The sequence below is a fragment of the Loxodonta africana genome, chromosome X (genome assembly GCF_030014295.1).
Source record: "Loxodonta africana isolate mLoxAfr1 chromosome X, mLoxAfr1.hap2, whole genome shotgun sequence".
Classification (NCBI taxonomy): Eukaryota; Metazoa; Chordata; class Mammalia; order Proboscidea; family Elephantidae; genus Loxodonta; species Loxodonta africana.
Genome location: NC_087369.1, coordinates 155,558,396 through 156,711,828, shown reverse-complemented (window position 1 = coordinate 156,711,828; position 1,153,433 = coordinate 155,558,396). Strand labels below are relative to the sequence as shown.

The 1,153,433-nt window shown below is 41.6% G+C and overlaps 2 protein-coding genes across 3 annotated transcripts; both read left to right on the top strand.

Annotated features, from left to right (window-relative positions):
- The first annotated feature begins 240,134 nt into the window (after positions 1 to 240,134).
- On the top strand, positions 240,135 to 730,508 carry GPC3 (glypican 3). Its single transcript, XM_003420845.3, has 8 exons — positions 240,135 to 240,429; positions 274,443 to 274,604; positions 509,967 to 510,661; positions 570,215 to 570,348; positions 585,360 to 585,485; positions 612,976 to 613,096; positions 667,485 to 667,644; positions 730,006 to 730,508. The coding sequence occupies exons 1-8, from the start codon at positions 240,255 to 240,257 to the stop codon at positions 730,173 to 730,175; spliced, it is 1,743 nt and encodes a 580-aa protein (XP_003420893.2). The 5' UTR covers positions 240,135 to 240,254; the 3' UTR covers positions 730,176 to 730,508.
- Positions 730,509 to 865,534: 135,026 nt separating this feature from the next.
- Positions 865,535 to 981,047, top strand: GPC4 (glypican 4). 2 transcript variants are annotated; one of them, XM_003420844.4, is made up of 9 exons: positions 865,535 to 866,093; positions 947,203 to 947,361; positions 958,592 to 958,983; positions 970,497 to 970,662; positions 975,539 to 975,669; positions 975,762 to 975,908; positions 977,173 to 977,309; positions 978,188 to 978,363; positions 978,459 to 981,047. In XM_003420844.4, exons 1-9 carry the CDS (start codon positions 865,934 to 865,936, stop codon positions 978,656 to 978,658), a joined length of 1,668 nt encoding a protein of 555 aa, XP_003420892.2. In that variant the 5' UTR covers positions 865,535 to 865,933; the 3' UTR covers positions 978,659 to 981,047. The 2 variants fall into 2 exon arrangements, with proteins under 2 accessions (XP_003420892.2, XP_064133666.1); XM_064277596.1 differs by lacking the exon at positions 865,535 to 866,093 and adding an exon at positions 908,935 to 909,827.
- Positions 981,048 to 1,153,433: the final 172,386 nt, after the last annotated feature.

Here is a 1,153,433-nt window from a genome sequence, read left to right as displayed (position 1 = left end):
TAACCAAAAGGTTGGCAGTTTGAACCCACCAGCCTTTCCATGGGATAAAGATGTGGCAGTCCACTTCCATAAAGATTTGCAGCTTGGAAACCCTATGGGGCAGTCCTACTCTATCCTACAAGGCTGCTATGAGTCAGAACTGACTCGATGGCAATGGGTTTAGTTTTTTTTTTTTTAGTTCTACCATGGTAATTTTCATAAGTTTGACTATGAAGTGTCTTGGCTTGGATTTCTTTGGATTATTCTATCCTATTTGGAATTTGCTCAGCTTCTTGAATATGTAGGTTTATGTCTCTTGCCAAATTTGGGGAGCTTTTAGCCATTATTTCTTTGAGTACTTTTTCAGCTCCACCATCTTTCCCATATCCTTCTGGCACTCTGATTACACAAGTTTTAGATCTTTTGTTATAGTTCCACAGGTCTCTAAGGCTCTGGGTTTTTTTTTGTTGTTGTTGTTTATTTAGCCTATTTTCTCTCTTTTGTTCAGATGTGGTCATTTCTGTTGTTCTGTCTTCTACTTTACTGATTATTTCCTCCACCCTCTCCATTCTCCTGTTGGACCCATCCATTGGCTTTATATTGCCATTATTGCATTTGTCACTTCCAAAATTTCCATTTGGTTCTTCTTTATATCTTCTATTAATATTTCTTTACTGAGACTTTCTCTTTCTTTGCTGAGTTCTATTTTTTCTTGGTTTCAAGCATATTTTTAATTGAAGCATTTTTATCATGGATTATTTAAAACATTTGTCTAAGAATTCTAACATCTTTGTTACCTCAGTGTTGCTATCTTTTCTCTTCAAGTTAAGATCTTTCTGGTCCTTGGTATAACACGTAATTTTCTATTGAAATCTGGAGAATTTTATGTTGTGAGACTGTGAATTTTATGTAAACCTTCTAGTGTAGCTGGCTTTCTGTGGCACTGCTTCAGCAGAAGAGGTAAAGGCACTACCTTGTTACTGCTAGGTGGACACAGAAGTCCACATTCCCCACTGGGCCTCTGCTGACACCTGACAGGAGTCCTCATTCCTGCTTGGCAGGGGTTGGAATTTGACTCCCTACTTGGTCTCCAATAACACTGACGCGGTGATGGGTGATGGTGAAAGTCCTGACTCTTCACAAGGCCTTTTCTGACACTACCCCAGCAGAAGGGGGAGGAGCAACTTATTACTGCCTGGTAGGGGTAGAAGTCCAGGCTCCCCATACGTTCTCCACTGATACCCCACTGGGAGGGGGAGGAGAAGCTTATTATGGGCCAACAGAGGTGAAAGGCCTGGCTCCTTACTTGGTCTTCTCTGACACCACCCCAGTGACAGTGTTGCAGCAGTATCTCATTATGCCTTCATAGGGTCAAATTCTAAGCTCCTCACTCAACCTTTGCTGGTGACCGTGGAGGTGGGACAACAGATTTTTTGCCCACTGTGGTGTTTTGCTGGAATAAAGAGATTATTTTGAAAAAAAAATTTTTTTTTCTTATTAGACCTTCCCTTTCCTGGGACTTTTTTTTTTTTTGTCTGTTCCCATTGGCATTTCTGGGTTACTGGCTTCTTCAACTCCATTTCTGGAATATATAAGGCAGAAAGAAAACCTAGGAATCTCAACACCATGTCACTCCTTGGGTTCCAAAGCCCTTAGCCAGCCTGATCTGCCTTTTTTTCTTCTTTCCTCCAACTTTCAGAGTCTTTTTATGTTTGTTTTATATGCAAGGTACAGGGTTTTTAGTTGGACCTAGAAGGAGAAATGGGGAAGATATGCATACACCATATTTCCTGAAGTAGAAGTACTTTTGATAAGTTTTTTTTTTACAAAGAAACAAGCCACTTTAATTATCAATGTTTTAAATTGCAATATACTAAATAAATATTCATTTTACAATATATTTTTCATTTCCAGGAAGGTCCTTGGGTGGCACAAATCACTTATGCTTGACTACTAACCTAAAGGTTGGTGGTTCAAATCCACCCAGCACTGCTATAGAAGAAAGGCCTGGCAATCTCATCCTGTAAAGATTATGGCAAAGAAAACCCTATGTAGCAGTTTTACTCTGTAACACATGGGGTTTCCCATGAGTCAGAATTGACTAGGTGGCAACAAGGCTTATACATTTATAAATAACAGTAAGAGAGTTGTTAATATTATCACAAAAAAATTTCCAGGGTCACAGAAAAATTATATTTTTCCTATTAATTATCAAGACCTTTTTGTATTGTTTCAGTTTCATTTTCATGGTCCTGCATGACCATGGAAAGCAAGGACTGACTGTATAGTAAATCCTAAAAATGAGTGACTGTAATAACATTACAAAGAGCTGTAACTAATAAGCCAACAAAGGAGATCAGAAGTAAGAATAGAAAATACTCAATCCAAAACAAGGCAGAAAAGGAAAAAGTGAACAAAAAGAGATGGGGCAAGTAGAAAATAAATAATAAGAAGGTAGACTAAGACCCAAACATATTGAAAATCATATTAAATATAAATGATCTAAAGAGTCCAATTAAAAATTAGAGATTGTCACATTGGATAACAAAGGAAGATTCAACTGCATGCCGCTTCCAAGAAACTCACTTTAAATATAAAGACACCAACAGGTTAAAACTAAATAGGTGAATAAAGATATACCATCCTAATGCTAACCAAAAGAAAACTGAAGTGGTTATATTAATATCAGGCAAAGAAGATTTTAGAGCAAAAACTATTACCAGGGATAAAGAACAGTATTTCATAATGATAAAAAGGTCAATTAATTAAGAGGACATACAAGTAGACAGAAAATCATTAAGGAAATAGATAGCTTGAATAACACTATCAACCACCTTGACTTAATTGATATTTATAAAATACTCCACTACCAACAGCAGAATATAGAGTCTTTTTTGAGGGCACACACTGATCAAGACAGAATGTATTCTGCATCATAAAACAAGTCTCAATGTATTTCAAAGAATTCTAACAAAGTATGTTCTCTGATCATAATGGAATCAAATTAGAAACCAATAATAGAAAAACATCTAGGAAATCTCCAAATGTTTGGGAACTAAATAACACACTTCTAAATGTAGGAATCAAAAGGATTTAAAAAAGTATTTTGAAATGAATGAAAATGAAAGTACAGCATATAAAAAAATTATAAGATGTTGTGCTTAGAGGAAAATTTAGAGTGCTAAATGCATATACTAGAAAAGAAGTAAATTCTAATTTCTCAGGCCAATGGCTTCAGCTTCTACCCTAAGATTCTGGGAAAAGAAAATCAAATAAAACCCAAAGGAAGCAGAAGAAGGAAATAATAAAATCAGAATACAAGTCAATAAAACACAATATACAAAGACAATAGGGGAAAATAAAGTAACCCAAAGTTGACTCTTTGAGAAGATCAGAAACAGATAAATCTGTAGCCAGACTGATTAGGTAAAAAGAGAGAAGACACAAGTTATAAATATCAAGAATAAGACCGGTGACATCACCACCGTGTCTACAAATACTAAAAAGATAATAAGAGAATATTATGAACGGCTTTATGTCTATAAATTCAATGGCCTAGATGAAATGGCCACATTCTATGAAAGATACAACCTACTAAGGCTCACTCAAGAAGAAATAGGTAACTCGACTAGCTCTTTATAAAAAAGGTTTTGTTATTTAAAAAACCTTCCCACAATGACAACTCCAAATCCAGAAGATATTGCTGGTGAATTCTACCAACATCTAACAAAAAAATACTATTTCTCCACAAACTCTTTTAAGAAAATGAAGAAGTTGGAACACTTCCCAATTCATTCTATGAAGCCCGTATTACTCTGATCCCAAAACTGTACAAAGGAATTACAAGAAATTACAACTACAGACCAAAATCTCTCATGAACGTAGATAGCAAACCTGTTGCCATCAAGCTGATTCCAACTCATAGCAACCCTGTAGGACAGAGTAGAACTGCCCCATAGAGTTTCCAAGAAGTGCCTGGTGGCTTTGAACTGCTGACCTTTTGGTTAGCAGCCATACGACTTAACCATTATGCGACCAGGGTTTCCACTAACATGGATACAAAAATTCTTAATAAAATACTAGCAAATTGAATTAAACAAATTATAAAAAGGATAATATACCATTACAAAATGGGGTTTATCCTGGGAACGCAAAGTTGGATCAACATTAAAAAATTAATCAATGTAATTCACCATGTTGGAAAAAATAGAAAAGAAAAAATATATAATTATTACAAGACATGTAGAAAAACATTTGACAAAATGCAACATCCAATTTTTTTTTATTAAAACTCTCACAAACTAGGAATAGAAGTTCCTCAACTTGATAAAGGGCATCTATGAAAAACCTACAGCTAACATCATACTTCTTAAAACAATTTATTTTTTTTGTTGTTGAGAATATGTACAGCAAAACATACAACAATTCAACAGTTTCTACATGTACAATTTAGTGACAGTTAACATACTTAATGGTGAAAGACAGAATGCTTTCCTCCTAAGACTGAGAACAAGGTAAGAATGTCTGTTCTCACAAGGTAAATATGAGTCCAAGAGACAGAAAAGGCCACATAAACCAGAGACTACATCAGCCTGAGACCAGAAGAACTAGATGATTCCCGGCTACCACCGATGACTGCCCTGACAGGAAACACAACAGAGAATCGCTAATGGAGCAGGAGAACAGTGGGATGCAGACCTTAAATTCTCGTAAAAAGACCAGACTTAGTGGTCTGACTGAGACTACAGGGACCCCAGAGGTCATGGTCCCTGGACCCTCTGTTAGCCCAAGACTGGAACCATTCCCAACTCTCCAGACAGGGATTGGACTGGACTATAAGACAGAAAATGATACTGGTGAGGAGTGAGCTTCTTGGGTCAAGTAGACACATATGACTATGCGGGTAGCTCCTGTCTGGAGGTGAGATGAGAAGGCAGAGGAGGACAGGAGCTGGTTGAATGGACATAGGGAATACAGGGTAGAGAGGAGTGTGCTGTCTCATGAGAGCAAGAGCAGCTAGGAGTACATAGCAAGGTGGGTATAAGCTTTTGTATGAAAGACTGACTTCATTTGTAAACTTTCACTTAAAGTACAATAAAAAAGAATGATCTCACTGTTTCTTTTTTATTATTATTTTTATTGTGCTTTAGATGAAAGTTTACAGCTCAAGTTAATTTCTCATACAAAAATTTATTATACACATATTGTTATGTGGCCCTGGTTGCAATCCCTAAAATGTGACAGGTTACTTCCCCTTTTCACCCCATGTTTCACATGTCCATTCAACTAGCTTCTATCCATTTCTACCTTCTCAACCCACAGGAGCTGCCCATTTAGTCTCGTGTACCTACTTGAACTAAGAAGCACATTCTTTTTTTTATTTTTAAAACTCAGTTTTTTTTAATAATTTTTATTGTGCTTTAAGTGAAAGTTTACAAATCAAGTCAGTCTCTCACACAAAAACTCATATACACCTTGCTACACACTCCCAATTACTCTCCCCCTAACTCTCTCCCTCCACTCTCTCTTTTCCTGTCCATTTTGCCAGCTTCTAACCCCCTCCACCCTCTCATCTCCCCTCCAGGCAGGAGATGCCAACATAGTTTCAAGTGTCCACCTCATCCAAGAAGCTCACTCCTCACCAGCATCCCTCTCCAACCCATTGTCCAGTCCAATCCATGTCTGAAGAGTTGGCTTCGGGAATGGTTCCTGTCCTGGGCCAACAGAAGGTCTGGGGGTCATGACCACCGGGGTCTTTCCAGTCTCAGTCAGACCATTAAGTCTGGTCTTATGAGAATTTGGGGTCTGCATCCCACTGCTCTCCTGCTCCCTCAGGGGTTCTCTGTTGTGTTCCCTGTCAGGGCAGTCATCAGTTGTAGCCGGGCACCATCTAGTTCTGGTCTCAGGATGATATAGTCTCTGGTTCATGTGGCCCTTTCTGTCTCTTGGGCTCATAATCGCCTTGTGTCCTTGGTGTTCTTCATTCTCCTTTGATCCAGGTGGGGTGAGACCAATTGATGCATCTTAGATGGCTGCTTGCTAGCATTTAAGACCCCAGATGCCACTCTTCAAAGTGGGAGGCAGAATGTTTTCTTAATAGATTTTATTATGACAATTGACTTAGATGTCCCCTGAAACCATGGTCCCCAGACCCCAGGCCCCGGCTACCCTGGCCTTCGAAGCATTCAGTTTATTCAGGAAACTTCTTTGCTTTTGGTTTAGTCCAATTGTGCTGACCTCCCTTGTATTGTGTGCTGTCTTTCCCTTCACCTATAGTAGTTCTTATCTACTATCTAATTAGTGAATGCCCCTCTCCCACCCTCCCTCCCTCCCCCCTCTCGTAACCACAAAAGAATGTTTTCTTCTCAGTTTAAACTATTTCTCAAGTTCTTATAATAGTGGTCTTATACAATATTTGTCCTTTTGCAACTGACTAATTTCACTCAGCATAATGCCTTCCAGGTTCCTCTGTGTTATGAAATGTTTCACAGATTCCTCACTGTTCTTTATCGATGCGTAGCATTCCATTGTGTGAATATACCATAATTTATTTATCCATTCATCCCTTGATGGGCACCTTGGTTGCTTCCATCTTTTTGCTATTGTAAACAGTGCTGCAATAATCATGGTGTGCATATATCTGTTCATGTAAAGGCTCTTATCTCTCTAGGATATATTCCAAGTTGTGGGATTGCTGGATTGTATGGTAGTTCTATTTCTAGCTTTTTAAGGAAGCACCAAATCGATTTCCAAAGTGGTTGTACCATTTTACATTCCCGCCAGCAGTGTATAAGTGTTCCAATCTCTCCACAGCCTCTCCAACGTTTATTATTTTGTGTTTTTTTGATTAATGCCAGCCTTGTTGGAGTGAGATGAAATCTCATTGTAGTTTTGATCTGCATTTCTCTAATGGCTAACGATCGTGAATATTTCCTCATATATCTGTTAGCTACGTGAATGTAAGAAGCACATTCTTCAAGAGTATTATTTTATGTTTTATAGTCCAGTCTAATCTTTGTCTGCTATTCATAAGGTTTTCACTGACTAATGCTTTTCAGAAGTAGATTTCCAGGCCCTTCTTCCTAGTCTGTCTTAGTCTGGAAGCTCAGCTGAAATCTGTCCTCCATGGGTGACCCTGCTGGTATCTGAATACCGGTCGCATAGCTTCCAGCATCACAGCAACACGCAAGCCCCCACAGTACGACAAACTGACAGACATTTGGGGGATTATTTGCTCAGCATACAGATTGAATACATATGGTGAAAGGATACAACCCTGACGCACACCTTTCCCGACTTTAAACGACTCCGTATCCCCTTGTTCTGTCTGAACAACTGCCTCTTAATCTATGTACAGGTTCCTCATGAGCACAATTAAGTGCTCTGGAAATTCTATTCTTGGCAATGTTATCCACGATTAATTATGATCCACACAGTTGAATGCCTTTGCGCAGTCAAAAAAAACACAGGTAGACATCCTTCTGGTATTCCGTGCTTTCAGCCAGGATCCATCTGACACCAGGGATGATGTCCCTGGTTCCTCGTCCTATTCTGAATCTGGCCTGTATTTCTGGCAGTTTCCTCTCAATACACTGCTGCAGTGGCTTTTGAATGATCTTCAGCAGAATTTTACTTGAACGTGATATTGTTCAATAATTTCCACATTCAGTGGGATCATCTTTCTTGGAAATAGGCATAAATATAGATCTATTCCAAAAACCTGAAATACTCAGGGAAAAACCTGACAAAAGATGTAAAAGACCTGTTACAATTCAGTGACATTACATTCTCCAGATAATGCAACCATTCTTACTATCCTTTTCCAAATCATTCCTCCACCATTCACATAAATTCAATGTCCTTCATTCTTCTTAACAGTTGCATGTTACTCCATTGCCTGGATACGCCTTAATTTATTAAGCAGCCCTTCATTCGTGGATATTTAAGCTGTTTTCAGCTGTCTGCCATTTCAATATTGCAATGAACATATTTAAACAATATTTGCTGTACTTGTGGGCATGTATTTGGAGGAGAAAGTCACAAAACTGGGATAGCAGGGTGGTATAGTGGTTAAGGGGACTTTGGCCCCAAAGATGTTGCAGGAATTTACATTCCCATTATCATTGCCTGGACAGTGTCCATTGGTTTCTTCATACCCTTGCCAATGCGGGAAGGTGAATAATGTTTTTGTTTGTTTGGATGTTTTGCATTTTTTAAAGGTCATGTAAGGCCAGCTTAAAAAAATTATTTTATGAAATAAAGATAATGTTGTTTTATTCTTTAACTAGGTGAAGTTGAGTTTTTTTCACTTTTTATTGGGTATTTGGATTTCTTTAAAGAAGCACTTTTTAAAACGATTAATTTCCTGAATTGAAAATGAATGGTTATATATGCCACTTAGGAGAGGACAGCTTCTGTTGTAAATGAAACACACGTCCATGTTAGTCGTACATTAAAAAACCAGAATAAACCTTTTCTATTTTATTGCTAATATAAGTGTTAAATGTAGAAAGAGAAGAACAATAGAAATACCGGTTTTCTGGCATTTAAAAAATAGACCAATGATCTGTAATGTGCCATTGGCAGTAAAACATATGGTGGGAATTAAGATTTTCAGAGGGATAGAAAGGATGGTTTGTTTCTTTCACTGGCTGAAAGGTTATGACCCGCCATGAACCACGTGACCTGTCAGGACCTACTGACCCACCAATTATCCTGTGGAAAATAGAACTCCCTAACTCTTCCTTTTGCCCAAATCTGCAGCTCCTGCTGTGTCTCTTCTCTCTGTCAAAGGCATCACATCTATGCAGTAGGCCAAGCTGGAAACCTGGGGGTCATCACCATTCCTTCCTCTGCCCCACGCAGCTGCTCCCCGCCCTCACCCCTTGCGTTAGGTTTTAGGGAGGAGGAAACGAGGTTAACATGTCTAGAAGTGCCCAGCACAAGGTCAGGCAAATAGTGGTCACGAAAAAGGACTTCATTCCTTCACCTTTTGTAGCATTTGCTTTATCCATCAACTCCCTCCTCACCCAAAACAAACAAACAAACAAACAAAAAAACCAAACTCCAAACAAACAAAAAAGGCCTATTACCAGTGATTTATGGCTTTCCACACTGTCTACCTAAGGCTTCTGCCCTACTTGTTAAACTGTATACCTGGAGGCATTGATGTATGGGAGATGCACCATTCACTAGGCAGGAATAATGGAGTTGTCCATGTGGAACACATTAATTAAAAAATATCCTAATTTACTTTATAAATGGAAAGGATGCTAATGATTTCTTCTCCTCTTACAGATCGGTAGTATTATTTTAAACTTTAGTTTGGAAGGAAAATTAGAAGAAATGCTCTCGGCAAGATTTTGGAGGGCAGGTCATATGAAGGCAAAGGCGGAATGTTGAAATGGTGGTGGGAAGTGAAATCCAAATCTACAGTCACTACACCCTGACCTAGTTACAGGTTATCTGTGTCTCTACCACCATGTATATTTCTGACCTATGTCTTTACCACCTCTGTTGCTGGGTGCTCAAAGACTACAAATTCACTTTCATATGTCTGCTATCCTCGGCAAAAGATAATTGAGAACATAAATCAGCTGGTCCTAAAAATAATATTGTGCCTTTCAAAACAAAATATTATGAAGTCGGGATTATGTGCTGTTTGGGATGATCTCTGCCACTGCTCCAGAGGGTCGAATTTCCTCTGCCATTTAGCAGCCCTTGAAAACACGTGTTTAGTTATAAACATAGGTCCCCCTAGGGAATCTCCAAATGGGAGTGTTTCTTTCATTGCTGAGTGAGAAATGCATGTATTTCCTTTGACACAAACGAGAGCACTAATGCTTGCCAATTGGCTGATAATTTCAAAATGTGTCCTAACCCCCGAAACTTGTACCAGTCAGCAAAAATTTTACTAGCATATCTTTGGCAATGAGCCGGAGACACCTCAAGAAGCTCAGTTCTTAGCTACTGGTCTGGGCCATATTTTAAAGTATTAATCAAATCGAAGGTTTTTTTTTTAATTAGAAAAGTAGGGAATGTCTGTCTCTCATCCCTTTCTCCTATAACATCCAGTCCCTTCCCCAGAGGTGACCACTCTCAGTAATTTCTTAAGAATACTTTTAGAAAAAAATAAAAGCAGACAAAACTGAATAACAACAACAACAAAATCCTATCTGCTATTTTTTTTATTATCTCTGATCATTGCAATAACAAATAAAATTTATGGCATAAAAAGGAATACTTTTAGAAATAACCTATGCAAATACATATGCATATTTTCCATACATATTAATATATAGGAGCATATTATTCACATTATTCTGTATTTTGTTCACTTTTTTTTTTTTACTTGTTCCATCTTGGAGGTTGGTCCAAATCAGTATATGCCTATCAACCTCTTTCTTTTGAACAATATCATTAGTATTCCATTGTGTGACTGTACATGAATTTATTTAACCAATCCTTCTTGTAGATATGTATGCTGCAAAAGACCTTTTTAAAATGATAAAAGCAAAGATGTCACCTTGAAGACTAAGGTGTGCCTGACCCAAGCCATGGTATTTTCAATCTCCTCATATGCATGTGAAAGCCTGACAATGAATAAGGAAGACCGAAGAAGAAGAATTGACGCCTTTGAATTATGGTGTTGGCGAAGAACATTGCATATAGCACAGGCTGCCAGAAGAACAAACAAATCTGTTTTTGAAGAAGTACAGCCAGAATGCCCCTTAGAAGCGAGGATGGGGAGACTTCTCACTCACTTTGGACATGTAATCAGGAGAAGTCAGTCCTTGGAGGAGGACATCATGCTTGGTAAAGTAGAGGGTCATCGAAAAAGAGGAAGACTCTCAACTAGATGGACTGACACAGTGGCTGCAACAATGGGTTCGAGCATAACATCAGTTGTAAGGATGGCATGGGACCAGGCAGTGTTTCCTTCTGTTGTACATAGGGTTGTTAAGAGTTGGAATTGACTTGAGGGCACCTAACAACAACAACAACAACATCCTTATAGATACGTGGATTATGCCTAGGTTTATGAACAATACTGCCATAAAATAGTCTCATTCCTCTTTTTAAAATGTAAAAGATATGTAAAAGTAGAGACTAGCACTATGATCCCATACATACTGAACACTCGCCTTCAGTAATAATCAGCTGACTCATGTACAATGTTGCTTCATCTACACCCCTCCACTTCCCCTGTAAGATTATTTTGAGGCAAATTTCTTCTATAAATATTTCATTATGCATGTATAAAAGATAAGGACTTAAAAAAATCAAATACCATTATCATACTTAAAAAATTGACAATAATTTATTGATAGCAATAACATCCTGTCATTGTTCAAATTTCCCACATGGACTATTTTTTTTTTAAATAATTTTTATTGCGCTTTAAGTGAAAGTTTACAAATCAAGTCAGTCTCTCACACAAAAACCCATATACACCTTGTTACACACTCCCAATTACTCTCCCCCTAATGAGACAGCCTGCTCGCTCCCTCCACTCTCTCTTTTTGTGTCCATTTCGCCAGCTTCTAACCCCCTCTACCCTCTCATCTCCCCTCCAGGCAGGAGATGCCAACATAGTCTCAAGTGTCCACCTGATCCAAGAAGCTGACTCCTCACTTGCATCCCTCTCCAACCCATTGTCCAGTCCAATCCATGTCTGAAGAGTTGGCTTCGGGAATGGTTCCTGTCCTGGGCCAACAGAAGGCCTGGGGGCCATGACCACCAGGGTCCTTCTAGTCTCAGTCAGACCATTAAGTCTGGTCTTTTTATGAGAATTTGGGGTCTGCATCCCACTGCTCTCCTGCTCCCTCAGGGGTTTTCTATTGTGTTCCCTGTCAGGGCAGTCATCGGTTGTGGCCGGGCAGCATCTAGTTCTTCTGGTCTCAGACTGATGTAGTCTCTGGTTCATGTGGCCCTTTCTATCTCTTGGGCTCTTAATTACCTTGTGTCCTTGGTGTTCCTCCTTCTTCTTTGATCCAGGTGGGTTGAGACCAATTGATGCATCTTAATAGATGGCCACTTGCTAGCATTTAAGACCCCAGATGCCACTCTTCAAAGTGGGATGCAGAATGTTTTCTTAACAGATTTTATTATGCCAGTTGACTTAGATGTCCCCTGAAATCCACATGGACTGTTTTTTACAGTGATTTGTTCAAATCAGAGTCCAAACAAGGATTCCACACATTGTATTGATAGTCCAAATATTGTTTTTGACTGACATGCCTCGTAAGTCTCTTTATAAGTTTGCTCTCCTTTTTTTTCCTTGTCAGATATTTGATGACAAACTGGGTTGTTGTTCTACAGTTTCCCACATTCTGGGTTTTGCTGACTGCCTCACATGGTGTTGTTTAACATGTTCTCTCTTCCTTGTATTTCTTGCAAACTGGTGGTTTGGTCTGGAGACTTTCTCAGATTTAGGCTTAATGTATTGGCAAGAATACTTCCTGGTTACCAGGAGTGGGACAGAGAGGGGAAAGAGGGAGTCTTTGCTTAGGGGGCATTGAGTTTCTGTTAATGGCAGTGGAATAATTTGGAAATGGATAGGGATAATGGTTGCACGACATGATGGAAGTAACCAGTGTCACTGAAGTGTACACATAAAAATGTTGACTTGGCAAATGCTCTGTTACATATATTTTTACCACAGTAATAAAAAGAAAAAAAAAGTTGAATTGGCAAATGTTTTGTTCTGTTTATTTTCACCACAATAAATGAAAAAAAAGAATGCTTCCTATATGCTGTTGTGTATTTCCCTCAGGAAACCATAAAAAAAAAAAAAAGAAAAGAAACCTGTTGGCGTCGAGTTGATTCCTACTCATAGTGACCCTATAGGACAGAGTAGAACTGCCCCATAGAGTTCCCAAGGAGCGCCTGGTAGATTCGAACTGCCGATCTTTTAGTTAGCAGCCATAGCTCTTAACCATTACCCTGACAGGGTTTCCCAGAAAACCATAAGTGTCCTCAAATGTAGGTGGGAGTGTGGCCATAGGATAATTTCCTTTAACTGAACTGATGGTTCCATTTTTTAAAAAAATAGATATTACCAAATTACCGTCCACAGAAATTGTACCAACTTACATTCCCACCAGAAATGAATAAGAATCTGTCCCCGCATACCAACATAGTTTTATCAGGCTCTTTTTAGTCTTTGCCAATCTAATCTGTGAAAGAATGGTATCTCGTCAAGTGTTAATACATTTAGATTTGACTACAACCAGATTTCACTTTGCTGCAGCCCAATTTCATTTTACATTAGCTCACATGAGTGCAATATTGTAGGTCAAGATATCTATGACTGTGGTGACAGTACAAATTAGATACACATAAGCCCAAATGAAATGGCATGGGTAAAATACTTGTTAAAATTTAATGCAACATAGACACACCCAAACTCCCTGAGAGACCGAATTACCGGGCTGAGGGCTGTGGGGACTATGGTCTCGGGGAACATCTAGCCCAAATGGCATAACAGAGTTTATAAAGAAAATGTTCTACATTCTACTTTGGTGAATAGCATCTGGGGTCTTAAAAGCCTGTAAGAGGCCATCTAAGACACTGCACTGGTCTCACCACTTTGGGAGCAAGGGAGAATGGAAGAAAACTAGAGATACAAGGGAAAGGTTAGTCCAAGGGACTAATGAACCACATCTACCACGGCCTCCACCAGACTGAGTCCAGTACAACTACATGGTGCCTGGCTATTATCACTGACTGCTCTGACACGGATCACAATAGAGGGTCCCAGACAGAGCTGGGTAAAAATGTAGAACAAAATTTTAACTCACACACAAAAAAGACCAGATTACTGGTCTGACAGAGACTAGAGAAATCCTGAGATTACGGCCCCTGGATATGCTTTTAGTTCAGTAATGAAGTCACTCCTGAGGTTCACCCTTCAGCCAAAGATTAGACAAGCCTATAAAACAAATTGAGACTGGAGGGGCACACCAGCCTTGGGGCAAAGACTAGAAGGCAGGAGGGGACAGGAAAGCTGGTAATAGGGAACCCAAAATGGAGAAGGGAGAGTATTGACCTGTCGTGGGGTTGTTAACCAGTGTCATAAAACAGTATGTGTGCTAACTGTTTAATGAGAAGCTAGTTTGTTTTGTAAACCTTCATCTAAAGTACAATAAAAAAAAAGATAGAAAAGAAAATTCTTTACCATAAAAAAAAAAAACCTAATGCAAAACCATGTGTGCAATGCTACTGACTTTCGCTTCTCAGTGCAAATTACAGCTCGAAGAACTCTTGTGTGCGCTTTTAGAAAACTGGCAGACTTTTCTTTATTTCAGCACCTATGTTTACAGCATTAGATCTGTGCTAGGCCTGTGGAGGGATCCAGTGATGACTAAAACCATGGTCATTGTGTCCAGTGACAGAGATGATACACTTAATCATAGGGCAGTTAAGCTTCAGAGGATGTAGAAGCCACTTCAGCTGGAGGGACCAGAAGGAGGTAGCATTTCAAGTGAACCTTGAAGAATGGATCTGTCTGAGAAAGGCTGAGATGGGGATAAAATTCCTGAGGGCGGCAGGGCAGGAACAAAGGCTGGAGATGAAGAAAGTGCAGAGCACATTCATGGAGCCCAGAGAAGGCTGGCTGGGCTGTGGAGTAGATAAAGGACCTGTGGAGGGAGGTGGAAAAAGCTGGCGCTTGGGAAACACAGAGAGCTAAGCTAATCAACATAGTTACTCATGAGATGCAATATTTTAAACAGATTAGAAGAAATACTTGTTACAAAAAAGTAAAAGGCCAAACAGATGATGCTTTTGTTAAAACAATAGCACAGAAGTCTTTCGAACAGTAGTTATTTTACAACATGTTACAATTATGCCTTCCCTTAACAATTGTCAATAATTTTTATGTGCATTTACAGAGACAGAGTGCCAAGCCAACTCGGCTTATGTAGTCCTCTATATAGCCCGGTTGGGGGAAAAAAAAAAAGAGACTAGAAGAAGCCACATTTCTTCCTTGCTTAATTAAAGCTTGATGGCACTGAGAGTTTCTTTCTTTTTTTTTTTTTTTAGAATAATTTTGGAGTAACAAATGATTCTTGAGGGAGATTTCCAGAGTTTCTTAATAATCACACCAAATTCACAGCCTCACTGAATTTCTCCACATTCTGATCTGTGAGAAGAGAAACCATTCGTCTTCCAGAAAGCTGGTATTCTTTGGACAGCAAACTATAATAATAATCAATGTTTTCTGTTGCTGGGCAGTAAGATTTATTTCAAAGAACAGGTACCCTTTTGAACCAACACTGTCCAATAGAACTTTCCGCAATGATGGAAATGTTCTGTAGCTTCTCTGTTCAATATAGTAGTCACTAACCACGTGTGATTGTTGGCTGAGGAATTGCACTAAAAAAATTTTTTTAATGTTCATTAATTAAAATTTAAATATATATAGCCACGTGTGGCTTGTGGAGCACATTTTAACTAACAAACAATGGTTATTTACTTTTTCCTGAAAGATCAAATTATTGATTAAAATAACACACTGCAGTACAGCATTAACTCACTAAGCATTTTAATGTTTATGTTGCAATGAGGGCAAGATACAGTGGGAGCAACAGAACTTTTCACACCGTGAAAATTCCTCTCTTGGTCAGAGACAAATGGTAATTAACTTCTTTGTGCAAAGTTTAATATGTCCTATTCTTTTAACAAAGGCAAGCTTGCCTGTGTTGTACAAACATGCTTTAAAGTACAGATGACAAAAGAGTAAAAGTCTTAAGGGGCAACAATAAAAGCACCGCACTGCTGCTAAATTCTTGGACTTTAACGGACTTAGATTTTCTTTTTCTCCAAATGTCTTGAAGCTTAACCCCTCTGGATATCTCGTGCAGTGGAAACATGCCTTCAGTTACTAATCAAGAGTCCCTTCTGAGGACTTCTTAAAACGGAATTTCAGATTCGTTAGAACAAAAGGATGCACTTTTCCCGACCTTGGGAGCTTGTGACCATTGGGAGATGAAAAGAGTGGTGACACTAAGGAAAACTATTGTCCAGAAAAATAAGCCTCTCCCAGGGGCACCAGGAATCCACAATCAAATCCCTGTTTCCAAGAAAATCCAGGCATTTCCATCAAAAAAGGCTGCAAAGATAAATAGAATGTCCTTATAAGCCACAGGTTTTTTAATAATACAAAATGTCTAAGTCCAGGGTAAACAAAGAGCTAAGAAAAACTAACATCTACTAACTCAAGTTTCTCAAGACCCCAGGTCGTGACCTAGAGCCTGATCACAAGGTATTTTCAAAAGAGCTGCTTTTCCTGTGCCTGCGATGGGTTTATTTTGTGGAACTTATTCTGGCTACAGAGCTCTACACTACGCAGGATTTTTAAAGCCAGGTGAATTACAATGACTCCTTCGGTTCCCAACAGTGAAGAATGGGATTTGGGGGCTTCATTTTAAAAAGTGATGTCAGTGCCCTCCATATCACACACAAAATGACCCGGGCCGGCTTGTTGAATCCAAAGCCAATGGTGATTTTCATCTTTAGCATTAATTTTATTATCCTGATACATTAGTTCCTTTCTTATCTGATTTCCCCTAAGTGATTAGTGAAGCTTTTGAAAATGTGATGAATTCTTCTTCATCTTCCATGCTTTTCTGAATGAGCTATTTAAGTATTGTTATTTCCAATTTCAAGCCTCTAGGAGGCAGAAATCAACAGATCTCTCTCCCTTTTGTTGTACAAGCTATTTAAACTTGCTGCTACCACATCCTTTCTCTGACCAGCTGACTTCCAGGAACTAACCTGTGGTTTTGAATACACAGTATTTTCCCCGGCAGGCTGTATTAGTTATTACTGACATTATTCACGTATTCCAAAGGTGTGCCCCAGGGCTTTTACAACATGCTACTAAAAAATCAAAGAGCAATAAACAACAACAACAAAAAAAAACAGGACGATTGCCCAACCACCTAAATGTTAATTCATTTGTTTTTGTACTTAGCATTTTCTTCACTGAGGTAGGTCCTGAAAATGCTAAAAGTGAAACAAAACTAACTTGTTTTTCTCATGATTTTGTTAATAGTTTGAGAATACGTCATTTTGCGTACGTTCTGTGAGGTTAACAGCCCCTGAGATTGTAACTCGACGGCAGTGGCTTTTATTGAATCACTTTTCTGCACTGTAACTAGCTTTGTAGCCTTTCCAGTCTTTATTCAACGAGTGAGACCATCCTCTTTGGTCCTGGGGGATTTATTTAATGTAAACTATTTTCATTTCTTAATGATTTAAAATAAGTGTAGGCTGTCCGAAAAAAAAGAAAATCATTAAAGAGGGGGCTCTCATCAAGCTTATTAAAAGAAGTTTTTGAGCACTTTTAGAAAGTCAGGTTGAGGTTGGGTGTCAGGACCCAAGTTTCACAGCCATCCCTACTTTGAAACATAATATATAAAAGCCACGGTTTTTATAAGAAATCGAGTGTGTTTTGCGCTTAAATGGGAAACACTTCAACATTTAAACTGTGGTAAAACTCCCTTCTTTGAAATAGAAGGATCCGAGGAAAGAGGGATGGCTAGTTTGCTGCTGAAAGAAAGAATCTTTGTGAGCTATCACTGCTGTCCCTTTGGCTACAATGGTGACCAGCACTAATCCTCAAGGTCAAGCTGGTAACAATACTTCCTCCAGTAGTGCGTTTTAATGTCATTTAAAGAAACTAAAGCTACAAAATGAAAGGGCTAAATCCAACGTCTTGTGCAATACCGGTGATTGCACAATTTAAATTAAGGGCTCAGAATCAGGGTGGCAGGGAATTAAAATAAATGCATGACAATGTCTGAACCTCTAAAGAACTTAATATGTTGTCAGCCTGGGGAATCATTTAAAAAACAATGTAAATGCTTAACTCTAGGCACCCAGCAAGGTAAGTGTTCTGGAATCTTAAATTTCTTAAAAAGCCTACATCCTTTTTGCAAATGCTGACACAATAAATATGGTATCCTAGGGATGATAGGAGTCGGAATTGACTCGATGGCAACGGGTTTTAGGGATGATAAAAATTTGATAATGTGTGTATTAGTGCGAACAGACTAACTACACTGTTGCATCGTCTACATTTCAAGTAGGAGGCTCCATGCACAAGAGGTATTTAGTAGATACTAAATTACTTGCGGTCCGATTATCTGGGTTCTAGTTCAGCTTTGCGACCTTGAGCAAGTCTCTTCAACGTGCTGGGCTGCACTTGCTTGATTAGATGATCTTAAGAGCCCTTCTCTGGCTGTACAACTCTATGGTTTTTATGAAAACTTTCTTTGTAGTTTATGTTTGATCTTGTTCCTGTGTGTGTAGGTACAAACGCACACAGATATACACAAACCCTACATATACACTATGTACTAGTTGCAATAGGCAACCGCCACCGAAAAGGAAAGCAGTTGTGTCCAAATTTCTCACATGTCTGGAGGGCCTGGGAGGAGCTGTGACCAAGTTGTATCTCAGTCACAGACTCAAGTGAAATGCTACCTAGCCAGTTCTCTGCAGCCTTGGTTCCACAGGGCAGGGGTGGGCTGGGGGGAGTGTTAAGCTTATGGGGTTGGGATCAGGGTTCCTCCACTTAACAGCTGGGTGACTTTTGGCAGTTAAATAACCTTAGGTTCCTCCATTGTAATCTTGGGAGATGGTAAAAACATTAGCTACCTCGTTGCGTTGTTGTGAGGATTGTATGACTTACTACACTTACAGCTAAAGAGCTTAGAAGCATGCCTGGCGCATAATATATATTCAATAAATGTTACCTGTTATTACAAGATGAATATGGAGTGGGCTCTTTATTAACAGAGATGGCTTGATGGCTTGGAAACATGGGTAAGGCAATATTCACAAATAACAGCCACATTGGGGATGATGAATACAATAAGAAAGAGGGACACAGAGTAGTGGGTACTAGTCAAAGAGTGGTTGGGGCCAGAAGGCAATAAACGTCATCATCCTCTAAGCCTATGAAGTCTGATGTGGTCACCATGAGCCACACATGGCTACGGAGCACTTGAAATGTGGTTAGTCTGAAAGAAGATGCTCTGTAAGTATAAAATGCACACTGCATTTTGAAGATTTAGTACAAAAAATGAAAAAAAGAAACTACCCCATTAATAATTTTGATATTGATAGCAACGTTTCCAGGTCATCAAGCCATTTCTGTTAATAAATGGAACGCTCCATATTATGACAATATCTTGGCTATACTGGGTCAAGCAAAAGATTTCATTGAAATTAATTTCACCTGTTTCTTTTTTTTTTTTTTTTTTAGTGTAGCTACTCTAAAATTTAAAATTACATATGTGGTGGAAACCAGACTTACTGGATCCATTGAAAGTGGAGGAACCCCTGAATCTTATGCCTGAAAATAATCTTTAAACCTTGAACAGAAACTATTCCAGGAAGCCATCTTTAAGTACACAACAGTTTTGTCCTATCAATAAAGAATGTTTCCCTGGAGCACAGTACTATTTTAAAGAATGATCTAAAACCAAAAAAACAAACCCGATTCCGACTCATAGCGACCATATAGGACAGAGTAGAACTGCCGCATAGAGTTTCCAAGGAGCGCCTGGTAGATTTGAACTGCCAACCTTTTGATTAGCAGCCGTAGCACTTAACCACTATGCCACCAGGGTTTCCAAGAATGATCTACATGAGTGTAAATTGACAACAGTTAATCTAAAGCACAGATGAGGACTTTAAGGGGCAGAGAGCCTAAATTAATGGCGATGAAACAATAATGGGTAGAGAGAGAATGGGGACACAATGTGATATAACCAATGTTATTGAACTATCCATATAGAAGTTGTGAATGGATGCACGCTTGGTTGTGTATATTGCCAGCAAAAATAAATATAATATTTAAAAAATTACATATATGGCTTGCATTATATATCTATTGGATAATGTTAAAGGAGCAAACTGTCCCTGTCTTTAAGCTCTTTGTCCAATAGTCTCCCACTGGAATTTAAAGCACCTTGTGACTCTGCCCCAGAAAGTTCTATTTTACCCTGTATAAAGAGTCTGTGGAGCCCTCGTGGCACAGAGGTTAAGAGCTATGACTGCTCACCAAAAATTTAGCAGTTTGAATTCACCAGCCGCTCCTTGGAAACCCTACGGGGCAGTTCTACTCTGTCCTATAGGGTCCGCTGTAAGTCGGAATCAACTCAAGGCAATGGGTTTAAAAAGCTTCTGGAGCCCTGGTGGAACAGTGGTTAAGAGCCATGACTGTAATCAAAATGTTGGCAGTTCAAATCCACCAGCCGCTCCTTGGAAGCCCTATGGGGCCAGCTCTAATTTGTCCTATAGGGTCGCTCTGTGTCAGAATCAACTTGAAGGCAACAGATTTGGTTCTTTTGGGTGTAAGGAGCCCCTGGGTGGTGCAGATGGTTAAGTGCTCAACTACTAGCGGAAAGGTCAGTGGTTTACACCCACCCTGAGGCTCCTCAGAAGACAGGCCTGGCTATCTGCTTCTGAAAGGCTTCTTAGGAGAGGTGTGACTCGAAATGGTCCTTGAAGAATGAGAAAGAGCATTGACCTGCCCAAATCTCTCCCGATCATGTGTCCACGTCATGAAGTAAATTATTAGCCTACTTGGGGTATAATCATGGTCAAAGGGGTACCCAGAATCTTTCTGCTGACTTACATGAAAGCAAGCACTTATTTATAGCATAGAAAAACCGAAAAACCAAACCCATTGCTGTTGAGTTGTCCCCGACTCATGGAGACCCGATGTGTTACAGAGTAAAATTGCTCCATAGGATTTTCTTGGCTGTAATCTTTCTTCCACGGTGCCTCTGGGTGCGTTTGAACCACCAACCTTTAGGTTAGTAATTGAGTACAAACCACTTGCCCTAGCCAGGGACGTTATAGCATAGAAGCTGAGGTAAAGTGCAACTGAGATCCTGTTGCCTGAGTGTGGGTTCTGTGGATTATTTTTCTATGTAGTGGGTCTGTGTTGAATATTTTGCTTTAACCCCTGATTAACTGCACTGTCTGTGGCCAAATGGTCTATGTTAACATTCATTTCCACAAAAGAGGAACGTGTTTGGCAGACTATTGAAGACTTAATGTAATAAGTATCTTAAATTGGCAAGAAAGTATAATTTAAATAATCAACTAAAATGCACAGAAATAAAAAAAGTTCATGACAAAGCTAAAGAGCTAAAGCCTCCATTAATTCTCCCACGACATCTCATTTCTCTCTCCAGAAGTAGCCAATTCATTATTACTATTATTGCCAGTTAAAAAGAAGACCAGGAAGAAGGGGGTGGGGGTGGGGGGTGGGGAAACAGAGGAACAAAAAGGAGGGGGGATGAGCTAGAGGGCAAAGATTTATGGAGTGGGAAGAGACCTTGGAGGTAATCTAGCAAGTGATTTGCTTAAATGTCATTCAGCTAGTTAGTGACAGAGCGCAGACTTAGGCTGAAATCTCCTGATTCTCACCCCAGTTCCCTTTTGACACAACCGCCCAGGAGAGGGGGGTTTGAGCAGAGTCGGGGGAAGGGAAAAGCCCAAATTCTCAGCCTGTCTTCTGACATTCCCAACCCCTCCTCCTCTTTGAGATGCAAAAACTGCTGATCTAACACTTCGAACTGGCTTCCTTCAACCTTCCCCCTACCCGTTTCTATTCCAAATCACCAAAAGGATCTTTTCTGTGAGCCTTCTAGGTCATCAGACAGCCCTAAATCCCTAGTTAAGAGTTAGCTTTATTTACTAGGGGAAGACTGCTTGATCTCTCTCAGTTATATATTTTTAGACAGAGTTAAAGAATTGCTAACGTTATCTAGTACTTTACCTAAGGTTCCTGATCTCTAGTAAACAGTGTCGAAATAGAATTTACAAAGTGTAAAAAAGCTGGCATTTCTGATATCCCTCAATACAAATATTCAACCTAGTCACCAGACCAACAATGGAAGGGTCAACACACTCTGAAAGGGGTCCCATAAAACTACAAAGTTGAAGTTGTCTCCATCATCACCGAGTTTACAATCTAGTTGGGTGGATGGACAAAGCTCAATTATCCATAATTGCCTAGGCCAAGATGTGATAATACCTCACCTCATTAGCATGTTAGCATATGCTATAAAATATGATAATTTTAAACTCAGATGAACGCTTTTTATTCTTTTTCTCTATAAAAGGCTGGGGTGGGGATCCAATTCATGACATTCCTAAATAACAATGGGGACACTGTTTCCACATTGCTCATTCCAAAAGGCATTTCTGAAAGCTAGAGATAGATGCCTTTTAGAAAGTAGACCACATTTTCTGGCACAATACTTAATTTATTCTCCTTTGATGACATGCCTGGTGGAATGAAGGAAATGGGGGGGGGATTCCATAAAACCTGATGAGGCGGAATTATAACACAGATAGTATAACAGTTTATATGATATTTACAGCTCTTTTAATGTCAAGTTAGTATATATAAAGGCATCAGAGATTGAGCTGTGTTTCTCTATAACTATATGCTCGAAGAAAAATCTAAGAATCATGTCACGTGTGAGGAAAATTTCAATTGGCAGGTTGTGAATTTGAACACGAAGCTGCGTTTTGATGGGTGAATGTTCACTACTCAGTATCATGACTTGGGATTCCAATCTGGAATGCGGCTGTGGGGTGTGGGAAACGAAGCCTGTGTTGAAGTCCCTGTGCGACGGCCATGTTCCTTGGAACACTTGAGTAGGAGGATGTAGTTTATGTATCTTTTCAACTGGTCTAATCGGAGTATAGCGAAATGGTGAGGATTACTAGATTGTTAAATTTTTACAGCATAAGTTTCCTTAAATGCTCTGTCAGTGCTTTGCGGGGGCCCCAAACTTTAGCAGTCAGAACTTGGAAACTAGGCAAGGAGTCTGAGAAATAGGCAGAAGGCATCAGCAGGGAAGAGAGCAGAAGGAAAAAGAACATTTATTGAGTACGCTGAAGTGCCAAGCATTGTGACCGTTCTGTAGCTTTCACACAACGTCTCCTTTAATCTTCACAATAGCCCTATAGGAAAACAGAACTTGACAAGAAGCCAAGAACTAGCTAAAGTTTCTTGCAAACTCGACCATAATAGTGATTTTCTTTTTTCTGGCTTGGTCCCTATTAGTGGAAGCATCTTGGGCTAGTTATTTTTTGGTCCTCAGTTTCCTCATCTGTAAAATGAAGTGATTAGGTTAGACACCTATTAAGGACATTTCCAGCCCAAAATATTGGCTCAAACTGTCCTTTAAAAGATACTCTGCCATGTCATTTCAAGGTTAATAACATCTGCTATGTTATGTGCATTATTTCATCATAAACTGAATGTTAAAAAAACATGAAAATTTCATCAGGAGTCAGGAGAAATGAAAGACAAATTGGAATTTGGGATTCTTTTCACAAATTGTGCTATCTGTGAAATGCTAGAATCAGGTTCTGTCACTGCAAATATGTGGTAGTGTCAAATGTCAGCGAAATTAATTCTAGAATTAATTTGTTAATAGCTTTTGATCTTAAACATCAAGACTTTGATGTAAACTTGGTAATTTTTTTACACTGGAGTTTAAGAAAGATGCAGTATGCATGCAGGGATTAATCAAATATACAGAGAAATATAAGAATGGTGGGTTTGAATTGTAAGTGAAATTGCAAAAAACCAAGGGACTCTAGACCAAAACGAGCACAAATAGGACATTTTGATTAGGGACCAAAATATAAAATGAAATCTTTGACACAGAAGACCAAATCAGGGAAATGGACTTTTTTCCCAGTAGATTTTAAAGATGTTATTATAAACTCCCATTTAAAGAAGAGCTGTTTGAAGCTTAATGAAGAGAGGTAATTAGTTGAGTGGGACAACAAAGATTCAAGTAATATAGCAAATAAAAATTGGCTCTTGCTTTTGTTAGGTGATTAGCCAAACTGATGAGGTCTATTTAATTTCTAGTTTGTCGGATTATCCTTAGACGCATTTAATTTTAGAAAATATGAGCTTCCCTTCTGAATGCCTCTTAGAAAATGATTAAATTGGGTTGAAGAATAAATTTAAGGCTCTAACTATATCTAGTAATTAAATAAAAGATATAACTTCGAGATAACACTAATAAATAACCTCATGGCAGAAGAATGAGTGTATTTCTAACAACTGAAAGAACATTGTTATGATTGAAATACGCAAAAGAATACAAATTTTATTTCAGAAAAAATTAAAGTCTAAAGTAATATGATTGAGTCTGAAGGCTGTTAACATTTGCAAGGTGTATATCGTACTCTTAAAGAAGTAAGATGCTACTTGTTCGTCAAGATCTAGTGGTTTAATATGCTTATGTTTAAGCGGTGGTCTTTAAAGCAAAATTGCAAATAAAATAAATATGAAAGGATTTACAGATTAGTCAAGTATTACATTCTGAAAATATAATTTAACCTTAGATATTCACTAGGATTATTTGTCTTGCTGTTAATCCAAAATCAACAAGCAGACTCTATATTTGAAACGGTTTTGTTTATTAGTCTTGATCTCCAAGGAAATACTGAGCTTTAGTTAATTAATTATAAAAAAAAAAAAAAGTTTAACATGCTGTAGTGCAGTATTTTTTTGTAATACATACCAACATATCATGTTGGCTTCTTTAATCTTGAGTTCTTGAATACTTAAAACACATTCTATAATAATGTTATGTAGTTCAGCAAGTTTATCAATTTGATATCTAAACATTTTTACAAATATGCAAGCATACTTGAATCATAGCTTCCACATTTTCTTCCTGCTTTTATCCTCTAGCACATAAATAGTTTTAATAAGTAGCAGCTATATAAAAAAATTTTTTTTTTTTATAGCAGGGGGATCACTGGAGCCATAAATGAGCCGTTTGTCTTAGTGATGTTAATCATTTTTGTAAATTTAGGGAGTAAAGTTTCCAGAAGTAAAATTCATTAGGACTTGAAAAAGTGGGGGATGATATGGACAGATCACTCATTTCTGAAAGAATCAAAAATGCAAGCAGCACTCCAAGTAAAGTTATAAATTACACAATTAACAAAAATAAACAAAACTGTGTCTTTCCATGTTGGATTTTACAATTCTAAATCTTCCTGTTGACTTGGACATCCTTCCAAAAATTTCACAAATCAGCTAGATTACATTTGTTTTGAGAAACTAAAATCTCTCTTTTAGTTTTCAAGTCAATGTCCTCTGTAGGCTGTATCTGTTGAAAGATTCCCTTTTACAGAGTGTTAGCCCTGTTATTTAGGTTGTTCCAAGCTTTCATTGCAGTCCTTTCAGGCATCTGGATAATTCAACACATTTCACTGCGCCTTCCTCCTCAGCATGAAAAAGGCCAGACAATAGTTCTACTTCCTTCAGCAATCACAAGTCAGGAGACAGTTAAAGAGAATCTCTAAGCTTAGCAGAGAACTATCAAACTGAGGATAAACGTTATCTTTGAGGAGACAAAAAAAAGAAGCCCTAAAAAACACCACCATTGTGCTCTCTTTCCATATAGGTAGTGGAAAAATAACCTGCTTTCTTTTAGCTATAGCACAGAGAAGACTAAACAACTTAAAGTTTTCTAGTTTGAAATGAATATTTATGATCTGGAGTTTTTACTTTTTAATCGTGACATCTTCAAACAACGAACTTACTAGCGTAAAATTATTAGATAATTGGATACTTTTTAACACCAGGATTTGCTTCCTTTCAAAGAAAATGTTATAATGGTGATAAGTTTTGGGAGACTGTGTTTTCATACAATTTTATCTTTTATAGTGTTCCATACCATGACATATTTTTCACTTAGAAAATTTATAATGGTGCAAAGATGGACACATTTAATTAGAAAAGTGATTCGAAAAAAAAGTGATGTGTGTAAAACATTTCTGTTTTATAGTTTTTTCTTTGATTGTAGTATTACAGTCTGCTAGCAATTTTATGGTTTGTAATACCAGAAGCTCCACTTCTAAGGTCACATAAACAGGAAAATCAAAGTGTTTCAAACAGAGTGTAAAAATACCTTTAACACTATTTAATCTTAATAGTGAATCACTTTAATGTCTACTGAGTCTATTCTCAAGGTAGGAGAATTAATTTGACAAACAATTTTCTACTGATGGAAAGCAGATTATCCTTATATCTTTTCGATATTTGCAGGAGTATTTTGACTTAAAATCTTGGAGCTGTAGAAGATCTAATATAGTTAATAAGAGGAAACTGTTTTAGCATGCTACGGAGAGAAGCAAGAAGATCCACAAAACAGTGTAATTTTAAAGCTTCGCATATTAACAAAATTAGTTCTATGTTGTGCTATGCCAACATACTTCATCTGAATTATGGAAGATGTGATTTAATTCTATTGTAATTTCATTATTCTTGCCATTCAAAACAAGATTGCTTCATTAATAAAGATAAGAAATGTTTGTAAATAAACATTTACTATTTAAAAAAATCAAAGTTAGCACAGACCAGTTTATGAAAGTTTACATTCAAATGAAATTTAATAAAAATTCTTCATATTTCAGAAAGTAGATCCATGACTTGCTATTTAATCTTCATAAAATCCTTTGATTTTTACTTTCTACATTTTTAAGCTAAATTATATTAATTGTGCACGTTCAGTTAGTGAAATTCTCCCCTTCTTATCAAGGGGTAAATCTTTTGAAATTCATATTTAATTCACATGGACACTATTTAGTTCCAGAGGTATTGTTTATTTTTTTAGATGATTTGTGTTGGTATAAGCTATTGAAAAGAAATAGCATTTGGGAGCTCATTATTAACTCGAATTTTATTTTTCTCTGTTTTGCTGATGTACGTTTTCATAAACAAATTAAGACTTGGTAACAAAATAATTCAAATTTCCTTTTCTGCAGGTTGATTCGTCTTAATATTCTTGCTATTTAAAAGAAGACTGATTCATTAATAAAAACAAGAAATGTTTGTAAATAAAGGGACATTCATTTCAAAACACACACACACACACACACAAAAGTTAGTGAAGACCAGTCTTACCTGACACTAATGGAAAATAGCACTGGAGATATTTTCTCCTTGGGACTCCCCCCTCCCCATTTTGCTCAGAGTGTTCTGATCTGTTGGCTTTGTTTTAGGCCTCATGGGCATGCACACTCACAACACACACACACAGAGAGACGCACACAAATGTGGCAGAACATATTTCAACAGGACACTGAATTTCTGATGCTGTGCCAAACTCGAGTGGAAGAGCCTTTAACTGCAAGTGTAAGTAAAAAAATTTAAAGTAGTAAATACACGTAGAACAAAAGCTCTATTCTAGTTGTGTGAGGAACATAATACTCTTAAATTACTTTCTGGTTTCCATGGGGACCTTTTTGTTCTAAGATACCAATCATTAGGTTTAACAGAGCCACTTAATATTATTTCTAAATCAAGTGAAATGATTCTTCAACTGGGTAAAAATATCAATTGCCGGTATTTTTGAAGGTGCTAAAATCCAAACTACTTGAGATTGCTGCTTTATGTGGCATGATTAAATCTAGGGGTCCATGCAAAAGAGTCCCTCTGCCCCCTTTCAGGCAGATAAAAGCTCAAGGAATCTCTGTTGGGGGGGCGTTTTGCAGGGTTTCTGATTTTGTAATCCAGCGTAAACTTAAAATAGAGGCACAAATGTTAAATTGTGATGAGAATTCTTAGACTCACAAAAGGTAATTCCCCTTCCATTGGGCCAGTTTTGCTACTCTTGTTAGACATTCTCTTGGGACATCTGGGCTTCTGTGTAAGCACATATTCTGATGACATATGTATATGTATATATGTGTGCATATGCACATACAAATGTATATGCATGCATACATATGTATGCATTTGCATGTATTGGCCAATCTGTTTGAGTGTAAATGATGTGACTGAGGGCTTGGAGTTGTGGCGCCTTTATTTTGCAGAATGCCTAAGTATTGTTTGTCTCACAATACAGGGAGTGAGAAGGAGCCTGGTGGGAGCCCGGAGCCTTAAGCCCTGGGCTGTGGTCTGGGGGAGGGGAAGGGGTTGCGGGGTCACAAGCTCTTAGCTTTTAGCCTCAGCATGACCACAAGTTTTAAAGCATGAAGGGATCACGTGCTTTTCTTTGAGCTGTTAGTTATTCTGACTTTTGGGGAGGGGGGTGCGAAATGCTTTGTTCCGTGGCTTTTTTTTTTTTTAATTCTCTAGGTATTTTGGCTGATGACTACATTTTTTTTCCCAAAGAAGAAGACAAAAATAAATGATTTCGTGTACCAAAATGTCCCAGTTTGCTATAGATTATATCATTTTACCTTGCACTAGACAGGTACCGAAATAGAAAAAAAATTTTTCGCCAGTTGGGAACTTGACCCAGACATTCTATATGTTGCAAGTCCTAAAAAAAAAAAAATAAGAAGAACAAGAAAATATACTGGTAAAACAATCTCAAAATACCTTATTCCGGGTATTGTTCTAGCATTAAAGGGAAGGAGAGGTGGGAGGAGGGGCGGCAGCTGGGGGGGGGAGGGTAGGAAGACTCTTGGAGGATATCTTGTTTAATGCACTGTTTAAAACTCCTGGAAATTTTTAAGCTAGCGAATTGCCTCAACGTGGTGTTTTCGTTTGAAAGCCTCTACTTAAAATATTTAACTTTTGGGGAGCTCCTTCTCCTTGTTCCCTTTTAATAGAATTATTTCATCTTATCCTACTCTCTTCTGTCTCTCAAACCAAGACACGTAGAGTCAGAATGCCAAATTAAGGCTTTTGGTGATAATGAGATTGATTTGGGGACATTTTCCAAAATCAGGGTAATGGGTTTTTTTGTTCCGATGGTGAAGAGGATGAGGATATGTTCACGCATTGATCGGGAGCTCTCGCTGCAGCTGCAGGACACAATTAATTATGCTAATAGTTTGTGAGGAGCGGATGTATCTCCCCCACCCCCTTTTTTTCGGGGAGGGGAGGGGAGTTTGGCAAAGGAGACGCCCTGGGGTCGGATCACATGATATTATCTTCGCGCCACTTTCGCAAAAACCCTCTTTAACTCCAGGTTTTTGTTCGAACTCAAAGATACCATTCTTATCTTGCTTTAATACTTTGGTTCTTCAAGCCGGGTCTAAGTTCTCTCCCTTCCCCTGCTCTTCTTTCCACAGTTTACCATTCAAGGTCGAAAGCTGCAGTGCAGTCGGTGCAGCCTCACCGGAGGGATCTGGTTGGGTAGTAAACTTCGGACCGCGTAAAAAAGTTTCCAGAAAATATCAGGCAGACGCGTCAGGGTGGGCGACGACATCTGTTTGCGCGTTTTAGGAAAAAGGGAGAAAGCCCACCTGTAGGAGTGACCCCCGTTGGAGAAAGGAGGGTGGTTTTCGTGCCATTCGCCCCCTACTCCTTAGGGGCGCTACCCATTCAGGTCGGACCTTTTCGCGGGCCGGGAGCTGCCAGTCTTTTGTCATCAGCTTCCCTGAGTTACTACTGTGCACCAGGTTGAGAATCACATGGCGCCCTTGTCAGTTTCTGGGCTTTGGGCTGCTACCATCCCCTGTGGTAACAATAATGGGGAGGCAGCTGGGGGTACGCCTTCATTCTTGCCTCTCCACTTTCCACCTCCTTAGCCCAGCTTGCCTTCCAGTGCTTTGCTTACCCTGACCCAGCGTCCTCACTGCCCTCTCTGATTTGTGACCTCTGGTCCGTCCATCATCCCCCCTGCTTCCCAAACCCTCTCCTGCGCGCGAGTGTTCGTCCGGCGAGAGGCTAGAGTCTGGTGATCGCATTTAGCCCAGTGTTCAAAGCTTGGTATGCTTAATTCCATTTTGACTGTGCCTCAAACTAAGACATCCTTTTATTTTTTGCAGAGTGCACTGGGCTTTGGCCTCTAAGCAGCCCGCCCTCAGGGGTTCTTATTAGCTCTGCAATGAGGTGAAAGCAAGATCATTGTGTCCTATCTTCCTTACATTTGTGCGTAAACTCGGTGGCTGCTACCGTTAATGCTACCTGCCAAGAAGCCCTGATTGAGTGACTGGGTGTTGCCTGGCAAAGGCAAAGCCCTCCTAACGGTAGCACAAGGAGACTGAGGTTGTAACTTCCCCGTGTGCACAGAGTGAACATGCTGTGCGTGTATTTCTTTCCTCCCCGGCCTTGGGCACACTTTCAGTCTAGCGCCAGGGTGGCGCGCATGCGCGCGCGGGGTGGGGGACACCCTGGTCCCACGGCTCCGTGGGCCTCGTCGGTCTTCGAGGGGGGGGAGCGGCCCCGCCGAGGCGGTAGTGAGTGCGCACCCTGGGCTCGGCGCCAGTGGTCCTGGCTGCAGCCGCCGTCCGGGCCAGCGTGCCAGGCGCGACTTGAATTGTGGACTCCGGCTTGGGGGAGCGAGGGGGCAGTGCCGACTACACTCGGTCTGTGGGTAACAGGGACTTGGTGGGGCTTTCGCGCTGGGGGGTGGGGGATCCGTTTCCAAATTCCTATGCATGCCGGTGGGCGGGGGCAGGCTTCTCTCCCTGGGCTATTAGGCAAGAGGGGCGGGCTTTTCCCAGGGATATAATTGAGGCCGCGGGGCCCGAGGGACAGAGCGCTCCGCAAGTGGCGGCCAGGCGGCTGGTCCCCTACGGCGTTCCGGAGAGGGGCGCATTAGGTGAGGTGTGCTCTCGGGCCCGCTCAGCTTCCTGCTCGCTGTTCCTCCTTCTCTTCTTTCCCAGGCTGCGCTCTTCCCGGGGGTCGGAGCATTGGGGCGCAGGCAACCCGGGATGGACGAGTGGGGGGCGCCTGCGGGGCCAGGGTGCCACCTGCGAGGGCGGCGGCGGGTCGCTGCCAGTGCCGCGCTGCTGCCGGGGCCAGAGGGGCACCTTCGCTGGGGCAGCTGTGAGCAAGCAGAGTGTCTGGCAGGGTGGCTGGGACCGAGCGGTCGGGGCTTGCGGGAAGCCTAGGACTAGAGCGCAGTTGAGGGGTCCCAGGCAGCGCGCGGGAAGCGTGTCCCCTTTTTCCGCCGCCGCCGACCTTTAGGGTCCGGGCGAACGTTTGAGGGATTGAGGGGGTGCGCGCGGAGGGAAAAAGGACTCCCCCCCCCACTTGGCCGCTCTCCCACCAACCTGGGAATGGAGGGGGAGGGAGGCGTGGGCTTGGCGCGTTTTTGGGGCTTTGAATGGAGAACTCCGTTTCCCATGATGCTTTGTTTCTTTTTCTTTAATCTCGGCGGCGGTGGCGGCGGCAGCGCCTGAGGATGGAAGCGCGTGGCGCGAGCAACTGGAGCACACCATGCGCGCGCGCGGCGCGGGCTTCAACAGGACACGCGGTGAGGGTGCGAGAGACTCGGGCAGGGCTCAAGGGAGCGCAGAAAGGGCGGGAGGGCTCTCTTTTTTCTCTCTGCAGTTTAAAAAGGTTGGAGAGTGGCTGCTGGTGGTCCAGCGCGGGATGCTTCCCAGACGAACGGACCAGTAAAGAAAGGTAATCATTCTAGAAGGCGCGCTCCGACTAGTATGGGATTGTTTTACCAGGTTGAGTCGGCAAATACTACGCATTCTGAGTCAAGTTGGATATATGTATTTTTTAATGGAGGAAAAAGAATTTGCAGGCATGGAAACCAATTTAGAGAGAACATGTTAGTTTTCTCATTTCTTTTTTATACTAAGTACTCTCCCCCTGCAGAAAATGGATATGAGATTTAAGTAATTTGGGGGAATCTGTTTCGTTTTTCAAGAATTTTCTTTTAAAGACTACATTAGTGGCATTGAGTATTACGATGGAAGGTCAACATATAAAATTTCCTCTTTTGAGCATATTACAAATGCTGTATCCCTGGAAAGTTTTTTTTTGGTCAATTTCCATCATGAAAGAAGTAGGGAACCTTGTGAGCCCTTTTTCATGCAGGGACTCACTTCCTTGGTGCATATTCTTAGGTAAAATAAGCACTTGAAAATGGGAAAAGGTTTTCTTATGGGAGATAATGACATGGAGGAAAGAGCTATCTGCCTTCTTTGGGTTTAATGGAGAAAATGGGTCCATAAATGTTTAAACAGAGCTAGAGCCTTTGAAATAGATCAAAATGTGACATCTCTAGGCCATCTGTGCATTATGTGAAGAGTGTAAGGCTGCCTTACTTAAACCAACGCTAAAATTTCTCTATTTCTATTAATGGGATGGGGGAGGGAATATTCATTTAATCTAGCAGAGTCTCTGGAGCCCCATCTCAAGACACTAATACCCTGATTTTTACATACATCCTTCTCTGGTTATGTCTCAAAAATCAGGGTGGATATAAAGGGCCTGAAAATTCACTGGGATGCAAATATCAAGTTTTCTTAGATGGAGAACGGAAGTCCAATATCCACTTACACCTAAGAATTAGATTTATATGTAAGAATTTACGAGAGTTACAACTCTGTAAATCAGATTATTAATAATTTGCAGGATTTGGTTAAAAGTCTGAAGGAAAAGCTTGGTTCAAGAGTATTAACTAGTAGTTTCCTTGTTCAGTTCCTAATTTTTTAAAAATTTTATTTCACCAGGTGAGACCAAATAGATCTGTGAGGACCGGAGAAGAAGAAAGAGCTCCTGGAAGACTAAATTTTGCTACAGGAATGGGCCTTGGCCATGTAAAAGTGCTTACAGTGCAGGTAGCTTTCTAAAATCTACTGCAATGCAAGCACTTCTTACATTACCATGGTGATTTAATCAATGGCTCCTGAGGACTGTAGTTTGTACATAATTAAGCTGGTGTTTTTGAGCCATTCCTTCCAATGTGTCTCTTGTGTTAAGGTGCATCTAGTGCAGTTAAGCAGCTTAGAACCTACTGCCCTAAGTGCTCCTTCTGGCACAGGCTGCCTAATACACAGCGTTTAAAAAGTATGCCTTGAATAGGACACGTTTCAAAAGACTTTTTTTCTTTTAAGTTGTTTTGCATTGTTTCTTGGGACCAGATGGTGGGAACTGCAATGTATAGTTGTATACAAAGGATAAGATCGGGTCCTGGTAGTACCAAAGTGCTCATAGTGCAGGTAGTTGGGGCATTACTCTACTGCAGCGTGGGCACTTAAGGTACTCTTGGATAACGAATATCTTGTTAATGGTAAGAATATTCCAAGACACTGCTCATTACAGTTAGTTTTGCAGGTTTGCATTGCAGTATATGTATATGGCTGTGCAAATCCATGCAAAACTGACGGTGATGGTGCGTGCTGTCTTCGTCCTTGTGAACACCTTCATGAGCGTCTCCGGCGTTTCTGCTCGTTCATCCATGGGTGGGGATTGAGTGCATTGCTTGTGTTATGTATAAAGTATTGCACTTGTCCCGGCCTATGGAAGAAAGGAGGATCTTATCATTGTCTTTTAATTCTTAAGAGGTGTAAAGTTCTGATTTTTAGTAGTTGTAAAGTGACCTGTTTTGCTGTTGTCGGGTGGATCACGATGCAATTTTGATTAGTATGATAGGAGAAAAATTGCACGGTATCCATCTGTAAACCGCAGGACCCTCGTTGACAGCATTTTTTAATCAGTACCAAAGTATGATGGTAAAATCCTTTCTCAAGTTCCTGCTATTTGAAGATGTTTTCAAATGAACTTGGATTTTTTAAAAAACTGATAAAATTTCAAAAATGAAATGTATTTGAGTTTATGAAGTGTGTGCTTTGGCAATTTGGCAAGTGTTCAGATTACTGTTGAATGTAAATGGGCCTCAGATTTGCAAAAATAAAAGTTTAAGCCTGAAAAAAATGGATTCATCGTCTTTTTTTTTTCTTTAAAAGATGAGCAAGAGCAATGCTAGTTTTTTTGTTTTTGTTTAAATCTCATAATGGAGAGTTCAAAGGACAATTTGGACATAGCTGCTCTTTAAGTTTGCATCTACATAAAAGCACCAAGACACCTAGTTGTGGGAATTAAGTATGCCAACAAATGTTTGGACAAAATGTGCTAATTTTAAGTACATGTGCTCAGCCCTGTGAGTGGTATATGAAATTGTAAACCAACGGGAGGCCTGCCTGTGAGGAACTGGACGTACTTGAGATCTAATGAGAAGAGTGAACTTGTCGTTAAACTCCTTTTCGGGGTTCCACGGTGAAAGTCTTTGGTGGGAGGGTCATGGAGAGGAAGAGATGCCACCTTGCTTTGGAGTCTAATACGTGTTGCAAACCTGGATGCGGGCATACTTAGGATTTGGGGTTCAGGTAACTCAGTGGGGCAACCAACCCAAAGCAGAAACTGCTCACTGCCTGCCAGTTAGCCTTTTGAGACTTAACTAGGTAGAGAAAATGAATATTGACTAATGCACAATAAAAGTGTTCATTCAACCAATTACCAATGGTATAAGACAGTTCGGGTCCTCTTAAACTTTGGCCCTTCAATATCGCTGGAGGCCTTTTTAAACCACAAATGGCCGACCCAGCTTCCAGGGGCTGGTGGGGTGGGGACTGATGGGGTAGGCGTGGGATGGGGCCTGATGGGGGTAGGCGTGGGGTGGGGATTGATGGGGGTAGGTGGGGGGTGGGGACTGGTGGGGTGGGGACTGATGGGGTAGGCGTGGGGTGGGGACTGATGGGGGTAGGCGTGGGATGGGGGCTGATGGGGGTAGGCGTGGGGTGGGGGCTGATGGGGTAGGCGTGGGGTGGGGACTGATGGGGTAGGTGTGGGGTGGGGACTGATGGAGTAGGTGTGGGGTGGGGCCTAAGGATGTGCACTTCTCATAGGTGGTGATGCTGGTTTGGGGACCACACCTGGAGAACCTCTGCTTAGAAAGACCAGCTTTTCACGCATGAAATTAACAAAGGAAGTTGTTTTAAATTTCAAATTCCTAAAGCTGAAAGGGCTCTAAGCATGGCTTTGTTTACTCTCTAGTTCTGTGGTTTATATATATATTTTTTATGGTTTGTATTTTAATAGTCGGAATCGACTTGACCGCACGGGGTATTTTAATAGTAATCTTTGAGAATAACTTGCCATGCCTTAAATGGAAGCATTAGGCATGTGGTAGTTTTACTGTCACAAGCATTTAATTCTCATCAAAAAGATGCTGGCAACCTAAGATGTTCCACATACATGTCATTCTTATTTTCTTTCCTGTTGCCATGGAATTTCTAATTTTCAAACCCTTTTAATTTTCCCTTGTAACAGAGGTCTAATTTAGTTAGCAAGAGGAGCTTTTACTGAAGTGCACCTTAGCCTTGGGCTGCTTGCCTAAGGCTTCCGTTTCTTCATTAGGGGAGATACAGTGATAACGTTAGTTTACCTCAAGGATATGTGGGTTAACTAAGTTCTCTGGTGGTGGTGGTTGGGGGATGGATTTTAATTCTTCGTGATGAAGTGAAATCTTAATGAAAAGAGACTTTCGGTAGTAAATTCTGTCTTCCAGTATTAAGTATGTGTGTGTGATGTTTTTAAAAGTGACTAGTGCTTGAGGCAATTATACAAGCATAAAGAACTCTGCAGATATTTCCTGTGCTGTCTAATGCTTACTACTTTGTTGGTGCCGAATCATAGTTAAGTTTGATGTGGCAGCAAAGCCAAGGTCTCCCTCCCCTCTAATAAAGCAGCTCAGTAAAAGAAGGGATTAAAGCTTATTTATTTTAATCCTTAACACCACCAAACCTCCGCTTTAATAATACAAGTTTATTGTCTCTAGCAGTTCACTGGAGCTTTACCCAAGGTGGCTAGTATGCAGACAGTTATTGCAGTTTCCACTTTTAATAGGCATGTGTGGAGAGACTGTGTTCCTTAGGGCAGGCCCGTCTGCCTGTTAGAGTCTCAGTTCCTTCGTCTCAAATCAGTGCTGACCGTGGGGATTCTAGGGCCTTTTCCAGCTTCAAAAATTCTGATGCTGGCCTTATTAAAAGTCGTTGTGTGCGGTCAAGTCAAACTCATGTGATGCTGACTCACAGCGATCTTATGGGACAGAGTAGAACTGTTTCATAGGGTTTGAACTCCCGAACTTTTGGTTAGCAGCCGAACACTACCACTGCACCATCAGGGCTCTTTTTGCTGAAGTTAGATGTATCAAGTCAGATGTACCCAGTGATTTTAAAAGTGCCTTGGGAAAACAGGCAGTTGCTTAAAAAGTTGAACTTAGAACGACATAAACCCCAACCCACTGCCACTGAGTCATTCTGACTGACAGCAACCCTATAGAACAGAGTAGAATTGCTCCATGGGGTTTACAAGGATGTAAATCTTTAAAGATGCAGACTGCCACATCTTTCTCTTGTCAAAAGACTGGGGTGTTGGAACCGCGGACCTTTTGGTTAGCAGCTGAGTACTTAAGCACTGCACCTCCAGGGCTCCAGAACTACCATATGACCTCAGAACTCCAGTCCCAGGTGTATACTCAGAAGTGAAGGCAGGAACGCAAACAAACTTGTACACCAATGTTAATTGTAGCACTTTTCACAATAGCCAAAAGGTGGAAACAACCCAAATGTCCATCAACAGATAAATGGATAAAACATATATACACACAGTGGAATATAACCCAGCCATAAAGGGAAATGTCCTGATGCATGTCACAGCATGGATGAAACATCATGCTGAGTGAGTATCAGTCACGATAGGACAAATACTGTATGATCTCACATGAAATAAGCAAGTATCTAGAAACCAAGCATTATTGGTGGTTGCCAGAGGTGGGAGGGAGGGGGAAACGGGGAGTTTTTGATTGGAGGGCAATTGAGTTTGTATTAATGGTGGTAGAATGATTTGGAAAAGGACAGTGAGAATTGGTGCACAACTTGAAGAATGTAATCAATGTTACTGAATTGTGTGTGTAGAAATTGTGGAGATGGTGTATGTTTTGTTATATATATTTTCACCACGATAAAAAAAATTTAACTGCTTTGCTTTCAAGCCCTTTATCTAAAGTATTTGGGGGAATGCAGCAATTCAAATCATAATTTATAGGCAAAATGAGCAATTTATATATACACTATACAGTATACCCATTTGTAAAGAATTAAAGTAAGTTCAGTAGAAGAACTACCAGTCATAACTTCTACGTTTGATTCAGAGAATAGTTTGATATCCTATGGTTTTTCAAGGTCATCAGTATGCGCATTAATTCTCCCTATACAGAAGAGTTGATGTGGTATAGGTATTAATTAGCCCAAACATACGTTGACTTGGAAGTTGCTTTTTTGGCAGTTCTAAGTTATATTAGCTTTGAAACAAGGGACAAATAGCAAAATGGGTGAAGCTACTGTACAAAGTTTCAGCTGAAAGAATCCTTAGTTATAGATCATAGTCCAGCTTAATTTTTTTAATAGCTGGGGAAACTTAGGCTCAGGATTAGGAAGTGACTTGCTGGGAGGTTTTGATAAACTATGAGGGATCAATGTGATCAATGCCATGCTAAAAATTTTAAGGCACGGTGGGGGACACATAACCTAGGATAGGAATGGAGTGTGGCTGGGTTAGGGAGTACTTCCCAGAAGCAATATCTGAGAAGGGTACCTGAAGGCTATCAAGAAGACCAAGAAGTCCTCTAGGCAGAGAGTTGTTTATGCAGAAAGTCAGGGAAAGAAGAGATCAAGGCTTTCCCAAGGAACTGCAATTTCTTTGAAATGTCTAATGTGAGTGAGGAGAGATGTAGGCTAGGGCCACCTTGTGGAACCTTGTCCCAAATGGTAAAGGAAGTCACTTAAGAATTTTAAGTAGGGCATCATAACTGAGTGACCAACCCTGCCCACTTGGACAAGGTGGTGAGTATTGTGCCCACAGAGGAGCAAACAACAAAGAATGCCCAGCCTACCTGTCCAGACATAACCAAATAAAGCAAAAAGCAGACAAAACAAATCTGCAATCAATAAATGAAGAAAATAATTCCTGAATGTCCCGAAAACAGCAGACAATATCAAAACATATTAAACAACAGGGCAGGATGGCTCCAGAAAGCATTCAAAATAAAACATCAGATGACCTGCCAGCAGAAGAAAAAGTACTGGAACTACATGATAAGGAATTTAAAACTCTAATATTCAGGGCTCTCCAAGAGAAGAAGGAAAACGCAGACAAAAATAAGGAAAAAATAGGCAAAATCACAGAAAATACAGACAACAATTCAAGAAAATAATACAGGAACAAAATGTCAAAATAAACAAACACCTAGAAATCATACAAAAGCAGCAATTAAAAATCCAAAAGATAAACAACAAGATTTCAGAAATGGACAGCGCCATAAAAGGTTTTAGGAGCAAATTTGAAACAATGGAAGACAGGATCAGCAAAATTGGAGACAAATCCTTGGATACCACTTTGTTTGAGGAAAAATCAGAGAAAAGAAGGAAGAAAAAAATGAAGAAACCCTGAGAATGATGTGGGATACAATTAAGAGCAAAAATTCATGTGTGATCGGAGTTCCAGAACAGTGGGAGAAAATAGAAGACTCAGAAAGGATCATTGAAGATTTACTGACAGAAAACTTCTCTAATATTATGAAAGATGAAAAGGTGATCATCCAAGTAGCTCAGCGAACCCCATATAGGATAGACCCCCCAAAAGAAAAATACAAAAACATATCATATCACACTTGCTAACACCAAAGACAAAGAAAAGAATCCTGAGAGCAGCTCAAGAAAAATAAAAAGTCACATACAGAGGGGAAACAATAAGACTAAGCTCTGATTAACTTGGCAGAAACCATGCAGGCAAGAAGGCAATGGGATGACATACATAAAAATGAAAGAAAAAAAATTGCCAACCAAGAATAATATACCCTGCAAAACTCCTGCTCAAATATGATGGTGAAATTAGGGCATTTCCAGATAAACAGAAAATAAGGGAATATGTAAAAACCAAACTTATAAGAATTATTAAAGGGAGTCCTTCGGTTAGAGAACAAACAACATCAGACCACAGCCTGAAGCCAGGATGCAAGATTGCACCAGCCAGATACCAACCTAGGAAATGATTCTCAGGGACTATTCAAAACCAAAAGAATTACAACAGGGAACCAGAGAGGTTAATCTGTAAATCACAATGTCAGAACACTAAGACAGGGAATAAATAGTGTAGATATAGAACTTTCTAATGGAGAGGAAGGCAAGGTGATACCAAGTAATAATAGACTGGTTCAAACCTAGGAACATAAGGTTAAATTTCAAGGTAACCACAAAGAAAGTTAACAAACCTACTCATCAAAATAAAGAAGAGAAACATAAAGTCTGCCCATCGGGTGGATTTATATTCACCACAGTCCTTCAGGGAGGTCCCAGAAAGGGGCTGCAGTGCTGACGCTGCCCACTTTCAAGTGGTACTTGCATATCGTGCAGAGCCATCTGTAAACCAGGCACGAGTTTTCTGCTCTTCAGTGAACTGATCATAAGGAACTCCTCAAGAGGCCATAGGTACAGACTAGGAGTGGAAGGTAATGTGACAGGAATGGAGACCATGGGCATTTTGGCCACTTTCGCATGCAACTTACTTGTGCCTTCAGGTCCTGCTCAGGCCCGATCTCGTATATACCGCTTCCATTTAATGATGGAATGCTGTTGTGTATGTCCAACTTTATGTCTCTGTGGATCAGATAACACCCAGTTTATGATGAGCAACTCAGGCCACATGGTGACTTGGTGGCCCACGGTTAAGCATGTCTCTATGAAGGTCCAGTAACAATCCATAAGCTGTTTCTCAAAAGGACAGTAGTTATCTATAGAGGATGGCAGGGCTTTGCTCCAACATCCTAAGGGTCTGTGCTGAGATTCACCAATAGGGCCTGTCAAAGACTCCAAACAGCATCTCTATCTGCCTCCAATACTTCAAGCATCATTGGATCTGCTGGATCATATGGCCCAAGTGGCAGAGCAGCTTGCACAGCAGCCTGAAACTGATGTAGAGCCTTCTCTTGTTCTGGGCCCCACTAAAAAGTAGCAGCTTTTCGAGTCCCTTGATAAATAGACCAGAGTAGCACACCCAAACGAGGAATGTGTGGCCTCCAAGATCCAAAGAGGCTTACTAGGTGTTGTGCTCCTTTTCAGTTGTGGGAGCAGCCAGATGCAATAATTTTTCCTTCACTTTAGAAGAAATATCTTGAAATGCCCCAGATCACTGGACCCCTAAAAATTTCACTGAGGTGGAAGGTGCCAGAATTTTTGTGGGATTAATTTCCCACCCTTTAGTGTGCAAGTGTTTTACACATAAGTCCATAGTCATTGAAACTTCTTTCTTACTAGGTTCAATCAGCATAATGTCATCAATGTAATGGACTAGTGTGACATCTTGTGGAAGAGAAAGGTGATCAAGGTGCCTGCTGACTAAATTATGACATAGGGCTGGAGAGTCGATGTAGCTCTGAAGTAGGCAACTGAAGGTGTATTGCTGGCCTTGCCAGCTGAAGTCAAACTCCTTCTATGGAGAAAAACGCATTAGCCAGATCAATAGCTGCATACCGGGTAACAGGAGATGTATTAATTTGCTCAAGCAATGAAACTACATCTGGAACAGCAGCTGCAATCAGAGTTACCACCTGGTTGGTTGAGTTTTCAGTAACCTACTATCCTTCTCCAGATCGATCTGTTTTTTGCACAGGCCAAATAGGCGAGTTGAATAGGAATGTGGTGAGAATCACCACCTCTGCATCCTTCAAGTCCTTGATGGTGGAAGTAATCTCTGCAATCCCTTCAGGAACGCGGTATTGCTTTTGGTTTACTATTTTCCTAGGTAGGGGCAGTACTAATGGCTTCCACTTGGGTTTTCCTACCATAATAGCCCTTACTCCATTTGTTAGGTATCCAATGTGAGAGTTCTGCCAGTTGCTGAGTATATCTATTCCAATTATGCATTCCAGGACTGGGAAAATCACTACAGGATGGGTTTGGGGACCCACTGGACCTCCTGTGAGACGGATGCAAGCCAAGATTCCATTAATAACCTGACCTTTATATGCCCCCACTCTGACTGGTGGGCCAAAGAGATGTTTTGGGTCTCCTGGAATTAGTGTCGGTTCAGAGCCGGTACCCAGTAATCCCCAAAAAGTCTGATTATTTCCTTTTCCCCAATGAACAGTCACTCTCGTAAAAGGCTGTAGATCCCTTTGGGGAAGGCTGGCGGAGAGATTAACAGTATAAATTTTTGGCATTGTATTGGAGTCCTTCCTAAAGGGGGCCCGGCCTCCCCTTCATTCAAGGGGCTATGGGTCTTTAAACTCACTCAAGTCTGGAAATTGATCGACGGACTGTGACTGTCTATTCTGACAATTTCAGTTAGACTGCTGTTCACCTGACCTAGAATTCATCCGTTTGTATGGATCAAGTAAATATTTAGTAGATTTCCTATCTATTTCCTCCCAGGGACACCATGACTAAGTAGCCAAGGCCATAAGTCCATAGGAGTCATAGTATTCTGATTATTGCTTTGACTCTGCTGTCCATTACTGTAACCACGCCCACCTTGTCTTTGTCAATTGAGTGCAGCCACTTGGCCCCTACTACCACGGGGTCCAATCAGCCCCATTGTAGTTAGTTGTCTTAATGCAGTTAGGGCAGTTCCCACTGTCAAATCTGACTTACATTAAACAGCAATCACAGCAGTCTTCAAGGATGCTGGAGCTCCCGTCCCAAATTTGTTCCTCACAGTTGTGGTAAAAGGTGTGTCCTCTGTACACTCCATGTGTGGATCTGTGGCTCTAACCTGATAAACCCACTGTAGCATGCCAATTTCCCTAAGCCTTTGGATACCTTCTTCTACAGTATACCAAGGCAGGTCTGGTATTTCAACCTGATTTAGTGTAGGCCACAGCATAATCCATGCTTCAGCAACCCAACCAAACAAACTATTAGATCCTTTCCTAACTTCTCAAGCTGAAAAATTGAATGAAGTATCTGTACTTAGTGGACCCATATCAACAACGCAGACTGATCCATCTTTATGTTCCTTGCACCATTATCCCACACCCTTAATAGCCGTTCCAACACTAATTCCCCAGTTTTCTGTTTGTGCATATTAGAAAAGTCAATGGTTCTTTTGGAGTGTAGCATACCTCCCTCTGGGTCACACTTTGTACTTCACCTTTTGTGGCTGACTGGGACTTTAGTTATAGGTCTAGAAGCCAGAATCAGTAGTGTGGAATTGTTTTGAGAACATTCAGCATCGTCTTGTAAAGCATCTGGCTCAGGTAATACCCCAGGTGATGACTCAGGCAAGGGCTCTTTAGAAGCAGCTGGGCTAGGGCTAATCTCATTAGATGGGAGTGGAGGGGCTAATGGTCTTACTGGGCAGGCCCGTGTAGCAGATAAGTATGAAGTAATCTCTTCGATGGGAGTAGTTCTGTTGGCGGGAGGGATTCAATGGAATTTAGGGGCTCAGTGTCCCCAGCTTCCTGACTTATCTGCCCATATGTCCCTAACCCAAGTTTCAGGATCCCATTTCTTCCCGATCAATGCCCTCACTTTAACTTCAGACACCTCTTGAGGTTGGCAATTGAGCTGGCATTGTAATTCAGCCACTCTTACAATAAGAGTCTGGGTTTTGGCTTTTGGCAATATCAGCTCTGTTACTACAAGAAATAAGGCTTTCTTTCAAAGCACAAGTGGTAGCTTTGAGGTCATTTATGCGGCACTTGAGCTTTGACTCTAAAGCCCTGAGCACATCTCTTTCTTACACCTGTTTGTCTAGTGAAAGTTGGACCAACCAACCAGCTTCGTTATACTTGTCATTATGACAAAATTGAAGAAAAGTATCATATATGCAACCACCCAGACCCTTGCCTTTCACCAATACCTGATCTATTGGTGGTAATATTCTGCGTATTAGAATTACCACCTCAAATCATGGATTGTCAGTGCCCCTTTTACTACCAGAAACAGAGACATCAGCATCTTTAAGACTAATCAGATTTGAGAATCAATTTAGAAAAATCATCATTACAATTTTGTTTGTCTAGAACCACTGTCAGTACCAAAGGTCTTAGGCTGGGTTCTCTAGACAAGCAAAACGAGTAAAGCATATAATATACATAAACAAACAAACAAAAAAACCAAACCCACTGCCGTCAAGTCAATTCCGACTTATAGCAACCCAATAGGAGAGAGTAGAACTCCCCCATAGAGTTTCCAAGGAGAGCCTGGTGGATTCAAACTGCCGACCTCTTGGTTAGCAGCCGTAGTACTTAACCACTACGCCAGCAGGGTTTCCAATATATATGTATAGAGAGAGATTTATATCAAGGAAACAGCTCACACGATTGTAGAGGTTGGAATGCTCAAGTCTATGGATCAGAATAGAGGCCTCTCCCAATTCACAGAGCCACAGAAGCTGGTAAACCCAAGACTGGCAGGTCAGAGAGCAGGGTTCCTGCTCACAGACTGTGAAGTCGGGGAATCTCAAGGTCAGCAGGCAAGACTGAAAGGTTTCTCCTGATTCATGTAGCTGCAGGGACTGGCGAACCCAAGATCGGTAGGTCAGGGAGTAGGGCTCTTGCTAGCACGCTGTGAAGGTTGACGAATACCATGACTGACAGGTAAGCTGGTAGCTCAAGTCCCAAGAACTAGAGTCAGACAAGAGGCAGCTGCTGGATTCATAACAAGCCAAAAACCTTGGCAAGGTGAGCAGGAAGGAAGTAGGCAGTGGAGGGTGAAGAAATGAAGGCTGAGGGGGCGGTGAGCCACCACAGGACCCACTCCCACCAGTACTACTCAGTAGATTCCATCATGGAGGTGATCACATATCAAATTTCAACAGGGAAGAGATCACAACATTATACAATTGCCAAAACACTCAGAATCATGGCCCAGCCAAGTTGATACACAATCTTAACCATCACAAGCATCATATCAAAAAAAATAATACACCATGACCAAGTGGAATTTATACCAGGTATGCAAAGATGGTTGAACATTAGAAAAATCAATCAACGTAATCTACCAATAAATAAAATAAAATAAATCACATGATCATCCCAATTGACACAGAAAAGGCATTCAATAAAATCCAAGACCCATTCCTGATAAAAACTTTCAATAAAATAGGCATGGAAGGAAAATTCCTCAACATAATAAAGGGAATCTGTACAAAACCAACAGCCAACATAATTCTTAATGGGGAGAGGCTGAAAATATTCCCCTTGAGAACAGAAACAAGACAAGATTGCCCTTTATCACTACACCTATTTAACATTGTGCTGAAAGTCCTAGGTAGAGCAACAAGGCAAAATAAAGAAATAAAAGACATCCAAATTGGTAATGAAGAAGTAAAACTGTCCCTATTTTTGGATGATATGATACTATATATAGAAAACCCAAAAGATTCCAAGAGAAAATGACTGGAACTAATAGACAGATTTGGCAGAGTAGCAGGATACAAGATAAACTGTTGGGTTCCTATATACCAATAAGGAGGATGACGAAAAGGAAACCAAGAAAACAATACCATTTATAATAGCCCCTAAAAAAAATAAAATACTTAGGAATAAATCTAACCAGGGATGTAAAAGACCTATACAAAGAAAATGGAAAAACACTGCAGCAACAAACCAAAAGACATCTACATAAATGGAAAAACATACCATGTTCATGGATAGGTAGACTCAACATTGTGAAAATCTCAATTCTACCCAAAGCAATCTACAAAATACAATGCAATCCCTATCCAAATACCAACAGTGTTCTTTAAAGAGATGGAAAAGCTAATCATTAACTTTATATGAAAAGGGAAGAGGCCCTGGATAAGTAAAGTACTATTGAAGAAGAAGAAAATAAGAGGACTACCTGACCTCAGAACCTCCTCTACAGCTATGGTAGTCAAAACAGCCTGGTGCTGGTACAATGACAGACACATTGCAAATCCATCCACCTACAGTCAACTAATCTTCAACAAAGCCCAAAGTCCATCAAATGGGGAAAAGTCAGTCTTTTTAACAAATGGTGCTGGCAAAACTGGATGTTGATCTGCAAAAAAATGAAACAGGACCCATACTTTACACCATACACAAAAACTAATTCAAAATGGATCAAAGACCTAAATATAAAACCAAAAACAATAAAGATGATAGAAGAAAAACAGGGTCAACACTAGAGGCCTGTCTTAGTTATCTAGTGCTGCCATAACAGAAAAACCACAAGTGGATGGCTTTAACAAAGAGAAGTTTATTGATGCACAGTTTAGTAGGCTAGAAGTCCAAATTCAGGGCGTCAGCTCCAGGGGAAGGCTTTCTCTTTCTGTAGGCTCTGGAGGAATGTCCTTCTCATCAATCTTCCCCTGGACTGGGAGCTTCTCCACACAAGAACCCAAGGTCCAAAGGATACACTCTGCCCCTGGTGCTGTTTTCTTGGTGGTGTGAGGTCCCTCTGTTTCTCTGCTTGCTTCTCTCTTTTATATCTCAAAAGAGGTTGGCTCAAGACACAATCCAATCTTGTAGATTGAGTCTTGCCTCATTAACATAACCGCTGCCTATCCCATCTCATTAACATCATGGAGGTAGAATTTACAACACACAGGAAAACCACATCAGTTGACAAAATGGTGGACAATCACACAATTCTGGGAATCATCGCCTAGCCAAATTGATGGCACATATTTTGGGGGGACACAATTCAATCCATGACAAGGCCCTAATACACGTTATAAACAGGATACAAACTACAACTAACAATACAAAAAACCAGAAGATAAGCTAGATAAATGGGATCTTCTAGAAATTAAACACTATGCTCAGCAAAAGATCTCACCAAAAGAGTAAAAAGAGAACCTACAGACTGGGAAAATATCCTTGGCTATGACAAATCTGACAAAGGTCTAATCTCTAAAATCTACATGAAAATCCAACACGTCTACGGACCAAGGATATGACCAGACACTTCATCAAAGAAGACATTCAGGCAGCTAACAGACACATGAGGAAGTGCTCGTGATCACTAGCCATTAGAAAAATGGAAATCAAAACCACAATGAGATACCATCTCACCCTGACATCACGGGCACTAAACAAAATAACAAATGTTGGAGAGGCTGCAGGGAGATTGAAAATCTTATGGGCTGCTGGTAGGAAAGCAAAATGGTACAATCATTTTGGAAAACAATATGGTGCTTCCTTAAAAAGCTAGAAATAAAAGACAAATAACCCAATTAAAAAATGGGCAAAGGATATGAACAGGCACTTCATTAAAGAAGACATTCAGGTAGCTAACAAATACATGAGGAAATGCTTGTGATCATTAGCCATTAAATAAATGCAAATCAAAACTATGTAAGGTCCCATCTCACCACAACAAGACTGAGATTAATCCAAAAAACACAAAATAATAAATGTTGGAGAGGTTGTGGAGAGACTGGAACACTTATACACTGCTGATGGGACTATAAAACGGTACAAACACTTTGGAAATCGATTTGGTGCTTCCTTTAAAAGCTAGAAATAGAACTACCATAGGATACAGCAATCCCACTCCTTGGAATATATCCTAGAGAAATAAGAGCCTTTACACGAACAGATATGTGCACACCCATGTTCATTGCAGCACTGTTTACAATAGCAAAAAGATGGAAGCAACCAAGGTGCCCATCAACGGATGAATGGATAAATAAATGATGGTATATTCACACAATGGAATAAAGAACAATGATGAATCCGTGAAACATTTCATAACATGGAGGAATCTGGAAGGCATTACGCTGAGTGAAATCAGTCAGTTGCAAAAGGATAAATATTGTATAAGACCACTATTATAAGAACTGGAGAAACAGTTTAAACAGAGAAGAAAATATTCTTTGATGGTTACAAGAGCAGAGAGGGAGGGAGGGAGAGGGGTTTTCACTAACTAGATAGTAGATAAGAACTATTTTAGGTGAAGGGAAAGACAACAAACAATACAGGAGAGGTCAGCACAACTGGACTAAATCAAAAGCAAATAAGTTTCCTGAATAAACTGAATGCTTCGAAGGCCAGTGTAGCAGGGGCAGGGGTTTGGGGACCATGGTTTCAGGGGACATCTAAGTCCATTGGCATAATAAAATCTATTAAGAAAACATTCTGCATCCCACTTTGAAGAGTGGCGTCTGGGGTCTTAAACGCTAGCAAGCAGCCACCTAAGATGCATCAATTGGTCTCACCCCACCTGCATCAAAGGAGAATGAAGAACACCAAGGACACAAGGTAATTACGATCCCAAGAGACAGAAAGGGCCACATGAACCAGAGACTACATCATCCTGAGACCAGAAGAACTAGATGGTGCCTGGCTACAACTGATGACTGTCCTGACAGGGAACACAACAGAGAATCCCTGAGGGAGCAAGAGAGCAGTGGGATGCAGACCCCAAATTCTTTTTTTTTAAATAATTTTTATTGTGCATTAAGTGAAAGTTTACAAATCAAGTCAGTCTGTCACATATAAGCTCCCCAAATTCTTGTAAACAGACCAGACTTAATGGTCTGACTGAGACTAGAAGGATGCCGGAGGTCATGGTCCCCAAACCTTCTGTTAGCCCAAGACAGGAGCCATTCCCAAAGGCAACTCTTCAGACAGGGATTGGACTGGACTATGGGTGAAGAGTGAGCTCCTTGGATCAAGCAGACACATGAGACTATGTGGGCAGCTCCTGTCTGGAGAAGAGATGAGAGGGCAGAGGGTCTCAGAAGCTGGCCGAATGGACAGGAAAATAGAGACTAGAGGGAAGGAGTGTGCTTTCTCATTACAGGGAGAGCAACTGGGAGTATATATCAAGGTGTATATAAGTTTTTGTATGAGAGACTGACTTGGTTTGCAAACTTTCACTTAAAGCACAATAAAAATTAAAAAAAAAAATCCAGCAGCCAGAAACCCTGTGGGGCAGTTCTACTCTGTCCTAGAGGGTCGCTATGGGTTGGAATAGACTCGATGGTGGTGCGTTTGGTTTTTTTGGTTATTACATAAGCCAGCGAAATGTGAATATGCAAAGAAAGAGAATTGGTTCTCCAAAATAAAGACCTAATTTAGGCAACACACACTCACACGTATGTATATATGTATATATTATATGATCTTAGAATGAATAAATACATTATATATACATAATATATATCATATATTACATGTTATATATATATGTGTATTACATATTATATACACCACACTAAAACCCGAGCTCGTTGCCATCGAGTTGGTTCTGACTGATAGCGACCCTATAGCAACCCTATAAAAAAAAAAGCAAGCAATGAACTAGTAAATCTGTTTATAGTAGAATTAGCAAAATATTGGGAAGAATTTTGAAAATTGAGATTCTGCACTCAGATTACTTCCCAAGCGTCTTTAAGTTCTCACTATAACTTAAATTATGGGAAATAAGACAATATACACTATGGGTGAGTTTTAAACAACACGACCTGGAAATCCAATCAGAAGATGCTAAGAGATCATTGTACGCTTCTCCTCTTTTTCAGTACCAAGCAACACTAAGTACTGATCTAGAAAAGAAGGTTTCTACTGTATTTCTATTTGTATGAAAAATACAAAAAGGAAAAAGGGGAATTTTATTTTACCCCAAAATGATTTATTAAACAAATACCAATTACCCACTACAATGCTTTAACTATTGTGGCAGGAACTGAAGACAAAGCCATGAACAAGTTCAACATTATATCTGCCCTCACTGGACTTATACTTCAGTGAGGAAGACAGACGAGCCACAGCAATTACATAATCCTAGAAAGTGTCATGTATTGAATTGTGTCCCCCCAAAATATGTGTCAACTTGGCTAGGTCATGATTCCCAGTATTGTGTGATTGTCTACCGCTTTCTCATCTGATGTGATTTTCCCATGAGTTGTAAATTCTATCACTATGATGTAATGAGACGGATTAGTGGCAGTTATAGTGATGAGGTCTACAAAATTAGATAGTGTCTTAAGTCAATCTCATTTGAGATATAAAAGAGAGAAGGGAGCAGAGAGACATGGGGACCTCATACCACCAAGAAGCAGAGTGCGTCCTTTGGACCTGAGTTTCCTGCACTGAGAAGCTCCCAGACCAAGGGAAGACTGATGACACTGACCTTCCTTCAGAGCTGACAGAGAAAGCCTTCCCCTGGCGCTGATACCCTGAATTTGGACTTTTAGCCTACTGGACTGTGAGAGAATAAACTTCGCTTTGTTAAAGCAAAAAAACCCAAAAAACTAGAAGTAAAAATACCATATGATGCAGCAATCCCACTCCTGGGAATATATCCTAGAGAAATAAGATCTGTCACACAAATAGACATATGCACACCTATGTTCATTGCAGCAGTATTTACAATAGCAAAAGATGGAAACCACCTAATTGCCCATCAACAGATGAATGGATAAACAGATTGTGGTACACACACACAATAGACTACTACGAAACGATGAAGAACAATGATGAATCTGTGAAATAAGTCACAACATGGATGAACCTGGATGGCATTATGTTGAGTGAAATAATCACAAAAAGACAAATATTGTATGAGACACTGTTATAAAAACTCATGAAAAAGTTTACACACAAAAAAGAAAAAAATCTTTGATGGTTAAGAGGGAGGGGAGAGGTGGGGAGAGAAAAACACTAAATAGACAATGTTACCGTTGTTGTTAGGTGCCGTAGAGTCGGTTCCGGCTCATAGTGACTCTATGCACAACAGAAGGAAACACTGCCTGGTCTTGCGCCATCCTCACAATTGTTGCTATGCTTGAACCCATTGTTGTAGCCACTGTGTCAATACATCTTGTCGAGGGTCTTCTTTTTGCTGATCCTCTACTCTTCCAAGTATGCTGTCCTTCTCCAGGGAGTAATCCTTCCTGACAACATGTCCAAAGTATGTGAGACGCAGTCTTACCATTCTTGCTTCCAAGGAGCATTCTGATTTTACTTCTTCCAAGACAGGTTTGTTCGCTCTTTTGGCAGTGCATTGTATATTCAATTTTCTTCACCAACACTGCAATTCAAAGGTGTCAATTCTTCTTCAGGCTTCCTTATTCATTGTCCAGCTTTCACATGCATATGAGGCGATTGAAAACACCATGATGTGGGTCAAGCGCACCTTAGTCCTCAGGGTGACGTCTTTGCTTTTTAACACTTTAAAGCGATCTCTTGCAGCCAATTTGCCCAGTGCAACGCATCTTTTGATTTCTTGACTGCTGCTTCCATGGGTGTTGATTGTGGATTCAAGTAAAATTAAATCCTTGACAACCTCAATCTTTTCTCCATTTATCATGATGTTGCTTATTGGTCCAATAGATAAGTGGTAACTTTGGTGAAGGGTAAGACAGTACACAATACTGGGGAAGCCAGCACAACTTGATCAAGGCAAGGTCATGGAAGCTCCATGGACACATCCAAATTCTCTGAGGGACAGAATTACTGGGCTGAGGCCTGTGGGGACCATGATCTTGGGGAACATCTAGCTGAATTGGCATAACATAATTTATAAAGAAAATTTTCTACATCCTACTTTGGTGAGTAGCATATCAGGTCTTAAAAGCTTATGAGTGGCCATCTAAGATACTCCACTGGTCTCACCCTGTGTGGAGCAAGGGCTAAAGAAGAAAACAAAAGACATAAGGGAAAGGTTTGTCCAAAGGGCTAATGGACCACAACTACCACAGCCTCCACCAGACTGAATCCAACACAACTATGTGGTGCCTGGCTACCACCACTAACTGCCCTGACAGGGATCATAATAGAGGGTCTTGGACAGAGCTGGAGAAAAATGTAGAACAAAATTTTAACTCACAACAAAAGACCTGACTTACTGGTCTGACAGAGACTGAAGAAACCCCGAGAGCTTGGCCCCTGGACACCCTTATAGCTCAGTAATGAAGTTACTCCTGAGTTCACCCCTCAGCCAAAGATTAGACAAAACAACACTAAAGGGGCACACCAGCCCAGGGGTAAGGATAAGAAGGCAGGAGCGGATAGAAAAGCTGGTAATGGGAAACCAAGGTTGAGAAGGGGACAGTGTTGACATGTTGTGGGGGTGGCAACCAATGACACAAAAGAATATGTGTCTTGAACCAGCGACTACATCATCCTGAGACCAGAAGAACTAGATGGTTCCCGGCTACAACCGATAACAGCCCTGACAGGGAACACGACAGAGAGTCCCTGAGGGAGCAGGAGAGCAGTGGGATGCAGATCCCAAATTCTCATAAGACCAGACTTAATGATCTGACTGAGACTGGAAGGACCCCAGTGGTCATGATCCCCAGACCTTCTGTTGGCCCAGGCAGGAACCATTCCTGAAGCCAACTCTTCAGACATGGATTGGACTGGACAATGGGTTGGAGAAGGATGCTGGTGAGGAGTGAGTTTCTTGGATCAGGTAGACACTTGAGACTATGTTTGCATCTCCTGCCTGGAGGGGAGATGAGAGGGTTGAGGGGGTTAGAAGCTGGTGAAAATGGACACGAAAAGACAGAGTGGAGGGAGGGAGAGGGCTGTCTCATTAGGGGAAGAGTAATTGGGAGTGTGTAGCAAGGTGTATATGAGTTTTTGTGTGAGAGACTGACTTGATTTGTAAACTTTCACTTAAAGCACAATAAAAATTATTTAAAAAAAGAATATGTGTCTTAATTGTTTAACGAGAAACTAATTTGCTCTGTAAACCCTCATCTGAAATACAATAAAAAATTCAAAAGAAAAAGCAAAAAAAAAAATCGACTGTTGTGAAGAATGCATAACTTTGTGAACATATTAAAAGCCATTGAAATGTACACTTTAAATGAGTGAGTTTTATTGTATGTGAATTATATCTCAATAAGGCTTTTCAGCGAAAAATGAAAAAAGAATTTTAAGATGGGAAATGACATAATACAAATTTACTCTTTTAAAAAGATCACTTTGACAGCAATGTAGTGTTTGTCTTGGAGAGGGCTGGGCCAAAAGCCAGTTAGGAGGCCATATTACAGGTGGGAGATGAGGATTCAAACCAGAATAGAGGGAGAAGGATAAAGGCTGGGGCAGATTTCTTCTTCAAATACGTCGGTACATTTAATACAATTCCAAACAACATATTAAAGTGATAGTTTGCAAACTTCTTCATGATTCTAAAGTTCATCTGTAAGAATAAAGAGGGAAGGATAGTCAAAAAAATTGGGGAAGAAAAGGATTTATGAAGTAAAAAACTGGTATAAACAGATATTAAAACTTATTATAAAGCAGAAATGTAAAAAATGATGCTAAATTGATGAATTGACATATGTTTTGTTGTGTATATTTTCACTACAATTTAAAAAATCAGAGAAAAGCAAAAACAACAGCAAAAGAGTGACGCTAGTAAAAAATAGATGCCTGTTGCTGAGATTTCTATTCTGTTCTATTGACTGAAGTGTACGTAAGTATTTAGATTATCATGAAGGTGTCGTTCAGAATTGGTATAGAAAAATCCCACAGGATCCACAAGAAAGTCACTAGAGCTAATAAATGAATTCAGCAAAGTTGCAAGGTTTCTATACATCGGCAATGAGCAATCTGAAAAGGAAATTAGGAAAACAATTCCATTTACAATAGTATCTAAGAGAATAAATTTAACTAGGGAAGTGAAAACCTCATACACTGAAAAGTATAAAACATTTCTGAAAGAAACAAAAGAAGACCTAAATAAATGGAAAGACATTCTGTGTTAATGGATTAGAAGACTTAATATTGTTAAGATGTCGATATTACTCAAAGTGATCTATAGATTCAGTGTGATCACTATCAAAATTCCAACAGCTTCTTTGCAAAAATGGAAAGCCAATCTTCAAATTTATGTGGAATTGCAAAGGATCCTGAAAAGCTAACACAATCTTGAAAAAGATGAACAAAGTAGGAGGACTCACTCTTCCTGATTTCAAAATGTGCCATAAAGCTACAGTAATCAAAACAGTCTGGTATTGGTATAATGGTAGACACATAGACCGATGGAATAGAATTAGGAGACCTGAACGAAATAAACCCATACATCTTTATATGGTCAACTGATTTTCCACAAAGATGTTAAGTCCATTCAATAGGGGAAAGAGTAGTCTCTTCAATAAATGTGCCTGGACAATTGGATCTCCACATGCAAAAGGATGAAGTTGGATCCGTATCTCACATTACGTATGAAAATTAACTCAAAATGGATCAAAGACCTCAATGTAAGAGCTAACACCATAAAAGTATCAGAACAAAACAGGAGCAATGCTTTGGGTCCTAGACAGAATAGATAAATAGGATTTCATCAAAATTAGAAACTTTTGTGCCTAGAAGGAATTTATCAACAAAGTGAAGAGACATCCTACAGAATGGGAGAAAATATTTGGGAACTATGTATCTGATGAAGGTTTAATATCCAGGATAGATAAAGAGCTATAACTCAGCAAAACAAAAAACAAACAAACAAAAAAAACACAAACAACCTAGTCAAAATATGGGCAAAGGCTTTGAATAGACATTTCACCAAAGAAGGTATACCAATGGGCAACATGCACATGGAAAGATGCTCAACTTCATTAGTCATTAACCCATTGCTGTTGAGTCATTTCCTACTCATAGAGACCCTGTAGGACAGAATAGAACTGCCGCATAGGATTCCAAGGCGCAGCTGTTAGATTTGATCTACTGACCTTTTGGTTAGCAGTTGAGCTCTTAATCACCAGGGAAATACAAATCAAAAGCACAATGAGATACCGCTTCATCCCAACTATGGATGGCTATTATCAGAAAAACGGAAAATAAATGTTAGTGAGAATATTATAGTTCAGAGACTATAATAATACAGGGAAATCAGAATCCTTGTCCTTTGCTGGTGGGAATGTAAAAATGGTGCAGCTGCTGCGGATAACAGCTTGGCAATTCCTGAAAATGTTAAACTTAGAATTATCACATTACTCAGCAATTCCACTAGTACATATATACCCAAAAGAATGGAAAGCAGGGACTCAAACTGATATTTGTACACCAACGTTCATTGCAACATTCTTCATAATAGCCAAAAGGTGGCAACAACGTAAGTGTCCATCAATAGATGAATGGATAAACAAAATGTGTGTCATGGATTGAATTATGTCCCCCCAGAAATGTGTGTATCAATTGGGCTGAGCCATGAATCCCAGTATTGTGTGATTTTCCTATATGTTATAAATCCTGCCTCTTATGATGTTAATGAGGGAGGATGGGCAGCAGTTGTGTTAGTGAGGCAGGACTCAACCTACAAGACTGGACTGTGTCTTGAGGCAATCTTTGGAGATACAAAAGAAAGAAGTGAGCAGAGAGACAGGTGGACCTCATACCACCAAGAAAGCAGTGCTGGGAGCAGTGCGTCCTTTGGACCTGGGGTCCCTGTGCAGAGAAACTCCTAGTCTCATGGAAGATTGATGAGAAGGCTGACAGAGAGAGGAAGCCTTCCCCTGGAGCCGACACGCTGAATTTGGACTTTTAGCCTACTTTACTGTGAGAAAATAAACTTCTCTTTGTTAAAGCCATCCACTTGTGGTATTTCTGGTACAGCAGCACTAGATGACTAAGACAATGTGGTATATACATACTATGGAATATTACTCAGCTATATAAAGAGAAATGAATTCCTGATACAAGCTACAACATAGATGAACATTGACAGCATTATGCTGAGTAAAATAAGTCAGATACAAAAGGAGAAATACTGTATGATTCCCACCAATAGGAAACACCTAGAATAGGCAAATGCATAGAGACCAGAGTTAGCAGGGACAGACGGGAGTGGGGAATTATCTCTTAAGGAATACTGAGTTTCTCTTAAGGGTGATGAAAAAAAATTGAAAACAGATAGTGGTGATGGTGGCACAACATGGTGAACGTAATCAATGTCGCTGAAGTGTACATGTAAAAATGGTTGGAATGGCAAATGTTTTGGCCTATGTATTTTACCACAATAAAATAAAATTTAAAAAGGTTGGGGAAAAGACTACATACTGAATAATTTCACTTATATGAAGTTCTAGGATAGATTAATCTATGGCAGAAAAAATGGCGTAGTGGTTAAAAACTGTGGCCGCTAATCAAAAGGTCAGCAGTTTGAATCCGCCAGGCGCTCCTTGGAAACTCTATGGGGCAGTTCTACTCCGTCCTATAGGGTTGCTATGAGTCAGAATTGACTCGATGGCAACGGGTTTTTTATAGCAGAAAAAATAAAAACTGTGTTGCCTCTTGGAGGCTGAGGACATCCTGACTGTGAAAGGGCATGAGAGAACTTTCTGGAGTGATGGAAATGTTCTATATCTTGACAGGGGTTTGGGAAACCAACAACACACATTTATCAAATCTCATCAAAAGGTATACTTATTATGTGTGCATTTCACTACGTATTCATTTTACCTAAAAAAAAGAACTCTAGTTAATGACATGGATGCTGAAGCTTTTAGGAATAAAGTGTACTGATGGCTATAACTTACTTTGAAATGCATAAAAAGTATAAGATGGACTGATGGATGCAGAGTGGGATGGATAGACGGGTAGAGATGTGATAAAACCTATCAGTATAGCAAACTAACAATTGCAGGACATAGGCACTGGGAATGTGCATGTTCACTGTACCATTCTTTCAGTTTTTTCTGTTTGGATATTTTTATAATAAAATGTTGGGGGAAAGAAATGCTTGGAAGAGGGAAGAATACAGATAATTATAATACAGTAACATCTAATATTTATTGACTGCTTACTATGTGACAAGCACCGTGCTAGTGCTTTACATGCAATACATCTTTTAAAACAACAACCCTCTGGTATAGAGACTCTTACTATGCCTATTTTACAGATGAAGAAACTGAGGCCCGTAAAGGTTAAGTAACTTGCCGAAGGTGACACAGCAAGTAGTAGAGCCAGGCTATGAATCCAGTTTGATTCTAGAGTCCAAGCTGCATACGGAATCAAGTAACAAGTGGGATAATCTTGTTGATATGTCAAGAATGTGATAGCATTTGGAGTAGCCTAACTCCAAAACCCACATTCTTTACCCTTACTCTATGTGGCACGGTGGTTAAGCATTTGGCTGCTAACCAAAAGGTCAGCCATTCAAATCCACCAGCTGCTCCTTGGAAACTCTATGGGGTAGTACTACTCTGCCCTATAGGGTCACTGTGAGTTGGAATTGACTCAGTGGCAACCGGTTTGTTTTTTGTATGTGGTCTTTCTAGGATGACTCCCATGTTTATGGCAAAAAAAAAAAGCACAGCTGAAATACAGAGGAGGAACATCAGGTGGTGGTGGCAGGTGGGGGGTTGTGGGTAGTGATTCAGGATGGTAGAGGTGACAGGGAGAGATGATGAGTTCAGTATTGTACTTACGAGTTTGAGAGGTCTTTGGGACACCCAAGGAGAGATAGGGACAGCAGGTGCTAGAGCCAAGGAAACAGATCTGACTCTAGGTGGCTGTTGAAGCCTTGGGAGTAGAAGACCAGAGAGTTCCCAGGACAGAATCTCAGGGAGCTACATTTAAAGAGCTGATGAATAAAGCTCAGGGTAGAAGAAAAAGCAGAAGAAGGTTGTGTCATACGTTTATTGAGCACCCCAACCTTATGTCATTTTCATGTAAGTATCTAGTGTTTTCCCCCACGCATCTGTCAGTTTGTCATACTGTGGGGGCTTGTGTGTTGCTGTGATGCTGGAAACTATGCCGCTGTTATTCAAATACCAGCAGGGTCACCCATGAAGGACAGGTTTCAGCTGAGCTTCTGGACTAAGACAGACTAGGAGGAAGGACCCAGGTGTCTATTTCTGAAAAGAATTAGCCAGTGGAAACCTTATGAATAGCAGGGGAACATTGTCTGACATAGTGCCAGAAGATGAGCCCCCCAGGTTGGAAGGCACTCAAAGGACGGCTGGGGAGGAGCTGCCTCCTCAAAGGAGAGTCGACCTCAATGACATGGATGGAGTCAAGCTTTCAGGACCTTCATTTGCTGATGTGGCATGACTCAAAATGAGAAGAAACAGCTGCAAACATCCGTTGATAACGGCAACCTGGAGTGTACGAAGTATGAATCTAGGAAAACTGGAATTCATTAAAAATGAAATGGAAGGTATAAACATCGATATCCTAGGCATTAGTGAGCAGAAATGGACTGGCATTGGCCATTTTAAATCAGACAATCATGTGGTTTACTATGCCGGAAATGACAACTTGAAGAGGAATGGCATCACATTCATCGTCAAAAAGAACATTTCGAGATCTATCCTGAAGTATAACACTGTCAGTGATAGGATAATATCCATACGCCTAAAAAAAAAAAGGAAAAAAAAGTTTTTTTTTTTTACAAGGAAGACCAGTTAATACAACTATTATTCAAATTTATGCATCAACCACTAAGGCCAAAGATCAAGAAACTGAAGATTTTTACCAACTTCTGCAGTCTAAAATTGATCAAACATGTAATCAGAATGCATTGATAATTACTGGTGATCGGAATGCAAGAGTTGAAAACAAAGAAGAAGGATTGGTAGTTGGAAAATATGGCCTTGGTAATGCAAACAATGCCGGAGATCTCATGATAGAATTCTGCAAGATCAACGACTCCTTCACTGCAAATACTTTTTCAACAACATAAATGGTGACTATACACATGGACCTCACCAGATGGAATACACAGGAGTCAAATAGACGATATCTGTGGAAAGAGATGATGGAAATCTCAGTATCAGCATCAGAACAAGGCCAGGGGCTCACTGCAGAACAGATCATCAATTGCTCATATACATGTTCAAGTGGAAGCTGAAGAAAATTAGTGTAAATCCAAGAGAGCCAAAGTATGACCAGAAAGAATTAGTTGACATTCAACCATTTCAGGAAGTAGTACATGATCAAGAACTGATGGTAATGAAGTCCAAGCTGCACTGAAGGCATTACTGAAAAACAAGGCTCCAGGAAGTAACGGAATATCAGTTGAGATGTTTCAAAAAATGGATGCAACACTGGAAGTGCTCACTCATCTATGCCAACCCACTGGAAGAGATCCATATTTATGCCTATTCCCAAGAAAGGTGATCTCACCAAATGTGAAAATTATCGAACAATATCATTAATATCGCACGCAAGTAAAATTTTCCTGAAGATCACTCAAAAGCGGCTGCAGTAGTATACTGACACAGGGAACTGCCAGAAATTCAGGCCAGATTCAGAAGAGGACGTGGAACCAGGGATATCATTGCTGATGTCAGATGGATCCTGGCTGAAAGCAGAGAATACCAGAAAGATGTTTACCTGTGTTTTATTGACTTTGCAAAGGCATTCGACTGTGTGGATCATAACAAATTATGGATAACATTGAGAAGAATGGGAATCCCGGAACACTTAATTGTGCTCATGAGGAACCTGTACATAGATCAAGAGGTAGTCGTTCAAAAAGAAAAGGGGATACTGCCTGGTTTAAAGTCAGGAAAGGTGTGCATCAGAGTTGTATCCTTTCACCATATTTATTCAACCTGCACGCTGAGAAAATAATCCAAGAAACAGTACTATATGAAGAAGAACAGGACATCAGGGTTGGAGGAAGACTCATTAACAACCTGCGTTATGCAGATGACACAACCTTGCTTGCTGAAAGTGAAGAGGACTTGAAGTACTTACTAATGAAGATCAAAGACCACAGCCCTCAGTATGGATTACACTTCATAAAGAAAGCAAAAATCCTCACAACTGGACCAATAAGCAACATCATGATAAACAGAGAAAAGATTGAAGTTGTTAAGGATTTCATTTTACTTGGATCCACCATCAATGGCCATGGAAGCAGAAGACACATTGCTTTGGGCAAATCTGCTGCAAAAGACCTCTTTAAAGTGTTGAAAAGCAAAGATGTCACCTTGAAGACTAAGGTGTGTCTGACCCAAGCCATGATGTTTTCAATTGCCTCCTATGCATGTGAAAGTTGGACGATGAAAAAGGAAGACCGAAGAAGAATTGATGCCTTTGAATTGTGGTGTTGGCCAAGAATATTGACTATACCATGGACTGCCAAAAGAACAAACATATCTGTCTTGGAAGAAGTATAGCCAGAATTCTTCACAGAAGCGAGGATGGCGAGACTAAGTCTCACATACTTTGGATGCATTGTCAGGACGGATCAGTCCCTGGAGAAGGACATCATGCTTGGTAAAGCAGAGGGTCAGTGAAAAAGAGGAAGATCCTCAACGAGATGGATTGACACAGTGGCTGCAATAATGGGCTCAAGCATAACAAGGATCGTGAGGGGGCCGCAGGACCAGGCAGTGTTACATTCCTTTGTACACAGGCTCACTGTGAATTGGAACTGACTCGATGGCACCTAACAACAATGACAACAATCTGGTGTTGTTTTGGAAGATGCTCTGAATATTTCTATACCTATACAGCTTTATGTAGCCTATCTTCTATAGAAAAATATGAGGAAATCTCCTAAAGAATTATATTCACTGTATATAATGGTATTTTTTTAACAAGATGAGGGAAGAACAATGGAACTTTGGAAATGATAAAATTGATACTGTTTATGGTGAAGTGGGAGCTTTTCCATACTATTCCAGTAATTCCTCTTGTTGTCCAAGATTTTCCCAGCCCTAAATGACTTTGACTACATGCCAGGCCTTTTCTAATGTTTTGGGAGAACCAAATTGCCAAATTGCATATGTTTTACTGTGACTCCTGTCCTTGTGTTGCTTGAAGTGATTTATGTACAATTGTGCTTAAAGGGAAACCCTGGTGGCCTAGTGGTTAAGTGCTATGGCTGCGAACCAAAGGGTTGGCAGTTCAAGTCCACCAGGCGCTCCTTGGAAACTCTATGGGGCAGTTCTACTCTGTCCTATAGGGTCGCTATGAGTCGGAATTGACTCGACAGCACTGGGTTTGGTTTTTTGGTTTGTGCTTAAAGGGACAATCTTATTTAAACACTGGAGTGGCTGATATTTGCATTTGGAAAGGTTTCTCAACTGAGTTGTCAGAAGCAATTTTAATTGCTATCTGTAATATTGGGTTTTCGTTATCTGTAATATTGGCTTTTATAGTATATCATATTTGGTCTTAGTATGGCCATTTGACAAGGGTTTAAGCCTCTTAATTTGCTTTGATTGCTTTGGCCACCAGACCAGGGATATTACTAGATCTATTTCTAGGAGCTGCTCAAAAGCATCACCTTGGGAAATGGTTGTTACAGCTATTGTGTCTAGTTTATTTCAAGCATACCTCATGGTTTTCTGTATTGAATACTTTGAAAACAACCATGGTTTAGCTTAATGCCTAAATAGGTTATTTTAATTTTGACTGAGCTCTTACATTTTAGGGTTAGACCTGGTTGTATTGAATAGAAATGGAAGTGAGTATACCTGTACACCTCAACATATAAAAAACAAAAATTCTCACAATTGAAGCAACATCATGATAAACGGAGAAAAGATTGAAGTTGTCAAGGATTTCATTTCTGCTGCAAAGACCTCTTTAAAGTTTCGAAAAGCAAATTGTATATGTCACTTTGAGGACTAAAGTGTGCCTGATTCAAGCCATGGTGTTTTCAATCGCTTCATATGCATGGGAAAGCTGGAAAATGAATAAGGAAGGCTGAAGAAGACTTGATGCCTTTGAATTATGGTGTTGGCAAAGAATATTGACTATACCATGGACTGCCAGAAGAATAAATGTATCTGTCTTGGAAGAAGTACAGCCAGAATGCTCCTTGGAAGTGAGGATGGCAAGACTTTGTCTCATGTACTTTGGACATGCTTTCAAGAGGGACCAGTGTCTTGAGAAGGACATCATGCTTGGTAAAGCAGAGGGTGAGCGAAAGAGAGGAAGACCCTGGATGAGATGGAGTGACACAGTGGCTGTGAAAATGGGCTTAAGTGTGGCAATGATTGTGACTGTGGCACAGGACTGGGCAGTGTTTCGTTCTGTTGTACATAGGGTGGCTATGAGTCCTGACCTAACAACAACATACCTGTTTGAGGATAACACCACATCTACAATACTTTTTTTTAAGACAAAAACTTCATAATGCCGTCAGAATTTTAGGTGCTGATTTATATTATACCATGCTTGACTTAGACAAAACTCAAGTTGGAGATTTATAACCCTAAAAATTAATAATTGGAAGCAATATTTGAGTCAATAGTAATTCTTTCCTGATCATGAAAAACATGTCACATCAGAAACCAAGAATATTGCTTTCATTCCCTTTCTTCCTGGCCCAGCAACGTGATCTTCCTCACATGTCATTCTGTTACTGAAACATGGATTAAACTTTTACTTGGAGGTATATTATTAACAATAAGCACTAAAAAAAAAAAAAAGTTTGAATACCTTAGTGTTGTGTGTGTTTGGCACTGTGTTTTTAAAGTGTGGTCAGATGCAGTTCCACCAAGTGACGGTAGGAACTTCCATACAATAATCTCTATCTTAGCTCTTGGTACAGATTCTTCAGGATAGTGAATGTCAACCGTGAATCATCTCATTATTTTAGATAAAATCAGTATCATTCTTTCTAGTACTCTGTGTAAGTGTGTGTGCGTGTGTTATGTGTCTGTGTTGTGATGGTATAACCAGCCAGTAGGAGTTTCAGTTCCCCTGAATTGATTTTTTTAATAACCACCCCAGGCAACCACTGGTCTCAGCAGGAAAAGAGTGGCAAAGGAGTCCACAGCCTTGAATTCTGGTCTGAGCTTGCTAGCAGCTTTGCTAAAATTAAACTCTGCTGGTCTCTTTACCTGCAACTGAAGAGCACCACAGTATCCTTTCTCTATCAAAGGTTTCCCTGCTTGACCTTAGGAGAAATCAAGGTGCCGGGTCCTTGGGCAGTGCAAGGACGCAGTTGTGGGTGTCTCCCTTTACTTTTTGTTAAAAGTCAAGTCCCTGATGAGGAAATCTAGCTGGCAGCAATTTGTGAAGTTACAGGACATTAATCTGTAGCTTTCTCAACTGATTATTTTAGGGGAAGGCTTAGCCAAATATGATGATGAAAAACCAAACCCAGTGCCGTCGAGTCGATTCCGACTCACAGCGACCCTATGTGATGATGGAAAAAAAAAAAAAGGAGACCCTAAATTGAAGGCATCCAGGTTCAAACTTGAAGTGTAAGCTCATATTACTTATGCTAACTTTGGGATAACATGATTTGCCCGCTAAATTCCTGGCTCATTGAATTAATTAAGTAGGTAAATAGCTACCAAACCAGATTGTGTGACCTTAAGCAATTTTCCGGCTGGAGAATGTGGACTGTTCAAGCTAGATGGTGAAAGGAATGAATGTGCATAGAGTGCTTATTACGTGCTGGACATTTTATTCATATCATCTCACTGGATCATCACAAGGGTCCTGGGAGGTAGGGGTTATGCCCACTGAGGCTCAGAGAAGTTACCTATTGTAATTATTTTAAAACTTATTGTAATTTGACTAAGGTCAGAAATATAATTTTTTAAAAATTGGCTTAAATGTCACTTCTTTAGAGAAACCCTCTTTGGTCATCCTGTGGAAAGTAAGTCCACCCCCCCCCCCGTCATTCTCTCTCATTGTATTTACTGCTTTGCTCTTGTCCGAAGTTATAACTATTTTTTCATTTTCTTGTTTCTTGCCTGTCTTACCAGCTAGAATGTAAGTTTCATAGGGGCAGAGGCCACCCCAATGTCAGCCATGTTCACCACTGTGTTACCCGTTACTGGCGGATAACAGGCACTCCATAAACATTCCTTTAGTAAATGAATGAATGCATAGAAAAGCTTGTCTGATAAAAAATCCTTTGTTCTTTCCCTAAGTAACACTGACTCACATGTTTAAAGATGGAAAAGCTGAAGCCCAGAGATGTTAAATGACTTGCCCAGGAGGCCTAATCTATGTCGGACTACAGAGGCTGGTCCTGGTCCAAGGATCTGGATTATGGTGACTAAGAGTGGGTCAAGAGGCTTGTACTTTAGTTTACTACATAACCATGAAAGAAGCAGCAGAAAGGATCTAAGATCAAGAATACAAATGAGGAAGTGGTTGCAGTCCCTCATGATTCCTCAAAGAGGCGTGTGTGGTGGTCAAGGCAGTCCTCCAGTGGTGAGAAACCTGCCGGGTTGTGAGATCCCTGGAGCCAGGCCTATTACTTTGTGCAGCATTATGCAGGGAGTGGCCACATCCTTTCTCAAGGGGCTACCCACTACAGCAGGCAGTTCTTTGTTTTTGAATTATTGTTGTAAAAATATACACAGCACAACATTTTCCAGGGATACGATTCAGTGATATTAATTCCATTAATCATGTTGTACAACCATCACCCATAATCGTGGCCAAATTTCCCATCACTGTAAACAGGAACTCACTGCTTCCTAAACAATGACTATCCCTTCCTCCTGCCTCGGTAACCACGAATAGACTTTGGTCTCCATACATTTGCCTATTCTTTTTATTTCTTATAAGTGGGATCACACAATATTTGTCCTTTTGTGATGGACTTATTTCATTGAACATAATATTTTCAAGGTTCATCGATGTTGTGGCATGTATCAGTGCTTCATTTCTCTTACTGGCTGAGTAATATTCCACTGTACGTATATACCACGTTTGTTTATCCATTCATCTTTTGATGGGCATTTTGGTTGTTTCCACATTTTGGCTATTATGAATAATGCTGCAATGAACACAGATGTGCATGTGTCTGCTTGCGTTGCTACAGCAGGCAATTTTTTGCTGCACTATAGTGGCATGTTTCGGTCTTCTATTTCTTACTGGGTTGTCAGGCTCCCCACATGACAAAACCGGTTAATGCCGGAGCAAATCTGACTCTCCTGGCTGAAAACCAGGTGGACTTCACAATACATACTGATGTAGTTTTGCCATGAGTGCCCGACATAGTAGGATATGATGTGATAACTGCAGAGTAAATATCCACATAGGAAAAGAAGAGGCAAGTCAAGTTGTGGGGCCGGAAAAGTAGAGTTATGGTCTAGAAATGGCCTAAAGTGGGGGAAAGTGTGTGATCTCAGGCAATTTACTTAACCTCTTTGTGACTCAGTCTCCTTATCTGAAAACTGACAGCAAGAGTTTTATGAGGATTAAATGAGTTAATATTTGTAAAGCTCTTAGAACAGCGTCTAACTCAGAGAAGTGCCATATTACAGCTTGTTTTAAGTACAAATAAAAATAAAATAAGGTGCAGAGAAAGAGTTTTAGATAGGATGATGGCTTGACCTATTTTAATGCTTTCATCTTGGGTCCCTAACTGCCAATTAGCATTTTTCCCTCCATGGGAACGTAGCTCTGATTTTATCATTTTCCCCATAGATTTCCAGAGTTGACTTTAAGAAACCTATTTTATCACCAGCTCTACAAAAGCAAGGTGTTTTCTCCTGACTCTTACAGTGAGAAGGTTCAAAGAGGCCCAGGGGTTAATTATCAGAACATCTGGAGAGAGAACAGAGGAAATCTAGAATTGTATGTTTCGACAGGTGTTTTATGATGGAAACTCATTAAACTACATGAACTTGTGAAAATAATACCCTGCAGTTGTATGATACCTTTCATTTTATCCCTCAAAGTACTTTCATGTCTAGTATTTCATTTGTTCTTATAAGGTCTGTGTGTAATAGGAAGAGCAGGTATTCTCATTTGACATAAGAAGAAACTGAAACTGAACCCAGAAAGTTTAAATTTATTCAGTCAACATTTATAGAGACCTTACGATGTGCTAGAGTCCCTGGGTGGTGCAAATGGTTCAGCTGCTAACTGAAAGGTTGGAAGTTCGAGCCCACCCACAGGCACCTTGGAAGAAGGGCCTGGTGATCTACTTCCAAAAGGGCAGCCATTGAAAACCCTATGGAGCACAGTTCTACTCTGACACACATGGAATCACTAGGAGTCAGACTCGACTAGTATCATAATGTGCCAGGTATTTGTGATACAAAGATGGTTAAATGCAGTACTCACCTTCAACTAAGCTAACTATTGAGATACACTATGAAATAGGCATAATGATAAATTGTTTGTGTGTGTTTAAAGGAGAAGAAAATCAAGGAATACTGCACAGGGGTTTTCTCGGGTTGGTTTATAATCAGTGGCATGCTGATAAATGTTTAACAATGGGCTCTTCAGAGGAAACAAAGCCCTGGCTTGTAGCATTTGCCAATTCTCGTGATGTAAATACTCACCATGGTCAATTTCAAGCAATTAATGCGATCTCACTGAATGTGGTGTTGAGAAGAGATGCACAGTAGCACACCATTAAAGAGTATTTCCACGACACAGGTATAATGGGCATAGACAGCATCAAGAACGACTCATAGCGATCCCATGTATAACGGAAAAAAACATTGCTCAGTTCTGTGCCATCCTCAAAATAGTGGGTATGTTTGAGCCCATTGTTGTAGCCACTGAGTCAATCTATCTCATTGAGGGTCTTCCTCTTTTTCACTGACCCTCTACTTTACCAAACATGATGTCCTTCTCCAGGGATGGGTCCCTCCTGATAATATGTCCAAAGTACACGAGACGAAGTCTCACCATCCTTGCTTCTAAGAAGCATTCTGGCTGCGTTTCTTCCAAGACGGATTTGTTTGTACTTTCGGCAGTCCATGGTATATTCAATATTCTTCACCAACACTATAATTCAAATGAATCAATTCTTCTTCTGTCTTCCTTTTTCGTTGTCCAGTTTTCCATGCGTATGAGGCGAGTGAAAACATTGTGGCCTGGGTCAGGTGAGCCTTAGTCCTCAATATGACATCTTTACTTTTTAACACTTTAAAGACATCTTTTGCAGCAGATTTGCCCAGTGCACTACTTTTTATATATCTATATAATATATATATGTATAATATATATATAATATATATGTATAATATATATATAATATATATGTATAATATATATAATATATATGTATAATACATATATAATATATATATGTATAATACATATATAATATATATATGTATAATATATATATATATTTAATGATTTTTATTTTGGCTGGTAGGTTCTTAAGAGGATCTCTCATCTTGGGAGCATTTTTGACAACTTTAATCTTTTCTCCATTTATCATGATGTTCCTTATTGGTCCAGTTGTGAGGATTTTTGTTGTCTTTATGTTGAGGTGTAATCCATACTGAAGGCTGTGGTCTTTGATCTTCATCAGTAAGTGCTTCAAGTCCTCTTCACTTTCAGCAAGCAAGGTTGTGCCATCCCCATAATGCAGGTTGTTAATGAGTCTTCTTCTAATCCTGGTGCCCCGTTCTTCTTCATATAGCCCAGCTTCTCGGATTACTTGCTTAGCATACAGATTGAATAGGTATGGTGAAAGGATACAACCCTGACACACAACTTTCCTGACTTCAAACCATGCAGTATCCCCCTTGTTCTGTTCAAATGACTGCCTCTTGATCTATGTACAGGTTCCTCATGAGCATAATTAAGTGTTCCGAAATTCCCGTTCTTCCCAATGTTATTCATATTTGTTACAATCCATGCAGTCGAGTGTCTTTGTGTAGTCAATAAAACACAGGTAAACATCTTTCTGGTCTTCTCTACTTTAAGATACATCTGATATCAGCAATGGTACTGCTTATTCCATGTCCTCTTCTGAATCCAACTTGAATTGCCCTGTTGACATGCTGCTGTGACCACTTTTGAATGATCTTCAGCAAAATTTTACTTGTGTGTGATATTAATGATATTGTTTGATAATTTCTGCTGTCCGTTAAGTATGGGATGGGTGTCCTTTAGAATATGCATGGATGTGGATCTTTTCCAGTCAGTTGGCCAGGTAGCTGTCTTACAGATTTCTTGGCATAGATGAGTGACCACTTCCAGTGCCGCTTCCTTTTGTTGAAGCATCTCAGTTGGTATTCTGCCAATTCCTGGGGCCTTGTTCACCAATGCCTTCAGTATCATTCATTCTTGATCATATGCTCCCTCCTGAAACGGCTGAATGTTGACCAGTTCTTTTCGGTACAGTGACTCTGTGTATTCCTTCCGTCTTCTTTTGATGCTTCCTGCATCATGCTAGAACATAGACAATAGTAAAGTGTATTAACTAATCAGGAAGCGATGAGTTTTGAGTTTTTACTACCTTTGCTTTTAATATAGCTTACTTAGTTTGAAATTTGTGTGTTTTGTTTTTAAATAATATCTATGTTTAGCAACTGGATTGCAAAATTAATGTTTTACAATTGACTCTTGTAAGCCCTTGAGCGATTCCAGCACACCACTGACTAAGACTGAGTTTCATAAAGGGTGAAGGGCATTCCAGGAAATCACGCGTGTCAAGACAGCAAGGTGCATAAAACAGCCTGGTGCATTTGGAAAACTGCACGTGATTTGGTGACTGTTCCCAAAGACAGATTGACTGTGACCTCAATGAGTTTTAAGCTTCAGGGCTCCTCACTTACAGGACCCCTTCCCCCAGAGAACCCTTTACCTGATTTTATATTTGTAATTAGGTATTCATCTTCCTGCAGAGGCCACCCCCAATGTTATAAACTTCAGACCCACCAAAACTTTAAGCCAGCCGCTAAATGTCCTATTCAACAAAGAACAGATCAGGAGATGAGGTTATTAAGGAAACTGGTGAATCTTAAAGCAACACAAAGTAGACTTTATTCTATAAGCACTGGGGAGCTAGCAGGGGAGAGATCTCATCAGATTTCTGCTCTGCCAACGTCATCTCTGGCTGCATGTGGAGAATGGGTGGAGGGGCCAGAGTGGGTGTGTGGAGGTCAGTTGGGAGACTCTGGTAGCAGACCAGGCACTTTAGACTAGAGCAATAGTGGTAGAGATGAAGAGAGGTGGTTGGATTAAAAAATATTTAAGAGGTAAAATCAGCAGGACTTGGTAATGAATTAGATTGTACTGCATGTGGAGGGGTAGTAAGGAAAAAGTGACGAGGGTAACTCTCAGGTTTCTAGCTTAGGTGACAGGATGGATGGTGGTTCCACTGACCAGTACAGAGACTCATAAGTACAGTATATCAAAGTAGAGAATACATAGAAGTCCCTCATAAACGTGTGATGGACTTTTCAGTCAGCCAGAAATGGGTTCAAATCTCAGCTCTAACACTTTTTGCAGAACCAGAAGCTGAGAAATTTATTTAACCTGAGCCTCAGTTTCCTCACATCTAAAATTTGGACAACAATACCAACTTGATAAGAGTTGTTATAGAAATTAAATGCAATCAAGTTTGTAAAATAGATTCTTAATAAATTGGAAGACAATCAGGTATGGAGTGAGGAAAAAGTAAGTTTGATTGTGTTGAATTTGAAGTGCTTGTGGTGCATCTAAGTGGAGACATCCAGTGGAGCCCAATATATGGGCCTAGTGCTCAAAAAAAAGAGAGCTGGATGGGAGATATAGGCTCGACCTGTGGCCTCTTTATGTGGCTTGTATGACCTGTGATCTGTAGATAAGGTCACTCGGAAAACGCCTACAGCTAGGAGAGCAGAGGGTTGAAGACAGAGCCCTGGAGATATAAATATTTAAGGGGCAATTGAAGAAAGAGGGTCCAGCAATAGAGACTGTAAAGGAGTGACCACAGAGATAGGAAGAGGACTAGGATATTCTTAGCATCACAGCCTCACAGTAAATTGATTTCAACTCTGTCCACTTTGACCACCACCACCCATTCCCACCACCTTTTCTCCAGATCACTACCTTCAATATTGAGCCTAGTGTCCACAGTCTGTGTGTTCAACATTCGTCCAACCATATTCTTAAATCCCTTGTCCCTGTTCTGATACCACACCTATTGTGCAAAATCCCAACCCTGGATCAATCCAACAGCCCCCCTTTCTCTGCTTCTATGTTTGAGTAGCTGAACACTGCCAGAGAACATGATACAACCAAGTGGAGGCTGATGTCATTATAATCTCAGTGCTGCTTTTTCACTGCCCATATCCTTATTTCCCAAGTTTCTCATGTGAGCACTGGCTTGGGCGGGTTGCTGAATTTCCTGGTAATCTTTAAAGCTGGCACTGAAGTTAGCTGAGAAAGACAAAGAGCTAGTAGCAGCGAAGAAGTCTGCCAGTCATGACAGTCCGCATTCAGCACACGGCTATCAGGCTGGCAAGAAGATGAGAATGTTTTCATCTCATTGGAGCACTGTGGAGGAGTGCCAATGGCTAAGATCCAATGGAATAATACACTCAGAGTTAGAGGCTGGTTTACCTTGAAGAGGACGAATCTTCAGCTTCACTGTCCCTCATCTGTACAAATGAATCCCAAGGCCCTATACTTAATTATGTATTCATAATTGTGTGTTGTTTTTCTTTAAAAAGCTCTCCAAATTGTGTAAACTTCAGGCTCCATCAGACCTGGATCCACCTCTGATTTGAGTGTTACAGCTCGAATAGTTGCTTCCCCCTGCAGCCATGAGGCTGTGTAAGCCTCCTGGAACTAAGATGCCACCCTGGGAAGAGGAATAGATAGATGGCTGCCATAGAGTTGACTTTGACTCATGGCCACCTTATATACCACAGAATGAAATGTCCAGTCCTGTGTTATCCTCACAATAGCCAGCATGTTTGAGTGCTTTGTTGCAGTTCTTGTGCCAGTCCATCTCACCAAGGGTCTCTCTTGCCCTTGCTGGTCCTCTACTTCATTCCACATGATGTCTTCCTCCAGCAATTGATTCCTACTGTTGATGTGTCCAAGGACAATCTTTTGTTGTGATTCATGAGATTTTCATTGTCTAATTTCCAGACACGACCTTGCTTGCTTGCTTGCTAAAGGTGGAGAGGACTTGAAGCACTTACTAATGAAGATCAAAGACCACAGCCTTCAGTATGGATTGCACCTCAACATAAAGAAAACAAAAATCCTCACAACTGGACCAATGAGCAACATCGTGATAAACGGAGAAAAGATTGAAATTGTCAAGTATTTCATTTTATTTGGATCCACAATCAACAGCCATGGAAGCAGCAGTCAAGAAATCAAAAGACGAATTGCATTGGGTTAATTTGCTGCAAAGGACCTCTTTAAAGTGTTGAAGAGCAAAGATGTCACCTTGAAGACTAAGGTGCGCCTGACCAAAGCCATGGTATTTTCAATTGCATCACATGCATGTGAAAGTTGGACAATGAATAAGGAAGACCGAAGAAGAATTGACGCCTTTGGATTGTGGTGTTGGCAAAGAATATTGAATATACCATGAACTGCCAAAACAACGAACAGATCTGTCTTAGAAGAAATACAACCAGGATGCTCCTTAGAAGCAAGGATGGCGAGATTGCATCTTACATACTTTGGACATGTTGTCAGGAGGGATCAGTCCCTGGAGAAGGGCATCATGCTTGGCAGAGTACAGGGTCAGCAGAAAAGAGGAAGACCCTCAATGAGGTGGATTGACACAGGTGGCTGCAACAATGAGCTCAAGCATAACAACGATTGTGAGGATGGCCCAGGATTGGGCAGTGTTTCGTTCTGTTGTGCGTAGGGTCGCTATGAGTCAGAACCGACTTGACGGCACCTAACAACAACAACAACAACAATTTTTGGAAGTAGATTGCCAGACCTTTCTTCCTAGTCTGTCTTAGTCTGGAAGTTCTGCTGAAACCTGTCTACCAGGGGTGACCCTGCTGGTATTTGAAGTATTGGTGGTATACTTCCAGCATCAAAGCAACATACAAGTTGATAGATGGTTGGTAGGGGAAGAAGAAAGGTAATGAAAAATTCTGAATTGTTTACTTAAGTAGAATATTATTTATCTATTAATATGCAATATATATATTGTAGATCATCTACATTTCAATAGGTACCAAGACTATACAGTGAAAGCCAAGTCTCCCTCTCAGTGCTCTGTCCCCTCCCAGGAGGCACCCATTTGTTACCAGTTTCCTGTATATCCTTTCAGTGATATTCTATATATATGCAAGCATGTATATTGTTTTGTTTTATTTCTTCTCTTTTTTACACAAATTATAACATGGGCTACCCAATATTCTACATCTTGTTTTTTTTATGTTACACTTGGATTTCATTTATGTTTTGGATTTCATTCCATGTCATCTCAAAAAGAGCTGCCTCATTCTTTTTAACAGTTATAGGCTGTTCCATTGTAGAGATGGACTAAACTTTATTTAACCAAGCCCCTGTTGATGGACATTTAGCTCATTTCCAATCTATTGCTATTATTACCACAAACGATAGTGACTGAGCTGGAACCTGATTATGGCTTGAGATAGAGACTCAATGCTTATTGAAATAATAAAGTCACATCTTGTGCACAATTGAACAAAAGCAGCTTAAAAATTGTACTCTCTACAACATCTACCTTAAAGTGTTGTGAAGATTAGATTAAAAAATATATATATATATATAAAGCATTTAGTACATAACCTGTTGCCTGTTGCCGTTTCGGTTCCAACTCATAGTGACCCTTTAGGACAGAGTAGAGCTGCCCCATAGAGTTTCCAAAGAGCACCTTGTAGATTCCAACTGTCGACCTTGTGGTTACCAGCAAAGTTCTTAACCACTGCGCCACCAGGGCTCCCATTTATTACATAGGATGTGCTAAAAAATGTGAGTTCTTTTACCCCTCCCTAGGGCTCACAGAATAAGATATCTCTGTTCCTATCCAAAACAAATCCCTCCATCTGTCCTCACCCTTCCCATACCTTCATTAACTTTGATCCATCAGTTGGCTCCTCCATCTCTCTCTCTACTGACTCTTTCTTCTAGCTATAAACACGATCTTATCTCTCCCATCTCATATAAAACCACTCTTTTTACTTCTTAGGATCAGGTTCAGCTATGTTGCTGTTGTTACTGTTAGGTGCCATCAAGTCAGTTCCAACTGATAGCGACCCCATGTGCAACAGAATGAAATACTGCCAGGTCCTGCGCCATCCTCACAATTGTTGCTAGGCTTGAGCCCATCATTGCAGCCACTATGTCAGTCTATCTCCTTGAGAGTCTTCCTCTTTTTCACTGACCCTCTACTTTACCAAGCATGATGTCCTTCTCCAGGGACTGATCCCTTCTGATAACATGTCCAAACTATGTGAGACATAGCCTCATCTTCCTTGCTTCTAAGGAGCATTTTTTTGTACTTCATCCAAGACAGATTTGTTCGTTCTTTTGGCAGTCCATGGTATAGTCAATATTATTCTCCTACACCACAATTCAAAGGCGTCAATTCTCCTTCTGTCTTCCTTATTCATTGTTCAGCTTACACATGCATATGAGGCGATTGAGAACACAACGGATTGGACCAGATGCACCTTAGTCTTCAAGGTGACGTCTTTGCTTTTCAATACTTTTAAGAGGTCTTTTGCAGCAGATTTTTCCAGTGCAGTGCGTCTTTTGATTTTTTGACTGCTGCTTCCATGGGCATTGATTGTAGATCCAAGTGAAATGAAATCCTTGACAACTTTAATATTTTCTCTGTTTATTATGATGTTGCTTATTGGCCTAGTTGAGAGGATTTTTGTTTTCTTTATGTTGAGGTGTAATCCACACTCAAAGCTGCAGTGTTTGATCTTCATTAGTAAGTGCTTCAAGTCCTCTTCACTTTCAGCAAGCAAGGTTGTGTCATGTGAGTAACGCAAGTTATTAATGAGTCTTCCTCCAATCCTGATGCCCTATTCTTCTTCAAATAGTGCAGCTTCTCGAATTATTTGCTCAGCATACAGATCGAAATAGTATGGTAAAAGGATACAACCCTGAGGCACACCTTTCCTGACTTTAAACCATGCAGCATCCTCCTCTTGTTCTGTTCGAATGACTGGCTCTTGATCTATGTACAGTTTCCTCATGAGCACAATTAAGTGTTCTGGAATTCCCATTCTCTGCAACGTTATCCATAATTTGTTATGATCCACACAGTCGAACGCCTTTGCATAGTCAATAAAACACAGGTAAACATCTTTCTGGTATTCTCTGCTTTCAGCCAGGACCCATCTGACATCAGCAATGATATCCTTGGTTCCACATCCTCTTCTAAATCTGGCTTGAATTTCTGGCAGTTTCCTGTTGGTATACTGCTGCAGCAGCTCTTGAATGATCTTCAGCAAAATTTTACTTGCATGCGATATTAATGATATTGTTCGATAATTTCCGCATTAGGTTAGATCACCTTTCTTAGGAATAGGCATAAAAATGGATCCCTTCCAGTCCTTTGGCCAGGTAGCTGTCTTCGAAATTTCTTGGCATAGACCAGTGAGCACTTCCTGGGCTGCATCAGTTTGTTGAAACATCTCAATTTGTATTCCGTCAATTCTTGGAGCCTTGTTTTTCTCCAATGCCTTCAGTGCAGCTTGGATTTCTTCCTTCAGTACCATTGATTCCTGCTCATATGGTACCTCCTGAAGTAGTTGAACATCGACCAGTTCTTTTTGGTATAGTGGTTCTATGTGTTCCTTCCATCTTCTTTTGATGCTTCCTGAGTCATTTAATATTTTCCTTCAGCATTGCATCTCCAGGATTGAATTTTCTCTTCAGCTATTTCAGCTTGAGAAATGCTGAGCGTGTTCTTCCCTTTTGGTTTTCTATATCCAAGTCTTTGCACATGTCATCATAACACTTTAGTTTGTCTTCTCAAGCTGCCCTTTGAAATCTTCTGTTTAGCTTTTACTACATCATTTTTTTCTTTTGTTTTGGCTACTCGACGTTCAAAAACAAGTTTCAGAATCTCTTCTGACATCCATTTAGGTCTTTTTTTCTCACCTGTCTTTATAATGACCTCTTCTTTCTTCATCTATGATGTCCTTGATGTCACTCCACAACTTGTCTGGTCTTCGGTCATTAGTGTTCAAAGCGTCAAATCTGTTCTTGAGATGGTTTCTAAATTCAGGTGGGATATACTCAAGGTCGTACTTTTGCCTTCGTGGACTTGTTCTAATTTTCTTCCGTTTCAGCTTGAACTTGCATATGAGTAATTAATGGTCTGATTCTTGGTCAGCTCCTAGGCTTGTTCTAACTGATGATATTGAGGTTCTCCATCATCTCTTTCCACAGGTGTAGTCGATTTGATTCCTGTGTATTCCATCTGGCGAGGTTCATGTGTATAGTCACTGTTTGTGTTGGTGAAAAAAGGTATCTCCAATGAAGAAGTGGTTGGTCTTGCAAAATTCTATCTTGTGATCTCTGGTATCATTTCTATCACCAAATCCATATATTCCAACTACCAATCCTTCTTCTTTGTTTCCAACTTTCGCGTTCCAATCACCAGTAATTATCAGTGCATCCTGATTGCATGTTCGATGAATTTCAGACTCCAGAAGTTCGTAAAATCTTCAATTTCTTCATCTTTGGCCTTAGTGGTTGGTGTGTAAATTTGAATAATAGTCATATTAACTGGCCTTCCTTATAGGCGTATTGGTATTATCCTATCACTGACAGTGTTGTACTTCAGGATATATCTTGAATTGTTTTTTTTTGACAATGAATGCAACACCATTCCTCACGTTGTCATTCCTGGCATAGTAGACCATATGATTGTCCAATTCAAAATGACCAATACCAGTCCATTTCAGCCCACTAATGCCTAGGATATCGACGTTTATGTGTTCCATTTCATTTCTAACGATTTCCAATTTTCCTAGATTCATACTTTGTACATTCCAGGTTCCGATTATTAATGGATGTTTGAAGCAGTTTCTTCTTATTTTGAGTTGTGCCACATCAGCAAATGAAGATTCCAAAAGCTTGACTCCACTCAAATCATTAAGATCTACTTGACTTTGAGGAGGCAGGTCTTCTCCAGTCCAGTAGTCTTTTGAGTGCCTTCTAACCTGGGGGGCTCATCTTCCAGCACTATATCAGACAATGTTCCACTGCTACTCATAAGGTTTTCACTGGCCAATTCTTTTCAGAAGTAGACCGCTGGGTCCTTCTTCCTAGTCTGTCTTAGTCTGGAAGCTCCTCTGAAACCTGTCCTCCATGGGTGACCCTGCTGGTATTTGAATACGGGTGACACAGCTTCCAGCATCACAGCAACACATAAGCCCCCACAGTATGACAAACTGACAGAGAAGTTTCTCAGCTATGGGAAATGGAAAAATTGGTCCTAAGAGTGACTTAATCAAAATAGAAGTTTATTTCTCATGTAAAAGCCTTATTGTGGCAGTTAGACAGTTATCATTGATTCAGCCTCCTTTCAGCTTTCTTCTCCGTTATCCCTAAAATGTGGCCCTCCTCCTCAGTCCAAGATGAAGTGCCAGCTAAAAAATCCATGTTGTAGGCTACAGAACGGAGGAAAACTTAGGAAGACAAAAGTCACATATCAACTCTCTTTTAAGGAAATACACTACGTGTTATCACACATTTCTGCTTATATCCCATGATCTAGATGATCATGTGTTGAGCTAAAATCCTGGGCTTCTAAAAGGAGAACAATAAATATTGGGTTAGGCAACCAGCAATCTCTGTCACTGCTTCTCTCTATCCTTCTGTCTCCTTTTGCTTCATAGCTAATTTTCTCAAAATTATGGTCTATACTCACCATTTTCATTTCCTCCCCTTCTAATTATTTTTCAGCCCATTGGAAACAGGCTTCCTCCTGAACTTCCTTTCCCAATATCACCATTTTTTAATAAATAAATTAATAGCTCTTTCAACAACATTTATTGAATGGCCAGTATGTGCTAGACACCAGGCTAAATTTTCGTGATAAAGAGAAATAGGTCACAGTTGTCCTTACCCTAAAGAAGCTAAGGATTTCATGAGAGAAACAGAAAATGAAAAGAATCATTAAAATGCAAAGTAGTAAACCCATAATAGGGAGGGATGAAATAATCTGGGAGGACAAATTTGCTGGGAGATTGGAAAAGCAGAAAACTTTAGAAAATGATACTTGAGCTTTGTCTCTAAAGATAAGCAATAGTAGCGAGTACCAAGCCAGATGGATGAGGAAGGGAAGGACTTCTTGGAAGACAGCCTATCATGGGCAAGGATTCACAGCATTCTGGGAATTGCAGGTAGGCTGAAAAGGCTGGACTGACCTGTTTTCATTGAGTCAATTCCAACAAATAGTGAGGGTTTTATATAAGGCAGAGCTGAGAAGAAGCTAGAAAGGTAGGCAGGAGGCAGATTGCAATGGCCCTGAAATATATGTAATGCCAAAGCAAGCTCCGAAGACTTTGTACAACTGTCTATGGAGCTTTAATTTTATCCTGGATGTAAGGATTAACATGGAAAGGTTGTAAGCAGAGGGAAGACATGTTTGGATAGATCACTTTGGCTTCTGAGTGGAGAATGGAGAATGGGACAAGAGTAGAAGCAGTCAGGAGGCTTACAGCTGTAGCTCAAGTGAGATATGACGGTGGCCTTGACTAAGATGGATATAATTTGATGAGTGTGAAGGATATTTAGGAGGTAGAAGGGTAGGGCTTGATGATTGAGTGACTGTGGGGGTAAAGGAAAAGTCAAGAATGATTTTTATTTTGAGGAAGTACGTGGATGAATGGTGCCAATACTGAGTAGAGGAAAACTGGAACAGGAATGAGTTGGGGGTGGGGGAAGACTTAAGAGTTCCAATTTGGTCATGTTATGTTTGGGATCCTATTAGACAACTAAACAGAAAAGTCAAGTAGGTAGTCATTTATACAAGTCTGGAGCTAGTTAATATCTAAATTTACGGCTAGAGATATAAATTTGGGAGTCTAGCAACTGAAGCCTTGGTCACGGATTAGATCTCCTTGAAAGAAAACAGAGGAATAATAAATGAGGACGTAGGATCAAATCTTGAGGATCTCTAAAATTTTAACGGTCTAGTAGAGGAAGATGAGCCTAAGAGGAAATAGTGACAGAAGTAGGAGAAAAAACATGCCAACTGTTATCTTATGCAGGTAAAGAGGAAGAGACCAAGAGAAGACTGTTCCATGAAGGAAGAAATAGTTTTCAGTGTTGAATGCAAGATGATGACTGAAAAATCGTCCATCAGATTTGAGGAGATGTGGATCATTTTTGACCTTAATGAGAAGGGTTTGGGTGGAGTTATGGGGAGAAAAGCTCTATTGGAATGAGTGGAAGGTGAAAAAATGGAGACTTCCAGTAAAGATAACTCAAGATAGGGAGAACAGAAGATAGGGTAGTAGTAGGAAAAGAATAGGAAGGATCCAGTTGAAAGGTAGCCATTGAGTATATTTACAAAGAATGGATAGTTGGTCGTGTAAGGTTCCTGGGAAAGTAACAACACAAACAGCAACCGGTTGCCGTTGAGTCTATGCTGGCTAATAGTGAACCTATAGGACAGGGTAGAATTGCCCCACAGGGTTTCCAAGGCTATAAATCTTTACTTAAGCAGACTGCCACATCTTTCTCCCGCAGAGCAGCTGGCGGTTCAAATCGCCAATCTTTCCATTAGCAGCTCAGCGCTTAACCACTGTGCCACCAGGGCTCCTTCCTGAGATAGCAGGGGAGGTGAAATCAGTGATTCTCAAGTGTGGTTCCCAGATCAGCAGCATCTCCATCACCTCGGAACTGGTTAAAAATGCAAATTCTTGGGCCTGACTCCAGACTGTATCAGAAACTCTGGGGATGGGGCCCAGCCATCTGTATTTGAATAAGCCCTCTGGGGAATTTTGGTGCATGCACTAGTTTTTTTTTTTTTTTTTTTCCTCATCTTTGAGAACCACTGTGCCATAGATAAAAGGAAGGATATCTATCTCCTTTACTGTGACAGGAAACCCTAGTGGCATAGTGGTTAAGCATTCGGCTGCTAACCAAAAGGTTGGCAGTTCAAATCCACCAAGCGCTCCTTGTAAACCCTATGGGGCATTTCTACTCTGTCCTACAGGGTCGCTATGAGTCAGAATTGACTCAATGGTAACGGGTTTGGTTTTTTTTTTTGTTGTTGTTGTTTTACTGTGACAGGAAAGTAAGAGGATCAGAAAGGTGCAGATGTCGAAGTTCATTCATTTATTCAACAAACACTTATTAAACACCTAACATGTGCCAGGCACTCAGGATACAGACCAATAAATTCTTGACCTCGTGAAATTTGCATTCTAGTGGGAAGACACACAAGGAACAAATAAATGAGACCTTGGCTTTTACCCTGAGTGAGCAGGGATTGTAACCTCCATGAAGGCAGGGATCTTTATCTATTCTCTTGGCTGTTGTGTCCCCAGGGCCTAGAATGGTGCCTTGATTATGTTTGTTGAATGAAAGAATTGGAGGGTTTTGAGCCAAAGAGTGACATGATTGGATTTATTTTTTTTTAAAAGGATCACTCTGGCTGCTGTGTTGAGAACAGATATTTGGGGTCAACAGTGGGAGCAATGACACCGTTAGAGGTTACTGCAATAGTCCAGGCAAGAGGTGTTTGCGATTTGGTACAGGATGATAGTGGGAAAGATAGTAAGAAGTAGTCAGATTCTGGATATATTTTGAAAGTATAACCAGCAGGGTTTGCTGACATAGTAGATGTAGGGTGGGAGAGAAGGAGCAGGGTCAAGGGTGACTCCAAAGGTATTGGCCTGAGCAGCTAGAAGGGTCAAGTTGCCATCGACCAAGATAGGGAGGACTCTGGGAGTCCGTGTGTGTGTGAATGGGGTGGGAGGGGGGAAGATCAGAGGCAGAGGAAGATTTAATGTAAAGCTAACGATGCTTAGTCTTCAGGGTCTCTGATTTTCTCAGGCCCTAGCAATATATTAGTTATTTTTACATTCTTTTTCCTGAAGCGGGAGCTCCAAATTGTATAAGCTTCAGACCCTTACAACACTTGGATCTTGGCTCTGCCCCTGATCAGAAGTTCCATTTTGGACATGTTAATTTTTTTAAATTGTACTTTAGAAGAAGGTTTACAGAGCAAACTAGCTTCTCATTAAGCAATTAATATACATATTATTTTGTGACATTGGTTGCCAACTCCACATCAAGTCACACTCTCCCCTTCTCGACCTTAGGTTCCCCATTACCAGATTTCCAGTCCCCTCTTGCCTTCTCATCCTTGCCCCTGGGCTAGCATGCCCATTTAGTCTCATTTTGTTTGATGGGCCTGTCTAATCTTTGGCTGAAGGTTGAACTTTAGGAATGACTTCATTACTGATCTAAAAACGTTTCCGGGGGCCATACTCTTGGTGTAGGACATGTTAATTTTGAGATGTCTATCAGACATCCAGGAGACCCTGAGTGCTGCAAATGGTTAAGTACTAACGAAAAGGCTGACTGTTCAAATCCACCCAGAGGCACCTTCAGAAGAAAGGCCTGGCAATCTACTGAAAACATCAGCCATTGAAATCCCTATGGGGTGCAGTTCTACTCTGAAACACATGAGGTTGCCAAGAGTCAGAATCAACTCAATTGCAACTGGTATTAGACATCTAAGTGGAGACGTCAAATAGGCAGCAGAATATATGAGTCTGGAGTTCAGGAGAGAGGTCTGGGCTTAAGATATAATTTGGGAGTTATCAGCATATAGAAAGTAGTTAAACCCATGAAACTAGATGAGATTATCAAGGGAGTGAGGGTAGACAGAGAAGACATCCAAGGACAGAGCTATGGCACACTCAGTGTAGTTGGGTTGATGGTGAGGAATCAGCAAGGGAGAGTGAAGAGGAGCAGACACCAAGGGAAGTGGGAAACCAAGAAACTATGGCATCCTAGAAGCTAAGGGAAGAAAATATGTCAAGGAGACGGGAGTGATTTACTGTGTCCAATGCTGTTGATAGGTCCTGGAAGATGAGGACAGAATGTACTGACTACTTGATTTAGCAACATTGAACGATTTGTTTTTATCTGATGGCTCCAATTTTCCTCCGTGAAGTAGAAGGCAAGGTCATCTGTTGAGAGATAGGGTGGGGCTGAGGGAGTTGGGGAGGAGGCAGGTTGGAAGATTTAAGGAGGGTGAGGGAAGTTGAAAACATCATCAAGGAAAGTGAAAGTGCAAGTTGGCCAGAGAGAAGGACTAGGGTTGCTGGGCAGTATGGAGGGCTTACTCGAGGTATGGAAGGCAGTTAAAATCACAGCTGTAGCAGGGGACAAGACAGTTAAGGGTTAATACAGTTTTTTTTTTCCCATTTGTAAATAAGAACAGCAGATCCTTCTTTAGGGCCTCAAAGACAGTTTCAAGATAAGAAAGAACAGGATGCTGACAATCCAGGAGAGGCCACTTGGCTCTCAGGGGAGTGTCATGTAGCAATGTACAGCTGTAAGAAATCACGTAGCTGGAGATTGCTGAACAAGCTTTTATCCCTGCACGAAGAGCTGCTTCTGCAGCAGTTTGACACTGGGCTGCACCAGGTGACAGTTGCTGTCCTGATGTTGCTCCCTGTGTCCTGGCTGGTCTCAAGGAGCATGTATACACGTGTCTCGTATATTGCAAGGGAATCAGGAATGAGACCCAGGTGGCTATGCTGTGACAGACTTCCAAATGTATTCTTTGTCTTTCTGAGGATAATGGTAACAATAACATTTACTTTTTTATGAGCCCTTATTATATGCCAGGCACTATTCTAAGTGCTATATGTGTCCACTCATTGAACATCCACCACAACCCTCTGTGGTAGACGCTATTAGTATCCCCATTTTACAAAGGAAGAAACTAAGGCTCGGAGAGGTTAAGTAACTTGCTTACGGTCATACTGCTAAGAAGCAGTAGAGCCAGATTTCAGCCCCAAGCACACTGACCAACAGTATGCAAAACATTGTGGGTGTTTACCATGTATGTGCCAGGCAGTAAACTAAGCACTTTACGTGGATTTTCTCATTTCACCCTCATACAACCCGTTGATGTTGACACCATCATTAATCCCATTTGACTAATGAGGTTAAGTAACTTAGCCCTGGTCACACAGCTAAGAAGCGGTGGAGCCATGTCTGAGCTCAGCAGAGGGGTTAGGAGCATAAGACCTGGAGTCAGACTGCCAGATATACTCCTTGTCCAGCAGACAGATGTGAAAAGAAATAGATGTTTCTTGTTAGAAGTATGTGGGTTTTCTCTTAAAGGGCTCTTAGTTGCAGCTGTGATGATGGCTGTATAGCTCGCAGTAGAGGAGCAGATACTCAGGGATCATCAGCATATAGGTGGGATAGGATGAGATCTCACTGGGAGATGATCTAGATAAGGGAAATTAGACTGAGCTCTCAGAAAACAAACAAACAAAAAAATCAAATCAGTTGCCATAGAGTTGAGCTTATGGCAACCCCACATGCGTAGAGTGGAACTTCTCCATAGGGTTTTCAAGGCTGTGACCTTTTGAAAGAAGATCTCCAGGCCTGTCTTCCGAGGTGCCTCTGGGTGGGTTTGAACTGCCAACCTTTTAGCTAGTAGCTGAGTGCTTAACAGTTTGCACCACTTGGGGACTCTGAGCCCTCAGAGACCCAAACATTTAAGGGGTATGCAGAGGAAGAGCCAGCAAAGGAGGCTGAGAAGAAGCCTGCTTTCCTCCCACCTGAACTTTGTGGTGGGAAGCCAAGAGAGGACAGCGTGAAAAGGGAAGGAGTGGTCAATAGTGTCAAACAGGATCAAGTACAAGTATGATGAGAACTGAGAAGTGTTCAATGGCTCTCTCAACAGAGATCCCTGGTGACCTTATGGAGAACAGTTTCGGTGGAGCTGTGAGGACAGGGGGCAGGTTGTATTGGACATGTCAATGGGAAGTGAAGAGCGGAGACAATGAGTGCAGACAACTCTTTCAAGAAGCTTGACTGTGAAAGGAATGGGAGATAACGATTTCCAGTCAGGAGAGAATTTTTTTTTTGAGATGGGAGAGACTTGAGCATAGCTATGAGCTGTGGCGATGGAGAAGAGGAAGCTGCAGAAACAAGCAAGAGAGGGGATAAATTGAACACGGTCTCTGAGAAAGCACTGGAAGAGGGACTAGACTGAGAAAGTGGAGACTCGTGTAGATTTATTCAGTCAAGTTTGTAGGTCAAGGAGGGTGTAGGGGAGGTGGGTGCTGAGCATGTTCCAATGGTATCACTAGGGTTGGTGTCACCCAATGTGATAATCCATGATGTCACCCCCTCGCATGCTAATTACCACAGTATTGTAGCTAAAACACCAGAAATTTTGCCAAAATCAGAGACTATAAAAACACTGGCAGCATTAGAGAAATGCAAATGAAAACTCATTCCAATAAGGCTGGCATTAATCCAAAAAACATAAAATAATACATGCTGGAGAGGTTGTGGAAAGACTGGAACACTTATACACTGCTGGAGGGAATGTAAAATGGTACAACCACTTTGGAAATCGATTTGGCACTTCCTTTAAAAGCTAGAGATAGAACTACTATACGATCCAGCAATCCCACTCCTTGGAATATATCCTAGAGAAATAAGAGCCTTTACACAAACAGATATATGCACACCCATGTTCATTGCAGTACTGTTTACAATAGCAAAAAGATGGAAGCAACCAAGGTGCCCATCAACGGATGAATGGATAAATAAATTATGGTATAGTCACACAATGGAATGCTATGCATCGATAAAGAACAGTGAGGAATCTGTGAAACATTTCATAACATGGAAGAATCTGGAAGGCATTATACTGAGTGAAATCAGTCAGTTGCAAAAGGACAAATATTGTATGAGAACACTGTTATAAGAACTCAAGAAATAGTTTAAACAGAGAAGAAAACATTCTTTGATGGTTATGAGAGAGGGGAGGGAGGGACGGAGAAGGGTTTTCACTAATTAGATAGACAAGAACTATTTTAGATGAAGGGAAAGACAACACACAACACAGGGGAGGTCAGCAAAATTGGACTAAACCAAAAGCAAAGAAGTTTCCTGAATAAATTGAATACTTCGAAGGCCAGAGTAGCAGGGGCGGGGGTCTGGGGACCATGGTTTCAGGGGACATCTAGGTCAACTGGCATAAAAAAATCTATTAAGAAAACATTCTGCATCCCACTTTGGAGAGTGGCATCTGGGGTTTAAACGCTAGCAAGCAGCCATCTAAGATGCATCAGTTGGTCTCAACCCACCTGGAGCAAAGGAGGATGAACAACACTAAAGACACAATGTAATTATGAGCCCAAGAGATAGAAAAAAAAAAGAGATCGAAAGGGCCACATAAATCAGAGACCACATCAGCCTGAGTCCAGAAGAACTAGATGGTGCCCAGCTACAACCAATGACTGCCCTGACAGGGAACACAACACGGAATCCCTGATGGAGCAGGAGAGCAGTGGGATGCAGACCTCAAATTCTTGCAAAAAAGACCAGACTTAATGGTCTGACTGAGACTAGAGGGGCCCTGGAGGTCATGGTCCCCAGACCTTCTGTTAGCCCAAGACTGGAACCACTCCCAAAGCCAACTCTTCAGTCAGGCATTGGACTGGACTATGGGAGAGGAAAATGATACCAGCGAGGAGTGAACTTCTTGGCTCAGGTGGACACATGAGACTATGTGGGCAGCTTCTGTCTGGAGGTGAGATGAGAAGGCAGAGGGGAACAGAAGCTGGCTGAATGGACACAGGGAATACGGGGTGAAGAGAAGGAGTGTGCTGTCTCATTAGGGGGGAGAGCAACTAGGAATACATAGCAAGGTGTATACAAATTTTTGTATGAGAGACTGACTTGATTTGTAAACTTTCATTTAAAGCACAATAAAACAAACGAAAAACCACCAGCAGCCGTGAAAAGAACAGCGAGTGCTTGTAGCACGAGCAGAGGAACCCAGGTAATTCGAAGCGTCATTGTAATTAGATAATAATGACAGCTCCGACCAAGCGCTTTAGAAGGTTCAAACAGTAAATTAGCATAGAGTTTTAGCCTTGTAGGTGTATTGATACTTGTAAGCTGGGCTTACCCAAATTTTTTTTTGTTGTTATAAATAACTACAGGGATAATTTTATAAAAAATAATAAATTTCTGCTGAAACAACGCACAAAAATTTTATAGACAGTGTGGTCTGCACCCCTCACACCCCCCAGTGATGCGATGGTAGTGTTCCCTGCCCCCTCGCCCCCGCCATGCCTTCTGTTTTCTCTGTGAGGTAAGGTCTTTTGTTTTGAGAGGAATGCAGATTCTGCCCTACACTAGAGGAAACAGGTAATAAATGAGGAATGCATGTCAGTGGTCTGCAACCTACCAGGGCATTTGTGTACACACTGCAGTTATTTCTCACAACAACACTCAGGATAGGTATTATCACCCCCAATTTACAGATGGGGAAGCTGTGGTTCACTGAAATGTAGCCAATTTGGAATAGCTGGAGAATGGAAAGGAGAGGAAGCTAAGGACAGATAAACGAATTGAAGGGACGCTGTGATGACTGAGCTGAGATGGGATATCTTAATTTTATGGCCTGGCATCTGTTTGGCCAGCAGTGTTACTTGCTTCAGCTGTGGTCAGACCCCAGAAGGAGTAGATGGGTGGTGGGGCTGACACAGAGTTGAAGGAGAGGCTGAAGAGCTTAGGTGATGGTGAGAGAACAATTCAAGGGATCACACAGGGAATCCAGCCTGAGGTAAAGACATGAAGTCAGAAGGGAGTAAAGAGGCTGGGCAAATAGGGACCTGTCACAGTTGTGGAAGTCTGGTGGAAATTTAAAGAATAGGTTCAGCGGGAAAAAGAAAAAGCAGGTGGAACAAAAAGTTGTGGTCAGGTCTGAGAGTGAGATATTGGAGTCAGAGATTTCAAAACAGGAGATGTTCCCAGAGATGGGCATGTGGTGTGAGGTTGAGAGTCTGTGAAGGTCATGGAATTGAGGATGCAAAGACACTATGAAACCTGGTTGTTGGAGGGGGTGTCCACATGGGCATTGCAGTGGCCCAGGATGATGGCAAGACATAAGGTTTAGAGCTGAGGCAAATGGCAACCTCATTTCTTCTTTTCCTGGTTTTGGAGAATAAGCGACCTCCATGGAAGGCGGACAGGGAAGAGCCTACCTGGGGTATGGGGATCTGAATACCTGCTAAGGTTAATGACTGGAAGAAGCATCCAATTTAGTTTTTTTTCACATTCAAGGTCACCGTCATGCCTTAAAAAATTTTTTATTGTGATAAAATACTTATAACACAAAATCTGCCATTTTAAGTGTACATTTCATTGGAATTAATTACATTCAGCATTTTGTGCAACCATCAGCCATGGTGGCTTTTTACTTGCCAACATTTACATAGTCCTTTGTTGTTGTTAGGTGTCCTCAAGTTGGTTCCCACTCATAGTGACCCTATGTACAACAGAATGAAACACTGCCTGGTCCTGTGCCAATCTTACAATAGTTGCTATGTTTGAGCCCATTGTTGCAGGCACTGCGTCAGTCCATCTCATCCAGGGTCTTCCTCTTCTTTGCTGATCCTCTACCTTACCAAGCATGATGTCCTCCAGAGACTGGTCTCTCCTGATAATGTGCCCAAAGTATGTGAGATGAAGTCTCCCCATGTTCACTTCTAGGGGGCATTTTGGCTGTACTTCTTCCAAGACAGACTTGTTCATTCTTAACAGTTGATGGTATACTCAATGTTTTTTGCCGACACTGTAATTCAAAGGCATCAATTTTTCTTCGGTTTCCCTTATTCATTGTCCAGCTTTTGAATGTATATGAGGTGATTGAAAATACCATGGCTTGGGTCAGGCGCACTTTAGTCCTCAAAGTGACTTCTTTGCTTTTCAACACTTTAAAAAGTTCTTTTGCAGCAGATTTGCCCAATGAAATATGTCATTTGATTTTTTGACTGCTGCTTCCATGGGCGTGGATTGTGGATCAATGAATCAATCAAATGAAATCCTTGAGAACTTCAACGTTTTCTCCGTTTATCATGATGTTGCTTATTGGTCCAGTTGTGAGGACTGTTGTTTTCTCTGTGTTGAGGTGTAATCCAAACTGAAGGCTGTGGTCTTTGATCTTCATCGGTAAGTGCTTCAAGTCCTCTTCACTTCCAGCAAGCAAGGTTGTGTCATCTGCACATCACAGGTTGTTAATGAGTCTTCCTCCAACCCTGATGCCCTGTTCTTCTTCATATAGTCCAGCTTCTTGGATTATTTGCTCACATACAGATTCAATAGGTATGGTGAAAGGACACAATCTTGACACACACCTTTCCTGATTTGTTATGATCCACACAGTCAAATTCCTTTGCATAGTCAGTAAAACACAGTTAAACATCTTTCTGGTATTCTCTGCTTTCCGCCAAAATCCATCTGACATTGGCAACCATATCCCTCATTCCAAGTCTTCTTCTGAATACGGCTTGAGTTTCTGGCAGTTCCCTGTTGATGTACTGCTGCAACTGTTTTTGAATTATCTTCAGCAAAATTTTACTTGCGTGTAATGTTAATGTTAATAATATTGTTTGATAATTTCTGCATTCTTTTGGATTACCTTTCTTTGGAATGGGCACAAATATGGATCTCTTCTAGTCGGTTAGCCAGGCATAACTGAGTGAGTGCTTCCAATGCTCCATCTGTTTGTTGAAACATCTCAACTGGTGTTCCATCAATTCCTGAAGTCTTGTTTTTCACCAATGCCTTCAGTGCAGCTTGGACTTCTTCCTTCAGTACCATTGGTTCTTGGTCATATGCTACCCCCTGGAATGGTTGAACATTTACCAGTTCTATACAGTGACCCTATGTATTCCTTCCATCTTCTTCTAATGCTTCCTGAGTCATTTAATATTTAGCCCATTTAAAAAAAAAAAACCCGTTGGCACTGAGTCGATTCTGGCTCATGGCGACCCTATAGGATAGAGTAGAACTGCTTCATACGGTTTTCAAGGAACAGCCGGTGGATTCAAGCTACCGACCTTTTGGTTAGCAGTTGAGCTCTTAACCTATGCACCACCAGAGCTCCATTTTGCTCATAGAATCCTTCAAAATTCCAACTTGAGGCTTGAAATTTTTCTTCAGTTCTTTCAGCTTGAGAAGTACCAAGTATGTTCTTCCCTTTTGGCTTTCTAACTCCAGGTCTTTGCATATGTCATTATAATACTTTACTTTGTCTTCTCCAGCCACCCTTTGAAATCTTCTGTTCATCTCTTTTACTTCATTTGTTCCATTTGTTTTAGCTACTCTATATTCAAGAGTAAGTTTCAGAGTCTCTTTTGACATCCATTTTGACCTTTTGTTTCTTTCTTGTCTTTTTAATGACCTTTTGCTTTCTTCATGTATGATATCTGTGATGTCATCCCACAACTCATTTGGTCTTTGGTCATTAGTGTACAAAGTGTCAAATCTATTCTTGAGATGGTCTCTAAATCGAGATGGGGTATACTCAGTGTCATATTTTGGTTCTTGTGGACTTGTTTTAATTTCCTTCAGCTTTAATTTGACCTCACATATGAGCAGTTGATGGTCGGTTCCACAGTAGGCCCCTGGCCTTGTTCTGACTGATGATATTGAGCTTTTCCATAGTCTCTTTCCACAGACATAGTTGATTTGATTCCTGTGTATTCCGTCTGGCGAGGTCCACATGTATAGTCACCATTTATGTTGGTGAGAAAAGGTATTTGCAATGGATAAGTCATTGGTCTTGCAAAATCCTATCTTGCAATCTCTGGCATTGTTTCTATCACCAAGGCCATATTTTCCAACTACTGAGCCTTCCTCTTTTGTTTCTAACTTTCCCATTCCAATCACCAGTAATTATCAAGGCATCTTGATTGCATGTTTGATCAATTTCAGACTATAGAAGTTAGTTAAAAATCTTCAATTTCTTCATCTTTGGCATTACTGGTAAGTGGGTAAATTTGAATAATAGTCTTAAATCATGGATTGAATTGTGTCCCCCCCCCATATGTGTCAGCTTGGTTAGGGCATGATTCCCAGTATTGTGCGGTTGTCCTCCATTTTGTGATTATAATTTTATGTTAACAGGATTAGGGTGGGATTACAATAACACCCTTACTCAGGTCACCTCCCTGATCCAATGTAAAGGGAGTTTCCCTGGGGTAGGGCCTGCATTATCTTTTCTCTCTCAAGAGATAAAATGAAAGGGAAGCAAGCAGGGAGTTGGGGACATCATACTACCAAGAAAGCAGCACTGGGGGAAGAGCACGTCCTTTGAACCTGGGGTCCTGGCACCTGAGAAGTTCCTCGACCAGGGGAAGATTGATAACAAGGAATTTTCCTTTAGAGCCAACAGAGAGAGAAAGCCTTCCCCTGGAGCTGACACCCTGAATTTGGACTTGTAACCTACTAGGCTGTGAGAAAATAAATTTCTCATTGTTAAAACCATCCACTTGTGGTTTTTCTGTTATAGCAACACTAGATAACAAAGACATCTTATTACCTGGTCTTCCTTGTAGGTATGTGGATATTATCCTGGAAACCCTGGTGGTGTAGTGGTTGAGAGCTATGTTTACTAACCGAAATGTGGGCAGTTCAAGTCCACCAGGTGCTCCTTGGAAACTCTATGGGCAGTTATACCCTGACCTATAGGGTCGCTATGAGTCGGATTCAACTCATCGGCGATGGGTTTGGTTTTTTTTGGTCCAACCTGAGGGGCTTATCTTACGGCACTATATCAGACGATGTTCTGCTACTATCCATAATGTTTTCACTGGCTGATTTTCTCAGAAGTAGACTGCCAAGTCCTTCTTCCCAGTCTGTCTTAGTCTGGAAGCCCTGCTTGTCTTCCATGGGTGACCCTGCTGGTATTGAATAATGGTGGCATAGCTTCCAGCATCACCACAACACACAAGCCACCACAGCACGACAAACTGAAGTCCTTTACAATTTATAAATGTGTCTAAGATACTCTACTGAATGAATTTTAGGCATAGTGTTTTGGCATATTTTCTGGCAAAAACATCTGGGAAACTGAGATGATGCTGGCTTGCTCAAAGTGACAAATGTATTTTGAATAATTTTTAAAACCGATTTTAGCAACAATCTTGGTATCTGAGATACAGGGGCTATTCACCTTTTGTACATTCTCCCCATCAAGACAAACGAACCAACAAACAAACAAACAAACTCCCAGCATCACACCCTTCTTTCCAGATCACTGGCCTCTGTGAAGCCCTTTGTCCCAATGAGCCAAAAGACCAGAATTCAGGCTTCTGGCCCAATTCTTTTCTCCTACCACATGAGGGCAGACTTCTTAACAAAAAGGAGGAAGCAACTGTTTACGTTGTACTTGGAAACTCTATGAGGCAGTTCTACTCTGTCCTATAGGGTCGCTATGAGTCGGAATCGACTCGACGGCACTGGGTGTTTTTTTTTTTTTCTGGGTACATAGTTGAAAATAGCGAGAAGTTATGTTAAAGCCAGATTTTGTGTGGTTTCTTGGTCTTAGCAGTGCTCCCACTCTCCTCAAGACTGCAATGCTCCCTGTTAACTCTCTACCCGTGGTGAACTAGCTCCCTCCCCTTCCATTCTTCTTTTCTCTCTTCTCTCACCTTACTCTCACACGTATTATTTGAGGTATTTACTCTGGGTGGAAACCCTGGTGGCGGAGTGGTCAAGAGTTCAGCTGCTAATCAAAGGGTCTGCAGTTCGAATCCAGGTGCTCCTTGGAAACCCTGTGGGGCAGTTCTACCCTGTCCCCTAGGGCCACTGTGAGTTGGAATCGACTTGATGGCAAAGAGTTTGGTTGGTTTTGGTTACTATAACTCTGGGTAGGGGTGCCAGATAAAATATAGCCCAGTTAAGTTTGAACTTCAGATAAACAATGAATAATTTTTTTGGCTAAGTATGTCCCACGCATGTACTTGGGACATACTTACACTAAAAAATATATTCATTGTTTATCTGAAATTAATTTAATTGAGTGTCCTGGATTTGTATTTGCTAAACCTGGCAACTCTAACTCTGGGCCAAGCACTTGCTGGAAACTGGTGGGGTAGGGCTGGATCCTCTCAGTCTCCGGGCAGAGGCATGCCCAAAACAGTGCATAAGTGCAGTGCTAGAGGCTTGGGACACAGATGCCCAGGTGGGCAGTCCAGGGAGGCTGCCTCAGCAGCCTCATCTTAAGTGCTCCCCCTTGCCCATTGTGCTCCACTCTACACATTTCATTCATTCATGCTCTAACACCCAGCTCAAGTGTCTCCTCCTCTGGGAAGCCTTCCCTGGTCTCCCCAGGCAGAGCTGTCATCTCTGAACTTCATATCCATGTCTACCTCTTTAATAACACATATTCAAGTCTCTGGATGGTGCAAACGATTCAGTGCTTAGCTGCTAATCAGAAGGTTGATGGTTTGAATTCACCCAGAGGCACCTTGGAAGAAAGTCCTGGCAATTTTCTGAAAAATCAACCACTCTATAGAGCACAGTTTTACTCTGACACACATGGGGTCATCATGAGTCGGGATCGACTAGGGGCAACTTGTAATAACACATACCACACTATATGATTTATATATCTGTCTTATCCCTCAGACTATAAAGAACTAGAGAGCGGAGATTTCTGTCTTTTCCATCTGTTTCTCCATTGCTTAACACAGTGTTTGGAACATAGTAAGCACTCAATACATGGATGATAAAAAAATGAGCTATTTTAGCTCCAAACCCAGGAAAAATCATCTAGTTTTCCTTTCCCTCAGTTTGGCTAACATATGAAAAAAAGGGATCCTATTTTTTTTTTTATTCAATTACCTCTAATGTCCTTTACAGATCTAGAAAGAGTTCCATGATTCTAGGTTAAGTTGGAGACTGGCAAATCACACACAGTAACCTCAGTTCTAAAGCCGTTGTTTGGTGCCGTCGAGTCGATTCCAACTCATAGTGACCCCATGTGTTACAGAGTAGAACTGCCCCATAGGGTTTTCTAGGCTGTGGTCTTTTTGGAAGCAGACTGCCAGGTCTTACTCACATGGAGCCACTGGGTGGGTTTGAACTGCCAACCTTTTGGTTAGCAGCTGAGTGCTGAACCGTTTGTACCCAAGCTGGCAGCAGTCAAACTGATCTTTAAGGCTTCTAGCCTCAAGAGGCCCCAGTGGGAAGCACAGGTTAAAAAGTGCTTCAAGTTTACAAGATGCCCATCAACAGATCAATGGATAAATAAATTATGGTATATTCACACAATGGAATACTAAGCATCGATAAAGAACAGTGAGGAATCTGTGAAACATTTCATAACATGGAGGAACCTGGAAGGCATTATGCTGAGTGAAATTAGTCAATTGCAAAAGGACAAATATTGTATAAGACCACTATTATAAAAACTTGAGAAATAGTTTAAACTGAGAAGAAAACATTCTTTTGTGGTTACGAAAGGGGGGAGGGAGGGAGGGTAGGAGAGGGGCATTCACTAATTAGATAGTAGACAGTAACTACTTTAGGTGAAGGGAAAGACAGCACACAATACAGGGGAGGTCAGCAAAATTGGACTAAACCAAAAGCAAAGAAGTTTCCTGAATAAACTGAATGCTTCGAAGGCCAGAGTAGCAGGGGCAGGGGTCTGGGGACCATGGTTTCAGGGGACATCTAAGTCCATTGGCATAATAAAATCTCTTAAGAAAACATTCTGCATCCCACTTTGAAGAGTGGCATCCAGGGTCTTAAATACTAGCAAGCAGCCATCTAAGATACATCAATTGGTCTCAACCCACCTGGATCAAAGGAGGATAAAGAACACCAAGGACACAAGGTGATTACGAGCCCAAGAGACAGAAAGGGCCACATAAACCAGCGACTATACCATCCTGAGACCAGAAGAACTAGATGGTGCCCGGCTACAACCGATGACTGCGCTGACAGGGAACACAACAGAGAACCCCCGAGGGAGCAGGAGAGCAGTGGGATGCAGACCCCAAATTCTCATCAGACTTAATGGTCTGACTGAGACTGGAAGGACCCTGGTGGTCATGGTCCCCAGACCTTCTGTTGGCCCAGGACAGGAACCATTCTCGAAGCCAAATCTTCAGACATGGATTGGACTGGACAATGGGTTGGAGAAGGATGCTGGTGAGGAGTGAGCTTCTTGAATCAGGTGGACACTTGAGACTATGTTGGCATCTCCTGCCTGGAGGGGAGATGAGAGGGTGGAGGGGGTTAGAAGTTGGTGAAAAGGACACGAAAAGAGAGAGTGGAAGGAGAGAGTGGGCTGTCTTATTAGGGGGAGAGTAATTGGGAGTGTGTAGCAAGGTGTATATGGGTTTTTGTGTGAGAGACTGACTTGATTTGTAAACTTTCACTTAAAGAACAATAAAAATTATTTTAAAAAAGCGGTCCTCTTCCAGACTTAATGGTCCGACTGAGACTAGAAGGACCCCAGAGTTCATGGTCCCCGGACCCTCTGTTAGCCCAAGACTGGAACCATTCCCAAAGCCAACTCTTCAGACACGGATTGGACTGGACTATAAGACAGAAAATGATACTGGTGAGGAGTGAGTTTATTGGCTCAAGTAGACACATGAGACTACGTGGGCAGCTTGTGTCTTGAGGGGAGATGAGAAGGCAGAGGAGGATAGAACCCGGCTGAATGGACACGGGAATACAGGGTGGAGTGGAGGAGTGTGATGTCTCATTAGGGAGAGAGCAGCTCGAGGACATAGCAAGGTGTATATAAGTTTTAGTATGAGAGGCTGACTTGATTTGTAAACTTTCACTTACAGTACAATAAAAAGAAAAAAAAGAGGTCTTCTTGTAGTCTCAAAGGCTTTCAAACTACAGCAGGGCTAGATTATAAAAGTAATCCTCAGCAGTAGGACAGAATCCTCAGCACTAGAGAAGACTTCTAACATACTTACTGTTTTGAGGATAGTCTCTGAGCTGGAGCCAACTCGATTGTACCTAACAGCAACAACAACCCTATGAGGTAGGATTTAACATCATCATCATTTCCCTTTTAGAGATGAAGAATCTGAGGCACAGAAAAGTTAACCAGCTTGTCCAAGGTCAACAGGCAGGAAGTGGGAGAGCTGAACCTTGAACTCAGGCAGTTTGGCTCCAGAGTTGATGCTCATGTTGTATTACCTCTCTAGCTCTTTTTCACACCCAATTGAAGGAATGACAGTGGCAGTGGACAGAGAAAAAAGAAAAGCAAAAACAAAAAAGCAACCTTCTTCACTTCTGGTTGATGCCTTTCTAACCTTCTAACTCCCTGGCTTTTAAGACTCCAGACGCTACTCACCAAAGTAGGATGCAGAACTTCAAACAACTGCCTCTTGCTCTATGTACAGGTTCTTCATGAGCACAATGAAGTGTTCTGGATTTCCCATTCTTCGCAGTGTTATCCATAATTTGTTACGATCCACAGAGTCAAATGCCTTTGCATAGTCAATAAAACACAGGTAAACATCTTTCTGGTATTCTCTGCTTTCAGCCAGGATTCATCTGACATCAGCAATGATATCCCTCGTTCCATGTCCTCTTCTGAATCCGGCTTGAATTTCTGGCAGTTCCCTGTCAATGTACTGCTGCAGCCATTTTCGAATGATCTTCAGCAAAATTTTACTTGCGTGTGATATTAATGATACTGTTTGATAATTTCTGTATTTGATTGGATCACCTTTCTTGGGAATAGGCATAAATACAGATCTCTTCCAGTCAGTTGGCCAGGTAGCTGTCTTTCAGATTTGTTATTGTTGTTGTTAGGTGCCGTCGAGTTGGTTCTGACTCATAGCCACCCTACGCACAACAGAACAAAACACTGCCCGGTCCTGCGCCATCCTTACAATCGTTATACTTGAGCTCATTGTTGCAGCCACCTGTGTCAATGCACCTCGTTGAGGGTCTTCCTCTTTTCTGCTGACCCTGTACTCTGCCAAGCATGATGTCCTTCTCCAGGGACTGATCCCTCCTGACAACGTGTCCAAAGTATGTAAGACACAGTTAAGCCATCCTTGCCTCTAAGGAGCATTCTGGCTACACTTCTTCCAAGACGGATTTGTTCTTTTTTTTTGACAGTCCATGGTATAGTCAATATTCTTCGCCAACACCACAATTCAAAAGCGTCAACTCTTCTTCGATCTTCCTTATTCATTGTCCAGTTTTCACATGCATGTGATGTGATTGAAAATACCATGGCTTGGGTCAGGCGCACCTTGGTCTTCAGGGTGACATCTTTGCTCTTCAACACTTTGAAGAGGTCCTTTGCAGCAGATTTGCCCAATGCAATGCGTCTTTTGATTTCTTGACTGCTGCTTCCATGGCTGTTGATTGTGGATCCAAGTAAAATGAAATCCTTGACAACTTCAATCTTTTCTCCGTTTATCACGATGTTGCTCATTGGTCCAGTTGTGAGGATTTTTGTTTTCTTTATGTTGAGGTGCAATCCATACTGAAGGCTGTGGTCTTTGATCTCCATTAGTAAGTGCTTCAGGTTCTCTTCACTTTCAGCAAGCAAGGTTGTGTCATCTGCATAACACAGGTTGTTAATGAGTCTTCCTCCAATCCTGATGCCCCGTTCTTCTTCATATAATCCAGCTTCTCGTATTATTTGCTCAGCATACAGATTATATAGGTATGGTGAAAGAATACAACCCTGATGCACACCTTTCCTGACTTTAAACTAATCAATGTCCCCTTGTTGTGTCCAAACAACTGGCCAGGTAGCTGTCTTCCAGATTACATATATAAAATAAAATGTATGTGCATCTATATAGATAAACTTATAACCCTATCACAAAGATATTATTGTCCTTGTTTTACAGATAAGGAAATGGAGGCTTAAGAAAGGGTAAGTAACTTTCTCCTGGTCACACAGCCTACCCTCCTAACCACTATGTAATACTGCTCTGCTTTTTCTTCTGTCTGGTTTTAAATAAATTTTTCATTTTGAAATAACTTTATACTTATAGATGAGTTGCAAAGACAGTACAGAGAGTAGTCACATACTCTATACCCAGCTTCCCCTAATGTTCACATTTTACATAACCATAGTACATATGTTACAACTAAGAAAGGAACATTGGTTCAGTACTACAAGTAGCCCCCAACTTACAACGGGGTTCCTTTCTGACGACTCCATTGTAAGTTGGTTCTAACGTAAGTCAGTCAAATACCTCTTTTTTTCATAGCCTGCTATATGACACTGTTTTGAACAGTAAATCATAACATTGAACATCTGCAAGTGAACATCTGAGAATGATAACATCAGCAAATTACACACTGCAACATTGTATGTAGTACATATTACTAACAATAAGATGTACAAAGAAGTGCGGTGCATGGTAACTTGAATACTTCATAAATCAGGGACTACCTGTTTCATCTAACTACTTTATTTGAACTCCACAAGTTTCCCCACTAATGTCCTTTTTCTGTTCCAGGACCCAGACCAGGGTCCCATGTTGTATGAAGCCATGTGCTTCTTAACAAATAGTGAGCAACTACTCTGGGTCAATGGGGCAGTTCTACTCTGTCCTATAGGGTTGCTATGAGTCGGAATCAACTCGACGGCACTGGGTTTTTTTGGGTTACTCTGGGCCAGGCCTTATGCTAGGCATTGGGGATAGAGAGATGAGTAAGAACTGTTCTCACCCTCAAGAAGCTCACAGTCTATTCAAGAAAACAGATAAGCAAAAGCTCAGTTGTAATAAAGGGAGGTCGGTACAATTACAGTTAAGCCCAGAGGGTTTGGGGGGCACAGAAGAGGAGCATCAGATTCAGACTGGGACACCTAAGCTGAGACCTGAAGGATGAGTAGGGTTCAGCCAGGCACACTCAGAGTGTGTGTGTGTGTGGCCTGGGTGTGGGTGGGCAGAGGAGTGCTGGAAACAGTATTCATGTGCTAAGACCCAGAAAAGAGAGCATGAGTATGGCCAGCTTTGGGAACTGCCGTATCTCCCAGAGTTTCACTGCAAGCTCTAAAATTCCCTTCTTTACCACAGACTTCTGCATTGGAACTGACCTCTTCAAGTTCTTCAGGTTCTTTACTGGAACTTGAAGAACTTCTCTTTCAGTTTATTCTGTGCTTTGACCTTCCTCACATGGCCCCATTCCCTTTAGCCCCACACACTTTCCAAAACAGCTTAAGTACGGTCATACCGGGACTGAACTCTGAAGTCCCGTGGCCAATCCCAGACCCTGGGAAAAACCCACACCTCTTACTCTCAAGTAAAAAAGTCAGGCAATGGTTGATTTTGGTATAATTTCTTGCTAAACTTGGCCGAGTTTTGACTGCAGGATATATGGCAAGTACCTGAGTTTCAGAGTCAGGCAGGTGTGGGTTCCTCATTCCTCCACTTATCACCTGTTGTGGATAATGCTATGTGTCAATTTGGCTAGGCTATGATGCTCAGTGGTTTGGCATGTACTGTTCCATAATGTAATCACCTTCTACCATCCATTTATATACCTTCAGTATATAAATGGATGTTCTGGCAAAGCTCGTTCTCTCTCCCTCTCCCCTGACCTCTGTTCTCTCTCTCTCCCTACACTGTTCTCATTGCCTAACCTTGGGTTTCGCTTGACTGGCAGATCTTGGATTCGACACCCCCCCACAACCCCGTGAGCCAGCAGAGGCCTCCAGCCTGCCACCTGACCTGCAGATTTTGAGTTTGTCAGCCCCTGCAACCACATGAGCCAGTAAATGTCTTCAGCTTGCCATCTGACCCATGAATTTGGATCTTGCCAGCCCCCACAATTGCGTGAGCCATTTCCTCACAATTGTGCGAGCAGTTTCCTTGAAGTAAATAAATCTCTCTCTATGTATTTATATATGCTTCACTGGTTTTGCCACTCTAGAAAACCCAGGCTGAGATACCACCTCTGTGGCCTTGGACAAGATATTTGCCATCTTGAAACTCAATTTTCTCTTCTATAAAACAGCAGTAATAATACTACTGATCTTGGAGAGTTGTAGTAAGGATTAAAATTAATGTAGGCAAAGTCTTTGACATACCAAAAACACCAAACCTGTTGCCGTCAAGTCGATTCTGACTCACAGTGACCCTATAGGACAGAGTGGAACTGCCCTATAGGGTTTCCAAGGAGCATCTGGTGAATCCAAACTGCTGAACTTTTGGTTAGCAGCCAAGCTCTTAACCACTGCACCACCAGGGCACAGTGCTTGACATAGTGCTCAATAATTGGTACCTTCCTTGCTTATGGACCACTTTTTTGGTTATCACTAGTTGAATCCTTAGGGAGCCCTGGTGGTGCAGTGGTTAAGTGTTCTGCTGCTAATCAAAAAGTTCAGCAGTTTAAATCCACCAGTCACTCCTTGGAAACCTTATGGAGCAGATCAGCTCTGCCCTATAGGATCACTATGAGTTGGAACCGACCCCTTGGCAAAGGGTTAGTTCAATCCTCAGAGTTTTGTTAGAAGACCTACTTCAAATCTTTTCACTGTCCTCGGTTTTCAATTATTCTTTCCTGCCTTGCCTTCTGTATTCATGGTTTTCCTTCTATTTCTTTGACAGCCTCTTGTGTTGGTTTTACTGGCTTTTCTTTTTTCTCTCACCTTCTAAATGTAGGTATTCCCCCCCCCTAAGATCCTGTGCTCAAAACTCTTCTTTTTTCTGCATTCTTTCTCTTGACAATTTCATTTTGGGCCTATGTGAATCGCTTCTAAATCTGTATCTCTAGTAGCATCTTTTCACTTGAGCTTCAGACCTGAATTCCAGATTCCCAACAGGCCATCTTCACCCAGATGTCCTAAGGGCAGTGCACACCTGGTATATGCTGATGTCATCATTTCCATGCCCCGCTCCATGCCTCATCTCAAACCTGTTTCTTCTGACTGTTCTGTGTCTCTTAATGGCTTCACCATCTTCTCAAACCCTTTGCTCAAAACACTGACCTCTAGGTTGAGGAATTGCCTTGCCATTTCCACATTCCCATTTTCACTTTCATCAATCAGCTTCATACTTCAGCATCTTCTCCTCCAGCGGGGAAGATCCCTTACCAGTGAACAGGCTGTTTGGGCACTGCCTCATCTGGAGTACTCCCTTTTCCTGCTATCAAGATTGCTAGGAAATACAATTCAGAATTTGGCTTGGTGAACAAGGATTTAAAATAAGAGGATGCAAATCATCTTGAGGGATATTTCTTTCCAGCTGTGAAGAAGCCAGAGGAACTGTTCCTGCTCCACAGCAAATGGTACCTATAAAGGAAAGAATTTCATCCCCTAGGTTCAACTTTTCTCTCCTCTCTGTGGCGCAGGAAACACACTGCCCAACTTGGCTCATGGAAGACATGTTTACTGAGTTCTACCGACAAACATTATTGAGTGCGTTAACACCATTGGCTAAGCAACAGAAGAGCTGACAGTGTCTTTTTCCATTATGAGCTGATTTAATCAGTTGGCATCTCAAAAAAGCAATCTTAGTGCTACCCTACAATTCACTCTTAGGTAATTAATTATTTAAAAAAAAAAAAACAAACCCACTGCTGTCGAGTCAATTCCGACTCATAGCAACCCTATAAGACAGAGTAGAATTGCCCGGTAGAGTTTCCTAAGAGCCAAAAAGCGCCTGGAGGATTCGAACTGCTGACCTTTTGGTTAGCAGCCGTAGCACTTAACCACTACACCACTAGGGTTTCCAATTAATTATACTCTAGGGATATTCTTAAACATGTTCTCCAAAGACATGTAGAAAATTGCTTCTTGTTGTTAGGTGCTGTTGAGTCATTTCCAACTGATAGCAACCCTGCACACAACAGAATGAAATACTGCGCAGTTCTGTGCCATCCTCACAATTGTTGCTATGTTTGAGCCCATTGTTGCAGCCATTGTGTCAATCCATCCTGTCCAGGGTTTTCCTCTTTTTCACTGACCCTCCACTTTACCAAGTATGATGTCCTTCTCCAGGGACTGGTCTCTTCTGACAGCATATCCAAAGTAAGAGAGACTAAGTCTCACTATCTTCACTTCTAAGGAGGGGGATTCTGACTGTACTTCTTCCAAGACAGATTTCTTCATTCTTCCTGCCGTCCATGGTATATTCAATATTCTTCACCAAAACCATAATTCAAAGGCATCAATTCTTCTTCAATCTTACTTATTCATTGTCCAGCTTTTGCATGCATACGAGGCAACTGAAAACACCATGGCTTGGGTCAGGTGTACCTTAGTCCTTAAAGTGACATCTTTGCTTTTTAACACTTTAAAGAGGTCTTTTGCAGCAGACTTGCTCAATGTAATGTGTCATTTGGTTCCTTGACTGCTGCTTCCATGGGCATTGATTATGGATACAAGTAAAATGAAATCCTTGACAACTTGAATCTTTTTTCTGTTTATCATGATGTTGCTTATAGGTCCAGTGGTGAGGATTTTTGGTTTCTTTATGCTGAGGTGTAATCTACCTGAAGGTGTAATTCATACTGAAGGCTATGGGCTTTGATCTTCATCAGTAAGTGCTTCAAGTCCTCTTCAGCTCAGTGAGCAAAGTTGTGTCATCTGCATATCAAAGGTTGTTAATTAGTCTCCCATCTATCCTGATGCCATGTTCTTCATATAGTCCAGCTTCTCAGATTATTTGCTCAGCATACAGACTGAATAAGTATGGTGAAAGGATACGACCCTGGTACACACCTTTTCTGTTTTTAAACCATGCAGTATCACCCCATTCTGTTCAAATGACTTCCTCTTGGTCTATGTACAGGTTCTGCACGAGCACAATTAAGTGTTCTGGAATTCGCATTCTTTGCAAAGTTATCCATAATTTGTTATGATCCACACAGCCAAATGCCTTTGCATAGTCAATAAGAATATCATGGTTGGTAAAGTAGAGGGTCAGTGCAAAAGGACTGGGCAGTGTTTCATTCTGTTGTACATAGGGACACTATGCGTCAGAAGCAACTCAACGGCACCTAACGACTAACAACAAGTCAATAAAACACAGGTAAACATCTTTCTGGTATTCTCTGCTTTCAGCCAAGATACATCTGACATCAGCAATGATATCCCTCATTCTATGTCCTCTTCTGAATTCGGCTTGAATTTCTGGTAGTTCCCTGTCGATTTATTGCTGCAACATTTTTTGAACTATCTTTGGCAAAATTTTATGTGCATGTGATATTAATGATATTGTTCGATAATTTCTGCATTCTGTTGGATGACCTTTCTTTGGAATGGGCACAAATGTGGATCTCTTCCAGTCGATTGGCCAGATAGCCAACTCAGAGACTAGTGATTGCTTCCAGTATTGCATCCATTTGTTGAAACATCTTAACTGGCATTTCGTCAATTCTGGAGCCTTGTTTTTTGCCAGCGCCTTCAGTGCAGCTCAGACTTCTTCCTTCAGTACCATGAGTTCTTGATCATATGCTACCTCCTGAAATGGTTGAACACCTGCCAATTCTTATTGGTACAGTGACTATGTATATCTCTTCTATCTTCTTTTGATGTTTCCTGTGTCATCCAATTTTTTGATATTAAGGTTGTCATTGTTGTCAGGTGCCGTTGAGTCAGTTCCGACTCATAGCAACCCCGTGTACAACAGAAAGAAACACTGCCAGGTACTGTGCTGTCCTCACAATCGTTGTTATGCTTGAGCCCATTGTTTCAGCCACTGTATCAATTCATCTTAAAGGTTTTCCTCTTTTTCACTGACCCCCTACTTTACCAAGCATGATGTCCTTCTCCAGGGACTGATCCTTCCTGATAATATGTCCAAAGTATGTGAGCATTCTGGCTGTACTTCTTCCAAGACAGGTTTGTTTTTTCCGCTCATAGAATCCTTTAATATTGCAACTCGAGGGTTGATTTTTTTTTCTTAAGTTCTTTCAGCTTCAGAAAGGCCGAAAGTGTTCTTCCCTTTGGCTTTTCTGACTCCAGGTCTTTGCACGTTTCATTATGATACTTTATTTTGTCTTCTCAAGCCACCCTTTGAAATCTGTTCAGCTCTCTTACTTCATTTTTTCTTCCATTTGCTTTAGCTACTTAACATTCAAGGGCAAGTTCTAGAGTTCTGACATCCACGTTGGTCTTTTCTTTCTTTCATGTCTTTTTTTTTCATTAACTTTTTTTTTTAATTTTTAACGTGTATTATGTGAAAGTTTACAGAGCAAACCAGCACCCTCCCCATTTCTGTCCTAGGTTCCTGCCTTCTCATTCCTTTTGGACAAGCGTCGCCCTTTTGATCTTGCATAATTGATTATCCTAAGGAGCACATTCCTCTTGTATGTTGTTTATTTTATGGGTCTGTCTATGGTTTGGGTGAAAGGTTGCCTCCAGGAATGGCCTCAGTTCCAGTTCAGAAGGGTGTCTTAGGGCCATAATCTCAGGGGTTCCTCCGGTCTCTTTCAGACCCACAAGTCCAGTCTTTTTTGTGAATTTGAATTTTTGTTCTACAATTTTTCTTCCACTCTGTCCAAGTGCCTCTGTTGAGATTCTAGTCAGAGCGGTTGGTAGTGCTAGCTGGGAACCATCTAGTTCTTCTGGTCTCAGAATTGTGTAAGCTGTGGTTTATGTGGTCCATTAGTCCTTTGGACTCTTTGCTCTCTTGAGTCTTTGATTTTCTTCACACTCCTTTGCTCCCAACTGCAAGAGACCAATAGATATATCTTAGATGGCTGCTGGAAAGCCTATAAGACCCCACGGGATGCTCATCAAAGTAGGGTGCAGAACTTTATCTTTAGGAACTATGATGTGCCAGTTGACGTAGATGACCCCCGAGTCAATGGTTCCTCACCTTCGAGCCTAGGAGGTGTTCCTGTGAGGTGTTAGGTTATGTCTAAGAAGTTGTTCTGACTCTGCTCTTTGTGTGCTCTACTGTCTATGTCAATGTATAAGCAGCACTTACAGTTATGTATGTAGAAATATCCAGCAGCAAACCTGTATCTGCAGGTGGGTGTGTTCTCTTACTCTCTCCCACACCTCTTGGTATATCTATCTGCCTATGTATCCGCTTGTAAATCAGTGTTTGTTAATACTATTGTTGCAGGATTTTCTATGCTACAGTAATTGCTATTGTTCCCCTTTGTTCTTGCTTTCCTTTTGGTGTCCTCCCTTTTGGTGTCCTGCCTTAGTCCTGTTTTGCTGACTTCCCCATCAAGTGTATTGCTTTCCCCTTCACCATTATTAACACGAGTCTTCTATTTAGTAATTGTCCCTCCCTTCCCTGGTAACCACCAAAGAATTTTTTTCCCTATGTAAAAAACTTTTTCTTGTTTCTTGATACTAGTAGTCTCATATAATATCTGTCCTTTGAGATTGACTTATTTCATTCAGCATAATGTCCTCCATGTTCATCCTTGTGAGATGTTTCATGAATTCCTCAAGATTCTTTATCGTTGCATAGTATTCCATTATGTGTATGTACGACGGTTTGTTAATTCATTCATCTGTTGATGGGCACTTAGGTTGTTTCCATCTTTTTGCTATTGTAAATACTGCTGCAATGAACATGGGTGTACATATGTCCAATTCATGTCCTGGCTCTTATTTCTTTAGGATATATACCTAGGAGTGGGATTGCTGGGTCATACGATATTTCTGTTTCTAGTTTTTTAAGGAAGCGCCATACTGTTTTCCACAGTAGTTGTACCATTTTACATTCCCACCAGCAGTGCATAAGAGTTCTAATCTCCCCACAACCTCTCCAATATTTGCTATTTTCTGTCTTTTTGATTTGGGCCAGTATTGTCATTGTGAGATGGTATCTCATTGTAGTTTTGATTTGTGTCTTTCTAATGGATAATCATCATGAGCATTTCCTCATGTGTTTTTTAGCCATCTAAATGTTCTCTTTGGTGAAGTGTCTGTTCATATCCTTTGCCCATTTTTTAATTGAATTGTTTGTCTTTTTTTGTTTAGGTGTTGAAGTTTTCTATAAATTTTAAAGATTAGACCCTTGATGGGTATGTCACAGCCAATTTTTTTTTCTCAATCTGTTGTCCTTGTTAGGTGCCATTGAGTTCGTTCAGATTCATAGCAACCCTATGTGCAACAGAACGAAACACTGCCCAGTCCTGAGCCATCCTCAAAATCGTTGTTATGCTTGAGCCCATTGTTGCAGCCACTGAGTCAGTCCATCTCATTGAGGGTTTTCCTCTTTTTCGCTGACCCTCCACTTTACCAAGTACAATGTTCTTCTCTGGGAACTGGTCCCTCCTGATAAGATGTCCACTGTATCTGAGATGAAGTCTCACCATCCTTGCTTCTAAGGAACATTCTGGCTATACTTCTTCCAAAACAGATTTGTTCATTCTTTTAGCAGTCCATGGTATATTCAATATTCTTCAACACCATAATTCGAAGGCATCAATTCTTCTTCAGTCTTCCTAATTCATTGCCCAGCTTTCACATGCATATGAGATGATTGAAAATACCATGACTTGGGTCAGGTGCACCTTAGTCCTTGTGATGGTTAAGGTTGTGTGTCAACTTGGCTGGGCCATGATTTTCAGTGGTTTGGCAGTCATATGATGTTGTGATCACTTCCATGATCAGATTTGATGTAATGTGATCACCTCCATGATGGGATCTGCTGTGAGTAGCCAGTCAGTTGAAAGGGAATTTCCTTGGGTATGTGGCCTGCATCACTCTGGATCCTGCAGCTGGCTCTTGTTTATCTGACCTCTGGCTCTCGGGTCTTGAGCTAGCAGCTTACTTGTGGTCTTGTCTGTGAATCTTGGGATTCATCAATCTTTGCAGCCTGTGAGCAAGAGCCCTGTTCTCTGACCTAACAATCTTGCATTTGCCAGCCCCTGCAGCTACGTGAATCAGGAGAAGCCTATATCCTTATGTATGGACTTTGGAATTTCCAGTCTCTACAACTGCGTGAATCATTTCCTTGATATAAATCTCTCTCTATATATATTTATATGCTTTACTGGTTTTGCTTCTCTAGAGAACCCAGCCTAAGACAGTCCTCACAGTGACATCTTGGCTTTTTAACACTTTAAAGAGGTCTTTTGCAACAGATTTGCCCAATGCAATGTGTCATTTGATTTCTTGACTGCTGCTTCCATGGATGTTGATTGCGTATCCAAGTAAAATGAAATCCTTCACAACTTCAATATTTTCTCCGTTTATCATGATTTTGGTTATTGTTCCAGTTGTGAGGATTTTTTTGTTGTTGTTGTTGAGGTGTAATCCATACTTCATCAGTAAGTGCTTCAAGTCTTCTTCACTTTCAGCAAGCAAGGTTGTGTCATCTGCATATCACAGGTTGTTAATAAGTTTTCCTGCAACACTGATGCTGAATTCCTTTTCATATAGCCCACATTCTCAGATTGCTTGCTCAGCATACAGGTTGAATTAAGTATGGTGAAAAGATACAACCCCAATGCACAATTTCCTGATTTTAAACCATGATGTATTTCCTTGTTCTATTCGAAAACTGCCTCTTGGCTGATGTACAGTTCCTCAAGAGCACTATTAAATTTCTGTTCTTCACAATGTTATCTGTAACTTGTTATATAATCCACATAGTCAAATGTCTTTGGGTAGTCAATAAAAGACAGGTAAACATCTTTCTGGTATTCTCTGCTTTCAGCTAAGATGCATCTGACTTCAGCAATGGTATCCCTTGTTCCATATCCTCTTCTGAATCCACTTTGAATTTCTGGCAGTTCCCTGTTGATGTACTGCTACAACTGCTTTTGAATGATCCTTAGCAAAATTTTACTTGTGTGTGGTATTAATGATATTGTTTGATAATTTCCACATTAGGTTGGATCACCTTTCTTTGGAATAGGCACAAATATGGATCTCTTCCAGTCAAATTTCTTGGCATAGACAAGAGAGTACTTCCAGTGCTGAATCTGTTGCTTGAAACATCTCCATTGGTATTCCGTCAATTCCTGGAGCCTTGTTTTTCACCAATGCCTTCAGTGCAGCTTGAACGTCTACCTTCAGTACCATTGGTTCTTGATCACACACTACCTCCTGAAATGGCTGAAAGTCAACTAATTTTTTGGGCATAGTGACTCTGTGTGTTCTTTCCATCTCTTTTTGATGCTTCCTGCATTCGTCAATATTTTGCCCATAGACCCTTCACTATTGCAATTCGAGGCTTGAATTTTTTCTTCAATTATTTTGGCTTGAGAAATGGGGAGCGTGTTCTACCCTTTTGGCTTTCTAATTCCAGGACTTTGCACATATCATTATAATACTTTGTCTTCTGGTGCTTCCCTTTTAAATCTTCTGTTCAGCTCTTTTACTTCATCGTTTCTGCCTTTCCTTTTAGCTATTCTGTATTCAAGAGCAAGTTTCAGAGTCTCTTCTGACATCCATTTTGGTCTTTTCTTTCTTTCCTTTTTAACGACCTCTTGCTATCTTCATGTATGATGTCCTTGTTGTCATTCCACAATCCATCTGGTCTTTGGTCATTAGTATCCGATGCATCAGAACCCAATCTGTAGGTTCTCTTTTCACTCTTTTGGAGAAGTCTTTTGATAAGCGTGTTTAATTTTTAGAAGGTCTGCCTCATTTATCTAATTCATCTTGTGCTTTTTGTGCACTTTAAGTTATGTTTGGTATTCTATTTCTGCCATATGTTAGGGCTGTTATCGTTGTCTTTGTTTTTTCCTCCAGGATCTTTATAGTTTTAGGTTTTATATTTGGTCTTAGATCCACTTTGAGTTAATTTTTGTGTATCCCGTGAGGTATGGTTCATTTCATTTTTTTACAAATGGGCATCCAATTTTGCCAGCACCGTTTGTTAAAGAGACTTTCTTTTCCCCCATTTACTGGACTTTGGCCCTTAGAAAAGATCAACTACCCATAAAATATATTGTGGTTAAGTTGATTCTGACTCATAGCAACCCTATAGGACAGAGTAGAACTGCCGCATAGGGTTTCCAATGAGTGGCTGGTGAATTCAAACTGCCAACTTTTCAGTTAGCAGCTGTGCTCTTAAGCACTGTGCCTCAGGGGCTCCTAGTTGCCCATAGGTGGATGGATTTACATCTGGATTCTCAATTCTGTTCCATTGGTCTATGTGTCTGTTGTTGTACCAGTACAAGGCTGTTTTGACTACCATTGCTGTATAGAAGGCTCTGAGATCAGATAGTGTGAGGCTTCCTACTTTGTTCTTCTTCAATTATGCTTTACTTATCCAGGGCCTCTTGCCTTTCCATAGAATGTTGGTGATTAGTTTTCCCATCTTGTTTAAGAATGCTGCTGGAATTTGGATCGGGATTGCATTATATCTGTAGATCACTTTGGGAATGTTGACATTTTCACCATGTTGAGTCTTCCTATCCTTGAACATGGTATGTTTTTCCATTTATGTAGGTCTCTTTTGGTTTCTTGCAGTAATGTTTTGCAGTTTTCTTTGTATAGGTCTTTTAGGTTCCTGATTAGATTTATTCCTAAGTATTTTATCTTTTGGGGGACTGTTGTAAATGGTATTGTTTTCCTGATTTCCTTTTCCAAGTTCTCTTTGTTGGCTGTTGTTCTTGTTTTCTGCCACTTTGCTGAATCCTTCTTTTAGTTCTAGTAGCATTTTTGTGGAATCTTTGGGATTTTCTATGTATAGGATCATATCATCTGCGAATAGGGGTAGTTTTACTTCTTCCTTACCAATTTGAATGACCTTTATTTCTTTTTCTTGCCTTATTGCTCTAGCTCGGGCTTCCAGCACAATGTTAAATAAGAGTGATGATAAAGGGCATCCTTTACTGCTCTAAAGGAAAATGCTTTCAGTCTCTCTCCATTGAAAATAATGTTGGCTGTTGATTTTATATCGATGCTCTTTATTATGTTGAGAAATTTCCCTTCTATTCCTACTTTGCTGAGAGTTTTTATCAAGAATGGGTGTTAGATTTTATCAAATGCCTTTTCAGCATTGATGGAGATGATCATGTGATTATTTGCTTTTGTTATATTGATGTAGTGGATTATGTTGATTGCTTTTCTAATGTTGAACCATTCTTGCATACTTGGTATGAGTCCCACTTAGTCATGAGGTATTTTTTTTTTGATATGTTGTTGAGTTATATTGGCTAGGATTTTGTTGAGAATATTTGGATCTGTATTCAGGAGTGATATTGGTCTATAATTTTCTTTTTTCGTGATGCCTTTGCCTGTCTTTGGTATCAGGGTTACGTTGGCTTCATAGAATGAATTTGGGAATATTCCTTCCTTTTCTATACTTTGAAATAGTTTGAGTAGTATTGGTATGAGCTCTTTTCTAAATGTTTGGTAGTGTTCTCCAGTAAAGCCATCTGGGCCAGGGCTTTTTTTTTTTTTTTAATTACCTCTTCAATCTCTTCTTTTGTTATGAGTCTGTTCAGTTTTTCTACCTCAGTTTGTGTTAGTTTTGGTAGGTAGTGCATTTCTAGAAAATTTGTCCATTTCCTCTAGTTTTTCAAATTTGTTAAAGTACAATTTTTCATAGTATTCAGGTAGAGTCCTTTTTATTTCAGTTGGTTCTGCTGTAAGGTGACCCATCTCATTTCTTATTTGGATTATTTACTTCCTCTCCTGCTTTTCTTTTGTCAAGTTTGTCGATCCTTTCGAAGAATCAAATTTTGGTCTTGTTGATTCTTCTTTCTATTGTTTTTCTGTTCTCTATTTCATTTATTTCTGCTCTAATCTTTATCATTTCCTTTCTTCTGGTAATTGTGTGCTCCTTTTGCTGCTCTCTGTTTGTTCAAGTTGTAGGGTTAATGTTTTGATTTTAGCCCTTTCTTCTTTTTAGATGTGTGCGTTTATTTCTATAAATTGACCTCTGAGCACTGTTTTTGCCGTGTCCCAAAAGTTTGGGTAAGATGTGTTTTCATTCTCATTAGATTCTAGGAAATTTTTTATTCCATTTTTGATTTCTTCTATTACCCAGTGGTTTTTAAGCAAGGGTTATTCAGTTTCCATGTATTTGATTTTTTTTCTTGCTATTCATGTTATTGATTTCTGCTTTTATGACCTTGTGGTCAGAGAAAATGTTTTGTATTATTTTGATATTTTGGATTTTGTTAAAGCTTACTTTGTAGCCTAAAATGTGGTCTACTCTGGATAATGTTCCATGTGCTTTGGAAAAGAATGTATGCTTTGCTGCTGTTGGCTGGAGTGTTCCGTGTATGTCTATAAGGTTGAGCTGGTTGATTGTATCATTTAGATTTTCTGTACCTTTGTTGAGTTTCTTTCCAGATGTTCTGTCCTCCACTGAAAGTGGAATGTTGATGTCTCCTACTACTATATGGAACTATTTCTCTACTTTCCTGTCTTTTTGATGACCTCTTGCTTTCTTCATGTACGATGTCCTTGATGTCATTCCACAAATCGTCTGGTCTTTGTTTATTAGTTAGTGTTCAATGTACCAAATCTATTCTTGAAATGGTGTGTAAATTCAGATGCCATACACTCAAGGTTGTACTTTTGCTCTCATGGACTTGTTTTAATTTTCTTCAGCTTCAACTTGAACTTGCATATGAGCAATTGATGGTGTGTTCCAAAATTAACCCCTGGCCTTGTTCTGACTGATGATAATGAGCTCTTCCTCAGTCATATTTTGAGTGCCTTTCACCCTTTAGGGACTCATTTTCCAGCACTATACCGGACAATGCTCTGCTGTTATCCATAGGTTTTCACTTGCCATTTTTTTCAGAAGTAGATTACCAGGTCCTTCTTCCTAGTCGGTCTTAATCTAGAAGGTTTGTTAAAATCTGTCCACCACAGTTGACCCTGCTGGTATTTGAAATAATGGTGGCATAGCTTCTAGCATCAAAGCAACACAGAAGCCACCACAGTACAACAAATTGACAGATGAGTGATGGAAAAGATTTCTTAGGATAGCATTATTTGTAATGTTTTGTGTGAACCTGTAGATGATTCTTTTTGTTTTTGGTATTCCATTGTATGAATATAACATAACTTATTCATCCATTCTACAATTGATGGGCATTTGAGTTGTTAACAATTTGAAATTGAGCAGCATTATTTGTAACAATTCTGAACTGTTAACAACACAAATGCCCATCAATAGTAGAATGGATGAATAAGTTATGATATATTCATACAATGGAATACCAACAGCAAAAAGAATCATTTACAGGTTGGCACAAAACTGTGGAGAAACCACAAAAATAATGTTGAATGAAGTAACTCAGAGAACACATGTGGTATATGTTATGGATTGAATTGTGACCTCCCAAAATATGTGTTGTAAATTAAAACCCCCCTTCTTGTGGATGTAATTCTACTTGGGAATATGACTTTGTTGTGTTAATGAGACCATATCAGTATAGGGTGTGTCTTGAGCCTTTGAGATATAAAAAGAGCAGATCAGGCGCAGAGAAGGAAGCACAAATGGAGGGGAAGGTACATGCCACATGAAGATTGGCAAGGAAACCAGGAACAGAAGCTGAAAAGAGAAAAGGACCTTCCCCCAGAGCCAATAGGGAGAGAAAGCTTTTCCCTAGAGCCAGTTCCCTGAATTCAGGCTTCTGGCCTCCAAAACTATGAGTAAATAAATTTCTGTTTGTTAAAACCACACACTTGTAGTACAGGTAGTCCCGGTTTATGTCTTATTCAAGTTACTTTGAAATGCACTTATGATCTTTTTTTTTTGTACTACATACAATGTTGTAGTGTATTATTTGCCGATGTTATCATCCTCAGATGTTCACTCCTCAATGTTCGTATGTAATGTTTCCAACCTCTAAAAACAAAGATCGGATCTATAGATACTGATAATCAAAGACAATAATAATGAAAAAAAAAAGATTCGAATTACGTCAGAACCAACTTATGACAGAGTTGTCAGAATGGAATCCTGTTGTAAGTTGGGGACTATCTGTAATTCTGTTGTAGCAGCACTAAGAGACTACAATAGTATAATTTCGTTTATATGGAGTTCAAAACCAGATAAAACTAAATACTACCATATTGGTTACAGATAAACACATATGTGATAAAAACTATAATAAGTAAGGTATGATTAGCACAAAATTCGGGAGAGCAGTTTACCTCTTGAGAGTGGAGAGAAGAGTATGGCAGGGGGAGAAGGGGCATGGAGGGCTTTCAAGGTGTTCTGTTTCTTAAGCTGAGTGGTGGCTACACAGATTTTCATTTCATTTTTGTTCTTTAAACTGCATTTGTATAAAATGCACTATCATGTGTACTATACCGCACAGCTTTCAAAAGTTATTTTTTAAAAAGGTAACATTGCTTCCAAGTTCTTTGAGAGCAGAGGACAGTTCTATCTTTTAGACAGCTAGCTCATGCTCTCCTTCAAAACTCACTTCAGACCTCCTCTGGGAAGCCTTCTCTGACTCCTCAGGCAGATATACTTAATGTGGAAATTTTAAAACCTATACAGAAATAGAGGGAATAATATAATGAACCACCACGTAAGGATCATCCAGCTTCAAAAATTGTCAACATGCATCCAGTCTTGTTACATCGATACCCTGACACACTCCTCTCCCCCATGCTGAATCATTTGTGAAAGCAAATCCTAGACGTCTTACCATTTCACCTGTAAATACTTCAGTAAGACTCTCCAAAATATAAGGATTTTTTTAAAAAGCCACCACCCCAATACCATTATCCACTTAGAAATTTTAACAATGACTCCTTCATAACAAATATCTAGACAATGTTCAACTTTTCCCATGTGTCTTATACTTTTCGATTTGTTCCAATGAGTATCAAACAAATTTCACACATTACATCTGGTTATTAGGTTTTTTAAGTCTCTTTGAATCTAAAGTTCCCCCTACCTTTTTTTGTTTTTCTTGCAATTTATTTGTTGAAGAAACCAGATCTGGCAAATGTCCTGCATTCTTGATTTCTGGCTGATTTAGTTGTCCTTCTCTGCTCATTTCATAAACCAATCTGCCTTTCCGTTTTCCACCATTTTCTGTTTCCACTACAAGGCTTGGGAAGTAGAAGAAAAAGGATGCCAGGAGGGCATAAAATGGACGGGGACTCACGTGCGTATCTCTGTCCTAGAGCTCCTTACACTTGACTGTAACCATGGCTTTATTTGCCTGTCTTCTTTCAACACATCCTGTTGGGGGAAATAAAAGTAAAATAAAAATCTACTCTCAACCCAGAAAACCTCTCCACAAATATAGAAGAGAAAGAAAAATTTTGTTATTGAATAAGCATTCAATCAGAATGTGATGCATCACAGGCCACCCGCTAAAGAGACTGTAAAGACAGAAAGAAATCTGACCCTTTATATAGCTAAGTGGATATAACCCATTACATTCACGTTTTCAAGAGAAATTTGCTAATTTTCTCCATTTTTTATGGCAGGATACCTGAGGTTATGCTAACTTCCTTCCTGGAAACTGGGAGGTAGGGCTGTGATCTTCCTTGATGGTTGCATTTGGAGAGCTGATCCCCAGGCCTTTGAGGAAACATCCTTGATTTACATACTCCTTCAAGAGACAGAGAAATAATTTACAGCTGCAAGTTACTTAAAGTGAATTCTGAAAGAACAGGGGAGGAGGGGAGCCTCTTCCCTATTTTCAAGAGGGAAAATGAAAACCTCTTATTTTCTATTTGCATTTGCCCTTACAACCTCTTGAGGACCAAGATCGTGTCTTATCTAATATTGTATCCTCTGTGCTTTACACAGAGGTTTGTGTATGTTGTTGTTGTCGTTGTGTGCTGTGCAGTGGATTCTGACTCATAGCGCCCCAGGGGACAGAGTAGAACTGCCCCATAGGATTCCTAGGCTGTAATCTTTACTGGAGCAGTTCACCAGGTCTTTCCTTTCACACAGCAGCTAGGTGGGTTTGAACCACTGACCTCTCGGTTAGCAGCTAAGTGCTTAACCATTGTACAACCAGGGCTCCTTAGCTTTACACGTAGTAGGTGCTAAAGGAATGTATTTGAACGAATAAATAATGTTGCTCTCTTACACTGCTTGTGTGCTATACCTTATTTTCCACTTCGTAGGAAGATTAAGAATTTGTGAAACTTTGATTCCAACCCCCTGGGGTAGTAAGGTATTATGCAACATTCTTCTGATAGTTACTTCTATTAAATAGTCTGACAAATTTCATTGTGAAGAACACTTTATTTATTGTACTTGCCTCTGTTGCCCATTTCCTGAACCACCCTCCCTGGTCTTGATAAGTCTGTTTGAATTTAAACACAAAAGTTCCCTGCTCTGTAACTGGATGGGGGCTCCCAGTTGCCTTGCCCTCAGGGGTAATTATGGGTTAAAGGCTTCTGAGGCAGGCATTTCTCCCTAGGGCAAATGATTACTTCCTGAGGTATATTTGCTCTGTTCCTTGAGTTCCACAAGTCGCCCCCCACCCCCACCTTTATAAATTCCTCCTCCCTCACTATATGGCAACCACCATCACTGAGAAAGTTGAGGACAAGCTTTTCTCTATGCACGTGCTTTTCAGTTCAGGCATATGTACTACTTTCCAGTGCACGTGGCTGAACATTCCTTCTGTTAGCTCAGTAACAGGTGCTTGCAGTCTTATTTATTGTCTCTGCTACTTTGTCACGTGAACAAAAGGTACCAAAGCCAACAAAGTAAGAAAACTTCCCTACATGTTATTGGATTTGATGATATTGTACTCCTTATCTATTTGATCCTGTGAATTCCACTGATGTTCTTACAATTTGCTTTAGAAATACTGCCTGTTTCCCTAATTCCGAGAAATGAAACTGGCTCATAGGACCTGCAATACTATTTTCTTAAAATTGTTATGAACTGGACTCAATAATTTAAAATTCAACCAAACTAATCTTGCTGTAGCTTTGAGCATCCAGGGTTTATGGAATGATGTTTGAAATAGTAGACGAAGAAGTCTCTCCCCTGTTATTTTTTAATGCAGCAGTTAGATAGTAGTGAATTAAGATTTCCTAGAGAGCCAATTTTAAGCCATCAACTGGCAGTGAAAGATGAATAAAAACTCAATGACATATTGAAATTATACCTAGCACATAAATTTATATCAAACACTTCTAATCTGGCGAACAATGCAGTGAGTGACAGCAAATGCAATAAAACAGAAACCTAGATCAATTATCTTAGAAAGATTGCAGTCAGCAGATAAAAATAGGACTGTGGAGTCTTTTGAATTAACTAGCACTAAGAACATGAATCAGTCTTTCAACTTTTATTATTTCATCCTTTTCCTTTGAAGTAAACTTAAAAATAACCTTTTCGCCAACTCCTCAAAATGAAATATTCACTACATCACTCTTATGCCTTATTAAAAACTGGTATTAGTGTGTCTTTATACTGATGATATCAAAGAAATTATGGAGTGTACTTGTGTAGACATGAGGAAACATGAAGTATATTGCTTATTTTTCTATGGGATAAATGCACAGTCATGATACTTCATTGTGCATTTACTGAATTTTACTTGGATTTTCTAAAAGAAATATCCTTTTCCTTTTTGATCCAATACTTGTTGAATCAATGAATTATGTGGTAATTTATTTTTTAGCATTTTGAGATAGGCAACACTTTTCATCTATGCTATTGCCCATCAAGTAGAATACTGTATTACTTTTAGTTTTGCCAATGGGATTGGATTTTGTTATGTTTTACTACTAAGTAGTATATAACTTTTTGATACATAATTGTTCAAGTACATCTGGATGTCATCTAGTCATTCCACGTTTTTAAATGTCTGAACATATCCTCCTATGTGTTGCAGACCCCATTGATTATCTACCACCATCCCCTTTTCCATGCTAACAGAACACCATTTTGTACAGGTCTGAGAAACCATGAGTTTTAAGAGAGGCTGGGTCTCTCCACAGTCCCAGCTGCTGACTTGGCTAAATCAGCAACAGTAATTTCATTACCCTTGCTAATGACTGGTTGGGGTAGGGACATGTAATACAAGTCTGGCCAATGACATAATGGAAAATCTGTTGAAAGTATTTTGAGATTTTTTCCAGTCTTTGAAAGGGATACCGGGAAAGAATGTCCTCTATTCTGGCCTTTGGACATCTTTCCAGGACTTGATGCCTGGAACTATTGCACCCATCCTGCAACTATGAAAAGAGTACGACAAAAACTGAGAGTCTCAGTGTAGGAAAATGGAAAGACTCTGAGTTCTTGATAATATTATTGAGTCACTGAATAACCTGAGCTGCTTCATCTCAGTTCTCCTTATCTTATAATTTAATAAGTTACCTTTATTGTTAATGCCAGTTTGAATTGGGTTTTTTTTCCTTTAAGTTTTATTTATTTTGTTAATGTTGTTGAGAATATACATGGCAAAACATTTTCTACAAGTACAATTCAGTGACATTGATTACATTCTTCAAGTTGTGCAACCATTCTCACCCTCCTTTTCCGAATTGTTCCTCCCCCATTAACATAAAATCACTGTCCCCTAAGGCTCTTATCTAATCTTTCAAGTTGCTGTTGTCAATTTATTCCTACATAGAAAGATATTAAAAGAGCACAATGCTCAAGGTAGATATTTTTTTTACTAGTTAAGCTAAACTATTGTTTGGTTTTAAGAAGACTTCAGAGTATATTTTTGGTTTAAGGTTTAAAGATTATCGCAGGGCAATAGTCTCAGGAGTTCATCCAGGCTCCATGATTCCAGAAAGTTTGGAATCCATGAGAATTTTAACTTCTCTTCTGCATTTTATCCATTTGTCAGGATTCCTCTACAGAAACTTTGATCAAAATGTTCAGTAATGATAGCTGGGCAACATATGGTTCTACTGGTCTCATGGCAAAGCACACAGCTGTTTATGGAGGCAATTAGCCACACATTCCATTTACTCTTAATATTTATGAGTCGGAATCAACTCAACAGCAATGGGTTTGGTTTTTTTGGTTTATTCCTGATTCCCACCACTCGTCTGTCAGTTTCTTGTACTGTGGGGGCTTGTGTGTTTCTGTGATGCTGGAATCTATGCCACCGGTATTTCAAATATCAGCAGGATCACCCGTAGTGGACAGGTTTAAGCGGAGCTTCCGGACTAAGACAGATCAGGAAGAAGGACCTGACAATATAATTTAAAAAAATTGGCCAGTGAAAACCTGATGAATAGCAGGAAAACATTGTCTGACATAGTGCCAGAAGATAAGCCCCTCAGGTTGGAAGGCACTCAAAAGACAATTGGGGAAGAGGTTTCAGGATGTTCATTTGCTGATGTGGCACAACTCAAAACAAGAAAAAACAGCAGCAAACATCCATTAATGATCATAACATGAAATGTATGAAGTATGAATCTAGGAAAATTGGAAGTCATCAAAAATGAAATGGAACACATAAAGATCGATATCCTAGGCATTAGTGAGTTGAAATGGTATTTTCAAATTTTGAATCAGACAGTCATATGGTCTACTTTACCAGGAATGACATATTGAAGAGGAATGGTGTCATATTCATGGTCAAAAAGAACATTTCAAGATCTATCCTGAAATACAACACTGTCAGTGATAGGATAACATCCAGATGCCTATAAGGAAGACCAGTCAATACGACTATTATTCAAATTTATGTAACAACCACTAATGCCAAAGACGAAGAAATTAAATATTTTTACCAACTTCTGCAGTCTGAAATTGATCAAACATACAGTCAAGATGCATTGATAATTACTGGTGATTGGAATGAGAAAGCTGGAAACGAAGAAAGATTAGTAGTCGGAAAATATGGCCTTGGTGATAGATACGATGCCAGAGATTGTATGATAGATTTTGCAAGGCTAATGATTTCTTAATTGCAAATACATTTTTTCATCAACATAAACAGCGACTATACACGTGGGCCTCACAGGATGGAATACACAAAAATCATATCAACTATATCCATGGAAAGAGACAATGGAGAAGATCATTATCATCAGTCAGAATAAGGCCAGGGGTCAACTGTGCTCATATGCAAATTCAAGCTGAAGCTGAAGAAAATTACAACAAGCTCACGAGAGCCAAAGTATGACTTTGAGTATATCCCACCTGAATTTAGAGACCATCTCAAGAATAGATTTGACCCTTTGAACACTAACGACCAAAGCCCAGACGAGTTGTGAAATGACACCAAGGACATCACACATGAAGAATGCAAAAGGTCATTAAAAGACAGGAAAGAAAGAAAAGACCAAAATGAATGTCAGAAGAGACTCTGAAACTTGCTCTTGAACGTGGCAAAGCTAAAGCAAAGGGAACAAATGACGAAGTAAAAGAGCTGAACGGAAGGTTCCAAAGGGTGGCTGGAGAAGACGAAGTAAAGTATTATAATGAAATGTATAAAGTTCTGGAGTTGGAAAACCAAAAGGGAACATGCTCAGGATTTCTCAAGCGGAAAAAACTGAAGAAAAAATTCAAGCCTTGAGTTACAACACTGAAGGATTCCACAGGCAAAATATTGAACAACTCAGGGAGCATCAAAAGAAGATGAAAAAATATACAGTAACTGTACCAAAAACAGCTGGTTGACATTCAACCATGTCAGGAGGTAGCATGTTATCCAGAACCTACAGTATTGAAAGAAGAAATAAAAGCTGCACTGAACGCACTGGCCAAAAACAAGGCTCCAGGAAATTGACGGAATACCGATTGAGATGTTTCAACAAACAGATGCAATGCTGGAAGCGCTCACTCATCTGTGCTAAAAAATTTGGAAGACAGCTTCCTGGACAACCGAAGGGGAGAGTTCCATATTTGTGCTCATTCCAAAGAAAGGTGATCCAACAGAATGGAGAAATTATCGAACAATATCATTAATATCATATGCAAGTATAATTTTGCTGAAAATAATTCAAAAACAGTTGTAGCAATACATCAACAGTGTACTGCCAGAAATTCAAGCTGGATTCAGAAGAGGATGTGAAAAGAGGGATATCATTGCTGATGTCAGATGTATCTTGGCTGAAAGCAGAGACTAACAGAAAGATGTTTACCTGTGTTTTATTGACTATGCAAAAGCATTCAACTGTGTGGAACATAACAAATTATGCATAATATTGTGAAGAATGGGTGTTCCAAAACACTTAATAGTGGTCATGTAGAACCTGTACATAGACCAAGAGGCAGTCATTCAAACAGAACAAGGGGATCATGTATGGTTTAAAATCAGGAAAGGTGTACGTCAGGGTTATATCCTTTCATCATACTTATTCAATCTGTATGCTGAGCAAGTAATCTGAGAAGGTGGGCTACATGAAGAGGCATCAGGATTAGAGGAAGACTCATTAACAGCTTGTGATGTGCAGATGATACAACCTTGCTTGCTAAAACCCAAGAGGACTTAAACTATCTACTGATGAAGATCAAAGACCACAGCCTTCAGTATGGATTACACCTCAACATAAAAAGAAAAAAAAATTTTTTTTCAACATAAAGAAAACAAAAAATCCTCACATCTGAACCAATAAGCAACATTATGATAAACAGAGAAAAGATTGAAGTTGTCAAGGATTTCATTTTACTTGGAACCACAATCAACACCCATGGAACTAGCAGTCAAGAAATCAAATCTTTTGGGCAAATCTGCTGCAAAGGACCTCTTTAAAGTGTTGAAAAGCGAATACGTCACCTTGGGGACTAACTAAGGTGCACCTGACCCAACCCATGGTGTTTTCAATCACCTCACATGCATGAGAAAGCTGGACAATGAATAAGGAATACTGAAGAATTGATGGTTTTGAATTATGCTGTCGATGAAACGTATTGCGCATACCGTGAACTGCCAGAAGAACGAGCGAGCAAATCTATCTTGGGAGAAGTACAGCCGGAATGCTCCTTAGAAGCAAGGATGGCAAGACTACATCTCACATACTTATCAGGAGGGACCAGTCCCAAGAGAAGGGTATCATACTTGGTAAGGTTGAGGGTTATTGAAAAGAGGAAGAACCTCAACGAGATGAATTGACACAGGGGCTGCAACAATGGGCTCAAATATAGCAATGACTGTGAGGATTGTGCAGGACTGTGCAGCGTTTCGTCCTATTGTTCAAAAGGTCGCTTTGGGTCAGAACCAACTTGACGACACCTAACAACATGATTTCATAAAAACAAATTTATTCTATGGACAACATCCAAAACGGGAACCCCTTTTCTTCTTTGCTTAAAAAAATTTCCGTTAGAACTAAAAGATATTACAAGTTACCCTTTGTGCAACCCCTGAAATAAATTGAGCTTAAAGGAAATATCTGATGGTGCCTGTAATGCTACCAGTAATATACCACTAATGATTTATTTTGCTATTTCTATTCCTGCCTCTTATTTCTTTGGCGATATTTTGCCCATACTGTCACTTGTATTTCAGGCTTTCTAATTAAATTGTAAAGGGTGGCCTCAAACTGAAACTTAAAAGCTTCACATCTTTTAAAAAAAAGTGCTATAAAAGACAATGCTTGTCAAAATATGTGGTGAAGGACTTTTCTAAAAATTTTCAAACCATCGTGGACCAATACTTCTATAAAATACAGTAAGAATGAACTATGAGACAAGTTTTTAAAACTGTCAGACAGAGAAAATACAGATCCATTTTTTTTCCAATTCCATGGACATAAAAATTATACTCTAAAAGTTCTATAAAAATTTTAAATATTTAATCTTAATTTCTTTACTTATCTAGTCATGGACTGGTAACAAAGAGTCCATGGATCAGACTTTGAGTAGCATTGATATAAGACATAATTCCTGCCCTCAAGAAACTTAGAATCTTGTTAGCCGAACACTACAAGAATACATATAACCGAGCAGAAATTGTATTATAACTATGCTACCCCAGACCACCCCAGCTTGGAGTAGTGTAACAGACATGATGTTAAGTGTAATGGTAGTTAAACTCAAAGGCTTTAGCAGCAGAGAAGAGTATAGAAGAACATGCTTAAGTTGCTAAAAAATAGAGAGGGGAAAATGGTTAACAATTAAAGGTAAAACTGCCAAAAATAGATGACAATCGTTATATAAATTGTAAAACATAAGTCATGGTTCTATTAATTCCATAACAGATTTCATGGAGAAAACTGCCATTATCATGTCTAAATAATCACAGCACGGTCACAGTTAACAGTCACATACATCATTTCTCTGCTTTGGCTTCCATTCCTTCTTGTGGAATCACTATACTGATTCCCTACCCTGTTATTTCCAGACATATTCCTGGAATCTCCAGGAGTATGTCTCATATATAATTGTGAACACAGTGGTCTAACAGCTATCAAGGGGTCTCATCCGTACTCCTCTTTTTCTCTGCTGCTGAGGTCTTTGATGTTAATGAAGTCTTCATTACTGCCAGAATCTGCCAAAGGTACTACTGTCCTCAATTTCTAAGTCACAAATATGTTAAACAAAAATTTTGCCAATGGATCATTAGGTTTAATATCTTGAGGTTCCACTTACTCCACCCCTTGGTTCCCAGACCCATGTATGAATGAAAGAAACAGAATTATGTAGCTGTTGGCTGTTTCCGAGTGATTCCACATCCTGTTGGACAGCATCCCAACTTTGCAAGGTGCTATTTCCCAGGTGGTACTGTAACTGAGTCTTCAACTAGCCTTAGCAACAGTCTATGAGGCCAGCTGCTTCTGTGATGAGGTACATGATATGACCAGTGAATCTCATGGACTACAATCCAATTTATCATCAGCAGCAACAAATTCTGAGCCTCTGAGAAGGTACCATATTTTGAGATGACTAGCCATAGCGGGTTAGCCATAACTTAGTGGCAAGTTGATTACTTCGGCCCTTTCATTATTTTGCCGTCATTAGAATAAAAGCGGGTTAGCCATAACTTAGTGGCAAGTTGATTACTTCGGCCCTTTCGTTATTTTGCCGTCATTAGAATAAAAACTGCCTCTGGCTTTGCTCTCCCTGACCCTACTGGCACTATCATTTGATTAAGACCTACCTCTGCAATGGAAAATAGAACCTTTTAGCTAGGATTGCACTCTCTAGACCTAGTGATCTGTTTCTGGAAAGATTGCCTCTTGCCCTCGAGTTGATTCCGACTTCTAGTGACCCTGTAGAACAGAGTAGAACTGCCCTATAGGGTTTCCAAGGCTGTAATCTTTATGAAAACAGACTACCACATCTTTCTGTGTGGAGCAAGATGGTGGGTTCAAACTGGTGACTTTCATTTAGCAGGTGAGCACTTAACCACTACACTACCAGGGCTGCTTTCTGTAAAGATTACAGCCAAGAAAACCTTATGGAACAGTTCTACTCTGTGACACATGATGTCGCCGTGAGTTGGAGATGACTCAATAGCAAGAGGTTACGCTTATGGGTCAGACCCATTCTGAGTTCTTAATCTTTTTTATGTTACAAAGCCTTTGGGAGTCTGGAAAAGCTCATGGACCAACTTCTCTATTATTTTTAAATGCGAAATATAAAATACGTAGGATTACTAAGGAAACCTATATTGCTCTATCTTCAGACCACCTGGGGCCCTGTAGATCCCAAATTAAGAGGTAAGGTAGTTACCAATCCTCTGTTTTTGCTTCTTCCAAGTCCATAACCACCTGACCAAGCCATTAGCTTCTGTCAATGGGTTGGTATAAATCAGGGATTGGCAAACTCCAGCCTGTTGCCTGTTTTTGTAAATAAAGATTTCTTGGAACACACCTACACTTATACATTTACATACTGTCTATGGGCTATTTTTGCTCTACAATGGCAGAGTTGAAGAGTTGCAACAAAGGTCATTTATGACCTGCAAGCCAAAATTACTACTTGATCCTTTACAAAAAAAAATTGCTGATCCCTGGTATAGATCCTGGCATATGGCTGAAGAATTGACATACACCGTGGCAAAATAGTGTAATTTGGGGAATCAGCAGGTGAGTTACGCTTGATAAATGTACATTAGCATTCTTTCCTCAAAGTCCTTGAATTCTTTCCACTGCATTTTGCAGGGGGATTTCTAGGGTCTCAGTATTCAGTCTGATTTGTGTTAATCAAATCAGTAAACTAACAGAAGTACACCCTGATATTCTAGCTAGCAAATATATGGAAAAACTCTATCAACCTTGGTGCAGCATTTTCAATACCCAGGTGTTAAGTATATATAAATTAACAAATTCCCCCAAGTCTTCTGGTATGCAAGGCTTCCTTACTTTTTTTTTTTTTTTTTTGCATTTTCTCAGCCCCCTAGGCATGCTAAGGTCTAATTTTGGTCTATTGACAATGAGGAGTAGGGCATGATTGGAATTGTATTCCCCTGGAAAGGGAACAAGAAGCCCTAGTGGTGCAATGGCTAAGTACTTGGCTGCTAATTGAAATGCTGGTGGTTCGAATTGCAGTGCAGTGAATTACTATTACATGGCCCTTCTAGCCATGGTTCTTGTAACTCCCACAAAGTGATTGAGTGAGATTAGGCAAATAAAGTGCCTATGGCCCACCAAAGGGATTGGACAGTTTTGTTAGGTGCATTGAACCCTTGCGGGGGTGGGATCATGCAAATAAGGTACATGGAATACTTGTAGGGGATTGGTCGGTTTTGTCATCCCACTAGGCTTAAAGGGAACCAATCTCAGAGGCTGAGAGGGGACCTCATTACTGTCAAGAAGAAGAGCTAGGAGCAGAATGTGTCTTTTAGACCTGAATCCCCATGCTGAGAACATCCAAGACCCAGAAGAGAGACAGCAGTAACACTGTAGGTGGCAGAGTCACCAGACGACAGGAACCAGACCAGTGCAAAATGGCGCAGTGGACTTCTTGGTCCACAGAGTGAGGCAGCTACAGTGGGCTTCCCATCCCACTGAGCAAGAGTGCTTAGAGCCTATAGGCAAGAGGCTTGCTGGCCTAATGTGGTTCCTCTGGGCACTTATTGGTGGAGATAAAGAGCTTTGTATCTCTTGCCCAAGCAGGGCAGAGGCCAGGGCTGAGAGAAGCCTGTCCCGAGGGGGCCAAAAGGAGCCTGTCCTCAGGGGGCGTGCACGGTAGAGAGAAGGATCTGCTTTCTTGCAAGGCCAAGAGGAGCTTAGAGTCCTGCACAGAAGAAGGGAGGGATGTGCTCTCCATTTTGGGGGAGCCTTCCAGACTTTGCCTACATGCTTCCTGATCCTGATCCTGACTTATAGCTTGTTGATCCTGATCCCAAGTTGTACCTGCTACTTCCCTAATAAACTCCATAACTGTGAGTATGGTCTGTGAGTTCCGTGTGGCCCTTGCAACAAATTATCAAACCCAGCAGAGAAGTAGAGAGTGCCCGGGAGGGATGGCTGGTGTCAGAATTGGTAAAAAAGTTGGAGAGTGGCGGCATGTCTGACTTATACCTCATAGGAAACAGCCTTGGCCTGATGCTGATGGTGATTCTCCTTCCTCCTTTGAAAGTTAGGCAAGGTCTGATGCCACCATTTTTATAGAATCCACCCATCGGCTCTGCAGGAAAAAAGACCTGGCGATCTGTAAAGATTACAGCTAGGAAACCCTATGGGGCAATTCTACTCTGTCTTATGGGGTCGCAATGAATAGGAAGCGACTCCATGGCACACAGCAACAAAAAGGCAACACCCTCAGGAAAAGAGGAACAGTTTCATGAGACCAAAGGGGGAGAGGCTGCTTCCATGGCCCAGGCATGAGGATCTGATCCAACCAAACCAAACCCTTTGTCATTGAGTCGATTCCAACTCACAGCAACCCTACAGGACAGAGTAGAACTGCCTCATATGGTTCCCAAGGAGCGGCAGGTGGATTCGAACTGCCGACCTTTTGGTTAGCAGCTGAGCTCTTAACCACTATACCACCAGGGCTCCGAGAATCTGATCAGCAGAGTCAAATAAATCCTGGAATTTCAGTCCATACTTTGAGGTGAGAATTTAGGGCCTTTTGTTTGTAACAATTTTGTTTTAATTTATCCAATGTTATCAAACAGAGCATCTCTTCGCTTTAGGTCCTTGAATTCCTTCTACCTTTCCTTAACATTTCAGAGTAGAAACTATGCAGTTATAGTTTTGCCCTCTAAGTGGGAACCAGCCATGTCTCACATTAGTTGTTTTGTTATAGATTACCCTGGGCTACTAGATTCCTGTCTTAGGATATGAACTAGAGTTTCATTACCCTCTTCTATTTCTGCCAGGTTACTGGTATGTACTAATTATGAGAAATAGATTTGGAATACATCTTGCATTTGCTATTTTGAAAGAATTTTATCCTATATATTCTTTGATCATCATCACAACCATGTGGGATGGGTTGGGCAGTTATTATCTGTGCTTTATAGTGAGGAAATGGAGGAACAAAGCAGGTAAGGTCACATACAAATTAGTGATGGAACTAGGACTAAAATGTAGGTTTTGTGATTCCAAGTTTTAGCGAACCATTCCAGGTAGCCATCCAAGGCACAATAATTGGTCTCTATTCACCTGGAGCAACTGAGAAAGGAGGAGAGTCAGGAATAGAGGAGGAAATGGAATGTATGGTTAATTGCTTCCTTTGCCGTGAGACCAGAAAAGCTGAGTGGTGCCTGGCTACCATTACTGATTGTTCTGAATCTTTGATCAAAAGGGGGAAAATGTAGAACAAAGTTGGAAATTCTCATGAAATCCAGACTTTCTGGAGCTACAGAGGCTGAATAACCCCCTGAAACTATTGCTCTGAGATAATCCTTAAACCTTAAATCAAATATATCACCTGAAGTCTTCTTAAAACTAAACAATAGTTTAGCTTAACTAGTAAAGAATGTCTGCCTTAAGCATTGTGCTTTTTTAAGACCTATCTATACGGGATTAAATTGACAATAGCAACTAGAAAGATTACATGGGAAACTTAGGGGCAGTGAGTTTATGTTAATGGGGGGAGGAAGAACTCAGAAAAGGAGGGTGAGAATGGTTGCACAACTCAAAGAATGTAATGAATGTTACTGAATTGTACACATAGAAATTGTATGTTTTGATGCATATATTCTCAACAATAACCATGACAAATAAAATAAATTAAAACAGACACACACAAGATTCAAGCACTATCCTTGGGCATTCATAACCTCAAAGGAGATATACCAAGTATTGTCCAAATGCTAGTGGACACATATCAAGCTCAGAGTTGTTAGTTCTCTTGAGTCTTTTTTAATTTGGCTTTAAGATTAGGGGTGTGGGAGAGAAATGCACAGAATTGTGACAATCTTTAAAGTAATTCCCACTCATCAGTTATCTTTCCTGATCACTCTCATCTTTCACTGTATAGACTAGAGGTTGGTAGTAGGCTAGAGTTTCTTAAAACTCATTTTACAATGCATTAAGTATGTCTTTCATTGGATAATCTAGTATTTCTCTTTAGATTGATGGATATTTGTCATGTATTTTTTTTCAGCAGCAATTTTGAGACACAAAATTTCCCATTTGAACATTTCACTTTATGGATAAGAGATACATATTAGTACACAAAAGGACAGAAATCACATTGCCTCTTCTGTAAATCCCAGTAGTTTTATGCTGGATTATATGTTTGTGGTAATTTGTGATATTTTTTTTTTTTTTATAATAACTTTTATTAAGCTTCAAGTGAACATTTACAAATCCAATCAGTCTGTCACATATAAGTTTACATACATCTCACTCCCTACTCCCACTTACTCTCCCCGTCTTGAGTCAGCCCTTTCAGTCTCTCCTTTCTTGACAATTTTGCCGGCTTCCCTCTCTCTCTATCCTCCCATCCCCCCTCCAGACAAGAGTTGCCAACACAATCTCAAGTGTCCACCTGATATAATTAGCTCACTCTTCATCAGCATCTCTCTCCCACCCGCTGACCAGTCCCTTTCATTTCTGATGAGTTGTCTTCGGGGATGGTTCCTGTCCTGTGTCAACTGAAGGTCTGGGGAGCATGGCCGCCGGGATTCCTCCAGTCTCAGTCAGACCATTAAGTTTGGTCTTCTTATGAGAATTTGGGGTCTGCATCCCACTGATCTCCTGCTCCCTCAGGGGTCCTCTGCTGAGCTCCCTGTCAGGGCAGTCATCAATTGTGGCCGGGCACCAACTAGTTCTTCTGGTCTCAGGATGATGTAGGTCTCTGGTTCATGCGGCCCTTTCTGTCTCTTGGGCTCTTAGTTGTCATGTGGGCTTGGTGTTCTTCATTCTTCTTTGCTCCAGGTGGGTTGAGACCAATTGCTGCATCTTAGATGGCTGCTTGTTAGCATTTAAGACCCCAGACGCCACATTTCAAAGTGGGATGCAGAATGATTTCATAATAGAATTATTTTGCCAATTGACTTAGAAGTCCCCGCAAACCATGCTCCCCAGACCCCCGCGCTTGCTCCGCTGACCTTTGAAGCATTCATTTTATCCCGGAAACTTCTTTGCTTTTGGTCCAGTCCAATTGAGCTGACCTTCCATGTATTGAGTGTTGTCTTTCCCTTCACCTAAAGCAGTTCTTATCTACTGATTAATCAATAAAAAAACCCTCTCCCACCCTCCCTCCCTCCCCCCCTCGTAACCACAAAAGTATGTGTTCTTCTCAGGTTTACTGTTTCTCAAGATCTTATAATAGTGGTCTTATACAATATTTGTCCTTTTACCTCTGACTAATTTCGCTCAGCATAATGCCTTCCAGGTTCCTCCATGTTATGAAATGTTTCAGAGATTCGTCACTGTTCTTTATCGATGCGTAGTATTCCATTGTGTGAATATACCACAATTTATTTAACCATTCATCTGTTGATGGACACCTTGGTTGCTTCCAACTTTTTGCTATTGTAAACAGAGCTGCAATAAACATGGGTGTGCATATATCTGTTTGTATGAAGGCTCTTGTATCTCTAGGGTATATTCCTAGGAGTAGGATTTCTGGGTTGTATGGTAGTTCTATTTCTAACTGTTTAAGATAACGCCAGATAGATTTCCAAAGTGGTTGTACCATTTTACATTCCCACCAGCAGTGTATGAGAGTTCCAATCTCTCCGCAGCCTCTCCAACATTTATTATTTTGTGTTTTTTGGATTAATGCCAGCCTTGCTGATGTGAGATGGAATCTCATCGTAGTTTTAATTTGCATTTCTCTAATGGCTAATGATCGAGAGCATTTTCTCATGTATCTGTTGGCTGCCTGAATATCTTCTTTAGAGAAATGTGTGTTCATATCCTTTGCCCACTTCTTGATTGGGTTGTTTGTCTTTTTGTGGTTGAGTTTTGACAGAATCATGTAGATTTTAGAGATCAGGCGCTGGTCGGAGATGTCATAGCTGAAAATTCTTTCCCAATCTGTAGGTGGTCTTTTTACTCTTTTGGTGAAGTCTTTAGATGAGCATAGGTGTTTGATTTTTAGGAGCTCCCAGTTATCGGGTTTCTCTTCATCATTTTTGGTAATGTTTTGTATTCTGTTTATACCTTGTATTAGGGCTCCTAGGGTTGTCCCAATTTTTTCTTCCATGATCTTTATCGTTTTAGTCTTTATGTTTAGGTCTTTGATCCACTTGGAGTTAGTTTTTGTGCATGGTGTGAGGTATGGGTCCTGTTTCATTTTTTTGCAAATGGATATCCAGTTATGCCAGCACCATTTGTTAAAAAGGCTGTCTTTTCCCCAGTTAATTGACACTGGTCCTTTGTCAAATATCAGCTGCTCATACGTGGATGGATCTATGTCTGGGTTCTCAATTCTGTTCCATTGGTCTATGTGTCTGTTGTTGTACCAATACCAGGCTGTTTTGACTACTGTGGCTGTATAATAGGTTCTGAAGTCAGGTAAGGTGAGGCCTCCCACTTTCTTCTTCTTTTTCAGTAGTGCTTTGCTTATCCGGGGCTTCTTTCCCTTCCATATGAAATTGGTGATTTGTTTCTCTATCCCCTTAAAATATGACATTGGAATTTGGATCGGAAGTGCGTTAAATGTATAGATGGCTTTTGGTAGAATAGACATTTTTACTATGTTAAGTCTTCCTATCCATGAGCAAGGTATGTTTTTCCACTTAAGTATGTCCTTTTGAATTTCTTGTAGTAGATCTTTGTAGTTTTCTTCGTATAGGTCTTTTACATCCTTGGTAAGATTTATTCCTAAGTATCTTATCTTCTTGGGGGCTACTGTGAATGGTATTGATTTGGTTATTTCCTCTTCGGTGTTCTTTTTGTTGATGTAGAGGAATCCAAGTGATTTTTGTATGTTTATTTTATAACCTGAGACTCTGCCAAACTCTTCTATTAGTTTCAGTAGTTTTCTGGAGGATTCCTTAGGGTTTTCTGTGTATATAATCATGTCATCTGCAAATAGTGATAACTTTACTTCTTCCTTGCCAATCCGGATACCTTTTATTTCTTTGTCTAGCCTGATTGCCCTGGCTAAGACTTCCAACACGATGTTGAATAAGAGTGGTGATAAAGGGCATCCTTGTCTGGTTCCCGTTCTCAAGGGAAATGCTTTCAGGTTCTCTCCATTTAGAGTGATATTGGCTGTTGGCTTTGCATAGATGCCCTTTATTATGTTGAGGAATTTTCCTTCAATTCCTATTTTGGTAAGAGTTTTTATCATGAATGGGTGTTGGACTTTGTCAAATGCCTTTTCTGCATCAATTGATAAGATCATGTGGTTTTTGTCTTTTGTTTTATTTATGTGATGGATTACATTAATGGTTTTTCTGATATTAAACCAGCCTTGCATACCTGATATAAATCCCACTTGATCAGGGTGAATTATTTTTTTGATGTGTCGTTGGATTCTATTGGCTAGAATTTTGTTGAGGATTTTTGCATCAATGTTCATGAGGGATATAGGTCTATAATTTTCTTTTTTTGTAATGTCTTTACCTGGTTTTGGTATCAGGGAGATGGTGGCTTCATAGAATGAGTTGGGTAGTATTCCGTCATTTTCTATGCTTTGGAATACCTTTAGTAGTAGTGGTGTTAACTCTTCTCTGAAAATTTGGTAGAACTCTGCAGTGAAGCCGTCCGGGCCAGGACTTTTTTTTGTTGGGAGTTTTTTGATTACCGTTTCAATCTCTTTTTTTGTTATGGGTCTATTTAGTTGTTCTACTTCTGAATGTGTTAGTTTAGGTAGGTAGTGTTTTTCCAGGAATTCATCCATTTCTTCTAGGTTTTCAAATTTGTTAGAGTACAATTTTTCATAATAATCTGAAATGATTCTTTTAATTTCATTTGGTTCTGTTGTGATGTGGTCCTTCTCATTTCTTATTCGGGTTATTTGTTTCCTTTCCTGTATTTCTTTAGTCAGTCTAGCCAATGGTTTATCAATTTTGTTAATTTTTTCAAAGAACCAGCTTTTGGCTTTGTTAATTCTTTCAATTGTTTTTCTGTTCTCTAATTCATTTAGTTCAGCTCTAATTTTTATTATTTGTTTTCTTCTGGAGCCTGATGGATTCTTTTGTTGCTCACTTTCTATTTGTTCAAGTTGTAGGGACAGTTCTCTGATTTTGGCTCTTTCTTCTTTTTGTATGTGTGCATTTATTGATATACATTGGCCTCTGAGCACTGCTTTTGCTGTGTCCCAGAGGTTTTGATAGGAAGTATTTTCATTCTCGTTGCTTTCTATGAATTTCCTTATTCCCTCCTTGATGTCTTCTATAACCCAGTCTTTTTTCAGGAGGGTATTGTTCATTTTCCAAGTATTTGATTTCTTTTCCCTCGTTTTTCTGTTATTGATCTCTAGTTTTATTGCCTTGTGGTCTGAGAAGATGCTTTGTAATATTTCGATGTTTTGGACTCTGCAAAGGTTTGTTTTATGACCTAATATGTGGTCTATTCTAGAGAATGTTCCATGTGCGCTAGAAAAAAAAGTATATTTTGCAGCAGTTGGGTGGAGAGTTCTGTATAAGTCAATGAGGTCAAGTTGGTTGATTGTTGTAATTAGATCTTCCGTGTCTCTGTTTAGCTTCTTACTGGATGTCCTGTCCTTCTCCGAAAGTGGTGTGTTGAAGTCTCCTACTATAATTGTGGAGGTATCTATCTCGCTTTTCAGTTCTGTTAAAATTTGATTTATGTATCTTGCAGCCCTGTCATTGGGTGCGTAAATATTTAATATGGTTATGTCTTCCTGATCAATTGTCCCTTTTATCATTATATAGTGTCCTTCTTTATCCTTTGTGGTGGATTTAAGTCTAAAGTCTATTTTGTCAGAAATTAATATTGCTACTCCTCTTCTTTTTTGCTTATTGTTTGCTTGATATACTTTTTTCCATCCTTTGAGTTTTAGTTTGTTTGTGTCTCTAAGTCTAAGGTGTGTCTCTTGTAGGCAGCATATAGATGGATCGTGTTTCTTTATCCAGTCTGTGACTCTCTGTCTCTTTATTGGTGCATTTAGCCCATTTACATTCAGGGTAATTATAGATAAATAAGTTTTTAGTGCTGTCATTTTGATGCCTTTTTATGTGTGTTGTTGACAATTTCATTTTTCCACACACTTTTTTGTGCTGAGGCGTTTTTCTTAGTAAATTGTGAGATCCTCATTTTCATAGTGTTTGACTTTATGTTAGTTGAGTCGTTACGTTTTTCTTGGTTTTTGTCTTGAGTTATAGAGTTGTTATGCCTTTTTGTGGTTACCTCATTATATACCCCTATTTTTCTAAGTAAAAACCTAACTTGTATTGTTCTATATCGCCTTGTATCACTCTCCATATGGCAGTTCAATGCCTCCTGTGTTTAGTCCCTCTTTTTGATTATTGTGATCTTTTACCTATTGACTTCCATAATTCCCTGTTATGTATATTTTTTTTTTTAATTAATCTTAATTTGTTTGTTTTTGTGATTTCCCTATTTGAGTTGATATCAGGACGTTCTGTTTTGTGACCTTGTGTTGTGCTGATATCTGATATTATTGGTTCTGTGACCAAACAATATCCTTTAGTATTTCTTGTAGCTTTGGTTTGGTTTTTGCAAATTCTCTAAACTTGTGTTTGTCTGTAAATATCTTAATTTCACCTTCATATTTCAGAGAGAGTTTTGCTGGATATATGATCCTTGGTTGGCAGTTTTTCTCCTTCAGTGTTCTGTATATGTCGTCCCATTCCCTTCTTGCCTGCATGGTTTCTGCTGAGTAGTCAGAACATATTCTTATTGATTCTCCCTTGAAGGAAACCTTTCTTTTCTCCCTGGCTGCTTTTAAAATTTTCTGTTTATCTTTGGTTTTGGTGAGTTTGATGACAATATGTCTTGGTGTTTTTCTTTTTGGATCAATCTTAAATGGGGTTCGATGAGCATCTTGGATAGATATCCTTTCGTCTTTCATGATGTCAGGGAAGTTTTCTGTCAGAAGTTCTTCAACTATTTTCTCTGTGTTTTCTGTCCCCCCTCCCTGTTCTGGGACTCCAATCACCCGCAGGTTATCCTTCTTGATAGAGTCCCACATAATTCTTAGGGTTTCTTCATTTTTTTTAATTCTTTTATCTGATTTTTTTTCAGCTATGTTGGTGTTGATTCCCTGGTCCTCCAGATGTCCCAGTCTGCATTCTAATTGCTCGAGTCTGCTCCTCTGACTTCCTAGTTTGTTGTCTAATTCTGTTATTTTATTGTTAATCTTTTGGATTTCTACATGTTGTCTCTCTATGGATTCTTGCAACTTATTAATTTTTCCAGTATGTTCTTGAATAATCTTTTTGAGTTGTTCAACAGTTTTATCAGTGTGTTCCTTGGCTTTTTCTGCAGATATCCTAATTTCATTTGTGATATCATTAAGCATTCTGTAAATTAGTTTTTTATATTCTGTATCTGATAATTCCAGGATTGTATCTTCATTTGGGAAAGATTTTGATTCTTTTGTTTGGGGGGTTGGAGAAGCTGTCACGGTCTGCTTCTTTAAGTGGTTTGATATGGATTGTTGTCTCCGAGCCATCACTGGGAAACTAGTTTTTCCAGAAAATCCGCTAAAAAAAAACTGCAGTCAGATCCCTATCAGAGTTCTCCCTCTGGCTCAGGCTATTCAGATGTTAATGAAGCCGCCTGGGGAGGGTGGGGGAGGGAACAGAGAGATAGGAGAGTAGCACCTCAGAATATAGCCAGAGTTGCTTGTCTTGCTTGGAATGACTGTTATATCTGAGATTCCCGCGGGCGCGTCGCCTATGTGTGCTGGCTGTGTGGAGATTGCCCCCAGGGGGTCTGGCCCGCTGGAGTCACGGTCAGCTCCTCCGCTTCCAGCCCCACGCCCAGCGTCAAGGCTCCCCTACTGGGACGGTGGACTCTCAACTCCAAAATCAGTCGCTGCCTCCCGGGGACTTCTCGTCCCTCCAGCTGCGTGGCCGTGCCGCCCCCGTGAACCAGGTGGGCCCCCTCCCGGGGTTAGTTCAGATGGGTGGAGTAGCTCCCCGTGCTTGTGCCGCGACCAAGTGTCCCAGCTGGAACGCTGTTCTCCCCACTCCAATACCAGTCACTGCCTCCCGGGGACTTCTCCTACCGGCTGCGTCCCACGCCGCCCGCGCGACCCGGCTGGTACCCTTCCCGGGGTTAGTTCAGGGGGTGGAGCAACTCTCCGTGTTTATGGCGTACCTGCGAGCAGTCCAAATCCCTGCGGGACGGTTCCCCGGCTCGAATGCTGCTCTTTCTGCTCCAAGATCAGTCACTGCCTCCCGGGGACTTCTCCTACCGGCTGCGTCCCACGCCGCCCGTGGAACCGGCTGGTCCCCCTCCCGGGGTTAGTTCAGGGGGGTGGAGCAGGTCTCTGTGCTTGTGCCGTACCTGACTGGTACGCTGGCTCCAGGCTCTGGAAACTATCGCTGCTTCCCCGTATTAGTTCGTTCTCCGTCTCTAAATCCGTGTTTGTTGTTCAGGGTTCGTAGATTGTTATGTATGTGATCGATTCACTTGTTTTTCCGTGTCTTTGTTGTAAGAGGGATCCGAGGTAACGTCTGCCTAGTCCGCCATCTTGGCTCCGCCCCCAATTTGTGATATTGTTATGAATTCAATTTCTAGAAAACAGCACAAGTTGGTATAACAACATTTGGTGCAAAGGAAAAGCAAGTAGTGGAGGTTAAAATTTCAGATCTACATGACTTCATCAAGAATGGTGGAATAAGGACCTTTGAAAAACCTCTCCTCCATAAAAGCAATGAGGACACTGGCAAAAATTGTCAAAGGCAACATTTGAGAACTTTGGAAATTAACCAAAAACTTGCAACAATCCAGAGAGTGTTTCTTCAAGAAAAATTGGGTGAATCTTGGTAAGAAAAGTAAGCTTTGTGGCATTTGAACTTTTTCTATTCTCATCCCTCTCTTCCCAGATCTGTAGTAGCCTTGAAAACCATCGGCCCACAACCAAAGTGAAAACCAACAGCCTAAAAGCCACTGGAAGAATCAGAATTCAACTGGAGATCTTTCAAAATCTCAGTATCAGAAAATTGAAATTATTTGACCTGTCTGGCAGTTCCCTGGAAAACCTCACTCACAAGGCTTATCTTTATTTGACCTGATTCAGAGCTTACTGAGTGCGAACAGCCTTTTATCCAGGGGTATGTACTGAAAACAATCAGCATGGATGGTTAATATCACAGCCACCTGAGGAAGTAATAACACATAACAAGAAGCTGGCTAAAACACTTAAAACGAAAAGATCAGGAATAAAATATCCATAGTGGGCTTTGGAAAGTTTCAGAATGTTCGTGACAATCCTGTTCCTCTGACCTCCAGTTCTTGGGACTTGAGCTAACAGCTTACTGCAGTCTTGCCTGCCCATCTTGGGATTAGTCAGTCTTTACAGCCTCTGAGCAAGAGCCCTGCTGATCTTGGGTTCACCAGCCCATGCAGCTACATGAATCAGGAGAACTCTCTAGCCAGACCTACAGATTTGGGAAGTTCCAGCCTCTACAACCATGTGAGCCATTTCCTTGATATAAATCTCTTTATGTAGATATTTACACACTTTATTGGTTTTGCTTCTCTACAGAACCCAGCCTATGACAGTAACTAAGACAGAATTTGGTACCACAAATGGAGTGCTGCTGTAACAAATACCTAAAAATGTAGAAGGAGCTTTAGAATTGGGTAATGGGTAGAGGCTGGAAGAGTTTTGAGGAGCCTGATAGTAAGAACCTGGATTGCCTCAAAGAGATTTTTGATAGAATTATAAACGTTCAGCGTGATTCTGATGAGGGCTCAGAAAGAATTGAGTGCTGTGAGGAAAGCTTCTATCATCAAGAACAGAATGTTGCTAGGAATGTGGATTTAAATGTGCTTCTGGTGAGGCTTTAAAAGGAAATATTGGAAATGCAATCCTTGTAAAGAAGTGGCAAAGAGAATCAATTGGTCTTAACCCACCTAGAGCAAAGGAGAATGAAGAACACCAAAGACACAGGGTAATTATGACCCCAAGAGACAGAAAGGGCCACATAAAACAGAGATTACATCAGCCTGAGACCAGAAGAACCAGATGGTGCCTGGCTACAACCGATGGTTGCCCTGACAGGGAATATGACAGAGAACCCCTGAGGGAACAGGAGATCAATGGGATGCAGACTTCAAGTCCTTGTAAAAAGACCAGACTTAATAGTCTGGCTGAGACTAGAAGCACCCTGTAGGTCATGGTCCCCAGACCTTCTGTTAGCCCAAGACAGGAACCATTCCCAAAGCCAACTCTTCAGACAGGGATTGGACTGGACTATATTATAGGATAGAAAATGACACTGGTGAGGATTGAGCTTCTTGGATCATGTAAACACATGAGACTGTGTGGGTATATCCCGTCTGGAGGGGAGATGAGAAGGCAGAGGGGGTCAGAAGCCGACTGAAAGACACGAAAATAGAGGGTGAAGAGAAGGAGTGTGCTGTCTCATTAGGGGGAGAGCAATTAGGAGTATATAGCAAGGTGTATATAAATTTTTGTATGACAGACTAACTTGATTTGTAAACTTTCACTTAAAGCACAATAAAATTTTTTAAAAAGTGGCAGAGAAATTATCTGAATTATGTTTGAATATTTGGTGGAAAGTAGAGCTTGTAAATGTTGAACTTAGATATTTTAATGAGATTTCTAAGTGAAAACTTGAAGATGTGGTATGGTTTCTTCTTGCTGCTTATAGTAAAATGTGGGGGAAAAGAGAGAGATTGGGAAATGAACTGTGCAAAAAGAAAACAGCACTTGAAGATTTGGAAAATTCTATTGGAAAAATTAAGTGTGCTCTAAAAAGAACACCAAGGGTGTGGCTACACAACTGTTTGATAAAGAGATTAAGCCAGAAGGTGGGGCCAAGCTGGTGATGTAGTCAGACGCTTCCTGTGGTCTCTCTGACAACAAAGAACCCCCCCCCCCCAAAAAAAACAAGTGAATAGATTACATATAACAAACTAGGAGCCCTGAACATCAAAGGCAAAGTTGAAGAATCAGACTGAGCGGCAGGGGGAGGAATAGATGGTTCAGAAGCAGTGAGGAGTTACCAGACCTGACCAGGAAGGAACCAACACCCTGCAGTCTGGATTGGCTGGCGTGCCTGGTGAAGCAAGCAGTGGTGCTCAGACTGCATTTTCCACATGGAGAGAGACTGAGCAGCAGAGAATCTGCTCAAATCTCTAGAACCAGTGAGAAGCAGCACTCAATTGGCAAAAGATAAGTACACGCGTGGATCAAAATCACCCCCTTTCGGAAGAAACTCTTTCCCATTTACCTGCTCCCTCCCCACTGTGCACTGAGTCCTGGGCCAGCTTCAGCAATTGCCCATTGCCATGTCCCCTCCACCTGAAGTAGCAGCTGTTGTGTGCCCTGATCCATTCTTCCACCTTTGGAGAAGGAACAAATTAACAAACAGGAAAAAAACAATCTGCAAGCCCCCCTAAGCTGGGAACTCAGCGCAGGCACAGCTCCTTTGCCTAGGCACAGGCATAAGGGATCCATGGACTTTGAATATCCTTCAACCCTGCGTAGACCTGTATGGGCCCATTTCAACAGTGTAGGCCATCATTAGTACAGTACAACAGAGTATATACCTGAAGCCTAATTTCAACTGTATCAGCTATATGGTGGAGTGGCAGGTTTGTGACATTTGACACTGCTCTGCCCATTAAGCAGGGTCCTCACCTATCCACATCAAGGGCCTGAGGACTTGTGGCTCCACCCTTATTCTTGGACCCCTGTTGCATGTGGCTAGGTGGTGTGGGTGGAGCCACCTAGCCACATGGAACAGGGGTCCAAGAATAAGTAGTGCCACCCAGTTCTTACAGCCAACAGCATTGGGTGCCCATAGTCCAGCTGCAAAACCCACCCACCTACGTTCTATAGGGAACAGAGACACACTTTCCTCTCAGACAGGGGCAGCCACCAGCCCCCTGCCTTGCTCAGTGCATGACCCCGTACTGTAGCCAGGTACCTGTGCCTACTCTAATCACCTCTGCTGGACTAGGACTATAGGTGAGAGTCTGCACCACACACTTGGTGACCGACTACCTGAACACCTGAGTTGAATCCTTACAAGAAAAGTAAACAGTCTCCTGGGCTCACATATGTAGTAACAGCTGTAACCACCTGGTGACAGGACATGAGAGCTTCAAAGGCACCAATAATCAAACTAGCTCACATGAGCAGCCTATCTAAGCATATCAAAACAAAACAAGAAGCTAGGACACAGTAAGCAAACGTAAATAAATGTTATAACTTATTGATGGTTCAGAAATAACAGTCAATATTAAACCACACAAAGAGGCAGACTATAATGGCTTCAGTAAGGGCCCAAAACAAAGATTAGAGAAATATTCCAGAGGAAGAAAACTTTTTGAATTACCTGAGGTAATTTTTCGCCGATGCCTTCAGAGCAGCTTGGACTTCTTCCTTCAGTACCATCGGTTCCTGATCATATGCCACCTCTTGAAATGGTTGAACATCGACTAATTCTTTTTGGTATAATGAGTGTGTATTCCTTCCACGTTCTTTTGAAGCTTCCTACGTCGTCATTTAATATTTTCCCCATGGAATCCTTCACTATTGCAACTCGAGGCTTGAATTTTTTCTCCAGTTCTTTCAACTTGAGAAACGGTGAGCATGTTCTTCCCTTTTGGTTTTCCGTCTCCAGCTCTTTGCACGTGTCATTAGAGTACTTTACTTTGTTTTTTTGAGCTGCCTTTTGAAATCTTCTGTTCAGTTCTTTTACTTCATCATTTCTTCCTTTTGCTTTAGTTGCTCATCCTTCAAGAGCAAGTTTCAGAGTCTATTCTGACATCCATTTTGGTCTTTTCTTTCTTTCCTGTCTTTTACTGACCTCTTGCTTTCTTCATCTATGATGTTCTTATTGTCATTCGACAACTCATCTGGCCTTCGGTCATTAGTGTTCAACGGGTCAAATGTATTCTTCAGACGGTCTCTAAATTCAGGTGGGATATACTCAAAGTCATGTTTTGGCTCTCGTAGACTTGTTCTAATTTTCTTTTCAGGTTCAGCTTGAACTTGCATATGAGCAATTGACGGTCTGTTCTGCAGCCAGCCCTCTGCCTTGTTCTGAGTGATGATATTGAGTTTTTCCATTGTCTCTTTCCACAGATGTAGTCTATTTGATTCCTGTGTATTCCATCTGGTGAGGTCCATGGGTATAGTCACCATTTATGTTGTTGAAAAAAGGTATTTGCAATGAAGTCGTTGGTCTTCCAAAATTCTATATACAATCACCGGCATTGTTTCTACCACCAAGGCTATATTTTCTAACTTCTGATCATTTCTAGTTTCCAACTTTTGCATTCTAATCACTAGTAATTATCAATGCATCCGGATTGCATGTTGGATCAATTTCAGACTGCAGAAGTTGGTTAAAATGTTCAATTTCTTCATCTTTGGCCTTAGTGGTTGGTGCATACATTTGAATAACAATCGTATTAGCTGGTCTTCCTTGTAGGCGTATGGGTATTATCCTGTCACTGACAGTGTTGTACTTCAGGATAGATCTTGAAGTGTTCTTTTTGACAATGAATGCAATGCCATTCCTCTTCAAATTTTCATTCCTGGCATAGTAGACCATATGATAATCTGATTCAAAAATGGCCAATACCAGTCTATGTTTATGTGTTCTATTTCATTTCTGACAATTTCCAATTTTCCTAGATTCATACTTTGTTCCAGTAAGCGGATGTTTGCAGCAGTTGCTTACTTTGAGTTGTGCCACATCAGCAAATGAAGGCCCTGAAAGCTTGACTCCATTCAAGTCATTAAGGTCGACTCTACTTTGAGGAGGCAGTTCTTCCCCAGTCATCTGTTGAGTGTCTTCCAACCTGGGGGGCTCATCTTCTGGCACTATATCAGACAATATTCTGCTACTATTCATAAGGTTTTTGCCAGCCAATTCTTTTCAGAAGTAGACTGCCAGGTCCTTCTTCCTAGTCTGTCTTAGTCTGGAAGCTCAGCTGAAAACTGTCTGCCATGGGTGACCCTGCTGGTATCTGAATACTGGTGGCATAGCTTCCAGCATCACAGCAACACTCAAGCCCCCATGGTATGACAAACTGACAGACATGTGGGGGACTAACTAGGTATTATATAAGAATTATCTTAGATGAAGGGAAGGACAACACACAATACAGAGGAAGTCAGCAAAACTGGACTAAACCAAAAGCTAAAAAAGTTTCCTGAATACAACCAAACACTTTGAGGGACAGAGTAGCAGGGGCAGGGGTCTGGGGACCATGGTTTCAGGAGACATCTATGTCAGTTGGCCCAACAAAGTTTATTAAGAAAATATTCTCCATCTCATTTTGGTGAGTGGTTTCTGGAGTCTTAAAAGCTAGTGAGTAGCCATCTAAGATGCATCAATTGGTCCCAACTCACCTGGAGCAAAGGGGAGTGAAGAACACCAAAGACCCAAGGAACATATTAGCCCAAGAGACGGAAAGGGCCACATAAACCAGAAGAACTAGATGGTACCTAGCTACCACCAATGACTGCCCTGGCAGAGAGTCCCAGATGGAGCAGGAGAAAGGTGGGGCACAGAACTCAAATTCTAATAAAAATATCAGACTTAATGGTATGACTGAGACTGGAAGGACTCCAGAAGACATGGCCCCCGGAGTCTCTGTTAGCCCAAAAGTAAAACCATTCCCAAATCCAGCTTTTCCAGACAAAGATTAGACTGGAATATAAAACATAAAATGATACTTGTGAAGAGTGTGCTAAGTAGCTCAAGTCGATATATGAGACTAATTGGGCAGCTCCTGCCCAGAAGTGAGATGAGAAGGCAGAAACAGGAGCTGGTTGAATGAACAATGGAAATCTGGAGTGGAAAGGAAGAATGTGCAGTTATAGTGACAACAACTAGGGTCACATATCAATGTGTGTATAAATTTTTGTATGAGAAACTGAGTTGAACTGTAAACTTTCACCTAAAGCACACACACAAAAAAAGATTAAGCCTGTAAATGATGGATCTAATCAACCATCCCAGGAGAAACCCTGTCACCTTCGACTGAAAGGGGCAGAGACAGGAGAAAATGAAGGAAAACCATTTGCCTCCTGTAATTCTACAGGCAGGAAATGGAACTATGGAGCTTCTTAGTTGTGAACACCTGTATGATCCCAGGAGCATTTCAAAGACCAAGAGGACTGTCAGAAGAAGCGAGAACTGCCCCTTCCTCAGTTTCAAAGGATGGGCCTAGTGCTTAGGTTTCAAACGGTGAGGCTGCCAAATTGGCTATGGAGAATGGGACTGCTGTTCAGGTGGGCTAGAAGAATGGGGTTGATACCCAAAGTTGAGTGGACTGGGCTGCTGTGCTGGTGTGCCAGAAGATTGGGGCTGCATAGCCCCAAGGAGTTGGGGTCACCATTCCTGTGGACCAAGAGAATGGGGCTGCCAAAAACCAAAGGAGTTGGGTCCCTACAGATTCAATGCATTCCTATCAAAATTTCATTGGCTTTCTTCATTGAAGTGAAAAGCCGATTCTAAAATTCATATGGAATTGCAAGACAATAACTAAAGTGAGTGACAAATCAATCTCGAAAAGAAGAGCAACAAAGACTCAGCTTTCTGATTTCAAAGTGTACTACAAAGCTACAGTGATTGAAACAGTGTGGAACTGACATAAGAACAGACATGTAAACCAGTAGAATTGAATTAAGAGTCCTGAAATAGACCTGTACGTTGATGGTCAGCTGGTTTTTGACAAGTGTGCCAAGTCCAGGCAATGCAGAAAGAATAGTCTTTTCAACAAATGGATTTGGGACAATTGGATTTCCACATGAATGAAGTTGGGCCCCTATCTCACACCATATACAAAATTTTCCTCCAAATGGATCAACTACCTAAATATAAGGGCTAAAGCCATAAAAATCTTAGAAGAAAACCTAGAGGTAAATTTTCATGACTTTGGATTTGGCAGTGGGTTCTTCTATATGACACCAAAAGCGTGAGCAAAAAAAAAAAAAAAAGGAAGAAAAACAGATAAATAATAAACTTTTGTACATCACAGTACATTATCAAGACAGTGAAAAGCTAACCTACAGAATGGGAGAAAATATTTGCAAATAATATATTTAATGAGGGTCTAATTTGAAAATACTATGCTTCATGAAAAAGCCAGTCAGAAAGACTACATATTGTTAAATTCCTTTTATATGAAAATTCCAGTATGTGCAAATCAATAGAGATAGAAATTAGATTACTGGCTGCCAGTGGCTGAGGGAAAGGAAAGATGGGCTGTGACTGTTAAAGGGGATGGGATTTCTTTTTAGTTCGATGAAAATATTCTGGAATTAGGTATCGAGAATGACTGCACAACCTCGTGAATATACAAAAACCACTTTAAGATGGTGAGTTTTTTGGTATGTTTGTTGTATCTCAATTAAATAATCTGAGATCTATAAAATTGCTGATATTTATTTGTAAATAAACATAAAGAGATATTTTAAAGGTCAAGAGTCCCATTTAGCAAGTTAGGGGCTGAGATATGACTGCAACTCACTTCTGATTTCCAGCAAGAGATACAAAGACAATGCCCTGTTGTCTCTTAAAATATCCTCTTCCCTACAAATGAAATTAAAATGGGATATTAGATGGTGCCCTTCGAGAATACACTTTTGTGTGTAATATGCTCTTTGAAAATATTATTTATAAATCCTCCACTCCTCAAGTGAGAAAAGTGTGTAACTCTTTTCACATCAGTTTTGTATGTTTAAGATGTGTTTAAAATATTGCATTTTAAAAATGGAAATGCTTCTTTAAACAGAGCTGCAATTGCTTAAAAACTGTCAGTGCCTACATACATGAGAATTTTCATTGCATGTTAAAGGTTGATTTGTTTGAAAGAAAATGGAAACAGAAGTGTGAATAGTATATAAGGAGAGAGAACAGAAGGTTCCTACATAGAATCACGGTTACCCAGGTAACCATATTCTGATTTCACAAAAATCATTTCAGGGTCTTAGGCCATTGGGGCAAAACAAGAGTGATGTGATATGTTCTCCATCCTTCTTTCTTCAATTTTTGATTAGTGTAGACAAGAAATAGGCAGAAAGCAGATTGCAGCTATGGAGAAATACAAAGCCCCCCTGATGAAAAGTGTGCTTTCTCCTGTAAGGTATTAAAATATAGTAAAATGGCAAAGGATTCTGGAAGACCACTCCTCTGGGAGTACCTAGATCATGAGTGATCAAAGAGAAAGCAGGAAACATAAGTCAAAAGCCTTAAGCAGATCATGTGCTTTTGCGCCAGACTGTTGGTTGACTTAACTGTACTGCAGAGACTCAGCAAGAAGACTTTGAGCGTACCCCCCGAGACAGCCGTAGCAGGGGAAGGCCAACACAGTGCTGGGAAACACTGAGAAGTATATTCGTAAGAAAATATTTTCTTCTTCTTCCACAAAAGCAGGATATTTCTGCACCTAGAACCCTATAGCAAGTTCTGGTTTCTTCACCTTAAGAAGGATTGGATGGAGCTACAGAAAGTCCAGAGAAGAGCATATGAAAAGATCAAACAAAGAGAGGAGACTGCTGTGTGAGGTTATGCTAAATAAGCAAAGTCATGTACTTTTCGGAGTAGAAAAATAAAGGCCAAGACTCAGTATGGTGACCTTAGGCTTGTTTGTCATCTTCCAATATTAGAACTTTCAGTCCTGCCCTTTTCTAGCCATGTTGTAAGGCTGTAAGTCTGAATTCAGGGCACTGATTCTAGGGGAAGGTTCTCTGTTGGCTCTGGGGGAAAATCCTTGTCTCAGCTTCTCTAGCCCCCGCATTCTTCAGTTCCTAGGAGGTCTCCAAGTGGCATCTATCTTTCCCGCATTCATGCTTCCTTGTTGCTTCTCTCTTTATCCAATCTGTTCTTTTTATATCTCAAAAGTCGTTTAGGCTTAAGACACACCTTACACTGATACAGCCTCATTAACAACAACAACAAAAAAAAAAAAAACAGAGAAAATCTTATTCCCAAATGGAATTATGCTCACAGGTATAGGGGTTAAGGTTCCAACACATATTCTGGGGGGACACAACTCAATCCATAATAGACTCGAAAGCTGCCCCCAATATCATGTGAGGCAATCTGAAAACAGACGGGCTATTGAGGCATTTCCAGTAGCCAGTGAAGTCTGGCTTCCCTAAACCTGGTTATCTAGTAAATGAGCCCAAATATGCCATTACTTCAATTCCTGTTTTCCCTTTTCCCATGCCAATTTTTTCTTTTTGCAACCATCACTACTATTTATTTCCAAAACTTTTTCACTACCCTAAACAGAAACCGTGCACCTACGAAGCAGCAAGTTCCCATTCCACACCTGTCCCCCAGCCCCGGTAACCACTAATCTACTTTCTGTCTCCGTGCATTTACCTATTCTAGATATTTCACGTAAGTGGAGTCACATAACATTTGTCCTTTTATGTCTGGCTTATATCACTTAGCATAATGTTTTCAAGGCTTTGCTAGTCTGCACATCTGGAATTCTGCCTTGGTTACCTGGATTTTCCCTCCTGCTGCCCTCATTAGCCCCTTCCCCCATTCTCCATGTTCTGAGCTGATGATGAGAGTTCTAGTCTGAACTGGAGGGAGTGCCCCAAACCACACTGCTGACTCTGCCTTCATTCAGAGGTTCATTCCAGTTTGGAGGCTCCTGCTGCCATAACTCACCCTCCAGACTGACCCCTTGGATGTGAATGCTGGTTTCGATCAAGACCCAGACTATTTTGACTTTCTGGTCAGTGATTTAAATTGTTTGCTATCATCTTTAGGACAGAGTTAAGAAACTGGCTTAGTTTTCCTAACCCGAGCCCCACGGTTCATAGCTTCCTCTTTTTCATAGTGTCTTTGTACTGAGTTGTTACTTCACATGCGTAGATTTGCTTAAAATATAAACATAACAAGGTGTGTGTCCCTCATCTTCCTCTTTGCTTTTGAATCAATTTCACAAGTTTGAAAAAATTAGTCTAGAGAGAAAGTACGTTAATAACGCCAGCATAAAGCTAATTTCCAAAATCTGAAGGTAACTCATATTCCCACTGCCCTACTTCATCATCTTGACACTAGCTATTCATGTGGCACTATCTCTCTGACCTGAACCACCCAGAGCTGGAGCTCCACAAGTTAGGACTCTGTCCTTCCAGCCCCAGGCAAATAGGCAAATGCCAGCCTCTCTGCTGGCTCTCACTACCCCGGTGGATTTGAGAATTCGTTAGAATGACTCACAGAACTCACGGACAGGCTATACTCACTATAACCTTATTAATAGCTCCACAAAAGGATACAAGAGACACATCAGGCAAGGTCTGGGGGGAGGTGTCTGCAGGATACTTCCCCTGTCCCAGGGACTTGGCATCCTCTCCCCTGCAGGGATGTTCTGGCTGATCCAGGAAGCCCAACTGCTTCTGTGTTCAGGGCCTCAGTATAACAATGCATGTGAATGACCGATGCAATCAGTGAATATGCGTAATTGACTGCATTGTGCTCAACCCCTTTCTTGAATTAGCTGTCAGGTGATGTGTTTGGGGGTCTATTTTGGAAAACAAAAGGCACCTTGATTGCTCACAGAATTCCAAGGGCTATTTTCCGGAATCAGAGACAAAAGGCCAAACAGTTTTTTGTCCCTCACAGGAGGTAAGTTGGACTACAACAAGATTAAAAAAACCTGTGCTGCCAACAATATCATCAAGAAAGTGAAAAGACAACTCACAGAACGGGAGAAAATAATTGCAAATCATATGTCTGATAAAGGTCTGTTGTTGTGTGGCATCCAGTTGATTCCTACCCATAGTGACCCTATATGACAGAGTACAACTGTCCCATGGGGTTTCCTAGGCTATAATCCTTATGGGAGCAGATCTCCAGATCTTTTCACCCATGGAGCAGCTGGCGGGTTCTAACTACTGACCTCTGGGTTTGCAGCCAAGCGCTTTAACCATTGTATCACCAGTGTTTAAGAATCAGAATATATGAAGAGCTGTTACAACTCAATAATAAAAAGGCAAATAACCCCCCAAAAATCGGCAAATTATTTAATAGACATTTCTCCAAAGAAGATATTCAAATGGCTAATAAGCACATGAAAACATAATATCATCAGGCAGTAGGAAAATGCAAACCAAAACCACAGTGAGATATGAATTCTTACACATTAAAACGATTATAATAACTTAAAAAAAGACAATAACAAGTGTTGACAAGGTTGCGCAGAAATTAAAACCCTTATATACTACTGGTTGGAATGTAAAATGGTTTAGTGTCTTTGGAAAACAGGTGGACAGTTTCTCAAAAAGTTGTCACATGACCTAGAAATACCCAAGATAATTGAAAACAAAAACCTGTACTTGAATACTCATAGCAGCATTACCCATAAATGCCAAGAAGTGGATACAATTCGAAGTCCCTCAGCTGAAGATTGGATAAAGAAAATGTTGTATATTCATACAGGGAAATATTATTTGGCTGTAAAAATGAATGAATGATATATTCTACAACATGAACAAACCTTATAAACATTATCCTAAGAAGCCAGTCACAGAAGACCGATGTAATACTGTCTGATTGTATTTATATGAAATGTTTATTGAAATGTCATAAGGTTGCACAACCTTATGAATATACTACAAATCATCAAATTCAAACATACATCCCAACAAAAAGTTGCAGATGAATTTTCATTATTCATAACAGCCAAAATAACAGCAGCATTATTCGTAATAGTGAAAAAGTATAAACAAACCAAATATCCATCATGAGATGAATGGAAAACAAAATGTGGTATATCCGTACAATAGAATCTTATGCAGTAGTATAAAGGAATGAAGTACTGCTACATGACGCTGCATGGATGAACCTTGAAAACATTATGCTAAGTGAAAGAAATCTGCCACAGAAGACCACATATTATATGATTCCATTTCTATTAAATCCCCAAATAGGCAAATTCTTAGGGACAGAAAGTAGATTAGCGGTTGAAGAGGGAAAGAGTTCTGCAGAGTGACTGCTAAAGGGTATGGGGTTTCTTTTAGGAGAGAAGTGAAAGTTTTAAAACTACATTGTGGTAATGGTTGCACAGCCCTGTGAAGATATTTAAAAATATTAAATTGTACCCTTCAAGTGCATGAATTTTATGGCCTATTACTTATATCTCAATGAAGCTGTTAAAAAGGAAAACATTGAATTGTATACTTTCAATGGATGAATTATATGGTACGTGAATAAAGCTGTTGAAAAAAAAAACACAAAATGCAGGTGCTACTTGACAACCACAGGCAGCAAACTCAAGGACTTCATTAGCCACCCAAGAGCTGGTATAGGTTCACACTGTAAGTTTAAGAAAGGCTTACATGCAATTATGAGTGAAAGCACTAAAATGGATTTTTAAAGAAATTTGGTTGTTTGGTGGCACATCTGACCTTCACAGCAATCACTTAATAAGGGATCATTAGGCTGTCAAACAACCTAGTTTTTGATACATGGACAAGAAATTTCTGGCCTGGGTGGACCACAGCTCTGATAGAATGTAACTATTCTTATATTCCAAAGAAGTTAAATATCTTCAAAGTGCCTAATTACTTCATTGCTTAAATAATGGCATTACTTTAATGTAAGTTTGTTGAAGCAAAGTGATACTGCACAGAGCTTTGTAAAATGACCAAACCGAAACTGCTATATATTTAAAAAACCGAAAGGACCTTTAATCATTATTCTGTATTTTCATGGCAGATGTTGACATTTTACTATTGTCCCAGAATCAAATGTCAAGTTATTCCTGTTCAGAATTTTTCCATTTACATTTTCAAAGAATTCCATCTGCAGCTGTATTTATAGCGAACTCTCTGTTTGCAAAAACCCACTTTTCTAAGCAGGTTTGTAAATAGGTTTCAGGGAGTACGTGCAAGCCCTGGAGACCTGCCTGGGTTAATTAATTCTCTTTTCAGGCGTTAGAACCCATACAAGTAGGCCAGCTGGAGGTGAATGTTTTCTTTGAAAGTGATAATTACATGCATTACCAATTGTTTGCTTTTCCCCTGGCCAGATTCCCCAGAATTCATAAAAGAAGTATCAAGACAAGTTTTCCCCTCCTGGAAAAAGGAAGATGTAGATGAGTTGAGATAATAACTGTGGATAATACAGACAGTTTGAAGGTCTGGATGATGCATACGCGTAATTATGAAGTGGGCTCCTGCTAAGTATAGCATATAGAAACTGCTATGGCATTGTGAATATGGCAGGGTACTTCAGCGCACATCTTTTTCATCTGTTGTTACTATTCTTACCTCTAAGATGCTATTCCCTCAGTTTCCATACTGTCTACTTTACTTCCATCAGGGTGATACAGTAAACAGCTTTCTGTATTCCCTGGCAGGCGTGAAAGCAATGGGTCCTGCACCTGTACATGACCAGTGGAGAGCACCTTGCCTGGGCACCAGCAGGGGAGAGTTTGGAAGCGCTCAGACAAAGCTTGGGGTTGACTGCACAGCTGCTCTTTATGACCCCAAGGCAGACTCCATCCAGGAGATGGCTTCCCAGTACAGTGTTGCTACAAAAACCAAGATTGTCATTCTTCTTTTCCTTATAGGATAAAAATATGCCTGGCAGATCATCAAAGGACTTGGCCAGACATTTTTCTCGAGGTGGTATTTTGTTAGAGTATATTATATATTTGATATAAATATATATATTTTTTGCTCACGCTTTTTGTGTTATATCTAAGAAATCCATTGACAACTAAGAAATTTATAGTTTTAGCTTTTATATTTAAGTCCTTGATCCATTTTGAGTTAATTCTTATATATGGTTGTGAGGTATGGGTCCAACCTCATTCTTCTGCATGTAGAGATCCAGCTGTCTCAGTGTCATTTATTGAGGAGAATATTCTTTCCTCATTAAATGGACTTAGCACTCTTCTCAAAAATCTATTAGCCATAAATGTATGGGCTTATTTCTGGACTCTCAATTCTATTCCATTGGTGTGTATGTCTATCTTTATACCAGTGCTACACTGTTTTGATTATTGTAGCTTTGTAGGATGTTTTGAAACCAGAAAGTGTCTGTCCTGCTTTGTTCTTATTTTTCACGATTGTTTTGGCTATTTAAGGTCCTTTCCAATTCCATATGAATTTAAGGATAGGCTTTTCCATTTCTGCAAAGAAGGCTTTTGGAAATTTGATAGAGGTTGCATGGAATCTATAGATTTCTTTCAATAGTATTGCTCTTCCGGTGGATTCACCTAGGTGTCAGTCTCTCCTGAGTAGAATTGCTGCCAGCTTATCCTTGAAGGAATAGAGGGCAGGAGCGCAGACCTGGGCATTGGAATAGGTGTTGGGATGGTTGATTGGCCCAAGATTCCAGACCTAAAACTGTAGTAGATAGGTGGTTTACGAGTGGTGGCAGCACAAGGCTTAGAAGTGAAGGCTCCCAAAGTAGTATTCGTAGTTTTCTTACCCCATCATCTCTCCTTTCTTTAGTTACCACTGAGAGATTGCCCATTTTACAAGTGGGAAATGCATAGCCTGTTTTATATGTCACATGAACACACAAACACAAATCGTGAATATAGGCTTCTCTCCGTATTCCTATAAACCACACACACATACATAACATTGTTGTTATGCACATGTGGTCACTTGGTGGAGTAGGCAAGGCTCAATAGAAGATTAACTAGAAGTGTTTTATGACCACAGGTTCTGAAATAGAAGAAGAAGAGCCCGGAGAGCAGAAAGCTTTACTTTGTGGCTTGTTCTCACTAGCCTTTTCTTTACAGGCATTTAGAAAATGTCCCGTAAGGGGCACACCAGCCCTGGGGCAAGGACTAGAAGGCAGGTGGAGACAAGAAAGCTGGTAATAGGGAACCCAAGGTTGAGAAGGGAGAGTGTTGACATGTTGTGGGGTTGGTAACCAATGTCATAGAGCAATGTATGTACTAACTGTTTAATGAGAAACTAGTTTGTTCTGTAAACCTTCATCTACAGTAGAATTTAAAAAAAAAGAAAATGCCCCATAAGGCATGCACACGCTCCATGTGCCACTTTCCTGCCACGCCTCCAATCTTGTTTCCCCAACGCTGTTGTGGTAGCGGAGGGCTGCAGTTTATGGGTGTCTCTCCTCTTCCAGCTTTATCTATACTCAAAGGAAACAAAATGTAGGGAACAGATCAAGAATGACCTTTGCTTCCCTTAGGGGAATAGCAGGGGACCAGAGGTAGGTTGCCTAGCAGCACCCTGATTGGGATGCAAGTTAACAGCTCTGTCCCCAATAAAAGCAGCAGGGGACAAAGGAACAGGTAACTTTGCTGCCCATCCGCAGTAGCTTCCGCTTCATAGGTCAGTGCTGCTCTATGCCTCTGGCTCATGTAGCTTTCCTTTCTCTTTTCATCAGCACTGCTGTGTTATTGCCTCCATAGAGGCAGGCAGCTCACGGTGACTGATGTCTTCCCCCTGCCCTGCTGCTTGACTGGGGTGGGAAAATGTGTGCTGGTTCAGAAAAGGAATAGATCAAGGAAGACCCCAGGCTTGCATGTTGAGATGGAAGTCAGTCAAAACAGAGAAAGAATAATGTTGGGGGCCCTGATGGAAAGTTAGCATTTTAGTCCACATTGTGGCAGCTGAGGGGCAAAAGCAGAGCTTCCCTGTTCACACTGGCTCCTTCTTCATGGGCCTCTGGGTCTATGGATCCCATTTTATCACTTGCAGCCTGATACCTCTGTTTTAAGAACATTCCCCTGATAACCCCTTTACAGAATAGAGGCCTGGAGTTCCTGATACCATCCCTTTCCTTCTTTTCTCTAGCTATGTGCAAGGGAAAGTCTACAGAAAAAGAAATTGAGCATGACTGAATTTTGCCTTAACTGGTGAAATGAAAGGCTCCCAGAGGGAGATTTTGGGGACAGATAACCAAAGAGTAGTGCTATCTATGTTGATTTGCAGCAAGGCAGAAGGTGGGCTGTCAAATTTTCCCTGTTAACACCAGCATCTCCTGTATAGGTCACCCCTTCCCTGGGCCTGTGAGTTTTGGAGACCTTGTCTCCTCTCCTTGTCTCAAGCAGCTGTGGGAGTGCTTCTTCGGAGATCAGATATGCAAATACAAGCAGGTTTTCCATTTTGCTAGAAGCTGATCCACTTCCAGTAGAGACAACTGTGCAGAGACCATAAGCGGGATGGATCAGAAGTGCTCCTCAGCTCACTTCGTACTCTGGAAAGCAGCCCAAAAGGGGAATTAGAGGGAGCTCAGGCATGTGTCCGTAGAGTGGAAGTAGAGGTGGGGGAACTGTTGCTACCCTGTTAAGTCTAAAACCTTGTTCCCAGTCCTCTGCTGTCTAGCACCTGTGGTCTTTGGATACCTCTCCTCTCTTTCTCTCTCTCTTTTTTAGAATGGTTTTTAGATGTACAGTAAAGTTGCCAAGATAGTACAGGGAGCTCTTATATACCCCACACCCAGTTTCCACTCTTGTTAACATTCTTACATTACTATGATCCATTTGTCATACCTAATGAACCAATGTTAGTACATTTCTATAAACTAAATTTCACACTTTATTAGATTTCATTCATTTTTTCCCTAATTTCCTTTTCTGTTCCAGGATCCCATCCAGAATATCACTTCTCTCTTTGATAGACAGAGGTTGATTAGCTGAATTTCTGCCTTTACAGAGGCTGGGGACTGGAAGTATTATCAGCTTTTCCATTTAACATGGGGTGGTTATGTTAACGTGACTGGATCACGACAGATCCTTGCCTTTTGGGTACTTGAAGGCTGCCCACAGGCAAATTTCATGGAAACACCCATACAGGCACTTCTGCTTATCCCTCCACATATGCGAGAAACATAGGTGGGAAAGAAGTGTCCCTGTTCACAATAGCTCCTTCTTCACTGGCCGTGGCTGCTCTCTGCTCTAGCCCTGTGAATGCTATCCTTTAACTCTATGCTGGCTCTATAATTCTGAGAAAATTTCTGGCCACTGCTTTACAGAACTAGAGGCCTCAAAGTAATGATGGCCATGATGGCTTCTATTACTCAGTTTATGCCCAAAGGAAAGAACATGTGGAGAACAGATACAAAAGTGATTCTTGAGAGAGTGACATCAGTGAAAACGACAGAGAAAGGACGTCTGAAAATTCTATATTTCATAAAAGTAAGGAGAAAACTGGCAAAAAAAAAAAAAGGTCAAAATGAATTTTGCAAAATTCTGAAAGTTAATCAAAGGTTTGCAGCAACCCAGGGGGTGTTTAGTCAAGAAAAATGGCTGGCAATGGGTGTATGTTTTGTGGTGTATATTTTCACCAAAAATTAAATAAAGAAAAATGGCTGACTCAGTAAGAACAGCAAAATTCATGGCCTTTTAACTTGTCCTAGTCCCATGCACCACTCTCCAGCTTCCTGATAGCATTGAAAAACAGTGGCCCACACTTGTAGCCAGGCAACCAAGAAGGAGCACAATGAGGCTGGAGCTCTTTCAAAGACTCATTTCCAAAGCATTGTCATTATTTGGCTTGTCTGGAGGTTCCCTGGAAGACCCTATTTGCAATGCTGTCTATATTTGACCTAAGAGCCCACCAGTGCAAAAACTGCTTTGCTGAGAGGATTTGTCGAAAGCAGTTTCAGGCAATTGTTTAACTTCCTGGCTGTCTGAGAAGGCAATTAAAAAATTTTTTTTTTAAGTATGATATCCCATGTCACGGGTAGGAAGACTTTTATTGTAAAGATACAAATACTCCCCAAACTGATGTAGAGATTCAATCAACCCCTATCAAAACACAAGCTGCCTTTTTGCAGAAACTGACAAGTTTATTATAAAATTCATATGGAAAGGCAAGGGAACCAGAATAGCTACAATAATCTTGAAAAAAGAACAAATTTGAAAGACTCATATTTCCCAATTTCAAAATTTACAAATAAGGTACAGGAAAGGTATGCTGCAGGGTTTTATCCTTTCACCATACTTATTCAATCTGTATGCTAAGCAAATAATCAGAGAAGCTGTACTATATGAAGAGGAACTCAACATCAGGGTTGGAGGAAGACCCATTCATGACCTGCATAGTTATACAGATGACACAACCTTGCTTGCTGAAAGTGAAGAGGACTTGAAGCACTTACTGATGAAAATCAAAGACTATAGTCTTCAGTATGAATTCCACCTCAACATATAGAAAACAAAAATCCTCACAATTGGGCAAGAAGCAACATCATGATAAACGGAGAAAAGATTGAAGTTGTCAAGGATTTCATTTTACTTGGATGCACAATCAACACCCATGGAAGGAGCAGTCAAGAAATCAAATGATACATTGCATTGGGCAAATCTGCTGCATAGGACCTCTTTAAAGTGTTCAAAAGCAAAGTTGTCACCTTGAATATTAAGGTACGCCTGACCCAAGCCGTGATGTTTTCAATCGCCTCATACACATTTGAAAGCTGGACAGTGAATAAGGAAGACCAAAGAAGAATTGATGCCTTTGAATTATGGTGTTGGCAGAGAATATTGAATAATATACCATGGGCTGCCAGAAAAACTAACAAGTTTGTCTTGAAAGAAGTATAGCCAGAATGCTCCTTAGAAGCAAGGACGATGAGACTAGGTCTCACATAGTTTGGACACGTTATCAGGAGGGACCAGTCCCTGGAGAAGGACATCATGCTTGGTAAAGTAGCAGGTCAGCAAAAAAGAGGAAGATCCTCGACGAGATGGATTAGCACAGTAACTGCAACAACAGGCTCAAACATAGCAACAATTTTGAGGATGGTGCAGGACCAGGCAGTGTTTCGTTCTATTGTGCATAGGGTCACTATGGGTCAGAATTGACTCAATGGCACCTAACAACAGTAATGAACACAGCATGGTACTGGCATAAGGACAGACATATAGATCCATGAAACAATTGAAAGTAAGTCAAAAAGTGGAAACAACCCAATGTCCATCAGCTGATGAATGCAGGAACAATAGATGGTACATCCATACAATGCAGTATCATTTGGCCATAAAAAAGAATGAAGTACTGATACAGGTCACAAAACCTTTAAAATGTTAGGCTAAGTGAGAGAAGCCAGACACAAAAGGCCACCTATTGTACGACTCCGTTTGTATGAGATGTCCAGAATAGGTAAATCCAGAGAGACAGAAAGTGGATTGGGGTGTTGCCAGGGGCTGGGGAGAGTTGGGAAAGTAGAGTGACTGTTAATGGGTACGGGGCTTCTTTTTGAGGTGATCAAATATTTGGAATTAGGTAGTGGTGATGGTTGCACTAAAAAACCACTGAATGCACAAAAAAACTCTCTCAAGTGGTGAGTTTTACAGTATATGAGTTATTCCTCACTTTTTAAAAAGTGATTCTTGCTTTCTGTGATGGGTAGGATAGTTTATCTCCTTTGTGGTTACCTTATTATTTACCCCTATTTTTCTAAATTTAAACCTAACTTTTATTTCTTTGTATCGCCGTATCTTCCTCTCCATATGGAAGGTGTATGATTACATTTCTTAGTCCGTCTTTATTATTCTAATGTTGTCTTCTTTCATATAATAACAGCACTGATACCCTGTTTTGAGCTTTTTTTTTTTTTTTATAATCTTGCTTTGTTTTTTTGGATTTCCCTGTCTGGGTAGACTTCTGGTTGCTCTGCCCAGTGTTCTAGTCTTGGGTTGATACCTGATATTATTGGTTTTCTAACCAAAGAACTCCCTTTACTATTTCTTGTAGTTTTGGTTTGGTTTTTATGAATTCCCTAAACTTGTGTTTATCTGGAAATGTCTTAATTTCACCTTCATATTCAAGAGACAGTTTTACTGGATATATGATTCTTGGCAGGCAATTTTTTTCCTTCAATTTTTAAAATATGTCATCTCATTGCCTCCTTGCCTGCATGGTTTCTGCCGAGTAGTCCGAGCTTATTCTTATTGGCTCTCCTTTGTAGGTGACTTTTCATTTATCCCTCACTGCTCTTATAATTCTCTCTTTATCTTTGGTTTTGGCAAGTTTGAGTATAATATACCTTGGTGACTTTCTTTTAACATCTACCTTATGTGGAGTTTGATGAGCATCTTGGATAGATATCTTCTCATCTTTCACAGTATCAGGGAAGTTTTCTGCCAACAAGTCTTCAACAATTCTCTCTGTATTTTCTGTTATCCCTCCCTCTTCTGCTACTCCAATCACTCGTAGGTTATTTCTCTTGATAGAGTCTCACATGATTCTTATGGTTTCTTCATTTTTGTTTAAATTCTTTTATCTGATTTTTCTTCAAATATATTAGTGCCAAATGATCTATCTTTGAGTTCAGAAATTCTAGCTTCTACTTGCTCAATTCTGTTCCTCTGACTTTCTATTGAGTTGTCTATTTCTGTAATTTTATTGTTAATCTTCTGAATTTCTGATTGCTGTCTGTCTACGAATTTTTCCAGCTTATTAAACTTTTCATTATGTTTCTGAATAATCTTTCTAATTTCTTCAATTGCTTTATCTGTGTGTTTCTTGGCTTGTTCTGTGTATTGTCTCATTTCCTTCCTGATGTCTTGAAGGGTTCTATATATTAAACTTTTGTATTCTGCATCTAGTAATTCCAGGAATGCACTTTCATCTAGAAGATCCCTGGATTCTTTGTTTTGAGAGCCTGTTGAGGTGATCATGGTCTGTTTCTTTATGTGACTTGATATTGACTGTTGTCTCCGAGCCACCTATAAGTTACTGTATTAGTTTATGCTTGCTTACTGTGTTGTAGCTTCTTACTTCGTTGTGTTTTGGTATACCCCTACGGGTTGCTTGAGTGAGCTAGCTTGATTACTTTCACCTTTGGAGCTCTGATGTCCTGTCCACAGATGACTAGAAATGTTATCAGGTATATCAGTCTAGGAGTCCATTCACTTTTCTTGTATGGATTCAGCTCAGGTTTCCAGGTAGCTGATCATCAAGTGTGTGGTACAGGCTCTGTCCTACAGTCTTAGAGGGGCAGGGGTGATGGGCGTATATACCGGTATCTGATAGCAGCAGGGGGTCACACTCTGAACAAGGCAGGGGGCTGAGAACTTACCCCCATGTGTCTCTGAGGAAAATGCATCCCTGTTCCCTAGAGCATGCAGGTGGGTGCGTTCTGTAGAGGGACCATGGGCACCCAAAGTTTTTGGTTGTAAGGACTGGGAGGTCCCAGTTATCTTTGGACGCCTGTCACGGGTGGCTGGGTAACCTGAGTGGAGCCACCAGTCCTTAGGTCCCTGATGTGGGTAGGTGAGGACCCTGTTTAATAGGCAAAACAATGTCAAACATCAAACACCCACCTTTCCACCGCACAGCTGAAATGGTTGGAGTCTGCCAACAAGGGCCTGTTCTCCCAAAATAGGCCCACACAGGTCCATGCAGAAGGGAAAGGTGCTCAAAGTCCACAGACGATTTATGCCTGGACAGGAGTTGCTTCTGTCCTGAGCTCCCCCAGTTAGTGGAGCTAGCAAATTATCTTTTCCCCCAGTTGCAAATTTTTTCCTTCCCCAAGGCTGGGAGGATGGCTCTAGGTGCTCAACAGGGCCTATCTCAGGCCCAGGGAATTCAGCCACTGAAGCTAGTTTGTGGGTGGGGAGGCCCGTTAAAATATACACAAGTACTTAGCTTTTGCTGAGAGCGCCATTCTCCTCAGGTTCTGGAGGTGTGAGTAGGCTGTGTGGCTGCTGCTTCTCTCTGCGGGTGAATGCTAGTACCAGCCCGCCGCCGCCACCACCGCTCTGGGAATGGTGCCTGAGGGCTCCCCACGATTCAGGTCCGCTAACTCCTGTCCACTTCTGAACCGTCTCTTCCTCCCCCGACCCTTGGTTCGTTTTCTAAGCCTGCCTTTGAAGCTCAGGGCTTCCAGCTTGTCACAAATATACTTGTTTCACTTGTTTTTTCAGGTCTTTATTGTAAAGAGGGCTCCATGGAAGCGTCTGTCTATTCTGCCATCTTGGCTCCACCTCTGATTCTTGCTTTCTCTGGGGGAATAGAAGGAGACCAGAGGGATGACGTCTGGGAGCATCCACATTAAGATGAAATTTAGCAGCTCTTTCCATGATACTAGCAGATTTTTCAAATTAACTTCTCCCTCACAGGTTTAGTTGCTTTGTGTTACTGCTATTGTTCTTTTTCCTTCTCATGCCCCGCCCTCTTTTAAGCAGACAATGTTGGTTTACTCTCTTTACGCCTACTTTCTGCCTGAAGCCTGGTTTGCTTTCTTCCTTATTCAGTACTCTTCCCCCCTGCCCCCCGCCCCCCCGCCCCCCCCCCCGTTGCTCACTTGGAGTCTTTACAGAGCTGGATGTGTGAGGAAGACATCGTTTATTCTGCTTTATATATCTCTCAGGTAAAGGAATTCATTATATCCAGTCCTCTATTAGTCACAGGCTGTCCTCACCTTGAAGTGAAGTGAAAAGATCATACTTTTGTGCAATTATCTTTGGTTTGTGAGACAGTTCTGGCTGAAGGTGTTGCCTTTCTGGGACCTCTTCCTACCTTAGTCAGTCTGGCCACATGCAGGATACAGGCAAACATGGCACATCTGGGAATGTAGGCATTCACTTAAAGGAGTCTGGGGACTAAAGAAGGATTTTCAGAGACGCTTCTTATATAAGGCACTCGCTGAGTCACAGTATAGTTTAGGAGAATAAAATGAGTTCAGAAGATAGTAATCTGGACTTTTCACAACAGTTTCTCCTTCACAGGCTCTAGATTCTTTGTGCCTACAATCTTTGTGGATTTCTTTGTTGTGTACCCCCACTCACTTCTGCCTCACCTCCCAAATTCTGGGTTAGTGATTTCAGAGTCCACCCCTGCCTGGCCAAATCAATGCACTTTCTACTCCAAGTCTGCAGTACTCATATGCTGCCCAACATTTTGAAGAGAAAGAAACAACGCTATTGTATTCCCTCTCTCCCTCCCTTTCTCTTGCGGCCTGTGAGATTGTCGCAGTCCCTACAACAACAGGCTGTAGCTCAGGTGTAGGTATTTTGGCACCTTGCCAGGGCTGTGGTTGAGGAGCAACATGAGGGAGACACAGTGGCATCAGGTAGGGCCAGAGACAGCTGGGAACAGGTGATACTTGGAAGTATTTGATGTAAAGCTTGCTGCCATCCAGTCAGTTCCAACTCTTGGCAACCCCATGTGTGTCAGAGTAGAACTGTGTTCCACATGATTTTTAATGGCCATGATCTTTCCAAGGTGCAAGGTCTTTCTTCCAAGGCACCTCTGGGTGGATTCGAACCACAAATCTTTAGGTTAGTAGCTGAATACTCGACCATTTGCACCACCCAGGGACTCCTAATGTTGCCGGTGCCTCTGTACCTTTAACTGAAGGAGGTTCTTGCCTTTCACTCGTCAAGACTGAACAGGTGAGGCACAGAAAATTTTCCACATGAGCAAAGCTTTATTGAAGAGGCTTGCAAGCTGAGACAAGGAGGGCCTAGGCAAAGCTTACTCCTGTCTCCTAGAACAAAGAATTTGCATGGGTTTTTAAAGTTTTTTTTTTTTTGCGGGGAAAGGATTTATGTTTATTCATGGGCATAGGTGGGATTTTCTAGGAAGTGGTCCATCTGGGTGGGAATATGTTAACTATGGTGCAAGGGCAACAGCTTTTTAAAGTGGTTTCAAGATGGCTCCTGCCCCGAGGGCCTCTGGGATTCATAGCAGGACTTATTATCGGCTGATGTGTCTGCATAGTCCCTCCTGTGGTGCTGGTTCGATTCCTGTCTTGGGTACTTGCATCAGGCAGAAGTCATCCATCAGTCACCTTGTGGATGTCTGCACATGCTCCAGGGACCAGTTGGGGTCGGTCCTTCCGAAAAACATTTTACAAGGGAGTACATTGTTTGTTCTTTCCTTATCGCACATTCCCAGGTGAGGGTTTTGCATTAGCCAAACACATAGAATTGTAAGTAAGTTGCAAGCTGCAGGTGTTGCAGAGCTCCTTGCCTAAGGGCTCAGTCCCTGTTTCTTCCCTATCTCACTAACTTGATATTAATGGCCCCATTTCGTGGCCATGTTTTTACACAAGAAAGAAGCAGATGAAATGAAGCAGAATTGGGGAGTCCAGTTTGCTAGGAATGACTACCTGTCCACCTGGAGTTGAGTGATCCCTATAGACTATTTGGATGACTAGCTTACTCCACTGGCTGGGATCCAGTGGTTTCGATGCAGCCAGCTCTTGCTTCAGACCATGTTTAGTTCATCTCTATGTCTCCGGGTGGCATTCCTCTGACTCTACACCTGGATTTACTCCGAGTGGGTATCTCTCTTGTGCTAAATAAGTTCTAGGGAAGGAGATTGCCCAGCCTTCTTTGACAGCTTATATTATAGTGCTTTATAATCTTGTCAAGACATATCTATTTCCACTACAAAGTATTTCCTCTTTCTGTGAAGGAGTGAAAATAGAGATGAGCCCTTATGTCCCATGAAGGTAGTTTAGTGCATTGGCCCTCAAGCTTCTTTCTAGGGAGTGTGGGTGATATCTTAGTATACTCTGGGTCTGCGGCACCACTAGGGATGAGTGAATCAACTCCCTTGAGGACTGAAGTGGCTCATTTGGGTATTTGTCCAGACTGGATTTTTAGCACACAAAAACTTCTTTCCTTCCCTAGTTCATAGTCAGTTAACGCTTTTTTGCAAGCCTGAGGAGGGCAGCTAATTTGTTTTCTTGATGATCAGGAAAAGCTGACTGTTCTGACACTAACCTGTGTAGTCCTGCCTAATATCCAGCTCTCTGGACCCATGTCTGTTCCTTGATTCTGGAACCCTGCCTGCTGTTTGCAGTATGGCCACTTCGATATTCGATATCTGTGGCTTATGCTGGCAATGGCTTTTATTTTTTGTGAAATGACCTTTTAGATTGTTAGGAGAGAAGGACCTTGATCAGCCTCCAGGGATAAACAATAAGAACTGGTACATTGCTGGCCATGGAGGCAGCACATATTTGCTTTAGAGCATGGCTAGGTGTTTTCAGTTTTGATAGACAGTGTAGAGTAATGATAAGAACATTGACTCAGGCATAGGACTGATTTGAGTTTGAACACCAGTTCAATCTTTTACTTGCCTGTGATTTCGGACAAGTGAATTAACTTTTCTCCGTGCTTTACTTTTCCTCATTTGTAAAATGGGTGTGAATATATTACCTGTCTAAATGAATAAATAAATTGTGGTAGATCCATATAATGAAATAGTAACCAAAAAAAAAAAAAAACAAAAAAACCAGATCTGTTGCTGTTTCGTCGATTCTGACTCATAGCAACCTTATAGGACAGAATAGAACTGCCCCATAGAGTTTCCAAGGCTGTGATCTTTTACAGCAGCAGACTGCCACATCTTTCTCCCACAGAGTGACTGGTGGGTTTGAACTGCCAAGCTTTTGGTTAGCAGCAGAGCACTTAACCACCGCACGACCAGGACTCTTTAATGGAATACTATTCAGCAATAAAAAGGAATGGACTGTTGATACTTGTAACCACTTGGATGAATCCCAAAATAATTGTGCTGAGTGAAAGAAGGCAGGCACAGTACCTACCATATGATTCCATTTATAGAAAACTCTAGAAAATATAAGTAATCTATAGTGACAGAAAGCAGATCAGTGGTTGTTTGAAGGGGATTACAAAGGAAAGCAAGGAAACTTTCAGGGGTGGTGGATATGTTAACTATCTTAATTGTGGTGATGTTTCACATGTGGATACATGTGTCAAAACTAATCAAATGCACTCCTTAAATATGTGCAATTTATTGTATATCAATTATACCTTAGGAATGTTGTTTTAAAAAATAGTATCTTTTTTTTTTATGGAAACCCTGGTGGCGTAGTGGTTAAGTGCTACTGCTGCTAACTAAAGGGTCGGCAGTTCAAATCCACCAGGCGCTCCTTGGAAACTCTATGGGGCAGTTCTACTCTGTCCTATAGGGTCGCTATGAGTCGGAATCGACTCGACAGCACTGGGTTTTTTTTTTTAATCTTTTTTATATGGCTGGTATGAGGTATGAGGTTGAAATGAAATAATGAATGTAAAAAAAAAGGCCTAGCTCATGGTAAATGCTTAATAAATTGTTTTAACTTAAAAAAAAATCAATCAGATATACAAATGCTCAATAAGCATATATGTTCAACATCATTAGCTATCAGGGAAATGCTAATCAAAACCACTTCGCATCTACTAGGATGATAATGGAGTTCCTGGGTGGTGCAAACCCCTAAGCACTGGACTACTAACTACTAGCCTAAAGGTTGGCCATTAGAACCCACTCAGAGGCACCCCAGAAAACAGGTCTGGTGATCTGCTTCCGAAAGGTTACAGTCTCGAAAACCCTATGGAACTGCTCTGCACACATAGTGTCACCATGAGTTGGAATTGACTGTATGGCAACTAACAACAACCCAAACCCTCTGCCGTCTAGTTGATTCCGATTCATAGCAACCCTATAGGACAGAGTAGAAGTGCCCCATAGGGCTCCAAGGCTGTAAACTTTTACAGAAGAAGACTGCCACATATTTCTCTGGTGGGTTCGAAGTACAGACCTTCCGGTTAGGCAGCTGAGTGCTTTAACCACTGCACCACCAGGACTCCTTACTAACAATAACAGGATGATTATAATAATACCTGCTGCCTTCGAGTCGATTCCGACTCATAGCAACCCTATATATAAAAGACAGGTAATAACAAGTGTTGGTGAGGATGTGGAGAGATTGGAACCCTCATACACTGCTGGTGGGAATGTAAAATGGTGCAGCCACTGTGAAAAACTGTTTGGTAACTCATCAAAAGGTGAAGCATAGCAATAACATATGACCCAGTATTCCACTTTTAGGTATATACCCAAGAGAACTTCAAACATGTTCACACAAAAACTTGTACACGAATGTTCATAGCAGCATTATTCATAATATCCAACAAGTAGAAACACTGTAAATGTCCATCAACTGATGAATGCATAAATAAAATGTGGTACATACATATGTGATGGTTAATTTTATGTGTCAATTTGACTAGGGTATGGTTCCCAGTGGTTTAGCCAAACAGTAGACTAGTCACTGTTCAATAATGTATTCTAATGTAATGTAATGAAATCACTGCCCATAAGGTAATGTAATCCATCAGTCAGTTGAAAGGAGAATTTCCTTAGGGTGTGCTCTGCTTCCAGACTATAAATAGATATGTTGGCACTCTGTCTCTCCACTCTTCCCACTGCCTGACATATGGCTCTTGGGATGCAAGCCTGCAGATGTCTACAGATGTTGGACTTGCCAGCCCTCCACAATCCCTTGAGCCAGCAGGAGTCTCCAGCCTGTTGTTTGACCTTTGGATTTTGGACTTCCTAGACATGATGGCATGAGCCAATGCCTTGAAGTAAATCTCTCTCTCTCTCTCTCTACGTATATATATCGATTGTCATATTTCTGTAGAGAGCCTTGACTAGAACAACACACAATGGAATATTATTCGGCCATAACAAGGAATGAAGTCCTGATACACACTACAACATGATGAACCTTGAAAACATTATGCTGAGAGAAGCCAGTCACCAAAGGCCACTTATCCAGAATAGGCAAATCCATGGAGACGGAAAGTAGATTGGTAGTTGCCTAGGGCTAAGGGGCTAGAGGGAAATGGAGAGTGACTGGTAATGGGTAGAGTTTCCTTTGGGAGCAATGAATATGTTCTACAATTAGAGAGCGGTGCTGGTTGTACAACTCTGAGAATACACAAAAACCCTGGATTGTACACTTTCCAAGTGTGAATTTCATGATGTGAATTATATCTTAATATAGCTGTTATGTAAAAAAAATAAATCATCCAACAAGTGTTTCTTAAGTATTCTCTCTGTTTTATTCTAGGTTAATGTCCCTAAAGTCAGCTTCTAACATGTAGCAATGTAAGGGAGAACATTTCTATCCAGAGGCAATCTTTTTTATTTTTTGTTGAAACTGTTGGAATCCCGAATGAAGTGGCAACTAAAGACATATTTGTTAACAAAGTTTCTTGCAGAATATAGAGCTTTAGAAAAAGTGTCCTATAGTCTAAAGACTTGCTCTTCAAAGTATGGTCCAGCAGCACAGGTACCACCTGGGATCTTGTGGGAAATGTAGAATCACAGTCCTCACTGGAGACTTACTGAACCAGAATCTGTATTTTTAACAGGATCCACGTGGACCTCACAGTCTGGGAAGCAGTAGCCTGAGGTTAGCAGGGTAGCTTTATGACCCTCTTCATTTGCCTTCTATTCAGTTTGTAAGCAAGGTAGTGTGGCAGCATATTCAATATTGTATTAGGCTGAATATTCTCTATATACATCATCATAGATTTGAGCATAATCTTACACACACACACACACACACACACACAGTGACAGTTCATCTTAATGTAATTTCTGCCCTTACTTTTGGTCTGTTACTTTCCATAGCCCTTTGTAAAATCCTATAATCCATTTCTTTTTAGTGATAATATTTCAGTGACAGTTTCTCATTATTATGAAAAATGCTTGCATATTACAAGAAAGACAAACTTGGCATTTAAAACTTTTAGAATTTTAAACAAAAAGTATGGGTATAAAAAGAATTTGTATGTCTTAAACTTGGTAGTAAGGGAAATTATTTAGCGGAATTAGTATATTTAGTATTGGTTAGTTTGGCAAGTAGGTAAGTTACACAACTTAGTGAAAAGTGACTGGCTTTTTAAAGAATTTTTCTGTCCTTGTTAAATTGCTGGAAGCCCTGGTGGTACAGCGGTTATGTGCTACGGCTGCTAACCAAAGGGTCGGCAGTTCGAATCTGCCAGGTGCTCCTTGGAAACTCTATGGGGCAGTTCTACTCTGTTCTATAGGGTCACTATGAGTCGGAATCGACTCGACGGCACTGGGCTTGGTTTTTTGTTAAATTGCTGAAGTACATTTTCATTTTTATGGGATTGCTCTTTCATTTATGTAGAAATTAAGCTAAAGTGACAGACTAGTTTCACAAAATAAATCCATTAGTACATTCATTTGAGCAATATTATCATGACTGTACATTTCGTATATTTTGGGAGAGGGTCATATAATAAATTTTGAGAGCAATTTTTGAAGTATCAATCACATACATGCATTTCATAAAATCTAAATAATTCTCTTCTTGCTTTCCTAAAGCAATATTATGCCTTTTGACTATCCATTTGAATGATGAAATGATTTTCCTGATCTCCCTATATTGGTGGAAATTTCATTTTACAGTTCAATTGCAGGGTCTCTCAAGTATGAGCATCTGGCCATTAATAATCAAGTACGCAGTGGCTGAGCACTCCACTGCTAACTGAAAGGTCAGAGGTTTGTACCCACCAGCTGCTCCTGGACCAGGAAAAACATGTGGGAGTCTGCTTCCGTAAAGATTACAGCCTTGGAAACCCTATGGGGCAGTTCTACTCATCAAAATCAACTCGACGGCAATGGGCTTGGTTTTTTTTGGAAGTAGGCCAGAATTTGTGTTCATTTTCTTCCTAAGACACTGTGGCATAAACAGAATGTAGCTTATTTGTGGGGTATTTTAGGAATCCTTCATCAATATGGTTTTGATAGGATATATGGCCCCATTTCTTCCCCCTGCTTTTACTCTCTTCTGACCCATCACTTTTCAGAGGAAAAGGGGCAATATATTCCGTAGGGTCGCTATGAGTCGGAGTTGACTCAACAGCAACGTTTTTTTTTTTTTTATTCTGATGGGATAATTTATGGGGATTTTGAGGGAAGAATTCAAGTGTGAAAGAGAATGCCCGTCCAAACAGAAGTAGGATCAGAGTTGTCCACTGAAATGAAATGAAAACATTGTAAAGACCAAAATTCTTAACATGGTCTGCAAAGCCCTGGATCATCTGGCCCTTCCTACTTCTCTCCCTCACTCACTGTGCTCTGTGCACGCTGCCCTATCTATTCATCTTAAGTACCAAGCACCTTCCCACCTTAAGGTTTCTGCACTTGCTGTCCCCTCTATATAGAAAAGTCACCCCTTTCTTTTCAATGGGCCACCTCCAAGCCATCCTTCAAGCCTACCTTCTCAGGGCAGCCTTTCCCCCTTCAAGACTAAGGTTCACCTATTACATTGTCTCACGGCCCCTTGCACTTTTCCTTTAGAGCATTTATCACGGTCGTAATACATTTTTGTTTAATAACTTAAAGGGAAGTACTATATTTGCACTTTCTACCATATTGGTATATTCCAAATTTGTAGCATCGTGCCTAGTACACAAATCCATTCCCATCGAGTCGATTCCAACTCACAGCGACCCAATAGGACAGAGTAGAACCGCCCTATCATAGGGTTTCCAAGGCTGTAATCTTTATAGAAGCAGACTGCCACATCCTTCTCCCACGATGCTGCTGGTAGGTTCAAACTGCGGACCTTTTGATTAGCAGTCAAGCACTTTAACCGCTGTGCCACCAGGGCTCCTTGTTTAGTATATAACCAAAAAAAAAAAAAAAAACTCAAAGCTGCTGCCATCAAATCGATTCCAACTCATAATGACTCTATAGAACAGAGTAAAACTGCTCCATGTGGTTTCCAAGGAGCAGCTGGTGGATTTGAACTAGCGACCTTTTGGTTAGCAGCCGAGCTCTTAACTGCTGTGCCACCAGGGCTCCGGTTTAGTAGTCATTAGTAAATATTCATTGAATGATTAAAGGAATAAATGGGATTTCAAGATAAATAATAAGGCTGTGTTCAAAAACTTGTATAACAAGTAAAATACTAACCTAACAAAAAAAAAAAAAAACCGTTGCTGTGGAGTTGATTCTGGCTCATAGAGACCCTATAGGAGCCTTGGTGGTACAGTGGTTAAGAACTTGGCTTCTGACCAAAAGGATGGCAGTTGGAATTCACTAGCTGTTCCTTGGACATCCTATGGAGGAGTTCTACTTTGTCCTGTAGGGGCACTCTGAGTCGGAAAATAATAACCTACATGCTCCCAAATACTTTAATGCTTGGGTTCATATAGAGAGGAAATACACATATTTCAGGCTAGAGAGGGAAATGAGTCTTTCCTTGCCCCTCTACCCACAACCCAGGCTATGGCCTGCTCTACCTGTGATGGGCCTTGTAGCTGAATGCATGGCTATTTCCATACACCCAGCAGAAATCTGTATTATTACTATTCCTTTTTGGGCAGATTTCCAGTATTGACTTTTTTCTTTGAGCCTTCGTTGTCATAATTAAAAGCTGGCCTTCTCCTGATGACATTATCCTGCAGTACTCAAAATAGAAGCCACTTTTCCTCCCACTTCTAGGCTCACTTAGGAAGGATTTGGGGTCTATAGTCTTCTAGGGACACAATCATTGCTGATATTGGCATAAAAAACCCAACCCAACCCATTGCCATCAAGTGGATTCTGACTCAGATCAAACCTATAGGACAGAGCAGAGCTGCCCCATGGAGTTTCCAAGGCTGTAATCTTTACAGAAGAATACTGCTACATCTTTCTCCCATTTAGCAGCTGGTGGGTTGAACCACCGACCTTTAGGTTAGTGGTTGAGCACTTTAACCACTGCATGGTCAAGCACTTTAACCACTGTGCCACCAGGGTTCCTGATATTAGAATAGAGTCCCAATTTTCTCCGCTGCTCCTTGTTCTCCTCCTAATGATCTTCATCTCCACTCCACTCTATTCATACACATACTTGTTGGGGAAGAGTTACTAAAAACAATATATACTCCCAACCCTGTCTTTTCAATGACCTCTTGCTTTCATCATGGATGATGTCCTTCCACAATTCGTCTGCTCTTCAGTCACTAGTGTTCAGTGTGTCAAATCTATTCTTGAGATGGTCTCTAAATTCAGGTGAGATATACTTAAGGTCATACTCTGGCTCTCGTGGACTTGCTCTGATTTTCTTCAGTTTCAACTTGAACTTGACACAACCTTGTTTGCTGAAAGTGAAGAGGACTTGAAGCACTTACTAATGAGGATTAAAGACTACAGCCTTCAGTATGGATTACACCTCAACATAAAGAAAACAAAAATCCTCACAACTGGACCAATAAGCAACATCATGATAAACGGAGAAAAGATTGAAGTTGTCAAGGATTTCATTTTACTTGGATCCACAATCAACACCCATAGAAGCAGCAGTCAAGAAATCAGAAGACGCATTGCATTGGGCAAATCTGTTGCAAAGGACCTTTTTAAAGTGTTGAAAAGCAAAGATGTCACCTTGATGGACTAAGGTGCGAAGTCATGGTATTTTCAATTGCATCATATGCATGTGAAAGCTGGACAATGAATAAGGAAGACTGAAGAAAAATTGATGCCTTTGAATTGTGGTGTTGGTGAAGAATATTGAATATACCACAGTCATGCCAGAAGAATGAACAAATCTGTCTTGGAAGAAGTACAACCAGAATGCTCCTTAGAAGCAAGGGTGGCGAGACTGCGTCTTACATACTTTGGACATGTTGTCAGGTGGGATCAGTTCCTGGAGAAGGACATCATGCTTGGTAAAGTACAGGGTCAGTGGAAAAGAGGAAGACCCTCAATGAGGTGGATTGACACAGTGGTTGCAACAATGAGCTCAAGCATTGTTAAGGATGGCACAGGACTGGGCAGTGTTTCATTCTGTAGTGCATAGGGTCGCTATGAGTCAGAACACACTCGGCGGCACCAAGCAACAACTCCCAATCCAGAAAATCTCTCCGCAAAAATAGAAGAGAAAGAAAAGTTTTATTATTGAATAAGCATTAAACCAGTAAGTGATGCATCACAGGCCACCCACTAAAGAAAGTGCAAAGACAAAGAAATCTTATCCTTTATATAGCTGAGTGGATGCAACTCATTACATTCGTGTCTAAGATCAATTCACTACTTTTCCAGTATTTTTATGGTAACCACTATCTTCAGTTTTGTGTTAATCGCTCCCTTGTTTAGCTTTATAGATTTACAACTCATATATGTAAGCCTAAATGATACATTGTTTAATTTTTCTTGTTTTTAAGCTTTATATAAATGAAATCATACTGAATGCTTTGACTTTTTTTTTTGCTCAACATTATATTTTGAGATTTATTGATGTTGATGCATGTAGTGTGTTATGTATGCTTATAATGTAATGAGCCCAAATGGGCAGATTATCCAATAGGCAAGGTAAGCACGATGGTTCCTTTGCTTACCAGATCATCTGTAGTGAAAAATTTCACATTTTTTTTTTTAACACATCATAGATTCTGCTTCTGGGTGTGGCTGGCATGTGTCTCTCTCCCAATCCCACAGCACCTTCCTACAGAATCAAAGCCTCTTCTCAAATTTACAATCCCTGACGGGCGGATGACCCAGTAAACAAGGTAAGCATGGGCTTACTTGTGCTTACTTACTAATCTGTAGTGAAATTGTTCACTGCAGATGATCTGGTAAGCAAGATAAGCACTGTGCTTACCTTGCCTATTGGATAATTCATTCCTGATCCCAAGTCACATATGTGTGAAGCATGCAATGTGTGACTTAGACATTTAGGTTAAGTTTTAAAACTGACAAGTAAACGTTTCTGATTTGTACAAGCCCTAATATTATAGCTAGCTGTGTCATTGTGGAAACGCTGGTGGCGTAGTGGTTAAGGGCTCCACTGCTATCCAAAAGGTCAGTGGTTCGAATCCACCAGCCAGTCCTTGGAAACCCTATGGGGTATTTCTACTCTGTGCTATAGGGTCACTATGAGTCAGAATGGGTTTGTTTGAATGAGGCAATCAAAACAAACATTGTAAGACAACTGCCTTGCTCTGATAAGGCATGATATAGCCTTTGCTTTATCTATGTTAAAACATCCTGAATATGCACCCCTGATTATGGAACTATGAAATAGGTTACTCAGATACAATGTGAGTCAGGCCCCCACTATAGACGCTTATCAGGCAAGACCCAAAAAAACCCAAAAACCCATTGCCTGTCGAGTAGATTCCGACTTATAGCAACCCTATAGGACACAGTAGAACTGCCCCATAGAGTTTCCAAGGAGCGCCTGGTGGATTCAAACTGCCAACCTTTTGGTTAGCAGCCATAGCTCTTAACCACTACGCCACCAGTGTTTCCAGGCAAAACCAGACGGACTAAAATCTGGGGCTTGGAACAGGTTCCTTTTTGGTCCAAACCCTTGCTGAGAATTTGCATTTCTAACAAGTTCCCAGGAAGTTATACATAAGAATCACCTGGGGGATCTTGTTAGACTATAGATTCTGATTCAGTATATCTGGGGGTAGAAATGCAAATTCTCATCAGGGGTTTGAACCGGAAAGAACCCGTTCAAAGCCCTGATAAAATCACATACAAACCTCATGTTTTTGCCCTTTCACCTAGAGCAAGTCAAAGGCAGCTGGTCTCCACATTGGTCTGTCTCTTGAGCTCTCCAAAGATCCAGTGCTGCCGGTGGCAGGCCTTGCCTTGTCAGAACTGCTAACCTGGAACCCTAGCACCAAGGAAGCTCTGTCGAGGACATGGCTCTGATTAAGCTTGCATCCCAAGATCCGAGCATTAAAGGTAAACACCTGAAGGCTGAGGATGTGGACCTTAAATATTGGGCTAATATTTTACTCTGATTCTCTCTGATCTCTAATGTCCTGAGGTCTTACCTATGTGCCGTACCATGACTGCCTTGCAATAAACTAAATGAGTTTATGCATGACAAACCTGAGCCTTTCTCTATTTATTTTAAAATAAATTCCTTACAGGATATAGTGGTAGTTCACTTTTCGCTGCTGTATATTACTCTATTGTATGAAAATGCACAATCTATTTCATCTATTCGATTGTCGATAGGAAAAGGCCCTGGGTGGGGCAAAATTGTTTGTGCTCAGCTGCTCACCTAAAGGTTGGGGGTTCAAAGGTGCTCAGTGGCACCACAGAAGAAAGGCCTGGTGATCTACTTCCATAAAGAGTTCTACTCTGTAATACATGGGCTTGCTGTGAGTTGGAATCCACTCAAAGGCAACTTGTTTTTTTTTTTTTTTTTGGTTTATTGTTGATAGGCATTTGGGTTCTTTCCAGGTGTTGGTATTAACAATGCTGTTATGAACATTCTGTATGTCTCCTGGTACACACACACACAGTTTCTCTAGGATAGTACTTTCCACATGATAACACACATAGCAAATGGCAGTATGTGTCAGCACGCTGGGGCCAAGGGCAAGGCTGCTTGCAGCTGGAGGCAGCCAGTGCAGGGTCCTGGGCTATCTGAGGTCAGACTTGCCTCTCTGAGGACTAAGAATGTCAATATCTTGGCACTCTGGTTGGAAAGTTTTGCTCTAAGAGTACAATTGCTTTCTGCTGCTGCTCTTTATTTATCTCTTTTATGTCAGTATCACACTGTTTTAATTATTATTTTAAAATATATTCCAGTGTTTGGTAAGGTTGGTACTTTCTTATTTTTCTTCCTTTGCAGGATATTTTTTTTTATATTATTGATATGTTTGTTTTTTCCAAACAAATTTTGGAATCATTTTGTTGAATGTCATAGAAAACATCTTGGGGTTTAGGTTAGGATTTTTATCAAACCTGATGCATTATAATTGGGGAATGACATACTACAATGGGGAATATAATTCTAAAAAAAAAAAAAACTTTTTTTTTTTTTTTTTTTTTAGAATTCTAGCTGTGTTAATATATTTTTACTTGAATTCCTTCTTGGTCTGGGGCTTTATTCAAACGGTGAATTTAATTTTGTGGACAGGAATAAGTATTCATTAACTTGGTTTTAATTTTGGGATTTAAAATTTCTGAATAAGTAAGAAGTGTTTTATCCTCATTTCTGTAGGGGTTAATGGTGGGGCAGGGTACAGCACCGCAGAACCTCAAATGGAGGATGCAGTCATTTATTCATTCAACAAATATTTGTTGAGCATCTCCTACACGTCAAACCCTGTGCTGGTTTCAGGGAACACAGCAGTGAACAAAACAGACAAGAATTCCTGCCCTCATGAAGGTCACAGTCTATCATAATCATGGAGGATTTAATGATCAGTGTTAACAATTGAAACACTTGCTCCCAGACTGCAGTATATCTTACTGAGAAATGCTAGAGGTTTGCCAGTCCGTAATTTAGTGTGCTTTCTGCTTGTTTTAGTTGGAACTGATTCTGAGGTTTTGCCAAGGATGGCTGGGGATAACTTGTAATGATATTGGGTAATATCCAGAGTGTAATGTGAACATGGAACTGTAGTTGAAATATGCTGCCCCTGCACCTGGACTGCAGCTGTATCCATGAATCTTCATTCTAAGAGGAATGGGTTTCTTGTTTGGCTTTAAACGACTTCTGTGATCTCATGCTCAGTGACCCAAGCAATACTGTGAAAGTTGCATCGGCTTATGAGACTTGTTTAACTTGAACTACTCGGTATGCTTTCTCTGTTTTTGATATTTGATTTGGTTCTTTAGTCTGATATTCTTGATTGGCTATTATTATCTGCTTAGGGATTTGGGGAGCTATTGAAAACAAAGAACAAAATCCAAAGGCAAATATAAAAAGCCTTTATGGAAGGGAATTGAAGAACAGATGGCATCAGTGTGTAGGGGTAACTGGTGTGAGGACAGAGGAAGATTGGCTGGAGAGGGCCAGGAAACATAAAGTAAGGCAGATGAAGATTTGCATACACCTCCAGGTAACTGATGAAGTTGGACTCAGCCTAGAAATTAATCAGGGCATACTCAATGGTCTGAAAGAATTCCTTTTGGCATGGGTTTAATCCGAGCAGTTTAGATTTCTCAAAAACAACAGTTGGAGTTGAACAGCTGTTAGTTCACATCTGAGAATCTCTACAGAACAAACCCTGTGCCCTGAATTTGGCTCTTTTTCATTAGTAAGGCTGGGGCTCCTGAAAGAGAAAACAATCTTGGGTTCTTCGGGTGGGGAAGAGCACTGAGCCTTGACACTCTGGTGCAGCAGCTTGCGAAAGGGCATTTGGTGGGGCGGCGTGGGAGAGGCTGTTTGAAGAGTATAAGAACAGTCAGAAGAAGGGAAGAAGAGGGTGAAACTGCCTGTGACAATAGGATAAGAAATTGCATCAGGGCAGAAAAACATGAAAGAAGAGGCAACCCTGGGGTCCTGGTAGAGGAGGCCGGGTTTATGAACATGTTATGATTGCTAACTCTTTATCAGCCACCGTATACGTATTATCTCAGTTATTCTATTAATCTCCACAACTCTGTGAGGTAGTTACATTAAAAAAAAATCTTTTTGTTGTAAAAATATATATAACACGACATTTGCCACTTCAACATTTTTCAGGTGCACAATTTAGTGATATCAATTACATTAGTCATGTTGTGCAACCAGCACCAATGGTGGTCTTGTTTTTGGGTGCTGTCAAGTCGATTCCGACACATAGAGTAGCACAGAGTAGAACTGCCCCATAGGGTTCTCTTGGCGTTAATCTTTATGGAAGCAGATCACCAGGTCTTTCTCCCGTAGAGATGTTGGGTGGATTCAAACTGCCAACCTTTTGGTTAGTGGCCAAGTGCTTAACTGTTGTGCCACCAGGGCTCCTCCATCACCAAAAATCATTGCCAAATTTCCCATTGAGGTAGTTACTATTATTACCCCATTTACAAATTAAAGAAGCTAAGGTACAGGGAACTGAAGAACCTATCCAAAGTTATCCAGCTAGTAAATTAGGTATTCAACTCCAGATAATCAGATCTTGAGTCCGTGCTCTTAACCATTACACTACCTGACTTTTCTAGGCCATGTGAAAAGACCTAGAGCAGGTCAAAATTTTTATTTGGTTTTAGTTATTGTTCTGTGGTTAGGGAATACGAATTTATTTTGGGATATAGGGTGTTTTGGTTCCCTTGGGATTCCTCCTTGAATGGAGGCTAATTTTTCATTTTATGCAGGTAGGTACTTTTTGGCAGTGGGGAACAGGTGGATCTCTAGATTCCTGCCAATTCCAGGAATTAAACGCACAATCACTGGGCTGCCTCATACTTTTGATGCTCTGTGGGTTTTATTTGCAGATTTCATTTATTTATCTGTGACTTCCATTCACACAGAAGCCCAGAGTGTGCAGGAAGAAAGACTGTCTCGAAGTGACTAAACGAGAATCTATGATATCCATCAGTATAAACGCAAGAGGCTTATAAAGCAAATATAAAGGGCAGGAATGTTGGAAGTGATTAGAAAAGGGGGGAAATGTGTCTTGGGAAGAAAAAGAAGTAGAATATATTACAGAAAAATAAACAATATTTTTGAAATTCTGCCTTGAGAAAAGATGGAAAAAACAAGTCAAAATACCACAGGGGCTTTACCAAGCCAAGAACAAGGGGCTTTCTGTGTTCTCCTGAGCTATGGCCTGAAGCTATACAGTGAGAAACTAGAGCTTACGTTGTTGTTGTTAGGTGCCATAGAGTCAGTCCGGACTCATAGTGACCTTATGTAAAACAGAACAAAACACCGCCCCAGTCCTGCAGCATTCTCATAGTCCTTGCCACACTTGAGCCCACTGTTACAGCCACTGTTTAAATCCATCTCGTTGAGTGTCTTCCTCTTCTTCACTGACTCTCTATTTTACCAAGAATGATGTCCTTCTCCAAGGACTAATCCCTCCCGAAAATATGTGCAGAGTATGTGAGAAGTCTTCCTTCTTCTGGCAACCTATGGTATATTCAAGATTCTTCGCCAACACCATAATTCAAAGGCATACATTCTTCTTAGGTCTTCTTATTCATTGTCCAGCTTTCACATGCATATGAGGTGATTGGAAACACCATGGCTTGGGTCAGGTGCACCTTAGTCCTCAAGGTGATTTCTTTTTAAAACTTGAAAAAGGTCTTTTGCAGCATATTTGCCCAATGCAGTTGTTGTTGTTGTTAGGTGCCATCGAGTCATTCTGACTCTTAGTGACCATATGCACAACAGAACGAAACACTGCCTGGTCCTGCCCCATCCTTAAAATCGTTATGCTTGAGCCCATTGTAACAGCCACTGTATCAACCTATCTCTTTGAGGCTCCACCTCTTTTCCGCTGACCCTGTACTTTATCAAGCATGATGTCCTTCTCCAGAGACTGATCCCTCCTGATAACATGTCCAAAGTATGTAAGACTCAGTCTCGCCATCCTTGCTTCTAAGGAGCATTCTGGTTGTACTTCTTCCAAGGCAGATTTGTTCCTTCTTTTGGCCGTCCATGGTATGTTCAATATTCTTCACCAATACCACAATTCAAAGGCACCAATTCTTCTTCCGTCTTCCTTATTCATTGTCCAGCTTTTACATGCATAGGAGGTGATTGAAAATACCATGGCTTGGGTCAGGCACACCTTAGTTTTCAAGGTGACATCTTTGCTTTTCAACACTTTAAAGAGGTCCTTTGCAGCAGATTTGCCCAATGCAATGTGTTGTTTGATTTCTTGACTGCTGCTTCCATGGCTGTTGACTGTGGATCCGAGTAAAACTAAATACTTGACAACTTCAATCTTTTCTCCATTTATCGTGATGTTGCTTACTGGTCCAGTTGTGAGGATTTTTCTTTTCTTTATGTTGAGGTGTAATCCATACTGAAGGCTGTGGTCTTTGATCTTCATTAGTAAGTGCTTCAAGTCCTCTTCACTTTCAGCAAGCAAGGATGTGTCATCTGCATAATGCAGGTTGTTAATGAGTCTTCCTCCAATCCTGATGTTGAGTTCCTCTTCATATAGTCCAGCTTCTCGGATTATTTGCTCAGCATACAGATTGAATAAGTATGGTGAAAGGATACAACCCTGAGGCACGCTTTTCCTGATTTTAAACCACTCAGTATCCCCTTGTTCTGTCCAAACAACTGCCTCTTGATCTATGTAAAGTTTCCTCATGAGCACAATTGAGTGTTCTGGAATTCCCATGGTTCGCAGTGTTATCCATAGTTTATTATGATCCACACAGTCAAATGCCTTTGCATAGTCAATAAAACACAGTTAAACATCCTTCCGGCATTCTCTGCTTTCAGCCAGGATCCATCTGACATCAGCAATGATATCCCTGGTTCCACGTCCTCTAATAAATCTGGCTTGAATTTCTGGCAGTTCCCTGTCACTATACTGCTGTAGCCACTTTTGAATGATCTTCAGCAAAATTTTGCTTGTGTGTGATATTAATGATATTGTTTGTTAATTTCCAAATTCAATTGGATCACCTTTCTTGGGAATAGGCATAAATATGGATCTTTAACAATCAGTTGGCCAGGTAGCTGTCTTCCAAATTTCTTGGCATGGACGAGTGAGCACTTCCAGCATTACATCCTTTTGTTGAAACATCTCAGTGGATATCCCGTCAATTCCTGGAACCTTGTTTTTCGCCAATGCCTTCAGTGCAGCTTGGACTTCTTCCTTCAGTACCATTGGTTCCTGATCATATGCTACCTCTTGAAATGGTTGAATATCGACTAGTTCTTCTTTTGATGCTTCCTGCATCGTCTTTTAATATTTTCCCCATAGAATCCTTCACTATTGCAACTAGAGGCTTGAATTTTTTCCTCAGTTCTTTCAGCTTGAGAAACGCCGAGCGTGTTCTTCCATTTTGGTTTTCTATCTCCAGTTCTTTGCACACGTCATTATAATACTTTGTCTTCTTGAGAGGCCCTTTGAAATCTTCTGTTCAGTTCTTTTACTTCATCACTTCTTCCTTTTGCTTTAGCTGCTCGACGCTCAAGAGCAAGTTTCAGAGTCTCCTCTGACATCCATCTTGGTCTTTTCTTTCTTTCCTGTCTTTTCAGTGACCTCTTGCTTTCTTCATGGATGATGATGTCCTTGATGTGATTCCACAACTCATCTGGTCTTCGGTCACTAGTGTTCAATGCATCAAATCTATTCTTGAGACGGTCTCTAAATTCAGGTGGGATATACTCAAGGTCATATTTTGGCTCTCGTGGACTTGCTCTGATTTTCTTCAGTTACAGCTTGAACTTGCATATGAGCAACTGATGGTCTGTTCCACAGTCGGCCCCTGGCCTTGTCCTGAATGATGATATGGAGCTTTTCCATCGTCTCTTTCCACAGAAGTAGTCAATTTGATTTCTGTGTGTTCCATCTGGCGAGGTCCCTGTGTATAGTCGCCGTTTATGTTGGTGAAAAAAGGTATTTGCTATGAAGAAGTCGTTGGTCTTGCAAAATTCTATCATTTGATCTCTGGCATTGTTTCTATCACCAAGGCCATATTTTCCAACTACTGATCCTTCTTCTTTGTTTCCAACTTTTGCATTCCAATCACCAGTAATTATCAGGGCATCCTGATTCATGTTTGATCAATTTCAGACTGCAGAAGTTGGTAAAAATCTTCAATTTCTTCATCTTTGGCCTAGTGGTTGGTGCATAAATTTGAATAATAGTTGTATTAACTGGTCTTCCTTGTAGGCTTATGGAGATTATCCTATCACTGACAGCATTGTACTTCAGGGTGGATCTTGAAATGTTCTTTTTGATGATGAATGCAACACTATTCCTCATCAAGTAGTCATTCCCGGCATAATAGACTATATGATTGTATGATTCAAAATAGCCAATACCAGTCCATTTCAGCCCACTAACACCTAGGATATGGATATTTATGCGTTCCACTGCATTTTTGACCATTTACAATTTTCTTAGATTCATACTTCGTGCATTCCATGTTCTGATTATTAATGGATGTTTGCAGCTGTTTCTTCTCATTTTGAGTCCTGCCACATAAGCAAATGAAGGTCCCGAAAGCTTGACTCCATCCACGTCATTAAGGTTGACTCTACTTTGAGGGGCAGCTCTTTCCCAGTCATCTTTTAAGTGCTTTCCAACCTGGGGGGCTCATCTTCTGGCACTATATCAGACAATGTTCCACTGCTATTCATAAGGTTTTCACTGGCTAATTCTTTTCAGAAGTACACTGCTGGGTCCTTCTTCCTAGTCTGTCTTAGTCTGGAAGCTCAGCTGAAACCTGTCCTCCATGGGTGACCCTGGCGGTATCTGAATACTGGTGGCATAGCTTCCAGCATCACAGCAACACACAAGCCCCCACAGTATGACAAACTGACAGACACGTGGGGGTCCCAATGGAATACATCGTTTGATTTCTTGACTGCTGCTTCCATGGGCATTGATTGTGGATCCAAGTAAAATAAAGTTCATGACAACTTCGGTATTTTCTCTGTTTATCATCATGTTGCTTATTGGTCCAGTTATGAGGATTTTTGTTTATGTTGAGGTGTAATCCATACTGAAGGCTGTGGTCTTTGATCTTCATCAGTAAGTGCTTCAAGTCCTATTCACCTTCAGTAAAAGCAAGATTATGTCATTGGCATAATGCAAGTTGTTAATGAGTCTTCCTTCAATCCTGATGCCACGTTCTTCTTCATATAGTCCAGCTTCTCGTAGTATTTCCTCAGCATGCAGATTGAATAAGTGCAATGAAGGACACAGCCCAGATTCACACTTTTCCTGTTTTTAAACATTGCAGTATCCCCTTGTTCTGTTCAAACCACTGCCTTTTGGCCTATGTCCAAGTTCTATAGGAGCACAATTATGTGTTCTGGAATACCTGTTCTTCTCAGTGTTATCCATAATTTGTTATGATCTACACAGTTGAATGCTTTTGCATAGTCAATAATACACAGGCAAACATCTTTCTGCTGTTCTGTACTTTCAGCCAAGATCCATCTGACATCAGGAATGATATCCCTTGTTCCTCATCCTCTTCTGAATCCAGCTTGAATTTTTGGCAGTTTCCTGCCGATGTACTGCTGTAACCCTTTTTGAATGATCTTCAGCAAAGTTTTACTTGCGTGTGATATTAATGATATTTTTCCATAATTTCCGCATTCTGTTGGATCATCTTCCTTTGGAGGGGGCACAAATATGGACCTCTTTCAGTCAGTTCACCACGTAGCTGTCTTGCAAATTTCTTGGCATAGACAAGTTAGTGCTTCCAGCATTGTTGAAACATTTCAATTGGTAGACCGTCAGTTCCTGGAGCCTTGTTTTTCACCAGTGTGTTCAGTGCAGCTTGCACTTTTTTCTTCAGTACCATCAGTTCCTGATCATATGCTACCTCCTGAAATGGTTGAATGTCGACCAATTCTTTTTGGTGTAGTGACCCTGTGTATTCCTTCCATCTTCTTTTGATGCTTCCTGCATTATTTGATATTTTCCCCGTAAAATCCTTCAGTATTGCAATTGGAGCCTTTAATTTTTGTTTCAGTTCGTTCAGCTTGAGAAATGCTGAATGTGTTCTTCCCTTTTGGTTTTTTGTCTCCAACTCTTCGCACATGTCATCATAATACTTTATTTTGTCTTCTCGAGTTGCCCTTTGAAATCTTCTTTTCAGCTATTTTACTTCATCATTTCTTCCTTTTATTTTAGCTACTCTACATTCAAAAGCAAGTTTCAGAGTCTCTTCTGACATCCATTTTGGTCTTTTTTTTCTGTGTTTTTAATGACCCTTTGCTTTCTTCATGTATGATGTCCTTGATATCATCCCACAACACGTCTGGTCTTTGGTCACTAGTGTTCAATGCTTCAAATCTATTCTTGAGATGGTCTCTAAATTCAGGTGTGATAGACCCAAGGTTGTACATTGGCTCTGCTGGACTTGTTCTAATATTCTTCAACTTCAACTTGCATATTAGCAACAGATGATCTGTTCTACAGTCAGCCTCTGGCCTTGTTCTGACAATGTCGAGCTTCTCCATCATCTCTTTCCACAGATGCAATCAATTTGATTCTTGCGTATTCTACCTGGTAAGCTCCACGTGTATATTTATGTTGGTGAAAAAAGGTGTTTGCAGTGAAGAAGTAATTGGTCTTGCAAAATTCTATTACGCATTCTCCAGTGTTGTTTCTATTACCAAGGCCATATTTTCCAACTACTGATCCTTTGTTTCCAACTTTTGCTTTCCAGCCACCCGTTATTATCAATACATCCTGATTGCATGTGTGAACAATTTCAGACTGCAGAAGTTGGTAATAATCTTCATTTTCTTCATCTTTGGCAATAGTAATTGATGTCTAAATTTGAATAATATTTGTATTAACTCATCTTCCTTGAAGGAGTGTGGATATGGTTGTATTTCAGTATAGATCTTGAAATATTCTTTTTCACCATGAATGCGGTGCCATTGCTCTTCAATTTGTCATTCCTGGCATAGTAGACCATATGATTGTCAGATTCAAAATGGCCAATACCAGTCCATTTCAGCTCACTAATGCCTAAGATATTGATCTTCAAGAATTCCATTTCATTGTTGACAACTTCCAATTTTCCTTGATTCATACTTCGTTCATTCCATGTTCCGATTATTAATGGATTTTTCAGATGTTTGCATTTTGAGTCTTGCCACACCAGCAAATGAAGGTCCCGAAAGCTTGACTCCATTCATCTCATTAAAGTCAACTGACTATACTTTGAGGAGGCAGCTCTTCCCAAGTTGTATTTTGAGTGATTTCTAGCCTAAGAAGCTCACCTTTCATCACTGTATCAGGCAATGTTCTGCTGCTATCCATAAGGTTTTCACTGGCCAATATTTTCAGAACTAGATCATCAGGTCCTTCTTCCCAGTCTACTGTAGTCTGAAAGCTCCTCTGAAACCTGTCCACTATGGGTGACCCTGCTTGTATTAGAAACACCAGTGGCATAGCTTCCAGCATCACAGCAATACACAAGCTACCACAGTACTACAAACTGACAGACAAGTGATGTAGAGGTATATATAACTCTCTGTTTTTTGGATAGGGGTTGTAGAAGGCACTTCTAGTGTTCATTGAGGTATTCCTCTTAAGGGTGTCTAGGAAAACATATTCATAAAAATTACCCAAAGATTTTCTTTGCAAAAGCAACCTACATTCTCTACATTTCTTGTGTTACTTTTACCCTGGAATGCCATGCTAAAAAAAAAAAAAAAAGAGCAATTTTAACTCAAGAAGAATTAATGAAAACCAAACCAGTTGCTATCGAGTTGCTTCTGACTCATGGTGACCCCATGTGTTTCAGAGTAGAACTGTGCTGGATAGGGTTTTCAATGGTTGTGATGTTCTGGAAGTTTATTACCAGGCCTTTCTTCTGAGGTGTCTCTGGGTGGATTTGAACAACCTTATGGTTACTAGCCAAGCACTTTACCATTTGCACCACACAGGGACTTCTAGGAGGATTAATAGCCTTACAGTATTTAGTGTTTTCATTTATGAACATGCTATGTTTCTCCTTTTATTGAAGTCATCTTTTATATTTCCTAAATGTCTATCTTTGTTAATAAAATAAAATAAACGTAGAATCCTTAATTCTTGTCCTCTAACAATCGTTTTCCCCCAGGAATCTTTTAGGGTGGTGTAAAAAAAAAAAGAAATAATTTTTTTTTAGTAGTTAAGAGCATGGGGTTTCGAGTCAGACCGAGCTGGGTTTGTATTCCACCTCTGTATAATTTTATACATCACTACAGCTCTCTGAGTTTCAGTTTCCTTGCCTACAAATTGAGGTTAATAAAAGGGCCTACCTCACCAGGTTGTTGAAAGGGTTGGATGAGATAATGTACGTAAAGCAGTGCCTAGCTCATGCACTCAATTATTAATAATTACCAAAACTCCACTTAACGCCTGTCTGTGAAGAAAGGGTCCCTACTGTCCTTTCAACACTTTGGTCTAAATGTGGACTCATTAACCTTTCCTAAGTACCTTCTAGCACAGTTGAGATAAGGCTGAAACATCTAACAAAACCAGAGAATAACAACAGATAAACAGAGAATAATATGAAACCAGATAATCTGCTTTACGAGAAAAGGCTTGCCTTTCAGAACCAGTAGGTACCATCTCATCCTAGGTCCCCTTCAGTTTCCACAAGGTATGAGCATCACCTTAGCAACCCTTCACCCAGAAATATAAGGCTAGAATTTCTGAATTCTTTGACATCTAAACCCAAGAGAGTTAGCCGCAGAGAAAGACAAGGCGTTTATTTGCTTTCATACCTACACCTGCCTTCTTAGTTTCACGTTCCTGTCTCAGCACTTGTGCTTTGCCCAGATGTTTGATAATCTGGAATAAGCACAATTTTTCCAGGGAGACGCCATCCATTCTTTGCCCACAAGAGTGGAGCCTTTCCCTATAGCCCCAAATAGCAGTAATTAGAAAATAATACAATAGTATCAACATCCATATGAAACACACATATATGGGTGAGGCATGGAGGCTTTTCTTACTGCTTTTAATAGTTTTTTGTTTTGTTTTGAATAAATTTTTATTGATACTTAGCACACATACAGAAGTTTTAAATAAAAGCTAAAAAAGTTCATAATATGTTCATGTGGAACTGAGTTGAAGAATTAGAAAAAATCAGCATCTCATAAACCCCATTTATGTCCCATCCCAGTCAGCATCTCTCCTATGGTGACCTTTGTCCAAGCTCGTATCACCACCAATTACTTTTGCATGGTTTTGAACTGGACATACATTGAATCATATAGAATGTCTTCTGTGTTTGGCTTTGTCTTAGGTTGGGTTATCTAGAGAAGCAAAACCAGTAAAACATATATATATATTTATATTTATATCAAGGAAATGGCTCACATGATTGTAGAGGCTAGAACTCCCCAAGTCCATGGATCAGTATAGAGGCATCCCCTGATTCATGTAGCCGCAGGGGCTGGTGAACCCAAGATTGGCAGGTCAGAAAGCAGGGCTCCCCATCACAGGCTATGAAGATTGACGAATCCCGAGATCAGCAGCTAAGCTAATAGCTCAGCTCCCAAGAACCGGAAGTCAGACGAACAGGAGGCAGCAGCAGGATCCAGAGCAGATGCAGGCCACACCCCCAAGGAGTCTCACTTTCAACTGATTGGCTACTCAAAGCAGATACCATCATGGGAGTGATCACATATAAACACTGAGTATCATGGCCCAGCCAAGTCTGACACACAATCTTAACCATCACAGGCTTCTTTTGCTTATATTGTGTTTGTGAATTCCATCCACATAGTTGTCTTCTGATAGTTTTGTAGTTTTCTTTATATAGGTCCTATATCTGTCTTGTCATGTTTATTCTTCATTTTTTTTATATTTTGTATTTTTCTATCATAATTTATCTAAAACTTACATCTATTTCTTTTTCATTGCTTATTTAATGTACCAGAAGTTCTAAAACAGTATTAAAAATGATAGAAGACATCTTAATTTTGTTTTTTTAAATCTTTAGTATTTCTTAGTAAGTATAGTTTTGTCTTGTGTTTAGAATAGATGCTCTTTATCATGTGATCCTTATCATTTTCATGTATACTGGTATCCTTATATTTCTCCTTCCATTCCAAATTTTTAAACCCATTGCAGTCAAGTCAATTCCAACTCATAGCAACCCTATAGAACAGAGTAGAACTGCCCCATACTGTTTCCTAGGAGTGCCTGGCGGACTTCAATTGCTGGCCTTTAGTTAGCACCTGTAGCAATTAATCACTATGCCACGAGGGTTTCCTCTTAATTTTTACAGAATGTGAATTGAAAGCGATTATTTGCTCTTTTGGATATATCTTGGAAATGATTCTTGATCCATCTGGCAAAAATTTATTGAGCTTCTACTATGTGTCAGATGCTGTCCCAGGGGGCTGGAGAGATGAAAATGAGTAGAGTCACAGATTAGTCAGAAGGACAAATGCCAACCATTACAATTGCTGTTGTTGTTTGTTGCCATGGAGTTGATCCTGACTCATGGTGACCGTGATAATAAAAACCCGTTGTCGTCGAGTTGATTCCAACTCACTGCGACCCTATAGGACAGACTAGAACTGCCCCATAGTGTTTCCAAGGAGAGGCTGTTGCATTCGAACTGCCGACCTTTTAGTTAGCAGCCATAGCTCTTAGCCACTGCGCCACCAGAGCTCCAACCATTACAATGTGGTTGCTGTTAGCTGTCATTTTTTTGCTTCCAACTCCTAGCAACCCTATGTACAAAAGAATGAAATACTGCCAAGTCCTGCACCATCCTCACAATTGTTGTTATGCTTAAGCCCATTGTTGTAGCCACTGTGTCAATCCATCTCATTGAGGGTCTTCCTCTTTTTCCATGACCCTCTACTTAATCATCCAGCTTTCACATGCATAGGACGTTATTGAAAACACCATGGGTTGGGTTAGGCACACCTTAGTCTTCAAGGTGACATCTTTGCTTTTCAACACTTGAAAGAGGGCTTTTGCAGCAGATTTATCCAATGCAATGCATGTTTCGATTTCATGACTGCTGCCTCCATGGGTATTGATTGTGGATCCGAGTAAAATGAAATCCTCAACAGCTACAATCTTTTCTCTGTTCATCATGATGTTGCTTATTGGTTCAATTGTTAGGATTTTTGTTTTGTTTATGTTGAGATGTAATCCATACTGAAGGCTGTGGTCTTTGATCTTCATGAGTAAGTGCTTCAAGTTCTCTTCACTTTCAGCAAACAAGGTTGTGTCATCTGCATAATGCAGGTTGTTAATGAGTCTTCCTCCGATCCTGATGCCCTGTTCTTCTTCATATAGTCCAGCTTCTCGGATTATATGCTCAGCATACAGATTGAATAGGTATGGTGAACGGATACAACCCTGATGCACACCTTTCCTGACTTTAAACCACTCAGTATCCCCTTGTTCTGTCTGAAAAACTGCCTCTAGATTTATGCACAGGTTCCTCATGAGCATGATTAAGTGTTCTGGAATTCCCATTCTTTGCAATGTTATCCATAATTTGTTATGATCCACACAGTTGAATGCCTTTGCATAGTCAATAAAACTCAAGTTAACATCTTTCTGGTATTCTCTGCTTTCAGCCAGGATCCGTCTGACATCAGCAATGATATCCATGGTTCCACGTCCTCTTCTGAATCCAGCCCGAATTTCTGGGAATTCCCTGTTGATATACTGCTGCAGCTGATTTTGGATGATCTTCAGCCAAATTTTATTTGTGTGTGATGTTAATGGTATTGTTCCATAATTTCCGCATTCGCTTGGATCACCTTTCTTGGGAATAGGCATAAATATGGATTTCTTCCAGTCAGTTGGCCAGGAAGCTGTCTTCAAAATTTCTTGTCATAACGGCCTACTTCAGTCAGATACTTGTGCCTACACCAATCACCTCTGCTCTTCTAATACTGTAGGTGAGAACCTGCACCACACACTTGGCAACCAACTACCTGTACACCAGAGCTGAATCCATACAAGAAATGTAAATGGACTTCTGGACTCATATACCTAGTAACAGCTCTAACTACCTGGTGACAGGACGTTAGAGTTTCAAAGGTGCCCGTAATCAAACTAGCTCACTTGAGCAGCCTATTTGGGCATATCAAAACAAAACAAAACAAGAAGCTAGGACACAGTGAGCAAACATAAAATAAATAAATACAATAACTTATTGATGGTTCAGAGACAACAGTCAATATCAAATCACATAGAGGCAGATCGTGATGGCTTCAGCAAGCTCCCAAAACAAAGAATTAAGAAATCTTCTGGATGAAGAGAGCTTCCTGGAACCACCAAAGGTAGATTACAAAAGATTAATACATAGGACTCTTGAAGAGACCAGGAAGATCAGGCAAAACGCAGAACAAGCCAAGGAACACAGGTATAGCATTAGAGGAACTTAAGAAGATTAGAGAAGAGCATAATGACAAATTTAATAGGCTGCAAGAATCCATGGAGAGCCAGCAAATAGAAATTCAGAAGATTAATAATAAAATTTCCGAATTAGACAACTCGATAGAAAGTCATAGGAGCAGAATTGAGGCACTGGAAGTCAGAATTAGTGAGACTGATGATAAAGCACTTGACACCAACATAACCCAAAAACCAAACCAAACCCAGTGCCATTGAGTTATTCCAACTCATAGTGACCCTAAAGGACAGAGTAGAACTGCCCCATAGAGTTTCCAAGTAGCGCCTGGTGGATTCGAACTGCCGACACTTTGGTTAACAGCTGTAGCACTTAACCATTATGCCACCAGGGTTCCCGATACCAACATATTTGAGGAAAAATCAGACAAAATAATTTTTTTAAAAAATGAAGAAACCCTAGGAATTATGTGGGATTCTATCAAGAAGAATAACCTACAAGTGACTGGAGTACCAGAATGGGGGAGAGGGGGCGATAACAGAAAATACAGAGAGAATTATTGAATTTTTGTTAGCAAATTTCACAGCACAGACAAGCGAGCTCTTCCATAGGTGCATCTGTTTGTTGAAACATCTCAGTTGATACTCCATCAGTTCCTGGAGCCTTGTTTTTTCGCCAGTGCCTTCAGTGCTGCTTGGACTTCTTCCTTCAGTATCATCTGTTCCTGATCACATGCTACCTCTGGAAATGGTTGAACCTAGACCATTTCTTTTTGGTATAGTGACTCAGTATCTTCTTTTGATGCTTCCTGAGTCGTTTAATATTTTCCCCATAGAATTCTTCACTATTGCAACTCGAGGCTTGAAACTTTTCTTCAGTTCTTTCAGCTTGAGAAATGCTGAGCTTGTTCTTCCCTTTTGGTTTTCCATCTCCAGGTGTTTGCACATGTCATTATAATTTTGTGTTCTTCAGCCTTCCTTTGAAATCATCTGTTCAGTTCTTCATCATTTCTTACTTTTGCTTTAGGTGCTCAATATTCAAGAGCAAGTTTCAGAGTCTCTTCTGACATCCATTTAGGTCTTTTCTTTCTTTCGTGTCTTTTTAATGACCTATTGCTTTCTTCATGTATGATGTCCTTGATGTCTTTCCACAACTCGTCTGGTCTTCTGTCATTAGTGTTCAACGGGTCAAATCTGTTCTTCAGACAGTCTCTAAATTCAGGTGGGATATACTCAAGGTTATACTTTGGCTCTCCTGAACTTGTTCTAATTTTCTTCAGTTTCAGCTTGAACTTGCATATGAGCAATTGATGGTCTGTTCTGTAGTTGGCCCCTGGGTTTGTTCTGACTGATGATATGGAGCTTTTCCATTGCCTCTTCCACAGATGTAGTCTATTTGATTCCTGTGTGTTCCACCTGATGATGTCCATGTGTATAGTCGCTGTTGATGTTGTTGAAAAAGGTATTTGCAATGGAGAAGTCGTAGGTCTTGCAAAATTCTATCATGTGATCTCCACATCATTTCTATCACCACAGCCATATTTTGCTACTACTGATCCTTCTTGTTTGTTTCCAACTTTCACATTCCAATCTCCAGTAATTATCAGTGCATCCTGATTGCATGTTTGATCAATTTCAGACTGCAGAAGCTGGTAAAAATCTTCAATTTCTTCATCTTTGGCCTTAGTGGTTGGTGGGCAAATTTCAATAATAGTTGTATTAACTGGCCTTCCTTGTAGGCATAAGGATATTATCCTGTCACTGACAGCTTTGTACTTCAGGATAGATCTTGAAATGTTCTTTTTGACGATGAATGCAACACTATTCCTCTTCAAGTTGTCATTCCCAGCATAGTAGACTATATGATTGTCTGATTCAAAATGGCGAATACCAGTCCACTTCAGCTCACTAATGCCTAGGATATCGATGTTTATGGGTTCCATTTCCTTTTTGACGATTTCCAGTTTTCCTAGATTTGTACTTCATACATTCTACCTTCGATTATTAATGGATATTTGCAGTTGTTTCTTCTCATTTTGAGTCATGCCACATCAGCAAATGAAGGTTGCGAAAGCTTTAATCTATCCACGTCATTAAGGTCAACTCTACTTTGAGGAGGCCGTTCTTCCCCAATCATCTTTTGAGTGCCTTCCAACCTGAGGGGCTCACCTTCTAGCACTGTATCAGCCAATATTCCCCTGCTATTCATAAGGTTTTCACTGGCTAAATCTTCTCACAAGTAGACCATGGAGTCCTTTTTCCTAGTCTGTGCTAATGTGGAAGATCAGCTGAAATCTGTCCACCTTGGGCGACCCTGCTGGTATTTGAGTACCGGTGGCATAGCTTCCAGCATCATAGCAACACTGAAGCTTCCACAGTATGATAAACTGACAGACATGTAGGGGAAACCATTTTAGCCCAGAGTGATACATGTTAAAACAGACTTAGTGTGTAGTTTAACCCAGAGGTTCCTAACTGATGCTCCTGGCAGATGGGGTCTGACACAGAACTGGTATTCAGCTGGCATACAGCAGAACAGCTGGACTAGTTAGAATATTGAAATATTTCCATGGTAAATCACTATTGCCCTGAGCACTCTGAGTGCTCCTTCACTGATCCATTCATTCCCTGAAGGCTCGCAGGCCTCACCAGAATTCACTCATTAAAGGGGTAGCACCTGGAACAGTGAGTGTCCATCAGGATCCTGATCCAACGCTACTTTCCAATGGCCATTGTCCATTTGGATTGGTTGATTCCTGTGCCTTTGTTCTTGTTACTTGCACTGAGTTGATTACGACTATGGTGACCCCATGTGTGCAGAGGAAAACTGTACCCCATAGGTTTTTCAAGGCTGTGACCTTTGGGAAGAACATCTCCAGGCCTTGTTTCCGAGGACCTTCTGGGTGTGTTCGAACAATCAGGCATTCAGTGGATAGTGCAAAGTTTAACCATTTAGGCCACCCTGGGACTCCTTTCCTGTGCCTTACCACTTGGTAAATACAATGAATAGCACCCCTGGTTATAGATGTGCCAATACTATCCATCACCTCAGCTCTTAGGGTAGCCAGTGGACTTGGGGCAACCAGAAACCCCCTCTTGCTACTTCCAGCTAGGAGCAGCTTCATTTGCTTACCACAATGGCCGATTGTATGTATGACATGGAAATGTTGGGAAGCAGTGATTTAATCTATAGATAGTATTCCACTAAGAGACTGCCTTGGGTTCAACCATTGTTGAATTACTAAAATCTATCCTTCATGATGGTGATGTTTTGCTCCTTTCAAAGCTTTGCTAAATTCCATTTGTTAGTGTTTTAGTTACCTATATTCATGGTTTATATTGGTCTCTGTATTCCATTTTTTATTTTGCCTTTATCATATTTTGGTATCAAAACCATATTTGCTTCATGAAATGAATTAGGTACATCCTAATTTTTTGTATATTTTCTTCTTTGAAGGTTTGAAACTACTTATCATTAGGTTTAGGGACCTGTGTGACAGTTTCTCAATTTATTCCTCAGTAATTAATTTATTCATATTTTCTACTTCTTGTAAGTATGAATTTGAATATTTTATATTTTTGTAGCAAAAAGCATGTATTGCACTAATTAAAAAAAATAATTAGCACAGAGTTGTTATAACCCCATCTCATTTCTAATTTTATTTTTTTTCTCTTACACAGATTTGCCAGAGGTTTATCTACTTTATTAGCCCTTTCAAGCAACTAGCTCTTGAATTTATTTTTTAATTCCACTGTTTTACGTCCTCTAATTTATTTATTTTTGCTTTTATCTTTGTTATTTCCTTCCTTCTGTTTTCCTGTGCTTTTTCTTTTTGCTCTTTTTCTAAAATGTGAAGTTTGGTGTTTATTTTATTGGCCTTAAATTTTAATAGTAAGAGGTAAAGATGATGCTGCTATACAGATGTCGAGTCCCTTTCCACGCCGGAGGAAATGGAAAATGGGGACTGCAAAGGCGTCCAAAGGCAGAAAGAAGAAAGAAGAGTAGGACAATGAAAGTTTTTCCACAGTCAGCCCTTTGCTTCACCATTGTCCCAAAGCATTTCTCCACAGTGGGGCAGTAGGGAGTAAGAAGTGTTTAGGAGAGGAAAAGGTATTCTGCAGTGCTCTGAAACCTGTGTGTTTTTTATGCTGGGAGGCCTCCACCAGCCTGTCTGCTGTTGGTGCAGATGCTGTGCTTATAATTCTTGTTTCCTGGTGTTTGCTTTTTCTGAGTCTTTGCTTTCCTTCCTGCTCGCCATAGTCGTTAGGAAGTTCAACTCTCCAGACTGCTATTTTAGCGAAGCTAAAATTGCCTGGCTCCCTTCAGGGGTCAAGCAGAAGCAGCCTTTGAGCTTTGAGCTCAAGCTGGGTTATGGCTACTGCCACTGTCACCACCGCTCCCACCTCTTATCGGACTCAAGAGCTTTGGCATTAGAGGCTCAAGGGGTACTGATTAGCTGTTTCACGGTCCAAAGAGGGGTTGATGGAGCTGGCTTGCATGTTTAAATTGTTTTAAAGACTTGTGGGGAGAAGGAGGAAGAGAAAGAGGAAGGGTAAAAAATGGGAGGAGGCTACAAAGGAAGGGGTTCCCAGGGAGAAGAGGAAGCAGATACAAGGATAGCCTGTGCTTTTCTTCTCAGAGCCCAGGAATCCTGCCTCTGAATAATAATAATAATAAAATACCCAACCCAATGCCATCAAGTCAATTCTGACACGTGGTGACTCCATGTGTTACAGAGTAGAACTGTTTCATACATAGAGTTTTCTAGGCTATAATCTTTACAGAAGCAGATCCCCAGGCCTTTCTTCCATGGCACTGCTGCGTGTGTTTAAACAAACAATCTTTTGGTTAGTAGTCAAGAGCAAACCACTTGTATCACCCAGGTGTGTTGCCTCTGAATATTCCCCTTCCAAAACTTGTTTCTCCCACCCTGGCTCTTGCTATGAGTCAGTAAAGGGCAGCAGGTCTGGTTCTAAGGGTAGATACAATAGGGAGTGCCCATGGCCTGCAAGACCCTATAAGACCTGAGCTCTACCACTACCCCCTTTGCTCTCTCTGCTGCACCCAAGCCTTTTTTTTTTTTTTTTTTTTGATCCTTAAGCATGCCAAACTCTTTCCCAGCTCCTGACCTTTGTACGTTCTGGTTCCTCTGCATGGAATGTGCTTCCTCTGGCTTTTCTCATGGCTGACTTTTTTCCTCATTTAGGTCTCAGCTCAGATGAATTGCCACCTACTTAGAGAGGACTTCCCTGACCACCTTAGCCTAACAAAGCACTGTGCCATCAACCCCAAGCTACTCTTAAGCCCACTTCCTGGCTTTACTTTCTTCGTAGTACTTATAGTCTGAACATATCTTATTTGTTTACTTGTCTCTCTCCTTCATCTGAATGTAAGCGCTAGTAGGCCAGAGACCTTACTGTCTTGTTCACTGCTATATGTCCAGGTGCCTCCAAGCAGTATTTAGAACATAGTGTACAGTCAGTAAGTCTGTTCTGAAGTATGAATGAATCAATGTGCCAAGAATTATGCTAGGTGCCGGTGGTACAGACCCAGAAGGAGCTCATAGCACAGTGGAAGAGACAGTTATGTAAATGACTGACTATTAAATAATGGAAGGCATACAGCCCATACCTTTATGGGCTTCACCTCTGCATTCAGAAAGGCCTGGTTTTAAATCCTGGTTCTAGCATTTACTAGCTGCATGACTTTAGGTAACTGTCCAGCCTCTGAGTGGCTCAATTCCCTCATTTGTAAAAAGGGGGTAAAAATAATTTAAAAGTAATACATAACCCAAGGGGTTTTTGTAAACATTTTATGAGCTGACACATGTAAAGAGTCTAATACGGTGTTCAATAAATGGGAGTTAGTATTATTGAATACCTAGAGTAACACATGTAGAGTGTACTGTGATTTCAATTTTTTGTTGCTTTTGCCCATCTTTGGCTTGGGCTGCTCTAATGGAGAGCATTCTGGATCCAGAAAGAGCCACAGTGATGTTCGTTAACAGCAAGCCCACTCAGAACCACTCGGGCCTGGCTGATGCAGATGGGAGGTGCTTCTCTAAGAGAAAGTGGTAACTCGGACTTTCCACTCCATCTTACAAAGCTGCGCCAGCGTAGGAAAATTAATTCAGGTCTTTAAATGATGATAAATGCAGAGGCACTTACTGCTAATATTTCAATCAAGTGTCAAGATAGAACTGATTAAAAGGGGATTCAGAAGCTTCTAGTGGATGGAGGCTGTGTTCCTTAACCATTCTAATGTAAGGCATCATTTTTATTTTTTGTTTATTTGACCTCGTTTCATGCCACATTGCTAACGCTTAAAGAGAAAAGCAAAGTGCTATTTTGTACGGTTCCATTTTGCATTAATTGGAGAGAAATGTATCTTTAATGCATTTGGCATCCTTTTGGCTCTCCTTCTTGACTACTGGACTAATTAAGTATGTATTTACAGGCAATCAGTGTCAGAGCTGAAAGGGCTGTAGGTGTTATTTAGATGAGTGCTTCATTTTGTAGGGGATAAACTGAGGCCCAGTGTCTCGCTTGAGGACATACAGCTTGCAGAAAGCAATGCTCTAGAAAGATTAGTGTGGTAGCGTGGCAGGAAACTTACCATTGGGCTGCTATCACTTGAGCTTCTGCTTTTCTGATCTAGGCTGCCTCCTCATGTTTCCATTTCATTAATTCAAGAAAGCAATTGAGTGCCTACGGTGTGCCACATACTCTACCAAGCACTGGGCATGAACGGTATGCACACATGGCCCCAACTCTTGCTCAGCCAACAGTCTGAGAGAAAGAGAGACAAATAAGCAAGCAATAGGAGAAGTACAGGCTTCTTGGGGAGCACCTAGGAGGCTTATCTACCCCAGACTGGGGAAAATGAGGGGTGGGAGAGAACAATCATCAAAGGCTTCCAGGAGGAAATCTTGTTGTTCCATCTAAACTAGAGAGCTGAAGCTTGAGTGGGAGTTATCCATGCAGGTGAGGGATGGAGAGGAGGGGTGTGTTACATACAGTGGGGATACCACATACAAAGATCAGGCCATGAAAGAGAACATGGTGCGGCAAGAAAAAAGGAGTGAAGTCCTGAGACATGCTACAACGTGGATGAACCTTGAGAACATTATGCTGAGTGAGGAGCCAGGCACAAAAGGACAAATACTGCATGGTTACACTTATTGTGTGATTCCTGTTCAGAATAGAGAAATTCATAGAGACAGCAGATCTGTGGTTACTTAGGCTGGGGGATGTGGGAATATTAGAGAGTGATGGCTAAGGGGTACAGGGCTTTTTGGGGCAATGAAAATGTTTTAAGACTGTGGTGATGATCACACAATTCTGTGACTATACATAAAAAAATAACATAGTATGCTGTAGAAACTAAAGGACATATGATGTGGCTACAGGTTTGAGTCCACCCAGAAGTGCCTTGAAAGAAAGGCCTGGCAATCTACTTCCGAAGAATCAGCCATTGAAAACCCTATGGAGCACAGTTCTAATGTGACACACGTGGAATCGCCATGAGTCAGAATCAACTCAACAGCAACTGGAAAAAAGGATATACACAGAGAGGAAGGAGTGGCAAGAGTTAAGGCTGAAGAGATAATAATGACAATAAGCTAACACTTATATAGCACTATTCTGGACAGTACGCATGTATTAGAAACCCTGGCGATGTAGTGGTTAAGAGCTACAGCTGCTAACCAAAAGGCGGGCAGTTCAAATCCACCAGGTGCTCCTCGGAAACCCTGTAGGGTAGTTCTACTCTGTCCTGTAGGGTCACTATGAGTCGGAATCAACTTGACGGCGTGTATTAGCTTATTTAATATTTGAAACAACCCTAGAGGATGGTACTGTAGTTAATACATTTTACAGATGAGGAAACTAAGGCACAGGGAGGTTAATGTGCTCAAAGTTCCACAGCCACTGTGAAAGTGGTGAAGCTGGGATATGAACCCAGCCAGTCTTGCTCCTGGGTCTAATTATTACACTGTGCTGTGAAAGCAAGCTCTACTTGTGAAGGGCTTTGGAAATCCAGTTAAAGAGTTTGATTTTTTTCTTTGGGGCCTTTTGAAGTGTTTTAAGCACAGGTGATAAGATCAACTTTGTGTTGAAAGAGATGGCTTACAATCTGGTTGCAATGTAACCAACTAGATGGGGGGGGAGGGTATGATTAGAGGCAGTGAGTCCAGTAATTACTGAACTTGGGGGCCTGAAGGAAGGAGGGCAGTGGCAGTGGGGATGAAGAGAAGTGGATGGCCTGAGAAATATTTCGGAGGATGTACTGAGAGGACTTGATGACTGACTGATGTGGAAGGGGAGAGAGAAGTAGTTGAGACTGACTCCCAGGATTTTCCTTTGGGCAGCTGGGCTGATGATGGTGTTGTTTCCTAAGATCAAGGAAAGATGACGAGCTCAGATTTGAGCATGTTGAGTTTAAGTTTCCTTGGGTCATTCCATTTTAAATGTTGAGTAGACAGTTATATACACAGGTTTGATAACCAAGAGAAAGGACCAATACAAATTTCAGAGTCAACGGTTTATAAATGATATTTGAAACCATGTTATAGGGAGGAGTGCTCAGGATGACGTGTCAAGTGAGAAGAGGGCCTAGGACACAACTCGGATGAACTCTGCTATTAAGGATTGACAGAGATGAGGACACTGAGCTAGAGGGCTCAGAGGTAGGACTAAAGCCAGGATAGTATGGTATTGTGGAAGCTAGAGGAAGAGAGTGTTTCAAGAATGAGGTAGAGTCAACTCTCTCAGATACATCTGATTGCCAAGGACTGAAAAGGCCCATTGGGTTTTTCAATAAGGAGTCAACTGGTGAGCGTGCTTTCAGTAGAGTGTGGTGAAAGTCAGATCATAGTCTTTGAGAGAGCGATTCATAAGGAGCTTGGTTTTTCCTCTTTTCACAGACACTACTGCATAATTTTTCTACTTGAGTTCCTCTCTGCCTAGGCCAGTCTTTCTTCAGCCTTTTACTCCACCCTAATTTTGGTGGCCCCTTTTGGATACTCAGGCTTCTTTCCCTTTAAGGCTCCATTTTGTTTTAAGGGTTTTACTGGTAATGACTAAATGGAAACAGACAGAAGATAATAAAACAAATCTGGGAAAGTGATTTCAGGCTTCTAGAAATCTGATAATTTTCTCATCACGGTTATTTCCTAGTCGAGTGTTTTCCAGAATATTTTCTGCTACACAGTGAAACCTGTGAAAGCTGGAACTCGACAAGACTGTCTTGTTTTTCAGGGTCTCGCAAGTCTTCCGCCTTTGAGAGGGTGCAGTCTTATCACTTTTCTATTGCTTGTTTCAGTGGAAACTATTTTAGTGTTTCTTCTCTGATAGGTTTCCACCTGACACGTCTCTGGCTTTCACAGGTTTTACTGTAGTAGTTCTGCAGACATTATATACAAAAGGTTTCTTGACTAACCACTGTACCACAGGGCTCCATCTGATATCTCAGAGCTTTTAGTGTGCTGATCTACGCTGTGAATCTGTGGAGCACTGAGCATGAGATAATCATGCAGTGTTTCTCAAACGTGTTTGACCATGAAACCTTTTTGTTGAGGCACATTTGTAGGATTAGCTTTCCACAGAAGACACTATGGGAAAGTCTGCCCTTGTTTATAAATCCTAAGACTTTTTATTAGATGGCTCTAGAAGTTTGAAAGCCCTCTCACTTTTACTCTACACTCCTGAGGGTGGGGCTTATGCTCCTTTACCACCTCTTCAAAGTCTACCTCCTCTTATAACCATTCAGTTAAGGTTTGATACAGAAGTGCATACTGGATCTGAGAGATTGGAGGATAGAAGGCCAACTAGGAAGCCATCACAGATGTCCAGGCATTCATTGATTCATTTATTCATCTATTCAGAGGTTTGCGTGGTTTAATGTGTGCCAGACACTGTACAAAGTACTCAGGACATATAAACGAATCTAATAGCCAAAAAAATCCAAAATAACAAAACAAAACAAATAAACAAAACCCTGCTGTCATGGAGCTTATATCCATAGTAGGGGTGGTGGACAGTAAACAAATAGACAAAAAATAGAGAGTGATTTTAGGTGTGAGAGGATGCAGACCTAAGCTAAGTAAGGTAGGAGAAATAAGAATGGAGTAGATGGCCGTCAGGAGTGGGCTGAGGGAATGGGGAGAGAAGTTTTAAGGTTTGTAAAACTGAATGAGGAACCCAGTCTAGAGCTTGGTATTACAGCCATATTTGCTCACACTTTCCTCCCTCTGAGATGTTTTGGGCAGCTGTTTGTCTGCCTACTTAGTAAAACAAATTGGATTTTTTCACATCTGTTGCCTGGGTAACTGAAAGGTTGGAGGTTTGAACCCACCCAGCAGCTTCACAGGAGAAAGACCTGAGGATCGGCTTCCATAAAGATTACAGCCTAGAAAACCCTATGGGGCAGCTCTGCTCTTGTCACATGGGGTCGCTATGAGTCGGAACCAACTCAACAGCAACCAACAACACCAACATTGCCTGGGTAAGCATGTCAGGGAAAGCACAGAACTTCTAACGGGCAACAGAGAGGCTGTTTTAGACCCCTAAATTGACACAAGTTGAATAATCATTTGTCTAGTGCTTTGCTGTTTTCAGAATGCTCTCTCTTCCAGAGCAGGAATTATCGCCTCCACTATACAGAAAAGGAGGTTGAGGATCAGACGCTGGCTGACCTGGGATTGAATAGCTGTTCAATGAAGGGGCTAGGACTCAAATTCAGGTCTTCAGCTGGCAGGACATCCACACCTTGGCCACATTATTGCTGGTTTTTCAATTCTCATGCTCATGAGCATGTCCAGATTATTCTTGGGGGTGGGGGGAGAGGGGAGAGCAGAGAAGAGGAGGTTGGGATAATGATTAACTCTCCTTAGGGGAAAAATGGTCCCTGTTAATGTTTTTGGATTGAATGAAAGAGTTTTCAGGGCAAGGGCCAAGTAGCGATTAGATCTTTTTCCCTCCAAGTAATCCCCATTCAGGGCCGCATAAACTGGAATCCTGAGGGGGAGGAACTGTGAAGCAACAAACCCTTTAGTCTCTCTCAGAACTAGTCAGATTCTTTGAATTAAAGAATTTGGATGCAGTTCGTATGAAGGGCTGGGTTTTCATCTTAAAGGCAGATGTAGTGAACATGAAGAAGGCTCAGAGGAGATGATGAAAGGATTGGAAACTATAACTTGCATTAAAAAGGCTGAAGGGGCTAATGCAGTTCAGTTTGAGGCCTGCCTGTCTCTCATATCCTCTTTTGTCACCCCCTGTTTGCATTCTGTTTCAGCAATACTGAATGCTTACAACATTTTGCATCCCACCCCTGCCTGTCCATGTTTTTTTCTCAACACCCCTTTCCCCACATATTCATCCTTTACTACATGTCAGCACTTATGAGCTCTTACTTGGTGTCTAGACTGTGCTAAACATTTAAAACATAGTAGCTCATTGAAGAACAACATATGAAGAGGAACGGGGCATCAGGATTGGAGGAAGACTCATTAACAACCTGCCTTGTGCAGATGACACAACCTTGCTTGCTGAAAGTAAAGAGGACTTGAAGCACTTAATGAAGGTCGAGGACCACAGCCTTCAGTATAGATTACACCTTAACATAAAGAAAACAAAAACCCTTACAAGCGCGCCAATAAGCAACATCGTGATAAACGGAGAAAAGATTGTACTTGTCAAGGATTTCATTTTACGTGGATCCACAATCTACACCCATGGTAGCAGCAGTCAAGAAATCAAAAGATGCATTGCACTGGGCAAATCTGCTGAAAAAGATCTCTTTAAAGTGTTAAAAAGCAAAGACGTCACCTTGAGGAGTACTTTCACCTGACCCAAGCCATGGTGTTCTCAGTCACCTCATATGTATACGAAGGCTGGACAATGAATAAGGAAGGCCGAAGAAGAATGGATGCCTTTGAATTACGGTGTGGAAAGAATATTAAATATACCATGAACTGTCAGAAAGAATGAACAAATCTGTCTTGGGAGAAAGTATAGCCAGAATGTTCCTTAGAAGTAAGGATGGCAAGACTTCGTCTCACATACATTGCACATCCTATCAGGCGGGAACAGTCCCTGGAGAAGGACATCATGCTTGGTAAAGTAGAGGGAAAGTGAAAAAGAGAAAGACCCTCAACGAGATGGATTGACATGGTGGTTCCAACAGTGGGCTCAAGCATAACAACAATTATGAGGATGGTGCAAGACCGGGTAGTGTTTTGTTCTGTTGTACATGGGGTCACTATGAGTCGGAACTGACTCAACGGCACCTAACAGCAACAACCTAACAACAGCTCATTGAACCCTCATAGCAACCTTCTGAGGTGGGTACTGTTATCCCCCTTTTACACAGGAGTGAATTCATAGCTCAGAGAAGTATGGTAACTTGTCCAAACCACACGCTAGTAAGAGGAAGGAACCAGGATCTGAACCGAGATATTTCTGGTTCCAGGGTCTGACCTCTTATGTGAGTCTGGGTCCTCTGAGAAGCAGGAGCCAAGGTGGGATTAAATGTGTAAATATTTCATTAGAGGAAACACCTATAAAAAAAAATGGGGCGGGAGCCAGAGAAGGCTGGAAAAGCCATCTACTTAGATGCAATCTGAGCCCTGGTGAAGGGGGAGGAAAGGAAGGTTATGTGGGAATGTCCAGACTGCCATGTAGCCTAAGAAAGATTCAGCAAGGCCTTCACAGAGTCCTCAGGCCAAAGTCTGCCCTTGTGGAGACCTCCATCTATCTTCCAGCAACAGGCCTGTGTTGGTATCCCAGCGAAACTCGGTCATGGGCTTGAAGCAGCCCGTGGGAAGTGTGACTTAGTGCACACATGGTGATGGATTTTGGAATACAGCACCTACGGCCCTTGATCAGTTATGCTCCCTGTAGTTTAGTGGTTCAAAAATGGGCAATTTTGTCCCTCCAGAGGACATTTGGCAATCTCTGGAGACATTTTTGGTTATCACCACTGGGGACAGGGTGCTACTGGCATCGGTGGGTAGCTGAACCTCCTACAATACACAGGACAGTCCCTCACACCGAAGAATTGTTGTTGTGTGCCGTCGAGTCAATTCCGGCTCATAGTGACCCTATAAGACAGAGTAGAACTTCCCCACAGGGTTTCGAAGGCTTTATGAAAGCAGACTGCCATACCTTTCTTCTGTGGAGCAGCTGGTGGGTTCCAACCAGCAACCTTTTGGTTAGCAGCTGAGTGCTTAACCACTTCGCCATCAGGGCTCCTTACCAAAGAATTATCCAGTCCAAAATATCAGTAGTGCTGTAGTTGCAGGTCCGCAAGGTGTACTCTCATAGCCAACACAGTAGAGTGTCTCTGTCATATTCCCTCCACCAGTAAGCCTTCCGTGCCTCTCCCCCTCACACCCACTCCATTAGTTGCATCTCCTCTCTCGCTCTCATTGCGCTCTGCACATGTCCATCATAGCACTCATCCAACTGCGTTATTATTACACGTTGACTTGTCTGTCTCCTTCAATGGATTGTGAGAACCTTGAAGGCAGGAGCTCTGTCTTATTTTCCTTTGTATCTCTTGTGCCCAGCCTAGGGCCTGGCACCCAATAAAAAAAAAAAAGAAATGTTTATTAAATGAATGAAGGTGAGAGAAGGCTCCGAGGCAGTTTATAGCAAACATTGAGTATATGAAAGGCCGTCACATAGCTCCTTTTTAGAACCCATCTACTGTAGGGGATTCCATAACTCTCTGCTTAATGCCCACCAGTAAACACTCGGTTGCTAACTGAAAGGTCAGTGATTCTAACCTACCAGCAGCTCCACAGGAGAAAAGACCTGGTGATCTGCTCTCATAAAGATTACAGCCTAGGAAACCCTATGGGGCAGTTCTACTTTGTCCTGTAGGGTTCCTATGAGTCAGAATTGACTTGATGGCACACAGCAACAACAACATAGTGAATTCCCTATTGGATATTTTTCACTTGAATGTCCCATAGCAGCTCAAAGTCAACATGTCAGTAATGAAATGTATAGTCTTCTCTTCCTGTTTTCCCTTGATCTGTGAATGGCCCCATAATTTACCTTATTATTGAAACCAGAAAAAAAGTCACACCTTTTCCACATCCCTCATCATCCCTAAATCAACAGTTCCTAAGAATTTGACTTTTCTTAATCTCTCGAATCTTCTGCCTTCACTCCATTCCCACTGCCATTGCCTTAATACTGGCTGTCATCACTTCTCTTTTGGAAGGTCACAGTGGTCTCTTCACTCATCACCCTGTTTCCAGTCTTGGCACACACCCCCTTCAAATGTACACCCCACACTGCTGCTGGAGTGATATTTCTAATACACAGCTGAGCACATTGTCCTTTGACTTGAAATTCTTCAAGGGCTCCTCGTGGTCTTCAGGATAAAGTCCAAACTTCTTATCACAGCTCACATGACTTTCATGTCCTGGCCCCTGCCCGCCTTTTCAACCTCATTTTCCATCAGTTCTTTTTTTTTGTATAATTTATTTTACTTTTGTTGTTGTGAAGAATATACACAGCAAAATATACACCAACAGTTTCTACAAGTACAAATCGGTGACATTGATTACATTCTTCGAGTTTGTGCAACCATTCTCACCCTCCTTTTCTGAGTTGTTTCTCCCCAGTTAACATAAACTCATGGCCCCCAGCTTCCTATCTAATCTTTTGAGTTGCTGTTGTCAATTTCATCCCACATAGATAGATCTTAAAAGAGCATAATGCTCAAGGCAGACATTCTTTACTAGTTAAGCTAAACTATTGTTTGGTTCTAAGAAGACTTCTTCACACATACCTTTGACTCTAACTCAGTGGTTCTCAGCTAGAGGCAATTTTCATCCTCCAAAGCCATTTGGCAATGTCTGGAGATATTTTTGGTCTTCACAGCTGGGGTCAGGGTGCTACTGGCACCTAGTGGGTAGAGGCCAGGGATGCCCATGAACATCTCACAGTGCACAGGACAGCCCCTCCAACAAAGAATTATCCAGCCCAAAATGTCAATAGTAACTGTATCAACTACCTATAGTTGCTTGGAAGCTTCATGCTATTGCTGTCAGTGCCTACAACATGCCCTGATCTCCTTTCTCCCCCTTTTCTGTTCAGTTAACTCCCACTTGCCCTCTCCTGGGAAGCCATTCCTGATCTCCCAGTCTACATGAGATGTTCCTCCTTTGTTCCCCCAGAGTTCTCAGTGCCTCCCACCTCATACCACTTATTAGATAACATTGTAATTCTTTAATTGTCTATTCCCTGGGGAGACTGGACTCCTTGAGAACTGGGACCACAGTTTATTCACCTTTGTGTCCCCTTCACATGGTCCAGAGCACATACTTTAATAAATGCTTTTTACACGAATGAATGACCCCATGGCCCGAGCAAACAACTGTTCAAATGAAAAAGAGAGTAGAAGTTGTGGCTTTTTGTCACCTTCACCACTGGTCTTTCTTTAAGGAGGCGCCTGAAAAATAGACTGTAATGATGGGCCAGTCAGTTGGTTAGAAGTTGATCTAGAAAGAATTCTTTCATTTATTAGACACTAGTTGTCTACTATGTGCCAGACACTGAACTAGGCACTGAGGACCCAGTAATGAATAAGACAGACATGATCCCCACCTCAAGCAAGGAACCTCCAACTCCAGCAGGCTATGTACCTTTAATTGAAATCTGACTAGTCTAAGCAGACTACACTAGGGATCTCAATAAGGACCTGGAAATAAAATCTATCAGAAAGTGAGAGTGCTCCCTAGTCTGGTTCGACTTGCTCTCAGTAGATTGACCAGCTTGCAAATTCTTGGTGTAACGGACATGTCCTTCCCCTGAGCAAGGCACAGGGTATAAATGCAGCTAAACTTGCTCTATTTCAGGCCCCGACTCTCCAGCCATAGTAACAACTCTATCTGCAAGGCAGAAAGAAGGTCACTGATCTGAATAAGCTGCCAAATAAGTAGAGACCACCCACTTCCTTAATTGACTTTGTATAAAGAAAATGAAAGCTCATTACCCATCTTGTCAGCTGCCCCACATTTCCTGAGCTGGAGCAGCAGTTGAGCAAAGAAAAGCTCACTAGTGAAAAAAGAGTTAACATTTACAGAAACAATTAACATTAACTTTGGCTCTTTGAGTCAAGTGAAGCTTGGACCTGTTATCTCCTCCTTTCTAAAAGTCTCTCAAACACAACTAGAACACTAAGGTATCCAAAGGCAAAGGGGTAAGTTTCCATCCACATCTTTGAAAGTGGTTTAATGACCTTCCTTCAGCTTATCTGAGTAGGTTGAGCTGAACTAATGCTGGGAAACGATTTTTACTTTGACCACAACTGGAGAAAAAGCTATGAGAAAGATGAAGTGTTAAACTCTGGCATATGAGAGAACGGGAGAGGCAGTGTCCTCCAGATGCTCAGAAAAATTTCCATCTGAGATAGCTTCAGAAGTTACGATGGAGTCATTGAACAGTAGAGGAAAACCCCATTTCATTCATCTGTTCATTTAACAAATAGTAGTTGAGCACCCACTATACAACAGGCACTGTGCCAGATATTAGAGATACAGCGCCAGTGGGGGGCAGAGGGCAGGGGAAAAGACAAAAATCCTTGACCTAATGGAAATGACATACAATCAGGTAAACATTTGGTGAACAAAGGCTAACTGCTCTACATATGGTATATGGATGGAGGGGCTTACTCTGCTTATGCTAAGCCCCATTTGTTGGGTTTTACAGATTCTGTAACTTTGGGAGGCTGTGCTAGATGGCTATATCAAATCATTGATGAAGCTATCTTGGCACTTAGGAGCTGTTTCAGATTCTTCTTAAACACCTACCTTGCCTTTCAGGGCTTGAAGGCTGTAAATGGACTCATTCTGGTTCTCAGGATCCATAATTAAGCACCTCTGTTTGCATATTTCAATCCTAAGGGTACCCCTTGGGCATTTGGAGAGCATTCAGCACACTCAGCAACGTCTGCAACAGAAGCCAAAGTGACAGCAGGAGTGCATTCCATAAAAGCAGCCCTCTTCCTAGAGCCCATAATTAGAAAGTGTTAACTACATCCTCTTTGCATGTGGTCTAGCGCAATTCAAGGGTGACAGAGGCAGAATGGAAATGGGACCCATAAAAATGTTCTTCTATCTGTAAAGGTAAGGGGTTGGATTTTATTCTCACTGGTCCAGTAGAAGTCAGGTTTTTTGGCCCGGGTATTAGATACCTATGGAAGCCACACCATGCTCAGAGTGAGGCAGAGTAAATCACTTAGCGCAATTCCTGGCATTCCATAAGAGTTCAAAAATGCTAGTTATCATCATCATTTTATCAGCAACTCACTGTCTTACAAAGAACGAGGTACTACGGAAGAAAAAACATTGGACTGAGAGTTAGGAGTTGGGCTCTGTGATTCTGGTTTTGTCACTAACAAGTCGTGGGATCTTTGGGGCACTCACTGAATGTAAAGACTAGGATGAGTCCTGTGGGTTTAGACATAGTAATAAGCTGAGACTTTGGCAGTATGGGCTAAGGAGGGGTGAGGAAGTAGAAGGAATCGGGAGCGGAGCAGATTGGGGCTAGGGAGGAAATAATCCAGTTGCTCTAACCAGTTGCTGTCAAGTTGATTCCAACTCATGGCTACCTCATCTTTGTTGGAGTACAGCTGTGCTCCATAGGGCTTTCAGTGGCTGATTTTTCAGAATTAGATCACCAGGTTTTTGGTACAATTTTATAAAGCTGGCTTCTTCATACTATTCCCTCTCCTTGGCGTTTCAGGTCTAGGGTGGTAATGGCTTCCTGCTGCTACTATCTCCGGGGTACTACCCTATCTCTTTTGGGGTTCCTACTCCCTACTCATACCTTTATAAATACTCCTTTATTAAATTCTCCCCAGATTACTGAGTTCGAGTGTGCTATTTCCTGCCCAGACCTTGACTGATAAACTTAGGTGATCCTTAAACTATATCCCAAGCCCCTAGCACAGTGTAATGGCCCAATATAGATTAGTCAAATGAATACATTAATGAACTTTGGTGAGGATGGCTGGGTGGTCCAAAGGACATAGGTAACTCAGGTATAATTCTGGTCATCAGGAGTGCTAGGCGGGCCAGTCTGGTCAATGGAACAGCCCTAGGTAGGGGGTGGAACTTAGGGAGAGCAGGAACCAGCTTTCAAATGAAGGATGGCAGAAATTGGGTAAGGATAGTATCTAAGACCTTAGTTACTGACTGGGCTTCAAGGCAAGGCTAAGCATGGTATTTTTTTTCCTTTTTTTTTTTATTAAATTTTATTGAGCTTCAAGTGAACGTTTACAAATCAAGTCAAACTGTCACATATAAGTTTATATACACCTTACTCCATACTCCCACTTGCTCTCCCCCTAATGAGTCAGCCCTTCCAGTCTCTCCTTTTGTGACAATTTTGCCAGTTTCTAACCCTCTCTACCATCCTATCTCCCCTCCAGACAGGAGATGCCAACACAGTCTCAAGTGTCCACCTGATACAAATAGCTCACTCTTCATCAGCATCTCTGTCCTACTCACTGTCCAGTCCCTTTCATGTCTGATGAGTTGTCTTCAGGAATGGTTCCTGTCCTGGGCCAACAGAAGGTTTGGGGACCATGACCGCCGGGATTCCTCTAGTCTCAGTCAGACCATTAAGTATGGTCTTTTTGTGAGAATTTGGGGTCTGCATCCCACTGATCTCCTGCTCCCTCAGGGGTTCTCTGTCGTGCTCCGTGTCAGGGCAGTCATGGGTTGTGGCCGGGCACCAACTAGTTCTTCTGGTCTCAGGATGATGTAGGTCTCTGGTTCATGTGGCCCTTTCTGTCTCTTGGGCTCTTAGTTATCGTGTGACCTTGGTGTTCTTCATTCTCCTTTGATCCAGGTGGGTTGAGACCAACTGATGCATCTTAGATGGCCGCTTGTTAGCATTTAAGACCCCAGACGCCACATTTCAAAGTGGGGTGCAGAATGTTTTCATAATAGAATTATTTTTCCAATTGACTTAGAAGTCCCCTTAAACCATGGTCCCCAAACCCCCGCCAATGCTCCGCTGACCTTTGAAGCATTCAGTTTATCCTGGAAACTGCTTTTGGTCCAGCCCAGTTGAGCTGACCTTCCATGTATTGAGTATTGTCCTTCCCTTCACCTAAAGCAGTTCTTCTGTACTAACTAATCAGTAAAAAACCCTCTCCCACCCCCCTCCCTCCCCCCCTCATAACCACAAAAGTATGTGTTCTTCTCATTTTATACTATTTCTCAAGATCTTATAATAGTGGTCTTATACAGTATTTGTCCTTTTGCCTCTGACCAATTTCACTCAGCGTAATGCCTTCCAGGTTCCTCCATGTTATGAAACGTTTCACAGATTCGTCACTGTTCTTTATCAATGCATAGTATTCCATTGTGTGAATATACCACAATTTATTTAACCGTTCATCCGTTGATGGACACCTTGGTTGCTTCCAGCTTTTTGCTATTGTAAACAGAGCTGCAATAAACATGGGTGTGCATATATCTGTTTGTGTGAAGGCTCTTATTTCTCTAGGGCATATTCCGAGGAGTGGGATTTCTGGGTTGTATGGTAGTTCTATTTCTAACTGTTTAAGATAACTCCAGATAGATTTCCAAAGTGGTTGTACCATTTTACATTCCCACCAGCAGTGTATAAGAGTTCCAATCTCTCCCGCAGCCTCTCCAACATTTATTATTTTGTGTTTTTTGGATTAATGCCATAAGCATGGTATTTAAGGCCAGAAAAAGGAGTACTGCAGATTGGGTCTTTTGGGGGGAGAGTGTTCTAAACTGGTCGAACTAAGGTCTGGGATTCATTGACCAGGGGTGAAGGAGCCTACTTCACCAGGATGACGTGGTTTAAGGACTCTTAACTATTCATTTATGTAATAAATATTTATTGAGCTCCTTGTTCTTCTTTTAGTCCTTACCAAAGAATCTTAAGGACTCAACTCAGTTTCCATCATTTTCCTTCTCGGGAAAAGAATGCAAAAGTAACCAACAGCTCTATTTTTTCAGTATAAAATAACAACGAGAGGCTGCGTGTAGGGGTTAAGAGCATGGACATTAGAATCAGAGTTGTATAAGAATCCTAACTTCACCAGCTTAGGCAAGATATATCCTTTCTGAGGCTCAGTTTATTTGGAAAATGAAGGTGGTGATGGCATTATCTTTATGAGATAATGCATTTAAAGTATTATTACTTTACAATAATATAGCATAATAATAGTGTTGCTATGAGATAATGCATGCAAAGCACTTAGAAACTCGCCTGACATTTAGTAGTTACATAGTAAATCAATTTTAGTTTATAATTTAAGGTAACGTTTGGCTTTCTGATTTATCGTGGGTCAATCCCTTGATGTCTGCTCACCCCTAGAGCAACATATAAAATAAGTTTCTGCACCTGCAAAACTGAGAAGGAGACCCAGGATCTGTGGTGACATCTTCCTGATGTCACTGTAGCCCTTCCCTATCATAGTTCTATGCCAATCATTAGCATTGACCAAAGGAGAACAACTATCTCACCTCTGGGCTTCCGGAGCCCTTAGTTTGTGCATTTGTAATAGTGCTTATCACTTTTTTAAAAATAATACTTTGTTGTGTTTTTGGAGAGATTGGAACTCTTATACACTGCTGGTGGGAATGTAAAATGGTACAACCACTTTGGAAATCTATCTGGAGTTATCTTAAACAGTTAGAAATAGAACTACCATACAACCCAGAAATCCCACTCCTCGGAATATGCCCTAGAGAAATAAGAGCCTTCACACAAACAGATATATGCACACCCATGTTTATTGCAGCTCTGTTTACAATAGCAAAAAGCTGGAAGCAACCAAGGTGTCCATCAACGGATGAACGGTTAAATAAATTGTGGTATATTCACACAATGGAATACTATGCATTGATAAAGAACAGTGACGAATCTGTGAAACGTTTCATAACATGGAGGAACCTGGAAGGCATTACGCTGAGTGAAATTGGTCAGAGGCAAAAGGACAAATACTGTATAAGACCACTATTATAAGATCTTGAGAAATAGTATAAAATGAGAAGAACACATACTTTTGTGGTTATGAGGGGGGGAGGGAGGGGGGTGGGAGAGGGTTTTTTACTGATTAGTTAGTACAGAAGAACTGCTTTAGGTGAAGGGAAGGACAATACTCAATACATGGAAGGTCAGCTCAACTGGGCTGGACCAAAAGCAAAGAAGTTTCCAGGATAAACTGAATGCTTCAAAGGTTAGCAGAGCAATGGCGGGGGTTTGGGGACCATGGTTTAAGGGGACTTCTAAGTCAATTGGAAAAATAATTCTATTATGAAAACATTCTGCACCCCACTTTGAAATGTGGCGTCTGGGGTCTTAAATGCTAACAAGCGGCCATCTAAGATGCACCAATTGGTCTCAGCTCACCAGAATGAAGAACACCAAGGTCAGATGATAACTAAGAGCCCAAGAGACAGAAAGGGCCACATGAACCAGAGACCTACATCATCCTGAGACCAGAAGAACTAGTTGGTGCCCGGCAACAACCCATAACTGCCCTGACAGGGAGCACAACAGAGAACCCCTGAGGGAGCAGGAGATCAGTGGGATGCAGACCCCAAATTCTCACAAAAAGACCAGACTTAATGGTCTGACTGAGACTAGAGAAATCCTGGCGGTCATTGTCCCCAAACCTTCTGTTGGCCCAGGACAGGAACCATTCCCGAAGACAACTCATCAGACATGAAAGGAACTGGACAGTGGGTAGGAGAGAGATGCTGATGAAGAGTGAGCTATTTGTATCAGGTGGACACTTGAGACTGTGTTGGCATCTCCTGTCTGGAGGGGGGATGGGAGGATAGAGAGAGTTGGAAGCTGGCAAAATTGTCACGAAAGGAGAGACTGGAAGGGCTGACTCATTAGGGGGAGAGCAAGTGGGAGTACGCGGTAAGGTGTATATAAACTTATATGTGACAGACTGACTTGATTTGTAAACGTTCACTTGAAGCTCAATAAACGTTATTAAAAAAATAATAACACTACTTTGTTGTGTTTTTGGTGAAGGTTTATGCAGCAGTTTATGTTCCCAGTCAACAATTTCTACACAAGTTCTTTAGTGACGTTGGTTACATTTGTCACAATGTGTAAACATTTTCATTATTTCTGTTCTGGTTGTTCTGTCTCCATTAATCTAGTTTCCCTGCACCCTTACCTTCTCATCTCTGTTTTAAAGCAAATTGTTGGTCTCCTATAGATGATTTTCTAAAAGGAACACTGTACTCATGGGTGATATTTTTTATTTTGTGAGTCATTCTGTTATCTAGCTAAAAGGTGACCTTAGGAGCTAGTTTCAGTTCAAGGTTTAAAAGAGTATCTCAGGGCAATAGTCTCAGGGAGTCCTCCAGTCTCAACAGGTCCAGTAAGTCTGGACTTTTTAAGAATTTGAGGTTCCATTCTACATTTTTCTCCCATTCTATCAGGATCCATCTATTTTGGCCCTGATCAGAACAGTCAGTAGTTGTAGCCGGGCACCATCTATTTCTTCCAGATTCTGGGTAGATGAGGCCATGGTTCGTGTAGACTATTAGTCCTGTAGATTACTTTCTCTCTGAGTCTTTGGTTGCTTATTACTTTTTATAAATCTGTTCACCCTACTGGACAGTGAGCTATGCAAAAACTAAGCCTTATTCATCAATGCCCAATACAAGAGTTGTTGTTGTTGGTAGTTGCAGTTGAGTCGATCCTGACTCATGGCGACCGTATGTGTTACAGAGTAGAACTGTTCCATAGTGTTTTCTTGTCTGTAATCTTAATGGAAGCAGATCACTAGGTCTTTCCTTCCACAGTAGCACTGGGTAGGTTTGAACTGCCAACCTTTAGGTTAGCAGTTGAGCGTAAACTGTTTGTGCTAGGGGCTAAGAAATGCTTGTTGAACAAATTTTTATAAAATTTCATTTGCACCCATCCTCCTAGGACCCTGACCTCTTCAGAGAAATAAGTTGGGTACTTCATTCAGGACACTAGGGCATCTGCTTCTCTCCTCTTGCTCCAATCCCTATTTCTTCCATTCCCAGACACCTGCCTTCTGCTCTGAACAAGTGTTGGAAAGCAAATATGGTAGAAATAAATACCATCCAAGCAGCTCTTACACCACAGGGAGCCCATAAAAGGAGAAGGCCCCTCTAAACTGGAGATCTGTTTATTTTGCAATTAACGAAAGGTCAGGAGGCCTGGCATAGAATGCAAGTGTTACTCTGCTTTGTTAGCAAGAATTGTGGGGTTTGAAAGTTATTGCTGGGGATTTGGAATTTTTTATTATGAATTCCAGGAAGCCAAAGGCTTCTGGGTAATATGTGAATCACAGCAAAGTATTCTGCCATGCTTTGAGCCAAAGTTAGCTCCTTTTTGGTGATATAACAAGGTCAATAGGTCATGGGAGCTCTACTGGGTTACCTTAAAATGACCCCTTTTGAGGATATAACAGATTATTAATCAGGAGCTGTATCAAGGAGCTATGGCTAGGGAGGAGCAAGCCTTCAACCTTTGATTTAAGAGCTGGGAATTTACAGTTCTCTTTCTTCTGCAGAACCCTGCATTGGCTTGACATAATTTTAACAGGAACATTTGTTTAGCTGTTGCTCTTTTCACCACAGGGAATTATGGGATATCACCCATTCAAAAACTGTTATTGAGCACCTACCATGTACCAGGTACTGAGCTAAGGTGATGGAGGCACAAAGATGAACAAGACCCTGTCCTCAAGGTACTTAAAGTCTAGTGGAGGACACAGGCATGAAAACAGAAATGCAGTAAATTGTTAGGGGTGATGCAATGGAGTAGGTACAAGACACAGTGAGACCTAAAGTAAGGAGTGGCCCACTTAGCCAGGGAAAAGGTGAGGGACAGGAGAGACTTCATAGAGGAGGTGGCAGATTTTAATTATATGAATTAATAGAATGATTTAAAAAACGAAACAAAAATCCACTTCTCTAAGATTCACTCACATCTGCTTTGGCCAGAGCAACATGGATCCTGCATTCACTTTAGCCCTATTGTATTGACTTGTATCTACTTGCACTTTGAAAATTGGTTTTGAAGTATTAATTGTAAGATCATGGACCTCAAATTCATTGAATTGGCCTTTGAAGCATTTTAGCTTCAAAAATGCTCTTCTGTCTTCCAGTTAATGCATATATTTGGTTGCTTAACAGTGGAACATTTCTGTACTACCCGTGTCATCTCAGACTGTAAACTCCTTGGAAGGGGAATCCCTTTGTTGTTACAAGCTGCCTTGTAAGCTTTTAAAGCTTATTTCACATGGTGCATGCTGGAGGTGGGAAACAAGAAAGTATCTGAGCTATAAAGCCGAGTTCAGAATACCTTCCTCTTAGCCCCAAACTTCCTCAGACCCTCAGTTATGTTTCTTACCTGCTGCTAGCCAGGTAAGCTAATATCACCACAGCCTGGACACTCCCTCTCTACTAATGAGACCCAGAACCAGAGCAGCATCCCTGTTCCTGTTTTACCCCTACATCTGTTGTCATCAAGTTGATTCCAACTCATGGTGACCCCATGGGTTTCAGAGTAGACCTGTGCTCCATAGGCTTTTCAATGGCTGTGACCTTTGGAAGTAGATTGCCAGGAATTCTTCCAAGGTAATTCTGGGTGAGTTCAAACCTCCAATTTTTCAATTAGCCAAGAGTGTTAACCATTTGCACCACCCAGGGACTCCTGTTTTACTTCTGGGGTTCTCAAAATGCTTTCTCAACAGCAAGTCACGATTCTTGTAATATAGGAAGCAACACAACTATTAATTGACATGTATATATATATAGCCAAAAACCTATTTACAGCTTCTGAACTTGGCTTGATGTCTTCCTGAGAAACACTGACTACAAACTACGTCCCCGTGGCTCGATGGGCTCCTGCAGGCTTTAGAATGGAATTATCCTTTTTCTGATTCAAAAAACTAAATTCTCATTTAAATATTCTCTTTCCAAATGTCCCCCAAATAGCTTAGGCCTAACTTTTTTTTCCTTTGAGCATGTGGTTTATAGCTTGATGATCTGGGAAAATATTATTCAAATGTGACATATCACAGGTATCATTGCAGTCCAAAGGGATGTTTCAAAGAGTGTGACTGACCAGGGCATCTTCTAGGATACTTCTAAGTTAACCCATTGATGAGCACTTGTGCTTCATGTTCACAAATGTTTTTAGTTTCTGTTGAGTCAGTTCTGACTCATGGCTACTCCATGTGTTACAGAGTAGAACTGCTCCATACGGTTTTCTTGGCTGTAATCTTAACAGAAGCAGCACTGTGGTAGTGCTGAGGGTGGTTCGAACTGCCAACCTTTAGGTTAGCAGTGGATAGGGAACCATTTACAAAAACTAATTTAATTTGACATTAATTTAATAATGACTTTCATGAAACCAAAAGGAAGGAAAACAAAGGTGTTTGATACTAGGCAAGAAAGTAGATGCCCATTCTCGTTGGTCGCTATGAGTCAGAACGGACTCGAAGGCAAAGGGTTTGGTTGTAATACAACTTTTGAGTAAGGACTAACGTGAAACACAAGTTGGGAAAAATCATCACCTATCAATCCTAAAGGGCTCTGGCGGCAGAGTGGTCAAGAGCTCAGCTACTAACCAAAAGGTCAGCACTTCAAATCTACCAGCCAGCAATAGGCTTGGTTTTTGTTGTTGTTGTTGTTGCCATGGAGTCGATTCCAACTCATACCGACCCTATAGGACAGAATAGAACTGCCACACAGGGTTTCCAAGGGGCGGCTGGTGGATTTGAACTGCCAACCTTTCGGTTAGCAGCCCAGCTCTTAACCACTATGTTTGATGGCAACAGGTTTGGTTTTTTTTTTTATCGATCCTAATAGTGAAATGTCAAACTATGTGTCTCAAATTGAGAAAGAGAAATCTCTTCCTTTACCATTTGCAAACTACTTGAAAATCTGCTTCAGCAAAATCTCATCTTTTTGGACTAATGGGGATGGGGCAGTCAGGCCAATCTGAATTAGTGACAGGTTGGAATTCTGGAATGTTTTAAAACATGCCCTTTTATTAGTTCAAGTCTATGTGTACAATAATTCAAACTAACTGCTCACAGTGGTTCCCTAGAGAGATCCTTAGAGACTTGCTCTCGTGAATAGCTGAGATCCATTTGTTACCAGCAGTATCCACTGACTCATAAACAATGTGCTGAAGTCCTTAAAAACAGTTTGTTTCTTTAAGTAGATGAAAATGGATTTGTACTGTGGTTTAAAGAATCCAACCCAGCAAACCCGTTTTTCATGGAGAGTGCAGAGAGATCTCTCTAGAAGCTCACACACAGAGTTGATGGCGCTTGAGAGAGTAAGGTAAAGGGGTTCACCCAGCTGTCTCATTTAAGAGATGCGTGGAATTGTAGAGTTGGGAGAAATGTCTCCCATCCCCACCCCAGTCTCTGCTGAAGTACTTCTGGCAGCTGGCAGGGAGATCACTACCTCTAGAGGCTAGTCAGTGCTAATTTTTGGAAATGGTTTTCTTTTACTCTCCATTACTTGATGGGATGAGAGCCCTTCTAAGCCTGCTGAGTGTGGACTTGCCACATCAATATCCTTTACTCCTCAACTTCCTCCACTTGGCCATGCGAGTGGGAGGTTAATCCCCATTGCCCATCTATCTCCTTTCCTACCTTACTGCTTCCTGACTCATCCCGGAGCCCTGTAATCAATAGTGGGAAGCAAAATGTTAGCTGAAAAACAGTCTTGTCCCTTCCTGTTTTTTTTTTTTTTTTTGCCTACTCATAAGGAATTATGGAAGACACTAATCCTTCAAGATTCAAAAGAAAGAACTATAATTGTGCAATGGTTGGTAAGCAGTGGAGTTGATATATTTTTGAGAAATGGATCATGAACAGCACCCAGTCAAATCCTACTGTGTGGACAGGCTGCCTTCCCCCCACCCCAAAATGCACTCACCTTTGCTCTGTTAGATAATGTAAACATTCAGCTGCCTCTCATATCTGGGCTGAATGTTTGTGTTCTCTTGTCTGGATGGCCTTGACACACCTGGTCACGTCATGGAGGGTCTGTATTACAATGTAAACTCCAGTTAAGGGTTTGTGTTTGTTAACCTTTGGAAGATTCTCACAAAAAGGGTATTTAAATAAGTGTTTTTAATGAGAACGAGGAGGAAAAACATGTTAGATGACATTATTATATTAGTATCTCCCATTTCATCATGTATCTACTGGGTACTATGTAGTCAGAGCTGTTTCTGATATGACTTGGGATCTTATTTGAGTCCCTTTCTTACTTCTCACTTGAATGTAACCTCCATGGAGGTGGAGATTTTTGTTTATTTTTCTCTTCTTTAATGCTAAATGCCCAGACCTCAGGATAGTACCTGGCACTCATTCATTCATTTGTTCATTAGTTCATTGAGTACCTACTTAATGAACTTGCATTCATTTTGTTTGAGTGCCTACTATGCCAACCAAAACCAAACCAAATTTGTTGCTGTTGAGTTGATTCCAACCCATAGTTACCCTATAGGACAGAGTAGAACTGCCCCATGGGGTTTGCAAGGAGCGACTGGTAGGTTCAAACTGCCGACCTTTTGGTTAGGAGCCAAGCTCTTAACCACTGCACCGCCGGGGTTCCACCTACTATGTACCAGGTACAAATTATCAGAATGTGTCCTGTTGTTGTTGGGTGCCTTCAAGTCGATTCCAACTCATGGCGACCCCACGTGTCAGAGGAGAACTGCCCCAGAGAGTTTTCTTGGCTGTGGTCTTTAGGGAAGCAGATCACCAGGGCTTTCTCCCGAAGAGCCACTGAGTGGGTTCAAACCACTAACCTTTTGGTTATCAGGTGAGCACTTAACTGTTATACCACCAGGGCTCCTTAAAGCCTGTCCTAGTAAGCAAAATAAGGAATGTTTCCTGTCTGCTTGGCTAATGGGCAGAGTTGATGAAAAGAGGCAAAGAGAGTCTTTCCCAATTATTTTGTACGCCATCAGCTTAATGTTAGCGACCCCTTTACTTGCAAAGGGGGACAGGGGTGAAGTTGTGACTGGGAGAGAGCTACTCAGCTAGAGGAGAAGATGAGATAGATGCATGCAGAAGCCTTTTCCAAGTGGCCCTGGACAGGCAACCGCTTCATTCACCAATACTGGAGCTCGCTTTGAATGAGGAGGAGTACAGAGAGTGCTGCCTGATTATCCAAATTAACTGCTTATCTTAATAGGCCACGGTCAACTCTTTTGCCTGAGAAGAATTTTTTTGCTTTCTCACTTTTGCCTCTAATCTGAGTGAGGAGATGGGAGCCACTATTGTACTAACAGTTCCTTCAAAATAGGAAACTAAAGAAATTAATCTAGATGTTACCTGGTATCCAGCCAATCCCACTTAGTCGAACAAGGTCGTATTTACAGAATGTGCTCAGATCTCTCTGGGGTTCACAAAATGGCACATTCATTTAACAAGGCCCACTTCAGTCCTTTCTTCCAAACTAGCATGAGATACACTATTGGAGAAGTTCAGCTGGTTGGGAGCTGTTGGGAAACTGTCTAGGGTTCCTTACAGTTAAGCCCTCATAGGTATTTTTCAATCTCGTGCTGGCTCCCAATATGCCCAATTTTCTCTCTCTTCTTTAAGCCCCATAGATTTTCCATGTCTATCTTTCTACTTTAACACTACCCCCACATATTCCATTTCTTGGGGTCCTCTTCACCTCCAGACTGACTCTGGGGTAGGATGTAATTTCTCCAGCTATCCCCTTCTTGCTGTTCTCCCAAACACTGTTGATACCACAGGGGGATAACAAAGCAATAATATGAAGGGCAGTTTGACAAACTCAAGAAATTTCACAAAGCTCTTATAATCGATGTTCCAGCTCCTGACTTCCTTTCCTCAAAGGTACCCAAAAACTCCAGAGGTCCCCTACCCTCTTTGTGAGGGTGGCACTCCTTATTGCTTATAGGATGAGGCTACATTAATTAGCCTAGCATTCAAGGCCCTCTATAAGCAGACTATGGTCTACCGCTCCATTATCATTTTTTTACCCATCTAGTCTACACAAACTCTCCACTAATTGTTTCCTCCAACGTTATTTTCAGTCCTGTTTCCTGATCTTTGTTCACATTAATTCCCTCAGGCTCTCTGCTACTTTTTCTTCAGGGCTTGGCATCTTACTTTTTTGTGACCACCCATTGTTGAGACAGGATTTCTCCCTCCTTGGAATTCCAGTGATCCTTCTAGCCTGCACCCCTTTGGATTTAACGCATGGGAATATGTAAACGTGTGTGTGTGTGTGTGTGTGCCTAAGGGAAGGGACTTCTTTGTATCTCCAGAGCTAACACCATGCACCAAATAGGTACTCAGTAAACATTTACTTTTAATAATGATGACATATTTTTGAAGGCTGTTCTTTCCCTAGGTGATGTTACCTAACGTGAATGAAGTGCTGCTGAGACTTGATCACGTTTTTGAAAAGATGAGGATGGTAATGGCTCAGTGGCGAGATCTTTTGGCAGAGAATCCATCTTGAAAATACTTGTACTATCCTAGCAACCTGCTTGTAACAAGGGGAAACAGCTGAAACAGACTGAAGATAAAGCAGGAGAGATTTTAGTAGGCAGGATTTTTTTTCCTCCCTGTCAAGGTGATTAAAGGCTGGAATGAGCTACAGAGGTAGATTATTGAGAAATTTTGGAGAGGTGGACAATTTATTCATTCATTCAAAGGAAAACTGGGAGGCAAAGTAAAGGAAGGGGGGAAAAGTTTAAGTATGAGGGATTTGGCATTTATCCATGGAAAACAGAGGAAGGCGGATAAAACTTTTTTTTTTTTTTTGCACTTTTTGGTCTCAACTATGTATAGTTTCCCCGGCAGTATGAAGAGCCTTATGGTGGGTGGGGCTTCTTCTTCACTGAGTTGTAGAGCCATCAGGCAGGCCAATAAAACCAAAAAGCTGCAGATGTTTTTCTCTGTGAAGAAGGGATTGGAAACGGTTAGTGAGTAACTGTTTTTCTGTTAATGTGGATATACCTGCAGTCACAAAAGGACACAAACAGGCTGATAACTTTAGCTCTGATACTCCTCCCCCACAGTAGTGCTGAGGGTGAGAGGAGGCCAAGGATGTGCTTTTACAAAGAAGGGGCACCGGGAGTTGGAAAAAGGTCCACACAAGAGGCAGGACAGGGAAGAAAAGAACAAAAAAGAGTAGTATAAAAAGTCACTGAAGGGATAGAGGAACCTTATGTAGAAAGCAAGTTCAGAAGATTGTCTGTGGTTGGAATCTTGGAAAAAAGTGAATTCAACATGGCGTATGTTGCACAAAAGCTGACAATCAAGCAATCAAGTCCAACATAAAATAGGTCAGTCCCAGAAACATATGATCTCAGTTCTTTAGTAACATAGTTTTAGGAGTCTAAGGCTATGAGAATTCCCCGGGTGGTGCAAATGGTTAACCTGATTGGCTGCTAATCAAAAAGGCTGGAAGTTCGAGTCTATCTGGAGGTGCTTCTGAAGAAAGGTCTGGTAATTTCTGGTGAAGTTTCCAAAAAATCAGCCATTGAAAACCCTGTGGAGCATAGTTCTACTCTGACACACATGAAGTCACCATGAGTCAGAGTCAACTTTATGGCAACTGAAAAAACAAAACAAAACTGGAAGACTATGGGTGTGAGGATGAACATAGCAGGAAACGATACTTATGAGGAAAGAGAATATGGGCATTTACAAATGGGAAAAAAATAAAAATAAACACTTTCTAAAATAAAATTTCTAACAGTCCCTGGAAACCCTGGTGGCGTAGTGATTAAGTGCTATGGCTGCTAACCAAAAGGTCAGCAGCTCAAATCCTCCAGGCGCTCCTTGGAAACTCTATGGGGCAGTTCTACTCTGCCCTATAGGGTCGCTATGAGTCGGAATCCACTCAAGAGCAGTGGGTTTGGTTTTTGGTTTAACAGTCCCTGTTGGCGCAGTGGTTAACCAAAGGGTTGGCAGTTCAAATTCACCAGCTGCTCCTTGGAAACTCTGTGGAGCAGCTCTACTCTGTCCTATAGGGTCGCTGTGAGTTGAAGTCAACTCGATGGCAATAGGTTTGGCTTTTTTTTGGGTTAACAATGTTTACCAGAGTATTTATCATGAAAAGTCTTGTTTAAAGTATAGATTTCTTAGGGTTCACCACAGTCTTATTCAATTAGATTCCTTAAGACAAGCACCCAGGAATCTGTATTTTCAATAAGAGCTTCAGCTGATTTTCATGGCCAAGCAACAGAGTTGGGAAAAAAGCAGCAAATTATTTCACTTGGAAAACAATGCATAGAAAAAAGAATGAGAACAGGAACAAAAGATTGAAATTTCATTTGGGGAATAAATAATTATATATATTTGTTGCCTCTCTTGCTCCCAAAAGCATTTAAGGTAGTGTCTTAGTTATCTAGTGCTGCTATAACAGAAATACCACAAGTGTGTGGCTTTAAGAAACAGAAATTCATTTTCTCACATTTTAAGAGGCTAGATGTTTAAATTCAGGGTGCCAGCTCTATGGGAAGGCTTTATCTCTCTATTGGCTCTGGAGCAAAGTCCTTGTCTCTTTTATCTTCTGCTTCTGAGCGATTTTCTTATGCCTTGGCCTGTCTCTTCCCCATCTCTGTTTCTGCTCATTTGTTTAATCTCTTTTATATTTCAAAAGAGAGTGACTCAAGATACACCCTACACCAATCCTGTTGCATTAACATAACAAAAACAATCCATTTCCAAGTGGGATTATAACCACAGGCATAGAGGTTAGAATTTACAACACATATTTTGGGGGGACACAATTCAATCCACAACATTCCTCCCTTTGGCCCCTCAAAATTCATGTCATTGCCACAAAAAATCATATTCAGCCCAAAAGTCTTAAAAATTAACTCCAAGTCCAAAATCTCATATTCTGAACCATCTAAAGGAAATACGTGTGAGACTTTAGGTATATTCCATTCTGGGGCAACATTTCTCTTCATCTGTGAACCTGTGAAATCTAGATTACAAGCTGTCTGTTTCCAAAGTACAATGGTGGAACAAACACAAGGTAGACTTTTCCATTACAAATGGGAGAAATTGGAGGAAAAGAAGAGATAATAGGCATCAAACAAGTCCGAAACCCAGCAAAACAATTTACATTAGCTCTCAAGGCTTGAAAATAATCCTCTGTTCTTTGGAACCATCTGGGCAATGGCCCACCCTCTAGACTCTGGGTTTTGGACATGCACTCTGGATTCTGGGTGGACGCCCCTTGGTCCTGTGTTTCAGCTCTGCCTTCCAGGCCCCATGGAAAGACAACTCAGCTCCCTTGGCTTTAAAATTCACTGCTGTCAAGTTGGTTCTAACTCTTAGCAACACTATAGGACAGAGTAGAACTCTACCACAGGATTTCCAAGGCTGTAAATCTTTATGGAAGCAGACTACCACATCTTTCTCCCACAGAGCAGCTGGTAGGTTCAAACTGCCAACCTTTCAGTTAGCAGCCAAGCACTTTAACCACTATGCCACTAGGGCTCCTTCCCTTTGGCCTTAAGCAGCCCATTTTCCTAGCCTATCTGAGTGGTGATTCCACCCCTCAGCCCTGGCAGGCCCCATTCTTCTGCCTCTTGGTCGTAGAAGCCCTGACCCATCATCTTGGGTGGCCACCCCATGTCCCTGGTATACCTTAAAGGCAGCCCAACACTCCGGAACCATGTTGGCAAGATTCAGCTCTTTGAAACCTAGGAGGCCATAGCCCCACCCTTTGAGATCCAGGAGATGGTGGCCCCACCCTTTGAAATTGGGAAGGCCCTGCTTCCCGTGCTACTTCCAACAGTTCTGCTGATCTCTGAGTTGCTCCAGGGATCGTCCTTTTCTTTTCTTGAAGGACAACAGACGTAGCTCCTTTGGCCTGTTTCCTGCCTGTAGAATTCCAAGAGGCAGACAGCACTCTTTCCTGTCTTTCTTTCTCCATCCCCTTCAGTCTAAGCTGACAGGTTTTCTGCTGTGGTAGTTGCTTAGATCATCAGACATAGGCTTAATCTCTTTAACAAAAGATCGTGTAGCTATGTCCTTGGCGAATATTCTAGGACATGTGTGTTCTTAGTTTGTACAACAGAACTTTCCAAATTTTAAGTTTTGTTTTCATTTTTAAGTCCATCTCTTTCCTTTGCCATTTTACTCTAAGCAGCAAAAAGAAACCACACGGCCTCTTTAAGATCTTGCTTAGAAATCTCATCAGCCAGATATCCAAGTTCATCACTTACAAATTTACCTCCCACTAAACATTTGAATATAATTCAGACAAGTTCTTTGCCACTGCATAAAAAGCATTGCCCTCCCTTCGTTGTCCAATCACATGTTTGTTTTCTTTTAAAGCCTCACCAGAAGCACATTTAATGTCCAAATTTCTAGCAACATTTTGTTGCTGGTGCCATATATATTGTCTAGGATGACAGAGGCTTTCTGTGTACCTCTCCTCTCTTCCTTCTGAGCCCTCATCAGAATCAACTTTGACATCCGTAATTCTACCAACAGCGTCTTCAAGGCAATCTAGGCTTTTACTACTGCTGTTGTTGTTGCTAGGTGCCGTGGAGTTGGTTCCGACTCATAGTGACCCTATGTACAACAGAACAAAATACTGTTCAGTCCTGCGCCATCCTCACAATCATTGCTATGTTTGAGCCCATTGTTGCAGTCACTGTGTCAATCCATCTCATTGAGGGTCTTCCTCTTTTTCACTGACCCTCTACTTTACCAAGTGTAATGTCTTTCTCCACGGGCTGTTCCCTCCTGATAACTTCTCCAAAGTAGGTGAGACCAAGTCTCGCCATCCTTGCTTTTAAGGAGCATTCTGATTGTACTTCTTCCAAGACAGATTTGGTCATTCTTCTGGCAGTCCATGGTATTTCAGTATTCTTCACCAACACCATAATTCAAAGGCATCAATTCTTCAATCTTCCTTATTCATTGTCCAGCTTTTGCATGCATATGAGGCGATTGAAAATACCATGTCTTGGATTAGGCGCACCTTAATCCTCAAAGTGACAGCTTTGTTTTTTAACACTTTAAAGAGGTCTTTTGCAGCAGATTTGCCCAATGCAATACGTCATTTGATTTCTTGACTGCTGCTTCCACAAGTGTAGATTGTGGATCCACGTGAAATGAAATCGTCGACAACGTCAATCTTTTCTCTGTTTATCATGATGTTGCTTATTGGTCCAATTGTGAGGATTTTTGTTTTCTTTGTGTTGAAGTGTAACCCATACTGAAGGCTGTGTTCTCTGATTTTCTTCAGTAAGTATTTCAAGTCCTCTTCACTTTCAGCAAGCAAGTTTGTTGTCATCTGCATATTGCAGGTTGTTAACAAGTTTTCCTCCAGTCCTGAAGCAGCGTTCTTCATACAGTACAGCTTCTCCAATTATTTGCTCAGAATACAGATTGAGTAAGTATGGTGAAAGGATACAACCCTGACACATACCTTTGGTGATTTTAACCTGCCTCTTGGTCTCTGTAAGGTTCCGCATGAGCACAATTAAGTGTTCTTGAATTCCCATTCTTGGCAACATTGTCCATAATTTGTTATGATCCACACAGTTGAATGCTTTTTACTGTTAAACCCACCAAAATAGGCACCTTAAAACTCTTCTGGCCTTTACCCATTACCCAATTCCAAAACTGCTTCTACATTTTAGTTATCTGTTAGAGAAGCGTCCCACTCTTTTGGTACCAAATTCTGTCTTAGTTATGTAGTGCTGCTATAACAGAAATACCGGAAGTGGGTGGCTTTAACAAACAGAACTTTATCTTCTCACAGTTTAGGAGGCTAGAAGTCTAAATTCAGGGTGCCGGCTCTAGGGGATGGCTTTCTTTCTGTGTTGGCTTTGGATGAGTGTCCTTGTCTTTTTGTGCTTCGGCTTGGCGTATTCCCCTATCTCTGCTTCCTTAGCTTACTTTTTAAATTTCTTTTATATCTCAAATGAAATTGATTTAAGACACAGCTTACACTACTCTTGTTCATTAACATAACGAAGACAACTCATTCCCAAAGGAGATTATAATAACAGGCACACTGTTATTGTTGTTGTTATTGTTAGGTGCTGTCTGTAGAGTTGGTTCCAACTCATAGCAACCCTATGTACAACAAAACGTAACACTGCCTGGCCCTGCGCTATCCTCACAATTGTTATACTTGAGCCCAGTGTTGCAGCCGCTGTGTCAATCCATCTCATTGAGGGTCTTCCTCTTTTTTGCTGACCCTCTACCAAGCATGATGTCTGTCCTTCTTCAAGGAGTGGTCCGTCATGATAGCATGTCAAAATTATGTGAGACATAGTCTTACCATCCTTCCTTCTCTGGAGCATTCTGGCAGTAATTCTCCCAAGACAGATTTGTTCCTTCTTCTGGCAGTCCATTGTATATTTAACATTCTTCACCAACACGTAATTCAAAGGCATCGATTCTTCCTTGGTCTTCTTTATTCGTTGTCCAGCTTTTGCATGCATATGAGGCGATTGAAAACACCATGGCTTGGGTTAGGCACACCTTAGTCTTCAAGGTGATGTCTTTGCTTTTCAACACTTTAAAGAGATCTTTTGCAGCAGATTTGCCCAATGCAATGCATCTTTTGATTCCTTGACTGCTGCTTCCATGGGTGTTGACTGTGGATCCAAATAAAATGAAATCCTTGACAACTTTAATCTTTTCTCCACTTATCGTGATGTTGCTTATTGGTCCAGTTGTGAGGATATTTGTTTTCTTTATGTTGAGGTGGAATCCATAGTGAAGGCTGTGGTGTTTGATCTTCATCAGTAAATGCTTCAAGTCCTCTTCACTTTTCAGCAAGCAAGGTTGTATCATCTGCATAATGCAGGTTGTTAATGAGTCTTCCTCCAATCCTGATGCCCCATTATTCATATAGTCCAGCTCCTTTGATTATTTGCTCAGCATACAGATTTAGTAGGTATGGTGAAAGGATATAAATAATCCTGACACACACCTTCTGTGATTTTTAAATCACACAGTATCCCCTTGTTCTGTTTGAACGACTGCTTATTGGTCTCTGTTCAGGTTCCGCATGAGCACAATTAAGTGTTCTGGAATTCCCATTCTTCCCAATGCTATCCATAATTTGTTATGATCCCCACAGTCGAATGGCTTTGCAAAGTCAAGAAAACGCCGGTAAACGTCATTCTGATTTTCTCTGCTTTCAGCCAAGAAAGCAGAGAAAATCCATCTGACATCAGCAATGATGTCCCTCTTTCCATCGAAAGGAATTTTAAAAAAATTATTATTGTGCTTTAAGTGAAAATTTACAAATCAAGTCAGTCTCTCACACAAAAACTTATATACACCTTGCTACATACTCCTAATTGCTCTCCCCCGAGACAGCCCGCTCCCTCCCTCCACTCTCTTTTTTTGTGTTCATTTTGCAAGCATCTAAGCCCCTCTACCCTCTCATCTCCCCTCCAGGGAGGAGATGCCAACATAGTCTCAAGTGTCCACCTGATCCAAGAAGCTCACTCCTCACCAGCATCCTTCTCCAACCCATTGTCCAGTCCAATCCCCGTCTGAAGAGTTGGCTTTGGGAATGGTTCCTGTCCTGGGCCAACAGAAGGTCTGGGGGCCGTGACCACCGGGGTCCTTCTAGTCTCAGTCAGACCATTAAGTCTGGTCTTTTTATGAGAATTTGAGGTCTGCATCCCACTGCTTTCCTGCTCCCTCAGGCGTTCTCTGTTGCCTTCCCTGTCAGGTCAGTCATTGATTGTAGCCAGGCACCACCTAGCTCTTCTGGTCTCAAGCTGATGTAGTCTCTGTTTATATGGCCCTTTCTGTCTCTTGGGCTCATAATTACCTTGTGTCCTTGGTGTTCTACGTTCTCCTTTGATCCAGGGGGGTTGAGACCAATTGGTGCATCTTAGATGGCTGCTTGCTAGCATTTAAGACTCCAGATGCCTCTCTCCAAGGTGGGACACAGAATGTTTTCTTAATAGATTTTATTATGCCAATTGACTTAGACGTCCCCTGAAACCATGGTCCCCAAACCCCTGCCCCTGCTACACTGGCCTTTGAAGCATTCAGTTTATTCCGGAAACTTCTGTGCTTTTCATTTAGTCCAGTTGTGCTGACCTCGCCTGTATTGTGTATTGTCTTGCCCGTCACCTAAAGTAGTTTTTATCTACTATCTAATTAGTGAGTACCCTTCTCCCACCGTCCCTCCCTCCCCTCTCTTGTAACCATCAAAGAATGTTTTCTTCTCTGTTTAAACTATTTCTCGAGTCCTTATAATAGTGGTCTTATACAATATTTGTCCTGAAAGGGATTTTTTTAAAAGAACTTTACTGTTTACTAATTTTTTAAAAATTGGGAGAGCAAATGTTTAAAAATGGAATTAATTTAAATATGGATTATACAGTAAAACCTGGAACCTTGTAAGGTGGAAACTTGTCAGAAAAGGAAAACACAAATATTTTCCACTAAAAATGAATGATAGAAAAGTGGTAAGACTGCACCGTGTGAAAGACTGAAAATTTGAGAGACCCAGAAAAACAAGGCAGGCTGGTCGAATTCCAGCGCTCAGAGGTTTTACTGTAATATTATTCTCTTGTAAATACGCTTTATAGTTCATACTTTTTAAGTCTTTTAAAAAAATTTTTTATTGTGGTAACTATATATATAAAACAAATAAACGTGCCATTTCAACATTTTTCACACGTACACTTCAGCGACATTATTTACATTCATTGTGTTATGCAACAGTCATCCTTATCCATTTCCAAAAGTTTCCATCACCCTTAACAGAAGCTCCATGCCCCCTAAGCAATGACTCTCTCTTTTCCCATTCCCCACACCCCTGGTAATCACTAATAAACCTTGGACTCTATACATTTGCCCATTCTAGATATTTCATATAAGTGGGATCATGCAATATTTGTCTTTTTGTACAGTTTAGACTTTTTATAATAAAAGAACTACGTGTGGAGTTTTTATCCTTGGAAATCTTAAAGAAAAGAGTGGCTATTCCTCTGGCTGGGATGAAGGCAAGGACTGGCTTAACGGGGCCCCTTCTAACTCTGGGGCTGTGATTCTATACTTCTATAGCTGTGCAAACACTTCTACCTGGGGTAGCTTAACCAGTCTTAAAACTAAAGACTTGGCCACAGTGATGGCAATGAATGCTTCTATTGTGGGAATCCTTTCTGATAAAATAAATGCTTAAAAACACACACACACACACAATAAAACCAAACCCCCCACAACATTTGGGATTAAGACACACCCAAGTTAGACATTTGCAGAAACAAAGGCTTCACTTCGTAAATGCTTGTCACTGTGGATGGAGAGTCAGCACTTAGGCACCACTCATTTCACTGGAAGCGTTTGCTGAAGTCCTTTGTGTCTTAGATGTCAAAGAAATCTTTTCTAAGGGAGCCATCAGCACCACCTCAGGGGTGATGTTTTAAGCCTAATGTGAAAAAGAGAGCTTCTCGAAAACTTCTTATATGATTAACACAGTTGAATGCCCTTTATGACAAAGCATGGGGAGCGTAAATAAAATTCTCTTCAGGAGGAAACCTATTTTTTTTTTCCTTTTCTGAAATCATTTCTTAGCAATGCCACACAGGAAAAGAACTTTCAGATTTCAGGGGTGGGGGGAAGTTCAGGGAGCTAGAGTTATGCCGTTTAAAGCGATCTAACCCATTACGAATGGGGTCAAATGGCTCAGAGGAGGCTTCGTGGCTGTAGGGAATGAGACTGAAACTCACAAAGGGCGAGAATCCAGTTAATATCATTGTGTGTATTCAAAAAAGTGCTATGTGGCAACAGTGAACACAAGCGCATTTACCTTTTAGGGTCTATTTGGATCTTTGGCCTTCCGGCTGGCATGGCACGTCCAGGAAGAAGGTACACAGGAGACTTCTCTGAAAAAGGCCTCTCCACAAAGAGAAGCATGATTATGTCCCTGTCAAGTGAAAGACTTCATCCTCCCCACAGAAGGTGTCACCCTCTGGAGCGCTTGACGGGCTGCTACTCTAACAGGTTTTTCCTCTATAAACAGAGTCCGGCTGCTTGGGCCTTATCTACTTGATTCCAAAATAGCTCGCCAGTTTAATAGCATTCAGGTTGTTTATGCACACACAAGGCCCTTTGAAAATAGCCCTTTTCATGTCGCCAAACAGGCATTTTGAAATCAACTAATTGGATGGTTGTCTGAATTCAACTCGTTGTTTTAAAAATAACCAGTTGTTCCACTGAATTACATTTTTTTACCCCCAAGCCAATTGGTGTGTGTAGACAGAGTTTGAGTCAATCCAGATGGCTGGCTGCATTTTTGACTTGGACTGACTGGATGTTTTGTGGTCAGATATATACAGCTCTTGATAGCCACTGGGGAAATGGAGTAGAAGGGAAGGAAGGTGTAGGAAAGTTAGGAGAAATTATATCAACAAAAGTTTCCATCTTGAGTGCTGTGGATCCAGACATTTTCTGCAATCAATCCTCCCTCCCCCTCAAAACACACACCACATGCACACATATGCACACACATACACGCGCACATGCACACGCACACACACATAGTTAAGAAAACAGAAATAAAGTAATAACATCCCTCCCAGCTGGCTCTGCTCACGGCTGTGGGTCTTTTCTTTCTTTCTTTCTCTTCATGAATTTCTTCACTGCTTGGGTGGCCTGTGGAGGGATTCTGGCAACTCTACTTCATCGGCTTCATTGGTTTAGCTCCCTCCTAGGAGGACTTTTCCTTCCTGTGGGGAGCTCTCCTTTGAGGGGCTCAGTGCTCCTCTCAGCCTACTAAATGCAAGGCAGGAAGAAGAGGGCTTCAGTCAGACCTGTACTACCTAATTCCAGGCATGAGGCCTGACTCTGACCCATGGAACCACTGTTCCTGAGGGAAGCTGTGAATTTCCTGTAATGAATGGAACCAGTTCTCCCTACCCAGGAATTACTGATACATTTTGAGAAATTCCGAGTTCTGTATCATCTATAGTCTCCATAATCAGCTGCGAAATCCCACTGGCCCGAGGACGTGCATTTCAGATACTTTCAAAGGCTGCTTCATTCAGACTTAACATTTCAATTTCTTCATTTACCTTACCGATAACAGACTTTGCCTGAGCCACCACAGGTTTTTCACTTACAAGTAAGAAAATGTTCTCTAAAACATTTTAAATCGAGCTGCAAGGGTGATTTCTAAAACGTCTTCCACTCTTTTTCACAAATTCTGGGTGAATCTTATGACACAAACTCACTTTTCTAGTGCCAACATTGTACCTTTTCTATCCTGTGGAAAGGTCATTGTTTGCAGTGAAGCGAAGAGCATAAGAAATATTTTGAACCTGGGCCTGTCTATATTGTCCCCAACTTTTCTCTCGTCTAGTACATCCCAAATTGGCATGTTTTTCATAACATGTCATTTTTCATGCCTGGCTCTTTAAGGTGAGTATTGATTCCCCCGAGCCTTCCAAAGACATCTGGATAACATTCAAGAGGTTTTGCCTATGATATTTAGGTTTTAAACCACTGCCACATGGCTTGTTGGGGCTTCTTTTTCTTTTTTAGAGTTGAAGGTGTGTGATTTGGGTAATGGTCCTGTCTTCATTGCTGACCTGCTACGTGACCTTGGGATCATCACTTAACCTCTCTGAATCTCCAAGGCTTTCTCATTAATATTATTGTTGTTCCACTGCCATCGAGTCAGTTTCCACTCATGGCACCCCCACGTGTTATAGAGTAGAACTGCATCACTGGGTTTTCCTGGCAGTAATCTTTAGAGAAACAGATAGCCAGGCCTTTCTTCCGTGGTACCGCTGGGTAGGTTCAAATCACCAATGTTTAGGTTAGCAGCCGATCGCAAATTGATTTCATCACTTAGGCTTCCTATCTCATGAATCCAATGGGGGTAATAATACTTGCTTGCCTGGTCTGGGAAGAACAATCTGAATAAGGCATGAGGAAACCCTTTGTGACAAGTGTAAAGTCTTATACAATTGTAAGACATCCTGAATGGAGAGAATTTAACTGGGGTTATTAGGGACTCCTGAAAATTTGTCCCTTCCTTAAGAGGTTTGTTGTCAGATCCCAAAATTGCATTATGTGTTGCCATGACTATTCTATTTGTTAGATTTAAATGTGCCAAAAGATCAATTTCTAAGAAGAAATAATGGTATGAATGGATATATTGCCTTGGTTTAGAAAATTAATAATAATATTAGTATAGGAATAAGGAAAGGTGGCAGGTTTAAAATATTTTTAATATCAGTGACACTGTTAATGTGTTAAAGTACATGAGTAGATATTATACGTTCTGCTTGCAGCAAAACTAAGGTGAGAAATAGAGATTGTCTTTCTGGATTTCAGATGGCTACTTCAGGTGTGAACACAATCCTGCTTATAGAAAGGTACTCTGATGATCTTCTCATCTTAAGGTTAGGAATTAAACCAGTTCTGTAAAAATATACCAAAGGACAATAGACAAGTCCATCTTTCATTCTTTGATCTTCCTCTTTAACTGGCTCAGGGTTGGTTTCCCAATCTTGAGGGGTGTAAGGGCATTTGAGGAGCCCCAGATGATTTAGAAGCATATAGAATCCTGCTTTGTATTATCATCTTGTCTAGCTGCTTGCATATGATTAAATGACCTTTCTGCCACAGGAGCAGTTATGCTGAGGAAGATGAACTTTCCCTTCCATGTGTGGGATAAATGTTTTCCCTCCATACAGAGACCATCAGCTGAGAGACTAGCATTGTTTTCAGTTGGCAAGAAATCACCGGCCTTTTTCTTTTGAAGAAGAGTCACTTCGTTGCCTGGTATTGACCAGAAAAAAGAAAAGTAAATACGGCATGATATTTCCCTACAGCGGTAAATTAGAAATGGTGTGAGTGGATGTGAGTATGACTGTAAAGTTTAATGTTGGGGCAGATCTGGCTGCAAGCTCAAGTTTGGAACTTTTTTTCAGAAGTGAATTTGAGCTCCTGTAGTTACATCCAGGAAATACGAGCTATTACTAAGGCTGGGAATTGAGGGTGAGGCCAAAATAAGGTCTGGAAATGTAATTGTAATTGGGGAGGCCGAACGACAGAGGTTAAGCCCTGGGAAATGGAAAGGCAAATCGGTGTCTGAAAATTCCTGGGCCTGTGGCAGGTCCCTGACTGGACTCTGGCCATCATTTAACACTGCTTAACTCCCATACGCGCCACACGGACCTGTGTGAAGGTGAGGCTGAGGGAAGACTGAGCTGGAGCCAAGATTGTGAAGTTAAAGAAGGTACTCTGAGGGAAGAGGAAGGGTGCTCCTTTCAAACTTTTGGAATCCTGTAAAACCTTGATAATCTGGCACTCTCCAAAGCTGGCATTGTGGCAAACCTGGCAATAAATTCTCAGCTAAAAACACTAGATCTCGGCTACCGTATTTTCATGCAAATAACGTGTGCTTTCTATATTTGTTTGCCAACTGTGCCCTCCCTCTGCAAGGTATTTTCATAAGTGCCACTATGCCAATTTTTTTTACATGTTACTGTAAAAAAAAATTGGCATAGCATGCTTATGAAAATACCTCATGGGGGTGGGGAGCCCAGTTGGCAAACAAACATAGAAGGTACATTATTTGCATAAAATAAGGTATGCCTGATGACTCTTGTGTTTCAAAACAAACCTGGCCTTGATGGCCTTTAAAAGAAATATCCTTAGGATTCACAAGATAGTGTAGATACCTATCATGTGCCAGACACTTTACGTGTATAATCTCTACTCAAAGAATTTGCAAGTTTATTTTTTCTCCTAGCATACATACGAGCAGTAAACACTAGTATGTTTGCCACCTATATTCTACAATTAGCATTGTGCTATATTTGTGTTTGGTAAAGTAGAGGTCAGCAAAAAAGAGGGAGACCCTCCTTGAGATGGATTGACATAGTGGCTGCAACAATGGGCTCAAGCATGGTAACAATTATGAGGATGGCTCAAGACCCGGCAACATCTCTTTCTGGTATCCATAAAGTTACTATGAGTTGGAGCCAGCTTGATGACAATGAGGCAACTAACAACAATGTGCTTATGTTATCACATGGATCTATCCCTCTATCTTTCCATTTATCAACTTAGGTTAAGTTTTTAATCCTCATTTTGTAAGTAAAGGCTCAGTCAGGTTAAGGCAGCTAACCCAAGGTCACGCAGCCAGTAAGTAATAGAGTTGGAATTTGGACCCAGGATTATCTGACTCTGAAACCAAGGCACGTTCCACCACACTGCCCTGACTCTTGTGATCACTGTGTTGCAACATAAGATAAAGCAAGTGAGCTGGAGAGTGGGTTGAAGTAGACTGGGAGGTTGAAGTTACTGGTAATGAAACCAGAGTGGTGTGACAGTTGCTAAAAATGAAACGGATGATTAAAAAAAAAAACATGGCAAGGGTGGTTATTTCAGTGAGGGCAAGGAATAACCTAGGAAGGGCTACTTTAGCTGTTGAGTCCGGAATTATAATTTGTAAAAAGCAGACTAATGTCCCTGTTGAGGAGAGTATGGATCTGTCCATTCTGTATGACACATAAAGAGTAAAGGGCAAATTTCTGGAATAACATGAGGTATCACATTTGAAGATACCTCATTAATGAATGTCTTTGACTTAAATCTAACCAGAACCTGCAACCTCATTCTTTGTGCATTTTCGCTATATAATGTTAACAAACTTATTTGCAAACAAATAAAATACGTCAGATAAAAAAAAAAAGAGTAAGGGGCAAGTAATTTCAGGGACTTTTTTGTATTGCTGTTTTTAAGAAAGCAAGTTTCATGGTGTATAGTAGGTCCAGTTCAGATTCAGCTCAATGCCTCACAGCTTCTGTATATTCATAACATATTACAAAAAATGAATATGATAAAACAGAGCATGAAGGGTAGGTTAGATTAGATTTCATATAGTTTGTTTACTAAGGCAGGGAAATATGCAATACAGTCAGAAAGATTTTCACAGAAGGGATTGACATAGATTTTTCAATAGGGAAAAATTAATAATAAACCCTTCTACAAGTTCACTGCCATCATTTCCAAACAATATAAAAATCCGTAAGACCCCGTACTATGAGGTTTAGATAAACATGATCTCTTACCTTTAGGAGTTTACAATCTAAGAGAGTAAATACCAAAGGCTCAGTTATTTAAAAAGGAAACACCAATTTTAATGACTTAATTCTAAAAATGTCTGATTTAGGTTTCTGGAGAGAAAATATGAGAAGTATGTCTGTTTATATCTCCACTCTTGTGATATTGGTTGCAACATGCATTACTATCTTGCTTCATATCCACTGCCTTCAAGCCAATTCTGACTCATGGTGACCCCATGTGTTATAGAGTAGAAGTGCTCCATAGGGTTTTCTTGGCTATAATCTTAATGGAGGCAGATCACCAGGCCTTTCTTTCTCAATACCACTGGGTGGGTTCTAACCACCAAATTTTAGGTTAGTAAACCCCCTTGCCGTTGAGTCGATTCTGACTCATATCAACCCTATAGAACTAGACCTGCCCCATAGGGTTTTCAAGGAGCAGTTGGTGGATTTGAACTGCCAACCTTTTGGTTACCACCTGATCTTTTAACTACTACATCACCAGGGTTAGAAGTTGAGTGCAAACCATTTGGGTTACCAAGGGAATCCTGCTTGATAGAAGAGAAATAAGATTTTTTGCGGGGGGGGGATACCATAGTTAGTATATTTAAAAAAAAATTGTACTTTAGATGAAGGTTTACAGAAAAAACTAATCTCTCATTAAACAGGTAGTACACATATTGTTTTATGAAATTGGTTAACAACCCCATGACATATCAACACTCTCCTTTCTCAACTTTGGGTTCCCTTTTACCAGCTTTCCTGTTCCCTCCTGCCTTCTAGTCCTTGTCCCAGGGCTGATGTGCTGCTTGAGTCCCACTTTGTTTTATGGGCCTGTCTAATCTTTGGCTGAAGGGTAAACCTTGGAAGTGACTTCATTACTGAGCTAAAAGGGTGTTTGGGGGCCATACTCTCAGGGTTTCTCCAGTATCTATTGGATCAGTAAGTCTGGTCGTTTTTGTAGAATTTTGTTCTACATTTTCCTCCAGCTCTGTCTGGGACTCTCTATTGTGATCTATATCAGAGCAGTGGGTGGTGGCAGCCGGGCACCATCTAGTTGTACTGGACTCAGTCTGGTGGAGGCCGTGGTAGATGTGGTCTATTAGTCCTTTGGACTAGTCTTTCCCTTGTATCTTTAGTTTTCTTCATTCTCCTTTCTCCCGAAGGGGTGAGACCAGGGGAGTGTCTTAGATGGCTGCTCACTGGCTTTTAAGACCCCACATGCTACTCACCAAAGTAGACTGTAGAACATTTTCTTTATACACTATGTTATGCTGATTGAGCTAGATGTTCCCTGAGACCATAGTCCCCACAGCCCTCAGCCCAGTGGTTTGATCCCTCAGGGAGTTTGGATGTATTTATGGAGCTTCCATGACCTTGCATTGTACGAGTTGTGCTGGGTTCCCCAGTATTGTGTACTGTCTTACCCTTCACCAAAGTTATCACTTACCTTTTCTCTATTTAGTGTTTCTCCATCCGCACCCATCCCCTCCCTTGTAACCACGAAAGATTGTTTCTTTCTGTATGTAAACCTTTTCGTGAGTATTTACGGGAGTGGTCTCCTACAATATTTGCCTTTTTGTGCTTGACTTATTTCACTCAGCATAATCCCCTCCAGATTCATCCATGTTATGAGATGCTTCACAGATTCATCATTGTTCTTTATCGTTCTTTATCCATTGTGTGTATGTATCCATTCATCTGTTGATGGGCATCTAGGTTGTTTCCATCTTTTTGCTATTGTGAACAGTGCTGCAATAAACATGTGTGTGTGTGTCTATTCACATGACAGCTCTTATTTCTCTATATTGCTAGGAGTAGGTTTGGTAGATCGTATTTCTAAGGAAAAGCCATAACATTTTCCAAAATGGTGGTATAATTTTGCATTCTCACCAGCAGTGCATAAGAGTTCCAGTCTCCCCACGGCCTCTTCAACATTTGTTATTTCCTGTTTTTTTTGATTCGTGCCAATAATGCTGGGGCGAGATGGTATCTCGCTGTGGTTTTAATTTGCGTTTCTATAATGTCTAGTGATCATCAGCATCTCCTCATGTATCTGCTGGCCACTCGAATGCCTTTTTTGGTGACATGTCTGTTCATTTCCTTTGCCCCTTTTTTAGTTGGATTATTTGTCTTTTTGTTGTAGAGATGCTGGATTTTCTAATAGATTTTAGAGACCAGACCTTTGATTTGTGGTAGCCAAAATTTTTTCCATGTCTCTAGGTTCCCTTTTTACTCTTTTGGTGAAGTCTTTTGATGAGCATAAGTGTTTAATTTTTAGAAGATCCCAGTCATCTAGCTTATCTTCTGGGGTTTATGTGTTGTTGGTTATGGTTTATATCCTGCTAATACCGTGTATTAGATCCTCTAACGTTGATCCTGTTTTTTCTTCTATGAACTTTATAGTTTTGGGATTTATATTTAAGGTCTTTGATCCATTTTGGTTTTGTTTTTGTATACAATGTGAGGTATGGGTCTTGTTTTTTTTTTTTTTTTTGCAGATGGACATCCAGTTTTGGCAGCACCATTTGTTTAAAAGACTGTCTTTTCCCCATTTGATGGACTTTGGGCCCTTGTTGAAGATCAGGTGACCTCGGGTGGATGGATTTACATCTGGGTTCTCAATTCTGTTCCATTGGTCAATGTATCTGTCATTGTACCAGTACCAGGCTGTTTTTACTGTAGCTGTATAGTAGGTTCTGAGGTCCGGTAGTGGGAGTCTTCCTACTTTATTCTTCTTCAATAGTGCTTTACTTATTCAGGGCTTCTTCCCTTTCCAAATAAAGTTAACGGTTGGTTTTTCCATCTCTTTGAAGAATATTTTTTAAATTCCACTTCTGATTTCTTCTGTCACCCAGTGGTTTTTAAGCAGGGTGTTATTCAGTTTCCATGTAACTGACTTTTTTTCCCTTGCTCTTCCTGTTGTTAATTTCTACCTTGATGGCATTGTGGTCAGAGAAGATACTTTGTATTATCTCAATGTTTTGGATTTTGTTGAGGGTTGCTCTGTGACCTAAAGATGTGGTCTATTCTGGAGAATGTTCCATGCAAGTTGGAAAAGAATGTGTACTTTGCAGCTGTTGAGTGGAGTATTTTATATATGCCTATAAAAATTTTTTTTTTTTTTATGAGGTCAAGTTGGGTGATCTTGCCCTTTAGCTCTTCTGTATCTTTGTTGAGTTTCTTTCTGGATGTTCTGTCCTTTACCAAGAGTGGTGTGTTGAAGTCTCCTACTATTACTGTGGAACTCTCAATTTCTCTTTTCAGTGCTGTTAGAGTTTATGTATTTTGGAGCCCTGTCTTTGTGAGAGTACATTTTTATTATGGTTAGGTCTTCATGATGGATCGTCCTTTTAATCATTATATAGTGCCTTTCTTTGTCTTTTATGGTGGATTTTGTTTCAAAGTCTATTTTGTCTGAGATTAGTATTGCCACTCCTACTCTTTTTTGGTAGCTATTTGCTTGATATATACATTTTTTCCATCCTTTGATTTTTAATAAATTTATATCTTTGTTTCTAAGGTGTGTCTCTTGTAGACAGCATATTGATGGATCCTGTTTTTTTATTCATTCTGTCACGCTGTGTCTCTTTATGGGTGCATTTAGGCCATTTATATTCAGTGTAATTATTGATAGGTGTGAGTTTATTGCTGTCATTTTGTAGTGCTTTTTTGTGATGCTGATGTTTTCTTTGTTCCTCTTACCCTCCTGTGCTGAATTCCTTCTGTTTGTGGATTTTTTTTTTATTTCTTTTGCTTTTGTGGATTTTGTTTTTACTGAGGCTTTGTTTTTCTTCTTGGTTTTGATGAGTAGGTTTGTTAACTTTCTTTACCTTGAAATTTACCCTTATCTTCCTAGGTTTGAACCAGTCTATTATTACTTGGTATTGCGTTGCCTTCCTCTCCATTACAAAGTTCTATACCTACACCATTTATTCCCTCTTTTATTGTTCTGATGTTTTCATTTACAGATTAACTTCTCTGGTTCCCTGTTGTACTTCTTTTGGTTTTGGATAGTCCTCGAGAGTTTATTTCCTTGGTTGGTATCTGACTGGTGCAATCTTGCATCCTAGATTCAGGCTGTGGTCTGATGTTGTTTGCTCTCTGACCAAAGGACAGCCTTTAATAATTCTTGTAAGTTTGGTTTGGTTTTTACATATTCCCTTAATTTCTGTTTATCTGGAAATATCCTAATTTCACTATCATGCTTGAATGAGACTTTTGCAGGATTTATTATTCTTGGTTGGCAATTTTTTTCTTTGAAGGTTTTATATATGTCATCCCATTGCCTTTTTGCCTGCATGGTTTCTGCCAAATAATCAGTGCTTAGTCTTATAGTTTCTCCTCTGTATGTGACTTTTTGTTTTTCTTGAGCTGCTCTTAGGATTCTCTTTGTGTTTGGTTTTAGCAAGTGTGATTATGACATGCCTTGTTGATTTACTTTTGGGGTCTATCCTTTATGGGGTTCATTGAACTTCTTGGATGGTCAGCTTTTCATCTTTCATGATATTAGGGAAGTTTTCTGTCAGCAATTCTTCAAAGATCCTCTCTGTGTTTTCCATTTTCTCTCCCTGTTCTAGAACTTTGATCACTCGCAAATTTTTGCTTTTGGTTGTATTCCACATAATTCTCAGGGTTTCTTCATTTTTATTCATTCTTTTTTTCTGATTTTTCCTCAAATAGTGTGGTATCCAAGAGTTTGTCTTCAACTTCACTGATCCTGTCTTCCATCATTTCAAACATGCTCCTCAGCCCTTCTATGACACTGTCCATTTCTGGAACCTTGTTTATCTTTTGGATTTCTAGTTATTGTTTTTCTATGATTTCTAGTTGTGACTTTATTTTTGACGTTTTGTTCATGTATTATTTTCTTGAATTTTTCCTTTTTTTGGTATGTATTTTCCATCAATTTGTCTATTTTTCCCTCATTTTTGTCTTCTTTTTGCTTCGACTCTTGGATAGCTCTGGATATTAGACATTTGAATTCCCTATCGGGTAGTTCTAGTGTCTTTTCTCCTACTGGAAAGTCATCTGGTGTTTTATTTTGGATGCCTACTGGAACCATTCTGTCCTCTTTTTTTTTAAATGTATGTTTTGATATTACCTGCTGTCTTTGGGACATTTAGTAGTTATTTTCTTCATTTATTGATTGTAGATTTGTTTGTTTCATCCTTCTTTTTTGTTTTATTTGGTTATGTCTGAGCAGGCAGGCTGTACTTTCTTTGTTGTTTACTTGTCTGTGGGCACAATGCTTTTTACCTCCTTGTCCAACGGGCAGGGCCAGTTGCTCGGCTATGGTGCAGGAGGGCAAGTCCAGCTAAAGGGGAAGGGCTGGGATACATTGTTTGTGGCATGTACTAGGGCCATCAGGGCGGGCTGGGAATCAGTGCAGAGCAGGTTCCAATAGACTGTGCCTGTGCTGTTTGGGGGTGTGATGCTCAGTGCAAGATGCAGATAGGCAGGTAGGAGGGGGGAGGCTGTGATGTGTGGACCTACGATGAATATGCAAAAGAGGACAGATAGGAGAGAGAAACAGTATTCAAAAACAAAGAAACAAACAAAAAAGTGCTAAGGGAGCTTGTCGTTGCAGTGGAGAGATGAGAAACTGAGAAACAAAAGGGGAAAAAAAGAAAAAGGAAAAAAAATAAAGATTAGAAAAAAAGAAAAGAAAACCCTCCAGGGATCCCACTGGTGCAGCTGCAAAGACCAGAGAAGTGGCTCCCAGGCTGCGTGATACAGCCTGACTAGAAGGGATAGAGATGTGACACAGCGGCAGGTATCCAGGAGATAGGAAAAGAAGGCAAGTATAGAGAGATGAGAAACTGAGAAATGAAAAAAGGAAAAAAGAAAAAAAAAAGAAATGCCCCCAGGGAACCCACTGGTGTGACTGCACAGACTGGGGAAGTGGCTCCCAAGCCGCACAGTACAGCTCAGATAGAGGGGGCTGTCAGGCCTCAAAAAAGCAAAAGAAAACAAACAAACAAAACAAAACAAAACAAAGCAACAAAAAAGCCCTGGGGACCCCACTAGTGTGGTAGTGGGCCGGGGAAGTTGTTCCACAGTCAAGTGGTGCTTCACAGCTTTTCAAGAAGAAGCAAAGATGGCACACGGGGCCAGGTGATGGTAGAGGTGGTGAGAGGCATGGAAGAAACCAATACAAGCAGAAAAAAGCAACACCAATAACAAACAAATGGCACTCCAGGGACTGGCCAGTGTAAAAAAAAAAAAATTTTTTTTTTTTGTAGGTGGGGCAAATTCAAGTGGCAAAGGGCTGAAGCCAGTGCTTCTCAGCCAAGAAACTGGGGCCAGTGGTAAGCAGAGCAACAGGGGGTAGCAGCAGGGGAGAAGGATGGGGGATGGGAAAGCATATATCACCAGTTACCAGGTGTTCTGTCTCCTGCTGGGATCTCCTGGAAGCTGGTTACCTATGCTCCCTGTCTGCTGATCTCTGGGGCAGGTGGGGTGAATCCAAATGACCTGGACCCTGCACTTCTTGGCCAGCCAAGCAACCACAGCCTGCTATGAAGCAGGAGAGATTGAGCAGGGAGGGGAAGGATCGGGGTGGGGGGGAGTGGGAAAGTGTATATCGCTGGTTACCAGGTGTTCTGTCTCGTGCTGGGAGCTCTGTGAAGCTGCTTTCCTGTACTCCCTGTCCTCCAGGCTCCAATAAGAGTCCAAGATGGTGAATCCGTGCTGCATTAGCCGATAGGGGACCTCCCATGTATCTCTCCACACTCTCTTTTCTCTGGCAGTTTCTTATTCCATTCGGTGTGTGGCTGAGTTCTTTATCTCTTCATTCGATGCTTAGGGTTCAAGGAGTGATGTTCGTCTCTGTTTTACTTAGTTTTTCTGGTCTTTGCTGTGGAGGGACGGCATGGTGCTTCCGTCTATAGGGCTATGTTGGCTGGAAGCCAAGAGATAAGATTTTTAATGTTGTGTACAGTACTTTGATCAAGACGAGTACTGTTCAACATCTCCTATGGAACCATTTCTGGAGTCTCTGTTGTGAGGGATGCATTCAGTCATTGATTCAACAAATATATATTGAGGGCTTATTATGTTCTAGGCACTGTTCTAGGTGCTGGGTACAGAACTGTAAGATTCCTTCCCTTAAGGAGTTCACAGTCATAGAAACAGATTGTCACAGGTAGAAGGGTCTTCAGGAGAGCATGTAGCTCACCATCCTCAATTTACAGTTAAGGAAGCTGTGGTTCAGAAATGTTAATTTACAGATCCAAGTTTACAAAGCTGAGAGTGGCAGCACAGAACTAAAAACCAGCTTTTTTGAGTGCCAGTCCTCTGCTCTTTCAATTATTCCACTCTATTTTGAAAGTGAAGACATTCCCACATGAAACAACTTCAGGACAATACCAGACAAAAAGCTGCTAACAAACCATATGGTATTAACCATAAGTTTAACAGGAGTTAGCAAAGGACTGGAGCCATCCAAAAGAGCTTAAATCTTCTGAGTAAAGACATGCAATTTATTTATGGCAGGGGAGACTTGCTATGCTCCTGACATGTTGTAAGGATGAATGAGATGAATGCATTCCAAGGAAGCACTGCTTTCCTCTGGATCTTATCATCTAGCTCTAAGAAGATATGTTTTGGTACACAGGTTAGCATCTCTTTCATTTACAGCAGAAAACATGATATAAATTAGGAGAGAAATAATTAATAAAATACAAAGGCTATGGAGTTCAACCTTTACTCTGTAACTTACCCCAAGATCTACCGAGATGCAAAATTTCACGTAAATCAAATTTACTCCCTTCTGAGTATTGCTTCAATAAAAGGCGAGCCAAAGGAGAATAGTGTTCCTATGGGGTAAATTTTCTAGGAGAAATCTCTTAGGTGGAAGTTTGTCTTCAAATATGCTACCTGTTATTGGAATTTTTTTTCTGTGTTATGATTTTAACAGGAACTCTCCGTAAGTAGAGAATGTGGTAATTGATTTTTGGAAAAGAAAAGCTTCCCAAGCCTTCATTCAAACAACATTTACGAAGTGACTATCATGGGCCAAGGCGCTGTGCACATACTAGGACAATACTTCTCAAACTATCTGTAGTGAAAGACCAGTTTATTTTATTAGTTTCAAAAAATTTCAATCTGTCATGGATAAATACTTTGGAAAACTACAATAAAAATGAATTACTAGAAAAACTGAAAAAGAAATGCAAAGTACAAGGCCATTTAAAAAAAATTATTGGATTTAACAGCTGCGTCCACTCATCATGTGCTCACATGTGGCAGCAATATCAGAATACTATAAAAGATTCTAAATGCATACTCTTGGTTTCTATATTTAAACTTGTCACAGACCAGTAGCAAAGACTGCACAAACCAGCACTGGTACACAGAATGTACTTTTGAGTACCCCTGTACTAGAAGTACAGAGGAGAAGAATATGAATCCCTGTTCAACTAGAGCTCACAGGTTAGGGTGGAGACAAATAGGTAAACCTATCCTTGCTAAGGGTAGCAAGACTGAAGTTGTCAAAGATTTTGTTTTATTTGGATCCACAATCAACAGCCATGGAAGCAGCAGTCAAGAAATCAGAAGACGCATTGCATTGGGTAAATCTGCTGCGCAGGACCTCTTTGAAGTGTTGAAAAGCAGAGATGTCGCCTTGAAGACTAAGGTGCGCCTGACCCAAGCCATGGCATTTTCAATCGCATCGTATGCATGTGAAAGCTGGACAATGAATAAGGAAGACCCAAGAAGAGTTGATGCCTTTGAATTGTGGTGTTGGTGAAGAATACTGAATATATCATGGACTGCCAGAAGAACGAACGAATTTGCCTTGGAAGCAGTACCGACAGAATGCTCCTTAGAAGCAAGAATGGCAGGACTTCATCTTACATCTTTGGACATGTTATCAAGAGGGAACCAGTCCTTGGAGAAGGACATCATGTTTGGTAAAGTAGAGGGTCAGTGAAAAAGAGGAAGACCCTCAAGGAGATGGATTAGCACAGTGGCTGCAACAATGAGCTCAAGCATAACAATTGTGAGGATGGTGTAGGACCGGGCAGTGTGTTTCGTTCTGTTGTGCGTAGGGTCACTGACTCGGAACCGACTCTACGGCACCTAGCAACAACAACGACCCTTGCTAAACAATGTGCCAAGTGTAGGAGTCACTCAGAGGATTAGTATAGCAAGTATCGTAGTCTCTGGGCCTGATTGGTATGGTCTAGGATGGTTTAGTGCACTCTTCTCCCTCTCCTTTGGCTACAGGGCCCAATCATACGGTCTCCCCAGAACAGAATTCCTAGCCTTTATGATAACTGCAGAATTAGGGGCAGGGATGGAGTTGACCTTTCCTTATGAGATACTACTTTAAAATTTTTTTTTATTGCGTTTTAGGTGAAGGTTTACTTAACAAATTAGGCCCCCATTTAACAATTTTTACACAACTTGTTCTTTGACATTGGTTATTGGTTACATTTTTCAGAATGTGTCAACATTCTCATTGAGATACTACTTTTGAAATTTCTTCAGCACTTAGGACTATGGATGGGGCTTGGGAAGTGGGGTAGGAGAGATTGTTGAAAGTATGAGTTGCTATCTGGGGTGGTGGCTATCGATTTCCTACTATGTGTTACTGGAATTCAGGGAGCTGTGGAGATGAAAAAAGGGCTCGATGGAAGCAAACACATGAAAGGTCAACTGTTAGGTGCCAGTTGACCTCTTGGAGACCCAGGCTCCAAAGCATAAGGACCTAGAAAAAACTTAGTAAGATTACTTGTAGGTTCTATACACCATGCATCAAAATAAACATATCACATTGTGTGAACCACTGTGCTTTTTGGTCCACAATAATTCAAAGCAAAACAAAGTATGCGTGAATTGCCATGTGGAACATAAAGCCATGCCTCAGGCATCACCAGACTTTGGATTTAAAGCTACCATACTCTCAATCACCAAACTATAAAGGCGTTACATTTTTATAGCAAACCAAATATCCTATGCAAAAGATACAAAATGTTAGATAGACATACACTCTATCTGCCCAATCAAAAAAAAAAATCAATGGAGTAGGGATATGAAGAAATATGTTAGCAATCCAGATCAATATCTCCTATACAAACGAAGACAGAATGGAATCATTTTTTATTTGTTGTAATCAACATGATGCCACAAATAAAAATTTCAATCGTTTTTTCAGGTCTTGGAGTCTGCCTTACAAGAACCTCAGTATATTTTGCAGATTTAGGGAGGGAAAAGCATAGTCCCTGGTCTGAGGAGAGGCGATCCATCCACCACTCACAATGCAAGCATCTCAGCCTGGTCTATTAATTTTCCATACACACGGAGCCAGATTCTGCCTGGGATTATTATGCAATTTTCAAAACGGCTTTAAGTCTTTCAACTTACAAAGTTACCATTTACCTTGCACTGGCCTGCTGGCTGGGATGAATGAATGAACACTCTTTCCCAAAGGACCATAATTCATTCTCTGATCATAGCTTATGCATTTGGGAGAATTTGGATCAGCGTGCCTGGCGCCTCCCCTCCCCTCTGCCCCACAAAGGAGTCATACACTGTAAGGGAAGGGGAGACAAAGTGGCTGTGTGCCATGGAGTGCAGAGGTGTGGCTGGGGAGGTGTTGACTGTGAGCAGCACTGGTCTAACATATAAGCAACTGTCTACATGATGTGATTTCAGGTGCACCAAAAAAGGCCTCATTGCCCCTCAGTTTAAACACTCCCTTCCCACTGGCAGATGCCTGGAATTCCACAGTTTTTAGAGCTCTGTTCCTTTGGTTTAAAGCTTTGATCCCTGTTAAAATACTCATAGCCCTGGGTGGGCAGCACCATTATATCCTATCAACCATATATACTGGAAGGGGATGAGTTTTAATGTTTCTTCTCTGAAAGCAAGTTTCGAGAGTGGGGTTGGGGGGAGAAGATACTGTGTACCTGAGGGGGATGGGGGGAGGAAAGCATCACCTGGGGGGGGGGCAAAAGGAACTGGGCTGAAGACAAACAATGTGTGTGTGTGTGGCCATGTGTACGGCTGTGTAGGAGCTCCTCCCATGGCGGCAGCTGTTGAACACCCTTTCTTAACCCTCTCCCAGAGAACTTGATTTATGCTGCTATTGGAGCCATGGAACCAGACTCTCCTCCCAGCTTCAGCAAGATAATAGCTGCTAGCTACAGCTGGGAATTCTCGAGTTCTTTCAAACTGGAGACTAGAAGTGAAAGGTGAAGAAAAGTTCTTCTGGGCCTGCTGTGTTAGGTAGTCTTCCTTTCGGGTCCAAAGAGGTAAATAGGGCCCAACTGTGTTATCTAAGTACTTCCAACTGGACATGAAAGCACAGAATCATGAATTGTAGAAACTGAACACTAGCTCAATCAGCACACCCTTTTGTGTTTCTAGAACTGATTCTAGCTGAAGAGTAAGGATGAGTCATTGGCCTGACTTCTAACATGAGGAAGGGAGGCTGGAAAGGTAAGACAGTTGTTTAAGTAAAAAAAGGAACAGAAAAGCCAGGCTTCATTCATATAGTCACCCATCTGCACAGTATATAGTATGTAATGGAACAGATTTTATACTTTGGTTAAGGAATTGGATTTTCCTTAGTAAGATCCCACATCTCTGAGTAGGCAGAGCGGACAGCTGCCTAGGGTGTTCCTGCCAGCTTTCCTGACCAAAAGTCTGTTTCAGTGCCTGAAGTTACACTATTCAGGTCATCGCTTAGGGGCTGGAAGGCCAGAAAGTCTTTGAGAGGCACTTATAAAAATGGAACCACTTCTTAAGCTTAGTAAGTTTTATTAACTTCTACCTACATTGGCTTAAAGCCCGGAAGTAGCTACTTGGAGGGGGGCGGGGGCACAGAAGCTTTAAGGCCAAAGAAATATTTCACAAAACCTCGGGGCTGGTTTGCCCATGACCCAGCCCAAATCCTAGTCATTCATTTACCACCTCATGAGTTTTGTTAAATTCTCACACTCCCCATATTACCTAATATTTTTCTTTAAACCAGCTCAGCTCACACTTTTTTTGAGATAAATGCATCACAGTACTACCTACTTTGTCCTAATGAAACCATGAGTTAGATGCACTAGTTAAATGTTTTTTTCTAATACATATTAAAATAAATATTTATTAAAATAAAATTAAAAAAACCCAGAAACCTCATTGGTCCACATACCAACGGAGACTCACAGGAAGCACTGCCCCAGCTCACACAAAGCATACTAGATATAAAAGGATATATTAAAAATCAGTCAAAGTCCCTCTTTTCAAGGTACTCAGTACCCAGTAGTTGAAAACAACTGTTGCCTTTGTAGTTAGTTGCATGAGCTCTGGAAGATCATGAATTTATGGGAGGTCATGTCTTCCTCTGCGAGGTCATGAAATTCAATCAATGCTTGCCTTCCAATCTGCCCTTTGGTCACAGGGCTCCACAGGTGGAACATATCAAACTCACCAGCCAAATTATGACTCTTAATTGGTGTTTCTTTTAAAGTGGATATGTCATTTGTCAAACGTTCAATGCAGGCGCAGGCGTAGCCCCAGGCAAAATTATGAAGTAGGAGAAGAATGCCAGATACATAGGCGGCACTCAAATGTTTGTTGAAAAAAGCAATGAATGAGCCTTCCGTCCTTGACTCCTTCTCCCCCAGCCCCCACACCCATTAGGTCACTCTGCCCTTTTAATTCTATCTCCTAAGCCCCGGTGGCACAGAGGTTAAAGCGCTTGGCTACTAACCAAAAGGTTGGCAGTTCAAACCAACCAGCTGCTCCTTGGGATAAATATGTGGCAGTCTGTTTCGGTAAAGATTATAACCGTGGAAACACCATGTGGCAGTTCTACTCTGTCCTACAGGGTGGCTGTGAGTTGGAATCGACTCTTTGGCAATGAGTTTGGTTTTTGGTGAAATAGCTCTGGTAGTTTTTTCTCCCTCCAAATATTCCTCTGTCTCAGGTCTTTATCATTTCTTGGCTGGATTATTTTCACAGCCTCTCAACTGGTCTCCTTGGTTCCAATCTTGTCACTTCAAGCTATTCTTCACAAGGTGACTGGAGAGATCTTTCAATGAGGCAAACATAATCATGTCACCCCTCTGCTTAAAATTTCCTAAAGGCTCCTCAAGCTCCTGAGCATGGCTTCAAGACTGCGTAATATAGCCCTTGCTTACCTCTCCTGCCTTAGCTCTTCTAACTTCCCAGCCTCCTATTATTACTTGCACCTTCTACCCTCCAAGAGGGCCATGACAGGCTCTCAGTGTCTCTGTTCATGCTGTTTCCTTTGCTGGAGCACCCTTCCCCCCATCTTCTTTTCTTGCCTCAATGCCTACTGGTCTTTCAAGTCTGCGTCTAGGGTATCATCGCTTCTGGGAAGACTTCTCAGACCCACTCTCTCAGCCCACAGAACTCTGTGTTTGTCTTTATCACTTGCCACACTCTTGTTAACATTTTCCGTTTGGTTGCCTTCCCCTTTACACTTATAGCTCTTTGAGGCCAGGGATCACATGTTCATTAACTTTTCTGTCCCCACTGTTTGTTTGTATCCCATAGTGTCTGACACGTAACCACCCACCCACCCACCCACCAACAGCCAGCCAGCCAGCCAGCCAGCCAGCCAGCCAGCCAACCAGCCAACCGACCAACCCAATGCCCTGGAGTTGATTCTGACTCATGGCAACCCCATGCGTTACAGAGTAGAACGGCTGCATTGACTTTTCTTGGCTGTAATCTTTCTGGAAACAGATCATTGGGCTTTTCTTCTGCAGAGTCACTGGTTGGGTTTGAACTGCCCACCTTTAGGTTAGTACCAAAAACCCGTTGTTGTTGAGTTTATTCCGACTCAACGCATTCCTCCTCTGATAGGTATTTGATTCTCAAAGAGGTGCATTTCGAATGGTGAGATTTAAGCAGGAGAGGTGGGGATTTGGGTCTGGGAGACCTTTCAACAGCCTTCTACTCCACTATGAACAGGTAGCTCTGGCTCAATGAATTTTCTGTGTAAAAGGACTTCCTAATGAGTTTTTTAAATGAGTTTGGCTGGCTATAAGCCCCAGGTTATTTTGCTGTCACCAGTTAGTTATGCTTTGTTTCGTGGTTTGGGTCATCTGGGGCTCTCTTGCAGGAGCTAGATTCTTTTAACATCCTGCGATCAGGTGCTTTCTCTGACTTTGTGTGGATCCATTGAATCAAATCCTGCAAGCTCCACAGGCTTTCAGACTTTTGAAAAAGGTACAGCATTCAAAGATGAGGCAGGCTTTGACACTCCCAGCGGCCTCGGTGAATAAAATGCAGAGAAGCCCCAGAACGTGACTGTTCGGGAGTTGGGTTTGCAAACTGGGCCAGAGCTGTGCTGGGAAAACGGCTCGAGGTGCTTCCCTCAGCCAGCTGAAAAAGGAGGTGGATTTTGTGTGGAGGGGAAAGACTTCGTGTGGCTGGGGCTGTGGTGGCCAGAGGCAAAATGGAGCGGGTTTCGAGAAGGCCTGTGGCAAAGCTGAGAGGGGCGCCTCAGCCAGGGTCCCCCACCCGCCCCGAAAAAGGATAGGAAGGTTGCAAAAAATCCTGAAGGGAAAAGCCCTCTCGGCTGTAGGCCAATGAGCGGCGGGAAGGAGGCGTGAGGCTGGGGAACTTCTCTCCGAGCCAGTCAGAGGGGCCGGCTGCCGGGAAGCCAATCAGCACGCTGGAGCCCGCAGCCCCTCTGCAGCAGTTATGCCAGAGCGCCCTGTGTAGAGCGGCAGCGAGCCGGCAGCTGGCTGAGCTATCGGAGCCACAGAACGCGCCCGCACCCGCCTCCCGCGCCGCCCGTGCAGGGCCTCGCGCCACCGCGCCCAACCGCTCCCGCTGAGCCCGCACCCCGCACCCGGCCGGCTTGCCGTGGCGCCGCCGCCTCCGCCCCCTGGCCGCGCGGCTAGCCTCGCCCCGCCCCACCGCCTCGCCCCGCCCCGCCCGGTGGCCCCGCCCGCCCCGCGCTAACCAGCGGTTCCCGCCCTCGCGCAGCGCCCAGGTAGCTGCGAGGAAACTTTTGCCGCGGCTGGGTGGCCGCAGTCTCCAGTTCCTTACAGGGCCGCTGCCAGGCTCGCCGTGTCCCGGGACTGCTCTCGCCCCGGCTGCTGCCACTCTCCCGCGCCCCTCGCTTCCCGTGCAGCAGGATGGCCGGCACCGTGCGCACCGCGTGCTTGGCGGTGGCGATGCTGCTTAGCTTGGACTGCCCGGGACAGGCGCAGCCCCCGCCGCCGCCGCCGGACGCCACCTGTCACCAGGTCCGCTCTTTCTTCCAGAGACTGCAGCCCGGACTCAAGTGGGTGCCCGAGACCCCCGTGCCAGGTGAGGAGGGCTCCCTGGCGCGTCGTCCGCGCCCAGCGGGGAGCCGAGGCGCGCAGTGGCTGTCCCTGGAGTGCGCTGGGGCCGCGGTCGGGCGCCCTGTCGCCAGGCACTGGGGAGGGGGTCCCTGGGCTGGGCCGAGCCGGGTCCACCGAGGGAGGGACGAGGGGGTGTGGAACAGGCCTGCATCCCATGGGCTCGTGTTGCTGTCAGGGACCACTTGAGGGGCCGGAACCAAGGGGTGGCCTGCCCGAGGGCGCCCATGTCTGGGGAAGGCGGGAAGGTGGGAGCTGGTTCCCTGGGCCCTGGCGACCTAGCGCCCCATGTCCAAGGTGCTGCCTCGGGAATTGGCCCCCCTCGCTTGCACGTACGTGTCAGAATTGCAGCCGAAGCTGGAGCGCGGCTCTGGCCATCTCATCCTTCTCCCAACCCTCCCCTGCGCCCTCCGTCCCCAGCGTGGCTCCGGGCTTGGGGCCCAAGTGCAGACAAAGTTGAGGCCAGCTCTTCGAATCTGCAGTGGCAGGTAAAGACAAGCGGAGGGAAACTTTTGAGTCGAAGCGTTCCCCAAATGAGGAGAGCTGAGCTTTTACCTTTAAAGCAACGTCCGTTAGCTGGTTGACAAAATCGCTTCCCAAACGGTGCTGCTGGCCCAGGGGAGCAGGCGTCCATAAAGCGTGTAACTGTCCCTCTCCCCATTTCAGCTGCCGTCTTGACAGCGTGGGCTCAGAAAGGGAGATGAGTTTAGGTGGAGGAAAGTTTTGGGACGCCTGCCTTTTGTTCTGCACAATCCGATTGTGCGGTGAGGGCATATTTTAACCTTAGTTTAGGGCTGCCGCTGTCAACAGATGAATATTAATGGCCTTGTGTGATTGACTCTTCTGCGGTGGGGCTCAGAAAAGCCTGCCTTAGAATCCAATTAGGACAAGTCGCGACACTGACAATGCGGCCCAGAAGTCGTTTTCAAACAGGTTAATTTCTCCAAGGTGCGCCCCGAAGAAACGGCCGGTGGTAGTTGAGAACCGTAAGACGCTGGTGGCCTCCAGCGCCTCTCCGCAATCCACGCACGCAGCGTGGTGCGTGTCCCGCGCTTCGGAGAGATCCGGGAGCAGCCCTCGCCAAAACTTGGTTCATGGCTCTCAATAAGGCAGAGAGGCGGGCCTGATGGCTGGACCAAGTTGTGAACATGGATGCGCGCCCTGTGGGCGCTGCCAGGGAGAGTTCCCTGGCGAGAGGTTACCTAGGCAGCCAGCGCGCCCTTAGCCCTTAAAAAAAAATAGGTGGCTGAAAAGAGCCGAGCAAGCCTGCTGTTTAGTTGCAAAGGTAATTGGTCACCCTTTTTGGGGACTGAAATGCATTTGCACCTATGTTAAATTGCAGGATATCGCTCCAAGGGGGAGGGGAGCAGAACTACCTCCTCCACTGTTAAGTGTTAATACCCTACCACGTGGGCGTGTGCAGGAGCTGTAAGGGGCAACCTATGAATCAGTTCCACTGAGCTGAAACAACAGGCGAAGCTCTTCGCCCCTCAAAGTGCCGTGGTAATTAGATTGCTGAGACCAGAGAACATGCTTTTGTTGAGAATGTAAAAATTGGCCCTCACAGGCTGAGCCCCGAGAAGATGAATGGGTCCAGGGTTGGGGTTGGGGCCACATTTGGCTATTTGAAGCCGGGGAGTAAAGGTTGTGCTTAAAAGAAGAAAAAGACCAGAGGGAATGCATAGATACACATTTAGCAACCTCCTTCTACACACACACACACACACACACACACGCAACCTCCTTCTACACACACACACGCAACCTCCTTCTACACACACACACACACACACACACGCTCGCGCAGGCGCTCCCCCTCCCCCACTGCCCTTCGCTCTCTGGCTGCCTGCCTCTTTGCAGCATCTGTATAAAAGTATTGGGAGGGCCCACACACTGCGTGCATGAGATTTGGCCTGGGCCTCCTCCCTCCCTCCTTCTTCTCTCCCCCCTCCCTGCCTAGGGATGGCCGCACTTAGAGAACTGGGACTTGTAATGGAGATTTTTCATTTTCTTCTAGTATTTCACAAACTCCATAGGAGAAACTACTTTCCAAGGGCTGTCATCATATAACCCCCATCATTCCCCATTCCAATTCTATATAACAAACGTAGAGGGTATCGAGCACCTTCTGTACAGCAGGCACTGTTTTGGCTTGTGCTGGAGCCAAGCCAAACTTCAAATATGGTGATACCCATGCAGCTACCACATATATCCTGGATTTTCTGGGGGCAGTACGGATTTCCCATACTATGTCCTGGCACGAAACCCTGTGTCCTGAATTTTTGTTGGACAAATGTGGTCGCTGTAGATATGGGAAACATGGTGAAAATCCTAATGTCCATGTGTGGAAAGAGCTCATCAGTATTTCGGTGAAGAGATGATAATGGTAGACTAAATACAATGGCAAGTGCATAATTTCAAAGTGAATAAATGTATCATTTGCTGCTGTCATTCAGTGGTTGGAAATTGAAAGAGAGCTGCAAATTATTTGATAGTTGTGAACCATCATGATGACCGCTTGACTTGTTTTTTTCCCATCTGTATTTTAAGTCATGTTCAATTTGCCTGCTCCACTGTATTAAAGTTTTCTTTGTCCCAGATAAAATGAGATTCAGTCACAGTAAGGAGAAATTCTCAAGAATGCCCTGTCTAACTTAAGGGGAGCATTTGGGATTGACTGCTAACTTTGGCCATTAGCAGAAGTGGGTTAGAGTGGATAAGGTACATTTCTTATGCTAATATGGATGCAACTAAATGGTATTTGAAATCAGCCAGCCTAAAAAATAAATCAAGGGTGCTGAAGGACTACGCTGATCTAAAGCCTTACAATCTCATGTTCCCATTTCTTTTAAAGTGTTTGAAGGCACAAGATAGCAATTCTAAATAGCATGTCCCCCAAATCCATAGATCTTTTCATAACCCACTCTTGTTTTTTTCTCTCTCTCTTCTTCTTAAGAATTTGTAACTTGGAAAGCACCACAGATGGAAACCAGGCACACAGAGTTAGCATTTGGCAGAAAAATCTATATAACTGACTTTCAGTGCAGCTCTTTTGCCCTTATTTAATTTAGAAAAATTCAGAAAAAAAGCCAATGAGCTCATAAGTCTAGATGTTTATTTTGTTTTGCTTAACCTACCCACAGGCGCAATCAAGAATGGATACAATTTTAGGCAAGGAAAGTGAGCTAGTAATCAGACAATGATGTTTCCAATTGTCTCAAGGGAATGTTACAGAAGTCTGAAAAAAAAATTCCTCTAAACAAAAATCAAGTGTAATTCACTTTATGAATGCCATACACCATTTGTGGGGAGGGTGGTGGTGGAGGGGTGGATGGGAATCAGAAAATCAAACAAACCGTGGTAGTGTTGCAACTCCCCAAAGATTGAGAGATCTTGCCTTAGAGGGCCTTGGAAAGTGCAAGAACCAATCCAGAAGGCCAAATTCTTGTATGGGTAAAAGGCAGCCTTGAAGAGCCAAAGCTTGGAGTTTCTCAAAATAGATGAAATGACATAAAAATAAAAAGCATTCTTAAACCAAAGAGAGAATTTGGTATTTGCTTTAAAAAAAAAAAAAAGTGTACAAATTAGCAACTATATCTGGTTTTCCAGTTGTGGTTCTCCAGTCAGTTTGAAGTAATTACGGGTCCTAATATGAGCCCTGGTGATACAATGGTTAAGCCCTTGGCTGCTAACTGAAAGGTCAGCAGTTCGAACCTACCCAGCGGCTCCATGGGAGACGAGACGTGGCGATCTGCTCCCATAAATATTACAGCCTAGGAAACCCTATGGGGCAGTTCTGCACTGTCCCATAGGGTCACTATGAGTTGGAGTCTACTTGAGGGCACACATCACAAGGGGTCCTAATGGAGACAGAATAAGAAGTGAAGTGTGGGAGGGTTTTCTCTCCTTTGAGATTGGTCTAGACATTTGAGTGATCATATAATTTGTTAAGACTTTGAAAAAGTTGTATTATCGTGTGCTAACTTGGAACAGATGATTCTTTCAAATGTGGTCTGAATATTTCTTCTACTAATCCTTATTATTGGTACTGAGATGTGCTCAGAGGGAGCCACCGATCTGATTGAGACTGATGATTGGTGGGACACCTTGGCCTGAAAGGAGTCTAAGACTTCCCATTCCTTGGCAGGCACTGCGTTAGGTGCTGGGGCTGCAGAGAGGAGTAAGACACAGTTCCTTTTGTCAAGGAGCTCACAGTCTAGCGGGGGAGCGTACAAGTAAACAGGCTTCCCAGGAAACTTGTAGGATTAAATAGGGTGAAAAGGGCTAGAAAATACCTCCAGGAAATTGGCTGAAATGGTTACAATAGCTAGCCTGGGCAAGGGAAAAGAACTAAAGAGATGAAGTGGGAGATAGGGAGAAGTCTCTTAATAGGGCCGCCATCTTAAAAAGAGTTTTCTTAATTCTTGGAGCAAATTCCATTTTGTAAGCATTAGGAAATACAGGCATAAGAAGATTTTGGTACATGTTAGATGACACAGATGGTGCCAGTTTTGCAATGTGTGTGTGTGTGTTTTTCTCCTTACGGGCTGGGAGGTTGTATCCAATATTTTGATGCAATGTTTTTGAGCATTCTGCTACTTCTGTGTTTAGAGTTGCAATGTTTGCTGTTCACTGTAGCCTAGAAAAAGGCTGCTGATTACCAACCTGGGAGAAGAGAGTCCTGGATTTGTCTGATATGAGACAAGACAGAAAATAATGTTTTCTCCTTAAATGGCAGCTATCAATGGCCACGCCAACTTTAGTATTTGATGCATATACAAAAGCATGAGTCTTAAGAGGTATCTTATTACTCATTTCTAAGAAAATTGAAGATAATCACTTATAACTTGTGCACACGATACATCATTTGGAAAGAATTTCACTGGGGATCATATTGCTCAACTGAAAAGTTCTGGCATGCTGAATTTGTACATTTTTGTGAATGCTTCCTTTTACTCTGATCTCTAGCTTTTTTCTGCATATGGTTATTTGTATGTTTTAGATTATAAGCTTCTTAAAGGGAAAGCACTGTATTTGCTGCAGTGTTGAGCACAATGCTAAGAGCTCCAGAGAGCATTTTAGCAAACAATTGAAGCTAATAGAATTTCTGGAACGTTACGTAGTTCATTCTGGAACATTATGTGGTTCATTCTAGAACACTAAGTAGTTTAAAGATAAATTAAAGATACACACATGTACATACATGTATTTACATACACAGTTGCTTAAACTAAAAGTCTTTTCACTTATTTTAACAACCTAAGTCCAAATTGTTATGGCACGTCATTGGGATGTGTGGACAAGCTTTTCAGACTACATTTGTTTTGGCTGGAGACAGACTCGGGCTTATCTCTATTAGCTGATTACTCTTAGCATCAGGCAGGGCTTATTAACGCTGAGCGCTCAAAGAACAAATTGAAATTAGCAACATTGTTGTGACTGACTTAGTGTCATTAAAGATCAGCAGTTATCATAGCACGTAAATTGTAGGACATCTCTTAAATTCTTTTATTTAATGTCAGCTAAAGCTTTCTTGCTAATGTTGACATTACCATATTTGGAAGTTGAGCTATAACACATGCACGGACCTGTTGAAGTACCTCACAGGTTTCTATAACCTGGGATCAGAATTTCTGTACAAGCTCAATTCAAGTGACTATTCCAAGAGCCAACATTTATTCAGCCCTAGCTGGGCTTGTGACCGGGTTTAATGTTTTTGGTAATCTAGGGTCTAACAGAGAGTTTGAACGGAAAAATCCCCCACCCATCTGCCCGTATTTAACAAATTGTCTGACTTGAAACTGGATCACAGCACTCCATTAAGAAGTGAGCATCAGAAAATAGAATCCAAGTCATGGGCCCCAGCCTGGCTTTAGAGTCAGTGTTAAAGTAATGAGAATTTACCTTCTGAGGTAAAATGACAGGGAGAAATAGATTCAGAAACCAAGGTGAAGGTGGGCATCTCAGCAGAAAAAATGTGCATTTTGAAATGCTTTCTGTGTGGGGAGAACGCTCACTGGAACAAAGTAATGAAGGTTTAGTTCTGTGGCTTCAAATTAGGCCAATTAAAGATAGATTACCCAAGTGCTAATTATTAGAAATACTTGTTTGCCATTGTTTGCCATTTTGAAATGAAAATGAATCAAGATGGATTACCAAGAAAGGCATTGTCCCTTTTGCCCCTGTTTGCATGTAGCTGGACAAAGCCTCATTTGAGAGCTTGTATTTTTCTTCAGGAGTGAAAAGGAGTCAGTTTTGGGACCAAAATGCATTGCTAGTCTTCCTAACAGTTAATTACTTCTGGTAGCTGAAACAGTATTTATATGATAGATTAATAAATCCACTAAGCTCTTTGAAGTATACTTAATAGGCTTATATTGATAAATAATTGATAGGCAGGGAGATAAAATACAAGTAAAAGTGGAAATAAGAAAGGACAGGGAATTCAAAGACATCCTAAAAGAAACCTCCACACATTGTTTCCATCCATCCCTCCACCTGAAAGTTAAAAAGATTTGCATTTCTTAGCAGAAGTGATGAGTTTTAGAATATTCTGGATGTTTCAAAATTTCTACAGTGAAGCATGGACATATTTCTTATAGAATCAAAAGAAGGCAAGCTTTTAGAGTAAAATTTTTAAGTCGCCTTTTTTAGTCGGCCTTCGAAAGTAAGTTTGTTACCAGAATATTAGAAGTTCTGATTATGGCAGCTTTGCTACATCTTCATAATGATCTCTATCTTTCCTACTAGACTGTGAAGTCCTTGAGTTTAAGGATTGTATTCACCTTTGTATCTCCAGGGTCTAGCACAGTATGGAAGACAAATAATAGGTACTTAAGAACTATGTGCAAACTGAATGGAGTTAGAAATGTATTACAAAAAGAAAATTTTCATAAACCAATAAGTAAGTACTTTATTTTTTACTGGTATACTAAGGTTTCTAAAAAAAAAAAAGTAACTATTCTTTTCAGGTCAAAATCCATTTGCTGTCTAAATAGGGAAGTGATAGAGGACATTGGTTTAATTCAGTAGGCTGTATTATGTAACTCCCTGGAAGGAGGCTAGCCAAATCTTACAAGAGGTAAGTACTTGGTGCTTGTTTACAAGGCTAGTCTAAATAGTTTAAAGATAAATTAAAGATACACACACATACATACATATATTTATTTTCACTTCACAGGGCTGTGGTATTTAGATTTGTGAAAAAAAAATGCAACTTGGTGTCAGTTACAGAAAATGAATGTATGTAAGTTTTTTCTCAGTGTTTGGGTTTTGTTTTTTTTAAGCTATGACATCAACCTTCATAAATGCACATTTGAAAGGACATATCTAAAGTGGATTTTCAGTTATAAAATTTTTATTTGGGTAGGATAAAAGGCCTTGTGAGAGTTCTCTTAATTTCTGTATGCATTAGAGAGAACTTTTAAAGTCAGCTGAGAAAACTTTCAATTGGTTGGCTAGGGGTGACCAATTGAGAGACTCTTTCAGATAGAGGCCTAAGTAGGAAAGAGGGTGGGGGAAAAAAAAGGGATACTCCTCATTTGTAAAGAAAAAAAAATGTCAGCACTCTGTTGGCATACTTTCCTCTTGAATTATGATTCTGTTCCCTCTCTTCTAAGCCCTGTATAGCAATACTTAGAGTATGCATTGTGGCATCCTGGTATTCTCCATTGCTCTTTGTCAAATTTTGGCTTAGATTAGAGAAGTTCAGGGAAACATGGTGAAGAGAGAAAGAGTTAGAGTGACAGATGTAGAGAGGAGACTAAAAACCCTCAGTCTGGTATATACCAGAAAGTTACCTGCCATATAATGGATTGAAAAGAACTGGAAAACATTTGGGTATGGAAATTTGCATTTGTGCAGAGATAATACAGAGGGATGCCCCAACTGCATTTGGTTCCCAGAAATACTTCTTCTTCCTTGATATCCATGCTTTTGGACGTACATAGCGTCTTCATAGCCTCTGCCAGATCCTACACTCCTTGAATGCAGGAACCATGTTTGATTCATCATGATATTCTCTAGAGCGGTAAGTAGAGTACCTAGTAGAGAGTTTTTAATAAATGTTGGAAAGAATGTAAGAATACCTAAAGACATGGTCTAGAGGACTTGACTGCTGTTGAATGAATTCCTGGGATGGCATTTACCTAGAAGAATGGCTTATTCTCTGAATGCATCATTGTCTAAATTGATCTGCAGCAGAGACTGAAGAGGGAGTGGTGGAGTTCAAGCATATATATCTATTCTCTGTGGCCTTCTTGCCCCTCTTCCAAAACTGAAGGTTGGGGAAGAGGTGACGAGCAGAGAGATTTTTAGCTGCAACTTTATATAAATATGGTGTTTTGGGTATGTCGTGTATATATGTATTTATGGGTTATAGGTATTATTTTTATAGCAATAATTAATGATTATGTATTTTACTTAAACTATTTGAAAGTCGTTAATTGTTACTTTTAGCAGTGGGTGGTCTTTCACAATCGTACCTTCCATTACAACGATGGGCTCAGGCATAACAACGATTGTGAGGATGGTGCAGAAGCGATTGTGAGGATGGTGCAGAAGCAGGTAGAGTTTTGTTCTGTTGTACACAGGGTCGCTATTACTCGGAGCCAACTCGATGGCACCTAACAACAACAACAATTTGTGTGGTGAAAGCCTTACTTTCATATATCTCATGTACAAACAATGCGACCACTCCTAAAGTTTCTGTAGGTTCTGAGTTCCACCAACCTGCGTACATACATATAATATCCTTACATATCTATGCTTTTACTCTTTTGGAGAATAAGCCTAACTTTCACTTGGAAGAGCTAGGAGGTACAACTTTTCAGAGCTCGAGTAAAGCATTTTTAGCTGGATCAGCGCCACATTTTTGCAAAGCTAATTATCACTGATATCAAAGTATACAGCTACAGCTCATTTGTCAGTTTTCATCGTTTCCCCAAGTACAGAGATGTGATCCTCTTTAAGGTAGTGATGGTCAATCCATACTGTGAATTTGGCCCATTTTGGAGAGCTTTTAATTATACTTCTAGCATTGGCTGATTGCATATTGAGCTCCATAGAAATGGGAATGTGACCCAAAGGTACTTTCCGAGTTAGGTTTCATAGAGTGATTGTATTGTGGCTCACATTTATTTGTTTTGGAAAACAAATGGAAATTCTCAGAAAAGGAGCTTACTAACGATGAACTTTATATGTTATCTTTGCATAAATATTTAAAAGTTTTTCATTCATTCTTTAATTCAGGCAACATTTGTTGAGCACGGATTCTATGCCAGGTACTGGGCTAGGAGCTGATGAATAAGATGAAATCACTGCCAGCAAGGAGCTTCCTGTGTAGTGAGAGAGCCAGAGATGGAGCTCAAGGCGGCATGATGAGGGCTGCCATAGAGCTGGGCACCCATGTGGGGGTCTGGGAACTATGGTGCTATGGATGAGTGGTGCCTAGTTGCCTTAAGAAGGACTGTCATGGAAGGCATGTGCAGAGGTACAGTGTTAAGAGACAAAATGACACATTTGTTCAACTGGAATAGTTTGGATTGGTTGGAGCACAAATGTGGGAGAAGTGGAGAGAAGATGAACCAGAACAGTAGGCAGAAAACATGGAGGAGTTTGGGCTGTATCCAAGGATGATGAGGAGCCTTTTAAGAAGGGAAAAGTTTCTTTAGTGTGGATGATGACTGGAGAGTGAGTGGTGGCAGGGAGACCACATAAGAGGCAGTTTTAGTAATGCAGGTGAGAAAGCAGGGCAGTCAATAGGAGAGTAGAAGATAAAGTTGAGAGAATCGAGGAGATAGAGTACACATGACTTGGTAACTGGGCATGAGGTCAAGGGAGAATTCAGAGCTGCTGGTTTTTCTGGCTTAGGTGGTGGTGCAGTGACACATGATAGGTGCTCAATAAACATTTATTGAATAAATGAGCGAAATATAGGAGGAACATTTTTAAAGGGTGAAATAGTGAGTTCAGATTTGAACATGCTGAGTATGAGTCGGAATTGACTCAACGGTAAAGGGTTTTTTTTTTTTTTTTAATCATCCAGGCAGAAGTGTCTGCTAGGTAGTTGAAGTTGTGGTTTGGATCACCCAGACCCACACAGAAGAGAAAAATTAGAGCTGGAGATACATACTTAGAAATTATCAGCATGTAGATGGTAATTGAAGCCTTGGGAATAGATGAGATCACTGGGAAAGAGTGTCTAGACTATTCTGGAGTTCAGGAGAGGCAAAGTGGGACTCATCAGCATATAGGTTCAAGTTGGAAGTAATGGTGTGGATGATATTTTCCAGGCTTTTGCATGTGACATGTCTTAGAATGTATTTTGCCAACATCTGGTGATTTTTAAATAAAAGTGCCAAAGACTTCAAAAACTCTCCTAATTAAGAGAAAATATGAGTATGTGTTGTCATGGTCCAAGACTTTGTAAATAAGATGATGTACTACCAAACACACGCTCGCTCGCTCGCTTGCTCACTCACTCACACATATACCACAGGGACATCTGTGTAGAGAAATACATTAGAATCAAGGGATCAGGTTTCTATTATTTTTTATAGCAATAATTAATAATTATGTATGTTACTTGAAAGACACCCTGGTGGTACAGTGGTTAAGCGCTCAGCTGCTAACTAAAGGTTGGTGGTTCAAACCCATCCAGTGGTGCCACAGAAAAAAGACCCCGCGATCTGCTGCTGTAAAGATTACAGCTAAGAAAACCCTGTGAGGCAGCTCTATTCTGTCACATGGGGTCACTATGAGTTGGAATCTACTTAATGGCACCTAACAACAACAACATGTTATTTAAACTGTTTGAAAGTTGTTCTTACTCTTAGCAGTGGGTGGTCTTTCACAATCATAACTTCCGTTTATGTAGTGAAAGCACTGCTTTCGTATATCTCATGTACAACAATGCAGCAACTCATAAATTTCTGTAGGTTCTGAGTTCTACCAATCTGCCTGGCTCCAACGTGGAGGCTGCTCTGCCCTTCCCCCTTGGGGAGCACTCTCCCACTCTGGAGAATGAAAGATGTAACCAAAACCCACTGTCCTCCAGTCGGTTCTGACTCATAGTAACGCTGTAGGGCAGAGTAGAACTGCCCCAAAGGGTTTCTAAGGCTGGAAATCTTCATGGGAGTGGACTGCCACATTTTTGTCCCATGGAGCGACTGGTGGATTAACAGCTGAGCCCTTAACCACTGTGCTACCAGGGCTCCTTTTCAAAGCTGTAAGTGTGACACCATGACAACACACACTCAGGTGTAGCATTCGGAGCTCTAGTCTCTATTCCACTGCAGATTCAGCCCTGTTGGCTAGTCTCTGAAGCATGTGGTTCCAAGCAAATGCTAGGAATAACTTGTGTAATTGGGCTGATCTTTTCTTAAGTGTCTGTGGAGATGTAAATTTTGGCTTCTTTGTTTTGTTTTTTGTTGTGGGGGAAGCTTTGTATAATTTTCAGGTTCTTTGATGTGAACGGTTTCTTTAATTTCCTTATTGTTCAAGAGGTTGCCTTCATCAGGGTTTCTGTTTTCATTCAAGGTAAGCTTGAAGCTCCTTGTTCTCCAACAGATTTTTTTTTGAGGCCACTTTCAGATTGTTGGAATAGTTTGGAAGGGCCATGAGGGAAGATGATGGAAACTACCGTGTACTGAGTGCCTGTTGTTGTTAGGTTCCGACTCATAGCAACCCTATGTACAACAGAACGAAACACTGCCCACTCCTGTGCCATCCTCACAATCGTTGTTATGCTTGAACCCATCGTTGGTAGCCACTGTGTCAATCCATCTCATTGACGGTCTTCCTCTTTTTGGCTGACTGTCTACTTTACCAAGCGTAATATCCTTTCCCAGGGCCTGGTCCCCCTTGATAACATGTCCAAAATATGTGAGACGAAGTCTCGCCATCCTCGCTTCAAAGGAGCGTTCTGACTGTACTTCTTCCAGGACCGATCTGTTCGTTCTTCTGGCAGCCCATGGTATATTCGATATTCTTCGCCAACACCGTAATTCAAAGGCATTGATTCTTCTTTGGTCTTCCTTATTCATCATCCAGCTTTCGCATGCATAAGAGGCAGCTGAAAATACCATGGCTTGGGTCAGGCGCACCTTAGTCCTCAAGGTGACATCTTTGCTTTCTGACACTTTAAAGAGGTCTAGTGCAACAGATTTGCCCAATGCAATACGTCGTTTGATTTCTTGGCTATGGAGTGCCTACTATATGCCAATTACATCACATTTAATTTCTCATTTAATCTACACCAATGAAATGTGTTGCCGTTGAGTCGATTCTGACTCATAGCAACCCTAGAGGACAGAGTACAATTGCCCTGTAGAGTTCCCAAGGAGCACCTGGTGGATTTGAACTGCCAACCTTTGTGGTTAGCAGTTGTGGCACTTAACCCCTACACCACCAGGGTTTCCTTAATCTACACAGCAAACCTGAAATGTAAGTGGTGATGTCTCCTTTTTACAGATGAAGAAACTGAAGCCCAGAAAGATTTAATTTTCCAGAGGTTGTATAAATGGTGGAGGCAGGGTTGCAATTGGGTTGGCCTCACTCTATAGCCCATAATCTTTCCACTATACTCACTGGACTATGAGGTGAAGGAATATGCTCTGGATATAAAGTATTTGACTTAAATTCCCACACTCCTTTCACTTTTGTGATGTTGTATACTCTGGGTTCCCTTCCTACTTGTAAAGCTGATTCTGTCTTTGCTTGTTTGCCCTCTTCCTCCCACCCTTTAGTAGATGTCAGTGTTCCAGTAGGTTTGTCCCTTGCCCTTTCTGTTCCCTTTGCTCATTCCCACATCCATTCCCATGACTTCATTATCTTCACTGTTTGGAAGACTCTCCTATCTCTTTCCAACCAGACCTTTCCCTTGATCTCCAGTTCAGTGTTTCCCAGTTGCCTGCTGGACATCTGTATCTGGAAGTCCTGCCAGTGCTTCACTTGCAACGTAGCCAAAGTGTGTGCATCACTTTCTTTTCCCATCCCCACAAACCTGCCTTTCTCCAATACTCTACATTTCTGATGATGGCATCTCTGTCTGATCCCCAGATTTGAAACTTAAAGTTGCCTTTGACTTCTCCTTTTACACATCCTCCATCCAAATTAAGTGGCTAAGCCCTGCAAGTCTACGTCCCATCATGTCTCTCACCCTGATTGATCCCTTGCTGTTAGATTCATTTTTTAAAAGTTCAGTCCTTTTAGGCCGAAACCTTCAGTAGCTTTCCAGTGCTTAAAAAACCAAAAAACCAAACCTGTTGCCGTTGAGTCGATGCTGACTCATAGTGACTCTATAGGACGAGTAGAACTGCCCCATAAGGTTTCCAAGGAGCGCCTGGTGGATTCAAACTGCCGACCTTTTAGTTAGCAGATGTAGCTCTTAACCACTACGCCACCAGGGTTTCCTTCCAGTGCTTACAGGATCAAATTTAGACAGTTTAGCCTGGTGTCTCCATTGTTGCATCTCCAGGCACTCGTTCTAGCTCCCCATGGCATTTGTTCCCTCAATTTCAGCATAATGAGCTATTGACTCATTCCTGAAAGGACCGTGTAGTTGTCTGTCTCCAAGCCTTTGCTTATAAACCACCTCAGTGTCTTCCCATCATTATTGCCTGCTTCTGTCCTACCTGCCTTTCAAGGTCTCAGTGCAATGCCTTCTTCAGGAGTCACTCCATGACTAGATGTGATTGTTTCCCCTTTTGACTCCTGCTCCCGCTATACTTCTCCTATGGCCTTGATTTTTGCTTGTTCTTGTATTTATGTATTAGACTTTATCCTTACTAGAACCTTGCTTTTCAAAGTGTGGTCCCGTAGACCAGCAGCATGGGCATCTCTTGGGAGCTTGTGTGAAATGCAGACTGCCAGCCCCCACCTCAGACCTACTGAATCAGAATCTGCATTTTAACGAGATCCCCAGGTGATTTGTATGCTCATTAAAGTTGGAGAAGGGCTGCTTCCCAGTGTAAGCTCCTTGTTAAGAACCTTGCAGCACCTATGAGAGGATCTTGCTCATAATAGATAACAGTTCTTTTGATTTCTCATATTTGTCCTGTGCTTCAGTCATTTATTGACATGGTCTCAGAGACCTATGCGCAAGGAGCTTATGGGAGGAGGGAGAGAGGGAAGGAGATAGAGAGGGAGAGAGGGAGAGATCATATGAATGTGAATGAGAATAAGAGGATGAATGAGCTAGAGAGAGCTGGCAGAATCTCTGCTCAGTGGCTAATAACTTTTGTGACTAGTTTGGAAAACACAGTCTTTGCCTCCTCCAGATGGGTAGAAGTTCTAATCTAGACCTTGGTTTAATTTCACATGGCCAGAGGTAGATCTCTCCTGAGAAAATTTTGCTCCTACCCTTGGGAACTAATGTTTCCCACTTCCTCTTTTGCTGGCATTCCGGGGTGGATCTTTTCTGGCCATCCCCAGAAGTCAGAGTAGAACTTTCGAAAGGTTTCAAAGAGCCATAGAGGAACTGTGCTCAGTGTTTCAAATAGTGCCTTCTGTTTACAGAAACAAATTTTTTGATTTGTTTTCAAACGTCAAAGTTGATTTCTGAAATAAAGGTTTAGTTTCCCCTTGGAATTCTGAAGGTTTTATACAAGTGTTAATTTCTAAAGCCTCAGTCATTTCTTGCCTTTGAAGCTTCAATGCTGTGGGTCAATTTAATAATGTTGCCTGAAGGTTCTTCTGGCCTTCAGAAGTTGTCAGGTTACCGTTTCTTTGTTCTTTGAGAGAGTGATGTTGCCTCATTCCCAAAGCCTGACCCAGACGTTGGAACCTCAACAAAATCTAGTTTTATTTTCGAATTAGGTCGTAGTGGCAATTAGACTTATGAACTAACAAATCTGGGTAAAATTCCTGAAAAGCACATCAACGTTTCATAGAGTGATAAGTAGCCCAAGTGACTCTGACACCCGTAGCTTTGCACACTCATCACCACCCTTCTGTGACTCCATATACCTCCAAGCCTATGGAGGGCCCCCCTTCATCTGTCTGTTGGACTCCTCCCTACATCTCCTCTTTCCCCTTCCTCCATTCCATGCTTACAGTCTCTCTCAACTGCTTATAATTTACAACAGAAAGTGTTTTTATGGTTTGTTTTATTTATTGAATGGCTTTGTGTTTCTTTAAAAAAAAAAACAGTTGAGTGGAGCATTTTCTATTTTCCTCAGCATTTTAGTTTGAAGTTGTTGCCTTTTCCTATAGCTCCTGATTTTTTCTCTTTTCTCTCTGCCCCCATCTTCCTCTGCCTTCTCCATATCTGCCTGCCCTCGGTGATTCTGGAGAGAAAACAGGCTTCCCATTTCTGCCCACATATTTGGTTTGGGTACCTGGTGACTTCCCTTGGGATATTGCGAAATTCGATTCCTTAGTCTGAAAATGAGGAGCTCTAAAATACTCACGGGTGAATTTACATTCCTTTTTCTAAGAACTCTGAGTATTTAAAAGGCGTTTTGTACAGCTAGACCAAGGCTAGATACATTGAGTGGAGTACCTTAGGTCCTTGCTATGTAGTTTACATTCTCTCTCACTTTGTCATAATTCTCAATGAATGCAACTTGCATCTTTGTTCTTAAAAATGTCTTTCCTTACACTGAATGCCTTTTCTTCCTCTAAAGGTAAGGGGGCCCCTTTGAAGCACTGCTAGTGTGGAGCAGAACTGACACCTACCTTGTAGGCTAACTAAATTATAGCCTGATTTTCCCTGATGAAGTTATCACATTCCAGGGACATTGTTTCACTTGTGGGGTTCTATTGTCCCTGTTTCAAATTTGACTTCAGGTTAGAGAGTGTATTCCAATTAGATTATTTCTTGGTATTTTTTTCTTTGTCTCTGTACTTATAGGGATCTTTTGTTTGTCCTGTATCTATTATCTCTTTCAAGCTCGGCCAAGGTTGTTAGGTTATGCACTTACGTATAAATATTTAACAAGATAAGTTAGACAAAATGTGCTTGAAGTCACTTCAGCTCTGCACCCTCCCCTTTGGCCCCAGCTCATTTTTTATGTAGAGTCACAGATGGTTGCTTTATCTCAGATGTTTAGATTTGGAGAACATTCTTTTGCACGTTGCTTGATAGACACAATGAGTTGGAAGCTTTTGACTCAATCTTGACTACCAAAATGGTAGCACTGAGGAACAGATAACATTAGGCTCCTCTTCCTATTTTTTTCCCTAACTAGTTATCCAAACTCCCCTAGGCCAGGGAGTTTTAGGTATGAGATTGTGTGTTTTTTAAGAAAATATTATGGATAAAGACTAATGTTCTCAAGGCAGGAATAACAATTAGTACCATTCATTAATCAGGGGCATGTTTTGACTTCAGGTCCTGGCTAGGAAATATAAACTGTGAAAGTCACACATATACATGAACCTCAGGCAAATTTATGACTTGTCAGCCTTTGAAGGTTAAATTCTTAACCCCAAATCGGGGACTGGCTTTATATGTGGAATCCGACACATTCCTCTGGGCCACTGAACACCCCCCTCCCCAGCCCTTTGCTTAACAGCAGCTAATGGCCTAATGAGCAAGAAGGATTTCTGCCTCTTATCAGCTGCCTAAACAGCAACAGGAAGGCTGATATACAGAGTATAGGTCAAAACCTGAGACCTTGAACCAAAAAAATACAGGGTCAGTTTAAGACTTTAGATATGTGTTATCTCTGGAGTCAGCAATACCTGTCAATAAAGGAACTAGACACTTGAGTTCAAACAAATAGTAATAGTTGTCAAAAGTATGAACAGTCTAATTAATTTTGCTAATAGTTCTTTCCTTCTTTGTTTAGTTCTTCTATAAATAGCCTTCATATAGCCTTTAATGAGCTTTACTTTGTGCCTGGAGGTTGTTACGGTCATGCTGGAGTGTTTGATTGTCGGGTGGGGATGATCATGGAGGCAGGGATATTTATATTTTGGCCCAGATTTTGGAAGAGGCTGCCAAATAATGGTAAACAGATATCTACTACTACTTTTATTTCTTTTTAAACTAAATTTTTTCACTAAATACGCACTCAACTTGCCATGGAGTCCAACTTGCCTCCTTGTATTATACTCAGGCTTTTTTAAGGAGAAAGAGCCATTGCCTATTTCTTAAATCCACTTGGAATCCAGGCTCAGATCCAGGCTCAGACTCACATAGAATAAATAAAAAAAAAAAGACTCACATAGAATAAATAGTTTATGGTTATTCAGTGCCCCCATCATAGTGAAAGCCCCTTGACTTTCATCTTCTGCATTTGTGTTTGTTCAGAGACAATAATGAAAATATTTTTTTTCCAGATTCTGTTGGGTTATTGAAAATCCTATTTACATGAACAGGCATTGTTGTGGCTTATGGAAGAATGTGGGGTCCCAATTCTTTAGCTCCTTGTATATCTTTGCTAAGGCTTGTCTAAATAGAAGTAATGATGCTTTTGTCTAAGCAGCTTTTCTCATTTAGGTAAGCAGGGTGGTTTGAAATTTCAGTTTACTAGATAATTGAGTCTCTTCTTCTTAATTATTTCAGGCATGCAGGTTGCTCTCTTGATAGTAAAGGCCCTAAAAATCTAGTAATCTCCTCAGGCATTCGTTTGGTAATAAAATCCTGCGCATTTTCAGGGGTTAATTTTCATGACAATTGTGCATCCCTCCCCCCATCCCCAACCCTGGGAGAATTCTCTTGTCTTTTAAGGGCCTTAGTGTCCTCACATTTACAAAAGCCCATTTTGAAAATATGTAAGGATGTTGTTGGAGTGACTGAATCTAGAGGAAATTTAAATGTATTCAGATTCATGCTCATTACACAACTTTCATTTAGAGTTTTTAATAGCCTTCTCATATTTCTCAGAAAAATCATCTGCCTGACTTTGCCAGACTTGGTTTTCCACCCTGAATGAAAAACTAAAGATCAGCAAAAGTGTAGCCTAACTATCCCCTAGTCTATCCTTTTTCTTAAAAAAAAAAAAAAAAAAAAACTCAGTGGTCATCTGGTGCAGAGTGAGGTGGGAAAACCTTAAAAAACAAAACCCGGGCCACCTTCACATCTGCTAGTCATTCCCACTGGTGTGCCTTCAATTCAGCACGTTTTTTATTGAGCACCTGTGGTGGGGGCAGTGCTAATAATCGTTAACATTTATTGAGCTGGGTGCTGTGCTAAGTTCTTTATGGGCAACATCCTATTTTAGCCTCACAGCAACACTACCAGGTAGGTACTATTATTTCCCCTATTTTACAGGTGAGCAAACTGAGGCTTAAGGACGTTTAGGGACTCTTCCAAGGGCCATTAGCTATGAAGTGATTTAAACCCAGGCAGCCTTGGAAATCCTCTGGGGGCAGTTCTACTCTGTCCTGTAGGGTTGCTATGAGTCGGAAAAGGCAATGGCTTTAGTCTGGTCCCAGAGTGGTGTTTGTAACCATTACTTCTATGATGGGGCCAGCATTTCTGGTAATTCCTCCAGAAACCAGTTTTGAGTATATGTGAGATGCCGGGGAATCAAAGTCAAATTCTCCACTCTCCCTCCTTTTGGTGAGGGAGGCAGATGTGTAGACAGATGAGGGCCATGCAGGGCCGGATTACCCAATAAGCAAGGTACGAATGGGCTTACTTGTGCGTATTTACTAATCTGTAGTGCACAATTTCCCCTTTTGGTGTCTGATGTGGTGAAACCCAAGTGAAATTGTGCACTACATATTAGTAAGTAAACACAAGCCAGTGCGTACCTTGCTTAACGGAAGCCGATGTGTACCCTGTTTACTGGTTAATCTACCCCCAGGGCCATGCATGGAGAAGTCTCCATATCTGCCCAGGGAAGGAGGGGAGGGTACGGGAAGAGCAGTGGCTTGTGGTCACAGGCCTTTGCTTTTCTTGTTCAGTGACGGTCATCCTCTGTCCCAGTTGAGCTACCTCAGCGATTGTATCAACCCGTTTCCATCGCTGCTCCAACTCACCGTAGCAGCCCATCCCATTGCTGTCAATTCGATTTTGACTCCTAGTGACCCTATAGGACAAAGTAGAACTGCCCCAAGGGGTTTCCAAGGCTGTAATCTTTACAGAAGCAACTACAGAGCAGGCTGGTGGGTTCGAACTGCTGACCTTTAGGTTCACAGCCAAGCACTTAACCGCTGTGCCACCAGGGCTCCTTCGCTGTAGCAGCAGCCACCTTAAACCCAGCACTCCTTAGGCAGACATGGTCACTTTATTTCAATTCTCAAAAAAAAAAAAAAAGTCAAAATTAAATGATGCAAATATTCCTGAAGCAAAGTGCTGTGGTCTGAAGAATTGGTGGTCTTTCTGAAGGCAGGTCATGTCAGACTAGCAGCCCCTCAGGGAGCCCCTGGATCCAGGTTGGTTCACTTAGCTTGATGTAGCTCTCTCCTGGCACTGCCTTTAGTACCCGGCACTACAAGGCTCTCGAGCGTGCTGTATCTGAATCACCCATGGCTTCATGGGAGAATGTAGTTATTATTGACAATTTTTTAGTTTCTCAGTAACATCGTGGGAACAGGAAGGAAAACCCCCAAATTACCTATTTGGGTAGTTTATTTTTTGTTTTTCATAGCTCCCAAAGAAAGCAAGAGGAAAAAAGTTACTACTGAGCATTGTTGAAAAGTCTTTTCTGTGCTGCATTAATAACTTAGATTTTTCTCAATTTGAGGGAACATTTGGTACAGCGTAAAGTGAGTTGTCTGGGGAGCATGTGGGTGTATGTGAATATCCTTTGGCTTCCAACCTTAGCTTACCAAAAATAAGGGCTTCAAACCAGTTTGTTCCGATTCGAACCCCTGCTGAGAATTTGCATTTCTAAGAAGTTCCCAGGAAGTTATACACAAGAATCACCTGGGGATCTTGTTAAAGTGTAGATTCTGATTCAGTCTGAGGTGGGAGTGCAAATTCTCAGCAGGGAACTTCTTAGGAAGGCAAATTCTTGGCAAGGGTTCACACCTGAACCAGCCATTTTGAAGCTCTGTCCAAAACCCGTCTCCAAGTTTCTTTCAGTTGCTCTGCAATAGTTTGCTTACCAACTCCTCTTCCCCTTCCCCCCACCGCCCCGTGCACTTTCTCCTCCATTAAATCTTTTCTACAGAAAGGGGTTGCCACCAAGTCTAGACTCCAGTGACATGCAGGAGGAGGGCCAATTAGTGCAGATTTTGATTCATATTACATGAGCGTGGGTGGAGGAGGAGGAGGAGAATCTGTCCATCCCAGTCCTTCAGATCCTCAAGTTCTAACACGAGGGTGTGTTGAAGATGTATAAAATGGCTGGAGCATTTACACAGCTATTCCCCAAGATGGCATAAATGCCACAGCGCTAGAGCACGTCAGTGTAGACAGTCAGATCAGCTGCAGGATTGGAAAAAGGAAAAGATCAATAATAGTGCTTCTCACTCGGGGATCAAGGGTGTTTGATTTTCCTTTGGTTGCGTTTTGCTCAGGTGCAGTGTGTATGTTGTACTAACAAGGAGACTGACTCCCTTTTCCACGGGTTCCTATCATAGGGAAAGGGGAAAGAGGAAAGATATAATAGAGGGCACGGATTATTTACAGTGGCTGAGAATGTCATTACAAGGTGCAATGGCTTGAAACTGAAATTTAGGTTAGCCATTAGAGCTGTGAGAAGCTTCTTCGCAGGAAGGGCAATTGGGCATCGAAAAGATTTGCCTGGGAGCTGGTTAAACAGCATTTTCAGAAGGGCTGAAGACTAGGGCAGGTGTAACGGCAGAGGAAACGCCCACCAAATCCAGGAGGCCCAGACTGATAGGCATCTTCCATTAGTGCCTGGTTTTCTTTGTGATGATGTAATTGCAAATAGCTTGAAACAGTTCTTTTTCATGTATTCAAACATGCATGATTCGTTAAACATAAGAAAACAAATGCCTTTGAGCATTGAGGATGAGACATTTGTATTGGTCTGAGCCCTTCCTACCAGGCTTTCTGGAATATGGGTCAAAGACTGAACCTCTTTTAGTATGTTTCACTTCCGCAAGCCTTCTTCCTTCTTATATATAGGCCTGTTACTGTTAAAGTAACATTTGGGCTCTGTCAATGTTACTTTCTCAGGGCTGACCCTAGATAAAATTTGGTTTTAGTCCCTCTTTCTCTTTTTCTTGATCTTTTTCTCCTCTTTGACATCTCTCCTAGTCCCTGTTAAGGTGTTTTGTGCTGCCTCCCCTTCCCTGCACTGGGGGAAGATCCCAACTAAACTCTTTAGCTTTGAGGTAAGAGGGAATTACTCAAGGAGTAGTGCCCTTTAAGGCAACACCTGATGAAATTGCTTAACCAGAGTAGTAACTCCCTCATGGTGAAACATTTAGGCATCACTAGGGAGATACTTTTATGTGGGATAGAGGGGGAGGAAGGGAAAGCTTTCTGGGGCCCAGAGTTCCTAATCCTGTGGGAACTTGTTCTAGGGAAGTCTCAAGTTCGAGTCGATTGTAAAATGCCAGTGTGTTTCCTGAGAGGGATGTGGGTGGCAACTGCTGTTACCCCATTTTCCAAATGGTTAAAATGAGGACATCGAGGTGAAATGACTTATTCAAGTTGCTCAGAAGAGTTCTGAAATAGAAAAGGTTACCTACTGCATTCCTCAGCATGAACTTATTTCTTAATTCATGACTCTTGTGGGATTTTATTTTCTTAAGAAAAATGGTAATAGTTTTGTAAACACTTCAGTCATGAGAAGACAATTGTTTTTTACTCACCTGAACAAGTCTGTCACAGGATCTGTATGCATTCGACCTACTGCAGCTCTCCACCTAGTCTTCGGGGTGTGCTGAAATAAAGGCTACAGAGAATTTTGGAAGCCAAAAATATCTGTAAAGCAAAAGACTGCCCTTTAAGCTTAAGATGTACAGAGTTTTAGGTACAACTTGCATGCAAAGTGGTAAATATATAGTTGTCATAAATGAGATATTGTCTAAAGAAACCCTGTCATACTTACACTTATGACAAACAGAACCAGTTCTAACGTTCATGGCTGTGGGGCATCTCTTTTCTGATGCAAGATCAGAGTGTACCAGTGACAATGTTGGTGTGTAAAGAGATTAGTGAGTTACAGTATGCTCATTGTAGAAACAGAGGAGAAGAAACCTTGGAGTAGAACTCTCCCATAGGATTTCCAAGGCTGTAACCTTTACCGAAGCAAACAGCCACATCTTTCTTCTACAGAGTGGCTGGTAGGTCCGAACCACCGACCTTACAGTTAGCAGCCAAGCCCTGCACCATCAGGGCTCCTCTAGATTGGGCCTAGGGTGTAGAAATTCTCTGCTGTGCCGCAGGTCTGCCTATTTGAAGGTTGTATCTGAAAAATAAAAATTGTACATCTCCTGAAAGAATCTCAGCTACTTATCTGAGTAGAATAACAATTAGTGAACGAATGGCTAAGGGAGACAGGAAAATTACCTTAGTTCAGTCCCTCTGGCAGAATTCTAAGGAGCCCTGGTGGCGCAGTGGTTAAAGTGCTTGGTTGCTAACCGAAAGGTTGGTGGTTCGAACCCACCGGCAACTCCGTAGGAGAAAGATGTGGCAGTGTGCTTCCGTAAAGATTATAGCCTTGGGAACCCTGCGGGGCGGTTCTACCCTCTCCTGTAGGGTCGCTATGAGTCGGAATCCACTCGATGGCAGTGGGTTTGGTTTTTGAGTTTGACAGAATTCTAAACTGAAGGATTCTGTATCTCAATACCAGAGTTGTTCTCTAACCCAATTTTGATTTTTTTTTTTTTAGTTTTTTCCCCCACCTAAATAAGCAACGGGGAGAGTGTGTGTGTGTGCGTGTGCACGCACATGTGCATAAATGAGAGAGAGACTGAGAGAGAAGATAAAAGTCTTCATTTTGACTTTGGAGTACTTCTGCTGTTCTAAAAGTTGCTCTAGTGGCATCAATTAATCTGACCTAGTTTCTTTAAAATGGAACTCTTTGAAGTTCTGGTATTATCTCCAAGTCAAAGAGAGGGCACACAGCCCAAACCTCAGTGGGCCCCTTGAGATACAAAGATGAGTCAGTCAAGGATATTGTCCTCAAGGAACTTAAATCTAGTGAAGATACGGCATCCAAACATAACTATGATGCAAGTCAGAGAGTGTGAGAAGTGCTTTTATAAAGAATGGAGGGTGTGATGGGAATTCAGAGGAGGGAAAGCTTTTGGAGTTCATCTCATTCTGCTGGCTCCAGCCGTCTCTCCTGTGAGAATCCTACCCAGAGATGACTAGGAGTCATCTTGTAGCAGGGCTCTTACAGCTCCTCGTCTTCTGACCCCGGCCACTGTCCACCAGCTCAGTGTTCCCTCTAGCCTTACCAGGCTCCTTGGCAGTGCCTGAATATGCTACTCACTTTTGCAACCTTGTGCCCCCTGCTCCACTTTCTTGGAAGTTTTTTAAGAAGGAGAATGATACGGACTTTAGGAATACCTCTTTGGGACTTGGGTGGCAGAGGGCATGGAGGCAGAAAGGCCAGTTTGGAGGCTATTAGAGTTGTCCAAGTGAAAGGAGGGGAATGATGAGACACAGCAGAATTGAATGGTATTTGGCTGTAGGGGATGGGGGCGAGTGAGACATCTAGAATGATTTAGAGGTTTCTTGTTAGGTCAAGAGTCTATTTCCTGGACCAGTCTGTGAACTCCAGGGCAGGGACTGTGTCCGGTTCATGATTGCATTCCTTGGGTTGGGCATAGTCCCTGGCACAAAGTAGGCATTCAGTAAATGTTAGATGAATGAATCGTTTCCCAGTTTGGCAGACTGAATATAACCGGTGGATTTGTATTCCCAGAGCACTTGTTGACTGCTGGTTGAGAATGTGGTCCAGAAAGAGCCTCTTTGTGGGACAGTGTAGTGATCTGTGGATTCAACCTTTGCTGGGCATGAAATGATATGCAATTAATTGACAGTTGGCAGTAGAGATAAAGGTAATTCATTCTTTCGTTCTTGGGCTTAGAGAATGGCTTATCTCCAGGGTTGCTTTAAACTCCCAGTACTCCAGTGTGGTAGCGACAGTTTGGCCTGCGTTTGACAAAGGCATTGTCTATGGTGGCTCCAGGCACGCACGGACTTTGATTTAAAGCCTGAGCTCCTGATACCCAGGTGCATCCGCTGCAAGGTCATGTTCTTTCAGGCTGAATGACATAACGGTAACCTTCAGCTGGGTTCCCTAAGAAGATTTCTTCCACTAGCAATCATGGCTTTCCCCACTGGTTTTAAATGCAGCCATTTCTTTCATCTGTATTCCTGTCTTGATTAGTGAGAAATTAATGAGCGTGTAAGATTTGATTTAGATAATGATTAATTAGGGGAAAAGGCACTGTTCTAATAGCAAGTCACTGTTATATGCTAAAGAAATTAGTTAATATTTTTGGATAGCAAATTGATTTGTCCTCTGCTTAAGAAAAATACCTTTTAAAAATGCCTGAGATGTTTTTTGGCTCATTAGTAGAGCAACCTGCACTTAATCCTTTGGATAATTTTAATAGGTATCTGTTATTTTCCCTAAAAGTCATGAAGCAACTGGTTCTGGATATCATTAATTCATTCGCTTAATATTACTTTAAGGATAATATTACATTAATATTTTTAGCACAGTGTACCTTTGTTAGCAAAAAAACAATCTGCTATTCAGAAGGCAGATCTTGGCAATGAATTGTGTCAAATCATCTATCTATTGTGTGTGTGTATATATATATATACACACACACATACACTACGTGGAAAAGATTTCAATTTTCATTGTTACTGAGCCCTGACAATTCATTCTCTCCTGTTGCTGTTTGAATATGTTTTAATCTGCTCTTAGAAAAGAGTAAGGATCAAAGTCTACATTGATATTTCTTCTGTTCTTAAATGTACTTTCTAATATGATTTTTGAAAATTCATAGTCATTAGCTAAAATTGTAGTCTACTAAAATAACCAACATATAGAATATAATAAAGGTAATTAGAGAATCAGAGGACTAGAAGTGACCTTGAGGGGTTATTTAGTCCATTCCCCAATCTTAGGCTGTACTAATTTTCCTAAACATCGCCCTTCATCATATCATGTCTCTGCTGGAAACCTCCAGTACTTTACTGCCTGTGGGGTCAAGTCCACAGGCCTCTGCCTGTATTGAAGGCCCTCCAAATTCTGGCACGTTTTACCTGCTAGGTTAGCTATACCCCAGATCCCAGCTTACATCAGTGGCTACTCCACTGGTACCAGACACATTGCCTTCATTGGCCTCGCTAAACCCTTCTCATCCTTTATTGTTCAGCTCAAGCCCTACCTCTGCCTGCAAGTCTTCTTTGACCCCTAGAGACTCTGGTAAATATTCCCTTTTCTAGCAATTATTGTCTATATGGCGTATTTTTTAAATCAATGTTATTGAAATATAACTCACAAACAAGAAAACATACCATTTTTCTTTAATTTTTATTGTGCTTTAAGTGAAAGTTTACAAATCATGTCAGTCTCTCACATAAAAACTTATATACACCTTGCTAAAAACACCTTCCTTGCTACATACTCCCAATTACTCTCCCCCTAATGAGACAGACCGCTGTCTCCCTCCACTCTCTCTTTTCGTGTCCTTTTCGCCAGCTTCTAACCCACTCCACCCTCTCATCTCCCCTCCAGGCAGGAGATGCCAACATAGTCTCAAGGGTCCACCTGATCCAAGAAGCTCCCTCCTCACCAGCATCCCTCTCCAACCCGTTGTCCAGTCCAATCCCTGTCTGAAGAGTCGGCTTCAGGAATGGTTCCTGTCCTGGGCCAACAGAAGGTCTGGGGGCCGTGACCACCGGGGTCCTTCCAGTCTCAGTCAGACCATTAAGCCTGGTCTATTTACAAGCATTTGGGGTCTGCATCCCACTGCTTTCCTGCTCCCTCAGGGGTTCTCTGTTGTGTTCCCTGTCAGGGCAGTCATCAGTTGTAGCCGGGCACCATCTAGTTCTTCTGGTCTCAGGCTGATGTAGTCGCTGGTTTATGTAGCCCTTTCTGTCTCCTGAGCTCCTAATCACCTTGTGTCTTTGGTGGTCTTCATTCTCCTTTGCTCCAGGAAGAAAACTTACCATTTTAAGTGAACAGTTCAATGACTTTTGACAAATGCATGCACCCATGTAACCACTGGTGTTGTTAGCTGCTATTGAGTCAACTCCCAACTCACGGTGACCCTACATACAACAGAAGGAAATGTTGCCCAGTACTGCATCATCCTCATAATCAACAGCATGTTCGAGTACATTGTTGTGGCTGTTGGGCCAGTTTGTCTCACCAAGGGTCACATGCTCTCGCTGGCCCTCTACTTCACCAAACATGATGTCCTCCTCTACCTATTGATCCTTCCTGATGATGTGTCCAAAACAAGGAAGTCAGACAATGCTATGATCTACAAGGCTTTCATTAGCTAATTTTTGGAAGAAGGTCTCCAGGCCTTTCTTCCTAATCTCTTAGTTTGAAAGCTCTGCTGAAACCTGTTCACCATGGGTGACACTACTGGTATTTGAATACAAGTGGTATAGCTTCCAATATCATAGCAACATGCAATCCACCACGGTATGAAAAAATGACTGACAGGTGGTGGATGTAATCATTACCCCAACTAAAATTTAGAATATTTTCATCACCTCAGAAAATGTGCTGCACATGTGTCATGGGAAACCTTGGTGCCGTACTGGTTAAGTGCTATAGCTGCTAACCAAAGGGTCGGCAGTTGGAATCCGCCAGGCTCTCCTTGGAAACTCTATGGGGCAGTTCTGCTCTGTCCTATAGGGTCGCTATGAGTCGGAATCGACTCGACGGCACTGGGTTTGGTTTGGTTCATGTTGTCATGTAACCATATGCCAACTTTTACTATTCTCTAGCTATTTCTTGTGTGTGAAAGTTTGGTCTCTCAGTGTGAATTTATTTTCTATCCATTTACTTTATTTTTAGTTAACTTATATTAAGCATTTATTTTGCACCAAGAAGGCTGAGAGCTCTACATGCATACTCTCAGTTAATCCTTGCAATAACTCTGCAAGGTAAGTACTATTGGTGTCCTCATTGTATAGATAGTTAAGTAGCCTACCCTTCCTCACACAGGTAGCAAGTGGTGGGACTAAGACTAAATTGCAAGTATCTTGAATAGAGGGGCCATGTCTTCAAGTGCTTTTCTTTTTTCTGCTCACCAATGTGTACCATGATGCTTGCTTCCAGGCTCTCAATACTTATTTACTTAGAATAGAATCAGATGGAACCGACATATTTAAACAGCTCCATGTACATTGTTCACGCTCTTCTAGTTAGAGACAGGGCTCAGGCCTGGAATGGGTTCTCCAAGTGAGCGTGCTGAGCCTAAGACTTCAAGGCAAAGAGGAACTGAAGTCCCAGTCCTGGGATGGGTGGCTAAGGGGAATGAGGAGCAGTCTAAAATGTCAAGTGTTCGATTGGAGCCAACAAGGACCAAGAACTGGCCCAAACAAGGATCTGTGATGGAGGTCAAGAAGGCGAAGCCATGGGTAGCAAGCCGTAAGAGATGCCCTGGCACAAGGCTAGGCATCAGGAAGGAGCCTTCTGTGGACCACCTGTAGTTGAGCCTCTTGGAAGTGAGGCAACTGGTAAGGGTGCCCAGCTTGGTTACACATGGGAGTAATCCCCCAGAGAAAAAGTTTCCATAGCTCAAATATCCCATTTCAGTTGTGGGACTCAGAACTGGACCCAATGTGCAAGCAAGACATTGTCTCGAAATAATTAGAAATAAATTACCTCATAGTTCCTTTGAGTGAAACATCTATTTGTGTATCTTCAAGATGTTTGCAAACTAATTTTGGGGGTATTTCCTAATATATATATTTTTAAATAATTTTTATTGTGCTTTAAGTGAAAGTTTACAAGTCAAGTCAGTCTGTCACATATAAGCGTATGTACACCTTACTCCATACTCCCACTTACTCTCCCCCTAATGAGTCAGCCTGCTCCTTCCTTCCAGTCTCTCCTTTCATGACAGTTTTGCCAGTTTCTAACCCTCTCTACTCTCCCATCTCCCCTCCAGACAGGCGATGCCAACACAGTCTCAAGTGTCCACCTGATACAAGTAGCTCACTCTTCATCAGCATCTCTCTCCTACCCATTGTCCAGTCCCTTCCATGTCTGATGAGTTGTCTTCGGGAATGGTTCCTGTCCTGGGTCAACAGAAGGTTTGGGGACCATGACCACCGGGATTCCTCTAGTCTCAGTCAGACCATTAAGTATGGTCTTTTTATGAGAATTCCGGGTCTGCATCCCACTGTTCTCCTGCTCCCTCAGGGGTTCTCTGTTGTACTCCCTGTCAGGGCAGTCATCGATTGTGGCCGGTCACCATCTAGTTCTTCTGGTCTCAGGATGATGTAAGTCTCTGGTTCCTGTGGCTCTTTCTGTCTCTTGGGCTCATAGTTGTCGTGTGACCTTGGTGTTCTTCATTTTCCTTTGATCCAGGTGGGTTGAGACCAATTGATGCATCTTAGATGGCTGCTTGTTAGCATTTAAGACCCCAGACGCCACACTTCAAAGTGGGATGCAGAATGTTTTCATAAAAGAATTATTTTGCCAATTGACTTAGAAGTCCCCTTAAGCCATAGTCCCCAAACCCCCACCCTCGCTCCACTGACCTTCGAAGCATTCAGTTTATCCTGGAAACTTCTTTGCCTTTGGTCCAGTCCAGTTGAGCTGACCTTCCGTGTATTGAGTATTGTCCTTCCCTTCACTTAAATTCCTAATATTTTTGCAAGATCAAAGTTAAGCATACAGATGTATAATTTTCAGGGTCATCTGTCTCCACCCCCTCTTTAGATACAAGCAGACTCAAAGCTCTTTGTTAGTGTTCTCAGTCTGCAGTCCTCATTAATTCAAAACTTTGCACACAGGGCTGACTGGGATCAAGGGGGTACCCCAAAGGAGATGGGAGTCATTCTCTGCTCTTCAGGAGTTTACAATCTAGGAGAGGAGATTATAGTATGAAGGTACATTTTAATCCTCCAAAATAAATGAGAACTAGGAGCCCTGTAATGACTTCAGTTAATTTTTTTTTAGCATCTGGGAATGCAAGTTATTAAGCCCTAGAGAGCTGAAACTTTCTGGCTCATTTGAATAGTCAATTGCTAAGTCTTCTCCTTATCTCCATCCCAGGCTATATTGCTTGTCTCTATTTCCATTTTCTAGTTGAGTACTATTTTTACAAAAAAAAAAAAATGGGAGCACCTCTGTGATGACTGTGGCCCACAATTACTTTTCCTCCCCATCTAATAAAGGGACTACTGTCCTTTAACTTTCTTTTGTTCCTCGTATACCTAAAGAATGTTTTTCTGTTTACTATTGGGTCCCTGGAAGCCCTGGTGGCATAGTGGTTAAGTGCTACAGCTGCTAACCAAAAAGTCGGCAGTTCAAATCCACCAGGCGCTCCTTGGGAACACTAGGTCGGCAGTTCAAATCCACCAGGCGCTCCTTGGGAACACTATGGGGCAGTTCTACTCTGACCCATAGGGTCACTATGAGTCAGAATCGACTCAACGGCAACGGGTTTGGTTTTTTTTTTTTTTTGGTTTTGTCGGGTCTCTTGTAGATTGCATCTTAATTCTTGAATTGACCTTTGTGCTTTTAGTCACACAAGTTTGTACCATTTCTCAGTGTACCTCCTTGGTCATTTGCCCGTGGTTTTACTTTTTATGGATCCCATTTAGAAGGCACTTTCCAGGGAAGTTCTTTGTTTAGTTGATCGGGATTTTCTATAAATTCTTTGTCTATTTCTATTTTGTGTGTATATGTATTCATACATTGAAATAGTTATATTCCATTATTGTCATTTCATTAAGATATGTCTCGCTCTCCTGGCTCCCTTTATTCTTATACTGCCTTGTGGCGGAGTTTTCTTGTTTGTTTTTAAAGCTGGTCTGTAAGCTATATGGAATTTACTTAAAACAAATGTTTTTCCCTTTGGTGTAGATTTCTCTTCCTTCCTGATTGAAAAATCCTGAATTGTTATCAGTTTATGGATGTTTGGTTTCCTCAAATCTGTAGCAAACTCTTAGCCCCCAGATCAATTGTACGTGTTTATTGATTAACCATACAGTGCTAACTGGGAGGGAGGAGAAATATTGCTATGAATGCATTTTTTATATTTGAATATAACACCTACCTTTCTTCATGGTATCTGACCTGGTTTCTCAAAAGTTCTCATTTGAGGTTTTAGTCCTTTAAAGACTTTTGGCTAAACGGATCCTTGCGTTGTTGGGAGTTTATATAGTGATGAGACCTGACCAACTCAGGGAAGGGACTCAGTATGCAAGATCTAAGTTACTTTATGAATTATCATATCAAAGGCAAGCCAGGCCGGTGTAGTAATTCAAAGAATTGTTCCTGGGATTTTGTAGGTACACTGAGCAGCAATTTGTTACATTTTAAGATCTAAGCTGCTCATAGAACTTCACAGAGAAAAGATCTGAGCCCTATTGTTTTACAACTCCCACAAGCTAGAGCTGGTGGGAGTAGGAACAGCACTAACAGCCACCCTTCCAAAGAAACCCTACCATTCTTGAAAGCTAGACGTCATCACCAACGCACGTTTTGAAAACAAAGGATTTTATCTATAACATTTAATTTGTGAACGTATTCAAATAGAGATATTTTAAACATATACTACTTAGGCGTCAGCTTCCCAAGAAAGTAAATAAATCCTTGCTAAATGGACAGGAACTTGATATATGGAAAGTATCTGCTATATAGGATTTGTCATATCTACATATGTGTCCCAACCAGCCTTGTTTAAATCTGAATTAGTCACTCTTCCCCAAGGGGACTCTTTGCATTCTTGGTCCAGTAAACTGCATCAGTTTCTACCCCTAGAATAGCATTGCATTTTATAACCTTATGTAGATAGAACACAATGAGCTAGAACTGGCGCTGTTTTGTTCTTTCTTTGAAGATAATCATAAAGCCTTTAAGCTTACACCATATTTAAAATCAGTTTAAGGCTTGTATATGAGATTGACATTTATAGGAGATAAATCTGAACTCTGTGTTTCCAGACCCCAAGTTGTATTTTGACACATTAAATATCACCTTTCCATCCAGGCCTTAAATTGCATTGCTGGATTAGATTTGGTGATACGTATTATCTGTGCTTTCCTTTGCCACTTTTGTCAGCAGCTCCCTTGAGAAGGAGGACGTGGAGAGCTTGGTGTCAATACAGTGGACTCTAACAGTGATATCATGTGAGGCAAGGCTTGATGAATTCCATTCTTAAATTAAGAGAAAACTTGAACATATACGTTAAGGTCATAATTAACTGGAATTCCTAGAGAAATAAAACATGGTAATAAACATAAATTTTCTGGTAACTTAAGGCTAACTAGCCTCCCCCTTTTTAAAAACCTCAGTTGTTGGAAAGCTGTCTAAAATGTCTGAATATTTTTCTAGGCTTACTTCAGTAAGATTCGATGCTTATCATTGAACCTTACTTTGCTGAGGACCACATAGGTCATGCTTAAATCTTATATACACATTTTGTAACCCTATCTAACCATGCTATTTCATGGCACTCATTTACTATGTACTAGGTATCTATCAGAGCCCTGGTGGCACAGTGGTTAAGAGCTCGGCTGCTAACCTAAAGGTCAGCAGTTCAAATCCACCAACCACTCCTTGGAAACCCTATGGGGCAGTTCTACTCTGTCCTGTAGGGTTACTATGACTTGGAATCAACTTGATGGCAATGGGTTTGGTTTTTTGGAGGTATCTATCTGTATTAATACCTTTAGACCGTGAGCTCCTTAGGGCAGAGATCACGTCTCTCTTGTTCAAAGTTGAACCTTCATCAAGTAGCATAGTGCCTGGCACATAGAAGATATGTTAGACTGGGTCCTCAGAGAAAGAGATGTCAATTTGGAATTAGATATGCAAGAGATTTATTGAGGGAAACACTTGTGAAAGGAAAATGAGGAGGGTGCTGAAGGAGCCTGAGAGAGTCATCAGACTGTGGTGGAGGTCTGATCTCTGTGGAAGAGAAACGGAAGGAAGGAAAGTTGAGTAGGAAGAATCTTAGACTTCAGTGCAATTCTAAGAGAGCTTTGGCATGTCAACGGGGAGTTTTCAAGCCAAGTCCCCTGTCAGCAGAGTCCTGTGTCTCACAGGATTGGCTCTACCTTAGTATCTTTGCCATGCTCAGTCACTGACTGGGGAGCAGCCCCTGGAATTGTGGCCTTGGAGCAACATGATGGTGAATTCAGAATGCAGCAGCTGGGACCATTAGTTCATTATGCTCCCCACAGTAGGAGATGAGATGCACATTTTCATGCCCATCAAAAAAGTATTCAACAAATGTTTTTTGAAGGGAGAGTTTGAGTAAAATGGCAATTGCAGAAGAGGAAGGGGATTGGGCTTAATTTTCACTGAGCCCTAATATTTGCTAATATTAGTGGAGGATATAAAATCATGGAACTCTCTTGACTACCTTATATAAAATAGAACCGTCCCCCAGTCATGACATTACCTATCTCCCTTGTTTGAAAAAATATATTAAAAATGACAGTTTTATTGAGGTATAATTGTTGTTGTTACGTGCCCTCAAGTCGATTCCAACTCATAGTGACCCTATGCACAACAGAACGAAACACTGCCCAGTCCTGAGCCATCCTTACAATCGTTGTTATGCTTGAGCTCACTGCTGCAGCCACTGTGTCAGTCCACCTTGTTGAGGGTCTTCCTCTTTTCCACTGACCCTGTACTCTGCCAAGCATGATGTCCTTCTCCAGGGACTGATCCCTCCTGACAACATGTCCAAAGTATGTATGTAAGATGCAGTCTTGCCGTCCTTGCTGCCAAGGAGCATTCTGGCTGTACTTCTTCCAAGACAGATTTGTTTGTTCTTTTGGCAGTCCGTGGTATATTCTATATTCTTCATCAACACCATAATTCAAAGGCATCAATTCTTCTTCGGTCTTCTTTATTCATCGTCCAGCTTTCACATGCATAGGAGGCGATTGAAAACACCATGGCTTGGATCAGGTGCACCTTAGTCTTCAAGGTGACATCTTGCTTTTCCACACTTTAAAGAGGCCTTCTGCAGCAGATTTGCCCAATGCAATGCATCTTTTGACTTTTGGACTTGTGCTTCCATGGGTGTTGATTGTGGATCGAAGTAAAATGAAATCTTTGACAACTTCAGTATTTTCCCTGTTTACCATTTATCATGTTGTTGCTTACTGGTCCAGTTGTGAGGGCTTTTGTTTTCTTTATGTTGAGGTGTAATCCATACTGAAGGCTGTGGTGCTAGATCTTCATCAGTAAGTGCTTCAAGTGTTCATCACTTTCAGCAAGCAAGGTTGTTTATTCAGCCAGTCCTTATGGGGATGCAAAAATGAAAAAGCATACCGCATCATAAAGGAAGTAGAGATGAAGTACCTCAGGAGCTCAGAGGAACAGGAGGGTGGGCATTTGTGATAAAGCTAAATGTTGGAGTTGGAAGGGATTTTTGTGGTAGTCTGAGTATTAATGTTGGTATTTGAGATCACTAATCTCTGAATGTTGCCTCTGTGACTGTAGTTAAAATGATGACAAAACTTTGATGTGAGATTGATGTTTTAGTCATTTATCCTGGAAAGCAACATTGAGCTGGCTAGGCATGCATTTCCTTTGAAAATCATAATTGGGATTTTGAAAATTGTTTCTTAGTTGTGTTCTCATTCATGAATTATAATCAGGAAGAATAAATTGTAGAAGCGAAGATTGATCTTTTAACAGACAAATTAAATATTGGTGTTCAATGACGTATATGTACTGCTATAAATTAGTTTATGCAGAATTTATGAGTCATACCTAGGCAATTAATTCTGATGGTTATTCAAAAAGAATCAGTCATGAGGATAATTGGGAAAAAGTGGAATTAGTTATGATAAACACTAAATTGGAATAATCAAGATTTTACTGTACTTTGAACGAATGCATTGTTCTGCCATTGGTCTCTTTTTTGTGTGTGTGTTTGTTATATTTTCTGCTTACTGAAACATGAAAAACTTGTTTGTTTCAGGATCAGATTTGCAAGTATGTCTCCCCAAGGGCCCAACATGCTGCTCAAGAAAGATGGAAGAAAAATACCAACTAACAGCACGATTGAACATGGAACAACTGCTTCAGTCTGCAAGTATGGAGCTCAAGTTCTTAATTATTCAGAACGCTGCAGTTTTTCAAGGTGAGTTCTAGGCATCATTTTAGATGTACTGCTAAAAGGCATCATTATTTGGGCAGCAGGCTTTCATGTGCTAAGTATAATTTATAAATTACTGTTCCAGGATTAATGCTTGATACAAAAACCTCCCAATGGCAGATTCTGGTCAAGGAAAAACACACTTTTTAGGAAAGCTTCCTTTAAATCTTGGGAATGGTGGGTAATGTCAAAAATCATTGTCCAAGGAGGTTCTTTCAACCTGTATGGAAAGGTTGCAAATCCCTGGGGAAAGACCTAGTCCATGATACTGGTTTGAAAAACAAAACAAATTAAATATGTACCGAGCCCAGTTTTCTCCAGGAGTGAAGTATATCCTTGTGGAACATGCATAAACTCCTTCTGACCACTAGGACCATTTAAGAGGGAGAAACTGGCTTGTTGGTCTGGCATTTTTCCATTTGTGTGACTGGTTACCTCTCCTCTGTTTGTGAGTCTCAGTTCTTACCATGCCTGTGTATGACTATCATAGAAGCTGCTATAGCATTGCTCGAATGGGTAGGAAGTTACATTTCTCTTTGCTAACTTGTAGAACTGTAGAGCCCTGCGCTGGTGGTGCAGTGGTTAAGAGCTATGGCAAACTACAGCTCCTAACCAAAAGGTCTTCAGTTCGAATCCACCAGCCGCTCCTTGGAAACCCTCTGGGGCATTTCTACTCTGCCCTGTAGAGTCGCGAACTAACATAGCAGGCTGAGGAGAAAGACCCAGTCAAGGATGATTATGATGGTGGTGGTGGTGACAGCAAGCATTTAAGTATAATGATGTGCTAAAAACAAAAACTAAAACTAAACCCGTTACCATGGAGTAGATTCTGACTCATAGTGACGCTATAGCACAGTAGAATTGCCCCATAGAGTTTCCAAGGAGCGCCTCGTGGATTCAAACTGTTGTCTTTTTGGTTAGCAGCCGTAGCTCTTAACCACTACATCACCAGGGTTTCCATATACCATGTGCTAGATACTCTTTTAAGTCAATTTATTTAATCCTTACAATGACCCTTATGAAGTAGGTATTATTAGTAGTATCCCCATTTTACAGATGGAAAACCAAGGCACAGAATGGTGAAGGGAGAATTTGAACCCAGGCAGCCTGACTCTTGGAATCTATGCTTTTAACCATCTCAGTAGGCTACCTCCCTGTGACTGGGAAAATTAATCATGGATATTGGGGCTTTCTCTCCTCCCTACACTGGCAGATGGAATCAGCTGCCTTTTTCTTGCCCCACAAAGAGAGAATTGGGGTCCAAAAAAAAAAAATAATACTTCTGACTACTTGCTATTGCAAAGCTTTAGATTTATGATACCTTTATAAGAATTTTTTTAATAAGAATTAACCTCTTTGAATTGTAAGGTGGGCTGATTATAGCATATTTTGGGTATTGTAATGAAATTCTTAGAATTAGCTAAGAAAATTATTCTAATTAGCTAATAAAGCATACATTCACAGCAGTTTCTTGGGTCAAAGACTCAGGGGATATGGAGTTGATTATATGAAGTATAATATATAAGCTTGAAGTATTTGTTAACCTATTTATGCAGTCAGACTCTTGTGAAGAGTTTGTTGAGACTAACAATTTGGCGATAGAATGAATAATTTAGGTGCATTTTAAAAATACATGTACCATTCATGTAGTTCTTAGATTGGTTTTGGAGCTGATCTGCTGGCTGAAAGCGGGGGGATAAGCATCGATGTGACATGAGAATTGGGTTGGAGCAGAGAGCTAAATCTTACTCTTTGAGGCCTTAAGGTGCTCTTTTAGAATAGATTATTTGTGATTTGTTTAATTCTCAGAATGACCAGGCCCACAGATGTTATCTTACAAGCATTGCCTGGTTAGTTAGAGCGGGGTGGTAGAGTGACCGCTGTGGTGCCCTAGTATGCAGAGCAGTGGACTTGGCTATCCATCTGAGGGCCTTGCGTGTCAGCATCCATATCTCTATCCAGTGCCCGGCATTTTGCAGATTATGTTTTCAAGGCCTAGGGCAGCATGAGGCTAGGAGGGTGTCATGGATTAAACTGTGTCCCCCCCCAGAATACCTGTCAACTTGGCTGGGCCATGATTCCCAGTATTTCGAGATTGTCCACCATTTTGTCATCTGATATGATTTTCCTCTGTGTTGTAAATCCTACCTCTATGATGTTAATGAGGCAGGATCAGAGGCAGCTATGTTAATGAGGCAGGATTCAATCTACAAGATTAGGTTGTGTTTTAAATCAACCTCTTTTGAAATATAAAAGAGAGAAGCCAGCAGAGAGACAGAGGGATCTCATTAGCACCAAGAAAAAAGTGCCAGGAGCAGAGTGCATCCTTTGGACCCCGGGTCCCTGGCACTGAAAAGCTCCTCAACTGGGGAAGATTGATGACAAGGGCCTTCCTCCAGAGCCAACAAAGAAACAAATCCTTCCCCTGGAGGTGGTACCCTGAATTAGGACTTGTAGCCTACTAGACCATGAGAGGATGCATTTCTGTTTGTTAAAGCCACCTACTTGTGGTATTTCTATTATAGCAGCACTAGATGACTAAGACGGGGAAAGGAACTTTGACAGGATGTTGATTGGATTAGCTGCCATAGCATGGAGGGTGAATACCAGCGTGTGGGCAGCACCTGTTAGTTGTATCTCCACATACACGCACGCGCATGCTTGTGTGCACATGCGTGCACACACACACACACAAATATACTTTCTTTCTTGAATTGTATGGACAGGCAGAAGGACAACCCTAGCCAACAAATGTGAAGAAGACAACCAAATGATGTCTGAAGTTGTTATTGCTAGTGCTCTTCAACCGTCACACAATATCTACTTATTTATCTCTTTGCTTATTCTTTGACTTCTTTTCCTGCCACCCTTTTAGAAAAAAAAAAGTCCTATAAGAAAAAATAAATCATGGTCTCAGACCCACGGCACTTATGCCATGGTTGGAGAGACATTGCCCCCAAATCCTTTCTGTAACAAATATTTGGAGAGAAAAGACTAAAACATGGGAAAACCAGCAACCACTAAATGTAGATGTATTGTTAATTACTAAGAAAAACATCCAGTTCTTTTTTCTTGTAACTACTTATTATTGAAATGAACCTAAATTGGGGGGGCACAATTTTTTTCCTGAAAATATATATCTCCTCCCCAAGACTCTGGTAGACCCAATTATTGAGGAAATTGCTCCAATACTTTGTTCATATGAAATTTGATGTGGTGGCTTTGTGAGCTATTTTCTGCACCACATGAAGCTGAAGCAAACTCATCTTGATCTTGGCCTAGATCCACAATCTCTTTAGGATTCCTTCAGTAGTCCACATTGGGGGTATTTAAGCAGTGAGTACTTTCCGCAAATATGTGCACAGTTCCAGGAGCAATCCTTACCACCTCGATTTGGGTTTTATGGCTTCGTTTGCAGGAAGCCTTTGCCCTCATAAATGAGCCTGGGGCTCTTTGCTACAGTAGTTGGAGTGCTCTATTGCTAATGTTGTTTTGATAATGATTGAAGCATTACAAAAAGTTGTTCTTTATTTTCAATCTTAGCATTGCCTCGTTTCCTAAATTTAATTTACTTAGATGTGCTTAGTAAAATGGGGCAGCACAGTCGTTTTTTGTTCCTGCTTAATTAATTCTTTTTTGAAAACTCCACTAGAAGTAGATTTCTTTTCTATTCTACCCAATAATAATGATGATGATGATAATAATAATAGTGAAAATTTATTAAGTGCCTACTATATGATGCTTACTTTTACATAATTATCTCATTTAATTTTCCCAGCAGCCCTATGAGGTTTATACTGTAATTATCTCCATTTTATACATGAGGAAACTCACTGATGCCACAGCCTCTTCTGGGCCGTTATGTGATATGGTTTTCCTTGTTCTTAGTGTGTTTGAAGTAAAACACAATTAAGACATTGCAGGATTTGTGGTCCTTGTGAAGAAAAATGGGGTAAATTAAAAAAATTTTTTTATCATATCTCCATTACTTCTGTAACTTTGAGCCCTTAATTCTGTTTTATTTGCAGAATTTCATTATGACTTTCGACCTTGAACAATCAGGAAATATTTGGAGTATGTCCAGGGTTTTTCTGTATATCTGGTGATTCCAGGCTTCCTCAGGGTGCCTCTGACTTTGAGTGGGAACATACTCTTCAGAATACAGCAAACATGTCACTCTTCTGGAAGTTGCCTGTTCCACTACTCGAACTCTCTTCATCAGAAAGGAGAAATAGTGGTTAAGGAGAAACTTCTCCAAGCACCTAAAATGTCATGGAGCTCCTGCTTGGGTAGTTGACTCATCCACGAGCTCCTCAGGTCCTTGGTCAGAGCCTCCCACTGTTCTAAATTTACGCAGTCTTTACACGCTTGATTATCTAGTTTTCTAGCTAGCAGTAGATGAGTAGTTAAGTAGAAGGTTATGGATGATGGCTATAGGGAGGTACACACGAGCAAGATGTTACAAGAGACAGTAATGGTGGAGGACATAAAAGTGGACCCAAGAACTCACTGAACGTGGCAGTTTGGGGACATTTGGTTGAGGAGTAAGGAGCCCTGGTGGCACAGTGGTTAAGTGCTTGGCTGCTAACAGAAAGGTTGGTGATTCAAACCTATCAACTGGTCCGTGGGAGAAAGATCGGGCAGTCTGCTCCCATAAAGATTACAGCCTAGGAAACCCTATGGGGCAGTTCTATTCTGCAACACATGGGGTCATTATGAGTCAAAAATCAACTCCACAGCACCCAACAACAACAGTAGAGGAGTAAATATCCCTATATGCTTCAGTAAAAAAAAAAAAAAATTTCAGTAGCCCCTGTATTATAGTAGGTCCAATGATTGGTGATGTTCATAATGATGGCTGTGATTCAGTGAGGAAAGATCAAATTGTTTTCACTTTCCTTTTCTTAGTATTTCCATTTTAAATGGCTAAAAATAATTTTTTTGGCACTTATGGGCAATGGAAGAAACATTGGACCTGGAGCCAGAAAATCTCAGTTCTAATTCTAGGTCTGCATTTATGAGCTTTATGGTCTTGGGCAGGTTACTTAGCCTCTCGTAGCTTCAGTTTTCTTACCCGTGAAATGGAAATAATAATCACAGTCCTGCTTACCTCATAGAGGTAATGTTTGTGAAGTTCCTTGAAAACGAAATTGCCAGATACATGCATTGTTATCTAGACAGTTCATTTATGTGGACAGCTTCACCCCAGGTGGTGTCAGGTAAATGATGCATAACTATTACAGACATTGACCTGGACAAAGCTGGAAGTCATAATATAATTCAACAACTTTTGCCACATACAGGTGATATACAGACAGCACCATGCCTAGGTGAGGAAGTACTTAGGCTAAGAACCCTTCGAAAAAGGGCTTATTTATACGTTCTTGAATGTGAAGCAGAGCTGTTCGAAATATCAATACTGTACTGCCAGGACCAATCCTTTTTTTAGCTTCCTGAAGTTCCTCTTCTGGCTTCTATGTAGTAGATTTCACACACAAACAAACAACTAGACCAGGAAGGGCTTGTTGTGTTCAGGCCGTATTTTAATTGCACTTTCTGGTACACGCTGTCATGGCAGAGAGAATGAAAGGGTGGGTCTAAGTCTAGAAAGCTCCAGTATGGGAAGGCTTTCTTCAGCCTGCTTGCTGAGGAGATGAACAAGACGGCTCTGACTGGGGAGGGTCTGGTGTTTCTGTGCTGCTTCTGTTTCTCTCCTTGTTTCCTGTTTCTGTCTGCTCTGGGCAGTTTGTACAGTCTTTTTGCTGTTACCTTTCTGTCTCTCCATCTCCCCCTAAATAAAATTGACCTTGGTTAGAATACCCTTTTCCATCAGCTCAGAACCATTTCTCCAGTCATTTCTGCTTGAAATAACTGTTTAGGGGCATTATTCAAGCCAGGTTTTTTTCCCTCACAGTTAATGTGTGACTAAATAATTGCTTGAATGTTGATAAACATGTTTTTGAAATTCAGTCATTTGTTAATTTAGTTTTTGTAATGTAGTGGGGGTTTTAAGTGAGTACTGAGCAATTTTCCTCCATTTCACAATTTTTTCCCCCTGATGAGTCTGACAGCTCGCCTGCCCATGTTCCAGCTCTGTGCAGGGTGAGTCTCACTGAGTCCCTGACTCAGAGGGCCGGCCATCCTGTCACAACACTTTCTTCTTTGAAAATTACATACGGGAGAGAATAATTACATTGATGTCTAATCAGAACCTAATTCATTTGCCAGGGCTAAACATAATACCATTAAACTGAGTAGAAGAATTTTAGGAACACAAAGCATGACCATGAGTGAAGCTATATATCCTCAAAAATGTAAATTATTAATCAAACCACTCATCTGTCCAGCAAAGCTCTAGTAATCCCATTATAAAAGGGTGAATTTCTCATCAGAGCCCAGAAGATGCTGGCTTTAATTAGTGTACTTTTATAGCACTGACTCAAAGGGATGTTTTGGTTACAAAGTTTAAAAAAAAGTGTGATTAATTATTACTGCGATTGGGAAAACAATTGGAAACTGGGTGTTTAAAAGTCATTTCAGTTTTAAACAGTTCAGTTGCAAAATTTTGTGGCTTTTGCAGTGCCAGAGGCTGGGGGACTGGTAAACCCTTCCTGTGCCCTCTGTTGATTTAGAAGTCAGTCATTAGACTGAAAAAAGTGTAATAAAAAGAGCTTAGAAAAATGACTCAGTGTGCGGGCTGAGACTGTTCTGGGCCAAGCCCATGCCCCTCCATTCAGCAGGGCTCTGAACTCACCCCCTCTAGCTGCCATTATTGCCGCCCACCTTCTCACCAGTGGGCCTAACAAAGCAAATTAAAAGACATTGTCCCTGCCCACTAGAAGCTTCCAGGAGAAACACCATTTTTGCCTAGAGTGATTACTCCCCACCCCTCCCCCACTGGGATTTGTTTACTTTCCAAAAATATATGTTCTTCCTCTTTTTGTCTCACTGAGTTGCAGTACCTGGTACCCGAGTAATGAAGCATATGTTTGTGAGATTTGAATTTCCCTGTCAGTCTAGTGGAGGTAGAAATGATTTTCCTCTAAGCTGGAAGTAGTGGCGGCAGTGAAATGAAAATCACCTTTCTGTTGACCGGGAGGTGCTTCCGGGGCCAAGGTGTGCACTTGTACTCCTCCGTTTCATTCAATTCCATTGAGTTTCATGCCAATTCAGCAACGGAGTGTAACGATTAAGAGTGCGGACTTGGGTCATTTTGGCCAAGTTTGAGTGAGTCTGGGCGGGGCTAGAGGTCCCTGGGCGGTGCAAATGGTTTACACTTGAGTACTAACCTAAAGATTGGCAGTTTGAACCCTCCCCACGTTGCTGTGGAAGAAAGGCCTGGTGATATGCTTCCGTAAATATGAAAACAAAAAAACTCATTGCCGTCTATGATTCCGACTCATAGTGACCCTATAGGATACAGTAGAACTGCCCCATAGCATTTCCAAGGAGCAGCTGGTGGATTTGAACTGCCGACCTTTTGGTTAGCAGCTGTAGCTCTTAAGAATTGCACCACCAGAGCTCCTCTATAAATACTACAGCAAAGAAAACCTTATGGAGCAGTTCTACTCTGTAACACACAGGGTCGCCATGAGTTGGAATCGACTTGATGGCAAGGGTTTGGTTTGGTTATTTTGGCTTTGGAGGTAGGTAGGAAATTTGGGACTGGTGTGGAGAAAGTTGAGGGCTTGAAGTGAGGGTTAGAGACCTCGTCTCTGAACATGTACTAAGTCAGTGAGAGATGAATGAAAGGATTCCTGATTAGACACCCTAGAGCACCAGTTAACACATTATTTCTTGGCCCTTGCTGCAAATAAATGGAAAAAGCATGGATTAAATGATAGTAGAACAAATAATAATGTTTAACATTTATTGAGTGCTTACTATACAGAAGGTGTACTGTTTTAAAGTGCTTTACTTGTATTATCTCATTTAAACCTCACAACAACCCTATGAGATTGGTACAATCATTATTCACATTTTACCACTGAGGAAATGGTGGTGCAGAGAGATTAAGTAACTTGTCTAAAGTCACCCAACCAATAAATGGCAGAGAGGGGAATTGAACCTAGGAAGTATAGCTCCAGAGCCTGTGCCCTTCGCCATCATGTTATACAGCCTCTATGTATTTTGTTTCATGGTCATGGGCTGTCCCCCCAATTCCAGCTTTCCTTCTTGCAAGGGAGTTCATTGTATTTAATTCCAAAGTGTTTGCTGAGCAAGTACCCCTATATCTGAAGGCAGGTACTGTGGGGAATTCCAAGGAAAAAACCACCTTGTGCCTACGTTCAAGAGGTTCATAATTCAGACACCAAGATATTTATACATGAATAATAGGGGGTCCAAGGTATCCTAAGAGAAATGCTGAAAGAAACAATTTAGCAGCTTTCTCTGGGGAGCAGGGATGCATCTAGGTTTTGTGGGGCTTGAAGCTTACACAATTTGAGGGCTCTCTTTAAGAAAAAGAAGACAAAATTAAAAATACAAAATGCCCATGGCTCTTTTGGGAGGGGCTTGTGCAAGTGAAGGTCCTTGTACCTTAAGTCTTATTAGCTTCACAGGAAATCCACCTGTGTGTGGGAGTGTGGGGTTGGAAAGATGAATTCCAGCTGAAGGGGAGGGGTTCTTGGAGGAGATTGCCCATTTGAGTTATCCAGGCAGATGTGGTTCTTGGTCAAAGAGAAGGGCATGCGGAGGGAGTTAGGTAAATCAGTGCACATCTTTTTCTATATCAGATTAAAATTCAAATGTTCTTAATTGTCTGGTAGATAACCAGTCTTTTCTGGGATCCCTGCCTAGCCTTATGGAGTCCAGGTGGCATAGTAGTTAAGAGCTCGACTGCTAGCCAAAAGGTCGGCAGTTTGAATCCACCAGCTGCTCCTTGGATACCCTATGGGGGCAGTTCTACTCTGTCCCAGAGGGTTGCTATGAGTCGAAATCGACTCAGTGGTGACAGGTTTGGTTTTTGGTTTTGGCTAGTCTTATAGCCTCTCACTCACGCTACCCTCTTGAAAGGGTAAAAGACCTAGGCGTGTGATGGGCAAGCACTCTAGCTTCAAGCAGACTTGAATCCAAGTCCTAGCTCTGCTTCTTCCTCTCTCTGTGACCAAGAGTGAGTCATATCTGTCTGAGCCATTAATTAAAGATGGTTAAAAAGGAGCCCTGGTGGCACAATGGTTAAGCACTCGGCTGCTGACTGAAGGTTGACAGTTTGAACCCACCAAGTGGCTCCGCTGGGGAAAGACCTGGTGATCTGCTCCTGTAAAGATTACAGCCTAGGAAACCCTGTGGGGCAGTTCTAATCTGTCACATGGGATCACTATGGGTCGGAATCCACTCGATGGCACCTAACAACAACAACAAATTGGGTGAGGGGTGTGAAGGGCTCGGCCCTTTGCTGTCCTGAGTCATTCCCTTTTGTATGGTTATAATCATAGCTGTGCATGAATTAGAATATCTCTGCTTTGCGGCATTGAATGTCACATATCTGGCACATAACATTTTTTTTTAAAATGCTTTTAGTTTGTTCTGATTACACAATGAGAGGATTATAGAAAATGCTCATTATAGAAGATACAGAAGGGTACAAAGTACACTATAATACACCCATGCATGATCCTATCACTCAGAGATAACTGCTTATAACATTTCAGTGTGTTTTCTTCCTTTCTCTCTCTCTCTCTGTGTGTATGTGTATATTTAAGGCTATGTATCATATACAGTTTCTAAATGGTTCCCTAGTGGTCCGAATGAGTTAATATAGCTTCTAGATCTAACCAGTCTTGAGACTCTGGTTTTATTGGGTTGCATTAGAAGAAGAAGGAGAACAAAAGTGTTGAGAGGAAATCAGAAAGCTTATTATGATCCCCTCCTTTGGTTGAAGTTCTTCAGCATTCAGTTCTGGGTCTGATTAACTTAAATATCATTGGGTTAGAACACATTCCACTGTATTCCCTCTCCTGGTACCCTGTGCTTTTTCCTTTCTAGCATTTATCAAGTTTGCAGTGTTAAATGTACTTGGTTGGTTGGTTGAGTAACATGATTAACATTAAATAATGTGAGAGTAGGGCTAGTGTCTATTCTACCTCACTCCTGTATGCCTAGGTGAGTGCCTGGTAGAGAGTAGACAGTCAGTAAGTGTTTGAATGGATGGACACGTACTCACACTTTCATGCAAAATTAAAATAAGTAGTATTAATAGAAACAGGTTTCCAACTCTTCCCCTTACCCTGCAACAACTACTACAATCAAATAGAAAATAAGAGATACAAACCGTTACCTGCAACACTTACGTCTAGGTTTTAAAATCTCCTTAAGCTTAAGGTTTAAGAAATCAAGATAATGGGTTGATTCTTGCCCATTGAGATAGGAGATGAAATGTGTACCATAGCCTCTGCCTCGCCTATGCTTGCTGGTTGTCTTTCCTTTCAGCCTGACCTAAGCTCTTCATAAAAAATACTGCGGTAAGTGCCACAGATTTGTACCTTGTCACCAAGAATCATGAGAATGGTGACACCTACCAGCTTCTCCAGATATGCTCTTAGGTGTCCTACCTCCCTTTCAAAGTAACTTGAAGGAAAGAGAAAATAACTTGCCTTGAATGTCTCTTGTGTGGCAAGCAGACACATTCATATTATTGATTTTAATCTTCATAGCATCCCTTCAAAAGCTTGTATTATTCTCATTCTACAGATGAGGAAACTATGATGAAGAAGAGAGTCTGGTAATTTAAGCATGCTCACTCAGTGCTAAACAGTGGAATTGCAACTTGACACAAGAATGCTGAATTCTAAAGTCCGTGCTTTTCTCGCACATTGCTTTGTTGTCTCTTGACATGGTCGCTAAACAAACAAAAAACCTGTTGCCGCCCAGTGGATTTCAACTCATAGTGACCCTGTAGCGACCCTATAGGACAGAGTAGAACTGCCCCATATGGCTTCCAAGAAGTGCCTGGTGATTCAAACTGCTGATCTTTTTGGTTAGCAGCCATAGCTCTTAACCACTACACCACCAGGGTTTCCGCATGGTTGCTAGTGCCTCTAATTTCAGGAACATGTTTTCACATAAGCTTATCTTTCCTTAGCTAGGGCTTGATACTTGATATTTTACTGAAAGGCAAAATGGTAGAATGCACAGGCTTTAGAGTCAAAACTGTCATAAATTTTTTTTCTGTTATTCATGGAGCCCTGGTTGCACAGTGGTTAAGAGCTTGGCTACTAACCAAAAGGTTGGCAGCTGGAATCCACCATCCACTCCTTGGAAACCATACGGGGCAGTTCTACTCTGTCCTTTAGGGTCGCTTTGAGTCGGAATCGACTACTTGATGGAAACGGGTTTGGTTTTTCTGTTACTCAATAGTTACATAACCCCCTTTTTACAAGGTGGGGAAATAATTATAGCCTCACACAGCTGTTGTGAAAATGAGCCATAAACTATGAGAAGTATTTACCGTATTGCTTGGTATGTAATAGGTGCTCAGTAAATGATAGCCGTTAACATTCTTTGAAGATAAATACTAAAGTTCTCATTCTTTCTCATGTCTGTTTATAGCACTTCGTTTTTCAACTCTGATAAATTGGGATTTGATAATTCACATGTAGGTGGGACTAAGGTTAATCTTACATAGAAAAAAGGATATGTCAGGTTAATGAATATTGTAAACAAAATTATAGAGAGGAATCATTAACTGATTTAAAAGTTTTTTTTTAAATAAAAATGTTAGCGTGTGTTTAGAAATAAATAACCAATAGGTTCATTAGAAAGTATTTTTAGCTCTTTGTGAAGTCAGGTTTCTAGAGGCCGTTGGGTTATTTATTCATTCCTCATTACGGTGAGCACTTGCAAGTCATAGAGCAAATTTTATTTCAGGATTTTTTTAAATTAAGTTTTTATCACACAAATAAGTATTATATTTTCATTAGAGAAAATGAAAACACACACACAAAGAAATTAAAAAAACGCAATGGCTCACATTGTATTCCCCAGAAGATAACAATTATTACCATTTTGGCATATAATCTTGCATACTTTTATTCTGTATTTATATATATGTGTGTGTATATATATATGTGGATTATATTGCTGTTTCATGTAGTATATTTTAGCCATTTTTCTGTGTCAGGAATGCATTTCTGTAACACACATTTCATGGGCCACCTAGTATTTGGTCATGTTATTAATTCGAATCTCTATTTTTGGAAATTTAGGATGTTTTTAGCAAACGACAGTGAGAGAAATGATGCCTGTGTAACTGAACACTTCTACACATCCTTATTTCCTTTGGATAAATTCCTAGAACTGGAATTGCTGGGTCAAAGGCTGTGCAATTTTTAATGGTTTCTCATATTTATTGCATATTTGACTTCCATAAAGTTTACACTTATTTTAACTTTCAATAGCAATGTATGAATGTTCATTTTGCCACACTGGGTCTTATTTTTACAATTATCCCTGTTTGAGTGAAACAACCAGTATTCTTTGGCTACAGTTGAGAATTTTTTTTTGTCATTTGTAGTTTTTATTTTGTGATTTTCTCATTATCCTTTCATCATTTAAAAAAGAAATGATTATTCATTGCTTCTTATTAAGATGCTGTTTTCTTATTGATTTGTAAAGCTCTTTATATATTCAGGATGCTAACCCATTTGATATGTTATAAATTGCTTTTACTGATTGGTTCATTTGATTTTCCTTTTTTATGGAGTTTAAACAATGTCAGTTGGAAATACCAATATTTTCCTTTCGTTTCCGATATATTTTTTGATTTTTTTTCTAATTGAGATTAGCCTTAGCATGAATAAAAGCTGTGTTTTATTTCCTGTTCTGACACTAGCTGTGTGAAAATGGGTAAGTAAGAAAGTGTCAGAGTTTGTTTTCTTATATGCAAGATGATATTAACACCTGACCTGCCAACCTGCCAGAAGTTTTGAGGATCAAAAGAGGTAATATAAATGGAAATGCTTTGAAAAGTTTACAGGATTATTGGTGGTGGTGTTATCCAGTTGTCCCTCAACAGTGACCATTAGTCTGAATGAGTTCATGTTTTCTGTACTGATACCAGCTTTGCCTTTCCTCCTCCTGGGTCTGAGACTTGATGGCAGTGGGTAATCATGATTTAAAAGTGTCCTGGTATCTGGAAACCCTATGGAGCAGCTCTCTGTCCTATAGAGTTGCTATGAGTCAGAATTGACTCGATGGCAACGGGGTTTGGTTTGGTAGCTGGAAAGGTGCTGGGAGGGTGGTGAAATGTTGCCTGCCACCAGCCTCTTTGCCTGAAGCATGGATTCTGGGCATCCTTCCCACCTTCCCAGCTGGGAAAATGGGCTCTGCAACTATTCTTTGATGTAGTATGTGTATTTACTCCCACATGTCCCAACTCTTGAAGGATAGCTTAAGAAACCCATTCAGTGAGGCCAAAGTGCCTATTCCCATCCAAGAGAGTAGTAGGTGGGGGAAAACCCAAAAGCCTCTGTCCACACTCTTATTCCTTTGGGACTGGAAAACAGTACTACTCTTTCTAGCAATTAACATCTGAAACAGATTCACTGGCCTATCAGATATGTCAGTGGTTTAGCATTGTTCTGTGGTATGCATTCTGGAAAGAGTTGTTTATTGGGAAAACTTTTTTTTTTTATTGTTAAGATAGCCATGATTCTCCCTCTCCAAATGCCAGATTTAAAAAAAAAAAAGGCAAGAAAAACAATGAAAGTATCTCATGCATCAAAGTAATCATTAGTGGAAAAACAAAGTATGTTCTTCCTGGCAATCCCTGCCAGATGGTTGAGATGGCTTATAGTTGAAGAAGAGGGTTAAATGATGCACATATTATTTCAGATATAACCTTGAGGGTTTTTGTTTTGATGGGAGGGGAAGATGGTGTATGCTGATACAACTGAAGCCTTCTTGAAAGTCAGAGGCCACGAATATTTGAACTCATCTAGGTCACTGTGGCGTAGTAGTTAAGAGCTCAGCTGCTAATCAAAAAGTTGGCAGTTCAAATCTACCAGCCGCTCCTTGGAAACCCTATGGGGCAGTTCTAATCTGTCCTATAGGCTCACTGTGAATCGGAATTGACTTGACAGCACTTAAGTGAAGGAGAAACAAGGTTAACTAACCTTACTATGCTAGGCTTGATTCATCTTTACAACGGTAATAATATCGATAGGTCTTATTACCCCCATTTTACAGATGGGGAAACTGAGTTTCAGAGGCATTGAGCAGTTTGTTGAAGGCCACACAACTAGTAAGTGACAGTGTTAGGTTTCTATCTTCGAAGTCATTGCTCTTTTCATTGAGCCATGCTCCCTCCCGTGAAGTTAGAAGGTAAAAATAAGCCTTAATAACTCATAAAAATGATCACAGAAGGTTTTGAAAAGTAGAAAGTACTCTTAGGAATCTGTACAGTAACGGAGAAATAAACAAAATACCCCAAGAATGGCCCCAAACTCTTATTTGGCAGAAGGCTTCAAATTCCATTGACATGAAACAATTTTCTGTAGGGACATACTAGGTGAGTTAATTGTACCGTGAGTATTCTATAGCATCATGGCAGCCTTTCCTACTACCTTGTAAAGAATCATATACACACCCTTCAGAGTTCATTTTAGTACTTTTCAGCCTGACATCTAAAGGGGCTGCTACTCTGACAAACACAATCTGGCCAGATGTTATTATTTTGCACTACATTTAATTTCTTCCTGCCAAAGATTTAGACTTCTTTTCCCTGATAAAGATCAGGGGAAATTGTCTGGTATTTACAGAATCCCATCCAGGCGTATCTGTTACAATGTTCACTTAGCAAAGTTTATTAGATTATTAAGGTTTTAAACCCTAGGGCTCTTTCGTTATTGAAATTAAAAAAAGAAAAACCCAAACATCTTCAACAAATTTAAGTGGTATAATTAGACCCTGGACTTGTCTTACAGGCATTTTAGAATTATGAAAATGATTTAAATAGTATTTACTTCCTCAGAAACTTGCTGAGTTTGACAAGGATGAAAGGAGAGTGATTATGCCCCTTTGGCCTTCTGAGTTAATGGGGAAAGTGATATCTGGAACTGAAATAAATTTGCTATAGTTGTATGGCAACATTATTCCCATACGTAGTTCATCGTACCACACCGGCCCTCTCTTTCTTGGCCTAGTTAAAACGTGGGCACTACAGGGTTAGAGGCACATGTGGGTGTGTCATTTCCTTACTCATGAAATGTGCTTAAACTCTGAACATCTCTTTAAGCTCTAATTCTTTGTGTGCACATACTACAGTAGGCATATTATGGAGGCAGTAATAGAAATATTCAGTATTTTCATAGGATAATAAATGATGGTTTATATGCACTGTGGTTTTCCTCAAGGGATTTCAGTGTACTTTGTATATGCCTATTTGATTTTCAAGCATTTCCAGTGGGAAGTTGGTGACAATGTTGTTATATTCCCCAGTGTGTGAATGTAGATACGGGAAGGTTGAGATGGTGTCCTGACTTGATTGAAAGAAGGAGCCAGTAGTTGATCTGGGGTTTTAGCTGATTATTTGATGTATATAAGAAAGAGAAGCTAGACAAAAGTGGCCTAATTATACTTATTCATTTTTGGGTGTGGAGTGGCGTGGCTATTAATTCAGGCACCAAAATTTTGGAGCATCAAACTTTGGTTAAGAAACAGAGGACCGTTCAAGAAAATTGGGTGGAAGTGTTCATTACACATGCCAACTTGAGTGTTTTCTCCTATTGTATACTTGGCATCAGAGTAGGTTTTAAACAAATGATTAAAGCTCAGTTCTTTTTTTTTAAATTGTGCTTTAGATGAATGTTTACAGAGCGAAATAGTTTCTCGTTAAACAATACACATATTGTTTTGTGACATTGGTTGCCAACCCCACAACATGTCAACACTCTCCCCTTCTGGACCTTGGGTTCCCCATTATCAGCTTTCCTGTCCCCTCCTGCCTTCTCGTCCTGCCCCTGAGCTGGTGTGCCCCTTTAGTCTCATTTTGTTTTATGGGCTCACCTAGTCTTTGGCTGAAGAGTGAACCTCAGGAGTGACTTCAGTACTGAGCTATAAGTGTGTTGAGGGCCATACTCTTGGGGTTTCTCCAGTCTCTGTCAGACCAGTAAGACTCTGGTCTTTCTTTGTGAGTTAGAATTTTGTTCTACATTTTTCTCCAGCTCTGTCTGGGACCCTTTGTTGTGATCCCTGTCAGAGCAGTTAGTAGCTGAGTACCATCTAGTTGTACTGGACTCAGTCTGGTAGAGGCTGTAGTAGTTGTGGTCCATTAGTGCTTTGGACTAATCTTTCCCTTATGTCGTTCATTTTCTTCATTCTCTGTTGCTCCAGACGCGGTGGGACCAGTGGAGTATCTTAGGTGGCTGTTCACAAGTTTTTAAAACCCCAGACGTTACTCACCAAAATTGGATGTAGAACATTTTCTTTATAAACTACGTTATGCCAACTGTAAACCTCAGTTTTTTATAGACTGTTAGAAATGTCTCACAATTAAGCAAGGCCATAGTTGGGCTTTTTCTTCTTATTTTGAGGCAATCAGAAGTCCTTTATGTGAAAACTGTAACAGTGCAAACATGTTTGCACATTAAATATGCAGGCAATAAACGCTGAAATGGCAGAAGTGAACTCAAGGCAGGACTAAATATTTTGTAAAAATTAATGGTCTAGATTGAACTCTCATTAGCTCGGGTTCCGTTAATTTGAATATTGCAATAACTTGACTTGGACTGAAGTTTACATTCATCCCATTTATGAAGAAAGGATCTGTTAAACAAATTGGTAGTGTCTGTAAGATTGCACGAGAGCATGTTTCACTTGCTTGAAGGACTTGAGCAAGCCCATTAATTGAGGCTGCTAATTACAACAAGTTTTGCTTATGAAAGCAAACCTGATAGAATGTCTACCTGGAAACACTTTATTAGCTGCGAATTATGGACAAATACTAAAAGGCAGTGTAGTGAATGAATTCCCGAATAAAATAAACTTGGGCTTCAATCTTGCTACCTTGGGGAAGCCACTTACCTTCTCTAAGCCTCAATTTCATCTCTAAAGACAGGGATAATAATACGACCTAACCGTATAAGGTTATTGTGAGGAGTAAATGATAGGAGGTGTGCAAAACGTAACTTAGAATGGTGCCTGCTATATAGTAAGTGCTCAGCGAATGTTATCTCGTGTTTGTTTTCTTGGAAAGTAGTTGCAAATCACATTTCACTGATTTAGATGATCCTTTTCTTCATCAATGAAGATTAACAAAGATGTTCCAGGAAGACATATCCATTTGTTGGGCTAGCTGTCCCTGAATTTGAATGAGAAGGCATTTGAGGACAGAAAACCCCTTGCCGTCGAGTCGATTCTGACTCATAGCAACCCTATAGAACAGAGTAGAAGTGCCCCATAGGGTTTCCAAGGAATGCCTGGTAGATTCGAACTGCTGACCTTTTGGTTAGCAGCTGAGCTCTTCTTAACCACTGTACCACCAGGGCTAAATTAGCCTACCTACCTGTTCTGTGGGCCAAATCTGCACATGAAAAGGAATGATCATTTGGGTCTAAAGTCTTTTCAGTTTCCCAGGAGGGCAACAGGTTTTATGTTATAAGCTTAGTTGACCATGAGTTGATGTTGTGAAGTTATTATGGAGCCTGAAAAATGCCAAGAGTTTATATGTCTGACTATTTTATTATTACCTGTTGCCGTTGAGTTGATTCTGACTCACAGTGACTCTATAGGACAGTGTAGAATTTCCCAAGGGGCAGCTGGTAGATTCAAACTGGCGACCTTTTGGTTAGCAGCCAAGTTCTTAACCACTGTGCCAGCAGGGCTCCATTTTATTGTAGCATTTCTAATATTATTCCTTTTCTCCTTTCCTACTGATAAAGATGCATTACTACATAAATAATAGGTGTTAATTTTAGAAGAAAAATTAGTAAAAACTGGTAAATATAGAACAGAATAGGAAAATCACCCAGAATCTTAACACCCAGAGTTGGCCGTGGTTAACATTATTGGTGTAGAGATTTTCTAAGTTTTTCTTTGCATGCACACTGCCCACATACCCACACCCACACACACACCTAGGTCTTCTTAGAAAATTGAAATCATACTGTACATAATGAAAGCAGCACTGGTGAAAAGCAAAAGAGAGTACATGTTTCTTTCAGTTATTTTTCAGGTGTGTCTTAAAATAGGGTATTAATTTGTAATCACGAGATGGACTTGAACTTGAAAAATTGCATATAATTTTATAATTGGGAGTCCTTCTCAGACCTCAGTTCCTATTGAAACTAACAGATATTCAGCACAGAGAATATGGCTTCAATTATCCTTTATAAGTCCATTATAATTCAGAATTGGAGTATGTGTGCGTGTTGGGTGGAGATTTTTCCCTGTTGTGTGGTCTAGTGACAAGAGCATTGGACTGAGAGTGAAAAGACATGGCTCGTAGCCAGGGGTAGATTATCCAGTAGCACAGTGCTTAACCTTGACTGCTTACGAGGTCATCTGTAGTGAACAGTTTCAATGCAGATTAGTAAGTAAGCATGAGTAAGCCCGTGCTTACCCTTGCTGACTGAGTCGTCTGCCCTGTCAGGGATTGTAAATTCGAAAAGAGGCTTTGATTCCGTAGGAAGGTGCTGTGGGGTTGGTAGAGGGACAGATGCCAGTCATACCTAGAAGCGGCATCTTTGACGTGGTGAAAAAATGTAAAATTTGTTCACTACAGATAATCTGGTAAACAATGTAAGCACTTTGCTTGCCTTTCTTGTTGGATCATCTGCCCATACTTGTAGCTCTGACTGCGTCATAACTCAGTGGATGACCTTGGGCAATTAATTTCACTTATCTGGGTTTTTTTTCCACATATATAATATGTGGAGTTAGATGGGATAATTCCTATGGCCCTTGTAGCTCAAAGAGTCTGAGGCTTTTTTTTTTTAATCCAATTTGCCTGTCTGGAAAAACCTGAGGCTCTGTGGATCACTTCCCAAAGAGAGGAGGGGTCATGAATTTCAACAGTTTCTTTGGTGCTAGATGGACCAAAGGCTGTAATTCTTAGCCCTATCAGGCTGCTTGACTTTTGAAAGTGCTAAATTCTCCATTAGGAATAAATGGGGAACCTCAAGGTTATTTATCGTCATTTACACTTTCCATTCATAACTGTCAGTGTCAAAGGCTCTGTCGACACAACTGCGTCAATCAGGTTAGCTTTAATCAGTTTAGTGGGGGCTAAGTTGCAAATATGTCAAATAGCCAATCATAATGCAAGAGTCCTCTAAAGCCTGACTGAATTATTTATTTTGTTATGATGAAAATGTCTGGGCTTTATTGGGTTTTCTTTGAAGAACTTGATTCGGCTTGAAGTCTAGAAGATAAAAGATCAGTGATTGCCTCTCAGATTTTTATTCTGCCTTCCTTCAAGGCTTTTCATTTTTCACAAGCCGTTGTTAGCACTTTTAAGTCAAGGTGAGAGAGCTGTGCTATTTTTTATCTTAGGGGTTTCAGCATGTGTGAAAAACTTGTACCTTTGATTTCTTGTCCTGCTTTGTCGTATGGAAGCTGTGTGACTTTGAGCTTTCCAACTTAACCTGTTGGAACTCTGTTTTCTTCATCTGTAAAATGGGGGATGATCCTAGTCTTGCTAAATCTCAAAATTGTTACAAGCCTGAAATAAGAGAACGCACATAAAAATGTCATCCACATGTAAGGCTTTAATATTATCATTAGGGTTAGTGCTACTACTTAGACCTTCTGTAGGTAGGTCTGACTTGCTATAGCAGATATATTTCTGAAAAATTATGTGGGAGTCGGTTTTGTAACTCAGACTCTTCTCTGCCTTATATTATAACCTGATATGCTACCACAGAAAATGTTGCCCTCCACAGGTCATAAAAAAAAATGAAAGGATTCAATAAACTTACAATCAGATTCAGCTGAAAGAAGGAAAACTTTCAAATAGAACACGAGCACAGCAAATTACATTAAATACAATGCTAAAAATATAGCTCCAGAGACTCTGAAAAGGGAAGTAATTCATCTTGCTTCTAAAATGCTCAGGGCCTTTTTGTGAGTGAGATGGGATGGGGAGCAGGTGGGTGGCAGTAGGAGATTAGGGAGAGGAAAGGACAAGAAGAAAAAGATATTTAAAATATAGCTGTTCTGGATAATTCTGTCTGTGTCAGTCCATGTAGCTATTTCTACACCCCCCTCCATACTTATTCTTCTTCCTCCAGACATCTTTCATACAGAAAGTGAAACTGGAGTAGAAATGCGCCTTTACTTACTCACACTGAGGTTGTATGGTTTCTCTAAGAATCACTTTTGTTTCCCTTTTTCTATCAAGCCATTAAGAAGCCCTATTTACCAGTGTAGGAAGGAAAAGAGCTAAATACCTAGGACACAAAGAAAACAAGATGAGAAAATTGAAATGTTGTAGAAGCAGACTGAGTAGAGTGACGTGGGCACTAGTAGGGAGGAACTGTTTCAGGTTTACATATCAAATTGTCTCAGGTCTAAGTTGAGTCATGGCTAATTAATTTTCATGTGTGAAAGGAAATTTGCATGTATTGAGCATGCGCTGAGAGTGACATTGATTGAAAATTGGAGAGGTGGTTTTGTTTTTGCGGTGACTGAAGCTGTGCCCCACAGAGTGGCTTTCCAGCCCCTTCTAGCTGCAAGGCCCTTGGGAAGCACTTAGGTTCAAGCTCCAGCTTGGTCATTTTCTAGCTGTGGGATCTGCAGCAAGCTGCCTGGACCAAACTTGCAAGTTGGTCTAGGTGTCCCTCCCATCCTGCCCACCCCAAACCCCCCACGTTCTCACAGCATCTGATCCATACCCACCTCACCAAACTAGAAATGATTGTCCTTTGCGGGTAGGGAATGGATATCTGTCCTCTTCTCTGGTCTCAAAGTGCCTCAGGGGTCTGTTTTGAATCCGCCTCTATATTCCTACCTCTAAGCTCAGTGTTGGTGGGTGGATATACATACTAGAATTACAGCAGATGTTTGCAGAATTTTATTTTAATCTCTCTAAATCTTGGGTTTCTCATCTCTAATATAGAGCTACTACATGTTCAATGTAAATTAGTTTTGAGAATATGAAGATATTATATATAAAATTGCATATTAAACCAAATAGTTCTATATGCACACTTAAATAAGGGGTTATTATTAATCAGAGTTGCTGTTGTTGTTGTGTGCCATTGAGTCGATTCTGACTCATTTCCACCCTATAGGACAGAGTAGAACTGCCCCATAGGGTTTCCAAGGCTGTAATCTCTCTGGAAGCAGATTGCTACATCTTTTTTTTGCAGAGCAGCTGGTGGGTTCCGAATGCCGACCTTTCAGTTAGCAGCTGAGCATTTAACCACTATGCCACTAAATTCACATTTTAAAGTATAGGGTTATCTTTCTAATGGAGTTTGGTCAAATTGCTTCACCTTTCTGAGGTGCAGTTTCTTTGTCTGTCTCCAACAAGGAGAGTAGATTAGCACATGGGTCCTTAACTGGGCTCCATGGATGGGTTCCAGTGGGTCCTTGAAGCCTCTGAAATTGTATATAATTTTTTTGTGTGTGTATTTGTGACTTTTTTTCTTCAAGAGACAGTACATAGCTTCAATCAGGTTCTATGCCCCTGTCTTAGTTATCTAGTGCTGCTATGACAGAAATACCACAAGTGGGTGGCTTTAATAAACAAACTTATTTTCTCACGATTTAGGAGGCTAGAAGTCTGAACTCAGGGTGCCAGCTCTAGGGGTAGGCTTTCTTTCCCTGTGGGCTCTAGAGGAAGTAAGTCCTTGTCTCTTTGAGCTTCTGTTCCTGGGCGATCTTCATGTGGCTTGGCATCTCTCTTCCCCCATCTCTGCTTCTCGTTTAATCTCTTTTGTATCTCAAGAGATTGGCTGAAGACGTAACCTACACTAATACTGTCTCATTAACGTAACAAAGACAACCCATTCGCAAATGGGATCATAACCACCAAAACAAAACAAAACAAAAACCCATCGCCATGGAGTCAGTTCCGACTTACAGCAACCACAGACATACCCCAAACAAAACCAAAACCCTTGCGCTCAAGTTAATGCCCACTAATAGCAACCCCAACCACAGGCATAGAGGTTAGGATTTACAACACATATTTTGGGGGGAGATAATTCAATCTGTAACAGCTCCCAAAAGGTTAAGAACCACAGGGTTAGCTAATCTCTAAAACTCCATTCAGCTATAGTCTGACTCTGTGAAAAATCCTAGTCTGAGCAAATAAATTCACATTTATGATTATTTAATGGACTCAAATAAGTAGTCTCAATTATTTTAACAGCACTAAAGTTAGGATTCCCAGATTTAATAATATCCAATCAGTTACTGATTGCTGGCATATTGTACTACTACTAAGTTGCCTATTGGCTTGAGGGAAGAACTATTTTGGGATGTTGCCTCCCCTCTCCATTCTCGAAGGTAGTGATTTCGTTCTCACCTATGTTGCTTTTAAGATGGACTGATTTTTAGCTTGCAGAATTAGATGCTTCATCTATATGTTTGTCAACTGAGTATAAAAATCATTCTTTAAAGAAATCAAACAGAATAGGAAATAGCCCAGTAGCCCAGTAGAGGCATTGGGGGAGTTGTGCTGTTTAGAAGCCTAGCTATGTTTGTTCTGATCATAACGAGACTACTGTATTCCATTTAGTTCTCTTGGGAAGTGAGACAGCTAAAATCCCAACGTCTGTAGAAATAGCAAGGTTGATCCACTTAGCTGTATACACTGAGCTTCTATTTTAATAAAGAGGGGTGGGGCTACAGCTATTAGATTAAGAAATACAGGCCACTTTTACAGCGGGTAGAAGGAAGCAGTCCTCCAGTCTGTTATAGAATCCTATTTGTTGCCAACAATATGGTAGGCTCACCGTAATCTCTGGGAGGAGAACATCCTGCAGCCAGTCACTGAGAACAGTGTAGTGAAAAGAACCACAGAGGAGGGGAGGAGGCAGAAGATAGAGCTTTTATTCATGCTGTGTCACTGAGTGGGTAGTATAACCTCTAGCAAGTCTCCACCTGACACAGAGCCTCTTCAGCTAGTTGTCACCAAGGGGCCTCTTCCAGGGCTATCATAACAGTTGTTAATGATAATTAGTATTATAGCAAGAGGTTCCGTTTACAGTCAGAATGGACTTGACGGCAATGGGTTTTTTTTTTTTTTTTTTTTTTTTTGATGTGCCACTATGGAGCCCTGGTGGCATAGTGGCTAAAGAGTTTGGCTGCTAATCAAAAGGTTGGCAGTTCAAATCCACCAGCTGCTCCTTGGAAACCCTACGGGGCAGTTCTACTCTGTCAGGTTTTAAAATAAATTTATTTAATTATCACCGTAATCTTGTGAAACCAAACCAGTTGCTGTCGAGTCAGTTCTGACTCATGGTGACCATATGTGTGTCAGAGTAGAACTGTGTTCCATAGGGTTTTCAATGGCTGATTTTTTTGGTAGTAGATTGCCAAGCCTTTCTTTTGAGGTATGTCTGAGTGGACTCAGACTTTTAAACTTTCAGTTAGCAACTGAGCATGTTAACCGTTTGTACCACTCAGGGATTTCATAATCCCGTTAACCCACTGCCGTTGAGTCAATTCTGACTCATAGCGACCCTATAGGACAGAGTAGTAATGCCCCATAGAGTTTCCAAGGAGAGCCTGGTGGATTTGAACTGCCAACCTTTTGGTTAGCAGCTGTAGCACTTAACCACTACGCCACCAGGGTTTCCATAATCCTGTTAGGTAGCCAGTATTATCTCTATTTTATGGATGAAGGAAACTGAAGCTCCGAGAGGGTAAGCAGCTTGTTTAGGTACTACCATCTGCCCACTCCTTCCTGATTTCTTCTCCCAAAGCAAGGCCTGATGGTCACACCTTTTCTCCATCCTTGCAACCTGATCTCAGCCCTCAGCTCTAGCCTGGACGTTTGTATATATCCGGACTACCCTTCCTGCCTCTAGTTTGATACCCTTTAGTGTCCATCCGATTTGAAGATGTAACTCAGGTACTACTTCCTCCAGGAAATATTCGCTGACTTCCACCCTTACCCTCACTGGATTGGATTACCCTCCTCTGTGTCCCATAATACCTCGTGCATCTGTGGTCAGGTTCGTTATAATAGCTGATATTTAATGAGTACCTATGGCTACTAATCGAAAGGTTGGAAGTTTAAATCCACCCAGAGGTGCTTTGGAAGAAAGGCCTGATGATCTACTTCCAAAAAATCAGCTTTTGAAAACTCTGTGGAGCACAGTTCTACTCTGACACCCATGTGGTCACCATAAGTCGGAATCGACTCATAGCAACTGTGTTTTTTTTAAAACTATATACTGAGTACTTTTCTAAGTTCGTTAGAGGCATTAACTCATTGAATCTTCACAACACACCTGTGAAGGAGGAACTGTTAGTACCCCGTTTTACAGATGTCGAGTAAACTTGCCTATGATGAGAAAACTATTACATGATGGAGCTGGAATTTGAACCCCAGGCTGTCTCACTTGAGAGCCTGGTCTCTCAGCTTCTGCTCTATCCTGTCTTTCACCTCAAGTGTACTAAGTTTACTAGGAAGCCTTCTCTGACTCTTTCCTAAATTACTTTTTCAAAAAATAGCTGGATTCTTAAAAGTCCCAATTAACATTTGAAACTGAAAATGAGCAGTTCTCAGGCATTTTTGATAGACTTGAAGTCCTAAAAGTCACCCTGGGATCAGACAGTTTTACATTTTAGATGAAGCTAAACACTGTTAAAACATTTTTACTTCCATGAGACAGATGATTCCTATGAAAACTGAAGACAGAGTGATGTGAAGTGACTTTTGCCAAAGCAGGGCTTCTCATCAGCCTTGGCACTAATGACATTAGACTGGATAATCCTGCTTTCTGTGAGGCTGCCCTGTGCGTTGTAAGATGCTTAGCAGCACCTCTGGCCTCTACCCATTAAGTATCAGTAGCACCCCACCACCCAGTTTTGACAACCAAAAATGCCTCCAGACATCGTCAAGTATCCCCTGGGGGATAAAATCACTTCCCATTGAAAACGATTGGCTTCAAGTGTCATGCTGGCAACTGGCAGTTCAAACACTGGCCTTCTAACTCTTAATTCCAGTTTTCTTACCATTTATGAGTTGGCTCCCATTCTCATTCTGGTGAGAAAAACTGAGGTCCATGAGATACTTTTGTACATTACCTTTCTTTCATGAAGTACCCGTTTTATAGTATGAAAATTGTTTGATGACTAGCCAAAGGGGAGCTCATGAGTGATTTCCTGGGGTGCTATTTTGATTGATTCAAGTTATTCAGTGCTGCCTAATTCCCTGTAGTGGGAATCAACTTGATGGCAATGGGTTTGGTTTGGTTAATTTCTTTTTCCTAGTTGGAATCGACTAGATGGCACACAACAACAGATGGCTCTTGTGTGTGTGTTGTCTTGATAAAAAAAGGTGTGTACTGAGGTTTTATTGCCTTTTGCTATCTGTGAATCAGAACGTTCATTTTACTGAGTTTGTGTTTGCCTCGAGTGCCAAATTTTTTCCGTCTGAAGTATTATCTTGACAATGTGAAGTATTTTGGTAGGTACGTTACCTAATTTTACTAGAGGGTACTGCTGCTGTTTCTATTGAAAGGGTTGTTGCTTCTCTCAGGGTTTTGAGCTCCTGAAAGTACCACTTACTCATAAATTGTCTCTCCATTTAGGGCTATGTACTACCCTGAGAACCAGTCTTCCCCTTCACCACCCCTCCCGCCGCCCCAAGAGATTAGGAATGCCTTGGGTAGAGCCAGGAAGCTAAGCAGAGCTGGCTGGACTCCTTCTCCAAGGTGCACTGTGGATTCTTAGTAGGCTAGGAGAGAGGGTATAGGTTTCTTCCTTTTTCATTCTGAATATTTTTTTCAAAATACAGATGTAATTTTCTGAGATTTAAAAATGCATATAGTATTTAGACATGCTTTTTTTTTTTTAAGGAGCCCCGGTGGCACAAAGGTTAAGCACTTGGCTGCTAACTTAAAGGTTGGCAGCTTGAACTCATGCAAAAGCTCCATGACAGAAAGACCTCGTGGTCTGCTCCCGTAAAGATTACAGCCAAGAAAACCCTATGAGGCAGTTCTACTCTGTCAAATGGGGTCACTAGGAGTTGGAATTGACTTGATAGCACTTAACACACATACACACAAAATGTTAAAAAGAGAGCATTGGTGGTTCAGTGGTAGAATTCTCGCCTTCCATGCTGGTTCACTTCCTGACTAAGGTACCTCATGCACAGCCCCCACCTATCTATGATGTTGAATAGGTTTCAGGGGAGCTTCCAGACTAAGGTGGACTCGGAAGAAAGGCCTGGCGATCTACTTCTGAAAATCAACCAGTGAAAATGCCGTGGATCACAATGGTCTGATCTGCGGCCGATTATGGGGATGGCACAGGACCAGGCAGCATTTCATTCAGTTGTGCATGGGGTTGCCATAAGTCTGGGGCTGACTCAAAGGCACAACAATGTAAAAAAAAAAGAAAAACAATACAGAAAGATATAGAATAAAAAGTGAAAGTAAGAGTGAGGGATAAAAGTGAAAGTAAAAGACGTGAAAGCCCTTCTATCCCCTTCCCTCTGTCTTACTGTCTTTGCCAGATAGAAACACAGTATAGTTTGATGTGTGTATCCTTCCAAACTTTCTTTTTTCCTTGTGTTTTTATACACACACAGATGCATACTCAGTGACAGTGTTTTTTCTACATTAAACGGGATCATACCATAATACTGTTTTGCAACATACCTTGTTTTTCACTTAACTGTGTATCTTTGGCATCTTGTGAAATAAGTACTTATGTGGTGCAACAGTTAAGCATTCGGCTGCTAACCAAAACGTTGGTGGTTCGAACCCACCCAGCAGCTCCGTGGAAGAAAGACTGGCGATCTGCTCCTGTAAAAATTCCAAAAACCAAACCAAACCCCATTCCGACTCATAGCAACCCTATAGGACAGAGTAGAACTGCCCCATAGAGTTTCCAAGGAGCGCCTGGCGGATTTGAACTGCCGACCTCTTGGTAAGCAGCCGTAGCACTTAACCACTGCGCCACCAGGGTTACAGCCAAGAAAATCCTATGGGGCAGTTTTACTCTGTCGCATGAGGTCACTATGAGTTGGAATCAACTCAACGGCATGCGAGAACAAAAGACCTTGTCCTTTTTTTTTTTTTAAACAACTGCATAATATTCCCATCTGTTTCCCTAATGGGAAACGCTTCCGTGTGTTCTTTTTTTTTACTTTTCCTCTTGTACAGAATGCTGGAGTGAATATCCTTATTCATAACTTTTCATGCACTTGAAAGGGTATCCTGGAGCAGAACCTTCTAGAAGTTGGGATGTTGTGTCCAGGGCAAGGTTTCCAGGGGTGTCAGGGCAATATTGCGCTCTCTGCTGCCTCCCAATGTGCAGAAAGAGCCAGTGTTGTCCATTGCTTCCTGGGGAACCACCTAATGATTGTTGCACAGGAGCGGTCTGTGAGGAAACTGTGTTCTCCGTTTTGGCATGACAGAGGGCAAGGAACACCAAGCTCCCCCTCAGCCCTGTTCTGCTGCCTCAGGCAGCAGACCGAAATTCTGCTGTCACACTGCAGGCTTGAATTCAGAGGACGTCTTTAGTTGGCTGTCTCAAAAATGTAGTTTTCTGTTACCGTCAGCCAGTCAACGACCATTTAGTGAGCACCTAGTGAGCTCTGCCAGGCGCTGCTGGGCACATTCAGACACACACATGTATTCTTCAACTGTATTCCTCAAAAAATTGGGTCAGTCTGTCTGTGGGCATGATCTCTGTGTGTTATTTTTATGTCTTAATCAAGGGCTCATAGAAGAGATGCTTTGCTTTCAGATTCCGTTTCAATTATATTTCACAAATAATCCTCTTAAAGTGGGTTAGTTCGTTGTTTGCTTTTTTGTCCCTATTCATATAAATCACTCTCTCTGTAGAAAAACATCGAATTCTGTTTTCACAGAAGGCAGGGAAATAAGTTGTTTACACATCACCATTTGACTCCCTTCATCCCCATCCTCATTACAAACATCTTAGCCACCCAAGCAAAGTTTATTTAAACTCCCAAGCCATCCATGCAAACAAGACCCCCACTGCTGAGGAGTTTGGAGGAAGAAGGGAATGGAATTGTCTGCTACTTCCCTATTCTCTCTACTGGGTGCAGAATATTCCCTTTCATGTGTTAATTCGCTACCCAGAGGCTTGGCTTTAGTTTTGTGTTCTTTTGCAGCTCTGTAAATTAGGAGGGTGGTTTCATAATGTCACAGCATCTCAGAGTTGACAGAGAGCTTCAGAGACCATGGACTACAACCCTCCTACCTCTGTGTGACTCCTCTGTCCAACATATCCTGGGAGAGTGATCATTTAGACTTGGAGTGAAAACCTCCTTCGATGAACAATCCACATCCTTAAGAGGCAAGTCATTTAATTTTTGGTCAAGTTTAATTGCTAGTTCTTCTGTTTATTGGGCCAAAATCAGTCTGCTTGTAACTCCCACCATACTGGTTGCTTTCTTGTGAATTGGCTTGTACTTGGTGGATATCCTGCTAAACTGTGGTACCCAGTATTGTCCAGTTCAGAGCACAGGACAGCAAGCATCTCCTTCAGTCTGCATTAAAAAAACAAACGAAAAAACCCAAAACCAAACCCATTGCTGTTGAGTCAATTTCAACTCATGGTGACCCTATCGGACAAAGTAGAACTGCCCCCTTGGGTTGCCAAGGAGCGGCTGGTAGATTTGAACTGCCAACCTTTTGGTTAGTAGATGAGCTCTTAACCACTACGCCACCAAGGCTCCAGCATACTATACTTTTATTGAGGCAGCCAATCTAAGACACTCACTGTTGAATCATATTAAACTTACAGTCAAGCAAAATCCTTGAAATTGTCAACAGCATTTGTCCCATAATTGTATGGTTGGGGTTTTGGTCTTTTATTAATATGATATTTTATTAAATTTAAGCCTGAATTCTAGCCTGTAAAAATCACTAGAGTTTCAAAATGGGTATACTATTCCTTCCTGTTTCATATAATTTATAAATTTGATCAGTGTACCGTTTATGCCATCTTGGTACACTGATCAAGTTTACAAATTACATGAAGCTGGAAGAACAGGCATTGATAAAAATGCTGAGCAGAGCAGATCCCTTACATTCCCCATTGGAGAATTCTTTTTAGATTGAAGTTAATCTACTAGCTAGCACCTTTGGAAATAGCCATTAAAATAGTGAAGGAACCACCCAGTGGTATTCTTTTCAACCCATAGCGGTTTGTCTTGGACATACATGGCTGTTGAGTATTTCCGAGGCTTTCCTGAAATTGAGGAGCAGTATGTCCACTATATTCCTCTACTTTTCCACCCAGCACTCCCTTCATAACAGAAATTACTTGTTCTTAGAAAACTATGCCGGCATCTTGTGATTGCCGCTTCCTTTTCGAAATGCTCACGAATCTTCCGCTTGATGATGTTCTGAAATTTTGCTTGGGACTGTTGTTACACTGGTGAGATTGTTTCTTGTGACAGCCGTCTTCTTTAAGCCTTTAAGGAATATGGGAACCAGACAGTTTGTTTTTGCTCACTGCCTCCCCACCCCCCTGTTCCCACAATATTCCCTTCCTCATGCTGGGCTGACTTTCTTCCCCTTCGCTTTCCCTCAGGACACTGCCCTCAGTTTTCCTTGGTGAGAGCTACTTAGTGCCCTGATGGGTGCTAATGGGCTAGCAGGTTTGCAACGATGAGTAATCTCTTTGATTTTTGCCCAGGGCCTAAGCAGCAACATGTCATTAGAATAGTGGTGATTTGGGGCACCACGGCAGGTTATTAATGTGGTGTGGGAGGCTAAACCTTTTGTTTCCTCTCGAATAGGTGACTGCCCATTTAGGCTCCATGTATGGCTTTCTACCAGTTGTGTTGGGTTGGGGGCGATTTCAAGCCAAATTGATTGGCTAATTGCTTGTGGTCTTCCAGCCTTTCAGCTGCCTGTGTAGCATCTCTGGAGGTAATTAGCACTTCCAGAATTGGGGATGAATTGGAGTTATTCATGGTCATGGTTTCTGCAGTGGGAGTAGAGGCTGCACTCGCTTCTAGTTATGAGTGAATCATTTTTACTTTAAAACGGTTACTAAGGATTGATGAGTTTCTTTAACAATTTTTAAAATTCCATTATGGGGGAATTTGATATACAATTGCTTTCTACTGTCATTTTAAGTGGCCAGTTGGGTTCTATATATTGTGTGATAAACTCATTGGTAGGAAATAGCTTCAAAAGTGTTGAACATTTCCTAAAAACAACTGGAATTTTGATTGCAGCCCTGTACTAGCACATGTAGTGGAATATTTTTTAGCCAAGTGCTATGCTAAATAGTACAGAATACATTTTCCATTAGAAAGGATCCTCATATATAAATACCATGATAAGAAAAAAAATAAAACCACTGGCATCTGACAGTAATCCCCAAATTTCAAGTTATCGGAACTTTAAAGTGATTTCTCTCTTTTAAAACAATATTCTTGGGCCATTTATAGGACAGAGAATGACTAAGCAGAGCATCTCAGGACTTTTCCATTTCCCCCAGAAACCTGGCATTTGTCAGTGTCAATCAGCCCTGAAATTCTACCTGTGGCAGTGGAGGAAGGCTGAGTCATCTGCTTATTTTATAATTAAATGGGAGCTGATGTTATCATCCTTGGATGATCTAGCTTGACGGTGATGTGCTATGCTTTTGCAGTGCAAATAAACAGTGAGCTTGGGACACTGCCGAGCCCAGGGCTGAGAAGCCTTTGGCCCAACCAGCTGTTGTATTCCAGTTGTTCCCATGTTGTTCAGGGTGGTCCCCTAGTCCTTTGACCTGCTAGATGGAGTGTCCAGCCCTACTGTTAGGGATTCTTCCAGTTCTTCCTCTTTCTGTCTTTGGTTCCCAGCCTTGACTAATGCTGGAATTCAGGAAAAGCTAGAGGGGAAAGGAAATAATTCCCTTCTGTTGCCTCCCAGTGGTCACATAAGCCCTGCCCTGTATTTGGGGTGGTGGAGTTCTGGATAGGAGGGTATTTGGATGATTGGCTTGTACATCATTGGCTTTAGGGCATCTCACAAATGGGAGAGCAGCACCTGGGATCTACACCATCCCACTTCCCTGGTCAGAACTCCCAGACTGCCTTCTCTACCACTTCCTGTTTTTAGTCAGTTTAATTTTTACTTTTACTTGCTTGTCTCTTCTCAGCCTGTCTCCTCTCCCTGAGTAAATGGGTCAGATTTTGTTTCCTAAAAGGAGATTAAATTGCTGTTTGCTGGAAAAGATAAAAAATCACTGGCATGGTGTGTGTGGGTGTGTGTTGAGTAGGGGCACTTGTGGGGGAGTGTCAGACTTCTTTTCTGAAGTCTTCTTTTAGTCCTAATGGCCCTCTTCTAAAACTGGGTTCAAATCCTGGCTCTTCTGGTATGTTATGGTGGGCAAGAGACTTTACCTCTTAGAACTTCCATTTTCTCATCTTTAAGATGGGGATGCTAAAAGCCTCTACCTCATAGAGTTGCACTGAGGCAAGTGAATAAACCCATGTGAGGTAATATTAATAGTTCCTAAAGGTAGCTTCTAAAAAGAGTTTCTAAATAGTTTCTTCTAAAGGAAGAGTTCAGAAGGAGGTGCTGGTGGGTTGGTACCTTTGTACTCACCCCCTTTTACCTCTGGCAGTAGACAGCACTGGGGAAAAACATTTTTTTTTCTCCTGAGGAGCCAGTGTTTGACCCAAAGGAAATTGCACAACCTAAGTAACCCCAGACTGTTTCTGTCCCCAGAGAACAAGCTAGGTCTTCTGAGGGGGGATCAATAAAAGAGCTGTCTTGGGCAGTGGGAAGTGTCATGAGAATAAACAGCTGCTTGCTCCATCCCGCAGCCCCTCCTGCTGCTAAATGACTCTAGGGAAGAGGAAACCAGTCATCAAAGGCTTCTGCCACCTGTGCACAGCTGGTAGTTCCTGAGGTCACCCCTGTAGTGACTAGAGGAATTTAGAAAGCATCCACTGGGCCAAGTCACTGATACAGCTACTTCCTTAAGGCCCAAGGACTTGCAGCCTCCTCCATCTTCCATTCCCCGAGCTGGCAAACTCTTTTGTAAGCTAGGGTACACGAGACCGAGATACCCCTAGGTCTTCGCCAGAACCATTTTGGGAACAGCGTTTCTTGAGAGATTTTCAGCGGGAGGAAGAGGATCTGGACTAGTTTTTCTTTCTCCTTTCCCCCCCCACCAGCCTACACTTAAAAAGGAAGTAGAGGGAGTTGTTTCCCTTGAGCTACTTGCTGCCAAATGTTATTTTCCCGGGAGATTCGGACTATTTTAGCTACACATCCTTCTTCCTGGCTCTAAGGTTACCAAGCCGACTGGAAATGTATAGGGCCCCAGGGCAAAATTGGTGCTGTTTGCCAGATGGGGCAGAGTGGTCAGTGACTGCTAGAGGGCAGCAGAGGGCCAGGAGCAGGTCTAGAACTGCTTAATAGCCAGATGGCAACCAGACTGGCTGACCGAGTAGACCCTGGAGGCCCCTCACTGTCAGGGGAGAGGGAGGATGTTCCTCAACCCGGGCGGGGGGCAGACACATCCGGGAAGTTTTAATAGAACATGGCGCAGACACATTACAGAGGGGTCTGCGGGGCTGGTACGTTGTGTAAGATGTCAGGGTTGATACGGTCAAGGTTTTAGGAAAGGGGGTAAGAAGACACATTGCCATAAAGGTGAAGTCAGAACTGGGACTAGGGTCAGAGTTCAAGGTTGACATAATCAGGGTTCAAGAGATAGAATAGGACGATTCATCTCAGTCATCTATTAAGTGTCTTTCATGAGAAGTGCAATGTTAGAATGGTTAAGGTCATAGACTTTGGAGTCACACAGGAACTGGGGTTTTTGAATCACTGCCCTGCCACCTGTTAGCTGAATGAGCTTTTGCCAAGTTATCCAGCCTCTCTGCGCCACTCCGAAATCACATGAGAGTTAATAAAGAAATGTTTATTGAGTGAATCATTTTTATCCAGAGGTTATTTCTAGCAAGACCGGGATTACTGATAGCAGCCCCCACATACAAGTTCAATTCCATTCAGTTTACTACTCGTTCTTGTCCCTTGTCTGAGATGACTTGAGCATCTATCTACTTGTTGTTGCCCTGGTGCCTAGCCACCAGGGGCCTGAATGTTAGAAAGGCCATGAATGCAGCTCACAGGGGCCCAAGGACTAAGGAGAGAAACCAGATAAGGGTTTCTGAGAAGAATTCACCAATAAATAAATTCATGTGAAAATCAGAAAAATAGAATATTTTGATTTGTTCTAAAAAGCTATCTTCTTTATATTTTCATTACCCTTCTAATAGAAATAGCTTAGGCTAAAAGAATACCTTATTAGGTAAAAGCATTTTATGAGTCTTGAACAAAGTAAAAGTTTGTCTTATTAAAATAAAGGAACCAAGTACATGCAATGTGGTTCCTCGATTGGAACCTGGAACAAAGAGAGGACGTTAGTGGAAAAACTGAGGAAATCTGAAGAAAGGCTATAGTGTGGTTAATAGTATTGTACCAGTGTTAATTTTTTAATTTTAATAAATGTTCCGTGGTTATGTAAAATGTCAACATTAGCGGAAACTGGTTGAATCTTACTGTACTACTTTTCAGCTTTCCTGTAAATATAAAATCATTTAAAAACAATTTTTTTTAATGAAGTGGCCTAACTTAACTTTCAACAGTGATGAGCTCTGCTTTGTGTTTTTTACTGTAGTGTGTGTGAAGATGCCTTTGAAAATACACAGCATTGAGTGGATATCGGGACACTTTCTACACAATTTTGAACTCTGCTTTATTTTTTCTCTTAACAATACACATGTACATCTTCCTGTGTTATTAAATGTTCACATAAATGTGATCCCTCATATGCATGCTCTATTTAACTAACCCCGTACTGGCGTGAATTTAGGCTGTTCCCAATTTTATGCTAGTATAAATAATGCTGCAGTGAACACTTGCGTACACAACTTTGTGCTCGTTTTTTTTTTTATGTTGCCTTGGGGGTAGAGATCTGAAAGTAAAATTACCACATCAAAGAATATAAACTTTTAAGAGGATCTTGATACGAAGGCCACAATGCCCTCCAGAAGGGTTTTACCAATTTATAGACCCGCGAGCAGTATTACTATTAAGAAAAAAAAACTTCTTTCTGCCATATATTCTTACCTTAACTCCTGACTGAGAATCTCAGTTTCAACCCTGCGGTTTTATAACGGCCAGGCTTAAACCCTTTCTCCTCCTCTTACCATTTTGTGTAACCCATTGCTGCTGAGTAGATTTCGACTCATAGAGACCCTATAGGACAGGGTTGAATTGCCCCATAGGGTTTCCAAGGAGCAGTTGGATTCCAACTGCCATATGATTTTATAAATGTGGTAGCTACCTGGGGCATTATCTCTTTAAAGAAAATATCTTACTGATAAGTAACTTGAGAGCCTCTTATTCTTTATCTCAGGGAATGTTGTGAAATACTGGCTTTTCGAGGTTTACATGCAGACATGCACACAAACAACTTTAGTATCACTGACAGAGAGGATGTTAGAAAACAAGTAAAACTTGCCTTTGAGGAAACCACTACCTCCTGGGTTTGGAGAGCACCAATCTGGCATGGCTTGGATTTACTAAAATGCCCCATTGCCTAGCACTGTGCCCTCCTCACATGTAGTAAGTAACTTCTAAATAAACAGGAGTAATAACTAAAATATGCCAGTGTAACCTGCAATAGTGCAATGGAGGCAAAGGGGCGTAGAATGTTCTTCATGCAGAAAACTCATTTCTGCTCTTAGCGCACTGTTGGGTGTCTGTGGAAATCAGGGCCCTTACTTAGCAGCAGTGGTTCTGGAGAAGGGCATCCTAGCAGCAGCCGACTTCATGTTCTGCCACAGGGATTGCTCTGTCAGAAAACGAGCTGCCTCTGTTGGGGAGGGAGTTCTTTCCACTTTTGTCCCAGCTCTTCTCGTATTTATAAGTCTGCTTTAATAGTCTTGTCTTGTAATTACATCTGGAGACAGGAGACAGCATCTTTTGATAGTTCAAGTCCTAACGCATTTAAATTGCCCTCCTAATGTAGTAAAAGAGTCAAATTATATATTCTGGTGTGCACTAGACAGCAATAAATGTCAAGGTGCCATCCGCTCTGGTATTTAACTCCTTGATGCCATCTCTTTTGGTGTTCCTCACGTGGAATATATACTAGTGTTTTCCTATCTCCTGGCATGAAAGGATCAAGTTGGGAGATAATTTCACTATTCAAAATATGTTAAAAGGCAGTGGCAGTTTGTAAACATTGCTTTGGGAAGCTAGGCATAGCAATAAAGTCAAGGACAGGAACCTGATTGAGTAAAGGAAACATTTCAATAGATTGTCATCTACTTTATTTTTAAAGCTGCAATAAGATGTAACGATAAAAAGGCCAATGATGCATTTCAGCCAAGTGATATGAACTCTTGCTAAACCAATTAAACTGTCAGGATGCTATGGGTTCACATTTTCTATAACATACTAGGTCACCGTAGGACACTTAGTCACTTATGACTTTTTACCACGGATTCAAAATCAATCTGGCAATTTATAATCTTACCTTTCATTATGAAAGTACATTATTCTGCAAGAAAGCTGTTGGAAAAATACAAAATTTCTGAAGCCCATTCACTCCTGTCCTGTTCAGGTAGAGTCATCAAGGAATAAAACCGATCATGTTATCTGATGCTTTGAGACTTCTAGGTAGTTTTTTATTTATATGATTCTTTCAAAAAGGTGGACCAAGCATATACAATTTCTAACCCTTGATTCAATTCTGAATGTTGGATAAATTTGTGGCAATCTACTATATTCATTTTGATTTAGAGGGGTATGGGCTGTACTTTGCTGAAGTATGCCAGAGGATGCGCTTTTTTTAATTTGGGCGCTAAAGCTCAAGCTCTTCTCAAAGGAGCGGACCTGATGGCTATGCATGTTTAGTACCATCACGTTCTACCGTTTGGTTTTTTGGAAGCCATGAGTTATAGAATGATAAACCCACTGTATTTGAGAGAAGGGCGGGGGAAAGAAGTAGAGGAAGGGTTGGGGATCATCATCATTATTATCATTATAAAACTTTCATTTGGAAATACTTTCCCTTTTTCTCTCTGGGACAAATATGGCACTTCTTTTGGAAAAACCAACAGCAGTAATAAAATGCATGTGACAGATCCTTAGTTTTAGGTGCTCATTAGCACAGTAGAGGACAGATCTGTTCTCATAAGGCCATATAACAAACAAAAGCATAATTAACATTGACTGTGTAGCCCTTCTGTTATGAAGTCAATGGGGGTTGCCTTTAACCTTCCCTTATAGCTATTAATCATACTTGTAAATACATTGTCCCCAAAGCTTAAATCAGATGTGGGCCTCTGGCCACTATGATTATGCTAACCCTAGAACATTTAAAGTTGCAATTTAAACTTGAAGTTCTCTTCTTTTTTGGTTAAAGTCACGGTTACAGGATAGGGAGGGGCAATCTACTATATTCATTTTGATTTAGTTCGTGATCAAGCATCTCTAGTGTGTCGCTCAAACAATTTGCCTATCCCATTGTCGCAGGCATTTCCACTCTCTTTGGTGTCTCTTCTATTTGTGTTTTCTTTCTCAGACTTCGGTCTGCATACATGAGAACACACTGAACGAAAAGAGAAACAGAGAGCAGGAGATGAATAATTAAAATGAAAGTTACTTCTTCTATCTTGCTGAGAAAAGTATTAAAACTTGGTTCAACTGACTTTCTATGCGCCAGGTATGGGGCCAGGTACTTGCACCTGCACTGTCTCATTTAAATTCACAGCAACCTTGTGGTGTAGGTGATATTATTCCCTACTTTAGAGATGAGGACAGTGGCTCGGGGAGATTAAGTAATTTGCCGGTGACATAATGCTGGAAATTGTAGAATTTAGTCTCCAGTTCTGGACTTGGAATCTAATTCCAGTGTTCTGTTGGCTTCATCAAGGTTATTTTTGATTGCTGACACAGTGAAGTCTTGATAAGCCAGGCTATTAAGGTAATGGTAGCATACACCACAGTAGGAGTTTCGAAGATGCTTTTTAAAATAATAATTTATTAGTATAAAAAAATTGTATACTACCTGTTAATTTTAGACAATTCAAAAATAAAGATAAATATAGAGACGAAAGTAATTCACCCATGATTCTAAGCCATAGAGATAACCACTCAACAACTTGGACAACAGACTTTTTAATTTTACGCACACACGTACACCCTTTTTAAAAAGGCTTGTAATATACATACCATTTTATACCCTGCTTTTTAAACAACTCAATACATTATGAACATCTTCCCATGTTATTGCATAGATGTCAAGATCGTTTTAATGACTATGTAGTATTCTCTTGTCTGAGGGTACCGTAATATATTTAAGCAATCCATCATGGCCAAGTTAGTGAAGGCCAGTTTGCTAGTTTGACAATGTCCCTCTGAGGTCACAAAATACTACATAGCAAAGTGGCTTGTTCAAAAGTCCAGAGTAGGCATTTCATTATTATGTAGCTATGGTTAAATGTATATAATGTTACATACTTCTTTTTCAAGCTGGTGGTTTCCTAGGACATGGCCCAAAAGTCTAACTTTAAAAGCTTTTGCTTAGGCATCCACAGGTAGCACTACAGCCAGAAACCCCTGACAGAGGCACCTAGGAACATGGTAGCTGAGCATGAAGTGTCATTTAAGGAATACAGAAAACTTCTTTATCCCTGGAATTATCATTGAAAGAATTCTTTGGGATGAGGTGCTAAAACTTCAGTTAAAAGATATTTATTCCAGTTGAATCAATTTTATTCCCGTTAAACCCATTATGGTACATCCGTGCAATAGAGTATTATAAAGCTGTTAAAAACAGTATTTACAAAGAATATTTCATGATATGAAAAAATTACATGTTAAAATTTTTTGAAGAATGGGATACAAAACAATGTATATACTACAGTTCCAGTTTTGTTAAAAAACACATGTATTTACGCTGAAAAACCTGGTTCATTTTTGGATGGTGGGATAACAATTTATATATTTTTCAAAATATTATAGCAACATGTATTTTTACTATAATAAAGAAATGTCTTGAGTGAGGAAAACATCAAACCATACTTAATGCTCAAATTTTAAAAAGTAATATTTTTGATTGTTTGCTATATGCTGGACACTGTACAATTATGGCAGTCTTCACAACAACACTGTGAGAAAGATACCATTATTGTCCATTTGAAGAAGCCGTTTGCCCAAGACCACACAGATTGGATGGGGCAGAGTAGAATTTCAACTTTGGTCTATTTATTTCTAAAGCCTTTGTGAGGTAAACTAGTTGTTGTTAGGTGCCATCAAGTAGGTTCCGATTCATAGCGACCCTATGTACAACCCTGCCCAGTCCTGCGCCACCCTCACAATAATAGCTATGTTTGAGCCCATTGTTGCAGCCACTGTGACAATCTATCTCGTTGAGGGTCTTCCACTTTTCCACTGACACTGGACTTTACTAAGCATGATGGCCTTCTCCAGGGACTGATCCCTCCTGACAACATGTCCAAAATATGTAAGACACAGTCTCACCATCCTTGCTTCTAAGAAGCATTCTGGTTGTACTTCTTCCTGTTCATTCTTTTGGCAGTCCATGGTACATTCGATATTCTATGCCAACGCCACAATTCAAAGGCGTCAGTTCTTCTTCCGTCTTCCTTATCTATTGTCGAGCTTTCACATGCATATGATGTGATTGAAAATACCATGGCTTGGGTCAGGCGCACCTTAGTCTTCAAGGTGACATCTTTCCTCTTCAACACTTTAAAGAGGTCCTTTGCAGCAGATTTACTCAATGCAATGTGTCTTTTGATTTCTTGACTGCTGCTTCCATGGATGTTAATTGTGGATCCAAGTAAAATGAAATCCTTGACAACTTCAATCTTTTCTTCGATTATCATGATGTTGCTCATTGGTCCAGTTGTGAGGATTTTTGTTTTCTTTATGTAGAGGTGGAATCCATACTGAAGGCTGTGGTTTTTTATCTTCATTAGTAAGTGCTTCAAGTCCTCTTCACTTTGAGCAGGCAAGGTTGTGTCATCTGCATAACGCAGGTTGTTAGTGAGTCTTCCTCCAATCCTGATGCCACATTCTTCTTCATATAGTCCATCTTCTTGGATTATTTGCTCAGCGTACAGGTTGAATAGGTATGGTGAAAGGATACAACCCTGACACATACCTGTCCTAATTTTAAACCACGCAGTATCCCCTTGTTCTGTTTGAATGACTGCCGCCTTTTGGTCTATGTACAGGTTCCTTATGAGCACAATTAAGTGTTCTGGAATTCCCATTCTTTGCAGTGTTATCCATAATTTGTTATGATCCACGCAGTTGAATGCCTTTGCATAGTCAATAAAACACAGGTAAACATCCTTCTTGTATTCTCTGCTTTCCACCAGTATGCATCTGACATCAGCAATGATATCCCTGGTTCCGCATCGTCTTCTGAATCCGACTTGAATTTCTGGCAGTTCCCTGTTTATATACTGCTCCAGGCACTTTTGAATGATCTTCAGCAAAATTTTGCTTGCGTGTGATATTAAAGATACTATTCTATTATTTCCAAATTCGGTTGGATCATCTTTCTTGGGAATAGGCATAAATATGGAACTTTTCCAGTCGGTTGGCCAGGTAGCTGTCTTCCAAATTTCTTGGCATAGATGAGTGAGGGCTTCCAGCACTGCATGTGTTTGTTGAAACATTTCAATTGGTGTTCCATCAATTCCTAGAGCCTTGTTTATCCACCAGTACCTTCAGTGCAGTTTGGACTTTCTCCTTCGATACCATTGGTTCTTGATCATATGCTATCTCCTGAAATGGTTGAATGTCAACCACTTCTTTTTAGTCCAGCGACTCTGTGTATTCCTTCCATCTTCTTTTGTAGCTTTCCGCATCATTCAAGAACTTAGACAATAGTAAAATGTATTAACTAATTAGGGAGCAATGAGTTTTGAGTTTTTATTACCTTTGATTTTTTTTTTTTTACTATAGCTTGTTTAGAGGGAGGTTTTATTTTATTTTGTCTTAATTGGTTAAAAACCAAGCAGTTGAGCAGTACTGGGACAAGAAAATACAAACTGAGGCCCAGGGTATAGGCATAAGGCATTTTCTGCTGGAGAAATCTGGGAGGTCTTTTGGTGCCAGGGGTTAACCCAAGGGCTTTGGATTCCTGGGATTAATAATATCTAACCTCCTAGTGTTACAGGATTGCTATGAGCTAGAATCGACTCAACTACAATAGGTTTGGTTTGGTTTAGTGCTATTGTGAGGATTAAATTGGACAATGCATGCAAAGGGCACATGGTCCATGCTTACTCAGTAAATGGTAGCTAGTATTGTTATTTCTCTTATTTAAGACCTTGCTTGTTATAGGGATTAGAGGCTCCAAGAAGCCTGAGTCAGGACATGTTTACCCTAGTGAATCCTGTCACATCTTAATAGTCCTCAAACATTCCTGTCCAGTTGAAATGCCTTTTATTTGAACCTTTCAAATAAACAAGCCCTAATCAGCTTTGTGGGCTCTACTAGCTTTTTCAGAAAACCACTCTGCTTTTTGGGGGGTTATTTATTTACTCACTGAAAACAGGGACTTTGTGTAATACAAGGAAAGCAGGAGGTGATTGGTTGGGAGCTAATAGGCAAGCTTTTTTCTTTCTTTCTTTAACCTGAGGAGGCTTGATTGGGTTATGCTCCTTTAAGACTCTTGGAGAATATGGGAATTTCAAGAACAAAAGCTCTGTGGGGAGGCCACCAAAGAGAGCAGGCTCTCTACCGATCTTTGTGTGTTCTTAAATTTTTCATTCTGGTTTTTTTTTTTTACCCTTCTTCTTCTCTTCAGTCCCTAGAATTGAGTGGCATTATCTTGAAGCCACGGAGATTTAAGAAACAACCGAGGTCGGCCTCTCTTTGTTGAGCTTGTGAAAGCCATATTTAGTTTTAGGAGGAATGTGTTTTTCCCTTGGGAGGCCCCTCTATACCTGCAGCCATCAGAAATTCCATATTAAAATCCCACATTTAAGTCGTTAAGAAGAAAGTCTGTTCTTGCGTGTCTGGACCCGGTCCAGCTGTTAGACTAGGATATTACTGGCTTTCTCTTCTTAAGTGAGTGGTTTACATCTGCTGGCTCCATTTCTTTACCACTCACTCTGAAACACCTTGTGATCTGGCTTCTGCCACTGCCTCTCTTCTAAAATTGCACCCCTGCAGGTTACCAATGACTGAATTCGTAGGGGTTATCTTTCTTCACCTTTTATCCCTTTGAGTATTTCTCTTCCCTTGGCTGGTGATGCTACAGGTACTTGGCTTTTTTTCCTAACTTGGATCATTTCTATTTTCCTTTTTGATGGTGAATTGTTTTCCTCTGCCTCCTCCATCCAAATGTGAGTGTTCTTTAAAGGGTTGTCTCTACTGCTTTCATCTCCCTCTACTCCTGGCTTTAACAGCTACCTCAATGTAATTAACTCTGTAGTTCTGACTTCTTACTCATTCCCCAGTCCTGAATTTCTTGAAAATAATCAGGACCCATGGTGGCACGGTGGCCAGCAGTTCGAATCCACCAGTTGCTCCTTGGAAGTCCTATGGGGCATTTCTACTCAGTCCTATATGGTTGCTATGATTTGGAATCAACTTGACAGCAACAGGTTCGGTTTGGGTTTTGGAATAATAATTAACATTGTCTTTTATGAGCCAGGCATTATACTAGGCACTTTATATACATCATCTCTAATCCTTACAACATTCTTCAAAGTAGGTAGTGTTAGGCCTATTTTATGTAAGAGGAAACAGGCTCAAATAAGTTACATATGTTTGTGTTTTTCCATTTACATGTCCTCCCATCAATTGAAACTCAACAAGTCCAAAAGAGAATTCCTTCCTCCCTGGCCCCAGACTAGTTCTCCTGCTTTCTTTAAGGCAATGCCATTCTCCCACTTTCTGTTATATCACTTGCAGGATGAAAATCACCTAGGTAATTGCTTTGGAATAACACCCTCTTCTCCATAAAACCAACCCCTTCAAAATCTCCCAAGCCCAACTCACTGCAGCCCCCCAAATCTTGCACATTAAAGTTTAAGCTGTCCTACCTATATATGAGCTAAGTTTTTATGAGCACCCAGTCTGATAGCTTTCACATACTTCACACTCTGGGCTGCCAGGGTGAAGCATAATTCTCAGCACCAGTCGTGCTTCCTTCAGCCCTCAGTAACTTCTCTTCCCCAGTGGGCGCTTCCCATGGGCAGGCCTACCCTAGGATTGCCCAGCTCCCAGAGCACCAGTAGTAATCCCGCCCCTTTCTTCTCTCTGGGACTAGAAAGCCTATAGGAATGTCAGTGATTTAATGATAGTATTTCTACAGTGTAGGGGTACCTTCTAATTCCCTAATTTTTAAAAAAGAAAATTACATGCAAATGGTGGTAGCTTAGTATTAGTAACAGTTGACTGAAAACACATTCACAGCTGATCTGGACATATCAATGTGTTAAGACAGTGAGTTTAAAAACCACTTCCACAGATTATTAGGGAAGACGAATGCCCATTGGTGAAGGTCAGCTTTTCTTTCTCTACTATAGTCCAGAATACTCTGTCCTTTTCTGTGTGGCATATTTACCTAATGCTACAAAGTTTAAAACTTGATACTGCTTAAGAATCAGAGAATTGAGAAATGCCATGTCTTTTTGAAACCCGCGACAGAGTCACCATGCAACAACATCTCATTGAGAATTCTGCTCATGCCAAACCAAATGCTTTACTTGGCCTCTTTTTTCTCCGTTTGCATCTGTGTGACCATTTCATTTTTTAAAAGCAGAAATCTGCCATCACTGCCATCATTTTCCATGGGAGCAGTATGGAAGGTCAAACGTTCAGTTATATACAGTTCTTACAAAGTCAGGCTAAAAGAGAGTAACAGACCCATTGGAAATTTTGTTTGTCTGTTTGTTTCTTCTGTGAGTAAGTTATTGGTGCCTGGAAGTACAGCGACGTTCCTACGGAATCAGACTTGACCAGGGCAGCAGAATGGAATCAAAAGAGAAACGTAGTCAGCTTAACGTTTGGTGAATTGTCTTCTTTAAAAGGAAATTAGAACATACTTTTAAAAAAAAAAAATCTGAGGAGCTGAGTTTTTAATCACTGTCATGGAAAGAAGATAAAAGACTGATGTGTTTTCCAGGATTTAACCTTTATTTAGTTGAACAAATGTGTACATTTGTCCTGTAGATACTGCATACGCATATAATTTGCCGGCAGCTAGCACAGTGCCTACCTAACATTTACTTGGGGCTCAATTAAAATTTGTAGAGTGAATTTATTACTTTATCAAAATGAAGATTAAAAAGTTCTGAGTTATAAAGAAATGTTCCCCATGGTGATTAGCATAAACAAAAGTTTAATAGAGGTAAAATCTAATTTGAAAAAAAAAAAAACTGCTAAAATGCTTAAAATTTGAGAAAAGCTTTATTCTAAAATGTCAAGTGTGAACAGTATCTCACTTTGCCCTCCTCCTAGACTATATAGTACAGACAGTGATTTGCACCTTTGACTTAGCATCCATATACCAATTGGCTGAAGGGCAGTGGGGAGGGATTGGAGTTGAAAAGCAGGTCACTTGAAAGCACCACTCCATCCAGGCATAGTGAGTTGTGATGGATCCTGCATCAGAGTCATTTGGGGGCTTAATATTCTTTTGGGTTGTCCCTGCAATCCTTACGTCCTACAAGTGAAGGGTTTAGCCTGAGCCTGGTTAGAGTCTGACCAGCAGCCAAGGTTACATGTTATGTTCTATGTTCCTCAGAGTAAATTAATTGAATAGAAGCCCAATTACAGCCAGTTCAGCTCATAACTGTGAAACCAATTCAATTTAAAAACTTGGTGTAATGCCTACTAAGTGCTCAGATTGTGTGATGTCTTCTGTGGAAGTAGGAGACGTGGTCCTTGTCCCAGAAGTGCTTAAAGGAAATATGAAGATTATTTACTCCAAACTCTGCATTTACAAAGAAAACAGGCTCAGATTAAGAAATCTTTTCCTAAGTTCTTCCAGACAATTGGTAGAAGTTGGAACTAGCACCCAAGTCTCTCAACTCCTAGATATCATTCTGTCATATAGGTGGGTATATGACATGTTGACATGCTTTTTTTGATCAGCTCTTTTGATGCTGGGAACTTTTTGATGAGACCAGTTGGACAGGGGAGTACTTCTGAAAGAGTCTACAAAACAAAATAATAAAATATTCAGCTATTTTTTCTTACTAACAAGTAATGTGCAGAACAGACAGCCTCACCTCACCTCATCTCTCAGCTTCACCTCATCCCTCAGCCTGAAGGGTGGAGATCAGGGATGAGGTGGGAGTGAGGGTCAAGGATGGAATGGGCATCATGGTTGGGGTGAAGCTTGAAGAAGGGATGAGAGATGAGGTGGGGGACTAGGCACCATCTGGCAGGCAAAGCACACATTGCCAGGAGTCAGGTATTTCCTACACTTGCTCATCTTTGGAAAGCCATTAATCATTCTGGACACAGTATCTGCTCATTCCCTTATTTCTGGAATAGTCTATTTTAAAATATCTGATCCCGAACTTTCAAGGGACAGGAGTGAAGTGGAGAAGGATATTTTAGCCACAATATGGTCCTATAATATCAGCTCCAGGCTTCTCTGGGAATCCTGGAGTCAATGTCTGTCAAGTCTCTCATTAGTATTTCATGTGAAATACTGTGGAAAAGTAATACTCATTTGTTATTTCTAAAATGGAAATCTTCAGTACATGATGGTTTGAAGGAATAGTACTGGTAGGCTCTTTGACAACCTAGCAAACTTAAAAATATATGATTATAAAAATATGACCTTTTTGCATTTTGTATGTACAGTTTTTAATGTACAATTATTATTTTTAACATTTACCCCTGAAATGTAAAGAATCCAAAGGCAAAAAAGGAATGCATATTAAAAAATAATCAAATTGAAGGGAGTAGAAAGGGACCAACCAACCAACCCATTGCCCTCAAGTCGATTCCGACTCATAGGAACCCTATAATCTGGGTAAAAGTTGAGGAGGTAAATGAAAACCCACTTCTAGAAGTCTCTTTTTTGCATGGCGGTATCAAGAAGGCTGGATCAGAAGAACCTCGCCAGAATGTCAAATATAAATATAGGATGTCTTGATTTTAGCAAAACGTTTGAGTCTTTTGTAATATCCTGTGCATGAGATTATGACATTTGACTGCATAACTAGTAATTAGGCAGATTCACAGCTGGTTGGAGAACTGATTCAGTGTCAACCTAGAGGAAGATGATTTTGGAGAAGGGCCGCAGGACTCAGTTTTTTGGCTCTGCCCAGGCATTCATTCATTTATCAAATATTGAGCACCTACTATGTAAAAGGCACCCTACTAAGCACGGTGAGGAATACAAAGGTGTCCAAAAATCATGGCCCCTGCTCTAAAGGAGCAGATTGTTGATCATAATCAATCACAGAGACAGGCTTTTTACATTGCAGATAACACAAAGCTGGGTGGCGTAGTTTAATACATAGGATGACAGAATCCAGATTTAAAATGACCTCAACTAGTAGGAACTCTAGGTCAAAACCTACACGATGCAATTTAACAGTTATAGATGTAAAGTCTTGAATTTAGGTTAAAAATATTGCATATGTACAGGATATGAGAGATGTGACTTGGCAGCAGTTTACGTAAAAAGTTCTTGGGGATTTAGTTGATCACAAGTTTAATATGAGCCAACAATGTGGTGTAGCTTTTTTTTTTTAGGCAAAAACAATTTTCAGCTGTATTAGAAGCATGTGTGCTGATCAGACCACATCTGGAGTATTATGTTCAGTGTAGTTACCACATTTTATGAACATTGACATAGTTGAGTGTATCCAGAAGATAGTGACTAGGATGGGTCTAAAAATTATGTCATGTGAGAAATGGTTGAAAGAAAGAATGGAGGATATTTAGCTTTTGCTTTAAGACTCTGCTTAGAGCTTCAAGACTTGATTAGGTACCCTCTCTGTGCGTCTCAGAGTCCTCTGGAACACCCCCACATCTTCCCTACTAGACTAGGACTTCGTTAGAGCAGGATGGGGACCCTGTGTTCAGTGTTACATCTCAAGGACCTAGCACCATGTCTGATATAGGGTGGGTCCTCAGCAATGTTCAGAGAATGGGTGAGGGCCTCATGTACAGCTGGGGGAAACCAATAAAGAACTATAGTGCTTGGTATCTATAGTCATTAAATAAAAGAAAGAAAATACCAACACCATAGGTCTTAAAAGAATTCCTGGAAGTTTGGGAATGGCTCCTTTCTCTGGTCTCTCCATTTTATTTTCTTTTGGCCTTTGCTAGGACCTGGTATGAGACTTGCATGTTCATTTAATGGAAACCTTAAAAAACATTCTCTCAAAAAGGACGATTAAAAAAATGTAGGAAAGTTCAGTCACTAGTCTCAAGGAAATGCAGATGAAAACAATGAGATACCTTTTTTTTTTAAACTTATGAATTAGGAAAAGAATATTAAAAAAATAATATGCACTGCTGGTGAGGATATTAAGTCAAACGGACACACTCATCCACTTCTGGTACAACCCTTTTGGAACAGCAATTTGGCAATATGTATTACCAAGGGCCTGCAAAGTATTCATTGTTTGATCCAATAATTCTACTTCTGGGACCTTCTCCTAAGAAAAAACATTGTGAATACAGAAAAAAAGTCTTATGAACAGAGGCATTTTATAATAGCAAAAAGTTGTAAACAACAAAAATGTTTAATAACAGAAGAATGGCTGTTTACACTGTGACATGTCCATCTGATAGAATGTTAAAAAACCATTATACTTTACAGTTTCCATAGGGTATAAAGGTGTGTATATAGTAGGATGGAGCCCTGGTAGAGCACTGGTTAAGAGCTTGGCTGCTAACCAAAAGGTCAGCAGTTCAAATCCACCAGCTGCTCCTCGGAAACCCTATAGGGTTGCTGTGAGTTGGAATCTACTCAATGGCAACAGGTTATATATTATGATACATCTGCATGAAACACACACACACACACACACACACACACAACAAACCTAAACCTATACCTAGAAAAAATTCTGGAAAGCTCTTACACCAAAATGGCAACGATGGCTGTTTTTCAGGGTTGATAATGGTCAATTATTTTTGCCTTTGCTCTCCATTTTTGCATTTTCTAAATTTTGCTTTACAAAGCCTTTGTATATTGAGAACCATTTTAAAGTGTGTCCTATTGTGTCTAGGAATAGACCTACAGAGCTTTGGATTTCTAGTTCAGGTCACTCCTGTGTATCTCCTGTTATATCAAGGACATTATGAAATTGTGAGGAGAAAACAAATCCAAACATCTTGAGAGCAAACTTGATTTTAATTCACTTTGTTTCAAAACATATGTAAACAAATATATGTCCTTAGCACTTTTAGATCAAGGTTGTGTTAAGGAATCTCACAAATAAAAGGTACTACAACTTTTAAAAAGATTAAAGGTTGAACAATCCCAGATTCTAGAGAGCTAGGTACCTTTTGCAGACAGAGATGAAAAAGAGCCTTGCAGGTAGCAGGCACTTAATAAAGTCTTGAATGACTAGCTCCTGGGGTGAGGAGGGAAGAGTGAGAGATCGATTATAAATGGATGAAACTGAATGGCTTGATGTATCCTGGAAGAACCTGGAAGTCAGATGTTAGCCTGTTACACCAAAATCTGTTTCAATGGATATTTATATATTGCTCAGATGTGTCAAATTTCTACCTGTCAGAATTCTGTGTGCTGTAAAACTACATCCATTACAAGTCATTTGTACTAACCCTTGACCCTGGACATTCAATCCAGTGCAGCTTTCCTCTTCTATCAAAATTATTAGTCTCTTGCCCAATATCCATTGTTTAATTTAATATGCAGGTTACCTCCCACAAAGTAGAAGGCATGTTCACAGATACTTTTGATACAAATGACATTTCTTATGTTTTCAAGTCAATTGTGGACTACATCATAATGTAACCTGTTTACCTGACACTGCAGACCTCAAAACGGAGTAGTTGTAGTTTTTGTCTGTGATGTCTGAGGTATCAGCATTCTACCTGGGGTAAAGGCTGTAACAGATCTGGTTTTATTGTTAATGTTTGTAATGTTTGAAGACAACCTAGGTTTGAAGAAAGTGAAGTTTTTATACGTGTCCCCATTTGGTGACCCTGCTCTTGGTTAGTGACTGGCAGTTCCACTTAGCATGTCTATCTTATCTCTGTGGAATTAATTTTCTCCTCTATTCTCATGGCGAGATTTCATCTTGCTTACTTTGGAAATGTCATCAGGAAAGACCAGTCGCTAGAAAAGGAACATCATGTTTGGTAGAGAGTCATCAAAAACGAGGAGTTGAGATGGATTGACACAGCAGCCACAATAATGGCCTCAAACATACCAAGCATCATGAAGATGGCGCAGTGTTTCATTCTGTTATATATAAGGGTCATCTTGAGTAGGAACCAACTCAACAGTCTCATGTATGATGCCATGTTAAGGATAACGTGGACAATATTGTTAGGATGAATCTAACAACTATTTCTATTCTTTACCTACTTCCCCCTCTTCTTTTCTCTCCTGTCCCATGTTTTTTTCCTACCTTATTTTAAATCTTCTCGCTCATCATTTCTTCTATCACTCTGTTTCTGTCTCAGTGGGAAGCAAAACATTCTTTAGAACTGGTCAAACTCCTTGTTTTTATCCTAAATCTCTGCTAAATCAAAAGTTTCATGCAGCGTTGAATGACCGTTTCTACAGAACCAAAGAATAGAGGATCTTAAGAAATGGATTTGCTGTGCATTTTCTATCAGGATGTCCGTGGCTGGTTGATGCTGCCCGTGTTATGCAGATTAAAATTGGCCAGAGATTTTGTATCTGGTAACCTGAAAGTGTGATCTCTTGGGGAATGAATGAGTATTCTCAAATAAGGATCTGGATAACTTGAAAGACAGCTGTGTACTTCAAAGCTCCTTTCACCTCCACCGCAGTTAATTTTACAGTCTTACTGGTCTGGCAACTGTTAATAGCTTGATCACTTGCCACCAGATAACACCACTGGAAACTGTAGATTATTTCAGTGGGGAATAGCCAGTGGGTCTTTGATCTCCATATAGATAGAGAATAATTCAGAAAGAATTCCATTGGAGTGATTTATGGTAGAGACAGCAGAACGTTATGAATGTTTTCCCCTAGTATGTCCAAAACATGTTGGCAAATCTCAGTAGATATGCTCTTTCCATTGTTCAAACTTCCCAATGAAATGGGGTTCTTTATTACATGATTTTTCAACAGCTGTTTTTTTTTTTTTAATAAAAAGTGTCTGCTGACAGTTAAACATTTAAAATGTTGGCGCTTGGTAAGGACATGAGAAAAAACTTATCTTGAAAGGAGCAGATGGTACCCCATGGGGTAGAGTTGATGTGGTCAGTTTGCTTTTTTTACAGGGTGCATGAGGTCATGTACAAATGGCCAGAAAGCAAATGAAAGGTACCCTTGAGGCCATTTGCACTTGGATGACAACTTTCTCTCAGGAAAGGCCATTTTTCTTTGTTTTAATACAGATCTGGGCCTCAATGTTGTTTGTTAGTTTCTGGTTTTTATTGCTGCTTATTTAGTGCTGCTTCATCAAGGCCTTTCTTGACTTAAGTTTCTCTTTGAAGTATCTGAGCCCCACTTCTGTAATGTAACTTCTGAAAGCTCTTAGTGATAAAGTGAGCTCTAGCCAGTGACCTAGTCCACACATTTTGCCTAACTGCCTCCTGCCGTTTCAACAACATCTTTGAGTCTGTGAGGGTAGATATGCTAGAAAGACTATGAAAAACCAAACCAAACCTGTTGCCATCAAGTCAGTTGCAACTCATAGTGACCGTATAGGACAGGGTAGAACTGCCCCGTAGGGTTTCCAAGGCTGTAACCTTTACGGAAGCAGACTGCCACATCTTTCTCCTGCGGAACGGCTGGTGGGTTTGAATCACTGACCTTCTGATTAACAGCTGAGGGCTTTAATCACTGCATCACCAGGGATGCTAGAATGACTATAAAACCAAATCAAAGCTGTTGCTGGTAAGTTGATTCCGACTCATAGCGACCCTATAGGACAGAGCAGAACTGCCCCATAGAGTTTCCAAGAAGCAGCTGGTGGAGTCGAACTGCCAACCCTTGGTTAGCAGCCAAATGCTTAACTACTGCACCATCAGAGTTCCAGAATTACTATTGGTGGGGACATATTTCCTCCTCAGTGGCTTTGTTAGCCTTGGGAATAAGTTCCCTTGTCTCTCTCGGTAGCCAAAGATTACTCATTTTCATGGCTAATTCCTACCTCCTCTTGTCTATCTTAAGCTATCCTCCTCCCCACTTTTGACCTCACAGAGTGCTTACTGCCTGCTTCACAATAGTTTTAGTACTCAATTTTATAATTCTATAGTTCTTTCTTTAGGAGCCCTGCTGGTGCAGTGGGTAAAGTGATCAACTGCTAGCCGAAAGGTTGGTGGTTTGAAACCACCAGCGGCTCCACGGGAGAAAGATGTGTCATTCTGCTTCTATAGAGATTTATAGCCTTGGAAACCCTATGGGGTGGTTTTGAGTTGGAATCAACTTGATGGCACTGGGTTTGGTTTTTTGGTTTTTGGTTTCTGTTCTTTCTTGTATTTTCCTTTTTACTTCTCACTTAGTTTACAATGCTCTGAAGGTAGAGACCATGCTTCACAGAGTAATTCTAAGTCCCTGGGTGGCACAAATGGTCTACGCTCAGCTTCTAACCGAAAGGTTGGCAGTTCAGATCTGCCCAGTGGTGCTGTAGAAGAAAGGCCTGGTGATCTGTTTTTGTAAGATTACTTCCATTGAAAACCCTATGGAGCAGTTCTACTCTGACACACATGGGGTTGACATGAGTCAAAATCAACTAGAAAGCAACGGGTTTGATTTTTTTTATATGGTTTAATGACATACTTTGTTGCCACACAGTTTGTGACCAGAGGAGGAAATGATATAAGAAATATATAGGGCTCCAGGATGTCAAAGAAAAAAAAGTGGTGAGAGAGAGAGGAGGGGTCGGTATGAAAAGCTTAATAAATACTAATTAGTGTTAGATATATCAGAAAACATGAAATGGATATTGATGAGAATGTTAGCATTTATTTCAAGCTTATGGTACATGGAGTTATGTGAAACGCTTCAGCTATACTACTCTGTCCTTTAGGGTGTGTTGGCGATCTGAACGTCAGTACTGTCATGGCTGTTGCCAAGAGCTCAAGGGTTACCTCGCTGGAGCTCTTGTCATTCCTTTGCCATCCTGAGACAGACTGGGGAAACCAGTCACTGTTTGTCTGGTGCCCAGCGCCACTCAGACCACCAGCCAGAGAACAGTCACCCTGTGGGCCAGATTGCTAGAGCCTTCTTTGCTCTTCCAGCCATAACCTTGTGTGCCTCTGCTTCTCTCCTCGGCCATTCTGCTCTGTGCTTTCAGAGTCAGGGTTAATCAAAATCCAGAGCCAGACATAGGTTAGTTAGTGAGGGACAGGAAGACCTAGCAAAGGCAAGCAAGGAAGAGGAGGCGTGGGAATGATGTGAGTGAGCTCCCTATTGGCTCTTCACAACCTGACCTTTTCCTTCTCTGCCAATGGCTTGCTGAAAAGAAGACATGGTCTCTGTTCAGTAATTAGAAAACAACCCAAATGTCTAAACATTGGGAAATGGGTGTGCAGAGCACAGTATGATGAAGTCATTAAAAATGGTGTTTGCAAAGACTTTTAATGACAATGAAAAATGATCACAAAATAATACATGAAAAAAGCAGAATATTAAGTAATGTATAATATGATCCCATTTGACTTGATCTATAACATACAAAAAAATTTTTTGTATGTTATAGATACAAAAAAATAATACTGTAAGGAAATACACTAAAAGGTTAATGGAGATTATTTTTTTAAAATAATTTTTATTGTACTTTAAGTGAAAGTTTACAAATCAAATCAGTCTGTCACATATAAGCTTATATACACCTTACTCCATACTCCCACTTACTCTCCCCCTAATGAGTCAGCCCGCTCCCTCTTTCCAGTCTTTCCTTTCATGACGATTTTGCCAGTTTCTAACCCTCTCTACCCTCCCATCTCCCCTCCAGACAGGAGATGCCAACACAGTCTCAAGTGTCCACCTGATACAAGTAGCTCACTCTTCATCAGCATCTCTCTCCAACCCATTGTCCAGTCCCTTCCATGTCTGATGAGTTGTCTTCGGGAATGGTTCCTGTCCTGGGCCAACAGAAGGTTTGGGGACCATGACCACCGGGATTCCTCTAGTCTCAGTCAGACCATTAAGTCTGGTCTTTTTATGAGAATTTGGGGTCTGCATCCCACTGATCTCCTGCTCCCTCAGGGGTTCTCTGTTGTGCTGCCTGTCAGGGCAGTCATCGGTTGTAGCCTGGCACCATCTAGTTCTTCTGGTCTCAGGATGATGTAAGTCTCTGGTTCATGTGGCCCTTTCTGTCTCTTGGGCTCATCGTTATCGTGTGACCTTGGTGTTCTTCATTCTCCTTTTGATCCAGGTGGGTCGAGACCAACTGATGCATCTTAGATGACTGCTTGCTAGCGTTTAAGACCCCAGACACTGCAGTCCAAAGTGGGATGCAGAATGTTTTCTTAATAGATTTTATTATGCCAGTTCACTTAGATGTCCCCTGAAACCATGGTCCCCAATCCGCTGCCCATGCTATGCTGGCCTTCGAAGCATTCAGTTTATTCAGGAAACTTCTTTGCTTTTGGTTTAGTTCAGTTGTGCTGACCTCTCCTGTATTGTGTGTTGTCTTTCCCTTCACCTGAAATAGTTCTTATCTACTATCTAGTTAGTGAAAACCCCTCTCGCTCCCTCCCCACTCTCGTAACCATCAAAGAACATTTACTTCTCTGTCTCAACTATTTCTCGAGTTCTTATAATAGTGGTCTCATACAATATTTGTCCTTTTGCGACTGACTGATTTCACTCAGCATAATGCCTTCCAGATTCCTCCATGTTATGAAATGTTTCACGGCTTCATCACTGTTCTTTATCGATGCGTAGTATTCCATTGTGTGAATATACCATAATTTGTTTATCCATTCATCCATTGATGGGCACCTCGGTTGCTTCCATCTTTTTGCTATTGTAAACAGTGCTGCAATGAACATGGGTGTGCGTATACTGTTTGTGTAAAGGTTCTTATTTAGGATATATTCCAAGCAGTGGGATTGCTGGATTGTATGGTAGTTCTGTTTCTAGTTTTTTAAGGAAGTGCAAAATCGATTTCCAAAGTGGTTGTACCATTTTCCATTCCCACCAGCAGTGTATAAGTGCCCCAGTCTCTCCACAACCTCTCCAACATTTATTATTTTGTGTTTTTTGGATTAACGCCAGCCTTGTTGGAGTGAGATGGAATCTCATTGTAGTTTTGATTTGCATTTGTCTAATGGCTAATGATCATGAGCATTTCCTCATGTATCTGTTAGCAGCCTGAATGTCTTCTTTAGTGAAGTCTCTGTTCATATCCTTTGCCCATTTTTAATTGGGTTATTTGTCTTTTTGTCATTGAGTTTTTGCAGTATCATGTAGATTTTTTAAAAGTTTTATTGTGCTTTAAGTGAAAGTTTACAAATCAAGTCAGTCTCGCATACAAAAATTTTTATACACCTTGTTATATACTCCTAATTGCTCTCCCCCTAATGAGACAGCCTGCTCCTTCCCTGTACTCTCTCTTTTCGTGTCCATTTCGCCAGCTTCTGACCCCCTCTACCCTCTCATCTCCCCTCCAGATAGAAGATACCAACATAGTCTCAAGTGTCCACCTGATCCAAGAAGCTCACTCCTCACCAGCATCCCTCTCCAACCCATTGTCCTGTCCAATTCATGTCTGAAGAGTTGGCTTTGGGAATGGTTCCTGTAATGGGCCAACAGAAGGTCTGGGGACCATGACCTCTTGGGGTCCTTCCAGTCTCAGTCAGACCATTAAGTCTGGCCTTTTTACGAGAATTTGGGTTCTGCATCCCACTGCTCTCCTGCTCTCTCAGGGGTTCTCTGTTCTGTTCCCTGTCAGGGCAGTCGTCAGTTGCAGCCAGGCACCCTCTAGTTCTTCTGGTCTCAGGCTGATGTAGTCTCTGGTTTTTACCATATAGATTTTAGAGATCAGATGCTGATCGGAAATGTCATAGGTAAAAACTTCTTCCTAGTCTGTGGGTAATCTTTTTACTCTTTTGGTGAAGTCTTTGGATGAGCATAGGTGTTTGATTTTTAGGAGCTCCCAGTTATCTAGTTTTTCTTCTGGTGTTTGTGCATTCTTAGTAATGTTTTGTATACTGTTTAAGCCATGTATTAGGGCTTCTAGCATTGTCTGTATTTTTTCTTCCATGATCTTTATCGTTTTAGATTTTATATTTAGGTCTTTGATCCATTTTGAGTTCATTTTTGTGCATGGTGTGAGGTATGGGTCTTGTTTCATTTTTTTGCAGATCGATATCCAGTTATGCCAGCACCGTTTGTTAAAAAGACTGTCTTTTCCCCAATTAACTGATATGGGCCCTTTGTCAAACATCAGCTGCTCATATGTGGATGGATTTATGTCTGGGTTCTCAATTCTGTTCCATTGGTCTATGTGCCTGTTGTTGTACCAGTACCAGGCTGTTTTGACTACTGTGGAGGTATAATAGATCCTAAAATCAGGTAGAGTGAAGCCTCCCACTTTGTTCTTGTTTTTCAGTAATGGGTTACTTATCCGGAGCCTCTTTCCCTTCCACATGAAGTTGGTGATTTGTTTCTCCATCTCATTAAAAAATGTCGGTGGAATTTGGGTTGGAATTGCATTGTAGCTGTAGATCACTTTTGGTAGAGTAGATATTTTTGTAATGCTGAGTCTCCCTATCCATCAACAAGGTATGTTTTTCCACTCATGTAGGTCTCTAGGTTTCTTGCAGTAGTGTTGTAGTTTTCTGTGTATAGGTCTTTTACATCTCTGGTAAGATTTATTCCTAAGTATTTTATCTTCTTGGGGGCTACTGTAACGGTATTGATTTGGTGATTTCCTCTTCGATGTTCTTTTTGTTGGTGTAGAGGAATCCAACTGATTTTTGTATGTTTATCTTGTATCTTGATACTTTGCTGAACTCTTCTATTAGTTTCAGTAGTTTTCTTGACGATTCTTTAGGGTTTTCTGTATATAAGATCATATCATCTGCAAATAGAGAAACTTTTACTTCTTCCTTGCCTATCTGGATGCCTTTTATCTAGCCCAATGGCTCTGGCTAGGGACCTCCAACACAATGTTGAATTAGAGTGGTGATAAAGGACATCCTTGTCTGGTTCCTGATCCCAAGGGGAATGCTTTCAGGCTCTCTCCATTTAGGATGATCTTGGCTATTGGCTTTGTGTAAATGCCCTTTATTATGTTGAGGAATTTTCCTTGTATTCCTATTTTGCTGAGAGTTTTTATCATGAATGGGTGTTGAACTTTGTGAAATGCCTTTTCTGCATCAATTGATAAGATCATGTGGTTCTTGTCTTTTATTTATATGATGGATTACATTAATTGTTTTTCTGATGTTGAACCACCCCTACATAAAAATGAATCCCACTTGGTCATGGTGAATTATTTTTTTGATATGTTGTTGAATTCTATTGGCTAGAATTTTTTTTGAGGATTTTTGCATCTAAGTTCATAAGGGATATAAGTCTGTAATTTTCTTTTTTTTGTGGTGTCTTTATTTTATTTATTTATTTTTTTACCTGGTTTTGGTATCAGGGATATGCTGGCTTCATAGAATGAGTTTGGAAATATTCTGTCCTTTTCTATGCTTTGAAATACCTTTAGTAGTAGTGGTGTTAACTCTTCTCTGAACATTTGGTAGAACTCTGTAGTGAAGCTGTCTGGGCCAGGGCTTTTTTTAATTGGGAGTTTTTTTAATTACCTCTTCAATCTCTTCATTTGTTATGGGCTTATTTAGTTGTTCTACCTCTGTTTGTGTTGGTTTAGGTCTGTAGTGTGTTTCTAGAAATTCATCCATTTCCTCTAGGTTTTCAAATTTGTTAGTGTACAATTTTTCATAGTAATGTCATATGATTCTTTTAATTTCAGTTGTGTCTGTTGTGATATCGCCCATCTCATTTCTTGTTTGGGTTATTTGCTTCTTCTCCTGTTGTTCTTTTTTGTCAGTTTGGCCAATGGTTTATCAATTTTGTTAATTTTTTCAAAAAACCAGCTTTTGGTCTTGTTAACTCTTTCAATTGTTTTTCTGTTTCATTTAATTGTGCTCTAATTTTTATTATTTGGTTTCTTCTGGTTCCTGATGGTTTCTTTTGTTGCTCTCTATTTGTTCATGTTGTAGGGATATTTCTTTGATTTTGGCCCTTTTTTTTGGATGTATGCATTTTTTAATATAATTTGACCTCTGAGCACTGCTTTCGCTGTGTCCCAAGGGTTCTGATAGGAAACGTTTTCATTATCATTGGATTTTATAAATTTCTTTGTTCCATCTTTTGATTTTTAAAAGAGGAAAGGATCTTATGTGTCTTTCCCAACCTCTATGCAAAGCTTGACAGTAGACTTTGACAGTATTCACCATACTGGGGAACTCTGAGAGGCTAAATGACTTGCTTATGATCAGATGACCAAGTCTAGAAATCTGGAAATATATAGTCCCTTTATCGGTTATACTTGTAACGGGAGAATTCGTTTTTGTTACATTTTTGACATTTTGGGGGTAGGGACTTTCTTTTTTTCTTGTGCTTTAAGTGACAGTTTACAGAGAAAATTAGTTTCTCATTTGGTAGTTTGTACATGAAGTGTTTCATGACCTTGGTTTCGTTCCCTACGCTGTGTCAGCACTCTCCCCATTTCTGCCCTGGTTTCCCTCTTTTGCCCGGATTATCTACCCCTTCTTGCCTTCTCATCTTATAATTAATTGTTCTAAGGAGTACATTCTTCTCATGTATTATTGTTTATGTTATGTGCTTGTCTGTTGTTTGGCTGGGAGGCGGTCTTCCAGAATGACTTCATTTCCAGGTCAGAAGGGTGTCTTAGGGCCATAGTCTCGGGGGCTTCTCCAGTCTCTGACTGACCAGCAAGCCTGGTCTTTTTTGTGAGTTTGATTTTTTTTGTTGTTGTTGTACAATTTTCTCCCACTCTGTAATGGACCCTGTGCTGTGATCGCAGTCAGAGCAGTTGGTAGTGATAGCCGGGCACCGTCTAGTTCTTCTGGGGTCATGTAGGGTGTGGCTTATGTGGTCCATTAGTCCTTTGGACTAATTACTCCTTTGAGTATTTGGTCTGCTTCACTTTCCCTCACTTCAGACAGGAAGAGACCCTTAGTTGTTATCTTAGTTGGCCACTCACAAGCTTTTAAGACCTCAGGCACTACTCACCAAAGTAGGATGCAGAATATTGTTTTTATGTACTGTGTTGTGCCAATTGATGTCGATGTCCACTGAGTCTATGGTTGTTTGTCTTCTAGCCCAGGAACTTCATCCTGTGAGGTGTTTGGTTATGTCTAAGAGATTTCCCTGACTTTACCCCTTTTGTGTTCTGTATGAGCCACACCTACAATCATGTATGTAGAAATATCTACCACCAAACCTGTAGTTGCTGGTGGCTGTGCTCCCTTACATCCTCCCACACTTCTTGGTGTATCTGTTTACCTCTTTGTCCATTCAAAAATTATTATTTGTTATTACTATTGCCGCAGGATTGTCTAAACTATGGTAGTTACCGTAGTTGCCTTTTATTCTCATGTTCCTCTCTGCGTGTCCTTGTGTCCTCTCTTGCCTCATGTTGTACTGACTTCCCCTGTATAATGTATTGCTTTTCCCTTCATCAGTATTAACTCATGTCTTCTCTCTAATTGGTGATTTTCCTTTCCTCCTCCTCCCATCCCTGGTAAACCTTTTGTTATTACTTTATAGTAGTGGTCACATACAATATTTGTCTTTTTGTGATTGACTTATTTCAGTCAGCATAATGTCCTCCAAAGTCATCCATGTCGTGAGATGTTTCAGAGATTCATCATTTTTTTTTATCATTGTGTAGCATTCCATTATATATATGTACCACAGTTTGTTAATCCATTTATCTGTTGATGGGCACTTAGGTTGTTTCCATTTTTTGCTATTGTGAATAGTGCTGCAGTGAACATGGGTGTGCATATGTCTATTCATGTGACGACTCTTACTTCTTTAGGTTATATACTTAGAAATGGAATTGCTAGGTCATATGGTATTTGTGTTTTTAGCTTTTTGAGGAAGCACAATATGTTTTCCAAAGTGGTTGTACACCACATTCCCACCAGCAGTGCAGAAAAGTTCCATTCTGCCCAAAGCCTCGCCAACATTCGTTATTTTCTGTTTTTTTAATTAGTGCCAGTAATGTCGGGGCGAGATGGTATCTCATTGTGGTTTTGATTTGCAACTCCCTGATAGCTAATGATCTCGAGCATTTGTTCTTATGTTTGTTAGCCACCCGGATGTCTTCTTTGGTGAAGTGTCTGTTCATATCCTTTGCCTAGTTTTAATTGGATTGTTTGTCTTTTCGTTTTTGAATTGAAGCTTTCTAGGAATTTTAGAAATTAGTCCCTTGTCACACATGTCGTAGTCAAAAGTTTTTTCTCAGTCTGTAGGTGATGATGACTTTCTTAACAACATATACCTCACATTTCTTTCCTGAAATAAGGAATTAATTTTTTTGTCTTCAGTTATGTAAACGTAACTCAGAAATGTACAGAGACAGGTGAAAGATATATATATGAAGTGAGAAAATTTTTGCTTGGGTAAAATTTTTTAAAAAAAATTGGTACTTGTGTTTGAGAATGTTTCCAAATTAAAGGGAAAAATTAATATAAAGTAAATATTTGGTGTAAAAAATTCACTCAGGTTAATATCTTCTAAGCCTTTTTGGTTTATCCTCTTTCCAAAAAAATAGATTTATTATGACTTATAGTTAATTTCTAAATGAAATGGTAGAATTTCAGATGCCATCGAATATATCATAGAAACGGTTGTTTTGGTGGATTTTTGTAGTGGTATATGTATTTTTTATAGTGGTATATTATTGGAAGGAGTCCTGGTAGCACAAATGGTTTGTGCTCCACTGCTAACCTACAGGTTGGTAGTTCAAAACCCACTGAGCATCTCTGGGAGTAAGATGTGGTGATTTGTTTCCATAAAGGTTGTAGCCTTGACAACCCTATGGCGCAGTTCTGCTCTGTCACATGGGGTCACGATGAGTTGAAACTGACTGCGGGGCACCTAACAAGAACAGCAACAATGTGTTATTGGATCAAACAGTAGTGCAGTCATTCTTTTTTTTTCCACCCGGAAAACCAACATGATTCCCTTTATGAGCAATTTAATAACATACTCTTGCCAGGAAAGAGAGATGGACAATAGAAAACATAATTTTGTTTGGTACATGAATCCTACTTTGTGAAAACTGTCCCAGATTCTCCCTGAGTGGTACTTGGTGGGCCTCTTGTTGTTACTAGCTTGATCTTTGCCAACTCTCGCCTAGTCAGAGCTTGTGTAGAGGCCTATTTGCTCAGTGGTAGTGCCTCTGTCACCATCAAAAAGCCAAGAGAAGATGGACTGTAACTGGACGGAGGAATTTCCTGGAAAGAATATGTCAGCAAAGTAGATGGAGAGCCCTTAGAGAAACTTTGAAATCGTCCTAGGTAAGATCACATGTCCTGGGGTCTGTTTTCCCTCTCCTTTGTCATTTTGTTGGAGGGCCATCCATAAAGGGCAATTGATTTTCACATGATGAGGAAGATGTAGGTTGGTCTTTAAAGAAGATGAAGCATTGTACCTTTGTTTTGTTGAATCTCTAGTCTTTTCCCATGGAGTGAGTATATATACCTGGTCTTTTCTCAGGCCTCAGGGCTAATCTGTCTGGATGACCTGTGAGTATTCACAAAAAGTATGTGGAGTTGCTGCTTTGTTCTTGCCACCACGACTTGATTGTACTTCTTTATTGAAAACACATCCATTTTCTCACGAGCTTTTTGCACAGAGCCCTGTATTGCCGGGCAATCAATAAATATTTGATTGATTGTTATCTTCTAAATGCAAATTAAACATTTAACATTTCAAATACTGAAGTTTCCTCACGCCAAAAAATAAAGGAGTCTCTGCTAGCAGGATATGCCTGCAAGAACCAGCTCCAGTAGGCCAGCTGGCATATGTATGTTCTGGTTCCATGTTTTCATTTAAGTAGAACTTAATAACTTACAGACTATTAGTCAGATCTCTTGTTTAACAGCCACCAGGATCTTCCAATGGTGGACAACTTAGAATCCTGAAATTTGGTTAAACTGCTTATTCAGCAGTCTTCAAACTAGGCTTCTGGGTTGGGTGGTGGTAGAGGGTGAAAGGTAGAGTTTATATACAATAATCGTTCAGATTAGTCCCTGCTCTCTGGGATCTTGGAGTCCCTGGGTGGTGCAAATAGTTAAGCACTGGGCTACTAACAGAAAGGTTGGTGGTTTGCACCCACTCAGAGGTGCCTAGAAACAGGCCTGGCGATCTGCTTCTGAAAGGTCACAGTTATGAAAACCCTATGGAGCACAGTTCTGCCCTCAAACACATGAGGTCACCATGAGTCAGGGTCGACTTGAAGGCAACAGTTTTTGGGTTTTTTGGGCTGTTTTTCTTTGGGATCTTACATCTACTGAACTGGGCTTCACTGAAGAAGGTGGATGATGTGCAGTTTATGGAAGATAGACTTTGACAACCCTCAGAACTGTGTCCTGGAATTGGTTGCTAGTGGCTGTGAATGCTGGGCTTCTGATTTGCTGGGAAGAGGAGAAGAAAAAAGAGATGTGTGAGTGGAGAAAGTAGAAATAAACAGTGGAGGAAGGTACAAGAGATGACTATTAGAAGGTAGATGGGGCCTCAGAGAAGTAGGGCTCTGTTTAGTAATACATGCCAATGTTGGTCAGGGATATCATGAGGTCAGTACACGCCCGGATCAGTGTCACACATCAACTGAGACTGATATTCATGATAATGAACCAGAACCACTAAATAGTTTATGTTTCGTGTACAGTACTCCATTTATAGAGACAGATGTAAGCAATATCCATACAGGAATGTGTAAGTATTTCAAAAGTTACTTTTTATTTGGAAGATTTCAATCTGCAAATACTTAACAAATTTAGACATCATGGGGAATTAAAAAAAAAAGTATGTATACCTTTGAGCAGTTTACTTAGCTAAGGAGACCAGACTTACACAAATGAAAAATTGACTCTCAGTACAAGATAAAAACAAAACAAAACAAAAAAACAAACCAAGTGCTGTCGAGTCGATTCCGACTCATAGCGACCCTATAGGACAGAGTAGAACTGCCCCACAGAGTTTCCAAGGAGCGCCTGGCAGATTCAAACAACTGACCCTTTGGTTAGCAGCTGTAGCACTTAAACACTATGCCACCAGGGTTTCCCAGTACAAGATAGTACAGGCCAATTGCCTATAGACAGTAACTCCTACTGGACTTCAAGGCCAGCTCCTTGGGGACTTTGGTAGTCAGGAAGAATTTCTAGGTCCCTGAGCTGGAGGTCCCTGAGCTGGCCTTGATGGTTAGGCAGGCTCTAGTGGCCTAGTGGTTAAGAGCTGGGCTGCTAACCAAAAGGTCAACAGTTTGAATCCACCAGCAGCTCCTTGGAAACCCTCTGGGGCAGTTATACTCTGTCCTGTAGGGTTGCTATGAGTTGGAATTGGCTCAGTGACAAAGGGTTTGGTAACAGAATGCCAGATTGGCAGAAACATTGTCTTTTGCCCCCTGAGAAGTTCCAGTATCTGACCTGCTGTCATAAATTCTTCCCTAAAACAGGCTTGTGCACTTAGCAGTAATACATTGAACTATCAACTCCTTAAAGCACACCTGGTTGATAATTAGCTTAATCACATTGTGATTCGGTCATTACCCTTGGATTTCCCAAAGATGAGCTAAATCTATCTCCTACATAAAAGTGAGTGCCTGCATGACCCAAACTCAACTGAACAGAATTTCTGTCTCTATGATGTCAGTTTAATGCTGTGGTAGTTTTGTTGCAAAATAGGTATCGGGTTACAATTTGCCACCCAAATGTCTGTGCAGAAAAGATCTCCCATGGCAAAAGCCTCCCGTTTTTTTTCTTCATCAGAAGGAAAACAGGAAATGAGATGAAAGTCTGATTCGAGGAGTTTTGAGTTGATAAGATCAACTGTTGCTTGTTCAGAGACTACTTACTCTGTTTTTATAGCTTATAAAGTTATTAATGATGGATACAGCCCCTTGCTTTCAAGGTTTTACAGAGCTGATTTGGGGTTTTAACCACACTGTATTTGCCTCTGACCTGCTGCTGGATATGAAGGGATAAACTGGTGGTTCATATGCTGTGTTACCAAAGTGGGAAGGGAAAAGGGCACCTTTATTATATCGGATTACTAGCCAGATGTCTGGAATGCTCAAATCTACTCACTGGTTGCTGTTTAAAAGGGAAAAATGCAGATCTAACCACTTCTAGGAATGGTGCCAGGTGTCTGTGCTAAGGCAACCCAACTCCAGAAGGCTATAAAAATAGCCCCCAAGTAGTAGGTTCTGATTTCCCACAGAGCTGACCAATAAATCCAACAACCAGTTAATTAAAAATGCTGGGAGGGAATTTTCATCCTCCATTACCCACCTGTCCTTATGAATACTTATTGGTTACAAACGGGAGGATACGATTTAGCATTTCTATGTCCGGATTAGGAAACTCTCTTCCCTTTCACAGCCACCCGGAGGTATGGATACCCTATGTGGTTGCCTGACACCTCTACTTGGGTGTCAAGGTTTATTGGAGACTAACGTGATTTGAGGCATCCAAAGGAGCACCCAGTCGTTTTATTTGCCTGAGGGCTTCCTGGCATTTTTCCAGAAGAGCCTGTGTAAACAGACTCTCATCTCCACCTTGTTCAGGCTATGAGTTTTCTTATAGCCAGCCAAACTCTGTTGGAAAATGTTGTTGCCCTGACTGCTGCTGTACGCAGCATACCGCGTAGCCTATTATGCAAGGGGAGTGCTAGAAATTAGATCTTTTGTTTGTTTTATTAAGAAATTTCAACTTGATGAAACTAAAAAAAAAAAATCAATTTGGGAATTATGCAAAATCTTGGATGGAATGCACCATCATTATCATCCTAATTGCTAGTCATTAGAAGGTGTACAAAGAAAGTAGTAGAAAGAGTATTGGACTTGGAGTTAAAAGTCCTGGGTTTGAATCCTGACTGTACTATGTATGTGGTCTCTCTGAGCTGAGCTCCAGTGACTCATCTGAAAAACGGAGGTAATAGCACCAACCCCTGGAGTTGTTATGAAGAATAAATGAGACCACGTACGTGAAAATGCCTGGAATTGAGTGGATGTTCAATAAATGTTGTTTGAGTTTGAATTTGTTTAGGGACTTAGTGCCCTGTGTTGCCTTATATAGATACAGAAAGTGCTCGTTTACAGGATACTGAAGCGAGGGGAAAAAGTAGTGGTGGTAGTGGTAGTGGGTGAGGAAGACTCAAATGTACCGAATATAACTTTGATCACCAGGAACCTTTTTTTTTGGAGATAGAACTGTTAACGAATCCTGTTTCTCTTCATGCTTTTTACAGACTTTTTAGAACTGAGAGACATTTTGATGGAGACGAGAAAATATTGACCTAAAAGTAATGAAACTTGATTCTAGTCAGGGCTCTGCCACTTACAAGTCACTTTCCCTTTCTAGGACTCAGTTCCCTCCATTTAGAAAAAGAGAGTTTGGACTAGAGAAGTACTGTGATTCTTTGCTCACACGCTCAATATGTGGAGACAGCTGGCCTTTGTTAATTAGAAAGTTTATCTCTAGAGCGAAAAGTTACGGGATAGACTACTGAGCCCAAGACTGCAGGAGCTTATAGTAAGGACAGAAACTTCTCTTGCAAGTCGGGAACCCTCTTCAGTAATCAGGAGGCCTGATTGACTGGGATAGTGTACAGATTGCTTTTATTCATGCTTTTGAGCTGTGTGTGAGAGTGTGTTCAAAGACTTTTCTAAAGCTGGAGCTCTTATGAGTTTTGCTGTGCATTAGCAGGACATGAATTATTAATAATGCTTATACTTGATAATGAAGACCACAAACCGGGGCCCTATTATTTGAGGACCCGATGCATCCCTTTTTCTCCATGAAAATAGGTTTGCAAATTGCCATCAAGGCCTAGCTCCCAGCCCCGTAAATAATACCTCTATCTGCTGCCTATCAGAGATTTCTTTAATCAGGAATGACAGGGAGACTCAGAATCATATGAGAAAAAAATCAAAGGAACTGGATGTTTTTCACAGGGCTTCAAATCAGTTCTTCCCAGTTCAGTCATGGCCGAGGAAGCAAAACCGGAACAGACCTGAATATGTAAAGTTTGGGTGAACCAGAACGATAACCGGAATGGGAAAAATTACAGGCTGAAGTCCTTCTAGAAACCTAATCTCCCTCGTAGAAAACAAGGGCAGCGTACGTGTTACATAGCAACCAAATCTCTTGCCCTTCCAATTTTGAGCAGAGTTGGAAAACAGCTGTGTTCCACTCAAAAGATGGCGGCTAACCGCTCTTCTTTGAATGTGTGTCGCTCTCCACGGTCCTGTCAATAAGTCAGTTTCACTCATTAGGCTCCTGAAAGGCCTCACTGTGCCTCTCCCGAGCCTCCCATTCCAGGGCTTTGACCCGTAACTTTTCCCATTCCAGCTATCGTTTTGGATTACCCAAATTGTAAAAATTCAGGTCTGTTCTGGTTTTCCTTCATTGGCCATGACCGAACTGGTTCAAACTGGTTCGAAGCCCTGCTTTTTAGCTTGGAGAAGTGGAGATTCAGCGACCATGCTGGCTGTCGTCAAAAACATGAAGGTCTCTCAAGTGAAAGTAGCATTAAACTAGTTTTTTTGGTGGCCATGGAGTGGAAGAGGCAAACTAGGACCAATGGATGAGAGCTCTATGGAGACAGTTTCCTCATTCCAGACAATAACTTTCCAGCAATCTAAATTGCCCAAAGAGGGAATAGGCTGTACCAAGAGGTAGCAAAATTCCCACCACCAGTCCCCATTTACAATCCTAGCTGGAGTAAAAAATTAGTCCTTGAATGGAAGTTGGATTCTGTTTCTTGGAGTAGACTTGTAGGGAGCCAGTGGTCTTGCAATCCCTCCACTGCATTGAGCACTTCCAGGGATGGGACTATGTCTCATTTGTATCTGCAGCACCTAGCATAGGAGTATAGCACCTGATTGTAATAGGATCTCGGAAGATGTTAGTGATTGACTGACTGCATGGATGGGTGAGAAATGTCCTTGCAGGTAACCAAAGGATGCTTTTGGTCCCAGGATCAAGTATCTTAAATTGGTTTCCATGGGACTACAACGTTCCCCTTTTTCTTCAGGTGTTTCTATGCATTTAATTCACAGCAACCCACCCATTAACAACTCGTCATTGTTAAGGAAATAAAACAGTCCTGCCATTCCAATATAGAGGAGAGAAAAACATGACTTAATGTTGGGTAAGCATTATCAGAATTAGATGCCTTTATCGATGGCATTGGGCACTGGGGAAGGGGGCATATGTGGGAGAAAGATGTGGCTGTATCTTCCATAAAGATTACAGCTTTAGAAACCGTATGGGGCAGTTCTACTGTGTCCTGTAGTGTTGCTATGAGTCGAAATTGACTTGATGGCAACGGGTTGGGTTTGGGTTTTGGAAAGTGGCACGAAAATGACTACAAAATCCGGAAAGACTTTTTCATGCATTTATACAAAAAAGTAGAACAGGGAACAATGTAAAACTTCTCTTGTCTCCTTGAGAGACAAGAGGACATACCTTGTGATTGTCTCAGTATACCTCTTGAGAGACCCCTGAGCTAATTCCAGAGGTACATATTTACAGTTCCAAGGGTCAGAAGGCCTATAAACATACACTGTAAAATCAAAATGTGGAGTCTTTTTATCAGGCCTACTGTGATCCCAAGGACACACCCTAAATTGGGGAGGGTCAGTAGGCAGTAAATTTTCTCCTCAGAGAAAATTTCGTCATTATACCCTTACATCGAAGAAGCCCTGGTGGCGCAATAGTTAAGCGCTCAGCTGCTAACCAAATGATCTGTGGTTCAAACTCACCAGTGATTCCATGGGAGAAAAGACCTGGTGATATGATCCCGGAAAGATTACAGCCTAGGAAACCCTATGGGGGAGTTCTTTTCTGTCACATGGGTTTGCTACGAGACAAATCAACTCAACGTCACCCAACAACAACACCCTTACCTCAGCTGGCATGATTGGGTGATTAATGTTCTTCAAGAGACTCTCAAGCTTTCTGAGAAGTAATGCATCTGTCAGTGGACCTTCTTCCTACAAGGATACCACTGCGTAGGAGCCGGAAACCTGCCTCTGCTCAGTTTCTTGAATCATTCTGTAATTACTATTCTTAAAGAAAACAAAGCAATTTCCAAAGACATCTTATAAAAATAGAATGAAGATGATATTGAAGGACTAAATAGACTAAACTTAGTGGGATAATGCACTCTTCTTCCGCAAATACCTCATAGATAATGCAATGGCTTTAGAAGCCATTGAGAAATGATAAAAACAAAAACAAACAAAGAAAAAACAAACCCATTGCCATTGAGTTAATTCTGACTCATGGTGACCCTGTGTGTTACAGAGTAGAACTGCTCCGTATGGTTTTCTCGGCTCTAATCTTCATGGAAACAGATTGCCACACCTTTCTTCTGTGGTGCCTATGGGTGGGTTTGAATTGCCAACCTTTAGGCCAGTAGTCAAGAGCAAACTTTTTGCACCATCCAGGGACCTTGAAAAATGATAGACACCTCAAAATAGTTTTGTTTTTTTTGGTGGTGATGGCTCTCAGAAAGACTGGGACCCCTGTAAACAGTTGGGCTAGTACATAATATTGTAATTAAAGATGTGGATAAATTTTCAGTTGCTTCTGGCTGGTGTCTTACAACTGTGGCTTTTAGTTCAGCTAACCTGCACTCTGCTGGCAAAGATTTTCCTGACTGGCTGCTTGTGTGGGCACTGGCTGTTCACCTCTTTTATTCGTATCCGAGGTATGTAAAATCCCTCATACCCCCCCCCCCAAAAAAAAAAAAAGCCCAGTGCCAAAAGCAGTTCTCCCCAGGGATTCACGTAGGCAGTTTTTGAGGGTAGCTTGTTAGGCCAAGTTACTCCTTCTTTCCAGCTTGACCCTCCCTCCCTTCTGCTGTGGGGTGGCTTGAGGATGTCACTGTAGGAACACTGCTTTGCAGCCACCCTCATCACCATTTAGTACAAAAATTCAAGCATCCTGTTTGGACAGGTTGTAAGCTTTGACATTAGACCTTCCTGGGATGCAGAATGGCTTTCTTCACATTCCCATCCCATTCAACAAGGTTAATGGTCTCAGGAAGGGATTTGACTTGTAGCTTAAACTTGCCCTGACGGCTGAGCAAAGATGGGTCTTTTGCTCAAGCCACTAAGGATGTGCTCATGGGAGCAGCATGCCAGGGAGAAGTGAAGGAGCAAAAATGAGTTCATTACAGCATTTGAAATGAAGAAGGCAGCAAGAGAAAAGTAGAGTGGGCACTGAAGGCTTTGTCTATAGCTGTTCTTTTTTTTTTAGTAACTTGAGGAAATGTTTTTATTCCATCATGTATACCATAGTTGCCTCATGAATTAAACCTGCTGCTGTCGAGTCACTTCTGACTCATAGTGACTGTGTAGGCCAGAATAGAATTGCCCCATAAGGTTTCCAAGGCTGTAAATCTTTACTGAAGCAGACTGCCACATCTTTGTCCCATGGAGTGGCTGCTGCATTTGAACTGCCCTTTTGGTTAGCAGCCAAGCACTTAACCACTGTGCCATCAGGGCTCCTTCACAAATTAAAAGAGGTATCCATAAAGAGACCACAAACATGAGTTATTTAACACATTGAAAAAAACAGTTGCTTTCAAATCCATTCCGACTCATGGCAACTCCATGTGTGTCTGAGTACAGAACTGTGTTCCATAGGGTTTCCCACTGCTGATTTTTTTGGAAAGTAGATTGCCAGGCCTTTCTTCCAAGTGTAGCTTTTCTTTTCTTTTTTTAAAAATTCTGTTTAGGCAATGAAAATTGTGTGTTGTGGTGTTTTGTTCATAGACAGTAGAGAGAAGTTGGAAAGGCAGTGTAATTTGTCTTAAATGAGAAGAGACTTTGCCCAACACAGCTGTTAGAAGAGGGCTTTGTTTATAAAGACAGATCAATAGTAAATAGTCTGAGTGCATTTATTCATCTAACACTTGTAGAGTTTCTGTGTGTCAGGTGCTTTGAGTATATAATCTCATTTAATTCTGACAAAACCTGGTGAGGTGGATGGTGGGGGCCCATTTTCCAGATGACTCTAAAACACCTAGTGTTTAAGGAGTCCCCAGGTGGTGCACATGGTTAACATACTCAGCTGCCAACAAAAGGTTGGAGGTTTGTGTCTACCCAGAGGTGCCTTAGAAGAAAGGCCTGGCAATCTACTTCTGAAAAACCAGCCATTGAAAACTCTGCTGAACACAGCTCTGCTCTGACAAACATGGGGTTGTCATGAGTTGGGGTCAACTCCATGACAACTGGGGAAAAAAAGTGGTTAAGGGACTTAATTGGGTTCACATGGCTAGTTAAAGGAAGAACTCGGATTTGGACCAAGGTTTCTTGGTTCTAAGCCCAGCATGCTTGCTGCTTCACCATAGCTACATAATACACAAATACTCATAAGGAGCTAGTTGTGCTAGTCACCATGTGTCTCCTTCTTAAGGAGTACCACCTGGCCTGTTGGGAGAGGGGTTCAGAGTTTTCCCATAGGGAGTCACAGAAGCAAATCTATAGAGTTGTGTCTCAATCCTACTGCCTAATATGGTTCCTGGCAAATGGTAAACCCTTTGCTGTCAAGTTGAGTCTGACTCATAGCGACCCTATAGGACAGAGTAGAACTGCCCCCATAGAGTTTCCAAGGAGTGTCTGGTGGATTCCAACTGCCAACCTTTTGGTTAGCAGCCGTAGCTCTCAACCACTACACCACTAGGGTCTCCATTGCATGGTAGGCACCTGAAAAATGTTGGCTGAATGGAATGCAACCATCTTACCTTAATATTCCTTCTGCCATTTCTATCTTGATCCAGAATCTGGCATTTCATGTGCTGACACTACAGATAATCTTTTTGGCTACTGAAAATTGTTATATTGCTTCATGTTTGAAAAAATATAGATATAGGTATGTTCTCAAAAAAAGTCTGTTCTTTTTTAACTTCATAATACATGGTTAATAAATCCGAAGGTATTTATGATATTAACATTCTTTCGCTAAGGCTAAGAAGTCTCAGACTAGGTGATACCTAATGAATCCATCACTGGGTGTTGCGTAATCTTCAGAACAGTTTCAAACAAAAATTAAATTTTTTATTGTACTTTAGATGAGGTTTACAGAACAAGCTAGTTTCTCATTAAACAGTTAGTACACTATTGTTTTATGACATTGGTTACCAATACCACGACATGTCAACATTCTCCCTTCTGGACCTTGGGTTCCCCATTACGAGCTTTCCTGTCCCCTCCTGCCTTCTAGGCCTTGCCCCAGGGCTGGTGTGCCCCTTTAGTCTTGTTTCGTTTGATGGGCTTGTCTAATCGTTGGCTGAAGGGTGAACCTTGGGAGTGACTTCATTACTGAGCTAAACGGGTGTCTGGGGGCCATACTCTCAGGGCTTCTCCAGTTTCTGTCAGGCCAGCAAGTCTGATCTTTTTTTGTGAGTTAGAATTTTGTTCTACATTTTTCTCCAGCTCTGTCCAGGACCCTCTATTATGATCCTTGTCAGAGCAGTCAGTGGTGGTAGCCGCCATCTAGCTGTACTGGACTCAGTCTCATGGAGGCCATGGTAGATGTGGTCCATTAGTCATTTGGACTAATCTTTCCCTTGTATATCAAACAAAATTAATTTTAGATCATTGCAAGAATTTACTCTTTCACATCCAAAGGTTAAATTTTTTGTATAACCTTTGGCCAAATAATAACATAGCTCAGATTTTTTTTTAAGTAACAGCTTTATTGAGATGTAATTCACATACCATAAAATTCACCATTTTAAAGTGTACAGTAGTTTTTAGTATATTCAATAGTTATGTAACCTTTACCGCTGTAAAAAATGGTGTGGGGGCAGTGTCTGACCTCCTCTAACTTCATCAGGAGGAAGGAGAATCAAGATCAACAGATGAACACTGATTCCTATGAGGCGGGGGTCGGACATGCCTCCTCTCTCTGTCATCTTTACCAGTTCCAATACCAACTGTCCCTTTTAAGGCATTCTCTACTTCTCTGCTGAGTTTGATAATTCATTGCACTGGCCACACAGAACTCACACAAAATATTCACAATTATGGGGTTTATTAGGGAAGTAACAGTTACAATTCAGGCTCAGGGATGCTCAAGGATAGAGTTCTTCCATCAGGATAGCCTTTTCCCAGCAGTACTTGCAGGCACGCCTCTCCCTGGCCCTCTCAACGTCTGCCCAAAGGCACTCACTCGGTTTTCTCCATCCGTGGTACACCGTCTCCTGCTGGTCTCTCCTGCCCATCTCTCCTTCCTTGGTGGTGGTGGTTTCTCTTCTTTCCTGCCTCTGGGGTGGCTCACTTCAGTCCCAGTGGGATGGCAAAACTAACCAATCCCCTTGGTGGGCCACAATTACCCTCTCACAAAGTCCTGCCAAATCACTTGGATGGAAGCTACAGGACCATGGCTAGAAAGGCCACACAAAAGTGATCTATCACATTGCAACCACTGTCTAATTCCAGGGCATTTTCTTCACCCCAGAAAGAAATCCTGCGCCCATAAGCATTGATTCCCTATTCCTCCTTTGCCCCCAGCCGCTGATAACCAACAGTCTACTTTCTCTATAAATATGCCTATTCTGGACATTTCATATAAGTGAAATCACACAATATGTGGCCTTTTGTGTCTGGCTTCTTTTAATTACCATGTTTTCAAGGTTCATTCATGTTGTGGCAAGTATCAGTACTTCATTCTTTTTTTATGACTGAATAATATTCCATTGTATGGATATGCCACGTTTTAGTTACCCATTCATCATTTGATGCATGTTTAGGTTGTTCCTACTTTTTGCATGCCCAATAATTTATCCTCAGGACATAACCTAGGAGGTGCGCAAAGAATGAGTTGTGAGGAAGTTACTTGTCACATTCTTTATGAAAGTGAAACTCTGGAAATAACCCGAATCTCCAACATTAAGAGGTTGGTTCCATTATGAGACATCTAGATGATGGAACACTGTACAGCTCTTAAAATGGTGTTATAAAAGAATTAATAATGGCATAGAAAAATGCTGACAACATATTGCTAAATGACAAACGGGTGCAGAACAGTTCATAATGTTTGTTTCTTTTTTTTTTTAATAAAAAATGTACTTAATATACATAGAAACAAAACTGGAATCATAGGTAATAGAAAGTGGTAATCTCTAGGTTATGGTTTTTTTCTATTTTCTTCTAATTTTTCAAAAAAAATTCTAAAATTATTTATTGAGCACATAGTATATACTAGACACTGTGTGGTGTACCTTTATTTTGTAACATGGGAATAAAACTATTAATGTTATTGTTAAAAACAGTACAAAAGGGAGTTTGAGGACAAACTCGTCACCGTCGTGTGGATTCTGACTCATAGTGATCCTATAGGACAGAGTAGAACTGCCCCATAGGGTTTCCAAGGAGCAAGCGCCTGGTGAATTCAAACTGCCAGCCTTTTTGTTAGCAGCTGTAGCTCTTAACCACTGCGCCACCAGGGTGAGTGTGAGGGGGTAGGTATAAAATCCAAAAGACCCATTGCCGTCGAGTTGATTCTGACTTATAGCAACTCTATTTAAATACACCCACTTCTGGAAATGTGACAGGTTTTTACAACAGCAATAGGGTGTCATGTTTTAACTCCAAATAGATTAAGATTTACTGATGACAAATGTAAGAACAGAAAGACATTGAATCACTTGTTTGGAGTGGTCCTGTGCATCTCTTTTCTCAGTGGAAAATCTTAGCTTTTCTTTCCCTACAGGAAGTGATTGGAAGTGGAATGCAGAGTTTATTTCCGCTTACATGGCCTGACATTTTGACATTTCCTGAACTGCGGGATGTTTGAGAGCAAACAACTTGGCTTGTACTGAAAAAAAAAAAAATCATTATACCACCGCTTTCACATAGCGACGGGCCTTTGTAAGAGGACAAAGCTATTGTGTTAGGTGCCGTTGAGTCAGCTCCGACTCATAGCGACCCTATGCACAACAGAATGAAACACTGCCTGGTCCTGCACCATCCTTACAATCGTTGTTATGCTTGAGCCCATTGGTGCAGCCACTGTGTCAATCCCCCTCATTGAGGGTCTTCCTCTTTTCCGCTGACCTACTTTGCCAAGCATGATGTCCTTCTCCAGAGACTGATCCCTCCTGACAACATGTCCGAAGTATGTAACACGCAGTTTCGCCATCCTTGCTTCTAAGGAGCATTCTGGTTGTACTTCTTCCAAGATAGATTTATTGGTTCTTCTGGCAGTCCATGGTGTATTCAGTATTCTTCGCCAGCACCACAATTCAAAGGTATCAATTCTTCTTCGGTCTTCCTTATTCATTGTCCAGTTTTCACATGCATATAATGCAATTGAAAATACCATGGCTTGGGTCAGGCCCACCTTAGTCTTCAAGGTGACATCTTTCCTCTTCAACACTTTAAAGAGGTCTTTTGCAGCAGATCTACCCAATGCAATGCCTCTTGATTTCTTGACTGCCGCTTCCATGGCTGTTGATTGTGGATCCAAGTAAAATGAAATCCTTGACAACTTCAATCTTTTCTCTGTTCATCATGATGTTGCTCATTGGTCCAGTTGTGAGGATTTTTGTTTTCTTTATGTTGTGATGCAATCCATACTGAAGGCTGTGGTCTTTGATCTTCATGAGTAAGTGCTTCAAGTCCTCTTCATTTTCAGCAAGCAAGGTTGTGTCATCTGCATAACGCAGGTTGTTAATGAGTCTTCCTCCAATCCTGATGTTGAGTTCCTCTTCATATAGTCCAGCTTCTCGGATTATTTGCTCAGCATACAGATTGAATAGGTATGGTGAAAGAATACAACCCTGGAGTGTACCTTTCCTGACTTTAAACCAATCAGTATCCCCTTGTTCTGTCTGAACAACTGCCTCTTGATCTATGTAAAGGTTCCTCATGAGCACAATTAAGTGTTCTGGAATTCCCATTCTTTGCAACGTTATCCATAATTTGTTATGATACACATAGTCGGCTGCCTTTGCATAGTCAATAATTAACACAGGAAGGATCCATGGGATCCATCTGAGATCAGCAATGATATCCCTGGTTCCACATCGTCTTCTGAAACCGGCCTGAATTTCTGGCAGTTCCCTGTCGATATACTGCTGCAGCCGTTTTTGAATGATCTTCAGCAAAATTTTGCTTGCGTGAGATATTAATGATACTGTTCTATAATTTCCACATTCAGTTGGATTACCTTTCTTGCGAATAGGCATAAATATGGATCTCTTCCAGTCAGTTGGCCAGGAAGCTGTCTTCCATATTTCTTGGCATAGACGAGTGAGCACCTCCAGCGCTGCATCCATTTGTTGAAACATCTCAATTGATATTCCATCAATTCCTGGAGTCTTGTTTTTCGCCAATGCCTTCCGAGCAGCTTGGACTTCTTCCTCAGTACCCTTCCCCAGTCATCTTTTGAGTGCCTTCCAACCTGGGGGGGTCATCTTCCAGCACTATATCAGAGAATGTTCCGCTGCTATTCATAAGGTTTTCGCTGGCTAATGCTTTTCAGAAGTAGACTGCTGGGTCCTTCTTCCTAGTCTGTCTTAGTCTGGAAGCTCAGCTGAAATCTGTCCTCCATGGGTGACCCTGCTGGTATCTGAATACCGGTGGCATAGTTTCCAGCATCACAGCAACATGCAAGCCCCCACAGTGTGACAAACTGACAGACACATGGTCTGACATTTTGACATTTCCTGAACTGCAGGATGTTTGAGAGCAAACAACTTGGCTTGTACTTAAAAAAAAAATTATTATACTGCCACTTTCACATAGCGATGGAGCTTTGTAAGAGGACAAAGCTATTAGAGTAGGGAAAAATGAGATGGTTAGCAGTATGACAGTAACATAAACGCCTTGAGTCTGTAGAAAAGGACCTCATTAAGCACTGATGATCAGCATGGTGTAAACTCTTTCGGAAAGTGTTACTTCGTTCCATGCCATTGATATGTGGAGGAAATTTAAATCTGTGTGCCTTTTATATCATAAATGAGATTTGTATGTTCTAATAATAGGCTATTGCACGGTTTTTGCTGGACAGTATCTTTTAGAATTAGATTGCCAGGTTCTTCACCCTATTCTTAGTCTGGAAGCTCCACTGAATCTTGTCTGCAATAGGAGACCCTGCTGGTATGTGAAATACCTGTGGCATAGCTTCCAGCATCACAGCAACATGGAAACCAATGCAGTGCAACAAAATGACAGAGGCTGTAGAGGGTCAGTGAAAAAGAGGAAGATCCCCAACCCGATGGATTGACACAGTGGCTGCAACAGTCAGCTAAACCGTAGCGACAATTGTGAGGATGGTGCAGGACCAGGCAGTGTTTCGTTCTGTTGTACGTACGGTCGCTGTGAGTTGGAACCAACCTGACGGCACCTAACAACAGCAATAATAGGCTAGTCTTGCCTTAGGTTGCATTCGTATACACAGATTTATTCAGTTGTTTTGACTAGCTTGTCACATCAAGCCGGTCACCAAAAAAGTCAGCCATAAAGACATACAACCATTCTGACTGGCTGTTTGGAGATGAAGTCAGTTTGGTCCAACAGGGATATATATATATAGTTCCTGTTGGACATACTTGAGTGACCTTTGTGGGCAGGTTATTATGTGGGGTTATGGTTAAGATGTCTAAATCTGGGGTCAGGCGAACCTGAGTGCTAATCTCTAATTAGACTGAGGCTTCTTGAGCCTCAATTTTCTCATCCGTAAAATGGAGATGATAGTATTTATCTCACAGGGTGATTGTGAGCATTAAATGAAATAATCCTTGCCATGTGCTCAGCATGTTGCCTGGTACATTGTAAGAGCTCAATAAACTTTGGTCCTTTTAATGACCTTGGAAAGGAACTTAAAGAGGAAAATGGGAGGAATTTCTGTTACTTTTCTTTTTCTTCTCCAGTATATTTGCATATTTTCTTTTCCTTAAGCTTTGCATGAAATGTATTACTTACATTCCTAAACTTCAAACTCTTAAATGTAGGCTTAGATAATATTATATAGCACAATGATGAAATACTGCCATGGGAGCCATTGACGTGTAATGAAACAAGATGCATAAAGACATACAACACTCATACCCCAAAAAAGCCTGTGCTCAACAATCTTGAAACCATATCTACTTAAAATAGTTATATAATTTTTACTTTTTTCTTCACAGCCTTTGGCCTTTCATCATGATAAACACACATCTACATGTTAATAGATTTCGCCTTTTAAAATATGGGGCTTTTGTGGGCTTTTCTATAATTCTCCTTGTCAGAACATCGGTCTACAGTAACACTCCGATCCCCCTTTAACTTGCTGCTTTTAATCTGTTGTGGGCCTGAAAACTAGGTTACAAAACTTATCAGGATTCTGAGAAAATCAAGTTTTCTGCTCTCAAGGAAGACCTGGGTTGGGGGGAGGGCGGGAGTGGGCAGAGGAGTCTCCATGGTTGCTGCTGAGAAATTTGATTATATTCTAATTGTTTTCTATGTTTTCAACAAATAAGGATAGTCTATAAGGGAAGTTCTGATATATTCCTCAGTAAAATTTGTAACCCTGTTAATATAGAGGATCAATGTTGGCTTACTCCCTAAAAGAACTAGAAAGTAAACTACATGTAATAACTGTATGACAAATAACCCAGTGGTATAGCAAATTGTTATATTGGTCAGTTATTGCCAAGATCAATAGAAACTAGCTTACCAAAAGTGAGAGGCGATGTGGTGCCAGATGTCCAGAAAGAACTGATTTAGGTGTGAACAAAATTTTTACTTTGTGGTTTGTACCTTTCCTAATTTGATGTCATCAATGAGCAGTTCATCCTTGATGGAATTGTGGTGAAATTTTCTTGAATTATGGTTGACGTTCAACATCGACTGGACTTTCAAGTGAATACCAGATGCTAGCTTTGACGGTTGTATGTTTACTTACAGATGGCATCATTTTCATTCAGGATGATGCTTGTCTATCAGTGTGTTTGAGATGCCCTGTACAGATAGACAATTACAGCTTTGTAGCCAGAGCCTCGAAGTCAGACCAATAGCATATATTGGCTGTGTGATTTGGATCAAGTTGCTTAACCTCGTTGTCCTGGTTTCTTAATATGTATAATGCATGTGGTAACAACTATCTTCAAAGGTTGCTATGAGGATGAAATAAGATAATGTGTACAAAGCACCTAGTACAGTGCTTGTACATGTTAGGAAATCAATTACAAGTTAATATTCCCACCTAAAACCATGCCTGGCTTTGATGATTGGGTGAGGAGACATGACAAGTGAGCTCACTGCATCTTTTTCTTGCAAATCCCTTGAAAGCCCAGGGGCTTGTTGTGGTCTGGAGGAATGAGACTGGAGAAGTGAAGACAACTTGTTTGCAGAAAACTGATAGAGGATCACAATGGTGTATTCTTAACTCACCCAAATGAAAACTTCTTAAGGCAATGGGTAAATGCAGTTAGTGGCTTTATATTTCTTTTGCTAGTGAAACTTTGAAACTCTGGTGCCTGACCTCTTTCTTTCTCCTGGGATGTAATCCTTTAGATAAGTACCCTTGGAAACTTTTCCAGACTCTGGGCTCTCAATGAGCTCTGGACCATAGGCTTAATAAACTTCATCTATGAATGAGCTGTCATTACCATTATAAAGGCTCACTAATCACTGTTGAAAACCACAGGTTAATTATTGCATAAGGGTTGTATAATGTAATTTCAGGAACTAAATAATGAAAAATTTGAAAAGGCCATTTAACATATTTTTGACACAGAGCCAGAAAGTAGAAGATAGCCTTAAACTTTAATCATTTAATCTAAAGCAGTTAGTATATTATGGTTGCAGTGTTGAAGAATAACATTTCCTCAGGACAAATGGAATTGAGTCAGGAAAGCTAAAATTGAATAGAAATAAAGGAGGGGTGGGGAGCTGGGGGAAAGAATACAGGTAATAATTACCCTACAAGTAGGCTTGATAATATTCAAAATGGAAGTGTCTAGATTCTAGAACGTATCCCCAAAACCAAACCAAACCTATTGCCGTTGAGTCGATTCAGAACATATCCCAATCCTGTTTAAATTTCTACTCTATTTTTTACGAGTTCTTCTTGCTTAATTGCCTTGTCTTTCATATTCTTGTCCTTCCATTTAAATTTCTTATATCTTATAAAACTTGACCTTAAATTCCCCTACCTTATTCTGTGTCCTTTTAATATATGTGCATTCCATAAATATCATGAATAAAATTCTATTTAATGACAGGATGGCAAAGAACCACATTGTATTAGAACCTCATTTTAACGAGTGCCTACCACAAAACCTGCAGCTTTGATTTGGCCATGCTAAGCTGGCTACAGAGTTGAAGGAATAGGGAAAATCGTACAAAAGGGGCTGTTTTGCCGATTCCTGGGCAATGCTGTTTCAGAGTAAATACCTCTATGACTTTCTGCTGTAATTGCATTGGAAAACAATACAAGCAGAATCTGTAATTATTGAAAGGCCCAGAATAAAGGCTCAGTCAGAATAAAGTTGAAAAGGTATATGGTTAACCTTTTGCAGGTTTTTCAGTTTGTTGAAAAGGTGATTAGGGAAGAGCTTTGATATACATATATAAACATTCACACACGTCTATATTTCTAAATTTGAACTAGAAGACTGTGAAGGCATTTGGGGTAAAGTTCAGAACCTGTCTTTAAGTAAATGATGGCTCAGTTAGAGACATTTCACAGGGCCTAGGGACCTCTTTGAGCGGAAGATGGATATGATCTTAGCCATCTCTGGAAGGGAAAGGTGGGAGCAGCTGTGGGCAAGTCTATTTAGAATTCTCTGACCTACTCAGAGTTGGATTGGAAATGAAGGCTGTCAAGGAATCTGGATGGTTCTCCTTCCATCATGCCCCCTGTCTCTGAGCAGGATATTGTTCCATTTTGACCCCATTGTTCCCCACCTCCTTTCATGACTTGCCCATGATCACACGATGAGTCAATGGCAGAGCCAGATTGTAAGTTCTGTTAAAAACCTAAATGCACAGAGAAGCACCAAAAATTAGTGTAACAGGATATATTTATTGTGAGTAGACACGAGTCGAATCGGGCAGCATCAACCTGAAGGTATCGGGAAGGCACTTGAAAGAAGGGACAGTGAAAGCGCGTATATAGGTTGGGACCAGGCAGAATAGTCTCCTAAAAAAAAAAAAGCCAAACGTGTTGCCATGGAGTCAATTCCAACTAATAGTGGTCCTATAAAAAAAAAGAGTAAAACTGCCCCATAGGTTTTCCAAGGAGTGCCTGGTAGATTTGAACTGCGGACCTTTGGGTTAGTAGCCATAACTCTTAACCACTATACCACCAGGGTCTCCTAAAGGTCATTGTAATTCTTCAACAGAGCTCAATGCCTAAGGCACAACCATCCGTTTTAAACTGCTTACTAGGCTAAATTATTTGACTTGAAGGTGACTTTAGGAAAACAGTTCCTCAAAGGTTCAAGGTTCAAAAGGACACCTAAGGGCAAATGGCCTTGGGTGGGTCACCCCAACTCCATGGACCCAGAAATCTGAATTCCAGGAGAATTAAAATAGTATCTCAGTTCCCTGTAGGCAAAGATTTGGCCTGTCATTTCTGATGCTCAGGTGCATGGTTGAGAGGCATATTGTAGGGCCTTGGTCAATGCTTGTTGACTAACGCCACAGGGGCAACTCCTTGTTAGTTGGCTTGGCAACTACGCCACCAAGAACTATAAAAAATATCTGGTGGCAGTTTAAATGGAAATCAAGTAAAATTTCTTGACTTTTATTCTCGGAAAGAAAAAAAAAAGATGATGCATCTAGACGTTGTTGTTAGCGACTTTTAAGTTGGCCCCTAACTCCTGATGACCCCACTTAGAACAGAATGAAAAGCTGCCTGGTCCTGCGGTATGCCCAATGATGATTGAGTTTCTAAAGAGCATGTGAGGAGCCCTGGTGGTGCAATGGTTAAGTGCTCGGCTGCTAACCGAAAGGTTGGCAGTTCCCACACAGCGGCTCCACAGGAGAAAGACCTGGCAATCTGCTCCAGTAAAGATTACAGCCTAGAAAACCCTATGGGGCAGTTCTACTCTGTTACATGGAGTCCCTATGAGTTGGAATTGATTCCATGGCACCTAGCAACAAACACAACTAGATTTAAAAAAAACGACTCCCAACAACAACAAAAAGCATGTCCATCGTCCAGTGTCTTTCAGGACAAAAAAATAGTCAAATGCAACCAGGAACTAAGGGCTGTTTTCCTCAGTAGCACCTAGAAACAATTTTAGTCAAGGTCCAGATTTTAAAAGATTGTGACCCAGGTCAAGGGTAGAGATTAGGAAAAGTGGCAGATGAAATCAACTCAGGGTCTGGCACCAGTTTCAAAAGGAAGCAGGTCATTGGGTTGTGTTTATTAGAGGAAAGAGAATGGATTGCAAGATTGTTATCGCTAGAATCATGTGGGGGAGGGGAGAGACCCTCATTTGAAGCCTTGGCCCCCAGACTAAAGAAGCGCAGAGTGCTTCAAGGCCTCACACATAATTGGCCATACATTCCACAGGAAGAAGCCCTGCCTCTGGCTACGTGCCTCTGCCTTGAAGAAACAGAAAGGGAGGAGGGGCCTGGAGGGGGGCGGGGAGTGGGGAGGACTTCTGGCATCCTGTGAAGACCTTCCTAAAGCATCTCCAGATTTTGCCGCCTAAGTTTCAGGCTTTGTATTGAAAATGGGCAGATCTTTTGAAGCCTCATCTAGCAACCTGGCAAGTCCGAAGTCCGTTTTTTTTTTTTTTTTCGGCTCTAGGTCATCTCCTTGCGCTTTGACGGAAATGTTTTGTGCTGCTTTATAGTCTGCAGCAAATGCTGCCCCTGAACCTAGAGGGAGGGGGAAAGGGACTTAGGTCTTCACTTTACCTTTTAAGGATCCCGGTAAGATAGGGAAAAATAGACAGTACAGTATCACTAGCTAGAAGCCTTGGGTATAGTTCACCCTGGTGAAACATACATAGTAATCAACATAAAAACAAGCAGCTAAGTCGTTTTCATTAGTATCCAATTAGTAGGTGATTTGGTTGCTAAATGCGTTTGCTAATTCATTAACAATTAGGTAGATTCAATGTAATGGAAGTGATTTCAAATTGAAAATAAAATGCTGCACGTATTAATTTTAACTTTACAGATCAAAATCCATTTGCTGCCCTTTCCCCCTACCCTTCTCTCTCTCTTAAATCTCTGTAGGCAGCACACAGACAATTATAGCACGCAGCGTAGATTGTTTTTCTCGTTTAAAGTATCTCTTCTCTCTGGAAACCGGTCCTCCAGTGAAGCATGTCTGTTTGTGTCTCCAGATGAGTGCCAGTGACAAGTGGTGCACGTAATACTGATGGAGGGTGTTTGTGCACCGTGAGAGCTCGAAAAGTCCTTCGCAGGACTGTGAGGGATTCAGGAAGGTATTTTAGAATTTGGATGGGCTGATACGGAATTGCAGCCTGACCAAATGATTAACAAACTTGCCTTTTGTGAAATATCTCAGGGCAAAGAGGTTCTCGAATAATTACAAATTGGTTAATGACTTTAAAAGGCATATTACTTTGCTGTAAATAAGTAACTTTGCTGGGCTTTCTGAAACAATTGGCTATGTTTAGAAGATAACAGTGTAGACCAGGTCAAGATATACTGAGCTGGAAAGATGATGTCACATTTTGTTTTTAAATTTTAGAAGAAGGTTTGCAATTCAGAGCAATGCTTTGAAGACTACTACCTAGATTTATTTTAAATAGCTTAATTTCAGCATTACTGTCGGTGATTATAGAAGTGTAACACATTCCCATTGTAATGTTTTGGGTTATTTTCATTGTTTTCAGATTTCTTTTTTTTTTTTTTTCCTAGTCTTTGAATAGACCTCATTCACAATTTCCAGGAATAACACCCAGTTTTTATTACCACGGGAAATCACATTATGTAATTTTCCCTAGTTATCAAATAGAAGATTGGACTAGCAAAGCCAAACTGGTCTTTTTGTTTAAAAAAAGAAAAATTAGTATAGATAGTCCCTTATTTATGATGTATTCGAGTTACAATGAACTCTACTTAACAACTGTCTGGCTTATTTATTTATTTTACATCTTATCATTATTAATATGTACTACATACAATGTTGCAGCTTGTAATTTGCTAATGTTATCATTCTCAGATGTTTATATGTAATTTTTTCAACCTTTAAAGACAAATAAAGATCTAATTTATAAACATACTGATAATAAAGGCAACAGTAATGAAAACAAACAAACAAAAAAGATACTCAACTTACATTAGAACCGACTTATGAGAGAGTTGTTGGGATGGAACTCCATCGTAAGTCAGGGACTAATGTTATTAGGTGTGGTCGAGTCACTTTGGCCTAATAGCGACCCTATGTACAGTACAAGGAAACACTGCCCAGTCACCCAGCATCTTCACAATCTTTGCTGTGTTTGAGCCTATTCTTATAGCCACTGTGTTAATCCATCCCGTTGAGGTGCTTCCTCTTTTTTGCTGACCTTCTACTTTACCAAGCATGATATCCTTCTCTGGGAACTGGTCCCTCCTGATAACATGTCCAAAGTAAGTGAGGCAAAGTCAGGGACTATGTGTATTCAAATCAGGAAGATTGTTATTGTTGTAATCTACTCAGTGTGTATAGCTGAAAGCTGTAAGATGCAACCTATAGGTCTTTGATCTTTACTGTGTGGCCCATTGAGGTTGGTGATTTTTTTTGTTTAGTATCAGAGGGCATCATTTACTGCTAGCTTCCATCAGGATTATCTAATTTCTCCTCCAGCACCTGACCTGATTTTCTATCACATGAGGGTCAGATTACCATTTTACTCAAAGTCAACTACTGTGCTCATAAAAGTTGTGTTTATTTTCTGTCTTTCAGATATGTGGCCATAAACATTGGGCTAGAAGCATCATTGGATTTTTGTCCTTCACTGAAAATGCTTTCTGTTAGTGGATTTGGCCTGTTTTCTCCCTTCCCTTCATATTCAGTTTTAAAACACCTGTTGCCATTGAGTCGATTCTGACTCATAGCAACCCAGTAGGACAGAGTAAAACTGCCCCATGGAGTTTCCAAGAAGCGCTTGGTGGATTCAAACTGGCAGCCTTTTCGTCAGCAGATATAGGACTTAACCACTGTGCCACCAGGATTCCCAATATTCAATTTTAGAACATTGTACAGGAACGCTAGTGTTGCAGCGGTTAAAGCACTTGGCTGCTAACAGAAAGGTTAGTGATTAGAACCCACCAGTCACACTGTGGGAGAAAGACATGGCAGTCTGCTTTTGGAAATATCACAGCCTTGGAAACCCTATGGGGCAATTCTACTCGTCCCATAGGGTCACTATGAGTCGGAATCAACTCGCTGGCAACAGTTAATGGAGTTAGGGCATCGTATAGAAAAATCCTCTTGAAAGGGAATGGTTGATGTTTTTCATCTTTTGAATAGTTTGAAATATGCAAAAAAGGAAGAGACTTTAAGTGAAGGGAGGTAGTGATTGCTGATTCAAAAAATAATGATTCTAATACAGTTTGTATTCTTGTTTCTTTGATATAGGTCTGTTCATTGGACTGTTCTGATCCTTTCCATTCATCAAGTCTCTCAGTTGATCATTTGACTGATGTACCTCCCAGTATCGCTAACTTTTGATTTTTCATTTAGATGTCATAGAGGTGGTCACCGAGTTGTTTGATTTTTGAATTTGGAGTGTGTTAGGCATCATCAAGTATCCTAACTGCTCTGTAGAATCGTGGATTCTATGCATAGACTGGACCCGAAAAAGCCAGGATGGAAATTTGGGTAAATTTTCTTATCTCTCAGGTTGGGTGTAGGTGTGGTGAGACAAAGCACTTAACCCTATGCAGATAATTTACTGATGGTATCACCTGTTTTCCTCAGTTTTAAAATCTCTCCCTGGATGTACTCTGGCCCTTTCTCTCTGAGGCTGAGTCAGTCTCACACTGCTCCCAGTAATCCAGCAAACACATTTTAAATTCTGTATTGTTGGGTGCCGTCGAGTCGATTTCGACTCACGCTGATCCCATGTTAGAGAGTAGAACTGCCCCATATGGTTTCCTAGGCTGTAATCTTTACGGGAACAGATCACCAGGTCTCTCTCCCACGGAGCTGCTGGATGTGTTCGTATCGCTGACCTTCCGGTTAGCAGCCAAGTAGACATTTGACTTGTCTGGTTTTCCAGCATTGTTCGCTTCTCAACAAGTTATAAATTTTCAGTTTGTTTTGTGGATTGGGAGCCTTTTCAGTGATGAGAGAGAGAGAGAAATGCATAGCATCCTCGTTCATCAGACTTACTAAGAAGAACACTTTTGAACTTGACCCTGGCTTCTTGGCTTTTCCTTTAGTCTTCTCTAACTCCTACAGCTGTGTAGACATTTTAGATGTGCCTCAAACTGGGCTGAGTAGTGGCACAGCCTTGCTTACCTAATAAAACCAAGATGTTGTGTAACTAAAATAAACTCTTAACAAATTTGCCAATGACTCTGACCTATACTGAAATGTGTATGTCAGAAGGGAAGAAATCACCAGGAACAGATTTTGGACGTGGAAAATTCAATCAAGGCCAACTTATTTGAACTTTCTCAGCACAGTTCTTTTTAGAAACACCTTTTTTTGCCTTTGCTTCTCTTAATTTCTGTCTATTAACAGCGAAGACTTAGCCCTCTCTAACAAGAATAATCTGATTTTCCTCTTATAATATTATCCTAGAGTTTATTATTTTAGATGATGACAGACATCTCATGATTTTCAAAATGGACGTAGGAGGAAATATTACTTAATTTTTTCCTCATTATAAAGGCAATACACGTTTTTATTTTAAAGAAAATTTTAAAAATCGAAAAAGAGTATAAAGAAGAAAATAAAAATCACCTGTCATTCTACCCAAAGATAACAATGGTTACTATATTGGTTTATTTCCCTCCAGTGTTTTATCTGCATGCATATGTGTGTGTGTCTGTATTACAGTTTGCATTATATCACATGTATTGCCTTTTTTTTTTTTTTTTACTAGTTTCACTATTAATTTATCCTTTACATTGTAGGTCATTCAATATTTGTCTAAAATCTCACTTTTTTATGGCTCCGTTGTTTCTATTACATAGATACACTACAATTTCTTTGGCCCTGGTAGTGCAGTGGTTAAGAGCTTGGCTGCTAACCAAAAGGTCAGCAGTTTGAATCCACCAGCTGCCCCCTTGGAAACCCAATGGGGCAGTTCTACTCTGTCATATAGGGTTGCTATGAGTCAGAATTAACTTGATGGCAACAGGTTTGGAATCACTATTTAGACTGTTTCTGACTTTTGTTAATTAATGATATGATTAACATCCTGGTACATAACTATTTGGGTGTAAGCCAGATTCTTTTATCAGGATAAATTCTTAAATGTAAAAAGTCTTGAGATGTAACGGTTATTTGACATGTTTGTGAAATTGCACCTGGCAAAGTGGGTTCTGTTTAGACCCGCCAGCAGGATGTGACAAAAGAGCAGTTGGTGTTTTCCCTCTTTTACAGATGCAAAAGTCCAGAGTCACATGAGTAATATGACTTGTCCTTTGGTTTTCTGACAGCCAGTTCTTTCTACTCTACCACTGTTGTAGTAAAACTTAGTGACAGATGTGCAGTGATTTAGCTGTGCTCTCCGTGAAGGAAAACTGAAGGCAGCTCCGGCCTTAAAATAAATTTACTTCTGTTATTATTTACAGACTCTAATGTGTTTGGAATTTGATGTATAGTGAGGACTAAAAAGGAATGCATAGCTTACTTCCCAAGGGCACTCTTTTATATTTCCAATGTGTTTTGTGACTTGCACCTAAAATATCCACTATAGAGGTTATGTTTAACTGAGAAATAATAGCCTAAAGTGATTTTCTTGTAGCTTTTTGATCACCAAAAGCTGGTTTACAGTCTTATTCTTTATTAAGCAATAGTCTTTCCAACTGAGCATCAAGATACTGAAAAGATTACTTCTGTCAAGATCAAATCTACTCTGAAGTATAATAGGTAACCCTTAACATCTATAAAATGAACTGAAACTTTTGTTGACTCTCACTTTTGAAAGAAGAAGAAGAATGCCCATGATTTTTATTTCAGAGCTCCTGAATGAGATGGGGTATAGCAGTGAAAGATGGTGTCTTTCAGTGGAAAATAAACCACATGTGGGAATTAAAACAAACACCTAATCCCCCCACCCAAACAAAAACAACAATATTGCCAAAAGGACAGACCACATCAGTAGTCTTCATTTCTTTCCCTTGGCATTTAATTCCTAGAAGAGCTAGGCACTAGGCCCTTTATCTAACCATAGCCCGTTCACAACTTCCGGGTAACCACGGGCCATTTCTGAACTTTGCATCTGGAGTCCTAGGTAGACAGGACATCAGTTGGAACTAAAGCATTCACGTTCTGAAAGTTAGGATAAGGTTTTCTCTTTTTTAGGGCTGTGCTTTCTCTAGTATTTCCTTACTCTGGGAGCACCCCCCACCCCAAGTATTTAATAGGTAGCATTGCTTTTGGGGTTAGGAGTGCATTGCCAGAAGCCTTCCTTCTTTTTGTATCCTGATATGCCTTTAGGGGAAAAATCCCCTCAAGTGTTAAGGGGGTCTGTATTCTGTTTTAGGCTCTTGCCATTGTTATTTCAAATCATATTATCTTAATGAAATAGGAGTCTATGTAATATGAATGTGTTGTGTTTGACAAAAATTAAAGATCCCTAGAGTTGTGATAATCTTGCAGTAATTGTGTAAAATGTGATGTTAATATTCCTTACTTCAGTCGTTTTGTGTCGATTGAACAGTCTTTGGGGTAGATGGTAAATCTCTATGACTTTAGTAATGAAGGTCTAAATAGCTTAATAATGCTTCTGAATGTTGCGGTTCTTCAGTGTTTCAGGAAATGACATTTTTTTTTAAAATCACAGTGTCTATATTGAATTCAGATAGTGATAAAGCAGGGGTCCTTGTTGCTTAACCATTTTCAAATAGCAGGAACTACGTTTTGAGTATGCGCATTTGCTCCTTAGATTCTCAAAACCCTCCCTGGTTAAGGTAAACATCTTGAGACATTGATTGATGGGTTTATTCAATCCACGAGTAGTTATTGAGCAGCTACAAAGCACCACGCACTGTGGTAGGTACTGTGGGGATGACATATAAAGATACAGTTTCTCTCCTCCAGGGGGCTTGTAGTCTGGGTTGGCAAAAATGTTGGTGCTCATGCAATCCTGTTTTGAGCTGAGCCTGGATGGTGGGGGAGCTGTTGATAAAATGGTATCAGAGACTGGGAAATCCATTCTAAGTATGCATAATGGCCAGAGCAGAATCTTGGAAGCAGGAAAAATGAGCTTGGTGGGTGCCAAAGAAAGTATTTGGGCTGAAATAAAAGGATCCTTAAAGGGAATAGTGTAGTCGGAGAGAAAGTTGAAAAGGCAGGCAGGGGACAGAATACTCTCATTTCCATTTCCCAGTTGCTTTTTAGGGCTATATGCCTAGAATTCAAAAATATGAATAAACTTAAAAAAACAAAACCTCGTCTAATTTAAAGCAACACCCAAAGAACAAAATCTTCGAGTTAATCTGTACAGCATGTGGTGTTGTAAAATAACCCTTCAGGGTGTCCAACATTAAACAGCCCCCTCTTTAATCTCTGTGTATATCATGTGGACCACCCATTGAGGCCAGTTGGATCAATTGGAAATGAAAGACTTGGATTATAAAATTTTGCCAGAGTGGTTAAAATCTCTTTGAATCAAGCTGACCAGCTGTGTGATTTCAAACTCACTACTCTCTAGTTAAGTGATGTAGTATGTATTTCTGGATGTTTAGAAGTAAAAGTCATTGATCAAATGATCTCATATAGGAGCCCTTACTATGAGACACCGCACTAGCCAGAGCAGCTCAGGATCTGCCCTTGACACACTGGTTTTCTCTTGGCGACTGCCTTTATCTGTCATGTTCTTTTAAAAGGAAGACCCTAGAACTTTACCCTTCAAATCAATAGTCTAAGGTAAATTTCTGATGCTTTGCATTAAAGGCAGTGAACCAGAGATATGGGCGATTGCAAATGGCAGATGATGAATAACTCATTTGTATGTGACTCGGAAAGTCTGTTTATAACTTGCTTTTGACTATGGGCGAGTCTGATTTTGAAATTTACTTTCAAACTAAATAATGAAGTCATACTGTAAAGGTCTGGCTTGAGCTGCTGAGAGGCCAGCCTAATTTCCTGCAACCTGCTCCATGCTGGGTAGAGAATAAAAACATCGCCTGTTGTCCAACCTATTACTTACGTAGCATAGTGCTACTGACATATCTAACTGAAATGCTTTATTCTGTGGCTTACAGCTATTTCCTCTTAGTTTGTCCTCAATAAATATGAAAAGGACCACAATCAGAGAACTTAAAAAGGAAAAGTACGATAGTTATGTATAAGGAACTGTAGGGAAAGAGATATAAGCAGAGAATGGAAGGATTAGCGTGCAATGACATAAGCACATTTTTTAAAAGATTGCATGAAATAAAGGGGTTGAGGCAAAACCAAGATAACATGACATTTAATGCTCAAGAAGTTATTGGTCAAATCAAGCAATAAAATTCACACAGAACGAGAGAAATAGGTTCTGTGAGATAAAGAAATGGGATGGTTTATGCTCTCCCAAAGTGCAATTGCAAAAGATTCAAGGGCACCAGACGGCTAAAGAACAGGGAATTGAAGGATTGTAAAAGTATTCTTGAAAAAGCAAGTCAGAATAATCTTCTTCCTTAACTGAAGCCTTAAATTAAAAGTAGGAATGTATTGTTATCTTTCAGTCATTTTTTGGTACACATTCAATCCCAGGTAAATTTCTGGAGCTCTTCTTTGGTATCATAAAAAATAATTAGAACTGAAACGTTACTGTGCTTTCCAAAAGTCTGCTCCTGAAGAGCAGGGTCCAGTTTGAAATAACGCCCATTCAATAAGCCATTGTGGATTTAACTTTTATGAATTTGTCTAACCCTGTTTTGGGGAAACTGTGTATTTTTAGCCATTAGCACCTCTTGGTTTGAGTAATATAATGAGTTCCATGTATTTAAACCAGTTGCTCCCCTTCCCTGTGCCTTTTAATTGGCTTTAAGTTTATCTTTATTTAGTTTCAAAAGTCTTCATCTCTACTGTATTTAGATTTGGTGAATGAGTTCACCTTGTCTTATCAGTATCCATTATTATTTGACAGACTAGTCTCATTTTTTCTCAAGGTTCACCTGTTCAGATTGGAGTGCCTGAGGTTTGTAATCTACCGTCATATAGCAGCTCCTCAACCCTCTTGAAGATATCAACTGCCTTTCTCAAGCTTTTATTCTGTCACATCACATGTGGGACCCAGCATAGGCCCTTAAGCCTGTTGCTTATACTCCTGGGCTCCATTTTGTTCGTTTTAAATACTCTGTGGATTGTTTACATCTTGGCAACATTATTTTGGTTTGGGGGAGAAACACACACATTGGGACTGACATAGTACTGCCTACACAATTTCTTGGCTGGCCTGCCTGGAAGCCTGCAAAGTTGTCTGTGGTATTCATTCATTGGCAAAAGAATGGTAAAGAGTAGTGTTTATGTTTGGCACCATTTTTAAAATTCATTAGCCTTGCATTTTACTTTTGTAGTAAACTTCTGGGATGGCAGCCTGCCAAGGTCCATTAACCAAAGTTTAGAAGAATATGTGGTTGAGGTTCCAGCCGTCTGTTACCTGTACAATTCCTGCCAGTTAGATGACTTTCACTAGGGCTACTTTATGAGGGTATAAAAACTTATTAGCAAATTCAGTTTTTTATTAGGCACTGTGCAGCCCGTATTTCAGGAAAACAGTCTGTACCAGGAAATATAAGGAAAGGAAAGACTTTTAAGCTATTATAGGCAACTCTGTCTGTGGGTGCCTTTTAAACATGTTAGCCATGTTAGCAGTTGGCACTAAGTGAGGGGAGTCAGTCATCGTTCAGAAGGGATGACTTTAACATCTGTGATTTGGGGACACAAAGTGAGGCAGAGTAGTAATAAATGCCCCAGCCGCTGGGCGTTTAAGTCAGGCGTGTTTCTTCCAACATTGTAGGAATCAGTGGCACCAGAGGCCTTTTAAAGCAACAGATAGTTAAGCCCATACAGCAAAAATAGAACTGAAAGAAAAAAAAAGGGCAGACTTTGAAGTCAGTGGGCAAATGTTTGGAGTCCCCAGTTGATGCAAACAGTTAACATGCTCTGCTGCTAACCAAAACATTGGAGATTTGAGTCCACCCAGAGGTGCCTTGGAAGAAAGTCCTGGCAATCTACTTCCAAAAAATGAGCCATTGAAAACCGTACGGAGAACAGTTCTACTATGATACACATGGGGTCACCATGAGTCGAAATTGACTCAACAGTGTTACTAGTAACTGGGAACAGTACAGTGATGCCATGAGTAGAAATAGGGAAGTCAATTGAAGCAGTAAGAATTGTGGAGTGGGCATTACAGGAAAGACTTTGCAGTATGGGAGACCCATCTATAGGGAGATGTCTAAGAAAGAGTTGGAAATGTAAACCCAAAGCTCTAGAGACTTACAAGAAAGATTCAGGAGTTATTTACATAAAAAAAAAAGAATCATAATTGAAATCATGGGAGTAGAGAAGTTTGCCAAGGGAGAGTTTTTAGGACAGGAACCAGCAAACGAATGGTCACAGAATCAGAATGAGAACCTTGAGAAGAATGTGTTGGCATGGGAGGCAGAGAAATTGAAGAAGTGTCAAATATTACAGAGAGGTAGAAAAGGATGGAGACTGAGAAGTGACCATTGCATTTAGCAACTCTGAAGTCATTGTTGACATTCAAGAATCAAGTTTCTTTAGAGTGGTGGGCATGAAAGTTACATTGATTAGAATCGAGAAAGTGAATATTGATTTCTCTTTTAATATACTTAAAGGTGGAGAGGAGAAAGTGTGGTAGCTTGAGACAGAAGAGAAGGGAAAGAGATTAGATGAAGGGACAGAAATATTAACACAGAAGGGCAGAGCATCATAGGAAATCATTGCATTTCTCTTCAGTTTTATCAAGTAAAGTGTCTTTAATTTTATCAGGTAAAGTAAAGAGAAATGTTTGCGAAGAGTGAAGAGGATTGGTTTAGGGAATTGGGAAGAGTAGAAAGTGGAAAGAGTTTAGATTGGCTGCCTGGGAAATGACAGGATGGTGGTGGTATTAGTTGGCTCTGTTTCATGGTGACCGCATGTACAACAGAAGAAAATGTTTCCAAGTCTTGCACCATCTTCGAGATAGTTGGCATGCTCAAGTCCATTGTTGTGGCCACTGTGTATTTTGAGTGCTTTCCAACCTAGGGAGCTCATCCTCCAGTATTACATCAGAAAATATTCAAATGGCAGCTAGTCGGCAAGATACGAATAAAAGGCTTGTTAAACATCAACCAGGGCTTAGCTAAGGTTAAGCTGTATTGTAAGTTTACACCATCAAAATGGCAAAATTTCATGACTTTGTCCAGTAACACTTGGTAGTCTGGGAATAGAAGCAGAGAGAGCAAATGATTTGGGAATTGGCAAATGGAGGATAGAGCTGTGGCATCACTAGGGTTGGTGTCGCCACTCCCCTCCCATGGACCTCCACCTGTACCAGACCATACAGAATCCTTAGTAATGTTTTTTGTACTAATGTTACTAGTGAATCATAATTCCTGTATATCACTCCTTCTTTTCCTTTAATTATTACTTCATTCTCAAAAAAGTTGTTGATACAGATTTACAAATACTAATTACCACAATATTGTAGCTAAAACACCATCAAATTTGACAAAATCAGTGAGTATAAAGACACCAGCAGCAACAAAAACAACGGTGCGTGCTTGTAGCGGGTGCAGACGAAACGTGCTGGATTCAAAGTGTCATTGTAATAGTGACAGCTCTGACCAGAACACATTGGAAGGTTCAAAAAGTAAATGAGCATAGAGTTTTAGCCTTGTAGGTATACTGATACATGTAAGCTGGCCTTACAAAAAATGTTTTTGTTGTTCTAACTAACTACATGAATATTTTTATAGACAGTCAGTTTGGTGTTACCCTCTCTGACAGTGTCACCTGGTGTGGTTTGCACCCCCTGCACCTCTCTAGAGATGCCACTGGGATAGAGAAAATTCAAAACAGTGAGGTCTTTTAAGGGACTACCTTGAGCACAAATGGGTAAGCGCGCTGCTGCTAACCAAAAGGTTGGCGGCTTGAACCCACCTTGTGTCTCCCCTGAAGAAAGACCTGGTGATTTGTTCCTGATCTGCTTCTTTAGAGGTTACAGCCAAGAATACCTTATGGGGCAGGTCTACTCTGTCACATGGGGTTGCTATGTGTTGGAATCTACTCCAAGGCACCCAATAACAACAACCAAGAGCATTGGATATTTGGAATAAGGAAGTTGTTTGCTTAAATCATACATTCATTCCTTTCACAGCCAATGAAATAAATTATCTTAACACATGTGGCTTGAAAAAAGGCTTTTATTCCTCCACCTCCTAACTTATTGCTATTAGAGTGGTGATTAGTACGTCATCACTAAAAAATCAGAGTTCAATTTCCATGTGTGAGAATGCACTGAAGCCATGTGAAACATAAAGCGGTGATTTCTGTAGTTGCTCAGGACTCTTAGACCCCCCCGCCCCCCAAAAAGTCACTTTCCTCCCCCATCCCTTGGAAAGTTCATGTTACTAGTCTGTGCTTGCTATTAATGCAGGCAGTGCCATTCGAGCTTGAAATGTGTTTGTGTTGCCATGGTTTATGTCAGTATTCTTTCCCATCATGCTTGCAGTTACTTGTGTTCACTGAACCCCAACAGTTGTGACTTAATGTAGAACCTAAAAAAGGATGCGTGAAAACACCTGTGAGCACTAGACTCTGTGTGCACATTGAGTGAAGTTATACCTGTGACATTTACTATAACTTACTAGGATTGATTTTCCAAGACATTCCTTTATAAAACACGTTAGGTCTTCCTAGGCACCATGCATCTAATCTAAGAGGACTGTTTTTGTGAGTGACACAAGAAAAATATTAAATGTAGCCTATATTTTTTGATGCAGAGATGTAAGGTCCTGTTTACCTCCAGAAAAACCACAATCAAACGCATTGCCATCAAGCCGATTCCAACTCATAGCAACCCCACAGGACAGAGTAGAACTGCCCCCATAGGGTTTTTAAGGAGCGGCTGGTGGATTCAAACTGCCCACCTTTGGTTAGCAGCCGAGCTCTTAACCACTGTGCCACCAGGGCTCCCACAGAGGCACCCAATATCCTACCCTTGCATTTCTTCTTCAAATTGTAAGCATGTGAAAGAAAAGGATGGGAACAGGGATAGAGAAAAGGGGATAGTGCTGACTACCGGAAGAAGACTTGAGCTCAGTGACGGGAACTCAGAAAATCAGGCCTAACTTCATCTCCATTCCACTGAGGATCTGAAATAGCTGTTTCTACAGGCTTTGTAGGTTTCTTACAACTTCTCCGTGTGTGTTATTAAACCTTGTCTGTTCCACCCTATGGTTATTAGCTGTAAAACCCTTTACAAAATCTCAAAAGGGTTTCTGGGCTTAAGTAGATACAGATGGGGACGGGGAGAAACTATATAGTTATGTCCTACTTGGCAGTGGGCCCAAGAGATGATAAAATCTGAGTCAAAGAATGGGTGTTGGCAGCAGAGAAGGAGAGGGAGCAGGCTAGCACCTAGGGCCCATTGAAGACAAAGTGAAGGTAAATTTGAGGGACTCTGGAAGGGGCCCAGGAGAGGTGCCCTTTTCCAATGGCACCTTCTTAATGAGGGATTCCCTTTCTCCTCCAGCTGAAACTCATCTTCCCTTGCTCTGGACTCTACCAGTCCCTCTTTGAAAACCAACCAGTTGCCCTGGAGGAGATTTTGACTCCTGGTGATCCCATGTGTGTCAGAATGGAGCTGTGCTTCTGTAGGGTTTTCAATAGCTGATCTATTGGAAGTAGGTTGCCAGGCCTTTCTTCTGGCATACTTCTGGGTGGACTTGAACCTCCAACCTTTTGGTTAGCAGCCGAGCCTTACCGGTTTTCACCACCCAGAGACTTCCTACCCCTTTGAAGGGGTTTATTTATATGTTTTTTAATTTTTAATGTGCTTTGAGTGAAAGTTTACAAGTCAGTCTCTCATACAAAAATTTATATACACCTTGCTATATACTCCTAGTTACTCTCCCCCTAATGAGACAGCAGCACACTCCTTCCCTCCAATCTCTGTTTTCATGTACATTCGGCCAGCTTCTGACCCCCTCTGCCCTCTCATCTCCCCTCCAGACAGGAGCTGCCCACATAGTCTCATGTGTCCACCTGATCCAAGAAGCTCACTCCTCACCAGTATCATTTTCTGTCTTATAGTCCAGTCCAATCCCTGTCTGAAGAGTTGGCTTTGGGAATGGTTCCTGTCTTGGGCAAACAGAAGGCCTGGGGACAATGACCTCTGGGGTCCTTCCAGTCTCAGTCAGACCATTAAGCCTGGTCTTTTTACGAGAATTTGGGGTCTGCATCCCACTGCTGTCCTGCTCCCTCAGGGGTTCTCTGTTGTGTTCCCTGTCAGGGCAATCATCAGTTGTAGCCGGGCAGCATCTAGTTCTTCTGGTCTCAGGCTGATGTAATCTCTGGTTTATGTGGCCCTTTCTGTCTCTTGGGCTCATAATTACCCTGTGTCGTTGGTGTTCTTCATTCTTCTTTGCTCCAGGTGAGATGAGACCAATTGATGCATCTTAGATGGCCGCCTGCTAACATTTAAGACCCCAGATGCCCCTCTCCAAAGTAGGATGCAGAATGTTTTCCTAATAGATTTTATTATGCCAGTGGCCTTAGATGTCCCCTGAAACCATGGTCCCCAAACCCCTGCCCCTGGTACGCTGAAGGGGTTTATTATTGAGTGACTTGTATTTGTTGTTGTTGTTATCTTGTATTTTTAGCAGCTTTTTAGTTAGTTGTAACACATACCTCATTTCCCCAATCATATTAGGAGTCCCTGGAGGGGAAATATGGTGGCTTCCTCTTTGTCTCTCTTGTAGCATCTGTTCCCATGCCTCGCCCGTAGTGGCTACTTATTAAATTTTGACTCAATAACAAGTGAATGTAGGTTTTGGTATGCCATTTTTTCCATTGATTATGCAAGTACTTTTTGAGCACTAACACTGTGGGAATAGAGGGGAATTTTGAAATGGACACTTGCCCTCCAGGAGCTGCTTATCTTAGGAGAGAAGACTAGACACCAAAGTCTGTTCTACCTGTGACTCCATAGGCGCCATTGGGGTCTACACTGGCTGATGACTTGTTCATGTATCTTTCTGATTTCCTCAGCTGCACTTTTAGCCAGTGTTCTCTTTGCTCTGAAAACTGGTATCAGTTCTCCTTAAGCCATTTATTTTTCAGGGCCCAGTAACCCAATAATTCAATATCTGGTCCAGTGAAGACTCATTGCCAGACCTGATAGTGACGGTAACAAACTCCTTCCTGGGAGCTCCTCCAGCCATTTCAAGCCACAGGGGAATCTTAGAGTAAATGATCTTATTCAGGCTCTAAATGGTAGGCTAGGAGCCTGAGAGAGAATGATTAGTTCTTTTCTCAGTAGGTTCATCCCCAGAAGTGATTGACTAGAGAGGTCTGGAGGCCAAAACTTGATCTCCAAAAATAACACAGAAGTTCTTTGAAATTGACTTTCACTTTTTGGAAGATTAACAAAATAATAGCAGGTTAGTTGGGATTTAGTTTTTAAAAGGAGTGGAATTCTATTTCCTGTGTTTTCTAAAAATATTACGAATGAGTTAACATGTTACTGTAGGTTAAGATAATCTAGGAATGTATCTGGAAAAGCTATTTCAATTACCTTCTGGGTGCTTTTAGTGAAAATAATAAATTTCAAAGAATTAACTGAGTCATAAAAATAAGTGTTACGAGGGGAGTAGGGGAGTATGTCTCGTTTTTCACCTTCAAAATTAAATATTCACTGTGGAATTATGCACTGCCGGGGTCACTACATTGCTTGTGGGCATTAATAGCTGCCATAGGTAACTGCCGAAGGAGGTGAAGGGAACCATTTCCCATAACACCCAGATTAAAGCATGCAATTTACTGAAAATCCCCTAAATAAATAGCGACCTAATGCTCAATTGTGCACTCAAAGAGATGCTGCTTCATATTTACAGTTTGCATATGGATACCCTATTGAAACTTACATTTGTATATATAAGGTATTGATTTTGGTTAATGGAACATGAGGTCATTTCTCCCTAATTTCTCTCAATTTAAGTATCATTTTCTTTCTCTCCTTATTGCTTACATAGAGGAAGGCAGAAAAATAGCTGTGCATGATTTTATCAGGAAACATTACAAATATTGGCCTATTTGTATTTCAATTTTTCATATTTAAATTGTCTACCTACCTTAGTGATTGCGGTAGCTGGCTATTGGTTTACTAGAAATTTGCATGACAAGTAATAGTTACAGAAAAAAAAAACCCAGTGCTATCCACTTGATTTCAACTCATAGTGACCCTAAAGGACAGAGTACAGCTGCCCCATAGGGTTTCCAAGGAGCGCCTGGTAGATTTGAACTGCCAGCCTTCTCGTTAGCAGCTGTAGCTCTTAACCACTACACCACCAGGGTTTCCAGTTACTTTTACAGAGCTACTTAAATGGATCTAAAATGCCCCCCAGACATTCCTGTAGCCTTGCCTACTAAAGCCAGTGAGGCCCAGCTTTCCCAGCCCCTGTGAAGTGGCTTTGTTGGGCTTGTTGGTATACAATACAGTGAATTGCCTGGCCTTCCTAATTGTGCTTAGGATTTAAAGCGAAAATAGTGCCAGGGCTTAATTAGATGTGGGCTTCAGCTTTTGTAGCTATCAGCTTGGTTGCTTACCAATTTCCACATGCAAGAAAAGATGAAAAAGGCGTTGCATTTTACTGAGACGACAGAATCAACTGCAAGTAAACTTCATAGATGTAGATTTTTGTTGCGGTAACCAACATTCAAAGGAGCTCCGGTGGTGCGGTGGTGGGCTGCTAACCAGAAGATTGGTGCATCGATTGCACCTGCTGCTCCATGGGAGAAAGGTGTGGCAGTCTGCTTCCATAAAGATTTACAGCCTTGGAAACCCTACGGGGTAATTCTACTCTGTCCTATAGGGTCGCTATGAGTCAGAATTGACTCGACAGCAAGGGGTTAAGGAACCAACATTCAAACTGATTAATGGTGCATTTTCCTGTGTGAGATTTTTTTTTTTTTTGGTCTTCTTTCACCCCTATTGTTTGATTCACTAAGGACTTAGGCAGCTCATCATAGAGTAGGTCCCCCATGGAGAGGATGGCGTGTGACTTTGCAAGAGGAAACACCAATACTTCTATGCATGTATTTTCTGAAAAATTGCAAAGGTAACCTGTTTTGGAAAATACCATCTGCAATAATGTAGCCTTAATTAAATCGCTTCGTTTGCTTATAAGTAAACAAAATAAATAAATAAGAAGAAGAATGACTCTTGCGGCTTTTTAATACCAAAACCACACATTGTAATAAGAGAGCCCCTTTTGAATTTATTGTTTCCATGATAGGCTTGAATTTTTAACTTACAGAGGGAAAAAACATTAATATTAAAATAAATATCCATTTTGTGTGGGATATAAGTAAAAAGACAACGCACAGATAACTGTAATTGAATTTTATTGAAGGAAGAGAACTTGTAAAGAAGGCAACAGCTGCATCTGTTAAATTAAAAACAAAACAACCCAGAAAACAATACAACATTGAAAGTACTAGTGCCTAAGAGGAAGTTTATAGTTCACCCATTACATTTTCAATTCAAAAGGAACAGAGAAGTCCTTTTTTCCCATTGACAAGTTGTCATCTGTGTAAAACACAAGGTACGTTTCCATAAGCTATTTCAGTGCAGGGGACATTCAGAATGAAAGAAGGACCAAAATTTACAGGAGCTATTTTCGTTTTATTTCATTCACAGTTTGAGAGTTGTGTTTCACACTCACATTTGAATAAGACACATTCTTGCTTCATGAATAGAAATTAAAAAAAAAAAAAAAGCCAAATCAGATGTTTTAAAATTGTAACATATCATCTCATAAAGTTTCACCAAATCTTCGGAATTGTATTCCCAAAGGAAAAAAAAATCGTTTTATATCAGGAGACACAGCCAATCTGTCAGTTGTACATGGGCTCAGGAGTGATGAGGCTGCCAGAGATGTGCGCGTTGGCCGTTCACAGAGATTAGAGATGGGGCCAAACAGAGATCAGGGCCAGATGGAAAGGAGAGGGCATGGGAGTTGCAGCTGTTTGTATCTACCCACCATTATGATATGCCAACAGCTGGAGAACAAATTTGGTAGAAATTCCCAGGAGCTACTGTCGGTTAATGTAAGCCTTCCAGGAACAAATACCAAATCATAGCCTGCTTTCCTAATTCCATTATGGGAAATTTCTTCAGAGTCAATCCCTGTGAAATGGAATCAGGAACAGTTTTAGTCAAAACCGTGAAGTGAGCGCAATTTGGGTTTCAATACCCTTTAACCTTCCCTTCATCTGTCATCCCTTCTCCTTTCCCCTCCAAAGGTGCCTGGTATCCTATGCCTTTAAAATACTACCCCAGCCACTCTTGTCCCTTTCCCTTCCACTCCTATGGAAGGTGGCGGTGGGTTACCATCACCCTGCTGCACACTTCCCAGAAAGTATCCCGTGATCAAAGTTTTCAATCTGTTGTCCTGCTCTCCTCTCCCTGTACAGGTTAGCTGGGGATCCCAATTCCTCTAGACACTGTGTATAGGAAGGGAAATGTGCCAGTAATCAAAAGGGGCTTAATGTGTTCTCTCTCTTGGGAATGTTTTCATGTTAACGTGTGTGTATGTGTGTGTTGCTAGCATAGTGTTCTTAATACAAAGAGATGAAACATACATACCCATTGTCCTAAAGTCAACGCTGCAGGACAGAGTAGAACTGCCCCATAGGGTTTCCAAGGCTGTAAATCTTTACAGAGTGCCACATCTTTCTCCCATGGAGCAGCTGGTGGGTTCAAATCACTGACCTTTCGATTAGCAGCTGAGCACTTAACCACTGCACTACCAACCAAAAAAAAAAAAATAAAAACAAATCCATTGCCGTCAAGTTGATTCCGACTCATAACAACCCTACAGGACAGAGTAGAACTGCCGTATATGGTTTCCAAGGCTGTGATTTTAATGGAAGCAGATTGCCCCCCATCTTTCTCCTGTGGAGTGGCTGGTGGGTTCAAGCCACCGACCTTTTGGTTAGTCGCCAAGTGCTTAACCATTGTGCCACCAGGGCTCCTAGATGAAACAGAAATGATAGCATTTGTGAGTTGTGTGGCCTTCTCAGCACCCTTCAAATCTCATCCCTTGGGTTTCCCCCTCCTATATCTGCTAAGGATAGCCCTGAATGGGAGATGTTTATATCCATTTATAGACTGTCTGACAGAAACAAACTTTTAGAATGTTTGTGTTGCCCAGTGTAGTCAAGAAGAAACTTTCAAGGTTATCAAAATGTGCATTCTTTGAGAGAGAGATGACATCCTCCACATTGTTCCGTTACTCCGCTTCAAGAAAATATTTTTGCTTTCCTTAGAGCATTGGGAGCCCTGGTGGCGCAGTGGTTAAGAGCTCGGCTGCTAACCGAAAGGTCGGCAGTTCAGATCTACCAGTTGCTCCTTGGAAAGTCTATGGGAGCAGTTCTACTCTGTCCTATATAGTTGCTATGAGTCGGACTTGATGGCAACGGGTTTGGTTTTGGTTTTGGTTTAGAGCATTGGTCAGAGTATTGAGACTTGGATTTATGGCTGTTTTATTGACAAAGGGTTATGGCACAGCTGTTTTATTTGCTGTTTCTAGGGGCTTATCAAAAATAATTGACTGGCTGTCATTTTCTATGTGAGAACAATGACTACTGACCTAGCTTTGCTTATTGTTTTCATTAACATCTAATAAAGAATGAAAATGTTGCTGAATGTTCTTAGAATCGACATCAGAAAAGCAGTGCTAAGAAGTGAGTGTGCTTTTCTAGTGCTGCTAAGCAGAGCCAACATTCAGTGCCAAGAGGTTAGTGTAAGGAAAAGCATCTCCCGTATGCAAAAATCAGAACTGCCGAAGAGGTGCTTTGGGGTTAATGGAGGGGCGAAGGCTGTACTCTGTTCACACACGTGAAAGTCACCCTATATGGAGGCCTAGCAGGGAGGAGAGTGAATTCTGTCACGTCTGTGATGAATTTAGTCAGACTTTTTTTTTTTAAGATGGAGGTGAGATGGCTGTAATGTATGAGTTGGTACCTTATAAAGATGAGGGTTGTCTGTTTTAACTTTGTTATGTGATATATTAATTGGACATTAACCACAAATTGATGCATCTTTGTGCTAGTATGTAGGAATGCTTGTATTTCTGCAGTGGGAGGAATCTAGTAAATGAGTTTGGCATATGCTGATTAGAAAGGAAGACAGGTAGGACTTACTAAATGAGTATTCTGCTCTTCAAGGATAGAGTGGAAAGTAAAACCCCTCAATTACTGAGGGGCAAAAAAGCTCCCCTTTTCCTAAAACACCAAGATTGTCACCAGTAAAGAAGAAAAGCAGCTCATATTCCCATGTAAGACTAGTTGATGAGTTTGGCTTAAGTTATTGAAAACTATTCTTATATGAATTTTGGCTTCCTCCTTCAGGTTCTTTAAGCATCTTCAGATATATTTGGTGTCATCCACAATGCCATCCCCATTTAAACTAATACAGAAGACATAACCAAACTTCAGCTAATCTGACCTTTGGGATTGTTAATCTTGTGGAAGTGAGAACCCAAAGTTAAAGCTTTACATGGAAACTGGCCAAATTCTAGCTCTTAGGATACAGATTTCAGATATGTTTATGTCAGTTTCATTAGTGTGACTTAAGGTAAATAGTCTTTAGTCATATCTTTGTCGTCTGTTTTGGAGATCCCAGCAGCCCCAAGTTAAGGGTAACCCACTAGATACAGATTCGTCACTTAACTGTGATGGGATTATCTCTAGCTACAATTTTAAGCCCATGCAGTTCTGTGTCTATAAGATAAAGCCCTCTCTCAGCTGGGTTCAAATGAATATTCCAATCAATTAAAAAGAAAAAAAAAAAGACTACCATGTGGGCTGGAATATGAAGTTCAAGATGTTCCTCGATGACGATTCCATAGGACCCTTTATTCTTAACCTTGTAGTTAATAGAGCAGGATCTATAGTCAAGTGGATTTGAGTTTGAACCCTTGTTCCACCTTTTCCTAGCTGGAGTAGTCAGTTCACCTCTTTGAGGCTTAATTTGCTCTTTTGTAGACAGGGAATAATGATAGATCCAACCTCACAGGAATGCTGTGAGCATTAAATAAGATAATGCATGTAAAAGCACTTGCCCTGGAGCCCGCCTCATAGGAAGCACTCGGTAAGTGTTAGCTGTTATCACAATTTGTAGCTGTCATAGTAGCTTTCCACAGTGTTCTCTGTGTGCTGCTTACTTGCTGGTGCCCCCCAACCCCAGACTGTGAGTCCGTCAAGGGAAGGACTAGGTCTGATTCTCTTCTATATTCCCAGAACCTCACCCAGTGACTTTTATAAAGTAGATGCTCTGAGACTCAGTCTCAACCACTGATAAAAAGGGGTATAATAATGGCACTTCTTCTCACAGGGTTGTTACGAGGCTTTACACTATTTACTAGGATAACATATGGATGAAAACCTCAGTGGTTCATATATACTGGGTATCCTGTAAGTGTTTTCTTTCTTTTGCTAATTCACAGTGTTGTCGGGATCTAATGAGCTAATGCCTGTAGTGCTTGGCAAACTCGAAATCTTGACATAGATGTGTGTGATGGGTGTCTGGAAATCTCTCTGGCAATTTTCTCTTTGTCAGGAAGCCACAAGCTGCACAGGCACGTGCTGACTCTTCTCTCCAAAGCCCCAGACCTTGTTTGCTAAGGTCATTCACCTGCCATCTGAAGCAGCCAGAACTTTGCGTTCGTCGTCACCCCCGCACATCCAGATAGGGCCCTGAGGTCCCTGGCAGAGCAAACTTCCTGGCAATAGCTTTCTTTCACCGGGGCAGTGGGTGTACACCTGGGCCACCTGAGGGAGCTCCCAGGGAGACACTGAGCCAGGGAATTTCAGTCTGGAACTGTTGCTTTCCAGGAACCCTCCCTCAGGTCCCAAAAGCTCTGCATTCGGAAATCCTCTCCAGGAAGGCTGGCCAGGGAGTGCAGGAGGCCCATATTGTTGGGAAGGTTATGAATGAAAACTGGGACAGGAAGACAAGTTCTTTTTAGTGAGGTTCTATGGTTAATACGTTTGGGAAATGGTAAATGAAATCAAGTTCAACAGGTTTCTTTATTGCAGAACTTCTAAGAGCCTTATTCACTAATGTTTGATTTTAATCTCCAAGAGAGATATATAGTGTGTCCTCAACTTACTTCACCTAAAGACCCATATTTTCCAAGGAGTGTTGCATGGGACAGAGTCCCTGGGTGGTACCAATGGATAACGTTCTTGGCTGCTAACTGAAAGGTTAGCACTTTGAGTCCACCCAGAGGTGTGACGGAAGAAGGGCCAGGTGATCTGTATCTGAAAAATCAGCCACTGAAAAACCCTACAAAGCACAGTTCTACTCTGACACACATGGAGTCGCCATGAGTTGGAATTGACTCAATGGCAACTGGTGACCGGTGATTACATAGAACAAAAAAAAATGTATATTATGTGGAACACACTTTTGGAAATATTATCTTTCCCCAAAATGAGACTCATTCTGGTTTCCATCTTCCAAAATGATATGCTTTTTGTTTAGAAACTGACCGAAACCTTTAGTTTTCAGCCATTCAGAGATGAATCTGTTCCCAATGCAAAGCACAACGAGAAACGACAGTAGTGCCCAGTACAATTGGAGCTGTGATGGAGGTGGGGCAGGTGAATGCAGGAGTGGACAGGAATTAGCCAGATATTAAGTGTGATATGTATCTACATATATGTATGTATATGTATAAGCATCCCTGGTGGTGCAGTGGTTAAGCGCTCGGCTGCTAACTGAAAGCTCGGCAGATCAAACCCACCAGCTGCTCTGCAGGAGAAAGATGTGGCGGTCTGCTCCTGTAAAGATCACAGCCTTGGAAACCCTATGGGGCAGTTCTACTCTGTCCTATAGGGTCACTATGAGTCAGAATTGACTTGACAGTAGTGGGTATATATATAGAGAGAGAGAGAGCCAAACAGACAGACAGGCAGACACACACACACACCCCCCATCAGGACCACAGAGTATGGTGGATGGCAGCTTGAAGGGGTGCAAGTGGGAGCTGAAATTCAGCCAGGAGACTGCTTGCCAAGGTGATGCTTTTTTTCTAATTGGCCTACCCAGAGAATGTACCTTTTGTAGTCTCTCCATCCTTTTTCCAACTGGGTGGCCCAGAGAGGGCGCCTTTTCCTAATTTGCTCAAAAGAACCCTTAAGTGCTAGTAGTGACTCTAAGAGTAATTACAAGAGATGATGTGAAGGCAAGAGTGTCTAGTTGGTATTAGATGGGATGGACGGAGGGAAAGTTAGTGATAATTGAAAAGTTTTCCTGGAGAATAGCAGGGTCCTCTCTCAGTAGCCGCCTGTTCTGAATTGTCTATTGCTCCACTTATTAAACTCCTACATGTGGCTTGCTCTGTGTATCCAGATACCCATTCATCCTGATAACAATCTGACCTCCCACCTACCGTACCATTTCAGAATATTGTCTGGCAGACTAAAATTTTTCCCAGCTCTGCTAACCTGCTCTTATAACAAGCCTAGCCCCCCTCCCCCTTTTCATCCCTTTATCTATAAGTACTTTTTAAAACAAGGCCTGACAGCTTTATTGTTCAAGAATAATTGCCAAAAGGCTTAGTGGACTGTACTTGCTAGTAAAAGATTATTTGCCGGTTTGGGATGTGGGCTTTTTTGCTGTAGTGTGTCATTCCAATTATATTGTCGGATATTGATCTCCTGGTTTGTGCCTGGTGCTGTTCTAAGCAGGGATATAGTGAAGAGTGGAGGCAGCTCCTTTGTATGGTTGGCTTCCCCATTTGGCAGGGTGCTTTTGTGTCTGTTATCTAGGCCTTCAAGATAATCCAGTCTGCTCACTTTATTTTAAAGGTGAGGAAATGGACCCAGAAAGGGGATATGTGACTTATCCAAGATCACACTGTGGGTTGGTGGTGGGGCCAAGGTTAGAACCCATGCTCCCTTAAAAAATCATCTATATGAGACCAAATGGTCAACATTGACTCAAAAGCGAAGATGAGAAGGGAAGGGGGACAGGAAACTAGACTAATGGAAACAGAACAATAAGAACTGAAGTAATGAGAAAGTTGACACACTGTGAAAAATGTAACCAATGTCACTGAACAAATTGTGTAGAAATCGTTAAGTAGGAACATAGTCTGCTGTGTAAACTTTCACCAAAAACACAATAAAATATTTTAATTAAAAAAAAAAAAAAAGAACCCAAGTCCCCTGACTCTGAGGCCAGGACACTTGAACTGATAGCTTTTCGGGCTGAACTCATAATGTGCAAGGGAGATTATATTCATATTTGATTGTTTTCTAACATATAAATTTTATGTAGTTACATATACCTAGTAGGAGCCAAAGAATGATAATTTACAAATAATTCTATAAACTTCATATCCAAGCTAATTAAATGCACTTTTATTGATTTAAGAGAAAGTTCATTAGTCAAGTTCATGATTCATTCATGATCCTTTTAAATGGATATGAAAATATTGTTGTACAAGTAAGGAAGGGAGGGAAAAGGAGCCAGAGAACAAGAATAGTGGAGAAGAAGAAATATTTAAAGAAAGGAAATGTTATGTGTGTGATGGGGAGGGGTAGATAGAGATTTGGGAGTCGTTTGAGGGGAGATGATAGCTGAAGAAATGAGAGTGGGTGAAATTGCTGAGGGCAACCTAAGCAGAAACATTACCCAGTAGATAATTAAAATATCCATTATTACTTGCTGTATATCTTTCTTTCCTGAGTTCAAAGCACTTCACCAATGCTATCACACTCACCATCAGAGTATCCCTTCAAAGCACGCAGTAATTATTGATTCCCTAAAGCACATGCAAGTTAAGTGACCTGCCCCAAACCATAGTCAGTAGAGATAGAGCCTGACAGTATTGCGAAGCTCTGTGGCAGTCGAACTGACTCGTTTAAATAATATATGCTTGTTCACCTTAGTCTTTGCTAATTCATCTGGCTGTCTAGTTAGTCTTAATCAAGTTTTACCTTTTAGTTTTATAAAGGTAGTACATGCTCACTGGAGAAAAATTTTTAAATGTGGAAAACATAAAGAATGCAAGGAAAGTCCAAAGAAAATTGTTGTTAACATTTTAGAGTATGATCTTCTTTTTTCTATACATTTTAATAACTTTATTATTAGACAGGTATACAGCATTGTTGCAGAAAATTTGAAAATTCAGAAAACCATTTAAAAGAAGAGCAAAGTTAGCTGCAATAACTACTGTTAACATTCTGGTATATTTCCTTTTTGTCTTTTTTCTGTGTAGTCATGAAGAAAAATATGTGATTTTACTAGCATGTGATTCTACTGTCTATATAGTTTGATACTTACTTTTTCACTCGGTATTATATCATGAGTGTTTTACCGTGTCCTGAAATATTCTTGAAAACAGGCTTTTTTAGTAGTTTCATAGAATTCACTCATGTGAATGTACCATAATTTATTATGGATAGCTTATTTCCCATTTCCATTAGCAGTGTATGAGAGTGCCCATCTTGTCACACTCTCATCCTCATTGCATTTTATCTTTTTCCATCTTTGCCCATTTGCTAGGAGAATGACAGAATCTCCTTGTTTTGACTTTCATTTCTTTGATTACTAATGAGGTTGAACTGTTTTCTTAACAGCTTCGTTTTTGACACGTGGATTTCAACGCCTACTAAACACACAACTTCTAGTCAAAACCACATATACATGTTGAGGACTCCTGGCTCCAGTTGTGACAGAACAAAGATTGCCTCACTAATATGTTTTATATAGCACTGGGCTCTGTGCCGCAGCCTTGAGATAAATCATAAGCTCTCTGACAATCAGGCTCATATCTTCATCCTTTCCCCCATAGCCCTCAGCCTAATGCCTGACACAGCAAAAGCCTTAATAAATATTTGTTAAGTGAATATGGAGGCGGAGATTTTGTGAGGGTCAATGTTAAATTAGTCAAATAGTTTTTGAAGTCTCCTCATGTGAAAAAGATTCCCTGGAGTCAAAATTTAAAACTATTGCTCAGGACTCAACCTATAGGCCCCTTCTACAAAGAACAATGAAGAAACTGATCTGTCCATGAAAGGGAACTTCTCTTTGCCAAAAGGACCCCTTTTGCGGCCATGATACCAAATCTACCCACATAGCAGCAGCACTGTAAAGGAGAGTTCAAAGCACAGCAACAAGAAATGATAGGTTGGCTGCAAGGGAAAATTAATGCATAAGAAGAAATATGGAATCTAAGCTTTTTTCCTTCACTTTCCTACTTGGTAAAATAGAGTATTAAAGCTGAAAGGACTAGTAAAGATTGTCGAGTCCTATCCCTCCATTTTCCAGATAAGTAAACTGGGGTTGACTTGGCCAAAGTGACCCAGCTGGTCTGGAACATAGCCCGTCTAACCCTTAAAAGGCCATGATAAGTTACAAATTCCATCTATTTCCAAAAGGAGCTCAAACTGAATGAAATATTCGATGATTTTTCAGAATATCTTGAACTAGTTTTGCCTTAATGAGTTTTATCATCATTCTAGAAGAATCGAAAGCTTCCTTAGCCAAATTTGAGAAATATAGTTAGGTTGACTATATTATAAGATCTTAGATGTGGAAGGGACATAAATAAGCCATTTAGTCAATTCCTCTGCTTAGGTCTCTCAATTCCTGAATCATATATGAGAAATGGTTTCACATCCTATTTAAAAAGATCTCTAAGGATAGATATTTTGTATCTTTTTTTCAATAACCTGTTCCAGTGTTTAAGTCTTTTTCATGGTCAAGAAGTTCTCCCTCATGTTTGACTGAATTCTCTCTAGGTATGCTTTTAAGGCGAATTGATAGGGGCAATTTAGAAATCTCAGGGAGATGCATGACATTGAAATTTGCTGAAAAGTACTCAGAGTTAGATTACAGTAGAAACAACGAAGACATGTGCAGGTCTGCAGGGATGTACGAAGAAAAGGAAATCATATAGCTGATTTCATTAAAGATGAAGCAGTGTCACTAAAGATATTCAGGCAGCTAACAGATACATGAGAAAATGCTCTCGATCATTAGCCATTAGAGAAATGCAAATTAAAACTACGATGAGATTCCATCTCACTCGAACAAGGCTGGCATTAATCCAAAAAACACAAAATAATAAATGTTGGAGAGGCTGCGGAGAGATTGGAACTCTTATACAGTGCTGGTGGGAATGTAAAATGGTACAACCACTTTGGAAATCTATCTGGCATTATCTTGAATAGTTAGAAATCGAACTACCATACAACCCAGAAATCCCACTCCTAGGAATATACCCTAGAGAAATAAGAGCCTTCACACGAACAGATATATGCACACCCATGTTTATTGCAGCTCTGTTTACAATAGCAAAAAGCTGGAAGCAACCAAGGTGTCCATCAGTGGATGAATGGTTAAATAAATTGTGGTATATTCACACAATGGAATACTCCGCATCGATAAAGAACAGTGACGAATCTGTGAAACATTTCATGACATGGAGGAACCTGGAAGGCATTATGCTGAGTGATATTAGTCTGTTGCAAAAGGACAAATATTGTATAAGACCACTATTATAAGATCTTGAGAAATAGTATAAACTGAGAAGAACACATACTTTTGTGGTTACGCGGGGGTGCGGGGGAGGGAGGGAGGGTGGGAGAGGGTTTTTTTTACTGATTAATTAGTAGATAAGAACTACTTTAGGTAAAGGGAAGGACAATACTCAATACATGGAAGGTCAGCTCAACTGGACTGGACCAAAAGCAAAGAAGTTTCCGGGATAAACTGAATGCTTCAAAGGTCAGCGGAGCAAGGGTGGGGGTTTGGGGACCATGGTTTAAGGGGACTTCTAAGTCAATTGGCAAAATAATTCTATTATGAAAACATTCTGCATCCCGCTTTGAAATGTGGCGTCTGGGGTCTTAAATGCTAACAAGTGGCCATCTAAGATGCATCAGTCGGTCTCAACCCACCTGGATCAAAGGAGAATGAAGAAAACCAAGGTCACACGATAACTAAGAGCCCAAGAGACAGAAAGGGCCACATGAACCAGAGACCTACATCATCCTGAGACCAGAAGAACTAGTTAGTGCCCGGCCACAACCGATGACTGCCCTGATGGGGAGCACAACAGAGAACCCCTGAGGGAGCAGGAGATCAGTGGGATGCAGACCCCAAATTCTCACAAAAAGACCAGACTTAATGGTCTGACTGAGACTAGAGGCATCCCGGAGGTCATGGTCCCCAAACCTTCTGTTGGCCCAGGACAGGAACCATTGCCAAAGACAACTCATCAGACATGAAAGGGACTGGACAGTGGATAGGAGAGAGATGCTGATGAAGAGTGAGCTATTTGTATCAGGTGGACACTTGAGACTGTTGGCATCTCCTGTCTGGAGGGGGGATGGAAGGATAGAGAGAGTTGAAAGTGGCAAAATTGTCACGAAAGAAGAGACTGGAAGGGCTGACTCATTAGGGGGAGAGCAAGTGGGAGTACAGAGTAAGGTATATATAAACTTATATGTGACAGTCTGACTTGATTTGTAAACGTTCACTTGAAGCTCAATAAAAGTTAATTGAAAAAAAAAGATTATAGCCTTGAAAACCCTTTGGAGCAGCTCTATTCTACACACATGGGGTCACCATGAGTTGGAACTGTCTTAGCAGCAACTAACAATTACTGCCAAATCAGTTGGACAAGATATTAAGATGAAATAAAATCTGTTGGAAAAAAAAAAGATGAAGCAGTGAATGGGGGGAGGAAAACAACAGAAAGAGGAAAAGACCTTATCGTTGGAAATGAATCAGTAGAGGAGGAAGATTTTAGGGTAATAGTGTGAAATAATTGGAAGAGATAGGGCCCACTTTAGAGAGTAGCAAGGTTTGTGGGGATAGATTTTAAATTGAGAGATCAAGATTGATTGCGTAAAATCCAAGCAATCTCCACTCTAACTCTAGTGTACCAGGAAACAGAGAAAGGAAGTGGGTACACGAAAATATTAACTGGTTTACCAGGAGAATGGAGTGGTGGTGCAGTGTCTAAAGAGCTGAGTAATCCATTGATTCTGAAGCACAAGTGAGGAAAAACTCTGTTAATGTACTTGGAGTGATGAGCATTGTGGGATTTTAACGTGGACCTTTGTAGGGCCTTGGCAAATTAGAAGTCACATTTGAGGAGTATGCATGTAATCCAGGGTAAAGGTCTTTCTAGAGAACAGCTGAATATAAAGAGGAATGGAATCTTTGAGGAGTGAATTTTGGAATAGCTCATTTAGTCAAATGAAAGTTCCTGTTTAATTCTGAATATTATCACTGCTTCACTCCTTGTTGGAGATTCTGTTTAAGGAAGGAGGAAGGTGGTGGACAAAGTAGACTTTTCTCACCCAAAATACATTGCTTTGGACCCTAAGCTGAGGAGTAGCCATTGATGAGAAAGGTAAACTCACCAAATACTTATGTATTATGCAGACTTGAAAATGCGTGATCCTTATGATAGTAATTGAATGGAGCTTGCATTGTGAGCCCCTAGCATTAGCTAGCATTCTTTTCTACGAGCGTTGGAAATTGTTGAGCAAGGCTGGCAACTGTTATAGTAAGGGTTACCAAGTATCCAGGCTAGTCCCTGGGTAGTGCAGATGGTTAAGTACATGGCTGTTAACCAAAAGGTTGGCAGTTCAAATCCACCCAGAGGCGCATCTTCTGAAAGCTCACAGCCATTGAAAACCCCATGGAGCACAGTCACAGTTCTATTCTGAAACACTTGGGGTCTCCATGAATTGGACTTGGTGGCAACTGTTTTAGGTCCCTAGGCAGCACAAACGGCTTGCACTCAACTGCCAACCTAAAGATTGGAGGTTCAGACCCACCCAGCGGGACTGTGGAAGACAGGCCTGATGATCTGCTTCCATTCAGATTAAACCCGTTGCCGTTGCGTCGATTCTGACTCATGGTGACCCTATAGGACAGAGTAGAACTGTCCCATAGTTTCCAAGGAGCAGCTGGTAGATTTGAACTGATGACCTTTTGGTTAGCAGCCATAGCTCTTAATCACTAGGCCATCAGAGTTTCTAGGCCCCCCCCCGCCCCCCCCCCAAAAACCCTGTGGAGCAGTTCTGCTCTGTAGCACATGGGGTCTCCATGAGTCAGAATCGACCTACCGGCAACCAACACCACCACCACCAAATAAATATTACTTACCTGTTTGGTAGAGTGATGACGGCCATTGATGCCTGCTCCACACCCACAGCCCAGTCAGAAGTCTGACAGTAATGATCTCTTCTCATTCTTCAGGGTACTTCCCAGGCTTTCAAGTTTCTGATAATTGTGTGACGGTCTGAACCTTTTTCTATGTGACTGTGGAGAAGCTAATGAGAATCCTGTGAATGTGCTGGGTTTGAGCAGTAAAGTTTGAAAATATTTTTCATCTTAAGCTGTAAGGAAGAGCTTTATTAAGAACAAAACAACATAAGTCAGCTCATAAGAATATCTAGTGAGCAGAATTTTAGAATCTCAGGGCTTAAAGTGACAGTTATTGATTTCATCCATTATAATATTTTGCCTAATAATCCAGGCTTGAAATGAAAGAAATAGAGAATTCGATAAATTCTGGCCAGTGAACTATTGTTTTGGTAATGGTGTCTTTAAAACCCCCAAATGGCTGTAGTTCAAGTCATGAGACATTAGAGCCAGGCAGATTCCTTGGGTCATAGGGATGCACAGACGAGCCAGTCGTGCTCTCTGCCCTCAATGGACTTCCTTCTACTCTTAGGAAAGAGAAGGCATGGCTCAATAGTAAGACAAGGTACAGTATGCAGGATGTGGTAAGAGAAGTAAACACAGTGGCTCAAGGAAGTTCAGAGTGGATGAGATCACAGTTGAGTGGTGGTAGGGATCAGCTGAGGAATGGACCAGGTGACAGTTAAGTGGGCCCTGTCACCAGCAAGGATCAGGCAGGCTGGGCACAGGAAATGAGATTTTTCTGTTTCTTTTTTGCCAGGTGGGAAGGATTTGAAAGTGGTGGAGTAAAGTTTACCAAAAAAAAGAAAAGAAAAAGAGGCCTATGAAATAGAAATGGTTACCCCTTTACTGGAACATTGGTATTAGGTTTATTAGAAAGTTATGGTGAAATGTGGATGTATTCTGGTTATATGTAGACAGACGAGGACTGATATTAAGTGCAAGGATTGGAAAGAACGCACACCTCCTTAGTCTGTATAAAACTAGTGTTTGAATTTTAGAGTTCTTTTTAGAATTGACCAGAAATTTGCATAGCCTTATGGGACTTCAATGAAGCCACTTAAACTGTTGCCCAGCCTAATTTGTCTTGGTTAGATTAGATGAAAATACGTTTTATTTTAAAATAGCTTCAGTTTCCCTTAATAACCTGTTCAAATATTTGACAGGAAGTTTATAGAAAAAGTCTTCTTTCTATTAAAGCTAACTTTTTAAAATATCTCATTTTGTTCTGTCTTTAGTAGAGATGGAAACCAGTCATGTGTATAATATCCTGGAAGACTTATTAAATGTTTTCCTCATTTTATCTTGGCTTAAATAATCCCACTGTTATTACCTTTACTCACAAATCTTAACTCCCCACCCCTTTGATGATTTTTCTGTTTCTCAAAACCTCTATATGCGTCTTTCCTGCCGCTCTCCCACAGGTATTTACAGAGTGTGCCGGTCACTATGCTGGGTGCTGTGGCTTATCAACCCTTCCCCCACAACATGGATGTGTACCTCGCTTAGGATACAAATTCATCAGTGTCACTGGAAATGCTAGATTTCTTTGCTGTTCCCAATCGTTTGCAGTTGCCTCTGGGAATGTGATCAGCATTGATATTCTTGCTGTCTGTCAGCATGCATGCTTCCGTGCTGCTTTTTGTTTGGCATGGCCACTTCAGTTGGTTTATGTGAAGCTTGTGTATCTTCTCGTTCATCTCCCAGTCCACTACCCTTCTCCATGTGTGTGCTCTATGCGAGGAATACCATAGAATCTTTTAGGAAGCAGGGCTAGGAGGGATTGTTTGTAAGGTAACAAATTCTTCCTCCTGTTTGTTTCTTTTCTCTCCTTGGCTCTAACCTCCTCTGAGCTCACACCCCATAATTCTTCATCCCCAAGATAGGCATAGAATCAGTGGTCATCAAAATTGTCACTAGACCCTCATTTAAGTTTGTGTTCGAACTAATTTTGAATTCTTGATTGCTAGGAATGTTTCTTAATAACTATTGGCAGCACCTCCCTCCACCTTTGTTTTTATGAATACTGGCTGACCTTGTAGAAGAAATATAGAAATTATTTCCCTTTTTTCCCCATCATTTCATGAATTTGGAATGCCACCTCTTCTCCCTTTCTTCATTGAAGCAGCAGCATTGATTTTCTTTTGTTAATCTCAGCTTCCATTTTCACAAAAAAAAATCAGATACATGTTGTCTCTGCAAGTGGCTGTTTCTTTTGTCACTTCTGACTGATACTTTTAAATACAAATTTCTTTTCTTATGGCCAACCTCTTTCATACATTCCTAGAAACAGGCACCAGAGAAATAAACCCAAAATATTAATCCTGATTCTGACTCCGGTTCAACAAATCTGGCACTCCGCGTTGCACTTTTCTCCATAAGTAGCGGGGTGGGGATGGAGGTGGGGAAACCCTGAGGACTAACTCATTCTACCTGAGAAAATGGTTCATTCTTATTTTGAGAGTGACATGTGAAAAATTTCCTGTTACCAGATATGTGCCTGTGCTCACTGTCATCGTAAAAGATCTTTCCAATTTGAAAGCCCTGAGCTGGGGAGCTATCATGGAAAATAGGCAATGGAAGATTCTCTAAAAATCGTTCCAATTTAAGGTAACTTGTCCCATTTGTAAAACAGTTATATAGGTGTTTTCGTTATCTAGTGCTGCTAGATAACTACCACAAGTGGATGGCTTTAGCAGAAATTTATTTTCTCACAGTTTAGGAGGCTGGAAGTCCAAATTCAGGGTACCAGCCATAGGGGAAGGCTATCTCTCTCTGTTGGCCCTGGAGGAAGGTCCTTGTCTCTTTGAGCTTCTGCTTCTGGGCAGTCTTCATGTGGCTTGGCATCTCTTCCCCCATCTCTGTCTCTGCTGGCTTGTTTACTCTCTTTTATATCTCAGAAGAGATAGACTCAAGATATACCCTATACCAGTCCTGCCTCATTAATATAGCAAAGACAACCCATTTCCAAATGGGATTATAACCATAGGTATAGAGGTTAGGATTTACAAACTGTATTTTGGGGGGACACAAATCATTCCATAACATTCTGCCCTTTGGCCACCTAGCATTCATGTCCTTTCCACCTGCAAAACACATTCACCCCATCACATCATCCCAAAAGTCTTAAATCAACTCCAGGTCCAGAATCTCATCTTCTGAACCATCTAAATAAAATATGGGTAAGACATTAGGCATTGTCCATCCTGGGGCAAAACTTCTGTTCACCTGAGAACCTGTGAAATCTAGAATACAGGTTATATGCTTCCAAAGTACAATGGCAGAACCGGCACAAGGTAGACATTTCCATTACAAATGGGAGAAATTAGAGGGAAAGAAGGGATAATGGGCACCAAGCAAGTCCAAATCCCAGCAGAACAAATTACATTACCTCTCTAAGGCTTAAAAATAATCCTTTCTTCTCTGAGACCATCAGGGTAATGGCCTTGCCCTCTAGACTCCAATACCTGGCCATACCCTCTGGATTCTGGATGGAGGTGCCTTGGCCCTGGGCTTCAGCTCTGCCTTCCATGCCCTCTGGAGAGTGGCAACTCCGTGCCCTTGACTTTGGGCAGCTGCATTCTCCTAATCCATGTGAGTGGTAACCCAATCCCCTTGGCCCCTGCAGGCTCTGTTCTTCTGCCCTTTGGGCGTGACAGCCCAACCCCCTCAGCTTTGGGTGGCCGCTTTATTCTCCTGGCATACATTAATGGCAGCCCCACACTTTGAAACCAAGGAGGCTGTGGCCCCACCCTTTGAAACCAAGGCGACCCTGCTTCCCATATTCCTTCCAACAGTTCTGCTGATCTCTGAGCTACTCCAGGGATGGTCCTTTTCTTTTTCTTGGAGGACAACAGATGTAGCTCCTTTGGCCTGTTTCCTGCCTGTAGAATTCCAAGAGGCAGACAGCATTCTTTTGTTCTTTCTCTGTTCCCTTTAGTCTAAGCTGAGGGGTTTCTTGCTGTGGTAGTTGGTTAGATCCATCAGTCACAGGCTTTATCTCTTTAACGAAAAACTGTGTAGCCTCATTCTTGGTGAGCATTCTGGGACCCATGTCCTTAATTTGTACAACAGTATTTTCCAAATCTTTAGGTATTGTTTTCATTTTGCACAGTTCATTTTTAAGTACATCTTTTTCCTCTTGCATTTTACTATATGTGGCAAGGAGAAACCATGTAACCTCTTTAAGATCTTGCTTATGAATCTCCTCAGCCAGATATCCAAGTTCATTACTTACAAGTTCTACCTTTCACCAAATGTTTGAAAGTAGTTCAAACAAGTTCTGTGCCACTGCATAAAAAGCATCACCCTTCGTCCATTCTCCAATCACATATTCATCATTTTCTTTGAAGCTTCCCCAGAAACACATTTCACATCCACGTCTCTGGCAATATTCTGATCCTGGCACCGTGTGTATTCTCTAAGATGATAGAGACTTTGTAGCTCTCCTCACCTCCTTCTGAGCGCTCACCAGAATTACCTTTGATGTCCGTAATTCTACCAACAGTCTCTTCAAGGCAATCTAGGCTTTTACTGTTAGGCACCTTAAAACTCTTCCAGCCTCTACTCATTACCCAGTTCCAAACCCACTTCCACATTTTAGGTATCTGTTAGAGCAGCACCCCACTCTTCTGGGAGCAAATTCTGTCTCAGTCATCTAATGCTGCTATAGCAGAAATACCACAAGTGGATGGCTTTAACAAACAGAAATTTATTTTCTCACAGCTTAGGAAGGTAGAAGTCCCAATTGAGTGTGCTGGCTCTAGGGGAAGGCTTTCTCAAGACAACAGGCAGTTGGATTTCTGCTTTCAGTGAGTGCTTGTAGTGGTACCTGAAATTGAGAGCATACGAAATCCACAATTAGTATGATAAGACATCCGTCCTGAACAACTTAAATTATGGTAGGGAAAGAAATCTGCAGGCAGGAATCAGCTTGTTTTTAAGAGTTGTGCCCAGTCTTAAAAAAAAAGAGTGGGTATGAAGTAAGACAGGATTAAATATACCCTTTTTTTGTTTTTAGTGAGAGAAATGGAAACCCTGGTGGTGTAGTGTTAAGAGCTATGGCTGCTAATCAAAAGGTTGGTAGTTCAAATCCATCAGGCGCTCCTTGGAAACCCTATGGGGCAGTTCTACTCTGTCCTTTAGGGTTGCTATGAGTCAGAATCAACTCGACAGCAATGGGTTTTTTTGGGCTAGTGGGAGAAATAAATACAGTCCTTACTGCAGATGGAAAACTGCAGAGAAATACCCAGTATGTAGTATCATGGGTAATTATATCATTTCATCTTGAAATATTGCATGCGTTTTGCCTTGCTGGCTATCTGTTGTCTTTAACTCGTTTCATATGCATATACTCAGTGTACATGTATATAGATGTATGATTTGGTTCTGTGAGTCCACTTAAATTAGATACTCTTGGCTTTGACTTTGCTTTGTGACTGGAGGGGTCACATCCCAGTGATTTCAAAATAAGAAACATTTAAGGTATTGGTCTCAGAAAAAAATCTGTTATGTATTATTCCTCATAAGGAGCAGTTCTGGTAATGGAGGCTACAGTGAATTCTATGGGCAAAGCTGGTTTAGGTGATGAAGTTTTGTTTGATAAAATGTTACCAACTCGTGATATCTCATCTTCAAATTCTTCATCTGTAACTCAGAAAGGCACAAAAAGCAATACAGTATGTGTTTATTAGGACTGGTTAAAATACAAAAATAAAATATCCTGGTGGCATGAAGAGAGGAGGACAATGTAAAGGTAATAAAAGAAGCCATTGTTTAGGATTTCAGAAAGAAAGCAGTTTTGCAGAATTGAGTGAATCCTGCCTCTTCATGTTGAATATTGTTCTGGTTCTCATCCAGACTGGGTCACAAGTTCAGTATGATAAATTTATGATGACTGCAAAACCAAACTATCCCTTCAGGTCTTTGGAGAGAAATATGGAAAGAGTAGTGGAGAAAACAAATATGTGCTTTTGTTAGCCATGTTGTGTCTAAAGGAGGTAAATATTAGTGTATTCGTCACTCGCTTCAGAATGGTGCCATCAGAAAATGAATCTCTGGCAAGAAGGCTTCAGCAGCTCCTGAAGGAAAAGTGATGTTTTTCAGGTTCAGTGTATTATTGGATGGGGGAGGATTATTTCCATATGTGTCCGGGTGAGCTTGTATTTGAAGTTATTGAAAAAGAAAGCAGTTGGACCTCATTAATTCAGAAATCTGTTAATTCATAAACAGAGGGAGATTTTAAACTGCTTAAGAGAGTAAACTCTCCAGACGCTTTAGAATTAGCGCCTGGTATACTTTTTATACTTATTATTTATACTTATTTCAAACAGTTATTTGCACATGAGGCAAAAATCCTTCGTAGGTAACATTTTGTTCACTTCACTCTAGCTATGGTATGTACAGTAATCCTTCTCTCAGTCTGAAGTTCCCTTAGTCAGAATTTTAGCCTACGCAGACTTGCCCCTATGTACTTGGGAGAATTTTGGATCAAGATTATACAAATCTCCACTCATTCCCAGTTATGAATTAGGCTGTGTTATCAAGGAGCCCATGTGGCACCGTGGTTAAGTGCCCGGCTGCTAACCAAAAGGTCGGCGTTTCGAACCTACCAGTTGCTCCTATGCCCATTGTTGTTGAGTCGATCCCAACTCATAGTGACCCTGTAGGACAGAGTAGAACTGCCCTATAGGGCTTCCATGGCTGTGATCTTTACGGGAGCAGACTGCCACATCTTTCTACCGTGGAGTGGCTGGTGAATTCAAACTGCTGAACGTTAGGTTCACAGCTGAGTGCTTAACCACTGTCCCACCAGGGGTCCTCAATGGATATTAAGGGATCCAAAATGAAAACAATTAGATATAGGGTTGGATAAAAAAAAGTCTCTTCATATTTTCTTTGTAATGTAGAAAGTTGCATTTACAAGGATCTCATTGAAAGTATGAGGAAAGAAGGAAGTTTGGAATCAGCAGATAATGGCAAATGAAGTTAATTGTACTGGGTGCTTTAGTGCTTATTTTTTTCTCATACAAAAATTTATTTTTTAGTGCTCATTTACCCAGTGCCATTGATATGCTTTTTAATTAAGGAACTGTTTTTCTTGTTTTATTTTGGTGAAAAATTGACAAATATTAATAAGGATTCCTTAGAGTCACATCTAAGTACGGTCCCCTAACTCTAGGGAGTCTGCTGTAGTTCAGCTCAACAGAGAATTCTGAGAGAACCCAAGATCCTAAGCATTTAGATTTAGCCAGTGGGACTCACTCTGATTTTAGACTAGGGCCTTCTTTTCCTAAACATTTGAGTGTAGGCTTTCTCTTTCTAGTTTTATTCTATTATTCTTATCCCAGACTGAACTTTTCCTAAGTTCCTCTTCCCTTTGAGGAAAGAAAAACTTTCACCCAAGCCCTCGTTTTTACCCCATCCAGGCCCAGTTCTCAGTCTTTTGAGTCAACAGGACTCAGCTAGTTTCCAACTAGGCATTCTCCCATATTTTGTTTTAGACTTTTGTCCTTTACCTCAGTTTTCAGGTCTTTGCAGGCCTGACTTCCTCTTTTACCTGGATCTGTTATTCAGTCTCAGCTTGTGTTTCTCCTGGCTGGGTACCTTATCAATTACAAATTAGCATATATAAGCAGTACCATTTGTCTAAACTTGGAAGACAGCATCCTGCCCCCACTAAGGAGGAATGCAACAGGAGTGCAAAGAGGGGACTTTGTATTTCTGCTCCTTCCACTATTACCTAGGACCTCCTTCCTTTCTGAGCCAGGACACTCAGGCTCTGGCCCTAGCCCTGGCTGAGTCATTTTTCTATAGCTCCTTCTTGCAGCAGATCTACTGGCTTACTTACCCTTTATCTATAGCCAGCCCATTGCCTTTGAGTTGATTCTGACTCATAGTGACCCTATAGGACAGAGTAGAACTGCCCCATAGAGTTTCCAAGGAGCGTCTGGTGGATTCAAACTGCTAACCTTTTCGTTAACAGCTGTAGCACTTAACCACTATGCCACCAGGGTTTCCCCCTTTATCTATAGGGACTATATTTTCTGGGTTAAACATGGTGGGGGCATGTGGTCTAAAAATATGGGACCAAATATTTAAAATCAGAACTGTTCCTTATATGCTTTTACTCTTGTGACTCAGCCATAACTTTTCCCCACTTTCCATAAGCATGGGGGTGAAAGGAGACAGGGCAAGTGAATGGGTTTTGGGAAAGAAGGGCTTAAAAAATGACATTTGTTTAACAGTCTTGCTTCCCTTTGCATGTGTAGAAAAAGTTCTGATCTTTTGTTTTTGTTTTAAGCAAAATGCATTCACCAAATGAGATTTTACTAGTAGCTTCGCTCAGTCTCTCATTGATCTAGGGCCCCTGTACAAACATCTCTGGCTTTGTATGGTTTTGTGACCTCCTCATGCTCTTTCCCATAGAGAACAAGTACAAGTGGCCTCACCAGGGAGTGTCCAGTCATGTTTTAAAGGTTATATGCTGGCTTTAGATGTCATGGCTACCTTGCCCTTCCTCACAGGTACATTTTGTCAATCTTATCCCCTCTTTAAAAAAACCCTGGCGGCGTAGTGGGTAAGTGCTACAGCTGCTAACCAAAGGGTCGGCAGTTCAAATCCGCCAGGTGCTCCTTGGAAACTCTATGGGGCAGTTCTACTCTATCCTATAGGGTCGCTATGAGCCGGAATCGACTCGACAGCACTGGGTTGGGTGCTGGGTATCCCCTCTTTGGAGTCCTTGGATGGTGCAAACAGTTAATGTGCTTGGCTGCTAACTGAAAGGTTGGTGGTTTGAGTGCGCTCAGAGGTGCCTTGGAGGGAAGACCTGGCGAGCTACTTCAGGAAAATCAGCCACTGAAAACCCTGGGGAGCACATGTATCAGAGATGACTTGACAGCAACCGGTAGTATCTTGCCTGTGGGAAGACATCTGGATTGCTCCTTAGCTTTCTTAGGATGACTATCTTTTATGATATCTGTTACCCAGGGCTTCGTCTCCTGCTAAGAGGAAGCATAAACCAAGGAATGATTCCTGGCAATAGCGATGTAGTTCCTGTTGTGTTAAGATGTTAACTAACATAAGGGACAGAAAAACAAGTGTAATGAAATATAGTAAAAATGCCTTTGTGGGAGAAACTTTTTCTTACCAGGAAGTGCATAGTTTCCACAAAAGCTTTCTACATCTTTTTATTATTGTCTAGAGCAAGGAAAGGGAACCATCTGTATTATTTATTGCTACATAACAAATCATCCCCAAACTTACTTGTTTAAAAGAGCAATGATAATTTATTATCTCTCATGGTTTCTGTGGGTCATTAATATGGGAAGGGCTAGGTTAAGTGGCTTTGGCACAGGGCCTCTAGTGAGTTGCTGTCAGATGTTTGCTGAGGCTACAGTCATCTGAGGGCTTGTCTGGGGGCTGGAGGACTTATTTGCAGGTGGCTCACTCACATGGCTGGCACGTTGGTGCTGACTCTAGGCTGGGAGTCTCAGTTCCTCCCCATGTGGGCTTCTCCACAGGGCTGCTTGAATGTCTTCCACAGCATGGCAGCTGATTTCCCCCAGAGCAAATATTCTAAAAGTCTAAAGTGGAAGTCTTTTTGGCTAGCCTCAGAAGTCATAGACCGTCACTTAAGCTCTATTCTGTTGGTCACATAGGGCAGCCCTGATTCATTGTGACTACACAAGGGCACGCATACCAGGAGGTGTGTATCACTGGGAGTCATATTGGAGACTGGCTACCAAACCATCCACGTGAATGAGGAAAAATCTGCTGAGTGCAAAATAATAACAATAACAACAACAATAATAATAATAATAATAATAATAATAGCAGCTACTGCTTTTCTGTCATAATGATTTCTGTATGAAAACTCCGTATGTAATTTCTGGGCTGGCATTCTCTCCTGGTTCTTGTCTTCCGTCAACTCTATTTTGTCTGTCACTTCCATGGAAAACCTCGTGGCATAGTGGTTAAGAGCTATGGCTGCTCCTTGGAAACCCTATGGAGCAGTTCTGCTCTGTCCTTTAGGGTCACTGTGAGTTGGAATCGACTTGATGACAATGGCTCTGTTCGGTTCGGCCACTTCCATGGATTCCTTTCAACATGGTTCCTCTGGGGTTTATCTTTGGTCATTCTCTAGTCTCACTGCATACACTTTCCTAGAATAACCTCAAGAGTGCCCACTGCTGGCTCGACTATATATCTTCAGCCTAGACTCCTTTCACTCCAGGTACCTATCTCCAAAGTCATTGCAAACTGGACATGTTTAAAACAGAACTGATCGCCTTTCTTTTCAAGCCTGCTCTTCCTGAACCCCCTTCCTAGATGAATGAGCATGCCTCATCACTTGGTTGTGACCTTCTTGAGAGTAGGGCCAGCTTCCTATTATCTTTTTAACTGCTGTGCCTAGCCTGACGTCTGTCAGGAAATCAACAGTGGAGTGTTTGCTGAATGAATGTATGCACTGTGCAATCTCTATTTCTCCGTGTCTTTATACTTTTCAGGGTTGCTAAATGTCAAATCGGCAAGAATAAAACATAAAAAAAAAAAACTTAGGGGACTACTAAAAAAGGATGGGTATTGTATTAGGGTGAAAAATGGGCAAAAATAAATATATACATAGATATAATATTCTCGAGCAGTTTCAAGCTCTTATTTATGAACCAGAAAAGATGTCTGAAAGTTATTGCCAACTATTTCCTAAGGTCTCGATGGAGAATACTGCCAAAAGGGGCCCACAATCACAGGCATCATCCATCAGGATGGGAACAAAGCACCGCTTATTTCAGAACTTCCTTTATTGGATATTTCACAACGTGGCCCTTTGCAACCACTTCTTGCTCCAACCCCAGCAGAACTCCAGCTTTCTCCTTTGACCTTCTCATCCATATAATGCGATGGATCTGAGAAGCTTTCACTGAAACCTATGTTACCAAAAACCCAAAACCAAACCTAGTGCCGTTGAGTGGATTCCAACTCATAGCGACCCTATAGGACAGAGTAGAACTGCCCCATAGAGTTTCCAAGGAGCGCCTGGCAGTTTCGAACTGCCATAGCAGTTAACCACTACACCACCAGGGCAAGGAGAAAATTGAGCATGATGATGACGATGATAATGTTCATGATGCTGAACAGGTTTCAGGGGCATTTACAGACTAAGACAGATTACAAAGAAAGGCCTGGCGATCTACTTCCCAAACAGTCAGCTAAAGAAAACCCTATGCATCTGATACGTTGTACCATGAGTAGCGGGCAGCCTTGACAGCAACTAATAGCAACAACAACCTGTATATCCACATGACTGTCTTTGTCGTTAGACATCTCAAATGATGTAGATTTTTTTTGATTTGGGGAACAAAGGCCCAATGCCACTCATGAGCTTGAGGATCACTCCAGAGCGTTGATGAGTCATTTGCCTTCACCGAAGTGCCCTGTGGAGTTTTTTAAACTTGTTTTAAAATAAGTCTATTGTCTCTGGTTTTCCGTATCTCCTGATAAAGATCTGCTGCTGGGCTCTCCCCCAAGATGTGCTTGAATACAGCTTCTCCCCACAAGGGGGAGCCAAAAAATGTTTTGGGGGCCAGGAGATGAAAACACTCCAAAATACACGGCTCTGAAAATCCTGCTTCCTCTCTGGTGTTTGTTTTCCCAATAAGACCTTCCCAGCACAAACTCCAGGAAGGAAAAGCAGATGGTTTTGTACTGATGACAGTGTGTTTGTATATGGAGATGGGGTGGGGGCTTTCATCCAAAAAACCTCAACCCCCCTGAGCCGCCAGTCACCTGGCGTCTCCTCACCTGTTTCTTTCTCCTGCTGGAACTTTGTTCAACAAAGCTGCTCCATTGCCCCTGCCTTGTCTGTGGGACTCAGATCAGATGCCTGCTCAGGGCTGCTCCCTTAGCACTTGTCCAATAATCCTGTCCCCTCAGCCCATTGAGTGAAATGTTGGCGGTTCGAACCCACCAGGCACTCTGCAGGAGAAAGATGTGGCAGTCTGCTTCCATAAAGATTACAGCCTTGGAAACCCTATGTGGCAGTTCTGCCCTGTCCTGTAGGGTTGCTTTGAGCTGGAAATGACTCGATGGCAACGGATTTTTCAGCCCATTGGAGCTGCTTCTGCCGCCTCCCACTAAGGGAGTTAAAGAGGGTCTGGTAGATCGGCTTCTACTGCTTTCTTTGCAGATGGTGGGTGGATGTAGGGGGCAGGCCCCACAGAATTATACCCTTAAGCATTGCTTTAACCTTAGCGAAGCCCGCCTTTTGGGTAGACCCAGAGCAAGAAAGGTTGCTGTGGCCGTGAAAGATATAGCCAACTTCCAAATCCAAGTGTGAAGAATAAATGTGGCCAACAGCCAGGAGTATGTGTAGGGGGTAGAGAAATGAAGTCTTTTTCTATATGTAAAAATTAATTAAATGATTGTTTTCACTGGCATCCTGCGGATCTCTTTTCTATCAAAAATCTTTAGGAAATTTACGTGTGAGAATAACTTTCAAGTACGATATTTCCCAATGTCAAGTTCATGTGTTCAGGGAGCAAAAAGACTCAAGCACCCAGTATGAGACACACAGCACATCTGCTTCCACAACTACTTTTGGGACCCTTTGAGGCAAAAACAGTGGGGGATCTTTTCTTATTTGCAATTCATAGGGTTGAAGAGGGGAACATCCCTCCCACTGCCCTTCATTTTGAAAACTGGAAATGAGAATTTCTGGGGATGGCCTATTATTTCAGGAAGAAATCATTTGTGTGTCATTTTAGTGGCAGAAATAACTATTCATAAATGAGAAATGGGGCTTCTTTTCAGGATGGAGAGAAGTAGGCTATTACAATTAGACATATTTTGAATAATGTAAACCCCCAGCTAAGATGTAATTACTGATTTTTTTTTAATATAAAGCAATAATCTAGGAATTCTAAAAATCCACTCAGTTTTCTGTAGGCACTTAAGAGCTACTGTTTGTTTTTTGGAGTGGAAGTAACATCTTTTTCAGTTAGTTTTTGGAACATGGCCATTGCTGAATAAAGGGTTCCAGTTGTGCATTGTATTTCTTCTGTATAATTGCACTAAAAGAATACATTGGCGTATTCTGTGGTTTATAATGAGCTGGAAAATAAAAATGAAAAAAAAAAAAGAAAAACAAAAGCCACAAGCCTTCAACAATGACTTACTTATTCTGAACATTTTACTTTTTGAACTGTGATACTATGTAAATTGGAAAAAAAAAAGCTTTCTTAGTATTTAGCCTGAGATTTAAACCAAAGCTCTCCCAGGTACAGAGCTGATCAGTAACTTGACATTTTGATTCTTCCAAGGAGGTTCTTCATAAGGCAGTTTAGCTCTCTCAACCTGCCCTTGAAGACATGCTGGGATAAGTCTAAACCTGCTCTTTTATCATTATCACCCCAAATCAGGCACTGATGAGGCTTTGTGACCCTAAGGCCCCAGTTATTATTAATAATAAATGATTAAAGTAGTTAGTAATAATTGTCAAAAACACATGTACTTGTTATGGAACGATAATTTTCTTGAAGCACAAGCAATCCTTTAACCTTTAAGCTGTAGGTTCATTTCTTCCTCCCAGTTCCTTCCATGTGTTTCTATAGAAGTCCAGTCAGGACTGTTAAGAGCTGTGAAGGCTCTGGGATTTTTACTCTACTTGCAAGTTAGCCTGCCACAGTTTCCTGGATGCTGGCAGGAGGCACAGGACTCTTGGATCAGAGATGAACAGTTTATTACTCACAGTAGTAGCAGTAGGCAGAGTATCAGCATTTTTGCCCTGGTTCTCTGAGCCCCAGTTCCCACAGGAAGATGTGAAGAGGTCCAGGTGATATCTGCACAGTCAGTGGGTTGCATTACAGGGGAAGAATTCCAGCTTAGGGAACTCAAATCTTTTATAATGGGCAGTAATCATGCCAGCCCTTTGTTCCAATGAGAGATATTATCTTTATTATACTCAACAGTAATCATTTCTATCTTCCAAGGCTGTAAGTAAAACTGCCCTTTCCTCCATAGCAAGATACCATCTCTGTCTCTCAAGGCTGTTTACTAGGCAAGCATCCCTGAAAACACATTCCAGAACAAAGGCGTTTAGTGCTTCTGTTCACAAGATGTGCAGAAGCATGAGCTATTCGTGGAGAATTGTCTCTGAACCAGGGCTTCGAACAGGTTCATTGTGGTTTGAACCTCTGCTTAAGAATTTGTATTTCTAACAAGTTCCCTTCTGAGAATTTGTGTTTCTACCCCAGATATACTGAATCAGAATCCACATTTTAAACAAGATCCCCTGGTGATTCTTAAGTATAACTTCCCAGGAACTTGTTAGAAATGCAGGTTCTCAGCAAGGGGTTGAACTGAAATGAGTGGGTTTGAGGCCCTGCTCTGAACACGGATGAAGGCCAAGATGGCCTCTGAAGAGGAGATGGGCTGATCCATCCTTTTGAGTTGCTGCTGACAGGACAAAGCACCACAGTCATCGCCATCACACTATTACTGCTGTCTAGAAGTTTGGTGCTGAAGTTACTTCACCTCCCCAGGACAAAAAGCCTCTACTTCACACCTGACTCCATGTGCAGCCAGGAGATTAGGGAGGATGTCTCTTGGTCACCATAATTTGGCTTGTGACCTGAGATTGAAAGTCAGTGGTCCAAGTCAACATGCTAGTTTGATTTACCACCTCCTTCTCCCCCAACAAGGAGCCCTGGTGGCACAGTGGTTAAGCGCTTGGCTGCCAAATGAAAGGTTAGCAATTCGAACCCACCAGCCACTCTGCAGGAGAGAGATATGACAGTCTGCTTCTGTAAAGATCTACAGTCTTGGAAACCCTGTGGGAGAAGCTCTACTCTGTACTGTAGGGTCGCTATGAGTCAGAACCAACTCCACAGCAATGGGTTTTCTCCCCCTAATTAAAAAAAAAAGAAGCTGTCCTTTATGTTGCTCCAGCTCAGAGGCTCGAAGGCTTGAGGGGAAAAGACCATTCCATTGGAAGGGAAAATGTAGAATTTGGAAGCTCAGACCAACTCCGAGTCCCTAAAGAAAAAAAAAATTAATCTTCTGACATAGTCTTTACACCAAGGGGCCAGGAGGCCAACCAAAAGATCTCTGTATATCTGCCACATTTTCTTCATTCAGGAAGAAATGTTACTTTTCAAAAAACAATCTGTACAATCTGAAATTAATAGAAAAAAAAATCTAATTGTAGAGCTGTGACTGTCATGAAAATCCAAAAATGATTCCTGTGTCTTTGAAAATTATTTTGTCTTAAAAAAATACTTTTGTTTTTCCTCTCTTTGATTCTGGGACTTCCAATCAGAGGGAAAGGATATATTTGCAGATTATACTGCATAGACTCTTAGAGTTGGAAGGAGTCTTAGAGCCCTGCAGGCCAGCCTACCCCCCAGGGCTAAGTCCTTGCTGTAGCCCCTTGCCAGAGAGTCTTCTGCCTTTTGCTCAGAGAGGTGTCTGGGGCATCAAAGTCCTGCACTGGGCAAGGTCCTGGGTTTCTTCTTGGGCCTGCCATTGATTGGTTATGAGAGTTTGTGCTGTCACTTTGTCTTCACACCACCTAGATGGCCTCAGATTTACAAAGAGAGAAGTAGAGACCAGATGATCTTTTAGCATTCTACTAGATCTAACCTGTCTCCCCATGTCTCTAAGTTCTGGGAATATGTGAATATTTGAAAGTTTGAAAAGGATTATTCTTTTTTTCTGAAAATAGAAATGATAATGGTTATTTTAGAAATGAAAATATAGATGAAGAAAAAATCCTTTCTAATACTATTTCTGTTTTTACTGTGTATTTTTAAGTCTATTTTATTTGTGTGTATGTGTGATAAAATTGGGGTCACGTTGTTCTGTAATTTGCATTTTTCACTTAAAAAGACAGCATAAACATCTTACCATGGTAGATGGACTTCATCTTGGAGGCAGTGGAGAGCCATTGAATGGTTTTAAGTAGGTTTTCCTATAAGTCATTCCTCTCCAGATCAGCCACAGAGAAGAGAGAAGAGCACTTTCATGTAGTTTTGAGTTTGATTCATTCCATTCTTTATTGCTTTCTGCACAGAAAAAGAATGGCTCATGGCTGTCTTCATTAACGATGGGAGCTATAGATTGTTATAGAAGTTTAGACATCTTCGTGTTATTGTTGTTGGATGCCATTGAGCCAGTTCCAACCCATTGTGACCCCATGTGACAGAGTAGAACTGTCCCATAGGGTTTTCTCGGCTGTAAGTTTTACAGAAGCAGGTCACTAGGTCTTGAAATGCTGTATTACTGACACTTGCATGTGTACATTTATCTGTTATGAAACCAGACTATAAGGACACATTTCAAAGCATTAATCATATGGAAACTATTTTATTATACTCTAATCAAAACTGGAAACCCTGGTGGTGTAGTGGTTAAGTGCTACGGCTGTTAACCAAGAGGTCAGCAGTTCGAATCCACCAGGCACTCCTTGGAAACTCTATGGGGCAGTTCTGCTCTGTCCTATAGGGTCACTATGAGTCAGAGTCGACTCAATGGCAGTGGGTTCGGTTTTGGTTTAATCAAAACTATGACGGCACTGGGTTTTGGATGAACTTCAAGGAGTGGCCCAAATGATTAAGTGCTCATCTAATTGCCAAAAGGTCGATGGTTTGAAACTACCCAGAGGCTTCTTGGGAAGAAAGGACTGGTGATCTGATTCTGACAGGAGCCTTGAAAACCCTATGGAGCAGTTCTACTTTGTACACTTGGGGTTGCCAAGAGTTGGAATTGACTTGATAGCAACAAACAATAACGAGGTTAACAAATGACAGGTCTGATTTCAAATGTAAAATGGCTAAAGTCAAAACTATGACCTTCAAGTATCAACCCCCATCTCAGATGTTGGCACCCTTGAGCCAATTTTTAGTAGCATGTGAGCCAATTGTTACAAAAACAGCTTTTAGTGAGCAAATTTGTTTAAGATTTTTTTCATCCCATTTGTATTCAAAAGGATCTGAGGTAGTGTACAAAATTAAACAACGCCAAATAGGACCTTTGAAAGTTAAGCCTTTCAAGACCCAATTGTTTTCTGCTTTGAATATTTTGTTGATACCATGTATTTTCAGTAGTGGAATGCATGCTAAGTCGTCGAGTATGTTTAAATTTTTGGTTGTAATATAGGTTTTGAGAAATAATATGTGAAAATACATGATTTGTGGCAGCCCATCTGGCCTACTAGTCTTGCTTAGCAGGCTTTATTGCAAGCATCTTCCATTTGGGTACATGAGGTACCTCTGGTTTTGCTAATACCCCAGCTATTTTGCCGTAATGAATGTTTCTTTCACCTTTCATTGTTTCCCAAGTCTCCCCTGGAGGGAAGCAAATACTTCCAGCGGGAAGAGTATACTCCCAAAGAACTCCAGAGGCATAAAAAGTGGGTAGGATACTGTATGTTCCACACATCATGAAAGGGTTAAAAACCAAAAAGACCAATTAAAGGAACCAGAAAGGATGGATGCATGAGGTATCTGGACGAGCCAATCCAGCAGTCTGTTTCCTAGCAGGAAAAGTAAACAGGAAAATACATTGGCTTGCATGATTTTATTGTTTTTGTCAAAAAATATATATGCTTTTTTTCCTCCAGACAAATTTTATCCTGAAATTTACTCTATAGGCCCCTGTGTGAGAGATAATTGGTTATAGTCAACTACAGTTTTGCAAAGGAACAACAACACTGTTGAAATGGATAATTCCTGTATCGACCTTCTACTAAGGAGCGAGACTGTAATATCAAATTCTAATTCTGTTCAGACATTTCTTTGGAGGCTGAAATAATATGGTCGAGGTGCTTAGCCTTCTGATGTTTTACTTTAATACGGAAATAGAACTTGGGAAATTTAGGTGATCATCTAGTGATACGCCCACTCGATTCTTTCTCAATTATCAGATGCATCAAGTGAACCATTGACGGGGCTAGCTTGCAGAGGAATTATGTTGGAAATCTTGGTCCAATAACTCTAGGACCCAGAGTCTATGTTGTTCCATGTTTTGAGTGGGCATTCAATAAAGGTGGAAGAAATAACTCACCAAGATCCCCTGCATGGACAGATTTTTCCTCTCTTTTAGTGCTCTCTCTCTACTAGGAGCCACCTTACGTGAATTCTGTGTTTTTCATGTGCTGCCCACGTTTCTCTTTATCAACCCTTCAATAATCATCTCTTCCTTTTCTCTTTACCATCTCTAACCTTGTGCAACCTGTATCTGCCATGTTTCTGGGCAACAGCTACCATGGGAATGCAAACACAAATGCATTTCAAAAACAATTCTTACCATAATTGCAAAAATAGGAAATAACCAACAATAAAGGATTGATTAAATTATGAAACGGCAATATGATGGAATCTTATGTGGCTGTGAAAAAGGTGTTGAAGATGATTTAATGACATGGAAAATATTCGTACATATATATGCTTCCAAGTAGGACTGCCCCATAGGGTTTCCAAGGCTATAAGTCTTTACGGAAGCAGATTGCCACATCTTTCTCCCACAGAGCAGCTGGTGGGATTGAACTGCCAAGCTTTTGGTTAGCAGCCAAATGCTTTAGCCACTGTGCCACCAGGGCTCTTCCATATACATGTGTAGAATATGAATATATATATACACATACATATGTAGAGAGAGAGAAGGCAAGCATGCTTTTAGTGGTAAAACTAGAGGTGGTATATTCTTTCATCTTGCTTTTCTGTATTTTTAAGATTTTCAACATTAAATATAGATTTTAAAAAAAGTTGCTGTCCAGTTGATTCCGACTCGTGGTGACACCGTGTGTTGCAGAGAAGAACTGCATTTCATAGGGTTTTCATGGCTGTGAGCTTTCCAAGCAGATTACCAAGGTCTTTCTAGGTGCCTCAGGAAGTGTTCGAACTGTCAACCTTTTGGTTAGTAGCCCAGTACTTAACTGTTTGTGCCATCCAGGGACTCCAAACATGGATTGTTTGTGTTAAGAAAAAAAAAAAAGTAAAACTGTTTGGCATGGCGTACAAAGCCCTTCAGGATGTGCTCACTGCATGTACTTCCAGCTTTTATCTTGGTGGTCCCCCATCTTTTGTTAAATATACATTGTGAACTTCAGCCACATGAGGCCACTTGAATTTCCCCAAATGCTTGGGGATCTCTTGTACCAGATTGTGAGCTCCTGGTGGCAAGTGGCGGCTGGGTCTTAGCCATATCTGTATCTCCTATACTCAGCACAGTATCTGGCACTTAGTAGGTGCTCAATGCGTACTTGTTGAATGAATGGCCGCGTATGTATCATGCTCTTCTCCCAGTTTTAATCAGACCCCCTCCATCTTCTTGGCCATTTCTGCCCTCACACGTTATTCGCAAATGGTGGACCTTGGAGCACACAGCTGGCTGTGGCATGTGATATGGATTTGGGGATAGTCACTGAAGATCTCCAGGGCTGTTTAGCCACGAACCTTATGTATGCCCTTGCATGTATACATTCTTTAACCTCTGATCAGCCCCATTCTCTATTTCATGAAATCACCCCTTCGTTTTCAGACTTATTTTGAACAGGTAAAAGAAGAAAAGAATCCAAAAAATCCTAACTATAAAAATCTGCCGGATACATTTCCCTCCTGAAACAACCATATCGGGCTCTTTTTTTTTTTTTTTTTTCCTTCCCCCTACAAGTAAAGTCAGACCTTGCAGAGACAGGAAGATTTAAACAGGGCCGCCTGATTAATTTTGCTGGTCAATTTTATTTCAAAAACAATAATGAAGTGCTATCCTCTGTAACATCTATTCTTTCTTTTCCCCAAGGAGAGATTTCGTATTACTTCCTTTTTTGTCTTCGCTCAGCACTTTGGCATGGCTGAGTTTTCATTAACTATTTTTTTATTCTGAATATAGGCAGAGCCTGTGTGGTAGGAACAAACACAAATCAAGGCTGCATAAATTAATAATCTTTTTAGTACCATTGTCCTGTGTGCCTTTAGAAATTAATTTTAATACCAGCAACCAAGTTCCAAGACTCCTCCTTCTCTAGCTACTGTAAGAAACCCAAACTTCCTTTGGCAATGTTGTGAATGATAAAGGTTCTCTTTTTGTCTGTATTGAAGTAGCATGTATCATTATGGATTTATGTGAGGAGAACAAAAAATTAATGGAAAGGAACCAGCCCCCTGTGTGAATCAGAACAGTATGAGGGAAAGTGAGGTATAAATTATGACAAGTGGGTCCTTTGCTTTCTCTGTCTTTCTCTGACTAATTGGGTACATGAATTTATCTTTCCAAATTTTAAGGGCATTCTTCACAAAATACCAGTTAATAAGTACCTTAAATAGGCTTATTAATGAGAAGGGAGCTGTCATCTGAAGCTCTCATAGTGTACAGCACAGTGTAGGTTCATGGTTAACACAAGAGACTCTGTAGTAAACTGACACTTGGCTTTAATCCCAGCTTCACCACTTTCTAGCTCTAGCATCTTGTTGTTGTTATTCTTAGGTGCCGTTGAGTCAAAACACTGTCCAGTCTTGCGCCATCCTCACAATCATTGTTATGCTTGAGCCCAGTGTTGCAGCCACTGTGTCAATCCATTCTGTTGAGGGTCTTCCTCTTTTTCACTGGCCCTGTACTTTGCCAAGCATGATGTCCTCCAGGGACTGATCCCTCCTGACAACATGTCCAAAGTATATAAGACATAGTCTTGCCATCCTTGCTTCCAAGGAGCATTCTGGTTGTACTTCTTCCAAGACAGATTTGTTCGTCCGTTTGGCAGTCCATGGTATATTCAATATTTCTTCGCCAACACCACAATTCAAAGGCGTGAATTCTTCTTCAGGCTTCCTTATTCATTGTCCAACTTTCACACACATATGATGCGATTGAAAATACCATGGCTTGGGTCAGGCGCGCATCTTTGCTTTTCAACACTTTAAAGAGATCTTTTGCAGCAGATTTGCCCAGTGCAATGCATCTTTTGATTTCTTGACTGCTGCTTCCATGGCTGTTGATTGTGGACCCAAGGAAAATGAAATCCTTGACAGCTTCAATCTTTTCTCTGTTTATCATGATGTTGCCTCTTGGTCCAGTTGTGAGGATTTTGGTTTTCTTTAAGTTGAGGTGTAATCCGTACTAAAGGCTGTAGCCTTTGATCTTCATCAATAAGTGCTTCAAGTCCTCTTTGCTTTCAGCAAAAAAGGTTGTGTCATCTGCATAACACAGGTTATTAATGAGTCTTTCATCAAGCCTGATGCCACGTTCTTCATATAGTCCAGCTTCTTGTATTATTTGTTCTACATACAGATTGAATAAGTATGGTGAAAGGATTCAACCCTGACATACACCTTTCCTGATTTTAAACCACTCAGTATCTCCTTGTTCTGTTGGAATAACTGCCTCTTGATCCATGTACAGGTTCCTCATGAGCACAATTAAGTGTTCTTTAATTCCCATTCTTTGCAGTGTTATCCATAATTTGTTATGATCTAGCATCTTAGACACATTATTTGACCTCTTAGTATATCACTTCCCTTGGCTTTAAGTACGAAAAACTCTAGTACTTAACCTCAGGATTATTGTGAAAATTAAATGGGTTAATATGTGTAAGATCCTTAGGAAATACGTGGCACTTTGTAAGTGCTATATAAGTATTTGCTTTTATTGTTGCATTTCTGAGATTGTCCAATGGTGGTATTACTGGCATAATTAGGTTAATTGAGTATAAAATATGTTTAAGATTAACATAGAGTAAAATGGACTTTTTTGGTGTATAGTTTTATGATTAACACATTCGTAAATTCATGTGACCACCACTAGAATCAGGATACAGAAGAGTTCCATCAATCAAGAAAATTCCCTCTTGCTACTCTTTGTAGCCACCCTCCCCCCTCAGTACTAACTCCTGGCAACACTGGTCTGTTCTCCATCACTGTAGCTTGTCTTTTCCAGAGTGTCTGTAAGTGAAATCTTACAGTGTTATTACATTTTGAGATAGGCTTCTTTCACTTAGCATAATGCCTTCGAGATTAATCCAAGCTGTTGTGTGTATGAGTAATATACTCCCATTTAATACAGAGTAATATTGCATGGTTTGGCTGTACCACAATTTTTTCTTCTGTTCTCCTACTCAAGGATATTTCAGTTGTTTCTGTTTTTTGGAAATTACAAATAACGCTATTAGGCACAATTAACTATAAGTTTTTGTGTGATCATAAATTTTCATAACTCTGGGATAAATGCCTAGAAGTAGGATTGTTAAGTCATATGATAGGTGTATGTTTAACTTTACCAGAAATTACAAAACTTTTCCTTAGTGGCTGTACCATTTTGCATTCTCACCAGCAATGTATGAAAGTTCCTGTTGCTCCAAATCCTTGTCAGCATTTGGTATTGTTGGTAATATTTATTTATTGGAGCCATTTTTCTAGGTATGTAATGGTGTGTATGGTAATCACAGTTTTAATTTGCATTCCCCTAATGGCCAAATATGTTGAGAATCTTCTCGTGTTTATTAGTCATCTCTGTATCCTGTTTAGCAAAGTGTCTGTTCAAGCCTTTTGTCCATTTTCAGTTTGACTTGTTTGTTTTCTTATAGCTGAGGTTATTTTATTTTTTTTGGCACAAATATATATATCAAAACATTTGCCAGTTCAGCGTTTTTTACATGTACGAGTCAGTGACATTAATTACATTCATCATATTGTACAACCATCAAAACTATTTGTTTCCAAATTTTTCCATTATCTTTATGAGAAATTTGGTGCTCCCTAGGCAGAGACTCCTCCTTTCTCCCTCCCACACATCCCTGGTAATCACTAATAAACTTTAGTCTATATACATTTGCTGATTCTAGATATTTTGTGTAAGTGGGATCATACAATATTTGTCCTGTTGTGTTTGACATATTTCATTTAGCATAATGCTTTCAAGGTTTACCCACATTGTAGCACATATCAGACCTTCATTTCTCTTTATGGCTGAATGTTATTGTGGATTGAATTATGTCCTCCCAAAATATGTGTTGTAAATCCTAACGTCTGTGCCTGTGGTTATAATTTCATTTGGGAATGGGTTGTCTTTGTTATGTTAATGAGACAGAATTAGTGTAGGATGTGTCTTAAACCAATCTCTTTTGAGATATATAAAAGAGATTAAACAAGTAAAGGAGAGAAGCAGCTGATGGGGGAAGAGAAATGCCAAGTCACATGAAGATCATCCAGGGTCAGAAGTTCAAAGAGACAAGGAGTTTTCTCCAGAGCTGACAGAGAGAGAAAGCCTTTCCCTAGAGCCTGCACCATGAAATCAGACTTGGAGCCTCCTAAACTTGAGAAAATAAATTTCTGTTTATTAAAGCCACCCACTTATGGTCTTTCTGTTATAGCAAAATTAGATAACTAAGGCAGAATTTGGTACTGGAAGAGTGGGGTGCTGCTCTAACAGATACCTAAAATGTGGAAGCAGCTTTGAAATTGGGTAATGAGTAGAGACTGGAAGAGTAACAGTAAAAGCCTAGATTGTCTTGAAGCAACTGTTGGTAGAATTTGACTGTTGATCAAAGGCGATTATGAGGAGGGCTTAGAAGGAAGTGAGGAGAGCTATAGAGAAAGTCTCTATCATCTTAGAGAATACATATGGCTCCAGCCACAAAATGTTGCTAGAAATGTGGACGTTAAGTGTGCTTCTGGTGAGGCTTGAAAATAAACCAATGAACATGTGATTCAACAATGGAGGAAGGGTGGTGCTTTTTATGTAGTGGCAAAGAACTTGTCTGAATTATATTCAGATTTTTGGTGGAAGATAGAACTTGTAAGGGATGAACTTGGATATTTAGCTGAGGAGGTTTCTAAGCAAGATTTTAAAGAGGCTGCGTGGTTTCTCCTTGCCTCTTATAATGCAAGAGGGGAGAGATGGATTTAAAAATGAGCTGTGCAAAATGAAAACAAAACTTAAAGATTTGGAAAATTCTGTTGTACACACTAAGGACACATGTCCCAGAATGTTCACCAAGGACGTGGCTACACAATCTTTTGTTAAAGAGATTAAGCCTGTGACTGATGTATCTAACCACCTACCACAGCAGAAAATCCATTAGCTTAGACTGAAGGGGACAGAGAAAGAATGAAAGGAAGGAATGCTGTCTGCTTCTTGGAATTCTATGGGCAGGAAAGAGGCAAAAGGAGCTACCTACATCTGTTGTCCTCCAAGAAAAGAAAGGGATCATCTCTGGAGCAACTCAAGAGATTAGCAGAACTGTTGGAAGGAGCATGGGAAACAGGACCTTCTCAGTTTCAAAGGGTGGGGCCATGATCTCCTGAAACTCAAAGGGTGGGGCTGCAGCTGCCTCGGTTTCAAAGAGTCAAATCTTACCCAGTTTGGTTCCAGAGTGTGGGTCTGCCATTTAGGTGTGCCAGGGGGATGGGGTAGCCACCCAAAGCTGAGGGTATGGGGCTGCCATGCCTAAGGGGCAGAAGAACAGGGCCTTCCAGGGCCAAGGGTGTGGGGTTGCCACTCAGATGGACTAGGAGAATGGGACTGCCTAAAGCTGAGGGAGCCAAGTTGCCATCCCAGAGGGCCTGGAAGGCAGAGCTGAAGCCCAGGGCTGAGGGGCCTCCACCCAGAATCCAGAGGGCATGGCCAACACCCAGAGTCTGGAGGGCAGGGCCATTGCCCAGATGGTCCCAAAGAACAAAGGATTTTTTTCAAGCCTTGAGAACTAATGTAAATTGTTCTGATGGGTTTTGGACCTGCTGGGTACCTTTTATCCGTTCTTTCCCTCCAGTTTCTTTCATTTGTGCCTGTTAACCATTGTGCTTTAGAAACAGCTAACTTTTAGCCTAGATATCACAGGTTCATGGATGAAGAGAAATTTTGCCTCCAAATGGAATGTGCCTAAAGTCTCACCCATATTTGATTTATATGATTCAAAAGATGAAATTTTGTACTTGGAGTTGATTTAAGACTTTTGTGATGAGGTGAATGTGTTTTGCACTTAGCAAGGATATGAATTTTGGGGGTTTGAAGAATGGAATGATATGGATTGAATTATGTCCCCTGAAAATATGTGTCGTAAACCCTAACCTCTATGCCTGTAGTTGTAATCCTATTTGAGAATGAATTGCATTTGTTATGTTAATGAGACAGGATTAGTGTAGGGTATGTTTTAAATCAATCTCTTTTGAGATATAAAAGAGATTATAGAAGTAAGCAAAAGAAGCAAAGATGGGGGAAGATTGACGTCAAGCCACATGAAGATCTCCAAAGAACCAGGAAAGAAATTGAAGAGACAAGGACCTTCCCCCAGTGCCCAGAGAGAAAGCCTTCCCCTAAATCCGGCACCCTGAATTTGGACTTCTAGCCTCCTAAATGGTGAGAAAATAAAATTCTGTTTGTTAATAAAGCCACTCGCTTGTGGTATTTCTGTTATAGCAGCATTAGATAACTAAAACAAGTATATATATGCCACATTTTGTTTATACATTCATCTGTTTTTGGACATTTAGGTTGTTTGCATCTTTTGGCTATTGTGAATAGTGCTGCAATGAACAATGGTGTACAAGTATGTTTCCATTCCTGCTTTCATTTCTTTCGGATATGTACATAGGGGTGGAATTTTGGGTCATATGGCAATTTTATGTTTGATTTTTTGAGGAAGTGCCAAACTGTTTTTCACAACGGCTGCACCATTTTTACAATTCCACTACCAATGGATGAGGGTTGCACATTGTCTACATGCTTGCCAACACCTGCTTCTTTCTGTTTTCTGATCATAGCCATTGTAGTAAATGTGAAATGGTATCTTGTATTTTTGATTTGCAAATGACAAATGATGTTGAGCATCTTTTCGTGTGCTTTTTGGTCATTTATGTATTTTCTTTGGTGAGATGTCTACCATATTTCTATGCAAATAAATGTGTGCCTTCTGAGTTTGTTTGCTGAACATGCCCCCCCCGCCCAGGCACCCTCATAATTGCTGCCATGCCAATCCTCTGCCATATGGTACTGTAAAAAAAAAAAAATTAGCGTAACACGCTCACGAAAATACCCAGTGGAGAAAGGGTACGACCAACAAATGCAGAAGTACACATTATTTGCATAAAAATAATGGTATTCAAACCCTTTGCCCATGTTTTGATTGAGTTCTTTGTCTTTTTGTTGCTGAGTTCCTAGTAACAGTATCTTTATATATTCTGGATATTAAATGCTTATCAGATAGAGTTTTTTAAAATGTAACTTTTTATTTTGAAATAGTTTGAAAGAATTCACAGGTTTCCTCACCGAAATTCCTCCAATGGTAATATCTTACTTAACCATAATATATTGTCAAAACCAGGAAATTGACGTAGATAAATACTATTAACTCAGATACAGACCTAATTCAGATTTCAGCAGTTTTTGCATACACCTTTTTTTTCCTGTGTATAGTTGTTTGAAATTTTATTACTTGCATAGATTTGAGTAAGCATCATGACAATCAGAATACAGAACTGTTCCAGCATCACAAATAAATTCCCCTGTGTTACCACTTAATAGTCACACTCTTCTCTCAACCCTAACCTCTGGTAACCACTGACCTGTTCTCTATGACTATAATTTTGCCACTCTGAGAAAATTGTATAAATGAAATTGTACAGTATATAACCTTTTGAGGTTGGCTTTTTTTTCACTCAACATAATGGTCTTGGAGATCCATACTTGAGAGTTTGTTATATATTCTGGATACGTCCTTTGTCAGACACATGATTTGCAAATATTGCCTTTCATTCTGTAGCTTGTCTTTCTTTTCTTTTAAATGTGCCTTTCTCAGAGCAAAGGTTTTTTAATTGTGATAAAGCTCTCCAGTTTGTCAGTTTTTTTCCTTCTATGGATTATGGTTTTGGTAAAAGGATGCTTTGGCCACAATTTTTTTGGCCAGGTCACAACCCCAGGTCATAATTTTTTTTCTATTTTTATCCAACATTTTTACAGTTTTGTATTTTACCTTTAGATCTATAATCCATTTTGAGTTAATTTCTATATCATATGTGAGTTCAGGGATAAGTGTGTTATTTTTCCACAAGTATATCTAATTGTTGTAACACCATTGTTGAAAAGATTACTTTTGCTCCATTGAATTGCCTGTGGACCTTTCTCTAAACCCAACTGGCCATTTTTGTGTTGATCTATTCCTGGACTCTTTATACTCCATTGATCTATCTGTCTATTCTTTTGCCAGTACCACACCGTCTTGAATGCTGGTGCTTTATAGTAAGATTTAAAATCAGATACTGTGATTGCTCTGACTTTATTCTTCTTTTTCAAAATTATTTTGGGTCCTTTAGATTTCCAAAGGAATTTTGGGATCAGCTTGTGTGTATGTACAAAAAATGTTGCTGGAATTTTGATTGGAATTGCATTAAATTTATAAATCAGTTTGAGGAGGTGACATCTTTACTATGTTGAGTTCTCATGTATTTTGAAGGTCTGTTGTTAAGTGTCTATAGATTTAGGCTTGTTATGTCTACTTGTAGATTGACACTTTTATCATTATGTAATATTTCCCTTCTTCTTGATCATTCTCTTAGCTGTGGTCTACTTCTTCCTGATGTTAATATGTCTACTTCAGTTTGCTTTTAATTAGTGTTTGCATGGTATATAATTTTCTGTCCTTTTAATATTCACATGTATGTGCATTTCCCAAGTTTTCTTCTGGTATTGATTTCTGATTTTATTTCATTATGGTCAGAAACCATCCTTTGTATCATTTCAGTCCTTTTAAATGTATTTAAACTTGGTTTTATGGCCTAACATAGGGTATACCTTGGACAATGTTTCATGGGCACTTGAGAAGAATATGTATTCTGAGTGGAATCTTTTGTACATGTCTATTAGGCCTAGTTGGTTTATAATGTTGTTGTTCAAGTCTTATGTTTCCTTGCTGACCTTCGATCTAGTTGTCCTATCCATTATTGAAGTCTCCAGCTACTATTAGTGGATTGTTTCTTTTCATTTTGTCAGTGCTTGCTTCATATGTTTTGGAGACCTCTTTTTAGGTGTATATATGTTTTTGTTTATAATTGTTGTATCTTCTTAATTGATTGGAGTCCCTGGGTGATGCAAATGGTTATGCACTCAGCTACTAACCAAAAGTTTGGTGGTTCAAATCCACATTGAGGCACCTCAGAAGAGAGGACTGGAGATCTACTTCTGAATGATCACAGCCATTGAAAACCTTGTGGAGCACAGTCCTACTCTGAAATACATCAGTCACCATGAGTAACAATCGACTTGATGGCAGCTGTTTTGCCATGAGTCAGAATTGACTTGATGGTGACTTTTTTTCTTTCCCTGAATGAATTAACCCTTTTACCATTGTAAATTTCTTTTGTTCCTAGTAACAATTTTTGTATTATATTATATAGCCACTCCAGGTCTCTTTTAGTTACTGTTTGCGTAGGTTATCTTTTTCCGTTCTTTTACTTTCAACCTATTTGTCATGTGTGGCCACTTAAGTGTCTGCTCAGTTAGCTTAATGGTCAGCTAATGAGTGTATCAAAATTTCCCAGTGTTTGCCAGGAGCTCTGTGAGACATGCCTTCAACACTCAGCCAGGCAGTTGACAACTGCGTTAGCTATCACTTCTTGCTTGTGCGGAGGAGCCTCAAAGTCAATGAGAAGTGAGAGCTTAGCACCTTCTCAGGTCTTTTCTGAACATGAGCACAGCCATACACATGTGCATGGCCTTCTGTATTCTCAGAGATATGTCCAAGATTTACAGAACCCACGTGGACATCTCATTTCCCAATTTTTCCTATTAAGTTTTTTGTTTCGTCTACTGTGTTCCTGTTATCTACTATCTCAGACATTCATCAAGTCAAAACACTTGCCATTAATTGTCTTCAACAAATGATCCCCTGGATAGAATGCTTTCCACATTGGGTGAGCTCTGGATCAGGTCAAATACAGACAGCCTTGTTAATGACACATCTTTTGGAATGAGACTTTTAGGGAGCCCCAGCTCTGTTCTGCTCCTTCAGGTGGCTGACAGGGTGCAGCAGGAATGCAGGCTGTTATTTTTCAAGGCCACTGCAGAGCTGAAGAGTGGAGGAGTTTTTTCTTTTAGTTATTGTGTTGTTCACATCTAAAATTCCCATATAGTTCTTACTCATATCTTGTATTTCTTCACTAACATATCCTATCTTTCCGTTACTTTCAAGAATGTTTGCCTTTATTTGTGATAGCATTTTAATATCTGCTTTACCGTGTTTGTCTGATAATTCTATTGTCTGTGTTATCTCAGTGTTGGCAACTATTGATTAGTTTTTTCCTATATGAGTTGAGATTACTTTTAAATTCCTTGTATGCTGACTAATTTTGGATTGTATCCTGGACATTTTGATTATTATGTTACGAGGTTCTGGGTCTTGTTTATATCCTCTAGTAATTAGGTTAATTTTATCTTCTAAAGGTGATTGCATGTTTGGCATGTGGTATTTATGAATTATCTTTTAGGAAGGGAAAAATACATTCCACTGAAATTTGAACTAAACTATGCATGTGCTAATAGTCCCAAATGATAGACACAATTGACTAGGTAAGGATTGCGATGCTGTTTCTTTTCACTTATTTGGGCCACTTAATAATGCGCCAGGATTATATAGAAATTCAAAATATGAATAATTGGCCATAATCTTTACCAAGATTGTTTTTCCCTTCTAATGGAACGAGAATGCTTATTCGTCAATGGGGTACACATGTTGCTAGGTAGTGATCTTTGCAGTGATCAGCACATATTTATATGTCTAGAATAAAGCATTTTGAGGTTATCCTTGGTCATTATCTCATCATCATGTTTCAATTATTATGTGTTTGAAAAATGATTCTGTTGAAAATGTTGCCACACAGGTGTATGGCTATAAAGATCATCCTGTGTACAGTTGAAAACTTTCATCCTTTGGTTTTTAGGTACAATTCCTCTTTCAGAACTCAAAAAATGTGTTGAGCTTTTACTTTGTGCTGGCCATTGGGCTACATTCCTGGCATATATTTTCTCATTCATAACTGGTAAAAGGCAGAGCTGGCTTTGAACTCAATTTGAGACCCTAGTGCCAAAACCCCTAATCACATTCCTGTATTGTCTCCCAGCCTACAAGCTAGTCACTCCTCTGTCTTTAAAAAAAAATTTTTTTTTACTGTGATTTTGGAGAAAATTTACATAGCAAATTATGTTCTCATTTAACAATTTCTATACATACTATTCAGTGACATTGGTTACACTTTTCACAATGTGCCGGCATTCTCCTTGTTTCTGTTCTGGTTGTTCTGTTTCCATTAATCTAACTTCCTTGCCCCCCGTCCCACCCCTTACCTTCTTATCTTTGATCTAGGGTAAATGTTGACTGTTAGATCTCATTTGGATAGTTGTTTAGAGGAGCACAGTATTTACAGGTGACATAATTTATTTTATGAGCCACTCTGTCTCTTGCCTGATAGGTGACCGCTGGGAGTGGTTTGAGTTCCAAGTTTAAAGGGTATCCAAGGACAATAGTGTTGGGGGTTCCTCTAGTCTCTACTGATCCAGTAAGTCTGGCCTTTTTAGGAATTTGAGTTTTCTTCTACATTTTTTTTCCCATTCTATCCAGGACCATCTGTTGTGTCCCTAGTTAGAACTGTTGCCATTGGTAGCTGGGCGGCATCTAGTTCTTCTGGTCTCAAGGTAGGTGGGGACTCCTGCTTTTTTGCTAAGCACTTTTCAGCATGCCCAGTACCTTCAAGAGCCTTTGCCTACCAGATATCATCACCCTCTTTGATGCCAGCTGAGGACAGCCATTATGTTCTTTCTGTAAGACAAAGTATGTGAGAGTATCAGGCTCAAACTAGGTGCCCTCATTAATGATTTTTATTTTAATAGATTTCCCCCTTTCATCCCACCCAAAGACATGAGTCCACTGCCTGCATTGACTTCTGTTGCCTCTATATTTTTTTCTCTCTGTTTTACCTCTTTGACTTCGTGACCTCCTAGTAGTGCTAACTATTGGTTATGGTTTTGCCAAACCTCCAGAACCATCTGGTGAACCCACGTTTACTGCCACACAAAGTCTCAACTGTTTTATTGAAAATAAGCCATTCCATTGCTGATTGCTTCACACCAGGTTGAGCTGCTTGCCTCTGTTGCCCATAGCTAAACTGCCTTATCTGATGACATGATCAGTAAATATTGCACTAATTTGCAAGAAAAAAATGCATTAGCAGCACTACTGGAAAATCAAGTCAAAATTGACTGTATAAGATATATGTCTTATGCTGTCCTTTGCATTTTTGTTACAACTTCTGTTCTTGTCCTTAGGATTGGGACACGTATTTCTCTTCAGTTAAATATATTGTCATGGTGACATTGGTAACAAACGTGACTTGAAGAAGTGAGGTTTTCACGTTTGATATCTGTGCATTTTCTGACTAGGCATCTAAGTTGTCATTGGCTGCTTACATTGTAGATGGGATTATACAGCTATTTTAGGCTTAGATTGGACTGGAAGCAGCATGGGGGTAGTGGTAAGAGTAGCCTTTGGAACCATATAGACCATGGTTTGAATCCCGGCTCTAAAACTGCATATGACCTTGAACAAGTTTACTTAAACCTTAGTTTCTTCATCTGTAAAATGGAGATACATCCTCATAGAGTTGTTGGGAGGATGCAATAAGATATTGTGTATAGCACACTTGTCACAGTGCCTGACACTGATCTATATAGAGGCTAAGTAACTTACCCAAAGTCTCACTACTAGTAAATAAGTGGCATAATGCAGTCTGGAACCTGTTTGGTTTCTACTCTGTTTCTTACCAGTGATAGGGCATTTGAACTGCTATTACTTGGAAACATAGAAGCTCAGAACCGGAAGGAATTCAAACGCCAGCTATTATGCTACCGAATAGAAATTTGAACTCCCTTCACAACATATTTCACATAAGCCCTGCCAAGATTTCATCATACTTTCCTTGAACACCTCTAGTGTTATCTATAATTTACCTAATCTGTATTGAGCTTATATTCCGTGGCAAAAAACTGCTGTCATTTCAAGTGCCTAACCATGTTTGTGTTACTTTGGAGAGGACACAGTGGAAGGGAGGAGGGGGGCTATCCAGAAGGATATATAAGTAGAACAGGGGCATAGTTTAATGAGGAGGAGCCCCTGACCCCTTCAGTTGTAGTAAAAAAGTAGCAGGGTGAAAAATTCCATCAATAGTGAAAAACACCGAGGGAGTCCAGCATTCCTCTCAACTGATTTTCTCATAATTTGCCAGGATGTGGGGTTGGGGTCATGGTACACCAGTTTTGGAAAGAACTGGTTTGACCTGGGCCCACTTCCATTTTTGCTGAAATAGAGAATATCTCCCAAATGCCCAGGGGAATTTGGCAGCCTTTTATTGTCTTAGTGGAGATAGCTATAACTGTACAACTTGCCCAGAGTTGATGTGGCCTAACTGCTATATTGAGCTTGTTAAGCTGTTTGGGTAATTTGCTTTTTAGTTTTCCGTAACACATATTGTATTCTTGTAGGGGGGGGGTGGGCATTCAGTCTGTTTCACTCTTCACTACCTGTTGCTCAATACCAACATCTAAGGAATCCCGGGTGCTTGGTGCTGGAGTCCTGGTTTAAACCTTTTTTGGTGAGATTACGTGGCTGAATCAGAGCTCTGAGTTCTGGTAGTTAGACTAACTCTAGTAACACCCAGCTGCTCTTGACCAAGGTGTGAGGGGCCACCCTCCGTTCTCAGCATATTTCAGTTCCATATCTCGGAAGCATGCTACACAGTCTTGCTGGATGTCATAATTTTAAACCACTTGGAATAATATTCGCCTTTGCTTTAATGTTATACATCTCTGTGCATGTTCTTTAGTAATTGAAAGAGATATCGGGCAAATTTGATCTGTCTAGCTTTGACTTATGCTGTCCTTATTTTGGCCTTTGTGCCATTAAGAAAAAAATTGGTATTGATCTTGGACCATACCACTACATTGTGCTGCAATCTTTCTTCCTGGCTAGTGGAATATAAATCGATAAAAGGCAGCTGCTTTAGATGAGGGCCAGATACGGTGCTGTCATTTATATATTGTAAATCCAATGATAGCTGATCAAATCAGTGCCTCTCCTGTTCCAAAGTTGACATGATTGAATTGTCAATAAAAAAGATTTTACAGTAAGGGAAGGAGAGCTGACAGTGTAAATGTCTGAAAACCTGATGAAGCTCAATATAAAATGAAACAATGAGCTAGGATATCATTTTATAATTTCCAATGGGAAAAATATTTAGGGAATCAGAGCTGAAATTGGTGATGATCACAGGGGGAGGAAGGCAGGAATGAAAAGCCAGCTAACTCACATTATAATTTTTCAGAAATCTGAAATGCAAATTTGCAGATGCAAATTTTAGGAATTATGCATTGTACTCACTGAGTTGTTTATTTACAGAAGTGGTTCAGTTACTCTCCACCTCCTCCCTCCTCTATGATCATATTTTCTGGTGATAATACCCCGTTGCTGGGGGAGAGAAAAGCATATCCTTCCCCAGGAGTCCTGCGGACTTATAATAAGTGACTCGTGAGCAGATCTGATCGAACTTAACCCTGCATTAAGCTCTGGTTTCACTTAATGGATCCCTAGAAGTAGCGAGATTAAAAATATATATTTATTGTGGTAGAATCCATATAACATAAAACTTGCCATTTTAACCATTTTTCAGTGTACAATTCAGTGACACTCATTGCATTTCCAGTGTTGCGCAACCGTCACCACTATCCATTTCCCAAACTTTTTCATCACTTCAAATGGAAATTCTGCCTCTCCAGCCATAACTCCTCCTTCCTCAGATTTTGTTTTTGAAAGGAAAAAAGATAAATAGGAAGCTGCAGGATTTGCTCATAGAGATATCTCTGTCTTGGTATGAAAAAAAAAAAAAGTTTTTTTTTTTTTTGGTATGTGGCCCACCAAACTTAGGAAACCAAGAAAGCTGTGCCCTTGAAAAGTGAAGAAATCTTACTAACTTTTCAAAAGACTTGATACATCTATTTGCAGCTATGAGAGCATGGCCCTTATTTGTATGTTGAGAAGCATATAAAGTCCCGTTGGGAGAGACCAGGCTGGGAACTGATAAGAGGATGTTGTCTCATTTGAAAGCTGCCAGAGCTGTTCACATGTTCTTTCCTCTGTAGTTGTTCTAAAAGCATGGGGTCTGATTAAGGGAGAACTGGCTTCGGAGAGAAGCATAGCAAGGGGAACAGTGTTTGAAAAGCAGCTTGGAAGCTATATTCTGAGTTTGTTGGAATATTTTTTGGAAGGCTTGCTTTTCCAAATTTTCTGATGATGACAGAGTCAAAATCACATTATACACCATAGAAATTGCCACTGCCACCACAGCAAACAGGTGTTCTGGGGTCAGGACAAGGCCCCTGATTGGAGAAAAAGTTAATCCTCACTGTGCATCTTGGGGGAGCCCTGGTTGCGCAGTGGTTAAGAGCTGCGGCTACTAACCAAAAGGTCAGCAGTTTGAATCCACCAGGCGCTCCTTGGAAACCCTGTAGGGCAGTTCTACTCTGTTGCTATGAGTCGACATTGACTCGATGGCAATGGGTTTGGTTTGGTTTGGTTTTATACTAAGTACAGGAGCCCTGGTGGCATGGTGGTTAAGAGTTCGGCTGCTAACCAACAAAGATTGGCAGTTCGAATCCATCAATCACTCCTTGGAAACCGTATGGGACAGTTCTACTCTGTCCTATAGGGTTGCTATGAGTCGGGATTGACAAGACAGCCGTGGGTTTGGTTTGGGGTTTGGTGCATCCTGGGAATGATTGTTTTGACTGGAGGTAAGAAGAGCCTTCTTTCCTGGTTTTGGCTTGAGACATCTTTGAATTCAAATCAGATTCAACATTCTTCTCTTCTTTGAGGCACATTACACCACCAACAATTTCCTCTCTTCCTCTGGGATATGCTCTTCTTCCCAAGCTTCTCAAATATTGCTCTTTTCTGAAGCTTCTCCAAATCATGTTGACAGCTTGCTCTTTGTCTTATTCAACCAACTTTTTTCTTCTCTTTTCCTGACAGTACCCAAAACCCAGTGCCGTCGAAGTAGAACTGTAGATTTCTTATAAAATTCAATCAGTGCCTTTCAGGTCATCATCATGGCTACCATTTACTAAGAGCTTTTTACCAGCCTGGGACTGTGCTGTTCAAATTATACATATTATTTTATTTAATCCTCATAAAAACTCCATAAAAATCAATCAACTGTAACTGTGGGGAGAAAAAAAGAGGGCCAAAAATATTCTAGATTCTTGGTTAATGCCCAATATTAATGGACAGGAAAAAGAACAGGAGTCAACAGAAGAGACAGAAAAAGAGTCACCAAAAGGAAAGAGAGGAGCCAGGAAGGGAAGGATTCTGGAAGCCAAGAGAAGTTCATGTGACATCTACTGTGTATATGACTCACAATCTAGTTTTTGTGGGTGGGCTTTGGGAATCACTGACCCTCTGAAATGTGATGTAAAAAATCCCATGTATGTACACGTTTATGTTTTCTGGGGGATTCGGTCACAGATTTCACTGGGGACCCAGAAAAAAGAAAAGGTGTTATTTTTAGGCTCAGACCTTCGGCTTTCCATTGAACATTGCCCATTATTCTCTCAAAGTCAACATGTCTGAATTTGATTTGCCATTTCTCTTTGTACCACCATCTCCCTACAAACTGATCACTCTTCTCCCCCCTCCTCCTTAACTAGTGCCATCACTCCTCTCCAAGCCATCTTGACTTTCTCATGTACATTCAGTGCATTGCCTCTAAGATTTATCCCTCCTTTTTTTCTGTTTTCGCCACCTTCCCTTGGGACTTTCCCTCCTAGTATCTGGACTGTTGAGGTTGCTTTTAGGCAGTCCCCCCACCTCCTAACCCTCTCTGTTTTACAATGATCTGAGATGTATTTTTTGAAAATCACCTTTATCACACAGAGCATGGGATTTAAGAGCACGGGATTTACATGCAGTGGAATTGGACATATCTGGGTTCCAATCCTGATCTCTCCTTTTACTTGCTATGATACTCATTTTTCACATTTGTAAATAGGGTAATGATAGTACTACCTCATAGGCTGGTTGTGAAGATTAAACAAGACAGTCCATGTCGGGTGCTTAGCATAGTGAGTCGGAATTGACTCGATGGCAGTGGGGTTTTTTTTTTTTTTTTTTTTTGGTACATACAAGCTTTCAGGAGGGAGCTATTTCCTGCTGAAGAACATAAAATGTCTGCCTAATGCTTACCTCGTAAAGTCCTCTGTCTGAATTTTCAAGCCTGCCAGAAACTGGCCCCTGCCATTACCTATCCAGCAAGCACTGTATATCAAGTCTTTCCTAAATGTCCCCTCCCAGTGCATACCTCACGCCCACCTCTGACTGTTTGCTCCTGCAGGTCCCTCATCCTGGAATGCCTGACCCCATTCATTCAGACTTCCTTCAAACCCCACCTTCCGTACTTTCTTTGATGGTCACAGTCCACATGTTTCCTCCCACTTTCTAATTTCTCTTGTACTTATCATTTATGTTGCCAGATGTTGTTAGCTGTCCTTGAGTCAGCCCCCAACTCATGGTGACCCCAGACTCATGGTGATCTCATGCAAAACAGAACACAAGTCTGCCTGGTCATGCACTGTCCCCATTGTCTAATACAGAACAGACCTTTGTGATCCGTAGCGTTTTCATTGTCTGAGTTTTGGAAGAAGATCACCAGGCCTTTCTTCCTAGTCTGTCTTAGTCTGGAAGCTCTGCTGAAACCAGTTAAGCATCATAGCAACACACAAGCCTCCACTGACAGATGGGTGGTGACTGCACATGAGTGCATTGGCTAGGAATCGAACCCAGCTCCCCTGAATTGAAAGGTGAGAATTCTACCACTGAATCACCTCTGCCCTCCTATCACCCAGTTTGTACCTTCTTATATACTGTTTTGTGTGGTTTGCACTTTATTTATGGGCTTATGTTGTTGTTAGGTGCCGTGGAGTTGATTTTTGACTCACAGCGACCCCATGTGACAGAGTAGAACTGCCCATATGGTTTTCTAGGCTGTAATCTTTATGGGAGCAGATCATCAGGTCTTTCTCCCTTGGAGCCACTGAGAGGCTTGAACCACCAACGTTTTGGTTAGCAGCCAAGCGCTTAACCATTGTGCAACCAGGGCTCCTTTCTGAGCGTACAGGGTTGCAAAATATGAAGGTGGCTTCGTCCTTGCTCATTTCATATTTTTATGTCTTTTCAAGCAAAGCACCTTGTGGACAGGGACTGGGACTTACCCTTATTCTGCTTTCCATGACTTATAATAGTTTCTTGTTACCATGTAATTACTTGGGTACATTTGTTACTCTATCAGATTCTCAAAGATTAGAGGCAGAGGATGTGTTATTGAAAGCCTGCTGCCATAACTTATTTTCTATGAGATGACAGGGAAGGAGCTCAGTGTTCGGAGACCTGGAAGCTAGTGCCAAGGCTGGGGAAAATCACCTCCCTTCTCTGGGAGCCTCATTTTCCACATTCCTGGAAATATTTTGTGAAACAAGAGTGTTGCCCTAGTTGACCTCTCTAAGTCCCTTGCAACACTGACCTCCTAGAATTCTGGGACTCCAATAAAACTAAGAATCCACTCCAAAGACAGCTTTGCTATCTGCCTTTGCCCCAGCTTGCTTGGGTTCTGACAGAACGCAGCACCCCAAAGAAGGCTTACGTGCTGTCCTTAATTAAAACTGTTCGTCCCTCCTAGTGAGCAGACAAGCCTCAGTTTTAGGAAACCACATCAGCGGATTTCATTCCAGGGTGGGGAACGATTTCTGACAAGGAGCCCCACGAGTCTGTGTGCTTCAGAGAAAAGGGAAAACTGAGTAAACAAATACTCCCTTTGCTGGAGGAGGATGTGGGTTGAAAATTATATTATAGAGGAGGTATCCCGGAGTGTCCTGGGTAAGCAGCCAAAAATTTGATCTGGTTTCTCTTAGCATGGGGTAACTCACCATGCCAACTGACATATTTCTCCAGTGACCTCTACATCTGAAAATGTCCCCTAAAAGCACAGCTGTCTGTTCTCCGTGATCCAAGCCTCGCTATTTGCCCTAACAGCCTGCAAGATGCCATTCTGCACATGTTTCTTCAACATTCCTTGACACAAGGGCATATTAGACTTCTCTCCGTTTTTGACATTTGTACGATAGAATCCCTCCTGCCGCTCAGGAAGTGCTTTTTTTATGGTGCAGGACATCCATGCTGAAGAAATTGGACACTGTGGAGCAGGATCTCAGTGCTGTTCATCCACCGTTGCCACCAAGTGCCCAGATCTGGGTCGACAGGAAGTTGCAAGTTGCTTCCTCAGGATATTCTGGTGGGCAGAGTGGAGAGAAGAAACATTGGCATGTCCTCCGGAATTTTAACTATCCAGGGGGCTGCCTGCTGATGGGTGCTCCCTTCACCACTAGCTCCAAACCCTAACAAATTAAGCTCAGCAGGAATGTCACCTCGTGTTCTTCCATTTAATGCGTGGTTGTGTACCACACTTCTTTCACTCTGCATCAGAATTATTGACATGATATTGACGTCCACGGGCAGCCTGGTTTTCTAATGCTGGTCGGAGAATCACCGTGTTTTTATTTCCTGACTTTACCTATCCTTTCAGAAAACCTGAGAGTGCCATTAATACTTAATGCTGCATATAGTGTTTCCACCAATAATACTTCCCCCAGAGGTTAGTTCTCAGAGTACATAGGACAGGGTAATTAGGTCTATTGATCTTTGCTACAGTCAGTGTTATCGGAATGGTGATCAACTTTATAAGTAAGATGCGGATACTCATTTTAGTTAAGGAGCCATGACAGCTCTTGTTTCTTGAACAGTCTTTGCCTTAGCACAGGCATTGCTAATCAGCTATCAGGAGCTCCTAATGAGCTGAAAGCTCTCTTTACGGAGCTGGTATTAGGGGCTAGAAATAACAGGTACTGGCTGTGGCAAGAATGGGAACACCCTAGGCTTAGGTAGATCTGACCCCACTGGGCAAGTTCTGTAAAGTCAAAAACTGTCAGAGACTCCTTCCCATGCCATTGAAGTTGACAAGTGAATTTTCTCAAGGAGTTTCTCAGGGAAGATGTTCAGCATGGAGCCCTTGTCAGGAGACTCTTCCTTTACTTCACTTGAGCCTTGGAGTGGGTCAAATAATAGCTTAGCTGTTAGCTGGAGGTATGTCTTAAGCAGGTGACTCTGACAATGGTATTGGAACCTAGAGAGGTACATAAACATCTACCCAGTGGAACACCTCGGCGGCTTCGAGAGACCTAGAAAGTCTGGGTAGTAAGCAAGATTGTTTTCTGGATTGTTTGGTGTGTAATTCCTAGAAACAAAGAATGTGAGCTCACTGAGCCAGAGAGAGGCTCACTGGGAGCCAGGACACCTTGTGTTTATTGCATTTAGTAGCCACTGTGGGCTATGCCCTTGGAAACTCTATGGGGCAGTTCTACTCTGCTCTATAGGGTTGCTATGAGTCAGAATCGACTCGACGGCATTGGGTTTGGTTTGGTAGTTTGGGTGGGCCATGCTCTCTTTGGTTTCCCAAAGAGGGACCATTTTAAGGAAACTGATGCTCAAATATTCAGGGGCAGAATGTTTGATTATCTGGTGGGGTTGGGTGGGAGGGGAGGAAACTTGGACACCAGGCAGGCACATGGCCAAGGGAGCAAGAGTTCAGTTTCTAGAGAAATGGTCTACTAAAACCTGAGTCAGGTCCTAGGCATCAAGATTAATTTGAAGTCAAACCAGGGAAGTCTGGACTGAGGTCTCTGTTTATCTCCTGGCCCGGTGCCCCTCTCACGCGTACCTTCCCTCGCAGTTTTCCATAGTGCTTATGGAAATCATGGCCACTGCTTTCCAGACACATCTGTATACATAGCCTGAGTCAACTACAGTGAGATCCAAATACATTTGAGTTTAAATATTAACATCGTGTTTTTTTCTCAGATGCTTCAGAATTAAAAAAAAAAAAAAAAAAGAACCTACTGGCTAGAATGGTAAATAGTTTTGAGAGCAGTCCTGTCTGTCAGGTACCTCTTCACCAGGAGTATCTGCTGTTGTTGTTGTTAGGTGCTGTCGAGTCGGTTCCAACTCATAGTGACCCTATGCACAACAGAACGAAACACTGCCCAGTCCTGCGCCATCCTCACAATCATTGTTATGCTTGAGCCCATTGTTGTAGCCACTGTGTCAATCCACCTCGTTGAGGGTCTTCCTCTTTTCCGCTGACCCTGTACTCTGCCAAGCATGATGTCCTTCTCCAGGGACTCATCCCTCCTGACAGGAGTATCTAAATATTTTTATATGGTAATGTCCATTGTTGTTGTTGTTAGGTGCCGTAGAGCAGCCTCTGACTCAAAGCGACCTCAGGTACAACAGAAGGAAAACTCCCTGGTTATGCGCCATCCTCACAATTGTTGCTATGTTTGAGCCCATTTTTGTAGCCACTGTCAGTCTATCTCATTGTGGGGTCTCCCTCTTTTTTGCTGACCCTCTTTTTTTTACCAAGCATGGTGTCCTTCTCCAGCCATCTGTCTCCCCTGATGACATGTCCAAAGTAAGCGAGATGAAGTCTTGCCATCTTTGCTTCTAAGGAGCACTCTGGTTGTACTTCTTCCAAGACAGATTTTTTTGTTCTTCTGACAATCCATGGTATATTCAATATTCTTCACCAACACCACAACTCAAAGGGGTCAGTTCTTCTTTGGTCTTCCTAGTTCATTGTCCAGCTTTTGCATGCATATGAGTTGATTGAAAATACCACGGCTTGGGTCAGGTGCACCTTAGTCCTCAAAGTGACATCTTTGCTTTTTAACACTTTAAAGAGGTCTTTGTAGTAGATGGACCCAGTACAATCCATCATTTGATTTCTTGACTGTTGCTTCTGTTGGCATTGATTGTAGATCCAAGAAGAATGAAATCCTTGACAATTCAATCTCTAGCCTTTTACCTTCATCAGTAAGTGCTTTAAGTTGTCTTCACTTTGGACACGCAAAGTTGTGTCACCTGTACATCTCTTTCTGGCTTGAAAAAAAAATCTATCGAAAATTGAAATACTTAGATTAGATTTCAATAAAGGTTCAATAAAGTTTTAGCCATATACTATGAATGTGCATTGAGATTTTAGAGTATTTCATTAGTTTATATAAGGCTTTGGGTCTTCACAACAGCTTGCTGTAGCCTTTTTATATCTCATAAAATGTGGATTAGGATCTTTCATCACTATTTCCAACAAAGTCTCTTTCCCTTATTTAATTTTTAACTATAACTTTTAGGTAAGATTTATACATTTTAACCAGGTCTAGATACTTGTCTAAGGATTTATTTTAAGTCACCTCGAAATTAAAAAAGTTACTTAAACCTGAAATTCTCAAGTTTAAACTAGCACCCTAAACTGTGTGATTTGACTGATGAGGATGTTTGTGGATACCTGAGGGAAAATTTTGTCCTACATGAGCAGTTTTGTGTTTTAAAAATGATTAGTTTTCAGAATTAAATCTTTTTTTCCCTCAACTTCACTTATGTGATTTGCCCTACACTATTTGTAAACGCTGTTTGATGATAAAAAGGGAGTGAGGCACATTTGAGCATCAGCCTCAGTGCCAGCTGAGCAGAGTATAAATAACTGTATACATAACATCTGTCTCTAGATATACAATGGGAGACTTAAAATGGTCCTGTGGGAGCTGGATTATATAGGAAAGTTTCCTATGTAAATATTCTGAAAAAAAAAAACAAGCAAGCAAAACACAGATTTCAGTTGTTGTTTTTAGTTGCGATTGAGTTGGCGTCAACTCATGACACTCTTATGTATAACAGAACTAAACGTTGCCTAGCCCTGGGCCCATCTTCATGACAGTTGGTATATTTCAGTCCATTGTTGTAGCTACTGTGTCAATCCATTTCATTGAGGGTCTCCCTTTTTTTCCCTAACCCTCTATATTACCAACCATGATGTCCTTTTCTAGTGATTAGTCTTTCCTGATGACTTGTCCAAAGTGAGTGAGCCAGAGTCTCATCATCTGCACTTCTAAGGAGCATCCTGTCTGTAGTTTTTCTAAGACTGATGTGTTTGTTCTTTTGGCAGTCTATGGTATAAGAAGAGCCTTTATATTTCTTTAGCCAAATAGGTGAATCTGAACTTTGTGCTCCTCATACTCAACTTTGTTTCTTTCTAGCTCACTGGTTTTACTCCTTCTTTCTTCCTCCCTCTGTCTCTTTTATCTATTCTCCTTCTTTCTCTTCCTTCTTTCACTACAGGAGGAAGTTGCGTAGTTTTCAGTATGTTAGCTAAAGATATGTAATTAGCTCAAAGCTTACGTTTTTAAATGACTCATGTATTGAGTGACCATATAAATGATTGTCTAAACAGACACACTTCTGAGAGTGAAGGAAGTCCTAAAAATAATGACCAGGTTGGTAGATCTTCAAGTTATAAACTGGGATTATAGCAGGCTAGTCAAGATGCGTGGCTGCCCTATTCATTCAGATGACGCTGACCTTAAGATGTAAGAGGCTTCAGAAAACATCTGGTCTACCACCTTCAGAAGAAGAAATTGAGACTCTGAGCAGTCAGTGACTGGATCACAAGCTTGGGCTAGAACTCAGGTACCCTGACTCCCAGCCCAGGCCTCTTTCAACTACTCCACCTGCCTCTCAGGTCACCAATCTAACAAAGGGCATATAGCATAGAGACTTATCATTCTCGTAGGATTTTTTTTTCATTCATCCAATGAATAGCTTTTGGATATGAAACTTTTCAGATAAGAGAATCCCTCAGCCTCCCTTCCCTTGCAAATCAGTGCCTCACCACTAAGCAAGTGCACTGATGCTGGTTGAACCCCCCCCCCCCGCAAACTCATTTGTGATTTTCTTCTCCCTTTTTTGTTGATTAGGAAGGATGATAAATTCACAAATCCCAAGTCGATCAGATGTTAGAAACACCCAGGTAATTCAAATTCAAAATTATTTTCTTTTCAAATTGGAAGCAAATAAATCCCTGATTGATTTTAAGGCATTCTTTTCAGATTAGCCATATATGAATGATCCTTTGCTAACCTAGACCCAGGGTAAGACAATGGAGTACAGTTTCCCTTGAGATAATGAACTTGAGCTTGTGCTTCTGGGTGAGAGAGGAGAATGAGTAAGACTCTCAGTTTGGCTGACTTATATTTTGAAATTTAATAAAATATAGTTGAAATAAAATGAGCCAGAAACAGAGATTAAGACTATAAATGTAATGCTTAGTGTCTGCTCTTGCTCTCATCCTGTGTATCTTTTCATCCCTGTTCACATGGCTAGATTCATTTGCTCTGCTGATAGCAAAATAATACCCTCCCTAACAAAGAGGATGGGCTCCAACAACATGCTTTGTCATCAGAAGCTGCATACCAGTTGTAGAGATGGCAGAGAAAACATAAGGATGAGTTTTAGGACTCTGATAAACAAGGATTTATAATATAAAAATACTGTCAGATCCTAATGGAAATATGCATGTGACTGTGTCTTAGTTATCTAGTGGTGCTATAACAGAAATACCACAAATGGGTGGCTTTAATAAACAGAAGTTTATTTTCTCACAGTTTTGGAGGCTAGAAGTTCGAATTCAGAGTACTGGCTCTTGGGGATGGCTTTTTGTCTCTGTCGGCTCTGGAGGAAGGTCCTTGTCTCTTTTGAGCTTCTACTCCTGGGCTGTCTTCATTTGGCTTGGCATCTCTCTTCTCCCATCTCTGCTTCTGCTTGCTTGTTTAATCTCTTTTATAGCTCAAAAGAGATTGACTCAAGGTACACCCTATACTAATCCTGCCTCATTAATATCACAAAGACAGCCCATTCCCAAATGGGATTATAACCACAAGCATAGAGGTTAGGATTTACAACACATATTTTGGAGGGACATAGTTCAATCCATAACAGACGGCTACAAGGCCCTTAATGTTGAGATCAATCTTTCACTACCCTTTAATGTATAGCTCAATAATAATTTTTTGACTGAATAGCACTGCTGGATGCCACTATTGATTCTCCATGCTAATGTGAGGTCTTCCTTTCCTGTGCCTAATTCTGCAGAGTAGGGTGATGTTGTGTGGCCAGCAGTAACAATGATGGCATTTCTTTTTCCAGGGAGCAGACATTTGGGTAATCAGGGTAAACTAAAGCTAGGAGACTGAGAATTATAAGCTACCACACCTGAACCGGCCTGGGGCTCCTTCTCACTATTCTCCCTTCTTTTCTCCTTCCTGGTTGGCACTTTCTACCTAGTAAATTGATCACCCTGGGACTTCCTCCTGTCCCCTCCAAATAAACCTCTGGATAGCCAGGTGAATCACGCACTTGGCTTCACAAGTTGCAAAGTATAAGCAAATGAGTAAAAAGGAGCACCACCATAACTAACTTCGTTGTAAATGAACTTTCTAGAAAATTTGTCCATGGAGGTATATGAAATTGTAAAAGTTTAGCTGTGGGCTTGTCAGTTATTTACCTGCCCAAGTCATTTGTTTGTGTACTTGGCTCTTTTCACCACCGTATCCTTCCTCCTATTTCTCTTGCACACTCTGTTGTGGTGGATGTGTCTCTACTTAGCTCTCTTTTTGGTTCACTTCCTGTCCTTATTCTTACATGACTGCAGTTCTTCTCCATCTTATGTCTCTTTTCCACAAATTTACCTTGTTTAAATTAAGGATGTGAGTAGGAAATAACCTAACTTGAAGGATAGGGTTAAAAAGTAACCTTTCTAATGCATTTGGGACACCCTACCTGTCTTAGTTTTCTGGTGCTGCTATACCAGAAATACCACAAGTGGGTGACTTTAAGGAACAGACATTTATTTTTTCACAGTTTAGGAGGTTAGAAGTCTGAATTCAGGGGGCTGGCTTTAGGGGAAATCTGCTGTGGACTCTGGTCCTTGTCTTTTCAGCTTCTGTTCCTTGTCTTTTCAGCTTCTGTTCCTTGGCTCCTTGGTGATTTTCATGTGGTGTGGCATCTACCTTCCCATTTGTGCTTGTTTTCTTCTGTGCCTGGTCTGCTCTTTTATATCTCACGAAATGATTGGTTTAAGACAGACCCTACACTGACACGGTCTTATTAACGCAACAATGAAATCCCTATTCCCAAATGGGATTACACCAACAGGTATAAGAGCAAGGATTTACAATGCATAATTTTGGGGGGACATAATTCAATCCGTAACACTCCCTATCTGTATACATGCCCTGTGTTTGTATTTGGGAGTACTTGAAGCTAAGAACTGCCTTTTTTATTGTGTATGAAGTTTCATTTTGTGCATTACGCATTTTTGAGTGTGGGAGGGTGTGTAAGAATACCGTGGAAACTATAGGTGGTGGTGTTATACGTTTTCTCAAAGTTAGAACAGGTGTTTGCTTGTTTTCTTGTTTCATAATGGTACTTATTACTCACTGGACATTTTCAGTACATTATTTAATTCTCACACCAATCCTGTGAAGGGGCGGAGTCTTGCCCATCATCTCATAGCTAGTAAGTGGTGGAACTGGAATTGGAATGCAGATTTGTCTGACTCTGAAGCCCCAGTCTCTTTCTCTTACACTCTACTGCTTCCCAACATAAAGTGATTCTGGGTGTTCCTACTTCCTGATATAGCGTAAAACGACCAGGTGTATTTCCCTGCTGGCCTCAATGTTCTCAAATTCAACTTCTTTGTATCTCCAAGTCTGTTGAGTAATTTTTGTGTTTATATAGCAGTCTAAGCTTTGATTTATATTTGGGGGTTGGTCCTTCCACTTCTTTTTTTCTCCTCAACGCATATGGATGCCTTTGAAAAATCAAACTGTCATTTGAGACTAAGAAGTAAAGGGAGAGTATGTTCAATTCCTCCTTGCCTTGAGAGCATGTTTTTCATTAAGCTCTCTGCCTTTCTTTGTAGGGAACAACCCTGTGGGTCCAGCTTTAATGTTTGCAGGCCAGGTTTGACGTTCGTTTTTTTTTTTTTTTTTGCAGACGTGGTCTCCTCCCTGTTCTCAGAGTCCTTTCATGATTGCTTCATGGTAATATACTCAAGTCATGGCAATGGCACTGTAATGCTTTGGGTTTCACCACATGGCCAATATTGTTAGCAGAGTTGCTTTCTCTTTGTTTGATGTTGCTTTGGGCCAGCAGGGTGGCTGGAGATGACAGTTCACTACAGCAGCGGTTCTCCAACTTGGTCCTGCATCAGAATCCCCTGGGAGGGCTTGTCAACACACGGATTGCTGGGCTCCACCACAGAGTTATTGATTCGTTAGATCTGAGGTGGGGCCCAGGAATTTGCAGTTCTAAAACATTCCCAGGTGATGCTGATGCTTCTGGTCCAGAGACCATACTGTAAGAATCATAGCAGTAGAGAACGAAGAGAAATTAGTTTTACCACTTGATGTTATTTTGGCCAATTTGTACATCTTTTTGAGCACAGTACCTGGCCACATAGTAAGTAGTCAATACATGGTAGTGATGCTTATTTTGGTGTCTACAAAAACCAGAAGGAGCCCTTATGGCACAATGGCTAAGTGCTTGGCTGCTAACCAAAAGGTTGGTGGTTCAAATCCACCAGAGGCTCTGTAGGAGAAAGACCTGGCAGTCTGCTCCTATAAAGATTATAGCCTTGGAAACACCATGGGGCAGTTCTACTCTATCCTTACAAGGTTGGTATGAATTGGAATCTATCCAAAGGCACACACCAACAACCACAACATGAGAACCAGAGGCTGTGGAGTTGATTCTGAGTCATAGTGACCCCATGTGTGTCACGGTAGATCTGTGCTCCGTAGGGTTTTCAGTGGCTGATTTTCTGGATGTAGATCAGCAGGCCTGTCTTGTGTGGTGACTCTGGGTATACTCGAACCTGCAACTTTTTGGTTAGTAGCCAAGTGTATTTGTCATTTGCACCATCCAGGGATACTTATTTGCTGTGGTTTTCTCTTCGCCAGCCTGTTTCATTGCAACGTTTATCCCATGTGGCAAGGTCACCCTCTGGAGAGGCTCAGTTTTTGATTTGTCCTGTGCCTGTGATTTAGGCATATGCACCAGATTCCCACATGTGTTGCAGCAGAATGCTTTTCTTCACTCATTTATCCCAGAATTCCACAAAAATTGATTACCAAAATATCAGTGGAGTAGTTATTACCTTATTTTAAAAATATGCATGATTTATTGATGTATACACAAGAGCACTGATTAGGATGCTAAATCAAGAGCAGGCCTTCCTCATAACATTTATAAAGAAAATGTTCTACCTTTGACTTTGGTGAGTAGCGTCTGGGGTCCTAAAAGTCTGTGAGTGGCTATCTAGGATACTCTACTGGTCTCACCCCTTCAGGAGCAAGGAAAAATGAAGAAAAATAAAGACACAAGGGAAAGATTAGACCAAAGGACTAATGGACCACCTCTATCATGGCCTCCAACAGACTGAATCTAGGACAACTAGATGGTGCCCAGCTACCACCTCTGACTGCTCTGACAGGGATCACAATAGAGGGTCCCAGACAGAGCTGGAGAAAAATGTGGAACAAAATTCTAACTCAAAAAGAAAGACCAGATTTGCCGTCCTGACAGTCTGGAGAAACCTGAGAGTATGGCCCCCAGACACCATTTTAGCTCAGTAATAAAGTCATTCCCGAGGTTCAGCCAAAGACTGGACAGGCCCATAAAACAAAATGAGGCTAAAGGGGCACAACAGCCCAGGGGCAAGGAATGGAAGGCAGGAGGGGACAGGAAAGCTGGTAATAGGGAACCCAAGGTTGAGAGGGGAGAGTGTTTACATGTCATGGGGTTGTTGACCGGTGTCATGGAACAATATGTGTACTGTTTGATGAGAGACTAGTTTGCTCCATAAAACTTCATCTAAAGTACAATTAAAAAGAAAAAAAAAGATCAGGCCTTCCTTCAGGCTTGAGTAGCACACAACTTTCTAAATTGCCTGGAAAACTGACTTGAGAGTACTACATCAAATGAAGCGTTCTTTGGTCACTATTTCATTAGTTTAGCTTTATCTTTTCATTTTCACTAAAGACAGAGATCCAAAAAGTTCTTACTTGGAGATAAAATATTGAGTTTCTTCTGATCTTATCACTCCCAGTTAGTTCTGACAATGGTCCCTGTGACTCTTTTCTGTCTCTGCTTTGTTGCAAAAGCAGAGAGGGGAATGACATGGTTATTTAAAATAAAAAATTACAACAATAAAAATAAAAACAACACAGTAGAAAAAATCCCACTTATTTTTCTATTCCCCTGTAGTAGAGAGCACCATAGGTATTTTATTAAATTGTGCCAAGTGCCAAATATTCGTCCTTCAGCTACATAATGTTGTTTACTTTCTTTAATTGCAAAGAATCAAGTGGTTTGCTTTGCCACATCTAACTGGATATTAAACACCCTTTTTCCAGAATACATTTCTTCTTCCTTTTTTTTCTTTACGATTTATTTTGTTGTTGTTGAGGGCTCAGCAGAACATACACCAATGCAGTAATTTCTACATGTATAATTCAATGACACTGATTACATTCAAGTTGTGCAATCATTCTCACCCTATTTTTATGAGTTGTTCCTCCCCCATTAACATAAACTCACTGCCCCCTAAGGTTCCTATCTGATCTTTCAAATTGCTGTTGTCCAGTTGATCCCACATAAATACATCTTAAAAGATCAGAATCCTCAAGGAAGATGTTCTTTACTAATTAAGCTAAACAGTTGTTTGGTTTTAAATAGACTTTAGGGGATTTTTTAGATTTCAGGTTAAGGTTTAAAGATAACCTCAGAGCAATAGTTTCGGGGTTCACCCAGCCTTCACAGCTCCAGAAAGTCTGAAATCCATGAGAATTTGAAATTCTGTGCTGCATTTCCCCTCTTTTGATCAGGATTCTTTTATAGGGTCTTTGATCAAAATATTGAGAAATGGTAGCCGGGCACCATCCTGTTCTTCTGGTCTCATGGCAAGGAGGCAGTAGTTCATGGAGGCAATTAGCCACACATTCCATATGCTCTCCCTGTTCCTGACTCTCCTTCTTCCTCTGTTGCTCCAGGCAAATAGAGACAATTGTTGTACCTTGGTTGGCTGCTTTCGTGCTTTTAAGGCACCAGGCACTATGCAAAGAGTTAGAACAGAAGCACTAAACATGTTATTAGGTAAATTAACTGAGATGTCCCATGAAACCATGACCCTAAACCTTCAAACAAAGGAACCAGATCCCATGAGGTGTTTATCTGTCTATAAGCTGCCTCAGCAGCTACTACTTTTTTTTTTGTCCTTGTTGACAACACCTCTATACACGACATTTGCCAGTTCAACTTTTTACATGTGTACCACTTATTAACAGCAATTACATTGATTGGCTATGCAACCCTACCCTTAATCAGTGCTATGTTTCCATCACCGTGAACTGAAACTTAGTACTCCATAAGCAATAACCCCCTTCCCCCCCATTCGTGGTAACCGCTAAGGATATTTGGTCTCTATACATTTGCCTGTTCTTGACTTTTATGTAAGTGATGTCATACAATATTTCTCCTTTTGTGATTGACTTATTTCACTCACATAATGTCTTCAAGTCCGTCCATATTGTAACATGTATCATAATAAAACCAAAGTCATCGTTGTTGAGTCAATTCTGACTCATAGCAACCCTATGGGACAGAGTGGAACTGCCCCATAGGGTTTCCAAGGAGTGGCTGGTGTATTTGAACTGCCAATCTTTTTTTGGTTAGCAGCTGTAGCTCTTAACCACTGTGCCACCAGTGCCCCTTGTGTAGTATGTATCATAATCCCTGTTGCTGTCAAGTCAACTCCAAGTCATAGTGACTTCTTAAATGTTAGGTTGCACCATGTAAAATTCCTGATATTTGACTGTTTTTTATTTATCTTCAAAAATGACAATTTCATATGGTTCAACCTAATACTTTTAAGAAATAGAGTTTTAAAATAGAAATATAAAATGATTCTTCAAGGCACTTAGTAATGATAATATTAATAATAATAACAAATAGCATTTATACAGGGCCTACGATGGCAGTGGGTTGGGTGGGTTACTATGTGCCATGCATTTTTTTATGTGATTTCTCGGTAACTTCTTTCAGCGGCCTTAGGAGATAAATATTATTAATACTATTGGTATGCCTTTATAAAGGAATAAACTGAGACCCAGAGAGGTTAAAGAACTTGCTCAAGTCATGCATATTAATTAGTAAAGCTGGGATTCCAACCTAGGTCTGGCTGATTCCAAAGCTTGGGCTTTTTCCAACTGTACCATTGTTCTTATGTTGTAATTGAGTATACAGAATTGTGTATGGTGAGGCAAAGGAGGCAGAGTTCACTGGTGACCACATTCAAAGATAAACTGTCTTGCATCCAGCTCTAAATTTGGCTTAGAGCTTGACCTTATACTCCTCTGTCTCCAATTCCGAGACTACCTCTGTTTTTTCACTGGTTTAATTCCTTTCCTGAGGTACTCTGGGAGATGGAGTTCCACGATACCCTACCCACCTTTATTCTCTCCCTAGTTTGTGTGAGATGGGAGTATCTGGGTGCTGTAAACAGTTAACACACTTGGCTGCTAACCAAAATATTGGAGGTTCAACACCTGCTACCACATCCACTTGGCGAGGATCATTGCCCGCTCCTACGCCACTGGATCGATGACAGAAGGTAGCCAATGCCTGCCCAGCCCATCCTTAGCTCCCCCACATGGCCAGTGAATACAGTCCTGTGCTCAAACATCCAGCTGCTGCCCCACTAGAAACAGGTAGTGAGTGCTCCAGTGCTGCCGGACTAGTGGCTATAGTAGTATGCCCTCCCCGCCTGCTCAGATATATGAAAACAAAACAAAAAAACAGGACAAAGCAAACAAACATACAACCCATAAACAAATATACTAACCCCTTAATGCCTTGGAGGCAACAGACAATATCAAGTCACATAAAGAAACAGGACAAGATGCCTCAAGCAAGTGACCAAAATAAAGGACAAGAAAACCTTTCCAAGGGAGAAATGGTAATGGAAATACGTGATAAGGAATTCAAAAGACTTATGTATAGGACTCTCCAAGAAATTAAGAAGGAGATCAAGGAAAACACAGACAAAACCCAGGGAAAGACAGACAAAATCCTAGAAGAATTCAGGAAAGCAATAAAAGAATAAAATGACAACATAAACAGATGATTAGAAACCATACAAAAACAGCAACTATCAATCCAGAAGATTAACAATAATAACATTTCATAAATTGGCAATTCTATGCAAGGATATAAGAGCAGAATTGAATCAATGGAAGACAGGATCAACGAAATAGAGGACAAATTCTTCGATACGAATTTGTTTGAGGAACATCTAGAAAAAAAGACTGAAGAAAAATGAAGAAAGCCTGAGAGTTATGTGGGACACTATCAAGAGGAATAATTTACCATGTCATAGTAATTCCAGAACAGGAAGAGATTAAAAAAAAAAAAAAAAGCACATAGAAAAATTTTGAAGGTTTGCTGGCAGAGAACTTCCCTAATAATCATGAAATACGAGAAGATACCCATACAAGAAGCTAAAAGAACTCAATACAGGATAGACGAGAAAAGAAAATCACCAAGACATAATCACACTTTCCAAAACCAAAGACAAAGAAAGAATCCTGAGAGCAGCTCAGAAAAGATAAACTGTCACCTACAAAGAGGAAGCAATAAGACTGAACTTTGATTTTCTCAACAGAAACCATGTTAACAAGAAGGCAATGGGATGACATATATAAAACTGTGAAAGAAAAAAAAACTGCCAACCAAGAATTATATATCCAGCAACATTGTCTTTCAGATATGACTGTGAAACAAAGACATTTTTGGATTACAGAAATTAAGGGAATTTTTTAAAACCAGAACAACCTTACAAGAAATATTAAAGGAATCTTTTGAAGAGAGAGCCAACATCAGGCAACAACCTGAGATTAAGACATTTGGCAACATCACCTAGATACCAACTAAGAAAGAATTCTCAAAAATAAAAATAAAGCAACCAGACTGAAAATAGGGAACCAGAGAAGTCAATCTTTAAATGATGATAACTTCAAAATAAAAAGGGGAATAAATGGTGTAGCTACAGAACTTCTATGTGGAGAGGAAATCAAGGGGATATCAAGATATAACAGACTGTTTTAAACTTAGGAAGATAAAGGTGAATTTCAGGGTAACCCAAACAAAATCAATAAACCTATTCACAAAAATAATAAAGAACACCATAAAGACTCAGTAAACACAAAATCAACAACAACAAAGGAAATGAAAATCCATAAACAAAAAGAACTTAGTACAGAAAAGTAAGGAGAAAAAAAGAAAACCATCAACACCACACAAAAAAAGCACAAAATGACAGCAGTAAGTGCATACCTATGAATAATCACACTGAATGTAAATGGTTTAAGTGTGCCAGTCAAGAGACAGATAGTAACAGACCCATCAGTATGTTTCCTACAAGAGACACGTCTTAGACACAAAGTTAAAAATCAGCTAAAAATCAGAGGATGGAAAAAAATACAGTAATCAAAAAGGAGCAGGAGTGACAATATCAATCTCTGATAAAATAGACTTTAAAGCAAAATCCAACATAAGAGACAAGGAAGGGCACTAGGTAATGATTAAAGGGTTAATCCAGCAAGAGGACATAACTGTAATAAATATTTACGCACCCAAAGACAGAGCTCCAAAATACATAAAACGAACTCTAACAGTATTGAAAAGAGAAACAGACAATTCCATAATAATAGTAGGAGATTTCTGCACACTACTTTTGAAGAAAGACAGAAGAACTAGAAGAAACTCAGCAGAGATAACAGAAGTTCTAAACATCACAACCAAGCAACTTGACCTCATACACATACACAGAACACTTCACCCAATAGCACAGTGCACATTTTTTTCCAGCACACATGGATCATGCTCCAAAACAGACCATATTTTAGGCTGCAAAGCAAGTCTCAATAAATAAAAAATGTCACAATGATACAAAACATCTTCTCAGGTCACAATGTTATAAAATTAGAAACCAATAACAGGAAAAACAAAGGGAAAAAAATCAAACACATGGAAACACCTTGCTTAAATACCACTGAGTAATAGAAGAAATTAAGAATGAAATAAAAAAGTTCCTAGAATCAAATGAGAATGAAAACACAACATACCAAAACCTTTGGGACACAGCAAAAGCAGTACTCAGAGGTCAATCTATAGCAATAAACGTACACACTAAAAAAAAAGGGCCAAAATAAATACCTTAACCCTACAGCTCGAACAGATAGTAAAAGAGCAAAAAAAGGAACCCACAGCTGTCAGAAGAAAGGAAATAAGAAAGATTAGAGCAGAAATAAATTAATTACAACACAGAAAAACAATAAAAAATATCAAGACAAGAAGTTGGTTCTTGAAAAGATCGATAAAATTGAAAAAACCACCGTCAAATTTAACAAAAGAAAAGAAGGAGAAGATGTAAATAATTCAAATAAGAAATGAGTGACATTATATTTCCCTTTGGAGCCCTAGTGGTTCAGTGGTTAAAGTGCACGGTGCTAGCCTAAAAGTTGGCAATTTGAACCCATCAGCCACTCTGTGGAAGAAAGATTTGGCAGTCCTCTCCATAAAGATTCACAGCCTTGGAAACCCTATGGGGCAGTTCTACTCTATCCTTTAGGATCGCTATGAGCTGGAATTGACTCGATGGTAGGGGGTTTGGTTTCTTTGCTTTGTATTTCCCTTTGATTTGCAAGATTAAATAATAGATGAGATCATTCAAACAAAAGCTACAGCATAAATTCTGTTCTCATATTCTCAGCAGAATTCCAGGGCCAATTTTGACCCAGATGTTCTTGCTTCTTTGTAATCTGGTACATAAACAGTCTTTCTGTAAAACTGATGATGGAGATTGCATCTCCTGAAACCACTGATATTTTCATGAGGATCTATTTTAAATGGATACCATATAGTCTGTAGTGGTAATAATACATCCCCACATACAGATAATCTAGTACACACATTAGGTTTTTGTAAATAGAGAAGGATGTTTCCTAGAACCCATTACAAAAGATGTATGCAGCATGAAGAAAAATGCCAATTGCAGGGCAACACGGATTTAGAATAGATTTTTTTTTATTGTCTTTTTTTTTTTTTTTACAGCAGATTAAGGTGTGAAGTTGGGGCTCAATTAGAATTCTAGTTCATAGAAATGCAAGGGATTGTGATGCAAATATGTTTTTGAAATATATCACAAAAACAAAACTAAACCAAACAAACCAATTGAAATCAGACTTCAAGAATGTGCAGGTTGGGGAAGAAAAGAGATGAGTTCACTCTTGGCCTGAGTACATTTGAGGAGCCCTGAGGCACACAGTGGGCTTGTCTGGAACTCAGGAGAAAGGCCAGGGCTGGAGAGAGATTTGGGAGTTCTCAGAAGAGAGCGTAGTTGATACCTGAGGATGGAATGAGCTGGTACAGATGTTTTGGAACTAGTTGAAAATACAGATTCCTTGGCCCTGCCCTCAGAGGTTCTGATTCAGCATGTCTAGGATGGGGCCTGGGTTTTTTTCCCCCCTCTTTTTTTTTTGTTTAACAAGCTCCCCAGACCATTCTGATTTGCAGCCAGGTTCATTCATTGGCTCGTTCATCAACTCAGGACTTGGCTGTTGCTTTGTTGCCTCCAAAGGGGATCATAAAATGTGAAAGATTCTTCTCCTGTCCTTTCAAAAGAGGATAGTTTCCAAAACAAAGCAAGTTTTAAAGCTATATTTTAAGGAAATAGTTACGAAAACTCCAGAGACAGTAGAGCTCTTTCCATTGCAACACTGGCATTGATTTATCTGTTTAAAGGAAAGAGAATCTTCTTTGTAGATTAAACCCAGACATCAACTAGGTAAGTTTTGATAGTTTCCAAAGTCATGTAAAGTGTAATAATTTTTTTAAAATTCAGAATGCTGGGTAATTTTATTATGTTAAATAAATGGAATATACTTAGCAACTATTAGCGGCTTCTGCACTACAAATACTGTTTTATTTCAAGAAATTGAGCCCTATAGATATGAAAAACATACCTGAACTTAGAGAAAAAATTGTCTTTGGACAGTAACATTGGGTAACTAATAGTTCCGTTGAAAATTAACGTGAAGGAAGTATAGGTGTGGTGCCATATTAAGGTGGATTTTTGGTTCTTTTCTTGTAAAGGTATCTCCAGATCTAAATATGAGCCCAGGATACTCCAGTCTTCCTCAGATCTTTTTCTTATTTGAGACAGATGGAACCAGCAAGAATTTTTCCCATTTGACTATGTCTTAGGAGAAGAGTTTGCTATTCCTTTCAGGTAATGTAAGGCCAATCCAACCAGTCAAAGTGAAGAATGGAGGGAGCAGCGCTATTACAGGCTCTGAAGAGTCAGTATTCTTTGAGATAGCCATGAACCAGACTTGCCTTCTCGGATGACCACAAAGCTTAGAATGGGACAGTTCTGCACCACAGTAGGAAACCTGAAATTGTCAATTGGTCTAAATTCTTGGTTACAGAATTAAAACAAATTATATGGACTTTGGTCCTCAAGTTAGCCCAATATTTTGTTTTGGCTTGGCCCTGTTGGAGTAATGTTTTACTTTTTCAATTTCTTCTGTTGTGTCCTTGCATTTTTTAACACATCTTCAAGTCTTCTCCTCATTCTCTCCCTCTGCTGACCAAGACAAATGTTTCCCAGTAGAGCTGTACATGTTCCCTGTTCACTGGGCAGGAATTCTTATTAGCTGGGGAGCCTGGAAATATTTCTGAGTGATTGATCAATCAGTAATGTATTGTCTATAGATTGTTTACGCTTATAAAGTGTTGTTCTTATATATTTGGAGGGAGAGTTTTGAGAAAAGTTTTATATGTGTTATCTACTTCACACAATAGCCCTGTGAGTGGCGAGTGTAGGGCAGGTTTAATAACACCATTTTATAGACAAAAAAATCAAGACATGGAATGATCTCAGTCCAGGGTCTTCGCCATTCAGACTTTCTGTGAAATCAAGAAGAGGAGGAATGATGTATAAGAGAATATATGTGCATGGGCTTTGAAGAAGTTCTACAAATCTGCATACAGGGATCATCATCAGTATTAGTTTACCCACAGGTTGAAAAATTTTTAAGCACAGTCTTGGGAACCACATATATATGTATTTCATGCAGGACTGTTTGCAGGCTAGTCTGAGTCATAGAGTTGACTCTTAGTAGATTACGTTGTTTAGAATGGAACGCCTCCTTCTAAAATGCTATTAACTTCTCATGAACCAATGAGAGTGTGTACGTATGTGAGTGCGTCTGTTTAGACAAACTAGAGTTCCTTGAATTTTTTTCTCAATGGTAGAGGCCTTTTGCACTTAGAAATGTGCTCATTTTATGCACCATATTAAAAATGTAGAATACATGATCCTGTGGAATGCTGCTTGTGCCCAGAGCTTCAGCATATTAATTATTTGTCTACAAATTTTCCTTGTATTGACTCTCACGTTAGGGAAGAGTTATAAGGCTAGGGATTGATGATTAAGAGTGTTATAGTTTATAATTAAGTGTGGTGGGAATGACCAAACAGCAGAAATGGAGATGTCAGGAAAGGATTTTTTTTAAATAATATTTTCTGTTTCTCAGTTGCTTTCTCTATCTGTAAACACACACACACACACACACACACACACACACACACACCCCTAGATGGTTAATTCATTCATGTGCAATTAACCTTTGAACACAGACTTCATGGAGACAACACATAAAAAACAAAAGCTTAGGAGACCTATTAGTGAAGTTCATCTGAGTGCCTGAGGTATAAAGAATCTTTACAGCCTTGACAAAGTGTATCTCTAAGTGTTCTTTGTTTAACCAAGATCTGGTAATACATGTTGTGTGTTGTATTTTAGCGTTCTTGACCGTTTAATTAAAATCCCTTGAAACGGAACCTTCAAGAGATGACTTAGATTTACTTGAGTTACCAAAGAATGGTATTTCCAGGATAAAATAAATCCAATCTTACAGACTTTTTTCAAAACACATTTGCTACTTCTTCCCTTTTTTTTTTTTCCCCTTAGAGGGGAAGGTTTTTTTTTTCTTGCATGATTTTATAAAATTACATTAGACTTTTTTTTTTATTTAATATGAAATTACTGGATTTCTAAGCAGAAAGATGCGTGTATAAACGTGTTAGCAAGCATATCTTGATGAAAAATTAAACCTGAGAACATCTACTTTCCAAAGTGGAGGAGATAAGCAGCATCTCTGAAGCTTAGAATATTCTCAGTGGAACTTGACAAAAAGTTTAAAATGTTATTTCAAAGAGCATCTCTGCTTGGGTTAGTTAAAGATTGGACCCACCTATCTATCTAATTTCTATGGCTGCTTCAGATGGAAAGCTCTGGTTTGTAGGTGTTTCTGCTTTGAATAAAAAGAAACCCCCTTTGTGAGATCTGACACATTTTTTTCCTGTAAGGTATTCCTTACAAGAAAGTTTCATAATTTATTGATCAGTTCTGCCTTTCCTACTAACCTTGATTGCTTGGTGCTCAGATCTCCTAGTTAATTTACTGGGTAATTCTTGTTTATTCAGTTAGTTGCTGGTGAGACAGAATGTTATACTTGAGTAGACTTCAAATGAAAGCAGTGATGGCATCATTGCAGCTTAGACTATTGGAAATGGACTTGTAGATGTGCTAAAACCAAAGGCTTCTCTCTCCCATTAAATAGCCATTTAATACTTCCCTTAGGAAAAGAGGTAGACGGCAATTTGATTTGGGAGGCCTCCTCTCAGACATTGGTGGTCTTCTTCGATGATGTTTTTTAATTTAGTTAAATTCTAAGCAGACTGCTTGCCCTGATTTGTTCCCAACCTGGATGTTCCTACTGTGTACAGTTCTAATGACTCTCTCTAAACTGTCTTTCCAAAATGCACTTAGGAAATTTTCCAATTTTGCTTTTTGGATCTACAATGCAGTGAATGAAATCAGATTTAGATTGGGGCTTGGAATTCATTGTTCGAGTCCACAGAAACCTGAATGCCTCAGCTTATAATCTCTAATATCTGGGCTGGTCTGGAATTTATAAAATATTGCCTGTTCTCTCTGTTAAGGAAATGAACGTTTCTGTGGTACATTCAGTAAAGCTCTTTGGCTCTGGGGAACGCTCAGATATCTGTTAAGAGTAGGTCAGGTTAAGGTAATATAGCTTTCCAGTCGCATGACAACATTTTTTTTATGTGTTCCAAATACTGCATTTGACTATCTCTGTACATATTTTGATGGGATTAAAGGTACCACAGTTTGAAGAATGTGAACAGCTATGTCTGTTCAGAAGGGTACTGTCATCCTAGGTGGCTTCCACCAACTGGTCAGAGAGCAGGGCTTCTCTCCAAAGGCATTCATGGTCCCTTGTGTTGACATACTGACTCATGAGGGTGCCTTGAAAGCAATAGAGCTTATCCTTTTAGACAGGGGGCCAGATGAGGGGTTAATAGAAGTCTTAATCTTTCCTTCCTAGTCTTAAACTTTTATTTTTTCAGGCTCCAGAGAGATTGCAGCTATCTAAAGCCCTTCTTGAACAAACATTCTCAAACAAGTTGGATAGGAGTCAGAATCTTATCATAGAAGACTATGCTGGCCTTGCCTGTGGTGAGGGAAAAGGACACCAGGGAGAGCTTCCATAGAGAGAATGCCTAAACTGAATCTTCAAGGTTCAGTAAGGATTTGGCATGTAAAATCCAAAACAGGATTTCAGGCATAGGGAATGAATGGCAGATACAAAAGCCATGTGGCAGGAAGATTGTGATAAGTACTAGAGATACAAAGATGAGTGTTATGAATTGTGTCCCCCCAAATATGTGTTGTAAATCCTAGCCTCTATGCCTGTGGTTATAATCCCATTTGGGAATGGGTTGTGTTTGTTACGTGAATGAAGTAGGATTAGTGTAGGGTTATCTTGAGTCGATCTCTTTTGAGATATAAAAGAGAATAAACAAGCAAGCTAGAGAAGCAGAGATTAAAGAAGAGAGATGCCAAGCCACATGAAGCAAAAGCAAAAAGTGACAAGAACCTTCCTCCAGAGCCAACACAGAGAGAAAGCCTTCCTTCCTCTAGAGCCGGCACCCTGAATTCAGACTTCTAGCCTCCTTAACTGTGAGAAAATATATTTGTTTGTTAAAACCATCCACTTATGGTATTTCTATTTTAACAGCACTAGATAACTGAGACAGAATAATTTGGTTCCAGAAGAGTGGGGTGTTACTCTAACAGATACCTAAAATGTGGAAGTGGTTCAGATATTAGGTAACAAGTAGAGACTGGAGGAGTTTTAAGGTGCCTAATAGTAAAATAAAATAAAGTAAAATAAAATAGTAAAAGCCTAGATTGCACTGAAGGGACTGTTGGTAGAATTATGGATGTCAAAGGCAATTCTGATGAGGGCTCAGAAGGAAGTGAGGAGAGCTATAGAGAAAGTTTCTGTCATCCTAGAGAATACATATGGTGCCAGCAAAAGAATGTTGCTAGAAATCTAGCCATTAAATGTGCTTCTAGTGAGGCTTTAAAAGGAAATGATGAATATGTGATTGGACAGTGGAGGAAGGGCGATGCTTTTTATGCAGTGGCAAAGAACTTGTCTGAATTATGTTCAAATGTTTGGTGGAAGGTAGAACTTGTAAATCATGAACTTGGATATCTGTCTGATGAGATTTCTAAGCAAGATCTTAAAGGGGCTGTGTAGTTTGTCCTTGCCACTTATGTTAAAATGTGAGAGGAAAGAGGTGGACTTAAAAATGAACTGTGAAAAATGAACAGAACTTAAAGATTTGGAAAATACCATTGTACAAATTAAAGACAAGTGTCCTAGAATGTTCACCAAGGACATGGCTACACAATCTTTTGTTAAAGAGATTAAGCCTGTGACTGATGGATCTAACCAACTACCACAGCAGAAAACCTATCACCTTAGACTGAAGGGAACAGAGAAAGAATGAAAGAATGCTCTCTCTTTGAATTCTACAGGCAGGAAATAGGCCAAAGGAGCTACATCTGTTGTCCTCCAAGAAAAGAAAAGCATCATCCCTGGAGCATCTTGGAGATGCTCAGAACTGTTGGAAGAAACACAGGAAGCGGGGCCTTCTCAGTTTCAAAGGGTGGGACCATGGTCTACTGGATCTAAAAGGGTTGGGCCACAGCCTCCTAGGTTTCAAAGAGTCAGATCTTTGCCAGTATGATTCTGGAGTGTGGGACTGTTGTTAAAGTGTGCCAGGGAGTTGGGGTGGCCACCCATAGCTAAGGGGGAGGGGCTGCCATGCCCAAGGGGCAGAAGAATGGTGCCTGTCATGGCTGAGGGGGTTGGGTTGCCACTCAGATGAACTAGGAAAATGGGGCTGCTGAAAGCTGAAGGAGCAGAGTTGCCATCCCAGTGGGCCAGGAGGGTGGAGCTGAAGTCCAGGGCTGAGGAAACTCCACCCAGGATCCAGAGATCGTGGCCAACACTCAGATTCTGGAGGGTGGGGCCATTGCCCAGATCATCCCAAAGAGCAAAGGATTATTTTCAAGCCTTCAAAGCTAATGTAAATTGTTCTTGTGGGTTTTGGACTTGCTTGTTGCCCATTATCCCTTCTTTCCCTCCAGTTTCTCCCATTTGTAATGGAAATGTCTACTTTGTGCCTGTTCCACCATTGTGCTTTGGAAACAGCAAACTTGGAATCTAGATTTCAAAGGCTCACAGATGAAGAGGAATTTTGTCCCAGGATAGAATATGCCTAAAGCCTCACCCACATTTGGTTTAGATGAATCAGAAGTATGAAATTTTATACTTGGAGTTGATTTAAGTTGATGTGATGGGGTGAATGTGTCTTGCACATGGCAAGAACGTGAATTTTGGGAGGCCATAAGGTGGAATGTTATGGATTGAATTGTGTCCCCCAAAATATGAGTTGTAAGTCCTAACCTCTATGCCTGTGGTTATAATCCCATTTGGGAAGGGGTTGTGTTTGTTACATGAATGAGGCAGGATTAGTGTAGGGTTATCTTGAGTCAATCTCTTTTGAGATATATATATAAGAGATTAACAAGCAAGTGAGAGAAGCACAGATGGGGGAAGAGAGATGCCAAGTTACATGAAGATCTCCTAGGAACTAAAGGAAAAAGGAGACAAGGACCTTGGACCAGAGCTGACAGAGAAAGCTTTCCTCTAGAACTGATACCCTGAATTCAGACTTGTAGCCTCCTAAACTGTGAGAGAATACATTTCTGTTTGTTAAATTCATCCACTTGTGGTATTTCTCTTGTAGCAGCACTAGATAACTAAGACAGTGAATATGATACAAATCCTACCCTTGTGGAGCTTACAGTCAGTTGAATACCTAGACTGACTTAATTTTCCTGTAATGAAGACAGGTTTGTCCTGATGTACTCAACTTCAAGCCTTGTGCTGGCTTCATGAGTTATGATTTTCATGGAGTTGCAAAAGGCCTTGTGCTCAGAAGGGCCCCATGCTTGGTTGAATGCTCTGTTGTGGGCATGAGGAGATTCTTAATTTTTTAACAGGAGGCCTGCCTTTTCATTTTACACTAGATCCCCCAAACTGTGTATCTGGTTCTCCTTGTATCCCTATTACTTTTACAGGCATTGGCCTGAGGCAAAACAAAAATATCCACTTCCCCTTTTGGCATACTTTATCTTCTACCTGCCACCTAACTCTGTCCCAGTGAGGAAAGCTTCAGTTAAACTCATTCCTACCAAACTTGAGAGGACTTAATGGCTTTCTTTCCAAGAACTATTTGCCTTCTAGAAGAGATTGGAAGACAAAGAGTAGTATGCAAAAGAATGCATTTTTAAGGTGGAAATTCTGAGTCCCAAAGCATACAAGAGAAGGCCATGGCGTCATGCTTAGGGGCCCTGTTCATCATGTGGGCACCTACCACATGGGCCTACTTAAGCCAAGTGGCCCAAAGATGCGTGAACCAGACTCTCCTCTCCCATCAACACCATCTTCTCATCATCTGCCTGACCAGGACTTCTTTTAATTATTTACACTCTGATCTTTTGGGGAAGGAAAGCTGGTTTGCTCTGTTGTTTTTGCGAGATAAACTTAAAATGAAGTATAAAATCTTAATGTATTCCTGAGCTCCAATTGAATTTAAAGTTGACCTTTCTTCCCTGTGCTAAAGAAACATTGTTTAAAGGGGTTTCTTAACATTTTGACAGATTTATTCTATTGAGAAAAGATTCGTCAACTTGCCACTTCAGGAAATTTAATGTAATTTTTTTTCAGAGGCATTTGTTTCTTCATGGTTTGTGGCAGCGCTAAGATTGAGAGAGGGTTTAAGAGAAATAGGAGAAATTACATTCAACAGTCATTTATGCATTTCAGATATAAAAAAACAAATATGACATTTGTCCCCTACCTTTTAAGGATACTCAAGGGAAGTGGGCCAGGTGATCAGAGAAAATTCCAGGGCAGGTAATAGAAGCTTAGCTTGGTGGGCACAGCACCAGGTTTAAGTAAATGTGGCAGCAGGTGGTGAATATGGCAGGTGGCTATTCACTCAATCCCTTTTTAAGTTTTCTATTTACTGGGAATAGTGTTCTGTGGAATAAAGATGAATATAATAAAGCCTTTTCCCTTAAGTACAGCCTCTTGGTGGGGAGACAGACATGTACCCAGTCAGGATATCTGATTGTGGCTGAAGGCATCTGACTGTAGTTAAGGACTTGGACTCCTAATCCAAGGCCCAGGGGGCAGGACCCTAAAGAGCATCAGCAGGACATTCCAGAAGAACCAGAGTCCTGGCCAGGAACCAAGATAGGGACTCAGGCATGATAGTGTGTCAGACAGGGGCAGAATTTCTGGAACTGACTGAGATACAAATCTCCAGGAATTATCAAAGGTACAGTTATTGCAATCAGGGTAAAAAGTTAGAGCGAGGCCTAGGGAGATAAGACACTGAGCGCCTCACAGCTTTTCCAACTTTGTAGATTACCCTGAGCACTAGTGGGGCTGGGCCACTAGGGGGAGCCATAAGGAGGCCCATCCATTTTTTTTTTTTTTAGTCACTCAGAAAATAGTGGTGATGAAGTCAAGTTAATTTAATTGTGAAAGCAAAGCTAAAAAGTGTTATGATTTCTACAAGAGTGGAAAAAAAAAGATCTCTGACAGTTTTTAAATTGTACCACTTAAGTTATTGGTTAGTTAGGAAAATATGTCCTCAAAAACCCTTATTTGAGTGATGAGTACCCAAGTAATTGAGATAATAATGTAGAAAAACCTTATCTATTAACTGATCTATAGGACTAGAGAATGTTGTAGGCTCAGAGAAGGTTGCTTTTTAAGTAATTTCTGTTTTGAGTCTCAGATAAACTATACCCAATTCCTAATTACCATGCTTCAACTTGAAACTGTTTGTCTTCCTCCGGTTTACCCTTTTCTTGACTTATCAGTGTATTTCTCTTCAGATACCTTCATGAATTTGCCGTACATGGTGGTGAGTCATATTTTTTTTTGTTAACTGTGGAACTTTTAACTGTATCAGCTTAGGGTTGATTTTATACTTATACCTCGGCATACAGAAATGAAATTTTGTTGAAGTGTGTCAAAAATGGCTCTTGTTGCCTTTTAAGTTTCAAAAGAGAAAATCTAAATTACTGAAATATTAAACTGAAAAAAAGGCCCCAGTCACTGCCCATGAGGACTTTTGCTCCGTGGAATGTCCTTGAGCCCATCTACCATATATAGATGATGATTGTTTATTTTGAGCCTTACCATTTAACATATCTTAGCAGTTCAGGGAAGTAGAGCAGTATTCCAGCACAAAAATGTGCTTTTCAAAAGCCTCAGTATAATTTATATTACTTTTAATAGAACTTTTTAAAAACAGTTTTTTAAAGTACATATTTTCATACATATATAAGATAGTAAACTTGTTTTACCAGGTTTTTTTTTTTCTTTTGAAGATTTGAAAGAAAAATTACACTTCACTGGATAGTTTTCATGACACTCTATCTTATCGGACCTAAGTCAGGCTGTTCAGAATAGAAGCTGGAAATTTTCTCTTCTCTCACCCCACCTTGACCAGGCACTGCAACTTGAATTGGGAATTGGGACCATGTGTGACCCTTATCCATTTATTTAATATCTAATCCTAGCAAAGCATAAGCAGGCTGTGTGCCTTTGTAGTTTGTCATGGCTGTGACCACTTTATGTGAGTTGCCACAAGGGGAGGATATGGTCCCTGACAGGCAGATAAAGGATAGTCTTTCCAAAGGACATGTTCCTGAGAAATATGACAGCTTTTTAAGTGTTCCTTGCTTCTTTAGATTATATTAGTTGTTTTCTGGTTGGGAATAGCCAGTGTCTTAACTACTAAGTCTTTTTTGAAAACATTCCATGATCAGCGCATTGGATTCTTTTCAGTGGGGCATAGTTTAGGCTGAAGCCATCATTTTGTTAACTGTTGATACAGAGCTTATTCAAATAAACAAATACTTAATAAATACCACCCCAGTATAAAGCTCTGAGGTAAATACTGAGACAGAAAGATGAGAGAGACAGTCTCTACCCTGTCTCTCTCAAAGATGAGGGTAGACACTGTCTCTCTCATCTTTGAGAGGGATTCACAGTTCAGCAGAGAAGACAAATGAATAAGCAGTTATTTTCAAGATGTTGTGATAAAGTCAGATAGAGGTACACAAGATGTGCAATTGGAGTCAGTAAAGAAACATTGTCTCTGCCTCTTAGAAGCTGTTGCTACTCACTTAATCGATTTTTGGAAGAACGGCCTGGTGATCTACCTCTGAAAATCAGCCAATGAAAACCATGCAACCAAAAACAAAAACAAAAAAACCCTGCAACTGATCATGGGAATGGTGCAGGGCCGGGCAGCATTTCGGTCCATTGTGCATGGGGTTGCCATGAGTCAGGAGCCGACTCGATGGCAGCTAAGAATAATAAATCAATTTTTTAAAATTATTCTGTAAATTGTACTTGGGACGCCATTTTGCATCTTCAGCCACTTAGTAGCCAACCTGTTATCACAGGGAAGAGCATTTACAGTAGGGCTTCTGTTGAGGTCAGCTAATTTTAGGCTCTGGGACATCTGAGGCCATCATCGGGGCAGGCTTACAACCCCAATTCGTGGTAGTTACTTTTTGTCTTTCTCTTCGTCAGGGTCTAGAAGGAGCAGGCAGTGAGTGGAGGCAGGAGGAGGAAGAAGAATGGGGATGAGAGAAGCACTGAGAGGAAAGAATAGAGAAAAAAGAGGCATATGTGGTGAACTACCCCCTCAGCCCCCCATCTCCATGCCTTCAGGAGTAGGAAGGTGACTTTAGACTTTGTATATTTTCAATAAGCTGTATTTAGCTGTCGACTCCTTCAACTCCTTCTTAGCAACTTACACAGAAGTGAGGCCTCCTTTGTGCTTAGGGACATTCTCAAGCACTTACGTTTTTCCCCTGGAATTCACAGGCCCTGCTCTGTTCTGTGTTTTATTGCTTTCAGCTTATTTCCTGTTCTCTTGATTAAAAATGAAAAACTCTGTAGAAATGATAAGAAGTTCTAACTGGAACTGACACTAAGCATTGCTTGCTGGTGCCCATACCCCGTCCAGGTAAAGGGAATCTCAGGCAGCTGGGATTAAAACACTAAATGGGACCAGCACTGTGCACATGCCTTGTGGCAAGGAGGAAGACGTGCTGTAGCAGCTTTGCTTTTTCCAATTCTGTATGGAGTTATGTTGATAAGTTTCGAGGTGTTCATTTTTTCTTGCATTCTGCTGCCTCATGTGCAGATGAAGGCAAAGCTTTCGATAGTAGCTTGGTTTCAAGGATGCTAACAGGGATGCATTTGCCAGCACTGTCAGGGGGCCGACTGAAAATGATCACTTCCGACAGCACAAGATGGACCAGTTCTTTCATTTCACCTCCTGAGGGTTTAAACACTCTCAACTTTATTAACAGGAACTTGCAGGGACAAGCCTGCTAAGCTTATCTCGTTCCAAACGAACACTTTAATTCATCAAAAGCTTACAGTGAGGCTATGTGGCTTTATAGAAGAAACACAGTACAAAAGCCTCTCAGAGGTCCAAGGCAGTGAGCTGGTTCTGAAGCTTAAAGATTGTTGGTCTTACACACAAATATATAGGCTGTTAGTAGTGTGAGCAGACCTGCAGTGGTGGCCTGAGGACTTTCCTTTAAGATTGGAGTCCACAAAAGAATGTCACCCAGGGCGCACGCTTAGGATGTTTCTGGGTTTGGTGACTTAAGAAAAACTATGAGGAAAATCAGTTTAGTTGTAAGGGTTGGAGTCTGTTTACTTACAAAGAGCACCAAGCCTTTTATTTCACAAGAAGGTATTGTTAAACTGAAGTATGTACATCGCAGAAGCCAAAACTTCAAAAGCAAAAACTGCCATCCCAATAGAAATTCGTGTATTGAATGCTTTGGAATACTCATTAAGCTCTTAAGTTGCTGAATAGAAATTATGTGCATATGCCCATACATGTTAACTGGAATAGGTTGGTCTTTATATATTTTCATGCACACCTTTAATATTGTATCAGGGTGTTCAATTTTTGGATTTCATTATGCTCTTTATAAAAACTCCCCACCTTGTTATGTGTACAGTGTTTTAATTAAAATGCATTTTCACCAAGTTACAACGATAAATTTCTTGGAGAGGCAAATAATCAGCTTGTAACATCAGCTTACGTTGAAGCCAGGAGTTGGCTTTTTTTTTTTTTTTGGTGGTGCTAACTCAGGATAATCATAAACCAAATGATTATCATTATCATTTTATTACATTAGTGTAGTTAAAGAGAATGCATCAAAAGGAAGATTGCATTTGGCAGCCCTGTGCATAATGGCCTTTTGTTACAAGGAAACGTCCGTCGCTCCCTCCTCTATGTATAGAATAGCCCAGCTGGCCATGGAGTCTGTCCTGGCTTTGGCAAGAACAGATGGTTTTGGGGCCTGTTGTTCACATTTGATTTCCTTGTTACAAATTTTGAATGAAGTCTTTACTGAACCCTTTGTCCTGCAGTCTGCAGCTCCACACATCAGGGGGCAGTTAGGCGCCGCTCCTGACATGCCAATTTGACACCCAGAGTCTTGCCATTATACAGAGCTTGTTGGGTTTGCATCCCCCCTACCTTTTTTACCTCTGGCCCTCTGCTGGATGGAAGTAGTAAGTGTGGGTAGACTGCCCTCCGGTGTCCAGCTTGGAAACGTGCCGAAGAGCCAGAGCTCTGAACTCTAGGAACCCCAGGGAGATAAATGCTCAATCCATCTCTCTGATACTCTGTAGCAGCTCTGGAGGTGCCTCTTTGAAAACCAAGTCTTTATCTGAACAGTCCCAGAGGTGCGAGTACCATGGACCCATTGACTTTCAACTCTGGGAAGGACCTTGGGGCTCATCCATTTCACTACTTTCATTGTCGCATTCTACATGCATTTATTGAGCATCTACTATGTTTTTTTTTTTTACTATGTTGGGTCTTTTTTATTTTTATTGTAGTGAGCTATGTGTATGTGTGTATGTATATATATCTATATATTTAACAAAACATTTGCCGTTTTAACTATTTTTATGTGTACAATTCAGTGACATTATGTTCCCCAGCCTGTGCAACTATCACCACTATCTGTTTGCAAATTCTCCTATCACCCTTAAAAGAAATTCAGTACCCCTTAAGCAATATCTACTATATTTTTAAATTTTCAATTCAGCAGACACTCATTGAGCACCTACTGTGTGCTAGGCACTCTTCCCTGAAGCCAGGGATGCCCACTGCCATTGAGTTGATTCCTGTTCATAGCGACCCCAGAGGACAGAGTAGAACTGCCTTGTAGGGTTTTCAAGGCTGTAATCTTTCTGGAAGCAGACTGCTACATCTTTCTCCCACAGAGCAGCTGGTGGGTTTGAACTGCTGACCTTTTGGTTAGCAGCTGAGCGCTTAACCACTGGCCGCCTTTAAAGCTACGGATACAACAGTGAAAACCCGTTTAACCCATTGCCATGTAGTCGATTCCAACTCATACTGACCGTACAGGACAGGGTAGAACTGCCGCTTTGCGTTTCGAAGGCTGTAATCTTTGTGGAAGCAGACCACCACATCCTTTTCTAGCTGGTCGGTTCAAACCACCGACCTTTGGTTATCAGCTGAGCGCTTTAACCACTGTGCCACCAAGGCTCCGTAACAGTGAAAAAGATGGACAGAAATCCCTGCCTTAATGGAACTTACATTCTATTGGAGGAATGAGGGAGGCGGGGCAAGGAGACAGCAAGCAAGGAAATAAATAATTTAAAAGTTGTCATAGGTGCTATGAAGAAAAATTAAGCAAGACAGACTAGAGAAAGATATAGGTGGGGGGTTGGTGATATTTCAGATAGGGGAGGAAATATTTGAAAAGAGAGCTGAAAGAAGTGAAGAAAAAAGCCATCTAGAACATGCCGAGAGAACTGAGGCCAGGAGAGGGACCTAAATTTCTCACAGCTCTTTTCACAGTGGTCGTCGGATTAGGATGAATGCTCCCTGATTCCAGGGCCAATGTTCTGATGTCAGAGCTGCAACCTGGTGCTGGTGAAATAACAGAAAATGATAATTATCTTCTAGCTTCTTCCATCTGTCAGGCAAGGAGTTAGCTCCTGGGTCAGGAGGAGGTACAAAAATGTAAAATAAGATGTGGTCTCTGCTATTAAGGAGCTTAAGGTCTAAATGCCTCTGTGTGTCTGGTATCTTTTGCGTAGCAAAGTCTGCAGTCACCTGCATAAATGACACTCTTATTGCTCAAATATGATATAAATCTGTGGTGTCTGGGTCTAGTCAGTTGAGTGCTGGGTGGCCTGTGTGCTTTAGAGGATGGATTTCCAGGGATGCTACAACATGAGGGCACTCATCATCTCCCCTGACCCCCAGAAGAATAGCTGTTCCTTTTATTTTCCTGGACTCTATGTTGGGAAGGATGGGTTGTATTGGCTTGCTTTGAAAGGAGCTAAGTCAGGATGACTCTGTGGAGGGAAGGTCTCGGTTATACTCAGAGTGGTGATGGTGATGCTCAAAGGTCATCAGCATCAGAGATAGAGTCAAAACACTAATGAACTGGAACCCTTATCCCCCTGGCAGTCCAGTCACTTGGGATGGACTGACGAGATGTGCCTGGCCCATGCACACTTTATGTCATGGCCTTGGCCACCCTCCCTGCTTTTACCTCCCAATGCTTACTCCTTTCATGGGGCTGTCTATACTGTGTGTTGAGGCCTAAGTCTTTCTTCAGAAGAAGTAGCCTTCTGCCGTCATTTCTTTTTACATAATGATTCAAAGATTGGATGGGAGGATTTCTCTTACTGACCTTTAGGGCCTGATTCTCATCTCTATAAAATCTATCATCATGTGTAGATTGGGTGTCATATCTGACAGCCTAATTGTGGAAATGCCTTTTAACACACCAGTAGGCTGCACAGGGGTGTTAACAGGTGACTGGTGTAGCCTTTGTTTACCTCTGGGTTTTCTACTACCAAAGGGAAAATATTTTTAACCAGCATTTTTGTAGTAAGGAACGTTCTAGCAGAAAGTGTATTCCTTTGAAAGATCAGTATATTTCATCTGCTACAATAACATACCCTTTTCTGTCCCCCCTTCACACGCACACATCAAACTCAAAGAATGACATTTTAATTGTCATGCGACAATTAAAAAAATGAGAGTTTGAAAAGAAATATGATGAATATAATCTCCAGTCAACTTTGAGCATGACCTGTGGGAATGTAATCAACCTCCTGAGGAAATGACAGCCTCCTCTTCCCAGGTAGGGACACGTTCCATGTGGCTTTTGGGAGGGGAAGAAATTCTTTCTTTGCCTCTGGTGCTAGCTGACTTCCAGGACCTCTTTGCTATATCTCCTTCTTTCTTGGGGCTTCCAGATTTGTTCTCATCCTCACTCTTCCTCTCTTAAATCAGCCGGTATATCCTTTTTGGCTGATCACTACTTCTTCCGTGTCACCCAGCCAATTGACTCCATATTTATCAGTTAACAACTACTTGTGCACAGATGACCCTAGCCCTCTCCCTGTTCTGGCTGGGGAGGGACCTGCACTCATTGACCTCATTTCATTGCCTATCTTGTTATCAGCACTGTTTTGGAAATAAATGATAGCCTTGGGGAGCTAAAAAAAAAATGTTCTTTAAGCAGGAGTGCCCCAAATTTTCAGCTGGTGGAGAAATTTTCCCTTTTTGGAAATTCTTCCACTAAGTGCTCTCTGCTTTCTTGTTTACCACTTTATCTGGTAAAGTTAAAGGATAGCAAAATGACCCATTTGCACAGATTTAGAGATATTAATAAATTATATTTGCATAGTACTTTAAAAGCATTTTTGCAGTTGTTTCGTCTCTCTCCTGTAACAGCGCTGGAAGGAATATGGATGGGATCACCCCCATTTGATGGCAAGGCAGTGAGATGTAGTTGAAAGAATTTCAGACTCAGAATCAGGAAACCTGGCCTCTGTCGGCAGTCCATGGAGGTGACAGGTGTCCCCCCAAGACCCTGGAAGTAAGTCGTTCTCTGATAATTAAACTTCAAAACAAGATGGCAATACATTAGACTGGTGTCACTAGAAGGTATTAACATAAAGAAGTGATGTGTCAGTGAAAAGAGAGGCTGGAGAGAATAATTGAGGCTAGTTTGGTGGGTCCTGTGCACTTCTAACGTCAAGGGTGCCTAAGGGCCAGTTCCTGTGGCAGGTTTATCTCCATTGTGGGGATAGTTCATCAGATTTCAAACAGGGCTTGGTTCGCTCCAGTTCGAGCCTCTACTGAGAATTAGCATTTCTACCCCAGATATACTGAATCAGAACCTACGTTTTAACAAGATGCCCATGTGATTCTTATGTATAATAAATTTTGAGAACCACTGCTCTACTAGTGCTTCTCAGAAATGGTCTCTAACCAGCAGATTAGCATCTCCTAGGAACTTGCTAGAAAGGCAAATTCTCAGCAGGGGTTCAAACCAGAATAAAACTGTTCAAGGCCCTGATATCAAAGATCTGATGTCATTGAACATTTATGTGATTTACCTAACTCACCTGGTAATGATTCCAGGCTCACCAATCAACCTTCTGATTATAATTCTATTTTGCACGTAGCTTTTCTTTGGGGAGAGAGTGTGGGCAGAGAATGGGAGAATCTAGTCCCCTTGGTAGTGATATTTCACATTGCAAATGAAGACATTGACATTCTAGTTGCATATGTCCATCTCGAGAGCTTTCTCAGCCTGAGTCAGATGGACACTAGGACACAGATGAAATGAAATTTCTGCATAGGCAAAGCTGAGGACCAACTATTGGACCACAGTAAATTGTCAAAGTGAACCCCTCCTCCTCCAAAGCCTCCTTATAGCAGCCCGGTCAGTTGGCCTTCCCTGGAGACATCCTTCATATCATTATGTGCACCTTCATGTCAATGTCTAAGAATTCCTGCACTTACGGGCTGTGTAACCTGGAATGAGTTGTTCCTGCTCTCTGAGCCTCCGTGTCCGTGTCCTTAGATTTCTTTGGAAACTGTAAAATGTAAGGTGTTAGTATTTTGATCACAAGGAAGGAAAAAAAGTAGGTTTAGCAGCAAAACATTTGCCTAACATCACAGATCTAGTTGTCGGCAGCTGGGAGTAACACTGTCTGCCTTTCTACCAGTGGAGGTGCACAGGATTGAGACATGGCCATGTTGTGAGATGGGGATAGGCAAGTAAGAATGGGGGAAACTCTTGAGTAGGTAAAGGGGATGTGGCTCTTGCATCCCAGGTGAGACAGTGAGGCTGAGCTCCACCTAAAAAGTAGAGATTGGTCACAGTTGTTAGTTGTCATTGTTAGGTGCCGTTGAGTTGGTCACTACTCACAGTGACCCTATGTACAACAGAAGGAAACACTGCCCAGTCCTGCCCCATCCTCACGATCTTTGCTATGTTTGAGCCCATTGTTGCAGCCACTGTGTCAATCCATCTCATTGAGGGACTTCCTCTTTTTCTGTGACCCTCTACTTTACCAAGCATGATGTCCTTCTCCAGGGACGGGTCCTTCCTGATAACATGTCCAAACTATGTGAGACAAAATCTCACCATCCTCGCTTCTAATGAGAATTCAGGCTGTACTTCTTTCAAGACAGAGTTATTTGTTCTTATGGCAGCCCATGGTATAGTCAATATTCCTCACCAATGCCTTAGTTCAAAGGCATCAGTTCTTCTTCTTATTCATTGTCCAGCTTTCTCATGCATGTGAGGTGATTGAAAATACCACAGCTTGGGTCAGGTGCACCTTAGTGCTCAAAGTGACTTCTTGCTTTCTGACACTTTAAAGAGAGATTTTGCAGCAGATTTGCCTAATGTAATGCATCTTTTGATTTCCCAACTGCTGCTTCCATGGGTGTTGATTGTGCACCCAAGTAAAATGAAATCCTCGACAACTTCAATCTTTTCTCCATTTACCATGATGTTGCTTATTGGTCCAGTTGTGAGGATTTTTGTTTTCTGTATGTTGAGGTGCAATCCATACTGAAGGCTGTGGTCTTTGATCATCAGTGAGTGCTTCAAGTCCTCTTCACCTTCAGCAAGTGAGGTTGTGTCATCTGCATAATGCAGGTTGTTAATGAGTCTTCCTCCAATCCTGATGCCCCGTTCTTGTTCATTTAGTCCAGGTTCTCAGCATACAGATTGAATAGGTATGGTGAAAGGATACAACTCTGGCTCACACCTTTTCTGACTTTAAACCATTCAGTATCCCCTTGTTCTGTTCGAACGACTGCCTCTTGGTCTATGTAGAGGTTCTGTATGAGCACATTAAGTGATCTGAAATTCCCATTTTTCACAATGTTGCCCATAATTTGTTATAATCCATACAGCTGAATAAAATACAGGTAAACATCTTTCCTAGTATTCTCTGCTTTCAGCCAAGATCTGTCTGACATCAGCAATGTTCCATGTCCTCTTCTGATTCCAGCTTCAATTTATGGCTGTTCCTTGTAGACGTACTGCTGCAACCATCTTTGAGTTATCTTCAGCAGAATTTTACTTGGGTGCGATATTAGTGATATTGTTCAATAATTTCTGCATTCTGTTGTATCATCTTTCTTTGGAATGGGCACAAATATGGGTCTCTTCCAGTCGGTTGGCCAGGTAGCTGTCCATCAAATTTCTTGGCATAGATGAGGGAGCACTTCCAGTGTTGCATCTGTTTATTGGAACATCTCTACATCTCCACTGGTATTCTGTCAATTCCTTGTGCCTTGTTTTTCAACAGCGCCTTCAGTGCAGCTTGAACTTCTTCCTTCAGTACCATTGGTTCCTGATTATACGCTCCCTCCTGAAATGGCTGAACGTCGGCCAAATCCTTTTTGTACAGTTACTCTGTGTATTCCTTCAGTCTTCTTTTGATGGTTCCTGCGTCGTTCGGTATTTTGTCTGTAGGATCCTTCAATATTGCAACTCGAGTCTTGAATTTTCTCTTTGATTTTTCAGCATGAGAAATGCCAAGTGTTCTTTCCTTTCGGTTTTCTAACTCCAGGTCTTTGCATGTTTCATTATAATACTTTGTCTTCTCGAGCTGCCCTTTGAAACCTTCTGTTCAGCTTTTTTACTTTGTCATTTCTTCCATTTCTACATTCAAGAGCAAGTTTCAGAGTCTCTTCTGACATCCGTGTTGGTCTTTTCTTTCTTTCTTGTCTTCTTAATGACCTCTTGCTTTCTTCATGTATGATGTCCTTCATGTCATTCCACAACTTGTCTGGTCTTTCATCATTAGTTTGCAATGTGTCAAATCTATTCTTGAGATTGTCTCTAAATTTAGGTGGGATATACTCAAGGTCATACTTTGGCTCTCATGGACTTGTTTTAGTTTTCTTCAGTCTCAACTTGAACTTTTATACAAGCAATTGATGGTCTGTTCCACAGTCGGTCCCTGGCCTTGTTCTGACTGATGATATTGAAGTTCTCCATCGTCTTTTTTCACAGATGTTGTCGATTCCTGTGTATTCCATCTGTCGAGGTCCATGTGTATAATCACTGTTTACATTGTTGAAAAAAATGTATTTGCAATGAATAAGCCTTTGGTCTTGCAAAATTCTATTATGCCATCTCCATCGTCATTTCTATCACCAAGGCCATGTTTTCCAACTATTGATGCCTCTTCTTTGTTTCCAACTTTCCCGTTCCAATCACCAGTAATTATCAATGCACCTTGATTGCATGTTTGATCCATTTCAGACTGCAGAAGTGGGTAGAAATCTTCAGTTTCTTCATCTTTGGCCTTAGTGGTTGGTACACAAATTTGAATGACTGTTGTATTAACTGGCTTTTCTTGTAGGTGCGTGGATATTACCGTATCCCTGACAGCATTGTACTTCAGGATTGATTTTGAAGTGTTCCATTTGATGATGAATATGATGCCATTCCTCTTCATTTGGTCATTCCAAACATAGTAGACTATATGGTTGTCTGATTGAGAATGGCCAATACCAGTCCATTTCAGATCACTAATGTCTAAGATACTGATCTTTGTGTTCCATTTCATTTTTTACAATTTCCAATTTTCCTAGATTTATACTTCGTACATTCTACATTCCGATTATTAATGGATGTCTGCAGCTGTTTCTTCTCATTTTGAGTCATGCCACATCAGCAAATGAAGGTCCCGAAAGCTTGACTCCATCCACGTTATTAAGGTCAACTCTACTTTGTGGAGGCAGCTCCTCCCCACTTGCCTTTTGAGTGCCTTCCTCCAACCTGACGGGCTCATCTTCCAGCACTATATCAGACAGTGTTCTGCTGCTGTTCATAAGGTTTTCACTGGCCAATTTTTTTAGATGTAGATTGCCAGGTCCTTCTTCCTAGTCTGTTTTAGTCTGGAAGCTCCCCTGAAACCTACTGACCATGGGTAACTCTGCTGGTATTTGCGATATCAATGACATAGCTTCCAGCATCACAGCAACTTGCAAGCTACCACAGTACAACAGACTGACAGACAAGTGGTGGATTGGTCGCAGAGTGCTGGAGAATTCATAATAGTGAGAAAGCACTTAATCCCACAGCTGGAGCTGGTGTCTACTCCAAGGATCTGAACAGCCACCTCAGCTCAAGTGTTGCTTCTGCCCACCTTCTAGGTCTTAGCTTAGAGCCCAGGAGCAGAGTTGTACTCCTAAACTTCTCTCCTGCTGTTTCTCTGGTTGCTAAGTCTCTTTACCTAGGAAGTTGGATGAGATGAGTTCACTGTAAGTTACGGACATTTGCCTTGAAACACTGCAGAGATTTGTGTATCTTAGAGGGTCACTGTGAGTCGGAATCGACTCGACGGCACTGGGTTTATATGTATATCTCACAAAAAAGTCTTTGCAGGCAGAGGCATATTCATCTTTAATTCCAAGGGCTACTGAGGTGCCTAGCAATAATGCTAATGAAAACCGAAATCATTGGCTTATTGAATGAAGTTCTCTTTTCTAGTCATCCTGTTCCATCTTCTTTATTCAAAGTCCTGATGACGATAAGAATGGAATCATAGGATGCTTAGAAAGGTAGAGCATCTGGGTCTACCTACACATTTTACATGTTTGGGTCCAGAGATCCCAAAGATTATAGCAACTTCTTGAGGTTTAGTAGCAACGTTTAGTGGCATTTAGTGCCAGAGGTAGAACTAGAAGCCAGATAGGCTGACTTAGCATAGAATGGAATAAAGAAGTTAAGCGGATCAACTGACCCCACCTTCACTTGGCAATAGCCAGAGGCTCTTTAGGCACCTGAGGCTGTGTTAAGTCCCCTTTGTTCAGAACTTCTTTATGCTGGAAGGGAATGGCTCATTGGATTCCTTGGGCCTGTTTTTTTAATCAATTTACAGTCTTTACTCGAATTAAATCTACTGAGCCAAACTTTCGTAGTCGTTACCTTGTGCCATTTGAATCATTTCTGACTCACAGCGACCCCCTGTGTTACAGAGTGGAACTGAGCTCCATTGGATTTTCTTGGCTGTAATCCTTATGGAAGCAGATTGCCATACCTTTTCTTCTGTGGTGCCACTGGGTGGCTTCAAAGCGCCAGCTATTTGGTTATCAGCTGAGTGCAAACTGTGCCATCCAGGGACCTCCTAGGGCTTCTTGACCATCTTTCCGGTGTTCCTCCTGTCTAGAACCGAAGCCTGATTGCTGGAAGAGGTAAAGACTTCTACCCAGAACATTGTGGAAAATAATCCCAAAAGTTAATCATTGTTTCATAAAATCATGGACCTTGGCATGGGACTGTCAGAATTGAACTGGAATCCAGAACTGTTTCTTTCAGGTGGCTGTTGCTAATGTAAAGAAGAATGCATTCTAATACCAAGTTAATGAATGATACACACTTGTGGCTGACTCCTCATCCCTGGGACCTTGGTTAATATTGGAGGCTCCAATCTATTCTTCCTGGATGTCATTTTATGAGGCTCTGGTAGTGTCATGGGACAGGGATTTGAATGGTGTTAGTGTATATAGTTTTTTAAGACTAGGAAATCCTATATAAATTGAATTCTGCTGGGAACCCACTGATTTATATTGATATAAACAGTATTAAACATCAAGTTATTGTCTGTCAAACCCGAGAAAGGAGTTAAATTCCCATGACAGATAGAGAGAGACCTATGGCAAGTCCTTGTTTTTGTCCACCTACCAGATAGGCTGTGAGTGCAGTTATAAAATATTTGACTTTGAACTTTTTATTAGTGAAGATAGCTGTTTGATTGTGTTTAAAAGTCCCATCAAGGGTTTTACACATACTTTATAAGATATATATTCTATATTTTGACAGGACTATGTTCAAAGTAGCCTTTTGATGAGAGACATTTGTCTTTTCTAGATCTCTTGTCACTGGTGATTTGCTGTAACTTTTTATAAATCAAAGGGCTATTTATCTATAGATTTCATGTTATACCAATTATGAATAGCTATTGCTGTATTACTGGAGAAACTGACTGCCATATAATCAGGGTGAAACATATTGATTTTCATTGGCTATAGTATTCTTTGCAGAAAGAACAGTTTGGGTTTTAATTTCCTGAGAATGTCAAATCGCCTCGCATGTCAAGAAATGAATCTGGGGCTAGTGTTCACTGAAGTGCTATCAGTCTCACATACTTGATCAGAAATCATGTCTTCTTATTACGTCCGTCGCTTTCAGAGGCATTGCCATTCCTTTTATTCAGAATTGTATTTTTCCTTTTCATGGGGTGCACTTGGTACCAGTAAGTAAGCAACCAGTAAATGCAAAAACTAGAGCTTGGCACATAATAGACATTTGATTTTAGATACTATTTATTGAGATTTTAGTAATTCTTGATATAGTGGCAAGTATACTTTATTTATCATCTATTGATCTATCTTTAGGTTTCTATATGTCATTTAGTTGTCGTAATAAATCTTGTTTTCCAGGTGAGAAAATTGAGGCTCAGAGGGGTCAAGTAACTTGCCCATGGTCACATAGTCTGTAACTTGTAAAAAGTGGTAAAGCTATGACTTGGAACTTATTTTGTCTGACTCTAGAGTCTGCTTAGCTGTAGAGCTTCCCACAAACATGCTGGAACTGCCTTTGGGATATTCCTATCTGCCCTGCTTCTAACAAAGAGTGGAGCCAGGCCCCCCACTGCCCCAACCAAAGGAGGAAGAGAGAATCAGGCCTAGTGTGAACATCTTTGCTCATGCAGTGCTGTCTGTCAGTAGCTGTCTACATCCACAAGCAAAGCCCCCTAAGGGACATTTCTTCCAAGGAAGTTATCATATTGGTTTATTCAAAGACCCGAATTTTAAAATGGACCACCTCAACATTGCCTAGGGATTAACTGTTTCCTGAAGGGAAAAAACGAGAGGTTATTTAAAAAACAAAAACAAAACCCTATGCAAAAGGAAATGATTGTCTGGAATAGGTGGAGCCATAGAGACAGGAAGTAGATTAGTGGTAACCTAGGGCTGGGCAAATGGGGGATGGGGAGTAACTGGCTAATGGGATCAGATTCTTTGGAGAGTGATGAAAATGTTTTGGAATTAGATAGTAGTGATGGTTGCACACCTTTTTGAATATAGTAAAAACCTCTGAATTGTACACTTTAAAAGGGTGAATTTTGTGGTATGCTTATTATGTTTCAACTTTTCAAACAGCAGTGATTGTGCCCTGCTCTTTTCTAACAATGGCAGCTTCCTTAAGGTCTGTATATTTTGAACCGTCTGCTGTTTCAGGGGAAACTCCTGGAAATGGAACATCTGCTTAAAGCATCCGTGTCCTTGGGGGTTCCCAGTGCCTGGGGAATGCCATTTGTGGCCTATGACCTTAGACTAAAGAACAGCGGGTGACTTGGATATCAGCTCTGTCCAGGAGCTGGTCAGTATGATCCCCTCCTTACCACTGGGGATTAATAACTCCTAGGTTATAAATTTGCTATGAAAGTCAGACAGCCAGTTTGGGTCTCTGCCTCTCCACAGGATACTCAGGCAAACGCTGTTTTTTTTTTTCCCTGGGGGGACAATGTGAATCTGGTAGGTTACCAGGTTAAGAACATCCCACTTAAGGACAGCTCCTACTTGCCCTTTAATATTATGTAAACTTACCCTCACTTTGAAACCAACCCCTCCTGGCAACACATCCTTCATCACAATCACCTTCACTTGCTTCGTGTGCAGCTTTTAAATATTGAAAAGCCTTCGAGCCGTTTTCTCTTTTTTGTACTAAAGTAAGGATAACTAGGAAACCCTGGGGGCGTAGTGGTTAAATGCTAGGGCTGCTAACCAAAGGGTCAGCGGTTCGAATCCACCAGGCACTCCTTGGAAACTCTACGGGGCAGTTCTACTCTGTCCTATAGGGTTGCTATGAGTCCGAATCGACTCAATGGCACTGGGTTAGATTTTATTTTTTTAAGACTAAAGAAGAACTGTATGCCCTGTTTCTCGACTTACCTACAAATTGGACTTAAAGACACAGGAACGGGTCACGTTCGTAACCTGGGGACTGCCTGTAGTTAAAGTGTAACGTCCTCCAAATAACTTGATTTATCTTGAAGTGCAGCAATTTGCTACGTGTGTGTTTTTTTCAGAAAAAAAAAAGAAAGCACTAATTAATTCCAGGTCAGCATCATTGAAAAAAGCGCCCCACAAATTGATAGTGAGGTCTTAAAAAGGCTCAGCAGCTTTGGAATGTTAAATTTACTTGCTGTAAATTTGGAATAAGAACATAAAGAATCACTTTGCAGCAAGACGATGAAAATTCATCACGTTCATTATGTGTTTCTTCAGAAGCACACTACATTAATTTTCCAGCTCAACTAAGTGGAGGAAGTAAGGTTTCTTGTTACTAAAAAGTTGCTCTGATGTTTAGAGAAGCGGTCCAATTCCATTAATGAATCCAATCTGCTCTGACTTGAGACACTTTTTAATGTGTCCTAAAAACCCTAATGTTGATAAATGTTCTACAAAACAATATCGGTTTGTTCCCCCCTTAAAACAAGGGCCAAAAGGTGTTTATAAAAGTTAGTTCTGTTTTCCAAGGACCCAAATGCCATAGCTTACATCCACTCTTGGCTAGCCATACTTATGAAGAGAGTACTACTGTGATGCCTATGAAAATAATTTCCCTTTGGCCTTTGGGTACATATTGGTGCTCATTTGACTCTCTAGGACACATTAGAATGGAAGAAGGACGAAAACAGAGACGTCCCACTGGGTAGCTTCTCCTCCCAGAAGCCCTCATCAGACACCTGTCCCACTCTAGTTGGTGTAGGGGAACAACAGCATCACCTTTTAGCCCAAAGGGGCCTTCTGCTGGCCAGGTGGAAATATTGAAGTGTGTTGGCATTTAAAAGGCCCCTGCCCCTTGCTCAGCTGCAGGCCAGCATGGACGAGTGAAAGGAAAAGCGAGGTGATGAAGTGTGTATCATCATTAGGCATCCCGTCACCTCCTTTGTTGAACTTTGTTAATAAGAACTTGAAATAGGATACCTGAGATTTGCTGGCTTACCTTTTCAGGCCCTGTGTAACACAGTTTTCCATTTCATCTTAAAGGCCTCCAAAAAGCTTTGCAAACTATGCCGTGGTCTAGAATTGCTTAAAGGAGCCCTCGTGGCACCATGGTTAAGATCTGGGCTGTTAACTGAAAGGTTGGCAGGTCGAACCCACCCAGCGGCTCCATGGGAGAAAGACCTGGTGATCTGCTCTCGTAAAGATGACAGCCTGCGAAACCCTATGGGACAGTTGTACTTTGTCACATGGTGTCACTATGAGTTCAAAACCAACTTGACAGCACCTAAAACAGAAAGAATTGCTTACCACCTCCTGAAATGCAACCTGTGTCGTTAGGAATGGTTTACCAGTTGCCGCTGAGTTGATTCTGCCCCGTGGTGACCCCATCTGTTTCAGAATAGAACTGTGCTCCATATATTTTCATGGCTGTGACTTTTCCGAAGCAGATCACCAAGGCTTCCTTCTGAGGCACCTCTGGGTGGACTCGTGTCAGCCTTTTGGTTAGTAGCCCAGCACTGTTGTGAATGGTAGTAGCTGTTAAGTAGCTCCTAGAAATAGTGCCCAGGAGTTCATATCAGGAAGGGGAGGATGTACCTTGGGTTCCTGCGGCTCTAACAGCTCTGAGTTTAGGGCCTCTGGCTCTGTGTTTGGCCTTTATCTGCTTGAGCTCTCCAGACCCGCTTGAGTTCTGGGACACCTGCACTTTGGACACCTGTGTTAGCCCAATACCTGCCCTTGTCTAAGAGGCCTGCCTGTCATCCCATGCCTACTGACCTCTTGGCATGTGCCAGACTTTGCTGGCCTAGCCTACTCTCAGGTCTGGCTTCTGCTAGCCTATTTCCTTGCTACCTGTGTCACAAGCCTTGGCAGCTTGTTCGTGTACATGCAAAGCCCATTCTTGTGGCAGAGTTCTATCTGTAACCATGGGAACTAGGCGCAGGAGTCTGTATGATTGGCATCCAGTCTAAATCACTATGGGCATTTCCTGGTTGTCAGGAGGAGAGCAGAGGCATAGGTAATCAGATAGAGTGGGTGATCCAAAATTCAGTTGTGTTTGATGTTGGAATGGACACTTTAGCAGGAAGCCAGGTATAAACAGAGACTGGTCTGAGCCTAGTCCTGACTTCTGTTTTAGATTAAGGAGAAGATGTGGTTGTTGTTAGATGCCATCGAGTCCGTTCTGACTCACAGCCACTGTATAGGACAGAGTAGAACTGCCTCATAGGGTTTCCAAGGAGCAGCTGGTGAATTTGAACTGCTGACCTTTTTTTTTTTTTTAATTGTGCTTTAAGTGAAAGTTTACAGTTCAAGTCAGTCTCTCATACAAAAACTTATACACACATTGTTATATGACCCTAGTTGGTCTCCCCACAGTATGAGCTGCTGACCTTTTGGTTAGCAGCCGAGCTCTTAACCACTGTGCCACTAGGGCTCCTAAGTAGGAGATAGGGAAGAGGAAATGGCAGAAAGGAAAGGAATAAGAGGGAGGGAGAAAGATAGCAAGGGAAGGAGGAAATGTGAAGTATCAATGTGAAGAGACATTGAGAGGAGGGGTGTTTCTGGGAGTTAAAGCAGGTGGAGCACAGAGTGCTTCGGAAGGTACCTGGCTTGTTGAGCTAGGCTCTCCTTTTCCTTCTGTTCACTAAATGATAACCTCAGATTTGCATTTCTAGCACAGTTTCAAGCTTGATTACACTAACAAGTGTTCCTCAGATAGCAACCTTTTTATCATTCTTTCCATTGAGATGAAATTTCACAAGTGGTAGTAATTACGGTGAAGGTCCCAGTCTCTAGTGGAGAGTGTGCACTTGCAGGGTGTGTGATTAGCCCCCATGGTGCTTTGGTGCTGGGCCAGGGGGTTATGGCTAATACTGTCTCCCACAGAGAAGCTGGGAGGGAATGGCTGGGGTCTTCAATAAATAAGATCCCTCTGGTTGTGTTTAGGGGCTGTCTCTATCAATTGCTAGTTTGGGAATAAGGAGCCCTGGTGGTACAATGGTTAAGCACTCAACTACTAACTGAAAGGTTGGTGGCTTGAACTCACACACGGCTCCACAGGAGAAAGATCTGGTGATTTGCTTCCATAAAGATTACAGCCATTAGAGCCAAGAAAACCCTTTGGGGCAGTTCTGCTCTGTCACATGGCGTTGGAATTGACTTGATGACACCTAACAAGAAGAAGTTTGGGAATTGGTTCTCTGAGGAGTGACTGTATGATCCATGAGGGCTTCTGACCCAAAAAAGTTAGAAATTACTATTTTAGGAAGTGCCTGAAAGGTGAAAGTCCCAGAAGCCCTAAATAAGCTGTTGGAGGCATAATAGAGGTTGGATTTCACATCAGACAGGAAGCTCCTTCAGGACATGAATCACATCTGGTCCTCTTCCAGGCCCTCAATAACCCTTAGTACAGTGCCTGGCACACAGCAGGCACTCACAGAACACAGGTGGTTGTTGTTAGGTGCTGTTGAATCAACTCTGACTCATGGTGACCTTATGTATAACAGAACCAAATGCATAAGGGAACACAGGAGGTAGGCCGAACAGTAAGGGTAACCCGTGGCTATTGCATTTCCCTGGAGCCCTGGTGGTGCAGTGGTTAAGACCTATGGCTGCTAATCAAAAGGTCGGCAGTTCGAATCCACCAGCCGCTCCTTGGAAACCTTATGGGGCAGTTCTACTCTGTGCTGTAGGGTTGCTATGAGTCAAAATGGACTTGACAGCAGTGGGTGGGCCTCATCTAGTTTCCTCATTTCCAATTTGCCTCTCTCCCACTTTCCCAGTAGGCATGCTTAAGCCTAGTTTCTCCCTCATCAGCCTTGGTCAAGGGTTTCAGAAGAGAAGCATACTCCAGTGTATCACTCCTGCCAAACAGTCCGGAGTTCACCTTTGCAAATAGAAGTCAGCTAGTAAAGATAGTGTTGCAAGATATTTCCTAAGTTTCCAGAAAAAGTGCTTTATTGGTCTCCTGTTAGCCTGGCCTTAAAGTCATTTCATGGGGTCTCCAGTTGCCTCATTTTGAACCATGACACCTGGCTCAGCTCTAGCCTCTGTGATCCTGGCAGTGTAGCCAGCCAGCTATGACAGTTGCCATCTGGCCTGGCCTTTCAGTCTCCCTGCGTCATAATTGACTAATGTGGCAGGCAGACATTCCCATTACGTTTTTGTGGATGAGGGAGACAAGTGGGTTTGCTTTTGAAGTGAAGGAAATGAGACTGAGAGAGATTTCCTTCTCACCTGTATTTCCTGAGAACTCTTGATCAGTGAGGCAGTTGGGAAAGAAAATATAGAGCTACCTTTGTAGATGCAGAGGATCGATTCAGAGAGAGAAATAATAATAATAATAAAAGGAATTAAAAAGAAACAAAGTGTAAGGCTGTAATGGGGGAGAAATTACAATATCTCACACACCGAGAGCATCGTTTCTGAAATAATTTTCAATAAGTCAGCGAGAGCAGTGTAATTCCAAAGGGGCTGAGATATGAGAAAAATAAATATTTGTAATAAGCCATTATGGAGAAAGGTCTCTGAAGACTTGCTCTTCTCTATGAGTATACTATAATGAGACCAAAACAGAAATCCTTCAGAGCCTTCTTTTAGAAATTTTTATTGAGATGCTCGAGTTTTTTGTTCTCTTTCCCTTTGGTGAAACAACAGTCCAAGTAGACTGTGCGGGGTTTCATTGAGGTGATGATGTTGTCATTGATCTTCTAGGCCACTAGTGATAGACCCTACTTCATTCCTAGGCTTTTGTTAGGTGCTTATCGAGTCAGTTCCAATTCATAGTGACCCTATGTATAATAGAACAAAACACTGCCTGGTCCTGCGCCGTCCTCATAATTGTTGCTATGTTTGAGCTCATTACTGCAGTCACTGCGTCAATCCATCTCTTTAAGGATCGTCATCTTTTTTATTGACCCTCTACTTTACCAAGCATGATGTCCTTCTCCAGGGACCCTCCTGATAACATGTCCAAAGTATGTAAGATGAAGTCTTGCCATACTTGCTTCTAAGGAGCACTCTGGCTATACTTCTTTCAAGACAGGTTTGTTCGTTCTTCTGGCAGCCCATAGTATCTTCAATATTCTCCCCCCAGCACCGTAATAGAAATGCATCAATTCTTCTTTGGTCTTCCTTAGTCATTTTCCAGCTTTCACATGCATATGAGGTGATTGAAAACACCATGGCTTGGGTCAGGTGCACCTTAGTCTTCAAGGTGACATCTTTGCTTTTGAATACTTTAGAGAGGTCTTTTGCAGCCGATTTGCCCAATGGAATGTGTCCTTTGATTTTTCTTGACTGCTGCTTCCATGCACGTTGATTGTGGAGCCAACTAAAATGAAACCTCTGACAAGTTTAGTATTTCTTCATAGGCTAGGGACCACATTTCCAAAGGGTAGTTGTCACTGAGGCTGCAGTTCCAGCCTTTGAAAAGCAAGTTGGCAGGTAATTTATATGTCCCCATCTATTGCTTTCAGTGTTGGGTAATTATTATGAAACTGACCAGCTGGAACACACAATTAGCTTAAGCCCAGGCTTCCCAGGCCCCCAGATCTTAGAGGCAGGGTAATCTTGGACCAAACTCGTTTCTCTTAAATGTTATAAGACAAAGGATTTAAAATGAGGTATGGTCGCGCCCTCTTGAAAAGTGGAATCTGTTATTAAAACCAAGTACGAAAAGCATATATAACTGTAAAAAAAAAATCCCCCTTGCAGAGGGACAAGTAAAAAATAGGATACTCTGAAATAGTTGTGGCAGGGGTAGTTTCAAAGTCTAACATAATGGAAAAGTATTTCTTCAGCTATAAACTACTTTTCTATATTCAAATACCTTTCTCTCCAATCTCACTTTAATAGGATCAGAAAAATTTAGTGGTTCTCCATAACTTGCAAGATAAAACCTAAGCTCTTTAGCATGGCCCCTAGGTCCCTTCCCAGCCTGGCCCCAGTCTACTTCCAGTCTCCTCTTCCATATGGTCCCCAGAACTCTCTCATTTGATTCATCCATATGGCATTTATAGAAATGTGCCATGTGCAAGACATTGCTAGGTATGTTGTGACCTACTCCACATCACTCTACCTTGGTGGGGTATTTATTAGTTCACTGTGCTCCCACGTGGGCCCCATTAAAAAATTATGATGTGCTGAGTGCCTGGGCTGGGGCTGTAGCAGTGGGCCTAGAAAAAGGGAATAGGATGTGGTGGGAGAGGGAGGAGTTGAATCAGTGAAGGAGTTTGAAGAAAGATCATTGAATATTCAACAGAAAAGATGAATAGAATGCACCTACTGATTTTAATTTTCAGAGATTTTTGAAACTCCTATTAATTTACCTAAAATCACTCAATATGAAATTGACTTAGCAAGCTGTGATACAGCAATACAATGGAACATTGCATAGCTGTATGGAAATTTGTGCATGGTATAATGTTATTAATAATAATTAACTTTGAGTGCTTATTATTGCTAGGCTATATATATATATATATATATATATATATATCCTTCATGGATTGATACAGTGGCTGCAACAATGGGCTCAAGCGTAACAACAATTGTGAAGATGGCACAGGACTGGGCAGTGTTCTGTTCTTTTGTTCACAGGGCTGCTGTGAGTCAGAACCGACCTGGCACCTAACAGTGACAACAACAACAAATATATATAGATATATGTATATATCCTTTAACCCTTTTAGCAACCCTCTGAGACTAGGTACTATTATTATCCCAATTGAATTGTAAAAAAAAAAAAAAATTTTTTTTTTTTTTTGAATTGTGAGGATCTAAGGTACAGAGAAGTTAAGAGACTAGCTCAAGGTCACACGTGTAACACATGGCAGAGCCAGGATTTGAAAGCCTGCATTTTGGCTCCAGGAATCCCTGGCTGGTGGAAATGGTTAATGCTCTCAGCTGCTAACTGAAAGGTTTGAGTCTACCCAGAGGGACCCCCAGAAGAAAGGCCTGCTGATCTACTTCCCCAAAAACAAACCCTTGAAACTCCTTTGGAGCGCAGTTCTGCTTTGACACACATGGGGTCCCCATGAGTTGGTGTCAACTCTGTGGCAACTGGTTTTTATTCTGGCTCCAGAGTTCATGCTTTTAACTAGTATGCTACGGTTGCCTCTGTACGTGAAAGAACTCATCAAAAAGTATGTAAACCCCCATGTATAATGCGTTAATAAAGACAGTTTGCAGTGAAGCAAATAACTGAATTTAACTTCCGATTCATTCTTTTGTAGAGAAGCTTAAATTCATGAGAAGAGGAAAAGAGTGGGGATTGTTTAGTGTCATGGAGGTCAAGGAAAAGCAAGTTAGGAAGGAGGATGTCAACAATGTCAAATGTTAACTGAGCTCGTAATTAGCTTAATAACTTTCAGCAGGTCACGTAGCATCTCCTTAGTAATTGTTTCCTCATCAGTAAAATTTGCTATTGCCTTATAGCTTTCTTTTGAGGAATAACGAGATAATGTTAATAAAGTCCTTGTAATTTTCTTTGATAATGAAGACTTATTCAAAATACCAAGCACAATTCCAGACCATTTTCCTACGGGGTAAAACCAAAGGCAGAATCTGTGGCAGAGTTTTCCCAGGATTGTGCAATAATCTCAGATATTTCATGGCCTTCAACTCTGATTGGGTGGCAGCAGAACCTGAAATGTCATGGTATTTCCAGGGAGAAAAACCGGCAGATTGCTAAATTTGGTGTCATGTAGACAAACCAATTGATGGATTGACTGAATCTTTTTTACTTTTCAACATCCAGTTTGGCAGTGTGAACCATCCATGATGTCTAGGCAGCATCCTTTGATTTCTCATTCATTTATTCATTCATTCGCCTATTCATTTAGCAAACATCTCATGAGAGCCTCTGACCTACCCACCCCCTATCTAGGTGTTGGAGTTAAGGTGAACGAGACATAGCCTTGCCTGCAGAGCACTTGTACTCTACCTGGCAGGACAGATTTGTAAGTATAGACTGTTACTGCACTTCAGTGTGTACAATTTAGTACAATGTACAATGGGAGCACCCAGGAGGGAGAGACCAAGATAGGTGAGCTGCTGATTCTTTTGCATTAAATTAGACGTTTGTGTGATTGTTCTCTTTTTCTATAGGAGCAAAATAATAATACTTTGAGACATACAGAAAACAAGGAAAATTTCTTAATTCCACTGATGACACACACAGCACAGACTTCTAGGTTTTAAGGAGCTGTGGCTTCTCGGGAAACTGTCATGCAAGGGTGTTTACCAACCCACATTACATTTGCATCTAGCTAAACTCATCTCTAAATACTTTTGATATCCACTCTGATTACTTATGTTAGTCCAGTGCCTTTGTCACATGCTTGTACGTGAGTCTTCAGAGTCCCACCTGCTATTTCTCAAAGCACCAGTGGGCCCTCTTCTGTTAATATATTCAAACCAAGGTCTCAGAAGCAGCCAGGCAGTCCCAGGTCAAAAGACAACCTGGTATTTCCAGTGGACTGTCTCTTACTTGTCTTTGGCTACCATATTTCACTCAATCCGAGGTGAACTTCTACATTTTTTACCAAGAGGGAGATCATGATAATGCTGTAATAGGCTTACTGTTCACCTTGCCAGGCCAAAAATACTGAGAAAGTATCTTAAATTCTCAGTTGTTTATAATATCTGTTTAATAATCACACTGATGTTTCAATTAATGCCAGTTGATAACTGGGCCTGCCGCTAATTTTGCCTCAGAAATGTTTATCTGTAATGGGAAAAAGCCTTTGTGTCTATTTTGATGGTTACATGTGAGTTATAGCTCCACTACAGACATCTTCCCCTTTAGTTGCTTGTAATTGAGCTGTAACTTACATGTAACCATCAGAATAGACAGTTTGGCTCTTTTGTTTGCACCCTATAGTCTTCATAAAGAAAGGATAACAAGTGGTTCAGATAGCTGCAATCGTCATGCCAATTTAATTCTCTCATGCTCCAATATGTTGCTGGAATTTTCAACATTCTCTCCTGCTTTTGACCCCTGTGAGCTTTGGGGCAGAAGTCATAACCTGCAGTAGTTAATGTGTGTAACCACGAGATGGCTGTCTTCAGTAGTGTGCAAAACTTGAAAGTAGGGTTTTGAGAGAGTTCAACAGATAGGCCACTGCGTTCTTTATAAAACATGCTTTTTGTTGGTAATGGACTTTATAACTAGCTCTTGTGCAAGGCAGTTCTAAAATGCTTCTCCAAGTAGGAGAGGAAGTGGTATGATGGAAATAACAAAGGACTGGGAATCATGAGGCTTGGGTTTTAGTTCCTGTCCTATCAGGTTCTTTATGTGTGAAATAAGGGGCCTTGGTAGTAACAGTGCCCAAACTTAACTCTGAGTCAGACTTGCCTGGGGATTACATTCACATTCTTAAGATCCATGCCTAGAGACTCTGAACTTGTAGGTCTGCAGTAGGGCTTAAGAATCTGTATGTTTAACAAGCACCCCAGGAGATTCTAAGCCTAAATATAGTAGGCTTGCAGACCAACAGTGCTTAGGAGTCACTGAACTAGATGATTTCTAAGGTCTCTTTCCAGTTTAAAAGTGAAATTCTAATATCAAAAATTTCTATCCCAAATAATGGATGAAAATAAACAGAACTGATAAGAGGAGCCTCATATGAATATTTCCATGCCAAGTTCTTGTGTCCTGAAATCAGAGTTCTGGGCGTTAGGCCCGACTAGAAGATGTTGGCCAGGTTGTGAGTCCAGCAGTTGAGTTGGAGTCAAGGTGCAGAGTTCTAACCTGGGAAGGGGAAGTGGGTACATGTTCAAGTCAAGAATTTGGGGCCTGAAAGTCCAGGGCAGGCGGGAAAGGCATGGGTAGGACAGAAGCCAACCTTAGAGGAATTGGTTGAAGTTTGGAATTCAAGTAAGATGTGGAGAAAGAGGGGTGGAGACCAGGAGAGGGGTGGAGAAAGAGTTGTGACCTGGAGAATAAGATCTCAGTACTTGGAATGACTGATGGTCTGTGTATTAATAAATACAATCTGAGACTACACTGATTTTTTAGTACACTTATTACTTTGAGGGGATGAGAACACATGTAAGGACTGTGATTGGAACAGAAATATTCTGGGCTTCCAGAATCTACTTCCCGACCCAGTATTCTTCTGACCACCGGACTGTCACTGCTAGGTGCCGAGGGAAATGACTCTGCCTGGAAAGGGATGATAGCTAGACAATGTGGGCAGGGAAACAGCGAGATGGAGGTGGATTTGAAGGAGATTGGGACAAGTGACCCAGACAGCTTTAATTGCAAATAGTGAAGAATTCTTGACATCAGTAGCTAAATCTAATGGAGGGGCTCTTCACTTAATGGTTTTCCGGATGCAGCAACAACCTGTATAGGTACATGTTACTAATCCAGTTGAAAGTCCAGAAGAATATGGGCATCATACAGCTTGTTGCCCCAAATGCTAGCAGCAGGACACACTGAATCTATACAGAGTATTACCTGAAACGGGCTTTTGAAGGGCTGAGGCATGAGGAGGGTTTTATGTAATTCCTGAGAAGGCCAGGAGGGGGAGCTAGTCATTTGGTTGATTCCCTGTAATCCATGTGATGAGATTTTTGAGACCCTGTTTTGATCAGAAATAGCAATGAATTTAGCTTATAATATCGCCTCCATTTTCTGCTGTGTATATTATTAGAAAGATTTATTTAGAATAGATAAACTATAAAAATAACTCCATAATTATAACCCTAGAAGTTTAATGTATCACAAACTGAAAAAGGGTTCTTTGACTTGATAGAAAAGATGTCTTTGACCATTGTTCACTGTGCTCACTTGTTGATATTTACCATGCATACCACATTTTTTCCCTTCTGGGAGGCTTCTTTTCCATTAATTTTGTGGTTTTATCCTTTCAGCAGATAATCTTTTAAAATAGTTCTGGGCGTATACCTTTCTTCAAACCCATAAATCAATGCCCCTTTTATTTATTTATTTTTTGAAAAAATATGTACTAAATGTCATAGTTACCAGATATTGTGAATTATGACTATGATTCTCAGGGATGTTCACAGGTGCCTTCTTAATGTGTTACTTTTCTGTTTCCAAGGTATTTCTTTTTCAAAGGAATGCTCTGTTTTGCCAGAGTCACCCTGTAATTAATTGCTTATGTCTAATCTTGTAATCTCCTCGTCAATTTACAAATCTTTTTGCTTTGTTGGGTAAGGACTATGTAGTCATTGACTCCTGTACAATACCAATTTTTACAATATTTTATGCTGAAATGCATTAAAAAAAAGAGAGAGAGAGAGACAGGCTAGCCACAGTATAAAATCTTGGGATCTAATATTAATAAGATGGTCAGTCTTATTTGCCTGTTTATTTATACCCATCTCACCATATCTGGAATATGTAGTTGAGACACGGAAGCAACTTGGAGGGGCCTTTCCCCAAACCTGAGAATAACAAAAATGAAATTATCCCCTGAGAATGGAGCTAGAAAATCAACAGGTTTTGGATGGGAACAGAGCTATGCAAATCCCCCTTGAAGAGTCTGAATTACAAAAGAACAATGTAGGCACATATTATTTGTGTAATTTTGTAAAGCATAAATGTAGAAAAAAGACTGGAAGCACATTGTGAAAAGTTCACTGTTATTGATAATAGTTGGTGGGAATATGGGTGGTGATGACTTTTCTTCTTTGAACTTCATTTTTTAAATTTCACAAAGAGTGCAAAACGGAGACAGAGACAGGCTGAATGGCTCCTAGGAAAAAAGACCAGACAGTAGCCTGACTGACAGTGTGAACACAGTTGGAGAAAGAAAGTGTCAATCAGGGAGTGGGGGTTGGGGGCTGGTGGTCCTGAAAGCAGATAAAAAAGAGAAAGTCACAGAGAAAGATCGTAGCAATTCCCAGCCCACGCTGCTCAGGACAGAGGCTGTCTTAAGCTCCTGGGCCAGGCACAGAGGTACTGTCACCTGGTGATTATGAATGAGGTCCCATATACACATTGATTTGGGTTCATATCTCATGTTTACCACTCCCCAACTTTGTGATCTTGCTCAAGTGGCTCTACTTTCTAAGGTTCCTTTCTGTCTGTAACATGGGAACATTATTCTAATCGTGGTACTTTAAGCCTATAGGGCCTTTGTGAGAATAAAAGGAGAGAGACAATTTATATATTTAGCACAGTGCCTGATACATAGGAATCCCTCAGTAAATATTAGCTATTGTTGTAATGTTTTCTTTCTAAATTTTTTATTGTGGTGAAAATATATACAACAAAACAGTAGAAATTTGACAATTTCTACATGTATAATTCAGTGGCATTGCTTATATTCTTCACGTTGTGTAACCGTTCTCACTGTCCTTTTCTGAATTCTTCCACCACCATGTTGTCATGTTATGTTATTATTATAATACTCTATTTATAGAGATATTTTAACATGATGCCATTTGCAGACATTAAAAACTTGTAACTTGAGCTGATGCTGATTTTCATGGTAGTTAAGCAAGTTTTGAATTGTAATTTGGCTACTCATTTTATTTACCAACAAGGAAAGATTATGTGAGGACCTGTCCCTTCGTGAATTCTGTTTATCACTGAAAATGAGTACACCGGTGTTCAGCTTGGATTCAGCAGTCTTTGGAGGGTTTTGATAGTCTGGGTTCAATCAATCTAGAACATTGTCCAAATTGTGTTTTGAGCTTCTGAACCCTGGGCTTTTTCTGATGTGAATCCACATCTAAGAGTACTACCTACTTCTCTTGTTCTAGCAACCAGTGTTCCAGCATCCTCCAGCCAACCTACTTCCTGTTTTCTATCAAAAATTCTACAGAAGGAAACAAAAAGTCCATTTCATGTTTTTCTGTATATGTTTGCTTTTATCAGATGCTTCGTGTGTGCATTGTGTATGCATTAGGAAGTACTAAATCATACTGTTATTAGAGTCGATGTGTAATATCATCCAGCAAGTAACTCTAGAGAAATAGCACAAGCACATGAAATTATAGAGCTTGAAAGAATCTTAGCATTTAGCTAGTCTTATCTCCCTGAGGGCCAGAGAGGGAAAATAATCTATCCAAGGGGACTGTTAGTGTATTTGAGGCACGTCGTGCTCATATAAAAGCATAAAGAATTCTTCCAAATTCCCATAGCAGAGATAACAGGCTGGAAGATTGTACCAGAAACTAGGAATGAAACTAAAGATGAAGGGTTCACCTGACTATTATTTCTGCCACGTGGAAAATACTTCATAACTGGAGTCGTTCACATTGTTCTTCTGTTAAATTCTTTTTATTGACTTCTTCCTTTATTTTGATATTTGTAATGGGGAAAGAACCATCACTGGCGTGTGAGAGCTAACACCTCTTGGACCAGGTCAAAGTAAAACACAATTCTGCCAATTTTCTAAGATATTTTATTCATCCAAGACAACCTCCTGAAATGCCTTTCTTTCTTCTTTTTCCTTAGAAGATGACTTCCTTCTACATAGCACCTCTATTTTATTCACATTTTGCCCTGAATTTTAAGTTAGTTTAGTTACTTATTTATTGAGTCCTTTTCTTTATCTAGCATTGAGCTTCTCTGTACGTTGGTGTTGCTCTTCCTATTTGACATACAGGCCACTGGGACCCTGCCTTCATGGCTAATCCATGTATACTTTTATTACAGATAAAAATTTCATGCCCTCCTTTTATGTTATTTGAAATTTCAGTAATAGCAAATACACCTTTCTAACTTCCTCTCTGTCTCCTTTTCCATGGTGAATCTCTGGTCTTCCATACTGGGCATAGAAAGGAGTACTTAAGAATTCAGGCTGTGGAATCAGACAGATGGTAGTTTTCAATTCCAACTCTGCCCCCCTTACTAGCTGTGTAACCTTGGGCTAGTTACTTCTGCTCTCTGAACCTCAGTTTCCTTATCTATAAAACAGAAATAATAATAGTACCTATCTCAGAAGATGGTTGTGAGGATTAAGTGAATTCATACGTAAGGGGTTTAGAATAGGGCCTGGTCCAAATAAATGTGCCATGTAGATATTAGTTGTTGCTATTATTGTTGTTATTTAGTCATCCTTATAATTGGTCTGCTGACATCCTGTTGACCAATGATACTCAACATGGATTGTCAATAGTAATGGGATGCCCTGGCATTCTTAGAACAAAATGAATTTTCATTTGTTTTTACGAGAAAGGGTGCATAGCACTTATGGGGAAATGAGCTGATAAAAGAGACACAATTCCTACTAGGTTGGGAATCATGGTTGTGGACCAACCCTGGTGAGTCTCTTTACCTGGTTGCTTGTCAGCAGCTATCTTTCTTGGTGATGGTATGTGCTGGCAGGACATACCAGCCTATTTGTTTGTGAGTAAAACTGGCATACGTCTGCTCAAATAAATTAACATTCTCATCTGGCCTGACTCATTTTGTGGAAACAAGTCTGCCTGCCAGTGTGTGAGCTGACCCACATAACCCCTTGGCTAAAAAATGTACTGTATATCATGGTACTGTAACGCTAACAATCATTGAAAAGTGGCAGGTTAAGCTTTTCTTTTTATGGTGACATTCACTGACCTCCACTTGGCATTCTTTGAGCAGCACATGGAAAGAAGACTGAAAATCCAATAGAGGAGGAAAAAAGGGATACAGGGAACAGTGGCATGTTGTAATTTGCCAGCATATATGGTTACTGGTTACTTGTTCTACAGTAAAAACTTGGATCCAAGTGGTTCTGAAAAGCTTAGAGATACCATAGGAACATTGTTGTTAGTTGCCATCGAATGGATTCTGACTCATGGTGACCCTGTGTGTTACAGAGTAGAACTGCTCCGTAGGGTTTTCTTGGTTGTAATCCTAACAGAAACAGATGGCCAGGCCTTTACTTCCCAGGTACCATTGGGAGGGTTCAAACCACCAACCTTTAGGTTATCAGTAGAGTACAAATGGTTTGCGCCACCTAGGGACCTTTAACATAGGAATGGAATGGGCTAATTATGGCCATCTAAAAAAAAAAAAAACAGGGCAAGTTGAACGTCATCTACATTAATATTCCAACAAAACATTGATGTCATGATATACCAGGAACCACATGGCACCAATCAATATCCCCTTTCCCACAAAGAATGTGTAGCCTCAGGAAGAATAGAAAAAAATCACTTCTAGTTTGATTTCACTCATTCTGGGCCAGAGGCATGGCCCTTAGTGACTTCCACAGGCAGATATTGGAAAATGATAAACTTGAATTGTGTTGATATTGTTTTGGCTTTTGATTTGTGACTTAGAGGCCCCATGTGTTACAGAGCAGAACTGCACCATAGGATTTTCTTGGCTGTAATCTTTAAGGAAGCAGATGATCAGGCCTGTTTCTTCTTCAGTGCCACTGGGTGGGTTTGAACCGCCAGCCTTTTGGTTACTAGCTGAGCGCAAACCATTTGTGCCACCCAGGGACCTTGATAAGCTTGAACTTTAATTCATCTTTTGGTGGGATGTCTCAAACTGGAACAAAAACAATTTGAGGATGTTGCCTTCATCTTTCTTTCTTTAAACAGAATTTTCCGTGATGTCAATCCCGCTGTTCTACACCCCACGAGCTGGTATTTATAACAAGGGTCAGGCTAGTGAGGTCAGCGGAGGAGGACAGAGTGCAGTTGTGCTGTGTCTTCTTGTGCACTGGAATTGGGCCGCCCCCAGGCCCATACCACCGGGGCCCTCAGGCGGGTTTAAGAAAAGTGCTAAGCAACAGGATCAGAAGGCCTCATTAGGCAAAGCAACTGTAACTTGTGTTTTAGAGTTTTTGTTTAAAATGCTCATTCTCAAAATCAGCCTTTTCCAGGCACGTTGCCAAAATACAGCAACGGGCCAGTTTAAAATGCCCATTTCAAATAAGCTCTCTTGAAAATAGCGCTGTGGCAAAGGTCCTTCTGGCAGAAAGCCACTTTAGACATCGGATCACTCCCATCATTATTTTAAAATAGTGCCCAAGCCTCTTAGGAATTCAGGCAGTTTCTTTGTGACCCAGCAAATGTCAGTGTACAGAGAGCAGACATAAATGGGCCTGGCTGGGCCAACAGCTGGATCTCCTTTCCCGCAGATGTTCTCATCACAGAGAGTGAGTCTGGAGAGTTTGATTCTTCCTCGTCCATCTTTCCGGGTGGAAATGTCTCCCCTGACTCACCACCCCCCATTCCTTCCCAAAATGAAATCTTAAGTTGAGTTTGTGAGGGTGGGGGATGAAGGAGATAAAAGGAAATTCACCTGAAGCTATGGAGGGTGAAACTCCTGGAAGAACAAAAGAAAAGCCTCCTGCTCTGAAGAAGCTCCTATGCTCAGTTTGCCCCTTACCTGGAATAGCACTGGGGAGAGAGTATCATGGGCTGCCCGAGGTTTCTCCAAAGAGCGTTCTGAAATCCTAGGTTTTGGTCTCCTATAAATAAAGACTTGCAGTTTGTTAGAGGCTTGTGAACAGGCAGCTAAAATGTACCCTTATCTCTGATCCTGCCAGTGATTCAGGTAGCACTGGGTGGCTTGCCTCCAATTTCTAGCTCCAGGACATGGGACTGTCTCATAGATTTTATATGATGGTTGCTGAAAGTATTCAGACAAAATAAAAGAGAAAGCTGAATCAGGGGTTTCTGTTTTTGGAAGCGCCTGCTTATTTTTCTGACCACACCCTCTCTTCTTCCAGGTTGGAACTGTAGGATGATTTCAATTGTTGGTTCTCAGTTTTTAAGACTTCCTGTTCATCTCTGTTTCAGATTTTTTAAAAAATAGTCAACTGTTCAAGATTGTTGGGAAGGTCAGTTTCCACTGGGTCACCTGGGCATTAGTCATTAACATTACATGAATTTCCTTTTATGTCCTTCATTCTCATAGTCGCCTCACGTGACAGAGTAGAACTGCTCCATGGGGTTTTCTTGGCTGTAATCCTTATGGAATTAGATCTCCAAGTCTTTCTCCTGTAGAGCCACTGGGTGGGTTTGATCTGCCAACCTTTTGGTTAGCAGCTGAGTATGAAACCATTTGTCCCACCAGGGCTCCTCAGGTATGTAAACACTATATTTTTGGATAAATGAAAATACTTTTCTTTTTAAACAAAGGAAAGGAAATGTCAAAAGGAGATCACAAATACCTGCTGGAAAAAGGAAGAAAGATTTGATTGATAAGAAGGTCCGCAGACAGTTTTACTTACTCTCAAGTTCTTTGTGGAGGTAGAATTCTTTACTGCAGGTGCTTGATGCTCAGTAAATTGTGAAACACTTCCGCCTGATGCATGTAAACTTTACAGATACTTTGAGAAGCATCCAGCATTCATCAAAGCTTCCAGAAGTCACATCATAATTGCGAATCATAGTGGTTGCTTTAGCACATGGGTGACCATGTAAAAATTTGAGTGAAAGAGAGGCTAACACGTCTGGCTTCGCCAGGATAACTTCTTCAAAATAACACTTAAATTTTCCTACTCGGTGCCTTTTTTTTTTTTGAATCAGGTTATAACCTTAATCCTGGAAATTCACCCCTCTTCCCACTCCAGTCTCTCACATAGATTTATCATTAATGTGCGCACACGCACATAACACATGTAATTCAGTTCTAGCGTGGAGGCAAATAATTTTCTCAAGTTTATAGAATTTAAGATCTTTTATAGAAGAATAAAGGTAAAACATGACTTTCTTTTTGAAAGCTCATGGGAAGGCCATATGGCTGACCTTCGCTTCTGTGCCACCTTTTCCCAATGGCCGTTGAACTCTGCCGGGCGGTACTTACATTCCTGCCAGGTCTTTGCCTGCTGCTGGAGCCCGTTGAATGCACCTGAGCAGCTCTCTCCTCCTGAGTTAATCAAGCCAGCCTTCATGAGCGCCCCCAGCCTTCACCTTCCCTGTAATTTCATGTGCTGGAGTACCCAGCAGGAGATGAAGGCCAACGGAACTGTCAAAAGCTAGCCCTTGAGTCCTGTCTCTACCAGCAGACCTTTGAAGGAACCGTGGCTCAAGGGAGGGCCTGGCCTTTTTGCAAAGGCTAGTTTTTCAATTGACTATCATAGCTTTATGATTAGAGCTGAGAGCTCTGAGAGTTCATACCCATATCAATAATCCCTAGGAAATGCACAGAATTAACCTTTCTCACTTATTTCTTATAATTTCCATTTTGTCCTGGTATTTTGGGGGGATTTCTGTTCTTGGTAAGTAGTTGGAGCCATTCAGACTTTTTCCTTGTTCTTCACATCTTACGCAAATTGTGGAGTTATTTTCCTGAAATGTCCAGTAGGCCCAGTGTAACCAAATAACTGGTGCATTGTTTTCAGTAGTTGCTGTTGTTGCTGTTAGGTGCCATTGAGTTGGTTCCGAAGTTGTCTATAAACCAAGAACCAAACCCGTTGTCATCGAGTTAATTCCAACTCGTAACGACCCTATAGGTCAAAGTAGAGCTGCCCCATAGAGTTTCCAAGGAGCGCCTGGTGGATTCTAACTGCTGACCTTTAACCGCGGTGTCGCCAGGGTTTTCAAGTTGTCTGTAGTTGAACCAAAAGGAAAATAAAAACAAGCTGCCTATACCTTGAGGTATTATAGCATAGTGGTTTAGGGGGTAAGCTCTGGAGCCAGGCTGCTTGGATTTAAGTCTTGGCTCTGTTACTTGCCAGCTGTAAAACCTTTGACAAGTTGTTTAACCTCTCTGTGCCTCAGATTCCTTATCTGTAAAATAGAGCCAATAATAGTGTACTCCCGTCATAGAGCGGTCTGCTAATTACGTGACTCAATGTACATAATACACTTGAAATACTGCCTGGCAGATGATCAACACCCCATAGAAGCTAGTTCTTAGCTTAGAGCTAACCTTTAAGCAGTATGGAATATTTGCTCTCGAAGGAGATGGTGATAACCAAAAAAGCATTGCACAGGTAGTCAGGGGTCCTGTGTTCAGTTTCTGCCACCAACCACCGCATAACTACATGACTTGGAACAAATCTTAATTTCAGGTGCCTCATCTGTGAAATTGGCATAGTAACATATCCCTTAGCAACTATTCACACGTGCGTGCATGCGTGCACACATGCGCACACACACATGCGCACACACACGCGCACACACACACGCGCACACACACATGCGTGCACACACATGCATTCAATGGTAAAGGAGGAGGACTATTAAATGAGAATGCAAATTTTAAAACTGTGAAATGACATGAGGCACTTCACAGATATATTATGGCAATTGTTTTGCTATATATATTTAGGTAATAACAGATTCTGAGAGTAAAAAGGACCCTCATATCTATATGGTATTTTATGCTTTGCAAATGAGATAGGTCATCCAATATTTTATCACAACTGGCTATTGCAAATCCCTAGAGTCAGGATCGACTCCACGGCAACTAACAACAACAGGGTGCAGGGATCTTGTTTGCATGTTTTATTCATAGTCTAGCGGATGGGCAGTTCTGTTCTGTCGCATGAGGTCATTACGAGTCAGAATCGACTCAGTGGCACCCAGCAGCAACAACAGCAACAGCAGATAGTGGACATTCAGCAGATGTTGTGTTTTCATCCAAGTACAACTTAAAGCCACTGCCATCAAGTCAGTTCCGACTCATAATGACCCTTAGATGCCTCAAAAATGGTCTTTAAATAGGTTCTTAGCAAGTGGTTAATGCTGTTGACTTCACATAATGTCTGGGGCATGTGATAACTTAGGTCCCAAACAAGTTGAAATTTGGTTCAGACGTGTGTCTTGAGAGCTGTGGTAGGGTTTAATGGAGAAGCAATAGTTGGGATCTCTTAACGCAGGTTTACCTCATGGCTCTCTATCTGTAAAAAGTAAAAGGCAAATAGTTGTAGAGAGTGCTCTGTGAGTACTTGTTCAGTGAATGGGAAAGGCCTTGGGAGGGTGTGTGTGTAAATTTTATGCCACGTCAGATTTGGTACTTCACGTTAGTGATGAGAGGAAGGACAGGAATGGACCTTCCAAGTAACCATGGGAAGAGAAGCTTGTTGCTTTTGTAATCACTGAAGCTTTGGCTGTGAAGCACTCACAGAAATTCAAAATGCTATGAAAATTCTTAATAACAGATTACAGACACAATTCTGTCCAATAATAACGGCTTCATGAACTACTTAAAATTCACCTTTCTTAGATACTAACTTAGTATCTAAGTGGTTAAAAGGAGAAAGAATAGCAGGCAAGAGCAAGACTGTGTTAAGCACACACGTTAATTGTCCTTACGACACAAAAGATCTCCCAGTTGCTTTGTACTTTCTTTTCAATATGTACATGGAGTGTTTTTTTATTTTTTAGATAAAGGCACTCCCAGAATGTTTGTATTTAAACCTTCAGATGAAACCATTTCCACTTTATGGAACAGCATCTTTGATTAAATATGTCTTCAAAAACCTATTTTTATTTTCGTAAGCTATGCTTAGTAATAGTAAGTGGTTAGGGAAAGACACTCCTTATTCTTGACTCATAGAATTATGGTCATACGTTGTAAAAAGAAAATGTCACAAATTGAGAAATCAATAACCAGACCGGGAGTATGTGTTAATAATTTTTTTGGCTTCCTAAGACATAAGCTATCCTTTTCAGGACTGTTGGGAATAATCCACCCCTCTCCCCATAAACTCTTTGGAGAAGGACCTTTTTTTAAAAAAAAAAAAAAAAGAAAGAAAAGATTTTAATTTAAGCAGAATGATTTGGTGAGCTCTGGGGCCCTTTTAACTACTGAATATGTGGATTCTGGGAGGAGCTATGGAATTTTACTCCCTTGGATACCATCAAGTTTTCTTTTGTAAAGAGTGAAAGATCTAAGAAATGAGACTCTGTTGCCTCTTTTTGTAGGTGTCATTACCCCTCCAACAGAGAAACTGAAAGAAAACACCTGTAATCTTGTCTGGTTTCTTAGCCACAGGAACCTTGAATAAGGAAGAATATTTTCCAATCAACCAAGAGGTGGCTGGCTCAAATGAAAGACTGGGGGATAGACAATAATGAAAAGGACTAAGGATCATATCTTTTAATAAGAATAACTATTATTATTATATAATAACTTATAACGAAAATATGAGACATTGGTGGTTCAGTGGTAGAATTCTCACCTTCCATGCAGGAGACCCAGATTCAATTCCCAGCCAATGCATTTTATGCACAGCCACCAACTATCTGCAAGTGGAGGCTTGCATGTTGCAGTGATGCTGAACACGTTATAGTGGACCTTCCAGACTAAGTTGGACAATGAAGAAAGGCCTGGCCAAGCACTTCTGAAAATCAGCCAGTGAAACCCTGTGGATCACAATGGTCTGGTCTGCAACAGATCCGTCATGGGGATTGTGTAGGACTGGACAACATTTTGTTCCATTGTGCATGAGGTTGTCATGAGTCGGGAACTGATTCCAGCATGAAAAATGCTAGCTGACAAGGTTCACTAATAAAAACCAGAGTTATTCTTAGTGTGTCCACAGTAAAACAAATTTCTATGCCTCTGGTTTCTGCAGGACAAACGGTTCTTAAATAAAAGTTTTACCAGTCGAAGAAACAAATAATCATCTGGGGTTCCCCTACCCTCTTCTGTTTAGCCAGTTTCCTAGTGTTTTCAAGGGTTGCTTGTTCCTGAGTCCAACGTAAAAATAAATATTCTGAGCCATGATGAAGCCAGCCTCTTTAGTGCCTGCCTAATTTGAAGTTGTTACATATATTGACTCAAGTTTTTAGATATGGAAAAAGGGTAAACATCAAAGATTTCTAAAGGATCACGTATGCAGATTTATCCAAGAGCTTTCACTACTGTTGGGGAAGAGTACTGGGCTGCTAATGAGTTTCCGTCACAGTCTTGGCCACTTATGAATGCACATATTTCTGTCTTTGCTACTCAAGTGCATGAGAATATATTGCTGAAACAGTGCTTTGTCTTAAAGTGATAGGTATACTTCCTTTCTCTCTCCTCCATGTTTACCTGTCTACTGATTTATTTATATCCTACCGTGGACTCAAAAGAATTTAAATTGCCCTACAAAAATACACATTGTTCATAATACAACTAAAATACATAGGAACAATCAAGCAAACATTAAAATACAGGTAGGAAAATAAGACGGAGCCAGGACTAAGGTTCTGACACAAAATGGATGCCGTGAAGTTTATTATGTTTGATAGAGGTAAGTCTATAAATTAGACTCCAAGCTATCTAGTAACAAATATGAAGACAAAAAAAATGGTTACATGAATCATAGTGTCCAGAGGTTAAAGCCAACTAGGTGTTCAGGAAAACTAATGGAGGGAAAATAGTAAGAACTAACTGAGCTAATTAAATGAAAGCTGAAGAAAATGAACACAACTCCACGAAAACTAAAATACAATCTTAAGAATATCCCACCTGAATTTGGAGTCCGTCTTCAAAAATAGATTTGACGCATTGAACACTAATGACAGAAGACCAGACAAGTTGTGGAAGGGCATTATACATGAAGAAAGCAAAAGATCATTAAAAAGACAGGAAAGGGGGGGGCGGAGCCAAGATGGCGGACTAGGCAGATGCTACCTCGGATCCCTCTTACAACAAAGACACGGAAAAACAAGTGAATCGATCACATACGTAACAATCTACGAACCCTGAACAACAAACACAGATTTAGAGACGGAGAACGAACTAATACGGGGAAGCAGCGATTGTTTCCAGAGCCTGGAGCCAGCGTACCAGTCAGGTACGGCACAAGCACAGAGACCTGCTACACCCCCCTGAACTAACCCCGGGAGGGGGACCGGCTGGGTCGCGCGGGCGGCGTGGGACGCAGCCGGTAGGAGAAGTCCCTGGGAGGCAGCAACTGGTATTGGAGCGGGGAGAACAGCGTCCCAGCCGGGACACTCGGTCACGGCACAAGCACGGGGAGCTACTCCACCCATCTGAACTAACCCCGGGAGGAGGCCCAACTGGTTCTCGGAGGCGGCACGGCCACGTGGCTGGAGGGACAAGAAGTCCCTGGGAGGCAGCGACTGATTTTGGAGTCGAGAGTGCACCGTCCCAGTAGGGGAGCCTTGACGCTGGGCGTGGGGCTGGAAGCGGAGGATCTGACCGTGACTCCAGCGGGCCAGACCCCCCCGGGGGCAATCTCCACACAGCCAGCACACATAGGCGATGCGCCGACGGGAAGCTCAGATATAATACTCATTCCAAGCAAGACAAGCAACTCTGGCTATATTCTGAGATGCTACTCTCCTATCTCTCTGTTCCCTCCCCCACCCTCCCCAGGCAGCTTCATTAACATCTAAATAGCCTGAGCCAGAGGGAGAACTCTGATAGGGATCTGACTGCAGGTTTTTTTTAGCGGATTTTCTGGAAAAACTAGTTTCCCAGTGATGGCTCGGAGACAACAATGCGTATCAAACCACTTAAAGAAGCAGACCGGGACAGCTTCTCCAACCCCCCAAACAAAAGAATCAAAATCTTTCCCAAATGAAGATACAATCTTGGAATTATCAGATACAGAATATAAAAAACTAATTTACAGAATGCTTAATGATATCACAAATCAAATTAGGATATCTGCAGAAAAAGCCAAGGAACACACTGATAAAACTGTTGAAGAACTCAAAAATTATTCAAGAACATAGTGGAAAAATTAATAAGTTGCAAGAATCCATAGAGAGACAACATGTAGAAATCCAAAAGATTAACAATAAAATAACAGAATTAGACAACACACTAGGAAGTCAGAGGAGCAGACTCGAGCAATTAGAATGCAGACTGGGACATCTGGAGGACCAGGGAATCAACACCAACATAGCTTAAAAAAAATCAGATAAAAGAATTAAAAAAAATGAAGAAACCCTAAGAATTATGTGGGACTCTATCAAGAAGGATAACCTGCGGGTGATTGGAGTCCCAGAACAGGGAGGGGGGACAGAAAACACAGAGAAAATAGTTGAAGAACTCCTGACAGAAAACTTCCCTGACATCATGAAAGACGAAAGGATAGCTATCCAAGATGCTCATCGAACCCCATTTAAGATTGATACAACAAGAAAAACACCAAGACATATTATCATCAAACTCACCAAAACCAAAGATAAACAGAAAATTTTAAAAGCAGCCAGGGAGAAAAGAAAGGTTTCCTTCAAGGGAGAATCAATAAGAATATGTTCTGACTACTCAGCAGAAACCATGCAGGCAAGAAGGGAATGGGAAGACATATACAGAACACTGAAGGAGAAAAACTGCCAACCAAGGATCATATATCCAGCAAAACTCTCTCTGAAATATGGAGGCGAAATTAAGATATTTACAGACAAACACAAGTTTAGAGAATTTGCAAAAACCAAACCAAAGCTACAAGAACTACTAAAGGATATTGTTTGGTGAGAGAACCAATAATATCAGATATCAGCACAACACAAGGTCACAAAACAGAACGTCCTGATATCAACTCAAATAGGGAAATCACAAAAACAAACAAATTAAGATTAATTAAAAAAAAAATACACATAACAGGGAATCATGGAAGTCAATAGGTAAAAGATCACAATAATCAAAAAGAGGGACTAAATACAGGAGGCATTGAACTGCCAGATGGAGAGTGATACAAGGCGATATAGAACAATACAAGTTAGGTTTTTACTTAGAAAAATAGGGGTAAATAATAAGGTAAACACAAAAAGGTATAACAACTCTATAACTCAAGATAAAAACCAAGAAAAACGTAACGACTCAACTAACAAAGTCAAGCACTATGAAAATGAGGATCTCACAATTTACTAAGAAAAACGCCTCAGCACAAAAAAGTATGTGGAAAAATGAAATTGTCAACAACACACATAAAAAGGCATCAAAATGACAGCACTAAAAACTTATTTATCTATAATTACCCTGAATGTAAATGGACTAAATGCACCAATAAAGAGACAGAGAGTCACAGACTGGATAAAGAAACACGATCCATCTATATGCTGCCTACAAGAGACACACCTTAGACTTAGAGACACAAACAAACTAAAACTCAAAGGATGGAAAAAAGTATATCAAGCAAAAAAGAAGAGGAGTAGCAATATTAATTTCTGACAAAATAGACTTTAGACTTAAATCCACCACAAAGGATAAAGAAGGACACTATATAATGATAAAAGGGACAATTGATCAGGAAGACATAACCATATTAAATATTTACACACCCAATGACAGGGCTGCAAGATACATAAATCCAATTTTAACAGAATTGAAAAGCGAGATAGATACCTCCACAATTATAGTAGGAGACTTCAACACACCACTTTCGGAGAAGGACAGGACATCCAGTAAGAAGCTCAACAGAGACACGGAAGATCTAATTACAACAATCAACCAACTTGACCTCATTGACTTATACAGAACTCTCCACCCAACTGCTGCAAAATATACTTTTTTTTCTAGCGCACATGGAACATTCTCTAGAATAGACCACATATTAGGTCATAAAACAAACCTTTGCAGAGTCCAAAACATCGAAATATTACAAAGCATCTTCTCAGACCACAAGGCAATAAAACTAGAGATCAATAACAGAAAAACGAGGGAAAAGAAATCAAATACTTGGAAACTGAACAATACCCTCCTGAAAAAAGACTGGGTTATAGAAGACATCAAGGAGGGAATAAGGAAATTCATAGAATGCAACGAGAATGAAAATACTTCCTATCAAAACCTCTGGGACACAGCAAAAGCAGTGCTCAGAGGCCAATTTATATCAATAAATGCACACATACAAAAAGAAGAAAGAGCCAAAATCAGAGAACTGTCCCTACAACTTGAACAAATAGAAAGTGAGCAACAAAAGAATCCATCAGGCACCCGAAGAAAACAAATAATAAAAATTAGAGCTGAACTAAATGAATTAGAGAACAGAAAAACAATCAAAAGAATTAACAAAGCCAAAAGCTGGTTCTTTGAAAAAATTAACAAAATTGATAAACCATTGGCTACACTGACTAAAGAAATACAGGAAAGGAAACAAATAACCTGAATAAGAAATGAGAAGGACCACATCACAACAGAACCAAATGAAGTTAAAAGAATCATTTCAGATTATTATGAAAAATTGTACTCTAACAAATTTGAAAACCTAGAAGAAATGGATGAATTGCTGGAAAAACACTACCTACCTAAACTAACACATTCAGAAGTAGAACAACTAAATAGACCCATAACAAAAAAAGAGATTGAAACAATAATCAAAAAACTCCCAACAAAAAAAAGCCCTGGCCCAGACGGCTTCACTGCAGAGTTCTACCAAACTTTCAGAGAAGAGTTAACACCACTACTACTAAAGGTATTCCAAAGCACAGAGAATGACGGAATACTACCCAACTCATTCTATGAAGCCACCATCTCCCTGATACCAAAACCAGGTAAAGACATTACAAAAAAAGAAAATTATAGACCTATATCCCTCATGAACATAGATGCAAAAATCCTCAACAAAATTCTAGCCAATAGAATCCAACAACACATCAAAAAAATAATTCACCCTGATCAAGTGGGATTTATACCAGGTATGCAAGGCTGGTTTAATATCAGAAAAACCATTAATGTAATCCATCACATAAATAAAACAAAAGACAAAAACCACATGATCTTATCAATTGATGCAGAAAAGGCATTTGACAAAGTCCAACACCCATTCATGATAAAAACTCTTACCAAAATAGGAATTGAAGGAAAATTCCTCAACATAATAAAGGGCATCTATGCAAAGCCAACAGCCAATATCACTCTAAATGGAGAGACCCTGAAAGCATTTCCCTTGAGAACGGGAACCAGACAAGGATGCCCTTTATCACCGCTCTTATTCAACATCGTGCTGGAAGTCTTAGCCAGGGCACTTAGGCTAGACAAAGAAATAAAAGGTATCCGGATTGGCAAGGAAGAAGTAAAGTTATCACTATTTGCAGATGACATGATTATATACACAGAAAACCCTAAGGAATCCTCCAGAAAACTACTGAAACTAATAGAAGAGTTTGGCAGAGTCTCAGGTTAGAAAATAAACATACAAAAATCACTTGGATTCCTCTACATCAACAAAAAGAACACCGAAGAGGAAATAACCAAATCAATACCATTCACAGTAGCCCCCAAGAAGATAAGATACTTAGGAATAAATCTTACCAAAGATGTAAAAGACCTATACAAAGAAAACTACAAAGCTCTACTACAAGAAATTCAAAAGGACATACTTAAGTGGAAAAACATACCTTGCTCATGGATAGGAAGACTTAACATAGTAAAAATGTCTATTCTACCAAAAGCCATCTATACATTTAACGCACTTCCGATCCAAATTCCAATGTCATATTTTAAGGGGATAGAGAAACAAATCACCAACTTCATATGGAAGGGAAAGAAGCCCCGGATAAGCAAAGCACTACTGAAAAAGAAGAAGAAAGTGGGAGGCCTCACCTTACCTGACTTCAGAACCTATTATACAGCCACAGTAGTCAAAACAGCCTGGTATTGGTACAACAACAGACACATAGACCAATGGAACAGAATTGAGAACCCAGACATAGATCCATCCACGTATGAGCAGCTGATATTTGACAAAGGACCAGTGTCAATTAACTGGGGAAAAGATAGCCTTTTTAACAAATGGTGCTGGCATAACTGGATATCCATTTGCAAAAAAATGAAACAGGACCCATACCTCACACCATGCACAAAAACTAACTCCAAGTGGATCAAAGACCTAAACATAAAGACTAAAACGATAAAGATCATGGAAGAAAAAATTGGGAGAACCCTAGGAGCCCTAATACAAGGTATAAACAGAATACAAAACATTACCAAAAATGATGAAGAGAAACCCGATAACTGGGAGCTCCTAAAAATCAAACACCTATGCTCATCTAAAGACTTCACCAAAAGAGTAAAAAGACCACCTACAGATTGGGAAAGAATTTTCAGCTATGACAGCTCCGACCAGCGCCTGATCTCTAAAATCTACATGATTCTGTCAAAACTCAACCACAAAAAAACAAACAACCCAATCAAGAAGTGGGCAAAGGATATGAACACACATTTCACTAAAGAAGATATTCAGGCAGCCAACAGATACATGAGAAAATGCTCTCGATCATTAGCCATTAGAGAAATGCAAATTAAAACTACGATGAGATTCCATCTCACACCAGCAAGGCTGGCATTAATCCAAAGAACACAAAATAATAAATGTTGGAGAGGCTGCGGAGAGATTGGAACTCTCATACACTGCTGGTGGGAATGTAAAATGGTACAACCACTTTGGAAATCTATCTGGCGTTATCTTAAACAGTTAGAAATAGAACTACCATACAACCCAGAAATCCCACTCCTAGGAATATACCCTAGAGATACAAGAGCCTTCATACAAACAGATATATGCACACCCATGTTTATTGCAGCTCTGTTTACAATAGGAAAAAGCTGGAAGCAACCAAGGTGTCCATCAACGGATGAATGGGTAAATAAATTGTGGTATATTCACACCATGGAATACTACGCATCGATAAAGAACAGTGACGAATCTGTGAAACATTTCATAACATGGAGGAACCTGGAAGCCATTATGCTGAGCGAAATGAGTCAGAGGCAAAAGGACAAATATTGTATAAGACCACTATTATAAAATCTTGAGAAATAGTAAACCTGAGAAGAACACATACTTTTGTGGTTACGAGGCGGGGAGGGAGGGAGGGTGGGAGAGGGTTTTTTATTGATTAATCAGTAGATAAGAACTGCTTTAGGTGAAGGGAAAGACAACACTCAATACATGGAAGGTAAGCTCAATTGGACTGGACCAAAAGCAAAGAAGTTTCCGGGATAAAATTAATGCTTCAAAGGTCAGCGGAGCAAGCGCGGGGGTCTGGGGAACATGGTTTGAGGGGACTTCTAAGTCAATTGGCAAAATAATTCTGTTATGAAATCATTCTGCATCCCACTTTGAAATGTGGCGTCTGGGGTCTTAAATGCTAACAAGCGGCCATCTAAGATGCATCAATTGGTCTCAACCCACCTGGAGAAAAGGAAAATGAAGAACACCAAGGCCACATGACAACTAAGAGCCCAAGAGACAGAAAGGGCCACATGAACCAGAGACCTACATCATCCTGAGACCAGAAGAACTAGTTGGTGCCCGGCCACAATCGATGACTGCCCTGACAGGGAGCACAGCAGAGGACCCCTGAGGGAGCAGGAGATCAGTGGGATGCAGACCCCAAATTCTCATAAAAAGACCAAACTTAATGGTCTGACTGAAACTGGAGGAATCCCGGCGGCCATGCTCCCCAGACCTTCAGTTGACACAGGACAGGAACCATCCCCGAAGACAACTCATCAGACATGAAAGGGACTGGTCAGCGGGTGGGAGAGAGATGCTGATGAAGAGTGAGCTAATTATATCAGGTGGACACTTGAGATTGTGTTGGCAACTCTTGTCTGGAGGAGGGATGGGAGGATAGAGAGAGAGGGAAGCAGGCAGGATTGTCAAGAAAGGAGAGACTGAAAGGGCTGACTCAAGACGGGGAGAGTAAGTGGGAGTAGGGAGTGAGATGTATGTAAACTTATATGTGACAGACTGATTGGATTTGTAAACGTTCACTTGAAGCTTAATAAAAGTTATTAAAAAAAAAAAAGACAGGAAAGAATCTCTAAAATCTACATGATACTGCAAAAACTCAACTACAAAAAGACAAATAACCCAATTAAAAAATGGGCAAAAGATATGAATAGACACTTCACTAAAGAAGACATTCAGATAGCTAACAGATACATGAGGACATGTTCACGATCATTAGCCATTAGAGAAATGCAGATCAAAACTACAGTGAGATTTCATCTCACTCCAACAAGGCTGGCATTAATCCAAAAAACACAAAATAATAAATGTTGGAGAGGCTGTGGAGAGATTGGAACACTTATACACTGCTGGCGGGAATGTAAAATGGTACAACCACGTTGGAAATCGATTTGGCGCTTCCTTAAAAAGCTAGAAATAGAACTACCATACGATCCAGCAATCCCACTCCTTGGAATATATCCTAGAGAAACAAGAGCCTTTACACGAACAGATATATGCGCACCCATGTTCATTGCAGCACTGTTTACAATAGGAAAAATATGCAACCAGGGTGCCCAACAACAGATGAGTGGATAAATAAATTATGGTATATTCACACAATGGAATACTATGCATCAATAAAGAACAGTGAGGAATCTGTGAAACATTTCATAACATGGAGGAACCTGGAAGGCATTATGCTGAGTGAAATTAGTCAGTTGCAAAAGGACAAATATTACATAAGACCACTATTATAAGAACTTGAGAAACAGTTTAAACTGAGAAGAAAACATTCTTTTGTGGTTAGGAGAGGGGAGAGGGAAGGAGGGTTGGAGAGGGGCATTCACTAATTAGATGGTAGATAAGAACTACTTTAGGTGAAGGGAAAGACAGCACACAATACAGGGGAGGTCAGCACAATTGGACTAAACCAAAAGCAAAGAAGTTTCCTGAATAAACTGAATGCTTCAGAGGCCAGTGTAGCAGGGGCAGGGGTCTGGGGACCATGGTTTCAGGGGACATCTCAGTCAATTGGCATAATAAAATCTTTTAAGAAAACATTCTGCATCCCACTTTGAAGAGTGACGTCTGGGGTCTTAAACGCTAGCAAGCAGCCATCTAAGATGCATCAATTGGTCTCACCCCACCTGGATCAAAGGAGAATGAAGAACACCAAGGACACAAGGTGATTAGGAGCCCAAGAGACAGAAAGGGCCACATGAACCAGCGACTATATCATCCTGAGACCAGAAGAACTAGATGGTGCCCGGATACAACCGATGAGTGCCCTGACAGGGAACACAACAGAGAACCCCTGAGGGAGCAGGAGAGCAGTGGGATGCAGACCCCAAATTCTCATAAAAAGAACAGACTTAATGGTCTGACTGAGACTAGAAGGACCACAGTGGTCATGGCCCCCAGACCTTCTGTTGGCCCAGGACAGGAACCATTCCCGAAGCCAACTCTTCAGACATGAATTGGACTGGACAATGGGTTGGAGAGGGATGCTGGTGAAGAGTGAGCTTTTTGGATCAGGTGGACACTTGAGACTGTGTTGGCATCTCCTGCCTGGAGGGGAGATGAGAGGGTGGAGGGGGTTAGAAGTTGGCGAAATGGACACAAAAAGAGAGAGTGGGCTGTCTCATTACGGGGAGAGTAATTGGGAGTGTTTTTAGCAAGGTATTTATATGGGTGTTTGTGTGAAAGACTGACTTGATTTGTAAACTTTCACTTAAAGAGCAATAAAAATTATGTATAAAAATAAAAAAGACAGGAAAGACAGTACCAAAATGGACGTCAGAAGAGACTCTGAAACTTGGTCTTGAACGTTGGGTAGCTAAAGCAAAAGGAAGAAATGAAGTAAAAGAGCCAAACAGAAGATTTCAAAGGGCAACTCGAGAAGACAAAGTAAAATATTATAATGAAATGTGCAAAGACCTGGAGTTAGAAAACCAAAAGAGAAGAACACGCTCAGCATTTCTCAAGCTGAAAGAACTGAAGAAAAAATTCAAGCCTCAAGTTGCAATTTTGAAGGATTCTATGGGCAAAAAATATTGAATGATGCAGGAAGCATTAAAACCAGATGGAAGAAATACACAGAGTCACTGTACCAAAAAGAATTGGCCAATGTCCAATCATTTCAGGAGGTAGCATATGATCAAGAACTGATGGTACTGAAGGAAGAAGTCCAAACTGCGCTGAAGGCATTGGTGATAAACAAGGCTCCAAGAATTGATGAATAGCAATTGAGATGTTTCAACAAACAGATGCAGTGCTAGAAGCACTCACTATCTGTCCCAAGAAATTTGGAAGACACCTACCTCGCCAACCAACTGAAAGAGATCCATATTTGTGCCCATTCCAAAGAAAGGTGACTCAACAGAATGCAGAAATCATTGAACAATATCATTAATATCACTTGCAAGTAAAATTTTGCTCAAGATAACTGAAAAATGGTTGCAGCAGTACATCAACAGGGAACTGCCAGAAATTCAGGTCAGATTGAGAAGAGGACATGGAACCAAGGTTATCATTGCCAATGTCAGATCCTGGCTGAAGGCAGAGAATACCAGAAAGATGTTTACCTTTGTTTTATCGACTATGTGAAGGAATTTGACTGTGTGGATCATAACAGATTATGGGTGGCATTGGGACGAATGGTAATTCCAGAACATTTAATTGTGCACATGTAGAACCTGTACACAGAACAAGAGACATTTGTTCAAGCAGAACAAGGGGTTACTGCATGGTTTAAAGTCAGGAAAGATGTGCATCAGGGTTGTACCCTTTCACCCTACTTTTTCAATCTGTACAACAAGCAAATAATCCAATAAACTGGACTATACAAAGAAGAACAGGGCATTGGGATTGGAAGAGGACTCTTTAACAACCTGTGATATGCAGATGACACAACCTTGCTTGTTGAAAGTGAAGAGGACTTGAAGCACTTTGTGATGAAGATCATAGACTACAGCCTTCAGCATGGATTACATCTCAACATGAAGAAAACAAATATCCTCACAACTGGACCAATAAGCAACATTTTGATAAGTTGTCAAGGATTTCATTTTACTTGGATCCACAATCAATGCTCATGGAGCTAGCAGTCAAGAAATCAAAAGATGCATTACATTGGGCAAATCTGCTGTGAAAGACCTTTTTAAAGTGCTGAAAAGCAAAAGATATCACCTTGAAGACTAAGGTGCACCTGACCCAAGCCGTGTTATTTTCAATTGCATCATATGCATTTCGGAAGTCGGAAAAAGTATCGATGCCTTTGAATTATAGTGCTGACGAAGAATATTAAATATACCATGGACTGCAAAAAGAACGAACAAATCTGCCTTGGAAGAAGTACAACCAGAATGCTGCTTAGAAACGAGAATGGCGATACTTCGTCTCATGTACTTTGGGCATGTTATCAGGAGGGACCAGTTCCTGGAGAAGGACATAATGCTTGGTAAGGGAGAGGGTCAGTGAAAAAGAGGAAGACCCTCATCTTGATGGATTGACACAGTGGCTGCAGAATGGACTGTGAGGTTGGCACAGGACTGGGCAGTGTTTTGATGTGTTGTACATAGGGTCGCTGTAAGTTAGAACCAACTTGACAGCACCTAACAACAACAGTTGAGCTAATGGAGACAAAGTGGTGGTCTCGTGTGGTTTTTTTGGTTTGTGGATACTCTCTTCTTATTTCTTAGGAACTTTTAAGTGGACCCTTGTAATTGTCCTCTTTGGTCTGTAATCGCTTTCTGGGGGTGTATATATATACATATATATACTTAAAAAAAAACCATAGCACATATATTATAGCTCTTGAGAAAAATGTTTTTATTCTTTCTTTCACCTTTTTCTTATTTCTAATTGATGTACCTTGTATTTAGAAGCCTAGAATACTGAAGCTTAAAAAACAAGACTATGTACATTTTTAGGCTGGTCATGCATGCGCCTGTACAAATAAATGGCTCATATTTAATAAATTTCTTTTCTAAGCTTGGTCAATTCTAGTTAAATTGATGCAAAATGTTAAATGCTAGAAAAATCCAACAGAAAGTGGAGCAGCACTTTTGTATCTTCTCTAAGAACTATTCTAGAAAATGTGAGGCTTTTCTTACAACCCAAACATGCAGTTTTTATGTGGCTGATTTTTAAGAAATAATTCAGTATTCCAAAATAATATTGAAACGTGTTACCTATTTGGGTGTTTTGGTCCATTAACTTTTTCCGGTGGTTTTTCCAATTAAAATTACATTGATACCATATGGCATCTGGTGTATGCTAAAACCCCCAACTCATGAAAGAAATGTCAAAGCAGATTGAGGGAAGAGAGACCAAGTTAACACTTTTCAGTGGTTCTAGTCACTGTTTCCATCAAGGACTAATATTTTTGTTTGTTTAATTTTGTTTTGTTTTTAAATTAATAGATTTTATTTTTTAGATCAGTTTTTGGTTTACAGAAAAATTGCGTAGAAAGTGTAAACTTCCCCCTGCGCACCGTTTCCCCGTCATTAACATCTTGCGTTAGTGTGCTAGGTTGGTTACGGTTAATGAACCAATACTGATGCATTGTTATTAACTGAACCTGTAGTTTATGTTAGGGTTCACTCTTTGTGTTGTGAAGTTCTATGGGTTTTGACAGATGCGTACTGTCATGTATCATCCATTACAGTATCCTACAGAACCATTTCACTGCCCTAAAAATCTCCTGTGCTTCACCTGTTCGTCTCTCCTCCCGCTCTCTTCCCCTTGAACTTCTGGCAGCCACTGATCTTTTTCTTATCTCTATAGCTTTGCCTTTTCCAGAATGTCACATAGTTGGAATCTTACATTATGTAGCCTTTTCAGACTGGCTTCTTTGACTTAGCAATATGCATTTAGTGTTCCTCCATGTCTTGATAGCTCATTTCTTTTTATCGCCAAGTAGTACTCCATTATATGAATGAAGGAACCCTGGTGGTGTGGTGGTTAAGCATTCTCCTGGTAGCCAAAAGGTCAGCGGTTTGAACCCACCAGCTTCTCTGCGAGAGAAAGATGTGGCAGTCTGCTTCCAAAAAAAAAAAAGGAATTCCTGTGGGGCAGTTCTACACTACCCTATAGGGTCCTGAGGTTTACAGACCACATTAGTTTCCCGTTCAATAGTTTATAAACAAATCATTCTGTGACATTTGTCGCAATCCCCTCAATGCTTCAGCACTCTCTCCATTACCACCCTGAGTTCCCCATTTCCCTTGGTCCATCTTTTCTCTGCTCCTTCCTGCCTTCTCATCTTTGCTTTTAGTCTCATATAGATGATTGTTCTAAGGAGCACTGTCCTCATGGATGTTATTGTTCATTTTATAGGCCTGTTTATTATTTGGCTGAAAGGTGATTTCCGGGAATGGCTACAGCTCCAAGTTCGAAGAGTGTCTAAGGGCCATGGTCTCATGGGTTCCAATGGTCTCTCTAGGACCAGTACATTTGGTCTGTTTTATGAATCTGAATTTTGTTCTACATTTTTTTCCACTGTAACCAGGGCCTTCTATTATGATGCTGACGAGAGTGGTTGGTAATTGTAGCTGGGCACTGTCTAAGTTTTCTGATTCAGGCTACTGGAGGCTCTTAATCCTGTGGTCCATTAGTCCTTTGGACTAATTGTTTCCTTGAATCTTTGGTTTTCTTCACTCTCCTTTGCTCCAGACAGTAAGGGACCAATAGTTGTATCTTAGATGACTGCTCATTAGCTTTTAAGACCCCAGATGCTACTCACCAAAGTAGGATGTAGAATGTTGTCTTTATGAACTATGTTATGCCAATTGAACTAGATATCCCCCAAGGCTATGGTCCTTAACCTTGAAGCCCAGTAACTCAGTCCGTCGAGGTGTTTGGTTATGTCTAGGATGTTTCCATGACTGTGCCTCCTGTGTTCTCTTTTATATATATATATATGAATATATATGCAGCACATATAAATATGTGTGTAGAAATATCTACAACCAAACCTATATATGCACTTGGGTGTACTACCATATGCCCGCCCACACCGATTCAGCATACATATCTACGTTTTTTTTTTAAATAGCCACTCATAAATTATTGTTTGTTATTACTGTTGTTGCAGGATTGTATATGTTATAGTATTTACTGTCATTGTCTTTTATTCTTGCGTACCTCTCAGTATCTTCCCTTGCCTTGGTCATGTTGTGCTGATTTCCTCCATATTGCTTACTGCCTTTCCCTTTACCAGTTAACACATGTCTAATGTCTAGGTAGTGATTTTCCTTCCCTCCCACTCCAATCCCTGGCAAGCATCAAAAAATGTTTCTTTCTATGTGTAAACCTTTTCATGACTATTTATAATTGTGGTCTCATACAATATTTATCCTTTCATGATTGACTTATTTCATTCAGCATAATGTCCTCCAGATTCATCCATGTTGTAAGCTGTTTCAGGGATTCGCCACCATTGTTTATCGTTGTGTAGTATTCCGTTGTGTGTATGTACCACAGTTTGTTTATCCATCCGTCTGTTGATGGGTGCTTAGGTTGTTTCCACCTTTTGCTATTGTGAATAGTGCTGCAGTGAACATGGGTGTGTATATGTCTATTCGTGTCATGTCTCTTATTTCTCTAGGATATATACCTAGGAGTGGGATTGCTGGAACATATGGTATTTCTATTTCTAGCTTTTCAAGGAAGCGCCATACCATTTTCCATAATGGTTGTACAATTTTACATTCACACTAGCAGTGAATAAGAACTTCAGTCTCCATGCAACCTGGCCAGCATTTGTTGTTTTCTGTTTTTCTTTTTTTAAATCAGCACCATTATTGCTGGGGTGAGAGGGTATTGTTGTTTTGATTTGCATCTCTCTAATGGTTAATGATCATGATCATCTCTTCATGTGATTTTTACCTTTCTGAATGCCTTCTTTGGTGGCGTGTCTGTTCACATCCTTTGCCCATTTTTTATTGGGTTGTCTGTCCTTTTGTTGTTGAGGTGTTGAAGTTTTCTATAAATTTTAGAGATTAGGTCCTTGTTGGATACATCATAGCCAAATTTTTTTCCCCAGTCTGTAGGTTCTCTTTTTACTCGTTGGGGAAAGCCTTTTGATGAGCATAGGTGTTTGATTTTTAGGAGATCCCAGTTATCTAGTTTATGTTCTGCCGTTCATGTATTTTTAACTATGTCTGGTATTCTATTTATGCCACATATTAGGATGCCTAGTGTTGACCCTATTTTTTCCTCCATGGTCTTTATAGTTTTAGGTTTTACATGTAGGTCTAGGATCCATTTTCAGTTAGTTTTTGTGTGTGGTTTAAGATATGGATCTTGTTTCATTTTTCTGCAAATGGATATCCAGTTTTGCCAGCACCATTTGTTAAAGAGATTTTTTTCTTCCTCATGTAATGAGCTTTGATCCTTTATCGAAGATCAGCTGTCCATAGGTGGATGAATTTACTTCTGGGTTCTCAGTTCTGTTCTGTTGATCTGTGTGTCTGTCATTGTACCAGTACCAGGCTGTTTTGATTACCATGGCTGTGTGGTTCTGAAATTGGGGAGTGTGAGGCCTCCTACTTTGTTCTTCTTCAATAATGCTTTTCTTATCCAGGCCTTCTTTCCTTTCCATATAAAACTGGTGGTTAGTTTTTCCATCTCATTAAAGAATGCTGTTGGAATTTGGGTAGGGATTCCATTATATATGTAGATCACTTTGGGTAGTACTGACATTTTTACAATGTTAAGTTGACCTATCCATGAGCATGGTATGTTTTTTCATTTATGTAGGTTTCTTTTGATTTCTTGCACTAATGTTCTATAGTTTTCTTTATAAGTCTTTTATGTCTGTCATTAGATTTATTCCTAAGTATTTTATCTTTTTGAGGGCTATTGTAAATTGTACTGTTTTCCTGATTTCCTTTTTGGAGTCCTCTTTGCTGGTGTAGGGGAATCCAACTGATTTTTGTATGTTTATCTTGTACCCTACTACTTTGCTGAATTCTTCTCTCAGTTGCAGTAGCTTTCTTGTGGAGTCGCTGGGATGTTCTATGTATATAACCATATCATCTGTGAATAGGGATAGTTTTACTTCTTCCTTACAAATTTGTATGCTTTTATTTCCCTATGTTGCCTTATTGCTCTAGCTAGAACTTCCAGCACACTATTGAATAAGAGTGGTGATAAAGGCCATCGTTGTCTGGCTTCCATTTTCAAGGGGAATGCTTTCAGCCTCTCTCCAGTTGAGAATAATGTTGGCTGTTTTTTTTTTTTAAGTGCCCTTAATTATGTTGAGGAATTTCCCTTCTATTCCTATTTTGCATACAGTTTTTATCAAGAATGGGTGTTGAACTTTATCAAATGCCTTCTCTGCATTGACTGAGATGACCATATGATTCTTGTTCTTTGTTTTATTTTTGTGGTACATTACATTGGTTGATATTCTAATGTTGAACCATTATGAGTGGGAACCAACTCAGGGGCACCTAACAACAACAACAACAACAATTTAATTTTTATGCTAATGTGAATGGTATTGTGTTTTCAATTTCAAATTCCAATTGTGCATTGGTGGTATATAGAGAAAGCAATCTACTTTTTTATATTAACCTTATATTCTGCATCCTTGCTATAATCATGTACCGTATTAGTTCAGGATATTTTTTTTGTCAATTCTTTGGGATTTTCTATAGTGACAATAGTTTCATCTGTGAACAAACACAATTTTATTTCTTCATTCTGAATATGTATACATTTTATTTTCTCTTCTTATTGCGTTAGCTAGGACTTCCAGTAAAATTTGAGTAGGGGTGCTGAGAAGGACACCCTTGCCTTGTTCCTGGTTTTAGGGGGAAAGGATATAGTTTCTCACCATTCAGCCTGATTTTAACTGTAATTTTTTGGTAGATGTTCTTTGTCAAGTACAGGAAGTTAACCTCTATTCCTAGTTTCTGAGAGTTTTTGTCATGAATGGTATTGGATTTTCTCAGATGTTGTTTTTACATCTCTTGATATGATCATATGAGTTTTCTTTTTTATCTTGTTGATGTAATGGATTATAATAATAGATTTTTTTAACATTGAGTCAGTCTTGCATATCTGGAATAAATTCCACTTGGCCATGGTATATATAATTTTCCATACATTGTTAGATTAATTTGCTAATATTTTGCTGAATTAAAAAAAAATTTATTCTCTTGTGGTCAAAAATAGACACAGCAAAACACACACCAATTCAACTGTTTCTAAATGTACAATTCAGTAACATTTACTACACTCTTTGAGTTGTGCAACCATTCTCACCCTCCTTTTCTGAGTTGTTCCTCACCGATTAATATAAACTCATTGCCCCCTATGGTTCCTATCTAATCTTTCTAGTTGCTATTGTCATTTTGATCCCACATAGATAGTTCTTAACAGAGCATAATGCTCAAGGCAGATTTTTTTACTAGTGAAGCTAAATTATTGTTTGGTTGTAAGAAAGCTTCAGGGGATATTTTTGGTTTAAATTTTAAAGATTACCTCAGGGCAGTAGTTTCATGGGTTCATCTAGCCTACACGGCTCCAGATAGTCTGGAGTTCATGAGATTTTGAAATTCTGTTCTGCATTTTCCCGCTTTTGATTAGGATTCTTCTATAGAATCTTTTATCAAAATGTTCAGTAATGGTAGCCAGGCACCATCCAGTTCTTCTGGTCTCACGACAAAGGAGACAGTTGATCATGGAGGCAATTAGCCACACATTCCATTTCTCCCTACAATTCCTGACTCCCCTTCCTCTTTTACTGCAGATGAATAAAGACTAATCGTTGTACCTTGGATGTCTGCTTGCAGGCTTTTAAGACACCAGGCACTATGCAAAGAACTAGGAGGTAGAACAGAAACACTAAACATGTTATTAGGCCAATTAACTGGGATGTCCCATGAAACTATGATCTTAAACCTCCAAACTAGGGAGTTAAATCCCATGAGGTTCTTGGTTGTGCATAAGCAGCTTCAGTAGCTACTCTTTTTTTGTGTAAACATATCTATGACATAACTTTTGTCAGTTCAACTTTTTACACGTGTACAACTTATTGGCAGCAATTACAGTAATTGGCTGTGCACCCCTACCCTTAGTCAATGTGCTTTTTCCATCACTGTTAACTCTCCCCTCCCCTCCCACCTACCTCTTGTAACCTCGAATAAACTTTGGTCTCTATACATTTGCTTTTCCTTGTTATTTCATGTAAATGAGATCATACAATATTTGTCCTTTTGTGATTGACTTATTTTACTAGCATAATGTCGTCAAGCTCCATCCATATTATAACATGTATCAAGACTTCATTTCTCCTACTGGCTGAGTAGTATTCCATTGTATATATGTTCCACATTTTGTTTATCCATTAATCTGTTGATCAGCGTTTAGGTTGTTTCTACCTTTTCACTATTGTGAATGGTGCTGCAGTGAACATTGGTGTACAAGTCTCTGAGTCTCTGCTTTCAAATCTTTTGGATTTATACCTAGGAGTGGAATTGCTGGATTATATAGCAGTTCTTTTTTTAGTTTTTTAGGAAGCACCACACTCTTTTCCACAAAGGCTGCACCATTTTGCATTCCCACCACCAATGGATAAAAACCAAAAAAAAAAAAAAAGGAAACCCGCTGCCGTTGAGTTGATTCCGACTCATAATGACCCTATAGGACAGAGTAGAACTGCCCCATAGAGTTTTCAAGGAGCGCCTGGTGGATTTGAACTGCTGACGTCTTGGTTAGCAGCTGTAGCACTTAACCACTATGCCACCAGGGTTTCCAAGCAATAGATAAGGGTTCCAATTTCCCCACATCTTTGCCAACATTTGTTATTGTCTGTTTTTTTTTTTTAATCTTAGCCATCCTAGCGGGAGTGAAATTATATCTCATTGTGGTTTTGATTTACATCTCTCTTGTGGCTAATGATGTTGAGCATCTTTTCATGTGTTTGGTGGTCACTTGAATGTCCTCTTCAATGAAATGTCTATTCAAGTCCTTTGCCTATTTTATGATTGGATTACTTTCCTTTTTGTTGTGAAGTTATTGAAATTTTATATATATATTGGTTATTAGATTCTTACCAGATATATGGTTTCCAAAGATATTCTCCCAATTAGTAGCCTGGTTTTTCACTTTTTTGGTAAAGTCTTTTGATGAACAAAAGTTTTTAATTTTTATAAGGTTCCATTTATTTATTTTTTCTTCTACTGTTTGTGCTTTTGTTATTGTATTAGATAATCCGTTGTTAGAAGCTAGGCCTGACATCGTTGCCCCTGCTTTTTCTTCTAAAAAGTTTATGGTTTTAGTTTTCACATTTATGTCCTTAATCCATTTTGAATTTGTTTATGTGTTTGAATTGAGGCATGGATCCTGTTTCATTTGTTGATGATTCTTACATGTATGTTTATGAGAGATATCGGTGTGTAGTTTTTTTCTTGTAATGTCTTTTATTGGTTTTAGTGTTAGGGTAAGGCTGGCATTGTTAAATGAGTTAGGAAGTGTTCTCTTTGCTTCAATTTTTGGAAGAGATTATAGAGAATTGGTATCATTTCTTCCTTAAATATTTGAATTCAATATTAGAATTCAACAGTGAAGCCATCTGGGCTTGGTACTTTCTGTTTAGAAGGTTATTAATCTGATTTATTTAATAGATACAGGCATATTCAAGTTATTTCTCCTTGTGTGGTATTTAGTAGATTGTGTCTTTCAAGCAATTAGTCCATTTTATTTAAGTTATCAAATTTGAGGGCCTTGAGTTGTTCATCATATTCTTTTATTATCTCTTTAATGTCCATGGGAGCAGTAGTGATGGCCCCTCTTTCATTTCTGAGCTTTGACTTTTGGAAATTTTTCTTAGCCTTTCCCATGCCCCCCTTCTCCCTTTGGTAAGACTGGAAGGCTAGAGGGACTAGAGAACTTCTTTTAACATTTCATGCAAGGCAAATCTATTGTTGACAAATTCCCCCTCAGTTTTGTTTGGGAAATTCTTTATTTCTCCTTCATGTTTGAAGGATAATTTCGATGGGTACAGAATTCTAGTTTTTTCCCCCAACACTTTAAATATTTCACTCTACTTTCTTCTTGCTTGCATGGTTTTTGGATGATAAGTTGATGTAGTTTTTATCTTTGTTCCTGTATAGGTAAAGGTCTCTACCCCCCTCCCCCCAGCCCCTGCCTCTGGCTTCTTTCAAGATTTTGTCTTTTTCCCTGGTTTTCCGCAGTTCGAATATGATATACCTAGGAGTAGTTTGTTTGTTTGTTTAATTTATCCTGCATAGTGTTTTTTGAGCTTGCTGGATCTGTGGTGTGATGTCTGTCATGAATTTTGGAAAAATTCTCAGCCATTATTTCTTCAAATTATTTTTTCTGCTCTGTTCACTCTTCTCGTTCTGTCTTTGTGGCCTCAGGAGTTTTTCACTGTCAAAGTAGTTCACATTCAGCCTATAGCAATTTGTCAAAATTGCCATTTACGTGTTCCTGCTAGTTTATGGCTTCATTGGTTTCTGCTCCAGATAAACAGAGCTCAGCTGTGATTCTCTGTATTCGTCTGTCTCTCCCTCCAGATTTTGGGGTGGCAGTTTGCCCTGTGACCTCAATTCTTTGAAGAGTCCAAGAAGAGTCACTGATTTTCAGTTCGTTCTCTGTTTTTCTTGTGAGAATGAGAGTGATGACTTCCAAGCTCTTTAAATGTTAGAGCTAAAACTGGAAGGTCTAGCTTTCAAGGCTGAAATGTGTTGTGGAATTAGCAAGGACTTTGATGTTAGACGGACCTACATTCAAATCCAGACCCTGGCATTTAACTAGAGGTATTATCTTGTACGAGTCACTTAACCTCCCTGAATCCCAGTTCCCTTACCAGTAAAATAAAAATAATTCCAAACACATGAAGTTAAGTTAAATTTAAATGAGAGGACATACATGAACAAGGTTACCTCAGATCCTGGCATGTATATCACAAAAAAAAAAGAAACAAGCACCCCATAAATTTTACCTTTTTTTTTTCCCCTTTTCCATATAGTTACCCTGTGGTTAAAAAACAAAAACAAGGACCATTCTGAGTCCAACCCATTGTGTGGCATTTATGCCTAGGAATGTAATTGGTTCTTCTTCTTATAAAGATTTCTCATTGTTTAAATGCCGGAAATGCTGCCTTGGGAAAAACCATCTGCGTCTATAAGGACTACCATATTCTTAAGGTCTTAAAAGGGATTCCATGGTTTATTTTTTCCTCTCCTCCAACCACAACTATACTCTTTTTCTTCTCTTTTTCAAATACCCAGCCCATTAATTAAAAGACGCATAAAAATACATTTCCCTCTATCTAGGTCTGAATACAACCACATCAGCACCAAATACTAAGGTTGGTCATTTTGCTACCTTGATAAGGTATATGTCCTGAAGAGTGGCAGAAGTTATTGTACCAGTTAAAGAGACATAATAGCCTAACTGCACACTGCACGCATCAAACTGCATGTGAAGAATTTTGTCCCTTTTTGAGCACCCTAATTTAAGGGAGATGTCAGCAACACTTCAATGTATTCAAATAGTGGTCACCGGGATGGTGGTGGGACCACTGAGAAACCTTACTATACTAGGATGTGTAGTAGCTCAATTTATTAAAACTATTTATCTGTATCATTTATCTGTCTATATACTGTAAAAAATGTTTTAGCATATTTTTTGATCAGTGCCAAATCTTTCACAAGAGCTCTGATTTTACATTATTTGTTCTAATTTTTCCTGAACATAATTCTTGATTTCTTCCCAGGAAAGAGATAGAAGAAAACCTTCCTAGCTGATGTGTAAATTATTATCTGACCAAAAAAAAAAAAAATCAGTGGGCTGAACTTCCTTGCAGTAATTCTAGCCCTTGGCTTCTTTTCATAAAACCTCAAGTTGCCAAGGAAAGCTGAGCATCACTTTTTACCTAGTGTTGGTTGCTACAGGTCCCCGAGGAGCCTTTGCTTGAGCAGTTATGATTTGGTCTGTTGTGCTGTGATATCGAAGTGAGGGGCTTGGGCAAAACCCAGAGATGTGCTAAGTGGATTCTGAGCTGTGGAAGTGGGAACGGGGAGCATGTGTGAGCTTGAGGTTAGATATGAACCTCTGGCCCTTTCCCCCTGCAATATGCGTTGTCCGTATTCTTTGTGCAGAAGCATTCATGATCTTGTGTAATTTTCTTTTTCTATTGATCCAGCAGTGTTAGTAACAGAAACTAAAAACAAAAACAGGTTATGGTGTCTCAGACTGTGGAATTTCACAGTCATATAAACCTTGCACATTAGAGAATGAATGCACTATACCTGAGATGAAATTTGCCTTGTAGAGAATTCAGAATTCATTTTAGGGTAGCTCAGATTGGATGATTGAGGTCTACAGTGGCAGCATCTCAGCAGCAGTCTTTTCTCTTCTCTAACCTCACTCTGCCCCAAAGCAAAGGTGAAAGAGGGACTCTGGTTTGTTGGTCTTTGGGTTGAAATTTCTTTTGGTAGATTTCCATTCGTAGAAGGGAAGGCAATGGGAAAACAAGGGATTTAAAATAGAATTTAGCTTCTACAACGTTTGTCGAGTAGGTATGTGTATAGGCCTGAGGACAGCTAGAGTATAGCCATAGGTGGGAGACTCTAGTTTGGCTACTACTTTGCAGCTCTGTGACCCTGGGAAAGTGCTTTAACTCTGCTGAGCCTCAATTTCCTCATCTAAAAAGTGAGAATTGCAGGAGCAGATCAAAAAAAAAAGGGTTGGTATAAAAATGAAATGTCATAATATATTTGGAAATGTTTTGTAAACTCTCAACTGTGTAGCTTGTAACTTTTAAGGCAAGAATAGTGTAGTGTTTGTCTCCATCTACCCAGAACTTATGTATAAGACCCTAGGTGGCACAAACAGTTAAGCACTCAACAATGAACCGAAAGATTGGTGGTTCGAATCCACCCAGAGGCATCTTGGAAGAAAAGCCTGAAGATCTGCTTCCAAAAGATTACAGCCATTCAGAGCCCTATGGAGCACAGTTCAGTTCTATTCGGAAACATATGAGGTCACCATGAGTTGGAATTGACTCAATGGCAACTGGTACTGGCACCTAGCCTTTATGTACCCCTCGTACTAGCACAGAGCCTAGTATATGATAAATGGTTGCTTGCTGAAATCAAAATGTATGAATAGTTTAATGACTGGTTCTTTTTATTGGAGAAGATGATTACCAGGCCTCACCTAATGTTTAGATTTAAGGACTGGAAAGAAATTAGGGTGTGGGTTTAGGAAACGATTGTTACAAGATAGATAAACTTTCCAGGAACCGCTTAATGTTTTAAAATAAACAAACAAACTTGTAGCAATTGATGGAAATGAAGGCTATCTTTCTCAAGTGAGCTTGGAAGCCTAGTAGAATTGCACTGGCATCTGTTCGATGTTGTTGTATATGTCATAAGCCCAAGAGAAGAATCAAGGGAGCATGTTCTACCTTGCGAGGGATCTAGGGCAGATGGTGGTGGGACAATCTAGAGCTCACTTCTGCACAGATGACTGAGATGTTGGACCAAGTGATCCCAGGGAGCTGTTGGAATATAATCTCTCTAGTAGTCTGAAGTAGTCTGAAAGGGGTAATAATTTAATTTTTCAAGGCTCATGAATTGGGATGGTTACAGACCTTTGCACTTTGGAGGGAAATGAAGGAAAGCACTAAGTTAATTTTCAATGTGTCAGGAAACTTGATTTTTTTTTTTTAACTCTGGTCGTATTTCTTGAAAAACCTATTATGTGGTTATTTCCCCTTTCCTCATATAAATATGGAATTCTGATTATTTGGGATGATTTGTGTCTGGAGTGTTTCAGTTTGGAGAAAATGAGATGGTGACATTACTACATTCTTTCTCAGACCGTTGGCACTAATAGGGCCTTCTGCCAAAGGGCAGAGGCAGCAGATGTAATCATGAAACCTTGGTCTTTGTGGAGTGGACAAGGTTTCCAAGCCATGTGAAAGCTGAATGTACCAGGGAAGCTTAGCAGTTGTCCTTCCATATGTTCTGCTTTCAAATAACAGAGGTTTTATTTTCAGTATCAAATATGTAGATTAGTGCATGGATTGGTTTTTCCATCCAAATACCCATTTAGTGGATAAATTCCATTTCCAGGGCTGGCAGTCTGTCAGATCAACCCCTTTAAAGCTATCTGGAGAAAATCTACCAAAAAATGATTGAAGTCATGATAAATTTTATTCTTGGCTAAGAACTTACCTCTCCTCCAGGGATGAACAAGCATAAATTGTTATGTGAGTTTATACAGTATATGGTTTGTTGTCAAATATTTATCTTTGTCTAAAAATGAAATGCCCTGAAATACAATTTCTTTTTAACTGAATAAACCAGTAAGAGAAAAAGAAATAACTTCTCGTTTAGGTAATTTTTAATCAATAATTTCATGAAAGGTTGAACTATTAACTGAATCCTGGCCTTTGTCATTTGAAATATAATTTGTGTGCTTAAGAATTTATGTGCATATCTGAATTTGAACTTCATGTTCTGAAAGGAAAATTGATTTACTGAAGGAAACAACTGCGGAAGTAGAGGTGACACCAGAATTGAATATGAGTCAGTTATTTAAGGCAAATGGGGCCTTAATTACCCCAGCAATAGAAAAATCTCAAATTCAATTACACACTACCTTTTCAGGCTTTAATTTGTGGACCTTTCTATATCTCTTATTTTGCAGAGGCCTTTGAAATTGTTGTTCGCCATGCAAAGAACTACACCAACGCCATGTTCAAGAACAACTACCCGAGCCTGACCCCGCAAGCTTTCGAGTTTGTGGGTGAATTTTTCACAGATGTGTCTCTCTACATCCTGGGTTCTGATATCAACGTGGATGACATGGTCAATGAATTGTTTGACAGCCTGTTTCCAGTTATCTATACCCAGCTCATGAGTCCAGACCTGCCTGAGTCGGCCTTGGACATCAATGAGTGCCTTCGAGGGGCAAGGCGTGATTTGAAAGTATTTGGAAATTTCCCTAAGCTTATTATGACCCAGGTTTCCAAGTCACTGCAAGTCACTCGGATCTTCCTCCAGGCCCTGAATCTTGGGATCGAAGTGATCAATACCACTGATCATCTGAAGTTCAGTAAGGACTGTGGCCGAATGCTTACAAGAATGTGGTACTGCTCTTACTGCCAGGGACTGATGATGGTTAAGCCTTGTGGTGGCTACTGCAACGTGGCCATGCAAGGGTGCATGGCAGGTGTGGTGGAGATTGACAAGTACTGGAGGGAGTACATTCTCTCTCTTGAAGAACTGGTGAATGGCATGTACAGAATCTATGACATGGAGAACATACTGCTTGGTCTCTTTTCGACAATCCATGATTCCATCCAGTATGTCCAGAAGAATGGAGGAAAGCTGACCACCACTGTGAGTACCAGCCTATAATTTGCAGAGGAATTGGGTCCTTTTGGGGTAAGGTGGCCTGGCCAGCAACAGGTGCTGATGGAGAGCAGTGAAAAAAAAAATGTTTTTGAAGGTGGGCAGGGATGACAGAACTTGTCACTGCATTAAGAGCATAGGCTGTGGAGTTATAAAGCCTGGCTTTGAATTTTAGTTCCATTCACTTCATTGGTTTAGGGCTTTGGGTGAATCATTTTATCTTTATGAGTCTCATTTTCCTCTTTTATAAAATAGGAATAAAAAGAGAGTCTTCTTCATAATGTGTGTAAAAGCACTTAGCACATGTCTGGTACATGGTAAGGCTTCAATAAATGTTAGCTGTTATCACCACTGGAGCCCTGGTGGTGCAGTGGTTAAGAGCTATGACTACCAAAAGGTCGGCAGTTCGAATCTACCAAGTGTGCCTTGGAAACCCTATGGGACAGTTTTACTCTGTCCTATAGGGTTGCTATGAATCTCAATCGACCTGACAGTGGCAGGTTTGGTTTTTTGGTATTATCAGCATTATTGTCAGGTGTCATGATCCTTGTGGCAACCCTGTGAGGTAGGAGCTATTATCTCTATTTTATAAATAGGAAAGTGACATTCAAGTCACCCAGATATACTTAGTGGAGCCTTGATTCAGAAGTTGATCAGGTCTCCCTTTAATGTGGTTATTAGTAATTTTTCTGGTTCAGATTTCACGCTTGAGATCTTAATTGTGCGTATCACATTAGCATTTGTGGTAGTGACTTTAAACCCAGGAGATCCAGCTAGAATCCACTAACTAAACCTACACAAGAACTTAAGTGAGGGCAAAACATCCGTGTTCCCCAAATGATGGTTTTTTACAACCTTGATTATAGCAGCCTGAGCCCGATGGGACTTATGATGGGGGAAGGACAGTTCTGGAAGTGAGGCAACAGTTGCTTGGATTCAGTCAGGCATTGTTAGCCACACTGAACCTGCCAAGCTAGGGTGCATTCATGCAGAACCACAGGAGGTACCCTCTTCTCAATGTAGAACAGAACATGTAGCCAGGAGCTACCAGCCACATCCCGGTAAGGTAGTGACTGATTCCTGAATGCTGTCAGCTTCGTAGAAGGAGGAGGCACAGTTGTATAAGACACTAGCATTGTTGAGCTCATACTTCATTTCAGGTGGTGGTGCAGCGGCTAAACACTCGACTGCTAACTGAAAAGTTGGCGGTTCGAACTCACCAGCTGCTACGTGAGAAAAGATATGGCAGTCTTCTTCCATAAAGATTACAGCCTATGAAACCCTATGGGGCTTCTGTCACATGGGGCTGCTATGAGTTAGAATCAACTTAATGATGATGGGTTTAGTTTTGGTTAGTACTGGGCAGTTTGGAGTCCCTGGGTGGTGCAAAAGATTAAGGCATTCAGCTGCTAACCAAAAGGCTGGCAGATCAAGTCCGCCCATAGGCACCTTGGAAGAAAGTCCTGGCAATCTACTTCTGAAAAATCAGCCCTTGAAAACCGTATGGAACACAGTTCTACTCTAACATACATGGGACCTCCATGAGTCGGAATGGACTCCAGGGCAACTGGTGACTGGGCAGTTTACATAATGTTGTCTCAAAGTAACCCGTGAGATAGGTCCTAATATTGTCCCCACTTTACACAGGAGGAAATAAAGCTCATAGAGGCGAAATGCCTTGCCCCAGATCACAAGAGCTGGTTAAGTGGGGAGACCTGGAATTGAAACCCAGGCTTGGTTCACTTGGTTTGCTTGTGCCCTTAGCTTCTATGCAGTGTACCTGCTGTGTACTCTGCTTACCCAGAATGTGGAGGGCAGATTGAACCATTTAGCCTTGTCTTTAAACACTGAGAGTACAAAACGATAGGGGTAATTGGCTTCTTTGGTGAATTAAACTGGAAAAGAGACAGAAATGATGCTACCATCGGCATGGCTACTTACGGAGATGCTCTAATTGCCCCGTTCATGACATTAGCCATTTAAAACACATTTGCTGAGAAAATATTTTATAGTAAAATGAACAGAAATGTCCTAGCTAACGATGGTGTTCTTCAGTGGCTAATTATTCCCTTGACTGCTTTATAATTTGAGGTCACAATCGGGGTCCTGCTACAAAAATAAATCTCACAGAACTAGAAAAATGAAGTGCATTCATGTGTCTTTCACCTAAGATCTATTGAGGACCCACTATGTGTCAGACACATGGCAACGGTGCCCAAGTTGTGGACATATCTTCAGTAAGAGGAAAAATAAGGAGACAACGTTAAAGATGCAGTATGGGAATCTTTAAAGGTTGCTTCTGGTAATGGTCATTTGACGGCCACATAACTGATCTTGGAAATGTGTATCCTCTACTAGGTCTTTTTAAACCCAAAACATGGACCAGGGAGCTGGTATGGGATTAGGTGGCACTGTTTTGATCAAGTGCTAGAAATGAAGGTTCATCTAGTAAATATTTGTTAAACATCTCGTTTGTGCGTGGCACTTGGCTAGGTGCTAGGTTTTCAAAGCTACCCAAGGCACAGTTCTTAAGTCTTTAAAAGGTCACAGTCCAGTTCGCAGACAGATATGGAGCTGAATAAATTCTACCATAGTGAACATTTCACTAGAATGTGAGTGTTGGAAGGCTCCTGAGAGATTGGCTAGTCTAATCCCACTGATTTACAAATAAACAAATGAGGTTTAGGAAGGTTTGCCCAAAGTTATGCAATTAATGGAAGAGCCAAAAGTAGAATCCAAGGTCTTCTGTTACTACAATCTAGTGCTCTTCCAGAAACCCTGATGGCCTAGTGCTTAAGAGCTAGGGCTGCTAACCAAAAGGTCAGCAGTTTGAATCCACCAGGTGCTCCTTTGGTAACCCTATGGGCCAGTTCTAATCTGTCCTCTAGGGTTGCTGTGAGTCCGCTCTTTCTTCCATGAGGCCCTCTCAGACTTTCAGCTAAGAGCTCCATTACGATTTTGGGAAGACACAAACCAAAAAAAAAAAAAAAAAGAAAACCAAACCCAGTGCTGTCGAGTCGATTCCAACTCATAGTGACCCTATAGGACAGAGTAGAACTGCCCCATAGTGTTTCCAAGGAGTGCCTGGCAGATTTGAACTGCAACCCTTTGGTTAGCAACTGTAGCACTTAACCACTATGCCACCAGGGTTTCCTGCAAAGACATAGTGAAGTTAAATTGGATAGCTATTTCAGAGTGCCAGACCTGCTGTATTCTAGGCATGCGCAAACATGTGCCTGTGTGTGAGTGTGAGTGTGAGTGTGTGTGTGTGTGTGTGTGTGTGTAGGGGGAGTACATTTCATGTCATTATCCTTCAGGAAGAAAGGCCTTGGCTGTCAAGAGGTGCTCAGTGATGCAGTCTCTCTCTGCTTTGGCCATTAAGGGCCTGATTGCTCCCAGCTCCTCGCTGGTTACGAGAGCATGAAGTTGGCCTTCCCCAGGGATTGCCTGACTTAGACCAGAAAGCGTACGTAAACTCTGGCTTGTTTTATGATCACCAACTTTAAGTAATGTGTAACAAATGGTGGAGGTAGCGGAATCATTGGCCAGGTGTGATCCAGGCCATTGTCTGTATGTTCCAGAAAGGGGCCGGATCATTTACACATCGAGGGGAAGTGAGGGCTGGGTAACTTTGTTTGTGCTGACAAAGCCACAGGATGCCCCAAAGCGAGAGCTGATTAAAACTAAAGCATTAATGAGATTGTGCTGTAGCACCTTCATCTTCCTGTTAAAACGTAAAACCCTGCCAGTTGGTCCCACTAGAGGTTCAGTTGTGGCGAGTGGCCTGTCTGAAAATACATTCTTCCTGACTGTCTTGAGACAGCCTCTTTAGCTAGCTACAAGCATTACCATGAGGCCTGTCATATAGGAACTTTGCCCAGTTGTTTTGGTGGCTCCCATCCAACTCAGATTATAAAGATTGCTGTGGTCTTCTAAGTGAATATGGCACTGTTAAAATTTTCTAAGTACAGCTTGTTGGTGCTTTAGGGTAGTTTTCATCAGGATGGTTCTCATTTCTTCAGACTGTCAAGTGCAGGCATGTGGGGGAATGTTGGGATGTTGTCCCTGGCAGCACCCCTGGAAGGGGTAAGCATCTAGTTCCCAAACACATCATCACAATCATGTAGAGAATCTCATTGAACAGATTCCTGGAACCCAGCTCTGGAGATTCTGATACATCAGGTCTCTGGAGAGGCTAAAGAATTTGTCATTTAAAAAGAGCCCCCTCACCCCACATCCTCATGAAAAGAACCCCAGTTGATTCGGGTGCTCAACTAGGCTTGAGAACAAATACAGCCTCCTTGTTTGGAAGATGGAGTCCCTGGAGCGTGCAAATGATTAACACTGCTAACGGTTGGAGCTTTGAGTCCATCCAAAGGCACCCTGGAAGAAAGGCCTGGCAATCTACTTCTGAAAAACCAGCCATTTGGAGTGGAGTCCTACTCTGACACACATGAGGTTGCCATGAGTCAGAGTTGACTCCATGGAAACTGGTTGGGTTGTTTGGAAGATAAAGAAAATAAGGCCCAGAGATTAGAAGTGAATGACCCAGGTTACACAGGTAGTTAGTGGCAAAGCTAGAACCTGAGATTTCTCATCTATAAAATGGGGGTGATATATGGGAATTCAGTGAAATGATAGGTTCAAAGTGCCAGGCATATAGCAGGTACTCCCTAATTGCTAGTTCAGTACTCTTTTCTGCCACATTGTTCTAAGTGCCAAATGGACAAGGGGTTTTACTTAAACTTGTTTTTGAGTGCCAAGACCTTTTAATGTTATTTTAGTCCAAAAGAAGTGAATAAAAATGGTAACTGTGTGAAAATGGGTGTGTGTGTGACAGAGAAATTTAAAAAGGGAGAGAGAGATTTAGTACTGAAAAATCCAGGGAAGTATCAATGACAGGAGTGTAAATAGATCCACTGATTCTTCATCTACATTTGTGAAGTAGGATAAATCTCTTCACCCCAAGTGATTATTGAGTAGGTTTTTAATATCACTGTTAAGCCGATTTCAAAAGAGGACGTGGAACCAGAGATATCATTGCTGATGTCAGATGGATCCGGACTGAAAGCAGAGAATACCAGAAAGAGGTTTACCTGTGTTTTATTGACTATGCAAAGGCATTTGACTGTGTGGATTTTAACAAATTATGGATAAACATTGAGAAGAATGAGAATTCCAGAACACTTCATTGTGCTCATGAGGTACCTGTATATAGACCAAGAGGCAGTTGTTAGAAAAGAGCAAGGAGATACTGAGTGGTCTAAAGTCAGGAAAGGTGTGCATCAGGGTTGTATCCTTTCACCATACCTATTCAATCTGTATGCTGAGTACATATTCTGAGAAGCTGGACTATATGAAGAAGAATGGGGCATCAGGATTGAAGGAAGACTCATTAACAACCTGCGTTATGCAGATGACACAACCTTGCTTGCTGAAAGTGAAGAGGACCTGAAGCACTTACTAATGAAGATCAAAGACCACAGCCTTCAGTATGGATTACACTTGAACGTAAAGCAAACAAAAATCCTCACAACTGGACTGATAAGCAACATCATGATAAACAGAGAAAAGACTGAAGTTGTCAAGGATTTCATTTTACTTAGATTCACAATCAACACCCATGGAAGTAGGAGTCAAGAAGTCAAAAGACGCATTGCATTGGGCAAATCTTCTGCAAAAGACCTCCTTAAAGTGTTAAAAAGCAATGATATCACTTTGAGGACTAAGATGTGCCTGACCCAACCCATGTTATTTTCCTTCACCTGGTATGCATGCAAAAGGTGGACAATGAATAAGGGAGACCAAAGAAGAATTGATGTCTTTAGATTATGGTGTTGGCGAAGAATATTGAATATACTATGGGCTGCAAGAAGAAAGCAAATCTACCTTGGAAGAAGTGCAGCCAGAATGCTCCTTAGAAGGGAAAATGATGAGACTTCGTCTCACATACTTTGGACATGTTATCAGGAGGGACCATTCCCTGGAGAAGGAGATCATATTTGGTAAAGTAGAGGGTCAATGAAAAAAGAGGAAGGCCCTCGACAAGATGGACTGACACGGTGGCTGCAACAATGGGCTCAAACACCTACTATTTTGGGGATGACACAGGACTGGACAGTGTCTTGTTCTGCTGTGCATAGGGTCGCTATGAGTTGGACCGACTTGGTGGCACCTAACAACAACATCACCGTTAAATTTATCCGTACACTATTGAATTGAAATTGAAGCAAATACAAATATGTACTGTTTTCAATACGTATATTTTCAACATGGTTCTTACACCGAAATTGTTGAATGCCACACACTTCTTTTTAAAATGCAAGTGCTTTTATTCTGAAGACTGTTTTGATTGCCATTAGCATATACCTATGTATAGAGTATATGCATAGCCACCGGGAATTTCATGTATAATTTTTCTGTTGATTACATGAATCATAAGCCGTATGTTAGATGTTTATCGCTCTCCCAGAAAGCTTCCCCAAACTTTTATGATTGGCTTACTGTCTTTACCCCCAGGGTAATTGCTTACATATCCTTGCATGGCTGTTTGCACTTTTATTTTTCTACTTGTACTCATGTACTTTTTTATTGATTCATCGCAGCATTTCTCCACGTTGGCACTTCCTCTCCCACAGTCTCATTACCTTGGCTTATTATATGCTTCACTGAATTTTGTGCCAAATTGCAACCTTTTCTACCACTGCTCTTTCTTTCCTCATCGTGATATTTATTTTAGCAGTATCTGAAATATTTATAGAGCATCTAATTGTGGAGTGGCTGGAGAGATGACTAGGACTCCATTGCTGCCCTCAGGGGTCACTCGACTGGTACGTGGCAGAGCTAGGATTCAGAGCTGAGTCTGTCTGACTGCAAAGCTCATGCCCTTAATCACTGCTCTATATTTCTCTCGCAAATAGTCCTACTCATCTTCACCAGAATCCTCATTCTCCAAACATGGACTAAATAGGTTTTTATTACATTATTTAATATTCTGTATTACTGCTTACGGAAACCCTGGTGGCGTAGTAGTTAAGTGCTACAGCTGCTAACCAAAGGGTCAGCAGTTCGAATCCGCCAGGCGCTCCTTGGAAACTCTATGGGGCAGTTCTTCTGTGTCCTATAGGGTTGCTATGAGTCAGAATCGACTCTACGGCACTGGGTTTGGTTTTTGGTTTATTACTGCCTACTGTTTTTCTAGCTGCACAATTGGTTTTTTAATTCATTCTCCCTCCTTGGAGACTTTTGCTGTAGTATTTCCCGATTCCCTTTTGATACATACAGTTCTGAAGTACTAAGGGGCATGAGATTTTTAGTCTTCTTCACACTTAAAGGCACAAAATCATTTCTAGGGGAAGAAGGGGTGTTTGTGCAGGTGACGGAAGGCACAAACACACGCTCGGATGGCTGTGCCTAGAATCTATGTGTGCAGTGCCAGTGGTGAGGAATAGGTTTTCTTCCAGTTGCAACGTTTGAAATCTCCCTGTTGGACCCACAGAGTTTTTAATGCGTCTGCCTCTGATTCTGGGCGTTAACAGTACACGCAGATCTCCATTATGGAGTTTTCTTAGTGGTAGCATTGCCTACTGAGAACATAACATACCCTGGTGTCCAAGTACAACCATTTCCTTTGCTAGAATTTCTGAAAACAGCATCAGTGGAGTCAGTATTTATTTATATTTGCTAGGAAACTCTGGGGAAGATTCTCTGTTGATCCTCAATAATAATTCACTCCATCAAATTCTTATATTTTACTGTCTGAGTGACTGTAACTCATCAGAATTTCTAAGATTAGCCCTACTTTCCTCTCCGCTTTTGAAGGCTGAGGTTATTTCTTAGGTGTCAGAATGTCAGTGTTTTTCTCCTCATGGTATCACTCTGGACTTTCATTTTTTAGTCTCAGATACAGATACCTTGTCTAAATTCCTACAAGCTGCTTTCACAGCCAAGTGGTTTGAAAGTGCTAAAAACATTAAGAGGCTCACTACCTACTTAGTATTTGTGGGTCAGCATCTAGAACTGTGCTGAGCACTTTTCTTTGCATGAGGTCCATTTCCAGAAAGACAGAAATGTTTACAGGCTGCCAGCCTTCTTTCATTCATAACAAAAATAGCTTTATTGTGTCCCATGGGGAAAATATATAGTCTTTAAATGTAGATTACCTACTTATTGAAGAGAAGAATACAAATGAAAAAAATGGCACTAAATGTCAAGTTTCAAAAAGTGGCCACACACAGGAAATGTTTTAAATATTTCATCATGCAATTATATGTATTATGGGCCATATTATATGTATTAATGGGCTCTTCACGAATCCAGAATCTCTTGCCTTAGCAAGAAGTGGCAGCAAGATTACCAGCTGTTTACATGTTCTGAATCTTCAGAAGAAAAAAAAAAACACCTTTTTTTGCGGCCTGTGAACTGATGTGGCAGGAACACATCCGCGACAACTGTGAAAAATCTGAGATTTTCCCCATACTTAAAAGCTAAGAAGTTAGCCTGCCACCGTTTCATGGATGCTGTTAGAAGTCATGAGAGTCCTGGCTCAGAGATGAAAGACAGTTGGTTTCTCAGAACAATAGCAGTAGCCAGAGTATCAGCATTTGTGCCCGTTCCCTGAGCACCGCTTTCCACAGGGAAATGCAGACAGTAATTGGACATCTAAAAAAGAAAAAAAAAAATTATTTTTTATTTTTTTTTACGCATAGTGGGTTGCGTTACAGGAGAGGAACCTCGACCTTAGGGAACTCATATCATTTACGATACACAATAAACATGCCTGCCCTTTCTCTGAAGGGAGACACTATCTTCCAAGGCTTTTCATTCTATAAAAATCCTTGAAAAAGTAGTCTGAAACAAAGGGCAGTCATTGCCTTCGTTTGTAAGACTTGCAGAAATGCAAGCGATCCATGGAGAGTTCTCTGCCAACACATGGGCCCCCAGCCTTCGATGCCTGCATACGCTTTCAAGTTCTTGTTGCTATCAGAGGATCAGGCAAAGAAAGAAGTTAGTAGAAGACACGTAGCTCAGCTTTTTGGCAAGGATACTAGAAGGTGGTAGAAGACACTTAGCTGAGCCTACGTGCCTTCTAGTGTAGAAGGTAGTAGAAGACACTTAGCACTTAGACTAAGTGTCTTCGGCTAACTTCTAGTTTCCTTGCCAAAAGGCAGGGCTACGAGCCACCTGTTAGAGGGTGGCAGGAGGCAGAACCAAAGACTGAAAACAGTGATAATTTTCTCAGCTCTTCAGAGAATATATTTTAAAAAAAAAGGTATGAAAGGGGCACCTGATTGTTGCCTTTTGTTGGGAGTAAACTCTGCTACTTTGGACCTCCAGCTACTACTCTATTGCTCTTTCAGTCTCCAAGCTGTTACCTTTCTTGCTTGTTCAAGCTGTGGGGTTGGGAGTTTTGTGTTGTTAAGTGACCAGGTTGAATGAAGTTTCCTCTTTTACTGCACTTCTAAGGGGAAGCATGTGCTAGCCACAGAGCAGTAAGAGGATGCCTATGCGTGCCTGCTGGGAGTCACCTGGAGGATTTACTGGTCCTTAGAGTTTATTCAGACAGATTAGAAAGTCAGAGATATTTGCTCCAGTGGGCAGAAGCGCAGAAGGCCTCCCTACGACCTGATTTTCTGAGAGCCTTTGTGCTCTCAGGATGACAGTGAGGGGATCCAGTGTGCCTTTTTTATGGTGAACAGCCAGGGAATACTGGTACAGTGAAAGCAACCCCCTCCCTGGTGAGGGCAGAGAAGCCCCTGGGTCCTTGCTCTCTTTATTGCAAAAGCTGAAATACCTCAGGAAACATGTTGTCTTGTACCCAGTGTGATTCCTCTATGATTCCTTTTTTCTCACTTGGAAACAGGTTACTCTTGGCATCTGTAGTGCTACCTCACTCACTCACAAAAGCGCCACAAGTAACCTTGCTAACCTCTCATTCGCACGCATTTTGCTACCTGGCTCAGGTCTCTGGCAGAAAATGTTTTCGACTTGGACTGTTTCTTAAAAGGACCAGTGCCCCCCTCCTCCGACCTTAAAAATTGAAAACACGTTCTGATCCTCGGAGAAGCATTTTTAAATGAAGTGGCACTGTAGTACAGTCATTTCCTCACGGGAGGGAATGGTTTTAATATTTGCTGTAATAACGAGTTTCACAAAAGACCAAGATGAGGGAATGCTGGGCAAATTTCTTCCAGCGGGTTTCAGCCTTTGTAAGATAAAATACAAATATCATCATTATCAGCAGCCATGACGTTCTGCATGCTGGGTGCTGGGCACTGTACTGTGTCTGACAGCTGATCATTCCTTTCCTTGTTGGGAGAAATGGTAATGGGGCAACACAAATAACCTTTGTTTGGGGGAAGTACAGACTTCTTAACATCCTTTTAAAAATGTCCCTTTGGAAAGTGAATAATCCAGCCAGGCTGCTTTTCTATTTCACAGGGGGCCGGGGGAAGGTTACTGCTGCCTCCTTATTACCCAACTCAAATCCTTTCTGGAGAATATTCAGAAAGTGAATTAATTTTTCCTTTTTTCATTCTATGCAGAATGCCTAAAACAGATAAAGTAGGAAACAGAGTCATTGTATTTGGGCTCTGTCTATTATCATTTACTGACTGAGAGACTATCTAAGCCTTTCTGCTTTTTGCAGAGAATTAATTTTGTTCCTAAATGTAGGAAAGAGTGATTGTAATCAGTATGTTTGTACTTTCAGCCACAAATCGAGCCCATTAAAGATATGCAGTGCAAATAAACCTCATAAAGTATGCAGCCCAAGCACTGCTTGAAGCGAATGTGCTTTTTCAAAGAAAAAAGTTTATATATATTATTTTTAAAAATTCATTCTTGGCTTTCATATGTAGTTGATAGAGGAGCCCCTCTTTTTGTTTTTAACTCAAGTCTACACTGTGAATTATTTTTATCATTAATGCTCATGAAGTAGAGCTGAAGGGGACTTTGATTTGGCACAGAAATCAGCTTGTCAACAGTACACATCTTTCTGAGTTCTGGATGCAGCTTTCTCTTAAGACTTCCAGAGTATTATGAATGATCAGATCCTAAGTTAGAGGCTCAGGCTCATGGAATGAAACCTAAGAGGATAGTGGTTGTGAAGGAATACCTCTGAAGGCTTTTGTCCTTTTACCTGGCATCTGCCCCCGACCTCTGGCCACTCCCTGCTCTAAGAGCATCCCTACTTTCTTTCTCAAAATTGTACCTGGCTCAGTGTCTTGTTCATTTGGGCTCTGTACCCAGTTTAGAGTGATGGTGGGTGCTCATGGTACAGCCATCACATGAAGTTCATTTCTGTTGCTAACAGTTCTATCGTTAGCAAAATTATGTATCGCCAGAAAACTCTTCTTAAGGGTTACCAAGGATGGAGATTTTAGTCACTGTGACACAAGTGCTCTTGTTGTTAGGTGCCGTCTAGTGGATTCTGACTCTTAGTGACCCTATAGGACAAAGTAGAACCGCCCCATAGGATTTCCTAGGCTGTAAAAGCAGACTGCCTCAGCTTTCTCCTGTGGAGCAGCTGGTGCGTTCTAACTGCCAACGTTTCTGTTAACAGCCGAACGCTTAAGCACCGTGCCACCAGCACAAACGTACAGGGAACTATTCAAGGGTATGAGAGACCTTTTGGGAATGAGCTGCTGTGGGTGAATGTTCTGGGAGATAGCAGCTTAAGGTGTTACAAACATTATGATATAGGGTCTCTGTCTCGTGCTGCCAAAGGATAGTGGCCTTGGAAATGCAGCTTCTCAGTCTCTTAATTTATAGCAATGAGGAAGATGATGGTAATGATGAGAGTGAATATTTATAAGCATTTGCTGTGTGCAAACACTTTTCTAAGCACTTTACATGAATTAACTCATTTCATGTGTGCAACAGTCCTGATGAAGAGAGGGGCCATTATTAGGACCGTTTTACAGGTTAAAAAACTGAGGCAGAGAGACTTAGAAGTAGGTGCCCAGTACAAGGAACTGCTTCTGCTGCTATTAACCATGTAAGGTCCTGAGGTGGATCTCTTGCCTAGGGTCACACCCAGTATTAGAAGATGTGGGTGGGACGGCTCTGGCTGCAGGTGTGTGCAAACTCCATGGTGGGAATAAGGCAAGATGGGGAGCCAGGAAGTTGCTAAGGGTCTTCCTGCCCTCCTGCTCTCTGTTATTGTTCATACTGTTTCCTGATTAATGGATATTTCACAACTTCGTTTCTTTTCATGGGTGCGTAATATCCCATAAACTGCTAAGCATAAATCTGTTGCTGTCGGGTTGACTCTGACTCATAGGAACCCTAAAGGACAGAGTAGAACTGCCCCATAGGGTTTCCCAGGAGCATCTTGTGGATTCGAACTGCCGACCTTTTGGTTAGTAGCCGTAGCTCTTAACCACTATGCCACCAGGGTTTCCTATGGAGGCTCAGTAAATACTGTTGGAATGTGCACAATACAATACAACTCACACGTATGAACCAACCCAAAAGTGAAAAACAAGTTATTCAAAACTAGATTCTTCACTCAGCCGTAAAAAGGAATGAAGTCCTGATCCATGTAACAACATGGATAAACTTTGAAAACATCATGCTGACTGAAATAAGTCCGTCGCAAAAGGACAAATATTATGTGATTGTACTTAATTTGAAACATCTAGAACAGGGAAACGCATACAGACGTTAAGGTTATAGTGTTCAGCAGAGGTGTGGGAAGGAAGAGGGAAAGGAGGACTCAGTGCTTAGGAGACACTGAGCTTCTGTAAGGGCTGATGGAAAAAGTTAGAAACAGATAATGATGATGACTGCACAACATGGTGAACATAATGGATGTCACCGAATTGGACATGTGAAGAAAAAACTAGATGCTTAATGAAAACGACCCAAGCTACCTAATAGTATGAGTGAAGAAACAAGGAGTTATAAAAACTCTTACATTTTTGCAATGAAATCCTGGCTCCAAAGAAGAAATGGTGAACCCAATCAAGGTAAAGCACCTTGTAAAAAGATTAGTCTGGACCTATTCTAATCGACTAAATTCTCACTGTCACGTTTCTCTCTTTTTTGGGGGGGAGGGGGTCTGTAATTTTCTTGTGATGTCTTTTTTAAAAAAAATTATTGTGAAATATATGTGTATATAGATACATACATATATAAAACCTTTGCCATTTTAACCGTTTTTACATGGACAATTCAGTGACATTAATTCCCTTCACCAGTTTGTGCAACCATCACCACTATACTCAGAGCCCCTAACAATTCCATACGGATTTGAGGATCACCTTTTCAGTTTCTGCAAAAAGACTGTTGGAACTTTGATAGGGATTGTGTCGAATCAGTAGATCACTTTGGGTAGCATTGACATCTTAACAACATTAAGTCTTCCAATCTATGAATATGGGATGTCTTTACATTTATGTAAGTCTTCTTTAATGTCTTTCAGCAATGTTTTGTAGCTTTCAGTGTACAAATCTTTTACCTCCCTGATTAAATTTATTCCTAGGTATTTTATTCTTTTAGATGCTATCGTAAATGGAATTGCTGATTTCCTTTTCAGACTATTCATTGCTAGTGTACAGATACGCGACTGATTTTTATGTGTCAATCTCGTACCATGCAAATTTGCTGAATTCATTTGTTAGTTCTAATAGCTTTCTTGTGGATTCTTTAAGATTTTCTATATATTGGATCAAGTCAGATGAGGTTAGTTTTAAAAGACACCTTAACAAATATATGGTATTTACATTTTCCCTTTTTTCAGATGAGAAATTCAAAGAATGGTAAAACGCTAAGCTCAGTGGCTTTCTTATTCCACATTAAACTCTATGATATTCTCTTTCCAAACAGGAATATCATGGTAGCTAAATTTCTAATTTATTCAACTGCCCTATTTCCCTTAACAAATTCCCAATGTAAAATGAGTATGTTTTTAACTGTAGGAACCTTCTAGCAGTTTTTTAAAAATTATTATTCTGAACACTTTAAATCACCTTTGAACAGCCTCTTCACAAGTTTTCTAGACATAAAGTACTCTAGACAAAAGAGTAGGAAACTAAATTAGTGTCCTTACTCTGATTTAAAAAATGAATCAGTAATTGTGATAAATTGGCATAATCAAACTTGACAGCTAGAAGCTAAAGAACCCGTACAAGATTTCTTACTAGTATGAAAAGGATGCTAACAAGCCCCAGATCACAGAGGGTGAAAGAGTACACAGTGGTGGAAACATTTCCCACACACATCTGTGTTTATCAAAGTCTGTTTCCTCCCACACAGTTTCTTCTGAATCTGTAATACACTGATTAAAAAAATAATAATGCATAACTCAAACTGCTCTGCTGTGAAAGGCCCCATTCAGCATTGTCTCAGCTCTGGTTATTGTTGACCAAGACTCTACAAGACAACAAAACCAAAAAACCCCGTTGCTGTCGAGTTGATTCTGACTCATAGCAACCCTACAGGATGGAGTAGAATTGCCCCATAGGGTTTCTAAGGCTGTAAATCTTTAAGGAAGCAGACTGCCACATCTCTGTCCCACAGAACAGCTGGTGGGTTCAAACTACCAACCTTTCAGTTTGCAGCTGAGCGCTTTAACCACGGCGCCACTAGGGCTCCTTCCTCCACAATACCAGTCATAATAAATTAGAACATTCAGTTTGAATAACACCATAGAGATTTTTAAGAACAAAGCATTCAAGATGGATGGCTGAGTCGATACCCTGCATAGGGATGGGTCAGCCTGGTGTTGAGAAGAGCAGAGTGAGAAGAGGACCTGTGATGTAGCAGAAAGAACGTGGGTTCCAGGAGATAGGATGTAAATCTTGCTTAGCTGTTCCTTAGCTTAGTGACCCTGGGCATGTTGTATAATCTCCCTGAGCTGTAGAATCTATAGACGGGGATAAAAATGCCAACCTCATAAAACTGCTAAGAAAATTAGCAGCAATGCCTATCACCTAGGACTTCTGTGTAAAATCTGACATGTTATATGTGTCCATTTCCTCTACTGTGAGGCAAAGTGGCCTTCCCTCATATAGGGGTGTTCATCTTTCGGGTCCTCTCATCAATAGCATCATCAGTGGTAAATGTTTATTGAGCTTTTGTGGTAAAGGCTCTAGGCCAGGAACTGGCAACACAAATGTCAGAAAGGTGGTTCAGGAACCAGTTGGGTTGCTGCAGAATTTCTGATTTCTTTTTCTAGTGCCAGGATAGATAGCTCTTTCAGGTGAGGCTATACTTCCAGGTACTCCATAGTTCCTTCTAGTGTTTGCATTCAGAGACTGGTGGGACTATGAACAAGTTTATTCAGCCTGTGTGGCTGCAGGCCTCTGCTTCCATTGCCCAAGTCTTGCCACTAATAACCAGATTGGGCTCCCTCCAAGATCAGTCATGTTCCCTAGACTTTTGGGAGATTGATTCCCAGCCAGGCAGCCCGAGCTGAACACACAAGATTGCTAGCTGCTCACAGTGGTCTTCACAGAAGACTCATGAATAAAGGGCAGTGTGGTATATCTGAATTCCCAACAGGGACTTTTAGCATTCATCTTCTCTTGCTCGGGTTTAGTGCTGAAATCCTTGGGAGCAGAGGGAGGACTCAAGCTGGGTTTATGGCTCCTTTGTTTTGGAGTGTACGTTATGCAGTATAATGCTAAATTACTTTTCCTGAGTTCCACTGTTAAATGATGATTAAATTTAGGTTGGTATAAGAATGAATAGATATCTTTTACATATCTTTGGGATACTTGAATGATATCCCCTTGTTTTAGATGTTGTTGTTGTTGTTGTTAGGTGCCATTGAGTTTGGTACCAACTCATAGCAACTGCGTGCACAACAGAACGAAACACTGCCCTGTCCAGCGCCACCCTCACTCACAATTGTTGCTATGTTTGAGCTCATTGTTGCAGCCACTGAGTCAGTCCATCTCATTGAGCGTCTTTCTCTGTTTCTCTACCTTACCAGGCATGATGTCCTTCTCCAGGGACTGGTTGGTCCCTCCTGATAACTTGTCCGAAGTATGTGAGACGTAGTCTCACCATCCTTGCTTCTAAGGAGCGTTCTGGCTGTACTTCTTTTGTTTTAAATATTATCCTTTTATTAGATTCCTAAATTTTCTTGTCTATTCTTGTCCATCCTGCCTATTCAGAGCCTCTTCCCCCTTTATAACGAATGCCAGCTTCCCTTCTAATTCTTGAGATTTGGATTCTTGATCTTTTTATTTTGATAGAGGAAAAGAGAAAAAAAATGGCAAGAGAATGAAGGAAGTCTTAGGGAAAATTAAAAGGAGGTGGGAAATGAATCAGACCATTCTGAAAATGTTTTTTTTTCCAGGTACATGGCTGCTGCAGTGACTACTTAATATCATCATTGACTCACTCATTCTAGCACAGTACAGAGAAGTTAAAACTTCAGACTTAAAATAATATAGTAAAAATATGTCTCAGCTATGACTTATTGGCTATTTTCTGTTATCAAGCGTTAGTTTTAGTATATGAAACTACCAATCTCCTCCCCTCATCCCATTATACAGTGTCTTACATTGAGTAGGTGTTTTTCTCTTAAATCCCGCTAAAGGGCTATGGAGTTTATCTTTTGGGTAGTGAGGCTCCATCAAGGGTATAGGGAACATGAATCTCACCTACAAAACAAGGTGTGCGGGAAAGAGTACAACTTTTAGTTTTTAATCAATTTAATTTTCAGTCCAAATTCTTGTTCCCATTATGTTAGTGGTAAATTCCACGTTATTGCTTTTTTTTTTTGATAGCTTTATTGAGATAAATCATCTAAAGTCAAATTCACCAATTCACACATTTAAAGAGTACAATTCAATGGTTTTTAGTATATTCCCCTAGTTGGGCAACCATCGCCACAATCAATATTAGAACATTTTCATTACCCCAAAAGAAACTCTATATTAATTAGCTGTCACTTCCCATCCCTCTGGCCCACGGTCGCCTAGCAACCACTAATCGACTTTCTGTGTTATGGATTTGCTGATTTTGGACATTTCATATAAATGGAATCATACAATATATGGCCTTTTGTGTCTGACTTCTTTCACTTAGCATAATATTTTCAAGGTTCTTAAATGTTGTAGCATGAATCAGCACTTCATTACTTTTTTAGCCGAATGTTAGTCCAGCGTATGGATATACCGCATTTTGTTTATGCGTTCATTAGTCAATGGGCATTTGGTTGTTTCCACTTCTTGGCTCTTGTGAATAATGCTGGTATGAACATCTGTGCATGAGTTTTTGTGTGGACATATGTTTTCATTTCTCTTGAAAATATATCTAGGAGTGATCATTTTGGTTATTCAGGGCTCCTTCAAATTCCATATGAATTTTAGGAGCTGCTTGTCAGTTTCTGCGAAGAACTCAACTGGATTTTTATGGGGATTTCACTGAATCTGGGGAATCTTGCCATCTTAACAATATTAAGTCTTCTGATCAATGTACAAGTCTTACACTCCTTTTGTTTCGTTTATTTATAAGTATTATTTCTGATGCTTTTGTAAGTAGATTTGTATTCTTAATTTTATTTTTGGATTGCTCATTACTAGAGTATGAAAATACCGTGGATTTTGTATATTAAAAAATTAACCTTGCTGAACTTGCTTATTGGTTTTCACAATATTTTTGTAGATTCTTTGGTATTTTCTATATACAAGATCATGTCATTTGTAAATTGAAATCATTTTACTTCTTACATTCCAATCTAGGTGCCTTCTATTTCTTTTTCTTGCCTCATTGTCCTAGCTAGAACCTCCCCTAGCTGGCAAGGGGCGGGGGGTGAAAAATACTGGTGACCCGCCCTTCCTGGGACTATACCCTAGCTCTTGACTAAGAGGTTGGGAGGGCGAGGGAGCCCCATGTTCTTCATTGCACCTGCCTGGAGTCAAGTTTCTATCGCCCTGAGTGGGGAGGGAAAAAGGAAGAGGCAGGTCATGGCCCAAGTGCCACAAACCCTTCCTATTTGTACCAAAATTTAGTACATTTTCTTGAATAAATGTTTCTTCATTTGCTACATTCTCTTAGGACAATTTCCAGAGATTTTTAAATGGTTGCTTTTTTTTTTTTTTAAATCAATTTCACCAATTATGGCGGTTTTACTGGGGAGAAGGTACACAGAACTCCTCATACTGCCATTCAAGAAGTAGTGTCCTCATTACTTCTTTTGGTTTTTCTGCTACCAACCAAGCAAGGTCATGTCATGGCTCCAAGGTCTTACATAATACCAAGCCATCAGGTTGTGAATGGGCCTTCTGGGAATCTGCTTTTTGACCTGGAGGTGGGAAGCTCCTCTCTGTGAGCCTCCAAACCATTCTGCCTCTTTCTGCCAACACTCTTGTCCCTCCAAGAGTTAGGATTTTGGAAAAGAAGAGCCAGGATAAGGTCTTGTAGACTAATTTTACTTCCTGCCCTCTCATCTACCACCTGTGAGACCATGAAGCATAGTGTTTACCATCTCCTTGAATGGGGGAAAGGGAAAGAGAGCCCCATCCCCACCCAGTTATCCAGGAGAAAGATGATGGTGAACTGAGATGGGTCATTGAGGATGGAGAGGAGGGGATGGTTTAACAGATCTTCAGCATGACAAGTTAGTACTTGAGAATTAGATGTGAAACAAGGGAGATGCGTAAGGTTGACATTGGGATTCATAGCTTTTGTGACTGAGTGAAAGGTGAGGATATTACCAGGAATATAGGAGTTGGAATAGGTTGGAGGGGTGTTTGAGAGTTCAGATTTTAGACAGATTTCTCTTGAAGCATGTGGAGGGTGTCTTTCTAATCTATCTGTCTGTACTTCATTTGTATACTCTTCTACCCAGGAGCGTGTTTCCTTGGCTTTCCTCATATGCCATGTCGCCTCTCATGGCTGGATAACTGTCTTCTGGTTTTCCTAGGTTTAGAAAATTTCCTAGGAAAGGCCCTGGCATAGATTTACCCACTACCAGTTCTGCCAACAGATTCCAAGTCTTGTTTTCTAGTCATCCATTTCTTTTGTACTCAGTCTTCATGGGATTCTAATATTCCTCTCTCCATACTTTTTAATATACTTTGAACTTTCTTTTGGCTTCACTGTATATCAGTGTGATATCCAGATTAGTGCTGTCCAGTAGGAAAGCAATGCAATCCACATATGCAATTTTAAATTTTCTAATAGCCACAATTCAAAAAAGGAAAAATAAATAGGTAAAATTAATGTTTTTATTTAACCCATTCTGTCCAATATATTATCATCTCGACATGTAATTATTATTTTAAAAAGTGATAATGACATAGTTTATATTCTTTTTTTCCTACAAAGTCTTCAAAATCTGATGTGTATTTTATACTTACAGCACATCTCAGTTCAGACTGGCTGCATTTCAAGTGTTTAATGGCCACACAGCACAGATTGGACAATGCAGTTCTAACCTCCCCTCTGGGGAATAATTAACAAGGCACTGCTCAGCATTAACGAAACCCACCGTACGAATATAACTATCTTTATAGCAGTCCTGCTGAGAAAAGCCACAAGCAAAAGGGAAATCACTGAGAACAAAGTGTGTGGTCACCATGAGACACAACTATCCATCCAGAGCAAATTTTTGGACAATCAAAAATTAATTTGTGCGAGCTAGTTTGTATCTCATTTAATTATAGCAGCTTTTATGCCTACAGATAATACAAAGTGGAGATTAAAGAATTCTTCCAGATTTGAAACGTGAGCTCTTGATTCCAACCCTCTGGGGTGGATCACGTCCACAGGATGGAACTGCAGGCCAAAGCGAGAGGAAAGCTACACAGGGACTGGAGAAATTTGAGCTATTTCAAACATTAGTTTCGGTGATCTAGGCCCCTCAAAGGTCTCTTCCTCCTGAACAGTGTTTTTGTCTTTTATTGGCTAGAGTTTCGGAGGGGGTAAGATGACTGGTGAGTCCCTGGGTGGTACAAATGGTTAACATGTTCAGTTGCTAACCGGAAGCTTGGAGGTTCAAGTCCACCCAGAGGTGCCTCAGAAAAAAGGCCTGGCGATCTACTTCCAAAAAAATCAGCTATTGAAAACCCTACAGAGCACAGTTCTGTACTGACACACACGAGGGTAACCATCAATATAACTCCATGGCAACTGGTTAAGATGAGTAGAGCCATCTGGACATCTGCCCCAGTCTCTATCATTTTGCCTGATTAGACTCATAATAAGAATGATTAAAGATTTTCCATCACCTGAAAATTGGTTATTTTCACCTTTACCTTTGCCTTTTAAGAGTTACGACTTGCTCTCTCATTCAGTTCTTAAATTTTCTTACTCACTCAATTCCGTGCTTTCTCTATTTGCTTAAGGTTTTGGGACAGTCCAGATGGACAAATCTAGGCCTCTGACTTTTTGCCAGGTTATGTGTGCTCTCTGCTCCCTCACCCTTTCCCCCAACTTTAGTTTCCACTTGTTTTTCTCTGACGTTCACAGTAAGTGGTTCAGGATTCAAATTCCCTTTTTGATTATTTCCTGAGCCTGCTGTTCAGACTCTACCCAGATGCTGCTTTCTTGTTACCTAGATTCCATGATCAGGTCTCTGAGCTCATGTTTCCTAAATTCTTATCTGTGTCCTGCACCTCGTGGCCTGCAGAAAATTAATTACCCACCTGTTTCTGCTTCCCTCCCTTCACTGCCTTAATACGGTCTGTGCACTTCCCAGCCTAGAGCATTAGGCAGAACCCCACCCCTACCCAGCCAGCTCTCCCCCTGCCCTGGCCTTGGAATTCAAGGTGACAGCAGAAGAGGGAGGAAGAAAGAAATACACATTGAATGCAACTTGGGAGGCAACACACAACTTTCAAGAATCAGCAAGTGAAGGCATCTATTTGGGAAGCTTTGCAATGCCGGATGAAAGAGACCAGTGGATAAAAAAAGGAAGCAAATCTATCAGCCCAGTGGCTAGGAAGGCTTACCATAGACAGGACGGACATTTCCTTGCCTTATCTGTTCAAGCCAGAATAAGGAGATTTTGTTGGTAGAATGGGGCAGAGAAGCCAGCAAGGCATAAAAGTGAAGGCTAGAAGCAGAACGTAGTAAGCAAATGAGATCGGGCTGCCTGTTGTAAAGACAAGAAAAACAAATATTAAATGGGTGCTTTAGTAGCATCTGTGAGTTCTAAGATCAAAGGAAAAATCTGTAAATACTTCAAGATGTTTGCCTTGTACTGTTGGACTAATTAGCCAAATGAAATATCAGCCTATAGAGGAAAGTGAAACACTTAACTGTAGAAATGTAGGCAAACAGTCCGACTTAGCACATGCACATGTGTCCATAAAAGAAGATGCTGGCTGTCAGAAGTTGGAATTTTGTTCTTGGCATCGGCCCCATCGCATTTTTGTACACCGGGGTTCTCATCTGTCAGGGGCCACAGGAACATTTTCTAAGGAAACAGCCTCTTTCTTGACACTCGCTGAAAAGTCAGAGAAGAATTCCCCCAAATCCCAAGCTTCCCTTGTGGTCTCTCTTAAAAAACATCCTAGGGAAACACTAACCAGGGTTTGGGACCTTAGTTTCTGTTCCTGAAAGTTTCTCCCCTTCTCTGATCCTGGAAAGTGTCCTTACATTTCTCTTTTTTTTTTTTTAAATTGAACTTTAGATGAAGGTTTACAGAATAAACTAGTTTCTCATCAAACAGTACACACATTGTTGTATGGCGTTGCTTTACAACCCCACGACATGTCAACACTTTACCTTCTCAACCTTGGGTTCCCTATTACCAGCTATCCTCTTCCCTCCTACCTTCCAGTCCCTACCCAGGGCTAGTGCACCCCTTTAGTCTTGTTTTGTTTCATGGGCCATACTCTCAGGGTTTCTCCAGTCTCTGTCAGGCCAGCAAGTCTGGTCTTTCTTTTTGTGTTAGAATTTTGTTCTACGTTTTTCTCCAGCTCTATCAGGGACCCTCTATTGTGATCCCTGTCAGAGCAATCAGTGGTGGTAGCCAGGCACCATCTAGCTGTACTGGACTCTGTCTGGTGCAGGCCGTGGTAGGTGTGGTCCATTAGTCCTTAGGAAACTAATCTTTCCCTTGTGTTTTCTTCATTATTCCTTGCTCCTGAAGGGGTGAGACCAGTGGAGCATTTTAGATGGCCACTCATAGGCTTTTAAGACCCCAGACGCTACTCACCAAAGTAGAATGTAGAACATTTTCTTTATAAACTCTGTTATGCCAGTTGAGCTAGATGTCCCCCCAGGACCATGGTCCCCACAGCCCTCAGCCCAGCAGTTCGGTCCCTCAGGGAGTTTGGGTGTGCCTATGGAGCTACCATGGCCTTGTCTTGTACAGGCTGTGCTGGGTTGTCCTTACTTCTCTTGATCTTTCTTCTTAACTGTGTCCTACAGGTAGTATAAAAGTTTATTTTGTCAAATCAGTTATTCTTTATATTTAGTCAGAGAACGCTAGATTTGGAAGGGCTCTCAAAAATCTAGTCTAGTCTCCTCTTTTTGAAGGTGAGAAAATGGAGGCATATGATTTGCCAAAGATCAACCAGTTAATGCCAAAAGATGACTAAAACCTATGGCTTCTGACAAACAGGCCACTATTCTTTCTGCTGCACCAACCTTTTTTTTTTTAATATGATATAGTGGGTGTGGCTCTAAGGTTTGCTCTTAGAATTGTTCCATCTTCTTCTCCCTAAAAGATATTCAAACTAGCATTTAAGATGCTTCTTGATTTTCTTTGTTTTTGGATTGTAGGATTCCTAGAAAACACAGTAGGTACGTCATTAGTGTGGGTTTCAACGTACAAACTGTTAGGAGCATTTTTATGTGAAGAAGAGAAATAAAATAGGCAGAGGATGAAATTTCTTGCCAAGATATTTTTGGATCTGTGTGCTTTTTTCAAGTTACCTGTGAAATTCTTTATGCAGAAGGAATCAAATATAAATTTGCAGTTGAGGCTAGCAGAACCTCAGAAATAACTGCTCACTATGGAAATGACTTGCCAGTAGAAACTGTCAGTCTTATTCTCCCTGCTTAGACTCTTGTACACGCCTAAGCAAATCATTATAAAAGCGCTGCTCAAAATTTACTCCAGTTATAGCCAATTAAAGGCCAGCATATATAATTTACATGAAATGGATGGGCAGGATCCAAAGGTATCTCTTGGGCCATGAAGAATGATTCTATTTCATTTGCAGATGAGTACTGAAAAGGTCATTGAAAATGCAAGATGCAAATCGTTGTTTTATATATATATAAAGCATTTATTCTAGGTTTGGTCTCTCAGCTTACTTTATTCTCCTGTTTGCACGCGTGCCATAGTCATTAGTACAATTGAATTATAGAATGACCTACACTGTTAGACTGTTAGGCTGCTTGATTGAAATTATCTTTATAATGGAAATCAGAGAACACTTTTAACCTTGTTAGAGCACCACTGTACCGTTGATTAATATATAAAGCAAGTCATAAATTTCTCAGCGAGCTATTTATTTCCAGGCAATCTTGCAAAAGCAGTTTGGACTATATTACAGAAACTTTCTTCATATCTTTGTCAGACTGACACTAATGATCCCGATTATTTCTAGGACTTTGAAAGTGCCAGCGTTAATTAAACTAATGTTTCAAAATACAGGTAGGAAAGAACATTTGAATATTATATCTTAAATGTTCAACAGCGTGTTTGAAGGTTCTCTTGTTACCTGGTTAATTTCAGAGCACTGATTTCATTTGATAATGTTTTCTCCCCAGTAGCAAATGCTTGGCTGACTCATTGGCAGTAGCCAATATTGCCAAGGTCATAGCTTCGTCCATAAATGTAATGAATATTTATTGAGTACTCCTGATATGCTCTGCACTGGATCATGTGATATGAACAGAGACATGAAGAGCCATCACCTGCCCTCAAGAGAGTTTTTAGTCCAGTGAGGGAAACAGATACAGAAACATGGTTGTAATGTAATGTGGAAGCAGAGATTAAGGGGGGTAACTGAGCTGTTCTGAGGAGGTGATCTAGAGGACTTCTGCCTGAGTGAAGGCTCTTTAACCACTGAAGGGGCAAGCACAGAGTCTGTGGGAGATAGATGGCTAGTGGCAAAGAGCCATGGATGCTTGGGGTTTGAATGGAGGCTGAGAAATGATGGAAGGAAGAGAGTCTTTCTTAGTCCCTCCCAGAACTCTGCCTATAGCCCAGACCACCCAGATCCTGACCTCTTACATCTCCGCTGGAGGAAAGGACTCCATTGTATACCTTTCTTCAAGCTCCACTGTAACGAGAGGGCAACACGGTGGCTGGCGAAGGCAGGCCTCCCACACTGAGCCAGCCGCCTGCATGTATGGGAGGCTTGGAAACAGGGGCTCATAAGTCTAGAAGCGCCTGGATTATTTCCAGACCTCCTCAAAAAAGGTTTGGGGGGGGAAAACTGGTCCTATTTCTAAAGAAATTGCTTTCTATAAAATTGTACCTTTGCTTTTAGACTCCTATTAAGGGAAAGTAGAACTAATTAATAGACCTGAACATCCTCAATCATTTTTCTACTTGAGTTTTATGAGTGGTAATTTTTTTTGAAAAAGCCTTCATGAAGTCATTGGTAGAAAAGCTAATACACAGCTTTTCAGCATATTGCCCTTCAAGACCCAGGCTATATTCAATTCATAAATTGCATACAAACAAAACCAAACCCATTGCCATTGAGTCGATTCCAACTCATAGTGACCTTATAGGTTAGAGTAGAACTGCCCCATAGGGTTTCCTAGGCTGTAATCTTTATGGAAGCCGACGGCCACATCGTGCTTCCACAGAGTGGCTGGTGGGTTCGAACCACTGACCCAGTTAGCAGCCAAGTGCTTAACCACTGTGCCACAAGGGATCTCCATAAATTGCATACAAACAGCTAATTGCTAGCTTCCACAGTATAGTGTACTTTTTGTCTCAAATTGGATTCATAGCTTAAAAAGTCAAGCTACAAGCCACTCTTCGTTTTTAGAGAACACTGCCAAAGGATTTACTAAGTGAAATGGCCTGTGTGGATATGACGCTGGGAGGCCACTAGGCTGGACTGGTGGATGTGAAGTTAGTGGGATAGAATTGGGTAAGCCCATTGAGTCAGGGCTGCTTTTAAATAGTCTTTGCAACAGTGAAAATTCATATAATGACTTCTGGCTCACCTTTGAGAATAGTATATCCTAGAAGGTCACTACATTTCCTACCTAAATTCTCCCCCTTCATCTTTTTCCTCATTCTCCTCCTCCCTCTGCTCTTCCTTCCTCCTCCTGCCCCTTCTCGTTCTTCTTCTTCAAGAAAAATGCACCAGTGAGAATAGATTGCAGTTTCCTGCTGAAGGAAAACCTGCTACAGGGTGTTTCATCTCCAGAGGCAAATGTTTAACTGATCCAGGAAGTAAAGCCAAAGGGCTCAGCGTTGCCACATAGGCTATGGCATGGGAGTATAGCTGTTTGCACATGGGGAGCAGTGGAGCCAGCCTTACGCTTCCCCTTGCTTGAGGACACGTTGCAGGACCCAAAGTGGAAACTCAATAAAACTTTCAGAAGCAAATAAATAGACCCTAGAAGGATTCTTTCCCTGGGGATGGGGAGGCACCATATGTCAGCTTCATGTTTTTAATCAAAAGGCCAAGGCTTCATCTAGATTGTTGTAGTATTTGCTTTCTAGAGATTTTCATTGAAATGACAAATGTCTTTCCTTTAACTATTTCTCATGCACTTTCCTCTGATCGGAGAAAAGAATCCAGTACAAAATAAAATGCCCTTAAGAATTTTCTATGAGAAAATTTTCTGTATGCTGTGCTATCATTTCCTAACCTGTTTATGGGGGGGTAGTGAGAACATTTGGTTGCCTAGGAAGCATTGGAACCCAAGCTGCAGCCATAGTGCAGCTGCTTCAAGGCCCTTAAGAGATTGTTCAGTCCAGTTCTTTTCTTTTACCAACGAGGAAATTGAGAGCCCGTAAGGGGAGAAGGGGTGCATATAGAGAAGAAGAGAAATCTGGAGATAACTGTGGCAGGAAAGAGAGTCAAAGAGAAGAACATAAAGTATGTTAAGAATTACCCTGTGCCATTTTTTTAATTTTTAGGTAAGCATATCTATACAAGGAGCCCTGATGACACAGTGGTTAAGCACTTGGTTGCTGACCGAAAGGTTGGCGGTTTGAAACCACCAGCTGCTCCGTGGGAGAAAGATGTGGCAACCCTATGGGTAGTTCTACTCTGCCCTATAGGGTCACTATAAGTTGAAATCGACTCAACGGCAGTGGGTTTTGTATCCATACCGTGGTATATTAATATATTAGACAGCCAGAAAAAAGGAATGAGGTCTTGATACACGCCACCACGTGGATGAGCTTTGAAAACATTACGCTGAGTGAAATAAGCCAGTCACAAAAGACCGCTTATTGTATGATTCCATTTATATGAAATATCCAGAAAAGACAAATCCAGAGACAGAAAGCAGGTTAGTGCTTGCCAGAGGCTGGGGAGGAGAATGGGGAGTGACTGCTTAATGGGTACAGGGCCCCTTTTTGCAGTGATCAATGCCTAACATTGTGAATGTACTAAATGCCACTGAATCATTCACTTTAAAATGGTTACTTTCATGTCAATATAAAAAAAATTAAGACTAGGGAGAGGGCTGAGAGGGTGAGCATGCAGTAAGGATGGGGCGGGGGGTAGGAACTACTGTTTTCGTGAGTTTCTTTTATGTGCCAAGCTTGGTGCTAGGCACTTTATATACATTCTTCCGTTTAACCCTCTCCATGACCCCATAAATTGGGACTTGGAGAAAGACCTGGTGATCTGCTTCCATAAATATTACAGCCTAGGAAACCCAACGGGGCAGCCGTACTCTGTCAAAAATCAACCAGAGGGCACCCAACAACAGCATTGTTTCCCCCAATTCTACAGATGAGAAAACTGAGGCTTAGAGTAGTGAAATCACATTTATTTTCTCTCCCTTGGAGAACAAATAAGAGGACTGGGACCAAATTCCATGTTTTCAGGGTTCAAGTCAAGCACCTTGCCTCCTGGCCCTTGTTGCAGACTCTGTAACCTCGGGGCAAATACAAGGTGTCTCCACATGTATTACAGGGAGGGGTAACAAAGGAGGTCAGAAAGCTAGGTATGGAGGGAATTCCCAATAGCACTTGGGTATCCCAACTTTTCTGGTGGGTAACGTACAGGGCCGCTCAGATAGGGAGAGACTTCTTTGGAGAAGCTGGAGCAAACAGAAGGATTTTCAAGCATGGAGGCAGGTGGCGAGAAGGGGAGAAGGATTATTCCAGTACATGGGATCTACCTTCCAGCACAGGAAGGTAGAGAGATGAAGAGTGACTGGTGGCTGAAAGGGACCCTGTGAGAAAAGGGTGGGAGAGTTGGTAAACCGGGTAGATGAGTGACTAGGAAAGTGAATGACTTGGTTACCACAAAAAGACTCCAGGGAACTCCTCACAGCCTCCTTTGCTCTGGGGGTATTTGTAAGAGGAATATTTTTATGGAGTGATCCAGACATCTGAATGCTAACTCCATGAAGTCATTGCTAGTTCCTGTATCTTTATTGTCATTATTTAATTATTTGCTTTTTAAATGTTTACGATGAGTCATTAATCCTGATTCCCTGACTTGCAGTTGGTTTGAGGCAGTGTCCTAAGGGGGCCGTACCCAGTGGCCTTCTGCAGAGGAGTTGGAACCTGAATGCTAGTGTGTTCGTGTTCTTTTGTTGCTGAGCTGCCAACGTTCGGATCGCAACGATCCATTTTTGATTCATGTGTGTCATTAGCTCTGGCAGGATGGCTGGACATGAGGCAGATACTGTTTTGTATGTTAGAGAAACCTAGATAAACAAATAGAGAATGACGAGGTTGCCTTTCTTAGAAAAGCAATCTTTTGTGATGTTTCTGAGCAGATAAAGCACTCATGTGTCCAGCCTTGCTCTCCTCCTCTTTGGTTCTAGGTATATGTGATTTCATGAGGCTAGCAAGAAGCCTGCTGATTTGTCAGTTAATGAAAAGTTGGTAAAGGAAGTCAATACAAAAGAAGCTAATAGTCATTTTGTCTTTTCGCAGCGCACTATTGGACTTCTAGTGTCTAAGCTGCCCGTTCTCTGCAGCATTGCTCCTAACAGTAGTACCCATGCCCTTGTTGTAAAGGGTGAGAATCTCATTTTGTTTCTGTTCCTCTTGTTGAAAAGCTGGAGACTGACTTTTTGGAAGAGCTGAAAGAATTACTAACACCAGCTAAGGTCGCTATGAGTCGGAATCGACTCGACGGCACTGGGTTTGGGTTTTTTTTTTTTTTTTTTAATGTGGAGCCAAGTGCTGCTTTTCCCCCTTTTCTTCTTCAGTCAGATTCACAAGTAACTCATTTCTTTATCCCACTCGCCCTCCTTTGCACTTATGGATTTGAGGCCCTGCTCTCATTCCCCATAAATTGACTCCAAAATGGAGTAATTTGATTTTTCTTTGAGTGGAACGATATGTCGCAGGTGGCCCTAGTCCAAATGGGACTGTGCCGCTGCTGTGCAAGCCGTGGACCCAGCACCATGTGTCTACCCCTGTCTTGTAATAGAAATCACAAATTTTGTGCACGTGGGAAGAATCTAGTGTTACAACAGGGCTCTTTGTTGAAACCAACTTTCCTCCTTGGAACAAACTTGCTTTGCAGATTCTCCTGTGTTACGGACAGGTTAAGTGATTTGTCCAAGGTGAGTCAGTAGCAGCGCTGAGATTATATGAACTGACAATATTGTGGGTACCATAAAAGGGCATTTGAAATCAACGGGAAACTCTCTGTAGCCTGATCACCAAATCTTCTCTGGGGCCCTGCTGCCCAAGGTAATGCGTTCTCCTGATGTACTGAATGGAGCCTGTCCATTTGATATTGGCTATCAGGAGCCCCATGTGTGGCTCCCAAACTGCTCTCTCATTATTTTCCATTATTATTAGTCATGTCACTGTGCTCAATTATGAAGCCTGTTAAAAGATTGAGGTACAAAATACACATTTCTTCTCCAAGTCTTAGTCAGCGTTACTATGGCTGCTGCTAAATCTCCAGGGACAAAACGGCAGCCTGATGAGAAAAGAAGGAGACCTCCTCTACCTTCAGAGGGAAATCACTTCCCATTCCTTGCACCAGTCCTTGGGAGTGATTATTTAAATCAACCCCCTTCATTTTATAGGTGAGGTAACCGAGGTCCTGAGAAGAGAAAGGACCTTCCCAAGGGCACACAATCTCAATGACAGAGCTAGGACTATATACGCCTTGGATTTCCACATCCCTACTTCTGTACCTCAGAAACCCTGGGGGCGAAGTGGTTAAGTGCTACAGCTGCTAAGCAAAATGTCAGCAGTTCGAATCCGCCAGGCACTCCTCGGAAACTCTATGGTGCAGTTCTACTCTGTCCTGTAGGATTGCTATGAGTCAGAATCGACTCAAGGGCAGTGGGTTTGGTTTTTGGGTTTAGTTCAGTGCCTCAGAAAGAATGGTACATGGCTTTTAAAGTTCAAATTTGGAGCTCCTAAGATAAATTTCAAGCAAAGTCCTCAATCTTCAGCATAAATAAAAACAGGCCCCACTTTTTTTTTTGCTTTAAATGAAAGTTAACAAATCAAGTCAGTCCCTCAAACAAAAATTTATATACACCTTGGTGTGTACTCCTAGTCGTTCTCCCCCTAATGAGACAGCACACTCCTCCTCTCTACCCTGTATTCCTGGTGTCCATTCAGCCAGCTCCTGCCCGCACCCCTGCCTTCTCATCTCCCCTCCAGAAAGAAGCTGCCTGCATAGTCTCATGTGTCTACTTGAGCCAGGAAACTCACTCCTCACCAGTATCGTTTTCTGTCTTATACTTCAGTCTAATCCCTATCTGAAGAGTTGGCTTTGGGAATGGTTCCAGTCTTGGACTAACAGAAGGTCTGGGGACCATGACTTCTGGGGTCCTTCTAGTCTCAGTCAGACCAGTAAGTCTGGTCTTTTTACAAGAATTTGAGGTCTGCATCCCACTGTTCTCCTGCTCCATCAGGGATTCTTTGTTGTGTTCCCTTTCAGGGCAGCCATCAGTGGTAGCCCAGCACCATCTACATCTTCTGGTCTCAGGCTGATGTAGTCTCTGGATTATGTGGCCCTTTCTGTCTCTTGGGCTCATAATTTCCTTGTGTCTTTCGTGGTCTTCATTCTCCTTTACTCCAGGTGGGCTGACACCAATTAATGCATCTTAGATGGTTGCTTGCTAGCATTTAAGACCCCAGATGCCACTCACCAAAGTGGGATGCAGAATATTTTCTTAATACATTTTGTTATGCCAGTTGACCTAGGTGTCCCCTGAAACCATGGTCCCCAGACCCCCACCCCTGCTACTCTGGCCTTCGAAGCATTCGGTTGTATTCAGGAAACTTCTTTGCTTTTGGTTTATTCCAGTTGTGCTGACTTCTGTATTGTGCGTTGTCTTTCCCTTCACCTAAAATACTTTTTGTCTACTTATTAGTGAATACCCCCTCCCTCCCTCCCCATGCTGTAACCATCAAAGAATATTTTCTTCTGTGTTTAAACTATTTCTTGAGTTCTTATGATAGTGGTCTCCTACAATATTTGTCCTTTTTCAACTGACTAATTTCATTCAGCATAATGCCTTCCAGATTCCTCCATATTATGAGATGTTTTCATGGATTCATCATTGTTCTTTATTGTTGTATAGTATTCCATTGTGTGAATATACCATAATCTATTTATCCATTCATCTGTTGATGGGCCCCTTGGTTGCTTCCACCTTTTTGCTATTGTAAAAAGTGCTGCAGTGAACATGCGTGTGCGTATATTTGTTCATGTGAAGGCTCTTATTTCTCTAGGATATATTCTGAGAAGTGGGATTGCTGGATCGTATGGTAGTTCTTTTTCCAGGTTTTTGAGGAAGAACCAAATCGATTTCCAAAGTGGTTGTACCATTTGACATTCCCACCTGCAGTGTATAAGTGTTCAGTCTCTCCACAGACTCTCCAATATTTATTATTTTATGTTTTTTTTGGATTAATGGCAGCCTTGTTGGAGTGAGATGGAATCTCATTGTAGTTTTAATTTGCATTTCTGGGTTTTTTTTAGGGGGGGGCTAATGGCTAATGATCATGAACATTTCCTCATGTATCTGTTAGCTACCTGAATGTCTTCTTTAGTGAAGTGCCTGTTCATATCCTTTGCCCATTTTTTAATTGGGTTATTTATCTTTTTATAGTGGAGTTTTTGAAGTATCATGTAGATTTTAGAGATCAGATGCTGATTGGAAATGTCATAGCTAAAAACTTTTTCCCAGTCTGTAGGTAATATTTTTACTCTTTTGGTGAAGTCCTTGGATGAGCATAGGTGTTTGATTTTTAGGAGCTCCCAAAAAAAAAAAATTTTTTTTTTTTTAGTTATCTAGTTACTCTTCTGGTGTTTGTGCATTGTTAGTAATGTTCTGTATACTGTTTATGCCATGTTATTAGGGCTCCTAATATTGTCCCTATTTTTTCTTCCATGATCTTTATCGTTTTAGATTTTATATTTAGGTCTTTGATCCATTTGAGTTCATTTTTGTGCATGGTTCATTTTTTTTGCAGATGGATATCCAGTTATGCCAGCACCATTTGTTAAAGAGACTATTTTTTCCCCGTTTAACTGACTTTGGGCCTTTGTAAAATATCAGCTGCTGATATGTGGATGGATTTGTCTGGACTCTCAATTCTGTTCCATTGGTCTACGTATCTGTTGTTGTACCAGTACCAGGCTTTTTGGACTACTGTGGAGGTATAATAGGTTCTAAAATCAGATAGAGTGAGGCCTCCCACTTTCTTCTTATTTTTCAGTAATGCTTTACTTATCCGGGGCCTCTTTCCCTTCAATATGAAGTTGGTGATTTGTTTCTCCATCTCATTAAAAAATGTCATTGGAATTTGGATCAGGATGGCATTGCATCTATAGATTGCTTTTGGTAGAGTAGACATTTTTACAATGTTGAGTCTTTCTATCCATGAGCAAGGTATGTTTTTCCACTTATGTAGGTCTCTTTAGGTTTCTTGCAGTAGTGCCTTGTAGTTTTCTTTGTATAGGTCTTTTACACCTCTGGTAAGATTTATTCCTAAGTATTTTATCTTCTTGGGGGCTACTGTAAATGGTATTGATTTGATGGTTTCCTCTTTGCCGTTCTCTTTGTCAATGTAGAAGAATCCAACTGGTTTTTGTATGTTTATCTCATATCCTGATACTCTGCTGAACTCTTCTATTAGTGTCAGTAGTTTTCTTGAGGATTCTTTAATGTTTTCTATGTATAAGATCATGTCATCTGGAAATAGAGATACTTTTACTTCTTCCTTGCCAATCTGGGTGCCCTTTATTTCTTTATCTAGCCTAATTGCTCTGGCTAGGACCTCCAACACAATGTTGAATAAGAATGGCGATGAAGCGCATTCTTGTCTGGTTCCCATTCTCAAGGGGGATGCTTTCAGACTCTCTCCATTTAGGATGATATTGGCTGTTGGCTTTGTATAAGTTCCCTTTATTATGTTGAGGAATTTTCCTTCTATTCCTATTTTGCCGAGGGTTTTTTTTTATCATGAATGGGTGTTGAACTTTGTCGAATGCCTTTTCTGCATCAATTGATAAGATCATGTGTTTCTCGTGTTTTGTTTTAGTTATATGATGGATTATATTAATTGTTTTCCTAATGTTGGAGCATCCCTGCATACCTGGTATGAATCCCATTTGGTCATGGTGAATTACTTTTTGATATATTGTTGAATTCTGTTGGCGAGAATTTTGTTGAGGATTTTTACATCTAAGTTCATGAGGGATCCAAAAAAATTATATAGGTCTGTAATTTTCTCTTTTTTTTTTTTTTTTTTTGATGTCTTTACCTAGTTTTGGTATCAGAGATATGCTGGTTTCATAGAATGAGTTTGGGAGCATTCTGCCTTTTTCTGCCCTCTGAAATACCTTTAGTAGAAGTGGTGTTAACTCTTCTTTGAACGTTTGGTAGAATTTTCCAGTGAAGCTGTCGGGTAGGCCCCACTTTTATAACCCTTATGTCCAATTGTAGCTTCATGCAGTGAATCTTGCATGAGACCATTCATGGTTAAGGGAAAAGTGGAGGCAACACTTAGGAGTGTTTCTCTTGCTATTTGCTGCCTTTTCTTTCTTCTTGAAGACCACAATTTCTTAAGTAATTAACCTTCAATTAGCTGAATCTTTGATTCTCAGTTACACCCAAAGAGGTTCCTAAAGTAGGGGTTAAAATCAAACACATTAAGAGTTTCAAGTTCTAGGTTCTGGTTTCAGGACTCTTTTGTCCTTTGCTAGTTGTGCAGCCTTGGGCAATCATTGGAACCTCAGCTGGTAAAAATGGACATAATGTCTTGTCTCACAGGGTTAGTTACAAAGCTCCTATGTGATAATGTATGTGGACAAGTGCTTTGTAATGGGTAAAGGGATATGCTCAGTGAAAGTGTTAGTTATGAGAATACCTACCATACATATTTCATGAAACTATATTCTTGGATGATCTGTTAAGCAATAGAATATCTTTTCAATTATTCACACTAATGGTGCGGACAGGAGCACAGAAAATACAGAACAGCATTTCTGTTTGGGTTTAGAATGCATTGTGTTTAGGAAGCTTCTGAAATCTGTTTGCTGAGACTGAAGTTCAGCTAAGGTGAACACTTCCCAAAGGAGGCCACAAGCAAGTCCCTGCCCCTCTCGGGGCCTCAGGTCTCTACCTGTAAAAGGGGGAATTTGCCTGACTGAACACACAGCTCCTGCCAGCCCTGATATCCCATGTGTCTCTGAATCCAGACAGATGGAAAGGAACAGGGGAAAGTCAATTTTAGATGATGCCCAAAGAAGGTTCACAGGGCAGCTGTAGTTGCACAAATATAAAGAAAAAGTCTCAAGCCACCAAAATGGTATTGCCTCATTAATAGAAGTGGGCAAAGAGAAAGGCCAATCCAGGATGTAAGAAACATGACTGACATCTAAGGAACTGATCAAAGGAAGAGAGTGGAGGAGAGAGTGAAAATAACATCCGTGGACAGGAAGGACTGGAAAGATAATAGCGGCCAACACGCCTGTCACAGAGGAAAACGCGAAAGATGAGTCTCTTGTGCTATTTCTGTTCAGGGGTCAGAACTCTTCTCAATTCACCTGACTTTTTCTCTCCCTTCAATCATGTCCTTTTCAAAATTTATCTCAGAAGTGTTCCTGAGCCATTCTGACTATAACTTTTGCTAAAATGAATCAGCAGAGGTCTGTCTACAATGGCAGAGCAATCAGTGGAGATCTCCAAGTACTGGTCAGAGACTGTGTCTCCATTTAGATGGACTGTGACTAATCAGTTTGACTGAAGTTATACTTGGAACAGTTTTGGAACAATGCTGCTGCCTAGCAGGTACACAGCTTCCTGTAGACTTTTAGGAATAGGAATGGTACCTGGTTAAATATATTGTTTTTTAGTATTTGCATGAAAATGACTTCTGTTATACTCCAGTATTTTTCCCTCTTAAGCACCCATCTAGTACCCTTTCAGCCTATGAGAATTTAATGACCTTGATGAGGGCAGTGAGTAAAATAAAACCAAATAACTGGGGCTCTGTTGATATGTTGTGCTTTGTGCTGATAGCCTGCATTCTGAGTTTTCTTTTAAATTGAAAAGGCAGGGATGTCATTGCATGTGATTTGAGTTTCTGTGCTAGGGTTGTATGTAATGTTGGATGGTAGTCGGCTTAGATGCCATGCATTCCCATGCATCCCTAGAGACTACATCTTAAGTCAGACTCAAATCTTATTTTTGTTTGATGAATTAGGAATTGACTTATGCGTAGAAATGAGCCATGAGGAATGAAGTGCAGGCCCGTGTCAGACAGCATCAGATGAGTGGCAAACTATAAAGGGACACATCAGACTGTATCTGTGTGCCTAATAATAATATTATTATTTTATTGTTGAGTTTTGTTGTTGCTGTTAGGTGCCGTTGAGTTGTTTCCGACTCATAGTGACCCTATGCACAACAGAACGAAACACAGCCCGGTCCTGCGCCATCCCCACAATCGCTGTTATGCTCGAGCTCATTGTTGCAGCCACTGTGTCAATCCACCTCATTGAGGGTCTTCCTCTTTTCCGCTGACCCTGTACTCTGCCAAGCATGATGTCCTTCTCCAGGGACCGATCCCTCCTGAGAACATGTCCAAAGTATGTAAGACGCAGTCTCACCATCCTTGCTTTTAAGGAGCATTCTGATTGTACTTCTTCTAAGACAGATTTGTTCGTCCTTTTGGCAGTCCATGGTATATTCAATATTCTTCACCAACACCACAATTCAAAGGCATCAATTCTTCTTCGGTCTTCCTTATTCATCGTCCCCTTTTCACACGCATATGATGTGATTTAAAATAACCATGGCTTGGGTCTGGTGCAATCTAGTCCTCAAGGTGACATCTTTGCTCTTCAACACTTTAAAGAGGTCCTTTGCAGCAGATTTACCCAATGCAACGGGTCTTTTGATTTCTTGACTGCTGCTTCCGTGGCTGTTGATTGTGGATCCAAGTAAAATGAAATCCTTGACAACTTCAATCTTTTCTCCGTTTATCATGATGTTGCTCATTGGTCCAGTTGTGAGGATTTTTGTTTTCTTTATGTTGAGGTGCAATCCATACTGAAGGCTGTGGTCTTTGATCTTCATTAGTAAGTGCTTCAAGTCATCTTCACTTTCAGCAAGCAAGGTTGTGTCATCTGTATAATGCAGGCTGTTTATGAGTCTTCCCCTAATCCTGATACCCCTTTCTTTGTATAGCCCAGCTTCTCGGATTATTTGCTCAGCATACAGATTGAATGGAAACCCTGGTGGTGTAGTGGTTAAGTGCTATGGCTGCTAACCAAAGGGCCAGCAGTTCGAATCCACCAGCCGTTCCTTGGAAACTCTGTGGGGTAGTTCCACTCTGTCCTATAGGGTCACTATGAGTCGGAATCGACTCGACGGCATTGGGTTTGGTTTGGTATACAGATTGAATAGGTATGGTGAAAGAATACCACCCTGACGCACTCCTTTCCTGGCTTTAAACCAATCAGTATCCCCTTGTTCTGTCCGACAGCTGCCTCTCTATGTAAAGGTTCCTCATGAGCACAGTTAAATATTCTGAAATTCCCATTCTTCCCAATGTTATCCATAAGTTGTTATGACCCACACAGTTGAATGGCTTTGTATAGTCAATAAAACACAGGTAGACATCCTTCTGGTATTTTCTGCTTTCAGCCAGGATCCATCTGACATCAGCAATGATATCCCTGGTTCCACGTCCTCTTCTGAAACCGGCCTGAATTACTGGCAGTTCCCTGTGGATATACTGCTGCAGCCGTTTTTGAGTGATCTTCAGCAAAATTTTGCTTGCGTGTGATGTTAATGATATTGTTCTATAATTTCCACATTCGGTTGGATCACTTTTCTTGGGAATAGGCATAAATATGGATCTCTTCCAGTCAGTTGGCCAGGAAGCTGTCTTCCATATTTCTTGGCACAGACAAGTGAGCACCTCCAGTGCTGTCTGTTTGTTGAAACATCTCAATTGATATTCCATCAATTCCTGGAGCCTTGTTTTTCACCAGTGCTTTCAGAGCAGCTTGGACTTCTTCCTTCCATACCATAGGTTTTAAGAGCTCTTCATTCTGGATACTAAATGCTTCGTTATCATACACATGGTTTAGTATCTAAAGATAATCCAGAATTATCTCTCATTGTATAGGTTGTCTTCTCACACTCTCAGTAATGTCCTTTGAAGTGCAAAACTTTTCAATTTTGATGAAGTTCAATTATCGGTTTTTATTTTGGTTGCTTGTGCTTCATGTGTCGCATGAAGTTTTCATTGCCTAATTCAAGGGCAGAAAGATTTACATCAGTGTTTTCTTCTAAGAGTTTTAGTACTCACATTTAGGTCTTTTATCCATTTTTAATTAATTTTGTATATAGTGTGAGGTAGGGGCACAAATTCAGGGATATGTTCTTGGACTGAGTTTGCTAGTATTTTGTTGAGGATTTTTTAGTCTATATTCATAAGAAATACTGGTCTGTAATTTTCTTGTGATTTCTTTGTGCGATTTTGGTATTAGGGTTATACTGGCCTCATAAAATGAGTTGGAAAGTGTCATTTCTTCTTCTGTATTTTGGAAGAATTTGTTAAGGTTGTATTAATTCTTCTTTAAACATTTAATAAAATCCATCAGTGAGTCCATCTGGTTCTGTGTTTTCTTTGTGGATAGTTTGTATTACTAATTTTATCTCTTTGTTATAGATATTTTCAGTTTTTCTGTTTCCTCTTGAATCTGTCTAGGAATGTGTCCATTTCATCCAGGTTATCTAATTTGTTTGGCACATAGTTTTTCATAGTGTTCCCTTATAATTCTTTTTTTTTCTGTAAGGTCACTAGTAATGCCCATTCTTTCATTCCTGATCTTAATAATTTGAGCCTTCTCTCTCTCTCTCTCTCTTTTTGGTCAGTCTAGCTAAAGATTCGTCAATTTTGTTTTCAAAGAACCAGCCTTTGGTTTCTTTGATTCTCTGTTTTTTGTTATTGTATTCTAGATTTCATTTATCTCTAATCTTTATAATTTCCTTCCTACTGCTTGGTTTGGGTTTAGTGGTCAGCTGATTTTTTTTAATGATTGGATAGATGTTTTCTTAACAGTCAGGAACTAATAAGTCTGTCAGTCTTTGCCTAGGGGCTCCATGTGCATATTGGGGCGTGCCTTTAACGTTCAGCCCAGTAGCTGAAAACTCTGCCTTAGCTTTTACTTCCTGCTTGCACAGAACCTCAAGTTTAAGCAGGGGTGAGAGCATAGAGCCTTCTGAGGTTTTCCTGAGAATTCACACAGCTCTGGACATGCTCACAGCCGTATAATTAGGTGGGGTCTCCTAGATTCCCAGGAATGTGTCAGAGCTTTTATAGCCCCTTTGGAGATCTCATTCCCCAACTTTTCCTTTTAAGCTTTCTGGTTAGTGTGTTGTTTGTTCCAGTTGTTGTTCCTGTCTCAGACAGCAGCAAAGTTAAACAATTGCCTCTAATTGTTTTCAACAGACGTCCCTAGGGAAAAGACTTTTGTACTGGGGGAGCTCCCACTTTGTCAAATAAGACAATTTGCAAATGGATTCTTATAGGAAACCACCAAACAGGTCAAATGATGACAATTATCTGGGAATGAGATTTTGAAGGTGCTCCAACCCTGTTTTCCTCTTTCACTGGCTTCCAGTCTGATGATTTTCAGTATGATCGCAAACTGTTGGTTTTCAAGGCTACTGCAGAGCTACAGAGGGGGAATGAGATTAGGGAAGCTAAAGTCACAAAGCTCCCTGCTCTTACTGATATTCAGCCATTTTCCTGAATAGATGCTCCTTGAATTGCTATAATCTTTTGGTTGAATTATAAAGTTCTGAAAAAGCTGATTCTGACCATTTTTGCCGGTTTTCTCATTGCTTTTGGAGGATAAAATTTTCCCAGGTCCTTCCTTCACTATTTTCATTTATGTTCTATTGTTTTAATTTAAAGCATATGTTGTGTAGCATTTTATTTATTTTTCCTTTCATTCAACAAATACTGATTAATCACTTAATAAATGGAGGCACTTTGATAAGCACTGAAAATACAACAATGGGCAAGATTTCTTTGGTGTATGCCTTCATGAATCTTACAGCCTGGTAAAAGGAGACAGAGGCTGTAAGAAGCAATCATAATTCAGTGTAATAAGTTGTAAGAAATTATAATGCAGTGGCATAATGAGAGAAGTATAGGGAGATATAGAAGATTATAGGAGGGGATCAAATTTTGACTTGGGGGAGCAGGGAAGGCTTCCAGAAGGAAATGAAATGTAAATTGGGGTTCAAAGGGTGAGTGGGACAGTTTCTAGGCAGAAGATACAGCTCATGTAAAGGTCCATGATGCTTTGAAGGAACTATGCATAGGGTGTAAGGAGAGGAGGGGGAGTTGTGAGGCCAGGGGATCAGCAGGGACAACATCATCAGGGTTTTCTTTTATCTTTGGTAAAAATATACACAACAGAATATACCCCCATTCAACCATTTCTACATGTGCAATTCATTAACATTGGTTACGTTCTTTGCATTGTGTCACCAGTCTCACTGTTTCTACCCATATTGTTTTACCACCATTGACTTAGACTCACTACCTCTTGGATTTCTCATCTATGCTTTACAGTTACTGTTGTCAATTTGATCTAATATGGAAAATTCTTTACAAGATTGCAGTGCTCATGACGATCAATGAACTTTTTGTTCTGTTATGTTAAAATCAGTCTTGCACTTTGAGTGGATCTTTTGCCAGTTTGTGATCTCTGCTAATGAATATCATCATGCATTGGTTATTTGAAAAATATTGGTTCATTCAGGTAAGTTATGCAGATATGCCAGTTATTAGCACACTTCATTATACAATATCAAACATCACATTCATTAACATCACCACTGTTCTCATCAGAAAAGCCTTTAAGTTTTTGAAAAGCTGTCAAACTCATAGTGGCAGATACAAGTTTTCCAAAATTCTAATTTTTGCTTGAAAGTGCAAATTTTCTCATTGATCACAGATATTTTCACTTGTTTTCCTTGAAGTGATGGGCTCACTTTGTTCATTTCTGAGAAAAATGTCTGTCAAGTTTGAATAACCATAATTTGTCTGTCTTTCTTTCAAGTAAAAATATTGTTTCATGAAAAAAAAAGTGTCTGGTTCAGTTCATAACTCCATCACGTATGTACTTTTCCTTGAAATGACCATCATACTTCAGTCTGTAGTAGAAGCTGTACTTGCGATTACATCACACATAATATTAAAAAGATGTTTAGTCAGGGTCAAGATTTAATAAAATTAATGTTTTTACTACTTCTTCAAGAGTACATCCTTAAGTGAAATAGGCTGAAAAAAATTAACAACTGTGAGAGCATGGCAGTGAACACTACAATGACTACTGGGACAGTTTGGTGCCACTAACCTGACTGATGCTAAGGTGCCATCAGTTTATCTACAACTGGTTTTGCACCATCAGTGCAAGTGCCGTCATTGTTATTCCAGGATAAACCTTGAATTTCAGCAGTGTTACTCAACCTTTGAATATCTCAGCACGATTTGTAGTTTTTCCCCTAAGCTTTCACATGATAAATCTTTTTCAATGATTAGTTAGTGCTGATACTAGATTAATACAAGCAACACAGCAAGTCCAGCCCATGTCTACAGATTCGTCTGTTCGTAAGACAGAAATATAGGTCTGCAAAGGAGACACTAACTCCATTTTTATGTTTGCAGCTGAGTGTTTATGTCAGTGAGTTAGTTTTTCTCTCCTTGGAAAGTGGTATGATTTCTTCCACTGACTTCATCTGCAAGCGTTCAGCTAAGTGAACTCTAAATTGGCTTATGAGTTTCTCTGCCATTGTGTGTACTTCTTCAGCTAGCGTAATAGGATAAGGAAGACCAAAGAAGAATTGATACCTTTGAATTATGGTATTGGCAAAGAATATTAAATATACCATGAACTGCAAAAGAGAGAACTAACAAATCTGTCTTGGAAGAAGTACAGCCGGAATGCTCCTTAGAAAGGAGGATGGTGAGACCTCCTCGTCTTACGTACTTTGAACATGTTATCAGGAGGGACCAGTCCCTGTAGAAAGACGTCATGCTTGGTAAAGTACAGGGTCAGCGGAAAAGAGGGAGACCCTCAATGAGGTGGATTGACACAGTGGCTGCAACAATGGGCTCAAACATAACAATGATTGTGAGGATGGCGCAGGACTAGGCAGTGTTTCGTTCTGTTGTACATAGGTTTGCTATGAGTCACAACTGACTCGAGGCACCTAACAATAACAACATACTATATTTCAGTGGCTTTATCATTTGCATGTTGAAAAGTTGTAAAAAAAAAAAAATCTTGAACAGAAAAGGACAAATATTCTATGATCCCACTTATATGAAATATCTAGAATAGGCAAATGCATAGAGATCAATGTTTATTAGTGGTTGCCAGGGTCTGGGGGTTGGGCGGAATGGGGAATTATTGTTTAAGGGGTAAGGGGTACTGAATTTCTGTTTGAGGTGATGAAAAGTTTTGGAAATAGCAATGGTTGCAAAACATTGTGAAAATAATTAATGTCACCGAATTATACACTTAACGATGGTTAAAATGACAAGTTTTATGTTATATATATTTTACCACAATGAAGTTTTAAAAATTAATAAAAAATTTTTTTTGAGTCTTAAAGAGATCATAGCACCTATGTTTAAGTATTCAACCCTTTATCTTTGAACTCTGAATGATTGATTTCAAAATGACTCTACAACTTTGTTGATGCCGTAATGCTATTCAAATATGTTCTGCTGTATCAGACAAAATTAGGTAAATTAATATCTATAAAACCAAGAGAAAGATAGCTTTTGTCATAGTAATGTGCAGAGTAGATTTCTCCCTTCCGTGAGTCCGAGAACTCTCTGATACGTCAGCTTCACACCATTTTAGCAGCTTTAAATTTATATGGTGCAGCTGTGGGTGGAGAAAGTGAGTCTTTCAGTCTTTCTTTTTTAAGCCAACCATCCTTCCTTAAATATAAGAAAAATATGTAATAAGTAAATTTTATTTTATTGTATAAGAAAATATAAATCTATAATAACAACAGTTATAGATCAATTTTTAAAACTTAGAAAACTTTTAAAAAAATATTTCAAAATGTTATTGCAAAACAAGACTGCAAAGAAAAGTCAGCACAACTTGACCAAGGTAAAGTCATAGAAGCTTCCTAGATACATCCAAACACTTTGAGGGACTGAGTTACTGGGGCTGGGGGCTGGGATCATGGTCTCAGGGGACATCTAGGTCAATTGTCATAACATAGTTTATAAAGAAAATATTCAACATCTTTTGTGAGTAGCATCCGGGGTCTTCAAAGGTTGCAAGCGGCCACCTAAGATACATCCTTTGGTCCCATCCAGTCCAGATCAAAGGAGAATGAAAAAAATCAACGGTACAAGGAAAATATTAGTCCAAAGGACTAATGGACAACATGAACCACAGTGTCCACCAGCATGAGCCTAGAAGAATTAGATGGTGCCTAACTACCATCACCGACTGCTCTGACAGGGATCACAATAGAGGGTCCTGGACAGATCAGGAGAAAAATGTAGAACAAAATTCAAATTCACCAAAAAAAAAAAAAAAAGGACTTACTGGTCTGACAGAGACTGGAGGAACCTCTGAGTCTATAGCCCACGGACACTCTTCTAAATCAGAACTGAAGCCAAAGATTAAAAACTAAAAAACCCTTTGCTGTCAAGTCAATTCCAACCCATAGTGTCCCTAGAGGACAGAGTAGAACTGCCCCATAGGGTTTCCAAGGAGTGGCTGGTGGATTTGAACTGCCAACCTTTTGGTTAGCAGCCATGTCACTTAACCACTGCGCCACCAGGGCTCCTCAGCCAAAGATTAGACAGGTCAATAAAACAAACTCATGTGAAGAACTTGCTTCTTAGTTCAATCAAGTATTGGAGACACAGTTCCTGGAGCTGGGAAGGGATAGATATTGCATAAGAAGTGCTAGGTACCCATATAGACTTCTATTTTCAGCTCAGATTCCATTTGTGGCAGATAAAAATTAGGAAAAAAACCAAAAAAACAAGTCTTTTCTCCAAAGGGGACATTTAAAACCTGTCTCTCATCCTTGTAACATTCAGCTCCACAGACAACAGCGTGCAGATTCGAGACACTTGAAAGTTCATATACTACCTATCAGTAAGAGGGGCCCTGAAAAACAGAAAAGGATACCACAGTCATTCCAGAGCAGAACAAACCTGCCTGTGTGATGCTCCAGCAGTGTGGGCAAAGTCTATGGGATTCCTTTTCCGAGTAAGGGCCCCAATCTCATCACATCCTTTTGCAAATAGTTAGCTGACTGAGCCAGACAGAGTGGGTTGCAGGAGGCAAGCAGTCCTCCCTTTCAGAATTCAGCTTGATTTCTATCTGGGTATGGGAGACATTCCACTTTTATCCCTTATTTATCTTTTTTTTTTAATTGTGCTTTACGTGAAAGTTTACAGAGCAAATTAGTTTCTCATTGAACACTTAATATGCAAATTGTTTTATGACATTGATTGTCAACCCCATGATGTGTCAGCACTCTTCCCTTCTCCACCTTGGGTTCCCCATTTCCATTCATCCAGATTTCCTGTCCCTTCCTGCCTGCTCCTCTTTGATTTTGGGTTGATGTCCCCATTTAGGCTCATATATATGGTTGAACTATTGTTATTGTTTATTTATTGTGTTATTGTTTGTTTTACAGGCCTGTCTAATCTTTGGAGCCCTGGTAGTGTAGTGGTTAAGTGTTCGGCTGCTAACCAAAAGGTTGGCGGTTCAAATCCACTAGCTGCTCCTTGGAAACCCTATGGGGTAGTTCTATTCCATCCTGTAGGGTCGTTTTATGAGTCAGAATTGACTCGATGGCAGCAGTTTGGTTTTTTCTTTTTTTTTTTGTAATCTTTGGCTGAAGGGTGAACTTCAGGAGTGACTTCAGTACTGGGCTAAAAGGGTATATGAAGGCCTTACTCATGAGATTTCTACAGTCTCTGTCAGACCAGTAAGTCTGGTCTTTTTTTGTGAATTTGAATTTTGTTCTACATTTTTTCTCCAGCTCTGTCTAGGACCCTGTATTGTGATCCCTGTCAGAGCAGTCAGTGGTGGTAGCAGGGCACCATCTATGTGTGCTGGACTCAGCCTGGTGGAAGCTGTGGTAATTGTGGTCCACTAGCCTTTTATACTAATCTCTCCCTTGTGTCTTTGGTTTTCTTCATTCTCCTTTGCTCCAGATGGTCACTTGCAAGCATTTAAGACCCCAGATGATACCAAAGTAGGATGTGGAGCATGTTCTTTATAAACTGTCTTATGCCAGTTGAGCTAGATATCCCACGAGACCATTGTCCCCAGCTCTCAGCCCAGTAACTTGATCCCTCAGGGTGTTTGGATGTGTCTGTGAAGCTTCTATGACTTTGCTTCTTTCAAGTTGTGCTGACTTCCCCAGTACTGTGTACTGTCTTACTCTTCACCAAAGTTACCGTTTGTCTGTTGTCTAGATAGTGTTTTTCCCTCCCGTCCCTCGCAACTATCAAAGATTGTTTCTTTCTGTGTGTAAGTCATTCCATGAGTTTTTATAATAGTGGTCTCATACAGTATTTGTGCTTTCGTGATTGACTTATTTCACTCAGCCTAATGCCCTCCAGATTCATCCATGTTGTGAGATGCTTCACAGGTTGATCAATGTTCTTCATCGTTGCATAGTACTGCATTGTGTGTATGTACCATAGTTTATCCAGTCATCTGTTGATGGGCACTTAGGTTGTTTCCATCTTTTTACTATTGTGAATAATGCTGCAGTGAACATGAGTGTGCATATGTCTATTCGTGTGATGGCTCTTATTTCTCTAGAATGTATTCCTAGGAGTGGGATTGCTGGATCATATGGTATCTCTATCTCTAGCTTTTTAGGGAAGTGTCATATCATTTCCCAAAATGGTCGTACCATTTCTTATTCCCACCAATAGTGCATAAGAGTTCCAGTCTCCCTGCAGCCTCTCCAACACTTGTTCTTTTCTGTTTTTTTGATTAGTGCCAGTAATGCCCAGTCTGTAGGTTCTCATTTTACTCTATTGGTGAAGTCTTTTGGTGAGCATAAGTGTTTAATTTTTAGAAGATCCCAGATATCTGGCTTATCTTATGGTATTTGTGTATTGTTAGTTATGATTTGTATTGTACTTATGCCATATATTAGGGCCCCTAGCGTTGCCCTATTTTTTCTCCCGTGATCTTTGTTGTTTTTGGCTTTGTGTTTAGGCCTTTGATCCATTTTGAATTAGTTTTTGTATATGGTGTGAGGTATGGGTCCTGTTTCATTTTTTTTACAGATGGATATCCGGTTTTGCCAGCCCCATTTGTTAAAAAGACTGTCTTTTCCCCATTTAGGGCCTTTTGTCGAAGATCAGGTGACCATAGGTGGATGAATTTAGATCTGGGTTCTCAATTCTGTTCCATTGGTCAATGTGTCTGCTGTTGTACCAGTAACAGGCTGTTTGGACTACTGTAGCTCTATAGTAAGTTATGAGGTCAGGTAGTGTGAGGCCTCCTACTTTCTTCTTCAATAGTCCTTTACTTTTCGGGGCCTCTTTCCTTTCCATATTGAATTAGTGATTGGTTTTTCCATCTCATTAAAGAGTTCTGTTGGTATTTGGATTGAGATTGCATTGTATTTTTAGATTGCTTTTAGTAGAATTGGCATTTTCACAATGTTGAGTGTACCTATCCATGAGCATGGTATGTTTTTCCATTTTTGTAGGTCTCTTCATTTCTTGCAGTAGTATTTTGTGGTTTTCTTTTTATAGGTCTTTTACATCCTTGGTTAGATTTATTCCTAAGTATTTTAATTTTGGGGGGGCTTTTTTTGTATTATAAATGGTATTGTTTTCCTGATTTTCTTTTCGTCGTTTTCTTTATTGGTGTATAGGAATCCAACTGATTTTTTATGTTCATCTTGTATCCTGCTACTCTGCTGAATCCTTCTATTAGTTCCAGTAGTTTTCTTGTGGACTCTTTTGGGTTCTCTATGTATAGTATCATATCATCCATGGATAGGGATAGTTTTACTTCTTTCTTACCAATTTGGATGCCCTGTATTTCTTTTTCTTGCGTTATTGCTCTAGCTAGGACTTCCAGCACAATGTTAAATAGAAGTGGTGATAAAGGACATCCTTGTCTTGTTCCTGCTCTCAAAGGGAATGTTTTCAGCTTCTCCAGTGACAGTGATGTTGGCTGTTGGTTTTGTTTAAAAAATGAAAAAAGAAAAACCGAAACCCATTGCCACTGAGTCAATTTCGACTCATAGCAACCCTAAAGGACAGAGTAGAGCTGCCCCATAGGGTTTCCAAGGAGCACCTAGAAGATTCGAACTGCTGACCTTTTGGTTAGCAGCCGTAGTTCTTAACCACTGTGCCACCAGGGTTTCCATTGGTTTTGTGTAGATGCCCTTTATTATGTTGCAAGATTTCCATTCTTTTCCTATTTTGAGAGTTTTTATCAGGAACAGATGTTGAACTTTATCAAATGTGTTTTCTGCGTTGATTGAAACGATCTTGTGATTCTTTCCTTTGTTTTATTTATGTGGTAGATCACATTGATGGATTTTCTGAAGTTGAATGATTCTTGCATACCCCGTATGAATCCCTCTTGGTCATAGTGTATTTTTTTTTATATGATGCTGGATTCTGTTGGCTAGAATTTCCTTGAGAATTTTTGCATCTGTATTCATAAGAGATATTGCTCTGCAATTTTCTTTTTTGTGGTGTCTTTGCCTGGTTTCGGTATTAGGCCTGTGCTGGCATCGTAGAATGAATTTGGAAGTATCCCTGCCTTTCCTATGTTCTGAAATAGTTTGAATAGTACTGGTGTGAGCCCTTCTTTTGAATGTTTGGTAGAACTCTCCAGTATAGCCACCTGGGCCAGGGCTTTTTTTCGTTGTTTTGTTGGGAGTTATTTAAGTTAACTTTTCAATATCTTGTTATGGGTCTGTTCAGATTTTCTACCTCAGTTTGTGTTAGTTTAGGTAGGTAGTGTGATTCTCCGAAATTTGTCCATTTCCTCTAGGTTTTCAAATTTATGGGAGTCAATTTTTTTTTTTATGATTCTTTTTATTTCAGTTGGGTCTGTTGTAAGGCCCATCATTTCATTTCTTATTTGGTTTATTTGCTTCCTTACCTGTTTCTCTTTTGTCAGTTTGGCCAGTGATTTGTCAATTTTGTTGATCTTTTCAAAGAACCAACTTTTGTTTTTGTTGATTCGTATTATTTTTCTATTCTCTGTTTCATTTATCTGCTCCAATCTTTATTATTCCCTCTCTTCTGGTGGCTGTGGGCTTCTTTTGCTGTTCTCCTTCTGTTCAAGCTGTAAAGCTAACATTTTAATTTTATCCTTTTCTTCTTGTTTGATGTGTGTATCTATTACTACAAATTGGCCTCTCAGCACTGCCTTTGCTGTGTCCCAAAGATTTTGGTATGAGATGTTTTCATCCTTGTTTGATTCTAGAAATTTTTTGATTCCAGCTTTGATTTCTTCTATTACTCAGTGGTTTTTAAGCAGGCTGTTATTCAGTTTCCATGTATTTTTTCCTCCTTGCTCTTCCTGTTATTAATTTCTACTTGTATGGCATTGTGATCAGCGAAGATGCTTTGTATTATCTCAGGGTTTTGGATTTTGTTGAAAGTTGCTTTGTGGTGTAAGATGTGGTCTATTCTGGAGAACTTTCCATCTGCGTTGGAAACATGTTCTTTGCTGCTGTTGGGTGGAGTGTTCTTTATATGTCTCTGAGGACAAGTTGATTGATTGTAGCCTTAAAAGCTTCTGTATCTTTGTTGATTTTCTTTCTATGTGTTCTGTCATTTATCGAGAGTGGTGTGTTGAAGTTTCCTACTGTTATTGTGGAACTGTCATTTTCTCTTTACAGTGCTGTTAGAATTTGTTTTTTGTATTTTGGAGTCCTGTCATTGGGTGTGTAGATATTTATTATTGTCATGTCATCATGGTGGATCAACGCTTATAATCGTTATATAATGTCATTCCTTGTCTTTCATGATGGATTTTGTTTTAAAATCTATTTTATCTGAGATTAGCATTGCCACTCCTACTCTTTTTTGGTTGCTGTTTGCTTGATATATTTTTTCACATCTCATTTTTAATATACTTATGTCTTTGTGTCTAAGATGTCTTTTGTAGATAGCATATTGATGGGTCATGTTTTTTATCCATTCTTTCATCATATATCTCTTTACGAGTGCATTTAAGCTGTTTCTGTTCAACGTGATTATCAATAGATGTAAGTTTACTGATGTCAGTTTGTAGTGCTTTTTTTTTTTTTTTTGGTAGTGGTGACGTTTTCTTTGTTCCTCCTACTGTCCTGTGCTGAGTTCCTTTTGTTTGTGGATTTTCGTTTCTTTCATTTTGTAGATTTTGTGTTTACTGAGACTATGTTTTTCTTCTTTGTTTTGATGAGTAGGTTTGTTAACTTTCTTTGTGGTTACCTTGAAATTTACCCCATCTTCCTAAGTTTAAACCAGTCTTTTATTACTTGATATTGCCTTGACTTCCTCTCCATTTGAAAGTTCTATGTGTACAGCATTTATTCCCCCTTTTATTATTCTTATGTTGTTGCGATTTAGAGATTAATGTCTCTGATTCCCTGTTGTAAATCTTTTAGTTTTGTTTTATCCTTGAGAGTTCATTATGTAGGTTGGTATCTGGCTGATGCTGATCTGTGTCCTAGATTCAGGTTGTTGTCTGATGTTGTTTGTTCTCTAACCGAAGGACTCCCTTTAATAGTTCTTGTAAGTTTGGTTTGGTTTTTACATATTCCTTTAATCCCCGTTTATCTGGAAATGTCCTAATTTTGCCATTATACCTGAGTGAGAGTTTTGCAGGATATTTTATTCTTGGTTAGCAGTTTTTTTCTTTTCAAGATTTTATATATGCCATCCCATTGCCATCTGGTGTTTTATATTGGTTGCTTACTGGAGCCATCTTGCCCTGTTTTTTTTTTTTTTTTTATGTTTTGATATTGTCTGTTGTCTCCGAGATGTTCGAAATTATTTCATTCGTTTGTTGATTGTAAGTTTGTTTGTCGTGTACTGCTTTTTTGTTTTATTTGGTTATAACAGGGTGGTTGGGCTTGGTATGTTTTGCTGCTTCCTTGTCTGCGGGTAGGATCACTGGCTCAGCTATGGTGCAGCAGTGCAGGACCAGCATGAGGGGCTGAGGGGTGGGTATGGGTTGTTTGCGGCATGACCTGGGGCCAGTGGAGTGGGTTTGGGGGTGTCATAGTGGGGCAGGGCCAGGGGTCCAAAGGTCTGCACCAGTCCCACATGGAGTCATGACACTTGGTGGGACAGGGCTGGGGTTTGGCACAAGGCAGTTTCCAGGGCTCTGGAGGTCTGTGCTGGTCTCTCTTGTGGTGTAACCTTCAGTGGGGCAGGGCTGGAGGGCTGTGCAGGGTGGGATCCAGGGATCCTGGGGCCTGCGCTGGTTCCACTTGTGGGCTCAGTTCTCAGCAAGGCATGACCAGGGGGCTGAGGTACAGAGGTCCGTTCCAATACTGCTCCAGAACACAGGGCTTAGTGGGGCAGGGCCAGGGGGGCAGCACTGGAGCGGGGTCTGGTGGTCAGGAGGTCCAACAGGTGCCCCTAGGAGGTGTGGCACTCAGAGGATGGTGCAGAGAGGTAGGAAGTAAGGGAGTGGATATTATGTGGGGAGCTAGGTTGGAGGGAGAATGAAAAGAAAGAAGATAGAGAAATATATGCAAAACAAAAAGGCTGGAGTTGGCCAGTGGGGTCTGGGAAACCCGGGGAGGCCACCTGCTGGTGGCTCCCTAGCTGAATGGTGTGACATGGCCATCAAGAAGGATGTCAGAGGTGCACAGCGCTAGGTAGGTAGGAGAAAGGAAAGGAAAGAGAGAGAAATTTTTAAAAATATGGTGCTGAGGGAACTGGGTGTTGGGGGTTGGGTGGAACCCAGGTGATGGTGAGCTAGTGTCTCTCTAGATGGGCAGGCCAGCAGAGCCCATCAGAAGGAGGCGGAGGTATCACAGGGGCCTAGGTGGGAGGGAGAAGGAAAAGGGAGAGGGAGGTAGGGAAGTGAAAAAATATATATTTATAAAAAAAAATATATGACGCTGAGGTAGCTGACCAGTGAGGGCAGGACGGACTTGGGGCAGCAGTAAGCCAGTGTCTATTCCGCCAAGTGACCACGGCCCATTGGAAAGCGGCAGAGACAGCATTCAGGGTGGATGGGTGAGGGGTGGGAAAGTGTGTATCTCTGGTTACTGGGTGCTCTGTCTCCTGTTGGGAGCTCCGTACTCCCTGCCTGGGGTTGTTGTTGGCTGTGCTCCAAGATGCAAAGCTTTGCAGAGTTAGCTGCCAGGAGACCTCCACTCCATAGCTCTTCTCATTCTCTGTTCTCTGTCAGTTTCTTATTCTATCCTGTGCTTGATCTAGTTCTTTATTCCTTCACTTGATGCTTAGGGTTCCAGGATGGAGGTTTGTATCTGTTTTACTTAGTTTTTCCGGTCTTTGCTGCATAGTGATGGCATGGTGCTTCTGTCTATAGCACAATGTTCTCCATTATTTGATTTGATCCTCATGCTACTGTCAGGTAGGGCAGACATTATTATCGTTTCTGTTTTGCGGATGAGGAAGCTGAGTTTCTAGGAAATGAAATGACTTGTCTAGAGTTATTGAAATGGTGAGAGGATAAGCTTGGACTGGAACCCACGTCTCCTGCCTCCAAATTGTGTGCTCTTTTCACAGTAACACAGTGCTGTAGTTCAACCCTATGGGGCAGTTCTACTCTGTCCCATAGGATCACCATGAGTCAGAATCAACTCGACAGCAACGGGTTTGGGTTTTTTGGGTGTAGGTAGTTGTCATGGATTGAATTGTGTCCCTCCCAAAAATGTGTGTATCAACTTGGTTAGGCCATGATTCCCAGTATTGTGTGGTTGTCCTACATTTTGTGATTGTAATTTTATGTTGAGAGGATTAGGGTGGGATTGTAACACCACCCTTACTCAGATCACCTCCCTGATCCAAGGTAAAGGGAGTTTCCCTGGGGTGTGGCCTGCACCACCTTTTTATCTCTCAAGAGATGAAAGGGAAGCCCCAAGAGAGTTGGGGACCTCATACCACCAAGAAAGCAGCACCAGGAGCAGGGGTCCCTGTGCCTGAGAAGCACCGTAACCATGGGAAGATTGAGGACAAGGACCTTCCTCCAGAGCCAGCAGAGACAGAGAGCCTTCCCCTGGAGCTGACACCTAGAATTTGGAGTTTTAGCCTACTTTATTGTAAGAAAATAAACTTCTCTTTGTTTCTGTTATAGCATCATGGGATGACTAAGACAGTTCAGCTTAGCACCAGGCTCACCTGCAGAACGTTCGTTCATTCATTTTTGCATTTCAATTTAAAGAGCTGACTTGTATGAAATGTTCAAACAATGGTACCTGATATCTTAAAATAACTTGATTCCTCGTACAGTGCAGATTATTAGTGAGCTTTTATTTTAATGGTCAAGCAATTAATGATGAGTCTCAGCAAAATGTCTATAGGGGAAAAAGCACTTACATTGTCACCAGGTCTGTTCATTATCCAGATCAGTTGATAGTTAATTAATAATGATGTGCTTCCTGAAGTACAGGGTTATAAATTAATTTTATATTCTTATGCATATTTTCTGTAGGGAAAAGTGAGTGGAAAATGCCTGCCATGCCCATCTCATTGTAAGGAAATGTATGTAATGATTACAAGCATATAATAAGAATGGTTTGCCCAGCCAAATGTTTGTTCATTTCTGTTAATCAGTATTCCTTTGAGCTACTTCCATGCAGTTTGTGGCAAGCAGTGCAATCAGTTGAGTAGTGTGGCAGATTTAAATCAGTAATAAAAGCCCTGGGGAAATTAACAAGACAAAACATTAACCACAGACTAAACATTAACATATATTAGCATTTTTATTATACCTGTAGAATTGTTAAATGGGCTTGGTTACTACTATTAAAATGTTTATGTTGTATATGACATAATTTCAATGTATATTTTGTTTTAAAACTTTTAGGATTTAATTAAAGAAAATTGTACAATGGTATAATAGACAATTCACCATAACATACTGAAGTTCATTATTTTATTTCAACTGGAAAACTATGGAATTCCCACTCCACTCTTGCCCTAGTCCCATGGCACCTCAAAACAAATGCCTCAGCCAATATTTCCCCAAAGTGTACCATGGGATAAAAGTCGATATTTAAATTGTATAACCCTAGTGAAAGGTTTCTTTTTAATTCTTCAGCATTCTGATGAATCCATCGATGGTCAAAAGACTAAATTTATACTGGGTATTTAGCAACAGTTCTCAAGAAGGCACTCCTTGGGACCACAGTAGTCAGCTGGGTTTTAGCAGAAAAGTTATTCTATAATTAAATAAAACTGAAAAGGCCCTCCAGAGGCCCTCCAGTCTTGGTGGCCTCAGGTGCAGCTCTTGAGAGGGGAGAGATTGTGCTGTGAGTCTCAGTTTCCTTATCTCTAAATGAGGTTAACAATGCCTATTCTGTACACCTCAGAGGGTTGTTGTAAGACTCCCCAGAGAAAATGGAGAATGGATAGGAGTTATTTGTGAAGCGCTTGGCTGGAATAAGATATTATGTTAAAAGTGTGAGGCATTGGCATTGTAGAGAAGCTTATAATATAGTCTGTCTTTCTCTGCTTAGCCATCTGGAGTGAAAGATTAAGCCCCAGTTTTCTGTCACTTGAGAGTCACCAGAACCAATAGCAAATGGGACCTGAGAATGAATAAGGTTATATGACCAGTGGGGTTATCTGCATTTCTTGACATGTCATTTATAGGGTGCAGGTGAGAATTGCAACAGACTAAATACTTTGCATAGTAAGCCATATGATTGTCCAATTCAAAATGGACAATACCAGTCCATTTCAGCTTGCTAGTCCATAGGTTATCAATCTTTATGCATTTCATTTCACTTTTGATGACTTTCAATTTTCCTAGATTCATACTTTGTACCTTCCACATTCCAATTATTAATGGATGTTTGCAGCTGTTGCTTCTCATTTTGAGTCATGCCATATCAGAAAATGAAGGTCCCAAAAGCTTTACTCCATCCATGACATCAAGGTGGACTCAACTTTGAGGCAGCTCCTCCTTAAAGATCTATCCTAAAGTACAATGCTGTCAGTGATAGGATAATATCCATATACCTACAAGGAAGACCAGATAATACGACTGTTATTCAAATGTACACACCAACCATTAATGCTAAAGATTTTTACCAACCAAATGGAAAATTTTTACCACCTTCTGCAGTATGAAATTGATCAAACATGCAATCAAGATGCATTAATAATTACTGGTGATTGGAATGTGAAAGCTGGAAACAAAGAAGGGTCGATCGGTAGTTGTAAAATATGGCCTTGGCGATAGAAACGACACCAAAGATCACAGGATAGAATTTTGCAAGACCAGCAACTTATACATTGCAAATACCCTTTTTCTACAATGTAAATGGTGACTATACACGTGAACCTCACCAGATGGAATACATAAGAATCAAATCAACTACATCTGTGGGAACAGATGATGGAGAAGCTCAATATCATCAGCCGGAACAAGGCCAGGGGCCAACTGCAGAACAGACCATCAATTGCTCCTGTGCGAGTTCAAGTTGAAGCTGAAAAAAAATTGAAACAAGTTCATGAGAGCCAAAGTATGACCTTGAGTATATACCACCTGAATTTAGAGACCATCTCAAGAATAGATTTGATGCATTGAACATTAATGTCCGAAGACCAGACAGGTTGTGGAATGACATCAAGGACATCATACAGGAAAAAAGCAAAACGTCACTAAAAAATAAAATAAAACAGGAAACAAAGATCAAAATGGATGTCAGAGGAAACTCTGGAACTTTCTCTTGAACACAGAGTAGGTAAAGCAAACAGAAGAAATGATGAAGTAAAAGAGCTGAACAAGATTTCAAAGAGTGCCTTGAGAAGACAAAGTAAAGTATATAATGGAATGTGCAAAGACCTGGAGTTAGAAAACCAAAAGGGAAGAACGCGTTCAACATTTCTCAAGCAGAAAGAACTGAAGAAAAATTTCACGCCTCGAGTTGCAATAGGGAAGGATTCTATGAGAAAAATATTAAATGACACAGGAAGCATCAAAAGAAGATGCAAGAAATACAGAGTCGCTGTACCAAAAAGAATTGGTTGACATTCAACCATTTCAGGAGGTAGCATATGATCAAGAATTAATGGTATTGAAGGAAGAAGTCCAAGCTGTTCTGAAGGCATTGGCAAAAAACAAGGCTCCAGGAATTGACTGAATACTAACTGAGATGTTTCAACAAACAGATGGAGTGCTTGATGTGCTCCCTCGTCTATGCCAAGAAATTTGGAAGACAGCTACCTGGCCAACCAACTGGAAGAGATCCATATCTATGCCCATTCGAAAGAAAGGTGATCCAACAGAATGCAGAAATTATCTACCAATATCATTAATAATATCATATAGAAGTAAAATTTTGCTGAAGATCACTCAAAAGCAGCTGCAGCGGTAGATCAACAGGGAACTGTCAGAAATTCAAGCCAGATTCAGAAGAGAACGTGGAACAAAGGATATCATTGCTGATGTCCGATGGATCCTGGCTGAAAGCAGAGAACACCAGAAAGATGTTTACCTGTGTTTTATTGACTGTGCAAAGGCATTTGTATAGATCATAACAAATTATGGATAACATTGTAAAGAATGGGAATTCCAGACCACTTAATTGTGCTCAAGTGGAACCCGTACATAGACCAAGGGCAGTCATTTGAACAGAACAAGGGGATACTGTGTGGTTTAAAATCAGGAAATGTGTGCGTCAGGGTGGTATACTTTCTCCATAGTTATTCAATCTGTATGCTGAGCCAAGTAATCCGAGAAGCTGGACTATATGAAGAAGAACAGGGCATCAGGATTGGAGGACGACTCATTAACAACCTGTGTTATGCAGACAGGACTTGAAGCACTTACTGATGAAGATTAAAGACCATAGCCTTCAGTATGGATTACACCTCAACAAAAACACCTCACAACTGGACCAATAAATAACATCATGATAAATGGAGAAAAGATTGAATTTGTCAAGGATTTTGTTTTACTTGGATCCACAATCAACGCCCATGGAAGCAACAGTCAAGAAATCAAATGACGTATTGCATTGGGCCGATCTGCAACAGAGCTCTTTAAAAAGCAGAAACCTCACTTTGAGGACTAAGGTGCACCTGACTCAAGTCATCGTATTTTCAATTGCCCCATATGCATGGGTATGTTGGGCAGTGAATAAGGAAGACTGAAGAAAAAATTGATGCCTTTGAATTATGGTATTGGTGAAGAATATTGAATATACCACAGACTGCTAAAAGAATGAACAAATCTGTCTTGGAAGAAGTACAGCCAGAGTGCTCCTTAGAAGCGAGGATAGCGAGACGACTTCTCATATATTCTGGTCATGTACATGACCAAAGAAGGGACCAGTCCCTGGAGAAGGATATCATGCTTGGTAAAGAAGAAGGTGAGCAAAACAGAGGAAGAGTCTCAACGGGATGGATTGACTTAGTGGCTGCAACAATGGGCTCAAACATAGCAATGATTGTGAGGATGGCACATGAACGGGCAGTGTTTTGTTCTGTTGTACATAGGGTTGATATGAGTCAGAACCAACCTGACGGCACCTAACAACAACACAATAATGAATACTTTGCATGGTTTAAAAATCTTTGGTAACATACTCGGAAAGTAATTTTCACCTTTTTTTCAAGGGAGGCAGATGAAAATATGGTGCTCCAAATACCATACTTCTTCTTTTATACAATGCTGTGCTTACAGGTGGAATGAAGCTGTGGGATCAGATCAAGTCCTGTTGTGGGTGAGAGGCAGAGGCGGGTTGTAGGCCAGGTATCCCGGTGCCCAGCTCACTGGGCTTTCCGCTATGCCTTACTGGGACCCAGCACTGTATTTTCCTCGGTTTTTTTTTTTTTTTTTTTTTACTATAAAGCCAGTGCTCCTGAGTCCTGGTTAGAAAAGAATGGTGCTGAGGCTACTGGAACAACCTGCTGACCTGGGTATGGGTGGAGGTTCTGCCTTCTTCTTGGGTTTCAAGTCTTCAGAGCAATAGTGCCTTCCCTGCCACAGGTTCTGGCACTTAAATGAAGGCACCATTAGGAAGCATGGTTCGTGGAGAATTCAATGGTTTTATTTTTCAGGCCTATTGATAGAGACACTCACCTATCCAATAAATTCACTCCAACTAACCAAATATAAACGTAGTAGCACCCTTGACTAGGTACATTTATCGGTGTAAGGAAATTGGATTGCATTTCTTATTTAAGAGCCAGAAACTCCTGGGCCAGATACAGATTTCTAAAAGGCCACTGGGGAGGTTAGCTTCTTCAGCAAGTATGGTTGAAGTCTAAGACCCAGGCCTCCCGGCAGAGCTGAAATCGTGAAGCTGAAAGGACTTCTTCAACGTGAATGCTGCATCTTTTCATAAATTACGCTTTCTTTTGCTGTCCCTTTCTCTAAATAAGCTGAGAATATTCACCTACAGCTCACAGTGTGGGGAGAAGGGCCCAAAAGGGGGATACATTTGACAAATGCTTTGTATATGAGAATTTGCTTCATGGTAGATTTGTGGAAGAAAAAACAGCCTGTCTGATAAGATGCGGCGCATCTCAGATGGGGGAGTAGGGACATTGGCAGGACACCATTGTTTGCCCCTTACCGCACACAGAGCCTCGGGAAGGCAGTTTGATAATGCCACACTGGGTGGCTTGGGAAGAAAGGTCAGACTGCAGACTGGCTACGCTCTCATTTATTCTTAACCTTCCTACTTTCACCTCAGCTGCACCCCTTTCCAGTAGGTTGGGGGTTGGCCGGGGTGGGGGTGCCTTTAAAACCCTAAAGTCTTGCTGTGGCCCGATTAGTATTCACTGATACAAAGGGCCTGCTTTCAATGGAGAAGAATTCACAGCTGTGGTTTGCAAGTAGACAAGTGACTGTGAAGGATGTGTGTGAGACTGTGATTTCTATGCCGGGTTTGGAACAGGTGTAGGTCAAGATAGCATGTCCTGCGCTCTGGAATGCGCTAAGAATACTTTGATCCCAGTGAAATAGACTCTCACAGTGATGTGTGTTCATGGAATAATAAATAGATATGTACCGGGGAAAAAATCAAGGTTCTGTTCCAGGACTTTTCACCTGTAATTCAACAAAGTAAACATGTGTATGTCTATGGGCCTAAATTTGTGGTGCACAGCCTGCTCTCAGTTATTTGTATCTGCATGATATGCTTTGGTTTAAGTGGGACTTAACTCCCCAGTCCAGTCCTGCAACCACCTAGCCCAAAGCATCCTACCAGACTGCTACCACTCAGGGCACACGCAGAGAATTCAGACTATTCATTTGAAGTTTAATAGTAGCCCAAGTCAAATAGCATTACATAAGCACACCTGAGAAATTCACTATCATACATTCCAAAGCCAAATGGAATATCTCAAAGTGTCTCTCACTTTTGTTTCATTGCCATCGAGATAAACCATTAAGAAGAGCTAGCTTGCATATCAAACTGTAGGTGCTGTCTTTCATAAATGGAGATGATTCCAATTTTTTTCCTATTTTGAGTATTTATTTATATGAAAAGCCTTCCAAAGCTATGGAAACGAAATGGCATTTGTGTATTTAGTAGGCAATAATCATGCCTCAGATAAACGTCATTGGCAACGATACTGCCACTGTGCCAAGCTATGTATATATAAATAAATGTATTTATATATAGATAGATAACTAGTAAATGCTATTAGGGCAACTTGAGAAATCCAGAAGCTGAGCTTGCCTCACAGAGCCTATGGCCTAGTAGTAGAGTGGAGTGCCAGGCCTGATGTAGGAGATTCCGTCAATTTGTTTCAACTAATTCACCTTTACTGAGTGCCTAACAGTATACAAACCCACCTACCCACTGCCGTCAAGTTGATTCCAACTTACAGCAACCCCGTAGGTTTTCCAAGGCTGTCAATCTCTATGGACACAGACTGCCACATCTTTCTCTTGTGGAGCTGCTGGTGGTTTCGAACCACCGACCTTAAAAAAAAAAAATTTTTTTTAGCAGTTGATTATTTTAACCACTGCACCACCAGGGCTCCTTTACAGTATGCAAAGCCCTGTCTAAATTCCAGGGATATACAAAACGACAGAGTAACACTCCTGTGATCACAAGGTAATTCTAATATTTTTCCTAAACTTTAAAGTTTACAAGGAGCCCTGGTGGCATAGTAGTTAAGTGCTTGGGTGCTAACCGAAAGATCTGCAGTTTGAACCCACCAACCGCTTCAGGGGAAAAAGATGTGGCAATCTGTTCCTGTAAAGATTACAGCCTTTGAAACCCTGTGGGGCAATTCTCCTCTATCCTGTAGGGTCACTATGAGACGGAATCAACTTGATGGCAGTGGGTTTGGGCTTATAAGTTTTTAGACCCTACATAATCACCTTGTCTATATTTCTGAGGACAAGGAATTCTTTTTTTTTTTTTAATTGCTGAAAGTAGAATGTAAGTAAGTGGAAATCTAACATCATCTTCTAGGGAACAATACTGCATAAGCTTGAAGGTCAGACAAATGGATTCAAACTCAGACATCAAACAAATCCACCGCTGTTGAGCTGATTCTGACTCACAGTGACCCTATAGGAAAGAGTAGAACTGCCCCATAGGGTTTCGGAGGCTGTAAATCTTTACAGAAGCAGACTGTCACATCTATCTCCTGAGGAGTGGCTGGTGGATTTGAACCATCAACCTTTTGGTTAGCAGCCGAGTGCTTTAACCACAGAGTCACGAGGGCTCCCTAAAGCCAGACAAGTAGGTTCAAATCCTGAATCCACTTCCTATTTGCCTTATGCAAATCATGTAACACCCTTGAGTCTCAAGTCCCTCATCTATAAAATGAGGGTCATAATTTCTAGCAAAGTGTCTGACACAAGGGAAACAAGAATTTTTATTTTCATACTTCTTTATCTGGAAATTCATTTAGGTTTTTGTCTGAAAATGGAAAAAAATAAGCAAATCTACAAATAATTCAACCAAAGAAATCAGTTAAGTAAGAAAGCTGATGTCATTTTTTTTTTAATCGTTGCTACTTGAGTATAAAAGAGATACGCTTCATTGGGAGGCATTGGGTAAAGGTTATTGAATGAATGAATGAGATGGAAGGGGAGGACGGAAAGAAGGAGGTGGGAGGTGAAGGGAGAGAGGAAAGAAGGTAGACCTTCTTTAATGCTCTCAATCCTGAGTTTATTTAGTGACATGTGTGATTTGTAGCTGATGACTCTGGCTGTTGGCCGGTTGACTTGCCTTCTTCTCTTGGGCATTTTGAAGAAAGCCAGATGGGCAACTACGCTGACATTTTTTAGAATACCCTAGATTGATTCTTATAACAAAACACCCATAAGAATAGGGAGCGCTGTGCATGGGAGACTGCACATTTATTAACAGACTCCTCCACACACTTCTCCCACCCCCATCTCCTGCACCAGTTCTTCCTCAACTTTGCAATTCCCTTTTGTGAACGTCTTCATACTTAGAAACACAAAGAGCCATTGAAAGGTGTCAATAACATGAGGCCTGTTTAGAGGGTCCTCTCAAATGTGCACTTCACTGTAGAAAAAAGCATCTTTCCTCTCAGGAAAGCTCTGAATAGGCTGTGCTTAAAGTGGGGCTCCCTCCTCCCTCAGTCTACAGCCTTCCTTTCTACTGATGGTTCCATGGTTCTTTGCCTTAAAAGCTTGTCACCTTTTTTAACTTCAGTAATAGCTTCGTTCTGCTCTTTAAAAAGAAATTGGGGATGAAATTGAAGTGTGTTTCAACTATCATATCTGTGAAAGTATCGTATAATTGTATTGCGTTTCTTTTTTTCAGATTGGCAAGTTATGTGCCCATTCCCAACAACGCCAATATAGATCTGCTTATTATCCTGAAGATCTGTTTATTGACAAGAAAGTATTAAAAGTTGCTCATGTAGAACATGAAGAAACCTTATCCAGCCGAAGAAGGTGAGAGAGTGTTTTTTTTTTTTTTCTCAATTACAGTACAATTAGCAATTGTGTTTAAGGTCAAAAATCACTGGAGTGAAGGAGCTTCTTAAATACGTGTTATTTAGTTGTTCTGAGTAGAGCATTTGATTAACTAAATTCTGTCAATGTTAAAAGAAAAATATATTGTATTATAGTCAAGTCACTTATACTATATGTAAATATCTAATACAGCAACAGAGGGCAGAATGGACTTCTCTATTCAAGATCTTTTATTGATTAAACGAAACATGTTCTCCTTAAAGCCTGGTCTCACAATTCCGTGACTTGTTTTGTGGCTTTTCCCATTATTAACAGTGAGACAGGGTTGAGTTTACCAGAAAGAGTTTAGGAAGACACACTCTCATGTGTACATACACACACACGTATACACACACACACACCACACTATATACGCTACATACAATTTTTAAAATGATTAAATGAAAGATAGGGTTCTTCTGTCTTAAGACAACAGTCAAGGGCCTAAATTACAGATCTGGTACTTATTCCCTTCACTCTCTTCCCTATCTAGGCTCCCTCCATCCTTAGTCTAGTTTCTTGGTTATGGAAAGGGGTAGAAATTGGATGGGAGGCCCAGCACAGCTCTAGGAGAACTGTCATCCCGAAGGTGCTGCACATGTAGCCAATCCTGCCACTGGCTGAAGAGCAGCTAGACATGAGTCTTACAAGAAATGAAATAAGTGATGTCTCAAATTTGGGCTAAAATATTCCATTCGTCTCAATTTACTACAGGGGGCTTGAAATGGTAATTCATAATTTTATATGATGCAGTTTAGAAAGGAGGTAATGCAGTTTAAGAAATAGTCCCCCAAAGAAGCATTTCAGAAGCCCCCTTTTCTTCTCTTTTGTACCTTCCAGCCTAATGGATTTCTAGTTGCCTTATAGCAGCAATTTTCAAGGTATGATGTGAAGACCCCTGAGAGTCCCAGAGACCCTCTCAGGGGGACTGTGAGGTCCTCCTTGTGCTAACTACACACCTGTATGAAACCAAAATTTCTTTGTGTACTTAAACCAAAACAACGTATTACAAGGAATTAAATGCAGTGGCAGATAGGAGAATCTGTCTTCTCTGAAGCCAGTCAGTAAAGATGTTTTGCAAAAATGCAAAGCAATGTCACTTTTCTCACTGTTTTTTTTTTTTTCATAAAAATGTTATTTATGTTACCCTGTAATTGATCTATTATTTTTATTTTAAAATGAATTAGTAAGTATTCAAAACTTTTTCTGAGTTTTAATTTCTAAAACTGTAAATATTTTTTTTTTATACCCTACATGTGCATGAAGCTCTTTGGGGTCCTCAATAACTTTTAAGAATTTAAAGGATTTGTATTAGTTATCTTATTGTTGCTGTGTGCTGCCGACTCTGTTTTGACTCGTAGCGACCCCATGTGACATAGTAGAGCTGCCTCAAGGGTTTCCTAGGCTGAAATCTTTACAGGAAAAGATCACCAGGTCTTTTTTCCCATGGAGTGGCTGGTTGGTTCAAACTACCTACCTTTTAATTGGCAGCCAAGCTCTTAACCATTGAGCCACCAGAGCTCCATTAGTTGTCTACTGTTCTGTAAAAAAAATCACCCCAAAACATAATGATTTAAAACACCAACCGTTTATTATCTCACAGTTTCTATTGGTCAGAAATTTGAGAATGGCTTATTTGGCTTGGTTCTCAGAGTCTCTAATTGTGGTCAAGGTATTGGCTCAGGCTGCGATCATCTGAAGGCTTGACTGAGGCTGGAGGATCCACTTCCAAGTGGTTCACTTACACATTTAGCAAGTTAGTGTTGCCTGTTGGATGGCGTCCTCAGGGTCTTACCACTTGAACCACTTCCTAGGTTTGCTTGAGTGTCCTCACAACATGACAGCTGATTTCCCCACAAAAGGTGATCCAAGGAAGAGAGCAAGGAGCAAAGGAGCAAATTACAATACTACGCTGTCACGTCTGCCATATTCTTTTCAATCAAGGCACTAAGTCTAGTCTATACCCAAGGGGAGGGAAATTAAGCTCCACCTCTTGAAGGGAAGAGTGGGAAGAATTTGTGTACATATTTCAAAAACCACCACAGGAGTCCTGACACCAAAATGTTTGAGAAACATTTTTCTGTAGTATAGGAATTCTTTGCGGAGAGTTTTTGCCTTTCTGGGAAGAGAAAATTAGGCCATGTATCAAGACCTTCTCTAGCTCCTGCTGGTCCTTTATTCATTGTTCTTCACTTCTTTCACTCTTTACCTGAACCACCCCCCACCCACCACACACATTTTTCCTTTCCACTGAAGCGTCCATGATTCTTCACCTTAAGACCTTATCACCTTTTTAAACTTCAGTAATAGCTTCGTTTTGCTCTTTAAAAAGAAATCGGAGGAAATTGAAGTGTGTTTCAGAATTAACCTAAGTCCTACCGAGTCGTTGATCTTTAACTCCTGGAAACCCCTTACGTATTTGGCTGAAGTGGATAATATATGCATATGTGTATTGCTTTATTCAATTCAGCAGAAATTTATTAAGCACCTGTTTGTTACATGCCAGAATATATGCTGGGTACTAAAAATACAAAGACACAATATCTGCTGTCCAGTTCAGTCTAATGGGGAGATAGACTTGAATAAAATAATTTCAAAACAGTTTTGTAAGTGCTAAAGTAAAAGAATGTTCAGAGTCTAGAGAGAAGTTCTGCCCAGAGTGTTATAGTGGAGGCTTCCTGGAGGAGGTGGTATATGAATCTGTAAAAGAATAACATGGGAGAAGCTGGCGAAAAGGGCACGAAAAGAGAGAGTGGAGGGAGAGAGCGGGCTGTCTTATTAGGGGGAGAGTAACTGGGAGTGTGTAGCAAGGTGTGTATGGGTTTTTGTGTGAGAGATGGACTCGATTTGTGAACTTTCACTTAAAGCACAATAAAAATTATTTTTTTTTAAAAAAAGAATAACATGGGGAACTTTTTCAAAATAAACACACCACCCCAGACCCGTTTGGAGATGACTCTGATAACCTAGACACATTTATGAATAAGTAGATTTAGCAAGACCCTGCGGCCATGACTTCTGTTTTAGGCTCTGTAGGACCTATTCCCTTTCACATTTAGGACCTATTCCCTTTCACATTACTAGGGAGGGTTCCATGGATGTTGGTCCCTCCAGGGAGAGAAGAGGTTGATAAATGGGTTCTTGGCTGAGCACCCAGATGTGGGTACTTTGTTTAGATTCATTTTTCTAATTTGTAGCTAACCCCCAAAGGAAAAGAATAGTAAGAAATTTTGGCAAAGCCTGTAGAGCTGAGTAGTGATCAGCAGGGCTCTTTCTGGTGCTGGGAACAAGAGCCCACCCCATGATGTTTCTCATCTTTTTTGCAGGCCAAAGCATTAGGGTCTGAGATGGAGCCTATCTTTCTGAATTCCCTGGCAGAAGAAAAAAACAAAACACCTGCAGAGTGTCTGATTTCGTTTAACTCCTTCAAATAGACATTGAAAACCCTCTAGGGAGAGGGGAGAAGTAGGAATTAAGGTGATCTCTTGCTAAACACACACCACTGCCCCCTGCAATCTGATGTTACATATAGGAGGGTTTGTTTTGGAGGAGTGTTAGTACATCTATAAATTTCTCAGTATGTTTTACACAGCACTTCACACTACCCAGAAAAATATACGTGCCTCCAGCACCCACCACCCATGCCCGATAACATCCTCTATGGTTAACAAATATGATAATTGGAAAGGAAGCCTATTGTAGCATTCAGTCTGTGGATGCTGTGAGCAGGCTGTCTGAATCTGATTATCAGTTGAAAAGCCCTTTGCCTTATTAAAATAACAACACACAAAGAAATGCAGGATTCCTTTGGTAGCACTCCAAAGTCATCTGTTTGTTTTGTCTGCCCCCAACTGGGTAGTTTGCAACACACAACTGATCTTAGAAATAGCTTAGTTCAATTGAAAGACAATACTCATCTGGTGGTCTATGCATGGAGCTCTGTGTTCCTTTTAAGGATGAGTATTGAAAATATCTCATCAGATTTAGAACAGTGAGGGTAGAACAAGATGCACACGTAGGAGTACAGTCAGAATAGAAGGAATGAGGTCTGCACAGCCCTTTCTAGCTCTAGTGTTTTCGACACAGCTCAGATGCTAGCCTCCCCCTCCTTTGCCCTCCTAAATGTCTCCTTCCCCACTTCCCATTTACCTTGTCATTTGCATACTCCCCATAAAATTTGGTAGAGTACACAAGCAATGTTTTTCTCTTTCCCAAATCCAATCTATAGACAAATAGACCACCCTGCCTCTATATACTAGGATTATGGCCTAGCTGGAAACCTGTGAGAAAGTCATTCAGCCTTCTGCCCCTATGAAATTACATCTATGTATTCCAGTCCTCTCCTTCTTATACTTCCCCTCCTCTTTGTATCAAGGGGCAGTGGATTAGGTGACACTACTGAACGACCTAGAAAGAAAAGAACAAAAGCTGATGTCAGCTCCCTGGGCCAAAATCAATGCTTACTTGCACTCCCTCTCAGATTGCTCCTCTGGCCTTGTTAGGCAGCTTTGTAGGCTCAGTGGTGCCTTCCACCCTCTGAAAAAAACAACAAAGTATGTATGTCCTGAGTGAGCTGATGAGTTTCAGGTCTGGTATAAGCTATTTTGCCCTAAATAGGACTCTACTGCTTTCAACCTATGTTGACACCAACTATGTATACTAGGCATCGTGTTAGGGTTAGGCTCTGGGGACACTGTGATGAATACGAGAAGCTCCTAGCCTAGCTAGGGAGAAAGACATAAAGATAAATAATTTTCATACATTGAGGATATCAAAACAGAGCTAGGTACAAAGGACAGCAGCACCACAGTTGGGGAACTTAGAGCTCTCCTGAGAAAGTCAAGAAAGATTTCTTGGAGAAGGTAACTTTTGAACTAGACCTTGAAGGATAAGTAGAAGTTCAACAAATGGAGGAGGGGAAGGGGAGGGGGTGTTCCAGGCAAAGGGGACAGTATGAGAAAAATATGGGCTAGTATCCAGAAAAGGAGTTTTGTTGTTGTTGTTGTTTTTAGGTGCCTTCCAGTCAGTTCCAACTCATAGCGAACTTATGCACAACAGAACGAAACACTGCCCGGTCCTGCGCCATTCTTACAATCCTTGTTATGCTTGAGCTCATTGTTGCAGCCACTGTGTCAATCCACCTTGCTGAGGGTCTTCCTCTTTTCCACTGACCCTGTACTCTGCCAAGCTTGATGTCCTTCTCCAGGGACTGATCCCTCCTGACAACATGTCCAAAGTATGTAAGACGCAGTCTCACCATCCTTGCCTCTAAGGAGCATTCTGACTGCACTTCTTCCAAGGCTGATTTGTTTGTTCTTTTGGCAGTCCATGGTATATTCAGTATTCTTCACCAATACCACAGTTCAAAGGTGTCAACTTTCTTCAGTCTTCCTTATTCATTGTCCAGCTTTCACATGCATATGAGGCTATTGAAAACACCACGGCTTGGGTCTGGTGCAATCTAGTCTTCAAGGTGACATTTTTGCTCTTCAACACTTTAAAGAGGTCCTTTGCAGCAGATTTGCCCAATGCAATGCATCTTTTGATTTCTTGACTGCTGCTTCCATGGCTGTTGATTGTGGATCCAAGTAAAATGAAGCCCTCGACAACTTCAATCTTTTCTCCATTTATCATGATATTGCTCATTGGTCCAGTTGTGAGGATTTTTGTTTTCTTTATGTTGAGGTGCTATCCCTACTGAAGGCTGTGGTCTTTGATCATCATCAGTAAGTGCGTCAAGTCCTCTTCACTTTCAGCAAGCAAGGTTGTGTCATCTGCAGCCTAGGAAACCCTATGGGGCAGTTCTACTCTGTCATGTAGGGTCGCTATGAGTTGAAATCGACTCAATGGCACGCAACAACAACAGCCTTCAGAATAAGGTCCCTGGCTTGCACAAATGGTTTGCGCTCAACTATTAACCTAGCTAGAGGTTGGCGGTTCAAACCCAGCCAGGATCTGCTGATCTGGTGATCTGCTTTTTCTTAAAAAATTATAGCCAAGAAAACCGTATGGAACACAGTTCTACTCTGTCACACATGGGGTCACCATGAGTCGAAATCCAGTCATCAGCAGTGGGTTTGTTTGTTTTGTTTTTTGGTTTAGTCTTCGAAATGTTAGAAAGTTGTAGTTTCAGGTTGGCCTGTGAAAGGCTGTCTGACTGAATTAGGCATGATTCTGCACTATTCCAGTATTCGGTATTTTAGTTTATGTGTTTTTCTGCATTTTCAATTTTTTTTTTAAACTAATGAGCTCATATTACTTTAAGAAAAAAAAAGAACCTTAATAATAAAGGAAAAAAGTCAAGGATCTGCAGTTAGGGATGAAGGACCATTTTTACTTGCAGTGGTTTTCAGTTAGTGCTGCTTTGCTGCTTGCCCAAGCAAACCATTGCAAAGAAACAAGGAAGTCCCCTCCCCCACAGCCAAAGCCAGGGTTGCTCCTCTAGAGGATGGTGGAATCCCACCTGGGAAGAGCACATGCACCCAGCCACAGTGTTTCAAAATGGCTGGTGCACGTGAAGGAGCCCTATCCTTTAGTCCCACATTAAACACATTGAGTAGAAAGCTCTAGGAAGGGCGGACCGCTGTAAACAGATACTGGGTTTGTCCTAAGCGAGAGCCGTTGGTTCCACTATTTATACGTCAAATAGCATGTTTGGCATGTATGTATTAGAATAAAGTGGAATTAGGATCAAAGCAAACTCCCTTCTATGAAATCATTTTTCCCATCCTGGGCAACGAATTCTCCAAACTTTCTATTCTTTTTTCTACAGATAATTCAGTCAAGTAGATTTCTTGACTTCAGGGGTGGGGATTCTTTTGTTGTCTGTCATGGGCTACTAAAAAAAAAAAAACCAAAACCAAACCCACTGCCGTCGAGTCGATTCCAACTTATAGCGACCCTATAGGACAGAGTAGAACTGCACTGTAGAGTTTCCAAAAGGCACCTGACGGATTCGAACTGCCAACCTTTTGCTTAGCAGCCGTAGCACTTAACCACTATGCCACCAGGGTTTCCTAGCACTTAGAAAAGAAATCTGGACTCGGTCATACAGGGGTAATTAACATGTCACTTAATTTAGTTTTAGGTGTCTTTTTTGAAAGAGAGAAATAGAAGTGTTTAACTCACTTCCTTCTAAAATTATAAGCAGAGGACATAATGCTTGATTTAAGAAATGATCAAATAAAATGGACCTCACTTCCATGCCAGAACAAGTTTAGAAAGGAGTGATGGGAAATGACAAAGAGAAGAGAGATGAGAGAGGCCCAGAAAGCTCAGTAGGAGGTAAACTATGCCTGTCACACTCTGCTGCTTGCAGGACTGTGATGTCAGAGGACATTATCACCTGTTGTCAGGGTCCTTTGAAAAGCTCATTAACTTCCCAATAGTTTAGAAAGTTTTTTTCTACCCTGCAAAATAGTATGTCTAGATTTGTTTTCCAGAATCAAAGTTTCTTTTGGAAACCAAGGTTTATTTTCCCACAGTATTCAAATGGGTTTGCATAATGGAATGGCCTGCAGTCTAAAAGTGTCCTTTGGGATGCAGAGGTATTGGCCAGTTTGTGCTCAAGCCCTGCTCTTTGTTCTCCAAAAGGCGAGTGCTGCCTCCTTCCATGGGGCCTGGGAATCATTGGGGAACTGCTATTTATTTCAATTATTCTGAGGTTCTTTTTCAGTCAAATTCACTTTAGATTCCAGGCAAGTTCTAATGGGAATAATATACACTGAGAATCAGCAAGAACTCAGTGAACAAGCCTGTCAAAAAGAAATCGGTTTTAAAGAAATAAAACTTTACTCAAGAGAAAAGTCTGGAAGGAAATATTAATAACTCAAATATTAACAGTGATTATGTTTGGCTAGTGGGACTACGAATATTTTTTTTTCCTGCTCCTAACTTTCTGGATTTTCTAAATTCTCCAGAAAGACCATATATTTCTTTTACAACGTGAAGGAAAATCAACAGACTTTATTTTGAAAGATGAAGGAAGAAATAGATTTTAACAAATAAATTTTAACCACTGTTTACAGCTCTTCCCAGTGCTGAAGCTGCAGTTCATAACCAACCCTCCCACCTCGACCCATGTGTGTATTTTGCATCCATCCAAATCAAGACCCTGGCTGCTCTTTTGCAGCTCTCCCGATTATCCCGTTCCATTGTTTCAAGTACCTCTCCCTCCAGTAGACAAGCCTCTCTTTCTAAGAGACTTATTTCTTACCTCTTCTCTGCCTTTTCTGGGGGGAAGGGGATAACAGCTTTTATTCAGATATAATTCACGTATCAGATGATTCACCCATTTAACACGTATAATTCAGTTATTTTTGGTATATGCAGAGTTGTGCAATCATCACCACAATCAATTTTAGAATATTTTTAGCACCTGAAAAAGAGACCCTGTACCTTTAGCTATCACCACCTAACCTGGTAGCAACCACTAATCTACATTTTGTCTCTGTAGATTTGCCTACTCTGTACGTTTCATATAATGAATCGTATAATGTGTGGTCTTTTGTGATTGGTTTCTTTTACTTAGCATACTATTTTTAAGGTTAATCCATGTTGCGGCATTTAGCCGGACTTCATTTTTCTTTATGGAAGAGTAATATACCATTCTGTGGATATACCACAATTTTTCCATTCATCAGTTGATGGATATTTGGATTCTTTCCACTTTTCTGGCTATTATAAACAATGCTGCTGTGAACGTTCATGTACACGTTTTTGTGTGAATATGTGTTTTCAGTTCTTTTGGGTATATAACTAGGAGTAGAAGGGCTGGATCATATGGTAGTTCTATGATTAACTATTTGAGAAACTGCCAAACTGTTTTGAACAGTAGCTGCACCATTATACATTCCTACCAAGAGTGCGTGTGGGTTCCAGTTTCTCCACATCCTCTCTAGCACTTGTTATTTTTCATTTCTTTTTTTTTTTATTTCAAATATAATAGACATCCTAGTGGGTGTAAAGTGTTACCTCATCATGGTTTTGGATTTGCACTTCCCTGGTAACTAATTTACCCTTTTTAACTTGACTTCATTATCTTTGCTGTCTATATCTGATGCTTAAGTTCTTAGACACAAATTCCTGTGAAGGCCACTTCCTATCAGAGTCAGAGAAGAAGATCATTCAAACTGCTATGCCGGATTAGTCCCCTGGATTACCCAGCCCAGTAGCTAATCTTTGAAAACAAATACCAGAATAAATATGTTGGGGAAGAAATTGGTTGTACTTCTTAATACCAACCTTAAGAGAGGAGGCCATATAGTTGGATATACGAACTTGATCATATCCCACCTGAGTTTAGAGACCATCTCAAGAATAGATTTGACTCGTTGAACACTAATGACCAAAGACCATACAAGTTGTGGAATGACATCAAAGACATCACACATGAAGAAAGCAAGAGGTCATTAAAAAGACAGGAAAGAAAGAAAAGACCAAAATAGATGTCACAAGAGACTCTGAAACTTGCTCTTGAATGTCGAGTAGCTAAAGCAAAAAGAAAAAATGATGAACTTAAAGAGCTGAAGAGAGGATTTCAAAGGGCGTCTCGAGAAGACAAAATATTATAAAGACATGTACAAAGACCTGGAGGTAGAAAAGCAAAAGGGAAGAACAAGCTTGGCATTTCTCAAGCTGAAAGAACTGAAGAAAAAATTCAAGCCTCGAGTTGCAATAGTGAAGGATTCTATGGGGAAAATATTAAAAGACTCTGGAAGCATCAAAAGAAGATGGAAGGAATACACAGAGTCATTATACCAGAAAGAATTAGTTGATGTTCAACCATTTCAACAGGTGGCATATGCTCAGGAACCAATGGTACTGAAGGAAGAAGTCCAAGCTGCTCTGAAGGCATTGGCGAAAAACAAGGCTCCAGGAATTGATGGAATATCAATTGAGATGTTTCAGCAAACAGAAGCAGCGCTGGAGGTGCTCACTTGTCTATGCCAAGAAATATGGAAGACAGCTTCCTGGCCAACTGACTGGAAGCAACCCATATTTATCCCTATTCCCAAGAAAGGTGATCCAACCAAATGTGGAAATTATAGAACAATATCATTAATATCACACACAAGCAAAATTTGGCTGAGGATCATTCAAAAATGGCTGCAGCAGTATATCCACAGGGAACAGCCAGAAATTCAGGCCGGTTTCAGAAGAGGACATGGAACCAGGGATATCATTGCTGATGTCAGATGGATCCTGGCTGAAAGCAGAAAATACCAGAAGGATGTCTACCTGTATTTTATTGACTCTGCAAAGGCTTTGACTGTGTGGATCATGACAAATTATGGATAACATTGATAAGAATGGGAATTCCGGAACACTTAATTCTGCTCAGGAGGAACCTGTACATAAATCAAGAGGCAGTCATTCAAACAGAACAAGGTGATATTAAAAAAAAAAAAAAAGCTGATATTGCATGGTTTAAAATCAAGAAAGGTGTGTGTCAGGGTTGTATCATTTCAGCATACCTATTCAATCTGTATGCTGAGCAGATAATCCGAGAAGCTGGACTATATGAAGAATGGGGCATCAGGATTGGAGGAAGACTTAATTAACAACCTATGTTATTCAGATGATACAACGTTGCTTGCTGAAAGTGAAGAGGACTTGAAGCACTTACTGATGAAGATCAAAGACCACAGCCTTCAGTATGAACTACACCTCAACGTAAAGAAAACAAAAATCCTCACAACTGGACCAATAAGCAACATCATGATAAACAGAGAAAAGATTGAGGTTGTCAAAGATTTTATTTTACTTGAATCCACAGTCAACACCCATGGAAGCAGTGGTCAAGAAATCAAAGGCTGTATCGCATTGAGCAAATCTGCTGCAACAGACCTCTTTGAAGTGTTGAAAAGGAAAAAAAGATGTCAACTTGAGGACTAAGGTGCACCTAACCCAAGCCGTGGTGTTTTCAATCGCCTCATATGCATGTGAAAGCTGAACAATGAATAAGGGAGACAGAAGAAAAGTTGACGCCTTTGAATTGTGGTATTGGTGAAGAATACTGAATATACCATGGACTGCCAAAAGAACAAACAAATCTGCCTTGGAAGAAGTACAACCAGAATGCTCCTTGGAAGCAAGGATGGCGAGACTGCGTCTTACATACTTTGGACATGTTGTCAGGAGGGATCAGTCACTGGAGAAGGACATCATGCTTGGCGGAGTACGGGGTCAGCAGAAAATAGGAAGACCCTCAACGATGTGGATTGACACGGTGGTTGCAACAATGAGCTCAAGCATAACAACAGTTGTAAGGATGCCTCAGGACCGGGCAGTGTTTCGTTCTGTTGTACATAGGGTTGCTATGAGTTGGAACCGACTCGACAGCATCTAACAACAACAAAAAGTGGAGGGGTTTTAATTACTTCACACATATAAATTTATCTGGAACTTAAAAAAATGTTAATGATCCTGCATACAGAAATTTATCTGTGATATATTATATATATATTACATATATATTGCATTTATATTCTACAGATTCATGATCATGGTAATATTGGCATCTTAGTCTAGATTCTCTAGAGGAGCAAAACCAGTGAGACATACATATATAGAGAGAAGGACAGGGATCGATTTATTTCAAGGAAATCGCTCATGCAATTGTGGGATCTGGCAAGTCCCCAGAGGTCAGGTGGCACACTGGAGACCTCTGCTGGTCCACAAGATTTTGAGGGCTGGCAAATAAAAAATTTGCAGGTAGGTTAGCAGGCCAGAGTCTTCTGCAGGCTTGTGTCTCAAGAACCAGAGGTCAGGTTACAAGAAGAGTGCAGGGTCAAGAGAGATGAAGCTTTGCCAGGACATCCATTTATGTACTGCAGTTAGGCCATACCCCCAAGGGAACTCTGCTTTTACTTGATTGGCTGATCGCATCAGATCACATCATAGAAAGTGATTACATTATATATTACATTATGGAAGAGCACCCAGTCCAGTATCTGCCAAATCACTGAGAATCGTAACCTAGCCACGTTGACAAGTAACATTAGCCATCACAATTGGTGATAGCTAACATCGTTGGGGGGGGAGGCGGTTACTCTGTGCTAAGCACTTTAAATGCATTGTCTCATTTAATCATCACAGTAACCTTATACGACAGGTGCTCTCATTACCTTCATTTTGCACATATGAAAACTGTGACGCAGAGAAGTTTCGACAGCTGTGTGAGTGGGAGAGCAGCTGACAGTTGAAATTCAAGTTGGTCAGACTCCAAAATCAATGCTCTTAGCTACTACTCATAACCAGTTTTGAGGGGCTTTTCTGAGCATTTCACCATTGTTGAAACATGGTGCTAAATGAAACTGTGTTGTAAATTCAAAATAATGAATATAGAAGCAATTTTTTAAAAAGCACAATCACCTCTCACGCTCATCCAGGATGTCTTGTAGAGGTAATGAATACTCTATGAAGTGGAATGGCCTTTTATTCCCCCAAATTTATCTTGTTCAAGTTTCAAAGGTATTCCCCTGAATTCTAGTGTTTGATGATCCAGACTGTGTTCACCGTATTCACGCTCTTTGCGGTTTTCCAAGACTTTCATCCTAACTCTTCCAGGTCTTACCGTTCCATACCAAAGTGGGAGGTCTCCTGTTTTTTTGCAGCTCCTCATCCCCTTGACTTTTAGATCAACCCCCTCTGGATTTTCTCTAATTTTTCAATGATCTTTATGATAAGTCAAGAAAACTGCAGGAATTGGGAGGCTGGGAGAAATTCATGGTGTTGTTTGTACCTTCTAGAAAAACTTTTCGGTGGGTCCAGTTTTTCTTGCCATGTGCTGTGTCAGTGAGAGAGGGTTGGAAGGGGGAGGAGGCCTAAGGGAAACTATTTCATTACAGAGAAGAACATCTTTTGCTATAGACTAATGGCCATACTCCATTTCCTTCATGGGGTGGGGGGAACTACCCAGCCTCAGCCTTTAGTCTTGCAGTTTCCACTCTTGGGGACTGGATTATTACCTTGTAAAAACAGAGCATCTCTCCTATTTGCCCTTAATTGAACCCATTTTTTTCCACTGTGAGAAAGTATAATGTTGACTTTTATTTTCAGAGCTCTGTATTGAGCCTCTTCCATTTGGGGATTGACTGTACTCAGCCACCCAGGGGTAGGCTGAGAGAGGGGATATGGGCACAGCAGGAAGCAACTGTTGGGTGTCAGGAGTTGGGTATGTCCCCAAAACCCTTGTTGCAAGTCTCTCGTTGGTGCAAACAGTTTGCACTAGACTACTGACCTAAAAGTTGGCAGTTTGAATTCACCCATCCATGCTGCAGAAGAAAGGCCTGGCAGTCTGCTTCTATCAAGATGACAGCAAAAAAAAAAAAACCTATAGAGCAGTTCTACTCTGTAACACATGGGGTCACCATGAGTTGGAATTGACAAAACAGCAACATGTTTTAACCTTTCTTATGCTATTTTGTCTGTGATCCTGATTTGGTTTAGCCTTTGTGAAGTCCTGTTGAGTGTTGTAATAAGCCGTCTCTCTTTTTTAAAAATTAGTTGAAATGAATAGTTTTATCAGAATAAAGTGGAAAATAGCATTTGATGCAAAACAAAAAAAAAAGTTCTTTCTGCCAGCCTTCTTTTGGCTAGTTCTGGGTTCAGGGCTTTTACTTGTCATGAAATGAGATTCAGGCCTCCGGCTTTTCCAGAGGCCTGAATATCAGGTCAGTCCATTCTTAGCTTGTAGACGGTACTGCATAATTACTCCACTCCCTACAAATTCCCTGACCTTAGTAGAGACTTGGAGTAGACCTGGATGTGCAGAAAACTTTAACTCTCCTTCTACTGGAAGCTTTGCTTTTGAAAAGAAAGTGTATTTTATTTTTATGTACTTACCACTGAACATCTATGACATAGATACTTTAATATTTCTTTGGAAGTGTATCGACTTCTCTCCATTTTATGGTGTCTTATTTTATGTGCCCATGTACATGTGAAAGAAGATAAGCGGCCAGAAATTTGTGGGGTATTTTTATGTGTATATTTATACATTTGCATACATAATATGAATTTCTCTGTCTGTCTCTCTCACACACACACATATATACACACACGTAAACCTGTCAAGATATTGTTACTGCTGTTAGGTAGTGTTGAGTCGATTCCAACTCATAGCGACCCCATGTGACAGAATAGAACTGCCCCTTAGGGTTTTCTAGGCTGTAAATCTTTATGGGAGCAGATCGCCAGATCTTTCTCCTGGAGAGCCGCTGGGTGGGTTTGAACCACCAACCTTTCATTTAGCAGTCAAGCACTTGACCATTACGCTACCAGGGCTCCTTGTCTTGTCATACACAGCATAAAAACCAAAGCAAATAGGTAATAAAATATACTAGGATTCCCTCCACACTCCCTGTCCCCAACAGGAACCATAATATACAGACACATAACAAAGAAACCTTCCTCCTCGGGCAGATGGGAGTTTCCCTGACTATACAGTCAGAGAATTTCATAGAGCTTCTACTGCTCTAAGCACCCTGTGATTCTGATCTGCAGCCATTAGCCAGAGCCTATATGGAAAGGGACCATCTCTAGGGTAATAGCATTGTAAATTACAATCAGTGCACTCAATTACACTGAGAAACCAAAAGATATGTAGCACTCCAGTGTGTCTTGTAATCAGCACCTTTGAGAACAGAGGTAACAGCCTTCTAAACAAAAAATGGAAGCTGAAAGTGTTCAAAAATGGATGTTGGAATGAAATCATCCTTCTAATAGGAACGGCACCTTATGTGGCAGGCAACTTTTTTCTAATATCATTCTATTGATTTTTTTTTTTAAACTAAATTGTGGCCTTGTAGCCAAGAATTGTCTTTAAAAATCATTTATTGCTCTAATCAGCTTGGCAAAGCCGTTCTGTCATGCTGATAAGGAAATGAAGTTTTTCTCATACTGGGTTTACTTGCCTCTTATGCGCAGATGTTTTGTTTTTCTTTCAGGGAACTAATTCAGAAGTTGAAATCTTTCATCAGCTTCTACAGTGCTTTGCCGGGCTACATTTGCAGCCATAGCCCCGTGGCCGAAAACGACACCCTTTGCTGGAATGGACAGGAACTCGTGGAGAGGTGATCTTTTTTGAAAGTTTAATGAAGCAGTACTTGAGGAATGCTCATCGTATGTTCATCTCAGGGTTGATTATGTCTTCTTTCTGCCCCTATTTAGTTTAACAAGAAAAAATCTAGAAAAAACATACATGTGAGCATATATGATGTACCAGATGCTGTCTATAGCTTATAAGCCCTCATAGAATTTACCATGTGTGTTCAGGGATGTTTTAAAAACTCTAAAGTATAAAACAACTCTTTTATTCTCTCTTTGGCTTCTTCCATCTCCTCATTATGTGGGCCTTTATTTATTTGAAATCGTAATCATATTAATAAACCAGTAAACCACACCCATTGCTGTTGAGTCGATTCTGACTCATAGCGACCCTATGGGACAGAGTAGAGCTCCCTCACGGGTTTTGAAGGCTGTAATTTTTTAAATCTTTCCAGAAGCAGACTGCCACATCTTTTTCCCGTGGAGTGGCTGGTGGGTTCGAACCACTGATCTTTTGGTTAGCAGCTGAGTTCTTACCCACTGTGCTACCAGGGCTCCCTTCAATCATACTAATAGCGATCATTTATTGAGAGTTAACTGTGTATCAAGGACTGTGCTAAGTGCTTTATATGTATTACCTTTTAATTTTTTTTAACAGCCTTCTGAAATGAGTAGCATTATTCTTCCCTATTTTATAGATGAAGATGGAGGAAAGAAGAAAGGGGAAGGCAGGGGAAGTAGTATTTCACTGAGCGATTTTACTGAAAAGTTTGATCATTTGAGTATTTGTTAGTATAGCTATGCTAACAGTCTTCATCTGTGAAGAATTTGTTCAGCACTTGAAAGGGGATAATATATATTCATTTCCTCGTCAAATTTTTACTGAGCACTTGCTAGTGCCAGGCATGTTGAAGTGAACAGAACAGACAAAATTTCTTGTCCTCATTCTAATAGGGTAGTGGCACTCCTTCTAGTGCTTTGCACGTGTGAGGGCTAGTTTGCAGTTAAATAATTAAATCAGGAGGGTAGAATGCCAAGAAAACCACGCAGAGTTGATAGACATGCTTTAAAAGTGTTTGTACAAGTGGTAGTGTGGTATAGAAGAGAATACAAAGGAGACTTGAAATGGCGCTCTGAAGGTTTCACTAATTAGTTACTTGACCTGGAGCAAGAGACTTAATCTCTCTTGGCCTTGGTTTTCCCATCTTAAAAAATGCGATAGTTGAATTAGAGTCCCTCCATATCTAATTGGCCGTGTTGTTTTGTCCTTATTCATTCATGCCTTTAACATCTTTGTTTTGAGATACTATGTACTTGGCACTAAGTCAGGTGCTAGGGATACAGGGATGAACAAGTCAGGCAAGTTACCTGCCTTGGGGACTTACATTCTAGCTGTACCCAATACCAGGACATAGGATAATTAATCATGGTGTTAAATGGAATGAATTTGCAATGTAATGTAATCCACAGAGAAAGGCTTTGGAGATGAACTTGGACTTACATTTTAGTTCTGCTATTTACTGTGTGACGTTGCGTGGGTCATGTAACCTAGAAAGCCCCTAGGTCTTTCTCTGTCAGATAAGGGCATCTCACAGGGCTGTTGTGACTATTAAACCAGTTGCTGTAGAATCAATTCTAACTCCTGGCCACCCTACGTGTGTCAGAGTAGAAGTATGCTCTGTAGGGTTCTTTTTGTTTCGTTTTCTTATTGTGGTGAATATGTAACAGAACACTTTCCATTTCTACAATCTTCTCATGTACGGTTAGTGACATGAATTACGTTCATCCATCACCATCCATAGGGTTTTCAGTGACTGATTTTTCAGATGTAGCTCACCAGGCCTTTCTTCCAAGGCACCTCTGGCTAAACGCAAACCTCCAAGCTTTTATTTAGCAGCCAAGCACATTAAAAGAAGGAAGGGAAGAAAGGAAAGAAATTAAATATATTTGCAGACCAGAATAAGGGTAATGTAGTCCAGAAAAGAGCTCCTCGTTAGTAACCTCAGGTTGTAATTAACCTGTACTTGTATTACTGACCTACTGCAATGATGGCACTAGGGAATAGTGTCAAACTAGAGCTTTAAAAGTTGCAAATATACGTTTAATAATACGAAGTTCTTTAGCCCAAGGACATGTGTGCCCTCTACTTGTACTATTTATAAAGATTAGCTTTTTCTCCATATTTCAGCTATAGTTAAAACCTCTTTCCAGAGCTTTTCATTGAATTTCTCATTTAACTTGAAGTTTTAAGTAAAAGTTCTCACTTTATTTTGTCAAATGCATCGCAACCTTGCTATCTTTATAGGTCAGGTTTATGTTCCTTTGAAAGTATTTACTTTTAGCCAAGAAACGTTATGAAAATCAAGGATCCTGAAGGGAATGAGACTTATCAGTGGAGACCCTTGATCAAAAGGGAAACATTGATGCTGAAGAAAATATTAAGCAATATCCATGTCAGCTGGTTTATGAGAGTTGCTTATACCCCTTGAAGATGGATGCAGAGTCCCTGAGTGGTGCCAACAATTAACGCACTCAGCTGCTAGCTGAAAGGTTGGTTGTTCAAGTCCACCCAGAGGCACCTTTAGATGAAAGGCCCAACGATCTACTTTTGAAAAGTCAGCCATTGAAAACCTTGTGGAGCACAGCTCTACTCTGACATACAGGGGGTCACCATGAGTCAGAGCCAACTTTACAGTGGCTGTTTTTTTTTTTAATGATCTGAAAAGAACAAGGGAGAATAGTTGATTGTGTTTTTAGAAGGCAACTATTTTATGAACACTGTATGTTTTGAGGATTCGGGAAAGAGGGGACAGATTTCTAGCACCAACAAGTCTTCCACTGGTTTACCTAGCAAAAGGAAAAGAACTTTAGAGTCTTCAATCTGATGGTAAAGGAAAATATTAAGAAAAAACCTGTATGTCAAAGTATACATATACTCAGACCCATACATACACCCCATTCTAGTCACATCAGGTCTGTGGTATGCAGCAGTTGCTATACATACCCACTATACCGCTGCCGTCGAGGCGATTCCGACTCATAATGACCCTATAGGACAGAGTAGAACTGCACCATAGAGTTTCCAAGGAGCGCCTGGCGAATTCAAACTGCCAGCCTCTTGGTTAGGAGCCGTAGCACTTAACCACTATGCCACCAGCTCTCTTCAATTCCTCTTGTGCTAAATTAGGTTGTTTATTATTTGTTGTTTGGTTTTGGTTTTGTTTTTAGGTTTATAGGGTGGCTTCTCTCCATAGAACTCAAGGCAATGTACATTCAACTTTAAATATGGAAGAGCCAATGAAAGCAGCAATGGGGAAGCAAATATGTAAGACAAAATGCAGAGCCAAGAGGAAGGGGGCACAGGAACAAAGTAAAGGACAGATAATGGAAATACTATTTGGTGGTGGTGAAGCCAGGTCCTAAAGTCACTTGATTTCAGAGCTTGCTTAAGCAGAAGCCAAAATCAAAACCTACTGAAGCCAAGGCTCCGTAGCTTTTGTTAGCAGGCCTTGTCATGATGATTTCAAGTACAGTCTTCAACCTCCTAGATCTTTCTTCTGTACCTAGTTCTTCCTTGCCCTCTGTATTAGTCAGGGTTTTCTGGAGAAATATAACCAAGAGACAAGTAGAGAGAGAGAGAGATTGATTTTTAAGGAATTAGCTCACGTAATTATGGGGGCTGGCAAATCTAAAATCCATAGGCCAGTCAGGCCGGAAACTCCAGCAGGATTTCTATTTTACTGTCTTTAGGCACAATTCTGTCTTCTCTGGGAAGCCTCTAATTTTGCTCTTAAGGCCTTCAACTGGTTAGATAAGGCCCACCCACATTATTGAGGGAAGTTTCATTTACTTAAAATCAACTGATTATAAATATTAATCACATCAGCAAATTACCTTCACAACAATGTCTAGACTAGTCTTAGACCAAACAACTGGGCACCAGAGCCTAGCCAGTTGACACATAAAATTAACCATTACATCCCCCAGCCTGCCAGAAGTGCTGCTTATGGAAGACTGGTAGGAAGGAGAGAGGGACAAATACAGCTTCAGATGCTATTTCATCACTGACCGTCTCCACTGTTCTTGGTCCCTCTCAGACATTTTTGGATTTCATTTCTACTTTAGTTTTCCTGGAAGCAGAAACATGATACTTCATACTTTCTAATTTGGGGAACTGCTGTGTTAGCCTGAGTGGATGCCCTAGAACAAAAATACTGAAGTGAAAGTTTGCTTGTTGGTATGGCAGTTTACATATTCTACCTTACCTTAGGTAAGTCAAGATCATTCATGAAAAGGTGTTGATGAAAAAATGGGGTATGTAGAAAATGACTTAATTTGGTATATTATAGTGCTAAATTATCATGAAATATTTATGGCAGCTAAGGATTTTTTTTTAACCCTGTTACGGCAAGACAGATAAATTTGGGGAGTACTTCCATATAATAATCTGTGTAAGGGTTTAGACTGGCATATTTTCATCATAGATTTATCTTGAAAGTAGTCTTTAGTGACAGCTATTTGTCAGGACCTACTGGCAGTACAGTGACATTTATCCTTTAAGATTATGGTGTCACATACAGTAGCTTTACCTTCAGAATTGAGTGAGAAAAACACCACTTATCCCAATGACTGACAGCTTAATATGGTGTGCCACATTTGAGATGGGCTGTACTTGGTCGACTGCCATGTCTGAAGAAGCAGAAGGAGACATTTTCATGGCTCAGCATTGATAGGTCTGTAAGAGACCACCTGTTGAAGGCTTGGAGGGCTCAGTGTTTTAAGCAGATAGCGTCCTCTTAGTACCTATGTCCTCCCGCTCCTCCCCCCACCAGCTAATTTGGATCATATCATTATATTTAAAGCCACCAAGGCAGGTCCCAGCATACCATGCCAAGAAAAAACAACAACACTTGCCATCACTGAGTTGGCCCCATATGTGTCAGAGCTGAACTGTCTCCACAGGATTTTCAATGGCAGATTTTTCAGAAGTATATCTCTGGGTCCTTCTTCCAAGGCACCTCTGGGTGCACCACAACTACCAACCTTTCAGTTAGCAGCTGAGCATATTAACCACCCACACCACTCAGGGACTCCAGCGTACCCATATCCTCAACAAATACATATCACCTCAGAGCTTCCTGTTTGAAATGTGATTCCGATGGTGCGGTAAGGCCCCTGTCCTCTTAACCATCATGGCTCCATGCACCAGAGCTCTTGTACTCTACCCTGAAAGACTTAGGAGATGGGATCATGAAGGAATATAACTGCCTTTGAAGAAATAATTTTCATTGACGTACTAGCACTTCCATGCCTTCAAAGAATTATTGCTTCCTTCACAGCAGGCACTTTGGGAGGTCCTAGACTGATTTCACTGATGTTGCTGGTGCTCAAATCATTTTCCTACATCTTCTGACCAGTCCTTGCAGTCTGCAGATATCAGTGGTGCAGTCTGAGGATATAGTGTGAAGACCCTGAGAAGTTAAGAAGGATGAGCCAGGTGGTTGTTGCATGTTAGGAAGAGTGCAGTCTGTAGAGTTAGACAGATGGAACTTCACATCTTGGCTCAGATATGTACTGTGTGGTTTGCTCAAGTTATTTAACTTCAAACTCAGTTACCTCATTTGTAAGATGGGGATAGTGATACCTACTGTTCAGTGCTCTTGTGAAGATTAGTTCTGGCACATAGGCACTGAAGAAACGATAGCTGCTGCTGTTGTTGTTGTCACTGTTATCATCATCAAAGTGTGGTTGAGCAGGCCTGGTGAGTGTTCAAAGCAAGACTGAAGAGGTATAAGTCAGTCTTCTTCCTGTGAAGGTAAAGTGAATTTTTTGAAATACCTAGAAGTCATTTGTAACTAAATGAATGGGGTGGCTAATCAAGAAGAGCCATACCGTTTGGGGTCCATTTGGGGGTAAGAGGATGAAATAAAGGGGCTGTTTATTTATTGTAACACTTAAACTGCCTTTAAATGGGCTTGCCAAAGAGGAGTTCCAGAAATATTTGGAGTAATGTCAGCATCATTGATGGACATAACACTGTTTTAGCAGTATACACTCTGGTACATGTTTACAATTTTGAAATCTGCTATTACCTTGTGTTCTCCCCTCTGAGAGCATGTAAGTTAGGTGGAGAATTGATTGAGACAAGGCTTCTGGGCATAATAAGTTTCCTGGCCTTTCCCTGATAAGACAAATGGAGTTCCTGGGTGGTACAAATGGTGAAAGTGCTTGGCTGCTAACCAAAATGTTGGTGGTTTGAGTCTACCCAGAGGCACCTTGGGAGAATGGCCTGGTGATTTACTGAAAAATCAGCCGTTGAAAAACCTACGGAGTGCAGCTCTACTCTGACACACATGAAACGTTTAGTCCAGTCACTCTACCACAGAAAGATTGTTTCTGGTGGTGAGTCACTGAGCATGAAAGAAAATGATTGCTTGGGACTCGGAGTATGAAGGCTATGGAGAAGGTATGTTAGGGCAGCCTCTTCCTCTTAGATTGTCTCTGACTCCTTTGTGGTTGTGGTAGTTTTCCTACTTCTCTACCAAAACCAAACCCATTGCCATCAAGTCGATTCTGACTCATGGCAACTCTATAGGACAGGGTAGAACTGCCCCATAGGGTTTCCAAGGAGCACCTTACCTTTTTGGTTAGCAGCCGTAGCATGCCGTAGCTCTTGACCACTACACCACCAGTGCTCCTTTATCCTCCTCAGACCCCAAGAAATGGCTGGCTTAAGCCACTTCTTCACTGCCACTGGCCCCAATCCTTCCCCTAGAGTAGGATCTTTCAGGAGCATCTTTGAAAGAATTTCAGTTCTCCAGTTTTGTTTTTTGTTTTTGTTTTGTTTTGTTTTGTCTTTTCCTTCTATACTTAAGCAAATGCAAAATATTGAGTTTTTCTGGTGATTTTTACTGATGAAAAATACAGCCAAACAGTTGAGGGTTAACTAAAAGCAATCCTAAGGCAGCTTACCAGAGCACTTAATTAAGCACATAACTTTAGAATCAGCAAGGGTTTGAACTTCTGAGCCCCAGTTTCCACATCTGTAAGTTAAGAAGTGTTCTACCTTAACAAATTGTTAAGAGGATTCAGAAAGATTTTGAAATGTAGAGGATAGCACCTGGAACACAGTAGGCACTGAAGAAATGGTAGTTATTCTTGCTATTGTTGCTGCTATTCAAGAAACCCATAAAAACAGCTCTGGCAGAGGAAGCTAGGCTTAATTTTGGCTCCCTTCAATGATCCATTTCTTAACTTTGCAAGAAGATAGCCCCACCTATGCCCTCAAATTTTTAGCTTATTTCCTCTCCCTTGGGCAATAACATCAAAATCCTCATCCTTGGTCCTGGTTGGTACAAATAGTAGGCATTTGGGCCCACTGGTGCTCAAGTGTGAGTTATTTGCATCTAAAACTATGCAGCAGACTGGTCTTCTCACTTTCCATATCTTGTTTGATAGCAAAGCCATTTTACACAGTTCTTCATAGGACTTCTTCACAGTGATTAACCCTGGTAATCTTTCTATATAACTTACATTAGAAACCAGGATGAGGCTGGTTGCAGGCCAAATCTGGCCCAAGGCCGTAAAGTCCTTTCCGTCACCCTTGGGTTAACCTTTGTGGAAAAGGAGCATGGTCATTAAAATTAGTTGTGTTTTTCCAATTTCTCAAGCCAGTGAATTTTATTCTGTTACATGAGTATGGCTTTGATCCTTGGGTTTGTCTCCTTTATAATGAAGTTTCACTTCTCTGTGAAAGACACTGTATTCTGACTTGTAGCTCCGGTGTCACAGAAACTTCCTACTTTTTGCCCCCTCATATTTTAGTGAGCCCTTCAATAACCCATGAATGGATCTTAAAAACCGCCCAAACGTACACTTCCATGGTTTGATCCACTCATTTGCTCGTGTTGTCTTCCTTTTCCTTGCTTCTGGGCACAGCTTCAGGCCCAGAGCTGGAATGAGTCTGTTCAACAGGAGCCACAGTGAGGTGTTCTCAGATGAGGTTGGGGATACACCAGTTTTGGGGTGGAGGGAGGTCTAGAGGGCTGTGCTATGTAAGAACTCATGCTGAAAAGCTTATCTCCAAATACTATTAGGGAAGGTAGAGAAAAGGACCATCCTAGAAGGGACCAGAAGAAGAGCTATTTGTCTGACTTACCCCTACCCCTACTTATCTTTAATTCAGTGTCATCTCTTCTGAGGAGCCTGAATGCTCCTGACCCATGCCTTAGTCTGGGTTAAGAACCCTCGGGACTGCAGGCTTCCCTCTAGAGTACCCCCCAGTTACCCTATATTGAGAGCTTTTACATATCTGTCTCTAATCTTCCATTAGCTCCTTGAGGACAAGTACTCTGTCTCCTACCTAATATCCTCATTGCTTAGTTGTGCCTGGCATGGTGTAGACTCTCCATATACGTATACTGGATTGAACGGATGAGCCAACAAGCATCCTTGAGGGTAAGAGACCCGAGTACCAGACCTAGCTTCCCCCACAGTATCACTGTGTGACTTTGGGCAGATTACCGAAACCATCTGTGTTTTATTTTTTCCTTCTGTAAAATGGTGAAATTAACTCCTCCCTTGCCTACCACATAAGGTCACCGTGAGCCTCTAATAAGAAAATGTGTGTGGAATATCTTTGAAATTTATAAAGCAACCTCCATTTATTAGGTCGCTATGAGTCGGAATCGACTCGATGGCACTGGTTTTTTTTTTAATGTAGAAGAATAGGCTAGATATGGGGGCAACATCTCCCGTGAATACATTGGCTAATCAGCACAGCATTACTGGGCTTCCTGTACCAACACAGGTGCTTTAGCAGCTTCCGCAGGGTCTCTCTCTCTGCATCTCTCCAGAAATATTTATTTGTTTATTTTCCTTTAAGCAAATCCGTCTATCCCCACAAATTCTATTTTTAAACAAGTTGGCCCATGGTGCTAAATAAACCAGTAGGTCCTGGATAAGGAAATAATTTGAGAGATTGGGAGCATCATTTTAAATTAATGAAAAGTCTCAGTGACAGACCATTTTAAAGTAAATGCAGTATATTACTTTCAAGTACATATACTAACGAAAGTGCTGAGAATAGAACTTGGAGAAAGATAGCATGTGTCAAAGAATAAAATCAAACAAATAAGACTCATTGGTAATGAGGCTGTTGCCTTGTGAATGTCCTGCTAAAGACTGTCATCCTCAAATTGGCTAGTGTTCCCCTGGTGAAACCCATTGATTTAAGAAACTCTTGTTTTTTTCTTCATATACATGAAGAAAGTTCCATTAAAAATCCTGATACATGGTTCTGGATAACCCAGCTTTTCCGAATCCCAGTGGATGGCATCTAGCAGCAGTGCTAAATGATAAATTATCACCCCCAAATTTAAAAGCACCCTCTGGGTCCCAGAGTGATCGACTCATCCCAGTTTACCTGGGGTGTTCCCAGTGTTAGCACAGAAAGTCCAGAGTCCCAGGAAACACCTCAGTCCTAGGAAAACAAGGATGGTTGATAATCTCATTGAGACCTATGCATCTAAACCAGTAACCAGTTGCCATCGAGTCAGTTCCGACTCATGGTGACCCCATGTGTGTCAGAGTAGAATTGTGCTCCCTAGGGTTTTCGATGGCTGAGTTTTCAGAAGTAGATCACCAGGCCTTTCTTCTGAGGTGCCTCTGGGTGGATTTGAACCTCCAAACTTTAGGTTAGCAGCAAAGTGCAGTAACCATTTGTGCCACCCAGGCACTCCTACCTATGCGTCTGTTGTTGTTGTGTGCCACTTGAGTCAATTCTGGCTCATAGCAGCCCTATAGGACAGAGCAGAACTGCCCCATAGGGTTTCCAAGGCTATAATCTTTATGGGAACAGATAGCCAGATCTTTTCTCCCATGGAGGTGCTGATGGGTTCAAACTGCCAACCTTTTGGTTAGCAGCCAAGCGCTTAACCACTGCATCCCCTTACCTAATGCAAGTAACAGCTACCAAATATGGAGAAAAGATGCAGCTGTGGAAGGGTTTCAGTTGGCAGAATGGAAGAGAGCTGGGAAGCTGCAGCTTACCCATTCCATTGGTTATTCCAGCTTCACTTTCTAACTTCTCTTACCTATTGCTCCCTGAAGTATTCTCATCGCCTCTCTACTCCCTTTGTCCCCGCTCCTAGATCCCATCTAAGGTTGCATTGAAACTCCCAGTGCTTTAGAAAGCAGGACTGAAACAGAGAGGGTTAATGATGAAACTATGTAACCCTTCCATGGTGCTTACCACGGGTCAGGCATGGTGCTAGTTACTTTGTGTGCATTAACTAGAGTCATTCTCACAACAGCCATATGAGGTGGACATTATTAGCCCCATTGTACTGATGCGGTTGAATAAATTACCAAAGGCCACAGCCCTAGTAAGTGAGGGAGCTGGAATGCCAGCCCAGCCAGGACACGCCCTTAACCACTGCCCTGCACTGCCTGGCAAATGCCTGGCTTCTCTCCCTTCATGGGTTTAGAGCCCTCCTACCTGCTTCCTGTTCTTGACAGAAACCCTGGCCTAAGCTCACTTTACCCCCCGATCCAGCACACCTGGGATGGGTGTTCTGTCCAGCTTTTCTCTGACCTGTTGCCAAGGTCTTCCCAAATCCTGTCTTTTCTTTGATTTCCTCCTCTGTCCAGGCCCACTTAGAGTGGCAGGCCCTTTCCCACCTTTTACCATGCTTCTCTGATCTCATTTCTTCTCAAGGCTGTAAGGTAGCATGCCCAGGGAGAAGGAGCTCCTCCCCTTAGAGTGCCTCCAACCCTTTGCTAGGAAATGACCTTTACCCTAGTGTGACACTAGCCCTCTACACAAAATCCTGTACATGCAAGGCTCTTATAACCAAAGCTCTTACCTGCTCATCCCCTGTGCAGCTTGAGAGCCCAGGCAAGAAGAGATCCTATAGCCCTGGGCTGGGAGTCCACCCTGGGTCCTAGCTCTACATGACCTTGGACAAGTCACTGCCCTTCAGCCATTTCTTTCATTTATAAAATAAAGGAGCTGAACAAAGTGCTCTCTAAAGTTCTTTCCAGCTCTAACAGAACATGCGATCTTATGACAAGGATTTTTTTTTTTAGGGGGGATCTGAAAGGAGGAGGAATGTCATAAAGCCACCTTGATGACTTTGAATTTCCAGTTCTTTCCCTGATAGTTTCCCAAATAGACCAAGTGAAAGTGATTTCAGAAGGAGCCCCTGGCTGTATTCATTCTCATTAGGACAGCAGTGAGCTCTTCATTTGACTCCTCCAGGTCTCTTTGGGCCTACTGGGTAGCATATAGGTTGGCCATTAGAGATGTTGTCAGAGTTGTTCTCTGTTTCTGCTGTTGGAGAGTTTGGGGTGAGAGTCACATAATTAAACCTTAAAAGAAATGTCTCTCCCCAGCACCACATAACCCCAATGGGGCTTCTGAACAAACAACATGGAATTCAGTGTCTAGTGCTCCAAATACTGTTTGACACCACAACCCAGAAAGAAAATTAGAAGCCCTTGAACCACAGAGCTATATCAGTGAGGAGAGAGATACATCTAGAGAAGTGCCAAGGGCTGAAGGTCAGGTAAGAGCAGAGGAATACAAAGTGGCTGAGAAAATCAGAGCCAGGGAGACAATTTTCACTCTTTCCAAGACCCTCCAGGCTGGAGAGCTTGGGTAATTTTTGACCTAGTTGTCCTTCTGCGCATGGCTGTGGACTTCTATTAAGTATTTATGTAGCAGTTTAGATTTTACCAAGTGCTTTACAATCACTTTTATTTGGCTTAGTAAAGTTTTCCTGGAACCCCATCCACTTTATGATCAGGAGAGTCATTTCATGTTTGCCATGCATACAGCCTCACACAATTGGCCGCTTGTTCTGGAAGGAGTGCAGGTGCAAAGAGGCAAGTAGCTGAGGGCACCTGCAGCTTCTGGGGCAGTTGCAGTGGGGGTGGTTTACACTTCGGTTCACCTTTCCTTCCCTTCCTTTGTCTGTAGTTTCATTTTATTGCTGGCAACTAGAAAGTGGCAGTGCCAGACTTGGGCCTGTGGAGGGCAGAGCTATTCTGAATTAGTTATGTTTTCCTAAATTCTCAAGCCATTGAGTTAACCCCTGGGCAATGGTAGACTACTTCCTGTGAGCTAGTGTCTGTGTTAGCTACTCTGCCCATGGCTACCATTGTCACTGCCTTCCACCAGGCAAAGACGTGGCTCAGCTTGTTTCCTTTTGTTGCCTCAGAGTTCTGACTTCAGCCTTGATTCATGGGTTCTGGAAATGATTTAAAAGATGACAGAAGCAGCAGTTCCATTTTCTGCAGACAAGACCTTCCAGTGTTCTTGGACAAGTCTTATAAGAAGCTACCTTCCTCTCACTAGGCCCTGCCCCCTCCCCTCAGCCACCACAGCCCTCGATCCCAGCACTCCGGGTATTGTGACACAGGGCGTCATCTCAGTAGATGGGTCATGAAGTAGTAGAGCTACACATTCTCAGCCACAGGTGTGCAGTGGGAATCCAACACAGTAACCAGTGAAATGTTCTGTTTTCTGAGGCCCACGTTTGCCAAAGCCAAAACCAGGATCCAGTCCATGAATTCCAAACTGGGGACAGTGAGCCAGGACACTGGAAAATTCAGGACCTCAAACTGCTAGGGTTTGTAGCTATGTAGGTGCTTGACAGGAATTTCGAACAGGCAGCATTTGTTCCCTGCTGGCCCTGTCACTGATGGAACACAGAAAATCCTTACTCAGACCCAAGAAAGACTGAGAGCCTGGAGACTTCACTTCCAAATTTGAGACTCTCCAGGTCATTGCCTTGAGCTATAGTACATGTAACAGGTATGTCAGGAGATTTCTGTTCACAACACTAAAATCTTACTAATTCAGAACTAGAAGTGGGCTGAAGTTTACGCTGTGAGAAAAGAATTTGTAAAGTAAGTTGATATTGCTAGCAAGTTTATGTCTTGGGTGGGCTCAGGGTAGGAGCTCAGTGATTAGGTGGTGCAGAAGGGGCAGAAGCCTTGAAGGAGTGGGGCTTGGACTGGCTGTCCTGAATGGGAGGTGTCCCACCCCCTGAATGATGGCATTCAATGGGCATAGGGAAGGAACTCTGGCATTCTCTAGGTGAGCGTTGCTTTCTAAAGTGGTCCGATCTGGTGGATAGGTCATAGCAGGTTTCACAAGCAGAGGGCAGATTAAAAGTCCAGTGTGAGTCAGATCCTCAGTCAGTGGCTGTGGATTTGGGGCACAGGCTGACAGAGGCTGAGCAGAGTAGGTCAGAGACTCTACCACATAAGCTGAGGTTTGGGTGAGGACTTCAGTCTCAGTTCAGTTCAGCAGACATTTATTGACTGCCTACTGTGTGCCAGGAGCCCTGGTGGTACAGTAGTAAAGAGCTATGGCTGCTAACCAAACGGTCAGCCGTTCAAATCCACCAGGCACTCCTTGGAAACCTTATGGGGCAGTTCTACCCTGTCCTACGTGGTTGCTATGAGTTGGAATCAACTAGATGGCATTGGGTTTGGTTTGGCTTTTTTTTTTTTTTTTTACTGTGTGCCAGGCACTGTGTGAGGTGGTAGACCCCAGAAATGAATACAAATGAGGAAACCAGGACATAGGGCAGGTCACTAGCCCAGGGAGACATGTCATGGCTTGACACATGGGGCTCATTCCCAAACATGAAATACTGGCTTAAAGGAGCAAGACTCATTCCGGAGCCTGAGGCGTGACAGGTCAGCCTGCTGAGCTATCACCTTCCTGCCCTTGTCACCATTGGCAAAGACTCTGGAGAGGCCTAATCCTGCAGGGTGCCAGTTTTGAGACTGCGAGTGAAATGATTGGAGCTCACAGAAGAGGAGCTGACAGCAAAGTGGTGGCAGAAATGCTGGACTTCGAACAGGGTTCTGATTCACACCCCTGCTAATAATTGCCATTTCTAACAAGCTCCCTACTGAGAATTTGCATGTCCACCTCAGATATACTGAATCGGAATCTACACTTTAACAAGATCTCCAGGTGATTCTTAAGTATAACTTTCTAGAAACTTGTTGAAAATGCAAATTCTCAGTAGGGGTTTGAACCAGAATGAACAGGTTTGTTCATTTCCGCAGCTCCCCTTCTCATGCTCTCTAGCAGTTCATTAAATAAGGTCCAGCAGGGCACTGAAAGCAACATTTAAGAGCCTTTCCTTTGTGTCACCACATACACTTGAAATGTGACACAAGAAAAATTCCACAAATCACACTTTTCCCTAACTCAGACTTGCCTGTTTCACATATTGGTCTTGAGTCAGTGGAGTGAGATTGGAGGTGGACTTTGAGGGTACCGTTCTTCATTTTGAAGATCACTATGTTAAAGATTAGATGTGTGTTGTGGGCCCTGCAGGCAAACAAAGCAGTGTTCTGAAGAGAGAGATTTGAAAAAGTGAGTGTTTTCAAGCACCATCTAATTCATGACCTGTGAAAGTTATGCAAAGTGTAGGCACAATATTTTCTATCACTGAGAGGAGGAATATGAAATGTATGGGAGGGTAGAGGGGAGCAGGCTACTGATACCCTAAGGTGGTCACTGGGGAATCTTGGCTGGCTGCCCTGGGCCACAGGTGAGTGATTGCTTCCTCCACGGATTAAAATTAATTTTTGTTGCTGCTGGATTACATACTCGAAAGTGGCTAACAGGGCACATTTTATGCTGTGTATATTTTACCGCAATAGAAAAATATGTCTGTACTTACATAGTCCCTGAGTAGCATGAACAGTTAACGTTGTGCTCGGCTGCTAACTGAAAGGTTGGAGGCTACCCAGAGGTGCCTCAGAAGAAAGACCTGGCAATCTACTTCTGAAAAATCAGCCATTGAAAAGCCTGTGAATCATTTCAGAGACTTTGAAGTACTGCCCAATAAATTCCCCCCTCAGATGCTCTGTCTCCTAGAAACTTTGCCAGGGTGTCCCTGCTGAAGAATTCCCTTCTGTTCGGCCAAAATACTCAGTGGTAACTACTGACGTGTCCTTGCTCAGTCAAAATACAGTAAGTCCCCAGGTTACGAACGCTGGACTTATGGACACCTCGTACTTGCCCTTTAATGTTATGTAAATTTGCCCTCACTTTGAAACAACTGAACCAACCCCAACATCAATAAATTTGTCATCACAATCACCTTCTTCCCTGGCTGCGCGCACAGCTTTTAAATCATTGTAAAGGCTTCAAGCCTTTTCTTGCACTAACCCCCCTCCAAAACTATTGCCGTCAAGTCAATTCCGACTCATAGTGACCCTATAGGCTAGGGTAGAACTGCCCCATAGGGTTTTCAAGGCTGTAATCTTTTTCTTTTTTAATCTTTTCGGAAGCAGATCACCAGGTCTTTTCTCCCACGGAGTGGCACGTGGGTTCAAACCACCGACCTTTCTATTTGCAGCCAAGCGCTGAACCATTGCACTAAAGTAAGGCTAAATAAGAACCGTATGCACCTGTTCCAGCCAGGGGCTGCCTGTACCAAAGAAAGCTCCAGTGATTCTTTTCCTTGCCCTTTGTCCCAAATCCTAGACCATTCCCACCCCTTCCTCAATCCCTGCTAACCTAGGACGATACTTAAGACAACTGAAACTCTCGTTTCTTAAATTCTTTCCATGAGCAGATAAGTGGGATTCTAAGCTTCCCCTAGGTACTCATTGCAAGATTTAGTCATCCTGTCTCAGAAATTCTTTTCAGGTAACATTTATTGACACCTACTGTATGTCAAGCACTGTGTTAGGTGCTTTCACATGATACTAACGGTTGACTTTAGAACTTTCTGTGCACCAGGCACTGTTCTAAGTGCATTGCCCATGTCATCTCAATTTACTATCATTCATTATAGCCAACCATCCTCAAAACAATGCAGGTGGCATTATTCCCACTTTACAGATACAGAAACTCAAGCTAGCAAGTTTAATTACTTTATCAAAAGTCACACAGAAAGTGGCGAAACCAGCTTTTGAACCTGTGTCCCTGACTCCAAGTCCAGTGCTCTTTCCACTACATGACACAGCCTTTCTAAAACACATTATGTTCTGGCTGTCTCGGTAAACTGTGTACCCCAAACTGAGTTTAACCTTTAAAAAAATAATTATTGATCATTATGTGGACCTCAGTGACCTGAAGATGATGCCCTCATAGGCCATTCATTGAGCTATGTGGCCAGTTCCCTGCCCCCTTTTTCTTTGAGGGGAGTTAAAGCTCCATCTGCAGTGCACCAGGAGTGGTGACAACAATAACTGGAATGGCTGCTGGTGGCCTCTCTGAGCCTCAGTTTGTTTGTAATAGTAGGCCATTGGACTAAGTAACTGCTATGGTCCTCTCCAGCTCTGATATTTTTGTAAGTTAAATTCTAACTTAAAAAAACAAAAAACCTAACTTAAAAATAGGTTTCCACCGTTTCCTTTTGGTTTAACTTCAGTGGGTTAAGAAACATCTGGTCATAGCTCTCTGAGCTAGGAGCCCTTAGTAGATGAATTTGGGGGTGATTAGATAATAAATCCCTATCACATTCCTTGCTCTGTTGCACCCCTTCCTCTTCGGTTAGCTTTGAATTTCATCATGTTTTTCTCCGTTTCTGTAAGAGTTAAACTGGGCCCCCTGTCCTCTCCTCATTTGCATGTTCCTCCTGGGGCGACCCATCAGGGAGCCCTTTGCTGGCCTGTCTGCCTTTGCTTAGAGTCCTAACTGCCCGGAGCCAGGGCTCACAGAGCCCAGGAGACAGTTTTCCCACACATCAGCCTCTGCATGGCCTGCAATTCTCATAAGAATCGCTCCTGCTTTCCTGGTTTACCTTTCTCTCTATTTACCTCCAGGCTCTTCTATGGAGTGTACTTCTTGTTGCCTCAGACCAGCACTCAGGTGGTCACACATCTCAGGCATTGTTCTCTCTACTACCTTCGCGCCCCCTTCCCCCAAACTCTCTTCTCCCTGTGGCCAGTGCTATCAACTTCTCACGCTTTCCTCACCATCTGGAAAATATTCTTTGCTTCTCTGGGTTAAAATGGCTTCTTGATTATGTTCCAAAACCAGCTTTTTAGTCCCTGCTTACAGGAAGGTTTGAAAACAGGCTAAAAATGGATCCGAATATGGTTATTCCCTTCCATAACTAATGCCCACTAGCCAGTTAGAATGTGTTTCCATCCCTTGCTTTCCTCCCTAGCTTTTGCTTCTTCTTTGCTGACATCTATTTGTAATTTCTGAAAGGCTGCTGTTAGAGAATACAGGTACTTCTTGGAGTACGGTGGATATATCTTTCTAGCATGCTCCGGCTTACAATTTGTTCTCAAGTGACACTGCTGTGCCAACAATTAGGAAAAACGAATTTTCTTTAACTATGCGCATAAACAAATAAGAAGCAACTTGTTGCTATCTTCTTTGATCACATTTACAAAACTCAGCTGGTTTCACCTTTGCTCTCTTTTCCTGTGTGTTTCTGTAAATTCATACTGCCTCTTGGATCACAAAAAGAACATTTTCTTCGGCCTCTTAATAAGATTTTTTTTCCCTCCCCTGTGTTCTAGTTTGTTTTTAAAGCTGTCTATGCTCTTTAAATTATCCCATTTTTCCACAGTGTTTATTGCTGCCTGAGGACTTTCCAAGGAAACAAGTTGATAAATCACTCAGTTTGGGTTGGGGGCACATGCAGTACTGCAGTTTTTCCATAAGATGGCGCTATGAGAATGTGAGATCTGTAACTTATCTGTAGAAGTCTAACAGGGCTGCAAATTAAACTTTTGTGAAAGCAAGTGTTTGGGGGAAGGGAAGGATCAGTCCTTTTAAGACTTGTTCTCGAACACGTCACCATTTAGTGCCAAGGGGAAGAAAGAAAGTGAATTTTTTAGCAGCTTCCCTGGCCTAAATCAGTTCCAGCAGTTTTGGGGGGAAAAAAATCAGCAATGTGCATTTGAGGGACCTCTTAAAGAAAAGAATTTCTTGTAACTGTGGGAGTCATGGTACCAGCAATGTGTGTTGTTAGAAAAGTCCCTCCCTGGGTCTCAGTTTCTTCATCTATACAGTGAGTGCAGTGAGTGGATTAGACTAGGTGATCTCTGAAGGGCGTTTCCATTTCGAATGCTCTGCAGTTGAATTCGCTGATTTCTTTCCACTACACCATTGCAGCCCCAGCCAGCACCGACATGGGAAGAAAAGAGCGCCCATTTTCCGCTTGTTTGACTCTATTTCTCTTCTACAAGTGCTCTCTTTGCTTCAACTGTCCCAAGACAAGCATGCCCAGATGTCCTGTTTTAATTAGGTTCCTTTTCTCTTTATGGCTTTTGCACGGGTCCCCTCCCGTTTGCACATCCCCCCCATGCCCTGCCCCCCAACCCCTGCCCAGTCTGCCTGAACTGAAGCATGTGCCCCTTTTCACTTCACAGACAGGTTTTTTTAGCATTATAGCAGTCATTTTTATGCTAAACAGACACCAAACTGGGTGCAGAAATGGGAAGACTCCCCCTGTAATGCGTAAAGGTGAAACTTCTCACGCCAGGCATAACATTCCACTGAAGAGAACATTCTATTTTGGAGGAGGAACTTTTATCCATTTATTTTCCCTCCTTCAACTGGCTAGTCTTCGTTGCCAGAACCACGTGAAAGCTTCTGGAAAGAAGCCATATTCAGGAAGCAGGGTAGTTAGTTTAATTACAGATGAGTGTCACCAAGTAGATGACCACCGTGACCGACAGTGTCCCCATCCCTGACGCACTCTGCAAATGAGGAGAATTGTGGCTGTGATGGGTCATCCTCATTCCAGGCCTGTCGGGAACCATGTAAACCAGTGGTACCGAGGGAGCCTGTGGAAACGAGAAGCTGGGTTAATTAATTAACACAAAGCTACAGAGACACCCTTAACCGAATCCCTCTGGCCTTGAAGCTCACAGCGCACATGTTACATGAAATTCCCCAGGAGCACATCATATAGGTCACGTTGCTGTAGCCAAGGTGACAAAGGCATTGAGCGCGGAACTCCCCTGCATTCGTTTTCCTATTGCCCTGAAACCAAAACCAAACCCTTTGCCATTGTGTCAATGCCAACTCATAGTTGAGTGAGCCTATAGAGCAGAGTAGAACTGCCCTGTAGCGTTTCCAAGGCTGTACATTTTTATGGGAGCAGACTGCCACACCTTTCTTCGGTAGGGCGGCTGGTGAGTTCAAAGTGCTGACCTTTCAGCCAAGCACTTAACCACGGTGCCACCAGGGCTCCTCCCTACTGCCCTTAGAGATTTCAGATCACCTTTGCTGTACATGGAGTGGCGAAGTGGTACTGGTGATGAATTGTTTATTTCTCTAACTTCAACAGCTTATCTCCCAAGAAAGCAAGTATTTCACTGAACAGTGATACTGTCGGATGTGTTTGGGAAAAGAAACTTCATACACAGGGCTCGCCTCAAGGGCTTTTAAAGGGCAAGCCCAGGAATCTGCTGAGTGGGTAGAGAGAGTTGTTGCTGCAGGCACTGTTGGAAAGCTTATGTAGACCATTACAAGGAACTCTCTTACAGTGGAGCTGGTAGTGAGGACATGTCAAATATTTAGCCAGCCTCATTTATTTCTAAGGCAGCAGTGTTAGCATAGCGATTAAGAACTTGGGCAGCTGGAGAGAGCTCACACATATCAAACTCTAGCTCTGCTACTGACTAGCTGTGTGACCTTGGGCAAACAATTTAACTTCTCTGTATCTCAGTTTCCACGTCTGCAAAAAATAGGCTGATAATAATAGCAACCCCATGTGACTGAGTAGAATTGCCCCATAGGATTTTCTTGGACTGCCAAAAGAATGAACAAATCTGTCTTAGAAGAGGTACATAATCACGTGCATTCATACTCACATACGTAACCGATATTTGGAAACCGTGCTGGCGTAGTGGTTAAGAGTTACTGGCTGCTAACCGTAAAGGTTGGCAGTTCGAATCCACCAGGTGCTCCTTGGAAACTCTATGGGGCAGTTCTACTCTGTCCTATAGGGTCGCTATGAGTCGGAATCAACTTAATGGCAATGGGTTAGGTTTGGTTTTTGGTAATTGATAAACTGCCCTTTTGAAATAGGCTGTTTGGAGTTAACCTCTTTGAAAAATGGAAAACATAGGTTGTTATTAGGTGCTGTTGAGTCAATTTCCAACTCACAGTGACCCCATGTGACAGTGTAGAACTGTCCCACAGGGTTTTCTAGGCTATAATCTTTACAGAAACAGATCACCAGGTCTTTTTCCCTCAGAGGCTCTGGGTGGGTTTGAACGCCAACTTTTTAGTTAGCAGCTGAGCACTTAACTGTTGTGCCACCAGGGCTCCTTGGAAAACATATCGGCTATGTTTAACTGACCAAAGTAGAATTTGAGGCCTGAGGATAAACCACTTGAGGTTTGAAGGAACTCAAGAGTGACAAAGTGGATATTGGCCCAAAGATGTGTCTGTCCTGAGAAATCACCTATAAGCCAGGGCTCTGGTGCTGGCCAGCATTACTCTTACTAACAACAAGGACTTCCTAGTGGCCCTGAGATATGTACATCGGTTAGCCCTACTTTTCTTTTTATGCTTTGGTTTATTTTATCTTTTGCCCTTGAAAAATTTAGACGCTATATCAAATTCCACTCACTATAAATTATAAAGGTAAAAAATGCTAACGATAAAAAAAGTGAGGGGGGATGGGAGGATAGAGAGAGAGGGAAGCCGGCAAAACTGTCAAGAAAGGAGAGACTGAAAGGGCTGACTCAAGAGGGGGAGAGCAAGTGGGAGTAGGGAGTGAGATGTATGTAAACTTATATGTGACAGACTGATTGGATTTGTAAACGTTCACTTGAAGCTTAATAAAAGTTATTATAAAAAAAAAAAAAAAGTGAAAGATACGTTGTTGTTGTTGTTATTAGGTGCCATGGAGTCAATTCCTACTCATTGCAACCCCATGTGACAGAGTAGAACTGCCCTGTAAAGTTTTCTTGGCTGTAATCTTTACAGAAGCAGATCACCAGGTCTTTGTGCTGAAGAGCTGCTCAGTGGGTTTGAACTGCCAACCTTTCAGTTAGCAGTCAAGCACTTAATCATTTGCGCCACCAGGGCTCCTTGTAAAAGATACAGCCCCTTGCCATTGAGTCTATTCCAACTCATAGCAACCTAATAGAACAGACTAGAACTGCCCCATAGGGATTCCAGGAGTGGCTGGTGAATTTGATCTGCTGACCTTTTGGTTTAGCAGCCAAGCTCTTGAAATAATAGGATTTACAACACATTTTTTTTTGGGGGGGTGACACAATTCAATCCATAACAGGTGCCTAAAAAAACAAACAAACCAAACCAAACCCGTTGCTGTTGAGTTGATTCCAACTCATGGTGACCCTATGGGACAGAGTAGAACTGCCCTGTAGGGTTTCCAAGAAGCAGCTGGTGGATTTGAACTGCTGACCTTTTGGTGAGCAGCCGAACTCTTAGCCACTGTGCCATCAGGGCTCCTGTAAAAGATATAATAAATAAATAAATAAATAAAAGGTATACCAAAAACCAAACCGAAAATAGAGGGATATAAATAAAAAACATAAACCAAATAAAAGATATAGAGGGATATAAAAGAAGAAAGTAAAACTCTTCCAACTAAAAGAACCCATTGCTGTCAAGTCAATTGTGACTCGTGGTGACCCCATGTGTTACAGAGTAGACGTGCGCTCCATAGAGTTTTCTTTTCGTTCTTTCTTTTTTTTCTTAAAACAGCATGTATTTTATTTAGGTCACAATTCTATAGGTTGTCTATTTGGGTTGTGCTCAGCTGGGCAGTTCTTTAGTCAGGTGCAAGGTTGGCTAAGGGTTGGCTAGACTAAGATTCCACATCCTCCAGCAGGTTAGCTGAGGTTTGTTTTCTTGGCAGCTGGGCAGGGTCCCTAGAGAAAAATGGAAGCAAACCTAAGCCCTAAGCTGAAACTTCCACATTATCTCTTTCACCACGTTCCATTGGTCAAAACCCATTATAAGATTAGCCCACACTTGAGGGGTAGTCCATAGGGTTTTCAATGGCTGTAATCTTACAAAATTAGATTACCAGGCCTTTCTTCCATGATTAGAAGACGAAGGCATTAACTCTTTGCACCAACCAGGGGCCTACCAACATTCCCCCTGCCATTCCCACTCACCAGAAGTAACTGCTGCTACCATTCTCTTATGTACCCATCTCAAAATTTTCTGTGCGTATTTGAAAAGATAGAAAAGGATATGAGAGAAACGCATATGGGGACTCATTTTTACAAGTGGACTCATACTGTACATTCCATTCTTCTACTTCTGTCTGCTACACTGTGTCTTGGACATGATTCCATATCAATGATATAGATCTCACTTTGTTCTTTTTAATGTCTGCATTGTGGTCCATCATAACAGTCATCACTTTCAAAATTCGGCTCTATATCTTGATGCAAATGGTTAACACACTCTGCTGCTAACTGAAGGGTTAGAAATTCAAGTCTACCCAGAGGTGCCTCAGAAGAAAGGCCTAGTGATCTACTTCTGAAAATTCAGCCATCGAAAACCCTATCAAGCATGGTTCGACTGTGACAAACATGGGGTTGCCATGAGTAGGAATTGACCTGATGGCAGCTTTAAGGTGAAAATGGAGAGGTGAGAAACAGAAAAAAGATACTGGGGGTTGAAGTAGAGGTATTGAGACACCTAAAGAGAGAGTGCAAGAAACACAGGAAGTTTTAAAATAATGCCACTAAATTTTATCAACTAGAGTCATAAACTGGACTAGTACTTTTGGTTTCTGCTTTGCAGAGTAAATGAAATAAACGCAAGTTTTTGGTCTAAGCCATGGGCTAGCTCTTCCCCCAAACTTTTGTAACCAGAAACCATGCTTAATTTACTAGAGTTCTTTGAGGATTTAAATAGCATATGTATAGAGCGGAACAGTGGATCTATTTTGACTTTCAAAAAGCTTTGGCAAGCTTTTAAACCAAAAGCTGTTTTTAAAAAATTGAGTCACCATGGAATTGGGGAGCAGTGTTTAGTCCTGGCTCCTTATCCATGGCTTGGAGATAAGAAACAAAGAATCAAGCTAAGGGGGCACCTTTTTGAATGGCAGAAAATAGTCAAGTGGGGCTGCAGGGATCAACTGTGGAACTAACTTGATTTCATATTTATAAATGACTTGGAAGAGGGAGTACAGGGTGAAATCGCTAAGTGGGCAAGATGCCTTTAAGCTCTTCCAGTGAGGATAATCAGCTTCAGGAAGACGTTTGTTTTGTAGGAGCTGGCATAAAAAGTGGCCGGCAAGCTTTGATATGAGCAAGTCCAAGGAAATGTCTCTATGGACTAATTCCTGAAGTTCATGTCAGAAGATTTAAAATGAGCCTTACCTCTTGAACTGTCGATAGGATCTCTGTTTCTGGCATCGGTGGGAGTAGAGGAAGAGAAGACAGAGTCAGTGGTATGTATCATCTGAAAGTGCATGATGGTTAGACAACATTATATGAATGTGAAACACAAGGCTAGCAAGCGAGTAGATTCCCTCCACGGAAGAATATTTCTTTACGTTTCTTTTAAACAGCCCCAATCCAATTAATATTTGATGGTTGTGATCTATGTATTCACTAATTAATTTTTTTCTTATTTATTTTTATTGTTGTGAATATATATACAACACAACATTTGCCAATTTGACATTTTTCACGTGTACAATTTAGTGACACCTGTTACATGTATTATGTTATGTAACCATTATGGATAACCCACTGCTGTCGAGTCGATTCCGACTCATAGCGACCCTACAGGACAGAGTAGAACTGCCCCATAGAGTTTCCAAGGAGCGCCTGGTGGATTCAAACTGCCAACCTTTTGGTTAGCAGCCATAGCACTTAACCACTACGCCACCAGGGTTTCCAACCATTATGGATATCTGTTGCCAAATATCCCATCTCCATAAACAGGAGCTTACTGCTTTCTAACTCTCCCTTTCCTCCTCCCTCCCACCTGTCCCTGGTAGACACAAATAAACTTTGGTCTCTAAACATTTGCCTGTTACTGTTATTTCATACAAGTTGTCGTTGTTGTTAGGTGTCATCAAGTTGATTTCAACTCATAGTAACCTGATGTACACCAGAACAAAACACTGTCTGGTCCTGTGCCATCCTCACAATCATTGTTATGTTTGAGCCCATAATTGCAGCCACTGTGTCAATCCATCTTGCTGAGGGTCTTCATTTCTTTCACTGACCCTCCAGCTGACAAAGCATGATGTTCTCTACGGACCGGTCCCTCCTGATAGCATGTTCTGTTCAAACTACATGAGACTAAGTCTCACCATCCTTGCTTCTAAGGAGCATTCTGGCTGTACTTCTTCAAGACACATTTGTTGGTTCTTCTGGCAGTCCATGGTATATTCAATATTCTTTGTCAACACCATAATTCAAAGGCATCAATTCTTTTTAAATCTTCATTATTTGTTGTCCAGATTTCGCATGCATATGAAGGGATTGAAAATACCAAGGTTGGGTCAGGTGCACCTTACCCTTCAAGGTGACATCTTTGCTTTTTAGCACTTTAAAGAGGTCCTTTGCAGCAGATTTGGCTAATGCAAATTCCTTGACTGCTGCTTCCATGGGCGTTGATTGTGGATCCAAGTAAAATGAAATCCTTGGCAACATCAGTCTTTTCTTCGTTTATCATGGTGTTGTTTATTGGTCCAGTTGCAAGGATTTTTGTTTTCTTTATGTTGAAATGTAATCCGTACTGAGGCTGTGGTCTTTGATCTTCATCAGTAGGTGCTTAATGATCTCTTTGCTTTTAGCAAGCAAGGTTGTGTCATTCGCATATCACAGGGTGTTAATGAGTCCTCCTGCAATCCCATTGCCACATTCTTCTTCATATACTCCAGCTTCTTGGATTATTTGCTCAACATACAGATTGGATCAGTATGATGAAAGGACACAACCCTGACACACACCTTTTTCTGATTTTGAACCATTCAGTATCCTCTTATTCTATTCAAATGACTGCCTCTTGGTCTATGTATAGGTTCCACATGAACACAATTAAGTGTTCTGGAATTCTTTGCAATGTTATCCATAATTTGTTTTGATCCACACAACTGAATGCCTTTGCATAGTCAGTAGCACACAAGTAAACATCTTTCTGGTATTCTGTACTTTCAGCCAAAATCCATCTGTCATCAGCAATGATATCCCTTGTTCTACCTTCTGAATCTGTCATGAATTTCTGGCAGCTCTCTGTCGATGTACTGCTGCAAACACCTATAGAATCCTTCATTATCGCAACTCAAGACTTGAATTTTTTCCTCAGTTCTTTCAGCTTGAGAAATGCTGAGTGTGTTCTTCCCTTTTGGTTTTCTAACTCCAGGTCTTTGCACATTTTACTTTGTCTCCTCAAGTTGTCCTTTGACATCTTCTGTTCAGCTCTTTTACTTCATCGTTTCTTCCATTTGCTTTCACTACTCTGTGTTCAAGAGCAAGTTTCAAAGTCTCTTCTGGCATCCATTTTGGTCTTTTCTTTCTTTCCTGTCTTTTAATGACTTCCTGCTTTCTTCATGTATAACGTCCTTGATGTCATTCCACAACTCTTCTGGTCTTTGGTCATTAGTGTTCAGTTTGTCAAACCTATTCTTGAGATGGTCTCTAAATTCAGGTGGGATATACTCAAGGCTGTACTTTGGCTCTTGTGGACTTTTAAAAATTTTCTTCAGCTTCAACTTGAACTTGCACATGAGCAGTTGATGATCTATTCCACAGTCAGCCCTTGGCCTCATTCTGGTTGGTGATATTGAGCTTTTCCATTGTCTCTTTCCACAGATGTAGTCAATTTGATTCCTGTGTTTTCTATCCATTGAGGTCCATGTGTATAGTCACTGGTTATGTTATGAAAAAAAAGGTGTTTACAATGAATAAGTCATTGGTCTTGCAGAAGTCTATCATGCTATCTCCAGCATCGTTTCTATCTCCAATAGCATATTTTCCAACTTCCCGAACCTTCTTCTTTGTTTCCAACTTTTGCATTCCCATCATCAGTAACTATCAATGCATCCTGATTGCATGTTTGATCCATTTCAGATTACAGAAGTTGGTAAAAATCTTCAATTTCTTCATCTTTGGCTTTAGTGGTTGGTGAGTAAATTTGAATAATAGTCCTAGTAACTGGTCTTCCTTGTAGGCATATGGATATTATCCTCTCACTGACAGCGTTGTACTTCAGGATAGATCTTGAAATGTTCTTTTTGACAATGAATGCAATGCCATATTTCTTCAATTTGTCATTCCTGGCATAGTAGATCATATGATTGTCTGATTCAAAATGGCCATACCACTCCATTTCTTGGAGGGACAGGGATGATAGGGGAACTTTTACTTTAAGTTTTATTTCTGTATTGTTTGAATTGTTTACAGTAAGCATTATTATTTTTGTAATTTAAAAATATGAATAAAAGAAATACAAACTCACCGTTAACCCTGACTAGCTTATTATAATTGAAAACAAACAAACAAAAAACAACAAAAATTGTATAAAGAGAGGGCAAAAGACCTATGAATCTTCTGTTTCTTTAAGAAGCATTCCATTATCAGGATCAGGAGAGACCCCTCCGCCCCCCAAAAAAAAGCTAAAAAAACTTTCCTCTTTGGTAGTAGTGTTCTGATATTTCTACATGATGAAAGAGAAAGAAATAAATTACATTTGTTTCTTCTTTTAGTTTTTTGTTTGCTCGTTTTGCTTTGCAAGATGGGGAATAACTCTAACGTAGCAGTTTGGAACCATGGGTGCCACAAAGAAACCACCTCTGTGGTAAAGTCGTAAAGTTCTGTCCCAGTCAAAGTTGGCAAAACCCCATAGTGAAAGGCAGAATTGCCCAAGATTGTAAATATTTCTCCTTCCCATGATGGTGAGGTTATCCATAGATACTTGAAACTTCAATTCTGAAGTAAGGCCTGTGGCTTATCCTGGGGGAGAACATTACAACGTTTCCTTGAGCTGGTGTTCTCTCTTCTCATGGAGAATACAGAGGGAAGCTGACAGGCATAATTTATGTGGCAAATGGCTTGGGAAAGCCTTCTGAAAAAAAACCCCAGCTCCACAGTGTACAGGAAGTGGTGGGAGGAAGAGAATGAGGAGGCAAAGAACATATAAGAGCCTTTCTCCTCCCAATGTATAGAAAGTACACTGAGGTTAAGGTTATTTGTGTGTGCTTCACTGGCCAAGATCCTGACCCTCCCCTAGCATAGCTCTTATCACTCTGCATTGTCATTGGCTTTTCTGCTTCTAGACGCCCCACTGGATAGAGCACAAGGGGGAGAGACCTTGCCTATCTTGTTCCTTGTTGTATCACTAACACCTAGAAAAAAAAATGTTTAATATTTGTTGACTATTGAATGAATGGTCTCCACTGCAAATAGAACCCACCTGGAATGGTCTGCTTTTCCCCTGTGGGGTTATCACATGTTTCAAAAGGCTTGTCATCAGCTGGATCATCGGTGCCAAGTACAGTCACCTTTCACTTTGCTTGGGACTCTCTTGTGACAGAATTTTGTTTACCTTCACCTTTCCAGATACAGCCAAAAGGCAGCAAGGAATGGAATGAAAAATCAGTTCAACCTCCATGAGCTGAAAATGAAGGGCCCTGAGCCGGTGGTCAGTCAAATTATCGACAAACTGAAGCACATTAACCAGGTATGTGATATAGCCAAGAAAAATGGAAATGGCTAAAAGTGAGGATGGAAGGTTCCCACTGTTGAGACTGTAGTCTTGGGGCTTTTGCAGAGGCAACTATTGTTCATTTTCTTCAAAGATTCCCTATGCTAAAAGGGACTTCTAACCCTCCTCTTTCATTCCACTTTTAAATTATAAGGACAATATTGCAGTATTAAAGAATAGACGGAAAATAAAGGGAAAAAGAATTCTCACAGTCCCACTTCTCTCTACCTACTGTTTTCATTTTTACATGTTCTCTTCTAGTATTTGTCCAGAAAAACACACTCAGACTTTTTACATAATTGGAAGTGTACAAGTAAGTCCTAATCCTTAAAGTTAAGACTGTATTGGAAATACTTCTCCATGTTTCTACAACTCTTCCTATTAATCCTTTTTCATGGCTGCGTAATATTCCATCAAGTATTCATCATCCTTCATTTAATCAGCCTGCTTCTGCTAGACATTCAAGTGACTTCAGATTTTTACCATCATAATTAAAGCAACATCTTATCAGACAGTACTTTCTGCTGATCTTAAATCATTTTTTAAATTTTTTGGTAAGATACTGGGGTTATTGGGTCAAAGGACATGCACATTTTAATGTATGCTTCCAAATTGCCTGCTAATGGAGATGTTTTGATTTTCACTGCCACCAGCAAGATAGGAGAGGACCTGCTTCACTGCACCCTTGCCAGCTTCTGACTCACTGCCATGCACAGAGACACCCACAAAGTCTCTTGACCTGTAGATATACTTTCTCTTCTCATAAAGCATTTAGTAACTAAGACACAAATAGAAGTTAGTAGTAGCATCTGCTTGCGGTTGTTTTGTGGCAACAATAAATGCCTCCAAAAATACCACCATATGCCAGAGTGACAGTATTCTTGCCTCATGATCCATGGATGGGAGGGCCTTAGCACCACTGACTTCTGTTTGTAGGTTAGGAAGAACTTAGTGACACTGAAATCCTTATGTAAGGACAGAGATTTCTATATTAAGATACTGCCACAATTTCATTTCTTAATATGAAGTTCAGCAGTGACATTTTTGTGTTTTTTAGAAAATATTTGGAAGGGCTTTCTAATAGCAGCATATTTCACTGCAAGTTGCGTTATGAACATATTTACAACTTGCTTGGGTGTAGTTCCTCCATGCCTATTAAAGTGCTCTGCACTCAGTCAGCACTTAATAAATAGTTGATACTGCTGCTGAGCACATGGTAACGACAGTATCTGCATAAAGACCATTCCTTCTGAGAACACATCACCTCACAAAGTTCTAGAAAGTCTTGCTAGATACATTATGGTGATTTGAAAAAGCATCTCTGAAGGCTTCAGAGCGCAAACAGTGTAAACCACTTACTGCAAACATAGGGCATGGTTTGCCTCACCTGGGGACAATGGCAGTATTCGACTGCATGTCTCCAAAGTATTTCAAATCAGACACGTCTGGGTGGCTCCATTCAACTGGTTAGACCCCCGCACTGGTGAAGCCAAAATCTCAGGGGCCATCACTGTACCCCTAATCCTAATGAAGAGTAGTGTCAACAGTTCTCTTTGGTCAACAAACCTTGAGGAGTGTTTTACTCTGTACTCAGAAGCTCTAGTGGTGTAGTGGTTAAGAGCTATGGCTGCCAACCAAAAGGTCAGCAGTTTGAATCCACCAGGAGCTCCTTGGAAACCCCTGTGGGGCAGATCTCCTCTGTCCTGTAGGCTCGCTACAAGTCAGAATCAACTCGACGGCACTGGGTTTGGTTTTTGTTTTACTGTGTCCTCAGCCAGTTGTTAAGGACTATGGGGATTTAAAAAAAAAAGTCTAATCTGCTTTTTTCAGAGCCTCCTTGGGTGGGAAGAGGTAGTGCAAGCTTAGAAAGTAGTTCAATAAAAATACAAGCCCAAAGAATGATGCTGCCCATCAGCTCTGTGGTGGCTTACTTATGCCTCTGGTGCGACAGGCTAGTGCAAGAAGGATTCCAGGGAGGGGCAAGTGTCAAGATCTGCTATCAACAATGAGTTTGAGTAGGTGAAGACAAGCAAGGGTGTGGCAGTCATAAGAAGGGTCAGACAAAGATCTATGAATGGACACCATCCTGGAAAAAGAGCTCCAAAAAAAGGGACATGGGCTTCTATGTGATCCATCAGTCACTAGAAATATTTATAACAAGTCCTTTTAGCAAAGACTTTGGGTGTTTGGTATTAATACTGTGGCAGACTATAGTGGTATAGTGGAAAGAATAACGGCTTTGGATCCAGATGGATCGGAATTCAATTCTGGATCTTACTAGGTATATAACCTTGTGCAGATCATCTAACCTCTTTGAGCTTTAGTTCTCTCATCTATAGTGTATAGAGATATTAAAACCTCCCTTGTAAGGTTTTTGTAAGGATTAGAAATTTATTTTATGTGTGTGTGTGTGTAGAGAGAGTGAGCCCTGGTGGCACAATGGTTATGAGCTATGGCTGCTAACCGAAAGGTCGGCAGTTCAAATCCATCAGCCACTCCTTGGAAACCCAATGGAGTCAGTTTTACTGTGTACTATAGGGTCACTATGAGTTGGAATTGACTCGATGGCAATGAGTTTTTTATATATATATATATACACACACACATATATATAAAATTATGTATTATATATAATTGTATGTGTGTGGCAGGCATTTAATAAACGTCTGTTATAATGATTATATTCAGAATTTTCTCTATAGGCAGGACTTGTGTTTGAAAGGGAGCAGTATTCTAGCACTTTATGCTGGTTAAATTCTGCTCCCCAAGTTTTATATGCGTGCAAACCCCTTTGATGCACCGTTCCTTTTTTCCCCCTATTGTTTCCTTCTTTTCCTTTCCTTTAACTTCCAGTGACAAAAACTAAAACCAGATCATAGATAGGTATATAGAGTCAGAGTCAGAAAGATCACCATTGCAATTCCTTTCTCCTACCTTTGGTCCTCAAATGGGTGTATGTGAACATTTTCTATTCTCTTACAAATACCATTGAGGAAACAACTAATTCTCATTGATAGACCAGTTTGACCTGTTTAACTTGAGTTGTTAAAATTGACTGGACTCCAGACATCCACATTGCTTCTCTTTTCTCATCTGTGTTGCTTTAAATGGCTAAAACACATTTTTTTTCAGACCGGAAAGAAAATTCCTATTTTGATCATAATTCAATCTGAAAGTGAATGGGGAAGTCATAAAGAATAATGTTATGATGATGATAATGGTAATGTGTTATATTTGTATAGTATCTAACCATATTTCAAAGTGATTTCTTGTCCTAAAAGTCTAACTGCTTAGGAGAAAAAAAAATCCAACTGTGAATTTTTTAAGATGTATTTGTGTCACAGATGGATGTTTTTCAAGAGTTCATTGTTACTCTTGGACATTAGCTCATCCTCTTTGCCCCCTGGGAGGTAAGTGATTAAATAATGTTTGTCCCTTTTTATAACTAGGGAAACTGAGGCAGAGAACCATTAAAGGCTGTGTGGACATGCTGCCAAAACCAGTGAGTTCAGCTGAAAAATCAGTCAATCATCCAGATGTTGTTTACTATACACTGCCAAACATCTGGATCCACTGAATGCCTGACGAAATTGACGTAACGTTTTGGTGATGGAGAGGTAGAATCAAGTTAATTTACCCCAGTTCACCTACAAGTCAGTGGTGAATTGTGAGTGGAGTGTTATTTTCCTAAGGCCCTTGCTTAATGCTCCATCTGTATCTACAAAACAGAGCTCCTTCTCTCTATCTATGTGTGTCTGCATGTATGTCCATCCAGATGGACTGTAGCTCGGCCATTTATGAGTACATCGCAAAATATCTCTTCACTTTCTTCCACGGAAATTCTCTGCTGCCTCCTTTTACCTTGTGGTTGCTGTTGATAGCACTGGAAATAATATACTCACTAAGGGAATAAAGTAACATTATTTCCATATTGACAGTCTTACGGTGTAACCTGGAGGTTCAGGGTCAGGCCCAGGCCCCTTTCCTGGGAAGGCCTGCAGGTGTGGAATGTCCTCCCCTCCTCCGTCAAGCCAGAGTTCATGTGCAACATTCCCACGACTGGAAACGAGGACCTTTTTATTTCCTTTTCAGTTTCTAGTAATTTGTGCGAGGATTTATTGTCTGTTATTAGGAAAGCAATTGAACACTTCTAAGTCCTCAGTGTCAGTCCTGGAATTTGCTAGGGCATGTTGCTTTTTTTTTTTTTAACCAAGTTTTGTTTGGGTTAGTGTCATTCTGCTCCAAGGCTCTTGATGGAGAGAAGACCCCACAAATCCCAAGCATGGTCACAGTACATTCTTACCCATATGCTACTCACTGTGGGCCACCCACCTCTGAGCTTGGTTGGTAACATTTCTCTCTCTTTAGGAGTAGCTATGTAAAAAAAAAAAAAATAGTAGTCCCTAAACTGCTACAGAAGTTATCGTTCTCCAGGAAAATGTAGCCGTTGATTGTCATTTTCCCCAGTTTCAGTTCAGGTTCAAATGAAATTCCAGAAATTGTTTTCCTGGCCGTTGTAAACAGCTGAAGCCGGAGCGTCAATACCTGCCCATTTGCTGTCAGAGCTTTTCATTCAAAGCCGGATAAAGTCTCATCTGTTTGGGATGGTTGAAATGTCCTGCTGAATGGTGGGGGAGTGGATGAGATGGCCTCTTAAGATTCCTTCCAGCCGTGTGATTCTGTGATTTGTGGCTCAAGGTCAGGCTTTAACCCAGCACCCTCTTGTGAACAAGTCCTGTGACTTTATTCTCTGCTCTGCCACTCTTTAAAACACCCTGTTCCCGGGTCACCCCTTTCCACTTTGTAACCTCTCCTCTTTTCAGAAATCGTTCCCTTCCCACCAGTCATCCAGCCTGGGCAGATGGAACTTAAACTTGCCCTGCTCCTCACCCAATTCTTCTGCCTTGTTCTCAGTAGGCTATGAAAACAGGAAACTAATACAAAAAGGTTTGCCTTTATCACCCCTAAGTTCCCCCCTCCAGGGCCAGATATGTGGCCTATCTTCAGATCATGTTAGCCACGGGACTCCATATGAATGATCCGAATTCCGCCGTATATTTGCATAGCACACTTTAGTTTGTAAAGCTCTTTCGTGTGCATTATCTAAATTGATTTTTCACAAGGGCTCTGAGAAGAAGGCAAGGCAGGCGTTATTGCTTACATTTACCAGGTAAGGAAACCGAGCATACTAGAAGATTTAGGTCACTCACTTACAGTAAGTGGTAGAGCTAGACCTAGAGCCCAGGGCTGCTGGTTTCATTTTCTGTGCTCTTTCCTTCTCCTATAAAGGCAGAGCGTGCCTGTTAGCAGGACCCATATATAAAAGATGTGTAGAACTACAGTACAGAGAGCAGAAACTAATTTGTGGTCTAGCAATTTCCAAGCCCCCAATATGGTAACGTCTAAGGCCTGAAGCTCTCAAATCAACAGCAAAGAAAGACTAAGCACATCATTTACCAAATCTGAATTGGAAAGATTCTTAGAAAACTAACCACCTCACGGTAGGGTGGGAAACCGAGGTATTTTGTGGCATGGGTTTGAGTTATAGACAGCAGACAAACTCTCTGTTATTTATTTAACTCTCTGTTTGTTAAAAAAAAACAGAGTTAATGTTTGTTACCTATCGTTAATTCCTAAGATGACATAAAATGATCAAAGACAAGTTCAAAATGTAGAGCAGATAATAGACTATCCCCACTTCTATTCCCCTCTGTAAGCACCTGGAAAGTGTTTATAAGATTCTTGACAGACTACTCCGGTATGATGAAAAGATACAAACTTTGGAAATAGGAAGTTAAATTTTAATAAGTTAATTAGTAAAGTTAATAAGTGCCAGAAAAGAGCTCAGGACATTCTTTAGCATGTGATTTTTTAAAAACTCTTTTAAATGACTCTCAGGCATGATAGAAAACATTCCAAGTAACTTGTTTTCATGGTCTTCTCACATTAAAACCAGTGAAAGTCCTAAAAGCAGTGGCCTTGTTCAATGGCTGCTAGAAAAGCGAGAACATTGATCTAAAATTTCGAAATAAAAGGAGAAACCTTTTGAGTCAAATTTAAATAAAAGACCTTTCTGAATGGAATTATGTCCCAGTCTCTGTCACACTTCTTTACATACAAATAGCGTAGCAGAACCCTGGTAATTGCCATTTCCATATGGAGCCAGAATGTGTGTGTGTCTGTGAAAGGCAGAGTATCTACAATGGCATGTTAACAAGAGCCAGTGAATGACTTCTGAGTCACAAAAGGACAATGTGAGTTAGTCTTTAAATACCAGACCGAGACTCTGTGGAGCTAAGCATGATTTCATGAAGTTAAAGGGAATTAGCGGATACATTCCAGAATGCATTTATCATTTAAAAATCTTCTGTCATTTTGCTTAATAGCCTTAAAAATAATTACAGTGTCTGGTGGCTTTGGGAAGCATGTGTTTTTAATATCTTAATTACTATGTACAGTTTAATAACATCACACCACAAATAATTCCCAAGTATTTCATATTAAATTTCTGGCAAATGAACTATTTGCTATATTTAGACTATACGGGACTAAAGGTACTTCAGTTGGGTCATGTATTTTAGTTGTTGCATATTAAACGAAATTACTCCAAAATGGAAGATGAGTCAGGAGTGATGAGCCAAAATGTTGTTGATATAGCAGTGTTGTGGTGATCTTGCTTCAGCAAAGAAGGGAACTGCATTCTCTTTTCATTACAGTATTGTACTCATTTGTAAGTTTTTTCTTTTTTTTTTAATTAGAAGCATTGTAAGTATTAACTATGGAAAGACAGCGTCTACATGTCAAAAGGGAATTCTGTTAAATTATACAGGCTACTAGGTTTACAACATTAGAAATAAATTTCTAAACTATCTGTCTATGAAACCCACAGGGTCTCATATTCTATTTAAGTTTACCTGCTGATCAAATAGTAAAACATGGTTTTTTACAAATGAATACAAACAGTTGCTCCCTACTCCCATAAAACTTTATTACGTGCAGTATATGGGTATGTACATATTTGAATACTATTTGAGAAATTCTGTGATATCTTGTCACCCAGATATATGCATAAATACGTATCTTGCCTCTGTACTGTGATATCCTTAAGTTTGGGATCATGTATATAATTCTTTGTTCCCTATGGCGCTATCATACCCAGAGAAGACACTCCATATATGTAATTTTTTTAATGTATCAGTTGATTCACAGGACTCAACCTTTGCTGCTTTCAATTGATTTCTGAATTTAGATTCAGTTCAAGGCATTTTTCACATTGACAGCTAACCAGTTTCTGTGCTAAATGGCAAAGGGCAGGATTACACAAGTGCGGGGTTATAGCTTACAGCCGCCTTTAGGTCATAGGGTGCAACCCTCTGCTTTTACAGACGAGGAAATTGAAAGCCAAGAGAGGGAAATAACTTGTCCAAAGTCATACTGCCAGGAAATGACAGCTGGGACTGGGAAAGAAACAGGTCAATACCCAGTAATGCCATTGCTGTGCTTCCAAAGGCTCTTGTATAATGCAAATAGGCTTGCAGACATGCAAGCATATTTTCTTATACAGTACTCCTAGTCACAGCAGAAGCCCGTACGTAAGCAGTTCATCTTTGGGACAAAAAGCTGTGCAGCGTGAAGCCTGGCCTTGCTAATTATTTATCCCTTTTTTATGGATATCAACAAGTGTTTGGTCATAAGTACTCCTCAGTGCCCACCACCTCATTAAACTCACTGAGCAATTGTTGCACTTGGGGTGGGTGAGGGTCTGGTTGGCTCACTGAACCACAAACAGGCAGAGTCAGCAGGACCTGTTTGTTCCTGGCCTTAGACCCACCCAGAGAGTCTGACTTGAGCTCCCGTTCACATTCAAAGTCTGTCATCCTTTTATTCTCAGGCCCTGGATTTCAACTCCTCTGCCTTCCTGGACACCTTACAATCACTTCTCTGGTACCTCCTGCCTCCTCCCAGAATGACAAGATTTGCATCATGTTAGTCAGTGGGCTTATGTGCCAGTCAGCTCAATTGTTTAGGTCAATGTAGTCAGATTGTGTTCCACAGGGAGTGGAGATACGAGAGAGGTATTGTGGGGATTGTTCTGAGTCCCCCATTCCTATCTTAACCAGAACGACTCCATTTTAAAAACCCACTTTACATATTGGCCTTTTAAGTAAGGTTTCACTTAAACAAAGGGTTTTAATCGTGAAAACAACACAAACCTCAGGGTGCTGGAAGCTAACATTAAAGGTTCAATTCCATATGAGCCATTCATTTGTGTGCTGAATACCTACAATGCACAAGGCAGTCACAGGATATCCTCCAGTCCCCATCAGCCACCTCCTAAAAAGAATTGTTGGTCGAAATGGGGACCAAATGGGACAGTGTGACTGGCTTGGTGGAACTGTTATTCCTATTAGAAATGATAGCTCAACACCCATCCATGTTCTACTACTAGTGAGCCAAGTGTCTTCTTTGAAGCTGAAGAGCAAGACATGTAGGTTTTCTTTGCCCATGCCCTTAGAATTCTGACGAAGTGCAATGAGAAGGAAAAATTGAGTTCTTATATCTTGAACTAGCCTATCTATACAGAGCAGACACTCTTGACCCTTGATGGCAGTTCCATGTTAATTGGCCCAACCAAATGTTTGGTCTCAGTGCTGTATGCCCATGGTTATTTATGGCCTAACCTTCAAGTGTAAACTTACTTGACACATGGCCAAGGATGTTTCCACATTCTTTATGGGCTCAGTATTGGTACTTAACAAAGGTAAAATGATAATAATGGGGCCAGTTCTATACCCCTAACTATATGCTTTCCTTAGATAGCAACCACAATGATTTTACATAGCAACCATTCAGTGGAACGTCTCCAGCAGAATTCTAATTAATGTCTCAAGTGAAAATTACATTATTGTTCCTATGCACTAGATAATTTATTTGGATAATTTCTTGATAGCTTGAAAGTATGATCTTTCTTATTTTCTTTGATAAGTTAACCTTGATATTACTTTCTTCATTATCCATATTTTGCTGGGTCATCATCTCTCAGGAAGCAGTTCACAAGACCTAAAAAGCTAAGAGAATTGCTGCCGTCGTGGTTTCTTACAAATAATGAGGCCCAAGTTCAGATCACTTACATCCCAGGGGACTAGGGAGCCTGATAGTTATTATCATGATATCACTGTTAGCAAGCTTTGAGGCATTACAGAGAATTGAAGAGGCTTCAAAAGACTGGAGATAGGTACAATTTTTTTACCCTCACCTTCGAAAAGCAGTGGAAATTGGATTGTGGAAACCACAAACCAGGAAGCCCAGTATTACAGTTTAGCAAAATTCTAGACTAGATTCCTGGAGAGTGTGATTACTAGGAGCCACTGTGGGCTCACTCAGAACAAATCAGGCCAATTCATTCTGTGTGTGTGTGTATACATGCATGTACATACCTTACCAGGTTAGAGGAATGGTACGGATAGGAATATGGTGTGTTTGGATTTAAGCAAGGTGTTTGGCAGAGATTCTCATGATTTTTGTTTTTAAAACAAGCAACAAGAAATGTTGACTATGTGATCAGACAGTTAGGTGAATCTTCTAGGTGATTAACCATCATACCTGAAGAATGCTTTCTTAATGTACCAATGTCAGCCTACAGAGAATCTTTACTTGTTTGCTTTGTACTTGACCCTTGTTGCCTAAAGTCTTTACCAGTGATTTAAAAGAAGATAGAGAAGGCATATTTCTAATGTTTAGTTGATGGCATGCAGCCAGATGGGGTTAGCTAATACATGGATAGCACAATCAGGATCCAAAAATATATTTGCAGGCTAGAATGGCAGGAGAAAATGAGGAAACTGAAATGTTACAGGAATTAATGGAAAGCACCACATGTAGATTCACGAACATGACTGTATAAGCACGATAAACTTGACTTAGCAGAGATGTTTGTTTTTAGTTATGGTGGAAACAGCAATGGGGAGCAACAAGACCTTCCCTGACCCACAAGAATATCCCCAAGTGTACTTAGCAGCTCTTTGGACTTTGTAGTCATTTTTGTCTGCTTTGCTCCTTGCCTAATTTCCTGGTGGGGAGGGGTTATATATATGCACATGTATGTTGGGGTAGAGCCCTGCTGGCACAGTGGTTAAGAGCTACAGCTACTAACCAAAAGGTCGGAAGTTCGAATCCACCAGCCGCTCCTTGGAAACTCTATCGGGCCGTCTTACTCTGTCGTATAGGGCCACTATGAGTCAGAATCGACTCGATGGCAACCATTTTTGTTTTTGGTATGTTGGGGTGGGGGGGACCTGAAATTAATTGAGTGGGTAGGGAAATATTACCTATCCTATTTAAAGGTCGGCATTCCTGGGTGTGGTGCAAATGGTTAGTACACTTGGCTGCTAACCCAAAGGTTGGAGATTCAGTTCTACTAAAAGGTGCCTGGGAAGCAAAACCTGGCGATCTACTTCTTGAAAAGTCAGCCAGTTGAAAACCCTAAGGAACACACTTCTACTCTGACACACATGGGGTCGCCATGAGTTAGAATCAACTTGATGGCAACTGTTTTTCTTCTTTATTTGCTTGTTTGTTTAATTCAATGGTTAAAAGGGACTATTCTGGGATTATAATGTTCATTTCTCTGCATGAGTTTTTTTACTCAACCAGTACTACCTGTTTTAGTTGTAAAGCCTTTTTGGAGTGTGATTTAGAGTCATGGTGAGAAATTTGAGAGGTGCAACACTATAGTAATCTAGTTTAGGAAAAAGAACAAAAGCTTTAGAGCTAAATAGATCTATGTTTAAGTCCCAGATATATCACTTCGTAGTGGCTTGGCTTTAGGACAAATTATTTAACCTCTCTGTATTCAGGCTTCCTAATCTGTGAAATGGAGATACTACCATCTATCTTGAAGCGTGGAAACCCTGGTGGCCTAGTGGTTAAGAGCTACGGCTGCTAACCAAAAGGTCGGCAGTTCATAGTCCACCAGGCACTGCTTAGAAACCGTATGGGGCAGTTCTACTCTGTCCCATAGGGTTGCTATGAGTCAGAACCAACTCGATGGCAACGGGTTTTGTTTTTATCTTGAAGGGCTATTACAAGTATTAGACATAATGTACATGGTCCAAAAACCAACCCAAACCCATCCCTGTTGAGTCGATTCCGACCCATAGTGACCCCATAGGACAGAGTAGAACTGCCCCATAGGGTTTCCAAGGAACTGTAGTGGATTAGAACTGCCAACCTTTTGTTTAGCAGCCGAGCTCTTAACCACTGTGCCGCCAGGGCTCCATGCATGTAGTAGACAATAAAGTATAGCTGCTCTTTTTCTTCATATCATGACAGTAGGAAGAGTTAACATAAGGACAAGTCAGGAGTGACCTTTGAAGTGACTTGATTATCTATGCACCAGTTTATCCATTTCTAGAATGGAGAGACAACAATTTTTCTCATTTAGATTGTTGTTTAAATGATTTAAAAATTCTAAATATAATAATCTGAATGCTAAAGATTCTGGGCAAAGCATATCTAGCCAACCTTCAACAGATTTTTGAACTATTTAAAGTTCAGTTTGGCTTCAAGTAAGTGAATAGAAAATGAAGACGGTAAATTTAAAAAAAAAAGTGGATTTAAATCAAGTTCTTCAGATTTTCCCAAGCTTGAACTCTGCCCTGAAGTGGGGTCTCTATAAATAGGCACGCTGCCCTTGGAGTACAACTTAGAGATCCAACCACATGGTCCCAAAGTCCCATTTTAATTTCAGCCCCACCAGGACCTTTCATGGAAGGATGGTATTGAGTGGAGAGACTTCAGAGCTATAAAGTTCAGGGCAAGTTAATCTGCATTCCTTTTGCATTTTGCTCTCTGGTTGAAGATGGTGAGAAGTTCCTATATTTAAAACCCGGCTGACATGATATCCTTATTGGCAGATGTCTCGCAGGAGGTATTTAGAATGATTTTGAGTGGCAGATAGTACGTTCGTGAGTGTGTGTATTTAACATGCCGACAGAGCAGAAAGAATTCACAGGGCTTGGGGCTACTGAGCTTTCTTGAGACACCATCACTCTCAGCTGTTGGAGTGATGTCACAGGTGCCAGGGACACTGCCTAGGCCCACATTCCCAAGGCTCTCTTTTGCAGTGCGGAGTCTGTGGCAGAGCAGACCCATTCTGTGGGCTCTACCATCAAAGAAGGATGGAATTTGTTAGCCGTAGACTGGGACCAGCAACCACTTGTTGTCAGGCAAAAGAAAGCTGCTCCCTGCTGCCTGAGCTTTTGTTCTTGCCTGGGATACCGTGGAAGATGAGGAAGGAATCCAGACTCATTAATGAGCTAATACAAAAGATTAAGCCAAGCTAGAGGCAGTTCCTTATAGCTGTATATGGATTCTCAAAGACAGTAGGTGGAGAGCTGAAAGACCTCCAGACCAGAACCCAGTGGTGCTGTTGCTTTTGTTTGCTGACCAAAGCACAGGATAAGGGTCTCCCTGTGGGGAGCAAATTTCCTTACTGCTGATATATTTTTTTTAAGGTAATGCCCTTCCCTGAGCTATTGTATGGCAGATTGATCAATTATTGCAGCCTGATAACTTACAGTACGGATTATTGTTAAAGCTATAGGTTTCAGTTTAAGATGCTGAGATGGAGCTGGGCTCTGAGTGTCTACTTGGTTGAACGTCCTTGTTCTTATCTGTTGTTCTTGAATGTCACTTAAACCATGACTACCTCTGTGGCTCCTTTTTCAAAATGGAACCTGTAGGGCAAAAAAAAAAGAGTGGATGTGTATATATGTATATGTATATAATATATGCTTACATATTTAATATAAATATATTTATAAGAATCCCTGGGTAGTACACACAGTTAATGGTTGATATGCTCGGCCGCTAACCAAAAGATTGGAACTTTGAATCTACCCAGAGGCACCTTGGAAGAAAGGCCTGGCGATCTTCTGAAAAATAATCAGCTTTGAAAACCTTGTGGAACACATTTCTACTCTGACACACATGGGGTCGCCATGCATTGGAATTGACTCGAGGGCAACTGGTTTATATACATCTATATCTGTCTATTTATCTATCTAGTTATCCTTACTGTTCATACTTAGCAATTATTTATTGAATGCCCATGTTGTGCTTAGTACTGCATTTGGGAGGCTCTATAAATAAGGACATAGAAAATTACCCCCCAACACACACTTATCATCACACACACGTATATCATCACCATTTAGGTGTATTTATTCAATCCTGAGCAGTTCTTTGTACAGCATTGTGCTAGGCCCTGGGGGTAGGGACTGTGGACAAGGATACAGAGACAGCTTAAGCACAGTCTCTGCTTTTAAGGAGAGTGATGAAAACATACCTACATAGCTATAATCCAAGGGATAGCTTAAGTGTCATAAGAGAAACATAAACCAAGTGCTATCCTAGCTCAGAGAAGGGAAGGATTAGTTTCTACTGAGGGAATTAGACAAGACTTCAAAAATAGGTAGCCTTTAAGCCAGGCTTTGAAAGCTGAGGAGAATTTTGACAGATAGAGATTGGAAAGAAGGATCTTCCTGGTAGAGGAATGCGGCATGAACCGTGGTACAAAGACATGAAAGTACATCAACAGCCTTATGTGGTGGGAGAGCTGGGGCCACGGGCCAGAGTAGAGGAGGACGTGGGCAGTGAAAGATGAAACTGAAAAGATGGGACAAAATTGTGGAGGGCCATGAATACCAGGATAAGGAATCTGAACTTGACTCTGTTGGCAATGGAGAGCTGGTTGAAGGGATTGGAACAAGAGGGTGACCTGGTCAGAGCTGTGTTTTAAGATGTTAACTCTGCTGGCAGCATAAAGATCAGCAATTGGAGGCAGGGAGTCCAGCTGAGTTTGATAGGGTTTACAAGACAAAGAAGTGAAGCTTGTTATTAAAATTCATTAACCTTCCTTTCCACTGCCTGCTGGAACAGCTTAGGGGATGGGAACTGCTCTGCCTCTAAAGTTAAGCCTATCATCTTTTGGCTATAAGCCAGGACATAGGACGGGCTGTAGCAGGCAGTGGTTCGGGTCTCAGGAGAGAAGGTAGCGTGGCGTGATATTTTCACAGCAGACTTGTAGCTTCCCTAGGTCCCACAGTAGAAAATTCTAGTACCTGCAGAGATTTGTCCCTCATTGAACCTTAAGTAGGTGTTCTGACAATGCAGCAGTTAGATTCCTTGATGAATGTGTTAACTATTACTTTTTAATCAATTTGTTACACACTGTTTTTTTTAGTCATGACTCCAATTAAAAGTGGCTCCTTGGCTGTTGAATGTTGAGTGCCATCCGTTAACTGGAGTTTTAAAAATTGCCAAAACTGTGAGATTGAGAGAGATTATAGAGTTTTTCTGCTGCTGCCACTGTGGGTGCTTAGAAGTGTTAGAGAGACTACTGTGTTTTGTGACAGCCTCACAAAAAGGAGTGGCGGGACCCCAGGGAAGCAGTGACTGTTCGCCTTCTCCATGCCTTCTTAGAATACATTTTCCTATTTCTTCTCAGTGGCTGTGTTTTTCCAGTTCTGGCAGCTCCTTGGAGTTTGGGCTGTTTCCCTAGAATGGTCGCCAAGACCTTTATACACTTTCTACATAGGACGCTGCTTGTTAATTTTGTTCTCAGGCTTGTGCTGACAAAGAGCTGCTCTGACCTTTCCCCAAGATGCGACACCACTTCTACTTTCCACCTTAGCACTCCCATGCCCCTGCGGCTCATAGCAGATGCTAAGAAGGCAGATAAGATGTCTTGGTGAAGCAGTGTAGAAAGAAGCTTCTTTACAGCAGGCCCGCAAGGGCCGGCTCTTATCCATCCCACTCAACACTATGTCTTCTTCTCCTAGGACAGTGCCTGGCACATAGCAACCAAGCCTATTCCCATCGAGTCGATTCTGACTCATGGTGACCCTATGTGTTACAGAGTAGAATTGCTCCATAGGGTTTTCTTGGCTGTAGTCTTTACAGAAGCAGATCGCCAGGCCTTTCTTCTTTAGAGACCCCGGATGGGTTTGAATTGCCAACCTTTAGGTTAGTTGTCAAGCGCAAACCATTTGGCACATGGAAGGCACCCAATAAATATTTACTGAATGAATAAGCGAAGAATTATGTTCCTATTTTCTGGCCTGGTTATTTTCCCCTAGTTTGGGGAGAATGTCTATAAATGTTATCTAGTACCTGTCCAACCATTTTAGTTTAGAAGCAGATAACTGGTTTCCTAAGTTTTACAGGTCCACAGATGGAAAGGAATTTGCTCCAGGATAGATCACATCCAGAGTCTCACTCATACTTGATTTAAAAGATGAGATTTGGTACTTTTGAGCTGAGAGATTTAGATGAGATTTGGGACTTTGATGCTGTGATGGTTTTGACTTTTAGGGATGTTGGGATGGGATGAATGTATTTTGCATGTGGGACGGATGTGAAATTGTGGAAGGAAAATGTATATGCGTTGTTTTAGTTAACTAGTGCCGCTCTAACAGAAATACCTCAAGTGGATGGCTTTAACAAACAGAAATTTATTCTCTCACAGTCTAGGAGGCTGAAAGTCCGAATTCAGGGTGTCAGCTCCAGGGGAAGGCTTTCTCTCTCATCAACTCTGGGGGAAGGTCCTTCTCATCAACCTTCCTTTGGTCTAGTAGCTTCTCAGTGCAGGGACCCCAGGTCCAAAGGACGTGCTCTGCTCCTGGCGCTTCTTGATTGGTGGTAATGAGGTTCCTGCCTTGAGAAGCTCCTAGACTAGGGAAAGGTTGATGACAAAGACCTTCCCCCAGAGCCGACAGAGAGGGAAAGCCTTCCCATGGAGCTGGTACCCTAAATTCAGACTTTTAGCCTTCTAGACTGAGAAAATAAATTTCTGTTTGTTTGTTAAAGCCATTCATTTGAGGTATTTCTGTTATAGCAGCACTAGATAACTAAGACAGAATTTGGTACCGGGAGTAGGCTGCTGCTCTAACAGATAACCTAAAATGTAAAAGCAGTTTTGAAATGGTGAATGGGTAGAGGCTGGAAGAGTTTTAAAGTGCCTAATCGTAAAAGCCTAGACTGCCTTGAAGAGACAAGGAGCACAGGAATCAGACCTGCCTTGGTCTCAAGGGTAAGGCCATGACCTCTGGGGTCTCAAAGGGAGGAACCATGGCCTGCTACATCTCAAAGGGTGGGACCATGGCCCCCTGGATTTCATAGAGTCAGATCTTCACCAATTTGGTTCCAGAGTGTGGGGCTGCCTTTCACAAGTGTCAGCAGCATGGGGCTGGATCCATTGCCCAAAGCTGAGGGGCCGGGGCTGCAATGCCCAAGGGGCAGAAGAATGGGGCCTACCAGGGCCAAGGGGGTAGAGTCGCTGCTCAGATGATCTAGAAGATGGGGCCGCCTAAAGCCAAGGGAGTGGCACACATCCTTTGGACCCAGGGTTGCTCTGCTGAGATGCTCCTAGATAAGGGGAAGATTGATGACAGAGCCAACAAGAGAAAGAAAGCATTCCCCAGGAGCTGGTGCCCTGAATTTGGACTTCTAGCCTCCTAGTCTGTGAGAGAATCAATTTGTTTGTTAAAGCCATCCACTTGTGGTATTTCTGTTATGGCAGCACTAGATGACTAAGACATGCATTTGCAGAAACAAAGCAAGAAAGCAGGGGAATTCTTTTCACCATTAAAAAATATATATAAAATATTACACTGGGGTAAAAAAAAAACTGGGGTAGCACCTTTAAAGTCTATACATACGAGCTAGTCTAAGTATGCCAAAAGTCATCTAGAATAGTCTTTCCTTTATTTTCCTGAGGCACAACAGTGGAATTAGTACCATGTCTTCCCCATGGATCCTCATTCTTCTCATTCAAAACGTCCTCAACTACATAAAAAAAAAATAGAGCCTGAAAATCCAGGAACTCTCTTCCTGTTCTGTCTCCCTTTTCTGACCTCCACTTGGTGGCTATGCTGTGGCTCTCATCCAATGGGATTATTTTTGACAGAGACTCCAGGCTGTGGCCTACTCCCTCCTACTATGTCTATTCTGTCACTGTAAAATAATGGTATTGAGTGAAGATAGAAAACCTACTTTATCTGTCAAAACTTGAGTAATAAGAACTTTCATTTTCTTGGCTGCCTCCTTTCAACTCCTAACTCAGCTTGTTGAGGCTTGAAGAGCTGAGATGAAACAGTAATTTATGTGCCTATTTTATTTTCTAGACTCCAGTCTTCTGGGCCCTGAAGTTCTGTGGTGATTCATGCCTCAGGCATAGGTAGCTGTATAGTGGGAAACCTTCTTATTTTTATTTATGGGTTGTGAAAGTAAAGAAAGTGATCAAAATCTTTTGTACACCTGCCTGTATTGTACAGATCCCTCATGGTTTTCCCCAGGGAATAGTTTCGACGAGGATGACGCATGGGTCTATTACCTTCTTTACCTTCAGCATGTTCCTTGGATGTACTGTGTGCCACTCACTTAACGTTATCACTTCTTTGCTGACGTTGCTAGTCCTGACTTCTCATCCCCGTAGCCAGTCAGTCACCAAGTGCCTTCAGGTCTTTCTTTGTAGCAAGCTGAGATTCTCGTCCATTCCTAGGCCATCACACTGGTCCAGGCCTTTCTTACTTTACCTCCAGGCCCGTGTTGGGCACAGGGACTACAAAAGTCAATGAGACACTCACTGCCCTGGCCTTCTAGGGACCTGCAATCATTTGTTTTTTGTCTTTGTTTTCTTATAGCACTACCGTCTCCAATGTGACCTATATTTTTCTTTTGTCGAACCATTTGTATAACTTTTGTCTCCACCACAAAAAGGCTTGTTGCCTTCCTTTTATCAGTCACGTATTTCCTTGACTCCCACTATGCGCTGCTAACTTCTCTGAGGGAGAGCTACTTCTTTCCCCACAACTCCTTATTCCTTTTCTTCATATCCACCCACTCTCACCTTCCACACAATTTAAGAATTTATCTTTTAGGTCGATATTTCTTTGTGCTCTTGTGACTCTTTCTTCAGTGGAAAGTAGTGAGAAAATGACTCAGAGACAGTGATCAAGACCACTTATTGAGCGCCTACTGAGTGCAAGTATCTGCTCTGGGTGTTTCACAGCATCTAATTAGGAGCACCATGCTGGCTATATGCTTCCTTCCAGATTTTAAAAAAAACAAACCTATAACCTATAAATGCTTTTGGCTAATGATGATAAACAGCAGCACTTTTTTTTTTCCCTCAGAGCAAAAGCACCAGAAGTTTGGAAAGGAATTTTACAAGTTGTGTTGTAATGCAACTGATCTCTTTCTTCCTGAGAGAGTTGGTTTCTTGCCAGAGTGTTCCATTCAGGCCCACGCAAACTGGGTGTATTTTTAGAGGGCCAAACCAGGAAGAGAACATGATAAATTTTCCGTCCCAGTGTAGCAGAGTGGCAAGCAGGCTGGCAAACAGTCACCAGGTGAATTCCTTGGAGCATGGGACTTGGCGGAGGGGGACAAATGCCATCTGGGTACGCAGTAGCCAGGCATGTATAAATTGAAGGGCCCCCTACACCTCCAGGAAGCTAATTGGAGTCTGGGGACTCAGAAGAGTTATTCTGGATGATGGAGAACCCTCAGAGTTTGTTTTGGACCCTCTCAGTGTAGGGGACATCTAGGAGCCTAAAACCACTCTGAGCTGCTTCTAAATTCTTAACAACATAATGATATTAATAAAACAACAATCTCTCTATTTCTTAAGGGATTTAAAGTTTATGAGGGCCTTTCTTTTACACTCCACATTTAATTTTCACCACCATCCTGTGAACTAGCCGGGCCAGATCACCCAATAAGCAAGGTACACACGGGCCCAATTGTGCTTTCCCGCCAATCTGCAGTGCACAGTTTCACCTGTCCCCCACCATGTGAAATTGCTCACCACAGATTACCAAGTAAACACAATTAAGCCCATGTATATCTTGCTCAGTGCAAGCTGGTGCATACTGTGCTTACTGGTTAATCCACCCCTGGAACTAGGTATCATTAATATTCTCTTTTTACAGATGAGGAGACTAGCACTGAGTGTAAGTGACTAAAAGGTTGAACTTGGATGTGAACTCATATCTTCTTACTCTGTATTCCATCATCTGCCTTCTGCTCTGTTGAGGGAAGGAGAACCATTAGTGCAGTCCCATTGTCTAGGAAGTTCTTTGGAGTAGCATAGAACTAACAGGTCCACCTCTAACAATTTTTCCCGAGTAAAGAGTCTGACAATCCACAAAGATGTATGTATAAGGATATTTCAGTGGCATTGTCTGTGATAGCAGGAAATGAAAAGCACCCCGGATTTCCATCAATAGAAGATTTGTTATGCTGTTTCCATGCAGTGGAATAACGTGGAGCCATTACAAATTATCCAGAAAATAATGTTGTGCACAAATCCAGTTTTTATAAAAAATTAGTGTATATATATGTATGTATTGGGAAAAGTTTGTAAGAATGTATAGCGTAATGTTAGCAATATTATGGTAATTTTCATTTTCTTCCTACTCTACTCGATATTTTTTTTATAGTTTTTATTGAGCTTTAAGTGAACTTTTACAAATCAAGTCAGTCTGTCACATATAAGCTTATATACACCTTACTCCATACTCCCACTTACTCTCCCCCTAATGAGTCAGCCCTTCCAGTCTATCCTTTTGTGACAATTTTGCCAGTTTCTAACCCTCTCTACCCTCCTATCTCCCCTCCAGACAGGAGATGCCAAGACAGTCTCATCTACTCGATATTTTTGAAAAATTATTTTTAAAACCCCAAAAGCAATAAGTCTTTCCATTTAAAACAAACAAAAATTAAACTTAATGAGGACAGATGTGGGATTGAAACCGCTCTGGACCAAACCAAAACTCCTCCCCCTCACACACACCCATACCTGGACTGTTTTCCAGCTCTATCTGCTGTCTTGGAGGTAACCTAGTCCCTGTGCGGAAACAGCAAGTGTCATCTGGCTTGGTGACCTGGTGGCCTCCTGACTGATACGTACTGATCTATTGTTTCAGCCTCAAAGCCCAGAAGTCATCACCCTAATTCTGAGGGCAGCACCGAGGACCTTTGGAGAAATGGTCCCAGAGGCTGCTCTGTAATCTACCTCACCCAGGACTCCATAGCTGAGAGACAGGAGCACAGTTAGAGTTGGCCCCCAAGCCTCTGAGCTTTCTAGAATAATCCATGATGAGTTGATCATCACAAATTGGCTGAAACATTTTTGGATCTATTTCTATTTTTTACTTGCCTCACCTCTTAGGGGATTAATTCTATGTATTTAATAATTTTATTTGCGAAGGTGGACCTCCCTTCATCTGATCCTAAGATCACCTCTTTCAAGGTCAAGGGGATACCCCTCTAATTCTAGTGTTCTAAGGCGTAAGTTTGTGGTAACCTTACCCATCACAATAGATGTAATTCCCTTACTTTCTCCTTTAGCCTCATCATCAAACTCACGAGGCCAGTGATTTTAGTCTGTCATCCTATGGCCTTGACTTATTCTCTACCCGTCATCATTTTATTTTCCTGTTCCATTTTGTCTTCTTTAAGATGACACCAGCAGAACATAAGCCCAAATATTCTGCAAAAATGATACAGTAAGTAGCACATGTACCAAAACAAACAAAAAAAAAACAGTTGCCATCGAGTCAATTCCAACTCATGGGGGACCCCCATGTGTGTCCGAGTACAACTGTGCTCCACAGAGTTTTCAATGGCTGAGTTTGCAGAAGTAGATCTCCAGGCCTTTCTTCTGAGGTACCTCTGGGTAGACTCAAACCACCAATCTTTCAGTTAGTAGTCAACCACTTAACTGTTTGTGCCACCCAGGGACACCTAGCACATGTAGAGTGGCTCTAAAGCCAGTATTGCAGCCTGAAAAACAACATCTCTTTTAGTGGGTTGCTAGGTGCAGACTTTCAGAAGTTCAGCTTTCAATGGGAGCAATAATTAAAGAGCTGTGAATGCTGGTCAAGCCCTTTATTTCTTCATGGTTGTTTTTTCCTTAGGAATGTGTATATGGTCTCAACCGTATATTGTCTACTGCACCAGGATCAAACTAAACCCCAAACTAAGTTTAATTTGGGGGAAAAAAACTCAAATCAGTGAAATAAATACTGATTTCAAATGTAGCTTTTGGGCTGTATGGAATAAGACAGCCCTAATCTCTCAAATACCAAAGCTAAGGCCATCTGACAACTTTGCAAGGGCAGAGACTTTCTGCCATTCCTTTACACACATGTAAGACCGTCAGACTTTCTTCAGAAAATAACCTCAATTTCCAAAAATAGCTTTGAAGTTTGAAAATCAAAGCGGACCAGCTGTTTCCCAGCACAGAAAGGACTTTTCCTAAACTGTTAGAAAGCTAATAAGGATTTCAAAGGGCAACAGTAACTTACTGGTGCTCCTAAGTACAGGAGCACGGGGGGTGGGACAAGCTGTTTACTATAACTCAAAGGTAACTAAGGAGCCCTGGTGGCAAAACAGTTAAGTGCCCAACTGCTAACTGAAAGGTTGGCGGTTTGAACCCACCCTGTGGCTCCTCAGGAGAAAGACCTGGCAATCTGCTCCCGTAAAGATTACAGCCCAGAAAACCCTATTGGGCAGTTCTTCTCTGTCACATGGGGTCACTCTGAGTTGGAATCGACTAGATAGCATCTAACACCAACAATACACAACTAGGGAGCTGGCCAGACCTTCCAGTGTGTTTTTGCCTCTTTTCTCTCATGATTCTTTTTCTCTCGTCCCTCTTTTCACCATCCCCAGCTTCTTTCTGTTCCTTACCCTTATTTTGTCTTTTCCCAATCTCTCTACCTTTCCCTCCACCATGTCTTTTTTCAACTACCTCATTCCCCCAAACTTGCTATAATATAGACTTGGCGTACCAAATAGCTTTTTCCTTTCCATGTTCTTGTTTTTAAAGGCAGATGAGGTGAATGTTTTATATTTCTTTTACTTATTTAAAAAAAAAAAAAGCTAAGTCTAGTGGCTTGGTACTTGTGTGTGGCCCCAGTTGATTTTTTTCTCCTATAGGTCAGTGGTCCCGATAGAAAGAAGGTCCCCACCATTGCACTAATTTCGTTCTCCTTCAGAAAAGGAGATGAATCACAGCTTGGACAATTAGTTACTGTGGGTGGGAGAAGGAATTTGGCTGGAGGCAATTTTCTTCGGAAAGAGATAGGAAGGCACAGGAGGTTGAAATAGTTCGACTTGTGAAAAATAAAAAAAGAGGGTATGAAATGACTTGGTGGATATTTCAGCCGAGAAGGGGAACATCTGGGGCTTATTCATGGTTTTTCAGAAGTTTTTGAAGCTTTTTTATTAGCTGGGTTGACCTCAGATTGAGGAGATTTTTCAAATGTTAAACAGTTTTTTTTTTTTCTTTTGCATTCCGAAAGTCATATTGTGTTCAGCTTGTTAGTATCTGCACAGGGGGCCTCCCGAGCCTGGTGGGACATGCTTCCCAATCGCTTGTATTTCCCTTTCTTGTTGAGGATTTGCATGTGTCCCTTTCATCCACGCAGGCAGCAGATCCCTCCACAAATAATTGCATTTGACATCACAGTTGTTAGAGAAAATAGACAGCTGGAGGGAGGAACCAGGTTAGGCAGGGAAATCCATAAACATACCTGGAATGTAGCAGCAGGTAATTCTGTCTGTGTTAGTCATGATAATAACTTGCATGTTGGAATATCAATGGGGTAGATTCCAAGATGTCTAGGAGCATAATCTTTGGGGGACAACTTAGTCAATTGGCATTACATAGTTCACAAAGATAATGTTCTACAACCTAGTTTGGTGAGTAGCGTCTGGGATCTTAAAAGCTTGCAAGTGACCACCTAAGATACAACTATTGGTCTCTATTCATATGGAGCAAAAGAGAATGAAAGAAATCAAAGCCTCAAAGAAGAGACTAGTCCATGGGACTAATAGCCCACACAAACCACAGCCTCCTCTAACCTGAGATCAGAACTAGATGGTGCCCAGCTACTACTACCTACCATTCTGACCAGGGACACGATAGAAAGTCCTGGATAAAATGGGAGAAAAATGTAGAACAAAACTCAAATTCCTAAAAAAGGCCAGACCTACTGGACCGATAGAGACTAGAGGAACCACTGAGACTATCGCCCTAAGATAACCTTTGGACTTGGAATTGAAGCTATTTCTGCAGGTCGCCTTTCAGCCCAATAATAGATTGGCTTATGAAATAAACAATATCACCCGTGAGTAATGTGCTTCCCATAAGCAATTAACTATATGAGATCAAACGGTCAACATTTACCCAAAAGCAAAGATGAGAAGGCAAGGAGGGGAAGGGAAGCTAGATCAATGGAAACAGAACAAACAGAATGAAAATAATGAGAATGCTGACACATTGTAAAAATTGTAACTAATGGCACAGAACAATTAGGTTCCCCTTTAACAACTCTATAAAAATTGTTAAAGGGAAGCCTAATTTGCTGTGTAAACTTGTACCTAAAACACAATAAAATATTATTTAAAAAAAAAAATCTAGGACTTAGAAAGGGGGAAAAAACCCCGCCCTAAATCGAGCTTGACACAGGAAACACGGACAAGCTTGTTTAGTTATATCAATGAGCATGTTCCAAGGTCCTTTTCCCCCATTTATTCTAGAGAAGGATTTTAAGTCATTTCTTTGGAGCTTCTGGTGGCGTCTTGCAGGGAGATGCCCAATCCAGCTTGTGATAGGCTGGGGAGAGGAGGGAAGTGATGTCATCAGATCATTCTCGAGTATCAGGCAAGCAAGTTGCCGTGGAGTGAATTCTGACTTGTGCTAACCCGTGTATGTCGGAACAGAACTGCACTCTCTAGGGTTTTCAATGGCTGAATTTGCAGAAGTAGATCACCAGGCCTTTCTTTACAGGCACCCTGGGTGGCCACAAACCTGCAGCCTTTCAGTTAGCAGCCAAGCACATTGACCATGTACACCACCCAGGACTCCTATACTAGAGGAGGAGTTCCTAGTACTGGAGCCTCGGAAAGGCAGACTCTCCGAAAGGCGTGTTTGTTCAGGGTGTGATGGTATCGAGAGAAGCAGAAAAAAAAAAAGATCTATCCACTACCACTATGACCATATGACCAGAAATAACTTTCTATGTTAGAAATTAACCAGCACTGCCTAAACAGAAGCCTTCGTTCTCAATGGTCTGCAAAATGTTCTTTGGCTAAAACTTTTGGAGGTAAGTCAGTGGTTTGGGTTTTTTTTTTTTTTCCTATTAACTGCCAGGCCTACAAAGATTTCATGCAAGCAAAAGAATTTTAAACACGTTTCCAAAAATTTGACATATAAAAATGTTTGAAATTATTCTGACACAGATGTTCTCTGTTCTGCATTGGATTTATGGTCAATGCCAGGGTCCTTGATGAACAGCTAGAAGACATACAGACAGTTCAATAAATCAACACATAGTACTTGAGCTCCTAATCAAAATGTTTATTGTTCATTCAGCCACTGAGTGCCTGTTCATTCAGACACTTGGCTAACCCACTTCCGTCAAGTCGAGTCCGACTCGTAACGACCCTGTAGAACAGAGTAGAACTGCACCACAGGGCCTCCAAGGCTGTAATCTTTTTGGGAGCAGACTGCCACGTCTTTCTCCCATGGAGCAGCTGCTGAGTTCGAACCTTTGACCTTTCAGGTAGCAGCTGAGGAATCTGGAGAGGCACAGAAATGAATCAGATTCAGCCCCCATCCTCAAAAAGCCTGATTGAGGAGACATAAACACATGTAATTAGAACAGAAGGCAAAATGTGGTTGAGATTTGAAGACAGGTCCAAACAAAGTGTTGTAGGAGCACAGGTGAACCGATAAGATTCAGCTGCAGGAACTGAGGAAGACTTCATGAAGGAAGTGACATATGAGGTAGGTCCTGGAGGATAAACAGAATTTTAACAGAGGAGACCACTCGAGGCTAAGAGAACAGCATGGACAAAGCATGGAGGTGTGAAAATGTGTGGCATATTTGGAGAACAGTAATTACTGAAGGTGTAGGGAGAGGATTGTGGGAATTGAGTTTGGGATAGTCAAGTGGAAGTGCACTCTAGGTAGTTATAAATGTGAGTTAGCAGCCTGAGAGAAGAATTTGGACAGCAGAAATTTTTTTTTTTAATCTGAACAGTATCACTAAGCATTTTGGGAAAAAAAAAAACAAAGCAAGCATAGGTATGTTTCTGTGTTCAAGGGCTTGGGTTGGAGGGTGACCAGGGTAGAAGGGTCTGACTACTCCGGGAGATAACTTTCTAAGAAGGAGGCTGCAGCTTTGGCCTGGAAACCCTGGCAGCTGGCATCGTAGGAATTTGCACCATGTGCCTCTCTTGGAGCCTTGAAAACCCTGTGGGGCAGTTGTCCTCTGCCCTGTAGGGTTGCTGTGAGTTGGAATTGACTCAAGGGTAACGGGTTTTGGTTTGGGGGCCTCTTGGACGGGCCCCTTCTCTAAATTAGAATGCTCGGCCATATAAGGAGGGAACTGGAGGAGACCGGGAGCTCTTGGTTTAGTCAATGGTAAGGGGCTCCATGTCTTGGGACTCTTGTCCGTGGCAGTACCTTGCCTTTTGTCCTGTCTGAGGCTATGACAGCTTAGCCATGGGAAGGACACATGCCATGAAAGTGTGCAATGGGATTCCTGCTGGTTCCCCGATTGGCTTAGTATAGCCCAGACCATGCAGCTCAGGATCTTGGGAAAATCCTGGGAATGGGACTTCTAAAAGCTATGGAGGTACTAGCCGTAGCCTTCATGAAAAGGGGCTGCCAACTAAAGTAAATCTCTGATTAGAGAGCACAGTGGTAGTGTGCTTTCCACCTCCTGATAGTAAAAAAAATCACTACCATTTACTGCACACTGACTTGGTGCCAGTCATTGTTCTGAATGGTCTAGGTATACTAACTGAATCCTCCTCCCGTGACTCTATGAGGTAGTCCATATTGTTATCCCTATTTTACAGATACATTTGCTGAGCACCTGCTATGTGCCAGGTATAGTAGGTACTTGCCACACATTATTACTAACCATCATAAAAGCCTTTCAAGCTTAGTGGTATCATTCCAGTTTTACAGATGTGGAAACCAAGATCCAAAAAGGCGAAGTAACTTGACAATCATCACAAATCTAGTAGGCTGCTGAGGTGTAATTTGAGCCCAGATCTAACTACACAGCCTGTGTGCTCTTTCCACTATTAAGTCCCTGGCAGCCATGAGTACCCCTAGGCAGTAGCACCAATCCAGTAAGAAATGAGCAGTTAAGAGGGTGGAAAAATTGGAGGCAGGGACACAGTCTAGTAATTAATAGAGTATAGAACAACTCCAAAAAGGTCCTGGGATTGTGGGAACAGATTGCATTCCCTCATCAAGTCATTTCTTCCACATATATTTATTTAAACATCTACTGTGAGCCAGGTCCTTTAGGGAATACTGTTCAGAACCCAGCCTCTGCTCTTTGGAGATCAAATTAGATTAAGAGGCAAGACATTCATATATCCACATTGGAAAACAGAATGACCTAAGTATCATGTGACGAGGCGTGCATGAGCACCAACCAAGGCCCAGATGCCAGAAAGTACCGGATACATTATTGGTGATTTATGGGTTTTGAAGCCAACTTGGAGCCTTGGTATGTCCTCTCCTCATCCCCATTCCATTGTCACACCCTTCCTAGACAAATATTGCCACAAACCTTGAACAGACTCCTTTTATCAACACTAGTGGCCGGGAAGGCAGAGGAGAGAGGAAAAAGGTTGGCAGGTGAGAGAATAGGCAATTCATTTTTAGATCAGAGAATGAAAGAACTGATCATGAATTGTAGGTAATCAATTTTTCTCCTATTTTTATCATAAATAGAAGACCTATTCACATTTTAAAGTAGCACCTCATAGTACAGAATGGAATAAGCAGGTAGGCCAAATTCTTTCTTTGTTTTTGTAAAGGTGTAGGAATGGGAAGTTCATCTGACCTGTACATAGATTCCCTAGGGTTCAAAAACCCTTATGAACACATAGGTACTTGACACTTCCTGCCGCGTTGAAAATAGACTCAATTAAAATATTTAGTAATGACTCACTTTAAGTGCCAGGGACTTACAAATCCTTATTATTTTGCCTCTAAAAATTTCTTAGACTTGAAAGCTAATGCTTTCGTGAATTAATGTTGCCCCAAATAAAGTTCCCTTTTGGACACCATTATGCAAATTACCATGGATAGCCTTGGAGGGGAAGCCTGGGGAGAGTGTTGTTTGGTGAACTTCCTACCTCTCCCTTTGGATCTGGTGGGCTAAGTCATCTGCTGCTTTTTTAAGCCTCATTCTTCCCCGTTCATTTCCACTGCCCTGTACTAGGACCAGTGCACCTGTCCTCTATTGGAAAGGAAGTAAGTGTCAAAGTGAGAACAAAATAAGGACAATTGGCTCATTCCAAGTTTGTGTGGGATTGGAATACAGTTGGTCTTCTCACCATGTTAAGGGAAAGGTGGGAAGGCCAACATATGGGGAAGGAGTGCTGAATTGTGGCTGTGTCCATGTTTACTCCAGCTATTATTATCCCTTTAAATCACCCCTGAATAATGCCAAATACTTATTTAGAGAGCCTGTCTTTTGAATATTGAGGGGAGAACTGTTAGTGAGGCCATGTCGGTCCCCTCCCCTCCCCCCCAAAAAAAAAACAGGATTGATACAACGTCAAAGAGTCAGGGCTACAGAAGATTCCATTTTTAATCCAGTGTGATGCCAGGCTTACAATGACTTTTGGACATTAAAGATCCCATGGCACTTCTTAAAGGAGTGTTTTCCCTGACCTCCTGGGCCAAAGTTCACATCTGGTAATTGCATCTGTTGATATTGGCTTCCCTTCTCTTTCAGCTGCATACAATATTGCCTCTCTTGCATCCTGTCTTAGACCGTTGTATAGTGTTGCTATGTGCTGTTAAACAGCAACTGCGTTTCACCCAGCAGGGAACGCATGTGGAAACCCTTTGGGAGGAGTGCTGCTATAGAAATGCTGGATCGACAGCATTTTTTTTGTCTTTTGTGAGCCAGGAAGTGTAAACGTAAGAAACAGATCCAAACTCTGTTCCGAATAATCGCTAATGTGTGCAGCAGAGTAAGCAATGACCATTTGCAGGGCCATCAAGCCAAGGGTCAACAAGACCCCTTTGAGATAGGGAAATGAAGACAGAAGGGTTTTTAAAAGTAATTTTGGAGGGAGGGCTACAAGTTCAGAAAAACATATAAGGAATTTTGGAGTTTTCTGGAAAGTAGACCGCTTCTGTGTGGGTCATGGCAGTTTACAAAGTGTTTTTCATATAAACAAACATTTAGTTCCCATAACTCTGTGAGGTAGGTGTTACCGTTATCCTAATTTTAGAGTGTAGGAAACTAAGGATTAGTGAGGTTCAGGGACCAGCGTAAGGTCATACTTCTAGTAAGTATAGGAACAAAGGAGGTATGGATCCAGCTCTTCTGACTCCAAATTCTTTACTCTTTGTACCAACCAGACCTGGATGGGTGTGTTGGTTAGGGTTTGACCTGGCATACTTCTTAGGAACATTATAAACATTGAGTTACTAGAATTCTTGAGGATTCTAGCCCCCCCCCGCCCCCGCCCCGGACACCCGAAGGTTAGGACCAAAATTACAAAATGTGAACTGTTTTTAAAATTTCAAAATAAACTTCCCTTCCTTGTCATATGATTGTATTGGGCTACAGATGGAGATGCGTTAAGCTGCCCCTTCACTGTCAAAGATTTTTTTTGGTGACTTCTGGCTTTGGCCCCATTACATAGGCCTCTAGTCCTCATACTGTAACTCCAATAAGTGCTCTCTAGCTGGTCCATTTTCCCTTGCTGGTCACTCCCGTGTCATTGGTTAAATAACAATATTTTATGTGTGTAATAGAATGAGTATACTTGAAAATGGCAAATTCTACAAAGCAGTAGCTTACTCATCTTAATAGGATCTGTCTGCCCCAATATTCATACACTGTGATTAAATATTAGCTGTCAGGAGCCATGAATATGGAATTAGGTGGGGAGTAGGGAGAATAGCTCGAGTATACTATAGTAGAAAAAAGGATAAACTGGGAAAAGAAGCATCGTTCATGGAGGACAAGACAAATGAAAGCAAACATTGAGAAAAATGAGAGACATAGGAATGGAAAGAGATTTCCGAAGAGTAGGAATTGGGTTTTAGAATGTGTCAGTTGAACTTGGGGTAGTTAATGCGTTCCCTGGCTCGATGGCATGATTACAGGTGATTGAATGCTAGGATAGGGAAGGTGTCTGGTAAAACAGTTTTACCCAAGCTTGAATTCCACAGGGAATGACTCCTTGCATGTCACATTGAATAGCATAATTTCTCCCTTTTTGCAAAGATATTTTTTAACAGCTTTCATGAGGTATAATTTGCAGTTCATAAAATTTGCCTATAAAATATGTACAGCCTGATGAGTTTGAATAAATATATAGACTCGTGCAACAATCGCCACAATCCAGATGAAATATTTCCATCACTCCAACAGTGCAAGTTCCCCCATGTCTGTCTGCAGTCGCTTCCCATTCCTTCCCATTCCCTAGGCAACGACTAATCTACTTTCTGTCCCTGTAGATGTGCCTTTCCTTGAATATTTCATGTATGTGGAATTAGAAAAGATGTGGTCTTTTGTGTCCGGCCTCTCTCATTTAGCATGTTTTTGAGGTTCATCCATGTTGAAGTATCAGTATTTCATCCTTTTTATTGCTGAGTAGTATTCCATTGTATAGATATACCACATTTTATCTAGTCACCAGTTGATGACCATTTGGATTGTTTCCAGGTTTGGACTGTTATGAATAATGTTGCTGTGAACATTCACACATACAACTCTGTGTGGACATATGTTTTCATTTATTTTGTCTAGATATCTAGGAGTGGAATTTCTAGGTCATGTGATAAATGTGTGTTTAACTTTTTAAGAAACTGCCAAACTGTTTTCCAAAGTGATTGTATCATTTTACTTTCCCACCAGCAATGTATGAGGGTTCCAATTTCTGCACATCCTACCCAACACTTCTTGTTGTCCTTTGATTGTAGCCTCCCTTGTGGGTGTGAGGTGGTTCCTCATTGTGGTTTTGATTTGCATTTCCCTAGTGACTCATGATATTGACCATCTTTTTATACGCTTATTGACCATTTATGTATCTTCTTTGATGAAGTGTCTATTCAGATCTTTTTGCCTTGGTATTTTATGATTTAAACAACAGGAGATAAATTTTGTAGTGGCACGTTCTGGTAGGATACCCTGAAAGGATTAGACTATAGCGCTCAACCCAGAGTAATCCTCTCTGAGAGCTTCATAGAAGCAATTCAACATTCAGCAAACATTTATTGCACACTTACTATGTGCTAGGTCAGGTACTCAGTGCTATTGTTGGGTGCTGTCAAGTCGATTTTTGACTCATAGCAACCCCATGTCACAGACTGGAAATGCCCCCTAGGGATGTATTAATAAATAAGACAGATAAAAATTCCTTTCTTCAGGGAGCTTACATTCTACTGGAAAGAATGTGGCTATGCCAAAAGATTTTTGCACTTCTCACTTCTAAGTATTAGTCTTTGTTTCTTGTGTTTGTTTTGTTTTGAATGAGGAAAGGACTGAAATGGCCCATAGTAAGTCACTGGGCTAAACAGAATTTCTGAGCACACTGATGATCTTTTAAGTGTTAATAGGACTACAACTTGCTCCCAGAGCAGAGGTTAAAAGTTATTTTAAACTGCTTTGGGTGAGACCTTACAAAGTGCTTGTACGTGTATCATCTTGTTGAATCCTCACAGTTGCTCTGTGAGGTAGGCACTCTTATTATCTGCTTTTTATGGGTGAGACTCTGATCAGGTAAATCCCTTGTGCAAGGGGTAATCAGTTGGTAAGTTGGTACAGCTGACTTTTAACCCCAGGGCTCGCTCCAAATCCTTTACTCTTTCCACTGTAGCAGGCAGCCATGCTTTTCAGGCCCACTTGGCTTTCATGTATCAGAACTCCAGCAAAGCCCTGACCAGTACCTTCAGGATATCACATGTGGGAATGGCTGCTGGGCAGGCTCTCAGGAAGCGTTTCCTCCCTTACCTGATTGAATAGCTTTGCCCATTTTCCCTTGGCCCAGATGTCTGGGGCTCTGTATTATGGACAACCTGATTGTAATCTGGAAACAATGAGGGACTCAGAACATCTGTTGAGAGAAGGAAATCTAATAGATGAGATGGCATATTCTGATTGGAGATTATTTTCGGAACAAGTCAGTTTCTATAAAACCAACCAAACAATGTTTAATTGACAAAATGGTAAGTTGTAAGTCAAAATAATTGTTTAAAAAATTAAATGGAGAAATGAGAATACTAATAAATTTATTACTGGAGAAATTTATTTTTTAGTTAGTATATTCAGTGGCCCCGAGGAGTTTAAGGAAGTTTTATTGGGAGTGGGGGGTAGGGGTGGAGTAATAGTTCTTTGTCATTCAAGGGCACATTTTAAAACATTTTGTCTGTTGGGCCTCATAAATCATTGAAAATGTGCCAGAATTTCAGTATTTTAATATCCATATGAAGACTCCCAAACTGCTTCTCATACTCAGATACAACATGTGCACACAGACATACGCACACACGCACACATCCTTTGTTAAATGATATGTCGTGGTTGGGATTGGAAAATATGGTTATTATTACTGGGGCATGCAAGAGAAATTAGAAGAAAAAAACACAGTCCCTTCTCCTAAAGAGCTTACAGGTTGTGGAGCACTCAAGATTCACACATAGGGACCGATTAGAAAACAATAGAAGGCAGAACCTAAGTAACTGCTGAACTGAGCACAAGAACAATAAGAGTTGTCAGAAGGAAGAGATCACAGGAAGTTGAGTGCTGTAGTCAATACAATTAGCACAGTATTGAGCTTTCTATTTATCTATCCATTTATCTATCTATCTAGCATCTAAAACTTTTTAAATTACATAAAACATGTTCATTGTAGAAATTTAAAAATTACAGGTAAGCAAAAATAAACTAATCCACCCCTAGGCCTACTACCCAGAAACCCTGTTGGCCTAGTGGTTAAGTGCTAGGCTGCTGACCAAAAGATTGGCAGTTTGAATCCACCAGGTGCTCCTTGGACACTCTATGGGGCAGTTCAACTGTCCTTTAGGGTCGCTATGAATCAGAATCAACTTGATGGCAACAGATTTGGTTTTTGGTTTTTTTAATCCTACTACCCAGCTCTAAGCACTGCTTGGACACCTGCTTACTATATATTGTGTTGCTTTTTAGATAGTAAACGTTAATTGTTCTTAAACAAAAACTCTATTCTGAAAAACAATTATTATGATTCATTTGCCCTGGTAGGGGTGTGTTCCACAGAATTTTTATCAATGTGATTTTCTCAAAAGCTCCATATGTGCAAATAGAGAAACAGTGGATTAAACAAAATTAGTTTACTTACAGCAGGACTTCTGAGAACCTTTAATACGCTAGCATGTGCTGTGATTCTCCAAGAAGAGATGTTGTGTATTATATTTTCCCAACTTATTTGACCATGGATCTCTTTTTTCCAATAGATTTAAGGAACTAGAGGTGTGTATTAAGGAATATGTTAGGACTATTACTATGAAGTGTTGGCAATTCAACATCTTACCTCTCCAACAGACATTTGATTTCAGGAGGACACCTGGAGTGATCAATGTTTATCCCAAAGGAATTTATCTCTAGAGAGAAAATTTCAAGCCCTGCAAGTGCCTAGGAAGGTAAAGGTTTGAGGGCACAGGGCCACCCAGCACCTCTCAGATCTCTGCATGTTAACAGCCAACTATTCTGCCTACTTGCAAGGTCAGCCCTACATTTTGGCAACTGAGGAAGCTGTCAAATTTACAAACTATTCTTACCCCCCAAAAAACAAACCCACTGCCATCATGTGGATTCTGACTCATAGCAACCCTGTAGGTCAGAGCAGAACTGCCCCATAGGGTTTCCAAGGCTGTAGATCTTTATGGAAGCAGACTGCCACATCTTTCTCCCACGGAGTGGCTGGTGGATTCAAACCACCGACCTTTTGGTTAGCAGCCAAGCGCTTAAATCACTGCGCCACCGAGGCTTCTTTTGAAACTACTCTCAAAAAAAAAAAAAACCATTCCCTGCTGAGTCGATTCTGACCCATAGAGGGAACAATCTTTAGTATCTGATTATAGAGTTTCATGATTTCGTTAAGGCATCCAGTCATTCCAGTACAGATAGTACCCATTTCCCAGCAGCAACTTTAATGCCAGACTGGAAACTTTGGATGGACAGAATTCAGGTCAAGGGAAAGAGAATTCTCTGGGTTGAATATCTTCATATGTAATTCAAAACGAGAGGTTGCTAGTAGGTTTAAGTGTACTGTAGTTGAGTTAAAGAAGGATGTCATGGTTAAAAGCCAAGAATTTCCTCTAGGAGCAGGTGAAAAAACAGCTGACATTCCCGATTGTTTTTCTAAGTGTTTAAAATGACTTTTCCAGACCTAAAGCCTGTAACCATTTTATTAACATTTGATTAGCAATTATTCCTTACTGTGTTGAAGCCAAATTAGGATCAGGTTTCCTCGCATTGCCACAAAAAAACAAGCCCCAAATAACTCAACTTTCTTTCACGAAGAATCTTTCCAAAATAATTTCCCTTTTCCCTCTCCTTAGCAGTCTCAAAGGATCGTAAACTGTCAGAGCTGGGAAAGACTTAGAGCTCATGTGGTCCAACTCCGTCCCTCCTCGTACATACGGGGAAACCAAGGCCCAGAGAGCAGAAGAGATTTCCCCCAAGACCCGCAAGTGGCAGAGCTCAGAACACCTAACTGATACACTGCCTCATTAGAAGATGAGCCACAAGGGCCTGGTGTACCTCTGACTCCAGCTTAATTTTGGTTTTAATTTATTGGACAGGCAAATAATAGGGGTTTTATTTGAACGCCAGAATGTGATTTCTCTCAGGTAATACGATTTGTAGGCTGAGCATGAAATTTAAAACCTGAAATAAATCAATGTTCACAACATGTGAGAATGTACAGTCAACTATAATGTAACATTTTGTTTTATGTATAAACATATAGCAATTAGGTCAAATATATCCACTGGAATTACTTGGTGGCTTTGATTTGTGTGGAAGCCATAGAAAATTATTCAGATTCTGAAAGGAATTTTTGTTATGAATTATCTGGTCTTATAGGTACTCTGTATGATGTATTCTATTTGTAAGTGATACACAGACTGTAATTAAATTAAACCAGCAAATAGTTAACTTGATAAGGTCGGCTAAATTATATGAGATGAAATGTATTTTGCTTTAAAAAAAAAAAAGATTGAGAGAGGGCTCTTTGGCAGTGTTCCTATTTACCTGCTAATTAACATATGTGTATGCGACGGCACTGGTTTTTTTTTTTTTATGTGTATATTTAAGACCACGTTAAGTGCTACGGCTGCTAACCAAAGTTTGAATCCACCAGGCGCTCCTTGGAAACTCTGTGGGGCAGTTCTACTCTGTCCTGTAGGGTCACTATGAGTCGGAATCAACTCAACGGCACTGGGTTTCTTTTTTTTTTTTTTTTAATCATTAACCCATTTTACCCATTGCCATTGAGTCCATTCTGATACATAGCGACCCTATAGGGCAGAGTAGAACTGCCCCGTGGGGTTTCAAAGGAGCAGCTGATGGATTGAAACTGCCAATCTTTTGGTTAGCAGCCATAGCTCTTAACCACTGTACCACCAGGGCTCCATTAACCGATTTTAAATCGATCAACAATCAACCAATTAGGGTGACAGTTGTGATGTCAACCCAGTAGTTTGTTTCATGGTTCTCTTCAAGGATTCTTAGTACACAGGGATAGTTAACATTGGGGCATATTGTTTTTGATAGTCTCTTGTGAGAAGCTAAGGAGCCCTGGTGGTACAGTGATTAAGCACTCAGGTGCTAATAGAAAAGTCAGCAGTTCGAGCCCACCAGCCATTCCACAGGAGAAAGATGTGGCAATCTGCTTCTGTAAAGATTTACAGCCTTGGAAACCAACCTTATGAGGTCACTATGAGTCGGAATCGACTCAACGGCAGTGGGTTTGGGTTTTTTGGGTATGAGAAGACATCAACTAAAAGAAATGACCCCATTGCTTTCTGAATGCAAATGTTGAGATAGATGTAGTCTAGTTACTTAAGGATAGCAGACCTTTGTCTACGGAGCCCTGGTGGCACAGTGATTAAGAGCCATGGCTGCTAACCTAAAGGTTGGCAGTTCAAATCCACCAGCCACTCCTTAGAAACCCTACAGGGCTACTTCTGCTGTGTCCTGTAGGGTCGCTATGAGTCGGAATCAACTCGACAGCAATGGGTTTGTTTTTTGTTGTTGTTGTAACTTTTGTCTATGCAATGGCCTCAAATGAAAAGGTTATAAACAGCAATAACAACAAACATAGGAGTGGACTTAAGGACTGTTAAAATGCCTAAAGTGTTAACACTAAAAGTCAAACTGGTTAGGCCATTTTTCCCCTTTCCTAGGCTCCAGCCTCATCATGTGATTGACTGATATCAAAGAGGTACACTGGTACAAACAGGACACTTAGTAGGCAGCTCTTTGTCAAGAGAATCATTGGTCTGGTGAATACAGCAGCATTTGCAGTAAGGATTGTACATTGGTAACCATCGACCTCAGTCTTGACTGCCCTATAAAAAGACCGCTCATAAAATCAGTTGTCTTATTTATGTATTTGGAATGGGTTTTGCACTTCGCTTTTTTTTTTCTTCTGTTTTTGTGAACATAAACCCCAGACATTATATGTGGTATGCTAAGATACCCATGGATGAAAATATATAAACCTTTGAATCACCTAGCCAGGTTTAGAAGTAGGTCTCTGTTGAATTTGTACTTAAAAGATGGAAAGTTAGCAACATTAGTTTAGAGGAAAGAGTATAGCTATGTTCCCTAAGCATTGGATAGTGATACTTCTTTTGTAAGATGAAGCTGGAAATATGATGGAAATTTCAGAAATATAACAACCTCATATGCCAAGTTTTTGACTTTGTATCCAGAGAGCCACTCACACAGCCCCTACTACTATTAACAGTAACAACCTCCCCAAACAAAAAAGTAACAGTAGAAGTACATTTAACTCCCCCAGAGAATCAGCATCTTCCAATATTTTATTCGTGGTTTAAAAATGATTTTGGTTTTCTATCCCAAGAATTTAGCTGAATGAAAACTGTTTACTCTTTTTTTTTTTCCTGCGCTTCTTCATGTGCTAAAAACTCTACAGGCCCTTCTAATATCAGAACTAGCTACACTGCTCTTGTTGACGGCTGTTCTTGTGTAACTCACTTTCCATGGGCTGAATGCATACTGAAAGCAAACCTGTGAAAAGACTTGTGGAAAGACTAAGACCACTGATGCTTTGGTGTAATAAAGTAACTTACATGTTGGCATACTCATTTTCAGGCAAGTTGAAATAGAAAAATAAAATAAAAATTCTTCCTTAAAATTATCCCAAGAAAATGATCTTTTCACAGAAGGAGACATCAAGTCATATCTATAAAGAGGAGACCTCTGTAACCCCAAACAGTAGGCAGTTTAGTTCTGAATTCAGGGTTGCAAATTCTTCCACATACCATAAAATTTGCCCTTTTAAAGTTACAGTTTTAAAAAAGTGTGCAATCCAGTGGTTTTCAGAGTATTGATCAAATTGTTCGATCATCACCACTATCTAATTCCGGAATATCTTAATTACACAAAAAGAAACCCCATTCATGTAATAGTCACTGCCCATTCTCTCCTCTTCCCAACCTCTGGCAACCACTAATCTACGCTCAGTTTTACTATATATATATATATAAAGTTATACACTTAGTGGTTTCCCTGGGGATTACAATTAATATCATAATTTATAACAATCTACTTCAGATTAATGCCAATGTAATTTCAATAGTGTGCAAAAGTTTTGCTCCTAAATAGTGCCGTTCTCTCCCCCACTCCTTTGTGTTTACAAATTACATGTTTATACATCATAAGCCTATCAACACATATTTATAATTATATCATATGCAATTGTCTTTTAAATCTAATAAGACAAAAAAATTTACAAACCAAGTAGAATACTGGCTTTTACCTTTACCTGTGTAGTTATGTCTACCAGTGTCTTTATTTCTTTGTATGGCTTTGAGTTACAGTCTAGTGTCCTTTCATTTCAGCCTGAAGGATTCCCTTTAGCATTTCTTGTAGAGCATGTCTACTAGAGACAAACTCCAGCTTTTGCTTATCTGGGAATGTCTTAATTTCTCCTTCATTTTTGAAGCTCAGTTTGCCAGGTATAGAATTCTTAGTTCACAGGTTTTTTTTTGTTTTGTTTTGTTTTAGCACTTGGAACATGTCATTCCACTATCTTCTGGTCTTCATGGCTTCTGATAAGAAATTGGTTGTTAACTTATTGAGTATCCCTTGTACGTGATGAGTAGCTCCTCTCTTCCTGCTTTCAAGATTCTCTCATTGTCTTTGGCTTTCAGTAGTTTGATTGTGATATATCTAGGTGTGGATCTCTTTGAGCTTATCCTCCTTCATTAAGCTTCTTGGGTGTGACTGTTTCTCACAAAGTTTGGGAAGTTTCAGCCCTTATTTCTTCAGATATTCTTTCTGCATCTTTCTCTCTTGCCTCTCCTTCTGGAGTGCCCATTTTGTGCATTTGGTGTGCTTGATGGTATCCCACAGGATTCTGAGGCTTTGTTCATTTTCCTCATTCTTTTTCTTTCACTTCCGTAGACTGAATAATTTCAATTGATGTATCTTCAAGTTTGTTGACTCTTTCTCCCCTTCCCCCCTCCCCACCGCTGAAATCTGCTTTTGAGCCCCTCTAGTGAATTTTTCATTTCAGTTATTTTACTTTTCAACTTGAGGATTTCTAGTTTAGTGTTTTTTTTTTTTTTTTAAATAATTTCTGTCTCTGTTGACGCTGTGTATTTCCTGAGACACCATTCTGGAATTCTCTTTAATTCTTTAGATATGGTTTCCTTTAGTTCCTTGAGCATGTTTAAAATAACTGAGTTAAAGTCTTTGTCTAGTAAGTCCAATGTCTGTGCTTCCTCAAGAACTGTTTGTATTGATTGCTTTTTTTCCTGTGTATAGGCCATACTCTCTTTTGGTTCCTTTTTAAAAGGCTCCATTCACCCATGAGGAAGTAACATGGATGATCATAAAATTATTTGGTATTTGTGGGAATATTGTATTTATGAAAACCACTCTTTTATGTTTTATAGCTTTCAAAATACTTATTTTGGTTTATTACATTTGATCCTAAAGGCTGCCAAGTGCTTTTGCCAGGCCCAAGATTATTTTTGTTCATATTTTACAAATGAGAACATTGAAACTCCTGTGCCAAGGCTCTTTTTCCGTGGTACTATATGTTTTATGTGTCTTCCTGTCTTTTACATTTGGCCTGTTGTTATTCACAATTCCCTGTGTTGTTTTATGTACCAAGTTCGTTTGGCTTCTTTCATCCTTTGTGCTTGATATTGTTCCAGAGGTTTACTGAAATAGGTTTACTTTTTTTTTAAGCTCTTAGAGCATGTTTTATTAAATTCTTTTGGTGAAACAAACTAAATGGAAGAACAACTGCATTCACCAAAAGCCATAAATATTAAGATTTACTTCTGGCTCCTAAGAGAATATTTCATTTAGGAGATGTTCGTTTTAATAGTCCAAACCTACAGTTCATTTCACAGTCAGGTTTATTTTGTGTGTTTCTTTACTTCAGTTGATTTTCATTCTTTTAATTTTTTTGATTTTTAAGAGGGAAAGTCCTTTTACTTATACTATAGAGAATTTGAATTCATGTTTGAAGACAGAAGTAGATAACTGCCAATGTGGACATCCAAAGATACCTCACTCATGCCAAACTATCTCCTTTACCAGTATGTCCCAGTTTCTGTGATTTCCACTTCCAGTCATTCCTTTGGGAAGAGCCATTCGTTCCAGAAGTCCGTTTAAAGGCATAGTTTACCAAGGAGAAGTCATATCTTAAACCTTTATTAGCCACTATTAACAGACAAAGCAATCTGACATTTTACCTGTTTATATGTACCCAGGCACTGTGTTAAATTATTTCCTCAAAACAAGTCATATAGGTAGGTGATATGATCCTCATGTGATAAATATAGAGACAGATGCTTAGAAAGTCTTAAGTCACCAAGACCAAGATCCCAAGTGAATTGACAGATAGGTTTTGGCAGGGTGTATGATCTGAAGCGTGGAGGAGGCACCCCCGATGGATGAGAGAATTGTTAGTCAGTAGGATTTCAGGAGGTCTTTTGAGAAGACTGGGTCCTCTGGGAGAAGTAGGTAGGTAAGACCAACCTTGTCCAATTGAGGGCATCATCTCTTTTGTTATTTCCCTGTTGGCTAGACTAAGCGGTGAGAAATACAGTAAATTACAGGGAAGTAAAGACAGAAGGCCCTGGTGGTGCAATGGTTAAGTGCTTAGCTGCTAACTGAAAGGTTCGTGGTTTGAACCCACCAGCTGCTCCACGGGAGAAAGATGTGGTGGCAGTATGGTTTCTGTAAAAATTTACAGCCTTGGAAACTCTATAAGGCATTTCTGTTCTGTCCTTTAGGGTCGCTATGACCTGGAATTTACTTGACGGCAGTGGGTTTGGGTTTTTTTTTTTTTTTTTTTAAGGCTAGAGTGTGTCAGATAGCTTAGGCAGATGCCAAGTAGAAAATTATTGTGTATACATATACAATCAATCCAGCAGAAAATTCTGCAATTTAAACACATGTAAGCATATGATAGAATTGACTAAGCTAAAATTGAGAGAATGACCGCCAATATCAATAGTTAGATGTAAAATGACTGTGAATTTTGTTAAAAGACCGTCTGACCTAAGCTGGGATTCTGACAACGTTTCATTCTGTCATACATAAAGTCGCCATAAGTTGGAACAACTAACAACCACAAAGTGAGCGTACTCTGAGCGTTAGTGGCCAAGCTTGAGTTGAACTACAGTGTTCAGTGATTTCCTTTAAAATAGTGTCCTAAACAGTAACCAGAAGGCAAGGCTCAACCTCCTTTCTTATTGGAGAATACCAGCAGTTCCAGTCCACATTCCTTCATCTACTGTTTGACCGCTCCATTCAAACCACTTGAGGTACAAAAAGGAAAACTGTACCATGACAAGGAAGCACTTACCGGTTTGGTAACTGCAGTACATAACTAGAGCTGTCAGTGGCCCTCATAGGATCCCAGTGCTCCAGTTATCCTCTGCCACCAAAGTATTACAAGACTCTAGGGGCCAGAGTCAGAAAGAGCTTATTGTTTTAGCATTTTTAATGCTGTATTTACAGAACAAAGCATGGTTCTAAGACCTGACCCTGTTTTTCATATTTAAAAGAATTACCTGAGCATTTCTTAAATGTATTCTTCCGTCAAGGAGTGAGGCCAAAACATATGCAAAAGGACCATTCTTTTGTGTCTTCTATTTCAACCTTTAAAAGTATGTGATTGGATACGAATATTGTAATAATTTTACTCATATTTCCTGTTTCAGCCCATTTCCCCCTTAGGATTCTGTAGCCTAAAACTTGGAAAGGGAAAGGTTTGAAGCTCTCTGACCTCCAAGGAAATAATAACTAGAAACTCAGAACCTGGTTTCACATCAAATCCCAGCTCATATATTCGTACCAGATGTACCAGGTCATTTATTATACCTCAGAATCATACAATGCAGCCTTAATTATCTGAAAGAGATTTAAAAATTCATAACTTTCCGATATTATACAAGAGAAAGAAAACTGTTTTCACTGAAAACCTATTTATAAATCCCAATCTAGGTCTAGTCTTTAAAGGAAGGAAACTTTGTCAGGGAATCAAAAGGCATCTCACTAATTGTCAGTGGGCCACCGTCGTCACCCAGACATTGAGGTTGACTCTTCAAGCCCAACGCTTGATGACATGGCTGCTGTGGTTCATACACAGAGATTATTTTTAGAGGCAAGAATGCTCATTTCCCAAAAGTATAACCACAAGATGTCTCTTTGGAATGAATCCGATTTATACACTTGGACAATAGTAAATGCTCAGATCATGTCTGTGTAACCTCAGTTTCCTCAGGAAATATGTAATATTGTGGTACGCTCTCACCCTGGGACCCTTGTCCTCTGACAGTGGCCCTTAGCTAACTGAGGTGATTCCTTTGGAAACCAAGTGGTGCCTTGGGGTTTCACAGATGTCTTCAAAGTAGTTTTTCCTTCCAGAAAAAGTTATACTTTGTCCTTGTGGCTTTTCACAATGGTTTACAACTAATGGATGGCAAAAACATCACTTATCTTCCACAAAGATTGTACCAGGGTCAGGTGCCTTCAGAGGGCAATTGTATGTGTACTTGGTGGCCTGCAAGGGTACCTTGCTCTGTTTGTACTTTGTTGCCACGCCTGGCCAATCAGCCTGATCTGGCTGCTTCTTGGGGCTAGGCTATCCTTGGCTCCGGCCTTATAATTGGAACTGTCCTTTGTGGGGTCTTTGGTCCCTTCAACTGAGATTCATTCTACTAAGTCTGGAGACCCTAAACGGAAGGGTATTACAGAGCCCAGAATTAACACACCAAGGGTGACTAATCTAGCAGATGAGGTACTCATCAGGAGACTGGAAGTGGCTCACTGGGTGGCCTCAGGAACCTCATTCAGCCTCTCTGTGCTTTGGCTGGCCACATCCCTTTGGGCTAGTTGGTTCTCCTTTGCCTAAAAAGATCAACTGTCTGCCTTCCTCTTGGAGTTCACCCCACTTTGTCAGGGGAGGAGGCTCCCTCAATTGGAAGGAGACAAGGGACCTGCCTCCCAGGGTGGCCCTAATAAAGCCAATACTGGCAGTCAGTCACTGTCAGTACATCTGTCTAGCTGTCTAGTCTCCGTGTATCCAGGGCTCCCTGGCAGGAATCCACTATTAACATACCAGGGCAACAACAACTGCAGATCAGACCAGAGTCAAAGAGATAGACATTGAGAGAAGTGGAAAGTCTGTGAATAAATTGATGATTTTGTCTGTTAACTCCTTGAGTCACTCATCCTCTCATTTACCAAGCACTTCCTGAGCGTTGACTCTGTGGCAGGCACTGTACTAGCCCCACAGCTGTGCCCTCTCCAGATTCATGCTGGAGTACAGAACCTCTCCTCCCCTGCCCCAGTCCAACTCCTAACAGCCTTACTGAAGCTACCCCCAACAAGTCTTTAGGCTGAAAATGGACATGTCGCCTCACCTCTCTCAGTAATAATACCTGCTCTGCTACCTCACCAGGGTCCTAGGTGGATCAACTGAGAGACCAGATATAGAAGTGCTTTTAATTATAAAAATAATGAAATGCTGATAATAATGGCACAATATCAAAAAACCAAACCCGTAGCTGTCGAGTCAATTTCGACTCATAGCGACCCTATAGGAGAGAGTAGAACTGCCCCATGGGGTTTTCAAGGAGTGCCTGGTGGATTCGAACTGCCAGCCTTTTGGTTAACAGCCTTGTTCTTAACCACTGTGCCACCTTGTTAACCCTTACCAAAAATTCATCCTGTTCAAAGACTCTGACTTTATAAATATATAATTTTTAATATATAATATTAGTATATATTATCATCCAAAAACCTGCTATGTGCCAGATACTATGTTCAGTGCTTTACATGGGTTACCTCATGCAATCCACACAACAATGCAATGTGAGAGGTAAGGACAAGTATCATTATACCCATTTTATAGGTAAGAAACCTAAAGCACAGAGAAGTTACAAAATGTCTACGGTGACAAGGCTAGTAAGTGACAGAGTCTAGCTTTGAGCCCAAGTTTGTCCAACTTCAGAGTGTGTGCTTTTAACCACTATTCTATGCCTCCTCTTGGAACAGAATAAAACTCTATACAGTTCTAAGCTTTGGTGTTATTATTATTTGTACATGCTTTACTTTGAGGCAGTGGACAGCTTCCTACAACTTCATCAAACCATTCCTACCACTACAGAAGCATTCCCACTGCGGGGAGGGAGCCACACTGAAATGCTTTTCCTTTCATTCTGCATTTGCTTCCCTCACACCCTGGTTTGTTTGTCTACCCAGACATTTACTTAATTGGGAGGATTTATTTTCACAAGTTTGAGCACTACAGGAACAACCATAAAGTAAGAATCAGGGAACCTGGAGGTGGAAGAGAAAGAATGTGTTGTGAATAAGAGGCGGACAGACACAGGGTGAAAGCCCAGACGGGTATGTCGGGGGCAGGTGGCCTTCTTGCAGATAGCATATGGAAACCTCTAGCAGGTCCCTTTACTCTTTATTAGTAAACATTTCTTTGTGCACCCTCAGCGCGTAGATGCTTATCTTACTGGGAGCACACAGAAAGGTTCCCTCATAGTCAGAAAGCATCCACCCAGCCGTCTTTCTGGTGCCTTACTGTGTGGCCATGGAGTGTTACCTATAATAAGCTCTTCTTGTCTGCTGCTGTGGCAGCTGCGGCTACTCCTCCTTCTCCCTTTCTTGCTCCCAAGATCATCGTTATCCTCAGCAGCAGAGCTAACATGTTTGAGAACTTATTACCTTGCCATGCAATGTGCTAAGCACTTTGTGTGCATTGTTCCATCTATTTGTTCATTCATCCATTTAATGAATATTTATTGAGCACTTACTTTGTACCAAGCACTGTCCTAGAAACTGATAATCAAAACAGACCATGATCCCTTCTGTCATGTAGCTCACGGTCTAGCAGGGTGCACACAGTGAATGTATAATTACAAAATGGAAAGTTCTATGAAGGAAAAATGCATGGGACTATCAAAGGTGTGTGGTGCTATTTAATTTAATCCTTCAACAACCCTGTAAAGCTATTAGCATTGTCCCCATTTTACAGATGAGGAAACTGAAGCTCAGAAAGGTTAAGTGACTTTCCCAAAGCCGCACAGCTAGTAAGTAGGCTGAGTAGCGATTCTAATCCATGCTGGTCAGATTGCAAAGCTCATGCTCTTAACTGCTGTACTTTACTGCCTCCTCAATGTGTGAAGTGCATCTACAGTCATTAATTCTCACCCTACACATTTGGGTTCTGGCTTCATTTCAAGTGTGTAGAGTTGGAATTGTTTCCAATTCGTTGTGGCTGTGGTTTTGGTACATTTGTTCAAAGAAAGCGTGCATGCAAAGCAGAGGTCACGTGCCCTAGGCCTTGTGGATGTGTACAACATATAAATAATAATGGCATCCCAAAAAGCTGGGATTCATTGGAGTCACCACATTTGTTTCTCATTAGTTTATGCTACTCAAATACAAACAATAAAGCATGTGTTTACATTGCTGTGGACATGGAAAGCCAGGCCTCAGAAACATTCCTTGCAGGTTGTATAAAGCTGAGCATCCAAATTGTTCAAAATAAGTTTTGTAAGCCCCACTTAATAGCTTTATAATATAACCTGGATTCCGGATATTAAAAAATGTCTAGAGAGAGAGGTATGTGAATAGCTAAAAGAGACAAAACCAGCTAAATCCTCAAAATATGTGCCAAGCCCCATATTTGCAGTATCTATTTGGTTACTTATCTTTTATTTTTAAAAAATGCTAAAGAGCTTAAAGTCAAGAAAATTCTTAGCTGTGAGCAGCAGTAATGGAATTTTTCGTTCTATCCTAACCAGCTCTCTAAAGCTTTTCAAAAACAAACCTATTTATGATGAGATAGTTTGGTTACTTAAGACACAGTAGATGGCAAGACTGAGGAAAACAAGCAAGAGGCATCCAATGTCTTGAAATATGTGCCTGGACCTTATCTTCCCCTCTCGGCTCTCCTACCCGACAGTGAGAGGCTTCCCCATCAAGGTTTAGTTAAAGGCTCAAACCCTTTGCCGTTGCGTTGTTTTCAACTCATAGCAACCCTATAGGACAGAGTACAACTGCCCCATAGGGTTTCCAAGGCTATAATCTTTATGGAAGCAGATTGCCAGGTCTTTATCCCATGGAGCCGCTGGGTAGGTTCAAACTGCTGACTTTTTGGTTAGCAGCTGAGGAATCTGGAGAGGCACAAAGATGAATCAGATTCAGTCCCTACCTCAAAAGGCCTTATAGATAAGACAGACACAGTACAGACATGGTAGTAATCCAGAAAAGTATTTTATCTCTGATAAAACAAAAAAACTCTTTGCCATCGAGTCGATTCTGACTCATAGTGACCTTATAGTACAGAGCAGAACTACCACATAGGGTTTCCAAGGCTATAATCTTTACGGAAACAGACTGCCACATCTTTCTCCCACAGAGCCCCTGGGTGGGTTAGAACCACTGACCTTTCGGTTAGCAACCGAGCAGTTAACCACTGTGCCACCAGGGCTCCTAGTTAATAGCTAGTATCTGAGAAAATGAGATTGTGCTGAAAATTCTCTGAGGTAAAGGAAGTCCCGATGGCAAAGATGGGAAATGAAGGCCCCGTTAGTTGATGTCTTCACCTAAGACAGCACATTTTCTTCTTCTGGACCAGGAAGCAGAAGACTTTCTTTTTAATGAGGTCTCTATCCCTTATTCAGTGACTCGGTCAAGTCATGTCCCCCCTCTGAGCCTCGGTGTCCCTCCTTGATGTGGGAAATGGGAATGGCAGCCTTCCCAGTTGCACAACGTGGTGGTAAAGATTCAGGGATTACATGAGAGAACATACGTTAAACCCTACCGCAGTGTGTGGCTGATAAAATTCATATATTTGCAATCAAGATAATTCCGTGAGGCACATTATTTATACCATATAGACAGATCAAGAGTGGCTGCTCTCACTGGTCTAATTTCAACATATTTGTTCCCTCTAAGAACAACAAGTATGTCCTTTGATCTTTGTTCTCCTGTCAACCAAGCACGAAAAGAGCTTTGGCCAAATCGCATTGTCCCGTGTTGCAGTGCCCTTTTATAATCTTGGTTATGGTTTTAAAAACATGAAATTGCTATATTTCTAAAAAGCCTTTTGTTTTTTCTCTTATGCCGTGTTTCTAATTTTCTTAAGCAATTATTCCAGGCTTTTTGTTTCCTTTTATCACATAACCCTGAGTACCTGTTCCAAGGTTAACTATAAATGTTTCCCTTTCTAATCAAATGAAGTCAGTCACCTTTATACAAGGGTATTTTCATTAACAACAAAGACAAAAGGTCATGATGTCCATACCTAAGTGAAAAGGAAATCATCTGATTGCATTTGCTTTAAAATAAATATGGTTTGAAAAGCATGTATTAAAGATTAAAACACACATGGTACTATGGTAGGCTTTGCTTAACAATAGTTTCAGAGGGCTTCAGGGAAGCAGAGTAACACTGGACGAGGCTTTCTTAAAGTGTGATCTGTGGTTCACTCACAGTAAGACGGAAGGCAAGTTGAGTTAAAACGGTAGATCTATGCACTCGCCCCAGATCTACTAAATCAGAAGCTCTGTGGCAGGGATCCTGAGTTTTTAACAAGCATCCTAGATGATTCTTAGGAGTCCCTGGGTGGCGCAAACAGTTAAGTGCTTGGCTACTAGCCAAAAGCTTGAGAGTTTGAATCCACCCACAGGCCTCAGAAGAAAGACCTGGCGGTCCAATTCAGGAAGACCACAGTTCTAATCTGACACACATGGGGTTTTCATGAGTCAGAATTGACTTGATAGTAACTGGTAGGTGATTTTTATGAAAGTTGGAGACTTACGCCCATGGTGTATAAAAATGTGCATACCCGTTGACCCAGTAATCCTATTTATGGGAAACTAAGGCAATAATCAATAATCCAAAATAGGGAAAGAGTTATATGAATGCTCCTGGTGATTGCATCATTATTTATAAAAGCAAAAGAACTAGAAGCAATTTGTTGTTGTTGTTGGGTACCCTTGAGTCAATTCTGACTCATAGCAACCCCATGTGACAGACTACAACTGTCCCATAGGATTTTCTTGGCTGTAATCTGTATGGAAGCAGATCACCAGGTTTTTCTCCCACAGAACTACTGGGTGGATTCAAACCACCAACCTTTCTCTGAGTCCCCGATATGGCACCATTCCTTGAGGTGATCAGCCAGCACCCTGGTGGCAGGTTGATTACATTGGACTGTTTCCGTCATGGAAAGGACAGCATTTTGTTCTTACTGGAATAGACACTTACTCTGGATACAGACTTGCCTTCCCTGCGTGCTTCTAGCAAAACTACCATGCCTTATCCACCATCATGGTGTCCCCCACACAGCATCACCTCTGATCAAGGAACTGACTTCATAGCAAATGAAGTGCAGCAATGGGCCCATGCTCATGGAATTCACTAGTCTTACCATGTTCCCCATCATGCTGAAGCAGCTGGCTTGATAGAACAATGGAATGGCCTTCTAAAGACAATTACAGTGTCAGGTAGGTGGCAATACCTTGCAAGGTTGGGGCAATGTTCTCCAGGAGGCTGTATATGCTCTAAACGAGCGTTCAGTATATACTGTTGTTTCTCCCATAGGCAGGATTCATGGGTCCAGGAATGAAGGGGTGGAAATGAGAGTGGCACCACTCACTATTACCCCTAGTGACCTACTCATAAAATTTTTGCCTTCTGTCCCCACAACCCTATGCTCTGTGGGTCTAGAGGTCTTAGTTCCAAAGGGAGGAATGCTCCCACATGGTGACACAACACTGATTCCATTGAACTGGAAGTTAAGAGTGTCACCCAGCCACTTTGGGCTCCTCATGCCTCTGGATCAACAGGCAAAGAAGGGAGTTACTGTATTGGCTGCTATGATTGAACCCGATTACCAAGAGGAAATCATATTTATATTACATAATGGAGATAAAGAAGAGCATGTCTGGAATACAGGAGATCGCTTAGAACCATCTCTTAGTACTACCATGTCCTGTAATCAAAGTCAATGGAAAACTACAGCAACCCAATTCTGACGTAACTACTAACGGCCCCAACCCTTCAGGAATGAAGGTTTGGGGCACCCCACCAGGCAAAGAACCATGATCAGCTGAGGTGCTTGCTGAGAGTGAAGGGAATATGGAATAGGTGGTGGAAGAAGGTAGTTATAAATACCAGCTACAACCACGTGACCAGTTGCAGAAATGAGGACTGTAATTATTACTGAGTATTTCTTCCTCCTATCTATGCATCAAATATTTTTCATTTTCTTCACTTATAAAATATAAGATGTAAACAGGGCTAGTTCGTTCTTGGCTATACACGTTAGTTGTATCATGTTAGGCTCACGTATGGCTTTATAATTGTCTTTATAGAGAGATTATATATGATTTAAGGAGATGTGTACAGGTGCCAGATTGACAGTGGGTCAACTCTGATGGGTAAGGTTGTCAACTTGGCTAGGTCATGATTCTCAGTGGTTTGGCTGTTATGATGTAGTTTGGCAGCTATGTAATGATATAATCACCTCCCTAATGAGATCTGATACAATGTAAGCAGCCAGTCAATTGAAAGAGAGTTTTCTTGTGAATGTGGCCTGCATGCAATATATGTGGACTTTCTGACAAAACTTGTGGGATTCTACTCACTCTGGATCCTGCAGCTGGCTCCTCACCTGACCTTCAGTTCTTTGGACTTGAGCCAGCAGCTTACCTGCCAATCTTGGGATTCCACTGCCTCCTCGGCCTGTGAGCCAGAGAGAGGCCTGCTGTCTGATTTGCCAATCTTGTGTTTACCAGCCCATACACCTACGTGAGTCAGAAGAATCCTCCACCTGACCCACAGACTTGGAACTTTCCAGCCTCTACAACTGTGTGAGCCATTTCCTTGATATAATTCTCTCTCTCTCTATATATATATGCTTCACTGATTTTGCTTCTCTAGAGAACCCAGCCTAAGACAGCAGCTGAGCACTTAACTGTTGGTATCACCAGGACTCCTTAGAAGCAATTTAAATATCCAGTATTAGGAGAATGGTTCAGTAAATTTTAGAGGATCCCTCAATGGCCCTGTGCTAGATGCTTTATCACATTCAAACCATTGCATTTATCACACTTATTCATTGCAGCAGTTCTAGGAGGTAGCTATTATTTTTCTTATTTTACAGATGAGGATATTGAGGTTCAGGGAGATTAAGCAGCCTGTCTAAGAACACAAATTTTAGTAAGTGGAAAAGCCTGGATTCTAACCCAAGCCAGTCTGATTCCAAAGTTTAAGCTCAGCTATATAAAGCCTGTCTTTGAAAACACAAACGTTATTTATTACAGTTTGGGCATTGGGTTCTTTTTTTTTTTAACTTCCTTGTTCCTCTTTCCTTTCAACTTTCCATATTCTATGTGATATTTATATAATTAAAATACTAGACTCTACAATAAAAATTGACCGTATGTTTAGGTGACTGTGATAGTCTAATGAGGCTAAACCAGAGGGTTATAAGGAGGGTGGTGGCTTGAGAAAAAGCTAAGTTATTAAAAGCTTTGTGCACCTTCCGCTAAGGAGTATGTCCTCTATACTGAAAGCCATGCAGAAATGTCAAGTTTTTAGCCTGGCTGTGGGGGTGATGGAGTGAAGTAATCAGACCTGTGTTTTAATAAGATAGTTTACATTGATAATCATTATTCAGAGAGGGTTATAAGGAGGGTAGTGGCTTGAGAAAAAGCTAGGTTATTAAAAGCCTTGTGCACCTTCTGCTAAGGAGTATGTCCTCTATACTGAAAGCCATGCAGAAATGTCAAGTTTTTAGCCTGGCTGTAGGGGTGATGGAGTGAAGTAATCAGACCTGTGTTTTAATAAGATAGTTTACATTGATAATCATTATTCGGAGCCTTGGCCTTTAAAAATGGTAAACAGGTCATCAAAAGCAGTAGGTAACTAAAGTTACCTGCTTTTATGTGCAAGAGCCTCATGTTTTTCTTTTTTTTAAGTGAGTGTTCAGTCTGGAAGACACTGTAAAGAGTGAAAAGGGAACAAAATGGTCAATATTGTGAATTGTAATTAGCCGACTTGATTTCTGTGCCAAATTCCAGGCCTCGCTAAGTCCACAGTCCTTGCTGGCAAATTCTTTTCTCTGACATGTTACCTTTCTTTCAACACTCTGGGGCTTCAGACTCCTCTTTGACTTTGGCATTATCAGTAGTTTTCTAGATTTGGATTTCTTTTGTTAATTTGTGAGGATTAGGCTCATCAGCAGAGGTCTGTATAAAATGGTTTAAAAGTATGCTGTAATCCTTCTTCAGTGCTAAAGTTGTCTCCAGAATGGGAGTAACTGAAGAACTAAAGAATTAATCGCACTGGTAAAATTTAAAAAAATTTTTTTTTAATTGTACTTTATTTTCTCACTGAACTGCTGGAGAATACTGGGAGCATTGTTCACGAGGTTGTAAACTGGCCTCTTAAAGATTAGCTACAGGTCTTAGCCGGGGTCATCCAAAAAGGGTTCAGCTATTCATTCACAAGTTCTTCTTCTATGATTGATCTGTGCTTTGGCTCTCTCCTCTTTGTGGAAGTAGTTTTTAAGGAATTAAAGTGACTGTGTCAATTCATTTTGCTTCAGTTCAATAGCATATATATTGAGTGACTACTATGTGCCAGGCACTGCCTTAAATGCTATGAGGTTCAAAGATGAATAAGATACAGCCCCAGGGTAGCTCCCAGTCTGGTAGTGGAGAGAAGTCATAGACAAAGAAATAATTGCAGGTTGCGTATAAAAAGTGCCATTTAGGAGGTACAGATAAAGGGTGTGATGGTAGAAGAGGGAGAAAGTTATTATGACCATCTGAGGTAGCCAGGAAGGCTTTATTAAGGAAATGGCATTTGAGCTTGATGGGAAAGGATGGAGGGCTTTCCATAGACAGAAATAAAGACCAGCTCATAGTAAGTACCCACTGTTTGTTGAAGCAATTAATTAAAGACACAAATGTGAAATATGCTTGAGAAATAGCAGGTTCAATAATCTATACCTAAACACAAATTCACCTTATATGGAAAATTCTAATTCAGGTGGTTCATGAAATACACAAAGGATGTATTCTTGAAAATTAAATGAAATATGCTTATGTCAATAGCAATTTTCCCATAAGAAATCATGGTAAAGGAGAGGATGGGGGGAGGTTGGTCAAACTAAAGTGGCATTTATAGTCTACATCAGCAGTTCTCAAAGAATGGTCTACAGACCCTAGAGATTCATGAAATCCAGGGATTCACGAGGTCAAAACTACTCTCAGAGCAATACTGAGATGCTATGTGTCTTTTTCACTGTGTTTGCGCTATTGGTGCCATAGTATGAATCAAGGCAGTAGCGCCGAACTGTACCAGTAGTCATTGTGTTCTTCACTGGTTTTTGCTTATGGGGGGAAAAAAGTCAGTTTCACTCAAGAATGTCATTGATGAAACAGTAAATATTATTGCTTTATTAAACCTCAACCTTTGAGTACACTTTTTAGAATATGTTGTGTTATGAAATGGCAAGTATTTTTAAGGTATTTATGCCGCAAACTGTGTGTCTCAACTTGTGTGATTATTTGAGTTGCAAGCTAAACTAGACTGTTTTTCATGCAACAGCATTTTTGCTTGAAATAATTGATCGTTAACCACAGAATCATATAGTTACATAGACCTGAGTATTTGCTAGACGTTTTCTTGAAAAGGAACAAAGTGAGCTTGTCGGTTCAAGGAAAACAACTGATGGCATTTATTGCCCGTGATACAAACTGAACTTTCAAGAGAAAATTTAAATTTTTGAAAACTTGTATCTGCCACCATGAGCCTCAGAGCTTCTCAATACTTTAGGCTTTTCTGATGTGATTGGAGGTGATGTTAATGAATGTGATTCTTTTATGTCATATAATGAAAGGTGTCAACATTTGGAAGATCTGCCTAACTCAGTGAACCCTATATTTTCCATATAACCTATGCATGATGATGCAAAGTTCCATTGAAAGCTTTAATGTAGTGGATTATGAAGAGTTCATTTATATAGTTTTATAGTTCACATTTAACTACAGTTTCCAACTTACTGAGTTTTTATGTAGTATCAAAGAAAATATCCACAATTATCTGAAAAGCCTATTAAAATGTATTTCTGTTTTCCAACTACATACCTGAGTGGCTGGATTTTCTGTGAATATTTCAACCAAAACAATGTATCACAACAGATTGAATGGAGAAGCAGATGTTGAGAATCTGTTGATGTTGTTGGGTGCTATCAAGTTGATTTTCAATGCATAGCAGTCCCATGTGACAGAGTAGAACTGCCCCACACAGTTTTCTAGGCTGTAGTCTTTAGGGGAGCAGATCACCAGGCCTTGCTCCCACAAAGCCATTGAGTAGGTTCAAACCGCCAACCTTTTAACTGTTGTGCCACCAGGGCTCCTTATGAGAATCTAGCTATCTTATATTAAGCCACACATTAAGGAGGTTTGCAAAAATGGAAAACAGTGCTACTCTTCCGAAGAATCATTTTATGTTTTGGAAAAATATATTTTTCATAAAAATGTTATTTGTGTTAACACATCATGGATTTATTATGTTTAAATAGGTTATTATGTAAATTTTTTAAATTTCTCAGGAATAATTTCTATTATGGTAAATGTCAATAGATATAACTGGTATAAGCAAAAACCCTTCAGGCTTCTCAATAATTTTTAAGAGTATAAAGGGGTCCTGAGATCAAAAAGTTTGAGAACCACTGATATAGCTTATCCTAGCGTATGGGGTCACCATGAGTCAGAATCGACTCGATGGCAGCTAACAACAACAACAAGCCTATGTTTGTATAATAGTATACATTCAGCTGGCTGGGATAAGTGGTAGAGGAGATGGAGAGGCTTAGAGAGTAGAAGTGTTAGAGCAGCAAGATAGAGACAGTTCTAGAGTGGGAGATAGTAAGTAGGTTGGCTTCTCCAACTCCAGTGGAGGTTATTGGCCGGGTAAGAACTCTTTTGGACTGTACTTTCTTGCTTAAAAAGCCTGCAGAGTGACATTTCTCAAAGGTATGTAGCTTTTCTCAAGTAGGCCTCAGTGTAGCCACTAAAGCACAGGCAGAAAACTTGATAAAAGTATGCTTTCAAGTGGCAACAAACAGAGACAATGAAAACAGCAGAAACCAAGAAATGCTTGTATATGCAGCATTTGTGTGTGTGTGTGTGTGTGTGTGTGTGTGGATACCATTTCCACAATCATAAGAATCTCATTTTTTGTATATCCAATATCTTTTCTTGGCCACCATTTAAAAACAGGAGGTGGGACTGAGATTTAGGACTAGAAATGAGGGGTAAGGTAGATGTTAGAACAGAAATAGAAGATATTGGAATGAAACCCTGGTGAGAGATGGTGAGGAAAAGTAAAGTGGAGCCAGCGCACTGCCCTCAGGGACCACTCCTACTGTGGGCCAGGTCTCCGGGTCAGTGCAGAGACTTTTGGGAGGTGGGAGTCCCCATAAAATTAGAATGACATCGGCCATGTGACTGAAAAACCAGTCCCTGGGTGGTGCAAACAATTAGCATGCTTGGCTGCTAACTGAAAGGTTGAAGGTTCAAGTACACCCAGAGGTGCCACAGAAGAAAGGCCTGGCGATCTACGTCTGCTAAATCAGCCGTCGTAAATCATATAGAGCGTATTTCTACTCTGACACACATGGGGTCACCATAAGTCAGGATCGACTTGACAGCAAATATTTTTAATAAGAACAAGACAAAAATGCCTCTTAGGAAGCAATAAAGCAAACTGATTTTAAAAACATCTTACTGAAATTGTGGTAGAGGGAATATTTAAAAGTATTTCTGGAGATCAAGGCGTGGTATGTGGCAATTAATTATACAGTACTCATTAAAATTGTATAAAATATCATTGCTTTTGTCTTCATTTAGTGGGAAGTATTTGTTCTTTTAATTTTACAAATGTAAATACAATTGTAAGGCCTTCCATAGGGATCTTTTGTGATCTAGGTGCCCTCCCAGTCTATATATATATATATACATTTTTTTTTTTCTGATCATGGCTTAAGTTCTCCTACCATGAAGGTTTTCAGGAACCTAAACACCACGGTATAGGAAGGTCTGATGTAATGTGCACTCAGGCTACAGGGTGGTGTAAGTACAGTGGAAGAGTGGAGAATCATGTCAAATGCTGTGGAAAGGTCCAGAAGTATGAAACCGTAAAGAGTATAAACAGTTTACAGCTATTTACATTTGAAAATGATCTTTAAAAGCTTCTGTGTAAACTTCAAGAGAATCACTGTTAACATTTTGGTACATTTATTTTGTTTGCTTGTTTTTTTTTTATGTATAGCATTGAGTTGAATCTACTGTTTCCATTAAACATTCCTTTATAGAAAAAAAAAGCTTCTGTGTAATTCAGTAAACATTTTTTAATGCCTCCTACGAAGAACACACTGTTCTTGGCTTACCTGAGAGATATGAAGAAGTATTACATTTCTGGTTGTTTTCTTTCAGCTCCTGAGAACCATGTCTGTGCCCAAAGGTCGAGTCCTGGATAAAAACCTGGATGAGGAAGGGCTTGAAAGTGGAGATTGTGGCGACGATGAAGATGAGTGTATTGGAAGCTCTGGTGATGGAATGATGAAAGTGAAGAACCAGCTGCGCTTCCTTGCAGGTAAACTGATTATTGCTGGTTCGAATCTGGGCTACAGATATGAACACTCAGGAATTAAAACTCAATCGAATCTTCTATCACTCCCCTAAAATCCCTGTAACACACAATGCCATCAACTCTTTAAGGCACCCCACTAACCCACTGCCATCGAGTTGTTTCCGACTCGTAGCGACCCTATAGGACAGAGTAGAACTGCCCCATAGAGTTTCCAAGGAGCGCCTGGCGGATTCGAACTGCCAACCTCTTGGTTAGCAGCCATAGCACTTAACCACTACGCCACCAGGGTTTAGTCTTTAAGGCAAGACTAGAGAAAAAAAAATGACATTTTGAAGTAGGCTTTCTTTTCACCTTCTGGCCCTGGGTAGATGAAAAGGTTCACATCTTGTTTTTTCATTGTCTAAAATGAACTGACCTAACCAGTTGGCTTTGTTTCTTCCCATTGCAGATTTCCTTGGGTTCTCTCCCTTATAAAAAGAATGCTATCATGGGAGGCTAGGGAAAAACCAATGATGAGATAAGCTTTGATAAGCTTTGAAGGAAGACCCATTGGCCAATCCTTTTTTTCTTAGGAGCATCATGTTGAGTTTATTTTCTCAGGAACAGTCTAACATAAATAGGCTCTGACATATAATTGCAAAGCTACAGAAAACAACAGTAGAAAAATTGTGATAAAAAGGCTGTTAAGGTCAAGAAGGCAAAAAAACAAAGAAAAAAATCCCCTTGCATTTGTACTGCATATCGCAGTTTACAAAGTACTTTCATATGGATGTTGTTGTTGGTTGGTGACGCTGCTGATATCTAAAATCCAGTGGCATTGCTTCCAGCAGCATAGCAACATGCAAGCCACCAGAGTATGATAAACTGACAGACAGGTGGTAGCTCATGTGGAAAAAAACCTGAAAACCAAACCCATTGCCTTCGAGTTGATTCCGACTCATAGCGACTCTGTAAGACAGAGTAGAACTGCCCCATAGGATTCCCAAGGAACCGCCTGGTGGATTTGAACTGCTGACCTTTCGGTTAGCAGCCATAGCTCTTATCCACTATGCCACCAGGGTTTCCTTATGTGGATAGGTGTTCTTATTTCCATTTTACAGATAAGAAAACTGGCGCTCAGAGAATAAATAAGGTTTATCTAAACGGAAAAACACTGGAAATCCAAATTAGGCCTTGAGACTTCCAGTGCCATGCTCTTCTGTGTGCAGTGCACAGGCATCTCCTTGAAACCCTGACCGTGGCCTCTGGCATCCTACAGGCTCCTGTTTCTCTTTCACCCCTTTTCCTTCTCTAGCTCTTCTTCCTAACCCTACCCTGAGTCTGGGTATTATCAAAAGGTCTCTTCTTTAGCCTGTCTTTTCTTCTGAGAGAACACGGATCTTTTTTATAATTTATTTTGTTGTTGATACTGAGAATATACACAGCAGAACATAGTTTCTACAACAGTTCCTACATGTACAATTCAGTGACATTGATTACATTCTTAGAGTTCTACAACCACTCTCACGCTCCTTTTCTGAGTTGTTCCTCCCCCATTAACATAAACTCACTGCTCCATAAGGTTCCTATCTAATCTTTTGAGTTGCTTTTAGAGAGATCTTATAAAGAGCACAATGCTCAAGGCAGACATTCTTTACTATTTAAAGCTGAACTATTGTTTTGTTTCAAGAAGACTTCAGGGGATATTTTCGGTTTAAGGTTTAAGATTATCTCAGGGCAATAGTTGCAGGGGTTCATCCAGCCTCCATGGCTTCAGAAAGTCTGGAGCCCATGAGAATTTGAAATTGTGTTCTGCACTTTCCCTCCTTTGATCAGGATTCCTCTATAGCATTTTTGATCAAAATGAGAACACAGGTCTTATTCACTGTCACTCTTTCAACTATCATACTACTATAGTGATAATTGTACAACTGCTGCCACCAGCGTTGATTGCTCTCCTGTGCTACAAGCCTACATTTCCAGCTGCTTACTAGTCGTTTCTACCTGAATCTCCTGCATCATTACCCCAAATTGAATGTGTCACAAATCAAACTCATCAACTGACCATCCCAAACTGGGTCCTCCCTTAATAAGTCTTATTTTTCTCATGCTGCCATCGTTCCCCCAGTCACTGACCCTTCAAACCAAAGTTATCTTTGACTTTTTCTTCTCCCTTGTCCCTCATATGCAGCTGAGCCCTAAATCCCTGTTGATTCTTTTATATAGTATATGTTTCTCTTTTGGTATCTATCACTGCTTCCTTTCTCTTCCCCACTTCCACTCTCTTGTGTATGCTATTACAATCCCATCCTAAGTGGTCTCCAGGATATTAGGCTGAGGCAGGAATATTGAGAGCCTTAGGCTAGCAGATTGGAGAGCAAAGAATCCGGGATCCAGGCAGAATATTCCATCAAATTCATCTTGCATAGCTGCCTGGTTAATCTTTCCAAAGCATCTCATACCTCTCTCCAGCTCCGCTGACTTCATCCTGTCCTTGAGGATAAAGCTCAGAGTCCTTAGCAGAGTTCTGCAGGCCTTCTGGTCTAGCCTAGCCTGCCATTCCAGCTTCATTTCCCACCAGTAGCCCTCCAGGAACTCTCTAGTTTGGCAAGAACAGCTATACTTCTCTCTGATGAACCCCATCACTTGCTGTTCTTCTTTCTATCTTAATAACATTGCCCATGTTTATTTCTATATAGCAACCTATCTTTCCTTCCTTCTTTAATCATATCCATCCCTCAAGGTCCAATTCAAGTATGGTACAGTGAAAAGAGAATAGGTTTTAGAATAGAGCAAACCCGTATGTGAATTCTGACTCAACTCCTTATGAGCTAGCATGACCTAGGGCAAGTTTTTAGTCTCTTCTCTAAGTCTCCATTTCCTCGTCCATCAAATGGAGACCATAACCCCAATTTCATAGGACTATTTCAGGAGTCTATGTAGAGGACGAGGTTATAAAGCACTTAGCCCAATATCTTGCACATACTAGGTGCTCTGTAATTGTTCATTTCCCTCCATGAAATCTTTCACAATCTCCTCAGTCTTCAGTTATCTCTGCCCTCTGAATTACTGAAACACATTCTGACAATGCTTTCAATAAATAGTCTGCATACTACAGCAGGGGCAGGGGTTTTAGGATCATGGTTTCAGGGGACATCTAAGTCAACTGGCATAATAAAATCTATTAAGAAAACATTCTTCATCCCACTTTGGTGAGTGGCATCTGGGGTCTTAAATGCTAGGAAGTGGCCATCTAAGATACATCAATGGGTCTCAACCCACCTGGAGCAAAGGAGAATGAAGAACACCAAAGACACAAGGTAATTTTGAGCCCAAGAGACAGAAAGGGCCACATAAACCAGCGACTGCATTAGCCTGAGACCAGAAGAACTAGATGGTGCCCGGATACAACCGATGACTGTCCTGACAGGGAACACAACAGAGAACCCCTGAGGGAGCAGGAGGTCAGTGGGATGCAGACCCCAAATTCTCATAAAAAGACCAGCCTTAATGGTCTGGCTGAGACTAGAGGAATCCCAGCGGTCATGGTCCCCAAACCTTCTGTTGGCCCAGGACAAGAACCATTCCCAAAGACAACTCATCAGACATGGAAGGGTAGGAGAGAGATGCTGATGAAGAGTGAGCTACTTGTATCAGGTGGACACTTGAGACTGTGTTGGCATCTCCTGTCTGGAGGGGAGATAGGAGGGTCGAGAGGGTTAGAAACTGGCAAAATTGTCACGAAAGGAGAGACTGGAAGGGCTGACTCATTAGGGGGAGAGTAAGTGGGAGTATGGAGTAAGGTGTATATAAGCTTATATGTGACAGACTGACTTGATTTGTAAATGTTCACTTAAAGCTCAATAAAAATTATTTTAAAAAAAGGTAATACACTAAGAAACATTCTGTATTTGGCCTTTTTCATTTTTCAATCTGTTATGGAGATCATTTCATAGCATTATATAGAGATCTCCTTCGTTCCTCTTTATACCTGCATTGTACTCCTTTGTGGGGCACTTATGAATGTTTCTTGGAGATCTCCCACTGGAGTCCTAACCTTCTGTTAGCCTGACTGGACAACGGGATAGAGAATGATACTGGTGAAGAATGAGCTTCTTTGACCAAGTAGACAACGGGATAGAGAATGATACTGGTGAAGAATGAGCTTCTTTGACCAAGTAGACACATGAGACTATGTGGGCATCTCCTGTCTGGAGGGGAGATGTGAGAGCGGAGGGGGTTAGAAGCTGGCCAAATGAACACAAAAAGAGAGAGTGGAGGGAAGGAGTGTGCTGTCTTGTTAGGGGGAGAGCAATTAGGAGTGTATAGCAAGGTGTATATAAATTTTTGTATGAGAGACTGACTTGTAAACTTTCACTTAAAGCACAATAAAAACTAAAAAAAAAAAAAAGAAGAAGAAGAAGAAGAAAAAAATAGTCTGCATACTATAGTCTCCACCAGACTGAGTCCAGCACAACTAGAGGGATCCCGGCTACCACCACTGACTACTCTGACAGGGATCACAATAGAGGGTCTCAGACAGAGCTGGAGAAAAATGTAGAACAAAACTCTAACTCACAAAAAAAGACCAGACTTACTGGCCTGACAGAGCCTGGAGAAACCCCAAGAGTATGGCCCCCAAACACCCTTTTACCTCAGTACTGAAGTCACTCCTGAGGTTCACCCTTCAGCCAAAGATGAGACAGGCCCATCAAACAAAATGAGACTGAAGGTGCACACCAGCCCAGGGACAAGGATGAGAAAGCAGGAGGGAACAGGATAGCTGGTAATAGGGAAACCAAGGTCATGTCGTGGGGTTGGCAACCAAATGTCACAAAACAATATATGCACTAATTGTTTAACGAGAAGCTAATTTGTTCTGTAAACCTTCATCTAAGGTTCAAAAAAAAAAAAGGTTTAAGGCAATTAGAGAGAACATGATCATTACACAATAGAAAAATATTATTCAACATTAGTATTATCATGTTCTTGATACAGAGGTTCTAACATATGGACAGAAAATTTTCAGAGATATAATTCAGAAATGTTTCCTAAAATGAATAAAGAAATTAATTATATATCAGAAGGACATACTTAGATTAAAAATCAAAGATGACATAATGAACAACTTTGTATTAATAAGTTGAAAATTTAGAAAAAAATTGAAAAGATACTAGAAACTGTATAACTTAAAATAATATTTCAAAAGTAAATAGGAACTTGAATAGCTCTATAAAAATTAAACAAAGAGACCAAGACAGGAACCATTCACAAAGCCAACTCTTCAGACAGGGTTTGGACTGGACTATATAGGATAGATAATGATACTGGTAAGGAGTGAGCTTCTTGGCTCAAGTAGACACATGAGACTATGCGGGCAGCTCCTGTCTGGAGGAGAGATGAGAAGGCAGAGGGGGTCAGAGGCTGGCTGAATGGACGTGAAATTAGGGAGTGGAGGGAAGGAGCGTGCTGTCCCATTAGAGGGAGAACAACTAGGAGTATATAAACCCACCACAGTGCCGTCGAGTCGATTCTGACTCATAGCGACCCTATAGGACAGGGTAGAACTGCCCCACAGAGTTTCCAAGGAGTGCCTGGCGGATTCAAACTGCCAACCCTTTGGTTAGCAGCCGTAGCACTTAACCACTATGCCACCAGGGTTTCCAGGAGTATATAGCAAGGTGTATATAAATTTTTGTGTGAGAGACTGACTTGGTTTGTAAACTTTCACTTGAAGCACAATAAAATTAAAAAAAAAATTAAATCATCTGCAATGACTCGCAAGTCCCATTCCTAGGGCAAGCATGATAATTTAGAGCCTGGCATCCTATAAGAATAATGTTGAATAAATATACTAAGTAAAAGTAATAGATGCTAAAGTTTATTGGACATTTACCATGCTCCAAGCACTGTACTAGAACTTTATATGCCTTGTCTCATCATTTTCACAACATCCCTGTGAGTAGGGGTTATTATGATTCCCATTTTACAGATGAGGAAACTGATGCTAGAAGAGGTAAAATAACTTGCCTACAGTCATGCAGTCACTAAGGGCAGAGTCAGGGTTCAGAGCCCATGCTGTGAACCACTCTGTCTTCTTTCTCTGTTCACCAATACGATCATAAAAAGACTGACGTCTGCTTTGCATTTTGCTATCCGAAAAAGCTGACGGTCATCTGAAGGTTGCCCGGATGATTCACCAACATGTCAACTGGTCCCAGCACTGATTCCTGGGACACATCACTGTGCCCACTTCTCCAGAGTACCAGGTGCTGTCGAGTTAATTCTGACTTATCGCGACCCCATGTGTGTCAGAGTAGAGCTGCACTCCATAGGGTTTTCACGGCTGTGACCTTTCAGAAGTAGATCACCAGGCATTTCTTCCAAGGTGCCTCTGGATGCGTTCAAACCACCAACTTCTCAGTCCTCAAGCACTTGACCACTTGCACCACCCAGGGACTCCCTTCTACAGAATTGTACCTTATCCAGAGCAGTTCCTAACCTTGGTTTCCTAGCACTTCCTAGCCACATCCCTGTCCATGTCAAAACACGGATCCACAATTCCATGGTGACTTAAATTTCTAAACAGTGTTTGGTGTGAGACCTTGTCAAGGACTTTTTGAAAACCTCAGTGGATTATTTCCACGGGTTCCCCTTTGTCCACATGCACAGTTATCCTCTCAAAGAATTCAGGTCAATTAGTTAGGCATGATTAAGCGTAAATGCTTTGTAAACTGCAAACACTATACAAATGGCAGTTAATTTAATTTGCAGGAAAATGATGCCTTACCCCCAATAGCTTACACTCGCCTCATGTGTTCAGTGATCCTACCAGTTTGCAGTTCCTCGGGTCCCCTTTGAGATACTTCTCATGGAGGGAAGACTCATTGGCAGTTTGCCAGACTTGTGGCAAACTAGCTATTTGGAATGACAAGCTATACAGTTTAGTCAGCTGTTCCACAATTTTACCCCAAATCTGGGTAGGTGTCATCTGTTCCTGGTGATTCATTCACATCCATTTAGTCGACTATACCTGGTACACCCTGTACATTTACTGCCATTTCATTTAGTACTTCCAGTGAGTACTTTTGCTTTCTCCAAAAGACAACTTAAGAGTAAAGACCAAGACTCAGAGTATGTTCAGACTCTCTTCTCTCTCCCTTTTGCCCCTGAACAGACCTCCTGAACCATGACCAGCAAGTGGTCCTGTTGGCTGGCTTCCCTGGCTGATCTCTTCTTTTGGATAAAGTACAGGACACCCAGGTTCTATTCCTGGCTCTGCTTCTAACTGGCCATGTGTCCTAGGGCAAGCCCCTTCTCCTTTTACGAATCAGTTTCTTATTTGTAAAATAGAATGCTCACACAACTCTAGCAGGCCACTCCAGTACCAGCAGTTGGTGATTATGTTCATTTAGTTGGCTTTGGTCCCTGGCAAGGTGCTTATCAGAGTGTTTGGGGGATAGCTTCTTTTGAGTTTCTGTCTGACCTTGCAGATTTCCTGTTCTCTTCTCCTGAGCTGTTTCCACCAGGGCTTCAAATGGGTTCATTCCAGTTTGAACCCCTGCTGAGAATTTGCGATTCCAGCCCATATGTACTGAATCAGAATCTACAGTTTAACAAGATCCCCAGGTGACTCTTATGTACACATCTACACTTTAACAAGATCCCCAAGTGACTCTTATAGGAGTCTTGTTAAAATGTAGATTCTGATTCAGCATATCTGGAGTAGAAATTAAAATTCTCAGCAGGGGTCGAACCAGTTCAATGCCCTGGTTTCCACTTTGGAAAATCTCCCGTTTTCCCTACATTAGCCCTTTGACTTTTTCAGTCTGGCAAGCCAGGCTTCTTAGCAATGGCTGACCACACCTGGCCCTCTGCACACTTGTACACCAGGAGGGTAATAAGAAATTTCTAGTCGTTTCCAGGCTTTCTGTGGGAGATACTCTTAAAACTCTTATCCCAAAGTTCCCCAGATCCTCTCTTTGGTTATCACTCTTATTTCTAAATTTAACATAGAATTCTTAGAGTCTTCCCCTGCCCCCCGATTGTTGAACTTAGTAGTTGGGAAGATGAGTATTCCATGATGTCTTACCCACGATCACATCTTTAAACCTGTTCTTTTCACGTCTCAGGACCAAGGCCAGTGTGTCTCCCTTTTGATGATTACTTCATCTCTCTCATAGTATTTCCACACCTATAAAATGGAGACAATATTTCCTACTTTATAGCATTGTTACGATAATTAAAATATTCCACGGAAAGCAGTTGGCATAGTGCCTGGCGCCTAGTAACCACTCAAAAAATGGTATTTACTATACAGTTACTCAGCTGCTGCTGCTCCTGCAGTTACACCTGCTGTAGACCTGTGGGATCTCCAAGAGCCTGCTGGTGTAGATTAAAATGGCCTTGTGTTGTTTGTTTGTTTAAGACCCATGGAAGGCAGTTAAAACGAAGTATGAACATTCAGCAGTCTCCCCTTACCCCTTGCTATTCAAAATGGGGCCCATGGAACAGCAACATCTATATTGCCTGGGAGCTTCTTAGAAATGCAGAATCTCAGACCCCACCTCAAGACCTAGGGCATCGTAAGGTCAAGTTAACAGGCTTCCCAGGTGATCTGTTTGCAGCCCCAAATCACCACTCCTTACCACCTTCTACTTGAGCACTCGTGGCACCTAGACTTAATACTGTCAAGCCTCTAGGAAACCACTGCATTGCCCAACAGTGAGCTAAGTATTCTAGGAAGTATAAAAACAGGTCCAAGGCCCAGTCATCCATGTGTCAGGTTAGGAAACCTGAGTTCCAGTCCTGGCACACCACTAGCAATGGGACCTTGAGCAAGTTATTTAGCTATTCTGCGCTTCAGTTTCCCCAGCTCTGAAATGGGGATAATCATCCCTGCCTTGCCTGCCTCAATGAGCTATTACAAAAATCCAATGTGATAATGACCATGAAAGTGCTTTGTAACCTGCTAGGCTTTACAAATTGTTACAACAACCGGAGGATGAGGATGATTCCAAAATCTCCAAAGCTCTTTTTGACGTTCTGAACATCCGTAGTTCAGCACTTATTTTCTGCAGATTGAATTTAGCCCATGGGTTTTAAGGAGCTTTTGTACCTATGTGCTGACTGCCCTCCAAAGACAGTTCTACACCCTTGAAGTACCTGGTGCAATGAATGGATTCTAGTTGCCAATCTGCCACCATCATTGTTCCTAATTAATGGCCTTGTTGAAGCTCTTAGTGGAAGTTGTTTGGAAAGCTGGCTACTCCCAGTGCTTTGGCTGGGACTGTTCCCAAGAAACTTTGCAAGATCTGGCCAGGTCTCTCCCTGACTAGCGAAATGTGATGACTAAGCATCTGCCCCCTCTCTGCCAAGTCCCTACTCCCTCCCACACAGACACACATGCACACACATATAAGCACACACACACATACATCCTGTTGTTGGAAACACAATTGGAACATCCACTCACAAAGCAACTCCCAACAAGAAACGCTCATCTCAGAGACATCTGTATTACCACTCCCTCACCCCTTGGACCTGGTCTTGCTCCAGCATGCACTACTCTGTGGGTATGGCCAGAACATTCTGGTGAGCCTAATGTCTTTATAACTGCGAGTCACAGAAAAAAAAAAAAAAAAGATGATTTTGTCTCAAGCTGGGCCAAAGACAGGGCAAAGTGATCACGGATGCCGTGAAAGCCCATTTCTTTGGATGAGGAATATGGAAACAGACTGTAGAAGGTAGAAACATTCCTTGTTGTTACATGAGAGTAAAAGGGGCTTGAACTGGTTGGTGGTGGGGTGGGGAGGAGAGTTCGTGAAACCTGACTGGAGCTTGGGGCTTGAAGCAGTATTAAAACCAACCAGCTGTTTCTTGCCTATGATAAATAGATATTCCTGTGGAAATGTTTGCCCTCAAGGAACATTCAGTCCTTTAGATCTCAGTGTGGGGACTGAAAGAGAAAAGTTACCATTTGTTCCTTGGCTGAGGGGGAGGATGAAGATGAAACCTGGGCCTAGGCAGGTCCCTTTTGCATTCTTCTCCATCAGCCCTCTGGCAGGCCATCTCTTCCCAGCAGTATTGTGGGGGAAGCCATTAAGACTTCACAGCTGTGGACTCAGGAGTTTCTGTACCAGATAGTCCCTCTCTCCAGTTACTCCAATCTGGAGGCAAAAAGAACCATTTAAAACGGTGATTAGGAAATATGTTTTAAAAGCCAATGATTTCTGTTCTTTGTTTTGTTTTGTGTGGATCAAATGTAACCTTACCTTCCTAACCCTCACCACCCTGTGTGCATAGGAGAGGCGAAAAGGACACCTCAATGGCTTAACTGTTCTTCTAAATTATCAAGTCAAACCTTCATAAACATAGGCTGGTAGTCACTTTGTAAAATAATTTCATTAATGGGTTGGTCGGGTGAAAAGGGTAAAACCTATGGAGGGACTTTATGATAGGCCTTTTATCATGGGTGACATCTGCAAAATATTAGTGCTTTAGAAGAAATCATCTTGCCTGCTGAAGAATGAGTTGAAAGCTTCTAGAGTAATGAAGCGTCCTGGGTTTTTTTTTTTTTTTTTAAATAGGAAAGTTGTTGAGTCCTGTGCAGAGCTCCTAATACATGTGGATGTAGTAATGTATTTATACCGCCCTTTTGGTAACAAGTCCAGGAATAAACTATAGCATTTTTCCCAAAATATGTTCTATAGTTTGAGCAACCCAGTCCTACTTCTTTGCAGCCTTTGGAAACCCACTGTTCATATCTTTGACACTTACATTGCAGGTGGCTTCCCAATAAGTAACCCACTCCTAGAATTCCCAGGTAAAACCTTACAGTGATTCCCTCAGCCTTCTTTCTTGGGCTATCAGTCCCTCAAAGGTGTGACCTCAGTACAAGGGGAACCCTGTGTCATCCACTGGAAGGTAGAGCCCATCTGATGGGCAAAGACGATAGATACCGTCTTACCCTGAGGCTGCTGGAGCTTCAGTCATAAAGGGAAGGGCCTTTCCCCTACACAGTCAAACAAACTGGGTCCCCGTTCTGTCTGCCACTTCCCAGTCTTGTGGCCTTAGACAAAGTCACTCAGCTTTTCTGAGCCTTAGCGCCCTTAATTGCAAAGATAATGATAAAATATTTCCTGACCTGCCTACCTGTTGAATGGCACACATGTAATCATGGATCTAAAGGTACTTTGTGAGTGGTAAAGCCACATGTCCATTTAGGGTAATATTATTAATATTGCTTAGTACCTTTGGGTTATATGGTAGTTTGATTAGCCCAAAGCCTTTAGCTAAAATTGACAATGAAGTCCCAACTACTTTACCATCAATTTTCATTCTAATGCGCTCCCCCTTCTCCCTCCCCAGAGATGGCATTTTCAATTACTCATTAACTTGTTTTTAGCCCAGGGTGGTTTGAAGTGAGAAAGTATTTAAACAATGACAAATATGTCTGCTGAGTTGTGCAAACAACCACATAGTCACAACAGTAGTAGGCACTTACATCTTGAAAGAATCACAGCTAGTTATCTTTTGTTTTCTTTGGTGGTGGTGGGGGGCCGTGATGGCAGGGTGGCCAACAAGCTGGGAGGGTCGAGAAACGGCCACTGATTCTTGCCAGTCTACCTTCCTCTTAGCTGCAAGCCCACTCTGTTTTCAGGCCTTGATCTTGTCTTTCAGAGATCAAATGCCATAGGGAATCTGAAGGAAGCGAAGCTTGCTGTAATAGCACTTTTCAAACAGATACAGACCAGGTGGTTCTTGCTAACAGATTGACGAGGCAGCCAATCCCACGTCACCCAGGAGCTTTGTGCAGTTCTCAGGGCTCACAGAGAGGGGCTTAGGTGTGAGCTGTAGCAGCGATATTACCTGCCAGCTGAGAAAGCATACCCAGAGACTTTTCCTGTGCCTTAGTGTTGACTAGGGAGTTACTACAGGTAAGCCGGTCACGGATGAGAATAAGAAAAGGTAAAATGGGGAGTTTTAACATGACTTGAGGTACTTTAAGGGTACCTGGGTGGGGCAAATGGTTAAGCACTTGCCTACTAACCAAAAGGTTGACGGTTCAGATTCACCCAGAGGTGTGTCAGAAGAAAGCCCTGGCAATCGACTTTGGAAAGATCAGAGCCATGAAAACCCTATAGAGTGCAGTTCTGCTCTGACGCACATGGGGTCGCCATGAGTTGAAATGGACTCGACATCAACTGGTTTGTTTTGTATTTTGAGACACTTTAGGGAATTCGTTTCTCATTGTTTTGGAGGAAATATTCTGGAGTTTGCTTTGCCAGGTCTGTAGCCCTGTAATACTTCCCTGTGTGTGCCCTTAGGCTCTGAGGCTTTTATTAGGGATGTGCTGTAATTGTTATCCTTTCTGGTGGGCCTTACAAAGGACTTTAAGAATTTTTTTTTTTTTTTTTTAGGGATAGTGTGTGTGAGCAGTTTGGGGCAATCGGATTATAATTTGTAATCAATTTTCAAATTAAGGGGAAATTGTTGAATGCCTGAACATGGCTAAATGGTGTAATTGCTTTTCTTTGGATGGGATGCCATGTTGGCTGGGCAGCCTCAACTAAAACGTGGTCATTTATTGTGGACAGAAAGGAATAGGAGAGCGCAGTTCTGTGCTCAACTGGTGGAAAAGTAGAGGAGGGACTGGCAGGGAAGGAGCAGGCCAAAAGCCTCTAGCTGAGCTGCCGAATAGAAGTGTGGCAATTCCTGTGGGCTAACAAGGAGCCCTGGTGGTGCAGTGTTTAAGTGCTCAGCTGTTGACTAAAAGGTTGGTGGCTCAAACCCACCAGCTGCTCCGCAGCGGAAAGATGTGGCAGTCTGCTTCCGTAAAGATTACAGCCTTGGAAACCCTATGGGGCAGTTCTACCCTGTCCTACAGGGTCTCTCTGAGTCAGAATCGACTTGACAGCAGTGTATTTTTTTTTTTTTAATGTTCCCCAAGGGGTCTGGGAGAGTGAGCTTGTGAATGGCTGATGGTAAATAAACCTCTAAGTGAGAAGGGGAGCACCAGGGCCGACAGAACCTCTTCATTAGTAGCTCACGGGTAGACTTAAATAGTAATACAATTTCCAAGTAAATGAAAATGGAGTGGAGGCTGTTCTACAAACTCTGCTGTCAAAGCAGGGGGCAGTCTTACCAGAACCTTCAGGCCGCCTTTCAAAGTAAACTGGTTTCTCCCACTAGCAATGAGCTCTTCTGCAGAGTAGAAAGCAAGACTCTTTCATCCTATATATCCGCTTCTCAAGATGGCACAGTTTGCCCTTGACGACTAACCGGAAGGTTAGCGGTTCAAACCTATCTAGTGGTGCTGCACAAGCAGGGCCTGCCAATCTGCTTCCGTAAAGATTACAGTCAAAAAACTCCTATGGGGCAGTTCTACTCTGTAACACGTGGGGTGGCCGTGAGCCCGGGATCAACTCAACAGCAAGGGCTTTGGTTTGGGGTTTTTTCATATCCACTTCTCAGCTCTGTCATCAACCTCTGCTTCCCTTCCCCACCTCCCGCCCCGCCTTGTCAAGTAACTGTCACGTTGTAGTGTTCAGTAAATACTTCAGTTATCCACATGCGGGGTTTACTTAAGAGCATTTGCTTCTGTTTGCCTCATGTTGGGTAGGTAGCAGTGCGTTTCACCCTCACTGCTGCTTCTAGTCCCTGAAATTGGGAGCAAAGAGCTATGAGCTCCCTGTTCCAATGAACACAGGAGCAAGGGCTCAGTTGAGGGGGCACACCTGTGTGAGACATTGTGTGTCTGTGTGTGTAGAGCGCATCTTGAGCAGGATGGTGAAGAATCTGCAAACGGGCAGTGGAGGACAGTGCAAAGCAATAGTGATGTTCAGTCTACGGGACAGAAGACTAAGGGGAACATGAATGTTGTCTCATACTTACAGGGCTTGCGTATGGAAGAGGAGGGTAGATGTGGAACCAATAAATGGGATTTACAAGGAGACATAATTTGAGTGACAAAAGGATGAACTCCTGGCCCATCCAGCTAGTCTTCACTGGAATGAGTTGCCTTAGGAAGCAATCAGGTTCTTGACTATGGAGGTGTTTGACTAGAGGTTGGTTTGTTAGCTGCTGTTGAGTCTGCCTTCAACTCATGACAACCCCATGCACAACAAAACAGCTGCCCAGTCCCGCACCCTCCCCGTGATCAGCTGTGGATAGGAACATTGTGATCCATAGGATTTTCACTGGCTGATTTTTGGAAGTAGATCACCAGGCCTTTCTTGCTATTCTGTCTTGGTCTGGTAGCTCTGCTGAACCCTGTTCAGCATCATAGCAACACACAAGCCTCCTCTAACAGATGGGTGGTATCTGCATATGGTGTGTGCATTGACCAGGAATCGAACCTGGGTCTCCATGTGAAAGATGAAAATTCTACCACTGAACCACCACTGCCCCTGGACTAGAGATTAGATAACCACATATCAGAAAGATTGGCTTGACAGGGCTGGGGTGGGGTGTTGTGTTGTGGAGTGGATAGATATCTGCATCATGGGCTCTTGACTTCAAAGGTCCTGAATAGCTCGGAGATGGTATGATTTTATGATGCAAATGTGTAAGTAGAGCAAAACAGACCCAAGATGGTGGAGCAAACCAATGAGGCGGTTTTTCAGGCAGGGGGAAGGTCAGAGGAGTAGAGAAGAGAAATCTCTCTGGTTGTTTGCATTTGAGCACATGTCACCAATTATGATTTTCTGTAACTATTTTCCTAAGCAAACAGATCCTTAGGAATGGCAGAAACTTTTCCAGGGAGCAATTCTTTTCAACATCCTCTGTCACTCACAGCCTCTGGATTTGTTTTGCTACTACAAGAATCCCGTTCTCATTTCTCCCCAATTGTTTCCAGGCTTGTGGCCTTACTGCTCCCGTGTTAGAAAAGCAAACCTGGGACACAGCCCCTCCCCCAGCTACAAGTAGTTAGCCCTGATGGCTGAATTGACAATCCCCAGGCTGCCCAGTCCATTCTCATCTCTTGCACCATGCTCTCCACTTTGATTCTAGTCACAAAGAATAGACGAGGGCATGTAAAGCTACCATGGTGAAGGACCTGGGGTGTTTTTGCTCCTCCAAATCTGCCATGGACCAATACTTTTGGAAAGTAACAACAAAAATGAGTTACTAGAAAAAGAAAATGACTAAAAGGCCTAGAAGATAGAAGCCACAATTTTTATTAATTATGAGATTCAACAGCCCTTGAAATCTCTCTGTTGAATTGCTACATAATTTTATAAATGTTTGCTTTCCATTTCTGTACTTACCTCCTTTGCAGACTGGCGATCAATAACAGAGCAGTCACTGCCTGCAGACCACACTTTGAGTAGCTCCCGGTAGCCTGCTCTGTCTGCCTCTGCCTGTATTCAGAGACAGATTACCCAATAAGCAAGGTACACATGGGCTTACTTGTGCTTACTAACCGGCAGTGCACAATTTCACCTGGTTTTCACCATATCAAAGATGTGGTGAAACCCATGTGAAATTGTGCACTGCCGGTTAGTAAGTAAACACAATTAAGACCGTGAATACCTTGCTTACTGATTAATCCACCCCTGCCTATATCCCTCCTTACACTTGGATCCCATGGTGGTATAGACTCAATACAGTCCTAATGAATTATCTATATGAGATCAAATTGACAACAGTAATTCTAAAGCACAGATGAGAAGTTTAGGGGACAGCAAGCCTAACCCAACCATGAGAGAAAGATGTGGCAGTCTGCTTCTGTAAAGATTACAGCCTTGGAAACCCTATGGGACAGTTCTACTCTGTCCTACAGGAGGATCACTGTGAGTCAGAATCAACTTACTGCCAATGGGTTTGGTTTTGGGTTTTTTGAGTCTAAGTCAATGGTGGTAAAATAAGTTGGGAAGAGATAGTGAGAATGGCAACACAATGTGAAAAATGTAACCAATGTCACTGAATTGTACATATAGAAATTGTTGAATGGGTGTATGTTTGGCTATGTATATCTTCACCAAAAATAAAATATATTAAAAAAAAATTCTAAATGGAGGGAGGCCAGTGATGTGCTAGAGCTGGCTTGCACCGTCTCACAAGAGCCAATTGTTAAACTTTCGGGATTTTTGTGAGCCAGCTGTTAAACACAGTCATTGTTAAAAGTTAAATTATATAATTTACAATGAAATCAATTCTACGAAAAGCAGAGAGAACTTACCCAAAACACATCACGTCCTAATTATTGTATTACACTGTACTACCATATATTCCCTTGAGGTTATTTACATCTATTCTATCTGTGTGCTGGAAGTACTATATGCTCTTCTCAACTCTGTTCAGTGTGGTCACATTGGTAGCTTGAAGTTGACCGCGGTGGAAGTATTTAGACCACGGAAATCAGCAGACACTACAAATCAGGGCTTGATTTCTTGTTTTATTGATTGCCCAGACTTTAGAAAGTGATGGAGAAAATGTTAAGAGTGTGGATTAAAGCGTCTTGCCCCGTCGCCATTACATTGTGAATAGAACAAAAAATCAAGGAAATATTTTTCCTGTATTTGAAAGCTATTCTTTAGTTCAGCAAAGAAGTCAGTCTCGTTATTGATGAGGGAGTGAAATTCCAACATCTTTGTTATTTCACTTTTGTCGGACTCACGTAAGCCAGTGTATCAACCACGAACTACACTTGTTTGTCAGTCACAACCCTGGGTTAGGTACAGACACAAGAGTCTGGCAAAAATCAATGAAAGCCTTCCGTGAGAAACAATTGGCTATGTGGAACTTGCAAAAAAGAATACTGTATGTTTTTATTATTTGCTAACTCTGTGCTGCACATCCTTTATTTCAGTAAAATTTTAAATAAACTGATATGCATACTTTTTTTTCTATCAGAGAACCAGTTGTTAAGCATTTACCAGCAACTACTGGGAGAAGGTACATCTAGAGGATTTTTTTTTTCCTTCATCCTTGAAGATTCTAGGCTCAAATCAATAGCTCTTTCCACCATGGGTGAAAGTAAATTATTCTCTTCTAAAGTTATGCTGAGAGCAGTGATGGTTCAGTGGTAAAATTCTCACTTTCCATGCAGGAGACCCGGGTTCAATTCCTGATCAATGCCTTTCATGCAGAGTTACCACCTGTCTGTCAGGGAAGGCATACGTGTCTCTATGATGCTGAATAGGTTTCAACAGAACTTCAGACTAAGACTACGAATAATGGCTTGGCAATTTACTTCCGACAAATCAACCATCGTGGGTCACAACAATCCAATCCCATTGTGCATGAGGTTGCCATGAGTCGGGGTGACTCAATGACAGCTAACAACAGTAACAACAGTTATGCTGGCAAATGAATGAGCCCCTCACTTTCAATAACTCTGAACTCTAGGATCCTTTTTACGTTGGAAAAACATTTGGCAAATCCTTGGCTACTGCTAACCAGATCATAAACTCTTTTTTTTCCTCAAAACTCCTCATTCCCTGTTGAGATTGATAGGTTCCCACTGGAATCCCTCTACTAACCAATGGAAATCTCATCAACCCCACCCCAAGCCTGGATGAGAGCCTCATAGGCCAACTTGCTGGGGCACCAAGATGAGAGCTACTTTGAGAGTTCAGCCTCCCCCTATCAGATGGCATTAAGACAAATGAATACCGTGTGCTAGTATTAGCCCTGGTTTCATAGAGTTAGAGTGGAACTCCTAGTATCGAGTTACATTTTGTTGGCTCCATAATCATTTTTTTTTTAACCACCAACCATATGGGCAGAGGTTGGAAGGAAAGCTAAATTTAGAACACACCCCCACTTTCCTTTTCAACATTTCTTTCTTGTTTGTGCAGGGAGGCAATATATTACTCATACTCACACACAGCACCAATGGCTAGAAGACTAAGAAACGAGAGTCTCCCAAAAATGTGGTGAGATCAGGGGACTGGACATGTTGTCTACAAGTATACAACCATGCAGCAGGGATGTTTACACTCTGCTTCTGCAAATTTCTGAACTTGTCTGTGACACACAGTGCTGGGAGACTAAATCACTAATGAAAAGGAAGCCAGGGTGGAGTCTTAAAACTTGCAAGTGGCCATCCAAGGCACGACAATTGGTCTCTGTGCACCCGGAGCAACAGAGGAAGAAGGAGAGTCCTGATTAGGAGGAGGAGATGGAATGTGTGGCTAATTGCCTCCATGAACAACTGCCTCCGCTGCCATGCGTACCAGAAGAGCTGGATGGGGCCTGGCTACCATTACTGAACGAACATTTTGATCAAGGATTCCATAGAAGAATCCTGTTCAAAAGGGGGAAAATGCAGAACAGATTTGAAAATTCTCATGGACTCCAGACTTTCTGGAGCTATGGAGGGTAGATGAACACCTGAAACCATTGCCCTGAGAGTATCTTTAAACCTTAAACCAAAAATATTCCCTGAAGTCTTCTTAAAACCAAATAATAGTTTAGCTTAACTGGTAAAAAAAAAAAATGTCTGCTTTGATCATTGTGCTCTTATAAGAACTATCTATATGGGATCAAACTGACAACAGCAACTCAAAATATTTGGGGGCAGCAAGCTTATGTTAATGAGGGAGGAACAACTCAGAAAGGGAGAATGAGAATGGTTACACACCATGAGGACTGTAATGAGTGTCACTAAATGGTACATGCAGAAACTGTTGAACTGGTGTATGTTTTGCTGTGTATATTTTCAACAACAACAAAATAAAACATAAGGAAAAAAAGAAGCCAGGGATTTTGTGTCGGTGAGTTCATAAGTTATTTATCATTTTTAGCCGACATCCGAGACAGAGCCCTTCTGTAGTAGTATCTTTCTGACGCAGACATTTTTGGAACATAGAATGATGACTTTATGTAGTTTCTTCTGTTTTAGCTTTCCTTCTCCCCACACACCACACATGCATACAGATATACATACAGAATGAGAGTTGGAGCAGGGAAGATGGACCTTTTTGAGCAATGCTAACGATTTGGGCAGTATCTGCAGAGATCGTGCACATTTCAGTTCTAGGGCTTTCTAAACCCGAATACACAAGCCATACTTTAGCCTAAAAGAGCATTTGTAGTACCTCCAGTTTAGAAAAAAAGAATTGCCATTGAGTTGATTCTGACTCATGGCAACCCGTGTGTTGTAGAGTAGAACTGCATTCCAGAGGGTTTTCAAGGCTATGACCTTTCATAAGCAGATTGCCAGGCCATTCTTCTGAGGAGCCTCTGGGTATGTTCAAACTGCTAACCACCAGCAGTCAAGTGCTTGACCATCAAGTCCAGCCAGGAACTCCTTTTGTACCTCAAAGGGGTTTAAAAAAAAGTTGCCATTGAGTTGACTCTGACTCATGGTGACCCCATGTGTGTCAAAGTAGAACTGTGTGCTCCACGGGCTTTTCAGTGGCTGATTTTTTGGAAGCAGATCACCAGACCTTTCTTCCAAGGCACCTCTGGGCGGACTCGAACCGCTAACGTTTTGGTTAGCAGCCAAGCACATTAATCATTTGCACCACCCAGGAACTCCCAGAGGGGTTTAGAGTCAGGTTAAGCATAAGGAATGAGAGTTAGTCTGCCTTACTTGAAGAAGCTGTAGCCTCCCCTCCCCATCCACCTTGCAGTCAGAAGAGCATTCTCGTCACTGTCCCTAGATTCCATGCATGCCTGAGGAGTAATGAGGCCAAATCCCTTCTCCCAGCCTTTCCTAATCCAGCCTCAGCCTATTTCTCCAACCTTGTCTCCCACCACTTCCTACCTCATCCTGTGCTCCAAATACCCTGAAGTTCTCACTATTCCCAAACTTGCATTTTACTCTTTTAGGCCTGCCCAGACCTTTGCAAATGACTGTATTTATAATACATATAAAACCTTTAGCCTGGTGCCTGTGCCTTGGTAGGTTCCCATAAATGGTGGTTGTTAATACCCTGCACATGCTAGTCTTTTAGCCTATAACGACTTCCTCTTCTCTGCCTTTAAAACCCAGCTCAGAGCACCCTTCTCAGTGAAGTCTTGCCCAGGCAGAGTGCCTTGTTAATACCCTTTCTAGCATCTATCAAGTCGAATTCCCAGGAGATTCCCAGTGCCTGACACGTGACGGGTGCTCAGTGAGTGTTTGTTGCGTGGCCCTTGTCATACAAAAGTGAATAAGCACAGGTCCTGCTCTTTTAAGTCCCTAGTCTAGTGGGGGGGAGGGGACAGACATCTAACTAGATTATTCTAATGCAACGTGGTTAAAGCACTGATCGCCTCAACCCAGGCTGAGTGGTCAGAAACTGAGCTGAGTCTTAAACGGTGTGTGAGAGTCAGATGAAAAGGGCAGAACATCGCAGGCAGGGAGGACGATATGAGCAAAGACGCGGAGGTGAGAAAGTTCGGTGTGCTGGGAACAATACGCAATTTGGTGTGGCTGGAGCAGAGGGGCAAGAGATGAGGCTGGAAGATTAGTTAGGGGTCAGATCATGGGGGCCTTCTCTGCCTTGTTAAGGGGCTTGGCCTTGATCCTGTAGCTGGGTCTATAAATTCTTAACACATGGGCCATCAGCCTCCCCAACCCCCATCCTGCCTCTCCATGGCAGACATTGATAATCAATCACAGGACCCCATTCCACTGAACCCAGATGTGACCTCATAATCTTTCCCAATATAGCACTGCAGGGAAATACCACCAAGAGTTTGGAGGGGGCACCCTGGTTTGCCAGTGAACAGTTTTGAGTGTGTGTGCACGTAGAGGTTGGGGGTGTAAGAGAGTACAAGTGATAGAAATATGGCCCATTTCGAATTGCACTTCAGGGGAGCAGATGAAGACGCAGGTTGAAGCAGAAGAATCAACAGGACCTGAATGCTTAGATGTGTGGGGGAGGGGTGGGGTGGTAAGAAGAAAGCACAGTCAAGAACAAGGTCAAGGTTTCCAACTTGGGCAAATGGGCAGATGGAGGTACCACTCAGAGAGTGGGAAGAAAGTAATGACAGGCTTGGCGTAATAATAGGTATAGTTCACAATTTGTTTTTATGAGCACTTACTGAGCGCTAGGCTCTATGTTAAGCATTTTACGTGGATCAATTTATTTCTTCCTCTCAACAACCCTGTCGGGTGGATGCCATTGTTATTTCTGTGTTGCAGATGAAGGAATTGCACAGGGTAGTGTAGAATATTGAAGAGCTAACAAAATCAAGATCACTATGTTTTTGAAGGGAGACTGTTTAGAGAAAAGGCCATCGCGGAGTCATTTGGTTGAATATGAATAGAGCCAACTAGGTTGTTAGGCACTCGTGCTAGGGTTTATTAGTTCATCTTTAATGTTTTGGAAACCAAAGGATTTATCATTCTTGGAAGAAGCCCATTTCACTGTGCATAAACCCACCCTGCCTTTGCCACATCTGTTCTACTCGCAGGGACAAATGTCAGTAGCAATATGAATTAAAACAAGCCTATCCAAATAACGACCTAAATGATTTCCAAATGAAACTTCAAACGTAAAACACATCGAGCCTTTTTAAAATTAAAAGGGCAAGGTTAGGAAGGGTATTGAATTTTGAGAGACTACATCACCTTAAATTATGCTGTTTTTTTTTTTTCCAATGATTAACCTTTTATTCCGTTAATTGTACTACATACATGTGGGTGTGGGTGCGTAAATGTATGTAGTGCTCTGTTTGTTTAATAGCTTCATACTTTGCAGAGCACTTTCTCATCCTGTTTAGTTGAGAGTTACAGGAGCCCAGTTGCTTTAAGGAATGGGCTATTCCTAGTGGCTAACAGACATGTTGTTCATGTTGTTCTTTTCATCTGAGCTTCACATTTGGCTTTCTTGCCACCTGGGCTGTGTCGGTGTTATAGTGGCAAGTACTACCAGAAGTCAGGCACCTTAGCCAGGAGAGTATGAATGTCTGCGCCCCGTGGCCTGAGCCTGCAGCTCAGCACTGGAGACAAGGTGCAGTAAGGACTAAGCTGCCAAGATTTACAGACCCCAGACCAGGTTGCCTATTAACCCTGAACTCAGACCATGAGACTGTGGCTTTGCTAATGAGCCCTCAGTGTCCTCTGCAACAGCTACAAATGTGCACCTTTTGCCTGAACATACCATTCTCATCATCACCTCTTTACCTTGCTCAGGCCATTACATCTGCTTGTGATGCCCTAAGGACTCCCAATACTTAAAGACCACCTTCTCCATAAAACTCATTCTCAGTGGCCTCGGCCCTCCATGATATCTCTTGCTTTTCTGAAACATTTATCTCCATAATTCTATACATAACCCATTAAACCAAACCAAACCCACTGCCGTTGAGTTGATTCTGACTTATAGCGACCCTATAGAACTGCCCCGTAGGGTTTACAGGGAGTGACTGGTGGCTTCAGACAGCTGGCCTTTTGGTTAGCAGCCAAGTTCTTAACCACTACCTCACTGTAAGGCAAGCTTTAGTATTATCTCTTGTAGAGAAGAAAACTGAGGCTCAGAGAGTTAAGTCACTTGCCCAAGGGCAGTGGGTAGTAAGAGCTAGGATTGGAGCCCAGGTGGGTCTGATGTCAAAGGTTATTTCCATAACCACTATGCTGCATGTCCTGGCACATGCTGCTGATAAATATTTGTTGTTGATGATGATGATGACAACAGTCCTCTTGTGCCAGGAAATAGTCATTGGCCTTTTCCATAGAGCTGCTCTGCAGAATCAGAATAGCCTCAATAGGAGTGGTTCAGAGCCAGAGAAACCCTCTCAAGACTTTTGGGGTTAGGTGGTATATGAAGGAACCGAGAGCACAGTTGAGTTGAGCTATTCTGGTTTCCAAGAAGAATGTTCTCCTTTCTGCATGTAACCAATAGACCAATTGCCATCAAGTTGACTTCAACGCATGTCGACCCCATGTGTGTCAGAGTAGAACTGTGCTCCATAAACTTCTCAGTGGCTGGCTTTTCAGAAGTAGATCACCAGGCCTTTGTGCTGAGGCACCTCTGGGTGGACTGAAACCTCCAGCCTCTGGGTTAGTAGCCGAGTGTGCTAACTGTACCACCCAGGGACTCCTTCTATGTATATATATTCTCCATGTCTCCATGTCTTTCCCATGAACCCTAGTTCCTCTGAGTGCCTGACCCAGGGCCGAAAAAGGAGGTACTGAAGAGTACATGAGTTTGAGCAACTCACTACTCATGCTTGGGAGATCTGGGCCCACTCCTTTGTGCTCCACTTGAGAGCTATAATTATTGATCCACAGTGCATTCTTGTGCTCCGTGACCATCTGGCCTAAGTACATCCTAGGCTATCATTTGCTGGGGAAGCAATTGGTTTGGACCAGTGTTTCCTGAAGGTGGCTTTGGAAACCTGCATAATCTTGGTTTTGGGAGGCTTAGCAGGCATCCAGGCTAAAGGCCCCACGTGCTACTCTTGGGCCCAGTGCCACAACTAAAATAATATATTTAGAATTATTCATTATCCCTTCAGTTCAGCCCTAAATTTTAAAATGCTTCCTCATGAGGAAGCCTGGCTTTTTGTAGGCCGTTGGTAGGTTAGAGAATTGCATGTTATACAGATTTGTAATGAACGTGGGGGTGAATCTCATTTTGGCTGTAATAATCGTCAGAATCAGAATAGCACCTACCACTAATTGTTTTCTCCATGTTGACACTGGTTTAAGTGAGTCATAAGTTTATTACCACATTTAATCTCTACCACAACTCTATGAAAAGTTGGTAATATTATTAACTCCATTTTACAGATGAGGGAAATGAAGCTCAGAGAGATTAAATTAATGGTCCAAGGCCACACAACTAATAAATGGTTGAGCCAGTGTTCAAACCCAAGTCTGTTTGACTCCAAAGGCTCTGAAACTGTTAATACTTACCTCTGCTCTGTGGCCTGCCTTTCTACATCATGGTCCTCCTGTCTATGCCATGGAAGCCTGCAGTTGGCAGCCAGCTGAGACTCTGGGGCAGCGTCTGTGTTGAGGTCAGTAAAAGGATAATGACCAGCATACAGCACTAAGGGCCTGACACTGGTCATTCTGACTCTATTGTGCTGCATTGGCCAACCTTTCAGCCTTATGGTTGTCCCAGCAGAGAAAGTAGAGATAAGAATGCAGATGGAGTGTGTGGGGGTGATATGACTAAGTTAGTTTGGTCATCTTCAACTTTTGTAAAAACAGAAACGGATCTGGACTAGTTAAATACTCCTCTCCAGCCCAGACATGCTCACCAAATTTACAGTCGGCTTTCAGGCAAGCCAGAGATTGGAGATGTTGCATAAAAGAGGAGGCCAGTTTTAAATCTACAGTCTTCTTCTTAGAATGAGTTGGAAGTATTTCCTTCTCTTCTGTTTTTTGGAAGAATTGTGAAGGATTGGTGTTAAATCTTCTTTCAACGTTTGGTAGAATTCACCAGTGAAGCCATCTGGGCCTGGGCTTTTCTTTGTGGGAATTTTTTTGATTACTAATTCAATCCGTTTCTTTGTTATAAGTATCTCCAGATTTCCTATGCCTTCTTGCGTCCGTTTTCATAGTTTGTGTCTTTCTAGGAATTTGTCCATTTCATCTACATTATCTAATTTGTTGGCTTACGTTGTTTATCGTATTGCCTTACGATCCCTTTTTATTTCTGTAAAATCAGTAGTAATGTCCCCTCCTTCATTCCTACTTTTAGTAATTTGAGCCTTCTCTCTTTTTTTCCTTGGTCAGTCAATCTAAAAGTTTGTCCGTATTGTTGATCTTTTTTTTAAAGAGCCAACTTTTGATTTTGTGGATTTTCTCTATAATTTTTCTGTTCTCTATTTTCATTAATTTCACCTCTAGTTTTCCCTCCTTCTGCTTGCCTTGAGCTTAATTTGGTCCTTTTCCCCCCAGGGTCTTAATGTAGAAGATTAGGTTATTGATTTGAAATGTTTCTTCTTTTTTAATGTAAGCATTTACAGCTTTCCCTGCCTCCCATAATTTCGGGTATGTTACAATTTTCTAAATTTCCTTGTGTTACTGATTTCTAATTTCATTCCATTGTAATCAGAAAACATACTTTGCATGATTTAATCCTTTTAAGTTTATTGAAGTTTGCTTTAAGGCCTAGCATATGTTCTATCCTGGAGAATGTTCCATGTATACTTGAAAAGAATATGTATTCTGCTCTGAGCTGGTCCGTGTTATCTGCAGGGTTGTTAAAAAAAAAAAAAAAACTAGTGCCATCGAGAAGCTGTAAATCACTTTTTCAGTTTCACCTTTATATTTGCAAACAAGATTCAGTCAAAAGCCCTTCCTCTGTGTCCTTCAGAAGAGGACATGTGAGTCACACTGACCATTTAGCTTTGAGGATTGAAAACAGACCTACAGGAAGTCATCTTCTTGCTATTTCAGTTCTTCTGCCCTTTAGAACCATAGAGTCAGCATTTAATTATCCACAAGGGAATTTTCCATTTTTTGGCTTATCTGAAGTAACCTACAGCTTTCAATCTTTCTGCCACCCAGCCCAGGAGGCCTAGGCCACCGACCTAAGCCAGCACTGAGGGGAGTAAAAAAAAAATTTTTTTTTTGAGGGGAGTAGGTGTGTAAAAGTCTGAACATGGTGGACACTGTAGGAACCAAAGCAAATAAATAAGTAACCACCATCTGACTAGTGTTCTCAGTCTCCTTGGTGACCTCATCTGATCAGTTTTAGTACATGGCCATCAGAAGGAAGTAGCCAGCCTAAATGCATGAAGCACAATGGTGGAGTGTGGGTGGCTGCTGAAGTCAAATGGGATGCTTCAATTGTCCATTGGTGTCTTTTATGCCATTTTTGAAAACTGGCCCTACCTCAAAAAATAAGTTCTGGAACTAATTTCCTATTTTAAATGGTGTTCAATATTGCCTTTTGTCAGTGAAATGGTTCTCACTTGTGGATTTATAAGGTAATATAAACAAACATCAAAGAAATAAAAATATTATGATCAACCGAGATGTGGGTTTAAAGACAAAAAGGAAAAATTTGCTCTCTTTTCTTGCTTCTAAATCCTCATAATACTTAGGCCATACACATATGTGTAAGTTTATAAAGCTATGCAATCATAAAATCACAGACTTTCACAGTAGGCAGGTTTTAAGATTTAAACACAGCACAACCATTTCTCCTGTGAGATTTTCTGAGTTCTTATATGAGTGCTCTTAAAATCCAACCACAGCCTATCCTGTCTGTGAGTAATAAAATTGGGTACACTGTCTACAGCAATATAACAATGGCCAAGGACCAACATGGAATGGTGAATCACCTTAGGCATTCGGTCATGGGGCCAAAGACCAAGCTCTCGGATCTAGACTGTATATCTAATTCTCCTTCAGTAAATCGAGTTAGTGAAGGCAGTGAACCTCATGCTGAGAAAAGGAAACCCAAACCCAAAGGAGCCTAATTCTGCTGGGAGCTTGGCGAATGGATGCCTTTAAGGAAATTCTTTTGCTTCAATTTAGAATGAGTCATCCACAGATGTGCCCATTTCATATTATATTTGTTTATACCTCTGCCTTAAAATGTTCTTCTTTGACACAAATGCGTTAAAGCTGATGTTTCTAGCGTAACCAAAATTTGTGTAATCTAGAAATAACTTCCATCTGCTAATACTCATTATGCAATATGGAAATTGCTCCTAACAGCTTGCTATCTGTACCTCTAGGGACACTACATGGATAGGTGTTTATGGCCACATGTGTCTCACATTTAACCGTAAAATAGATACTAACATTCACTCAGCACGCAGTGATTTGAAGTACAACATTTAATTCCCAAATGTTAGTTTTGCTCAGAAAAATATAAAACCTTTCTGGTTGGGGAAAAATGTAGGGAATGTTGCTTCGAGGCTATTGTAATTGAAGTTGTAACTTCACTTCAATTAAAGTTCCCATCGACAGTGATGATGATGATCGGGGCTCAGGGCAGCGGATTCTCCCATGAAGAAAGGCTGCTTTGGTTGCCAGTTCCCAGGAACTGGGACCGTGGTTTCTGAATCCGTCAACCTCGCCATGCCGCTCACCACCGCTACCCCAGCAGCCCATCGTTGGTCCTGAAATCTTCCTGGTGCTTGGCTAAAGGAAGAATGAAGGCAGGGGCATAGAATCTTCTAAAGGATTTTGGCTCCATGGTTAAAAGCTTATCTCCATTGGGCATCTGCTTTAGGCTTGTTCATTCACTTATTCATTTATTAATGGCTTTCTGCGGTTTCATCCCTGTTGATCTTTTCAGTCTAATCCCTTGTTTCTTCTCACACTGTCCAGCCATAATGTTTTCTGAGCATTTTCAATGTTCCCATGTCTCTGTGGTTCTATATATAGAGTCCCTGGATGGTACAAATAGGTGCTTGGCTCTTAACTGAAAGGTTAGTGGTTCTAAGCCACCCAGAGGTGCCTCAGAAGAAAGGCCTAGCTTCTAAAAGGCCATAGCCGTGGAAACTCTGGAATGCAGTTCTACCCTGAAATACATGGGGTTGCCACGAGTCGGAATCGACTTGATGGCAACTGGTACAGATGCCTCTATATATGCCTTTCTTTCCTTTTGGACTACTTAGGCCCCTCCTTCCATTTACCCCCTCCTGTCTGTCACCACATATCCAAATCCTAAACATCCTTTCCATCCTCAGTTGAAATGCTTCTTCCTCCGTAAAGTCTTCCCTAACCCTGAAGCACTGTTTCCCAATCCAGAATTGACTGCGCCTTCCTGTAGACTTCCCTGGAGACAGTTTAACACTGGACAGAGCGTAGCCACTTGCAAGTTGTGTGACTCTGGGCAGGATTCTTCTCAAACTCTCCATCCCTAAATTTATAAAATGGAAATAATAATTCCTGTCTCATAGGATTCTTACAAGGATTAAATGAGATTATGTATATTAAAAACCCACACAGTAGGCACTCTATAAATTGTACCTCTCCTTGAGGACAGGGACTGTGTCTTGTTCAACTTTGTACTCTCAGCCCTTAGCCTGGTTTAGAGTGGACACTGTGTGAATGTTTGTGGATGAAGAGGCAATGGAGGGGCTCCACATAGACCTTTAGTAATGGGAACATGGCGGAGAGGGACACCGTGCTTTCTAGCCATCTGGGAAGTGATCCATTTTCTCTGTCACCTACCTTCCAATGGCTTCCTTGTCAGCCTATTAAAGGATTCCCTTTGTGGAATGCAGCTGCCTTCTCTGCTCCATAGTTGGGGATCAGGTTGGGCAATGCAGATTGGGTGTTTGGCACTGCTTTCCCTCCCTCTGATTATTCTCTGAAGATTTGTTCTCCTGGGTAGGGCCTGGAGCTCATCCTTTGCTAAGGACTGAATTCATTCAGTATTTTGCATTCTAAGCTTCAAACCGATTTCAGCTGGTTGGGTAGTTTGCTTGCGTATTCTTGGCTTTCTCAAAGTCTCTTTGAAAGGTCCCATAAAGGTTTTGGCATATTCAAAAGATCATTAACTGCTTTATGTGTAAATAAATAAGAAGTGTTCCTCAGGTAAAGTGAAGAGGAAGACATACCTTGTAAATGGGCCTTAGTTTTTATTTGTTGAATTTGGGTCTCTGTAGTCCCTTTTTGGCAGATCCATGGAATATATTGAATTCCAAATTGACTTTCAGTTAAACTTCATCTCTAGATTTCCTTAAGAAAAATACTCCTAAGAGGAGAAGAAACAATTCAGTACCAGAGACACTGGTCAACGGCTTTTGACAAAATTTTCAGGAGATGAAGGCAGGGATAAATTTAAACATGAATCAGGGAGCTACAATGCAAAAAGAAACAACTAACTGAGAGGGCTTTGCCATGGACCATCAGTTTGATTGTGGAGGAGGATGTGAGTTTGGTCCTTCACGGGCAAAATAAGTAGCCCTTTCCTGTGCTCTTGGAATTGGGGGGATGCTGCTCAGTGGGATGTGATATAGCTACATCCATAACTTTGAAATGTTCAGTGCATGTAGTTTGTGTTGTTGTTTCTCTTTTATTAGATCTATGGTAAAGGCCTAAGTGGGTGAGACAGATTGGGTATGCAGCACTGTGCCATAGTTACATACACATCTTTGTCACCCATGAGCACCCCTAGGACAGAGGTGAGACAGGGTTCACCTTGGAAGCTCAGCATGCAAGCCATTGCCTGATACACAGTAGGCACTCAATCAGTATTTGAATGAATGGAAAGTACCTGCCTGACAAGTACGCCTTCCTGATGGCTTCCTCCTAGCATCGGTGTAAGAGAAATACTGGAGAGCTACTTGCCGGCCTTCCCTCTGCCCTTCTGACCCTTAAGGCAATTCCTGCTTGGGTGTCACTGCAGTTGGAAGGGGTTGGTGGGGAAGGGAAAAATTCCCTCTTTAATTTGCTTCGATCTTCCCTGTCTCCACTTGGGAACTCCTGACTTTCTGAATCACTTCCAAGGCTTTTTTGTTAATCTTCCAACACTTTGACCAAGTGCCTTTCTCTAGCCTAGGAGCCCTGGTGATGCAATGGTTAAGCCCTTGGCTGCTAACAAAAAGGTCACCAGCTTTGCAGAAGGAAAGACCTGGCGATCTGCTGCCATGAAGATTAAACCCCAAACCAAACCCATTGCTGTCGAGTTGATTCCAGCTCATAGTAACCCTATAGGACAGAGCAGAACTGCCCTAGAGGATTTCCAAGGCTGTAATCTTTATGGAAGCAGACTGCCACATCTTTGTCCTGCAGAGCTGCTGGTAGGTTAAAACTGCCAACCTTCCAGTTAGCAGCTGAGTGCTTAACCACTGCACCACCATGGCTCCTTCCCATGAATACTATGGGGCAGCTTTATTCTGTCCTGTAGGGTTGCTACAAATTGGAATCAACTCGACAGCACACAACAGCAGCCTAGAAGCCAGGCTTAAGCCAGATCACAGGGTATAGCACTGTCAGCCTCCTTGGGCTCTGTGTACATGGTAGGGAGAAGTAGCATGAAACCAAGGGAGTAAGGGCCTCTCTGTAGAAGAAAGAGACCTGGGAGCATGTTTTTGCCTGGATTCTGCTCACCTTGCCCAGCACAAACCAATTGGCGAGTATTTATTTGTATAGGACACCTGCAGGCTATACACATACGTTCCGTTCAGTGAGACACTCCACAGGGTCTTCGTCAGTTTCCCAGGCTTAACTGCAATAAAGCTCAAGATTTTGGAAGGATGGAGGGCAGGACAAGGAGTAATACCAATACATATTTGACTTCCATATCACCACTATGTGGGTAGGGTTTTTATTTAAAAATGAAAAACTAAAATAAGCCCTAGTGCCCTGTGCTGTGAACAGAAGCACCTGCATATAGGTCGGGCCTCATGGGTCCTCTCCACAGTAGGGCCTCCTGCTGGAGGCTGTAGGTGAAAATTTTCTAAGCTGCCCATGTGAATCCATCATTCCCTCCCCCTGGCAACTGCGCTTTAGACAAATGGCTTATCCATCTTGCTAGAAGACACAGTGTCATCCAGACAGATGGCAGTCTGCAGAGGAATCCAACAGGCCAGCAATGCTCATTGGGAGGCATCATGATAGAGCCTGGCAAGCTCTATGTGTAAAGCTCAACTGTGATTAAAAGGAAGCTCTATGGGAAATCCAGTTCTGGGCCTAACGGCTTTATTTGGGAAGATTAAACAGTCACTCTTCCAATTTTGATCAACAAACATTTACTGAGGCCCCACTAAATACCTAGCCTTATGTGAGGAACTTTCTGTAAATGGTCTTATTTAATGCTCTCAACAACCTTGTCAGGGTGGTAATTATCCCCACTTTAGAGGTGACAAACTGGGGCTTAAAGAAGTGAAGTGACTGGTGGCAAGGGTTAGAGCTTGGATTTGAATTCATATCAGCCTCTTCCTCAGACTCTTCCTATTCTGCTCTACCACATCCCAGGGATTCCTTTTCCTTCTTACCTCAAGTTATTTCATGGCTCAGTCCTACCAAAGGTCATAAATCCATTAAGGGCTCCACACTTATGACAGTCCTTTGATGACGTGGGTCATTTAGCTGTTGTTAGTGGGAACCTTGAAAATTTGCCAAGTTTCCCCCCTGGTTGATTGCCACAGATAGTGAAGGTATTGAGGCCTTGTTGATGGCGCAGGAACTTTCCATCATCTTCTCTAACTTGGGAAAGCACAAGGGATGAAGAGAAGGTGCTTAGAGAGATAATTCAATTCAGCCAGTTATTTCAGCTCAACTCACAAATACACACCAAGCACCTCCTTTATGCCTTGTTGTTGTTCATTGCCGTCGAGTCAATTCCAACTCATGGCAGCCCCATATGGGTCAGAGTAGAATTGCTCCATAGGGTTTTCAAGGCTGTAACCATTCAGAAGCAGATCGCCAGGCCTGTCTTCCGAGGTGCCTCTGGGTGGATTCAAACTGCCAACCTTTCGGCTAGTAGCCAAGCACTTAACTGCTGTGTCACCCAGGGACGACGCCTGCATGCCTGGCATGGTATAAGTTACAGTGAGGCTAATGAGACTTTATATAATGGCACCCGCTCTCTAGGTGAGAAAGACACAAAAGAATCAAAGTTGGGACTTAATCTTGTAAAAATGGTGAGGCACTGATGGCTTTTGAACAGAGATGTGACAACTGTTCCCAGAGTATGCTTTTATTTCTTCCTGCAGGCCTACTGTGGGGGTCAGGAGACAGCAGCCGGGAGGAGCATGGAATAGGGGGTGTTGGAGAAGCTTGACTGGACTATCACCACTATCAGTTGTTGCCGAGTCGACTTCAACTCTTGGCAACCCCGTGTGTGTCAGAGTAGAACTGTGCTCCATTGGCTTTTCAATCACTGATTTTTTTTTACGTAGATCGCCAGGCCTTTCTTCTGAGATGTCTCTGAGTGGACTCAAACCTCCAACCTTTTGGCTAGCAGCCAAGCAGGTTAACTGTTTACAGCACTCTGGAACTCCTGAGTGTACGATACCGGGGTATTAAAGATGTGACAGTTTCTGCATCTTTGCCTAGCACCTCCCGTACATGTGAAACTCAACAGTTTAATGGGAAGGATATAAACCATCTGCAGCAACATATTTGTTTAAAAAGGAGACACCAGCATGAAGACTTAGCAATTTTGAACCAGTTGAGAAAGAAGAGCATCTGCCTGATATTTTCATAGTAGTTATATTGATTGTTCATCTTCCATTCTTCTTGTGGTTTGTGTTACTAACATATTTGTATTCGTTCTGCCAGGAGAATCCTTGAGAGAGAGAAGGATATGTAAATTGTTACTTTAGAGGGACCAACATCTATACAAGAATTAAAGTTCCCTGTAGCTTTGGTCCATTTGGCCTGCACAACTGGATTTTGAAAGATCTTTGGCGTTGTCTTTAGGGGCCAAGGAGGGTCCGGAATCTCCCATTCCTGCTTACTTTCTCATGAAATGCTTGCATTATTGGACACCCACTGTGTGCTAGGCACTGTGCTAAATGTTTTCATCCATCCTCACAGCAGGTGAGGGAACTATGACTCGGAGAAGTTCTGTAATTTGCCCAAAATTAGACTTGGTATGCGGTAGAGCCAACATTGAAAGTTATGTTTTCTGGCACTGAATTCAGAACTTTGACCACTGCACCACACTACCTCCCTCTGGTTGATTTGGCATCCCTGCAGTGTACAAGGTTGATAAATGGGCCCAAACCAAACTACAGGGTGGGCCTGAATCCCAGGCTTCATTCTAAGACCCTTTCAAGCTCTTTAACTCCTCACCTCCTGTAGTAGGTTATGAATTCATAATCTGGAGTTGGTCTAACCTCTCCAGCCCACTCTCCTCCAGAGTACTCCTAGGAGCAACCTGGAGTGCGAAATGTTGTTGTTAGTTGCCGTCAAGTCGAATTTTGACTCATAGTGACGCAATGTGTGCAGAGTAGAACTGCATTCCATAGGGTTTTCATGGCTGTGACCTTTCAGAGGCAGATCGCCAGGCCTGTCTTCCAAGGCACCTCTGGATGGGTTCGAATTGCCAACCTTTCAGCTAGTAGTCAAATGCTTGGGAAAAGAAGCCTGGTGAAATAGCTAACCAGAGCTCCACCTCATCTTTAGAAATGGTCTGGATATGCACAATGGAATGGAGAATGGGGTTGAACTTGGCTAAATAAAATACTCATTGATGCCTGAGACTGGGGTCCTGGCAGTGCAGGATGAAAACATAGGGGAGCCTTGTCAGGAAATGAAGAGCCTCAAAAGGAAAAAGCGAGAAGTTTGTTATTTCAAAAATGCCCAATGTGTCAGCTTGTTGTTTTTCATCAGTAATAAAGCTATGAGGAGCAAGAGTTTGATTTATATTTGAAAATCTAGGCTGTGGCATTTAAAAATAATTGATGGAATTTAATATAAGAAAATAGTTCATATCTTTAGATTTAACTATTGCCTTTAATAGTCTCTTTATTTTCTCTTTTGAGTAGACTTTGTCAATCTGATCGTTTGGAATGTTTTTAGTAATGTTTCTAAGTACAACTAACTGTATTCGAATTTGTTCTAACTAGACAAAAATCTTTTACACTGCCCTTCTTAAAAAACATTTTTTTTTTAATTCACCAAAATAGCCCTTTTGTCTAAATCCAGAGCATTCGGTAGCCAGTTTGTATTTTTCCTCCCAAGTTTCTTGGAAACTTGTAGCCTGGCTTCATTTATTGGAGCCCTGGTGGCACAATGGCCAAGTGCTCTGCTAACTGAAAGGCTGGCAGTTGGAACCCGCCTGGTCGCTCCACGGGAGAAAGACTTGGTGATCTGCTTCCGTAAAGATTTAGAGCCTAAAAAAAACAATGGGGCACTTCTACTCTGTCACATGGGGTCACTGTGAGTCAAAATCGACTCAATGGCACCTAACAACAACAATTTTTAAATACACCCAAATTCAGTCTTGTATGATTCTCCCTTACCCCAATCATGGATAGCAACATATTTTAAATATTTTTTTTCTCTTTCCCTGTTTCTGACCATTTCTCTCTTTGTTCTTCAAACTGGGACATATATAATATTTTACTTAATTCCCTCCACAGTCTTGTGAAGCCAGTGATATTGTGCGCATTTTGCAGGTCAACAAACAAGAGTTCGGAGTTGAAGGACTATAATCACATAGCTAGTAAAAGATGGAGCTGGGAAAGTGAGGGTTACTACCTACCTAAAACAAAAAAACCCAAACCCATTGCCGTCGAGTCGATTCCGACTCATAGCGACCCTATAGGACCCACCTACTATCAGTTAGTGTCAAGTGGACTCTGACTCGTGGTGACCCCATGTGTGTCAGAGTAGAACCATGCTCCAGAGGGTTTTCAATGGCTGGGTTTTTTTCATAGTAGATCACCAGGCCTTTCTTCTGAGGCATCTCCAGGTAGACGCAAACTGCAGTCAAGTGTTAACCATTTGCACCACCCAGGGACTCTGAGTGAAGGTTAGGAACTTTTAATACTTCATCTCCAATGCTCCCCCCTCAGATCCCAGCATTCCCGGGATGGTTCTGTGGTGCTGATCCCCACCTCTAACTCATCCTGCAGAAACAGACGAGCATCTAATCGGAGTCAACCTGCCCGTGGCAAATGCCATCTAAGACCTACTTTACTATATGTTACGTCGTAGATGGCGACAGAAGCACAAACATTAATTTATCCTTTATCTTGGGGAAAATCAGGACTAGAACCTAATACCTCTGAGGGTAACTGGGCCAGGCTGCTTGCTTATTTTGATTCTGCTTAGAAAGATTCTCGGGACTCATTCACCTTTTTGATTCCACATAAGTATTCCAAAATACCCCAAAGTTTTTCAGGCACTGTTTTCTTTCTTTCTTTTTTTTTTTTTTCTTTTTTAGGTTCTCTTAAAATTAAAACAGAAGGCCTACGTGCACATGTATGCAGCCTTATATACTGTGGCTTGAAAGGCTTCCACGTTGTTGATTTTACAAACGTTTTCATAATCACCCAAATGCTGCATGCGGTTCACGCTTTTGCCATCAAATATAAACCAAATTCCCTCATGGAAAATGCACTTGTTCTGGAATAATGCCAAAAAGAATCCAAAGAAGAGCCTTTACGTTTGCTTTCCAAAGTCTCTGTGTTGATAAATTAGCAGGTGTTCAATTAAAAACTACGACCCAGATGTTTAATTCCTATTGAAATTGTTGCAAGTGCTCCAAGTTTTATCACTTTGCACTTTTACGTGCCTTCCCTGTAATTAACATAAAGAAATTAATGTCTTACCAGCTTCAATATTTGATGCCATATGAGCCCTGAGGATATTTTTAAAGGGAGAAGAACTGTAAATAGAATGAAATTCTTCAGCAAGATTACTGATAGGACAGGACTAAAGAGCCTGGGAGTGTGTGAAAAGCGCCTCTTTTCTTCCCTTTAATAAGTCCATTGCTTGCACTTGGGCATATTTTAAGGTTCTTTTCATGCCGAATCTAGAGTCGAGCATGCTTTGCATTTCAAGCTTGGTCTGTGAATCAGTAGAAGCCAAAGTTATTTCTGCTTTAAAATAACAGGAGCCAGGAACAGCTAATCTCTTTTCATTCTGAGCTCCTTACATTATTTTACTGGACAAAGTTTGTGTTGGCTACAAAACAGGCCATTCACAACATCTATGAGAAGGAATTTAGGTAAGAATGAAGAGAGATTGTAGGATGTATAAAGACTCCCTCTCCTGAGGCCATTAAGAAATTCCAAATTGGCACTGTTTTTGAATAGTGACATTACATTAGCCTTGCTAATTTCAGTAATTCAAGCCGATAGACTCTGTTTACCAATTTACTGGCAGAAACCTACCCATAACTGCCATGCCAGCGTGCTTCTCAGCTAAGGTGAGGTGATATTTTAAAATAGGTGAAGGTAGTGGGGTAAGTTGGAGGGTGATCATGGCTGCATGGGGGAGAAGGACCTGGAGATCTGCTGCCATAAAGATCACACAGCCTAGAAAACTGTATGGGGTAGTTCTACTATGTCACATGGGGTCGCTATGATTCGGAACCCATTCAAAGACACTCGAAAACAACTGAGTTAGCAGTAGTAATGCTGATCAGAAATTCTTGAGTCTATGTCATGCATTCCTTGGTGAGACATTCCCTATGATGTTGAAATAAATTCAGTCGTTTTTCATTAAGCAGGAATGAAAATATAAGAAATGAAGGATTTGTCACCTCTTATCTCATGTGACTTCTTTGATTGTCTCTGTCTGACCGTTAATTGTGTGCTTTTCAATAATCAGGGCTGGCAAAGAAACCCATCCACGATTTTTTTTTTTAATAATAACGGGAATGGGTTTGCTCTTCTGTTCATAAAATGTGCAAATAAACTGCCAGTTAATGGTGAAAACTCCAGGGGAAAGGGAACTCCTTTTTAAAGGAATCTCCCCGTTAAAAGACATTCTCCTAAATCTCTTTTGACTTACGGGCAGCTCACATCATGGCAGAAAAATGTACCAGGGAAATCTTCAGAGCCTCACAAGCTGAGAAAGTAGAAAGGTTGCCGAGTGTTTGAAAGGGTTTAGGGTTTCATTTGAAGAGCAGCTGCACCCCGCCGGGCCTGCACTCAGATCCACAGCTCACCAGCGAGGGCCCCGTTGGAAATCGCCCTGAGTGCAGTGACAGCGAACCTGTGAGGGACGGGGCATGGCCGGCCCCCAGCTAGGGAGTTGGGTCCCCTGTCAGTCAGTGACTAAGACCAAAGCACAGGGTCCTTCCCTGAACACTTTGGAGCATCAACCAATAAAGATGAGTGAGAGAGATTGATTCTAATGTTTATGGTTTTCTCCCGTAGCAACAAATAATATCTTACGCTTGTGGAGGGCGCTGAGGTTAATAAATCATATTTACATATCTTATCTCACTTGAGAAGTAATACAGCCTTGGTGCTAAATAAGGAACTATTCTCTGCTTCCAGGCAGAGCAGTAAAAGTTGGAGGATCAGCCTTCCCCAGGTTTCTCTTCTCAGAACCTGACTTAGTGTTTGTTTGACTAATTACATTGCACTAGCCATGTTGGTATTGGCTGAAGTTGAGTTGGCCCCTGATTCATGGTAATCCCATGCACGATGGAACAAGATGCTGCCCGGTCCTGCGCCATCCCCAAAACCATAGGGTTTTCACTGGCTGATTTTCGGAAGGAGATCACCAGGTCTTTCCTCCTAGTCTGCCTTAGTCTGGAAGCTCTGCTGAAACCTGTTTGGCATTATTGCAACACACAAGCCTCCACTGACAAGACGAGTGGTGGCTTCGCTTGAGGTACATCGGCCAGGAATCGAACCCAGGTCTCCCACATGGAAGGTGAGAACTCTACCACTGAACCACCAGTGCACTAGCCACACTTAATAGAAACCCTCGTCTTCACCTGTGGCTACCACAGCTCCCACTCTTCTTCCACTTTGAGGAGTTCTTTGTGGTAGTGCACATAAACCAAAGTATTTTCTAAGAACTCAGGTGATGGTAAAAAGGATAAAATTCCAGAATTTGATACATTTTCAAACATTTTGTCTTCAAAAAGGTACTCTGGAAATGGCAAGGGCTAGAAAAAGTTTTAGGGAAAGAAGGAAGCCACATAGCAAAGAGAAAAACATAGTGAGGTAAAGAAGGCAGCTTGAGAGAGACTGGTAGGTGAGGAATGCTGTGTCTGTCAGTAGTTCAGGACCCGGCACCCTCTAAATGTCGCCTGCCTGCCTGGCTGGGGCAGGAGAAAGGTGGAGCTCCCCGCCAAAAAAGAAAGTGGAAAAGGAGCCTCCTAAACTTGGTCTTAGACTTAATACTGAGGAAAAAAGATTTGAGGATTACTTACCTTGTTGTGAGTCAAAAGGGGGCTTCAGATTTCTCCCCTGGGTGAACTAAGCTGTAATCTGTCTCTATAGCCCTCTGTTAATACTTCTTCCATTTGTGAAGAAATTATAGTGACTGGTGAAGCTCGGCTTACTTCCTCTTAATCTCTTGACAGAGAAATGAAAAAGACAACCAGAAATTGCTGTCCAACCGGAATTCTGCACGGCATAGGGAGAACTGATTAGGACGAATGGATTGAAGAAATCAATCTTTATTTGCCGGGCTACATCTTTAATCATAGTAATCCGTTTAGTAAATTGCTTTCTCTGGTGACATTGCATACCCAATTACAGCTTGCTCATTTTGATTTTCCCCTCACACTGTTGCTGCTTATGCCATTGTGGTTTGCAGGCTGAGCAATGAAGCTATTACTGGCATTAGAAACTCTCCACCAATTGGGTGTCAGGCCCAAAGTGTCATCACTTTTGGAAGGTCACTAGACAATTATATTTCCTTTAGGACTTCCACAAAGGGCCTATTGTTCACCCCCTTTACCATTTGAGTTCTCGTCTCTGACCAGTATTGTCAACATTCTCTTCAACTGTAAAAATGGTACCTTATGTACTAAGACTTGCTCCACAATCCAGTTTATGTATCTACTGTCATGCTGATTTTCTTGATGAAAGCACTCTGTTGCCAAGTCATATTCAGCAGTGGGTCATTGTGACTCCCAGGTCATCTTCTACAGCAGTTCTGCCCAGCTGGAAAATGCATAGCTTGTTTTGTTTTAAACAGTAGTTGTTAAATTAGGGTGATAGCATTATAAGATGATTTTTTTCCCCAAATAAATCCTTTAGTATTAGCATGATATTTCCTTGATACCATCCTCTACATCTTTTAAGAAAAAAATACATTAATCTCTCAAAATCTTGTTCTCTAACCAATCTATCTTACCTTTTGTCCTGCAATTTATGTCCCCGTTCCCCCGCCCCAGTTTCCATTTCTACATGCCAGGCTTATTCTAGAAGTACACCCTCTGGAAATACACCATGTACCCAAAGGTTTCTGTCTAAGGATGTTCACTGCAGCATTGTTTATACTAGGGAGAAATGGAAACAACTGTCCATCAGTGGGGAAATGGCTAACTGCGTTATAATCATACTATGGAATTCTTTGCAATTATTAAAAAGAATGAGGCAGTTCTACATGAATTAACATGCAAAGATCTCCAAGGTATGAGCCCACTTAGCATATGCATAGAAAATACATTTACCTCTGGGGAATCGAGAGGGAGGAAGCTGAAGGGAGAATTTGTTTTTTGATTCTGTATACTTATGTTAAGGAACCCTGGTGGTGCAGTGGTTAAGCACTCAGCTGCTAACCAAAATGTTGGTGGTTCAAACCCACCAATTGCTGTGCAGGAGAAAGATGTGGCAGTCTGCTGTCGTAAAAATTTCAGCCTTGGAAACCCTGTGGGGCAGTTCTATTCCGTCCTGTAGAGTTGCTATGGGTCGGAGTCAACTTGATGGCAAAAGGTTTGGTTTTGGTATACTGTTGTGGATTGAATTGTGTCCCCCAAAAATATGTGTTGTAAATCCTAACCTCTATGCCTGTGGTTACAATCCATTTGGGGAATGGGTTGTTATGCTAATGAGACAGGATTAGTGTAGACTGTGTCTTGAGTCAATCTCTTATGAGATATAAAAGAGATTAAACAAGCAAGGGAAAGAAGCAGAGATGGGAGAAGAGAGATGCCAAGCCACATGAAAATCGCACAGGAGCAGAACCTCAGAAGAGACAAGGACCTTCCTCCAGAGCCGACAGAGGAGGCCTTTCCCTAGAGCCAGCACCCTGAATTCAGACTTCTAGCCTCCTAAACTGTGAGAAAGTAGATTTCTGTTTGTTAAAGCCACCCACTTGCAGTATTTCTTTTATAGCAGCGCTAGATGACTGAGACATAATACTTACGTACTGTTAGAATCTTTAGCTTCAAGAATGTATTCAGGTGTTTGGTAGTTAAAGAGATTAATAAGATAAAATAAATCTATCAGCATTGTAAGGAGCCCTGGTGGTGCAATGGTTAAGGCTATCGACTGTTAACTGAAAGTTCAGTGGTTCAAGAACTACCAGCAGCTCCACAGGAGAAAGATGTGACAGTCTTCTTCCACAGAGATTCACAGCCTTGGAAACCCTATGGGGCAGTTCTACTCTGTCCTACAGGGTCGACCATGAGTCAGAATTGACTTGACGGCAGTGGGTTTGCTTTATCAGCATTGTGGAGGATGGTTTGAAGGGAGGCAAGACTGGGAAGGCAGTCAGAAGGCTGTTGCAGTCCAGGGGAGAGATAGTGAGAATGTAATCTAAGCAGTAGCAAGCAATAAAGAGTCCCTGGGTGGTGCAGATGGTTAAGCATTCCACTACTTGCCAAAAGGTTGGAGGTTCCAACCCATCCAGAGGTGCCTCGGAAGACAGGCCTGGAGATCTGCTTCTGAATAGGTCTCAGCCTTGCAAACCCTATGGAGCAGTTCTCCTCTGCACACGTGGGGTTAGCATGAGTTGCTATCGACTTGATGGCAACTAACAACAACAAGTCATAACAATGGAAAGGAGGCAGATCATAAAATATTAAGGAAACAGAATGTACAGGACGTGGTGATTAATTAGGCCTGGAGGATGAAGAAGAAGGAGTAATCTGGGATGAGTCACGGATTTCTGGCTCGGACAACTAGGTGGCTAGTAGAGCCATTCACTGAAATGTGGGAGGGGGAGACACAGCAGGTAGAACAGTTGAGTCTGAGCTCCCTGAGGGACTTCCAGGTGGAGATAGCCAGTGGGCAGTCAGATCTCTAGAGAGAAGTGTCAGCTGAAGGTGGAGTTGGGAATCATCAGTGATAGGTAAGGCCGAGGTCACAGATGAGAGCATTTGGGTCCTGGATAGTGACATGAGTAGAGGGCCAAGGAAGAGAAACAGGCAGAGGAAAAAGAGTCTACAAAGAATCTGAGAGTGATCAGAAGGGTAAGAGGAGAACCCGGGAAGAAGGGGTGCCAGAAAATAAGGGGAGAGGGGACACAAGATAAGGGAAGAGGGGATAGTAAATAACTAAAAAAGGGAGTGACTATAAACTGGCATGAGGGATCTTATGGGGCCAATGAAAATGTTCTCAAATTAGATTATGGTGATGGTTGCATGCCTTGGTAAATTTAACAACAACAAAGAATCCATTGAAATTTAGCTTTGGGTAAGCGCTGATTCCAAGAGGAGCTTTCCAGACTATTCCACCTGGTTGGAGAAAGCCTCGGGAAATAGAATGACAGGAAGCACATGAGAGTGCATGCCCTGACCACCCTCTCCCCACTCTCTTGCAATATCAAAACTGGTTTATGTGTTTGGTTTGCTTTTCATCAGGTCATGACTATTACCACCCTATGCTCTGTCCTCCTTTTGATAATTCCATAATAATTGCTGGGTTTATTATCATTATTATTTTTAGCGTATATTTCCAGGAGAAGTTCAAGGTAATAGGCTATAAAGTCCCAGTTTTGATCTGTTTTGTTGTTGCTGCTGATTGTATTTTAGTATGTTTAAACATGACTTTTTTAATTAGCCCTGCCAGGCTTGTACATTCCAAAACCTTATCAATCTGGTACCTCTAGGAAGCTTACAGCATGATGCCTCGATTGTGGCTTGTCTTTTAAAGTCTTTCTCAGCCCTATCCACTAGTTCAGGTTGGCCAATAATAACAAGGTTTGTCTTGGTTAGCATCCACATTTGATGTATTCTGTTGAAAGGTAAAAACAATATGGAAAACTTATGCCTCTTCTCAGTCATTAGTTAGAAGGAACTGGGGCTGCCATAGGCCCTACTTAATTAAAGTGTTAAGTTCCTGCCAAGTGTATCTTTTTATTTTGGTTCAATATCTTCCTGCTGCTATTTTATTCTCCTTAGTGATCTGGCTGCCACTCTTTGTAGTAGAAATTTCCTGTTTCCCTTTTATAGCTGTGGGTTTGGGCCACTTGGCATCTTTTTACTTTCCTGGCCTTCCATTGCACTTGCCTACTTTGTTCTAAGGCCTGCGGAGCTATTTGTGTGACGAACATCCAACTTTTTCTCTTCAGTTGCCTTCCTGTTGAGTTGTCCCAACTTTTGTCTTAATCTTGTTCCCAAGATGGATTTTTGCCAACTGATGCTTCTCCTTTCTCGGGATCCTGAGTGATACCATTGTGTGGTTGCTTTGAGGAAGCTGTCTCTCACCCACAAATTATTGCTTATTGTTTCCTATTAGTAGGGGAAAGATTCTATGTAAACAATTCCCTGAGTTGTTTGCTCCACCTTCTGTGTAGGCAGTGTCCTCACATGACTTTCCTGTGCTCTATGTGCATATTGCCCAACAAGTATTCACGCCATTTCTAAGACTTGACCCCTGGTTTAGGAAGCTGGTTCTTTCTCCCCACCCTAGGCAGGTCTAGGCTGATATGTCTTGGTTGATATTCCTTGGTGTCTTAGTCATCTAGTGCTGCTACAACAGAAATACCACAAGTAGATGGCTTTTTTTTTTTTTTTAATTTTTATTAAGCTTCAAGTGAACATTTACCATTCCAATCAGTCTGTCACATGTAGGTTTACATACATCTTACTCCCTTCTCCCACTTGCACTCCCCCTATTGAGTCAGCCCTTACAGTCTCTCATTTCGTGCCAATTTTGCCATCTTCCCTCTCTCTCTATCTTCCCATCCCCCCTCCAGTCAAGAGTTGCCAACATACTCTCCAGTGTCCACCTGATTTAATTAGCTCACTCTTCATCAGCATCCCTCTCCCCCCCACTGACCAGTCCTTTTCATGCCTGATGATTTGTCTTCGGGGATGGTTCCTGTCCTGTGCCATCAGAAGTTCTGGGGAGCATTGTCTCTGGGATTCCTCTAGTCGCAATCATACCATTAGGTGTGGTCTTTTAATGAGAATTTGGGGTCTGTATCCCATTGGTCTCCTGCTCCCTCAGGAGTTGTCTGTTGTGCTCCCTGACAGGACAGACATTGATTGTGGCCGGGCACCAACTAGTTCTTCTGGTCAGTAGATGGCTTTAACAAAGAGAAATTTTTTATCTCATTGTCTAGGAGGCTGGGAGTCTGAATTCAGGGTGCCAGCTCCATGGGAATGCTTTCTCTCTCTCTGGGCTCTGGGGAAAGGTCCTTTTTTGTCAATCTTCCCTGGTCGAGGAGCTTCATTAGCACAGGGACCCCGGGTCCAAAGGACACACTCTGCTCCCAGCGCTGCTTTCTTAGTGGTATGAGATCCCATCCCATCTCTCCCCCAACCCCCGCCATCTCTCTGCTTGCTTCTCTCTTTCATATCTCAAAAGAGATTGACTCGAGATACAACCTAATCCTGTAGATTGAGTCCTGCCTCGTTAACATAACTGCCTGTAATCCTGCCCCATTAACATCATAGAGGTAGGATTTACAAAACATAGGAAAATCACATCAGATGACAAAATGGTGGACAGTCACACAGTACTGGGAATCATGGCCTAGCCAAGTGGACACACATTTTTTTTTTATCATAAAATTAAGAAATTTATTTCAAAAGAGTTATTTTTCAATATACAGGGCATGTACAGTTTGCATGCCATACTAGAATTTTTATATTAGAACGTGGCCCTGAAAATAACCCACCAGAATGTCAACAGAAAGTTTCTTGAAATGACTTATTTTAAATGAGAATCAAAAATAAGGCAGTTTTCTGAAAACAACTGTGACTTCTGCAGATTGTGCTCCCCAGGAAACAGACTCGGAGGTGGAATTTTTTTTTTCCCACCCTCCCTCCCTCCCCTCCTCGTAACCACAAAAGTATGTGTTCTTCTCAGGTTTACTATTTCTCAAGATCTTATAATAGTGGTCTTATACAATATTTGTCCTTTTGCCTCTGACTAATTTCGCTCAGCATAATGCCTTCCAGGTTCCTCCATGTTATGAAATGTTTCACAGATTCCTCACTCTTCTTTATTGATTCATAGTATTCCATTGTGTGAATATACCATAATTTATTTACACATTCATCCATTGATGGACATCTTGGTTGCTTCCAGCTTTTTGCTATTGTAAACAGAGCTGCAATAAACATGGGTGTGCACATATCTGTTTGTGTGAAGGCTCTTGTATCTCTAGGGTATATTCCGAGGAGTGGGATTTCTGGGTTGTATGGTAGTTCTATTTCTAACTGTTTAAGATAACGCCAGATAGATTTCCAAAGTGGTTGTACCATTTTACATTCCCACCAGCAGTGTATAAGAGTTCCAATCTCTCCGCAGCCTCTCCAACATTTATTATTTTGTGTTTTTTGGATTAATGCCAGCCTTGCTGGTGTGAGATGGAATCTCATCGTAGTTTTAATTTGCATTTCTCTAATGGCTAATGATCGAGAGCATTTTCTCATGTATCTGTTGGCTGCCTGAATATCTTCTTTAGTGAAATGTGTGTTCATATCCTTTGCCCACTTCTTGATTGGGTTGTTTGTCTTTTTGTGGTTGAGTTTTGACAGAATCATGTAGATTTTAGAGATCAGGCGCTGGTCGGAGATGTCATAGCTGAAAATTCTTTCCCAGTCTGTAGGTGGTCTTTTTACTCTTTTGGAGAAGTCTTTAGATGAGCATAGGTGTTTGATTTTTCGGAGCTCCCAGTTATCTGGTTTCTCTTCGTCATTTTTGGTAATGTTTTGTATTCTGTTTATGCCTTGTATTAGGGCTCCTAGGGTTGTCCCAATTTTTTCTTCCATGATCTTTATCGTTTTAGTCTTTATGTTTAGGTCTTTGATCCACTTGGAGTTAGTTTTTGTGCATGGTGTAAGGTATGGGTCCTGTTTTATTTTTTGGCAAATGGATATCCAGTTATGCCAGCACCATTTGTTAAAAAGGCTATCTTTTCCCCAATTAATTGACACTGGTCCTTTGTCAAATATCAGCTGCTCATACGTGGATGGATCTATGTGTGTGTTCTCAATTCTGTTCCATTGGTCTATGTGCCTGTTGTTGTACCAGTACCAGGCTGTTTTGACTACTGTGGCTGTATAATAGGTTCTGAAATCAGGTAAAGTGAGGCCTCCCACTTTCTTCTTCTTTTTCAGTAAGCTTTGCTTATCCGGGGCTTCTTTCCCTTCCATATGAAATTGGTGATTTGTTTCTCTATCCCCTTAAAATATGACATTAGAATTTGGATCGGAAGTGCATTAAATGTATAGATGGCTTTTGGTAGAATAGACATTTTTACTACGTTAAGTCTTCCTATCCATGAGCAAGGTATGTTTTTCCACTTAAGTATGTCCTTTTGAATTTCTTGTAGTAGAGCTTTGTAGTTTTCTTTGTATAGGTCTTTTACATCCTTCGTAAGATTTATTCCTAAGTATCTTATCTTCTTGGGGGCTACTGTGAATGGTATTGATTTGGTGATTTCCTCTTCGGTGTTCTTTTTGTTGATGTAGAGGAATCCAAGTGATTTTTGTATGTTTATTTTATAACCTGAGACTCTGCCAAACTCTTCTATTAGTTTCAGTAGTTTTCTGGAGGATTCCTTAGGGTTTTCTGTGTATATAATCATGTCATCTGCAAATAGTGATAACTTTACTTCTTTCTTGCCAATCCGGATACCTTTTATTTCTTTGTCTAGCCTAATTGCCCTGGCTAGGACTTCCAGCACGATGTTGAATAAGAGCGGTGATAAAGGGCATCCTTGTCTGGTTCCCGTTCTCAAGGGAAATGCTTTCAGGGTCTCTCCATTTAGAGTGATATTGGCTGTTGGCTTTGCATAGATGCCCTTTATTATGTTGAGGAATTTTCCTTCAATTCGTATTTTGGTAAGAGTTTTTATCGTGAATGGGTGTTGGACTTTGTCAAATGCCTTTTCTGCATCAATTGATAAGATCATGTGGTTTTTGTCTTTTGTTTTATTTATGTGATGGATTACATTAATGGTTTTTCTGATATTAAACCAGCCTTGCATACCTGGTATAAATCCCACTTGATCAGGGTGAATTATTTTTTTGATGTGTTGTTGGATTCTATTGGCTAGAATTTTGTTGAGGATTTTTGCATCTATGTTCATGAGGGATATAGGTCTATAATTTTCTTTTTTTGTAATGTCTTTACCTGGCTTTGGTATCAGGGAGATGGTGGCTTCATAGAATGAGTTGGGTAGTATTCCATCATTTTCTATGCTTTGGAATACCTTCAGAAGTAGTGGTGTTAACTCTTCTCTGAAAGTTTGGTAGAACTCTGCAGTGAAGCCGTCCGGGCCAGGGCTTTTTTTTGTTGGGAGTTTTTTGATTACCGTTTCAATCTCTTTTTTGTTATGGGTCTATTTGGTTGTTCTACTTCTGAATGTGTTAGTTTAGGTAGGTAGTGTTTTTCCAGGAATTCATCCATTTCTTCTAGGTTTTCAAATTTGTTAGAGTACAATTTTTCATAATAATCTGAAATGATTCTTTTAATTTCATTTGGTTCTGTTGTGATGTGGTCCTTCTCGTTTCTTATTCGGGTTTGGACACACATTTTTGTGGGGACACAGTTTAATCCACAGCATTTGGTAAATTTAAAGCCCTCCTCTGTAAGCTAGTCATAGTCTCCAAAAGACTCTGGTCCCTTTCTTTGTGCGAGGATCTAAATCTGCCTCTTTGGATTCCTCTCAGACTATGTCTGTGTCACTTGAACCTTTGTCCCGTTATCCTTTACCTTTCATCCTGGCCATGAGACCTCTAAGGACTTGGATGAAATCTGAGAATCTCAGAATTTGAAGAAGGGTCATCAGAAGCTATCTACTTTCACCTTCTCATTCCATGGTTAAATCCCTGATGGGACAACACTTAAGCTCTGGACTGCTAACCAAAAGGTTGGTGGTTTGAACCCACCCAGCAGCTCTGGGGGTGATGTGATTTTATAAAGATTACAGCCAAGAAAACCCTATGGGACAGTTCTACTCTGCCACATGGGGTCACTGTAAGTCAGAATTAACTTGAGGGCACCCAACAACAACAACAACACTATCTAACGGTTGTCCAGACTCTCCTTGACTACCTCCAGAGATAGATCGCATTGCCTCAGGGAAGCCTGTACAATTTGCAGATTGTGCTAATTATTAGAAAGTTCTTTCTTTCTTTTGAGTCCAAATCAATTTCCACTTAGGAAAATTATAAGACCACGAAGTTGCATAACTAGAATGTCATGGCTATGGGGCAAGAAGAATCTGAGATAGAGAAAGAGAGAAGGGAACTAAGAAGGAGGATGCTAAGAGGTGAAGGGTGAGGGCAGTGTCAGAGAAGGAGGCCTGTGGAGCTAGAAGGGCAAATGAATGGACCTGAAGTGGTGCTGAGCAGTAAACAGTAAGGGAATGGAAACACTGATGGAAGATTAAGGAGTGACATGCTGGAACCTCTTCCAAAGGAAGTGGAGCCCAGGTTAGAGGTTCAAATCAAACTGGTATTCAAACAAGTACATGAGTGTTCATAGCAGCACTACTGATAAGGGCCAAAAGGTAGAAACAACCCAAGTGTCCATCAGCAGATAAATGGATCAACAAAATGTGGTATATCCATAGAATGGAATATTATTCAGCCATAAAGAGAAATGAAGTCCTGATACATGCTACGATGTGGATGAACCCAGAAAATATTATGCTGAGTGAAAAGAACCAGACACAGAATGGTCACATACTGTATGATTCCATTTATATTAAATATTCAGATGAGATAAATTCAGGTTGGATAAACCCTTAGAAACAGAAACTCGACTAGTGGTTGCCAGGGTCTGGGGGCACAGAGGAACAGTGAGTGAGTGCTTAGTGAGTATGAGATTTCAGAGTGAGGGAAATGTTTTAGAACTAGAGAGAGGTGTTGATTGCACAACATTGCGGATATACTAAATGCCACTGCATTGGTCGCTTTAAAAGGGTTCATTTTATGTTTCGTGTGAATTTCACCTCAATAATTTGTTTTTAAGTGGAGAGGACCCATAAGATGATTCTAACCTTGCCCTTTGCCTGAGGATATGGAAAGGAGGAGTATAGAGACAGGGGAGAATGTTTAGTAGAGCAACGACTAGACAGAAGAAAAGAGACTAACTGGACAAAGGAAATGAGTTTAAAGAGCAATGGAAAGAGAAAAAGAAGTGACTAGAGGAATGGAAAGGGGGACTTTTAGGTTAAAGAATTAGATTTATTCCTGTGCCAGCACATAATTGTATTTGCCTGGCAGCCAGCCCGCAGACTTCTGCACTGGGAAAGGGGTGCCCATGTGTTACTGCCAGGATTGAAGTCTTATTGCTTTGTACTATTACAGCCAAGCACAGGACTTTATTAACCGGGCTCTGTCTTGATGTCACGGAGATAGGCACTGAAACGTCAATGACCACCAGCCCCTGTACTTGGGAATCAGTGGCTATGAGAAGGACAGCGTGTGGCCCACGGGCGGGTAGACTTTGAGGCAGGGACATGCGTCAAAGGCCTGGGGACCCAATCATGAAGTTTCCAAGTGAGAAATGAATGGAGCCTGCTTACCAAAAAACCTGTTTCCTGCCCAGCATGGCACACAGAATGCCGGTATGTGTCAGCTGCTCACATAGCAAGGCATCAAGTTCCAAGCGGCAAAAGGGAATAAGAAAATAATCTTTGTGGATTCCATCCACACTAAGAGCCGTAAACTGATGCTGTGGGTAATGAGAACTGGCTATTGTCAGAAGTGCCTTGGAATCTAGAGGTCAGGGTTTGAGCCCTGCCATCTGCTTCCTGAGCAGTCCCACCATTGGCCCTGTTTTTGTCTTGGTTTCATCATGGATCAGTGGTGGCTCCTTCCTCTAAGGATACTATCAGTTGATGGGGCTAGACCTTTTGGGAAGGGTATCTCCTAAGCAGGTAGCCCTTTACCTGCACACTTTCAGTAGGCTGGGGATATGTGTCCATCGTCCAGCCACGACTTATACGTGCATTCAGTCATTTACTAAGCACGTTTTCCAAGTACCTATGTTAGTCAGAAACTGTGTAGGAGCTACAGAGAAGAGTAAGACTCATTTCTTACTTCTCAGGGCTCATAGTGTAGTTGAGGAGAGGAACATGGAGATGACTAACTCTCCTATGAGGCAGATTGAAATTAGTGCTATAAGAGAAAACCAAAATAAAAAAGGCAGTTGCCACCTAGTCAGCTCTAACTCATGGCAACCCCATGTGTGTCAGAGTAGAACTGTGCTCCATATGGTTTTTAATGGCTGATTTTTTTGAAAGTTGGTCATCAGACCTTTCTTTTGAGGCACCTGCTATACTAGAAGAAAAAAAAAAGAAGTACAAGCAAACTAATAGGGAGGGTAGTGATTAATTTCGGCTTGGATGAAAAGGGAAGGCTTCCTGGAAGAGGAATCATGTAAGCTGAGGCTTGAAAGACACAGTCATGGGCAGGAGAGAGACCAAGACCATCCCAGGCTGAGGGAACAGCATAAGGGGAAATGGGAACTTCAAAGTACTTGACATTTTCAGCACATGGTGAATGGGATGGTATGACTACAGTATATGTTCCTTGGAAGAATATATGGGCAGTTGAAACTGGCAAGCAGAATAAGATTAGATGGAGATGCTCTTGAAAGCCATGCTAAGGAAGTAGGACTTTATCCCACATGCAGTATGGAGTTATCAAAGGATTTTCAAGAAGAGAGATGTGATTCAACATGGGTTTTGGGAAAAGAGTCTTATCTTGTTCCTGCTGCCACAGAATAGAATGTTTCTTCTTCGTGAGTAGCAATGGGTCATCGGAGAAGAATGGGTGTCTTAATCTAGCAGGGCCATTGAAGGCTGGGTTGGGAGAAAGAGAGAGGCTGAAGGAGAGAGGAGAAAGGGCCAGCATCCAAAGACAGAGGAGATGGTGCCTAGGTGAATGTGAGAGTGGAGACTCAATGGCAGTTCAGATCCAAAGGTGGGGAGGTAGAAGATGGAGCCAGGATGACAATGTGTGCTTCCAAGTTCACTGAGGGGAAAATAGTCTGATTTCTTCAAATGCCATTGTTGATGAGAAAGGGCGTTCACAGTTGGACAATATTTAAGGAACAAATTCAGATGGAACAATTTAGGAAGATTTGCCCTCTTTCACTTATGAGGACACCTACTTGCTGTTGATTTCTGTTTAAAAAAAAAATCAAAGCACAAATAAATTGAAGTATATAGGGTTTATTTGAACAGTTATGCTGTGTGCATACAGGGAGACCATTCTGTTTCTAAAAAAAATACATATGGCTCAGTGCAGGCTAGTTATAATGAGGCTTTTAAGGAGAAGAGGAGGAAACAGTAAAAATTAGCCATTGGCTAGTTTCAACAGGATTGGTTGAAATCATGCTCCCCTTTCTGAGATCAGCTGACATCAGGTTACTAGGTAGTTTCTGTGACCCCCATTCACTTGAAATTGCCTAAAGTTCATTTTTTTTTGCACTAGATAAATTTTTAACAGCTTCATGGTTATCATAGTTGTCTTCTCCCAGAAGGGGTTTGCGATTTTATGATTACCTGTCTTCGCATTATTTCTTTTTATCTGTTTTTGGATGCATTTCACATTGGTCAGTGACCTTTGTGGATGTTCCTAAAAACAACTCAGAGTAATCTGTCAATTCCTGTTTCTCAGTTTCTCTCTTTTGTCACTTCTGACCTGAGATGTTCCCACACCTACTCTGAGTGTTTTCAGGGACTTGAGCCATTGAGACCCTTGGCCGTGTTGTACTAGTAATTTTCCTTACTGTTCAGCATTTCCAGGACATAAATTATGTCCTGGACGTTGCAGGCATTTTGGTTCTCAGGTACATTTTTTAAGATCCACCATGGCTGACTGAAACTGGAAGGTTACCAGACTTTGGGTTTTTCTCTCCAAGCATGTCTAAAGCCCTGTCCTAAATGCTATCAAAGAGCTTTTCATTGAGCATCTTGGAGCCTGGGCTCTCAGGGGCTACAAGGCCACTCCTCCACTCCCTGGCCTCCTCACCAGCAATTAAATTTGACTACAGGTGACATTTTGTGTTTTCCCTTCTAATTCTTCAAAGCCCCATGTTGCATACTTCTGTAGCTACATCATGCATATAATATAATATTTATAACCAGGGCTCTAAGAACCTAAGCCATGCAGTACATGTTTTAAAAGTTATGAGGACAGTGTGTATTCCTTCATCGTTTCTTCTTCCTTGGTCTCAGTTTAGTATCTTTTGTGTGAGTCACAAAAGCACATGTAAAAGTTTCCTGGGATTGTATAAAATTTCTCCTAAAAAATGTCTCCTCAGATTCCAATCCTTGACAAAAATTGCCTTCCCTTCTCCCTTCCCAATTGAGGAGGCATGTCCGCAATTCCAGGGTAATGTTGAAATTTGAATTCTTTTGGACAACTTAACTTGGCTTTGACTGAAAGGAGGCGTTACCATTCAGGGGTGAGCTTCTTTGGTATCACGTTCATTCACATACACACCCTTGTCTTAGGTAAAATAAAATACGAGAGTAGCAGTTTGTTCCCCTTAGGAACTGGGGGTCTATAGTCCCCAGATGCATTATCTCTTGATTTCTAGAACATGTGCTTTTTTATTTGTTTGTTTGAACCAAAATAATATATTTATTTATTTATTTTTACTTTTTTATTATTATTGTACCTTAGATAAAAATTTACAGAACAAACTAGCTTCTCATTAAACAATTAGTAAACATACTGTTTTGTGACGTTGGTTAACAACCCCATGACATGACAACACTCTACTCTTCTCAACCTTGGATTCCCTATTACCAGCTTTCCTGTCCCCTCCTGCCTTCTAGTCCTTGCCTCTGGGCTGGTGTGCCCATTAAGTCTCGTTTTGTTTTATGGGCCTGTCTAATCTTTGGCTGAAGGGTGAACCTCAAGAGTGACTTCATTACTGAGCTAAAAGGGTGTCAGGGGGCCATACTCTTGGGGTTTCTTTAGTCTCTGTTAGGCCAGTAAGTCTGGTCTTTTATTGTGAGTTACAATTTTGTTCTCCATTTTCCTCCAGCTCTGTTGGGGACCCTCTATTGTGATCCCTGTCAGAGCAGTCAGTGTTGGTAATCGGGCACCATCTCATTGTTCTGGATTCACTCTGGTGGAGGACGCGGTAGATGTGGTCCATTAGTCCTTTGGACTAATCTTTCCCTTGTGTCTTTAGTTTTCTTCATTATTCCTTGCTCCCAAAGGGGTGAGACCAGTGGAGTATCCTAGATGGCCGCTCACAATCTAGTACAGGTATTTACTGCATAAAGATAACAAGAATATAGAGTTGGGACTCTGGAGGCACCTTCTCTGGAAACTTAGTTGTACAGACTAATTAGGCATTATGGCACCAATTGCACCGCCACGTACCTCAGTCACAGTCAAAGAGATAATGCCTCATTTCATTCACTCATGAACTTCTCCAAAGGCTAATCAATATTCAGTGGGTCCACATCAGCTCCCACTCTCTCCTCTCCTCAGTACAGTCTTGTTTTTGACCCAACCACCCTACTGAAACGCCTCACAAAAAGTCACCTGGAACCTTCTAATTCACACACTCAGCAGCAGCTTCTTCTCAGTCCTTACTTTTCTTGAGTCCCTCCATAACATTCGACTGTGCTACCTCACTCCTCTTTCCAATGTTCTCGTCCCTTGCCTCTCTCAGCCTATCCTCTTCAGCTTCTCCCCCAACCCTAGCTGTGCAGTGCCCCTGTCACCAATGCCTCTTCTTCTACTGACTCACAGGCCCCTCACTCCCTAAGGGAATGAGGTAGTAACCTCTCCTGTGGGAAGTAAAGGCTTCGATGAGCTGTGATCCCTGGAAAGCTGTTAGGCAGCCTACTGGGGTGAATAGGATCTGTAGACACCAGGGTAATAGTCATGACTCTCGTGTGGGAGGTGGCGCTAATGCTGGGGCTGGTGGAGGAGGCCCACCCCCACACCCCCCACTCATACTGGCAGGTTTTATAGGATGGAGGGGTTTTATTTCTGGGAATATGCTTTGACTCATGATGTACCTAAATAAATACAGGAGCGTCCCACATTATGATAAGATTCTACAAAGGATTTTTCTATTTTCCAAAGGATTGAATATTTTTGTTCATTTCTGAATGGCTAAAGGCAATAGTAAAGCATAGCTAGTAGTTAAAACCCCTAGAAAGCATTTTGTGTGAGAAAACTAAGCAGTCTGAGCCCTAAAATATAAGTTAAGGGTAATTACTATGGTGTTCCCCTACTGACAAGAAAGTTGTCATCGAAAGGTTGCATTAAGTCAGGAAACAGGAGTTTGTGAGTCAAAGTGTCCAGCTATATAGTTTACAAAGCCCAGGTCAACCAGATCATCTAATAGTGCTTTTAAAGCCTTTCCACCTACCAAACCAAACCCATTGCCATCGAGTCAATTCCAACTCGTAGCGACCCTATAGGACAGAGTAGAACTGCCCCACAGGGTTTCCAGGGTTGTACTCTTTATGAAAGCAGACTGCCACATCTTTCTCCCGTGGAGTGGCTGGTGAGTTCAAACTGCTGACCTTTTGGTTACAGCCTAGCTCTTAATCACTGCGCCACCAGGGCTCCCTTTCCACCTAAGTAGCCCACATATCAAAGACTGAGTGTGAACATCTGCCCCTGAGGGTCTGGGGCATAGTCTGAAGGTCCTGATCAAAATGGAATATTTTCTGAAGTCTTATGTGTTTGCCAATATTGCATTTCTACTCCATCATACAGTTTTATACATCTTAGTATAAAATAGCGTGACTCCCTCCCCCCGCCCCGCCAAATCCTTAGGAAGATGCATACTATGGCTTCCTGCACCCACAGTTCACTGCAGTGAACTTGAAGATTCATATCCACCAGATTGAGAAGCAGAGGCCTATCATAAGAGAGGCCAGTCCTCAGTTTATGGGAAAATCCACTATCCTTTCAACATCCCATTTTCATAACTGATAACATTTGCAGGCTAGAAGGCCTCAGAAGAAATGAGTGGACATCTCATTGCCCCAGCCCTCTTCCAGGAGAGGCTGTCGAATTATTCCCAGAATTTACAGTCATTTAGTGGGTGTCTTAGTTATCTAGTGCTGCTATAACAGAAATACCACAAGTGAATAGCTTTAACAAACAGAAATTTATTCTCTGAGTCTAAGAGGCTAGCTAGAAGTCCAAATTCAGGGTGCCAGCTCCAGGGGAAGGCTTTTTCTCTGTCATTTCTGAGGGAAGGTCCTTGTCATCAATCTTCCCGTGGCCTAGGAGCTTGTTAGCACAGGGACCCTGGGTCCAAAGGACATGCTATTTTTCTGGCTCTTCTTTCTTGGTGGTATAATGTCCCTGCGCAGAGAAGGTCCTAGTCCAGGGAAAGACTGATGAGAAGGACCTTCCTCCAGAGCCCACAGAGAGAGAAAGCCTTTCCCTGGAGCTGACGCCCTGAATTTGGATTTCTAGCCTCCTAAACTGTGAGAGAATAAGCTTCTGTTTGTTGAAGCCATCCACTTGTGGTATTTCTGTTATAGCACCACTAGATGACTAAGACAGTGGGTAAAATTAGCAACTCACTTGCATTTGTCAGAAAGTCACATTATGAAATGGTTGTTGCTGTTAGGTACTTTAAACTCATAGTGACCCCATGTGACAGAGTAGAACCACCCCATAAAGCCTCCTAGGCTGTAATCTTTAGGTAAGCAGATCATCAAGTCTTTCTTGGAGCCACTGGATGGGTTCGAACCACCAACCTTTCAGTTTGCAGCCGACTGCTTAACTGTTGTGCCACCAGGGCTCCCCATTCTAAAAGGAGGTCCCAGTAGACAGATTAAACACCAGACACCTTGAGCAGTCCAGTTCCTCCTTGCCTGGTCTATGAAGAATAAAACCTAGACACCCAGAGACCAAAAGGTCGTTTGCAAAGTCGTTTTCTTCTGCTTTTCAGTCCACGTAGTCATTTCACACCTGAAAGTTCACAAAGGGAAAAGGGTTGATGTGGCAAGAAGGAGGGTTGTGTTGAGAGGAGGACAAGTAAGGGAACTGTTGGAATTCAGAAGAGAATAGCAGGGTCTCAGGGCATGTGGGGAAATGGACAGCTAAGTGAGTATTGCAACGGATGCCATTTCTCCAGAGGTTTCCAGAGGTTTCAGCCAGTGGGATCTTTGAGACGATGTCCTACAGGTTTTGCATATTCATGTCTTGGGGGCCAACCATACACAGCAAATGCAAAACACAGAGATAGTGGTATCGCTGTAACTATATTAGGGCCAGATTGAAGCCATCTGCTGGTGCAAGCTTGGCAAGGAAGAAACCCCCATGGTTGGCTCAGCGGCAGCACTCTCTCCCATGGCATCTTGATAGTAGCTTTTCTTTCAGGCTGCCCTGTGAGGTCTGCCTGTCGGTGTGGGCCAGGCCCCTGAAGCAATACATTGTCCTCCTTGAATCCCATGCCCTCGGAGGGCAAACATTTGCTTCCTATTATCTGCTCAAGACCCCAGTGGCTTTGTAAAGACCCAAAGGCTTGTCTTACTGGCTGGCGAATCCTCCTTGACTGCCTGTGCCTGCCTGCTTGATACGCCCCAGGTCCAGCAACTTCTCCAAAGTTTAGTGTGTGCTGGCCTCACTGGAAGTTATTATGCCAGGGTTTCAAAACCAAAATAAAACAACAGTTCAGCTTTGATTTATTTATTGCCAGGCTTTCTCATCCCTAGGACAGCTCAAGAAGACGAGGGATTCAGAATTAGCTAGCTGATGAACATCACCAGAACAACTCATATTTCAAGAGAAGCAATGGGATAAGCCTCCTCATTTATGGAGGCCCTGCTGGGGGCAGCCATTTTGGCTGTGGTGGGTAGAGGAATGAGTGCAGCCTGCAGCCAACTGTGCTCCATATTGGGCCCCAAGAAGGAGTCCCTGGGCAGAACAAATGGTTAAGCACTTGACTACTAACTGAAAGGTTGATGGTATTAAAACAAAAATCATATTAAGCCAATAATATAAATTGATTTAAAGTCCATTTAATATGCAATTTGCAAATCAAACAACACTTCTGACTAGAGAGTCAAAGTGTCCCAAAGAGAAAAGAACTTCGAAAGAGTCTTATAGTCCATCTTATCAACATTGCCAGGGGAACAGTATTTACATATTAAGAGTTTACCATCAAATACAGCTACCCTAGAGTTTGTTTCTTGAAACTGACTACACATAGATAAAAGAGCACAATGCCTAAGACAAACCGGTATTTACTAATTAGCAGGACTATTGTTTGAAAGGAAACCCTGGTGGCGTAGTGGTTAAGTGCTATGGCTGCTAACCAAGAGGTGGGCAGTTCAAATCTGCCAGGTGCTCCTTGGAAACTCTATGGGGCGGTTCTACTCTGTCGTATATATAGGGTCACTATGAGTCAAAATCGACTCCACAGCAGTGGGTTTTTTTGGTTATTGTTTGAAAGGATCCCTGGTTGCGCAGTAGTTAAAAATGCACCCTGCTGCTAACGGAAAGGTCACTGATTCGAACCCACCAGCTGCTCTGGGGGAGAAAGACTCGGCAATCTACTCCCATAAAGATTTACAGCCTTGGAAACCCTATGAGGCAGTTCTACTCTGTCTTATAGGGTCACTGAGTTGGAATCGACTCAACGACAACAGGTTTATTGTTTGACTTCAGAGTGACTTTTAGGAGACCAGCCTGCTCAAGCTTCAAAAGATCACCTCAGTGCAATGGCCTGGGTGGGTCACCCCAACTCTACAGACCCCAGAAATCTGGATTCCAGGAGAATTAAAAATTGTTTATCCATGGTTTCAACCCAGCCAGGGTGCCTCGGAAGAAAGGCTTGGTAATCTGCTTCTAAAAGATCATAGTTTTGAAAACCGAGAGGAGAGCAGTTCTACTCTGTTCACATGCGGCCGTCTTGAGTCAGAATTGACTCAACAGAAACTGGTTTAGGTTTTTTTGGTTTGGGGCCCCAAGAGCCTTGGAATAGAGAGAAATAAAATTAGAAGGAGACTTAGAGGTCATCCAACCCAATACCTTGATTTTAATTGAGACCCAGAGGAGAGGGAAATGACTTGCCCAAGGTGAAATACTAAGTTAATGGCTGAGCCAGGCCTGGAACCCATGGCTCCAGACTCTCAGGATGGTATAGTTTCTACTTCATTAGCCCTGCTGGCACAATGGCTAAGACCTAGGGCTGCTAACCAAAAGGTTGGCAGTTCAAAGCCACCAGGCGCTCTTTGGAAACTCTATGGGGCAGTTCTCCTCTGTCCTGTAGGGTTGCTATGAGTTGGAATCAACTGGACAGCACCTAACAACAATAACAAGCCTTCTTAAGGACTCCACTAGGAGACTCTGAATTACTACTCCTTACTGAGTGTTTTGCCTGATGCAGAAAAACTTTTCAACACAAACAAGGAGCAGACCTTAATGATTGGCCATTATTTTAAACAGATTATCTAATCTGCAACTCAAAGGAAGTGAGAGTCAGGGCTGAGTGTGTCATTAGTACAGATTGTTGGATCTACTTTCTGGGTATAGTTAAACTGATTACAGATAGGAACGGATTTTGGGATTTAGCATGAAAATCTCTTTGCTGGCCCGAAAGGTTCTCACTGACAATCAACTTCAAGATAGAAACAATTTATGTGCATTTTATTATAATATGCACTTAACAAAGATCTGTTCTGAAAAATCACTGATAAACAAACAAATATGAATAAAAGGGAATGGTTTGTGGTACTTCCCATAATACATCTGGTTTATAGCAAACACATTTTTTGTTCGGTATAGATTTAGCTTCTTTGTAAGGTTTTGTTTTTTTTGCTTTTAATTTTTTATATATTGCTACTGGCTGATCCCCAGGTATTGTTCCCACAGGCATCTTGTTTCTTCCAAGACAAGATGCCTGACAAGCCTCTCTCACTTAGGGCCATCTTCCACACTGCTAACGATGACCTTTAAAAAACACAAATCAGATCATATGGTTCGCTTACTTCAAAACCTTCAATGGCTCCCTACTGCCCACAGAATAAATTTTGTAATTCCTAATCTACCATGGAGCCCTGGTGGCGCAGTGGTCAAGAGCTATGGCTGCTAACCAAGAGGTGGGCAGTTCGAACCCACCAGCCACTCCTTGGAAACCCTATGGCGCAGTTCTCTGTCCTGTAGGGTTGCTATGAGTTGCAATCGACTAGATGGCAATGAGTTTGGGGGGAGGGTGTTAATCTACCATGATTTGGCCACTACTTACCCTCCCTGCCTTACCTTTTGTCACCCACCACCCACACACACACACCCCCAACACACACCACAGTAATGTACACTCTGTGTCCCCTCCAACTATGGAGGCTGCTTTGCTCCTGCTGAGTGTACTCTACCCACATTCTCCTATCTTTCTGATTTTGCTCAAACTGAACCCTCTGCCTGGAATAACCTTTTTATCCAAGCCCTGTCATCATTCCACCCATCCTTCATGGTGCGGATTATATTCCAGTGGTTCCAAATCTTCTCAGATCCTTCTGTTTAGATTTTTCATCTCCCTCTACTCTACCCCCATGGTGTTTTGCTTGGGCCTTTATCTGAGCCCCAAAGCCAATTACCTCTATCTCCCATAATGCTCGTATATTGTGCAAATTGAACCGATCCACATGTCCTCTTCATCTCCATGAGGGCCCGGGTTGTGGCTTTGCTGGGATTCCCATCCATATTAATGACAGGAACCCAACTGTGGGGTTGGCTGACAAACATTTGCTGCTGCTGAATGGGGAGCCTCAGGAAATCTCTAGCTACAGCTTAGGAACCACCACCACCAGTTACCGTCGAGTCAGCTCCGACTCATGGCGCCTCCATGTGTGTCAGAGTAGAATTGTGCTCCAGAGGGTTTTTAATGGCTGGTTTTCCCAGAAGTAGATTGCCAGGCCTTTCTTCCAAGGTGCATCTGGGTAGCCTCAAACCACCAACCTTTTGGTTAGCAGCTGAGCATGATAACTGGTTGCATGACTCAGGAAGCATCCCTCCCCCCCCCCCGCCAAAAAAAAACCAAACCCACTGCCGTTGAGTTGATTCTGACTCATAGCGACCCTATAGGACAGAGTAGAAGTGCCCCGTAGAGTTTCCAAGGAGCGCCTGGCAGATTCGAACTGCAGACCTTTTGGTTAGCAGCCATAGCACTTAACCACTACGCCACAAGGGTTTCCTCAGGAAGCACAGGGAGGTATAATTCTGAATATTTTTGAGGGTCCTTTGGAAGTAGAAGACTTGGCCCAGCTTTGTGTCTAGGGTACCCGATGACCCTGACCATCATTGTCAGGTTCTTCAGGGAGGTAGAACTGATAGGATAAGTTGCACTCTGGGTCCCCAAACCCAGAGATTTTCTCATTATTTCATAAAGCTGGTGGCATAGTGGTTAAGTGCTACGGCTGCTAACCAAAGGGTCGGCAGTTGGAATCCGCCAAGCGCTCCTTGGAAACTCTACGGGGCAGTTCTACTCTGTCCTATAGGGTCGCTATGAGTCGGAATCGACGGCACTGGGTTGGGTTTGGTTTGTTTTTTTTTTTATATATAAAGCAAGTCTACTTGATTTAGTACGTGATCGCTTTGATGTGGACACACTGACTCTTCCTTTGGAAGTTCTGTTTAACAGTATATATTTCACTTATCGAGTTTTTGGTTCCCCCCCGCCGGAAGGACCCCATTACTATTTAATCACTGCAGTCTGTTTAGTATACAAAATTTTTCAAGAGGCAGTATAGTTTCATATAAGCTTTGGAGTCAGACATGTTTCAAATAGCACTTCTGTCACTTAGCAGCTGTGTAAATGTGGGATGAACATTTAACCTGAGTTTTAGCATCCTCATGGGTAAAATTGGAATTATGCTACCTACCTCATAGCACTGTTGAGAAGGTTAAAATTCAATGTGATAAGGTACATAAATAGCTTAGCACAGTGTCTGGCACACAATGAGGACCCAAACAATGTTAGCCATTGAAATTTCAAAACCTAGGCCCCAAGAGGTGGCAAAAAATGATTAGAAACTACTGGATTTAATATAACTGCTGGGTCGAGCATAACTGCTACAGTGGACAAAACTGTTTAGTGTTAGCAGATTATTTCGAGAGCAAAATTAATAGTGTAGGAGCTGAGTGGTAATATGAATAGATGTCTCTGCATCTTGATGTTGGGCAAGGGTCATTATCTAGAAAAGGAATCTGAAAGCAATGCCAAGAGTGCTCTCATGCAGGTCAGCCCTTAAAATACTTCTCTTCATTTAAGTGGAGAAGTTGCCGTGAGACTCAAGGCTGGGCTTTCAACAGATACAGCCATATGTGTTCTCGAAATCCGATCATGACCTAAGCCTGTGCTATCCTTGCCGACAGACAGCTGACCTCGGCCTTCTCTGTGCCCCGCATAGTTCACCTTTCCGAGAAAGAGCTCTAATTTCCAAGTAGAGCATTATTCTTTGTCCTTTCTCTCTTTTTATTTGGTTTATGTGTATTTATTTTTTAGGGCGGGAATCTGGATCATTGGCGTTAGGTGCTATCGAGTTGGCGCCAACGTATAGCGATCTTATGGATAATGGAATGGAATGTTGCCCAGTCCTGCATCATCTTCTAGATTATAGTGTGCAATTTCGCTTTTTCCCTGGGTCCGAGGGGTCCTCAGCACCCAAGCAGAATAACTTTCTCAGTTGTTTTGTTTCCTTTTGGTATTTATTTGTATATTTTTATAATTTGTTGTTGAGAATATGCACAGCAGAATATATACTAATTCAACAATTTCTCCATGTACAATTCAGTAACATTACTTTCTCAGCTTTGAGAGAAGAAATTTCAAAGCAGAATATTGGCAGATTCATGTATGTTAAAAGTTAGGACATCATTTCTTTGTACAGCAATGAAAAATAATTAAAATTACAGTTAATAGCAGAATTAAAAATTATTTGTATCCAATATGATAGGTAAAGGATTCAGTAAATCATGAATAGATTATTCAAATTAGGAGGGAAAAGATCAATAACCATTAGATAAAAAGATATGGACAAGTACACACTGACCATGGAAAAAGTTGATCTCCACTAGTAATCAAATATGTGCAAAATAAGAAAACTTGAGATATCCTCTACTGACTAAAATAGGAGCCTTGGTGGCATGATGGTTAAACGCTCGGCTGCTAACTGAAAGGTTGGCGGTTCGAACTCACCCAGTGGCTCCACAGGAGAAAGACCTGGAAATCTGCTTCCGCAAAGATTATAGCCAGAAAAACCCTATGGGGCAGTTCTACTCCATTCACATGGGGTCAGCATGGGTTGAAATCCACTCAGCAGCACCCAACAACAACATAACACTGAGTAAAATATCTTTTTTGGATTGAGGGACAGTGAAATTGGTTCCCTCACCCCTGCTGGTGATCACCTTGACCTAGCTGCCTGCCCTAACCAGTTCCAGCCTCAGAGCAGCCCTGGTCCAGGGCCCTGCCCTGCACACACCCTGGACCGGCTGAATCCCCACACTTTTCTTCCTGTGACCTCCTGAGTATTTCATCCCCTGTAAGAGGAGCTCTTCCTTCCTTCCCTCTGTAGAATCCCAGTCATTTCCTCTGTGCCTGTTGATGTCCATCTCAGTGTCCCAAAGGGATCTTGCCAGCTCCCTTGGCCATAGGGCAGTTGTCTGGTGAGGTGGCTCCCATCCCATCACCTTCACAAGTTATCAAAATAGAAACAGTGGAGACCAAGTCTAGAGAAGCTGAAGGTGAAGATTTGAGCTCTACATCTGGAAAATCAAACCTGAACGAAACTGAGCACTGGGCCAGGTACCAGCCATCTTGAATTTCCTGATCAACCACTATCTACTTAGGTTTACCTCCTGCAGGACTTCGGTTTTAGGCCAACCCCAACATCCCCATGTCTTTTCAGAATCATGAGCCTGTGTCATATAAGGAGCAGGCAATCAGATTTGAAAGACAGTGGCTCTTACCCACTAGTCTTTCCTTAGTCTTCATTTGTTTGGTATCAGTTTAAATGCTAAAATTTAGATCAATTTTGCTTGTTTTTTTGTTGTTGTTGTTTGATTTTTTTGTAGGCGGTACAATGATTAAAAAAAAAATCCCGTTGCTGTTGATTCAATTCTGACTCATAGCAACCCTATAGGACAGAGTAGAACTACCTCATACAGTTTCCAAGGAGTGGCTGGTAGATTCAAACTGCCGACCTTTTCATTAATAGCACTTAACCACTACTCCACCAGGGTTAAAGAAGAAATATTTGGGGAAAATAAAACAACTTTCAATAGCAACTACCCTATCCTCAATCCTAATTAAAGTAAGAGTTCCAGAACAAGGAAATCTGTATGGGGTGTAGGGCCCAGGAAAAGTACACTGAATGCCTACTACTCCAGCAACATACACACACAAGAACACACGTGTACTCACCCACCCAGCACCTTGAATTTCGATACTAGTAAGATCAGATCTGGTGAAAACGGCCTTGAAGCACAACCTTGTCTGGGAGATGGTGTTGCAGAGGGCCAACATGTACCCTGGGCTGTGGGCGGAGTGAAAGGGAAGAAAAGAGCAGCTGGCGAGCACCTAGCCTCTCCTGCTTGACATGATGTCTGGAGAAAGCAACTCTGGCCGCCAGTTCCTCTGAGCTCCTTCCCACCTTTTGGCAGCCTTCCTTTCCAAGAAGGAAATCAAAGCTGGGAGTACCGGCAGTTCAGACAAGTGCTTGAGCTGTGAATAGCGTGTGCTTGGTGCTGTTGGTAAACCTATATTTAAAGTCCTCTTCTGTTTTGGCAGAGCTGGCTTATGATCTGGATGTGGATGGCGCTCCTGGCAGCAAGCAACATGCAAATCAGAATGACAACGAGATTGCCGCCTCTCACAACGTTGGGAACTGGCATTCCCCCCTGACGGTTCTAACCAGCATGGCGGTCTACATGGTGTGCTTTTTCTTCCTGGTGCACTGACTTCTCAGTGCCCAGTTCATGTGCTGCCCGTCAGCACCCTGTGGTCTTCCTCTATAAAGGGAACCACCTACTTATTTTTTTATCTTATATACCTCCTCCAGCCATTTAGTAGAGAACTAACCATGAGTTATGTTTTCAAAAATCAAATGGTGTCTTTATGAGGAAGGTAAACTTTAGTGGTAGTATAGGTTGTCCTTTTGCAAAGAAAAAACATCAAGTTGTGCCAAATGATTTTCCTGTGTTTGGCTGCTAGAACATGGTTACCATGTCTCTCTCCCTCTCTTTCTCTTTGCATGGATTTCTTTGGAAAAAAAATAAATACTCAAATAAAAATGTATCGAGTCTTTTTTTTTTTTTTTCGAAGCCCTCGTATATGGTGGCCATTCGATGTTTTTCGTCCTCGTCCATCTTTCTATTCAGTATAACAAAATCACATCAGGCCCCAACTGGAGTCCCCAATACCCATCTCCCTACCTACTTGGTGGTTGGGAATCAATCCCGGCCTTAAAGACCCAGTCAAATCCAGTCCCTCCCAACCCACACTTTGTCCACAGTCTACATTTAGAAACCCTGGCCTGGGTTGGAATGTCTTGCCGATGAAACTGAAGGTATCTCAAAAAGCTGTCAGGTCTCTCTTTAGAAATTTTATTTTGCTAAAAATGCTTTGCCCAAGTAGAAATCCTCCGCGTGGGTCCTAGAATTACACAATGAATATTCTTCCTTAAATGGTCCCATGTCCACACCCTGCTTCCTCCCCCAACCCAGAGAGGTAGGCCCAAGCAGGGCCAGAAATTAATTGCCCCAGCTTCTCTGCTGCTGTGTCAGGGTTGCTCTCCACCACTACTCTCTGGTACTGCCACACGGCAGGGCCAGCAGTTGCCCTGGGTCAGGTTACAAAGGTTGTCATCAGGAAAGCCACGATTTATAGGATGCAATGCTCACTCTTGGCCTCAGGTGAGCTTCTTCAACATTCATTCATTCAACAACTAGGTTTTGTGTACCTATTAGGTGCCAGGTATTGCACCAAATGCTGGAGACAGTGGAAAACAAAACATTCAATGCCTGCTCACAGGGAGCTGAAGGTCTAGCACCCATACTGATTTCAACACCAACTTTGTATCAATTGTAGGCCAAGTATTATTACTTAAATCTCTTTTCTACAGATACCACACCACAGACAATAATGGTGCTTATGCTGATTCTCACACATTCTACTGAGAAGGCGCACTAGGAATAACCAACTTGCCATTTTTTATAATGCTCAGCACAGTGCCCTTAGCAGGTTAGGTCAACAGAGACATTCTTGATTCTTTCTAAAGGGTGGGAACCCAACTCCCACCTGAGGGCAAGGGTGGGAAGGTAGCTGATCATAGGAGAAGCTGAGCAAGTATGAGAAGGAGAGCAAGACCAGGGAAAAGGTGTCAGCAAAGGTCAGGGATGGACTGGGAAAGCCCCCTTTGATTCTAGGGGGTGGTCCCAGTCTGGATCTCTGATTTCTGTCTGAAGGCAGGAGGTCACCATGCAGGAAGCAGAAGGTGTAATTTCTCACAACTTTTCATTCCCCACTCCTGCTGTCACCAGCACACTTCTGTCAGAGTCTCCTGCAGTGCACAGGTTTCCAATATCCATTTCTGCTCTCTGTAGCAATTCTCACAAACACCAATTGGAAATGTTTGGCTTAGCATTTTCTTGGATGGGTTTTGTTGTGTTTGGTAAGACTTGAAAGGGAAGGAAGTCACTGGTCTTTGGGATTTTTTTGTTGTTGTTTTTTATAAATTTTTTTTTTAATTTAGAAAATATATATTTAACAAACTATTTCCATTTCACCATTCTTCACATGTACAATTAGTTCAGTGACAGAAATTATGTTCATCATGTTGTTGGCCTTTCTTTTTTTTAATTTATTTTGTTGTTGAGAATACACAGCAAAACATACACCAATGCAACAGTTTGTACATGTACAATTCAGTGACACTGATTATATTCTTCGAGTTGTGCCTCCATCCTTACCCTCATTGCACCCTAAGGTTCCTATCTAACCTTTCGAGTTGCTGTTGGCAGTTTGATCCCATATAGACAATTCTTAAAACAGCACAATGCTCAAGGCAGACATTCTTACTAGTTAAGCCAAACTATTGTTTGGTGGCCTTTCTTTCTAGAATCATCATTATTTCTGTATTTGGAAGGGGTTTGTATAAGAACCCTTAGATTCATGAAACCTAAACACTGGAAAGGTTTACTCCTGGGCCTCAGAGTATGATATTCTAACAACACCAGACAGGGAAGTTTTAAAGCCTACTAGTTGCATAACTGTCCCTGTCATTCCAGGGCAAGGAAGAGCTTTTTGTTTTGTGGATTTTTGTTGTTGTTTAATGTGGCAACAATAATTTGTGGCTCTGAAACTAACCCTTGCACCTGCAAGCAGGAAAGGACTATTTTAAAATCGTTTTCCTCGTCTCTGGGAAGTGAGGGGATTGTCAGTTTTTACACACCCTTCTCATTCACTCCCTAGACCTGTTTCCCTATTGTAAAGGGAGAATCGGGTTAAGATGTCTAGCCTCTTTCTCGCGCTGATATTCCAAAAAGAAGTAAGTGCTTGTCCCTCTGCCCAGCACTGACATCATGAATGTGCTGTTGCCCCGATGCCCCTCACGACCTGTCCAGTCCAAGGTCATATTTGTCATGGGTCAGTTCCCAGAATGTGACCCAAGCCAGTCAGTGTTTCCACTCTCTTGGCACACTGTCTGCAAGCTGGGCGTCAGAAGATTCGGTACCAGTACCAGCTGCCATTGAGCCAATTCTGATTCGTGGTGGCCCCGTGTGCGTCAGAGTAGAACTACGCTCCACAGAGTTTTCAATGGCTGAGTTTGCAGAAGTAGATTACCAGGCCTTTCTTCTGAGGCACCTCTGGGTGGACTCGGGCCTCCAGCCTTCCAGCTAGCAGCCAAGCGTGTTAACTGTTCGCACCACCCTGGGACTCTATCAGAAAACCAGCTTCCCTGTAATGTCCACAGCCTTTTGGCTTTAGCTAAATGGACAGGATCAGAATGGATAACCATACAGAAAAGCGAATTAACCAGTAAGCAAGGTATGCACCGGCTTCATTGTGTTTACTTACTAACCTGTAGTGCACAGTTTCACATGGGTTTCACCACTGCACCACCAGGGCTCTCTACACCAGAATTGAAGATGCCCTGGTGGTGCAGTGGTTAAGCACCCAGGTGCTAACAAAAAGGTCAGCAGTTCAAATCCACCAGCTGCTCCACAAGAGAAAGATGTGGCAGTCTGCTTCTGTAAAGATTTGCAGGCTTGGAAACCCTGTGGGGTAGTTGTACTCTGTCCTATAGGATGCTATGAGTCAGAATCAACTTGACAGCAATGGGTTTACACCTGAATAATGTTAAAATGATTATTTTGTCCTTAGAATAGGCCCAGCCGCTGGGAAGTCACCCCATCACGTTGAAAGTTTCCAGATCTCGTTCTCACTGGATGCGTGTGTAAAGTTCCATCAGCTCAACTGTGGTATTTGAACAAGGCTAATTAGTGGAATAACAGATCTTGAATCCCTAGGCTGAAAGGAAGCTTATAGCTCATCCCACAGTTGATTACCTCCTAAGGCAGGGTTCTCACTAGGTCACAAAGCAGTCTGTTTTGTTGCTGGACACATCTTAATTTTTAGCAAATTTATTTTCTTCAAAAGAAAAAAAATCACAAAAGATATAAATACTGATAACTAAAATTCCCAACACAGAACTAGAAAAACAAAAACAAACCAGTTACCACCACAATTGATTCCAACCCCTAGCAACCCCATGTGTGTCAGAGTAGAACTGTGCTCCATAAGGTTTTCAATGTCTGTGACCTTTCAGAAGTAGATAAAAAAATTTTTTTTTTTCTTTATAGGCAGGTCTTTATTCTGAGTGGACTCAAACCACCAAAATTTTGGTTAGTAGCTGAGCAAATAACCGTTTCTGTCACCCAGGGACTTCCAACACAGAATTAAATGAAGTCAAAAAATGGCATTCGCCCCATAATTCCATATCCTATAGATATCCGAAAAAGAGGAAGACCCTCAATGAGGTGGATTGACACAGTGGCTGCAACAACAGGCTCAAACATAACAAAAATTGTGAGGATGGCACAGGACCAAGCGGTGTTTCATTCTGTTGTACATAGGGTCGCTATGACTCAGAACCAACTCAACGGCACCTAATGGCAACATAGATAAAAAAATAATAATAAAATAAAATAAAAAGATACTCAGTATTATATATTTGGTTTCTATTCTTCCAGTCTTTCCTTTTCTCTGTATATGTATATTCATATGCATGAGATTAGATTGGACATATGATTCTATATTAGGAACAAATCATTGTTAGATTGAGCCTAAATCTGCCTTCCTATAATTTCTGCCCATTGGTCCTGGCTCTTTCATAAAAGGGCAAAGAGCAACACGAGATTAAGACTACACCAATTTTTGTGCAGCTGTCCTTCAGTAAGAAGTTTTCATGGCCGACTCTTGCTTCTTCTGGATTTTTTTTTTTCCTAAACACATCCAGCTCCTTCAGGCACTCTGTGCTCCAGAGGGCCCTATAGCGTTCTCATGCCCATAGCAGAGCCCGTGGTCCAAGTGGAGGCTGAGCCAGTTGAGGATGGGTGGTTATGATCCCAGAAGGGCCCAGAGCCTCTGTCAGAGCAACCCAGGCTGCAGACACTTGCTTAACAGCCACGTCACACTCTCTCTGCACACATGAGGAGCTTGTGGCCTACTGAAACACCCAGATGTTTTCACAGCCGTGGCTGCCAAGCCACGTCTCTTCCATCCTAAATTTGTACGATTGATTTTTCAAATTAAATTCCAAGGGCTTTTGATTCTCCTCATGTCTATATTGTCCCAGACAGTATACTTTGTGTGTGCGTCTGTTTGTGTGTGTGTATTGGAGTAGAGAAACTTTTTCCCTGCCACAACATTTTTGGACATTCTCATTTGGAATTGCTGTTGAGTCAGTTTATGTACCATGCAGGAAAGTCAGCCTTGCTTCTTTTTCAACCTTTGTTTGGGACCAAAAATAATATTCTTCCGCTTCATCACTCACCTCATTCACTAGAATTGCTGCCAAGTAAACTTTGAGCTATATCCAAAAATCAAATCTTCCTTCAAGAAACAAAGGCCCCCCTGAGAAGATTCCAAAGAAAGTGCTATGGGCTATAAAGGGTTTTTACCAAAGGAAATTTCTGGGAAACTTGAGGGCACTGTCCCTGGTGCAGTTATTCTCTTCCAAGGGGGCTTCTTGAAAGGACACAGTACTAGTTTGGATGTAGAGGGTCTGCTAGGTTTACCAAGAGACCAAAAAAATGTACTCATTGCTTTTTGTTCACTTTTATATACTTAGGAAGCAGCTCTGGTGGCGCAGTAGTGAAAGCACTCGACTGCTAACGGAAGGGTTGGCAGTTCGAACCCAATGGCCACTCCACAGGAGAAAAACGTGGCAGTCTGCTCCCGTAAAGTTTTATAGCCTCGAAAACCCTTTAGGGCAGTTCTACACTATCCTATAGGGTCACTATGAGTTGGAATTGACTCAATGGCAATGGGTTTGGCCTGGTTTTATATATTTAGGAATAAATATATTGACTTTCAAAAGATTCATGTTAAAAATAGCGTACAAGGCTGGCATGCAGTAGGTGCTTAATAAGTGTTTGATGAATCCAATATTCATTCTACAAGTATTTATTGAGAAACACGCTCTGCCAGACGCTGTGCCAAATACTAACAATACAATATGTAAGACAGATACTGTCCCTGCCCTTATAGGGTTTCGAGTCTATTGAGGGAGACAGACAAATAAGAAATTGCAATACAATATAAACACTATAATGGGGATGTGCATGGGAGGCATAGGAGAGCAGGGTGGGGTCCATATTTTGGTCAATAAGTTATAAACCAGACTTGAAGAAACTGTAGAAGTTGTCCAGGTTAAGGAGAGGGACTACCGCCCATCTGTCAATTTATTGTACTGTAGTGGCTTGCACGCTGCTACGATTCTGAAAGCTATGCCACCAGTATATCAAATACCAGCAGGGTCATCCATGGTGGACTGCCATCAGCTGTGCTTCCAGACTAAGACAGGGAAGAAAGGCCTGGTGCTCTACTTCTGAAAATTAGTCAATGAAAACCCTATGGATGACAACATAACATTGCCCAATACAGTGCTGGAAGTTGAGCTCCTTAGGTTGGAAGGCACTCAAACTACACAATGCCTACAACAATGGACTCGAGCATACCAGCAATCATGAAGATGACACAGGATCAGGCAAAATTTTGTTCTGTTGTACATGGGGTTACCATTAGTTGGAGCCAACTCAACAGCAACTAACAACAAGAAGAAGGAAGAGCATCTTACGCAGAACAGCACAACACAGATCCACAGTGGACCGTGCACAAGGCTGTCCGTTGCCGCACTATTTCTCATGGTGCAGCATTGGAGGACACTGGGGTGCCCACCCCTGGGAGAGGGAGAGGTACAATGTGGACAGTATACACCATGGAGAATTACACAACACTTAGAAGCAACAAACGATATGCACACCCAGCAGCATGGATGGATCTTGAAACCAGGGTGTAGGTAAAAATGGCAAGAAACTGAATGAACAATCTAACATCTCACCATTGGCATAAATTAAAATCTACTCACAGAAGACACTACACATTTTACAAAACTACATGCACACCAAAAGATATACATTAAACCACATTAGAATATCTGCCTTTGTGAGGAGGGTAATGAGAATGGGCTTTGAGGATAGAAAAAGAATAAATGAATGAAGATTCAAGCAAAGCAAAAGAGGAGCTATGTCAGGATCAACTACGATGATGTCCCCTGAACTGAGAAGTATCTTAAACTCAATCATTTGCTCTTAAGGTCGCAAACAATATCAAAGAAACAGAGGGAGAGGATTCCACAAAGGAGTCCTGGTAGCACAGTGATTAAGCACTCAGCTGCTAATCAAAAGGTTGGTGGTTCAAGTCCACGAGCAACTCCTCCGGAGAAAGATGTGCCAGTCTGCTTCCGTCAAGATTGTTGTTGTTGGGAGCCGTCCAGTCGGTTCCGACTCATAGAGACCCTATGTACAACAGAACGAAACACTGTCCAGTCCTGCACCATCTTCATAATCATTATGCTTGAGCCTATCGTAGCAGCCACTGTATCAGTCTGTCTTATTCAGGGTCTTCCTCTTTTTTGCTGACTTGATACTTTACCAAGCATGATGTTCTTCTCCAGGGACTGGTCCCTCCTGACGCCATGTCCAAAGTAAGTGAGATGAAGGCTGGCCATCCTTGCTTCTGAGGAGTATTCTGGCAGTACTTCTTCAAAGGCTGATTTGTTCATTCTTCTGACAGCCCATGATATATTCAGTATTCGTCATCAACACCGTAATTCAAGGGTGTCAATTCCTTTTCAGTCTTCCTTATTCATTGTCCAGCTTTCCCAAGCATATGGGGCGATTGAAAATATCATGGTTAGGGTCACGTGACCTTAGTAGTTAAAACATTATCTTTGCTTTTGAACATTTTAAAGAGGTCTTTTGCAGCAGATTTGCTCAATGCAGTACGTCATTTGATTTCTTGACTGCTGCTTCTGTGGGTGTTGTTTGTGGATCCAAGTAAAATGAAATCCTTGACAACTTCAATCTTTTCCCCGGTTATCATGATGTTGTTTATTGGTTCAGTTGTGAGGATTTTTGTTTTCTTTATGTTGAGGTGTAATCCATACTGAAGGCTGTAGTCTTTGATCTTCATCAGTAAGTGCTTCAAGTCCTCTTCACTCTCAGCAAGCAAGGTTGTGTCATCTGCATAACACAGGTTGTGAATGAGTCTTCCTCCAAAGCTGATGCCCCATTGGTCTTCATATAGTCCAGCTTCTTCGATTATTTGCTCAGCATACAGATTGAACAGGTATGATGAAAGAATACAACCCTGACACACACCTTTCCTGACTTTAAACCATGCAGTATTCCCTTGTTCTGTTAGAACGACTGCCTCTTGATCCATGTACAGATTCCTCATGAGCACAATTAAGTGTTCTGGAATTCCCATCCTCCACAATGTTATCCATAATTTGTTATGACCCACACAGTCGAATGCTTTAGCATAGTCAATAAAACACAGGTAAACATCTTTCTGGTATTCTCTGCTTTCTGCCAGGATCCTTCTGACATCACCAGTCATATCCCTGGTTCCGCATCCTCTTCTAAATCTGGCTTGAATTTCTGGTAGTTCCCTGTCTATGTGCTGCTGCAGCCACTTTGGAATGATCTTCAGCAAAATTTTACTTGTGTGTGATATTGATGATATTGTTCAATAATTTCCACATCCTGTTGGATCACCTTTCTTTGGAATGGGCACAAATATGGATTTCTTTCAGTCAGTTGGCCAGGTAGCTGTCTTCCAAATTTCTTGACATCGACGAATGAGCGCTTCCAGTGCTGCATCCGTTTGTTGAAACATCTTAACTGGTATTGCATAAATTCCTGGAACCTTGTTTTTCACCAATGCCTTCAGCATGGCTTGGACTTCTTACTTCAGCACCATCGTTTCTTGATCATATGCTACCTCCTGAAATAGTTGAAGGTTGTCCAATTCTTTTTGGTACTGTAACTCTGTGAATTCCTTCCATCTTCTTTTGATGTTTCCTGCATCGTTCAATATTTTGCCCTTAGAATCCTTCAACACTGCAACTCGAGGCTTGAATTTTTTCTTCAGTTCCTTCAGCTGGAGAAACACTGAGTGTGTTCTTCCCTTTTGGTTTTCTATCTCCAGCTCTTTGCACATGTCATTATAATATTTTACTTTGTCTTCTCGAGCCACCCTTTGAAATCTTCTGTTCAGCTCTTTTACTTCATCATTTCTTCCTTTCACTTTAGCTGCTCTATGTTCAAGAGCAAGTTTCAGAGTCTCTTCTGTCATCCATTTCAGTCTTTCCTCTCCTTCCTGTCTTTTTAATGACCTCTTGCTTTCTTCATGTATGATGTCCTTGATGTCATTCCACAACTCGTCAGATCTTTATTTGTTACTCAAGGTTGTACTTTGGCTCTCCTGGGCTTGTTCTAATTTTCTTCAGCTTCAATTTGAAATTGCATATGAGCAATTGATGGTCTGTTCTGCAGTCAGCCCCTGGCCTTGTTCTGACTGATGATATCAAGCTTTTCCTTCATCTCTTTCCACAGATGCAGTCTATTTGATTCCTGTGTATGGCATCCGACGAGGTCCATGTGTATAGTCACGGTTTATGTTGGTGAAAAAAGGTATTTGCAAGGAATAAGTCATTGGTCTTGCAACATTCTATCACGCCATCTCCATCATCATTTCTATTACCAAGTCCATATTTTTCAGCTACCCATCCTTCTTCTCTGTTTCCAACTTTCACATTCCAATCACCTGCAATTATCAATGCATCTTGACTTCATGTTCGATCAATTTCAGGCTGCAGAAGCTGGTGAAAATCTTCAATTTCTTCATCTTTGGTGTGAAAATTTGAATAATAGTCGTATTAACTGGTCTTCCTTGTAGGCATATGAATATTATCCTATCACTGACAGGGTTATATTTTAGGGTAGATCTTGAAATGTTCTTTTGGACAATGAATGCAACACCATTCCTCTTCACGTTGTCATTCCCGGCATAGTAGAGCATATGATGGTCCAAATCAAAATGGCCAGTGCCGCTTCGTTTCAGCTCACTAGTACCTAGGATATCGATGTTTATGTGTTCCATTTCATTTTTGACGATTTCCAATTTTCCTGGATTCATACTTCATACACTCCACCTTCCTATTATTAATGGATGTTTGCAGCTCTTTCTTCTCATTTTGAGTTGTGCCGCATCAGCAAAAGAAGGTCCTGAAAACTTAACTCCATTCACATCACTAAAGTTGTCAAGATTAGTCTTCATAACCCCATGGGGCAGCTCTACTCTGTCCTATAGGGTCACTATGAGTTGGAATCGACTCAAAGGCAATGGATTTGGTTTTGTTTCTTATGTTTCTGAGGATTCCACAGAAACATCTTGTCTGGCACTTGTTGACGGAACAAACGAATGAGTTGTCAGAGTGTTCTACTTCCGGCTATTTGAGACTATTAGCTAAACAAATGTGACTTCAGTATGTGTGACATATCTGCCACCTAAGTATATATCAACTTGGAATTCGGAGGGTGATCCGCGAGTGACCTATCACTCAACTACAGCTTCAGTGTGGGACAACACGTTTAAATCCTATTTCAGACAGATAATTATTATAGCTTTCTTTTGGGGTGAAAATTGCCAGTTTCCAGTACCCTTAGGCAATGGAATTGTATTTATTTTGTCTTGTTGGGGTTTTCAACTCATACAGCTAGATCATCAACTTCAATCCCTTCCTTTATTCTACAGAAACTGAGGCTCAGAGAGGTTAAAAGACTTATATAAGGTCACACAGCAAGGTAAAGGCAAAGCCAGGACTGACTCAGTCAGAGCTTTTTGCATCCTATTATATACACCTTGTCACTTTGAAAGGGCAGAAGGAACAAATGGTTACATTGGTGAACTAGAGTAAAGGGTGATTTCTGAAATCTGTGTTTCTGCAGATGGAGTTAGTTATACTGATCTTCATTTTGATCCTAGTGACAGTTTAAAAAAATCCCTTATCTAACAACACACATTGCCTTTCCAAATTAATGCGTTCAAGCCAGGGCCTGCTTTGAGACGTTTAATGTTGCTCTTACAAATTAGAAGCTGGGGTGCGGGAATTCCATCATCTTCACGAAGACTCTCTGTCACAACAGAGGCATTGTTCTCCTCACACATACTGTTTGGTTTCGTGCCTTTTCTGTGAGATGTTAGGTATTTATTTTGTTTGGTTGGTGCTTTTGTAATCAGTCTAGACATGGGCCTACACGGAACCATCCAGGAGGCAGATAAAAATCCCACAGTAGAATTAGGTAACCCCCTTTGTGCTTTTCTCTCAGGCAAGGCAGGGAGGCAGCTCCCCCTCCCCTGGCCCCCAAGCCAGAATGTTCATGAAAACGACGGACCGCAGAACGGACTGAATTCGCTAATGGAAAAAAGGAAATGTTCTGTGGCAGAAAATACTCCCAGCCCCGTAGTAACCTTCGTTCAGTCCTTGAGATGAATTTGCTGCCCACATTTTTGTCTTAGCCAGGACTCTAAAGACTGTCTCTTCGGAAATGAAAAGTCTCTTTCAGTGTGGATCATAGAGACTGCTTCCTTATGCATTTCCACAATGGAGAGTCTGTAGATGTTACTTTACCCTGTCCGAGCAGAGGTAGAGCAAGACAAAAAACAGGAGGGGGAGGGCAGGGTGTAGATTACTTGGGTTTAATTGCAGTGGGTTTCATTTGCTCCCTCAACGCCAATTGTTTGGAGTTTTTATACTATCACAGAACAAATGGAAGTATGACTTATGTTTCACAATGTACACGGCTGATTACATTTATTTTTATAAGGATGATGTGTTGATAGTAACACGGTTTTACCCTGCTAGAAATCTGAGGATCCTTCCCAATAGCTCGCCTGTGGCAGGAGAAGCTTCTAAAGGACAGGGAATTCCAAATGAGAATGTGTGCCTTAGGCTTACAGGCAAGGAGACCATTCAGCCCTGATCTCCCAAGGCACTTGGCTCCGCCTCTTACACATGACCAAAAAAAAAAAAAAACCGTTACTATCGAGTGGATTCTGACTCATAGCAACCCTATAGGACAGAGTAGAACTGCCCCTTAGTGTTTCAAGGAGCTGCTGGTAGATTTGAACTGCTAGCCTTTTCGTTAGCAGTCAAGCTTTTAACCACAGCACCACCAGGGCTCTGGCAGCACCACAGGAAATGTTAACTGAATGAACATCAATTTGAGTGCCCACAGCTCTGATAGATGAGGTGGACAAAACTCTTTTTTCCAGAAACAACCAGTACCATAGAAGCCCACATCTATACAGCAAGGAGGCCACTAAGGACCGGCCAAATGTGAAATTCCATCATATTCCCTGAGTCTGACCTGCCTTCCTTAGTAACCCAGGGCTCGCTTGTCTTAGAAGAGTATCATATTGTTTTCTGCCATTTTACCAACAGGAAAGTTTTCTTCCCTCACAATTTCCTGGAACTTGTTTATGGCTACAGTTGCAAAAACACAACAGACACTAAGTTGTACCTATAAAAATGGTGGAGTTGGCACATTTTTTGTTGTATATGTACCACAATTTAAAACACACACAACAGAACAAAAATGGTGTCTAAGAACAATGGAGAAAACATGGTTGTTTCCAAATGGCCATAGACTATCTAAACTCCTAAATGCATTTCCTCTTGACTCCCTAGTTAGAGCAGAGTCCTAAATCCTCACAGAAAGATTCAGTCCTTTTCCGATATGTTTTTGTTCAGTGTGTTTTACTGTAGTTTAAGTCTATGAAATCAATAAGCTGCGTATGTACATATACAAAAACAGAACAACATGTTTATTTTAGATCTGTTGGATTATAAAGAGTTTGTCATATTGCAGTGTTTTTCAGTTCAGAAGGTCCTAGTTAAAGATTGCCTTTCTAATATCATGAACATTTGAAATGTTTTAGGCTCCCAATGAATTAGAATCTATCCCCAATTATGGTCATAAATTCTCTTTTTCAGGAGTATGTTTCCATCTCCTTACTTCTTTAAGGAGGTGCCCTGGTGGCACAAACGGTTACGTGCTGGGCTGGTAACCCAAAGGCTTGTGTTTTAAACCCACCCAGCGGTTCTGCAGGAGAAGGAACTGGCGATCAGCCTAGGAAACGCTATGGGGCAGTTCTGCTCTTTCACATGAATCACTATGAATCGGAATCGACTTGACAGCACCCAACAACAACAACTTCTTTAAGGAGCTGATAAACTTTGGTATTTTCTCTTACATTGAATGGTTGTGTCTAATGTTGATGTTAGTGTTTCTTGAGAAAACAAGTACCTCATTTTAGATGTGAGGAAAGCAAGGTGTGGAGAGTGCTATGGCTTGCCCCAGGGGAGTGAGAGGTTGTCAGCTCTTTGGGGCCTTTGTAACTGCCCAGCACTGCCTGACTTGCTGAGGAGCCCACCTGTTGAGATTAGGTTTCTCCTCAGGCTTAAATGGGCAGTGGTCCTCACATAAAAAGAATCTCATCTCAGTGACTTCACAAGAGGCGTAAGGCTTCCAAACCTCCGCCCTCCTCACCCTCTTCCAAACATTTCACAGTTGAAGCTAGCAGGTCGACTTCAGAAGGAAGAGAGTAATGTAGATACAAAGAATTGAACACTCTGGCTTCATTTGATGGCAAGAATCAATGTTCTTTTTGAAGGAAAAATTATTGGAAATTCATAAATGGCCAAGACCAAGAGCCCACATGACCACTGGAGAAGCTTGCTATTAATCTGTCTTGCCTTGTCTCTTAATTTATTTCTCCTGAAATGGCTTTTGTAAAGCATCACCAGTAGATAATGAAGTGGAAATCCTGTCCCCTTCCCCTTTTGCATTTGGGGGCTCAAGACTCCATCTCAGATATCTTCCAACATCTCTTTTGTTGGTCACTTTTGCTTCATCCCTTACCAGAGCAGGAGGTAAAAGGAGGGACCTTGTAAGGCCCATTGGGGTGGCCATCCATCACAGTCACCTCCAGAAGATGTTCCAACCCAAATGAAGTGACCATGAACTGCTGGTCATTATCTAGGTATTTGTGAGTGCTTGTGCTCATTACACAGTCATCAACAATTTTGAGATGAGTATCAGTTACTGCCCAGCAGGATTTCAGGAATGGAATGAGAAATGTCTAAAGGTCAGGCTATATATATAGCAAAACTGTGAGGAAAGCATAGGCCTCCCAAGAGTTGACCAGAACAACTGAAGCCTGTGCTCTGAACCAGCCACAGACCTTAAGGAAAAACACACTCATGTTCCTGCCAGCCCTGTCCCCCAGCTAATCCTAATGAGAGCTTTACTTACTAAGTGGCTTTCCTCAGCAGCAAGGCAGGAAGTCCACCCGCTCACGTACCCACACCCAACACCACCCTCCCGGTAGGAGCCTGTAGCTTACACAGAGCCGCTTTGCAGTGATTCCTTTCTCCGTGCATTTGGGTTTGGCTATGTTGATCCAGGCCTCCCCCGCCTTGTTTGCCAGCCACAGGCCTTGCTGCTGTTGCTTGAGAAAACACCTTTCAGCCTGGTTTGCGCTCTGAAGCACAGTGAATCACAGGCCTTCTCATACTATCTGGCCTGGGCCCTTCCAGAAGTCCGTATTTCCAGGTGAGATGGAAGCCATAAGGCAGACGTGGCTCAGCCCAGAGGCTTTTGGAGGGCCCATTTGGCTTTGAGCCTTAAGCTCTGAAAGGCATGTCAGAGCAGCTGAACTCAACTTCCTTAGTTGCTGAGCTTCTCTGAGCTGCCATCCATAATGTTCCCATGAGTCCAAATGAAATCGTAGGCTTGAGAGCAGGCAGCCTGCCAGGACGGGTTTCAAGTACCTTCCACATTCTTCCTCTCTAAGAGTTCTCCGGAAGCTGCAGAGCTTAGTGTTTCTTATCCAAAAATCTTCTGGCATTTTTTTATGTTGTGATAATTCCAAACCCACTGAACATTCTTGTAACAACTGAGATTTGGGAGAGAGAGTGGGAAAGAAAAGATCAGTTAGATGATTAAGGGCATACTCACTTGTAGGTGCTGATTTTCAAGGGGAAAGGAGTATGATGGCCCCATTTGAGCTCTCACGGAGTGTCAATTTCCTGCCCGAACCGCCCACATATTTTGTCTATTGTTCCTCAGGTGGCCGCTTCCGATGACAGAGGTATAGGGTTTGGAATTGCCAAGGGCTGGGGTGGGAAGATGCCTAAAGTCCAGTTCCAGTCCCAGGGACCCACTGAGACACTGGCCAGGGCCTGGGAGCAGCTAAGCTTAAGCTTCTCAAACCAGGTCACTGGCACAGCTCCCTTCTGGAGCCAGCCCAAGACCCAGAGGTTGCCTTCATCCTCAGCAGGTGTATTATAGGGTTCTCCAAAGAAACAGAACCAGCAGGATATTGGTTATGTAGATTGATTGTATATATATATATATATATATATATACATATACATATATACATAGAGAGAGAGATAATGGAGACAGAGAGGGGAATTCCTGGGTGGTGTAAATGGTTAACACGCTCAGCTGCTAGCCACAAGGTTGGTGGTTTGAATCCACCCAGAGATGCCTCAGAAGAAAGGCCTGGTGATCTACTTCTGAAAAATCAGCCACTGAAAACTCTATGGAACACAGTTCTACTCTGACACACATGGGGTCATCATAAGTCGGGATCGACTCCAAGGGAACTGGTTTTTTGGTTTATCTGACTAAACATATATATATATATACACATTATTATTTTTTTTATCGTGCTTTAAGTGAAAGTTTACAAATCAAGTCAGTCTCTCACACAAAAACCCATACACACCTTGCTACACACTCCCAATTACTCTCCCCCTAATGAGACAGCCTGCTCTCTCCCTCCACTCTCTCTTTTCATGTCCATTTCACCAGCTTCTAACCCCCTCCACCCTCTCATCTCCCCTCCAGGGAGGAGATGCCAACATAGTCTCAAGTGTCCACCTGATCCAAGAAGCTCACTCCTCACCAGCATCCCTCTCCAACCCACTGTCCAGTCCAATCCACATCTGAAGAGTTGGCTTCAGGAATGGTTCCTGTCCTGGGCTAACAGAAGGCCTGGGGGCCATGACCACCGGGGTCCTTCTAGTCTCAGTCAGACCATTAATTCTGGTCTTTTTACTAGAATTTGGGGTCTGCATCCCACTGCTCTCCTGCTCCCTCAGGGGTTCTCTGTTGTGTTCCCTGTCAGGGCAGTCATCGGTTGTAGCCGGGCACCATCTAGCTCTTCTGGTATCAGGCTGATGTAGTCTCTGGTTTATGGGGCCCTTTCTGTCTCTTGGGCTTGTAATTACCTTTATATATGCATTATTTTTAAATAATGTATTTCATGTTGAAAATACAAACAGCAAAATTATTTTAATAAATTGGCTCACACAATTGTATCGTGTGTTGTTAGGTGCCATAGGGTCAGCTCCGGCTCATAGTGACCCTATGTACAACAGAACAAAACACTGCCCAGTCCTGCACCATCCTCACAATTGTTGTTATGCTTCAGCCCGTTGTTGCAACCACTGTGTCAATCCATCTCCTTGAGGGTCTTCCTTTTTTTTCGCCGACCCTCTACTTTACCAACCATGATGTCCTTTTCCAGGGACTGGTCCCTCCTGAACACATGTCCAAAGTATGTGAGACATAGTCTCGCCATCCTTGCTTCTAAGGAGCATTCTGGCTGTACTTCTTCCAAGACAGGTTTGTTCATTCTTGGTAGTCCATGGTATATTCAATATTCTTTGCCAATGCCATAACTCAGAGGTGTGGATTCTTGTTCGATCTTCCTTATCGTCTAGCTTCCGCAAGCATATGAGGCAATTGAAAATACTTAGGTCAGGTGCACCTGAGTCCTCAAGGTGACATCTTCACTTTTTAACACTTTAAAGAGGTCTTTTGCGGCAGATTTGCCCAATGCAATTGCAGCAGATTTGCCCAATGCAATTTGTCTTTTGATTTCTTGACTGCTGCTTCCATGGGCATTGAATGGATCCTTGACAACTTCAACCTTTTCTCTGTTTATCATGATGCTGCCTATTGGTCCAGCTGTGAGGATTTTTGTTTTCTTTACGTTGAGGTGTAATCCATACTGAAGACTGTGGTCTTTGATCTTCATCGGTAAGTGCCTCAAGTCCTCTTAACTTTCAGCAAGCAAGGTTGTGTCATCTGCATAATGCAGGCTGTTATTGAGTCTTCCTCCAGTCTTGATGCCCTGTTCTTCTTCATATAGTCCAGCTTCTTAGCTTATTTGCTCAGCATACAAATTGAATAGGTATAGTAAGAGGATGCAACCCTGACACACATCTTTCCTGACTTTAAACCACGCAGTATCCCCTTGTTCTGTTCAAACAACTGTCTCTTGATCTGTGTACGGGTTCCTCATTAGTACAATTAAGTGTTCTGAAATTCCCATTCTTTGAAATGTTATCCATAATTTGTTATGATCGATAGAGCTGAATGCCTTTGTATATTCAATACAACATAGGTAAACACCTTTCTCATATTCTCTGCTTTCAGCTAGGATCTATCTGGCATCATTAATGATATCCCTCGTTCCATGTCCTCTTCTGAATCCGGCCTGAATTTCTGGCAGTTCCCTGTCAATGTACTACTGCAGCTGCTTTTGAATGATCTTCAGCAAAATTTTGCTTGCATGTCATATTAATGATATTGTTTGATAATTTCTGCATCCTGTTGGATCACCTTTCTTTGGAATAGGCATAAATATGGATCTCTGCCAGTCAGTTGGTCAGGCAGCTGTCTTCCAAATTTCTTGGCATAGACAAGTGAGTACTTCTCAGCCCTGCATTTGTTTGCTGAAACATCTCAATTGGTAGTCCATCAATTCCTGGAGCCTTGTTTTGTGCCAATGCGTTCAGCACAGCTTGGACCTCTTCCTTCAGTACCATAGGGTCCTGATCATATGCTACCTCTTGAAATGGTTGAATGTCGGCCAATTCTTTTTGGTATAGTGACTGTGTATTCCTTCCACCTTCTTTTGATGCTTCTTGTGTCAGTTAGTATTTTCCCCATAGAATCCTTCAATATTGCAACTCAAGTCTTGAATTTTTTCTTCAGTTTTTTCAGCTTGAGAAATGCTGAGCATGTTCTTCCCTTTTGGTTTTCTAACTCCAGGTCTTTGCACATGTCAGTATAATACCTTATCTTCTTGAGCCGTCATTTGAAATCTTCCGTTCAGCTCTTTTACTTCATCATTCTTCCATTTGCTTTAGCTACTCTACATTCAAGAGCAAGTTTCAGAGTCTCTTCTGACATCTATTTTGGTCTTTTCTTTCTTTCCCCCCAATTGTGGGGCTGGCAGTTCCAAAATCCATAGGTCAGGCGACAGGTTGGAAATCTCCAGCAGGATATATGTGTTACAGTCTTGAGGCATAATATCTTCTCTCTAGGAAATCTAAGTTTTTGCTCTTAAGTTCTTCAACTGATTGGAAGAGGCCCACCCACATCATGGAAGATAATCTGATGTATTTAAACAACAACAACAAAAAACCAAAACCATTGCTGACGAGTTGATTCCAATTCATAGCGACCCTATAGGACAGAATAGAACTGCCCCATAGAGTTTCCAAGGAGCACCTGGTGGATTTGAACTGCCGACCTTTTGGGTAGCAGTCGTAGCACTTAACCACTACACCACCAGGGTTTCCCTGCTTTACTTAGAGTAAATTACAATTAGTTGACTCTGCTTTACTTAGAGTTAACTAATCGTAAATGTTAATCACATATAAATACTCTCATAGCAATATCTAGACTAGTGTTTGACCAAACAATTATGCACCAGAGCCTAGCTAAGCTGACATAGAAAATTAACCACCAAAATAGGCCAAGGTTCTACACTGCATGCTGCATCCAAGAAGATAAGGAAATCATCCAGGAACAGAGAAAGAAGCCCTTGGGGGCAAATAGGGAAAATAAGGTCCCAGGGTAAATAAGGGAGGCTGGGATAGCCCTAGAGCCTGGGGTCCCCTGGCTCCCATTCCAGGCTTTCTTGGCCCCAGTTCATGTGTTGGGCATCTTTCAGTGCAGAATCTAGTGCTTTCTCCATCTCAGGGCCTCTGGGTTCTCATCTCTAACCCCTCCTGCTGCCAGTGCTCGTGGCAAGAATCAGGTCAATAAATGCCTTATAGAGTCTTTAAGTTGCCTGGAGGCTGAAAGACAGGTGCTAGAATATTCTATGGAGAGCCTATTAGAACAGGCAGTTCCTGTGAGTCCTAAAAGACATGAATTTTCCTTACAGAAACAGATGGGGATTCATTTCAAGGGCCATGGAGAAGAAAAAACACATTTGCTCAAATGGCGCAGTCTTTTTCTTCTGCAGTGACTCACTCCCAGGCTCCTGCTTCTCCCTCTGGGAGCTTAGCAGTGCACATATCTGGAGAACTGTCTCTCACACATCTGCTCAGCCTTTCATTACAGGGAAGGAGAATTCAACCTCTGATTCCAGAAACCATTTTCCAAGAATAACAGCATATCTGGGCCAGTGTAGTGCTATTGACTTCCACTTGCTCGCAGAAGAAGGAGGCTGGGCATTCACTTTTACCCCACTGCCATCACTGAGGCCTGGCCAAGGCCCTTCTCTGGAAGCCTCAGATCTAGGCAAGGTCTAACCAAGGGGAAAGGTTGCCAAAGACAAGGAAGTGTAAGTGAGGAGAAACTAATACCCTCCCTATAGTAGGAGCTAATTAGACTTGAACCATAAAGCCAGTAATGCTAAGCGATGGGGCCATAAGGATGTAAGACTTCTCCAGAGGCCTTGGTGGCTCCTTGAGTATAGAGATATCCCTGCCCAGGAGATTATGGGGAGAAACTGAGCTTCTCCAGAGAAGGCTCCAGACACCCTGAACCATTTGGCCTAAAAACCCATTGACCAAATCAGCCGCCATCACATCGAGTCAAGTTTGACTCATAGCAACCCTATGGGACAGAATAGAACTTCCCCATAGGGTTTCCACGGCTGTAATCTTTATGGAAGCAGACTGCCACATCTTTCTCCCGTACAGTGGCTGGTGGGTTCGAGCTGCCAAACTTTCATATAGTAGCCAAGCAGTTAACCACTGCACCACCAGGGCTCCTTCCATCTGGAGTAGAATGACCTATATTTGCGTCTCAAATCTGCTGCCACAGAAAATGAGGCAATTCAGAGAAATGAACACCCATGGTGGGAGCACAGAACATTAGAAACTCAGGAGACTAATGGGCCTGGTGGAAAATTATATAAATTATTAGAAAATAGACCTTGTGATCATTTCACTTAAGTATTCATTGAGTTTTTATCTTATGTGAGCCCCTTTTGTTAGATTTTTTTTTAGCTGAAAAAAGTGGTTTAATTAGCATTGAAATTTTAGAAGAAAATCCCTTCTTCCATTTTAATCCCCTGGAAACCAGTTCTTAAACTTTTGTTGTTGTTATTGAGGGGTGGTCAGAAACTTCTTTGAGAATCAGATGAAAGCTTAGATCTCTCTAGGAAAAAAAATGTACAGATGCACTACGGTCAGCAGCCTCTATGACAGCCCTTCATGATCTCTTGGTATTAACAACACCCTTGAGTGTAGGCTGGACCTACTGGCTGGTTTCTAATGAATACAATGTAGCAAAAGTGATGGGATCAGGCTTGCAAGTGGCCACCCAATGTACACAATTAGTCTCTATGCTCCTAGAGCAACAGAGGAAGAGAAGAGTTAGGAATAGGAAATGGAATGTCTGGCTAATTGCTTCCAGGAATAACTGCCTCCTTCGCCATGAAACCAGAAGAACCGGATGGTGCCTGGTTACCATTACTGAATGTTTTGATCAAAGATTCTATAGAGGGATGCTGATCAAAAGGGAGAAAATACAGAACAGAATTTCAAATTCCCATATAATCCAGATTTTCTGGAGCCATAGAGGCAGGATGAACCCCAAAACTATTGCCCTGAGATAATCTTTAAACCTTAAACCAAAAATTTCCCCTGGGGAAAAAAATAACCCCTGAAGTCTTCTTAAAACCAAACAATAGTTTAGCTTAACTAATAAAGAATATCTGCCTTAAGCATTGTGCTCTTTTAATAACTACCTATATGGGCTCAAATTGACAACAGCTGCTCGAAAGATTAGATAGGAAGCTTAGGGAGCAGTGAGTTTATGGTAATGGAGAAGCAGCAATTTGGAAAAGGATAGCAGGAATGGTTCCACAACTTGAAGAATATAAACAATGTCACTGAATTATACCTGTAGAAATTGTTCAGTTGGTGTACATATTCACCACAACAAAATAAATTAGTGTTATTTATGAGATATTTTTCATCCTTTGTTTTAAATCTTTGAAATCAAGTGTGTATTTCAATGTACAGCACATCTTAATTTGAACTAGCCACATTTCAAGTGCTCAAAAGCCACATGTGGTTAATTGCCTCTGTACTAGGCAGTGCAGTAATATGAAATTTAAGTAATGGCCAAACATTGACTTCTCTGCCTATTACAGCATCCACCACCCCAGATACCTGGCACCGATGGGGAAGCTGGCTGCGCCTATTGCTATTGAAAAAGCCTTGGGAGATAAAGATGGCAATACTCACCGAAACTGATTTACAGTTTCAACCAATCCCTATAAAAAAAAATCCCATCTTTTTTTTGCAGAAATTAGCAGATCCTAAAATAGATAAATTGAACTTCATCAAAATTTTATGTCTGTGCTTCAAAGGATTGCTGTTGTTAGCTGTCATCGGGTTGACTCCAACTGACAGCAACCTTGGGTACAACAGAACAAAATGTTCTTTGGTCCTGTGTCATCCTCACAGTTGCCAGCATGTTTGAGTTCATCGTTGTGGCTATTGTGCCAATTCATCTCACCGGGGGTCTCCCTCACCCTTGGTGGCCCTCTACTTCGCCAAACATAATGTCCTCCTCTAGCAATTGAGCCCTCCTGATAAAGTGTCCAAAGCAAGCGAGTTGGACAATGTTCTGTTGTGGTTCGTAAGGTTTTCAATGGCTAATTTTCCAAAGTATATTGCCAGGTCTTTCATCTTAGTCTGTCTTAGTCTGGAAGCTCCACTGAAACTTGCTCACCATGGGTGACTCCGCTGGTATTTGAAATACCAGTGGCATAGCTTCCAACATCACAGCAACACACAAGCCACCACAGTACAGCAAACTGATAGGCGGTGAATTCAAAGACAGGCAGTGAATTCATCAAGAAAATGAAAAGATAACCCACAGAATAGGGGGGAAAAAAGTGCAAATCGTATGCCTGATAATGGACTTGTATCTAGAATACATTGGGTTTATATATATAAAAACTCTTGTTGTGTACCGCTGAATCAATTCCAACTCATAGCGACCCTATAGGACAGAGTAGAACTGCCCCCATATGTTTCCTAGGTTATAATCTTTACGGGGGCAGATCGATAGGTCTTTTCTCCCAAGGAGCAGCTGGTGGGTTCCAATCACCAACCTTTGGTTAGCAGCCAAGCACTCAATCATTGCGCCACCAGAGCTCCTACAAAAAACTCTTACAACTCAATAAAAAGACAAATAACCTAATTAAAAAAAAATGGCAAATGACCTGCATAGGTATTTCTCCAAATGAGATACAGATATGGACAATAATGGACAATAAACACATGAAAAAATGCTCAACACCGTTAGCCAACGGGGAAATAAAAATCAAAAGCACGATGAGATACAATTTCATACCCACTAGGATGGCTATAATAGTTAAAAAAAAAAAAAAAAAACAGAAAATAACAAGTGTTGGCAAGGATGTGAAGAAATTGGAACCCTCGCACATCACTGGTAGAAATGTAAAATGGTACAGCCATCATGGAAAACAGTTTGGAGGTTCCTAAATAAGTTAAAGTGTTATCATATGACCCAGAAATTCGGCTTTTAAGTATATCCCCAAGAGAATTAAATCATATGTCCATAGAAAACTTGTACAAGAATGTCCATGGTAGCATTATTCATAAGAGTTCAAAAGTAGAAACAACCCAAATGCCCATCAACAGATGAATGGATAAACAAAAGTGGTATATTCACACAATGGGAAAAGGAATGAAGTTCTGACACATGCTACAACATGGATGAACCTTGAGAACATCATGCTAAGTCACAAAAGGTCACGTATTATATGATTCCATTTATAGGAAATGTTCAGAATAGGCAAAGCAACAGAGACTGAATTTAAGTTAGTGATTGCTTAGGTCTAGGGAGTTGTGGAGAATGAGGAGTCACTGCTAATGAGTATGGGTTTCTTTCTGGGGGTGTTGAAATTCTTCAAAAATTAGATTGTGGTGTTGGTTGCCCATCTCAGAATATACTAAAAAACTCCTGAACTGTCCATTTTAAAGGGGTGAAATTTATGGTAGGTGAAATATATCTCAATAAAGCTGGAAAAAAATAAGCCTAGGATCTGTTTTGAGCAACCTCACTGACACCATATCACCTCCATTCTCTTGCAGGTACATCTCGAGAGGTAGTGTGGTGCAATGGAGACAGGGAGACATGACGATGATTAGAAGTAGTGAGCACCTACTATGTGCCTGCCTAGGGCTCAGTGCTGTCACATACCTCATCTCATTTAACCTGTGCTCTAGTTATGCCCATTTTACATGTGAGGGAATTCACTTAGAGTCACACTGCTAGGTCAGTGGTGGAGCCAGGGTTTAAACAGAAGTCTTCCACCTCTGAGTTAACAGCCTTTCAACTCTCTTACGCTACTCTAGGAAGTCAGCACCACCAATAGCCATGGGATGCCTTGGTAAATATCGCTGTGCTACGAGAGTCTCAGAAGTCCATGGTCAGTACAAATGGTTTGGGCTGGACTACTAACCTAAAGGTTGACGGCATGAGCCCACCCAGCAGCATGCCACAGAAGAAAGGCCAGGCGATCTGCTTCCATAAAGACTGTCGTTGTTATTAGTTGCTGTTGAGTTGACTCCAACTCATGCAACCCCATGTGTGCTGAGTAGAACTCCTCCACAGGGTTTTCAAGGCTGTGACCTTTCTGAAGAGGATCACCAGACTTGTCTTCCAAGGTACCTCTGGGTGGGTTTGAACCTTCAGCCTTGCGGCTAATAGTTGAGTGCTTAACCATTTACTCCACCCAGGGACTTCTTAAAGATTAAGCCAAGAAAACACTATGGAGGAGTTCTGCTCTGTAACACATGGAGTCACCATGAGTCAGAGTTAACTCCACAGCAACTGGTTTTGGTTGATGAGAGTCTCAGCTCCCTCATGTGTTAGGTGGGCGGTTAGAACTATGCCCCCCACTGCCAAAAAAAAAAAAAAAAACCAGTTGCTATGGAGTTGATGCTGAGTCATAGTGACCCCATGTGTGCAGAGTAGAACTGAGCGCCATAGGGTTTTCAAGGCTGTGACCTTTCAGAAGCAGATTGCGAGGCCTTTCTTCTGAGGCATTTCTGGATAAGTTCAAGCAACCAACATTTTGGCACCATTTATGTCACCCAGGGACTCCATGGGTTGCAAATCCAAATGGCCACTGGGGCCCAGCAGGCAAATGTCAATGTGTGAACAGGACCAGGCCAGGGAATGTCTGTGGTGGATGTAACTGGACCTTGCTAAGAAGCCAGTACATTTCTATCAGTCCTTAAACTAGCCCAAATCAGATTTGGCCCATCCCACATGCGCCGAAGGGCCAGCTGTGACCACTAATTGACCTCAACAGAGGATGCAGCAACAGGAGGAATGAATCAGAAGGAAAATCATTACCCGGGCCCTATTTCGAAGCAAGGGGTTCGATAAGAACCACGTCACCTCCTGATTCCTGGCAGCCTCCTGGAGTTGTCTCTCCCCAGAACACCCGTGTGGCCGCCATCTTGCTGTCCAAATCACACATAAGCCCTGCCTACCCATAGTTTGGTGAGCTGGATCTGAGGAAATTTCTCCTGGCTCCTTGCTCTGCGCATTGCAATAAAGTTACTTTCTCTTTCTCAAGGGCTGGTGTCCAGATAATTGGCAAGTCTGGGCACGCATCACAAGGACCCACGTTTCCGGGTTCAGTAACAGTGGATTGTGGAGAATGCTCAGCCCATCTAAGGGAGCGGGGGTACTAGCTCCAGTTCATTTTTGTTGTGGGGTTATGACAGCCTGAGGTTGCTAGATTCAGGTTTTCCACAAGAATCCAGAAATGTGGGTTTTAAATGTTGGCAACTAATTCAAAATTTAAAAAGAAAAAAATAAATAACCTATTTGGGCCAAGCAAAACATCCGCGTGGTAATTCTACCTGAGGGGCCGCTAGTTTGCAAATCTGAACTAGATATTCTCTGATGTTCCTGCTGGCTCTCATATTCTCTGAAACTCTCGGCTACAGACCTGGCCCCATTTGCCTTAATGAACCGGGGTTCAAACACTGTTTTTCCAGATGCCCTCAGTGTTCGCACTGTGGGAAATCAGAGCTCAGAGAGCAGCCGGCGCAGCCTCAGGTGCCTAGTCTGCAAAGGCAACTTCCAAACATGGGATGCACCTTTCCTTCCCAATATTGGCATTCCTTTCCTTCTGCTCTGCCTGGGCAAATTGGGTGGTTGGGGAAACATGTGGATGAGCTGCCAGCTGTATGTATGGCAAATGGTACCTGTAACTCAAAATGTGCACAATAAGAGGCCTTGGTTGCATGTCACTTACAAAGCCCCACCCAGCACTGTAAGATCTTACCATCTGAAACACCCCCTCTTCGTTTGATCCAGAGACAACGCCTGAGCCAAGAATGTAAAAATAGCTATCAGAAGTGGTAGGTTTTCAGCTTTGGATGTTACCACGGATTTTGTGAGTTAGCCAAGCAATTTTTTGAACTGCGCAGGAAGCATCACAAGAATATGGAAGAAACACACAGAGTCACTGTGCCAAAAAGAACTGGTCAACGTTCAACCATTTCAGGAGGTAGCATATGATCCAGAACCGATGGTATTGAAGCAAGAAGTCCAACCTGCACTGAAGGCATTGGCGAAAAACAAGGCTCCAAGAACTGACAGAATATCAGTTGAGATGTTTCAACAGATGCAGCGCTGGAGGTGCTCACTCGTCTATGCCAAGAAATATGGAAGACAGCTTCCTGGCCAACTGGGTGGAAGAGGTCCATATTTATGCCTATTCCCAAGAAAGGTGATCCAACCGTGTGGAAATTATAGAACAATATCATATGCAAGCAAAATTTTGCTGAAGATCATTCAAAAACGGCTGCAGCAGTATATCGACAGGGAGCTGTCAGAAATTCAGGCCGGTTTCAGAAGGGGATGTGGAACCAGGGATATCATTGCTGATGTCAGATGGATCCTGGCTGAAAGCAGAGAATACCAGAAGGATGTTTACATGTGTTTTATTGACTATGCAAAGGCATTTGACTGTCTGGATCATAACAAACTATGGATAACACTGCCAAGAATGGGAATTCCAGAACACTTAATGGTGCTCATGAGGAACTTTTACATAGGTCAAGAGGCAGTTGTTCAGACAGAACAAGGGGATACTGATTGGTTTAAAGTAAGGAAAGGTGTGCATCAGGGTTGTAGTCTTTCACCACACCGATTTAATCTGTATGCTGAACAAATAATCCGAGAACCTGGACTATATGAAGAAGAACGGGGCATCAGGATTGGAGGAAGACTCATTAACAACCTGCATTATGCAGATGACACAACCTTGCTTGCTGAAAGTGAAGAGGACTTGAAGCACTTACTAATGAAGATCAAAGACCACAGCCTTCAGTATGGATTACACCTCAACGTAAAGCAAACAAAAATCCTCACAACTGGACCAATGAGCAACATCATGATAAACGAAGATTGAAGTTGTGAAGAATTTCATTTGGACCCACAATCAACACCCATGGAAGCAGCAGTCAAGAAATCAAATGACCTATTGCATTGAGCAAATCTGCTGCAAAGATCTCTTAAAAGTGTTAAAAAGCGAAGATGTCTCACTGAGGACTAAGGTGTTCCTGATCCAAGCCATGGTATTTTTAATTGCCTCATCTGCATGTGAAGTCTGGACAATTTGAGTAAGGAAAACTGAAGAAGAACTGATGCATTTGAATTACGGTGTTGGCAAAGAATATTAAATATTCCGTGAACTGCCAGAAGAACAAACAAATCTGTCTTGGAAGAAGTACAGCCAGATTGCTCCTTAGAAGCAAGGATGGTGAGACTTCATCTCACTTACTCTGGACATCTTAACAGGAGAGACTAGTCCCTGAAGAAGGACATCACACTTGGTAAAGTAGAGAGCCAGCAAAAAAGAGGAAGACCCTCAATGAGATGGATTGACACAGTGGCTGCAATACAGTGGGCTCAAACATAGCAGCAATTGTGAGGATGGCACAGGACTGGGCAGTGTTTTGCTCTGTTGTACATAGGGTCACTATGAGTCAGAAAGGACTCGATGACACCTAACAACAAGCCAAGCTATAAGTGCTATCTTGTCCTCCTGGTGTTTTGAAAATGATATCCAATGAAATGTCATAATAAAGTTTGCATTTTAAAAACAAACATGCATGGGTATAAGAGAGGCAAAATTAAAGACAAAATCAGTTTGGCCACCAATTACTCTGTGCATTATGGTGGTCACTGGAAGCAATGTGAAATCAAATGAAGTCACGTGTTTCCACAGACTGTTTGATGTTGGTCCCATCTTCTTTGCTACAAAAAGAGAACACTTTCAGTAAGAACTGCAGGGCTGGGGACACAGGGGAGCCTTCGGTTTTCATCCCTAAGGTCTTTGCTTAAATAAAAGAATTGCTGAGTGAACTCCAACTCACAGTGACCCCATGTGTGTCCGAGTATAACTGTACTTCATAAGGCTTTCAATGACTGATTTTTTGGAAGTAGGTTGCCAGGCCTTTCTTCCAAGGTGCCTCTGGGTGAACTTGAACCTCTAATCTTTCAGTTAGCAAACAAGCATGTTAACCATTTGTACCACCCAGGTACTCAAAGTCTTGCCTGCCTCACTGCAATGGACTGATCTTGGAGAGACTGAGTTAGAGATGGGCATGCATGAAATGTCATGCATGGGGACAGGAACCATGGGGGCATTAGACGGAATGGGCAATGGGGGCCCTGACAGAGAAGAAAGGAAGCTTCGAACAGGCCTGTCTGTGGCTTGAATGGTCAACCTCTCCTAAGTTCAGAAGCAAGATGGAGGTTGGGGTGCGCCATTCGTCATCTCATGGTGGAAGTGGATTTTTCACTTCTATCTCTATACATCTCTCTATAGATACTCACATTAACTGCAAACTCACGCGGACTGATCAAGTCTGCTCCTGCAATGTACCAGAAACAGGCACCAACTCAGCTATGGGCACTGCCTCCTTCCCCTACCCCTCTGCATCCCCATCCCCAACTGTTTGCAGAATTGTCTACAGCAAGCCTTATTGGTCTTCACGCCTGACTGTCCTGGCTCTCTAATCTCCTTTGAGCTCTATACCCCAGCTCCTCATCTGGCTTCAACTCTATGGGACATGCTTTTCTGACAGCACTGGCTCTCTCCCCACAGTGCTGCCAAATCTTGCCTTTTGGAAGTATGGTAGGCTGAAAAATCCCCCCACACCCCTCCCCCCAAAAATTCATGTCCTCATCCCTGGAACTTGTGAATGTTACCTTGTATGGAAAGAGTCTTTGTAGATATGATTAACTAAGGATCATGATGTGGGGCGGTTATCCTGGGTTATCTGAGTGGGCTCTAAACATAATCACATCCTTGTAAGTGGGAGCCAGAGGGAGATTTGGCAAAGACACACAGAGGAGAAGAAGTTGTGAAGATGGAGCAGAGAGAGAGCTGAGGATGCAGGCCTTGAGACTGGAGTGATGTGACCATAAACCATGGAATGCCAGCAGCCATCAGAAGCTGGAAGAGGCAAAGAATGAATTCTGTCCTAGAGCCTCCAAAGGGAGCACAGCTCTGCTGACACCTTGATTTCAGCTCAATGATAATGATTTTGGATTTCTGGCCTCTGGAACTGTAAGAGAGTAAATGTCTGTTGTCTTAAGTCACCAAGTTTGTGGTCATTTGTTACAGCAGCCACAGGAATCTGATAGAGGAGTGATGCTGCTCAACGTTAGGCAAAACACCTCCCTGGTGGGAGGGGTGTCCACCTGGCCCCTAATGTGACACCTATTCCTTTCGTGACATATCAAAGAAGTGAGACCAACAGGGCTAACATAGGCCTCAGTTTCCTAGTGTGAGACTTCGGGGCCCAGGACTTCTGGGAAAGAAGGTGGAGTACTTTATCTCCAGTCACAGAAGTTTAGAACTTAACAGAGAACGCACAAGTGGTGAAGTGCTTTCTGACAGGCTGGGCTCTCCAAGCAGATTTACTGGTAAGCGCGAAAGCACCACATGGGACTTAGCCCTGATGCTTCCCATGTCTTCTTGGCAGGTGGTTCAGAAAGTGCTAATCTGAAGGTATTTTGCATAAACTTCTTTATTAACTACAGACTCTACTTCTCAGTCTTGGCTGCATCTTAGTCTCAACTGGGGAGGTTTTAGAAGTCCTGATGTCCAAGCGGCAACCTGGACCAGTTAAACCAGCATCTCTGGGAATGCGACCCAGTTATCAATATTTTTTAAAGCTCTCCAGATGATTCCAGTGGGCATCCACGATTGAGGACTCCTCCTAAGTCACAGCACTCAACCTATCCCACCTGCTTGTATAACACAACCCTGGGAGGTCAGGGGGGTCCCCGGGTGGTGCAAAGAGTTAACAAGCTTGGCTGCTACCAAAAGGTTGGCAGTTTGAGTCCACTCAGAGGCACCTTGGAAGAAAGGCCTGGTGATCTACTTCTGAAAAAATTAGCCGTCGAAAACCCCATGGAGCATAGTTCTACTCTGACACACAGGGGATCACCATGAGTCAGTGTTGATTCCAAGGCAGCTAGGTTTGGGGAGGTCAAGATGGAGGAAGACTGAGGAAAAAACCTTTTGGGATCTCACCTCCAACCCAATTCCCTTCTTCTAGCTGGATATAGGAAAGGTGAGGCCAAATGTCAGTGAGAAAAGAAGCTCCTCTGAGGCCCCTCTGAAGAAGACTCCTTGATGAAATGCCCAGGAGGACTTGAGGCTTGGAGGCTTCACTCCCTGGTAGACATTCCAGGAATGCCTATTGATGGGCTCACTGGTCCCCATGAATTGAAAGTGTTTTAAGGTATCCCAAGCCCTAGCTCAAACAAGGGCATTCCTGGCCTCAGTTCTGGTGTAGGAGGGTGTCATCAGAGCAATGACTAAGCACCTCCAGCAGAAAAGGGCTAGGGACAACAAACACTCCTTCCTCTTCCCCTTCTAGAATAATTCAAATTCTCCTAGAATAACTGTGTTAACTACATAGAAATTTGACTAGTTCCTGCTATTTCTATGAACAATCTATCATTTATGCTTGATTATGATGCCCCTAAGGAGCCTATGGTGGCATAGTGGCTAAGTGCTATGGCTGCTAACCAAGACGTCAGCAGTTTGAATCCACCAGGTGCTCCTTGGAAACTCTGTGGGGCAGGTCTACTCTGTCCTATAGTGTCGCTAGGAGTTGGAATTGGCTCCACAGCAATGGGTTTGGTTTGGTTTTAGAAGGAGCCTATACAAAGAAGAATGCAGCATCAGGATTGGAGGAAGACTCATTAACAACCTGCGTTATGCAGATGATACAACCTTGCTTGCTGAAAGTGAAGAGGACTTGAAGCACTTACTAATGAAGATCAAAGACCACAGCCTTCAGTATGGATTACACCTCAACATAAAGAAAACAAAAATCCTCAGAACTGGACCAATAAACAACATCATGATAAACAGAGAAAAGACTGAAGTTGTCAAGGGTTTCATTTTACTTGGATCCACAACCAACACCCCTGGAAGCGGCAGTCAAGAAATCAAAGGACACATTGCATTGGGGAAATCTGCTGCAAAGAGCCTCTTTAAAGTGTTGAAAAGCAAAGATGTCACCTTGAAGACTAAGGTGCACCTGACCCAAGCCATGGTGTTTGTAATCACCTCATATGCATGTGAAAGCTGGACGATAAATAAGGAAGATCAAAGAAGAATTGACACCTTTGAATTGTGGTGTTGGTGAAGAATATTGAATATACCATGGACTGACAAAAAAACGAACAAATCTGTCTTGGAAGAAGTACAACCAGGATCCGTCTTAGAAGCTAGGATGGTGAGATTTCATCTCACATACTTTGGACATGTTGTCAGGTGGGATCAGTACCTGAAAAAGGACATCATGCTTGGTAAAGTAGAGGGTCAGAGAAAAAGAGGGAAGACCCTCAACAAGACGGATTGACACAGTGGCTGCAATGATGAGCTCAAGCACAGCAACAGTTGCGAGGATGGTGCAGTACTGGGCAGTGTTTCATTTTGTTGTACATGGGGTGGCTATGAGTTGGAACCAACTCAATGGCACCTAACAACAACGAGAAGCCCTGGTGGCACAATGGTTAAGCACATGGCTGCTAACTAAAAACTTGGTAGTTCAAACCCACGCAATGGCTCCACAGGAGAAAGATATGACAGTTGGTTTCTGTAAAGATTACAGCCCAGAAAACCCTATGGGGAAGATCTACTCTGTCACATGGGATTGTTATAAGTCGAAAATTGACTTGATGGCAGATAACAACAACATTATGCCCCAGTTATGGATTGAATTGTGACCCTGAAAAGATGTCTTGACATCTTAACCCCTGTACCTGTGAACGTGACCTAGACTTTGGAGAGAGCACGGCCCTGACGATGCCCTGAATTCAGACTTCTAGCCTCCAGGAATGTGAGACAATAAATTTCTGATATTTTAAGCCACTCAGTTTATGGTACTTTTTTATGGCAGCCACAGAAAACGAATACAGCCCCATAGAACCAATGGCACAAACTGTTACATGAGTCTGATGAACTGTGTTGTGAGGTTTGATTTCATCACTAAACTGCTCAGCAGTCTTCATAACTGTTCGCTCCTGTAGTTCTGTCATAAGTCCATGATCTTCAAACATCAGAGAGGAAAGGTCTTCCTGGTTCTTGGCTTTCCTGAGTAACGGATGCTGTCCACTAAGTAACGGTCAGAGTTCTGTGTTGGAGGAATTTGTAACCTTGAAAAATACTAGCCAGGCCTCAGAAGGGAGGAAAATGAGCCCCCAGGTGGACCCATTTGAATAACAACATGACCAAATTTGCACCTTCGTTGTATATTTTAATAGCTACCTAATTCACAGCATTGATAGTGCTGGTTTGTCGTGGAAAGAGTAACTGCAGCAGAGCTGGCTGGGAGCCAATATAATGAAAAGGTGTATTTGGGTTTTCTGTGACCAGCCAAGAATAACGGAGTTGAAGCAGTCCTCTGAGAGAAAGGGGGCTCGGTCAGGAATGTGTGGGAAAACAAAACAACTCTGTGCCTCTCCAGAATAACTTGAGAGAAGAGAAAGTGCCAAAAAAGGAAGAGTTTCAAGACTCTCCCAAGGAACCCAGTGCAGACCAATGGATCAATAGGTTGACTCTGAAGTTGTTGTCCAAGAGGGAACATCAGGGCTTTGAAGCTGAAGAGAAGTAATAAGACCTGGCCTGGCTCCGTCCAACTCCTGAGTAGATATTGGCAAGTGGAGTCACCTCAGGCCGGGGGGAGGAGGGCTGAGCGTGGGAACACACAAGGAAGCAGAGCCTAAGAAGCCGTCAGATTTTGGTTAGCACTTAATGGCATTCTCCTCAGCTGAGGTAAGGGGGTTCCTGTTAGAAACAGATGAACAGCTCCTGGCATGTTTATACAGCTAGTGATTTTGTTGTCTAAGAAAGTTTTTGTTAATCAAGTAGAGTCTATTTTGTTCGGTGTTGTATCCTTTTGAAAATAAACATCTGATCTTATTTCACGAGAAATCCACTGTTACCGTCTGTGGGGAATCTACTGGAGTTTTTTCTCTCTTAAAATGCCACATCAAATAGATTCCATTTGATGATGTTTTTTCCCCAAAAGCATTTCATTTAGGAAAAAAAAAAAAAAAGGCCAAACCACAGCCCCAAACCCATCATGCTGAAATGGTGGCCCTTCATGCATTTGGTCGTGGCTAGTGAGCTTGTGAGAGCTTCAGAGACATGATGTTTGATCACCATTATTTCTCCTCCTGGAAATTGAGGTTTGAGGACCTCGTAATACCACATTTCCTTTGAAAGTCAACGGTGTACACATTAACAATAAATCTTTCCTTGTGGACAAAACCAATTCTAACTGATTTTTCCGAACTCAAGAAAATCAGCCAAAATTCCTGAGCCTAAATAAATAGAGAGAAGTTGAGTTTGTATGTGCATTTTTCAAATGTTTCAAATGTTTTGACAGCTATGGAAATACCCATGATACATTTCCATTTAAGACTGAAGGGGAAGCATACAATGTGGATATGGTTGTTTTAACTAACAGAACCCCAATGCTCCCTGACAGAAACATTATAATGAAGTTAATTAAGAGTTAATGAAGTTTACTAATTAGGAATTAATAATGCTCTCACAATGTGACACCTGACGTTTTGTTCCAAGATTTTTTTCTAGTTCCAGATGTTTTTTAATTCTAAAAAGAGCACCGGCCCCATGAATGATGCTCCAATTTCTTTTGAATAGTCATTGTTGATCTGTGGGCATTTTTCCACTCTGTGACTCATAGCAAAGGTCATTTTTCTTATTCCTTTGATGTGTTTCAGATACATTTACATTCGAACAAATCCACGAAATACTAACAATGGCTACAGGAAGAGACACTTCTTTGGAAATATATTTCAGATGGTGATGTTTTAGAAAATGCTAATACATAAATCAGTGCGGCCTCAGACGGAGCTTCATTCAGCCTCATCTCCAGTCTCAGACATAAACATTGGGGCAACAAAATGCCTGACTCAACTGAAGCGATCAGAGTTCCAATACACAACAAATTAGTTTCACACCAAGGGAAAGGTCATTTCTTTAATCCATGTCTTTGGAGAATGTACACAGATGTCACTCTTCCCAACTTACGTAATTAAACAGTTTAACTGGTGTGGCCATTCACTGTTTATTTTCCCATTGGGTAATGGAGGGATGTTAGCATCAGATGACAAGGAGAGAATACAGGCAGTTGCAAATGTGTTGGCGATCTCTCTCTCTCTCTCTCTTTTTTTTCCTCTCTTTCTTTCTCTCGTCTCTCTTTCTCTCTCATCCTCTCTCTCTCTGAGTTGCTTTCCCCTCTCTCTAAGGGGTCCAGGAAATGCTTGGCTCAGACCAGGGCAAAAAGGAACCTCATCAGAGCCTCTTGGCCAGTGTGGAATGCTCATTCCCCGGGTAAAGCTGTGCCGGCTTTCCCATTCCTGCAGGTGTGGCCATTGGACTTAGTTCTGTGACAACCACTGGCCCTGCACAGGAAGGCAGGTAGCCTCCAGGGCAGGGCATATAACTCAGTGTTCAGCTGGGAGATGCAGCGCCTAGGGGAGAGCAGAGCAGGGAGGAGGGGGAGAACAGGGACCCAAAGGGAAGTTAGACTCACCAGGGTTACCGTCCTGGCTCCGTCACTTTGTGATCTTGGACAAATTTCCATATCTTCCTGAAGTTCCGTTTCTGCCTCTCTAAAATGGACATAATCACAGTACCTCCTTCCTAGAGTTGTGGTGAGGATTAAAATAAGACAACACATGTGAAGCCTACTCAGTACAGTCCTGCCACACAGGAAGTGCTCAGCAAGTGGAACTCTGCCTCTATGTATGTACCATGACCCCAGTGGGCACACTTAGGGGAAGGCAGGGGTTGTGATTGGGATGGGGCATACGGCAGGACTTCTGAGGTGGTTAGTGAATTTCTGTTTCTCCTCCTGGGTGGCTGTTACCAGGGTGTTCACCTTAGAGTAACTCGTTGAGCTATACATTGGTTGTATAGATAACTTTCTGTATATGTGCTTTATTTTGTAATAAAAAGGTTATAATAACTAAAGAAAAATAAATTAATATTTGTTCTAGAAAGAAACCAACTAACATGAGGCACGCCTGGACCAGGGGAAGGTGGGGAGAGAACAAATTACAGCAATGGAAAGGAGAACCAACAGGCCCAGTGTCCTGAGGTCAAAGGGACACTATGGCTTCCAGTTCAGACCCAGGGAGGCAACTGGTATTGGAGTGGTCCGGCTAGCTGTGAGCAAACCCACCACAGGGATGTCTGGGAGCAGGTTTGCCGAGACCCCCCTCCTTGAGCTGTGGGCTAAACACCAGGATTGCAGGGAAGCATGGACTGGAGCCGGCTGTGAGGAGGTGATCAGGTCACAAGAACTGCAAAGAAAGCCCTAGCAGGGAGGCACTCTGAACTACTTGCGCTAGAGCTTCTTCAACTCCCCTTGAACAAGGAGAGGAAGCGGCTCCCTCCCCCACCTGCCCTCTGACCCAAGAGCACAGATGACTTCCTATTTCTGCAATAAAAAGGCCTCTTCTCACTCATCCTGTTCAGCTTTGTTGCTGGTGCCTACTCTCTCCTCATTCCTTCTGCCATTCAGACCACTCCTGTTGGGTCTCCTTTTCCTGCTCTTGTCTGCCAGCCCCTTAAATACTGGGGCTTCCCAAGGTTCAAACCTAGGCCCTCTTATCTTCTCCTCTGCCCCCTCTCCCTGGTGAGCTCATCCACTCCCACGGTTCTTGTTACCAACCTCTATGCCCGTGTATGCCAACTGTACCTCCACTTCTGTCTTCTTCCTCAGTGGCCATCTCTGTGTGAGTTTCCCAGGGTTGCTGCAACAAATGGCCACAGACTGGGTAGCTTAAAACAGAAATTTATTGTCTCATAGTTCTGGAGGACACAAGTTTGAAATCAATCAGGGTGTTGGCAGGGCCATGCTCCCTCTGGAAACTCTAGGAGAGAATCCCTCCTTGCCCCTTCCAGCTTCTGGTAGTCCCAGGTATGCTAGATAATGCTAATTTCTACCTCCATCTTCATCTGGACCTCCCCTCTGTATGTCTCAAATCTCCCTATCTCTTTCTCTGATAAGGATGCTTGTCATTGAATTTAGGGCCTACCCTAATACAAAAAGATCTCATCTTGAGATCCTTAACTTAATTACACCTGCAAAGAGTCTTTTTTCAAATAAGGTCGCTGTCAAAGGTTCTGGTGGACATATCTTTTGGGAGGCCACTATTCAACCCACTAGACTTTCTAAACACTTAATTTCTAAACACCTGGATGTCCACTGGCATATGTCCTCAGGTTTTTAGTCCTCATTTCATAAGACCTGTCTAGGGCCTCTGTCCCCATTTAAGGTACTTCCTGCCGCACCTGGCTGGGAACCTTTAGCATGCCAACCAGATCTTGCTCACACAGCCAGTACTCAATGTGAGTGAGCCCTGGGCCCTCTGCCACTGTACTTGGCCAGATCTAGAGCTCTACCACTTCATCCTGTCACACTCCATCTCCCAAACTGCCCCTACCTTCCTGAACTCCTGCTTCTCATCCTGACTCAGACCTCACACTCACCTTGGAGAGCTCAGGGTTGGTGTTATTCTTCAGATACTGACCCCTGGATTCCCTTGAATGAGACCTGCCCACTGTTACTCCAGGTGCCTGAAGAGTCCCATCCAATCCAGGTTCTGGCACCAAAAGATATGTTTGGCATTCCTTTTCCATTTGCCCTAACCCTACAATTAGGAACTGGGCATTCAGAGTGGGAATCTAACCCATATAGAAGTACTCACCCAGAGAGCATATGTCCTCCTGAGATGGGCAACCACTGTTGCCTTCCCAGAACAGTTATGAGGGACAGTATCCAATATCTTGACCATTTCTTAGAACTGTGTACTTGGCAAAGCTATAAACGTAGACGCTAGTCGAGGCTATAGAAAAGGAAGAGAGATGGTTGTTCTGGTAGGGACACACTCCCTACAGAAAAAAGGACTTAGACTTATTTCTTCTTTTTTTTTTCCATCACCATTTAGAGGTCTAGTAGGCACCCCACACATGACCTGTTGAATGGATCTATTTATTTCCACCTTCTCTGCCCCCATTTGTTCTTCCCCTAGTAAATGGCACCACCATCTGCCTACTGTTATAAGTCAACCAAGGTGTCATTCTTTTTTTAACAGTTTTATTGAGATACAATTCACATACCGTACAATTCATGCCTTTTAAGGGTAAAATTCAGTGGTTTCTAGTATATTCACAAGGCTGTACAATGTCACCACAATCAATTTTAGAACATTTTCATCACCTAAAAAGAAACTCCATACCCATTTGGAGTCCCTTTCTAATCTCCCTCTCGCCAACACTTGGTAACCACTAATCTACTTTCAGTCTCTATACTTTCAGTCTCTATAGGCTTGCCTATTTTGGACATTTCATATTAACAGACTCATATAATATGTGATCCTTTGTGACTGGCTTCTTTCACTTAAGTTTTCTTTTTTTATTGTAAAAATATAAATACAACACTTGTCAATGTAATATTTTTCATGCATACTGTTTAGTGATATCCATTAATTGATCATGTTGTGCAACCACCACCGATAATCATTGCTAAATTTTGCAGAAATGTAAACAGAAACTCACTGCTTCCTAAGCAAAGACTCCCCCTCTGTCCCACCCCTGGTAACCCTTAACAAACTTTGGTGTCTATACATTTGCCTATTCTTGTTATTTCATGTAAGTGAGATCATACAGTATTTGTCCTCTTGTGATTGACTTATTTCACTCAGCATAAAGTTTTCAAGGTTCATCCATGTTATAGCATGTATCAGAACTTTATTTCTCTTTATGGCTGAATAACTGGGCTGGGTTATATGGATATACCACATTTGTTTCTCCATTCATTTGTTGATGGACACTTGGGTTGTTTTCACCTTTTGGTATTGCGAATAGTGCTTGTCTTAGGCTGGGTTCTCTAGAGAAGCAAAACCGGTGAAGCATATAAATATCTATATACAGAGAGAGATTTATATCAAGGAAATGGCTCACACAGTTGTAGAGTCTGGAATGTCCCAAGTTCATGGGTCAGGCTTCTCCTGATGCACATAGCCACAGGGGCTGGCGAACCCGTGATCAGCAGGTTGGAGAGCAGGGCTCTTGTTCACAAGCTGTGAAGATCGACAGATCCCAAAGATCAGCAGGCAAGACCACAGGTAAGCTGCTAGCTCAAGTCCCAAGAACTGGAGATCGGATGAACAGGAGCCAGCTGCAGGATCCAGAGCCAGCAAAAGCCAACGAGTCTTTCCAGAAAGTCCGCTTATGTATTTCATGCAGGCTACACCCCCAACACTTTAAAGTGTTGAAGAGCAAAGATGTCACATTGAAGACTAAGGTCCACCTGACCCAAGCCATGGTATTTTCAATTGCACCATATGCATGGAAAGCTGGACAATGAATAAGGAAGACCGAAGAAGAATTTATGCTTTTGAATTATGGTTTTGGCGAAGAATATTGAACATACCATGGACTGCCAAAAGAATGAACAAATCTGTCTTAGAAGAAGTACAACCAGAATGCTCCTTAGAGGCAAGGATGGCGAAACAGTGTCTTACATACTTTGGACATGTTGTCAGGAGGGATCAGTCCCTGGAGAAGGACATCATGCTTGGCAGAGTACAGGGTCAGTGGAAAAGAGGAAGACCCTCAACGAGATGGACTGACACAGTGGCTGCAACAATGAGCTCAAGCGTAACAACGATTGTAAGGATGGCGCAGGACCGGGCAGTGTTTCGTTCTGTTGTGCATAGGGTCCCTGTGAGTCGGATCCGACTTGACGGCACCTAATAACAACAACAACACTCCCCCAAGGAAACTCCCTGTCAACTGATTGGCTACTGACACCTCCATCATGGAGGTGATTGCATATCAAATCTCATCATGGAAGTGACTACACCATCACATGACTATCAAATCACTGAGGATCATGTCCCAGCCAAGTCGACACACAGCCTTAACCATTACAGTGCTGCCATGAACATTACTGTACGAGTTTTTGTTTGAATACCTGTCTGTTTTTAGTAGTCTTTGTTATATACCTAGGAGCTGAATTTTCTGGGTCATAGGGGAGCTCTGTGTTTCACTTTGTGAGGAACTGCACAACTGTTTTCCGCAGTGGCTGCACCATTTTACAATCTCACCAGCAGTGTATGAGGGTTCCAATTTCTCCACGTCTTCACCAACACTTTTTCTTTTCTATTTTTCTGATAATAGTCATCCTAGTGGGGGTGAAGTGGTATCTCATTGTGGTTTTGATTTGCATTTCCCTGATGACTAATGATGCCAAACATCTTTCCATGTGCTTATTGTCCACTTGTATATCTTCTTGGGAGTGGATTTATTTGCTCATGAAACTCCTCTCCTGTTTTCTGGTTTTTCCCTACACCTCTCTTGACCTAACTTCTTACTCCCTCCTTTCTTAGTCTCCTTCAAGGGCTCCTTCTGCTCTGCCCAGCCCTCAAATTTGATCCTCCCTAGGGCTCTATTCTAAGTGCCCTTTTGTTCTCACTACACACACTCTCTCTCAGTGATCTCATCTGCCTCCATGGCTTCACCTTTTGTCTCCAAGTTGGCAACACCCAGACCTTCATCTTCAGCCCAGATCTCTTTCCTGGGCTCCAGGCCCATATATCCAGCTGCCTCCTGGATGGCTCAACTTGGGTGTCTCACAATACTTCACACTGAACTTGCCCGGACAGCGCTCATCCCACTCCCACCATTCCAGACCTACTCCTCCTCCACTCAGTCACTCAAGCCCCAAACTCTGGAGTTTTCTTTGGCTCCTCATTCCATATTTCCGATCAGTCACAACACCTATAGGTTCTACTTCATGAATGCTTCCAAATACACCGTAAGCTCAACAAAGACTTAAAATGTTGAATTATTTTCTGGCCTAGCATCCTAGGTAATAAACTACTTAAATAGAGCATAAAATATTTTCAACTTGGCTGAGTGTTGGCTTCCTGAAATCTACCTCGGCTGCAAGATATGGGAGGCAGGGACCCTATTTCTGAGTTCAATTTCACTTCTCTTCGTGCCTACTATCACTTCCCTGGTCCATGTCCTCATTATCTCTCACCTAGGTTACTACAATAGTGTCCTAATTGCTTTCCCTTCCTCAAGACTTCCCTAGTCCTGAAATCTATTCTCTACACTCACAACAGGGTGATCTTCCAGAAGCACAACCCTAACTATGTTGCTCCTAGTTTTAAAACTCTTCAATGGTTCTCTTTCGCCTACACCTACGCTGTAGAATCTAAACTCATTGGTGAGTATCGAAGACACTTCATGATCTGATCCATACTTACTCTTCCATACTTATTTCTTGTCCCCCCAGCTACACTAAACTACCTGCCATGCCGAGAACACACTATGCTTTATCACCCTCTGCCACTTTGCTCATGCTCTTGTTCTGTCTGTCTAGGATGAGTCCTCCTTTCTCCCTTTTCTGCCCCACTCTCCCAACAGCTGACAAACTTTTATTCTCCAAGACCTAGTGTAAATATAATCTTGTCTGCCTAGCTTTATTGAATTGTCTTGGACAGTTAGTCACCCAATTCCGTTTAATTCAGTTACCAGATACTCAGTTCCTATTACATATGGTGCAATGTTAAGCACAAGGATACAATAATAAAGTATACGTGTCCTGCCCTGAAGGAGCTCCTAGTCCAGTGAGGGAGGTCACATTAAGAAAAAAAAATTGCAAAGACAGTGTGGTAAGTGTAGGGATAGGGGTTTGTGCAAAGGGCAAGGGAAACACCCAGGAGGGAATCAAGAAACCTGCCTGGCGGGATCAGGAAAAGCCACAGAGAAGACATGGAATGTAAGCTACATCTCAAAGGAAATTCTGACATGAGATAGAAGATGCAGAAGAAAGAGGGAACTTTAGAAGGAAGCTGCTGAGTTCAGTTTGGGACATGTTGAGTTTTAGGGACTTGTGAAACATCCAGGGGGAGATTTTAAGTAAGCAGTTGTTAATACTAGGGTACGGAGCTCAGGAAAGAGCTGTGAGCTGTTGATGTAGACTAAGGAGAGATGTCAGCAACGAGGTGGTACCGGAAGCCTCAGCAGTGAGTGGGAGGTAAGGCTAGGGGAAAAGGCTTTGCCACTTGCTGTTGCAGATTTACTTTACTTACTATTTGTGTAGCTCAACTATAAGTTTGAGCACAGCTCAAGGGCAGACATTGATACTTGCTTTGATCAGCACTTCTTCATATCCAGGCATTTTATTTTGTGCTTAGCATATACCAAACCCTTTGCTTTTGAGTCAAGCCCGACTCATAGTGACCCGGTAGGGCAGAGTAGAACTGTCCCATAGGGTTTCCAAGGAAAGGCTAGTGGATTTGAGCTGCCAACGTTTTGGTTAGCAGCCGAGCTCTTAGCCACTGTGCCACCTAGAATATAAAAAAAAAAAAAACTCGTTGCCGTGGTGTCAATTTCAATTCATAGCGACCCTATAGAACAGTGTAGAACTGCCCCATAGGATTTCCAAGGAACAGCTGGTGAATTCGAACTGCTGACCTTTTGGTTAACAGTGAAACACTTATCCACTACACCACCAGGGTCGCTAGGTGCTTAATACCAGTTTGCTGATGATTGAATAATAGACCCTGAGGTGGAACTGAGCATGGGGAGGGGGTGGATACAGCAGGAGAGGAGGACAAGGAAATAATAAGACAATAACATTATTGATTGTTTTCAGTGATGCTATTAAGCCCAGAAAACCCAGTGCTGTCGAGTCAATTCCTGCTATTAAGGATCTCAAAACCTTTGGGAAGGAACACGGAATAGATTTGAGGCAAAAGGCTAAGGGTAGAGAGGAAGGCATCAAGAAACAGAGATGGAAAATCCCTCAAAAAAAAACTTTGTTAGCAATTGTCACCAGGCTCATGTTGGCATCAGTTCTGGTGGCAATCCAATCAGGGCTAGAGTAGAGTAAGTTTTTGAAAAAGCATGAAAAATGGGGTTTGGGAAATAGCATGTTATTTCACTCCTAGCCATTAGTATGCTAATGTCAGGCAGGCAGGTGGCACGGAATGAGGCCCAGAGGAGCCAGGCCTCCAATGCTTTCTGTTCATGGTTTCCTTTAGCTCGTGAGCATATTTGAGACAGTTTTTTTAAAGCCTTTGTGTAATAAGTCCAGTGTCTGGGCTTTCTCAGGGACCGTTCATGTCAATTTATATTTTCCCGTCGAATGGACCATACTTCTTGTTTCTTTGCATGCCTTGTAATGCTTTGTTGAAGAACGGGCATTTGAATATTATACTGTGGTGACTCTGGAAATCAGATTCTCCCCCTTAAACAGGGTTTGCTGTTGTTGATTGTTGAGGTCTGCAGTCATCCATTTGCTTAGTGATTTTTCCAAACTGTTTTTTTTTGCAAAGACTGTATTCCTTGTCATGTATGATTGCTCAAGCCTCTGTTCTCTTATCTCAGTGGTCAGCTAGTGACCTGACAGAGATTTCCTTAAACACCAAAAATAATCTGCTCTTTTCTTCATTAAGCAGTTCTCTGGTTGTTATGAGTTTGGAGTAGATTGCAGAGTTCCAAAAAAGTTGATTCTATCAATCTGTGCCAGCTTATGGTTCTTTCAACAGAGGGACTAATTCTTTCAACACCTTATTCCACCATATTCCATGATATCGTCTGTATCCAGTGGTTTTGTAGTTGGCATTTGGTGATTTGGTCACGAGAAAATGTATCTGATCTTACCCAAGAGTTTTTTTCAATTTCTGCCCAACAGGCTCTGGGAAGTAAAGGGATGTTCTGCCTTCAGGGTAAGGGCTACCAAGGACCAAATGTCTTGTCATTTTGTTTGGATAGTCACCAGAGTGCCTGAGTGGAATTGTGATGAGGATAAGAAAAGATAGTGCCTTAGATATGGGCCTTTGACCCACCCACGTGACAGGTTTTTATTAAATTAACATTTTGCTATATTTGCTTTATTTCACATTTTATTAATTTATATATCCCTCCACCCAACCATCAATCCATCTTATTTTTTGCATGAATTTTTTATTATAATTTTTATTGTGCTTTAAGTGAAAGTTTACAAATCAAGTCAGTCTCTCACATAAAAACTTATATACACCTTGCTACATACTCCCAATTACTCTCCCTCTAATGAGACAGCCCGCATTCTCCCTCCACTCTCTTTTTTCGTGTCCATTTCGCCAGCTTCTAACCCCCTCTACCCACTCATCTACCCTCCAGGGAAGAGATGCCAACATAGTCTCAAGTGTCCACCTGATCCAAGAAGCTCATTCCTCACCAGCATCCCTCTCCAACCCATTGTCCAGTCCAATCCATGTCCGAAGAGTTGGCTTCGGGAATTGTTCCTGTCCTGGGCCAACAGAAGGTCTGGGGGCCATGACCACCGGGGTCCTTCCAGTCTCAGTCAGACCATTAAGTCTTGTCTTATGAAAGAATTTGGGGTCTGCATCCCACTGCTCTCCTGCTCCCTCAGGGGTTCTCTGTTGTGTTCCCTGTCAGGGTAGTCATCGGTTGTAGCCGGGCACCATCTAGTTCTTCTGGTCTCAGGATGATGTAGTCTCTGGTTCATGTGGCCCTTTCTGTCTCTCGGGTTCGTAATCGCCTTGTATCCTTGGTGTTCTTCATTCTCCTTTGATCCAGGGGGGTTGACACCAATTGATGCATCTTAGATGGCTGCTTGCTAGCATTTAAGACCCCAGACGCCACTCTTCAAAGTGGGATGCAGAATGTTTTCTTAATAGATTTTATTATGCCAATTGACTTAGATGTCCCCTGAAATCATGGTCCCCAAACCCCTGCCCCTGCTACACTGGCCGTCGAAGCATTCAATTTATTCAAGAAACTTCTTTGCTTTTGGTTTAGTCCAGTTGTGCTGACTTCCCCTGTATTGTGTGTTATATTTCCCTTCACCTAAAGTAGTTCTTAAAAAAAAAATAGTTCTTATCTACCATCTAATTAGTGAATACCCCCTCCACCCTCCCCCCCCCAAACCACAAAAGAATGTCTTCTTCTCAGTTTTAGCTACTTCTCAAGTTTTCATAATAGTGGTCTTATACAATATTTGTCCTTTTGCAACTGACTAATTTCACTCAGCATAATGCCTTCCAGGTTCCTCCATGTTATGAAATGTTTCACAGATTCCTCACTGTTCTTTATCGATGCATAGTATTTCATTATGTGAATATACCATAATTTATTTATCCATTCATCCATTGATGGGCACCTTGGTTGCTTCCATCTTTTTGTTATTGTAAACAGTGCTGCAATAAACATGGCTGTGCATATATCTGTTTGTGTAAAGGCTCTTATTTGTCTAGGATATATTCCAAGAAGTGGGATTGCTGGATCCTATGGTAGTTCTATTTCTAGCTTTTTAAGGAAGTGCCAAATCGATTTCCAAAGTGGTTGTATCATTCCACATTCCCACCAGCAGTGTATACGTGTTTCAATCTTTCCACAGCCTCTCCAACATTTATTCTTTTGTGTTTTTTGGATTAATGCCAGCCTTGTTGGCGTGAGATGAAATCTCATTGTACTTTTGATCTGCATTTCTCTAATGGCTAATGATCACGAACATTTCCTCATGTATCTATTAGCTACCTGAATGTCTTCTTTAGTGAAGTGTCTATTCATATCTTTTGCCCGTTTATTAATAGGGTTATTTGACTTTTTGTAGTTGAGTTTTTGCAGTATCATGTAGATTTTAGAGATTAGGTGCTGATCAGAAACGTCATAGCTAAAAACTTTTTCCCAGTCTGTAGGTAGTCTTTTTACTCTTTTGGTGAAGTCTTTGGATGAGCATAGGTGTTTGATTTTTAGGAGCCCCCAGTTATCTTCTCCATTCTTAATAATCTTTGTATATTGTTTATGCCATGTATTAGGGCTCCTAATGTTGTCCCTATTTTTTCTTCCATGATCTTTATTGTTTTAGATTTTATATTGAGGTCTTTGATCCACTTAGAGCTCGTTTTTGTGCATGGACTGAGGTATGGGTCTTGTTTCATTTTTTTGCAGATGGTTATCCAGTTATGCCAGCACCATTTGTTAAAAAGACTGTCTTTTCCCCATTTAACTGTTTTGGGGCCTTTGTCAAATATCAACTGCTCATATGTGGATGGATTTATGTCTGGATTCTCAGTTCTGTTCCATTGGTCCATGTATCTGTTGTTGTACCAGTACCAGGCTGTTTTGACTACTGTGGCAGTATAATAGGTTCTAAAATCAGGTGAAGTAAGGCCTCCCACTTTGTTCTTCTTTTTCAGTAATACCTTATTTATCCGGGGCCTCTTTCCCTTCCATATGAAGTTGGTGATTTGTTTCTCCATCTCATTAAAGAATGTCATTGGGATTTGGATCGGAATTGCATTAAATGTATAGATTGCTTTTGGTAGAATAGACATTTTTATAATGTTAAGTCTTCCTATCCACGAGCAAGGTATGTTTTCCACTTACATAAGTCTCTTTTGGTTTCTTGCAGAAGTGTACTGTAGTTTTCTTTGTATAAGTCTTTTACATCTCTGGTAAGATTTATTCCTAAGTATTTTATCTTCTTGGGGGCTACTGTAGATGGCACTGATTTGGTGATTTCCTCTTCGATGTTCTTTGTGTTGGTGTAGAGGAAGCCAACTGATTTCTGTATGTTTATCTTGTATCCCGTTACTCTGCTGAACTCTTCTATTAGTTTCAGTAGTTTTCTGGAGAATTCCTTAGGGATTTCTGTGTATAAGATCATGTCATCTGCAAATATACTTTTACTTCTTCCTTGCCAATCTGGATGCCCTTTATTTCTTTATCTAGCCTAATTGCTCTGGCTAGGACCTCCAACACAATGTTGAATAAGAGCGGTGATAAAGGGCATCCTTGTCTGGTTCCCCGTCTCAATGGGAATGCTTTCAGGCTCTCTCCATTTAGGGTAATGTTGGCTATTGGCTTTGTATAAATGCCCTTTATTATGTTGAGGAATTTTCCCTCTATTCCTATTTTGTTGAGAGTTTTTATCATGAATGAGTGTTGAACTTTGTCAAATGCCTTTTCTGCATCAATTGATAAAATCATGTGATTCTTGTCTTTTGTTTTATTTATGTGGTGGATTACATTAATTGTTTTTCTAATGTTGAACCATCCCTGCATACCTGGTACGAATCCCACTTGGTCATGGTGAATTATTTTTTTGCTATGTTGTTGAATTCTATTGGCTAGAATTTTGTTGAGGATTTTTGCATTTACGTTCATGAGGCATATAGGTCTATAATTTTCTTTTCTTGTGGTATCTATACCTGGTTTTGGTATTAGGGATATGGTGGCTTCATAGAATGAGTTTGGTAGTATTCCGTCCTTTTCTATGCTCTGAAATACCTTTAGTAGTAGTGGTGTTAACTCTTCTCTGAATGTTTGGTAGACCTCTGCAGTGAAGCCATCCAGACCAGGGCTCTTTTTTGTTGGGAGTTTTTTGATTACTCTTTCAATCTCTTTTTTTTTTTATGGGTCTATTCAGGTGTTCTACCTCTGTTTGTGTTAGCTTAGGTAGGTAGTGTGTTTCTAGGAATTCATCCATTTCTTCTAGGTTTTCAAATTTGTTAGAGTACAATTTTTCATAGTAATCTGATATGGTTCTTTTAATTTCAGTTGGGTCTGTTGTAATATCGCCCATCTCATTTCTTATTTGGGTTATTTGCTTCCTATCCTGTTTTTCTTTTGTCAGTTTGGCCAGTGGTTTATCAATTTTGTTGAGTTTTTTAAAAAATCAGCTTTATGGTCTTGTTAATTCTTTCAATTTTTTTTCTGTTTTCTATTTCATTTAGTTCAGCTCTGATTTTTACTATTTGTTTTCTTCTCGTGCCTGTGGGTTTCTTTTGTTGCTCTCTTTCCCTTTGTTCAAGTTGTAGGGATAATTCTTTGATTTTGGCCCTTTCTTCTTTTTGCATGTGTGCATTTATGGATATAAATTGGCCTCTGAGCACCACTTTTGCTGTGTCCCAAAGGTTCTGATAGGAAATGTTTTCATTCTTGTTGGATTCTATGAATTTCTTTATTCCATCCTTAATGTCTTCTATAATGCAGTCTTTTTGGAACAGGGTATTGTTCAGTTTCCAAGTGTTTGATTTCTTTTCCCTGCTTTTCCTGTTATTGATTTCTACTTTTATGGCCTTATGGTCAGAGAAGATGCTTTGTAATATTTCAATGTTTTGGATTCTGCTAAGGCTTGCTTTATGACGTAATATGTGGTCTATCCTAGAGAATGTTCCATGTGCACTAGAAAAGGAAGTATACTTGGTTGCTGTTGGGTGGAATGTTCTGTATATGTCTATGTGGTCAAGTTGGTTGATTGTGGCATTTAGATCTTCCGTGTCTTTATTGAGCTTCTTTCTGGATGTTCTGTCCTTCACCGAAAGTGGTGTGTTGAAGTCTCCTACCATTATTGTGGAGCTGTCTATCTCACTTTTCAATGCTGATAGTTTGTTTTATGTATTTTGCAGCCCTGCTATTGGGTGCATATTTAATATGGTTATATCTTCTTGGTGCATTGTCCCATTAATCATTATATAGTGTCCTTCCTTATCCTTTCTGATGGATTTAACTTTAAAGTCTGTTTTGTCAGAAATTAGTATTGCCACTTCTGCTCTTTATTGTTGTTTGCTTGATATATTTTTTTCCCATCCTTTGAGTTTTAGTTTGTTTGTGTCTCTAAGTCTAAGGTGTGTCTCTTGTAGGCAGCATATAGAAGGATCTTGTTTTTTAATCCATTTTGCCACTTTTTGTCTCTTTATTGGTACATTTAGTCCATTTACATTCAGGGTAATTATGGATAGGTATGAATTTAGTGCTATCATTTTGATGTCTTTTTTTGTGTGTTGTCGACAGTTTCTTTTTCCTACTTCATTTTATGTGCTGAGTGGATTATCTTTACATATTGTCCTTTCCTCATATTTGTTATTGTTGATTTTGTTTCTGCTGAGTCTCTATTTTTTTCTTGGATTTTATTTTGATGAGTAGGATAGTTTGTCTCCCTTGTGGTTACCTTATTACTTACCCCTATTTGTATCACAGTATCTTCCTCTCCATATGGAAGGTGTATGATTACATTTCTTAGTCCCTCTTTATTAGTCTAATGTTGTCTTCTTTTATATAATAACATCACTGTTACCCCGTTTTGAGCTTTTTTTATATAATCTTGCTTTTTTTTTTTTTTTTGATTTCTCTGTCTGGATTGATTTCCGGTTGCTCTGCCCAGTGTTCTAGTCTTGGGCTGATACCTGATATTATTGATTTTCTAACCAAAGAACTCCCTTTAGTATTTCTTATAGTTTTGGTTTGGTTTTCACAAATTCCCTAAACTTGTGTTTATCTGGAAATGTCTTAATTTCACCTTCATATTTAAGAGACAGTTTTGCTGGATATATGATTCTTGGCAGGCAATTTTTTTCCTTTAATTTTTTAAATATGTCATCCCATTGCCTCCTTGCCTGCATGGTTTCTGCATAGTCGTCCGAGCTTATTCTTGTTGGCTCTCCTTTGTAGGTGACTTTTCTTTTATCCCTCACTGCTCTTATAATTCTCTTTATCTTTGGTTTTGGCACGTTTGGTTATAATATGTCTTGGTGACTTTCTTTTAACATCTACCTTATGTGGAGTTCGATGAGCATCTTGGATAGATATCTTCTCATCTTTCATGATATCAGGGAAGCTTTCTGCCAGCAAATCTTCAACAATTCTCTCTGTATTTTCTGTTATCCTTCGCTGTTCTGCTACTCCAATCTCTCGTAGGTTATTTCTCTTGATAGAGTCCCACATGATTCTTAAGATTTCCTCATTTTTTAAATTGTTTTATCTGATTTTTCTTCAAATATATTAGTGCCTTACTTCTGTAATTTTATTGTTAATCTTCTGAATTTCTGATTGTTGCCTGTCTATGGATTTTTCCAGCTTACTAAACTTTTCATTATGTTCCTGAATAATCTTTCTAATTTCGTCAATTGCTTTATCTGTGTGTTCTTTGGCTTGTTCTGCATATTGCCTCATTTCTTTCCAGATGTCTTGAAGGGTTCTGTATATTAAACTTTTATATTCTACATCTGGTAATTCCAGGAATGCACTTTCATCTAGAGGATCCCTGGATTCTTTCTTTTGAGAGCCTGTTGAGGTGATCATGGTCTGTTTCTTTATGTGACTTGATATTGACTGTTGTCTCCGAGCCATCTATAAGTTATTGTATTAGTTTATGCTTGCTTACTGTGTCGTAGCTGCTTGGTTTGTTTTATTTCAGTATACCCCTATGGGTTGCTTGAGTGAGCTAGCTTGATTATTTTCGCCTTTGGAGCTCTGACGTCCTGTCCCCAGATGGCTAGAGCTGTTATCAGGTATATCAGTCTAGGAGCTCAGGTTTCCAGGTAGCTGATCATCAAGTGTGTGGTACAGGCTCTGTCCTACAGTCTTAGAGGGGCAGGGGTGATTGGCGTATATACTGGTATCTGATTGCAGCAGGGGGTCATGCTCTGAACAAGGCAGGCGGCTGAGAAACGACCCCCGAGTGTCTCTGAGGAAAGCGCATCTCTGTTCCCTTGAGCATGCAGCTAGGTGGGTTCTGCAGAAAGACCATGGGCACCCAAAGTTTTTGGTTGTAAGGACTGGGAGGTACCAGTTATCTTTGGACCCCTGTTGCGGGTGGCTGGGTGACCTGAGTGGAGCTACCAGTCCTTAGGTCCCTGATGTGGGTAGGTGAGGACCTTGTTTAATAGGCAGGGCAATGTCAAACATCAAACACCCACCTCTCCACTGCACAGGTGAAATGGTTGGAGTTTGCCAACGAGGGCCTATTCTCCCAAAATAGGCCCACACAGGACCATGCAGAAGGGAAATGTGCTCAAAATCCATGGACGGTTTATGCCTGCACAGGAGCTTTTTCTGTCCTGAGCTCCCTCAGTTAGTGGAGCTAGCAAATTATCTTTTCCCCCAAATGCAAATTTTTTTCTTCCCAAGGCCAGGAGGATGGCTCTAGGTGCTCAACAGGGCCTATCTCAGGCCCAGGGAATTCATCCGCTGAAGCCGGTTTGCAGGTGGAGGGGGGCACATTAAAATATATGCAAGTACTTAGCTTTTGCCAAGAATGCAGTTCTTCTCTGGATCCGGAGGTGGGAGTAGGCTGTGTGGCTGGCTGCTTCTCCCTGAGAAAACTGTGGTGTAACGCTAGTACCAGTCCACTGCAGCCGCCGCTCCAGGAATGGTGCCTGAGGGCTCCCCACGATTCAGGTCCGGTAACTCCTCTCCACTTCTGAGTGGTCTCTTTCTCCCCCTGCCCCTCAGTTCGTTTTCTAAGCTTTCCTTTGAAGCTCAGTGCTCCCAGCTTGTCACAAATATACTCATTTCACTTGTTTTTTAGGGTTTTTGTTGTAAAGAGGGCTCACCGGAAGCATCTGTCTATTCTGCCATCTTGGCTCTGCCTCTTTTTGCATGAATTTTAAAATTGCAAACATGAGTACATTTCACCTTTAAACACTTCAGCATGCGTTTCATTAATTAGAGTGTGGTATTTGTTTACCCTGTCCTTGAGGTAAAATGTACATACAGGAAAATGCACAAATCTTAAATGTACCATTGACAAGTTCTGACAAATACACAACATGTGTAACACAAATGACTACCATGATGGAAAAGTTGAGTTACTTCTGCTCCTGTTGGTGGACTCATCTACAGACTGTATTTAGGTCACCTGACTGAGGAGCTAATTTCTAGTGGATGCTAGGGTGACATTTGTAAATGTAGCAGAAACTAGAAGAAAAGAGTTAGTGAGCTTTACTGAGTACAATAGAATGTGAAATGCTAAAGAATATACAATTTCCTTTAGGGCAGAAGGAACTCCCAGCTGCGGGAAACATCAGAGAGTGCTGGTTGGGGAATGGGAGTAGAGAAAGGAGTTAGCGAGTAATCAGGTTGAAAATCAAGTGGGCAAAGTCAAACTTGATTCATTCTCACTCTACTAAAATTCTGGAACTGCAATAGTTTCAACCAGCTAGGTGAAAGTTGACCTTTAGATTCCCTATGGAAAAAGCAGTGATGGAGCAGGAAGAAAATGGTCCGGTATGTGGAGGGTCCTCTGAAGGCATGTCTTCAGCCTGGAGACACTCAGGACTTTGTGAAGTCGTTGGTACCCACTCTGCCACCAATGCTTACCTAGGATGTACTCACTGCTTAAATGCTGGCCACTTAAGTAATGCTCTTACTGATGAGGATCTTTAAAATATCTGAAATTTGGATTTTTCACAAAGTCCAAGTGCCCTTTCCCAGTGACTCAGGGAGGTCTGATGCCTGAAGCATTACAGAAAGGGTTCTGTCTCAGAGAAAACTGAAGGTTGGAATGAGTTTAAGATTGGTTCTTTATATAGCAAGTAAGGCACTCCCTTCTCTCTTCATAGGCTCTTCAAGGCTCAAGCTACACACGTGATGCCCCCATCCAGGCCAACTATGTTTAGGAATGCACTAACCAAGTGGGCCAGATGCCACAGCCCAGGACAGAGAAACTCTCCTCCGTGGTGGCCACTGACCCACAAAACAATTATTGACTGTAGGTCACACACAAGTATCAAAAGTGACTTCTGTTTGCAGTGACTGCTTCTTAAGGAACAGTAAGGTGTTAGGACCCTGTTACCACCTTCAAGCAACCCACACCAGATAATTAAGAAAATAGACCATAAAACTTGATTCAACAATGTGTTCTATTTTTCAAATATGCTTCATTCCCCGTGGTGGCTACTTAAAGGGGGGAGGCACATAAGGGAGTGGGAGTAGGGGTGCAGAAAGGAAGACAGCTGGGAGGGAAAGAAGGGTGGAAGGCAATTAAAAGGGATAAGGGGGGAAGAACGAGTGGTTAGGCCCTAGGCGGAGGCTGAGAGACAGAAAGAAAAGAAAATGGAAGATAAAAAGGTAAAACGGTATAGTGCAGGAAGGAGAGATAGAAAGATACAAAAAGGAAGAAAGAATGAAACATAGAAAATCAGAGTTATCAGCCAGGCCAACCCCCTAATTTTATTGAGGGGGAAACTGAGGCCCAGAGAGAGGAAGTGACCTGGCTTAAGTTTTGCTACTGGTTATTGCTTGATCTGATACCGGAACTCAGGTCTCCAGACTCCCAGGCCAGGAGTATGTCCACCACAGAGATGGGCATCCTGCATTTCAGGTACTCTCTTGGACAGTCCTGACATAATTTATTCATGCCTGTTGTTACATGGGGAATCTGAATCTGGAGAGATAAGGAGAGAGTCCCATGCCCCAGCAGATTAAGTCCAGGCAACTGCGAGACATCAGCACTGATGAGCATCATCAGCGCTGCGGCCTTAGCTCCATGAGGTCCTGAGGGACACTGGGTGCCTAGAGGGGGCTGGCTGGAGTCCCTGGAACTACCGAGGCAGGATGGACATAGCCATCTAAAGCACAGGCTGGATAACTGCTCCTCCTCAGAGTGGATCTGCCCAGCCACTCCCAATTTGTGTCAAGCCCAGAGGTAGCATCCAAAACATCACAAGTTCCTGGGAAATTGGAGGCCAGGTGAGCTAAGTCTCCCCTACCCCAAGTTGACCCTGGGCTCCCTCTGGCATGAGCTGTCTGTTCTGCCCACCCCAAACTAAGAGACAGCTTCAAGTTTGTCTTTTCTGTCAGGGCCCTTTGACTTGATTGCTCCAAAAAGTACTTCATGGTTACCCCAAAAGAACTTGGCAATTCATTAGGAAGTCCGGCTTAATCTGTTCCCCTCTACACACTCACAGACTTTAACTGCATTTTGCCAGGGCTGGATATAATTAGGCACAGAACCAGAGGTTCCCCAAGCCTGCCATATGCCTACATATATACCCATATGCATGTGTAGAAAATGCTTTTGATCCACAAACCTCATATAAAAAAAGCTGCTTATAGTAAAGTTTTGTAAAGAGCTCTCTTCTAAGGAGCATTTATCTTCTTCAGGGGTAAATCTGGATTTAATTCCCACATAGCCTCATCAAACCACATAAGCAAGTTTCCTCCATTTCCTATTATTCTGGTCTAAGAACCCTATGGGTCTTCCCTTAGTTCAATCCCAGTGCCTGGGCTTAGAGTGGAATGATCTGGGGAGGCCACTGAGAATGTGGTTTTTTGTTGTTGTTGTAATTTTTTATTGTGGTGAAAATATACACAACAAAACACACCACGATTCAACAATTTTTACATCTTTCTACAGTGACATTATGTTCTTCAAGCTATGCAACCATTATCATCCTTTTCTGAATTGTTCCACCACCATTAACATAAATTCAATGTTGCCCCCAAGCAAAAACTCCCCTTGGCCCTACCCAAAAAACCAAACCCACTGCCTTCCCGTCGATTCCGACTCATAATGACTCTATAGGACAGAGAAGAACTGTCCCATAGAGTTTCCAAGGAGCGCCTGGCAGATTCAAACTGCCGACCTCTTTGTTAGCAGCTGTAGCACTTAACCACTATGCCACCCACCCCTAGAAACCATTAATGATCATTGGTTTCTATATATTTGCTTATTTCACATAAATGAGATTATACAGTATTTGTCCTTTTGCAACTGACTTCACTCAGCATGATATTTTCAAGGTTCATCCATGTTGTGGCCTGCACCGGGACTTCATTTCTCTTTATGTTTGAGTAGTATTCCATTGTGTATATAGACCACATTTTATTTGTCCATTCATTCATGGATGGACATTTTGGTTGTTTCCACCTTTTGGCTATTGTGAAAAGTACTGCTATGCTCATTGGTGTACAGGTTTCTGTTTGTGTTCTTGCCTTCACTTCTTATGGATATATATATGTTGTTGTTGTTAGGTGCCATCGAGTCGGTTCCTACTCATAGCTACCCCATGTACGATAGAACAAAACACTGCCCGGTCCTGCGCCATGCTCACAATCCTTGTTATGCTTGAGCCCGCTGTTGCAGCCCCTGTGTCAATCCATCTCATTGAGGGTCTTCCTCTTTTCTGCTGACCCTCTACTTTACTAAGCATGATGTCCTTCTCCAGGGACTGATCCTTCCTGACAACATGTCCAAAGTATGTAAGACGCAGTCTCGCCATCCTTGCTTCTAAGGAGCATTCTGGTTGTGCTTCTTCCAAGACAGATTTGTTCGTTCTTCTGGCATGATCGTGGTATATTCAATATTCTTTGACAACACCACAATTCAAAGGCATCAATTCTTCTTCAGTCTTCCTTATTCATTGTCCAGCTGTCACATGCACATGATGCAATTGAAAATACCATGGCTTGGGTCAGGCACACCTTAGTCTTCAGGATAACATCTTTGCTTTTCAACACTTTAAAAAAGGTCCTTTGCAACAGATTTGCCCAGTGCAATGCGTCTCTTGATTTCTTGACTGCTGCTTCCATGGGTGTTGATTATAGATCCAAGTAACATGAAATCCTTGACCACTTCAATCTTTTCTCCATTTATCATGATGTTGCATATTGGTCCAGTTGTGAGGATTTTTGTTTTCTTTATGTTGAGGTACGATCCATACTGAAGGCTGTGGTCTTTGATGTTCATCAGCAAGTGCTTCAAGTCCTCTTCACTTTCAGCAAGCAAAGTTGTGTCATCTGCATAATGCAGGTTGTTAATGAGTCTTCCTCCAATCCTGATGCCCCGTTCTTCATACAATCCAGTTTCTTGAATTAGTCACTCAGCATACAGATTGAATAGGTATGGTGAAAGGATATAACCCTGATACACACCTGTCCTGACTTTAAACCACGCAGTATCCCCTTGTTCTGTCCGAACAACTGCCTCTTGTTGTATGTAAAGGTTCCTCATGAGCACAATTAAGTGTTCCGGAATTCCCATTCTTCACAATGTTATCCGTAATTTGTTGTGATCCACACGGTCAAATGCCTTTGCATTATCAATAAAACACAAGTAAACATCCTTCTGGTATTCTCTGCTTTCAGCCAGGATCCATCTGACATCAACAATGATATCCCTGGTTCCACGTCCTCTTCCGAATCTGGCCTGAATTTCTGGCATTTCCCTGTTGACATACTGCTGCAGCCGCTTTTGAATGATCTTCAGCAAAACGTTGCCTGTGTGTGATATTAATGAAATTGTTCTATAATTTCCACATTCGATCGGATCACCTTTCTTGGGAATAGGCATATACATGGATCCCTTCCAGTCAGTTGGCTTCCAAATTTCTTGGCATAGATGAGTGAGCGCTTCCAGCCCTGCAACCGTTTGTTGAAACATCTCGATTGATATTCTATCAATTCCTGGAGCCTTGTTTTTCACCAGTGCCTTTAATGTAGCTTGGATTTCTTTCTTCAGTACCATTGGTTCCTGATCATATGCCACCTCTTGAAATGTTTGAGTGTCAACCAATTCTTTTTGGTATACTGACTCTGTGTATTCCTTCCATCTTCTTTTGATGCTTCCTGAGTCTTTTGATATTTTCCCCATAGAATCCTTCACTCTTGCAACTCGAGGCTTGAATTTTTTCTTCAGTTCTTTCAGCTTGAGAAATGTCAAGCGTGTTCTTCCCTTTTGGTTTTCTACCTCCAGCTCTTTGCACATGTCATTATAATACTTTACTTTTTCTTCTCGAGCCTCCCTTTGAAATCTTCAGTTCTTCCACTTCATTATTTCTTCCTAGGTGTATATATATATATATATGTGTGTATATATATATATATATATATACACCTAGGATTGGGATTGCTGGGTTATATGGTAATTCTCTGTTCAAATTATTGAGGAACTGCAAAACTGTTTTCCACAGTGGTTGTACCATTTTGCATTCCCACCAGCAATGGATGAGGGTTCCAATGTCCCCACATCCTCTCCAACACCAATTGTTTTCTGACTTTTGAATCATTGCCTTTCTGATGGGGGTGTGGTGTGAACGTGTTTTAAAGATTCCCCCAACAAAGAAGAAGTGCTGTGAACAAGTACGGAAATGTTCCAAGTGGCAGAAACATCTGAGCCCAAGTCTAGTAAAGTGACTTGCACATAGTAGATGCTCAACAAATATTTGCTGCATGAGCTATCAGGTTCTTTGAAACCAATTAGCCCACCATCATTTTACTGAAGCCCAGAGAGGGAAATTGGCTTGCCCAGAATCACACAGCTGGTCAGTGACAGAGCCTGCACTAGGTCATGGGTGGTTCATATAAACTAGTTTAGAAGAACTGAATCCTTCTAGAATCAGAGTCTCTTAGAATTGACCCAGCGCCCAGTGATAAGCTGAAATGGACCTGCTCGTACTTACCACCACTGGTTTTAGTCCTGCCCTCTGGTACAACACAAAAACCAAACCCTTCTCCTATGTAAGGATTTGAAGATAGCCCACAAATCCTCTCGAAAATACCAGTTTCTTCACCCACTCTCCATATGGCACAGTTTCTACTCACCATCATGGTCATGCTCCTCCGTGTCAATCAAGGTCTCTCTGACAGTGATGCCAGGAAGTGGGTGCCAGCTTCTGGAGTGTGCTTCCCAGGCCAGTGCAGGGGCTTGACTGGTTCCTTTATTCCTGACTCTGGACATGATTGGATTGTGCTGGGTGTTTCCACAGTTGTATGGCACTGTCTGTCCTTATTTAATTTGTGGTGAGCTCAAACCCCCAAGCTCTTTTTCATATGAACTGTTGCCAAACCATGTCTCCCTCATGTGGTCTTCATGCAATTGCTTGTGAACTATACACAACACTTCATATGTCCCACTTTTCAGGTTCTGATCGCTGAAGGAAGATACCAGAAAGCCTCGATCTAAATGTTCTGCCACAACAGAAAATTTTTGCTTACTGATGTATTTTGATCCATATGAAAATTTAAATAGGGTTCCTTTCTACAAACCGCTGGAGCTTTTTGGTTTAAAAGATAGCATGTATTGGGAGGTGGGATTTATTAAGTGACTATCAGTTGTAATGTGTTGCGTTAAGTGCTTTACATATGTTAGTACATTCCCTCTGAGCCACCACCACCACCAGTTGCTGTCGAGTTGACTCCAACTCACAGTGACCCCATGTATGCTGAGTAACTGTGCTCCATAGGGTTTTCAAGGCTGCAACCTTTCAGAAGTAGATCTCCAGGCATTTCTTCCGAGGCACCTTCTGATGGGTTCAAACTGCCAACCTTCCGATTAGTAGTCAAGCTCTTAACCATTTGCACCACCCAAGGACTCCTCCCCTTGAGAGAGGTAGGATTATTATTCCTATTTTATAGACAAGGAAACTGAGGCTGAAGAGATTCCAATGTTATAACGGGCAAGCCAGGATTTGAACCTAGTTCTAGCTACAAAGCCCATGTTCTTTCCTTTCCACTAGTGGTTCTTAACCTTGGCTGCACATCAGAATCACCTGAGGAGCATTTAAAAAATCCCAATGCCCAGGCCCCACCCCAGGCCAATTAAAGCCAAATCTCTGGAGGTGGGGTCTGAGCATGAGTAGTTTTAAAAGCTCCCCAGGTGATTCTAATATATAGCAGTAAAACCACTATTTTACCATGCTATTCCCTACGTAGATTACCCTGGTGTAGATGTGAATACAACTATTAGGCTCTGTATATTTTTAGTACTGGTGGCTTTAAAAAATCCACTGATGTGGAGAATGAGAGCAGCCACCTAGGCTCCTTTCTAACTTCTCCCCCTAAAAGCTTCCACAGTTCACTACCCTGAACCGTTTGTTTTTCTCCTGATTATCTTGAGTTCCAAAAAACCGGCCTGACATATCTTCTAGGTGAACAGACTATAGGGGCCCTAGGCATTCTTCAGGAGTCCCTGGATGGTATAAACGGTTAGCACACTGAGCTGCTAACTGAAAGGTTGGAGGTTCAAGTCCCTGCAGAGGTGCCTCGGAAGAAAGACCTGGTGATCTACTTCTGAAAAATTAGCCACTGAAAACCCTGCGGAGCATAGTTCTGTTCTGACACACGTGGGGCCACCATGAGTCGAAGTCAACTCAATTGCCACTAGTTAAACATTCTTCACAGAGACGGGGAATTTCTGTGTTCCTTTGAATTATTATGACCGAAGTCTTGGGATTTTTTTTTTTTTCCTTCTGAGCAGGCTGCAGAAGATGGTGTCTGAGAGGGTTGCCTGGAAGAATAGAGACTATGTGTAGGTTCCTTCCTGTAGTCCTCTGGCTGGTCCTTATAAGGGAGAGCTCTTTATAAATGTTCTAAAAATTAGCAACGGACATGATGCAATTGAGAAAATAATTTGTATATTAGCAGGAGGTGCAAATCCCCGAAGAGCCCATTGAAAAAATAAGAAACTCTGAGTCCATGGGAAGTTGTAAAACCCAGCACTGTGAGAACAAAGGGTCCCAACCATATGGAATAGCTTATCAGAGGCAGGGTAACCGAGCCCGTGTGAGAACAGCTCAGGCTCCAGAGAGAGACACCTAGATCTGTTCAAGGAGAAGTCAGGAAGTGTCAGGGATGGTGAAAGAGCTGAAAGATGTGATTAAAGTAAATCCCCCAAAGATGGGAAAGTTAGGCTAAACGGCTTCTTCCTGTTCTTAATATGCTTTCTATTTTTCCTGGAGGCAGGCAGGGGCACTCTGGGTAATTTGCTTATTGCCCATGACTCCCTGTCCTTCGTTCACTGCTGGAGTGGGTTCTTTTGTCTGCAAATCCTTTCTGTGTGCTTCCCCTTTCACAAGCAGTCAGGGCTATGTGAATAAAATGTGTATCTCTTAGAAACTACAATATGATCTGAGAGTCAAAGGAGCCTCTCCTCACGGCTTTCCCAGAGCCTCAATTGTAATAAGCACTAAGCAGAAAGGGCTTCCCTGGGGCTGTTTCCCCACACAGAGATCAAGTGCTGAGGAGAACAAGAGCAGTTAGATACTTTCTTCAGCCTAAACACATATATGTTCCCCGGGTCTATGAAGACAACTAGGACCAAGTGATTTTCTTTTTTCCCTTCTGTTGCCCTGGAAGGAGTCGGATAATCTAATCTCCACAGACCTTCATTTCTCCTCACTTTGTGTGGGCAGACACCACCTGAGACAGCCTTGAAAGATAAACATAATGTGTCAACACACTCAAAATGTTACCCTCTCGTGGAATTCATCTCACATGTCTTTCTAGCTTTGGGGCCATGTGACATTTCCATGGGAAGAAAGTCTCAAAATAGCAAGTAGGAAACACAGCCGGGGCGCCTGCTGCAGCTTTGCCCTGTGCCAGCCCTCAGCCCTGTTTCCCTCCCAAGAGAAGCTGACTCTTTCCGTCCACATACAGCAAAGCCAAAAATTAGCTACATGGCCCGATAATCAATGGCAGGTGTCACGCCCCATCATAAACCTGAAGGAAACAAAGAGGAACATACAGAAAACTCCAGGTTTGATTGCTCAAGGAGCAGTGTGGGCTGACATGGTACAAAGAAGCCCTGCACATGGGACAACGGGCTCGTTAAATCTCAAGTGCCCTTGGATCTGCAAGGAAGGTGAGAGGCCAGACGGAAGGGGCCCCAGGAACTGCTAGATCAGGGAGGCTCCAGCCAGGAGTGACTGGGCCGAAACAACTGCAATGTTTATTCAGCTTACAGCTTTCGTTTTTCCTAAGTAATTTAAATTCGTTAAAGAAAAAAAAATCATTCGACTGGATTGAGTCCATCGCTAAATATTTGGGACACACGCTGAAAGGTTAGAAGCAAACTCCTGCAAAGAAATGATTGCTGGAATGAGGGAGTTGGCTACCAGAGGAGGCCTGGGATGAAGGCCAACAATGACCCGAGAGAGAATCAAGAGCAGAGAAATGATCCATGAAGTTTTTTGGCATTTTCAAGCACTCCTGGAAAGAGAGAGACTCATCAACTTCACTGAAGAATCTCCAAACAAATAGCTCAACTGCCTCTGTGTTTCCCAGCCTCAGAACTGGCTGGAAAACATGACTGAAAGTTGGGAAATGAGTATTTCCAGGCTAGTGTCTGGGGCTTTATACTGAGGTTTGGGATGCCTTTCAGACCCAGTTTGCCCTAATCCTTAAGGTTATGGGAGTGCCAGGCATTGTCCAAGGGGCACTTATGTTCTCCCTCTGCCTACATGGTGGTGTACAAATGGATTTGAGTCAGTTATCTCCTTCACCTCAAAAACAAAACAAAAATACTAGGAACTGAATGTTAAACTCTGGCTGGAGCTGGCTGATTTTCCAGCAGAACCTTCATAAGGAAAGGAGGGGAGGAAAAGGGAGGGAAAGAGAGAAGAGAGGGGAGGGGGGGAAGGGAAGGGAGGAAAACAGAAGAGAAGAGGGAGATAGGGAGAGGAGAGGGGAGGGAGAGGGGAGGGGATGGGGACAGGACGGGAGGAGCAGAGGGGAGAGGAGAGTCAGGGTCCCATTACACTGAATTTACCCCAAAGCTGGAAAGAGCTGACTGAAAAGGGACCATATGTGCTGATATCTACTAGCTAGCTCGATGGCCCTTCTAGGGCAAATGGACCATATTGGAGAACTTGGGCCACTTCTGGGAAACCCTGGAGGCTGAGTGGTTAAATGCTCAGCTGCTAGCCTAAAGGTTGGTGGCTCGAACCCACCCAGTGGCTCTGGAGGAAGACCTGGAGATCTGCTCCCTCCTGTAAAGATTACAGCCTAGGAAACCCTATGGGGCAGTTCCACTGAGAGTCAGAATTGGTGGCAACCGGTTTGGTTTTTTGCGGGGCAGAGCTTCATTATAAGAAAGTTAAGGTTCAACTGGAGTCCAGGGCTGAGGGCCAGTGGGGTCAGCTGTGGAAATTCTCCTGCAGGAATCAGGGAAAGGCTGACTTGGGCACACGCAGTAGGTTTGGGTTGGTACAAGGAGGGGAAGAAAGAAGTGGGCCCAAGAATGAGGGCAGATGTGGACCCTCTGCTGCAAGTCAGAGTGGAGACTGCGAGGTAAATGGGAAGCAAAACTGGAGCAACTCCACAGACACTGGTGCTTTGAGACCAGACTCTGCTTCTAGAGCCAATACTCCTTTTCTTGGATAAAAGGGAGTTGTGAAGGATGTACTTCAGTGAGGACAATCACCTCACCAACACATTGTTATACAGGAAACAGAAGTATATGCTGCCGTCCCTAAGAAACCTATCACGGTTTAATTTGGGGAGGGGGGGAGCACATCATCAAAAGCACCTAGCACAAGACTAGGAATGGAGGGGCAGACATAGAGGCCTACTCACCAACACCCTCCAGGGTAAAGCAAAGCGTTGTTCCTGTGATGGTTAAGGTTGTGTGTCAGCTTGGCTGGGCCATGATTCTCAGTGGTTTGGCAGTTATGTAATGATGTAATTTGACAGTTATGTAACTATGTAGTCATCCTCCATGATGTGATCAGATTTGATCAGCCAACCACTGGTAAGGGAAATGTTTTAGTCATCTGGTGCTGCTGTAACAGAAATACCACAAATGGATAGGTTAAACAAAGAGAAATTTATTTCCTCGCAGTCTAATAGGCTAAAAGTCCAAATTCAGGGCATCACCTCCAGGGGAAGGCTTTCTCTCTCTGTCAGCTCTGAAGGAAGGTCCTTGTCATCAATCTTCCCATGGTTGAGGAGCTTCTCAGATGCAGGGACCCTGGGTCCAAAGGATGCACTCAGCTCCTGGTGCTGCTTTCTTGGTGGTATGAGGTCCCCAACTCTCTTGTGGCTGCCCTTTCCTTTTATCTCTTGAGAGATAAAAGGGTGGTACAGGCCACACCCCAAGGAAACTCCCTTTACCTTGGATCAGGTAGGTGACCTGAGTAAGAGTGGTGTTACAATCCCACCCTAATCCTCTCAACATAAAATTACAATCACAAAATGGATGACAACCACACATTACTGGGAATCACGGCCTAACAAAGTTGATATGCACATTTTGGGGGGGACATAATTCAATCTATGACAGAGTTTCCTCGGGTGTATGGCTTCATCCAATATATGTATGAACATTATGGCAAAGCTCACTTGTTAACGCTGGATCCTGCATCTGATGCATCATCCTCTGGCCTCCAGTTCTCGGGATGTAAGGCAGCAGCTTTCTCCTTACCTGCAGATCTTGGAATTCATCAGCTTCTGCAGTCCTTGAGCCAGCAGCTTGCCCTCTGACCTGCCGATCTTGGGATTGTCAGCCCCTGCAATCATGTGAATCAGGACAAGCCTCCAGCCTGATGCCTGACCCACAGATTTGGGACTTGCCAGCCTTCACAGCCACGTGAGCCATTTCCTTGAGATAGATCTACCTATATATTTATATATACGCTTTGCTGGTTTTGTTTCTCAAGAGAACCCAGCCTAAGATACTCCTGGACTATTTCTGGAAGGTGGCTTATGTGCACCTTTAATCCTGAAGGAACAAGATGAAACTGCCTTCAATCTCTGTTGCAAATCCATGTTTAAATTTTGCTTTAAATGCTTTATAATAAGGGATATAGAGTCTTGCTCGGTGTACTTTCTAAGGATTTTTTCTACTGAAGTAATTTGCAAATGTTGCAGGGTGTTAGGAGTATGGGCTTTAGCGGAGATGATAAATTATGTTTTTAAATCTCAAGTAGCACTGAGCTAGCAGGTACCACTGGAAATATCTGATGGGAAAGGAAGTGTTTCTCACATCCTCAAATCTACCCAACACTTTGCCATTCTGGATTGGGATACTCTTAGCCACAGAGCTTTGGGGTTTGATCTCAAGATACTCTGTTATTGTTAACTGCCGTGGAGTCAGCCCCTTACTCATGGCAACCCCATGCTCAATGGAATGAATTGTGTATCATCCCCATGATGGGCTGTGCATCGGACCATTGTATGCATAGGGTTTTCATTCACTGATTTTTAGAAGTAGATCATCAGACCTTTCTTCCTAGTCTGTCATACTCTAGGAGTTCCACGGAAACCTGTTCAGCATCATAGTAATGCACAAGCCTCTACTGACAGATGGGTGGTGGCTGTGTATGAGGTGCATTGGCCAAGAATTGAACCCAGGTCTCCTGCGTGAGAGGTGAGAAGTCTACCACTGAACCACCAATGCCTCCAAGATACTCTAAAACCAAAACAAACAAAAAAACCTATAGGACAGAGTAGAATTGTCCATAGGATTTCCAAGGAGTGGCTGGTGGATTTGAACTGACATTTTGGTTAGCAGTAGAACTCTTAACCACTAAGCCACCAGGGCTCCCCAAGACACTCTATTGTTGTGGTTGTTAGGTGCCGGTGAGTCGGTTCCGACTCATAGCGACCCTATGCACAACAGAATGAAACACTGCCCGGTCCTGCACCATCCTCACAATCGTTGTTATGCTTGAGCTCATTGTTGCAGCCACTGTGTCAATCCACCTCATTGAGGGTCTTCCTCTTTTCCGCTGACCCTGTACTCTGCCAAGCATGATGTCCTTCTCCAGGGACTGATCCCTCCTGACAACACATCCAAAGTGTGTAAGATGCAGTCTCGCCGTCCTTGCCTCTAAGGAGCATTCTGGCTGTACTTCTTCCAAGACAGATCTGCTCGTCCTTTTGGCAGTCCATGGTATATTCAATGTTCTTCGCCAACACCACATTTCAAAGGCGTCGACTCTTCTTCGGTCTTCCTTATTCATTGTCCGGCTTTCACATGCATATGATGCGATTGAAAATACCAGGGCTTGGGTCAGGCGCACCTTAGTCTTCAAGGTGACATCTTTGCTCTTCAACACTTTGAAGAGGTCCTTTGTAGCAGACTTACCCAATGCAATGCGTCTTTTGATTTCTTGACTGCTGCTTCCATGGCTGTTGATTGTGGATCCAAGTAAAATGAAATCCTTGACAGCTTCAATCTTTTCTCTGTTTATGATGATGTTGTTCATTGGTCCAGTTGTGAGGATTTTTGTTTTATGTTGAGGCGCAATCCATACTGAAGGCTGTGGTCTTTGATCTTCATTAGTAGGTGCTTCAAGTCCTCTTCACTTTCAGCAGGCAAGGCTGTGTCATCTGCATAATGCAGGTTGTTCATGAGTCTTCCTCCAATCCTGATGCCCCGTTCTTCTTCATATAGTCCAGCTTCTCGGATTATTTGCTCAGCGTACAGATTGAATAGGTATGGTGACTTTAAACCAATCAGTATTCCCTTGTTCTGCCTGAACAACTGCCTCTTGATCTATGTAAAGGTTCCTCATGAGCACAATTAAGTGTTCTGGAATTCCCATTCTTTGCAATGTTACCCATAATTTGTTAAAATCCACACAGTCCAATGCCTTTGCATAGTCAATAAAACACAGGTAAACATCCTTCTGGTATTCTCTGCTTTCACCCAGGATCCATCTGACATCAGCAATGATATCCCTGGCTCCACGTCTTCTTCTGAAACCAGCCTGAATTTCTGGCAGTTCCCTCTCAATGTACTGCTGCAGCCGTTTTTGAATGATCTTCAGCAAAATTTTGCTTGTGTGTGATATTAATGATATTGCTCTATAATTTCCACATTCAGTTGGATCACCTTTCTCGGGAACAGGCATAAATATGGATCTCTTCCAATAAGTTGGCCAGAAGCTGTCTTCCATATTTCTTGGCATAGACGAGTGAGCACCTCCAGCGCTGCATCTGTTTGTTGAAATATATTAAACGACGCAGGAAGCATCGAAAGAAGATGGAAGGAATACACAGAGTCATTATACCAATAAGAATTAGTTAATGTTCAACCATTTCAAGAGGTGGCATATGATCAGGAACTGATGGTACTGAAGGAAGAAGTCCAAGCTGCTCTGAAGGCGTTGGTAAAAAACAAGGCTCCAGGAATTGATGGAATATCAGTTGAGATGTTTCAACAAACAGATGCAGGACTGGAGGTGCTCACTCGTCTATGCCAAGACACTCTAGTGGACAACAATTGCTCACTTTGCAGTTCCGCTATGTGTTAACAAGAGGTGGGTGAGAGAATGAGCAGTGGACTCCTGAAGTTGAGTGAGCATGGACAAGTTACTAGCCTCTACCCTCTCTGCATCACAGCCTCCTTATCTATAAACCAAGAGAGTTGGACTACAACAGAGGTCAGCAAACTTTTTCTGGGAAGGGCCCAGAGTGTAAGTAATTTAGGCATCGTGGGCCACATATGGTCACTGTCGCATATTCAATTTGCTGTTTTCATTTTTTAATAGCTTAGCCCATTGCTGTCAAGTCAATTCCTATTCATAGCAACTCTATAGGACAGAGTAGAACTACCGACAGGATTTCCAAGAAGCAGCTGGTGGATTTGAAGTACTGACCTTTTGGTTAGCAGCCATAGCTCTTAACCACTGTGCCACCAAGGCTCCTTGAACAGCTTATTGAGATATAATTCAATACTATACAATCCACCCAGTTAAAGCATATAATTCAGTGGTTTTTAGTATATTCACAGAGTTGTGCGTCCAACATCACAATCAATTTTAGAACATGTTCATCATTCCAAAAAGAAACCACTCTGTACCCCTTAACCATCACTCCCCATTCACCACAAGCCCCCAGTCCTAGGTAAGCAATATTCTACTTTCTGTCTCTATGGATTTGCCATTTCTGGACATTTCATAAAATAGAATCATACAATGTGTGCCCCTTTGTGACTGGCTTCTTTCACTCAGCATAATGTTTTCAAGATTCATCCCCATTATAGCACGGATCCGTACTTCATTCCTTTCCATGACTGAATAATGCTCCATTGTATGGATATACCACAGTTGCCTATCCATTCAGCAGTTAGTGGATATTTGAGTCAAACAATTACCTTCTGGCTATTATGAATAATGTTGTTATAAACATGTGTGTATAAATTCTTCTGTGGGCATATGTTTTTAGTTCCCTTGAGTATGTATGTACCTAGCACTGGGATTGCTGGCTCATATGGCAACTCTGTTTAACTTTTTGAAGAACTGCCAAACCAATTTCCACAGTGGCTATACTATTTTCCACTTCCACCAGCAATGTTATGAGAGGTCCAATTTGTCTGTGTGCTTGCCAACATTTATTATTGCCTGTCTTTTTCATTATAGCTATCCTGTCAAGTGTGCTCTGGTATCTCATTGTGGTTTTGATTTGCATTCCCCCACTGACTCATGATGTTGAGTATCTTTTAATGTGCCTATTGGCCATTTGTATGTCTTCTTTGGAGAAATGTCTATTCAAATAATGTGGGCATATTTTAGTTGGGTTGTTTGTCTTTATTGTTGATTTGTCAGCATTCTTTATATATTCTGGATACAAATCTCATCAGATAATATGCTTTGAAAATACTTTCTCTCATCCTCACTGTAAAAATATAAGAACCACTCTTGACTCATATGCCTTACAAAAACAGGCAGCGGTGGGTAGATTTTGCCCTCAGTTTTTAAACTTTTTATTTTAGCAGTTGTAGTAAATGTTATTTTTACCTTCCTAGGAACCCTTAAGGAGCCTTGGTGGCTGAATGGTTTGAAAAGTTCCAGACTAGACACCACGAAGGAGCCTTGGTAGTGCAATGGTTAAGCACTCAGCTGCTAACAGAAAGGTTGGCAGTTCAAACCTACCCAGAGTCTCCATGGGGGAAAAACCTGGTAATCTGCACCCATAAAGATTACAGCCTAGAAAATCCTATGGGAAAGAGTCTCTTCAATAAACCATGCTGCGAATGTTGGATTTCCACATAATGAAAAATGAAACAAAAACAATCCATGCCTCACACCAAACACAAAGACAAATTCAAAATGGATTAAGGACCTAAATATGAAAACTAAAACCATAAAATTCTTAGAAGAAAATGCAGGGGCAAGGCTGCTAGGCCTAGTTTTTTGTTTTTGTTTTTTTTTATATAATTTTTATTGTGCTTTAAGTGAAAGTTTACAAATCAAGTCAGTCTCTCACACAAAAACCCATACACACCTTGCTACACACTCCCAATTACTCTCCCTGAAATGAGACAGCCCACTCTCTCCCTCCACTCCCTCTTTTCGTGTCCAATTCACCAGCTTCTAACCCCCTCCACCCTCTCATTTCCCCTCCAGGCGGGAGATGCCAACATAGTCTCAAGTGTCCACGTGATCCAAGAAGCTCAGTCCTCACCAGCATCCCTCTCCAACCCACTGTCCAGTCCAATCCATGTCTGAAGAGTTGGCTTTGGGAATGGTTCTTGTCCTGGACCAACAGAAGGTCTGGGGGCCATGACCACCGGGGTCCTTCTAGTCTCAGTTAGACCATTAAATCTCTTCTTTTTATGAAAATTTGGGGTCTGCATCCCACTGCTCTTCTGCTCCCTCAGGGGTTCTCTGTTGTGTTCCCTGTCAGGGCAGTCATCAGTGGCAGTTCTTCTGGTCTCAGGATGATGTAGTCTCTGGTTCATGTGGCCCTTTCTGTCTCTTGGGCTCATAATTACCTTGTATCCTTGGTGTTCTTCATTCTCCTTTGATCCACGTGGGTTGAGACCAATTGATGCATCTTAGATGGCTGCTTGCTAGCGTTTAAGACCCCAGACGCCACTCTTCAAAGTGGGATACAGAATGTTTTCTTAATAGATTTTATTATGCCAATTGACTCAGATTTCCCCTGAAACCAGGGTCCCCAGACCCCTGCCCCTGCTACTCAGGCCTTCAAAAAAAAAAAAAAGAAGCATTCAGTTTATTCAGGAAACTGCTTTTGGTTTAGTTCAGTTGTGCTGACCTCCCCTGTATTGTGTACTGTCTTTCCCTTCACCTAAAGTAGTTCTTATCTACTGTTTAATTAGTGAATAGCCCTCTCCCACCCTCCCTACCTCCCCCTTCTCCTAACCACAAAAGAATGTTTTCTTCTCAGTTTAAACTATTTCTAAAGTTCTTATAGTAATGGTCTTATACAATATTTGTCCTTTTGCAACCGACTAATTTCACTCAGCATAATGCCTTCCAGGTTCCTCCATGTTATGAAATGTTTCACAGATTCCTCACTCTTCTTTATTGATTCATAGTATTCCATTGTGTGAATATACCATAATTTATTTAGCCATTCATCTCTTGATGGGCACCTTGGTTGCTTCCATCTTTTTGCTATTGTAAACAGTGCTGCAGTGAACATGGGTGTGCATATATCTGTTCGTGTAAAGGCTCTTATTTCTCTAGGATATATTCCAAGAAGTGGGATTGCTGGATCCTATGGTGGTTCTATTTCTAGCTTTTTAAGGATGTGCCAAATCGATTTCCAAAGTGGTTGTACCATTTTACATTCCCACCAGCAGTGTACACGTGTTCCAATCTCTCCACAGCTTCTCCAACATTTATTGTTTTGTGTTTTTTGGATTAATGAAATTTAAAACTTTTATTTCTTTGTATCGCCGTATCTTCCTCTCCATATGGAAGGTGTATGATTACATTTCTTAGTCCCTCTTTATTAGTCTAATGTTGTCTTCTTTTATATAATAACATCACTGTTACCCTGTTTTGAGCTTTTTTTTTTATAATCTTTCTTTTTTTTTTTTTTTTATTTCCCTGTCTGGGTAGACTTCTGGTTGCTCTGCCCAGTGTTCTAGTCTTGGATCGATACCTGATATTATTGATTTTCTAACCAAAGAACTCCCTTTAGTATTTCTTGTAGTTTTGGTTTGGTTTTCACAAATTCCCTAAACTTGTGTTTATCTGGAAATGTCTTAATTTCACCTTCATGTTTAAGAGACAGTTTTGCTGGATATATGATTCTTGGCAGGCAATTTTTTTCCTTCAGTTTTTTAAATATGTCATCCCATTGCCTCCTTGCTTACATGGTTTCTGCTGAGTAGTCTGAGCTTATTCTTATTGACTCTCCTTTGTAGGTGACTTTTCTTTTATCCCTCACTGCTCTTATAATTCTCTTTATCTTTGGTTTTGGCAAGTTTGATTATAATATGTCTTGGTGACTTTCTTTTCAGATCTACCTTATGTGGAGTTCGATGAGCATCTTGGATAGATATCTTCTCATCTTTCTCAATATCAGGGAAGTTTTCTGCCAACAAATCCTCAACAATTTTCTCTTATCCCTCCGTGTTCTGGTACTCCAATCACTCGTAAGTTATTTCTCTTGATAGAGTCCCACATGATTCTTAAGATTTCCTCATTTTTTTTAATTCCTTTATCTGATTTTTCTTCAAATATATCAGTGCCAAGTGATTTATCTTCGAGTTCAGAAATTCTAGCTTCTACTTGCTCAATTCTGCTCCTCTGACTTTCTATTGAGTTGTTTACTTCTGTAATTTTATTGTTAATCTTCTGAATTTCTGATTGTTGCCTGTCTATGGATTTTTCCAGCTTACTAAACTTTTCATTATGTTCCTGAATAATCTTTCTAATTTCTTCAATTGCTTTATCTGTGTGTTCCTTGGCTTGTTGTGTGTATTGTCTCATTTCCTTCCTGATGTCTTGAAGGGTTCTGTATATTAAACTTTTATAGTCTACATCTGGTAATTCCAGGAATGCACTTTCATCTAGAAGATCCCTGGATTCTTTGTTTTGAGAGCCTGTTGAGGTGATCATGGTCTGTTTCTTTATGTGACTTGATATTGACTGTTGTCTCTGAGCCACCAGTACGTTATTGTATTAGTTTATGCTTGCTTACTGTGTTGTAGCTTCTTGCTTTGTTTTGTTTTGGTATACTTCTATGGGTTGCTTGAGTGAGCTAGCTTGATTATTTTCGCCTTTGGAGCTCTGACGTCCTGTCCCCAGCTGACTAGAGCTGTTATCAGGTATATCATTCTAGGAGTCCATTCAGTTTTCTTGTATGAATTCAGCTCAGGTTTCCAGGTAGCTGATCATCAAGTGTGTGGTACAGGCTCTGTCCTACAGTTTTAGAGGGGCAGGGGTGATTGGCGTATATACCGGTATCTGATTGCAGCAGGGGGTCATGCTCTGAACAAGGCAGGGGCCTGAGAACTGACCCCTGAGTGTCTCTGAGCAAAACGCGTCCCTGTTCCCTAAAGCATGCAGGTGGGTGGGTTCTGCAGATGGGCCATGGGCACCCAAAGTTTTTGTTATAAGGACTGGGAGGTAGCAGTTATCTTTGCACCCCTGTCACGGGTGGCTGGGTGACCTGAGTGGAGCTACCAGTCCTTAGGTCCCTGATGTTCGTAGGTAAGGACCTTGTTTTATAGGCAAAGCAATGTCAAACATCAAACACCCACCTCTCCACCGCACATCTGAAATGGTTGGAGTTTGCCAACAAGGGTCTATTCTCCCGAAATAGGCCCACACAGGTCCATGCAGAAGGGAAAGGTGCTCAAAGTCCACGGACGGTTTATGCCTGAACAGGAGCCACTTCTGTCCTGAGCTCCCCTGGTTAATGGAGCTGGCAAATTGTCTTTTACCCCCAATTGCAAATTTTTTCCTTCCCCAAGGCCAGGAGGATGGCTCTAGGTGCTCAACAGGGCCTATCTGAGGCTCAGGGATTCATCCCCTGCAGCTGGCCTGGGGGTGGGGGGGGGCACAGTAAAATATACGCAAGTACTTAGCTTTTGCGGACAGCGCCGTTCTCTTCAGATTCTGCAGGTGTGAGTAGGCTGTGTGGCCAGCTGCTTCTCCCTGAGGAAACTGCAGCCGAAAGTTAGTACCAGCCCGCTGCCACTCCAGGAATGTTGCCTGAGGGCTCCCTGCGATTCAGGTCCGGTAATTCCTTTTGGCTTCTGAATGTTCTCTTCCTCCCCCTACCCCTCAATTCATTTTCTAAGCTTGCCTTTGAAGCTCAGGGCTCCCAGCTTGTCACAAATATACTCGTTTCACTTTTTTTTCGGGTCTTTGTTGTAAAGAGTGCTCGCCGGAAGCGTCTGTCTATTCTGCCATCTTGGTTCTGCCTCCAGGCCTAGCTTTTAACAATGGATTAACTAATATAATAACAAAAGCACAAAAGGAAAAAGAAAAAAATAGATAAATGGGATCTCATAAAAATGACAAACTTTTGTTCATCAGAAGACTTTACCAACCTCCACCAGACTGAGTCTAGCACAACTAGATGGTACCTGGCTATCACCACTGACTACTCTGACAGGGATCACAATAGAGGGTCCCTGACAGAGCTGGAGAAAAATGTAGAACAAAATTCTTACTCAAAAAGAAAGACCAGACTTGCTGGCCTGACACAGACTGGAGAAATCCTAAGAGTATGGCCTCCGGACACCCTTTTAGCTCAGTAATGAAGTCACTCCTGAGGCCCACTCTCCAGCCAAAGATTAGACAGGCCCATAAAATAAACGAGACTAACGGAGCACACCAGCCCAGGGGCAAGGAGTAGAAGGCAGGAGGGGACAGAAAAGCTGGTAATAGGGAACCCAGGATCGAGAAGGGAGAGTTTTGACAAGTTGTGGTGTTGGTAACCAATGCCGCAAAACAGGTGTACTAATTGTTTAATGAGGAGCTGGTTTGTTCTGTAAATCTTCATCCAAATTACAATAATAAAAAAAGGGAATATCGGAAAGATGTAGCATAAAAAAGAGTTTACCAAAAAAATTGAAAAGATAAGCTATCAAATGAGAGACTATCTTCAGAAACCATACATCTGATAATAATCTAATAACAAAATATATATAAAACTTCAACAACTTAACAACAAAAAGACAAATAACCCAATCATAAAATGGGCAAAGGACTCGAATAGACATTTTACTGAGAAGGACATTCAAATGGCCCCCAAACACATAAAAAGATGCTCAACATCATTAGCCATCAGAGAGATGCAAATCAAAACCACAATGAGATATCATTTCACTCCCCATAGTATGGCTAAGGAGCTCTGGTGGCTCAGTGGTTAAAGTACTTGGCTGCTAACTTAAAGATCAGCAGTTCGAAATCACCAGCGGTGATGTGACAGTCTGCTTCCATAAAGATTTATAGCCTGGAAACCCTACGGGGCAGTTCTACTCTGCTCCATAGTTGCTATGAGTCAGGATCAACTCGATGGCAGTGCATTTAGGATGGCTAAGATTTAAAAAAAAAAAAAAAAAGAACAAATGTTTGCAAGGATGTGGGGAAATTGAAACAATTATCCATTGTTGGTGGGAAAGCAAAATGGCACAGCCATTGTGGAAAACAACATGGTGGTTCCTCAAAAAACAAAAAATAGAACTACCATATTACACAACAACTCCAATCCTTGGTATACACCCAAAAGACTTGAAAACAGAGACTCAAACAGAGACTTGTATGTACACGAATGTTCACTGCAGCACTAGTCACAATAAACAAAAGGTGGAAACAACCTAAATGTCCATCAACAGATGAATGGATAAACAAAATATGGTACATATATACAACGGAATACTACACAGCCAATAAGAGAGATGAAATCTTGATACCTGCTACGATATAAACCCATTGTGTTGAGCTCGAAGATGTTATGCTGAGTGAAATAAGTCAATTACAAAAGGACAAATATTGTGTAATCTCACATATATAAAAAGACAAGAACAGGCAAATGTATAGAGACCAAAGTTTATTCGTGGTAACCAGGGGCGGGAGGAAAAGGGAAAGGGGGCAGTTATTGTTTATGGAATATTGAGTTTCACTTCATTTGATGACGGACTAATGGTAGGGTTACACAGCCGATTAATGTAATTGATGTCAATAAGTTGTACACCTGTGAAAAGTTGAATTGGCAAAAGTTGTGTGACGGATATATGTACAACAACAACAACAAAAAGACAGAGAGAAGATAAGAACTGCTTTGGGTGAAGGGAAAGACAACACTCAATACATGAAAGGTCAGCTCAATTGGACTGGACCAAAAGCAAAGAAGTTTCCGGGATAAAATGAATGCTTCAAAGGTCAGCAGAGCAGGGGCGGGGGTCTGGGGAACATGGTTTGAGGGGACTTCTAAGTCGATTGGCAAAATAATTCTATTATGAAAACATTCTGCATCCCACTTTGAAATGTGGCATCTGGGGTCTTAAATGCTAACAAGTGGCCATCTAAGATGCATCAATTGGTCTCAACCCACCTGGAGCAAAGGAAAATGAAGAACACCAAGGTCACACGGCAACTAGGAGCCCAAGAGACAGAAAGGGCCACATGAACCAGAGACCTACATCATCCTGAGACCAGAAGAACTAGTTGGTGCCCGGCCACAATCGATGACTCCCCTGACAGGGAGCACAACAGAGAACTCCTGAGGGAACAGGAGTCAGTGGGATGCAGACCCCAAATTCTCATAAAAAGACCATACTTAATGGTCTGACTGAGACTAGAGGGATCCCGGCGGCCATGGTCCCCAGACCTTCTGTCGGCACAGGACAGGAACCATCCTCGAAGACAACTCAGACATGAAAGGGACTGGTCAGCGGGTGGGAGAGAGATGCTGATGAAGAGTGAGCTAATTATACCAGGTGGACACTTGAGAGTGTGTTGGCAGCTCTTGTCTGGAGGGAGGATGGGAGGATAGAGAGAGAGGGAAGCTGGCAAAATTGTCACGAAAGGAGAGACTGAAAGGGCTGACTCAATAGGGGAAGAGCAGGTGGGAGTACGGAGTAAGATGTATGTAAACTTATATGTGACAGACTGATTGGATTTGTAAATGGTCACTTGAAGCTTAATAAAAGTTAATAAAAAAAAAAAGAGAGAGAGGAGCAGCTGCTGAGGCTGCTTATATATAACCAAACACCTCATGGAATTTAGTTCCTTGGTTTGGAGGTTTAGGGTCATGGTTTCATGGGACATCCCAGTTAATTGGCCTAATAACATGTTTAGTGTTTCTGTTCTACCTCCTAGTTTGTGGTGTAGTACCTAGGATCTTAAAAGCTTGCAAGCAGCTGTCTAAGGCACAATAACTGGTCTCTATTCACCTGGAGCAACAGAGAAAGAAGGGGCGTCAGGAACAGGAGGATATGGAATGTGTGGCTAATTGCCTCCATGAATAACTGTCTCCTTTGCAATGAGACCGGAAGAACTGGATGGTGCCAGGCTACCATTACTGAACATTTTGATCAAGTTTTCTATAGAAGAATCCTAATCAAAAGTGGGAAAATGCGGAATGGAATTTCAAAATCTCATGGACTCCAGACTTTCTGGAGCCATGGAGGCTGGATGAGCCCCTAAAACTATCATCCTGAGATAATCTTTAAACCTTAAACCAAATATATCCCCTGAAGCCTTCTTTAAACTAAACAATAGTTTAACTTAACCAGTAAGTAATGTCTGCCTTAAGCATTATGTTCTTTTAAGATCAATCTATATGGACAATAGCCACTCTAAAGATTAGATAGGAACCTTAGGGGGCAGTAAGCTTATGTTAATGGGGGAGGAACAACTCAGAGAAGAAGGGCGGGAATGGCTGCACAACTCAAAGAATATAATCAATGTCACTGAATTATACATGTAGAAACTTAAATTGGTGTATGTTTTGCTATGTATATTCTCAACAACAAAAAATAAAATGTTATTATTAAAAAAAACCCTATGGGGGTACGCCTACTGTATCACTTGGGGTTGTTATAGGTCATAATGGACTCGATGGCACCTAACAACAACAGACACCACTAAGTTATCTTTCAGCTCTAGTCTCCTAAGATTTGATGATTCTGAGCGGTGGGTGAGAGATGAGAAATTGGTGGGCAAAAGAAGTGTTCTGATTAGTCGGGAGCGGTCCTAGTTATGGATCTCCGGAGAGAGGGTAAAATCAATACTCTGAAGGAGATAAGGCAGAATTCAGGGGGCTTCCAAACCAATTGAAGCTACGGAAGGAGGAAACTAAGAACAAGTAGGAGGATTTTAACCCAACAGCAGGTAAGCGTATGAGCTGAAGTTTTCTCTGTAGAGAGGAATAAAGGAAAGGACTAGCAACCTGAAGAAGTAAGTGTGCATGGCGAAAAAAAAAAAAACTACCAAACTGTACCTTAAATTGAGTTTTCTTTTTATTGATTGCTCTATAGAAGTATCAGGTTCAACCTGCACATAGGGAATGTAATGATGAAGAGGACTTGGCGATTAACGACCAGGTCCCTGAATCAATGAGATTAAAATTTCTGAACAAATAAAGGAGAGGAAGGTGACCGTAATTATGAGCAGTATGCACCATGAAAACAAGAATTCCATCTGTGGAAGGAGAGAACAGAAGACTCACAGTTTATCTGGGATCCCTGCTGACCACGAGTCTGGAGGAAGTACTGCAAGTACAACAAACACAGCATGGGCTCCCTTAAGTGGCCCAGTCTAGTCTCTGGGAACTTGCCCTAAGTTCTTCTGGCAGAAGGGCACTGCAAGGCTTAAAAGGCAAAAGTTACCATTTAGCCCAAACAAAACTCCTGAGGCCAGACCAGTAGGAGGTGGTGAAGAGCTGGCAGTAATCAGTTGGAGGGACCTGCTCTTACCTGATCTCAGAAGCAGCGCAAAAACATTGGCAGGAGAGGCAATGAGACAACAGAAGTCTGACGGCACCAAATGCCACAGTCACAGAGGATTCTAAATTACTCAGTAGGCAGAGGAATGTGAGAAGCCCAAGGGGTTAGAGATGCAAATGTAAGAGTGGGTGAGGCTCAGAGCCATATGCTATAGGCTCTAAGCATGGATTCTGTCTACCTATTGGAAAAGCCAGTATCGCTGCCAGTGGGTATTTTGTGACCATTTTTAGCACCTGGTTACCACTCAGGCCCTGGACCTGTCCCCTGGTTGAAGGTGGTCGGGGGATGCAAGAATTACAGTTAAATATTTAACTGGAAGTCCTTATTTTAATCTGTATCTCACATAAAATGTGTACCTTTTCTTTTGGCTCAGGAGACCAAGTAAATCGGAGTCGACACCTGTTCTTCTCCCAGCCGTCTCACTTTTGCTTTTGGCCAGACATCACATTAGCTACTCGCACCTGCTGGTCCACATCCTGGAACTGGTTCTTGTAATACCGGGGAGTAAAACAAACATTTTTTGACATAACTTTTTGAAATGTCTGAAGGCACTGGCTGTTCAGCGGTAGAACTCTCGCCTTCCTTGCAGGAGACCCAGGTTCCATTTCCAGCCAGTGTGCCTCAACCACAGCCACCACACATCTGTCAGTGGTGGCTAGTGTGTTGCTATGATGCTGAACAGGTTTCAATGGAGCATCTAGACTAAGCTGGACTAGGAAGAAGGGCCTGACAATGTACTTCCAAAAAATCAGCCAATGAAAACCCCATGGATCAAACTATCCAATCCACAACTGATCATGGAGATGGCGCAGGACTTGGGCAGCATTTTGTTCCCTTGTGCATGGGGTCGTCATGAGTCAGGACTCACTCAACGGCAACTAACAAGAGCAAAACATTTGGCCTAAGTTCACTAGGTCTTCTAACTTGAGTTTTGTGTTTGCCGGGCTGAATCCTTGCCTGAGTTCCTGATCTCCTACCTTATCCGACCTTGTGGTTCCCATGGAGCTACTTCACATTTCCTTATCCTTTGCAGTTTGGGGAGTGATCCTCTATGCTCTCATTCTCACTGCTTACGCTCACCACCAGGGCTATTATAGATCCTGATTTTGGCTTACTGGGCTTTGCCCCACTGCCTCCTGTACACATACTGCCTGTGTGTCTTTACTCTAGTCCATCCACTTGCCCCAGAACCCCAGCTCCAACTTCACTGAAATTTGCATCTCCCCGAACCCATCCCCATGATCAGGAGTTGCCCAGCACCCCATGACTGAAGGAAGATGCCTTCTTCTTCCTAGTGACAATGAAACCAAGCGGTAGGCTCAGTCATTTTAAACAGAAAATAGATCTCCTAATTTTAAAGGTTGTTCCAGGAAGGCTAAAATTATGAAGTGGTGACAGACATACCAAGAACACATTTACTCCCAGTTACTTTTGCAGCTAAACATGGTCACAAAATAGTCACTGACAACAGTGCCAGCTTCCCCAATAGATAGATTCAACCGATGCTTAGGGCTCCTGCAAAGCAAAGTCATCCCCAAAAAAGGAGTTGAACACATTTGAGATTTGGTATTTCAGAAACAGAATAGAAGCAGTCATTATAGAAAAACCAGAACTTTGTTAGGATTCTTTACACTTATTCATTTTAGTGGTTAATTCATTCATTCCTTTGTCCAACAAATATTTATTGAGTACCTACTGTGTTCTAAATACCGTTCTAGGTGCTGTTGTTGTTACATGCCGTCGAGTCGGTTCTGACTCATAGTGACCCTATATACAACTGAATGAAACACTGCCTGGTCCTGGGCCATCCTCATGATCACTCTTATGCTTGAGCCCATTGTTGCAGTCACTTTGTTAATCCATCCCGTTGAGGGTCTTCCTCTTTTTCACTGACCCTCTATTTACCAAGCATGATGTTGTTCTCCAGGGACTGGTCCCTCCCACTAATATGTCCAAAGTATGTGAGATGTAGTCTCTCCATCCTTGCTTCTAAAAGGCATTCTGGCTGTACTTCTTCCAAGACAGATTTGTTCATTTCTCTGACAGTCCATGGTATATTCACTATTCTTTGCCAACACCATGATTCAAATGCATCAATTCTTCTTCAGTCTCCCTTATTCATTGTTCAGCTTTCCCATGCATATAAGGCAATTGAAAGTACCATGGCTTGGGTCAGGCACACCTTAGTCCTCAAAGTGACATCTTTGCTTTTTAACACTTTAAAGAGGTCTTTTCCTGCAGATTTGCCCAGTGCAATGTGTCATTTGATTCTTTTTTTATATATAATTTTCATTGTGCTTTAAGTGAAAGTTTGCAAATCAAGTCAGTCTCTCACACAAAAACCCATACACACCTTGCTACACACTCCCAATTACTCTCCCCCTAATGACACAGGCCGCTCCCTCCCTCCACTCTCTCTTTTCCTGTCCATTTCGCCAGCTTCTAACCCCCTCCACCCTCTCATCTCCCCTCCAGGCAGGAGATGCCAACATAGTCTCAAGTGTCCACCTGATCCAAGAAGCTCACTTCTCACCAGCATCCCTTTCCAACCCATTGTCCAGTCCAATCCACGTCTGAAGAGTTGGCTTTGGGAATGGTTCCTGCCCTGGGCCAACAGAAGGTCTGGGGGCCATGACCACCAGGGTCCTTCTAATCTCAGTCAGACCATTAAGTCTAGACTTATGAGAAGTTGGGGTCTGCATCCCATTGCTCGCCTGCTCCCTCAGGGGTTCTCTGTTGTGTTCCCTGTCAGGGCAGTCATTGGTTGTAGCCAGGCACCATCTAGTTCTTCTGGTCAGGATGACGTCTCTGGTTCATGCGGCCCTTTCCGTTTCTCGGGCTCGTAATCACCTTGTGTCCTTGGTGTTCTTCATTCTGCTCTGATCCAGGTGGGTTGAGACCAATTGATGCATCTTAGATGGCTGCTTGCTAGCGTTTCAGACCCTAGACACTACTCTGCAAAGTGGGATGCAGAATATTTTCTTAATAGATTTTATTATGACAATTGACTTAGATGTCCCCTGAAACCATGGTCCCCAGACCCCTGCCCCTGCTACTCTGGCCTTCGAAGCATTCAGTTTATTCAGGAAATTTCTTTGCTTTTGGTTTAGTCCAATTGTGCAGACCTCCCCTGTATTGTGTGCTGTCTTTCCCTTCACTTAAAGTAGTTCCTATCTACTATCTAATCTGGGAATACCCCTCTTCCACCCTCCTTCCCTTCCCCCTCTCATAGCCGCAGAAGAATGTTTTCTCCTCAGTTTAAACTATTTCTAAAGTTCTTATAATAGTGGTCTTATACAATATTTGTCCTTTTGCAACTGACTAATTTCACTCAGCATAATGCCTTCCAGGTTCCTCCATGTTATGAAATGTTTCACTGATTCCTCACTCTTCTTTATTGATGCATAGTATTCCATTGTGTGAATATACCATTATTTATTTATCCATTCATCCGTTGATGGGCACCTTGGTTGCTTCCATCTTTTTGCTATTGTAAACAGTGCTGCAATAAACATGGGTGTGCATGTATCCGTTCGTGTAAAGGCTCTTATTTCTCTAGGATATATTCCAAGAAGTGGGATTGCTGGATCCTGTGGTAGTTCTATTTCGAGCTTTTTAAGGAAGCGCCAAATCGATTTCCAAAGTGGTTGTACCGTTTGACATTCCCACCAACAGTGTAGAACTGTTCCAATCTCTCCACAGCCTCTCCAACATTTGTTATGTTGTGTTTTTTGGCTTAATACTAGCCTTGTTGAAGTGAGATGAAATCTCATTGTACTTTTGATTTGCGTTTCTCTAGGGGCTAATGATCGTGAACATTTCCTCATGTATCTGTTAGCTACCTGAATGTCTTCTTTAGTGAAGTGTCTATTCACATCCTTTGCCCATTTTTTAATTGGGTTATTTGTCTTTTTGTAGTTGAGTTTTTGCAGTATCATGTAGATTTTAGAGATCAAGCGATGATCAGAAATGTCATAGCTAAAAACTTTTTCCCAGTCTGTAGGTAGTCTTTTTACTCTTTTGGTGAAGTCTTTGGATGAGCATAGGTGTTTGATTTTTAGGAGCCTCCAATTATCTAGTTTTTCTTCTCCATTCTTAATAATCTTTTGTATATTGTTTATGCCATGTATTAGGGCTCCTAACGTTGTCCCTATTTTTTCTTTCATGATCTTTATTGTTTTAGATTTTATATTGAGGTCTTTGATCCATTTTGAGTTAGTTTTTGTGCATGGTGTGAGGTATGGGTCCTGTTTCATTTTTTTGCAGATGGATATCCAGTTATGCCAGCACCATTTGTTAAAAAGACTGTCTTTTCCCCATTTAACTGTTTGGGGCCTTTGTCAAATATCAGTTGCTCATGTGTGGATGGATTTATGTCTGGATTCTCAGTTCTGTTCCATTGGTCCATGTGTCTGTTGTTGTACCAGTACCAGGCTATTTTAACTACTGTGGCGGTATAATAGGTTCTAAAATCGGATAAAGTAAGGCCTCCCACTTTGTCCTTCTTTTTCAGTAATGCCTTATTTATCCGGGGCCTCTTTCCCTTCCGTATGAAGTTGGTGACTTGTTTCTCCATCTCATTAAAGAATGTCGTTGGGATTTAGATCGGAATTGCATTAAATGTAAAGATCACTTTTGGTAGACCAGACATTTTTTATAACGTTAAGTCTTCCTATCCATGAGCAAGGTATGTTTTTCCACTTATGTAAGTCTCTTTTGGTTTCTTGCAGAAGTGTACTGTAGTTTTCTTTGTATAAGTCTTTTACATCTCTGGTAAGATTTATTCCTAAGTATTTTATCTTCTTGGGGGCTACTGTAAATGGCATTAATTTGGTGATTTCCTCTTCGATGTTCTTTGTGTTGGTGTAGAGGAATCCAACTGATTTCTGTATGTTTATCTTGTATCCCGTTACTCTGCTGAACTCTTCTATTAGTTTCATTAGTGTTCTGGAGAATTCCTTAGGGTTTTCTGTGTATAAGATCATGTCATCTGCAAATAGAGATACTTTTTCTTCTTCCTTGCCAATCTGGATGCCCTTTATTTCTTTATCTAGCCTAATTGCTCTGGCTAGGACCTCCAACACAATGTTGAATAAGAGCGGTGATAAAGGGCATCCTTGTCTGGTTCCCCGTCTCAATGGGAATGCTTTCAGGCTCTCTTCATTTAGGATAATGTTGGCTGTTGGCTTTGTATAAATGCCCTTTATTATGTTGAGGAATTTTCCCTCTATTCCTATTTTGCTGAGAGTTTTTATCATGAAAGAGTGTTGAACTTTGTCAAATGCCTTTTCTGCATCAATTGATAAAATCATGTGATTCTTGTCTTTTGTTTTATTTATGTGGTGGATTACATTAATTGTTTTTCTAATGTTGAACCATCCCTGCATACCTGGTATGAATCCCACTTGGTCATGCTGAATTATTTTTTTGATATGTTGTTGAATTCTATTGGCTAGAATTTTGTTGAGGATTTTTGCACCTACATTCATGAGGGATATAGGTCTATAATTTTCTTTTTTGTGGTGTCTTTTTTTTTTTACCTGGTTTTGGTGTCAGGGATATGTTGGTTTCATAGAATGAGTTTGGTAGCATTCCGTCCTTTTCTATGCTCTGAAATACCTTTAGTAGTAGTGGTGTTAACTCTTCTCTATAAGTTTGATAGAACTCTGCAGTGAAGCTGTCCAGGCCAGGGCTTTTTTTGGTTGGAAGCTTTTTGATTACCTTTTCAATCTCTTCTTTAGTTATGAGTCTATTTAGTTGTTCTGCCTCTCTGTGTGTTAGTTTAGGTAGGTAGTGTGTTTCTAGGAATTCATCCATTTCTTCCAGGTTTTCTAATTTGTTTGAGTACAGGTTTTCTTAGTAACCTGATATGATTCTTTTAATTTCAGTTGGGTCTGTTTTAGGATCACCCATCTTGTTTCTTATTTGGGTTATTTGCTTCCTCTCCTGTTTTTCTTTTGTCAGTTTGGCCAGTAGTTTATCAATTTTGTTGATTTTTTAAAAAAACCAGCTTTTGGTCTTGTTAATTCTTTCAGTTGTTTTCCTGTTTTCTATTTCATTTAGTTCAGCTCTAATTTTTATTATTTGTTTTCTTCTGGTGCTTGTGGGTTTCTTTTGTTGCTCTCTTTCTATTTGTTCAAGTTGTATGGATAATTTTTTGATTTTGGCCTTTTCTTCTTTTTGGTTGTGTGCATTTATTGATACAAATTGGCCTCTGAGCACCGCTTTTGCTGTGGCCCAAAGGTTCTAATAGGAAGTGTTTTCATTCTCATTGGATTCTCTGAATTTCTTTATTCCATCCTTAATGTCTTCTATAATCCAGTCTTTTTTGAGCAGGTTATTGTTCAGCTTCCAAGTGTTTGATTTCTTTTTCCTCCTTTTCCTCTTATTGATTCATTTGATTTTTAACTGCTGCTTCCATGAGCATTGATTGTGGATACAAGGAAAATGAAATCCTTGACAACTTCAATCTTTTCTCCATTTATCATGATATTCCTTATTGGTCTAGTTGTGAGAATTTTTATTTTCCTTACGGTAAAGTATAATCCCTACTGAAAGCTGTATTTATTTAATATTTATTGAGCACCTACTATGTTCTAAGCACTGTTCTAGGTGCTAGGTACGTAGAAAAAATCAGTTGCTTTCGAGCTGATTCCAACTCATAGAAACCCCATGTGACAGAGAAAAACTGCCCCATAGGGTTTTCTAGGCTGTAATTTTTACAGCAGCAGATTGCCAGGTCTTTCTCCCGTGGAGCCCCTGGGTGGGTTCAAACTCCTAAACTTTCTGTTAAGCAGCCCAGCACTTAATCATTTCACCACCAGGGCTCCTTATAAAATCCTAGATGACCACCTTGTGACAGAGCTTTACAGATTACCCACAGTCCATTCGAGAGCCACCTAGGGCATTGGGACAAGATTAAAAAAAGAAAAAGATTGAGTTCAGAAATGGGTAAGGTCAAGCTTGGGGTATTTGCTTCAGACCTTCTCTTGGGTGCACAGGCTGAAAAACTTAAATTCGAAGTTAAAGCAAAACTAAGACTAACAGACATTAGGTTCAGGTTTCAGCGAGTCACAGAAAGGCAACTGAAGTTCAAAGAACAGACACTTGGCTTTATTTTTTCTTCTTATAAAGAGCTCTTATGAGGAGAAAGTTAATTTCTGTGACACATAAACAGATCTCCAAACCTCCATAAGGTTTCGATGCAATTATGTCAGAATAACTTGATGAGAAAATAAATAATTCCATGTTCCCTACAAGTGTATCTGTATATACAAATGTACATTCCAGAAGGGCAGGGCTCAATAATGGTGTTGGTTGTCAAGAAAAAAGAAAGTTCATTCTGGTTAATAACTAGAGCACCTCCATGTGCGCCAGAGCACCCAAAGTTGACTTTGTCTGTGATTGGCTGCTGGCCACATAGCAAGAGCATTTGTGACATTGCCACACCCTTGGGGAACAGCAGCTCATTCTCTAACCACAGATGCTAATTTGGGCCTGCTAAGAAATTATGGGGGATCCTGGGTGTGGAAAAACTAAGCAGCCCTCTGCATCAAGAGTAACCGAGACCAGGTAGTGCCCTCTGGGTCCTCAAAACACGGTAGAAAATGGAGAATCAGAAATGGAGATTCAGGCAAAGGTCCAAGAAAGACTCCAGTATTGACACACTATTCTATTTGACTTCTACATGTTGCTACAGCATGAGAGGAGAAAAATCCTTTCTGCAAACATGAGACATGTGACCACCAAAGAATATGCTAATTGTACATAGAGGTTCAAAGAACACGTTAATTGCAGTATCTCTGGCACTTTACCTCTAAGTTGTTTGTAAAGGCAATGCCAGTAGGCAGTGACCCTGAGAGAGCCCTGAGTTCACTGTAACCACCCTTCCCCAGTTTAGGATTCTAGCCAGCACCTTGTTCTTGCTGCTACGGCTTCCTAAAGGAAAAGTACAAGTGAGGGAGGGCTAGGATTGGGGAACTCTGAGCAGCCAAAGTAGCACAGAAAGACTAAGACCTGGGGAAAGAGGCAGAGGCAGGCCAAGGGGGCAGAGAAGGGAGGAGGAAACTCAACTTTATCCACTTAAGGACAGATGAATTCTGTACTTAGGTCCAGCTCTGGCCCTGGGAACAGAAGTGAAGGAGAGACCCAAGCTAGCTAGGGTCCTGCCTCCATAGAGCTGCTTAGACCCCTACCTTAGACCAATCAAGTGTCCATCTAGACATCTTCTTCCACCTCCAGGCTGGCATATCCAACCGTCTACCCAGCTTCTCCACTTGGATGTTAAATAAGTACCATAAACTTACCATGCCAAAAACTAACCTCCTGATCTTTGTCTATCTCCTTCTCCAAACCTACCCACAGCCTACTCAATCTCTCTCTGTCTTTTATTTTATTTTTATTGTGCTTTGGTTAAGTGAAAGTTTACAATTCAAGACAATCTCTCATATAAAAATTTACATACACCTTGCTACGTACTCCTAGTTGCTCTGCCCCTAATGAGACAGCACACTTCTCCTCTCCACCCTGTATTCCCCGTGTCCATTCAGCCAGCTTCTGTCCCTCTCTGCCTTCTCACCTCCCCTCCGGACAGGAGCTGCCCACATAGTCTCTTGTGTGTACTTAAGCCAAGAAGCTCACTCCTCATCGGTATCATTTTCTGTCATATAACCCAGTCCAATCCTTGTCTGAAGACCTGGCTTCGGGAATGGTTCCAGTCTTGGGCTAACAGAAGGTCTGGGGACCGTGACCTCCAGGGTCCCTCTAGTCTCAGTCAGACCATTAAGTCTGGTCTTATGAGAATTTGAGATCTGCATCCCACTGTTCTCCTGCTCCATGAGGGATTCTCTGTTGTGCTCCCTGTCAGGGCAGTCATTGGTTGTATCCAGGCACCATCTAGTTCTTCTGGTCTCAGGCTGAGGTAGTCACTGGTTTATGTGGCCCTTTCTGTCTCTTAGGCTCATCATTACCTTGTTTCTTTGGTCTTCTTCATTCTCCTTTGCTCCAGGGGGGTTGACACCAATTGATGCATCTTAGATGGCCGCTTGCTAGCATTTAAGGCCCCAGAAGCCACTCACCAAAGTGGGATGCAGAACGTTTTCTTAATAGATTCTATTATGCCAATTGACTTGGACGTCACCTAAAACCATGATCCTCAGACACCCACCCATGCTACTCTGGCCTTTGAAGCGTTTGGTTTATTCTGGGAACTTCTTTGTTTTGGCTTAGTCCAGTTGTGCTGGCCTCTCCTGTATTGTGTGTTGTCTTTCTTTTCACCTTAGTTCTTCTCTACTATCTAATTAGTGAATACCCATCTCCCTCCCTCCCTCCCCACCCTTGTAACCATCAAAGAATATTTTCTTCTGTGTTTAAACTATTTCTTGAGTTCTTATAATAGTGGTGTCATACAATATTTGTCCTTTTGCAACTGACTAATTTCACTCAGCATAATGTCTTCCAGACTCCTCCATTTTATGAAATGTTTCACAGATTCATCACTGTTCTTTATCGATGCATAGTATTCCATTGTGGGAATATACCATAATTTATTTATCCTTTCTTCCGTCGATGGGCACCTTGGTTGCTTCCATCTTTTTGCTCTTGTAAACAGTGCTGCAATAAACATGGGTGTGCATGTATCCGTTCGTGTAAAGGCTCTTATTTGTCTAGGATATATTCCAAGGAGTGGGATTGCTGGATCGTATGATAGTTCTACTTCTAGTTTTTTAAGGAAGCACCAAATCGACTTCCAAAGTGGTTGTACCATTTTACATTCCCACCAGCAGTGTATAAGTGTTCCAGTCTCTCCTATTTTTTTTTATGGATATACACCCAACAAAACATACAGCAATTCATCAATTCCTACATGTACAGTTCATAACTCTTTTCAAGGGTGTGATCTTTCAGAAGTCAATCACCAGACCTGTCTTCCGAGGTGCCTCTGGGTAGGTTCTAACCACCAGCTTTTTGGCTAATAGTCAAGCGCTTAAGCATTTGTGCCACCCAGGGGCTCTTCAATCTCTTTTAACGCAACTCTATCCCTCCAGTTGCTCGTATCAAAGACCTGGGCATCATACTTGACTCTTCATTTTCTCTGAAACCCTACATCTAATCCACCAGCAAATTGTGTTGGCTCTACCTTCCAAAGATATCCAGAATCTGACCACATCTCACATGCTCCACCTCTGCTACCCAGGCCTGAATCACCGTCATCTCTAGCCTGGATTATGGCAACAGCCCCCTCTCTGCTTCCGCCTTGGTTGCCCTACACTGTGTTCTCAACACAGTAGCCAGACTGAGCCATTTAAATTGTAAGTCAGATCATGTCACTGATCAACACCCTCCCATGGCTCCCCTTTTCACTCAGTTAAAGCCAACATCCTTACCATGGTCCACAAGGCCTCACATGATCTGGCTGTCATTGCCCCTTCTTATACTGCCTCTCCCTCTTATCCCTTCACCTTCATCCACGATGTTCCTTGAAAATGCCAGGGACACCCATAGTTTAGAGACTTTGCTCAGGCTGTTCCCTCTGTCTGGAATGCTCTTCCCTTCCATTTCCCCCTCCTGGACCTGCATGGCTCCTCCTTCCTTCCCTTCCTTCAAGTTTCCACTCAAATAGCACCGTCTCAGCAAAGCCATCTCTGAATCCCCAAGATTCACTTTCCCATTGCCCTGCTTTCTTTTTTTTAATTTTATTTATTTATTTTGTTGTTGAAAATGTACACAGCAAAACATACACCAATTCAACAATTCCTACATGTACATTTCAGTGACATTGATTACATTCTTCGAATGTGCAACCATTTTCACCCTCCTTTTTAGAGTTGTTCCTCCTCCATTACCGTAAACTCACTGCTCCCTAAGGTTCCCATCTAATCTTTTGAATGGCTGTTATCAATATAGATAGATCTTAAAACAGCACAATGTTCAAGGCAGACATTATTTACTAGTTAAGCTAAACTATAGTTTTAAGAAGACTTCAGGGGATATTTTTGGTTTAAGGTTTAAGTATGATCTCAAGGCAACAGTTTCAGAGGTTCATCAGCCTCCATGACTCCAGAAAGTCCAGAGTCCACGAGATTTTAAAAGTCTGTTCTATATTTTCCCCGTTTTGATCAGGATTCTTCTATAGAATCTTTGATCAAACTATTCAGTAATGGTAGCCAAGCACCATCCAGTTCTTCTGATCTCACGGCAAAGGAGGCAGTTGTTCAGGGAGGCAATTAGCCATACATTCCATCTCCCCCTCCTATGCTTGACTCTCCTTCTTCCTCTGTTGCTGCAGGCAAATCGAAATCAATTGTTGTGCCTTGGATAGCCTCTTGCAAGTGTTTAAGGCCCCAGGCTCTACACAATGAACTAGGATGTAGAACAGAATCACTAAACAGATCATTAGATCAATTAAGAGGTCCCCTGTTTTCTTTATCTCCATAGTGATTATCATTTATATGTAGTTTATCATTAATCATTTTAGTTAGGCTGAGAGAATGTCAGTTCCATGAGGGCAGGAATTGTTGTTTGTATCCCCGTGGTAACCGCTGACACAGTGCCTGGCATATAGTAGGCACTTACTTTTTTTAGTAGTAGTTGCATAAATGATAAAACCTGACATCCTTCACTCTCCTCTACCCTCCCCACATTCAGCTACACCTAGGCAAGACTTTTATTCCTTTAGTCTACTGTGGCCTGGAGATGGGAAAAGTAAGGCTTCCTTCTCTGTAAAAGGCATTTCTGGCCGCAGTAAACAAGAAAGAAGGGCAGGGGAACCTAACTGTGTGCCCTAGAAATATTCCTTAAGGCCAGGTATCTACTGTGCCTCCATGCAAAGCTAGCCCTGTCAAGAAGTTTGGGGGAGTAGGTTGGCCCCCACTATACAGGAGAAACCATAACTGGGAAAGGCTGGAATAAACAACTTCTGGGTTCTCATTTTCTGGGTTCTGGGGTTTAGGTAGGCCAGCTCTGGACTTCAGAACTACTAGTCCACCCCCAAATCTCCTCTGCTCCCCATCACTATGAGTCTGTAAATACTATTAGAGGCAGGTCCTTCTCTGTTTTGTTAACTGCGATATCTCTAGCACCTAGAACAGTGCTTAGAATATGTACTACCACCACCAGTTGTCATTGATTCTGACTCGTGGCGACCCCACGTGTGTCAGAGTAGAACTGTGCTCCATAGGGTTTTCTTTTTGTTTGTTTATTGTTGTAAAAATGTATATAACACAACATTTGCCAATTCACCATTTTTCAGGTATACAATTTAGCGCTATCAATTACATTAATCATGCTGTGCAGCCATCACCCATAATCATTGCCAAATTTCCCATCACCATAAACAGAAACTCACTGTTTCCTAAACAATGACTATCCTTTTCCCCTCCCTCTCACCTCTGGTAACCACTGATAAACTGGTCTCTGTACATTTGCCTATTCTTGATATATCATAAAAGTGAGGTCACATAAAATTTGTCCCTGTGTGATTGACTTACTTCACAGAACATGTTTTCAAGGTTCATCCATGTCATAGCACGTATCAGGACTTCATTCCTCTTTATGGCTGAGTAGTAGTCCTTTGCATGTAGGTAACACATTTTGTTTATTCATCCGTTGATAGACATTTAGGTTGTTTCCACATTTTGCTCCCCGGGGTTATCAAGGGCTGATTTTTTGGAAGTAGATTGCCAGGCCTTTCTTCCAAAGCACCTCTGGGTGGACTCAAACCTCCATCCTTTGGGTTAGCAGCTGCGCACATTAACGTTTGCACCATCCAGAGACTCCTAGAACATAGGAGGTGCTCAGTAAATACACGTTAGATAAATGAATGAATGAACCAATGAAATGAATAAATATATCGGGATAAATTTGATACCTGCCTATTCCCTAATCATAGTTCCCCTTCCTCTTTTCTCCCACACCCTATTGGTTCTCCCAGCCTTGGCTACCCCAGTTCTCTTCTGACTCCGTTCTGACACATACTGCACCGCAAGGGCCTTGATAGCCTCCTTTGCTCTTTCTGTAAGTGGGACAGCAGCCCTCACATCTTGCTTGCCTGAGTGCCTACCATGTGCCAGGTGCCATGCTAAGTGCACTATACAGATTTTATTTAATCCATAAGACTGCATATGGTTAGATGTCTCCAAAAAAGCCAGCTATCCTCCAAGAGCTAGAGAATCTGTGTCTGCCCTCTGATTGTGCTTCCTTCCTCAGAATAAGGGAGGAGCGTCCCTTCTCTGCCCTTTGCACACTGAGTGTAGAGCTGGCCAACTGTTCTGCTGGCCTCGCCTTCCCACAGTCCCAATTCAGTGCCTTCATGAGAGTTCTCCCAGAGGCCAACTCACTCCACTCCATGTAGGGCCCAAGTTCTGACCTCCCAGTACGCCTTGTGCTGAGCACATCTTTGTGATGCCCCATAGAAAACTGAGGACTGGCTTTCAGGTACCAATTGAAGGTCATTCTCCCAGAACCCAAGCTCCCATGCTGCTCTCTGGCAACCAGGCCCGAGGGACCCATGTCACTGGATAGTGCATTGTCTATTTGGTCTCACAGCAAGGATTGAAAAATCTTTGCCTGGGAATGGAGTGCAAAAAGCATTTTTGGAAATATTCAAAACATGCGTCTCTGTTGCTCAATGAGAACCAAAGCTGAGAATGTGACGTTTATAGGATATGTCAGTGGAAAAGATTACTTTTCTTAAAATATATTTGTTAAATGATAGGTAAAACAGCAAACGGATGGGAACCTACAACTGGGAGACATCACAGGAAGAGGGAAATATGATTTTTATTATAAACATATGCATTTTATTATTTCTCCCAGTGAGGATCGGGATTGGGATTCTGCAGCTGTGAAAGGGTAAGGAGAGAGCGGTATTTTTAGACCTGTCACTTTAAAATATACCTTCGCCTGCTTTGCGGCAGCGCTTCTCTAAACAAGGCCTTCGTGGAGCCCGAGCACAGGCAAAGACGGATATACATATAAGACAAATGACTAGGAGGCAGTTTCTCTCGCCCTGACAAACACCGCCTAAAACTGAGCCTGGCTCTGGACCGCCCCCACCCAGGACCAGCTCATCCCCCCTGTTCAGGCAACTGGGCCACCCGTCTCCCCATCTTGAAACATGGGAATCATCAGTGACTCCCCCATCTCCTGCACCTGTAGTCCTTTGTTGTTGTTGTAGGTGCTGTGGAGTCACCTCCGACACATAGTGACCTTATGGATAACAATGAAACGTTGCCCAGTCCTGCGCCATCTTCACGGTGGTTGGTATGTTTGAGGCCACTGTTGCAGCCATTGTGTCAATCCATCTCATTGACCATTTCCTTCGTTTTCGCTGACCCTCTGCTTTACCAACCATGATGTCTTTTTGTAGCGATGACCTGTCCAAAGTAAGTGAGCCAAAGTGTCACCATCCTCACTTCTAAGGACCATTCTGGTTATGTTTCTTCTAAATCTGATTTGTTCATTCTTTTGGCAGTCCATGGTATATTCTCCAACACCACAGTTCAAATGCATCAATTCTTCTGTCTTCCTTTTCGTTTGTCATTGTCCATCTTTCACATACATATGAGGCAATGGAAAGGACTTCTAGTTCTACCTGGTACCAAATTCTGTTGGTTCTTTCTTAAAAAGTCTCTCCGAATGAGTACAGGTGTCAGAAGCCACTGGTTATTGGGGGCCTCCTATGTGCTATAGACGCATGTCCTTTCATCTACGCCACTTCCCCATGAGGCAGGCAAGAGGGCTAGCCCCAGTTTACAGAGAAGGAAACTAAGGTTCAGAGAAGTGAGGCTTCTTGCTCAAGGTTGCTTGTAAATGATGAAGGAAGGATTTGAACCCAGGGCGTCTGGCTCCAAAGCCCTTACCTGTATCATAGGCTGTGCTGTCTCTCCATTTTCCCAGCCCTCAAAAAAAAAATTTTTTTTTTCATCCCAGCCCAAGCACTAACCAGCATATGTCTGCACTGCTGCAACACCCTCTGCCCACCTCCTCCAACTCCTCCTACACACAGAGCCACAGACACCCACCCCATTTTAGGGTCTTCTGTATTGCCTGTAGGAGTCCGTGGATGGTACAAACGGTTAACACACTAGTCTGCTAATCAAAAGACTGCTGGTTCGAATCCACCTAGAGGTGCCTTGGAAGAAAGTTCCGGTGAACTACGTCCAAAAAACCAGCCACTGCAAACCCTTCGGAGCACAGTTCTATTCTGACAGGCATGGGCTTGCCATGAGCCTGAGCTGATTCCATGACAACTGGTTTTTGTTTTTTTTTTTTATTGCTTGGGGATCATATTCCAGTCCTCAGTATCTTTGCTCATGCTATAACCCTTCACCTGGGATGCCTTTCAACCTCTTCATCTCCTTCCCCAAACCTTCACTGATGACTCCAAAAAGATGTGAGCCCTGTCCACCGTGCAACCCACTGCTTGAGTCTATGCAATACGCCAGCATTTTCTACGTGCTTTGTCCATCTCTCTTCTCTGCTTCAGCAAGCTGACAGACTGCTTCTCCTTCAGGGCCTGGCACCACATTGGACACAGGCTAGGTGCCTAGTAGTGTCTGGCCTGTTTCGACTTGATTCTGTAAAATGCCATGCTGAAGGGGTTTCCCCCCAAAGGAAGGGTTTATGGGAAGGGATGTGACTTGTAAGAAAGCAACTAATTTGTTCACAGCAATGCCAGCATCTCAACAACAATCAGAGCCAGCTGTTGCGAGAGCTGGAAGCATTGGGATCAAGCTTTCAAGTGAGTAACTTGGTCTGTTGGTGTCCTTCAGCTGAGCAGTCCCTTCCTCCTTGTGGCATTCAGAACCAAAAGCCTGGAGCAAGTGGGAATGATGGGCACTTTATTACGGACATGTCATCACCTACATGGGACTTCTCCACCAGCCAGGAGGCGATTTCTCCAGCCACTTTGTGCAAATGACCGAATTATGAGTTTACTCAGTCTTTCACACTGCCAGGTTCAACGTTTTCGTTTACTTCTCTCGTTACCCTTGGCATGATTTTCACACTGGGGAAGGCAGAACTTGCCCAGACCCACATCTCCCTGAGGTTCATGGGAATCTCTACCCCGCCCCTGCTCACCCACCCAAGCCACTGTCAGGGGCTCAGGCCTGCAGAGAACATTGGAGTCTATGTCCACATCTTGGTCCTTGTTTTCAAACCATTTCCTAGGGAAATATTGTCATTTCGGGAAAACAATCCTGCCAGGAAGTCATTTCAGGCAAAAACCAAATCCACAGCACTCCACACAAATTACAAACAAGGCCCTTCAGTGGAACTCCAAGAACTGCGTCCCTTGCCATTTGGAAGGAAGGTCAGGAAGCGGAGCACAAACATCTGGTGCTCTAAAGGGCTGGCCTGGGGGCTGTGTGCAGATGTGAGAAGCCATGGGCTCTGTGGCCAGGTCTCTGAGTACCGTCTCCTTACTTTTTCTCAGGACTGATTTTTGGCTACCTGGTCACTGAATCACCCAGACCTCAATTAACACTGGAAATGCTATTCAAACAGTTTGACTGTTTATCAAGCTGATGAGCCCTTTTCACTAACTACTTATAGCATTTATTTTTTAATTAGCCAAAGTGCTAATTTGCTTAGCATTTCTGGCATAATGGATGCTAGGAGGTCTTTGAATTTTAGGATGGCCTCTTTTGTCAGTTGCTTTCCAATTCAAAACGCTCCTTGAGCGTTTTGCAGGAATGCATTAACTCTGTACAGACTGACACTCTTCTTTCCTGAACCCAAAAAAACTTCCTGAAACTGGTGTGAAAACAAGCACTTTGGCTCCTGGGGTGTCTCAGAATGAAGACAATGTTAATAACAGTGGGCTCTCCTCAAAACACCTTTTATTGAAAGGGCTGAACCTGATTTACAAACGTTAACTACTTAAGTCTCCCAACACACCTGCATCCTGAATAAGAGCCATACAGATAGCTCTCTCTGGATGAAATGTAGTCCCGTCTAGGGTAAAATTCCCAAGTGGAAGCTATAATTGCTAGAGTTGGAAATTGACGGACAGTTTTTGGTTAACATCCAAAATTTTGCTAACACTGTAATGGGATCTTCATTGGAGGTCCAATTGGATCAAAATCTCCCTTTTTCCCCTATCTAATTAGAAAGATGATGCTTCTATTCCTATGTTTCTCAGGTGTAATCTATGGTCTGTAAGGTGCCTTTATTTTGCCCACTAAAAAAAAAAAAAACCCCACTCCACCACCACCACCAACAAAAAACCGCACTAGCTGGTTTAAAATGCAGGAAAAGAATGTGCTGACGCCTGGGTGAGGATCTCAGCCAACACAAAGAGCAGAGAGAAGGGGGAGGCAAAGACTGATTGAATTCACCCTAACATGACTGCTAAAAATTCCTCAGGTATCACCAAAGAGAAACGAAAATTCTATTCTACCACTACTGCTACCAGTCTGGGCAAAAAAAAAAAAAATATATATATATATATATATATATATATATATATATATGGCTGGATTCCACCCCTAAAGCAAGAGAACAGGTATAAGAAGGAAGAAATGACCAGAGGGGAACAGATGAGAAACCTAGCTGAAGAACATCACACCTGACATGACCTCATTTCCTCTTCCCAATCATTCAATTTAATAATACACGGAGAATTTCCCAGCTCACACTATTCAGCACCCAAAGGAGCTTTCCCTGTCACCCGTTCGATAAAATGCCCAGGCTCAGGAAACTCAGTGTGAAGTGGATTCCAAACATGCTAGCCCCAGGGAAGCTGTTGGATTGGCTTGTTTGTTGGTTGGTTGGTTGGTTGCTTGGATTTTACGATGGACCTCACTCCCATTAGAAATTTTGACCTACTCTGTGGTTGACCTCAGTAATACGTCCGATGCTACTCTTCAAACCTCTTTTTGCTCCTAGTCATCTGCGCATCCCATTCTCCATAATGGGAAATCCAAGCCTTATCACTCTTCAAGTCCCCAGTCCCACCTCTGCCTCCCTCACTCTTAGAAGGCTACCTGGCAGAGGTCCTTACAGAGAAATAGATGCCATCAGGTCTGAACTTTTAACCTCCTTCCTCTCGTCTCCCAACTTATCTATATATGTATGTGTTTCGAAACTTATCCTTTCTTCATTTTCCTCCACTGCCAGCTAGGGCTGTCCCTTCCCATTTCCAGTGCCTTGATTTTCGTCCCTCCCCTGTTTTGGGACCTTACTATGTTGCTCATCATCTCTATCTCCTGTGTCTTTAAATTTTCTCTCTTTGCTTGCTTCCCCCGCCCCCAGCCTATAATTATGTTTAAGTCTCAATTTGGGGATGTCATCTTCTTCTGTTTACCCTTTAAATGCAGGATTCCACACAGCTCTGTCCTAAGCTTCTTCACAATCTCCTTAGTGACCTCATCCAGTCCCATGACTTTATCCCTAACACAACAAATACCCCTCAAATAATATTCTCAGCTCTCCCCGCTCATTTTTTTTTTTACTTTCCACCATTTTCTATATTGAATAAACACTGCATACTGCACAAAGAGCTTCAAAAGGATTTCTTCCTCATTTAACAAGTGTCCACTGTTCAGAAGATTCATCACAAAATTTACCTTTGCATTTTCAGATTTTCGGGATCAAATACACACATAAAAAATAGATAATAGCATCCGCGCAAGAATTGAAAAGTTTGAGTATGAAAACCTTACGACCGCGTCATTGTGTCTGTCAATCATAAGTCCGCCCCAGTCAGGAAACAGGAGTTGAAGGGTTGATAGGGTTGTGAACTTTCGGAGTAACAGTGAATTGACCCGATATCTAATGTAACAACAACAACAAAAAAGAACGTTAAATTCTCATTTGCCTCAAGGGAAGTGGTATTTGTAAGACGCCTTTTTCTCTATCAAAGCCAGATTTGATCTTATAAGGTATAGGTTAGCCTGGGGACTCAGGGGTCGGCTGATGTTCAGAAGTTGGACCCTTTAGGGACTCACTTCACCCGTTTTCCTGTGGTCACTAGGGTAAGGATGGTAGGGCCTGGATAACTTTCAGAAGCACAGCCACCAGAGTCAGGTGCATGCTGATTGGCTGCTGTCTGGAAGCGAGAAGCTGTCCCTGATTGGCTAACTTTCAGTACTGGGGCGGTGTCCTGGTCACTGACTGGCTGACTTTCAGAAGTCCAGGGCTGCCATTGATTTGCTAACTTTCAGAGGCAAAGTATTGGAGTGAGGATTCATGGACCAGCTGATTGTACTGATTGGAAGTTTTGTATTGGTGGCTTTTTCCTTTCTTGAATGTTTTCTTTCTTTAATTCTTAGCATCAGAGTGGTTCCAAGGTAAGGGGCAGCCAGGGAACATGGGCAGACAGCTGGAATGGTGTAAATTATGGGTGGGGGTGGGGGAAGGTGATTCTGGTTCTGGGCTGACTGTACCACTGGGAGCAGGTGCTGCCTCCACAGTAGCAGGTCAGGTTAAAGTCTGGAGAGGAGGGCACACTGGGGAAGACCCAGCGGAAGGGCACTGTAAGGTGGCAAGGAGCTGGAGTGGACAAAAATGCCAGCTCCTGGGCAGAGCCAGCTCTCAAGAACCGTGGGGCAGCAGGAGTGTAGCTAAATGAAGCTCACAGACAGGCCCCAACTTGTGCTCGATTCTCAATTTCACCTCCTTCTTTTCATCTGGTTTTCGTACTGTGACTACAAGGTCCTTGTTCTTGCCCCTTGAGAGGCATTATGCAGTAGTATCATACTGTACCCGTTGTCGTCGAATGAATTCCGACCCATACCGACCCGAAAAGACAGAGTAGAACTGCCCCATAGGGTTTCTAAAGAGCGGCTGGTGGATTTGAACTGCTGACCTTTGGTGTGCAGCAAAGCTCTTAGGCACTGCACCACCAGGGCTCCCCAAGTTGTTAGTAAAAAGTAGCTTATATCTGACTGTCTTAGTTATCAAGTGCTGCCATAACAGAAATACCACAAGTGGATGGCTTTAAGCAAGAGAAATTTCTTTTCTCACAGTCTAGTAGGCTAGAAGTCCAAATTCAGGGCATCGGCTCCAGGGGATGGCTTTCTCTCTTTATTGGCCTTGGAGTAGGGTCCTTGTCCTCAATCTTCCCCTGGCCTAGGCCCCGCTCATTTTTTTAAGAGGCTCTAGGTTCCAAATGCCTACTGATGGTAGCTCCACCTAGATGTCTCACAGGCCCTCACCAAGTCCAAGTTAAAGACATGTTTCCCATCTCGCACTCCCAACCTGTTTCTTGTTTTTCCTCTCAGTTATGATACCAGCATCTACCCAGGCACATCATGAGCCGACATCTGGGAATCACCCTTTATAGCTCTCTGATTTTCCACATTTCACTGGCCATGTAGACCTGTCCCTTCTACTTCCTTAATATCTCCATCTGGTAATTCCACTCTCTCTTCACTTTTTTGGTAGTCAATTTAGTCATGTCAATTCTACCTGGTTAACATTTCCAGTAATTCTGTTCTTTACTCACCTCCCAGTTCCACTATTTCAACAGTCACCTAACTGGTCTCCTTGTGTCCAGTCTGTTCTTGTTATTAGGTGCCATCAAGTCAGTTCTGACTTATAGCGACCCTATGCACAATAGAACAAAACAATGCCAGGTTCTGCACCATCCTCACATTGTTATCCTTGAGCCCATGGTTGCAGCCGCTGTGTCAATCCGTCTCGTTGAGGGTCTTCCTCTTTTTCACTGACATTCTACATTACCAAGCATGATGTCCTTTTCCAGGGATTGATCCGTCCTGACGACATGTGCAAAGTATGTGAGACACAGTCTCACCATCCTTGTTTCCAAGGTGCGTCCTGGTTGTACTTCTTCCAAGACAGGTTTGTTCATTCTTTTGGCAGTCCATGGTATAGTCAACATTCTTTGGCAACACCATAACTCAAAGGTGTTAATTCTTCTTCGATCTTCCTTATTCACTGTCCAGGTTTCACATATATATGAGGTGATTGAAAATACCATGGCTTGGGTCAGGCACACCTTAGTCCTCAGGGTGACATCTTTGCTTTTTAACACTTTAAAGATTTCTTTTGCAGCCAATTTGCCCAGTGCAATGCGTCTTTTGATTTCTTGACTGCTGCTTCCGTGGGTGTTGATTGTGGTCCAAGTAAAAGGAAATCCTTGCCAACTTCAATCTTTTCTGCATTTATCATGCCATTGCTTATTAGACCAGTTGTGAGGATTTTTGTTTTCTTTATGTTGAGGTGTAATCCGTACTGAAGGCTGTGGTCTTTGATCTTCATCAGTAAGTGCTGCAAGTCCTCTTCACTTTCAGCAAGCAGGGTTGTGTCATCTGCGTAATGCAGGTTGTTAATGAGTCTTCCTCCAATCCTGATGCCCCGTTCTTCTTCATATAGTCCAGCTTCTCGGATTATTTCCTCAGCATACAGATCGAATAAGTATGGTTAAAAGATACAACCCTCGCAGTATCCCCTTGTTCTGTTCAAACCGCTGCCCCTTGGCCTATGTACAGTTTCCTCATGAGCACAGTTACCTTCTGGAACTCCCATTCTTCCCAATGTTATCCATAATGTGTTATGATCCACACAGTCGAATGCCTTAGCATAGTCAATAAAACACACATAAACATCTTTCTGGTATTCTTTGCTTTTAGCCAATAATGATATCCCTGGTTCCGTGTCCTCTTCTAAATCGGGCCTGAATTTCTGGCAGTTCCATGTCGATATACTGCTGCAGCCACTTTTGAATGATCTTCAGCAAAGTTATGCTTGCATGTGATATTAATGATATCGTTCAATAATTTCCCCATTTGGTTAGATCGCCTTTCTTGGGAATAGGCATAAATGGTGATCTCTTCCAGTCGGTTGGCCAGGTAGCTGTTTTCCAAATTTCTTGGCATTAGACAGGTGAGCACTTCCAGTGCCGCATCTGTTTGTTGAAACATCTCGATTTATATTCTGTCAATTCCTGGAGCCTTGATTTTCGCCAGGGTGTTCAGTGCAGCTTGGACTTCTTCCTTCAGTACCATCGGTTCCTGATCATATGCATCCAGTCCAGGCCCCTCCAATCCTTGCTTCATACTATAGCCAGAGCAGGCCACTCCTTCCTCTGGACTAACCTAATACTTCATCTTCCCTCTACTATAAGGTCAGTACTTATAATAGGACGTATTAGATATTGTAATCACTTTTTTACATGTCAGTGAGTCCCCTACTGGACTTTGAGCTGCTTGAGGGAAGACTCACTACTCACTCTTTAATCTGACCCACTTTTAATTTAGAGTAAATGAATGCATGTGATTCTGTTTGGTTACATCTGATAGAAGGACAAAAAAAAAAGAAGACACTGTCACCCTACCTACTAAAAACTACTAGAAGTGATAAAAGTTTAAAAGGCAGACAATATCAAGTGTTGAAGCAATTTGGAATTCTCTTACATTGCTGGGCAGAATGTAAATGAGTACAGATACATAGGAAAACTATTTGGCAGTATCTACTAAAGCTAAGTGTACATCTATCTCTGTCTATATATACACATGAGGTGGCCAGGAGTCAGAGCCAACTCAAAGGCAATGGGTTTGGTTTTTTGTTTTATATATATTCTATGAACCAGCAATTCATTCCTAGGTATATTCTCAACATAAATGTATGTACCATAAAGACATATACAAGAATGCTCATGTGCACTATTCATATTAGTTCCCAACTGGAAATGACCTAAATGTCCATTAACAATAGAACGAATACTATATAGCACTGGGGCGAAAAAAGTATTTCTATAAAAAACAACGTGAATAAATCTCTCAAATACAATGTTAAGTGAATGAATCCAAACACAAAAGAACATATACTATGGGATTCAATTCATATGAAGTTAAAAAAAAAAGGCAAAATTAATCTATGGTGTTACATGCCAGGTTATGATTACCCTTAGAGGGGAGTAAGTACTGGGAGGGGGCATCAAGGAGGCTTGTGGGATGCTGCCAATGTTCTGTTTCTTCAGCTGAGTAAGAATTACATAGGTGGCTTCAGACTGTGAAAATTCCTCAAGCAGGCACTTAGGATTAGTGCACTTTTTGTATCAATATCATACCTCAGTTAAAAGTTTTTTTTTATTATCCAGAAGATGAATAAGAATTTCTTTATTCAATAATGTGCATTAAAAAGACCACATGTATATTTTTCAAAAGCTTGCTTTAGAAATTCTAATACATGCTACAACATGGATGAACCTTGAAAACATTATGCTGAGTGCAATAAGTCAGACACAAAGGGACAAGTATTTTATGATCCACTTATATGAAATATCTAGAATAGGCAAATGCATAGAGACCAGTTTATTAGTGGTTATCAGGGGCTGGGGGGGGGAGTGGGAAAAGTGGAGTTATTACTTACAGGGGCACTGAGTTTCTGTTAAAGAGTGATGAAAAAATTTGAAAATGGGTAGTGGAAATGGTTGTACAACATGGTGAATGTAATTAATGTCACTGAAATGTACATGTAAAAATGGTTGACATGGCAACTGTTTTGTTATATCTATTTTACCACAATAGGATAAAATCAAGTTTACTTAAAAAAAAAAAATTGTACCTTGAACAACAGTGACCATCCTTTCACTCTTAAGAGTTCCTTTGTTTTTGAAATTTTTTTTTTTTTTGGTCTTTCATTTCTGAGTTCTCTCTTGAAATTCTCTCTTCCGTTTCACAGTTATTGCTTTCATCCTTTGCATTCCCTACTGCTGTTGTCCAAACCGTTCTCCCTGCCCCTCACCTTCCTTTTTCCTCCCTACTCAGCTCATTCTCCATACTAAAGGCCACATCTGATCACATCTCATGCCCCTATTCAAAATCCTTTAGTCAGTCCTCTTCATGGAACAAAAGTCACCAAGATGTAACAACTCATTGGAAGATGGAGACCTGAGAGAAGGAGAACTTAGCGAAGACTATGCAACTGGGTGACCTAGGGAGACGATGGTATCCTGAACAAAAGTATGAGAGGCAAGAAGATGAGTAAGCCCTCGAGGAAATGATGAGCTTAGTTTGGAACATACTGAGTTTGAAGTCAGTGGCTGACAAAATTGGGTGGAGGAACCAGGTCTAAACATCCGATCAAGGATTCAACATACTGGACTAAATGGATAGGTAGGGAAGAGTAGTGAACACCTCAGGCCAAACCTACTCAAAAGGAGACTGATTCTGAAGTACAGGAGGTCAATTCTCATCAGGTAATTTGACTCTGAAGGAAGTTATCCCAACTGTGGTTGATACCAAAGCCAAACCCGTTGCCATTGAGCCAGTTTTGACTCATAGCAACCCTATGGTTGATAGCACCTGAAAAGTCAAATTGATGCAGCAAATACTAGCTGTGCTCCACTAACTCAGGCTCCTACCCCTCACCTCTTCCATGTGCACTTAGTACTGGTCAGGACCTACAGCTGGAGAGGCCACCCAGGAGCTGCAAAGACTTCCAGTGTTCTGCAGAGCTGTCTGTGTGGCCTGCCTAGTCCAGGAAGGACTCCAGGATTGGGACTTCCTCCCATCAGAGTCTCTAATGCCCAGGATTCAGTAGAAGAAACCACAACCCAATCCCAAACTCTCAGCACCTCCTCAGGTATTTAAGGCTGAAAAAAAAAAAAGACACTGTTCCCTCTATTATGACAGCAAGGGCAGGGTCCTGAGGCCCTCCTGTGTTCCTCATCCTCAAGCAAGGGCGGATTAACCAATAAACACAGACACTCACTGGCTTACAGGAAGTAAGGTACGCACAGGCATAATTGTGCTTACTTACTAATCTGTAGTGTACACTTTCACATGGATTTCACCACACCTTCGGTGAAGTCAAACCAAGGTGAAAGTGTGCATTACAGATTAGTAAGTAAGCACAATGAAGCTTGTGCATACCTTGCCTAAGAGGCAATCCCTGCCACAGGTATCACTTCTCAGCACCATCCTCTTTTCCATCAAAGATCTCATTTTTCTGCTTCAGGAAGCTCTCCAAACTCCCCCCTCCCTTTTTATTTAACAACCCAGAATAACTTTTTTTTAAATGTCCATTATATATTGTTAAATTAGAGGGAAAACAAGTTAAAACATAGTATCTATACTATAATTCTGTTCCCCCCCTTTTTTATTGTTGTAGATATATGTATATGACAAAACACATGCCAATTCAATATTTTTCGGGTTTACAATTTGGTGATATCAATTACATTAATCATGTTGTGCAACCATCACTTTTAATCATGACCAAATTTCCCATCACTATAAACAAAAATTCAATGCTTCCTAAAATACAATGGTTCCCCCTCTCCCACTCCCCTCTGCCCTGGGTAACCATTTATAAACTTTGGTCTCTATGTGATCCTGTTTTGATATAATATATATTTCTATGCTTTATAGGCACAGTTGGATATATACACATTAAAAAAAACTGGAAGGAAATACAACAAAATGTTAACAGTAAGTGTATTTTAGAAATGAGATTATATGTAGTTTTATTTCCTTCTTTGTGTTTTCCTATGTCTTATAATTTTAAAATGGGTATATATTAATTTTGTAACAAAGGGGAAATCCCCCACTGTCCTTTTTCATTCAAAAATTGAAAACGGTTTTCATTTCTTGTATGGTGGAATAAGATCCAAACAGATCAACCTTCCTGTTGGTAAAAACTGCAAAGTCTGGGGAAAATACAGGGGGAAAAAAATCTGGAGGTTCTAGAGGGAGAGAAAAAAAAGGCAGATTTTGCAATGGGAACTAAAACTGGGGAGAAAGAACTGGCATAGGATGAGTTTCCACTTTTGCTACATGGCACAAGACAGCTAAGACTTCAGTAGAAAACCTGCCATCTTTCTGGCCTGAAAAACCAAATGTGAGAACCTGGGGTAACTACAGCTGCTGGAAAATGTGGGAAGAATTCTGGAGAAGAGAGAGGCAGAAAAGGAAAAGTCTATATTCTGTGAATAAATGCTGCCAAAGTCTCTGGCTGACCCTTGGGCCCTTGAAACACATGTGCCTGGGGAAGACCCAAATCACCTTAGAGCTAAGGCTAAAAGATTTGAACTGATAATTGAGCTGATGTCTACCATAGGTAAGACAGAGTTTTCAGTACAAGACTAACCAAGTTAATTTCTTACTACAACAAAAAAACATAAATACTTTAAAAAAAATTTTTTATTGTGCTTTAAGTGAAAGTTTACAAACCAAGTCAGTCTCTCATACAAAAACTTATATACACCTTGCATCATGCTTAACAGAAGCTCAGTGCCCCCTGAGCAATGATTTTCCCTTTCCCTCTCTCTCCTGCCCCTGGTAACTGCTAATAAACTTTGGCCTGTGTATGTTGGTCTATTCTAGGTACATGTGCGGAATCATGCAATATTTGTCCTTTGTGTCTGACTTACTTCAGATACAAAACGTTTTCAAGGTTCTTCCGTGTTGTAGCTTTTATCAGGACTTCATTTGTCTTTATGACTGAGTAATGTTCCATCGTATGTATGTACCACATTTACTTATCCATTCATCTATTGATGGATGTTTAGGTTGTTTTTACCTTTTGACTGTCATGAATAGTGCCACAATGAACATCGGTGTACAAGTCTCTGTTTGTGTTCCCACTTGCAATTCGTTTGGGTATATACCTACTAGTGGAGTTGCTGGATCATATGGTAATTCTATGTTTTAACTTTTTGAGGAACTGCCAAACTGTTTTCTACAACAGTATCATTTTACATTCCCACCAGCAATGGACGAGGGTTCCAGTTTCTCCACATTCTCACCAATACCTGTTTTCTGTATTTTTTTGTTGTTGTTTATAGCCATCTTAATGGTAGTATGTCATGGCTTGAATCGTGTCCCCCTAAAATATGTGTCAATTTGGCTAGGCCATGATTCCCAGTATTGTGTGATTGTCCACTATTTTTGTCATCTGATATGATTTTCCTATGTGTTGTAAATCCTGCCTCTATGATATTAATGACGCAGGATTAGAGGCAGTTATGTTAATGAGGCAGGGCTCACTCTACAAGATTAGGTTGTGTATTAAGTTAATCTTTTTTGAAATATAAAAGAGAGAAGTGAACAGAGAGACAGGGGGACCTCATAGCACCGAGAAAACAGCACCAGAAGCAGAGCGCATCCTTTGGACCCAAGGCTCCTGCACTGAGAAGCTCCTTGACTAGGGGAAGATTGATGACAGGGACCTTCCGCTCAGAACCAACAGAGAGAGGAAAGCCTTCTCCTGGAGCTGGCACCCTGAATTTGGGCTTCGAGCCTCCTGAACTGAGAGAGAATAAATTTCTCTGTTAAAGCCATCCACCTGTGGTATTTCTGTTATAGCAGCACTAGATAACTGAGACAGGGTGAAATGATATCTCATTGTGGTTTTAATTTGCATTTTCCTGATGACTGTTGAGCATCTTTTCGTGTGCTTGTTTGGTCATTTGTATTTCTTTGGCGAAATGTTTACTCAAGTCCTTTGCCCATTTTTTGATTGAGTTGTCTTTTTTATATACTCCTAGTTGCTCTCCCTCTAATGAGACAGCACACTCCTTCCTTCCACTCCGTATTTTTGTGTCCCTTCAGCCAGCTTCTGCCCCCCTCTGCCCTTTCATCTCTTCTCCAGACAGGAGCTGCCCACATAGTCTCATGTGTCTGCTTGGTCCAAGGAGCTCACTCTTCACCAGTATCATTTTCTATCCCATATTCCAGTCTAATCCCTGCCTGAAGAATTGGCTTTGGGAATGGTTCCTGTCTTGGGCTAACAGAAGGTCTGGGGGTCCATGACCTCTGTGGTCCTTCTAGTCCCAGTCAAACCATTAAATCTGGTCTTTTACGAGCATTTGGGGTCTGCATCCCACTGCTCTCCTGCACCCTCAGTGGTCCTCTGTTGTGTTCCCTGTCAGGGCAGTCATCAGTTGTAGCCAGGTACCATCTAGTTCTTCTGGGTTCAGGCTGATGTAGTCTCTGGTTTATGTGGCCCTTTCTGTCTCTTGGGCTCATAATTACCTTGTGTCTTTGGTGTTCTTCATTCTCCCTTGCTCCAGGTGGGTTGACACCAATTGAGGCATCTTAGATGACCAATTGGTAGCGTTTAAGACCCCAGACACCACTCTCCAAAGTGGGATATAGAATGTTTTCTTAATAGATTTTATTATGCCAATTGACTTGGATGTCCCCTGAAACCATGGTCCCCAAACCCCTGCCCCTGCTACACTGGCCTTTGAAGTGTTCCATTTATTCAGGAAACTTCTTTGCTTTTGGTTTAGTCCAGTTGTGCTGACCTCTCCTGTATTGTGTGTTGTCTTTCCCTTCACCTAAAATAGTTCTTATCTACTATCTAATTGGCCAAAACCCCTCTCCCTCCCTCCCTCCCTGCCTCCTTCCGCACTCTCATAACCATCAAAGAATATTTTCTTCTCTGTAAAAAAATCAATACTTTTTGAAGGAGTATACTAGAATCCAGAGTCTCCACAACCTGACAATCACAAAGTCCAGTATGCAATCCAAAATTACTCAGCATACAAAGAACGAGGAAAACGTGACCCATTCATTCTTAAGGGAAAAGACAACCAGTTGAGGCCAACCTTGAGATGATTCAGATGTTGGAATTATCAGACAAGGACTTTAAAGCACCTATTGTCAATCAGGTAAAGGAAACTATGCTTGCAATGAATGGGGAAAAAAGTCTCAGGAGAAGAAATAAAAACTATAAAAAATAATCAAATTCTATAACTGAAAAATACAACAGCTGAGGAAAAAACACTGAGTAGACTTAGCAGCAAAATGGAAATTACAGAGAAAAGAGTCAGTGAACGTGAAGATAGGTCAATAGAAACAATCCAATCTGAAGAAATAAGAGAAAAAAAGGGCAGAAAAATAACAAAGGACTTGTGGGACAATTTTGAAAGATCTAACATATGGGTATTTGAAATCCCCGGAGGAGAGAAGAGGACAGAAAAAAATATTTAAAAAAACAGTGGCCCACAACTTTCAAAATTTGGTAAAAGCATAAACATATAGATACAAGTGTAGATATTGATATAAGAAACTCACTGAGCCCCAAACAGGATAAATATGAAGAATAGAATGTCTGTTACATCATAATCGAGTAGATGAAAACCAAAGATAAATGGTAAATCTTGCAAGTAGTCAGAGAGAAACAAAATATTTCATGCAGGGGAACAATAATTCAAATGATATAGATTTCTTTCTTTCTTTTTTGGTAGCACAATTCAAGTTTATTCTATTTGTTCTTGCAACACAAAACTCAAACACAGTATTATTTAGCATTCAGATGAACATGAACTCGGATAATGTGAGAAACCCAATTGTGTCGAATGTGTTATAGTGTGGAAAAAATAAAATATATCAAAAATGCGCAAAGCACTAGCCTCCTTCCATTACTGCTTAGAAAGATATGATTGTTTCTCTATTTGCAAAATAGAATTGAGACAATTTAAAGTTTTTTTAATTTTCCATGCAAAGTATTGTGATTGCTTATGTAGGAGGGCGCCCTCACCAGCTTCTTCTCTATACAATTGAGTATACAATACTGCATGGAAGAAAACAGAAGCTCAGTTGAAGTTTTAATTGTAATTAAGAAAACAAAAATGAAATAGGTACATACAGCTTTAAAATCCATTACTTGGGTAAATATGCAGCTTCCACACAAAGGACCGTAGTTTTTTTTGATTTATTTTTTGTTGTGCTTTAAGTGAAAGTTTGCAGTTCAAGTCAGTTTCTCATACAAAAATTTATACACACATTGTTACGTGGCCCTAGTTGTTCTCCCTGTAATGTGCTTAACCATTGTACCTCCAGGGCTCCTTATTTAGATAAGTGTTGTTGGGTACCACGGAATCAGTTCAGACTCACAGTGACCCTATAGGGCAGAGTAGAACGGCCCTATAGGGTTTCCTAGGTGGTAGGCTTACAGAAGCAGATGGCTGGGTCTTTTCTACCGAGGAGACGCAGGTGGGTTTGAACACGGACCTTTTGGTTAACAGCTGAGCACCACCAGTTTCTTTCTTCCTTTTTTTTTTTTTTTTACTGTGCTTTAAGTGAAAGTTTACAGCTCAAGTAAGTTTCTCATACAAAAATTTATACACACATTGTTATGTGACCCCAGTTACTATCCCTATAATGTGACAGCACACTCCTTTCCATCCTTCATTTCCAGCGTCCATTCAACCAGCTCCTGTCCCCTTCTGCCTTCTCATCTCACCTCTGGACAGGAGCTGCCCATTTAGTCTCATGTATCTACTTGAGCTGAGAAGCACTCTCTTCATAAGTATCATTTCTTGTCTTATAGAAATGACCACAGATTTCTTATCAGAAACCATGAAGGCCAGAACTTAGTAAAACACATCTGTAAAGTACTGAAAGAAAAATCGTCAGCCCAGGATTCTATATCCAGTGAATTTATCCTTCAAAAATGAAAGTGAAACAAAGACATTTTTCAGATAAAAGAAAACTAAGAGAATGCAATTCTAGTAGACCTGTCCTGTAAGAAACAAACAGGAAGCTCTTTAGCCAAGAGGGAAATAATACCAAAGGGAAATTCAGACATTCAGGAAGAAATGAAGAACATCGACAATATCACCCAAATATAAACTTAGTATTCAGAAAGTATTTATTTAGTCAAATGTCTACATAAAAAAAACACTGGACGTGGCCTAAATGACTTAAAGAAGATATCAAATGAGTTTATTAAAAAGGCAGTGCTCACACAGCATGAGTAAAACCACAAACAGGCTTCTACTGTTGAAGACATGGTTAGAGTCTGCCCTTCTTCTTCACTACAAGTATACAGAGGTTTTCACCAATATGGAGGAGCCCTGGTGGCGCAGTGGTTAAGAGTCTGGCTGCTAACCAAAAGGTTGGCAGTTCGAATCCATCAGCCACTCCTGGAAAACCCTATGGGGCAGTTCTACTCTGTTCTATAGGGTTGCTGTGAGTCGGAATCAACTCGACGGCAATGGGTTTTTACCAGTGTGGCTGAAAGACCTGCCTGAGTTGGTCCAGAATGGATCCTTTCATGTGTGCCTCAAGGAGGTCTTGCCTCATGATGTCTGGTCCATACTTGAATGGCTACTTCTCTCTTCAGGGCCATTTTTCATTCACAAATTTTGCTCTTGCACTTGCACATACAGGGTACACATGTACCCCTGGATCCCCATAAACCTCTAAATGTATCTAGGTTTTGAAGTGTGTATTACATATAGAACTCAGGATAAAAGTCTTCGCTAAATTTCATTGAATTCTAATAGAAGAAATAATTATGATGAGATAATATTTGAAAACAATTACACAAATAACTTTAAAACACACTGCCAACAGTATTGTGGTTGAAATGTCACATCTATACAACTTTGATACAAATTGCTTTAACCTTCTTAAGGAGCAAAATATAATCAGGAGCTGCTTAAAAAAAAAGAAAAGTTCATCCTGCTCTTGGAAATCTCATTCCTTGAAGAAACTAACAGGAAGCCCTGTGTATGAAGGTATTCAAAGGAGTATAATTTTGAACCTTGTGAGGCTGAAAACAATCGCTCTGAAGAAGAGGGGAATGATTAAGCAAATGGTTGTCTGTTAATAGACCAGAATAGGAAACTGTTAAAATACATTATGGGAGAAAGAAATAACAGCATGTAAAAATGTGTGTCTTCTGATGCTCACTAACAGAAGTGGTGGTGTGTGATAACAAAATTACATATTCATCATGGTGACTATGCACTTAGATGCACAAATTAATTCAAGAAACATTATTGAGCACCTACTATGTACCAGGTGTAGTGCTACATATAGTTAGGTAGTTGCTGCCGGCTGGATTCCAACTTAGCGATCCCATGTGACAGAGTAGAACTGCTCCATAGGGTTTTCTAGGCTGTAATTTTTATGGGAGCAGATTGCCAGGCCTTTTTCCCACAGAACCCTGGATGGGTTTGAACCACCAACCTTTCAGTTAACAGCCGAGCACTTAACCATTCATTGCACCACCAGGGCTCCTTGTGCTATGTATAAAAAAACATGTTGCAGTCAAGTTGATTCAGACTCATAGTGACCCTATAGGACAGGGTGGAACCGCCCCAGAGGGTTTCCAAGGAGCAGCTGGAGGATTTGAACTGCCGACCTTTTCGTTAGCAGCCGAGCTCTTAACCACTGCGCCACCAGGAATCCTGTGCTGTGTATAGGAGACACAAAGGCGAACAGACATGGTTCGCTGCTCTCAAGGAGGTTCAGACTAGGTGGAAGTTAGTCATGGAAGTAAACTGGAAAGTGTTGGAATTTACAAAACGTTCTTGGAGGACAGAAGGAAAGTCAGCTGGAGAAGTAAGAGAAGACTTCACAAAGGGGCTAAGGCATATGTGGACAATAATGAAAGGGAACATGAATAAAAGAAATTAGTTGTGTTAGGGTGGTGAGATTAGGAGCACTATATTTTTGCTTTTTCAAATTTCTTATAATATTAAATATTTTATAGTAAAAAATTCAAAGCATAAAAGTGAAACCTTTTATATCTGGTCACTGTGGAAAAGCTTTATGTGAAATAAATCACACATCTATTGTAAAAATAAAAGACAATAAATGTAAAAATAAATAAAACATGCACTCTGGACATCCTTTTCACCCCCATATTCACTGAAGGGTTAGCCAGGCATCTACCCTGAGTGGGCAGCAGCCTCTCCAGGCCCCCCAGCATGACACTCACACTTAATAACTACCCCAGATGGTGGCTGACTTAACTCTTTGCACTGGGTTTGCTGTTGACGTTCTGGAGTCATTTTTTTTTTCCTGAAGCTAGGAAGTGGCTGCGACTCCCTGGGTGGTACAAATGGTTAAGCACTTAGCTACTAACAGAAAGGTTGGTGGTTCAAATCCACGCAGAGGCTTCTTGAAAGAAAGGCCTGGCCATCTGCTTCCAAAAGGTCATGGCCTTGAAAACCATATGGAGCAGTTCTACTCTACACATGGGGTTGCCATGAGTCGGAATCGACTTGATGGCAACTGGAACTGAAAAGGAAGTAGCTGTGGCAGCGGAACTCCTCAGATTCCCATGGGGCAATGGCACTGTAGTGGGCTGAATAGTGGCCCCCCAAAACATATGTCCATGTCCTAACCCTCAGAACCTGTGAACGTGATGCTATGTGGTAACAGACGTAATTAAGTGAAGGCTTTTGAGATGAGGTCATTCTGGATTTTGGGTGTCCTTATAAGAGAAAAGCAAAGAGAAATTTGGGGCATGGCCACAAAGGGGAGAAGGCCATGTGAAGATGGAGGCAGAAATTGGAATCATACAGCCCCAGTGAAGGAATGCCTGAGGCTACCAGACTCTGGAAGCAAGGAAGGATTCTCCCCTAGAGCCTTTGGAAAAAGTGCTTGATTTTGGACTTCTGGCCCCTAGAACTGTGAGAGAATAAATTTCTGCGGTTTTAAGCCACCCAGTTCAGCTGCTAACCAAAAGGTTGGCAGTTTGAACCCACCCAGCGGCTCCATGGGAGAAAGACCTGGCGATCTGCTTCTGTAAAGATTACAGCCGAGAAAGCCCTGTGGGGCAGTTCTACTCTGTAACTCATGGGGTCGTTATGAGTCAAAATTGACTCCAAGGCACCCAACAACAACAACAGCGGTTTGTGATAATTTGCTATGGCAGTCTCAGGAAATTAATACAGCCACCATGGCCTCTGATTTTTCCAGGTGGCTTTTGGAACATTTTCAGAAACATGGACTTCCCTGGATATCTTTAAGCCTAACATATAAGTCAGGGACATGTGCAGGAGTAAGGCAGCATAATGTCATGGAAAGACCCACACAGATCTGGATAAAGCTCTGGTTCTGTCATTGAACTAGCTGGGTGGCCTCAAGAACCTCACTTAACCTCTATGAGGCTATTTCTTCATCTCAGCAATGAGGATACATCCTATCTTCCTGGAGCCCTGTAAGGACTGGAGATAATATAGTAAAGTGCCTACCCGGCCCACAGTGGTAATGATAAATGCTGTCTCTTCTTCTCTCACGTGAAAGCTCTGTAGACAGTACTTCTTCCAACCCTATGTGGCCTGACAATCCTTTAACTCCAGCCAGAATGCCTTGTCCATTTCTGGTGAGCACTCCACTCCTGCCTTAGTATTTTGTAGCCCTTTACCTCACCACCCATCTATCAGTTAGTCACACTGTGGTGGCTTACATGTTGCTGTGGCCCTGAAAGGAATGCATCAGTATTTCAAATACCAGCAGGGTTACACATGGTAAACAGGTTTCAGCCGAGCTTCCAGACTGAGACAGGTTCAGAAGGGCCTGATAATCTGCTTTTGATAATCAGCCAATGAAAACCCTATGGATCACAGAATATTGTCCTAGACTTCTACACACCTACTTTGGACATGTCATCAGGAGGGATTGATCACTGGGGAAGGACATGATTTTTGGTAATGTGGAGGACTGGTGAAGGTGAGGGAAACCCTCACTGAGATACATTGACACAACAGCCACAACAATGAAGATGACGAGGACCAGGCAACATTTCGTCCTGTTATATATGGGGTCAACATGCGTCACAGCCGATGGACAGAAACTAACAACAAAACCCTACCTACCAAAATCCTGTTCTTCCTGAAAGGCCCAGCTCATGTTCCCCTACTCCAGGGATTTTTCCGTCAGTGCCCAGTCCATGGTCCTCCCTCTCCCCTGTAAAGGCCTAAAGCCCACATTCTTCTAACAACTCCTTAGACTCTTAGTGAGGACTACCTTGCATGTTTTTTCTTCTCTGTGAAGCCAGTTCTCAGCATGCCATCAGCCATTGTTTGGGAATTGGAAACCATTTCCCATAGAAACAATGTTATGGACAGTGGTCTAACAAAGAATGCTTCTACTGGGCTTTGAGCTTCCGGAAGCCAGGCCCCACACACATTCCGAGTATTATAATTAAGATCCATTAAGCATAAGAAGGAAACCCTGCTGGCAAGTGGTTAAGTGCTACAGCTGCTAACCAAACGGTCAGCAGTTTGAATCCGCCAGGTGCTCCTTGGAAACTATGGGGCAGTTCTACTCTGTCCTACAGGGTCTCTATAAGTCGGAATCGACTCGATGGCACTGGGCTTTTTTTTTTGTATGCATAAGGAAAAGCAATATAAACGGTGCCTCTCTGTTCTAGCTGCACCATCTTGCATCACTGCCTCCTGGGCTGGAAATCGTCCAGCCTTGGCTTCCCATTCAGCTTGAGCAAGGCTGACTGTCTCCAAGGGCCCTGGGCTTTCTGGGATCCTGACTTACTGCACTAGAAGGGCTTCGGAGTCACCAGGTCCAGTCCCTTGCTGCCAGGCTGGGCCATGGCAAGACCACCAGGGACGGGTGGCTAAAGTTCTCAAGAGAGAGAAGCCACCAGCCCTGCTGGTCTCCTAGGTGATGCTTCACTCCTAGCCTAAAGGTTGGTGGTTCAAAACCACCCAGAGACAAGTTGTAAAACAGGCCTGGTGATCTGTTTCCGAAAGATCGCAGAAAGATCGCAGCCTTGAAAACTCTGTGGATCAACAATGACCCTAAAGCAAAGATAAGAAGATAAGGGGCAGGGAGAACGGAGTAAGGTGTATATAAACTTATATGTGACAGTCTGACTTGATTTGTAAACGTTCACTTGAAGCTCAATAAAAGTTAATAAAAAAAAAAAAAAGAAGATAAGGGGCAGGGAAACTAGAGTACTGGATACAGAACAACCTGAACATAATTAAAGAGAATGTTGACACATTGTGAAAAGTGTAACTAATGTCACTGAACGACTTGTATAGAAATCGTCAAATGGGAACCTAATTTGCTGTGTAAACTTTCACTAAAAACACAATAAAATATTACTTTTTAAAAAAGGGAGAAAACTCTGTGGTGCTATGGGGAAACCCTGGTGACGTTGAGGTTAAGTGCTACAGCTGCTAAACAAAAGGTCAGCAGTTCGAATCCACCAGGCTCTCCTTGGAAACCCTATGGGGCAGTTCTACTCTGTCCTCTAGGGTTGCTATGAGTCAGGATCGACTCGACGGCAGCGGGTTTGGTTTTTTAGTTTTTGGAGCTTTGGAGCAGTTCTCTTCTGCACATAGGGGGTCGCCATAAGTCGGAATTGAATCTATGGCAAACAACAACAGCAACCTCACTACCCCATCTTCAAACTAGTGTATCAGCCTCACCTGGGAGTTCATTAGACATGCAGAACCTCAACCCCCACCCACAGACCTACTAGTTCAGAATCCGAATTTCAATAGATCCCCAAGGAAGGTGCTTTTTATGCGCATTAAAGCTGGAGGAAACACTGTCTTGTTAAAGCCAGAGTAGAATGAAACCTAGATTTGGAATCTGAAGGCTTAGGACAGCATTGTGGGTCCTAGCAGTAGTCCTGATCTAGTGACCTCAGAGGCAGGGCTGGCATGAATAAAAGCCAAGTTTCCTGCACCCTTGCACAGCTTTCCAAAACACCCAAGAGGCAGGGATTCCAGCTGGGGTACACAAGATACTGCTGCCTATCTTGGTATTAATCTTACCTTCCCAATCAGACTGTAAGGTTTAAAGGCCAAAAATCATATTGTGTGTGTATGAGTATGTGTATTATGGGAGAAAAATGGTACCTGATTAGTGAACACAGGCTCTGCCATAGGCAGACGCGACTTCTGGGCCCAGCATCTCCACTAACTTGCTGTGTGGTCTTAGCCTTGCTGCATCATCTCTCCGAGTTTCCCTATCTGTATTACTTCTTGTTGTTAGTTGTTACAGAGTTGGCTCTGACTCATGGGGACCCCATGTATACCAGAACAAAATGTTGCCTGGTCTTATGCCATCTTCATGATCACTGATAAAGTTTGAGTCCATTGTTATGGTTATGGTGTCAAACCATCTCATTGAAAGTTTCCCTCATTTTCCCTGACTCTGTACTTTACCAAACACAATGTCCTCTTCTAGTGATTTGTCTTTCCTAATGACGTATCCAAAGTAAGCAAGACAAAGCGTCACCATCTTCGCTTCTAAGGAGCATTCCAGTTTTATTTCTTGTAAGATCGGTTTGTTCCTTCTTCTGGCAGTCCACAGTATACCGAATATTCTTCGCCAACACCACAAATCAAATGCCTCGGTTCTTCTGGTTGTATTACTACTACTAGTGAAAACTTACCTCCCAGGATTACTGGAGGATGAAATGAATCAACATCCAAACTATGCCTGGCAAATAACAAGTGCTCCGTGAGTGGTCCCTCCTTTCCCTTTGAATCTCCCTACCCCCAGGCCTAGGCTTGGGCCACACTTTGGAGATGCTAAATAAGTACAGGTTGAGTGATGGAGCACATTAATGATCCCGAACAGAATACATTTTTTAATAAATAACTCTTAACGCTTTTTCTAAATGTCAAAGCAAACCATGCTTTTTATGGAAATTTCTGGAAAACAAAGGAAAATAATGAAAAATCTTAAAAAATTGCTTATAATACCACCATCCGGGAACATAACATGTTAATACTAACATTTTGGAGTATTTCCTTCCGGTCTAGTATCTATACCATAAACAAAACAAAACAAAAACCAAACCCATTGCCGTCGATTCCAACTCATAGCAATCCTACAGGACAGAGTAAACTCCCCAATAGGGTTTCCAAGGTTGTAATCTTTACGAAAGGAGACTGCCACATCTTTCTCCCATGGAGCAGCTGGTGGGTTCGTACTGCTGACCCTTTGGTTAACAGCTGAACGCTTAACCATTGAGCCACCAGGGCTCCTTTTATATATATATATATATATATACACACACATACACACACTATATTTATATCCATATCTATAAGAGAAAAAAGGCCATAATAATTAGCTGTTATTGATATTCTTTCCCACAAAAGTTTGATCTCTGAAGAAAATGGGCCAGCTGGGTTTTCCTCCTTGGTGAGGAGTGGGCGTTCTGGAAAGCCAGGCCTTGAAACTAGCCATGGGGAGACATTTCCCAGGTTTGATGGCTAGCCTCTGTCACTCAAATCTCCAAATGATGTGTGCTGCACAAAGTGTACCTCCAAAGATTCTGTGCAGAGTAGAAAGTGGTGAAATCAGAACACCTTTGACTTGGCGATCAGTCAAATGCAGTGTTACCAACCCGGCAACATTTTTTAGGGAAATAATATGAAGTTGAAACCACGGGGTAGGAGGCAAGTGCCTTTGAAACCTTAACTCCGCCTTTGTCTGCCACAAACCCTTTAATTGGGGGAGAGAGAGAGAAAGGAGGCACTTGAAATTGAGCGCCAGACACATTCTTTCATTGATCTGGGGGAGAGCAAAGCATGCTTAGGCGAACAGAAATCCTTGCAATCCACATTTACTGTGCCAGTCCTAAGAGGGGTTGGCATCTTGAACGAGGCAGTGGCGAAGCTCTAAGATACCAGACCTTCAAGTAGCTGAGGATTTCGAAATCAGAATCCTTGTCCGGCCTTACTCAGCAGTCCCCAGGGACAGCCCATTCAGATTCAGCCTGGATCTCCTGGCAGCCTCCAGCCCCCACGCCCAAAAGAATTGGGGGATACAGACCCTTCCTTTTTTGTTTTTTTCAGTCTTCTCTGCCCAGGCCTGATCCACAGGCTTTTATGATCTGGATAAATACGATTTCACTTCCCTCTTTTGTTCCAATTTTGTTCTTGATCATGGAGGCGCTAGGTTTGGAGTCAGAAGGCAGGGTTTCAAAGCCAGTGGTCATTTACAAGGCCTTTATTGAGACACTGAACCTCGCTTTCCATGTCTGTAAAATGGGAGTAATGATACTACTTTTCTCCTTGAGTTATTGTGAGGATTCATTGAGATAGCCAATGAAAAGTGCTTGGGTACAGGAAAGGTATTCAATAAATGAAAATCTGAGTGGAGGCTTCCCTCCTCTGTACCTGAGGCAAACTCTGTCATTTCTTTAACAAGTCCAACATTTACTTCTCTTTCATCTCTTCGCCAAATCCTTGATGTTGATTTCATGTCTGGACCCCGGCATCTTTTGCTTTCAATTGGTCCAATCAGCTACTTCTAGATACATCTTTCTTACTCCTATGACTTGGACCACAGGCTGGGTTCCACCACTTAGCCCCTCCCAAACTCATCTCCTGCTCCCTCTGTCCTATTCTTTCTGTAAAGAACTTTCACTCCCTTCTGCTACTTCTCCATTCCACCTTTAACAGCACTACTGGGACAACCTCCCACTTTTTTATTCACCAAGCCATCTTTCTTCATTCAGATTCTATTCACGGCATTGGAAACAAACAAACAAACAAACAAAAAGTAGTAATCAAACTCTAGGGGGAAAAAAAAGGCTCCTCTTACTGCAAATCAAAGCATAATTACATTGAACAGCACGATGAGTATTTTTAACAAGATGACAGCCTATGCTGGGAGGGGTGTGACGAAAGGACACTCTCATCCGCTGTTGGCAAGAGTGTGCATTGGTTCAACTTTTGGAAAACACTTTGGCAATATTTACAGAACCATAAACATACTCATGCCCGTTTCACCCCAGATTTTCCTGGAAAACAAAGGAAAATAATGAAAAAGCTCCTAAAAGTTTGCTCTCATACCTCCATCCAGGAACATAACATGTGGACACTAACATTTTGGAGTAAACCAACCAACCAACCAAAGACACTGCTGTTGAGTCGATTTCGACTCATAGCAACCCTACAGGACAGAGTAGAACTGATTTCAATCTCTAGGAAATCATAAGAAACCTGGGTGAAAAGGGTTTACACTAATGGACATTCACTGGAGACTCAGTTTTAATACAGAAACCTTGGAAGTCACCCAAAGAGACAAGGAGAACATTGTAAGATAAGCGATGGTGCATACGCTAGGAACAGGCTGCCATTACTAAGATGATAGCTATGAAGTCTCTCAGTGTCGAAAAGTGTTTATAGTAAGTATGAACAAGCAGAGTACAAAAAAAGTACATATTTTTAAAATATGGAAAAGGCTTGGGGAAAAAATGGCAAAATACTATCAGTGTGTGTATATTCAGGGGTTGTAATTATGAATAGGGCTAGAGTTTTCTTTTTCTCTACTTTCAAAGTTTCTGTACTGTGGTTATATTACTGTTATAAATACATATAAATTATATATGTTACTTTTATAAATATATATCTGAACCCTCCCTGGAATGAAGGAATTCTGAACAAGAAGTTCTGTTCCCAGAGGACCACCAACCAGCAGCCCTCTACTCAGGCAACGTTAGTTAAACCACCAAGAAACCAACCCCCAAAGGGACTCTATTTTTGGAGCCACTAATTCCAAAGCCCGGGCCTGGGGCGGTGGGCAGGGTCTGTGCCCTCCTTATGTGGGAAACTCTCACTAAATCTTGGGCTTTCAACAAAACACCTGGAGCAGCGGAAACGTGAGGCTAAGTGAGCGCTGTCCCCGGCGCGGTTCCCTTGCCTTCACTGCAACGGGAAGAGCAGGCAGTCCCTTTTGCCCTAAATTTGGCTCCGGCACTGCCTTGGGGAAAGGAAGTTCAAGTGGAGTTATGGAAGAGGAAACAGAGTGGATCTGCCCTTGAAGAGACGGTGAATTGGGGCAAATACTTCCCAGGAAGAAAGTTATAGTGGCGATTTGCAAAACTGAAAGAGGCAATTCAGGTGTGTGTGTTCTGACAGCGCTCGGGACTTAGGGGTTTTTCTAAGTTGTGGACTGGATTTCATAGACCAAAGAACTGGATTGGGGCCAGAGGGTTTTCTGGCTGCAAGCGCCTTAAAGAGGAAGCCGGAAAGGAGCTAAAGTTTCCTGAGTGCTGCCTACTCTGTGCCAGACACTTTAAAAGCATGTCCCTTTTCATCCTCAGGACAGTTCATTCAGAAAGGTATGATTGTTCGTGATTTACAGGCGAGGAAAGCGAGGCTTAGAGAATAATTGCCCGTGGCTACAAGCTGCGTAAGTGGCAGAATTTGGAAGCCGACCTACAACCTTCTGACTTCAGACCCAACCCAAAAAAAAACCCACTGCCGTGGAGTCGGAAGGCTTTTTCCTTTAGGTCTGTGTCAACCCCGTTATTTTGCAGATGAGGAAACTGAAAAGCAGGGAGACAAAGCGATTCCACCTTGTGTCTCATAGCTTATCAGAAAGCAGGCAGGCCTTATAGCCAAGACCTCTGATCCATAGCCCGATGCTTTTCCCACAGGGCCAACTACCAGTCATTTGCAGAAGGCTTTGGCCCAGCCTGCTGTGTTCATAGCATTCCCCTTTCTGGGGCAACTCATAGTTGGTTGGGAAGCCCAGGTTGATGTCTCTCTGGGTTCTTTGCCATTTTGGACTTATTAACATCACTATTATTTTATTTCATTTGATTGTTCACTTCTGTATTTCCTGCCAGGCTGGGAGTATTTGTTGAAAAACATTATCTGTGAAATAAAGAACATGTAACTGAATATATAAAAGCTGTTTGCCCTTAGGCTTTCTTTGTGTTTGAAACTGAAGTCGGCACGACCATTGAGTGTATTATCTGAATGACATCTAATACCACCACTTTAGAGTGTGAAAATGAACCCTTTTCTTAAAAGAAAAAAAAAATTCAGAAAAGAACATTGACCTTCCTAATGTTTCCCAGCACAAAGAAACCCATCTATTGTAGATTCCAAGACAGAGCAGACCAATATGTTGACATGCTGGGCTCAGATTTCATTCCTGAAAATCTGGAACCTTACGCTGTATAAATAACATGATCTTTTGCTTCATTTGAATCAAGGGGGAAAACAATTGCTGGCAGATCTCAGGGCTTGCCCTCCCCCTAGCTGTCCCCACAAGTCCTGACTTGCTACCCACAAGTCATGACTTGCATATTTTCATTTGAAGAGTTTTGGAATGTTCTGGAAATCATAGGAGGAACCAGAACCAAATCCTCCTGAGAAATAGAGTGGGGGTGGGAGGAGAACATAAAGAGAAATGACTTGCATAAATAAGTTTATATCGAAATAGTTAATGGGACTTGATACTAAAGTTTTCAGCGTAGCTTTGTCAGATGTAGAAGCACTGTTGGGTTTGTTCCTGTTTTTTCAGAAGAATTAACCGGAATACAGAGAAGGTATGTGCCCAAGGCCATAGAGGGAACTGGCAAACTTAGACTTCTGGTGATGTTCTAACTGTCCTGGGTCAGTCAGGAGATCTAAATACCATATTTTAGTTTTGGCAGAACAAATTTCTACCTAAATGCATATCAATTCCTGGTAAAAAGCATTTGTATTAACAAAGTTATTATTAGAATTTGTTATAATTGTAAGTATGATTAGATGTCTTAGAGTAGCGTTACATTCACTACTGTTTAAATTACAGTAAAACCTTCTGATGTCTCCTAGAGTATTCAAAAAGCAGGAGAGTTGAGGGCAGAGACCATGCCTTATTCTTCTTTCTATTTCCCAGAGTGCTTAGCATTGTGCCTTGCATCCAGCCTCATTCATATAACTGGATTAAATGAATGGAAATTAGCCTACGGGCTAATTCCTAGGCTGTTACCTGTGGTACATTCTCAGAGACAACGAACGTCCCGTAGAGACAGAGAACTGAGTTGGAAGCTGTGTGATCTTTACTAAGTGGCATGGGAGCAGAAGCATGATGGCCTCTGACACTCCACTGGCCTTTTCCATCTAAACCTACTTTCCTCCAGTCCATCCTTGCTAGTATATCTTTCAGTGAGGGATGTTTAAACTGCCTTGCAGAGTTTCAGTGGGTGAAACAGACAGCAACAGTCACTGGGGGGCGGGGGTTCTTCTTTAGTTGGAGGAGGGGTTATAGGGAAAGATTAGGATATCTGGGGGACCCCAATCTCCTTATAAAGAAGATTTTTTAGAGCATTTTTTAGAGCATTAGGTAGGCCGTGGTGGTTCAGTGGTAGAATTCTCTCCTTCCACGCCAGAGACCTGGGTTCATTCCCCCAGTCCAATGCACCTCAAACTTCAGCCACCACTTGTCTGTCAGTGGAGGCTTGCATGTTGCTATGATGCTGAACCTGTTTCAGCAGAGTCTGGAGACTAAGACTAGAAAGAAAAGCCTAGCTAGCTGTTCTTGAAAATCAGCCAATAAAATCCCTATGAATCACAATGGTCCCATCCCTTTGTGTGTCCCGTAGGCGTGAGTTGGGGGCCAACTCAATGCAGCTAAAAACAATAACAACAGAAGCATTAGGATAATAATCTAATGCCACTGTTGCCTGGGCTTCTTTCTGCTTCCCAATCCTTCATTCCAGCTCACCCTGCCCCACAACCCCACTCTCCCCTCTCAGGCTTAGTTTTCTGTGAGTAGGGCATGAGAGCAATAACTAGATTTAGAATCCTATCAGGCATTCCAAGATCTACCAGGAGATCCTACCCATCTTGCAAAATACTAACCTCTCAAATGGACCAGTCCTTGCATACAATGATGGAAAAGCTGGGATCCAGAAAGATGCAGCTAAGATTGGTTACATCCTTAAAAGTAAAAAAAAAAATCATACCTCCAAGAAATATTGTTCTATTACTTTCAATCGTACAATAACACTAAAAACTAACAAATTATTTCCCAAAGAAATTGGGTACACTTCTTTGGATATAAGGAAAAAACGTAGATCACATTACTATAAGCAAAGAATTCCAAAACCAAGAAACCAAACCCACTGCTGTCGAGTCAATTCTGACTCAGCAACCCTAGAGGACAGAGTAGAACTGCCCCATAGAGTTTCCAAGGAGCACGTGGCGGATTTGAACTGCTCACCTCTTGATTAGCAGCCGTAGCATTCAACCACTACGCCACGAGGGTTTCCAAAGAATTCCAAGGAGATGCTTTAAACACATTTGGTTTCTCATTTGGCCGTCTTTTTAGTAGGGCTTTTTAGTGTACTGTTGGAAAATTTCTTATATGACTTGTCCTTTCAAACCTCTTTGTTTTTTTTTTTTCAAAGCAGCGCTCTCCAGTAAAACTTTCTGAGATGATGGAAACATTCTATATCTGTTCTGTATCAGGGATTGACACTGACCTATATGGTAGCTGCATGTGGCTATTAAGTGCTTAAAATGTGGCTAGTGTGATTGAAGGAGCCCTGGTGGCACAATGGTTAAAGCACTCGGCTGCTAACTGAAAGGTCAGCGGTTGGAACCCACCAGCCGTTCCATGGGAGAAAGATGTAGCACTCTGCTTCCATAAAGATTTACAGCCTTGGAAACCCTGTAGGGCAGTTCTACTCTGTCCTACAGGGTTGCTATGAGTCAGAATGGACTCGATGGCAATGGGTTTTAGTGAGATTGAGGGAAAAAATTCTAAATTTTGCTTAATTTTAATTAATTTAAATTTAAGTAGTCACATGTGGCCAGTGGCTACCATACTGGGCAGTGCAATTCCAAAGTAAGGCTCAGCCTAGTCAAGGCCCCAACCACCTTGAGAACTAGAGGTGGTAGGCCCTGGCAAGCTTCTTTTTACCAAGCAACTCTTAGAAAAAAAATAGAACCATCTTCCTGAAAAGTTGGAAAATAAGAAAGAGGGGAAAAAAATCCATCATCCCTAATCTCAGGATTGTTAACAACCACTGACAGCATTTTGTTGCATTATTTTTACCAGTTTGCCCAACCCACTCATTAGAATCTTGGGCCTTTTGCCTGTCAAAAGATCTCATACTGACATGGTAACTATAGACTTGTGCACTTCAGTGGGCTCCAGGATCCCTCGGGGGTGGCCAGGGTTGTTATCTGTGGTCTCAAAAGAGTGCTTCAGGAGGGATGAGCAGTGGGGTGAGGCTGCCCATTGTGGCAGCAGCAACAACCATGGTGTCACAGTTCTGACTCACCAGGAAGAAGTGTCCTGTGTGTGTTCCAGCCTCACATCCTGTCCTCACTTTAAAGTTCCACAGACTCTCCTCAGAAGGTCGGCTCTGAAGAGTGGAGCTGGAAGGGTCCCTAGGGATGACATAAACCCATTGTTCTCGAGTCAATTCCGATTCGTACTGACCTTATAGGACAGAGTAGAACTTCCCCATAGGGTTTCCAAGGCTGAGGAATGAGATAATTGAAGGAATTAGAGTATAAATGAGGACGCAGGACCATAGAATGAAACAGACTGGCTCTTGACTCCCAGTCCAGTGCTCCTTCCACTTAATCACAGATTCTTTCAGCATCCCCCCCCCCAACCCCAGGTTCCAATGGCCAGGGCCCACTCTTCCTTCTGATACTGCCCTCCAACAACTGCTGAAGGGAGGCAGGAGAGGGGCACAATGTGACGCACTTATTCTCTCCCGTATCTTCTCCCAGGCTCCATTTTTGAAGCCAGGTAGGAGCAAGTGCCCCATTGCTATGCTGAGCCTATGTCCTTCAGGGAAGCCCCAGCCAGATAGTGAGGTGGCGGCCCTAGCTTCTCCTCAGCACCCGCCCCCATTCAGAAAGGCTCTTGTTGCCTGGGCCCGCCATTCCCTTCTTTCTGGATCCTCTCAGAATGACCAGGTTGAAATCTGAGCACGGTTCTTTTCCACACAGGGAAGAAAGGCTCCCACAATGGAGGCGGCCTTTTTAAAGGCACCCAGCCCCATGAACTCCGAAGGTACGCTGGAGGGGGGGCCACATTCCTCCAGGAGGCTGGCCCTGGTCCTGGGTAATTTGCCTACACTCTCCTGCCCCTTTGGGGAACCCCTCTGGCTAGGGTACACATGCACAACCCTCCTCTCTATGCCCTCCTGGTCCTTCTAAGAACCCTGGCTGTCACATGGTCTTCAGTAAGTTGGAAGTCGGGGCCCTATTGCTCCCTTCCAAATCCCCTAGCCCCATTTGCTCCCAGTAAATTTAAACAACTGCATGAGTGAGTCTAAACTCCCCTTTGTGCTATAATTAGCCGGAAACAAGGCTCACCCCAGGATAGAAATACTGTACTGGGCGGGTTATAGACTGCTGCTGGTCCCCACAGTAGGGAAGTAGAAACCTTTTGAATAGGAGGATTAGCACATTAGCACATCGATTCCTGCTTCCGGGGACGGTTGAACTCTAGGATAAGAGCCCCAACTTGTTTGTGAGAGGGGAGGGGAAGGGGGAAGCAATGCAAACTAAAGACCTTGTGTGTTCCTGAAGTGTCTGGGGCGGGGGGGGGGGGTGAACACGGGAAGAGGCCAGCAGGCACCAATCTGAGGAGCACAGCAGCCCCTCCCAGGCTCAATGCTGCGCATGGAAACAACCAAAATCAGGAGCGAAAAACATCTGTCATTTCCCTCCTTGTCGTTTTCCTCCTCTTCCCTGCCAGGGACAGCTGGGACGGTGTGGTGGAGCCCAGGGAACATGGGTGCTGGGATTGGACACACTAGGAGTACCTGGAGAACCAGCTGTGTGAGCTTGGGCGATACTTGCACCTCTCTGCGCCTCTGTGTCTTCATCTGTGCAACAGCCCAAGTCTTCTGCCCTCTAGTCGACTCCAACTCATAGCAACTCTATAGGATGGAGTGGAACTCCCCCCACAGGGTTTCCAAGGCTGTAAATCTTTACAGAAGCAGACTGCCACATCTTTCTCTTGCAAAGCAGCTGGTGCATTTGAACTGCCAACCTTTCAGTTAGCAGCTGAGCGCTTTAACTACTGCACCACCAGGGCTCCTATCTGTGCAATAGAGGGTAGTGATGTCTATCTCAAGAAGCCCTGGTGTCACAACGGTTAAGCACTTGACTGCTAACTAAAAGGTTGGAGGTTCGAACCCACCCTTGCCTACTAGCATATGGAATGGAGTAGTACTGGCTGTGGCCCCCCTTCCAGCTCTTCTTTAAGGGGCCCAGGCTTGGAGTACAATTGGCCCAAGTTGGTGATCAGTTCAACCTGCTGCTCTCACAGGAACTCTTGAAGAGAAAGCCCCTGGAAATCCTCAAGGGCCCTCAGGGTGGTGGTGGTGGTTGGGAGGAGACCCACAGGGCAGCCCCAGATCTTCTTCGTGCCCACTCATGGAAGTGCCTTTAAGTGAGCCCTGAGCCAGTAAGAGAAGGAAACAACCAATGATCTTAGGTGACAGGTTTATGTAAAAGACTGCAAGAAAAGTTCGGACATTACCAGTTTTACACTATTCTCTCCAAAAAAGAGAGAGAAGAAAAAACGTTAAAAACCTAACAACAATATGTTTTCCCCCCTCCCCCAAATCTAACAAAAACAGCAAAGATAATCAGGAAAATAGCTGGGTTGTTGATTCGCTAAAACAATGAAGACCTGCTCCTTCAAGAATACCTTTTCAGTGCCACCTCTGTGGTAAGATTTAGGAGCAGCAGAAGACATTTCAGACCAAAGCTCCCCTGGGCCACTCCCTCCCAGATAGCACTAGAACAACTCTGTGGCTTAGATACAGGGCCGAACATAAAGCAAAAGGACATTGGAGTATGGACCTCCCTGCCCCTCATAAAAGAGTTGTGTTACACAGAACAGCATGAGAGGCCAGTTCATTTTCTTAGCTTCTGCAGTCTCTGTTTAGCTCGAGATTGGCAGATGAGGTAAGAAGTCAAGTCATAGATCATCTCGGAGCCTCAGTTTCCTACGTGTAAACCCATGGTAGGAAACAATACCTGCTCCCTCCAGGCAGTGACATCTGAGTTTGCCCTTGAAAACACCTTGTGAATTGTAAATAGATATGCCCCCTCCCCAACAAAATGGAAAGTATTCTTACGGAAAGTAGCATTCAAAAGTCTTGAGCACTTTCTTTATAATGGATACTCATTTGAGGGCTGAACACATTCAAGCGTAGATGGAATTCAGGAAAGCTCTAAATCTGCCTTTTAAAGTGCTCATCCCAAGGTTGTGTTCTTCAGGCCGGGTTGGCTCAGTTCTGCTTAGTAACTAGCCACACTTTTAGGGGAATAATGATTTGTGGGGGGGGAGGGGTCAAAAGTCAAGAATGCTAATTTCATGTCTCTTCCTCTCAGAGTACCTTTAGGGGACTGGCAAGCTAGTGAAAAATGGTTTGGAGTTTATAAATGTCTTGTATTTACTTGCCAAGCTTGCTTGTTGGGAGCTCTTCCTTGGGGCAGAGGAACGGATTTGCCTTGGAGATGGACTAAACAGGTGGGATGCTGCAGCTGCCCTGGGCCAGGTGGCCCAGCCCTGGAGGACCCGCCTGTCACCTGGAAAGCCGAACAACCGAAAAAAGTCCAACACCTGAAACACTCAGCTCTCTGAAAGTCAAAGCAGGAGCATCTAAACTCACTCCAGGAAGTGCTTGGTCTGGAGCCATGCCCGTTCCAGGATACCTGCTTGGAGGACCCCATCCCTGGGTCTTTGATTTCCAGGGGAAGAAATCCCCATTGTACCAGCAGACCCTCCTGGGGCCCTGGAGCAAACAGCCCCTGAAGTTAGGATGCTAGGGTCTCAAATTTAGTCATTTTGAGTAATGGGTAGTTAGGACATTGGCTTTGCAGATTTGGGCAGGGAAGCAGGATAAGTGGAAAGGAGGACTCAACTGTAAACTTGAACACTTCCCAGCATAAAAAATGCATTACCTTAGGAGGCAAGCCATTTCAATTTTAACAACTGTAATGGCTGTTAACCGAAAGGTTAGAGGTTCAAGTCCACCCAGGGGCACCTCGAAAGAAAGGCCTGGTGATCCACTGCCAAAAAAACAGCCACTGAAAACCCTATGGAGCACAGTTCTACTCTGACACACATGGGATCGCCAAGAGTTGGAGTCAACTAGATGACAACTGGTTTTTTAATGGCTTAGAAAACTCTTCCTTATATAGGGTTCAAATCTGCCTCCTTGTAACTTCCAGCCTTTGTTCCCAGTGCCACCTTGAATTAAATCCGCTCTCTCTTCTCCCAACAGACCTTAGCAACTTTGTTCCTTGGCTCTCGCAATTGGTTTACCTCAGGTTACAGTGATACTCAGTTGGCTAGATTCTGTTCTATCCCTGCGATTCCATGTGGGAGGAAATTGATGCTAAGAGGGGACATGATAGTCCCTAACTACATTGTACCCAGTGGTTCCACTAGGAATCCCTCTTGACTCCAGTACACTCTCCTTTACCCCCTGCAGACAGAAAGGCTGCCCTAAATTTCCATTATCAGCCAGAATGTTGTGCTTTGGTTGACATGTGAAATGAATCCTTGGCCAACAGAAGCAAATATCACACAAAACCCCACACAGCCAGTGCCTTGCTGTGGTGGTGGTAGTAGCAGTCAAAAGATATCGCATACTTACAGTATTAAACACATCCTAAAAGGTCAGGTCTTTCAAAATGCACTCCCCCCACCACTGGCCTTTCAAACACCATCCCCCACCAGCCTCATCTCCGCTCCCTTTGGCATCTATCACTTTTAACAGGCAGTTTGCTACCAAAGACTCCATTCCACAAAAGGTAATCTGGAAACATGCTGTCGAGGTAATTATATTCAATCTACTGAAGATGACTGACCCACCCCCTTTTGCCACCTCCCGCACTCCCCAGGTGCTCCCAGACTTTATAGTCCCCCTTGCTTGGTTTTGAGTCAGTCAGTCAGTCAGCACCCTCAGTGAATGCCTTTAACACAACTTAAGCTGGGGCTTCTAACTAGCCTGTTGACCAAGTCCCCAGGGTCAGCCAGTCAGCAACTTCTCTCGAGGCTGAGTACTGTTCTAGTTGCTGTGAGAGGGAGAGGGAAACAAAAGAAAGAAAAGCCAGAGACCCTTGTCTCTGATGGGTTTACTCCTGTAATTAGTGATCTCCAAGGAACTCACTTGAGGAAAGACTTAAGGACACTTACAGAACAATATCCAAGTGGGTATAATAGGCAGGAGTGAGCCAAGAAGAGATTCTAAGTTCCTTGAGGGGTGGGCTCTGCTTTTGTGTCCCCTCAACCCCCCTCCCAAGGGCCTGGGCCTCTCCACTTCCTTGTTAACCTTTCATTTGGAACAATTACAAAGAACTTTTTAGGCTGTCTGGCCTCCTTCTCTTTCTCTCTGGTCTCAAGCTCAAGGATCAAGTTGACTTCAGATGGGGGAAATTTCAAAATCTTGCTGAGAGGACTGAATAGGCCTTACATGTAATGTGATATCCATTTAGAACTCAGTATTCAGGCCATGGATAGGAATGATAAAGGTTTTCTCCGGAGTGTCTCCTTCCTCCATCTCCTGCTTTATTGTAATAATAATAGAAGTAATAATAATAATAATAGCTGCTAGTTGTTGAATGCCTACTCTATGCCTGGAACTTCTTTTCTTCCTGTTGCCAGAGGAAGAGCCACGCCCCTGAACTGCAGGAGGCAGGATTTCTGGTCAATGAGCCTCACCCCAAGAAAGGGCAAGTCATTGTCCAGGAGTCAGCTCAGGGCTGAAACAACAGTGCTGTCTCAAGAAAGATGGCCAAGCTCACTTTCGCCTAATGTAGGCAAGGCCAGCTCTTCTCCCAGCCCCTCTGCAGCCTGCTGCTGCCTCCACCACAAAGCCACACCTAGGGCAAGTAGGACCACTCCTCTGCCATAGGGCCTGGGGAAGTGCTTCCTGCCTGTCAGGCTAGTTCATCCCTGGGCCAGGGAACTAGCAGGGCTGGTGCCTTCTCCCTCTCTTGAGACCTTTAGCCATCTGTCCCTGGTGGTCTTGTACTGGACCTGCCTGGGAGCAGGGGACTGGACTTGGTGACTCTGATGCCCCTTCTAGTGCAGTAAGTTAGGATCCCAGAAAGCCTAGGGCCCTGGGGGACAGCCAGCCTTGCTTGGACCAAATGAGAAGCTGAGGCTGGACGGATTTCCAGCCCAGGAGGCAGTGACGCAAGATGGTGCAGCCAGAACAGAGGGGCACCGTCTATATTGCTTTTCCTTATGCATAATGGATCATAATTATAATACTTGGAAGGTATGTGGGGCCTGCTTTCCAGAAGCTCAAAGCCCAGTAGAGTACTTTAGTTTTCTCAGTCAGTCTCACACACAGAGGCACGAACACACACTTTAAAGAGCAGGCCAGAGGGTGTTATAAATAAAATTCTAGAACATGAGTGGGAGGAATAAACAGGAAAATTTCACTCTAAGAGATGAAAATGCACCAACTCCTTGTGGGATGGCTTCACCCACAAGTGTGCTATTAATCAGAAAGGGGGCTAGATAAAGTGTTGTTTGCTCAGAATTTTTCTTCTTTTCCTTGTCAGTACATGTGTTCAAGATGGTATAAGTACTGTTGGTTTGCTGGGTAAGGCTAACAGTAAGAGAAAGAAGATAGTCTTCATTGCTGCAGTTAAGAGAACATACTCTACTCGGACACACTTTGATTGCCAAATGGCCTTTCCTTCCAGCCAGACAGGGCTGTATGCTGGTGACTCCATAGGCTCAGCTTACTTGGTCCTCCCTACCTCCGTTTCCACTCTTCCCCCAAGCTGACATGTCTCTCCACTCCTCTCATGGCCCAGTTCCAAACGCTCCTCATCCTCCAGGCCTTCTTTGAAAGTATTTGGCTTATCTGACATGCCCTCTGCCCTCCTCCTACCCCTTTGATGCTTCGCCAGTGTGAATACCTCTCCTTTCCTGGACCTACCCCCAGAAGGCCCAGTGACCTCACCCCCAACTCTGATCATGAGGACCACCAGCTGTCTTTACCTAACACACACAGCCTGCCTTCTGAGTTAAAGTTCAGGTCCCCATGAACATTGGATGCTCTTAGAAGACAAGCCAGCGCTGAGGCTTAGCCCTTGTTCTTAGTATGCCTTTGACATGTGACTTTTTTCAAAAGTGAGGACGTTGTCCAGGAAGTGGTCCTTGTTTTGATGACTTTAATTGAAGAATGCTAAATGGCTGTGTACATGAGTCACTACTCCTGTGACAATTTCTGTATCAGATCATTCCTCTCTTCCCTCCACGCACCACCCCCCCAAACCAATTTGTGGCTTAGTGTTTGTGGTGAGCTAATAATTAATGTTTTTCAGACTATGGTAGCATTTTCTAAAATAACACAAGGGCCAGGTCTGGAACTTCTTTCAGCTCTTATATTCTCCAAGCCGGGGAAATACACGCAGCAGTTGCCAGGAAGAAGAGTGAGAGACTTTTTAGTTGGGCCTCCACACATAAGAAATAAAAGAACCCCCAGAAAAAGACTGGTTCAGGAAGGCTCCAAAGAACTCTTAGAGAATCTGCTAAATAATATTTTTGTCTGCTGTTTGTAAATGTGACTCGCTTTGAAACCATCTGTCAGGCAGTCCTTTGGAGAGAGCTGAGAAGTATTTAAATCTGTGAAAATGAGTATATTTTTGTATATACCAAAGCAGTGTTTTAATGGGTCCCTGCTGCACGCTGTCCAGTGCATTCTTTGAAATATGGTTTTATCCAATTGTCAAGTACCATTTAAGAATTCAAAGAGGAGCCGTGGCAGGGAACGGAGAGGCTGCTGCGCAGTTTGTAGCTCAGTTTTTTCACCAAAGGGCGGGAGAGTCTGCAATGCAGGTGGTAGAGCTGCGTTTCTTAGCCGGTGGGGATGGGGCTGGTGTTTTTGCTTCTGTCCCTTTGACTTAGGGAAGTAGCCATTCCCCAGGTGGGAGCAGCATGGCGGCCAACTGGTCCTCATTTCCTAGCAAAGGGCTGGCTGTGTGCAGCCGGAAATGGGCATCGCTGACGGCTCCGCCCTTGAACCTTTCTAACATCCCCCCTTCTCGCTCCTGCCCCCCACCCCCTTATGGGTAATCTCGCCAACTTAGCACTGCCCAAGACATCAAAATTACTAGCAGCAGCAGGAGCAGCTGTTGCAGTAAGAAATGTTAAAATCCTTGAAAAGGCTTCCTTCCACATGTTGAGTGGAGACCAAAATACCAAACCCACTGTGGCTGAGTTGATTCCAACTCATTGCGACTCTATAGGACACAGCAGAGCTGCCCCACAGGGTTTCCAAGGCTGTCAATCTCTACAGAAGCAGACTGCCACATCTTTCTCCTGTGGAGTTGCTGGTGGATGTGAACTGCTGACCTTCTGGTTGGCAGCCGAACGCTTTAACCACTGCTCCACCAGGGCTCCGTTTGAGTGGAGAAGGAGGACTCAGAGGAAAACTCCATTCTCCGAACATCTGCAATACTAATTATTGGGGATTTACATATGCTGTGGTGGATCAGCTCTCTCTTGGGGAACGTGTCTTGTCTGCCCAATAGAATTGGAAGTTTCTTGAGGGTCAGGACCTTGACTAGGGCTAAACTCAAGTGTCAGATGTGGATGGAACTCCAAAGCTCAAATATCACAGGTGAGAATACTGAAGGCAAAAAAATTCAAAGTGGCAGAATTGGGACTCAATCAGAGGCCTCTGGGCTTAGCCCAATGACTTTTCACTATGTCATTATTTGAGATCTGTCAAAGACAGACTACTAAACTACTGCCCTGCAGAGGGAAGTGGAGTAGAACAACAGCCTAAATTTCCAACAGTTGATGAATGAATAAACAAGATGTGGGAATAAACATCGCATGGAGTATTATTCAGCCCTAAAAAAGAGTGAAGTACTGGTACAATTCTACACTGTGGATGAATCTTAAACACATTATGCTAAGTGAAAGAAGCCATACACAAAAGGTCATATATTGTATGAGTCCGTTTATATGAAATATCAGAATAAGCATCATGTCCTCTGAGAATTATTAAGAACATGTCAGTTAGAATCAGCAAAAGCCAGTCTGGCTAAGGGAAGCTTGTATATGTCAGCAGAGAGGGACATGGGAAAGGCCAACCCCCCTGCGCTCGGAATGTCTGTCCAGGTTTCATCGTTTCCTTGCTTATTTGAATGTTATTGTTAAACCAGCAGGAACAGCAGCAGTTCTGTAGACACTGCCCATCAGTGGTTAGAAAATGACAAATGTCAAACTATGTCTGACCCTGACTTTCCCCAACTCTTTTCATCTGTGGTATCTCTTTGGAATAAAAATGTCTGCTCCCTGCTGGGTCTTCTTAAAAATGCATATTGTCTCTTCACATAAAGGCAGGGATGGTGGTGTTATGGAAAAAGAAGAAGAACGAAAAGAAGAGGAGGAGGAGAAGAAAAGAGAAGACAAGGAATTTCATTCTGACTTTTCAGAATTGAAGTGGATCCCAAAAAGCCTGTTGGACTAAGTTGGCACTTCATTCAGAACTTTCTTATGTTCATTTAAAACATCCCGTTGCTTTCTAACTGGACCTTGTTTTTGTCTTTCATATCCTTATCCTCACTGAAGAGGAACAGGTTTCATAATGTTCAAGGCTGGAGTTAGGGGAGGGTGCCCTGCAGCTCCTTGGAGCTTTGTGAGAGAGAAGCCACCACTAGACAGCTAGCTCGCCCGTCTTTGCAAAGGAGGTCGAGAATGAATATAAAATGCAATATGCAGTACCACATGTCACTCAGTGTCCTTTGCGGTCTCAAGGCACAATATGCTTGATACCTTGGAGCCCTGTCTTGCTCTCACTAAAACCCCGAGTAAAATAAGCAAGGTTAGGCTACACTACCGGTACTGCTGTTGCCCAAGTTGGACCCTGTGCTTTGCCTCGGGTGGTCTGTCACAGGCTGAAAATTTCAAATAAAAATTTTTGGACAGGTTTGAGGTGGATTGACTAGATGAAAGCCACGGTCCCTTCCAAATCTCACACTCCAATAACCTATGCTCAAACAATGGTAGGTTCCCTGCCTACCCCCTCCATCTCCTTTTGCCTGTGTGAATGTCGCATCAGCAGGATAAGAGGTGGAAGATTAACATAAGCATTTTTGAAAAATGAATGTTCCAGAAATGTCTTCACAATGTAAGTGTCAAACACAAAGTGTGAGTGTGTTTTTATTTAATCAAAAGGATAGGGAGAAATACTTTTTCTCTCCATGAATGAACCATTTCTGTCCACTAGGCAAATCAGAGAAGAAACACTCTTCCAATTATATTGAAATGCACACTTTCTATCTAAAGCTGTAGGTCAAATCCTGTGCAACAAACTAGAGTCGTGAATATCTATGGCAACTGTTTTGCCATCACATGAAAATGTACTTCCTGAGAAGTGAGTTCTTTTTTCACTCATTGGAAATGCTCTTTATAAATCAGACTATAAATAAAAGACTAGGTGTAGAGAAGACTAACTAACCAGCTCTCTTCCTATACAACCCTTGGCCATTGTTTTCCTATGAGCATGGGACATACAAGGTAATTTTTATAAAAGCTGTATACATGAGGGAATCGTTGAGCCAGTAATAAAGAACATATAAATATCAGTAGATATATGATTATTGCATAAGAATGGTCATTTTACTCTTTGGGCCTCAGTTAACCTAGCAGGAAAATGGGACTAATAAGAAACATCTTCCCTGTAGTGAGAGGGCCATATTGTATGAAAGCAACTCAGATCCCTCTCTGTTCTACAACTCTTGTAATTTAGTGTTGATTGTGGACCAATAAAGATGTAATCCATGTATCTCCAATACAAATTTCTTAGACCAATAAATATACTGGTGCACTAAACAGCACTTTAGTGTTGGCCAGTCTGGGTCTGAGCCAGTAGTGAAGGAGGTGGAATTTATAGCAATCATAGTAATGATAATATTGTGGTTGTTGTCAGGTGCTGTTGAGTCGTTGTCAATTCATAGTTACCCCATGTGACAGAGTAGAACTGCCCCATAGAATTTCCCAGGCTGTAACCTTTATGGGAGCAGATCGCCAGGTCTTTTCTTCCATGGAGCTGCTGGGTAGGTTCAAACCTTCAACCTTTCGTTTAGAGGCCAAGCACTTAACCTTTGCACCACCCAGTCTCCTTATTGAGCCCCAGATTGACTTTAGGCTCCACAAGAGAAAGGACTTTATCTGTTTTATTCATAACAGCCAATAGCAAAGGCCTGCTGAAGGACTTGGGACTTGATCTGGAAAATAATGGGGAGCTACCTGGGTTTTAAGTAGGGGAGGGATGCTGTCTAGTTGATGGCCTCGGGGAGGAGGGGAGTGGTGGAACAACAGAGTGGCAGGCCAACAACCCACTGTAACTAAGGGAGGAAGCTACCTTCTACTCTTCACTCCCGTAAGTGGCAACCTGGGTAGATATCAGCAGGCCAGGAATGTGCCCCAAAAGCTGAGAGAATGGACCTGACTCAACTAGTTCTTGGCTTGGAGGACAACAGCACATGGGAAAACCAAGTGCTATGGATTGAATTGTGTCCCCCCACAACATGTATTGTAAATCCTTACCCCTATACCTGCGGTATATTGAATATACATACCACGAAATGTCAGAAGAACGAAGAAGTCTGTCCTGGAAAAAATACAGCCAGAGTGCTCCTTGGAAACAAGGATGGTGAGACTTCATCTCATGTACTTTGGACATGTTATCAGGAGGGACCAGTCCCTGGAGAAGGACATCATGCCTGGTAGAGGGTCAGCAGAAAACGGGAAGACCCTCAATGAGATGGATTGACACAGTGGCTGCAACAATGGACTCAAGCATAACAATGATTGTGAGGATGGTGCAGGACTGGGCAGTGCTTTGTTCTGTTGTACATAGGGTCGCTATGAGTTGGTACGGTACCTACTCGACAGCACCTAACAACAATATAACCCTGGTTATAATCCCATCTGGGAATGGGTTTTCTTTGTTATGTTGATGTGGCAGTATTAGTGCAGGGTGTGTGCTAAGCCAATTTCTTCTGAGACATAAAAGAGCAGATTAAGCAAACAAGTGAGCAGAGATGAGGGAAGATAGATGCCAAGCCACACGAAGATCGTCAGGGAACTGAGGAACAGAAGCTGAAAAGAGACAAAGATCTTCCCCTAGAGCTGGCGTCCTGAATTCAGACTTCTAGCATCCTAAACTGTGAGAAAATAAGTGTCTTGTTTGTTAAAGCCACCCACACGTGGTATTCGTGTTATAGCAGCACTAGATAACTAGGACACCAAGTATGCCATAAATGCGTACTAGCTAAGCAAGCCTTTGCAGATAGTTCTCGCCCAGTGTATTAAACTATAACCTCCTTTTAGCCTATCCATCTTCCCTTCCCCTAGGACTGAGCAGAATCTGGCACAGAGTAGATGCTCAGCGAACATTTATTATTCCGAAGCCGGGGCACTTCTATAGAACTGGGCAGTCGACTGCACGTTTGCTGCTGATCCTAAATGAGACCCAGAGTGCTGTGTTTTCTGACAGGAAATAACATGGGATTTAGTTAGTCGTGGCTCAGCCGCTCAGGAGCTCTGTGGTTGTGGGCAAGCCACGTAACCTTGATAACATTCAGTCTGCTTATCTATTTTTTTTTTAAACAAATACCCAAATTTTCTAACAGAGTGTGAAGGTACACCTGGAAGCACTCTGCAAGCTGTAAGGTACTATACGACCAAACTGTGCTATATCCACGTATGTGCTGTTGTTAGTTGCCGTCAGTCGATTCCAACTCATGGCAACCCCATGTGTGCAGAGTAGAACTGCTCCACAGGGTTTACAAGGCTGTGACCTTTTGGAAGCAGATTGCCAGGTCTGTCTTCCGGGGTACCTCTGGGTGGGTTTGAACCTCCAATCTTTTGGCTAGTAGTCATGGGCTGAACTGTTTGCACCACCCAGGGACTCCATCCATCCATCTATATAGTGGAATGCTATTGAGCCATAAAAAGGAATGAAGCACTGAAATATGCTACAACATGGATAAACCTTGAAAACATTATGCTAAATGAAAGGAGACAGTCAGAAAAGATCATATATTGTATGATTCCATCTATATGAAATATCCAGAATAGGCAAATCCATAGAGACAGAAAGCAGATTAGTAGTTGCTTAGGGCTGGGGGTAGGGGAGAATGGGGAGTGACTGCTTAATGGGTTTCCCTTTGGGGTAATGGAAAGTTCTGGAACTGGATAGTGGTGAAGGTTGCACAACATTGTGAATGTACTAAATGACACTCAACTGTACACTTTAAAATGGTAAGTTTTATGTTATGTGTATTTACCACAATAAAAAAAAAAGTGCTATATGAGGGTTAATTTGTCTGAGAAGTCCTTGATTCTTGCATTGGACATGCAGCCCTCAATCCGTTCTTTGGTGTTCGGAAAACTTACAAAGAGTAGGTGCATCCCCACCAAGGAGGTGAGCTTGGGTGGGGGTGGGGGAGGGGAGGGGAGAGAAGGAGGGGCTTATGGCCATCTGAAAAGCTTCCCTTCTAGATGGTATTTGCTTCGTAGATTGCCAGTTGTTCACCCTGTTTGTACTGAAATGAAAGGAGGCTTTGAAGTGGGAGCCACCTGTGAGCAGGGCTTGAGGTTCCTTCCTCCTGTGGTAAAGTTCAGACTTGTCCAGATCCGTTTCTATCCAGAGGTTACTGTTTCTGGTGGAAAAGGCTCCAGGTTTGGTTACTGAAGAGGAAGAGCGGGAGTGCATTGGGGGGCAAGTAATGAGCTCCCCCAGGACCTGGGGTGAAAAGAAGCTGCCTGGTTTGGCCTATATGATTTGGGAGTACCTTTTCTCTCTTCTGGTCACTGGATTTCATTTTATTTTTCATCTTGGTTGCATCACAGATCAAATTCTCCTTGGTAAAGAACATCTTTAAGTAAATGCATCAATCAATGAAAGTTAAAAAGTGCTGGGCTAGGTTCTACCAATGCCTGAGGGGCTGATGTTTATCTATTTGAGGAAAGCTCTGGACTATTTGAAAGTCCCTCGAAAATGGCATGAAATTCATTTGTAGTTGAGTTTGCATATTTAGAAAAACTGTTCTCCTAGTTTCAGAGTGTTCTGCCTACCCACAAAAATTGGAAGTCCCAGTTATGGGTGAGTTACAATCTGTCTGTTCATGCTGATGGTCTCCACGAGTTAATAAAATGAAGAAGCAACTGCAGTGGGCACTCAAAACAACAGTTCCACTGGTTTCTACAGCTCCTCACAACCAACCACGTCAATGTGGTTTACAAACAGCGGCGAGGAAGGCTCAACAAACCCTATGAGGGAGATAATTGTAATGATGGTTCGTATCTTCACCCTATGTAATTTTATGGGAATTGAGAGTCTAGCCAAATTAAGTCCCAGCCCCTTTTATCTGCCCAGTTCCCAGCACACTCCCGAGGTGTCTGAGGCACTTCTCACCCTAACCTCTTAAAACAGATTGTAACAATAACAACAGTAATGACAAGTTTCCAATCTGCACAGTTCCCTTCATTAAAGGAGCTCTGGGAGCTTCAAAAACACTCATTAATGGAATCTGACAAAGCTTGGAAGGTGGGAAGACTCACTCATTCTCAGTTTTCTGGCGGCTAAGTGGAAACCGGGTCCCAGAGGTATGGGTCAGTCTCTCTCTCTAAAGAGGCTTGAGGGCCTAGGGGACCTGGGAGGGTCGCTCCATTAACCCATTGCCCTGGAGTCTATTCCTTCTCATAGCGACCCTATAGTACAGGATAGAACCTCCCCATAGGGTTTCCAAGGCTGTAAATCCTTATGGAAGTGGATATCCAGGTCTTAGTTGTCCGAAGTGGCTGGTAGGATAGAACTGCCAACCTTTATGTTAGCAGCCGAGCACTTAACCACTGGGCCACCAGGGTTCCTTGGGGGTCCCTAGGCTACCATTATTCCATGTGTGCTAGGGTCTGGACCCTTGCTGGGTGGTATTAGCAAGTCGTTTTCCTTCTCCGGGACTGTTTTCCTACCTGCAGCAGGTGGGGTTAGGCCATTTCCAAGATGTAGAAGGTCAACCTTGACTTTGCCCCGCACCTGGCAGATGGGAGAGTTTTCCTGCTTCAGGGTTTGGTTAGACTTGTAGCAGAACCAGATGTCTATGGGGGGGGGGGTGTTGAGGTGTTGGAAACCCTGGTGGGTAGTGGTTAAGTGCTACAGCTTCTAACTAAGATGTCCGCAGCAGTTCGAATCCGCCAGGCGCTCCTTGGAAACTCTATGGGGCAGTTCTACTCTGTCCTATAGGGTCGCTATGAGTTGGAATCGACTCGACGGCAGCGGGTTTGGTTTTTGGTTTGGTTGAGGTATTGCATAGGGGAAGAGACTGTTTGCCAAGGTCCGGAACGACTCAGTTTACCATGAACACCGTTTGATGGGAAGCAGGTCTGGGGTGTCCAGGTGAGGCTCTAGGGCCAGCTCGGAGTCCCCAGCCCCCGTGATGCCTGCAGCGAGGCAATGCGAGTACTGTGGGCGCCTTTCCCGCCGGGCCCAGAAGCTGGGCGGTAGGAGCGTGCCCCGGGCAGCAGAATGGCCAAGGGGGGCAGATATCTCAGAGAGAGGGCTCCGCGCGGCTCTGGCCCTCAGGCAGCGGGTCAGGTGGCCGCGCTTGGAAGACCTCGGGCTCAGACGTGCGCTCTGGGACAAGTCCTTGGCAGCCCAGTCCCGCGGGACTTGGGCCCTTCAGCGCGGACAAGTTAGCTTTTCTCTGTGGGCGGGGGGCGGCGGGCAGGCTCCCCGTCACCCGGGAGGAGGGGAGGCGGGAGGAGCCCGGCGAGGCGTGTCACTCAGGGAGCGCAGCGCGCCCGGTGTGGCCCCCTAGGAAGTGGAGCTGGCCGCTCCGGATCCAGAGCCGCTTCCAGGTTTTCTCCCGGCCCGGCCCTGCGTGCTCCCGCCTGTCCCGGCCCCCCCGTCCCCCCCGCCTCCCGCCCCCTCCCCCTAGTGCCGCCCGCTTGGCCAAGTTTGCAGAGCGCGGCCGCGCACGCCGGCCAGTCAATCAGCGGCAGAGCCCAGAAGGGCACAGCAGCGCGCTGAGGGCAGAGCGAGAGGAGCCGAAGCGGGCGAGCAGAGCAGCGCCGGGCCGCCCAGCCAGCGCCCGCCGCCGCGCCCACACCCTCGCGCCCCCCGACGCTGCCACCTTTCTCTCCTCGCTGCGCTTCTGCCGGCCGGCGGTCAGCTCTCCCAGTCCACTGGCCCGCGGAGTCCCAGGTCCCCGGTCCGCGCCTCCGCGCCCCTGGGCCACGCGCCGCCTCTTCACCCTCTCCTCCTCCTGTAGCCGGGCGACCGGTCCTGGGGACCGTTGCCTGACGCTCAAGGCCCAGCTCCACTTTTCGCCCCGCGCCGCCTCCTGCTGCTCTTTTCCTCCAACTCCCAACTCCAACTCCTTCGCCCGCTCGCGAGTCCCTGCCCCAGCGCCCCGCGCCCGCCGCGCCGCGTTCCGGCCCGCCCCGAAGCAGGGAGCGCGCCCTCCAGGCCCGCACCATGGCACGGCTCGGCTTGCTTACGCTGCTCTGCACCCTAGCCGCCCTCAGCGCCGCGCTGTTGGCCGCCGAGCAGAACTCGAAAAGTTGCTCGGAAGTGCTCCGTCTCTACGTGTCCAAAGGCTTCAACAAGAACGATGCCCCTGACTACGAGATCAACGGTAGGTGAGAGTCCCGGGAGGCGGGCGCGGAGACGGCCCCCAGGGAAGGTTTGGGCTCCCCCGCCCCGCCACCTCCCGCAGGTAGCCGCGAGGGAGCAAACGGCCAGCGACAGAGCCAGAGCGAGCCAGCCCAGCGCAGAGCGTCCCCGGCGGGCACGGTGCCCCCCCCCCGCCCCGAGTCCGGGGCGCTGAGAGTGAAGGGGTGCCTAGGAGTTGCTTGGTGCCACTCCCGCGCGCTACCCCCACTCCCCCGGCGGGGCACGGTCCCGGGAAGCTCCGGAGGACTCTGGCCCTCAAAGTGTGTGTCACCGGCTCCCTCGCCTTTTCCGGGTTGAACTTCTTATTGGGCTCGCCGCTTTGTCGTGTGGGTGACAAGAGGCTGGGTGCGGGCTGAGAGGGCCGGGAGTGGAGAAAAAATCCCTCCTAGTGCTTGTCAGATTCCGGGGGTCACAAAACGTGGGACTTGAATTGATGTTTCATTGATACTCTTAAAACCCTCTCCATGCCTCTCCCCCACCACTGACACGGATTAATAGTTTTAAGTAGCTGCAGCGGCTTTAGAAGTCGCTTTTTAAAAAGCAAATTGATCCCCGCCCCCCCACTCTTCCAAACCCCGACTTTGGGTAACTCCTGCTTTCCGGAAGGTAAGAAGGGTACCTTTCCCCTCTTTCTCAGTTAACTTTAAGGGTTAATAGCACTTTCAATTACAGACCTTTGAAAGGACTGATTGTAGGAAACCCGAATATGGGTTTGGAGATGGTTATGCAAATAGAGAGGGCTTAGCTTGTGATAAAGTTCGCCAAATATCGACGCTGGGGGTGCGTGGGATATTTGAGAAAGTGCTCTGGGACCGAGCGCCCTCCTCCTCCTTCCCTACAAGCCCGGCGGCCGGCCGTGGTCGGATCCGTCCCCTCTGGGTCACGCTTAACTCACCGCGACCAACTGTTGCGCGCAGCCTCGCGGCCGGCACTGGGGCCGCCGGCGGCGCAGGTAGCAGGTTTGCCCTGGGAGTTCAGAAAGCACCACGAACCTAGCTGGCTGGCGGCCAGCCTAAACTAACGGCCGAGGGAGCGCTTCGAGCCCCGGGACCGAGCCTCCCTTGGAGCCTTTCATGGAAGTGAGCCTGGCTGGGCTGGGCGCTCGGGTGGGGCGTGCAGGGGGCGGGCAGCCAGCAGAGGAAATACTGTAATTTCAGCCAGGCGCTTCCAGAGGCGCACGAAGACTTGGGGGTCATTTTTGGGAAGGTCTATTAATACCCTTGGAGATTAAGTGCAGTCATCAATTACATAGAAATTACAAAGGTAATTGAGGGAAGTTGCTCGTGCTTTCGGATTGTAACCGGCCTCTGTCTAGAAATAGAACGGAGGAAATTGTTGGAGTCGCCCAAGCGTCCGCGGCACCTTGGCAGTTATCAAATAACTCACACACTACTGATTAGAGACTGTTTGCCCTTGAGCTGCCTGTCTTTTTGGGAGCTCAAGTATGTCCTCAGAGCGGCCTGATTTTATTGGTTGTAGTCCCTGAAAAGCCCTCTTTCTTTTCCTCTCTGGCTCCCGCCCTGCCAGAAAAGTGAAGTGAGCCAGCAGCTACTGAAGCTTGGGGGCTATGCAGGTCAGACCTGGGGTCTTTGTGCCCCACACAGTTTGTGCCTGGGCGCAGCTGAGATTATTGGCGTGAAGGTTACAGTTGTCATTCCCACATTTTGAAGGGGTAGATGCAGTGATGCACTTCATGGGAATGTGACAAGTTTTCATCTTTTGCTCGTGCAAACAATATATGCCTTTGAGATGGGCTGGCGGCACTCAGGGAGTGGGTTGTGCAGTTGCCCTCCCCACTTTCTCCAAGGCCGCTGCCTGCGGTGTCTTGCAATGGCAGGGCATCTTCCTCCATCAGCATCTCAGGCTTGAAGGGTGCTTAGGGACTCTCTACTTGGTGCTCCCTGTGATGGTCATTGCCCCCAGAAAACACCTGAGCCATATTTTTGCCTCCATGTCTCTCTGGGCATTTTCCTCGCAAAGATAGGGGAGTTATTAGTAGCCAGCAGCAGGAAATGGAAGCTAATCTGCACACACCCAAAACATTTTATTCTTTTTGTCTTGTCCTTCATCTCCCTCCCAGGGCTGCTGCTTTTATTTCCCCTTTTGAATGACCTACTGGACTGCATTCTCCTGAGGAACAAAGGAAGTGCCTTTTTAGCTGGAATCCTTGGAAGACCACCAAGGACTTTAGCTCATGCAGTGCAATTTCGCACCACTTTCAACAATAACAAAAATGCATGACTGAATGGCTCAAAAATGTGGAGTGTTAAAGGCATTCATTTGAGTCTAGGATACTGTCACAACACGGACAGACCCCATGTAAATACCTTTAGACGGCCAGTATAGAAACAGAGGTAATCTTTACCACTGCCCTGACCTCTCCAGATGCATGTATTAGCCTAGTCTTCCCTGGCCTACACTCAGAATTTGGGTCATTTTTGGGGGAGTAGGAACTATAGTGACTTGTATTCAGCCTACATCTGAAAGAATTTATTTCCAGGCACTTTCCCTAGGGGGATGTAGATGTTTTTTAATGCAATTGTCCAGGATCCTTTTCCAGGCAAAGGGTTGCAATGTCTGGGTGCCTAGCTCATTGAGCCCAAGTTGAAGGTTTTATTCTCAATAGCCTTGCCCTTGCCTTTGAGAGGTTTGGACAGACTTTAAGAATACTCCGTGTTCTAAAGGCCTCTCAGTCCTTGTAGTTCATAAGAGAATCTGATGTGCTCTTAAAGGTGTTGGGAGTATGGCCTGTTGACAGGGCCCCAACCGAGGTCCTGCATTGCCTATCCACTTGACCCTGTACTTCTCAAATAACGGGGAGCCCAGATGCCATGATCAGAAGGGATCTATAACACAAAGGGCATGTTTCTGTTCAGAGTTCAATGAGCATATCTTTTTGGAGCATTTACCATGTGCAGTATTCTGCACTCCCACCGCGGAGGCAGGAAGAAGAGTAGGCAGGGCCTCTGCCACCCAGGACCTTTCAGGAGTAGTAGGGAGATAAGCCATGCACACAAATAATTGGAGTACAGTGTGGTTTGAGATAAGAACCACGTGAACAGTACAGGAGAAGGGAGTATCCAGTGAGTTCCAAGGAAGATGGGATCTGGGATTAGAATATTAACAAAATCATGCTAGTTCATTAGTAAAAACCAATGTTAATTAATGATCATTAAGAAGTTTAAAGATCCGACCATTTTTATTGTTTACCTCCATAAAGGCAGAGGATAAAGGGTATGTAGTAGTTGACACTTGATTACTCTCATTGCTGAAATTGTCTCTACAGGTGAGACATTTGGTTAGATGTTTTCTTGAGCTTGCCACTGTTCCCCTTTCCACAGTGACACTGAATGATGCCAAGGAGAACTTGCTGTCACTAGTTGTGATTCTGGAGTTTTTATTTTCTGCTCCCATTAATGTTCATGAGCAATACACTTGGGAGCATGCACACACACACATGCATGCATGCACACATATGTATCTTAAAGAATTCTGGGAATTGCATGAACTATTTAGGATTACATGGGGGGAAAGTACATATGTTGAAGAGGTAGCAACGTATTCTGTTCTGATGTTGAGTTGATTATTGCATTTTAGACACAGCATATGTCTTCAAGATTTGTATTCTTCCTTCCCCAGCTTAGGTACACGCGTTGGGGTTTAGAATGTACTTGCGATCCACTGGAATCAACACTTTGGCTCCTTGTGTATCACTTGAGCGGAGAAGGGTCTAAATGAGCCACAGAGCCTGTGACTATAAAAATTATCCCAAGTAGTATAGGCCCTGTCACCTGTAAAAGTTCTGGCTTATGCAGCTCAGTATCTAGTTAGAGCATACAAACAAAATATTTGATTCAGTATAATGACTATTTTCCTTTTTTCTTGGATTCACATTGGGTTGCATGCAATTGCAGGGTTAACTGGAGACTAGACTGAGGAATGAAAAGGGAAGTTTGTTGTCTCTACAAGGGAGATAACATTGGTGTTAATCTAAATCAATTGGAAGTGAGTCCCTCGGCTCCCCAATAACATGAACTATTTTAGCACTGAGGTTGTTTCCACAAAAAAAGCCTTTTGGCCTCATAATAAGAATGCTTGAGTGCTTTCCCTGAACCCAGCCCTATGCTAAGGACTTTACATATATAGCCCACAACCACCGTAACCCACTGCCATCGAGTCTGTTCTGACTCATGGTGACCCCATGTGTTACAAGAGTAGAAATGCTAATGCAGTGGCAAACTGAAAGGTCAGCAGTTTAAACCCACCAGCCACTCTGGGAGAAAGATGTGGCAGTCTGCTTCCATAAAGATTTACACCCTATGGGGCAGTTCTGCTTTGTTCTGTAGGGTCGCTAAGAGTCAGAATCGACTCGATGGCACACAACAATATTTACAGAAGCAGGTAACACCAGGCCTTTCTTTCATGGTGCTACTGGGTGGGTTTGAACTGCCAACCTTTCTGTTAACAGCTGATTGCAAACCGCTAGGGTAATCCAGAGACCTACAACAACCATAGAAGGTCAGACTTATCTCCATTTTACAGACAAGGAAGCTCAGATTCAAAGGAATTAAGAAATATATTCACAGTCTCATAACTAGTGAATGGCAGAGGTGCGATTGGAACCTAGGTCTCGTCTGACCAGAGCCTAGTCTTTAACCACTATGCTGTGTTGTACAGATAGTAAGACAAAGTACCTTCTCTGCTCCCATAGAGGGTTAGTTTTGGAAATCTAAGCTATGGGCGGGCCTTCAGCTAACTAGTAGAAGACCGTCAGAACAGCACTATTCTCAGTCTGTAGTCTAGAGGATCCAGTCAAGGCCTGTGCAGTCATAGCGTTATGCCAGGACATAGACAATATAGTGTTAGCACTAGAAGGAATAGACATTGTGTTTCCTGGGCCACAGGGAGCCAGTGAGGGTTGCTAAGGAGGGGAACGCCACGAGTCAGGCTGTTTTAGAAAGATAACTTGGTGTCAATGAGGCAAGAGACAGAGGTCAGAAGATCTGTGAGGAGGTTGTCTTAAATAGCTTCTTAACTGGTCTACCTACCTGCCTGTTGTCGGTTACTCTCCCAATCCATCCTGAACACTGCCAGCTTCACTTCCTTATGACAGTGCTGTGAAAGGAGTCAGTCCTCTGCTTCTAGATTCAATGGTTCCACGTATCTCAAACGGTACTTCTTTCATTGAGACTTCTGAACTCTCCAGGTTATGTGCCCTCTTCCTTTCAATTTCCTGCTTGAACCAGATTCATGGTCTTTAGTACATAACTGCTTTGTATTATAGTTGTGTGCGTGGGCACATGTTTGTCTTCTCAACTGTAAGCAACCTGAGGGCAGAGATGGCAGTTCCTGGTGTTTTGTGTACCTGACACTACCAAGTGCAGTAGCTCAATGTAATATTTGTTAAACAAGTAGGTGGATGACAGACAATTGTATTGCATTCTCAGTGAGGACACCAGTGCTATAATGGGATTATACTGCCTTGATGATAGATTGTCATCCCGTGGTCTGTTGATCCCTGAGCAATCTCCTGGATCTAAACACTTCGAAGTGAAATAAATTTAGAGTAAATCTCTGTGATATGTTGGTATAACGTGGAGAATGTTTTCATTTTGCAGGAGCACTTGTCCTTACCACTTCATTAATAACCGAGTGCTGTGGGAATTTTTCACAAAGGTTCAAAATTCTGTTTTCCTGCTTTTAGATGCACTTTAAGGAACAATTGAGACTGTTGTGATTAGCCAATTTTAGAGTAAAGTTAAATTCACCACATTCAATTCAAAATGTAGAGCTGGTTCATTGTACATCAGTTACCTTGAAAAAAATGATATCTTAAGTTTATTGTCTATTCAAAGCAGAAGAACACATGCTTAAGGATATCAGAATATTTTATATAAGCAGACACACTAAAATACGAACAGATAAGAACTAGCATTTTCAATTACACTTGGTTAAACATCTGTTGCTTACTATAGAGAACATGAAAGTGCAGAAAATTTCATGAAGCGATTCCATCCTGGAGGTAATTTGAAATATTATATTTAAGTTCTGATGTATTTAATTCAGCAGTCTGGTGGGAGAGAAAAATCAAAGAGATCCATCAGCCAGGTATTCAACTTTGGAAAAAGAAACTCGTACAAATGTTAGAAATTAGGGAAAAAATTGAATGGAAGAGTTAAAGTCAGTAACCTCTAGGAAGCCTGGAAACTATGTAAAAACATCTTATTGGAAGCCCAGATAAATGTGTGCCAGACATCAAAAAGACCAGCTGCTTGGGGGAAGAAAAAAAGGACCCAGCATGACTAACTGGCAGAGTAAAAAAGGCTGCTGCAGGGAAAAAGGCATCATGCACACAAAATGGAAAGAGTTTAAGCCAGGAGACAAGGGACCTCCATGAGGCATGACAGGTACAAGTTAGAAATAGAGTGGGCCGAAAGAGAATTGGAGGCGAATCTTGCAAGAGATTTGAAAGCATGTCTATGATGATAATGGTGAAAAGGGTAGGCTAAAACTTATCAGAGGAAAAGCAATATGGCTTCTTTAAGAGGAAAATATGCCTGGTTCATTTCCCAGGGTTCTTTGAGAGAAAAGTATGGGGCTACTGGGAAATAGACCCATAGAGTTGAGGGTTTCAAAAATTATGCAGTGGGATCCCAAGGCAAAAAACGTTTAGAAAATGGATGCATTTTGTGATAAGTGGGAACGGTGGTTTACGATAGAAAAATAATTGAGAGGAAGCCCCATGCCATGTTCTTAAATGGAGTAGTTTACATGGTAGGAACACGGTTTCTTGGAAGGAGAGGTTCTGGCCTAGTTTGTGGCAAATTAACTGTCTGATACCTTTGGTGAAGCTCTTCCCTCTTTGAGCCTCAGTTTTCTCATCTGAAAAATGGGGTTGGGGGGATATGTTAGGATGCTGGACTAGATCAGTGATTCTCAACCCTGGCTACATGTTTAAACCACCTGGGGAGTTCTGAAAATATACTAATGCCTGGGAACCGCCCCAGATCAATTAAATCATACTTTCTGGAGGTGGGGCCAAGTGATGGTGTATTGTAAAAGCTCCCTGTTGGCTCTAATGAGCAGCCACAGTTGAGAACCACTGCCATAGATAATTCCTGAAGCCTCTTCCATCTCTGCTATGGTATGATCCTCAATTTTCCAATGAAATGTGCCACATAGCCTCTGAGATGTGAGTTTCACGTAGAATCAGTGTGTGCTTATTTTAATTTTGGCTGACTTGGATTGAAGTGGAAAGTCTGTTCAACTGGAGAAAGTTATTTGAAAAATTAAGACACAAGTCTAAGCCATAACCAGTGACACTTTGCTGACGGCAGAGACGGTGGACTTGGAGAGAAGTACTTCGAAGAGAATTAGAACGGAATCCAGCTTTGCCGTCATTTATTGAATAAGTGTCAGTGTGCTAGGTGATATTTCTTCCTCTTCTGTTTATTGGTAGAAAAACAAAACAAATAACCTCTTTATCCTCTTCTTTAATGTCCTGTTTGCCATGTGTTTATTCTCTTCAAGTATCTTATCAAGAAATAGAAGTACAGTAAATCCCTAGGCTTGTGGCCGGCACCACCATGCAGAACACAGCTGGGAATGTGGAAGCAAGCAGAAAAGCTAAATGATGGAAACAGCTGTCATAAAGCCCATGTATTCTACTTCAAGGAAAGGCCTTCAGAAATTTCTCATCAGTAATCATCAATTGAATAGCTCTGATAGCCAGAGCAGTATGCTAGGTACTGGGGATTCAGAGAGCTTTAAAGCAGGAATCAAACTTTTGAGGAGCTTACATTCTAATAGGGTTGATAGGTGAGAAGATAAAATGCTTTGGTTATCTAGCTTCCCAGGCCATAGCGGGCTGATTAGAAATAGCAGGAGTTACTGGTTGGGGGGTGGAGAGGCAGGAAAGGGAGAAAGGAGAGATGACAGTATGACACAGAGGGTGGGAGGAGGCCAGAAACAAACCAGTAGATCTAGAACCTACTGCTTTTGGCCAGTTTGAGACCTTTTAACCAGTTGCTGTGGAGATGACGGTGACTCATGGCAACCTCGTGTGTCAGTGTAGAACTGTGCTCTGTAGGGCTTTCAATGGCTGGTTTTTCGGAAGTAGATCTTCAGGCCTTTCTTCCAAGGTGCCTCTAGGTGGATTTGAACCTCCAACCTTTCTGTTAGCAGCTGTTGGCACCACCTAGGGACTCCTTAAGACCGTTTAGGATAGGGTAAATGCTCAGAGGTACCTCTGTAGCTCATGAGGGGGCTAGTGTACTTCAGGACCCTAAATAATAAGTGGAGCCCTGATGGTACAGTGGTTAAACTCTTGGCTGCTAACCAAAAGATCAGCCATTCAAACCTACCAGCAGGTCAGCAGGAGAAAAGACCTGGTGATCTGCTCACATAAAGATTACAGCCTAGGAAACCCTATGGGGCAGTTCTACTGTCATAAGGTTGCTATGAGTCAGAATCAACTCTATGGGATACAACAATAACAAATATTAAATAATTTTGTTCGGCATACTTTGATTTAAAAGGAAAGCGTAATGTATTTTTTTAAAAAATAACACATCCACACATAACACATGGAAATGATGAAATTAAGTAAAACAGATCTGGCATCACACGTGTGTTATTTGCATAAAAGTATGGTATTTTAGGAAGAGTTCCATTGGAGATACTTGGAATACAAAAACTCAGGCTTGAAGGTAGGGGGAAGCTCAGTTAACTTACACATGTACCTATTTAGAGCACCTAGTCTCCCAAGGGAAACCCTGGTGGCGTAGTGGTTAAGTGCTACGGCTGCTAACCAAAGGGTCAGCAGTTCAAGTCTACCAGGCGCTCCTCGGAAACTCTATGGGGCAGTTCTACTCTGTCCTGTAGGGTCGCTATGAGTCGAAATTGACTCGACGGCACTGGGTTTGGTTTTGGTTTAGTCTTCCAAGAGTGCTGGATCAATGAAGAGTCATTCTGTGACAGTTTGTCTTTTTTGGTTTTAATAGAGAGGTTAGAGACTGTATTATTAACTCAGTAGCTTATTTAGTTTAGAGCTTTATGATTCATAATGTTGTTCCCTGTATGTACTTTCCCTTCTAAGGCCTCTGGAACATCTATGTTAGATTTAGCTCCCAATACTGTACAGCTTGCTGTGCTCAGCTTGGGAAACTGACATTCTGACCTGAAGTCACAAGAGGCAAGAGAGTTTATTCCTAGTTAGTAGTGATGGGTTTAAATATTTGAATATTGGTTTACTTTGTTAACATTCACCAAAGTAAGTAAATGTATAATCGTAAGAAAAAGAACACTAGGGGTTTAGGATCTTGTCCTTTTGCCATCAAGTCAATTCTGACTCATGGTGACCCCATGTGTCGGAGGGTAGAATTGAGCTCCACGGTTTTCTTGACCCTGGTGGCTCAATGGTTAAGCCCTCGGCTGGTAACAGAAGGGTCAGTGGTTTGAGCCTACGAGCTGTCCTGTAGGAGAAAAGACCCGGGTGATCTGCTCTCATGAAGATTACAGCCTGGGAAACCCAACGGGGCAGTTCTGCTCTGTCCTATAGGGTTTCTATGACCAGGAATTGACTTGATGGCACACAGAACAATCTTTACTGAAGCAAATCACCAGACCTTTCTTCCTCAGTGCCTCTGGGTGGCTTTGAACTGCCAACCCTTCTGTTAGCAGCTGAGCTCAAACTGTTTGTGCCACCCAGGAGTGCTGTATTAGGAATGAGGACAGATGCCATGGGCCTGTGTCTGAACATGTTGCTATTCGAACCCTAAAAGAAGTCCTTGCTCTACTTCTGCCTGATTTAAGAGACCGAGTATCCCCAATTCCTGTCACACTCGATGGCACATGGTAGATGCTTGGGAAATATTTCTGGATGAAAAAAAAAGTTCAGGCATGATTTTTGACTTTTTTATTCAAGCTAGAAATAAAGATTCCTATTTGTCCCCTTTTAATTTAAGGCGATTTAATTAATTTTTAAAAAAGTAAATGAAGTAAGAAAAACAAATCTTTTATCATTTTTCTTTTGAACTTACAATGCAGTGCGATTTCTTGGCTTGCTTGGAGGTGAGAGCCCCGTATCTCCTGTCAGTTGCTTTAATCCTGATAGACAACTGGTTGCTGCTTTCTTTGTTTTTGACGTTCTTCTTGGTGTTTAGCCCTGACTCTGTGCTGTGCCTGCAGAGGGAGGCTACCTTTGCACCTGCTAGTTGCTTCGGCCTTTCTACCAGGCGCTCATTTCCCTCCTCTTCCCAGGAAGCTCAGGTTGGGCCCCAGGCAGTATTGCTGTCTTTGTCTGGTGTAGCCTAGCGCAAGGTCACCTGGTCTCTGCTCTCTGTTCCATCCCAGCCATTCTGTGAACGCTAGTCCTTTCTTCTCCCAGCTACTTTGTCAGTCTGGCTTTTGCAAGCCTCTTAAAGCCAGACTCCTTCCTTCTATGTTGGGCTTCTGTCTCCAGGAGCAGGTTGGAAGTGGTTCCTTTTGGACTGCAGAGGTTTCCTTAGTTCCCCAAACCCTTGATGTTGTATCCCAGCAAGCATTGAGCCACAGGAGAGGTTTTCCTTCAGTTATTGTTTCAGTCCCATCACACGGGTTGTCTCCATTGAGTTTTCAGTCTGCTGTTTGGTTGGAGATGAAAACAAAGCTCTCTGTCCTTGCAAACTGCAGTGTAAAGCATGTGGTTAACAGTCTGAGTGGGAGTATCATTTTTCTTGGCAGTCACTTCACAGAAAGTCCTACTTCGTTGGTGCCAGAATAAGCAGTCATTACATTCCTTACAATTTATAGTCAAATTATTGTCTACTATTGTTAAAATTGCCTTAATTATAGAATATTTCCCCATGCTAAGATTATTTAAAAAAAAAAAAAAAGCAAAACAAGACAACTTCGCTGGTAGATTTTAGAAACAGACCTTAAAAAAATCGCCCCCTGACCACGATGTTGGAGACTATGAGGAAGGAATGGTTCTTTGTGTTTATGAGGGTTTTTTTTTTAAATCTTTTAAGGAGCAGAGTGCAATGGGTTCAACTTGAAACTGAATTTGAACTAAGTGTCCCCAGCTGGCTGGCTGGTTGGTTAGTTAATGTTCTGCCTTGTTATTTGTCCCCCATTTGGAACTAACTTTGTTTTCTCCCCTTTCAGGTCCGATGGGCCTGGACCCCCTCTGGGAGGAGTGGGAGCAGGCTGAGGCACTATGGGTGGGAGGTCAATTGATCATTAAGCAGTGTGGCTGTCTTTGAAGACATCCTTGTATCCTTCAGGTTGGAGGACAAATGAAAAATAAACAACCTTCCAAAATAAGGGACTGGGTCAGTTTTCTTGGGATCTGAACAAAGCTTTAGGTGACTGGATGGGGAATGTTTCTGCTTAGATGTTCTTTCATAATCACTGCCTTAGGCTTTGCTTTCAAGAAATCTCCAAGACTCTGACCACTTCTTACCACCTCCCAATCTGGTCCCAGCCCACATCCCTTTTTGCGTGGATCATTGCAGTCGCCTCTAACTAGTCATCTTGTTAAAGTTCTTGCTCCACCCCTCCCACCCCCAGTCTGTTCTTAGGACAGCAGCCAGAGCAATCCTGTTAAACCCAAAACATCCTATCACTTCTCTGTTTCCCATGCCACCCAGAGTGAAAGCCAAGGTTGCAAGGCCCACGTGGTCTTCGCCTTGGCCATTCTCCCCGTCTTCCACCCCACTCATAGCCCTGTTGGCTTCTCTGCTGTTCCTGAGCACATCAGGCATGCTCTAGGCCTTTGTACTTGTTATTCTCAATGCATAGACCATTCTGCTTCAAGAGTATGGCTCACCCCTTGCATGTTCCAGGACTTTGCTTTCCTCTCACTTTTAAGAGAGAAGCCTTTCCTGAACTCCCTGCATAAAATAGACTCCACACACATGCACACAGTCTCTCTCTTCCTGTATCTCTCTCATTTATTCTTCTAAGCAGTTAAGACCATCTTACCTGAGGGCAGGCGCTTTACCTCTTTTATTCACCGCCCTATATCTAATGTCTACGAGGATGCTTGGCACTTAAAGTGTTTGTTGAATGAATGCATGAATGAGTACTCCTTGCAAATGGAAAGCTTTTGGTTAAGAAAAGGTTTTCAGAGGGAATCCTTGACTTGTGAATGCGAAGCTAGGCATTGAAATCCCTGTCTGTAGAAAGGGGGCACCTCGGCTGAAGAGTCATTCACTCATTCAGCAAATATTTACTGAGTGCCTGGTGATTGCCAGCACTGTGCTAGGCGCTGGGCATATAGCGGTGAGTGAAATGGACACAGGCCAGGCCTTGTACTTGTGGATCTCTTGGTCCAAATGATGAGACAGATATTGTCTCAGTGATTCTACAAATCAGTATTGTGTTAGGGTAACTGCTTCCAAGGAGATGCCCCTGGTCTTGGGTAGGGTTTGGGAGAGTGGTGATCAGGGGACAAAGTGGAGTTTTCTTCAACATTTACAATGAGCATTTAAGTCCGGGGGTGCTCGTCTCATTTTTGGGAACTGGTGCTTTTTGCTTGATCACATGCTCCCGCTTAGATACTTGAATGACTAGTCTGTTTCTGGTCCTGAGGCAGATTCTAGAGAACTTGGTGGAGAGTGCTGGGGAGATGGGCCTAAGTTAGTGGGGCTGACACGGAGCACTTTCTCTGCTTGCATACCTTGGCCATCATTTTAGGGAATGAACTTACATGGGCACCAGATAGTGCAAAGTGAACACTCTGTCCTCAGAGTGGTCTGCAGAGGAGCCATCACAGCACTGGGTGTACTGAAGGTCTTTTTTTTGTGAAAGGTCAGGGTCCATAGAAACCAGGGACGGACTGGGTTTTTGAATGGTGGGTGGCTCAAAACAAAGCCCTGGGGCCCAGCGGTGATTGCTGCAGTAGAGCTCTGGTTCAGCAGAGTGCATCAAATGCACCTGCTGCCAATTGGTAACAGGATTCCTTCCCTCCTTAAGCCTTCATGAATGGTGACCTGTGAGCATAGGCTGCTGAAGGGAGGAGAGGAGGACCCTGGCCTTGGGTAGCAGGTACAAAGGGCAGCCAGGGAGATAAGGTTGTAAACAAATGCAGCCTGGGTGGTAAGTGTGGTAGCAGTTATCCTAACAGGATGGCAATGAGCATTCACTGCTATTTACCGCAGGTCTGAGATCCAGGCTTTCCCATTTTCAATAAGGTGGCTTTTCTGAATTTTTAGATAAACAGCATGGATAAAACAGGGCTCTGGTTTTTTGAGTTGGTTCGGAAATCAAAGCCCTGATGAGGAACTCGGAGGCTGGAGCATGTCCAGACACCAGCTCTCATGCCTGGCAGTTTTACTTGGAGGTACGTGAATAGATGGGAGACCCCAGAATTCCTAGTGGTTTTTGGTCATTTTTTAATCCAGACTCCATGTTATGAAGGGCAGACTACATTGCAGTGACAAACGGTGAAGTCCCATGTTCTCCTTTTAACGTAGCAAGCAGACTGCGTTGTAGTAAATTGGGTGCACATGTTTGTTTGCAAGGATCAAGTCTTGCTTCAATATGAAGAGCAAGTTGTGACGGTCTATGCTCTCCTTTTTTATTGTGGTGAAAATATACACAACAGAACATTCACCAATTCAACAGTTTCTATGTATATGATAGAGCGACCTTGATTACATTGTTCATGTTGTGCAACCATTGTTGCTATCCTTTTCTGTATTATTCCAGCACCATTAACATGAACTCAGTACCCCCTAAGCAATAACTCCCCATCCTCCTCTTCCTCCCACCCCTGGTAACCAGTAATAATCTTTGGTTTCTATATATTTGTTCATTTCATATAAATGAGATCATACAGTGTTTGTCCTTTTGTGACGGACGTATTTCATTCAGCATGATGTTTTCAAGGTTCATTCATGTTGTGGCATGTACCAGGACTTCATTTCTCTTGATGGCTGAGTAATATTCCATTGTACGGAGGTATAAGCCCTCTTTTAAGTACTGTACAATTTGTGCTTATTACAGTGAAACCTGTGAGAGCCAGAACTTGACCGGACTGCTGCTTTTTTTTTCTGGGTCTTGCAGTTTTCTGCCTTTGACAGGGTGCAGTCTTAATACTTTTCTGTTGCTCTCTGTTAGTGGAAAATGTTTGAATCTTCCTTCTCTAACACGTTTCTGCCTTACTCAGGTTCTGGCTTTTGCCAGTTAAAAACAGAAGTACTGGTAAGTATTTTGTTTCTCATTGTCTATCATTCAAATGGTCCCTGTGCTATAAATCACTCTTGGTGTGAGCTAAGATGCCTGACTTCATGATAGGGCCAACCAATCTTTAGCTGTCTAAACTTTTACGCTTTGAGCGGAGTGGTTAATTGCCTCTGATTTCATTTTTACAGTTCTCAGACACAGAAACCAAAACCAAACCAGTTGCCATCTAGTTGATTCTGACTCCTGGTGACTCCATGTGTTGCAGAGTAGAACTGTGCTCCATAGGGTTTTCAAGGGCGTGCTTTTTGGAAGCCAATCGCTAGGTGTTTCCCTTCAATCACCAGAGCTTTTCTCTGAGGCGTCTCCTAGCCCAGCACTTACCCATTTGTACCCCCCAGGGACTCCATTCTCAGATACAATAGAGACCACTTTCACCAGTAATCTCTTAGAGTCTTAAGATTTTCTTGGCTGTTTCTGAGCTCCCAAATGAAGTAAAGTACAGTCCAATTCTGGGGTAATGGAAGCTGAGGCTAAGCTCCTTTATCTCTGCTGGGTGTATAATCAGAGGGTTTGCTAAGCAAATGAGTGGTGGTGTTAACACGATATCAGGAGATGTTTAGCACCTACTTTGGGGAAGAAACTATTTCCAAATACCTCAGGGACTACCATCTTAATTGCCAGTACTTCCTGAGGTCCCTTTGTGTTTGGAAGTGATAAGTCTGTGTTTCTCTAAAAATATTGGGTAATTCAGCTCATATTTCCTCCAATTAGTCAAATTTATAGACGGCATTTTTGTAAATGGACCGTATTAACACGAGAGACTAATGGCAGCTCTGCTGTTAGGACAGGATATTTGTTTTCCTTCTTGAAGTCCTGGCAGCTGTTGTATCCTCATATTTTGCAGAAAGGAAAAACAACCAAAAAAAAAAAAAATCGAGATGTGTTTTTAATGTGAGAGGAATGCAAGCCGATCACTAAGAATAAAGGGAAACTGATTGCCTTTGACGCAGTGGTTCTTCTCACAAATGTCTTTGAGTCTCTGCTAATATACTTGAGAGCTATGCCAGTGCTTCGTGGCTTCCTGGGGTGACATTTCAAACACGTAGATTTAAAAACCTACATTTTGCCAAATATAAATTACCTCAAATACTAACTGTCTTGCTTAACCCAAATTGGACGTAAAGGAATTTTTCACCATTTTCGAGAGCTACAGAAAACGTTGAACTGTTCTAATATGATATATTTAGTAGTGTGTGCTCTTGGTGAAAGTTTCATGCCAGCTGCAGACATTTTCTAAGGGGCCATTAAATTATAGCTGCTATTGTTGTTAGGTGTCATCGAGTCAGTTTTCCATTCAGCCAACTCCGTAAGGTGGACTAGAACGTTGGCTGTAATCTTTATAGGAGCAGATCACCAGGTCTTTCTTCCGTGGAGCCACGGGGTGGGTTCGACCACCAACCTTTTGGTTAGCAGTCACGTGCTTAACAGTTGCCCTACCAAGACTCCTAAATTGTAGTTAAGAGTATTTCCATTGTGATAGCCACTTATTGAAATGAAGGAAAATTGTGATGATTAAGGAAGAAAAGCAGGAATTATATTCATCGTAAACATAAAATGTCAGATATTTCTTCAAATACCACATAACTTGAGTATGTTTCTTAGTTGTATTGAATTCTGTCCACTGCAGCAGTTGACTTTAAGCTCATGTTTGTTCCCTTTGAAACAATTTATTGTAACCTTGACTGGGCCTTTCTCATCTCATATCCTCTCTCCCCTTCCTTTCCTGATATTTTTTGTTTAATCAGTCAATATTGATATTTTTTTCCATTATTAAAAAACAACCAAGAAAAGACAAACATGATTTCATCAGCACTCTAATTACTAATGGAAATCTACTGATCTCTCAAACATCAGGGGTACAGTTTTTAAAGGAACTGGTGACAGACTCTTTTTTAAAAAATAATTTTATTTTTTGTTGTTGAGAATACACATAGCAAAAACATTCACCAATTCAATTTTCTACATGTACAGTTCAGTGACATTGATTACATCTGGTGACTGATTATTGAACCACATGTCTTTAATTTTTAAGACTCCAGCAGCACCTAAAACTTTTTTATTTTATCGTGTTGGAAATACATGGGACAAAACATATGCCTTCGCAAAAATTTCTACCTGTACAATTCGGTAATGTTGATTACATTCTTCGAGTCGTACAATCATCCTTTTTATCATTTTCCAAATCATTCCACAATCATTCACCTAAACTCAATACCCCATAAATAAAACTCCTCTTTTCCCTCTCCCTCCCACCCCTGGTAACTACTAATAAACTTTTGTTTCTAGACATTTGCTAGGTTCATATAAGTGAGATCATACAGCATTTGTCCTTTGTGACTGACTGACTTCGCTCAGCGTAATGTTTTCAAAGGTTCATCCATGTTGTGGCATACATCAGGACTTCATTTCTCTTTATGGCTCAGTGGTATTCCATTGTGTGTATGTACCACATTTTGTTTACCCATTCGTGTATTAATCTACACAAAGGGCTTCTTTTCTAAATTGTGCTTTAAATGAAAGTTTGTGGTTCAAGTTAGTTTCTCATATAAAAATTTATACACACGACCCTAGCTTCTCTCCCTATAATGTGACAGCACACTCCTCCTTTCCACCCCACGTTTCCCTTGTCCATTCAACCAGCTCCTGTTCCCTTTCTGCCTTCTCATCTCTCTGGACAGGAGCTGCCAATTTAGTCTCGTGTACCTACTTGAACTAGGAAGCACACTCTTCATGAGTATTATTTTATGTTTTATAGTCCTGTCTAATCTTTTTTCTGAAGAGTTGGCTTCGGGAATGGTTCTAGCACCTAAAACTTTCAAGAAATCACATCATTTTCTTACAAGAGTATTTTGATTTAATTGTAATATACCCTACCTACTTAAAAATTATTTAATCCATATTCAGTCAGTTTTCTATGAACATAATTATTATTTTAATAGCAACAGCTAACATTTGCTGAGCACTCACCATGGGTCTTTTGGAGAGCATTATGTGGACTAACTCATGTCATAGAAACAGAAAGTAGAAAGATACATGGAAGAAGGGTGGAGTAAAGAATTTCAAAACCAAGGTTAACATTACACGAATGGGCAGTCACTTGACCAGTGGGCTTTCTGGTAGCTGAGGTAAAATAGGACACCCAACTTGTTACTCATTACTTCTAGGCAAGACATTTTCTTGTTGCTAAATCTAAAAAGATTTATTTTATGTAGACTCTTATATAAAAAACATCGAACAGCATAACCAGTGTCATCAACATGATTTCATGTGGCTATTTTTTCTACTGATCTTCCATAAAACCTGAAGAAATAACATTTGAGAAATTTAGTCAGGCCCTCAGGTCCATGGTGTTGTCTTGGGTCTTTAGACTAGAGTCATACTCTTCCTGTTTTTAGTGGTAACTGCTTCCTTTCTGTATATGAGAGTTCGTATATCTTGGCCTCAGAATCAGAGTTCTCCTGAAAAGCAACTCACACCACCATCATAGCAGCAAATACAGACACTTAAAAGGGCCAGAAAACTGGAAAGAGTTGCACACCAAGGGAAGTGAGAGCCTATTAGATGGTGGAAGTGAAAACAATTTGGAGGATCCAAACAGCATCCTCTGCTTCTTCAGTCCCTTTTATTCTCCCGCCCTAAGTGACTCTGCTCTTAGGACTTCACACCTTGCATGCAAAGTTCTCATAGTGTCATTTGGCCTCAAGATTATGGTAGGTTAATTTTTTTTTCAATTGAAAATTTGATATATTGTTATTAGGTGTAACCCAGTCACTTCTGACTCACAGTGACCCTGTGGACAACAAAAGGAAGCACTGCCAGGTCCTATGCCATCCTTGCAATCATTGCGGTGCTTGAGCCCATTGTTGTAGCCGTGGTGTCAATCCATCTTGTTGAGGGTCTTCCTCTTTTTCGATGACCCTCCACCAAGTATGATGTCCTTCTCCAGGGACTGACTGGTCCCTCCTGATAACATGTCCAAAGTATGTGAGACAAAGTCTCGCCATCCTCGCTTCTAGGGAGCATTCCAGCTGTACTTCTTTCAAGACAGATTTGTTCATTCTTCTGGCAGCCCATGGTATAGTCAACATTCCTTGCCAAAGGTGTCATGGTCTTCCTTATTCATTGTCCAGCTTTCACATGCACATGCATATGAGGCGATTAAAACATCATGGCTTGGGTCAGGGGCATCTTAGTCCTCAAAGTGATATCTTTGCTTTTTAACACTTAAAAGAGGTCTTTTGCAGCAGGTTTTCCCAATGCAATGCGTCTTTTGATGTCTTCACCACTGCTTCTATGGGCGTTGATTGCGGGTCCAAGTAAAATGAAATCCTTGACAACTTCAAAATTTTCCCTGTTTATCATTGTTGATCCAGTTGTGAGGATTTTTGTTTTCTTTATGTTGAGGTGCAATCCATACTGAAGGCTGTGGTCTTTGATCTTCATTAATAAGTGCTTCAAGTCCTCTTCACTTTCAGTAAGCGAGGTTGTATCATCTGCATATCGCAGGTTGTTAATGAATCCTCCAATCTGGATGCCCTGTTCTTCTTCATAATAGTCCAGCTTCTTGGATTATTTGCTCAGTATACAAATTGGATAGGTATGATGAAAGGATATAACCCTGACATACACCTTTCCTGACTTTAAACAATGAAGTATTATCCCCTTGTTCTGTTTCAACGACTGCCTCTTTATCTATGTACCATTTCCTCAAGAGCACAGTCAGACGTTCCGGAATTCCCATTCTTCTCAGTGTTACCCATAATCAAAGATGCACACAGTCAAATGCCTTTGCATAGTCAATAAAACACTGGTAAGCATCTTTTTGGTATTCTCTCCTTTCAGCCAAGATCCATCTGATATCAGCAGTGATACCTCATTTGACATCCTCTTCTGAATCCAGGTTGAATTCCTGTCAGTTCCCTGTCGATATTCTGCTGCAACTGTTTTAGAATTACCTTCAGCAGACGTTTACTTGCATGTAATATTAATGATATTGTTCGCAGTCTGTTGGATCACTTTTTTTTTTTTTGCAATGGGCACAAATATGGATCTCTTCCAGTCAGTTTACGAGGTAGCTGTCTTCCAAATCTTTTGGCATGGATGAGCGAGCATTGCCAGTGTTGCATCCTTTTGTTGAAACACCTCAATTGGTATTCTGTCAATTCCTGGAGCCTTGTTTTTCAACAATGTCTTCAGTGCACATGGACTTCTTCTTTCAACACGATCGGTTCCTGATCATATACTACCTCCTGAAATGGTTAAACGTCGACCAATTCTTTTTGGTACAGTAGCTCTGTATTCCTTCTATCTTTTTGATGCTTCCTGCATCATTCAGTATTTTGCCTACAGAATCCTTCAATATTGCAAATTGAGGCTTTTTTTCTTCAGTTCTTTCAGCTCGAGAAATGCCAAGCGTGTTGTTGTCTTTTGGTTTTCTAACCCCAAGTCTTTGCACAGATCATTATAATACTTTGTCCTCTCGAGCTGTCTTTTGAAATCTTCAGTTTGCTTCATTATTTCTTTTGTTAACTTTAGCTACTGTATGTTCAAGAGCAAGTTTCAGAGTCTCTTACATCCGTTTTGGTCTCCCCTCCCCTTTCTGTCTTCTTAATGACCTCTTGCTTTATTCATGGATGATGTCCTTGATGTCATCCCACAACTCATCTGGTGTTCAATCATTTGTGTTCAATGTGTCAAACCTGTTCTTGAGATGGTCTCTGAATTCAGGAGGGATATACTCAAGGTCATATTTTGGCTCTCGTGAACTTGCTCTGATTTTCTTCAGTTTCAGCTTGAACTTGCATATGAGCAATTGATGGTCTGTTCCACAGTTGGCCCCTGGCCTTGTTCTGACTGATGATATTGAGCTTTTCCATCATCTCTTTCCACAGATGTAGTCAATTTGATTTCTGTGTGTTCCATCTGGCGAGGTCCATGTGTATAGTCGCAGGTTATGTTGGTGAAGGTATTTGCAATGAAGAAGTCGTTGGTCTTGCAAAATTCTATCATTTGATCTCTGGGACTGTTTCTATCACCAAGGCCATATTTTCCAACTACTGATCCTTCTTTGTTTCCAACTTTCGCATTAAAATCACCAGTAATTATCGATGCGTCTTGATTGCATGTTTGATCAATTTCAGATTACAGAAGTTGATGAACATCTTTAATTTCTTCATCTTTGGCCCTAGTGGTTGGTACATAAATTTGAATAACAGTCATATTAACTGGTCTTCTTGTAGGTATATGAATATTATCCTATCACTGACAGCGTTGTACTTCAGGATAGGTCTTGGAAATGTTCTTTTTGATGATGAATGTGACGTCATTCCTCTATGATTTGTCATTTCCAGCATAGTAGACCATATAATTGTTCAATTCAGAATGGGCACTACCAGTCCATTTCAGCTCACTAATGCCTAGGATATCGATCTTTATGCGTTCCATTTCATTTTTGGCGACTTCCAATTTTCCTAGATTCATACTTGGTGCATTCCAGGTTCCAATTATTAATGGATGTTTGCGGATGTTTCTTCTCATTTTGAGTCTTGCCACATCAGCAAATGAAGGTCCCAAAAGCTTGACTCCATCCATGTCATTAAGGTCGAGGCTACTTTGAGGAGGCAGCTGTTTCCAAGTCGTCTTTTAAGTGCCTTCTAACCTGAGGGACTCATCTTCTGGCACTATATCAGACAGTGTTCTGCAGCTATTCATAAGGTTTTCACTGACCAATTTTTTTCAGACGTAGACAGCTAGGTCCTTCTTCCTAGTCTGTCTTATTCTGGAAGCTCCACTGAAACCTGTTCACTGTGGGTGACACTGCTGGTATTTGAAATAACAGTGGCATAGCTTCCAACATCATAGCAACTTGCGAGCCATCACAACAAACTGCCAGAGGAGTGGTGGAAAGGTGATATAATAACAGGAATAAAGAATAACTTCTATATTCTTTGCATATCACTGTCCAACATGTTCATATGCATATATGTTTATCTGGTTTAAACTGTAGTGCATAATACTTGGTATGTCTATTTTTAACCAAACATAAAATTATGAAAATGTTTCTGTAGTTCTATGGAGTTGAAAATTTTCAGTGGCTCCGTAATATCCCCTTAGGTTGATGTACCATAATGTATTATATATGCTTCAAGCAAACATTTTCCCCTTTCTATGGATGTTTGGAGTACCTGGATGGCTCAAAGGACTGGATGGCTCTCAACTAACCAACTGAAAAGTTCGAGGTTTGAACCCACTCAGAGTCTCCTTGGAAAGACAGACCTGACAATCTACTTCCTTGAAAACCCTATGGAGCACATAGTTCTACTCTGGCATACATGGCGTCACCGTGAGTCAGAATCGAGTCAACAGCAACTGACAACAACAGCATGGATGTTTAGACTATTTCTGTTGTTCCCTGTATGCATGTGGTCTTATATTGGAACATAGCAATGATGATCTTCATTTGTATGTCTTTGGCTTCTGTTGAATAATTCCTTATGATAAAATTCTTGTTTTTTTTTTTTTTAACTTGTGTAAGGTTCAAAAGAAGGAAACATTCTCCTTGTACCTAAAACTTCAGTCCATGCCAGGTGTCTCTGTTGCAGGTATGCAAGGAGGAGGGACCGGTGGAAGCTTGAGGTTTAACACCAGGGAGTTAGTCATCTCTAAGAGTTCAGTTTTTTTTTTCCAACATTTCCCAAATTCACCTTCTTTGAGCTCCTGCCAGGAACCTGCATCTACTTTGGTTCCTAGAAACCTAGTTTAGCAAGATTCCCAGAAACAGCTAAAACTTTGGCTGGTCAGAGGAGGGAATAAACACAAAGGCCATGTCCAAATTAGTTACATGAAGGGTAATGTCTTTATTTTCTGTTGTTCCCCTGCCCTTTGATTGGAGGAGGATTTCCCACATGTCTGTGTCTCACTTTAAAAACAAAACAAAAGGAAAAAAAAAAAAGACCCAAACAAAACCCTGCCTGAAACATTTGTCATCTGAACAGAACTTCCTAGAAAGCACTGCCATTGTTTCTAAAAGGAGGGGCTTCTAATAACCCTGCATTCTCCCTCCTCTCCCACTTTTTTTTTTTTACAATGAAATGATTTTATGACTGTTAGTTGTGAAATGGCTTAATTCAGTGTCTTATTCTTTATTGAAAATAACCTTGCTATGCCTAATGTCTGTCACTGGCCAAAGGGTGTTTCCTGTGTCATTTGCTTCCACGGTTTGTCTGCTTTCAGCTTTGTGAGCAGGAGGGGTACAGTCTTGCCTTTTAAATCGTCTGCTTCATCTTTTATCTTTCAACAGGTTCTAGAAAGAAATCCAACGACTTCTTTCCAGTGGCCGTTTTTGAAAGATCTGTGGCTCGCTTTATTTTGACAGGTGGCTGGTGAAAGAGGTGCTTCAAGGGTGGGGAAAGGAGGAGGGACATTTGAGTGGAGGAAGAGGGAAGAGTTTCATCGCTGGTTTGGTGGCCATCTGACAAATGGCGAGCAATTATTATGCTCTGCTTTTTTTCCTCAGTGGGGTTTGGTCAGAGGAGTTTGCCTCTGAGGCCTGGAGTTAGAAGAAAGCGATACCCTTTTGGGGATGATTTCCGAATCTTTCTTTCCCTTTTAGGCTGGGGCAGCCCCCATGGGAACAGAATTAGGATATAGAAGATACAACTGTGTTGATTAATTTCCTGAGTGAGCAAGAGTGATGAATCATTCAAAAGCTAGGTGTCCTTATCAGTAGGAACTGTTCCATTGGATCAGCCACAGTGTCCAGATGAGTGTGGCTCCTCACAGGGTCACAGGGACCTGGTGCTTAGAATATGTCCCAATAGCCCTGTCTTTGCTTTGGGCATGCTTTCTTTAGTTTCTGCCTCCTCTGGCATAGCAGATTGATTGCTGACTGCCTATCTTATGAGCCAGTGCTTCTCTTTAAGTATAACTGAAATGACTACCCACTTGAACTTTGGTTGTTGGTGGCTTCCCTAGATTGTCATTTCTAGGATTACTGGGCCTTTATGATGCCGTAAGAGTTAGACCTATGTACGTATCCCTTAAAGGCAGTGGTAGTTCAGTGGTAGAGTTCTCACCTTCCATATGGGAGGCCTGGGTTCAATTACTGGCCAATGCATCTCGTGTGTAGCCAACTCCGTCTGTCAGTGGAGGCTTGTAAGTTGTTGAGATGCTGAACAAGTTTCAGTGGAGCTTCTAGACTAAGATGGACTAGGAAGAAAGACCTGGCAATCTCCTTCTGAAAATCAGCCAGTGAAAACCCTATGGATCAGAACAGTCTGATCTACAACAGGTCATGGGGATGGCACAGGACTGGGCAGCGTTTTGTTCCATTGTGCATGGGGTCACCAGGAGTCAGGGACCTACTCAACGGCAGCTAACAACAGCAGGTATCCCTTTAGGTTTTCTCTTCTGCAGCAGATATTCCGCATCCCACCTTCCTCCCCGGTCCTCCATAATTTCAGCGGCTCTCTGCTGAGCCTTCACTTCAGTCTATGTCTTGCTTGAATGTGCAGAACTCAAATTATGCAATAATATTCCAGGAGGTGTGTAGAAAGGTAGGAGAATGTTTTTTGATTCCCACGTCCTCCGTACGTACACAAAGCAATTTTTTTTTCTTTTTTGGTACTGTTGACTACAGTACATTTAACGGATTAAAACCTGTTAATAAGAACAAGATGTAAGGTTCAAACTGATTTAAGGAATTAACCAGTAGAAACAACTGAAGCTATAACAATACAGGAATAATAGGATTTGGGATCCTGGCAATTCTTTTTCAGACCCCTGTTCTTGTTTTATCCCAGTTCTGGCTTACAAGTGGCCCCTCGGGAGGAAAGACAAGCGGTCTGGAGGGGTAGAAGCAGAGAGCAGAAAGCAGTCCACATTGCCTTTTTTGTACTAGAATTCTCTTGTAACAAAGACTGCTTGGAAAGAGGGCCATCTGCTGAGGCAGGGAAGGCTTTCTGTTGTAAAGGGGATGTTTGTTGCATGGCCTTTTAGATATTCACCGGGACTTGTGAGGGAATCGACTCGACAGCACTGGGTTTGGTTTTTTGGTTTTTATCTTAATCTTATAAGTAAAGGCAGATGATAATGGCAGCAGCAGCAGCAACAGCAATAATAAAACTTGATCAGGGAGGAGTTTCTAGAAACTTAACAGTATCCATAACTTTTCATTCCTTTGACCTTTTCAGAACTTCTAAGCCATTTTTTTTCCAGCTTGATGTTATCAAATGTCAATATTAACATTAGACTGTAGGCTGATTTTTTTTTTCTTTTCTGCTGTGCGAGTGGATCCAGCTATAACATAAGCATATAAACGTATCACTGGTGGGCGGGAGAAAGATCCTGTGACTGGGAGTCAGGAAACTTGGCTTCTAGGCCCTGCCCTGCCACTGACCAGCTGGGTGATGGGCACTCACCAAGTCATCATAGCACAGGGCTGTGTTCCTGGCCTTCATAAAAGGACGGTGTTGCACTAGATTATCACTAAGAGCCTTTCCACCTGTGATACTCTGTGTTTTACCACAAATGTGTTGAGAACTGCCAAGATGATCTGTGCAGATAGGGGGAATAGGAGGAGAGCCCTTTCCTCATTGCATATGTATTCTTGAATACAATGCAACCTTGAAATGAGCAGTTCCGGGTAGCTGAGCTTTCTGAATGGTTTTTGTCTCCATCCTTGCTGTCAGCTGTCATTCTGTAGTGCTTTTAGCTACTCCTGTCCCTCCTTGGCTGCCTTCCTTGTGGTCTTAGAATCGGTAGCATTAAGCTCATCAGAACTCTGTGCCAAGTAAGCACACATAGGTTGTGAGGGGAGGGCCTCTCGTAAGACTCGAGCCCAGTGGCTTGGGCTGATCAGGGCCTTGGGGGCTTATTTTTAGGTTCCACATACCCACCCTTTTTTGGGGGGTGGGTATGTGGAACCTAAAAATAAGCCCCCAAGGCCCTGAGTTCCACATAGGTGATACAATATTGTTCCTTCTCCTGTCTTAGGCTAGACATTAGTATAGTTAGTAAGCATATTTTTTCTCTATGTTCATTAATTAAGAAGGAAGGGCTGGTGGATGAGAGGAGACAAGAAATCACTTAGATTGCGGTGGGGACTGGGGAGGTAGTATATATACCACAGTCTAGCTAAATAGCTAGGAGTCCTTGCGGTACAGTGGTTAAGCACTTGGCTGCTAACTGAAAGGCTGGTGGTTCGAACGCACCAGCTGCTCTGCAGGAGAAAGATGTGGCAGTCTGCTTCCGTAAAGATTACAGCCTTGGAAACCCTATGGGGCAGTTCTTCTCTGTCCTAGAGGGTTGCTATGAGTCAGAATTGACAACAATGATTTTTTTTTAAAGATAAATAGCTAGAGATCTGGCTATCTATTGCCATAAAATTATAGCCATTAAAAGCCCGAAGGAGCACAGTTCTACCCTGACAGACATGGGTTTGCCATGAGTCGGAATCGACTTCATGGCAAAAAAAAAAAAAAAAAAAAAAAGCTAGACCTACTTCAGAAGAGACCTTATTTTGTAAAAACAAAAACAAAAAAACAAGTTCGAGATGAAGAACTAGGTTATGGAGCCCTTTGAGAAAGCGAGAATCAGACCTGTAGCTAGGATTCTAAAGAGAAAGCTGGCTTGGGTGTGCCCCTCTGCCTGATGTTGGATGCTGGGAAGTGTTAGCTGCCTCAGCCAGTGTGTGTGTGCTTATGGTGTGCTTGTCTGGTTGGTGGCTGGAATGTTGTGCATGAACTTCTGAAAGGCCTTGAAGATCCTTCTCCCCTGTCTCAGTACATAGACCCAGAGTGCAAATTTGAACTGAGCTATTCAGAAAGTTAACTGTCAAGACATGAACATCCAGATACGCTGTTTTCCTCCAAATTTCCCTTAAATTACTCCAGCCTCAAATCATCAGTCATCATGATGTGAATAGTCTGGTGATCAGGCCAGTAGCGGTATGCACCCACAATTTGCGACAATGGCCACATATGTGTTTTGTGGTCACACCACAGTCATCTGGGGTGGAGGCCCTGGGATTTTCCCCCCATCTGTCTACCATTGCTGTTTTATGTCCCTTTCTATGCTCTACGTGTGAAGCTGGGCTGTCCTCCGGAGCCTTTGTACATGTGCTCTTCCTTCTGCTGTGAAAAATTCTGCCCATGTCACAGACCTCTGCATTTGTTTTCTCTCATACTCATGTTTGGAAATCTCTTTTGCCCCATATCACTTTGGAATGAAGGAATGAATGGAAATTAGAATAGTAAATAGCTCATTCATTTATTCAGTAAGTATTTATGAAAAACCCTCTGTGCCTGGCTGCAGTGGGGGCTTGTGCGTTACTATGATGCTGAACGGGATTCATCAGAGCTTCCGGACTAAGATGGACTAGGAAGAAAGGCCTGGTGATTTCCTTCCAAAAATCAGCCAATAAAAACGTGTGTATCACTACAGTCCGATCTGCAGCTGATCACGGGGATGGTGCAGGACTGAGCAGCGTTCCATTCCATTGTACCCAGCTACGTGTCAGTTACCAAGGCTATAAAAATGAAAAAGACACTCGGTCCCAGTCCCCAAGGAGATAATACTCTACCTTATGTTAAAATCAAGTATTGGCTTTATCAGCTCTATGAGGCTGTAAAGGAGCCCTCATGGTGCAATGGCTAAGAGCTCGACTGCTAATGGAAAGGTCAGTGGTTGAAGCCCACTCAGCGGCTCCATCAGCTTCTGTAAAAATCACAGCCTAGAAAATCCCACGGGGCAGCTCTAACTCTCACAGGGAGTCGCTATGAGTTGGATTCGACTCAGTGGCACACAACAGCAAACACCACCGGGGCCAGAAGCATCCTGTCTTTCTCAGCTTTATAGCTCCCCCTCCACCGCCACCGTGGCTTGCACACAGTACAGAGCCTCAATAAATATTTAAATTGATTTGAAAAATGCCCAACTTCTTTCCCATTAAAAAACCACGCATTCCCAGAAGCCTTTTCCAAAGCATTTCTTTGGTGTAGTGCTTTGATCTAACAACACTGGGGATGTTAGGCTTTGAAGCACATTCTTTCCTTGACATCAAGTGGACTAAAAACACAGAGGGTTAAGACTTGTTACTGGCAGGTACAGGAAGGGTCTTTTCACTGTGACACCTCAAAAGTTAGGATTTGTGCCATTTGTGCCCCTGGCTAAGTGCACATTCTAGCCTGCCACCTCTTGTTATGGCCAGAGTTGTTTAAGTGCCTTCAGCTACAAAACTGCATATGTATTGAAAAAGATTCGATGCCTTTTATTCAGAGAAGAGTCCAGGATGAATAAGGCTTTCAGACCACACAGGGGTGTTAGGGAAAGCAGCTTCTGATACTCTAGTTCTTGGCCTTAACTCTAACGTGCAAATAGTATGTTGGTGGTGTTGCTAGGTGCCATGGAGTCCATTACAACTCATAGCGATCCCATGTGACTGAGTAGCACTGCCCCCATAGGGTTTTCTTGGCTGTAATCTTAATGAAAAGGAGCCCTGGTGGTGCAGTGGTTAAAGTCCTTTAGCTGTTACCTAAAAGGTTGGGGTTTGAACCCACCAGTGGCACTGTGGGATAGAGATGTAGCAGTCTGCTTCCATAAAGATTACAACCTTAGAAACCCTATGGGGCAGTTCTACCCTGTCTTATAGGGTCTGTCTGAGTCACAGTCAACTCCATGTCAATGGCCTTGGGTATTCTTTTTTTTTGTCTTATTAATCTTTATGGGAGCTGTTTGCCAGGTCTTTTCTCCTGTGGAGCTGCTGGATGGGTTTGAACCGCTGACCTTTTGGTTAGCAGCTGAGTGCTTCACCATTGTGCCATCAGGGCTCCTAGCAAATAATGCAACTAGGGATGACTGAAGGATGTTCAACACTGGAAAAGGAAGAAGTTACCGGACAAAAGCATTTCAGCCCTTATGTATCAGTGCTGCACTAGAGTTAGGAAAATAAAGAGCTGGAACCCCATAAATCCAATGTACCATGTGATTAATAATCAGTGAACATGAAGTATGATTATAAAATTAAATCCAGCTGTCATTTGCAGGAAACCCTGCCTCTAGTACAAATTATAGACTTATTAGGTATATTTGGCAAGGCCTGTCCTTTAAGTGCTATATAATTATTCCTAAATCCTTCAGGAAAGAATTTGAGAATAATATTTGAAACCCATAAGCTATAATTCACTAACAAGGTAGAAATCTCGTTTAGTCTTCAGTGTACTTTTTTTTTTCATGTTCAAAAATTTAACCTTTACTCACCAGAACGGCTTTCAGTTCCCTACTGTTTCTACTTTGGCAGACAACTATAAATACCAAGGAATTAATACCACTACAGAATGCTTCGGGACAATTATTTGCAGCATATAATTGTAACCCACTGTCATTCATGCAGCATGACTACAATAACAGGAAGTGTTCAGACACCAAAGGAGAAACTCTCAGGCCATTTCAAGGATAGTTGAGGGCTTCGTCCATAAAGCCCGTTGGCTCTCATGAGCCTCTACGGCTGATACGTTACAGCCACATAAGATTTAGTGGACCTATGTGAAAACAGGATAGTGTCAGGGCACAGAGGATCATAAGTCATAGTGCACATTTAAGAGGCCTGCCCAGTAGCGGTGCAGATCCCAACTTTTATGAACACCAACTTGCCTGGATGCAGGGAATTCCCTAATTGAACTGTCAAAAGGGAGGAGAGACTGGGAAGCCTCTGATGGCTGTCAACCTCAAGTATTAAGACCGAATCTGGTTTCTAATAGCCATGAGAATTGGCTTGGGGTCCAGAAGTACTGGGTGGATTAACACATGAGTTACATCTTTTTCCCTAAAATATAATTCTGCATACAATCGGCTTTAGTCTCACACACATAAATTCAAAGGACTAGAAATGGGGATGGGAGTCCTTTGTACTCCCAGAATAGGTACTTTTACTTCCAGTGTCTGAGAGCAAATTAGGACCTTTAATGCTTTAACAACACTGCTGGTTATTGAGCTGGTCCTTAAAACAAGGGAGGCGAGCGGGGATTTGAATAGACAGTCCTCTGGCTTAATAGCTGCCTCTCAGATTGTTCTTTAGTCTCTGAGAATATGCACCTGCCGCCCATTTCCATTAATGTCATTAGGAGCTGCAGACCCTATGTAATACAGGGTCATCAGGGCCTTTATTGCTGTTCTTTGAAAGGGAATAAAATCATGGCCCTTTTATTCTCTCTGAAACATTATGTGTTAAAATTAAGAGCCCTTGTGCTTTGCTCAATTACTTTCCACATAGTTTCCCGATAATGTGCCTAGAAGTAATTTTAATGTTAACAAGCAAATATGTGTTCTTTGTTTAAACATTTTCCAATTCCGTTAGTGTCCCTGGTAGAATCCTCTGAAAGAACTGCTTAAAGTTTAAAACAAAAACCAAAAAGCAAGTTAAACGGACTCCCAGTGGGGTTGCTGCTATTTAAGAGCCACACCACCCTCAGGGTCCCACGTAGGAAAGCCACTGCACTAAACGCAAGCATCAGACCATCCCCAGTGCCCTCTGTGAAGCTGAAATCCTGGTCCTATCTCTTTCCCAAGCTGGTATTATTTGGGGACTGTCCTTTAATTTTAGCATTAGCTTAATAATACGTACACAGATATAACGCATCCACAAATCAAATGTTAGTTCGGGCTGCCTTGCTATTTGGAATGGTGATGTGAGACACACAAAGAGCTCTGAGCAGTTAAATGACCTGCATTTTAAAACTAGTACTGGAGTGCCCATTCTGGGTCAAGCTGGGGGCCAGGCACTTTAATTACTTTATTTCAAGGAATCTATCTTTTTTTTTTGGTGAAAATATACTCAACAAAACATATGCCAATTCAACAATTTCTCCATGTACAGTTCAGTGACATTGATCACATTCCTCAAGTTGTGCACCCATTCTTGCTATCCTTTTCCAAAGCATGCCACCATCATTAACATAAACTAAATGCCCCCAAAGCATCAACTGTTCCTTTCTCCTTCTTTCCACCCCTGGTAACTACTAATCATCTTTGGTGTCTATATATTTGTTAATTTCCTAAAAGTGACCTCATACAGGATTTGTCCTTTGTGACTGACTTAACCGCTCAGCATGATGCTTTCAAGGTTCACCCGTGTTATGGCCTGCACCAGGACTTCATTTCTCTTTATGGTTGAGTAGTATTCCATTTTATGTATATGTCACATTTTGTTTATCCATTCATCTGTTAACCGTCATTTTGGTTGTTCCCACCTTTTGGCTATTGTGAACAGTGGTGCAATGAACATTGGTGTACAGGTTTCAGTTTGAGTTACTTACTGCCTTCACTTCTGGGTATATTACCTAGAATTGGGATTGCTGGGTCATATGGTAATTCTGTGTTCAATTTTTTGAGGAACCACTAAGGTTTTCCACAGAGGCTGTTCCATTTTACAGTATTACCAGTAATGGATGAGGGTTCCAGTTTCTCTACAACCTCACCGACACTTGTTTTCTGTGTTTTTTTTTTTTTTTTTTTTTTGAATCATTGCCATTCTCATAGGGATTAGGCCCTGTCTGATTGTGGTTGGTTTGGGTTTGCATCTCCCTAATGGCTAATGGAGCCTTAGTGGCACAGTGGTTAAGAGCTGTGGCTGCTAACCAAAATGGTCGGCAGTTCAAATCCACCAGCCAATCCTTGGAAACACTGTGGGGCAGTAGGGCAGTTCTACCTTGTCCTATAGGGTCCCCTGTTAGTCAAAACCGACTCCATGGCACTTAACAACTACAACAATGGCTAATGACTTTGAGCATCATTTCATGTGCTTGTTGGCCTCTTTGGTGAAATATCTGTTCAAGTCCCTTGTCTATTTCTTGGGGTGGGGGGATGGGTTGTTTGTATTTCTGTTAAGTGGTATTTATATATTTTGGATATTAGACCCTTATTGGATATATGGTTTCCAAAAATGTTCTCCCAATCTATAGGTTGTCTTTTTTACTAAAGTTCTTTTTTTAAATTAAGTCCTTTGAACAAAAGTATTGAATTTTTATGAGGTCCTATTTATCTATTTTGTCTTGCTCCTCTTTTGTTGTCATATCTGATAGCGCATTGTTGAAAACTAGGCCCTGCAGCCACACCCGTAGATTTTCTCTAAGAATTTTTTTGTTCTAGTTTCATATTTAGGTCCTTGGTCCATTTTGAGTTGGTTTTTGTGTATGGTGTGAGCCTTGGATCCTGATTTGCTCTTCTGCATGTGGGCATCCAGTTTTTCCAGCACCATTGAATGGACTTAGCACCCTTGTGGAAAATCAGTTGACCATAGACGTATGAATTTATTTCTGGACTCTCAGTTGTATTCCATTGGTCTAGTACCAAGCTGTTTTAATTACTGTGGTCAGTGAATCTTATATTGACTTTATAAGTACCTCTGAAAGAAGTATTTTTATCTCCATTTTTCTGACTTGAAACAGCCTCAGTTTCTGTAACTGTAAAACAGGATAATACCTTCAAGGGCTATTGTGAGGGCAAAATAAAATAATATATATGAAGATGCTTTAGGTACAGTTTGAATGTGAGGTGTTGCCATTATTACGACAATTATATCTGATTATAAATACTTTAAAGTAAAAATCAAAACCAATTAGCCACATCTTTTTACTGTTTCTGATATTTAACACCTCAATTTTTTGGCGTCTCTGATGGGTGGTGCAAATGGTGGTTAACTCACTCAGCTGCTAACGAAAAGGTTGGAGGTTCAAGTCTACCCAGAGGTACCTGGGAAGAAAGCCCTGGCAATCTATTTCTGAAAAATCAGCCATTTAAAAACCCTATGGAGCACAGTTCTACTCTGATGCACACGGGGTTACCATGAGTCCAAGTCCGCTCGATGGCAGTTGGTTAGAGGTAGGATGTTTAACATATGAGTTCTTCGGTGTCTCTGATGTTTTTCCTAAAACCAACTGGATTACATTTTTATACTCCTCTCCCTTGCACCTCCCCCTGCCTTTATTTGCCTTGAAGAGTATATGACTTGTAAACGTCACTGCAGGTTACACTGTTTGCAACTCCAATACCCAGTCCTTGATCCTAAATGCTCTACTATAAGTCAAAAAGGAAGCCTTCCTATTGCATACCTTTTGTACTTCACAGGGACTGTGTTGCCCATGAATACGTTTACCTTATTCACTCCCAGGATTGGAAAAGTGCAGGGAAAAATTAAGGGGTAATCATAGACTCTTGGAGACATCATTTACCTGTATTAATACATGTTTTAATATTTTTATGCAAACAGATGTACCATTCATTCCAGGTCCTGGCCCTGGGATCTCCCTCTCTAATCTGAGGCCTATAGGAGCTTGAAAGGTCTTCCAGGGGAATCCAGGAGGGCAGTGTTTCCCAGTAGGATTAGTGGCTGTGTGGGGAAGGCCTTAGTTTTCAAGCTAAGCCCAACTTCGCAGGTAGCACAGAAAATTCTTTCTGTTTTATTGGGAAGGAATGACAGGTCAGAAAAGGGAACAGTGACTCGTAATAGATTTATACGGGTGGGGTGAGGCTGGGGGTGCCTGAGATACAACATTTACTCTGATAGCTTCTTAGGGCTCCTGTTTACCCTCGAGGTCATTGATGACACCCTTAGAGAGTGATGTCTGACCTGGGACCTGGAGCCTTCTTCTGTAGCCTTCTGGAAACATTTCATATGTGCCAAGGACAATGCCCAGAGTCTGGGTGGTGGTGGTTGTTTTTGGCTTGGGTTCTCACTCCTACTCACCTAATTGTGCATCCTTAAGTAACCTTTCAAACTGAAGACATTTATAGCAACCCAAAGGTTCCTGGCTGCAGAGTGGTTAAGAGCTCGGCTGCTAACCAAAAGGTCAGCAGCTCAAATCCACCGGGCGCTCCTTGGAAATCCTATGGGAGCAGTTCTCCTTTGTCCTATAGGGTCATTATGAGTCGGAATCGACTCGATGACACCTCACAACAGCAACAGTTCCTGTCATCTTTTTTTTTTTTCTCTTTCAACATTTGAACTTTGAGATCCTCTTTCCTGATTAAGGATTAAAAAAGTGACTTTAACTTATTGCAGATTTATCTATGGGATATAGCCCCTCTCTTGGCATCAGCTGAATGAAGGACATAGCTTTGTTTGACAGAGATTGAGATTTTACTAACTTTAAAAACACGATTGCACCATTCTTTCCAGGAAAAAAAAAATGTATGGCTCTTTTTTATGAAGGAACCCAAATTTTCAGAGCTAGTTTGTCCTTCTCCATTTTTATCTCGTACATGGCCATTTGCTCTGGGTTGTGGGGACTGTAGTTCATTTGGACACATTAAAGTGCACTTCTTTGTGTATTTTTTAGTCCTCCGAAGAAAAATTCTTCTATGTTGCATTGTCACAATAAGTATAAATGGTTTTCAAAGGACTTTTTAACTTTAAGACCTACTCATAATAATTTTTCATTCTATGACAAGTGCCAATTTGGACTAAGTGGTAGCTGGACATTTTAATTTTGGTAGCATATTCCACTTAGATTTAGGTTTAAGGCGGATCATGTCTGGTATATGTTCCCCTGGGCTTACTGAAGGATTCGATTTTATTAACATGATTCTGGTGAAACATCAAGTAAAAACAGTGATCAGGTACAAGTGCAGCTGCCAGTTAACCTGTTGAATGTACAAACCTTGCAGAAAGTATAGTCGGTTATGCTATTAGCACAATATCTTCATTCCTAGGAAATTTTTGCACTATGCAGAATCACGCAGTACAACCACAGGGTTCATGGGAAAATTGGGGTTAGGGCGCAGCACTGAAGATCTTCACCAATGGCAGAGTCAAAAAAAGACAGGAACCTAATAGCTAGCACGGTACAGTTTTGCACATGTTAAATGGTTAAAAAAATACATAAATACTACAATAAATATGGCACTTTAACTTGGGTAGCACAAACGGTTAAGTGCTGGGCTACTAAGTGAAAGGTTGGCAGGCTACTCACTGAAAGATGAGTGGTTCAAACCCACCCAGAGACACTTTGGGAGAAAGCCCAGGTGATCTGCATCCAAAAAGTCATAGTCCTGAAAACCCTATGAAGTACGTTTCTACCCTGAAACACATGGTATCATCATGAGTCAGAATTGACTCAGTGGCAACTGGTTTACCTTGAAAAACACTTGGAATTTGATTGTGGATACGGGCATAAGAGGACTTGCAACTTGCGAGTTATTGTGAAGTGGTGGAAACAGGGTTATCTGAAATCAGGCAGAATTTTAACACCAGATGTGGACGGATGTGGCTCCTAACACTCACTTGGTCATGGGAGGGAGCCGATGGATGTTTCAGGGGTGTGTGTATGTTTTGTGTATTCCTACACAATTCGGTTCAGCTGGCTGTAGTTTTCTGCATTCACCTAGTGTTTCTTGAAGATGAAATCACATGTAACCAAGGTAAACTCACATCATGCTCAAATTGTTCCCTAATATATCAGTCTTGTTGGAACAAGTTCACGTCTTCAAAATAAGTGTGCTTGCTAGCAGAACGGACTGTAATTAATATCCTTTGCTGTATCCTTGAGCGTATGTTCCTTTCATCCTCATAGTAGATGCTCACGTACAATCTCCTTTCTGTGTGCTGCTCTCCTTTCCGTGAGCTGCCCGGGAGGGTAGGTGTTGAGTGCCCCTGAGCAGGCGCTATTTTAACACTGGCCTGTCCCTCCACCAGGGGCCCCTTGTGCAGCTTGGGAGGGCCAGTTAGCATGCAAAGAGTAGACTTCTGGTTTTATAGTGAGGGGGTAGTGCTCACTCACTGTTGCTGCTGCGGATGAAGCATTGGCCAGTGCTGAGCTGTGAGAAGGCTTCCCTGGAGGTGGGCTGACTAGGCCTGGCAGCGTATCTAAGCCCTCAGATGGACTGCCTTCATATAGTAATTAAAAGCATGTTGGAAGCGGGTCTTCTTTTCCGTCTCTGACATGAAATCTTAGCAGGACTGTATTAACTTATGTCTGCATCTCTTCTGTTCACTTGGCCCCTCATGGATTATGGGAGCCAGCACTTGCTGGGGAAGCTTCCAGTCATGTTCAAGACTCCTTTTTTAAAGGGAAAACAACACCTTAGAAAGGAATTTTATTTTCAAAGATAGACATTTGCATTGCATATAAACATATAGACAAGTGTTCCAACAACAACAAAATGCTGCCCTTCTGTTCTTGGAAATAAATACCTTATTTTCAGTTTGAGGGAAGGATTCTTCACAAAATGAAACTGCTTGGCTCTGTAGATATTGTTTCCTATAATCACCCTTACTAAAGATAAAGATGCTTTGGACTCAGAGTGACTCTGTTATTCTTGGAAAGCTTTGGGTTTTTCTCTAAATTGGCTGGTCTAGGTCTTTAGCCTTTCAGCTCTTCCCATCCATGAGCTGCACTCACTGTGTGCTTGGTGTTAGGGATTAGACTATGGAGTTAGAATCCGACACTTTAAGACATTTTGTAGAGAAAAGCCAAAGCTGCCCAGTACCCAATTCCAAGCGGTCCAGTTTTCATGGATTCCCAGATTTCTCCATTACGATTTGCTGTTTAGAGCCACTCTGCTGTTGACAGAACGTCCCAGTTTCAGGTTGGGGAATATCAGTGGGATCTTTGCATAGAGAATAAGGGCAATGGTTTCAATCCTTGGCTCACTGGTTGCTTCTCCTCCTTGAGCACTTCACATGTTAGCTCATGTAATCATTGCAAAGTCTTATAAAATGACCTCACCTCCATTTTCCAGATCTAGAAACTGAGACTCAGAGAAGTGAAGTTACTTGCACAGGATCAAGCAGCGTGGAATGTGAACCCAGATCTTTGTTTTTACAATTTCTTTTTTATTGAGGTAAATTTCACATAGCATAAAATTCACCATTTTAACCATTTTTTAAGTGCACAACCCAGTGGTTTTTAATCATTCAGTGCTGTGCAACCATCACCACTATCTAGTTCCAGAACATGCTCATCATCCTAAAGTGAAGCCCCCTATTCATTAAGCAGTTACTCCCCATTTTTCCCCTCCCCAGCCCCTAGCAACCACCATTCTACTCTTTGTCTCTATGGATTTCCCTCTTCTGGATTATTTCATACAAACGGATTCATATAACATATGACCTTTTGTGTCTGGGTTCTTATAATATCTTTAGGTTCATCCCTGTTATAACAGTGTATTAGTACTTTATTCCTTTTTATGGCTGAATAGTATTCCGTTGTATGAGTAAACCACATTTTCTCTATCCATTCATCAGTAGATGAACATTTGGGTTATTTCCACCTTTTGACTATTGTGAATAATGCTGCTATAAACATTTGTGTACAAGTTTTTGTTCAAACACTTGTTTTCAATTTTGTTTTGGTTATATACTTAGGAGTAGAATTTTTGGGTCATGTGGTAACTGTTTTCCACTCAACTGCGTTCTGCAGCAGCTGCCCCATTTCACATTCTCACCAGGAATGTGAGGTAAGCCCAGGTCTTTCTGATTCCAAAGGCTGTACTCATTTTCCTAGACCATGCTGTCTCGTAATAAACTTCCCAAGGGCTCCAGCAATCCCCTGGCCAAGCCTCATATCCAGCCAGCAACACAAGCACATTGTAGGGTGTTTCGTGTTGTGAGAAGTTGTTGTTGGTCATACGACATCTTGGCTTGGGGAAAAAGAGCAGGTGTTAGAAGTTTGTCAGTGGGCAACCTCTTCCTCAGTATTAGGTTGTGGTTAAGAGTGTAGACTCTATAACCACATATTGTATGAAATGTCCAGCATAGGCAAATCTATAGAGACAGCCAATTAGCAGCTCTCTAGGGCAGGAGTGTGGGTGGGAGATTGAGGTGTGGATTTTCTTTTTGGGATAATGAAAATATTCTAAAACTGGTCGTGGTGATGGATGTGCAGCTCTGAATAATTAAAAAACATTGAATTTTACACTTTGAATGGATGACTCATAATATGGTATGTGAATTATATTGCAATAAAGCTGTTGAAAAAAAAGTGTGGGTTCTGGAGCCTCACTGCCACTTAGTAGCTCTGACCTTCCGCAGGTTCTTCAGTGAGTCTGCCTCAGTGTTCACGTGTGTAAAATGAGGATAAAATAATATTCCCATACCTACCTTATAGGATCAAGGGAATTAATATGTGCTTGATGCGGTGCCTGGCACATAGCAGCTGCTCAGTGCATGTTGCTAGCTATTGATCTGAGCATCACAAAATATATTTTGAAGTTCTGATAGATGGTGTTCATGAGGGCCAATAAAGACAGGAAATAGATAGAATTCCTCTTAAAATTTAAGTTCTGAGTTCAACCTTGCTGCAGAGGGATATGAGCAATACAGGACAATGTAATGAGGCAACAATTTGGATAGTAATGGGAGATGAGGTCATGTGGGAGGGCGTGTTGGGTAGACCTAGGGGCTAGGAAAAGAATATTGGTGCTGATGGGGGAGAGGAAATTGTATTAAAAAAGCTGCTCTGCCCTCACTAACAACAGATGTTGAGAGGTCTTGGGTTTTGGGCTCCAGGGCCTCTGACCCCCTTGAAATTCTCTCTGGTTCCCTTGGAGGTCATGATCCCACCGTTGGAAGAGCCCTGGTGTAGATTAGCTTCCTTGGATATGTTTGGCTCTCTTTTTCCCTAATGCTTTTAATTCCCAGGATCCTGAGGGACTAGAGACAGGTACTTATGCTAGTCAAGAAACCATCCTCGTTTCAGGTGAAACTGAGGGAAAAGGTGGGGCTGAATGGAAGGCAGGAGGCATAGACACAGTGATCCAGGAGTGAACAAGAAAGCAGAACAAAACACCGAGCTGCTCCACTTTTCCAGTTGTTTTCAAGTTGAAGTGTCTAAGGAAACGCGTCCCCTCTTCTGTCCGTGTTCATACTTGCCTCCCAGCGTCCCGTGTGAGGGGGATCCAAAAGCAAGGACAGCCAGCCCCCTCTCCTCTCAGCTACATGGAGAGACAGAGCCCAAAGCCAACATATGAAGGGACTGAGGAACACTTCCAGAGGACAAGCTAGCAAGTGCACAGGAACCCAAGTGTGTACAAGGTCAAGCAGTATGGTTCACAGTTTATTTTCAGAGTGCTTTGCTACCATTTCCACGTCTCCTTTCAGTAACCTAGTGCAGTTCATGGCATGATTCTGTTTTAGGTGCAGTTCATGGCATGATGCTGTTTTACACCTGGGAAGATCCTGAACTACCAACATATAATTTGTCACTGAGAGAACTCTGACATTAACATCTGCTTTTGCAAGGATATTTGTGTTGGATTCCATCATGGAGGTAGGGATGGTCTGTCAGCTGAGGCCTAGCACGCAATGCTCACACACAGCCAAACACATGCCTGGGCAATCCTGTCAGATATGGGGATTTCATTGCCTTAAGTCTGGAGACGGAAGTGCCATTGCAAAGACTAGGGGACTGAGAGGGCAGCATGGCCCTGGGGAGGTTTTCTGGGTGGTGGGAGAGAGCCTGAGGTAGGCTGTGTGGCCCTCTCCCCTCCCCCACCGCCGGCGGCGGCTTGCTGTCTGTCCATCAAACGCAGGCCTGAGTAGATGGGCTGAGGCCTGCGCTGTGCCTTGCCTTGGCTTCAAGCCAGTGTGAGCTGGGAGCCTGTGACTTTGAGACTTGGCCCTTTTCAGTTCTCTTTGTTCAGAAAAAAGTTTCATCTTGGCTCTCTTCAGTGGCTGCCGAGGATTAGGAGAACCCCGGGGAGACTTGGCTATAGGACAGCCCTTAAAGCTGTGCTGGGAAATTTGAAGAGAAGCCGTTTCTTTTCTGTCTTATTTCAAGTTACATTCTTCTCTCCCTTCCTAAACGAGTTTTTACTGTTGCAAACCCTACGGCATAATCCCCTAGTGTACTTTTGTGATTCTGCAGCTATGGAGGGGATAAGACCAGGATCTGGATCCATAAAATATTTTTAAGGACCGTTGAAATGGTCAATGTGAAGGAAAATTACAGTCTAGGTGCTGACTTTTAATAGTTGCACCAGTTAGAGCCACTTCTAGGCTAGCGTTTCTCATTCAGAAAAATAAACGAAAAGTCTGCTTTTCAGTGGCTAGAAAGGAAAAGAAAGAAGGAGGCCTTGCTCTCCTGAACAGAGCCTCAGAGTTGGATTGCTAAATGGCAAAAAGGCTATGGTATTTCCAGGTGCACATAGGCCATTTTCAAGTATGTATAACTACTTGTAGTTCCTCCTGTTTAATGTAGCTAAGAAATGTACATAGCTTTTGTTGCAAACTGGGTTTCCTGATATGGTTTCTTTCTTTTTTTTTTTTTTTTAAGTGTTTTTGTTTCCTTTTAAAACATGCCATATATTCCATGATTATGAATAAATTGTTTTTTGTTTTGAATCTGGTTGCATCACACAAACCTCCTTTTGGTGCAAAGCTACAAAAATGCCTTTATTCATCTTGTTACTATGTTGCTTCTGGTACTTGGGAAGAACTTTACTATGAACCACTTCCGTTTGAATTATTTCCTTGAGGACACATTAAGAAATCAAAAAAGCTGTAGACTATTACACATACGCGTACCGGGGGTTGCGTAGTTCAGTTTCTGTAATCCCACAATACACAGATGTTGGCAGAATTTCAATTATTGTATTAATCCTGTGAGATACTTTGTCATGCATGATAGATGGTATTTACAAATTGAGATCTGAAATGGTCAGCCACTTTGAAGATGCTTTATTATGCAGTATGTGGAAATGGAAGTGTTTATATTACTTGTTTTAGACGATATTGGCCAACCCGGCAGCAGAAAATACACGGTCTCATAATAGATTGTAACAATTTCATAACAAACCCGAAGGTTCCTAGGGAGTTTTTCCAGCTTAAACCAACAAGATTCGTCAAAGGCTTTGCCAAGGCCTTAAAGCCCTATGGATACTCTGGGTTTGGATATCTCCTGTGAAGTGCTAGTCCATTTAAATGTCATCCACAACCTGCTGAATGGCTTGCTTGGTATAAAACTGGGTATTGTAGACCCAGAGCTGAATATGATAGCCCTCCTCTGAGGAGCTCCTGCTTCTTTAAGGGCTCCACTTGATTAATGAAAGAGGATTTGAGCATAATTAAGAATTACATTGCTTTTGAAGACTGGGAAGTAGAAGCCCAAGCAGGGTCACTGATTTGCTCCCAAGGTCATAGAGTTGGGTTGACTCACCAAGCCTCGTTTCCTCTCAACATGTGTAATAGACTGTAGGTTGCTTTTGACCTTTTTCCCCACACCCCAAGTGAACACTTTTAAACTTTGAAAGGTTTCCATAATCAAAGCAGTTTTGATTCACCCTGGCCATACCCTTTGTGACTTGGCACATATTTCCCCTTTTCTTTCCCCTACCTACCTTATACCTTTAGTCTGTTTTCTCCCCCTGGGCGTTTACCTCCCTGTTCCTTTCATGTTTGCTGCCTTTGTCTAGAACTTCTTTTCAAAGTGTTCATGAGTTTTAGAATAGCATATGGTATTCTAGGCACAAGTGACTTACGCTTTTGTAGAAAGTGTAGGTTTTTTTTTTTTTTTGGGTGGTGATAGAGTGTTTATCTTGGTTCCTCAGACCCTTCCTGTTGATGTCAAACACTTGGAGCCACAGCAGTATCATAGATTGATGTCTTTTTTTTCAGCTTTATTGGGATATAATTCACATATTGTGAAATTCGCTCTGCTAGAGTACACAATTCAGTGGTTTTCAGTGTATTCACAGAGTTGTGTAACCATCACCACAATCAATTTTAAAACATTTTTATTACCCCAAGAAGAAACCCCATACCCTTTAGCAGTCACCTCCATTCTTTCCTCCCAGTCCTAGGCAACCATTAGTTTTATTTCTTTATATGGAATGATGTCTCCGGAGCGCAGAATCAGTCCTGAGATACCTAGAGTCACGTGGCTGCTCACTTGTCCACCTCGACAATGGCCTGCCTGATTTAAGTGAAAGTTTACAAATTAAGTCAGTCTCTCACACAAAAACTTACATACACGCCTAGCTACATATTCCCAACTGTTCTCCCCCTAATGAGACAGCCCGCTCTCTCCCTCCACTCTCTCTTTTCATGTTCATTTTGCTAGCTTCTAACCCCCTCCACCCTCTCATCTCCCCTCCAGGGAGAGATGCCAACAGTGTCAAGTGTCGACCTGATCCAAGAAGCTCACTACTCACCAGCATCCCTCTCCAACCCATTGTCCCGTCCAATCCATGTCTGAAGAGTTGGCTTCGGGAATGGTTTCTGTCCTGGGCCAACAGAAGGTCTGGGGGCCATGACCGCTAGCGTCCTTCTAGTCTCAGTCAGACCATGAAGTCAGGTCTTTTTTGCAAGAATTTGGGGTCTGCATCCCACTGCTCTCCTGCTCCCTCAGGGTTTCTCTGTTGTGTTCCGTATCAGGGCAGTCATCTCATATCAGGGCAGTCATCTCATATCAGGGCAGTCATCTCATCGGTTGTGGCCGGGCACCATCTAGTTCTTCTGGTCTCAGGATGATTGTTTCAACTTTACACTCAAGTAAACTTGGAGACGATTTTATTCTGCACTTCGTCCTATTCTGTAGACTCCAGAAAGGAACCTTAGAAAACATCTAAGCGTTCTTTCTGATGTCTTGACTTTCTGCAACCTCATTTTTGCCAAGTGATCACCGACCCTTTGTCCCTGACCCCTGGTGATGGGAAGCCCCAAGACTGGAAGCTTCCTTAGGGCAGGGACTTAATACCCTCAGTATTGAGCTGTATGCTTGTCTAGCGCATGGTAGACACTCAAGATTCATTGAATGAGTAGACTTACTCATGTTAATGAAGACTAAAATTGCCCTAGCTTTTGGATGGATGCCAGTCACTGTTGACTAATTGAGCTGATATATGCTGTTATGTGTGTTTTTTAATAACCCAGCTTTAGAATCATTTTAAAAATAGCAAGTGAAGCTGATCTCTGAACGAATTCTGGGTGTACCCCATTATGTGTACTTACAAGGATGTATGCTCTTCTTACCTTTTGTCTCTTGTCTTGTGACCCTGATTCCTATCCAGGAGAAAACATGATGCTTTGTTTAAGTTTTAAGGAGAAAAAAAATGAAGGTTGAGAGGACACATTTCTTCTTTCCTGCTAATACTGTAGAAATCCAAGTAGCTGCTTTCATTCTTTTGAGCTCCTTTCTGCTTCCTGTAAGGATGCACATCTAGTAAGGAGTGCTTTTACTTGCAATCCGGTCCACTGCTGTTGTGCAGTCAGAAAAGATGTCTAAGTGAAGAGATTTCTATCTAGAATGCCTCTGATTGCTGAAACAGTGGGCCTGGTGTACAAGTTGAGAAAGTGGCACCCTGAGGCACAGCACGTGTTCACACCCCCCCTCAGCCCCCACCCCCCTACCCCTGTTATCAGCAAAAATTCAAAAGTGAAACCTGTAGGGTCCTTTGGTTTTCCTATTGTCCAACAACAGGACATTAAAAACCACACACTAAGGGGAAGAATACCTAAAATGGCTTTGAACTTTCAAAGCTTGCTATCTAAAACATCCTGGCAACTTTCAAAACGTGATAAGCAAGAAGTGTGGCATGTTCAGAAGACATGTGCTTGCTCTTAAGTAAATGCCTAAAATGCTCCTAATTTGTACCACAGACCTTATCAAAGGGCTTTGCAAAACTTCCATTTTGGCAATTATGAGTATTAGTTGAGCTTAACCTCTTGAGTAATGGGGTGGGAAGTGAGAAAATTGTCATTTCATTTTACTCGGCTGTCAAGGAAGGTGGACCTTTGGAGGAGCCAGACAGTGGTCGAGAGTAAAAGGAACTCTGAGCAGCAAAGGCTTGGAGGGAATTTGAGGGGAACTTCTTTTTGGGGCTAGTATATCTGCTTTCTCTGAGAGCATGGCAGCTGTGAGAACTGAAAACTGGTTCTGCTTTGGATCTTTAGGCTCCAACCCCAGCCTCCATTTAGCCATGTACAACTAGGAAGCCAGCCTTTTGAAAAATTACTTTCATCGTTAATTCTTATTGAGGAATTTGTAAGAGGCCAGAGGACAAACTCCTTGTTAGGAAAACAAGTGACACATATTTGGGTGATTGTGCCCTTTAAGTCATAACCCTAACCCATTTTCACAGAAATAGGGTCTGTGTTTCTTAAGGAGACACTTTTACGTAGATTATAAAACACAGGGTCAGAGAAATGTTTTAGGAGATGCAGAGTGTCCATCTAGGTAAATACAGCTGTCAGCGCAACCAGTATTTTTAAATAAGGCAATCTTTCTCAGGAAAGGTGAAGGGATAAGTAGTTTCTTCACTAGTAAATGGAGACCATAGCTGCTTTTCTCTGAAATGTGGCAATGGAGCGAAAATCTTTTACTATATTCTGGCATTTACGGAAACTTACACTTTATTTTACTTTTTCCCTTTTTGGAGGGGATAAGAGAGAACACCTTCCCCTTTGTGCCATGTGTCTCAATTGATTTTTAATCATATCCAGAAAACTGAAGAAACTGGAAGAGAACCGAAGGAGCAAGTGAGTACATGTTAATGCGCTAAACCCCACCAAAACTACTAGAACCTGCATTTTCTGGTTTTTCTCTGAACATCTGAGAGTCATGGTTGTTGGAAGTAACCTCGAAATTAGTTGGCTTTGGAGTTCTTGGTTACAAGTAGGTGTGGATGACTCCAGAGTGAGGGCATCAAGTGTTAAGCCTTAGAGCAGGTCAGGAGATTGAGCTTTCTAGGAATGAACAACAGCATGTTATGATTACCCTAAATTTCTACCCATGGGGCCTCTTTACAAAACAGAAAAGCTTTCTGAAATTTGAAAGCAAAATTTCAGTTTCCTGTCACCTCTTTAAAGCTGTTGACCCAGGGTCTAGGCAGAGTGACTCAGTGTTGGGGTTCGGTGGGGGAAGGAATGAATTTAGGGTAGGGAGCAGCACTCATTTCTATAAAATCACCTGCAGTCCTTGGGTCAATTTTAGAATGACTTTTAGAATATACTGGGAAGCAAATTGCTTATCTTGGGGCCTCAGTTTCTGTTCTGTGAGTTTATTGCCTCTCCTGGTGAGAAACACTGTGACTGGCATAATGACCTAAGTTTTGTTATTTATAATAACTGATTTAGAGAAAGAAAAATCAACTGGTGTGTGTCAAGAAATGGTATACCCATTTAAGGACAAGCTTCTTGTATGCAGATGGTTTTATAAATGATGGCTGGAAGCTTTTATTTGATGAGTTTGTTTAGATTACACAACCTGAGCGTATTTCAGCTTTGGGGCAGGGGTTGCTGATTTCCCAGAAAGACAACAGTGATTTGAGTAAAGCAAGAGAGTTTGTAGTTGTGTATGTGTGTGTGTGTTTGGTCTTGAAACTGAAAGTAATTTAAAATAATGATAACACAATTCAGGAGTGTATATTTGCCTTAAGAATATAACATGGTATGAATTGCTTCTTAGCAATTTAGAGTTATACCCTGTCTTGTTTGTTTCAGTGATTATTACAGACCTTGAGAGAAGAGCTATTGAGACTACTCTTAGGCCTAGAAGTCAAGAATTAAAGTAGGCTTTTAATTTTTTTTCTTTTTTTTTTAATTAAGTTTTTAAAGTTGCCATAGTTTCCAATAACATTTATATTTGAACAGAAAGAAGTCTTAGGACTTAATTTTCTAATGGTGCTCATAAAACATACTGAATGGAAATTTGCTTAAAGACTAATTTTCTCACACACACACACACACACACACACACACACACACACACACACACACAGAGCAATTCAATTGGGATGTCTTAGTTTGTGGTAAATTTTTCAATTATTTTAGCACAGGTTTCAGAGTACTCATGAAACAAAAGCATTAAGGATTGCTTGTCATAGCTAATAAAGTTTGCTTGGATCTCACTTAATTTTTCTGCTTCACTTCACAAAGTAATTGAAACTTCCTTTTTGCTGTGAGCCTTCCTCTCCCCGTGCCGCCCCCCCCCCCGCCACCCCCAGCTCTTTTAGTGAGCAACTCTGTGGAATTTTTTTTGAATGTACAACTAGGTCCCCAAATAGCTGTTGAGCTCGTGGTCATTCAGTCCTCAGAAGGGAAATTAGTGAAATCTGAAAGTGGCTTCTAGAACCTGAAGAACTTCCAAGGAGATAAAAAGGCTTATTACAACTGAAGCATTTAAAGCACCTCTTGGGTAAGCCTGGAAATGTGATCCAGGTTGAAAAGTAGAGATGATGAAACTGTCACCTTGGAACAAGGAAGATATGAAGAAATAAGTTCCAACCTTTAAAAAAGAAAAAAAAAAAAAAAAAAGGAAGCCTTGAAGAACTTTCTAGGTATGAAAAGCCAGATCCGTTGCTGTCCAGTCATTGAATCGATTCTGACTTGTCCTTACCCTACAGGACAGGGTAGAACTGGCCCGCAGGGTTTCCACGGAGTGTATGGCAGATTCCAACTGCTTACCTTGTGGTTAGCAGCCAAATGCTTAACCACCATGCCACTAGGCCTCCTTAAGGTATAGGAACTGTCAGTTGATACAGATTCACCAAACCGATGAAGTTTTCCAATGCTCCCTGCCTAGTTGTTGGCTTTGCAGTATTTAAAGTGGTTCTTGAGAAAATTGCTTTTCTCCATCAAGCAAAATAACCCCAGAACTCATAACCAACGGTTGCAAAACAGCCCCCCCCCTCGCCTCCAACCAGGGTTTGTTTGGGGTTAACACTAAAAGACAAAACAGCTTATTGACTTTACCAGAAAATTCCGGGGATAGATTTTACTGCTGTTGATTGTGTCGTGAACAGAAAGCTCAGATTGTCTCTCCTCTGTTCTCTGGGCAAAAACTTATTTTTGTAGGTGGGATTTGAGGAGCTCTTCTGTTTTTGTTTTAAGACATTTGGTAAGAAGACACTTGACTTTGAAATTTTATTTTCATATGAAGAAGCTTGAGAGACCTGACCTCCCACCTCCACTCAATCTACCTTGTCACCTTTCATTTTTAACTAAGTAATTAACTAGTTGACATAACTTGCTTATTTTAAAAGCAATCATATGGGAGTGATCCCCCTCTTTTTTTTTATCAAGTGTTAATTATTTTGATCTGTCTCTCAAATGGTGAGTTAATAGTGATGTTAGTCACAGCAGGGCCGTGAGTGCTCAAATCCAGATTCATTGTTTGAATGTTTCATAGGTCACTAAACAATTTTCTGAGGAAAATTATTTCCTTAAACCCAACATGTCAACCTCTGGCTTCCTCTATCCCTTTAAGATAATCAAATGTCCAGTACTGTACCTCTAATTTTACTTGCTGTTTAAGAATCCTCATTTAAATGTTCACATCATACCCACCCAACAATCACAGGCAGAAAGAATTATCTTGGAAAGAAAGCTTTGTAAATACCAGGATATTTATTCAGTTTAAATTTAATTTAAATTAGTTTTGAAGGGAGTAGTACCATGGATCGAATAGCTGCATTATAATTCACCATGGGAGGACAGTATTTTAAAAATATTTTGACATTCTTGAGTAGGTTTTCCTGTCATTCTTTATCAGATGCATCGTAATACTATATTAGGTTTCTTTGCTTAACTTAAACTAATTGGAACAAGTTTAATATCATTTAAGACAGACTAGTTATATTTAAGTGACAGTGGTTCTGTGAGAACCATAATTTAACAGAAATATAAGAAAAACAGGAACTAGGGTCAAAAGCCCCATAGGGTATAAAAGGGTCATAACCTCTCCCAGAGGAGTCAAACTTAACTGATATACTAGTTTTTAAAGGGCATTTGATTACACAAAGGAATGCAGTAACAGGATTTAAAGCCAACTTACAGCATTAACAAGGAGTAAATTAATTGGGTGCCCTGGTTTGGGGGGAAAACTAAAGGATGTGGTTTTATATAAAATTATTGAATTGTAAAGAGAATAAAATTAATTTCCTGCTTGTGCATATTGTAAAGTACTGTAGAAGGACCTTTAGTGGTGTAGTGGTTAAGTGCTCAGGTGCCAGTCGAAAGGTAGACAGAACCTTAGAATCCACCAGTGGCTTGATGGGAGAAAAGACCTGGCAATCTGCTGCTGTAAAGATAACAGCCTTGGAAACCCTATGAGGCAGTTCTACTCCGTCCTATAGGGTTGCTGTGAGTCAGAATTAACAGCAACGGGTTTGGTTTGGTTGTGGAAGGAACTGTAATTTGTGACATCTTCCATGATTACTATGTATAAGGTAGGATCTATACTTGGATATGCAAACAAAATTAAGAAGCCGTGTCACTATAAAAATGTGTCACTCATCAAATATTTTATCCAAGTCATTTTCTCAATATTTTCTTAGATGATAAAATTACCATGGTCTTAAAAATCTTAAAGTGAGGTTCTGAATGAATCAACAAAAAAATTTTTTTAATAATTTTTATTGCGCTTTAAGTAAAAGTTTACAAATCAAGTCAGTCTCTCACATATGAACTTATGTACACCTTACTACATGCTTCCTAGTGAGCCAGCCCGCTCCCTCCTTCCAGTCTTTCCTTTCATGACCATTTTGCCAGTTTCCAACCCTCTCTACCCTCCCATCTCCCCTCCAGACAGGAGATGCCAACATAGTCTCAAGTGTCCATCTGATCCAAGTAGCTCACTCCTCATGAGCATCTCTCTCCAACCTATTGTCTAGTCCAATCCATGTCTGAAGAGTTGGCTTCGGGAATAGTTCCTGTCCTGGGCCAACAGAAGGTTTGGGAACCATGACCGCCGGGATTCTTCTAGTCTTAGTCAGACGATTAAGTCTGGTCGTTTTATGAGAATTTGGGGTCTGCATCCCACTGTTCTCCTGCTCCCTCAGGTGTTCTCTGTTGTGTTCCCTGTCAGGCCAGTCATGGGTTGTGGCCGGGCACCATCTAGTTCTTCTGGTCTCAGGATGATGTAAGTCTCTGGTTCATGTGGCCCTTTCTGTCTCTTGGCTCATAATCGCCTTGTGTCCTTGGTGTTCTTCATTCTCCTTTGATCCAGGTGGGTTGAGAACAATTGATGCATCTTAGATGGCCACTTGTTAGCATTTAAGACCCCAGATGCCATACTTCAAAGTGGGATGCAGAATGTTTTCTTAATAGAATTTATTTTGCCAGTTGACTTAGATGTCCCCTGTAGCCATAGTCCCCAAACCCCCGCCCTTGTTCCGCTGACCTTGGAAGCATTCGGTTTATCCATGAAACTTCTTTGCTTTTGGTCCAGTCCAGTTGTGCTGACCTTCCCTGTATTGAGTGTTGTCCTTCCCTTCACCTAAAGCAGTTCTTATCTACTATCTAATCAGTAAATAACCCTCTCCCACCCTCCCTCCCTCTCCCCCTTTCCTAACCACAAAAGAATGTGTTCTTCTCAGTTGAAACTATTTCTCAACATCTTATAATAGCGGTCTTATACCATATTTGTCCTTTGGCATCTGACTAATTACACTCAGCATAATGCCTTCCAGGTTCCTCCATGTTATGAAATGTTTCACAGGTTCGTCACTGTTCTTTATCGATGGGTAGTATTCTATTGTGTGAATATACCATAATTTATTTAGCCATTCATCTGTTGATGGACACCTTGGTTGCTTCCATCTTTTTGCTATTGTAAACAGTGCTGCAGTGAACATGGGTGTGCATATATCTGTTTGTGTAAAGGCTCTTATTTCTCTAGGGTATAGTCCGAGGAGTGGGATTTCTGGGTTGTATGGTAGTTCTATTTCTAACTTCTTAAGGAAATGCCAGATAGATTTCCAAAGTGGTTGTACCATTTTACGTTCCCACCAGCAGTGTATAAGAGTTCCAATCTCTCCGCAGCCTTTCCAACATTGATTATTTTGTGTTTTTTGGTCCAATGCCAGCCTTGTTGGAGTGAAATGGAATCTCATCGTGGTTTAAATTTGCATTTCTCTAATGGCTAATGATGGAGAGCATTTTCTCATGTATCTGTTAGCTGCCTGAATATCTTCTTTAGTGACGTGCGTGTTCATATCCTTTGCCCGCCTCTTGATTGGGTTGTTTGTCTTTTTGTGGTTGAGTTTTAACAGAATCATATAGATTTTAGAGATCAGGCGCTGGTTGGAGATGTCATAGCTGAAAATTCTTTCCCAGTCTGTAGGTGGTCTTTTTACTCTTTTGGTGAAGTCTTTAGATGAGCATAGGTGTTTGATTTTTAGGAGCTCCCAGTGATCTGGTTTCTCTTCTTCATTTTTAATAATGTTTTGTATTCTGTTTATGCCTTGTATTAGGGCTCCTAAGGTTGTCCCTATTTTTTCTTCCATGATCTTTATGGTTTTAGTCTTTATGTTTAGGTCTTTGATCCACTTGGAGTTAGTTTTTGTGCATGGTGTGAGGTATGGGTCCTGTTTCCTTTTTTTGCAAATGGATATCCAGTTATGCCAGCACCATTTGTTAAAAAGACTATCTTTTCCCCAATTAACTGACACTGGTCCTTTGTCAAATATCAGCTGCTCATACGTGGATGGATCTATGTGTGTGTTCTCAATTCTGTTCCATTGGTCTATGTGCCTGTTGTTGTACCAGTACCAGGCTGTTTTGACTACTGTGGCTGTATAATAGGTTCTAAAATCAGGTGTAGTGAGGCCTCCCACTTTGTTCTTCTTTTTCAGTAATGCTTTACTTCTCCGGGGCTTCTTTCCCTTCCATATGAAGTTCGTGGTTTGTTTCTCCATCTCATTAAAAAATGTCGTTGGAATTTGGATCGGAAGTGCATTGTGTATATATAGATGGCTTTTGGTAGAATAGACATTTTTACTGTTAAGTCTTCCTTACCGTGAGCAAGGTATGTTTTTCCACTTATGGAGGTCTCTTTTAGTTTCTTCCACTAGTACTTTGTAGTTTTCTTTGTATAGGTCTTTTACATCTTTGGTAAGATTTATTCCTAAGTATTTTATATTATTGGGGGCTACTGTGAATGATATTGATTTGGTGATTTCCTCTTTGACATCCTCTTTGTTGATGTAGAGGAATTCAACTGATTTTTGTATGTTTACCTTGTATCCTGATAGTCTGCTGAACTATTAGTTTCAGTAGTTTAATGGAGGATCCCTTAGGGTTTTCTGTGTATAAGATCATGTCATCTGCAAATAGAGATAATTTTACTTCTTGCTTGCCAATCTGGGTGCCCTTTATTTTTTTGTCTAGCCTAATTTCTCTGGCTAGGACCTCTAGCACAATTCAACAAATTTTTTAGATTGTATGTCATGAGAGTAGGTCCCTGGGTGGTGCAAATGATTTGTACTTGTCTGCTAACCTAAAGGCTGACTGTTTGACCCTATCCAGAGGCTCTGCAAAAGAAAGGCCTGCTTCCATAAAGATTCCAGCTAAGAAAACCCTATAGAGCTCTTCTACTCTGCACATTTGAGGTTGCCATGAGGAACAATCCACTCGACGGCAACAGGTTTGTTGTTGCTGTTGTTTTAAATCACAAGAACATAGAACATATCGCAAGGTAGTTAATCTTTAAAAGTGTCTTTATGAACTGGAAAAATTTCCTTAGACTTTGGTGCTGGGGGTAGAAAGAATGAGTTGTAAAGTCAGAAAACCAAGTGAAGCTTGGACATTTGGACAAGTGTGACCTGTCCTGCTGAGCTGTGTAAATGAAATGGGTTACTTCTGGGCTTGACAGTGTCTCTCCAGAGTGGCCTGTGTCCTTAGTAAAGGGCCTAGATTGGCCATCCAGACCAAAACTAAATATGCTGCCAGGAAACAAATATAACACATCCAATTTATCTGCAGTACATTCCAGGACAATCCATAATCGGAAGAGAGACGGCATGGCATTTAACAGGTGCACCATTTTTTTTTTTAACCTTTTTTCCCCCCAAAGAATCTCAGCAAGTAGGTTCTTTTCTTGAAAGTTTGTGGGTAAGCAGGGCACTTATTGTTCCGGTTTGCCCATCAACAATCCAGGTTTACACCTGTTGTCCTAGTGTAATTATTAATAACACCTCCTTTCACTCTCAATGATGCCCTGGTTTGGACTATAATTTATGGTCACCCGATGTGCAGGAAACGGTATACGTAAAAAGAACTTGATGATTAAAAATGATTTAAAAATAGTTTTCCTTTAAAAGGAAAAAAGAAAGGTTAAGTGAACTTTAAAATTCTTTGCTAGATAAGACTTAGCAGAAGGTTGAGGAGCGAGGCACCCTCAGGCTGACCTCCTGGCTAAGCAGGTTACGGCATAGGTTGGAAGAGTATTTTAGAGAGAGGCAGGAAAGCCACATATATGCCGATATCTAAAAAGAATCACCCAGAACAGAACTGAGTTTGAGTCTGATGGCCCCTGAGTGCTGTCATTATGTCCATTACTTATCATTACCCTGGCTATACAGGCAGGTGTACTGGGAATCAGGGCCTACATCCTAGAGTGAGTTTTGGGGACCAAGTTCCAATTCTTTGTCCCCCCATCAGAGTCTTGTTGGGGATGGGGGTGCACTTTCCCCTAGGCACAAATCCAAGAGGGTGCCAGAGGAGGTGCAAAATGACATTGAGGTTCCACAAATATGAAAGGTGTCTGACTGAGGCAGCTGGACGAGGGGGAGGGGGAGGGGGAGGGTAGGAGGCATTTCTGCTGATATGTCACCACTATCAACGTCTACTCATCATGAAAATTGGGGGGGGGGATGGGGATGGTACAATTAGACATTGCTCCTGGGTGCTCAAGTGGGGGGAGGCAACTTAGAGATTGCCCCTGAGCGTTCGTTTCTCTCCCTGTGCCTGAGCCCCATATATTGCTTCTCCATGGCAGTTTAATGCAGAATACATAACTGCATTCCTTAGGCTCCCTTAGTGTTTTTGTTTTTAATATGACTAATAAAGGGAATGTTCTTCTGTGTTAACCTCTTACTGGAAAGCCATAAAGAACAGCAAAGAACCATTGTTTTCTATTTTCTTTGTACATTTTGTGATCATCAGCCTAGGGAACACCGTGATGCCAAAGATTGTACTGAAATGTCCAAAGAGTGTAGAATAGGGTTTATGGAATCAGATTTATGTATTTATTAGTATGGCATATGCTTTACTGGACTTAGAGCTAGGAGACTTATTCCTGGGCTGTATTGGATGACCTTGGATAAGTCACCTAATGCTTCTGTGCCTTAGGTCCCTTTTCTACTTTCTGAGGCTTAAGGAGGCCCCAGAAATCCTCTCCGGGGGTTAAAGAAGTAAGTTGCTTGTTTCCAGGAGTTGGCTGCACTCACTCACCCTTGTGTTGTCACTTGATGAAATAGGAGAGGTCATGGAGGTCTTCATGTGCCTTCAGCACCAACCCTTGCCCCGAGCATAATGAGACCCAGAGTGTGGAAACAGAGTTCCTGGGAGGAATGTGCAACCCAAGTCTCATGGGAGGTAAGAAGGCCTGAGCGCTCGCTCCTCATGCCTGGAGTTGGCCAGCCCGCAGGCCTGCAGGCTTATTTTTAGTTCTGGGGCACTAGGGTGGGTCAGCTCCATTTCCAGGGCAGTGTTTTAAACAGGAGCTTTGAGTGGCAGGGCCCTCTGGTGAACCTTGAAGTGAGGCCAGAGGGGGTCCCAGTCCAGCCTGTGCTGAGTATCTAAAACTTTGTTGTTTAGATGTGGTGGTTAGGAAAGTTAAAATTTACTTACTTACCAGTAGAATATCATAGCTCAGATAACTACATTACCTTGTAGGGGCTGGAAAGTGCTTTTCGAGCAATCTGGTTCAGAGTGACAGTGATAGAAGAAAACAGAGCGGGTAGCAATGATGGAACCACAGACCCCCAGGTTTAGAAAGTACCTTATCTCATCAAGGTCCAAATTCAACATATAGGATTTTCTGGATCATGCAAGCATGCCTTCTGTGGAGCCCTGTGCCCTTCAATTCAAGGTCACGGGTCTCCAGGTGTACACCTTTATGGTAATGTGAACGCATTATGTAGTCTTGGTGACTTTCTATTTCAGTAGTTATACACATAGAACATTTGTTTGTTAGGATTTCATTGCCTTAATCAGTTGTGAGTGATTTCCTCTGGTTGGTGGATTCTTTTAAATGCAAAATTGAGTAGGGAAGGAGGGCAGTACATTAGAGCCCACAGTACATTAGAGCTGGAAGTAGCCTACAAGACATCAGTTTGATGCTTCAGCTGATAGTTCAGGGAAACTGAGACCCCAAAGAGGTAAATGCTTTGCTTGAATACAATTTACTGTCCTGACAGGTGGGTTAGTCTGGCAGTGGCTGTGAGAGGAATGGTGTGCTTTAATTCATTACTGTTTTTAGTCCTTTACCCTTAGATAGAAAACAGTTTGCCATTGAGTCAATCCTGACTCATGGCGACCCCATGGGTTTCAGAGTAGAGCTGTGCTCCATAGGATTTTCAGTGGCTGTGCCCTTTCAGAATTAGCTCACTAGGCCTTTTTCAGAATTAGCTCACTAGGCCTTTCTTCCGAGGCGCCTCTAGGTGGATTCGAACCACCAACCTTTAAGTTAGTAGCCGAGCACTTAACCATTTGCGCCACCCACGGTTAAGGGCTTGGCTGCTAACCAAAAGGTGGAAGGTTCAAGTCCACCCAGAGGTGCCTGGGGAGAGAGGCCTGGTGATCCATGCCTGTAAAATCAGCCACTGAAAACCCTCTGGAGCACAGTTCTACTCTACAGAAACTTTGTTTTAACTCTTTGATAGAATGGGGATCATTTCTCTTTGTCAGTGGTGTAAGTTTAAATTGGTGTCTGAAGCAAAAGTCTGCCAAGGCTCCCTGCTCATCATCTCTGGAAATGTCCCCCCATTAGCCTTGGCAGGGCTCCATCCTCACAGATGTTACAGACTGAAAACTCTGCTGGATGCCAGCTTTCTGCATCCATAGATTGGAATGTACAAACTGAACCACCCTGCACAGGTAGACATAGCATAGTGCTAGTCTCATAATTTGTAAAAAAAAAAAAAAAATCGAGTTATCCTCTTTGGCCTGCTACTAATGACGAGTGTAGGAATTGCCATTGAGCTTGGAGAGGCAGAGTTAAGGAAGAGAACGTATGCTACTGCACAAGGAATCAGGAGTGATAAGCAGATCTGGACAAGAATGTGGAAGGACCTTAGTTGACTAAGAAACAAGAGGTTTGCTCTAAAATCTGTTGCTCTAAAGGTCCTTGCCAGTCCCACCCCCCTAATTCATTGAACAAGTGCTTATTAGAGCAACTCAGCCAGACACTGTGGCTCTGAGGATGGTCCCATAAATAAAAGAAATCCTTGCCTCCTCAGTCAGTACTGCCCTCCCACAAGAGGCCCCTGGGTGCCCCAGAGAAACATTCCTGGGAAAGGACCTTAGAGCCCCTATGAATGTCTGAGCCAGAGGAGAGTTCAGAAGTCATTTTCCAGATGAGGTCATTGAGACCAAGAGAAGGGGATACAGCTTGGCGCAAATCACTCAGCTACTTGGTGGACCAAGGTTTCTGACCCCCTCTTTGTCATTGCTCTTCAAATGATACTGTGCAACGTGGCACTCCCTCTTTGGGACCACAACAGAATATTTGGCTTGATGGCATTTCTGGTGTTGATTTGCTCAGTACATAAGTGAGAAAGAAGGGTTCCCCATCCTTTCATAAATCATTTGGATGATTTTACTTAAGAGCACCAGCTCAACGAGGTTGACCTGCCATTCTTTCTGTCTACACAAACTCATGGTCGGGCCTGCGTTCTATTCTCTGAGGATTCCATGCACAGTAGTGCTTATTATTGCCTGTAGCGGTTTCCGACATCTTGTAGCCTGAGAAAACTGTGGTGATGCACTGGTTAAAGTGTTCACTGCTAGCTGAAAAGTCTGCGGTTTGAATCCATGCACCTGCTCCTTGGAAATCCTATAGGGCAGTTCTTTTCTGCCCTGTAGGGTCACTATGAGTCAGAATCAACTCGACAGCAATGGTTTATTTTTTTTATTCTAGAAGCGAGACAGTATTCAGTGTGCAGAAAGTACTTGGCAAACATATAAATTCATAGAAGTTTTGGAAATAGCTCTATGACCCACAGGTTGGGAAGCAGTGAACGGAACCATTGAAAACATGGTCTGTTCTTTTATGTAATGATAACTTGCAGCTTTGGTCTGGCAACTTGACAGTATTCTCTGAAATGCTTTTCCACTGGAATCATGTCAGTGCATCCCTGGTTCGTGCCTTCATTGCATACTTTTGGCCTCTGAAATCCAGGAAGCTGCTAAGGGCTTGAGAAGGCTATTTGATAGCATGTAAACACTTGGAGGGCTAATGAATGTCATGCTATGGTGTTATATTCTTTCTCTCCAGCTCTTGAGGGATTGCTTATTAACATTTCATTACCCTATCATTTGCCATTTCTGATCTTAGTGACTAAAAATATGTCCTCCTACCTAACATCCAAGGTACGATGTTGCTCCATCTTTTTTTAAGAGAAAAACATGTGAAACAGCTGCAACTATTTAGGAAAGATGAGTAATTCAGAAAATAGTGCATATTTGCAGATTTTAACAGGCTTATTTCCTTTTCAACCAAAAAGTAAAGAAAACAAAAATCACAGGTCTGTAGGTTTGGGAAGACCATTGTAACTTCTATTAAGTCGGAACAGAGGTTTCTAAGATTTTATTGTTCTGAAGAAATTTCCCTATCAATGTTTGTATCCAGCATCAGAATAAAAACTACTTTGAGTGTGCTAGAGCTTTTAGCCAGAGGGTCTGCAGGGGACAAGGAGGATCAAGATGGCCAGATCTCCAACTCAACAGGCTCTCATCTCAAATAGGTGGTTTTGACTTGGAAGCTTGGTAAGATATTGTCATGACTGGGAAGGAAATTGAGGTGGGATGGAGGTGGTTGATAGAAAAATCCATATTAGACACCTTGCTCTTTAAGGAAGGGGAAAGTGTGTTCATTTTTTATCCTCAGCATTTGGCACTGTACCTGGTGTACACTACCTACCACCAGTTGCTATGACCCCATGTGTGTCAGTGTAGAACCATGGTCCATAGGGTTTTCAGTGGCTTTATTTTTCAGAAACAGGTCACCAGGTCTGCCTTCCAAGGCACCTCTGGGTGGACCCAAACCACCAATCTTTCAGATAGCAGTTGAGCACGTTAACTATTTGCACCACCCAGGGAACAGACATATACTCTATACCCAGTAAATGTTCGTTGAGTGACTAGAGAAAGAAAAGATAGCTGGTGGAGATACAGGTAGAGCAAGCACGGTAGTGTGGTAAAAGGTTGAAATAGTTATACAAACATGAAATTTCAAAAATTAGGTGGAAACCACAGGGTGTGTCTACAGGCAGCTACCACAACTGTACTTGAAATATAATCAAACATGAAGAAAAAGAGAAATTGGGAAGTTGTAAAAAACATTACGTGGCTTTGGGGCTAAAATTCTGCAGCTGTGATCAGGGAAAATGTTCTGCCCAGCAGTTTAAGTAATGAATAAAAAGAATTTTCAGAGTGAAAAGAAATCAACAAGCTCTGTGACTCTGCACGGAAAGACCGATTGCTACCTCCCACCATCTTTGACAAGAATAACATTTTACCCACCCATGCCAGGCTTCTAAAATGAGTTGATAATGTTTGCACTCCCTGTATTAGTAGGATCTCTTGATATAGACTGAGACTGTCTTGAATTTCTTAGTTACTAGGAAGCACATTTTTTAGCTGTGTTAGGAACAGTAGATATTCTTAGATTTTCAGCAGCATTCGTGTCTAGATATCTTTGGGATAATTTGTTGTGTTCTGATCCTGAGTTGATTATGTGTTCCCTTTACCATTTCTGAAGATGTTATTTACATAAAAGTTATTAAAGGGGGATATTTGATTCTTTTTACTACTTCATGATGACTGCATATTGAAGCACAAAATGCACTGTCCAAATTTTAGGTTGAATACAGGAAGTGGTGACTAAATTTAAGCGTGTTTTCCCATTTGAGGGATTAAAAACCTTGTTTTGGAGTTCGTTTTGTTTTTGTTTTGGTCATCACTCCCAATTTAAGTACCATTGTTGTTTCTGGTGGCCTGACCAGTATGAAATGTCAGCTTGTGGAGACCAGTAACTTGTGTGAAGCACACATCTGAGGCCAGTCCAGGTGAAATGCTTAACTCCAAAATGTCTATGGATGAGCCTCAAATGGTTAAATATATAGAGTTACCCTCCAAAACCAAAAACCAAACCCACTGTCGTCGAGTCGTTTCCGACTCATAGTGACCATATAGCACAGGGTAGAACTGCCCCATAGAGTTTCCAAGGAGCGCCTGGCGGATTCAAACTGCCAACCCTTTGGTTAGCAGCCGTAGCACTTAACCACTACGCCACCAGGGTTTCCAGAGTTACCATATGACCCAGCAATTACCCTCCTAGATAGATACCCAAGAAAAAGAAAAAACATATGTCCACACAAAAACTTGCACGTGAATGCTCATAGCAGCCTTATTCCTAAACAGTAGAAATTTTTATCAGCTGATGAATGGTTAAACAAAATGTGGTCCGTCCCTGCAATGGAATATTGTTCAGCAATAAAAGAGTGAATTACTGATAACATTCTCAACCATATGGATGAACCCTAAAAACATGCTAAGTGAAAGAAGCCAAGAGAAGAGGTGTATTGTATGATTCCACTTAAATGAAATGTCCAGAATAGGCAAATCCAGGGAGACAGAAAGTGGTTGCCTTAGGGACAGGGGTGGGAGTGTGTGTGGGAGGACTGCTAATGGATATGGAATTTCTTTTGGGGGTGATGAAATGTTCTGGAACTAGGTGGTGCTGATGGTGGTACAACTTTGTCAATATACTAAAACCCACCGAATCATACATAAATAGGTGAATTGTATGGTTTGTGAATTAAATCTCCATAAAAAAGAGGGATAAATGTCTACAGTGGGGACAAGCAACATGTCTAGCAGCATGTTGGTCTCATGAGTTTCCAATTTGCAGTTCTCTAATGACTAAAGTCAAGGTCCACCTGAGTGATAAGTGATGGGAGAAGAAAAAAAAAATCACAAACCAGACCAGAGGAGATCAGGGCTATAGTCCTGACTATATAAGTTGGGACTGTCAAACCTTGGGCCAGTTCACCCACACTTCAGTGCCTCTTCTGTAGACTGTGAGAATTTAATCTCAAGAGCTCTTTCCAGCTGTTACTGATGGAAACTTTGTGATGCATGGTTGCGTTAATGATTTCCATCCTCAGAGAATGAACAGTGATGTTGGGTTTAGGAATGGGAGAAACAGCGTATCCTTTTCAGAATAAAAGGATCGAGGGTGTTCAGGGAAGGGTGAGAGAAAAAGGAACTATGTGCTTAACTAGGGATCTGGGCAGAGTGGGGGTGGGGAGAACATGATTCCTCAGACCATTGGGTGAGGGCCTGTGTGGTTAATTCCTATTAATGAACCAGGGAGGGGACTGACAATGATTTACCCAGACGCCCGGTGGCCTCTGCTGTGGCAGTCCCAGGTCTCCGCTATGGCCCAGCTTTCTGTCAGAATAGCAAACCATTGCCGACATTTACTTTACCGAAAGAAACTCCTGTTCACCCACGCCTGGCTATCCTGATATGACTTACCTGGGAGACAGCTCTGCAATAGGCGGGAACTTGCAGCTGCCCAGAAAACCTTTCCAGGACCCCTGCAGCACTCCTTCATCACCCAGAGAGGAAGCAAGGAGTTTACAAGCTTTCGCTGACAAGCCATCATTTTGTAGGTTTTCATGAAATAAAGATTGTGTGAGCCACCACAGAGGGCTGTTTTCAGGGACAGCCCTCATAGAGGATGTTTGTTCCTCCCAGAATTGCTGGCAATATTTTCAGCTTTTCATCCCTTCTTTAGCAAGGCATCACTCTGGTGCTTTCTGTGTCTGATCCTGCTCAGAAGTAGGAATGTTAAGAAGGCACTGTTCTTTAGAAATGATCTCCCAATCTCAGTGTTCAGTGCCACCTACACACATCCATTTATGAAAATGCCCTACCAAACTGGGAGCAGTGATGGAGGTATATCGAAGTTCAGTCTTCAAATCAAGGACATTTACAATTGTAAAACCAATCTTACCTTGTTCTTTCAGAAGCAGAACATTTGTTTTGTGTTTGTGTTACATGTAGACTGTAGATACGGTATGCTATACGTAGCACACTGACATCTTTATAATGAGAAAGAATGACCCACTGTTTTTTCCTGCCCCTTTGCTTCTCTTCTCTGTCGTTATTCTTCAAGGTCTTTGTTTCCATTATTGTATTAATTTCTCTGGGGGTCTTTTCCTGACTCAAATCTTGCCTGCCATACCACTGTCTCTCTATTGTGAGAAGAGAAACTTTTGCTTTGGGGCACTCTAATTTATAGGAATAAGAACCCTGGTGGTGCAATGTTTAAGTGCTCTGTTGCTAACTGAAAAGTTGGATGTTCGAAGACACTAGGACCTGCGTGGGAGAAAAGATCTGGGTACCTGCTCCCATGGAAACCCTGGTGGCGTAGTGGTTAAGCGCTACGTCTGCTAACCAAAGGGTCTGCAGCTGGAATCCACCAGGTGCTCCTTGGATACTCTATGGGGGTACTCTGTTCTATTGGGTTGCTATGAGTCCGAATCAACTCGATGGCAACGAGGGTTTTTTTTGGTTTATCTGCTCCCGTACAAGTTACAGCCTAGGAAACCCTATGGGGCAGTTTTACTCTGTCCTATAGGGTCACTGTGAGTCAGTATTGGCTTGATAGCATACAACAACAACAATTTAGAGGAAAATGAGTGATATAATTTATGTAGCTTTGTTTTCCAGAAAACATTATTTTGGCCTTAGATGTTAGCCAGTTTTTATTCCATGTTTCCCTGGAGCACTTAATACATTTTATGACAAAGACAGCAGTGCTGCTTTTCTGGTATGTGTGGCTGCTTGTTCTTAGGCATGCATTTTGAGGGTTGGCTCTACTTAAGCATCAAATTTTTGCTTTCTTCTTGAACGTTTCGGCTCTGTTTTCCTTTGCTGAGTCCAAGTTGTCTTGAGAGAAATAAAGAATGGTGTGAAGTATAGTTAGCAGATTCCTTCTTCCCAAATGGGAGTATGTGTATTAGAAGAAATAAATAGTAAGCCCATTCTAAGAAATAAACCTGCCTTTTGTGTTTACTTAACTCTTTTCTTCTAAATCTTCTGGGGTTAATATTTTTGGTAATATGCACCAGCTGTTTTATGGCCTTTGAAAGGAACAACAGCCTTGCTGCGTGGGTAAGTTCTCTGGTGTTGGGTCTCTGGCAAGGATGCCGCATTCAGGTTGGAGAAGGAAAATGGGTGTTCTATTTTGGAGCACAAAATCAAAAGATCCAAATATATCCCAAACCAACCAGTGTTGTTGTTTTTTAATAAATCACCCCACTGACCTGCCCTGTAGAAATACATCTAGAAGTTTTGTGAAACTCTTGACTTTATGCTTGTGGCTGTAAAATAATGTCTTATTTTAGGAAGTTATCTTGCTTCATCTGAACAGGAAATATTTCGAGTAAGAAGAGATTTGTCCAGATAATTCCCTTTTTACATATCAGATTTGAAAGAATGGTCTAAACATTTTAATGAAAATATTTCTGAAATATTTATTTCCCTGCCTTATTAAACAGAAGGAAAAAAAAACCCATAATTAATCAGTTACAGAAGACCCAGGGTCATCATTATGAAAATCATTTAATAAATGGTGCTGTAAGGCAGTAATGTCCTTAGGGCTCTTTGAAGTATGAGGAACTATTCGCCTCTAAGCTAAATGGCCCCAGACTGTTGGCCACTGTTGTTTCTGCCTCCCTTTCAGGTATCACTTCTGCTGTCATTGACTTGGATTCAGTCTTTGTCCCCTTTTAAAGCATGGCAAAACTGAGTGTCTAGAAACAGCAAAGTTTGTTAAATATGCAAAGTGGAGTATTTGTGTGCAAAATAAAGGCCATGCCCCAGAGGGTGGCTTCCATCTTCTACAATAAGTTTCACAGATTTGAATGCTTTTCCTTTTTTTTTTTTTGTTCCCTTTGTATACCAAGCCTCCCCTTGTTTATTAGCTTATCCTGAAAGTTGAAGCTATGTACGTGTAAGCCATGGCTGCACTTCTAAGGTGGGTTATTGAATAAGATCAATGTATCCGGAGTCAATAAAAAAGAATATTTTTAAAGCTTCCCCATATGCTTGGTTAAAATAAGTAATATCGCCATCTTTCCACATGGAATCTTCTGTTTGAATTTGTCTCTCCCACCTCCTCTAAACTTAATAACCCCCTTGTTCTTTTATCTGACTTCTGAATTTTGCCTAGCACTCTTGTATCTTTCAAGATTCAAAGCTAGCATTCAAGAGTGTGAGTACATGACAATGCTTTCTGGTGTGTTTTTAGCACCCTCAGTAAATTGTATCATCAGGGGCTCCTTTATACATATTCTCCTTAACACTATCTACCTAAAGAGCTCTGCTTTATTAGATGAGGGTCATTTTTCTCCCAGGCCAAAGTAAATTGGTGTCTTTTCTCTCCCATAGGCTTTATTTTCATAACTGTGCGGTGATTTCACCCTTATTATAAAGCTGGCCAACCAGTTTGATAATGAAATGAGTCTTAACTGGTTTCTACTTCCCAGGGTCCCTTCTGGAACCCTGCTTATGAATAGGAATTGCACTGACAAGCACCAGTCTTGGGCACAGTGGCTGTTTGTAAAGACGGCCTACACATGTTGGCCAAAACAATTTCACACTTGAGTTACTTCAGAACTGGCTGGTGGATACCATCTGGTCCCTGTAATTTATCTACTCCTGGTTTGTTGATTAGAAGCAGAGCATCATGTTTACCACTATTTGATCTAGTACCTCTGACCTGTGGAGTTCAGTGTTCTGGTTTGGGAATGTGAATCTCCTTAAAAGACAAAGAATTCATTCAGTGTTTCAACCATCTCTCTTTTTAGCCCTGTGACTGTGATTAAGTGGTTCCTCAAACGCTCTAAATGGCTTCCTCCCTTTGATAGAGGGAAAGAGCCTCTTCTGTTGGCTTGGCAATCTCTTGCTCGATGCTCCTGCCTAGTTTGTATTTTGTGTCTAACCTGCAATGAGCTTTTCTCACTGTGGACTAACTTTTCGTGTTATGGAAAATACTTTTGCTTCCTTTTACCATGCCTGCCTTTTTGCCACACCGAAGGTTCTCTTCTTTCTCTAACCCCCTCCCTCAAACCTCTAATTACTTGGGAGCATACACTTATTCTGGATTAGCAATAGGTAAGGGATTTTTTGGTTTTTCTTTTTAAACCACTCCCCAGGCATCCTGAGTTTTGTTTACTTTTGGAATTCTTTTATTTTTTTCTCTCATTAGTGCCCAAATTTTGTCATAGCTTATTCTAAAATAGCACAAACCATGTGTGGATCTTAGTACTTTTATTTTCCTCCCCATCATGCTGTTGAATTTTAATAGCGCTGTAATCACCACTAAAATTCCATTGCCGTCAAGTGGACTCTGACTCTTGGTGACCCCATGTATGTCAGAATAGAACTGTGTTCCTTAGAGTTTTCAGTGGCTATGACCTTTTTGGAAGTAGGTTGCCAGGCCTTTGTTCTGAGGCACCACTGGGTGGACTTGAACTACCAACCTTTCGGTGAGCAGTTGAACGTGTTAACAGCTTGAACCACCCAGGAGCTCAGTGATTACCATTACACACTTGTTTACCCACAGTTCCTTGAACTACTCAGGACCTAGGTCAGGGTATCTCCCAGGCCATCCCTCCTTCCTTCCCTCTCTCCCCTCCACATGGTTTCTAGAAGCTTGTTCAGGAAACAAGTCATTTTTCATCTCTCCAAACCTTGCCTGTACCTCTTGACAGGTAAGTATTATGTTGATGAATTTTCTTTTTCTCTTTGATGTCTGTGAATGTTATGCACAATTGGAAGGGGATAATGGAGGGAAATCTTTGGTACCAGTCTAAAGTCTAGTAGAGGAAGACCTTGTTGACAGAAATATTTAAGAAATAGAATATAAGGAAGTCGATACATTGTCATCGGTAGCATCAAAAAACCAGCAGTTAAGTGCATCACAGTTGTGCAGGGAGCGCTCATTTCCATCTGTGTTCTCCCTTCCTTTGATGTCATAAGGAAGAACAAATTCCCTTCATCTCAGGGTGTTTTCTTTCTCTCTTTTATTTGACATACACTTATCCTTAGAAATTCTGAATTTATGGATCATATGTCTTCATTTTATAGAGCATAGTGTTCTTTTGGAAACCCTGGTGGCATAGTGGTTAATTGCTACGGCTGCTAACCAAAGGGTCGGCAGTTCGAATCCGCCAGGCGCTCCTTGGAAACTCTATGGGGCAGTTCTACTCTGTCCTGTAGAGGCACTATGACTCGATGGCACTGGGTTTTTTTGGGGGGTTTAGTGTTCTTTAAACCAAGTGACTGGCTATTAAGAAGGAACCAGTCATTCAGGACATGCAGTAGACACAGCACATATTGTAGGTACCCACGTTAAAAACAGTAACAACTGTAAGACATTTAAGTAAATAAGTGGGAGTATCTTATTCTCAGTTCATGTAAGTTTTGTTATTCATGAGTGTAGAAATTGTAATATGCAAATACATCATAGTCTATAAATAAAGATTTGCATATTGATACAAAGTGTATTCTTCCAAGCATTAGGCCAAACCATGTGACAGTGCTGATACTTGACCTTTTGGGCCTATATAATGGCAAATTCATGTGAATCAACCTTTAACATTTTGTTTTTCTTTAATCTCAAAGCTTATAATGGCCATTTCAAAATTGAAGAAGAGCACCTGTATTTTATATTCTCAGGGAGGTATTACAGTCTGTAACCTGAATTTTTTTCAAGGGACTGTTTGCCATTTGGCCTATAATTTTTGAAAGTAACTGCTTCCTAAGACTAGTAATAGTGATAATAACAAGAAAAGGAAACAATTTTTGTTTGGTTAAACATAGCTGAACCCTGAAGCACAGGAAGGATTCTCCTTCTGAGGCATGTGTAGCATGTTCTCATATCAATATTCATAATAATAACTACTATTGATTAAGGTGTTATGCACATTTAGTTTTATTTATGGGACTTTAAATGAAGGTGGCACTGTATACAATTAATACTTCCAAAAACCCTATTACCATTGCCGTCAAGTCTATTCCGGCTCATAAGCTACCCTATTATGTAGGTTCTATTTTTGTCTTCATTTTACTGATGATGAAATCGTCTCAGAGTCATTAAGAGGCTTCCCAAAGTCACACAGCTAGTAAACAAGAGATTTCAGTCCACATTGAGGCCCTTTGAGTTTCTACATGGCGTGGTGCCTCCCTACCTCAAAGACTCACAACATAGAGTCCTATCGGAACAACTACAGCACATTTTCTACATGGTTCTAACATGTTTACTGTGTAAAGTAAAACAGCGAATTATGCTCCAGACAAACTTTTCCACTCTGTACCTAGAGTTACCTGCTGGCTGTGCCTTCATTTGTTTTGTACTGAATCTGTCTGATTGAGAAATTTTGGTGATTCTGAAGCTCTTGCTTGAAGGGCCTGACCCTTGCTCTTCTGAGTTGCTATTCAGTAGGATAAAAAGAAGTTTGGGTTCTGTATGTCATCCCAGGGCTACCACATTTGCCAGTGCTATAGAAGAGTTTTACTTAAACTCCTAAACAAAATGCATTACGATTATTTCTTAACATAGCCTCCTGCCTCATTTTAATAGTCCCCGGCTAATTTCTGTTGTGTTTGCAGCCTCAATCATGGAATCATGAAGGTTCATGTCATAAGAATGAAATCAGACTTTTTTAAAACAGTTATGCTTCCCACTTACCCATGCCTGCCCAGTCATTAGGCAGACTTGATGCCACAGAGCATCATTTTGAGTGTATGTTTGTCGACTTGAGATTGAACTATGGTTCTGTTCCAAGCTCATTTATTTGTAGTATAATCATTCTATGTGATTGAGTAATCTTGGGTTAGGTTGGTTGGTCTTTGTATTGGGCTGTGTTCATTGTCATATATTTTAAAAATAGAAACACTCATGTAGGGGGTCATAAGAATTTTTTTTTCTCAGCCTGGTTGAACTCATTCTAATTTAGGCAGTTCATTTGCAGAAATTAGGGCTTATATATGCTGGACTTTTCCTTTCACTGTCCTTTTCAAATGGCCTCTTCCCCCCCCCCCGACCTTGAACCTGACTCTAGAATACAATTTAAATCTAGCACTGTGCTAATGTATGTGTTGCTGTAATATTGGGTCCAGCCTGGGATTATGCCATTTTGACTCAGAGTTAAAGCATAAGATTAGGTAGACTGAAAAATAAACTGTGACCTTGTACACTTTATGATCCTAAGGAAGATAAAGAGAACAAAGTGAGCTTTTCTCTGTTCTTTCATTTTTCTCGTTACTGATACTCACTTAAGTACACTAAACTGTTTACTAATTGAAACAGATAAAACACAGCACTGCCAAGCATTATCTTTAAAACAAAACCAAGGTTTTATGTCAGTTGTCATTTGTTCCCATCCTTGAAGGCGGTATAAAAAATCAGCCTCTCATCCCTTACTGTGGGTTCAGGAAAAACCCGGAGTTTGTGCAGAGATACGTGTGTCTGCAAGGAGAAGGCTACTGTATTATGGTTTTTTTCCTCTGAAGTATCTTTAAGTATAGTCTGAAACTGTATCCTGAACCACAGACCATTATTCGTTTTCCACATAGTGTAAAACATCTTCAGGGAAAGGAGCTGGAAACAAGCATATTAAAGTCACTTATTCTTTTCTGGCAGAAGGTCCTGCTATGAAATTGGGCCCTTGAATTTTCCAAATGAGGCTGTATTTAGTGCCCTTCTTCTCTAAGAAGGCCACTTTTATAATTTTTGCTCTCACATCAAAGATTTTTCATGATAATTCGAGTCAACAATCACAGTAGTAATGCTGTGTGCCAGCTGCAGGCTCCATGTAATGGACACTAGAGAGGAAAATATGTCCCTCTGCTTGATGGAAGTTACTGTGGCACCTGGGCCCTGATGCCGGATCACCACTGGCATCAGCTGTAGGTGGCCGTTCTACTACTGGGCCCTGGAGCATAGTGTTAGGTGTCTTCACATAGGTTCTGACTCATAGTGACCCTGTGTACAGAACGAACACTGCCCGATCCTGCACCATCCTCACAATCGTTGCTGTGCTTGAGCCCATCACTGCAGCCATTGTGTCAATCCACCTCGTTGAGGGTCTTCCTCTCTTTCGCTGATTCTGTACTCTACCAAGCATGATGTCCTTCTCCAGGGACTGGTCCCTCCTGACAACATGTCCAAAGTATGTGAGATGACATCTCGTCATCCTTGCTTCTAATGAGCGTTCCGGCTGTACTTCTTCCAAGACAGATTTGTTCGTTCTTTTGGCAGTCCACGGTATAGTCAATATTCTTTGCCAACATCATAATTCAGAGGCATCAATTCTTCTTTGGTCTTCCTTATTCCTTTTCCAGCTTTCGCATGCATATGAGGCATTTGAAAAGACCATGGTTTGGGTCAGGCATACCTTAGTCCTGGAGCATATACTAGCTTCCTTTTTCTTTCTCTCTTTTTTTTTCTATTTCTCTTCAGCTCTTCCTTTCTTACTCCTGGCTCTTTGTGGCTATGGGCCTGTAATCCCCTACTCCGGTGGTTATTGCTCATCCTAATGTAGCAGGTAGGCCTTGTGTTGAGTTTGGCTCGTATGTTCTGGGAGTGGAAGAGTTATTGGAACTTCTTTGGGATCAGATGTTTGAAATTAATTGCTTTATGAGCGAGGGATTAGTCCATGACCCAACTAAGAATTATAGAGGGTAAATCAGGCATTGGAATAATAGAATAAGCACCCTTTCTCTTATCCAGCTGCATCAGGCTATAGAAAGCCGTCTGATACTTTGAATTCATGAATGTCAGGTCTCAAGCTTGTCCATTGGCCAGATCTCTGAAGCGTTGGTGTCTCAGGTCTTATGACACATGGCACCATACTACAGTGACTCCCAATGTCAGCACTGTGGCAGCAATCTTTCAGTCTTTTTAGAGGCTCCAACCAGAGCGGCCCCTCCTTTTTCATCCCTGCCCAAAGCAAAACTGGTACTAGGCAGCCTTTTCATTCTTGGTTATCTGATAGCTCTGCAGTAAAGAGGGCCAGGCCTCCTCTAAAGCACTAGTTGCTTTCTGGAACAGTGTTCACATCTTTGTGGCCCCCGGGGTGATGAAGAAGCCTCTGGTCTGGCAGGCTTGTTTCTGAGAATGGCCAGGAATGGGACAGGCCTGTGGGGACTTGAGCACATAGCAAATGCCTATTTGTTTGGTTTCTCTCCTTTCCTTGGCACTTGGTGGCCAAGAGGCAATCACTTTTCCATCTCCTTCTGTAAGGAAGTACATTGGTATGTGTGTGTGTGTGTGTCCTGAGTAAGTAACCACTTCAATTTTGTCCACAAGATCTGCCTTTATTTTTCCCTCTCCATGATGTGTAAGGAACCAGGGGAAATTGGTAGGTGGCTGGCGTGGCAACCCAGCTGAAGGATTGCCTCATCGATACCGTACTTTTGATTTCAGGCACCTTGTTATCAGAGTTTTACAGAGCCCAGAACAAGCAGGTATTATTCCTAGTGTGGTGGAGAAGGGACTGTGTGATGTGGTATGTCTGTCACATGACGGCACAGAACCTTTCCTCTTAAGACCTCAGCTGCAAAATACTGAATGGAGCCATGCCAGGGAGCTCCTCAGTTAAGTGACCAGATTTGGGGCTTTTAAAAATCAAAGCATTAGCATTGCCTGAGATGAGTTTTGAAATGAAATGTTTAGTGGCCTCTCATTTGCCAAGCCAAATAAAATAAACAGCATTTTAGTGAGAAGTTCCCGCCTTGTGGATTTTGCTTTATTGAACTAGGTTCTCACTTGGGCAGGAATTTGTTTATACCCCCATTGCATGATTCTGCTGAGTGTAAGCAAATGCCTTCTGTACTTTTGGATGACTCAGAAATATACACGGTACATCTGGCAATGTGTAGATGATATTTGAGTGTGTTAATCTCCCACTTTGTTCAAAGGCACCTCTAGTGGTACCCCTTTGAAGTTCCAAAGTGAAAAGCATGAGTTGGCTTGATATGCCTGGGATTGGTTTATCTTTCCTCCTGTCTTCTGGACTTGGATTCTTCCAAGATCAGATCAAAAAGACCTCAGAAATCTCATAATGATCATCTGGGCAAATTCTCCTCCTGCTTTGGGGGGTGGAAGGGTGAAGCAATTTATAGAGTAAGAAGGAGAAAGAAAAAAAAAGCAATAAAATCCATGTCCATCTTGTAATTTGCAAGAGGGCAGATACCAAGCCTTTTTAAAAAATATTTACTGAGCCAATGGATGGCATCTGGCGCATTAAAAAAAAAAAACAAAAACCAAACCCATTGCTGTCCAGTTGATTCCAATTCACAGAAACCTCGTAGGACAGAGTAGAACTGCCCCATAGGGTTTCCAAGGAGCACCTGGTGGATTCCAACTGCCAACCTTTTGGTCAATAGCCGTAGTTCTTAACCACTATGCCGCGAGGGTTTCTGGCACAAAAATGGCATTTGATAAATACTGTATTTAGCCCCAACAATCTTTTTGAATTGCTAAAGGAGAGTTCCATTCCTAGATAATCTCTTGAGGTGGACCAGTTGAAGTAACTAGGTTAAAAAAAATTCATAGTAAAAATCTGTTGCCATCCAGTCGATTTGGACTCATGGCAACCCCATGTGTTAGAGTAGAACCACTCCATATGGTTTTCTTGGCTGTAATCTTTCTGGAAGAAGTTTGCCAAGCCTTTCTTCTGCTGTGCCACTGTGGGGGAGGGGGAGATTTAAATGGCCAACCTTTAGGTTAGCAGCTGATCTCAAACAAAGGATTTTTCTCATCCTAATGAACAAATGCAGATCTGATTTTAAAGGCCAGGTTCTGAAAGGTGAGACCGGGGAATCATATGGTGTCAAGGAGCTGGCAGGTTGCCATTAGGATAACTTCCAAGCAGACCTGAGAAACCTTACTTACAAAGACAAGCTGGTAGAATCTATAATAAAGGGTGGGAACACTGAGAATTTAAGTAAACTCAATCTGTTGGGAAGGACAACATCATGTCTATAAAGGGAATCTCTGCTTGGCCAGTGAACTTATGTTTTTGAAGGGACTAATCCCACAGGAGAAAGAGGTGGCAATCTGATTCCGTAAAGATTTACAGCATTGGAAACCCTATGGGGCAGTTCTCCTCTGTGGTATAGGGTCTCTGAGTCAAAATTGACTCAACAGCAGTGGGTTTGTTTGGTGTCTGACTTTGAGTCCATTTGTCTGACTTGAAGCTTATGCACTATTGCCTCCCTAGAAGAGGATGCTGGATTTGGTTTGCTTTGGTTTTGGAATGCATGTGTAGGGAAGCCTGGAGTTTCAATGGTTAAGCACTCAAGTGCTGGAATATATAAATAGTGACGTTCTTTCCAAAATTAGGATTGAGGTAAATTTTACTTAACTGCAGTAAATGATTAAGAAGAGGGAGCAGGCATTAAGATCTTTTCATTTGCCAACAATACTTTTCTGAATAGCAAAGAGCCCATTAGCTGGAAGCACAGGGTATATGCCCCAAGGGGACAGCCCCAGTACTAGGGTCCTAGATGAGGGTGAGGAGGAGTTTTTTTTTTGTTGTTTTTAACTGAACAGGGCATGGTTCATATCACAAAGCATGCATCTTAAAGGAAAGACCTGTAGACTTTTCACCCTCAGTTGGGAAGTTTGGGGAAACAAAGTTGCAGAAAGGGGGTTGTGCGGAGGACTCTGCCCCTCCCCCAGCTGCCTGTGCAAAGGCTCAGAAGACATTTTCTCTCATGTCATAAAATTAACCCCTGTTCAACTGTGGCTCATGTCTATGTCCATGGGCACTGGGACTAATTAGGAGCCCTTCAGTGCGTATCTGTATTAGAGTAAGCTGAAACATTCAGCTGACCTTTAATGAGAATTTTGTGGAAACGGGTCTTTAAGGAATGTAATTAGGCACAAACATTAAAAATGGAAGTGCTTCTTTCCCCTCCATTTCATTGATGACTAGCTAGAATTTTGAAGAATGATTTGTGTGACATGATATCTGATGTAGGAGAATCAGTTCTTCTGTCAAGAAGTGGACTTTGCACTCAACTTGGTGTAAATAGCTTTCTCTCAGTAATCTTCTGGAGAAATATCTCACCCCAAAGCATGATGAAAGAATATGGTATTGGTAAATTTTTCCTAGACAGTAGATTTACTGAAAACCTGTACTCACACTATGTTTTTGGAGGTGGAATTTTAGGTATATCTTGAAAGTTAGGAGTGAGGATCAAGAGGTACTAAAGAGAGATTTTCTTTTCCCTGTTACTCGAGCTACACACAATAATAATAATAAATAATCTGTTTAAGGTTTTCGTGACCCACACAACCCATGAGCTATGTATATACTGAAAGATACTAATAGTTGTATTAGAGCAGGGGCCTGATAGCTGTAGGCCCCCTCCTCCCAACTACATTTTCTTCTCTAATTGCAGGGAACTTGGTATGAAGCTGCCGAGTTTTTCTGGCCTGGCTGTGAAACTTAAAGGGCTGCGGCAGGCTAACTGATAAATGAGTTCCTGGGGGACCTCTTTGGAGTCCCTGGGTGGTGCAAAAGGTTTATGCACCTATCTGTGAACCACAAAGGTCTGCAGTTTGACTCCACCCAGAGGTCCCTTGGAAGAAACTCCTGGGGATCCACTTCCAAAAAACATCACCCCTTGAAAACCCTAAGGAGTGCAGTTCTACTCTGACTCATGGGGTCACCATGTTGATAGCAACTGGTACTGGTGGAGGCTCCCGTTCATCTTACCTGGGAATAATAAGGAAGATCATTCTCTGTTGGAAGTGGGTGTTCAGTTAGCCCCCTGGGGAGGGGAGGGAAGGAGTATCTCTCATCTTTTCCTGAGGAGAGAGACCTTCTGTCTTTTGCTGTCTTTGGAATCTTAAGTGATTGCCCACAGGGACCACCATTAAGACTTAAGCACACCAGGGGTGCAGAGAAACAGCAAGTTGCTAGTGGCAGCACCCCCTCCCTTCTCCTATACTGGAAATTCTCACGACCCTTAAAGCCTGCTCTGAGCAGCTGTCTTAGAAATGGCTGTGCTGAGGCCTATGGTATACCACAGATAACGATGCACAGCTTGGGTGGTAGGATTCCAGAAGTTCTGTTGGGCACCAACACCAGTGATCATGACAATGGCACAGGACCATGCAACATTTTGTTCTGTTATGCGTGGGGTCTTCATGAGTTGAAGCTGACTGGACTGCAACTAACAACAACAGTATTGGGCACCAAAGGGAAAAAATGCCCTGGCCAATGGCATTTCCTCACCAGGCTACTTTTGATTCATAGCTGAATGTATAACTGAGGCTGTAACTGACCTGAACGACCCAGGAAATCTGTCTCATTTATACAGTTTCTCAGCACTCACTTTCTAAACAGTGAAATGCACAGGAAAGAAAACCTCAGGGATGGGGGAGGGAGAGTATGCCAAAAATTCAAGGAAGGGGGCACAATAAAAACAGGAGAGACCAAGGAGAGTTGTGGAAATCTCAATCTCATATGCACTATGTAACAAACATACTCGGGCTCTACGTACTTTTTTTCCTCCTAAACGACTTGAAATTCGCTTCTGGCTCCTTTAAATCACTTGAGTAATTCAGAAATCCAAAGAGGCATTAAGAATCATTTCTCTATTCCCAGGCATTCTCTTAAATTATGAGCCAAATGAACATCGTAAATTAATATTTGAGAGAAATTTTCAAACGACGCCACCAGGGTATGTGTACCTGATTCATTGACAGAAAAGCTCTTCTTTGTTGGTTGTAAAACCAGCAAGAGGGCTCCATAGTGACCCTATAGGATAGAGTAGAACTGCCCCCACAGGGTTTCTAAGGCTGTAATCCTGACAGAAGCAGATTGCCAGGTCTTTTCTCCCACGGAGCGGCTGCAGAGTTCAGATCACCAACCATTTGGTTAGCAGCCAAGTGCTTAACCATTGCACCACCAGACCTCCCCCTGACCCTAGCTACCCCACAAGAATCCGCTGTCCCCAGCGTGTTTCCTGGAGGCTTTTATTAGCACCGACTTGATTAGGAAATAAAGGCATTCCCCGGATTACGCCAGTTTTGTTTCCAAGTCTGTCTCTAAGTAGAATCTGTACATGAGTCAGAACAGTTAGATAAGGTTCATGTCCATCATATCTAGCATCAGTCAAATATTTGTCTTAGTGAGGAAACAATTCCAGATACACTAAAACATCTTTAACAGAACAATACAACAGTAATATCAAAATATAATAATAATATTTTGATGCGAGTCACAAAGTAGTGTCTGTTATTACGAACCGTTCATTGTATGTACCTCGGATTTTTAGTAGGCTTTATGGGATTGGTTCGTGAGGAGTTAGTAACTTGGGGACTGCCTGTATTTATTTACAAGATTCTCCAAATTTTTGAGTTTTGGGTTAATCGCCAGCATTATTATTTCTATAGAAGCCCTGGTTGTAAATGTGCAAAATAGACGGACTTGCGATAGCTGTTCCGAAGTGATGGTAACATAAGGTCAAAGAGTGAATTTAGGGCCATTCATTCCATTTGGTTTGATTGATGTGCCTTACTTTTAGTAAGCCTTTGGTGCGGTTATAATGGGGTTCTAATGTAATCAGATATCAGGTTGACTTCATGAGTTGCTTACCATTTAAAAAGCAATCAACAGCCCTACCTGATTTCTATCTGCAGTGCATTTTAAAGCTGTTGCAAGCTCATGAAATGAAGTTTTGAAGTAGCAATCCTAACTCTTCCAACTATACTTACACAAAGGTACTCTCAGAAAAATATAATAAAACTGATTTTTGAAATGCTACATGTTTCTGATTGGCCTTCTCTAGCCTGCCTTGCAGAGTTAGTAGACCTAAAAGTAATTGGCAGTCTTAAGCCCTCCAGAGCTATATTTTGGCAAGGTTTTGCAAAATGCTAAGTAGCTGCATTTCTCCTAGTGATTGGTCGACGATTTCAAATCATACATCTGCATAATGACTGTAATTTATGTACTTTGTTATTAAGGTCTAGGTCAGATGACTTCAGGCTTTCCACGTGGGTAGCACATGCTATGCAGTAATTTGACTCCCTTTTGGAAGGGAGGGGGGAGGGTGGATTAATGTATATGTTCTTCACCCCACTGGGATTATTAACAACCTTTAGAGATTTTCTTTCTTTGTTCCTATGAAGGAGAGCATTGTCTGTTCCTTCCCGGTTCTTGGATAGCTTGGAGGGGCTGGAGTTTATCTATAGCAACCTGCGTTTTCGTTCACTTCGTGGCTATGTGAATTTAGATCTAAAAGGTGAACAGAAATTATTTCGGGTAAGTCTTTAGACCAACAGTAAGGAATTGTTTTACTTTCAGGACAAATAAAAATTAGAAAAGCAGGTAAAGTAGCAATTGAGGGATTAGGAAAATTCCCCCAGCAAATAATAGCTAAAGGTAGCTCCCCAATATTAGAATTATGTTAAGTCTTTATATTTTTTAAAAACCTGATGAAAGTTGCTTTTCCCCCGGCCATGTTTGTTCTTTTATTTTGAAAATCGAGGCTTACTTTTTTTTTGTTTGTTTGAATAACCTTTTTATCTTAGAATGGTTTTAGATTTACTGAAGTTGCAAAGATAGGGCAGTGTTTCCCTATTCCTCACACTCATTCCTCCCTATTATCAACATCTTATATTAGTTTGATATGTTTGTCAGTATTGTCGTATTATTAACTAAAGTCTGTACTTTCTTGGAAACCCTGGTGGTGCACTGATTAAAAGCTACGGCTGCTAACCAAAGGGTGGGCAGTTTGAATCCACCAGGTGCTCTTTGGAAACCCTGTGGGGCAGTTCTATTCTGTCCTATAGGATCACTATGAGTCAGAATTGACTAGATGGCAATGGGTTTGGTTTTTTTGGTATATTTTATTCAGCTTTCCTTAGGTTTAGTGTTGTTTTTTGGTAACAGCTTTATTGCTATAATTCATATATGAAACAGTTTACCCATTTAAAGCGTACAGTTCAGTGGCTTTTTGTATATTCACAGTTGTGCAGTCATCATCACTAATTAAATTCCAGAACATTTTGATCACAGGAAAGAAACCCCATCCCCCCATAAGCAGCCCTTTGCCATTTCCCTTCACCCTTCCCCAGCCCCTGGAAATCATTAATCAACTTTCTGTCTCTATGGATTTGCCTCTTCTGAACATTTCATATCAGTGAAATCAGATAATATGTGGCATTTGGGTCTGGCGTCTTTTACTCAGCATAATGTTTTCAAGGTTCATCCATGCTGTAGCATGTATTATTACTTCATTCCTTTTTATGCGTGAATAATAGTTGTATGGATATACCACATTGTATTTGTTCATTCATCAGTTGATGGGCGTTTGGGTTGTTTTCACCTTTTGGCTATTATGAGTAATACTTCTATGAGCATTCAAGGACAAATTTTTTGTTTGGTCCCCCCCCCCCCCCCCAAACATCTCTTGTGTTCCAGCGTCCCATCCTGGATCCCATCCAAGATGCCACATTATATTTAGTCACCATCTTTCCTTAGGCTCCTCCTTTCAATGTCAGTGCTTGGTTGTTAGCAGTTGGCCATCTCTTATGCACGCCACTCGACTCTTACTTGTATGCTTGCTTTCCTGGTTATCTTTACTCACTGAAATTCTTCCTTTAGTATGAAATATTCCTGAACTACATGGAAGAAAGAAGGTGCTACTCTCCTCAACCCCTTTTCCCCCTTACCAGTACAGTTGTCAGGAATGCCTCTTAATGGAGCGCTTCAGTAGCTTATTAGAATATAAGAGAGATTTTTCCTTTCTCTTATTGTTTTGTAGTAGCACTGTCTTATGTTTATATAATGCTTTCTTGTTGACAGGGCTCTTCCAGGCTCTGACAGGGTAAGAGAGTTTCCCAAGGTCAAACAGTAAATCATGTTCGAGCTAGAACTTAAACTCATATCCCTGTCTCCCAGATCAAGTGTTCTGACACCCAAAACACCATTGTTGTTAGGTGCCTTCAAATTGATTTTCTTCTCACAGCAATCCCATGTCACGGAATAGAACTGCTGTATAGACTTGGCGTTGGCTGTGCTTTGTGGGAGCAGATCACCAGCCTTTCGGTTAGCAGGCGAGCACTTAACTGATGTGCTACCAACCCAACCAAACCCACTGCCATCAATTCTGACTCATAGCGACCTTATAGGAGAGACTAGAACTACCCCATAAAATTTCCAAGGCTGTGTATCTTTACAGAAGCAGACTACATCTTTCTCCTGAGGAGAGTGGGCAGGAGAGTTCAAATGGCCGACCTTTCGGTTAACAGCTGAGTACTTTAATCACTGCGCCACCAGCCCTACAGAATGAAAGATCTCAGTTATGTTAAGAGTTTGGAACCTTTTAAACATTAATTCTTAAAAACCACTTGTAAAGAACTAAGTTTCCTTTGTAATCCAAGTGATAAAGGCCAGTGCAAAATTATAATCCTTTACATTTGCACTTCCCAAAATGTTTTCCACTCTGTTCCCTCACATGGTCCTCATGGCAACCCTCGTTCTTAGGTTGCAATTTGTATTCCTTTACCAAAGACATTTGGTTGCTTTACTCATCAGATCAGTGGGATACAGAGAAAGTCTGCTTTACAAATCACCCTGGGACATACAAGCCTCAGTTTTCTGCTGCTGTGTCCTGTTTCTGGTTGCTGTCCCTCCATTTAGTAAACCTGAGGAGTAATCGTCATTTACTTTGTCTCTCATAGGCGCAGAAGGCTAATAGCCTAGTGGTGACTACAAGTAGCCCTCCAACCCCTCTCCCCCGCCAAAAGTGGGGGCATTTTCTTGGCATCTGGCTTATCCTTTAAAATGAGTTTTCCAAGAGCGACAAAGAAAAGGGTTGTTAGATACAGTTAAAATAGTCAGGTTAATGGTAAGTATGCCGAGATCTGGCCTAAGAACCTAACCACCACTTATAACGTTTTTCTGTGGGAATCTGAGTTATTTGTATATCGAAGCAGCCTTTGGAGAGAGGAGTAAATGAGATAAATTGAGAAGGCATGGTTCCCCAAATTGTTCACCCAAAGCTTTGTTAAAGGATGGGGTAGATCCCTCATACTCAATGCCTACTTCTTTAATGATTGATTTGAAGTGCTTCAGAAAGGGACCAGTACACACTCCGCAGGATTGAGTAGTAATTTATTGTGATTGTCTTTGTTCAGCTTTGAAAACTAAGGCATTGATATTAAGACTAAAGAGAAATTACATAGAGCTGGTGTGACTGAAAAAAGTTTGGCTCTTTCGGGTGATTTTTTTGTTTTTAATGCCATAGAGTTAAGCTTTAAAGGCACGCTTCATTGAATCCCATCCAAGCCTCCTAGGACAGGGCTCGGGAGCCTTTTTTCTATTGAAGGCCACTGACCCACAAAGTAAAAACCTAATCAAGGGCCATGTACAAAAAGCAACTTAATTTAGGTGCTTCCTTAGAAAACACTCAATTCAAACACTCAATTCACCTGCTGTTAAAATTTTAAGACCCAGGAGCTCTCGATAAGGACAACAAATAAAAAAACAGTTCTTCAGTTTCATATTATGCACAGTTGAAGAGGTGTGGAGGGGTGAGAAAGAGCAATATGGATAGGGTAGAAAGGTGGACAGGAGAGAGATACAGGAAGCCCTGGTGGCACAGTGCTTAAGAGCTCAGCCGCTGACCAAAAGGTCGGCAGTTGGAATCACCAGGTGCTCCTTGGAAACCCTATGGGACAGTTCTACTCAGTCCTGTAGGGCTCTATGAGTTGGAATGGACTGTATAGCGATGGATTAGAAGAGATAATACGGAGAAGAAACCATACGTAGCATGGGTCATGGAAGAAGGTGGTTGCGTTGGAGAAACAGGTGAGAGAAATGATGGTTGCAGCTCATAATTGCTGTTCACTTGAGCTGTTGGATTAGCTGGTTAACTGGTATTCCTGCTTTTCTGCTGCTCTGATTTTAAACCTTGAGCAATGTTGCTGCCGCCTTTTGTTTTTTTTTTGTGGCAAAAAATATGTAACATAAAATTTTCCATTTGAACCATTTTTAAGTGTCCGTTTCAGTGGCATCGATCAGATTCAGAATGTTGTGCAACCCTCGCCATTATCTACTTCCAAAAGTTTCTCAACTCCCTAAACAGAAATTCTACCTATTAAGCAATAACTCCCATCCCTCCCCTGCCTGTGGGCTCTTAATAACCTCTAATCTACTTTCTGTTTCTATCGATGATTGCTAAACAAGGGTGTGTATCAGAATCACCTAGAGCCCTTTTTCAGAATTGCAGGTGCCCAGTGCTACCCCCCGCAGTTGTCGTGGCATGCTTTTTAAAGGAGAAGTAAATAGGATCACCAAGTTTGGAAGGGAGATTTCCTGCAGAAAGAAAAGGCATTTCTTGTTCATACACAGCGTGTTAGAAGCAGCCTCCAACACACGAAACAGAGTGCCTACCAGTTGTAACCGTAATTGCATTTTCCAGTGCACCAAGGCTCTTGCCTCTCCCCCCGCCCCTTGTATTTCAATCTGCAGAAACTGGTTATGGCACTGAATCCCTGGTCACCTCCATGTGTCTTGTGGTTTAGTTTCCAAGTGTGCCTGGGACTTCCTGGGTCTCAGTCAGGACTTTTAGCGAGAATGACAAATGACCTTTTGCAGTACCACTGAGAGAATAAGCTGTGGCTAAGTCTGTGAGGCCGAAAGTGGCGTGCTGGGCTTGTTTGCATTGAGGGGAAGCCAACTTTGCCAGTAGAAACATTATCTGAGTATTTACCCTGCTGTCATCCTTTACACAAGGCAAGCCATTCAACAGCCTCCCTGGGAAGATCTTCTAAGATGAAAGTAGACTCTCTCTCGCCTTTTATTTTTTCTTCCAATTAAATATTGCCAAAACAAAGAGGTACTCCAGTCTTCAAGTATAAGCAGGTCTCCATAAGGTCCTGCCGAGGGCCCCTGGTGGGTAGGAAAGGGTGGAGTGTATGAGCCACCCTGGGCCTTTTATACGTGCCAGTGTAAGCTGTGGTGTCTACTTGCGGCAGGTTACCAGTAAAAAACTTTTATTGCTGCTTCTCATTTTTGAAGGGTGTAGCCTCAATGTAAAATTCCTGTGGGTAAGTTTAAACCCATTGAAGTCTTGCACCTTCTTGGATAGAGAAAATGATTCTCTCCTCCTGTCTCTCAGAATTTTCTGGCTTCAGGTTGTGTGCATATGTATATGTGTACATGCAGGTACATTGAGGGACGACGGGGGAAAGGGATTCTTTTCTTTGTACTTGGAAGCCTGTTTTGATAGGATTTGATAAGTGTTCCTTTCAGTTATTCTGTGTGTGAACCCCATTAAGATTGGGTGAACATAGACGGTTTCCCAACCTCATGAACTGCTTTTTTTTTTTTTGCCTTGGAAATTTAACGCACCCCATAGTGGAATCTTTGCACAGGGGCTTAAAAACCAGCCGACATGAACATTAGCCCATGATAATCTTAAAATACTGAAGGAATTCCCTTAAATAGGCCTGCGTGAAGTTCTTATTCCGACCATTCCAATTAATTTTCCACGTGGGATGCGAGTGTGATGTGTGTTATTTAATGCAGCCACCCACTGTACTAGTTGGGGCCCTTCATATTGTTTAATGCGGTGAAACTCTGATAGGGGTAATCGTCAACCCTGAACCAGGAGACAACTGGCTAGCTCTGTGTTAATTATGTGTGCCAATATCATAGACCCGCTGTGAACTCAAGCCAGTGAAGAGGGAGTTTTGTTTTTGGTTGTTTAACAAAGGCATTTCCATAAAACCGAGCCGTATAGCAACCCTTCTGCTTTCACTAATGAGATCTGAGATATTTTGCAACTTCACAGCTCTAGACTATTTACACAATCCTTTTTTTCTTTTCTTTTAGTAGAATTATCTGTTGACCAAGAGTTTCAGAAATGCCAAGAGAAATATTTAGCCATTTCTGGACAAGGAGGTTATTTGGCGATTCTTTTCCCTTTTCTCCTCCTTATAAAGCCCTTTCATGCCCCTTTTTGTCTGGTATAACACTCTTCCTACTTTTTAATTGCCAGGAAGGCAGAATGATTGGGAACATATATGATTATGTAATGGTTTGCATATGTGCAGTTGACAATCTAGAGCTGGTCAAATAAATTGTCTACTCAATTTTATCTGAAATACTCCTCCTCTTCCCACCCGCAGCTACTGTGGTGTCTATCTTAGGGGAAGGCGTATTTCTTGGAACTACACAAAGCCAAGAAACAGTAATTACCGCTGCGTGGCCTAGTTCATAGTGATTAGTATTGTTAGAAAGATTTGCTCTCCATTCTCTGGTCCTTTGTTGATTGGGTGCAGGTTCGCATGTCTTCAATATACTTGTTCCTGAGTTGCCATCTTGATTCTGTTCAGACTCCTTTTGTCTTATGTGGAACGTGGACAAAAATAGCGGAAGCAACAAGGGAAGTGAATCCTTGAAACATCGGTACAAAATTATGGTCGGGTACCTTGTTGTTAGTTGCCATCAAGTTGACTCTGACTCATGGTGACCTTGTGTATAACAGAACAAAACGTTTCTTAGTCCTGTGCCATCTTCATGGTCCTTGGTATGTTTGAGTCCATTGCTGTGGCTATTGTGTAGTGCCTTCCAACCTACAGGTCTCATCTTCCAGCACTATGTCAAACAGTACTCTGTTGTGATCCATAAGGTTTTCATTAGCTAATTTTTGGAAGTATATTGTCAGGCCTTTCTTCCTACTGTGTCTAAGTCTAGAAGCTCTGTCCACCATGGGTGACCCTGCTGGTATTTGAAAAACTGGTGGCATAGCTTCCAGAATCATAGCAACACTCAAGTCACCACAGTACAACAAACTGACAGACTGATGGTGGCTGCGTTTGCATACCAGTTAATATTGGATCACCTAATAAAAAAAATAAAATAATTTTTTTTTTTTTTTAGTGCCTAATGGGGTTTATTTTTGAGTGGCACCTCTTGGTCACTATGAGAAAGAAGTATGATTACTTCAAAGCATAATTTTTGTTCTGTGATAAGAGTAGAAGGATAGGGAGGAACTTTGAAGCTTACAGAAGGAAACTCCACAAAGCCTCACCTCCAAACTACAAGCGGCATGGATACAGTTGGGGTAGGGAACGGTGAGATACTTTGTGTATGGGACTGCTGTAGGGTGATGGGTCTTTGACTACATCACTACATAGGGATAAAATTTACTAGAAGCCATTAGTCTAAATTGGGATGAAAGACTATACCATACAGAATTAGAATGCTGTGTTCGTCTCTGGTATCTGCAGAGAAAATACTGGATTAGAAAATCTTAAAATTGCAGGTCATTTCACATCACCCCTTGGTGATTTAGCATAGACTTCAGTTGTCCAGCATGAACTCACTCCGAGTATCCTCTGCTCCCAACCTTTGAAATGGATTTACCTCATTGCTTCCCCACAACATAACTATTCCTATATTTGCTCAGTCTTCAGCGGTCGTCACATAGTTTATAAATCATTTTTCATTAAGAGGACTCTCTCTTGGAGTGTGGTATCTTGGGTCAGTTGTAAAAGAGGCCTGGGTTGACACTGAAGAATGGATACTCTGTTTATTGGCCCTACCAGTTATCCTATTGGGGTAGCCATCTTCCCTGAATGGAAAGTTCTTTTGTGTTTTGAAGGGGCTTTTTTCCCTGCCCCCTTCGAGAAGAGAGTAAATGTGTTTTCAGCTTCATGAAACTTCTTAGGTAGGCACGATGCCTGAGTCTCTGCAGGAACCTCAGACTGAGGCAAAGCAGTGCTTCTGCACCTAAGTCAAACCTTCCCCCTTGGACTCGATGAATGATGATGAAGCTTGTCCTACTTTGTATCTTCCAGGTGACCATTTGAAGATTTGTCCCCAGGGTTATACCTGCTGCTCTGAAGAAATGGAGGAGAAGTACAGCCTGCAAAGTAAAGATGATTTCAAAAGTGTGGTCAACGAACAGTGCAATAATTTGCAAGACATCTTTGATTCCCGCTACAAGAAGTTTGATGGTGGGTATTGGAACTTTGGTCCAAGTGTGCTTTGATATTGGGTTTACATGTGATTTTGTTTTAACACATTTTTTCAAGCCATATTTAAGAGTTGACAGCCTCTTTCTCAGGTAACTTTGTATGATTGCTTTTCCAGAGCTCCTCTTTTCCCTCTGTTTGAGAGTTTGCCCAAGATATTCTCCTTGCTGATTCCCACGGGCAAGTTAGCCCTGCAGTTTTATTGCTAGGATGCTCCAGTTGCACTAGAATCTGTATGGTAGGCATTATGGAAATATGGTCACAAGGAGCCAAAAAATAGATTAAAGTAGTTTAATTTAAATGCTTTTATTTATTTCCTTGGGTGAACACAGAATGGTGTTGTTGACGCAAGTCACTTACAAAAAAAATCTTCCTAATAAAAAGCAGACATCTGAAAACTGTCTTAGTCAAAATAACCGTAGAGATTCTGCAGATGCTGGGCTTCAAATTAAATTTCAAAATGGATCCCCCAAAGACAACTAGAATTCCTAGAAGCTGTGCAGAACACAGATGGGATTAAAGCTCAGCTCTTGAGTCTCCAGGCAGCAGTGGCCCAGAGGTAACCCCGAGAGCCACCAGAGTAGTTAGCCTTCAGTGAGCTGGGTACCATCTCCAGCTTCCTTTCAGCAGGGGCTCTGGCTCAGTCTATCCATGTAAAGCTACCACAGAACCCATTCTAATCCCCTGTGCCAAACATGGCTTCCCTCATGCACACTTACCTATTAAGGGAAGAAATAGCCAATACGAGCCAAATGAGAGGCACTCTTTACACTCATTTTTGAAGCAATGTTACAGATAACAGACTTAAAAAAAAAATAGAGTATGGGGTCCAAAATACCACAGGATTCTGTTTTCTAAAGCTGTTCGTTCACTCAGTTTGAAGATTGTTATGAAGTAGATTTAATTTTAATAGGAATGATATCCTTTGTGCCTGTTTTAAAAGGCCATTCTAATTACATAGTACCTTTGAAGCATGCTTTTCTTGACATTATGTGTGGTGAAGAAGTACAAGGCAAATTTTCTAGATGTGAAATGTCTTTGAGTATTTCTGCAAAGGGCTCGTTACCATGGTGAGAAGTTAGACTAAATTAGATTTGATAGAGCTGATAAGGCAGTCCCTAGCTAAAGAACAGGTTGTATTTCAAAAGTTGGCTTTGAGCCTCCTTATTTGAAACTTAAAGCTGATTGAATAAGTGTCAGTTAGGTTCCCAGGCTAGACCACAAAAAGCATATTTAATCTGTAATGGAGATGAACTATTGTATTGTCTATGCAGTATATACCATTTATCCTACGCATTTTTTCCAATCATTTTTGTCTACAAAATGTGTTGAGTCTTAATTTTATCTTTTCTATTTCCTGGATGCAAGCAGTCTGTATATATCCCCTCCTTTCCACTCCATGCTTCTCTCCCGCATGCTATAACTGTTGAAGAGTATTTAGCTGTGAATATGTTACTGCCATGTGAAAATGGATTTTCTGGGCAACATACCTGATGAGGCCACCTCTGATTCTCTTGATCACTAAATGTATTATTAGTGTTGAAAAGAAGGATTTTCTCTTGCCTATGGCATTTCTCCTTCAACACAGTAGTTTCAGCGTTTTTCTTTTACTTTGGGAAGAAAACTGAGAAAGATGATCAAATAGTCAACCTGAAAAATCGAGAGGCTGATATTTAATACTGACCACTTGGGGGCTTCGAAATAGAATTTAGAAGGAAAAGTCGCACTTTGCAGAAATGGCTGTCCTTGGCAGCACGATGCAGTGCTGTTTTTACGTTCTAAAGCCACCTCCTCCAGGTCACCTCTTTCTTAATAGATACGTCTCTTCCTGGTGAGGAGCCCCCAAACATTAATGCCTGTGGGCCTGCTGGTTTAGCTATTCTTTCCCCTTCTTGCTCCCCATGGTTTTATAGCAGTACTTGAATGATTCCAGCACGCAATTTTTAAAAAGCCATGCAGAGAAACTTTATCAGTAAGTGTTAACATATGTTTTTTTTTTTAAACAAAGGATAGAAAAACAGTTTCTCTTGCCCTTCCTTACTAGGCTTCACATTCAATAAATGTGTTTACGGCAATGCCTTTATCAGCTTCTAAACTTGTACAGAAAAATGAGTATGAAGCTCCAATTTGTTTTTTCTGACTTTAGATTAAAATGTGGTATGACAACAAAGTTTGTGAGCACAGAGCAAAACTTTCTGAAGGGGTGGTAGCTGAAATGTGTCGGGGCTGGAGATAAGAACAGAGCTGGGATGTGCTGTACATTTTACTCCAAGTCACATTTTTTGAGACGATGAAATAATTTTGTATTGTACCACTTGAGTTGATTGGTACCTAGCAAACCAGAATCATCAAGTGGGTGCTGTGTTTATTGATTGATTGATACTTGAGGATGGAAACCCTGGTGGCTTAGTGGTTAAGTGCAACGGCTGCTAACCAAAAGGCCGGCAGTTCGAATCCACCAGACACTCCTTGGAAACTCTATGGAGCGGTTCTACTCTGTCCTATGGGGTTGCTATGAGTCAGAATCGACTTGATGCAATAGGTTTGGTTTTTTTGGTTTTTAGGCTGGTGATTAGGGCATGCCGACACTCCTCAAAAGGCCTAATATCCAGGGATGTTGAGTAAGGTGCTGTAGGGTATTTGTTTCTAAATATTTTACTGTATTTTTGGCAAAAGTATACACAGAAAAAAGGTTCCTATTCAACTATTTGTACACATAATGATCAATAGATTGGTTATTGGTGCTATTTTCACATTGGGTCAACATTCTCTTTATTTCTGTTCTAAATGTTTCATTCCAATTAACTTAGTCTCACTGCCCCCCAATATAGGGTGTTTTTTGACTCTTAGAAATCCAAGAGTGCATACGGTGGTCAAAGGATTGGTCAAGCTATTCTAAAAGCCAGCTCCCGGGGCATTGATGTGTATGGAAGAGAGGGCAGTGGGCACAATAAGATGGGGAGCCAAGATGGGGCAGCAAGATTACACAAAGGTGGCTGGGGACAAATAGTGAGGAAAAAGCAAAAGGACATGAGGAAGCACACTGGGCCACACCTTCAAAGGAGCATCTCTTTACTTTCTCCAATCCTTAGAGTATAAAATGGAAGTGGTGACCCTGAGCCCAGGCTGAGTCCAGTATCGTGAAAACTTTACCCTTCTCTATGAGATTTTACTTCTTTCTAAAGCAGGAACAATGACTTTTTATAAAATTTTCAATAAATATAAGTTATTAAGTCCCATTAAACCAGTTTTCCATTTTTCTGCCTTGATGATCCCAGCTTGAAGTTCTAGGTCCAACTCTGCCATGTTGGAACCATCAGGTTTAGACGATAAATCCCTTCTCTAGTTCCTTTATCTCCATGTGCCTTTTGTTGTTGTTGTGGAAATAAAAATATATACAACACAGCACTTGCCAAACCAAGGACTCTTTTTGTTCTGCTTGTTTAATTTTCTATCATTTGTGCAGCTGAAGAGACTGTACAGTCTGTAAAATCATTTTTTATGTTAAAAATCTAGTACACATGGTGTGTGTGTGTTTAGACCTGGGTGAAGTACAGGAGAAAACTTCCTTTGGTTATCCAAACCCTCCCCCCGCTACAATCCTCAGATTTCACATATTTTACATCTATTCTGAATGTAAGGACCCATCTCTTTATTTCTCTAGACAGTAGCCTTCTTTATCTGCTCTTTTTTTTTTTTTAAACCTAGGATGGATATTCAATACCAGAAATCTACCATCCTAGGCTTGGGGACTTAGTATGGCAGTAACAGAGCCAGCTGCTCCCCCTCTTGGCCAGTTCTGGGATTTTTTAAATTTAAAATAGAACTGCTAATTAACATAGCTGATTCAGTTGTCTCATAAATATGCTAATCAGCGACTCAGTTCTTGTATTCACGGGACTTGGAAAGAATTGTTCAGTGAAGGGACTAGAAACCTTAGAAGTGGGCCGTGATCTGTGTTTTGGGACCTCCACATAAAGAGCCACCCAAAGATGTTTGGCATTTTCTGAGAGACTAGTTTTTAAAAAAGACCCAGAGTTAAACAACCCAAACAGGTTAAGAAGATTAGAGTTAACATGTTAAATACATTTCTAAATGTATATAGGAAAAGTCATATAGCAGGTATGGAGAAATATTAATGCTAAATAACTCCCTTAATCAATGCTTGCTAGATATTTTGCATATTAAAAGAAATCTCGTCTAATGCTAGCCTGTTGGCAAACTCCTTTAGTTTGTCATTTGGGGAGCAAATTTAGCAACTCTGGACAGGAGGCAGAACAGACTGGATTGTCAGCCTGTCTTTGTAGTTAACTCAAAGTGACCTGGGGCAATTAACTGGGTCTCAGTTTTCCCATCCGTAAAATGAGGGGGTTGAACTAGATGCTCTCTAAAAGACTCTTTCAGTCTGCAAAATTCGGTGAATCTTCTGAACATGCGACTAGACCAGCTGCTTTAGTGAAAGGTCTTACAAGATGTTAATTAGCCGCCTGTATGGTCCCCTCTGTTTTCCCCTATCATTTCTTAACTCTCAGCTACTTTCACCAGGTCTTTGAAAACCGTCCCATGAGCCTGAAGCTTGTTAACTCGCATAATAGTAGAAATTTTCTGAACTAGCTTAAATCGCACATAAAAGAATTAATTGTCACTCCCATCTCACTGCATGGCCCAAGTGTAAACCAGAGTGGCCACCCTGCCCTTCAGCCTGCAAACCCCCTTGTTTCCTATCATTTCACAGAGGTGGGGCGCAAAGCACTCTGATCATTCAGGCTTAGCTGATTCTGTGTTTTAATCACCGATTGAAAATTTTCCATAGTTCATACTGGCCATTGCTTCATTAGGTCGGTAGGAAAACCAGTGTAGAGGCGCAGTGAGCTGAAGGCATTAGAATTCATGTGCCCATGAAAGTAATGACCTCAGTGGGAGCAAACTGGCCACTCACCTTAAAAGACAAATACGTCCAATTAAGTTTCATGGCCATTAACTAAGCTCAAATTTCTGGAATTTTCCCAACCTCTGACCTTAACTGTTTTTTAACTACATGGATTTATTATTGTCCATTGCACAGCTATACTTACTAAGTAAAGACCTCTTGGGAGGTTTTTTAGGTTAAAAAAAAAAAAGTCTCGAACATCCTCAAAGTAAATGTGTCATGGACATATATAACGTACATATAACGTAAAAATTGGTTTTTAATCCCCACCTCGTATTTCATTCAGTAAGAACATGTGTTGCTTGTTTTTAACCTGCTACAATGCAGCCAGAAACATTTCACAGGCTGAGTAGCCATGGACATAGGGAGAAAGCCATGAGGCCTGCTGGCCTTCCTGCCAAGGCAGCAGTCTTTCCAGATCATGCTAATTGTCTTTGATTTAGTTGGAAAGCACTGCTAGTCTTTTCCTTTACAATTCTATTTTCTTTTCCCTCCCTGTGAAAGAGAGGCAAATGCTGGGTAGTTTTGCTAGTTCTTTTATAATCTCTCTGTGAAACTTGGTGAGAATGAGCCACTGCCAGCTTACTGTAATGAAATCAAGAGCTCCGACAAAACGCACACATTTCTCTATTGACAAAAGGTTTTCTGCCTTTTGAGTTGTTATCTGAAGTGTGACCAATTGTGGCTCTTGCATTGGCTACCTCCTCGGATTGAAAATGCTGGTGCAGCTTCCCTGGAGCTGGAGCCGTTTCACTTTGGGCCTCTGCTACTAGCTTTGGCTTCTTAAGAAGCCCTGACATCAGCAAGCGGCAGCCGATCTGTTTGGAGGCAAGTAAATAAATGGAAGAGCTTCCACTGAACAGCTTTTATCTACTTTATTGGTTCGTTGCACTTTGAGCCTGGGAGTTTGGAATGTTGTTGTTCATCTTTGCCCACCCCCTCTTGCATGTGTTTGTCTCTCTGTGCAAAGAAAGGGGTTTATTTGATCTAGCAATGACTCCAACTGATTGAGAGAATCCCCCAGCCAGCCAGGTCCTCAGCCCTTTCTTGTGCATTGTCCCAGCCCACTTCCATCACCCTCTCTCTTGAAAGAATTAGCAGAGCAATTGAAATCCTTGGAATAAATATGACTCAAACAGTGAGGGTGGTACATTGGCCTACTTGTTCTGGAGGGCAATTTGGTCATATTTGTGTCAGAAGTTTTGAATCCGTTCATACCCTATGATTCAGTAATTCCGCTTCTAGATGTAGATCCCAAGGAAAGAAAGATCTCCATAAAGACTTAGGTACAAGGATGTTCATTGCAGTGTTATTTATACCAACGGAAAATTCAAAATAAACTTACAGAATGACTACATTAATATGTCATATTAGGCTGTCATTAAAAATGATATTTCCAAAGAATTTTTAATGACATAGGAATCACTAGCCATATAATGTTATATGAGAACAGGGTATAAATACAGCATGATGTCAACTATGTGACAGTATATATTTTCATGGGACAAAAATACAGGAAGGAAATTCAATAAACTGTTATCCTTTGATGGTGGGATTATGGGTAATTTATAATTTATTATTTTCAATATTTTTCAGATGGTTAGAGTGAGGAATACTTTTAAGAAAAAATATGGTGTTTAATTTTTTTTTAAAACGTAGGAACTCATCTGGTGATGTTATAAAATAATGTTCGTTTTTTTTCCTGATAGTTTACGTATTAACAATGCTCATTATAGTTTGGAAAAAAGTGAAAAAAGAAAAAAAAACACATTCACGTCTTTAGTAATTAATTCTAATGAAGGCAATAAAGGGAAATAAAGTCATTTTGTGAAAGCATGAAAGAATATTATTTTTCCGATTATGAGCTGTCGCTGAAAAAATGTGTGGGAACAGAATCGAGAAGTGTATATTTAAAAAAAAAAATCACCCTTGATCCCCACCACCCATTGTATTTACCTCATCTCTTTTTGTGCACATAGAAAATACACACGCACACACACACACACCTTGGAACCATACCGATGATGCTATTTTGTGTCCTGCTTTTTTGCTGGTGACATTAAATCATACGAGACCATGTGGTGCCTTTCTAATGGATCCATGTAGAGTTTAGTATATGGAACACTTGGAATGTTTGCTCCAGCCTCCAAGCCTACTCATATGTGTCCTCAGCCTTCTCTAGGCACTTCTGAATGCAAAGAAAAATGTGGTGTCAGAGCGAATTAGTTAGCTGTTCCTGGGAGTGTCCTTAGTAGACATGGAATGGAGCCTAGCAGAAGGGAAGGGACTAGGCAGTACTGACCAGGTTAGCAAAAAGACTGGGCTGAGAGAGAGAAACATTGCATTTACTCACTAGGAGCTTTAGCATTCAAAATCCATTAACTAATAAAATTAACATAGGAAGAAATGCCTGTTCCTACTTTGGCTGGATCTCCTAGTACCCTTTTGATATGCTAACAGCCCCTAATAAGGGCTGCAGCTGGCAATTGGCCTGTCAACTTTGGAGCAGTCAGTCTATTGATTTGCTATTAGTTGATGAACATTAGCGCTTACACCGACCTTTTTAGTACACCATGCCCTAGCAGGCACTCTTGAGAAGTAGGATTATGCCATGAAAGAGCAAAAGGCCTGTTAAAACTTGTATGTACTTTACCCCAAAAGCAAGACAGGAGGAGATGGTCATCAACCAATTTCAGTTTGCCGGTAAAATACTTCTCCCCCTCTCCCCCATCTCCCCCTCTCCCCCTCTCCCCCTCTCCCCCTCCCCCCCAATATCTTGAACACTTTTGAATATGCTTATATATTATCTGCCCTTCACTAATGACTTGATTTCGGGACAAAGAATGGATGGATACAACTCTTGAATTTTCTTAACAGTTCCCAAAGTACGATGTATAAGTTGGCTTCTTAGGAATTTTGTTGATGTGGTCACTTAATGCTTGCACACCACCACACCCGGGCTGTGAAATAACAGCATTTATTATTCAAGAGGAAATTAATTCTTATTTACTATGTAAAAGGCAGCTTCACAATAATATAAATACAAGGTGATAATTTATAGCACTAAGCGAATGCACTAAATAGAAAGGGCTGCCAGTCTCTTCAGGTCACGGGTTAATTCTAGAATGCATTCTCCCTCATTAATCAATAGCCAGTCAATTGTTTATAAAGGACTAACTAATGGCATTTAATAGCAGAACTGAAGGCCCTTTGACCTGTTTCAAGAATTTCGAATGTTTATTTGATGCAAGACTAGTGGCTGAGGATAGATGTTCCCGAAGTACATGATGTTCTTCTTCTTTCTTCTTTTTTTTTTTTAAAGACAGGATATTTACATAGAAAGCTTTTATATGGGAAAGTTTTGGCTTTGCACCCCAGGTTTTCTCCTGTTAAATCAGTACTACTTACATTAAGAATAATCAAATTTCTGAGCTGGAAAATACTTATGATCCTCCCAGCCCACCCCTTGCAGACCTCTGACAGAGCAGGGAATATGCAAAAGAAATATGTAGTGGGGGCGAGGGGGGGCTTGACCTGCTGATTAATTCCTAATTTTTCCTTTTCCGATTTTTTTTTTGCCTGATCCATAGCCTGATTCTTTCCCTGACTGTTTTCCTACATGTGAGATGTGCATGATTTTCTTTTAATGTAATGCAAATTTCCCCCCTCTGGGTTGAGGTATCTCCATTCCCTATTTTTCATTCAGTAGTTGCTCCTACCCTCATAGATGTGTGGGACATTTCACAGCCTTGGAAGCTAGTGTCATTAAGCATTTCCCTTTGGATAAACAACTCTGTTTTAAGAGGCCTTGGGTCTTCTTAGCAGACCTCCATCTCTGCCTTCATTTGTATTCCCCAGATGGATAATGCTTGACTCCACTGTTAGATGTCTTTGAGTCTGTTTCGAATCATAGTGACCCTGTAGGACAGAGTAGAACTGCCCCACAGGGTTTCAAGGCTCTAATCTTTAAGGAAGCAGACTGCCACATCTTTCTCCAGCAGAGTGGGTGATAGGTTCAGAACTTTTGTTTGACCTTTTGGTTAGCAGCCCAGCATTTATCCACTGTGCCACCAGAGCTCCTTTTAGGACAGATGTAAATGAACCTTAAAAGATTTTGAAACTCTAAGGATAGCCGTATCACTCCATACATTGCTGAAAAAACAAAAAACAAAACCAAATCTGTTGCCGTCCAATTGATTCCAACTCATGGTGACCCCCTGTGTAACACAGTAGAACTTCTCCATAGGATTTTCTTGGCTGTAATCTGTATGGAATGGAGCCATGATGGCACAATGGTTAAGCACTCAGCTGCTAACCAAAAGGTGGTTGGTTCAAAACAACCAGCCACTCCACGAGAGAAAAGACCTGGCAATCTGCTCCCGTAAAGATTACAACTTTATGCCTCCCCACTGAACGCTGAAGGGGAAATAAACTCTGATCATAGAAACCATATTTCAAATGCTTGTAAACCAGCACCTCTTTGACTCCCTTTCAAACACCAGTAGCTTCACTTAAAACAGACTCCCTGAGCAGCATTTATGAAGGCAAGCAGTTGCTGCAAAGGAGATCTAACTTCTTACTAACTTGGCTTCTGTTCGGCAAGGAACTCTGGGTTACACTGCTCCTGGCTGGTTACCTATTAGCTGAGTGTCTTCTCATTGGTTTCAGGCATAATAATTATCGGGAGATGATTGCTGTATGTCTCAGGCCTAGGCAGCTTTTCTTCAGCAGTTAAGATCTGACCCCATTCCTACGTTTGGAGAATAATGGTCCAAAAAAAAAAAAAAAACAGTAATTAATGAAGTTCTGTTGATGGTTGTGGACTGGGACCTGAATGTCTAACTTATGCTCCATTCCTAAGTGTAGAAGGAAATATCATGGGAAAAAGGGGAGAATCAGGATGTGAAAGAATTATGCAAGAACATGTGAGAGTTTTTCGCTTGACAGGAGGAATAGATGCAAAAGTTAATTTTTTCCCTGTTTTCCTAATAAGCAGTCCAGTTGCTGTCTAAGATGATTCCAGGTCATGGCAACCCGTGTATATCAGTGTAGAGCTGTGCTCCATAGGGTTTTCAGTGGTAGACTTTTTTCGGAAGTGGATTCCCAGGCTTTCCACAGCACCTCTGGGTGGACTTGAACCTTTAACCTTTCAGTTAGCAGCCGTGTGCATTAACCATTGGTGCCATGCAGAGGGGCCTGTTTTCCTAAGAGCAAATTATTATGCTTTGCTCGATTACTGTACCTAGTTGGTATAGACTTTAGAATGTAATATATGACCACTATTTTTATCCTTACGGGATCCTTTAGAGGCCAAAGCATATATAGAATAGCTCTAGTCAACAGGGAAACTGGGGCCAGTAAGAATAAGCCTAAAGAGAAATCAGTTTGGATCTTCTGGGTCCCTTGACGTTTGTTCTGTTGATTCCCCACAGGTGAAATAGATGCATATTTTAATACTTGATATATGAAATGAAGGATTAGGGTACTAGAGATGCTTTTGAAGTCTTTGGTTCACACATAAAACCAAGTGTGGAAAGCGATGATATAGTAAAGGTGAACTGAATGGGAGAAATTTGTCTTTCTAGAAATTTTCATTACAGTCTAATTGGGCAAAAAGGTTAAGATACACTGGAGAACCTTCTGTTTTGTTTTGAGCCCTTAATAGCCACTGAGTACATACTTGTCAGATTGCATAGCCATTTGGAGAGATTAAATTGTCACGGTTTAACTTGTTATATCAGTTTTATAGAATTTCTCAAGCATTTATTAACTACCTGCCCACTCACATGGTCTTTATATTTGCAACTTATATGGCCACATTAAAGTGCCTTTAAAAAAGTGATGGAAAGGAAATGAAATTTCTGAATGATTAAATGAATTAGAATTTAATATGCATATAGCACCAAGCTACTCTCTTAAAATATATACAAACACACACACTCACACCCATACCCACAAACCTTACTAGATAGAATGTGAATCACAGGAACAAATGTAAGGTCCATACTAGCGTCATACAGAGGGCATGTCAGTTTGAAATCGGTCTCTTCATTAGATCGTTTATCATGGATGCCTTTTTTTATGCCCCACATGATTGAGAACCAGTTGGCAAGGATGTTAGCAATTCAAGCATGGTATGGGACATGGTTCAGATGACTTTTAAGGTCCCTTTTCATCCTTTTTTTTTTTTTTCATCCTAAGACTTCTCAACTTTGATTCACCTGAAAAACAGTTATTTCATTACAGAAAACCCTTTACTTTCTCTTTGTTTTTGGATTTTAGAATTCTTCAAAGAACTACTTGAAAATGCAGAGAAATCCCTGAATGACATGTTTGTGAAGACATATGGCCGCTTATACATGCAAAATTCCGAGCTATTTAAAGATCTCTTTGAAGAGTTGAAGCGCTACTATGCGGTGGGGAATGTGAACCTGGAAGAAATGCTAAATGACTTCTGGGCTCATCTTCTGGAGCGGATGTTCCGCCTGGTGAACTCCCAGTACCAGTTCACAGATGAGTATCTGGAATGTGTGAGCAAGCACACAGAGCAACTGAAGCCCTTTGGAGACGTACCGCGGAAACTGAAGCTGCAGGTTACCCGTGCATTTGTAGCAGCCCGTACTTTTGCTCAAGGCTTAGCGGCTGCAAGAGATGTAGTGAGCAAAGTCTCTGTGGTAAGTGTATTTGCTTTCAATGTTTTTGTTTAGTTTGTTTCATTTTAACAGGAAGTTTAGGATAGATAGGAAAATAAATCACCAAAATTCCCCTGGCTCAGAAATAGCCTTCTCTGCTCCTTTCTCCTTCCTTTCCTTCCTCTCCCCTCCTTTTCCCTTCATTCCCTACCCCTTTTCTCCCAGACTTTGTCCTTACTTGTGTACATTTTAGAGCTATAAATAATGCTGTGATGAGCATCTTAAGACATCATTATTATTTTCAGTGATTTCCTTGAGTTCCTAGGAATGGGATGTATGTTCAGTTTGGAGCCTTAACTGTAGAAATGGTTTTTGCTCCTGTGCTACCTCAAACATACACACGTTTGGTTGTTTTGAATGGCTGTGTTTCAGCCTTTGCCTGTATTAGTTACAGTCTAGAAAAGCATTTAATACCCATGAACATATGTTTCCTTGTTACAAGATGTGCTCAGAGCTCTTTCAAAGACAAAGCTTTCAATGACAATTACTGTGAATCACACTGTTCTTGACTTCCGGCTTTGTTTATTGGATTACCTATTGCCATTGAGTTGGTTATGACTCATGACCACTCTGTGTGCCACAGAGTAGAATTGCTCCATAGGGTTTTCTTGGTTGTAATCTTTACGGAAGCAGATCACCAGGCCTTTCTTCTATGTTTATAGGATTACCAGTATAGGGATTGAAATTGTAATATATCACCAGGAGCCAATTAAATGAGCCTCAGTTTCCCCATTTGTCAGTTAGAGGGATTGGACTAGGCTGGTGCTTTTCTATCTGTTTTTTGGAACCAGCTTAGTACCTCAGGGCTGTTGTTGAAACAAGAGTGAAGAATCTTCTAGTAGAGGAGACCCTGCCCTTGCCTCCTGGTTCCACCAGAGAAGCTTTGCTTTCCTTGATTATAAGTAGTTTTGAGTAGGATTTCAAGGGGGAAAAGGTTCTATGGATCCCCCCCCTCCAATAAATTGAAATTTGAAAACTTCTTGAAGGCCTTTCCACCTCCATCCTACAACGAATCAGTCAGTACCAGTGAAGAAACAGAATATACTGGGGCAAAGTTAGCTGCAAGATTAAGCTTAGTATTGTTACCTTTAGGCCCTCAAAGGAAAAGCAAACTTGTTGTCCATCTTTAAAAAGTCTGGAGGCACCAAGACTTCTCCTTAGGCCATTTGGTTGTTTGACACTAAAATGTCAACCTGATTGCTTATCAGAGAGCTCATTTAGAGTTATGGTGACCATCAGGGATGTATTACCCAATAAGCAAGGTACCCACAGGCTTACTTGTTTTTACTTAGTAATCTGTAGTGGACAATTTCACCTGTTTTTCACCACATTAAAAACATGAAATTGTGCACTGCAGATTAGTAAATAAACACAATTAAGCCTGTATGGACCTTGCTTACTGTAAGGTGTGGCATACCTTGTGCCCCTGCTGGCCATTTAATTTATTGTCCAAAACGGTATAATTATTGTCCAACCCAGGAAGTGCTTATTAACATTTATACCCAGACAAAAGTTGTTACTCTCGTGGGAGCCTAATCATTAATAAGCAACCAGGACTGCCCGGGCAGACAAGCATGCCACCATCGCTTTTGTTAGAGGGGAGCTTACATGCACCAGAGTAAGGATACAGAGTCTAAAAAATAGTGCGGTGTGAAAAATAGGTGCTTACAGGATAGTTGATATTAGAATTGGGTGATAATAAGGATTAGTTGATTGGTCCCATTCATTATTACAGTTTTGTTTGTTCCCTCTGTCATCTCTAGGCCATAAGCTGTCAGGAAACAATTCTTTCCTGTATGTTTTCATTCACTTCTCTTCCTTTTGATATTTTCATTGTAAGTTGCAAATATTTGCTGGGGCCTATGAGGGTCAGGTGAGAGAGGGTAGGTGAGAAGGTGATTGTAATAATTAAAGGAATAGTCTGGTTCCTGAACTCCTGCCACCTTCTGTAGCCATTATTAATCTTGGAGATGCTCATGTCAGTGCCCCTAAACTGTGTGCAATTAATTCAGATCAAAGTTCTCTATGTTGTAGTTCTCCTAACACATTTGCCCATTTTCAACATTCCCTTTGGGACCTTTCTCATAAGCTCGAATAGGCAGAAGGCTCTGCTGCATGGTTTCAACGTCGGTTTGTGCATGTGTGTGCACACGCATACATAAGAAAAAAGCAAGGACTAGAAAAGCCCTTCATTTAAGTGGTTTAAAAGTGGATTCTTTACATTAAGCTCCCCCGCCCCCGCCCACTTGAGTTCTAGTGTTGATTCTTGGGAAGAAGGGTCAGGCAGCTGATGCAAACACCCACTTTGTATAGTTGGAGCCACATTAGAGACCTGAGATTCTGGAACCCCCTTGGCAGGGAGTTATAGTGGTGGTGGGATGGGGCCAAAACAAAGACATTCAGAGACAAGTACAGATGCTTGCCTTTGTTCACCCCACCTCCCAGGATAGGGAGGATAAGCAGTTGCTGCTTCCTTCTGGTGCATTCTTCTTGATATAGTTTCAAAATTAACTGAGAAACCAGTAAGATTTGATATTTAAGATTCAAATACTCCTGCCTACACAATAGTTTGTCATTTAAAGTCACAATCAATTTCTAACATTGTTTTTATATGATTTTATTTTATTAAAAAAAGCAATACAGCAGTTTCCTCTAACTTTGTATGATTAAGTTCTTTGAGAAAGTTACTTTCTAAATATATCCCTAAAATTTTTTTAGAATTGCTCTCACGTCTACATTCATTATATTCTCATATCTGCCTAAGAGATATTTGCATAGTTACGTAGGAATACGGTGAATATAAGCTCTATGGCTTAATTTATGTAGAGAAAATATTACTTGCCAATGTAGTTGAAAATAATATTTTATGACTACTGTAAGTGTTGTGTTTGTAATTGGAAGCTTTTTTTAAAATAATGTTTTTGCTACAGTACTAAGCTTCTTGTAGACTTAATGACTGACTAGAAATCCACCCCTTCAACTAGCTGGGTTATATTTTCTAAATTATATAATAATAAGATACATAGACATCAAATCAGTTTCTGAAGGTGCCGAAACAAATTTTATAAAACTATCATCTGTGGAATGTTTCTGTATAGACGTGTGCAAGGAATACTTGCACACTTGAGGAAATACTCATTACATTAATTTTTGGCGTATGACTATCAGTAAAACAGAGCTTTTAATTTAAGGTTCGGTGGTATTAAACCCCCAGAAACCCAGTGCTGTCGAGTCAATTCCAACTCATAGCGACCCTATAGGACAGAGTAGAACTGCCCCATAGTTTCCAAGGAGTGCCTAGTGGATTCGAACTGTCGACCCTTATGGTTATCAGCCGTAGCACTTAACCACTATGCCACCAGGGTTTCCTCAGTGGTATTAGGAAAGAGTAAATGATCTGGCTATCAGAAGAGTATCTCAAACTGAACATGTTGAAAAATCTGTATGATTTATTAAAAAATAGGGTTCTGTACCAGGTTGGGCACCCAAGCAATGTTTTTTCATATGAATTTCTACCCCTGCCAGCCCCCACCCAACTGTAGTTTGCAGGTGGAACTAGAACAACCCAAGAAATGAGCATTCCTTCTTTTGATGCCCAATAGAATAAATTACCTTGGGCCTGAGAAAGACGTTTCAGAGTGGGGAATGTATTTCCTCATTGAAGAGAGCCATCTCACATACTTCATCCACAAAGAGGTCCTTAAAGTCAAATATGAAATGCATCCTGGTTTGGGGGCTACTGATTGCATACTTGGAGATGTCCCCACTTTCTCTCTGAGTGGAATGCCCCGCTTTTCCAGTCTAGTTTTTCAACAAAAGTGTGGCAATTATAAGTTGAGCAGTGATTTGATTGTCACTAAGCCTTTTTAAGGCCATTAACATCAGGCAGCTTAACATACAGTGGGAGAAAGGCCCTTCTTAGCTGAAGTGTACTTGCCTTGCTTCAGGTTTTTTGGGTCCAAGTATCCATTGAGCCACTGAGCTTTGCAACTTAAACTTTAGAAAAGTCCCCTTAATTAGTAACAGATGGCTGCAGAATCCCCGGGTGCTACACATCTTTGTATCACTTATCCCATCTTTATTTGTCAGGCTTCGTGATATATTTCTTATTTACCTGCTTGTAGCAGCAGTTCTGCCTGGAAGGCTGAAGTCTGTTGTGGTCTTTCAAAAATGCACAAGTGGTTACATGCACCATGAAAATAGCTCCTATGCCAAAGAGAGCTGCGTTCTCATGGTTTCAGTTAACACTGACTTAATGGCACTATGTCTACACCCGTACCCCAAACTACAGAGACTGTGATTAGCCTTACCATCTGTCCTGTGCTGGAGACCACTGCCATCACCCCCCGCCCCCTTCATTTCTGCCTCTCCACTCTGCTCGAACACCTACAAGAGTACCCCCAAAATGATGTTGCCATGTCCCCACATTTACATTATAAATGTAATTAAGTATAAATACATTATGAATGTAAAATTTTAAAATGGTCAATACAAAAAGCTTTCAGGAAGCAAAATGGAGACATTCATTCACTCTTTAACATTAGTTTTCATTCACTGCCCTACAGGCTGAAAATGCATAGCAGAAAGTGAGAATCAAGCTCGTTGGGGTGGGGGGGGATGGTAAAAGAGTGGGAGATGTCACAGTCTGAATAAATTGAAATGACATCCTTTCAAAAATAGAGTGCTCTTCAAGGAAGTTAATACACAGATGCTTCGACTGTTAAGTTATAACTGAGTCTCATCATTTAAGAGAAAACAAGACACACTTTCAAGTATTTCTGCAGCTTCAGTTTGACCTACAGCTTGCCCACAAATATTCCTGAACGAATCTGAGCTTATTCCATATATTTGGGTATATTTTAAGAAGTCTGTTATCAGAGAAATAATTAGGGACTGCTGGTCCTCCTTTCCTGGTGTGTATGCGTGCGGAATTCCAAAATAGTTAGGAAGCTGTTGAGTAAACTCATCCTACAGCAAGTTTGGGTTCCCTATCTCTTTCTCTTACAGTGATTTTGGGAAAGACTTCCTGTTATTTTTATTGCATGCTTATGTTACCAAGCAACAGATAAAAACGTAGACCTTGTCTGTTTGTTTGGTACTATTGACTGCAAAAAAAGAAGAAAAAATTGGCTACAGCAAATATATGTTAGGAGCTGGAATAAACTAAAAGGGAGATGTGTTTTTAACTTGAGTGCAGCATGTCGACTGCCATCACCCTAGTGTGGCTTAGGGCTCGCTCTGAAATGAAATCCAGGCTGCGTGGAGAGTTCTGCTCTGACATTTTTCTTTTTCTTCAGGCTGTTTGCAGTTGTTTTTAATGTGGTGTTTGGAAAATGCAGGTTCTTTGGTAGAAAGCCTCAGTCTATATTAAAAGAGTCATTGCAGAGAAAGGGACTGCTCTGCAAAGGCTTTTTATAGCGGAAATGGTGTGCAGATGTCATGTTACATGTGTATCCTGAGGAGGGCAGGAATGAGCATTTTAAAAGAACCTTGATACATTATATATATATATATTATTTTTTCCTCATCCCTGTAGCACTTCGAATGGATTTAAGGACATAATCCTGACTCCATAAGTCATTATTGTTTTATTAAACCACATATCGTCTCATCCACGTTTGTAGTCAAATATTATTCCACATAAAACTGTTGCATCCTGCGTTGCCCTTAAACAGAAAAATTCATTTGTTCAGCAAACTTGGAAAACAGTAAGCTCTGAGTGTTGTTCACTGTTTACGGAGACTATGGGGCAATGGAGAAGGACCAGACCCCTGTGCTGCCCTCAGATTTCCCACAGTCTGTTAATGAGAAGAAGCCATTTAGAAATCCGTCAAGGAAGCTGAATACACATGGCTCTGGAACCCTTCTGCTGGGCTTGAAATCCTGGCTCTGTTTCTTAATGCAAGGCTTTGTGGGAATTCCGTAATCTCTTTGGGTCTCTGCTTTATCATCAATAAAATGGGATGATAATACACACCATGTACGATTATTTTCGGGCTTAAATAAGTGAATATATGTAAAGTACTTAGAACAGTCTATAAATGTCATCAGTAGACAAATAACTCTGACATGGAACAAAATGTTCTTTTGAATCGTTACATCAAGACCTTCATGATCCTGAAACCATACAAGCTAGGTAAGCATTTCTTCTTTGAGGCCATTAAACCATCCTTTGTATTAGTGGTTCAAAGAGGCAAGTGCGGAGCTCACAGTATTCCTTTTCCTGTTCTTTCCTCATGTCACTTGGAGAAGTAGTTATCTAATCTCTTAAGGTAGGTGTGCTAAAAGTGGCTTTTGTAAAAATCAGTCCCTACCCCCAACCCTAGCCCCAATGATTCTGGAAGCCACCACTTACATCTAAACAAGAGGAAGCTATCTCAAACGTTAGTCAAGAGCTGTGTTCCAAAGTAGCAATGAGATTGATCATTTTAAGTGACATGGTATGCCATTGAGGATAAATATATAACTGAGAATTCAAGGAAGGCCCTTGGAGTGTAGTTACCCTTTTGTGAATCGCTGTGTGGCATGATCTACCACCTGGTCTTGGGTCTTCTAGAGTAAATCTATTTCAGTAAATAAGAAGCTATTTGGGAATTCAAGAGAAGTAATTGACTTTGAGGGCTACAAGGGAATAGAGTGTGAATTAACTTGAGTTTCTATTCATTATAAACAAAGCTCCAGAACAAAGTATAACTTAGTCCATTGTTATATTTGGTTATGGGTGAAAGGCTTGCCCTGGCTTGGCAGAAAGAGCACCCACCAGTGCCCGGTGTATTACTATGTGACCACAAGAGTCACCACTGGATCCAGGAGATATTGGACCTTGACCAGAAACTCCAGGAGAGAATTTGAATTGAAACACCGTATTATTGTTTTGCCTCTTCCTTGTCGCAATGGCATGCCTTTGGCTCTTTTACCAACCTATATTGCTTCTTATTAAGATGCCCTGGAAAATTCCAAAAACAAGTAGCTATTTTGTTTACCCACTGGGATAGACCAGAGTCAAAAGATACAGCTAGTCATTGGCACTCTGGGTCTGCCATCTTGAGCTTGGTCAGATTGCTGAGGGTGGGGACCTCTGTGGAGTTGAAGTATCACATGGGACTCCTAGTTATCCTATTTATTTAGATCTCATGGCTGTTTAAAAACCCCTTCTCTTTTAATGGCCCACAGAAATCACAGCCTCCTCTAACTTGAGACCAGAAGAACTAAATGATGCCTGGCTACCACTACTGACCATTCTGAACAGGACCACGATAGAAGGTTCTAGTTAGAATGGGTAAAAAATGTAGGTCAAAATTCTAATTTAAAAAAGCAAAAACAAAAATAACAGAATTACTGGTCTGAAAGAGACTAGAGGAATCCCTAAGATTATTGCCCTAAGACACCCTTCTAACTTGAAACTGAAGCCACTCTTGGAGGCCATCTCTCAGTTGAATAATAACCCCCTCCCACCGAAAAAAAAAAAAAAAAAACTACCCATTGCCATCAAGTGGATTCGAACTCATAGTGACCCTATAGGGCAGAGTAGAATTGCCTCACAGGGTTTCCAAGGAGCACCTGGTGGATTCAAACTGCTGATCTTTTGGTTAACAGCCGTAGCTCTCAGCCACTACGCCACCAGGGTTTCCAGCCAAATAATAGGCAGGGCTATTTTGTTCTGTTGTGCATAAGTTCACTATGAGTCAAAACCAAGTCAATGGCACCTAACAACAACAACAACAATAAAATGAACAGTAACACCCATGAAGAATGTGCTCCTTAGAACAATCAACTATAACAACATAGAACAATCAACAATAGAACAACCAACATATACCCAAAAGCAAAGATGAGAATGCAGGGAGGGGCAGGGAAATCAGACTAATGGAAACGGGGAACCCAGAGAGGAAATGGGGAAAGCGCTGTCACATTGCAGTGATTGCAACCAATGTCACAAAACAATCTGTAAGAATCGTTGATTGGAAAATTAATTTGCTACATAAACTTTCACCTACAACAGAATAAAACGTTTAAAAAATACCCTCCTGTTTATGCCAGGGCTTCATCCCATTCAAGGGATTTGCTTCCTAGGTTCTGAGTTCCCTTCATGTGAAATCTTTTACGTGGTGGTCTGGTTAGTGCTTGTGAGACAAAAGGCAGATTTTCCCCAACTTCAGTGTTTCTTCTGTCCTGTCTCGTCCCAGTTTTCTTATAACTTCCCCATCTCTCTTTTAAGTTCTGGTCTTATTTACTGTTTTCCTAGCACGTTATAGCCAAGTTCCTTGTGATCATTTTTAGTAGTTATACAACAAATCCTGTGCAGCGCATGAGCCAGTACTTAGCCAAAGAACGAAATGGAAAAACCCCGCCAAACTAAGCTTCATAATCTTCATCTAATAAAACTCTCCTGTGGTGTTTAGTGTTCTGTGTGTTTATACAACTTGAGCCTCCATTAGCATATTTTAGGAGACAGTACTATAAGGTCTCCTGCACAAATGATTTGACTTGCATTTGAACTAAGACTACAGTGGACTGCTTCTTAGACTTAAGAAACAAAAGGAAATGGGGAAGGACTTCTTGGGGGCAGGGGGAAATGTTTCTTGAGTATAAGTACCTTGAGTTTAAAGTGTTTGCTCATTTCTTAAATGGCTACAACATGTTGGAGTTTCTAGAACAGGTTATATATCCTAAAATAAAAATTCTTACTTCCCTTGCTTCCTGTTCCCAAATACATCCTGGACTAACCCCTGACACATAGTAGGTCCTCATTAATTTATTTGTTGATGTTAGCTTTCTGCATCTCTTCTTGCTAGGACATGGTCTGCTCTTAAGCATAATATTCAACAAATGCTAACCTCTCCCCTGTGATTTTTTTTTTAGTCATTTACATAGCTCTTTACCGCGCTAATAAAATCCAGCCAGTTAGCAGTCTCATCAATATGGAACCCAACTAAAAATAGAGACCAACCAATGTCTAAGATTAGAGTTTCCTGTCTTCTGGGAAAACTTTTTGTCACAAATGTTTGATCAGGTGTGGTACTGGAATCAAAGGTAGCCGAGTGACTGTCAGTAACTCGCTTAATCTCTCGGGCTTCAGTTTTCTTACTTCTTAGATGTGAGCACTGTAGTCATGCTCTCTAAGGCCCTTTCCAACTCTAAGACTTCTATAATCCTGTGGGCCACTTCCTCTCTGCAGGCCTGTTTGCTCATCTGTAAAATGAGGGGGCAGACATGTATCAATGTCCCAACAACCTGTGACTTTAAAGGAATGAACTTTGAGCTATCCAGAAAGGCCATTCCTCCAGGGTGTTGGTTAGCCAAGATTTTACTGTACCTTAATACAGAGTTCAAAGGACTAATTTCGTGCCTAGGAAAACATTTGGGACTGTTTAAAACTGTGGAAAAGTCCTAATTATTTGTAGGGAATGTTGATTTCACTGTATACACTTACATCTTGTTAGAGATCCCATCCCCCCGTTTAAGCTAGGGTTCTGTTTGGAATAGGAGGGTGTGTGTGCGTGCATCAGATAGGAGCCTGACAGTGTTAACTTGTGCTCCTAACAGTACTAATCCCCTGTTCCTGTTCCTCAGGGCACTGTTGATAAGTGGTATCTAAAGTAACCCTCCAGAGCAGGTGAAGTGCATTGCTAGGCTGCCCCGCATCCCAGCATCTGTTCCCTGCGGTCATGTCTGCTTCAAGAAGTCCATGTTTGCAGAATTGGTTTGTACTGATAGAGAAGAATGTGCTAACCCTTTGATACTGACCCAAAAGAGGAAAGTGGGGCAAAGAGAATAAGAAGGCAGAAGAATTTTTAGTTAGCTGCCAGAGTGTCCTACCTATCCATGAACCTTTGTAAACACCGATGGAAGTGAGTGAGGATGGAATCAGTTCTAATATGCCTGAGACGATTTCTGTTGAGAGGACTGGTTTTGTTGTTGTTAGGTGGTATGGAGTTGATACCGACTGAGCACCCCCATGGGACAGAGTAGAATTGCTCTATAGGGCTTTCTAGGCCATAATCTTTATAGGAGTATATGGCCAGGTCTTTCTTCTGGGGGGAGGGGCAGGGCAGATGGGTGCCTTTGAACCACCAAGCGTTTGGTTAGCAGCTGAGTGCTTAACTGTTGTGTCATCAGGGCTCCTAGAGAACTAGGAAGATGAAGCTCAGTCTCATTTCTCTGCCATCCCAATCTGACTTCAGGGTTGCTTTCATCCTTGTCCCTTCCTCTCCTCATGAAATCTTCATAGCTCCTTGGATCCCTGGGTCCTGCTAGATGGTGCCTCCATTCCTGGCTGGTGTTCAGGCCCCTCAAAAATCTTGCCACACATATACACACCTTTCTATTCAACCTTCTTTCCCATAATTCCTCAACTGCATTCTAGGATGTCATAATATGCCCTGCACACTGTCTTGTAGGTTTTGTTTATTTCATTTTCCTACCTTGGATGCTCTCCCCTCATTTGACCACTTGAAAGCAATGCCTTCTTCAAAATTTAACGGAAGCCCTCCTCTTTGATCACATGTTCCCTAAGCGTGCCAGGCTCACTGCCCCCAAACCTTGGAAGGCCTCCCTGTAACCCAATGTCTATAGTTATTCCTAGTCTACCTTGTAGAATACATTATCTTTGGCAGTGCTCTTGGCACAGAACAGAGTGCACATTAGATGGCTCTCTAAGCCTTGAGTGTGTTTGTGTGGAGACGGGGGGGCAGTTAAGTTCCAAAGGGCTGTCCATGGATTTGAGAAAGATGTGCATGTGTTCCAGTCTGGCAAAGACAAACACAGTGATGGGCAAGGCCACAGCAGGCTGGGCCTGGAGGGCACATGCAGGCAGCCTCTGTGGCTGCATCTTGTGTTTCACGGTGGGCTTATACTGGAAAGTTATTTGTAAAAGGACTTTGAGATATTGAATAATGTAAAATGAGTATGAAAGGGAGAAGTGAACGGTGGGAGCTCCCAGGGGAGGAGATATGTCCAACTTCATTGTTTAAGGTAATGCATTGTTCCTTCCCACCTCCCTTCCCCTCTTAACACACATTGTCAGTGTATCTAATTCACCTTCTCTAGACCCAGGTTTAATTCCCAGCCGGTGCCCATCAAGTGCAACCACTCTCTGTCATTGGAGGCTTGTGTGTTGCTATGATGCTGAACAGGTTTCAGTAGAGCTTCCAAACCAAGACAGACAGACGAGGAAGAAAGGCCTGGTGATCTACTTCTGAAAAGCAGCTAGTGAAAACCCTATGAATCGCAACAGTTTGATCTGCAGCCATTCACAGGGATGACGCAGGACCCAGCAGCTTTCTGTTTCATTGTGCATGGGGCTGCCATAAGTTGGGGGCTGACTGATGGCAGCAAACAGCAGCAACAACAGAGGCAGACCTGGCTTGCTAATTGTGGTCAATTGCAACTCATTCTTTTGTTAAATTCATGGCCAAGCCTCGAATGTCACCTTTATAGACAACTTCTATTCACAACCCACCTCCACCACCTTTCTCTTTCTTCTCACACATCAGGTAAACCCCACAGCGGAATGTACCCATGCCCTGCTGAAAATGATCTACTGCTCCCACTGCCGGGGGCTGGTGACTGTGAAGCCATGTTACAACTACTGCTCGAACATCATGAGAGGCTGTTTGGCCAACCAAGGGGATCTCGATCTTGAGTGGAACAACTTCATAGGTGAGCAAGCGATGAGAGTGTTTGTCTCTGGAGATGACTCAGTTTCAGGCTGCGCGGAATGTTATACTAGCTATGAAAAATCCTGTTCGTGATTTAGTGTTTGCTGGTGTCTTAACTATGCTCAAGGTTCGTACCATTCTACACGCAAACGTTCCCCTGGAATTAATGGCGGCATTTCTGAAGACATTAAACACAGTGATGACCAAGTTTTAATAAGAGGAAAGTGCTTTTTTTGATATTTCCCCCCTAAAGGGCAGTTTTAGTTATACATCATAAGCGTGTATCCATGTAGGTGCTGGAGTACAGCTGTTCCTGAGCTGTGGAAGTGGCTTTTAAAATGTCTTAGCTGTTGCACTGCAGCCGACTCTTCTGCAAACTGGCCAGATATTCACTTGGTGTTTGGGAAAGGTGAAAATCTGATGGTGGAAATCAGGGGTTCTGCCTGTGCAGAGGATTCAGCCACCCAGGCTGCTCTGGTGCAAATGGAAGGACGTTTACCATGATAATTTTAGAGGTAAGCGTTCCCACATGTCCCTTCCACCTAGAAAACCATGACTGGAACCCAGACTCAGTGTAAATGTAGTGGCCAGTCTTTTACAGAGTTAATTATGATTTGTGAACAAGGTCCTTAATTTCAATGTCTGGTCATCAGCTAACTTGATGCCTCCTGGGTACTTATCTTCATCCTGAGCCCTCGGGCCATGTGCTAGTGGGTCCGCACATATATACTAACAGCTCATAACACCCAACTCACTTTTCTCCCCATCCCTCAGCCTCACTTGCATAATTTGTAGAATTTGAGTTTCTTTCTAAGCACCTATTTTTCACTTACTTTGTCCACATCGTGGGAACGTGCATGCAATTTGCTGGCTTGTTTCTGTTTTTTTTTTTTTTTTTTTTTAGGGTTGCGGGGAGGTGCGGGTTGGGGAATGCTTTCTAGTCTGCATGAGAGCTAATTACCATATTAATTCTGTTTGAAACTGCATCAATAAATTGGCTTCAACAGATTCTTGAGAACAGTGACACACGGGGCGCAGGGGTGGGGGTGGATGTGAGTATTAAGCACAATTCGGCACAATTGTAGCCTAAATAGCTCAAAGATAGAAGACCTGAAAAAAACCATCTACACACAGAAAAGCAGAACCCCATGAAAGGGCAGGCGTAATACCAGCAAACACACACACATACACCCCTATGGTACATCATGCCCAACGTGAATGGGAGGGCAAACCATTGCCGACTCATAGCGACCCTACAGGACAGAGCAGAAATGCCCCATAGAGTTTCCAAGGAGCGCCTGGCAGATTCAAACTGCTGACCCTTTGATTAGCAGCCATAGCACTTAACCACTACACCACCAGGGTTTCTGAATGGGGAAACCACAATTTCAGAAATATTTGCAGTACAATCAAATTTAGCAGAGACTACAAAAAGGTAGGAGGCTGATCTGGTTTTGCTAACTTTTGCATAGACACATCAGGAATAATGTGAAGAAGGGCCTGTCCCTCGAACTTACTATTCCATTATCCTAACATGTCCAGAAGAAAGGTTACTAAAATCCTCATAACCTGGCATTAAAATATAAATTTAATCTATATACTTTTCCAAGAGTTTGCAGGTCCATATCGACGGCACTGGGACTGGGTTGGATCAAATCAAAACCATCCTCTGGCTTGCTTTCTTAATGCTCTCAACCATCTCCTCTAAAACAAGGCAGGTTTCATTGTTGATGTGATATTTTTTAAATTACACTTCTTATCTTTGAAGAAACAAAATTAAACCCAAGTGGACATTGATAGAATTTCGGCATCAATTTTCTCGTTATTTGAAATGATACTTTTTGCAGGGATAAAGTGTGTAACTATATCCAAACCTTGTTTTTAACATCATGGGGCTAATCTCTATTTTCTAATAAGCTGGTATAAGAGACTAGGAGTAATAGAAGACATTGTTAATCTCCAGTGCATTTTCATGAAATTTTTACCAGGGTTTAATTAATCTGCTCTGAGGTTGTAGAGTTCCATCCTAATTTACATGTCACTGCTATGCTTTCTTTTTCCCCCTCGTCTTTTTCTTTGCAAGGAATTTTTCTTTCCCTTTAAATGACTGCAGTTAATGAATGGTCAAGGACTTTCTTTCCCCCTTCTTTACATCAGATCTTGGGGTTAAGTTGGGAAACTGCCTTTTGTTCTTGAAGTCAGGTTGTCAGGCTGAAGATGTGCATTTCTGATTCTTGGCAGCACAATGCAAAATCTCGAGTGAGCAGGGGAGGCTTTGTTGCTGGGGGGTGGGGGGCGACTCAGTGCACTAAAATGATGCCGTTGGACTAGACCCTTTAAGAGACCAAGGATGGGTTTTTCCAACCTGCCTCCTTGCTGCAGTTCCCTCCCTTTTATCTCTTTCAGGACATCTGTATACTGCCACAAAGTGTCACCCTTTAGTAAATGTTGAAGTTTTGTCAACCTTTATCAAGATAGATCCAAATAGTACACCTTGTCCTAGACAGTGTAAGCAATTGGTTATATGAAACCAATTTAAGTTCAAAAAATATAAGAGATGGCCTCACCACCACTACCAACACCACCAACACCAAAAAGAAAAAAAAAAGCTCTGTTTCTGAAACATCAGAAGGGAATAACTCGCTTAGGTGCAGCTTGTTCTCCATCACATACATAGCTGTGTTAACATTAGTTTGACTGAGAGCCAACCTTTTTAATGTCAAATGTTGCTGCCAGCAGGGATTGCTGGCGGGGACACCAGCCAGTTCCTGGCAGGAGGTAGGAGCCAGTCGGATATTCCACAAATAAAAGACTCGTGGCCTAGATTCACCAAAGGAAACAAAAACACCGACCAACCATCTTTGAATTTCTCTTGGGGCTTCTTATCAGGGCTGGCTGCTGCCACGGAAAAGCCCGATTGATAGCTAATCATGACTTTCCCCAGGGGTTAGAGGCAGCTTTGGCTCTCGGGCTGCAAGGAGAAGGCCTCTTCACTCACATTCCTCAGCCGCGCAACATGCAACGCCATGGCACCGGCCTCAACAAAGGCCCGACTTCACTCTCCATTCCCAGGCCCTGGTGTATGGCCGGCTGACTCAGAGTTTACAAAGCCACCAAACAGCCAGAAGAATTGGGGTTTATGTTGCCTTTCAGTCTTTCACATATTAGTGATCCGGCCTCTCCTCGCCGCTAGTGGAATAAGTAGTTACAAAATGCAGTGTTTTTTTCTTGTTTAAACCTCTGCATTTGGGTGGTTATTATCTATCTATTCATAATATTTTTATTTGGAGCAAGCGACTTCCTCTCAGCTCTGAAGGAATGTGCTTTCTGTACAGCGCTGCGCCTAAGCTTTGACAATGATAAACACATTTAAGTTGTGCTCCACTTGTTTACAAAAGTCTCCTTTTGCTAGCACTTCAAAAGCATTTTTTTTTCTCTCCAGTACAATGGTATATTCATGCTGGCAGCCTTTACTTAGAAGGTTGAAGCGTCACTTTATTGGCGTTTACCACAATGCCATCTGAAACTTCATTTGTTATTACTTTAAAAAAATTGCATTTCACGGAAGTCTATTTGTGGTTTGTGACATCGGAATTGTAGTTTAGAGAAATGACCCGGTGCTTTAAGATGCTGTATTGCATTTGTTCTAGGTTGAAGGTGAAAGGTTGATGACCAGATTTGGTTTCATTGATATGTTGATGCTGAAACCCCTTCCCACTAGAAAGTAGCCATAAAATTTCAGCAGTGGGCCTGCGCCTGCGGTGTTCTTTGAGAAGGACACACAACACAGTGTTCTGGAAACTAGTCCTTATTTCTAGAGCAGTCTTGGATTGCCTGAAAGCAATGGATAACGTGGGGCTAACTCTGCCTTCTCTTGCTCCATCTTAAGCACTGATGTGTAAAGGGGGAACATCAAGTTTAAATGTGCACTCCTTGTCATTACTGAAGCATCTGTTTCTTCATTTGGGACTGCATTTCCAAGTAATTTCAAATTTTGCACAATAGGTATCAGGCAAAAATAATATAAAACTTTATAATCCCAACAACCATATATGGCAAGAAAATAAGTAGAGTATATTTTGATTGAGGGATTTAATGCTTACTGGAAAATGGTAGACTCCCTCCCACATTGAAAAGTAAGTTGCAGTACAATGTACTTTTAGTGTCCTGTGTCTTGTGTTATCCTTTCACACTAATGAAAATAAGTGGGGTAAGATGTGTGTTTTACCTTCAAATACATCGAGGCCCTTATATGTAAAATTGGGAAGTTTCTGTTAATACGAAAATCATGTTTTTCAAGCTTTCATTATTTCAAAAAGTCATTTGAGTTCCTAAGAACACTTTCATTTGTGTTTTCTAACTGTGCATGCAAGGATCTGAAAGGGTTTCATTAAAAAAAAAAAAATGAAAGGAAAGAACTTGTATGCCAGGATTTGAACTGATTTTTGTTGTTGATGCCTGTAAATGGAACCTGAAATGAAAAGATTCTAGGACGTCTCTGGGAGAATTGGCATGTTATTCAGCCTCCAGCCTTAGGTTTGTCACCTGGGGGCTAGCTCAGAGCCTTCTAGTGACAGCCGCTGACACGCGTAGGAATGAGTAATCCGTATAATGGAATGTTCCTGGTTGAGGTTCCTAGCCGTAGAACAAAGCATTCATCTGGCGTTTTGCACTTTAGAGGGAGGTACATCGTGACTAAATGCACTTGGGTGTAATGGGAATAGATGTAAAAACATGACTCTGTTATGATGCCTGACTTCCCCCACCTCTACCCGCTACAGGAAACAATGCCAGTAAAATAATCAGAATGACTACCCAAGGCCAAGCTAATGATTTACTTTTTATGCTGCCATATTTTCCCCCGAACCTCATGTTAGATGCCATGCTGTTGGTGGCGGAGAGGCTAGAGGGTCCTTTCAACATTGAATCGGTCATGGATCCCATCGATGTGAAGATTTCTGATGCGATCATGAACATGCAGGAAAATAGCGTGCAGGTATCTCAGAAGGTAATGAAGGCAGGAGACTGGATAGAAGAGCTGGAAGCCCCTTCCAGCTTGTGCTGTGATCCCCTAATATGACCACACTTACTCCATTGCAGGTTTTCCAGGGGTGTGGAGCCCCTAATCCCCTCCCAGCAGGCCGGATTTCCCGGTCCATCTCGGAGACTGCCTTCAGTGCTCGCTTCCGACCATATCACCCTGAGGAACGCCCGACCACCGCGGCTGGCACGAGTTTGGACAGACTGGTGAGCACTTTGGCAGGAATGGGCTGCTTTGATGAAAGAGAACTGAAAACATTTGCACGAAATGAATTCTTAGTTGGCAGGCTTACAAGTTAGGGTATTTCAGTTAAAACTCTTCAAGCCAATGATATGTGTACATCAGTAGTTCTGCCTTTTTCATTTTCTAGCTCTGGAAGTTCATACACAGTCAAGGAAAGGTCATGCAATAAGTCTGATCTGAAAAGTTCCCTTTCATTTCAACGTATTTTTACTGAGTATCTACTATGTGCCCATCGCTGGGCCTAGGAGGCTCAGACGGATAAGACAGGTCCTTGCTCTCAAAAGGCTCCAACCAAGAAGGAGAAGCAGATGTCCTTACGAAATCATGTAATGCAGTAAATGCTAGGATGGAAGAAGAGAAAGAAGATACATATACATTCCTTTAGACACTGTACCAGTCTGAATAAATGTAGGGAATATTAGTACAATAGTAAGAAGGATCACAAGGAGCCGGGGTGGCATAAGCAGTTTGCGCTTGGCTCCTAACCAAAAGGGTGACAGTTCGAACCCACCCAGTGGTTCCACGGGAGAAAGACCTGGCAACCTTTTTCTGTAAAGATTACAGGCAAGAAGAACCCTATGGGGCAATTCTACTCTATAACATATGAGGTCACCATGTGTCAGGGATCAACAACAAGAGGGACCACGGAAGAGAAAGCCTGAGGAAGCAGGGGTGGATAGGGAGAGAGCAATGATAGGCAAGTTTCACAGAGTTGTTGTTGCATGCCATTGAGTCGATTTTGACCGTGTAAGACAGAGTAGTCAGCTGCCCCGTCAGGTTTTCTAGGCAGATAAGCAGGTCTTTTCTCCCGTGGAGCCACTGGTGGGTTCGAACCACCAATCTTTCAGCTACTAGTCAAGCACTTAACCATTGCACCACCAAGACTCCTATATATAAACTTGACCTTTACTGTAACAGCCTTATGAGAAGAGACTGTGTGTGTGATCATTGTATTTGTGAGGCAGAGAACTTGGTTGTCCTTCAGACAGTAGTTATTATGAGGAGGCAGAGTGGACATGGGTATAGGCAAATCCTTCAGGGCTTGCATTTTTAGTATTGCTTCATTTACATGATGTTATACTTTTAAGTAGAAAATTGATCTGTGTGGTATCTTCTGACTAAAGTTGAAAATGACTTGCGTATTCCTGCATGTCATGGAAGTGAGAAAAAGGCCCATCTGTTGGTGATTTTGTATTGTTTTACAGAGCTCTCTTTTTTCTTCACTAGGTTACTGATGTCAAGGAGAAACTGAAACAGGCCAAGAAGTTCTGGTCCTCTCTTCCGAGCAATGTTTGCAATGATGAGAGGATGGCTGCGGGCAACGGCAATGAGGATGACTGCTGGAATGGAAACGGCAAAAGCAGGTCGGCCTCCTGTCAACAGATTTGCAATAATCGCTCCCTTCCCAGATGCTCGGGTGACATTCAGAGGGGGTTCTCTCAGTGGCCAACTGAGGCATCATTAAGCAGTTCCCAGTGGGTATTAAGAACATGGAGAACCCCTGGTGGCACAGTGGTTAAATGCTCGGCTACTAACCAAAAGGTCGACGGTTCAAACCCAGCAGCTCCAGAGGAGAAAGACCTGGCAATCTGTAAAGATGACCGCCTAGAAAACCCTGTGGGACAGTTCTGCTCTCTCACATGGGCTCACTATGAGATGAAAATCAACTCGAAGGCACCTGACGACAAGTAACGAACGTCATGGAAGGCTTCTTGACCTTATTGAGAATGGTTTCTGCCTTAGAAATATTGTGAAGGCACCCAGCTGCTTGCAGAATAGTTCTGGGTCGAAAATCTGTGACAGTGTCATATTTTGGGATTAGGGCTACAGCTAGAGATCAAGCTGTTCCAATAGTGTCATTATATTTTTGAATATTTAATACCTGTGGTCCTTGGTCCAATGGCCTGGCCTCCTAAAGCAACATTTCTCAAATGATCTTATCCTCTTATTTGAAGGAGCCCTGTACCTCTCCCTACACAGTAACTTAGGCAAGTACCTGCTCTGGCAGCATTTTCCTCTGACCCACCAACCTGTGCAAAAGGTGTAGCTTTCCAAAAGGAAATTGAAGAAATAAGACATACACACAGGCAAAAGAAAAATAATAAGAGGAGTTTACTAGAAGTTGTATAACTTCCAGATATTTGTGCCCAGTGGAAAATACTAGCATCTAGGTATGACTCTACTAATCGTCAATAACATTTTGCTTTACTGATCATCCCTCTGGGGTCATTTCTCATGGCAGGTACCTGTTTGCAGTCACAGGCAATGGATTAGCCAACCAGGGTAATAACCCGGAGGTCCAGGTGGATACCAGCAAACCGGACGTGCTGATCCTTCGTCAGATCATGGCTCTTCGAGTTATGACCAATAAAATGAAAAATGCTTACAATGGCAATGATGTGGACTTCATTGACCTCAGTAAGCATTTGTGGTTTGAAAGTACAAATTGTTCTGGTATGCCTTGTGATGAGCACAACTGGAATGAACTCTCTCTTCCATATTTTAAAAACTAGGTGATGAAAACAGTGGAGAAGGAAGTGGAAGTGGATGTGAGGATCAGCGGTGCCCGTCGGAAGCTGAGTACAATGGAACCAACCACTCTGGCAATGAGAAAAAAGCAGCCGACAGCGCTGGTGCCCGCCTGGAGGCACAGCCCTACCTCCTCCCTGTCCTCTGCATCTTGTTCCTGGTCATGCAGAGAGAGTGGAGATAATTCTCAACGTTGGAAGCAGAGCATTCATCGTCAAAGAGTGGAAAGGCACCGGCTATCACTTTTATACCATCCTAGTGACTTTTGCTTTTTAAATGAATGGAAAGTGTTGTACAGTTTTTACTATGTGGCCACTGGTTTAAAAAAAAAATGCTGACTTTGTTTTTTCTTTCAGTTCTGGGCAAGGACAAGGGACTTGTACATGAAGTTGGTCCCTGCTCCCCCAGACTCATGTTAAACGTGGCTAACAGTGTAGGTACAGAATTGTAGTTAGTTGTGTATTTGTGATTTTATCACTCTACTGTTTGTTTGTTGTTGGGTTTTTTTTGTTTTGTTTGTGGGTTCCCCCCCCCCCATTATGGGCTCACCTTGTTTCTTACAAGAAAACCAGGGTCCTTTCGTGGCATGTAACATTTACGTATTTCTGAAATATTAAATAGCTGTACAGAAGCAGGTTTTATTTATCATGTTATCGTATTAAAAGAAAAAAGCCCAACAAGCAGTCAAATTTCCATTTATCCCTGTTATTTTAGTTGCCTTATCTGGAGAAAAGTGGGGGTGGTTTTGTTTTTTTATTATAATTATTAAGTTAGGACAGAATGTGAAGGCACAAGTGGCTTCTGAACCACTTGCCAGATTGGATTCAAGCATTAATACAAGAAGGTTATGCTTCATTTATAGCTGGTTATCAGAAGAGACTGCAGACTGCTCGTTTAGTTGGGTTGAATTACATAAGCTAAAATCACACATAGGTCTGTATCTTGAACCTGCTTATACTGAAAGTGTGTAGCCCATTCAGGAAGATTCTGGATACATTTTCCCTCAGAAGATCTAAGGCATTTAGGAAGGCCCAGGTATTTACATATTCACACTTAGTTTGGGGGTGTTTTTCTTCTTCTTTTTTTAAACCAGGCAAGTTAGCAAGCCACTGTGTGCTGGTGTTCATGTCCACACTGACCCTCTTTGCATTGGTATCCCAATAGCATAAGTGACCAACAATCTCATTTGGTCCCCTTTATTACTGTGGTCCACATTTCAAACCCAGCCATGTACAGGCTGGAGCTGTCTGGGGGCTAGCCAGAATTAGGGTACAGCCTGGGCTTAGGAAATTGCTATCAAACTCATGAGTGAAGTTTTTGTCTGTGCATCTGTGTTTGCATTTGTTTTTGGATCCCAGTTGTTGTTGTTTTTAAGAGATTCTGAAGTGTCTTAGTTGAGTCTTTGCGTTGCCCCACCCCCTCTGATCAGAAAGGCAAAGGGCTTATAGTGGTTTGCAGCTGTGCTACCCTGTCGGCCAAGGAGCCCACGTGGGAGAGAACTGGGTGTCCAGATTTTTGCACATGTTGTTGTTGTTGTTTTTTCAGGGGGAGGGGCGGGATGGGGATAGGTAGAGCCAAGAAGACTACATCTTAGCGGTGACCCCTAATTAGCCACTTGGGTGAACTGGCAAAAGCCGTATCTGTTGTCCCAGGGCAAAGACTAACAACTGCCTTGGCCCCTTAGGAAGCTTTCTTTGCATCCTTACCAAATGACAGCTCATAAAACTATGAGAATGTAACGAATCACATTAAAAGGTGTTACCAAAAGTCCTCAGACTAATTCCTGTAAGTCTCTTCCTGCTTTTAGACAGCCATTATGTTCCCAACCAATTCTATAGAAGCCAAAACCCACAAAGAGGTTGTTTTTGTTATTGTTGAAGCTTCAGTTGTAAGAGTAATCCTCTATTTTTATATTGAAACATAATTACTTGATAGCTCAGGGTCTACGTTTCGTTCAACTTTTTACACCGAATTCTGCAGAATGGTCAAAATGGAATATTGGGGGCAGTTGTAAACAGAGGCTTAATTTTATTGGAAGTAGCCAGTTATTTATTAAGGCATGATGTTAATAAAATAGGCATATTCTGGCTGGTGTGTATGAGTGGTCTTTTTTTTTTTTTTAAACAAATCACAGAAAACATAAAATTGCAAAGGCACTCCGTTTATTATATATGAGGAAAAATGGATTGTAAATAGCTAAGCTGCCTTGTGAGACCTTGGAAATGTGCTGATGTTTAGTAACTACCTCAGTTGTGAGGAATTTCCTTTTTAGCTTAGACTGCGATTACTTTTACGTGGTAGAAATGAATCTGGTCTCCAAAATGTGGCTCTAAGAGTCCATAGACCTTGTTAGATTGTTTTTAATTTAAAACCTTGAACTCTGCCCAGCTGTTTTCTTTCAGTCAAGTTCTCTAAACCAATAACATTTTCCGAATTAAATATTCTTGAAGGTTCTTCTGGACTCTTACCGATTTGTTTTCTTTCTTTGCATTTTTTCTTGTTACCCTTTTATTATTTAAATTGTCTCCTTCTTTTGAACTTGAACTATGAAATAAACAAATCAGATTTTTCCATTCAGGTCTGACTGAATAATTCTTGGCTTCTAACCAGCTGGCAGACCTCCCCCCACAACAAAAAAAAAGAAAAGAAAAGGAGTAATAAAGACAAGTTGAATGTTTTAAAACCTTAAGGGTTCAGAGCATGAGGTAGAATAAAAGCCTTGTTAGGAGAGGACCTGACTTTTTCTAAGTCTCAGTAGTTTATGAAGGGTTTATGTTTTACAGAGTCATTTATAAATTATTTTTCTTTCAAACACTTAACGTACTCTGTACCTCAAGAAAATCATTTTAGGACCCTTAGATTTGTATTTCATTTTGAAATAATAATTAGCATGTATTATTCTGATACAAGAAAAAAGTGCAGATAATTGACTTGACGTTTTTAAACTTTAGTTACTGAGTGTTAGTTAACCTAACAGTTTACATGAAGTGAAAAATTGTCGTTTGTGATTACAGAACCAAAATAAAACAGGTAGGTAGTGCTACACCAAACTCTGCTTTCCCGTTTGTTTTGGCAGGGGGTTAAGTCACAGAATGTGTCTATTTGGATAACTAACGGATAGTGAGTTAATAGCAATACCTACTGGGGGGGGGGTGGGTATGGGTGTGTTTGTGTGTGTGCTTGAGAGAGACATCTCACTCTCAAGCAAATGTCAAAGTACCAAATACAACTTTCCAATGTTTTTGAAATAAAAATCCTCTCAGAAAATTCCTCCAGTTTACAACTTAATGGAAAAAATATAACTATACATTCCGTGATCTACTTTATAAATTCAGTTCCTACTTTTAAACTCCTAATTCTTTTCTTCGAAGAATCCATTTTATTTATGTTAAAAATACCTGAAAGCTGAGATATGGCCACAGAGGAATTCCAGTCTATCGGTAAAGCAAATGCCATATAATATTTATTTGTTTATTTTTTAAAAATTCGGTAATATACTGGCAGAGTTTAAAAACCAAAACATTTATAAAGGTATGCAGTGAGTTTTCCCCCCATTTCTGTACCCATCTGCCCAGTTACCCCCACACCCCAAGTAAACTGTTAATAGTTATGTTTTTTCCAAAGTCTCTATATACATATCAAGCACACGTTGAATACAGATATTTCTTTTTTTCCCTTTTTTCTTAAACAAAAGGTAGTATATTATGCCCCATAATATCCCATTTTTGTAGGGTAATTAAAAAAAATACCAAACAGGGGGCCCTAAAGATACAGATACATACTAAGTTTAGGATTTCTATTCTAAAATCATGGCTTCTCAGTGATACCACATTTGAGTTTTTGCTGCATTTGGGCCCACAATAGTCCCTCAGTGGCACAGACGGTTAAGAACTTGGCTACCAGCCAAAGAGTTGTTGGTTCGAAACCACCTAGAGGTGCTTTGGAAGACAGTCCTGGTGATCTGCTTTTGAAAGATCACAACATTGAAAATACCATGGGGCAGTTCCACTCTGCGCACACGGGGTCACCATAACTCAGAATCAACTAGGTCGCAAGTAATGACAATCTAGGTAGTCTAGGAAGAAAAAAAAAGACATTGAAGGAGAAGCAGTTTGACATAATGCTATAATCCCCACGTGCACAATCAGAGAAGCCCTGGGTGATGCGAACAGTAAAACACTTGGCTGCTAACCCCCGAGGTTGGAGGTTTGAGTGCACCCGGAAGTGCTTCAGAGAAAAGGCCTGGTGATCCACTTCGAAAAAAATCAACTATTGAAAACCCTGTGGAACACATTTCAACTCTAAGCACGCATGGGGTTGCCATGAGCTGTACACCAAATAGTTTTTGAGCGCAAACTGTATGAAGGTTCATTTTTAGTAGTGTTTATATCATTACCAGTGCAGAAGAGATTGGCCAACACAACTGAGAAGATCCTCCTAGAACCCAGCACATTAGTACCAATATTAATGCCTGGGAATGGTTCAAAGGAGTTGTTCTGACCTGGACTTCGCTCACAACCTATTAAAATATGTTTAATGCTTTTCTGAAGACCAAATGCCTTGAAGCATCCACAGAGGACAGAGATGAGGGAGCCAGGAAAATGTGCAACTAGGTTTCCTTGGGGTACTCGAAGAATTGTCTGGCCAATGGTAGAGGATTCATTAGAATATGGGAACAGTTTTCCAAGTTCATTTTTCATATATTGTGGGGTTTTTACAGATTCGTGTTTTAAGAGACTTCTAAATTCAGCATTAATCAGCACAATCTACAGAAATCCACTTCTCAGCATGAGTATCCACATGTGAAATTAAATGCACATTTTACTCTATTTTTGACAACTCTTAAAGAATCAGGCATTCTGTGGAAAAGCACAGGTAGGATTGATACAGAACGATCATGTATCAATCCTACCACATAAAATCTGGTGAAAAATGACAGGTGGAGTTAAATATTAAAGATGAAGGTACATGTGTGATGACCCAAAGATGCTTTCCTAAACCGTGTGAGGGTCTTGTCTCTAGTCTTTCGGCAAACCCTTTCCATTCTGTGTCATTCTTGTGTTTCTCAAGTGACAGGGTTGGAAGACCTGTCTTCTTCCTCTTCCTCCTTTTTCTCTTTTCTGTCTCGTTCTCTCTCTCTACGCCGAGCCCTCGCGTGGACACACGCACAGACTTATTTATTCTTGTATTCAAACACTTAATCCCAGATAGATCCTACGCCCCACCCCCCACCCCCCTCGTTCTCAGCTAGTTATCTTCCCCGTGCTGTCTGTGGTGTATGCTTGGGGAATGCAGACTAATTTTAATAATAGCCTAAAGGACACATAATTAGGAAGGTAGGTATCTTAGTTATCTAGTGCTGCTATAACGGAAATACCACAAGTGAGTGCCTTTAACAAATTTATTCTCACAATTACGAAGCTAGATGTCTGAATTCAGGGGCCTTTGTCTCTGCAGGTTCTGGAGGAAGGTCCTTGTCTCTTCTGAGCTTCTGCTCCTGGTCCATCTTCATGTGGCTTGGCATCTCCCCCCATCTCTGCCCCTCTTGCTTGATTGTTTAATCTTTTATCTCCAAAGAGATTGACTCAGGATATACCCTAATCCTGCCTCAGTAACATAATAAAACAACCTCATCTCAGTGACATAACCTAATCCTGCCTCATTAACGTAACAATCCTTTCCCAAATGGGATTGTAGCAACAGGCAGAGGTTAGGATTTACACCACGTTTTTGGAGGACACAATGCAATCCATAACAGTAGGTCTCAGGCCAAGAATTAAAAGTACATACACACACATAAAATGCATTCCAGTGCTCAAAGAGAATTGCTTAGATTTACCACTGACTGGAACTGGCTTTTTGGCGCAACCATAGATGACCTAAAGTTGACAATAACCCTCTGCTATTGATGACTCACTGCACAGGGCCCTTAGTGCCAGGCTGGCCACAAAGAAATAATCATGGTCAGTGGGAGATTTTATGAACACACACTTTGGAATCTCAACCCTCATTCACTGCATTTGTCTTTAAAGGTCTTTACTTCTACTCTGTCCTTTAGGGTCACTATGTGTCCGAATCGACTCAATGGCATCGGGTGGGTGGCTACTGCCCCTGCTCTCTGCTCTCCTTTAAGATGTAATGAAAAATGATGCTTTTAGCTATTTCAGTTCTGAATAGTTTGGCACAAGTCTTTTGGACATATTTACTACAAAAAAGAAAAAAAAAAGAAACGAATTCTTTGCTGTTTATTCACCTTTAATATCCTGACTGAGAAGTGAGATGGGAAGAAACTACGTGCCTGGCACTAGGGCTAGTCCACATCTTTTACCTCATACAATCCTTTGGAGTGGAAATCACTCCATTTTGCTGATGAGTAAAAGGACTCAAAGAAAGTAAGCTGTCCAGTTGACACAGGTTAAAAAAAAAAAAAGCCAGATTTGGAGCAAAGGTTGGCCACCAGCGTCTGTTCATTTCAAGTCCTGCTTGACTCCCCTTCTCCCTTATTCCATGTTGTCGGAATCCATCAGGAAGGAACAGGCGTTGTCAAGCTCACCACATGCTGACCCTGATCAAGAGCCCGGTTAATGGCCCATGGAAGGTACTGGTTGACTCGACTGACCTGAGTACAGGTGGAGTCAAGGGCCACCTGGAGAAACATACACATGAAAAGATTTTGTAACCTCTCACAGTGGCTCCTTGCTCCTTGAACTTCGAAGCAGAAAGAGCTCAGATGACAGAATGCATTGGAACCACGTGGCATTAAGAGTAAGCTTGGAATATTAACTCAAGTGACCCTGTCCACTCTCTCCAGAACAGCCTCATCTGACCTTGTCTATTCACAGATCATTTAAGCAGATCTGTTGAGAAAAATATCATAGTTTATGTAAGGAAAATCCATACCTGTTTAATTGGCTGGAGCTCTGTGAGAAGGTGAATACATCTTGGGATAAATGAGGGCCAGCGAAAATGATCTGGGCTTCTCAAAGAGTCCTCTACAAGGTCCCACCTCCAAAATTACAGCTGGGTCAAAGATGGGAAACAAAGAACAGGGATCAACAGGCACTGTTCTGAACGGGGAGTAGAACAATGGGATTTTCCTGCTGGACTGGTCTTAGAGTGCACATTTGAAAAGACTATCTAAAGACAAAACCTGTTAGGGAGAAGAGGTTTTTGACTCCCTATTTCCCACCCAGGGAAGGAATCTGGGAGTTTTCGTTGCCTGTTCCCTGAATACAGGCTCCAGCATGCCCATCAGGCAATATGTGGGGAACAAAATTGGAAAGGTCCTGATATAGAGGCTTTCTGGACTCTCGTGCTAGACTTCAACCTGATACAAATTCCAGAGAGGAGCAGCTAAGATCAGCAAACACTGAGGGCTATGCCTCTAAATGAAAGACAAGTGATGCCTCACCAGTTTGCAACGAGAGAAGACGAGGGGCAATGTAAGTCAAGCCTATAGAATCAGGGGGACTATGGGAAGGATCCACCACCTGCCTGTCAGTTTGTTGTAGTGTGGTGGCTTGCATGTTGCTATGCTGCTGGAAGCTACACCACCAGTATTTCAAACACCAGCAGGGTCCCCTATGGTGGACTAGTTTCAGTGGAGTTTTCAGACTAAGATAGATGAAGAAGAAAAACCTAGCAATCTACTTCTGAAAATCAGCCAATGAAAACCCTATGGATCACAACAGAAAATTGTCCGATGTAGTGCTGGAAGATGAACCCCCTAGGTTGGAAGCCACTCAAAATACACAGTGGCCACAACAATGGACTTGAGCATGCCAACGATCATAAACATGGCCCAGGACTGGGCAACATTTCATTCTGTTGTACATGGTATTGCCATGAGTTGGAATTGATTCATCGGCGGTTGACGACAACGTATATACATACCACCACCCGTCTGTCAGTTTGTTATACTGTGGTAGTTTGTGTGTTGCTATGATGCTGGAAGCTATGCCACCAATATTTCAAATACTAGCACGGTCACCCATGGTGAACAGGTTTCGGCAGAGCTTCCAGACTAGGAAGAGAGACCTGGTGATCTACTTCCTAAAATCGGCCAGTTAAAATCCTGTGGGTCACAATAGCCTGATCTTGTTGTGCATGGGGTCGACATGAGTCAGGGGCTGACTCAACGGCAACTAACAACAATGGCTGCATTTGGGTGAAGCTCACCACTAATGAGGGAGATGGGCAAATAGCCATAGCAATGAAGGTATAATTATGAAGTGAGATGGGGCTCTCACAGTGCAAAATTGTCAAAGTTAGATCCCTGGGAAACTTCTAACTATGGTTACCAGTCATGGTAGTAACCAAAGTCTAGAGCAGCAGTTCTTAAACTTGAAAGTGCGTCAGAATCCCCTGGAGGGCTTGTTAAACCTAAGGTAGCTGGGCCCCACCCCGAGAGTTTCTGATCCAAGTCAGTTCTAACTCATGGTAACCCCATGTGTGTCAGAGTAGATCTGTACTCCATTGGGTTTTCAGTGGCAGATTTTTCAGAAGTAGATTGCCAGGTCTTTCTTCCAAGGTGCCTCTGGATGGACTCGAACTTCCAACCTTTCAGTTCACCATTTATACCATACAGGGACTCCAGGTCCAAGGTAGGGCCCAAAAATTTGTGTTTCTAACAAGCTCTCAGGTGGCGCTAATGTTGCTGGTCCGGGGGCCACACTTTGAGAATCAATTGGCCTAACAAAGGGATTTCGAGGCTGACTTTTGCTGCAGGACACACATCCCTGCTAGGCAGTAAGTCAGGGCACCACCGGAGAAATAGTAGCAGAAAGGAATCACATGAGTTACCTTCAGGGGCAATTGTCCAGCTACGCTGACAGGCTTTCAGAGTGTTTAGGTCAGGTAAGTGTGGAGGGTCAGTAGAGTGGACACATAGGAGATTTTGTTTTCTAAGGGATCAAGTCAAGGGGCATGATCCCACCACAGGGGAAACTCAAGTACGGATCCCAGCGTGGGGGCGCTTATAGCAGTTGGAGGAGGGAAAGGGTGATTCTGCACACTTCCTTGTCTATCTTTTTGATAATCTTCTGTCTCAGACCCCATGAATTAAAGGAGTAGTTTCACCAAATCTCTGCACAACACCAAGTGGACAAGATTGCATCAAAGCCTGTGGTATTAGTAATTTTACTAATTACTTAGCTATAAGTAATGCTAAAACAAAAAAACTCAAACCAGCTGCTGTCAAGTTGATTCGGACTCATGGTGACCCCGTGTGTATCAGAGTAGAATTGTGCTCCCATAGAGTTTTCAGAAGTAGATCACCAGGTCTGTCTTCCAAGGTACCTCTGGGTGGACTCAAATCTCCAACCTTTTTAGTGTGTTAACGTTTTGCAACACCCGGTACAATTCAAAATGACTTGAACAGTAAGGGATTTATCATCTCACATAACAAGAAGCCCTGATGTAGGGAGGATGGTTAATATCAAGGACCTAGGTTCTTTCCATCTTTCCGCTCTTCCAGTTGCGGCACTTTGGATTACATCTCTCACGGTTGCAAGATGACTGTAGCAGTGCCAGTAATAACATCTTCGCACACTACTTTATATACGTGGCAACAAGAGACTATTTTTTCCTTGAATCTCTTTTTGAAGATCCAAGAAACTTCCCAGAAGGTATCTGTTTCCCAGGAGACATCCCCTCACCTCTCATTGGCTAGAATTGGCTCACATGTCCTAAGCTGTTAAGTGTAAATGCTGATTCATCCCCTCGGGCTGGAGCCAGGCTTACCTGAAGTACATGGCTGCAGGGCATGGATGAACTCCTGAACAAATTACAGGGCAATTAACAAAATGTTATTGGGTAGGCAAATGACTGGGTTGACTATACCGATGTACTACCAGGGAGCAACACTAGAAGGAGTATAGGGCACTCTTGCCACATATGGGGCAGAGGAGTGGAGCACTATATCAGTGCATTAGTCATCAGTAACTTTGGCAGGAAAAACATGCTTCATTGAACTTCGGGCATTCCAGAATGTACAGCTTCAAAGAGATCAATATTATCACCTTCTACACATACCCCAGATAGACTCTCAGGAGTCCTTAAAGGTCATCCCAGTCAGTCTTGAGCCTTTTTTTTTTTTTCTTATCTTAATAGATTTTATTATGCCAATTGACTTAGACGCCTCCTGAAACCATAGTCCCCAAATACCCGCCTCTGCTACACTGGCCTTTGAAGCATTTAGTTTATTCAGGAAACTTCTTTGCTTTTGGTTTACTCCAGTTATGCTGACCTCACCTGTATTGTGTGTTGCCTTTCCCGTCACCTAAAGTAGTTCTTATCTACTATCTAATTAGTAAATACCCCTCTCCCACCCTCCTCTCTCCCCCCGTCATAACCATCAAAGAATATTTTCTTCTCTGTTTAAACTATTTCTCAGGGTCCTTATAATAGTGGTCTTGTACAATATTTGTCCTTTTGCAACTGACTAATTTCACTCAGCATAATGCCTTCCAGGTTCCTCCATGTTATGAAATGTTTCAGAGATTCATCATTGTTGTTTATCGATGTGTAGTATTCCATCGTGTGAATATACCATATTTATTTATTTAATCTGTTGATGGGCACCTTGGTTGCCTCCATCTTTTTGCTACTGTAAACAGTGCTGCAATGAACATGGGTGTGCATATATCTGTTTGTGTGAAGGCTCTTATTTCTCTAGGGTATATTCCAAGGAGTGGGATTGCTGTATCCTATGGTAGTTCTATTTCCAGTTTTTTAAGGACACACCGAATCGATTTCCAAAGTGGTTGTACCATTTTACATTCCCACCAGCAGTGTGCGTATAAGTGTTCCAGTCTCTCCACAACCTCTCCAACATTTATTATTTTGTTTTTTAGATTAATGCCAGCCTTGTTGGAGTGAGATGGAATCTCATTGTAGTTTTGATTTGTGTTTGTCTAATGGTTTTTTTTTTTTTTGGTGGAATGGCTAATGATCGTGAACTTTTCCTCATGTATCTGTTAGCTGCCTGAATGTCTTTTTTAGTGAAGTGCCTGGTCATGTCTTTTGCCCATTTTTGAATTGAGTTGTCTTTTCATTGCTGTGGTGTTGCAGTATCTTGTAGATTTTAGAGATCAGATGCTGATCAGAAATGTCATAGCTAAAAACTTTTTCCCAGTCTGTAGGTAATCTTTTTACTCCTTTTGTGAAGACTTTGGATGAGCATAGGTGTTTGATTTTTAGGAGCCCCCAGTTATCTAGTTTCTTTTCTGCATTGTTAGTGATGTTTTATATACTGTTTATGCCATATATTAGGGCTCCTAACGTTGTCCCTATTTTTTCTTCCATGATCTTTGTCGTTTTAGATTTTATATTTAGGTCTTTGATCCATTTTGAGTTAGTTTTTGTACATAGTGTGAGATATGGGTCTTGTTTCATTTTTTTGCAGATGGATATCCAGTTATGCCAGCACCATTTGTTAAAGAGACTGTCTTTTCCCCATTTAACTGACTTTGGGCCTTTGTCAAATATAAGCTGCTCACATGTGGCTGGATTCATGTCTGGATTCTCAATTCTGTTCCATTGATCTATGTATCTGTTGTTGTACCAGTACCAGGCTGTTTTGACTACTGTGGCAGTATAATAGGTTCTAAAATCAGGTAGAGTAAGGCCTCCCACTTTGTTCTTCTTTTTCAGTAATGCTTTGTCTCTTTCCCTTCCTTATGAAGTTGGTGATTTGTTTCTCCATCTCATTAAAAAATGTCGGTGGAATTTGCATTGGAATTGCATTGTATCTATAGATCACCTTTGGTAGAATAGAGATTTTTACAATGTTAAATCTTCCTCTCCATGAGCAAGGTATGTTTTTCCACTTACACAGGTCTCTTTTGATTTCTTGCAGTACTGTCTTGTAGTTTTCTTTGTATAGGTCTTTTACATCTCTGGTAAGATTTATTCCTAAGTATTTTATCTTCTTGGGGGCTACTGTAAATAGTATTGATTTGGTGATTTCCTCTTTGATGTTCTTTTTGTTGATGTAGAGGAATCCAACTGATTTTTGTATGTTTACCTAGTATCCTGATACTCTGCTGAACACTTCTATTAGTTTCAGTAGTTTTCTTGAGGATTCCTTAGGGTTTTCTGTGTATAAGATCATGTCATCTGCAAATAGAGATACTTTTGCTTCTTCCTTACCAATTTGGATGCCCTTTATTTCTTTATCTAGCCTAATTGCTCTGGCTAGGACCTCCAGCACAATGTTGAATAAGAGTGGTGGGTGATAAAGGGCGTCCTTGTCTGGTTCACGATCTCAAGGGGAATGCTTTCAGACTCTCTCCAATTAGGATGATGTTGGCTGTTGGCTTTGTATAAATGCCTTTTATGATGTTGAGGAATTTTCCTTCTATTCCTATTTTGCTGAGAGTTTTTATCATGAATGGGTGTCGATCTTTGTCAAATGTCTTTTCTGCATCAACTGATAAAATCATGTGATTCTTGTCATTTGTTTTGTTTATATGATGGATTACATTAATTGTTTTTCTAATGTTGAACCATCCCTGCATACCAAGTATGAATCCCACTTGGTCATGGTGAATTATTATTATTATTTTTTGATATGTTGTTGAATTCTATGGGTTAGAATTTTGTTGAGGATTTTTGCATCTGTGTTCATGAGGGATATAGGTCTGTAATTTTCTTTTTTTGTGGTGTCTTTATCTGGTTTTGGTATCAGGGATATGCTGGCTTCGTAGAATGAGTCTGGGAATATTCCGTTCTTTTCTATGCTTTGAAATACCTTTCGTAGTAGTGGTGTTAACCCTTCTCTGAAAGTTTCGTAGAACTCTCCATGTGCAGCAGGGTTGTTTTTTTCTGTTGTTGGGAGTTTTTTGATTACCTTTTCAATATCTTTTTATGGGTCTACTTAGTTGTTCTACCTCTGTTTGTGTTAGTTTAGGTAGGTAGTGTGTTTCTAGGAATTCATCCATTTCTTCTAGGTTTTCAAATTTGTTTGAGTACAATTTTTCATAGTAATCTGATATGATTCTTTTAATTTCAGTTGGGTCTGTTGTGATATAGCCCATCTCATTTCTTATTCGGGTTATTTGCTTTCTCTCCTGTTTTTCTTTTGTCAGTTTGGCCAATGGTTTATCAATTTTTTAAATTTTTTTTCAAAGAACCAGCTTTGGTCTTGTTAATTCTTTCAATTGTTTTTCTGTTTCCAATTTCATTTAACTCTGCTCTAATTTTTATTATTTGCTTTCTTCTGGTGCCTGAGGGTTTCTTTTGTTGTTCTCTTTCTATTTGTTCAAGTTGTAGGGATGATTCTTTGATTTTGGCCCTTTCTTCTTTTTGGATGTGTGCATTTATTGATATAAATTGACCTCTGAGCACTGCTTTCGCTGTGTCCCAAAGCCTCTGATAGGAAGTGGTCTCATCCTCAATGGATTGTATGAATTTCTTTATTCCATCCTTAACGTCTTCTATAACCCATTCGTTTTTGCACAGGGTATTGTTCAGTTTCCAAGTGTTTGATTTCTTTTCCCTGCTTTTTCTGTTATTGAGTTCCACTTTTACGGCCTTATGGTCAGATAAGATGCTTTGTAATATTTCAATGTTTTGGATTCTGCTAAGGCTTGCCTTATGACCTAATATGTGTTCTATTCTAGAGAATGTTCCATGTGCACTAGAAAAGAAAGTGTACTTTGTTGCTGTTGGGTGGAGTATTCTGTATATGTCTTCGAGGTCAAGTTGGTTGATTGTGGCATTTAGATCATCCGTGTCTTTATTGAGCTTCTTTCTGGATGTCCTGTCCTTCACCAAAAGTGGTGTGTTGAAGTCTCCTATTATTATTGTGGAGCTGTCTATCTCCCTTTTCAGTACTGTTAGAGTTTGTTTTATGTATCTTGCAGCCCTGTCATTGGGTGCATAAATATTTAATATGGCTATATCCTCCTGGCATATTGTCACTTTAATCATTATATAGTGTCCTTCCTTATGCTTTGTGGTGGATTTAACTTTAAAGTCTGTTTTGTCAGAAATTAATATTTTTTGATTGTTGTTTGCTTGATATATTTTTTTCCATCCTTTGAGTTTTTGTTTGTGTCTCTAAGTCTGAGGTGTGTCTCTTGTAGTTAGCATATAGATGGATTGTGTTTTTTATCCATTCTGCCACTCTCTGTCTCTTTTTTTTTTTTAATTAATTTTTATTAAGCTTCAAGTGAACATTTACCATTCCAATCAGTCTGTCACATGTAGGTTTACATACATCTTACTCCCTTCTCCCACTTGCTCTCCACCTATTGAGTCAGCCCTTTCAGTCTCTTGTTTCGTGCCAATTTTGCCATCTTCCCTCTCTATCTTCCCATCCCCCCTCCAGTCAAGAGTTGCCAACACACTCTCCAGTGTCCACCTGATTTAATTAGCTCACTCTTCATCAGCATCTCTGTCCCCCCCACTGACCAGTCCTTTTCATGCCTGATGATTTGTCTTCGGGGATGGTTCCTGTCCTGTGCCATCAGAAGTTCTGGGGAGCATTGTTTCTGGGATTCCTCTAACTCTCTGTCTCTTTATTGGTGCATTTAGTCCCTTTACATTCAGTGGAATTATGGGTAGGTATAAGTTTTTTTTTATGAGTTTAGTGCTGTCATTTTGATGTCTTTATGTGTTGTTGACAGTTTTTTTCCCACTTAATTTCTTGTGCTGAATAGTTTATCTTTACATATTGCCTTTTCCTCTTACTCGTTGTTGTTGATACTGTTTCTGCTGAGTCTCTATCAGCCCAAGACTAGAACACTGGGCAGAGCAATCAGAGGTCAACCCAGACCAGGAAATCGCAAAAATAAGTCAAGGTAAAAAAACGCTCAAAACAGGGAAACAGCGATGTTATTATGTAAAAGAAGACAACATTAAACAGGAAAGAGGGACTAAGAAATGTAGTCATAGATCTTTCAAATGGCGAGGAAGACAAGGCCATATAAAGAAATAGAAGTTAGGTTTAAACTTAGAAAAGTAGGGGTAAATATTAAGATAACCACAAAGGAGACTAACTACTCTACTCATCAAAGTAAAACACAAGAAAAAAACAGTCTTGAATCTTGATGCCTCATTGTCCTTTTTGGTAGTCCTGCCAAGTGTTTGCCTAACCAGCGCTTGAACACCACCAGTGACAGGGATCTCACTACCTATTATGGTGTTCTATCTTTGGAAAGCTCTAAATAGCGTAAAGGTTTTACTGCAGACTCCAAAGCATACAAACATATACTGTTTCCTCAGTGATTAGGTGGCAGAGCCTTTGAAGTTGCTCTCAGGGTTTCCACTGGAAATGGAAGTTTTCAAATGTTTCTAACTAAAATTTCCCTGCAGATTCATATGTGTTGCCAAGAGATACTTTTAAAAAATAAACAACCAAGTAACTCTGGGAAAAATTGGCTTGATTGCTTAAAGATCTTCAGACTTTTTTTTTAATTCAAACCCATTTCTGGTTTGAATGTTTTCACATTTAACAAGAGCATAGAGCATAACCTAACAACTAACATTTTGAGGGAAAATGTTTTAAGGAAATGCCTTAAGGTATTAGCTTTGAAGGTGGTCATTGTATGTGGGCCCCATATTGCTCCTTCCCCAGTTGAACTTGTCTTGGCTGCCCAGTGAGAGCAGGGGAGCACATCCTTTGATGCCACCGCACACAGCAAGAGTAGGATGGGTGTATTTCGTGTGTTCAAACGAGTCCTCATGTTATCATTGTTGTTACCCGCCTTCAAGTCAGTTCCAACTCATAGCAACCCTATGTGTAACAGAAGGAAACACTGCCCAGTCCTGCACCATCCTGACAATTGTTGTTATGCTTGAGCCCATTGTTGCACCCACTGTGTCAACCCATCTCGTTAAGGGTCTTCACCTTTTTCGCAGACCCTCTACTTTACCAGGGATTGGTCCCTCCTGATAATATGTCTATGATAATATGTCCAAAGTGTTTGAAATGAAGTCTCACCATCCTTTCTTCTAAGGAGCATTCTGGTTGTACTTCTTCCAAGACAGATTTGTTCCTTCTTTTGGCAGTCCATGGTATATTCAATATTCTTTGCCAACACCACAATTCAAAGGCATTAATTCTTCTTTGGTCTTCCTTATTCATTGTCCAGCTTTCACATGCATATGAGGCTATTGAAAACAACATGGCTTGGGTCAGGCTTACCTTAGTCATCAATGTGACGTGAATGGGAATAAAAGTGTTTCACGCCTTGCCCAAGATTATTCAGGGAATTGGTAACAATTGACTATTGTGCTGCCTTTCGTTGGGGTGGGGTGCCACAGGGAGGACCTAAGGTAGCAGCCTGGGGACATTTGTGACCCAGCGACTCTGTTCAACTCTGACTTTTGACCTCATAGTCACTGCCTGATCAGACCATAAGGAGGAGCCTAGATTTATAAGAGTCATGGATCCTGGTCAAATCTCAGTATGTTGCTGTGGAAGGATTTTCTCTACCTCCAGTGATGAAGAGTGCTCTTCAGTATGTCCACATTGTCAGAATATTTTCTGTCTTTCGAATGACATGATACCACTTTTTATTTCAAGATTGATTCCATCTATAATGATACCTCCCCTCCTTATCGCCCTTCTGAGGCAGGCTCCTCCCCCCACCCCACAGCCAAACCTACAACCACTGCCATCTTCTAACAGCAGCGCTACTCTTTCCTGGCCTCCCATTTCTCTTCGTTGGGCCTGGCTGCCCCATGTCTAGGCATGAGCTTTGGGTTTGGTTTGGATTTTGTTGAAATATGGTTAATGCAGATTTTTATTAGTGGCACAATGGTTAAGTGCGTGGCCGCTAACCAAAAGGTGGGCGGTTCAAACCCACCAGCAGCTCCAAGGGTGAAAAGACCTGGCGATTTGCTTCTGTAGAGATTATAGCCTAGGAAACCTGATGGGGCAGTTGTACTCTGTCCTATACGGTCATTATGAGTTCGAATCAACTTGACGGCACACAACAACAATAGCAGTGGCTGTGGAATTCCTGGGTGGCACAAATGTTAACTACTCAGCTACTAACTGAAACATTGACTCTTTGAACCCACCCAGAGGTACCTCAGAAGAAAGTCTTGTAGTCTGCTTCCAAAATGTCACAGCTTTGAAAACGCTGTGGAGCATGGTTCTACTTTTACATACATGGGGTCGCCATGAGTTGGAATCCACTTGATGGCAACTAGTTTGGTTTGGTAGCAGTGGCCAAAACCTTGAAGTAGCCCATGGAATTACCCTTCAGACAATTGCTCCCACTCCCTAATAGTTCAAACCTAATAATTCAAACCCAAACCATTTGAAACAGAGTTGACTGTAACTTATGGTGACCCCGTGGCTTACAGAGTGGAACTGCTCCATAGGGTTTTCTTGGCTTTAATCTTTATAGAAGGAGCCCTAGTGGTACAATGGTTAAGTGCTCGGCTGCTAACTGAAAGGTTGGCAGTTCAAACCCACACAGCTACTCCATGAGAGAAAGACCTGGTGATCTGTTTCCATAAAGATTACAGCCAAGAAAACCCTTTGGGGGCAGTTCTACTCTGTCACACTTAGTCAGAATCTACTTGATGGCACCCAACAACAATAATCTTTATGGAAGCAGTTAATCGATGAGCACAGTCCGTTTGCACCACCCAGGGACCTTCCTAATAGTCACTCTTGGTTTTCTTCTTCTTCAGCAGAAATGCCCTGATTTTTCTATTGTAAACATGTGGTATCTGTTTAGGTCATCCCTCAAGAGGTTAGCTACTGCTCCTGCAGCTCAGTGGGGCCTGCCTTCCTTGCCTGTGACACACTTGGAGTCACTCCCACCTCGGGCATACCTCTGGCGTCTGGTGATGGAAATCTTTTTTTTAATAGCCAGAAGTTATTGAAGGCTGTCATGGATTGAATTGTGTCCCCCAAAAATATGTGTATCACTTTGTCTAGGCCACGATTCCCAGTATTACGTGATTGTCTACCATTTTGTCATCTGATATGATTTTCCTATGTGTTGTAAATCCTATCTTTATGATGTCATGAGATGAGATTAGTGACAGTTATGTTAATGAGGCAGGACTCAATCTACAAGAATAGATTGTGTTTTAAGTCAATCTCTTTTGAGATATAAAAAAGAGAAGCAAGCAGAGAGACATGGGGACCTCATACCACCAAGAAAGCAGCACTGGGAGCAGAGCACATCTTTGGACCTGGGGTCCCTGCGCTGAGAAGCTCCTAGATCAGGGGAAGATTGATGACAAGGATCTTCCCTCAGAGCTGGCAGAGAGAGAAAGCCTTCCCCTGGAGTTGGTGCCCTGAATTTGGACTTCTAGCCTATGAGATTGTGAGAAAATAAACTTCTGTTTGTTAAATCCATCCACTTGTGGTATTTCTGTTATAACAGTACTAGATGACTAAGACAAAGGCCAAGTCTGGAGCACTGGCCACAGGATTCCGTAACCAACCAGATCCTTTGGCATGGAATATGGGTGGCAGGGTAAACGAGTTCTCCTGGGTTTCCTTCAGCCTCAAGGTAGGCAGTTTGCTCAGAAATGAGAGGTGTGACTATTACAAAGAAGGAGAAGGATTTTCTCATGTGGCTCAGAAATGGGTCCTAAAGGCAGGTCTCAAAGTAGTGCTGTAGGCACATGAGGTTGGCACTATGGGTGGAGTCAGTGTATGGCCACCTAGGGAACCTCTGACCACCACCCATTGGTCAGTTTGTAGTACTGTGGTGGCTTATGTGTTGCTATGATGCTGGAAGCTATGTGACCTATAATCCTCATACCAGCAAGGCCACCCATGGTGGACAAGTTTCAGCAGAGCTTCCAGACTAAAACAGACTAGGAAGAAAGTCCTGGCTATCTAATGCTGAAAATTAGCCAATGAAAACTTTATGGATAACAGCAGAACACTGTCTGAGTTGCTTGCTTTTGATGCATTATCAGGAGCGATCACCAGCTGGAGGAGCACATCATGTTTGGTGAAGTAGAGAACCAACGAGGGTGAGGAGACCCTCGGCACAGTGGCCACAATGATGGACTTGACCATGCTGGCGATTGTGAGGATGACACAGGAACAGGCAGTGTGATTCTGTTGTACATAAGATTGCCATGAGTTGGAGTCGACTCCACGGTAGCTAACAACAAGGAACATCTGTTCTTGAAAGGAGATGAGACACCCTTGGATTTTGTTTAAAAATCATCAGTCTTGTGATTGTGTAGACACATAGTGGCTGATGTGAGGCTACAACTAGATGTTCTATCAGCTTGGTTGTGATGCTGTTGTTAGTTGCCATCAAGTGAACTCTGAATCATGGCCACCCCGTATGTGCAGAGTAGAACTGTGCTCCATAGGGTTTTCAAGGCTGTGACCTTTTGGAAGAAGATCACCAGGCCTGTCTTCTCAGGTGGCTCTGGGTGGGTTTGAACCACCAACCTTTCAGTTGGTAGTTAAGCGCTTAACCATTGTGCCATCCAGGGACTCCAGCTTGGTGGGAAGCATCATAATTAGCTCTTCTTCAGCGTCTTTAAAGGTTAGGGCTCTGTCATCTCGTCACCCATGATATACTTCTCTAGCGGGCACCACCCGCGTGCCCAGACCAATCAGAGCCAAAATCTGGGTGATCTCTCACCTATAGATTCTGAAGCTCAGAATTTTTAAAAAAACAAACAAAAAAAACAATATCTTTCTGATTCGCACAGAGTGAAAGTGATGAGAATTGTGCTTTGAACTGATACTCAGACCTGGGGGTATTTTTTTCATCAAGGACTTAGGTCTGATTTATTGTAGGTGGACTTTCACTGCCATTTTAGTCCTGAGGGGTAGAAAAAGGGGAACTGATCACTTCCAACAGCAATGGAGCATCTGATGCACAAATAACAGCCACTGCTTCTTCGTCCCTACTTACCATGTGCCTACCCACTGTGCTAAGTACTAGATAAAAAACCACCTGCCATTGAACGGATTCCAACTCATGGCGACCCCATATGTGTCAGAGTAGAACTGTGTTCCATAGAGTTTTTTCCCCTATTATTATTAATCTTTTTTTTATTGTGATGAAGATAAACACATCCATTGGGTTTCCAATAGCTTATTTTTCAGAAGTAGATCGCCAGGCCTTTCTTCCAAGGTGCTTCTGGTGGACTCAAACCTCCAACTTTTTGGTTAGCAGCTGAGCATGTTTACCATTTGTCTACTCAGGGACTCCTATGTACTACATAAACACTCTCATTTAATCCTCACAGCAACCCCGTGAGGCAGGAATTATAATCCATGTTTTCCAGGTGAGGATCCGAGGTCTCATAGACATTGACCAAGGCAAAGGAAAACACTGAGAGGAACACAAGAATAAAAGGCAACTATGGTAATTACTGTAATATAGATAATCCTGCAACAATAATATTAACAAGCAATGATTTACGAATGGATACATAGGTAGATAGGTATGCTAAAGAGGTGTGGGAGGGTGTAAGGGAGCACACCCACCTGCAGATACAGGTTTGGTTGTGGATATTTCTACATACATAATTGTAGGTGCTGCATGTTTATTGGTTCAGTGGTTAAGAGCTACAGTGAGCTACGGCTGCTAACCAAAAGGTGGGCAGTTCGAATCCACCAGCCACTCTTTGGAAACACTATGGGGCAGTTCTACCCTGTCCTATAGGGTAGCTATGAGCGGGAATCGACTAGACAGCAACAGGTTTGGGGTTTTTTTTTTTTTTTTGGCATGTATAATAGTATAGACAAGAGTACATAAGGAGCACAATCATGGAAACTTCTTAGACATAACCAAATACCTTGTGGGATAAAGTTCCTAGGCTAATAGGCAGGGGACCATAGACGTGGGGGACATCTACATCAATTGGCACGGCATAGTTCATGGAGACAGTTCTCTGCATCCTGCTTTGGTGGGTGTTGTCTGGGGTCTTGGATGCTTTCGAGCAGTCATTTGGGATGCGGCTGTTGGTCTTTTTCCATCTGGAGTGGGGTGGAGTGGGGTAGAGTGTGGAGAAGTGGGGACTCAGAGGAGAAATTGGTCTGAGGGACTGGTGGACCACATGAACTACAGCCTACATGACCCCAAGACCAAAGGAGCTGGTTGGTACTCAGCTGCCACTGCCAATCACTGTGGCTGGGATCACAGTGGAGGGTCCCGGGCAGAGTGTGAGAAAACGGTTAACAGAAAATCAGGTTCACAGAAAGAACCAGGCTTGCTGGTCTGGCGGAGACTGGAAGAACCCCCCAAGACTATGGCCCCAAGACACCCCTCTGACCTGGAACTGAGGTCATTCCCAGAGACCACCTTTCAGCCAAACAATTGACAGACCCATAAAATAAACAATAACACCCAAGAGGAACGTGTTCCTTAGAACAATCAATTATATGAGATCAAAAGGACAACATTTGCCCAAAAGCAAAGATGAGAAGGCAGGAAGGGGTAGAAAATCTGGACGAAGGAAACGGGGAACCCAGGGCGGAAATGGGGAGAGTGCTGACACATTACAGGGAATGACACTTATGTCATGTGGAACACGTTATGTACAAACTATCACATGGGAAACTAATTTGCTCTGTAAACTTTCACCTACAGCACAAGAGAAAAAAAAAAGAACACAGATTCTGAGTTGGCAAGTCTGGGGTGGTGCCTCAGATTCTGCATTCCTAACAAGCTGCCAGGTGATACTAATGCTGCCCGTCTGGGGACCCCATTTTGAGTAGCAATGACATACGCCACATTACAATTGGGGCACTAGCTAAAGTCTCACTTTATCCAGAATTTTGTGAGTTGTGTAGAATCCAGTATTAGCTCCAGGAAAAAATGTGAGGAAAGCCAGGTTTGTCTCAGGCCCCCTCAGCCTCCCAGATATGGGCCCCTTCCTACCACCCACCCCCCGGGCCCCAGATGGTCTGTTCGCCCTCCTAGAAGATTTGCATTTTGACAGGGAGCCAAGTTTTACAGTGAAGCAATGACATTCTCATCTGGGGATTTGAGGCAAGGGTGGAGAGGAAGAGAAGGGCACTGAGGCTGCTTCCGAGTTCCCCAAACCAATCACTAGCTCTGGAAAACACCCCTCACCAGGCTTTTTCACATCTTTAAGAGAATGTGCCACCAAGACGGTCTCCAGAACCTTGTCCTGACTGGCCAATAGAAAGATGATTTCCATTTAGTTTATAGTTTTGGCTGTTTCCCTGAGGGAAGGCATGGCTCGCCCCACTCACTGTTTTAATAACAGGCAGGAGTCTGTTTGGTGATGTGGCCAGACTTGTCGGGTGGCTATTTGGATAGCAGATAAGCTGAGTGAGCACTCAGGGTTGAGGGCACCATGAGTGGATGCCAGCCAGACCACCATTATGGCCCAGGCAAGCTGATTATACCGGCGGGTCCCTGCTCTAGGGAGGGCTGGGCTGGTGGGGAACTGTTCGGCCTAATTTGAGGCCTAAGTAAAAATGTGTGCTTGGTAACGGAGACACTCATATTGAAAACAGGTGGTGTTTGGGCTTTTGCCTGATCTCTAACATGTACCGTTTGAGGCCCACAATGCTTTTCTGGCTCCTACATCTCAGTCCTGCTGCGGGGTTGGAACTCCACTAGGGACAAAGCCTGCTTGAGACTCTGTTCTGAAGGGGGCTCCCTGAAGGTAACCAGGGACAGGGGGTCAGTGTCAAGTGGCAGACCTGGCAAAGAGCAGGAAAGGGAATAGGGCCGCCTTTATGAGCAGCAAGAAGCTCAAGTTCTGTCCTGTCAACATACGTACCCTGAGCTGACTGGGGGCAAGTTACTAAGCAGCGAGAAAAAGTATTTTCAGCCCCAATTATATGCCAGGCACTGTGTAGGCATCTGGGAGAGATAAAGCTGGGACTTCCTCGCTAATACGTCCCTAGATGGTGCAAATGGTTTGCAAATAACCTAAAGGTTGACGTTTCAAACCCACCCAGCAATGCCATAGAAGAAAGGCCTGGCAATCTGCTTCCATAAAGATTACAGCCAAGAGAACTCTATCGAACAATTCTACTCTGTAACATGTGGACTTGCCATGAGTTGGAATTGATTGGATGGCAACTGGTTTGGTTTGGTTTCTTTTTGTTTTGTTTTGTTTTGTTTTACATGCTAACACAAGACTCAGAAACCAAACCCACTGCTGTTGAGTCGATTCCAACTCATGGTGTTCCTATGTGTGTTTTCCGTAGCTGTGATCTTAACGTAAGTAGATCACCAGGCCAAGACACAAGATATACAGAAAATGATTACAGTAGAAGGTAGCACAAGTACCAACCAAGATTAGGGTATAGATTAGGGTTTTTTCAGACTCTTGCTCTCTAGAAGTTTGCTCTAGTGCCACAGGGACGTTTTGTAAGTAGAATTCATTCATTTGTGGACTCCTTGATACATTCATTCATTCCATAAATGTTTCTTCCTTGGAGAGAGAAGTCAGTCAGGTAATAGTCTGGGTTCTGTTATTTTTAAGTCAGGGCTGGTTAGTATTTTAAAAATGCATTTCCTTTCTTTTCTATCTATAAACTATGCTCTCATGTTTACCCTGTAGTGTGTGCATTTTCAAGTGCAGTCAAGAATTAGGACAGAAAGTGATCTGTGCAAGTTGCTACCTACAAACAGAAAGGGTATTACATTTGTTAGCACGATAATCCACAATGTCCTCTGCTAGGCTAACTGACTTCATTTTTAACATTTTATCGTTCTTGTTTTTATTTTTTTTAAAACTAATACTGACCATTGGAAATTGGCTACAACTGGTCAGTCGAGACCTTAATTGGAGTTTGGACAGATTTCCGTGGGTTGGTGCGGTGGGCTGGTGCGAGGTCCGTGGAGCTGGGAGGTAGGGCGCAAACAGGTTGAGAGGAGGGACTGGTGGGCCTCCCAGTGCCACCAGCCACCACCGCCCCACTCTGGAAGCCCCATTTGAATCAAGAGGCCATTGTGTTTAGATAATGTGCTTAAGACCAAAACCCAAACCCAGTGCTGTCGAGTCGATTCGGACTCATAGCAACCCTATAGGACAGAGTAGAACTGCCCCACAGAGTTTCCAAGGAGCGCCTGATGGATTCGAACTGCCGACTCTCTGGTTAGCAGCCATAGCACTTAACCACTACGCCACCAGGGTTTCCAATAATGTGCTTAGGTGTTCTTTAAATAGGATTTCTAAGCTACCTAGGCGCCACAAGCTGTTTGAACCTGCCCAGCTGTACCATGGAAGAAAGGCCTGGAGATCTGCTTCTGTTAAGATTAAAAAAAAAACCAGTGCCGTCGAGTCAATTCCGACTCATAGCAACCCTGTACGACAGAGTAGAACTGCCCCATAGAGTTTCCAAGGAGCACCTGGCAGATTTGAACTGCTGACCCTTTGGTTCGCAGCTGTAGCATTTAACCACTACGCCACCTTGAAAATACTGTGGCGCAGTACTACTCTGTCACACATGGAGTCGCCATGAGTAGGGATTGACTAGCAACGAAAATGACAAATACAATTTCTAAAGTTTCTCCCTCCTCTAAATTTCAGTGATTGTAACATAACTCAATGGATTATATGAGTTCTACAAAGTTGGGAGAAAGCTAGCCAGGGAGCTTAAAAATAGGCATTATTGTTAGCATTACTTTAAACTGTGGCTTATTTTAAAAACCTTTGGATAGAATAAAGAGAAGAAATTTACGGTGAGATTTTCCAATGTGTTGGGCCATATTTTGCTATCTGTTGGGATTAATGGAATTACTGGGAAAATTACCAGCAAGATTTGACAGTTATTGGTCTCAGATGCTTACTGGAAGGCAGTGAATACAGAATTACTGACACATACAAATCCGGAGGAATATGGAAGTGGGTATCTGCTGGGAGGCCAGCAGCAAGCTAGGCAATTCCCTGAATCAGTTCCCAAGCCGGGCAGCTCATCCCTAGCACTTTGTTTCATGTAAAAATAGGGGCAAAGCCAGAGTGGCTTCCTGGTTCCCACAAAATGCCCTGCAGCCTTTCTGCCTCTTTGTGGGCTATGAGTCTGAGCCTGGAGTTGGACAGCTTAGCTGTGTAGCCGAAGGGGATCTGAAATTGGAGGCCATTTAGCTTACGACCATTTTGGGGTCTTAAATGCTCATGAAACTGAATGGGTCTTTTTAATTTTGTTGCTGAGTTAGTTGGGTAATTGCTTCAAATTCCATTTTGCTCTGGCTGGGGACTCATGCTCTAGTTTTTGTTTCTGGAGGACTATGCTCGATTTTCTCACTTGAATCCTAGAAAGGTGCTCTGGACAGTGTTTCCTGGGACAAGTTGGAGGAAGGGGCCATGCATTGGCTATGTTTTCTGATAGCCTGGGAAACACAGGAAAAGTCCCGCTCCTTATCAGTGGGCGGAGAGTGAAGCCCTTGTGGTCACTGTCATGAATCTCTCTCTCCTGTGAAGCTAACTCATACTGGTTCATGGAAGACCCTTCTTCGGTAAGGGAGGACCAGAGGTCTGAAGAGAGTCTACATTGCATATGACCAGAGGGAGGAAACGTGGGGTGGGAGGTGCTTTCATATACAATTTGGGAAGAGTTTTCTCTGAAAATACGTGTATGTAAACATATACATTATAGATTTGCCTTCTCTGGCCTCAACTCACCTAAAAACTTAAACTCACCTAAGCAACTTAAAAACTAGAGACCATTCGAGACTTTTCTGGTTTCTTCATGCTTTTTTTTTTTTTTGAAATCCCCATATAATTAGCCATTCACCCTTTTTAAAAAATACTGTATTGTGGTAAAAGATATATAACACAACATCTGCCATTTTAACCATTTCAGGTACAGAATTCAGTGGTTTTAGTTACATTCACCATGTTGTGCAACCATCCCCACTATCCATTTCCAAAAGTTTTCCATCACCCCAAACAGAAACTCAGGACCCCTCAGCAATAACTCCTCATTTCTCCCTCCCCCAGCCGTGGTAACCACTAATATACTTTTGCCTCTATGCGTTTGCCTGTTCTAGATATTTCATACAAGTGGGATTGTACAATATTTGTCCCTTGGTATCTGGCTTATTTCACTCAGCATAATGCTTTCAAGGTTCATCCATGTGGTAACATGTATCAAAACTTCATTTCTCCTCATAAAAAAAAATGGCTGAGTAATATTCCATTGTATATATGTACCACATTTTGTTTATCCATTCATCTGTTGATGGACATTTGGGCTGTGTCCCCCTTTTGGCTATTGTGGACAATGTGCTGCAATGAACCTGGGTGTAAAAGTTTCTGTTTGCACCCGTGCTTTCAGCTCTTTTGGCTATATACCTAGGAGTGGAATTGCTGGGTCATATGGTAATTCTATGGTCAACTTTTTGAGGAACCGACAAACTGATTTCCAGAGCAGCTGTACCATTTTACATTCCCGCCAGCAATGGATGAGGGTTCCAGTTTCTCCACGTCCTCATCAACACTTGTTATTTCCCATTGTCCTGATAATAACCGTCCTCCTGGATGTGAAGTGGTACCTCATTAAGATTTTGATTTGCATTTCCTGATGACTAATAACATTGAGCATCTTTTCCTGTGTTTATTGGCCACTTGTTTATCTTCTTTGGAGAAATGTCTATGCAAGTCCTTTGCCCATTTTTAAATTGGGTTGTTTGTCTTTTTGCTGTTGAGTTGCAGGAGTTTTATATATATTCTGGATATGAAATCCTTATGAGATATATCTTTCCCAAATATTTTCTCCCATTCTGGAGGTTGTCTCTTTACTTTGTTGATAAAGTCCCTTGATGAATAGGTTTTTCATTTTGATGAAGTCCAATTTATGTATTTTGTCTTTTGTTGCTTGAGCTTTTTGTGTCATATCTAAGAATCCATTGTCGAAAACTAGGTCCCAAAGCATTACCCTTATGTTTTATTCTAAGAGTTTTATGGTTTTAGTTGTTATATTGAGATCATTGATCCATTTTGAGTTAATCTTCATATATGGTATGAGGTGTGGGTCCAACTTCATTCTTTTGCATGTGGAGATCCAACTGTCCCAGCACCATTTGTTGAAGAGATTATTTTTTTCTCCATTGCATAGACTTAACACCCTTTTCAAAAATCAATTTAGGCCATAGTTATCTGGGTCTATTTCTGATTCACAATTCTATTCCATTGATCTATATGTCTATACTTATACCAGTACCACACAGTTTTGATTATTGTAGCTTTATGGTATATTTTGAAATTGGTGCGTGTGAGTCCTCCTAGCTTGTTTTTCTTTTTCAAGATTGTTTTGGCTACTTGGGATCTCTTGCAATTCCATATGGATTTGAGGATTAGCTTTTTCATTTCAGCAAGAAAAAAAAAGCTGTTGGAATTTTGATAGAGATTTCATTAACTCCCTAGATCGCTTTGGGTAGTATTGACATCTTAACAACGTTAAGTCTTCCAATCTATAAACATGGGATGCCTTTCCATTTGCTTTTTTTTTTTTTTTAATTTCTTTGGCAATGATATATAGTTTTCAGTGTACAAGTCTTTCACCTCCCTGGTTAAATTTATTCCTAGGTATAGCCATTCATTTTTAAATTTGAGAGAAATTGATCATATTTGTAGGTAAAAATTCTGGGAAATAAAGAGAAAGAGTAGAAAAATGTGAGGTACAGGCACAGTATATGTGTTTCCCTTTTTTTTTTCCGAGACATTGATAGAGAAATAAAGTTTTGTAGTTACCATGTTAATTCAATTTTCTGATTTTAGAAAGGGATAAATTGATTTTCTCTTTTCCCATTCTAAGTTAGACTTTAAACTGAAGCCAATCTTGTCTTCTTGGACATAGAAAGTATTTTCCAGGCAGAGTATTTTAAGGCACAACTTTCCATGTAACTGATCAGTAGATACAAAAATGTTTGAACAAATGCCTTCTTCATTCCATGCATGGCAAATAAGGTGCTGAGAAGAAACAGAAATAAAAATATAACCACCTGTTCAAGAAGGAGTTCCAGGAGAAAGAGAGAAAGAGGGGAAGGGGGGATGTGTGCATCCCTGTGTCCTCAACCCAAGGAATTTCCTAGTCCAAATGACCTAAGTTACAAGAAGACAAGTAGGTGAGTTCCCCTTCAATATATTTATAAAGCTTCCTACTTTCTTCTCAAGAAGTTGCAACGAAGCGCTGGGCAATGCTCCTCGGTTTAGATAGGCATCGTTCATGTACCATTTTCCAAAAGCACAGTGAATGTGTTGCTTGAGTGCTCTTTGAAAAGTGCTGAGTAAGCCAAAGCTTCAAGGGGATTTTTCAACGTCATTGAAGCAGCTTCTAAAACAAAAGAAGGCTGTTATATCCAAATTCGATAAGCACAGGGCATTTGGGCTGGGAGGCAGCTGCAGGCTGAGGCCATTTTGGAGAGGCCAATATTTTGCTTTCACGGTTATGTTGCCCTCCTTTGCCTACCTCCTTGGTAATGGATTTGTGAATGACAGGATTGGCCTAAAGAATTTCCTGAGAGCAATGCCTTCTTATTAGACAAATAATTACAGTAAGAATGCTAAGATTCATGCTCAAATTGCATTTTGTTACACTGACTTCCTTCAGACCTAGTGAGTCTGGTATGTACAGCTCTAAGGTAAAGTGGTCTCTAGGAAGAATTTCATTTTCCCAGGATATTTGAATGAAATGGATACCTATTCGGTATTGTTTTCTCCCAGGGTTTACCTGGAGTGAGAACAGAGAAAAAAAAAAAAGCCTATATAAGTGTGTGCTCCTCTCTTTCTTTGGAGTAGAGATCAAGCAGATAAAAGTGAGGGATCTTCCACCAGCAAGGAGTCCCCTTGGGAGCAGGAATGTGAGCTGGTCAGTTTTTCCAGCTCTCGATATCCCAATGTCTCAGGTGAAGGGCTTAGGTTAGGAATTTGCGTGTGTTTACGTGTATAGAATTGGATAAGCTAGCCCTCTCAGCTTTGGGTCGTGAACATACTTGACAGAGAGACTCTCTTTGTTTGCATTTTTCATTGAGAAAGAATGGCCATCAACACAGGGCTGAAGATGGCGCTCTGGAGTGCCCCACTCTTCCTTTCAGCCTGAAACCACTATGAATCAATTCCCTGGGGACAGTGTTGTTCTACCAGCTGCGACCCCACCCCCCCTTCAATGTTATCACCCAGCCCACAGTTCATCATTTTATTGACGAGTGGATCATCGGAGACAACACAGTTTAGAGCACACAGAACAGCAGAACTTAAAACATGCAAGGGAAAGGACTTATTGCACCAGAAACTCTGGAGAAAGGGTTTGACTATTTTGTAAGTGAGGAAGGAATTAGAAACCTGTATCAGAAACCCACTATAAGCTATTCTAGGCTGTCGCTTGTAGTTTTATTTATTCATGTCTTTGTTTATTTATTTATTTTATTGTGATGAAAATATACCCAACAAAACATATGCCACCTCAACAATTTCTATATGTACAATTCAGTGACATTGATTACATTCTTCACGTTATGTACCCATTCTCACTATCTTTTTCCAAATCATTCCACCACCATTAACATGAACTCAATGCCCCGTATGCAAAAACTCCCCTTCACCCCTCCCTCCTACCCCTGGTAACCAATAACAATCTTTGGTTTCTACGTATTTGCTTCTTTCCTATAAGTGAGATCATACAGTATTTGTCCTTTTGTGACTGACTCATTTCGCTCAGTATAATATTTTCGAGGTTCATTCATGTTGTGGCCTGCATCAGAACTTCATTTCTCTTGATTTCTGAGTAATATTCTGTTGCGTGTATAGACCACATTCTGTTTATCCGTTCCTCTATTGATGGACATTTCAGTTGTTTCCACCTTTGGGCTATGTGAATAGTGCTGCAATGAATATTGGTCTGCAGGTGTCTGTTTGAGTCCCTGCTTTCAGGTCTTTGGGTATATACCTAGCAGTAGAATTGCTAGGTCATATGGTATTTCTAGGTTTAACTGTTTGAGCAACCGCCAAACAAACAGTTTTCCACAAATGGCTGTACCATTTTACATTCCCATCAGCAGTGGGTGAGGCTTCCTTGTCGCTTGTAGTTTCGTTTAAGTTTACTGTTTCAAAATATAATCCATGCTGTAGGCTCAGCCATTCTCAGTGCTTTTCATTGCTTTCATAACGTTCTGAGTTTAAAACCTCCTCCAGGTGTTGTTAGAGAAACAAGAACACAGGCCCCTCCTGTTTCCCATCATCAAACATCTCTCCTTGATCAGAGCCGCTCAGAGGTTTTCTCTTTAACCTTTTCAGGCCCAGTGTTGTGTGGGCTTCACATTCTTTTCTAAATATGCAAGCACCACCTGTTTGATAATGTGGTCCAACATTTTGCTGGGTCTCAGTGTCAGGCTCACTGCTTTGCAGTTTCCGGAATCCACCCATATGTGCGTTTATATTTAGTTGCCACCATCAACATTTTCCATCTCTTACATGTTTAGCCAACTTTTGTGTGGGCTGTTGCTTTGACCTTGCAGTGAAGTTCTAAGCACTCATGAGACCCAAAATAAATAATTTAAAGGTCACCTGTTTGCTGCAGTCAGCAACCTCTTCACCCTATTTCATTTCAGCCACGGTTGGCACCCAAGCCAGGCGTACTAGAGAGACGAAGTGCCCCTCTCCTAAATGTCTGGCAGGCAAGTTAGACAACGGCTTCTGGGTGTGCTGAGGGTCTTATACCTGCAGGTTGGGTTTTTGCCCTTGAGCAGAACGACTCCCCTACACATGCATAGCAGGACCCCATGCTCAACAGGAAGGGCGCAGGCTGTGGGACTGCAGACTGGCCACCAATGCCTGGGCCACAGCATTCGAGAAAAAGCCCAACCTTTGAGCTGCTTAGTGGGACAGAGATTGGTGACAGGAGCTATTCCTGGGAGATCAGGAAGGAGGGGGAGAATCCATCTGCATGGGTCCCTCTTCTTATTAATTCTCTCCATAAAGTCTGCTTAAAATGAATACCCGTGGCAGATGAGTAGAGAGAGGATGAGATAAAAGGTGAGCCTTCAGGAGGAGGGGAGCGTGGTAAGAAGGGCCTGAGGACAACTCTGTGACCATGGAATTCTCTGCTTGTTTACTGAGCTCTGCATATGGAGGAGGAGCCTTGGTGGCGCAGTGGTTAAGCACCCGCCTGCTAACCAAGAGGTCAGCAGTTGAACCCACCAGCCACTCCATGGGAAGCACTCTGCTTCCATAAAGATTATAGCCTTGCAAACCCTATGGGGCAGTTCTACTCTGTCCTGCAGGGCCATTATGAGTCCGAATCCACTCAAAGGCAATGGGGTTTGGTTTGAGTTTGCATATGGAAGGTCAAGATCCCTAGGTGGTGCAAATGATTTGTACTTGACTTAAAGGTTGGTGGTTTGAACCCACCCAGCGGTGCTGCAGAAATAAAGCCTGGCGATCTGCTTCTATAAAGATTTTTTTTAAAAAAAACCAAACCTGTTGCCATCGAGTCAATTCCAACTCATACAGCCAAGAAAATCCTATGGAACAGTTCTACTCTGACACACATGGATTCACCATGAGTTGGAATGAACTCAAAGGCAGTTTTTTTTTTTTAATGTTAGCATCAGGTGCAATAAAAAAATAATTATTATCTAGTCATTTCCAACTCATGGCAACCCCATGTGTGTCAGTGTGGAACTGCGCTCCGTAGTGTTTTCAGTGGCTGTGACCTTTCAGAAGGAGCTCACCAGGTCTTTCTTCCTAGGTGCTTCTGGGTAGACTTGAGCCACCAACCTTTTAGTTAGCAGCCAAGCACAATAACTGTTTGCACCACCCAGGGACTCCAGCATCTGGCCCAATAGCCTCTACTTAAGACGCAGAGTAGGAGAGCATGTAGCGGAGCAAGCCCTGGATTGTGAAGTCCATGAGATGGCGGCTTGTGTCTCTCTTGTTCACGCTTGTAGCCCCAGTGCCTAGAACAGTGCCTGACCCAGAGGAGGTGCTCAAGAAATACTTGTTGATGAATGAATGGTGGGAGGTTGAAGAGGAAGGCTGCAGCTTTGCAAGCACACGTGTGCTCAGGGACTGGCCCAAGTACAGGGCAGCGAGGCTAATTTTAGTCCCCACCTGCTAGTGGAAACAGGGCTCCAGATATTCAGCCAGGCTTGATTGGAATTAGCCCACGCTCCATTCCAAAGCTGTAAAAAAGAGATAAGAAGACCTGAGAGAGCAGAGACCATGTCCGCCTTATGCACTGTCCTATCTCCACTGCCTGGGAACACCATGAGGCTCACAGTTGTTGTTAGTTGCCTTCAAGTCAATTACGACTCATGGCAACCCCATGTGTGTCACAGTAGAGCTGTGCGCCATAGGATTTTCAAGGCTGTGTGACCTTTCAGGGAAACCCTGGTGGTGTAGTGGTTAAGTTCTATGGCTGCTAATCAAAAGGTTGGCAGTTTGAATCCACCAGGCGCTCCTTGGGAACTCTATGGGGCAGTTCTACTCTGTCCTATAGGGTCGCTATGAGTCAGAGTCGACTCGACGGCAATGGATTTTCAGTGGTGACCTTTCGGAAGCAGATCGTTAGGGCTTTCTTCCAAGGTGCCTCTGGGTGGGCTCGAACTGCCAATCTTGCAACCGGTAGTGAAGCGCTTAAGTGTTTGTGCCACTGATTGTAACCAGGCTCATCGTAGGTGCTCTAAAATATTTGCTGACCACAGGAAAAAGACAGTTGACTTTGTCCCGCCATTCTACACTGATGGGTGTTCTTGAGGATTTCTACTTTGCTTTTTGTTAACAGCAACCAGACAACTTGACCTGGAAGCATTTCAGTTTGTTTCCCCTCGGGGAGCCAACTGAGTGTACATTGAACTTCCACCTCTGCCAGGGTGTGAGCTCATTAAAAAAAAGGGCAGCCCTCCAGAACTGCTGACCAGCTGAGCCGGTGCCTTCTGACCCAGGAAGCATGTTCACAGGGCTTTCCTTAGCCGAGCCTCAAGGCAAGTCTCACTCTGGGTTCTAAGAAAGTGGGCCAATAAGAAAGGGGAACTCCCACATAAGAGGGAGGACCACAAAGAAGGGCCTGGGACTAGGCAGAACAAGTACTCCTGGTTTTCCCATATGTGGAAACAACTCCAAACCAACCCCCCACCCTCACCCCACTCTGGCACCAGCTCACAGCTGGAAGCTGGAGGAGGGCATAGTGACCTGAGGGAACAAGGACACACTTTGGTGATGGTGGTTCAGCTGCACCCCATGTGGAGGCATATTTAAGGCTGGTCATCAAGTCACTCAGAAAAACATATCTGTAGCTCCAAAGGGTTCTGTTCGAGAATGTACTGTGGGAGCCCTCAGCACCAAGGCTTGGGAAGGCTGCAGCCTGTTGTGTGGCCCAGAGCTTAAAGCCCTTGGCATTTTTGAGAGTTGGACAGTTACAATTATTCAACACGAGGTGATCAAGTTTATTGGGGAACTCACACAGGGTTAAAACCAAAACCAAACCGGTTGCCATTGAGTTGATTCTAACTCATAGCCACCCCATAGGACAGAGTAGAGCTGCCTTATGGGGTTTCCAAGGCTGTAAATCTTTATGGAAGCAGACTGCCACATCCTTCTCCCACAGAGTGGCTGGCGGGTTCAAACTGCCAACCTTTCGGTTAGCAGCCAAGTGCTTTAACCACTGTGTCACCAGGGCTCCTTACACAGGGTTAAAACAAAAAGAAAACCCGTTGCTGTCAAGCTGATTCCGACTCATAGCAACCCTATAGGACAGAGTAGAATGGCTCCATAGGGTTTCCAAGGAGCGGCTGGTGGATTTGAACTGCTAAGCTTCCGGTTAACAGCCGAGCTCTTAACCACTGCGCCAGCAGGCCTCCCACATACGGTTAACCAAAAAAACCAAACCCGTTGCCGTGGAGTAGATTCCGGCTCATAGTGACCCTGTAGGATAGGGTAGAACGGCCCCAAAGAGTTTCCAAGGAGCCCCTGGTGGATTCAAATTGCCGACCCTTTGGTTAGCAGCTGTAGCACTTAACCACTACGCCACCAGGGTTTCCCACGTACGGTTAGGAGAGTGAAAATGTGAAATTTGCTCAGGAAGTGATGAATCCTGACTGGGACGATTGGGGTGTCGTTTCGATAAGGGTTACCTTCTAGTTTGGTGATGGAGTGGAGCATTCATTATTTTTTGAATTCTGCTGATTCCATATTGAATTCTCATTTGCTTCTTTATCGTTTGGTTTCTACCCCTCCGGATTCCTCCAAAGAGTTGGAGCCGGCTTTCTTCCTCAGTTCATTCTCAAAGCAGGGCCATTATGAGAGACCTTTTCATACCGGTAGCAGCAGCAGGAACTGGCCAGGCTGCTGGAGGAAGGCTGAGTCCTCAGTTCTGGATACTCAACTGTTCAATATGACAAGTACTGATGGGGTACAAGTGAGCATAGCTCTGTGGGGCAATTGTAAGAGACAGCCCTGCTCTCTTTGTCCTTTTTACTTGGCCCAATCCACTCCCAGGGCCTTGGGAAATTTAAAGGGTGGGGAGCAAAGGGGATACCCCCAGAACAAAAGGAGACATGTGGCAATTAGGAACTCAGGAGCCTCCTATAGAAACTTCTAGGTGGAGGGGCCCCTTTAGAGATCACCCCCTATGCTTCCCAAACTTAGGTCTACAGACCCTAAGGACTCCAAGATGGTGTGCTGGAAGTGGGATGGAGCTTGAAACCACAGGAGAAACAGTAAGTCTTCTTAAAGATTTTGGTTGGGGAGTGGAGGAAGAGAGCAAACTCTTTTTCTTTTTTTAAAGAACTATTCTCTTTATATTAAAACAAGCACGTGTGCACTTTTACACTGAAAACATGAGATTTCAAAGAAATCCCATGTTCAGGGCAGGCTGCTTCAGATTATGATCTGAACCAGCCTCTCTTCATCCCCTTTAGCAGTGCTAGTATAAGCTTGTGGAAATCCCTGGGTGGTGCAAATGGTTAAGTTATTCAACTACTAGCCGAAAGGTTGACAGTTCGAACCCACCCAGAGGCGCCTCAGAAGACGGGTCTGATGATCTACTTCTGAAAACTTACAGCCTTGAAAACCCAGTGAAGCACTTCTACTCTGCACACATGGGGTTGCCATGAAGTCAGAATCTATGGCAAAACAAGTATAAGCTTTTAGTGATACGTATTTCATTGGGAAAATGTAAGAAACTCCAAGACAACTGTCTTAGTCATCTAGTGCTGCTATAACAGAAACACCACAAGTGGATGGCTTTAACAAAGAGAAATTTATTTCTTTACGGTAAAGTAAGCTAAAAGTCCACATTCAGGGCATCAGCTCCAGGGGAAGGCTTTCTCTCTCTCTGTTGGTCTTCTCAACAATCTTCCCTTGGACTAGGAGCGTCTCCACACAGGGACCCCGGCTCCAAAGGACGCGCTCTGCACCTGGTGCTTGCTGCTTCTTTCTTGGCGGTATGAGGTCCCCCGTCTTTCTGCTCGCTTCTCTCTTTTATTTCTCAAGAGATTGCCTCAAGACACAATCCAATCTTGTAGATGGAGTCCTGTCTCGCTAACACAACTGCTGCCCGTTCACCCTCATTAACATCATAGGAGCAGGATTTACAACATATAGAAAAATCACACAATAGAGGGAATCAAGGCCCAGTCCAATGGATACACACATTTTTGGGGGAACATAATTCAATCCATGACGACAACTGTATCACCCAGTGCTGTCCAAAAGAAATATAATGTGAGCCACTTGTGTACTTTTAAATTTTCTAGTACTTTAAAAAAAAAATTGTGGTACAAAGATACATAACAAAACACTTGCCAATTCATAAATTTGCTAGAAGTTTTAAATTTTCTAGTAGTCACATAAAAAGGTAAAAAGAAACAGGTGAAAATAATTTTAGTCATACATTTTATGTAAACTAATATATCCAAAAATATCATTTCAACACAGAATCAATATTTTTAAAATTATCGAGATATTTTACATCTTTCTTTTGGTCCAACGTGTATTTTACATTTACTGTACATCTCAATTCAGATAAGCCGGATTTCAGGCCCTCAGTAGCCACATGTGGCCAGTGGGGACTGTACAGGACAATCCTGGCCTCACCAGCTCAACTCATAAATCAGGAAGTAAAGCTGTGCCCTGAAGTTGCAGTTCCTGGTCTGCCTTCCGGAATTTTCCCCACAAAACTGCGGACTCTTTTTAAATGTGTTTATTGTGGTAAAATATATATATAACAAAAATTTGCCACTTTAGCCATTTTAAACCAAACCCACTGGAGTCGAGTTGATTCTGACTCATAGCGACCCTATAGAACAGAGTAGAACCACCCCATAGAGTTTCCAAGGAGCGCCTGGTGGATTTGAACTGCTGACCTTTTGGTTAGCAGCCCTAGCACTTAACCACTATGCCACCAGAGTTTCCAGCCATTTTAAAGCGACATTAATTACATTTGCCATGTTGCACAACCATCACCAATATCTATTTCCAAAAGTTTTTCATCAGCCCACACAGAAACTCAGTGTCAGCAATAACTCCCACTCCCCCCTGCCCCCCAGCCCCTGGTAACCATTAATAAATTTGGTCTCTATGCATTTGTCTAAAGAGCCCTGGTGACACAATGGTTAAGCACTTGGCTGCTCACTGAAAGGTCGGTGGTTCGAAGCCACCAGTGGCTTGGTGGGAGGAGAAAAGATCTGGCGATCTGCTCCCTTAAAGATTACACTTTAGGAAACCCTATGGGGAAGTTCTAATCTATCACATGGGGTCACTATGAGTCAGAATCAACTCGATGGCACCCAACAACAACGTGCATTTGCCTAGTCTAGATATTTCATACAGGTGGGATCATTCAATATCTGTCCTTTTAAAAACTGGGGATTCTCATGCCAGTTCTTTACTCTTCCCTTCCTTCATGGTGTGACCATTCTCTTATTTTGAGAGACAGACACACACACACTGTTATGTACGCTTCTTGTGATGTTCTCAAATCACCTCACTGTTATATATCATGCTTCTAGGCTGCTTTTTGGAAACCCTGGTGGCTTAGTGGTTAGGAGCTATGGCTGCTAACCAAAAGGTCAGCAGTTCAAATCCATCAGGCGCCCCTCGGAAACCCTATGGGGCAGTTCTACTCTGTCCTATAGGGACGCTATGAGTCGGAATTGACTCAACATCAACGGGTTTGGGTTTTTGGGTTTTTATGCTGCTTTTTACACTGTTATTATGAAGTTTTTGTAGTGCTTTTAAACACCTATGTAAAAGTCATGTATAATGTGAAGTTAGAAATAGAGAGTATCTGAACTTAGAAATAGAAACATTTCTATAACGCTCTCTAACCATTAACTGTAAGCCATTAGGAAGTTGTTCTAATCTTGGAAATAGATAAAATATGTCGTAAATAACTTTCTGAAATTGAGCTGTGCACCTGCACTCTGCCATAATGGAAGCAGACTGCTACATCTTTCTCCCAAGGAGCAGCTGATGGTTTCAAATGGCCCACATTTCAGTTAGCAGCCAAGTGCTTAACATCTGCGCCACCAGGGCTCCTTTCCACTAAACAATTCTCACAATTTTAAATTAATTAACTTGACCTTGAAACATATGTAGTAAACAAGGACATAAATATGTCATGCCCTAACTGGCAATAATTCAAATCTCTATAAATTAGCAAAACATAAATATCTCATACAAAAATGCCTTTAATTGGCATACAAATTACAGTTGAACATGATAGCATGCATGGTATATAAACCTGTGGATTTTGTCTCATTTTGGGGAAGGCCTCCCTGGCTCTCTGTCTGAAGGCTGAGAAGTCTGCTGAGACACTGCTCCTCACAACTGACCTTGAACCCTAGCTATAAGGGACCTCCTCTGAGTTCGAGGGGTGATCAAGTTTCCTCCCTGAGATTCCTAGGTAAAGGTAAAAGCCTGAAGTATAAAGATTTGGACTCTAACATTTAAACTAACATTGTAATCGTTACTTCTGATTCTTCAATACTAAATAAATATCTTGAGGTCTTACTTGCGGACCTTGCCGTGACTACCTTGAAACAAACTAAACAAGTTCACACGTGACAAACCTGAACATTATTTATTCTTCAGATAAAATCCGCCAGGACATACACACACACACACACACACACAGCATTTGCTCATATGCTTTGCCTTTTCTCAGGCCTTTTCAGTGCCACCCTCCCAACCCCACACACACCGAACTGCTTTGTCCTGTGGCCTGTTGCCCCCCGGCCCAACTCTCCCAGATTTACAAACCAGACAAACTAATCTCAGTCAGCAATTAATGGGTGCTAATTTTTTTTTAATGGGGTCACTTCAACATAAAGAAAACAAAAAATCCTCACAACTGGACCAATAAGCAACATCATGATAAATGGAGAAAAAATTGAAGTTGTTAAGAATTTCATTTTACTTGGATCCATGATCAATGCCCATGGAAGCAGCAGTCAAGAAATCAAAAGATGCATTGCACTGGGCAAATCTGCTGCAAAAGACCTCTTTAAAGTGTTGAAAAGCAAAGATGTCACCTTGAGGACTAAGGTGCACCTGACCCAAGCCATGGTATTTTCAATCTCCTCATTTGCATGAGAAAGCTGGACAACAAATAAGGGCGACTGAAGAAGGATTGATGCCTTTGAATTATGGCGTTGGTGAAGAATATTGACTGTACCATGGACTGCCAGAAGAATGAGCAAATCCGTTTGAGAAGAAATACAACCAGAATGCTCCTTAGAAGCAAGAATGGCGAGACTTTGCCTCACGTACTTTGGACATGTTATCAGAAGAAACCAGTCCCTGGAGAAGGACACCATGCTTGGCAAAGTAGAGGGTCAGTGAAAAAGAGGCAGACCCTCAACGAGATGGTCTGACCCAGTGGCTGCGACAATGGGCTGAAACAGAGCAAAGATGGTGAGGATGGCGCAGGACAGGGCAGTGTTTTGTTCTCTTGTGCATGGGGTCACTATCAGTTGGAGTCAATTTGACAGCACCTAACAACAGCAACAATTGGTCCACAGGTCCCTGGGTGATGCAAGTAGTTTGCTTTTAGCTACTAACCTAAAGGTTGGCGGTTCGAGCCCACCCAGAAGCTCCACAGAAGAAAGGCCTCACAATATGCTTCCATAAAAATTTGTTGTTAGTTGCCACGGAGTTGATTTGGAGTCATGGCGACCGTGTGTGTGCAGAGCGGAACTGCTCCATAGGGTTTTCAAGGCTGTGACTTTTCAGAAGCAGATCGCCAGACCTTTCTTCCAAGGCACCTCTGGGTATGGTCAAACCAAACAATCTTTCGGCTAGTAATCAAGCACTTAATTGTTTGTGCCACCCAGGGACTCCCTATAAAGATTATAGCCAAGAAAACCCTATGGAGCAGTTCTACTCTAACACATGGGATCATCAGGAGTCAGAATGGAATTGACGGAACAGCAACAGGTTTTATTTTGTTTTAATGGGTTCACCTGTGACCACCCCATTCCCGCCCCTGCTCACTCCACACACATAATCTTTAAACCTGAAACCAAAAATATCCGCTGAAGTCTTCTTAAAATCAAACAATAGTTTAGCTTAACTAGTAAAAAATGTCTGCCTTGAGCATTGTGCTCTTTTAAGAACTATCTATATGGGATCAGGAAACTCTGGTGGTATAGTGGTTAAGTGCTATGGCTGCTAACCAAAGGGTCAGCAGTTCGAATCCGCCAGGCGCTCCTTGGAAACTCTAAGGGGCAGTTCTACTCTGTCCTTTAGGGTCACTATGAGTCGGAATCGACTCGACGGCACTAGGTTTGGTTTTGGTTTATATGGGATCAAATTGACAACAGCAACTTGAAAGATTAGATAAGAACCTTAGGGGGCCGTGAGTTTGTTACCAGGGGAGGAACAACTCAGAAAAGGAAGGTGAGAATGGTTGCACAACTCGAAGAATGTAATCAATGTCACTGAATTGTACGTGTAGAAACTGTTGTGTTGGTGTATGTTTTGCTGTTGTGTATTCTCAACAACTACAACAAAATAAATAAAATTAAAAAAAGAAGAAGAAGAAGAGGCCTTCTGGTGATCAAAGCCTTACCCCGACTCTCTGGGGAATTTCAGACACTAGCACGGGTGGTCCAGTGGTAGAGTTCTTGCCTCCCATGCAGGAGCCCTAGGTTCAATGTGTGGCCAATGCACTTCACGCACAGCTGCTCCCTGTCTCTCAGCGGAGGCTTATGTGTTGCCATGGTGCTGAACATCATGGTCTTCATCTTCCAAAATAAGATGCGTTAGGAAGAAAGGCCTGGCAATCTACTTCTGAAAATTACAATGAAAACCCTGTGGATCACAGCAATTCGGTTGGCAAACAATCAGGCAGTGTTTTGATCAGTTGTGCATCCATTGTGCATGGGCTCACCACCCCAACTGCAGCAGCTAACAACCACCACAACAGGTCTGGGCCAGTGAGGCACAACCGTTAAGGGTGAGGTTATTAGAAAATACTACACAAGCAATGTGTAGTCATTGTAAAATAAATGAGGAAAATACAGAGAATATAATGAAGAAAAGAAAAACCACACACAATTCCTCCACCCAAACCTAAGCACCGGTTGTATATCCTTCCTGGAGGAGGCCTTTTGAGGAGTCTCATACACTTACAAGGAGCCCTGGTGGCGCAGTGGTTAAGTGCTCTCTGCTGCTAACCGAACGGTTGGCGGCTCAAACCCACCAGCAGCTCCGTGGGAGAAAAGATCTGGCGATCTGCTCCTGTAAAACCAAAAAAACCAAACCCAATCGCAGCTTATAAAACTCTATGGGGCAGCTCTATTCACCGCCCACAAGCCAAGGCTGCAGGCGCAGGAAGCGCTAGGGCGGGGGGTTTGCATTGTCCGCAGCCGAAGAGGCAGGCAGCCTGCCGAGGTTTCTTGACCCCGGCGACCCTGGGCTGACCCCCTGCCAGGGACGAGGAGCCGGACTGCCAAGAATGCAGTGGCATCCCGCTGAGGCTGGAGCCTCGGCTGAGAAAATGTGCGGAATGCCATTTGTTCAGACACACTGGCCTTTGCACAGAAAAGCTCTTCGGGCTTCAACAAAGGTAGGACGCATTGTTTCGGGACTAAGGGTCTGCTCCAAGTTCACTTCAGCCTGTCTCTAAAGGAGGACGCCAGCTCATTAAAAACTGAGCAAAGCCGCCGTGCTGCAGAGATGACTTGAACTTGACAAAATTCCCACCCTGTCTCATTTTGGAGTCTGATGTAAAAAAAAAAAAAAAAATCCTTGGGCTGTTCAGGATATGGGTTTTTCTTATAAGGATAAGTCCACTGTGATGTACAGTGTAAGAAAGAGATTTAGGAATTAGTATTATTTAGAAAATTGTTTTATTTAGGAATTATCACTACTGTTTTTGGGTGTCATCGAGTCAATTCTGACTCACAGTGACCCCATGGACAGAGTAGAATTCCCCATAGGGTTTTCTAGGCTGTAACCTTTATGGGAGCAGATTGCCAGGTCTTACTCACATGCAGCCCCTGGGCGGGCTTGACCCGCCAACCTTTTGATTAGCAGTCGAGTGCTTAACCATTGTGCCACGAGGGTGTCTTTTATTATTGCTACCACTTCTCCTTAACTTCAGAAGATTCCGTTTGGGAGGTGGAGGAGAGAGCAAGCATGCTGAAGTACAATCAGCAGTGGACTAACTGCCTAACATTTGCCTAATGATTGACAGTTGACAAACGTTTCAAAATAAAGTCATTCAGTGTGACCCTTGAGATAACCCTGAGAAGTATGGGCTGTTATTATCCCCAAGACACAGATGAGGAAATGGATGCCACTAGGAGGTGAAGGAACTAACCCATGCTGACAAGGCTTATAAAAATAAGGTTAATAATAATATAATAATGATCAACCCACTGCCGTCGAGTCGATTCCGACTCATAGCGACCCTATAGGACGGAGTAGAACTGCCCGATAGAGTTTCCAAGGAGCGCCGATCACAGCACTAATAATAGCTGACACATATGTGCTTACTCTGTGCCAGATACTGTTCTAAGCACTTTGAACATATCTCCATTATACTAACCGTAGTTCTGTGAGGGAAGGTCCTCTGATTATTCCCATTTTACAGATGAGGAAACTGCAGCACAGTCTCTTTCCCAAACTCACACAGCTAGTATGTATCAGAACATATATTTAAATCCAGACTCCTTTGACTTATAACCCTGGTTCCTATCACCTTTTCTACTTAGAGTGGAAATGGCATCTGTTAAATTTGGGTACTGGTCCCTTCCAGCTCTATCCTGCATGATTCCAATACACATTAATTCTTTCAGCATATATTAAGTGACTCCTATGTGTATATAGAAGTCCCTGGGTAGCACAAACAGTTAAGCACTTAGCTACTAACTGAAAGGTTGGCAGTTCAAATCCACTTAAAGGCAGCTGAGAAGAAAGGCCTGGCAATCTGATTCCGAAAGGTCACAGCCTTGAAAACCCTATGGAGTGCAGTTCCACTCTGCAACACATGGGGTCACCATGAGCCAGAATTGACTCAACAACTGGTTTGGTTTTTGGTTTACTATGTGTATGGCTGTGTGGATGTGTGAGGGCGTGCATGCGTGTGTGTGTCTCTCTCTCTCTCCCTGTGTGTGTGTGTAGGAAAGATGGTGGTGGCGAAAGATGAAGGAGAAGAGATTTTAAAGAAATTTTCCATACTGTTCCTGCCCTTGTATTGTTTCTGCTCTAGGAGGCTAGACAAATGGGTGAGCATGTTCTGTAGAACTGCAGTTCCTAGGGTTTTCAAGGCTGTGACCTTTCAGAATCAGATTGCCAGGCCTTTCTTCTCAACTGCCTCTAAGTGGATTTGAACTGCCAGCCTTTTGGGTTCAAGGGAGGTATTGGGAATGCCCTAGGGGATCCAGTGCCTCAGCTTAATGCAGGGAAGGGAGAGAGGGATGTCAGCCTCCCACTGGCATCTGCCTCAGCAGTCAAGGGAGACATGTGACTATGAACGTGAGTGTGAACATGAGCATGCAGGAAGCCCCGGGTAACTGGAACATACCATGTGGGGAGGCTTGAAATAGCGAAGGTGAGTCCAGGAAGGCAATTTGGGACCAGGTGTTATAAGAAGAATGCTGAGGAGCTTAACTTTTATCCTGTCAGCCCATGTGGAGCCATCAAACGATTTTGAGGAGAAAGAATGACACGATGTGCCGTGTTTTTTTTTTAGGGAAGGGTGTGAGGAGCTGGGGCAAAGCAACTTCATCTGGTGTGCTGGAAGATGGCCCTGGCGTCTATGCCTTTTCAAGAAGAGTCAACCCCCTCACCACCAGAGAGGTCCGATCTGCGGCTTGGCCTGCTTCTCCATGGTGAGCTATAAACGGTTTTGCACTTCCCTGGCTTTGAGATTTGTGATCTGTGGTAAACCCAGAACATCCCCACCTCCCCAAAGAGTCTTGTATAATGACACTATTTTGGAGCAGATAGTAGCCAACTGCTGTCAACCACACCTAGTACAGAGCTCAAACTAGGACTTCGGTAATATCCTAGCCCAATGAAAGGAGGAACCAATAAATAGCTAACACATTTAGAGCTTTCAAAATCATCTAAGCGGACTTGAAAGCAGGGACTCAAAACAGATATTTGTACACCAACGTTCATTGCAGCACTATTCACTATAGCCAAAAGGTGGATACAACCCAAGTGTCCATCAACAGACGAATGCATAAACAAAATGTGGTCTGTACACACAATGGAATATTATTCAGCTATAAAGAGAAATGAAGTTCTGATACATGTTACAGCATGAATGAACCTGGAAAACATTACACTAAGTGAAATGAGTCAGGCACAAAAAGACAAATGTTGTGTGATCACACTTATATGAAATATCTAGAATTGACAAATATAGAGGGACCAAAATTTATTAGTGGTTAGAAGAGATAGGAGGGAGAGAGGAAGGGGGGTCATTATTTAGGAAGCATTAAGTTTCTGTTTACAGTGATGGAAAATTTGGCAATGGATATTAGTGAGGATTGTACAACATGATTAATGTAATTCATGTCACTAAATTGTACACATGAAAAACATTACATTGGCAAATGTATTAAACATATTTCTACAACAGTAAAAAAAAATCATCCAAGTACTTTACATATTTGAACTCGTTGAATCCTTGCAACAACTATCAGTATGCCCATTTTACAGATGAGAAAACTGAGGCACAGAGAAGTCAAGTGACTTGTCTGAGGCCATACAACTGGCAAGTGGCAGGCTGAGAGACAAATCCAGGCAGACTGGTTTCAAAGCCCATGCCTTTAACCATGATGCTATAATGCATCCTAAATAAAGATGTTCCACCTGGGTTGGCTCCCAGGAGGCTGGAGTTCGTGAAGCTGATCTCCAGACTCAACGTGGAGCCATCTCTGACTCCAGAGTGCTTAAAAAATTTGTTCCTGGAAACGACCTTGCATGGCAGCCTGGGAGTGGCCCTTCCTTTGCCAGCTCTGAAGACATCGGAGGCAGCAAGGAAGCTCGTAAAGTTTCTGTAATCAGTTGTAGTTGATATATGGTCCCTTGCGATAGATAGGCCCCAGAACTCGGCTGCTTTTACAGGTAACTCCAGCCTGTGAGGAACTCTGGGACTGCAAATGGGCTTTCTTGTTTCACCTAGAGAACGCAGAGCAGGAAAGACAAATGGGATGATGAAAAGAAAAATTCCCTGACTGGATGCCTGAACACTCCTCCTCCCCCCTTTAGAGGGATTAACTAAGAGCTGATTACATAGATATCTTGACTCTCTAATTTCAGCCCCATCCGTCTGAATTTCAGACAGAGTTGAGTTAAAGCTTCTTTTGCTCTAGTGAAGAAAATCAAAGACACAAGGGAAAGATTAGTCCATAGGACTAATGGATGACAACTACCACAGCCTCCACCAGACTGAGTCCAGCACAACTAGATGGTACCCGGCTACCACCTCTGACTGCTCTGACAGGGATCACAATAGAGGGTCCCAGACAGAGTTGCAGAAAAATATAGAACAAAATTCTAACTCAAAAAGAAAGACCAGACTTCCTGGCCTGACAGAGACTGGAGAAATCCCGAGAGTATGGCCTCTGGAGACCCTATCACCTCAGTAATGAAATCACTCCTGAGGTTCACCCTTTGGCCAAAGATTGGACAGGCCCATAAAACAAACAATAATACACGTAGCATAGACTAAATGGGCACACCAGCCCAGGGGCAAGGACGAGAAGGCAGGAGGGGGCAGAAAAGCTGGTAATGGGGAACCCAAGGTCGAGAAACGTACAGTGTTGACATGTCGTGGGGTTGTTAACCAATGTCACAAAACAATATGTGTATTGTTTAATGAGAAACTAATTTGCTCTGTAAACCTTCACCTAAAAAAAAAAAAAAAAAAGCACAATAAAAATAAATAAAAAACTTCTTTTGCTCTAAACCAAAAATAAATAAATAAAAAACAAAGAAACCCAAACCTGTTGTCGGGGAGTTGGTTCTGACTCATAGTCGACACTGTAGGACACAGTAGAACTGCCCCATAGGGTTTCCAAGACTGTAATCTTTATAGGAGCAGGCTGCTACATCTTTCTCCCAGAGTGACTGCTAGGTTCGAACTGCCGACCTTCTGGTTAGCAGCCGAACACTTAACCACTGTGCCACCCACCAGGGCTCCTTTCTTTTGCTGTAAAAGAAGCTATGAATAAATGGCTTGCTGAGCAAATTGATGGTGTGAATCCAAATGCCTGGAAGAATTAAAGAGAAAAAAATGTTTCAAACCCCTCTCAATTACTGCAGATGTAGACACTGATATAAAAAAATAATATGCTGGTTCAAAGTGATTCTTACTCATTCAGTATTGTGAGGCTAAACCCAATGAATGTGAAACTGCCTGGGGCCCAGCTTGTGGGGCCTGGCATACCCCACCTCAGCTTTAGATCACTTTGTGAGTGCATACAACAAGCATTAGGTCTTTACCATTCCTTGACATTTCCTTTAGTTATTTTATCAACTGTTTTCCGAGGGGTCTTTAAGAGACTTCTTTGCCCCTCATATGTTAGGCATTATTTGAGCTAAATGTTTTGAATGTGTTGAAGCTAAGCCTCTGGAAATAAAATGGAAGGTTTTGAATAGGTGTAGACTGGCCACAGGTCCCTGGGTGGCACAAATGGTTTGCCCTGGACTACTAACCTAAAGGTTGGTTGTTCGAACCCACCCAATGGCCCCATGGATGAAAGGCCTGGCAATCTGCATCTGTGGAGATAATATGCTTTACAGCCAAGAAAACCCTATGGAGTAGTTCTACTCTGTAACACATGGGGTTGTCATGAGTCAGAATGAGTCAATGGCGACAAATTTGGTTTGTTTGTGTGTTTGTTTTGGTATAGATATACCACATTTTGTATACCAGTTGTCTGTTGATGGACATTTGGGTTGTTAAAGTGTCTTCCTAAAACTGAAATGATATCAGACCAGACGTATTCTTCTGCTTTTGTCTGGCTTAGAGAGATTTCCACGGTGGTACATATTGAGTGCTCCCCATTCTATTTATTTATTAGAACATTTTATTGTGCTTTAGGTGAAAGTTTACATGGTAAATTAGTTTCCCATTCAGTAATTCATACAACAAATTGTTCGGTGACGTTGGTTGTAACTCCCACAATATGTTAGCACTCTCCCCATTTTCACCCTGGGTTCCCCATTTCCATTTCCGTTTGTCCAGTTTCCTTGTCCCTCCCTGCCTTCTTGTCTTTGCTTTTTGGCAAATGTTGCCCTTTTTGTCTTGGATAGTTGATAGTTCTAAGGAGCATATTCCTCATGGGTGTTATTGTTTATTTTATAGGCCAGTTTATTATTTAGTTGAAACGTGACCTCCCAGAATGGCTTCAGTTTTAAATTAGAAGGGTGTCTTAGGGCAATAGTCTTGGGAGTTCCTCTAGTCTCTATCAGGCCAGTAAGTCTGGTCTTTTATATGAATTTGAATTTTGTTTTACATTTTTCATCCATTCTATCTGCGACCTTCTGTTGCGTTCCTGGTCAGAGCGGTTGGTAGTGGTAGCCGGGCACCATATAGTTCTTCTGGTCTTAGGCTAGTGGAGGCTGTGGTTCCTGTGGTCCATTAGTCCTTTGACTAACTGCATCCTTAAGTCTTTGGTTTTCTTCACTCTCCTTTCCTCCAGATGAGAAGAGACCAATAACGGCATCTTAGATGGCTGCTCACAAGCTTTTAAGACCCCAGACGCTACTCATCAAACCTAGGATGTAGAACATTATCTTTATGAACTGTGTTATGCCAATTGACCTAGATGTCCCCTAAGACTATGGTCCTTAGCCTTCCAGCCCGGTAACTCAGTCCCGTGAGAGGTTGGTTATGTCTAAGAAGTTTCTGTAACTGAGTCCCCTGTGTGCTCTGCCATATATATGAATATACATGCAGCACGCACAAATATGTGTGTAGAAATATCCACAGCTCTATACCTGTATACACACATGGGTGTACACCTGTACATCCTCCTACATCTATTTTGTATACATATCTACCTTTGTATCTACTCACAAATTAGTATCTGTTATACCTGTTGTATACCTGTTTGTTTTTTATACCTGTTGTTGCAGGGTTGTAGATGTTATAATATTTACCGTAGTCACCCTTTATTCTTGGTTACCTCTCGGTGTCTTCCTTTGGCTTGGTCACATTGTATTGACCTTCCCATAAATGTGTATTGCCATTTTTTAAATTTTATTGTGGCAAATATATATGTAACAAAGCATTTGCCATTTCAACAATTTTTACATGTACAATTCAGTGGCATTATGTTCACCATGTTGGACAACAATCGCCACTATCCATTTCCAAATTATTCTGTCACCCTTTACAGAAGCTCAGTGTCCCCTAAGCAATGAATCCCTCCCACTCAACCCTGTTAACCCCTGATAAACTTTGGTTTCTATACATTTGCTTATTCTAGGTCTTTCATATAAGTGGGAATATACAATATTTGTTCTTTTGTGACTAACATTTTACTCAGCATATTTTTAAGGTCCATCCATGTCATAGCATGCATCAGGACTTCATTTCTCTTTATGGCTGAGTAGTATTCCATTGTATGTATATACCCCATTTTGTTTATCCATTCATCTATTGATGGACACTTAGGTTATTTCTACCTTTTGGCTCTTGTGAATAGTGCTGCGATGAACATTAGTGTACAAGTATCTGTTTGTGTCCCTGTCTCCCCATTCTTTTAAGCTGCTACATAGTCTTTAATCAATATTTATTGTCTCCTCTATCTCAGGCACTGTGCTTACCTCTAGGCGTCTGAGGAGAAAACATAGTTGATGGGATATAGCCTTGAAGAAGACAGGCAAAGCCTCTGTCTTCAGGGAGCTTACATTCTAGTTAGAGGAGAGAGAGAGTAACCCAACGCATATGATAATTTCTAATGATGGTAAATGGTATGAAGGATATAAAAGGGTCATGTGATGGGATGACCTGGGGATTGGTGGGTTCTTTAGGTAGTCAGGGAAGGCCCCTCTGGAGTGGTGGCATTTGAGCTGAGTCTTGAAGGAGCCATCCATGTGACGAGCTAGAAGTTTCTAGGCTGAGGAAACGGCCAGTGCAAAGGCTCTGAGGCACTGTATCACAAGACAGCACAGTTTAATCATTCTATTGGTCTGAATTTTCTTACTGTTACAGTCTATGTTGCAATGAATGTTCATGTTTGTGCTTCTGTATAGGAACCCTGTCTTACTCACCTCTGTGCCCCTAGCACCTTGTCCTGTATCTGGCTCATTGGAGAATTTGTAAATGTTTGTTGAATGAATGAGAAAAATAAAAGATTGGTAGAGTGAAGAAATAGAAATGAAGAAATAGTTGGTTTCTGGTCTGGACATATGTTTATGATTCCATAGTGTATACAGCTCTGTCTATAGGGGTTAACCATCCACATGGGATGGGTCATGGAGTGGATAAGACCAGGTGTCCCAGGGTTAGATGCTACTCAGAGAAAAGGGACCTACTTGAAGTAACTTTGAAGAGCAGGATTTTTACTCTTGGGCAACTTGAGGCTTTGAAGCTCACAGGTGGATGTTCTTCTCCTAAGGGGAGGGTTTGAGAGATGAGATACCATGAGCTTAGCATGGAGAAAATCACTGCACCCCACCACCTGGCATAGCCAGGGAAAGGGTGGACTGACAAAGAGGAGGTGAGGTGAGGGGTACAAGAAAAAGTAAGAAAGAGCTGGGGTGACATCAGACCCTCCCAGATGAGAACCCCACCCCCCTGGAGACTATGGTGTCAGCTCCCTCTCTCTATCTAAGGCTAACAAAGGGGAGAAGGCCCCTAGTAAGCCTGCATCTATCGTCTCCCTCACTGAGAGGGAGACAGACAGGAGCAGTGCTGCCAGGAGGGTAGCTAGCGGAGCCAGTGGAGACAGAGCTGACATCAAAGCTAGGGGACACCATCCTGGGTGGCACTGTTGCCTTTTTAACACCATGCAGGTAGGAGTGACTATGGGCTTTGGGTGGCCAGGCTGGAGAAAATCCTGTGGCTTTACCCCAACAGCAGCAGCTGTTGGCCAGAGATAGGACTTCTCACTTGTGAAGGTCTGGAGTAAGCAGGTGACAGCACCCATGGGAATTTGGTTGGGTATTCATGAGTCACTAACCTGACAGGGAGTTCTGATTGTTTTCTCTTTAGATGCCAAGTAGAAGTTACATATCCATGGTTCTATCTATCTGGGTTTCTCTGAAAGTATATTGCATTACTGAGGCCCCTTACACACACTTTCTCATCATCAGGAATGGATTCCAACCTTATACCCTTGAAGTATGGTGCCATTACATAACCTAGATGGGAGCTGGGAGTCTTGGGTCTCAGCCTGGCCATTGACTTTATGCGACATTTCACATGCCTCTCAACACCTGTGGATAGCAGTTTCCTCATTTGTAAAATGGTGAGCCTGGACTATATGAAAGGTCCCTGGATGGCACAGACAATTAAGTGCCAAGAGGTTGGCAGTTCATACCCCACTCAGAGGTGCCACAGGTGATCTGCTTCTGAAAGATCATAGCCTTGAAAACCCTATGGAGGAGTTCTAATCTGCACACATGGGATCACCATGAGTCAGAATCACTCAACAGCAACGGGTTTGGTTTTGGTTTGGACTACATGATGTCAGCCACTCCTTTCAGGATGAGATTCAATGAAGACATGACTTTTGCAGATGTCAGTATTTCTCTGCAGAGAGTGGGGCCCATGGTGATTTTGTGTAAACCACAGAGGTTAATGGGTCCAAACCTCTGGGGTTTGGAGGAAGAAAAACAGAAAGTTAATTACAAGATTCCCTAGATTCAGAAGTAGTTGAGTTGGTCAAATATGCACTGAAGAAGGAAATTAGAAACACAAGATAAAACATGAAGGGACAAAAAGAAAAGATCAAGGCCACAGAGCTTTACTCCCCAGTTGCAAAGTGCAGTTATTAAGGACCTACCTCCATTCCTGCTACCCCAAGACAGGGTCCAAGGGGACTGTGAATAAGGGCCACAGAGCTAGGCCCATTCAATGGCATTTCCCTGCTTTTAAGCACAGAGGGCACAGTCTGCCTGATTCTTGGCCTGAACACCCTTCCCATCTAACTGCTCCCTCCCTTTCTCCCTGACTCTAGCAGACCAGCCGTCATTCTGGGCAGATTCCCACAGACTAGGTCAGCAATCTGGGTGGTCAAAGTTTGGGATATTTCAAGTTTTCCATTTTAGACTCATTTGCTCCCAATGGTGTGAAAATCTGCTTTTAACAAAATTTTTCCTGAATGTTCCATAGTAATAGGAGATGGCCACAGAGTTCAAGCTATCTATCTCCATATGGATCTAAGGTAACATTAGATGAAACCATTTTGTCAACTTTATGGGAGCAGAGGCACTCGAAGTTCTTATATGCCCCTCCCTAGGCCCCAAAGTGAAGAGCAGAGAGTGGAAGTTTTGACATCATTTTTTAGAGGCTGTTAATCATCGCGAATCCCTGGCTGGTGCAGACAGTTTGTATTTGACTACTAACCAAAAGGCTCGTGGTTTGAACCCACCCAGATCATTGCAGTGATTTTCTTTTTTGAAGAATTACAGTGTGGAATGTTCTGCTTTTTCTTTTTTGATCCCACTGAATTCAGAGCAGGAAGCCAATGGCAGGGTCCCCTTGGAGGACCTGTTTTCCACATAAGCCATTGTTGAAGAAAATTACTAAAAACAAACTCTACTCCCAACCCAGAAAACGTTACCACAAAAATAGAAGAGAATGAGAAGTTATATTATTGAATAAGCATTAAACTAGAATGTGATGCATCACAGGCAATCTGCTGAAAAGATTGCAAAGACAGAAAAAAATCTTAATCATTACATGGGTAAAGGGGTACAATCCATCAAAAAGAAAAAAAAATTGATGACATCAAGGACGTCATACATGAAAAAAGTAAGAGGTTGTCAAAAAGACAGGAGAGAAAGAAAAGACCTAAACGGATGTCAGAAGAGACTCTGAAACTTGCTCTTGAATGTAGCTAAAGCAAAAGGAAAAAATGATGAAGTAAAAGAGCCGAACAGAAGATTTCAAAGGGTGACACGAGAAGACAAAGTATTATAATGACATGTGCAAAGACCTGGAGTTAGAAAACCAAAAGGGAAAAACACACAGCATTTCTCATGCTGAAAGAACTGAAGAAAACTTTCAAGCCTTGAGTTGCAATATTGAAGGATTCTATGGGGAAAATATTAAGCAACTCATGAAGCATCAAAAGAAGATGGAAGGAATACACAGTCACTACACCCCAAAAAACTGGTTGACATTCAGCCATTTCAGGAGGTAGCGCGTGTGCTCAAGGACCAATGGTACTGAAGAAAGAAGTCCAAGCTACACTGGAGGCATTGGCGGAAAACAGGCTCCAGGAATCAATGGAATACCAGCTGAGATGTTTCAACAAACGGATGCAATGCTAGAAGCGCTCGCTCGTCTATGTCAATAAATTTTTGAAGACAGCTACCTGGCCAACTAACTGGAAGAGAGCCATATTTGTGCCCATTCCCAAGAAAGGTGATCCAACAGAATGCTGAAATTATCGAACAGTATCATTAATATTACCTGCAAGTAAAAGTTTCCTGGAGATAATTTAAAACCAGTTGCAGCAGTACATCGACAGGGAACTGACAGAAGTTCAAGCCAGATTCAGAAGAGGACAAGGAACAAGGGATATCATTGCTGATGTCAGATGGATCTTGGCTGAAAGCAGAGAATACCAGAAAGATGTTTGTTTACCTGTGTTGTATTGACTATGCAAACACATTTGACTGTGTGGATCATAACAAATTATGGATAGCATTGTGAAGAGTGGGAATTCCACAACACTTAATTGTGCTCGTGAGGAACCTGTACATAGACCAAGAGATAGTCGTTCGAACAGACCAAGGGGATACTCAATGGTTTAAAATCAGGAAAGGTGTGTGTCAGGGTTGTATCCTTTCACCATATTTATTCCTTCTGTATGCTAAGCAAATAATCCGAGAAGCTGGACTATATGAAGAAGAACGTGGCATCAGGATTGGAGGAAGACTCATTAATAACCTGTGTTATGCAGATGACACATCCTTGCTTGCTGAAAGTGAAGAGGACTTGAAGCACTTATTAATGAAGATCAAAGACCACAGCCTTCAGTATGGATTACACCTCAACCTAAAGAAAACAAAAATCGTCACAACTGGACCAATGATCAACGGGGAAAAGATTGAAGTTGTCAAGGATTTCATTTGGATCCTCAATCAACAGCCATGGAAGCAGCAGTCAAGAAATCAAATGATGTGTTGCATTGGGCAAATGTACTGCAAAAAACCTCTTTAAAGTGTTAAAAAGCAAAGATGTCACCTTGAGTGAGGACTAAGGTGCACCTAACCCAAACCATGGTATCGTCAATTGTCTCATATGCATGCAAAAGCTGGACAATGAATAAGGAAGACCGAAGAAGAATTGATCAGCCTTTGAATTATTGTATTGGAGAACAATATTGAATATACTATGGACTGCCAGAAGAATGAACGAATCTGTTTTGGAAGAGGTACAGCCAGAATGCTCCTTAAGAAGTGAGGATGGTGAGACTTTGTCTCACATAGTTTGGACATGTTATTAGGAGGCACTAGTCCCTGGAGAAGGGCATCATGCTTGGTAAAGTAGAGGGTCAGCAAAAGAGAGGAGGACCCTCACTGTGATGGATTGACACAGTGATTGCAACAATGGGTTCAAACATAGCAAGGATTGCCAGGATGGCCCAGGACTAGGCAGTGTTTTGTTCTGTTGTACATAGGGTTGGTGTGAGTCGGAATCAACTTGACGGCACCTAACAACAACAAAAGAAGAGAATTACCTGAAGTTACATTTATATATATATTTTTAGAAATATAAAGCATTTACAAGTTATCTAAAATGAATTGTAAAGAAGGCAATGGAGGAGGGGAGCTCCTTCCCCTATTTTCACCAGGGGAATTTACTCGTTTATTTTCCATTTGTACTTGCCCTTGCACTGTGGATCATACACTGACAATGGAATTGGCAGAAGGTGCCAGAAGCTCTGGGCTGTGGCACTGCAAGCCTCGCTCCTGCCTACGTGGGAGGCCCAGACCCCTCAGACAACACTGCAACTCAGAAGACTGGGTCCTGCCAAAGCCACCTGTACTCACCCAAGCAAGCTGTCTTTAGGGGAGGCCTTGCTGTCTGGGACGTGGTGGCCACAAGAAAAGTGAGGCCAAAGGGAGGGAGGTGGGTGGTCCCTGGAAGCAGCTGTGAGGGTCAGGGGCCATGGCACACCTGATCCCAGAGTAATGAGGGAGTGGCTGCTGGAAGCTCCATGGACCAGAAAGTGTTTGCGGAACTGCCAGAGGAAGAAAAGGAGAGGTTAATAGATGCATGGGGCAAGGGCATGTTAAAGGGACAAGAGAACAGGAGGAAGGGCAAGAAGAGATCCAGGAGGAGAGAAAAAGGGAGAGTAGAGGCAGAAAGTGGAGGTGATGCAGCTCCAAGAAATTAAAATCTTTAAAGTAAGAACATCCTCATGTATCATTTTCCTTAGATTGGGCTGGGGAGGTAGGAGTGGGCTGTGGTTTGAAGGCCTGGGAGGCCTGGCCTAGACTTGCCTCCTTTCCCATCTTGCCTGGGCCCGCTCTGACCCTGAGGCTGAGGTTGAAGGTTTCTCTCAGTTCTGACCTTCGCTCTAGTACCCTGCATGCCATATTCTCCTGGCCTCCACTTCTGACTACCTCCTCCCTTCCTCCTCTTCTCTCTTTTTCTTTGTCTTCTTTCTTTGCTTTGCTAGCACCACCTCCCCTCCTGCTGGTCTGAAACTCAACATTTCAGAGCCCCTAGAAAAACTGGGAGGTCCTTGGGTAGCACAAACTATTTATGTGCTCAACTATGAACCTAAAAGTTGGTGTTTTGAACCCATTCAGAGGTACCATGGAAGAAAGGCCTGGAGATCTGCTCCCGTAAAGATTACAGCCAGGAAACCCCTATGAAGCAGTTCTACTCTGTAACACATGGTCTCGCCATGGGTTAGAATGAACTTGCCAGCAATGTGTAGTAAAACTGAGGGTTAGGCAGCTTAGGGACCCAATGGCACCATGTTATGGTAACAGAGTTCCAATTAAGGACACTGAATATGTTGTGTGGTTAGTAGGAATGTTGGTCTTTCTCTGCAGAATGACAGGCACTCTCCAGAGCCTGTGGAGTTGGTCCAGTGTAGCTCTCACCTCCTGGTGATGTCCCCTGGGGTCTTGCATGGAGACACTTCTGACCACTGGCTCCCTGGCTCACCACAGATGGGTTTCAGTAAGGTCATGCGAATGGTATTTTGTCTGTTGCGGTCAGATGTATACACTCAGATCAGTATGCATAGAAACTAAAAAATAAATTAAGATCTGCTTCGTGTTTACTAGCTCAAAGCGAATGTGCTTTATAAGCCCCAAATGCGTAGGTCAAAGTTGCCAACTCTCATGCCTCCTGCTGATTTACCATTAGAAACCTGTGGCCCTTCAGGCCCCTGTGAAAAGTGACAAGAGTTAGTAAGTTTGCCAGAACAAAACACAACAAAACAAAACCGGTTGCCGTGGAGTTGATTCCTACTCCTAGTGATCCCGCGTGTTACAGAGTAGAACTGCTCCATAGGGTTTTTTTGGCTGTAATCTTTAGAGATGCAGATTGCCAGGCCTTTCTTTCATGGTGCTGCTGGGTGGGTTTGAACCACCAAGGTTTAAGCCAGCATTAGTGTTACCTAGGGAGTTCACTATGAGTCGGAATCGACTCGATGGCAACAAGTAGGGACCTTAAGTTTGCTGAAGGGGGGCAGAAACAGAGACCTCAGACCTAAAGAGGTGGTGACCGTGTTTTCCAAGAATCTTTCTCCAAAAAACAAACAAGGCCCATGATAGACCAGGATGAGCGAAAAAGGGAAAATCTTTAAATTGACACAGTTGTATAAAATACAGGGCATGTGTTTGCCAGAATTACAACAACTGCTACTCTCTGTAAACCCAGAGAAGAGCCACTGCAGAACGGCCACTATCCCTTTGGAGACCTGGTCTCCGTCCCTACAGTGCTGTTCCCTATCCTGTACCCTCCCAAGACATCAATCAGCTTCTGGTAGCATTTAGAAGGCCTTGGTAATCACTGAATGCAAATCATAGAGCCAAGATTTCGAAAAGGACAGCTTTGTTTTTGCTAACATCCTGCGCATTGTTTATTAGGGTTTGTTGTTTTTGGAAGGGATAGGAAGAAGAAAGAGGAATTCGGAGAATCGAGCCCTTCCAGCTAGAATTCCATGAGCTCCAAGAACTGGATTCTGCTTCTGGACCAGCATCTGCCAGAGTTAAAGCAGGCCCTTCCGTTCTCGGGCTTTCTCATTCGTCTGCTTACTTGCTCACTCACGCACACCGCAGCCCTTTCCAAGGCACACAGAGATTCTGAATGGTTTTCAGGCCCCTCCTGGCTTTCTTGCCATGTATTTTAGAGACTTTAAAAGAAAACATAAAATGCAAAGTCGAAGTTTCAGGGATGCTCTTGTGAAACACTGCATTGTAGACAAGGGTTGCCTGGCACAGCAGCAGCTTGGAGTGTACACAAAAGGTCTGTAAAGTCCCTTCCACCATGACACCCTAGGATTCTTCAAGGCAGGAGGATCCTGTAAAAGGAAAGAAGACTCAATGTTTCCTTTAGGGAGAAGAGTTTTGCCATTTGCGTTAGTGTTTAATTGTGAAATTATGAAGATATCGCAAACTTTTCTTCCAACCGGGATGTGGCACATTGCATGTCTATGAGTGGTATGGGGAACTGAGTGACAACATGAACTTGAATGCCTGCACAAGATAGGGGGGATTTCCTAAGTCTCTGGTATTTCTTCAGATAAACACTAGGTGGCGTGGAGAACTTAATAAATAAAAAAGAAAACACTAATATCACAAACTGGCAATAAAGGGTGCCCCTCATCCCCATTTGCCGCCATTGTAAAATCTCCTTGTCAAAAGTTCAACAAAAAAACACCAGCAGTATGGCTAAGGTCGCTTCTTGAGGCGTGCCCAAAGAGAACTGGGCTGGAGGCATTGGTTCACAAAATCTTCCCTCATAATCTTTCCTTGAGTATTGCTTTATAAACATGATGATAAAGTCAAAAATATAATTGGTACCATGACCAGATTCGCTAATAGAAAACAGTCTATTTCTGTCAGTGTGGACATGTTTTTCATTTGAGAAATCCTGACAGACTTTTCTCCTCCCTCTTGGCCTTGATGAAATCAGCCAAGGGGGCAGGGAGGTGGGGGAAAACAAAGCAGACTTCGATAGTTCTTCTCCAAACATCCCTTTGGATAAAAAGGCAGGATTTTCCCTGCCATTTTGACATTCCCAGCATGCTCGTTTCCCTGTGTTCAGGGCTTAGAAGGTGAGAGAGTATCGTTTCCCTGATGCCAAGTATGAAAACCTAGGGAGCAGGTGTCCTAGCTACAGTTCAAGGACTAGATCCCTTCCAAAAATACCATATATTCTCCTTTGCTTGACAAATCCTGTAGGGAAAAGCAAAGCTCCATCACAGGAAGATATTCTCAACCCACCAGGTACTTCAAGGGCCTCTTCTGTACTTCTGGTAGCTGAAATTAATAAAATGTATGAGGTTGAAGTCCTTTGCCCATTTTTTAATTGGGCTGTTTGTCTTTTTGTTGTTAAGTTACAGGAGTTCTTTATATATTCTGGATGTTAAACCCCTATCAGATATGCACACCCGTTACTGTTGAGTTGATTGTGACTCAAGGCAACTCCATGTGTGTCAGAGTAGAAGCGTGCTCCGCAGGGTGTTTCAGTGGCTCATTTTTTGGATGTAGATTGACAGGCTTTTCTTCTAAGGTACCTCGGATGGACTTGAACCTCCAAACTTTCGGTTAGTAGCCAAGTGCATCAACTACCTGTACCACCCATGGACTTCTATCAGATATACAGATTAGGAAACAGTTGGGGGTAACCGTATTCCCCAATTTTTTCCAATCTGTAAGTTGTCTCTTCACTTTGTTGATGAAATCCTTTGATGAGCAAAAATGGCAAATGTTTTGTTTTATATATATATATTTCACAATATGAAAAACAAAACAACCCCCACAAAGTTCCCAGCCCTGTGGCAATACCGTGGCCCTGCCCCTGCCAGATGGGCAATAGGCTAATGAAGGCAGAAGTGAAGGTTGGTGCCACTCAGAGCAACGGGGGAACGACACCTTCCAAGTTTGATTTCTAAGAATTAGAGTTAGGGCAGAAAAGTTAGCCCTCTGAGAGTCTGCAGCTATGATAAGAAGGGCTGTCTTAGACAAACTAAAACAAAAGAAAAATAAAAACCAGTTACCGCTGAGTCAACTCTGACGCGTGGCACCCCCGCGTGGCACCCCCAAGTGTGTCAGATGATAGCTGTGCTCTACAGGGTGTTGGAACGGCTGACTTTTCGGGAGTAAATCCCCAGGCCTTTCTTCCAAGGCGCCTCTGGAGGGACTGAATGCTACTGTCTTAGTTACCTAGTGCTGCTGTAACAGAAATACCACATGTGGATGGCTTTAACAAGGAGAAATGTATTCTCTCACAGTCTAAGAGGTTAGAAGTCTGAATTCAGGGCACCAGCTCAAGGGGAAGGCTTTCTTTTTTTTTCTTTTTTTTACAGAGCCCTTTCCATCACATCATCTCAGGGGGTATCTGATAACCACATGATATCATTGCAGATCTACTTGGTTGAGGTAGTGTTTGACAGGTTTCTCCTTTGTAACGTTGCTATTTTTCAGAGAGGCATATCTTTTGTTGTTGTTGTTTTTATTGTACTTTAGATGAAGGTTTACAGAACAAGGTAGCTTCTCATTATTAACCTTTTCTAACCTTTGGGTTAGCAGCCAAGCGTGTTAACTGTACCACCCAGGGACTCCAGCAAAGCTAAAACCTATGCTGAAATACCGTGCAATCTTGGGCCTGGTCAGAAGACCTGCAGGAAGTAACTGCTCTCCATAAAAGCAGCAGTCGGTGGTAGAGCGCCAGATGGGATCCAGGCAGTGCGAGTCTGCAGCTCTCCCCCTTACTGACTGTGCGACCTCTCTGACACTCCCTGAGCCTCTGCATCTTCATCTCTGAAATGGGAATTTAAATGGCTCTTCAGGGTTGTGTGCAGGAGCCCATCAGATGGGAAGGCATTTTGTAAGCCAGGTCATGGCACAATACCCTCATTTCCACCCAGAAAGGGAGAACCCAGATTGTCCTTCTCTGATCTTTTTTTTAATTAATATTTATTGTGTTTAAGGTGAAAGTTTACACAACAAATTAGGTTCCCATTTAGCAATTTCTACACAGGTTATTCGGTGATATTGGTTACATTTTTCACAATGTGTCATCATTCTCGTTCATTCTGTTCTGGTTGTACCACTTCTAGTACTCTAAGTACTCTAGTTTTCCTGTCCCCTTGCCTTCTCATCTTCACTTTAGAGTGATTTTTGACTATTTGGTCTCCTACAGATGATTTTTCTTAAAGAAGCTCATTGCTCACAGGGGATGTGCTTTATTTTATGAGCCCATCTGTTATTTAGCTAAAAGGTGACCTCAAGGGATAATATTGGATAAAGGCTTGAAGAGTATCTCAGGGTGGTAGTCTCCGGGAGTCTTTTAGCCTCAACCGGCCCAGTAAGTGCGGACTTTTCAAGACTTTGAATTCGATTCCACATTTCCCTTCTCTAATCTCCTGACCTTCAACAGAAGCAGCAAGAAGAACCAGACAGTCCAAGTATGCAGAGCAATGCCAGCAGTGTGGGCCTCTGTCTTAGTTTCCTGGTGCTGCTGTAACAGAAATACCACAAGTACGTGGCTTTAAAGAGCAGAAATTATTTTGTTCGGGAGGCTAGAGGTCCAAATTCAGAGCACCGGCTCTAGGGGAATGCTCTCTCTGTGGTCTTTGGGGCAGATCCTTGTCTCAGCTTCTATAGCCCCCACGTTTCTCAGCTCCTTGGTGCTCCTAACATGTGCTTCTGTCTTCCCCAGTTTGTGCTTACTAGTCTCTGTGCCTATAAACCGAACTAAAATCAAACTTGCTGCTGTCGAGTCCATTCCAACTCATGGCGACCCCATGTGTGCAGAGTAGAACTGCACTCCATAGGATTTTCAATGGCTGTGACGTTTTGGAAGCAAATCGCCAGGCCCTTCTTCAGAGGTGCTTCTGGGTGGATTCAAACTGCCAACCTTTCAGTTAGTAGTTGAATGCTTAACCATTTGTACCAACCAAGGTCTTCGGTGTCTATGCAGCTCCTTATATCACTCAGAAGTGACTAGGCTTAGGGCACACCTTATACTGACATGGCCTCATTAACACACCAAGAAAACCCCGTTTCCAAACGGGATTACATCCACAGGTAGAGGGGTAAGGACTCCAACACATAATTTTGGGGGACACAATTTAATCCGTAACAGCCTGTATGACTGCTCTCTCACCCCACATTTAGAAGGGGTCTCCTCACCTAATTTTCTGCCTTTTTTTTTTAGATCCCTCACAAGGAAAATTCTGCATACAACATCTCTTTTCCACCCACTTTAACTCACAGATCTGTGTCAGTCCATTTTCTGTTACAGAAAATATGTCAATTTCCAGAGAAAAGAATCCAACCCACACACATGTAAACAGAATTTAACAGGCATTTTAAACTGAGAGAGAGTTTCTTTCCTGAGGGCGTTTGGGGCATTGTATTAAAGATCATTATAACCTGGTTGCATTTTTTCAAACATCGTGGATATTGCTGTATGTTGGGGGTTCCCTCTCTCCCAGGGAATGACCAGTCTGCTAATAAAATTTCAGCAAGCGTAACATCTACTTTGTCTTGTACTGCGTTCCTCAGAAGTGATGCACTTGTTTTAAAATTAGTAGGGTAAATCCTTTTCTACAAAAATTACCGTGCCGGAAGTTATCAGTAGAAACCCTGGTGGCGTAGTGGCTAAGTGCTATGGCTGCCAACCAAAGGGACAGCAGTTCGAATCTGCCAGGCGCTCCTTGGAAACTCTAAGGGGCAGTTCTACTCTGTCCTATAGGGTCACTATGAGTCAGAATCGACTCGATGGCACTGGGTTTGGTTTTTTGTTTTTATCAGTTTTGCAAATGTGGATTTTTTTTCCCCTAAGGGTGGTTGCCCTTTTCTCTCAAGATTGTATTATTAAAATTTTGAAATATACAGCAAACTTGAAGTATTTTTACAGTGCATGCCCATATACTTACCATTTCGATTCTGCCTCCGATCTTTGACTACACTTGTTTTATCACTTGTCTATGGATCCATCTCTCCATCTACCATTCACTAATCTATCTTTGTTCTCTTTCTTTTTTGTTGTGGTGAAACTAGACACACCAAACATTCACCAACACAACAACCTGCACATGTACAACTGGATGACAGTGACTATATTTTTCACATTGTGTCATCATTATCACAATCTTTTTCCAAAATATTTCACCACTATCAACATAAACTCAGTGCCCACCGTCTTAGTTATCCAGTGCTGTTTCACCAGAAATAATACACGTGGATGGCTTTAACAAAGAGAAATTTATTCTCTCACAGTCTAGGAGGTTAGAAGTCTGAATTCAGGACACCAGCTCGAGGAGAAGGCTTTGTCTTTCTCCTTCTTTCTTTTTTTACAGAGTCTTTTCCATCACGTCATCTCAGGGGGCATCTGATAACCATGTGATATCACTGCTGATCTACTTGGTTGAGGTAGTGTTTGACAGGTTTCTCCTTTGTAAAGTTGCTATTTTTCAGAGGCATATCTTTTTTGCTGTTGTTGTTACTGTACTTTAGATGAAGGTTTACAGAACAAAGTAGCTTCTCATTAAACAGTTAGTGCACATATTATGACATTGGTTAACAACCCCACGACATGTCAACACTCTCCCTTCTTGACCTTGGGTTCCCTATTACCAGCTTTCCTGTCCCTTCCTGCCTTCTAGTCCTTGCCCCTTGGCTGATGTGCCCCTTTAGTACCCTTTTGTTTTATGGGCCTGTCTAATCTTTAGGTGAAGGGTGAACCTTAGGAGTGACTTAAGTACTGAGCTGAAAGGGTGTCCGGGGGCCATACTCTGAGGGTTTCTCCAGTCTCTGTAAGGCCAGCAAGTCTGGTCTTTCTTTCTGAGTTAGAATTTTGTTCTATGTTTTTCTTCAGCTCTGTCCAGGACCCTCTATTGTGATCCCTGTCAGAGCAGTCAGTGGTGGTAGCTGGGCACCATCTAGCTATACTGGACTCAGTCTGGTGGAGGCCGTAGTAGTTGTGGTCCATTAGTCCTTTGGACAAATGTTTTCATTGTATCTTTAGTTTTCTTCATTCTTCCTTGCTCCTGAAGGGGTGAGACCCGTGGAGTATCTTAGATGACTGCCCGCAGGCTTTTGAGACCCAAGACACTACTCACCAAAGTAGAATGTAGAACATTGTCTTTATAAACTATGTTATGCCAATTGAGCTAGATATTCCCTGAGACCATGGTCTCCACAGCCATTAGCCCAGCAATTCGGTCCCTCAGGGAGTTTGGATGTGTCTGTGGAGGTTACATGACCTTGCCTTGTACAAATTGTGCTGGCTTCCCCAGTATTCTGTACTGTCTTACTCTTCACCAAAGTTACCACTTATCTAATTACTGTCTTTCCATCCCCAGCCCTCCCCTCCCTCGTAACCATCAAAGATTGTTTCTTTTAGTGTGTAAACTTTTTCATGAGTTTTTACAGTAGCAGTCTCATGCAATATTTGTCCTTTTCTGAAGGACTTATTTCACTCAGCCTAATGCCCTTCAGATTCATCCATGTCATGAGATGCTTCGCAGATTCATCATTGTTCTTTATCATTGCAAAATACTTCATTGTGTGTAGGTAGCATAGTTTATCCATTCATCTGTTGATGGGCATCTAGGTTGTTTCCATCTTTTTGCTATTGTGAACAATGCTGCAGTGAACATGGGTGTGCATATATCTATTTGTGTGATGACTCTTATTTCTCTAGGATATATTCCTAGGAGTGGGATTGCTGGATCATATAGTATTTCTATTTCTAGCTTTCTAAGGAAGTGCCATATCGTTTTCCAAAATGGTTGTATCATTTTGCATTCCCACCAGCAGTGTATAAGGGTACCAATCTCCTCACAGCCTGTCCAACATTTGTTATTTCCTGTTTTTTGATTTGTGCCAGTAATGCCAGGGTGAAGGCGTTCTCTCTATGTTGGCTCTGGGTGAAGGTCCTTGCCCTCAATCTTCCCCTGGTCAAGGATCTTCTCAGCACAGGGACCCCGAGTCCAAAGGACGAACTATGCTCCTGGTGCTTCTTTCTTGGTGTTATGAGGTCCCCCTGTCTCTCTACTCACTTCTCTCTTTTATATCTCAAAAAAGATTGGCTCAAGATACAATCAAATCTTATAGATTGAGTCCTGCCTCATTAACATAACTGCAACTAATCCCACCTCATCAACATTATAGAGATAGGATTTACAACACATAGGAAAATCATATCAGATGACAAAATGGTGGACAATCAAACGATACTGGAAATCATGGCCTAGCCAAATTGAAACACGTAGTTTTTGAGGACACAATTTAATCCATGACACCCCCTAAACAGGAACTTCCCCTTCCCTCCCTCCCTTTCACCCCTCACAGGGCCCCTGTAGGACAGAGTGGAATTGCCCCATAGGGTTTTCAAGGCTGTAGTCTTTACAGAAGCAGATTGCCACATCTTTCTCCCAAGGAGCTGCTGGTAGGCTCCAACTTCCAACCTTTACCTTAGCAGCCTAGTACTTAACCGTTGTGCCACCAAGGCTCCTCCTTCCACTCCTGGTAACCACTAATAATATTTGGTTTCTATGTATTTGCGTATTTCATATAAGTGAGAGCATACAGTATTTGTCCCTTTGCAACTGACTTATTTCACTCTGCATGATGTTTTCAAGGTTCATCCACATAACAATACGCATCAGGACTTCATTTCTCTTGATGGCTGAGTAGTATTCCATTGCATGTATGTACCACATTTTGTTTATCTCTTCATCCATTGATAGATATTTCAATTGTTTCCCATCTTATTTTCTTGATGCACAAATGTGGATTTTGGCATATTGAGCTTGCCCAAAATGATATCCATCTGTTGGGACTCTTGCAAAGCTTTTGCTCTTGCAGTGGTTAAGACCTTGTCTGCTAACCAAAAGGTCAGCAGTTTGAAAATCCACCAGCCACTCCTTAGAAACCCTGCGGGGCAGGTGCACTCTGTCCTACAGGGTCACTATGAGTCGGAATCGACTCAACGGAAACAGGTTTTTTTTTTCCTATTTTAAAAAGAAAATTCTGTGTTCACCTGGGAACTTTATTTGCCTTAGTGAGCTTGCTCTCCTTAGATACAAATAAAGCGCCCATGTGCTGTTGCAAAGAATAAAATATCACTTTGCTGATGGCCTGCTAGCCATGGCGCAGTAGTTTAAGGCCAACCTGACCCCATCTCGTTCTATGCTGGGGCTGAACACCAAATGAAGGGGGTTCCAGGGCCCTCGTGGCTTAGGGTGACTGGGCACCATCGTGTTCAGAATGTTCCTTCTTCCCCTTCCACTCCGTTTTCCTTGAAGTCAAATTAACATTCAGTTCTGCTCTCATTTCTCTAGATTAGGCCTGGGTCATCCACAGCTTTTGAGCCCAAAGCATTGGCTTTCTTTATTATTTTCTGTAGCCTGCAAGGATAGATGCAGACTATCGTGGGTCTTTGAATGCCCTTAACCCTCCCTTTTTGTACCTTGATCCCACTTCCTGGTGGCTCCTCTTTATCTTCCCCACAGTAAATGTAGGCTGCCCTCTCCTCCTGTCCACTCGGAGCTGCCCTTCCCCAGGTGCTCCAAGTTCTAAAACGATTTCTCAGTTAAAATTTCCCCCAAAGTACTCTAAGTTCTAAAAGTACTTCTTAGTCAAAATTTTCGTTCTCACATGGTGATAGATCTCAGCTATGAGGACATGATTGAGAACTAACTAAAGATATTTATACTAAGGTGTGAGTGACTAATAGACCCTCACTCTCCCAGGGACTAATTGCACTTTAAAAGAAAGACATGCCTATTAGCTGAGATGGATCTTGACATGGCAGAGTATGTGGGAGATTATCATGAGGACCATCTGAGTGACCCTTATCTACTTTCAGAACGTGCTGCCTCTGTCCCTTCACCTCTTTGGACACGGAACAGAAATTTGTTATGTTTGACTCTCTTTCAGAAAAGTTGCCAACCCCCGGCTCTAGAACTCCAGCACAAAAGGCATACTTCTCCCTTTGATTAGAACTAGTTTCCTGTGCCACTGCCTTGAGTAAATAACATCTTAAAATGTCATAGGTAGTTTCTGGAAAGTTTGGGAGTTTTCTAAACATGGAACAGATGCACAAGAACATCTGGGTGGTAGGCTCTCGGCAATGCTTCAAGGGTCCCGTTTTCAGTCACAGCTGGGGCCCATCTGCTAGGGTGGGCATTTGGAGGCTTCTAAAGTAAAAAAGTCTCTTTTTTATTGGTTTATCGCAAATGGGCTTTTGGGGGCTCTGATCCCTATATTGAGGCAAAATTTTCTGCCCAAATTTCTAAATCTTCATAGTGCATTAAATGCTTGTTTTTTAAAAAAAATTATTATTTCTGTGCTGGAAATTTTTATTCAGGTTTTATTGACAATATAACCATAACATACCCTACAAATCCAAAGCAATTATCATAATCTGTAGCGCTTGTTAACAATACATGGTTTTCAAAGTACTTTTATTATATTATCTTATATGGTTATCTTATTTGACACAGCAGTGCTGAGGGATAGGCAGAGCATATAGACAGATACCCACTTAATGGATGAGAAGATGGAGGCCTAGAGAATTGAAATGACTTGCTCAGGGTCACAAAGCTAATGAGTGGCAGCTTCGGCCTTGGTTTCTGATCTTCCAAGGCCTAGTTTAGAGGACCACACTAACTGAGCTGATAACGAAAGTCAACTTTTAGAGAAAATTGCTTGTATGAAACTGAAAGATTTGGTTTGAGGGCACATGGTATATGGTTCCTAAGATTGCCCTTTGGATGGTGACACTTCCATTCTTCCTCAAGAACAAAGCTTACTGTATTTTTATACAAATAATGCGTGCCTTCTACATTTGTTTGCCAACCTCGACCTCCCACCTCCTGAGGTATTTTTGTAAGTGTGCTATGCTGATTTTTTTTTTACAGCAACATGTTTAAAAAAAGTGGCATAGCAGCGATCATGAAAATATCTCTCAGGAAAAGGGCGTGGTTGGCAAACAAATGTAGAGGGCACACGTTATCTGCATATTATGGTACTGCTTATTCATAATTGGTAGAATGCTCTGTAGATAAGAATTATTACAGAAAGAGAGAGCTGTTGAACTCCAGGGCCGATGTCTTATAGGAGATGGGGGTGGAATCTTTGTGCTGTCCACTCCTACGAAACAGGGTTGATCATTTTCCAGCAGATGACTCACTACCACACCTCTGAAGACAGCAGGGTTCACAGCAATCCAAGTCACTTGGTTAAAGTAATCCTCAACTTGGGTCACCTTGTGAGCCTCTCCTACCAATCCCTCCACTCTTCAGACCAGGCCCAAGGGTTCATGTTCTTTCCATCTTCTCCTCCCCACATAAGTGCCAACTTTGATCAACAGCAACAGTTGGATGCTAAGAGCAAACTGGACAAATGCCAATTTCCAGAGTATTCTCTGATGATTCTGTTGCGTCCTCCTTTCCCAAGAGCCTCTCATCTGTATCCAAGCCAAACATTACAGCTGGGGGCCTAGTGTATCACCATGTTTGCTGTGGTTTCAAGGAGAACTTTAAAACCAAACCCAATCTCTTACTGAGGTCCTTTGACCCACTCTCCACTGTTGGGGAGTTGACATGGAACAAAAACAAGTATCATTGTCTATCTTCAGGCTTGATCTACTTGTCATCAAAATAATTGGTCGAAAAGTGGAATATGCAGCCAACACAGTTTTTTCATGTCATCTTGTCAAAAAAATGCACCAAAACCATCTGTACCAGAACACAGAATTCAAGTCTATTTGTATCCAAAGATATAGCCTAGTTGTACACTCTGTATTCCAGTTGCCATGAAGTCAACTCTGACTGGTAGGTCAGAGTAGAACCATGCTCCATAGGATTTTCAGTGGTGATGATTTTACAGAAGTAGATTGCTAGGCCTTTCTTCCAAGGCACCTCTGGGTGGATTCAAACTACCAACCTTTCGGTTAGTAGCCAAGCACTTAAGTGTTTGTGCTACACAGGACTTGTGGAATGTGTATAGTGCATCAAATAGTATGTTTAAGAGAAAGTCACGTCTTTTGGGTGGGTCAGAAATGAATGATGGATCAAACCAGAGAGAATGACTGCTTTTAAAAGGGAGATGGGAGGGGCAGTGGTGGTTCAGTGGTAGAATTCTTGCCTTCCATGTGGGAGTCCCAGCTTTGATTCCCCGCCAGTGCATCTCAGTTACCACCAGTTGGTCAGTGGAGGCTTTCATGTTGCTATGATGCTAAACAAGTTTCAGCAGACCTTCCAGACTAAACATGGACTGGGAAGAAAGGCCCGATGAGCTACTTCTGAAAATCAGCTAGTGAAAACCTATGGATCGCAATGATCCTACCTGCAACATGGGGATGGTGCAGGACCAGGCTGTGTTTTTGTTCCATTGTGAATGAGGTTGCCACGAGTTGGCAGCTCACTTGATGGCACCTAACAGTAACAACAGTATAAACCTTAATTTCTTCATTTGAAAAATAGTGCTTACCTAAAAAAGAGATGAAGTTATCAAAGCTAATCAAAAGAAATTTAAGCATCACACTCAAGTCTGAAACCCAACTCCTGTCACTCAGCAGCAGGATCTGTCTTTGATGCTGAAAGTTCCCGTGATCTGAGATGATTATGCCTCAGCATTCATTGGCTACCATCAAGTCAATAGATGTTCCAAATCTTTCAGATACCGGGTGAGAAACTAGTCCTGGAAAGCATAATTTTTGTTTTTCATCGAAAAAAGTCTTAACCCCATTTGGACAGAAATGGAAAATGACATTTCAAACTTTAATCCCTTAATATGCAGTCTGGTTCTTTCCAAAGGTTGCAAGGTTTCCAAGTTCTGGAACTCATAACTGACAAACCATATGGAAACAAAATGTTCTACATATCTTGGCTTCCCCAATATTGTCAGAGTCTGAGTGACTCTCATTGACACTGCGCAGGACCGTACATGCAGGCAACCACACCCTTGCCAGGGCAAACCCTTTCCTTCCATAAGACTAGCCTCCTTCCTTACTAGGTCAAGCCCATTCAAGGCTACATTTCTACCACCAAGCCCTTGCCCAAGCTGCCGCCCCCATACAGAGTGGCTGACTTGTTTATCTTTCTAGATCCATCTCTGATTCCACCTTCCCATGAAGCTTTTTGAGACTACTCCAGCCAATAGGAATCTCTCCAATTCCTCATGGCCCATGGCACTGTTTCTCTTCCACACATTTGGAGACTCTTTGTTGGTTTTGCTGTCCCACCCACTCTGCTCCAGTTCACTCTCTGATTGTATCATAACTGCCATGGCTCAACTCCCAAATAGTTTCTCAGAGAATGAGGACAGGCTTGCGAGTCAGAGAGACATAGCTTCAACTTGCCCCTCCAACCCCCACCGTTAGACCAGATTGAATACCTCTTCGAGCCTCCCTCAGTCTCTTCATCTAACAGGAACCAACCAACTAATCAATCGCCGTCGAGTCAATTCTGACTCATGGTGACCCCGTGTGTGCAGAATAGGACTGCATTCCATGTGGTTTTCAATGGCTGTGACCTTTCAAAAACAGGTCACCAGGTCTTTCTTCCGAGTTAGTAGTTGAGCCCTTAACCGTTTGTGCCACCCAAGGACTCCTCTAACAGGAACAATGGCGCCTATTTCATTGGGTTGTTGGGAAAGAACATTTGTCATGTGCCTATACAGCACAATGCCTGGTACATAAAAGCAGGCAATAAATGTGAGATACTGTCTGTACTTCTTCATAGCATTTAGCACAGTCAGGGTACACAGTGGGTAATGGATCATGGCTTGATTACTGAATGCATTCTTAATCCAGTATCCCTGAGAATGGGATGATAAAATAGTAATTCTGGAGTTATATGCTTAGGAAAGCTTGTAAGATGTTGTCTTCCTTTTTATGATGCATTTATCGATATGGAAAGATGTTCACAATCTATCACTAAGCCAAAAGGCCAGGGTGTTTGAGGCCTACATGCATTTTTGTTAAAAAAAAAAAAAACCATATATCCATATTTTAATTTTACTGTGGTAAAATAAATGTAACAAAAATAAAATAAATGTAACAAAACATTCTCCACTTCAACCATTTTTATGTGAACAATTCAGGGACACTGATTATGTTCATCATGTTGTGCAACTCTCACTATTATCTGTTTCCAAATTTCTTCCTCACTTTTCACAAAGACTCAATGCCCCTTCGGCAATACCATCCCCTTCCCCCTCCCACCTGCCCCTGGTGACCAATACTAAACTTTGCTCTCCATGCATTTGCTTATTCTAGATAGTTCACATAAGCACGATCATACAATATTTGTCCTTTAGTGATTGTTTGAGTCCCTGCTTTCCATTCTTTTGGGTATATACCTAGGAGTGGAATTGCTCGGTCATATGGTAATTCTATTTTTAGTTTTTTGAGGAATTGTCAAACTATTTTCCACATTAGCTGCACCATTTTACGTTCCCATCAGCAATGGATGAGGGCTCCAATTTCTCCACATCCTTGCCGACACTTGTTATTTTTCATTTTTCGAATAATAGTCGTCCTAGTATTTTTTTTTTTAGTAGGTGTGATGTTATTTCTCGTTGTACTATATAAAAAAAAAACATTGTAGTATATACATCAAAATAAAAAAATCGTACTTGGGAAGGATGCACCAAAATGTTAACAGAAGTTATCTCTGATTGGTGGCATTACAGTTTTAAGTTTCTTTTTGTTTACCTATATTAACTTTCCCTCACGTGTCTGTCAGTTTGTTGTACTGTGGGGGCTTGCGTGTTGCTGCGGTGCTGGAAGCTATGCCACTGGTATTCAAATACCAGCAGGGTCAACCATGGTGGACATGTTTCAGACTAGGAAGAAGGACCTGGCACTCTACTTCTGAAAAGGCTTAGCCACTGAAAACCTTATGAATAGCAGTGGAACATTGTCTGATATAGTGCTGGAAGATGAGCCCCCCAGGTTGGAAGGCACTCAAAAGATGACTGGGGAAGAGCTGCCTCCTCAAAGTAGAGTCGACCTTAATGACGTGGATGGAGTAAAGCTTTCGGGACCTTCATTTGCTGATGTGGCGCGACTCAAAATGAGAAGAAACAGCTGCAAACATCCATTAATAATCGGAAGCTGGAATGTACGAAGTATGAATCTAGGAAAATTGGAAATCGTCCAGAATGAAATGGAACGCATAAACATTGATATCCTAGGCATTAATGAGCTGAAATGGACTGGTATTGGCTATTTTGAATCAGACAATCATATGGTCTACTATGATAGGAATGAAAAATTGAAGAGGGATGGCATTACATTCATTGTCAAAAAGACCATTTCAAGATCTATCCTGAAGTACAAAGCTCTCAGTGATAGGATAATATCCATATGCCTACAAAGAAGACCAGTTAATATGACTATTATTCAAATTTACACACCAACTACTAAGGCCAAAGATGAAGAAATTGAAGTTTTTACCAACTTTGGCAGTCTGAAATTGGTGGAACGTGCAATCAGGATGTATTGATAATTTACTGGAGATGGGAATGCAAAAGTTGGAAATGAAGTAGGAACAGTAGTTGGAAAATATGGCCTTGGTGATAGAAACGTGCCGGATATCAAATGACAGAATTTTGCAAGACCAACGACTTCTTCACTGCAAATGCATTTTTTCAATAACATAAACGGCGACTATACATGTGGACCTTGCCAGATGGAACACACAGGAATCAAATCGACTGCTTCTGTGGAAAGAGATGATGGAAAAGCTCAATATCATCAGTCAGAGCAAGGCCAGGGACCGACTGTGGAAGAGACCATCAATTGCTCATATGCAAATTCAAGCTGAAACTGAAGAAAATCAGAGCAAGTCCACGAGAGCCAAAGTATAACCTAGAGTATAAAACCAACAACAATAACAAAAACCAAACCTTTTGCTGCCGAGTTGATTCCGACTCATAGCAACCCTACAGGACAGAGTAGAACTGCCCCATAGAGTTTCCAAGGAACACCTGTCGGATTTGAACAGCCGACCTTTAGGTTAGCAGCCGTAGCACTTAACCACTACGCCACCAGGGTTTCTAACCTTGAGTATATCCCACCTGAATTTAGAGACCATCATAAGAATAGCTTTGACCCATTGAACACTAATGACCAAAGACCAGACAAGTTGTGGAAGGACATCATACATGAAGAAAGCAAGAGGTCATTAAAAAGAAAGAAAAGACCAAAAAGTATGTCAGAAGAGATTCTGAAACTTGCTTTTGAACGTTGAATAGCTAAAGTGAAAGGAAGAAATGATGAAGTAAAAGAGCTGAAGATGAGAGGGTAGAGGGTACAGGGGGTTAGAAGCTGGCAAAATGGTCATGAAAAGAGAGAATGGAGGGAGGGAGCGGGCTGTCTCAGGGGGAGAGTAATTGGGAGTATGTAGCAAGGTGTATATAAGTTTTTATGTGAGAGACTGACTTGATTTGTAAACTTTCACTTAAAGCACAATAAAAATTAAAAAAAAAAGAGTTGAACAGAAGATTTCAAAGGGCAGCTGGAGAAGACAAAGGATTATAATGACGTGCAAAGATCTGGAGATGGAAAACCAAAAGGGAAGAACACACTCTGCATTTCTCAAGCTGAAAGAACTGAAGAAAAAATTCAAACCTAGAGTTGCAATAGTGAAAGATTCTATGGGGAAAATATTAAATGACTTAGGAAGCACCAAAAGAAGATGGAAGTTCAACGGATGAATGGATAAATTACGGTATATTCACACAATGGAATACTATGCATCAATGAAGAACAGTGATGAATCTGTGAAACATTTCATAACATGGAGGAATCTGGAAGGCATTATGCTGAGTGAAATTAGTTGCGAAAGGACAAATATTGTATAAGACCACTATTATAAAAACTGGAGAAATAGTTTAAACAGAGAAGAAAATATTCGTTGATGGTTACGAGAGAGGAGAGGGAGGGAGAGAGGGAGGAAGAGGGGTTTTCACTAATTAGGTAGTAGACAAGAACTATTTTAGGTGAAGGGAAAGACAACACACAATACAGGCGAGGTCAGCACAATTGGACTAAACCAAAAGCAAAAAAGTTTCTTGAATAAACTGAATGCTTTGAAGGCCAGCATAGCAAGGGTAGGGGTTTGGGGACCGTGGTTTCAGGAGACATCTAAGTCAATTGGCATAATAAAATCTATTAAGAAAACATTCTGCATCCCACTTTGGAGAGTGGCTTCGGGGGTCTTAAATGTTAGCAAGTGGCCATCTAAGATGCATCAGTTGGTCTCAACCCACCTGGAGCAAAGGAGAATGAAGAAAACCAAGGATACAAGGTAATTACCAGCCCAAGAGACAGAAAGGGCCATATGAACGAAAGACTACATCATCCTGAGACCAGAAAAACTAGATGGTGCCCGGCTACAACCGATGACTGCCCTGACAGGGAATACAACAGAGAACCCCTGAGGGAGCAGGAGAGCAGTGGGATGCAGACCCCAAATTCTTGTAAAAAGACCAGACTTAATGATCTGACTGAGACTAGAAGGACCCCGGAGGTCATGATCCCCAGACCTTCTATTACCCCAAGACAGGAACTATTCCCAAAGCCAATTCTTCAGACAGGGATTGGACTGGACAATGGGATAGAGAAGGATGCTGGTGAGGAGTGGGCTTCTTGAATCAAGTAGACACTTGAGACTATGATGATCAAAGACCACAGCCTTCAGTATGGATCGTACCTCAACATAAAGAAAACAAAAATCCTCACAACTGGACCAATGAGAAACATCATGATAAACGGAGAAAAGATTGAAGTTGTCAAGGATTTCATTTTACTTGGATCCACAATCAACAGCCGTGGAAGTAGCGGTCAAGAAATCAAATGACACACTGCATTGGGTAAATCTGCTGCAAAGGACCTCTTTAAAGTGTTGAAGAGCAAAGATGTCACCTTGAAGACTAAGGTGCGCCTGACCCAAGCCATGGTATTTTCAATTGCATCATATGCATGTGAAAGCTGGACAATGAATAAGGAAGACTGAAGAAGAATTGATGCCTTTGAATTGTGGTGTTGGTGAAGAATATTGAATATACCATGGACTGCCAAAAGAACGAACAAGTCTTTCTTAGAAGTACAACCAGAATGCTCCTTGGAAGCAAGGGTGGTGAGACTGCGTCTTACATACTTTGGACATGTCAGGAAGGATCAGTCCCTGGAGAAGGACATCATGCTTGGCAGAGTACAGGGTCAGCGGAAAAGAGGAAGACCCTCAACGAGGTGGATTGACACAGTGGCTGCAACAATGAGCTCAAGCATAACATCGATTGTAAGGATGGCTCAGGACTGGGCAGTGTTTCGTTCTGTTGTGCATAGGGTCGCTATGTGTCAGAACCGACTCGAGAGCACCTAACAACAGCAACAACATATAAGTTTTTATATGAGAGACTAACTTGATTTGTAAACTTTCACTTAAAGCACAATAAAAATTAAAAAAAAAAGAAGGTGGAAGGAATACACAGAGTCACTATACCAAAAAGAATTGGTCGATGTTATCCATTTTGGAAGGTACCATATGAGCAGGAACCAGCGGTGCTGAGGGTAGAAGTCCAAGCTGCGCTGAAGGGAATGGCGAAAAACAGGGCTCCAGTAATTGACGGCATACCCATTGAGATGTTTCAACAAACAGATGCAGGGTTGGAAGTGCTCACTTGTCTATACCAAGAAATTTGGAAGACAGCTACCTGGCCAACCGACTGGGATAGATCTATATTTATGCCTAGTCCCGTATTCCGAAGAAAGTGATTCCACCGAACGCAGAAATTATCCAACAATATTATTAGTATCACACGCAAGTAAATTTTGCTGAAGATCATTGAAAAGTGGCTGTAGCAGTACATCAACAGGGAACTGCCAGAAATTCAAGCCAGATTCAGAAGAGAATGCAGAACCAGAGATATCATTGCTGATGTCAGATGGATCCTGGCTGAAAGCAGAGAATACCAGAAGGATGTTTACCTGTGTTTTACTGACTATGCTAAGGCTTTTGACTGTGTGGACCATGACAAATTATGGATAACATTGCAAAGAATAGGAATTCCAGAACACTTAATTATGCTCATGAGGAACCTGTACTTAGAACAAGAGGCGGTTGTTCGGATAGAACAAGGTGATACTGAGTGGTTTAAAGTCAGGAAAGGTGTGCATCACGGTTGTATCCTTTCACCATACCTATTCAATCTGTTTGCTGAGCAAATAATCTGAGAAGCTGGACCATACGAAGAAGAATAGGGCATCAGGATTGGAGGAAGACTCATCAACAACCTGCATTATGGAGATGACACAACCTTGCTTGCTAAAAGTGAAGAGGACTTGAAGCACTTACTGATAAAGATCAAAGACCACACACAGCCTTCAGTATGGATTGCACCTCAACATAAAGAAAACAAAAACCTTCACAACTGGACCAATAAGCAACATCATGATTGTCATGGATTGAATTATGTCCCGCAAAAAATGTGTGTATCAGTTTGGCTGGGCTGTGATTCCCAGTATTGTGTGGTGGTCCTCCATTTTGTGATTGCAATTTTATGTTAAAGAGGATTAGGGTGGGATTGTAACACCGTCCTTACCCAGGTCACATCCCTGATCCAATGTAAACGGAATTTCCCTGGGGTGTGGCCTGCACCACCTTTTATCTTACAAGAGATAAAAAGAAAGGGAAGCAAGCAGAGAGTGGAGGACCTCATACCACCAAGAAAGTGCCAGGAACAGAGCTTGTCCTTTGGACCCAGGGTCCCTCTGTGGAGAAGCTCCTAGTCCAGGGGAAGATTGATGACAGGGACCTTCCTCCAGAGCCAGTGGAGACAGAAGGCCTTCCCCTGGAGCTGACGCCCTGAATTTGGACTCATAACCTATTAAACTGTGAGAAAATAAATTTCTCTTTGTTAAAACCATCCGTTTGTAGTATTTGTTATTGCAGCACTAGATGACTAAGACAATGATAAACAGACAAAATGTCAAAGTTGTCAAGGATTTCATTTTACTTGGATCCATGATCAACACCCATGGAAACCATAGTCGAGAAATCAAAAGACGCATTGCATTGGGCAAATCAGCTGCAAAAGACCTCTTTGAAGTGTTGAAAAGGAAATATGTCACCTTAAGGACTAAGGTGGGCCTGACCCAAGCCATGGTATTTTCAATCACATTATATGCATGTGAAAGCCGGACAATGAATAAGGAAGACCGAAGAAGAATTGACGCCTTTGAATTGTGGTGTTGGCGAAGAATATTGAATATACCACAGACTGCCCGAAGATCGAACAAATCTGCCTTGGAAGAAGTACAGTCAGAATACTCCTTAGAAGCAGGGATGGCGAGATAGTGTCTTACATACTTTGGACATGTTATCAGGAGGGATCAGTCCTTGAAGGAGGACATCATGCTTGGTAAAGTACAGGGTCAGCGAAAAAGAGGAAGACCTCAATCAGATGAATTGACACAGTGGCTGCAACAGTGAGCTTAAGCATAAGAACAATTGTGAGGATGGCGCAGGACCGGGCAGTGTTTTGTTCTGCTGTACACAGAGTCACTATGAGTCAGAACTGACTCGATGGCACCTAACAACAACAACATATTAACTTTTGTATTATGAATACGTATTACTTGTATATATAAGACATAATAAATGATTATTAAAATATCACATAATATGTATATAATAAAACTATGTTTGAATATAGATAGGGGCTGAGACCCCAAAAACCAAACCCACTGCTGTTGAGTCGATTCTGACTCATAGCAACCCTATAGGACAGAGTAGAACTGCCCCATAGAGTTTCCAAGGAGCACCTGGTGGATTTGAACTGCCGACCTCTTGGTTAGCAGCCGTAGCACTTAACCCCTAAGCCACCAGGGTTTCCTTGAGGCTGAGAGGTAAGGAAAATACAAAAATGAAAAAAATGTTTTTAGGGTCATGGGACTATGGCTGCTTTTCATTTATAGAATCATCTTCTAAATCATTCCTATGCTTTCATGCTGGTCAGACTCACCTCTGGTCAATAAATGATGAAGCTGTTCTTGACAGGCACTATTCGGAGAAGGGAATCTTAGCTTCTATGCTTACCTAAAAATATGAACTATGTTTTGACCAATCTGTTAACTGGCTTCTTTCTGGTGGACCTCAGTTACTTTCACTGTGTCATGTGGATCCTGCCTAAAAACAACCCATTACTGTCGAATCAACTCCAACCTATGGTGACCTCACATGTGTCAGAGTAGAAATCTACTATCTTACAGGTTTGGAGGCTAGAAGTCCAACTCAAGGCCTTGGCTTTAGACGAGGGTCTTTCCTTGTTGGTATCCCCTGGTGTTTCTTGGCTTATAGGTGAATCTTCACATGATCTTTTCCTTCGGTGTATGTGTCTCTCTGTGTCTGTTCTCCCCTTTATGAGGCACCATTCAAAAGTGATTACGTTTAGGATCCACCCTACACTGGTATGGCCTCATTAACATAACAAAAGGAAAACCCCATTTCCAAACAGGATCTCATTCACAGGTACAGGTGTTAGGACTTCGACATAATTTTTGAAGGATACAATTCAATCCATAACACAAAGTTAGAGTTTACTCCTGCATTTGCGCTAGATCTCATCCCCTCTTGAATACTCAAGTACATTCTACCTGCAATTTTCCCCTTTCCCTCCTGCATCATTGTTTCTCTTTTTCTGTAGCTTTCCTGTCAACATACAAATATGCTATATTTTATATTTTAAAACAAAACAAACCTCCTTGGCCCCACTTACCCCTCGAGCTACTACCCCATTGCTCTACTCCCTTTTAGAACAGAGCTTCTAGAAAATTAATGACACTTGCTGTCTCCAGTACCCCTCCCCCAGTCTCTATTAACCCACTCACTCAGTCTTTCACTCCCATCACTCCACAAAGACTGCCTTTGCCAAGGTCACTAATGAACTCCACATTGTTCAATCCAGTGTTTATCTGTCTTGACCCATCAAGAGCATTTGACATAGCTGGTCATCCCCTTCACCTTGAAATACTTTCTTCACTTGGCTTCCAGACACCATGCTCTGCTAGTTTTCCTCCTACCTTGTTAGATGCTCCCTGTCAGCAACCTTTTCTGGTTCCTTCCCATCCCCTTGACCTTTTCCCCTTGGAGTGACCCAAGGCTCTGACCTGGACCTCTTCGTTTTTCTCTGTACACCTTGGTGATCTCATCCAGTCTCATGACTTGAAACGTATTTGTTGATGACTCCCAAATTTACATCTTCAACCCAGACCTCCCCCCGAAATAATTACTTGTACGTCTCCACTTGGATATCCAGTAGGCAACTCGAACTTGATATTTCCCAAACTGAACTTGTAATTTTCTTTCCGAAACCTGATTTTTCCTGCAGTCTTTTCTGTCTCATTTAATGGCAACCCCATCCTTCCACTTGTTCCACTGAAAAACTTTGAGTCGTCCTTGACTCCCTCTTTCTCTCACATATCACATCAAATCCATCAGGAAATCTTGTTGGCCGTACTTCAAAATATGTTTGAATGCTACAAAACAAGACTAAAGGGGCACACCAGCCCCAGGGCAGGGACTGGAAGGCAGGATGGAACAGGAACGCTGGTAATAGAGAACCCAGGGTTGAGAAGGGAGAGTGTTGACATGTCGTGGGGTTGTTATTCAGTGTCATAGAACAGTGTGTGTACTGTTTGATGAGAAACTAATTTGTTCTGTAAACCTTCATCTAAAAAAAAATTTTTTTAAAGTACAATAAAAAAGATGAAAAAAAATGGAGGTAAAGTTTCATCCATTAGTCCATGTTCTTTGGTGAGAGGTTGTGTGTGTGTGTGTGAGCGAGAGAGAGAGAGGAGAAAAATATCTGAGGTTACAGAGAGTTGTTTTATTCAGAGAATTTGGCCTGAAGCTTCTAACAATGCCTTAACGGATCTCCTGGCATTGGAATGCAAGCATTGATTTTTATTAAACTTGGAAGTGTTTGTGGTTCTCCCTGAGCCGAGGTCAGAGCTGGTGGACCACTGCCCAGATGCTGGCCCTGATAACCACAGCCTTTTGGTCTAGGCAAAGAGCCTGGTCTCAGTGGCCAATGGAGCCTTCTCTTCCTCTCCCATTGTGATTGTCATTGATTCAGAAATGCCCCCAAAATGGCACTAAATGATGTGCAAACACACCAGATGGATTGCTGATCTTTTTTCGAGGCTTTCTTAATGGTGCATTCATAGCCCCTTGGAGCAAACTCAATTTCTCTCTGTGCACTCTATTTCCAATTTTACAATTTTAGAAGAAATTGCCTTGGCAAACATATTTTGTGACTTGGATGAGAGGTAATTTATACAATTGCTTACCTACTATGACAACAGGCAGCAGTTCCAGTCACAGGAGGATGGATGGTTATTCATCAGTCACAGCTGAGAAATGGAAACAGACCTGGGGCCTTATAGGTAGCCGAAAGCCATGAACTTGGGAGTTACGTCAGGCAAATCAGTTGTTTTTTTGAAGGGGGGGGGATAGAAAAACAAAAGGCAGCTCTTTGAGTCTTCTCGTTTATATTGACCACTAGATCTTAAGAGAGACTCAAATGAGCAGAGAGGATAAAGCTTGAATGGTACAAATGCCACAGTGCTAAGCGTTGGCACTTCTAGGTCATTTGTGCTGGGGATGTGGCTGTGGCCCCCATTTTGGAGGGTGATCAGCTAACTACATAAGATCTGAGCATCTCTTCTGTTGGACCAGAGACTCCCACCCCATAATCTCTCCTGGGGGAGCCCATGGTCACCCCCAAAGGAATCCCAAATCTTCCCATAAGATGTTGCTGTACACTTTGGGCTCAAAGGAGATTTTCGGGGGGGCGGTAAAGGGAGGCTTTAGGTGAAGTTTGACAGAGCAAATTAGTTTCCTGTTCAATAGTTTATACACAAATTGTTTCATGACATACGTTGCACTCCCCGCAATGTGTCAGAACTCTCCCCATTACCACCCTGAGTTCCCCATTCTATTCATCAGGTTTTCCTGCCTTCTCATCTTTGCTTTTGGGCATATGTTGTCCTTTTGGTCTCATGTAGATGATTGTTCTACGGAGCACTTTCCTCATGGTGTTATTGTTTACTTATGTTGTTGTTAGATGCCGTCGAGTCAGTTCTGACTCATAGCGACCCTATGCACAGCAGAAGGAAACACTGCCCGGTCCTGCACCATGCTCACAATTGTTGCTATGCTTGAGCCCATTGTTGCTATGCTTGAGCCCATTGTTGCAGCCACTGTGTCAATCCATCTCTTTGAGGGTCTTCCTCTCTTTCTCTGACCCTCCATTTTACCAAGCGTGATGTCCTTCTCCAGGGACTGATCCCTCCTGGCAACATGTCCTAAGTATGTTTATTTATAGGCCTGTCTATTATTTGGCTGAGAGGTGATCTTCAAGATTGGCTTCAGTTCCAAGTTTAAAAGGGTATCTAAGGGCTATAGTCTTAAGGATTCCTCCAGTCTCTCTCAGACCAGTTAAGTCTGGTCTTTTTTATGAATTTGAATTTTGTTCTACATTTTATTCCCCACTCTAACCAGGACCTTCTATTGTGATCCTGATCAGGGCAGTTGGTAGTGGTAGCCAGGCACCATCTGGTTCTTCTAGTCTTAGCCTGGTGGTCCAGTAGAGATTTTAAAAGGAGTGCTGGTGGCACTATGGTGAGCATTCAGTTGCTAACCAAAACGTTGGTGGTTTGAACCCACCAGCAGCTTCGTGGGAGAAAAGACCTAGCTATTTGCTCCCAGAAAGATTACAGCCTAGGAAACACTATAGGGCAGTTCTTGATGGCACACAACAACCACTGCAATTTTTAAAAATATATATTAAAATAAAAACACAATCTTGGATGAAGGAGGAGCTCATATCTAGGGGGCTGGGTGGGTTTGCCCTAAGCCAGTAGTTCTCAACCATGATTGCAAGTTAAAGTCAATTGTGGAGCTTTTAAAATTCCCAAACACCCAGGTCCATCCCAGACTAATTGAATCAGAATCTCTGGGGGTGGACCTCAGGCTCCAGTATTTTTTTAAGCTCTCCGCATGATTCCAATGTGGGGACCAGGTTGAGAACCACAGTTTTAAGCAGTTAAGTCCGATAAAGGCAGTGGTTGTCTCACTTTTAGTGTACACCAGAATCACCTGGGGGTCTTGTTAAAATGCAGATTCAGTGGGTCTGCATTGGATCCAGACAGTGTGCATTTTTAACAAGCTCCCTAGGTGATTCTGAGGTTGGTGGCCCATCGACCATACGCTCAGAATTCTACCACAGGCTAGCCTGTTTCCCATGCTTCTTATATTGTTGAATTTCATAATGGTGCTCTGCTCTCACACAGCTCCCTCTCTGCCAGTGCTTATGTGGGAGCTTATGGGCCCTGAAAGGAGCCCTGATGGTGCAACAGTGAAGCACTAGGCTGCTAACTGAAGGGTTGGTGGTTCAAACATACCAAGCGGTGCCACAGAAGAAAGACCTGGCGAACGGCTTTTGTAAAGATTACAGCCTAGAAAACTCTAGGGGACAGTTATACTCTGTCACATGGGGTCACTATGAGTCAGGTTGGCACCCAACAACAACAAAACACTTTCCTTACCTGTAAAATGGGGATACCAAAAGGATCTCCCTTATAGAGTTGTTGTAGGGATTAAATAAAATGCAATGTATAAAATTCTTAGCATCATCCCTAGAAGATAGTAAAGTCTCAGCATAGCATCTCACTATATTATAGCTTTAGCTATTACTGTTTTTTCCCCAATATAAGATAAACACAGCAGTCCCTGGGTTACAAACATCCAATTTACAGACAGCTCATAGTTGCCCTTTAACGTTGTGTAAATTTGCCCTCACTTTGGAACGATTGAACCAACTCCTACTTGCAACAAATTCTTCATCACAATCACCTCCACTTTCTGCTCACGCAGCTTTTAAATCATTGAAAAGGCTTCGAGCCTTTTCTTGCACTAACAAGCCAACACCAAACCAAACCCCTTGCCATCGAGTTGATTGCTACTCACAGTGACCCTATAGGACAGAGTAGAACTGCCCCATAGGGTTTCCAAGCAGTGGCTGGTGGATTTGAACTGCCGACCTTTTGGTTAGCAGCCGTAGCACTTAACCGCTGCACCACTACAGCTCCCTCACACTAAAGTAAGGCTAAATAAGAACCATGTGCACCTGTTCCAACTTACCTACAAATTCAATTTTAAAGACACACTTAAGACGGATCTCATTCATAACCTGGGGACTGCCTGTACATGAATGAAAGGTGACATTACTCTATGAAACAGTAGGTCTTTAGAAAAAAGAATTTCAAATGTTAAGATGCACTAACCCAAAAAACCACTGCCCTCGCACTAAAGACGCAATTTTGAGGAATCCAATGGTCAACCCTTTTATAACTCATCCTATTCATTCATTCTACACATGTTTATTAAGCACCTATTACATGCCAGGATCTTGCTAAGAAAAAGTACTGCCCTCCAACTGCGTGGAGCTTACGTTCTAAAGGAGGGAGACAGTCAATAAACAAGCCAGTGAATATACATTAAGTCAAGTGGCAACACGTTAAGGAAAAACTCAATCGGGTTGATGAGGAGTTTTGAAAGTGGGGTGTTGTTATTTTATATTGAGCAGTCAGGGAAGGCCTTAAACAGGAGGTGTCATTTACACAGAGACAGAGGAGGTAAGAGAATGAGAGTAAGTCCTTAGGTGTTTGAGGAAAGAGCTATTCAGGCAGAGGGAACACCAAGTGCAAAGACCCTGAGGCAGGAGAGTGGCTAATGTGTTTGAGGGACAGCAAAGGGGCCTTATTAATTTTGCAAACTCAAGTGTTTCCTTAAAGGGACACCTAGATGTTAATACCTGAATGTTTATTTGAAAGTCCTAAATGCCATAGAAGGACCCTGGCTGGTGCAAACAGTTTGCCTTCCGTTACTAACCTAAATGTTGGTGGTTTGAACCCACCAGTGGCACCATGGAAAAAGACCTGGCAATCACTTCCTTAGAGATTACAGCCAAGAAAGCCCTACGGAGCGGTTCTACCCTGTAACACAAGGGGTTGCCATGAGTTGGAATCGACTTGAAGGCAATGAGTTTCATGGCATTTTGTTTGTTTTGTTTTGCTGTGTTTTGTTTTAAATGCTGAAAGTCATGGAGAAGAAAGCTAATCATAAAATATGATGATTCTGTTTGAATTCTCCAGTCCCTTGGATGCTGCTCCTCGCTTGGTGTCATGGACCGTTGGGTCATGCCTGCCCTTGCTATTTAGCCTAGACTACCAAGGGAAGGGCAGAAGCCTTCCTTTGTCTCTCAGCATAAGATTAAGGACCCAAATTAATGTACTGGATTTTTTATGAGTTGGTGACTCAATACTTCATTCATCCCACCATTCAACAAGCATTTATGCCTTACTTTCTTTAGATACCACGATGCTAAATTGTGTGAAAGACACAACTATTCTAAAAAATAGGCCCAGTACTCCAACAAATTTTAAAACCTAGAGGAAATGAACAAATTTCTAGAAACATGCTACCTGCCTAAATTAAAACAAACTGACATAGATAATCTGAGCAGACCCATAACAAGAGAAGAGATCGAACAGGTAATAAAAAACAAAACAAAACAAAAACTCCTAACAACAACAACAAAAGCCCTGGCTTGGACAGCTTCACTGGAGAGTTCTACCAAACATTCAGAGAAGAGCTTACACCAGTACTACTCAAACAATTTCAGAGCATAGAAAAGGAAGGAATACTCCCAAATTCATTCTATAAAGCCAGCATAACACTGATACCAAAGCCAGGCAAAGACACCACAAAAAAAGAAAATTAGAGACCAGTATCTCTCTGAATACAGATGCAAAAATATTCAAGAAAATTCTAGCCAATAAAATTCAGCATCATATAAAAAAAAAATACACTACAACCAAGTGCGATTCATACCAGGTATGCAAGCATGGTTCAACATTAGAAAATTGATCAGCATAATTCATTACAAAAATAGAACAAAAGAATAAAATCACATGGTCATCTCAGTAGATGCAGAAAAGGCATTTGATGAAGTCCAACACCCGTTCCTGATAAAAACACTCAATAATATAGGAACAGAAGAGAAATTCCTTGACTTAATAAAGGGTATCTATACAAAACCAACAGCCAACATCATTCTTGATGGGGAAAGCCTGAAAGCATTTCCCCTGAGAACAAGACAAGGAAGCCCTTTATGGCTACTCCTATTTAACATTGTGCTGAAAGTCCTAGCTAGAGCAATAAGTTAAGAAAAAGAAATAAAGGGCATCCAAATTAGTAAGAAAGAAGTAAAACTGTCCTTATTTGCAGATGATATGATCCTATACATAGAGAACCCCAAAGATTCCACAAGAAAAGTACTGGAACTAATAGAAAGATTAAACAGAGTAGCAGGATACAAGATCAACACACAAAAATCAGTTGGATTCTTATACACCAACAATGGGAACTTCGAAAAGGAAATCAGGAAAATAATACCATTCATACTAGCCATAAATAGGAATAAATCTAAGCAGGGATATAAAAGGCCTATACAAAGAAAACTGCGGAATTCTATTGCACGAAATCAAAAGAGGCCCATGTAAATGGAAAAACATACCATACGCATGGATAGGAAGACTTAACATTGTGAAAATGTCAATCCTACCCAAAGATCTACAGATATAATGGAATTCCCATTCAAATATCAACAGTATTCTTTAACAAAATGGAAAAACCAATCACCAACTTTATATGCAAAGGGAAGAGGCCCCAGATAAGCAAAGCATTACTGAAGAAAAAGAACAAAGTAGGAGGCCTCACACTACCTGATCTGAGAACCTACTATACAGCCACAGTAGTCAAAATGGCCTGGTACTGGTACAACAACAGACACATAGACCAATGAAACAGAGTCAAGAGCCCAGACATAAATCCCACACGTGTGGTCAGCTGATCTTTGACAATGAACCAAAGTCCATTTAATGTAAAAACAAAAACAAAAAACAGTCTTTTTCTTACAAATGGCACTGCCAAAACTGGATGTCCATCTGTAAAAAATTGAAACAGGACCCATACCTCACACCATATACAAAAACTAACTCAAAATGGATCAAAGACCCAAATATAAAACCTAAAACTATAAAAATCATGGAAGAAAAAATAGGGACAATGCTAGGGGCTCTAATAAAAAAAAGTTTTTTAACATGGCATAAATTCAATACAAACCATAAGTAATGATATATAAACACTAGAAGATAAACTAGATAACTTGGAGCTACTGAAAATTAAACACTTATTCTCATCAAAAGATTTCACCAAAACAGTAAAAAAAAAAAGAACCTACAGACTGGGAAAAAAATTTTGGCTATGACATATTCAACAAGGATCTAATCTCTAAAAGCTATAAGCACTTCAACATCTCAATAACAAAAAGACAAATAATCCAATTAAAAAATGGGCTAAGCTGTGAGCAGCCATCTAGGATACTCCACTGGTCTCACCCCTTTGGGAACAAGGAAAAATGAAGAAAACTAAAGACACAAGGGAAAGGTTAGTCCAAAGGACTAATGGACCACATCTACCACGGCCTCCACCAGACTGAGTCCAGTACAACTAGATGGTGCCTGGCTACCACCACTGGCTCTTCTGACAGGGATCACAATAGAGGGTCCAGACAGAGCTGGGGAAAAATGTAGAACAAAATTCTAACTCACAAAAAAAAGACCAGACTTACTGGTCAGACAGAGGCTGGAGAAACTCTGAGAGTATGGCCCCTGGACACCCTTTCAGCTCAGTAATGAGGCCACTCCTGAGGTTCACCCTTCAGCTAAAGATTGAACAGGCCCATGGAACAAAACTAGAGTGAAGGGGCACACCAGCCCTGGGGCAGGGACTGCAAGGTAGGAGGGAACAGGAAAGCTGGTAATAGGGAACGCAGGGTTGAGAAGGAAGAGTGTTGACATGTCGTGAGGTTGTTAACCAATGTCATGGAACAATGTGTGTATTAACTGTTTGATGAGAATCTAGTTTGTTTTGTAAACCTTTGTCTAAAGTTCAATAAAAATAAAAAATGGGCTAAGGGTGTGAATAGACACTTCACCAAAGAAGATTTTCAGGCAGCTAACAGGCACATGAAGAAATGCTCGCAATCATTAGCCATTAGAGAAATGCAAATCAAACCTACAATGAGATACCATCTCACCCTGACATTACTGGCACAAATCAAAAAAACAGAAAATAATAAATGTTGGAGAGGTTGTGGGGAGAGTGGAACTCTTACGCACTGCTGGTGGGAATGTAAAATGGTGCAACCACTATGGAAAATGATATGACGCCTCCTTAAAAAGTTAGAAATACCATTCGATCCAGCGATCCGGCAATCCCACTCCTAGGAGTATATCCTGGAGAGATAAGAGTCGTCACACGAATAGACATATGTACACCCATGTTCACTGCACCATCATTCACAGTAGAAAACGATGAAAATAACCTAAATGTCCATCAACAGATGAACAGATAAAGGAATTATGGTACATATACACAATGAAACACTACAAAACGATAAAGAATGATGATGAATCCATGAAACATCTCACAACATGGATGAATCTGAAGGGCATTATGCTGAGTGAAATAAGTCAATCACAAAAGGACAAATATTGTATAAGACTACAATTATAAAAATCCAAGAAAAGGTTTAGACACAGAAAAAAAAATCTTTGATGGGTATGACAGAGGGGAAGAATGAAGAGGGGAAATCACTAACTAGACAGTAGACAAGTATTAACTTTGGTGAAGGGAGAGACAACATACAATATAGTGGGGAGTCAGCACAACTGGACCAAGGCAAAGCTATAGAAGCTTCCTAGACATATCCAAATACCTTGAGGGACTGAGTTACTGGGGCTGAGAGCTGGGGACCATGGTTTCAGGGGACATCTAGGTCAATTGGCACAACCTAGTTCTTAAAGACAGTGTTTCTACATCCTACTTTGATTCGTACTGTCTGGGGTCTTAAAAGCTTGTGAGAACCAAAAAATCAAACCCAGCGCCATCAAGTCGATTCCGACTCATAGCGACCCTATAGGACAGAGTAGAACTGCCCCACAGAGTTTCCAAGGAGTGCCTGGCGGATTCGAACTGCCAACCCTTTGGTTAGCAGCCGTAGCACTTAACCACTATGCCTCCAGGGTTTCCAAGCTTGTGAGAGGCCATCTAAAATGCATCTATTGGTCCCATGATGTTCAGAGAATGAAGAGAATGAAGAAAGCCAAAGACACAAGGTAAATACCAGCCCAAAGGGCTAAAAGACCATATGAACCACAGCCTGAACCCAGAAGAACTAAATGGTGCCCAGTTACCATCGCTGACCACTCTGACAGGGATCACAATAGAGGGTCCCAGATAGAGTGGGAAAAAATGTAGAACAAAATTCAAATTCACAAAAAAGGTCGGACTTACTGGTCTGACAGAGACTGGAGGAGCCCCTGAGACTATGGCCCCTGGATACTCTGCTAACTCAGAACCGAAACCATTCTCAGAGTTCACCTTTCAGTCAGATATTAGGCAGGTCTATAAAACAATGACACACGTGAGGAACGTGCTCCTCAGTCCATTCAAGTATACTAGACCAAATGGGCAACACCTGCCCAAAAGCAAAGAGAAGGCAGGAAGGGACAGGAAAACTGGACAAATGGACACAGGGAAACCTGGGAGAAAAGGGAAAGAGCGAGAGTGCTGATACATTGCGGGCATTGCAACCAATGTCACAAAGCAATCCGTGTATAAATTTTTGAAGGAGAAACTAATTTGCCCTTTAATTTAGGTGAAAGTTTTTTCACCTAAAACAAAATAAAATTAAAAAATAAAAAGAAAGGTACAAAGAAAATCAACTACTAACTTCTAATGAAGGATAATCTTCCCTCCCAGAATTAAGCAGACTTCTTAATTTATATTTTATATGAAAGTTGGTAAGATCCTCAAAGATGGTGATGAGACCATAAAGGAGTGAGATCAATGAGAAATAGTCAATGGGACTGCGCTGTTTCAGCCAGGTGGAGAGGGCCCTGACAAGGGTTCTCAGGTGTTGGAAGGGTTGTTTGGAAAGTGGTAATGGATTAGCCTTCATTTTGCTTAAAAACAAGACTGTCAGTACTAGGTTCTGGATTTTGATTATCCACCATACACTAGGCATTGTAAGAGGGATTTTATGTACAATATTCACTCACATTTTTTAAAATTTTGTTGCTGTTGTTGAGAATATACACAGCAAAACATGTACCAATTCAAACTGATTCTACGTGTACAATTTAGTGACATTAATTATGTTCTTCAAGTCATGCAACCATTCTCACTTTGCTTTTCTGAGTTGTTCCTCCCACATAAATATAAACTCACTGCCTCCCGAAGGTTCCTATCTAATCTTTTGAGTTGCTGTTGTCACTTTGATCCCATATAGATAGTTCCTAAAAGAGCATTAATGCTCAAGGCAGACATTTTTTACTAGTTAAGCTAGACTATTATTTGGTTTTAAGAAGATTTCAGGGTATATTTTTGGTTTAAGATTTAACGATGATCTCAGGACAGTAGTTTCAGGGGGTTATCCCATCTCCGTGGCTCCAAAGTCTGAAGTCCATAAGAATTTGAAATACTGTTCTGGATTTTCCCCCTTTTGATCAGAATTCTTTGCTAGAATCTTTGATCGAAATGTTCAGTAATGGTAGCCAGGCCCCATCCAGTTCTTCTGGTCTCATGGCAAAGGAGGCAGCTATTCATGGAGGCAGTTAGCCACACATCCCATATCCTCCTCCTCTTCCTGACTCTCCTTTCTCTGTTGCTCCAGGTGAATAGAAACCAATCATTGTGCTTTGAATGGCTGCTTAAAAGCGTTTAAGACCCCAGACACTACACAATGAACTAGGAGGTAGAGCAGAACCACTAGAAATGTTATTAGGCCAATTAAACCATGACCCTAAACCTCTGAATCAAGGAACAAAATCCCATGAGGTGTTTGGTTGTACATAAGCAGCCTCAGTAGCTACTCTTTTTTTTTTGTCCTTGTTGTAAATATATCTATCGCACAACTTCTGTCAATTCAACTTTCTACAGGTGTAAAACCTATTGACAGCTATTATAATAATCAGCTGTGCAACCCTACCCTTATTCAATGCGATTTTTCCATTGCTGTTAACTGCTCCCCTCCCCCCACCTTTCCCCTTCCCTCCCATCCCTGGTTACCACTAATAAACTTTGGTCTCTTAAAAAAAAAAAAAAGGCCCAGCCATCTTGAAGCCTTTTTGGAAACATTTGGGATAAATTGTACCTTTTTAGAATTATAAATCCCACTCTTTAAGGACTAAATGGGGCGAGAAGATATACATATGTGAATAGCTAAGTAAATGGCAATTAGTGTAATGTCAGCCCAAGACAATTTAGTACAAACGGCACGATGCAGTGGGTGATGACATGCTAGGTGAGTTGTTCAGATAATGAAGACTATAGCCCTTGGTCTAGAGAAGCTTCCTGGAAGTAGAGAGTCTCAGGCAGAGCCTTGAAAAACATTCAAAGGCGGAGTGGAGGAAGGAGGAACATGTGAGCAAAATGCCAACCCCTTTGAGATGATCACTCTTGAGAAAGACATATACTAAACCGCTCATGCTAGCCAATCCCACCCCCTCTACTATGATGACCCATTATCCATGACCTGGCATTATTGTAACTTGTGTGACACTTCCAGTCAGTAAAATCTTAAGCGTTTACCCGTTCCGTACAACATATGAACACTAGTTAGCAAACTGAGGGCAGTGGTGGTTCACTGGTAGGATTCTCACCTTCCAATGATTTCTGGACAATGCCGTCATATGCTGCCATCAGTCTTCTATCAGTGGAGTCTTACATGTTTCCAAGATGTTGAACGGGTTTCAGTGGAGCTTCCAAGCTAAGATGAACAAGGAAGAAAGGCCTGGTGATCCACTTCTGAAAATCAGCAATAGAAACCCACCCTATGGATCACAACTGATCATGGGGATGGCGCAGGACCAAGCAGCATTTAGTTCCATTGTGCATGGGGTCGCCCTGAGCCAGGGCTGACTCCACAGCACTAGTACCCATTATTTCCTGAGAACCCGGGCCTAGGGTAGCAATTGATCGCAATCTGAATTTGCTTCTAGTTCAGGCAAATGATTCCAAATTGGTGTAGGAAGATGGATGGCCTCTTCCAACTCAGACAGGCTTTGAGGGTAGAAGTGACTAGGGCAGCATTTTCAAGATCGGGCAGAAAAATACCTGCCAAGGCCGAGACGCCTAGGCCCAATGGCTTGGGTTGTCTTGATGAAATTGTTTCTCCTGTGGGCTTCCAAGCCAGGTGGGTATGGTGACTGTATCTGGTGAGTTTAGCTCCTTTTCCACACTACACAAGGCAAGCTAGTCTGTGGGAGTGGCCTGGATCCTTGGTTTTCATTACAGTGCACATTGGGAAGGAATAGGATTCTTATTTTTGCTCTTTACTTATGTAGTGAAACCCGTGAGAGCTAGAACTTGATGGGATTGCCTTGTTTTTCCGGGTCTCGAAAGCTTCCTGCCTCTGATAGGGTGCAGTCTTACACTTTTCTATCACTCTCTATTGAGATTCCTACCTCCTAAATAGGTTTCCACCTTACACACGTTCCAGCTTTGGAAGGTTTTACTGTATTGTTAAAAAAAAACCATTGCCATTTGAGTTGATTCCGAATCATGGTGACTCCATGTATGTCAGAGTAGAACTGTGCTCCATAGGGTTTTCAGCGATGAATTTTTTCAGAAGCAGATTGCCAGGCCTTTCTTCTGAGGTGTGTGTGGGTGGACTCGAACCTCCAACCTTTCTGTTAGCTGAGCACACCACCCAGGAATTCCAACACTAATGATAGCTGCCATTACTTATGTGGTGCCAGGCATTCTACTAATCTAATCTTTCCAACTACTGTGTGAGGTAGCTACCATTATTATCCCCCCTTTTTTTAACAAATGGGGACACCGAGGCTCAGAGAGTGTAAGTGCTGTGCCCAAGTTCTTGTAGGTAGTAAACAGCTGTCCTTTTGGTGGTTGGTCAGATTTGGGGTCTGAGTTCTGGCTTGGTCTTTCTGATTTAATGTCTTCATCCTCTTTGCTATGAAACGGAATGATAAAATCCCCTTCGTCACAGGGTAGATGTGAAGATGGAATTAGATAGCGCCTGTAAAGTGCCTCAGGGGGCCTGGCATATAGTAAGTGCTTAGTAAATGGTAGCTGCTCTTCTAATAGACCTGGTTCCCAGGTTAGGAGCCAGAATGCTCCAATTGTCTCTATGCTGGGCCATGTGCACGTCTTGCTGAACTGCCAGAACACACATCTGTTTACATCTCCTTCATTTGGTCCAGCAGTGTGCAGGGGCCAGAGGAAATGCTGGGAGACTGCCAATTCTATTAGCTCGGGTAAATTGGGTGGGGAGCCCTTGCCAATTTAAGGCATTCATGGAATATTCCCATTGGAATTTGTTGTGTATTTGCAAATTGCTCCTATGGGAACTTCAGCAATTCAATGGTTGGTACAAAAGACATTGGGCCTGAAGTCTGTTTGGTGATTCAGATTGCAGGCAACAAAATGTCTCCTGCTTTAAGACAGGCACAACTTTCCATACGATAGGTTTGGTTCCTCTGATGGGAAGCTGGCCCCTGTAGTATTGCGGCAGATGTCCTGCTCAATCATGAAAAACCTGTTGTGTGGCATATGGCACTTGTCCCCCATATTCAGGCACTGCAATGAGAAGCCGACGGAAAATCTAGTCCATGGAGAGCTGAATGAAGACTCACAATCACCCCTTTTCCGCCAGCATTGAGATTTCACTCGACGAAAAACATGGAAGTGTGATGCATCACCCTGGGTCAAGCAGAGCAAACCCTTAAAACCCCCTATTACTGACTTCCTCACTGCTAGTCTCTCCTTTATATCAGACACATCTTCCTAAAACACTTCATTTTCCAAGTCTCTCTCTTGCTCAAGAACTTTCAATGGCTCCCTGTTGCCTCTAGAACCAAGCCCAAACACCTCAGGCTGTCTCTTTCTCACAACTGTGCTCCCCAGCTCCCCCAATGCATTCATTAATTTTTTCATCCAATTTCTATCTATTGTACACCTATTATGTGCCAGGCACTGGGCTAGGTGCTGGGGACAAGTCTATCAACCAGTTAGATGCCCTCAGAGACATACTGCTTTAATCAAGCTCTTCTGCTTCCTAACCTCTGCCCAGTGGCTCGTCATTCTGCCACCACATCTGTCCACCTCCAGGCCCTCTACTGGAGATGCATTCCCCACTCCTCTCTGCCAATATACGCCTCTCACCACCTCTAAAACCGCCATGAAAAATGCAAACTATTTCTAGGTGACCCACACCTAGAAATAGCATGCAGGAGCCCTGGTGAGCTAGAAGATCTACAGTCAGAAGCCATCTAAAGTCTTTGTATGCAAGTAAAAAAAAAAAGATTCTGAAGACTTTACATGTGCTAACTGATTTCATACCCCTTTCCTAGTTGGACTCATAGTGACCCTATAGCACAGAGTAGAACTGCTCCATAGGGTTTCTAAGGAGCGGCTGGTGAATTCAAACTACTGACCTTTTGGTTAGCAGCCAAGCTCTTAACCACTGCGCCACCAACTTGTTATTGTTTCCATGTATTTAATTTTCTTCCCTGCTCTTCCCATTATTGATTTTTATTTTTATGCTGTTGTGATCAGAGAGAATGTTCTGTATTATTTTGATGTTTTGGATTTTATGGAGGGTTTCTTTGTGGCCTAAAGTGTGGTCTATTCTGGAGAATGTTCCATATGTGTTTGAAAAGAATGTATATTTTGCTGCTGTTGGGTGGAGTGTTCTATATATAAACCAATTAAAGAATGGGCAAAGGACATGAAAAGATACTTCACTGAAGAAGACACTTAGCTAACAGACACATGAGGAAATGCTTGAAATCACTAGCCATTAGAGAAATGCAAATCAAAACTACAATGAGACACCATCTCACCCTGACATTACTGGCACGAATCAAAAAAACAGAAAATAACAAATATTGGAGAGGTTGCCAGGAGATTGGAACTCTTACCCACTGCTAGTGGGAATGTAAAATGGTACAACCACTTTGGAAAATGATATGGTGCCTCCTTCAAAAGATAGAAATAGAAATACCATACGATCCAGCAATCCCACTCCTAGGAATATATCCCAGAGAATAAGAGCCATCACACAAATAGACATATGCACACCCATGTTCATTGCAGCACTGTTCACGATAGCAAAAAGATGAAAACAACCTAGGTGCCCATCAAACAGATGAATGGATAAACAAACTATGGTACATACACGTTTTGGAATACTACGAAACAAAGAACGGTGATGAATTTGCGCAACGTCTTACAACACGAATGAATCTGGAGGGCTTTATGCTGAGTGAAGTAAGTCAATCACAAAACTCATGAAAAGGTTTCAAACAGAAAGAAAACAATCTTTGATAGTTGCAAGGGAAAGGAGGTGAGATTGTCATGGTTGTGTGTCAACTTGGCTGGGCCGTGATTCTCAGTGGTTTGGCAGTTATGATGTAATTTGGCTGCTGTGATCACCTTCATGATGAGATCTGATAGAATGTGATCACCTCCATGATGGGATCTGCTGTGAGTAGCCAATCATTGAAAGGGAGTTTCCGTGGGGATATGGCCTGCATCCGATATAAGTGGACTTTATGGCAAAGCTCAGGGGTTTTTGTTTGCACTGGATCCTGCAGTTGGCTCCTGTTCGACCGACCTGCGGTTCTTGGGACTTGAGCTAGCAGCTTACCAGCCATCTTGCTTGCCGATCTTTGGACTCATTGGTCTTTGCAACCTGTGAGCAAGAGCCCTCGTGTCTGACTTGGTGATCATGGGTTTACCAGCCCCTGCAGCTATGTGAATCAGGAGAAGCCTCCAGCCTGACCCACGTTTCAGCCTCTACAACCACATGAGCCATTTCCTTAATATAAATCTCTCTCTCTCTTTCTATATATATATATATATATATTTCCCCTACCTGTCAGTTTGTCGTACTGTGGGGGCTTGTGTGTTGCTGTGATGCTGGAAGCTATGCCACTGGTATTCAGAGACCTGCTGGGTCACCCACGGTGGACAGGTTTCATCTGAGCTTCCAGACTAAGACAGACTAGGAAGAAGGACCTGGCAGTCTACTTCTGAAAAGCATTAGCCAGTGAAAACCTTATAACTAGCAGCGGAACAGTGTCTGATATAGTGCTGGAAGATGAGCCCCCCAGGTTGGAAGACACTCAAAAGACGACTGGGGAAGAGCTGCCTCCTCAAAGTAGAGTTGACCTGACATGGATGGAGTCAAGCTTTCGGGACCTTCATTTGCTGATATGGCACGACTCAAAATGAGAAGAAACAGCTGCAAACTTCCATTGATAATCGGAAGCTGGAATGTACGAAGTATGAATCTAGGAAAATTGGAAATTGTCAAAAATGAAATGGAACACATAAACATCGATATCCTAGGCATTAGTGAACTGAAATGGACTGGTATTGGCCATTTTGAATTGGACGATCATATAGTCTACTATGCTGGGAATGACAACTCGAAGAGGAATGGTGTTGCATTCATTGTCAAAAAGAATGTTTCGAGATCTATCCTGAAGTACAATGCTGTCAGTGATAGGATAATATCCATACGCCTACAAGGAAGACCAGTTAATACGACTATTATTCAAATTTACACACCAACCACTGCGGCCAAAGATGAAGAAATAGAAGATTTTTATCAGCTTCTGCAGTTTGAAATTGATCAAACGAACATGCAATCAAGATGCATTGATAATTACTGGTGATTGGAATGCGAAAGTTGGAAACAAAGAAGAAGGATCAGTAGTTGGAAAATATGGCCTTGGTTATAGAAATGGTGCCAGAGATCGCACCATAGAAATGAGAAGAAACAGCTGCAAATATCCATTAGCAATTAGAACCTGCAAATTCTCTCAATGGGCCGAACTTTGAGCAGTGCACCTGGTTGTTCACTTTGCTTGGAAGGAGAAATGGCCAGATGTGCAATTGTACACCGATTCATGGACTGTGGCCAATGGTTTGGCTGGAAGGTTGGGACTTGGATGGAACATGATTGAAAAATTGGACATAAGGAGGTATGGGGAAGAAGTATGTGAATGTTGTTGTTGTTAGGTGCTGTGGAGTCAGTCCTGACTTATAGCGACCCTGTGTACCACAGAATGAAACACTGCCTGTTCCTGTGCCATGCTCGAAATCATTGCTATGTTTGAGCCCATTGTTGCAGCCACTGTGTCAATCCATGTGGTTGATTGTCTTCCTCTTTTCTGCTGACCCTGTATACTACCAAGCATGGCTGTGGGTATTTTTACATACATATTCGTATGAACAGCATGTATATTCATATATATAATAGAGCACAAAGGGGGCACAGTGATAGAAGCTTCCTAGACACATCTAAACACCTTGAGGGACTGAGCTACTGGGGCCGAGGGCTGGGACCATGGTCTCAGGGGACATCTCGGTGAATTGGTATAACATAGTTCATAAAGAAAATGTTCTACATCCTACTTTGGTGAATAGCATCTGGAATCTTAAAAGCTTGTGAGTGGCCAACTAAGATATATCTATTGGTCCCATCCTGTCTGGAGCAAAGGAGAATGAAGAAAACCAAAGACACAAGTAAAATATTAGTCTGAAGGAATAATGGATCACATGAACCATAGCCTCTGCCAGCCTGAGCCCAGAAGAACTAGATGGTGCCCAGCTACTACTATTGACTGCTCTGACAGGGATCACAATAGAGGGTCCCAGACAGAGCAGGAGAAAAATGTAGAACAAAATTCAAATTTACAAAAAAAGATCAGACTTACTGGTCTGATGGAGACTGGAGGAATCTCCAAGACTATGCTGTGAAGACACTGTGTGAACTCAGAGCTGAAGCATTCCTAAAGTCCACCTTTCAGTCAAAGTTTAGACAGGCCTAGAAAACAAACAATAACACCCATGAGGAACATGCCCCTTAGTTCAATCAAGTATACAAGACCAAATGGGCAACTCCTGCCCAAAGAAGGCAGGAAGGAACAGGAAAACAGGAGGAAGGGAAAGGGGGAGAGTGTAACACATTTCAAGAATTGCAACCAATGTCACAAAACAATCTGTGTGTAAATTTTTGCATGAGAAACTAATTTGCACTGTAAACTTTCACCTAAAGCACAATAAAATTTAAAAAGTAGTTTTATTGAGGTGTAATTTATATTCAGGTCTCTAGGTGGCACAAATAGCTTGTGCTCAACTACTAAAAGCTGGCGGTTCAACTCACCCAGCAGTGCTGAAGAAGAAAGGCCTGGCGATCTGCTTCCATAAAGATTATAGCCAATTCTACTGGAGCAGTTCTACTCTGTAACACATGGGTTGCCATGAGTCGGGTTCGACTCCACAGCAAGGAGTCTGGAATTTACATTCAGTCAAGTGCTCAAACCCCACCTTAGGGCTCTGTGAATTGTTTTGAATCCAGACAATCACAGGCTCCCCTGTACTCCCTCTCCCTGTCAACAACCCCCACTCCCAAAAAACCAAACCAAACCCATGGCTGTCAAGTTGACTGCAACTCATAGCAACCCCATGTGTGTACAGTAGAACTACACTCCATAGGGTTTTCTAAGGTTGTGATTTTTCAGAAGCAAATTGCTAGGCCTTTCTTTCACAGTGCCGCTGGGTGGGTTCAAGTCTATAACCTTTGGTGCTTAATGCTTTGTACCACCCAAGGACTCCACTACCCACAAGTAGCCACTGTTCTGACCTCCATCACCATACTGATGTGTAGTATTTCATGTTATTAATGAATGACACTTTATCCATTTCACAGTTGATGTACATTTAGGCTGTTTTCGGTTTGGGGGAAATTACAAATACAACTGCTATGAACATTCTTTTTCATATAGTTTGGCGAACCTTTGTATCATTCTAAGACTTTTTTTTAATTTGAAATAATCTTAGACTTACATGCAAAAACATTTTAAAGAATTCCTGTGTATTCTTCCCAAAACCAACCAATGCCGTCGAGTCGATTCCGACTCATAGTGACCCTATAGGACAGAGTAGAACTGCCCCATAGAGTTTCCAAGGAGCTCCTGGCAGATTTGAACTGCTGACCTCTTGGTTAGCAGCTGTAGCACTTAACCACTACACCACCAGGGTTTCCGTGTATTCTTCAGTGTTTTAAAAAATAGCTGTACGTTTCTGTTGTTAGGTCCTGTTGAGTCAGTACCAAGCCATAGTGACCCCATGCACAGCAGAAAGAAACACTGCCCAGTCCTGTGCCATCCTCACAATTGTTGCTATGCTTGAGCTCATTGTTGCACCACTGTGTCAATCCATATCTTTGAGGGTCTTCCTATTTTTGCTGACCCTCTATTTTACCAAGCATGATGTCCTTCTCCAGGGACTGGTCCCTTCTGATAACATGTCCTAAGTATGTAAGAAGATGTCTCACCATCCTTGCTTCTAAGGAAGATTCTGGCTGTACTTCTTCCAAGACAGAATTGTTCACTCCTCTGACAGTCCATGGAATATTCAACATTCTTTGCCAACACCATAATTCAAAGGCATCAATTCTTACTCAGTCTTCCTTATTCATTGTCCAGCTTTCAAATGCTTGTGAGGCGATTGAAAAGAACATGGCTTGGGTCAGGTGAAACTTAGTCCTCAAAGTGACATCTTTGCTTTTTAACACTTTAAAGAAGTCTTTTGCAGCAGATGTGCCCAATGCTATGTCATTTGACAAACTGACAGATGGGTGTTGGACGTATATAGTATTCCATTATAAATACTTCAAAAAACATTTACCTCTAGTTTTCCCAAAACACTTAAAGATTTTTTCTCTATGTTTTATGGTCTGGAAATTTAAGCAAAATACAGACAGCCTGTGATCTATAGTCTTCGCATTAAAAGGTCCAGGTAGGGATCAAAGGAGAATGAAGAACACTGAGAACGCAAGGCAATTACGAGCCCAAGAGACAGAAAGGGCCACATGAACCAGAGACTACATCATCCTGAGACCAGAAGAACTGCCACTGATGACTGCCCTGACAGGGAACACAACAGAGAACCCCTGAGGGAGCGGGAGAGCAGTGGGATGCAGACCTCAAATTCTCATAAGACCAGACTTAATGGTCTGACTGAGGTTAGAAGGAATCCATTGGTCATGGCCCCCAGACGTTCTGTTGGCCCAGGACAGGAGCCATTCCCGAAGCCAACTCTTCAGGCATGGATCGGACTGGACAATGGGTTGGAGAGGGATGCTGGTGAGGAGTAAGCTTCTTGGATCAGGTGGACCCTTGAGACTATGTTGGCATCTCCTGCCTGGAGGGAGGATGAGAGGGTGGAGGGGATTAGAAGCTGACGAAATGGACACAAAAAGAGAGAGTGGAGGTAGAGAGCGGGCTGTCTCATTAGGGGGAGAGTAATTGGGAGTGTGTAGCAAGGTGTATATGGGTTTTTGTGTGAGAGACTTACTTGATTTGTAAACTTTCACTTAAAGCACAACAAAAATTATATATTAAAAAAAAAAAAGGTCCAGTTAGGACTAAACCAAAAGCAAAGAATTTTCCTGAATATAATTGAATGGTTCGAAGGCCAGAGTAGCAGGGGCGGGGGTTTGCGGACCATGGTTTCAGGGGACATCTAAGTCAATTGGCACAATAAAATCTATTAAGAAAACATTCTGCATCCCACTTGGAAGAGTGGCGTCTGGGGTCTTAAATGCTTGCAAGTGGCCATCTAAGATGCATCAATTGGTCTCAACCCACCTGGACCAATGGAGAATGAACACCAAAGACACAAGGTAATTATGAGCCCAAGAGACAGAAAGGGCCACATAAACAGAGACTACATCAGCCAGAGACCAGAAGAACTGCCACTGATGACTGCCCTGACAGGAAACACAACAGATAATCCCTGATGGAGCAGGGGAACAGTGGGATGCAGACCTCAAATTCTCCTAAAAAGACCAGACTTAATGGTCTGACTGAGACTAGAGGGACCCTGGAGGTCACGGTCCCTGGACCCTTTGATAGTCCAAGATTGGAACCATTCCGGAAGCCAACTCTACAGCCAGGGATTGGCCTGGACTATAAGATAGACAATGATGCTGGTAAGGAGTGAACTTTGTGGCTCAAGTAGATTCATGAGACTATGTGGGCAACTCCTGTCTGGAGGCGAAATGAGAAGGAAGAGGGGGACAGGAGCTGGTTGAATGGACACGGGGAATACAGGGTAGAGGGGAGGTGTCTGCTGTCTCATTAGGGGAGAGCAGCTATGTGCACGGTGGAGTGTGTATGGCTTTTTGTATGAGAGACTGACTTGATTTGTAAACTTTCACTCACAGTACAATAAATTAATTCATTAGTTAAAAAAAAGTTCCAGTTGTCTTCAGGTTTACATTGAATCAATACTTTCTAAATCTGGCACTCAGACTTTCCAGTTGCCTGATTTTTTTCAGGGATAGCTATGGCTTCTTACATCTCTAATCAAATTTTCTTGTTGGAATTCTTTTCATTCCTCCTGGATCCACGAAGCCGGTTTGCTCTCTGCCTCTTTGAAGTGTGAGAGAAAGCATTTGATTTCTCCCAAGCCTGCTCAGCCAGGGCCACGAGAGGCAGCCTGGATTTGGGGTCTACATGAGCCTCTTTCCTAGTGAGCCTATGCCAGGGCTGATAGTCAGGCTACAAGACTGACAACTTGGGTGGTAAAGGGCTACATTTATAAGTATCCATTCACAAGGGATCATCCAACACATGCATAACCATACATACAGGCACACATGCACACTCAGAGAGAATGAACCTGAACTTGTGAGACTACTGTTGCATGCCCATCTTTGTTTTAGGAGCTTTAATGCAAAAATGGATTACCCACAGAGAGTTCATCAGAACATTCCATTAATGGCAAGCCATTTACCTGAGGAGTTCCTGTCTCTCTGTTTTGCGTACCTTATTCTTCCCACCCTAGCTCTCTGTGATATCGCTCAGTGTGCACAATGGAAGTGTGTTCCATTTCCCAGAAGGCAGTGGGGTTCACAGTTAATATGGTGGTCCCTTCACGCTCCAGATGGTTGTTTGTTGACATGATTTAGAGCAGGGTGAGCCCATAATATATTTTCTTCTTCAGAATAAAATGACTATCTTGTTGAAGATCTCCTCATTCCTGAACTGTGCTTTTTTTTTAACTGCCATCCAACACAACAGATACTGAGAACACAGTAGGCCCTCACTATACACTTTTTGCTTGATGGAGGCAAAATAGCTAGGCAGAGGGGAAGACAGAATAGACTGGCAATCCTTTAGAAATCCCTTCTAAACGCATTTTTCTAAGTTTCTCTATTGTTTGCCAATTCAAGACCATCCCTAGTTTTTTTTTTAACATTTAATTCATGTGTTTCTGCCACATGTATGTTTAAATTACTAAAAAGGCCCATTTAGAAAAGCAATTTATTGTCAAAGATCCCTTAGGATCCATCTTATTTAACTATGAACCAGATGTCTCATTTTCCCCGTAGGAAATAGACTTTGAACTTCGAAAGTCTGCGTTTTGTTCTCTACTCATCTCAACAGAGTTAGAGGTTTTTCAAATGGGTCAAGTGAGCCTCTTCACTCCCAGAGCAATGGAGCACAGTTTGCATTGTGCTGCCTGTCACTGGGGTCGGGATATGAGTCAGGAAACCTACTTTCTGCTTCAAATCTTCCCACAAATTCAGGGTGGCCTCTGGGAAGTCACACCTTTTGGGGGTCTTTGTTTCATGATCAGATAGAAAATCATGCCATGCCTACAATATCAGATGACAGAAACGAGATGTGCAAAATGTTTTGAGCTCGTTGAGGGAAAGACAATCACATAACCCTAAAGGGGCATGCTGTCCCAGCGAGTAGATGTTTTTTAATTCTGTGGAGTTGAGCCTGTACGAGATCGAGCCAGTTTAAATTTGATTGTGTCCCATACATTCATAGAGACTCTTATGATGCTAGAAGGATCTTTTGAGAGACCATTTATCTGGACCGTCCAGCTGGTCAGTTAACTTTTTGGCAGCATCCTAGCAGATAGACACACAGCCTCTGCTTGCACGGTACCTGCCCCGTGAGCTCACTCCTGTTTGAGCAGCCTTTTGCTTTGTCGAACCACTTTCATCATTAGCAATGGCTTTCTTAAATTGACCTGGGATCAGTGTCTCTGTAATTTCTGCCTGCTGCTCCTAATTCTGTCCTCTGGAGTCACAAAGAACAAGTGTGTGCTTTCTTCCAAAGGATGGCTCTTCAGATATTTGAAGACAGCACTCGTCATGTGTCCTCTTCTCTAGAGAAAAGTTATTTTCCTTAGCATCGAATTCTACCCCGGTCCCAGAAACCCCTGCTGAGAACATAATGGTAAGGCTCCAGAGAGGAGGGGCGGGGTGGCTTTGGGCATGCTCCCTGATATCCCCCAAGAGGAGCTCAGGAATGTCATCCAAACAATACCACATACAAGGTCCTGGGCCCAGAGGCCCAGAAGGGGAGGTACCAGCCAGCTCTTGGGGACCTCCCTCAGCCCTCCCTCATGTATCCTGAGGGGCCAGGAGGGTTTTGTTTTGACAACTTGCGTTCAGTTTGAACCCTGTGGATTCTTGGGAGGTCTTGAAATTCCTCTGAAGAGAAATTGATAATGGCAGATATTAAACAGAACAAAAGTTACATGAATAACCAAATGGTGGAAGTCTGTTTTATGCAAATGAAGGGTAGATATTTATTGAGCACCTGCAAGGAGTCCCTGGGTGGTGCAAACAGTTGACACGCTCAGCTGCTAATGGAAAGGTTGGAGGTTCGAGTCCACCCAGAGGTGCCTTGGAGGAAAGGCCTGGCAATCTACTTCCCCAAAATCAGCCATTGAAAACCCTATGGAGCACAGTTCTGCTCTAATACACATGAGGTTACCATGAGTTGACGTTGACTCGGTGGCAACTGGTTTGCAGGGCTCAACATTTTACAAGTGAATATACTGAGGCACAGAGAAGTGAAGCAATTTTCCCTAAGATACAGCGAGTATTGGAATCATTCTGCTTGTCAGGCCCCCTCTGTTTCATGACTCCTCTGTTATAAGAGGTCAGGAAAAGCCTCTCCATAATCCCGTCCTCCCTTCTTTCTCCGGGTACTCCTAGGTTGCATTGCTCTGTAGAAGCGCCATATGTACCTTCACTTTCCTGAGCCCTGGGGCAGACTCAGGGAGGTCTCTGGGTGGTGCAAACGGTTAAGCCCTGGAACTAACCCAAAGGATGACAGTTTGAACTTCCTTAGAGGTGTCAGTAGAAAAGCTGGCTATTTGCTTCCAAAAAAAAATCAGACACTGCACACCGTATGGAGCACAGTTCTACTGGGACTCGTATGGGGTCACCATGAGTGGGAGTCAACTCCATGGCAACAGCTTTGATTTGGGGGCAAACTCCTCGACTCCCTCAGTAACCTGTGCTCCCCCAGCCTCACTGCCACCCCTAAATGTTGCTGTGAGATAGAAGATGTCAGCACAGGCTGGAGGGCTTCACTTATATCCTGACCAGAGCAAACAAACTCATAGGGACCAGGATCTCTTGGGAGGCCTTATATATCAAACAAAACATTCAAGGCCATTGAGGAGGCTCAGGGCCAGCTTCATGCATAAGACCTGTGCAGTCACACAGGTCCTTGGACTCAGTAGGGCACTGCACTTGTTTCTTTTTTATTGTGTTTTAGGTGAAAGTTTACAGCTCAAGTTACTTTCTCATTCAAAAATTTACTGTTGTTATGTGCTGTCGAGTCGGTTCCTACTCATAACAACCCTGTGCGCAACAGAAGGAAACACTGCCCGGTCTTGCGCCATCCTCACAATCATTTTTATGTACAAGCCCATTGTTTCAGCCACTGTGTCAATCCATCTCATTGAGGGTCTTCCTCTTTTTTGCTGACCTACTTTACCAAGCATGATGTCCTCCAAAAATGTATACACATATTGTTTTGTGACATTGGTTGCAGTCCCCACAATGTGGCAGCACTCCCTTTTTCCACCCGGGTTCCCTGTGCCCATTCATCCAGTTTCTGTCCCTTCCTGTCTTCTCGTCTTGCTTTTGGACAGGAGTTGTCCATTTGGTCTTGTATATTTGATTGAACTAGGAAGTACATTCCTCATGTATGTTATTTTTTGTTTTATAGGTGTAAAAATGGTGTGGGGGCAGTGTCTGACCTCTTCTAACTTCACAAGGGAGAAGGAGAATCAAGATCAACAGCCCAAGGCTGATTCCTATGAGGCGGAGGTCAGATATGCCTCTTCTCTCTGCCATCTTTGCTAACTCTGACACCAACCGTCCCTCTCACGGCACTCTCTACTTCTCTGCTGGGTTCAATTATTCATTGTAGTGGCCACACAGAACTCACAGACCATACTCACAATTATGGGGTTTATTAGGGAAGTAACAGGGTACAGTTCAGGTTCAGGAACACTCAAGGATACAGTTCTTCCATCGGGACAGCCTCTTCCCAACCATGCTCACAGGCACACTTCTCCCTGGCCCTAGGCTTCTGCCCAAAAGCTTTCTTGCTCCGTGGACCGGGAAGCCCACCGTGCTGTCTCCTGCTGCTGGTCTCTCCTGGCACCGCTTCTCACCATCTTCAGGGATATAGCTCACTTTTTCTCTCTTGGGTCCAGGAGCTTCTCAGCACAGGGATCCCAGGTCCAAAGGACGCGCTGGCTCTTCTTCCTTGGTGGTGGTGGAGTCCTCTCTGACCCGCCTCTGGATGGCTCACCTCACGCCCAGCGGGATGGCAAAACTAACCAGTTCCTTTGATGGGCCACATACCATATCTGCACAGTCCCACCCAATCAGGTGGGTGAGGGTTACAAGACCATGGCTAAGAAGGCCACATAAAAGTGATCCATGGCACCACAGGGTCTAATCTTTGTCTGAAAAGTGGGCTTTGGGAATGGTTTCAGTTATAAGTTAGCAGAGTGTCTGGGGGCCATAGTTTCAGGAGTTCCTCCAGTCTATGTTAGACCATTAAGGCTGGTCATTTTTCACGAATTTGAATTCTGTTCTACATTTTTCTCCCACTCTGTCTGGGACTCTCTGTTGTAATCCCTGTCAGAGTGGTCATTGGTGGTAGCCAGGCAACATTTAGTTCTTCTGGGCTCAGGCTGGTGAAGTCTCTGGTTCATACGGTCCTTTCGTCCTTTAAGCTAATATTTTCTTGTGTCTTTGGTTTTCTTCATTTCCTTTGCTCCAGATGTGATGGGACCAATAGATGTGTCTTAGATGGCCACTAGCAAGCTTTTAAGACCCCAGGCGCCACTCACCAAAGTGGGATGTAGAACATTTTCTTTATGAACTATGTTATGCCAATTAAACTAGATGTCCCCCAAGACTAAGGTCCCCAGCCCTCATACCCAGCTACTCAGTCCTTCAAGGTATTTGGTTGTGTTTAGGAAACTTCTGTGCTTTTGCTTTGGTCCAGTTATGCTGACTTCCCCTGTATTGTGTGTTGTCCTTCCCTTCACAGAAGTTGACACTTGTCTACCATCTAGTAAGTGATTTCCCCTCCTCCTCCCTCCCCACCCTCATAACCATCAAAGAATGCTTTTTTCTGCGTGTAAACCTTTTCCTGAGTTCTCATAAATATTTGCCCTTTTGCCTGCACTTGTTTTAATGCTCTGCATTAAAATTCTTAAACATTTTTGAGCAAGGGGCCCCTCATTTTCATTTGTACTGAGCCCCACAAATCATGTAGCCAGTCCTGATAAAGCCAGTATTGCCCTTAGAACTGGCAACAGGAGCCCCTGCCCTGGGCCTTACACTTTCAAGGGCCTCACCCATCGAGTGGTGTGCTGGTAAATGTTTAACAACTGGCTCAGGATTCAGGGAAGCAGAAGGGAAAGCCTTGATTTGTAGCTTTTGCCAATTTCCATGGTGTAAAATACTCTCACCACAGTTGATTTCAAGCTACCAACATGAGGTTAGAATTGGCAAGAGATGCTTCCATTGGGATCTCACAAGCCTTTATGGGTCAGTTCCAGTATACCATTATGACAGATCTCAAACACCAAATGAAGTAGTAGATGCATAAATATTGACTTGTCTGCAGTTAAAAACCAATTGGTGTCTAGTGGATTCCCGTCCCTGGGTGGTTAACACACTTGGCTGCTAGCTGAAAGGTTGGAAGTTCAAGTCCATGCTGAGGTGCCTCAGAAGAAAGGCCTGGCAATCTACATCTGTGAAAAATCAGCCATTGAAAATGTTATGGAGCACATTTATACTCTGATACACATAGGGTTGCTATGAGTCAGAGGTGACTCGATGGCAACTGGCTTGGATTTTGTTTTTTGGTCTATGATTGAAAACTATGAGGAAAAGATACCAGAGCAATCAGTGCAAATGAAAGGCCATGAGACCCGTAAGAGGGCAGGCAGAAGGTGGTGCATTTTCCTCACGCTGGCTGCTCATGACATCTAGGTGGCTTGAACCTGGCTAAGTCTCTGCGTTGTGTCCTGATTGTACTCACCTGACGAGCCTTTAAAAATAACAACGACCATTAAATCAAAAACTCTGGAGTTGGATCCCTGGGCATCAGTAGTATTTAATACTAATTCTAGTTGATTCTCATGTGCAACCAGGGTGTAAAACCACTGCCCGAGGTGCGCTCTACAGACCGCTGCAGCCCAGAAGATTTGTGTGTGTGTGTGTGGTAAAATACATATAACATAAATTTTACCATTTTACCCATTTTAAAGTGAACAGTTCAGTGGCATTAAGTACATTCACGGTATCGTGCAACCACCATCACTGTCTAGTTCCAGAACTTTGTCATCACCCCAAATGGAAACCCCATAACCATCAGGCACTCTGTCATTCCTCATTCCCTGCTTTCCTCAGCCCCTGGCAACCACGAATCTACTTTCTGTCCCGATGGATCTGCCTATTCTGAACATTGCATATCAATGGAATCATGCACTATGTGGCCTTTTGTGTCTGGCTCTTCTCACTCCACATACTGTTTCTAAGGTCCATCCATGTGGTCGCATGTATTGGTACTTCATTCCTTTTTATGGCTGAATAATACTCCGTTGTCGGGATATACCACATTTTGGTTATCCACTCCACAGCTGATAGGTATTTGGACCGTTTACACTTTGACGTATTATGAATGATGCTGCCATGAACATTCATGTACGAGTTTTTGTGTGGACATATGTTTTCAGTTCTCTTGGGCACACACCTAGGAATGGAATTGCTAGGTCATAAGGTAACTTAAAGGACCCCTGATGGCACAGTAGTTAAGTGCTTGGCTGCAAACCAAAAGGTTGGTGATTGGAACCCACCAGCCACTCCTCGAGAGAATGATGTGGCACTCTGCTTCCGTAAAGATTACAGTGTTGGAAACCCTATGGGGCAGTCCTACCCTGTCGTATAGGGTTGCTATGAGTTGGAATCAACTCAACAGCAATGGCTTAATGGGGTAGTAACTGGAACAAGACCAGGTGCCATCGAGTCGATTCTGACTCCTGGCGACCTCACGTACGTCAGAGTAGAACTGTCCTCCGTAAGATTTTCAGTGGCTAATTTTTTGGAAGTAGATTGCCAGGCTTTTTTTGTGAGGTGCTTCTGGGTGGACTCGAACCTCCAACCTTTTGGAGCTGAGCAGGTTAACCCTTTGCACCACCCAGGGACTCCTTAACATATCGAGGATTCACCAAACTGTTTTCCACAGGGGCTGTACCATTTATATTCCCACCAGCAATGTATGAAGGTTCTAGAAGATGGTTTTGAGGAGTCTGCAGAGGAGAGGAGACACCACTAAGGTCACCTGTATGTGGGGAAGGCACTGGTTGGTCCTTGATTTTTCAGCCAGCTGCCCTTGTTTCTTGTCTTTATTGTTTTTCAAATTATGCTGAAAAACAAACCCCTTTTTTCCTCCATCAAGCCTTATCACGGTGGCCCCACTTTAGAAGCCTTTCAATCCTTGAGAGATTTCTGAGGTACTTCAAGGTGCCAAGAGGCCCACTCCGCACGTCCCTAGGGGATGTGACATAACTCTACTTAGCGTGCTTGTCAGACTTGGACTCCACAAAGGGGCGGGTGCTGCCGTTCGCGTTTAGCCTTTTGCTTGGCTTGGCTTCCCCTTGGCACTGGCACTGTGGAGCCTCTGGAAGGATCAGTCTCCCAAGGCCTGGAGCAAAGCCTTCCCAACCAAGTGTGGCCAGGCAGCCTGAGACAACACCTCCTCCTGCCTTCTGGCCTGCTAATGTACTTTGCATTAAAATACTCATTTTGGCTTTACCTTTGAGTCAGTTCTCAGGGGAGCAATAAAAGATGAGCCATTAACATGTGGCCCATGGAGCTGTGGTGGACTGAGAAATGACGACAACTCATTCAGTTCAGGCCCTTTTGGCACTTTTCCCACACCCAAGAGATGCCTGCAGTAATATGGATCCTAGTCCCAGCTCGCCACTAACTGGCAGTATGATTTCAGCGAACCCCTTCCCCCGTCTTTGTCTCGGTTTTCCTATGTATTAAATGAGGGGGTACTCTCCAAGGGGAGCCCTGGTGGCGCAGTGGTTAAATGCTTAGCTGCTAACCAAAAGATAGGCAGCTCAAAGCCACCAGCTGCTCTGTGGGAGAAAGATGTGGCAGTCTGCTTCTGTAAAGATTTACAACCTTGGAAACCCTATGGAGGACTTCTGCTCTGTCCTAGAGGGTCGCTATGAGTCAGAATCAACTCAGTGACAGTCAGCTTGGGTTGGGCCCAGACCAAGGTTCCCTGGTAGCACTGTGATTAAGTGCTCAGTTGCTAACGAAAAGGTAGGCGGTTCGAACCCACCAGCTGCTCTGTGGGAGAAAGACCTGGTGATCTGCTTCCATAAAGATTGTTGTTGCTAGGTGCCATCGAGTTGGTTCTAACTCATAGCAACCCTATATACAACAGAACAAACACTGTCCAGTCCTGCGCCATCCTCACAATTGTTGCTCTGTTCAGCCCATTGTTGCAGCCACTCTGTCAATCCATCTCATTGGGGGTTTTCCTCTTTTTCGCTGCTGACCCTCTACCAAGCATGATGTCCTTCTCCAGAGACTGGTACCTCCTGATAACATGTCCAAAATACATGAGACAAAGTCTCGCCATCCTTGCTTCTGAGGAGCCAAGGAAACCCTCTGGGGCAGTTCTACTCTGTCATATAGATTCACTATGAATTGGAAGGAGTCCTGGTGATGCAGGGGTTAAGAGTTCAGGCTGCTAACAGGAAGCAGTTGGAATCCACCAGCCGCTCCTTGGGAACCTTATAGGGCAGTTCTACTCTGTCCTGTATGGTCACTATGAGTCAGAATCGACTCTATGGCAACAGGTTTGGTTTTGGGGATTTTAATCTCCAAGGGGCACTTTCAACACCAAATATTCTACAGTTTTAACATTCCAGCCGAGCCTGTCTCTGACAAACATGCTGGGTATCTGCTCTGTGCAGTGCAATTGCAAGCAATACTTTGGAAGCTACTCCTTTCCTTACTGACCTGGTCTGAAATAACTTTCTTTTATAATGAGACCCATCCCAAACCGTCCAAAATGGAGCTCCACCCTTGGAGACGTTGTAGGATAAGGTTTTATTTGCAGAATTTTAGTGTGACCTTTTTTGAGGTAGAACATTGGGCTGGGGGGTAGTAAGTGGGAGTGGGAAAGGCTAGATTATGATTAGCCAGATAATGAACCCTGTCTGCTTTTAATCAGCCCTTTCCTGTTCTCCCAGACCTCTAAACTTTTAATATTAATGGAAACAGAGTTGAATTCTGGAAAGAGCGATTCTGGAAAATAATTGGATATTTACTAGGTGAAAAGTGAAATTGCACAGGCATTTCATGGGGTTTGGTATTTGACAGGTGCCATTTTTCTTTCCAATGTGTTGCATACCTCTGTTTTATAAACCAGTATGGATAGTGGCATAAAAGATTACAGGTTTACATGGTGGTGAGGCCTGGGAGTATGTTGCAGGGAAGGGGGTTGTGGGCAGGGAGAAAGAGCTCCAACTGGGGACAACTCTGAAATGCTGGAATGAGTAGGGCAGAATTATTTGAAGGCAAAGAATGATATTTAATTAAAAAAATAGAGCCACATTCATAAAAGAAGAATGCACCCAGACAGAGAGAGGTGCTTGCTTACCTGTGGAAGTCTGATTCCATCCGGGAAGGTTACAGCCTCCCTTGGCTTCAGAAAGGATTCTGTAGTTAGATAAGGCAGGAAGACACTGGAAGGGAGCAGGAGCTTTTATTAAAAGAAAACACAGACACATACACACACACCCTGGCTTATAGGCAAACAGAACAATCTGAAAGAAGATCTGCCAGGAAGAGAAGGAGGGCTGCCCCAGTGGGTTAACTCAATGCTCTTGGGTTCTTTTTCTTGAGGGTCTCTTACTTCAGTGGCTATTGATGTGAGCATCAGGGCCCCTACGTGTTCCTCCTTTAATGGTCTGGCCCAAGTGTGGACAGAGCCTTTCTTTAGGGGTATTCTTGTTTAGGTGTAGAAGCCCTGGTGGTACAGCTCTTTAGGTATAGCTGAAGCTGGCTAATATTTTTCAAAATTATTATATCTGCATTAAGGAGGGAACAAAAAGGAAATACTCTACAGAGAATACAAGTCACACCCATAACAGGCTTCCAGAGTAGATATTTATCTGATGAATTTTTAACTTGTAGTCCCAGGGAAGTGACGTAGTTTTACCAGAATCTGAGATGTGTTTGTCCCTACTAGTTCCCCATCAGTCACCACATAGTAGCTCCGCCATCTTAGTTCCCACCATAAGAGGATGAGCACCCATTCGTTTCTTCCCTTCTAGCCAAAGAGTAGAATAGCTTGTTCTTGTGGTCCTATTTTCCTCCTCTCCATGTCTAATTCTTGTTTTCAAGCCAAAGGATGCTCATTATTTCCCATTGATTGGTGTGTCTTTCATCAGTGAGTGTAATGTTGATCGCAGGTGAGGCCAGGCAGGGAAGTCTAGACTGTTTGGTGCAAACTGAGCCACTGCTGGGAGAACAATTGAACTACTCACCTATTGATGAAGTAGTACGTGTAGGTCTCAACGGACAGACAGAATTTCTTTTCAATGACTTTGTTCATATCCCTTAGAGAGGACATTGTGGGAGCATTGGGGGAGGTAGCTCAATCACATAAAATGCTTTCTTCCGAGAAGGAATCTTGGAAGGTGATATGTGTCATTCAGCTTAAAAAAATTTTTTTAAGTGGTTACTTGGAGAAAAAGATAGAATGCTTTAGCTTCCACAAATTCATGAAGGATATGGTACCCTTTCAGCTTATCCTGAAAACTAGGACTTCTTAGATCAAAGTTTTGGCAGATGAGGAGACTGAGGCCAAGATAGGTGATGTGACTTGTCAGAGTCACTCAGTAAATCACTAACAGAGCCAGGACTAGCCTCCAGGCCAGCTGAGTACCAGGGCTATGCATCACCAGGGTAATGACTTTGGAGAACCAAATTAAGGCAACAGAATTAATCCACCTTACTCACACAAGACGAACAACTCTGTCTTGGAAGAAGCACAGCCAGGGTGCTCGCTAGAAGCAAGGATGGCAAGACTTCATCTCACCTATTTTGAACATGTTATCAGGAGGGGCCGGTCTCTGGAGAAGGACATCATGCTTGGTAAAGTACAGGGTCAGGGAGAAAGAGGAAGACCCTCAACGAGATGGATTGACATAGTGGCTGTGACAATGGGCTTAAGCATAACAACGATTGTGAGGATGGCGCAGGACGAGGCAATGTTGAACATAGGGTCACTATGAGTTGGAACCGACTCCATGGCTCCCAACAACTAACAACAACTCACACAAGAGGTCAAGCCCAGGGCCAAGGGCATCTCGACATTCAAGGAAACAGTTCTCCACCCTCTCTCCTCCCTCCCTTTCTTCCCCCACTCAATTCACTCCAGCATACCTTCTGTGAATTCTCTGGAATGAACATGGCACCTAGTATAAGTTTAGTGGCATGGAAGCATGGTAGCCAGGAACTTGGTAGGAATGGAGGGATCTTCTCTTGTTCTGGGTTCCTGTACCAATTGGAGCCTTTTAGAACCTTGGATTGAAAGCAATGTCGAGATGCCCTTGGCCCTGGGCTTGACCTCTTGTGTGAGTTGTTGTTAGTTGTTGGGAGTCATGGAGTCGGTTCTGACTCATAGCGACCCTGTGTACAACACTGCCTGGTCCTGCGCCATCCTCACAATCATTGTTATGCTTGAGCCTATTGTTGTAGCTGCTACGTCAATTACCTGGTCTTCCTGGTTATAGCTAAAAGCTGGTCCCCTGTTGCTTTCTCGCCCAATTATTGCTTCCACGCCACTAAACTTATACTAGATACCATGTTCATCCCAGAAAATTCACAGAAGTTATGTCTGGAGTGAATTTGGTAGCGGGAAAAAATGAGGGAGGAGAGAGGGTAGAGAAATGTTTCCTTGAATTCATGGGCCAGACCCTTAGCCAAACCGCATGCAGTGCCTTACGGCTATATCTGCTGTTGGGGGGTGCTTGTACCCAACACACTCTCCTGAGAGACCTGCTGCTGTTGACTAGCTACTCTCCAAGGGTCACCTCCCCTAGTCTGCAGCTTTTAGCTCTGCAAAAAAAAACCCTGAAGAAACCATCGCCCATTTGATAGTTTGAAGAATAATAAATACAGTTTATATGTGTCCCTGGTATTCATTTTGTGGATCATTGATGACAAATCTTTAATATCGTCCTGACTTCTCCTGACCGCTTCTCAAACTCCATGGCCATATTCTCTAACTTTTTGCAACTGGTAAATGATCAGGGGATATTGATTGGTTTTAAAATTAGCCTAAATGAAACGTAACTTGTCAAGTACATCTTACTGCAAATTCATCATGAAATGCCTTGCAAAAAAACAGAAAATGATTTTTGGATTAAAGACCAGCAAAATCCAGTAGAACTTTCTGCACTTTCCAGTAAGGTCACCACTAACCACATGTGATTACTGAGCACTTGAGATATGGGTAGTGTGGCTAAGAAAATGAATTTTTTATATTATTTAATCTTTATTAAAAATAAATCCTAAATGTAGATAGCCACATACGAGTAGTGGCTACCACACTTATAGAGTACATTCCCATCTTTTCCAGCAGAGTAAAAACTGAAACCTTTTTCCAAGTATTATTTTTATTTTCCATGTTAATGGAGAGAGAGAGCCTTGTGTATGCTGAAAATAAATTTACTTTTCATTGTAGATCTCAAGCATAAATACCCAATGCCTGTGAAGTTAGGAAAAAAATAGTATTTCTCAACAGTACTGTTGACAGTGTAAATTTGTTCTCCTAAAATTCATTCATTCATTCATCCATCCATCCATCCATTCAGTGTTTGCTGATTATGTGCCAGGCACTGTGCTAGGTGCTGGGGCCACAAATATGACGGAGACATGATCCCTTCCCTGAAAAGCTCACAGTCAAGTAGCCAGGTAAAGAAGTAATTGCTGTACAATGTGAGAGTAATAATGGTTTCCCATTTTTTAAGCACATGGATATCCAGTTATGCCAGCACCATTTGTTAAAAAGACTATCATTTCCCCAATTGACTGACACTGGTCCTTTGTCAAATATCAGCTGCTCCTACATGGATGGATTTATATCTGGGTTCTCAATTCTGTTCCATTGGTCTATGTGCCTGTTGTACCAGTACCAGGCTGTTTTGACTACTGTGGCTGTATAATAGGTTCTGAAATCAGGTAGAGTGAGGCCTCCCACTTTCTTCTTCTTTTTCAGTAATGCTTTGCTTATCTGGGGGTTCTTTCCCTTCCATATGAAATTAGTGATTTGTTTCTCTATTCCCTTAAAATATGACATTGGTATTTGCATTGGAAGTGCATTATATGTATAGATGGCTTTTGGTAGAATAGACATTTTTACTATGTTAAGTCTTCCTATCCATGAGCAGGGTATGTTTTTCCACTTAAGTATGTCCTTTTGAATTTCTTGTAGCAGAGTTTTATAGTTTTCCTTGTATAGGTCTTTTACATCCTTGGTAAGATTTATTCCTAAGTATCTTGTCTTCTTGGGGGCTACTGTGAATGGTATTGATTTGGTTATTTCCTCTTCGGTGTTCTTTTTGTTGATGTAGAGGAATCCAAGTGATTTTTGTATGTTTATTTTATAACCTGAGACTCTTCCAAACTCTTCTATTAGTTTCAGTAGTTTTCTGGAGGATTCCTTAGGGTTTTCCATGTATATGATCATGTCATCTGCAAATAGTGATAACTTTACTTCCTCCTTGCCAATCTGGATACCCTTTATTTCTTTGTCTAGCCTAATTGCCCTGGCTAGGACTTCAAGTACGATGTTGAATAAGAGCGGTGATAAAGGGCATCCTTGTCTGGTTCCCGTTCTCAAGGGAAATGCTTTCAGGTTCTCTCCATTTAGAGTAATATTGGCTGTTGGCTTTGCATAGATGCCCTTTATTATGTTGAGGAATTTTCCTTCAATTCCTATTTTGGTAAGAGTTTTGATCATAAATGGGTGTTGGACTTTGTCAAATGCCTTTTCTGCATCTATTGATAAGATCATGTGGTTTTTATCTTTTGTTTTATTTATGTGATGGATTACATTAATGGTTTTTCTGATATTAAACCAGCCTTGCATACCTGATATAAATCCCACTTGATCAGGGTGAATTATTTTTTTGATGTGTTGTTGGATTCTATTGGCTAGAATTTTGTTGAGGATTTTTGCATCTATGTTCATGAGGGATATAGGTCTAAAATTTTCTTTTTTTGTAATGTCTTTACCTGGTTTTGGTATCAGGGAGATGGTAGCTTCATAGAATGAGTTGGGTAGTATTCCGTCTTTTTCTATGCTTTGAAATACCTTCAGTAGTAATGGTGTTAAGTCTTCTCTGAAGGTTTGGTAGAACTCTGCAGTGAAGCCGTCTGGGCCAGGAGTTTTTTTTGTTGGGAGTTTTTTGATTACCATTTCAATCTCTTTTTTTGTTATGGGTCTATTTAGTTGTTCTACTTCTGAATGTGTTAGTTTAGGTAGGTAGTATTTTTCCAAGAATTTATCCATTTCTTCTAGGTTTTGAAATTTGTTAGAGTACAATTTTTCGTAGTAATCTGAAATGATTCTTTTAATTTCATTTGGCTCTGTTGTGATGTTGTCCTTCTCGTTTCTTATTCGGGTTATTTGTTTCCTTTCCTGTTTTTCTTTAGTCAGTCTAGCCAATGGTTTATCAATTTTGTTAATTTTTTCAAAGAACCAGCTTTTGGCTTTGTTAATTCTTTCAATTGTTTTTCTGTTCTCTAATTCATTTAGTTCAGCTCTAATTTTTATTATTTGTTTTCTTCTGGTGCCTGATGGGTTCTTTTGTTGCTCACTTTCTATTTGTTCAAGTTGTCGGGACAGTTCTCTGATTTTGGCTCTTTCTTCTTTTTGTATGTGTGCGTTTATCGATATAAATTGGCCTCTGAGCACTGCTTTTGCTGTGTCCCAGATGTTTTGATAGGAAGTATTTTCATTCTCGTTGCTTTCTAAGAATTTCCTTATTCCCTCCTTGATGTCTTCTATAACCCAGTCTTTTTTCAGGAGGGTATTGTTCATTTTCCAAGTATTTGATTTCTTTTCCCTAATTTTTCTGTTATTGATTTCTAGCTTCATTGCCTTGTGGTCTGAGAAGATGCTTTGTAATATTTCGATGTTTTGGATTCTGCAAAGATTTGTTTTATGATCTAATATGTGGTCTATTCTAGAGAATGTTCCATGTGCACTAGAAAAAAAAGTATATTTTGCAGCAGTTGGGTGGAGAGTTCTGTATAAGTCAGTGAGGTCAAGTTGGTTGATTGTTGTAAGTAGGTCTTCCGTGTCTCTATTGAGCTTCTTACTGGATGTCCTGTCCTTCTCCGAAAGTGGTGTGTTGAAGTCTCCTACTATAAATGTGGAGGTGTCTATCTCACTTTTCAGTTCTGTTAAAATTTGATTTATGTATCTTGCAGCCCTGTCATTGGGTGCGTAAATATTTAATATGGTTATGTTTTCCTGATCAATTGTCCCTTTTATCATTATATAGTGTCCTTCTTTATCCTTTGTGGTGGATTTAAGTCTAAAGTCTATTTTGTCAGAAATTAATATTGCTACTCCTCTTCTTTTTTGCTTATTATGTGCTTGATATATTTTTTTCCATCCTTTGAGTTTTAGTTTGTTTGTGTCTCTAAGTCTAAGGTGTGTCTCTTGTAGGCAGCATATAGATGGATCGTGTTTCTTTATCCAGTCCGTGACTCTCTGTCTCTTTATTGGTGCATTTAGTCCATTTACATTCCGCGTAATTATAAATAGGTTTTTAGTGCTGTCATTTTGATGCCTTTTCATGTGTGTTGTTGGCCATTTCATTTTTCCACATGCTTTTTTGTGCTGAGACGTTGTTCTTAGTAGCTTGTGAGATCCTCATTTTCATAATGTTTAACTTTATGTTTGTTGAGTCGTTACGTTTTTCTTGGCTTTTTTCTTGAGTTATGAAATTGAAATTCCTTTTTGTGGTTACCTTATTATTTATTTACCCCTCTTTCTCTAAGTAAAAACCTAACTTGTGTCGTTCTATATCGCCTTGTATCACTCTCCATCTGGCAGTTCAATGCCTCCTGTATTTAGTCCCTCTTTTTGATTATTGTGATCGTTTATCTATTGATTTCCATGATTTCCTGTTATGTGAATTATTTTGTTTATTTATTTATTTTTTAGAATTAATCTTAATTTGTTTGTTTTTGTGCTTTCCCTATTTGAGTTGCGTTGATATCAGGACGTTCTGTTTTGTGACCTTGTATTGTGCTGGTACCTGATATTATTGGTCATCAGGCCAAACAATCTCCTTTAGCATTTCTTGCAGTCTTGGTTTAGTTTTTGCAAATTCTCTAAACTTGTGTTTATCTGTAAATATCTTAATTTCTCCTTCATATTTCAGAAAGAGTTTTGCTGGATATATGATCCTTGGTTGGCAGTTTTTCTCCTTCAGTGCTCTGTATACGTCGTCCCATTCCCTTCTTGCCTGCATGGTTTCTGCTGAGTAGTCTGAACTTATTCTTATTGATTCTCCCTTGAAGGAAACCTTTCTCTTCTCCCTGGCTGCTTTTAAAATTTTCTGTTTGTCTTTGGTTTGGCAAGTTTGATGATAATATGTCTTGGTGTTTTTCTTTTTGGATCAATCTTAAATGGGGTTCGATGAGCATCTTGGATAGATATCCTTTCGTCTTTCATGATGTCAGGGAAGTTTTGTGTCAGGAGTTCTTCAACTATTTTCTCTGTGTTTTCTGTCCCCCCTCCCTGTTCTGGGACTCCAATCACTCGCAAGTTATCCTTCTTGATAGAGTCCCACATGATTCTTAGGGTTTCTTCATTTTTTTTAATTCTTTTATCTGATTTTTTTTCAGCTATGTTGGTGTTGATTCCCTGGTCCTCCAGAAGTCCCAGTCTGCATTCTAATTGCTCGAGTCTGCTCCTCTGACTTTCTATTGTGTTGTCTAATTCTGTAATTTTATTGTTAATCTTTTGGATTTCTACATGCTGTCTCTCTATGGATTCTTGCAACTTGTTAATTTTTCCACTATGTTCTTGAATAATGTTTTTGAGTTCTTCAACAGTTTTATCAGTGTGTTCCTTGGCTTTTTCTGCAGTTATCCTAATTTCATTTGTGATATCTTTAAGCATTCTGTAAATTAGCTTTTTATATTCTGTATCTGATAATTCCAGGATTGTATCTTCATTTGGGAAAGATTTTGATTCTTTTGTTTGGGGGGTTGGAGAAGCTGTCATGGTCTGTTTCTTTATGTGGTTTGATATGGACTGCTGTCTCCGAGCCATCACTGGGAAACTAGATTTTCCAGGTAATCAGCTAAAAAAAAAATGCAGTCAGATCCCTATCTGAATTCTCCCTCTGGCTCAGGGTATTCGGATGTTAATGGAGCCTCCTGGGGAGGGTGGGGGAGGGATCAGAGAGCTAGGAGTGTAGCACCACGGAATATAGAGCTGATCCCCACGTTCACGCTCCGCCCCTGTCCGCCAAAATCCCAGCGGGACGGCTCCCCGGCTGGGACGCTACTCTCCCTGCTCCGAGACCAGTCACTTCCTCCGGGGGACTTCTCCCTCCAGTGCGCCGCACCGCTCGCGCGATCTGGGTGGGCGTCACCCGCACGACCAGGTGGGCCCGCCCCCTGGGTCAATCCAGGGGAATATAACTGATCCCCGCGCTCACACCCCGCCCGCTTTAGCCAAAATCCCAGCGGGACGGCTCCCCGGCTGGGACGCTGCTCTCCCCACTCCAAGGCCAGTCACTTCCTCCCGGGGACTTCTCCCTCCGGTGCACCGCACCACACGCGAGAACTGGGTGGGCGTCCCCCGCACGGACTTGTGGGCCCCGCCCCGGGGTCGCTTTAGGGAAATATAGCTGATCCCCCCGCTCGCGCCACGCCCGCTTCCCGCCAAACTCCCGGCGGGACGGCTCCCCGGCTGGGACGCTGCTCTCCCCGCTCCAAGATCAGTCACTGCCTCCCGGGTGCTTCTCCCACCGGCTGTGCCGCTACGCCACCCATGCCAACCAGCTAGACTTCCTCCCGGGATGGGTTCGGGGGGGGCGTAGGGCTGGGCCCCTTGTCTGTGCTGTCTGCCCCCCTGGGCTGTGTCCCAGATCGGGCTCCGAAGGTCACCTGCCTGGTACGCTGGCTCCTAGTTCTGAAAACGGTCGCTGTCTGCCCGTATTTGTTCGTTTTCCGTCTCTAAGTCTGTGTTTGTTGTTCAGAGTTCGTAGATTGTTATGTATGTGATCGATTCACTTGTTTTTCCGAGTCTTTGTTGCAAGAGGGATCCGCGGTAGCGTCCACCTAGTCCGCCATCTTGGCCCCCCATCTGAGATTCCTTTTAAAATGAATCAAAGATGGGAAATATTGTGTGGTCCATTCTGTCGTAACCAACTCAGAATCAAGTCTCTGGATAATTAAAGTAAGTTGAGAATTGTTTTCTTTGCACATGTTTGAGTGGTCTTGATTTCATCGTGATATACAACAGAAATCACATTGCTGTCAAGTATTTGCTGATGTTTATGGGCTATGGATTTGAAATAAGAGAACTAATGAGCGACAGTCATTGCATTTTAGAAGTGCCTGTCTCCCGGGATCATACTTGCGTTCTGAGTGTATGTCTTTTTAACTTACATGATGACGTTAACGTAAATCCAAGTCTTGATTTTGATAGTGGGCTGCTGCTGATAGACCCATGTGGAAGGGAGGTATTTGTTTTTCTTAAGTTGTTAGGATGATGTAGCTCCACAAATATAACCTCAACAATGCTGTCACTTCGATGTGATGTAGGCTAAGCCTTTGGGGGACAATCCCCATTTACTAATGGGACTGTCTCAAGCCTGAGATAAGCAATATAGAGGTATCATTTTTGTTCAGGGTTATTTTTCATCCAACAAACAAGGCCGGCTATTAGACCCAGCATGACATAGTGGCTAAGAGTCACATGGATCAAGCCTGAAATCCTGTTACCCCCATTTGCTAGCTGTGTGATGATGGAGGAAGTTACTTTACCTTTCTATGCCTTAGTCTTTTCATCTGTAAAAAGGGAACAGTAAGAAAGCCTACCTCCTAGCGTTGTTTTGAGGATTAACTGAGACTGCAAGTCAGTGGCTATTCAATGGTAGACTTTTCACCATCCATGAGGAAGACCCAGGTTTGATTCCTGGCCAATGCACTTCAAACACAGCCACCACCCATCTGTCAGTGGAGGCTTGTGCATTGCTATGATGCACAAGGTTTCAATGGAGCTTCCAGACTAAGAAGGACTAGGAAGAAAGGCCTGAGATCTATTTCCAAAAATCAGCCAGTGAAAACCCTATGGATCACAAAGAGCTGAATCCATTGTGCATGGGGCCCCCATGAGTTGGGGGCCAGCTTAAGGGCAGCTAACAACCACAGCCTAGGGCTTAGCCAAACATCTGATACACACTAATAGCTTAGTAAACAGTAGCCACTGTTACTAGCACATATAAGATACCATGCTAAGTAATAGCTTGTTTACTTGTCTGCTTTTTTTTTTCCTTTACTACATTATAAGTTACTTTCGGGCAGGGGATATGGGTGACTTGTTCATTGTTGTACCCCCAGTCCATAGCATGAGGTCCGGAACATAGTAGTTGCTCAAGAAATATTAGTGAAATGAATTGAATGAATGCTTGTTGGTTTGTGGAAATACCAGGAAGCATGAGATATAGACCCTGCCTTTCAGGAGCTTACAGATTGGTAGGGGGAGACACAAGGCAAACCGCTGGGGGTTTGCGGGGACATGCGCTGAACTTAAAATTAAAAAACAAACAAACAGGTTTTGAATGCTAGATCTGCCTGCTAGCTAGGTGGCCTTTGGAATGTCAGTTTACCTCTCCAAGCCTCAGTTTCCTCAACCTTAACTGGGAATGGTAATAATCTCATGCCAAGTTAAGGTTGAGGAAACTGAGACTCAGAGAGGTTAACTGACAATAATAATAGTAATAATTATAAACCTAACAAAAATGTCATGAAATGATGAATGTATGTGGCGGTGTTTTGTGAACTAAAAAGTGGTATGCAGAACTAAAGATGTGTTATTATTTTCAATAATAACAATGCTGTGCTAGAAATGATAAGTGCCAGATGGGTGGACTTCATTCTCTATAAGAACTAAAACTATACCAAACCAAACCCACTGCCGTCGAGTTGATTCTGACTCATAGCGACCCCACAGGACAGAGTAGAACAGTCCGATAGAGTTTCCAAGGAGTGCCTGGTGGATTCGAACTGCTGACCTTTTGGTTAGCAGCCGTAGCACTTAACCACTACGCCACCAGGGTTTCCATAAGCACTATAGGAGCTCTGAAAAGAGAAAAACTCCAGGTTAATTATACTATTTAATTATATTATTATTATATTGGCTCATCAGTTAAAATGATATTCATTATTCTTCACCCTTTAGAGATCAAGAATAAGGCCTATGTAATGGTCGGCATTTTGTCAGTATGTTTGATCTGCGCTTCAATTGTTTCTCAGATTGAGGCAGTTGGTTGGGGACTCCTGTGATTGCCAAATTTTCCTTCTGCGACAGTAATGAATGATGTTGAAACCAATTGGAAGTGTGACTGATAGTGAAACTGAAGCTTGGGGATTTTTATCATCTTCATTTTCAGCTCAGTGCCTGAGCTGTGGTAGAAATACCAAATTGATCTACCTGGAGAATGGGAGGAGAAGGTGGGTGGAGAGAGAGTTGCAGATGGGTTAGTTCTAATACTGATTTGATTACTGTGTAAAGCAAAGACACAATATATATATAGGAGCCAGTATGTGTATTTTTCTTTTTACCTTCGGATCTGTTATGGAGTGAATTGTGTCCCACCCCACCGCCACCAAAATATGTGTTGAAATCCTAACCCCTGTATTTGTGGATATGGTCCTGTTGGGAAAGAGGACGTTTCTTTTGTTATGTTAATGACGTCATGCCAGAGTAGCATGGGTCCTAAACCTAATCTTTTCTGAGTTATAAAAAGAGCAGAATAGACACAGAGACACACAGAGGAGGAAGACAGATGCCAAGGAAGGCTAAGGAAATTCCAGGGCTATTGATAAGGAAGGACCTCCCCCTGGAGCTGATGCCCTGAATTTGGACTTCCAGCCTCCTGAACTGTGAGAAAATAAATTCCTGTACTTTAAAGCCACCCAATTGTGGTGTTTGTGTTACAGCAGCACTAAGAAACTAAGATAATATCTTAGACCCTACTCGGTGATCTACTATAGGCAGGCCCTGGATTACAAACAAGTTCTGTTCCTAAGTCTGTCTTTAAGTCGAATTTGTACTGTATGTTGGAATAGTTAAGTACAGTTCATACCTAACCTCAGCTTGTCAAATGTTTTTATTGGTATATAGTACATAGTGTACCTTTCTATGCATAAAAAACATTACAGAAATACTTCCAGATACACTAAAGCATCTTTAACATAATTACACAGTAATAGTAATAATGTTTTGATGCTCAAAGTCCCACCCATTCGTTATTATAAACCATTGTATGTACATCAAATTTTTAATAGGCTTTACGGGGCTTGATTGCTAACTACGGATTGTATGTTTGTGACCCAGGGACTGCCTGTATTGTTGCTGGAATCACCAGGTTGGTTTTCTGTATTTGGCCTGAGTTTCTAGTATGTACATCAAATTTTTAATAGGCTTTACGGGGCTTGATTGCTAACTACGGATTGTATGTTTGTGACCCAGGGACTGCCTGTATTGCTGCTGGAATCACCAGGTTGGCTTTCTGTATTTGGCCTGAGGGAAGTGGATCAAATGGTTCCCTAGTCCTGCCCCATTGAATCCTAAGCAGCTGCAGGAACCATTTTTCTTATGTGTTCAGAAAGAAACATAGTACAATTATGACTTACGCAGATCAATCCTTAGTTTGAGTGTATCAACACAAAATGCTTGACTCAATTACTTCTAATTTTTTCTCCTCATTTGGTTAACTGTACTACGAGGCTATTGTACCGTAGGAAGACAAACACAGACTTTGGGGTCAGTCAGTTTGGGGTTTGAATTCCAATTCTTCCCCTTCTAGCTGGGCGACCTTGGGGAAGCTCCTTAACTGTCTCTGAGCCCTAGTTCTCATCTGAAAAAGGGGAAAGTTTTTGTGAGGATTTATAGATACAGTGAAACCTGTGAGAGCCGGAACTCAACGGGCTGCCTTGTTTTTCTGGGCCTTGCAGGGAGAAGCTTTAAGACAGGGTGCACTCTTACCACTTTTCTATCATTCTCTATTAGTGGAAAATATTTTAGTTTTCCTACTCTGACAGGTTTCCACCTTACACAGGTTTCGGCTTTCACAAGGTTTACTGTATAGCTTTTTTACATAGTTCTCTTTTGGGTGGATGTTGTTGGTTGCTGTCAAGTCAATTCTGATTCATGGCAACCTCACGTGTGCAGAGTAGAACTGCTCTATAAGGTTTTCAAGGCTGTGACCTTTCAGAAGCAGATCTCTGGGCCTGTTTTCCAAGGAGTCTTTGAGTAGGTTCAAACTGCCAACCTTTCAGCTAGTAGTCAAGTGCTTAGCCATTTGCGACACCCAGGGAACCATGATTTTGTGAGAATTTAGTGTGATAATGTATGTAAAGCAGCTGTTACATAGTGTTGTTGTTGTTAGGTACCACCGAGCCGGCTCTGGCTCATAGTGACCCTATGCACAATGGAACGAAACGCTGCCCGGTCCTGCACCATCCTTACAATCATTGTTCTACTTGACCTCATTGTTGCAGCCACTGTGTCAATCCACCTCATTGAGGGTCTTCCTCTTTTCCGCTGACCCTGTACTCTGCCAAGCATGATGTCCTTCTCCAGGGACTGATCCTTCCTGACAACATGTCTAAAGTATGTAAGATGCAGTCTCACCATCCTTGCCTCTAAGGAGCATTCTGGCCGCACTTCTTCCAAGACAGATTTGTTCATTCTTTTGGCACTCCATGGTATATTCAATATTCTTTGCCAACACCACAATTCAAAGGCGTCAACTCTTCTTCAGTCTTCTTTATTCATTGTCCAGCTTTCACATGCATATGATGTGACTGAAAATACCATGGCCTGGGTCAGGTGCACCTTAGTCTTCAGGGTAACATCTTTGCTCTTCAACACTTTGAAGAGGTCCCTTGCAGCAGATTTGCCCAATGCAATGAGTCTTTTGACTTCTTGACTGCTGCTTCCGTGGCTGTTGATTGTGAATCCAAGTAAAATGAAATTCTTGACAACTTCAATCTTTTCTCCGTTTATCCTGATGTTGCTCGTAGGTCCAGTTGTGAGAATTTTTGTTTTCTTTATGTCGAAGCGTAATCCATACTGAAGGCTGTGGTCTTTGATCTTCATTAGTAAATGCTTCAAGTCCTCTTCACTTTCAGCAAGCAAGGTCATGTCATCTCCATAATGGAGGTTGTTAATAAGTCTTCCTCCAATCCTGATGCCCTGTTCTTCTTCATATAGTCCAGCTTCTCAGATTACTTGCTCAGCATACAGATTAAATAGGTATGGTGAAAGGATACAACCCTGAAGCACAACTTTCCTGACTTTAAACCAATCAGTATCCCCTTGTTCTGTCTGAACAACTGCCTCTTGATCTATGTAAAGGTTCCTCATGGGCACAATTAAGTGTCCCGGAATTCTCATTCTTTGCAATGTTATCCATAATTTGTTATGATCCACAAACTCGAATGCCTTTGCATAGTCAATAAAACACATGTAAACATCCTTCTGGTATTCTCTGCTTTCAGCCAGGATCCATATGACACCAGCAATGATATCCCTGGTTCCACGTCCCTTTCTGAAACCGGCCTGAATTTCTGGCAGTTCCGTGTTGATGTACTGCTGCAGCCGTTTTTGAATGATCTTCAGCAAAATTTTGCTTGTGTGTGATATTAATGATATTGTTCTATAATTTCCACATTCGGTTGGATCACCTTTTTTGGGAATAGGCGTGAATATGGATCTCTTCCAGTCAATTGGCCAGGAAGCTGTCTTCCATATTTCTTGGCATAGACGAGTGAGCACCTCCAGCGCTGCATCTGTTTATTGAAACATCTCAATGGATATTCCATCAATTCCTGGAGCCTTGCTTTTCACCAATGCCTTCAGAGCAGCTTGGACTTCTTCCTTCAGTACCATCGGTTCCTGATCATATGCCGTCTCTTGAAATGGTTGAATATCGACTAATTCTTTTTGGTATAATGACTCTGTGTATTCCTTCCATCTTCTTTTGATGCTTCCTGTGTCGTTTAATATTTTCCCCATGGAATCCTTCACTATTGCAACTCAAGGCTTGAATTTTTTCTTCAGTTCTTTCAGCTTGAGAAATGCAGAGCATGTTCTTCCCTTTTGGTTTTCCATCTTCAGCTCTTTGCACACGTCATTATAATACTTTACTTTGTCTTCTCAAGAGGACCTTTGAAATCTTCTGTTCAGTTCTTTTACTTCATCAGTCACATAGTAAAAAAAAAAAGTCATCAGTCACATAGTAGATGCTCCAAAAAAGAGTAGCCGAGGGGAAAAAAAAAAGTATGTATTAGTTGTCTCTTCAAAGGAAAACTCACCATTGGGAGGGGAGGTATCTCTCTGGCTTCTACAACATTAACTCTTGAGGCTTTGACTGAGTCGTTTTCGTTATCTGTTAATGAATAAACACACTTATAGTCTGAGGGCAGGGCAAGTAGCTTCACTGGTCTAACTGAGGTCTGTGTAACAGTTGTTTTCTTCCACACTGTAAGCTGACTCAGATTCTGTGTGAAAATAATCTTTTTTTTATGTCATTCAAAAACCAACGTTTACGGGAACCAGACAAGGATGCCCTTTATCACCGCTCTTATTCAACATTGTGCTAGAGGTCCTAGCCAGAGCAATTAGGCTAGACAAAGAAATAAAGGGCATCCGGATTGGCAAGGAGGAAGTAAAATTATCTCTATTTGCAGATGACATGATCTTATACACAGAAAACCCTAAGGAATCCTCCAGAAAACTACTGAAACTAATAGAAGAGTTTGGCAGAGTCTCAGGTTATAAGATAAACATACAAAAACCAATGTCATTTTTTAATGTGATGGAGAAACAAATCACCAAGTTCATATGGAAGGGAAAGAAGCCTCGGATAAGCAAAACATTACTGAAAAAGAAGAAGAAAGTGGGAGGCCTCACTCTACCTGATTTCAGAACCTATTATACAGCCACAGTAGTCAAAACAGCCTGGTACTGGTACAACAACAGGCACATAGACCAATGGAACAGAATTGAGAACCCAGATATAAATCCATCCACATATGAGCAGCTGATATTTGACTAAGGCCCAGTGTCAGTTAATTGGGGAAAAGACAGTCTTTTTAACAAATGGTGCTGGCATAACTGGATATCCATTTGCAAAAAAAGGACACAGGACCCATACCTCACACCATGCACAAAAACTAACTCCAAGTGGATCAAAGACCTAAACATAAAGACTAAAACGATAAAGATCATGGAAGAAAAAATAGGGACAACCTTAGGAGCCCCAATACAAGGCATAAACAGAATACAAAACATTACCAAAAATGACGAAGAGAAACCAGATCACTGGGAGCTCCTAAAAATCAAACACCTATGCTCATCTAAAGACTTCACCAAAAGAGTAAAAAGACCACCTACAGATTGGGAAAGAATTTTCAGCTATGACATCTCCGACCAGCGCCTGATCTCTAAAATCTATATGATTCTGTCAAAACTCAACCACAAAAAGACAAACAACCCAATCAAGAGGCGGGCAAAGGATATGAACACGCACTTCACTAAAGAAGATATTCAGGCAGCCAACAGACACATGAGAAAATGCTCTCGATCATTAGCCATTAGAGAAATGCAAATTAAGACTACGATGAGATTCCATCTCACTCCAACAAGGCTGGCATTAATCCAAAAAACACAAAATAATAAATGTTGGAGAGGCTGCGGAGAGATTGGAACTCTTATACACTGCTGGTGGGAATGTAAAATGGTACAACCACTTTGGAAGTCTATCTGGCATTATCTTAAACAGTTAGAAAAAGAACTACCATACAACCCAGAAATCCCACTCCTCGGAATATACCCTAGAGAAATAAGAGCCTTCACACAAACAGATATATGCACACCCATGTTTATTGCAGCGCTGTTTACAATAGCAAAAAGCTGGAAGCAACCAAGATGTCCGTCAACGGATGAATGGGTAAATAAATTGTGGTATATTCACACAATGGAATACTACGCATCGATAAAGAACAGTGACGAATCTGTCAAACATTTCATAACATGGAGGAACCTGGAAGGCATTATGCTGAGCGAAATTAGTCAGAGGCAAAAGGACAAATATTGTATAAGACCACTATCATAAGATCTTGAGAAATAGTATAAACTGAGAAGAACACATACTTTTGTGGTTACGAGGGGGGAAGGGAGGGAGGGTGGGAGAGGGTTTTTTACTGATTAGTTAGTAGATAAGAACTGCTTTAGGTGAAGGGAAGGACAATATTCAATACATGGAAGGTCAGCTCAACTGGACTGGACCAAAAGCAAAGAAGTTTCCGGGATAAACTGAATACTTCAAAGGTCAGCGGAGCAAGGGCGGGGGTTTGGGGACCATGGCTTAAGGGGACTTCTAAGTCAATTGGCAAAATAATTGTATTATGAAAACATTCTGCATCCCACTTTGAACTGTTGCGTCTGGGGTCTTAAATGCTAACGAGCGCCCATCTCAGATGCATCAGTTGGTCTCAACCCACCTGGATCAAAAGGAGAATGAAGAACACCAAGGTCACACGATAACTAAGAGCCCAAGAGACAGAAGGGGCCACATGAACCAGAGACCTACATCATCCTGAGACCAGAAGAACTAGTTGGTGCCCGGCCACAACCCATGACTGCCCTGACAGGGAGCACAACAGAGAACCCCTGAGGGAGCAGGAGATCAGTGGGATGCAGAGCCCAGATTCTCACGGAAAGACCATACTTAATGGTCTGACTGAGACTAGAGGAATCCCGGCGGTCATGGTCCCCAAACCTTCTGTTGGCCCAGGACAGGAGCCATTCCCGAAGACAACTCATCAGACATGAAAGGGACTGGACGGTGGGTAGGAGAGAGATGCTGATGAAGAGTGAGCTATTTGTATCAGGTGGACACTTGAGACTGTGTTGGCACCTCCTGTCTGGAGGGGGGATGGGAGGATAGAGGGAGTTGGAAGCTGGCAAAATTGTCACGAAAGGAGAGACTGGAAGGGCCGACTCATTAGGGGGAGAGCGAGTGGAAGTACGGAGTAAGGTGTGTATATAAACTTATATGTGACAGTCTGACTTGATTTGTAAACGTTCACTTGAAGCTCAATAAAAGTTGATAAAAAAAAAGAGCACAATGCTCAAGGCAGACAGTCTTTACTGGTTATGCTAAACTGTTGCTTGGTTTTAAGAAGACCTCAAGGGATATTTTTGGTTTAAGGTTTAAGGATTTTTTTCATGATAGTAGTTTTGGAGGTTCATTGAATGGCAAAAGTTGTTTGACTGATGTATTTACAACAACAACAATAAAAAGATAGCTGCTGAAGCTGTTTTTGTACAACCAAAAAAAAAAAATAAATAAACAACGTTTTGATCTCCCCGCCCCACCCTCGCCGCTTCTGCGCCTCTGTTCTTCAGTCCATCCTAAACAACTCCAGCAGATTGATTGTCCTCAGACACCAAGTTGAGAGTGGCATTTCCCTACTCAGTAGTCTCTGCTGGCTCCCCTTTGCCTACCAGCTTCAGAAGGTCCCAGGCTGGCAGTCAAGGCTGTGTCTGCTGTCTTTATAGTTTCATTTTATACTGCCCTATTATCCTAACCCTGGTGGCATAGTAGTTAAGGTTAGCAGTTCAAATCCCCCAGGCACTCCTTGGAAACCCTATGGGACAGTTCTACTCTGCCCTATAGGGTCGGTATGAGTTGGAATCGGCTTGATGGCAGTGGTTTTTTTTTTGTTGTTGTTTTGTTTTTGTTTTATCCTAAGGGAAAGGAACCCTGGTGGCACCCTGGTTAAGTTCTCGGCTGCTAACCAAAAGGTCGGTGGTTCGAACCCACCAGCCACTCTGAGGGAGAAAGATGTGGCAGTCTGCTTCCATAAAGATTTACAGGCTTGGAAACCCTATGCGGTAGTTCTACTCTGTTCCATAATAATACAGTAATAACAATAATAATGTTTTGATGTGGGTCACAAAATAGTGCCTGTTTGTTATTACAAACCACTGTATGCACCTCGAATTTTTAATGTAATAGGCTTTACGTGGGGTTGGTTTGTAACTATAGGTTGTAAATAAGGGTCGCCATGAGTTGGAATCGACTTGACAGCAGCAGGTTTTATCCTAAGGGGACAGTGGTGGTTCGGTGATAGAACTCTCATCTTCCCTGTGCGAGACCCAGGTTCAGTGCTCCACCCATGCACCTCAAGTGCAGCCACCACCGGCCTGTCAGTGGAGGCTTATGTGTGTTGCTACGATGCTGAACAAGCTTCGGCAGAGCTTCCAGACTAAGACAGATTAGGAAGAAAGGCCTGGCAATCTACAATCAAAAATCAGCCAAGGAAAATCCTACGGATCACAAAGGTCTGATCCATAACTGATCATGGGGATGATGCAGGACCGGGCAGTGTTTGGTTTGATTGTGCATGGGGTTGCCATGAGTTGGGGGCTGACTCTGGGAAAGCTAGCAACAACAGCATCCTAAGGGATCCATCACTAAACGGCTCACAGCTAACACGAGCCTTTTGTTATCTTCTATGTACAACTTGGGCTTTCCAGGAAAGTACTTTGGAATGGATGGATAGAAGAGAGGAAGGGAAAAAAAAGTATGAATAAGTACTAGGAGTATTTCAGTGTATGTGTGTGGAATCCAGCCAACTTTTCTCATGCTCTAAGAGGACTTCTTCTTCCATGAAAAGACAGCTGGAAACAGCCACTCCTGTAGTCCATGCTGCTGGCTACTGAGCTACCATTATTCCCTTAACTTGCTTTTGAGTTTTTTGCCCCCACCCCTTGGTTCACGTTATCCCTTCTCCCTAGGGTGTTCCACTTTCTATCCTGCACTCCTCTCCATCTCCACCTATGAAAATCCTACTCAGCCCTCAAGGCCACATTCAATTTTCCCCTCTACTTCATTTTTCTTCCACCTGGAAGTGATGTTTCTCTCCTCTGAATTCTTTGTATGCACTGCATATTCTGTGTCACTCTCCTCTAACCCTGTATTTAGTGATTGGAGTTTCTCCCCTGCCAGCAGGGGAGCCAAGTTCCCCGGCTGGTGCAAATGGTTTGTGCTCGACTGCTAACCTAAAGGTTAGCAGTTTGAATCTACCCAGATGTACAGCGGAAGAAAAGACCTGGTGATCTGTTTCTCTAAAGATTATAGCCAGGAAAACCTATGGAGAAGTTCTACTCATGGGGTCACCATGAATCAGAATCGGGTTGATGGCAACAACTAAGAACAATAACAGCAGAGCCACCAAATAACCATTGTGCTGGTTGTGCCCTGCATAAAAGTGCCTGTCTGAGGAAGCAAACAGGGACTGAGATCCAGTCTGTTTCCACTTGGCAGGCCGCGCTTCAGTGGAGTGCCTTTTCTAATTTGCACAAAGATGCAGTATGTGCTAGCAGTTCTGCCTGCTACATTTAACAGCCCTTTGCGGACAGAGACTGGATCGTAAACATCTTTGTGCCTCTGCCAGCACTTTGAACAGTCCTCACCGGAAGCCTCATTGTGGGCGCCAAACAATTCCTCCCTCTCTCTCTGTCACCATATCCAATTAATCACCCTATTAACCATTTGTATCACTCAGGGACTCCAAATGTGTATCACTTGTGTCTTGACTATCTCTCTCCATAGTTGCCCTCGAGTCATCTTCAACTCATGGCAACTCATGTGTCAGAGTAGAACTGTGATCCGTAGGGTTTTCAATGGCTCATTTTTCAGACGTATATTGCCAGGCCTTTCTTCCGAGGCACCTCTGGGTAGACTCAAACCTCCAACCTTTTGGTTAGCAGCCAGTATCTGTCTATAACTGTTGTTGTTAGTTGCCATCATGTTGGTTCCAACTCATGGCTAGCCCATATACAACAGGACAAAACATTGCCTGGTCCTGCATCATCCTCACCATTATTGGTGTGCTTGAGTCCATTGTCTATTTTGAGTGCCTTCCAACCTAGGGGGCTCATCTTCCAGCACTATGTTGGACAATATTCTGTTGTGATCCATAGGGTTTTCAATGACTAATTTTTGCAAGTAGATGGCCCGGCCTTTCTTCCTAATCTGTCAGTTCTACTGAAACCTGACCACCACCATTTGAAATACCAGTGGCATAGCTTCCAACATCATAGCAACACACAAGCCACCGTAGTTTGACAGACTGACAGATGGGTGGAGGCTTTAGCTAGATAACACTTACTCATCTTTCAGGTCTCAGCTTGGATGTCACCTTCTCCAGAATCCCAGATTCACTCCAAGTTCAGGCTAGATGCTCCTCCTAGATTTTCACTCACATAACACCCTGTACTTCCCTATTACACAGTATTGCAATTGTCCATTATGTTTCTGCCTCTTCCACTAGACTGTGAGCTCTCTGAGGACAGGAATCATGCCTATCTTATTCATGGTTATTTCCCACTCCCATGCCCTCTCACAGTGCCTGATACACAGTAGGATTCCATCAGTTGTTTGTTGAGTGAATATTTAAGTAGACCCCCCTGACGTTCAACATCTCTCATTCAAGGGCAGTTTTTTTTACACACAAATTTGAATGGTGCCAGGGGTCGATAGAACTTTATAATAAGAAAGAAACGTTCTTTGTTTCTAAGGATTGGCTATCTTTCATCAGTGGTCCCTGGGTGGCGCAAACAGTTTGCACTCAGTTACTAACCAGAAAATTGGTGGCTTGAATGGAAGAAAGGCCTGGCAAACTGTGTCTGTAAAGGTTACAGCCAAGAAAACTCCATGGAGCAATTCTATTCTGTAAAACTCTGTGGAGCAGTTCCATTCTGTAACACATCGGGTGGCCATGAGTCAGAATCAACGCGATGGCAGTGTTTGTTTTTTTTCTTAATCTTTCATTAGCAATTTTTATAATGAAATTTACCTAGCTACACCAAGTGAGACACACAGATCAAAATGGAAAGTGCATATTTCAGAGGAAAAAGCTGCATTATTTGAATTTAAACAGCATCTAGGAAATTTTTCTGCCTTTCAGTATTCCTTTAACTGTTGTTTGCTCAGTAGCTATGGTTTTCTTCTTGATTTAGTAGTTGTTTTTTCCCCTTGGTTTAAAATGTCTTTAGCCAAAGTAACATTTATGAAAAACCCCCAACCAGATGTATTCTCTGGGCAATCAGAACTCTTCCATAAGCCCCTTACTGCTTCTCATAACAATACCTTGCATTGTAATTATGAGGTCATACATCTTACCTCCCCACCTATTTTATCAGCTCCTTGAGGGCGGGAACTGTCTTCTTTCACCTTTGCAGCCAAGCTTCTAGCAAAATACTTAACATGTAGTAGTATCCAGGGCATATTGGTTGAATACATGGGTTAAATAAGCTAAAGGACCCATCTTGAGAGCAGAAGGTTTCACTTGTGGCTCAGGCAACTCCTACCGAATTTACAGAAACACAGGTTCTAATCTGATGTCCCCTGTCCCCACCACTAGTCACTCCCTTCTAAATGTTTTGCATAGCCCATATTTATTTACTTAGAACTTAAATAATTGCGTGAAAAGATTGGAACTTAGATAAATTGGACCTCTTCAAAATTAAAAACTCATGTGTTGTTAAGGACACAGTCAAGAAAATGACAAGACAACTCACAGAATGGGAGGAAATAGTTGCAAATGATCTATTTGGTAAGTATCTGGTATCCAGAATATATAAAGATCTGTGGAAACTCAACAACAAAAACATAAGCAACCCAGTTAAGAAATGGGCAAAGGCATTCCAAACCAAAACCCGCGGCCATTAAGTCGATTCCGATTCAGAGATGCATATCAAAACTACAATGAGGTACCATCTCACTCTTTCTAATATGGCCTTGATTTAAAAAAGAACAAATGCTGGCGAGAATGTGAGGAGATTGGAACCCTTACTCATTGCTACTGGGACTGTAAGATGGTCTAAGCACTATGGAAAATAGTTCGGTGCTTCCTCAAAAAACTAGAAATAAAATACCTTACGATCCAGTAATCCCACTCCTAAGAATATACCTTAGAGACCTGGAACTACGGACATGACCAGATACATGCACTCCTATGTTCATCACAGCTTTATTCACAATAGCAAAACAGTGGAAACAACGGAAGTGCTTATCAACGATGAACACATAGGCAAATTGTGGTACATACACACAACGGATACTAAGACACCAAAAAGAACAGTGTTGAGTCTGTGAAACATAACATGGATGGACCTGGAGGGCATAATGCTAAGTGAAATAAGTCAAGCATAAAACCCAAACCAAACCCATTGTTGTCTAGTTGATTCCAACTCATAGCGACCCTATAGGACAGAGTAGAACTGCCCCATAGAGTTTCCAAGGAGCACCTGGAGGACTCGAACTGCCAACCTTTTGGTTAGCAGCGGTAGTTCTCAACCACTACACCACCAGGCTTTCCATATATATATATACACACACACACACAACACTAATTATATGTGTACAGCTCAGCGAATTTTCCCAAAGTGAATATACCCATGTGCTTGTCATTTTTAGTAGCAAAAAAGAAGTGTATCACGATGCTATACCATACTTTGCTTAGCTATTTTTCCCTATTTGGGGGGCATTTGGGTTATATCTGATTTTTCAAAATTATTGACAATGCTATGATCATCTTTTTAGACATTACCCCTTGCCTCAAGTTATTTCTTTACAGTATATTCTCTAAAGCAAGATTAATGGATCAAAAGGTATGTCAAACACCTCTAGACTGGTTTTCTGAAAACACAAATCAATGTGTAGATCTTCTAGCAATGTGTTTTTTTAATTGTGCTTTAAGTGAAAGTTTACAAATCAAGTCAGTCTCTCATACAAACACTTACACACACCTTGCTATATACTCCTACTCCTAATTGCTCTCCCTCAAATGAGACAGCCCCTCTTTCCCTCCACTCTATATTTTCGGGTACATTTAGCCAGCTTCTGACCCCCTCTGCCCTCTCATCTCCCCTCCAGGCAGGAGATGCCAACATAGTCTCAAGTGTCCACCTGATCTAAGAAGCTCCCTCCTCACCAGCATCCCTCTCCAACCCATTGTCCAGTCCAATCCATGTCTGAAGAGTTGGCTTCGGGAATGGTTCCTGTCCTGGGCCAACAGAAGGCCTGGGGGCCATGACCACCGGGGTCCTTCTAGTCTCAGTCAGACCATCAAGTCTGGTCTTTTTATGAGAATTTCGGGTCTGCATCCCACTGCTCTCCTGCTCCCTCAGGGGTTCTCTGTTGTGTTCCCTGTCAGGGCAGTCATCGGTTGTAGCCAGGCACCATCTAGTTCTTTTGGTCTCAGGATGATGTAGTCTCTGGTTCACGTGGTCCCTTCTGTCTCTTGGGCTCGTAATTACCCTGTGTCCTTGGTGTTCTTCATTCTCCTTTGATCCAGGTGGGTTGAGAGTCATTGATGCATCTTTGATGGCTGCTTGCTCGCGTTTAAGACCGCAGACGCCACTCTCCAAAGTGGGATGCAGAATGTTTTCTTAATAGATTTTATTATGCCAATTAACCTAGATGTCCCCTGAAACCACGGTCCCCAAACCCCTGCCCCTGCTATGCTGGCCTTCGAAGCGTTCAGTTTATTCAGGAAACTTCCTTGCTTTTGGTTTAGTCCAGTTGTAGTGACCTCTTCCATATTGTGTGTTGTCTTTCCCTTCACCTAAAGTAGTTCTTATCTACTATCTAATTAGTGGATACCCCTCTCCCACCCTCCCTCCCTCCCCCTTCTCGTAACCATCAAAGAATGTTTTCTTCTCTGCTTAAACTATTTCTCCAGTTCTTATAATAGCGGTCTCATGCAATATTTGTCCTTTCTAGCAGTGTGTTTGTTGTTATATTAGCTGCTGTTGAGCTGGCTCCAACTCATGGTGACCTTATGTACCACAGAACAAAATGTTGCCTGGCCCTGCACCATCTTCACTATAGTTGGTATGCTCATGTCCATTGTTGTGGCCACTGTATATTTTCAGTACCTTCCAACTTGGGAGGCTCCTCTTCCAGCACTATGTTGGCCAATGTTATGTTGTGATTCATAGGGTTTTCTCTGGCTAATTTTCAGAAGTAAACCAACAGGCCTTTCTTCCTAGTCTGTCTTAGTCTGAACACTCTGCCGAAACCTGTCCATCATGGGTGACCCTACTGGCTTGTGTAAGTGTACCTGATTCACCACAGCCTCAAAAACATAAGGTTTTATCATTTTCACCTTTTCCACCCAAGTTTATAAAGTGTTTTAATTTCTAGGGAGACTGTTCATTTTTCCATGGGATAGTTTATTGGCCATATTCTCAAGTGTAAGCTCTCCATCTCCTTTGACCACTTTTCTAGTGGTATCTAGACTTTGATTTCACATCTTTTTCTCCATTCTAAACACATTTTAATAATATATACTCATCAGTTATGATTTCATGTGTTTTTCCATCTTGCAGCTTTAAAACATTTGTTTCGTCAGTGTGAAAATATGTATTAAAATGTGATAAATATTAGCCTTCATTTATTTGAGAAGAGCAAGAGTTCTGTCTTTTGCAGCTGGGATAAATATGCTAGTGCATTTTCTTCTTAATGTTTTTATGCTTAACTCTTTGAACCATCTATAATTTATTGTACTTCATGGTTTAAGCCATAGATCTAATTTAAAATTTTCCCATACTGAAATTCATTAATTAAATAGTGATTTCTTTTTCTATTCCTGTTTTTTCTAGTTTGCCATATGTTGAGTTATTAAATAGTTACATCTATTTCTGAAATGTTGATTTTTTTGTGAGCATTTAAAAACCAAATATCATATAGCTTTCATAATTTTCACTTTTAATTTGTTTTAAAATCTTCAAAGGTGAGCCTACCATCATTACCTTAAACATTATTCTTTGATATTCTTTCTCATGTGTTCAGTCAGAAGAATTTTCTAGCAACTCGTCACATTCAATAAAACTTCTCTCAGTGGCTTACATTGTACTACATTAAGTGTAAACCTAGTTCTCTTTACAATATTTGGTTTCTCAAGTATTATTTCTTGTTGATAAATAGCATCATTTATTCATGTCTTCCTTTACTAATACCGGTGGTATTTTATAGCTTTCTTTCAACAAATCTTTAGTGTCAAATTAAGTGAATAACCAAGTATTTCATATTTGGTCATTATTGTGAAGAGACTATCCTTTTTCATTATACTGTCTAGCTTTGTGTCACTCTTACGAGGAATGTAACTGACTTTTGTCATTTATTTCATATTATACTACTTTGCTGAACATATTTATTATTTTTAATGAATTTTGGGTTGATGTCCTTGGACTTCTTTCTTGTATTATCCTGTCATTTGAGAGGACTGCTATTTTTATTTCTTCCTTTCACATATTTATAAGTCATTCGTGTTTCTTCTTTAGTCTCACTTTATTACAGAGTTAATTAAGACTAGTGAGAGAGACATCTTGCCATATTGTTTTTAACAGAGCATCTCCAGGGCCTCTGGTTCTTGATTTTAGACATGTATAATGATTCTGTTAAGAAAGAAACCTTCCATGCCTTTTATTTTGTTTAATCAATGGAGGTTTTGCATTTTAAGAAATGTCTTCACACCATCTATTGAATGATCAGAGATGACTGCCCTAATAACCTTACCTAATGTGACTTCCCCCACCTCTGGTTGCACTCTATCACATTATCCCATCTTATTTTCTTCAGAAAACTTGTTACCAGAAGGAACTATTCTAGTCCATTATCAGTTTACTTGTTGCTTGTCTCCCCCATGAGAGTGAAAGCTCCAAGAGAGCAGATCCTTTGCATGTCTTCTTCAATGTTGGGTCCCCAGTGCCTAGAACAGTCCCTGATCCAGACTAGGCTCTCGGTACACATTTGTTGAATGACTGAATGAATATACTTTTTCACACTTTGTCCAATTATGTGGTACCTTGTGTTAAAAGGGTTTCTAGGGTTATAACAGTTTGTATCTGTGAGAAGGCTTCTGCTAGGTCACAACAATTTTGTTGTATTCTTTTTGTTATGAATTTGTTTAGAGTTTTTATGTCTGTATTCATAAAATCGGAGTCCATGGGTGGTGCAAACAGTTAACATGCTTGGACACTAACCAAAAGGTTGGAAGTTTGAGTCCACCAAGAGGCACCTCAGAAGAAAGGCCTAGCAATCTACTTCCAAGAAATCAGTTGTGAAAACCTTATGGAGCACAGAGTCTACTCAACAGCACCTGGTCTTTTTTTTTTTTTTTTTTAATTCATAAAATTGACCTGTCATTTTCTCTCTTGATATTTTGTTGTTGAGCATTTAAATAAAAAACATATTTGCCTCATAACAGAAGCTTGGACAAATTGTTTAATAGAAGAATTGCTTCTTGGAAAAATTCTCCAGTGAATTGATGAGAGCCAGGTACCTGATTTTATATTATATTATTCTTTCAGTATTACTTTTTATACAATTTCCTTTATGAATAGCCTATTCGTACTATTTTTCCTGTGTCACAGCTGGCATTATATATATTTATATAGGTCATCATTCATATCTATGCTGTTATCACTTTCATTAGCATGTAACTGAGAGTGATAATAACTCACTATATTGAGTCATTCATTCACTGTTACTGAGTCATTGCCCCTAGGTGCTGGTGGCAAAAAATGAATAAGACACAGTCCCTGTTCTCATGGAGTACCTCGTCTGATTGTGGGGTGTGCTGCTTAGTCTCTATCTGTGCTTCCCCCAACCCACCTCAATCCATTCTCTGCCCTGCTCTGTGCCTTGGGAAGCTGACCTGTATGGACTCCCTTGCCCTCTGGTTTCAGATAGGATTCCAGCTTTGGGAGGAATGACAAGAAATGAGAGATCCAGAGGTACAAGAGGTTGGCATATTTATTTTCCTGGCTTCCTGCCAGCCAGTCTATGTTTTGGCAGTGACCACATTCTTCTAAAAGGTCCCTGGGTGGCACAAATGAAAGGCTGGCTATTCGAACCCACCCAGCAGTGCCATGGAAGAATGGCCTGGTGATATGCTTACAGCCAAGAAAACCCTGTAGAGCTCAGTTCTACTCTGTAATACATGGGGTCGCCATGAGTCAGAACCGACTTGACAGCAATGGGTGGGTCTGGTTTGGTTTGCATTCTTCTACCTATTGCGACAGTTCCTGTCAGATAGCTCCCTCTCACAGCTACTGTTCTTGCCATGTTCCCAGAATGCCATTCCTGCTTCATGCCCCATAGGGCTAGGGGTGCTATTGGCTTGCTGCTGTTGCTAGCCTAAGGTGCTTCAGTATCCCTTGTTGGTTCTCTTAGCCCTGCCCATACTATCACAAATAGTCCCTTTATTAAAATCTCTTCAGTGAAACCTTTTGGAACGTGCCATCTGTTTCCTGCCAGGAGCCTGGCTACTACAAGAAGACAGACAAATTTAAACATATAATTAAAGTACAGTACAATAAATGTTTTAATAGAGATATATGTAGGGTGCTGGAGAAACAGAGAGGAGGGACGCTTAACTCCAAGTGTTTTGGATTTGTCTCCTATTGGTTGTTAAATTTCTTTTCTTGTCTCTGATTTATCACACAGTGGTTTTTCACTCCTTTGAGAATAATCGAAGATAGGAAACCCACGCGAAACTGTGCACTACAGATTAGTAAATAAACACAAGTAAGCCCGTGCGTACCTTCCTTATTGTTTAATCCACCCCTGGGTGTCTCCCTTTCCCCTGTATGTCTCCTCCTTATGAAACACAACTCAAAAGGGATTAGGATTAAGACCCATCCTACTTCGGTATGACCTTATTTAATTTATTTCAAAAGAAAAATCCTATTTCCCCAAACAAGGTCACTTCCACAGGTTCAGGGGTTAGGACATATCTTTTGGTGGACATAATTCAATCCATAACAGTTTGCTCATTTAATCCCATATTATTTTTTGTGGGATCTATTTTGTCTTATATGATGATGACTCTGTTTTACTTACAATTGCTTAAGCATGATACACCTGAAAGCACCTCCTTTGTTTAATTGTTTGTTCAGTTTGTCTTTTGATTTAAAGTGAATTTCTTGTGGGTAACAAGATGTTGTATTTTCTTAAGTCACTCTGTGTCATGAATTGAATTGTGTGCCCCCGAAATATCCGTCAACCTGGTTAGGTCATGATTCCCAGTATTGTATGACTGTCTACCATTTTGTCATCTGATGTGATTTCCCTATGTGTTGTAAATCCTGTCACTATGATGTAATGACATGGATTAGTGGCAGCTATATTGATGAGATCTACAAGATTAGATAGTGTCTTAAGCTAATCTCTTTTGAGATATAAAAGAGAGAAGTGAACGGAGAGACATGGGGACCTCATACCACCAAGAAAGCAGCGCCGGGAGCAGAGTGCATCCTTTGGACCTGAGGTTCCTGTGCTGAGAAGTTCCCAGACCAAGGGAAGACTGATGACGATAACCTTCCTCCAGAGCCGACAGAGAAAGAAAGTCTTTCCCTGGAGCTGACGCCCTGAATTTGGACGTCTAGCCTACTGGGCTGTGAGAAAATAAACTTCTCTTTGTTAAAGCCATCCATTTTGTGGTATTTCCGTTATAGCAGCACTTCTGTTATAGGTGACTAAGACACTCTGTAACTCTTGTTTTTAGAAGAGAATCCAACCCCTACATATTCATTCCTATCACTGATATACTTGCAGTGTAATTTGGTGAAAAGCCTACTGTATTTTGCGTCCAGACCCATCCAAACCTAGCTCCACCATTCACTAGGTGTGTGACCTTGGCCAAGAGTCCTCTAATCCCTCTGACCCTCAATTTTCTTATCCATAAAATGTGAACCAAGTATTATAGGGTTACCGTGAGAATTAAATGAAATAAAATATTTGAAAATTCCCTTGGGGGACTCTCTTGAAAAACTGTCTTGTTTTCCTAGAACTTAAAATATACTGCTGCTGGATCGTTGCGGTAACAGCTCCAAATCACCTACTATTACACAAATTTTCCCTCATGCTTTTTTCTTCTCCAGAGTCTGAGGTACAAGGTTTGGAGTTATCTTTACATGTTGTCTTCATTTTCCTTGGGCAGCTCAATGATATTCTTCATCTTCGGTATAAATATTTGTTATGTAGGTAGCAGGATTTGAATCCAAATTTCCTGACTCTTAAGTCCAGTGTTCTTTTTAGTGGATTAGGATTGCTATTAGAAGACGGGGCAATACTGTTCCTCTTCATCTCTCATTACCACCATCATTTAAACAAAGCCACAAAACCAATGACCATTTACATAACTCAAAATATCATGAAAGGTGTGGCAGGTGGTTTGGGGCCATGGAGGTCTTACTGAATGGTGGGATCTTTTTCCCTTCAATTAATTTGGTAATCCCCAGATATGATAGCTTTCTGGATGATTAAGAGATTGGAAACACTGATGCAACAGGAGTCATATAAGAGACAACCTCATAATGCTCTTGATTAGTTATAGAGTTGTCCTAAGCCTGAATGCTGGTAGTACCAAACAATGCTTTGTTGTTCTCAGAAGCTTTGAGATAGCAACTCTGGCGTAACATCTTTCACTTCACAGAGAAAATACAGCTTTCAATGAGCAATCCAATTATGGGTTTCAGAAGAACATCTTCTGGGGACAGAGAATGAGTATCTAGTGTTGTGGTTTTGCATCGAGATCCATAATTGTGTGTTCCCAAGGGAAGGGGTTCAAGCAGGGCATCTCAGAGGGGAATTTCAGCCCTTCTCTGGGGCTTAGGGATGACCATGGGAGCTAAAAGTCGGAGATGTATGAAGAGGGTAGAGCCAGGACTGGTCCTCCAGGAAGATTATCACTTGCATGGTGTACTTTGAGGGGCACCAGAAAAGCCTCCTTCCTCACCATATTCTTCCGCTCCCCCCACCACTGATGCCTGCAATTTCACTCTTAGAATTCTTTTTTTTTTTCTTCATGATTTTGGTGTTTACTAGGGAAGTAAAAAAAAAAAATTTACAATTCAAGATCGGAAACAACTGAAAGTACAGTTCTTTGACCAGGACAGCTTCTTCTCAGCCATGCTGCAGATAGGCCTCTCTCTAGGCCTTAGCCCCTAGTCCCTCAGGCCTTTTGGGCCAGCCCGGCCTCTGCCCAACTCAGGCAAATGTTACAAAGCTCTTTTAGCTCTGCAGATAAGTGCCCAGAGGCACCCCACACTGCCAGTAAGCCTCAACCTGAAGGCGCTCAGCTCTCTAGCTCCTTGGGTCAGCAGACCCACTGTAACCACCTTGTCCCACGGGCCAGGAAGCCCACTGTGCCATGTCCTGTCAGTCTCCTGGTTCTGCTGCCTCTGCTGCCACCATTTCTCTGCTGCTGCTTCTCGTCTTCACTTGCTATCTCTGGTGTTACAGCTCTCTCTCTCTCCTGTGTCTAGGAGGTTCTCAGTGCAGGAATCCCAGGTCCAAAGGACACACTCCACTCCTAGCTCTTCTTCTTGGTTGTTGTCAGGTCCTCTGCTGCTCTAGGACTGGCTCTCTTTTAAGCAAGTGCAGTACTTTAGTGCTCCTCAACATGGCCTCTCTCTCTCCATGGAATTAGCTTGAGCTCCCTCACAGCATGGTGGTTTCAGAGTCGTTAGATTTCTTCTATGGTGGTTGGGTTCCAAGAGGGAGGAAGTTTAAGCTGCCAGTCTTCTTGAAGCCTGGCCTTTAAAGTCCCAAAACATGCAAGGGGTCCAAGCAAGTCACAAGGCCAGTCTAAATTTTTTTTTAATTTTGCTTTAGATGAAGGTTTACAGAACAAATTAGTTTCTCAATAAATAATTAATTGTTTTGTGACATTGGTTGCCAACCCCACAACATGTCAGGACTCTCCCCTTCTCGACCTTGGGTCTCCCATTTCCATTTGTCCAGCTTTCCTGTCCCCTCCTGCCTTCTTGTCCTTATTATTGTTTTATGGTCCTGTCTAATCTTTGGCTGAAGGGTGAACCTCAGGAGTGACTCCATACTGTCACTCTTAGCATTCTCGTGTTAAACATTGCCCTCTTTAAAAACACAGACACCCTTTAAGCCCCATAGCTCCTCCTCGTGATTGAATTTCCCTTTCCTTTCCTTCCTAACAGTAGGGCCAAGCTTCAGATGCTTTAGGAGGAAGGGTAGGCTGGGAAGCCAGAGAGGGTTGGTCCCTGCGCAGTTTACATCTTCCCCAGCCATTTTGGACCTGGCTTTCTTGGTACTGTTAACAATCTCCTTCTCTGCACAAAATCTGCTCTACAAAGGCTTCCGGCTCCTGGAATCTTGGGTCTCAGCAGTAACTGCAGAATCCTTTGCAGAACTTGTTCTTGGTGGCAAGGCTGGTTGGAGGTGCCACTGGGCCCTGTGTCCAGGAACACCTGCCATGGTGCTGGCAGAGATGGGCAGTTGGGGATGAGATGCAGTGGCCGCCCTTTGGTTGGTGCCTGGGAGCTGGAGCTGTGCCTCCGCAGGCTGGATGACATGCTTGAGCTCGCAGCCCCTCGTGGCTATCTTTCTAGCCCCATCTGCTGCTCGCCCCTGAGAAGAAGAGGCTCCTTTGGCCTTTCCTGAAGGAGCTGGCTGAGGAGGAGGGGAATGTGCCAGGAAATGGAAGATAAATGTTCAGATTCCAAAGGGAAAGGGTGGAGCGCAGAAGGAAAACGCTGATGTTTGTATATTATCCCATGAATATAGGGGGAAAATGTTACCTGACAAGTGGCGGAAGTAGAGAGGTTGGTGAGGGCGGGGGAGGGGAAGGGGTGTGAAGGAGGGGACTTTTAATGTATCAAATTATTGAGTATCAAAGGCAGCTGGCCTAAACTAGATGGTGCCTGGCTATAACCGATGACTGCCCTGACAGGGAACACAACAGAGAACCCCTGAGGGAGCAGGAGAGCAGTGGGATGCAGACCCCAAATTCTCATAAAAAGACCAGACTTGATGGTGTGACTGAGACTAGAAGGACCCCAGTGGCCATGGCCCCCAGGCCTTCTGTTGGCCCAGGACAGGAACCATTCCCGAAGCCAGCTCTTCAGACATGGATTGGGCTGGACAATGGGTTGGAGAGGGATGCTGGTGAGGAGTGAGCTTCTTGGATCAGGTGGACCCTTGAGACTATGTTGGCATCTCCTGCCTGGAGGGGAGATGAGAGGGTGGAGGGGATTAGAAGCTGGTGAAAATGGACACAAAAAGAGAGAGTTGAGGGAGAGAGCGGGCTGTCTCATTAGGGGGAGAGTTATTGGGAGTGTGTAGCAAGGTGTATATGGGTTTTTGTGTGAGAGACTTACTTGATTTGTAAACTTTCACTTAAAGCACAATAAAAATTATTAAAAAAAAAAAAAGGCAGCTGGCCTATGTGGGTTCTCTCCTGGTTTCCAGGGCTCCAGCCTTCTTGAGCCTTTAGACTGCCAGGGAGGGCCTAAGGCCAATCCTGAAGCAGGCGGGCTTTGCTGTTCCCCTCCGCACCGTGCCATCAGCTCCCATCTTGGGAACCCCCCCCCTTCCTGTCCCTTCTTTTAACAGTGAGTTGAGGGCTTCTGTAGACCCTCTACTGACTTAGGACCAAGAATCTAAGGCCTTATCCACACCTTACGGGGTGACTCTTCCATGGCATCCTACCCAGGGGAATTACCTTTGTAAGTGGAGGATGGTGGAGGCACAGGAGACTGTGCAACTACTAGGCCTGAATCTCTAGTGGAATTTCCAGGCAGGGAGGATGGGTCTCAGCATCCCTGGAAGGGAGGGGTCTGGTGCTGGGAGCCCTGAGGAGTAACCTAAGAACTGCCATGCCTGGAGAAAGAATTCGGAGCCATTTCCAGCCCTGCAACTGCAGGCCCTGGGCCCTCTCCGCCCCCGCCCCCAGAATGAACCTCTCCAGTGCTTTGGCAACAGCAGCCACCCTCCCTTTCGGTCTGCTCCCTTCAGTGTACACAGTGATACTTCAGGCTGAGGCCATGTTTGAATGAAATCCAAACAGTCTGCCCTGCCTTAGATCACAATTCAGACAAGCAGGAAAACTCTCAAAGCCTCACCTGTTTGTGGTTAATCTCCACCAATCACAGCTTTACACTATAAATGCAGTTACAGAGAATAAGAGTATTCAAACAGAGGGGAGAATCTTCTAGTCACCCTTTCCCAGGCCCAGAACGAAAGGGAGCCAAGTAGAAAAGAAGGTTTTTAATGGAGTCCAAGAAGCTCTGAAACCAACGTCGAGTTTAATGTTAATATGTTAATATGATTAGAAAAGTCACCCAAGGTTATTCCTTTTAAATCTGTTTTGTAAGCTGCCAGCTAGCAGGCCTCCCAGTATTATTTTTAACGTGTTGAGTTTCAAAGATGGAAACTGTCCCTCAGAGACCCCAGGCAGCCGAGTACTGATACTCAAGAAAGAGGAATCCTGAGAAGAGAATTTTAGAGCAAGAGTCAAATGTATTAAAGAAAATTAAAATAGGAGTCAGTCGAAGAAAACATATGGCTTGAAAACGACCAGTCCAACTGTTACCGGAATAAGGTTCTTGGCTCTCACTGGTCAAGAATGAGCAGGTAAGGCACGTAGTTTTCCACAGGAGCAAAGCTTTATTGAAGAGGCTTGCAAGTGGAGACGAGGAGGGTCTAGAGCAACGCATGCCCTTGTCTCACAGAACAAAAGACGGGCTTGAGTTTTTAAAAGTTCTTGGGCAGTAAAAGATTCATGTTTATTCATAGACACAGGCAGGGATATGTTAACTAAGGTGCGTGAGCAGCAGCTTTCCAAGATGGCTTCTGTCCCAGAGGCCTCTGGGATTCGTAGCAGGACTTATTATAGGTTGTCGCGCCTGTGCAGTCTCCCCGGGGTCGATTCCCCGGCTGGGGCTATAGCCCCTCACTGCCCCTGGCAGAAGGTCACACAGCCGTCACAAGTGGATGGTCTGCACATGTCCCTGGGCCTGGTTCTCTCCTGCTGCTTCTGAAAGGCAATTTTAAAGAAGTTTTGTGGGCTATTTTTAGATACCTTGCTCCATTGTTCTGGGGAATGGCTTTGCTTCTGCACCCTGGACCATTTCTTGTTACTTTGTTTGCAGATTTGGGGGCCCCTCTGTTCTCTGTCTTACTAAGTCTCTAAGTTCCACACTCAACCCCCTATTACCTCCCTAAAATAGTATAGCCTATTTCTCTTTTATTTCTCCTCTAACCACACCAGTCTCTTTGCTATTTCTCAGTCACCCTCGGATCTCAGGGCCTTTGCTCCCTGTCTTACAACCTCCATCTGGGAGTTTTCCATTCTGTTTCCATGGCCCCTTAAGTGCATCCCTGTGGAACCAAACAGGCATGCCCAGGCTTCAGGCAATTGTATGAATCAATTGCCTTCTTGTTTGGTGAAGAGAATAAGCCATTATTTACAGTTGTCTCTCCCAAGCCTCCAGGAGATGCAAAATAATTGTAGTTCCCAGCACTGTGATTAAATTGTGTTTAAGCGAAGCCCTGCAGCAAGAACAGAAAAGTGAGGAAATACTTTGTTCCAATGGGTGTTTAAACTGGGAAAGCTTACACAGGACTTTGCAACCAAACAAAGGGGAGACTTGAAGGGCATCTTTTAAGAACTTTCTTAACTCTTTAGTTACTCTTAGATTAACAGTATACCAGCCGCTTTTTTTGCCCCTGGACCTGGTAGGTAGTACATTATTCTGGGTGTAATGCATTTAGCATCAAGATGGGTCCCTTTTAGGACGCATGAAGCTCAGCACAGTGGAGTTGGAGCCTCATTGTTGTATAGCTTGAGCATTCTATTAGGTGATGCTTCCCAGATGTGTTTTGTAAAGGCTTGCCTTTGTTTCCTTTATTTCTGTGAGATAAGGCTTGCAAGCGTAATTATGGCTGTGTGTAGTCAGGGAGCCCTGGTGGGTTTGTTTTAGTTGTTCTGCATCATATTGGAAAATCAGAGGTTCCCCATGTAACCTAATGGAAAGGTGCCCACACGGAATTCTCTATTTAGATCTTACTGGCATATTGTCACACCACAGATTGGTGGCGCCAGAGTGCCACTTGCCTTATTGGTGGCTTGTATTATCAGATCATATTTCTCAAAATTCGTATTAACAACCAAAAATTTAAACACACTCAATTAGTAAGCATGCATTCCAATACTGAAAACACATGCCATCAAAACAATTTTAAAAAATGGTAACAAAAGGCCTTTCTTAGATTAGGGAATCACTTCAGATGGGTGTCTCCAGACATGACTGGAGAGGGAAGGGGGGAGCCCGAGCCGGGTGAATTATTGGCTTGTCTTGTGTCTGGGAGAAGTCCCTGGGTGGCCAAACAGTTGAGCACTCAGCTACTAACTGGAAGGTTGGCATTCTAACCCATTCTAACCCACCCAGTAGTGCCTTGTAAGAAAGGCCTGGTGATCTGCTTCTGAAAGGTCACAGTCTTGAAAACCCTATGGGGCATAATTCTATTCTGTCATACATGAGGTTGCCATGAGTTGGAATCAACTCAACACTACTGGCTTGATTTTGTGTATGTGTGTGTGTGGGAGGAGCCTAGTTTTAGAGAGGGCCCTTCTGGATGCTCCAAACTCTCAGGCCTTTGCCACCAAGAGAAGTGTGGGGGCCCCTCATGAATAGGAAATGGGGAGAGAGGAGAAGGGCATGGGAAAAACAAGAGGATAAACATTCCAAAAGGCACACGGGAGGCCTCCAGAGAATTCCTGCTTTACCCTGAATGAGCTACTTGAAATTTAAGTGTGCATACATGTGTTGTTTCTTTCCATGATTTCTTAATAAGAAACTCAGTGGCAAATCACTTTGCTGTGGGCTGAGAGCTCAGACTTGTCGGTTAGAAAGCACACCTGTATTGGGGAGGGGGGCAGGTACTTGTCCTTCCATCCTCACATTTGCCTTTTATTTGGAGAAATCAGGAAAGGACTTCCGCTCAAGCCAACTGATACTAGCCCAAAGGCATGAATTTGTAATAGCAGAAATTATCAGCACTGTATGGGAAATGAAGGAGCCCTAGTGGCACAGTGGTTAAATGCTCAGCTGCTAACTGAAAGGTCAGTAGTCCCAACCCACCAGCCGCTCCATGGGAGAATGATGTGGCAGTCTGCTTCCATAAAGATTTAAAGCCTTGAAAACCCTATGGGGCAGTTCTACTCTGTCCTACAGGGTTGCTATGAGTCAGAATGGACTCGATAACTACGGGTTTTTTTGGATTATGTGGGAGATATTCTCGGGCGGGGAGGGGACCTTGTTGGAAATAATTAGTATTTATTGAGCTTTTACTATGTCCAGCCTCTGTGCTAAAGACTTTACATCCATTCCATACATTAGCTCATGAAAGCCATTAATCCTTGTGACAACTTCGTGAGGGAGGCTGAGTTCCCGATGAGGGAAACAAGGCCCAGAGAGATCAAGGGACTTGATTAAAGTCTCACAGCTGGTAAGAAGTCAAACAAACCCTGGTTCAAACCCAGATAAGTCCGATTGTGAAACTTGTTCTTAGAAAACAAACTACTATATTGATGACACTCAAAATATACCACACGGGTGAGCAACTCTTGTTCACAGCTCCCTTTAGCACTGACCACTCCCCCAACCCCACTTCTAGTAACTATCACTTACCTCAGAAATATTTCTGGGAGGAGAACAAACCCACGCCCCCTTAGGCAGACATCTTCCATTCCTGTGGACCATCTTGATTTAGATGAGCTTGTTTTGTTCTTTGTTGATGAAGAGTAAGGGACTTGCTCAAAGCCTGCAATTTTATAAATTCTTTTCCTGCCTATTTTTCTCGCTTCCTGAAGACTACTATAGTTACTTTTCCTCTGATTATGGTTCTGTTTTTTTTTTTGTTTTTCTTTTTGAGAATTGTTAAAAGTTTTCTTTCCTGTTGTAAAAATTGTATGCCATCAGAGGTCCTCTAACTTCACAAGGGGGAGGAGAATCACTGTCATCATCAGCCCAAGGCTGATCCCTATGAAGTGGAGATCAAATATACCTCCATCCTCCAACCCTTTTTACCAATTCTAACACCAGCCATCCCTCCCATAGCACTCTCTACTTCTCTGCTGGGTTCGATAATTTGTTGTAATGGCCTCACAGAACTCACAGACCATACTTACGATTACAGTGTTTATTAGGGGAGTAACAAGTTACAATTCAGGCTCAGGATCAACTTGGAGGTAAAAGAAACAACTCACGACAGTTCTTCGGTTAGGACGGCTTCTTCTCAGCCTCTCCTTAGACCTTGATCTTCGACCTCACTCTTGGTTTGGCCTCTGCCCTGATAGAGCAAGTGTTACAAAACTCTTCACCTCTGCCAATAGATGTCCAGAGACACCCCACTCCGCCAGGAAGCCTCGTCTCTCTCACTCTGTGGGCTGGCATGCCCACTGTAGCCGCCTTACACCATGGCCCTCCAGGAAGCCCACCATGCCATCTCCCACCATCACCAACGTTACAGATCTCTGCTTTCTGTGTCTCGGAGGTTCTCAGCACAGGGCTTCTAGGTCCAAAAGACATACTCTGCTCCTGGCTCTTCTTCTTGATGGTAGTGAGGTCCCCCTCCAACGTCTGGGATTGGTTCCCTGTAAGTGTAGCAGGATGGAAAAACTGATCAATCCCCTACAAGGGATCCATGTACCTTATTTGCATTAGCAAAACTGTTCAATGCCTTTGGTTGGCCACAAGCACCTTATCTGCATAGTCCCTCCCAATCATTTTGTGAGAGTTACAAGACCATGGTGAGAAGCATCATATTAAACAACTCATTACACTGCACCTGTTTTGAAATTCTACTTGGCAGTCTTTATTTTGGTTTTAATTAATGAAATAATCTGTCAAATAAAGTAAATATAACTATACTTAGGAAATTTGTAAAATAAAGAAAAGAAAAAGGTGTCCGAAATCCAATCACCCTCGCACAGCCAGTGTTATCATTCAGCAGGACAGTGTAGAGGAGGGGCCCAGGCTCTGAAGTCAGACTGAACTGTTCCGATATGCAGCTCTGCATTCACTAGCTCTGTTAACCAACCTTTCTAATATTCACTTGTGAAATGGGGATCACATATGGTTAATGTGAAGATCCAATGAGAAAATTGTAAATGCTTAGCTCTGCACCTTGATTAGAGTAGGCACTCATTGAGTATTTGTTAAATGAATAACTTGTTTCCTTCCCATCTTTTTCTAAGCAGATTATAAAATAATAATAATGTATGCAATTTTTTATCTTGTGTTTCTTCATTAAACCAGTGACATTAATCATATTCTTCAAATCGTACAACCATTCTCCCTATCCTTTTCCCAATCGTTCCATCACTGTTAACGTACACTCAATGACCCCTAAATATCAGCTCCCTTCTCCCCCCCACCCCTGTTCTTTTTAGGTGCCATCGAGTCAGTTCCGACTCATAGCAACTCTATGCACAACAGAACAAAACACTGCCCAGTCCTGTGCCATCCTTACAATCATTGCTATGCTTGAGCGCATTTTTGCAGCCCCAGCGTCAATCCATCTCGTTGAGGGTCTTCCTCTTTTCCGCTGACCCTGTACTTTACCAAGCATGATGTCCTTCTCCAGGGACTGATCTCTCCTGACAACATGTCCAAAGTATGTAAGATGTAGTCTCACCATCCTTGCTTCTAAGGAGCATTCTGGTTGTACTTCTTCCAAGAGAATTCCTGAAGAATTATCCAGTGAAAACCATGCCTGATAACCACTATTAATTTTTGGTTTCTATATATTTGCTTATTTCATATAAGTGAGATCATACAGTATTTGTCCTTTTGAGACTGACTTAATTTGCTCAGCATGATGTTTTCTGGGTTTATCCATGTTGTGGCCTGCACCAGGACTTCATTTCTCCTGATGGCTGAGTAATATTCCATTGTGAATATAGATCACATTTTGTTTATCCATTCCTCTATTGATGGACATTTTGGTTGTTTACACCTTTTGGCCCAGGAGACTGATCTTAACGGACTACACCAATGGGCTCCCATTCCCTCTGACTTCTGGTTGGATTAGACCAATGGGAGGCACTATAGGAAAATAGGAGAGTGAGATGAGTGCATTTATTATTCACCTGGCTTCCTCCTTGCTTCCTTGCTGCAGGTTGGCTCCATCCCTCTTTTCACAGCCATCCATATCTTCTTTTAGGCAAAGATGACCTAAGCCATTGCTGTTTTGCTCCAAGTTGATGCTAGCCCCAGGCTGCTGCAGCACACCTTGTTCATTACTCTATCCTGAGCATACCTTTGTAAATAGTCTTTTCATGTAACTCTCCCTATTTACCTATTTTGAATGTGGCATCTGTTTTCTTCTGGTACCTGGCAAATAGTGTTAGCCGCCATTGAGGCGACTCCAACTCATGGTGACCCTATGTACAACAGAATGAAACATTGCCAGAATGAAACATTGCAGCTGTTATGCCAATCCATCTCACTGAAAGTCTCCCTCACCCTTGCTGACCCTCTATTTTGTTAAACACGGTGTCTTCCTCCAGCAATTGATCCCTCCTGATGAAGTGTCTAAAGGAAGCAAGTTGGACAGTCTTCTGTTGTGCTCCATAAGGTTTTCATTGGCTAATTTTCAGAAGTAGATCATCAGGCCTTTCTTCCTAGTCTGTCTCTGCTGAAACCAATCCACCATGAATGACCCTGCTAGAATTTGAAATACTGGTGGCATGGCTTCTAGCATCATAGCAATATGCAGATATGACAAACTGAGAGAAGGTAGCACATAGTAAGTGCTCAGTAAACATTAGCCCTTATACTACACTGCCTAGAGGACTCCATTAATGGTAAAGTCTCCTGCTGGCAATCTCCACCCAGATAGCCTTTGAGAAGGTCTGCCTACAGGCCCTGGGTTAGCCTATGTGTCCGCACAACTGAACAAATGATTCTCACTTCAGTCAGCAGCCGTGCCATGGTAAACGTCGGGATCAGCTTCCCCAACAGTCTGGCTCTGTAATGCCGGCCAGCCAGTTGTTCTGGACAATTTCTCCTGCCATTGTCCCTTTGGACTGGGGCCATCACTTTGTCACCTGGTTTAGAGGCTTCAGTGAGCAGCGTATCGACATTCATTGCAAGTGGCTGTGTTTCCATTTTGGTTTTTATTTCTGTCTTTGGATTAGTGCAGGTCGGCTGCTCACTGAACTCACAGTCTATCAAATGAAGACCTTGGTTAAGGCTCCCTCTGCCTCCTCTCCCAGTCACATGTGACTCAAATGGAATAGGTGAGTGCAGCCTTGCCAGGACCTCATTGCAGTGCCGTTGGGCATTGTATCAAGGGCTTCCCAGGAGTGATTTTTATGCTGTGTTGATCAGCCACTGGAGAGGAGTTCTATTTCTGAGAACATTGTGACATAAAGCCACAATTCATGGCCTTGGCAGATATATTGCAAGGGGCTCCTTCCACCTCTAAAGATGCCAGAAATCACCATTTGGTCCCCTCTCCTGTCATTGTCAGTAGCATCGCTGAAGATGCTGTTCAGAGAACGGTACCTCTGATTTTCCTGCAAGTTTACAAAGATGACAAACACTGCTCTGCGAAGAAATACATCAGTTTTTCCCAGTGATTTTACAATTGCCCATAAGAAATGTGCTTAACACCTAAAAAAAAAAAAAACACCTACTGCACATTAATTCGGACAGACTCCTTGTATATGTTGCTGCTCTAGTCACTTCCCATTAAAGCAGAGCACAGCAACCTTGGAGTATTAGGAAACCAAAACTACCCATTGCCGTCAAGTCTATTCCGACTTATAGCAACCCTATAGGACAGAGTAGAACTGCCTCATTCGTTTTCCAAAGAGCAGCAGGTGGATTTGAACTACTGACCTTTTGGCTAGCAGACAGAGCTCTTAACCACTGCGCCACCAGGGCTCCACTAGGAAAAGTGGGGAGGAAATAATAGCACAAATCATCTACACCACAAATAAGGGGAAAGGTACGCAAATTTAACATGAACTAATATATTATTATTATTTTTTTTTAATATTTTTTTTAAAGGTACCATGTGTTCTTCCCTTTTGGTTTTCCATCTCCAGCTCTTTGCACATGTTATTATAATACTTTGTCTTCCTGAGCTGCCCTTTGAAATCTTCTGTTCAGTTCTTTTACTTCATCAATTCTTCCTTTTGCTTTAGCTGCTCGATGCTCAAGAGCAAGTTTCAGAGTCTCCTCTGACATCCATCTTGGTATTTTCTTTCTTTCCTGTCTTTTCAGTGACCTCTTACTTTCTTCATGGATGATGTCCTTGATGTCATTCCACAACTCATCTGGTCTGCACTCACTAGTGTTCAATGCGTCAAATCTGTTCTTGAGATGGTCTCTAAATTCAGGTGGGATATACTCAAGTTCATAACTTGGCTCTTTTGGACTTGCTCTGATTTTTTTCAGTTTCAGCTTGAACTTGCATATGAGCAATCGATGGTCTGTTCCACAGTCAGTCCCTGGCCTTGTTCTGACTGATGATATTGAGCTTTTCCATTGTTTCTTTCCACAGATGCAGTCAATTTGATTTCTGTGTGTTCCATCTGGCTAGGTCCATGTGTATAGTCGCCATTTATGTTGGTGAAAGAAGGTATTTGCAATGAAGAAGTCGTTGGTCTTGCAAAATTCTATTGTTCAATCTCCGGCATTGTTTCTATCACCAAGGCCATATTTTCAACTACTGATCCTTCCTCTTTGTTTCCAACTTTCACATTCCAATCGCCAGTAATTATCAATGCATATTGATTGCATGTTCAATCAATTTCAGACTTCAGCAGCTGATAAAAGTCTTCTTTTTCTTCATCTTTGGCCCTAGTGGTTGGTGCGTAAATTTGAATAATAGTCGTATTAACTGGTCTCCCTTGTAGGCATATGGATATTACCCTATCATTGACAGTGTTGTACTTCAGGATAGATCTTGAAATGTTCTTTTTGACAATGAATGCAATACCATTCCTCTTCAAGTTGTCATTTCCAGCATAGCAGACTGTGATTGTCCAAATCAAAATGGCCAACACCAGTCCATTTCAGCACACTTGTTGTTATTTGTTGTTATTAGGTGCTGCTGTCAGTTCCGACTCCTAGCGACCCTATGCACAACAGAACGAAACACTGCCCGGTCCTGAGCCATCCTTACAATCCTTGTTATGCTTGAGCTCATTGTTCCAGCCACTGTGTCACTCCACCTAGTTTAGGGTCTTCCTCTTTTCCACCGACCCTGTACTCTGCCAAGCATCATGTCCTTCTCCAGGGACTGATCCCTCCTAACAACATGTCCAAAGTATGTAAGATGCAGTCTCACATCCTTGCTTCTAAGGAGCATTCTGGTTGTACTTCTTCCAAGACAGATCTGTTCCTTCTCTTGGCAGTCCATGGTATATTCAATATTCTTCACTAACACCACAATTCAAAAGCGTCAATTCTTCTTCAGTCTTCCTTATTCATTGTCCAGCTTTCACATGCATATGATATGATTGAAAATACCATGGCTTAGGTCAGGCACACCTTAGTCTTCAAGGTGACATCTTTGCTCTTCAACACTTTAAACAGGTTCTTCGGAGCAGATTTACCCAGTGCAATGCATCTTTTGATTTCTCGACTGCTGCTTCCATGGCTGTTGATTGTGGATCCGAGTAAAATGAAATTCTTGACAAATTCTGTCTTTTCTCCGTTTATCCTGATGTTGCTCATTGGTCCAGTTGTGAGGATTTTTGTTTTCTTTATGTTGAAGTGTAATCCATACTGAAGGCTGTGGTCTTTGATCTTCATCAGTAAGTGCTTCAAGTCCTCTTCACTTTCAGCAAGCAAGGTTGTGTCATCTGCATAACACAGGTTGTTAACGAGTCTTCCTCCAATCCTGATGCCCTGTTCTTCTTCATATAGTCCATCTTCTCGGATTATTTGCTCAGCATACAGATTGAATAGGTATGGTGAAAGAATACAACCCTGACACACACCTTTCCTGACTTTAAACCAATCAGTATCCCCTTGTTCTGTCCGAACAACTGCCTCTTGATCTATGTAAAGGTTCCTCATGAGCACAATTAAGTGTTCTGGAATTCCAATTTTTCGCAATGTTATCCATAATTTGTTATGATCCACAAACTCGAATGCTTTTGCGTAGTCAATAAAACACAGGTAAACATCCTGTATTCTCTGCTTTCAGCCAGGATCCATCTGACATCAGCAATGATATCCCTGGTTCCACGTCCTCTTCTGAAACCAGCCTGAATTTCTTGTAGTTCTCTGTCGATATACTGCTGCAGCCGCTTTTGAATGATCTTCAGCAGAATTTTGCTTGTGTGTGATATTAATGATATTGTTCTATAATTTCCACATTCGGTTGGATCACCTTTCTTGGAAATAGGCATAAATATGGATCTCTTCCAGTCAGTTGGCCAGGAAGCTGTCTTCCATATTTCTTGGCGTAGACGAGTGAGCACCTCCAGCGCTGCATCTGTTTGTTGAAACATCTCAGTTGATATTCCATCAATTTCTGGAGCCTTGTTTTTCGCCAATGCCTTCAGAGCAGCTTGGACTTCTTCCTTCAGTACCATCGGTTCCTGATCATATGCCACCTCTTGAAATGGTTGCACATCGACTAATGCTTTTTGGTATAATGACTCTGTGTATTCCTTCCATCTTCTTTTGATGCTTCCTGCGTCATTTAATATTTTCCACATAGAGTACTTCACTATTGAAAGTCGAGGCTTGAATTTTTATTTCAGTTCTTTTAGCTTGAGAAACGCCTCACATGTCTGTCAGTTTGTCATACTGTGGGGGCTTGTGTGTTGCTGTGATGCTGGAAGCTATGCCACCGGTATTCAGATACCAGCAGGGTCACCATGGAGGACAGGTTTCTGCTGAGCTTCCAGACTCAGACAGACTAGGAAGAAGGACCTGGCAGTCTAGTTCTGAAAAGCATTAGCCAGTGAAAACCTTATGAATAGCAGCAGAACATTGTCTGATATAGTGCTGGAAGATGAGTGCCCCAGGGTGGAAGGCCCTCAAAAGATGACTGGGGAAGAGCTGCCTCCTCAAAGTAGAGTCACCCTTAATGATGTGGATGGAGTAAAGCTTTCGGGACCTTCATTTGCTGATGTGGCATGACTCAAAATGAGAAGAAACAGCTGCAAACATCCATTAATAATCGGAACCTGGAATGTACGAAGTATGAATCTAGGAAAATTGGAAATCGTCAAAAACGAAATGGAACACATAAAGATCGATATCCTAGGCATTAGTGAGCTGAGAATCAGAGGAAGTCCACGAGAGCCAAAATATGACCTTGAGTATATCGCACGCGAATTTAGAGACCATCTGAAGAATAGATTTGACGCATTGAACACTAGTGAGCAAAGACCAGGCGAGTTGTGGAATGACATCAAGGACATCATCCATGAAGAAAGCAAGAGGTCACTGAAAAGACAGGAAAGAAAAAAAAGACTAAGGTGGATGTCAGAGGAGACTCTGAAACTTGCTCTCGAACGTCGAGCAGCTAAAGCAAAAGGAAGAACTGATGACGTATAAGAACTGAACAGAAGATTTTGAAGTGCAGCTCAGGAAGACAGAGTATTATAATGACATGTGCAAAGAAATGGAGATGGAAAACCAAAAGGGAAGAACACGCTTGGCGTTTCTCAAGCTGAAAGAACTGAAGAAAAAATTCAAGCCTCAAGTTGCCATGGTATTTTCAATCGCATCATATGCATGCGAAAGCTGTACAATGAATAAGGAAGACCAAAGAAGAATTGACACCTTTGAATTGTGATGTTGGTGAAGAATATTGAATATACCATGGACTGCCAAAAGAACGAACAAGTCTTTCTTAGAAGAAGTACAACCAGAATGCTCCTTGGAAACAAGGATGGTGAGACTGCATCTTACATACTTTGGACATGTTGTCAGGCTGGATCAGTCCCTGGAGAAGGACATCATGCTTGGCAAAGTACACGGTCCACGGAAAAGAGGAAGACCCTCAATGAGGGAGATTGGCACAGTGGCTGCAACAATGAGCTCAAGCATAACAACGCTTGTAAGGATGGCGCAGGACCGGGCAGTGTTTCATTCTGTTGCACATAGGGTCGCTATGAGTCGGAGCAGACTTGACTGCACCTAACGGCAACAACAACAACGGCACCGTACCGAACACTCCATTTAACTAGCAAAATCCCACCGTTAGATAACATGCTTAGACAATTTGGCAAGGCCTCTCCTGGAGAAACCACACACCAGTTACCACATGCTTTGATTCCGATTCATAGTGACTGCATGTGCTTGCAGAGTGGAACTCCTGCACAGGGTTTTCTCGGCTGTAATCTTTACAGAAAGCAGATCTCCAGGCTTTTCTTCTGCAGTGTGTCTGGACAGGACGAACCACCAACCTTGCGGTTAGTAGAGGAGCGTAAACAATTTGCACCACCCAGAGGCCTGAGAAACCACACAGACTTTACTCATTGCTGTACCAAGTGGTGCCAAGTCCTGAGTTCCACATGGTGCTGATGTGAAGCTGGAGTGGGTCAGTTGTAACCCAGGCTGGCAACTACATTTCCTCTCCTTTCTCTTCTTTTTCTGGTAAAGGTGCAGAAGAAGAGGGAAAGGGCCAAAAGGTAGAGAGAGCAAGAGGGAGAGGAACAGGCAAGTGTTGCGTGGTTCCTGCACAGGTGCAACCCTCTGTTGGCCGTGGTTCTCTGGAGGGAGAACAGACATGTCGTAGCAGTGTGAGCAACGAAACCGTGGCTTCATTGTCATGTCTCCTGGCTGCCTGTGTAAGGAAGTCTAGGTGAGTGATGGTTGCATCATCGCTCCAGATCTTTCTAGTGTTCTAGCTCTCTGATAGGACCTCCAGTCGCCTCTTTTGAGACCCTGACTCATGGTGACCCCATATGTGTCAGAGTAGAACTGTGCCCCATGGGGTTTTTAATAGCTGAGTTTTGGGAAGTAGATCACCAGGTCTTTTTTCCCAGCCACCTCTGAATGGACTCCAACCTCCAACCTTTTGGCTAGTAGCCCAGTGCATTAACTGTTTGCAGCTCCCAGGGACAACCTCTGTATTAGCACAGATTTAAAAAAAAAAGCGTGGCAACCCCATGTGTGTCAGAGAAGAACTGTGCTCCATAGGGTATTCTCCCCCCTCCCCACGGATACATAGGGTTTTCAATGACTGAGTTTTCAGAAGTGTATTGTTGCCAGCCCCTTCTTCCTAGATGTCCCTGGGTGGATTTGAACCCCCAACCTTTCCTTGAGTAGCTGAGTGCTTAACCATTTGCACCACCCAGGAACTCCAGAGACAAAACAAGGCCTTGGAATTTTGATGAAACCTCTCTCTAGCAATTGGTATTCCTCCTCAGACCCACCTGAAAACACTGCTCTCTCTAAAGGAGATAGAAAGTGCAGGGATCTGCAAAGTAAACAGTCCCACCTTCCTTCTGGGGACGGGAGCACTGTTCATACAGAATGCACACCACCTCGAGGACGTCCGGCTCATCGACAGTATCACTAACATTCCGTTTTAGCTGATCACAGCTTCAGGATTGTGTCTCTAGGCAGCTCCCTGTGTTGCTGTGTCACCACGTCATCCTTCTGCTCTTTGCTCCCTTTCTGGAGATGCCAGCTCAGATTTCGGTATGTGCTTCACTCCTGCAGGGGTTGGGAATCATGGCAGTCTTCTTTTGACCCCTTTCATTTATTTTTATCTTGAGCTTAAATAACTCTGCTGAAAAACAAACAAATAAATAAAGACTCAGAATGTAATGCACATTCAGTTCTATTTGTGTCGCTCCAGGTTCACTTCTGATTTTGGCTGATGTACAGACGGGGTTCTGGGAGGGCGGTAATCAATGTGTACAGACTGTTTCACTTAACATTATCGTATATACACATTTCCATAGATCAAAAGAATCTACATATTTGTCATCTTTAATGGCCACCAAGAGTCCCGCCACGGAACGGCAGCATTGTAGAAGATACTGCATTTGCACATTTTCCTACTTATGGGTAGCACTTTAAAATGTACTAGCTGCCAAGAGAGCTCTGCTTAACTCTGGCCACAAATCAATAACGAGACACAACGTGAATTCAGTTACATCGGAACTGAGCCTCACCAGGTTGGATTTCATTAGTATATATTGTTATGGGGTCGTCTATTCTCTGCTGGATTAGGCCCCTGACGTTTCCAGGCTCCAGTTATTATTCACTCAGCCGAGCATAGAAGACATGAATTTAAACAAACCTTAGCTGTTTTGGACAGTGTCTCAGCAGCAGCAGGGAGAAGTCCATGTAGGCATCAGGGCCTATGGCGGACAGCAGCGAGCACACAGTGCTGTGTCCGTAGTTGTCCTGGTAGCCAGGGTCAGCCCCAGGCTGAAGTAGCAGGCACGAGGCAGGGACAACGTGGCAGGCACAGGCCCAGTGCAGTGATGGGGGCTGCCCAGCATGTATGTCCAGAACTGGGTGTCACTGGAGGAGGGCCTGGGCCCCGACCAACCATCGTACAGACAAGTAACGACAGAAGAGACATGCTCAGCATTGGCAGCGGGAAGTAGAGGTCATGGGCTGGCAGACAGATGTAGAGCTTTCTCCCTCGGAGACCTGGAGGGAAGGGTTACTCATCAAACCCGACCCCCCACCCATCCAGGTCCCAGAAGACCATTCAGAAACTGTTGCAGCAGTACATCAACAGGGAACTGCCAAAAATTCAAGCCAAATTCAGAAGACAACATGGAACCAGGGATATCATTGCTGATGTCAGATAGATATTGGCTGAAAGCAGTGCATACCAGAAACATGTTTATCTGTGTTTTATTGACTATGCAAAGGCATTTGACTGTGTGGATCATAACAAATTATGGATTACATTTCAAAGAATGAGAATTCCAGGACACTTAATTGTGCTCATGAGGAACCTGTACATAGATCAGGAGGTAGTCGTTCGTACAGAACAAGGGGATACTGATTGGTTTAAAGTCAGGAAAGTTGTGCGTCAGGGTTGTATCCTTTCACCATACCTATTCAATCTGTATGTTGAGCAAATAATCCGAGAAGCTGGACTATATGAAGAAGAACAGGGCATCAGGATTGGAGGAAGACTCATTAACAACCTGCGTTGTGCAGATGACACAACCTAGCTTGCTGAAAGTGAAGACGACTTGAAGCACTTACTGATGAAGATCAAAGACCACACACAGCCTTCAGTATGGATTGCACCTCAACATAAAGAAAACAAAAATCCTCACAACTGGACCAATAAGCAGCGTCATGATACAGGGAGAAAAGATAGAATTTGTCAAGGATTTAATTTTACTTGGATCCACAATCAACACCAATGGAAGCAGCAGTCAAGAAATCAGAAGATGCATTACATTGGGCAAATCTGCTGCAAAGGACCTCTTTAAAGTGTTAAAAAGCAAAGATGTCACTTTGAGGACTAAGGTGAGCCTGACCCTAGCCATGGCATTTTCAATCACCTCGTATGCATGTGAAAGCTAGACAGTGAATAAGGAAGACTGAAGAAGAATTGATGCCTTTGAATTATGGTGTGGGTGAAGAATATTGAATATATCACGGATTGCCCGAAGAGTGAACAAATCCGTTTTGGAAGAAGTACAGCTAGAATGCTCCTTAGAAGAGAAGGTTGGCAAGACTTTGTCTCATGTACTTTGAATATGTTATCACGAGGGACCAATCCTTGGAGAAGAACATCGTGCTTGGTAAAGTACAGGGTCAGCAAAAAAGAGGAGGACCCTCAACGAGATGGATTGACAACAGTGGCTGCAATGATGGGCTCATGCATAACAATGATTGTGAGCGTGGTGCAGGATGGGGCAGTGTTTCATTCTGTTGTGCATAGGGTTGCTATGAGTTGGAACCAACTTGAGGGCACCTAACAACCACAACAATAAGCTGTTTTGGAAGAGTCCCCGTGTGGTGCAAATGGTTAAGCACTGGACTACTAGCTGAAAGGTTGGTGGTTCAAATCCACTTAGAACTACCTTAAAAGTAAGCCCTGACAATCTCCTTCCAAAAGGTCACAGCCTTGAAAACCCTGTGGAGCACAGTTCTACTCTACACGGGGGATAGCCATGAGTCAGAATCGACTTGAAGGCAACTAACAACAACAAGCTATTTTGGACACTGGTTCTAAGCGAGCTTGATTCTCATTCATCCTCATGACCCCCCTGCTCTCCTGGGTTCCTCTGCTTGGAGCATCTACATTTATACCACAGGCAACGAGGTCTATGTGATTTTCCTTGAAGCGGCCATGCCTTTCCCATTTCCTAGGTGTTGTGCTCTGACAAAGCTCTCTGACCCATAGCACTGTGAAATGACCACGTTACAAGTTGGTGAGATACCACAGTACTTTAGTCTTCTCGTTACTGTTTATTCTAAAGAGTGTCAAGAATACTTTGCTACTTTTTTTTATCATGGTGCTTTTTAGTTGAAACAAGCAATTTTCCTTTCCAGAATCTATTTGTTTTGTGTCTCTTGCCAGTTGGAGTTGGTACTGGGTTCATTTCCTTCTTAGTGCAGGGTAAGTATATGGTCTGCTACTGGGGACAGACTGAAAAAAAAACCCATACCTGTTCCCATCGAGTTGATTCTAACTCACAGTGACCCTATAGGACAGAGTAGTGCTGCTCCACATGATTTCCAAGGAGTGGCCTGTGGATTCGAACTGGTGACCTTTTGGTTAGCAGAAGAACACTTAACCATTGCATCACCAGGGCTCCTAGAGATAGACTACCACTGCCGTTGAGTTGATTCCGACTCGTAGTGACCCTATAGGTAGCCCCATAGAGTTTCCAAGGAGCACCTGGTAGATTTGAACTGCCGACCTTTTGGTTAGCAGCCATAGCACTTAACCACTACGCCACCAGGGTTCCGGAGATAGACTAGTCCCCTGGATATTGTCATTTGAGGCTGTTCAAAGCCTTTCAACTTATCTACCTGTTTCAGCTGCATTCAACTTTGGGACCTCACTTACACTTTATGTCTGTGACAGATTCTAGTCCAGTAGTAGTATCTCTACCATCTGGAAATAACCAGGAGAAAGGTCTTATTGTTTGCAAGATAGGTCAGATGGATGAGAGAGGCCACTGATGTGTTCGTTCAGAGGGAACTGTTAGTAGCCGGGGGCTGCACATTGTCCATGCTGCCTGAGTGATTCGCTTCAAAGCAGTGGAAGTCATTAAGGACAACACAGTATCCCCTGTGTTGAGAGTGGCTCCCGTGGACGCTCGGCCCACAGTCATCTCTGGCAACTTTCTTTACACCTGGTACCTTCAGAGAGCCAGGAGACTTAATGCCCAGTCCCAAGATGAAGCTCCCAAGTGACTGTCAACAGGACAGTTGGTTCTATCTGCAGAAATGGGGATGGGCTTCTCCAGGCTCATACATCTGACAGCCTCTTGTAACAACTGGCTCACACAAGTTACTGGGCTGGAGTTAGTGATGCGTTCTTTGGGCAAGCTACGATCAAGTGAACTGGTCTACATGAAAACTAAGCCCGTGACCTTGACCTCCTCTTAACCTATAGTCCAAGCAGCCTAGCTAACCAGTTCCTGCTTACAAGCCATTCCTGCTGCTGGAAAAACAATTCATGCCCATTTCCTACTGATAACAGGATGCAATAAACCAGTACAGTAGGTGGTCCAGGAAATTGGTCTTTGCAAGTCTGAAGAGGCAGTAACTAAGGGGGAAGTCCTTTGAATATTTAAGAAACTCTATTTGTCAAGCATAGGAACCTTGCACTAACCAGGTTGCATCCTTCCTTTGCTCATTGATTTATGAATTCATTAATTTAGTAATTCACCGATTTATTCATTTACCAAATATTTATTAAGTACCTTCTGTGTGCCAGGTATTACAGTAGACTTAGAGGCTATAGAAATAAATAAATAAGACAGCTTCTCTTCTGGAGGTCCTTAAGAGGTCCTTACATGTACATTAATACAACCATTGCTAATAGTGGTAATATAATTACTAATTATTGTTTTTGTTGTTTTAGGATTATAGTGTAATAAATACTAAAACCAAGGCATACGCATGTACTATGGGATCACAGATGAAGATGTCACTAATTCAGTCTTGGGGTGGAGTTGGGGTGGTCAGGGAGGATGTCACAGACTTGGTGTTGAAGGTTGAGTAGGAGTTCACTAAACACAAAAGGAAGAATTGATGAAGTAAAAGAACTGAACAGAAGATTTCAAAGGGCGGCTCAAGAAGACAAAGTAAAGTATTATAATGTCATGTGCAAAGAGCTGGAGATGGAAAACCAAAAGGGAGGGACACTCTCAGCATTTCTCAAGCTGAAGAACTGAAGAAAAAATTCAAGTCTCGAGTCTCAATAGTGAAGGATTCTATGGGGAAAATATTAAACGATGCAGAAAGCATCAAAAGACGATGGAAGGAATACACAGAGTCATTATACCAAAAAAAATTAGTTGATGTTCAACCATTTCAAGAGGTGGCATATGCTCAGGAACCGATGGTACTGAAGGAAGAAGTCCAAGCTGCTCTGAAGGCATTGGTGAAAAACAAGGCTCCAGAAATTGATGGAATATCAATTGAGATGTTTCAACAAACAGAAGCAGCGCTGGAGGTGCTCACTTGTCTATGCCAAGAAATATGGAAGACAGGTTCCTGGCCAACTGACTGGAAGCAACCCATATTTATCCCTATTCCCAAGAAAGGTGATCCAACCAAATGTGGAAATTATAGAACAATATCATTAATATCACACACAAGCAAAATTCTGCTGAAGATCATTCAAAAGCGGCTGCAACAGTATATCGACAGGGAACTGCCAGAAATTCAGGCCAGTTTCAGAAGATGACGTGGAACCAGGGATATCATTGCTGATGTCAGATGGATCCTGGCTGAAAGCAGAGAATACCAGAGGGATGTTTACCTGTGTTTTATTGACTATGCAAAGGCATTCGACTGTGTGGATCATAACAAATTATGGATAACATTGGGAAGAATGGGAATTCCAGAACACTTAATTGTGCTTATGAGGAACCTTTACATAGATCAAGAGGCAGTTGTTCGGACAGAACAAGGGGATACTGATTGGTTTAAAGTCAGGAAAGGTGTGTGTCAGGGTTGTATTCTTTCACCATACCTATTCAATCTGTATGCTGAGCAAATAATTGGAGAAGATGGACTATATGAAGAAGAATGGGGCATCAGGATTGGAGGAAGACTCGTTAACAACCTGTGTTATGCAGATGACACAACCTTGCTTGCTGAAAGTGAAGAGGACTTGAAGCACTTACTAATGACGATCAAAGACCACAGCCTTCAGTATGGATTACACCTCAACGTAAAGAAAACAGAAACCCTCACAACTGGACCAATAAGCAACATCATGATAAAGGGAGAAAAGATTGAAGTTGTCAAGGATTTCATTTTACTCTGATTCACAATCAACAGCCATGGAAGCAGCAGTCAAGAAATCAAAAGATGCATTGCATTGGGTAAATCTGCTGCAAAGGACCTCTTTAAAGTGTTGAAGAGCAAAGATGTCACCTTGAAGACTAAGGTGTGCCTGACCCAAGCCATGATATTTTCAATCGCCTCATATGCATGTGAAAGCTGTACAATGAATAAGATAGACTGAAGAAGAATTGATGCCTTTGAATTGTGGTGTTGGTGAAGAATATTGAATATACCAGGGACTGCCAAAAGGACGAACTAATCTGTCTTAGGAGAAGTACAACCAGAAATTTCCTTAGAAGCAAGGATGGCGAGACTGTGTCTCACATACTTTGGACATGTTGTCAGGAGGGATCAGTCCCTGGAGAAGGACATCATGCTTGGCAGAGTACAGGGTCAGCGGAAAAGAGGAAGACCCTCAACGAGGTGGATTGACATAGTGGCTGCAACAATGAGCTCAAGGATAACATCGATTGTAAGGATGGCGCAGGACCGGGCAGTGTTTCGTTCTGTTGTGCATAGGGTCACTATGAGTCGGAACTGACTCGATGGCACCTAACAACAACAACAAAGAAAATAGGCTCGTATTTTTTTCCTAACTTTTGTACCTATGTTCATTCAGTCACTCATTTATTTAACATTTACTAAGTATACTGGGTTTTTTAAGTATACCCTATGTGCTGCGCACTATTCTAAGGAGCCCTCGTGGTGCAATAGATAAGTGCTCAGCTGCTGGCCCGAAAGGTTGCTGGTTCAAACCCATCCAGTGGCTCCACAGGAGGAAGACCTGGCAATCTGCTCCTGTAAAGATTCCAGTCTAGGAAACCCAAACGGGGCATTTCTACTCTGTCCTGTAGGACTGCTATGAGTCAGAATGGACTTGATGGCACACAACAACAGAAACATGTACTATTCCAGGCACTGAGGATTTAAAAAAAAACAGACCTGCTGCCAGTTGAGTCAGTTCAGACTCATGGCAACCCTAAAGGACAGAGTAGAACTGCGCTGCAGGGTTTCTGAGATTGTAATCTTTACCAAAGCAGACTGCCGCACCTTTCTCCCAAGGCACTGAGGATACACCTCTAAAAAAACAGATAAAAATCCCTGCCTTCCTGGAGCCTATCTTCTATTAACTAAGGAGACAGATAATACATTAAAGAAATTAGTGAAATATGTAGTACAGCAGATGATAAGTTATCTGGAAAAAAATAAACTAGTAAAGGGTCAGCAAAAAGAGGGAGACCCTCAACCAGTTGGTTGACACAGTGGCTGCAACAATGGGCTCAAGCGTAACAATGATTGTAAGGATGGCGCAGGGCCAGACAGTGTTTAGTTCTGTTTTACACGGGGTTGCTATGAGTCGGAACTGACTCGATGGTACCTAACAACAACAACAAGTTAAGGGACATAGGGTGTGGGGTGTTCTCACTTAAATAGAGTAGTAGAGAAAGGCCTTGCTGAGAAGGGAGCATTTGAGGTGAGGGGACGAGTCATCAGGCTATAAGGAGAAGAATGTTCCAGGTTGGTCCGTGTGAGGAGAGTAGAGTGGGAGGAACAGCAGCAGGAAATGAAGTCAGAGAGGTAACAGAAGGGCAAACCGTGCAGGACCTCGTAAAATATACTAAATTATCTGGCTGTCACTCTGACATAAGAAGCCACTGGAAGCAATAAAATCATGGATGCTGGTTGTAAATTTTGCTCTCAGACTCTTGGGAAACCCCATCAATGAAACAAACATGAACATTTTCCAACAGAAACAATAAAATGTATTTTGAAAAGCTTTTTTGCAGTAAAGGAGTTGGAGAGTTACTTAAAAAAAAAAACACTTATAACCTTAAAACATTAGGAGATTTTTATTAAGGTCATTATTTGAGAAGCTTTCCATCTGTAACTCAGCATTTCCTGTTATTATGACTTATTCCTGACTTGAATGCTCCCTGTACTGCACCTTCTCCCACAGGTAGAAAAGTCTGTGTGTGAGATTACCAATGCCAAGTATACCACTGGCTCGTTGTGCTAAAGGAAAGGGCAGAGAGTAGAATGACGTCCCAGGGAATGTGTTGGGGGATCTCGAGAGAGAAAACACTTGCAGAAGAATCTCTGAAGCTCTTTCTGAACCTCTGGAAAATACCCATGAAGGGAATTGAAATAAATAGTTCAATGAGTTGGACAATTACAAGATCCCATCCTTGTAGACTGTTACTGCTTAAAATTGAATGACACGTTAAACTAACATGGATTTCAACATGCTTTCTTGTTTTTTAACTGAGAAGGGAAAATATAGTTTAAGTATTTGCATCTGGTCCTCCCTAAAAATACTAGAGAGTTCACAGAACTGGCAGCTCTCTTCTGGGTATTTCTCCAAATGGCCACTGAGTGGCAGTCCAGGTAAAATGATCATAAAACACAACGTTGCTGAATACTTATTTATTAATTGGAACTAACAGAATGCTGAGGGTGAAAACGTTTTCTGCCCCCAAATGCTGCAGCCCTCTGAGTCCTGCTGTGGACCCGCTGGAGACAACGCCAGGGTCGTTTGTCAGTGGCCTGCCATTAGCGAGGGCCACACATCTTTCACGGCCCCTTCAGGGACTGTGTGAGGGTGTTTTAAGCAGGTCTGTGTGTATGTATATGTGTGTGTGTCATGAACATTAATCTGCAGGTGCTATTCAAATGACATCCCCAGAGTTTCCTGTTTAGTTGCATAATGTACTCTTTAAATAGAACTAAACCAGTTTGGGAATACAGCCCCACTCAGCAATTTGGTGGGATATTAGTGAGAAAGAAGGGAAAGAAATAGTTCTGCCAGAATTTAATAGTGGGATGGAAATAACAAAGGCCCAGAGATGGCAGGGAGGGGCCTGCAATGGAAGCTATTGAAATGTACTGCTACTTACTTCCAGAAGTCAAGGCAAATCCTTATTTCATCAGCCTTGTACACTGGCTAGCCCCTGGTACACCACGAAAATTGCTGTATCCTAGTGTTTTATCTCTGAATGCCACTCAGATGCAAGCATTCCCAGAGGTTCAAACCTTGGCCTTTTTCTCTTCTTCTATAGTTTCTCTCGGAAGCTTTTGTTGGCTCTTTATTATGGAAAAGACTCCCAACTCCAGCCCTGGCCTACCTGCTAGAAGATATCTCAACTGGATGCCTCACAAACACCTCAACCAATATAAGCCCTAAACCCAACTCAATTTCCCTATTTCTTAGTTGATGACATACATTCCTATTTGGTACTTGACCAAGGCTAGAAACCACACAGTCATCTTTGTGCCCTCCCTCTAATTCTCTTCTCCCTCCAGGTCTTGTGCTTACCACCATGTAATGGGACCCCAAGGAACCCTGGTGGCGCAATCCTTAAGCACTTGGCTGCTAACTGAATGGTTGGCACTTTGAACCCATTCAGCGTCTCCGTGGGAGAAAAGACCTGGCTATTTGCTCTTGTAAAGATTAGAGCATAGAAAACCCTATGGGGCAGTCTACTCTGTCACATTGGGTCACTATGAGTTGCAAATCAACTCAATGGCACCCAACAACAACAAACTCTATCTATTCTGTTACTGAAATAAGTCCAAAATCCACCTTCTCCATTCAGTCCTCACTTCCACCTTATCTCTCATCTAAACTGTGCAAAGCGCTCTTAAAAGTAAATTTTAACCACTCATTTCTCCCCTCCTCCATCTATTCTTCGCTCTACCACCAGTTAGCACTTTGGATGAGAGAAGCAATAGTATGATTGTACATTAATGGGAATAATCCAGTTGTTGCTGTTAGTTGCCATCGAGTCAGCTCCAACTCATGGCAACCTTATGTATAACACAACAGAACATTTCCTGGTCCTGCACCATTTTCATGATCATTGGTATGCTCGAGCCTATTGTTACAGCTGTTGTGTCAATCCATCTCATGGAGGCTTTCCCTTGTTTTCACTAACCTCTCTTTTTCTAGTGTCTTTTTGTAGTGATTGGTCTTTCATGATGATGTGTCCAAAGTAAGCAAGACATAGTCCGGCCAGCCTTGCTTCTAAGGAGCATTCTGGTTATATTTCTTCTAAGACTAATTTGTTCGTTCTTCTGGCAGTCCATGGTAAATTCAATATTCCTCACCAATACCACAGTTTGAACACATCAATTCTCCTGTCTTCTTTTTTCATTGTCTAACTTTAGAGATGGGGAAATGATGATGCAGGAGAGAATGTCTGGTGTAATGACCTGGTGGAAGCAGCAATCAAGAAATCAAAAGACATATTCCATCGGGCAAATCTGCTGCAAAGGACCTCTTTAAAGTGTTGAAGAGCAAAGATGTCACCTTGAAGACTAAGGTGCATCTGACCCAAGCCATGACATTTTCAATCACCTTATATTCATGTGAAAGGTGGACAATGAATAAGGAAGACCAAAGAAAAATTGACACCTTTGAATTGTGCTGTTGGTGAAGAATATTGAATATACCATGGACTGCCAAAAGAACTAAGAAATCTGCCTTGGAAGAAGTACAACCAGAATGCTCCTTAGAAGCAAGGATGGTGAGATTGCTTCTCACATACTTTGTACATATTATCAGGAGGTATCAGTCCCTGGAGAAGGACATCAGGCTTGGCAGAGTACAGGGTCAGCAGAAAAGAGGAAGACCCTCAAGGAGATGGATTGACACAGTGGCTGCAGCAATGGGCTCAAGCATAACAACGATTGTAAGGATGGTGCAGTGTTTCATTCTGTGGTACATGGGGTCGCTGTGAGTCGGAACTGACTCAACGGCACATAACAACAACAACAAATGATCTGGTGTGGTTGAGATGGGAGAGGATCTAGTACACATGTATGCTAACATACAAGAGTGACCTTAGGAACATAGACAGCTCCTCTATAGTTACAGGAGGGAAGGTAGAGAATACAGGTACAAATGTAGGCAGAGTTGTAGATTCAGTGGTGCTAGCCTGCAGAAGTTCTCTTTTAACTGCTTTTATTTTCTCAGTGCAAGAGGAAGCAAGGTCATCAATCACCTGAGAGTGAGAATGGTGAGGACAAGAAGCAGGTTTGATAAAGGAAGAGAAGGTATGTTCTATGGACTGAATGGTATCCACCCCCCAGAAAGTATGGGATAGAATCCTAACCCCTACGCCTGTGGGTGTAAACTGATCTAATGTAATGTTATGACCTTCTATAATACAATCTAATATAATGTAATCAATCAGTTGAGGTCATACCAGTGTAGGGTGGCTCCTAAACCTAATCATTTCTGAGTGATAAAAAGAGCAGAATTGACTCAGACACGCATGTACAAACGAGGATAGACATATGAGGATCACCAAGGAATCAAGCAATAAGCAAGACTACATAAAAGGAAGGAATCCATGGGGCCAAGACCCTGATTTGGACTTTTTGTCTCCAGAACTATGAGACAGTACATTTCTTGTGGTATTTCTGTTACAGTAGCACTGGGTGACTGAGACAGTGTGAAATCATTGTATAGGAAAGCAGGAGAGTGGCTGGCCTGGGGAAAGAGAGCATGATGCTGGCAGCACCAAGGGCCCACTGGAAGTTTGTAGTCTTGGAGGTAAAGCAAGAACTGCCAGCATAGTTTGGTGCTTTTCTCCAGCCACACGGAGCTGCACAGCTACAGGCCCAGCACTGCTGAAGAGGTGGATTTAACCAGATTGGGAGTTTGCCAGGTGGGTATGACATTAGAAGAAGGAGACAAGAGAATTGAGGCTGTATTCAAGGGAGCGACCATAATGATGTCGTCGTTGTTGTTGTTGGGTGCCACTGAATTGGTTTCGACTCCTAGTGACCCAATGTACAACAGAACGAAACACTACCTGGTCCTGTGCCATGCTCACAATTGTTGCTCTGCTTGAGCTCATTGTTGCAGCCACTGTGTCAATCCATCTTGTTGAGGGTCTTCCTCTTTTTCGATGACCCTCCACCAACCATGATGTCCTTCTCCAGGGACTGGCCCCCCCGATTACATGTCCAAAGTATGTGAGATAAAGTTTCGCCATCCTCGCTTCTAAGGCGAATTCTGGCTCTACTTCTTCCAGGACAGATTTGTTCATTCTTTTGGCAGTCCATGGGATATTGAATATTCTTTGCCAACACGACAATTCAAAGGCATCAATTATTCTTCTATCTTCCTTATTCATTGTCCAGCTTTCACATACATATGAGGTAGCTGAAAACACCGTGGCTTTGGTCAGGCACATCTTAATCTTCAAGGAGACATATTTGCTATTCGACAATTTAAACAGGTCTTTTACTGCAGATTTTGCCCACTGCAATGTGTCTTTTGATTTCCTGACTGCTGCTTCCATGCAGGTTGATTATGGATCCAAGTAAAATGAAATCCTTGACATCTTCAATCTTTTCTCCATTTATCATGATGTTGCTCATTAGTCCAGTTGTGAGGATATTTGTTTTCTTTATGTTGAGGTGCAATCCATACTGAAAGCTGTGGTCTTTGATCTTCATTAGTAAGTGCTTCAAGTCCTCTTCACTTTCAGCAAGGAAGGTTGTGTCATCTGCATAACGCAGGTTGTCAATGAATCTTTCTCCAATCCTGATGCCCTCTTCTTCTTCATACAGCCCAACTTCTCAGATTATTTGCTCAGCATACAGATTGAATAGATATGGTGAAAGAATACAACCCTGACACACACCTTTCCTGATTTTAAACCAATCCGTATCCCCTTATTCTCTCTAAACAACTGCCTCTTGATCTATGTAAAGGTTCCTCATGAGCACAATTAAGTGTTCTGGAATTCCCATTCTTCCCAATGTTATCCATAATTTGTTATGATCCACACAGTTGAATGCCTTTGCATAGTCCATAAAACACAGGTGAACATCCTTCTGGTATTCTCTCCTTTCAGCCAGGATCCATCTGACATCAGCAATGATATCCCTGGTTCCACGTCGTCTTCCGAAACCAGCCTGAATTCCTGGCAGTTCCCTGTTGATACACTGCTGCAGCCACTTTTGAATGATCTTCAGCAAAATTTTGCTTGTGTGTGATATTAATGATATTGTTCTATAATTTCCACATTTGGTTGGATCACCTTTCTTGGGAATAGGCATAAATATGGATCTCTTCCAATCAGTTGGCCAGGAAGCTGTCTTCCAAATTTCTTGGCATAGACGAGTGAGCACCTCCAGCGCTGCATCTGTTTGTTGAAACATCTCAATTGATATTCCATCAATTCCTGAAGCCTTGTTTTTCGCCAATGCCTTCAGAGCAGCTTGGACTTCTTCCTTCAGTACCATCGGTTCCTGATCATATGCCACCTCTTGAAATGGTTGAACATTGACTAATTCTTTTTGGTATAATGACTCTGTGTATTCCTTCCATCTTCTTTTGATGCTTCCTGTGTCCTTTAATATTTTCCCGATAGAATCCTTAGATATTGCAACTCGAGGCTTGAATTTTTTCTTCAGTTTTTTCAGTTTGAGAAATGCCAAACGTGTTCTTTCTTTTTGGTTTTCTATCTTCAGATCTTTGTACATGTCATCGTAATACTTTACTTTGTCTTCTGGAGCTGCCCTTTGAAATCTTCCATTCAGCTCTTTTACTTCATCACTTCTTCCTTTTGCTTTAGTTGCTCAACGTTCAAGAGCAAGTTTCAGAGTCTATCATGACATCCATTTAGGTCTTTTCTGTCTTTCCTGTCTTTTTAATGACCTCTTGCTTTCTTCACCTCTTGCTTTCATTCCACAACTTGTCTGGTCTTCGGTCGTTAGTGTTCAACGTGTCAAATGCGTTCTTGAGATTATCTCTAAATTCAGGTGGAATATACTTTGGCTCTGGTAGACTTGTTCTAATTTTCTTCAGTTTCAACTTGAACTTGCATAAGAGCAATTGATGGTCTATTGTGCAGTCAGACCCCGGCCTTGTTCTGACTGATGATACTGAGTTTTTCCATTGTCTCTTTCCACAGATGTAGTCAATTTGATTCCTGTGTATTACATCTGGTAAGGTCCACGTGTATAGTTACCGTTTATGTTGTTGAAAAAAGGTATTTGCAATGAAGAAGTTGTTGGTCTTGTAAAATTCTATCATGTAATCTCGGGCATCATTTCTATCACTAAGGGTATATTTTCCAACTACCAATCCTTCTTCATTTCCAACTTTCACATTCCAATCACCAGTAAAATATCAGTACATCCTGATTGCCATGTTCAGTCAATTTGAGACTACAGAAGTTGGTAAAAATCTCCAATATTTTCATGTTTGTCCTTAGTGGTTGGTGCGTAAATTGGAATAATAGTTGTATTAACTGGTCTTCCTCGTAGGCATATGGATATTACCCTATCGCTGACAGCGTTGTACTTCAGGACAGATCTTGAAATGTTCTTTTCAACGATGAATGCAACGCCATTCCTCTTCAATTTGCCATTCAAAATGAGCAATACCACTCCATTTCAGCTCACTAATGCTCAGGGTATCAATGTTTATGCGTTCCATTTCATTTTTGATGATTTCCAGTTTTCCGAGATTCATACTGCAGACATTCCATGTGCCGATGAATAATGGATGTTTTAAAAAAAAAAAAAAGCAAACTTCTAGTGCTGGCAATGGAATTCAGCAAAAATGAAAGGCGTTCATGAAGGTGATGCTGATTCTAGATGTTCTAGATGTTTCTACAACACAGATGCTTTATGAGGGAAATCATGTACTACAGTGATATTTGGGAACTTGGGGATTCCTAAGGAATGCCCAGGGCCTCCTATATAGCTATACAGAAGAAATCCAAGTCTGCATATTTTTTCTCAAACTCTTTTGCTCTGGAATAGGCAAAACAAATACATGTGTACACCTCCCTCCTTCATAATCTCCCTCCCCACCCACTGGTACTGTTTGCAAATAAAGTACAACACCAAACATTTGCTTCATGTAAAGAAAAATAAAAACCACAATAGTTGGCTCTCCTTGTAACAGTAGGCTTCCTTCTCAGGGAGTTTAGGATAAAACTAGCAATTTTGGTGTCTCGTCAAGCTTGTTAAAATAGGATTCTACCTGTACAGGCAAAATCTCACAAAGGCCAAAGAAAGATTTAGGTCATATGGAGGAAGACTTTAATTATTAGCTGTGCGCATTTTCAGTTCTAAAAGCCCTTTGTGAAATCCCCAGGCTGCCTGGCCCAGGTAACTACTCTATTATTGAAGTGAGTTGGAGAGGACCTCTTCAGGGAGAAATTATAATTGGAAGTGTCATTTATCCTAAACTTCTATCCTAAAAGACAAGATCCTAGGCACAAAGCCAAGAACCCCATATATTTAGAATATTTTAAACCATTCGAACAAGGAAGTGTGCCTTGGCTTAAAGTTTAATGTTCACAGTTCTCTTGAGACAACATTTTTTAAAAGGAGAGCAAATAATAGGTACTTAACTTTATTTTAATGATATCTTTGTGGAAGTCTCTAAGGCCCCTTCCAGCCCTAAAATCCTGTAATGCTAAGTCTGATGAAATCATTTTAAAGGGGCTCACTTCAAGAGACAGCGACAAATGAGCTGCCTGGGGGGGGGGTGGTTTTAATGATCCATTGATCTGGGTTGTGAGACCTATAAGACCACATCTTGAATTTTGGGCCAAAGTTATTAAAAACAAAATTTACTCTCAACCCAGAAAACCTCTCCGCAAAAATAAAAGAGGAAGACAAATTTTATTCTTGAATAAGCATTAAACCAGAATGTGATGCATCACAGGCTACCTGCTAAGAGATTTCAAAGACTGGAAGGACTCTGACCCTTTGTATAGTCAAGTTGATACAACCATACATTCATGTTTAAGATCAAACTGCTAATTTTCTAGTATCTTTATGGCAGGATATCTGAAGTTATGTTAATCTCCATCCAGGAAACAGGAAAGTAGGGGAGGATCACCTAAAGTTACATTTCAAAGAGATAGCTGCCAGATCTTTGAGGAGACCTCTTAGATTTACACACTTTTCAGAGGGACACAGAAAGAATTTACAATGATGAGTTATTTAAAGTGAACTCCAAAAGAATGGGGGAGAAGGAAAGCCCCCTCCCTTATTTTCAGTAGTGAGAATTAAAACCTCTTATTTTTCATTTGTATTTTAACTTGTACCACCACAGGGTCTATCAGGAAGTTCAAAACCAAAACCAAACCATTGCCATCAAGTCAATTCCACCTCCTGGTGACTCCATGTGTGTCCTAGTAGAACTACGCTCCATAGGGCTTTTAGTGGCTGATTCTTTGGAAGTAGATAGTCAGGCCTTTCTTCCAAGTCAACTCTAGGTGGACTCAAACCTCCATCCTTCTGGTTAGCAACCAAGCATGTTAGCCATTTGTACCACCCAGTAACTCCATCAGGAAGCTAGGCCTATAGAATTTTATTGAAGTAAGCCCCTTGTTGACAGACGACTTAAGAAGAGTTGAAATTTGGGGCTGTTGCATTAGTTTTTGTGAGCGGTCATAATGATGAACTGTAGAATCACAGATCTTCAAAAGGTTGACAAGACTACTGGGACCACCTATTCTAGTGTTTTACATTTTTTTTTAAGCCATGGGACCCTTTCTTGAAACATGTTAGTTTGTTTGCATTGGGGATGCAGATCCTGGAGACTTAGGCCTCTGCAGAACACAATTTGAAAAAACATTGACCTACTCCAATATTCTCATTCAAGGGATAGGCTCACCAAGGCCCAGAGAGGGAAAGGATGTTGGTCAACGTTACACAGTGAATCTGTGCTGCAGCCCAACAGTCTCCTTTGACTCATGGCTTCTCCTGGTTCTGTCACAGATACTTTAGTTCTTAAACAATCAGGCCCTAGGCCTGTGTGCATTTGATGATCAGATCTGAACTATTTTCATGTATCTTTTCGTCTTTATTTCATTTGGGGAAGTCTGAATTCCATGGGTTATTTGACCTGGACTCTAGCTTTTTAATGGTCTCTCCAACCATGTAAAATCCAATATTGAAGGACAGAGTCAAGAAGCAATATGAATGAGTTCACTGCTCTTTTTTTTCTGAAGTTCATAATCACTGAACTTCAGGGAAAAGAGAAGACCTCATTGTGAACCTAATGAAAGCAAATTAAGACAAATAAGAAAGGACTGTGTGTTCCATGAGGGCAAGGATATTGCCTGTTAGCTCACTACTCTATTCCCAGCACTTAGTACAATGCCTAACAGACTAGTAAGTGTTCAATTAGTTTTTTTAGAATGAGTGATGACAAACACCTGACCTTGATGGTTTCTGGAATAGGAAAAGGCTCACTTATTCCCCAAGACTATATGAATAATGAGCATGCACCTCGTGTGTCTCACCTTGTGTCAGATACTGGCTGGGGCACAGGGGGTGGAGCTCCAAATGTACAAAACATGATTCTCGCCTTCAAAGAACTTACCGTAGGCATTGAAATAATTTGAAAAGCCATTAGTGAGTACCCAAGAAACAAGTTGTTGTGTTGTTAGGTGCCGTCTAGTTGATTTTGACTCATAGTGACCCCATGTGATAGAGTAGAACTGCCCCATAGGGTTTTCTTGGCTATAATTTTTTTTTCAAAATGGAGTTTATTTTAGATCTGGGTCAGCCATCTTATGCCTGCCAAGTACCTCGGTGTTGGGGTCTGCATACATCACCTAGGAGTGGAATTGCTGGGTCACATGGTAGTTCTATTCTTAGTTTTTTGAGGAGCCACCACACTGTTTTCCACAACAACTGCACCATTTTGCATTTCCACCAGCAATGAATAAAAGTTCCAATTTCCCTACATCCTCACCAACATTTGTTATTTTCTGTTTTTTTTTTTAACCTTACCGATCCTAGTGGGAGTGAAATGGTATCTCATTGTGGTTTTGATTCATATCTCTCTAATGGCTAATGATGCTGAGCGTCTTTTCATGTGTTTGGTGGTGGCCATTTGAATGTCCTTTTTGGTGAAATGTCTATTCAAGTCCTTTGCCCATTTTATGATTGGGTTATTTGTCTTTTTGTTGTTACGTTGGTAAAGGTTTATATATATTTTGGTTATTAGATTCTTGTCAGATATATGGTTTCCAAAGATATTCTCCTAGTTGGTAACTTGTGTTTTAACTTTTTTGGTAAAGTCTTTTTTTTTTAATTAATTTTTATTGTGCATTAAGTGAAAGTTTACAAATCAGGTCAGTCTCATACAAAAATTTACATACACCTTGCTATACACTAATTGCTCTCCCCCTAATGAGACAGCACAGTCCTTCCCTCCACTCTCTCTCCTCATGTCCATTTGGGCAGCTTCTGGCCCCCTCTGCCTTCTCATTTCTCCTCCAGTCAGGAGATGCCAACATAGTCTCATATGCCTACTTGAGCCAAAAAGTTCGTTCTTCACTAGTATCATTTTCCAACCCATATTTCAGTCCAATCCCTGTCTGAAGAGTTGGCTTTGGGAATGGTTCCTGTCTTGGGCTAACAGAAGGTCTGGGGACCATGGCCTCCGGGGTCCTTCTAGTCCCAGTCTGACCGTTAAGTCTGGTCTTTTTATGAGAATTTGAGGTCTGCATCCCACTGCTCTCCTGCTCCCTCAGGGGTTCTCTGTTGTGTTCCCTGTCAGGGCAGTCATCAGTTGTGGCAGGACACTACTTAGTTCTTCTGGTCTCAGGCTGATGTAGTCTCTGGTTTATGTGGTCCTTTCTGTCTCTTAGGCTCATAATTACCTTGTGTCTTTGGTGTTCTTCATTCCTTCTTGCTCCAGGTGGGTTGAGGCCAATTGATGCATCTTAGATTGCCGCTTGCTAGTGTTTAAGATCCCAGATGTCACTCTCCAAAGTGGGATTTGGTTGTAATTTTTATGGGGCCAGATCACAAGGTCTTTCCCCTGCAGAGCCACTGGGTGGATTCAAACTGCCAACCTTTCACTTAGCAGTCAAGCGCTTAGCTGTTGCACCACCCAGGGCTCCTTAAGAAACAAATATGATGCAATAAAAGCAAACTGGCATCATTAGAAGGGCTAGGGTATAAAGGTGTGTGAGTAGAATGGAGAAGAGACTGCAGAGGGAGGTTTCCTGGAAGACATCTGTTTGGGGCAGACTCTTGAAAAGACTCAATGGCCAAGAGGACAATGTTCTGAGTTGAGGGTCCAGACTGGGAAAAGGTGGTGAGGTGGAAAGGAGCATGCTTTGTTCAAGGAGCAGTGAAGGGAATCATGTGATAGGAGGCATGAGATCCTTCTGGGAGAGAATGAGCGATCAGCTTAGAGAGGCACAGTGATGGCACCTAAGGCAAGCTGTAACTCCAGGCCTAAGGAGCTTGGGCTTGACCTGATTGGCAGTACGAAACTTATATATTTTTATGCAGGGAGTGCCATAATAAAAAACAGAGCTCAAGATTAAATTCACTGGGATAGCTAGTAGAGGGTAAACCTGGAGTCCAGGATTCCAATCATTTGGGTGAGAGGAGATGTGGTGCCCTAGGCCTGGTTTCCTAGAAGCACAGCCTTGTGCAAGAGATTTACTGAGGAGGTACACTCAGAAGAGACCTAGAAATTAATGAGGATATCAGGATAGGGCAAGCGAAGAAGCTAGGCAAAGACATGGGTTGAGGGAAAGTCTAGTCTCAGTCTGATCCCATAGGGAGCTCTGGAAGGTGAATTGTACCAGAGTTTGTCTGAGGATGGTATTCATTCAGCTGGAGACAAGAGGGCTAGACTGTTATTCCTTCACATGTCAGTCGTTGGCCTTAGGCTACTCCCCATGGGAAGCACAGTGGCTCCCACTGGCTAAAAGCAATAGTCTAGAAAAGGGTACAGGTGTGAACTGCTAGCAGCCAACATTCACAGCAGCTAAGGGGTGAATGCTCTAACCTGCTAAAAGGGATCTAGACAGGACACCTTCTGCACCTGTTACAGGTGGAAACCATAAGCTTGATACCAAACAATAGCCAATAAGAAAAGACCAACCAGGGAGCTGCTTCTTTTTCAAAGATGTATGTAGTGAAAGAAATTAAC

Excerpts from the sequence above, each read along its gene's own strand:
- GPC3 (XM_003420845.3), top strand. The coding sequence starts at position 240,255 with ATGGCCGGCACCGTGCGCACCGCGTGCTTGGCGGTGGCGATGCTGCTT. Across the intron at positions 240,430-274,442 it reads GCCCGAGACCCCCGTGCCAG|GATCAGATTTGCAAGTATGT; the intron begins GTGAGGAGGGCT and ends TGTTTGTTTCAG. Across the intron at positions 274,605-509,966 it reads GAACGCTGCAGTTTTTCAAG|AGGCCTTTGAAATTGTTGTT; the intron begins GTGAGTTCTAGG and ends CTTATTTTGCAG.
- GPC4 (XM_003420844.4), top strand. The coding sequence starts at position 865,934 with ATGGCACGGCTCGGCTTGCTTACGCTGCTCTGCACCCTAGCCGCCCTC. Across the intron at positions 866,094-947,202 it reads CCCTGACTACGAGATCAACG|GTGACCATTTGAAGATTTGT; the intron begins GTAGGTGAGAGT and ends TGTATCTTCCAG. Across the intron at positions 947,362-958,591 it reads CCGCTACAAGAAGTTTGATG|AATTCTTCAAAGAACTACTT; the intron begins GTGGGTATTGGA and ends TTTGGATTTTAG.